Source organism: Eretmochelys imbricata, chromosome 1, assembly GCF_965152235.1.
Source record: "Eretmochelys imbricata isolate rEreImb1 chromosome 1, rEreImb1.hap1, whole genome shotgun sequence".
Lineage (NCBI taxonomy): Eukaryota > Metazoa > Chordata > Testudines > Cheloniidae > Eretmochelys > Eretmochelys imbricata.
Window position 1 is genome coordinate 188,311,932 of NC_135572.1, and position 1,153,433 is coordinate 189,465,364.

General features: G+C 40.7%; 5 protein-coding genes across 17 annotated transcripts; 2 read left to right on the forward strand and 3 right to left on the reverse strand.

The window, feature by feature from the left end:
• The first annotated feature begins 11,274 nt into the window (after positions 1-11,274).
• GABRR3 (gamma-aminobutyric acid type A receptor subunit rho3) lies at positions 11,275-57,360 on the forward strand. Its single transcript, XM_077816395.1, has 9 exons — positions 11,275-11,414; positions 15,508-15,620; positions 27,827-27,894; positions 40,240-40,463; positions 43,440-43,522; positions 46,463-46,603; positions 51,057-51,209; positions 55,819-56,015; positions 57,058-57,360. The coding sequence occupies exons 1-9, from the start codon at positions 11,275-11,277 to the stop codon at positions 57,358-57,360; spliced, it is 1,422 nt and encodes a 473-aa protein (XP_077672521.1).
• A 6,492-nt stretch (positions 57,361-63,852) lies between these two features.
• RIOX2 (ribosomal oxygenase 2) lies at positions 63,853-91,918 on the forward strand. Of its 6 annotated transcripts, none has more exons than XM_077820494.1 (10): positions 63,853-63,986; positions 71,113-71,548; positions 74,893-75,012; positions 76,297-76,425; positions 80,458-80,561; positions 85,795-85,897; positions 86,636-86,801; positions 87,750-87,838; positions 89,217-89,327; positions 91,260-91,918. In XM_077820494.1, exons 2-10 carry the CDS (start codon positions 71,117-71,119, stop codon positions 91,416-91,418), a joined length of 1,413 nt encoding a protein of 470 aa, XP_077676620.1. In that variant the 5' UTR covers positions 63,853-63,986; positions 71,113-71,116; the 3' UTR covers positions 91,419-91,918. The 6 variants fall into 6 exon arrangements, 5 of the variants coding, with proteins under 5 accessions (XP_077676620.1, XP_077676613.1, XP_077676628.1 ...); XM_077820487.1 differs by lacking the exon at positions 63,853-63,986 and adding an exon at positions 64,234-64,379; XM_077820502.1 differs by lacking the exon at positions 63,853-63,986 and adding an exon at positions 64,421-64,444.
• A 242-nt stretch (positions 91,919-92,160) lies between these two features.
• On the reverse strand, positions 92,161-217,055 carry CRYBG3 (crystallin beta-gamma domain containing 3). 2 transcript variants are annotated; one of them, XM_077820452.1, is made up of 22 exons: positions 216,797-217,055; positions 186,985-187,063; positions 173,163-173,599; positions 158,185-162,940; positions 156,758-156,805; positions 156,302-156,417; positions 155,089-155,236; positions 142,740-142,876; positions 141,191-141,305; positions 139,450-139,485; positions 137,677-137,810; positions 134,369-134,495; positions 131,416-131,552; positions 129,018-129,144; positions 127,958-127,990; positions 122,339-122,448; positions 121,700-121,826; positions 110,209-110,348; positions 104,584-104,707; positions 101,554-101,712; positions 97,814-97,973; positions 92,161-94,469 (listed from the first exon to the last, which is right to left on the reverse strand). In XM_077820452.1, exons 1-22 carry the CDS (start codon positions 216,937-216,939, stop codon positions 94,381-94,383), a joined length of 7,482 nt encoding a protein of 2,493 aa, XP_077676578.1. In that variant the 5' UTR covers positions 216,940-217,055; the 3' UTR covers positions 92,161-94,380. The 2 variants fall into 2 exon arrangements, 1 of the variants encoding a protein (XP_077676578.1); XR_013346505.1 differs by lacking the exons at positions 92,161-94,469; positions 97,814-97,973; positions 101,554-101,712; positions 104,584-104,707; positions 122,339-122,448 and having other exon boundaries at positions 110,232-110,348.
• A 22,160-nt stretch (positions 217,056-239,215) lies between these two features.
• On the reverse strand, positions 239,216-276,488 carry ARL6 (ARF like GTPase 6). Of its 7 annotated transcripts, XR_013346515.1 has the most exons (11): positions 275,547-276,016; positions 273,996-274,077; positions 272,932-273,081; positions 270,248-270,309; positions 262,136-262,204; positions 258,164-258,258; positions 252,057-252,186; positions 250,329-250,781; positions 249,335-249,524; positions 243,778-243,833; positions 239,216-239,923 (listed from the first exon to the last, which is right to left on the reverse strand). XR_013346515.1 is itself a non-coding variant. In XM_077820526.1 (10 exons), the coding sequence occupies exons 4-10, from the start codon at positions 273,052-273,054 to the stop codon at positions 239,898-239,900; spliced, it is 561 nt and encodes a 186-aa protein (XP_077676652.1). In that variant the 5' UTR covers positions 273,055-273,081; positions 273,996-274,077; positions 275,547-275,662; positions 276,411-276,488; the 3' UTR covers positions 239,216-239,897. The 7 variants fall into 7 exon arrangements, 6 of the variants coding, with proteins under 6 accessions (XP_077676652.1, XP_077676660.1, XP_077676644.1 ...); XM_077820526.1 differs by lacking the exons at positions 249,335-249,524; positions 250,329-250,781 and adding an exon at positions 276,411-276,488 and having other exon boundaries at positions 275,547-275,662; XM_077820534.1 differs by lacking the exons at positions 249,335-249,524; positions 250,329-250,781 and adding an exon at positions 276,417-276,479 and having other exon boundaries at positions 275,547-275,662.
• Positions 276,489-289,465: 12,977 nt separating this feature from the next.
• EPHA6 (EPH receptor A6) lies at positions 289,466-910,828 on the reverse strand. The gene is made up of 16 exons (XM_077816508.1): positions 910,126-910,828; positions 680,847-681,002; positions 663,909-664,244; positions 546,253-546,377; positions 508,784-508,946; positions 488,653-488,761; positions 483,797-483,867; positions 481,780-481,905; positions 456,556-456,741; positions 410,232-410,354; positions 385,743-385,804; positions 362,317-362,526; positions 306,852-307,001; positions 299,784-299,977; positions 291,116-291,265; positions 289,466-289,580 (listed from the first exon to the last, which is right to left on the reverse strand). Exons 1-16 carry the CDS (start codon positions 910,826-910,828, stop codon positions 289,466-289,468), a joined length of 2,979 nt encoding a protein of 992 aa, XP_077672634.1.
• Between the last annotated feature and the right edge of the window lie 242,605 nt (positions 910,829-1,153,433).

Genomic DNA, 1,153,433 nt, shown 5'->3' on the forward strand with positions numbered 1-1,153,433 from the left:
GCCCAAGGGACTCACTGCAGGGATTGAACCCAAGGGCAGTGGTTACTATCTAGCGGGCTCCCTGGCTTCTCTTCCAGGAGAATGAACACTTGCTCTGAAAAGAAACTATAGATTAAAGAAAGAAAAAAAGGAAATGATGAGGAAATAAAGAGGGGAAAAAAAAGAAAAAGGCACCTCCTAGCTCTTAGCGTTCCGCTGTGATAATTCTAGCCTTTTCGTCATGCATCTTAGAAATTTCCACCCTTGCAGGATGACTCCTGGGATAATCAGGGACTGTTTCCACATGGCATGTAGCTGCAGCTCATTTTCCATGGTTTCGGAGGGCACGGAGGAGAGAACAGCTGCACTCTGAAAGAAGTGAGAGAGGCAGACAATAAGAAAAGCCTCGGATAGTGTCTCACATCAGACTGTTATGACATCACAAGGGCAGTTACCATGTCACACTAGGCAGGGGGAGAGAAATCCAAGTTCTTCAGTGGAGATACTTTCTTTACTGACTAATGTGTGCTGGTTGATTTATTCTTCTTTTGTCCAGAAACCAGTCACATTATCTTATTTAATAAATCAGGAGAAATGTTACCTATATTGAATCGATTTGCAGCAATTGGATAGTTCGCTGGACTCTAGGGCAGTAAAACTGTTGGTCTGCAAAGTTAACTGGCATGTCTTCACCATACTCTAGGAATGGAGAGCCCAGAGCTGGTGTTTTGGTCCTCGTCTTGCTTGCATCATTGTTAAGACCTTATGCTGTGATTCAGTCCAAAGTGGCTTTTTGTGGCCAAAATATAGATCCATAAAAATGGGCTCTTGACACATAAATGCAGCATTGCAGAGAGGGCAGATTAAAAATCAATTTTTTTTTAATTTAAAAAAAATGTTTTAAAAAATTTAACTTGGATTTTTATTTAAATTAAATACAGGTTTAAATAAACCTATTTAACATTAAATTTGAAATTGATAACCTATGTTAAGGCCTAAACTTATTATAATCTATTAAAATCATTAAATTAAATACAAAATAATATTAAGCAGTACATGTTTACTGACAAGTTTTAAAGAAATTAAAACCACTGAACTGGTGGAAATCATGGGTTAAGCACATGGAACCAGAGTTTTTCAAGTGCTTAATCAGCTTTTGCAAGCAGTAGCCTTTTCTGTGGATGCAATATTTTCTTCATTTCAGTTTATTCAGCTAGTTCAGTTCAATGACTGGTTTGTTCAAAGTTAGTAAACCAATTGGGAGTTGAAAAAGCAGTAAAACTTGTTTTCCTCTTCCAATCTATGAATAAAAATCAGGTGTGAGAGGATGAGATCTACTAGCCCTAAAATCCTGAAAGGCATAGGGCTTGTCTTCACTACAGGGGTAAATCAACCTAAATTACGCTATTCCAATTGTCTGAATAATGTAGCTGGAGTCGACATAGCTTAGGTTGACTTACCCCGGTGTCTTCACCGCACTGTGTCGATGGGAGATGCGCTAGGGTCGATTTACTTCACTCTTCTCGGGGAGGTGACCGGAGCGTGCTCTGCCGTCGATTTAGTCGGTCTTCACTAGATCTGCTAAATTGATCCCTGCTGCATTGATTGCAGCAGTGTTGATCTCCCTGTAGTGAAGACCAGCCCATTGTGAACAGAAGTAATCAGTTCATTTCACAAACTACAGATGATGCTTCCTTTGTTTAATAAATTACATAGTTTTACATGTAAAACATGTGTTGATAAAACTTACTGATAGAATGTTTTTCTTATGTTTCAAGCCATTTAAGGTAGTTTTATTTAATAAAAAAATTAATATGCTGTTTTTGTGCACCTTTAATTCAATTTGAATTTCCATACAAGTAGAGCTTGCTACAAATCACTAGTAAAAAAGTAATCATCTAGCAAATAAGAAATGCATCATTTGCCATTTTCTAAGATAATAAAAATACATAAAAATCGAGAATCTGAATAAATGTATGTTAAGTTATATAATTGCTTTAAAATGTGTATACATATATTGTATCTTCCTGATTAGCAAAAGGAAGCACCAAACTTAGTGTAAAGGCTATAGATAGTTGCAAATCAACATGTTTTAATGGTTACCAACCAATGACTCAACCTTTCTTTAGGAAAATAACTAAAAAGTACAAATGAAAAACAAGATTAAAACAGATTGTATGAAATCAAAGGTTCCTGCTTGCTGATTTAAATCAATGATTACATTGCTTTGATTTTAATCAATCCACCCTGGCTGAAGACAGTGCCCTTATAATGATAATTTCAGTTCAGCTCTTTATTAGGGGTCAAATTTATGCTGTTACTCTACTGGAATCAATGTAGTTACATCATTCGGTGGTTTGCATAGATGCATAGCTTCCTGCAGCTCCCATTGGCCGGGAACAGCGAATCGCAGTCACTGGGAGCTGCGGGGGGCCATGTCTGTGAATGGTCAGTGTAAACAAAATGTCTCGCGGCCTGCCAGTGGATTACCCTGAGGGGCTGCGTGCCAAAGGTTGCCAACCCCTGTACTAAGGTAATCTGCTTTGATCTGCTTGCTATCACTTATAGGAACTTAAAATCTATCTTTTGTAGTTAATAAACTTGTTTTTGTTGTCTCTAAAACCAGTTTGTGGAATTCATAACTGGTGGGGGAAAAGCTGTTCATATCTTCCTCCACATTATGGGAGGGGATGGATTTCATGAGCTTATGCTGTATAGTTCTCTGTGCGGTGCAAGATGATACAATTTGGGGTTTACACTCCAGAGGGGGCGTGCACTTGAGTGCTGGGCAATTCTCTAGCTGAAGCCTTCCCATGTAGTGCTGATTTCAGTGTCTGTGTCTTTCTGCAGCTGGGTGTATCCCTTCCTGTGTGTGTGCTGGAGGAGGCTTGAGGGCCTGGCTCAGCAAGACAGTGTAAGGGAGCCCAGGCTGGTGGAACAGGTGGGCTCAGTGGTACCCCAGTACATCAGGTGGCACCCCGGAGGACGGGGGGCAACCCGTCACCAGCACATAGGTGTACATGAGGATCAGTAAATCCTTTTGTACATTGGTCTTATCAGACTGCCTGTGATCTAAAAAACCTTTTCACTTTATCACGTCATTGTAGTTAAGGTTTTTTATGTTATTTTCAGAATATAAAATGTCAGTAAAGAAGCAGAGGACTTAGCACAGATCACTGGGTATGATCGGGTAAGAACTAGATACTTCAGAGGCAGGTGTGAAACCTCCATAGGGGACAATGAAACAACCTCCACAGTCCCCACAGAGGAAGTTTCTTCTTAACCCTAGACAGTGGTTTACTTGTCCTAAAACATGAAAGATTTTTATGCCATATAAATTGATGACCTATTGAGTGAAATAGTGCATGTTATTATCTGTATACATGATTAAGCCACTTTTTAAAACCTTCTAAGCTTTTGACCTCAATAATATGTTGTGGCAGTGAGTTCCAAGGGTTAAATATATGTAGGATAACCACATTTTTCATTAACTGACCAGAAATGTGATTGCCCACAACATTTTTGGATCTAGAGCTCCTTCCTTCTGCCAGACACTGGTAAAATGGAAGTTGTTGAGCTTTATAAACCTAGCAAGTTAAAGGAGGGGAGCAATGTTTTCAAAAATGGGTACCTAAAACTAGGTACTGAAATCAGCACATCCAAATATCCATTTGAGATACCTTTTTCAGCATAGGAGTTGGGCAGCTAGGTCAGGCTGCCAAGATTGAAACTTGGTCCCAGCTTTATTATGCTTGTTTAATGTTCTCTGGAAGTAATCAGTGGGAAGGGAAAGACTGGCAAATGGCCACAGTGAGTTGTGTATGGTGACCGGTAACAGTGTCTTATGACCACTAGAGATCGGACTTTAATCAATAAACTTCTCTCTCAGTTTTGACTGGAATAGGACAAAAAGGCTGCAGTTCCAAAACTGAAAGATATGTATTTTAGTACATTAAACATCCTTGTTCTACTTGTGTTTGTACGTGGCAGAACAGAGTTTGGTAAAGATACACTGCACATTTATGAATGAATTCCCAGCTGTTAAAACTGCGGGTTCCAGGCATATACTTTATGTACTATTGGCAGGAAATGCTTAATGAACTTGGTAGGCAGAATAGAGGAACAGCAACAAAGGGGTGAATACGATTGCGTAGTTATTTCACTGAAATCAGTGGAAGAGAATAAGCTGAGAGAACTGCTGATATATACCTGTTGTCAGACTAGAAAGTAGCGAAGAGAAGTTTTTGGTTTTGTTTCCCCCCCAGACTGGTAGATAATGTATTTAAAAAAGACAAATTTTGGTGCAATGTGCATTGCTTCTGATAGTGAAGGATTATGGCCAAGTCCTGCAGTTCCCAAACTGACTAATATATTGCTATATATTTTGTTAATATTGAACCCCTTTTTTGTGTAAATTACTCAGGGTTATGTGTTGTCTCCTTGATCTCTCTGTAAAGAGGGTTTTCTGTAGTGTGTTATCTGTAGGCAGTCATGTGAGGCTCATTCCCCCCATAATTTACATTCCTGACAAAATCAAATGGCCACAAAGTGCAGGGAGTTAAAAGACAAATATATTCTTATTTCTTGCACTCTAACATTACAGGCTAAGGATGAACAACAATGGATGATAAAACTAGAGTGGAGCTATACACACATACTGCGAAGGGGGAAAAGACACCTGCTTATACACACGATAAACCATTCAAAACCACACTTAGCATGACATCGTAGCCCCAGTTAAGTCAATAGTAGCTTTGCTATTGACTTCAGTGGGGCCAGGATTTTTCTTACTCTTGTAAGTCAACAAGTCATTTTCTACACCTTTCACTGTGAAGTATTCACAACAGACTCTCAGTGCCTCTCACATCACCTGGATGCCTATTGTGGTCAAAGGGGAACAGTAATCTTCCCTCCTTTGGAAAACAGCAGGGAGGATTTACCAGGGAGGATTTATTTCCATTTCAGACAACCACCTCTTCCTAATGCTTTCCATGCCAGCCCAGCTCTACACTACTGCAGCAAATTAAGTGCCCACTTTATATTTGTTTTGTACATCCAGTTCTAAAACCGGTGGGGACTTACTTCTGTGCAGCCCAGGGGCTGAGTTTCTTGCACCAGCATCAGTCAGGAGTAACAATGTTAAAATCCATGGGGTTACACCTGTATAAACAGGTCTAAATCAGGGGCAAATCATGGTCTCAAGTGTCCAGTTCTCAACTCAGACAACACATCCCTGTGTCCAAAGCTCAAATGACTTTGGGTCAGCTGGCCCCCTAAGAAGAAGAAATACACTGAGAATGCATATTTCTATATCCTTGGTGATGATTCAAGGTTGTTTTATCAGCTTCCACTGCACTTGACTATATCACTCTCCAGTCACCGCTCATGTCAACCCATTTGGGTTTACTTAATAGAAAGAAAATGTGCCATAAGGGGGGCTGCTGTTGAGTAGAATATTTATTTTATATTTTTCAGTTTCATTGGTTTGTGGAACACCTATTGCCATTGCAGATAGGCACTTAACAACATTTTCACTATTTTCTGCTGCTGGTGCATATGTATTCTCTCTGCTCTAGATGCACAGAGATGGTGGAGTGCTGTGCTGGAGGAAGGAGGGCACAAGAGACATAACAGGCAGACAGCAGAAATGGTGAGAGGGAATAACCGAAAGCTGCAGGGAGAGAGAGGAGGAGGAGCCTCTTATGTACCTCTTTAGCACCTCCAGGACCCTGGACTGATTAACACCAGCTTCTGAGGGAGCTTCCTGTTTCCTGCTGCTTCCCTGAACCCACTTGAGGAGAACAGGCAGTCAAATGAAGTAGTAGGAGCCAGTTAGGCCCTTAAGACACTGATATCTTCCCTCACTCGGGCCCTGCTACCAGCCTGCTTATTTGTCCCCTTCAATTGAGTGTTGAGAGCCACTATAGCTGGCACAGAACAGCAGTCATGAGTGAAAGAAAAAAACGCCCCTCTGGGGCAGCATTCGGAAAAAGCAAGCAAGCAAAGGAAGCTTTTCTATCTACGCAGGAAGGAGCTCTCCTAAGATACATAGACACAAATGTTCACAGTGAGCCTTCCAGCCCCAGTGAGGATGTGAGTGGTGAGGAGATGCCTGATCTTCCACTTAGAGTGCAGGTGACCTGGCAGCTACTGCAGCATCCATATCTCCATCTCAAATGGATGTAACCATGCACATTCCTGAAGAAAAGTGTAGATCACAGAAGAGTGTGGTGGACGCGCAAGAAACAGCTGCTGTTGAGTTTAATTCCTTAAGTCTAGAGGATCCAGGACTGTGGACCTACTTGAGAAGTAGCCTGAGGGACTTCCTTGTACTGCATGGGCCACAGCAAGTGAAAAACTTCATGTTCCCCAAAGACAATGAAAATAGACGTTTCCATCCAAAACATTACTGGCGTGAAATCCCCAGTGGTGACAAAGTGGAGAGGCCATGGCTTATGTACTCAAAAACCCAGAATGCTGCATACTGTTTTTGTTGCAAACTCTTCCAGTCTAATGTTCCAGCCACATTGGGTTCTACAGGAACAAAGGGCTGGAAAAATCTGGCTAGAAATCTGGCATGTCATGAGAAGGCAGCAAATCACCAGAGAGCATTCTATAGGTAGAAAGAGCTTGAGATGTGAGTAAGGTTAAAGGCCACCCTAGATGATCCGCATCAAGAGAAGATTGCATCAGAGTTGCTTTACTGGCAAAATGTTCTGAAAAGGCTCATTGCCATTGTAAGAATGTTTGCTACCCAAAACCTAGTACTGCGTGGCACTTCAGATCAGCTGTATGTGCCAAACAATGGAAACTTCCTTAAAATTGTGGAGCTGATGGCTGAGTTTGATGCTGTACTCCAGGAGCATCTAAGAAGAGTCACCACCCAAGAAATGTACACACACCACTACCTTGGAAAAAGAATTCAAAATGAGATCAGTTACTGGCAACAAAAGTCAAACAGAAGATTGTGGCAGATCTGAAGTCAGCAAGATATTACTCTATTATTCTGGACTGCACACCTGACTTCAGCCATACGGAACAAATGACTTTAATGGTGCCTTTTGTAACGACAACAGAACATTGTGAAAATGTCCCTGCAATGGTGACTGTCAGAGAGCATTTTCTAGAATTTATTGACGTTGATGATACTACAGGAGCTGGTATGACAAATATGCTTCTTAAAAAGCTGGACGGTATGAGAATTGTGATAGCTGACATGAGATGTCAGGGCTACGATAATGGTGCCAACATGAGAGGAAAGAACAGAGGAGGGCAGACATGGATCCGAGAGTTAAACCGTCGAGCTTTTTTTGTCCCAGGCAGTTCTCATTCATTGAACTTGGTAGTCAGTGATGCAGCATCAGCTTCTAGTGAGGCTGCTGAATTTTTAAATGTAATTCAAAGCATTTATGTATTTTTCTCTGCATCAACTCATCAATGGCAAATTCTGAAACAACATCTGGGAACATCCTCTCTGACACTGAAACCACTGAGTGCCACATGATGGGAAAGTCGAGTGGAGGCGATAAAGCCTCTCAAACACCAAATTGGGAAGATAGATGATGCCATAGTTGCCATTATGGAGGATAATCCTATAACAGGAACTGTTCGTGGGAGAACAGTGGCAGAGGGCAATGGAATCACCAGAAACATACATCACTTCAAATTTCTGTGTGGCTTAGTGTTGTGGCATGACATATTGTTTGAAATAAATGTTGTAAGCAAGAGACTCCAAGGTGTTGACCTTGATATATCCGGAGCAATGGAACAACTGGACAAAGCAAAGTCGTACCTGCAGTCTGACCGGTCAGATGAGGGTTTTCAAAGCATTCTGAAGAGTGCACAGAAGTTGGCAGCGGAACTTCACACTGAAGCTATTTTCCCACCCATTCAAGAATACAGGAGTCACCAAAGAAGAAGGCATTTTGATTACGAGGCACGGGATAATCCCATAAGAGACCCCAAACAACAATTCAAAGTTGAATTCTTTAACCAGGTGCTAGATTGTGCAATACCGTCAGTTGAACGTTTCATGCAGCTCAGTGAGCACAGAAGTATATTTGGGATGTTGTATGATATTCCAAAACTCTTCACTGTACCTGAAGAAGACCGACACCAGCAATGCAGGGCACTAGAGACCGTGTTGACACATGACATGTGCGATATTGATGCGAGTGATTTAGGGGATGAACTGAAAGCTCTTTCAAGATACATTTCAGCAGGATCAACTCCAAAGGCTGTTCTGGAATATATGTGCACAAATAAGATGACCACCCTCTTTCCAAATGCTTTTGTTGCTCTGCACATACTTCTAACACTTCCGGTAACAGCTGCCAGTGGAGAACGCAGTTTCTCCAAGCTGAAGTTAATAAAAACACATCTATGCTCCACCATGACACTGGAGAGGCTGGTCAGCCTTGCAATCATCTCAACAGAGCATGAGCTGGCCTAGACTGTGGATCTTCAGCAGGAAGCAGTTCAAACCTTTGCAACCAAGAAGGCACGGAAAGCACCACTTTGATTATTCAAACAGATAAAAATGCTAGTGTTACTATGCAGACAAGAAAAGTTACATTTGGTGTTCAGGCATTTGTAAGTTAAGTGTTACTTAAAATTTTTGAACAAGGCATTTTAAGTTGTTAGTTCTCCTTTATTGTGGTAGGTAGCAGAGCAGTACCATAAGAGGAGTAGAACAGGAAGAAGGCAGAATTGAGACCTTTCAAAGTTTTGGCCCAAGCGAGGGGACATGGGGGCATCATTTGAGCTCCTTGCCTCAGGTGCCAAAATGTTTTGGGCCGGCCCTGGTGTGGGCTGTTTTGGGCATGTCTACACAACAGGGGCTGAAACAACAGCTGGGGCTGGAAATCAGGCTGTGACGCTCCCCTTCCCGTCTTGAGCCTGAGCCCAAATGTCTACACAGCTATTTCTCGTGCCGTAATGCGAGCCCGGCAAGCCTGAGTCTGTAGACCCGGGCTCTGAGACTCGCTGCCATTTGCTGTGTAGACGTCCCTAAATGGCACCATCAATGTGAGGAGCCAAGATTAGAAACTGTGCCTTGTCTCCTGAGCATTTAATTTGTGTTAAATTTAATTTGTCAGGTGTTATGAAATAAATCTGCAAATAGGGGATTGTTGGAAGAAGGTTTAAAAGTACAATGTGTTACAAGGGACAGTAGAAAGCCTATCCAGATGGTGCAATGTTAGCACAGAATTATGGTTGCCTTTGTGCGCCCTTGACCACCTGAAGCATCTCTCTCCTCTTTAGAATTTATTCCCACAATGCATCTTGTTTCTAAAGCTCTCCCGTTAAAGTCATTTACTGGGGCCTTAATATTTTGGAAATAAAGAGAGGGGTATAAACTGTCAATCGAGACACCGCCGTAGAAAGAGCTTGCAATTTCCTTCCATCCCACTCACCCTTTTATCTGTTACTCAGTCCGCTCATTTTATCCCCAAAATCACGGTCAGGGAAATGCACAGGGCCAAATGGCTGAGAGGGTTTTTCTCCATAGATCCAACGTCAGAACTAAGCCAAACTTGCCCATCTGCTTTCACAGTTTGTTTTGTTGGTGTTTTCTCCTCATTAATTGTGCCCTCTCCAAAAATCATTGAGAGACTCTTGAAGAAATGAGCCCTGGAGACAAAAAACAACTCTGGAAACTCCCAAAGAGAAGCTGGACAAGTGTGGTGGAGGGTGCAGCAGTGTTATCAGCAAGGGGTAATCAAAGTAATGGGTCAGATTCTGCCTTGATTTACACAACTGAAGTCAATGGGGTTGTTAGAAGTGTAAGTCAAGGAAGAATTTGGCCCAGTATTTCTCCAGAGATCATCCAAAATGGATTGTTCCTTAACTGTGGGCAGTAAAACTGATATGTTTTACTTCTAGAATTACTGGTCTCCAAACTAAATGAGCAGATTTAGGGATAACATTAATTCAGTGATTGATCTTGCAAAGGTGGAATGATGAAGTGGGGAGTCCCTGGTTTAGAAGCTGTGAACGTAGTGCTGCAAAACGCAAGGGATGAAAGATTTTTTTTTTATGATCTTAATATCAGGTTATATGAAAATGTGCAGCTGCTATAGCTCTGGAATAAGCAGAGGTCCAGATAAGCTTCAGAGGAAAGCAGAAGAGAGGCCTTATGCCGCAAAGGCTCAGCTGAATCACCAACTGGATATAAATGGGCCTCCTTGTGTGGGAAAATGGGAGTGATGAGAGTACAGCTGGATATTGGACTATGAAAATTTGAGGCAGCCCTCCTTGTATGTTCATAGCATATACTAAAAAGTGCAGTGGGCAAATAAAATAAGAAATCAGACAGACTGTAGTTTCAATCGTAATGTATTTTACGAGAGCTAGAAACTGAATGTTCACCAATGTGAAGAAAAAGAAGAGCCCAGAATTTGACATTTAATTTTCTAGGGTATTGGTCAGTGCTGTGAATTGTAGCTAATTTGGCTGAAGGATTCAAAGACATTCTAGGCCTGATTTTCAGACGTGCTGAACTCCCACAGGTCCCACTGAAGTCAGTTGGAGGAACAGGTGCTTGTATTTTAGAAAATCATTCACTGTGTAAGGGCTATGTCCTGATTTTGCAGTGCTGAGTGGAGCCACCAGGGTCCCTTTTCGACCAGGTGTTCCAGTTGAAAACTGGACACCTGGTCACTCTGTGCTTGCTACCCCAAATCACAAAAGCAAATAATGTCAGTAATATGTGGGACAAACGCTGCTTACTCAATTAATGACATATTTTGATCTGTGTAGAATATTATTTTGATGATATACACAGTAACTAAGATTAGTTTAGTGACCTTGTCTCATTAAGTACATATTTTTATAGGACAATGAAAGATTTTTATATGGTGTTGTGTGGGATTAAGGGGGATTAAATGTTTGACATCACCCTTTTGTCTGCACAGGGCTACATTTGCTTTATCACCCACTCAGTAAGCTCTCATTCGACTAAGAACCTACCCTGAAAAAGTGGAAGCAGTGGCGCAAACGGAGAATCAACAAAATAAGTGGTTATATTTATTACATTTCTAAAGGCAAATTGCAGCTGCTTGACAGCAGGTACCCTCGTGTGTGGATTTTAAGGAATTTTTGCAATTTGCTAGAATAAAAGGAGAGCTCAGAGAGGAAATCAAAACTGGGATGCCTTTGTCTTCTGTTTTTAGTGATGCCTCATTATACCTGGATTCTCTTTATGGTATGCTGTCTCTAAATAACAGGACCACTAAAAGTGAAAGGTCACTGAAGTGGATTGGTTGAATCCATTGCATTTCTGTTTTGGTAGACATGGTCCTGGTAATAAAGCTGCTACTCCTCACCTGCCTCTGGCCAACAGCTGTGCTAACCAGTGTCAGTTCTCAAAGTGATCATCATCATTTTCATCATCATCATCAACAGAAATGCTCATCCATGAAGAAGTATAACAGGTAAGCTATATACCCTGGCTCGCTGCTGCCCTTCTGCTAATAAATGTTGTGTCTGTCACCAAACCTAAGAAGGTATTCTCTTTGTTCAGAGTCCTACTTGACTGATCTTTGTGTTTGCACAGCCCTTAGCACAGTGGGGTCCCAGTTTTGACTTGGGCCTTTGGGTGCCCCCATGAGACAAATAGCAATAATACTTTACAGTAACGTTTCCATCACTGATCATTCTGTATCATAATTCTAAATACTTATATAATGTGGGTGGGTGTGTATATGTGATCAGTTAGATAATGTTTGTACAGCTCTTTGAAAATGTAAAGCACCACATAAGAGTTAAGTATTGCGATTATTGTATCGCTGTCAACATATAGTCGTTCAAGAGTTTCAGGTTTTTTCTACCATCAGAAACAAATTCATATCTAAAGTTGGGTTTATGCAATCATTATTACATTATCTTTATTGCACTAAATATCAGTGTAATAACTATTGTATGCAGATGCTTTTTTCAACAACAGAATAAGGCTAGTTTAAGTAGGTTTTCATTTTAATCATAGAATCATAGAATATCAGGGTTGGAAGGGACCTCAGGAGGTCATCTAGTCCAACCCCCTGCTCAAAGCAGGACCAATCCCCAATTTTTGCCCTGATCCCTAAATGGCCCCCTCAAGGATTGAACTCACAACCCTGGGTTTAATGCTCAAACCACTGAGCTATCCCTCCCTCCCCCCAATATTACAGTATGTTACTCTTCTGGAATATAGTTATCCACAACGCTTTATTTATGGAATTATTCCACGTCTAACTGCAAATCCCAAAGCTTAAGCGGTTTAATATATTTTATTTAGTTTTTAGTTGGGATTATTGCATCTAACTATTACAGCAAAAGGCAGGCTTAAAAAATATGAGGTGGCTGCTTTAAAAGGAAAAAAAAAAGTGACATAAAGCCTTTTGCATTTAAGTTTCTGGGTGAAATGGCTTTCCCCCCCCAGCAACAGTTTGTATAGATCAATTTCATATCATACATGTGAGGCCTTTGAACGTGTTCCCACGTTTACATTATAATACGTCAATAAAAATCCCAGGTCTCAATCTACTGCCAATAATAACCCAATCCATCAAAATACTGCCTTATCATGAAAGTAGGAAAAATTTTGATAAATAGTTAAATTTATGGGAGGACAAAAGGGAAGGCGATTGTTTCCCCATATTCTGTATGCATAGCATTGTGTAATAATGGACAGCATGTGACTCGTAGCCTATTCATGTCATGCCATATGTTGATAAAATACAGCATAGTTGGACTCCTCTGGCAGCTGCACCACTTCTGAATCACGGAATATCCTGCTGAATTTGTGTATAAGAGATACATGGTAGTGGAAGCAGTCGTAACTTAATAACTGAGGTGCATGGAAAAGCTGCACGGCTCAGGGAACTAGTAATGACTCATCTTTAAGTCACAGGTTCAAATCCAGTCCAAGCCAAGCAGAGCTGAAAGTTATGACTGTTCAGCAGTCCGTCTGGAAATGAACTGAATATCTAGGAGTCATCACCACTGGACTCATTGTCCATTAAAAAAAAAATCCCGCTATCAAAATGGGAAATAACTGGCACTTTGTTAGTTGTGCAAATGGGTGAGGAACTGCATGGGAATGGAGACTGACCTACTGTCTAACACCTCAAGGTGGTCCCTGCTCATCTGAGTTGAGGAATGTTGGTAGGGAGGTGAGAGAGATGTGTATGCTACGATTCCCTCTACTTGTCCTGTTCTGTGAATAGCAGACTTGAATTTCTGGCTGTTGATCCAGTATCCTCCACTGGCATAACAATTCACAAAATGGGAGAGGGGTCTGACAGTGGGAATGTGCATCCACAGTAGAATCCTGCTTGACATACTGTACAGACCTATTGCCGTATGATTGCAATAATATTTGGTGCTAATGCAACTTTTTTTGGTTTCAAAGAGCTTAACTAATTAATCCACATGACACTCCTGTGAGGTAGGCAAGATAAAAGGGAGAAGCATGTCACAACATTGACCTCCATACAAAGAGAAGGGAGTTGGAGAGGAATTTCAGGACCAGGTGCAAATTGGCATAGCTCCCTCGAAATCCATGGAGTTAGCAGATATACGCCAGCTGAGGATCTGGCCTCAAATGCTTATATTCTATAGACCACTTGCAACGTTAAGTTTGGAATTGGGACTAGCCTGCAGGTTCCAAGCCACAGAGGATCCCAGAGTTTAGCAGCTGCAGAAAGGAGCCAAATACATTTAATTTTTCTTTGTTTGATTCTCTTTGGCATCATTTCTAAAGGGGGCATGATCTCCAGTCCATTTCAACAGGGTATAACTTTCCAGTAACCTCTTTTTCCTCCTGGGGAAATCCCTTTCAGCCAGCACTAGGATTATTAGGGACACTGCCGAGAGATGGCCTTGGTTAAATGAGTGGCCTTTTATAAAGAATCCCATGTGAAAATGTTACTTAACCTACAACTTTCACTGGTTTAATAGCGTAACCCAAATTCCCCCTCCAAAGCTATTTATCTGCGTTCTCTCGCAAAGAAGATTTTAAAGCATTAACCAAAAGTACATGAGAAAGAGATGATTCTCCTAGTCCTTTCCCTACAATAAAGAACAAAACATTTTGACTGGCGAAATGTTAGGCTTTTTACATTAGTGAATGCAGATTTTACTAAACACATTGGAAAATCCACTTTGAGTGGCAGAAAGGTACATTTGAAGCACGTGATTCACAGTAACTGCATGTGGCTTCTTATTGTTCTGTCTTTGGGGCCTGCCACAAGGGAGTCCTGGTCTATGATGAGGGCTCCTCATGGGTATGGTGATAAATATAATAAATAATAACTGAACAAGCTTTTTAACATTCTTTTAACATTGATATTTTTATCCTGTAATTTCCTGGGTTTTCTTTAAAAAGGGAAAAGAGGAAAACCAATTCTATTATGTGCCACTAACATTGTTTTCCTGCCTCCCCATCAAAAAAAAGGGGGTTGAACCCTGAACTTTCAGCAGAGACCTCTACCACACCAACTAAAAGAGTAATTACAATAGCTGGGAACAGTCTCGGTAAGCCAGCCACTGGTGGAGGACACGCAACGCACTGAAACAGTGGAAACATATGCAGGGGTAGTCACGCTTCACACACCGCACAGCCAAGCTAAAATTCAATACATTCTTTCCGAGAGACAGTGTGGGTAAGACATGAGTCTGCCACATTAAAGACCGAGGTTCTGTTCCCAGCTTGTGTAATTTTTTTGTGTGGTCTGAGCCTTTGCTTAATAAAAAGTGTTGTGAAGGGAACATAATTTTAACACCAGTCTCTAGATATGAGTCTAGCATGTATGGTGTCCTGGTTCCAGCAACAGCAGGAAAAGGATCATCTGTGTTGTCTGTGTTCCTTTGGAGGTTCAGTGGTATAGGGCATGCTGAGATGGTGCCAGGCACAGTGCTAATGGAGTGTTGGCTGGTTTTGGCAGTAAATCTAGCAATGAGCTGTAGTAATCAAAATACAAATTAGAACTGGTGATTCCTTTTCAGCTTCTAACTTGGCCAAATCTGAATGATTTGTTTAAGGGGGACACCAAAAGGCACCTCCCTGACCCCAGGATTATCTCACTGTCAAATTTTAGAGTCCTGCTGCAAACCATTGAGACATCAGAGCTCCTTAAAAACAACAGAAATGCTCTCATGAAGAGTGTTGAGCAACCGCTACATGAGGTCATCGCCACTCCCCCAGTAATACATACGACTTAGTGTGGCTCGCATGAAATCTACAAACATATTATGTTATTTCCAAACAGGATTAGAAGGTAGCTAGGTGAAAACTAATGTATCAGTTTCTTCATCAAGTGTTTATCTCTCTGTTACATGCTCTCCCACACCCAGAGATGCAGCCTCTGAGGGGATAAAAGGGGACATGTGTGTCCCACCCCCAACTTTTCATATCTGGTTGACGTTCTCCTTCAATACAATTGTCCCTGTGCATTTCCACTCTGGGTCTCCCCCCTCAATCTAATTTAATCATTACTGTGAATGTCAGCAATGAAGCTCCTGACTTGATTGTTTTTTAAAACACAGCAAACGAGATATTAAAACGAGGAAATTAGACAGCACCAAAGTACGCCCACTAAAGGCCGAGCAGCTTCTCCGCATAGACAACCATGACTTTGCAATGAGACCTGGATTTGGAGGTAAGCAGCCAGCTGCATTAACATTTCTATACTATTTAATAGTTTCTTCTTGCACTATAAGCTGCTAAACCCGTGCCCAGCAAGGTCATGTGAAAATGGAATGTCAGGTTTAACTGAGATTTTTCCCCTCCTTGGTTTAAACCAAGAAATAGTTTAGAACAAAAGACAGTTTTTGTTCTTTGCACAACTCTAATAAGAGTTGCCAAATTATCTACTCACAGCTAAGTAATTTTTTATCTTTACTGTTACAGATAGAATTCTCTTATCAAAATGTTGCATTAACATATCCCCCTAAAACTGTGCAGTCTAGTAGCAATTAGCAAATTCCTGAAACTCATCACATTTGTTTTGAAGTTTTTAAGCAAGTTACCAATTCCTGAGTATATTGAGTTGGCATGAAGCACTGAATTAAAAAAACCACAACCGTATATTTTTGGTTTATTGGCCCTTGGACTCCTGTGTTATTGGTTTGCATGATTGTTATTTCCCTGTTTAATTACATTGTAAGTGAATAAAAAAGGTATCATATGGGATGCTCATAATTTGGATATCCCATTAGAGGGCCAGTTTCTGCCACTGGATACACATTGACATGTCCCTTTGAGGTTGAGGCATGACATACCTATGAATTACAGATTTTGGCCCTAAGTTATTACACTAAAATCGAGAAAGGTGCCTTGCTAAAAGGCGCTTCTGAACCAGGGTCAGCAGTTCTGTGTTCATGATTCATGGAAACGGGCTGGCCTGCTCCAAATTGTGAATACAAAATAAAATATACAAGGACAGATTCTCAGCAGCTGTAAATAGTCATAGACTTCAGAGAAGTCAATGGCTGTAGGCCTATTTACTCCCTATTTATAGTGGGAGTAGTTTTTTAGAAAAAGTGCTGCACAGAATGCAGTGTTGTTTAAGTTGGCCTTTGTAAAAGTGCATGCTGGCTAAAGGCAGTCCCCAGGCCCAACATTCCTGTTACTGTCTTGGCCCAGGATTAAAGCACTCTGAGGGGTTGTAATTCCTGGATGGATTAATAGGAACTGCAGGCTACAGCAAGAAATGCTGGGAAATGGAAAGGGCTATAAATATGCTCCCCTTCATTCCACAAAAAAGAGACCCAGACAAAGAGAGTAGCAGCACCGCCCACCACCGTTACTCTTCAGCAACTGGGTCTGGGTGGGCAAGACCTAGAGTGGGGCTACCAACAGAGAAGGAGTGTGGGATGGGCTGTAATGAAGAAGCCTGGAAAAGAGCAAGAGAGAAGGCCTAAGAGGCAGACAGACAAGCAAGCAATAACTCAGGGGCTATGGGATGGGAAGGAAGAGTGAAGTGGGAATGTCTAAGGCTGGAGCAGATAGCTACTTTATTGTTTAGGGCCTCAGAACCATGGGTGTCATTTCAGAAAAATTCTAGGGGGGGCCAAAGTTGTGTCAGCATATACAATATTCTTTGTGATGTATTATATCTTGCAAAGGCCGGGGGAGAAATAGTGGAGCATATAGACCTATGAAAAGTCTGTTGGAGGCCAAACAAAAATCTGGGCAGGGGCAACTGAGTCTGCCCTGCCTCATAGCAAATGATGCCCCTGCTCAGGACTGAAGGCTTTGGCAGAAGGAGAACATGGGCCCATTTATGCCTCAGCTCTGCCTTCAAGAAGCAATGTGCTGATATCTCTGTAACCAGTTGGTTGTCTCAGAAGGGGAAAAGTTCCCATGGTCCCTGGAAGGAGGGTTGTGGCTCAGAAAGCAAACCGAGTGAAGCCTTTTTGTCTGGACATTTTCCATTGGACTCTTGCTTACCTTGGGAACGGAGGGCTAAAACTATCCCTGACATGGAGAAGGGAGACAGCCAGCCAACAGGGAACCTGAGGCACAGCCATATCCTGAAAGGGAAGGCTAAGCAAGTCTTGCTTTAATAAGTCACCAAATAAGTCTGGGGCAAAAATTGGGGATTGGTCCTGCTTTGAGCAGGGGGTTGGACTAGATGACCTCCTGAGGTCCCTTCCAACCCTGATATTCTATGATAAGGCCAAGTCAATTAGAATTTTGTTTGAAGCTCTGCAGGATTTGGCCCATGACAGGCAAACTGGACGTGGGACAATGAAAATCTCCTGGTCGTGGTGGACTGGATAGCTCAGAGGATTGTTAAAGATTGCCGACTTAAATCCAGACGTTAGTAACTGAATATCATTACTGTCTGGTGGCCGGCTAGTGGTCTTGGTCTGTTTTCCAACAGGCAAGTCTCCTTATCACAATGAAACCCCACCACGATGTTCGCTGAAAGCTATTTCTGAAAGACAGGTGAAGCTAGTAATCTGAAATATATCAGTCAATGGCTTTGCAAGTTACCTCGGTGTCCCTCCCTCCTGCTTTTCCACTCAAGGAATTGTAATTTATGGAAATGCCATCTGTGGAAGGAAAAAGCATTTCCATGACAGCAAACAGCTCTCTGTGAAGTACCCCATGAGTAACACACTGGTGAATCAAGGCTTCTGTTGGTAGTTAATACACAGTTGTGACATCATCAAAAGGGCCAAGCCTCAACTAACCAATCAGAACATGACTTTGGATAGGGTACCTTAATTAATCCCGGGACAGAAAAGATACAGGATATGCATTTCCTTCAAAGACATTGACTTTCATCTAATGCTGAAGTGTTTCGCAAAGGGAAGCTTAAATACAGGATGAGATGCAATTGGTGATGGGGAATGTGTACTGTTAAAGACACCAAAGGAAAAGAGTCAATATGAACAATACAGCCTAGTTTAAATATAGGTTAGGTATTACTTGGAGGATGTGAACCATGTGCAGTACTATAATTATTCCTGGAAGCTGGAAATTGGACTAGTATTATTGAATAAATCTGGAGACAGATAATAGATTTTGTTCTCTTTAATCTGGATGTCGTTACCATTGGTCTCTGCAGCTCTGGACTCACACAAAAACTAGCCAACCAAAAAACCCTCCTTTAAACATCACAGTGGTATGATAGCATTAAAATTACCCTTTGAAACTGTCCTATGGATTATTCGCTTACTAGCTGAATGGTTTGGCCTGTTTTATTTTAAAGACTTTTTTTCTTTTGAGGGAGCTTGTTGTCTGGCTATGGTTTCTCACTCTGACCGTACAGGTAACTGAGGGGAATTGGTGGTGTGGTGTGGAGGTGGGGGAAGCCATGAAATACTAATTAGTGGGGAAACAATCTGTTTGGGATGCAGTTCTTTCCACACCATAGAGGTTTAATTGAGTCTCTTTAGAGCCTGAGAGATGCTGGTGAAAAAGAGGAGGCGCTACACTGAAGTAGCATTGGAGGCGGTCTGGGCTCCATTCACTATTGCCCTTGTGCATCACTTACCCCAGGGCAAAATGGGTGCAAATGCCCCCTCCCCCCCCCCGCTGGGGTACGTATTTTAGCAGCTATGCAATGACTACATGAGGTGCAGGGCCAAGGTGAATTGGGCCCAGTGCCTCCAAAAACACCCCAGGAGCATGTTGGTTAGTGGCATGTGCGACCACCTGAAAAAGTTATAGCTCTTACTTCATAGAAGCACAATCTCTTTATCATAGAATATCAGGGTTGGAAGGGTCATCTAGTCCAACCCCCTTGCTCAAAGCAGGACCAATCCCCAATTTTTTCCCCAGATCCCTAAATGGCCCCATCAAGGATTGAACTCTCAACCCTAGGTTTAGCAGGCCAATGCTCAGACCACTGAGCTATCCTCCAGAGAAGCTCTCCTGGCGTGCATGAAGAGTGTGGGGCCCTGGCCATTGTAAGCACCGCTCTCTGGGGCCGACTGGCTCTATCAGTACAGCCTGCCTAACTACAGCTGCAACCTGCAGAGATACCCTGGAGTGGGGAAGAGGGCCTGCTGTGCTTTCTCCCCCCTACTGCATCTGCCCAGCATCAGCCATAATCTGGCTTTATGATGGGGGTGGGCTGGGCAGGGAGATTTACAGCACTCTGGTTTTGTGCATTCAGGAAGCTGATGCTTTTTCCAAGCTTAATAGACAGAGCTTCTCATCGTTGTGATTCCTGGTGGACTTGTATCTGCCACATGCACTTGTGCCCCATAGCATGATTTATTCAGCTCAGTTAGCTGCATTAGCTAACAATACTGAAGGGGAGGAAAATCAGGTCAGAACAGTTGGATAAAGAGCGTGTATTTTAAAAGCAAAAGAATTTTTTTAAATAGGTCAAATTCTGTCCTCAGTTACACCCCATTGGGTTTCCCAGGTGTTACATCATGGAGCTGGGCCCAAAGATTTTGGTAACGTAGCCCAACTGAGTCTCCTCCCACAACAAATAATCTTCCCCTTACTCCAGGGGTAAGAGCATCTGGCTACCCACCGTCCATCAGCCTAAAGCTCACAGAAATTCCCTCTGTGAATTTCTCTGCCGGGGGAATTCTTCAGTCCAAATCTGTCCAGTTTAAGTTTTCTTTGTACTGCCTATATTTGTGGCCCTGTGGAGGTGAGAACACCTATTTTAGGATGATTGAGCCAAATCCTGCTTCACTTACGTAGGTGTAAATGTGGTATAACTCCATTGTAGTCAGTAATGTTATACCAGATGTATGCTGGTGTAAGTGCAAGCATAATTTGTCCTTCTGACTCTTAACAAATGATGTTTTTAAAATTCAGTTCTGACATTACTAATTTATTAATAGATTAATTTGCATATGTAAACCCCACAAATAGGATATGTCAAGATGAATCAAAACCAGCAGGCTATTAATGTGCTGTTTCTACTTCTTGCCAAAGAAATGCTGCTTTGCCTGCAGCTCATTATAAAATGAGGTTAAGTGAACCAAACCTATAATTCAGAACATAGCTCTGGCTCTACTCAAACATTTAAAAAAAAGAAAAAGAAAAAGACTCAGTGTTATAATAATTTATTCCCAAAGCTTGGCTGTCACATTGTTTCCTTGGCTGGATTTTCTCTTTGCTTCTTTTTCATTTCACAGCTCTATAGTTTGAGTGTCACAGGTAGGCAGCTACAAACACCATCTTTAACACACAGACCCTGTTTGCTCCAAAAAAAATGTAAAAATTAAAGGAAACCATTGCTTGGGGCACCTTGAGTTTACAATGCTTGTACAACATCTTGAGTCAAAACAAAAGCTGCCGGAGACATTTTACAAGCTTTAATTGTAATGGCTAGTTGCAGCAGCAAGGAACAATCTTTATCTTAGGTGTGGCTGGGCTAGAGCAGTTTAGAATAAGTTTTCCCCAGTGTGAGCTCAAGAAGCCACAAGCATTGCAGCTGCACTTCAGCCAGTCTTCCCAACTCCATCCCACAGTGCATTGTCTTGTTTCAAATTTGGGAATTACTCCAAATCTCTGCAGCAATGCTGAACCTGCTGGATTGTCCTTCAGAAGTCCCAGAATGGTACAGCATAAGAGTGAGGTATACCCATGAACATTAGTCTGCACTAACTCAATACACAAGGAATTTATTACATTTTGTAAGTGTAGTATAGACTGCAGAGTTACTCTCTTAAGGGTTTGTGTCGTGTGTATGCAGGCCATTTCAAAAGTTAGTGCAAAGTAAACCCTTGTGTTTAGACAAGCCCTAAAACTGTTTGCTTCCCAAGTAAAGGCTAGCGTCAACAGAAACCGTCCAATTTGTGTCATCATAGTCATAGAGCGCACGCGTCTGTCCATACAAATATACCCCTGTGATGTTGTTGATATAATCTGGGACCGTATAGATCATTTTGGCAACCAAGGTCCTGTAGTGGCACCAAATCTTGTATAAAGGGGGTCAAATAAGGTGTCTAAGACAAGGTTATGGTTTGCTGGTTATGATTATGCTGTCTATATGTGTGTATCATTTTTGTAGTTAAAGTTATGAATATTGGTTCTATACTGTCTGTATTTCAAAATCATGCTATGCTTCTGGGTGACACCCCAGACAAGTTGGTGTCAGCTCTGCCTAGCCCGCTTGATGGCCCATTAAGGACCATCAGCTATACGATTGACCCATTGAGAGAAGGCAGATACGCCTTGTGACTCAGCAAAGTATGCAGGGACTTGCCCATGTGACTCCAAACTCCATTTTGCTGTAATTTTCCACAGTAAGAACAAAAAGGTGTTCTTACACCTGGAAAAGACTATAAAGGGCTGATGCCTCATCTCCATCTTGTCTTCATTCCCACTTCTTACCTCTGGAGGGACTTTGCTACACTGAAGCTTTGAACCAAGGACTGAAAGACCCATCCCAGCTGTGGATGTACTCCAGAGACTTGATTTGAACCTGCAGTTTATTCTAAGAACTTTGCCATTACTTTATATAATTGATTCCATTTAACCAATTCTAGCTCTCATCTATATCTTTTTCCTTTTTATGAATAAACCTTTAGATTTTAGATTCTAAAGGATTGGCAACAGCATGATTTGTGGGTAAGATCTGATTCGTATATTGACCTGGGTTTGGGGCTTGGTCCTTTGGGATTGGGAGAACCTTTTTTCTTTTACTGGGGTATTGGTTTTCATAACCATTTGTCTCCATAATGAGTGGCACTGGTGGTGATACTGGGAAACTGGAGTATCTAAGGGAATTGCTTCTGTGACTTGTGATTAGCCAGTGGGGTAAAACCAAAGTCCTCTCTGTCTGGCTGGTTTGGTTTGCCTTAGAGGTGGAAAAACCCCACCCTTGGGCTATAACTGCCCTGCTTTAAGCAATTTGTCCTGAATTGGCACTCTCAGTTGGGTCCCGCCAGAACCAGCATTGTTACACCCCCACTGCTTGAATGCTGCCCACTTCCCTGATGCCATGATCTACACAACTTCCCCTAGCCATTAATCTGCTTAAATTGCTCCTAATGTGCTAAAACAATTTAATCTGTAGTATGGAGGCAGCCTAAATTATGATTCCACATACCATTAGCTCCTGTTAGCATTACCTGTACCCGCATTGCTTCTGTTCCAATTTTACTACAGTACTAATCAGTCCTGATGAAAGGTTGAACGGTGGGGAGACTCTGTTCCTTCTTTTATTGTCCTTTTGAAAGCCAGACCAACGTGAGTGAGCATGATGTGTTCCTCTGCCAATGGGGGAGCAGGGAGGGATTATGTATTTAGCAACTGTACAGTAGAGCAAACCTCATCCTCAGAAATTGTAATTGCCTAAAAGTACAGTGTCATGTTACCAAAGGAAAGGAAAGTCAGTGGATCCACATGCAAATCTTTTAATATCTTATAATGCCCTTTTAAAAATATCATGGCCTTAAGTCTCCTAGCTGTCTGTTAGGTATTGTGGAACTCTTAGAAAATAATCCAACTTGGACTACAGGAGGAGGGAGAAAATAAATTGCATTGCTAACACCACGCAGAACTTCCACGCTCTTACTTTAAACTCTGGGCAAATGATCACTTCCAGATATCAAAATGATGTTTCCTGTCCAGCTATGATCTATTGTGTCACCAGTCAGACTGGATTGACAGGCAGAACTCTCCCATTTGAGAGAGGTGGTTAGAGAGAGCTGCTCTTTGAATTCCTATTAAAAAATCTTCCTGTTTAGTGTTTCTTAACTACATTATTTGAAAGTCTTTTTTAAAAGTCACTGTCTTGCTCTACCATCACCTGCTGAGGACTTGCTAGAGTCTACCACACATCCCTCCTTTCACTCATCTGGCATCCTCTTCTTCTCTTTGTGCAAGAGCAATCTCCTCTGAATCTTCTGCTACTTGGATGAGCCCTCCTAGGTCTTCTGTCCTCATTGACTCTCCAGCTCGTTTCAATTCTAGCCTCAACTTTTTAATTTCTCTCACCTTTTAATTTGTTTACATTTGCAATGACTATATATTGGGTAATTATTTGATTTTTCTGTGCCTCTGTTTCCCTACATGTACAGTAAAATTCTACTTGTCCACCTTAGTGAAGTGTTTTGAGATCTACAGATGAAAAGAACTATCTAAGCGTAGACTTAAGCACGTGTGTAGTCTCTGTTCACATTTACACTGGAGTGAAATCGTATGTTCCCTATTGCACACTGCACAAATTTTCCCCTAGTGATGCAGGGAGTGAAGGGGGCTTCCTCCCACCCTCTTTTGGAAGATACAGTCTTTACAGGAAAATAGCACTCAATAAACGTTTCAAGCCCCATCTGCTCTTCTTGCCCAAGGCCTCTTCCTTCACTCTGATAGTCCTCTAATTTCCATCCTAGGCCTTGGCTACTTCTGGCACCATCCCATCTCAAATACTTCAAACAGATGAACAAAGATAAAATACCCTTTATTACTCCGCCCCCTGAGCTCTGTCCCCCAAGGGAACTGTAACAAATTCCACAGTAATTTCTTCTCCCTGTGGTTCCCTGACCCTTCTGTCCACCTGACCTCCCTCCGAGGCCCTTTTCAGGAGGGAGCATCATTAGGTCTTACTTATTCCTTGTTCCCTGCCTTGCCAGAGGGAACAGGAGCTTTTTTATATGCCTCCCCCTTTCCCAATATGCATTGTTGCAGAGCCTACAACTCCCATTAGGTCTCAGAACTCGAGAGGTGAGGGGGCTATGCTGGGTCTGTAGCCTCCTTAAAAAGCCAACACACCCTGTTACAACTGCATGCAACTGGAAGAGGTCTGATACTCCATCTAGTAGTGGGAGCTTGGAAAAATAGCAAACCATTCACTAGTAATTGACCCTCTTTCTTAATGTTGGAAGATTGTAATTTTTCCAAACTGGAACAAAAAAGAAAGGGTTAAGTTATTTCATGGGTAATGAATGATCTGATTATCATGGCACTGTGGAAGGATCAAAGCTTCTGGAATTCACTAGCTGACTCCCCTAAATTCTACGTGTATCCTATGGAAATGCAGGTGCAGTGCAGCAACTACATGGTAAAAGGTATAACTGCACAAAAATGCCTTAGAATTCTCTAAAGTCTGTCATAGGATTTTGTCATTCCTACCATACAAATTGACCCTAACATGCTGCAGAATTTGTGAGGACCTTCAGTTTTAGAAAAAGTTATGTAACGTGCATATGCATCTATTATCTTTCACTCAGGCTGCCGATTAAAATAAACTCCGCACTCATGAGAGAAACATTTGCTTGGTTTAAACCTTCTAAAATAAATAAAATGAAGAAAAACTGATTCCACAAGGCAGGACTTAAGTTTGCATGAATATAAATCCATCTGAAAATAATTTGGTTTTGCTGCTGAGGAGAAATTACCTTGAAAGTCTGCGGAACTTCCATTGTGAAAATCACTAATCCCTCTAAAATAATGATTTGTGGAAATACGCTAACTGGAGCTGCTCAGTTTAATGACAAACTCCTCTTGCCCATCCCCCCGTTTTGTCAAACTGGGAAAATAAAAACCCAGATTTTCTCTTGATACTATTTTCATTGTCAGCCTCAGACACTGAAGTTCCCAATTTATTAACAGCAGCATTGTGGCATAGACACCATCAGCGCAAGCTTTTTCTACTCTGTCCCGTCTCTGTACCTCAACTCTGATCAACTCCACCTCTGGGAGAGAGTGAGTTGTTAATTCTTCTTTCTCTTTTAGGACTCAGCCCGGTGCTCTTTATATCAATAGACGCCTCTCCATTCCTTCATTGATTAATAAAGCCGGAAGGGATTATGATGTTCATTTAGTCTGACCTTCTGTATAACACAGGGCATAGAATTTCATCCAGTGACTCAACAACTTGTGGTTGAACTAAAGCCCTTTCTTTTAGAAAAACATCCAATCTCAATGGAGAGTCCAAGTGATGGAGAATTTATCTCCTCCCTTGGTCATCTGTTCCCATGGTTAATTACCATTGATTTCAGTGGAAACTGGCTCTGACTCACAGGGCCAAATGCTCCAACCCAACTAATAGAACCAAAAAGCCCAGAACAGAGAAGAACCAGTATGCATTTGTTGCATGGTAGGGGAGGGACAGGGTATAGAAAGACCCCAATTCAGCAAGGTACTTAAGCACATGCTGAACCATTAAGCATGTGAGCAGTTCCACTGAAATTAAAGGGACAACACGTATTTAAAGTTAAGCATGTGCTTAAGAACTTTGCCAAATTAGGATCGAAAGGAGTGGAGAAGTCTGTACCTCCTGCACTTGGTGGATTAGAGCTCTGTGAGTGCTTGATCTGCCCTAGCTCAGAGTGAGGGGTGGGGTTAGGCGAGTGCAGAGGGGAGGTAGTGGCCAGTGAATCCATAGCTACATAGATTTACCGACCTAAACGCCCATTTGAGGCTGGAGACACAGCAGCTGCAGAAGCTACTACAGCCTTGAGAGCTGCCAAAAAGAAGCAGGAGAAGCAGAGAGAGATTTAAAGGGGTCAGATACAAAGTACTACTTTTAATTTTATGTAAAGTTTCTTAATGTAAGAAAAATCTCCCTCTCTCTTTTTGTATACATAAATTAGTTCAGAGCAATGAAAATAACGTATACTGTATTGAGGTGCCTTCATTTACATTTTTAAAATAATTTATTAAGCATCAGAGATGTGAAAATAATATCATCTATGGTCAATAATTGTTAAATGCAAATTTATTTCCTCTCTTCTCCTCTCCTCTCATGTTGAGCTCTCTTGGACTTTCTCCCACATCCTCAGCTGTTTCTTTCCCCTATAGTCCAAATGTTCTGACAGCAACCATGTCTCAGCCGTATTGCAGGTGCATGCTCTGTTCCTGTTTCTCTTGTTCCATGTTATTGACTGAGGTAATGATTCTGCAAATGCTTTGGCATGTTTATAACTCTATGCGTGTGAGTAGTTCAATTGGCTTCAAAGCCACAATCCTACAAACGTAATATTATTTTTATTTTAGATGTAGGTTGCACTTACGGTGCTCCCAAATTCTGCTTTGTCAGACTTCTGCAATCCCATTAATGTTACTGTCTCTACTCATGTGCTTGAAGTAAAGCACATGCTTAAGTTTTTTCAGGCTTGGGATCTTCACTGTAAAATATACTGGATAACTCATGTATATGTAAAGCATAACTGTTAGCATTGGTCTGGGAACCTTAACTTCTGCATTTCCTGACCTTGTTTTAATTTTAACTTTAATGTTGCACTTTTTTATATTTTTAAGACCAAAAAAGTTCCTGTATGTGTCAGTGGCAGTCACCTAGCTGTTCTGCCTGTGTTTTGTAGATGGATTTTTAACTTATATTTGCCGTCCAGAGCTCTGAAATTCAGAATAGTGGGCAGAATGGGAGCTTTGACTTGCAAAATACTTGATCAGGATTTTAATTTATTTATAAAATCTTACAGCAGTTAAATTAGTATCTATCTATATTCTCCCATACTCTCCCTGGTCATCACAGCCAGTGTCCTTACTGCCATTCCATAGTCATATAATAATTAATATTTCGGTGAGCAGGTTTTCATGATGTGGTGGTAAAAACATGGGAGCTATGTCTTCCCTAGTGCTTGCATGCTCTGAAGTGTCCCTAGCCTCTGTTTGCCAGAATCTGGAAATGAGTGGCAGGGAATGGATCACCTGATAATTACCTGTTCTGTTTATTCCCTCTGAAGCACCTGGCCCTGGCCACAGTCAGAAGACAAAATACTGGATTGGATGGGCAATTGGTCCGACCTAGTATGGCCGTTCTTATGTTGCATTGTTGTTAGTACCAGTGTAGTTGCACCAGCACTGAGAAACAGATTAGAATATCATTTTACTTAGCAGTCAATGAGCAGGTTTCCCATTTATTGGACCCATATATCCATTTCAAGTTATTATAGGATAAACTTTTATTAGTTACCTGGTAAAGTTACTTTAGAAGTATAATAAATAATTTTCTTTAGAAGGAGGAGAAAATGTTTTCACTATTAAGTAGTCTTTACAAGCATTGGTGTATTTGATACAGGTATTTATGTAAGTTTTCCACAGGGCCATTCTAATGAGTTGTGTAAGCTTCATTAGTTTCAGAATCATAAGAAAATTTTCTTATGCTCACCAAACTTCAGGGCCCTGCTGTAAATCCCAGTCATACCCTGTGCTAGGTTGCAGAGAGATCTCTGAAGGACATGTGCTTATTTGATCAGATTTTTAATATCAGGTGTTCTTTCATTGTCATTGACTTTCTCATTTGGTTATTAAGGTTGGATTCAGTGCACACAACAGTTTTAAAATTAATTCAAGGCAGCATGTGTGTGGGGAGGCGGTGAACAATGCAGGTTGTTTAGGTTTATATTAACATATAGGTTTATATTAAAAACATTTGTCACTTCAGATCACATTTTTTGTTCTGCTATTTTGAAGGATCACCGATACCAGTGGGCATTGATGTGCAGGTGGAAAGTATTGACAGCATTTCAGAAGTTGACATGGTAAGTTTTATCACTTAAATCCTGTTACTAAAACTGATGGAAGACAGAATTGTAACCAAAACTCTGGGATCACATAGGCTTCAGAAATAACCCTCCAAGATTCTGATGTAGAACCAATATAGTTAAATAAGTAGAATCCTACGAGGTTATATTGTCATCTTGATACATTAAAGTTATTTCCATTGAAATTAATAGATGTTACATGTGAATATGTGTTAAATGTCTCCTATGTACCAAGAGACAAAGCGCTTAATGGCCTGATTTTTCAAAAGTATTGAGCACTCCGTAGTTCCTGTTAAGTTCAGGGGGAGTTCCTCGGTGTCACACATCTTTGAAAATCACTCTGCAAGCCCTTAGCTTGTGCAGGTCCTGTGCACAGAGGCAACTTTCATTCATTCTGCATCACAGCTTTATGTCCTTGACTTGCACTAAGAGGTTTTCTCGCTCAAAGACATAATGCCTACACTGAGCCTTGTGTCCCTCCATTGCTATAGCACTGGTGTAGTATCACTGGGGCTAGCAGTGGTCTAAGTGGTAGTGTATACTGGCCACCCGCATTTTTACCACTATGCCATACAGACCTACTGTTAGTTGGTAGGCAGATGCCAGTATCTGGTACACACTAGTGCATCATTGCTAGTTCAGCTGCAATAGTAACACAGCAGTGGTGGAAGAATCTGCCAAAAACCTTACTATGCACACACTATTGGAGAGGGAAAACCTCTTACTGCTAGTCAAGAACATGAAGTTGTGAATGCATCCTGTTCATACCATATTCACAGCTTCACTTACATTATTGCTGCGTTGTTCAATCCTAGAATGACCACACAGGTTAACGCTGAATAAAGAGCACATTTACAATATTAAATTCTCACTTCAAAGGCAGTTTTAGGCCATAGGCCCTGATCTTGGTATGGGGCCCATTACTCTCATGTGGAATCCCACTGAAGTAAGTGCGATGCCACAAGAGCTCAGAGGTCCATACTAGTAGATCACATTACAGGATCAGAGCCTAAATATCTTTTGAATTCCTTTTTCACTGTAATTATTCCAACAAAATAAACTGCGCAATCAGGCTAGGCTTGCACAGTAAAGCACATAGCAGTCAGATTATGGAAAAGCTATAACCATATTTGCAACTTTACCTCTTTCTCTTTCTGCACGTGCATAACAATTCACTGTGCATTCCAATATACTCTGCATTCGTGCACATCCTATGTCTCAAATAATATAACATAGTAAAATATATTTTTACAATCTTTGGTACACATTTTTGTCCTACTAGTTTACTTATATATGAAATTCATGATATTGCATGTATTTTATTTATTTATTTATTTTATAAAATGCACTGATCAAAAACTAAATGCAGATGAGATTTTTACAAAATGTATTAATTAACAAACTTTACAGATTGACTCAGTGTTCATAAAGGATTCTCATTATTCTTTTGTTAATGCCCAAAGGGGAAAGGAATCTCACTTCATCCTGGCAAAAGCCTGTATATATTCCAAACCCCAAAAGATCTTTTGTTCTTCTTTGCCTTTAGAGTCAGAATGGGATTTTCAAGGTAAATACATTTTCCAAGCCAAAGATACTGAGGACAAAAAGTTATAATGGAAGCTGACTGCAAATATAACAACAGGGGCTGCCACCTCTCCATAATAAGTAGGCCTTGTAGCATAGCATGGATATTGGTAAACACTGACCCTGTCTACATTGCTCAGAAAAACTCTGTTATAAGTTCATGACTCCTTCATGTTACCTGAGTACAATAAACACAAATCATTTGTGTCCACACAGCAGTGTCTTTCCACAGACCAACCATGTGTGCATGTTCACACCTATCCCACTGCCTAACTGAGTTTTTATCAATTCAGTCTGGGAAATCTGATCAGCTATATTGTAGTGCCCCAGCAGGAGCTGGAGTGCCCAGAGGACAAAGGGGTATTGTGCTCCAGAATGTCGTAGCGCCCAGAGAGCTAGGAGAGAGGAGAACCAACCAGTCAGGTAAACAAATGTGATTAGTGGGTCTTGTCTACACAACAAAATAAGTGTTATGATCTGCTTACTGGAAGGAAACTATGTTGCTAGTTTAGGCCCCGGGCATAGGGACATATGCTAGTTGTCACAGCTTACTGACTGCATATTAGCCATCTTGTGCATGCACACAAATCCAGTGTAGAATTTAGCATCAACCATGCAATTAATTAGGTACAAACTCAGTTAATAGTATGGACAGGCTCAGTTGGGCCATTTACAAGCAGCCCAGTCAGAAAGTGAGGTGGAATTGCCATTTGCACGTGGCATTACAACAGAATAATTTGAGAATTTCATTCTACTTCACTGTAAATGGAATGTCAATATATCCAAGCTCATTATGAGCCGGTACCTGTGTGTGACTATATATGTATTACCAAAAAAAGAAAGTATGTTAAAAGAACATTAAGGTTGCAAAGTCAAGCACTGAAAAGTTAGGAAATGCCAGAATTAAGTTTGCCTGTGCAATCATGTCTTTGTTAGGGAACAGAGTACTCACAAGAACTAGGTTGTACACCATGTGCAATTCAGTGGGTCTCTTGCCATTTTGGTTGTTAGTTCCCAACACATACTTCACCACTCATCCTACTTGAGCATTAAAGTCACCTATCACAAGGAGTAAGTCATGTTTAGGTATTCTGTCATCTTTATCCTCATCGCTAAGTTCCTTTGGTGGACTATAGCACTATATGATTGACAGCTTTAGGAATCTGGTTTGGATTCTGGCATATAGGATGCGTTGGTTAATAGGTTCCTACATTGATGAGTGATTTTTCCACAGAATCGGTCATAATGAGTGCTACTCCTCTGAGTGTTTGCTTTCACTACAACCTGAGTAAATGAAATATTTCTTCTCTTTCTTGAAGTCCTTCTCATATACACTTATCAATTTGCTCTCAGTGATACCCAGGATTTCAAATCTATAATTGTCCATCTCCCTCATGAGCTGTGAGATCTTTCATGTTTGAAACATTGTTCTTGTAACCCTTCTGCCAGGTGGAGCCGTCAGGGCTGGGTTCAATATCTAGGGGTTTCTTTTCAACAGTACAACACAGAACCTGCTTGAGCCTCCACCCAGTAACCTGGGAAAATTACACCCCACCCCTGGTCACCTCTGAGAGGCAATACTTCCCCTCTTGGAAGCACAAAGTCTGAGTGTTGAAAAGAAACTTTTAATGAAAGGAGAGAAGTCACCTGACGTTAATTAGGGAAAATGCCACAAGGAGGATTCATAATCATAAAACAGTGAGCAGGACACCCACCCCAGAGTGCATGGGGCAGTACCTTCTACCTCACGGTCCTGAGTTCTACAAGCAAAAGTTCCTTTTCTGTGCCCCGCTCTGCTCCCTCACCATACCCCGCTCACAGTGATTGTCCTTAGTCAGTGAGGACCCAGGGTTCAGAGGTGCATCTGTGTGAGTTCACCTCCCACTCAGGGAAGAAGGCACCTGCTTGCTCCACCATCTGAGCACTTGCTCTGACTGGCCACCCTGCCAGCCGCTCATTCCGCTCCCGCAGGCCGATTGCTCGCCACTCTTGCCTCTCTGCTGTGACCTCTGCAGGTCAGTCTCTTAGTGATGGTCAGCTTTTAGTGATTTTCAACTTTTAGCAGGCTGGGCAGAAATGCTGTCCCATCACAAGTGGTTTCAGCTCTCATTTAAGCACTTAAAATAACAGAGGCTCCTAATGGAGACTATTTAGCTCTATCTTTGAAGAGTGGGGAGGAATAGGTTAAACCAGACTGGGGACCCTTAGGGAGAATCTACACCTCCTGGGACACCTGTCCCCTCCCCTCTTACTTTCATAGGGCTCTGGCATTCAAGCCCCTGGCTTAATGAGGTCCTTTCAGCTGCGGGTGACTTGCTCATTTGGGACAGGTTAAGCACAGTTCTGCTCCCCTTTATTCATACAACACTGATAACAGCATTTCACTATCCTTGCATTCAGTACTAGGCAAGGGTCATGGGTTCCAAAACTGTGTGAATGAAGAGAGGCTGGGGACAAGTATTAATACTTGGTGGCATGGGCCCCTTGGTGAGGGCCTTACATGCTAATTGCACTTCCTCCTCTCTCCACTGTGGAATATCAGAGCTAATTTTGATTTCATTAGAAGTCTAGTTATAGGCTGCTGAGCTCAGTTTGGGCTGACAGTGCACCAGCACTGGGGCTCCCCTACTACAAGCTGAATTCACCTAAGAGCTGAAATCACTGAGTGTTGTGTTAAGTAGTGGGGGAGCCTGAAGATATATTGTGGAGCAGTTTGCGGGACGGCTGTGAAGCAGTTCGACGCGGAGCAGTGTGTGGATGGCAGGAGCTGCTTGTTGGGCCGTGGAGCTGAGCGAAGGAGTTCGTGGGGTGGCTGGCGGAGCAGAGCGGAGCGCAGCTGAGCGAAGGAGTTCGTGGGGCGGCTGGCTGACGGAGCGGAGCGGAGGAGTTCGTGGGGCGGCTGGCGGAGTGGAGCGCAGCTGAGCGAAGGAGTTCGTGGGGTGGCTGGCGGAGCGGAGCGCAGCGGAGCGAAGGAGTTCGTGGGGCGGCTGGTGGAGCGGAGCGCAGCGGAGCGAAGGAGTTTGTGGGGCTGCTGGCGGAGCAGAGCGCCACTATGGAGCTATGGGGCTGTCAGCTTCAGATCATGTAAGGTGCCTCTTACCCCCGTCCCATTTCCACCCAGGTTGGGAGGTAAAGCTCCGCAGATAAACTTTCGAACTCTGGGGCTGCCCTGACCAGGGACAGAGACTTTTGGGGCATTGGACTTTTGGGACTTTGGGTGATTTGGGGTTGCTGGACTCAAGAACCAAAGGGAAAAGGGCATGCCCCAATTTGCCTGGGGTGGGTTTTTTTTTGCTCATGGGTTGTGTTATGAATCCTGTTGGTGGTGTTTCCCCAACATAATGCCACATTGTTTCTCTCTGTTATTAAAAGGCTTTTGCTACACTCAGACTATGTGCTTGCGAGAGGGGAAGTATTGCCTCTTGGAGGCGCCCAGCGGGGGTGGTATATATTTGTCCCAGGTCACTGGGTGGGGGCTCGAGCCAGCTTGCATTGTGTTATTGGAATGGAACCCCTAGATATTGAACCCGGCCCTTGCCTAGCGAGTGCTACTTAGTTGATGGTGAATCCCTCCATCATAACAAAAGGCCACGTACAGTTCCAAGCACAGTTCCCATAATCAGGGTAATAACAATTTATTCTTCCTGCCCCAATAACAGAGACACTGGGGATCCCACAGCAGCCAAAGTGACCATTTGGGCAGCTATGGTCTCATTCTAGGCGTGGTGGGTGTGCCTATGCAAATGAGATCGGCCCCTGAAGTTCTTTTCCACAACTTGCCACACCTCACCACCAGATGTCAGGGTGGAGCTCATCCTGACACTGCTTACACTAAAGTGATTTGTAACCCAGCACCAGCCAAAGTTGATCACTTTGAGCAACACTGCTCTATCTGCTGGATATCTAAGCAGAGTTACATGTGTTCATGTAAATACAGTTTGCTTGCTGTTAGGGGAGAGTTCATTCAGACCCTGCTTACATTCTCAAGTTCCAGTAACCAACTCTGAAGTGTTTTCTTGCTGCCAGCATCAAACCAGGATCCTGGTTTCCAGAGATTTGCTTTTACCAGAAGCCCTTCATATAGCATGAGGAGCTGGCAGTGTTCATTTTTACTGGGACAGTAGCCTGATTCCATTTCTAAAACCAGTGAGGTGTTTTTACATGACTAGGTGGTTTGCTTTGCACTCAGCCCTCCCCACTTTATCAGGGCTTGGGACGAGCAGCCACAGCAAGATGAGGTTAAAAACAAAGAAACATGGACTTCACCAAATGGCAGAATAAAAAATCAGATTGACCACATCTGCATTAGCTGGAAATTCAGGTCATCTGTCCAAGACATAAGGGCATATCGAGCAGCAGTTGTCAGCAGCACCCACAATTTTTGCATTGCTAACCTCAAATTAATATTGAGAAAGAGCAACCTTACACAGAAAGCAGTAAAGAAAATCAACAGTATACAACTGAAAACAAAAGAGTACTGCAAGAAATTCCAGCTTCAAATAAGGAACAGATTTGAGGCATTGCCAGAGGCAGAGGAAGGTGAAAGACAGAATGGACCTGGATAGGCAATGCTCAGAGACAGTGTGATTCAAACTGCAGTAGTCACAGTTGGGTGCATTGTCAGGACACCTTGGTGAAGTTTTGATAAGATGTAACAATGTCCTGTACATCAGCGGAATAGAAGAAGAAGATGGAGAAATGAGAGAATAAGTTCGTATATTTCTGGAAAATAAAGATCAGTTTTTCACAAAAAACCCCCCCAAAAAACAAAAATCATAGAGCAAGAATTGGATAAACCAAAAGACATGCTGTCTTATTGAGGAATGAAAAGTATTGAAAGGAAAACTGAATGCTATGATCAATAAAATATTGGAAAAGGCAAAGGAGGAGTATAAGAGAACAGACAAAGAAATGTAAGGAAAGATAAACGGAGATAGGCTGAAGACCTAGCAGTTGAAATCAAAACTGCTGCCATGGTAAGAAACCACAGAGCTGTTTACCAGATGATTAAAGCCCTGTATAGAGATTTCAAAATAGGACATGGATCAGTAAAAAGCAAAAATAGAAAAATGCTTACAACTGAGATAGAACAAAAAACCGATGGGCAGAGCATTTCTTAGAAGTCCTCAGCAGACCCCGTTCCACCTCAGCAACAGACTTTGATGGAACATGGGAATCTGATCAACTTGACATTAATATATGTCCAACAGAGATATCAGAAGTACAGGCTACAATCAAAAACCTGAAAAGAACCGCCAAAGTGGCTGTAACAAATAGCAAAAATGCTAAAAGTACTTGATACCACCATCCTAAGGAAATTGACAGAGCTGTTCAATGAAGTTTGAGGAAAAAAGACCACCTTCTGAGCATGAAATCATTGTCGGAATACCCAGAAAGAGTGATCTTATTGACTGTAACGACTGGAGAGGAGTTATATTACTCTCTGTTGCAGGGAAAGCATTCTGCAGCATGATACCACAAAGGATGAAAGAGGCAGTGGATGCAAAGCTTAGAGAAGAACAGGCTGGATTCAGGTCCACGAGATATCGTGTAGATCAGATATTCGCACTAAAGGGTCATCATAGAAGAATGGATAGACTGGCAAGCTCCCATCTTCATTAATTTAATTGATTTTCAAAGAGTATTTGACAGTGTGCACTGACGTACATTGTGGAATTCTCTTTAGTCTGACAAAAGCCCAGCTAAAGTTGTCAACATCATCAAGGCCTGGTACAGAGATGCAAAGTGCTCTGTAAGAGTGAACAACCAGACAACAGTGTGGTTCAGTGTAGACACTCGTGTGAAACGGCTGCATTTCATGTTCACTGTTGTTTGGCATTGCCATAGACCGGATAATGAAGAAGTCTGTTAGCAACACAAATGGCAGGATAGATGGTAAATGGCTAGAAGATCTTGATTTTGCAGATATTGTGCTACTGAATGATATCCCTGAAGCCACGGGGGGCTCTGTGGGTGCTCAGGGTGGGTCAGGTCAGGGATGCTGCGGGTGGGCAGACTGGGGGGAGCCACGAGCCTGCCAGCCCCGCCCCCAGCACCAGCGTGGGTCCTGGGCTGCTCGCCCCTTGAGCACATGTGGCATCCCCTGGACTGCCCACCCGCAGCATCCCTGGCTTGACACCCCCCCCAAGCACCCGCAGTGCCCCCCACAATCACCCATGGCACCCCTAGGTTATCTCCACCCACCCCCAACATTTAGTCGGGGTATATAGTACAAGTCATGGACAGGTCATAGGCCGTGAATTTTTGTTTACTGCCTATGACATGTCCATGACTTTTACTAAAAATACCCATGACTAAAATGTAGCCTTATTCATAACCAACCAAGAGATCTGAGAAATCAGCAGGTTGTTTTTACCAGCATCAGAAGGAAACACTGGACATATTCAGTGTATGTATTCTGGGTGCCAGTACACAGACTCCCATCTGTAGCTGTCACATGGAAACCAATTGGTATGAGGAAGTGAGGATGCCCAAGAGAAATCTTAAGAACTCTTAGCAAGGAGGGCAAAAGAGTTGATGGCAACTCCATAGAGCAAATGGAAGCAGCAGTAAATGAGAGAGGGGAATGGAAGACACCGGTTTGCACTCCGTACACCAACACTGGTGTGAGAGAGATATTTTTAAAAATGGAACCGTACTTTGGGCCCCTTGTGTATATGCATGATGATAGATACTATCTTTAATTACATGATCACATGCTATTTTTTTCCCCACAGGACCCATGCCTCATTCAGTGCACAAGATGGACCTGCTCTGGAGATGGCTCAGGGTTGTGTAACGAAGGAGACTGTTGTCTGTAGTACCGTTGTCTTATTTGTTGCAGAAGCTGAAAGATGTGTGTTGAATGAGGCAGGGGACTGTAGGAAGAGAAAGGATGTTCTGATGGTTATGGCAGTTTGAATGTTCCCTGGAGAAATGGATTTTATCTCTGCATATGTAATATTGGGCAATTCACTTAAATCAGACTTTTCAAAGATGGTCACTAATTTTGTATTCCTCATTTTCTCAGTGCCTTGCTTGAGACCCTGGGGTCTGTTAAGGCTAATTCCCTACTGTGGCACTTCGAGTACAGAAGGTGAGGGCCCTCAAGGAGTTTAACAATTAATACTGGCCACTCCAGGCTTATATTAAACTCCCAAGGTTACAGCTTTTCTCTGACCTTGGGTTGGTAGATGCTGTCACCACCCAAGTGCAAAACCCCTTTGAGAACCCAGGAGGGTACACTTGGAAATTCCTTCCTGTGGGGTTCCCTCAAGCCCTTTCATCCCCACTCCGGAGAAGAGCTGAGGGGGAAAAAAAAAAAAGGAAATCAGCTGTTGCCACCAGCTAATTAAACAACACGTGCACAAACCTCTTAAGACACAAAAATCCAATTTTGTTCTTAAAAAGGTAAATTTTATTAATAAAAAAAGAAGAAAATACATCTGGGAACTTAGGTTTTTGCTATATTAAAAAAAACCCTACAAGGATTAAGCATCAAGAATAGCTCTCTTGAGGTCCAGCTTAAAGGTTACAAGCAAAACAAAAGCACCTGGGGTTAGCACAGAGGAATCCACAAGTCGGAAAGAAATAAAAGGGATAAATGTCATAGCGTCTTCCTAGACATTTCCTGATCTACTTACATATCTGGGGGTTTAGATTAGTAGTTTCTAGGTATGATACTGATGATTTTTCATACCTGGCCCAAGCTTCTCACAGCGTAACTGCTCCCTGTCTGCCTCTCCCCGAGAACAACAACAGACAGACAAAAGGGGGGTCTTATTTCAATTTTAAAAAGTTCTAGCCTTCCCATTGGCTTTTTTGGCCAGGTGCCCACTCACTTCCTTTTACCTATGGATAGCAGTGAGACTTTTTAACCCTTTATAGGTAGAGCAATTAGAGAATAGCTACTAAGAGGGATTTTATAACTGCTGGCTGGGTGGGTGTCCATAAAAGGGAGCTACCCTCGCCCCCTTCATTTTCACAGGGTCTAATCTGAACAAGTGCTGAGCACTCACATCTGCAGCTGAAGTCAATAGGACCTATAATTTGACCATTTGCAGTCTTAATAATGTTCTTTAAGCATAGTCTGTGTGTGTATAATTTCCTAGGCTTTTAAAAAAAGCAAACTGAAAAAAAACAGAAATTCCATCATGTGGTATCCTATTGACACCCACATGGTTCATCAGCAGGGTTGGAACCTTTAGATCAGGGGTTCTCAAACTGGGGGTTGGGACCCCTCAGGGGGTCGTGAGGTTTTTACACAGGGGGTCACGAGCTGTCAGCCGCCACCCCAAGCCCTGCTTTGCATCCAGCATTAATAATGGTGTTAAATATAGAAAAAAGTGTTTTTAATTTATAAGGGGGGGTCACACTCAGAGGCTTGCTGTGTGAAAGGGGTCACCAGTACAAAAGTTTGAGATCCACTGCTCTAGATCCACTGCACAGACGTTTGCCACTTGAGCTAATAGAATAACTGATAGCAGTAGCGTGTTGCTATCCTCTGTGTGGATCAGCAGTAGAAGAGAATGAGACCCCGGCTTTGCCAGTGGGTTTCACAGATATTTTCTGCAACAGAAAAATGGTGAGACTCGGGTATCTTGGTTTCCATTCTAGGCTGTGGAGGAGGAGTGTGTTCCAGTGGTGGACAGACTCTTCTGCTCATTTCCTCCAAGTGTGGCCACTTCTGCCCCATCCCTTCCAACCTGTCCCAGTCCCATCTCTTCCCCACCCCCGGCTCCTTGTCCTAGTCCCATTCTCCTCACCTAGCCAATCCCAGATTCTGTTCCTCAGGCTTCTCATTCTAGTCTCCTTGCCCAGCAAATCCTAGTCTCACTCCTTGGGACTCCTCATACCAATCTCCTCCTAGCTCCCACTCCCAGTCTTCTTGCCAGCCATTCCCAGTCCCCTGGCTCCTTGTCCACAGGTTCCTTTCCCAGCCAATCTCAGTCCCCCACACACCCTGATCTGTCTCTCTACTCCCTGCTTCCAAATGCCCCTTTCCCCCAAATCTCTCTTCCCAGAGTTATCCTCCAGTCTCAGTGTCCCTGCCTCCCCTGACTCCTTGTCTGAGTCTCTTTTCCTAACTAGTCTCAGTTCTTCTCCCTTGGATCCTGGCTTCTTGTCAGATCTGTCTCCACACACGCTCCACCTCCTTTTCCTCACCCACTGATTCCCAGTTTGTCTCTTTGCCCTGCCAGTCTCAGTTTCCAGAGCTCCTCATACAATTGCAGCCTCTCTACTCCCACTGGCTTCCAGCCCCTCCCCCTGTTCCCTCCCCAGCTCCTAGTCCTAGTTTCCCTCCCCACACTTGCCAGCCTCTGGTCCTAATCTACTCCCCCGACTTCTCCTCCAGCTCTCCAGGTTTGGCTTTTGTCCCCTCTCCATTTGACTCAAGTGGCCGCTTCCTCCATACTGTTTGGGTGTCAGCATGTGGGGTCATTGAGAGCACAGTAGAACAGGCCCCCTGCTCTCAGTTCAGGTGCTCAGCTCCACTCTGGCCTGGAGCTGCCTTTACAGGGTAAGTCCACTTCACCCTGTCTGGATGATGCTCAGTTACTCTGTGGGGATGGTGCACATGTAGTCTCCTCACACTTAAGAACTGTGAAGGGATGGGGGGGGGGGGGGGGCGCTCAGGGCACATGGAATCTTCCGGAAATTTAGCTGCTCAAAATCTAAGATGTCTCTGCTTAGCATGTGCAAACTGACATTTTTCAAAGTCTTATAATTTGGCCAAATTTGGGTAGATTTTTAAAGGAACGGCCAAAGACACATCCCTGACACAAAGGCCACCCCTTGCCATATTTCAAATTCTCCAAAGAAAGGGGGTACTGAAGCTTTTCATAGAAAAAAAATTAACATTGCAAAATAACATATTTTTCCTTAGCCTTGGAAATGATTTTGGCTAAAGTTCTCCAAAAAAAAAAAAAAAAAAAAAAAAAAATTCATTTTGAGGCAGAGACTCAATTTCAGCTGAAGTTTGGCTAAGTTATAGGACACACACAGGTTCTTATAAGGGAAATGTTGGGCCACATTAATAATAGGTGGTGCTGCCAGCCTCACCTGTAATAGTATGTGTACACAAATCCATTCATTCATTGTGAGTTCTAATATGTTATTCAGGGTCCAGGTGCCAATAGGTTACATTTTACATTTTTGAGTCAAATTTTGATTTTAGTTACCGTGGTGCAAATCTGGTGTAACATTCATGTAAATCTACTGGGTTAACTTGAAATCAGAATTTGTTCTTGTATATTTTAGATAATACGAACTCATTTATTGGCTGCAGATGATAAAAATGAGGCGTTAATGTGACATCAAGAGAAAACAGCAAAAAGTTCAGTGGAAGAGCTGTAGAGCAATTTCAGTTGCTTTTATCCTACTTACTAAAATGCTATTTTCTTTTGGGGACTGTTTTATACTTTGGGCCCAATCCAACAGCCCATTGAAATCAGTGGTAGTTTTGTTTGTGTAAGAAAGAAGTATGGGCTTCAAAATCAGGCCCTTTGTTGGCTGAACTGTAAGTACCACCTAACCGGGGCAAACAGCAGACATCTCAAAATATCTTCCATCTGTGTTGTGCTCTCACTGCATGGCTTTGGTTTGGCTCTCTCTGGTTTGAGAAGTCTGCTCCTGAAACCCAGAGCAGAAGTAGTTCAAAGTCATCAAGTTTTGATTAGGTGTACTGGTTATTATTGCTGTATTCAGAACCAGGAAAACACACACACATCTCTTCCTCTTAATTTTCTTTATGCAAAGGACTTCACGATGACCTTATACCTCAGACATTACTGGAAGGATGAGAGGCTTTCATTTCCTAGTACCAAAAACAGAAGCATGACCTTTGATGGAAGACTGATCAAAAAGATCTGGGTACCTGATGTATTTTTTGTCCATTCCAAAAGATCTTTCATCCATGATACAACTATGGAGAATATAATGCTCCGAGTGTACCCTGATGGCAATGTACTCTTCAGCCTAAGGTAAGGACAGTTATCCCCCCTATAACTATCAGCAGCAAAATGCTACAGGATTGCCTCCTGCCTGAGCAGAGCAAGCTCAGAAGTTGTCGAACTGAGAAATTATCTGAGATCCTTGTGGTTAAATATGGAGTTTTCAAAGTGGTTTATTTTTTTATCTGCCCAATATGTTGGGGTTGTCACAGGTTCTGTTGTGTATAAGGTGGCAGCTCAGGGCTGACGAAAAGTCACATTGGTCCTTTCCAAATAAGGAAATAAGGGACCTTAAACACCTCCTCAAGATTCAGAGATGTGGATCGGCATTAATCCCTGTTTTCACTAAGGTGACCCTAGGAACTGGTGACTACCTGTTTGTCAATACCTAAGACAAGCTCTGTGTCAGCTAACGTGATTTTCCAAGTATTTGAAATTCCTAGTTTACCACTATGAAAATAAATCCAGAATTGACATTACAGCTTATAAAATTTCCTTTCATTCCCCTGTTAAACATTTTCTGTAGTTTGTGTGGTGGGATGGTGGGAATGTTTACATCTTGTTCATTTTTTTAAAATTTATACGTAAAGACATCAGATATAAGAGATTGCTACTATTAAAAAACTACTACTGTTAATGAGAGAGACAAGGTGGGTGAGATAATATCTTTTACTGGACCAACTTCTGTTGGTGAAAGAGACCAGCTTTCGAGCTCCACAGAGCTCTTCAGACCTTTGAAAGCTTGTCCTTTTTACCAACAGAAGTTGGTCCAGTAAAAGATATTACTTCACCCACCTCGTGTGTCCCATATCCTGAGAGCAACACTGTATACTACCATGAATGTCAATGGCTATATTAATATTGCAGTACTTCTTGTGCATTTCTGTCCAGTGATTGTAATAAAGTCAGAAATTGCTAACAGAGAACAAAATTCTCCCCTTGGCTCTGCATTAATGATGTCAGCCCTGAAATTTTCTCTCCATGGTACATGCACAGCATTGCCACAATATCAATAGGAGTTCCACACAAACAATCAGAGCAGATTATTGGAGTTGATATCAACTGTGCAGCACTTAGAATTGTTAAAGAAGCCCTAATTTCCCTACAAGAAATTGGTAATGTTTTAGACAATAGCTGCATCATTAAACTTCCCCTTATTATCTGCAATGTATCGTTTATTTTTTATTGAGGAGTCTTATGTACATTGTATGACGTCGCAGAGATGATCTTAATGGATGAAATTTTCCCCAGCGCAGGGGCCTGTGAACTACATAAATCCCATTTAATCTGGACTTAAATAGTGCATAGGCCTTGTATTGGCCCTCTGCATAGAGATGAAATTTCATAGATTCCTACACCAGAAAGGACCATTGCAACTGTCTATCTAACCTCCTGTATAACATAGGCCACAGAGTAAATATAGGCCACAGAATAAATTTAGAGGCACAGCGATTATTACTTCCCCCGCTACCTGACACCAATAGTTCTGAGATCTCCCCAAGCATTTCAGTTATTTGTCTGGAGAGTAGTAGTCAAATATATGTATATGCATGCGTGCACACACAGACACACACACATAATGTTTAAACAGATTGCAAGATTTTTATGTCTGCCAATCACAGAGTCCGTTAGGAGACTGTCTGCTTTCAATTTAGTGCAGTATATTTCCTTGTGTGAAATCGATCAAAGGAAACATTCTTTGGTTTCGAAAAGCTTTATAGTGATTAAGGTCATACAGTGTGTCTATAGTCTTTGCTATATTAATGCCTGTCTTCTTAAAGAATCATATGTTCATAAAAAGCATCTTTTGATATCACATCCTAGGTTAGGATGTAATCCAAATCCTTATTTGTGGAAAATGTGCATAGTCCACAGATTTATCTAAAACGTCCAGAATCTAGGATTTCATGTTTTTTAAAAAAAATTCTTGATAATCTTATCTTCATTCTATCAATCAGTCAATATACAGCTGCTGGTTTATTGAATCTTCTGCAGCTACATAGACTGAAACAACTGCACCCACAGAGGTACAAATTTTATACATTATTTTAAAGTGTCAACTTCAAAGCCTTATTTCAATCACATAAATTCCTACACTTGTAAACATCCATCCACAATGCAGTTACCAGCCATTAGTCATTGAAATTCAATTATAAGCACAGTAAAATTCAATTTGGGTTTGTCTCTGGAAGATCAAAGCAAAATGTCAAGCAGGCTGTGACAGCACAGGGAAATTTAGCAATAACTAGAACTATAAACAGTATTTATATATGAACTGCTGCCTCTAACCTTTTATTTAGGTTTATTGGCTAGAATGTCAGGGACACTGATCCTCCACACATTCATGGAAAAGCAGATGGAATGACAGAATTAACATCTTTGCTTGGATTTTCCTACATTTTTTAGAATGATTTTCAAACATTCATGCATAAAAAGTGTTAAGCACTTTTCTATGTGAAGTCCCCAGTGTGAGTGGGTGGAGCTTGAAAATCAGGGTTTATCTTTTTATGAAATTGTATTTTATAGCCTTTCTAGTTGTGAAATTACCCTTCAGAAGAATATCCTCTGCACTGATGGCTCCTTGGCTCTGGAGTCAGAAAGACTGGAAATAATAGCAGCCAGAATTCTGAACTTCCCCCTGTTGATCCTGTTAAGGTGTAAATTTTGAAGTATAACTATGAAGAATTCAAAAAGTGACAGCAAGCAACATTAACTTTCTATGGTCGAAAATGGGGAGCCAGCCAGTGGAGAGATTAAAAATTGGGGGTGAAACAGTAATAAGAAAATTCTGTCTATTTAAAAAAAAAAAGTCTCCCACTGGTTTGGATTTACTTTTTAATCAAAAAAGATATTTTAGAATACGTAATTCAAAATGGCAAAGATCAGAAAACTTTTGAAACCCCGCAGTGACCCCAGGGTCCACAATAAGTTGTCTACAAAGTCACAAATTCCTCTTAGGAATAGTGAAAATTACCTTCAACAATTGTTTTCTGGTCCTTATTGTAGGATTACAGTTTCTTCCATGTGTTTTATGGATTTCAGCCGATTCCCTCTGGACACTCAGAACTGCTCTTTAGAACTGGAAAGTTGTAAGTTTGACTCAATCATGGTACCATATATATTCATTATATGTGTGTCCTTACCCACACTTCATTTTTGTCATAGTAGTTCCCCCTTGCTAGATGCCTTTCTACTTTGGAAGACATGTGACCTCAGCCTTTCAGTCTACACATACAGAAGACTGGCCTTTCTGGGGACTTTTGGGAGTAACCCCCCCCCACACACACACAGAATACTGAACATTTTTGGAAAACAAGAAAGGTAAAGATGTTCCTTCCTACTTCTTAGGCATGGAGAATAGTACATTGAAAGATGGAGTCATTTTTCCTTCAGCATAATTCATTTTTAAAAGTGATCTGCAAGTATCTGTGAATAACAACAGAATACAAAGGCTTCTAGATCTTGTTCTCCTGGTGATTAGTAAAAACCATACAAACTGCAGTCTCCATGGAACAAGCACCCAATGTTATGCCTGATAATGGTAGCCAGACATTAGAGCTGATTTAGGCCTGAACCGGCTCACGAACATGGGTACCAACCTCAGGGCAGACTATGAAGAAGCAGAGCACAAACCCCAAATTGGCGTTCTGTAATTAGAGTTCACCAACCAAGTATCAAGTGTGAACTCCTTAAGCTCTGTAACAACCTTAACATGGAGTCACAGACAGTCCCCTGGGACATTTTGGTTTTGCCAGCCAGGCAAGCCTGCCTTTGTGATAGATGGTCCCTTACACTAAAAATCACAATAATATTCAGGTTATTCCCAGTTCCAAAGGAGCAGTCACTTACCCCAGGTCAGTTGTACCTTAGATCTCTCACAAAGACAACTCTTGTAACTAATCCTGTAATAAACTAACTAAAGGTGTATTAACTAGGAACAAGAAATCGGAGAGTTATTTACAAGGTTAAAGAAGGCAAACACACACACAAATGAGTTACAGTCTTAGGTTCCGAAAGCTAATAGTAGCTGCTATATATACAAGCTCAGTATGTCCTTTAGGGCTAACCCAAACTAAACCTCTTGGGAATCTTTTGCTTATGCTTAGGAGTATTGCTCTCTCTGAATTCTAAGCAGCATAATGATGATAATTTCTTCTTAACAGGGATTTTTATTCCCTTCCCCCAGCATTCAAGCTGTGATGGGACAAGGGCTTGTGCACGTACCCTCTTCATGGGTGTCAGAGAAGCAATCACCCCTGATATTCCACAATGGTGTGTCTGGTGTCTATAGGCCTTCTTTTGTTGGGGAGGAGATGACACCTCTTGTGGTAAACTAGTATTTCCCACGTGGTAATGCTTCTCTCCTGACTATGGGGGTTTACAGGCTTAGGTCTGGTCTACATTACAAACCTATATCGGTATAACTACGTCGCTTCGGGGTGTGAAGAATCCACACTCCTGAGGAGCAGTTATACCAACCTACCCCCCTATGTAGACAGCACTATATCTTGGGGGAGTGGATTAACTACGCCGATGAGAGCGCATCTCTTCATTAAAGCTCTACAGCGGCACATCATTTTAAGTGTAGACCTGGTCTTTGCAAACATTTTTATAGTTACAGAACAAACACATAAATATTACCCTGTAACATGGGATACAGATATTATAAGTAAGAGTAATACATACAGCCTCCTACCAGCATTTCATAAAGTCTAAACACATTCTTTTAACTCTAATATCTGTTTTAACAATACTAACTGGTTCCCGGCTATGAATTTGTCAGAGTTCAGCAAGGCCCAGGGGTCTTGGAAGGAGCTGGCACCTAGTCTACCAGCATTGCATCTACTCATGCTGAAATCAATGGCAAACCTCCCATTGATTTCAGTGGGTGTAGGAGCAGGCCCTTAGAGTTCAATCCAGCAGCTGCTAAACATGTTGAATTACCTTAACTTCAATGGGAGTTCTGTACATGGAGTGGTTATGGGATCAATCCCTTAAGCAGCAATTAGCAGAGGTTTCCCCCATCCCAAGTGTGGGCTCACTTTGTGCATCTTGTACATTTCCATAGCCAAGATTCAAATCCAAACCAGTGCTGGGAGAATTGCTGCAAAGATTTTACTACAGATAAGCCTCAAAAGTTCAAGTAATTACCAAAACGTATCAGAACTCCTTTGGTTATCACAAGAAAGCCACTCTCGTGAGACTTTTGCTTGCTCCTGGTTCCAGCTAGGTTGGAAATACCCTGGGCCAAATCCTGAAGTCCTTGCTCAGTCAAAAAACTTGTTGACTTTGATGAGAATTTTACCTGAGTAAGGATCAAGTCAAAATTGAGTAATGACTTCAGAATTTGGCCTCTTGTGACATTGTGAAACTTCTGCTTTACGGACTAGTCTGAAGAAAGAGAGAGCAAAGGCACACACAAATGAGAGAATGTAGGAATCAATTGACTGAACTTTTTCAAGCCTCAAAAAATTGTTTGTTTTGCCACTGTCAAATAGTTTATATTTTACAGGGACAATTTTTATCTCACCTAGCCTTGTTTGCCCACCACTAACCAAGGACCCTGTGGTCTGTAGGAAGCTGTAGAGCTGGGGGGAGAAGGGGAATTCCATTTTGCAGAGAATTTCAATATTGAAAAATAGGGTTTCATTCCGATTTGGATTGAAAAGCAAAAATTTCAAAATTCTCTGTGAAAGGGAAGTCCCAGCTCTGGGGCAGTTTGCTGGCCGGGCTGCCCCAGAGCTGCAGATCCTGGAAGCTGTAGGGTCCCAGTGCTGTTGAGGAGCCAGGTAGGTGAGCTGGAAGGAAAGGCAGGATTCCATCATGACTCTGGCTGGGTCCCATCAGAACTTTGTCAAAATTGAATAATCCCTTTGAAACATTTAGGTATCGATGAATCGGCAAATTCCGACACAAGAATGTTTCATTGAAATTTTTCCAACCAGAGTGAGTTAAGGTGCTGTCTCCAATGAATCAAGTGGAAGCCTCAGCCTACTAGAATTGGTAATTTAGCTTTTATTTTTTCTTAGATGCTTATAATGAAGATGATCTAATGCTGTACTGGAAACACGGGAATGAGTCACTGAGCACGGATGAGCACATCTCCCTTTCCCAGTTCTTCATTGAAGAGTTCAGTGCTTCTAGTGGACTAGCTTTCTACAGCAGTACTGGTATATTATGCTTGTTGGCATTAGAAAATAAACACCTAGCTTAACCGTACAGCATATACTTTACATTTTATTTTACTATTAATAGATAATGATGAGCATTATCATTTCCACTAAGAAAACCTAGAATTATAAACAGACTCATCTATTTGCTTACAATGGATCTGTCGGCACTCTGGCTCCCAGTTTTTTGGATTACGTTACCTGTGTAACACACTGTCTATATAACACTGAGGGGCCACATAGTATCTAAAATAGAGCCTGTAGAAAGGGGGCATGTAGAGCAGTAGCCATGTTGCCAGCTCTTGCACTATTTGGTACTTTTCTTAAGGCTCCCGGAGCCAGGTGATCACGGGAGGATCTCAGCTTTCTTTCTTTTTTTTATTTAAAGTAAGTTTCTAGCCTTCTTGGTTGCAGAGAAAAAGCTTGAAAATACGAACCCTGAAGGCTCAAAACCTAGCAGGCACATAAAAAGAACCCCAAATCTATTCTTTTTCCAAAATCTTATGGCTCTATGCGCCTGGGTAATGAATTTTGAATGCTAGCTATGAAATGTTGCGAAAACAATCCAGTAATCATGATGCCTCCACAGCACAGCTGACCTCAAGGAACAGATGTTCAGAGCACTAACAACTATTCTAACTCAGCATTAATTGCTCACTAAATTTTCCATGTTTATACAAAAAGTTTCAGAGGAAAATCGCTCTGTCATAAAAATATTTATGGAGACCCCAGTGCAACCTTGTTTCAATATAAATATCTGCCCCAAAAATATGGGTCTTAATTTCCTCTTGTGGTTCTGGCTCTATTCTTAACCTGAAAAGAGTCCAGGACCCTTTGAGAGTATTATGGTCATGAATTCATGCACGGCTGTTTTTTATCTTCTGTATATTGTGCATGTAATCCTAAATACTGAAACACTTCTGTACCTAAATACAATCACAGTACTTCAAAAAACTGGTTAAAATAATATGCATGGTGTGTATGCTATAGTATCTACTGTGAATCAGTTCATTTCAGTGAGTATGTTGTTCCTCAATTATCAAAGCTTATTAATGGAGTAGAAGTGATTTCATGTAGTATGGTGATGTGCATAAAGCTTAATAAAACACTTTAAGACATGCAGGAAAGCTGCAAATAGATTTATTTACAGGAAAGTTTTTTTTCCACCTTTCGATGACATTCATTTAAAACTGCAATGTTTGCACTTTAATATCTGCTATTAAATTCAGCAATATTTTTAACTAGTATTGAGGTTGTGATGCCATCCAGCTAAACTTGGAAAAATTCAGTTTGCACTGACACTTCATCCTTAGCTCTGGCTCTTATGAAAAAGTGACATAAAACTGTATAAGCTAAAGGTAGAATTCCAGACTTAAAGAGCATCTCTAACCTGAAAAGTGTCCATTTGCATGTCAGTGTGGAGCTCCTTGTTTGTTACGCCTCACTGATATCCTCGTCATTGTGCTCATTTTACTAGGAGAAAGATTGAGTGTTTCTTCCCTAACTGCTGGCACCACACAGTGAGGCTGGGCTCTGAAAGTCAAGCTGGGTCATTTCATCTTATTCCTCTTCATCATTTAATAAAAGTTCTGCAGGACAAATGAGGCCCTCAGTGGCACCTGTGCAACTTTATTGCCTTTAGATCAGGCCATCAGTGATACCTATGCAAACCCCTGGTCTGCAGTGAGTTTGCAAAGGTGTAACTGATTGGAACTTAATATTAACTTAGTATTTATGATGTGCCGGCTCTGCAGGGCAAAATGATTAAAAGCAGGAAAGGTGTATTTTTGTCACTGAAATCAATGAGATATGACTGAATACACACAAGGAGCAAATCTGTTGAGTAAAATGGTGCCGTTTTCATGTAGTCACTTGTCAGAATATAACCTCACGTTTGCTTTGATTTGCCTGGAATTTACTCTAGGATGCTGTATTTTCTTTCTTCCTTTCCTTTCCTTTCTCATGGAAGATGGTTATTAAATGCAGAACAGCTCCTCTTAAGCTAATAACATTACTGAGTAAGTGCAGGGGGACACAAATGGTGGTGTGACTCTGATAGGAGCCCTCCTGGCAGGAGGGGCCAGGGGACTGCAGAACAGAGACAGAAGCTGTTCCTATAGGGTACATATACACTGCAGTGGGGTGCGAGCCTCTCAGCCTGGGTAGACAGATTTGCATTAGCAGGGCTCAAGCTAGAATGCTAAAAATAGCTGTGTGGAAGTTGCGGCTCAGGCTGCCACTCAGGCTCTCAAGCCTAGCAGGTCAGATGGGATTGAGAATTCGAACGGCAGCGTCCACACTATTTTTAGTACACTAGCTTCTGCCCTGCTAGTGTGAGTCTGTCCATCTGGGCTTGGAGGCTGGATCCTGGATCCCATCTCCAGTGTAGACATACCCCTGGACATCTCCTCCCTACACAGGTCTGGGTTGCCCTTTCCTGTAGATAGATACCTGTCATCCACAGGTTTGGAAGTCCTCATCCCTTCCTCACTTCACCATCCTCTAAATTCTCCCCATTTCAGGAACATTTTGCAAGGAACTCCATGAAATAAAGCTCTCAGAATTCTCCTGCCTCTCTTTCCCCTCCCTAGGGATTCCACAAAGGAGGAACCAGTTTGGACCACAGTTCTGAAGAAATTATTTTTTTTTAAATAAAAATTCTATCCCAGGCTGAAACCGTGTAGGCTATGTTTAATTTTAGATTGGATTGTTATTATCAGGTAATAAATTTCTAAAAAAGCTCTTTAAACTGGCACGAGTGTTCTACTACAATCTAATTCATGCCTATATTCTCACTGCAAAGGCAGGTTCTGGCTTTCCAGCCATTTCTGTCTTCTTTTAACCTCACTCTGTACTCTAAATTCACTGTTGTTCCTAGTGTTGTTGTAACTGTGTTGGTCCAAGGATACTAGAGAGACAAAATGGGTGAAATAACATCTTTTATTGAACCAACTTGCGTTGGTCAAAGAGACAAGCTCTCGAGTTTACACAGAGCTCTTCTTCGAGTCTAGGAAAGATACTTCGAGTATCACAGCTAAATACAAGGTGAGACAGACTGTTTAGCATAAGGAGTTAATGTGTTGTAAGAGACCATTCCAGGTGAAGTGGGAAATTAACACCTCTGCAGTCATAGAAAAAAGGAGAACCTGCTTCAATATGGAAAAAAAACCGAACACTACTAGTTGTCACCTATCACCCTGCAATGGAACCCATATGGGTTTAAACAATTACGTATGGGGATCCCATCCTGAAAAAAATCTTTCCTGAACCCCCACTTCTGGCCTTCAAACATCCCCCCAACCTCCCTAAGCTCATCATCAGAACCAAGCTCCCCACAGACCAGGACCCTACAGACCAGGACCAACTCAAAGCAGCACCGGACCCTCCAATAACAAAAGATGCAAAACCTGCAGACGTATCGCCTCTGCTAAGATGACCCGCACCCCCCACGACACACCCTTCAAGATCCATGGTCCTACCCATGCCTATCACAACATTTGGGGTACCTCAACCAGTGCACTAAATGCCCCCATAACAGGAATGCGGGTGAAATGAGATAATTGGTATGCTCTTGAATGAGCTCACACAGAAAAATGATAGAAGACAAAAACGCCATGTCACCCATGGGCAAATACTTTTCACAAAACAATCACTCCTTGTCTGACCTATCAGTTCTCATCCTCAAAGGAAATCTGCACAACACCTGTAAAAGATGAGCCTGGGGGCTAACATTCAGAACTTTGTTAGACATTAAATATCACAGACTTAATAAAGACACTGGATTTGTGGCTTATTACAACAATCCCCATTAACCCTCCTTTGTCTATGACTAAACAGAAGATGGTCCAGTAAAAGATATTACCTCACCCACCATGTCTTTCTAAACTCCGGACCATCCAGTGCTGCAGAATGTCACCCTGGTAATTCAGTTGGTGGCACTCTTCTCTCTGAAATCAGTTCTAAACTAGCATCCATGCCTGGTGCTAGAAAAGGAACCATAGTGTTGTAACATAAAACAACTCTGAGCATTTGCATGACCTCATGACACTTTTCATGGGATCAGGGATGTCAGTCTCACTGTCCTGGCCAAATTCCATTTTGGATACTTATATGCTGCCTCCCCTGTATTCTCCCAGAAGTTTCAGTTTAATTTTTTTTCATTTTCTGTCCTCAACTGTAAAGTAGTATTTTTCTGCATCTTTAAACAGCTGTGCTGTTTCACTCCAGACATAGCTCCATTTCAGTGGTGGGTAGATAACAGTTTGTAAAGCACTTTGAGATAAAAGTCACTATATAAAATGAAGGCATGATTACTATTTATTTAATTATTATTCCTTAGACTACAAATATAATGTAAGGGCAAGCATAGTGGAAAGCAGAGGTTGGTCAGAAGAGTGCTTATATTTATGAAAACATTGATCTCTTTTTTTCTGTGCTCTCTTTCTTTCAACAGGTTGGTACAACCGCCTTTTTATAAACTTCGCCCTAAGAAGGCATATTTTCTTTTTTGTGTTACAATCCTATTTCCCAGCTATGCTGATGGTGATGCTGTCCTGGGTTTCATTTTGGATTGACAGAAGAGCTGTTCCTGCCAGGGTATCACTGGGTAAACCTTTTTGCGATCTAGTCTTGGAGAGGGATAGGCAGGAAAGGGAAGAGGGCTTTTGGTAGTTTAACTGGGTTCTGATTGCAGTGTATATGTGGCCACGTATTAGATGGGTGCCTGAGTGACAGCATCATTGTCATCCTCACATATCCATTCTCGTTATACATCCTCTGCCTTTGGAAAGGGGGCATTTTGCACTCCACAAATCAGTTTTATTGTACTACAGAATGCACAAGGGGACACTAGAGGGAGAGGCATTGTGTGTGGTTCCCCTCATGGAATTTCATTTAAACTTGGCTGTCACAAAGAATAGATTTGTCCCCTGTGGAAGAAGCAGGCAGTCTGGCCCCCCAAGTCCTGTGAATGTGTGTGTGGGGGGGGGGATTCAGGAGTCACAGGGCTGTCCATGGTGGCCTTGTACCTCTGCACTAGCTCAGGGGCCCATTGACCTTTCACCGCACCTTCTGGCTCCCTAGCAGTGTGCCTGAAATGCAGCTGTCCTTCCAGGACTTATCCCTCTGACAGATGCCCATGGAAAGCCATTCGCCTCCTCACCCCGCATGGCGATATTCTGTAATGCAGGAGGAGCAGGGAGTGCTGAGGAAAAGCTAATGTGGACTTGGGCTACATTAACTTTTGAGTGGAATTACCTCCGCTTGCTTGGAGTGGAGGAGAGGAAAATATGCATGCCACCCTTAACCCACCTCCAACACTAGTATGGATCCTCAAACCCCTGCAGAATTCTCAGTGGGTTCCTGGGCAGCTGGCAGTGCCCCAGAGGCTGCTGACATCATACTCCCCCTACAGGAGATGGAGTTCTGTACACAAAGAGGAGTCCCTGTGTGTGGACTCTAGGGAAGGGATGATTTCCCTCCACACACAAAGTGAGCAGTTTCTCAGCCATGTTGTAAGTGCTATAGAATGGTGCTGTGAGGCAGTTTAATATTTTGATGGATACTGTCATTTAGAGTTGGGGTATGTTGCATTTCTAAATGTTATGTTGTATTAAAATGCACGGGGTAAAATTTTAAAAAGTGCCCAAGTTACTTATGAACCTAAGTCTCATTGTCAAAAGTTGACGTAGGCACTTAAGTCTTGATTTTCAAAGGTATTTAGGCATCTAAAGATTCAGATATGTACCTAACCTGTTTTGGTGGTTTTGACAATCCCACTAGGTGCCTAACTCCCTACTAGAAATCAATGGGAGTTAGGGCTGAAAGGTATTTAGGTGCCTAACAATGCAGGTAGTCACATCGGCACCTTGGTGCCTAAGTCACTTTTGAATATAGGACTTAGGCTCTTGTGTCACTTAAGTGCTTTTGAAAATTTTGCGTTTGGTGCCTTAACACTTTGCTCAGTAAAGGCCTGACTTATGCATCCTTCTGGATTCAACACTCACAGGATTGGGTGTATAAGAAACTAACTAGTCATTTTTTTATAACTTGATAATTTTCTCCAGCGATTGATCACTTGGGATCATTTCAGAACTCTGTCTGGCTTGGCCTTGGAATTAATACAGTTTTTTCCAAGATTAACATCTCTTTGAGAATCTGGTGGAGACATATTGCTCTATCAAATGTACTTGTAATGCTTCTGAGTCCCATTGCTATAGGTTTAAGAATTAATGGTGGAGTTCCCATTATTTAGTCTTACCATCAGAGCATCTTTGATCTCAGAAGCTGATTGTTTTGTCATACTTCTCAGACAAGGGAAAACCTTGAGAGCTCTAGTGTAAAATAACATCATCAACTGGAGTTTGAGATCTGCTAAAGAAAATGTTTTTCTGTAGCCATATTGATCTGTGAGGAAAAAGGAGACCTGTAAAGAATGCGATTCCTTTTTATTGGAACAATCAATTTATAATACATTAGAAGATAAGATATAAATTATTTGTTGGTCTAAGAAAAGTTGTTAGGAGATATCCTGTCTACTGGTATAAATGAAACACTCCTGTTTCTCTTTATCTATGGGGAAACTATCATGCATTATTCTGAATAAATTAAAAATTCTTGAATCTCAAAAGATCATCTAAAAATGTTGATAAGACTGTGCTCTACTGAAGTTAGCAAGTTACCAGTTTTATTTCCTTAAATTATATGTGAATTCCTATAGATTCTGAGAAGAATTTGTGTGCACTCCAACAGCATAGCTTAGATAACTTCCAGTCAGGTTTAACAGGTTTGGAAACCTGATTGTTTTAAAAAGCTGTAGTCCTTTATATGCAATGCATATTGGTTTCCCTAACGAGTATATATTTTTAATACGTAGGTTTCCTCTTACATAGTACATTTGGAACTCCAGTGTTCAACTGAGTAATTGTAGATGAGCGAGGGGAAGATAAAGTCATTGTAGATTTCAGTAGAGTAAAACCAGCATAAAACTGGAGTAAGACCATGAATTAGGCCTCCTGCATTGAGTAGAGCTGCTAGGAACATTTCTGTCAAAATGAAATTTAGATGGGAACATTTGGCAAAACTCCCATACAATGTGTTCCACATTCTCATCTGTCATGAATCTGTTTTTAATTAACTTTTGATGAAAAATAGCTAATTTTTGCTAATGTCTTGTTCCACACTCTGAACTTCCATGATATTGGTCAGTGTTTTGATTCATATAAATCAAAGACATATCTTCACTTGAATACTGTATTCAGTATTTGTAATCAGCTGAGCACTCACAAGTATTATTGATTGAATTGGGAGTTGTAGGCACTCAGCACCCACCAGTATTAGGGCCTTACAGTGGATAAAAAGAAATACTTTTTTATACACACATAATCACCATCTGGAGCCCACTGCTACAGAACATTATTGAGGCAAAATAGCTAAGCAAATTCAGCACAACATGAGATAGTTATATGAATAAGGGGCCAGAGCATCGGTTCATCTACCAAGGATGGATAGTAATCCACAGGTACCTTGGCTACATCCCATCCCCAGCCAGACTCTCCCACCTTTGGGGCTGCAATAATTGGCTTCTAATCCCCTAGTTGAGAAGGGATTGCAAGTGGCTTGCACTGGTGAAGGTTGACTTTCTGACACCAATGGCCTTGTGCCCTGAGTTATGCCTGTGTAAACCAGCTGATTTTGTCCCACTGTTATGGCAATAATTAAAAAAATAAGGTTCAGTTGTTTTGTTTTTAAAGCATCTACAGTTCATAGATTCATAGAATTTGAGACCAGAAGGGACCATTTAATGATCATTTAGTCTGATTTCCTGCATAACACAGGCCATAGAATTTCACCCAACAATAGCATCAAACATATAACCTCTGTTTTGAGTTAAAACATATCTTTTACAAATATATCCAGTCTTGATTTACCCAGCTAGGATAAAAAAAAGTCCTTGCCCTTCAGACCATATCCTCATCAGCAACAGAGATCAGGAAGAAATCTCCCCCCTCCCAACCCATTGTGGGATATCACATAGTGGCATCTGTTAGACTTCCCTCTGAAGCACCTGGTATTGAGCAGTATTGGAAAGAAGATATCAATCTGTGAAGGTCAGTTGGTCTTTCTGATATGGCAATTCCTATGTAGTCAGCCCCCATCTCTTTTATGTCATTTCCATTGTGGCCATTGCAGTACCCAAAATAAAGAGAGGTGGAACTCGGTATTTAACATCTAGAGAATCACTTCACCAGATAGAGTTGCAGAGATGTAGCTTAGATCACAAGGTTCTGTTGTGTTATTTTTTCCTTTGAGTCCATGTGTGACAATGATGTGCCATCACAACACTTCATAGTGTATTGCTGCTACATGACATAATGTCATTGTACAACACAATGAATCTCTTGGTTCTCTTCTCAGTTGCTAGAATTGAGTGGGGGGATCCCTTTTCCCACCTGCTTGTCAAAGAGCTGCCATAGTAATCTAAAAAATACCTTCCTAATTTATAAAGCAAATTCTTGGGGAAATTGTTTGGGCTTGATTGTGGTTTTTCAGGCACTGGCTGAAAGAGAACAGGAAAGCATATTGCTCCAGTAGTAGCTCCTAGAGGCATAATTCCTGAGGTAGACACAACAGACCTGATTTTCCCCTCACTTATGCTAGTTTTACACTGATGTAGTTCCGCTGATTTCAGTTGATTTAGTCTGGATGTACGCTGGTGTCAATGAGAAATGAATTAGGCCCAGCACACACAGCAGTGGCATCTTCTGCAACTTTTAACAGGATGCATTGGACACTTTGTCCATGGCACCAGCCTAGGTGTGCTGACCACAGCCCTGTCTTCACTCCAGTTCTTACTCATTTTCTAGTGCGGCTGTTGGTATTTCGTTCTCCTGGACCTCACATCATGGAATCACAAGGAGCATCCTCTGTGTTCACGCTCATGAAGAGCTAGGACTAGGTACATTGTAGCCCTTTATGTGATCATCAGATTTCCCATAGAATGAACACAGAGGTGACCTAATGAGTCTGGTGGTGTATTTGGTAGGTCCTGTAAAATGGCCCTTCATGGTACACTCCATATTTCATAGCCTGTACAAAGAGTTGAAAGAGGGATCTACTGGTTGCACCCACAAAGCTTTGCTGATCAAGCAGTTGGTGGCCAGTTAAATAAAAACAATTGGATCTTGTTTTGTGTTAATCGCGTCTTTCTTTGGCAGGTATAACTACTGTGCTGACCATGTCAACCATAATCACAGGAGTAAGTGCCTCAATGCCTCAGGTGTCTTACATAAAAGCTGTGGATGTATACTTATGGATCAGTTTTCTTTTTGTCTTCCTGTCTGTCATCGAATACGCAGCTGTGAATTATCTCACCACAGCAGAAGAGAGAAAACAACTCAAAAAAAGAGGGAAGGTACAAACTTGTGTATTTTGTTGTCAGACAGCCTCATGGAAGCCACAAAGTAATCTGAATACAGCAACATGCCATTGCATTCTGTGACGGGTGTGCTGTGACTGTGTTTGTCTCTGCTCGGTGACTAATTGATTATCCACTCTTTCCTCCTCTTGGCTGATGGGAGGGAAGGTACCTCCCCTCTCTTGAATCCTGAGTAGGTCTAGTCTCCCCTGTTCTTCTGGTGGGAAAAGATAAGAGGACTCCATACCTTTATTTCTCTCCTGGGGAGGTGGGAGTGAGAGTCTGTTACTCTGTCCATACTTTTTCTGCCTCTTCTGGTCATTGAGAGGGAAGGTCTCCATCAACTCTTTCTCCCCTGGTAAATTCCTGGTAGTTGAGGGCCCCTATCGTTCTTCATTCTGGGATCCTGAGTGGGATGGGATCTCCCCACATCCTTATGACCAACAGGGTCTCCACACTCCTGCTTCCTGAAGAGGAAGGGCCATTTCTCCTTTCTCCCTTCCCCCAATTTCTTTTAGTTATCTTTGATTGGAGAGAGAGGTCACATGGCATGGTTCTGTTTCCTGATGGGATGAGTGACTGTTGTTTTTAGAATCAGATTTCTAATGCAAATAATCCCATTTACAAGTTAAAAAATTTGCTTTCCATTAATCTTTCTAATATTCACTTAAAATTCCTTTTCCCATAAACATTCCCACCTGTAAACTCATTCAGTAGATAATCTGGGGGAGGAGAACACATAAAGGGGGCTCATATAGCTCCAGTGAAGTCACTGTTTTATTCAAGAGAATATTCGTAGAAAATGTAATGTGGTGTTCTTCTAACTCTAGTTAACATGGCCCTGCTGATACTAGGCAATTCCCAATTCCCACAGGTAGGTATTCACTTGCTCATGTTATGAGGTATCCACATTTTTTTCCATCCAGCACATCCATTAGCAGACAGAGCCTCCATGTGGATGATTATTCAGTGGATAGGGCTTCATTATTTAGCACTCTAATGGCTGCTGCTTACTCACACAATAATTCTCTGTTACCAGGTTTCAGGAATGTATAACATTGATGCAGTACAAGCAATGGCCTTTGATGGCTGTTATCATGACAATGAGGCTGACATTGATATGACCACCTTTGCGGTCCACTCTGAAGAGAGCTCAGCCCGGGGACGGACAGCCAGCATCCCCAACCTAGATGCAACCCGCATAAAAAGGAAGAGATCCTTGAAAGGAAATGTGGGCAGGATTATTTTGCAGAACAATCACATCATTGACACATATTCCAGGATTATATTTCCCACTGTGTATATTTTATTCAACTTTTTTTACTGGGGTTTGTATGTATGAAAGGAAAACACTATAATCTATGCACTATTTTGCATGTAAGGATCGCAGAATCTGTGTTTTTTAAAAAACCAACAGCAATAGAAGAAATGTTTAAAAGTTTCTGAAATTGAGTCAGATATCGGTCAAGGGGATGTTGGTTTGCTGACAGAAAAATTATGAATTAAAAACCCAAATATTTCTGGCTTCTTCATGCTTTGTAAGCTTTACTTCTGAATGTTAAGAAGATTTTTAATTGGCCCACTCAGTGCTTCACTGTGGTAGCCTTCCTTGGGCTACTTCCACAGTTGCATAGGAATTTGCATATCAAGGGACCTTGCACCACACTGCTAAATAGTTTACAGCTCCAGTAAAAGGGACTTAAACGTATTATCCAGTCTAGCATGCTGTAACCATTCCTCTCTATTCAGCCTCTCTGCTCATTCCCTATTTGTGACCCAGGCAAGTATGATGCAGTCAGCATGAGAATTCTTCTCCAAATGTCTCCTCTCTGTCTTCGCTTCCTGCATTCCTGTTGTGCTGGCCAGTTTGCTATATACCTCAGTAGCCTTTGTGCTTGGATGGCAGTTTGGTGGAAGGGGATGATGGATGAGCAGTGAACTGGGGACCAGCCACAGGCAGGAAGTGAGCTGGATGGAGTTCTGCGCATTGTACATCATGAAGGCCTCACACAACCTGAGGCTGTCTCTGACTTCCATGCAGCCACTAGTGTTTTGGAGTGACCTTAGATCATCATTCCTTGAAATGCTGACAGTATTTTAATAGCTAGGGGCAGTCTTGGCTGGATGAATGGGCTGGTACAAGGAGCAGACCTGTCAACTATACTTCTTTACAAGATATGTCACTCATTTTGAACCCCATCTAATTCAGCCTCACACAAACTCGCTGTTACCTTCCTGCTTCCATAAATTATTCAGATCGGAACTCTTAAGGCTGGTATTTTAGAAAACTTTATAAAGGGAAAAGGGAAAAAAATCCCCACTTGTTACAAGATTCTGGCTCTTCTATTTTTTATTGTACACATCAGTTTGGGTTTTTATCTCACATCTTGGTCTTGGAGGTTGAAAGTTCTGGTGAGGAGAAGCTTTGAAGGCCGCTTAGTACTATGATTCTGATCTTAGTCAAGGTACTGAAGATCACGGAGAGTGAGAAACTACAACGTAGAGGAAATTAAAGGAAAAAGTTATGCAGAAGCAGAGCCACATTCTCTCAACCTGTCAATCCCCAGAAGGAATCCTGCATCGATTTCCCTTTAGTTCAGGCAATGGGGAGTCAAACGTAGGGAACCAAGGCAAAAAGAAGCTCAGCAACAGCAAAAAAGAATCAAGTAATTATGGAATTACTTGTGTGACTTGTCCAAATTAGTAGCACTCTCCATAGGAATTATTTGTCTCTCATTAATAAAATGAATTCCATGTGGAGATGTGTGTTGGTAGAAAATGTCAAAAGCTAAATGCCTGCCACTGCTGGGTTAAAATAAAGGAAATGGAAATAAAGTTGAAAGCATGAATCATTTTCTGGCATATATGATTTCACTGCTGTGATACTATTTGTTCATAGAATGATGATGTTTGCTACTCTGCAAAAAGCATTTGTCAAGATCCCAAATATGGATTTGGAAAAGTTGGCGAATCGCTGCACACAGGGAGATTGAAATCCATGGAGTGAGTGGGATTTTTGGCAACCACTTTACTGTCAAACAAATTATCAGTGCTAATATTCTTTGATACTGGTCCAGGGAATCCTGTCACAGAAAGCAGAACTGTGCATTTGGAATGACAGTGTTGGGAAAGTAAATCCAAAGGACACAGAGATCCTACAACAAAGCCTTGGTATTAGCACATGAGGCCTCAGGATGAGCAGATTTATGTTGTATAAAAAAAGTTAATACAGCATCCTTATTGTGCCACCATTTCCACCCACAGATTACCGACTCTACCCTACACATATGCTCCAGTTTGTCTGAGAAGGTCCCATCCAATTGTTCCAGTTGTGCTCTCTCAAATTTTTAACCCTATGAATTACTGTAAAAACATCACAATACAAATTGTTGTTTGCTGTATTGGAACAAATATTTTCCCAGTATCTGAAGGATACACAGCTACCAGTTTAAATAATACCACTGGAACTTCTTGGTTGTAATTAGGTAATTCCTATTCTAAAATTCTTACTGAATAGTTGATAGCAAAAGTTCCATAATACTGAATGCGCAACTCCTAAAACAGCCTGGCAAATGGGAGAGAAAGTGGAGATGTTTACAAAGGGAGAGGAAAAAAGTTCTCTGTATTTCCTTTCATAGCACAATTTCTTTAGTCTTCTGATGCACTAGGCTAGTTTAATTTGTTCTGAAAGCTGCCCGTTCCAATTAGAAAGCAATTGTTTTGCTTGGTGGAAGAAACAGGTATTTACATTGATACAGAAAGTAAATACAAAAGTAGCCATTGGTAAAGTGCTTTCAACAGGAAAAGCACAATGTAAATGCTAAGTTAAAATGCCCAAACAAAGATATGCCATTTGCTCAGACAGTCTACACACGTTGCATACATTGGCTGGGAAGCTTATAATTTTTTGACAATGCAATGGGAGATGATGCTGAACATATTGTAGTAAATTTTCAAAGGGCTGCAGAAAGACTTTGTTCACAAACCCATTATATGTATGATTAATAAATAATTACAATCAGCACTTTTATACCATATTTCATCTTCACAGAGCTCTCCAAACATCAAGTTACTAATCTTTACAGAACCCTTTTGAAGTAAGTATCTTCCAGATCGAGAAAGTGACAGACATTTCTTAGTACAGTACAGTTTCTTTAGTGTTGACACACTATTTGAGGGAACTCTTATGGTTATTTGCAAACATTCAGGTAAACGAGGTTTTATCCACAAGTTCATTCAATGAAAGTTAAAATGTCACAAATACTTATGCAAATATGCAGCTGTATGGGGGCTTGTACACCACCATTTATGTCGGTATAACTTATGTCGCTCAGGGGTGTGAATAAGCTACGCCCTTGAGTGATGTAAGTTACACCGACTTAAGTGCTGGTGTGGACAGTGCTATGTCAGCAGGAGAGCCTCTCATGGAGGTGGGAGCTCTCTCATCGGCATAGCGTCTACAGCAGCACAGCGCTTCTTGTGTAGACTAGCTTGAGTTTTCACTCCAGAAGCATTCACATAGTGATTCTGAAAACCCTTTGTGGGTTTGGGAATTAACCAATCAAGGAGCAGAAATAACACCACGTGATGACTTAGGTCACAGTGACCAATCACATTGTAGGATCTGGGCCCCATATTTTTAGCATATGTTGATACATCAATCAGTATGAAGAAATCAGACATCCTTTATCGCAGGAGTGGGTGGGTGAGATTCTGTGGCCTGCATTGTGCAGGAGGTCGGACTAGATGATCATAATGGTCCCTTCTGACCTTAGTATCTGTGAATCTATGAATTGTTGATGTAAGCGTCAATACCACAAACCTCAAAGTCTGGAGAGTGACTCTGATCTTTAAAGACTGATAACAAGAGACAGTGGTACATTTATATATGCATATAATTTGCATGGAGAGGTATGCAGTAGCTCATCTCAAGTGGTCTGTTTTTCAAAGAGCTCAAAATAAACACCATTGCAGGTACCCAGATATCTTTGGAGTGATAACATGGAATTTATACATTTAAATAAATTCTGCTAATTATGCTGAATGCTGGGTGAGGTCATGGGTTATATTAATATGTGAACCCAGGAGCAAGTCAAATTAAGGAATTTGAGGGGTTTTTTTTAAATTCACAGCCAAATGAGAGGGGGAAAGAGGCTTAATGGAGAGATTTAATTTTCGCTCTTTAATCCTTATGAAATAAATATCTTATCCGTTTAGATTTGTCCATTGAAAAGTTTTCCCCTTACCTAACCAGTCTGAATGTGCTCTGCACTAATCAGCAGCCCATGATCATCTGTAGTTTTCAAAACTGGGTTTATTTTTTTTTAAATTGGTCACCTGGTGACAAACTGGCACAACAGGACCAAATGGCACAAAATGCAAATTTGTCCTTTCACCCAATTATTATTATTATTTAATGTATTATGGTTTACTATTTTATTTAGTCAGCATCCAGGAGTTTGCTAATAGAATTTTTTTAAAAGGGCCAAAATTAGTTGTAGTTTATGGAGTTATAAGTTTTTGTAATATGGACACCTATAGATTCGAAAAAATGACTCAGACTACTTGTGGTTGTATTTAAACTGTTAATTTAAAGGTCAAAAGGCTCTATTATTCCGCATTACCAATTCCCCAAACCACCTAGTTAACATCTCTTATTCATCTTTGTTATTTCTTTCTTGTATATATCTGTCTTATGATGAAGTCCCTTAGTTCATTTTTTTTGCTGATTATACTATTTTGTATGTGGTAGGTATTTCATTACTATGAGCTATAAATGGACGGCGACAGAAGTTTAGCAAGATCCAGTTAATATTTTCTGGCATTCCCCTTAATGTAAATAAAACTATATTACTAGCTCTTTTACTAAATGTACATAATTATTTCTAGGATGATTATTATATTTAAAATGATTCTGAATGTTTATCCAAGATGTTGGATTATTATTAGAATGGTTCAAATCTCAGTTTTGGAAATATAGAGGAATGTAGCTAAATTTTAAAATTTATATTGATTCTGTACAGGAAACCCCACAAAATGAATCAAAATTGAGCTTTCGATCTTGTTTAATGTATTAGACCAATTAATAACTAGTTCCAGTGTGGTTTATTATCTGTTGTGAATTATTATAATGTAGTTTCCAGATTGGTTTGGTCAAAGAATGAGGAACCATTTCACTGACAGATTTTTTTTTCTATAATGGTGGCTGTAAGAATCTTCTCAGGGGGTTGGAATAAATCATGGTGAGATGTATTAGGCCATGTATAGATTGGGAAAACAAACCATGGTTGAAATTGTGTTATTTTCCCATGAGGCTAGATCACAACCAGTGAACATGTGCAAAAAGGCGTTAACCTGTGTCTACAGTAGGGGCTAAGATATAGTTATTTTATTACCTAACATCGTTAGGTTTGGTTGATATCATGTTAACTCTTTTAGCAATCTTTTATCAAATCAAGGCTTTAGTGGACAGAGGTGGTCGAAGATGCGTGGTAAAATGTATTTGCCCTATGAATGTCGCCTCCAGTTAGTATTATATGGGGTAAATATATGTGGAGGTGCTATCCAGGTGATAAAATGCAGAACCATGGGATACATTTTAGAATGCCTTGGTTTTACAGCCTGATATCTCCTGAGCCTTCAGGGCTCCGGGATGGGAGTTTTGTTACATTCAGAATGGGAAATTTCCTCCCCTTTCCGGTGCGACCTAGACTCCCTTCTAGCCAGGGAATGGCATGAGAAATTAGTCTATAAAATCCTGACATTTTAGATAGAAAAGCTGTTTTCTGTTTACTTGTAAAAAGAAAAGGAGTCCTTGTGGCACCTTAGAGACTAACCAATTTATTTGAGCATAAGCTTTCGTGAGCTACAGCTCACTTCATCGGATGCATACTGTGGAAAGTGTAGAAGATCTTTTTATACACACAAAGCATGAAAAAATACCTCCCCCCACCCCACTCTCCTGCTGATGGGGTGGGGGGAGGTATTTTTTCATGCTTTGTGTGTATAAAAAGATCTTCTACACTTTCCACAATATGCATCCGATGAAGTGAGCTGTAGCTCACGAAAGCTTATGCTCAAATAAATTGGTTAGTCTCTAAGGTGCCACAAGGACTCCTTTTCTTTTTGCGAATACAGACTAACACGGCTGTTACTCTGAAACCTGTTATTTGTAGACACTCAGAAAATGTTTTATTTCTCTCTCTCACACACACACACCTTGTTCAAATGGACTCATAGTAACTAAGGCCTCAAATCAGCAAATATTTAAGCACATTCTTAATTTTAAGCCTGTGCTTAAATCCATCTATATTTAGCAAAGCACTTGAGTACATGCCTGTACAAAACAGCTTTCAGCATGGGGCCTAAGTCTTAACAGGAGGAGGGATACAAAGCTCGGTTCTGAAACATTTTAAAAACTCTCTAAACCAGTTCTGGAATAGTTTGTCTGTACCATATACAGAATAAATAAAGCTGTGCTGTAAAGTTTTTGGCTCCAATCCTGCAAATATTTATGCACATGCTTTGCTTGAAGCTCAAGAGTTGTCCCCTTAGAGAGAAAGTGTAATGCTTGCATGCCTTGAAGTTAAGCACACAAGTGTTTGCAGGCTTGAGACTACAATTATCCTTGGGCTGATTTGCATAACTCACTGTTGGCTTGGCTGATTTGCATAACTCACTGTTGGCTTCACTGCTTGCTGTGTTGGCAGTGATCCTGATTTTACTGAGATGTTTGTGATGTGTGGTGGTGTTTTTCTCAAAACTCCAGTTCCGGACCTTTAAGGATGTGATCATGTGACAACCTTAGCTTAACAACAGAGAGGCTGTTTATAGCCCTCGTGTCTGCAGAAAAGATTAATCATGTGAACTGTAAAACGCCTCGACGCCAGAGAGGCAAATAAAGAGCTGACACTTGTTTTTAAAAACGGCATGATGGAGGGGACGGGACGTGACATGATTTTTGAACAGGTGGGGCTGCCCTGAGGTGCTCGACAGTAAATTCATACTAACAAAACTTTTATCTCCGCTCAACCCCCTCCTAGCCGCCACACGGATACGCAGGAGAGGGCTGGTAAAGCGACGTGCACGGCTGCCCCGGCCGCGGCCCTCTCCCCTTCGCCGGGGGCGATTAGCAAGGCCCGTGGGTGCATTTTAACTCAAGCCAGGGAGAGCGGGAATAACCACTTGGCTCCTGCCGCCACCTCAGGGGAGATCCGGCGGCGGCGGGAGGAGCCCGCGGCCCCGGCACAGCGGCGCAGGAAGAGCCGCGCGGACCAACCTCCTCCAGGCCGGGCCCTGCCCAACCGTTTCCGCCCGCCGCGCGTGCGCGGCCCCGTCACGCTCCCGCCGCGCGCCGAGCAGGTAAGTGCGGCCGGCGGCTCCCCCCCCACCCCACGCCGGGGACAGCCACGTGGCGAGCAGCCCGGGTAAGAGCTGCAGCCGCCGGCTGGGGGCAGGAGGGGCCCGGGCGGCGGCGGGAGAGAACTTCGGCCTCTGGCTGCCCGCCCTGGCTGCAGCCCTTGGGCAAGCGCTTGTGTCTCTGCTTCTCCCCACGCCCACGCCCCCGCCCGGACCTCCCGCCCCCAACCCCCCCCCAGCACCTTGCGGGCCTTGCCCCCCCCCCCATTCCCTGTCAGGCCGCGCTGGGCGGGGACAGCTCGGCTTCAGCGGGGGTGTCAGAGCCCCTGTTCCTTTGTGTGCCCCCCCCCCCCGCTGCCGCCCCCCTTCCTCCTCGCCCGGTTGCAGTGGGTGCAGGGGCGCCTGGGGCACGAGTGGGCTGGGCAGGCTGCGGCTTTTAATGTTGATGGAGAATACCGATGTTTGGTTTAAAGCCTCTTCCCCTGGTTTTTGTGTTTCACAGTTGCGCAAAATTATGAGCCTTCCGCCTTTTAAAATCCTCTGTATCAAGTTTTAAATTTTCACAGTTGTTGGAAAATGGGGGGGTGGCAGTAATGCTTTAATGACCAAAGACGTTGGGATTCAAGAAGTTAAACCTTTATACGTGCTGAGGCGCAGGCTGTCAACTTCCTGTGTGGAAATAAAGGAAGTAAATATCCTTCAATCAAACTCTGATACCTTTTCAAGCAGCATTTTTCTGTAAATTTCCCTAAAGGATGGAAATTTGTTGCTGGTTTGTGTGTGTGCGTGTGCAGGAAAATCGATTTTAGCTACATTAACTGATAAAAATCTGATCTTTCCAAGCCTAGGCAGTAATTATTAAAATGTTCAGTTTAATGTGCTGGAGCTAGAGAGGAGGGGAGTAAAGGATGAAGAATCCTCCCTATTAAAGTGGTTGGGGTGGAGCAGAGGCTTCATGCCCAGTTAAATGATCAAGCTATATGTAGACTGCATAATATCTTATAATGATAGCACCTTTCATCCCTTAAGGGTCCCGGAATACTAATATACTTCATACATACAGCACTATTAAAATGCAAGACCCGCTCTGGCAGAAGGCAGCAGCTAACTGGCACACAGTACAACAGTGTGGGGACGTTTCAAAACCTTTATTTGTTAAGTTTCATCTGAAACCCCACATTCACATTCGTGCGTGGAATGCTGTTTATCTACCTGGCAAGGCTGAAGGCCTGAGGTGACCTTGCTGGGATTTGATCCAGTATTTTCGGGAAGCCAGGGTGTTTCAAATCCTGAGAGTGGGTTCCACATGACAATTTGATTAAAAAACTAGAATATGAAATTAATATGATATACCTTAGATGGATTAAAAACTGGCTAACTGATAGGTCTTAAAATGCAGTTGTAAATGGGAAATCAATACTGAGCGGGTGTGTTTCTAGTGGGTTCCTGTAACTATCAGTTCTTGGCCCTATGCAGTTTAACCTTTTTTATCAATGACCTGGCAGAAAATATAAAATCATCACTGATAAACTTTGCAAATGACACAAAGTTGGGGGATTGACATATAATGAACAGGACAGGTCACTGGACAGTTGGCCTCTGAGGGGTTGGAGGTGTGAGTCTGGGGTAGAGAGTGTCTGGGGTGGGAGTAGTTGTGGCTGGGCTCTGGTGGGAAGGGCTATGAGTTTCTGGGCTGGAGGGGCTCTGCAGCTGGCCTTGGGTAGAGGGGGTGAAAGTGTCTGGGCTGGGGAGGGACCCCATGACTGGATTCTGGTGGGGAAAGAGGTGTGTGTGTTTGTCCCCCTAGCTGGGCTCTGTGAGGGAGAGGAGAGAAACAGGAACTGGATTGTTGTACAGGTTTCTTTAACTCTCTATACATGGGGCAATTTTTTGTGTATCTGTATTGTTACAGACATACTTGCTGACAGGTATTTTGAATACATTACCAAAATAATTGAAACTGGTACAATTATATAGTGTTATTTTGACAAAATACGCAGAATTTTAAAATATTGTGCGCAGAATTTTTAATTTTTTGACACGAGCCACCAGGAGTAATATTCAGGTCACTTCTATTTAGTTGCTCAAATGTTTGTTTATAAGCCTACGTTTCTGGACTCTGGTTTTAAAATTTTGGCCTTAATCATTGTTTGGCTTCAGTGATTTAATTCTAAGCAGGAACACTTTAAAGAAATTGAATATCACTGTTTGGATTTGTGTTTCTTGCTCACTTTAACAATAAAGTTATATAGTCTGTTGTTCTCCAATCTTCTGTTAAATGAAATCCCTGTCTACAGATTGTTTACCTTAGTGCTGTCAAATGATTAAAAAAATGAATTAACAATAATAGAATACCGTTTATTTAAATATATTTTTGGATGTTTTCTACATTTTCAAATATATTGATTTCAGTTACCACACAGAATACAAAGTGTACAGTGCTCACTTTATATTTATTTTTATTACAAATATTTGCACTGTAAAAAAACAAAAGAAGTAGTATATTTCAATTCACGTAATACAAGTACCGTAGTGCAATCTCTATCATGAAGTTGAACTTAAAAATGTAGAATTATGTACAAAAAATAATTGTATTCAAAAATAAACAATGTAAACCTTTAGAACCTACAAGTCCACTGCGTCCTACTTCAGCCAATCACTCAGACAAACAAGTTTGCTTACAATTTGCAGGAGATAATGCTGCCCACGTCTTATTTACACTGTCACCTGAAAGTGAGAACAGGTGTTCACATGGCACTGTTGTAGCCGGGATCGCAAGGTATTTACATGCCGGATGCGCTAAAGATTCATATGTCCCTTCATACTTCAACCACCATTCCAGAAGATATGCGTCCATGCTGATGACAGGTTCTGCTCAATAATGATCCAAAGCAGAGCGGACCTTGATGGTTCACGTTCTGTAGTTTCCGCATCAGAGTGTTGCTTTTTAAAGACATCTGAAAGCTCCACACCTCATCCCTCGCAGATTTTGGAAGGCACTTCAGATTCTTAAACCTTGGATCAAGTGCTGTAGCTATCTTTAGAACTTTCACATTGGTACCTTCTTTGCGTTTTGTCAAATCTGCTGTGAAAGTGTTCTTAAAATGAACATGTGCTGGGTTATCATTCGAGACTGTTATAACATGAAATATATGTCAGAATGTGCGTAAAACAGAACAGGAGACATACGATTCTACCCCAAGGAATTCAGTCACAAATTTAATTAATGCATTATTTTTTTAACATGCATCATCAGCATGGAAGCATGTCCTCTGGAATGGTGGCCAAAGCATGAAGGGGCATATGAATATTTACCATATCTGGCATGTAAATACTTTGCAACGTTGGCTACAAAAGTGCCATGCGAACGCTTGTTTACACTTTCAGGTGACATTGTAAATAAGAAGCAGTCAGCAGTATCTCCCGTAAATGTAAACAAACTTGTTTGTCTTAGCAATTGGCTGAACAAGAAGTAGGACAGAGTGGACTTGTGGGCTCTAAAGTTTTACATTGTTTTGTTTTTGAGTGCAGTTATGTAACAAAAAAATCTACATTTGTAAGTTGCACTTTCACAATAAAGAGATTGCACTAGATGCACTTTATGGGGTGAATTGAAAAATACTATTTCTTTATCATTTTTACAGTGCAAATATTTGTAATAAAAATAATATAACATGAGCACTGTATACTTTCTATTCAGTGTTGTAATTGAAATTGATATATTTGAAAATGTAGCAAAACATCCAAAAATATTTAATAAATTTCAGCTGGCATTCTATTGTTTAACAGTGCGATTAATCGCGATTACTTTTTTTAATTGCAGTTAATTTTTTTAAGTTAATCGCGTGAGTTAACTACTATAAATCGACAGCCCTAGATTACATTTAAAGTTTCCATTTAAAAACAGGTAAATGTGCCAAGAGGCTGGTGTGATTGGTATAGGTCTTAAAAGTACAGATACTTAAACTTGTTTACATTTGTGTTATTGATGTATCTATAGTAGTAGATTCTAACATTTTCAGCATTTTTACTTCTCCCCAGTACACTATGTGCTACCTTTCTGCCTTTTTAAAGTGTCGCTGCATCGTTGAAGCAATGTGATGAATTGACTTTGTCTTTACATAATGACACACAAGCATTTTGTTTGCCTAGAAGAGCAAAATAAATGACTTTCAACTGTACAATTGCTAGTCTGTAATGAAAGGTTCCCAGTGACAGTATAAACCAGGGTGGATAAAAATCAATGATTTTTAAAAAAAAATCAGATTTTTTTATTTAAATCGGATTTTTTTGATAAAATACTTTTTGAGGAAAAAACCTATCTAAAGATAGTTTTAATTAAGAGGCATTATAGCTCAAAGATATCTCATCATGGAATAGGGATTATAAATTCTAATTCTATAGTATGAGACAATATATTCATGTAATATTTAAGAAAAGTTTTGTAAATGAGTTCCAATAGTTCATGGATTAGGGACTCAATTTTATGGGGTTCCACAGGCTTCTGTATAGATTATTTAGGTTAATCTTTTTATCTACCCAATGGGGCTCAGTGCTGAGTCTAGAAGATACCATCAGAGATGCTTAGTTTTGCGGTTCTCAAACTGTGGATTTGTGTCTCCAGAGGTAACATGCTTCTTAACAGCAAAAATGTTTTTAAGTAAATAAATAATATATAGAGGTGAGAAATTAGAAACCTCAACTCTGTTGTCCCTCTGCAAATTTGTGAACACAGAGTCAATCCCTTATAGGGTGACCAGACAGCAAATGTGAAAAATCGGGATCGGGGGGGGGGGGGGTAATAGGAGCCTATATAAGAAAAAGACCCAAAAATTGGGACTGTCCCTATTAAATCAGGACATCTGGTCACCCTAATCCCTTACCTCTCTCTAAAAGTGCAAAGTTTCAAAAAGTTCAATGAATAGAACATTGTTGGCTGCGGACTAGATCTGGAGAAGGAGAAGAAGTCTGGAGATAAATGTGAGAAGCGAGGGACATATGCTTGTTTTGTTAAAATATTATATGTTTGCTGTTGAAGAAAAAAATCCATAATACTTAGCGTTGTTGTTTTAGTTAAATAAAACAATTTAAATGTCTGTCTGGTGATGTTCTCCTAATACAGCATGGCAAGAAAATCCTCCAAATACTAATGATTAACCTGTAGAATTGGAGATAGTTCACCTCCCAATGACTTCATAAATAATGGCTTCAGTTACCTTTGGTAAATGAAATAACCAATTATTTTCTGATATAGCTGTAAAACTAATCTGAAAAGTTTTCAAAATAAATCACTGTTTAAAAATGTATAAGTGTGTACCTTCTAAAAATGAAACCTATGTCTATCTCTGAGTTGTGAAGAATATGTATTAAGGTTATAACAACCAACAAGAATGCACTTTTATGTAGAAATCCATTATTAAATTGAGTCTTCCTGACTATTGATTTTTAAATCAATTTGATTTAAATTAAATCCACCCTGGTATAAACCACAAAGCTTGACCGTTTTGCACAAGATCAAAGTGCAGCCTTACAATATATCCCGTTAGAGTGTATAATTCTGTAGGGGCATCAGAAAGGCCTCAGTGTTTTGATAGTTTTAATGCTTTGTTAAGGCTGACACCAGTTTGATTCTTTCCAGTGTAATTTTTTTCTCTTTCCTATAAACTGAGTATTGCCAGTGCCTAGCATTCACAAATCATAAGATTTTTAAAATATAATTGTGTGTTGGCTTGCTTTTAAGTCATAATTTTTTACCTTTAGAGGGAAGCTGCTCATCCTAAATTCTTATGTGATGATCTCAGGTTCAAAATTCAACCTTAAACACAAATGCCTTCCAGTTTGCTACTCTGCTTACACTCTATCTCCTGGGGTGCTCCTGTTCTATCCCCCACCCTAACTAAACAGGAGAGCCAGCTACCCCGTTCACATCTTCTTCCATGTTCCCTCACAGTCTTCTACTCCCTACGCTCACTTGTCCCCCTTATTTCCTTCCCTTTTCCTTGACAGTCCCCTATCCATCACATTGTACTGCGCCCTCCTCAGCATGTGACTTATCCTCCCTGCCCTTTCCTGAACCCCCTGATTCTTCATAGTTTCCTGTCATGTTTTCTAACACATTCACCTTCCTTGCTGCTCCTACAGGGTCATTCCAGTACCTCCACGTTCTGGCCTTCCAGTGGTTATTAAGAGGCCACCATCTTCCCTGAGGTCAGGCTGGCTTAATTTCCCCCACCCCCACTGGAAGCCATGGGAGGTGTTGGCCATCTTGCCAGCTAAGCCTGTGACATCAGTTCTGCTGACAAAAATTAGAAGCGGCGACCATTCTTCGTAAGGGTAAAACTGTGAGATTGAAGGCAGTCGTCAGAAATAAATGAGGAGCTAGTATTGCCAACCTGAGACAGCCAACAATCATAAATCAACCCTCCAGTACCCCCAAAAATGTGAAGCCAGTTGCAGGATTGGGGTCTAAGTGAGCAACAGCTACCTGCAGAGGTCTTTGGGAATCACTAAGTGTTTGTGAGAGGAACTGAGGTGCATGGTACATGTGAATGTTCTCCCTTGTCCCTATGGAATAATTTGTAGGAGAAGGGGAGAATCGGAAAGGAGCTCTTCATGCAGTTTCCCTGCCCCAGGTTGTCATGTATTAAACTGAGAGGGGCTGATCTGGGCCTGTAACCCCTTAGCTGATTTACTGTATTGTTTCTAGTGGCCTTACTTTCTTTATTAACTTTAACAGGAACATGTCGAAGAAAGGAGGGAAACAAGCCGAAACAGGAAGGAAAGTACATGTACCATGTAAACGAGCAAAGGTGGAAGCATCTTGCCCGCCTTCACCTATGAACTATGACAGCCCAGACAGTGTCTTTGAAAGTTTGATCTTTCCCATCGAACAAGAGAAGTTCTTCAAGGAGTACTGGGAACAAAAGCCATTGCTTATTCAGAGAGATGACCCTTCAGTGGCTGCTTACTACCAGTCTCTCTTCCAATTAATGGATTTGAAGGAGCTGTCCAGCCAGGGTTTTTACTATGGAAGAGATCTTAATATCTGCAGATGTGTGAATGGAAAAAAGAAGGTTTTAAATAAAGATGGCAAAGTGAACTATATGCAGCTGAAGAGAGACTTTGATCAGAAAAAAGCAACGATACAGTTTCACCAGCCTCAGAGATTTAAGGTTAGATCTACTGTTGCCCACAGATTGTGGCTCCTGTCCTGCTTATTATGTGTTTTTGTAAAATACAAATGCTGCATATTACCTAGCTGCTGTCTTATTTGCCTCAGTCAGGTTGGAGGCACAGTGTATATTAGTGTATCACAATGTATCTTAATGAAATCGGGGAAATTGGTTTAAGCTGCTGGCCAGCAGGCTGTCAACACCTACTACTTTATAAATGAACTGTCTGAATTAAAACACTATTTCATACTTTGCTCTATGCACCATCCTTCCATGCTTTAGCAAGGGGCATGTCTACAGACTGATCCATGGTGTAAGAAGATTAGAACTCCTCCTTAAAAGCTTGTTTTGTTACCATTGTAATTTAGGGAAGGATAAACACAAACTTAATTATTACCCATCTTTATTTTCATCTTAAAGTTCACGCACCCACCCCTTCTTGTTTTTGTTTCTGTGTGCAAATGCAGGTTTTAATACCGGTTCTTTTGAGGCAAGGCAGCAAGGTGTGAAATATTTCCAAAACACTCCACCTTCTTATAAACAAAACACACTAGTATTGAATTACAGCATAATTAGTAGCATGGTCCATTTTAGCAACCGCTCACTCTGCTTTCTCTTTTGCTTGTCTTTTTCTTACTTTTTAGCGTTCACTGTGCACTGATTTAATCAGTAACCCTGGGAAGGAGAGGATGGTTCCACGTATAGTCTACAAAGGGGTGAAATGTCAATACCCTGAGCTGGGTATTAGGCACAATTATGCCAACTTACAGTTTAATTTTGTATTAGTCTCTTGGGAGGTATATCTGTTAAAATTGTGCCCCAAATGTAATATCTTGCTTAGGGTGTTTTTGATTTCACTGTAGTCCTGGGGCTCAATGTCATATTTGGCATTTGAAGATGGAGTGGATAGTGCAGTCTAGAGTGTTTGTTGAATGCACATAAATTGATAGCACTCCTTTGCCTTCTTGTAGAAGGGGTAGCAGGAAGGCATCCTCTGTTTCAGGCTATTCATTGATTTTGGACCCCGATATGGGTGTAATTCCTTAAGCATGTCGTGTCTGTCAGATGTGGGTGACGGCAGCATATTTTAGAACTCGTTTATGCAATTAATAAAAAGGGTTTAAAAGGAACTAGAGGAATAATGGGAGCAACCTTCTTTGAGAACGTACAAGGCAATAATAAAAGCAGTTTGGATAGCTGCAATGCCAAACCATAACTAAGCTCAGCAATGTTGAGACATTCCATGTTTGGACTGTTTATTGGCATGTTGTGCAGCTGGTATTAAGATTTGGCTTTAGGATATGAGTTAGAGAAATTTCATGTGTGCATTGTATGTCTTTTTTCACCCCCAAACGGAAGGGGTGTTTTGGTGGAGGTATAGTGTAGCGTAACTGACTCTGGTGGGGAGCTATCATTAGGGTTTGAAACTTAGACCATCAGTGCTAAAAGCATGAGACTTTACTGGTTGAACTAAAAGGCTTGGGGTAAAATTTTCACAAACACCTAAGGCATTTAGGGGCCCAAGTCCTATTGACTGTAATCATAGGTCAAAAATCCCCTAACTGCAAGAAGAGCTGATTGGGGAAAAATTAATTTTTTTTTAATGAAAAATATTTTTGCTGGTATTTTGAAACATCTTGACCTGCTCTAAAGCTGGTTGAAAAATGGGATTAATTTATTGTTTTGTGAAAGTTTTCACAAAACATTCTTTTTTGTTGTTGAACAATCAAAATGCAGAAAAGTTTGACGGGCTCTAGATGGAAATTGTAAAAGACTCAAACTTGTCCTATGAACCAATCACAGGGCCCCACATTCTCCGAGTGTGGGTTATATTTAGGATAACTGGATAAGCCTGTGTGTATGTGTTCAGGGAGATAAGGCTGGCTTGAGTCTTTCCTGGTTTATAAAGGATTTGGAGGAAAGTGTGTGTGTTTGTGTTGCGCACACAATGGTTTGACATGAAAGAATCTTTAACTGTAAACCAACAGGTTTTGGCAGTGGCAGTGTAATAATTAGTATTCAACATCTTTCATAGAGTAACTCAATTCTTTTACATTTTGGACATATTTAAAAGTATCTTCCAACATGTGTCTCTGCAAGTCTGATTTAAAAGCTAAAATACATTTTTTGGGCCTAAATAAGAGGGTAATTCCATAACACTGAAGTATAGACACTAGAAGTTCTAACACCAAATATCTTTAAATTATATTTGGAGGCATACCACTAAAAATATCCAGATGTTGATGCTAGGAAAGGTTGGAGCGGGCTGAGGGCGGGAAAAAAAACAATGGTCAGAGATTCTAGCTTAGTGTCTTAGAACTGAGTGAATAATGGAAGAACTTACGTTGTTTTCTAAATGTGATTTGATTGTGTTGTATTTGGTATCTTTAGTAACAGGGCTGGGACCTTTTACTCTCTCTTTATGATTCTATGCTGTATAATAGAGACACTATATATATTGATTGCATTAAGATATTATTCACAGATTGATTGACTGACTCTGGTTTCTTTTTCCCTCCCCTTAGCCGCATTGTTTTTAGAATCTGTAGAAATAATAGAGAAATGTAGAAATCTGTAGAAATAATAAAGAAGGGAAGGTAGAGGTACCTTCTACCTATTCTCCAAAGCAGTCAGGGCAGCATATCACCTCCAGATTGGCACCTGGCTTGCTGGTTACCTTCACAGCTAATTTTTTTCTGCTGTTCCACACAGCATTCAGCCATGGACATGTTCTAGTGAGGCAACTGGCATCCCTCTCTAGTAGGACTCCAAACTTCCATTGTTTGGTGTAAGGGACTGCGGAAGACTTTGTTACGGCCTAGCTAAGGAACTTCCGCTTTCTCGGAGCCGACAGGTCACTGTAAAACATAAAAAACCAACTATCACCAGCTTTGGGCTGGTTTTGTCTGCCCTGAATGGCCCTTTGCCAGGTGGTAAAAAACCCCTTTTTAAAAAGTACCTAATTATATATTCATGAGCTGTTCCTGTGTACTGCTTATTATGGCTCGCTGTTTGCCTCTTCATCGGACTCCGTCCCTGCCTCCGTGACAGCAACACTTGGAGTCCCTGTTGCGGGTGTGTCACTTACCTTCATTAAAGCCAATAACTCGCTGCTTTGCTGCGTGTAGGCCTCGACCTTTCGGAGCACTCCTAATAGGCCTGCGGCCTAGCACAAAACATTTGGCAAACTACCTTTACAGTTTCTCCCATCACTTAAGTTCCTCTGTGTGGACCGATACCATAGTTAGAGTAATACATCAAACATTACTTTAAAAAAAACAAATGCCACACTTGCTTTTAGAAGTAACGTTTATTTGTGGTAATTTCACTTGCTTTCTTTAAAGGATGAGTTGTGGAAGATCCAGGAGAAGCTGGAATGCTACTTTGGCTCTTTGGTTGGCTCCAATGTTTACATTACTCCTCCAGGGTCCCAGGGTCTGCCTCCCCACTACGATGATGTTGAGGTGAGAGAACAAGCTTGCTATCTGTAAATTTACAAGCAGCGTTTCCAAGGGTGGAAGTATGTTCACTTTATGGAAGTCATTAAATGGATCCACTTATTGGATAGCTTTGAGTGCGTTTATATGTGGACAGGTTTATGTTCTGTCTAGGTATAGATTTGGTCAAAGTAAGGGTTCTTTCATTTTAAAGAAAAGGTATTGAGTAATTTGATGGTAATGTCCTGTGAAATGTGCTTTCCAGAACTGTTGTGTGGGATTTTAAGTTGATGCCAACAAGCTATAGAAGCTTCCCAGCAGCCTTTGTCTTTCAGTGTAGAAGTGTTACAGCAGTGATGGTGATTTTAAAAAGTCACGATCAGGTCAAAAAATCAATTAAAAACTTCCAGACCTACCTTTGTTACCTAGAATGCATCAAGGGCCTGATCCTGAGAGAGCCTGCTGATTTCATTGGGAGTTGTAGGTGCCTAGCACTTCTTGGGGTCAGACCTTCCAATTATTAAAACTGTAAAAACTTGGAAATCTTCTTTTCTTTGCAATTTCTTCAGCTTGTACAATAGAAATAGACTGGCACACTCTGGTACTTTGTTTAGTAGCACAACACTAGAGTGACTAGTTTGTAAATGCTGCCAGGGAAGCCTTAAATCGAGACATGTCTTCATTTAACTTTTAAAAATAACAAAATCGTTGTTTACATTACAATGTAAAAACATTACATTTTATAAAACTTACTAAAAAAACAAAACCTGAAGTTGGGGACTTACGCTGCCTGACTCTCTTCTTTTAGCTGTCATGTTTTAAAAATAAAACAAATATTTTCTAGTTGGTTTTAGAAATATTACAAATAAAAGGCATAAATGTCTCCTCATGAATCAGAGGTTGTTTTTATTTTATTTTTAATTTCACTTCAGATAAATGCATCTAGAAGTTTTGTTTGTTAAAGGAATTTTAGCTGCACACAAACATACTTTTTAGTTACCTAACACATGCAGAATGTACCTCTCAGCTATCTCCAAAGCCTTCGATAGAATTCAGTGTTCCATTTGGAACTGTTATGCAACTAGCTGTTTCACATGCTCTGTGTTCTTATGTGACTGGCAGAGAACTATTTTTGAACTTTATAGAACTCTGGGTGTCACCAGTAAGGCCATCACTTCGACTTTTTTTGTCTTTGCTACCTATCTCTCTCACTTAGTCCCTTCGGTTTTTTCAGAGTTCAAAATTTGAGCAGCTGGAGGTTTGAGGCACAGCATGGCTTTTTGTTGCATATTGTCTTGTGGCCCTTTGCAGGTGTTTATCCTTCAGCTGGAAGGAGAGAAACACTGGCGTCTCTACAAACCTACTGTACATTTAGCTCGAGAGTACAATGTGGAATCAGAGGATCAGATTGGGAATCCAACACATGAATTCATATTAAAGGTACTAGTATTTGCTGCACATGGCTTTCTTGGCTTTGGCTGTGAAACACAATAGTGTAATAACTTTATTTTCTGATGCATTGTTTAAGAAGAATGCCCTGAATGTGTTTATAAAAATGATATTCAGAGCACTGGAAACAGTCTGGCGAAAAGGGCAGTCGGGTATCCTATAGGCAAATTGTAGAACTGGTCTGAAATCAACAAGATGAAATTCAGTAAAGACAAGTACAAAGTACTACACTTAAGAAGGAAAAATCAAATGTACAACTATAAAATGGGGAAAGACCTGCAAGGTGGTAGTATTGCAGAAAAGGATCTGGGGGTTCCAGTGGATCACAAATTGAATATGAGTCAACAATGTGATGCAGTTGCAAAAAAGGGTGATATAATTCTGGGGTGTATTAACAGGAGTGTCATATGTAAGACATGGGAGATAATTGTTCCACTCTAGTTGGCACTGGTGAGACTGCAGCTGGAGTATTTTGTGGTGCCCCAAACTGGATACTTTAAGAAAGATGTGGACAAACTGAAGTGAGTCCAGAGGAGAGTAACAAAAATAAGAGGTTTAGAAAACATTGCTTATGAGGAAAGGTTGAAAAAACCCGTATGTTTAACCTTGAGAAAAGCAGACCGAAGGAGGATCTGGTAACAGTCTTCAAATACACTAAGGGCTGTTATAAAGAGGACAGTGATCACTTATTCTCTAGAGAGGGACCAGGTGGGTGAGATAATATCTTTTATTGGAAACAACTTGGGTTGGTGAAAGAGAGAGGCTCTCAGCCTGAAGAAGAGCTCTCTACAAGCTCGAAAACTTGTCTTTCGCTAACAGAGGTTGGTCCAATAAAAGAGACAGGCTTTTGAGCTTACATGGAGCTCTTCTTCAGAGAGCTTGTCTCTTTCACCAACAGAAGTTGGTCCAATAAAAGATATTACCTCACTCACCTTGTCTCTCTACTATACTGGGACCAAAACTGCAAACAACTGTTCTCCATCTCTGCTGAAGGCAGAACAAGAAGTCTTAGAATCATAGAATATCAGGGTTGGAAGGGACCTCAGGAGGTCATCTAGTCCAACCCCCTGTTCAAAGCAGGACCAATCCCCAATTTTTGCCCCAGATCCCTAAATGGCCCCCTCAAGGAAGTAATGGGCTTAATCTGCAGCAAGGGAAATTTTAGGTTAGATATTCAGAGAAACTTTCTAACTCTAAGGATACTTAAGCACTGAAATAGGCTTCCAAGACAGGTTGTGGAATCCCCATCACGAGATTTTTAAGAACAGGTTGGACAAACACCTATCAGGGACGGCCTAGGTTTACTTGGTCCTGCCTCAGCCGAGGGGCTGGACTAGGTGGCCTCCCAAGGTCCCTTGCAGTCCTACGTTTCCGTGGTTCTATGATGAGCTTCTCTACCTTTTGTGTCAGTCATAAGGCCAAATCCTGCAAGGTCTCTGCATGAGAAACTCATGTTAATGGACTCTTTCCAAGTGTATGGCATTACAGATTCAAGTCAAAACCTGGCTTTGGACGGAAGTAGGTTGTGAGTATTATAAATGAGAAATTCATTGACTTTAATAGAAGTCTGAGGGATTGTAAGATTTGATCCAGAGTCTAATGAATATAGTTCCTTTTCACTTTCATTTGTTGCATATGGTGGGCCATACTCTAGTACCCTTCATCTCATTAAAGAGTACATTACTCCAGTGGTTCTCAAAGCCGGTCCGCTGCTTGTTCAGGGAAAGCCCCTGGCAGGCCGGGCCGGTTTGTTTACCTGCCATGTCCACAGGTTTGGCCGATCGTGGCTCCCACTGGCCAATGGGGGCTGTGGGAAGCAGTGGCCAGCACATCCCTCGGCCTGCGCCACTTCCTGCAGCCTGTATCTGTGGAACTTGGTTCTCTTCATCAGAGAACTGTAAGGACTGGTTTGCTACCTGTATCCAACACAGAGCTCAGCTCCGTGAGAGTTAACCAATAGCTAATTCAGTTAAATTATCCACCTTTTCATACTGGGGAACACTTCCCCATCTATCTAGCTGGGATCCCGCCTCCCTTTAGCAAGAAGGGAAAGACAGGTGTGACCATAACCCTTTGTCACGTGTTTGCAACCCTCCTGAGGGTTGTGACCCCCTAGGTTGAGAACCCATGGTCCTCCTAATTATTTCGCAGTCCTTAATTTATAGCATCTTAATGTTGATAATGCACTTATGTATGAACCAGTTTTCCCTTAAAGACTTGGGCCCAAATCCTGCTTTGCCTTACTCATATGAGTAGTCTGTTGAAGTCAGTGGGTCTATCAAGTGAATAAGGCAAGCAGGATTTGGCCCTTAAAGTGTTGGTCAGCTCTGACGAGTGACACTGTAAACTGACTTCTTTCTACCCAGTAGATCAGTTCCCTTTTTGTGTATTGTTGAGCACCTAGTAACTTTATTCCCTAATCACCAAAATGATAGTCTAGAGAAAGGTAGGTAGATCAGGTAGGACAAATGATTAGCCATTGTTCTTCATAATGTAAGGTCAGGGATATAACCCCCCGCAATTTGACTGATAAGGTTTCTTACCATGCGTCAGGAAACCCGTAATTTAGAAAAGCAAAATAGTTCAAAGTTGTTATTAACGAATCATTCTGTAAAGAAGTAATAAACCAATGTTAGCATTTGATTACAATCTTTTCTGTTGTAACTCTCCTGTGGGGAGCTCCCAACGGGGCTAACACATACCGGAGAGTTAGGTGCACTCCTTGTAGGAGGTGCTCCTCTCTAGGTGAGCTAGAACGTAAGTTAATTACTCCACAAGTCAACAAGTGGATCCTTTCTAGTTGTGATAGATAATCAAGAGAATTTATTAATGGCAGAGGGAAGCTTGTTAAAAGGTAAGTGAATCACATGTGGTTTACCTATGACAAACCACAGCTCTTTATAAATGGGCAAACATAAGTGATCTTGCTAAAACCTGTGAAATTCTGTAATTGGAGGAGACCTTTAATTCACCTACTTGAAGAAGCCATTTGAAGAGTATTCACTTAAAATCTTTTTTTTTTTAAGACCACTGATCTGCCTAAAGAGTGGTTTGAGCCTGCCAAATAAATGAAATTTAAGACTAAAATTTATTCTGTGTTTTACCATAGTTATTTTATGACTCTCTCTGGGAATACATTGTTCAGGTATTCAGAATTTAATGGGAGAAGCTGTAAATTTAGCCTTATTTGCAGTAGCAGTCACATATCTAATTAAAATCAATTTTAGGAATAAAGTTAACCAAATCCTTGGCAGTGCTTGTGTAACATTTGATCTTGGGAACTGAAGCATGTGGTTGGTGGTGGCATCTTCTTGCAGAGCTGCGCTGGGCCTGAAATATTTTTCTGTGATGCGTTTCTTTTAGTGGTGCAAATTTTTTCTTCAAGGTGGTGTTCCTTTGTCAGTCTGTTCTCTGCTCTCTCGTCTTTATTTTCTGTTATTTCCATTCTGCTAAATTGCCATCACTTTTAAAGAGCCCTTGCTCACAAGGCTTGCTAAGACAGGAGGGTGGTGGGAGGAAGGATGGGTGGTCATTTTTTTAAAGACCTGTTACCAGAACTGCTTAAACTGTGTTTAAAAGTACGTTAGTACCTAGCATAGATGGGTTTTATTAGCTTTCCTAGGCAACTCTAGTTTTTTTCCCTTTCAAGGGTGTTAGGTTGGATCCAGATAGCATTTCACTTGTTTGTCACTCTTCCACTGGCTCACTTTGTCAATGGGCTGATCTCAGTCACTTCTTCATTTTGTGTGTATCTAGTTTAATGTGCATATTGTAAATTTTAATTTGCCTTGACTTCACAAATAATAAGGAAGAATTTAGTTCAGCTCTCAGGCTCTCCATCCTTAAGAGGTCCTCTTTCATCGCTCAGCTATGTCGCATGGAAAGGTGGGTCTATTGTATTGCATGATTTTATATTCAACTGTCAACATTGATATCTAGGGAGTAATTTCTTTATTTTGATAACATTGCAGTAAGGTAGTTACCAAGAGACTCAAATATTTAACTGCTTCTATTTTCTTTTAGCCAGGAGATTTGTTATACTTTCCAAGAGGAACTATCCACCAAGCTGACACTCCTCTAGGGGGATCATATTCTACTCATGTGACCATCAGCACCTACCAAAACAAGTAATTATTCTTTACCACTTTCATAGCGTGGCTTCCTTGGACACTGTTTGGATAAATGCTAAAGGTGACCTAAAATATGTGTGTTTCAGAGAAGTGGTACTGTCTGTTGGCTAGAGCAAAGGCCTTGTAGTTGGGATTCTTGGGTTCTGTTCCTGGTTCAGCCACTGAACTTGCTGTGTGAGCATGGGCAAATACCCTAGCTTTTGTGCCTCAGTTTTCCCATCAGTAATATAGGGATAATACTTTACCTGCCTTCCTGGCAGGGCTTTTGTGAAAGTTGTTGAAAAGGTACTATAAGATCTTCTGATGAATGATATCATAGAAGTGCAACACTGTAATGAAATCTAAGCCAGTATTCATGTAGGAGTAATAAAGATCTGGGAAAGCAAATCATTAGTTAATTGCTGCATAAAAACATAGCAAGTAGGCGGCTTTTAACAGAATCATTTTTAATTACTTACTTATTACTTATCACCTGGGGACTTTAGGTGGAAGATAAGGTGACAGGTACAAATTCAGTGTTGCATTTTATACAGTCTCTCACCAACTGGAGAGTTTATTGCACATTTCTTAACTCAGAGAATATTAAGCACATCAAGGATGAGTTGTTAGTTTTTCTCTCCTATGCCACCTCCACCAGGCACCCAAACTTGTCTTAGCTGTAAACCGTCCCTTTATAAAAATATCCTCATGCTTTTCATCTACCCGTTTCAGCCTTTCCCCAGAGATTAACTTCCACCTTTGTTTTCTACACCCTCTCCCTGCTGATGCCTTTTCCCACTGGGGGATCGCTGCTATCACTTAACCTGTCTCTCCACTGCTGGCCTCTGATTCAATGGTCTGGGTGAGGAATCAGATGTGGGAAGGATTTTTAGCAGTAGGGGCGTCTCATCCTGCCCATACTCCAAAGCAACACAAACCTAATACACCACCTTTTATAGCTGCTGGAAAACTGAACCCTGGAATAGCACTTCCTACTTGATTCACTGGTGACCATGTAAAATGACCAGCTTTCAGATTTTCTCCACCTGGAAATTGGTTCATGTTCTGAAGGTTAAGATGAAATGGCTTTGAGCAGAGAACATGTCTCTCCCATACAGTGGGTGAGTCTTTACTGATTTACAGTGCGATTTAGTTCTGGTAATCAAAAGTTACTTTACAGTGTGTTTGCTGCTCGTATTATCGAGAGGCAGCATTAGAACCATACTTCCTGACCTGCTTTGGCCTAGCAGAACTCATGCTGTCTTGTCATGGTGCAGATTTTGCTGAGGAAGCTCACTGCTTTATGGATCCACTTGCAGTGACCACTTTTTATGATCAGAAGAGGAACTGCTCAAGTCAGTCCTTACAATTATTATAATATCTGTCAAATAATATTGAAAGAGGAGGATTTACACTGGATTGCATCAGATCCCCGTCACATAACTGCTGAAGGCTTGAGAGGCTGGTGTTGAGTGAACATAATCCATCAGCTATGGCGTAACACAATGCCAGTTCACTGAGTTACTTGAGAAGCAGTACCATCAAGGACCACGTTCCCTAGAGTGTTCTGAGAATGAGCAAGAGGCTAGAAGAGTGCTGTTCCTTTAAGAGGAAAAGTATGACCTAATATTTATCCATGCTCGTCAGGCTATTGGTAACAAGATAGAAGCTTCCTTCACATTCTCTCAAGAATCCAGGCAGCATGGGCAGCAATCTTAGGAAAAGCTGCTACTCTGTATTTCTTATGCCTGCGGGAAAAGTGCAGTGATGAGACTGACTATAAATATTAGGAACGTGTGGTACGTGCTGTTTGTTTTGGGGAAAATTTCCAAGAGCTCTTAAAATGCAACAGTCGTCAAAGTCGTATTTTGTGCTCTTCCTTGGCATCATGAGTAGTGTCTCCTGTAAGCGTTGTTTTCCTTGGCTGAGTGACTGAGGGCAATGGAATGAATGTGATGTTTACTTGCAGTCTTAGCTTGTGTTCCACTGGCTTCACAGAGAAACAGCAGGATGGGGGTTTGATTATGTAGGCAGCTTAATATGGCTGGATGTCTGCATTCATCAAGTAACATGTATACCCAAGAAGTGGATATACAGAATTCTAAATACACCGCAAGCTGTGTGGTGTTGCACTCTAAACATGTATGAAACACAAACAACTATTATAAGAACACTTAAGGTTGCAAAGTTAAGCACTCAAAAGGAAATGCCAGAATTGAGATTCCTGTGCAACCTTAACTTGCCCCCTTGTGCCTACGCTTCTCTCTGTGCCCAGCCCGTGCCAGTCTCTGCCCTTCCACCCCTACACACTAAACTCCCAGTCAGCTTTTCTTCCTCCTCTTCTCAGTTCCCAGACCCACCTCTTGTCTCCTCTGCATTTGAATCACACTGCTTCTTCCTTGCCACTGCCTGGAAGTGGGGGCTCACTGAAAGCACAGGAGAGAGAGTATCCTTGCTCTCAGTTCTGGTGCCAAGCTCTATCCCAGAGCAGCAATTACAGGGAGAGTCTGCCTTTTCCCCTTTAGATTTGGGCTGAAGCATGCTCATTTTCTTTGTTGGGATGGTGCATGTGTAGCCAGGTCACACTTGTAGCTGTGAGGGGAGGGAGCGTGCTCTTTGAAGATGGAATCTTAGGAGATTTTAGCTGCTGAAGTCCAAGAAGTATCTACTGAGCATGTGCAAAGTACAGTTTTTCAGAGGCTTATAACGTAGCCAAATTTAGGTGGATTTTTCATGGGGATGGCAAAAGGCACATCCCGACACAAAGACCACTCCCTGCTGAATTTCAAATCCCTGCTCCAAAGCATGTGGTCTCTAGAGCATTTCAGAGAAGCAATTTGCAGAATTTTTTAACATGGGCAAAATATATTTTTCCCTATCCTTCATCTTGGAAACAGCTGAACTGTTTTGGTTAAAATTGTTCAAAACAATTCAGTCTGAGGCGGACACCAACGTGGAAAATTTCAGCCCAAATGTTTGGCTAAAGTTTGATAACTTTAATTAGAGAACAGGGTCATTTAACAGGAAATTTTGGGCAACCTTAGTAACAAGCAGCCATCAGCCCTGCCTATTTGTGTGTGTGTGCATATATAAACACAAATTAAATTAATGTGGTCCTTTTGAAAATGTGTGTGTTTGCATTACATGTTAATGTGTTTATAAAATTACCTGAAAATCACCATTTTAAAGTTAACTATCTACTTTACCAGTGCGCGCTCTTTCTCCAAGTGTTTCAGTGGCTGAAGATGTCACTCCCTGCCATGTGAAGGGAATCTTTGGCTAGTCCTAATATTTTGGTTGTGGGGTTTTCTTCAGCTTGGAACTCCCAGTATTTCACTGTCCTATTTAGGCTGCTGGCGCTTCAATTTCCTGGTGCATCTCTGGTCTCTAACTGGCTCTGCAGTGTAGCCATGCAATAACGATGCAGCTCATGGTAGCGGGAATGGATTGTTTTTAAAAACTACGGTCAGAGCTGCCTCTGTTTAGAATGTAGCAGAGGCAGGAGGGAAGGGGAAGGTCTAAGATGGAAGCCGCCCCAGTGTTTAATTACTAACATCAGCCAAAGATTCCTTCCCCACATACACCCAATGAACAGCAGCAGTTGGGACACATAGGGAGAAAAAGATGGTAAACTTTTCTGAATCAGAGGTGGTGGCATTATTATTCACGTATCACTTGTATGACAGCACTGCCTAGAGCAGTGGTCCCCAAACTGTGGGGTGCGCCCCCCAGGTGGGCACAGAGGAACATCTGGGGGGCAGTGCCGGGGGCCCGGCCAGCCCCTACAAGGGGGTGGGAAGGGAGCGCCACCCAGTCCCAGCTCCGCTCCAGCCTGGATTCAGCCCCCAGCCATGTCCCACCACCGGCCCCTGCTCCTGGCCCCCACTCCCAGCCTTGTCTCTGCTCCTGGCCCAGCCGGGGGGAGGGAGGAGGGTGGGGACCACTGGTCTAGAGCTTCAGCCGAGATGGCGGCCCCATTGCACCAGCGCTGTTCAGTATACATAGCAAGAGACCATCTCTGCCCCGAAGAGCTTAAATCTAACTAGACAAAACAGGACAAGAGAGGAAGTATTATCATCTCCCTTCTACAGATGGGGAACTGAGGCAGAGGGAGTAAGGGCCAGATTTTTCAAAGGCATGTAGTCACCCTAGGATGCAGACAGGTGCTTCATGGGATTTTTGAATAGTGTGGACTCCTCCTTGACTAAAGTCCTCTTCTCCAACTGAAACCTTTCAGGACTTAATTATTCCCAGACATAATCTGTGTCAAGATGGACATGATTAAGAGTACAGATCTGTGATTTAGGGAAAATACATTATAGATGTATAAACCCAGCAACATCAGAGTTCAACATGTTTGTAATTCTTTTAAGTTTAAGTACTGAACTACAACAGTTAAGGTATCCAGACACCCTTAACTCTGCCTTTCAGTGACACCATGCAATAGCCATATTATGAAAGCATTTTAGTGTTTGTAGTCTGAGATTGGTTTAAGCTGAGTTTTTAAAGACATGTTCACTTTTTTCGTCATGGTGTCACTACAGGGAAGAATTAAGGCTGTTTGGGAGTGAAGCCAAGCTGCCCTGAGGGAAGATGGTGGCCCACTATACTTTCAGGAGGCAAAGAAGAGCACCGTGAGGAGCAGGTGAATGGAGGCAGTGGCCATCTTTGCTAAGGGCACCCTGTGCCTGGCTCTCATAGAGTGCAATGGGAGATGACAGCCTTTGTGAACGAATTGTGGAATTTTCGTCAGCCTCTGAAGCAAAAACTTTCAGCTGTGGGAAATAACAGCAAAAAATTACCATTAATCCTAAAAGAAAATTTTCAAATGTAGCCACTGCATAATGGTTCAGTAATTTTTTTGAAAGCTACTCTGTTATTTTGTTATGACCACTGGAGTCAAAGGTCTGACGCTGTGCTAAATTTCTTAAACTTTTCAATTAATTTTAACTCATACAGTAATGGATTTATTCGTAAAGTCTCCGAAAATTCACTCCATACACAAAGAGTAAGTGCGGTAAAGTTGGGAAGGATACCCTGTATTGTTCAGACATAACTAAGAACCTTGCTTTAAGTGCAAATCTAAACTCAACATTAACAAGCTAATATGCTAATAAAGAGACACTTGCTTTATCCAAGTTAGCTATACATAGCTTCCATTCTATGTAGATGAGAAGCAGCTTAGATAGTGTCTTTGAGCCTTATTTCAGTGTCACCATTTCAGTTGTTTTTGTTTCCCTCCACGCTGCAGTTCTTGGGGAGATTTCTTGTTAGATGCGATTCCTGGGCTTGTGTTTGATACAGCGAAGGAAGATGTGGCTCTACGGACAAGTATACCAAGGCAACTACTGATGGTAAAGAGATGAAATTGTGAGGGGAAATGTAGTATGAACTTCTGTATGTTAAAGAAATGTTCAGGAGAGTGCAGCTCATAGTCCTATTGATGTGTTGGCCCCATTGTGTAGTACCAAAATCACCTCCTTTTGAGGTTTGCAGTTCACCTTCGTTTTCAACCCCAAGGAATAGGTCGCCCAGAAGCTGTGTCTAGGTTGTTGAACTGCCCTCTCTACATATCCAACATGTTCCCAAGCTCTGACACTTTCCTCTCAGTCGTAGTGTTGCTTTGGGGTCCCTTTCAGATGCCACCTCCTTCTGGCGGAGTTCTTAGTGATGCTAAGGCTTGTTTTTACTATCGGGGTAAGTTGACCTAAGTCATGCTACTCTAGGTACATGAATAACGTGGTTTACCCCGGTGTCCTAACTGCGCTGAGTCAACAAGATATGCTTTCTGGTCGACTTCCCTTACTCTTCTTGGGGAGTTGGAGTACTGGAGTAGACCGGAGAGCGCTCTGTCATCGATTTAGCAGATCTTCACTAGAAACTTCACTTTTTCATGGAGAAAAAACAGTTCAAAGGGATACTGACAGCCCCAAATGTGAGCACTCTCCTCATACAACTTCAGACTCCACACAGTAGCATGGTTCCCAGCATCTGTAATGCTTTGAGGATTTTGACCTATCCCTTCTTTAGTGAATTAGGATTGTCTCTGATAATTAATGTGGGCTCATGTGTGAGGGTCTCTGTGTATTCAGCAGGTGGATATAGCTGACTCAACAAGGAGATTAAGCAGCTTTCTGAGAAGTCTTGCAGACCAGCTGGAAAACACCAAAGAACTGAGATCCTCTGACATGAAGAAGGATTTCATTATGAACCGATTACCGCCTTTCTTGGGGAACAGCCCTGATCCCTTGGCTCCAGGTTGCATTTAAGTTTAGTATTGTTTCCCTTAGTGGGGGATTATGATTACTATCTGCACTGTGGTAGCATTAGAGGCCTCAGTATGGGAGCAACTCCCCATTCCGGTAGACACTTTGCATGCACACCAAATGCAGTCCTTGGGTGTAAGGCAAGAGACAAGAGTTGGATGCAGCAGACAGATGGGAGCTCAAGGTAGCAATGAGATGGTTATAATTAGTGTATTGAACTGTGATGACCTCATATCAGCTGCCTAGCCATGGCACCTGACTTGGCACGGAGGAAATTTCAGAAGTTTTGCAGCAAGTGCTGTTAAGTGATTAGATCACAAGGAATGCCAGGGTTCCTGCCAATCCTTCCTACCCCTTGCTCTGCCACTGACTGTGTGTGTGAATCCTGGCAGGTCATTTTATCTGTGCTCCAGTTTCAGTTTAACCTTCTGTAAAATGGGGCTAATATCTAAGCTTCCCGAAAGGAGGGATGCTGTGAGGCTTAACTAATGTCTGTTGTTGAACTGCTTTGAGATCCATGGGTTAAAGGTGCTGATTGGGGCAAAGTGATAATAGTAAATTTGTTACATATGATTTGAATTTTGAACTGATTACTATTCTATTTAAAATGAGTGAAGCAAATGTTTAATGATGTGCTTGATCGTTAGAATTACATATTTATTCTGAGTGCATATTGCTTTAACTGGTGGAGGTTGTTGCTAATACACCAACTTGCTGTTGTAGCTATTTGTGTCTGATGAATCTGAGTGTGAGTGTAAACGGCTCAGAATCTGAAAGAATGCTTTTTCCTCCCTGTATTTGAGAATGAGCAGAAGTCAAAAGTAGAGCTATTCATTCCTAGACTTTGTTAAGCTACAGGAAGAAAAAAGCTTAACAAAATTCTCAGCAAAGCATGGTTTAGTTTCCTTCCTTTCTGAAGGACCGTATGTTTTTCTCTTAGGTGGAAAATTACCAAAATTAGACAGCAAAATCAGATTGCGGTTTAAAGATCATGCCATAATTACAGTGGAACCCGATCAAGAAAATTCTGTAAGTCTAATGAAACTGCCTGCATAGACTCCAGATGATTGTTGCTGTGATGTTTGCTGCTTTGTTGTGCTGTCCTGGACTGTTTGTAGGAGTGTTTGTTTAGTTGCCCAGCATCTGATTAGGATTTGTCATGAGATTTCAGTGATGTAATGCAATTCTGTTTTACAATGTAGAGTGTTTTCATTTTGGAGTTCTACAAAGAAGATTTAATCAGGGATTTTGTGTACCATACACAGGGCTTTCACCAGGAATTGGCTAATGGCCTTAGATCCAGAAAAAGCCTGGTACCATATGGTACTCAGATACCTCTTGCTGCTCTTTGGCAAAGAAGATTTGCTTTTGAAACACATTCTTTTCAAGATAGGACATTAAATAAGTCACTTCACCTCTTTGGAGAGAGTGATCCTTACCTCCTTTGTAAAGAGCTTTGAGATCTACTTATGAAAAGCACTACAGAACAGCTAGGTCATATTATTTGTTAAAGACCTTGTGCAAGAGGATGCAGCTCTGTTAACTTCAGTGGGGCAGCCACGCCTACATTATGATTGTAAGTAACCCTCTGTCTCTCCGTTATCCTTGGCCTTGCCATGCTGGCTATGGGTATTGAGTTGTTCCATGGAGGAGATGGTAACATCATGGTCTCTGATGAGTACTCTTGACACAATGTAAACCAAGGCCTGCTGGCAGAGGCTTTTTCGGAGGGGAAGGGGGTTAGTGGAGAAAGGATCTAGATTGATAGTCTTAGAAACTAATGTTCTGTCTACAGCACAGGTACAACAAACTTCCTTGCCTTGGCAAGCCGTGCTCGGATTGGAGGGTAGCTGACTCTGTCACAAAAACTACTACTTGCAATTGGCAGACAGTTGCCCACAGAATCTGACCAAAGGCCTGAAATTTGTGAGATAGTAACGAATTCAGATCACTTTGGGCCTGTGATGTAGACAAGATACATGTCCTAACAAGCCATCTAGTCCTTTATGAAGGCCCTGCAGGATGTGCACCCTGAAGGAAAGTCCATGTTGTAAATAACGTAAGTTCCATTCTGTAGTCTTAACCTATTGATGGCTTTAGTTATGTATCTATCTATGGTCCTTTCAGCCACACGTGGTCAAGGGGAGACGAGATGCCTGCCCCCACGCACATCTAGTCAGCATTGTAGGCTGAAAAACAGAAGTCTCTGAACGTCACTTTTTCAAGACTAGCATTCTGTAGCTTCGTCTCCACTAAAGCAGGTGACAGCTGGACTAGGGTGGGTGGTAAGAGTTCGTGGGTTAGTCTTAAAATGAGCTGCTTAAGTAAGCAGGTAAATAGATGTGATCAAAGTAATTAACTTACACTGTCTTGTGTAATAAATGGTTTTCCTCCTGGTGTCTTTTAGGATGAGCGTCGCAAAGAGATGGCTTATGTCTATCACTCTTTAAAGAACAGGAGAGAGAGGCACATGATGGGAAATGAGGATGATGACACTAATGAAGAAGGGATATCTGAGGTTTGTTGTTTATTTTGTTTAGTAAGATGTTTAGCGTGCTCTATAACCAGCTCTAAATGTGTAACGGGGCTGACTCTACCCCTGCAACGAAGGGAAAGGAATCTCTACAGCTTGTCATGTTTAAATGGCTAATTACCCAAGTTAGGCTTCATGTAGATTTGTTCTGCAAGGCTTAATTCACTTTCTCTTGAGTCAAGATGTGCTGGAGGATTAGCAGAAACTCACTGCTTTTCTCACTCCCCCTTCTATGTGCTCTGCTGCCCTCCCTGTCAGGGGAAGAGGCAGGAGCCAAGTGTTGGGGGCACTGCACCCAATTCTAAAAACCAGCCAGAATTGCTGTTTGTTTTAACACTGGTGACATTTCAAATGTTCACCATTAGGTTCCATAATTAACACCTTACTGAGTTAAATAGCAGTGTTCCACCCATAGGTCTTTGTTTCTCTGTCTGTTTGCAGTCTCTGGCAGTGCTGTTCAAAAGGATTACTCTGGGCAACAGAGCTAGTCAGTTTTGTTTTTTGTTCAAATAATCTCTGTAAAGACCAGACCATGTGTTGGCTCAGTCTGACCCCTGCACTTGGGTTTTGATGTGATTTTTAAAACTCATGCAATAATTAAGTTATGTGCCAACAGAGTGTGTGTGGGGTTGTTTTTTTTTTTTTTAATGTAAACTTCATGAAGACCTCTTCCTTTAGAGAGCCTGTGACTGGTGCTTTTATCGCTACACCTGAAAGGATCCTTCCTTTCAGGACAATGTTGATGACTTTAACAGTATGACTAGCCTTTGCTTCATCTGGAGCATGTATATTTTACTGAGCAGAGTGGCAATGCCTCTGGGATGTGTCAGAATTTCTGATTAACATAAATCTGAACCAACTAAAGCTTTGACCTGAAAGAACTGAGAACGCAGGATTCCTCAAAAACAGCTATGTTGTACAAAATATTTAGAGGCAAAAGATACTTTAGGCTATTTGTCTAGCACTTGTTTTTGCTTTGGTAATTGGAACCAGGCTTTACATACGCCCTCATAACTCTTGTATGTGGGTTGTAGAACTTAAATTTTGCTGTGCCACTTCAAATAGTCTCACTTTGATTGGCATTTTAATGTAATAATACAAGCCCTGTTTATACTAGAGAAATTTGGTGTGCTTGACTGCTATCCCCTGTATTTGTAGCAAATAGTGTGTCTATGCTCACAATTTCTTCCCTGGCACACGGGTATCCTGCACTGGCTTTGGAATTAGACTTCATCGAGGCAAGTCTAACCATTGTGTGGGGTCCAAGGCAAGGCCTGGCCCAAATCCCACAATGCACCTGACATTGCTGCAGTGGGGACTCAGAGTAGAACAGGGTCACAGCATATATCCAGTAGAGCCATGGTATGGCGTCCCCAGCCCATGCCGCTGATACATCCCTTGAGAGCTCCACTGCAGGGGCAACTGCTGGATTAAAGAGGAAAAAACAGCAAGAAACAAATGACAAGAATGAAAGTGCAGCTCTCCCTGTGCACTCGGCCAAAGGGAGGATGTGGTCCATGGAAAAACCCGCAGGCCCATGACACCTATGCGAGCACAGGTTGTGGCCATCACAACCTACGTACATGTGGTTTTTGAAGTAGGCAGTGGTGCAACCTAAAAATATGAATGAGGTAAATGTATGTGACACCCCCCAGGAGCACTATGTTCCTTTCAGCAGGGATGATAATCCAGATGGTGTTTGTTAGCACGTGCTTCATGTTCCCAGAACAGGATACCTACCGTGGATGCTCTGCACTGTTGGTGTTTGCACTTGCATCACATCAGTGCAGGTACAGCAGAGGTGAGCTGCGTGTTAAAACAAACACATACGGTGTTGTGGGAGAGACTTTGTAAAATGTTTCAATTAGGCCTCAATTCTACCCTTCCCTAATTTTTTGGGGGTAATTTCCTTTTTAGGCTCATGGATTACGTTTTCCTTTATCTCACATGGATGCACTGAAGCAAATCTGGAGAAGTGCTACTATCGCTGTTAAGGAACTGAGCCTCAAGTCCGATGCAGAGAAACAGAACCTTGTGTTATCGCTCTGGACTGAATGTCTCATTGAGGTAATCTGAGTCTTTCAAAAATCAGCCATGGTCCTGGAGCCTAACATTTCATCCTTGGAGTACGTATTGACAAAGGACAATCTGATTCCTCCTCTTCCATGGAGCTGGATTTATGCAAGGCTGCCAAGGAAAGGCGTGTGGTTTAATCTCAAAGCAACCTAGGTGGTGGTGCTGTCCCCTACACAATAGCTCAGTGGTTAAAACACTTAAGATGTGGGAGACCTGGCTTCAAATCCCCAGACCAGTCTCTCCCATTGAGGTTGTTCCTCTTAAGGGATTAAAGTGGCTTTGTACATGCACAGTGGTGGAAATTTAGATGTCCACAGCATGGGGGAGCAAGAGTTGTCAGGATCTAAATGCCTAATGTGGCAGTGAGGGCTGGATCCACTAAGGGAGTCATTCAATAAGAAACAGGTCCACTGCACTGAGCATCTAGTAAAATTGTGTTGCTCTTCTCACAGGTTTGCCTCATTTACTAAGTAAAACAAACAATAAAAAGTATGACTCAACTATGGTGGCTTTTCTTGGGTAAATGTCTCACTAGATCATAGAATTTGACTGCAGCACAAAGTCATGCTAAAAATTAAGCCCAGTGAGACTAACAGCATTGGTTCTCAAATACCCATCTTATTTTTGCTGATCCTGCTTGGTTTCTCCCTTATTAGTGTTGAAAGGGGTCATAGGTGTAGAACTGGACCAAAAGCTACTTGTTAGCAAAAAAAAAAAAAAAACCACCACCCAGCAGCTGAGATTTCAGCTAATTTTAATATCCAACATGGAGCAAATGCTGGGGCCTCTGACACATTTACAAAATATGCTTAACCATGAAGAAATAGCTACCTGTCTTTTGTTGCACAGCATAGTGGAAGTAGAAGAATTTAAAGTATGGCCATTAGTTACCAAGAAGCTGAACTACCCACTGGCAAATAGATGTGACTCACTCCCATTTCAAGCCTACAGTTGTCTCTGCTCTCATCTCATGTAACTCACTATTTGAAGCAGAGGCCCTGTTTATCAGGGAAAACCCAAGCAAACTACTAAGGTGGGGCAACAGGCCTAGTCCAAGTAAATGACTTGTGGTAAGGTAGGCTAACCTGTTTGCACATCCTCAACAAGGAAGTGAGCCTGCCTGTAAAGAGGCAGAGGTAAGTACAAAAACATTCATTCTGCTTCGTGTCCCAGACCTGAGCCACAAAGACAACTCTGGCTATAGCTGTGTTGTCAGTCCCTGGGAAAACAAACAGGTTAAAAAAATTGTGCCTTTTCTCCACAGCCTTGGGAGATAGTGATTTTTGTTCCTTATTGTCTTCGTGAAAAACAAAATTATTGCATTTACGCAGTACAAAATACTATAAGCTAAAGAATCTCCCAGCAGTTTTTACAATTAAAATATACATGCTTTACTTTATTATGTAATACTGATACACCAGCTGTGATCTACTCATTGTTTTGAGGGAAAAGGGATTATATTACAACTAGAAAGCACAAATCATATTTAAAACTTGTGGTATGTTGACAAACTTTCATAGAAAAATCTACACAAGTGCTTCAGTGAGAAAATATATACACTCACAAAGCTGTATTTGATTTTAGCTTTTTAGAATTAAAAGTAAATAAGTGCAAGTAGGTACAGGTATTCAAAATATATCACTCCCTCTCATACAAAAATAGTCTTACGCCTCTTTCACTTTTCTGTGGCAAAAATTTGGTTTTAGGATGAGACATTAACATTTCCTATAGCTATTCCAAAATAGCTATAGGAAACAATACAATCTTTCACGTTTTGGTTTAGCTAATCTGTACTCCTCCTTTCATAGTTTAATAATCAAGACAAAAAACACAGGAGCCAGAGAACATAAAGCATTACATATTGAACTGCATTTAGGAAGACACTAATTCTGGGAGAACTTCATAATGGAAATTTTAAACACTTTTCTCCAATGGGTAAAAGAATAAACCGAAAACCATGGAGCCCTCTTAATACAATCTGCCTGACATAAATAGTCAACACTTTATTAACTGAAAGAAAGGTTGCATAGCATTGTGATTTCACTGAAAATTGTGCTTCTGGAAGTCATCAGTGTCTTTAGCGGAGGTACACAATGCTGATGAGCCTCAAGAAAGTTAGCATGCATCAGGTTGCTTCTTTAACCTTACCACAGCACAAGGTATTAGTTAGCACCTTTACAAAACAAATCCGGCTTGTATGCGTGCTATTGAATATACTGTGGTTTTAAGACCAAAATGTATTTAACCTCTATCCTCAACAAGTCCTTTTAGAAAGCTAGCCTGATCCCTATATGTTTGCACATATGACTCTCTATTTGTATATGAAAGTCTACTTTCTACCCTGGCTCATGGGCTGGCAACTGATAGGCCCCTGAATCCAAAAACTACTATGGTTTAATGCAATACTACTTAAGACAAAGGCCTAATTTTACCCAGGTGGATAATGACCTGTCATTGTATCTGATACAACCAAGCACTGGACTTCCAGGCTAGTCCTTTTTTTTTTAGAACAGACTTTGTACCAAGAGAGGATTTTTGTGATTAAAACTGAATCCTAAAGCACCAGCTTCTCCTTTAACTTTTGAGGAGAAAGGGTATAATATGAACTAGTCTTTCCTAATGGATGACACAGGAAAGGCTATTTAGAAATAAACTGCCAAGTTTTTGCTACTGTATCATATCTTTGCCTTCAGTTAAAGATTAACAGGACTAGTAAATGTTACAGAAATGTAGGCTTAAATGGTGCCTTAAGAAGAGGAAGACCTCAATATGGAGTCATGTGACTATTAGAAAAAAAACACATTACACTAACCTCACCTCTCCAATGTGCAAAATTCAGTTGTTTGGGAGTAAGTAGAGTGGACTTGCTGAGTAACATTCCAGTGGCATGTGACTTCAGTAGTTCCTTCTCTGAAACAGTGTTCATAACCCACTTAGGTCCATAGTCCCAGGATCTTTGTATTCACAATATTTCAATGTCCCATTTCTGTGAGAATTCACTCTCCAGGGGCTGATTTACAATTACATAGTTCCTGTCATAATAATTTCCTCCTAAAAATAGAAGTTCATTAAGGCAAGGTTAATTGTTAATGCAGCATACTTATAAACAAAACAAATAGACTGTTGGTTGTTCAATTGAGTGTACATATTGTACATTGAAAACTAAATGTGTATAAAATACAGGAAACTCATTTCAAAGTTACTCAGACTTCTAAACTTTAAAGTGAATCTCATATTAAAAATGGACTTTTTCCTAGAGCAAATCAAAAGCTATATAAGATTTTGGAGGGCAGGGATTTTAGAGGTGGAGAGTGGTTTACTGTCACTGGGAGTACAGCATTGACTCTTCACGTCTTTGTGCGTTAATTTATTCAGCTGTAAAATGGCTACAGTACCTGTCACTCTGTCCGATGGCATAGTGGTGCAGTGTCTTAATGAAATGTTCATAAAGAGCAGGAGCTCTCTACTTTCCTCTCCCTCCTTTGGATGTATCTGCTCTTGAGGGCTCTCAGCTTCTGTCCACTTCAAACACCACTACTTGTTAACTCTGCCCTGTGTCTCCTCTACTCCCTCCCATCATTTCTTCCTCTCTGCTCTCCAAGCCTGTACCATCAATCTTCACTTGACCCCTCTTCCCCACACTTCTTTCCATCTCCCTCCTCCACAGTCAAACTCAAGTGCCTTGAATTTTTCACCTCAGTCCTCTCCACTCAGAGCCTTTGAATGGGGAGGGTAGTGTTCAAAGGTTACACACAACCGCTTCATAACAACGGGTCTCTTCTCCCTACTCATTCTCCTCCATGTCTCTGCTGCCTTTGTACTCCTGACTCCTCCTTGAGATCTTTGTCCTGGGTCTTCTGTGATTGTACCCTTTTTCTCCTCAGCTTGCAATGGTTGTACCTTATGTCCTTTCCTGGAGACACGGGTCACTAAATTACTGATCATAGAAATGAGAGGTGGGACAGACCTATAACAACATCAGCTGGCTTATTCTATACAGCACTGTACTTCACAGTACATTATCTGGTCTAGTTTTAAGAACCAGAAAAACAGTCTCAAGCAAAGGGTTTACAACCGCTTCCCTTTGGAAATCACTAGAGCCTAATATTCCCCACCCCCATATTCACCCTAAATCTCACTCCCTTCATCCCATTGCTCCTAACTCTGTTTCCTTATATTGTCTTCTCTGAACTCTCTCCATTTTGTCAATAGATTTCTTGCATTATAGCACTCAGAAACGAACATTAAGATTTCGGCTGCCAGTTTCATGCATATTGGCCAAATAAGAGTTACATAATTGCCAGAGAGCTAGAAAGCGCGCTCTCAGTTTTATTATTTCCCTTAGAAGGATTTTTAGTTTCAAGTGTACCTCTGTGCTCAGGAAACGCCTTTTTGCCAGGGACTTAAGAGACTGTAGAACTGAAAACTGGCTCTCAGCCATTCCCTTAAATGCATTTCAACTTCTTGTAACTGGCAAATCCAGAGCTACTGCTACAACTATCAGCATATTTTACAGGTGTAGAATGCCACAATCCTGAGCCAGGATTTGTTCTCTCCAGCCAGATGCCTTTTACTTTAAATACCAATTTCTGTTTCCTGCTTGACTCCAGCTAGCATAGACGATTCCTGTGTTAGAGCTATCGTGCATTTTGCATTAACAGGTCACAAACCTCAAATAGCAAAAAGAGTTAAATGCTCCTAGGGACCTGCTATTTATAACAGCATTTTAAATTTCTTTTCAGACACCCAAAGAATATAGTATTCAACAACTATATTATTCCTGTATCAACCTGGTCACTTCAATATTAGATCATGCATTAAATAAAGCAGCCCAGGTTTAAACAATTTCAACGTGTATCTTGTCGAATAGACAACGCTTTTTAAAACGTCTGTTTTCATATTCTAAAATTTGTCCTCTATATTGCTAATAAGGACAGTTTTGTACTTAATGGTTTTGGGTCAAGCTACGCACAACAAAATTAATGATTAATTAAAATTAAAACTTAGGAGCCCGGATTACTCTTAGTTCCCAGCCCACAGGGGTTAAATTCTTTATTGGTGCGGATATATATTTTTCATTGTGTCCGTAAGTTCTAGTTGCAAGAATCAAGAAGGTTTCATCATTAACAGCAGCGTCAGTAAACTTTTAATAAAGTGAACAGCAGCATCAGTAAACTTTTAAATAAAGTGAACTATATTTTAAAAACAAAGGTGATCTTGGACATTTTCTCTCCCATTTATCGTTGTGCAAACCACTTACTGCATTTGTGACTGTATAACACCCCTCAGGTAGCTACAGCAATTGGTTATATGGAAAAGGATTAATAAAGTAATGTATTTTTAGCCCTTTTAAAGCATCTCAACAGCTGGAAATGAAGAGGAGCCAGTACTATCCGATCAGCTTGCTCTCTGCCACCATGGTTAGAGAATCACCGTACCATTACATGCTCCCCAGGCTACCACACTATTGCCAGGACTTGAGAAATTCTGCTTCCTAAACAGCAGTGCTCCCTTTGAGCTGCACTTCCTACAACACAGTTCTGCCCAGCAAGAATTAGATGTAGAGCCCAGGTTGCCTAACTCCTAGTCCTATGTGCCAACCACTATCCTGAAAATTTTAAGAGCAAATAATCTGCCCTCCTGAGCGGCCATGTAGCTGATTTACACTCTACTCCTGCTGTCATTAAAGTAAATGGCAATAAGATCTGGCTCTTTATTACAATGATAGTTGAAAGTGAGGCTCTACCACAGCATACTAGAAAGATTCAGTATGAAGAAGCCACTAGATACTAAACTGGCTTTACACAGGGCAACTTATATAGGTTGGTATTTTACATTTTTTGGCTGTTTTTCATTGTACCAAAATAGGATTATGGTAAAGGGGGGTGGGAGTTTTGTTAGGACATAAAATTGCATTTTCATCTTGTACAAATGCTGCTTCCAGACATTATCTTTCTGCTCTCCCTAAAGTAAAATTGATAAGTGACTGGTCAAACAGCTGAGATCAGCTACAAGGAGCAACGTGAAAAAAAAACAAACTATTTTTCTACAGTATTTTTTTTCTAAATTCATCTGCAATGTAGTTTTCAAAATGTTCCCCTTAGTTAGTAAATGTTAGTTGTGAAGTGAAAACTGGTGAAAGTTACCAAGATTTAGGGCGTTATGGAATAGCATGACTGTGCTTTTCTGTCTCACACACTAAAAGGGATTGGCAAAAATATAGTTGTGGATTGGAACATCTGTCACCTCACCCAACAGAGTAAACGGACTGTTGTGTTGAATATTGTGCAAGCTGGTTGAGGGTACAGACAACTGGAACATCATAGCCAGCCACAACTGCCTACAGCAAAAACATGCATTTATAAATAAAAACAAGCAGATGAGCTTTTTAGTACCTTTGATGTCGAGAACCAGTTGATCACTAAGGTACGAACTGATGGTTCCATCCTTATTGAGCCTCCACTTCTGCCTAGCCTTTCCATGTTCTGTCCACAGTGCTACTTTAGCTCCAGGTAGGTCTCTGCCACTGACAATATCAAGACATGCAGCAATAGCCTACAAGAGTTGGAGAAAATAAATAAATAATAGAATCTGGTCATTGTGACCATGACGCCTCAAAATAAAAATGCTGTGATTAGCAACAGATCCCACCACTAAGCTGGGAGTAGATTACATTCATCACACTTACAACTAATAGCTTGTTCACTGGGTAGATCAGCATACATTATTCCTGACATTTCTAAAAGTAAATAAGCACCATTTTATTTTAATTAAGTAGAACTTTCAGGCAGGCTTTATGCAGGAAAAAGAAAACCACAAGCAATTCTTTACTCCTCCCTTTGCAGGTCCCTTTGAAGGCTTTATTGGGTACACCTACACAGTTAGCAGAAGCAAACCTTCCAACCCAGGTTGAAAGACTTGGGCTAGAGGGGCTAGTGCTAACTGTCTAAAAATAGCTGTGTAGACAGCACTAGGAAGTTGCGGCTGGGGCTAGAGCTCAGGCTCTGAAGCCTAGGAAGGGAGTGGGCTTCACAGCCCGAGCCACAGCTTCAATACACTGTCTACACAGCTATTTTTAGAGTGCTACGTGAGCCCCGCTACCTTGGGTCTGTCAGTCTGGGCTGTGAGGCTCACTGCCATGGCCTGTGTAGACGTACCCATTGTGAGCGGCTCTTACGCAGACTGGAGAGACAGTGCAAGGCCTTCACCATGTGCATGCTGCACAAGTGCCTAACCCAAGAAGTTCCTGTGTTGAAGAGAGGGCAGGCATTCCTCTCAAAAGTGCACATCATCTAAGAGCAGAGACAAGGTGAGGCCATCAACCAACCTATGACGACCAACATAGCGAGCCTAACCCGCGAGGGAGTACTGCATCTCCCAAAGGGGAGCAGCCAGGGTGGATTAATTTTAATCATGATTTAAATTAGCAAGCAGGAAACCTTGATTTAAACAATCTATTTTAATCTAGTTTCAATTTGTATTTTAGTTATTTTCCTAAACAAAGATTCATTCTCATTGGGTTGATAAAACATGGATATGAAGTTAAATATAACCTTTACTCTAAATTTGGTGCTTCTTTTTCCTAATCAGGAGTATGCACTATACCAGTGGTCACCAACCGGTCGATTGCGATCTCTGGTGGTGCAGCAGGGCTGCCGCTGAGGCAGGCTCCCTGCCTGCCCCGGCCCCACGGCACTCCCAGAAGCGGACAGCGCAGCCCCGGGGGCCTTTCCCTTTGTGCGCAGCTCCTGTCTGCAAGCACCGCCCCTGCAGCTCCCATTGGCCAGGAGTGGGGAGTTGTAGCCAATGGGGGCTGCAGGGGCAGTGCTTGCAGAGAGGGCCCTCCTGCACCCCAACATTCTGCCCCAGCCCAGACCCCCCTCCTGCACCCAAACACCTTCCCAGAGCCCGCACCCCCTCCTGCACCCCAACACTCTGCCGCAGCCCAGAGCCCCCTCTCATACTGCAAACCCCTCAGAGCCTGCACCCCCTCCCAAACCCCAAGCTTCTACCCCAGCCTGGTGAAAGTGGGGGGGGGGGAGGGGGATGGAGTGATCGGGGAAGATCCTGGGTTGCCCTTAAGTTCAAAAAGTGCTCTTGGGCATAAAAAGGTTGGAGACCACTGCATTATATCTATACACGTATTTATATAGCTTAACTTGCATTTACTAGTTTCTTAATTTTTATGTTTTTTTCTTTGTGTTAGGAAATGGTGAATGATATATTTGAGGAGGAGTTGTTTTTTTTAAGTGATTTGTGTCAAGCACTATTTGGATGGAAATTCAAATTAAATCAAAAGTGCATAAAAGACAGGATTTGAGTTTTTAGTTTAAAAAAATATCTTAAATGTGCTGGACACATGGAAAAAGGGTTTATCAAAACATGATTTGCATTTAAAACAAAATAATTTATTAAACAGAGGAAGTATTATCTGTAGTGAGTGAACTGAACAGATTGTTTTGGGTCACCATGTTCTTCAAGATTTTAGAACTAGAAGATCTCATCTTCTCACACCTTGTTTTTATTCATAGATTGGAAGAGGAAAACAAACTTTTCCGCTTTTTCAGTTTCCAATTGGTTTAACTTTGAATGAACTAGTCACTGAACTGAACTACCTGAATAAACCAATATGAAAAAATACTCTCTGCACCTGCAGAAGGGGCTACTGCTGTCAAAAGCTGGTTTAGCACTTCGACAAACTCTAGTCCAGGTGCTCAGCCAGTGACTTCCACCAATTCAGTGGTTTGACTTCCTTAAACTTGTCAGCAAATATGTATTGCTTAATATTATTGTGTATTTTATTTAAATTATTTTAATAGATTACAATAAGTTGAGACCTTAACATAGGTTGACCATTTTAAAAAACAGATCTGTATTTAATTTAAACCAAAAAACCTTATTTAAATTTTTAAAAATCATTGATTTTTATCCGCTCCGGGATCAGGAGGAGGAGCACTCCTCTTGCACATGTGTTGCTCCAGGAGGAATTTGGTCTCCCCAAGGCAGAATTCATCCAAAAGCATCACCTGGGGATCTGCGACTCTGCACTGGGCCCCACTTAAGGTTGCGTCTAAACAGTACAACTGTGCACCAAAACTGTAGTTTTTCCTCCTTCAACTCAATTAATATAATTATCATTGTATGGATTAATACAAATTTATACTATTTTTACCGAGACAATACTACCAGCATATTACTAGTACATAAGCAAAGCAAAATGAGGAAGGATGGTGCCCAGTGATTACAGCACTAGCCTGGGACTTTGGAAATCCGGGTTCAAGTTCTATTCCCTGCTCCACCACAGACTTCCTGTGTGACCTTGGGCAAATTACTTTGTCTTGTTATGCTTCCGTTCCCCATCTGTGAAATGGGGATAATAGCACTTCCCTACCTAATGGGGCTGTTGTGAGGAGTAACACATTAAAGATTATGAAGTGCTCAGATATTATGGAAGTGGGGGGCCATTAAAAAGTACCTAACAGATAGAAAGCAAAACACAATGGGGAAAACAGACAGTGCCGTAACATGTCCAGGGGTACATTTTCATCTCACTGCACAGATGTTTACACAAGAAGTGACTATATCACATGTTCAGAGCAAGTGCACCTTTACCTGAAAACATGCTGGAAAGTTAAAGAAGTTTTTTTAAAAAGCTATACAGGGTTAAAAGGCTTTTGGTTATTTTTTTAAACAATGTTTTTCATTTATGTAGCAACCAAAGTGCTTGCATTGTGCTTTATAAAGATGACTTGGTTCCTGCCAGGAGGAACTGTTGTCTAATTTAGACACAGATAATACAAAGAAGTAAGATATAAGACTCAGGCATGGGAGCAGCAGAGATGCTTGATCTAGGGGTGCTGGCTTGAAGTGGTTTAAATATACGGGGTTTACAGTTTGGCTCAATGGCTCTCAGCACCCCCACTATATAAATTGTTCCAGGACCCCAGGTAGGAGACAGTGAAGGGAATCAATGATAGAAGGAAGTGGGGTTTAAGAATAGCTCTGATGGAAGAAAGGCACATGAAGAGAGGAAGGCTATTATAGGGATGCAGGAGGGGACCATGGAAAATGGCTCACAGTCAAGACAAAAGGAGAGTGGGTTTATACATTGCACTTCCAACATTCAGTAACTCACCTTGGATTTGAAGAGTCCATGACAGTAGTGCCAGATCTGGGTATTCTTGCCGTTGTATGGAGAAACACACACTGAAGTAGCTCTTGCATCTGATAGGTTTCCAGTGACTGTCAAGTATTTATCCTGGGCTCGGTTCTTTATTCTGAAGTAAACTGCCGGCTATAGTTAGAAAAGCACCATTATACTATTCATGTTGTAAAGCAGGTGTGAGCAAACCCTCCCACCAGCTCCCCCAGAGCTAGCACTCTTACAGCAGTTTCCCCCAATTTATTTTCCATTCCAAAATGTCTTTTACATATTCAGTTTCAGACAGGTTGTGAAGTGGGTTTGGGGAATGAAAGAACATGCTACAAAAGTGTTGCAAGAGACAAGGTATGGGAGGTGAATGGCCACAAGCAACAATGGTGGGGATGGCTTCTCATTTGTAGCCATTCATGTTACACTTTTTTGCCATTCATGAACACACACACAAAAAAGTGGTATCCACTTACAGGGGAAGCCTGCAAAGCTATTATTGAGAGGTTTTAGCTTAAGAAACAGTTCCTCCGTGACATACCTCAGGGCCTTTGAAACAGCACCAGTATAGTGCATTGTGAGTTATAGGGGTCTTTATTGAAAAAAGGAGGTTCAAAGCTGCTGACAAAATTCCTCCTGGGATTTTCTTTAAATTAAAATCTAAACACCTTGCTCACTAAAATCCTGCCCTAAAAAGCCCAACCCAAAACATCTGCAAATGTGCCCTACCATTAGAGAGAATCTTCATTATAAAGTCATTAAGCAAATAATTTTTGTCCATCCATTAAGTAGTAGTCACTTCTGACATGTTTCACTATCTTTTTGCTAGTTATTAAGTTGAAAACTTGGATTTCAGTCTGTTACACATCATTGAGAAGGCAGAAGAATACAAGCAAACAAGCTGCAGATTGTTTTTGCAATATTGTCCCGCCCTCTTTTGGGACCAGATCATATCCCTACACCAAAGACACTGGCAGCTAGACAAATATGCATGCCCTTTAGCGATCCAAGCAGCTTTACATGCATACATAAAAAACAGCATTTAAAAAAAATAGCAGCATCTTGTAGCATTCCTTGGAGCCTCTGTGATGGCAAGAGAATGGACTTGACAGACGTGCATGCCCAAATGCAAGTGGCATGAAAGGGGAATGCGATGTTTCTGAAGTGAAAGGCTGTAACTTTAACAGACAGTAAAAGTCCAGATCAGCTGTCCAACGGCAGGTCTATGGAGCAAGCAATCCCAGTGCCTAGGGCAAGGGTGGCCAAACTGTGGCTCACGAGCCACATGCGGTTCTTTTATCATTAAAGTGCAGCTCGCGGAGCCCCTACACGCACGCGCGCCCCCCCCCACACATATGCACACTTCCACTACCAGACTGGGGGGCGGGGGGGAGCTTGGGACCTCTGCCTTGCAGCAGGATTGGTGGGTAAAGGCTTCTTCCTAGCAGAGAGAAGGGGTCTCGAGGCTTCAGCAAGAGTGGAGCTGAAGTCCCAAGCCCTGGCAGGTGTGCCCCGGCTCTCGACCTTCTGAAGATTGTCTGTGCTCAGAGGGCCAGTAAGTTTGGCTACCCTGGCCTAGGGGATGGGAGTGCCTCACATTGCTCTCAAGCAACCCTTCTGACCAATGCTCTGATCAGCACTGACAGGCTACACAGGTTGCAGTGTCCAGCTCTCCTTTTCCAGAGATGGGTGTCAGCACTGCAAGGATTATGGGATAGAAAATGGAGGCATTCTCAGAGGACCCATCCTCCTCCCAAGAAGAGGAGACATAATGAGAGCAGAAAAATATTTAAATAATGAATTGATGACACCTCTGCACCAAACACATCCCTAACCCTGGATAGCACCATACCACTCTGCAGTAACATGTGGACAGTTGTTTTCACCTCCAGTTTATTATGATCCAAATACTCGTGGCACCTGGCAGCAAAACTAAAATGCTCGGCTGTCAGGTCTGGTAACTAAATTTAAGTGCAACCTGCATAACAGAAATGTGTGACGTATGATTTAAACTATTATTCAAATGTTAAGAAAACGTTTTAACTGTGCCTGAGCTCAGAAACATACTTTTAAACTGACCAAATACAAGAAATACCCAGAATATAAACTGCGAAAAGCCAGGATACTAGGACAATGTTGACCCTTGTTTTTTGAAAAATTAGCAATAATTGTCTTGACTCAATTAGCAGGCTCGTTTGTAGCCAACATGAAGCTACAATGGATCACTAATTGGGTTACCAGTTCCCAAGTATTCCAGATAACATTCATAATGGTCTCTGGTATTCTTCTATTTCAGAACATAAAATCCTGATCCCCTAAATCACTTCTCTAAATCTTGACAAAAACCTATGAATAAAATCTTCTGTGTTAATCCAGTTCTCAGATTATCATCCTGGCTCACTGGAACAATTTCCAAAGTGAATCTATTGCTAAAAATTACTCCGTATGCCTCATTAAATGTAAAAAATACAATAAAATCCATCAGGGGAAATAGTTCCATCACTTCAATTTAGGTTGTTTATAGGCCGATACAGGTTTGTTTTGTTTATTAATTATTATTATACAGTGAAAAACTGAAAACAGTGCAGAACCTAAAGGAGACATTGAGTTAAAAGCTTTAATAAACTCTCCATTTTTATGAAGTTACTAAAAAATTCTCACAGTAGAAAAGAGCCTGGGTCCCTTGCAGGTTTAAACTAAAGTAATTGGTGGATTCTCTATAATTTGAAGTCTTTAAACAAGTCTATTCCTCTCTATAGGCCCAATCCAATGCTCACTGCAGTCAATGGAAAGGCTCTCCTTGACTTCAGTGACTTTTGATAGGGCCTATTAGCCCACACCAGGACCCAACTTCAGGGATAAAATACTGGTCCCATTGAAATCAATGGCAGAACTCTCATTAGCCTCAACAGGATCAGTATTTGGTCAGATTTCTCAGCTGATACTTATGTATTAAATTATTTGTTTAAAGAAGTGAAAAAGGGCTTATTCCCAAAATACTTTTTCCTATGGTACCTGCTTCATAGGACGAAGGGAGCCAATTACGCTCCAGCCACTGAATTCAGTCCAGTTTGAAATCTTGCTGGGTTCTAGCAGAATTTGTTTTCCTGAGAAATTTCCTCCTTCATATGCAATCCACCTGAATAAAGATAGAAAACAAACCCCTAAGATGCTAGACTCTAAATATGGCAAAACAAAGCTACACAAATAATATTTAATACAATATTTTTAAACCCAAAGACTTTCCATGGAAGTACTACACTTTATTTATATTACTGTGCCAAATATGTAGAGTGCCTAAAGTGGCTTAAGAGCTTTCTTCTATATCAAGATCTATTTTGTATTCCCTAATATTAAGAGGAAACCTGGAAACTACTTTAAACTTTTGACCTGGTCACATGAAGATTAAAAAAAATCCCTCTGTAGACATGGATGGTGTCTACAGGTTTAACGGGCATATGTGTGGGATTGCTGCATTGCAAAAGCAAACTACACAGGTCACCCCATGAAGCACCGAGAAAGGCTTTACAGCACACTACACTGCCACAAAGTTTAGTTATCAGAGGGCAAAACAGGATCTCACACAACTATGTCAATATGTGAAATGAACTACAGAAGAGCCAAACAAGGTTATACCAAACTGCACTACAGGACCAAGAACAGGTATGAGAAATTTAATCCTAATTAACTTTCAGAAAGTTACAAACTGCTACAACAGGATTTTATATAGTAAAAACATCTTTTCAATCACAGTATTACTAACTGTAGAAGCATAACACATCACTGATACCATTTATACCTGTACTAGAATACAACCTTCAAAATATACCAAGAGCAACACACAAATTGCTCCTCCACTGTACACCATCCAGTATACACACATTACAGAGTTGTTTGCAAGCTGTATCTTTGAGCATCAGAGATATTCACATCTTGGATTTGTATCTAAGGGATGTTCTTTTGTGGACTGTGAATCCTCCATGCTCTTCTCATGAGCACATCTGAGCATAAAGCATGCACTATTTTTACTACATTTCCTATTTTATTTGCTTGAAGTGTGATGGGAGTTCTAATGTCCATCGTTTGCCTCTCTCACTGTGCGACTTTGGAGAAAGTTCTTCTGATCATGCATACTTCACTCACAGGCAGTGCACATTTGTGTATAAGCCTCAAAGGGGTCCTGTAAGTCCTGACTAACAGCTATTTAATAAGACTGACAACAGTTATAAATTCCTTCCTTTTTATTTTACCGTATTGCTGGCAATTTTATTGTTTTGAAATGCATTTGGGCAAAATCACTGCACACTTGGGGGTAAGAGCTTCAGTCTTAGCAGTGCCCAATAGTCTCAATATAAATGCAGTGTCTATTACCAAAGCATTGTTCTAGTGCATAAAAGGAGAGAGGGAAAGAAAATGTTTTTGTAATAATAAAAAGACAAGTGTTGAACTGCTCCTGTCTTCAGTAAACAAGAGAATGTGAATTGCAGCCATAAAAACACAGCGCTTACCCTTGGTATTCAATAGAGAACATGAGGCTACAACTCTGTGCTCATGAGGAAATCAGTGCAGTGCGATTAGTCCTGTCACTCAGGTGACACAGACCTCAGCCAAAGGAATGCACAAACAAAGGTACGTATTCAAATAGGATTAAGAGAACACAGACTTAAGCTTTTTCAACCCATTGTCTTGCAATCGACTTACGTATTTGCCACACTCAGCTGCAGAGACATATCTGTGTCTTGTTCTTGGAAATAAACCTAGGAAGAGTCATTTAGACTGACCCCTGATCTTCACTACAGAATTACTTTGGTATAACGATGTCGCTAAGGAGCGTGAATAATCCACACCCCCCAAGCAGCATAATTACACCGACCTAAGTGCTGGGTTAGACAGTGCTTTGTCGGCGAGAGAGCTTCTCCCACTGACATAGCTACCACTTCTTGTGGAGGTGGAGTTATTAAGCTGACAGGAGAGCTTAGACCATCTTCACCAGAAGCACTACCGTGGTGCAGCTGCAGTGGTGCTGATGCAAGTTTGTAGTGTAGACCTACTCTGAGCATTTTGTTAGCACAAATAGCTAGGATGACCTTCTGTGACCTGGCACACCTGAAAGAGTCCTAATAGCTGATCAAAGTTTGATATGAAGATAACGTTAGCGTCAACTGTGGGTGTGTTGCCAATAAAACTCTTATTGCTTTTATGGTTTAAAGGCCTCTGCTGCAGTTTTACCTAACTTTTCATAGATTCATAGATATTTAGGTCAGAAGGGACCATTATGATCATCTAGTCTTTTAAAATCACAGTAAAATTTAACTCAAAAGATAACCAAAACTGGTACCCAGCAGCCCACAGTCCCTTTCAACCAAAGCCTTTAAGGTCAATAGGCATGTCCATGCCCAGCCACTCAGGGATATGGCCCCCTCCAAGCTGCAATCCCTACCTAGCCTTCTTCCCTTAGTGCCTTAGGCCTGTGCATGACAGTAAGATCCCAACCCCATATACACAGACTTGTAGTTGTCTTTAGCCTCTTTATTTGCCCAAAGCGGACCTTGCATTTTGGGACAACAGGACAAGAAAACCCTAAATCTTGCTGCATGGACTCTTAGTTGAGACAAACAAGCCCTTCCTGGACCACCCAGAAAGAATCCCAATGAAAGACCTACAATTGTCCAACACCTATTCCCTCAATCCTGACCCAGAGATATTGCAAGATGCTCAGAAAAAGGTGAAAAACCATCAGCAGCTCAGCCAAAACTGCTATGGAGGTGGGGAAATTTCTTTCCAACCCTGAACTGGCCCTGGGGGAGATTCCCTCAGGACTTTTCCATACCTGCGCTGACTCCCCTCAGATGCAGAGAGCCTTGTTAACATGGCCAGCGATAGTGAGAGGGAAGGTTAGTGCTCCTTACTCCCTCACCCAGTTTCTCCCTTATATGGGCCCTGGCCTCCCATCCCAGCCAATCCTGTTAAGGTGGAGGATTTAATATCTCCCACCCTCATCCCAATGTGAGGCAGAGAAAGCCCACAGACATCCCCTCCAAGCAGATCCTTAAGGGAAAGGACACTCCTCTGTGCTGGTCCATGGCAAACCGTGCTAACTCCAAGGAGGCAGGAATATGTGCATGTTCACATTTAAAATGAAATGTTAGCGGCTAGGTGGCAAATGCACACAACATTAGCCTTTCCTCTCCAAAGGTCTCAGACTAAAACTGGATTACGTCACAAGGAAAATTAATTTGTTATTCTCAACCTCAAATCTTGCTGCTGTTTGTCACTGGCCTCTAAGCTACCACACAACAAGAGCAAACAATCTCTATTTAGTAAGGGCTCAGGATTGAAATGGCAGTGATGTTGAAACCAGAGGGAAAGCACACCGGCAAAGGTGTTTGAGGCAGTTTACACTCACCCACGGGTCTACAGCCACTGGTAATACCCACTTAAATTACCCAGAAAGAAAGTTCAATCATTAACCACCTTTGCAAAAACTGGTTATGTGAAGAATAAGGCTGTGCATTTCAATGAGGCCAACCCAGTGCCACTCCCAATGCTGTCATGGTACTGTAAGTGCTTCAGGCCATACGAAGATAACCCTCAAAGTGAACTCAGAGGATCAAAGACATGGACGTGGCTGGATCACAGGTGGGTCACAGAGGGTGAGGATTTCACTCATCCTTACCTGTACCTTAATTTTTCTGTAAAAAGCACTTTAATGTCATTTGTTTGAAGTGGGGAGCAACTTTATACAAAGGCCACTATACTTAGCACTGATTGCTCACAGCTACTGCTAAGTCTGCTTCACACAACAGAGCCACTAGAAGGGTGGGAACAGCCTTACGACACCAGACAGTTCTATCATTATTTATTCATCGTATAACCATGCTGCCTAGTGAGGGATCAGGTCCCCTTGTACTACGTCTTGTACAAACACAGAATAAAAAGATGAAGGATACTCAGCACTGGTATCACAGGGGTCCCACATATACGGTTACTCTGTATAAGTTACAATTCTCTCTGGTGACTGCATGGAATCAGGACAGGTACAGAAGTGTTATTTTTAAAATACTGCATAAAAGCATATAAATGTACATAACACATGGTAGTGAAGGAAAAATAGAGGTCTAAATTAATTTTTTTTAATTCACTTTAGGGGTCTGTAATGGTGATGTTGAACTGTACAAAGGCAGCTCAGTCATATGAATATGGAGAGTAAACAGGAAGATGAGCTGAAGATTAACTTAAAAAATAAAAAAGGAATCATAGAATATCAGGGTTGGAAGGGACCCCAGAAGGCCATCTAGTCCAACCCCCTGCTCGAAGCAGGACCAATTCCCAGTTAAATCATCCCAGCCAGGGCTTTGTCAAGCCTGACCTTAAAAACCTCTAAGGAAGGAGATTCTACCACCTCCCTAGGTAACGCATTCCAGTGTTTCACCACCCTCATAGTGAAAAAGTTTTTCCTAATATCCAATCTAAACCTCCCCCACTGCAACTTGAGACCATTACTCCTCGTTCTGTCATCTGCTACCATTGAGAACAGTCTAGAGCCATCCTCTTTGGAACCCCCTTTCAGGTAGTTGAAAGCAGCTATCAAATCCCCCTCATTCTTCTCTTCTGCAGACTAAACAATCCCAGCTCCCTCAGCCTCTCCTCATAAGTCATGTGTTCTAGACCCCTAATCATTTTTGTTGCCCTTTGCTGGACTCTCTCCAATTTATCCACATCCTTCTTGTAGTGTGGGGCCCAAAACTGGACACAGTACTCCAGATGAGGCCTCACCAAAGTCGAATAGAGGGGAACGATCACGTCCCTCGATCTGCTCGCTATGCCCCTACTTATACATCCCAAAATGCCATTGGCCTTCTTGGCAACAAGGGCACACTGCTGACTCATATCCAGCTTCTCATCCACTGTCACCCCTAGGTCCTTTTCCGCAGAACTGCTGCCTAGCCATTCGGCCCCTAGTCTGTAGCGGTGCATTGGATTCTTCCGTCCTAAGTGCAGGACCCTGCACTTATCCTTATTGAACCTCATCAGATTTCTTTTGGCCCAATCCTCCAATTTGTCTAGGTCCTTCTGTATCCTATCCCTCCCCTCCAGCGTATCTAGGAAGATATATGCTGCACACTCAATGGCTGCTAAGATTCGCAATCAGCAATCTCCAGCATAACTTGATGGCTACATGGGACTCAGTGCAAAAAGGGGGCTGGTGGAGGCTTTTGAATCCAAAAGCACAGCCAGGATAGAGGGTATCTGGAGTTTTCTGAGGGTGAGGAGAAGCAGGGGCAGTGAAGAAAGGGTCACTTCATGGATGCAAGATGCTTCTCATGGCAGTTTAAAAATGCTTTACTTTTTACTCCTGGGTTTATCCTGCTCAACACCTTATTGTTCACTCTTTGTTCTTTTAAGCAGATAAAAAGGCAGATTCTTGTAGCAGGAAGTTTGATTTACTGACTCGATCACATTTGTATTCGGTTCAGGTCTAGGTACAAATGAGTTCCAATGTTGATTTCCCCCAAATTTTAGGATACTCCGGTTTTACGTGTCACACACAATCCAAAAAATATAGCAAACTCATCATATAGGAAGGCAAGTGGAAGGAGAACACAAATGCTGTCTCTGAAATATTTCTACCATACTTACAAACCGCTTCTCACCCATACGGACTGGGTGTAAAAGTGAAGGTCCTTGTTTAGAACAGAACTGACAGCTTCTTTGAAGTGCAACTCTCTGCCCTCGCAACATTCCAGTGCAAACAGACTGATGGAAGGCTCAGCAAAAACCTAAGAGAGAGGTAGTTATAGTTACTCAAAACAGCCTAGTTGTACCTTGTTGGCATGCTACTTAGGACCCTTCTTTGTCCATTTCAGTTTTTAACCTCTCTGAGGTTCTGGTCTAATTTTAATGTGAACATTTATCAGTAATTTAGTTTTTTGATTTGGATAATAAACTTTCCTAGGAGTTGATATTTGTCGAGGAAGCATGATCTAATGGTTTGCCACCACAGCGTAGTGTCCATTGACATCAGCGGCTGTTGGTTTGACGCTAATGACCAGATTTGCTAAGATATTTAGGCTCCTACAAATGCAGATAGGTGTCTAGTGGGACTTTCAAAAGCACATAAGCAGGTCAGGCATGCAACTTCCACTGATTTCAAATAGGAAGTTAGGTGTGTAGGCAGGTTAGGTGCTGAATATTCCTCTAGGTACCTACCTGAATCTTTAGTCACCTAAATTCTGTTGAAAATCTGGCCCTAAATATTGAACAGAGAAATATACTGCAAAACTGTGGATTTTTTTTTTTTAAATCAAGAATTTGAATGTTCCCTTCAAAAGATCCAGAAAAAAATCAAGTAATTAGGACTCACTTCTATTCAAATCTTTTCACCTCATGTTATTTTTAGCTTATTTTGGTAACACATCTTTTGGCTCTATTGACTCTAGATAAAGATCATAACAGTTATTTGAAAATGAGGTACAAGGATGAAATCTGTACAGCACACATAGTACTACTTCACAAATAAGGAAGCCATATCTTCATTGCAAAAGAGACGCATTTTTGCATCAAGTTAGATAACTCAATGCAAAATCCTAGTGGAGACCAGGGACTTTAGAGTTTTTAGTTTGATGTAGCTAGTCAAGGAAAACTCTAGGTCGGGGTATAGAGTTGACCTCACTAGCTACATCCAGCTAAAAATTACCTGTGCCTTCATCAGAATATACATAGAGATTGTTTTCTTGATGCAAAAACACACCCTCTTTTCCCCTCAGTGAAGACATGGCCTAAGAGTTGGAAGATGCACAAACCAAACACAAAAATCTAACATTAATGTTTACGCCCATGCAGTCATAAAGAGGATATAAACGTAATGAACCAAGAAGGTACAGTTATAAAGAGTTTCTAGTGACATGTTTTTCACAAAGACCTCAATTGTGATACAGGCCTTATGAATGTACTGTCACTGAGGCCACGTCTACACTACCCGCCGGATCGGTGGGTAGTGATCAATCTATCAGGGATCAATTTATCGCGTCTAGTGTAGATGCGATAAATTGATCCCCGATTGCTCTGCCGTTGACTCTGGAACTCCACCAGGGCAAGAGGTGGAAGCGGAGTCAACGGGGGAGCAGTGGCCATCGATACCGCGCAGCGAGGACGCGAAGTAAGTGATTCTAAGTCGATATAAGATACGTTGACTTCAGCTACGCTATTCTTGTAGCTGGAGTTGCGTATCTTAGATCGATCCTGCCCCCTAGTGTAGACCAGGCCTGACTCACTGTTCTTGGTATGCGACTGCTTGTTCAACTTACACCTCGAGGAAACTGCTTCCCTCTGCTAACTAGTACCACGTAGCACTATTAGAGGTATTGCACATGATGAGAAAAAAGTTTGCCAAGCATCTTGAAAATGAGGACAATCTACGTTACCCATCCTTAGATGGCTTCGAAAGGGCTTTCAACTTGAACACTCCAAAACACAAAATGAGATTCAAAGACAATGTCCTTATTATGAACTGTCATTTATCTTCCTTTGCCGCCCTCCACTCCTCTGAAGAGGCAGGACAATTTATGCGGGGGGCGGCGCGTGCGTGCGTGCTTTATTTCAATAGTTAATTTTAGGGCTAATGAAAGTGAGACTCATAGCAATAGACTGAGCACAGGCAGCTGCTGCTGAGGTTTCTCCACCTAGTCACAAAGTCAGCAACAATCCTATTTTCTCAATTCAATTCTTTACCTGAAGAGAGACTAGGAGTACTTGTGGCACCTTAGAGACTAACCAATTTATTTGAGCATGAGCTTTCGTGAGCTACAGCTCACTTCATCGGATGCATACTGTGGAAAGTGTAGAAGATCTTTTTATATACACACAAAGCATGAAAAAATACCTCCTCCCACCCCACTGTCCTGCTGGTAATAGCTTATCTAAAGTGATCACTCTTACAATGTGTATGATAATCAAGTTGGGCCATTTCCAGCACAAATCCAGGTTTTCTCACCCCCCCCACACTTTATCTAAGATCACTTTAGATAAGCTATTACCAGCAGGAGAGTGGGATGGGAGGAGGTATTTTTTCATGCTTTGTGTGTATATAAAAAGATCTTCTACACTTTCCACAGTATGCATCCGATGAAGTGAGCTGTATCTCACGAAAGCTTATGCTCAAATAAATTGGTTAGTCTCTAAGGTGCCACAAGTACTCCTTTTCTTTTTGCGAATACAGACTAACATGGCTGTTACTCTGAAACCTGAAGAGAGACTGACAGCCATGCTAAACTGTCTGTCTGTCTAGATGAGGAACTGAGAAGAAAAAAAGGTGCTTTTAAAAAAGGAGTTAACAGCATCTGAAATACCACTTAGCACCTAATGTAGATACAGTTTAATACTTAAAATCATGTTAGCTGATGGTGGGGTGTAACATGACCAGCTAATACAATTTAAAAAATATTTTTACTGTATTCCTAGCTGTGCCTCCAATTTGAAAAAAAAATATTTTATTGCATCAGAGGCTTATGGAGCGCTTCTAAACCTACACCATTGTGTAATTACAGTTCAGAGTTTCACAGAATGCACAACTAGCCTGTGGAACTCATTGCAACAAGATAACACTGAGGCCAACAGCTTAGCAAGATTTAAAGAGGACTGGATATTTATATGGATAACAAGGATATTCAGAGTTACAATATTTAAAAAAAACCGCTAAATTTATGGAAGGGATATGAAATCAGGGTATTAATCAACCTTTAACTAATGGGGACTGGGAAGAAATTTGTCCTGTGGGCAAGTTATTCCACAACTCCCTATATCAGTGTTTTCCTTGAACTTTCCTCTTAAGTATCTGGTACCAATCAGAGCCAGGATACTGGACTAGATGGACCACTGGTCTGATCTAGCATGGTCATGTCTGTGTTAAGAGTCAAGGAAACTTGCTTGACAGTTGTTAGGAGCCGAAAGGGCTCCAACCCTCAAACAACTTTAGGACAGGCCAGTCTTCGCTTACAGACAGCCTCCCAACCTGAAGCAAATACTCATCAGCAACCACACAACAAAGGGGAACACACAAAGGAAAAAACCCAGTCTCCCCAACTCCCAAGAAAAAAGCCTGGACCTGGCTCCTCTCAAGAGTGTGTGTGTGTGTGTGTGTGTGTGTGTGTGTGTGTGTGTGTGTGTGTGTGTGTGTGTGTGTGTGTGTGTGTGTGTGTGTGTGTGTGTGTGTGTGTGGAGAGGGGAGCACTGGAGAAGAGGAGGTTGACTGTCTTAGGACAGGGTCTCCATGTGTTCTGGCTGCTTAGCTGAACTCCCATTCCCTTCAGAGTTTTGCAAGCCGAGATATCTAAATTAAAGTCACCTACAATTCTCAAAAGACATATCTGGCTTCAAGTCTAAGCTTGATAAGTTTATGGAGGGGATGGTATGATGGGATAGCCTAATCTTGGCAATTAACTGATCTTTGACTATTAGCAGTAAATGTGCCCAATGGCCTGTGATGGGATGTTAGATGGGGTGGGATCTGAGTTACTACAGAGAATTCTTTCCTGGGTATCTAGCTGGTGAGTCTTGCCCACATACTCAGAGTTTAGCTGATTACCATATTTGGGGTCGGGAAGGAATTTTCCTGCAGGACAGATTGGCAGAGGCCCTGGGGTTTTTTTGGCTTCTTCATGGGGCACGGGTCACTTGCTGGAGGATTCTCTGCACCTTCAAGTCTTTAAACTATGATTTGAGGTCTTCAATAGCTCAGACATAGGTTAGGGGTTTGTTACAGGAGTGGGTGGGTGAGATTCTGTGGCCTGTGTTGTGCAGGAATTCGGACTAGACGATCATAATGGTCCCGTCTGACCTTAAAGTCTATGATTCTATGATTCTCCAGGGCATGGAAATAACTGCCCCAGCCCAGCTCACAGCAGCTCTAAAAGTTCTCTCAGGAAAATATTTTGAAACATTGGCAACTATGTCATACTTGTAACCTTTGTAAAAAAATCTTCCCTATTACAAGCATGATGAAGTACTGAAGAATTCTTTGAAAGTGACCTTTGTATGTTAACGAAACCACCTTACTCAAACAAAATTAAACTGGGGACAGCCCCATTTATGATGCAAGGAGTTAAAACATGGGGAGCGTTATATGATCTATAGCATAATCTTGTGAGAAAGGGAGGATACTTCTACACGGTATTTCAGGAAGGAGTGTCCATAAGTAAAGAATACCTTTGTATTTAACTCTTTAGGTTAACAGGTGCAAATACTCTGGTATTAATACATCAGATGGTGTAGATGCACTGCCAAACTCATTTATCTCTCCACAGTAGCATTTCAGTTGCTGGATTAAGCCACATATGCATTACCTTCAACTTCTACAAACGTAACATCTCACACAGTTTCTCTCAACTCATTGAGCCCTATTCACAAACCATCTCACCTTCATTTAACAGATATAAACCACACTATCAAATGTTCCAGAATTCAGAATGAAATTTTATATTTTATGAATGCAGAAAGTACATAAAAAAATCTCATACTAAAAAGAAAGACTAAAATAAGATTAGCTTCCTTCAAACTGCTCTTGTTTCCATTTTCACTTTTAAGTGCCACACCATGAAAACCAAAACCAAAATCAAAACCATCCAACCTCAACACAAAGAGACAGAATGCAGAAGTTAAGTAAAGTTGCTACATAAAATAGCTTCAAGACACCATACACACAAACACATTGCTATAATAAAATAAAAAATATAAGTACATTGTTCCTTTGGAACTACAGATAACCTTTCATGACAAATTTCAAGAAAATGTTATTAATAAACTTGATTTGAGACGTTGTCACCAAAAATGTTTCCTTCTCCCACTTCACTGCAACCTCCAAAATGAAAATTATATAGATTTTCATAAGAAAAAGTCCTATCCCAATGAAGTCAACAGAAGGTTTCTCATCAACTTCAGCAGGTTTTGGACTTGGGCCTAATTGCCTTCCCTGTTACAAAAACTTGTGGTAGGTTTTTCCTCACTTCCTGTTTGTACTGAATTATCAGATGAATAAATGGAATATATCAGGGATCGAGTGGATATTAAATGTTTGTAGTACCGCATGCATGGACTTGGGGGGGAGGGGTTGTGGGTGTCTGGCCCCCCAGCTGGGCTTTGGGGGGTGGGGGAAGGGCAAAAAAACAGAAGCTGGGTTGTCATAGGGGTTTCTTTAACTCTCTACTCCTGGTGGAATTTTTGTGTGTCTGTATTGTTACAGACATACTTGCTGACAGGTATTTTGAAATAAATTACCAAAATAATTGAAACTGGCGTGATTATGTAGTTATTTTGACAAATAAAATTTGCAGAATTTTAAAATATTGTGTGCAGAATTTTTAATTTTTTGTCGCAGAATTCCCCCAGGAGTATCAAGTTGTATGTTCTCTCATTTTTATTAATTCATTGTACTGTACAAAGTGAGCCATTGTTGGGGGCTGTCTATTGGTTAGAGCTGGTGACAGAGTTAGGACTGTTGGGATCTATTCCTGACTCAGGAACTGACTCCTAGAGGAAACATATCCACAAAAACAATGAGTAGTCCAGTGGCACCTTAAAGACTAACGGATTTATTTAGGCATAAGCTTTTGTGGGTAAAAATCCCACTTCTTCAGTTGCATGGCGTGAAAATTACAGATGAAGGCATAAATATATATTGGCACATGAAGAGAAGGGACTTACTTTACAATTGGAGAACCAATGCTGAAGGCCAATTCAGTCAGGGTGGATGTGGTCCACTCCCAATAATTGATGAGGAGGTGTCAATACCAAGAGAGGGAAAATTGCTTTGTAGTGAGCCAGCCATTCCCAATCTCTATTCAAGCCCAAACTGATGGTGTTAAGGTTGCAAATGAATTGTAACTCTGCAGTTTCTCTTTGAAATCTGTTTTTGAAGTTTTTTTCTTGCAGGATGGCTACTTTTAAATCTGTTATTGAATGTCCAGGGAGATTGAAGTGTTCTCCTACTGGCTTTTGTATGTTACCATTTCTGATATCTCATTTGTGTCCATTTATCCTTCTACATAGAGACTGTCCGGTTTGGCCAAGGTACATGGCAGAAGGGCATTGCTGGCACATATCACATTCATAGATGTGCAGGTGAATGAGCCCCTGATGGTGTGGCTGGTATGGTTGGGTCCTATGATGGTGATGCTAGAGTAGACATGGGGACAGAGAAGGCAATGTGGTTTGTTAGAGGGATTGGTTCCTGGGTTACTGTTTCTGTGGTGTGGTGTGTAGTTGCTGGTGAGTATTTGCTTCAGATTGGAGGGCTGCCTGTAAGCGAGGACTGTGAGAATGGGGGATCATTTTCCATGATAGATGGTAGGTCGTTGATAATGTGCTGGAGAGGTTTTAGCTGGGGCCTGTATGTGATGGCAGGTGGTGTTCTGTTATTTTCCTTGTTGGGCCTGTCCTGTAGTAGGTGACTTCTGGGTACCCATCTCGCTCTGTCAATCTGTTTCCTCACTTGCCCAGGTGGCTACTGTAGTTTTAAGAATGTTTCATAGAGATCTTGTAGGTGTTTGTCTCTGTCTGAGGGATTGGAGCAATTGCGGTTGTATCTTAGGGCTTGGCTGTAGACAATGAATCATGTGATGTGTCCTGGATGGAAGCTGGAGGCATGTAGGTAAGTATGGCAGTCAGTAGGTTTCCAGTATAGGGTGGTGTTTATGTGACCATCACTTATTTGCACTGTAGTGTCCAGGAAATGGATCTCTTGTGTGGACTAGTCCAGGCTGACGTTGATGGTGGGGTGGAAATTGTTGAAATCCATGTGGAATTCTTCAAGGGCCTCCTTCCCATGGGTCCATATGACAATGATGATGTCATCAATGTAGCATAAGTAGAGGAGAGGTACTAGGGGACAAGAGCTGAGGAAGCGTTGTTCTAAGTCAGCCACAAAAATGTTGGCATACTGTGGGGCTATGGCAGTGCCGCTGACTTGAAGGTATAAGTTGTCCGCAAATCTGAAATGGTTGTGGGTGAGGACAAAGTCACAAAGCTCACCCACCAGGTGTGCTGTGGCCTCATCAGGGATACTGTTCCTGACAGCTTGTAGTCCATCCTCGTGTGGAATATTCGTGTAGAGAGCTTCTACATCCTTGGTGGCCAGGATGGTGTATTCAGGAAGATCATCAACGCACTGTAGTTTCCTCAGGAAGATGGTAGTGTCTCGAACATAGCTAGGAGTGCTGGTAGCGTAGGGTCTGAGGAGAAAGTCCAAACAGCCAGATAATCCTGCTGTAAGAGTGCCAATGCCTGAGATGATGGGGCATCCAGGACTTCCAGGTTTATGGATCTTGGTCAGCAAATAGAATATCCCTGGTCGAGGCTCTAGGGGTGTGTCTGTGTAGATTTGTTCCCAGGCTGTTGCAGGGAGTTTCATGAGCAGATGGTGTAGTTTCTTTTGGTACTACTCAGTGGGATCAGGGGATAGTGGCCTGTAGAATGTGGTGTTGGAGAGTTGCCTGGCAGCCTCCTGCTCATAATCTGACCTGTTTATGATGACTACAGCATCTCCTCTTTGATTATAATGTCAGAATTGTTTCTGAGGCTGTGGATGGCATTGTGTTCTGTACAGCTGAGGTTGTGGAGCAAGGGATGCTGTTTGTTCACAATTTCAGCCTGTGCACGTCTGCAGAAGCTCTCTATGTAGAAGTCCAGTCTGTCATTTTGACCGTCAGAAGGAGTCCACGCAGAATTCTTCTTCTTGTAGTATTGGTAGGAGGGTTCCTGTAGGTCAGTGCTCTGTTCAGTGGTGTGTTGAAAATATTCTTTGAGTCGGAGACAGTGAAAGTAGGCTTCCAGATTACTGCAGAACTGTATTATGTGCGTGGGGGTGGTGGGGCAGAAAGAGAGTCCCTGAGATAGGAAAGACACACAGTGTGTGTGGCACAATCTCTCACCATAGTCAGTGTAGTATGTCGATTGCAATGGATTTTTTACCTTCCGTCTATTTGGTATGATGTCCATCTGTTTGCACTTGGAGAGGAAGATGATGTCTGTATCTGTGCGAGTAACAAACCCTGTAACAACCAATCCCTATAACAAACCTTGTTGCCTTCTCTGTTCCCATATCTACTCTAGCGACACCATCATAGGACCCAACCATACCAGCCAAACCATCAGGGGCTCATTCACCTGCACATCTATTAATGTGATATATGCTATCATGTGCCAGCAATGCCCCTCTGCCATGTACATTGGCCAAACCGGACAGTCTCTACATAAAAAGATAAATGGACACAAACCAGACATCAGGAAAGGTAACATACAAAAGTCAGCAGGAGAAGACTTCAATCTCCCTGGACATTCAATAACAGATTTGAAAGTAGCCATTCTTCAACAACAAAACTTCAGAAACAGACTTCAAAGAGAAACTGGAGAGCTACAATTCATTTGCAACCTTAACACCATCAATTTGGGCTTGAATAGGGACTAGGAGTGGCTGGATCACTATAAAAGCAATTTTCCCTCTCTTGGTATTGACACCTTCTCATCAATTATTGGGAGTGGACCACATCCACCCTGAATTGGCCTTCAACATTGGTTCTCCACTTGTAAGGTAACTCCCTTCTCTTCATGTGCCAATATATATATTTATGCCTTCATCTGTAATTTTCACTCCATGCATCTGAAGAAGTGGGTCTTTTACCCATGAAAGCTTATGCCCAAATAAATCTGTTAGTCTTTAAGGTGCCAACGGACTCCTTGTTGTTTAAATCAGGAAAACCATCAGGCAGAGAAATTATTTTCAAGCTTCTAATACACACCCAAGTATATCTGGCAGCCCCCCTTGAACAGCCATAAGTTAGAACAAAATTCAATAGATGTAAAGTACTGTAGTATTCCCTAATCAAAGCCTGTTCTTCTCTCCCAGTTCAGTAGCCTATTGATATCAACAAATCATTCCTTTGGTCAGACTCCCACCACATTGCACTCACACAAGTCACAATCTTAGAGATGATGCATTTCCAAGCTGCTCCGAGACTAACTCATATCATGACAGCGTGATCATTACCACACCACACCACAAAACTGAATGCCCACATCACAACATTGTTACACTGAGTCAAAAAAAAAAAAAAAAAAAAAAAGGCCCATGCTATGACGGAACATTGCCATGTCTGATATTTTGGGACCTGCTGCACATTTCAGGCTCACCACTAAAATGGCAGGATGACCCTGGAAATCTTGTGACAAGTAGCAACACTACAAAAACCATACACATTGTTACGAACTGTAGGTGGGGATTGTTAAACCTGAGTATATACTTAGCAAGAAGCTCATTTCCAGCTCTCAGTAGCTATCTCTTCATTTGGACTTATATACTGGGACAAGATGGAAGTGTGTCAGGAACCAAGTGAGAGAAACAGAACTCAATGTCAGACGCTCAGGCTAGCAATTATGCAGCTGTAAATGACCCAACACTGCTCATAAGTCTATCTAGAGGTCTTGAGAGGTCTGCAACCTTCACACCCATAGTTCCCATGGTCATCACAAACTCAAGAGTATATATTTCTAATAATCAAATCTGCCATTGCTATTAACTGTCTCTTTGTAACAATAGCAGTCCCCTCCCCCAGACAGATAGCCTCAGTGCAAGAGGATACCATGACGTCATCTGGAAGGAGGGTCCCAACTATGGGATTATTTTCCTCTGCTCCAGCTCAGTATTCTCCTTCCTCAATACTTTCATCCTCTTCAAAAGCACAGAGGCTGTCCGACCGCGGGATGGGACTGCTCTACTGTGTCCCCGAAAGTCTCATTTATATATCTCTCTGTCTCCCTTAGTTCCTCCCGTTCAGCCACTCGGGTCTCACGGGCTAGTACTCAGTCTCTGAGGGCCAGTACTTGGTCTCTGAGGGCCATGAGTTGTTTGCACCGAATGCATATATGCCACCTGCTCACGAGGCAGATAATTGTACATGCTGCATTCACTGCAAAAAACTGGGTAGCCCCCACTTTGCTACTGGACTTCTGCGGGACAATATATACAATATTATACTATATAATATTTACTATTGCAGGATTTTGTTTGTTCTTTGTTTGCATGTGTTTTTTTTTTTTCTTTGTGAGGCATTATTGGCCTAAGTTTAGAGAATGTTTATTAGGTGTATCTGGCTCTCACACTCCCTCTCAAAACTCCCCCGTTTGCTAGCTCCTGTCCTGTTCGCTAACTGCTGTGGTTGCTTAGGAGTGGGCTTTTTAAACCCCTGTTTTCACTGAGTTAGCCCCGCCCCCTCATCAAGGGATTCTAAAGGAGTTAGGGATGAAGTCCAAGGGCCAGATCCTCAGCTGGTGGAAACTAGTGTAGCTTTACTGAAGTCACTGCAGCCAGGCTCGTTTACACCAGCCAAGGATCTGGTCCAAGGCTTCACTCAGTCAAATATCCTTTCCACCCTTTCTCCCACCCCCAGCCATGATTTTTTTTTTTTAAACTTGTTCATGGCTAGAAAAAGGATCTTGACATTTTTAATAAATATCACCCACTTGAAAACTTTTAAAATGTGGTTTTAAAAGGTTTTATCTATCGATATGTTTTAATATTGTATACTGAATCTGCAGCAGAAATATAAACCTTTATTCTGGATGGCAAAATGCAGTAGTATTAACAAGTGACACATAATTTGATGCCCATTTAGAAAAGGCAAATATTACACTTCCCCTAAAATTATGGTTAGCAAATTTAACATCATGATAGCAGCTATATGCATTTTTATGTAGTTTAAAGGTTCTTTTGTGCAGAGAATTTTTGTTAAAGTCTGAACTTCTGCTGGGGAAGGGACTGTAAAGGGAACCCTATAATGAGACAAAAGTATAAAGTAGAATATTCCATTTGTATAAACCTACTACTTACTATCTTGCTGGGCTGCTCTACAAGGACCATTGAAAACGCAAATATGAATTTAGCTCATACAAAAACAGAGTTACTTTCTGCCCAGAATGGTGGTGGTGGGGCCTGGGTTGATCTAATACTGAAAATCCACAAGCTTAAAAACCAATTTTAATATTTCCCCTGAGCATCACACTCTGTTCTTTAATACAATCACTGCTGTATACAACTAGGTAGGGCAAGAGTTCTATATTAGAATTATTTCTATAAAGCTCTTACATATTCCACAGGCTTGAAGGATTTGAGTGTAACTGTTGGACAGCCACAGGAAGTGAGGTCAGTGTAGAGGCCTTCTTCCAGCACACAATGGTTATCAGCAATTTCCCCTTGGTAAAACAGGAGCCAACTGAAAGAATAAACATAACAAAGAAGTTTAACTGAGGCAGTCAGTTATTAACAAGTTCTCTCAAGATCAAATATTTTCTAGGGGAATGAGAAATAAAACAAGGTTTGTTTTTTAAAGTTGTACTATAAAAAAAAAGTGAAACCAAAGACTGATTCAATTTTCTGCTTCTGCTGCTCTTCCACATGGTATACAAATCTCAACCTGGACTTTAATGGGGGTTAATGGAATGCAGCTAGATTTACTCTATTGAATCCCTGAAATTTTAAACAAGTCATAAAGGCAGATTCAAATCACAGCAATTGTGTGATTTTCCTATAGGAAAGCAAAAAGCATTATGTCCCCTTCCATCAGAAAGAAGAGAGTTATCAAAGCAGGTTGCAAGAGAGTAGGCATAGGACGATATGGAGCGTGATGGTAATGCACTGGATATATTTGACTATTTGAAATTTAATGTAGGTTAAAAAGTGCTCTCTAACCACTTAAAATGGTGGTGGGTAAAAGAACACACTTACCATCCCCGAAGAACCTTAAAAGAACATGGTATGAATGATGTAAAATCAGAAACTTCTGCTGTGAAATCTACACATGCTCCTTGGAAATGTGTGTTACTGAAAGCTTTGAGCTACAAGAACAACAACAATAAAAATATGATGACTAGAAAGAAAATGTACTCATCATCACTATAAGTAGAGTAAGTTGCAGGCACAGGGAAATATCAATGCAATTTAAAGAAGTACTAATGCAAATCTAATGGACTCCCAAGAGAAGAAATGTCTTAAATTTCTATAGCACCTTTCCTCTTGAAAGGTCCCAAAGCGTTTTATAAACTATGGGCAGATTCTGCAGTCCTTAACTGAGGCAGATCTCCTACTGATATCAATGGCAGTGGTAGCAAGTATATATTCATTTTATGGTAACAGGAGTGTTTCCAGAGAAAGCACAAATGATAGGACTGAAAAATCTGGCCTTATACATACAGCACGACTCAGATGCAGCCATATTTTGGGTACAGGTCAGCAACCAATTGGAGCACAACAAGAAGGGGAAAGGAAATACCGGTGAAAAGATACCAAGGCAGAACATTAAAAAAAAAGTGCCCTGGAATCTTCTGTGATCACACTGAACAGAGATGACATCTTATTTAAAAAGCCTGCTTGAGAATTTCTGGTAGGACTTGCTGTGTCAGGAGTGTCTGAAGTCCAACCCAACAAGCTTGCACACACAGATATCCTTAGCAAAGAGCTTTAGAACCATTTAGAACTACATCCTGCCCAGGAAGTGTGTATCAATCTCTCCATCAAAAGGGACTGCTGCATTAAAAGAAGTTAAAAACAAAATCTACAGCAGAAAACAGTCCATGGTCTACAGTTTGGGGAAGAAGCTAAGAATTCTGTGCCCCTCAGGTACTATTTGTTCCTGGATAATGGGTCACTTTAGGTGGCCACTGATGTGCTGAAATCTATTGAGCAAGAGCAATACAACTAAAAATTAAGGAAAAAGGATGAAGATATCTGGTTTGCATTTCTACCATTGTTTTTGACAAGAGGGTTCACATGTCATTTAGTCATGTACTTTATTACCCTTAATCCACTGCAGGATTGCTCCCCATAATGTATTTTCTAATGCTATGCCTAACCTCCTGGTAAACGCAATGGTTTCTGCGATTAGAACCTTGACCCTGTGATACACAGAGCGCCACTTACAAGGTTCTGAGCACTCAAGTACTACTGCAATCAGTGGGAGCTGAAGGCACCTTGTAGGATCAGGCAGTATACATTTCCAGCTACTACTGTAGGCCTCAGTAATATGAGGCTGAAGAGAGAATTTTTTAATTATCCAATCCAATAATCCATTAGAAAAGTACTATTCGGAATGTCTTATTGCTACTGAATGGATTGAATACATACAAACAGGCAAACTGTGGATTATTTGTTGTGCAGTGCCATTGAGAATTGGACATTTACCATATGAATTAGTTGAATTTACCATGGTATTTCCCGTTTTAAGATTAGGGAATCTTTGGTAAACACTGACCACTGGTTTTTAATGGGACCCATCATACACATGTGAAATCTGACTGCTACTCTAAAAACTTCTTTTGTTTCCAGAGTGCTGGTTTCATTTCATAATACACTTAAATCACATACTCCAGAAGGACTCTCAGTCTTCAGATATATCTAAGTTGCTTTAGGAATCCCTTAATTAAGACAGGGTGTAATGGATGGTACATACTATCAGGTGATGTGACCAACTTTTATCAGGTGTTATGAAAATTGCCTGGTACTTCAAAGACTTAGGAAAGTTCCTTATTTCTTATTTTATAACTGACTTCTTGTGCCACAAAACCACTTGTTTAGTTTCCTCTATAAGAGAGAATTTCAGTCCAGTACATGGGCTCTAAGCAGGGGCTTCTATACCACTTCACCCTCCAAGAGATACGTGGAGCAGAGAGCCCTGCATGGCCATTCTGTACTGAGGTGAATTTCACACTAAAATTTGAGACAGCATTCTGTAACATAGAAGAAAAATGTTGTTGCCAGTGCTCCTCCCCAAAGCGGCCCCTCTCCCTGCCAAAGAAAAGAAATCCAATCTACAGAGACTGAGAAAAAGCCAAAACCACATATTAGAAAATGGTTTTATGGAAAAAGAGTCTTTTAAAAAAAAAGAAAAGAAAAAAGAAACTAATATATTTCCTGTTACAAAGAACAAGAAGGGCTTAATCTTGCCCTTATGTGACACACAACTGTGAATTGAAAAAGACAAGCCAGCTACATGGGCTGGATACACTGCTGCTGATTCTCCTGCATTTGGAACTGCATTTCTGAGCAGAACATTGATATTTAGGCTACACTTACATTGTGCTTTTCACCCATAGATCTCAAAACACTTAACAGAGGAAGGTAAGTATCATTTTCTCCATTTTTACCAATGCAGAAAACTGAAGCACAAAGATGAAGCGATTTGCCCATGGTCAAACAGCAGCTCAGTGACAGAGTCAGGAACAGAACTCAGGTCTCCAGGTTCCTAGTTTCGTGCCTGATACTTCCCCCTTACAGCCCATGTCCCAGGCTACGTGACAGCTTTAGAAAGACTGTGACAGGGAAGGTTATACAATGTACATTTTAAATAATAAACTGAGAAAAATGTTCTTTTCTCAAAATGAATAAAAAGAAAAAAGTTGAAAGGACAGATGTGATGGTTCTGACTTCAGAATAATTAGAGAAGAAACCAATCCATTAGTTATACCACTGTGTTTGCACAGTCTGACCACAAATGCAGCTAGTTATAACTTAAAATATATTAAATCTGACATGACAGATTCAAAAGACTCCTTTAGCGCCATGAAGCTCTATTTCCTAAAAACTCAAAAGGCAGTAAGTGGAAAGATACACAGTGCAAAGTTACCATAAATAATTATAGGGGTCTTCTAAAGTATTTGAGCAAGCCAACTGCCACAGGCAGATTAATGAAAGGAGCTTAGTTATTCCTTGGGAGAGTGAAGGAAAAAATATTGTTTTATTTTTAATGAATACAGCTATTGTATTTTAAACTTGGATACTTTAGTCTTACTTGGAACATGCATGTAGTTTATGAAGCAGCCTGGCAAAGTAGAAAGACCAAGACCACTTATTGCAAGAGTTCAGAATATAACACTTAAGGTCAGATGAAAGCAACAGCAAGTGACAAGGTTTCTTTCTTATGGAAAGAGAGTAGTATTTCCTTATTTTAGTGTCTATGCCTATAATACATAGGAAAAAATGTAGAGAGCTACATTCCTACACTGAGAATTCAGACTTGTACAATTCAGCATCCAGCTGTGTTAAGGATTCTCTAACTCTGGTGAGCCATCCTTCGTAACTGTTGCAAACATAGAATTTGTAATATTATCTTTCAACTAGAAGAGGAAAGGACGGATTTATTTTCTCAAACACTGTCTTTTACTTACTCTGACTCAGGAAGTGATCTTAACAAATTTCCCACAACTCCTTAGTCACAATAAAGTATGTTGGTGGCCAAAGGTAACTATGACAATTTGAACACAGCAGTGACATGCTCTCCTATTTCTTAAGCTTCATCACAGAGGTCCTGTAACAACCCAACATTGTGATCACATGAACCCTTCTAGCACCTTTTCTCTGTGGCAAAAGTGACATCACAGCAGCATGACATGGCATGCATATTTGTACATAGCAAGTGATTATTTTTTTTAAAGAATTTTCTGATGTACCGGTGGATGGGATGGGATGGAACGTAGAGGTAAAAGGAAAGGAAAGGAAAGGCATCGAATTGCAAGTTGAATCAATTGCAAATAGTCTCATTGCTGCTGATGGGTGAGACTCTTCCAAGATTTGGAGAAACATGCACATGTTTGTATGCTTATATTAACCATTTGACTCTTTTGGGTCTGCAAAACTGGTCTAAGACATTCACAGGAACAGCATTTGACATATTCTGAAGAAGAATGGAGTTAAGGAAGGAGATAAAAAGTTATTAAAACTATCTGGAATCTCTGAAACAAGTTTGGTTTGGTACCAGTTTCATTTTTCAATCAGTTATTTTATCTGAAATGGTTTACCAAGCCTTCTGTGTGAAAGTGTTTGGGATTCTTTGGCTTTGGCTGCAAACACCCAAATGAATATGTCTGGCGGGAAATCAGTGTTTAAGACTAAAGTAATACACCATTTATGTCGTTAGACAGCAAACATTTCCTGCAAGCCTGAGTAAATCATAAACATTTTAGAACCTGAACATACTTGGAGTAAAGAAAAGGGTGTGGTCAGGCTGTCTTAAGTAATGTAATGTGTACATTTTCCATGTGTTGGTGTGTATAACACAAAAGTATGAGCAATAAGGATACTGAAAATCCTATCTAGATGATAAAATAGTTAAGATATCTTAAACTAGATTTTCGGGCTATTAAAACATGTATCTTTATATGGGATTTTCTAAAGTTTTCTTTATTAAAAGTGACACAGAGAGAGAGAGAGAGAACTCTACCGTTCATATCCCACTGCACTCCTCTTCCCAAAGGTACAACGTTAACAACTAATATTTCTTTGTGGACAAAGAATGCCTAATGAAGGGAGGAGAGAAGTCAAACTAAATATAAGGAAACTGAGATATGCTCTGTTAGAGGAGAACCCTTAGCAGATAAGGATTCTGGATGAGCATGTGCATGTGAAGAGGTTTCTAAATTTAGAAATATTACATACAAGAATGTTATTATGGATTTAACATAATCTTATAAAAATTCTGATAAAAAACAGAAACCCAAACTAAGCCACTCTGAAAACAAAAACATGCTACAGTGAAATCCTCTTATAATGAAGCCGTATTGTCATAGAATTTCACTAAAATTATGTTTAACTTTATATTAGGATTTGCTATAAAGGGCTCTCCTTTATATTATTAAATCACTAGTGTGTGCTCAGTCAGACTTAGTGTGTGTGGGGGGGGGGGAAGGGTAGGGAAGCTGAGAACGAGCTGGGAACTACAGCTACAGCAAAGGTCATGTACTTTTGAAAGTAATTAGCAAAACTGCCCTCATCACGCCATCACACAGGAAGTGTAGATACAAACTGCAGAATTGCCAAAATAGAATATATTTTTTAAAACAGCACTGTAGGAAAACAAATGGCAGGTAGCTAATTGTGTGTGGGTTTGTAAATAGTTTTCTGCAGTTCAAGTTTCACAATTCTGCACTTCAGATATTAAGAAGTTACAGTAACAAAGTGGGACGGATTAATTACAATGCAAAGACAATATCCCAAGTAGAGAAAGGTAAATGAGTGTGACTGTGAATTTCCTTACAGGCAGAGAGAGACTGAAAGAAAAAACATGAAAAGAAATGGTGATACAGAGCCAAAGTGACCCCAAGCCTATTGAGCGGATGGCACTATGGGGACACAACAAAAATGGGTGTGAACAGGAACACCACAATGAATGAGATTGTTGGCTAACTTAGCCTCTATGTGTCTACTGGTTTCCTCAAGTAAGAGGTGGCTTTGTCACTGTACAGTAGATAGTGAAGTTCTTATCTGAGACAGCTGGGGAGAAATTCAACATAAAGCATGTGTGCTTAATAATATGCAATTTACTCCTAGAAATGGCATTATAGGATGTGAACTTACCAAATGTGGAGGCTCATTCTTTCCAAGTGGTTCCTGCATATTAATATAATATGAACATTACAATTATTTTTTAACAGGCAGTCAAATCCCTTAAAGAACCTTTTAAACTTTTTTAGGAATTCTGGGGCTGAAATTCATTAATAGGTATTATACTCCTGGCACATTTCCCTCCCCACGTCTCTATGAAATTAGGAGGATATTGGCTCATGGTTGGCTCTCTGTTAGCTTAGGCCTTGTCCACACATTAAACTTCCACCAATATAATTAACTGCTTAGAAACCCATTTACAGAGTCAGAGCAACCCCTTTGTGTAGGCACTCAAACTGGTTTAAAAGTGTTTGGTTTATACCAATTCCTTATTGAGAGAGAATCTGAGAGACTGGGAGGCAGAACCTTCTCTCTCTCACCATCACTACCCTGCAATGCATCTGTCATTTCCATTCAAGAAAGGTTAAACAAGTTCAATTTCCTTTCTAGCTTTCCGAGTTGTGGATGCAGTGTCATTTATTATATTGGTGGTTGGGTTTGTTTATTTTACAGTAGGGCTTTAGGAGTCCTGGAATTAATCTATCTGGGCAAGTTGCCTTTTTATTTTTCTGGATTGAAATAGAAAAGAAAGGAAGAAAACAATAAGCTATAGCTCAGTTTTAGCAGACAGTAATACAGGAAAGTTAAAGGATTAAAATACATGACAAGTTATCAATAAGGCAATAGGCATGTTTTGTGGTAAATTAGGTATTTAGGGCCAGAATGTTCCATTTGTGGACATAATATGCTAAGGGGACTGGAAACTGATGTTCTCCTTGTAGAGTTTTTCTAGCATTTTCTTGTTGGGGGTTGGGTTGATACAGAGTTTGCACTGCAGAATAAACGGGAGATTCAGTCCCCATAATTAGCAGTTTCCTTGAATTCTGTAATGATCTTTTCTTCTAACCTTTCATCAATTGAATAGACAAGTTAGCTTCATTACCTACCCTGCACAATAAAATCATTGTATCACCAGAGTTCTGAATTCTTGTTGCTTTTTTAATTTTCTTTTTGATGAATTACGGTAACTCACCAACTTAATGGGACGAATTGACATGATGGTTTCACTGGATCCTCCCCAGTCTAAAAAGCATTTATATTTTCCTTTTTCCAGTATATATTGTTCTCCACAGAAATATTTCTGCCGATATGCAACCCACCTGAGGAGTGACACACAAGAAATGAACTGTGATACACAATCCTATTTTTCAATATGGCACTACAAAAAGTTATCAGTAAGTTAACCTTAAATAGAAAACTTTCCAGAAGGTTTTTAAATGCTTTACCTGTCCACCTGATATGAAATTAAACAGATTGTAAAACATGTCTTGTGGTAACAGGCAACGTGAATCACAAACCCGGCACACTCCTGATTTTCTACTTTTTATTTGTCTACACAAATATTCTTGAGAAATCTTTGCAGCATTAGATCTCTCTCTCCCCCTTCTCAGATAATTTCTCAGCATGAAATAAGAGATTGCTTGGAAGCCAAGAGGCTAGATATTCAACTGTCAAATATCTGAGTCACTCTCTGCTCCCTCAACCTTTACCTTCCCACCTAGCTCCCAGACAGGGCTCCCTTCCAACTCTTCAAGTCAGATTATTCTAAGGAAAGAATGGAAGCAAGTGAGGAAGTCTTGGCAGGAAGAGATAAAGGGACTCTTGCAATGATTGGTAATTCATTTGTATTTCTTCCCCTTGCATTTGATTACAAAATCCAAGGCAAGCCAAAAATGTTTATAGCTGTAGCTCATGAAAGCTCATGCTCAAATAAATTTGTTAGTCTCTAAGGTGCCACAAGTACTCCTTTTCTTTTTGCAAATACAGACTAACACAGCTGCTACTCTGAAACAACAAAGAGTGAGAGCATGGACACATTACTGACATGTTCACTTTTACAGAGTCTGTGTAATTCTTTATGCTGTGTGGGTTCCCCCCCGCAAGAAACTTACTTCAGTGCTTTATATTTAAAAAAGCTGAAAGCTACTGGCACAACCCAGCAAATTAGTAACCTAAAAAGGAACCAGATAAAACACTTCAAACTGAACTAAATGAGCTTCAAGCTGCCATGAGATGGCTGGAACTATACAAATGGCTGATGAACCTCGGAGGAAGCATCCTCTCCTGAAGAAAGAGTAATTACAACATAGGACTCAAGGAAGGAGAGGAAATAAAGGGGGAGATGGGAGGAGTCTTCTCCTATGACAGGAGGGGAAGCATAGTGAACAAAAATTAACTTATGAAAAACAGATAAGAATCATTTCCAAAAAATTTGTAAACAAACAGGATACAAACCATGGGCCCAATCTACTCTGTTCTATTCACGTCTTTATATAGGACTCATCACCACAGTATCTAAGTGTCATCCATAGCAGTGCATTAAGCAGCTTAGCTAACATCTGTGACACATGGTTTTGTTCCTCATTCCCTTTCTCCAGAGGAAACTGAGTGGTTGTTTTCGAAATTCAATTTACTATAATATAGGTACATTGTCCTATGAATTTCTCTTACCAAAAGAAAAGTCAAAGGAACGCACATTGCATTTGGAGTGGAAGGTGGTGAGTCTTTTGATGCTTCTTAGCAATCTATCAGACTTGCTTGGTAAGATTTGTGGTGGTTCTTAGCAATTCTCCAACACATACTGATACAAATTAGGCACAATGAAGTAACAGTAGTAAGGGCTGCAGAATCAGGCCCTACATCTGTGAAATGCAGTCATGTGATAGTGTTACTATCACTATCAACTGACAAGGACTGAGAGAACTTTAACAATATTTGGAATCCAACATTATAGTCTATTTAACAGTCCACATAGGTGGCTGTTGAATGGTGGGACACATCCTTTTTTCCTAAATACATTACCTCTGCAGCTAATCCTGCTCTAGATCCTGCTGCAGTTCTACAATGAGATCCATGCACACAGACCCCTGAACCCATGCTGAGCACCACTAAAGTCAATGGGCTCCATGCAGATACAAGGGTGTGCCTATCTGGATCCCACTGCAGGACTGACACTCTAGCTGGCTTGGGAAGAGAGAGAGACCAGCAGCAAAAACTGAACCTAAGTAAACTATCGGGCTTGTCCATATTCTTATTTGAGTATTGATGTAGTAATAGGGAGCGTTCGAAGTGGTGCGGTTCCAAGAGATCCCTGAAGGTCAGGACCCACAAGCCAAAAAAGCAAACAAAAAACAAGTAAAACCCTCTGCAAAGAATGCAGAGCAGAAGAGCAAGATACATAGGAGAGACACTGACATTTTCTATCTGAGAAAACACAAAGATTGTTCCCGCAGCCCCCAAATGTTTATCTTTCTTCTTCAATCATTTGAAATACATCATGACAAATTAGACATCTGAAAACACTGTGCACTAGCAAATCATTTAATCATTGCATTCAAAGAACATCTCATACACGTTTGCAGTAGACTTACACTCCACTTTTCACATGAATTGATCTCATCTCCTGGCCAAACCCAGCCTGCTCCAAATCAGGAATATCTTGATTGACCATGACCTTACCATCTTCTTCATCTGAATCAAAAAGCATGACTGATGACTCGATGAAATCCTAAAAGGCAATGCTGAAAGTTAGGATAAATATCTTAACAATTTAGCAGCAGCTTATTACATACAACCTAGCAAAGGATTCCATGGGACTGTTCACAATGCGAGCATAACTATGTGCAAGCAGAGGCCCCACATTTAGGGGCATTCATGTTCCACTATGTTGTTTTAATGCTAGTATGGATGAGGCAAGGTGAATCTATAACCGCATTAGAGGGAAGAATTGTAGCCTAGGAATAACATTTTCAAAAGCACTTGAGTGAATACAAGGCATTCAGCTAAGGGCTTGTCTACACTACAGTTGCACAGCTATGGCACAGCAACTGTGCCGTGGTAGTGCCATACTGTAGACACTTGCTACATTGATAAGAAGGGGTTTTTCTGTCACTGCAGTAAATCCACCCCCTCAAGAGGCAATAACTAGGACAATGGTAGTGGTGCCTATACTGGGGCCTAAGTCTCTCAGGGGTGTACATTTCTCAAAGCCCTGAGCAATGTAGCTAGGTCAACCTAAGTTTTAGATGTAGACCAGGGCCTTAGGCATGCCAAGTGAGGCCCCCTTTCAAAAGGGATTTAGGTGCTAAGGAACTCAAGGATCTTCCCCATGCTTGCACAGAAAGGAAGAGTCAGATACCTCTCTAGCACCACCCTTCCTTTGAATGGAGGAGTCTTTGGGTTCTACGTTGCATGCATGGAGCAGAGGAGGGACTGGGATGCAACTCTATCCTTCCAGCAGGAACACAAGTGATCAACTCTGATGTAACAGTAATCTGGGGAAAAGATTTGGCTATGGGAACCTTGGTGAAGACTCCTCCCCTTTCATTCCTCCCGCAATTTTTTTTTTAATAGGGCTGGATGATATGGCCCTATATTTTAAAAACTAATATATTCCCTTTGCCATGTTATTAACACAGCTTTAGATTATTCAATCAAACTCAGTTTTAAAAGTCCTATTTATTTTTAACTAGTTAGCCAGTTCACTATTTTGTAATCCACTCTTTGCTTGGACAGTGAAAAATTACCAGCTGGTTTCACTTTTTTGTTTGTTTAAATTCTAACAGACTCAACGAAGTCCCAACTCCCTACTTCAACCTAGTCCCTCAGAAATGGTCCCTTCCTTCCTTCCTGAGAACTCCTTAAATTCAACTCTGCTGAAGTTTCTCCTCCCTGCATTAAGCTATGTAGAGATGCTTACCTTGTCACAAAGGCTAATATATAAGCCTAGGAAAAATCTAATTCTCTTTGGGGCAACTTCAAAGATTACTGTAAATACGGTAGCATCAATCTAAAGATCTGTCCACATGTGTAATACACCTACAGCATTCCACATATATTTTGAATCTTTATATGTGCAACAAGAGAATTGCTAGGTAAATCTCCATTTCACAACAAGAAACAGAACAGTTTACATCAGTAATATTGTATATCAGAATATAGTAACAGTTACACTTTTTCCCTATAAATATCATATCTTTTCAAGTGTCCAAATATGTGCTAAATAGATATCTGAAGTGGGTACAGACTACAATACTTCATGCCTAAATCTAAAACAAAAAATTCCTAGAACTTCAGCGGTGAATATCAAACATTTTTCCTCTGGTGTTTTTCTGAGACCTTTTTTCAGAAAGCTGCGGAAAAATATACTGAAATGCAGGTTCTATCAATCCCAGCAAAGCTAGCAGACCCTTCTTTGCAGGAGATGTCATTGCTCTAAAAAAAGTCCTATTTTCACATTATCTGTACAATAAGCACTACACTTGTTATGTGATAGACCTGCCAAGTTGTGCCACCATTGTAACGAATGTTGCTGGCTCATGGGATAGTGCATTGCAATATGTAATCTTACAGTGGCTGCTCTTCAATTCTCAGAAGGAAACAGTCTTTTACAGCTGCTTACAAAGTTTCTTTTTAAATTAAATAGAAGCATACTTGAAGAAAGGAAGTGAAAGATGTTCTAATCCCATGTCCTTCTAATCCATGAAGTATCCAAGATTTCTTTCAATATCAGACTGTGGCTCAGTTTTCACTGGTACTTCATCATCATCCCTACTAACAACATCTTAGTTACAGGAATTTTCTCACTATGATAATTTTCACGGCCAAAATCTTCTGGCACAAAATCACTGAGGCAGAGTGTAATACCGTGGTAAGGCTTGCAACAGCCACTGTGTTGAGAAGCTATTTTATGTTAATAAAGAACTACTACACATAAGTAAATCACACTTTCGTATTTATTCTAGAGGCTAAACAGCTGAAACAGGAACCTGCACCCTATGTAGTTTTGCACCATTGCCGAGAAAATCAGCAACTACAAACAAAAGCAAGACAGAGCAATGCAGCACATGTTCAGAAGCACCATACTTTCCAAAAAATACGAAGTGGTTGAGGCAGCACACAAAAGACATTCAGATACTACAGTGATGGGGTCAAACAAGGACAAAGATGCATCGTCTCACTCTTAAAAAGTGACATTTCTTGTATGGAGGGGTTTGGAAAATTCTGTAACAGGGCAAGGAATTTTGTAATATTATACATTCTTTTCTTGAAGAAGGACCTCCTAGAACCTATATCATTCTCCACAAAACACTGTAATTTTCATTGTACAGACTGGAGTGCCGAAAAAAAAGAAAAAAGGAGATTTTTCTGCAAGCATGTGGTTGGGTGGGGGGAGGGATGGGAAACAACCAAACATGAGGTGACCTCACAAAAATGAATGAAAAAATAATCTCTCTTTTGATCTATGAATCCATGTTTAACTCCAATTAAATGGAAAAAAGAGTGAAGCAAGAAACAGATTAGCAAATCAGGAGTGGTACTTACAGCCTGTAGGAACCGAAAAGACAACAGGGCACTGCTAATTCCCCCATATGAGTGCACATCTTCATAATCTCCCTCCTCCAGCAGGTACTGACGGCCTTTATATCGTTCCTTTTCATAGGCAACCCATCTAAAGTAACCACAAGGAAAGAAAACAATTAGAGGAAAAAGTACAACAGCATCATACCAAGAATAAAAGGAGAAAAGAACATCATAAATTCCTAAGATAAATATCACAACCTCAGTTGAGGAACAAAGCAATGCTTGTTATTTCAGATTACAACACAGACCAACCAAGCATTCTTTGTGGATCAATACTCCATTTTATTATGTCATCTCCAACAATAGTTTACTTGTGTAATGCACCAACACTCCTGAAAAATGTTTCTATCATAGTCTGATAGTGCATTTCAACACATTTTCGTAAATGTAATGGCTAGAACCTTAAGGGTCATGCAGAGAGTTATCAGTTGAAGCAGGGAATGCTGACACAGTGTGAAATCCTGGCCATGTTGTAGTCAATGGCAAAACTCCCATTGACTTCTATGGAGTCAGTGTCCTCTACTCTAACCAAGAGATACTACTAAATCCAATAAAATAGAACATGCATAAAAATAATGCATATGTAAAATACTTTTGATTTGCAAAGCAGGGAATTGTACCATTTTAAAATATTCTGAATAGATAAGACTGGATTAAAAATAAATTTCTGCATCAATTTTGAGTGTCCTCAATGAATTTTACTTTGAAAAAGTGCACAATAGCACAAGAAGCTTTATAAGGCTTCCAAAAGTTGTGCTATAAAGTGATGTGGAATTAAAAGTTCCCATTCAAATTAGACTAATCAAACTTACAAGATATTTTAAAAATAAGAATGTACACTCAAGTACTGTCAGTTAAGCTTTAATATTCAAGACAGAGTTTACAATATGCACATTATAGCAACACCAGCTCATACGACAATGGCAAAGGCTCTGAGTATTTCTTTCATTAAAACTTTCCTGCCAGGATTTACAACTGCTGTACAAATTTTGTCAGGGCTGCAGTTTGGCAGACAAAAATGGATTTCTTTTTGATAACATTTGGTTTAGATTAGTTCAGCTGTTCAAATTATTGTAAAAATAAATAAATAAATAAATAACCCCATACACTAGACAGAAGGATAACTTTTAAAATATCAAGTTTTCCAGAGAACTGGTCCATAATGTCTTTGAGTAGTGTCTTTAGGTATTGACATTTAAGTTTTCTATGAATGTAGTGATTGTCAAACCCTCCAAACAACATGACATAATAACTGCATAAGTGCATACCATCCCAGTCATTTTACTGGGAGTTAACTAGGAAACCTTGACAATTGTAATGTCATTGCTAGCTATTTCACTGCTGATCTCTCTAGCAGAAACCTTCATTTTATAGGCTTTTCATGCACTGTTAGATAAAGTGGCAGATCTTGGTGGGGTTGAAGGAACAGTGAGTTGGTTAGTTGTTATACAGAGCTGTGGGATATGCACCAAAGGCCTGATTCTCTCAGGGCTGTTCTACACTAAAGAATTAGGTTGGCATAACTACATTACACAGGGCTGTGAAAAATGTCATGCCCTGTGCTATGTAATTAAGCCAACCTGAGCCCCGATACAGACACTGTCAACTTAGCTACCATCTGTTGGAGAAATGAATTTATTACAGTGATGGGAAAACCCCTTCTTCACTGTACTAAGTATCTACACTCCAACACCGCAGCTGTGCCACAGTAGTGTTTCTAGTGTAGACATATCCTCAGTCTCTAGATGTTAGATAACCATTTATATAACCCTGGAAAGTGAGGCTAAAATGCTACCAAATCGGAATGGTAGCTTTTTACACCCACTTTGCACAACTGTAAATGACTACATAATAGGCAGAACAATGCAGAATCAATCCCAGGTACATCTTCACTAGGAAAAGAAAGGTGTGTTGTAAACTCATTTTAGCAAAGGCATGATAACTGACACATGGTAAAATCCTAGTGAAGATGATGCCCTTTCAGCTTTTACATGAGTTAGTAGATCAAATGGATGAGTATGGAATCTAAGGTTTACTTCAACCTGTTAATTCATGTGAAAACTACAAACTGCCTTGTCTGCACTAGGATTTTACTTTGTGTCAGTTACCACGTATTACCTAACACAAGTTAAACACATACCCTTTTTCCTAGTGAAGACAAGACTTAAGATTAAAAAAAAAAAAGGTCAATCCATTCCTTCCCCTGCCCACAAAAGATATTGTCTATACTATATTTAACTCACCTTAACTGATTACCAATTACCTTGTTATTTAACGCATTTTCATATGTTAGTATAGACACTCCACAAATGTTTGTTCCAAGACTGTGATGGGGCAGAGCAGCCTCGCACTGGCACCACAGGAGTTAACCCTTCCTTCCTAGCAGAGGAAGTCCCGCCCCAGAAGCTCTGCTGGGCATTCTCCAACTGGAGAACAGGTATAAAAGCCTGCAGAGCTGCTCAGTCTGAGCGGACTGCCATAAGGGAGGGAGGCACACTGCCAGCTCCTGAGGAGGGACAGCTGGAGCACCAGGATCCGGAGGCCAGCCAAGCCGGGATGCACCCTGATACCCAGACGGAGGACGTCACAGGAGGGGAACAGATCGGAGGATCCCCCGAAGCAGAGAACCTGGCGTTTATGGTAGGAAGTGACCCAGGGAAGCTTTAGAGGCAAACAGCATTAGAGCCACACAGACACTCGGCGTGTTGCGGGCAGATCCCCCCCGAGCTGGTGGCAAGGGGAGCTTGCCACTACCAGGGCCCTGGGTCAGGACCCGGTGGAGAGGGCAGGCCCGGGTCCCCCTACCACTCACCTGCATCATGGGAATCCTATGGACTCTGGCTGCTAGGCCGCACTACCCCACTTGCAAGGGGGATTGTATAGACTCTGGCCATTAGACGACACTGCTCCAAAGCGCGGAGAGATTTATATGAATTCTGGCCACTGGGCCAAACTGCCCCAACATATGCGGTGAGTTACCTGGACTCCAGCCAATAGGCTGCACTACCTCGCCGTCCAAGGGTGATTGCGTGGAAGGAGGCCACTAGGCCGCAACCGGAGACCGCAACAGAGAGATGGGCATGGGAACCGGGAAGGGGCGAGGTTCCAACACCCCATCCCACTCCTGCCACAAAGGGGCATAAATGTTTGTGGTTTATCCTAGGGCTATTTTTGGAAACCTTGATTGTAATTAGATTACTTATAGAGAGAGTAATTTGTCATTTATCTATTTACAGAGAACACTAAATACAAAAATGAAATATACTCACACTCCACCAATGACACGTATTGATCCAATTCCCTGGAAATCCTCATCACTTCTAAAGAGTGCTGGGACAGTATCAATGTTTCCAGAAAGCTCTTTGGCCCATCCTCCAAAATGTTTTCTCTCATATATTAATATCTGGAGAATGTGGTTTGAAACAATGTATTTAGTACTTTAACTTTTAGTAATCTTAAATTTGACACATATAGTGCAGCATTGCCCAGGAATGCAATTTTTTTCTCAGCAGCCACCGTGGTGGAAATTCTGTGCAGTGCCTTCTGAGCCCTCCCGATTGCAGGTTGCTCTAGGGTCTGGAGAAGCCCTGGTATGATTTTGACAGCCTTAGCAGGCTGTCTAATGGCTTGTCTACACAGGAAAATTTACCAGTATAGTTATACCAATGTAATTATATCACTATAACTGCCTGTGTGGACACCTATACCTGAACAAGAGTGGCCACATGCGGAGTTATACCAGTATAACTAAAACAGTACAGTTACTCTGATACAATTTTCCATGTGAGAAGCCCTAAGTAAAGGCAGCTTCCCCAGGCCACTTAGAATCTCTGCAGTGCTGCTAGCCCCAGCACGCCCCTCCCAGGCTGCCTATACTGAGGCTTGCAAGAGTGTTCGAAGAGAGCAATCTTACGACTATGTTCCTCAAATCCTGTGCTGCGGGAATTCTCTCAAAGCTGGATCTGGGGCTCTTAGAGCTCCTTTATGCTGCTCCAGCCCTTTTCATTCAGTGTAAAGAAGCAAGCGGGGGTGAGAATCTCACCCCATATGTTTAAAATCCATGAAATACTCTAGATTCATAGAGTTTCATTAGAGCTGAGTGATAATGAGACACCATAAGCCTGATCCAGCATAAAATATCCAAGGCCTTCCCAGCCAAGCAATCTGTGGCTGATAGACATGAATAGAGGAACAGGACAGCCTCTATTGGATGTACAGTTAAAAAAACAAACCAAACAAACAAAACAACCCTATCAGAATTTGTTGGATTTGAAGAGCTGCCTCAGTGCAGGAAAATTCTATGGGTTCCTTACCTCTTGCATTGCACAGTTCCTCATTCTGGATTCACCTGTTCACCCTTCACCAGCGTCACATGCACTGTGTGCTGGAGTAACTCCCTTTTACGGGTATGGCTCTGGCATGCAAATGGCCAGGCCACAGACCTTTTTTTTAATAAGTTAACTGGGGCCATATATGTTTCTGAGAGGAACTGCAAGGGGTAGAGCAAAAGCAAAGAAAAACGTTTCTGGCCTCCCTTCCCACCCTCCAACTGGACTCCAATCACACACACACACCAATGTGCTCCAGAAGATGGGCCCTCCCTATCATGATTTGACTCTTGCAGTGGGGGTGGGAAGAGGTGGAGAGGAGAGAGTGTATTTCCTTTCTCTTATTTTTCCAATGTGGTGAAGTAGACATTTGATTTACAGAGGTCCTTTATTCACTGATGCCTGTGGATGTGTCAACCAGGAGAAACTCACTTCAGACTATACTTCCTTTAAAATTCTTCTACAGATAACTGACATTCAGTTTTCTTGGAAAAAAAATCCTGCCACAGCTTTTATGTCTCACAAAGCACATGTAACTCCTGGGCTGTGTAGCATCACAGAATTTTTTTAGGAAGCGGGCAGATGCAGAATGCCTAATCTAATATTCCACAGACAATAGAGAAGAGGTATATCCCTCACTAAGAAAAGGTAATAGTCTTAAATCAGGGTCTCTCTGTGACAGAATCTTTTACTGGCAGCATGCTCGGTACTTACCTTAACATTCATAGGCATTTGTACCTTTAGTCCACCCTAAGATATAAAATACATAAATAAATAATTACATAAAATCTGAAATTTATTTCCATATGTGTACATTTTATAACCCTAGAGAAGTATGCAGTTCTTGCAGCTATACTAGATAATTCTAGTCTGTGTTGAATCTAATTGACATTTAAATACATTGATAATTCACAAAACCAAGGAACACGTATAAAAATGATCTACGAAATTAGAATGTTTAAAAATAATAATAAAAATAGTAATAAATAAAAAATAAAACCAAATAAAATAAAATAAAACCAATAAAAATAAATGAATAAAAAAACCAAAATACTTTATACATGTTTGTCTTTACTTGCACTACAGATCCAAGTATTTACTACTTATGTCATTCACTTATACTACTGATCAGATTAAAAAATATTAAAGTAACTTTTAAAACTGTACCACATATTTTACAAGTTTTCTTAAAGCAGTAGGGATCATATACCAAAAAGTTATTTATATCAAAACTTATTTCACCAGAACACAGGCTGAAGGGTAAATTCCCAGGAATGAGAACAATGTAAGCCATCTGTGAAGGGAGACACAACATGGCACAATGTTCCAGCTCTGGAAACAGTAGTCAAGGATTGTTGTAATCCGTCAACATATTTGGAGAACAGGGGAGAGATTTTCAAAGGCACAATTGGAAGGCAGGTGGACAACTCACACTGACTTTCAGTGGGAGCTGGGCATGTAACTGTCCCTTGTAGTTTTGAAAATCTCCCTTTGGAATCTTTATGTACACATTAAAGCTATGTGCCATTGTATCTGTATCCATCCCTTTCCCTGTTTATATCCACAAGCTGTCCACCAAAGGAGTATTAGGCTGCCTGTGTATCAAGATTGCTATGCAATGCATAGTCACAGGAGGACTACCAAGCAGTTTACATCTGTTCTTTCTTCTTCTGACCTGGCACCTGCAGCAGATTCTAGCTGTACCAGTATGCAAAGGTTTTCTGAAGAACCTTTTATAACCAGTTGTTGTTGGTTCCAACAAAAACTGCACAACTCTAAAGGCACAACTTTTGGTCTTATTTAAAGAGGCACTTAATCCTCATCCTCTTGACACAAGTTCTTTTACTAAGGTGTCCTACGGCATTTATCAGGTGTTCCTCTCTGACTTGAGCATTCCCAAAGCTCTGGAAGTTTGCATTGAAAAGAAAATAGGAAGAATATTATACCTCTATAGAAATTTGCTGTCACAATCTGCACTGTCAATGTGTTGCAACATCACAGTTCATCACCACCACATCCAAACTGCAGATGGACCAAAAACACAGAACTGGATCCGAATTTTGTATCTATAATAGACCACACCTACAGTCTACATCCAAAAACTCCTAAACATGGGGAATATGAAATCCCAAATTTAACTTTCCCAAATCTTGGACTGCTCTGATTTGACCCACTTGAAAAAGAGGTATGAGCTGCAAACACGCACCTATCTCTTCTCCCAGTGCCAAGTAATACAGCCTTCCCAGACTTATTTTGGAGCTCTAAATGTGCAGATGTGGGAGCATAGCAACTTTTCAGATGACTGGCAAACGCACTGTAATACATCACTGCATGACATGTACGTTACAAATGCAAAAATCTCTAAAAAACTGTAAAGAGAATATTCAACTCAAAGTTATCTTTAGACTGAATCATTAAATGGGGTGCATCATTCAGAGAATCACAACGTCCTCACCATTTTTAGGGGACGCAGAGATTTCACATCTGCTGCAGAAATTTCAGATAGTGAGTTGCCTTCTTCCAAAACTATCATCTCTCCCTTGTAATTAAGGTCTGAATAGGCAAGCCATCTGAAGCAATAAGAGAAAAAATGACTTATTTAAAACAATTAAATATGTTAAGAGTGTACATTCTTTTCTTGATTGTATCCATCAGGGCTAGACAATATGCACCAGATACATAAAGTATCTTAACTACAAAATATATTTAAACATTAGGATTTTGAATGTGTTGCAACAATCTTAGAAAATTAATTTAAGATTCCTTCAATGTCTAATCCAGAAGAAATAAGACAAGAAAACATCTGTCACTTATCATAAAAGGCCATCTTGTTACACTGTGAATAAGCAAAACCTAAAGATTACTACTGATGACTACAAATATCTGGAGACCAACACCGGCATCAAAATTGATCATGAACTGATGATTCAAAATAAGATCGAAATCTTTGCATTGACTCCACTGGGCTTTGCATCAGACTTATTAGAATATGTTCATTCACTACATTTATTCAAAACTAGGAGCTCCTATTTTGATATTAAGATCCTTGAAGCATGGCTCCCTCCTTCAGACTGTCATGTCAAAAGGAAGCGTGTGTGTAAGGGTGAGATGGGGAAAGACTAGGTGGGTTATAGTGGGTAGGATATGAGACTAGTGGACAGTGATGAAGAATGGAGGTGGTGGCTTATATGCACGTGGAGTATCAAGTGCTTAAAACTTGCTATCTAGAAAACTGTAAGCAATCAAAAATTACTGTAGATAAGACACTTTTCTCCTTTCCTCATAGCTTTAAAACTCATTTTCTAATTTTTTTTCCAAACTTCACAAAAAAATTCTGCTGGGGATCAGAAGTTGCATGTGAAGCTTCAAGGAAGCTGGATTCATAATGGGAAGCTAGCTTCAACCCTAACCATTGAGTGACTCCTATCACTCCATAATGATCCTGGAAAAGAGGAAAACATCTCACTCTAGAACAAAAGGACCTGGAAGTTCTATGCACCGACCTGACAAACTTATTTCCTTTGCTAAACACACAAAGTGCTGGACTGGTGAGGGAGTCTGGATTTGGATCATATTGCATAGCCCTTCTGACTAACCACACAGAAAGTAAGGGTACAGTTGCCACTTCAGGAGTGCTTAAGTGAGGCAGTATTTGTTTTCTGGAATTCACACAGTGTTATGCTTTTAACAGTGTGGTTGGGTAAAAGGACACTACCGGTCTCCAGTGAACAAGAAGTTGACTCTAGCTGAGCTTCCTCCTCTACTTATACAGGTGGTCAAGGAAAGGTCTACAAGGGGAATAGAGGGAGAATGCCATTGAGAGAGAGTCAAGCTGCACACCAAGGAATCGTAGAACTGGGCTGAAATTTAAACTAGGGAGTCTATGTTAACTTATTTTTATAAATACCATGCCTTTAGAAAAATCCTTTTTGACTGCAAGTGTTTTTTCCTGATATGTCATTCCACCAGCTTGCAAACTACTAGTAAAGAACTCCAATACTCACACTCCTGACTTGACAATTATGTAAAAGGTGCTTTCAACATCCAGTTCTTCTAAATTGGCAACTGCACTCTGTATGCAGACAGGAAACCCCTCTGTGCCAGCTTGTGGGCAAAACTCTATTTCTGGAATGCTGCAATCCTGCAGAAACAAATTAGACTGTAAAGGTTATTTACATTTGGAAAGTTTGCCAGTACTGCTAGAAATATAGGTCCTTCCTTTTAAAGCTATGTTTATTTCCATTTTTTTCTTAACACAGTAACTTTGGGTTCTACAGAACAACACAACTTTTTAAAAATTAAGGCTGGAATTTTCAGAGTCCTAAAAGAGTTCCACTGACTTTCCATGGGAGTTTAGCACCTAACTCTCTCGTGGGCTTCTTTGAAAATCTCAGCCTAAATATGCTTTTATTAAATTGTATTTACCAACAGAAGAAGCTATGTATACAGTATTTCTGACTTCTCAGTTTAACAACTTTATGATGAAAACATTGAAGTCAACTGGTTGTGATATTACACTATTTTCTTTTTGCTACATTTGGATTCAGTGGTGCTTTCTAATTTTCTATAATAAGTATTCATTTAAGAATAGCACACAAATACATGGCTCCTTTTCAGTATCATATAAATTAGGTAATTATGACTGTGTGTAGAGTTACATTAAATATGTCTAAAATAAAATACAACATTAACTACACAGTTTACAATTGGGCATGCTTATTGATGAGCAGTATAATGCTTAGTGTATAATAATTTAAATCAAAGGAAAAAAGATTCCAGATTTAATATTACATGCAAACCCAGATCCCAATTCAGGAAAGAATTGAAGCACATGGTTAAGTCCATCTTTATTTCAGGAGGGGCACGTATTCAACTTCAACCATGAGTAACTCTTGGATTTCACTGGAATTGAAGGGTGTACTTACACCTCCTGAATAAGGATGTTTTCCTGGAACGAGGCCCCAATTATAATTGCTTTAGAAATTTATTTAGGATTGCCTGTTATTAAGTTTTGCAATGCATATGGCTTACCCCCTCAAATTGTGTAAATTCAATTTTATGTCACTTTAAATAAAAGGGAAGCATTCCAAAGAAAGGCAAAGAAAGTGAAAGCCAAAACAAATGTTTCCAGTGCCAGGTAGCTACCTAATGCTGCTTCTTTATACAGTACATGTTAAGATGGGGGCACTAGGATTTTATCACTGGTGCTCCTATCCATTACCCTATCAGCTCTGGTTAAGAGCTTGCCAAGTCTCTCAGTTCTTCCCAAGAAATGTGCAGAGACTGTCTTTAACTATGGTAATTTCAACAGATATAAAATGTAGCACCAGTGGTGTTCTTTTTTCTTTCTTTCTTTTTTTTTAAAAAACCCAGCTTTTGACACACTACAGCTCAATGTAAAGTTTCCTTTTAGGCCCTGATTCAGCAAAGCAGTTAAGCACTGAAGTGAAAGGGAGTTAACTACTGTTAGAATACAGATATTCAGGTCTGCCTGTAAAGGCCTATACTTTAAGAACTTAGGTGTATTTTTATCACTTAGCTAGCTACAGAGCTGTAAAAACAAAAAATTAATCACAGTCCACCTGTGTATGGACCTTCTTTCAATAGGACAGTCTGAGGCCTTGTTCTTAGGCTAAGGCCTTTGGCTATGCAGCAGGGGCAGCCATAAGCTGGGAAGCATATGGTCACATCCTCACATTCCAAATCAGTCACATCAAAATAACATGGTATTGGGCTGTTAGGAAGATGATCCTGTTCTGATCATGCCCATCACCACCAGGTAAAGAAACAGATCTTAAGATGGTTAAAGAAAACTTAGTTTGATAGCATCCTGTCTGGCAAGAAATCACTTCTCAATGGTTGTGGTTCTGAAACCCTCATTTCTGTATTGTTTTATTTTTATGGCCCTCACTTTTCTATTGTTAATCTGCCTGGTTCTCTAATTGTTTCTGTCTGTTGTATAATTAATTTTCTAGGTGTAAGTTAATTAGGGTAGTGGGATATAATTGGTTAGAGAATCATGTTACAATATGTTAGGATTGGTTAGTTAAATTTCAGTAAAATGATAGCTGATATTACTACTATATAAACTCAGGTCAAACAGGAAGTGGAGGGGAAATTGGAATTATGCTTGCTGGCACGGAGGGGGGATGGGAACAGGGACACAGGCAAGGCTCTGCGTTGTCAGAGCTGGGAACAGAACACTGGGGAACAGACTCTATTGGCATATAGAAATAAGCCCGACTGGTGTGAAGGGCTTTGGAATATGCTTGCTTGGAAACTAACCCCAATAAACATTGCATTGTTTGCACTTCAGACTTCTGGTCTTTTGCTGTTTGCTGTCTGTGTGACAAGAACCAGGGAAGTGGGAGCGTTGAGGGAAAGCCCTCTAATAATTACATGGTTTAAAAGTTTGGCATGTGTTTAAATGCTTTGCTCAGCCTAGAACATCAAGGGTGAAATCCTCTCCCCTGCTCTGAACCTGTAATCCAAGTGGCATAAAGGGGCCCTAAAAGCCCTGGATCAGAGTGCGGAGAATTCCCCAGGCACAGGCACAACAGCAGAAGTAAAGCTGTTCTCTGAGGACCCTCTCACAAGCATAGGAGGCAAGAGGAGTGGGAACAACACTACAGAGACTTCAGGCATCTTTGTGGCCCACAGGCCAAGGAGGGGCTGATGTAACTTGGACAGCCCCGCAGGGTTATCTAAATTAAGGATGGCCAACCTGTGGTTCCGGAGCAATATGTGGCTCTTCAGAAGTTAATATGTGGCTCCTTGTACAGGCACCGACTCTGGGGCTGGAGCTACAAGCGCCAACTTTCCAGTGTGCTGGGGGGTGCTCACTGCTCAACCCCTAGCTCTGCCCCCACTCCACCCCTTCCCGCTCCCTCCCCTGAGCCTGCAGTGCCCTCACTCCTCCCCCCACCCACCAGAGCCCCCTGCATGCCATGAAACAGCTGATAGGGAGGGAGGGGGAGGCGCTGGGAGCAGGGGGCACTGCTGACTTTTTACTGTGACTCTTTGGCAATGTACATTGGTAAATTCTGGCTCCTTCTCAGGCTCAGGTTGGCCACCCCTAAATTATGTCAGGGACTGTTTCAGCCTCCAGAGAAGCCTAGGATCAGGATGTATCTCAATTGTACAGCACAGAACCTCTCCCCAGGATTGAAAGGCTCTTAATAGGTTCCACTGAGGCAGTAACAAATTATCCAAAAATAAACAGAAGTCTCTCTTGCTGGTGCACAAAGTTATTTTGATAGTTATTGAACTGTCAGCAATAAAGTAGCAATTCTGGTAAAATTACTTCAGAGAAACGTGAAGTCACTTTCCCCAAGAGGCCCACAGTACAGTAACATAATACATTAGCAATGCTCTCTCACACAATCACATTTCCTTTGTATTGTACCTAGCAAACAATGCACAGTATTTGTTTTCAGCCATAAAAGATTGCAACACTATGCTTTTGTATCAGAAGATCAAAACCAGAAAGATATTGTAGCAAATTGCCAGCACAATACTACCTTATAGAAAATTGCTAAGGAAATGCTGCACATGCCTCTGGCTCTAAATATACAGCTGAGCAGGTAAAAAAGTCCAATTTGTAGTTCACATGAGCATGTGCATATGATACAGCCACAATATTGGAAGAGATATTTTCTAAGGCTCATGTTTTCTGCTATAGTCTATATATTTTGTAATCCAGGCTTTCAAACTTTGCTTGTTTGTGATTTTCCTAATGAATTAGGCAGTAACTGCTTAAGGTACAAGAAAATATCCCTCTTTCCTTCCTTCCCTCTCCTCCTTATATATCATATACTGTTTATACATTTATGACTTTAGCCTATACAACATGCACCCATATTCTGGAATCAAACAATTCAGTTTTTGTTAAGAAAATTAGAACTTTCTACCATAAAATTCAAGAGAGAATTATGCCAAAAATAATTTTCAGCAAGCATAATACAGTGATTACATGGTGAGAAAGGTGGAGAAATGAGGTATTTTTAACTGCACAGACACAGTATCTCATATGAGTCAATATTTATTTTGTTTCAGTTTACCTAAGGAGCATCATTCTAAAGTTGATGCTTGGAATGAGTCTATATGCTTCTTATTATTCTTTTGGAAATGCTTCCAGATTTATTTTTAGTTTTAGCGTTCATCAAAAGCGCTCCACTGACAGCACTAAAGACTGGAATAATATAGTTCTTCACAAAGAAGGTGAAGCCCAAGCAGGGGCAGTGCAAGCTCCCTAATTTTGTCTTGGTGTCCGTCCAGCCTGACTTGGAGGCCCATAAACTTGACCTCTCTACTAATTATGATGATATTTTTGCGAACTGCACCAATTCCTTTCACAGTAACTTGTGGTCATGACCAAAAGCAATTAACACATCAATTTTTAAAGGTAATAAAATTTGAGCAAACAATATGTAATTTTAATTTTATACATGCAATTTTATTATGCAAGTCAATGGGATTAGGCTCATAAGGGCTCAAATCACTTAGGAAAATGAGATTTAGGCTCCTAATCAGTTAGACATTGCAAAACTGATCTCAGCAACACATACATATCTTTAAAAATCTAGGCCTAGGTTACAAACTGTGCCCTGATTTACACCCAATGGATGAAATTCTGTGCTGTAATAAGCTGGTCCCCTAGAAGCCAAACAAGTTTCATCTGTTTATTTGGGGGATGAAGTTAGCCCACTGACCTCAGAGCAAGGTAAAATTTACCCTTAGGTGTTATTGTACAAGATACATATTACATCTTTGCAAATATATACCCATACTGTACCATAGTTTATATATTTTAAATATGTGGATATTAGATCAGTAAATATTTGCCCTGGGATAATCAGATCTGCCTGAACAAACTTATTTAGCAGGCAGCATTACTTACTGAAACTTCAGTAAGACTTTTAATTAAACCAGTCTTTACAAAACAAAATCTCCAAAAATGTGATAATTTGGAGGTTAAGAACCAGTACCTCCTATCTGAACCCCTTCAAATTTCAGATACCTGAATGCAAATCCATCACCACACTTGGTTTCAGGTCAGATACAAAACTGAAAAAAAAGTTTGTTTTCCAATTTATGGTCATATGGAACCAAAATCATGCAAGAACCTTTATTTTACTGAGATGTCAGGTCAGAATAGTAGAAACCTTACATGAACAGCTTATCTTGGTGAAATTTTTATCATTTGGAGCTGATATAACCTTGGAATATTCCAACCATATTATACCTAAAATCTAGCTATTATGACAAGTTTGAAGCTGAAGCAGTCTAAACCAAATCTGGGTCTGATCACCACACCTCCTTGAATCCTCTCTAATTTCTTTTTATATAAATCTGATAGATACAAAATAATCTCCAGGGATATTCCACTTTGTTACTGTAAAAATCACGAAAACATTATAGTTTGCTACTTAATAAATTGAGATTTAGTAAAGGGCACGTCCCTGTGCAAACGCAATTATTTCCAAATATAAACGATAGGTGGGCATTTCTGCCTGCTGGGGTCATGTTACTAAGGCACAGGAAAAAAAAAAGAGTTAAACAGAGAGAAAGACATCACTGAATAGTGGTGTTTATTTGCCGTGGTAATGAGTGCTGTCTAAGTGCTTCAGGGAGCACCACTCTCTATTCCTCTCTGCCTTTAACATTAAACATCTTCAAGGTGCCATGACTGTTTCTCTTCTCTTCTCCTCTCCTCCCCATCATCACCATTCTGGGGCTAGATTGCTTCCTCCATGGTTCCATAGGAGCAACAAACTGCTGCTTCCCTCCTCAGGATCTTTAGGGACCACCAGAAAAGGCAACTCCTTTCTTCAGTCTGGAAAGTGGTTCAGGGAATATCCAAACCAACCCTCAGAGAATAGGGACTTCTGAAACAGTCCTATTCCCACTGGCAGCAGGTTTACTACAAAGCAGGCATAACTAGTGTCCCCAAATTCTTAGCGTTAAAGGTCACAGTTCAGGACTAGGTGCACCTTTAATCCCTCTCCAGTCTCATGTAGTGCACTACACAGGTTGCCAGGCCTGCACCTTCACCTCTCTCAGCATAGAATCCCGCCATTCTCCCACTTCTAGTTCAGGCCCTGGGTGCCAACCATGATTACTCAGCAGGTCCAGCTGGGTTCAGATATCTGCAAATCTTCCCTTTGGGGACTTGTGACCAGTAGTCTTTTTATCCATCCCAGGTTCTTTGTGCCCTTTTTCCCCCACTTAGACCCCCCCTTCCCTCCTGTAGTTACAAGTCAGAATGGTGAGCTGAGCATGGTTGGAGGGGAAATTTTAAAAATGAATGACATGTGCATTGTCCATTAGACACTGGTAAGTGCAGCTATCTGAAGCGATTTTTCCGTTTTCCTGCAAGTATCTGCTGCTTGAATGAACTGCTTATTCTCATCCAGTAAACCACACAATGACAATCAGAAAAACAGGTGGAACATATAATCTTCATAAAACATTACAGGCTTTCCTACATCCTTCACATTAAATAGCAGAGTCCCGTATCAGCTTCGCTCTAGGGATTCTGAAGTGTCTCTCCTAGGCCAGGGAGCTCATGATTACGCTATTCCCCTCCAATGTAAAGGCAGCTGAGGTGTTACCTGCTGCTGCTCAGTTACAAGCTTCTTGACAGGAGGACCATTTCCTGGCTACCCAGCATGAGGGTACTGTGACAAGGCACCTCCTTTCTCTCACCAGACTTAGTGCTTCCCCCTCTGGCGATGGCAGGCCTGGGGTAAATCAGCCCTTTGGTCATCTTTTCAGGGTAGGCCTCAGGGTCGATCTAAGGGGGGGATCCTTCACCAAATAAAAAGGAAACAGTGTCATAAATACAAAAACCAAGGGGGAAACCTTTCCCTACCGTCTAGCTGGGGCGTCATCCTGTTGTTTGCCCTGGGGTGTCAGTCCTTCCCCTAGCCAGCACTCAGGTTTGGCTGTTTTCCCCATGAGAAGGAGCACAGCCTCTCACTCTGGAGCAGCTTGCCCTGCTGCGTCTAGCCTGGCAGCAGCTTGATTCCCTCTCTTCCCCCTTTCTCTAAGAAGGGGCTTTAAAAGATCTCAGGCAGCCTTTAATTGGATTCAGGTGTCCCTAACTGACCTGAGGTAATCCCTTCTCAGCTAGTAGGGAAGAGGGCCGTTAACATTCTAGGTCTAACATATCTGCCTTCCAGGCCACACAAACCTATTGAAGACCTGTAAATCTGTCTGAAAGCAGTTTCTGGTGACTGTCAAATTCTCTAGCACCCTCTTGCAGCTGTCGGGCCTGACTTTGTCACAGTACGCATGGGCTCCAGGAACCAAAAACCTCTCCAGGATGGATAAGGTGGTGACCTTTTTCTGCAGACAACTGAGGTTCTGAGGGGCAAGCCCATCACCTAGCATCCCCTTTTGATTTCCAGAGACCTGTGAAAAGAGCTACCTGTGTCCAGGACAAGAATTATATGACTCTGAATCTCTGAGGAGGTCTTACAAAAAACTGGGGTCTGAGGGTTTGAGATGGCTGGCTGAGTGGGCTGAGCTATGGAAACAGCAATCAATCAGCCTGTGTCTGTGGAGATTTCGCTGGCCTGACCTGACGTTCATGTACGTGGGTAGAACCCAACCTCACCCTTCTTTCAAGTGGGTTTGAGTTTCTCTAGTTGCACAATCCATTTCTTTGGGATTTAGTTTTGGTTCTTGCAAATTAAATATACCATACATCCAATTTGCATCCACAATGAGCTGAGCCACAAGCTACCACAAAGTTAACAGAATCTCTGCTTCATGTGGAGACTTTCACCCAAATCAGAACACTGAGCTACTGTCCAGTTGTTTTTCAATACACTAACATCTGCCCTGTAAAAATAAAATATTAAATGCACCACCACAGCTTTCTCCGTAAATGCCTGTCTTCCTCCTGCCAGTGCACTACCCTATCCCCAATTATTTAACTAACTTATAAAGATGCTATTTGAGGGCATCCAACAAACACAAAAAACGCAATAAAAAAAACATTAAAAAATTAAAAGAAAAACCAACCAGCCCAGCCACACAGCCAATATCATCAAACTGATCGGACAGAAAGGTAAACCCAATAGTCATCAGGCAAACCACCCCATCGACAAAAGGGATGATAGTCAAACCTTCCAACACAGCTCCAACAACGTTGCAAACTTTCCCATGTCACACACATATATCAACTCCAAAAGGTCAAGGATTGATCAATTAAAATATATAGTGCATAGTAAACTTCCCCTTAAGAAGGAGTTCCATAAGGCACTGATTTAAGCACGTATGCACACCCTGAAAAGGCATACTTCCGTTAGGCCCTGATTGTAGGAAAAATCTTCAGCTAAGGAATTCCTACACACAACAAAGTTCTGCATGAACCTAGGAACTGATAGCAGAGCAGCCCTAGCCTATCACAATTGCTAGGCAAAAGGTCATTGCTCAAGTATTTGGGGACTTGTCTATAATATGCTAATATTAAAACCTTGTATTGCAGTGTACAACACTCCCAGCTGTGGTCCACAAAAACAAACCATGCCATGGGAGACTGGAAAAAGGATTTCATGGTTGACCAAAACCTACTTAACTCTTCTTTTAAAAATTTCTAGTGATTGTGACACAATTATTATTAGTGTTCTCACCATCCAAAGGTTTCCTCTAACATCCTAGATCAGGGATGGGCAAACTTTTTGGCCCAAGGGCCAAATCTAAGTATGGAAATTGTATGGCGGGCCATAAATGCTCACAAAATTGGGGTTGGGGTGTAGGAGGGGGTGAGGACTCTGGCCAGGGATGCGGGTTTTGGGGTGGAACCAGAAATGAGGAGTTCAGGGTGTGGGAGGGTGCTCCAGGCTGGGGCAGGGGTTTGGGGTGAGGGCTCCGGCTGGAGGTGTGGACTCTGGGGTGGGGTTGGGGATGAGGGGTTTGGGGTGCAGGAGGGTGCTCCAGGCTGAGATTAAGGGGTTTGGAGGGTGGGAAGGGGATCAGGGCTGGGGTAGGGGGTTGGGGCATGGGAGGGGGTGCAGGCTCTGGGTGGGGATTACCTCAAGCATCTGCTGGAAGTAGCAGCCTGTCCCACTCTCTGGCTCCTACGTGGCAGTGCGGCCAGGTAGTTCTGTGAGCTGCCCTGTCCGCAGGCACCGCCCCCGCAACTCCCACTGGCCACAGTCCCCAGCCAATGGGAGCTGCGGGGGCGGCGCTTGGGGTGGAGGTAGCGTGTGAAGCCGCCTGGCTGCTCCTACATGTAGGAGCCGGGGGGGGGGGACATGCCGCTGCTTCCGGGAGCTGCGCGGAGCTGTGGCACATGCATGCAGAGCAGGCCCTGACCCCACTCCCCAGCGAGAGCTCGAGGGCCAGATTAAATTGTCTGGCAGGCCGTCCTAGATACATTCATCCTCCTCTAATCTTAGCCCATAGTTCCTTATTTTATTACTGGTGTTGAATTTCAGTAATTCGTTGCTTCTTTTCCAATATTCATAATTCATATTCTGTCCTGTAATGTTTCCTCTTAGCATCAGCTTTTTGCACTCGACAAATTAAGTTCACTGTTCTCATAAGTCATGTCCTCAGTTGACTTCTTTTGAATTTCTCTCTTTTCTTTTCAATCTTTAAGTGGGAATGAAACTTGTTTACCATCAATGGCTTGATATTATGCCCATTTCTCACTGGTGACACAAATATTATAAATTTTGAAATGATTAGTAGACCAGCAGAGATGCAAAAATACCCATTTTAATAAGACGCTTTCACATTTTAATACAAGTTACAATTCATTCACGATAAAGGGCTCTCACCATGTAAACTTTTAGAATGCTGTGCTCAGCAAAATGAGTGCAGATTCTTTTTAAATCACAAGGTCTGCTAAATATATTGCTCTTTCAATGAACAATAACAGATGCATTATGTTTAGTTTTATGCTCTTGATTTTTATTTTTAAACAAAGTGGCTTTTTAATTTCTGGATGCAAATACAATCATATTTTGTAGGTGTTCCACTAACCCTTATGAATCCCAACTGAGCCTTTTGCTAGTATTGTGATGCTGGGTACATATGTTACATGGATACAGGAAATGCACCTATATTACACGTAAGTACAGAAACTCCTCACTTAAAGTCGTCCCGGTTAACATTGTTTCATTGCTGATCAATTAGGGAACATGCTCATTTAAAGTTGTGCAATGCTCCCTTATAACATGGTTTGGCAGCCACCTGTTTTGTCCACTGCTTGAAGAAAGAGCAGCCTGTTGGAGCTAGTGGTGGGGGCTTGGAACCAAGGTGGACCAGCAGCCCCCCATCAGATCCCCTGAGTTCCCAGTGCTATGTGCTGCTCCTGTCCTCTGCCTTGGAGCTGCTCCCGGGAGCCTCCTGCTTGTGTGTGTGTGGGGGGGGGGGGGAGGGGGGAGGGGAGAAGGCGCAGAAGGAGGAGGAGAGGGGTGTTAATGTCAGGGTGTCCCCCTTCCCCAACTCCTTTACCCCATTAAGCCATCTCCACAGAGCAAGGGGGACACGACAGGACTCAGGACGGAGGGAGCTTGCTGGCAGCAGCTGCTGTCTCAACTTGCTGATCTACAGTACTTAAAAAGGCAGTGTACTTAGAGTATGGTCAGCATACTTGAAGGGGCAATGCACATCTCTCTCTCTCTCTCTCTCCCCTCCCCTCCCCCCACCCAAGGTGTGTCTCTCTGTCTCTCTCTGCCTTGCTTTCTCTCCTCCCTCCATTCATGCTGCCTTGTAGAGTGAGAGGCTACATTAACAAGTGTTAACCCTTGAGGGCTCAGCTGAGTGCCAGTTCATCATTTAGCAGTAAGGCATTCCCCGGCAAATATCCCACCCTCTTCCTTCACCACCTCAACCAAGCTTAACAATCATCATTGCTGTGTACAGTACTAAATTGTTTAAAACTTGTCCCGTGTATAGGGGTGTGTGTGTGTATATATATATCTGTATAGTCTTTTGTCTGGCGAAAAAAATTTCCATGGAACTTAAGCGAATCCAATTTCCCCAGAAGAATTAATGTAAATAGGTGGGGCTTAACATCATTTCGCTTAAAGTAGCATTTTCCAGGAACATAACAACAATGTTAAGTGAGGAGTTACTTCAATACAATTTCAGCCCAAACTATATACTAAGAAAAGCAGTTCTCCTCCCTTTAGCCATGTCTGGATTTGATAGTGAATTCTAAGTACAAACTTGGGATTGTGCATATTAGAAACTGAAATATCATGACAGCAAGTTGGTATACACTTGACAAACCACACAGATGATATACAATGAAGCTTGATAAATATGAGAATACCCAGTGAACATCATGGTGTTTAGACCCATTCCTTCCCCATTTTACTGACAAAGGAGACTGTAACAGGGGCAGTTCCTAAAATGCTACATAAGAATATAATGCTCCTCTGTGGAGCCATCCTAAACTAAAGATTAAGAGTAACAACTACTGACTCACTGGAGGTGGATTTTAACTCTAATTAAGATACAAGACATTTCTCTGTAGCAGAGGGGACTAGAACATAGAGTAGATTCTACAGGAGATCCTGGGAACAGGCAAGCTTGGGGAGAAAGGTTAGGCTGAGGTTCATGTTTTGTTTTTGTTATCTGAGTTATGTGGTGTGTTTTTCCAGTCCCATATTTTATTTCCATAAGTGAAATCTGGCTTATACCTACTCAAAAGGGACTCACTTAACTGAATATCACAGTCGGTCATGTTTCTGAACTGTCTCTTATCTAATCATCTTAAGTCTATTACACCCATCAGTATATTATCTGCAAGAATATTACAGTAACCGAAAAAAACTATATCAGAAAATGGTAAGGCACAATTTTTAAAGAATATTTGGTATAGATACTAATTAGCGACCATTAGTGCGCAAAAGGAGAACCAGACAGACTGTTGTGGACAGTCCAATGTTGAACAGAAAAATGTTTGTAACAAAGAATCAGAATTAATTCATATGATTTAAATTAATTGGGCAATCAAATGTCTGTGATAAAGAAGGGGCACCAGTGAATCAGGCTGAAGACTTTTGTGGGACAAGAGCATATAAACTATCTGCTTATTACATTCAGAGGAAGATGAGTAGACTTAAGCACTTAAGAAGAAAGTGAAGAGTACAGTCTTGGGTTGGGAAGAAGAAAGTTGAAGAATTGGACAGTGAGGTAAGGATCAAAAGGCTTCAAAAAGTTCAAAACTCTGAGACTTGTGTCAACAGTCTTAAGGTCCCCTGGCCACTAGTTTGAAGACGAGACAGGAAACATACAGCAGACACGCAGCGTCCGTTCTTATAAGGACACTGCTACCACTGATGTTAATGTTTGCATTTTGTGTCCTATTATCAACAAAGTCTATACCTTTGTTACATGTTTGATAGAACCAACTGCAAGGTTCCTTGGATGGTGTTTCATGTCCCGAAGATCCCAAAGACGATTCAGGACCATTTCTCCTTCTTCTAGCACATATTTCTCTCCTTGGAATTTTGGTTTTTCATACAAAATCCAGCTGTAATAATGAAATCATTAAGAGAATTGTAACTATTATGCAGACTAAAACCATGGCTATATAACACTCATGCTAGGAAAGTTCAGTAGAGAGCTCTTTCCATGAAGCCAGTTATCAGTGTCCCTTCATGCACTGTCCCTCTCTATCCATATTCCACTTGTCGAATGTAAGTTGTGCTTCATTTCTGTACTTAAAAAATAAAATAGTCATTTCTTCCCTTCTATTATATAGCTCTGTGTCCCAAACATATATATTTAGATGCACCTACTCAAGAGCCCAAGGTTATGACTAACCAGAATGATTAAAAGCCTTATTTGCAGAAATCTAAGCAGTAATTGGAAAAGCGAAGCAAGTTAAACACCCTACTTTTCTAGTTCCAGGCAAATTAACTAAGCCGGGTCCTGAATTCCATATAATTGTAAAACGTGCAATTACCACTATGGCACCCAGTGGTTACTAAACAAGCATAAAACATTTGAAGAAATAACTGGGCCAGTCTCAAACTATATTAATGTTACCATGACACTGTATTATGGTGTGGGGGAGATGAATGGTCTGATGCACTTACTTCAAGAAGCCTATGCTGTATAAAATAACTGTGGGCACGCATGTATGACAGATGCATTCACAGCCTTAGCTTTCCAAAGCATCTATTACCTCATTGTGCACTAAAGCTTTGCAAATGGATTTAGAAAGATTCATATAGTCTATCCTAAATATTCTTCTGTATCCCACTATGTCCCTCCCTTTTTAACGCCATGTTTCAAACAGCAGCTGAGCATGTATGTCTTACAGCTCATTTTACAACATCACGTGGTTAATGAAATTAAACTGTGAAAACTTAGCTTTGGTTATAAAACAAACTTCCTTCTGCTTTAAGCTAGTTCCCAGCAGAGGGAATACTTACCATATTGCTTTACTTGTAAATGTCACTGTAATTATAAACCAAGAAAAGATGCTCCTGCATATCAAACTTGTGTTATAAATAATAGAGGCAGAGGTACAAGAAAAATACACATTTATCTTCTGAAAAGATACCATTTAAATAAGGCATGTATTACTTACCATCCTCTAACAACTCTAAGCAATGTTCCTATTGGAAAGATCCAGGATGTGGCATCTGGTAGATCATGGTATATTTCTCGTTTACTTTTCTCCCCAGGAATGTCATAAATAATCATCTAAAACAATAGACATTATATGTGAACAAGGGGCACTTCAACATATGGATTAGGTTCCTAATTTTTGCTTTTTATTAAACAGGTTCTGATTTTGTATATGCGCTACCAGCATTGTACATATTTTCTTCAATTGTAGACTGCTGAACTAAATAATCAGACAAACTAAGCAGGCTTCCCCTAGGCTAGAATTTTTTTGCATCTAATCTAATGATTAGCATGTGCAGCATTACAAGTACTCAAATTTGACATAACATTTTTTCTTTCAAAATTTTGCTACTCCTTAAGATACCGATGGTGATTTAAATCATATTAACCTACACCGTGACAAGATCACACTTACTTTTCCTGGTCTTGGATTGCATTCGAGGCTCTTCCTGTCAGTAAGATTCTGAAATTAAAATGATGTGGAAAATAACCATTAAAACTGCAACAGTAGCGCACAGAATTGTTTAAGACCAGTGTTCCTTTAAAACATATTACTTTAATTAGTGACAACAGCTGATCCTAGCCTCACTGTTATGCAAATTAGGCTTAGGCAGTTTAATACAGTGGGTCAAAAAAATAATCCTTAAAAAACCCACAAATGTTAGATGAGGAGAGCTTTAATGAAAATCAGAACCATGTAGAACTATTTCCTCCCACACTCCCCCTTCCCCAAACTAGAAGAGAGATATTGTACCACACCAGAGCTTATTTCTTCAGGCTATGACACTCTTACTTGTGACCACTCTCTTCCATTTCCCCAAATCATCACAAAATACTACTTCTCTCCTCTCAACTGACCTCACTTTAAATAAACTGAAACAGGAGTGCTAATCCGTAGAAAGAGCTTGACTATTTGGCTGCAGCTATGGCCTTGTCTACACTTGTGGCAGAGCGTATGGTACATGTAGCACAGGGAAAAGCAGGTTGTGTGTACACTGTGGTGTGTAGCTACGCGCAGCAGTGAAAGGCTCTGGCAGTGGGAAGATGCTGCAGCCTTTTCCAGTTCCCTCCCCAATTGCCAGAGCATTTCCCTGCTGTAGGAGCCTTTTGCTGAGGTGGGGAAAGGCTCCATCAGGGAGGAGGCCACTGGACACTACACTTCCAAAAACAGCAGTGTAGACATGGGAGGCACTGCTTGGGTGTGTAGGGAGCCATGTAGAGCATACACCCTAATATTCTGGTGTGTCTGTACTCTACTCACATAAGCAGTGCTTCCCATCTACACTGCTATTTATACCCATGCTGGGGGTGGGGGTGTGCAATGCCTGTATTCCACATGCCACGGTAAGTGTAGACATAGCTGAGTTGGAGGCTACAGAAGAACTGAAGGATACACCAAACACTGAACCATATTCTCAGGGAGTAAAGGAACAATAAAATCAAAAGTAGAGTAAATGTAAAAGAGCAGTTTTTCAAGACAATTCTGTTCCCCTCCTTGAACTCTCTGTGTGCCTTGCCCCAGTCATCTTCACATTTAAAATGCCATTCAAAGGACAAGCCTGCATGTTGCTATTATTGAGCGTATTTTCTATTTACTTGCTGTTTTACTGTTAGAAGCTGCAGGATCTCCTCTACTGTTTATGATCTGGCCCCAGTAACTGGCTGCATTTTATTTATAAAATGCTTCAATGAGAAAATGTAATTGTCTGCAATCATAGGCTTACCTCGTACCCTACAATTGAATGAATTTAGATAAGACAGTTAAGATGTTTTTTAAAAGATGGTAATTGCAACTGGGTTCATCATCACTTTAGTTATTACTTATATAACATGACAACTTACCGCTGGAAAAGCTCCTGATTCTGGCCAATTGTTGTCTTGAGGCTTATGATCCCTTGGCAATAATCCATCCTGAAGGACACTTCCAAGTCTGACTCCCTTCTCACATGAATAATTGCTGGCTGTCTGAAAATACTGGTAATACACACTCCTAGAGAGAGGTTTCGTGGCAGCATCAGCTTTCTGTTGAAACTGAGTAGAATGTGTCAGATTAGGAAAAAGACAAGTTTCTTCTGGAAATGGCTCTGATTGCTTTTTAGGGCTAAGCAGTTCTTTTGAATATATAAGTGACTGTTTGGAAAGTGGAGCCCTTTCTTGGTCATTTTCTAGAAGCACCAAGTTTGAGCTGCCTGCCCACTGGCTGGTAATAGAGTCTTCTTTCTGAACATCCACCATGTTTTCTTCATAAGAGTCTTCCTCATCCTCCTCACTGAACTGGTTATTAAATTTCAAACGCTCAGAAACTGACTGGAGAAGTGACAAGACGGATGAGGAGTGGTTGGCATTGTCTTTGGATTTTCCAATAGAATGGCCTCCTGGTGAGACATCAGTAGACAGCTGGTCTTCTTGTGGGCTGTCATCTTCATATATAGGAGACAAAGCAAACGGGTAAATTTTAAACCGCTTAGCCTCCACTGTCATAAATGACTCTGAGCTGCAGTTATCTAATGTTTCATTTAATTTGTTGTCCTTTTCATAAGTACTGACAGGCTCATATTTGCTCTTTGCTGTTTCACACATCCAAAGATGTTCAATATTATCCAGAGACAGGTCAGGAGGAGAGACTGAGTGAGCTTGCTTTTGGTCAGTTGAAACGAACTGGTTCTCCTCTTGAGGAGAGCCTTCATACAATACAGTAAATAAAGAATTGTTTTCCCACTGTTCACCTTGTGGAGAAAAGGCTGAGAGATTTGTCAGTTCTTCTGTATCATTATTATTGTTCAGACTCTTTTTTCCAAGTGCATTATCTCTTTGTAAATCTTGATCCATCATCAGTGTTGATTTCAGTGTGTCATCTTTATTGGCAAAATCTGAGCCGAAACAACTTTTCCCTTCAATGTCCTTAATAGTTACAGAAGATTCAGACACAATGAACTGTGTGTTTAATCTGTTTTTATCCTGCGGTAACTCATTTGCTTCTGTTTTTCCACTGCCTTCTTCACTGTTGGCTTGTGAATCTTTCGGGTTTGCTTTTTCCTGTACAAACATAAAAACCTCCTCCTTGCCACAAAGTTCTGGCGGACATTTACCTGCACAACTTTTGTCTAAACCTGAAAGACTACTTTCATCTTTGGATTTGCTAGGTATGCAGGTATATTCGTCATGAAGGAAAGGTGATGAATTAAAAGTCAAGGCTGGCATTGATATATGTTCTGGCATATTTGTATTACTGCACAAATCTTTTAACTGTAATGGTGGCATCCTCTCTTCAATCATAACAGTATCTCTATTTAATACATGTAAAGTCTCCTCAGATTTATTGCTAGCTGTCCAAATGCTAGTTTTATCACTGATTTCTGTCGTAACTGTACTATCATAGACAGTTTTAGAGCATTCACCTTTTGCCATTATTGCAAGGTCAGATTCCAGACTTGCTAAATCATCAGAATGTAGAAGTCCATGTCTTTGATGTGAAAGTCCATTACTGGGAACCATTTCTCCCCCTATGGTCAGATCTGTGCTGCCTTCCACCCTAGTTAGAAGTAAAGGAACGGAACAGCCTGCTATTTCACAGTCCCTAGCAACATTTTGGGTTAATTCCTTTCCTATTTGGTTTAAACCCAAGGGCTCTTTGACTATTTCTTGAGTTTTGGCAACTAATTGAACATCTGTGTTTAGAGTCTTTGAGAATCCAGTCTTATGTTTAAGCACAAAAGTTTCAGAAGGGCTCCTACTCTCGCTGTTTTCAAGCTGATTAAACATCAGTTTTTGTTTGGCTGAGTTAATAACTTCATTAATTATTTCTCTTGCTTTTAGTGCTATTGAACTATGTAGGTCAGTTTTATGAGTGATGTTAAATGGTATCTTTTCAGCCTGAGTATTTGTAGCAACTGTTTCCTTTTCTTTAACTTCAGAGGAGCTTCCTGCATAGCTCTCATTAAAATGTTTTACTTTTGCTTCCAACTGTATTTTTCTAGTTTTCTGTTCTTTTAGGATATCCAGCTTTATTAAACTGTCCTTGCTGCCACAAGGCTGATAGACACCAGCTGCTTGTTTTGATCTTATTTCTTCTATGGCCAACCGTAAAACCGCATCAACGATTTCTTCGGCTTTTTTAAATAGAACAGTGTCTTGGGATTCAATGTGCACTTGCTTTCCTGTTTCCTTATCTTCCCATGTTTTCTGAGAACAGACGTTGCTTGATTTTGTAAACGAAGCAGTGTGATCATTCATTTTAGCTCGGTTTTTTGTCATTGCAGGAATATGGTTGCAAGGGTTTACTTGCTCTGAAGGAGTTTTGTGCACATCCTTACTATAGTCTACACTAGAACTCACTTCCACAAGTTCCAAAGGACAGGTAGTTGATGTTATAGATTTGGTTAACCAGGCATCTTCAAGCTTTTGGGCAGGAGGTATATCTGGAGGTACATAATCAGTCTCATCACCAACTCTGAGGTTGGAGGAAATTTTGCCCTTTTTAACAACTTCATACTTAACAATAGGGAGATTAATACTGTCCAAGACATCTGCTGTTTCAAGGGCAGAAGGAAAAAGCTTGGAGATTTCTTTAGACCTCAGAGTAGGAGAAGCAAGCTTGGGAATGCAAACATCCTCTGAGTTAGGAGGAGGACAGTCACTTTCAGCTAAAATGACATCAGATTTTAGGGTGAAAGATGTACACTTAGCATTGATGTCTTCAGAGCAAGGTGAAATCTGAGTTACACTGACATCTGCATTTTCAAACGCAGCAGAAATAACTGTAGGTGCACCGACATCTCCATTTTCCAAGAAAGAAGCCACTATCTTAGGTGTATCACCTTCAAGAAAAGCACATTTGGATTCACTGACCTTGTCAGATGTAACTGATAATTTGGCAATTCGGACATTGGCTACAAAGACTTCACCAGTTTTAAGGGAAGGAGCAGTAAGGTTGGGCACCCTGGAAGGAACTACATTGTTGGGGAGAGTCATCCCTTCAGATTTAAGAGGCTTGCTATTTTCATAGACATGGTCAGGGGGAGAAATGTTGGGTTTTTTAACATCTTGTAAGTTGGTTGCTTTTTTGGTCATGGTTTCATCTTCAGATCTGTGGATAGGAGGAGAAATATTATCCAAGCTACCATCTTCAGCTTCAAGGACTGGAGGAGAAATCTTGACGATACTGACAGGTGTTATAGCTTTGCTAAGGCAGGCATCTTCAGATTCTAAGATAGGAGGCAGCATGTGGGTCTTCACACTTCCACATTCAAGGGCTGATGGAGATGTGCCAGCAACATTTATTTCTGCAGACGCAGATGAAACCTTAGTGGTTTCAACATCCTCAGATTCAAGGGAAGGTATGGAAGTGTTCTCTGTGTTGATATCCTTAGATTCACCCTCAAGAGTTACTGAGGGATCATTTTGGATATGTGTTGGTTTCCCTGACTCATTGAACTCTTTAATACCTGGACTGTTTACTGTGTCCATGCCAGTATCTTCAACAGTTTTGGCAGATGGCACTGAAGTGGGTAGACTGTCTATTACCATCAACTTATTGACTCCACAAAATTGTATGTCCTTCACAGCCTCCGATAACTTTTCAGTAGATCTTTCTTGATTTAAAGGAAAATGAACACTAGCTAGAAAGGTTTGTGTTTCTTGCTCCCTTTCTTCAGCCGCCACATATTTTTGTGAATTATCCATCCTTGGGCCACTATCTTTATTTGCATTTTCTGTATGCTTATCTGCCTGATGTGGAAATGCACTGCTACTAGAGGGGAACATCTGGGCATCCAACTTTAGCTCCAACTGACCACCAATATGACTATTACAGGCATATTCACCCTCTATCAATGGTAGTTCTTTATCAACTGCCTCTCTCTTTGTTTTGGATGAATACTCGCAATCATTTTGCACTGTCTCCTTAGAGTCTTCATGAGATACTTGAACACAAGAATTTATTCCTTTATCAAAGCTAAAAGTGGCATTATTGTCTGATTGAAACTGAGCTTCTGTTTCTTCTAACGTTCTCGCCCCCTTTTCAGCCAATCTGTTATTTCCAGAATTTGCTTTAACAGAATCCATAAGCTGGTAATTGGAACTACTGTTGTCTCTGGCTGACAATACTGAGCCTAGAAAATGAGTTCTATTAACTTCTGGTGTATCAGAAACTGGTGCATGATTTAAGGAAACAAACAAATCTAGTTCTCCAATGTGATTGCTGTTGGAGTTTGTTTCAGTGGATGAGGCAGAGGTGTTTTCAATTGTTCCACGTTCACTGCTATCTAAGATATCCTTAGCATCATCAGTTTTTTTCAGTTCAGTTTTAACTGCAGAGAGGTTTGCTTTAACATTTTCCTTGCCATCTTTAGCATGATCCTTTTGATTCTCTTTTGACGGGGGTCCTGTAATTTCTACTCTTACATTAGATGGTGAGTTTGGAAGGACAGCAGTTTGGATTTCTCCATTTCCAGTCACAGTGAAAATATGTTTGCCTTCAGTATTTTCTTCTCTTCTTAGTGCCTCCTCTGCTTGTTTCTTTAGTAGCTGCTTAATCCGTACAGAACCCCGATAGGTTGCATAAGTAACTGCTGGTGCATCTGGCTTACATTCGCTGTGCCTGTAACAAAAAACATCATTTTAGTGCAGTAGAATATTGAAATAGTCTTCACTATCATTGATCTATAGTTAGCTTGCTGATTTGGAGAACAAATGATCCAATACTACTTTTTTTAAATTGCAGAATAAACCAACTTCTAATGCTGCTATAAATACACCAAAAGTTCTCTTTATACTAGGATAATAGAAATACTGTGTATGGGTACCCCTACAAACACAAAAGTTTTATTAGAAAGTAACACCATCAAACAGACCTATTAAGGGTACATCTTCAAATTAAGTCACACCCGTCTGAAAATGTTTTACCCTACTAACGTTAACAGTAAAATCTAGGGTCACTAAAACTGAAAATGGCTAGAGAAATTTGTTTGCTTTTGAATTTGGACCTGGTAACTCATCCCTGAACAAGAGGGTACAAGACAGAACAACAGAACTGTAAGAGGCAAGAAATGTTTGTGGGGAAAATAAAGTAATTTGATGCTTTCCGGACCAAAGTTACAGGACAGGGAGGGAGTGGGAGTAGGGACCGAGGGAATGGCAATGAATGGAGAAAAACAACAATGAGGAAAGTCTGTTTGAGTGCTGGAGGAAATATCTAACTAATAGGCGCTGAAACTTGGGAAACATTTTTGGTGGATTCAGACACTAATTAGTCTTATATTTCACTTCAAAGAAAAAAATGTTACTTATCTTTTACTACTCTTTCATGATGTAATAGGGGTGACCTCAAAGCTTTCCCTTATCACTCAAACCTTCCAAACAATTCTATTTTTTACATAAGAAAATAATGAGAATTGCAAATCTTGACTTTCCTGTTTTTACTGGAGGACTCTGGAGAACTAGGATGGGTAAGTAAGATCATATACAGCTGAACCTGACCTGCAACTGTCCAGCCTTCAACTGAGGGGAGAGGGGATGTTGAGTCAGAGTGTTTAAAAAGCTCTTTTGTGTTAACTCTACATAAACAAAAAACAAGCCTCCCCCCTAAAATTTTTAAAACAGTCTGACTTGGTGTCTTCCTTCTTCTTAGCTGAAGGCTCGGAAAGTTGCAGCTCACAGTTGCAAGTGAGTGTGATGTCCCTCTCCCGCTGTAGCTCTCCAGTGCACTGGAGAGCCCTCCAGCAAAAATAGGGAAGTGAAGATTTTGATTTCTAATGTAAGACTAATTAGTCTGTAAAAATACAGACAAAAAAACCCAGGCAGTCTTAGCATAGCATAGAGGTATGACTACACTGCAGCAAAAGCATACCTCACAGCTCTGGTAGACAGACATGTTAGCTCTGCTCAAGCTAATGCACTAAAGATAACAGTGTGGACATTGTGGCAGGTGGTGGCTCGTGTAGCCACCTGAGCTCAGACTCAGGAGGTTGGGTGGAATTGTAGTCAAGGCAGATAGCCTGTGCCAGGACATCCACGCTGCTATTTTTAGCATGTTAGCTCAAGCACAGCTAACATGTGTGTCTACCCAGGCTGGGAGGCATGCTCTTACCTGTAGTATAGACATGCCCTTGGAGTTCACATTTAATCCACCCGCATTGGGAGGGTTTTACTATAGTTAAGGAATTTTTATGCAAATAATCCAAGTGAGAAGCAGGGTATTTTTGTTCATTCACTAATAAAATTGGGCAGAAAAATAAAGGATTTTATTTCTTTAAATGAGGATCAATGAGTGTACACAATCACTCTGAATACATCCCGAACAATACAATTAAAAAGGTACACATTTTTCATTTTAAAAATCAGAGTTCCATTCTGTGTGGACTTGAGCAGCATAAACTCTCATTTCCACATTGTTTATATGGTACAGAGTCCCCAGTTGTACAAACATTTAGGCACGTGAGCAGTCCCACTGAACTCAATAGGGCTACTCATCTGGGTAAAGTGACTCAGATGTATGTGTGTTCATACGGTATGGGCCAAAATATGCAGTGAATTCTTGAATTTTTATCTGTGCTATTATGTGATGAGCATTCTATATAATCATCAGCCTATAAAATGTGAGGTATTTCCAATAAAATCCAGGTTCATTTTGCAACACACAAGTTGTGATGTAATACAAATTATCATCTTCCTATTTATTAACAATGGAATTGTTATCATGAATCCAGCTATGAAATATTAAATTCAAATACATTAAGGAAAAGCAATATATTCAATCCAAATGGGTATTAAGAAAAACTACAAACACCAACATCATCCAGTGTCAATGGGCAAACCAAATAACCAAGATGACAAAGTGTATTTTACCAACTCTTCAGACTTTCATAACTGAAACTATTAGTATTTTCAAAATGTATTTAATCTGCATGAAACTTTACCTTTCATCTAGTTAATGTATTTCAGCAATCCGTGTAATAAGGCTGCTCACTAAATCAAAAAATAAGTTGTGCAGTTTTGCAAGTACTATTGTTGAACATTTGATTATACACTACATCCACTTATTGTTACCGAACATTACAAAAACTTACTAGAAGCTAGGTGTAGGTCAAGCAGACAACAATAAACCTCTAGGTCATTAGTTCTATTCAAAAATAATATTGTTCAATCTAACTATATATATATATACACACACACACACACACACACATACACACACACACTTAATACCTAACAAATCAAAATGCATAACTCCTGAATGTGGAAAAATACTCTGCAAAACAACATCTTTCAGGAAAGGACAAAGACCAAATGAATGGTAGATTTTAGGAGTCTTACCTTCTGAAACACTACAGAGCACAATGATTACTATCAAGAGATGTGTTGAGAATTCAGCTGGGGTAGTAGGAACCACACCCAGGAGTGTTTTGAAAGATCAGGCCTTTAGGCTGAGTCTGCATTATAAATTTACATCAGTAGAACTATGTTGCTCAGAGGTGTGAAAAATCGACCCCCCAAGTGATGCAGTTATAGCGACCTAACCCCTGGTGTAGACAATGCTGTATCACTGGGAGAAGCTTTCCCACCGACGTAGCTGCCGCCTCGAGGAGGCAGATTAGCTACACCGATGAGGAAAGCTCTCCCCTCAGCACAGTAGCACCACCTTCTCTGAAGTACTACAGCGGTGCAGCTGCACTGTTGCAGCTCTGTCAGTGCAGACCGGCCTTAAGCGTGTGAAATTTAAGACTGAACCATAATGTGTCTGTAAAATGTCATATACATTGGAAAGTCAGTGAAATAATTCCATGTGATGGGAGATGAGGGTTTTATGCAGTAATACTGTATGTGTTTACTATTCGGGGCCCTATTTTATGAGTTTTCCCACCCCATTTCCTTTTAGAGTAACTTAGGAGACAAGATTTTGATAAGAACACACACAGAATAGAAGAAAAGCTACTTTTTCAGATTGTTTTGCTCCTATTCTGTTGATCCAGGAATACAGTAGGTTTGCAGGGTAATTGGCTTTTACCAGTTACCCTGGTAATTGAGGAGGAATGCAAAGGCAAAAACCAAACCTGAGTTTCTCACCTTTGTGTCAGTCCCAAACCAGTGGATATTATACCACATAAAACATCCATCTTTTTTATAATACGAGATTTTTGTTAAGCGTAGCAACCATTAATCTACTTTACACCTCTCCTTCTGAAGTTAAATGTAGTTTTATTAGCAGTAGTATTTTACCCATATCATAGAACCATAGAATACCAGGGTTGGAAGGGACCTCAGGAGGTCATCTAGTCCAACCCCCTGCTCAAAGCAGGACCAATCCCCAACTAAATCATCCCAGACAGGGCTTTGTCAAGCCTGACCTTAAAAACTTCCTTAAAAACTTAAAATATCACTATCTTTTCCTCCCTCAACTCTGCATTTGACAGTGCAAAAAGTCTAGTCTGAAGATTGCTCTTAATTGCAATGAAATCATCAACAATTTCAAACACATGGAAAAATCAAATGGAACCTTAACTTGAGACTCTTACCAACTCACCATCTTCATTTACCCTCCATGCTGTAGCTCTTGTTTGATTTTCTCAACTATAAAACCTTGTTTTAATAGAAACTAATAACCTTGCTCCATATCATTATTTTTCCCTCTTGCCTTCCCCTTTCCCATTCACTTCTATCTGGACAAGAGGACCAAAACCCCTGTAGATATAATTGCCTCTGTGAATCAGCCAGCTGGGGTACTGGAGGAATAATGTGGCCTATGTCTGTTGTCCCTCACATATGCACTGACTAAGCTCATGAATTCTACTTTCTTTGGCTCGAGGCCTGGAAACTTGAGTCTTTTCCAAAACTGAAGCCTCCCACTGAGTGCAAAATCAACCTCAGACTATAGGACAGTATGCTTTGATTTTCTAGTATTTTGCAAAACATCACTTCCAGAAAGTAGTGGTTAATAAAACAGGACCTTTAATACATGGGTAGACATACCAATGACCATTCTGGGGGGTACCTAGTTGTGAAAATAAAAACAGCAATAATACTGTTGAGGATTATGCACTCTAGTAATTCTCTTGCTACTGCTTATCATCATATCTTTCCATTTAATGATAGATAACCCAAAAATTAATCTTCAGCAGTAGATTAGAATTAATTGAAATTCATGCTGAGTGTTTCTCATGGGAAAGGAAGCTCAATAATGCATGGCTGGCAATCATTAAACTCTTGACTTATTCTAAGATTTCTTTCATGTCTAGGTTGGAATTTAAATTAATATTATGAGTGGACCTACCTCAAATGCACTCAGACATCTATACTCTAGATCAGGAAAACCAAACAGGCATGTTCCCACCATCCCTTCCCCCAAGTCCCCCTGTTTTCCCAGTCACTTCTCTCTCTTCACTGTCCTTTTCCATTTGTCTTTTCCCCTTTAATGTCGTCTGTTTCTAGCTCCCAAGTGCCTTTTAATTACTCCACTCACTACACTCTACAAAACCATTTTGATAGAACACCTGCAATCAGGAGCACTTTTACAATCTAATGACATTTAGTGAGAGTCAGTTCCATTGGTCAATATTCAGGGAGGAAGCTGGTACTCAGGTGAGTGGGAGAAATTATTTTAAACTTGTATAATAAAGGAAGAGTACTACAATACAGGAGGAAGTAGTACAGCTACTTCCTGAGTAAGGCCTTGGCTACAAGAGAAAGTTGCATTACTTTAACTGCAATCTGTTTTTACAATGATTTAGTTAAATTAGTGCAAACCTCAGCGCCATAATTTATTTGGTTTAGCTTAAACTTACTGCCAATTAACAATCTAAAATGAAAAGTCTGGTTTAAACTGAAATATGAGAGAGTGTCCACACAGGGATTTGCATCACTTTAACTGATCTGATTTAAAAATCACATCTTTAGTTAAAACAGTGCAACTTTCAAACACAGACAATGTAAATCAAAACCAACATGGTGTGTAAGTCATACATCACACACCAGGCAGCAAACTAATTTTCAAAACATGATCTTTTAATAAGTAGAGAAAAAATGTATGCAAAACAGAATTGCGCAGCAGTCCTCTGATGTCTTTACTGTACTCAACAATGTGGTGTGGGGAAGAGCAAAGGTACTGTATTTTAAAGAAGTAGGCTAAAAGTAAAATATAATCAGTGTTTTACTGTTTACCCAAATTTACCACAGCCAAACACAAAAATTAGTCTTCCATTCAAAGCAAAAATTAGTTTCCAGTAAAACCGCATATTATACAGAGATATATAGCTGCTGCCATCTCCAGAATCAAATAGATCATGCAAGAGATTTAAAAAAAAACAAACAAAAAACACCCACACTTTCCTTGCTAACCTGGTCAAAGCCAAGTAAAACAAAATAAAAATCTATTCCGTTATCTAGAATGAAATACATTTTGACTTGGTTTAGTTATATAGCATTTCAGGAGAAGGTTATATAGTAAGATTGACCTTAATACTCCCTGCAAGTTTGATTTCACCATCACCAACTGGGCTTAAGAACCTACTCAACTATAGGGAGTAGGAAGCTTTCATGAGTAAGTGCCATCAATTTCTGCAGTATGTAAGCTTCCATTAAAAGCCCTCATTAGTTGTGAAAAAAATATGAATGAAAATATGAACCTCCAAATATGAATGAAGCATACGTCCACACTAGCGCTAGAACACTAAAAATGGAAGTGAAGCATGAGCAGTGCGGGGAGGGACCAGCTGCCCCGAGTAAGGTCCTGTAAGAGACCACAGGTACACATTCAGGGCATGCAGCCTGCGCCACTGTAGCTACATTTCTGTTTTTAGCATGCTATCTCAGAGCTAGCATGGGTATGTCTTCTCGAGCCGGAACTTTCAGCTTCCAGCTTTAGTCTGCAGACAGATTGCTCCAGCATCTCAGCTACCAGTGCTCAGAGTTTGCACAAACTGCTGCAGTGTCAGAAGTAACCTGTTTTTTCAGTTTTCACCTTTGCTTTTTAAAATCCTGTGGGCATCAGGCAAACAGACAAACATCAAGTAAAATTCACTCTGCTTCTTGGAAAGATTAGGGATGACACCGGTGCAGGAAGACCTACAAAATCAGAAGCTAAACCTACCAAAGACACTCGCCTTGCAGTATCCAGAAAGCTGGAGGTGGGGTAGAAGAGTGGATATGTATCATGTCACCGCAGCACTCAGGACGCTGGGGGATAGGGAAGGTAGCAGAGAGAAAAAAGAAAGGATGGCTTCTCATATGCTGTTCCTGGACAAGGGCCTCCTTCCCACTATCCTGTTTTTGGTATTGTCTGTGGCCTGTATCTTTATTCCACTGGATATTAGATGTCTGGTTACATTTCCAAGATTCACATGTGAGAGGGCAAGGGTGAGTGGGCAGGAGAGATTGAGAGGTAAATTAGAAAAGAGAAGTAGAGGAGAATATGCATAGAGATTTTTGGAGGAAAAAATGAGGATGGTAGGGACAAGGGAGGAGGCAAAGAACACATTGCTGGGAAAGTGAAAGAGGTAATGGTAGGGTGAGGAATGCGGGAGGAATAGAAGGAAAAATAGGAACCACTGAAGAAAATGCAGGAAAAGATACACACAACCTATTATAGAAGAGAAAAAGTGGAATGGAGCCAGGAAGGGAGTAGACCTGTTATTCCCATTATCTTTTCAGACGAGGTCTTTGGGGCAAAGATTGGAATCCATTATATTTGTACAGCGCCTGGCACAATGGGGCCCAACCTGCTTGCGCCCTTAAGGGGCCACCACAATACAAGTGGTAAAATAATTTAAAAATAAAGAATAGCAGCTGCAGCAAAAGTGTGGTGTAGTAAGTAGGCCTGTTAAACAGTATTTGGGGAATATTCAATATTTGATACATTTGTTTGAGGGCTGGTCATATACTAGGAGGTCCATATATTATTAAGCAAATAATATATTCAGCAGATATGCTTTGAGGGCTCACGGAATAGCAGGGAAAGCAAGTTAAATTCTAAAAAAGTTAAAAGGTGTAAAGTTCATTAAATAGATTGTATGCTTTTCAAGGCATGGACTGCATCTTCTGTCTTGAAAGAGCCTTGCATTTTTTGTGCTCTACCACAATAATCCATCTGTGTAAAAGTTGGTTGATTGTGTTACAATTAAATACAGCTCAGGCTAAAGAGTATACAACTGTTTGTTTAAATTGCAGAGGGTGAAGCCTTGTGGGGGTGGCAATACAAGGTCCAGACTGGCAGTTGCCTCAGCCTCTCTCTAGGTTTCAAGAATTTTTTTTTGAGCCCCGATTACCACAATCTCAGTCTCTACAGCATAAGGACATTTGCACAGATGCCACATCCTCAGCATTTGCAGTTAGAAGACTGCCTGTCAAAGCTACAGACAAATGACAAGAGTAATATCCCAGAAGTGCTTCAATATGGAAGCAATTCTTTTAAGCAGGTATCAAAATGTTATTAAGAAAGATACCAATTTCCCAAATGGAATTGAAACATTACACACTAGGTGAATATACTTAATGCAAGAGTCAAAAAAAAAAAAAAAAAAAAAGTATGTTAAGTACCCCTTTCATCCTTAAATCCTAGGTGTTATTTCCCCTTCACTTTGCCAATAAAAATAAAGTTGCAAGAGAACTGATACAGATACCCCAATCAGCATATCCTAACCAAAATTTCAGATAAATGTTCAGAGGGCTACAAGAAAGATGTTTGAAATCCTAGGGTTAAGATAAAAAACAGGGTCCTTGTCTGTGGGTATTTTCACACCTAAATACTAACCAGAAGCTAGTTATTTAAAAGGATACATTGCATTTGCTTCACACTTATACACCTCCCCCCATATATTGCAATGCACGCGCACACACGCGGGCACACCCAGCAGTCAATAACAGATGTTACCCGGATAGTACAATCTGTCCCATTACAAGGGACATAATACGGATTTTGTAATACAGAATGGAGACAATATCCACTACAGTAGAACCTCAAAGTTATGAATACCTCAGGAATGGAGGTTGTTCATAACTCTGAACAAAACGTTATGGTTGTTCTTTCAAAAGTTTACAACTGAACATTGACTTAATACAGCTTTGAAACTTTACTACGCTGAAGAAAAATGCTGCTTTCCCTTTGTTTGTAGTAGTTTACGTTTAACACAGTACTGTACTGTATTTGCTTTTTTGGGGCGGGGAGGGCGGTCCTCTGGTACTGCCTGTTTGTGTACTTCCGGTTCCAAACGAAGTATGCGGTTGACTGGTCAGTTTGCAATTCTGGTGTTTGTAACTCTGACGTTCTACTTTAGTTTATTTTCTAGCTGCTAAATGCAAAGTGGAAATATATTGCACTTAATGTACCGTTGGAAATGTAACAGGATTGTCACGGATGTACCAAATTTAGGCTAAATACCTATTTTTATATATTTTTGTAACCTGTGAGGTTACAAAACAATTCTCAAGAATAAAGGGAAACAAAAAGTACAGAAGTTATTATAGGACATAACCAAGGATTTTAAAATCTAGGATCCTTATTTGCAAAAAAAGAAAGAACATATCTACAGGAAAAATATTAAAATTAATATGTTACATAAAAAGGCCACACAAAATCCTGATAGTTATTGCCTAAATAAGGCTATGGAAGGAAATAAATTCATTCCTCCCTTCTTCTAAACCCATGAAATACTGAATGTGCTTCAGGATTATCTGATCCCTCCAGCCCTTACCCTACTATTCTAATACTTGAGGAAAATGTCCCCTCCCATGTTGGTGGCACATGTTCGAACCCATTGATTAGGCAGAACTGGTTAAACAGGGCTGCCTTAAGCAAAGGAATGTGAATTTACCCAAATGTACATATAAGTTTTAAACAGGGTCCTCAGACAGTGAGGGGGAAGAAGATAGCAGGCAAGGTAAATCTGCATTTCAGCAAACAGAGGTGAGAAGAAACAGCGTGCAGCCTGTTTCTCAACCAGACTCCTTGTCTCTGTCCTCATAGCAGGAATGAACTTTATCTAAGGGGTAACTCTCAGGAAAATACATTTCAAAGGGTGACTGAACTATAAAAGCGAGGGACAAAAACATCCCAAGTTATCTCTCCCTATCCATTGCTCTCTCTCTTTTTTCACCTAAGAAAAACAAAACAAACTTTAGACTTTGGGAGCAGATCCTGACCTGAGAATTTGGTCAGCAATGTTACTGTGAACCTGTGGTAAGAACTTCAACTTGATCAAGTCTAGTTTGTTAAGTTTAGAAAGTGTTTTATCTTTATGTCTCTTGTAACTATTTGACTTTAATGACTTACACTTGTACACACTTAAAATCTCTCTCTCTTTGTAGTTACATAAACTTGTTTTATTCTTTAATTACAACTAATCCAGTGTTGTGAAATGTTTGGGTAATTCCATTTAAGGTAGCAGACTTGTATTTTGATCCCTTTAGAGGAGCATCTTTCCGAATATATCTGGACTATCCAGGAGAGGGCTAGACAGTGCAGAACGCATGTTTTTATGGGAAAATCCGGGACTGGGAGTGTGTTGGGGTCACCCGGCAAGTAGTAACCAAGGCTGCTGGAAGCCAGAGTGTGACTGATGTGTGGCTGGCAGGCTGCAGCTATTCAGACACTCAGGGTGTGACCTGAATGCTGTTTGTGGGCGGCCCAGGTGGGAGCTACAGCAGGAAAGCATTGTGAGGCACCCAAGGTTGCATGGCAGGTGGTGACACAGCCCCTCACTGGGCTGGATTGCACCCCGGACTGTCATAGGTCTGCAGATATGGGGCATCTACCAAACATATGGCAGAGCTAGTCACAGCAGCCATTAGACATTTTTAATATTAAAATTAAGTATTAAAATTTTAGAACTTACATTAGTGCATCAGCAGCTTGTTCCTGTCCCCTCTGTAAATCCTGAGAACCAACCTCCCTGATATTAACCAAGGCAGGCTCTTCTTTAGGCACTGCTACCTCTTCTGTTCCAGCAGTAGAAATGACAAATATTTCAGTTTTCCGATGCTTTGTGATCCCATCTTCCTGAAGGGCAGTTTGGGTCTGCAAATCCTTTCCAGGTCTCTTGTGTCCATCTTGGAGGGTAGACTGTTTAGATTCTCCCAAAGATGATTTTGATCCAATATTAAATAAGCTTCCAAGGAACTGGAAAAAGCCTTCTTTGGGTTGTCTGTCACGATCTGCTGTTTTGCAGCCAGGAGCCAAACTGGGAAGGCTATTAGCTTTTTTTAATTCCTCTGTGATAACAGAGTTGCTTAGATCTTCCATGGAGTGGTTCTTCTCTGCATTTTGAGAAATCTTTAAAAAAAAAACATGAATAATAATGTTGAAACAGAACCAATACATCAATTTTCAGACTCTACTCCAAAAAACCTTAAACTGCTTCTAGGCAGTGCATTACTTCTGGCTGCTCTGCTATTTACGAGACCATTCTTAAGAGCTTTGTCCAATCTCCTTTACTCTGTTCTGCTACTTAAGATACCTCTACTTCTTTCTGTTGCAGAAATTGGCCCCATTATTGAGGACTTACAATTTAAAAAAGTACTTTTGATTTTAACAGATGTCTTGAAAGGCTACTTTTATGAAAAACAGGCTTGGGCTTTGAGGCTCACAGGACAATGGTTGTGAAGGTAAAGCACTGTATGATGGAAACAGAACAAAAATAATTTGAGCTGGCAAAAATAGGAGATGAAGCATGGAGCAGTTTTTCATAGAACGGTATTGCAAGCCAGTAGAAAAGACTTATTAGTTAAGCCTGTGAAGTGGTTTGGGACACAGGACCCAGTTCTTTCATCCTTACTGTATGTGAGTAGACTTCACTCATGTGCAAGTAGTCCCAGTGCAGTCAGTGTGACTAGTCACATGAGGGAGGGTTGCAGGATCATGCCTTAAAGATGGACTTTATTAAAAAACAATGAATTACTTATGTAACAAAGATTACATAAGGGAAACATGCATATTTGCCTTTTAAATGGGCAAATCAATTCACATCCTTTATCTGAGGTTACCAATTCTTCCTATTAATCAATTTTTCTAGAATTAGCTATCATTCATTTCTGTAAAGCAGAATCTCTGACCACTGGTTTGGGCAAGGAGAGGGGATTCCCCAAACAGAGAGATTGAATTAGGCTCTTGTCCTTCATCAGCTCAAAAAGACAGAGGACTATTTCTGCAAAAAAACATACAGTCTCAGAGACCAAGAGTCCACGCCTGCTTGCAAGTGAAATACCTTTTTGCGTTTCCTTCTATGGGGAGGTCCTTGTAGGCTCTGTCTCTCTCAAACTAACATGTTAAGGTATGAAAACGCCCACCCCCTCCTTAGCTGTAATTCGTAAGAACTTATTCTGATCAACAGGACAGGGAAGGAAGAATCTGAATAAATATAAATCTGTGTAGGATCTTTGTATCAGCAATACGTTTGGATAAGAACAAGCAACTCTACTGTGTAACAGCTAACACTCACTTATCCTACCCATGCAGTAGGTCAGTATTTTCATTAACTCCCTTGTGCTGTTTCTATTTGAGGACATATCCCTTTTAGATAATTGAGATGGGCATACTGAGTGCTATGCTAGTTATTTTAAGTAGACAGAATAAGAGTTTTGTAGAAGGACTACCCAATGACTGACAAGCCTGGGTGATGAAAAGCAGTATTTTAATGAAGTGCCTCCTTTTAGACATGGAGACCAGTGATAATTTTGATGAGAGGCAGGCAACTTGTTACTTAAGAGTTTTTCCTTACCGTTAAATACATTGATCTTTGACCTCCAGCCAAATATTTTACTACTTTTTTCCTTCAAAGAGTGGAGTATGTTTACTCTGCTATTTCATAAGCTCAGTTATTAACATGTTTAGTTTTGTGGTATGATTCCCCTTCTTCAGGCTATGGTATTGAAAAAAGCAGAACACTGCAAATGAACATAAAAGTAGAACCTTCCTAATTTACACTTCAGTAATCTCCATACCATGTATACAAAAAAGGCCTTTTCTCCTTACTCTTCAGCAAAGATTAATGACAGTCAGTGCTAAAGGAAGGTATTTTGTTTTTACAAAATGTTTTCTCAAACATTTACCGGTGTGCCAGGTACCAGCATCTTAATTAAAATTACACGTAATTATTTAAACTTTTTTAGTGTACCAAACCACTGATCTAGGCACATGCAGAACAACAATTCTAAATCATGTAAAATGAAACTATATTCCTTGCTCAGTTAACCAACAAGGACAATCTGTAAGCAAGATTTTCTATTGTATTCAGGTTTTTATGCCACACTCATCCCCATGGGCTCATCAGTTACCCATCCATCCACAAATCAATCCCCCCCACCTCCAATATTCATTGGTCACCCCTCTAGGCCTACATACACCCTTTCAAAATCACTAAGATCAACCCTTTCACAAAAGCCTGGTAAAAGAAAGGCCTTGCAATGTGCTCTTACACAGCTCTGCCTCTCTCAGATCAAGAAGGGTGAAATACAAGCAGCACAGCTGAAGGCCCCTTCCTGAATCCCACGTGCTTCCCAGACCTTTTTCTGATCAACTGCTGAAGCATCACAAGGGGATGTGCTGGTGTCTATTTTAGCCAGCATGCCATTTGTTGCTGTACAGGTCAACTCCATTCACTAGAAGTGTTCCTGGAAGTGAATTAGAAAGCAGGGTAGCTCTCTGAATGCAGCAGTGAAGTTATCTCTGCACGTGGCACTTCCAAGCAAGCAGGCTGCCATATTCTGCACTAGTCGAAGTTTACAAGTAGCATGGAGATGAAGCGCAAAGGAGAGCACATTACTAAATTCCCATCTAGCAGGAACTAAGTACTTTAGGTAAGAATTTTTTTGCTTCGTTTACTTACTAATTGACAACATTTATTAATTCACAACAGATTTCCTCTACTTTCAATTTTTGTAAAAACATTTATTTTAAAGAGGAAGATATGTTTTCAGGAGCCAGACACCACAGTGGGTTAGTTAGTGAATTAACCTTGCACTTCTGGGGACCAGGAGTCCAGTCCTGTATACTCTCCACACACAAAGCTCCTACTGTGGCAGCTCTGTGCACAGAAAGCCTGTAAGATTGTGCCCCTTAGTTTTAATCGTGATTCATGGCCCCGTGAAAAGCTGTTTGGTAGTCCCTGCTTGCACAAACACTGAATCACTTACACAATTCAGGGTAACTGGGGGGTTCCATATGAAAGTAGGCTTCTAAGTCTTTAACAATAAGGAGCGTTGCAGACAGGCATGCCTATGCTGATACAGCAAAACTCCTGAGAAACATTTAAATTGCAGCAAGTCAACGCGTATTATTTTAATGCACATATTAAGTCTGATAACAGAAGCTATGCAAAGCTATCATTTCCCAACACACGAATGTATCAATCCTCTCCTTCATATATTCTCCCCCTTGCCTCACATTTGTTTGTGCTCTAAGAAGATATTTTTGTTAATTATTTTCTTTATCTTTTGCAATACGGTAGCTCCTAGAGCTTCCAATCTAGATCACGATCCCACTGTGCTAGGCATTGTACAAGCAACACTGCTCCTGTTCTGTCTTTTAAATTTATATATTGTGGCACTGGGATATCCAAATTAATGAGGCGAGACTCCACTGTCTTTACATCCAATAAGCCTTTGTTGTTGCTGGAACCGTCACGCACAACTGCCCATCTCTTTGAGAGCACAATACAGGAAGCACTGCCCCAAAAAGACTTTCTTCACTTTCCATTCCACCTGCCTCTAATCTCATTTCATTTGCAACCCAGCTAGTGGGGAAGGGTAATCCAATAATATAATTTAAGACAAATAACTTGACTCAAACCAAGATTAAGGACATATCATTAATGGCTAAGGGGCTGATCCAACACACACAATTGGACACAGTGTTCACTGCTACCATAAATAGTCCCATTGGTGTGCTGGATCAAGTCCCAAGGATACAGTAGTACCCTAAAGACAGTCAGTTTGGCCACAGGGTTTACTTATTAAATATAAAGAGCAGCTATTTGTGACCATTGATTGCTGATTTCTCTCAGTAACTGAGTGAGCAGCAGTTCAAGTTGCCAGAGGTGCTAATTTAGCAGGGTATCTGCCAAGAGTACAATCTCTTCTATTATCCCAACAAGTGAATGAAATTAAAATATTAAAAACATTAAAACACAGATTTCCATGAACAAAAGACATAGCTTCCAGCCATAATAGTGAGATACTTCAGACTAGACTAACTCCCTCCCTAAATGAACACCGATTATGAAGCATAAATTCTAGACAGCACCATGACAATCCATTGTTAACTATTTGTTTTATTACACAGGACTTTGTGGCGGGAGCACACCTTGCAAGGATATTCATACATTTTAATTTTACTACCATTATGCCTCAGCAAATTATCACTTAAAATTAGGGCTGTCAAGCTATTAAAAAATTTAATCGCACTGTTAAACAATAATAGAATACCATTTATTTAAATAGTTTTGGATGTTTTCTACATTTTCAAATACATTGATTTCAATTACAACATAGAATACAAAGTGCACAGTGCTCACTTTATTTTTATTACAAATATGTGCACTGTAAAAAACAATACAAGTACTGTAGTGCAATCTCTTTATCATGAAAGTTGAACTTACAAATGTAGAATTACGTACAAAAAATAACTGCATTCAAAAATAAAACGATGTAAAACTTTAGAGTCTACAAGCCTACTCAGTCCTACTTTTTGTTCAGCCAATCGCTCAGACAAACAAGTTTGTTTACATTTGCGGGAGATAATGCTGCCCACTTCTTGTTTACAATATCACCTGAAAGCGAGAACAGGCGTTTGCATGGCACTGTTTTAGCCGGCATCGCAAGATATTTACGTGCCAGATGCACTAAAGATTCATATGGCCCTTCATGTTTCAACCACCATTCCAGGGGACATTCGTCCATGCTGATAACGGTTCTGCTCAATAAACCATCCAAAGCAGTGCGGACCGACGCACGTTCATTTTCATCATCTGAGTCGGAGGCCACCAGCAGAAGGTTGATTTTCTTTTTTGGAGGTTTGGGTTCTGTAGTTTCTGCATCGGAGTGTTGCTCTTTTAAGACTTCTGAAAGCTTTACACCTCATGCCTCTCAGATTTTGGAAGGCATGTCAGATTCTTAAACCTTGGGTCGAGTGCTGTAGCTATCTTTAGAAATCTCAAACTGGTATCATCTTTGCAGTTTGTCAAATGTAATGTGAAAGTGTTCTTAAAATGAACAAAATGTGCTGGGTCATCATCCAAGACTGCTATAACATGAAATATATGGCAGAATGTGGGTAAAACAGAGTAGGAGACATACAATTCTCCTCCAAGGAGATCAGCCACATATTTAATTAATGCGTTATTTTTTTAATAAGCATCATCAGCATGGAAGCATGTCCTCTGGAATGGTGGGCAAAGCATGAAAAGACATACGAATGTTTAGCATATCTGGTATGTAAATATCTTGCAATGCCGGCTACACCAGTGCCATGTGAATGCCTGTTCTCACTTTCAGGTGATATTGTAAACAAGAAGCGTGCTGCATTATCTCCCATAAAGGTAAACAAACTTGTTTGTCTTTGCAATTGGCTGAAAAAGAAGTAGGACTGAGTGGACTTGTAGGCTCTAGAGTTTTACTTTTTTTTTTTGTTTGTTTTGAGTGCAGTTATGTAACAAAAAATTTACATTTGTAAGTTGCACTTTCACCATAAAGAGATTTCACTGCAGTACTTGTATGAGGTGAATTGAAAAATACTATTTATTTTGTTTGCCATTTTTACAGTGCAAATATTTGTAATAAAAACAACATGATAAAGTGAGCCCTTTCTACTTTGTATACTGTATTATAATTGAAATTAATATATTTGAAAATGTAAAAAAACAACATCCAAAAATATTTAATAAATTTCAATTGGTATTCTATTGTTTAACAGTGCAATTAAAACTCCAATTAATCGAGATTAATTTTTTTAATTGCGATTAATTTTTTTTGAGTTAATCGCATAAATTAACTGTGATTAATTGACAACCCTGCTTAAAATGTATCATTTTGTGGTTGAGATACAGTCTGATCTAATGGTAAAAGGAGAGGACTGGGAATCAAGACTTCACCAACTCATCTCATGACCTTGGACAAGTCACTTAACCTAGCAGTGTCTCAGTTTACCTATGTGAAATGCACAGCATTCTTACCTACCTCACAGCATTGCTCTACAACTTTATTCATGAGTGTAAGTAAAATGTTTTGAGATCTTTGTATGAAAGGCACCACAAATCTACAAAGTAGCATGATTACAGACTATTGCCTCAACCTGTGTGACCTTGTGAGAAGCCATGCCAAGAGAGAAAGATCAAGGTTAAGGCTTTAACAAATTTCACTTTATTTTACAAGTTTTTCATGAGTATCCAATTTTAGCTTAATTTTATGTGCTGCAGTTGTTCAAACACTGTACATTAAACAAAATTCACCAAGAAATAGTTGGAATAGTTGGCAGACCTATATATTCCCACAGAGAATAGCTATGGGAAAGCTACCGTCAGCATATTTTCTCTCATCAGAGAAGAAAAAGAGTCTTGCCCCTTTTGATACTGTCTTCCATTTGCTTTGCACTGTGTGGGCTACACTGCAACACATGGATCTCACATATGAAGCAGACTTCTGTTTTCCATACCGTGTGAAAGAAAAAAATTAGGTATTCTTGAGAGACTGATGTAATTAACTACTATGTCTCTATATTTCCAGGACAAACCAGGAGGAGGTGGAATTATGAGACGAGGAAAGGCATAAGATTAGAAATATTTTTTTGGGTATTCTGTTTTAATTTTTCCCAAAAATAAAGGCAATTAGACAATAAATAAGTACAGTATTAACTAAGGAAGTGCTGCACTTCACTAATTATATTCAAGACAAAGATGGATTTAGCATTTAGGAGTAGTTTTTTGGTGATGGGGGTTAAAAAGAGGCTAGAGGAGATAATAAAACAAGAAGTCTCTACCAGCCCTAAAACCTATTATTCTGTAATGACTTTAAAATAATTCGCAAAAAGAAAAGGAGTACTTGTGGCACCTTAGAGACTAACAAATTTATTTGAGCATAACCTTTTGTGAACTACAGCTCACTATTAAAAACACAAGATAATCAAAACACACCACAGAAAAAAAATGCATTAAAAGCTAACCAAAGAATGAGAATCCAGTATCTTAAGAGTGAAATTAATCTTGTAAAGATATTTTGTGAAAAAAAATAACTGGCTCATGCACCTTTTAGGTCTTTTTATTCTGCATAAAGAAGACTTAATAAGGCTTGATGTTTAAAAATAGCCAAAAAAACAAAAACTTTTTTCTGCTTTTTATTATATTAACAATTCTCGCCTTATTTGCCCAGGAAGACTCTGATGACTGATTAGAAAACTAATGAAATGATGACATTGCTTTAGTTAAAATGAAAGTTCAGCAATAGGAAGGGATTTTTAATCAGTTTAATTTTTCCATTTGCTTTTAACAAGTACTTAATTTTAAGGCCAGTCAACATTCTGGACACAAGATGATCTGTAATAAAGTTTCACTCCCCTTGCTCTTTCAATTAGGGTGCCACAAGTTCACAATAAGAAGTTGCTAACACATTCAGAAGATATCCTATCAAAATTGAGGAAGACCAGACAATATTATTGAGGTCAGAAAACAAGCAGGGAAAAATGTTTTTTTTTGTTTTCTTAAATAAAAAGACAGCAAAAAAGGCCTCATATAAAACACAACATTCTTTATAAATCACCTTTAAGGGAAAACCTGAAAGCAATAACAGCTTCTAGAAAGACAAACTGAAGTTTTAAAATAAAATTCCATTGATATTTGGATGGTTATTTCAAGTTTCTTGTTCCTGATTTTTGCCTGGCGCTACAGTAAATCTCTCTGATTGAAGATCTAAAGTTAGTACTCATTTCTCTTCTTTAGAGATAGATCTACCGTAGTAACTAGAAAGACATGAATTAACTGCCTCGCTTATTCTCTTTTATCTATAAATCCTGTCAATATAACTGTTCTGTTTCTTTTATCAATGAATGTGTTTTGAGGTGCATTTTTTGGTAGCCCATTACCATATAACTGATGCTTCTTTTGACTTTTTAAAAATAATTATTCAGTAAGTGTGAAATTCATCTTTTCCTTGCGCAAAGACTGAGCAATCAGGCTGCATATAATAAGTGGGGTGGGAAGGTATGATGTTCACCCACACACAAATCCTACCAGCAGACTATATAAAGTGCAGATATTGTGTCTTCTGGTACCAACTTGTTCAAAGTTCTGCCCAATGTCCCTCATGCCACCTCTGGTGAGGGAGCTTGGGCCCAAGCTTCTTCTTTCTGAACGGCCTCATCAGACACGGTCTCTGAATCTGAGTGAATGTCACCATTACAGAATTAAGAGATTTTAGGAAGAATCCTCCTGCATAGCCTATCCTATCCTCCTGAATAGCTGCAATGTTGCCACCTCTCATGATTTTACTGCAAATCTCATAATTTGACATTTATTTTAAAATCCTAGCTTCTGGAATCATGTGATAATGTGAGAATCTCAGCTTAAAAAAAAACAAACAAAAAAAAAACATGTTTCTAGACCTTATGGCTGAAGAGAAAAGATTGAAAATGTGAACCCTAAAAGCTCAAAGCCAGAAGGCAAATAAAAGTCTGCCACATATTTTTTAAAAATCTCACGATTTTTAAGGCAGCTTCATGATATTTGAACATTCACATTTGGCAGTACTGCTCCAGCCCCCTGTTCTCTCAAAAGTAAAGTAGTTCATCTCTCCAACTTCACTAATTAAGTCCCATAAACAGGTATCCAGCAAGAGTCCACACTCCAGGTGAGAAATGTTTGAATGTGTTAACACATTGAATGTGTTAACACATTGAATGTGTTAACACATTCAAAGCCAACATAAATTAGAACTTTACTTTAAAAAAGCATTTAGTAAACTTGCGAAGATATTGGTCCAAATCTTGATGTGACACATTTTACAGGGGTGGAGTTTACACAGGTGAAAATGAGATGAGATTCAGGCCCATTAGGTGCAGATAATCTGTGAAGGCAACAAAAATGTACAGCTGTCTTCATAACATACGTTAATTAAGCCATTAAAAGCTGTACGTCACACTCCAAGGTCACGCTCCTTGACATTGAGTTCTAGCATTATGGCAAGAGCACAAATAAGGCCATATTTATGTTATCTTTAAATGATACAATATTTAATGTTTAAAACATTGCAATTTCTCCATCAAAACTGAACCACCAAGTCATTTTCAGGCCTGGAGCTCATCACAGTACAGGTATTTGTGGAGCAGCTGGTAGTAGAGCTGAAGGTCAGTAGATCTGCATTTCAACTATAAATCACTGTTTTAAGAGATTTATAGAAAAGCTGTCAAAAAAAATCCCACACACATTTTAAGATGAAACAAAAAAAATTTAATATCCGTTCCAGGAAAAAAAAGAAGTGGCCCATTTTAAGTAATAATAAATAATGACAACAAAAGAAATTAATAGGTTTGGGACACTGATTTTGTACTGCAATGCAGACACTAAAAATACTCAAGCACTATATACACCTCTATGGAGCTATATGTTTATTAATAACAATGGCATTGAAAAGCTGCCTTTCTAAATGGAACATTTATTGAGAAAGAACCATGTTTACAGCCCTGGCTCATAGAACGGAAGCGAAACACAATCTGCAAATAAGTAATGTCAATTAGCATTGTACCTTCTGGTAGTGAATTAAAGGGTGAGGTCAATGCATATAACAAATAAAATTTCAAAAACGTTTCCTGGATATTGATCAAATAAAGGCTGACTAACATACTTTCCCAAGTAAATAGCTAAAAGAATGATTTTAGAATTTCAGAAGATGGCCACATTAATGTATTACATAAACTTCCCCCTTTGGGCTTTCATCAAAGTCGGAAAAACATTTAGTATGCGTGAAAGATGCAAAACTGACAGCACTGGGAACTGAAAACCTCCATACAGCCACACAGAAGTACAGCAGCTGTACACATTTTTCACCTCACTTCAGCCAGTTTATCAACTCTGATTTGTAGGGATGACCTCTACTTTGGAGGGAAAGGGACATCTAATCTCCAAGCTATTCTATCCTTGTCCTCTCTGTTGAGACCATTAATAAGTGTTCAAAAACACCATCACATGGACATGTGTCCACCAGGAATGTGACAGATGACCAACTGATTTTATACAGGCTAATAAATAGTCATCAGATGGTAAAAAGAAAAGGAGTACTTGTGGCACCTTAGAGACTAACCAATTTATTTGAGCATAAGCTTTTGTGAGCTACAGCTCACTTCATCGGATGCATACTGATTCAGATGGTAGTGAGTGTTATCCACAACTAACCTCAACTGGATCTGAACAAGTCACAGACTCCATATCCCACTGTTAGTTCGATGGGCCACGCTCCACCCATATGTGCATGGGTGTATGCACATAACCTAGAAATCTCAATTATTTGTGAAAGGGCAACTGTAAAAGGACTATTCCGAAGAATTAAAAAATATATATATCTAGTGATCTAATCCAATAAAACTGGAACGTCCATCTTCCAACACCAACCATTATCTATGATTCAAATTGCTGAACCATTGAGTCTCTCTCAACAATTTCTTTGATCTGGGTAGCAATACTTTATCTATTAAGGATATTTACTAAGGATCTTTATTAAGGATCTTGTTTTACACAAGACAGCTCAACTTGGTTGACATCAAATACGGTACAATGAGGCCCTGTTTCAATTAACTTTAAACCTTAAGCAAAATCAATCTTTTTTCCCCTCCATCTCAACATTATCCAATTATCTGTAATTTTAGTAAATTGCATATTTAGAAAATAGTTTATTTGGCATTGTATACCACACACTTCTAAAATACACTAACAATTATTTTGAGCCACAGTCTAGAAAGAAACATCCAGGGATGCTCTAAGGACCCACCAGGTAAGTCACATAAGAGCACTGAGGAAGAGCAGTTTAACTGTAACTTCACAGACATCCTTGAGATATCCAGCAAATGGCCAGCATTCTGACAATATGAACACTGTTCCTTCTTTACAAAGCCAACTCTCAGGCACAGGCACAATGAATTACCACAAGAAATAATGTAATGCACATTATAAAACCACAAATTGTGAAATTATTAAACAAGGAACTCTACCAACATGATGGAGAGTATTTAAGTTTAGATTCCTTGCAGCCAGAACCCTCTGACAGAATTTTCTTTCACACCAATCTTTAGTATAACATTGCAGAAAAGATGGCTGAGGCAGACTCTGCATAGAGAATTTCATTATTTGCTGTAAATTACAATAGACTTGTAACCAAAATGATAATTGCTGAATTAGTATTATTCTTTGCAAGGTAAAAAACAAATGAGGTTTGGTGGGGTTTTTTGTTCTCTTTTAACCCAGGATAACACAATCATCAGTAAAAACAAGAAACCACTAGGTCGCCGGTTCAAACAACTGATGGTCCCTTTGCTCCACCCACACATCCTGCTCATTCTTTCCCTTAGAAACCATCTCATTTTCATATTCCATCCTATATACCCCTTATACTTCTAACAGTTCTATTCAGACACACCAAACACCCTCTCTTTTCATTCAAATCCCCCCTCAAACCAACTTCTTATGTAAAGCTTTTCACCAATAATCCACTGTAGAAAGATATTGGGTGTGTGTATGTTTTTTAAAAAAGGAAGAAAAGAGCCACTGTTCTGAGACTGTATCTCACCTAGTTCACTAGCATGTTTTGTGTCCGTATTGTAGGTCAGACATAGATTGTAAGTCTTTTGGGAAAGGTCCATTTCTTTCTCTTATATTTTCAACACTCAGCAATAATAAATGCAGTGCAAGTCTGTAGCATCTGAAAGTCATCTTCTGTGCAGTGGCCTACCTGAAATGACAGGTGTCCACACCATAGTTTGCACTAACTTGTACTCTCATGAACTTTCTGAGCAGACACACCAAAAATTGAATGGATGTGACTAGAGAATGAACTGCCTTCTTACCCCTAAAAGTCATCCCACTTGATCAGGGCTGAGGTACGGAGGGGCAGAGGCAATCTTGAGAAAAGTTGCACAGAGAGTAGCAGCACTGTATGTAATTATATATACCGTGAAATAAACATGACTGGCACTCTACAGGCAAAACAGTGTTCCTATCCCAAACCTCTTACAATAGAAGGTCCTGATCACATGAGACTAATGGTCCTTTTGCAGGATTGGGGCATAAATTAAGACACAGTAAGATAAAGGGTCACCTCATATCAAGAAAGATATATTAGAATCAGAAAATGTACAGAGAAGGGCAACAAAAATTATTAGGGGTATGGAACAGCTTCCATATGAGGAGAGATTGAAAAGACTGGGATTGTCTGGGGGGGAGGGATAGCTCAGTGGTTTGATCATTGGCCTGCTAAACCCAGGGTTGTGAGTTCAATCCTTGAGTGGGCCATTTAGGGATCTGGGGAAAAAACTGGGGATTGGTCCTGCTTTGTGCAGAGGGTTGGTCTAGATAACCTCCTGAGGTCCAACCCCCAACCCTGATATTCTATGATTCTATGTTCAGCTTGGAATAGAGAAGACTAAGGGAAGATATGATAGAGATCTATAAAATCATGCATGGCGTGGATAAAGTGAATAAGGAAATGTCATTTATCCCTTCACATAACACAAGACCCGGGGTCACCCAATGAAATTAATAGTCAGCAGGTTTAAGAAAACAAAAGGAAGTACTTCACACAACACACAGTCAACCTTTGGAACTCACTGCCAGGGGATGTTGTGAAGTCCAAAACTATAAATGGGTTCAAAAAAGAATTAGATACGTTTATGGAGGATATGTGCATCAATGTCTATTAGCCAAGATGATCAGGGACACAACCCCATGACCTTAAACCTCTGAGATGCTTCAGGGGATGACTCACTAAATAACTGTCCTGTTCATTCTCTCTGAAGCATGAGATGTTGGCCACTGTCAGAAGACAGGATACGGGGCTAGATGGACCACTGGTCTGACCCAGCATGGCCGTTCTTATGTTTAACATTGGTAACGAGGGAGAAGAGGAGGACAAGGATTACAGCAGAAAGATCATACAGTTGTTTTGGTTGGTAACTTGTGTGATTTGAAGCCCCTCAAGATTGTTTGTTTTAAAATGAAGCCATCACTGCATAGGGAAGACTGGTACTTCTAGTTCACATGGAAGAATCATTAGGGAGGCACTTGGCAAAATTCCTGTTCCTTGGATAAAATTATAACTTTCTTCTCCAGGACTGTGAATCCTGCATGTTTCATTAGCATTAAATTTGCATTGATTTTGATTGTAAGCAAGGGTAGGGACTTCAGAATTATTGAAATGTAGGGATGGAAGGGACCTCAAGAAGTCGTCAAGTCCAGCCCCTTTCACTGAGGCACGACCAAGTAAACTTTCTATCAGGGACTTGAAGCAGACACCGTCCTGTTCTGTGTATCAGTGCCTAGCACGGTGGAGACTCAATTCCTGACTGTGGCCTCTAGGCACACCACCGTTAAAATATTAAATAACAGTACTAATAATACTACTTAAAAAGGGGGAAGGAGGAAGGCAAGCAGTAAACACTGGCTCAGTGAAAATTAACAAATAAAATCATACCTTTAACAGCTCAGGGAGAAGCATTCTTTCCTTTTTATCACTTTTCACACTGATGGATTCATTTTCCTTACTTGCAAAGCTGAAAAATAAAAATACATTTAACTATTTTAAAGACCTGCATTAGGCAGAGTTACTTAACACAAAAGGCACTGCATCATGCAATTTAAAAGCAAAGGTGAAAGGTTTTTTGTTTGGTTGGTTGTGGGTTTTTTTTGTTTCTTTGGTTTTTTGGTTAAAAAAGGAGCACGTTGCACATATTTACTCTTTAAAAAAATATAAAATCCTGCCTGCAACACTGGGACAGAGCACGCTCAGTTGCTTTATGGGGATGGTGCATGCACATTATGGCTGGCACACTGGAGCTATGAGGAAACGGAGCATGCTCAGTGCAGATGGAATCTTCAAAGACTTCAGCTGCCAAACTAACAAATCTCTAAGCATGTCCAAATTGAGATTCTTTTCTAGACAGAAATTTATAACTTGGCCAAATTTGAGTGTCTTTTTCTTATGACATGTATTTATAGCCCATTAGAATGCTAACCCATCATCATTTTTTTCCTCTACCCTTTACCCTCTCCTTCATAAACCATGTTTTCTAAAACTTTTAGCATTTTTGGTTGCTTTTTTACAGACAAAAGCCAACATCTTTAAAGTATAATACTGACAGATACCAGATTAATTTTGTTCTAGCACCAGCCTCGCTTGGACAGGTTACCGTAGAATCCTGCAATACGTGCAGTGAATCAAGAGTTAACTTGTATTTAGTTCTGAGGCAAATATCTTAAAATAAACAAAGGAGAAAACACAGCTTTACTTTCTAGCCACATTAAAAAAACAAAACAAAAACATTCCCCCACCTTCCAAAACTGAACCTGAAAGTTACCTTATTAAATTAGTCTTTTAAAAAAAATCTTCCATGTGTTTCAACATTCTAAACCTTCTGCTTTAGTAAGTAAACAACATTGTTTTTACAGAGCCCTTGGTACATACTAGATGAGTCACACTGCAAATAAATAAATAAAAAACGTAAGTACAAAAGCTCTCTCCGCAGAAAATGTGGCTCTTGGATTGTTTTGTTTTCTCCTAAAAGTGGAGACTACCTTCCAAAGCAGACAACAATAAGTGTGTGTCCGCTGGTGCCAAATATTGTATTTAGGACCAAAGAATAGTCCAGTTATTGCTGAGCAGACTCTTGATGACCTAGATTAGCATTCTTATATTACCAAAAGAGAGAACTTGAATTCAGTGTTTTTATCATCATTGAATGTTATGCAATTGAAGCATCTGCAACTACTGGAACATGCTATCCTATTTTCCAAGCAGAAAAATAGGTATTAAGCATTAGTTGTACTTTCTCTACTGTGTTCAAAACATAGGTGAGCTAATGAAACTGTTCCACTCCCATTCTCCTGTTGCAATAGGACAACCCCTCCACACAGCTGATAAAACAACCCCTCCACACAGCTATAGTAAAAGCTGTGTTATCCAGCACTTTACCAGTCTGAAAGCTCTATAAACCGGCATCTGATCTTTAATAGGGTCTGGTTGGTGCAGGGCTGGCAGGCTCCCTACCTGGCTCTGCGTGGCTCCCTGGAAATGGTGACAGGTCCCTGCTGCTCCTAGGCGGAGGAACAGTGACAGGGGCTCTGTGCACTGCCCCCACCCTGCCCCGCACATTGGCTCTGCAGTTCCCATTGGCCGGGAACCACAGCCAATGGGAGCTGTGGGGGTGGCACCTGCAGGCGGAGGCAGCGCACAAAGCTGCCTGGGTGCGCCTCCACCTAGGAGCAGCAAAGACATATCGCCGCTTGCGGGGAGCCGCCTGAGGTGAGCGCTGCCCAGATCCAGTGCCCCGAAACCCCTCCTGCACCCAGACTCCCTCCCAGAGCCCACATGTCGCACCACAATCCCCAGCCCCTCCTGCACCCAAACTCCCTCTCTCTTAGTTAACCGGAATTTTTGACTTACCGGCACCCCCCATTTCCCAAACACATTACATAACAAAGTTTTTACTGTACATATTTACATACAAGAGCATACATTCAAGGGATATGAAGAATAAAAGTAAGTATGACGTTTATAATGACATAATCCCAGGCAATTTATATGTACGTATATTTTGCCAGAAGCTGGGAATGGGCAACAAGGCATGGATCACTTGATTACATGTTCTGTTCATTCCCTCTGGGGCATCTGGCATTGGCCACAGTCAGAAGACAGCAAACTGGGCTAAATGGACCTTGGACTGACCCAGTATGGCCGTTCTTATGTAATGAAGATGCCCCAAGTCTCGGGAAGTTACCAAATTCAGTTTTTCAAGCAACATTATAATTGCTTTACACTGATAGCATGGACAAATGTAATTCTGACCCAATGTATTCTAGGTTTCATTTTTTATAATACTTAATAGCAGTGAATATTCTGTAAGATATTTTGTAAAAATAATGAACTCTTAGTAATGTGATACAATTCAACACTCAACTACCCTATCCTAGCTACAAAGTGAGAACAGATGACTGATGTGGAGGGGGAGGGAGGGTTCACCAAGGGCATTAGAGAAGAGTAAATTCACAACGTTCTACATTTTTTCCATATATACTTTTGTAGTCACGTGGGTCCCAGGATATTAGAAAGACAAAGTGGATGAGGTAATATCTTTTATTGGGCCAAGTTCTGTTGGTGAGAGAGACAAGCTTTCGAGCTTACAGAGAGCTCTTCTTCTAGTCTCTCTTTCACAGTCTCACTACATCACCCTCATTGAAAGTTTCTCTCAATACAGTTATTGTTGCACCCATACCCATACCTAGGTCTTTTCTTAGATATTTTGTTCATATAAAGATCAAGCCTGCAAGGCTCTGAGTCCTCTGGCCCCAGTCCATCAAATCACTTAAATATGTGCGTATCTTTAAGCACAGGAGTATTCCCATTGAAGTCAAATGGGACTACACATGTTTAAAGTGCTTTGCTGCATCAGCTCACAGTGAACACTCAGAGGTTTCAACACTTCCACTAAACAGACAAGGAGAATTGATCCCATGAAACTTTGTCTTTTTAATCAGACCTGGTTCACAGGCTACTTTATGTTGTTTTTAGAGAATCAATGACAGGACTGTCTATTAAACAGATTCAAACAATCTGCCTGGAGTTAACAGACAAGCTTGCCAAAACACAGTTCTAAAAACTCAAGTGGCTACAGTACCATGTCTCAGTGTATCTACAAGGTATCAGCAGGTTTAAATGGTGCAGAGTGGTGCACCCATACAATGATAGCAGATACCATTTAGTACATTAAAACTAGCTTTGCACCATCCCACAGGTGCAAACTTGCCCTAAAGTTGGTTTGGCTGATCAGAGAAGGATTGCTTCAGTGAAGAGAGATCATCAGGAGGCACAGAATCATCATTATAGTTACTAAGTTACCACCTACCATCCATGCCTGTGACTAGCATAGAAGGTGTCATGGAGTCACTGGGTCTGGTCCAGGCCCCAGCCTGTCACCAGTCTCCTGGGAGTGACCCCTTTAGTGTGCTAGGCCCCAAGGACTCTCACCGTTCCACAGGTGCAGGTCCGTGGCCTCCAAGACTGAGTGGTCAGTACTAACATTCCCTGTCTCTCCATGGCTCCCTGCAGCAAATCCAGCCAAGCCAAACTACTGAGGGAGGCTTGTATTGTATCCCCTCAGGGTGCAGTGCTCTCAGTGAGTATTCACAGGGACACAGGAAGCCTTTGTAAAACAAGGTAACAATTTATTTGTCACCTGGCATACAAAATTTTACAGTCCTTAGGCTAACACAGAAAGGCAGACATTAAGCCATAATCCACCTTAGTCAAACCAGTGCCCTGATGGGCCAGCCAAGCTGGGCTGCACTCCATCTCTGGCTCTCTCCCTGTCCAATATGGGCCAGGCTCCTGAGTCCCTCCCAAAAAAAACCCTCCTTTGTTTTCTCCAGCTCAGTTGACCTGCCAGGGTTTTCTGCTGGTATGTGTTGATTGTTTGGTGCTTGGAGCATTTCTTTGTCTTGCTGGACCTTCTGTTAATATGAGCCAGTTTCAGTCACTTCTTCAATGATCCTAATCATTTCCGTCCTCACCCCACCCCGGAGAGCAAGATCACACCCACCCACCCCCTGCACTGTTCCAGGAGCAGTGTTAACCCTTGTGCACCCACTTGGTTAATAATGCCACATACAGAGGGAAACTGAGGCACACTTATGATTCGTATAAAGATTAAAGACAATTCCCACTTGGTCACAGGGTGCATGTCATGTCCGAGGCATCACTACAGCTAGATGACACACAGTTGCCATAGAGCTCTATAAAGTCATGGGCAACCAGAGCAAATTAGAACAGCTCTAAATATACTCTCACTTGTACTTGGTGAATGTCCCAACACAGTGCAGTCCCAGGATTAAGGGGGCCACCTTTGTAATCCCAAATTCCATCCAAGGCTCCTGAACCAGAGCCAGGGTTCCTGAGTCGTGTATATAAGCAATTACACCACTGCCTTTCTATTATTTTCATAGCCATCACCTTTTTTCTTATTTTTTGGAATATATGGTGCTCCTGAAATAGAGGAACTGAACATCAGCTAAAACGAGGCAAAGAGTTTGCCTTCTCCACACTTTGCCCTGCTGTTCTTTTGTTTTGCTACTGTATACGTATCCTGAGCACCACCACCCTTGCTACATAGATAATCAACAGTAAACTTCCATTACAGCACTCTATTGTGTATATTTTGCTGAAAGTCTTTGTTTATATAATTTTCTCATGCCTTCTATTCCGTTGCTGTTGAAAGATCAGCTTTGACCTATCTGGAATACTGGGACAGGTGGTGTCTGAATCATATGCAGCATTTTTTAATCAATGTACTTGTACAAAGAAGGACAGAGATTATTATTACTGGAGAGACAGAGGAATGTTTATCCTATATAGTGTTACTTGTATAGAGATAAAAACCCTGTACAAACTAGAACCAGATAAAATGCATTTATCTAACCTGGGTTTGAGTAAACACATGCAGGTTCTTCCTTTATCATTATCCCACATAAATGAGCAAACTGGATTGCATAATTTGAGAGGTATTTTCCAACTTTCTCAATTAAAAAAACCAGAATATACCCAATTATAAACAATTAAGTGTTCAAAGACCACTCAAAGCATTTTTGTATAGTGTTACATGTCTGTTTTTCCCATCTTTCCTCTTTATAACAATCTCTTGGCACTTTAAAAACCCATCCCCTCTCTTCCTGCACTAATCCTTCCCACCCATATTATGTACACACACGTGGTGGTTAATGTGTTGTTACTTGTGACTGCTTGGAACTTACTGATTTTTAAGTAACAATATGAGCAATAAAATGAGAATGGAACATGAAGATTTTGCCAACAGATATAATTAAAAATAGAAGAAGAAAGGCATTCTTGATGTCTACCAAACATGAAATCGACCAACAGGATACTTATCTCTGCACATTCTATATGATCAGCCTGTTGTGGACTCTCTCCCAGCTGTGACTAACTCATCTGAATGACAATAGTTGGTTTGCACACAACTCAAATAAAGTTGCAGTAGTACACCTGAGTGTACAAAAAATGTTTTGAAGACAGTGTGTGTGTGTGTGGAGTTTACCCAAGAAATTCAGGGACTAGGCCATTGCTGATGAGAGGTTCAGAACTTACCTATGGGTTGCTCTCGCAACACATACACTCATATTGCCATGTTAGCAGGATGGCTATTACTACCTCAGGGACTTCCACCCCTCTCTTTGTAAGGTAGACCCCCCCATAGCGAGTCAAGCCCCTCACCAATGACGCACTAGGCTATTGGGATGGCTTTCTAACTAGTCTTCCCTGCAATTCTGGACTGTGACTATAAAGGTCAGGATTTCAGTATTGCCTGACCTGGGTGATCTCACTAGTTGCCAGTAAGCCCACAGATTCTATTTTGGGCCTTGCTGATGGTATATAGAGCTGCTATTAAACTAAGGCATTTGTGTTACCATCCTTTCCTGTCAGGGACTGGGATGTAGGCGGTTGTGCCTAATGGTTAGAACAGGAAATAAGAGCCCAGGGTCAAAACCTGAGTCAGAGGCTAGATGCCTGAGCCAAGGGTCACAGCTGGAGTCAGGGTCTGAGCCTAAAGTCAGAACTGGAGTCAGAGGCCAGAGCCAACGGTAAGAGCTGGAGTAAGAAGTCAGGAATTGGAGCCAAGGGTCAGAAATGGGTTTGCTGGAGTGAGGCAAGACAGGTACAGGGCTGGGTCCAAGGCAGGAACAGCAGCTTTGCCAGCCATGGGCAAAAGCTTTGAGTAACTGCTGGTGGTCTGACTCTTCCAACCACTGAGGCTATGTCTATATTACAAATTACTTTGAGACAACTATGTAGGTAAGATCCCATAGGAAGCAAGTCTAAGGGAAAAACAACTGAAGACAGTTGGCAGTTTTCCAAAGAGATGTTATTAAGGGCACAAGAGGAAACTATCCCACTGCATAAGAAAGACAGGAAGTATGGCAAGAGACCACCCTGGCTTAACCAGAAAGTCTTCAATGATCTAAAAATAAAAAAAGAGTCCTAGAAAAAGTGGAAAAAAAGGTCAAATTACAGAGGATGAATATAAACAAACAACACAAGTATGTAGGGACAAAATTAGGCCTTGGCTACACTTGTGAGTTACAGCACAATAAAGCCACCCAGAGCGCTGTACCTCACTCCCCGTCCACACTGGCAAGGCACGTAGAGCGCTCTGACTCTGCAGCTACAGCGCCGCTGGTACTCCACCTCGGCGAGCGGAATAATGTTTGCTGTGCCCCCGCTGGAGCACTACGGCGTCAGTGTGGACGCCCTGGCCCTATATTGCGCTCTGATCGGCCTCCAGGGGTATCCCACAATGCCTGTTCTAGCCACTCTGGTCATCACTTTGAACTCTACTGCCCTGCCCTCGGGTGACCAACCATCAAACCTGCCCTTTAAATTCTCTGAGAATTTTGAAAATCCCCTTCCTGTTTGCTCAGCTAGGCGTGGAGTGCTCTCAGCAAATCCTTCCAGGCGACCATGCTGCCACGCGACAGGCGAGCCCCAGTATGAAGAAATGGCGAGGTGCTGGACCTCATCAGTGTTTGGGGGGAGGAAGCTGTCCAGTCCCAGCTGCGCTGCAGCCGTAGGAATTACGATACCTTTGGGCAGATATCAAGGGACATGATGGAAGAGGCCATGACTGGGACGCTGTGCAGTGCAGGATTAAAGTGAAGGAGCTGCGGAGTGCCTACCAGAAAGCCCGCAAGGCAAACCGGCACTCCGGTGGTGCCCCCGCGATCTGCCGTTTTTACAAAGAGCTGGACACGATACTTGGGGGCGACCTCACCTCCACTCCGAGCACCACCATGGACACCTCAGAGGCCAGTGCAACAAGGCAGGATGAGGAGGAAGAGTAAAGCGGGAGTGAGGGTGCTGAGGTGGAGGAAGACACCCCGGAATCTCTAGATGCATGCAGCCAGGAGCTGTTCTCAAGCCAGGAGGAAGGTAGCCAGTTGTGGCGGCCGGTGCCTAAGGAAGGACAAACACCAGTGGAGGTTCCTGATAAGTGGCTTTTATTTTGGGAAGGAAGTTATTCGCTGCAGGCTCTTGGGGCAAGGAGGGTTAGGTCTGCATGCATGCATGCCTAGGTGCAGAATAGGGCATTGATATGCTCTCTCACATATAGTAATCGGCCTCAGTGATCTCTTCAAAGGTCTCAGCCAGAACTTGGGCAAAGCACTTGCGCAGGTTTCTTGGAAGAAAGAAACCTGTGGTCCTTGTCCCAGTAAGGCTAACTTGTCTGTGCTCCTGTGCCGTGAGGGGTGGGGGGGACCATTGCTGTACACAGGCAAGCTGCATATGGCCCAGGGCGGAAGCTGCATTGCAGTAGAAGACCCTCCCTTGCTTCCCAGGTCACCATCAGCAGAGAAATATCTTCCAGGACGAACTCCTGTGGAAAATGTGGGGACAGTGTTCAGTATAGGGGCCCTCTGCCGCTGTTGGCTCTCCCCAAGGCACAGAAACCCAGAGGACAGTACAGCCGTGAAACCATTAGTCAGCTTGAGCCTGTGCTTACTCACCATTTTGGGGCTCCCATGGGTTATGTATGCTCGCTTTGGGATGGCCAAATTATGCAATTGTGTAGACTGTGCTTGCCCGTAAGTATGGAGGAAATCATTGCTCTGTCTGCTGTGAACAATGCTGCCTCTGTTAAGTGTTGCATTTTGCCTTTACAGATGCAACCTTGAGATCTCAGCCGTCCGTGTTATCACCGGCCGAAAGACTCCCAAAGAATCAGAAAGAGGCCAAGTAAAAGCAAGGAAGACATGTTGCATGAAGTAATGCGTCATTCAAGTAATGAAAATCAGAAAGTGCAGGAGTGGCGGGACAGCGAAAGGACAATCCGCATTCTGCCAGCGGATCACCAGCACCAAAGCATGGAGCGGCTGATAAGAATAATGGAGCGCCAAGCGGACTTTATCCAGGCGCTCGTAGCCATGCAGACGGACTACTACCGAGCCCGCCCCCCCTGCAGCCCTTGTCCCAAAACTCTTCCCTTGTGCCCCCATGTCACCTCCAATCCACTTTCCCCAACATCCAGGTTCTTACCGCCAGCAGCTGCCTCTAACACCTGTAGCTTCACCACCCAGCCCTGAAAACTACAACCCTTACCCACTGCACTCAACCCCCATCACCATGCAGTATAGCCATCCTGAAGTGCAGCACTCATTGCACAGCACTCCAGACAGGACATATGCAAATCTGTGATTTTACCGTTTACCACACCACCCCTTTGCCCTTTCTGTTTCCCAAGCAGTTGTGTTTCTTTTCAATAAATGGATTTTTTGGGTTGGAAAACATTCATTATTATTGCATAAAGTAAAAGATACCTTAGCCCAGGAAAGCAACAGGCACCACAAGTCAGCTTAGCAAACACAGATTCCTACTAACATTGGAACCACAACACTTCACTCCCGTGCAGTGCACCAGACATTATTGGTGGCTTCAGCCTCAAATTGCTGCCTCAAGGCATCCCTAATCCTTGCAGCCCCGCGCTGGGCCCCTCTAATAGTCCTGCTCTCTGGTTGTTCAAATTCAGCCTCCACTTGTTGAACCTCTGAGTTCCATGCCTGAGTGAATCGTTCACCCGTCCCTTCACAAATGTTATGGAGGGTACAGCATGCAGATATAATGGCAGGGATGCTGTCATTGGCCAGGTCCAGCTTCCCATACAGAGAGCGCCAGCGGCCCTTTAAACAACCAAAAGCACACTCCACAGTCATTCTGCACCGGCTCAGCCTGTTGTTGAACTGCTCCTTGCTGCTGTCAAGGCTCCCTGTGTCATGAGCCACGGCACAAGGGTAAGCGGGGTCTCCAAGGATCACAATGGGCATTTCGACTTCCCCTACGGTAATCTTCTGGTCTGGGAAAAAAGTCCCAGCTTGCAGCTTCCTGAACAGGCCTGTGTTCCGAAAGATGCATGCATCATGCACCTTTCCGGGCCAGCCTGCATTAATGTCTGTGAAACACCCACGGTGATCCACAAGCGCCTGGAGAACCATAGAGAAATACCCCTTCCGATTAACGTACTCAGAGGCTAGGTGGGCTAGAATTGGAATATTCGTGCCATCTATCGCCCCTCCGTAGTTAGGGAAACCCATTTGCGCAAAGCCGTCCACAATGTCCTGTACGTTACCCAGAGTCACAGTTCTTCTGAGCAGGATGCGATTAATGGCCCTGCAAACTTGCATCAACATGATTCCAACGGTCGACTTTCCCACTCCAAACTGGTTAGCGACCAATTGGTAGCTGTCTGGAGTTGCCAGCTTCCAGATTGCAATAGCCACCCGCTTCTCCACTGTCAGAGCAGCTCTCAATCTCGTGTCCTTGCACCGCAGGGTGGGGGCGAGCTCCTGACACAGTCCCATGAAAGTGGCTTTTCTCATCCGAAAGTTCTGCAGCCACTGCTCGTCATCCCAGACTTGCATGATGATGTGATCCCACCACTCAGTGCTTGTTTCCCGAACCTAAAAGTGGCGTTCCACGGTGGTGAGCATGTCCGTGAATGCCACAAGAAAACTCGTGTCATAGGCGTTACTCGTGTCGATATCATCATCGGAGTCCTTCCTGTCACTTTGGATCTTAAGGAGTAACTCGACTGCCAAACGTGACGCGCCGGCGAGACTCATCAGCATATTCCTCAGCAGCTTGGGCTCCATTCCTTCAGACTGAAAGGGAAGACAGAGCACGCAGTACAAAAAACATTGAAAGATGGCTCCAAATGCGGACGGAAGCACAGGGAATGCTGGGATGCGAACTGATGCATCATGGGGCGTTGGGACAGGACCCAGAATGCCCTGCACCCCCAACCCCCTTCCCACAAGCCACAACGCCAGAATGGGAAGAGGTGCTCTGTGGGATAGCTGCCCATAATGCACCGCTCCCAATGCTGCTGCAAGTGCCGCAAATGTGGCCAAGCCAATGCATTGTCAGCTGCCAGTGTGGGCAGACTGCAGCGCTTTCCCTACTGTGTTGTCTGAAGACGGGTTTAACTCACAGCGCTCTACAGCTGCAAGTGTAGCCATGCCCTTAGAAAGGCCAAGGCACAAAATAAAATCGAACTAGCTACAGACATAAAGGGTAACAAGAAAACATTCTACAAATACATTAGAAGCAAGAGGAAGACCAAGGACAGGGTAGGCCTATTACTCAATGGGGAGTGGTGGCGGGGGGGCGGAACAATAACAGAAAATGTGGAAATGGCAGAGGTGCTTAATGACTTCTTTGTTTCGGTTTTCATGAAGAAGGTTGGTGGTGACTGGACGTCTAACATAGTGAATGCCAGCGAAAATGACGTAGAATCAGAAGAGGATAAAACAGGGAAAGAACAAGTTAAAAATTACTTGGGCAAATTAGATATCTTTAAGTCACTAGGGCCTGATGAAATGCATCCTAGAATACTCAAGGAGCTGACTGAGGAGATATCTGAGCCATTAGCGATCTTCTTTGAGAAGTCAGGGAAGACGGGAGAGGTTCCAGAAGACTGGAAAAGGGAAATATAGTGCCCATCTATAAAAATAGAAATAAGGACAACCCAGGAAATTACAGACCAGTCAGATTAATTTCTGTGACTGGAAAGATAATGGAGCAAATAATTAAGTAATCAATTTGCAAACCCCTAGAAGATAATAAGGTGATAAATAACAGTCAGCATGGATTTGTCAAGAACAAATCGTGTCAAACCAACCTGATTGCTTTCTTTGACAGGGTAACAAGCCTTGTGGATAGGGGGGAAACTGCAGACATGGTCTATCTTGATTTTAGTAAGGCTTTTGATACTGTCTCACATGACCTTCTCATAAACAAACTAGGGAAATACAACCTAGATGGAGCTACTATAAGGTGAGTACAAAACTGGTTGGAAAACTGGTAGTTATCAGTGGTTCAGAGTCATGCTGGAAGGGCATAACGAGTGGGGTCCTGCAGGGATCAGTCCTGGGTCTGGCTCTTTTCAATATCTTCATCAATTATTTAAATTACGGCATACAGAGTACACTTATAAAGTTTGTGGACGATACCAAGTTGGGAGGAGTTGCAAGTGCTTTGGAAGATAGGATTAAAACTCAAAACAATCTGGACAAACTGGAGAAATGGTCTGAAGTAAACAGGATGAAATTCAATAAGGACAAATGCAAAGTACTCCGTTTAGGAAGGAATACAAAATGGGAAATGACTGCCTAGGAAGGAGTACTGCAGAAAGGGATCTGGGGGTCATAGTAGACCACAAGCTAAATGAGAGTCAACAATGTAATGCTGTTGCAAAAAAAGTGAACATCATTCTGGGATGTATTAGCAGGAGTGTCGTAAGCAAGACACGAGAAGTAATTCTTCCGCTCTACTCTGATCAGGACTCAACTGAAGTATTATGTCCAGTTCTGGGTACCACATTTCAGGAAGGATGTGGACAAATTGGAGAGAGTCTGGAGAAGAGCAACAAAAATGATTAAAGTTCTAGAAAACATGACCTATGAGGGGAGATTGAGAAAACTGGGCGTGTTTAGCCTGGAAAAGAGAAGACAGAGGGGACATGATAACAGTTTTCAAGTATGTAAAAGGTTGTTACAAGAAGGAGGAAGGAAAATTGTTTTTCTTAACCTCTGAGGATAGGACAAGAAGCAATGGGCTTAAATTGCAGCAAGGGCAGTTTAGGTTGGACATTAGGAAAAACTTCCTGTCAGGGTGGTTAAGCACTAGAATATATTGCAGAGGGATGTTGTGGAATCTCCATCATTGGAGATTTTTAAGAGCAAGTTAGACAGACACGTGTCAGAAATGGTCTAGATAAATTAGTCCTGCCACACGTGCAGGGGACTGGACTAGATGACCTCTCGAGTGATGCAAGTTATATCAATTTAAGCACTGGTGTAGACAGTGCTATGTCAGCGGGAGAGCTTCTCCCGCCTCTGCAAGAGGCGCTAGCTATTAAGCCAACAGGAGTACTCTTCACCAGAAGCACTACAGCAGTACAGCTACAATGGTGAAGTTGCGCCACTGTAAATGGTGTAGTGTATTCACAGCCTCGGGTGGTGTAGTCAATCAGGCAACCTACTACAAGCCAGCCACACTTGTTAGGTTGCCCAGAGACTGGCTCTCCTGCAGGCCCTGATTCCTGACACTGCTGATACATCCTATAGTGCCACTGAGATTAGCTGCAATGTTCTTATTCTCCATCCCACGTTTTCATCTCCACTTCGCTAAAGATATACTTGGTTCATAGCTTTCATTTCACAGAACTCCCTGCTCCAGCAGAATCCTCCTTTAGCATATTCAAGGTTTGGTGTAACAGCTTTTACACTAGCTCTTTTGCTTCGTGTTTTGGGGGTGCATTCCCCCCTCGCCCACTACACACATCCTTTACTCTTCTTTGGCAAAGTGATTGCTTCTCTCGAGGACTTTAATTCTCACTTTATTTTAATTATGATTTTTCATTTTTGTACAGTACCAAGACAGCAGCTTTTGGAAGAATATTCCAAATCCTGAGGGATGGAGGTTAACTACCAAAGGCACAATCATCATAGGTAAGGGAGTCTCCCTAGAAGATATGAGTGAGAGGAAGCACTGTAAACCTAACAATTCTACCAAATACAGATACACAAAGCCATGAAGTCTCCTAACTCTACAGCAGGGGTGGCCAGCCTGAGCCCAAGAAGGAGCCAGAATTTACCAGTGTACATTGCCAAAGAGCCACAGTAATACGCCAGCAGCCCCTCTGATCAGCGCCTCACCCTCCCTCCCTGCACTTCCTGATCAATCAAATGTTTTGTCTTAGGTCGACTTACCTGGCCGTGAGGACGGCAGTGAGTCGACCTCTGCTGCTCCCCCGTTGACTCTGCTTCCACCTCTCGCAAGCTGGAGTTCCGGAGTCGACGGGGAGCAAGTTCAGAGATCAATTTATCACGTCTAGATGAGATGCGATAAATCGATCCCCAATAGATCGATCACTATCCACCGACCTGCCCTAAGAGTTAAAAAACCGTGCCTTAGTTCTAAATTTGTCTAGTTGCAGCTTCTATCCACTGGATCTTGTTATGCCTTTGTTGGCTAGATTAAACAGTCCTTTATCAGAAGGCTCTTCCCCATGTAGGTACTGATAGACCGTGATCAAGTTCTCTCTTAACTCTCTCTTGGAGAAACGGAACAACATTGAGCTTCTTAAAGTGTTGCACTGTAAGGCAAGCTTCCCAGACCTCAAATCATTCTTTTAGCTCTTTCTTCTCAGAACCATTTCCAATTTGTCAGCATTCTTTTTGAAGTGTGGACACCAGAACTAGATACAGTATTCCAGTAATATTGTCACTAAAACCTATATATATGTAACACTAACTCTGTACTACTTGATATTCCCCTTTTTATACATCCAAGGATTATGTTTGCTGTCTTAACCACCAATTTGCCCTGAGAACTCATGTTCAGTTGGTTATCCACCAAGATCTCCAAGTCCTTTTCTGAGCCACTGTTTGTACTCCATCCTGCAAGTCACACCTACATTCTTGGTTCCCAGATGTATGATCTTGCATTTAGCTACATTAAGACACATGTTCAAGTAATCCCTGCTTCTCATGCGAACTTAATCACTCTGGAGAAATGATCTGCCCTCATAACTATTTACCATGCCACCAATTTTTACCTAATCTGAAAATTTTACCAGGAACTATTTTATGTTTCCTTCCTTCCCTCCAAATCACTGATAAAGATATTGACCAGAACTGATGCACGAAGAGATCTCTGTGTGACTCTGACATTTTGGAATTCAAACCAGATCAGTTAGGGGTTGTGTCACTGCCTATCCTGAAACCCTGGGTGTCTTAAATGCTATGTATTCCTGGGGGCATTCTGCGCAAAACAATTCTATATAATCATGCTAGTTTCAATTATTTTGGTAATTTATTTCAAAATACCTGTCAGCAAGTATGTCTATAACAATACAGACGCACACAAAATTCCCCCATGAATAGAGAGGACCCCTACAACAACCCAGTTCCTATTTCTCTGCCCCCTCCTGCACAGAGCCCAGTTGGGGGGCCAAACACCTCACACTATCTCTCCCACCAGAGCCCAGCTATGAGGCCCTCCCCGGCCCAGACACTTTCACCCCTCTATCCCAGAGGCCAGCTGCAGAGCCCCTCTGGCCCAGAAACTCTCAGCCTCCCCACCAGAGCCCAGCCATAACTACTCCAAGGCGAGACACACACACACCCGTCCCCCACCAGAGCACAGCCATGGGACCCTCCCTGGCCCAGACACTCTCCTGCCAGTCCCCCCTCCCCAGACACCCAAGGCCCTCTTCACCCCAGACTCGCACCCTCAACCCCTCAGAGGCCAGCTGCAGGGACCCCCCCCCAGCCCAGACACTCCTACCTTCTACTCCCCAGAGCCCAGGCATCCAGAGGGAGAAACAACTTGTTGCTGGGTCCCAGGCTTGCACGGAGTTTCCTGCACACTGCTGCCTCCTTCTTTTAAGGTATGCTGGGAACTGCAGCTGTGGGAAACCCTCCAGTTCCCACCCCACCCCTGTCTTCTATTTGCAAGCTCGGCTCTGCTGGGTCCAGCGGCCCCTAGTGGCAGCCAAAATCTCTGCAGCCCATTTCAGTGGGGGAAATAAAGGAAATTCTGCGTGCACAACATTAATTTCTGCAAAATTCTGCATTGCGCAGTGGCGCAGAATCCCCCCAGGAATAGCTATCGTGCTTTGGCTCACAGCCCTGACACCAACAGCCAGCCTAGAAGCATGCAGGTCACACCCTGGATGTGTAGTCATACCTTCCACCAACCAGTTATTTTTTTTGCAGAGTGATCCCAACACCTGCCCAGTCCCAAAAAACTGTCTGCCCTGTGATACCCAGCCCTTTCCTGGAACATTCACAGAAGTTATTAAGTTTGTTGTTTCTAAAAAGTCAATACACTGAAATTGTCAAACCCCAATTAAAATTAAACACTCTTATTTCAATTATAGCACTATGCTGGTTTATATTAAAAGTAAAAACTTTACTTAATTAAAAAGAGAAGGTTTTAAGTGAGTTCAAGTATAAGGGGCAAAGACAAAAAGGGTTACAAACAAACACAAACAAACAAAAATAAAAATATGCTTTCTAATTGCTAAGACCTAACTTAAGAAGCTAGGATCTTCGTTCAAGGTAGTTTCCTCACCAATATTCCTTTTCCTGCAAAGCCTAACTAGCTCTTAGCCAGGATCCCCACAGAGTTCAAGGCATTGGTTTGCCTTGTCTCTGTGGGTGAAGGATAACTTCAGGGTTCATAAGTCCAGTAAACCTTTGAAATGTATTCTTCTGAAATGTATCCCCCACATAAAGTTCCAGTTGGTGTGGATGCCATGTTGTCTGGTATAGGCCCCATGCTATCTTCCCTGTGGTGATTTTTACAATGCAAATGATCTCGTCCTGGAATCTCTGATACAAATAAATAGCCAACCTGATTTGAGGTGTTGGCCTCTTCCCGTTGTGGAGAAAAGCTGTTTATTTCTTCCCTCTGACATGCCTGGTTTAAACACATTTTAATTATAATTCCATCACATCTGCATAATCCTTTGAGTGTTGACCATATATACATCACACCAGAATATTAATGATCAGTGAGATATTAGTTTTCCAATGACATATTACATGACACCTTTAGATACAGATTATAACAATAGTGTGTTAGGTGTAGTGAGTATGTCAGGCTTGACAAGAATTGCTGACACAGAGCAGTGAACTGCCAATAGGCCTCTGTGTCAGAGACTCCACTTCATACACTTCAACTGGAAGATGACTCCCTGTTTACACTCACTCTGAGATTTATCAGTTAATCAGTTTATAATCCATTTAGTATGTACTGCACCAATATTACATAGTGTTAATATTTAAATCAGAACATCACGTGATACTACGTAAAATGCCTTACAGTAGTCTAAGTATATTAACAGTTACCTTAGTCCACCAAACATGTAATCTCATCCAGAAATGATGTCATTTGTTTGATAATTCCCATCTTCCATAAAACCAAAATTGATTGGCATTAATTATGCTGACATCCTTTAATTCTTTGTTGATGTAATCCTGTATCAACCTTTCCATGTTTTTGCCCAGGATCAATATCAAGCTAACTAGTTACTCAGATCATTCAGTTTACCCTTTTTAAATATTGGCACATTAGCGCTCTCGCTCTCTCTCAATATTTTTGGACAGCACACTCTATAATGGTGGGTGAAACTTGCCAGGAAAATTAAGCAACTCCAAAGAAAAGTAATATTGTAAGATTCAATTTGTCTAAAATGAGTCCCAAAGCCATAGATGAAAAATAAAATGTCAAAATTATGAATGGTGGCTCAGAGATCCAGCTACACAACATTAGAATCCTACATGGCCAGATTAGAAGAGGTTCTACCTTAGTTGTAATCTGTTGCAGAAAACTTCCTCACACTGAAAAGGAAGGAGAGGCAGTTTCGGGGGCGTAAATCAAGCAATCTCAATAGTTGCTGATCGATTTTCCTCTATTTTTTTTTCCAATTCATTTTAAAGCCAATTCTTGACCATCTATTGAGGATTACAAAACCTAGCAATCGCCACAGCAGGATAATTATGTCATGTGGCTCTAAAAATCACCCCACGTATCATGATTACTCAGGACCTGCACAGTACTGAAAGGGTCTAAAACCACTCTTTCTCAGGACACTGGCAAGGTATCCAGCATACCTTTTAAAAAAATAATTAAAAAACCCCAAACCTCTGGCACTGTTTTATAAACCTCTCAACTAGTTTTCTGTCACCTGAAACAGAATTACCTTTTCTTCCTCTATTGTGCAAACACAGGGATTATGACTCAAAGGCTGCCAATTGTTACTTGGTTGTTTAGATCTATTTTCAGGATAATTAGGCTCTAAACTCACAGTACTAAAGTTAGAGCATGTGCGTAAGTGTTTGCAGGATCAGGGCTTTAGATTGCATAGTACTGTAAAGTGTGTCAGAAACCAGTGGCCACAGCTGGTCAAAAAAGGGGAAATAATTAAATAGATTGAAATTTCCAAGTTGTTCCCATTTGGTATGATTCAAAACGGAACAATTTCATTTTTCTAATGTCTTTCATTAAGTATTTCCCCCCCACATTCTTCCCTCCTCCCATACCAGGGATTGCCATTCTCACCCCCATGTCAGAATTCTACAGGCTCAGTGTCCCGTCCCCCACAATTCCACCAGGGGTTCCATGTGCATTCCATTTCTTCCCACCATTATTATTGCCTTATTTCAGTCTGGGAGATAATTCATTCAGCGTGTTCAACACACTAAACTCTATTGGGAGGATAAGCAGAAATGAGATAGGGGTATTGTTATGCTGGAAGGCATTAACGGGTACCATCAACCGGTTCTTTGATCCGTAGTCAATTACAGAGGCACTGGAAGCTGTGGCTCTGCTAAACAGAGGAAAGGGCTCCATGTGTCCTTCATTTTTCCCTTTCCAGTTTTCTGATCCTGCCTCAAAATCAGTAGAGTTCTGACTACTGGTGGCCCGAAATTTTGGAATTGGATCGGATACAGCTTTCAAAAGTGATCAGATTAAATACAGATAGAGAAATGCCATCAAGTTGATTGTGACTACCACTTTTACAAATGAAACAATGCTAACAAAGGTAGCAAAATTTTCCCTCAAGTTTCCATATGATAGGCGAGGCCTAAATGCCTTGCTCTTGGGAAAGAGAGTCAGCATTCATGCTGGGGTTTGAACATTGAAGTTCCTGGCTCTCGATCATGTGATCAGGCCACAATATCTCTGAAGGACTGCTAGAGAGGAACAGCAAGAAATAAAGAAGACATGTGGAGAATATAAACATAAGGTGAGAGTTTGTATTTAGAGAGTCAAAGGAAATCAGACACAGCTATGGTACTTGAAGCGAATGGGAAGCAGGAGGAAGATTAGAAGGTAAGGAGGGAAAGGGATAGAATGCAGAGAAAGAGATAAGGAGAAAATATGAGAGAAAATAAATTCAAAGGAACAAATAGTCATGAACTTTCAGGGAGAAAAGTCTGGCAATCAAGAGACTGGATTAAGGTAAGGAGATTGGGGGAACAACTTAAACTTCTAAATCCTCCTCCACCTTAGGTCTTCTTTTTTTTTGGTCCATGTGTTGTACACCTTAGACGCACTCATATTAACAATTCTATTTGGAACTTGTTTTCCTTACCAGATTATGTTAAGCAATTTAGATTTAAAATTCTTTCAGTTTTAACAAAGTCTAATTTCTTCTTGAACAGTTGATGCTGCTTGTTTACATTTTGCTTTTCATTCTGCCAGGATAAGGAAATCAAATAGGTCAATATCACTTTTTGTGTATGCAGCACTGTTTCTCATGCACTATGCCAGATAAAAAGCGTGTGTGAGAGGTAGAGGTATTTTAAATCCACACAGAGAGAGCAAACCACACTTTCACAGTAGTTTTAAAAAAAACCACATACAGGACAATCATTGCTATATCAAGTTTTATGGAACTTCTTTAAAAACAAAAAAACCCCTCAGAACTGGACTGACAATGACCCTTAAATTTCAATTCTAGCACTAAGTGAAATAAACATGATGGCCCAAGATCATCCTCACTGAATAGCTTAATCTGCATTACATGCAAGAGAACTGAACAGCAGTACAAAGGCTCTGAAACAGAGAGAGAAATTTTTCATTTTGGTGCAGAGACTAGTTCAATATTGTTCGCTGGGATTATAGCAGATTACATCAAGGTTTTTCTTCTGGCATCTGTCAAGCATAGCAATGAACATTAATATAGAATTCTTTCCATCCATTCTCATCCAATAGGTTAGGTGAAGTTTGCCATGTGCTACTCAAATAAGAATGCTATTATCTACTGGTACATACTCGTGATGCAATATCAGTAACAGAGCTGGGGTTATTTAAATTAGATAAGGTTTTAAATAATTGCAACAACAGAATGAAACAGGAAGTCAGAATGTACTATATAAGTATTTTAAAAAGGAGAAAACTAAGTCCCTGATTCTGCAAACATTTACATGTATGCTTAACTTTATGCATATACTTAGTTGTACTGACTTCAGTGGGACTACATACAGTTTGTAAGATTACGGCCCAATAGTGGTATCTGCAAACTGTAAAATATCCACAAAAAGAATTTATACAGGGAACCCGTCAAGACAGATTTTTAACAATATGAAATGACCGTAACCAAATATTATTATAATAATAAATAATAATGATAATAATATATAGAAGAAACATAACACTGGTAAACAGAATGTTATGATATGTCTTTCTAAAAATAATAATGGAACATAAGAAAAATTATTGGTCTGAGCTCTTTTAGCAGTACAATAAACTAGCCAGTAAAAGCAATGAATTAGGTGTTTAGGTGTTCCCCCCAATGGTAAAAGCATATAGGATTGCAAGTTCAATACAAGACAATTTTTAGTGTACAGTGTTTAATTCGTCAACAATCACAAAAGAGCGACACCAAGTAATTGTCCTATAAACACCTTCCTGTCACTGAGTTTTGTTTCTTTCAAGTTGAGAACAGAATTCATTTCTCTCAGTTACAAAATACAATTGTCAGATGTTTTTCCAGCTTTTAACTGATGCTAAAAAAAAAAGTTAATTTTTAATGGAAACTTTTCTGACATTTGTTTTGCATGCGCTCATAAGGAATAATTTGCAACCTATGATTCACTATACATTTCCCCCATCATGAAACTGTCTATACATAAAGTTTAGTCCTAAATACAGTTAGGCCCGCTGGCCAGCAAAGCAACAGGACCCTGAATGACCTTGTTCCTGAGTGATTCTAATTTTAAAGTTTCCATAACACAAGTGAAGTTAGGCTCACAAGTTCGATTGTATAAAAATAATTTTACAAAACCCAAAACACATTTAAATATATTATAAAGGAAATGCCAATGGAAAAAGTTTGAGTTTAAACATTTCCCTTCAGTGTTTGTAATCTAAACACTACAACGTATTGCTATTGTATGAAAACCTGAAAGTGCAACACTGCACACTACTCTTAATGTCCAAGGTGTATGAAGTGCAAAAAAGTATACAGAGTATAAAGGAGGGAGTGTCAGATTTTCAGCCTTCTTCCAGCTTTAACCATCTTAAATATTATTAGAAACACTGGCAAGAACTTCCAAAAAATATAGCTTTTTAAGCTGCCATTGTTTCTTTCAGTGGATAAGACGACTTTGGTGAGTTTTTATCATGCTAAGCCTATTACTTAAAACCTGGAAGCCCTGATTGCATGCAGGTTTTGGAAGCTATTTTATATTGATTCTAGCATTGAATTGGTCATCAGGAAAGGAATAATTATGCTAACTTTCACAACAGAAAAGAGTACATTGTTTTGTTTCATATAAAAAATAGCACCCTTGTGAATAGTGTGCCAATAACATTTTCCCTAGTAAATGTCTTACATTACTCTACTGGCTGTTAAAGCTTGGAAGCAGCGAATCAATGCCTACTTGCTTGATGCACTTTCTAGCATCTTGTTGAATCAGGGCCTCTGTTACTACTGCCAGATACAAATTGTACTTTTCTCCTGTATAATCCGGAAAGAGTCACATGATGGAGAATCTAGAAAACAATTTATACTCCTGGGGGAATTCTGTGCCAAAAAATTAAAAATTCCCCTCATAATATTTAAAAATTCTGCATATTTTATTTGTCAAAATAACACAATATAATCACTCCAGTTTCAATTATTTTGGTAACTTATTTCAAAATAACTGTCAGCAACTAGGTCTGTAACAATGCAGAAAACAAAAAATATTCCCCGAGGAGCAGAGAGTTAAAGAAACCCATATGACGACCTAGTTCCTGTTTCTCTGTTATGCATTTGTTGAGCCCATCAGTCTGGGTGTGTCACATGTGCCAGCTGGGCACATCGTGGGAGAAAACTCTGCCCTTCTAGTCTTTTAGTCAATTCTCATTTTTTCACCCTGCCCCTGTAGGGTTACCATATTTCAAGTTCACAAATAGAAGTCACTGTCAGGGAGAGGTGGGGGAGGAGAAGCTAGAAGGGGGGTACAGTTGGAGGTGTGCTGGGAAACGGTATTTGGGGATGCTAGAGGAGTGTGTGTGTGTGTGTGTGTGTGTGTGTGTGTGTGTGTGTGTGTGTACTGGGAGGGTTATGTGGGGGTTTTAGAGGGGGCTGCGTGGGGCCACCCCAGCCCAGACACCTGCACCCACTCCTCCTCACAGAGCACAGCTGCAGGGCCAGACACCTGCACCCTCTTTCCGCCCAGAGCCCAGCCACAGACTCTGCTCCATGCAGCTTCGTTACTGTCCTGCCAAGCAGTGATGACCCATGCCTGCTGATTGGGGGAGAGTGGGGTGAGGCGCACAGTTTAAAGGTTTGGCCACCCCTGAAACAGCTCCAGTCACACCCTCCCAGCAAGGCCCCCCCCACCCTCATTCTTTCCTCCCAGAAAGCAGCGGCCCCTCCCTGCAGCTCCCAGCTGCTCCTGCCTCTCCCATGGGGCACAGCTCGCTGGCTCCAGCAGCTGCCACACAGGGATACCTGGCCACACCATATAATCGAGAAGGGCTGGCTAACTCAGAAACCACAGCGTGCCCACACCTCCCACACAAGGGCCATGCAAGCTGGGTAGCCAGGTCCAGCAGCCGCTAGCAGCACCCAGCAGCTCAGGAGCACCAAATCTGCAGGAAAAAATGAAATTCTATGCAGAACATTAATTCTCGGCAAATTAGGGGCTACAGAGACCAGCCAGCTGCTTCCAGGAGTGCCTCCTGTTGTAAGTGCCTCCCGGCCGGAGCCTGCACCTCACACCTCCTTCCACACCTCAACCCCCTGCACCAGCCCAGAGCCCCATCCTGCACCAAACTTAAATTGATCTTACATTCAAAAAGTGATCTTGTGCATAAAAAGGTTGGAGACCACTGGTATAAAGCAGTGTTTTTCAAAGTTCAGGTCGTGACCCAGTACTAGGTCACAGCATGCAAGGCACTGGGTCGCCTTGCTCAGCACCCCGGGACCCTAGCGGGTCTGGTTGGCACTGCCGACCGGGAAGTTAAAAGTCCCGTCAGTGGTGCTGCCCAGCTAAGGCATGCTAGTGAGTACCTGTTCCGACACCATGCTGCGCCCCAGAAGCGGCCAGCGGTGGGTGCAGCTTGTAGGCAGGGGGGCGACGGGGCTCCGTGCGCTGCCCCCACCTTGAGCACTGGAGCTGAGGGGTGGGAGCAGTGCCTGCGGGTGAGACTGTGCGGAGCCACTTGGGCGCCTCGGCCTAGCAGCCGGACCTGCTGCTGGCTGCGTCCAGGACACAGTGTGGTCCACGGTGCCAGGACAGGCGGGAAACCTGCCTTAGCACCCCGACTGTGCTGCCGACCAGTAGCCGCCGGAGGTAAGTCCATGCCCCAACCCTGCGCCTCAATTCCCTGCCCCATCCCTGAGCACCCCCAAACCCAGAACCCCTTCCTGCACCCCAAACCCCTCATCCCTGGCCCCACCCCAGAACCTGCACCCCCAGCCCAGAGCCCTGACCCCCCTCGCATACCACAATCCCCCTGCCCCAGCCCAGAGCCCCCTCCCACATCCCAAACCCCTCATCCCCAGCTCCGTTAGGTCGTGGGTATCAACAATTTTCTTCAACGGGGTCCCCAGAAAAAAAGTTTGAAAACCACTGGAAGGATAGCTTTATGGGTGTAACTTTGGGAATCACATCTTATGCGTAAGGTGAACGTAACATCACTGCTCTTCAGAGACTGGTATTGTATAGAATCTTTTCTCTGTACCATATTAATAACCCTGACTGACACTGGTTATTTGGTCTCTTGAGTATATTTCATAACGAAAAAATGAACCGAAGTGTGGTCAAGCAATTACCTATACAATTTATCAACAAGACGTTCTTAGATAGAATAAGTAAAATTCTATCATTTGTAAAAGTTCTTTGTTAGAAGCCAAATGGATGAACAGCACAATAATTTAAGTAAAAGACCCCTGAAACCCAAATTAAAGGTTAGAATTGATTGGGTTTGTTGTTTTTTTTTTTTTTTACTCCAATTGTACAAAGGCCCTCCAAACCAAAACCGCCCCAAATTAGTTCACTTCTTCTGGTAGCTATTCAAATGAACGATGATACAATGAAAAAGAAAATTTCCTGGCTAAAACTTGCTGAATGATACAAAAGATAACTAGTAGCATGCAAGTGTTTTGAAGAAGGTTGGTTATAACTCCCTGTTAAGATGAATGACTGGATAGCACAAGTTTCACACCTCCCTAGAAGCTTCTTTTGAATCATATTTATTTATTCATTTATTTTAAAGTTGGACGATGTCACAGAAGCCAAACATTTCTAACTGAATCAGCTGTGCACTGATTTACATGATCTGGTTGCAGATACAGCTCTGAAGGGCTAGAGAAACGTGTTGAAATTAAAGAAGATTCTATCTGGAATATAGCAAATTGGACAGGATTTTTCCATATTGTGGATTTGGATTGCTCCGGGACAATAACTCTGGGGTAATAAAAATGAATATATAATTTTTGAAAATAAAAAAAATAGCTTAGCAGAGCATAATGACCAAGTTGAATGGAAGTTGAGGCTGAAGCTGAGATGCAAAGAAAACCTTCACTATATGTGAAGCCCGACCAACATGCCAAAGGCAATGGTTCTGAAAAACATGTTTATACAGACACACACTAGATGAAAGGTACTTCCCAGCTCTTTGAATTTTATTTAGAAACACAGTAGCTCCGTTAAAGATGTGGCTCCACTTTTTTCCATCACAGAGCTTTTAACAAATTGCTAGTCTGCATGTAGAAAAGGAGTACTTGTGGCACCTTAGAGACTAACCAATTTATTTGAGCACAAGCTTTCGTGAGCTACACCTCACTTCGTCGGATGCATACTGTGGAAAGTGTAGAAGATCTTTTTATACACACAAAGCATGAAAAAATACCTCCCCCCACCCCACTCTCCTGCTGGTAATAGCTTATCTGAAGTGATCAATGTGTAATATCATACACATTGTAAGGAGAGCGATCACTTCAGATAAGCTATTACCAGCAGGAGAGTGGGGTGGGGGGAGGTATTTTTTCATGCTTTGTGTGTATAAAAAGATCTTCTACACTTTCCACAGTATGCATCCGACGAAGTGAGGTGTAGCTCACGAAAGCTTGTGCTCAAATAAATTGGTTAGTCTCTAAGGTGCCATAAGTACTCCTTTTATTTTTGTGAATACAGACTAACACGGCTGTTACTCTGAAACTAGTCTGCATGTGTTATTTTTTCATAGAACAGCTCAAGCATGTCTCATGATTATCACATCTAAAAACTGCTCTCGAGCATAAATTAACAATAAAAACTATTAATCAAATGAAGCGCTCATGAGATTACAAGATGCTGATTAACATTATCAACAGTGATCAGAAAGTTTCAAAGAAAGCAGCCTTATGGTCTAAAAAAGGCCCCCAAGACAGCAGGGGGCAGGATTTGCATCACCATGCTGAGTGTCAGGGAGGGCATGGTCCAAGAAAAAAAAAAAAAAAGCACAGAAATAAGGTAGCCCCAGAGTTAAGCAGAAAAGCCTACAGGCCACACAGGTGGGTAAAAAACCCACCCAATCTTAAAAAGGTAAGCCCAAAATTTGCTTACTCTAAGCCACTTGGCAACAGATGTAGAATCCTCTGCATCATTTGTTCTGGGGAGGGGAGGGGAAGGAAAATCAGCAGTTCAGTGACTCCATAGAAGTGTGTTGCCTAAGCTTTAGGAACAATCAGATCTTTGGTTTTGGATACACTCAAGTTCTTTTTCTCTATGCTTTCGAAGTTGCAACTGACCAGATTAATTCCTAATGTAACTCCACAGAAGATATAAGCCAGAGGTGGGCAAACTATGTGGCCCGCGGGACTGTCCTGCCCGGCCTCTGAGCTCCCGGCCGGGGAGGCTAGCCCCCGGTCCCTCCCCCACCGTCCCCCCCCTTCCTCAGCCACACTGCTGCGCAGGGAGCGCTCTGGCCTGCCGCTCCTGCCGGGCAGCGCAGCTTGTGCCCACCCACCTCCCAGGCTTTCTAATAAGCCAGTCCTGCCGCCCTGAGCAGCATGGTAAGGGGGTGGGGAGCGGGGGTTGCATATGGGGCCTGGGGAGCAGTCAGGGGACAGGTAGCGGGGGCTTAAATAGGGGGCGGGGTCCAGGGAGGACGGTCGGGGTGGGATGTCCCGGGAGGGGTCAGTCAGGGAACAAGAAGCAGGGGGAGTTGGATGGGTTGGGGGCTCTGAGAGGGGCATTCAGGGGAAAGGAAGTGGGAGGGGGTGGAGCCAGGCTGTTTGGGGAGGCACAACCTTCCCTACCCAGCCCTCCATATTGTTTCACAACCCCGATGTGGCCCTCAGGCCAAAAAGTTTGCCCACCCCTGATATAAGCAGTCAATGGAGATACACAAGGGATGAATTTGGCCCAGCATGTCATATTGCTTTTTATTCCTGTTCTTAGTTGAACCACTTCCCCTTTCTTAAATTCAGGGCTTGTTAAATAACTCAATATCAAGATTTCTTTCTACCTGTTTTAAATTTGGCCTGATTCCAATTTATTTTGAAATGATACTTTCGGTACAAAATTAACTAACCTGGCTTTATAGATTTTCCTAATACTTCATGAAAGAAGCATTCCCCAATTTACTTTATGTAGTCCATGTAATAAAAACATGCATATAAAGCAGTCTTAGTTTTCTCCATATTTTACTGGAATATACATTTTTGTACACTATGAAGCACACTACATCAAAATGGCAGAGAAACCTGTGGCACTCTTCTCAGCTCAATGGTGTTAAATGTACGCAATCACATTAATTGATTAAGAAAGCTACCAGTGGAAACCAAATACAAGAACTTCAGCATTCCAAGCACATTCTCTGCAATCAAGCAGGACAAAAAAAACTTGAGCAAACCAAATGGGACTCTTCATAACTTAACCAACACTTTCACTTTCAACAGAAGTCAGAGCTGGCCCTCAGGTTACTACACAAAGTATTGTACACCAAAGCCAAAAAGCCTCATACAAAATTAAATCAGTGTGGACTATCTAATCAATAAAAAGCTCTTGATTGCATGAACTGAAATCATGGTTCAAATTTTTTCTAGTTCTCAGACTCCCAACCCTTCAGTCAGACAGAGGGAAGTCTACCATTCAATTAAGTCTACAAAGCTCATTTTTAAACTCCCAAATCATTGAACTGAACTCTCCCCACCATCACAGGAATCTTTCTGTTTATGGTGGGACAGCCTGAAGTAATCCAAATTAGGATATTTCCGTTCCCTATTGACCATAACAAGGAGCATGTTCGTAAGGGCTCCTTAAGATCAGTAACTATCACTACTCCAAAGCACTGACAAAAAGAAGCTTGACTAGACATTTTTTGGTTGCCTTTTCACTTTCCAAGTCTGTTCCTCTTCCCTCTACATTAATCTCCCCTGGCAAAGATAACTTGCCCGGCAGCCAGACAGATGCTTTTGAGCCTAATATTGTTCTGTTTTGTTTTTTTTTTGCCAGACCAGGTCACATTAATGAAAGGCCAATGGGGCCATGCCTACTCGGAATATTCAATATAGCGATGCATCAAAACTGAACATTTTGTAGTGACATTTAAGAACCTCTTTAATCACTATGTATCCAGGGGAACTTTAAGATAACCCATTCAAGACAGTAGTGCAAATTGCACTTTTAATTAGAGAGGATCTCATTCACCACACTCCCAGTAAGCTGGAGAAGCAAGAGTTCTGAGGTAACTTTGAAATCCACATCTTTCACAGGAAGAATTACTTAGATATCCACCAGCTCATTGTATTGATCAGCATTTTCTCTATTTCAATGCATACCAATATTATTCCTGAAACGCCAAAATTTAAAACACATATATTAAATAAAAGAAAAAGGTCTGATACAGAAAAAAGCTGATCATCTGACAAGTTTGGTAACCACAAGAGACCCCAGCAGAGCAGTGTCAAACATGCATCTTTCCATAAGAAAACTACAGTTTTCTCCTCTTTCAATCTCCTGAGGACAGTTGCCAGAAATCAGAAACCAAGTAGAGGTCTCAGATCTTACTTCATTTTGTAAGCTCTCTTTACAATCAATGTGACACATTAATAAACTGTTTCCTACTGTTAATACTTCTATTTCTTGTAGCCTTAGTCCCATCTATATGGGGTTAGATCTTCCAGTCCTTCTCCACTCCAGTTGATCTTAAAGCAGTTCCTCAGAAACTCCAAAGCTATTCAAATCCTTTTCTATGACATCCATACATCTAGTATTGGGTCTTCCAACCCTTCTCTTACTCCCCACTTCGAAGTTTAACACCCTGTGTTTTATATATTCTTCCACATGTTCTTTTCACATGCCCAAACCCAGCAGACTCCTTCTGCTTTTCTATAATTGGTACCACCTTCACACTTCCCCTAATTCCCATTTGGAACATGGTCCATCCTTGTAACTGCAAGCATCCGCCTTAACATTATCATTCCCCCTGTATTCAAGATCTCCTCCTGTCTCTTCCTCAGTGCCCTGCATTCAGAGCTATACAAAAGTGCAGGCCTAATTACAGTCTTGTAGATCTTACTTTTCAGTTTGATTGGCACTTTCCTAAGGCAGATAGCTCTGCTCACTTCTCTCCATTTACTCCATGCCTTTCCTGTACTGCTTATAAGTTGGTCACTGAATACCACTGAACCTAGGTACTTGGACTTCTGTAACTTTGGTACTGCTTAGGATTGTAACTGTAGGTCACATATTTCATATTAACATTTGAACACACGATCAGTATTTGTATTGCAGTAGCATCTGATTTATAACACAGAAAGAGAAAGCTATAATAGTAAAAACTTAAAAAACAAACAAACAAAACCCCAAAATCCTATACCCTATATTGCAACCTTTCAGATTCTAAGAAAGGGGTTATAGCTGTTTGGAAGAAAATTACCAAAAAAATCCAACAGAGACACTGATGGTCAGAAACAATTTTCTATTTGCAATATTAAGAAAGCTTGAACAGTATTTTTCTGATCTGAGTAACCCCAACACCAAGCATTTAAATTAATTTTAGCAATTTTGATGCAGTTTATTTACAGTAAGAGGAGAAAAAGCAGGTTGATAGGATACAGCTACATTTATACAGAAACAGAGAGGGCCAAAAGCAAAACTCAGTCACCACCTGAACATCAGGGGGTGCAGGTCTAAAGCTTGCAGCTCAGGCTCATCTCAGAAATGATTAAAATTGCACATAATGTCTCAGGGCTAGTTCACTGCCAAATTTCAAAAAGCATCACTTCTTATCCTGTGGAGAGTCTTCCTGTCAAGTTTGTTTCCCTTCCCCACTTCATTCTTGAAAACAACTCTGGGGAGGGGAGAAACACTTGAGACTGACTAGGCAGGTACATTTGTGTCCTCGCTTTAACGATGGTGTTCTGGCTAACAGAAAATGAATGTGCAACTCTACATTACTTTAGTCCCCAGTGAGATACTTAAAAGTGGCTTCGTTTCTTCATGCACTAATTTGCCCAATGTGATATTGCTACTTACATAGTTTCCATCAGCCCATCCAACTACCATCCTCAATTCTCTTTGTATCAGAGCAGTAAATCCTTACTTCCATGGACTGAAATTTACTCATCTGACATTGATTTCAAGGCGAGTTTTAAAGCATCCTACCGTTTTATGGAGATTTTGGCAAGGAGAGGTTCAGAGTGCCACGCTCAGTGAAACGGTCACAGCTTGAAACTGCCTCAAAATGAAACACTGTGACATTACCTGATCTTTGCGAGGCTGCTGGGTTGACGATCAACAGAGGGAGGGGTCCCAATAATTTCTCTCTCTTGTAACCCAAGCTGGACTTAAACTTCACAATACATACACACACACACCCTCTCCAAGCCGCTCAAAATAATAAACAACAACGGTCTCCCCTCCTTTTTAGTGTTGTAATATCTGGAAGCGCCCCAGCTGCCCTTGGCAATTGGCACGTAGCCACTGACTTCTGCTTCTCAGCCTGTTCTAAGAGTTTGGTTGGCAACTGTTTCCCATTACACTGTTCAGTGCTGGAGGGAGCCAGAAATGAAAGTGGATTCAATGGGGCTCGGAGTCTCCGAAGGTGGGGCGTACTAGAGATCTCTAGCGTATCCCTCCAGATCAGAGAGAGAGGAAGAAAAATGCAATCAAGAAAACCAGGCAAGTTCCCAACAAGTTCCCCCCGCTCCCCGATGCGGCTGCGTGCCTACCTGTGCGTGGCCGGCTCCCGGAGGTGCGCCTTGTCCCCTTCCTCCTGCTCCTCCTTGGCCCGGGGAGGGCTCTTGGTGAAGAACCTGGAGAAGCTGCTATGCCAGGAGGAGCCGGTTCTCCTCTGGCTGCCCCAGCCGGACATCTCCGGCAGAGTGAGAAGGGGAAGCGGCGTCGATGGCTCGGAGCAGGGGCAGGACGGGATCCCTTCGCCTCCTCCCAGCAGCACAGCACCGCCGCGCCTGCCCTCTCCAAGTTCCTGCCTAGTCCATAATCGCAGAGGGGAAGAGACGCGGGGAGCTGCCCAAGGGAAGAGCGCAGGCGGCCGCCCCGAGATGCCCCGTCCCCCCAGCCGCCGAGACACAACCGCGACTGCACGGCTCCCTGCCGCCCGCCCCGCAAGGCGGAGCTGCCACGACCGGCCAGGGGCACGCCCCCCAACCCATCAGCAGCCCAGGCCGCTGCAGCTCCACCCATTTCTCCTCCTCTCTCGGCACGGCTTAAGAGGCTGCTTCCTCTCCAGCCCCTGCCGGCTCGTTAGCCAGGAACTTCAGGTTGCTTGAGTTGAGGCTTGCCTTCCCCAGGCGACCATGTTAATAAATCCCAACCTCCACTAAGCACACGCACAGTGCTTGGTTGTAGCACATGCCAGTAGAGCACCTTGATTCACTGTGCTCCAGAGCAAGGCGAGCATTAGTTTAAACATTTCCTGCTTCAATGTTCTATGCTCTTTACTACTGGCACAGACCCAGGAGGTGGGCCCATGCTTTAGGGCAGACGCTGTTGTCTTTAATTGTTTCTATAGTACATGCTCCAGGCATTGCTAAAGCTTGACACTCCATGACAAGCAAATACTAGACCTTGACCCCCAGGAGCTTAGAGTCTAAATTAGATCTATGGCAAAAGATGAGAAACAAAAGGCTCAGGTGTGAAGCATAGGGAGGATGCAGGCTATTAATACAGACAGGTAAAAACAGACAAGTATTTACAATGTAACAGGATGAGATGATCAGCAAAGGTTGCAAGTTACAGGAAGAAAAGTTTCAAGGGTATTACTTATAGCACAGTAATGCCTAGAGTTGCCTTTGTCTTGGCACCAAGATCAGAGCCCCATTGGACTATGTACTATATAAACACAGTAAGGAACAGTCCCTGCCCGGAAGAGCTTGCAATACAAGCTAAATAGACAAGACAAATGGCCAGAGACAAGTAGTATTGAAAATCAAAATAAGCTGTAATATACACATCTTGTTAGTTCCTACTGGTTGGGCTTTTTGCTTAATTTAATATGTTGTAATTTGCAGGAACAAAGTCAGGGAACAGATCAGAAGTGAGGATTAACAGGAGGAGGCAAATGGCAAACAGGAAGAAGAGAGTCATGATAATTTCAGGAGTCTTCAAAATCCTCAACAGTGAAGGAATGCTTTAAATCTAGCCTCGTTTTTACTATTTTCCTACTTTTGCACTTAACTTGCATTTTGATAATGGAAACTATAGCATTCAATGTAACTCTTTGTCCCTAGTCAGTACTTTCAGGCTCCTACACTAAACTCGGGGTTGCAACATTTAGGTTGAAACAGAGTAAGAGCACATTCATTTCAAAATAAGAAACTGCGTACACTTTTTAATAATTTTGGGCCATTTTAAGGGAAGAATGTATCATGTAGCATCCTAAAGGATTAGAAAACTTGCCTCAGTGATAGACTCAAAGAACACAATCTATTTAGCATAACAAAGAGAAAGTTAAGGGGTGACTCGATCACTGTCCGTACAAATGGGGAACATTTGATAATGGGCTCTTCAGTCTAGCAGAGAAAGGTATTAATAAGATCCAGTGGCTAGAAGTTGAAGCTAGAAAAATTCAGACTGGAATTGGAGTACATTTTTAACAATGAGGATAATTAACCACTGGAACAATTTACCAACGGTTGTGGTGGATTCTCCATCACTGGCAATTTTAAAATCAAGATTTAAAAAAAAAATAGTTCAAAGATATGCTATAATTTTGGGGAAGTTCTATGACCTGCTTATACAGGAGGTCAGACTAGATCAATGGTTCTCAACCTATTTACCATTGTGGGCTGCATATGCAGCTATGTGTGTTATGTGGGCCGCGTCCACTCAATATATATACTATCTAGATGGCCCTGAGGATGTCACATGGAACGGAGCTGTGTGCGACTGGACTGCAAAAGGCCCATGGACCGCAGGTTGAGCACCACTGAACTAGATGATCAACGATCCCTTCTGGCCTTGGAATCTATGAATCTCCCCTGATGGGAGTGGGTGGGTTGTGGGGCTTTGCTCCCCTTTTCTCTCTCTCTTGCTACTATGACCTTCCTCTCACTATAGCATCAGAGCACGTCAACAACATTAGTGAGCTCAACCTGACAACACCCTATGATTAGGGCTTTTGTTTTTCAGAGTTTATTAACTTAATTTGTTAGGGTTTATTTTTAGCAATTTTTGAGTTTTAGATAGATGTCCAAAAACTGGGGACTCTTTGTATATCCTGGAATGTGTAATGTATATTATATATACTACTCATTACAATAATGAGTAATCTCTTTGTATTAGTCCCCAGTGTGTTTTAATGTAGTACTGTTTCAAACAGCACTAGGAAACCTTTAATGCACACCAGGACGGTCTACACAGACCATTTAATGTGCAATACACTAGTGCAATATAGAAATTACACACACACACACCCCGTAGTCCACATTACTGCTCCATCTATACAAGCCCTCAGAAACAAACGACCATTTCTGGTGTTTTTTCCATATTTATTGGATACACTGCCTTTTACATTTATTTATTTATTTAAATCGGGGTGTTTTATTGGTGTTCGTCACTTAAAGCCTAAAATCAGAAGTCCTACCTCTGATGCAAAGAAATATCATCTGCATTTAACAGATATACAACTGAGGCACAAGAGAAATGTAATGACTCACCCTAAGTCACAGTAGACTCTGGAACTGAACTCAAATCTTCTATAGCCCAGTCCAGTGCCTTATGTGGAAAAAAATCCTTCCTTCTTCCTCCCCTTGATGGTTTTTTCTCCTCCTTCCTTTCTTTCTGACTACATACCTCAATTTATTTGTGAGCCTCCTTTTCTGTGTCCCCCCATTTTAGCCCATTTTGTAATGTCCCTTTCTCTCCCTCTGATTATGTCCTCGTTCTGTGCCACACCACCCATCGATTCCCATCACTATCCTCCCCTCTATCCTGTTTACTGCAGCTGATGCTCCTGCTTTGCTGGCCACATATATGGTGGAGATGAAGTTTGTAGTCTAGCCCATCTGCTCAATCAGCAGCCGGGAGACAGTCTGGGACTGAGCAATCTTGATTCCTGCCTCAGCTTCTCTTACTGGTGTTTAAACACACAAAGACGCTGGGCGAGAGAGCTGAAAGGAGAAGTTGAAAGCCACATGCTGAGGTCAGTCTGCTACACACAGCAACATCTTAAGCAGGACCTCAGCTTTGAAAAATCCTTGACCAACTGCCTGTGCCACTGGCCAGGTCTCAGAGTCCCGAGAACAAAGTTTAAAAACCCAGGGCAGTTCCAGCCAAAGGAGGACATCTAGCAAGTATATAAGACTTCACAGAGTGCTGATCATTGTACTTAGCAACTCATGTCAAAGTTGGGATTGTCTCACAGAGTCTCTTCCTTGGCCCACTGTTTATCACAGAAGTCAGCTCTGCCTCTCATGTAAAGTTAGTGTAAAAAGCTGCTGTTAAACAAGTCTCATTCAGGGTGTTAGTATTTATCCTGAACTCATTTTGAACATGCAGACATTTAAGGAACAAATCATTTCCTAGCAGCTGAAAGGCCAGTCAGCCACCTTCCCAAGAGGTGACTGCAGTTATTTTGCAGATGTTTCCAACACGGAGGTGCTGCTGTTAAAAGAAGCCCAAAACCAAGCCCAGAAGTTAAGCCTTCCCCATAAAGCAGTGGTTTTCAAACTTTTTTCTGGTGACCCAGTTGAAGAAAACTGTTGATGCCCACGACCTAATGGGGCTGGGATGAGGGAGTGGGGTGTAGGAGGGGCTCAGGACTGGGGTGTGGGGGTGAGGGCTGCAGGGTGGGGCCAAGAATGAGGAGTTCAGTGTGTGGAGGGGGGGGTCTGGGCTGGGGCGTGGGAGAGGGTCAGGGCTCTGGGTGCAGGCTCTGAGGTGAGACCAGAGATGATGAGTTTGGGATGCAGGAGGGGACTCTTTTTGGGGAGACTGAAGGCTGGGGCAGGGGACTGGGGCGTGGGCTTATGGCGTGGGCTTACCTCGGGCGGCTCCCGGTCAGCAGCACAGCTGGGGTGCTAAGGCAGGCTTCTTGCCTTATCCTGGCACCGGGAAGCAGCCAGCAGCAGGTCCAGCTCCTAGGCAGAGGTATGCAAGTGGCTCTGCGCAGCTCTCGCCCGCAGGCACCACCCCCTCCAGCTCCCATTGGCCGGGAACTTGTGCTCCATGGTCCCCCCACTTAGGAGCCAGACCTGCTGCTGGCCGCTTATGGGGTGCAGCGCAGTGTCAGAACAGGTAGGGACTAGCCTGCCTTAGCCGGGCAGCACTGCCGACGGGATTTTTAATGGCCTGGTCGGCGGTGCTGACCAGAGCCGCCATGACCCAGTGCCTTACATTTCGCGACCCAGTACTGGATCGCGACCCGCAGTTTGAAAACCACTGCCATAAAGGGTCCTACTGCTTTTGAACTGTCAGCCCAATATAGAGGAAGATGAAGTAAGACTTTGGGAATGCCTTCTTACTTGCTAGCTACAGGCAGATTACCAGCAGTGTTACTACAAAATATAAGAGATCCCCATATGGATGGGCCTTGTGGTCTCAAGTCAATTCTTGTCTTAGGGCAAGAGGATCCCTCTTGTGTTTGGAATAAAAGTAATTATGATTCTGAAGACAAATTAGAAAAGCAACAGTTTATAAAGAGCAATTAAATGAAATTGCATGAGTAGGTCACAGTGTTGGCAGACGCCCCAGAAACTCCACCCTCACCTTTATTCTATGGTTACAAACATCACATTTTCAGACAAAGTCTTCATGACTGATTATTCCCAAGTACATTCTAGTTTCTTCGGTACATAGGTACATATCTTGTACACCACAATCTTTCCCCACCCCATCACTGCCATAACCTCAAATCCCTGAGTTGTAAGAACTGAAAAGCACCCAGTAATAATCTGTGTTTATAGAGTACACAATATCCTCAAGCCTGAACGATCATTAATTAATGCTAACAACAACACTGTGAAGTATTTAAGTATGAAACGATAAGTGGTTTGCACACAGAGACAGACAGTTAGAAGATGTAGTTGCATCTAGAACCTGTCAACCTTACCATTAAATTGGCAGGGGAGTCTCTTCAATGCAACACAGTGGACAACCAGGTTTCTAATGGACCAGGTACAAAGAGCCAAACTAATCTGAAACTCTAGTCCCCTTCTGGTAAATTTTTGCACTCAAAATCATTTTAGATCTAGGCACTGTTTTTCCTTTCTTCAAACACAGAAACAATATCAACATATATGCAATGACAGTTCTGGTTTGGGGGCACACAGATAAGTATTCTACTCATACTGTAAACTACATTTATCCAAAGCTGGGCAGTGTTACTTCTGCAGTTGTAATACGTTTATTATCTTGTCAGGTACCCAGCAGTCTTTGGCCATCAGCTGCCTTCTAAATAAATAAATTAGGCACAAAAATAAAACAACAGACACAGGCATGTGTGGCTATAGCAAGCCAGCTTTAACCATCTATATCTTCCATGTAGGGGAAAGTTTACACTTATGCCCTAGGATGCATATTTACTCTGTGGCAAGTGGCATAGCATATTAGCACAGCTGTTAACATTAAAGACATTACTAACACATGCAAGCCAAGCAGATGGAGGGACACAGTCATCTGCCTCAAATTACAATAGCCACGTATGGCCAGCCCAGTATGAGGTAAAATGATATTGTCCAAGCTAGCAAAAACTCATTAAAACAATTTCAGCGTGAACCATGGAAACAGAGAATAACAAACCTCAGACCCAGTCTCCTCCCAGATGTTTACATTTAGTTTCTTAGGTCATCCTGCTAAAATTTTCACTAGGGTCACTACCTCAAATAAGAGAGAAAGTTGTATCCACTCCAGAATCTGTTATTTTCTGCTGCCATTCAGAATATAATGGCTTGCACTCCAGGAAAATTTCCCTCCCTTTTGCTTCTTCAGTGTGAACAGATGGTGACATTTTAACTGATTGTGCTTTCAGAATTTCCCTCCTTTTACAGGCCCTTTAAAATGTTTTAGTAAATTGTTTTGCTTAGTTTGACAGAAAGAAGGAAAGTAAAATTCTTTAATGTACTGATTTATTATTTTTAAAACTGCATTAGATTGTTTGATATCGTATAGTGATAATTAGACAAAATATAGGTCTTAAAGCCATAACTTTAACATTTTTCTTGCAAACATTATAGCAACTAGACGACACCAAAACATACCTCCTCAAGGGTATTTCTTTCTGGTCTAATACATGAAATCTTATAGTTTTAAGTATAGTCTTCCTAAATGTATGTACAGTTTAGTTTTCTTTTTCATTTAAATGTCTGAGGTACTTTATTACCTTAAAAAAAACCAAAAAACCTCTTTGCTTTTTATTTCCTAAATCAGAAAATATACTGATCAATACATTTAGCATGAATGTTGCCAGCCATACTTCTTGATTCTCTTCAGAAAACGCACTCATAGGTAAAAGTATCGCAAATCTGAGATTGATTTATTTTATTATTTTATTAGGTGGTCCATCAGGCACCTCTTATTTGTCCTCCCTGCAGTACAGTGTATAATGACAAGGTTTCCAACATCTAGCATGAGACCACAAGTATGAAAACAGAATCTCATGTAACCACTTCCAACTGTTTTTGGCTAGCTAATATATAATCACTCTTCTGGATGCTGAAATAACTATGTACTGTATATTATGTTACATGATGATTTCAAACCCATGTGCTCATTGCAGAATGAATGTGTATAATAAAACTGATTAGAGTTTGGATCTCAAATGTAGACACTTCATAGATTAAGTTTACTTGCAAAGATTTTTAGGGTATAAACTATTTGGTTATGAAGTTATGTTGGTTGGATCAGTCTCCCACCTATTATAATTTATATTGTTGAGTATGCAGCACCCAGCTTCACAACAATTTTTTGTGTCTTTTAACTATGAACACTCTGTTCCCCAATTTGATTTGTTGAAAGTTGTTTTAAGAAGAGACGCATGGTCAGCTGCTATTGTTAAATGCTTTGGTGCACGGTGGAGGCATCTAGAAATGGCTCATGTTATTAAGATTAACTGCAGCTCTCTCATGCAGCTACTGAAGGCCATAACTAATTTTTAATAGGATTAATACTGTTTCCCCTGTGGCTGGGGATCAACGTATTTCATATTACAAAATGGCATAAAATTATTTTTACAGAAACCTTTCCATTTATTCTCATCACGGCAGTTTGTGTTGTTTACATTTATACAATGGCAAAAACACTTAAAATGGAAAAGTAGTTTTAAAGAATATCAGTCTTTTGGCTCTCTTTATGAGCAGAAACGCAAGTCTAACTGATATCATGAAGTTCATTTAAAACAGATTTTCGGTGGACCCAGGGAAGGGGCAAAAAGGCATACAAATCTGGACTACTTAGAAAGATAACAGAATTAGTACATTTTAGCTAATTAACACAGCTAGTCTAAAATGGCTTTTAGGACATTTTCCACAGCACCAATATCAAGTTACATCAGTGTGATCTGAATGACAAAAACTCACTACTTGTGCTGAGACCGACGCACACATGCCAGTGGTGATGCACTTACGGGCTGATCCTGCCTGTTGCTGAAAGCCTTCTATTGTAATGGAAGGCAAGGATTCTCAGCAGGCCCTTAATGCTAGCACACTCTCTAAGCTGATACCTTCTTGCTAAGCCAACCTTCTATCTACTGCCGCCCTATGTTCTAAAATTCTAATTAGATGGATTAGTTTGGTATCTTAAACATCTTTCAATTTGTAATACATATAATATATATGACAAGAAAGTGCAAATGACTGACTACCCAAAAGAATGTGAGGACTATCAAAACATTCCTCTTACAAGAAAATAAAGATACCAAATATAGATTCTACAAATAATACTTTGTAGTTAATAAAAACACGTTTCACCCCAGGATCTCAGAACACTTTACAAATATCAGACTAGTAATAATTAAACACTACTCACTATATAATATGCACAAACAACTGCATCTAATCTACAGATAAACTATATTTAAGATCAGAGATGGCCCAGCCTTTGAAAACCAAAATTACATTAGTGATAATTCTGAATCTTACAAGTCTGTGATAGATACATGAATATTGTTTCTTTGTCAGGTCAAAAAAACAATTGTGCAAACACATTACCTTTGTTCAATTTCAATCAAGATGGAAATTATAATGCAAAAATCATATTCCAAAGCCCTCATACTCCTTCCCAAAAAATTATTTCCTCTCCTGGAAAACAGTCAAATGTAGTACAGGTAGAATGAACTCCTACTACTTCCTTGGAAGGAAGCACAAACTTTGCTCCAAAGGAAGAGTCTTGATTTTTAATCACAGAGAAAAATAACCCAGGATAATCTTGACTCGTGTGCTTGCACCAGTCTCTTTAATTAACTAGATTCAGTAAGAATTCTGCCTAACAGAGGTTTTCAGCTTCAAATGTTCCAGAGTCCAAAGAGACTGCATGAAACAACTTATTTGCCCCTTCATTTTATTTAGGTTTTCAAGAATAATAAAACTTGCAGATATAAAGAAAGCCCACAAATCACCCAGTCAGCAAATTATTCAGTCTTAGCACAGATACTGGAAAAAGTAATTCAAAACTTGTCTGAAGGTAATATAAGTTTCATTTTACAATACAGTAGAACCTCAGAGTTATGAACTGACCAGTCAACCACACACCTCCATTTGGAACGTAAGTATGCAATCTTGGCAACAGCAGAGACAAAACAAAAGAAAAACAAAAAAACCATGGGGGAAAAAAAGCACAAATACAATACTCTGTTAAACATAAACCACTAAAAAAAATAAAGAGAAAGTAGCATTTTTCTTCTGCATAGTAAAGTTTCAAAGCTGTATTAAGTCAATGTTCAGTTGTAAACATTTGAAAGAACAACCATAACGTTTTGTTCAGAGTTACAAAAAAACCTCCATTCCCAAGGTGTCTGTAATGCTGAGGTTCTACTGTAAAAGCAATAATGCAGATTGCCTCCAAAAAGCATAAAAATAGGCTATATGGCAAATCTTAAGAAATATGCTGTGATAAATGAAGGGGGCTGGGGTAGCTCCCTTTTGTGAACACCAGCCAGCCAGTTAGCTACAGAATCCCTCTTGGTAGCTGTTCTCTACTTGCTTTACCTGTAAAGAGTTAAAAAGTCTGACTGCATGCATAGGTAAAGGGAAGTGAGTGGGCACCTGGCCAAAAGAGCCAATGGGAAGGCTAGAACTTTTTAAAATTGAAACAAAACTCCCCTTTTGTCTGTCTGTTGTTGTTCTCCGGAGAGAGGGGACAGAGCAGAGACAGGGCTGAAGCTATGTGGTAAAAAGCTGTGAACCAGGTATGAAAATCACCAGATCACACCTAGAACTACTCAATTTGAGACCCAAGATATGTAAGTAGATCAGGAAATGTCTAGAAAGATGCACTTAGGTTTCTCTCTTTTATTTCTGTAAGGCTGGTGGACTTCTCTGTGCTAACCCCCAAATGCTTTTGTTTTGATGTAAGCTGGACCTCAAGAAAACCATTCTTGATGCTTAATTATTATATTTGCTCTTTTTAAATCTAGCAATAGCCTAAGTTCCAGATGTATTTTCTTTCTTTTTGTTTTTAATAAAATTTACCTTTTTTAAGAACAGGATTGGGATTTTTGTGTCCTAAGAGGTTTGTGCATATGTTGTTTCATAAGCCGGTAGCAACAGCTGCTTTCCTTTGTTTTCTTTCTCAGCTCTTCCCCAGAGGGGGGGGGTGTGTGAAAGGGCTTGAGGGTACCCCACGTGGAGGAATTCCCAAGTGCGCCTTGCTGAGTTCAAAAGATTTTTTTTGCACTTGGGTGGTGGCAGCATCTACCCATCCAAGGTCAGAGAAAAGCTGTAACCTTGGGAGTTTAATACAAGCCTGGATTGGCCAGTATTAACTGTTAAAGTCCTTGCGGGGCCCCACCTTCTGCAAGAAATTCCCAGTTAGATTTTGTGTACACAATTGGGTGGTTAAGCATTAGCATAATTGAAATCAACTTTTTAAAAAAAACTCAATCATCAAAAATTTAGCAGGGAAAAGCAGAATTGTCTTAATAATCATAATTTGTGTCCATGGGTAAGTAAAGAGTGCCCTTCTACTGGTGTGAAAAGGTTTTACAAGATTGGAAAATGTCTCCGTCTCCTACACAATATTTAAGATTTTCTGTACAACTTTAAGTTATCATCATGATCCAATCATTGATGCAAATACAACAAGGATTATACAAAGTTGAGAAGAATAAGATGAGACAATGATTTAAAGAGTATTCTAACAATAGTGATAGTTCAAACTTCTGGTAATTGTTTCCTAAAATTATTTTAGTGGTACCCAGGGACGCACACTGAGATCAGGACCCATCATGCCAGGTGCCTGACATACACATAGTAAAAGATAATCCCTGCCTCAGGCAGCTTGCTCCTAAGGGGGAAGATTTTCAAAAGCACAAAGAGGAGTTAGGAAAATCAATGGGAATTAGGCACTTAACTCCCCTTTGGGCCTTTGAAAATCCACCATCCCACCCCCCAACTGATACAAAGTAGTGTTCCCATTCAGCAAATAGAGAACTGTTACACAGAAAGATTCAGTGACTTTCCCAAGGTCATAGGGGAAGTCTGTGGCAGACCCATAAATTGAAGCTAGATTCTATTCAGGTTATTAGCATATCCCTCACACATCCTACCACCTTCTGGAAGTATTGATGTATGTGACTAACATCCTTTCATGTGTGGTTCTTTCTTTCCCTCTTCCTCTTCCCAGGGAGAAACTGTGTGTGAATTCTTAAATATTTATTTTATGTATGATGTGCTTGTGAAGGCAACGTTGAAGAAGTGTTTCATACCTCAGAGCTCCTAACTCCCCAATCCTATGCCACAACCACAAACCATCCCTTCCTCTCAACTCCCTCTCCAGAATCAAAGGAAAACTATCACATGAGCCAATAATTTCTAGAAGGCTTAATATTGGCACATTAGAGGATTCAATATAGTTCACTCGAGTTTTATTTTACAGTGGAGTAAAATTATTTTACCCCGGTCTACACTGCGGGGGACTCGATTTAAGATACGCAGCTTCAGCTTCTGTCTGTCTGTGATGGCCATGAATAGTTGGGTTGACAAATGGAACTGTTGAGTCCTGTCTCTGTAGAACACCAAAACTCTTCTAACATTGAAAGTGTGCAGGCCTTGCGCCTCTCTATTGGCAAGTGATCTGGGGTAAAATGTAGGTAAGAAAATCACCAGGTTAATATGAAAATTAGATACCACTTTTGAGAGAAATCTTGGATGAGGGTGAAAATATACTTTATCCTTAAAAAAAGATTGTATAAGGCAGAGGTTCTCAAACTTCATTGCACTGCGACCACTTTCTGACAACAAAAATTACTTCACGACCCCAGGAGGGGGACCAAAGCATGAGCCCATCCGAGCCCCACTGCCCTGGGTGTGTGTGGAGGAGAACAAAGCCCAAGCCTCACTGCTCTGGGCAGGGGGACTAAAGTTGAGGCCCAATGGCTTCAGACCCAGGCAGGGGGCCTGCAACCTGAGCCCCACCATCCAGGGCTGAAGTCCTCAGGCTTTGGCTTCGGCCCTGGGCAATGGGACTTGGGCTTCAGCCCTGGGCCCCAGAAAATCTAAGCCAGCCCTTGCAACCCCATTCAAAAGAGGTCGCAACCCACAGTTTGAGAACCGTTGGCATAAAGTGTTTCAGATATCAGAATATGCAGCTTAACGAGGAAGCAAGGAGCACATTGCTAGAGGCTTCAATGGAGGCCTCATGAGCCTTGACTAACTAGGTTCAAGTCTCAAGGGGGACAGGCTCCCTCATTTGAGGGTACAACCTCTCCAGACCCTTCACAAATCTGATGGTCATAGCATTAGAAAATATAGAATGGATATCCACAAGGCTGGAAAGCGGATATTGCTGCAAAACAGACCTTGATAGAAGCAATTGCTATTTTAAGTGCAACAGATAGTCCTTTCATGAGACCAGATGGAAAAAAGCGTCCACTTTGACATGTAAGTAGACATGGTAGAGAGTGTTCTGCTATTTAACAAGACATTGCAAACTTGCTCTGGGCAAAATTCCTCTTTAGGATCTAGCTATGGAAGCCCCAGGCTGTTAAAATGAAGCACCCACAGATTCAGGGGGAGCAGTCAACCATAATCTTGGGAGATTAAGTCTTGGGCCAGTGGAAGCGAAGCTGGAACCTCCATTGACCCATTCAGTAGAGTGGAGAACCAGTGCTGCCAGCCTACGTTGGGGCTATTAGTATAATCCGGGCATGGTCCAGTTTGATCTTTAGCACACTAAGTAGGAGTGGGACTGGAGGAAAGCATAGCAAAGCTTGTTTGACCAGGGTACCAGGAGAGCATCTATCATGGAACCAGCACTGTGACTTTGTAGGGAGCAAAACTGATAGCATTTCCTCTTGGTTTTGGTTGCAAATAGGTCTATTTGGGGATTCCCCACTGCTGGAAAACATGTGTCTGTCTACATCCAGGCAGACAGAGTGACTCATAAATGATCCTAGACTCCTCTTAGGCAGTCTGCCAGCTCGTTCAGCACTCCTGGAAGGTAAGAGGCTTCCAAACTGAATGAACTGGCAATGTAAAAGTTGCATAGGTGAACTGCCACTTGACAAAGCAGGGAAAAACGAACTCCTCCCTGCTCATTGCCGCAATGCTGTCTGTGAGAACAAACAGGCTTTTCCCCTAGACCTGAGATAGGAAGGCTTGACAGGCTAGGCAGACAGCCCTTAGCTCTCTGACATTGATATGTAGGGACAGATCCTTTGAGGACCTTAAACTCTGAGTTTGGAGGGGATCCAGATGAGGCCCTCACACCAGGGCAGATACATCTGTCACCAACATTAGCAAAGGTTAAAGGCAGACAAAGGGAACGCCTACGCAAACACTGGCTGGGTCTGCCTACCAATCTACAGAAGTAAATACTCAAGAGGAACACACAATACAAAGTTCCAATGGTGATAACTTAGCTAATAAATGGAAGCCAGCCAACAATTAAGATATTGTGATGTAGTCCGTCTTGCTGGAATACGTATGTGGATGAGGCCATATGCCCTAGGACTCTTATACAATTTCAAGCTGTTATAACTCGGTGAGCCTTGAGATCTGCAGCAAGAGATCAAATTGTTCGGAATTTCATGTCTGGATGGAAAGCTGTCCTGAGTAGAGTCCATACTGCTCCTACAAACTCTACCCTCTGAACTGGACAAAGGGTAGACTTATCTGAGTTGAGCAGTAGACCTAGAACTTCAAAAGTTGACTGGATAAGATGTACACTGGACAGAGCCTGGACTGGCCTTTGACTACTGAGGTAAGGGCAGATTGGCACTCCTTGCCCTTTTCAGGAAAGCAGTTACCACTAACATACATTTTCTGAAAACCTGCGGAGCTGCTGACTGGCTGAAAGGCAGCACAGTGAACTGGTAATGAGAATGTATCACTACGAATGTGAGATACTTTTTGTGACTGATAAATTGCCACCTGAAAAGAGGCATCTTTTAAACTGAGGACAGCATATCTGTCTTTAGGATCCAGGGAAGGAATAACAGAAGCCAGGATTGCCATGCAAAACTTTCTGCGTTTTAAGATATCTGTTGGCTGGCACAGGTCTAAAATTGGTCTGAGACCTCTTTTTGCTTCCAGGACTAGGAAATAATGGAAATAAAACCCCTTCCCTCAGATACTGTGGAACCTCCTCTATGGCTCCTACCTGAGGGAGAGCCTGAACCTTCTGGAGGAGCGGCTCCATGTGAGAGTGGTCTCTGAAAAGGGAAAGGTAGAAACAAATTAGAGGTGTGTAAGGTGATGAGTCACCCCTGAACTAGAGCCTGATTAAGCCACATGCCTTGATGAGTCATTCCTGTGCTAGGCTCCATCCAATCCATAAGCCAGGTGCTGAGCTACTGTTTCTCCTTTGAGGCTTATATATCTGCCTTGAGTCACCAGCCCAGCTCCTGACTTGTATATTGGCTGAAACCTAGCACAAGAATGATTAATCAACGCATGTGACTTAACTAGGCTCTAGTTCAGGAATGACTCATCACCTTACATACAGTACTTAATACCCGTTGGTCCGAGCTTATGCAGGACCAAGCACTGAGGAAGTGGGAAAGGCAGTTGCGAATATGAGAGAAGATGAAACCTGGACTGTCATGGCATCTTCAAGCAACTCATCAAAACACCTGTTCAGTACTCCCTGGGTGTCTAAATGGAGCAGGCATTGATTCAGAGGCAGAAGAAGTAGGTGGTCTATGTCTATAACCTCTACACTTCTTTCTCTACAGGTACTAATAAGGAGCAGGGGAAGAGTAATGGCAGGTATGCGGAGGGCAGAAATGTTTTCTGGATGGGGCCAGAGTATACAACCTCAAACACTTTAAAGTCATCCTAGAGTCCTTCAAGCCATGGAACTTAGAGTTGGTTTGCTCCAAAAAGACCCTTCAAAGGGCAGGTCTTGTAATGTCTGTAGGACTTCTTGCAGAAACTCAGAGGACTGTAGCCAAGAGCTCCTGAGCTTGGCCACTGCAGAAACCATGGTCCTAGCTGCCAAGTTTGCTGCAGTCAATGCAGTCTGCAGCAAAGTTCTTACTACAGATATCCCCTCATCAACAAAAGAGAACTCCTGCCTAGCATTTTCCAGCAGCATGTCCTTAAACTTTAATATGGAATCCCAAACATTAAAATCATAATGTCCCAAAAGAGAATGTTGGCTGGCAACCCTGAGTTGCATCTCTCAGTAGAATACATTTTTCTACCAAACAGATCTAGTTTTTTCACATCTTTTGATTTGGGGATTGCTCCCCATTGGCCCTATTGTTCCTGTTCAATGGCTACTGACACCACCTAGGAGAGAACCTAGGAGGGATGAGAGTACAGATATTCAAACCCCTAGGACGGAGTATAATATTTACATTCAGCCCTCTCTGAGGTGGGAGGAAGGGACGAAGGGGTCTGCTAGAGAGACTTAATGGGACCCATAATTGCCTCATTAATAGGTAAGGCCGCTCACTAAGGCTCTGTGGTGGCCAAAATATCAAAAAGGGTGGGGAAGGTCTCCTAACCACCTCCACCTGGATCCTCAAGCTTGAGACCACCCTCTTCAATAATTCTTGCTGAGTCTTACAATCAATGGGAGGGAGAGGGGGAAGATGCTCCCTGAAGAGACTGCTCCTAATAGTGCTGGAGACCGGTACCAGGTCGGAGTAGAACCCAGCACAGCCAACATTCCAGGCTTGCCTTTCAATGGGACTGTGAGGCATGGAATCTGAGGCAATGGCAGTTGTCGCGATACTGAGTGCTGCACCGATGAAACTGGAGCCTCTAGGTCTGCTGGAACCAAGAGCATGGTCTCCTGCACTGTCGGGAATACTTGTACTGAAAGGCGCAATCGATCTCTAACTACCAGAAATGCCTCCAGCATGGTCAGTATGGAGATGGTCCTGGGACTACAAATATAAAAGGTGCTCCATCAAGCCCCAGACTCAAAAGGACCTGCCTTGGTGCCACTTTCTGTGGTACCAGAGAAGAGGAATGCTTGGGTTTCAGCTGCATTCTACTCTTATCCCCATGCCTTGAGGATTTCGGTTCCAGGGACATTGCTCTCTCAGTACTCTGCCTGTAGGTCTTGTGCCTCTTCTTTGGCACTGGGGAGGGCGAGCAGTGCCCGTTTTCAGGCAACATAGGAGGTACGCTCCTAACCTATGCCAAGGCACTCAGTGCCAAGTCCGAACGGATAGGCTCTGACAGAGGTCTCAGGGCTGCCTCCATGAGCAAAAACTTTAGCCTGGTTCCTCTGTCATTCCTTGTCCTAATCTTAAAATCTTTGCAGAGCTGGCAATGATCAAAACTATGAGCTTCCCCTAACCACTTCAAGCACCTTGAGTGTGGGTTGCTCACGGGCATCAGCCTAGCACAAAAGACACAGGGTTTGACGCCTTTGTTACCATGGCATCCTTTGGTACCAAGAAATGGAAACCCCAAACTGGGGCCTGAAAAAAAAAAATCTTGTCTACACTATTAACTAAGTATTAATCAACTAGAAAACTATTTACAATAAATTTACTATGAGGACACAAAGCACTTGCTAACGCAAGCCAAGTAATTCCAATGACTGTCCTGAGCTGTAAGAAGGAACTGAGCAGACTCTGGTGCAGCGGGGCCCTTTATACAGACACGCAGTGACATGCAGCAGTAGTGGGTGCTTACGCCACTCCAACAGATACCACTGGAGGGAAAAAAAGTCCAACTGTGCATGAGGTACACGTACACCAAGAGTGGAATGGACATGTGCAATCACTCGAAGAACTGTCAAAATTCAGCTTAACACTTAGTTGCAACATGGGTCAGCTTTTTTTAGATGGGGGAAATGGTGTTTTTCCTCCCCTTGTAATGGATTAGTTTAGGAACCAATCCAGTTTGTTTAGAAATCATTTCCATAAAAGTTATCAGCCACACTGACTTACTTACATCTAATGCTCAGTGGATAACTTTTAAAGTTGTCAAGTACTGATTCTGTGTTAATTTTTCCCCCAGGTTGACAGTGTCTATTCTTAACTTGTAAGAATTTAAAGGATACCTGAGTGTTTGTAAAGCCGGAGTATTACAATACCATCTTTTTACCTTGGAAGTACCTGAAAAAGGTTTACCTGCCTACATGAGTGCTGGCCATTCAGAATTGTGTAGGCAGGTAAAGTTGTGCCACATGATTACGAACTGATTTGACTAATCAATTCTTGATTTAATCCTAAATGAGCTCTTGAAATACAATAGAACCTCAGAGTTATGACCACCTTGGGAATGGCGGTTGCTCATAACTCTGAACAAAACGTTATGGTTGTTCTTTTAAAAGTTTACAATTGAACATTGATGTAATACAGCTTTGAAACTTTACTATGCTGAAGAAAAATTCTGCTTTTAACCATCTTAATTTAAATTAAAAAGCACAGAAAGTTTCCTTAACTTGTCAAATCTTTATTTAAACTTTCCCTTTATTTTTTTAGTAGTTTACATTTAACACAGTACTGTACTGTATTTGCTTTTTTCGGGGGTGGGGGAAGAATCTCTGCTGCTGCCTGATTGCATACTTCCAGTTCCAATGAAATGTGTGGTTGACTGGTCAGTTTGTAACTCTGTAGTTTGTAACTCTGTAGTTTTACTGTACTGTTATAAAGTGCAAAATAATGGCTCTACTGGTTTATAAGAATGGCTAGGTCAGAACAATGGTCTATCTAGTCCAGTATCCTGTCTTCCAACAGTGGCCAATGCCAGCTGTTTCCAAAGGAATTAATGGAACAGGGCAAACATCAAGTGATCTATCCCCTGTCATCCAGTCTGAGCATCTAGCAGTCAGAGGTTTAGGGACATCAAGCGCATGCATCCCTGACCATCTTGGCTAATAGCCATTGATGAATCTATCCTCCGTGAACTTATCTAAATTTTTTTTTACCCAGTTATAGTTTTGGTCTTCACAATATCCCTTGGCAACGAGTTTCATAGGTTGACTGTGCATTGTGTGAAAAAGTACTTTCTTTTGTTTGTTTTAAACCTGCTGCCTATTAATTGGGTGATCCCTCGTTGTTGTGTTATGTGAAGGGATAAATAACACTTCCTTATTCACTTTCTCCACACCATTCATGATGTTATAGACCTTTATCATATCCCCCTTTAGTTATCTCTTTTCCAAGCTGAAAAGTCCCAATCTTTTTAATCTCTCCTCATATAGTAGCTATTTCAGACCCCTAATCATTTTCATTGCCCTTCTCCGTACCTTTTCCTTTTCTAATATATCATTTTTGAGATGGGGCAATCAGAACTTCATGCAGTATTCAAGGTGTGGGCGTATCATGGATTTATATAGTGGCATTATGATATTTTCCATTTTATTATCTATCCATTTCCTTTTTTAGATACAGTTTTTCCTTTTAAATTTCATCTGTATCCTGCCCAATCATCTAGCTCAATCATTTGCTTTTGTTGCTATTCTGAGCTCATTAGAACTTTACTCTATTCCACCCCAAACACACATCTTATTCTTCCCTCTCCTTCCCCATGTACTCTATCTTGGTGCCTTCCCCACATTCCCCAATGTCCTTCTTTCCCTTTACTAAGGCTAAACTGATGACAGCCTTTGGCAGAGACAGTAGTTTAAGATGGCCAAATAATATTTTGCCCAGTCACCGTCTTGCTGAGCCTATATGGTAGTTACTACTCTTCAAAGCTATTTTCAAATCTAGATGCCTAAAATTAGGCTGTTAAATACATATTTAGGTTCCTAAATAAGCTTGGCCTGATTTTCAGAGGTGCCCATTGCATGTCACAGGGGAAATTACTTAGCCTCTCTATGCATCAGTGTTCCTTTCAGTAAAATTGGGATAATTGTATATCTCATAGGATTGTTTACATTTAATAGATAGTTCATAAAACACTAAGACCTTCAAGTGACAGGTATTATAAATTATTGGTATTATAACTTTCATTTAATTAATAATTTTGTAAAAAAATATTTAGAACAGTGGCATTTATGGGTATCAAATTCGTATAGCATGGGAAACACCTTCATTAGAAAAGTGAAATAAAGCAAACCTAGCTCAATCTTATAGTGGGATGCTAGCAACAACTCATCTAGAATTATCTGTTCCTACAGAACCATTCTACCAAACTAAGGACTTGCTCTCTAGAGAAGTTCATGTGGATATGAATAGTAATCTAATTGGCTGAACATTGGTAAATTAATTATAAAGCACTAGTTTGTATCACTGCAGATGCTTCCACGAAATAAATTATCATGGCATGTACTACACAGCCTCACATATAGAATAGTGTTAAAACCACCACCACAATTGGCATTAGTTATAAGATACCATTAAGAAGAAGTCCTGTATTAAGATTAGGCAGTAGCCATAATAATATCTATGCACAACACCCCCAATCAGGCCTACTATATTACATAGCAGATGAATCTTCTTAGTATATGCGCAACATGCCTCAGATGGCATGTGACTAGGATTCATCAAGGAATTGGGTCCGCTGGTTGGATCATTAGCTTCCCTGGCCTGGGCACTGAATGTTGATCCAGGCCCCCAAGCAGATCAATGCACTCTACAACTAATGGCTAAAAATCAGTCAAAATGCAGGATTTTCAATAAAAATTGGGATATATCAACATTTTAAAACAGGTTTGTTTTTTTTTAATCTCTCTGATACATGCGTGTTACCTCCTGCTAGTCTGACATCTTTCACAAGCATTAAACACACACACACTAAGAGTTTCACGGTACAACACATTATTCTAATTATTTGGCATTATAAAGTAATGTTGTTAGTGTTCTGACAGCAGTAAAAGACTGACAGGCCATCAACCTTTGGAGAAGAGTACAACAGCAGCATTTTGCGTAGACACAGGAAAGAATGGTGTGATTTACAGTCCTTGGGACAAATTTTGCTCTGTTGCAACAGTATAAATCTTAAGCAGCGCCTTCAGTTAATTATTCTGGATTTACACCTGTGAATAGAGCAGAATATGATAACTTACCACTCACTTCATATCTCACTATGTGCTCATTCTCAATGGAGTGCAGAGAGTAGGACACCTTCATCCCCCCTATAAATCTCTAGTCCACTTAGTAATGAAAACATTCCAGGAATTAAAGCCTGCTGGAAATGAATATGTAATTTATTGGTCAGTGCCCTAGTGATTTTTTCTAAGAAGACATATTAGTGCATTTAACAGTTGACTTTTGCTTCAAGATAGCCAGCCTAGAATCTGTCATCAGCATTTCCACGTTGCTTGTTAGTTATAGTAAACAAAGTCATTTACATTTATTCTTAACACACATCTGCTCAAGGTAATGAATTTCTTAAATTCTAGATGATAAAAAAAATAAAAGAAGTCTGAGGCTGCCACTTTGTGCTCACTTGTTCTTTTCCTATGGCAATAACAAATAATCATCATCATTAAAAATTATACATTATTTTACCATTTTTGTAACTAGAGTGTATTTATACAGAACTGACAAACTAATGTAAAAGCCATTAGAAAACAGAAACAGCTTTCATAAAAGGATTAACTCTCTAAAGTCATATACACATGTACTATTGTCTTCAGTAGGATGGCAGCCTACAAGAGGCCAAAATTTTAGAAGATTGGAGAAAGAGGGACAGACCATCCAAATAAAAAACTAATTTAATACGCTCTTAGGAGGTATTTTAATGCAGTCATTCCTAACCCTACCATACTGGCATTAATTCTTTCTGGAGTTGTGCAGCTCACATCCAAACACAAGAATAGAAGTCTTTAGACATTGCCAAATGGGCCTCTCAATGGTTGAAATGTTTGGGGAATAAATCACTAGGAAATGGGAGTCCCCGCTCTTCCTTTCCTGAAAACCTCTCACTACAGATTAAGACCAAGCTGGAAGGAGGAAAAGATATCAAGAAATGTTAAAAGAAAAGAGCCCTTAATGTGCTGCTGCAAAAAACATCTGCATCTGAGCATAAAGGCAGAAGACTGGGGAGCAGTATCAATGCAGTTCACAAGGCAAACTGCACTGGAGCAAGTGAAAGCAGTAACAGTTTGCCTTTCTTTGAGAGTTTCGGGGAGGGGGGGGGGGAATCAGCAATTCCAAGCCTGATGAGCAGCAGATTCCCACAACAGAGAAGATGCAGTTCTAAAGTACAGAAAGTAAACTTTAGCACTTTAAGGAGTAGTCATTATCCAAGAAGGGGAACATCAAGGTCTAAACTCAGACACATTTTAAGCAAGAAAGTCACATACCTAGTTAAACCATATGATACGGGGTCTTAAACTTTCTTTCAGCATTAGGTACAACTTTACCCTTAATGTTATGTTTAGTTACAACTACAAAACTTCAGCCTATCGAGACTATTTTATTTAAAAAATAGTTAATCCAAGAAAAATTACATCCCCGCTGAGTGTTTTTCTTTTTTATTCATATATTACCTAGATCCAAAACAAGTTAGTAATATACAGTGGATAATATTCATAGCTGGGAGGGTCTCAGAGCCCAGGCTCTAGCCTGTGCCAAAACATCTACACTGCCATTTTTAGCCCTGCAGCACAATTCCCACAAGCCCAACTCAGCTGACCCAATCTCTGAGACTTGGTGTCATGAATTTTTATTGCAGTGTAGACATACCCTCAGTAACATCTGATGCCATGGAGACAGGACATGAAGGATAGGTACTGTCTGGAGAAGAGGCAGTATCAGGAGTAAATATTCTTCAGCTTTGACTCGTAGTAAGAACATTTTTATATGAATATTTAGTTGCCTGTAATGAACGGGTTGAGCTAGTACTAGTTTCCACATAACTATTTAATTAACTGAAAATATATGAAGCTATTCCACTATATCACGCAGTTCTCTTTGCTCCAAAAATTTCTCTGTAAAGGGTGACTCCGCATCCCCCAGAGAAGCACTTTCAGTAGGTTTTTCATATGATTTTAAATGAAAACGAGAGGGGGCAGGGAAAATGTCATAAGAATTCAGTGCTGACATTCCCTCATAATTTAGCCATTCACTCCATTAATATATCCAATACATTCCAATAGTACTAAATATTGTGCCCTCCTTCCACAATTCTGGATTTTTTATTCCTGCAGAGAAAAACCTAGCAGAATTATAAAATCTATTTCCCAGGCATGAGCAGATCAACTTAAATTGCTATCTGGGATGTTTTTCCATCCAGCTAGTTTGCTGCAAGGATTTGATGCTAAACAGTTTAGTCTACCACATTAGATACGTAAAAAGATACTTTATATGACAATAGGAAGAGGATAATGTTCTAGTAGAGTGGACAAACTGCATTTTCAAAATTCAAGTTTAAATGGTAGTTTTTTTGAAGTGCCAGGCATAAAGGTGTAACTTATATGAAAGTTTACCAAAGAGAAGTAATTCTAACACAGTTTTATGCAAAGGAAGTTCGATTCTATTACCGCATTCCGTTCTCTTATTCTCAGTGAATTAGACAAAAAATTAAAAGGAAATTTTAGATTAAATGTTAACAATTCAAAACTGAGAACCATCAAGAGGCGATGACTGAAACACAATTCAGCTTAAAAACAACATGTTGCGTATCTTATATTTTATTGATAGAAATGTGTGTACAGCTGTTACATTACAACATAACCATACATTACAATATGAGCAATTCCTTAAAAACATCTGCAATCATTTATAACAAACACATATCACATTTTAACCTGCAATGTTACAAAAATACTCTGAAAAGCTAAAACCAGGAGACAAGATTTTCAGAAGTGACTACTGATTTTGAGTGCCCTTCTTGAGACACCTTATGGGGACCTACTTTTCAAGAACTGCTGCACATCCACATTCTGAAAAAGTCTTCTTTAAAAGGTATCTCAAGTTTGGACATGCAAAAAATTATGCAGGCACACAGAAATCATTAGTAACTTCAAAAAACTGGATATTTAAATGATGTATTATATGCTTAAATTGTATTTCACAATAAAACTTAAATGACTGCAGATGCTTATTTTAATTTTAGTATTTTCTCCAGACTTAGCAAAGATTTAATTTAATTCATGTATGTACATATCTGATGCACTACATTTTCTAAAAAGCTTACTCATCTTGGGCCCTTGTAAAAGATAATGAAAGGAACCAACAGAATGCACTGTATATAGGTTTTGTTTGTTTGTTTGTTTTAGGTCTTCCTTCCTGTTCCAGGGGCTTGTACATCCACTGCCAAAGTTAATGTATGACAGGTCTTTTATCTTATTGGCCTCTCATGTCTTCATTGCTTGGATCTGATCTGGTATCAAAAAGAAAAATACTAACTTTAGTACACCGCACTTAGTGGAACTGTCCCCACCAAAAGAAAACCAATATATTTAGGTTACAAAATTACAATATCATTTGTTGCATCTGTAACCAGGAGAAAATTGCAGTTTGCATCTTCAACTTGCACCCTAGCGGGTCTACTTCTGAGATTCCTCTCTGATTAAGCAATTTCTGCCAGAACTGCCATTTAAACAGAAAGAAACTACCACAAAATTATTTTATTCTTTTCCACACCTTATGTGACTGCCTGGATCAGGGTAACAACATAGACAGGAAGTTACATGAGTATGCATTCCAACTCTGGCTATACTCAAGTTCTGGACCTCTATGTAATTGAATTCCATAAAAGCTTAGTTCCTGAACAGTTTATAAACTATAGGACTCAACTTCAGTCTTACAGAGGTATTAATGCAGTTCACATGAAAATGCAGCTTCCCACTGCTGACCATATTTCTGTTGCCCAATGCCACTTCCCACTGTTGCCCAATGGCATTTCTTAGCAACGTTTCAATGTGTACTTAATTAACTCATGCAGAAATGGAATGTGGGTGCAAAGTATATGTTCCAGTTATAACCTTAATAAAATAAAATAAATATTTTTCTGGGCAGATGGCAATAATCTATTCCTCAATGACAGGTTTCAGAGTAGCAGCCGTGTTAGTCTGTATTCGCAAAAAGAAAAGGAGTACTTGTGGCACCTTAGAGACTAACCAATTTATTTGAGCATAAGCTTTCCTGAGCTACAGCTCACTTCATCGGATGCATTCAGTGGAAAGTACAGTGAGGAGATTTTATATATACACAGAGACCATGAAAAAATATACATTGTAAGGAGAGCGATCACTTAAGATGAGCTATTACCAGCAGGAGAGTGGGGTGGGAGGAGAGAAAACCTTTTGAAGTGATAATCAAGGTGGGCCATTTCCAGCACATTTCCAGGAGTTAACAAGAATTATCAGTATTTCATAATTTTCTGATAATCTGAAAAAAGCGAGGGTCTATAATAGAAATTTTTGCAAAATTAACTGCAGCAGAAGTAACTGCAATAATGATTTATCATCTTTTCAATTAAATGTGTTATTTTTAAATGCATCTTCTAACCCCTGGTCCAAGAGCTGACTGGGTCCATTTTTAATCTTTAATTTTGATCCAGAATGGGTTTTGCCAGGAAAGCATCTCTGGCTGGCATTTCAGATTCATGTAAACAACAGCCTGAAAGTGTGCACCTGGAGCAATACTTCCAAATCTGGGCTGTTGCCACCTGCAGGATTCCTCATGAAGACAAGAGGAATCAAAAGAAGTTGAGACAATAAGGAGCCTTTCAGGTCAGGTCAGGTCAGGAACTCAGCAAAAACAGCTGAGCTGCAAGCTACCCTTTGTGATAGGATGTGGGAGAAGAAGAGCTCCCTCCCAAAAAAACCTGTGTGAAGGGTAAGGTGCATCCTGTCCTTTTGTGGGAGAACAGAACACCCTCCCATAAACGTTATTTTTGGGGACTTGTTCCCCCTTCCTCAGAATGCTACTGCATAATGATAGGTAAGTAATTCCTTCACTCACATTCTCATCATCAACACACAGGAGAAACAAAAGTAATTAAAAAAACCCTATGTCACTCCAGTCACTAGATTAGACTGAATAGAAAGAGTACTCTACTATTCGTGAATAAATGGAGATAATACAAAATATAGTACCTGATTAAAAGTAATTCTTTACTGCCATTTGAAATAAGACAAACATTTACTTTAGCTGTAATGGACTTTGGATCATTACTGACATCTAGTGGCTTGCTCAGAACAGAACACCAAAATGTGAGGGGGGAGCAAATTACACGGCTTCTTATAGAAGGCCTTACACAAATATTGACTTTTGTTCCCAATTAGATTTAAACCAAATTATTTTAAGTTATGTTATAATAATTAATGAACTACTAATTTCAGAATGTGCATTAGAGTGAGGGAAATTAAAGTGATCCTACCAACCTAAATGCAGGATTTGTTGTTATTATTTGTTTAGCAATAGCTCTCAAGGACTCAAACAAAATCAGGGCCTCATTGTACTAAGCACTATACAAACTCACAGTAGTACACAGACTCTGCATGAAAGAGATTAAAATCATTACATAAACATCTCATACTGTTTATATAATTATGAGACTGCTGCATGTGTTATTATCGGTATAATGTAAATGTATCACTTTGTCTTCCGTTCTTTAATCCTGGTCCCAAACAAGTAGTGCACTTCTTTTAATAATTAGTCTCAGAAGGATTTAATATTATTTTAGTTACAGTGCTTAACAGCTTCTAAGGATTGCACAAACTTTAATAAATAAATTAAATAATTAATCCTCACAACACCCCAAACAGATAGGTACTTTAGGAAGTATCACTCTCAGGATATGTTTATACTGCAATAAAAGATGCCCTTGCGAGGGGAGTGGGTCTCAGAGGCAGCTTCCAGCCTGAGCCTGAATGTCTACACTACAATTTTATAGTCAGCTGACCCAGGCTCTGAGACTTGGTGCCACAGGGGTTTTAATCACAGTGCAGACATACCTTAGAATTTCTAAGATATTTGCCAAGGAGCCAGGAAGTCCTTTAATGGGCTGCTCAAGGGCAGATGTGCCATGTGGACTTCCCTTGGCGAGAACCCCCAGGGCTTCTGAACTCCTGGGGGGCTGCCAGAGAGTTGTAGACCCTGGGGAGAGACCTGGCAGCTGCAGAGTAAAATTGACATTGATATTTCGTTAATTTTTTTTCAGGATTCCCAGTTCATGGAAAATGTTGAAAAACTTGGAATCATTCCAATTTGGAATGAACCCAAATATCAAAACCATGAACTTTACTATTAACTGGAAACCCCTGTGTTGGCCACCTGTACTTTTAATTCCTTTTTTGAAAGTGACTAGATTTTAAATTGACAGAGTTCCTTTACAACTCAGAGTGTTCATAAAAAACCTGTTCTACAGCTCCAACAACAAATGCGGAAGCCAGGGCCTAAGATGTCTTCAGCTTCCATATCATTATAAATGTATATGACACCATACAATACATTTTAATAGCCTTCTCTCGCCTCCAGACATCCATAAAAATTGGATATTCCTGAATGGATTGGATATTCCAATCCTTCTGTTTAAATCAATGGCAAGACTGCCATTCTCTTCAGTGGAAACACAATCACCCCTAAATGTCACAGCTTGAGTGGAGGACAGAGTCATATATGATGCAGTTAGGAAATATTTGGTGTTCAAGAGTGTTCAATAGTGCTCTCGTAAGATTAATCTGGACCAGGACTCCCAGTTCTTCTAGAAACCTTCATATATTGCTCGGCCTGTTTACTCAACATTTGAAAGGGATAATAAAATATGGAGAAAAAAAAGAAATATGGATCATTGGAGCATAACAGCTAAGGTAACTAGGAAAATAATTAAGTTACCATGTGCAACATAAGAAAGATTCAAGAGCACATTGTACTCTTACCCTAAGCAAGAGATTCTTAGACTGCAAGTCCCACTTCCAATAGTACACATTAATTTTTAGTAATAGTTTATCTTTTCTCCAAAGAATATTCCGTAATTTTGGGTTTATGTAAATTTTTAAAAAGAAATATCACCGCTGCTGGAACGGCCCTAGCTGCAGAAAATCATAATAAAAAAACAAAACACCACGGCATAAAATATCAGGTTTGGTACTGGTACTCACTGTGTGATTTGATCTGAGAGCAGAAATAGATAGAAACAAGGCAAATGAAATGAAAGAAAACTTACAAAATGAAAACAAAGTCTAATGGAAAGAAAATAAAATTATAATAGAAGTAGATTTGACCTACCTTGGAGCCAATCTACACCTTCTTGTAACCCTTCTCCTTTAAGCGCATCACTAGCACTAAAACAAACAGAGACTACACTATAAAAGCCATGTAAAGACACTGGTTTGAGTAAAAAATGGTTATCACATCTGAATTATGTGGTAAGTACAGCAGAATATCTCCAAATGCAGCATGTGTCAGTGTCAGGCATATTATTCCTTAACAAGAAGTAGGCCACGCCTATATGAGCACATTGAACTATTTCACTAGAGCTATTCTAGTATAGCTTCTCTGGGTGGACACTATGCTGAAATATTTTCTCCGCTCTGCATTATACCAGAACAGTTATTCTGCCACAGACATTCCCCTGTGTAGACAAGGTCATAAAGAAAAACTTTTGCAAAGTTTATGATTAACATGAATTCTTCCACCTGGCTGGGGTACAGGGGCCATGCTGAGGTTGGAGAGGAGGTCATTCTGCAACCTGGCAATCCCCAGCTGGCATTAGGGACCACTGCCAGCTGATGTAGGTTCGTGTATTACCCAGGCTAAACTGGGACTAATACAGATCCGCCATTGGAACCGAGGAACCATAACTAGCTATTTACAAGCCCTTTTTGCTGCAGCAAGATGAATTTAGCACAGCAGAGGATCTGGGCCACTATACTGGTTATTCATAAATCCATTTACAAAAGAATTCGGCCAATGCTAAAATATATGATCTTTGATCATTTTGAGGAAAAAACCACACCAAATCAAAACAAAAAATTGTAGCTATGTTATCATACGCAAACTGTGTAAAAGCAGAGAAAGGCTAGCAATTTATGAACAAGAGGTGTATTTTCAAGTATGTCAGTTTCCGTGCAAAGTATTTTATCTACATAATACAGAGGAGAAAGTCTTAAAAAGCATACTTGAATCACCATGATTATATATTTACTGAAAGTTGCAGCTTTTTATTTTTTAAGTTTGAGAATCAACCATTAAAGGAAGTTCAGAGATGACCATTTCACAGTATAAAATAAAAAGCAATTTCATTTCATTGTGACAGGACCTGCAGACTAGGCCTTCATCCTTTCCAAAAATCTCCAGGTATTTTAAAATCAAGAGAACTAGTTTAAAAAAAAAATCAGTAAATTAATGTACTTACTACTAAAATTAAAGTTACACTATAATTTTAAAACATCTGGAAATAATGCTTTGGTTTTGTTTCTCTTTCCTATTACTTTAGTAGTATGAAGCTGTTGTAAGAGTAAGAAGAAAAAGTGGTGCCCCCTCAGGTTATGTCTACATTGTGATAAAAAACCCATAGCACTGAGTCTCAGACCCGTGTCAGCTGACTTGGGCTCCAGGACTAAAAACAGCAGTGTAGACATTCAGGTCTCAGAGTCTAAGCTCCAGCCCAAGACAAACATCTACACTGCTATTTTATAGCCCTTCAGCTTAAGGGTATATCTACACTGCAATGTAAGCCCAGGATTAGTGGGACTTGAATCCATGGACTCTGGGTTTGAAAGCCCAGGGCTTGAGCATCCACACATTAGTGACCCTAGCTTAAGAATTTTTGAGCCCAGGCTCCACCCTGGGACTCCAATGTCCACAACTTTCTATCGCCCTCCTGAAAAGTGGTTGTTCTAGCCCTTTGTTCATGGTGCAGTAAGGGAAAACTTGACTGCCACCACACCTATCACAGGAAGTTGTTGCAGCCCACCAACACATTCTGCTGAACCATCATTTTGCTCTGCATGCTCCCATTTGAGTCACCATTTGATGAACTTCTCTTGCTTGGGCTTTTGCTCTTGTTTCAGGAAACAAGCAAAGATTCCATGGTGGATGTTTCCTGACTCACCACTGGCACCTGACAGAAAAAATGATGGAGCAGGACAATGACGATACAGACGAGGAAGAATCAAATTGGCTGATGCTACTCATTACTCTTGGTATAGCTGCTTATGACCCCTTTGTAGATGGGTGCTTGTGGAGTAGGGCCACAAGCACAGACTGGTGGGATCACTTCGCCATGTGGACCTGGGATGACCAGCAGTGGGTCCAGAACTTTCACATGAAGAAACCTGCATTTCTGGAGCATTGTAGGCAGCTTGCCCCAACCCTCCAGCCTCACAACACACATGAGGATGCCATATCAGTCCAGAAGCAGATTGTTATAATCATCTGCAAGCTGGCTACCCAAGTGCTATAGGTCTGTTGCGAACCATTATGGTGCTGGAAAGTCAGCTGTGGGTGGCCAAGGTTTCTGAGGCAATCAGGTGCATTATTTACCCAATGGTGGTGGAAATAAACAATATTCCTAAAGTAACTGCTGGTTTTGAGAGAATACGCTTTTCAAACTGCACTGGGGTCACTGATGGGACTCATGTGCCCACAGTTTTCCACCCTCCCCTTTCCAGGAGCAAGTGAGTACATAAACTGTAAAGGGTACTACTCCATTATTACATATTAGGCCCCTGTGGACCACAGAGGCCGACTTATGGATGTCGGCATGGGCTGCACTAGAAAGGTTAACGATGCCAGGGTTTTCTGCTGATTGAGAGTCTACCTTCCTGGACAGGCTGGGAAACTATGACATTGTCATAAATGGTGTTATTGTTCCCACTGTTATTCTGGGGGACCCTGCGTGACCCCTTTTGCCTTAAACATATCCTGATGTAAGAGTGCAAAATAGTTTAAAAAGAAGGTTTAAATTACACTCTCAACAGGTGTAGAATGGTGTTGAATGTGCGTTTGGCAGACTGAAATCCCGCTGGTGCTGTCCACAGATCCCTTTAGATTCCAGTATCATTAAAGATGTCCACATTATTGTGGCTTGCTGTGCTCTTCGCAATCTTTGTGAAGCCTAAGGTAAGCTATATGCCCCTGAATGGACTTATGACGGGAATGGATTGCTGAACCAGTACACTCAACCAGAAAGCGAACACCTGGAGCCGGATGGAGCCAGGCAACAGAAATCAGGGACACTCTGTGATCCCACCTTATGGACCTGCATGGGCCAACAGAAGAAGAGTACATATATTAATATATTTGTACAGTAACGTTTACCATAAATGAGGTACTGTCACATCACGCGATGGAATAGAGGGTGGGGTCACTGTATACAGTGAATGGGGGGGGACGCGCTACTGATTGTCATGATTTTTGTTATGGATAATATGACTGCTAATGTAGTGGTGTGGGAACTGTGCATTTACATTATTGATATACACAGATTTCTTAATTTCTGGTTTCAGAGTAGCAACCGTGTTAGTCTGTATCTGCAAAAAGAACAGGAGTACTTGTGGCACCTTAGAGACTAAGAAATTTATTAGAGCATAAGCTTTCGTGGGCTACAGCCCACTTCATCGGATGCATAGAATGGAACATATAGTAAGAATATATATATATACATACATACACACACACACATATATGCACACACACAGATAAGTTGGAAGTTGCCATACAAACTGTAAGAGGCTAATTAGTTAAGATGAGCTATCATCATCAGCAGAACAAAACTTTTGTAGTGATAATCAAGATGGCCCATTTAGACAGTTGACAAGAAGGTGTAAGGATACTTAACTTGGAGAAATAGATTCAATATGTGTAATGACCCAGCCACTCCCAGTCTCTATTCAAAACCAAGTTAATGGTATCTAGTTTGCATATTAATTCAAGCTCAGAAGTTTCTCCTTGGAGTCTGTTTTTGAGGCTTTTCTGTTGCAAAATTGCCACCCTTAAATTTTTTACTGAGTGGCCAGAGAGGTTGAAGTGTTCTCCTACTGGTTTTTGAATGTTATGATTCCTGATGTCAGATTTGTGTCCATTTATTCTTTTGTGTAGAGACTGTCCAGTTTGGCCAATGTACATGGCAGAGAAGCACTGCTGGCACATGATGGCATATATCACATTGGTAGATGTGCAGGTGAATGAGCCCGATGGCATGGCTAATGTGATTATGTCCTATGATGGTGTCACTTGACTAAATATGTGGACAGAGTTGGCATCGGGCTTTGTTGCAAGGATAGGTTCCTGGGTTAGTGTTTTTGTTGTGTGGTTGCTGGAGAATATTTGCTTCAGGTTGAGGGACTGTCTGTAAGCGAGGACTGGTCTGTCTCCCAAGACCTGTGAGAGTGAGGGATCATTTTTCCAGATAGGTTGTAAATCTTTGATGATGTGCTGGAAGGTTTTAGTTGGGGGCTGAAGGTGACAGCTAATGGTGTTCTGTTATTTTCTTTGTTGGACCTGTCCTGTAGTAGGTGACTTCTGGCTCTATCAATCTGTTTTTTCACTTCAGCAGGTGGGTATTGTAGTTTTAAGAATGCTTGAGAGAGATCTTTTAGGTGTTTGTCTCTGAATAGAGACTGGGAGTGGCTGGGTCATTATACATATTGAATTTATTTCCCTGAAGTTAAGTATCCTCACACCTTCTTGTCAACTGTCTAAATGGGCCATCTTGATTATCACTACAAAAGTTTTTTTTTCTCCTGCTGATAACAGCTCATCTTAACTATTTAGCCTCTCACAGTTTGTATGGCAACTTCCAACTTATCTGTATATATATTTCTTCTTTCTATATGTTCCATTCTATGCATCCGATGAAGCTGACTATAGCCCACAAAAGCTTATGCTCTAATAAACTTGTTAGTCTCTAAGGTGCCACAAGTACTCCTGTTCTTTTTTAATAATTTCTGTTTAGATTCACCTTGCTTGATGTGCCTTACTGTGTGCTTATCTTTATTATTCAAAATACCTATTATAAAGGTATGACATACTGATGGCAATAATTTTTTAAATAAAATAAAAGCCTTTATTTGTATTATAAAAATAACAATATTAAAGTATTGCCAGGCAGACTTGCTACCATTAGAATACTGAAACAACAGTAATAAACCAATACCACAACCAGTAATAAAACAAAGTGCATGCAACACTGAACAATGCAAACAGTGCCGTCAGAAAAATCCTCCAATTGTGTGTGTCACCTGGCAAGTTTTCTTCTTCCTCTCTTGTGCATTTACCACTCACTTGCCATTGCTGCATGGGCATAGAGGCCTGCGGGAGAGTGGCGGACTGCAAGAGGGAGAAGAAGGTCTGCACGGGGTGGAAGTATAAAGGGGTAGATTTGCCCAGTACAGCTGCTATTAAGTCCCAGTTGCATGGGCCAGCCAATCATGAAATTGTTCAAAGAGACCCTGGTATGCAGCACACGGTACCATGAAGAAAGAAAAGGAGTACTTGTGGCACCTTGGAGACTAACAAATTTATTAGAGCATAAGCTTTCGTGAGCTACAGCTCACTTTGGCCACAAGTACTCCTTTTCTTTTTGCGGATACAGACTAACACGGCTGCTACTCTGAAAAAGGTACCATGAAGGAGACTCAGGTCACAGTATAAGCATGGCAGGAGCCTGCACTCTTGCAACTATTAGCAAAAGCAGCCATTAGTCAAACTGGTCGTTCTGCTACACTAAGTCTTCCGCCCCTAACCAACGTTCCTCTTCCAGGAACTGCGATGTAAGTATCTGCTCCCACGCTGTAATTCTGTCCTCATCTCTGCAGCCTGCCTGTGCCTTTCCACTTGCCTCTCCACTTTAAGTGAATTCTTCTCTCTTTGGTATTGCACCTATTTGTTGTCCCTGTCCAGAATGTCGACAATAAATTCATCATGGGAATGCTTCCTCTAGGACTGGTGTATGATGGTATGGAAACCCAGGCGTCCAGTGGAGTGAGCGAAAGCTACCAAGGTACAACAGCCAGTAGAAGTACAAGTTCCTGCAAGCAGATATAAAACAGAACATTATTATCACAGTGATTCACAAATAGTTCTGTGCATGAGCAAAAAAAAAAAAAAAAAAAATCCTTGTGGAATCCCAAGGACAAAAAAAAAAAAAAGATACTTTGTAAAACTGAATTTCAGTATATTGTGAGAGGAATGCTTCAGATCCCAGAAGCTCCATGGACACAACCAGCTTAAATCGCAGTGAAAAGAGTGCACGGAGAATAGTAAATTAAAAATCACAATGGTGTTTTGAAATTGTAGACTGCTTTGCAGCAGGCGGGTGGCCGCAACATATTACATAAGCTTCTTTCTATGATGTTGAAGGACATAATGATTCTTGAGGCTCAGGCTGGTAAAGAGATATTTTATTCCAAGATTCCAGTGGTAAGCCAGCCATATATACCACCGAAGTATTAAAACTTATCATGACTGAACAGCACGTCTATCAGTGGAGTGGGCTGGTGACCTACCAAGATGGCCCTGGAAAATATGGCTATCTGGAACTCCTGCTATGGGAAAAGTTTGTAGCTATCAGCACCCGCGATTGGAACAAAATTCATGGGGGAAATCAATAGGATGCCGCATTAGCATCCACATGGATCACTGGCTCCCTACAGCTTCCAAATACAGCATTTTAAGACTGCTGCAAACGCACACATTAATATGGACATACTGAAGAACTCCATGGTATATCCCCCCCCTTATTAGCTTGTAATAACTTTTGCATTGCTTATAAATGGAAATTCCTCCCATTCCTATGTTAAACAACAACAACAAACATGGAGCCAAAAGCTTACCAGGCTGAGTTCTGTCTCTTCCGGTTTTCCTGCCAGTTCTGCAGCAGACTGCTTCTTGGGGGGCATCAAAAAACTCTGAGGAAGGACTCAGGATATGTTGCAGCTGCTCCAGTGGCAAAGCCTCCTCCGGGACCAGTTCCAGCACCAGTGTCACTTCATCAGCCTGATCCAGCACCTAGTGACTCCCCTCCAGTCCTATACTGGATTCGGGGTCAGAAGGTCACCATCCCAGCTGATCAGGGCATTGTGAAGTACTGCTGGCTCTATGCTCAGCACAATATCCAGCACCTTGACAATCCCCTTGTAAGCAAGGCAGGATGACAGAGGTGATGTTCTCATCCCTGGCTTCCAGGTAGTCGGTCTTGAGCCACTTAATCCAATCCCTGCACTGGTGACCAGGCCAGGGAATCCCCAATGTTGCCAGCTTCATGGTATTCATTCATGGTATTCTTCCTAAAAATCAAACGTTTTGCTTGCCTTACTCCAGAGATTCACCAAAATCTGGCTGTGTTCCTGCAATCAGGAAGCGGCATGCTTGGCAAAGGACTTCTTCTGGTCAATGGCCATTGCAAATGCAGAAGGTTCACTGAGTTTGCAGTTCAGTGGTCAGAATAAAATAGTAGAGACAGATGTGCTAAGCTGTTGTATTTGAACAAGGGGGGGTTGCTTCCATTCCCTAGGAGTTGAATGGCTTATCTTGGGATAGAGAGGACAAAACACCGACCCATGGGATTGTGGGATAGCCTTGGTGGACTCTCAGGACCCTAGTCTGGGAGTCCTGGATCCAAGCTGCATTGACATTGCAAAATGATGCAGTTTGGGCCCAAGTCCCAGCAGGACCTGGACTCAAACCTATCCACCTTGCAGGGTCCTGGGGTCCAGGTCCCAGTGAGACAGAACTGTGTATAGACAAAAGGGGGTTTGGGCTCAAGCTGGAGTCTGAGCCCAGGCTTTCACTGCAGTGTAGACATACCTTAGAAGTCTCATGGTCTAGTGATTGAAAAACAAGGCTGGTGCCTGGAAGTCACAAATCCTATATACACCTTTATAGTTGCCACTAACAAATGCAAAGCTTTTGCCTAGTGAAGAATGGGACATAAGCCATCAATTTCAGAAGAATTTAAACTATTACTTAAAAAAAAGTTTCTAGTTTTTGTGACTGCAAAGATAACTTTCCAAATGTGAACTGATGCAGTGTTGTCTATCTTAATCTGCACACAGATAACTTCACTGCCTGTTGTGCGATTGGTAGCTTTCCAAAGTACTCCCAGTGTGATATTACCAAGATTCTGATCAGTTTCACAACTGATACTCAGAATCCCACAGTGCATGAGAGGGACCGGCTACAGCACTCTGGTAAGAATCTACCACCATTCCACTTCCCAGCAATAGTGAGTAGGGTTGTTCTTCCCACTAGGACATTGCCTGAAACTTCACTGGGGACAACCCCTCTGATTGAGTTTCTGGCTAGGATATTTCTGGTAAATTTTTCAAGCCCAACTCTATATTATTTTACATATTAAATATTTTTTTCAAACCAGATTTCATAGCAAGTATTGTACAAAGCCCTGTACCTACTCAGATACCAGTAAAAAGTTACAGCATTTTATCTGGTTTGCTCTCATTTAAGTAATAGGATAGTGAATGCTATGGAATGGCTAAAAGTTGAACATTTCAATCAACAGCAAAAAAAAAAAAAAGGAAAAAGGTGAGGTAATAGTACTTTACCAGATATGCCATGGTTTATCTTTGATGTTCTCTAAAGACAGTAACTGAGAGACTTTCACAGATGATACTGCATCCCTGAGGTCCATCTTGTTAGCAAAGAACAAGATAGGTATTCTACGGTGTTTGATATCTAAGCATAAACAAAAAGCAAGGAATACCAGAATATTTGGTAATGCTTGTCGTCATTTGCAAGTAATGAAACATGAACAACAAAAGAGGATATACTGCTTACCTGTCATTGTGGTTCTTTGAAGGTTGTATCCTACCAAGACACACACTGTTGGGTCACGTGGCCTCAGCCACATGCTTTAGGAGTGCTCACAAATTTTCTGGTAAGTTTTAGAATCCCTCCCCAACTCAAATACATTTATGGCTGTAGGCTGAGGTTGTTGGCGAAGAAGAGGAATGTGGAGGCTTCAAACCATAGCTTCCAATCACCACATCTTCACTATTTAGTGAAGGACAGGGTGTATAAATAGCCACAAAATTGATTAGATTAAGAGTTCATACCCCTGCAACCATAACTGAATTAGGATACATTGAGCTATCCTCAGGTATCTGCAGGATGCCCATTACTTTCTCTAAAGCCTACAAAAATGGAAAAAACATGTACACCTCTACCCTGATATAACGCTGTCCTGGGAGCCAAAAAATCTTACTGCGTTATAGGTGAAACCACATTATACCAAACTTAGTTTGATCCACTGGAGCGCGCAGCCCCGCCCCTCGGAGCACTGCTTTACTGCGTTCTATCCGAATTTGTGTTATATCGGGTTGCGTTATATCAGGGTAGAGGTGTATTTGGTAATCCCTCACATCCTTCCTGTGCTTGAAGAAAGGCCTCTTTTCCAATAGTTCTTCTCAGCTAGCAGCAGGAACCACAAGACTGGAGCAAGGAGCTCAGCGCATTGGCAATTGACTTAATTCTTGGCATACTTACACACACCCAAGAAGAATATGGAGAAATGTCTTTATGCCGCAGATGCAGACGAAGCAGTGAGAACACACTCAGCATCTAAATGCTTAAGCCTGTCTGGCTAATATAGAATATTAAAGCATCACTGGAAGAAAACAAAGTCCACCAGTGCTCTAGCCTGTAACAAAAAATTGAGTAATAGCAAGTCTAGTCTATTCCTGTGTTGCTATCAAGGAAAAGGGTGGTGCATTGGGGAGAAGATAAAGACGACGGCATTTGAATAGATCATCCAAATCTTGATAGGAAGATGCTACTTTTTCCCCCCTAACCATCAGAATTTGTAGTGAGCACTTCGGGCATAGCTTCTCCCTAAACTCCAAGGAACGGGAAGTAAGCACGACTAAGATATTTGAGTTTTTCAAAGAAATGTATGCTTTAAAGGATTACTAACTCATTTCTCATTACATTAATTGCTTACACTGGAACCCACAGGCCAGTCTCCTTTGCTGACAAGTAAGTTTCATCATTCTGAAGTGGCTTGTGATGTTTTGTTTGTTTTGGTTATTTTATTTTTTAAAAACAACTCTTCAGCCTTTCTTCATAATGACTGGAAACTACATTCCATCCCCCCACAACTCCCACATTCAGAGATCAGGATGGCTCATCAAAAAGTAAACAGTAACTAAAACTGTCTGCCAGCTTTGGAGTTAATTTGCTAGAGGCTGTCTGAGGAAAAAAGTAAAAGCCTCAGAACATGCAACTTATGCGTAATTAAAGTAACTTTTAGGTTTCACAGTTAAACAGCCAAGAAATGAAAAAGCTAAAGTTCCTACAGCAACATAAAGCTAATTTAATCATATTGCCCATGTGTCGCATTCTATGGATACATTAAATATAGGAATAGGGATATCAGATGCATGCAAAGTGGACAAATTAATGTTATTGTAGGAATCCTAACATTTTTATTTCCATCATTTATTTCAACTGTGCAAAGCTAATGTTATATTAACAGTTTACCACTCAATTTCCTGGGTTATTATGGGGTTTGGTATTATTAATTATTATTATTATTATTATTTAGAGAATGGGGCTAAAGCCCATTTAAGATGCCAACATCATACACTGATAAGCGTACACTTCAGTAAGAGTATTCACTTCTATCTAGAAGCATACCTGTGTGTTAACAATATTTTCTACTGCACGTACACAGTAGCCAGTTGTTAGTCTTTCATATCATTCATATCCATCTTTTCTTCCCAAAATTTGGTTATGGATGTTCTTATGGGAATTTTATATACCTCATTTCAAACATCAGCCATTTTTAAATTGTGTGAAGAGGTTGGTTTTTTTTTTAAATGGAAAAAGTATTTTTCTAACCTGCACAGAACAGAAATGTCTGAAAGTATTTTCCTCATACTTTCATCTTTTGCAAGAGAACATGCAAAGAAAACATCTGCCCAAGAAGTGGTTTTTCAGAAAGTTATGAACTTGTGAAACACTGGGGCTGAAACTGTTTTGCAACTTTTGCTTCCATTCTATAGTATCAGCTTTTTTTATATATTGCTACAAAGTTATACAGCTACAACATACCTATAAAAACACAGAAGAAATTCTCCTCTGCCGCCTTCAAATATCTGAACATTGTAGCTACTGGTTAATGCCTGCTTCTCTGTTATAGTCGGAGGCCATGGTATCTTCCCTCTCCCCCCGATGCCTTGGATTTTATATAAGAGGTTTCTGAATTTTCTGAAAAAACTCGAAGATATCTTATCCCTGGTCTACACTAGGGGAGAAGTCAATGCAAGGTCCGCAACTTCAGCTATGAGAATACCGTAGCTAAAGTCAATGTACCTAGATCGACTTACTGCAGCGTCTTCACGGTGGTGAGTTGACTGCTGCCGCTCCCCCGTCAACTCTGCTTGTGCCTCTCACGGCGCTAGACTAGACGTGATAAATCGACCCTCGATATATCGATTGCTACCTGCCGATCCGGCGGGTAGTGTAGACCTACCCTTAGAAGCATGTTCTGGAGGTCAAGTAACCCAAGAGTGGATATCTATGCAAGATAACAAACCTTTAGAGAGCATCAAGTATCTTAACTGCTGTACAATAAAGTCATAATAAAAATATAACTGACAACAGTGATTATTAAAACCCCCACTATTTGTAGTATGTGTTGTCCAATTATAGTAATTTATTTTTCTTTAAAAATGTTTTCATTTTCACAACACAGCCTGCTACTGTAATCTCAGGGCGCACACCAATATGCATCTCTTAAAAATAAAGAGATCACAATGAAATTTACTTTACCATCCTCTCCTCTCCAACCACTCCAGACAAAAGAGAAAGACAGGAACTTATACCTTACCCTAAGATATGTAACCCTCTTCTAGCAAACCTTCAGGGGAATATTGATTTTGAATTCTAGACACCTTTTAGGGGATCACCAGACACCAGTCTCCATTTAAATCTAGGGACATATTCTCAAGTGCACCAATTGATCTCAACTGCTGCAGTGGCACATGGGAAGAAGTGGTTTTGTTCCAAGTAACAGCCACAGTAAATATTACTAGCCTAATCTAGATATTTACTGAATCAATCTTAAACTACTTTAATCAAACATAGTCAAACCTAGAGGATAAGGTGATAAGTAACGGCCAATACTGATGTGTCAAGAGCAAATCATGCCAAACCACCCTAATTTTCTTCTTTGACAGGATAACCAGCATAATGATGAGGAGGGAGCAGTATATATCTGGACCCCAATAAAGCTTTTGACACAGTGCCACAGGACAGTCTCATAAACAAACTAGATGAAGTTATTATAACGTGGATGCACAACTGGATGAAAGAGCATACTCGGTAGTATAAACAGTTTCCTGGCAAATTGAAAGGACACATCAAATGGGATTCCACAAGGATCTGTCTTGGGTCTGGACCTATTCAGTATTTTCATTAACTATTTGGAGGACGGAATGGAGAATACACTTAAAATCTATAGACAGCAAACTGGGAGGGGTTGCAAGGAGTTAGGAGGACAGGATAAAAATTAAATGATCTTAATAAATTGGAAAATTGGTCTAAAAATCAACAAGATTAAATTCAATAAAGTGCAAAGTACTTCACTTAGGAAAGAAAAATCAAATGCCAGTTATTCCCTATTTTGTATTTGAGCAAGGCAGCAGTACTGCAGAAAACATTGTGGATTATAGTGGGTCTGAAGTTGAATATGAGTTAGTGCAATGCTGTTGTGAAAAAAGCAAATGCTATTTTGAGGCCTCAGCTGGAGTACAGTGTCCAGTTTTGGGCACCACACTTTAAGAAAGATGTAAACACACTGGACAGACTCCAGAGGAGAGCTACAGAAATAGTAAGAGATTTAGAAAACATGACCTATGAGGAAAAGTTGAAAGAACTGGTCATGTTTAGTCTAGAGAAGAGAAGGTTGAGGGGGAACATGATAACAGTCTCCAAATATGCAAAAGCTTGTTATAAAGAGGCTGGTGATCAATTGTTTTCCATATCCACGGAGGGTACAGCAAGAAGTAATCACTTAGTTTACAGCAAGAGAGTTTTAAGTTAGATATTAGTAAAAACTTTCTAACTATGAGATTAGTTAAGCACTGGGACAGATTTCCTAGGAAGTTTGTAGAATTCCCATACTCAGAGGTTTTCAACAACATATTAGAGAAACACTACTGTCAAGGATGGTCTAGGTATACTTAATTCAGCCACAGCATGGGGAAAAATGGATTAGATAACCTCTTGAGCTCCTTTTCAGCCCTACATTTCTGTGATTTCTATAATTACTGCTAGAATGATTGCTGCTACTCTTGCATACACCTTTGCATTATCAACCAATTCAGTAGTCCCATGAATATTCACAACAGCAAAAAAACAAATTTCTATTACATTTGTTTTATGATGCTATGAGACAGAAATTCAAGATATCCCTTTCCTGGGCCAATGAGAAAATGGTGCCCTGGAGAAGGTCACGAGCTTGATCACTGGAAACAAGGTTACATTCATTTGTACAGTGAACTTGCTCTTTCTGCAGTCTTCACTATTATGGGTCACACTCTTCTCCTTGACATTCTTCTCTCTTGGCTGTTGTGGTACTGTCCTCCAACTACTCCCTCTAACTGTTCTTTCTGTGTCTCCTTTTTGTAACAGAGTCTGTCCTTGGGTCCTTTTCTCTTCACCAATCAGCTCTCACAGATCCAACTACAATTTTGATGCTAATCAACTCATTAATCTTGTTGACCAAGCTGTACATATTTTGTTTTTATACCAGCTCCCAGAATCATTCTTATCTTCATTAGCTTCCACAATAACTTGGTTTCAGACCAAGAGGTACTGTGTAAGCAACTTTTCCTTCTGTTGTCAGAATCCTACCCTACAACTTTTCAGTGTAATAGATCCAGCAATCAACACCCCACTGAACTGCTAGAATATGCCAGACTGGTAACTAAAATTAGGCTATATAGTGGTTTTACTTTGAATTTCCTGCATAGGGTTTGTTCTCTTGATTAGTCAGAACATCCGCATTACATGAGTAAATTGGTTTAATTCCAATACCCCTGGGAACACATGGAAACCCCCACAAAACCTATTTCAAAATGTAACCTTAGAAATAATCATGAATCTCCCTCCCCATTTAGACAGTTGAAATTGTGGCATCATTAGCTATCACTACTCCTGGCTGCAAAGTCATAAAAGAAGTTTCTAGTGTTTTTACCTCTTCAGAGGCCAATACTGAGGTCTGATACAGCATTAACCAAACAGCAAAAAGTTACATTGAAGTAATTCATGGTCTTAAATGGAAATTTTTTCAGACATTGCATATGAAAACAAACATGTTGTCTATGAACTCCAAGCTTTTAAATGCCATGATTTACAGTCCCTCAAAGCAACTATTAACTTCTGTTCCACCTTGATCAAAAAAGGCCCAATCCGGCTCCTACTGAGGTCAGTAGGAATCTTATCAGGTCCTAAGTTTTGGTGTTCACCTCAACAGAAGTAAATATTGGCTTATTATACAAATTCCATTTTACTTTTATTCTAGCTCCTATCAATGGCTAAAATGGAGGGAAATTTACTTAAAATGCAGAATGTCTATAATAACAAGAGTTTCTATGTTTGAAACAATACAACATAATATGGAGATGGTAGGAAAATACAGTCTTCTCACCTGGATGAGTCAGGAGGGTGTCAAGTTCTTCTTTGGCCACAACCATTCTTAATTTATCACTGCTATCAATGACAAAAATAATGGCCTGGCCTTCTCTGCATAATATAGAAAAGTAAAGAGGCAAATTGTAAGCTCGCTCAGAAACTTTGACCAACAAAAACCTTTCAAAAATATTTTCTTTACTCCTCTCCCATGCAGAGCTGTCTAGCTATTTCTACAATCTCAGGGAAGATTTTTGCTAGAAACCTTTGAGTCGAGGCCAGTTTCTGAAATCTGGCCTTTTGGTTAACAATGTAACTTTTCTGCTATAAAAATTATCAATTTCACAGCCCATAAGGTTTGTTGTACACAGATCTTTCAGGAAAGCTCAATTCCTCTGCTGAAAAACATGAACACCCAACGTAGCAATACTGGATGCTGACACAGCTGGGGCCAGCAAGCCAGAGTGAAAAGGGCTAAACCTTGTCAAAACTGTTTTGAAAAATTACATTCAAGTCATAGTTTTTTAGTTTCTTGTCTAAAGAACCTTGTTAAGAGTCCACTCAGACAAGTGGTTGGCTCATCTACAACCAGTTTAACAACTGTGTACATGCAGAGTCGTTAAGCTGTGTCAAAGGTCTACACAGATGAATCAGTATGGAAGAGATACCAACGTCTAAACCAGTAGTTCTCAACCTTTTCTTCCTGCAGACCACTTGAAAATTGCTGAGGGTCTCAACAGATCACTTGATCTTTCCAGATGTTGTTTGTACCATTAGCTAACTATTGTAATGCTCTTTGGATAAAAGCTCTATATTAAAAAAAAAAAAACTTAATAAACTTTTTTTGTTTTACAAATAAAAGCACACAACTCATTTTAGTATCAGTAGTTTTACCTTTCTAATTCGATGGACATGCCCTCTCCCCCCCGCGCCGTAGCAGCCATCGAGCTGGGGCTGGGGAGAAGGGGGGGGTCTCTCCCCTGCCACAGCTGCCACAGACCTGAGGCTGGGAAGGAGGGGGGGGTCTCTCACTGGCAGCCGCAACCCTGGAGCTGGGAAAGTCGCCTCTCTGGCCGCCACAGCCCTGCACATCCCAAATTCCTCCCACCCCCTCTTCTCACCCCACTGCCCCCTCCACATACCCCCCCCAGGCCACCACCTCACACGTGCATCTTCTCCAGGGTCTAGGCACTTAATTAGTGGAGCCACGCCTGTGCACCTCCACTAATTAGGTGGATGGCCCTTCATTCTCTTGTGTGTGACTGCCCAGGCGCTCACCTTAGAGGGAACTACCGGGGGACCACCTGAACGGAGCTTGTGGACCATTGGTGGTCCACGGACCACAGTTTGAGAACCTCTGGTCTAAACCACTAGTATCTTGAAGAATGCAGAAACACTTTCAGTATGCATAGCCAATTCAACTAGTGACTTTGTAGACTTAATATTGAGAGTTATTTTTCCTTTCTAACAAAGGGAAAACTGAAAATGTTTATAAGAGTATATCAATGGATTTTCTGAACTGTATACAAGAAACCCCATACATAATTTTGCATTTTATTTAAATTTTTGTAATCTTTTTCTCTGCATCCTAATCTTCCTTGAAGGTCAGCTACCAGTATGTTTTTCCCTCTCATCTCCACAATACAACCCAATCCTGCAATTCTTGATCGCCTACCACTGCAATCAAAGAGAGTGGGAAATTTGGCCAAGTTAAGATTGCATGACTAGGCCCACATTTATTGCTGTGTATTGCATAAAAATCTAAATAAACTGTAAGCAAATGCTTAATATTTGTTGTAAATGTTCCAGCATATCTAAAACTACTCAAATAAAGTGTTAACAGCAGGTTTGTACAACAGTACTATAGTGAAGTTACAATTATAGCATATATTTACTTACAAAGAAACAAGATTCTCCTAGGTCTCACAGACACATACAAAAAAAAAACAAACCAACCAGTAACAGGGACAATACTCAAGAGTCAAGATACCACATGCATCATTAAATCAGATTTCGAGTTGTTAATGTACCCTTGAAGAGAGAGGTGTAAGCCAGATATGAAAAAAGTGCAAGTGTCAAGTACTTGGAAGTACCTACTTATGTGCACAGGTTCTAGATCAGACCTATAGATTAATTTAGCTATTTTTCTGTACTTGCAGTCTTGCTTATCTTTATTAGTTTATTATATTGCTTTTCTGTATGCTACTTTTAACTGGAATTAAATCCCATATAGATAAAAACTGCAGTGGATAGGGAGGATACTGATATTAGGGGGCGCTGTAGTGTCAGTGTTACTGCTAAGAAACTATACTCTTAAACTGTGGACATGATACAAATGAAAACTAACCAGTTGTGCGCACACTGATTTTCTGCCACATAGGAGGATCACCTCAATGCCAGTTTTTAATACAGTGATGTCCTATCACACACTTTGACTGGAATTTTCAAAGCAGCTTCTGGGAATTTGGCATCCAAATTCCATCCAAATCCTGCACCTAACACCCTTAGGCTGCTTTGAAAACCCCAGCCCTAATGCAAATTTACAAAATACCTATCTACCTGACAATTTCTCAAACTGCCAATTAATTTTTGTAGGAAAAGCCCTCTATGTTAATCTCCAATTTTAAAAAAAAGGAGGAAGAGGAAAAATAAAGAATCTTACAGCAAAGTTTATCACATAATAAACACATCAAAATTCAAGCATTCAAAATGGAGAATTCAGGTTACTTTTGTCCTGCTCACTACTGGCCTTCATATTCACATGAATGATAACAACTGAGACTAGTTTAGAAGATAGAAATCACTAAAAGAGAGTTTTAAATTTTAGTATCAGCAAGAAATAAAATGGAACAATCTAAAGAATAGGGCATATGCCAAAACAACAGCACAATTTTATTAAGCACATTTATTTGATTTTTGCCACAACATATAGGATAAAAGGCATAACGTTTGTTAGTACCCTGATAATTACATAGATGCCTCGTTCTTTGAAACTTTGCATTACAATTGTCTATAAAAACAGCAGTAAATCAGCATCTTTTATGTTCATCCATGCCCCATAAAGTGGATATGAATGTCAGGAAAACGATAAGATATCCAACCTCTAACCTCTGATTCCCCAACTTTTTCTTTTTTTTTTATATAAAGTGTTCAAATCTCTCCTTTTCTACACTGCCCTCAGTGAACTAACAACCAATCCCCATACATATGCTTGTTACCAACTGTTCATACATCTCCTTATTTTCTATCTCCACATGCTCCCCATCCCATGTTTTATTGTTCTAAGTGAGATGTGTTTTGAATTAATTTATACTAACAATCCAGTATAAACCAGCAGGAAGTATTATGGTTTAACCAGAAACACACAGCTAGACCTAACACAAAGTTGATGTCTCAGTACAAGAATACTTAATGAGACTACCATAACCATTTTAAAGCACTGGATAACTCCAAGCCAATTAGTTTAGAAGTGGGATGTTGCTTAAACCTTTGTTTAAGAACAATATTCTTAGTAACAGTAGTAGCATAAGAACCACACTCTTTCATGACTCATCTAAGCTGCTTATAAAGCCATCATTATAGATTTTAGGACTAATAATAATCAAAGAGGCTGGTAAAACCACACTTTCTAATTTTCGTATATTATAAAACCATATGGGGCTATTGTGATCATCTAGTTCAACCTCCTGTAAAACAAAGGCTATAGGCCTTCTGTGAATTAATTCCTGTTTGAACTAGAGCATACCTTCTAGAGAAATATCAAATCTTGATTTAAATTTTTCTGGTTATGGAGAATCCACCACAACGATTGTTGTGCCAATGGTTAAATACCCTCACTTAAAAATGTGCATCTTATTCCCAGTCCAAATTTGTCTATCATCATCAACTCCCAGCTCTCTAACATGTTATATCTGTCTAGATTTTAAAAAAAAAAAAAAATCTATTTAGCTACTATTAACAGCAACGTTTTAAAATAAAAAAAATTACTCACTTGTAGTAATGTTCCCACAGGTTTCTGTATCTGCCTTGACCTGACATGTCAAACACTGTGAAAGACAAACTGAAAAGGAAGAAAGAGTGAGGTACAGATCCCACAGAACAAAAAAAAATATATATTTTCCTCATTTTAACACTTTTAAATGGACAATCAACTTAAAACATAGTAAGTTAAAAAAAATCAAAATAAAAACTTCTGATATGACACCAAACCCCAAAGCCTTCCTGCCAGTTTTTGTGGTTGTACAATCAATTTCCCATTAAAAAAAGGTTTTCTCTTCCCCCTTCTGCTGTGTGAAAGACCCCCCCCAAAAACAGGGAAACTGACTACACACAGTAATGTCAAATACAAAAAGTAAACAACCTGAAAAAATGGGGAGTGAAGTGTGTTTTCTGTATATCAATCAATTACAGCAATGGTATAATAGTAGGTAAATAAAATTCAGATGGAAATGTGATTTTTAAATTTCATGGCATGCCTTTAATATGCACAGATGGCTTTCATTGGCTTCAGTGGGAAGAACTATCCTTCAAGACAGAATTCTTACAAGGTAATATTTCAATTTGCTCAAAACTTGAGTACTATTGGGTTTCCCCAAGCAGTTAAGTGATCTACTGTAGCTTCAACATTTAACCCAAACACTAAGCACAATCGTAAGTCCACTTATGAAAGAGTTACAAAACAACATTTTGATCAACTTCTGGAATCAAATAAGTATCATCCATATAAATGAAACTAAGTACAATGTGGGCAAAGCTGGCCTACTGACATTATTTGTATTTGTATTAAGTTCAGTATTAGGAATTGTCTACAGAGGGAAACTGACCAGGTTCCTTAGGGCCCTGGAAGGAGCCAGGTCTCTAACTTCTCTGACCCCTCTTTCCTCCCACTCTGCAGCAGGATGCAGTAGCAGGGACCAGCTCCAGCAGGCCCCACACATGGCCAGCACCACAGGAAGCAGCAGGAGAGGGACCTCTAGTCACTTTTCACTTCTTGAAAATAGAAATGAAGGTTTTCTAAAAGGGGAAAGTGCAGCTCTGAATGCTCTCCCAGCCCCTCAGCACAGGAACCACCCCCATGAACAAGGCTCTCCTCTTACAAAGAAGGATCCCTGAGCCCCAGCCCTGCTTCTTCACCTTCACCACTACCTGCTGGTCAGAAGGCCACTATATAACTTACTCAGACATGATACTGTATGATTAAATGGGAAGTACCATCTCCCTCCCAAAGCAAGTAAAAGCAATAGGGGGTGTCACAACACTGACAATGTATTTCGAGAAAATGAATATCTGATCACATTGACGTTTTCTCTTGTGGGGCTCAAGCCTACCTAGTAATGATAGTGGCAATAATATTTGCATTGTTGTTATGCCACCACATTTCCAGCACACCCACCACTACTCCAGGAACACATTGCTCCAGCTCCACCCATTCCAAGGACTCAAGCAGGTTGCTGCACCAAAAAGATATACAACAGATCTGCCTTTCCTCTAGCATCTAGCAAACAAGACAACTGTTCCTTAACTTGGACCATCCCATGACATAATCCACTTCACTTGTCACTGTTCAAATTTGGAGGAACAGCCCAGGAAAACAGAAGAGCAGACATCTAGACATCTAGAGCAGACATCTAGACATCTAGAAGCTAGATTCCAGACATCTATCACCCATACGCTGCACAGGATCATTATCTAGGAACAGGTCAAAAGCAAACAGCACAAGCCACACAAACTAAAACTGACATCAGTCCCTGGAAAAATCATGGAGCAGGTCCTCAAGGAATCAATTCTGAAGCGCTTAGAGGAGAGGAAAGCGATCAGGAACAATTAGCATGGATTCACCAAGGGCAAGTCATGCTGACTAATCTAATTGCCTTCTGTGACAAGATAACTGGCTCTGTGGATGAGGGGAAAGCAGTAGACGTGTTGTTCCTTGACTTTAGCAAAGCTTTTGACACGGTCTCCCACAGTATTCTTGCCAGCAAGTTAAAGAAGTATGGGCTGGATGAATGGACTATAAGGTGGATAGAAAGCTGGCTAGATTGTCGGGCTCAACGGGTAGTGATCAATGGCTCTATGTCTAGTTGGCAGCTGGTATCAAGCGGAGTGCCCCAAGGGTCGGTCCTCGGGCCAGTTTTGTTCAATATCTTCATTAATGATCTGGAGGATAGTGTGGATTCCACCCTCAGCAAGTTTGCAGACAACACTAAACTGGGACGAGAGGTAGATATGCTGGAGAGTAGGGATGGGATATAGAGGGCCCTAGACAAATCAGAGGATTGGGCCAAAAGAAATCTGATGAGGTTCAACAAGGACAAGTGCAGAGTCCTGCACATAAGACAGAAGAATCCCATGCACCACTACAGACTAGGGACCGAAGGGCTGGCAGCAGTTCTGCAGAAAAGGACCTAGGGATTACAGTGGACGAGAAGCTGGATATGAGTCAGTGTGCCGTTGTTGCCAAGAAGGCCAATGGCATTTTGTGATGTATAAGTAGGGGCACTGCCAGCAGATCGAGGGACGTGATCGTTCCCCTCCATTTGACATTGGTGAGGCCTCATCTGGAGTATTGTGTCCAGTTTTGGGCTCCACACTACATGAAGGATGTGGAAAAATTAGAAAACGTCCAGCAGAGGGCAACAAAAATGATTAGGGGACTGGAACACATGAGTTATGAGGAGAGGCTGAGGGAAGTGGGATTGTTTAGTCTGCAGAAGAGAAGAATGAGGGGGGATTTGATAGCTGCTTTCAACTACCTGAAAGGGGGTTCCAAAGAGGATGGATCTAGACTGTTCTCAGTGGTAGCTGATGACAGAATGAGGAGTAATGGTCTCAAGTTGCAGTGGGGGAGGTTTAGGTTGGATATTAGGAAAAACTTTTTCACTAGGAGGGTGGTAAAACACTGGAATGCGTTACCTAGGGAGGTGGTGGAATCTCCTTCCTTAGAAGTTTTTAAGGTCACACTTGACAAAGCCCTGGCTGGGATGATTTAGTTGGGGATTGGTCCTGCTTTGAGCACAGGGTTGGACTAGATGACCTCGTGAGGTCCCTTCCAACCCTGACATTCTATGATTCTGTGATGCCGATTATTGCAAGATCTGCCATAGCAAAGAACAAACAAACAAATAAACAAACCCAAAACACGTGACCATGTCAGCGATGAAGCACCTGAAAAAAGCTGCATCACTGAGACCTATCTGGATGACACCAGGAGCCCTGTGCTCGTCCACCCCATTCCTCCAGGATAATCAGTATGTCACAGAACAAGACAAGAAAGCAGGCAGCACTGTATTAATCTTCTCTGCAAACCTCAAATGCAGAGGTCCCTCAAAAGAAAGACAACTTTATTCAAATTCAGAGACGTGATGCTAGAAACCAGAGCCAAAACTAACAGATTTTATGCTAGTTTACAGGCCACTACAGATTCAAGGATTCATCAAGGAGCTCAGATACCTTGTTGAAACACCCCCAGACTACTCATCATTTGACATCAACAAAATCAACAAGGTTACAAGGCAGAAGCCCCAAAACCTATCACCTCATTTGCCTTCCTAAGAGTTTCATAGGTCATCTCAGGTTTAATCCAAGCAGCTGGTTTACTCTGGACCTGAGCTGGGGCCTGTATGTCAAGACGGAAGTCATCACAACCCAGCCACTGTACTGGACGGGCCATGGCCTCTTTAAAGCAGTGGTCACGGACCTTCCAGCTCGCAGGCAACATGATAGACCAGTAGTCCTGATTTGACCAAAGACTCTCATACTCCAATAAATTCTAAGGCCTGCTAAAGGACAGCAGCACTCCATCCACTCTCCCCATCCCCACCCCCCCGCAGCTTCCCTTTGCTTCCTGGCCATTTTCTGCAGGGAAGCACAGGAATTCTGCGGGGGGGGCAGGGCGCAATTTCTGCAGGCACACAGAATCCCCCCCAGGAGTACTAGATGTAAATCTTATCTGGTAGGTGGTGCCCAGGAATACAGCCCATATGTAAGATGCCAGTATATAGTCAATATTTATAAATTCAGATACAAAAATGATACATGAATATAAACATAATCAGCAAATCATAACTTTTTCATTGACATCTTGCATGATATGCTTTGTACAAAATTTGTTGCAATTGTCTAACAGTGGCAATATTAATGGTGACATTTCAATCATAGAGCATCACACACACCACTGTCACCAAGATAGCCCAGTGATTGGACAGCTAATGGATGAACAGTTGGCTCAAGCTTAATAAACCTGAGAAAAACAGAAGTGATGCTGGTAGGCAGAAGAAAACATTTTGAGGAATTTGCAGCCACAATGCAGTCTTCTTTGCTTGAAGGTGCTTATGGAGAATTCATTAATTTGGTCTGTGGTTTGGAAGAACTCTTGGATTCCTTGCTGATGCTAAGCTCTCACATAACAGCATTTGTGATGAATGTTTTCTATCAACTTCAGTTGATTAGGAGACTTCAGCGTATCCTGGTGAATGATTACTTGGCCTCTGTTATTCATGCCTTCATCACTTCTCAGCCATACTACAACAATGTGATAGTGATACACTAGGGCACGAAGCCTTCAGCACTTAGGAAACTTTGATTAGTAAGTGCATTTCTCAGCAACACAGATCTCCATGAATACATAAAAGCTGTCCTCTGCTCTCTACGCTGGACTGTGGTCAACAACTAAGCTCCTCTGGCACAAGGGAACTTTCTACAATAAGAGTAAATAAAGCTTGTCTGTGTGGCAGACAACTTTCTCAGGGGCCAGTCTGAAACTGGAATGAAATCCTTCATAAACTAAGGACCATCACAAACCTCAGCACCTTTCACTCTAAGTACTAAGTGCATTTCTTTGTGTTTATACATAACAACAAACACCACCACATATATTCAAGCAAAAAACCCAAAACAAAACAATAACCCTAAAGCCCTACCAAAACAAGACACTCTGCTGCACACGCTTCTCCACCTGGGAGAGGATGAGAGAACAAACACTACGGTCACGTTGCTTAATGCACTGCTGGAAGGAACTCAGGTACTAAGGTTCTTAAACCGTGCTCATCACCAATCTATATAATAAGATTCCAGGAATTGTCAGTGTTTTTCATTCTGAAGCCTAACAGGTCTGTTGAATCAGTGTAAAGTGACGGAAACAGCTACAAGCATGGTTGAGAGCTTTTTTTGTTCAGAATATCATGAGGCTGAATCATCACTGGATCTCAGTCTGTTACAGTTCAGTATTTAATTTCTCAGCCATTTTGACTTTTACATATACGGAGTGTCTAGCTACAGTAAGGCATGCATATATTACTCCTGGGGAAATTCTGCACCAAATAATTACGTGCACAATATTTTAAAATTCTGTATATTTATATTGTGTTGTTTTGACAAATAAACCATGCCAATTTCATTTATTTTGGTAATTTATTTCCGTCACTAAGTAGGTAACGATACAGACCAAAGATTTTTTTTTTGGGACAGATTCCTTACTAGGCATATTAATACAGAACTCCCTCCCCTCCCCGGAAAATATATTCTGCCCAAGAAGTGCTGCAGTTCCACCTTGTTCCCACCAGAGGCAGCTATAGTGCCAGAACAGCCAGCTGCATTCATATGGCTGGTTGTTCTGGCACCACAGCGGCCTCTTGTGGGCAAAAGGTGGAACTGCAGTACTTCTTGGGCAGAAATGTATTTTCTGCAGGAAAAAATAAAATGTATGTGGGACACATGAATTTTGCACATCAGCAGATGCGCAAAATTTTCCCAGAAGTAATCTATGTTATACCAAGTGTTCTAGACCACTGTGATAAAATTAACTCAACCAATTGTTGCCGGCACCCAGTGCCGAGAGGCTGAACAACAGCTTGAGTTGGTTCGTTACCCGGTGTGCTGCACCCAATAATCACAACGGGGTGGAGAAGCACAAAAGTTTATTTGCAGCTGCAAAAAGGTACAGGGAGAATAAAATCTCAAATCCTGCACAACAGAGCAGGAAGTTACACAGGCTTTTATACATCCTTTTTCCCAGCATACTTATCCAATAGCAAGCTGCCCCAAGTATCCATATAGCCAACCAATCCAGTTCCCAGCTAGTTCCCTGATTCTCTGTATCATTTGTTAAACTATACATAAAGCTGCTTTATTCAGCATTGTTCTTCCATATCTCCCCTGTTTGGCCTTGCTTAGTTTCAGGCAGTCTGACTCTGCAACATACTGTTGCAGATTCTCAGCATAACTGCTGTGTGTGCCTCCAGGCAGGGGGGCCAAGGACACTTGGGCCTAGTACGCAGAGCTGCTGCGAGTGCCTCCAGGCAGGAGGGGGGGCCAAGGACACCGGGGCCTAGTGCAAGGGGGCTTCATCGACACTCGTGGTCTTCCATCCCCTCGAGTTACCTAGTGGCCATGCCCCAGTGTTCCCAACACAATCACCACTCTTTACAGCTAATTTGCATGCAACAATTTCATTTGTTGTATGAAGGAGCCTGCAGTGATGGTCCAAATGCCACAACCATGCACCCAACTATCACCTATACAAATCAAGACACCTCCCAGCACAACTCCCAGACACAAAAACACGATCAGCATACACAATAACCTCAAATACACATTCCCTCCCCCGCAACACACACTCCTTATTCGCCACCTGCACAAATCCACATAACTGTTCCAGCACAATACACATATTCTCATATTTAGCATAAAACCATGAAACTCGAGTGGCAAAGCTGCAAGTTGCTCACTAGTATAAAACAGAATAAACTATTCTGTAATATCTACTCAAGAATAGCTCCCTATATGGATACTTATTCCAAAATAAGGGTGCTTTTTTCTGATTTGGATTAATCCACTTTGGAAGTGGATTAGGCTAAACTGGAAAAAAAAAAAATAAAAAAGCACTCTTATTCCAGAATACCAGTCGCCACACAGGGAGCAATTCTGGAGTAGCTATTGTGCTTTAAATTCCACACCTTACCTTATTTAAAAATAATGTCCCTGTGTAGACAAACCCTTTGCATACTGGAAAACGGCTCTGACAGTAACCTCAGATAAATCTTTCATGAGCTGAAGAAAGCATTTTAAACATTCTTGTTGTGTATGAAAATGTGATTGCCACTCTGCCTCCCCTGCTAACCAACTCAAAAAGCAGATAAAGGACAGCAATACAGAGGGATATATACTGTCCTCTCCTAGCAGTGGTCAAAGCACTGTGATGCTGTGATTTGTAGGTGATATAAGGTGACCCAAAACAATTAAAAATATTACTCCCATCAATCCCAGTCATCCAAGTTCAAGCAAGAAACGCATGAATTTCTTGCAGGTCTCCCAACCAATAGGCCACATTACTTTCAAGACTGCCTGTACACCTTTTTCAAAATACTGTCAAGTTATATTTAGGGGTTTTTCATTATTCTCCCATATTTTTTCTATTTTTTTTAGACACACAAGTGGGGTGTGTTGAGGCAATTGCCTGTCTACCATCCTTCTTGAAACTGATGATGTCCCCCCTCTTTTCCTGACTTTAAACAATGCAACTTTCATATTTTCAAGGCTACAGCCACCATTGTTCAGTTAATGAAAGAAGACTGAAATCCATTCAAAGTATCTCAGTGATACTTCTTAACCTAGTACAGACTAATATTCAGTGATTTGAGACATGCCTAAAGACTACACACACTGAATTGGTAGAGTGCCAGCCCTACTGATTCTATAAGTGAGGCCAGGAATCAAAGCCAAGTCTCTCATGTGATACCGCAAAACATTATTGGCCTCTTCACACATTAGAGAACTGCACCAGAACATACAACATATTGTGATACAGCAACACGAGTGACTCAAATGACACTTCATTACATCACCACACATCATCACATTTGATTACATCACGCTGAAAGAGAGAGAGACTAATTTGGGGAGGGGGAAAGGGACAGCTCAGTGGTTTGAGCATTGGCCTGCTAAACCCAGGGTTGTGAGTTCAATCCTTGAGGGGGCCATTTAGGGATCTGGGGGAAAAATTGGGGATTGGTCCTGCTTTGAGCAGGGGGTTGGACTAGATGACCTCCTGAGGTCCCTTCCAACTCTGATATTCTATGATTCTATGTGTACACAAAAGTGGTGTTACCTGGATGTCTTGAATTTTTCTATACTGAATCCTATTGTTGGAACTATGTCTTGAGTTTGAGCCTTAAAGAGAGAAAATTCATGTTTTACAACAAACTCATGTTAAGTTAGAAACAGCAACTGAAATGTAACTTCATTTCTAAATTACTTATATTTCCCAAAATTTTGGTGCAATATATAATACTCAAATGTTTCCTGAATAACACAGAATGGATGGACATGGCAGGTATTTAACATACTTTCCCAGGATTTCCTCCATCTCAAGATCCAAGTTTTGGATTTTCTAGCAAAAAAATTGAGACCTTGTATTACTTATGACCAAGGTTCAGGAGTGAGTACGTTTCAGCCTTAATACTGAATTCCTTTGCTTTTGCAACAAACTAAGTTACAGTTTATGTACAGATTATGTACTGACCAGAGCTAAGTAACATACTATCACAGAAAGTGATAGCTTTCTGGGTTGAAGAGTTACCAATGAGGTCAGAGTACAAAGAATCCAAGTATTTCTACCCTCTGGAGGTCATAATTTCAACCCAAAGAGAAGTATATTATACCTCAACACCTTTAAATAGAAAGAGAGAACATATTGCCCCAATATTCTTTATCACAAGCTATTTACGTTGGGAAGCAGTAGCTTGAAATTTTAGGTTCTTATGTTGCACTAGTTCTTAGTCAACTACCAGAGCACTTCAAAGAAATTACCACATTTATCAAAGAAGGGAAGGTTGGGACAAAATAGAGCACCACGGCTCAACAAAAAGCCTGGTTACCAGTGCAACTTTTCTGGAAAGTTGGTGCAATATGACAGAATCTTTCAGAAAAAATAAGGGTTGCAAAGAGTCCAGCTATTTGAGACAATAAGAGGCTCTAAAACTTTATTTATAAAAGATGTTTACAAGCAACTGGCTTTCCCCCACATACACACTAAAACTGGCTTAGTTTATTGATCTTTAAAACTATTTTATATATAAATATAAAAAATTAAAACAATACATATATATATATAAAAATAAAAAAGTTATTTTCACCACCACAAGAAGTAGTTTGGCCAACAGTTTCCATCAAGAGGTCACAACTATGCACTGAACATAGAAGGTACAACTTTCCTTCAAGGGTATCTTACACTAGAAATTACAGATGACTTTTTGAATTTCATAACTAAACAGTGGAGAACAAAATTGTAGCTGGCAGGTAAAAAAGGGAGGTCTTTTAAATGCCTCTCTCAAGCTCTCTCAGCAAGGTGACTGCTCAGCCTGAAATATATTCATTGGCTTTGTACTCTGATTAGCTGACAGTTCAGAGCAATTTGTCAGGTGAACGAATTCATTTATCAGAATTAGTAGTTTTCACGGACACTGATCTAATTAAGTTTGTTACATTTTAACAAATTAATAAAATAGTGTTATCGCATATTTTCACTTTACAATACATTCACAAATAACGACCATAATATGACTGATGAAGTAAACAGGAGGAGACAGTTTCTACTTGCTTTGCTCATATAATTAGCTTATCTATTTTAGGGTTTTCTATTGTGCCCATCATTGCCATATCTTAGCACTAACTTCAAGACTTGACCCATCCTCTGGATACTGCACTGTTTTGAGGCATATTATAAAAACAAATGTTATAATACAATCCCAAGGTCATCACTTTTGAGAACAAAGCCAGAAAAATAATAGTGTGCTGGTTGTGGCAGCTTGCATCTATGCACGGCTAAAAAGTAATTTTATAGATATCTAGTTTACATTTATAGATCCAATTACATTTTATCAGAAGCAAAATTACTGGAGCAAGAAACATTAGACTCTCAGTACCTTTATAAATTGCAACTTGATATGACATGTTTTTGCTAAAAAGTCTCCTCCTTTAAGATATCAGTCTTCATTTAAATACATAATAGGATGTTAACAAATAAACAATTATGTTTCGTGACAGTTAAGGTTACATCAGGCTACACTTAACCCATCGGAATCCTTGAATGCATGGAAATAAAAAGGTAGGGAAGAGTTTCCAGTTTTCAATGGTACAGTCACTCCATAAGTCATTCAGTTCATCACCAAACCATATCAAAGAGCAGTATGTACCCTTCATCACAATCAGTTACACAAGACATTGATGGTGAACTCATACTCTTTTTTTATCAATGGATTAGTACATCTGATGGTCACAGTCCATTAATTTAGAAAGTACCAATGCTGAATTCACCATAAAAAAGTTTTGCATTCTCATTCTTAATTTCCTAGTTATGCAGCACCATCTTTAATCAATAATAGTCTAAGACAAAGATAATGATGTTTACAGACAAGTGCTAGTTGCAGTAAAACTGTACTTGTCCCAAACGATAATATTTATTTCTTCAAAATAAAAACAGTTTCCACAGCCCACTTTTAATCTCATCCATCATAAACCCTTCTTTATCCTGTGATCTGAGAAGACAGTAGGCATATTAGTAGGTAGTGGTGGTTGTTTTTTAACCACTATTTTAAAAAAATATGTATATACACATATACATAAAGCGAGGTTTGCAAACGGACTGAAGCTTTATTTCGGGGGGGGGGGGGGGGAGGGGGCATTTTTATACATTATATTTTCTAAGCTTATAAACTCCACTTTTTTTCCTCTATATCAACTTTGCAGTAACATTTGGTAATAAAGAGTTAGCAGTGAACTAAGGTTACTTACATTTGAAGGTTTAAGTTTATTAATGATAGTTGTTTTGCCACTATTGTCCAACCCAAGGCACAAAACATGAACCTCCTTCTTCTTCAGACCAAGCCATCCTGCTAGCTTATCAAACAATCCCATGATTCTGATTCAATGCACAGAGACCACCTGTGATTCAGAAGAAAGGAAAAGGAAATCTCTATTTAAAATGGTTACGGTACCAGAGGTCTAGCACAGTAGGTAGGCATGTGGGTCAGAAGTCCTCAGGCTTTTAAAAGGACAATATGAATAAGACCCTATACAAGCAGTGTCACGGCAGGTTTGGTTAATACTGAAAGTAAACAGAGTGTAAGCTGATTACTGGGAAGAAGCCTGACACAAAAGTAGATTGTGCTTATATAGACAGTGTTATAAGTAGCCAATGTCCTTGTCAGTATTGCTAGCCAATGAATCATTAGTCAAAGTGTTCTAGTGATACAAATGCCAACAAGACTAACACTTCATTATCTTTTACTAAACTTCACCAATGACATTTATATAATATTTTAAACTATCAGAAGTCCAGCCAGTCATCACAATTTATATCATAAAATCTTCATGGTGTAATTTTGCAAAACAACATTTGCCTTTTCATACACCTACTGTAAGGTTATTGAAACCAAAACTGTAAATAAAGTATGATTAATTGAAACCATAACTGAAATGAGTTATTAATGTTGGTATTAAGAACTGTACATTAGGAAATAGTTAACTGTAAACAGAAACTGATTATGACAGATTAGTCAGAGATGTAGCCAGACAATATAAACACACTGCTACTTGTCAGAGGGAAGCCAAATTGTTACTTAGGCCCAGAAACTGTCTTTGTTCAGCAGTAGGGGGACTAAAAGGCGCTTGTGTTGTGAATTCTCTTACAGCTTCTGCTTGGACATACTGTATATAGAAAACTAAGAACTGGCAGTCCTTGAAAGCTACAATCAGGGAATAATTTCAACATGTGATAATTGACACTGAATGTCTGTGGCACTCTAATAAAACATACATAATGCCAAAAGAATTTTCAGGAGGAAAAAAAATTTCACCTTGTATAGAGAACAGAACTATACACAACTCAAGTTCCAGACACTGTCGGTGAATTCAGATTACCAAGAAACTTTCTGGAGGCTGTGAGAAAGAGGAAAGGAAAGCTGATAAAGACTATTCAGTCCCATTAGCTCAAAAATACCTTACAATATGAAAACCAAGATCGAACATTTAAATATTAAATTATTCTAAACACATTTAAAAGAAAATTACAGTTATTTTACCCACCACATTAGCTTAAAGTACGCATGGCAAGAAGTGGATGTAGTAGAAAGTCTACTTAGAACAGATTTATAATTTCTATGATGTACTGTGTCTGAAACACTCTGCTTCGGGAATTCTACTAATATATTGTGTAGCTATATGTTCAACAGCATGTGCCTTAATTAAGTTGCTACTGAAGTAGTTTAACTTATTTGCTATTGGTAGTATTTCTTTTACAAATAGGAGTTTGTCAATGAACTGCCATAACTGTTTAATTTTCATTTTTCTTCTAGCTCTTTTTGATTCTGTTTGATAAAATAAAAGCTTTTTACATTTCTGGATACAACCATAAAGCTTGTACTTTGTCAAAATGAACCTGACCAGAATCATGTTCTCCAAAACATGCCATTTTGTTGTCTGCACAAGAGATTTGTCTGTATTCTGAAAGAGTAGCCAAAGAGGAAAGATACTTTCTGTTGAAAATTCTATAGTAAAGTACAATGACAAAGCTGACTTGGTCACTTGTGATAGTTTGATGATAAAAGAGAGTCACTCCGATGGTGATAGAATGAACAAAGAACACAAATACTATAAAGGTACACATTGATGTTCTAGAAAACTGAAAACTTAACTTTACTAAAACCTACAATAGTGACTTCAATGTAACACAGAAGTTATACTGTATGTTTATGTATTTTTAAGAGCGTGACACATCAAATTTTCAACACCAACATTAACTCATCCTCATTACACACATCAGGCATATTTAATGGTGAAGTATATAAACATGAATATTAATCAAACAACATATTGAACAAGAAAATACAGGTACAGAATATACTACATACATGCAATGCTGCTGAATTAACATTGCTGTTGGGACCTTCACTTTTTTTTTTAGTGATTTCATCTGGGCTGCTCTATTGTGGCAACAACTATTTTATTATAAATATTATTGTTTAACAGAATAATCATGCTATTGCTTAATATTAGGTATAAACTTCTAAAATGAGATTAGGATTATTTAAATGCCAACAGTGGGGACTGGGTGCCAGCCTTTACAGCAGCAGACAGGTTTCTGCAAGGCTGGGTTAACAAAGGTTTTAATTTCACCAAAGGAGAAAGAAAAAATGTTACTGTTTTAAGAAGGTCAATCAATTGCAAGATATGTAGGACACAGAAAAAATGCTGTTAGTGCCCAAAATCTAGGAAGCTAGTATTTTTTGGGAGGAAAAATAATACGGACAAAACATTAAGCCAGTTTGTTTGAAAGACAGCGTTGTGTGTGTGTGTGTTTCAATAAAGCACTTACAGGCTAATTCATGGAAAGAGTCCTAGCAGTATACCTCAATAGCTGGGGGAACTTGATGGTGCTGGCAGTGAAAGGCGACAGCCCCAGGCACAAAGGAGAGAGACACTATCAATGTCTTAGAAGCAGATCCCATATCCTTGCTTAAGCCCACTGGTCCACGTAGGCAGGAAACATGCAGAGTGATGACACAAAGGAGAGAGGGGCTTCAGAAGACTCAAAAGTCTTAGATGCCAGGTGAGCATGTTCTCAAGCAATCTCTGAACTGCTTAAAACTTTATTAGCTATCCCGCTAAAGCAAACAAGTGGACATGAAGTACACAATCCTCAATGAGATCTTTATACCCACCCAGTTTCAAACCGAGGCCATTTTTTCTAGCAGCATTCCATAAATAACACTTTATAATTTTATCAAAGATCATAAAACACAGAAAAATGTGCTCCCAGACACCGGCCCTTCACCCTCCGACCTGCCCTCCCCTTAGCTAAAGAGAAAAAGGGAAGAGAAATGACAGCAGTTAACTTAATCTTCAGGAAGAAACTAAGCGGGAAAATTTTCAGACAGTCGTGTGAAAACAAGGAATTTTACTGGCAGTCGCTCGGAGAGGGCAACGCACCCGGCCCGCACCCTGCGCAGGGACCGGGGCAGAGGCCAGCGCCGCTCAGCGCACCAGGGCAGGACCCCTCTGTTCGCGCTTTGCCCGCGCGGGGGGGGGGGGGGGGACCGGCCCCCGCAACAAGCGGCGCGGGACCGGCTGCGGCTCGCAGACCCGGCTCCGGCCGGGGCGGGCCAAGGGCTGACCGGGGGGAGGAACGGGGCCACCCCCCGCCCAGGCCGCGCCCAGCAGCCTCCTGCCCCGCCCCGCCCCGCCCCTAGGCCGGGAGCTCGGTTCTGTCTCACCCCTACCGCGCCTCGCCCTGCACCGAGGCCTCGCCACCCGCTCGCGGGAGGGCTGCTGGAGCCCACCGGAGCCCCGCCCAACCAGCAACCGCCGCCTGCGCCGTTGCCTAGGAGACCACGCCGCCAGCGCGCGTGACCCTGACGCGACCCCGCCCTTCCTCTCACAAGCCCCTTTACTCCACCCTTTTCCAATCCCCACACGTGTAGCCCCGCCCCCTCCTCCTGCTCGCCCGGCATAAGCTCCGCCCCCTTCTCCGATCCGCCGTCCGGCAACTCCGCCCCGTCCGGCGTTAGCTCCGCCCCCTCCTCCAATTTCCCCCCCCGGCCGCTGCGGCGAGGCGCTGGAGGCCTGTAGGTCGCGAGCCGCGCCGCGCAAGATGCGTCCCAGCGACCCCGGCCCTGCCGCAGCAGCTCCCAGCCCGGGGGCTACCTGGGCTGCTGCTGGTGTCAGGTTCATCGTCCACCTTAAGCAGGAGAGACAGGCCTGGGGAAAGGAGGGCAGTGGCTCCCCCCTCCCAAAGCTTGGTTTGCCCCTGTGCTCCATTACGTCTTCCACACCGTGCCCGACTGTGGACACGGGCATCGGGAAAGCCAACTTCCACCACGCCATCGCCTGATGTTTTCAGAAATGGTGCCACTGGCGACAGCCCTTCCCTTCCCTTCCCCACCTCCACGCACCAAAAAGCCTGCAACAACTCAGATCAGAACCAATACTTGACTGGGAGGGGTTTCAAAATCTGCCTCCAAATATGCCATTTTAAGGCTATCGTTATTGTGGAAACTGAGGCACAGAGAGATTACGTGATTTACCCAAGATCACACAGAGAGGCTAAACTGAGGATCAACAAAGCAAAAACTCTAGCTGCTCAGATAGCTGATAGAGCTGTAATATCAGCACATTTCAGATGTTTAAAAACAGGGCAGGTGTACCCCGTCTACCCTTCCCTGGCCTGCAGGAAAAATGGATCTGGTGTGAATATTCAGCCATTACTGAGGGAAAGGGAAATCAATGATACAAGTTGTGCATTTATTTCTGAACCTGGCAAGGGCTGTGGTCATTTTTAATCTCTGATGTGAGTGAATTCCAAAGTCTACAGGAGGCACCTGTAAAAGTTCTTTCCCACACTCATTTTCACTTCCCTAGTCAAAATTTCCATGGTTGCAGTGGAACACACAGCTGTTATGGAAGCTTATGGTTGGAGAAGGACCAAGCAGTAGGCTTTGGATGTAAAAGGAAGAACTTTTAGTTGAACTGTTTCATCAGTATCAGAGTAACAGCCGTGTTAGTCTGTATTCGCAAAAAGAAAAGGAGTACTTGTGGCACCTTAGAGACTAATGCTAAAATAAATTGGTTAGTCTCTAAGGTACCACAAGTACTTCTTTTCTTTTTGTTTTATCAGTAGAGAGCCTAGTACAGAGAGCAGAGCACTGGGGGATGTGATGATGGGAACCCAAGTTCCTAAGAAGACAAACTGTAGCACATAATGGTGGATGAAGTCTTAAACCATTTAAGCTCTATCTACTATGGTGAATAGAGTACTAGAAGGAGGTAGATTGATTATGCTAGACATAGCAATGGAAGGATATTATTTAGTATATGTATTTCAGTAGTGCCTAAACATTTCTTTCTTTTTATGAAAGCTGAGATTCTCCCAAAATCACTTGACTCAAGAAGCTGAGGCTTTAAGAAAAACACCAACTGTTATGAATCTCGTAACAAAACTGCAAGAGTTGGCAACAGTATGGAAATTACTCAGCATGTGAAATAAGTCTCAGTGTAAGAGAAATTTTTTTGTTTCCTATTTTTCAGATTAAAGTTAGTCAGTAACCAAGAACTAAACCTAGATTCTTGAACTCACTCAAGTGATATGAATGACCAAAGGTCTCACTACAGTCAGAACCAAATGCAAAACTCACTTTATACTTTATGCCTTGTAAGCCAAATCTTGCAGTCCTTACTGAGGGAGCTTTTCCCAAGTAAGGACTGAAGGTTTTAACTCCAGAAATCCAGCATTCCACTACTATTAACCACATCTCTCTATTTAGTTTTGTACTGCAGTTAAGGCATTATGAAGAAAAAGCCTGCTTATACTTTTAGTTTTTAAACTTTTTGGGTCTGGGATTAGGTATTTTGTTTAGCATTTTTTTCCTGTTGTAAAGTACAATGTATAATTCACATTACGTGAATAATAAAACAACAATAACTAATGTTTGTTAGAAACCTGCCGCCATGTGCGACTGGAAAGTCAAGTTTTTACTGCCTTTTCAGAGAAGGAGTTGCAAGTACAGTAGCATTTTTCAGTGAAGACCAATGCTCAGAGACCCAGTTTATGGGGATTGAACAAAACTACAGAGCTTTAATAACAAATTTAAAATGTGTTCCGATTCAGATAAACAGTGTTTCTTTTGAAGGAGACAGTGTTATTATGTATATGGGATCGGATCCTTGTGACTGCAGGGATCTGCAGTTTGGGGATTATCACAGTATGTATAGTTCTTTAACAACATTATCAATTGCATGTGCATTTTGTGAAGACATTTATCAGAGCACGGAATCTACAGTGACATGTATGTAAGAGTCCACACTGATTAGGAACCCTCCTGCTGTAAAAGACTACCTAAAGCATCCCAAAAATTAGAATACAGTGTGATCCACTTTGATTGGTACACCACTCTGTGATAAGCAATTGATTTTTTTGCCTCGTCACATATGAGAAGTTTTACTGTGTATCATATGCGTAAGTTAAGGTAAAACAAAAAGCATGAACTCAGAAATAACCACCAGTACTATAACTTTTATTTGCTAATAAATATCTTAATAAACAGGCTTACCCCATCTGTAAGACCTGATAATGCCTCTTAGGAAATCATAGAAAAATAAAATACAATAATAATCAGTAACTTGTACTTTGTACAAAAATCTTATTATGTTGCTCAGCAGGTAGCTTTGCCAAACCCCATATTCGTTCTTCAAATAGATGGCATATGTAATGCAATTCACCTTAAAAATGCCCTAATTTTGAGAGCTGAGCAGTCTATTACACTATTAATTTGTAGGCATGCCAGCACATGAAAATTTACATGTAACATCATATCTTCATAATAGTAGATTTAAAAATAAGGAAAATAATACCACCTTCAAGTAAATATGAACTATTTCACCTCTGATGTAAAGTACGTAGGTTCCCACGTTCTTCTTGGGATTGAAGCTCAGTATTTTAAACTTTCTATTTCACAGTTATTTCCACAACACTGCTATAACTTGAGAGAAACCAAAATACATTTGGAACATGTGTGCGAGGCATATTACATGAAGAAAAGTAATTTGAAATGGTGAGGCAGTCCCAAGAGGAAAATAACTGTGCCAGCTGTGAAATGTTCTGTCTCTCAGAAATGTTGGATCTCACTTACTGTTTGCAGTATTACACCCGCACATTTTTCAATGTTCAGAATCACTGAATGGCACAACTTAAAGGTACAACACCCAAGGGCCACTTTTATATGGGAAGAAAGGTGATTTAGATACAGGTAGTTCTCAATAGTCAAATGTATCTCTAAGGAGAAAGGAAGCAGTGCCAAAACACAAGTATTAGCTGGCAACTTTCTAAAGAGGTGGCTTTCAGAGTATTGATAAAGATCTGTGCAGAGGCCATTGTTTACTTGTAAAGTATTTTTCAAGTCTGATTATACTGCAACTTTAGATGTCATCTATCTTTTAAGTTTTGACATGGCTGTTTATATATTGCCTAAAGTGTCTGTTATCAAATATATATTTATATATATATATACACATACGTCAACACATTTTATGGCTATGCTAGAACAGCAAACTATGATGAGCAGTCATATTTAATCATGTATAACCTAATTTCACAGCAAAGACGAGATTAAAAACCCCTTTGGATTCATACATGTTTAAAGCCTAATACACAGAATTAGAGACTATCCTGAGAAAATGTACCAAACACAACTAGAAAGACTGCTACCTTCCATGTCAAAATCAAAACTAACTTTTTGAGGGGAACAACTATGTTTTCTGCATATTTTCTCTAAATGGAAATAGCATATTTTAAAAATAATCTTGAAGACAAAATTAGATGAAGCAGAATTTTCGCCATCTTTGACCAAATTAAAGTTGCTTTACTAGACGATACTCCTTTGCCAATTAGTAAATGTAGTCTCACATCCAGATTTTCAGTATCACTTTTTTTTAAAAAAAACCAACCTTTTAAGACCTTTTTTCCTTGCTGCATTGGAGTATTTGCAAAGTAGTTTTGTGCTTCCGCAAACTACACATGATTTTCAGAGGTGCAGAGTGCCTGCCAGTCCTATTGAAGTCAATAGGAGTTGAAGATGCACAGCACCTGTCAGAATCAGGCCATATTTTTGCTAATTTAATAGGCTTTCAATCTCAGTAGTAATGTCCATGATGTATTCTGTACTACTAAAGTAGTTTGGGGTTTTGACATTGACTTCGACAGGAGCAGGAATGAAGCCTTAGCTAAGAACTCAGGACCACATTCATCCCTGCAGTAGTATAGTAACTTCACTGGAGTTATCCCAGGGATAAATGTTGCTACCACAGTCAGAGTGGTCTTTTGCTTCCACGATAAGCATTGCTGTAAAAGGTGGAAGAAGAAACAGCCCTAAAATAATTGGTAGCTTTAAATGAAAAGGTTCTGGTTCAAACTTAACTCACCCTTCTGAGGGACGGGGAGTAGAAAAGGTATCTGTCACAAGTTCTACAAATGGATGACGGGTGTATGTCTTAGGAGTTTTCAAAACCATGCGATCCCAATGAAATATGGACTTTAATCAGGAGTCCAATAAAGAGATCCCCTAGAAGAAACATTTTTATTTTCACATTATTTGTAACTGTACCCTTCATTAACTGACGTTAAAATCATGCTAAATGATTTTAAACCTCTCACATTACTTTGGGCACCGTGCACTAAGGGTGTTTTTTCTGAATCTTTGGGCGTATCTGTAAGATACATAGAGGAAACTCCTACAAAGAGGAAAATTACCAGTAACGAATAATATTAAGAGGGGTCAGTCATACTTTATCATGGTGTGTGTCACCTTAGGGAGATAATAAAACAAGAAGTACTATACAAACATTTGCATTGGGTTGGTAGGTTGTTTATTTGGGGGTGATTTTCTTCTAAATTGCATAAATTCACTTGTGGATATTATTTCTGAGGAGATATAGTTACAGAATTTCTAGATGTACTACTATATGCAGTACAGTATTTGAAGGTTTCTTTAATAGTACTAATTGTGGGCTAAATTATGGCAGCCCTCTTCAGGTACATTAATGGGGAGGAGAGAATATAGAGAGCATTTCCTCCTCACCAGATTTGAGCTCCGTCATGCAGAAAGTAACCATAAGGTAGCTTCCATCACTCCCTGAGCTACAACTGGTTATGCTCAGTGTCCTCTCTCCACCATCGTTCAGGTAGGGTATTTCTTCCTTTTCCCACAGCAATCCCCTAGCTGGAAAGGCCAGTTTAAGAGCCCATTTCAATCAACTGACATATTTTCACTCTTTGAAATGGCTTTGGAGCAGGCCCTAAGTGACACAGTTTCATATCTTGTAAGTATCAATAAAGAATCATTAACAAGTCCTGTTTACATCACAAGAGAGCATGGTTACTAATACAAGTTTGGCCTTTAGCAACAACTGAACAGTGCTAATAGATGGGGAAAATACTCGTTTATACCGTCTGGACTGATCGTTATATATATAATTTACTTAGAGCCTCATTCTACTGTCACTGAAGTTAATGACAAAACTTCCATTAACTTCAGCAGGAACAAGATTGGACCCTATTGACATTTTCCCACTGTCCCACAAACTTCAAATCATCACACTATTTACATCAGTAACAGTAATCACTCTCATTACAGGATTCTACTATTAAAATACATTATTCTTTCCAGCGGGGTTTTAAATGCACTAGATCAAGTAGACTAAAAGATTCACAAGGCAGGAAATGTCTCCTTAACTGTATAGGAGTTTTACATCACTGAACCTGCAGTTAGTGCTTAATGAATAATAATGTACAAATTTAAAACAATAACTACAGTTTGTCTGCTTCAGCTGATCACTTTTCCAGTCATGTAAAGTGATTATAAATTATATAGCACAAAGCATCCAGTATATTAACAAAATTTATGTTTTTTTTCTTTTTCACCTTTTGACCATAACCAGCAAGAGCTCAATTTGAATTAGAGAGAACTGAAATGTGGGCTTTTAGGGCTCTCATAATTGGTCAGCTATACTCTTTACTGTTATTTGGGCTGCTTACAAAACGTAGTTATAAGAAGTGCAGAACAGTTAGAATTCCCAATTATTATAACATTACATTCACAAAAGAGAATCTTGTTTATTGAACATTCTAAGCTATAATGATAGTGCCTAGTATTGTCACAGGCTGGATTCTGGAGAACCAGCAAATAGATTTTTTTTCTTAATAGCCAGCATACTAGATCATCAAATCATCTTAGTGTGATAATATTGTGAAAATATTACTTCACCTAGGCTGATTTGAAGCACACTGTCTTCATAATTCACAACCAGAAATGAGCCATCATCTCAAAATTTAGATTCCAGTTCGGAATTTCCCAAACGTTAAGGGTGTTCAGATCCAAGTTCTGGTATAGCTCATTATACTATATAGGACCCAGCCACTATACAGTTTACATTTAAATGAAGTTCTGAACTTCTTCAAAGGAGTCTGAGTCCAGGATTTTGGTTTGATCTTCTCTCTACTTCATATATACTAGGCTCACTAAATCACCACTAATGAAGAGGTCTTGTTATACCCATTAATTTTTTTATTAGTAAATGTGGAGAATTAGCTAACTTCCTGCTGTGCATTTAAGAGGAGAATATTTACAGAAACAAATGGAATTCCCCAAATAAAGACAGTCAGGAACTGAACAAAATCTTCCAACATATTAAAGAAAGATATAATCAGAAGATTTTCTAAAAATGCCACATAGATTAGACCTCTACTCAAGTAAACAAAATATGGTATTGAAGTTGAAAGAAAAAACATAAAATTAACATTATCTAATGTTGCTTTATATACATACTTATTAAAGCCTCAATCCTGCAAACACTTTAAATCTATGCTTAACTTCACTCATGTGAGTAGTCCTACTGAAGTCATGTGTGCGTAAGTGTTTGCAGATTTGGGGCCTTGTATAGCAACTTAGTATAGTACATATATTATTTCTGAGATACAGACATAGCGCCTAACCTGACATTGCCTAAATGTGGGACGTAAATCACAAATTAGGGACACAGCAAAAGTAGTAGAGAAAAGAGCTTGAAATGATTTTGGGATTGGTTTCTTTAATATAAAAGTGGCAAAGAGTCCTGTGGCACCTTATAGACTAACAGACGTATTGGAGCATAAGCTTTCGTGGGTGAATACTCACTTGCATCTGACGAAGTGGGTATTCACCCACGAAAGCTTATGCTCCAATACATCTGTTAGTCTATAAGGTGCCACAGGACCCTTTGCCGCTTTTACAGATCCAGAGTAACATGGCTACCCCTCTGATGCTTTAATATAAAGTTTTCCATATCCTTAGCTTCTCATTTAATTATACAGGGATAATAGAAGAGGTCTTTGTAGAACAGAGGAACAGTTGAGAAATTCCTTGCAATAAGGGAAAACTGAAAGATATTGTTACAGAACATCTTAACGAAACACAAAGAGATACTCTTACGTGAACTGGTGTCATTATTTAACATAATAAAATAAGAAAATATGATTAATAATCTCATAGTGCTTACTATTTATTTTAAACCAAATGTATCTCCATAATAAGCTTCTGTCTATTGTTTTTTCTAAACTTGAATACATCTTGTTTAAAAAAATCTGTCAAGTCCCATTGCCTTGAGACTTTCCCTTAAATTATCTGGGGATGGGAGGATGAGATCCTATAAGATGACATTTAAAAGAGAATAATTTATCCTGTATAAGCAGCTTGGGCTACTACAGCAGGAGATCTTAACGTTTATTTCACAATACGGACCACATCTTAATCGAGAGATTGGTTCAAGAACACCTCCCCTACCATTCATGATCACTTCAAATCCCTACAGCAACTACGATAATTATTCACATAGAAAAGTACCACTAGGACAGTGTTCAATGTGTTTAATGTGATTTAGTGACTGGAATTAGGAGGAGGGCCAGTATCATGTGACCAGCAAGCTCTCCATAGACCACAGTTTGAGACCCACTCTTCTGCACTTCTTAATATATTTATTTTGGGATGTACATTTTCAGATAAGAAGCCAGGAACTATACACACATGATACACACTGACTGAAATTTTCAAAGCTGACTGGGGGATTTAGCCACACAATTCCCATTAGTTTTAACAACAGTTGTATAATTAAATTCAGTAGTCCACTTTTGAAAATCTCAATTATAATACACACTCACACACACGCATGCACACACACACACTTTTATAGCCATACTGTGCTCTGTGTAACCTAGTCTGTAATCTGAGGACCTATATTCCACCACACTATTCTTGTCTGAACAGTATGTACTACTATCTTCTAAGGATTATATGTGAAGGAGGAAGAGATTTGTGGATTCCAAATGCATGGAATATGTCTTTTGGGCAAGTGTTTTGTTTCTGTTATAGGGGACTTAAATGGGACTTAAAATTGCCCTAAAAGAGGATCTGGGGATTTCTCTGTCAGCAGACAATCCCCTGATAGCATAAAGCAGGTGTAGCCAGCTCAATTGCTACCTGTTTTCCCCCACTCTGTGCAGAAGGTATTCCAAGGTGAGTTAGAGTCATGAGGGCATTTGGCCAGAATGTGCTATGCTACAGCAACCCCCAAATGCCAGAATGGCCCCTATGGGATCATTCCAAGCCATGGAAGTTACTTGTACCTGCTCTAACTTGTACTGGGGGCCAGTTACACCCTCAGCTAGCCCCAGGGTGGATAAACCTAAAAGTTACATTAGAACCACATTTGGGGCCCTTTCCTGCTGCACTGACAATAAGCTTGGTGCAGCTAACGAACATGTCCATTATATTTAAAGAAACAGAAAACAGATATTCTAAGTTAAACATCATCAAAATACTTCAGTATATTGAAATATTCCTGTGTAAGTGGTGATCAGTCCAACAGATGTCTACCAAAGTTTAGGACAAACTTGAAGAGTGGGTAGGCCAAAGTAACAAATATGATCATAATATATGCATTTTGAATTTATGTTTGAATCTACTATTTTCAATTAAAGGATCATTTAATGTTAAAAATGTACATATTTTGTCATAAAGTCCTGGCTGATGGCCAAGAATAAACATAATACTTGTGACTGAAGCCTATACATGAGCTGCAACTGATCATGTATAAGTTATGTTGAAAGAAAACATAACAGAGGCAACTTGTTCATTAGGGCAAATTTAAACCCATTTCTCCTAAATTTCCTTCCTTTTATCTCATGAGAAATCCTCGTCTTCTCAATGACTCGAATGCTACCAGTTGTGTGCAAATATCTCAGGGACAGAATATATTACAGACCTGGGTTTCTGTAGTTATCTCATTTCAAGTAAACTATCGTCAGTACTATGGACTAGGGATGAAATTCATCCTTTTGCAAAGGGCCAGCACAAGAACTGTTCACTACATAAGTATCACTTGAGCCCTATTTTGAAGGCTCAAATGGTGCAAAGGACCCGTGTAGGCCAATAGCAGATGGATTTATTTCATTCTATATGAACAACAATAAAATCCTAGAGAAGAATGTATATGGAGACTTCACCTGTAAATTACTATATCAGTAAATTTTCCTATGCCCACATTTTAATATACATTTTTGCATTTGTCTCTCTCACACTCCCTTTATTCTGTGCATTTTCAATAGTTTTGGTTACTGAATGGTGTGCATGGAGAGCTAGATTTTTAAGAATAGCCTAGTAAATCAGTTTGAATGCTAACTGTGTACGCTAAGAGCAGCTAATTTTCATCTGGCGGAACAGTCATCCATTTTAGTGGAAGCTGCTGGTAATGTTGTGCATACATTTGTAGGCTGCACAGAAATGTCCACATTTGAAAAGACAACACCAGCATATTAAAAAACCCCAAACCTCATTGCATTTCTTTTGTATGTTGAAACAGTGGAGTGGGCAAGAGTAAAAATGCAGTTTCTAAAGCTGGGGAAATGTAAGTTTGATCAAGATCATTATTAAGAAAGAATTATGCAGCACAACAACAAAAACCATCCATAGAAACCCACAAACTCTAGGAGATGATTTTTAGGTTGTTGTTTTTCTTAAATAAATGTCATCGCCAAAAGAATCCTCTGTCACTCCTTCCCTGGTTACTTAAACTCTTGTTTTTATAAAAATATATTTAATTAATAAATGTTTCAATATTGTTATTATATTTGTTCTATTGAAAATATATTTTAAAAAGTGTGATAAATCTGGAAATTAATTTCCATGAGACATATCCAGGTTAATGTATATATAACATGCAGCTTTGCATCCACACTTCCAAAAATGAACAAACATATGTATGAGCACAAGAATGCACCCATATGGTTTGGATTAATTTTGAGTACCTCTTAGCAAGTACTGGACTCCCATGCCTCATTACATATTTAAAAAGCTGCTTGCAAAGATCTCTTCCCAAATGGCACCTTGATGGAGATGAAAGCAACGACAGGCAAAAGGGAAAGCAAAATAGTAAACGAAAATAAACTTTTAGATTTGAATCTGAAGTTCTTATTTTAAAAAAAAAGTCTTACAACATGGAAAAAATGGTATGCTTTTTGTTCCATAAGAGAACCCTACTTAACGAAAAATAAAATATGGAATTTGGGCAGAAATTTACAAGAGCGTGCCTCACAGAGAAGAACTAAAGCTAGTTTGTTCTATTAAGGGCCCTTGATCCTGAACTTCTCATGTGCACAAATTTACTCTTGTATGTGTTTGTGGGACTGGGGTCTAAGTTTTTGAAACATATTCAGCAAATTAGCATTCAAAGATACTAGTGAATCTATATCTTTAGGAAATCTATTCCTCTATTAGAACTTTAGAAAAACAAAACTAAAAAAATGCACTTGATTCACCACTATTACTCTGTTGAAATCAGTGGAGTCATCGGCATAAAAGTGGAATAACAGCAGTGAATCAGACACAGTGTGTCTTACTCTGTGAAACTGGTTAGAAGGATAAACCTTTCTGAATCTTCTCCTGCTCTTCCTTCTCTGCCTTCCATATAGAACAGCAGCTTTTTCCCAGTATCAAGAAGTATGCTTTTTAAGCTGCAAATTAAGCAATAAATATCGTTATGATTACTTAGTCTGGTTAATTCATTTTGTAATACATATACATTTTACTGATCGCCCCAAATGTGCTTTTTAACTGAAAATTAATAATGCTCAAGTATATTCTTGCTCCACATAACTTTAAAAATGATATACAAATTAACACAAACATCTACATCCAGTTTACATGTGACATGCATGTAAAAATGTGTGTGGCTTTCAGAGCATGCAGACATGCGCTCATTTCATGGTTCACAGTAGCGCATATCTCATGCAAGTTTTGAAAATGTAGCCCATTATATCTATGTACGTCATCTGAATAGAGCATGAAAGCTTTAAGTCTTATAGAGGTACAAATATTGTGCTCGGCCTTTGCATCCATTTTCTTGCATGTAAATATGGCTATTAAACAGTTCTAGTTTTAAAGAGAATTATCTTAGACGTCAGTTAGACATTTGTACTAAATGAAGACCAGCTAGTTAATAACTAGAAATCCATTTCATCATCGTCTGCTTTTTACTTCTAACAGCAAACGTATAAAAGTAGACTCAAGGCAACATATTATTACACTGCTGTCCTAGGCCTCTCTCTCTGCCTACATATAATGTAGTAACTAATGCCGCACTCTTACATTGCGTAACATACAGTAGTGATTAGTTTGTTTGTGTTCCACTGATCTCTCGTTGATGGTATGGCAGATCTGCTCAAGTATGAGGATCTCATCATCCCCCTAATGGCTGGCCCACAGAAGTTAGATAAGTCCTAAAACTACTAAACTAATGGAAATTCTCCATTAGCTGCAGTAGTAGAGGCCTGTGGTTTTGAAGCAGAAAGCTCTGTGAAGTCTACGTGACTGCAGTGTGCAGTATAGCTGACAACTGAATATTCTGTGTGGCTTAAGAATTGTTACAACAGCCTTTCCAAGGGTTACTCACCATGTGGTAGAGGCAGCTACTTAGTATAAAAAAAGGATGAAAAATGGTGAAAAATTCTAATAATGAACCAATTTTGCAACCAACTCTATAAAGGATAAAAATAATGTCAGCTGCTTATACAAATAAATTTAAACCCAGGGCCTCAGGAAGATTTAAAGTTCAGTTCTTTCTAATCCGCACCCCAGTTAGTTACACATAACAAGAATTCACTACATGAAATCACTGGTCATCTCTGCAAAGAATTCTAACATTTTCAGGCACCAGCTTACCAGCATTTAAACTATTACGAAGTTAAGGTAACAATCTGACCCATACATTTGGATTTAGTTAAGAGATAAAATAAATATTTATGTCAAACTTTTTTTTTCTGATTGCACATTTGATATTGGAAGCTACATGATCACAAAACATGAAAAAAGTCAATTACTTTTTGATCTACCATCAAACTCTAAATACATCAATAAGGAAGCCACACCAGGCCAAATAGGCTATCACTTTCAAAGAAGTCCATGAAAGTGTTCCAAATACTGTTATACAAAGTTACACATCCATGCTGAGTTATTCACCAGTGTGTAGCAACAGTCTTGCAGTGCGCCAGGATTGTATTGGCAGGTAACTGACGGAGGAACTATGCCGTGTGATTAAAAATTCCACATTGGAAGCATTAACGTAAAAGTGTGTATTTATAGTCTGAATGGGAGACTGCAGTTCTTGAAGTTGGGAGGAACATAAGGGAGGAATGAGAATATCTTCCATTTTAGAAATGCTGAGGCACAAAACAAAGTTGCTTCTAGTACTTTCATACATGAAATCCTTTCTCCTGTATGTGCATCATGTGTAATCGCAAAGTCTGTAAACTGCTCACTATTCGTCTCTGATGTCCAATGAGTACAACTCCAATTCTCCTAATGTCACTGTAAGATAAAGAAAGGTTAAAATTCACCTTGCATGCATGTACAGCCACACAGAAAGAATTCTGATTGCTTCCACATATTGCTCAGCACCTAATTCTTCATCAGGACTATTCAATGTCTTGATTTGAATATGTAAAAATGCCCTACATTTGCAGGCATTCAAAGGTGCACCCACCTATTCTTTATTTGTATAGGCAGCCATTTAGAAAAAAAATCACATCTCATAGTTAGTCTCTAAGGTGCCACAAGTACTCCTTTTCTTTTTGCGAATACAGACTAACACGGCTGCTACTCTGAAACCAGCTTTTTTGCTGTATCCTTAAAGGTCAAAATCCTTCTCCCAGCCCCTAGACACAAGCCTGAGAAGCAAGCAGAGAAAAGGGACCTCCACAGGGTGGGAGGAGGGAAGAAATCCTTCCCACCCATGCTGCAGAGGCAAGAAGAACCACTTCATGTTCACTATTGCAGGTGCTGCAGCACTTCTACTGCTTGCAGGATGAGTAGGGAGAAGAGCAACAGTTTGTAGATCTGCATAGTAGCAAATCATCAGCTCTGCCCATGCTTATCTCCCAGTCCACCTTTGCCTCACCTACTTCTACAACAGGCTGATGCAAAAGAAACACCATGAAGCATCCAGCTCCTTCGCTGTAGAACCTCCCAACAATTTAAGTGCATTGAGTACTGTCTGTGGATGAGGAGGGCAGTATTTGACCATTTAATGACAAATGGAAAGAGCTAGTGGATGCTAATGATTCAAAACTGCAGTAAAGTTAATTATGATCTGGTGACAAATCTTCACACTATAAAAACCCCACACAATAGACAAGCTCTGAATTGGCATTAAACATTAGGACAAAAGAGTAATTTATGTGGCTCATGCCAATCTTCTGAGGCAAGAACAGTATTTTTTTAAAAAAATGTGAAGTACAATACAACTTTCAGAAAACCAGTACAGTATTATAGAATTTAGTATTATATAGCTCCCTTCACATTCAAAATGTGGCACAATGTGTGGTAAAATGTCAAATTAGATACCAATAGCAACAGTCATTATTATTCACTGCTCCTGCTCTCACTGAAATCACTAACAAAACTTCAATGGAGCAGGATCAAGAACTGAGTTCTAGCAGTGTGCCTGGGACTGCACACAACACAGAAAAGATATGATTAGTGTACATAATCTGGACCTGAACTTGTTTACAGAAAAGTACATTTTACCATTGGTTCAATGGGAGCAGATCAAGGCCCCTATCCAACAACACACTATGCATGCAAATAGTCCCACTGATTTCACATGGTCATGCAAAAAGTATGCGGTGGAGCAAGGAATTTAAAACCAAGTCCACTGAGTCTCTTAATCACCACATCATCTTTCGTTGCCATATTCAATATTTTGATTGAAAGTCTTTTATTAACTGTACTAGCAAAGTGAAAATATACTTTTGTTCCATACATCTTAGCACTTAGGCTCTATCACCGTTACATCTGAGCAATTGCAGTTTACCCACTGTACCGATAATAATTTACATACTTACTCAATGCTCATTCTTGAAACCACATCCAAAGTTGTGAAACCCGCTGCCATGAAGTTATTTTTATACTGACCCATTTTTATTGAATCTAGCCAATCAATGACTGAAACAAACAAAGGATATTCGGGAACTTCACCAGGTGAATCTGGCATTCTACAAAAACAAAATGTAAAAGCTTGTAAAGAAGTAATAAGCATAAAAAATAAAGCCTTGTTTACTTTTGTAGAGATATTTTTGTACTAAAAAGTTGACCAAACTAGGGCTAGGTCTACACTACAGCCTATCTTGGCAAAGCTTATGTCGCTCAGGGGTGTGAATATTCCACCCCCTGAGCGACATAAGTTACACCAACATAAGCATTCGTGTGCACAGCGCTATGTCAGTGGGAGAGCTTCTCCCGCTTACATAGCTTATGCCGCTTGTGGAGGTGTTTTTTTTATGCCGATGGGAGCGCATACAATGATACAGCTGCACTGCTGCAACACTGTACATAAAGGCATAACCTAAGTCTATCAACACTAGAAAGAAATAAGAGATGAGCTCATGCTGCAAAGTTCAGATCCTGAACTGAAGTTCTCCAAAGTTTCAGAAAAAATCAGATCTACTACTTTGATTCTGGCCCATTCTCTAAAATTTGTCAGTTATATTTTAGTATCCAAAATTCCTTTTTAATACTACTATGAAGGAAATCATTGGAACTCTACAGGAGTTTTATATGCACAAGAAGTTCAGAAATGGACCTATCCACATTATTACAATTTTCAATATAGAGTATATCTCTGCAGAAAAAGAGGTTACTTACCTTTACAGCAACTGATGTTCTTTGAGATGTGTGACACATTGCGCAGTGGGTGAGTGCAAACCCAGTGTGCATGCATAGGACAATTTTCTAGTCAGCAGTACTCACTGTGATCGTGCACGTGCCCTTCTTCTCCTTGTTTGCGCCACAAGGGTGTAAAGGGCAAAGCCCCCCTGCCACATCCCTGGAGGCTGGGAACCAGGGGAAGAGTGATTGGCAGGACTATGGAGAGGTTGTGGAAGTCCAATATCTGTCTCAGCCAGGCTGGGGCTATGAGGATTGCCCTGGCCTTCTCCCACCTTCCAAAGTACCCTGGGGAGCAGGGGAAAGGGAAGGAACACATGGAACAGTCCCTCTGTCCATGGGTGGAGAAAGGCCTCTGAAAGACCCTGGACGTCTGTTCCTCCTCCCCCACGCAGAGGTCTCCCTCGTTGCAAAAAGATCTGAGTAAGAGACCCTGCATTGTTGGAAGATGTCCTGGAGGACACACCTTCTAGTGCTCCCACCACTCATGATTGTCACAGAAGTACCTGCTGAGGCTGTCTGGACCGCTGACAGGGAGATGCCATGTCCTATTGCAGAGTCACATACTTGGATGGCTTCTGGCACAGAGCCTGTAATCTAGTGCTGCCTCTGCTGCCTGTTCATGTAGAAGACTGGAGTGGTATTTTCCAACATTACCAGAATCATTTGACCTTGAATGACTGACAGGAAGGCTATGCATACCCTGTATACAGCCCTGAGTTCCTACACATTGATGAGCATGGCCTTGTGTCATAAGATTGCCCATGTGAACCCCTACCCCTGAATGTAGAGGCATCTGTGATCACAGTCCTTGAGGGAGAAGTGGGATTATACAGAACCCCTCTGCAAATTATTGCTTGGGTCCTTTCACCAGCTCGGTGATTAGAGAATTGCCAGAGGGAGGTGCAGCACCTTGTCTATGGGTGTCTTTTGGAGCTGTAGATGGAGGACAGCCAAGCTTGATGGTGCCAGAAGTGAAGCCTCGCATATGGGCTGATGAGCATACAGGTCACCATAAGATCCAGAAGCCTGAGGCAGGATCTTGCTTGTGTCAGCAGATGGGAACAGAGATTGTGCAGCATCTGGAACTGGTTGAGTGATAGATAGGAGGTGGCTGCCCTTGCATCGAACATTGTCTCACTGAATTCCATCCTCTATGTGGGTGCTAATGTGGATTTCTTTTCATTAACCAGGGGCACAAGTGCACAAACAGTTGGAGAACAGTCCCAATGTTGGCCTGGACCGGAGGTTCTGAGTGGCTGATGAACAACCAGTTGTCTAAGTATGGGAACACGTGGCTAGCCATCATTCTGAGGTAGGCAGCGACCACATCTAGACACTTCGTAAACACCTGGGCACTACAGACAGCACAAAGGGCAAAACCCAGTATGGATCGTGATTGTTCTTGAATACAGAATTCAGGAAGTGCCTGTGTGATGAGTGCATCATAATGTGAAAGTATGTATCCTTGAGCTTGAGGGCAAGGATCTAGGGAGGGGATAATTGATGCGAGGGAGACCATCTTTAACTTGAGATTTTTGTTGTTGGTAGTCAGGTCTCAGAGGTCTAATATTGGTCAAAGCCTCACTGGTTTCTTGGGGAATGAAGAAGTATCTTGAATAGAATCCCCTACCCCTCTCTCAAGAAGGAACTCCTCTACAGTGCCCAAAGCAAGGAGGGCCTACACCTCTTGCTGAAGCAGGGTCTTGTGGAGGGGTCCCTGAAGACGGATATGGAGGGAGGATGATTGTGTGGTAGAGAGAGGAAATGATGGCATAGCCACTCTGGACCACCTCCAGTTCCTAGTGGTCTGAAATGATGCTGGACCAGGTGTGAAGTTAGTGAGCCAAATGGTTGCCAAAAGGAGGGGAAGGCAAAGATTGTGGAACACTTGGTATGCTGTCCTTGGGCATTAAGTCAAATTTGTTGCCTGGTTGGTACCAAAGAAGAGTGGTGAGGTTGCAAGGTAGATCCTCCAGCAGGCTTCTTTCTTGAGGATATCTGCCTGCAACCCAAAGGCTCTGGTGGCCTGTAGTAGAAAAACGGTGGTTGCTGCTGCTAAGGCTAGGACCTGACGTGCCTCTGCATGGAGTCCAGGGGATAGATTCCCAAGGACCTGAGGATAACCTTAGAGTCCTTAAATGATTTCACTGCTTTTGTCGGGGGGTCGGCTGTGTGCTACAGGCTGGCAGTACCGCCTAATGACGATACTCCAGGGTACAATGCCTAATAGTGAGAGTCCAAGGCTGCTTTGCCTAGCGGCAATAGCTCAGAGCAGTGTCACTCATTGGCGAGAGTCTAAGGGTTGATTTCCCTGGAAGTTACAGCTTGTGGCAGTGTTGCCCAATGGTGAGAGTCCAAAGGCCGCTTTACCTAGTGGCAATAGTTCAGGGTAGTCCACAGTGTGGGGGGGAGGTAGGGGGACCCAGGGCCCACCCTCCTCCAAAGGGTTCCGACCCAGGGCCCTTTGAAACAGTGGCCCTTCCACAGGGCTCAGCCTGATACCCCTAAGCGTGCTCCCTGGGTTACTTAATACCCTTGTTCCAGTCCCTCCAACGTCATCACAGGTTGACTTGGGGTTCCTCCTGTGTTCCCTTATGATGTGTCTCCAGAGTTTCTTCCGTGAGCCCTAGCGTGTCGTCACCCTCAGTGTCTGTGGTCAACATGCTTCCCGTGGCTGGGCTAGGAGGCGTGGTCCTGGCGGCATGGAGCCCTGGCAGCTTCCCAGCAGCTGCACCCGACTGCTCTTCTCCGCAGTCAGCTCAGACTGAGCTGAGTCACTCCCTTTTAAATGCTCCCTCCACTGGGGAGCATGCCCAGCAGAGGCGAGGGGATGTGGCATCTTGGGCCCAGAGCAGCTCTTTAACCTTCGCCTCACCAGTGTGGGGTTGGTGCACCCCTGTCATAGTTTTGTCAGACTTATCATGGAAGAGTAAGCAGCCCTTGAATGATGGATCTTCAATGGTTTTTTGTAATTCCTTAGGTATACCTGCCAAGGTGAGCCACTAAGAGCAGCACATCGTGATCACTGTTACCATTGACCTGGAGGCCACGTCTGCCACATCCAAGGCCACATGCAGAGTGGTCCAGGCAACCAAATATCCTTCTGCAAGAACAGTTTGAAGTCATCCTGGCAGTCTTGCAGCAGCCTACTGATAAAATGTTGCAAAGCACAGTAATTGACATGGTCATATTTTGCCAGGACGGCCTGGTAGTTTGATATCCTCATCTGGAGATTTGAGGTGGACTAAGATTTCTGACTCAGCAGGCCAGGGTGCTTCGCCTCCTTATCCTTGGGTGTCGACTTCGGTTGGCCTTGGCAGGTTCTCTTGTTGGCCATTGTTATTACGAGGCTGAATTCAATATCTAGGGGTTCCTCTTAACTTTACAAAGCAGAACCAGCTCAAGCCCCAACCCAATCCCAGATTTCCCAGAAATCTGGGAAAACTAACTTCTGCTGGGCGCCTCTAATAGGCAATATTTCCCCATTTGCAATCAATGAGTCTTTGTGTAACAAAATAAAACTTTTATTAAGAGTAGAAGGAACACATCATTAATTTGAGAAAACACCACAACAATGATTCAAAAGTATGCAGACAATTAAGTAAACACTCACCTCACACTATCTTGGGCAGTAGTCTTTCCCTCAGTTTCCCACCTTGTGGTATAAAAGTCCATAGCGCACCACTCTTCCTTTCCCTCCACTGCACCCCATTTGTGGTGTATTGTCCGAAGTCAGTGAAGTCTCAGAGTCCAGGAGTGCGTTCAGATGGGTTCACCTCTTGTCTCTGAATGGGGAGGGTTGAGTGATGCCTCTGCCACTGCTGCTATGTTGCCACTCTCTCTGTTCACGGTTATCATTACTGCTGCTTGCCGCCAACACTACTGCCTCTGCCTTCATCTTTAATGCCGTGTTCTGAGGTTCCACCCCCTAGCCCTAACCCTTAGTGATTTCAGCTCTTAGTGATTTCACTGGGTAGTGGGGAACCTCTCTGCCGCTGCCTCCTCTGCACTATCTTTCACCACAATGCTGTCCTCAAACCAGGTCTTAGGCTCAGCCCCCTAGACCACCTTATCAGTGACTGCAGCTCTAGTGATCCCTGAGCAGAAAGAAAGACTCTCAATTGAGTCTGATCAGCTCTATCTTTAAACATTGGAGGGGGCTGGTCAAATGACATCTGGGATTCTTTCAACAGAGTCCAACCACCAGGGTGGAACACCTGTCCCCATCCCCTCTGACCTTCACTTGAATTTGCCATCACTACCTCACACTTAGTGAGTAACATACGTTTAGGTTGACTTCCTCAGTTAGGTTATATTAAGTAAAGTTCTGCTGCTGTTTAGTCATACAGTAACAACAGCAACATTTCATTACACTTGCATCCAAGACTTACGTGAATTTTGCCCCCAAACAGCCAAAATTGATCACTTTGGCCAAGCAGGTATGTCTGCTTATCTCCTAGGCACAGTAGGTACATCTGTGCAAATACGGTCTGCTCCTGAGGTGTTTTCCTTCAGCACACCAATAGATGGAAGGAGAGAGCTCATTCAGACTACGGGCTTACAGGATGAGACAGTGTAGTCCATTGGGAAACATGTTGCCCACCCTGTGGGTGTTGGGGGACCCCGGCCATATGGCACAAACATCAAGGCTGCTATGTCCAAGGATCTGGAATGCATCAGGGGTGACTGCAGCTTCAATAGCTGTAAGGACGCTGGGACCGGTGATGAGGCCTGAAGTGCTGGAGCCTCTGTGGGTTGGTCAGTACAGCTGTGAGCGCACAGATCCCAGGGGTGAAGGCATCAGGATGTCCTGTACTGGAGGCAACTTGTAGCAGGTTCTGCACTAGCCGGTTACTGTTCTGACCGCCTCAATACCAAGGAAGCTAGCACTGCTTCGACAGCATTGGGGAAAGCCTCTGGACCACTGGGTCTGTTCAACTGGTGCTGGCTTCAATGCTCAGAAAACATTTTCAAAGTTTTGAGGCACCCTTAAAGTCTGACAGCATGGTAATTTTATTTAGCTTTGAAGTTGGGAGCAGGGGAGGGAGATCTCCGTCTCTCCTCCTTCAAAAGCCCGCCCTCCGAGTTCAACCTATCGCCGCACCTTTTAGAGAAGTTGATGCTAGGGCCAATTTCGATGATCTATGTCCCCTGCATGTCTAGATGCCTGGAATCCAGGGTGAGAGTCTGGCCTCATCGCCTGCTTCATGAAGAAAACTCTCTGTCGTGCCTCCCTGGAGTGCTAGGTCTGCTTCAAGAAGAACCTGCAGATTTCACAGCATTCTAGGGCGTGTCCCTAGCCAAGGCAAAACTGACACCTTATTTGTCTGTCATTCAGCAGCATAACCGCCTCTCAGGACAAGCTGTTCTTGAAGCCCAGGTACTTGCCATGGTTGGCCATGGTGGTCAGTACTACCTGCAACCGTGGAGAAGGGTTCCTCGTCCTGCCGTGTTCACCTGCACCTATCTGACTAAAATAACAAGGCTAACTAGATGCCAAATTGGAGGAAAATCTGAAGAGAGTTGCTACAAAATGTACCTGTGGGTGGTAGAGAAGGAACTAGGTGTGGCATGGCAGTATCAGCCTTTGTACCCTCACAGAATGCATGAGGAAATGAAAGGTGCATGTGCCACCCCAGTGGGTATTGCTGACCAGAAAATTCTCCAATGCCTGTGCACTGGCCCTGCACGCCCCAGCTGTGGAATATGCATATGGACTAGCACTTGAAGAAGAATTTAAACTCTTGGGATGAAGATGATGACATAATTTTGAAACTCACCAAAGCAAAGCAGAGGGTATAAAAGCAGATTGAACCTTGGCTATTATGGGAAAATAGCACAATTAGAATGAAAATGTATTAATACCATGCTGGGTAATAACTTTTACCTTTATCTACATAGAAAATAGGTGAAAAAGGGAATGGCTGTTTATTGCTACATTATTAGGCAGTGGTTGCAGCAGCTGGAGTACTAACCTAAAGAGCAAATAAGAACTATATTTTATACTCTGATTTTCATGGGATTTTATGTATGGTAGTAAACAAAAATAAAAGGGTACAGCTAATTCAATCACACTTCTGTCTCAATATTTTTTAACCTACTATAGTTTCAAGTAAAATTTAAGAGATTAGAGAAAACAACATTCTCTGTTGGGTTGGATCCTTATTTCCTTTGGACTTTAATCCACGTGGTAGGGAGTGCTCTCAGCTCCCAGTGACTTTATGCATTTGGCAGCACATTGTGTATAAACGCTTTGTAAATTATTTTGTCTGTTATTTTCACCAACCTGTGTGGTTCTTTGACAGAGCACACGGGGTGGGGCGTAAGGGGGGAACAATTTATAAAATATGAAAAAAATACAGTAAAACCACAAAACCAGGCAGGGAGACTGAGGGACAGGTGCAATATCTGAAACTATTTTAAACCAAACCTTTTAAAATTGATTAGATCACAAGCTGAATAGCAGAAATGTGTTTGTAACACTCTAAAGAATCAGTATTTTGTATTTCTGCCTTTATCTGTAATGCCATGTTCTGAGGTTCCACCACCTACCCTAACCCTTAGTGATTTCAGCTCCCCCCATACATCACTTTGAAAGCATATTCTCTAAAACAAGCATATGATGGTTTATAAGTATTTTGCAGTACTTTTTAAAAGAAAGATATATTCTAATTTCAGTGGGGCAACTTACAGGGGAAAATACCACTCCAAACCTAGCCTTAACAAGACACCACTAACTGTTCCAAACTTTGACTCTAGTGTGGGGAAACAAACCAACTCCAACTATCACACAAATCTGGGGTGGCCAGATAGCCACAGCTCTAAACCTAATCTGCATTTACCTAATAACCTTTCCCCTCAAGCTTACCTGTGGCAAACCACCAGCCCCAACTTTAGCCCGAGCTACCAGCCTCTCTTCACACTCTGGACCAGGGCCCCATGCCTCCCCCGCCAAAGTGGTCTAGACACTCTCCCTGGCTCGGGGCACTGCATCACCCCTGCAAAACCTGCAGTGAGGCTATGAAGTATTAAGAGGTTCAGAGGGCCCTTCACACTGGAGTGAATTTTGACCTTAATGAATAAGAGTGGGGGCCAAATTCATCCCTGATATAAATGTACTGATTTCAGTTTACTCCTAGGATGACTTCAGTTTACTCCTAGAATGATTACAAAGGGCCAGTCATTTCTTCAACAGCTCTACACCTAAAATCTGCTTTATTCATGTGCATAATATTACTTTGGGAATAGGGAGGAAGCTTTGGGTAGCACCTCCAGGAATTAGTTGTGGAATGGGAGTGCCATAGATTTGTTGTATTAATATCCCTCTTCCATTAAGGGGAGCACGACTTCGCAAGTATAGAGTATAACTAGATTCAGAAGGAAAATACTCTAAGGCAGTTTACCAACTTTTCATGCACTCTGTGCTATTTCAAATGAAGAGACAGAGCACGGAAGAGAGAAGAAAATTAAAGCGGGCACTTGGAAAACAAGAGTATAGGACAAACACCAAACAAAAGGTGGAAAAACAGAGAGGAGACTCATGAAGATCAAAGACTGACAGAGCACAAACAAAAGAGAGAGATGAAAATGCTGGACCAAAAAAGAAAAATGGATATGAATGTGCTTGAGAAAAAAAAGTCCTTTTGCATGCGATTTTACCAGCGTCATTTGATAATAAAATATACTTTATAAGAGGCTCAGAATGATTTTAAACACACAACACTTAACAGCTAAGTGCTAGCTGAGCTCAGAGCTGTATCAGGATATCCCGTTCCTACATAATCCTCTATGTTATCAGATGGCAGTCATGATTGTATGAGGAAAGAGCACTGAAGTGAGTCTTACACAAGTACATCCTCCACTAGGGTATGAAGGGAGCTGGGGTTGCGGATCAATTTGTCTAGGAAGCTGACAATGTCAATAAACTTTGGCCGGTGGTTTCTCTCTTTTTGCCAGCAGTGAAGCATAAGTTGGTGGAGAGAAGCTGGGCAGCCCATGGGAGCCGGAAGCCTGTAACCTTCTTCTATAGACAGTATAACCTAAATAAAGATAATACGGGTGATTACAGATCATCATATTAACACACATAAGGACAATATCAAACTAGGAATGCAGACCAATGATAAATCAAGACTAAGACACCCTCATGGTCCAGCATTGTATGCAATTTTGAGATCCTCACATGCAGATGGGGTGAAGGCCAGGATTATGACTAGTGTTCGTTACACTACACTTAGTCTCAGACAGAGCCAGCAAAGCATTAGTGACAAGAGTGTGTCCCATTCTATTATTTTTTACTATTTCTACTATTTATTCTATTATTAACAACCTTTCTATTAACCAACTGTGAAGGAGGAGAAGAGGAGAGAAATAAGAAACATCCTTTTCCTCTTCAGCAACCTGAAGTCAGGAAGCCAACAAAATAATCTCATAGTAATATGCTCTGATATTTGCATTGTGACATTGCATTAATACATGCCAATGTCATGCTGTAATGAGATTGTCACAGTGCAAATACCACAGTGCAATGTCTGGCCCTCTGTAACTTCATTTGATGACAAAGTGGTTCTCCTGTTCTTCAGGACTGAGATGACTGATCCAGACAATGAAAGCCATTTTGCAGTACAACTTAATGCAACTTTGTCTTGTACAGCATCTTTCATAAAAACTGCATCCTAAAATACTTTTAGGTGTGTGTGTGTGTGTGTATTTATATATATATGAAATTACAATGTTAGATAAAAATACCAGGAAAGTTAATCTGCAAGGATTGGCAGGGGCAGAAAGATAGGTTTTCAACTGAGGTTTGAAAAGAAATGGACTGATCAGATAGAGGAAAACTGTTCCATGTAGGGGGAGCTGCAGAGAAGGTGGCTTTGTTTAATAACTCTGGTGAGACAGCTGAAAGTGACAAACGGGCCAGTGCTATATAAGTGGAGAGAGCAGGAAGGAAAGCAGACACAGACAAGTTCTGTGAGAGGTCAGCTGGAGTGAGTTCATGAAAGATTTAAAAACTAAGACTAGAATGTTTACTAGATCCTGAAATGAAAAGGGAGCCCGTGGAGCTGTTGAAAGAAGAAAATGATGTCGTCATGCTTCTTTGCACATAGAGGGAAACAAGGACAACAACAAACAACCCATATACAATATCCACTGAAAAGTAAATCACAATATTTACAATAATACATTGGCCTTTGTGAGAAATATACCTGTTGAAAGCATGCACTCTGCATTAAAGTGACTACATATGTTACTATATATATGTTATATATGTTACTATAATTATACATACACATACATGTGTGCATTGCACATATAATCAAATACAGCAGTCAGAGTGCACACTACATTATTTACAATAAAGCAATGCTTTATAACTGTAGCTTCTGTATTTTCAATCCTATTAGCATGGGAATCTAGCTTGCTCTCTTTCTGAAGTCTGAATGAGCATTGTTGGCTGTTTATGCTGCAGGCGTTATGCTAATAACAGTAATGAAGCTACATTAAGACCTTCATTAAGACCCTTCACATTAAGACCCTTCACCTTGTGGTGCAGAGGGAAGAAAGAGCATGATAACTGCACTCAACTGGGCCTGAATTTTTAGAAAGGAGAGCTGAGCAACAGAGCATTGCCCTCCTGTACACTGGCAGAAACCTACTGTGCGTAAAATCATAGAATCATAGAATATCCGGGTTGGAAGGGACCTCAGGAGGTCATCTAGTCCAACCCCCTGCTCAAAGCAGGACCAATCCCCAACTAAATCATCCCAGCCAGGGCTTGTCAAACCTGACCTTAAAAATTTCTAAGGAAGGAGATTCCACCACCTCCCTAGGTAACGCATTCCAGTGTTTCACCACTCTCCTAGTGAAAAAGTTTTTCCTAATATCCAACCTAAACCTCCCCCACTGCAACTTGAGACCATTACTCCTTGTTCTGTCATCTTCTACCATTGAGAACAGTCTAGATCCATCCTCTTTGGAACCCCCTTTCAGGTAGTTGAAAGCAGCTATCAAATCCCCCCTCATTATTCTCTTCCGCAGACGAAACAATCCCAGTTCCCTCAGCCTCTCCTCATGTGTTTTGAGCTGTATGGGCAACTGGGATTGTGATGGGGTAAGTTTTGAACCACTCAGCAATAGCACTAAGCTTTACTCACAAGTTAGTATAATTTGCCACAGAGATCTTCCAATTTGTAGCTTCTTCCACTTCCTACATGCTTGGGTGTAATGTGCACTGATAGATCAGAGCCTAATGGGGGAGCTGGCTGTGCTGCCCGGGAGAAGTGTGTGCAGAGGGACAAACGTGTTGCAAGGGTCCTGGAAATTGCAGATTTTGGGCCTCAGATTTCTTGCAGGTCCTCAGTTTCCATGTGATTAGGAGTCCCTTCCCCCTCATTCATGCTGCTACCCATCCTCTCAATGGGATAAACACTAGATCATTTCCAGGAGTTAGCCCACATGGAAATCTTCTTGAAATTTCCCCCTTCCATGCTTATTTGCAGGAGAAAAAACTCTGTCCATAGAGGAGAAAATGGCAGCAACTGAAATTACCACAATAGTGGATTATTTATGTCTTCCGCAGCAACACAGTCATCAGAACCCTTTCATTCTGTGCAATAAACTTGTATTTTTCCATGGCAACCATTTCATTATCAAACACAGTTTTACCATTAGGTAATATGGCCAACCCAAACTCAGGCTGATAAAGCCTTTTTACCACACTCCTCATCCTCTGTATCTATATATGTATGTAGGTGTTCAAATCTCTCTGTATATAGAGACAGACAGATAGAATACGTACCACACGTGTGGAATTGATAACTATTGATAACTGTAGGAAGGAAAGGTACCTACTAAGTGGATAGAAGAACAAAGAAAGGAGCTCTGTGAGTAAGTTCTTCATAAAGGAGATCTTGCTGGCATGGGAAGCCCCTTTGCCAGGGCCTTTATAAAGAGGGAGAATCCTGCCAGAGGAAGGATACAGCCATACAAAATATTTCCTAGGAGGCCAGTTGACTTTATGCCAATCTTGAACGTCATCCAACCCAAAAGTTTAACAAGCAATGTTAAGTATCAGCTAATGCAATGAATCAAAAATTATTTCAATTGCATGGCTTCTATTCTAAATAGCAGGAAGGGATAGATGTCTATCAGAAGTAGCTACAGAAAACTTAGTTACTTACTATAATAGTGGGTAGATTTTTATGGATACATGTTACTGAAGCTGCAACCTGTAGCTGCTCAGAAAAACAGATGTCAGCCTAATATATTACTGTACTTGCTGCAAATGGTGCGTTTCTGAATGGTGTTTTTACTTTCTAGGTCAAAAGTAAATGCTCCACACCTTTTATTAGGCATAAAACATTCAACAGTCATGCCAATACAAAGCTGATGAGGTTTTTCTGAAAGACATTATTTTAAAAAGGATTTCACTGGCATTTATACTTTCTTTGACCCATTACATTTTATAATTTCTTTGGTAGGGGAGCCAAAGGGCCCCCTCCCTCTCTGTGGCTGGCTGCTCCAGCGGTGAGCCCACTGCCCTCTCTTCTGGTGCCACATCAGCCCCTGAGGGATGAAAGCTGTAACTGCAGTGCCTCCCCAGCACAACTTCTTATTCTGCAGGGGACATGAACTCTGCACTTATGTTTCTTCTGTTAAAAAGTGGGGGGCATGGTTCCTTGGCTCCCCGGTTCCAGTGCCTTGGACTCTCCATTACAACTGCCAACAAAAAGATTGATTAGCACTAACTGTGCTTCTGGTTTTCAGATGTAAACACTTGACCAGCAGGAACTGGACTGAAAGCATCAATTTATTTCACTCAGTTCACCAAGCAGAAATCAGATAGTCAAAGCCAGACTTTCTCTCTCTAAGTGATATAAATGTTAAAAGAGTTCATCAGTGAGTTTTGTGGATGAGAGTTAGAGTTAGTGAAATGTGTATGGTGAATTTTTACATATCAATATTGTTGTTATGTGAGCAAGAAGTTTTATTCAGTTTGCTATAGCAGTTTTATGCATATTCAATCAATCCATTAAATATTATATTTTTCTGAATATCCAAATTCTGCAATATGTAATAATTTTTACAACGGTCTCTAATAGGTGTCCCAGAAGAGCTCATTCACAGCTGTTCTGTAAACTGAATGCATCAGATATAAATCTTCCTTTCCTCACATGGTATTAGTGAGCTAGACTCTTAGCTCAATCTGTTCATCAGTACAATAGTTTCCTCAGAAAGCTCAATATCTAATCTAATGTTTATTAATTAAGCAATAAGACATGACAGACTGTGCAGCAGCCCTAATTAATGGACACCTCTAGTGCCTGATGCACATCCAAGAAGTGCATTAATCAGCATTACCACAGGTCTGAAATGACATAACAAAATAATACAATGGTTATTTACTGGAACAAGTAACGTTTCTCAAATTGAGTAAGTTTTTAAGAATACATATTATGCTGTTGGTAATGATACAAAATGTATGGTCAACATTTTCAAACCTAGGTGCCTAAAGGTCAGCTCCTAAGTCCATATTTAGGCAATTAAATAGAAGTTACCTGATTTTCAAAGGTGCTAAGCCTCTACAGTTCCCACTGACTTCACTAGTATTTATGGGTGCTTATAATTTCTGAAGATCACTTTTATTCAGATGCCTAAATATCACTTTATCAGACTAACTTTAGACTGTTAGGTTTGAAAATGTTGATCTATGTAAATACTTTTCTATATGCTTGTGTAGGGTGATCTGTGACAGTGAATTAAAAAATTCTAACAATTTTGACCATTGGTGCTGAAGCCCACAGTAGCCAGGCTAGGAAGGGCATTTAATATATTAACAGAGTCTAACTTCTAATTTTTTTCTTGCTGCTCGGTGAAGACCCAACAGGCATGAGGTGAAAGCTATCTGGGACATGGGTTTGGCCAATGTGGAGGCCAACTACTAGAAGTGTCACTTAAAAAAATGTATTGCAAGATTTTACAAAACAGTCATAATAGCTGATATCTTTGCAGATCTGTAAAAAAATATAAGCTATTTCTGAAGTGATGTAAATGGTGGTGTCAGCTAGATGTAGGAAGTGGACATAAGGAGATACATTTACACACTAATGTAGCAGAAATATGGAGAATAGCAGGAAAAGCAACTAACAAAGAGAGTGTGGAATGGTGTCAGAAAAAGGTCCCAACCTTAATTTGTTTTAATATTCCTTTTCTGCTGTATCTTCTTCCATCCTTTGGTATCTAGGGTACACTTGTACTGTCTTTCTGATGAGGGAGTAACACCACCATATATATCACCTCTGAATTCAGTTTAGAATGTCAGCTCATATAGCTAGTGTCCTTTTTGCTACAACAGGACCTGTGATTCTCCATATTTATGTAAGACGTGTCAGCAAAAGTTTGCACGGTGTCTTTTATACATCTGCTCTGTGCACACTTCCCCCACCCCCATTTCCCTTGCCAGAACTACAGTATCACTGATCTTTGAGAAATTCATATAATTTCTGTAAAACAAACTCATGCTTACTTAGAGTTACTTACTGTGCTAAAACATAGGCCACAATATGCTGCAAAGGTAGGTTTACACACTGTATGCCTAACTACTTGGAATTTCCCAATGCAATTTAAAGCCACTGAATGTTTGGAATGTCACATTTACTTGTTGTTAACATCTTGATCAAATTAATGAAACTTCATCAGATTGTATTGCGAAAGAGATATTTTGAGGCAACAGTTGCACTTTGGCACATATTGTACTGCATCCCAGTGATATATGTTTTGGTACAGCATAATGTTGATTATATGGCAGTGTTGCCATGGATGATTTTTTTTCTGCTGCAACATTCTGAAAAAACTGGCTTCCTTAATAAAAGTACCTCTGTCAAACCTCTTTTTGACGAATCAGCCTGAAACTAACAGAAGTTGTCAGTCAGCTTGGAGTGACAACATCCTTGCAATAATGTAAAAAATAATCATCTGGAAAAGTTTTGTGATATAAAGATATATCTACATTATGCAGGGGCATGAGGAGTGATAAGAATGGGATGGCTGTCATTCTGCACCATGACAGGGAGATTGTCTCTTGAGTGAGGCTTAGACATGCTGTTCTAAACTATGGGGGTACCATCCTCAATTGCAGTACTTGTAGAAAACTTAACTTGTGATAAAAATTGCCCCATCTCCTTCAGTGTTATAGTTTACAGAACAAACTTTCAACTTCCTTAGAAGATAATGTTTGTTCTAGTTAAGAATAACATTGATATAGTTGAAACTATTTTGAGCAAATGGCAGAGGAAAATATATCACTTTATACCTTTACACTGTCCTGTACGAAATGTAAAACTACAGGTAGTTTGTAAAGAAAGCATTGTATATTAATTATTAGGAAGCAGAACTAGAAATATTCTTCTCACGGCAGCTTCAAATTGTATCCCATTAGCCCCAGGAGTGTTTTGGGATTGATCACCTAAAGTATGTTCATTGAAGGGCACCATCAGGATGCTGTAGATATATTGGACCAAACTGATCACTGGTATAACACCATTATTCATGGAGGAATTGATATATTGCTTTGTTGAGCAAACTGTATCCTCAGGTTCAGGCACAAGGCTCCCACTGACTTGGATGGAAGCTGCACACATCCAATCCCAGAATCTGGCAAACTGATTAGGACTTTTTGTGGTGTGGCTTTAGCCGTTCCAGGAAGCCAGTCAAAATTTTACTTATAGAGAGGCGGATCCTCAGCTGGTGTAAAACAGCAAAATTGCATTGAAGTCAGTGGAGTTAAGTTGATATATACTAGCTGAGGATCTGAGTGAGAAAGTAAATAAGACAGCAAAAAATGAAAGGGATAACAATCATTTGCAAAGAACATTTAATCAGAGTGGCAGATAGGTCTCATGCAGTACTTACATCCTGATTAGACATCTCCCAATATGGTCTTTCTCCATAGGACATCACTTCCCACATGACAATCCCATAGCTCCATGCATCACTTGCTGAAGAGAACTTCCTGTAGGCTATAGCTTCAGGGGCAGTCCATCTTATGGGGATTTTTCCACCCTGGAAGACATATTAAAAATGTCTCAGTATCACTAGAATACAGAACTGCAAGTACCTTAAAAATAAATAAGTAAACCCCCTTGCTGTTGAGGTTCCATATTCTGCTGTCTGTGAAATAGACTGATAATACAGTTTTGCCTTGGCAATTTACTATAAATGACAATGTTGGTATTGGTGGCCTGTGATATGCAGAATCTCAGACTAGATGATCTGGTGGTCTTTTCTGGCTTTAAACTCTATGACACTACTACTGCAAAAAGGCATTTGCAAAAATTCGATCACCACAGTTCAATTATTTACCCCCTAACAAATTCACACTGTGGCAGTCTTTTGCATAATATTATATTTATACACTATAATCAGTTACATTTTATCTATTACATTTTGTATCTGGAAAATTATTTTGCATTTTTAAGAGTAAAATGATTTTTTTCCTGATACAGTCCTTCAACAAAAATTTGTGTTAATTATCACAAATTAGAGGAGTTCCTTGAAAAAAAGTTATTTATTTCTTGAAAGTAGTGTATTCATAGTGCCACTAGATGGCAGAATGGGGCAGTCAGAAGAATTGAGATAACTAATCGTAGCTGTTTTTCAATTTACTGTACTGAGAATAAAGATTGTTCAGTGTGAACACTATTTCTGGAAGAAAGAAAATAAATTAATTGGAACACAGTTTTGGATACTGAAGAAAAGCCAGTTTTTAAACAAGGAAGCAAATTTACATTGTTAATCTATTTTGTTCATGTGGAAAATTATTGGTCAATAACTTGTCAAGATGATGATGACTCACAATGCTGCATCAAAAAGTACTGCAAGGCAAAACTATATAACCTTGTTTGAATGTTACAATTCCCTTTATTAATTATAACCACTGTGACAAGCCAATGTAGCTAGTTAATGTCTTTATGGTTCATAAATGATTGTAGCTAAGATGCCCTTTGTGGGGTTTATATCTTTTTATTTAAGCACTATGGTTTTGTAAAAGACTTTGGGTATTCAAATTTGGCCTAACTTGATCTACTCTAAATCAATGGTAAACTCACTTTGACTTTAAGGGGAGCATAGTTAGGCCACTATTGCTGAATTGCTTTTTAAAATCTCATGCTCTATTCCATTTATTTAGAGCTATACTGAGCCATTCAGGCACTGTAATTTTAACCCGGGGTGCTAGTACTGATTTTTCCTTGGACCTTGTGAGGATGAACAAAGGAAAGACATCTTCCATCCTGTCCCTACATGCAGCACTTGGGGCCACAGAAAAGACAGAAGGCCCAACACAGAAGTTAACATATCTGGGAACTGAATTGGATACAAGGCACTATGTATCACAGCTACCCAAAGAAAAGCTAGATAATATTAGGCTGTTGATAAGGGTACTCAAAGGTTCTAGGAAAGTTATACTAAAATGGGTACAGGTGATCATGGGGCACTTAAACTTTGCATGGAAAGTGGTGGTGCTGGGTAGGGCCTCATAATTTTATCAGGGTGACCACAGAAATGAGGGAAGATTTGGAGGTATGGGAAACATTTTTGGAACAGTTTAGTGGGCTAACAATCTGGCGATCCAGTTGCGTACTGGAATCAGAGTTTCAGGTACAACTGGATACCTCGGGGGGAATTTGTTGTAGACTGTATTACCAAGGGAGCACAGAGGTAGCCTGAGTAGTAGTAGTCTTACAACAAGAGATGTCCCATTTGAGTTTTCCACTAATATTGGTGTCTTCCAATATGTAGGGCCAGGAATTTAGAAATAAATGGGTTTGGTTTTGGTACGACATTCAGGCAGTAGTGACATTAGTAACTGGCAGTCAGCATTGGAGGGTTTTAATTCCCAGTGAGTCCAGGCAATTGGACACTGGAAATTGGACTGTCACAGGACCTGTGCTCCCTTTGATGGGTGACTGGGGAAGGAAAGATGAGCTTATGTTGTCTGTCTGTGATTGCAGGAGACATCAGAGACAAGGTTGATGTTTGGATTTTCAGGCACTCTATTGTGCATTAGGCCCATACGCAGGCAGCCAGGATGGCAGACGGACTGCCGCTGAGCTTCAGGACTGAGGCTGTCTGCCTTCAGTGGTTTGGCAAAAAGGGCTCATTCTGGAATCAGCTCATGTCTCTTCTGCACTTATTGATGGGTGAACTATACCCACTTAATGTCCTAGTTATTTACCTCGGGGAAAATGATCGAGGGGCCTGCAGGATTCAGAGGGACATGGGAGGATTAGACAGTCACAGCCAAACCTGAGATTGGTTGAGTTAGAAATACTCATGAAACATGTATGGCAGGGAGCCATCAATCTTTTTGGATGCAGGTGGCTCAGTGATTTCACAAAGGGACATCCAGTACAATGTGCTGGAGGTTTTGAAGGAGTGCACTTGTCTGGGGCTGACATTTTGGTTGTGGATTGGATTAGGTAAGAAACAGATCCCACCTGGCACTTAAACCCATCTCTGTGTCTTTCTTTTATTCACCTGTGTGTCTTGATCAGTGAATGTTTCTCACTGTTCAGCTATAAGCCTACCCCCACACAACTGAAACAGGCAAAACTCCCACTCCTTCTGACCATCAAGAGCATAGGATTGGTTCTTAAGAAGAGACTAAATTTAACATTATTTTGTAGTCCTGCCCTTTTTATGTTCACCATTTCTCCTCTTGTCCTTAGTTTAGTAACTCAGGCAAAATTCAGGACCTGATCTGACAATGCATGTTAAAGGCAAAGGAAAGATTCCCATTAACCTTCTGTGGGTGCTGGATGAGGTTCTCCAGCACTATTTGCTTTTAACACAGCCAAGGGCAAATTGTGTTCATGTTGACCCTTACAAGTGGGTGCAATATCTGCCTGGATTATGCATGCCAGTTGGGGGAGGGGGGGGAAGGGGAGGTGAACAGAAGATGTAAGCATATGAGCTAAAAAGTACAAACTTTACCCTTTGAACCCAGGCCCTGTCGAAGAATTCCTCTTGCCATATGTCCATACACAAATGATCTGCAGAGTATGAACTCTGCAGGTTTTGAGGGAAGGTGCAAAAGAGGAATTCTCTGTTTCTCTTCCTTTCAATGGTTTTTTGGGTGAGAATTTATGTGCAGCTTGAAGACTGGCCCTCGAGATTTAAAAGATGCTCTTCAGCCCTATATAATACAGATATATTCCCAATTACTAACTTCAGTTAAAACAAATTTCTTCTCAGAGGCTAGTATCAACTGATATCCAAAGCCTTTTTTTAGATATTAGTGGCCAGAAAATGGACACAATCCAAATACAAGTCTTGAGACATCAGAACAGCAGTGAGGAATATACTATAACCGAGAATAAATGGAATGCTACTAATCTGAATGTTCAGTGTGTTAATTTAAAGCTCTATATCATGCAGTGAATCATATTCATAAATTGTTCTAATGAGCATACATTTTTAATTTTGTAGAAGTTTAATCAATGGAAGACATTTTTATCTATCATTTATCAGCATTTGGATTTTAATGAATAGTTCTGTTGTTAATTACTGAATTTCTATGTTTAGAGAAAACACACACAAATAATGAGTAGTTGACATTTGGATATTCATAAAATATTCTTTTGATATGAAATTATCAACAGAATTATGCATTCAAGTCTGAACGTAGACAATGAATTTATTCATTAAAGTTTGATTGAGGGTGAAGATCTAATCGTCATTCCTTCATGAATCTGATCACATACCCAGAAAATATACTGAGAAGAGGTCACAACAGTCACTTTGAATAGCATTCATAACAAAATTTGATTCTTCATGTAACTGACTTTTTAAAGAATCTGATTAGACGACCAAAACTAGCTTCGTCATACAGCTTTACTGACTGATTCCTCTGGGCCTGGATATTAGAATGTGAAAATAAGAATGGAGAATAAAATCTTAATAAAATTCATGGAAGTTCATTTCCCTTGGCACAGGATGTGCTCAATGTTGTATCATAAAAGGTATTTCCTGGGCTACCTAATGGCAAAGGGAAGCAAACCCTCTTAAATTCACAGTAGACTCTTTTTACACATAAAGCCATTAGATGCAAACATGTATATTTAAGTACTTAGTTATGTTTGCAGAATATCTTTTATGCAAAAAAGCTGTTTTATTTCTTGGGAAGAAATCTAAAAGGTTGAGACCTCAATATGACTAACAGTAAAGACTGATATAACTAAAAAGAATTATCAGCCATTCATGCATAATAAGACACACATAAGCTTCAGGATAGCTAAAATGATACTTCAAGTTCATGATGAGAGTAATAAACAACACTATTGTTATTGGGCATTTCTTTTGAGTTTTCACCTAATTGAAAAAAAATTTGAACACAATATTGTACACGAAGTGAGCCACCTTCAAATTAAAATAATGTATACATTATCTAAATTTAACTACTCTAGTGGATTAATCAAAGCTGTCCCAGTTTCCTAGTCCAGAAGGCCTGTACACAAGCAAGCACTATTTTTGTTAAAAACCATGTTGCGTTTTTGCCCCATCTCTAAAATTTATAATGAGCTCAGTGATCAGGGCCGGATTAACACCTTGGGCTCACCTAAGCCAGTGAGAGCTGTGGAGGCATCGCTTGGGGCGAGAGCGGCCTGCGGAGCTTCCCTGATTGCCCCTGCATCTGGGGGCTGCAGGGACATGCTGGCCACTTCTGGAAGCCGTGCAGAGCCAGGGCAGGCAGGGAGTCGTCCTTAGCTCCACTGCACCACTAACTGGACTTTTAATGGCTCAGTCAGTAGCGCTGACCGGAGCTGCCAGGGTCCCTTTTTGACCAGGCATTCTGGACAAAAAACGGATGGATGCCTGGCAACGCTAGCTGGCTTTGCCCTCTGCTGGGCAAAATTTGAATTTTTAGGTGCCTCTACAATGCTGGCGCCTCTAGGCATGTGCCTACTGTGAAATCCAGCCCTGTCAGTTATATGCTAATTTTGTTTTCCTGTAGTAAAACAGCTCTAATGGTGATATTCCAATGCTTATGATTTAGCCTGTTTTTTACTTGCTGCCTTCTGAATTAGGGTGACCAGATGTCAATTTTATAGGGATAGTGCCGATTTTGGGGGCTTTTTCTTATTTAGGCACCTATTATTCCCCCCCGCCCCTGATTTTTCACACTTGCTATCTGGTCACCCTATTCTGAATAGTGACAATTCCCTGAATTATTCTTGCTTTTAATTCAGTGCCAAAATTCCTCAGTGTGCTGTCAAGACAGTACTTCTAACAAGAATACAAGCAACATATTATTCACTCAGTGCACCATGCAGCTTCAGAACACACACACACACACCCCCGCCCCTACATACACCCTACCTTACAGAGTTGACAAAAGTACAATGTGCCCTATTAACTAAAGATAGTTTTTGTATAATGTATAATTCTGTCTCCTTCTCAGAGTTTAGACACCTAAAAACTAAGTAAAAAATGGACATGTTTTTCCAAAACATCCTCTGTCTCATGACACAAACAAACAAACAAACAAACATTATTATTAATTTACTATTTAAACAGTTTTTGGAGATCCAGAAAGCAATGTAACAATACACTATCCAGAGTTAGCTCACCATTGCAGCTACAGCACATTATGCTGCAATGCTGAAGACCAGACTACATTTGTTAAGCTCAAAATTACAGACTGCCTGATGGGGAGACATCAGGAATGGCAGAGAGGGAAAGAAGCAAGTGTGCTAGCTGCCCTGCCTTTAGTATTCCCTGCTAACCAATCCAAGAAGTGATACTGATGAAAACCTTAGACAAGAAAGCAGAGATTTATGAGCTATTACATATGTTAGAAGACATCATCACATGTAACTATCCAAATCATCCGAACATGATGCCTTAAAATCATGATATTCTCAGTATTAATACTAATATGAGGTTATGCCTATTTCTGCTACAATGGCTCCCTAATCTCCCCGAAAGTAAGCCAGAGTATTCCTAGCTGTGGAACTCCCTTGCCTACAGAATCCCCCATGCATGTCTCAGGCAACAACAACAACTCCCCCCATGGCTATACGGACTCCTGGGTCAATTATATTGCTCTGCAGCAGATTTTGTTGGATGAGGCCTTGTCTACCTATGACCAGGGCAACTCTCATGTTCCTGATTTTCCTGAAAAAACCCCCCCTCCACTTCCTTCCCCCTCAAAGACAAGACAATTTGTATTTCAGTTGTTTTTAGTGAGGTAACAGAGTGTCCACAGCTATGAAGGTCTGCAGTGCAACCCACTAATCCTGCTACCATGGAACTTAGAACTGCCTACTCTTAGAGACAGGGTACGGAACTAGATAGATCACTGCTCTGATCTGGCCTGGCAATTCCTATGTTCCTATGAGTTATCAATCACATTTGCTTGTGATGTTTTGTAATAATTGTTCGTGGCACTCATTCAGTCTCAGCCTTTTACCCCAACCCACCTGACAGAAATAGAACGAAAGGCCCCGAGAATGAAAGGAGAGCAAAGACTCAGTGAGGAAACTGAAATTTAAAATATTGAATGCAATTCATCATTCTATATAAAAATCTCATCCCACTTTACTGGAGTGGTGTTTTTGTTTGAAGATGTGGATCTATCAACATTTTTCACATGAGAAATCAGTTTGGTCAACTTCAGTGAATCCCTAGAATCCCTAGTGGACATTTGTCAGCATCCCCAAACTATAATTTAGAACTATTCAGTATTACTGACATTCTTCTCCAGAGAGTCCAACTATTAGAATATCACGGAAGCTACATGTTAGGACTACAAAACTGTTCTGGAAAGTTTCCCCAGAGTCTGCCACATTATGTCTAGCTTCAGCTAGTACTATCAATCATTCATTTTCATGAGAACTGAAATGAACAAAAAAACCCCCGCAACCTAATTTTAAAAAAGGTTGGATTTTTTTTCTCAAAGGAAGTACCATTTTATTTCAAACATCCTGCTAGTTTAAAAATACTACAGTTGGATACGTGCAACCTGATGATTTTTTTTTAAAGTTGGCCATCCCCATTTTTGTCTTAAAAATAACAGGCAGCTTCTTAACATACAATAATTATTCTAGCAAACATCTTATTAACACTTATATTATACATGTAGGCATGTACGAGAAAAGGAAAACTATTTTTGGGTGGAAAGAATCAGCTATTAGATACCACTGTGATGAGTGCTAAAGAAACACCAAACATAGAGAGATTGGAGGTTCTCACACTGATCACCAAAACACTTCCAGATGAAGCTGGAAGTTTCACAGGGGAAAGAAGCATAGTCTTGTGGTTAAGGCATGGAATTATTACTCATAACACCTGGGTTCTAGTCCTAGCTCTACCTCAGGTTTCCTGTTTGACCTTGGGCAAATAATCTGTGTACTTCAGTTCTGCACCTGTAAAATGGAGATAAAAATACTTCTTTACCTCACAGTGGAGGGACTGGGTCCAAGGGTCTTTGCCTAGAGATAAGTAGATCACTAATCCTTTATCTCACAGAAAATCCAAAGGCATCTGGGACAGTGGGAAAGAAGGGTGCTACTCTGCCTCCTTTTATTCTTTTTGCTTCATTCTGGATCATTCTCTTTTTGTGCTTGGCTAATACTAGTACATGATTTGGACTATGACAGGGCTGGAGACTGCAAGCATACTAGACCTCAGTGATGAAAGCAATATTGAGTGTCTCATAAGAAATCAAGCTCATACATGATGCTGGTTTCGTTGACAGCTGATTTGTACCGTATTATGTTTGCCTTTTAGCAATAAGAACTTGTGGCTGTTTCATCTGCCACCCTGCTTGCTGTGGTTCCAGCTCAGAAATTTGATAGACGGTTGGTTTTATGTCCCTGGTTGCAAAGCTTTGCCTTAGGACTTTTGGATGTATATCACTTAGTCCCATTGATATGGGCCCCGATTCAGGTAGGCACTTAAGTACATGCTTGAAGTGAATGGGACTACTCACAGGCTTAATGTTAGGCATGTACTTAAGTGCATGATCAGGGACTCAAACAGAGCTAAACCATGTCTCTTGAGTGTAAAGAGGCATACTGGTGGAAGGGCACTGTCCCAGTAGCAGTGCCTGGAGGCATTATAACTGTTAAAGCCTTAATTTAACCAGAAGCACTATGTGCCATGCCTTTATAAAGATCCAGCTAGCACTTCCCCCAGCTCTAACAGCACTAACATGTACATAGTGCTAGTGAGCGAACTAGGATAAACAACTCGGGAAACCCAAGCCTTCTATCAACAGAACTGGTACAGCATGGTGAGCAACAAGTGTCTCCAGAATACCCCACCAATTTGCCATTTTACTTTCCTGAAGGCCATCAATGCTTTTGAACTGGTTCTTTCTAAAAACCAATTTTATTCTTTCTATGAATGACCCTTTGATTGTTCTCCAGCCTTAACTCAAAGGAATCAAAAAAATCAAACTTGTCTCTTCTCAATATTAAAAATTTTGTCACTTTTTAATCACACATTTTTTTCTATAAAGTAATAAAAGTCCCCATTAGTATTTCCTCTGTACCAAATCATTTTAACATTCAAGAAAAATCCCTTCCCTTTTTAAAGCATTGATCTTCACTTAGGTTGAAAGATAAGAAGTCTGATAAAAATGCATAACTTTGACCCTCAAAATTCACATAAATGCAAAGATAATGAATATTTCTAAACACCTAAATCTGTCCTGCAATCATTTTTCTTTATAGTACAATTTAACAAGCATTATAAAATGGCAAAGATACAGCAGACTATGCAATATGACAGGCTGATAACATTTCCAACTTGTTTGTACATCTAATGGGAGAGCAAGGGTCAAACCTCACTATTTAGGGTACCCTCTTTGACAAAGTGCCCATTATTTTCCATTCATTTAAAAATATTTCTTTCATTTTAAAATGAACAAAACAGTAGAGATGGGAGAATGAGGAATCCGTAGTTGGAAACCTGATAAAACTTCCAGTATTCTAGAATTAAAAGCGTAGCATACTTTTTTGAGAAAGGGAGACAGACACAGATTTAAAAAAAAAATATTTTTTAAAGTTAAATTGGTCTACACATACCCACAACCATTTTGGAAAAATCTCTATAGCCCAATCCTGCTGCAATAGAAATTAATGGCAACATTCATTGATTTTGACAATGTAGGATTAGGTTCTAATGTTTAGAAAGTGAAGCCTTACATTTTTCTAGGATTAAAATTGCTGTAGTGAATTTCACAAATTCAGATGCTTTAATCTAGGCAATGGAAAAATCCTTTTCTTTTCAGAAATCAAGTGTTTCAGAAGCACTCTTCTCTACCAGATTTAGTTTGGAAACTATAATACTACTTGATAATAGTGGAAAAATGTTATTTTCTGAAACATTAGTATTTCTGCTAAGATATACGTCTCTTCAAGCAGCATTATAGTAGAACCTCAAGAGTCATGGACACCTCAGGAATGGAGGTTTTTGTAATTCTGAAGTGTTTGTAACTGAACAAAACGTTATGGTTGTTTGTTCAAAAGTTTACAGCTGAACATTGACTTAATACAGATTTGAAACTTTACTATGCAGAAGAAAAATGCTGCTTTCCCTTTATTTTTTTAGTAGTTTATGTTTAACACAGTACTGTACTATGTTTGCCTTTTTGGGTCTCTTTTGCTGCCTGATTGTCTACTTCTGGTTCCAAATGAGGTGTGTGGTTGACTGGTCAGTTCGTAACTCTGGTGTTTGTCACTCTCAGGTTCTACTGTAATTTCAAGCTGTCTGCCAACTCAGATTACACCAAGCAATTTCATGAAAGCTGCACATACCGAGTCCTTAAACCTGCATGCCCCAAACCTACCTTACTCAGACAAGTAGTCCTATTGGAGTAAGGTGAAGAGGGTTAGTTCTGAGGGTCTTTATGAATGCTTACGTGCAGGATCCCCTGTGTTCCATGATTCTGTGATCATAGAATTTGCTACAGAGTCCACTCCATACTGTAGAATTGTGCACCAGAATCTGAGTTCCCATTTGAAAAAACAATGATACTGCCCTTATGGTTAAACGCATGCACAAAGGCCCTGATTCTGAAATTACCCTGTACAGATTCTCAGCCACTTTATTGGAGGTCTTGTGTAGATCTGATTAAATTGCATTAAAAAGGGAAGAAGAAAAGCAACAAGGCAGTCTGGAAAATATTTTCAGTGCCTGTATACAAATGATAAGAGTATGGGGAACAAGTAGGATGAACTGGAAGTCATGGTGTAGAGAGGCCAAGTGGCCTCCCTCCAAGCGAGGGAACATTACACTACCCTAGGAGGGCGAAGCCTAGATTGCCCTGCCCCCCTTGCCGGAAGTACCTGGGTGTGGCCGGCAGTATAAAAGGCCAGCCCTGCAGCACAGTTGGAGGGGAGCTGTGGAGGAGAAGGATGCTCTGCTGGTTTGGCTGCGTCCCTGAGAGAAACCGTTGCTGGGCGGTGCCCAATCCACAGATGCTGACGAGGACTGGCCTGAAGTGCCTGCTGCTGTATACCCCAAGGAGCCAGAAGAGGCCTGGAAGCTAGAGGTACAGAACCCTGGGGTGGCAGGAGGTAGCCCAGGGGCAGCCATAGAGCAGCTGGCTGCAGAGCCAGGTGTGGCTCAGTTGGTGTGCTGCGGCTGGATTCCCGCCAATGCAGGGGCAGCCAATCCTGCCCCTGCCAGGGCCCTGAGCTGGGATGCAGTGGAGTAGGGTGGGCCCACATCCCCCTGCCACTCCACCCTGGGGTGGCTGACCCCCTACACTGTGCCAGGAGGCTCTAGTTCTGAAGAGGAGCTTCCCTTACCAGTCACCCTTAGAGACTATTTGTTTGCTGGCTGCCTGAGCTCTGCCCAGGCTAAAACCAGCCCTGAAAGACTGTGAGGATTGCTGGCAACCTGAGCCTACTCAAGCCCAGGCCCCAGCTCACCTGTAGACTGTGTTGTTTGCTGGCTGCCTGAGCTCTACTCAGGCCAAAGCCAGCCTGGATAGACTGTGTTGTTTGCTGGCTGCCTGAGCTCCAATCAGACCACAGCCAGCCCTGATAGATACTGTTTAAGAGCTGACAGCTTGAGCCACCCAAACCCAGGCAAAAGCCTGACAGTGGCTAGTGATCACCCAGACCTATTGTGGGCTCTTGGCATTCCTGTGAACTCTGGTCCTGGCCAGACAGGACCAGCCTGAGTGGCCTCCCTCCAAGCGGGAGAGCGAGGTACCATTACACATGGTATATGAAGAAAATTATGACTTAATTGGTGTTACAGAGACTTGGTGGGACAACTCTCATGACTGGAATGTTAACATTGAGGGATATAGCTTGTTCTCAAAGGATAGGTTTGTGTAAAAAGGAGGAGGCATTGCATTATATGTCAAGAATGCATACACTTGCTCTGAGGTCCAAGAGGAAGTGAGTGATAGATCTACTGAAAGTCTCTGAGTGAGGATAACAAGGGAAAAGAACAGTAGTGATGTTATGGCAGGAGTCTATTATAGATCACCAAATCAGGAAGAAGAAGTGGATGAGTCATTCTACAAGCAGGTAACAAGATTAGTTAACACACATGAGCTAGTATTAATCGGGGATTTTAACTTCCCTGATATCTATTGGAAGACTATTGCAGCAAAACATAATATGTCCCACAAATTCTTAGCATGTGTAGCTTTCTGATTCAGAAAGTTGAGGAAAGAAGTAGGAGGTCATCCATTTTGGATATGGTCTTGACCAACCGGGATGAATTAGTTGCGAACATGAAGATGGTTGGGAAATTGGGAGGAAGTAGCCATGATCTGATAGAATTCAAGATCCTATGGAAAAGAGGAATGAGAACAGCAAAACAAAGACACTGGTCTTCAGAAAGGCAGATTTCAGCCAACTCAGAGTTATAGCAGGCAAGGTCCCATGGAAAGACCAATTAGAAAGAAAAGGGGGCTGGCAGTTCCTAAAAGATGTAATACTAGCGGTCCACCATCAAGCTATTCTGACAAAGAGGAAAGATAAGAACCACCACAGGAGGCAAATGTGGAGCTTTTTAGTTATCTAAAAACCAAAAGGGATACATACAGGAAATGGAAGGAGGGGCATATCATCAAGGAAGTATACATGGGAACAGCATGAGCATGCAGGCACAAAGTCAGGAAAGCCAAGGCAAAGAATGAGTTACAGTAGGAAAGGAATGTTAGAGACAACAGGAAGGGATTCTTCAAATATGTCAAACAAAGGAGAAAGATCAAGGACGGTGTGGGTCTTCTGCTCAAGATTCATAATAAAATGGCAAGAGTTGGCAATACTGCTGCCCTTTAAGACAGTTAAGAGTAGCTTAATGAAGGTAGAAAGCATCTACACTGAGGCTATTCACATAGTCTATCAAGTCCTGGCATATATTTTACTACATGTATGTCTGTGTGGACTTGTTTTTAACCAGGACTTGTGGTTAAGTCTGTCCTGAAAAACTCACATTCAACGATGGTAGTCTCATTGTTCTGTAGCACTATCTATGAAGAGCAATAGGTTCCTGAAAGGCAGGTTCCCAGATGGTTAAACATGTATGTCCACTGATATGTGTCATGGGATAGTATATAAATATGGTTGTAGAGGCAACAGCTGGCAGAGGGCATTCTCCTTTCCCTCCTCATTCAATATCTATATAAAGTGGTCTAGCAGATTGTTAATTTGCATATTGCCCTAATGCTCCAATTCTTTTTCTCTATCACTAGGTCACTGTGTGGAGTCAAAGCACTGAAAACATGGGCATAGTGGTTGCTATAGCCCAGTGACACTGCATGTTTCCCAGGTTTTTCTCCTTTATTTTAGCTTCAGATAACAAGAGATCTTCTTCTTGAAGAATAAAAGAGACTTAAATCATAATGACAGGTTTCAGAGTGGTAGCTATGTTAGTCTATATCAGCAAAAACAAGGAGGAGACCTTGTGGCACCTTAGAGACTAACAAATTTATTTGGGCATAAGCTTTCGTGGGCTAAAACCCACTTCATCAGATGCATGGAGTGAAAAATTCAGTAAGCAGTATAAATATTACAGCACATGAAAAGATGGGAGTTGCCTTACCAAGTGGGGGGGTCAGTGCTAACGAGGACAATTCAATTAAGGTAGAAGTGGCCTATTCTCAACAGTTGAGGGAAAATTACTTTTGTAGAGCTAACGAGGTCAATGCAATCAAGGTGGAAGTTGCCCATTTCAACAGTTGACAAGATGTGAGTATCAGCAGAAGGAAAATTACTTTTTGTAGTGACTGATCCACTCCCAGTCTTTATTCAGGCCTCATTTGATGGTGTCCAGTTTGCAAATTAATTCCAGTTCTGCAGTTTCTCGCTGAAGTCTGTTTTTGAATCATAGAATACTGGGGTTGGAAGGGACCTCAGGAGGTCATCTAGTCCAACGCCCTGCTCAAAGCAGGGCCAATCCCCAATTTTTGCCCCAGATCCCAAATGGCCCCCTCAAGGATTGAACTCACAACCCTGGGTTTAGCAGGCCAATGCTCAAACCACTGAGCTATCCCTCCCCCTAAAGTTTTAGTTGTTGAAGAATTGCCACTTTGCAATCGACAAATAAAAGAATGAGAAAGAGAAGCTGGGTTCTTGACAACTCTGATTGTCAGCCATGTAAATGGACAATGGAAAACAATTGTGTGGCTAACATCTCCATTTGTTTCCATGACTTTACAGGGGAGGTAACTGTACACAAACAATGTTTTGTGGACAAGAACTGTGTTACAATTTTTTAGAGCTGCTCTTTTCAAGACCTTTTAAATCACGTCAATTATTCAAGGCTTTTGGCAATGCAATGTGGTATTTTGGGGCACTTGTTGAAATAGGAGAAAGTCCTGGCTAGAGGTAAGCATGACAATATCCAGTCTATGAACATTCTCGCATAGGAGGGTTAAAGAGCTCAGTTTGGAGCTGCCTTCTTTAGATTCATGGCAAATGTACCATCATAAATCCTGAGTCAGAAAAACAAGCTTGCTTTTGAATTATTCTTCAAATGTCTCTGCCATTATATAAAAGCTTATAAAGGAGAGGTTCTCAAACTGTGGTCTGCTGACTACCAGTGGTCTGTGAGCTCCATTCAGGTGGTCCCCGGATAGTTCCCTCTAATGTGCGTGCCTGGGCGGTCGTACACAAGAGAATGAAGGGCCACCCACTTAATTAGTGGAGCCGTGCAGGTGTGGCTCCACTAATTAGGTGCCTGGACCCTGGAGAAGATGCACATGTGAGGTGGTGGCCTTGGGGAGAATTAAGGGGTAGGTGGGTGCGGGCAGTGGGGTGAGAAGAGGGGGTCGGGGGAATTTGGGATGTGTGGGGCAGCGGTGGCTAGAGAGATGTGACTTTCCCTAGCTCCAGGGCTTGGGCTGCTGGGGAGAGAAGGCCCTCCTTCCCAGCGTCAGCTCTGTAGCTGCTGTGGTGGGGGAGAGACCTCCCTCCTTCCCAGCTCCAGCTTGGGGGCTGCCACAGTGGGGTAGAGAGGGCATATCCATCGCATTAGAAAGGTAAGACTACTGATATTAAAATGTGAGTTGTGTGCTTTTATTTGTAGAACAAAAAAACCTTGTTATTAAGGGTATTTTTTATATAGCGCTTTTAACCAAAGTGCTTTACAATAGTTAGCTAACGGTACAAACAACATTTGGAAAGATCATTAAGTGGTCCATGAGACCTTCAGCAATTTTCAAGTGGTCCGAGGGAAAAAAGTTTGAGAACCACTGTTATAAAGCAATTATCTGAGGTACACTTACATTTCTGATTGTTCCAGAAATGTAAGCAAATCATTATGGTTGGTTTTCACACTTAATATTTCACAAGTATTTCTATTTACCAGGAAAATATTTCCTGAAAATCATTAAACTACATATAGTTCTTTTTTTTTTTTTTTTTGCAATAATACTAGTTGGTACTTTTCCTCTGAAGAGTGCTTTACAAGGCACAAATAATTACCCCTTTATAAGAGCCATTTGAGAAAGGCATTAACTCCATTTAACAAAAATAAAAATAGACACAAAGGTTGAAGATCTGACTTTCAGAGATGTAGAACACCTGCAACTCCCAGTGATTACAACTGTATTTTTGAATGCTCAGTATGTCTAAAAATTAGACCTAAAATTATTTGCCTAAGGTCAAAAAGCAAGAGTTTCAGGGGCAGAATTAGAACTGATACAATTCCTGTTTCCTAGTCTTGTGCTCAGTTCACACTTTTCTCTTACAATTAAGAAAGTTGTCCCATGTATACTGCATTGATAAGAATTAAAAAAAAAAGGCAGAACAAAATAATGGCCCATTCCTACCATTACTTATCCATACAAGATGCCCCTTAGAGGTCTACTCACTTAAACACATGAACAAAAGTCAAAGAATTCACCTGTAAATTAGTAATGGTTGTAGACACAAAGGAAAACTCTCTGTTTTTGTACAGAGACACCATTGTCTAAATAATTATGCTGGTAATAACTGCCTTTAACGGGGGAGGAAAAATGCTGGACTTAAGGAAAGGAATTACAGTACTGCCAAAAATGCCATCTTGAAAACATCTTGATATCAATTTCTCATCTTATGTTCTACATATAATTGAGAAAATGTTCCTTGCAAATATGTTTAACTGTAGTAATGCAAATATGCCCCTCACCTTCAAATTGTGATCCAAAGTCATTATGATGATAATATCAAACCAATAATTTTCTGCAAAGGAAGGCTGAAGTATTCTACCTAAAAGTAAATCTCCTAGCATTGGTTTTTGTGTGCACTCCAAAAACAGCAGAAAAGCATTCATTCTCTGAGAACTTTTGATCTGTGCTAGTTTCAATTTTCAGTTCAGCTAGAAAGATCAGAAAGTGAGCTAAAAAAGACTTTCTGTCTAGCCTGAATAGGAGCTTGCACAATGAAAAATCAGTTTTATACTTTTGGCTGGCATTTGACACGTTCTTTTTTTAATTCAGCAAATCATATAATTAATTTGATTAAACACATCACTACTATTAGGCTGGAAGAACAAAATGTTGGCTTTAATGGGTTGCTCTGGGACTTGTAATTGAGCCAAATTCACAGATGTTCAAATGAACAAACAACATTTGGGCCATTTCTAGTATAAATATCAACATAGACTTATACATAAGACTTCACAAGGTCCCATCATCTGCCCTGTCCATGTCTTCCTTATACTTTTTATAAACAGTCAAGAAAGAAGATTATTTACCAAAATCTTTTTACTCTATCACTATGGCTAGATTTTATATAATATTGTGGCAAGGATCTTATCTTTTTCATTTTGCGAGTCAGGTAGATGACATAATAGGACCCCTAGTGTACTCAGAAGGTACAAAGAACATTTTAAGGACTAGATTCCCTTCATTCATTTGGGTAAAAGAATAGAGTCCAAGATTATTAGAGAAATTTTAACATTCAATAGGACAGGAGAAATAACTCTACAATTCTACTTGATTAATTCTTACTAAATATTGTACTGATAAATAAATCACCAAGGCGCAATAAGATTTGAAAAGCCTCTTTTAAAAGAATCACAGTAAGAAATTGTGCCATTATAGGTCTTGCTGGAGCACTAAGCATGGCTAACTCTATAAACCAAACTAGGCCTTGTTAGAATAGTAATACTAGGCATCAGCTAACCAACTAAACACATTCCTGACCTGAAAGGATGGTACAGGAACACACAAACCTCTTAAGTAACAACATAAAATAATTCCTGAGAGGGTATACAGGAACACACAGACCCCTCATAAAGATAAGGATGGAATGACAGGATAATGGATGAGGGCGTTTTATTCAAACAAGGAGGGTGACAACATCTGGAATGTAATACGTACCTTGATAGTATTAATGTCTAAAAGAAGAAGCCATAGGAAGGGGATCTTTGTATTGGCTTAGGGAACAACATTATGTTATGCTGATTGAGCTGGCACCTTGTCGCAGCATACATGTGTTAGTGTACCTGTAACCATTGATCCAGAGCACGGATACTATCCCTTGTCAACAATCAACCTGTTGAGCCTCCACCATTGAACTGAGCGTGTGTATTTCAGGAGTAGGTGGGTAAGGTTCTGTGGCCTGCAATGTGCAGGAGTTCAGACTAGATGATCACGATGACCCCTTCTGACCTTAAAGTCTATGAGGAGCTCGAATGAGAACACTCAGAGAGCTCACATTAAATATCCCAAGAGCTGTAGCCATGTGCAAATCTACTGAACCAGTTCACATCCCAATGTAGGGTGTAAGCAGAACAGACAGAGAGATTATTCACGAAGTAGCACAGGGAATGCAAATATAAGGAAAAATAAACCAAAATGTGTGCCAAACCAAATGCACAAATACAAAGTAGAATAGATAAACAAAATGCAAAGAAGCCCTGTACATACTGTGAAGAAAAAACATGACAATGGAAAAAGCTTTATATGTGGGGGTTATATTATGTGCAATAAGTGTAACAAGAAAAAGCATTGTGCCAAAGCTTGCAGACAAGAAAACTAAGAAAAAAATGGACATCGGGAAAGCAAGCAGTGACTCAGCAGATGAGGTTTTTCTATGTTTATTACATGAATGCAGTGTGAAACAGCAAAAATAATGGGTTGCAAAGCTTAGACTAGCACTGTGTGCAAAGACAAGGCAGCAGCACACAAACAGAAAACTGAATACTAAATAGACAGGAGAGGCATCAGTGAATGTGCTAGCCTACAAAGACAACTTCTGTATCATACAAGGGAAGAAGGTGAAATTGCAACCATGCAAAGTCAAATTAAAAATTTATGACAGCACAATCATAATACCACAAGGACAAAGTAAATTACAAGCAGAATACCAAAGAAAAGTGTACAGGGTGAAATTTAAGATGCAGACAACAAAAAGTCTCTGTTTCCAGCTAAAACAAGTGAATTCATGAACCAACAGCACTAAACTTGGACAAATGATTCAGACAATAGACATATAAATAAAACAAAAAACATGTCCAGAGCAGACAGTACAATATGACATGCCTGAACCAAAGCTACTGAAAGATTACCATGATGCTTTTGAAGTACACGGATGTTTTCCAGGCTTGTTACACCCAGAAAAAAAACAATTCAGCCAGTACAGCACTTGTCTTGCAGAGCACCCATTGCATTAGAGGGGAAAATAATGGTAGCAGTAAAGCAAATGGAAAAAGAAGGCATCATTGCTAAAGGCACAAAGCACACAAGCTGGATAAGCAGAATGATAGCTAGGGTCCTATCAAATTTATAGCCGTGAAAAACAAGTCACGGACCATGAAATCTGGTCTCCCACCCGTGAAATCTGGTCTTTTGTGTGCCTTTACCCTATACTATACCGGGGAAACCAGCGTTTCTCAAATTGGGGGTCCTGACTCACAAGGGAGTTGCAGGGGGGGGGCGGTGTCGCAATATTGCCACCCTTACTTCTGCGCTGCCTTCAGAGCTGGGTGGTTGGAAAGCAGTGGCTGTTGGCCAGGCACCCAGCTCTGAAGGTGGCTCCCCATAAGCAGCAGCACAGATGTAAGGGTGGCAATACCATACCAGGCCATCCTTACTTCTGTGCTGTGCTGTGCTGGCGGTGGCTCTGCCTTCAGAGCTTGGCTCCCAGCCAGCAGCCGCTGCTCTCCAGCTGCTCTCTAAGAGGAGAGAGTTTGAGTTGGTACACACAGAGAAGGGTGGGGGAACCAGAAGCTGTAGGAAGGAATCCACAGAAGGAGCAACAAGGGCTGAGGGAAAGCAAATCACAGTTGCAGGTATAGGATCCCTGCACAGGAACCTGGAGTAATGGGTGGGCCTGGGTTACTCTACTGGCAACTGGGGAAGTAGTACCATCAGGACAGTGCTGCAGAAGACTGTCTGAGACGGTTTGTGTGGAAGGGTGTTGGGTAACCCCTGGAAGGAGAAAACACATAATGACTCAGCCAGAAGGAGTTCTTGGAGCGAGAGGCCTCAGGGCGAGACAGGATGGGTGAAGACACTGCCAGAAGAGGGTGCAATTTCTGGCAGAGCTAATCCCCAGGAGAGCCAAGAGGCGGCACCCCTGGCAGTGAGTAGACCCTGTCACAGATACATGCGAAGGCCAAAATAGACTAGACCAACAAACTAAAGACCTCCCAGTACTACAAATGGGCGACAGTCAGGATCAAACTACTTCCTTAAGCCAAATCATTGACTTGGAAGAAAGTTACATGTCTTGAACAAATTAATCCTCATAATGTATCAATCCTCATAATGGATGGGCATATATTTCACTGAAACCACACAAACATTTGCCCACTATAAACACATGACAAAAACACTGACCTAGAAGATCATAAAATACACACTCTGAGACTTGTTCAGCAGCACTTAGAAGGCATGCAGGCCAACAAATGTTTGACAGGAATCAGAACAGATTCAAAATACCATAGCACAAAAAGAACCAAGTGAGAGGCCCTCACAAGAGAGACTAGGTCCTAACATCAAACTATCGACAAGTTATATTCAAGACTTTGTACAATACTAAGGCATGAAAGAACAACCATTCCAATGCCAGAAGAAAGACATAATTGTCAAGCAAGTTAAGAGGTAATCAAAAAGAGTTTTTAGATTATGTATATAATAATATAGAATAATTGAATGTTAAGAATTTAAGCAGATTATGGTATTCATGTTTAATTTAGCTATCTCAAATAAATGTGATACAAGGGATGTTACAATAAATAGTGTCCCAATAAGGGGCACTATAGTCTGATTATGTACAGGAATGTAGAGAACTCTACTTTCTCTAAGTGCTCTTTTGAGAGAGAGAACAATATATGTGGAGGAAGGAATAAAGCCTGAATGTTGCACTGTCTTGCTCTCTTTCTTTATGCTTACACACGGAACAAAAAGTAATTATGTCACCTAACACTCTAATATGTTGTGAGGAAAGGAAGGCACCTGCAAAAAGAAAAGGTCATTTTCGTAAAGAAGCTAGACTTGGTATCCACAATTATTGTTAAGGTTCCAATGCTAAAGCCCTACAAGAAGGTGTGAAGGACTCCTCTTTCCCCCAACCTAACTTTACTTAAGGAAAACAACAGAAAGTAGACCCTGGAAAGTTTATCGTTTCCTTACCTTTAGAAACAGACTGTACACATGATGTAGAGCACACATCTCCTCCTGGAAGACTGGGAAATGAGAAGCTTGGTTACTAGCTTCCCTTTTAGCAAGGCATGCTGGGAATGGAAGGAGTCTGGGATTCTATATAATATAGACTTCTCTACTTCTTAGTTAGTGTTGTCGGTAATAGCAGAAGGTGCTGATCTAGGGACCTGGGACGTACAAGTAAGTGCTTGTTCAGAAAGACAAAAAGCATTCTGAACACCAAACACTTGTGTGGCTTATATATAGCTTGTCACTTCTGGTGTAATAGATATTACCATGATTTATAGAGCTGTTCTATTTGACTTTATTTATCATACCAATTATGTGGTAAGCAAGTATTCTGAATCACTACTGCAGCCGAAGACAGGGGGTTGATCATATTCTAAAAGGAAGTAAAGTATTAATGGACTTGATGACCCAGGAGGTTTCTTCCAGTCTTAGGTCCTATACGCCTCCTGAGAAGGAGGGGTGGTATTATTCTCAGGAGATAATGCAATAAAGCTCATGATTCCTTCAAATAGCACATCTTCCATAACTGCTCATAAAATTATGGTAAACTTAATTATACCTTTATCTCTGCATTAGTGCAATCTTAACAAATGGAGATTGTTGAAATAACATTGATAGTCCTGCAAATTAAATTGTGATATAGCTGATAAAGTCACTTTGTTTAGTCTCTTTCCATTTGGATCATTTCATTATTTGCTAATCCTTTCATGACTCTCCACAGTAACTTTGACCAAATAACAGAAGATTATGAATGCCTTTGAAGGGGATAAGATCAGCTATTTTGTAGCTATTGCATTTACGTTATGTTTTTTGTGATATTTCATTTTGTTAATTTTCTCACATACAGACCCTCCCATTCAAAGCAACTGAGATAATAATGAGGTAATGTTTATGGAACAATTTGACTTTAGAAAGCAATTAGCTCATCAGGCAAAGACTTTCAGAAGTAACTAGTGATTTTGGGTGCCTCTCCTGAAACACCTTGAAGGGGCCTGATTTGCAAACATTGAACGCTCCTCCTCTGAAAATCAATTTCCTTTAAAATTTCTCAGGTTGGGCACCCAAAATCACCAGTTATTCTTGAAAATCTTAAGTTTGGGACTGGGGTCCAGTCCTGCTTCAACTGAAATTGATGTCTTCTGCCAGGGGAGCAGGATTGTACCCTACATATTACATGATATTGTGTAGGTTTCTGTTATGTATGTATAAAAATGGGATATTACTATTCTATGGAATGGAAGGTATTCCTGGTGTCAAAGTACATACAAAACAACCACTGTCCTCACTCTGTCAAGATAAAGATGTTAACTCTGCAGTCTTAGCCTTTGACGACAACCAGAATGTACTGCAGGCAATCAGCAGGAAATAACTTGATATTTTTAAAAATAACTTCTTAATGGCTCCCAAATATTTCTTTTAAGAAGAGTACAGCAGGTCTCCTACATACTTTATGAGGAGGATCGTTTTCTGAACCACTACTTTTGGAAGCTCCCATTTAGAAAAGACAAAGGGAAGTCTGCATACACAGTATCCATGACTTTCATTTAATAATTTACAATGAGTTGTGCGGTGAAGTTTTTTCTTTATTCTATGAACGTAGCAATTTTCAGTAGCAATACTGCAGTGTGAAGTATATTCCGCTTGTTAGCCACAGCTGTGACGTGCATCTTTCTATTTGCTCTCATGTCCCCTCACACCATGGGGGTGTAACATCATTTGTCCTCTGAACAGAAGAAACGTGTGTTGCTGATCAGGTTGTTCATACACAGTAAAAATGACATATCAAGAAAACTGTGATCCTAGCTAGTTTCCTCAGTGCTGTTCCCTATAGAAAACCCATGCCAAGGAAAACGTATTGCTTAAAGTAAACCAGATAATACATTTATAGTGCACAAGGTACCTTCAGATTTTAGTTGGAAGCAATCTACTTTTGTAAGACTGAAGTTCACCCCTGTGCCGAGGTCCAATCCATGTGCTCCACTTGAGTCTCACTTAAGCCCTATTTTGAAATCTTAAATGGGATATAAGAGGTGCATGAGTCTTGTGCTGACTTTCTGCACAGGGGTGAAGTTAACACTAAATGAACTGACAAAATAATCACAGTCTATAAAGAAGACCTTGAGCATTGTAAATAAAAGGCAGAAATAATACCACAAAAAAGAGGAAGTAACTATCTCCTACAGCATATGCTGGGAAGCACACAGGGTAACAAAGAAAATTACACAGGGTGGTGGACAAATATCCAACTGTTGAAGAGGCTAAATTCTGCCCTCAGGGGATCTCCACAGACGACAAGGGGAGGGATGTGAATATCTGAGGTCAGTATTTGAAACTGGGGTGAGTTTCAGACTTCAGAATGTTTTTTGTTTTCTTGGTCTCTTGAAATTCCCAGACCTGGGGAATTGTGTTCATCATCCATGTCACCATCTTTATTTTGAATCTCCTTAAAAATTTACCTTAAAGATGACATGGGGTTGATCTAATATTTTCTTACGGAGAGAGCTATTTAAAAACTCCACCTGTCATTGCAGTACTACATGATCTCCTACTCTAACTGTAAGAAGGCACCCAGCCTGGTTTTAACATTAATATAAGAACTTATGCTGGAGATCATCAGCAGTTAGCTTCATTAAAGTCAGGGGAACTTCACCAGTGTAAGTGATATCAAAATCAGGTCCACTGTGTTTACTGCACATACTTGCGGTGAATGGTGAGGGTTTTTTTAACTGTGCCAGTTTTAGGAACAACTGAATACCGAATGGATGTGAATGGAGTATTTTGCCCCCAGCTTAACTTTGCTTATCTCCAATTTTTACACTAAAAAAGTGTGCGCAGGGATGTGTGTTGAAGAAGTATAGCAATATGCAGCATTCGTTCATTCAAAACAGCATAGACTGGGAAGTGACAGAATGCCCAAGAGGTAGAGGTTCACCCAGTACACAAAGCAACAAGGACCAGCACAAAACCTAGGCAACTCTTAAGCCCCACAATAAGACTTGTACTGGTTCTGTGTGAAGAGTGAATTTCAGCTAGAGAGAACTGTAGCAAAAGAGGAGGAAATGGCACCAACCAACAAGTTATATATTTACTTTTTATTTTTGGAAAAAAAATTGGTGTTAATCTCCTTCAGAGAGATTTTGATTGAATGACTATTGCCTACTCCTCAGATGACAACTGGCTTGCTGATGCTGGAAACATTACTAGGTTCATATATTAAGGAACGGTGGACCAATCTGTTAAATCAAAATTCCCCTTCAATGTTAAGCCTGCGTGAGTTTTCTCTTTGTACCAGTTGTTCATCTAATATTATGCTCATTGTAAAGAAAATTTGTACTGTCTGTTTGTGTGTGAATTCCACTATCCCCCTTTGGTAACCTGGAACTACAGGATCAAGTTGCTAATTCATATTTACTTTGTTTTTTTTGGAAAAAAGTGGCCTGCAAGACTCTAGTGCCTTGGTAAAATGGGTCGGATTTACTTACTTGGGTGAGGAGCGAGAGGTAAGATAAGTTAATTATCACCACGAAGAGGCAGCACGTCTTTGGCAAACAAGAACAGGTCTTGGAATCAGAAACTCCTAAGCTCTAAGCCCAGTCCTACTACTGATTCATTGCATTGCAAATCACTTATTTGCCCGTGCCTCCATTTCCCCATCTGGGGAGGAATACCTGCCTATCTTACAGGAATCTGGTGAGGACAATTTAGTTTACATGTCTATACAGCCCTCAACCTGTATAAAGTGCCGTATCAGAGACTGTTCTCTTTTCTCATTCAAAGATATAATGGCACTAGTAGTTTAAGATGTTGTGTCAATCGTTTTTTGGGTACTAAAAATGTAATTGGGAGCTGCATTGTCATTGACACACTTTTCTCACTCTTTCCCCATGAATCTACTATATATAACCTCTGCTTATAACTCATGGTTTTCAAGTGTGCATGTAAATCTAGGAACATCAATTTCAGAGGTGCTGACTAAATCAGGGGAGATTGGACCAGCACTTAAGAAATTCAGGTTATCTTTAATTTAATTTAGGTTACTCTGTATATGGATTTAGATGCCTATCTTAAGCACCTGAAATAGCACATTTTGATCCAGCTGTTAACGATACACATGTAAAGTTTACATCTTGTCCAACAACTTTCACAGTGACTACATACCTTAAAAACTAACAGGAAATTCCCATGACTAAGAACCAGTAAAACTGCATCCACAAGCTGATGTGAATGTACTTTAGACAGAATACTGTATACTCAGTAAACCATTCACACTTTGAACTTTTTCAGGAGGAAAACATTCTATGTTCAGTTAAACAAGAGCCTGTAACCAGGGGCATCATTTCAGAAAAATTCTGGGCTTGGAGGCAGGCAAAGTTGTGCTGGCATCTCCTGCTTCCGCCATCCCACTGAGACCAGGGCTGCTCGAGGGGATTTAGGGGGCCAGTCCCATCCTGAAGGGGATGGGGAGGTGGTTGGCTGGTCCTATCCTGGGGACTGTGGGGAGGTCAGTGGGCCAAGGAGGGAGTCTCACCAATAGTCAGCTTGGGGAAAGGATCAGGGGTCTGTTCTCTCCATGCTCAGCTCCAGCCCAGAGGGCACCACTGCTGCTTCCTGTCCAGACAGCAGGGGCAGGGCAGGGGTGCTGACAACGTGGCAATTAGGAGCCCTGGTCTGCTCCACAGGGTATGTCTACAGCCTGGACACACAGACTTGTGCTAGCTTGCCTCCAACTAGCATGCTAAAAATCGCAATATAGAAGTAGCAACACTGGTGGCAGCTCAGGCTAGTTACCTGAGTTTGGACCCAGTGGGTTGGGCAGGGTTGGACTCGGGCAGCTAGTCTGAGCCACTGCTGGTGCCGCAATGTCCAAGCTGCTATTTTTCGTGCACTGGCTTGAACTGAACTAGCGTGAGTCTGTGAACATGGGCTTAGTAGCTTGCTCCCAGCGACAGTGGAGACATACCCACAATAGCTTCAAAAGGCACCAGTCTTGGCTGGCAAAGAGCTATGAAAAGTCAGGGGGGCAAACCAAGGTGTGTGTGGAGGCAACTGCCCCCAGTGCCCTATAGCAAATGATGCGCCTGTCCTTAACCATGTGTTTACAAAATATTGTTTAATAGAAATACATATAATAAGCAACTTCCATTTTAGACAAGCTTGGCCCAGCTCCTATTGGCCTGTCTAAAAGGAGGCTTCATTTTGACTCCCTTCTAAGTTCCTTCATATGATCCCCACAAGAGGTCTTGGTTTCAGTCTTGGCTGTGAAAATGTGCAAGACTCATGTACAGCAAGACCAGCCACAGGACTCGGATAATTGGTTAAATTCTTTTTAGCATGAACAACTTTGGCTAAAATTTTCCCTCGAAAATTCAGCCTGAGGCAGACATCGAACACACAAACTTTCAGCCCAAACAGTTAAACTTGGCAAAATAAGGGACTTATAATGGGATATGTTGGGCAACCTTAACAGGCTCCCACTTTTTGAAATACACTTGGACACCTTAAAAGGGCTGCCTTTTTCTTTCATTCCCAAACCTTATTGTGAAAAGCCTTCATACATTTCTTCAACAATTTAATAACTCCCTAGTGGAAGCTAACTCTAACCAATACACAAGAATCCCCTTGTTATATAGAAGTAATATAGTAACACCTCGAGGAAATTGTTAATCATGATAGAAAGACAATGATCTTCTGAATGTTTGGGTTGTGCTTCCAATATAACCACCTTCTGTATGTGATTGAACAAGCAGGTATTCTGGCCAAATGGTAGTTTCAGCACAGAAAAGTGCTTACTTGCATAATATGTAACTGAATTATTTGCCTTCCTGCATTCAATTGCTGGTCTACCAAATGGGAAGTTAGTAAAGAACTATCCTCAAAGCAATTTATCTTGACACAACCTAAGGGTAGACTGGCACTTCAAGGAGCAAAGAACAAATTAACCTTCTATAGCAGTTATAGTTATTCAAAGTTGTATTTAATTTATGGTTTTAGCAGTTTGGATTAATATATTCTAATTTTGCTAGGGAAAAGATGAAGAGGAACCCTCAAGGTCAGGTGATTGCTATGAAGCTAAAAATGTTCTAAAGAATTTTCTGATAAGTTAAATGGTCAATTCATAGAAAAACTGGTGTTAAATAAATATCTACCAAAATATAGCATTCAAACTTAATAACAATGGTAGTTTGAGAGACAAGGTGGGTGAGGTAATAGCTGTCATTGGACCAATTTCCGCTGGTGAAACAGACAAGCTTTTGAGCTACACAGAACTCTTCTTCAGGTCCGGGAAAGGTACTCAGAGAGCCACTAAATATAAGGGGAACAGATTGTGTAGCACAAGTAGTTAACATATATTGTAAGAGATAATTGAAGATGAAGTGGCTAGTTAATACCTCTGCAATCATAGTCAAACTCTCCCTAGAATGCTCCTATGTCAGCATAAGCTTCTGGGACACCACAATCAGATTCAACATTGGAATCCAGGAACTGGCATTTACTGATTGTTAACTTCCAGGCAACGTTTGGACTGGCAGAGTCCTGAAGTTTGCTGGCAAGGCACATAAGTTGGTGTGTCAGAGAACTGATATGCAGCTTAGCAGCAGCAAAGCTCACTTCTGCGAAGGTAGATGGGTAACAGAGTGGCTCAGAGTTCTGGGTGTCCTAAGCAAGACCACACTGTAGTATCTTCTAGTCAGGCTATCACAAAATAAGAATAATAATCTAGTCAAGAACATTCATTTGTTTACAGTTGGTGGAAAAAACTATACCTACTTTGCTTAAGGGGATTATTTTTTCCTGTGCTACCAATATGGGCCCTTTCACTTGACTTGACCTGTACTTTTGGCATATGCAAAAAGCTTGACAGCTTCCTGAAGTCTCAGCTTTCATTTGAAGCCAGTATGAAATGTCTCTGGCCTTTACTTCGCTCCATGTATTCTTCTAAACATATTTTTCTGTAACACCTTAGGAATCATCACCCTGGTGCCTTTAAACAAAATCCCCTCTGGTATTGAGAACTTCCTCCTTAACTTGATAATAGGGGCTGAGAATATGCTGTTCTGGACATCCTGTGCTAACAAGCTTAATTATGTTCTGCAGGTCCTCATGCTGAGCAATATGTCTGGCAATCACAGTCCACATTCTGTCTGAGAACAGACAGGGATTTTTAACCAGACTCACATTCAAAAATGTGCACTCTGTCAAATGCTTTAGAGCGTATATTTGTAACCACCAAATCTCTCCCAGATTTGTATTCAATTTGCAAATCATAGATTTTTAGCTGAAAAAAAATCTTTGTATTTTTTGGGGTGGGGTGGGGAGGCAAGGTATTTGTCAGATCCCTTTTGGCAAGGGCAAAAAGTGGTTTCTGGTTAGTTTCAAACAGAATAGTCCTGCCATAAACAAAGAAATAAAACTTTTTACACCATTAGACTAGAATCACAGAACCATAAGGTTAAAAGGGACTGCAAGGGTCATCTAGTCTAACCCCTGACTAGGCCAAAGCCTCCTTCTCTATTCGAGTGTACTGATACTCAGTTTTTGTTAGCACCTGTGACACATATGCCACGGGGCTCCTATTTTGACTACACTGTTGTAAGAGGACTGAGCCAATATGCTCCATGGAGAAGTCTGTGGACAACTTAGTTTTGTGCTTATTTTCATAGTACCTAAGGACTGTGACATCTTCACTTAACTCCTTCAGTTTCCCAAACCTTTATTAAGATGTACATCCCATGTCCATTGGATGTCTTTGTATAGTAATGCTTGCAGGTTATAAGTTCAGGCAGCTAGATGAGGCACAAATTTCCTAGCACAAATTTCCCAACACAGCTCACCTTTCCAAGGAATATTTGTACTCCTTCCTTGTCTGGTGGGGCAGGCATGTTGGTGATGGCCTCAGCCATACTAAGAGCTACATATTCATCTTGCTGTGTTAACTTCTCCCCAGCTATGTTATTTCTGTTACATGGAATTTACATTTGTTTGTTTAGCTTTAGCACAGTAGCTGGGGATCTTTCCAAAGCAGCTCAGAGCCTCTGGTGACGCTTCTCTACTGTTTTTCCACACATCAAAACATCATTTATGTAAAAACCTTAGTACCTTCTGTGCCATCAAAAATCTGTTGTACCAAACACAACCCAAATAGCAGTCTGCAAAAACAGGGTCTTCCAAAGGGGGTGTTGAATGGAATGGAGAAAACAAATGCTCTGTTTTTCTAAGGGATCCGACCAGAACCCTGCTGAAGCATCCGATGAAGTGAGCTGTAGCTCACGAAAGCTCATGCTCAAATAAATTGGTTAGTCTCTAAGGTGCCACAAGTACTCCTTTTCTTTTTGCAAAGACAGACTAATAACGGCTGTTACTCTGAAAGTGTAGAACCGTCAATCATCTTCCTCCCAAATTTCTTGCCGTGTAGATTGTGGAAAATGTTCCCTTTTCACATATTGAATTCTTTTGGGTCTATACACAAGCGAAGGGTTCTGTCTGTTTTTCTACAGTTATCCACTCTGTTGGTTCTTCTACTCGCTGTATGATTCCCAGAGAAGTTGCGCTCTTTCAGCTCTATTCTGTGTGCTATTGTGAGCTTCCCTATCCACTCAAACTCTTCCTTAACTTTTTTGGTCCTTTGCCCCTCCAAAGAATGCACCCTCTTTATGAGACCAAGGCTGTGACATGCTTTTAATCCAATAATGGGGGTGCTTTTCACTGGTATTGTTACAAATTTTAATTTTTCCAATTTTTTATTTACTCATACATTTAATTTACATACGCCTTTAATGGGGATAAGCTTACCACGCTAAGCCCTGAGTTTTACCCACTTATCCTCCAGTACCTGAAACTTTTCTTTTAGTGATAATAACATCATTTCTAGCAACACATTGGCTTGTGCACTAATGTCCAACGTAAAAATAAATATCCCATTTGCTTTCAGGTTGATAGTCCAATCATCTTGTTATGCAATGTTTCTTGTTGCTCCTGTGAAGAATTCATCTGAGTCAGCAGTGCTTTTGTTGTGTTCTTTGTCCTTCCTGTACATACTCGCTGGTGCTTGCAAACTCTTGCAAACTAACGTAATCCATTACATTTTTCCATCTCTTCCCATAGAGCAGGCATTGTTTTGGTTTGTATTGGTTGCCAAAGCACGTGCAGCTTCATCTGCTGTTTTGGCAGGATTTTGGCTTTGAGTTTTGCATGCCTTTCTTCTTCAGGTCTCTTCTCTTGTAATATTTTATTTTCAGTTCTCTATAGCGTCTAGAGCACTGTACACTCTTCATAAGCTTTATTCTGGACTCGGTGACTTCCTTTACTTGGCAAATTCTAATTGCCCTATTGAGGGTTAATTCTGAGGGTCTCAGTAGTCTCTCTCTCTCTCTCTCTCTGTTTTTTGTGCAGATCTCAATCACGGTCTGGTCTCTTACCAGGGACTAAGTTAAACCCCCCAAATTGCAAGATTGATTCTTCAGTTCTAGATCAGTCACAAACCGTGCTATGGTTTCACCTTTTTGTTGTACTGTGTTTAAAAACAACTCTCTCAGATGTTTAATTTTTATGTGAAGTGCAGTACTCCTCAAATTTCTTTAATACAGTTTTGTATTTAGCCTCCTCTGCCTGAGTTTACCAAAAAATACTAAACACCAAAGAAACAGCTACTGTCAGAAATAAGGCTACCTTCCTGTCTTCTTTTTTTGCTGGCACCTGCTGCTTGAAGATCGAAAATGAAGCGCTGTTTAAACCTTCTTAAGTTGTTTTCCACGTTTCCAGAGCTTCAACTCCGCTGGGCCTTTTAACTGCTCCATTCTTCCACACAGATTCTTTTCTTAGTTCCTTTTTATTCCCCTTTAAGTTCCTTGTAATACCATGGGGGTATTCAGTGATCACTCAGTGCTGAAGGAGCTTGCAAGATAACTGTTTTATCCTGTATGCAGTGTTTTTGTAGTCGTGTTGGTCCCAGGAAATTAGAGAGACAAGGTGGGTGAGGTAATATCTTTTATTGGACCAACTTCTGCTGGTGAAAGAGATCAGCTATCGAGCTTACGCAGAGCTCTTCTTCAGCTCTGGGAAATGGACTCAGAGTGCCACAGATATACTAAACCATCTATTTCATCTTGTATTTAAGTGGTTAACACATATTTCAAGGGATCACTGGATTCAGCTGCCAATGTGTAACAAGAAGAGCTTCAAAGCGCCCCATAGGGACACTCTGTCTGAGAGGCTCAGTACTTAAAGGAGCAGTCCAAAATACCACAGCTATCACTTAATATTTGGACTACATTGTTGAATTTCCACCTTCTGTGGGATAGACTGAATGTGACCTGACAACATCTGCTTAAAAGCCTAATAAAAGATAATAGTAGCCCCTCTGTGACCTTGGGAAGGTCCATACACTAAAGAGTCTATAAGCAATTTTTTTAAAATTAGGCCTAACCAAGACACTGCTAAAAAGCAAAATGAAGTGCTTGGGTGTTGTGGAGGAACTCCAGTGTTTTGATATCATATTAAAGTTTCATAGGACCAGTTCTGCCCTTGCATTTGTGGTTCCAGATGACTTTACAGGGAATTGGAGGGCAGAACGAGGTTTATCATTTTTAAACATTGCAGCGTTATACCCGAAAGTCTTCAGTGTAACCAACTGAAGTATTACTCACAACAGATATGGATACTTGCATCTTTTTTCTTAGGCTATTTTTTTAATATTATTTGCTTAGCTCCAACAGTGGATTTGGCATTCTGTGTGATATTGAGGAAGACAGTCCCTGCTCTGAGAGTTTTACAGTCTGTGGGCCAGGTTCTGACATTCCTACTCTGAGTAGACTCTGGAGTAATTGGCAAGAATAAGAGTAGCAGAATTAAACCCTAAAGACATGGACAACAGAAGTACTAGGAGACAAAGAGGAAGATACCATCTTAGATCTTTTTTAATGTAAAGAGTAGGGTGACAGCATTTTTATTGATTTGGGTTTGCTTTAAGGCTTCAGAATTGGGTTTTCAGCAAGGTGGAGGTGGATGCCTGGTACACTGGAACAGAAAAATAGGTCCAGGGATAGGGGCCAGCATGGAAGAAGGCATAAAGAAAAGAGAAGGTTAAAGGAGAGGTAAAGAGATTCACTGGCAGAGTGAAGGTCCACGTGGTTAGTAATGAGAACAGAGATGGAGGCATGGTTAGGGTTGTGTGGTCTTAAAGGTAAGAAGTTTGACCTTGAACTATATTTCAGCATAGTATAGAAAAATGTAAACAAAGCAGTAAGCTGCTCATATTGTTTAGGAAAAAAAACCTGGCGATCACATCCAGTTTCAAACTTTTAAATGCTTTTAAAAGTTTTAAAGTTTGAAATTTTGTTTACCTGAGATTAACTCAATGTGCTCATCTAATGATTTCCTTGCCAAGAAAGGATATTTTGGGCAAGCAGCAGAATCTCTGAATTTATTGATGACTTAACAACTTTGTCTCAGCTTTTACTTTAGATAGTTCTCTTCATAAATTGTCATCCCTCCCCTTCAGTGAGTAGAGTTCTTAAGGAGCCACAGGGAACCCAATCTCAGTAGCTAACAACATTCACGCAAACAGTTCACAGGAGAATGATTTGGTAAGGAGTAAGTTATGTTTTATATTATTAAAGACATAATAGCTGAAAACAAGAGATTGAAACGCTAGCAACAAAAGGACAGGGAGCAATGAAGCTACTGTATTAGTACAGGATATTGTTTTTCCAAGAGGCTATATGGAATTGTTGCACATAACTGTAAAAAGATTTTCAGAGTTACAGGTGATACAATAAGCAAGCAGTAGCTTTTTAATCTTCAACATAAAGAGGTACTCTTATTTTCAAGAGTGACTGAAGACTAAGCCATATCGTTTGCCACATATTAAATGCAATCCATTGCAACCACAGTGGGGCAGTCAAAGACAACACATAATATCTACTTTCAAAATGCATCCACAGTGCACAGTGAAGTAGATCAAATATGTTAGATACCAAGGGCAAAATCATGCAGTGCTTACTCAGCCAAAACTCCTGTTGAAGCCAATGGGAGTTTTGCCTAAGTAAGTACTGAGTAAAGACTGTGATAGCTGACCCACATTGATCAGAATCATACAAATCTTGGTCCGCTGTATTTTTAAAATTGGACAGTCAACCCCTATGCTGTAATATTCCTGCAGCATTCTGTTAAAGGGAAAACTCAGGAAACATATCCTAATCATTACATCGAATTATAATCTGTAAATCACCCCAAAAGGTAATGTCTCAATTGTAATAAACAGGAATCATTCAAAGCTGGTCAAGGAGCAGCTATTGTGTGTGACAGTATGGCATAAAGTAGGACTGAATGAATCAGTTTTACCAGTTGAAATTATTGGAAATCAGATCAGAGACAGAAAAGCTTATATATAAGATTCCCAAGGGCTTTTGATTAAAAAAGAAAGGAAGAAAGAAATCGAAGAAACAATTTGGCTTTCATTCTTGCAAACAAACTACTCACAAAAGTAAACAGAACATCAGGTATGTATAATTGTTTCTTTTTATTACGCCTACACTTCTGATTTACAGCCAAATACAACTCCCATTAAGTCAATGGAAAGACTCCTTATTGAGTTCAATCAAAATTGGGCTGGGCCCATAAGCTGGACAGTTCTGCTCCCTAATAAGTCACAGACTTTCACATTAACATAAATAACAGCAAATCAAGTCTAGCATATGCATATCTCCGATATGCCAACAAAAATTTCTTCTGTAATTATTTAACTTAAAAAAATTGAAACTCTGATATCAAAATATATATATTAAAAAACTGCCCTGAAAAAGGCATAGTGCAGGATGAGTATAAAAGTCCTAGAATTAGCACCTGTCAGAACAGAAAAATTCAGAGGCATATAGAAGTAATACACATGTTGGCCTTCATCTTGCTCCCACTGAAATCAATGACAAACCTAACACGTTCTTCAATGAAAGCATGATTAGGTCTTCTGTCTCAGGAAAAATAACTTATATGCTGTACATTATAATGCCTGCCCCTCATTGTATTTAACTAGGCCTTTTGTTGATTGGTAAGATTCTTTTATGTAAAGAATAGGAGGCAAACATGGAAAATCACTAGGAGCTATTTTTTTTAATTTGAGAGCTTTTCCATGAATAGCGTACCCTAAGCCCTTCTGAACTGCATGATATTATCCGAGGAAGTTTGTGATTTCACTTTCTAGTATTCACCCAAAGAGTGACTTGATATTATCTATAGCAGTTAAATTAAACTTGTGTCTTTCAAAGGGTAAATGCAAAGCCTAAAATTACCACCAAAGGGCAAATGCACAATCTAGTCCTTGTGCTTGTATAAAGTAAATGTAAAATGCACAGCCTGAATTCAGCCAACTTCAGATATGTCCACCAGATATAGAAGACAGTTACCACTGGCCTCCCTCTCCTTTTAGTAAGCATAAACGCCATAAATCCAATGTCTTTATTCAGTCCACCTGGAATGGTACCTTCAAATATGTGTTAACAACTTAATGCTAAACAATCTGTTGCACCTTCTTTTTGGCTGTGACACTCTGAGTATGTTTCTCAGACCTGAAGAAGAGCCCTGTGTAAGCTCTTTTACCAACAGAAGTTGGTCCAAAAAAAGATATTACTTCACCCACCTCATCCATTTAATATCCTGGGACTGACACAGCTACAACAACACAGTTTGTTTTTGGTCATCTTTCACGTTGACTCTCTGATTCTTCTTCAAAAAATAAGAACCAACACCATCCCCCCTCAAAATAAAGAATAGATGCCATTCCTGAAAAGCTTCCTGGTCCCCAGTACATATTATGGCACATTCCCCACTCTAACAAGAGAAGGAAGATCATGATGTGTCTTTCAGTGCCATCAGATTTTTTTCTCTCTTCCTGCACTATATTTCTGATCTAATCTTCAGCTGGTCCTGTAGATAGTGATAAATTCACTGCAAGCTGAACACACACAAGAGCAGCACAGATGGGCCCAGTGCTATCAGAAGAGCATTTCCAGGGGCACAATATGGAATTATTTCCAAGGCTCTTTTTCTAGAAACTTGCAGCAGGAAAATTTGGAATATGTCCCCATCCTGTAAAGGCTTGATGCCCTTGAAGAATTCATTCTTCTCATATGCCAATCACAATTATAATGAACTCTTCTGGAATTCCTTTCCATGTACTTCAGTATGTAATACAATGGGAATTCCATTCTAGTGTGGAATAGGCTAATCTTTAATTATGAAGTGTTTAAAAACATTCAGCAAAGTCAATAACTTTAAATTTTCCAATCTAGAAATGTATATGGAAACATGCAGAAAAGTTACTTTTTCACAAAAGCATTTGCTTTTAAGTTCATAAACTGGGCTGTTGCAACAACAGAATAAAAAATATTCAAGGTCTTGTTTCCTTCAACAAGTTCAGCAATATAATAGTTTGGAATTGAATTCTTTGGATCACTGGATCTGAATGGTACTTGTGTTCTCTCTGAATCACTCACCCAGTCTGACTTCTACAATAGGCAGTAAACAGCTTCAATTTCTTAACCTGTTTTCAAAAGTAACTAGTGATTTTGATTGAAAAAAAATCATATTGGGTAAAAACTACATTCTCATTGACTACTTCTGGAGGATGCCATACATGCTCTGTATATTGAAATGTTACTACCTCAAAGTAACTGTTAGTGTCAGGTTTCAGAGTAGCCGCCGTGTTAGTCTGTATTCGCAAAAAGAAAAGGAGTACTAGTGGCACCTTAGAGACTAACCAATTTATTTGAGCATAAGCTTTCGTGAGCTACAGCTCACTTCATGTCAAGGTTCCTTCCCCACTCTAAACTGTAGGGTACAGATGTGGGGACCTGCATGAAAACCTCCTAAGCTTACTTTTACCAGCTTAGGTTAAAACTTCCCCAAGGTACAAACTATTTTACCCTTTGCCCTTGGACTTCCACTGCCACCACCAAACGTTTATCTGGGTTTATTTATTAGGAAAGCGTTGTTTGGAAACATCTTTCCCCGCAAAATCCTCCCAACCCTTGCACCCCACTTCCTGGGGAAGGTTTGGTAAAAATCCTCACCAATTTGCATAGGTGTTCACAGACCCAAACCCTTGGATCTTAGAACAATGAAAAAAGCATTCAGTTCTTGAAAAGAAACATTTTAATAGAAGAAACAGTAAAAAGAATCACCTCTGTAAAATCAGGATGGTAAATACCTTACAGGGTAATTAGATTCAAAACATAGAGAATCCCTCTAGGCAAAACCTTAAGTTACAAAAAAGACACACAGACAGGAATATTCATTCTATTCAGCACAACTTAATTTCTCAGCCATTTAAAGAAATCATAATCTAACGCATATCTAGCTAGATTACTTACTAAGCTCTAAGACTCCATTTCTGTTCTGTCTCCAGCAAAAGCATCACACAGACAGACACAGACCCTTTTTTTTTCTCCCTCCTCCCAGCTTTTGAAAGTATCTTGTCTCCTCATTGGTCATTTTGGTCAGGTGCCAGCGAGGTTATCCTAGCTTCTTAACCCTTTACAGGTGAAAGGATTTTTCCTCTGGCCAGGAGGGATTTTAAAGGTGTTTACCCTTCCCTTTATATTTATGACACGCCCCCCAAATCACAGCTAGGGTGAAACGCTGGCTGGAATTTCTTCCTGGAGTTCTAGGAAAAAAAAGAGTTAATACGACTCATGCACCTCTAAATATACTACCAAGTACATAAAGACTAACAATATTTTCCACATCTCAAGGATGATTTTAACCAGTTGATTCTGGGAAACTTTCACGGGAGAGTGCATCAGCCACTTTGTTAGAAGCTCCTGAGATGTGTTGGATGTCGAAATCAAAATCTTGGAGAGCTAAACTCCACCGAATAAATTTTTTGTTATTTCCCGTGATGGTATGAAGCCACTGTAGCGCAGCATGGTCAGTTTGCAGGTGGAAACGCCGTCCCCAAACATATGGGCGTAGCTTTTCCAGAGTGTAGACAATGGCGTAACATTCTTTTTCACTGACTGACCAGTTGCTTTCCCTCTCAGACAGTTTTTTGCTGAGAAACACTACAGGGTGGAATTCTTGATCCGGTCCTTCCCGCATTAAAACTGCTCCCACACCATGCTCGGATGCATCTGTGGTTACTCTGAACGGTTTGTCAAAGTCTGGGCCCTTAGTACAGGGTCAGACATGAGTGTCGCTTTAAGCTGCTTAAAGGCCTTTTGACACTCTTTGGTCCACTGAATCGCATTTGGCTGTTTCTTTTTGGTTAGGTCTGTCAGTGGGGCGGCGATTTGGCTGTATTGAGGTACAAATCGCCTGTAATAACCGGCCAAGCCTAAGAAGGACTGAACCTGTTTCTTTGACCTTGGGACAGGCCACTCTTGGATAGCATCCACTTTGGCCTGTAGGGGGTTGATAGTTCCTTGACCCAACTGGTGTCCAAGGTGAGTCACTCTGTTTAGGCCTATTTGACACTTCTTAGCCTTAACAGTTAGTTCTGCCTCCCTTATGCGCTCAAGGACTTTTTGTAGATGTTCCAGGTGTTCTGCCCAGGAATCCGAAAATATGGCCACATCGTCAAGGTAGGCGACTGCATAGTCTCCTAACCCCTATAGGAGACCATCTACAAGTCTTTGGAAGGTGGCAGATGCATTCCGCAGCCCGAAAGGGAGTACATTAAATTCATACAGCCCGACATGTGTGGTGAAGGCTGACCTTTCCTTGGTGGATTCATCTAGCGGTATCTGCAAGTACCCCCTGGTTAAGTTCAAGGTAGAGATGAACTGGGCCCCTCCCAGTTTCTCTAATAGTTCATCTGTGCGTGTCATTGGATAGTTGTCTGGGCGAGTTACAGCATTTAGCTTACAGTAGTCCACGCAAAAACGTATTTCCCCATCTGGTTTTGGAACTAGAACTACTGGAGATGCCCATGCACTTCCAGAGGGGCGGATTACACCCATCTGTAACATATCCTGGATCTCCCATTCTATAGCAGTTTTAGCTTGAGGAGACACCCGGTAAGGTTGGACTTCAATTGGGTGAGCATTGACCACTGTGTCTATGGAGTAGTATGCCTGTTCAGTCAGTCCTGGGGTGGCTGAGAACGTCAGCATGTAGCTAGCGCACAGCTCCTGGATCTGCTGTCGCTGCATACGCCCAAGGATCATGGAGAGGTTCATCTCTTCCATGCCACCAGCACTTTTCCCTTCGTAGTAGACACCTTCAGGCCACTCAGCGTCGTCTCCTCCCTGGGCTGTAAACTGACAAACCTTTAAATCTCTGGAATAAAAGGGCTTTAGAGAGTTAATATGGTATACTTTAGGCTTTCGGTTGGAGGTGGGGAATGCTATGAGATAATTAACAGCTCCCAGGCGCTCCTGGATTATGAATGGCCCTTCCCACGACGCTTCCATCTTATGGGCCTGGAGCGCCTCTAAGGCCATGACCTGGTCCCCTACTTTGAAGGAACGCTCTCTGGCATGTTTATCATACCAGGCTTTTTTCTCTTTTTGAGCATCCTGTAGGTTTTCTTTAGCAAGGGCTAAAGAGGTTCGGAGGGTGTTTTGTAGCTTGGTTACAAAGTCCAGAATGTTAGTTCCTGGAGAAGGTGTAAATCCCTCCCATTGCTACTTCACCAACTGTAATGGCCCCTTAACCTCGCGGCCATATAAAAGTTCAAATGGTGAAAACCCTAAACTGGAATGTGGTACAGCTCTGTAGGCAAAAAGCAGCTGTTGCAACACTAGGTCCCAATCATTGGAGTGCTCATTTACGAATTTACATATCATGGCCCCCAAAGTTCCATTAAACTTCTCCACCATGCCATTTGTTTGATGGTGGAAAGGAGTGGCGACCAAGTGATTTACCCCATGAGCTTCCCAAAGGTTTTCCATAGTTCCTGCCAGGAAATTAGTCCCTGCATCTGTGAGGATGTCCGAGGGCCAACCTACCCTGGCAAAAATGTCTGCCAGTGCCTGGCACACACTTTTAGCCCTGGTGTTGCTTAGAGCTGCTGCTTCCGGCCATCGGGTGGCAAAATCCATGAAAGTCAGTATGTACTGCTTTCCTTTGGGTGTCTTTTTCGGAAAAGGACCCAGAATATCCACAGCTACTCGCTGAAACGGAACTTCAATGATGGGGAGTGGCTGGAGATGGGCTTTGACCTGGTCTTGGGGTTTTCCCACTCTTTGATATACTTCACAAGACCGGACATAGGTAGAAACATTGGAATGACCTCCCCAAACGGTCTTTGGTTCTGTTCACCCCAGCATGGCCACTAGGATGATCGTGGGCTAAGCTCAAGAGCTTGACCCGGTACTTAGTTGGAATTACCAACTGTCTCTGAGGATGCCAGTCTTCCTGGTGTCCCCCAGAAAGAGTTTCCTTGTATAAAAGTCCTCTTTCTACAACAAACCTGGATCGATTAGAAGAGCTGAGAGGTGGTGGGTTGCTCCATGCCACCGTCCATGCTCTCTGGAGGCTTTCATCTGCTTCCTGTTCGGTCTGGAACTGTTCCCTTGATGCTGGAGACATCAGTTCCTCATTGGATTGTGGACCTATGCTTGGTCCCTCTGGAAGTGATGTAGGGGATGGGGCTGTTTCCGTTGACTGTGAACCGCTCTCCGCTGGGGTACTATGTTGGGGTTCAGGCTCCAGCTGAGCCTCTTTGTAGGGTTATGGGCTGCTGTTGGTTCAGGTTCGGTGGGGCCCTCTGGTGTTGGGGTTGCAAGTATTGGATTCAGTGCTGGCAATGGGTCTGGTGCTGGTTGTTCCGCCAGTTCTGGTTCTGGGACTGGTTCCATCTGGGTCTCTGGGACTGGATCCACTACTGCTGTCCGGGTCCATCACCTCTGACCGGGTCCTGGTAGAAGTTTCTGGAACAGCGCTAGGCGTGACGGCTGGTTTCGTCTGGCTGCGGGTGACCATTCCCACCCTCTTGGCTGACTTTACATGATTGGCCAAGTCTTCCCCCAACAGCATGGGGATGGGATAATCATCATAGACTGCAAAAGTCCACGTTCCTGACAAGCCCTGGTACTGGACAGGCAACTTGGCTGTAGGCAAACTGAAAGAGTTGGACTTGAAGGGTTGAATCGTCTCTTGGATCTCTGGGTTGATTAAATTGGGGTCCACTAAGGAAGCATGGATAGCTGACACTTGTGCTCCAGTGTCCCTCCACGCAGTGACCTTCCTCCCACCCACACTCACAGTTTCCCTCCGCTCTAAGGGTATCTGGGAGGTATCTGGGCCTGAGGACCTCTGGTCACGAAAGCTTATGTTCAGATAAATTGGTTAGTCTCGAAGGTGCCACTAGTACTCTTTTTCTTTTTGTTAGTGTCAGTTCACTTGGTATTTAATACAACAATGCTGATCTTATGGAACTGACTTTAAACTCACCTAGAGTATGTATCACTTGTGCAGTCTACTATCAGACGTGTTTCAGGTTAATATGTTTATATGGTAAAAATATATTCTGGTACATTATATCTTAGCTGATTTTTTGAATATTAATATTCTAAATAATAAGAAGGCTTGGAAGGATTAGGTTTTTAATCAGTCAATGCTGGTAAACATCATTTTCCCACTACACACACAAACTGACAAAATATTTCCATCGATAATAATCAAAATTTAAAGAAAGGCAAAGTAAGAGAAATGCTGCTTGAGAACTTATTAGAGTTTGAATTAAGGATTTTAGTTTGTATACTTTGACATATGTTGACCCGCCCCATAATTTCACATAACTGCACATTCAAATAGATAGAAACTGAAAAAAAATGCTTAAAAATAAACAGAGATATTATCCATCAAAATTACAAAAAAAATTGAATTCTGCAAAGCCTAATAATAAGTAAACTACCACACAATGAAACTATACTTAATTTAGACATTGCAACAGCCTTCAAAACTGCCATGTACGATAAAGCCCATTCACATGATTATCAATAAACACAAAAGCTTTGATATGTCTGTAATATTCCTATATTTTTAATCTCAAGCATAGATATTATAGTATTAGATATTTCTAGACATCTATCAATAGCTTCATATTCTGCATGTTTGCCACAGGTCCCTAATTATAATCTTGCAATATGGTGATTCTGATTAATAAATTAAAAGTAAACAATTATGAATGCATGCAATCAAGCTTCATATGCGTGACAAAAACAGACGTGCATGAAATTAGACTGAAAATTCAGATAATTATTGAAGTGTTTTGAGAGGCTCTTGGTAATATTAGGTATTAATGGCAGAATGCCACAACAGTTCATGGAGAGTAGGTAAACTGTCATGTTCTTGTTTTATTGAAGGTCATGAAGGTCAAAACTATCTTGAAATGTTGACTGGTAGCTGTTGGAAAGTAACATTTTCAAAAGCATCTAAATCCAACTTAAAAAAATGGGACTTCGGCGCCTTAATCGCATGGGGTGTTTTAAATTTTTTTACCCAGTGTCATTCCAATATATACAGTCTTAATTTCATTGATATGACTTCAGAAATAATATTCAAGCACATCAGTTTGACATATCTATGACCGTGAAGATATTTAAGGACTACTTAGATCAGGGGTGGGCAAACTTTTTGGCCCGAGGGCCACATCGGGGTGTGAAATGGTATGGAGGGCTGGGTAGGGAAGGGTGTGCCCCCCAAATAGCCTGGCCCCCACTCCCTATCTGCCTGCTCCAACTTCCCGCCCCCTGACTGCCCCCCTCAGAGCCCCCAACCCATCCAACCCCCACTGCTCCTTGTCCCCTGACCGTCCCCTCCCAGGACTGCCCCCCCTGGGATCCCACCCCCTATCCAACCCCCCCTGCTCCCTGTCCCCTGACTGCCCCCTGAACCCTATCCACACACCCCCCTGGGACTCCCACGCCCTATCCAACCCCTCCTGTTCCCCGACTGCCTCAGAACCGCCACCCCATCCAACCGCTCCCTGTCCCCTGACTGCCCCCCAGGATCCCCTACCCAACCCTTTCACCGCCACACACGCACGTGCCGCCGCCACCCCCTTACCATGCCGCTCAGAGCTAAGGAGCTTGCAGCCACGTGCGGCAGCATGGGACGAGGGACAGCGGGGGAGGTGTCGGGGCTCAAGGGCCAGGCAGGATGGTTCCGCGGGCTGGATATGGCCCCCGGGCTGTAGTTTGCCCACCTCTAACTTAGATGCTAACAACGGCTTTTTGTTTTGGCCCAAATTCAGTGAGTGCCATACCTTTCACAAAAGCCAATCTTAATAATAATCAGAAGATCTTAAGGAAAAAATCCTATGAAAAATGAATAGTTTGATGTCATGATCTCACTGGACAAATTTCCAGTTATGGATCACAAGGGAAGTTCACTTCTGAAAATGACTCACTAGAAGTTGTACTAGTTAATTACACAACACTATCCCAGACAATACTTTGACAAATCTAATGAGTAACCATTATGGCTCTAAGCAGTTTATACCACATATGATGCAGCTAAAATATATTTTTAAAGTTCCTTGTATGCAGTGGAAGGTATTACCAAAGTCCTGCAAGGAAAGTGACCCTGTCCATGTATCCCAGAGTCCTTAATTAGGGAATCAAGTCACCAGGAGAAACAGGAAATTGTATTTCTGAATACATAATAAAGACAGTTATTTATTTAAATTATTCCTTCTGAATTGTACGTTGTCTGGGAAGCATAGTTTTTATTTTGTTAGATTTTTCATAAAAGCAACTTAGAGAGGAAAGAGAACTGTATACCCGGCTATTAGATACATGGAGTATAATATACTGTCGTAGGTAGCCACATTTTAAAAGGTGGTAGGTTGAGAAATATGTAGCTTGCCCATGATTTCTCTCTTTTTTCCTCTTGCTAAATACTGATCTCTCTCTATTCCTATGTTCTCCCTTGTAGTTGTACTCCTTTTACCTTCCCCATCATCAATCTTCTCACTCCCTGATGTATCCTTACATAGAAATAAAGTGACTGAGTTACACACAGCACCATTACACAGGAGAAGGAATTATGCCTTTGGAACTTGGTCCACAGCATTTCCTCCTCAGTATAGGTAGTACAGTGTGCCAATTCTCTGTGGCTCTGATGGGTGCACACACCCTCTCATACATAAGAGAAACGGGGACACTTCCAGTCTGTTAAACAAATCAGCACCTCTGTCCGAAAGCTAAGGAGCAGAGGATTTGATGCCAGAATGACTGATAACTTCATATTAGTTGATTTAACTGTAATCTAGAAGGCATATTTTAAAACATAGATACAAAACAAAATACAGTACATGGTTAGGATTAACCATGACCACATGACACACTGTTAAACATAATCTTTGTCTACACTGTATGCTAAATTATGTCTAGCACTCTGTCCCTTTCCAGTGTAGACAAGGCCAAAAAGGAGAATTGAAGTGTTGGGCCTAACAAAACTTTGGTTTTGTGGACTGGTAACTTATTTAGTATGGTTCTGTATCTGAATTTAAAAATAATGCCTTCTAGATTGGACCAATTATTCTGCAAAGGTCTATCGTGCTATATCCACTAAGCAGCGTAGTGGTGGAAAAATCCCCTTTTTTGCCTCTGAAGATAAGTGAAGGATAGATTTCCTTTGAGATGGATCATCATACCAGTATACTGTAATGTCAACGCACAACATTTGAACTAAATCAATTCAACTATATCATTATCCTAACTTCCAAAATATAGCTGAAGACACTATCTAATTTTATCTGTATCTTTAAAAAAAATTCCAGACTCCCTCCTGGCCTGCGGTCTGCCATTTGCTTTTATTACCTCTTGTTTCTTATTATAACCAAGCACAGTGAAAATTCAAACTGCATTTTTTATAGGCTATTCCTCGCCTCAGTTTCATTTCATGACCTCCTGTTATTGGGTTAGTTACTATTTAAAGAGTTTGTTGTTATCAATGCTTGTTTCTTTCTCTTCTGAATCTTTATTCTCAGAAAATTCTCTGCACAGGCTATTTTATCTATAAAAGTTAGCTTGGCTAATTTTTTGTAACTGTTTCAACTACCCAAATCCTAAATTATTTTGGTTGCCCACTTGTGCTCTGCTGCAGTTTTTTATTTCTGCCATGTTTTCTCCATAATATGGAGTTTACAGTTACACGCAATATTCTATATTGAGTCTCACTAGTACAACATAAAACATCAGTACTTTCTGCAGATTTATATGCTTGTCCTTGTCCGTCTGGTTTCACTGCTCCAAACCCATTTCTCAAAATTACTCTTACATTCTTCTTCCTGGCTTGCATTCCATGTTATGCTTCCATTTGAATTGTAATTACTGTGTTCACCATTAGTTACCACCTTCATTAACATGCATTTGGCAAAATTAAATAACACACTTCTTTTGGTAAGTTATGCATTTTAAGGTCAGAAGGGATCATTTTATGATCATCTAGTATGACCTCTTGCATAGCACAGAGCACGGAATGTCATCGTGTAATTTTTGCATCAAGCCCTTTTCGTTGAGTGAGAACATATCTTTGAGAAAGACACAGAATTTTGATTTAAGCACTTCAAGTGACACAGAGACCACTACAGCCCCGGGTAAGTTGTTCCAATAATTAATTACCCTTGCTTTTTAAATCACAGGAATTAACATAGTAGATCGGACCCAAGGGTCCATCTAGTTCAGGATCCTGTCTCATGAGAAAATAATCAACATAATTACCACAAATCAGGGAAGTCACCACTACAGCCACATTAACATCTAGACCAATTTCATCTCACTCTTACCTCCAAAATACCATAATATCTATTATTGACTGCCGAGCTCCATAACAAACTCATTTTCAATTCTGTTATAAAATCCCGCACAATACACATATCTAGTTCCTCACAATTGTACTCACACACAACCTGATATCCAACTTCAGCAAACAATAAGATAGTTAATAGAATTTAACTCTTCACCTAGGTATGTTGATAAAGTATTTGCACATGAGAAATTGGCAGAAGGCAAGGAGAAAGTGAGCTGAAATCCAAGTTGGCAGAGAGACAGCTTGCAGCTCTCCTAAAGGCAGCTGCCCCTTTGCCATCATAGACGCTATGTAGCTTATTGATTGGAAAATTTAGTCCACTCTTCCTGCTGGAGACTGAATTAATTATGATAAATTAAGGGAATAACGGTTTAGAATTCAAGAGTAAAAAGTAAAAAAAGACTGGTGCTAAATTTCCAAAATCATTATGGAAAAACTGTTTCCTTGAAAAAGATACATATTTGATAAGAAAAAAAGGAATTTAATAGCATCTGAAGAATTATTGTATTAAGTTTGGAGACTAAATTCAATCTTTAATAATGCAGGATTAAGTTGCCCCTAAATGCAAATCTCAGTGCAAATTTACTGTGGAGTATTTACTTGTCTCTTCATAGTTTAAGCAACAAACAACTACCATAAGAAGGGGAACACACCAAGGTACAACAAATCACAAGGATATGGGGAAGGAGACTGTAATTCACACTCGCTACTTTTATTCTTGTCCTAAGAAGAATATAATTATAACAGATCTTCCCCAAGTTCTTTTCCTGCTGTGCTTCTGGGTTTAGTTATCTTTTTGCCTTTTTAGCAGGGAATAAAATAAAAAAGCGGGAAAAAACAAACTAAAACAACCAACCAACAAACCCTTAGATGAATCCAGAAGCTCAGCAGGAAAAAAAATCTTAAAAAAGAATCCAAGAACAGGGATCGATTGAAATACAGTAGAACCTCAGAGTACGAACTGACTGACTACCCACACACTTCATTTGGAACTGGAAGTGCAAAATCAGGAAGCAACAGAGACCCGCCCCCAAAAAGCTAATACAGTACAATACCATATTAAATATAAACTACTAAAAAAATAAAGGGAAAGTTTAAAAAAAGATTTCTGTGCTTGTTTCATTTAAATTAAGATGTTAAAAGTGGCATTTTTCAGCTGCATAGTAAAGTTTCAAAGCTGTATTAAGGCAATGTTCAGTTGTAACCTTTTGAAAGAACCACCATAACGTTTTGTTCAGAGTTACAAACATTTCAGAGTTATGAATAGCCTCCATTCCCGAGGTGTTTGTAACTGTGAGCTTCTACTGTATTTACATTTTGATAAATGACACATGGTCTGTTGCAAATCAGCAAACAAAACAAAACAAAAAACAACCATCATCCCAGTGAGTAGATTTTTTTTTCTACTTTGAAAGATGTGATTTAATCAATTTTGGATGAAGTGACACCTTTAAATGTTACAGGTAGAGAGGAACACAACTGTTTCTGCAATCACATCACTTGTTTGGTCCCGAAGGTTATGTGTGCTTGCACAGAGTGAGCATTGGCTCTAGACTCTCATGTAACTTACCTCTGCACTAGGCTGACCAATCAAGAGGACAGTGGCTTGGTGAAGGAGGTGACATGGAGGGGCTCTATAATAATTTTCCAAGAGCAGATTGCAGAGCCAGTTGGGCTGGAAATTTAAGCAAATGAGACTTCACCACTACCCAAACACCACCACAATCCCACCATGTGTTGTAAAAGACCTATCTTAATTTATACATCTTCTATGTCCCCCACACACATTGGGAATGCAACTCCTTTCCTTTCACACATGGTCTCAGAAGTGAAATAGTTAACACTGCTGACATTTTAAAGTACAACTGGCATCAGAGTCAGCACCCATTGAAACAAACAGAGCAGTTCACTCCTCTCTGCTATTGTTTAAGGCTCTTTGCAAATGCAGGACTTCTCTACATGGTGCGGCCATGCACACGGGAGGGGTGGGATTTCTAAAGCCCAACAACATGGCTGCACAGCACTCCATTAATGCCCACCAGGGAACTTTTAGTGTGCACCAGCAGGGTCCATATGGCCCAGTCACTGCACAACACGTCGGTGCGTTTTAGAAATCACCCCCATTTAGTGTGCATTGCTGCCCTGTGTAGACAAGCCCGTAGGCAGACATTGTTGCATTAGTTATAGTATGATCACATTTTGAAGATTTTGTTCACAACCATAAAAGCTCAGGCTTACTTTTAAAAATATGAAAATGGGGACTCTGCAGAAAAACTGAGGCCTGTGTGCTGACCCTCACCCTTTCCATCTAGTCCCTGCACTTTAGGAAATACTGCCCTGGAGCAACTCTCCAAACATCCTGCAACTCATCCCCAGCAATGAGAAAGACAGAGATGGGAACAGGATGTTCAAACTTGCACTTCACCCAAGTAATTTGTAGGGAATGGGGAGAAGGGAGAAGGAGGAGCCCAGGACGCTATTTCTGCTCCTCCTCATTAGCTCTATTGCTACTTGAAGCTGACCATTCTGTCTGGAGCTACGTCAGCAGTGCTGCTCCATGAAATGGAAGGAACCTACCCCTTGTCAAAAATGGTGAGGGGGGACAACCTGAATATGCGCACGTCCTCCAACTAGATGACTCTGAGAATATTCTCTTCCGAGGGAGGGTAAGGAGTTGCACTGCTGTGTAGTGCTCAGTTGGCCAAGAAGAAGATGGGGAAAGGTGGGAGGGTTCATCAGCCCCAAGATACAGGTAGGACCTCTGCAATGCAGAGACTAGCTGGACTACACAAGTTCAGCTAGGCTTTCCCCTGAGATGCCCCATCAGGCAGGAATTCATTTTTTAGCTGATTGGTAGCAAGATCAAATATAAAATCTAGATAAAACAGTATTCAGTGGGATTCTAGAACACTTTCCATATCTTCAGAGGTGAACTGAGTTCCAAATACAAATCCATAATTAGTAATTTTCTGTACATTCCTCTCATACTGGTGATACTAGAATGTTTTATTTTCGTGGTGTCTGCAAAATTAGCTAGATGAGAAACTCTACCCTACCTAACGCAGTTAATGAAAGGGAAAACAAACACTGGTTAATACAAACCCTTGTGGCACCTACTCACTCTCTGACTTTGCCTGAACAGTTACCAGTAATTGTTTCACTCTATTTTCTCCTGGTAAGCTGATTCTTAAAGAAAATTTTCCAGCTATTCTGCTTGTCCCAGCACATAAAAAGTTCATACGATAAGTATCACTTGTCAGCATGAATTAACTAGGTAACTTTTTTTTATACTTTTTAACAACCTATCGTGCATTTTTTCCTCATTAGGCTGAGCGTAATCCATGTACCATAACAAGAAAATACATATTGTGTGATTCATGAAAACAACATAATTCACCTAATTTCAGTGTATAAATTTGGGGCCCCATTCTGATCTCACTTAAGTTTTGCCCTGGGTTACTATTTAACTAGATTGCTGGCATCAATCTGTTTTGTTCCTCAGTTGAATCTAATAACCTTGAAGTGTCTCTGCTCGGGCTACTTTATTCAACTTTAGCATCTCAGGCTGATTTAAGCGGATCAGGCCCATAAAGTCCACCAAATTATACAGTAAGGACAAGGTAATAATCCTATTCCTACATAAAATTGGGGAAAAAACAAAATATATTAAGGACTGAATTCAGCAATATAACAGATAAGCAGGAGTAATCTTGAATTCTTCTTTATATACCATATAATTCAGTTTGAAGCAGCTTTTTATCTCACTAAATCACATTTAAGGCAGACCTATTAAGGCTTCACCATTAACAGAATCACCAACTTAGTCTCAATGCAGTGGCGCTACAAAGTCTATTCTAACTACATATGCACATTTCCCACATGTACGTGTTTCTCTGGGGCTTAGAGTTCCTTCATAATTGCAGATAAACTTTTACTGTATTTTAAAGAAAACTGGTTCATGGGCTACAACATAGGGCTATCTGAAAACAGGGCTACCGAGTCTAAACTCCCTCTGTATTGACTAAAGTTCCTATTTATATGCTAGAAATGTCTTTTTTTTTACGATCTGGTGTTGTCTTGGCAACCTCTAGTAAAAGGTGAATTTTGTCTCCCTGGAAAAAGGCATACCATTTAGGTCTCTCAGAAGTTGCCTTATCAGTTCCTGATCAATTTGAGACACAAATATTGCAGATGGGGTGTTACTAGGTCTTAATTCCCACTTTCTGTTCCAAAATTGAATCTTGCTGTAGGTCTTGCCTTCCATTACATCAAGTAGAGACAAATCTCTTATTCTCCCCACCCGCTAACCCTAATATCAAAAACACATTTACCCTCAGTTCTGTCAGTAGGTTGGAGGAAAAAAGGATGTCACAGAAGTCAGAAAGCCAGCTTCTGAGATTTTTGTCTTCTCCTGTACTGTTCAAACTATTCAAGAGCTCTTACAGTAGTCTCACAGTCTAAAGCCTTTGGGAAATTTACTAATCCTAAACTACAGTGCTTATTGGCATTCTCCAGCTGCTCCACCTTTCCTAGTTGTAAATTGTCTCTTAACTAGTGTTTCAGTTTGAGCTTGGAGTGCAACAACTTTTCTTAGTAATTTCTTCTCCGGCCTTTTCCTCTCACAACTTCATCTGTCATTTTTTCCAGTTCCTAAACTCCACTCCACTCCCAGATGTACCAAAAACAAAATAAAACCCAAACTAGTATTTTGTACCACTCTACTAACAGTCACGCATAGAGACTCAAATAAATAAATAAAGCTTCTTCAGATTAAATTTTAGAACCAGGGAACTCTACAATTCTCCATAACATCTGTCTTTACGTCAGCCATCAGATGCATCAGCTTTCCTTCAGTTACAGCTGCCTGCTTTCACATGTCAGATTTGTCAGAGGGCCCACTGTCCTTAGCTCAACAGCCCAAAAGAGATGGACACTTTTCTTGGCAATAGTCTGTTTGTGGATCAGTAATGATCCAACCAACCAGGCCTGATCCAGTCATTAAATACACCAGAGAAGGCAAAAATGTTGGTTTGCCTATCAATTTCATCTCTCTGCAAATGCTGGCCCGCTTTCCACCTGAGGCCTGGCTCTTTGTCCACACAGATGGGAGGCAATATACTGGCAGATTCTATGGTGTCCCATGGCATACATACTTCTCCATGGAGAATCTCTGGAATAATTTTTCCCAAAGCTACTGAAAATATTAATAGGAATAACTCCTGACACTAGCAAAAAATTAGTGGTGTGTGCCAACAGAAAAAGGATAGCAAAATCTGGCAACTTTTTAAAAAAAATGTGATGAGTGCAGTCCAAGAGGTAACCTCCTTCAGAAAAAGCTGTATTAGGAAGACTGCGACAAGGGTGGGATGGATTGTCGGACATGTTTTATGAGAAATTAAACACAGAAGTAAATAAATCTTTACAAGGGAAAGTAAAGAGATATTTGCTAAACCACACCAGAAGTATGTGATAGTAGTGAGACCTCAGAACATAGACTAGTGTGTGAAAATAAAAATATATATTGGACAACAACAGAAGAGCAACCTAGGATTCCCCAATGGATTGCAATACTCTCTAGCTAAAGGTTGTGTCTGCTGAGGGGCGCAAGTCCTGTTTGTAATACATGGTCAAAGGGTGTATGTTTAATCAAGCTGCTGCTTTTCATATTTCTTTAGTGTATACAGCCTGTTCTAGCCATAGTACATGACAACTTCATATTCTTTCATTTGAATTCTGCTCTCATACAGTATCTTCTCCAACTGCCAAGAGCTTGGCACCATTGTCTCCTGCACCATGGATGAGAATCTACAAAAAAAGGGGTCTTACGGCTTCAGATTGGCTTGATTCTTTCTAGGTAGACTCAGATTGCTAGGAAAATATCTAACTTGTGCCACTTTTTTCTTTTTGGCACAGAAATTAGGGTAAAAAAGGAGGAAGCACTATTTCCTGTGATCACAGAAAGAGTGTGTTGTACTTGGAGATAAATAAAGGAGAGGTGCACAGAACAATATCATTGTGGAATACGCCACAAGGCTCTTCTGTGGAGTACTGCATGCCCTATAGGTAGTTGGCTGTTAGAATCTCTATAAAAAGGAAATAAAGCAACCCATATCGTAGGAGCACAAAGTCTGTATATTAGCACCTGAAGTGCAAGGTTTACTCCGCATGTGGAAAAAGATTATATGGAATTGAATAGATTTTATGCTGCTTTGATAGATCTAGTAACATGCGGATTGGAGTAGAGAAGTTGTCCATGAGTTCTCCCACACGTTTGTTGAGAGCTGAAGGACATAGCTTCAAGGTCAAAACCCTGCGAGTATGAATAAACCAGCCTAAGGAAGTTCCATATTTTTTGCAACTGGAAGAAACTGATCTCTTTGCTTTCTCTTAGCATCATGCCTAAAAGCTACCCCAGGTGTCAGTAGATTCTGTTAGTGGATATTTTCCTGGCTTACAAGAGGATATTTATGACTTTTGGTGAGTAACATAATGAGCTTATAACTTTTTACTCAAGAACCACACTGCTAAGATCAGGTTTGTCAAGTTTTTGCAAGGTATCATCTCCTGAGTGAATGAGGTCCTGGCCATTTGGGAAAAAAATAGGTTCCTCCTGACATCCTAACTAGGTCAGAAAACCAATTATCTCTTGGCCAGTAAGCTGCTATAAGGTGACTTTGTGTCCTGGTTTTATCTTCTTCATTATCCAAGGTAGAAAGGGGGATCAGAGAAAATGTATTCTGTAAGATGTTTGGACACAGATGTGTGAGGGTCCACCTTGGGATCTTCCCTTGAGTTAACTTTAAGGCCTGCTTAAGGACCGACAACTTCAAGAGAGTCCTAATTAACTCATCAGATTTTGTGCATATCACCTTTATTATGTGCAGTGTCCTGATGGATTGGATGTAAATAACTGCCAAGTGGAATAGCTGTATAAGATCTTGCTGTAGAATAGTCGTATTGTGGCCCCTGCTGATTTACATATAACATTATGGTTAAGTTGTCTGGTCAGAGAAAAATGTTTTATTTCCAGAAGACTCTTTGAAAGGCTCTCAGGGCCAGCCTCACTAATCAAAGCTCCAGGATGCTGATACCATTCTCTGCTCCATTTGGAGTCAAAGCCTTTAGGAAATGGATAGCAGCTTGTGTGGCTGAGGAGCACACATTGTGAAGGTAAAATCTGCTATAGTTGTCAAGTGAATGCCGCAATTCAACTGTATTGACAATAGAGAGGGAGCTCAAGGCTTCCTGGGCTATAGTCACATGCTCTAGTGGCATATTGCCACTTTTTTATCATCAATCTATGGCTGAAACCATTATTCCCAGTAACGAATATATGTTCTTCTACCTTGTGTCTCCTGAGAAGAAGGAGAATTGGGATCACAGAGATTAGCTTCTGATTTGACTCTTAGGATATACATATCTTTCCTTACTGTATGCTGATCACGTGTCCCAAACTGAATTATTAACCTTTCTGTTCTTTAAGGATACAGCCATGACTCTAGGTATTAAAACCAAGCAACCAGTGATCCAATTACCAAATAACAAAGAAGGGCAAGAAAATCTCCAAGGGGAGGAAGAGAAGAAGGAAACCCCATGAGTTTAAATTATAGGTAAAATAGTTCATGAATCCAAACTAGTTTTGTGAACCCAACTTTTATGTTTAGAGGTTCACAAAGCCATTTTGCAGGTATCCTCAATTAATGAAGTCTGACATGAAGCGCTCTCTGCTTCTCTGCAGTTCTAGTCTCAAAAAAGAGCTCAAATGCAGGAAGGAGTGATGCAGAAGGCATGTCAAGTCATTTATAATGCTGTTTGTGGAGAGTTTTCAAGCAAAAAGCTTTGTGTATTATGCTGTGCTTTAGCACTATTAAGAACAGGATAGCTGCCTTTGTGGATAAAGGCTATCATTGTTCAACTCTCTACCCAGTGTGAATGATTGACCAAACAGACATAAACATATCTGACATATGTGCTATAGTCTAAAGCAGGTCATGATTTTACAATGAGTTACCTCATTATTGCAAAATCACAATACTACAGCCAAAAAGGCAGGCACATAATAAAATCTAAGCTCTATGAAACATATGGAACAATCGCTCAATAGTTATATCTGTTAAAATCTATTGAATAGATAAAGCCCATGAAAACTTTCTAAGGTTCTATGTTTTTTTACATTGAATAGGGGAAAATTCCTATTTTTGGTTAAACGGTCTACCATTTCCCAGTGGTTTTAACCAATTGTAACTTGCCTTAAGAATCAAAACAGTAAGTAATCCTGCATCTATTCCTCCAGCCATCACTATATTCAGTGGGAGGGTTTAAGAAATAAACAAGGGAAGCACATTTACAATGGAATAAATTACAAAGTTTCATGAGTCTTTTGTGTATAGAATATTAGTGCTGGAAGTGGTGTATTACAAAAAAGTTGAGACTGGATATATCTGACTTTCTTTTAATTTTTTTCAGTGTGCTGAAACGCTTTCAGTAAATGCCAGCAACATTTTGAAAGATTGTCAGTGTGTAGAATTTCAAACCATTTTTTGGTTTAACACCAAACAGACATACAAACCTGTTGTTTTGCAAAACCCTAGGCATATTATGGTAGCTACGGTGAATTCAGCAGGATGAACAGAATAGTCACTCCAATAGAAATACACTAGATCAGTTCCACACTGTGGCTGCAATCCACTTCTTAAACTGAAAGCACGTTAAGGAATAGGTTGCGTAGCCATTTTGTTTCTGATCCTTATGATGGGAACCCATAAGTCTATGGGCATTCTGGAAGGATACTCTATTAATTAGAATATGCTGTGTATCTGTGTAATCGTTTTAGTTTCTATGGTGCAGATTAACATTATTTGAAATGAGCAGATATTTAGTTAAGATTCTTAAAGTTAGTAAAAAGAACAGGAGTACTTGTGGCACCTTAGAGACTAACAAATTTATTTGAGCATAAGCTTTCGTGGGCTACAGCCCACTTCATCGGATGCACAGAATGGAACATATAGTAATATATATATATATACACACACATACACACACACATACAGATAAGCTGGAAGTTATCATACAAACTGTGAGAGGCTAATTAGTTAAGATGAGCTATTATCAGCAGGAGAAAAAGTTATTATCACTACAAAAGTTTTTTTCTCCTGCTGATAATAGCTCATCTTAACTAATTAGCCTCTCACAGTTTGTAGGGTAACTGCCAACTTATCTGTATGTGTGTGTATATCTATATCTATATATATCTTACTATATGTTCCATTCTATGCATCCGATGAAGTGGGCTGTAGCCCACAAAAGCTTATGCTCTAATAAATCTGTTAGTCTCTAGGGTGCCACAAATACTCCTGTTCTTTTTGTGGATACAGACTAACATGGCTGCTACTCTGAAACCTGTCATTAATGTTAGTAATCATTACAAAAAGGGAGTTAAAATTTTATTTTACCAAAAAGACTGTCGTTCAGTATGGAACTTCTGTCGACACACCAACATACTCAATTTCTTATTCCCCTCATATTGCATCCAGTATATCTTATGTGTTGTAAGTCAAGTTTGAACAGTGTTCTCCAGGTTCAAGAATTTAAAAACAAGTATTCTTCATTATAGCCAACACGTTTACTTTTATAGCATAATGCACTTCAGTATTAATATGAGGAGACTTAAACCTTGAAAACAAGGTCAGTACTCTTTCAGATAGTAAACGTAAGCAACATAATTAGATATCTGAAGTATAAATGGGGGGCGGGGTTGATCCTTCAGCTCTTCCACTCATAGTATTCCCACTGAAGGGAGTTCCAGACTCCTGAGTACCTATGAGGTCAAGTCTCTGGTAAGATACTTTTCAGAATATTTTAGATAATGTCAGTGGATCACTGGATGCCAATATCGGTCGAAAAATGTACAAGATCAACTTAATCTTCATCAACACTGCATGCCTTCATCACAGAAATGTGTAAAAATGCCACTAAGAAGATACTGGCAAACTTTCCAATGAACAAAACAAAGTTAACAGCAGAAAAAATATGTTAAAAAAGCTAAACTGTGATACACGTTTGAGTAGATGGATCCATAATGTTAACAGCATAGTAAGTTATCCCACTTCTCTAATTTTAAGAAGACCAAAAGAAATTAACATTCTTTATGCTAAAAAAGGCAGCATTTTTATTAATTTGATACTGAGGGAATAACCTGTGAAGAAAAATGATAAACTAGCAAGCTTGTTCACGGCTTTAAGGGGACTGAATAAATCAACATATTGCTATACTACCAGATAGTTCAAAAACAAGCTAGTCCATATGAAATTGCTAAAGGTTTGAGTGCTTAATAAAGGTGATCACAAACACAGTATAAAGACTTGCATGTGATCCAATTATGTTAGAATGCATTCTACCTGGAAAACAATGACCAAATGTTTCATGTGGTTCATAAGAATCAGCGAGAATTTTTTGTTCACTTTTTAAAAAAGCATGTCTTTGCAAATTTACACCAGGGCTGTGGGTGGGTATGATGGGGATTTATAAACCCCTAACTGAGGCCAAGACAAGAGAAAAGCTGGAACAGGACTGGGCCAGGAAAGCTCCGCTCCTCAGGCACTGCCAAGCATGTTCCTGGGGAAAGGAGCAGTATGAAAAGAGCTCCAGCAACCCAGCTAGTGGGGAAAGAGAGTTCCAGCAGCCCAGCTAGTGGGGAAGGAGAGAAACCATTTTCAGGAGGTGAAGGAGTGATTACCGAGGTGGCCCTGCTGTGAGGTTCCCCCACACCCCCCTGTAGGGACCACTCCAGATATAGGGAGAACTGTGTGCAGGGCACCAGAGGGTTGCCTGCATCAGGCCTGAGACTCTGGGGGTTTGGAACAAGGACTATTATCAAACAGCAGCCATGCCCCAAACTGAGACATTGGGTGGGGTAGGAAGTGGCTGGGGAAGGTGAATGGGAGGTGACCCAAGTGTAGGCCAGGCGGTGCTGTCACACTTTCAGGGCCCTAGTCTGGGACCTGGTGGAATGGGAGGACCTGGGTTACCCTATCACCTCCAGATTCCCCTATGCTTAGTCCTGGGACAGGCAGGACTAGGGTGCTACTGACAAGAAAGCTGACCCAGCTGACCCCTGTTCAGGGAGCCCCTCACACAGTGAACTGAGAGAGAGACTAGAGTAGCAGGCCCTGACCACTAGGCCTGCTGACTGGACAGACCACTCTGCTACTGTGGGGAAAAAGGGAGTGGAAATGTTGCTGGCATTTACTGAGAGGAGTAAAACGCTGGTTGATAAGAAAACTGGGTGGCTTCGGCATTACTTAAAAACCTTCAATGAAGATTACATTTAAAAAAAACAGCCCAGTTATCCAAGCCCCACACACTAATAATGAAACAAAACAGTCAATCCAAACTACTATGTCTGAGGCACAAATTAGGTTGAAATAGGAATAAAACAAATGCAGTTGACACAATTTAATAAACTGTTCAAATTAGATAAGAGACACTCACACTTGTTGTGTAAGCAGCTTCAGGGTCATCCTCTAACACTCGTGACAGACCAAAATCAGAGACTTTACACATGAGGTTACTGTTGACTAAAATATTACGGGCTGCCAGATCACGATGTACATAGCCCATATCTGAGAGATACTTCATGCCAGATGCAATTCCACGAAGCATGCCAACCAGCTGGATGACTGTGAAGTGTCCATCATGTTTCTGCAAGTAAGATAGTGCACAGCATAAGTTCAAGGAACATTTCTAGTTTTGATGTATTTAACACTATTTACATAAACTGCAGTTTGCATTTAAAAACTGATTATAGATTTAGGGTCCAATCCTGCACTTCCAATCCAGGCAAAACTCCCAGTGCAAATCCACTGTTATCACTTGCTAGTATTCCCACTGTTAGTTGGTTCTCCTCCTTCTTGCCCCCTCCTTTCTCTGCAGCCCTTCAGCTCTCCAACCTCTCTCTGTCCATTATGTGGGTCACCTTCCTTTTCCCTTTCTTTCCCTCCCCTCCATCAAATCCCCCTTCTAATCCAACAATTCCCTTGTCTTCCCAACCTTCAGTCCCCAGTGCCCCTTCCCTCCAAATTCCCAAAAACCTAAAATCAATTTTGGACTATAAATGAAACAATATATAACAAAGTCCCTCCTCCTGCCCCCCTCCCCCCACAAACATCTAAGACCCAATGGAAATGACATGCTGTATATCTGCTATTACTCCACTCACTTTAGCTTTGTATGCAGTATCCCTTTGTATTGTCAAAAATAGCTAAATGCACTCTGAAGGCTTGGAGCACATATAGTATTAATCAGTAATTTCAGCAGAGTGGATACTCTTATTTTTCTTTTGCTGGGAACAAGTCATAAAAATGCAACTCTTTCTACTGGCCTCTTAACTACTGTATAACATACCAGTAGCTATTGGTGCAAATCATTCAGTATTTTTAAAAACAGTAGTATATTTCCCCCCCTTAAGTGTTAAATGATTAGGAGCCCTGTATAAGTCAATACAGCTGATCTTATACAAGTTGAGTGTATTCACAATTTGTAACCCTCCCTTAGCACTGTAGTGAAGACACATGCATGTGTTATTTCTGATCTTTATTTTGGAGCTACTGAAAATGCTTTTGAGTCTAACTTTCGACATCCCTCTGTAATCAACCCTCATAAGCACCGAAACTCCAAGATGTGTCCTTTTAGGTCAAAAAAAGACCCATAGAGTGGACACATGATCAGATTTGTAAAGCTTTCAGCTGTAAGTCTCCAATCAAAGCAGAGATTTACAGACCCTCCATTTAAGCCAGTCATTTGTAATAGTTTTGCTCTTTAATGTCTACAACTTTATTATGCGCTTTAGAAGCAAAATGACTGGCCTGTGATAAACATTAACTCTGAGAACCAATAAGTTTCATAATTACTTTTTCCTCCTGGATATCCTGTAACTGTCCCAGCTGCTTCAATACTGTGCAGCCTACATGTCCTCAGCTCTGCTATCACAGAAGTCAATGCTGATCCCCCAAAGAGTCATGCTGCATCTACATAATCCACTGATTCTTCCTCTGCCTGCCCGACTGCCATCTACAGTCAGGCTGGTCCACAGTTAGCAGTCAAAGCATTGGGAAGGATGCAGTGAGGTACCCTGACACTCCATAAGTGGGGAGATGGTTCCTTCTTAAAGGGGCAATATTGCATCGGGGGAATCTCCCAGATGAAAGCTCAATGATTGGGGCTATCGTGCCAAAAATCTCCACTTGGCAATTAGGAACAGAGAGATAAAAAGGGATCTTCTCACTGACTCCAAATCCTCTCCCTCCAAATAATTAAGGAACCTATTCTGTCCTTCCCCTGTTGCAGCCACACAGGCCTAGGTGGTCTGACCTAGCAGCCACAGCTGGGCTACTGTTAGTCACAAGTCAGTAGTCAGGGAGCAGGGATCAGAGTAATGGCTTAAAGCCAGGATCAAAAGGCAAGGTCAAGGTCAGAGTTAGACCAGGGTCAGAGATGGCTACCAGGCTGGAATCATGAGGCAAGAGTCAGGGTCAGCATCAGGCTGGGGTCAGAAATTGGAAATCAGCAAGTGATGCAAAGTCTGGAGTCAAAGAACCCTGCATAGCTGCCCAGACAACTTCCTGGAGCACTCTCCATGGTGAAATAGTGACCATGGGCCAATCAGAAGGCCACAAGGTGCTGTCACTCTGGACCTTTTGGGCGGTACTTCCTGCAGTTCCCAGTCTCCACAGTGCTCTTTGGATGTGGCTCTGCATTGTCTCCCAATGATGATGTGAGAATGTCATCTGCCCCACACCTGGATTCTAGTCTTGTGGATCCTTACAAGAATTCTTATAGTTTTAGGGCTTTTATAACTGCTAAACATCTAAGACTGGAGTCACCTAGGCCTGGCCAAGGATCCGTGTCAAAAACTCATATTCATCAGTTCTCCACCCACAGAACAGATGCAGGTTAGTCTGACCCCACCCCTCTATCCCAACATACTCAAACATCCCCTGTTGGCCAGGTGCAGAGAGTTCATGTGGCGACCTAGCAGTAACTTGCTCCCTATAGCTACATACATTTGCTTCAGTATTTGGTTCAACGTGTCTAGAACTGAACTTTTCTCCCAACATCTTTGGACTCCCACACTTCATTATCATTGCTGACTGTTCTACCTCCACCACCTCCCTGGGAATCCAGGTTCAAAATCTCAGACTCATTTGCAACACCTCCAGGTCTCCCTCTAAAAACCAAAAAATATCATCCTTTCCTCTACTCTCTACTCCTAAATATCTGGACAGTGTCTAGATAATAACTTTTCTTAAAATATAACCTCTTTATACTCGCCACATTCTAATATAACTGAAATGCCTATGATAAAATTCATCTTGCTCTTCTGACATTCCAACTACGTCTCCCCATCCTTGTAATCCCTTTATTAACTTTGTGTTGTACTGCATCAAGTTCAAGCTTCTAATCCCCAACTTCCAGTCTCTTCACAGGTTTCACATCTGTCTACATTTTGTCTCTAATTTCACCCTTCTTTCCCTCTCACTCTATATATTCCTCCCAAATCCTCTCCCGTAACTGCTCCCCTTTTCCCTTCCCACACTTGGCTGTGCATCTCATTTCATGCTGCCCCCACACTTGGAACAGTCTCCCTTTTCCTGGCAGCTAAACATCCTTCTTCTTCCATATCTTTCCTTAATCACTTCTTTTGCATTGATTTCCATGCCAATTTTATTCCCTTGCTATCTCTGAACTGCTGTTTTCCCCACATATCATACTTGTCTGTCTGACTTAAGCTGACCAGGATAGAGACCCTGGGCCAAGTCATCCCTTGAGCAGTTCAACTGAGTCAATGAAGTTACACAAGGTAAGAACTAGACCCCCGCCCCAAAGTCTTATGCATTTGTAAATCTCTATGTGCTCCTGGGAGTCAACACAATCCTCTGGCAACTTTCCCACATGTCTTGCTTCATTTACGTGTCCTAAGGAGACATAAAACACTCTCTATCATACATCTGAATGATACAGTAGTTGTTATCTAGGGCTTAGTTCCAATTCCCAGGGCTTAGATATGCAATGTGCTTTTGATATGATTCCCACCTGGCTGCAGAGGGTGTTCATCAGCACTGGCAACAATTCAGAAAATGGTGAATTTGTGCAGTTCCATCAAATTTTTAAACAGGCTTTAATAACTTTACCAAATAAACTTTTGTCATCAGCTGAGGATATATCTAATGTCTGCCTGGTTCTGCATTTATGCTTCCTATCTAATGCTTTGGGAAACGTTGTTTTATGTTCAACTACAGATTTGTCTTGCAAAATCCTACTTAAATGAAAGGTTTCAGAGTAGCAGCTGTGTAAGTCTGTATTCGCAAAAAGAAAAGGAGTAATTGTGGCATCCGATGAAGTGAGCTGTAGCTCACGAAAGCTTATGCTCAAATAAATTTGTTAGTCTCTAAGGTGCCACAAGTCCTCCTTTTCTTTTTATTTAAATGAATCATTCCAATCAACCTACAGAACCTTCCAATCATTCTATAGCAGTGAATCTTAGTGTGCCTAAAATGTTATAGGCTGGTGGAGAGGATCAGTTAACTCAACAAAAATATCCCTCTCAGAAGGTCTACATTAGAAGCACCACATCTTAACTTAAAAGTTTTCAGAATGTGCTAGATACAGCCAGACAAAATAAGTATTTTACTTTGCCAAAAAAACGTAAAAGCCTAAAATTTGGCTATAGCTCAGCCCTTTGCAATCGAAGCAAAAAAAATCTGCTTCTGCACAAGCTTTCTCCATTTTGAGCACCAAGTAACTGTTTTGGTAGAATTTTCTGTATTGCTTCTGAGATCCTTCAGCTCTATCTTCAGTTCTCACTGGTTACTCTACCCTTTACATCTGAGTGAGCTCTAAACACTGAGTTAATGTTCTACTTTCCAGAAAGCAAATAAGATTTGACACAAGTATATAATGATATCTGACTGCAAGTGACAAAGATTCTATTTCAGTTTTAATTGATTATATGTTTGAAGTCAATAATTAGTTTACCAGGAACTAGTAGGCCTAATTTATATCTTATTGGCTGTTGACAGGTTCTTTGGATCATTTTTCATGAAAGCCAACTTCTCTTTGCTATAGTGTATTTGTTGTTATTATTTTACTAAGCATTGTACTAAGCACAAAGAACTTTACACAAATTCCTCAAGAATCACATTGCAACTAGGTATTACACAGACATATCATTCATTATGTGGCAGGCACTCAGATTTTTATTTTTGTCATTGAATTATGTCAGCTGTCAACTTCTTCTTTAGTGAACAGGACTCCATATAATGGATACCAAGTAATTTCATAAAACATAATAGAAATTATTTTAGTTCATTTTAAACAGTGCTGAATGATACTGTTTCACAATAGTTCCAAGTGCTTCCAGATCCAAGATTCAAGTATTATATACTCGTGTATTATGCCATCAGAACAGACTAGGGATGTGTATCTTTTTCCTTTACAGTAACAGACTATGTTATCTCTAGTAGTGCTCAGATTGGAAACAAAATACCAGCAGTTGCCCAGTAGCCTCAACTGTTCCACCCCCCTTCTCATCTAAAGCAGTAATAAGCAGGGGATATGACATAACCATTTACCCTCCTTCTGCCCCCCCATCCCTAAAGCACTTGTCTCTAGAACACAGCTACTGCAGAATGCTCAGCACACACTTTTATACAATTGTTTCAGCACCACTACGGATTTAAAATCTTTACATTGGCTCCCCTTAAGACTCCATATCACTTTGAATTTTTTGTTGTTGTACATATTAATTACTAAATTATTTTTGTACTCCAGATCATTAGACATATGACCCTTGTCACTAAATGGGCAGAATATTTACAATGGTTGTCATTTTAAACAACCTGTTCTTTGAGCAGAACATAACTATGGTGTCTGTGGGTAATGTTGGCTCTACAATGGCAACTATGGTAGTTTGCCCTCAGCCTAATCTTGAACCCCATGGATGATGGGACGTTATGTAACTATGATACTTGATTGTGGTATTTATTTCCAGCTCAATTTTTAAATGCCCAATCTGTTTTTTGGTTCAGAGAAAAAAAATTGCTGCCTTAACAGTCCCTACAAAAGGTACTGAAATGCTGGCTTTCTCCTACTGGGAAAGGAGTGCGCCTCCAATAAATAAGAGTGGAAGTGCATGTTGTGTGTGAAGGGAAAAGAGAGAGTATTAGTTATGAGCTTTGATGTTGTTGCCTCTCTTGCTGCAGATAAATAAGAAAGGGAACCATTAAATTTAGCAATGGCATGTGGCCTCTTTTCCCCAAAGATGACTTTCTGACTAGTGAGGCCACATTAGATGGATTTACAACATGTACTTTACAACTTCATTTTATAGAACTCTCTCCAAGTCTTCATTTTTCTCTTTCCCTCCCTTTTCCCCAACGTTATTTAATGTAGGCTTCTACTGCAGCATCTAACCTCTAGCTGACAGGAAGGGTGAGGTTGATGGCAAAGCTGCTCTGGGAATTACATAATAATGGCTGTTGCCTCCAAGAGCAATATACTCAGAGACTTCTTCCCTCCAGAAACTTATCTTTCACTTCTTTTAGCCTCTACTAGACTTGCCTTGGGGAATTAAAGTTTGGTAATAAATCCTGGCCTTATAGTTTACAGTATAGTCTGCTACTGTTCATGCATCAAGATAGCTCAACAAATTATTTTATATAGTCTTTAAAAACACTTTTTTTGAGGAAGAGGATTAATTGTTTTACAGTGTTTTGGTACATGATTACTTGTGGCACCTTAGAGACTAACCAATTTATTTGAGCATGAGCTTTCGTGAGCTACAGCTCACTTCATCAGATGCTGTAGCTCACGAAAGCTCATGCTCAAATAAATTGGTTAGTCTCTAAGGTGCCACAAGTACTCCTTTTCTTTTTGCGAATACAGACTAACACGGCTGTTACTCTGAAACTTGGTACATGATGCTTCTCAGTATTGAAATCTAGCTTTTTCTATGACCACTTATTGTTTTACAATGAAAGAGAAAATAATGGCATAGGCTTCTAAGCAGGAGCAGGGGCCTTTCAGAAAGAGGGACTACTCAAAAATGAGGAATTTAGTTAAACAGAAATTAAAAGGTACAGTGCAAAAAGTGAAATTCCTGCAAGTTGCATGGAAACTTTTTAAAGAAACCATAATAGAGGCTCAACTTAAATGTATACCCCAAATTAAAAAACATAGTAAGAGAACCAAAAAAGTGCCATCGTGGCTAAACAACAAAGTAAAAGAAGCAGTGAAAGGCAAAAGCCATCCTTTAAAAAGTGGAAGTTCAATCCTAGTGAGGAAAATAGAAAGGAGCATAAACTCTGGCAAATGACGTGTAAAAATATAATTAGGAAGGCCAAAAAAGAATTTGAAGAACAGCTAGCCAAAGACTCAAAAAGTAATCGCAATTTTTTTTTTAAAGTACATCAGAAGCAGGACGCCTGCTAAACAACCAGTGGGGCCACTGGACAATCGAGATGCTAAAGGAGCACTCAAGGATGATAAGGCCATTGTGGAGAAACTAAATGAATTCTTTGCATTGGTTTTCATGACTGAGGATGTGAGGGAAATTCCCAAACCTGAGCCATTCTTTTTAGGTGACAAATTTGAGGAACTGTCACAGATTGAGGTGTCATTAGAGGAGGTTTTGGAACAAACTGATAAACAGGACCAATGGTATTCACCCAGGAGTTCTGAAGGAACTCAAATGTGAAATTGCAGAACTACGAATTGTAGTTTGTAACCTATTATTTAAATCAACTTCTGTACCAAATGACTGGAGGATAGCTAATGTGATGCCAATTTTTAAAAAGGGCTCCAGAAGTGATCCTGACAATTACAGGCCGGTAAGCCTGACTTCAGTACTGGGCAAACTCGTTGAAACTATAGTAAAGAACAAAATTGTCAGACACATAGATGAACGTGATTTGTTGGGGAAGATTCAACATGGTTTTTGTAAAGGGAAATCAGGCCTCACCAATCTACTAGATTCTTTGAGGGGGTCAGCAAACATGTAGACAAGGGGGATCCAGTGGATATAGTATACTTAGATTTTCAGAAAGCCTTTGACAAAGTCCCTCACCAAAGGCTCTTAAGCAAAGTAAGCTGTCATGGGATAAGAGGGAAGGTCCTCTCACGGATTGGTAGTGGGTTAAAATACAGAAAACAAAGGGTAAGAATAAATGGTCAGTTTTCAGAATGGAGAGAGGTAAATAGTGTTGTCTTCCAGGGGTTTGTACTGGGACTAGTCCTATTCAGCATATCCATAAATGATCTGGAAAAAGGGCCAGAGCAGAGACAAAAGGGAATTGTCTTTTGTGAGCTGGAGTTTTCTCTACCTAAAGGCAGGGTAGTTAACCTCCTGCAGGGAAATTCACAAGTCTTCACAGACCTGAAGTTGTTTTTTACCTAAAAGCAACTAGAGAGGTTTTCTGTCTATTTGCCTGGAGACAAAGGTGTTAGTTTTTGGGGTTTGTTTTTTTTTTTTTTTTTAGGATTTTGATTTTTTGAACAAGAAGCACAGATCTTAAAAAGGAATTTTTTTTTCCTTTGGGCTGCTGAAAAGCAGGTTTTTGGCTGAAAGCAGTTAGAGTTTTTTTTCTCTGCTTTGGGTCCAGAGCAGAGACAAAAGGGAATTATCTTTTGTGAGCTGGAGTTTTCTCTACCTAAAGGCAGGGTAGTTAACCACCTGTAGGGAAATTCACCAGTCTTCACAGACCTTAAGAAGGTTTTTTTCTGTTTTTTTTTTTTTAACCTAAGAGCAACTAGAGGGATTTTCTGCCTATTTGCCTGGAGACAAAGGTGTTAGGGTTTTTTTTTTGTTTTGTTTTGTTTTTTTAGGATTTCTCTGTAAGCTGACAATCAGTATCAGAGAACATAGGTATCCGGACAGCACAACAAAATTTTACAAGCCAAGGTTTTTTTTTGTTTTGTTTTCTTTCTAACTCTCAGGTGTAAAGTTAGTTAAAAACAGAGAGGTTACGATGACAGACTCCATGGTTCAACAAAAGCTGGAATTAGCCAGATTTGAGGCTGAGGAAAAACAAAAGGAACATGAAAGACAGACAGAACTCATGCGGATGAAAATGGAAGAAAAGGAAAAAGAGAGGAAGCATGTGGAGGAGGAGAAGGAAAAAGAGAGGAAGCATGCACTGGAGATGGAGAAGGCAAAGGCTCAGCAGAATATACCAACAAACCCTAGCAATCCTTCTCCAGGTACCACTTCCCATCCCAGAAAGTTCCCCACCTACAAGGCAGGCGATGATACCAATGCCTTCTTAGAAAACTTCGAAAGGGCCTGCCTTGGGTACAGCATCTCTACAGACCAATACATGGTAGAGCTGAGGCTGCAGCTCAGTGGACCCTTAGCTGAGGTGGTGGCTGAAATGCCTAAAGAACACATCAACCAGTATGAACTGTTTAAAACCAAGGCGAGAGTCAGAATGGGGCTAACACCCGAGTATTCCCGTCGGCGGCTCAGAGCCCTAAGGTGGAAACCAGACGTGTCATTTACCTGACATGCCTACCACATTGTGAAACATTGGGATGCCTGGATATCAGGAGCAAGTGTTAAATCTCCAGAAGATTTGCCCTTCCTAATGCAAATGGAACAGTTCTTAGAGGGTGTTCCTTAGGAAATAGAAAGATACATCTTAGACGGGAAGCCCAAAACTGTAATCGAGGCAGAGGAGATTGGAGCCAAATGGGTGGAGGTGGCAGAAAAGAAAAAAACTGGTCGCAGTTGGAGCGGATACCAGAAGGGACAACCTCAGACCACACCTACTATCGGGGGCAGCCCAAGGCCCCAACTACCCCCCAAGGAAACCTCCAGAAACCTTATCGTCCCGCCACACCGTTCTCCAGCAACCCACCTCACCCCAGTGACCCGTCAGCTGGACGATGTTTTAAATGTAACGAGCCGGGGCATGTAAAGGCCAACTGCCCCAAGAATCCCAACAGATTACAGTTCATTGTAGTGGAATCACACCAGAGGTCCTCTGGCCCAGATACCTCCCAGATACCCTTGGAGCGGAGGGAAACTGTGAGTGTGGGCAGGAACAAGGTCACTGCGTGGAGGGACACCGGAGCACAAGTGTCTGCTATCCATGCTTCCTTAGTGGACCCCATCTTAATCGACCCAGAGGTCCAAGTGATGATTCAACCCTTCAAGTCCAACTCTTTCAATTTGCCTATAGCCAAGTTGCCTGTCTAGTACAAGGGCTGGTCAGGAATGTGGACTTTTGCAGTCTATGATGATTATCCCATCCCCATGCTGTTGGGGGAAGACTTGGCCAACAAGTGAAGCGAGCCAAGAGGGTGGGAATGGTCACCCGCAGCTAGGCTAAACAAGCCGTCATTCCTAGCTCTGTTCCGGAAACTTCTACCAGGACCCAGTCAGAGGTGATGGACCCGGACACCGGGACGATGTCTGCAACAGCAGTAGTGGATCCAGTCCCAGACAGAGCCAGAACCAGAACCGGTGGAACAACTAGCACCAGACCCATTGCCAGCACTGAATCCAGTACTTGCAACCCCAACACAAGAGGGCCCCACCGAACCTGAACCGGCAGCAGCCCATAACCCTACACAAGAGGTTCAGCCAGAACCTGAACCCCAACATAGTACACCAGTGGAGAGCGGTTCACTGTCAATGGAAACAGCCCCATCCCCTACATCGCTTCCAAAGGGACCAAGCCGAGGTCCACAATCCAATGAGGAACTGATGTCTCCAGCATCAAGGGAACAGTTCCAGACAGAACAGGAAGCAGATGAAAGCCTCCAGAGAGCTTGGACGGCGGCACGAAGCAAGCCACCAACTCTCAGCTCTTCCAATCGATCCAGGTTTGTTGTAGAAAGAGGACTTTTATACAAGGAAATTCTTTCTGGTGGACACCAGGAAGACTGGCATCCTCAGAGACAGTTGGTAATTCCAACTAAGTACCGGGTCAAGCTCTTGAGCTTAGCCCACGATCATCCTAGTGGCCATGCTCGGGTGAACAGGACCAAAGACCGTTTGGGGAGGTCATTCCACTGGGAGGGACTGGGCAAGGATTTTTCTACCTATGTCCGGTCTTGTGAGGTATGCCAAAAGGTAGGAAAACCCCAAGACTAGGTCAAATCCCCTCTCCAGCCACTCCCTATCATTGAAGTTCCATTTCAGCGAGTAGCTGTGGATATTCTGGGTCCTTTTCCGAAAAAGACACCCGGAGGAAAGCAGTACATACTGACTTTCATGGATTTTGCCACCCGATGGCCGGAAGCAGCAGCTCTAAGCAACACCAGGGCTAAAAGTGTGTGCCAGGCATTAACAGACATTTTGCCAGGGTAGGTTGGCCCTCGGACATCCTCACAGATGCAGGGACTAATTTCCTGGCAGGAACTATGGAAAGCCTTTGGGAAGCTCATGGGGTAAATCACTTGGTTGCCATTCCTTACCCCCATCAAACAAATGGCATGGTGGAGAAGTTTAATGGAACTTTGTGGGCCATGATACGTAAATTCGTAAATGAGCACTCTAATGATTGGGACCTAGTGTTGCAGCAGCTGCTCTTTGCCTACAGAACTGTACCACATCCCAGTTTAGGGTTTTCACCATTTGAACTTGTATATGGCCGTGAGGTTAAGGGGCCATTACAGTTGGTGAAGCAGCAATGGGAGGGATTTACACTTTCTCCAGGAACTAACATTCTGGACTTTGTAACCAAGCTACAAACCACCCTCCGAACCTCTTTAGCCCTTGCTAAAGAAAACCTACAGGATGCTCAAAAAGAAAAAAAAGCCTGGTATGATAAATATGCCAGAGAGTGTTCCTTCAAAGTAGGGGACGAGGACATGGTCTTAAAGGTGCTCCAGGCCCATAAAATGGAAGCATCGTGGGAAGGGCCATTCACGGTCCAGGAGCACCTGGGAGCTGTTAATTATCTCATAGCATTCCCCACCTCCAACCGAAAGCCTAAAGTATACCATATTAATTCTCTAAAGCTCTTTTATTCCAGAGAATTAAAGGTTTGTCAGTTTACAGCCCAGGGAGGAGATGACGCTGAGTGGCCTGAAGGTGTCTACTATGAAGGCAAAAGTGCTGGTGGCGTGGAAGAGTTGAATCTCTCCATGACCCTTGGGCGTATACAGCGACAGCAGATCCAGGACCTGTGCACTAGCTACGCGCCGACATTCTCAGCCACCGCAGGACTCACTGAACGGGCATACCACTCCATTGCTCACCCAACCTTACCGGGTGTCTCCTCAAGCTAAAACTGCTATAGAATGGGAGATCCAGGATATGTTACAGATGGGTGTAATCCGCCCCTCTGGCAGTGCATGGGCATCTCCATTGGTTCTAGTTCCCAAACTAGACGGGGAGATAGGTTTTGCGTGGACTACCGTAAGCTAAATGCTGTAACTTGCCCAGATAACTATCCAATGCCACGCACAGATGAACTATTAGAGAAACTGGGACGGGCCCAGTTCATCTCTACCTTGGACTTAACCAAGGGGTACTTGCAGGTACCGCTAGATGAATCCGCTAAGGAAAAGTCAGCCTTCACCACACATGTTGGGCTGTATGAATTTAATGTACTCCCTTTCGGGCTGCGGAATGCATCTGCCACCTTCCAAAGACTTGTAGATGGTCTCCTATAGGGGTTAGGAGACTATGCAGTCGCCTACCTTGACGATGTGGCCATATTTTCGGATTCCTGGGCAGAACACCTGGAACATCTACAAAAAGTCTTTGAGCACATAAGGGAGGCAGGACTAACTGTTAAGGCTAAGAAGTGTCAAATAGGCCTAAACAGAGTGACTTACCTTGGACACCAGGTGGGTCAAGGAACTATCAACCCCCTACAGGCCAAAGTGGATGCTATCCAAGAGTGGCCTGTCCCAAGGTCAAAGAAACAGGTTCAATCCTTCTTAGGCTTGGCCGGTTATTACAGGCGATTTGTACCTCAATACAGCCAAATCGCCGCCCCACTGACAGACCTAACCAAAAAGAAACAGCCAAATGCGATTCAGTGGACCGAAGAGTGTCAGAAGGCCTTTAACCAGCTTAAAGTGACACTCATGTCTGACCCCGTACTAAGGGCCCCAGACTTTGACAAACCGTTCCTAGTAACCACAGATGCGTCCAAGCGTGGTGCGGGAGCAGTTTTAATGTAGGAAGGACCGGATCAAGAATTCCACCCTGTAGTGTTTCTCAGCAAGAAGCTGTCTGAGAGGGAAAGCAACTGGTCAGTCAGTGAAAAAGAATGTTACGCCATTGTCTACACTCTGGAAAAGCTACGCCAATATGTTTGGGGACGGTGTTTCCACTTGCAAACCAACCATGCTGCGCTACAGTGGCTTCATACCATCACGGGAAATAACAAAAAACTTATTCGGTGGAGTTTAGCTCTCCAAGATTTTGATTTCGACATCCAACACATCTCAGGAGCTTCTAACAAAGTGGCTGATGCACTCTCCCATGCAAGTTTCCCAGAATCAACTGGTTAAAATCGTCCTTGAGATGTGGAAAATATCGTTAGTCTTTATATACTTGGTAGTATATTTAGAGGTGCATGTGTCTTATTAACTCTGTTTTTTCCTAGAGCTCCAGGAAGAAATCCCAGCCAGCGTTTCACTCTATCTGTGATTTGGGGGGCGTGTCATAAATATAAAGGGAAGGCTAACCACTTTTAAATCCCTCCTGGCCAGAGGAAAAAACCCTTTCACCTGTAAAGGGTTAAGAAGCTAGGATAACCTTGCTGCCACCTGACCAAAATGACCAATGAGGAGACAAGATACTTTCAAAAGCTGGGAGGAGGGAGAAACAAAGCCTCTCTCTTTGTCTGTGTGATGCTTTTGCCGGGGACAGAATAGGAATGGAGTCTTAGAACTTAGTAAGTAATCTAGCTAGATATGCGTTCGATTCTGAGTTCTTTAAATGGCTGAGAAAATAAGCTGTGCTGAATGGAATGGATATTCCTGTTTTTGTGTCTTTTTGTAATTTAAGGTTTTGCCTAGAGGGATTCTCTATGTTTTGAATCTAATTACCCTGTAAGGTATTTACCATCCTGATTTTACAGAGGTGATTCTTTTTACTTTTTCTTCTATTAGAATTCTTCTTTTAAGAAACTGAATGTTTTTTCATTGTTCTTACGATCCAAGGGTTTGGGTCTGTGGTCACCTATGCAAATTGGTGAGGATTTTTATCAAACCTTCCCCAGGAAAGGGGGTGTAAGATTTGGGAGGATTTTGGGGGGAAAGACATTTCCAAACGGACTCGTTCCCAGTAACTGGTGTTAGATGTTTGGTAGTGGCAGCGAAAGTCCAAGGGCAAAAGGTAAAATAGTTTGTACCTTGGGGAAATTTTAAACTAAGCTGGTAAAAGTAAGCTTAGGAGGTTTTCATACAGGTCCCCACATCTGTACCCTAGAGTTCACAGTGGGGAAGGAACCTTGACAAGGGGTAAACAGTGAGGTGGCAAAATTTGCAGATGATACAAAACTATTCCATATAGTTAAGTCCCAATCAGACTGCAAAGAGCTGCAAAAGGGTAGCACAAAACTGAGTGACTGGGCAACAAAACGGCAGATGAAATTCAATGTTGATAAATGCAAAGTAGTGCACATTGGAAAACATAATCCCAACTATACATATAAAATGATTGGGTCTACATTAGCTGTTACCACTCAAGAAAGAGATCCTGGAATGATTGTGAATAGTTCTCTGAAGACATCCACTCAATGTGCAGCGGCAGTTTAAAAAAAAAGGCAAACAGAATGTTGGGAATCACTAAGAAAGGGATAGATAATAAGACAGAAATATCACATTGCCTCTATATAAATGCCTGGTACACCCACCTTTTGAATACTGTGCGCAGATATGGTTGCCCCATCTCAAAAAAGGTATATGGAATTGGAAAAGGTTCAGAAAAGGGCAATAAAAATGATTAGGGGTATGGAACGGCTTCCATATGAGGAGCAATTAATAAGACTAGGACTTTTCAGCTTGGAAAAGAGACGACAATGGGGAATATGAGAAAGGTCTGTAAAATCATGACTGGTGTGGAGAAAGTAAATAAGAAGTGTTATTTACTCCTTCTCATAACACAAGAACTAGGGGTCACCAAAATAAATTAATAGGCAGCAGGTTTAAAATAAACAAAAGGAAGTATTTGTTCACACAACACACAGTCAACCTGTGAAACTCCTTGCCAGAGGTTGTTGCGAGGGTCAAGCCTATAACAGGGTTAAAAAAATAACTAGATAAGTACATGGAGGATAGGTCCACAGTGGCTATTAGCCAGGATGGGCAGGGATGGTGTCCCTAACCTCTGTTTGCCAGAAGCTGGGAATGGGTAACAGGTGATGGATCACTTGATGATTACCTGTTCTGTTCATTCCCTCTGGGGCACCTGGCTTTGGCCACTGTCAGAAGACAGGATTCTGGGTTATATGGACCTTGGTCTGACCTAGGATGGCCGTTCTTATGTTCATGCTTTACAAGTACGCATGAAGGCCATAGTTTTACAAGAAAACAAACAAAATAAGGGCCAGATTATTCTTCTCCAAATGAAAAGAACTCTGATCTGACTGAAAAGGAAGGTGGGAGTTCCAGCTTTGAAGCCCACCCAAGGAGGCATTGTGCGGCTTGAGTATCAAAGGCTTTCAGGCTATGTCTACACTGCAATTAAAAACCTGCAGGTGGCCTGAGACAGCTGACTTGGGGTCACAGAAGTCAGGGTAAGGGGCTGTAATAGCAGTGTAGATACACAGATACATAGATATTAGGGTCAGAAGGGACCATTATGATCATCTAGTCTGACCTCCTGCACAATGCAGGCCACAGAATCTCACCCACCCACTCCTGCGATAAACCTCTCTCACCTATGTCTGAGCTTACTGAAGTCCTCAAATCATGGTTTAAAGACTCCAAAGAGCAGAGAATCCTCCAGCAAGTGACCCGTGCTCCATGCTACAGTGGAAGGCGAAAAACCCCCAGGGCCTCTTCTAATCTGCCTCTGGAGGAAAATTCCTTCCCGACCCCAAATATGGCGGTCAGCTGAACCCTGAGCATCTGGGCAAGATTCACCAGCCAGATACCCAGGAAAGAATTCTCTGTAGTAACTCAGATCCCACCCCATCTAACACCCCATCACAGGCCACTGGGCCTATTTACCATGAATATTTAAAGATCAATTAATTGCCAAAGTCATGTTATCCATCATACCATCTCCTCCATAAACTTATCGAGTTTAATCTTAAAGCCAGATAGGTCATTTGCCCCCACTGCTTCCCTTGGAAGGCTATTCCAAAACTTCACTCCTCTGATGGTTAGAAACCTTCGTCTAATTTCAAGTCTAAACTTCCCGATGACCAGTTTATATCCATTTGTTCTTGTGTCCACACTGGTACTAAGCTTAAATAATTCTTCTCCCTCATTTATCCCTCTGATATATTTATAGAGAGCAATCATATCAGATGTCTGGTGGACCCTCCTCCCTCACAGTGGGAACATCTACACCACAATTAAACAGCCCCTTGGCCCGAAACCTGCAAGCCTGAGGCAGCTGACATGGGCCAGCTGTGGGTGTCTAACTGCAGTGTAGACACACCCTCAGTGGCCAGGAGCAGGAGGAGCTGATCTCCATGGCATTCTGCTTTCATAGGCATCAGGAGACTGGATTATCCATTGCCCCCTTCACCCCATGTTGTCACTTAAACTAGTGACCAATGGGTGTTCGACACTACCAAAGCAGAATGACAGTGTTTAGAGCCACTTTGCATCACGAAGATGAACACTCATAACTGAGGATACTTGAAGCACCCTGTACCTATCAGAGAGAGAAAACGGAGTTTTGCACTGGTGCAGGGGTGCCTGGACAAGAACCAGTGGTGCCGGAGGAGCAGGATGGAGAGTCTGACCAGCATGTAACTGGAAGATTCCCTTCCTTGCATATCTCTGGGAGTCACACAACTGGGAAGCTGCAACCCTTGACCCCTCCCTAGAACCCCATACCCCTCTCTCTTTATGGAACAGTTACATAAAAATGCCACAAGGCAAATCTTAAAGAGTTGTTTGGCCCCACCCCCCATAACCTCCCTCCCATGTAAATCCCTACAGCATTGGAATGGAAGAGTGAGACAACACACCACAATTAAATGCAAATGGATTACTAGTATAATCAGGCCTCTTAAAGAACAATTTATGGAACAAAGCAATTTAACTAGAACTGTGATCTGATTTAATGTTGCTGTGTCCCAATTTGCTATCTCAGTGCACTAATTATTGATTAGCGCATTTCAAAAGCCTAATGGAAATAAAATACAGTAGTTAAGATTAGCTACTCTGCAGCTGGAGAAAAACTACACAGGTAGCCAGGGAAGCAAAATAAAAGCTCTCGGAGGGAGAGTTTCTAATTTATTTTACAGGGTTCTAAGGTTCTTAGCCAGTCATAAACATAAAGAAATCCCCAAATGTCAGTCTCTGGCTACATTCCTTTTGTGAAGCTTAAATCCTTAAAATGAACAAACCATCTCTAGCTACAGAACAGTGCAAAGTCAGGAGCTTTTCTATCTCTCATATTTCCCACTCTGACTTCTAAGCAGCAAAAACTCTCATGAACATGTAAGTCCATTCAATCTGTTTCTTACAGTTCCGATGCTAACTAGGCTCTGCTGCACTCAGTTGCTTCAGGCAGGCTGGCCCTGCTAGCAGGGACTTTGAAACAAACTGACGGGTTATAACTCAACAACCCCATGCTACCATCTGACCCTCTAGAACGACTGCTTAGACACCCCACTGGGGAGGGGATGAATCAACGCTGTGAGGCCGCTCCCAGGAGGCACCAAAAGACATACACCCGTTGTCACAACCACCTGATAAGACTGTGCTGAGGAAAATGTTGCTGTGCCACTACATTGCAGGGAGGCAGCGTGGTTCACTGACCAGGGTGCAGGAGTGGGAGCCAGCCTGACGTTCTATTTCTGGCTCCATCACTGACCTGGTATGTTATCTTGGCCAAGGTACTTCATTTCTGTTTCCCCACATGTAAAATGGGGATAACACCTCATCTGTAAAGCCCGTGAGAGCTGTTACTGCTGATTAATTAATGGAGTGCCTGTGTGATATCTCACTGATCCTTCAGAAAGGATGATGACAAAGAAAACAAGCCATGGAGTTAACAAAACAGGTAGGTTTCAGCAGTGATGTGCCAGTCTCTAAAGCTTTTCTTGTTCACATCCTATTTATCTTAATCCTCTCCTTAAACCTCTTCAAAGCTTCTTTGTTCCGTACCAAGAGGCCTGAGCAAGACTCCCTTTCGGCCAGTAGCTCCCACCTTCCATTCATCCATATTGGGTACTTATATGGCCTCTATCAACAAAGCATCTCAGCATCTTTTAATTTGTTTCTCTTCACAACACCCATGGAAGGTAGAGAAGTGCTATTATTCCATTTTACTGATGGGGAGCTGACACACAAAGACAAAGTGAATTGCCCACAGTCTCACACATAGTCTGTGGTGGAGCAGGAAATTATATCTGGTTCCCCCAATCCTGGACTAGCACTGTAATCACTGGACCGTCATTCCTCTCTAGTCACGGATCACTTTCGCCATCAGGAGCAAAATTAATGGGGAAAGCTCTGTAGTCTTTTCTCTCCTAACAGGATACTCTCGGGTAGAAGCTCCAAATTCCACTCCAGAAGAGGCTGGTGACAGAAATGGGGCCACATACCCTCTCTTCACTGGCTAATGCTGGCACTGGTCCAAATCTGAAAGTCTGTACCCATTTTTTGCTCAGCTGATTTAAAGGAGTTTGACCCAAGAAAGAAATGAATATAGGGTTGCCAAGGGTCCGGTTTTCAGCCAGAATGCCTGTTCGAAAAGGGACCCTGGTGGCTCCGGTCAGTACCACTGACTGGGCTACTAAAAGTCCAGTTGGCGGTGCAGCGGGGCTAAGGCTCCACGTGGCTCCTGGAAGTGGCACACAGGGGCGGCTATGGGGGCTCTGTGTGCTGCCCCCGACCTGAAGGACCAGCTCAGCAGCTCCCATTGGCTGGGAACCGTGGCCAGTGGGAGCTGCAGGGGTGCTGTCTGCGAATGCAGGCAGCGCGCAGAGCCCTCTGGCCCCTCCACCTAGGAGCTGGACATGCCGACCGCTTCCGGGACCGCCTGAAGTAAGCGCTGCTGGGAGCCTGCGCCACGAACCCCATGCCCCAGCCCTGAGCCCCCTTCCATACCCAAACTCCCTCTCAGAGTCTGCACCCCCTCCCTGAGCCCCCTCATGTGCCCCAAACCCTTCATCCCCAGCCCCACCCCAGAGCTCGCACCACCAGCCAGAACCCTCACCTTCTCCCACACCCCAATCCCAGCCTGGTGAAAGTGAGTGAGGGTGGGGGAGAGTGAGCGACCAAGGGAGTGGGAATGGAGTGAGTGGGGGCGGAGCTTCAGGAAGGGGCAGGGCAAGGGTGTTCAGTTTTATACGACTAGAAATTTGGCCACCCTAAATGAATATGGACTTCTGGTTTGAGGCCACTGTGCTCTGGGAATTCCCCACTATTGGAACTTGAAAGTTGACTGCTTTCCTTAAAAGCCAAAGCTCTCTCCCGTGTATGAGATTTAAACAGAGGCAACATGCCCCAGTGGTAAGGAAGGCAGATTGATCATCAAGGGAGTGGAATTTTTATTTCTTCTTAAAAGGGTGGGTTTGGTTTATAAGTTAGGTTTGGGCATAGTTCCAAATTTAGGTCAGTCCTTTTGTAAGATCAGGGGAAAGAATTTAATTAATAAATTTAACTCTTGTATTTGGAAGTTTAATTTGCACACGCATGTTAAAAGAGAGGTGATATTATGCTTATCAATACTATCTAATCTAGTACAGTGGGATGGGGGAAGAAAAGGAAAATGATAGCAAGTCAGGATTTAAGAGGAGGGTATTGTCTTAGAATCCATGTATCTCAGGCCATTTAGGGTGCTTGGTGTCTTGCACACATTGCTGAGATGAGGTAAAATGAAAATGTCCTTTAATAAATAAATAACCTTACTGAGTCTGCTGTCATTAGTTGATTCTCATTCATTAAATGCACAGCTGAATCGGCTTTCAAAATTATGAATGTTTGTGTACTGTGCAGTGTGGCAAGGCATCTCTTCCACCTTGCCCAGGTCAGTGCTTCCCCCGTCTGGTAGTGGGAGGCTTGGAATAAATCAAACCCACTCCAGACACTATTTGTTTTCCCACTTGGGGTTTAGTTTTGAATATTTTTGAGGTAGGCCTCACGACAGGCCCAAAGAGTGCTCCTCCATCAAACAAAGGAAACAAATTCACATCACAAACAAAGGGGAATACCTGTTCCTATGTCATCTCTGGGTGTGGGCTGGGGGTAAGGTGTGCAGCCTTGTTATTGACCGAGAGTGACAGTCCTTCCCCTAAACAGGCAGTCACTTAGGTAGTTTCTCCTGTAGGGAAAAGGGCAGGTTTCCGCCCTGAAGAAGCCTTTCTCCCTGCTGCTACTAGCTCTGCAGCAGCATCTCTCTCCTCTTCTCTCACTAGAGGACCGTTTTTTGAAGGTCTCAGGCAGCCCTTAATTGGACTCAGGTGTCCCTGGTTGACATGAGATAACCTCTTCTCATCAGCTTATTGGGAAAAGGACCTTTATCATTCCAGGGCTGATATACTTGCAATCTACCACTCTTTTACAGCTGTGCAGCCAGACTTTGTCACGACATATTTCAGGAACATAAGATCCGTGTGTGTCTCTTTCATATATATGTATTTTTTGAGTCTGCGGTCTATTTCATATAAGCTTCTATGTGGTGCTTAAGGTATTGGTTTTGACCTAGCAAATCCTAAAGAGTTTGGACCATCTCTCTCCCTGTGTGATACCAAAGCAACATGAAGAAGCCTGATCTTGCATTTAAGACCCTGGACTGGGACTCAAGTGATCTGGGTTCAGTTCCCAGTTCTGCCACCCACTTCCTTTCTCTGTGATCTTGGGCAAGGCTCTTATTTTATTCATGGGAAACTGCAGCATGGGGATGAGGATAATATTTACTTTCGCCCACCCTTTGTTTGTCTTGTCTGTTTAGACTACAAGCTCTTTGGGGCAAGAATTGCCTTACTATGTATTTTGTAGTGCCTAGTACTATGGGGCCCCAATGGAGATAGGGGCATTTAGATTCTACTGAAATACAAGTAATAGCACTAAAGCCAACAATTCTCTGGTTTAAGAGCAGGGGCTGATAGTAAGATGTCTTCCATGAAGGTCTTTAAATTCTGGAGTTCACTTTCCACATTGGTCCATCAGAGCTCCCATATGATGACTTTCAGGAACTAAGATATCATTTTTTTTCAGGTTTTGGAGAAGGGCTGGGTTGAGGGATGTGGTGGTAACATGCAGGGTAACATTTTTGGAGGAGCACTTGCTATGGTGGGGGATATTCTTATATTTTGGATTTTTATCCTTTGGCTGCATGTAAGAACACCCAGAGCTGTAGAAAGAAACTCTTTTAAATATGAAGAAATATAGATGTTGTGAAGTTCTTCCAGATCTTGCCACATGAAAGGCTCTTTGTATTGTGCATAATGTGATAATACATTTTTGCATAATACAAAAGTGTATTATGATTTAGAGATAAACTCTCTCTGTACTTCTTTGTATCTTCACAAAAGCATTTCAAAGTTTAGACTTAAGAAATCGGCAGGAAGTAACTATTTTTAATGAAGCAAACTGATTTCTTTTTAAATTTGATACTGGCAGTCATTTGCTTTGGTAATTATTAACAGAAATTCCAATGAAATCTCCACAATGTTTTCGGATGCTGATTATTATTTAAAATCTTGTCAAAAGGCATTTTTAAATAATAAACCAAATCTGCAGTGAGAAAGAAAGCTCAGAAAACAGCTGCAGAAAATAATGACTAGCACATTCCCAAACATTTTGCCTCAAAATATATTTGGTACAGTGTGAACACCATTGCTCCATAATTATATCATAATTTTGATGATCTCAGCTTCTAACATAGTACTGTAAGTGCATATCAAGAATAGCTCATTAGATCCTACAGCTGTGCAGAGAAAGGTAATTGTGTGGAGGATTTCAGTATTTGAAATTGGCTTTCACCCTGATTCAGAACAAGACCCCAAAATTTCAAAGTTCTCCACAAAACAGAATGGAGCGCCAACTCAGAGAGACAATCTGCCTTGGAAGTCCAGGGGTCCCCAACTCAGAGGCAGTCTGACAGGTGACTCGCAATGAGCCAGTGAGGTGAACTGCTGGGAAACCAGGTGAAGGTGTGCCTGGCAGAGGTGTTTTGAAATCTGCCTGCGTTTCCGAAGGAACTTTGCTTGTGAAACAGATCGTCAACTTCTGATGAAAAATTGTTACATTTGAATTTTTCTGACCACTTCTAGTAGATGCATCATAGTGTTATCCAATCTTGATGGAAGAGAGGGAGAGTGAATGTTTGGGACCAGGGGAGAGAAAATGGGAACTCCTGAGTTTCCTAGTGTAGTGAACAGAAATAGAGGGTAGACGAAAAAATAGAGGGGAATTATCAAAATGGAAGGCAAAAAATACATAAAAGCATCTTCAGTAATGCTTTTAAGGTAAAACTCTCTTCCCTCCAGATACCTCATCTTTTCCTGTATTGACTATTACCACTCTCCCCTTCCTTGCCTTCCTCTCAACCCTGCCCTGGTCCATTCAAAATACAGTTGCTAATATCACCACCTTTGCCTGTTATTCTGATTACATCACCCCATCTTTGAATCCCTCCGTTGTCTCCTTCTTCCCCACATCATCACGTTCAAGTTTCTCGCACTTGCTTTTGAAGCCACTGACTGCTCTTCCCCTCCCTGCTTCTCTGCTCCTATATCATACCAAGCCACCCCCAAGTGTTGTCAGGTTTGACCCTCTGCTTATACACTTTCCCACAAATACTTTCACACTTTCTTCCACCTCATCCCTTATACATGGAATGCCCATTCCACACTAGTCCACAAAGCCACTTAGCCTCTCCTCTTCCGAATCTCACTTCAAGGCCTACGTTTATCATGATGGCAACTAATAACGGTGAGATGGACGGTCAGTGTGGCTTGCTGATATTTATACATGTAAGACAAATTTTAAATTATTCACATAGCTGAAATGATTCACATCCTGAAATCGTAGGTTCCCTGCCGGTTTTGAGGGGTCTCTTAATGGAGGCTGGGCTTAAAGTAAGTGTATTTTCACGAACTGTGGAGAGTGCCAGAGCCCTCTACTGATGTTAGCAGAGGGCCCTGTATGACCTTGGGGGCAGCCTTTTCTTCCTTCCACCTCACTGATTAAAATCAAGTTCAAATGAAACAATTTCCCATGCTTTCTACATCCCTTCCTTAATAGTCACAGGGTGACCTTTAGGGGGAAAAGGTTAGTGTAGTGTAGTGTAGTGTAGAGACAGTGCACCAGTGAACTGTTTTCTAATTCAATTTGTTAAATGCAAGTAACCATAAATAATTACAAATCAGTTACCAACCCTGCTGTATACCTCCCCGAGCAAAAAATTATAACAAAGTATTTCTGAAAGTGATTGAGCAAAATGAACAGCTTCCATAAGGCAAGGCATTTGCGTTTCAATTTATCTTTTCCTTCATAATAGCACCATTTGAAATACATTTTGCTAAATATGGGAACTGCTCTTGTAGAAGAAATCAATTATATTCTTAAGTTTAAATCTTCTCTTTTCCAGTTATGCTCTAATGTATCACTGTACCTAAGAAATGTACCCTGGGGAAAATGCTTCTATTCTTCACTAAAAATCCATGAATAACATTATGTAAAAGTTAATTTATGATAAATGATTTAAAATCTTAACCTAGTATGGCTTCTTATTCAAATGTCATCAGAAAATGACACCTCACCCGCAGAAAGGAGTCAAGGGATCCATTCTCCATATATTCAACCACAATCATTACTGGTCTGCCTGCAAAGACAGCAAAGAAACACATTAGGATTATAGCTATATTAAGGGCTTGTTATATTTCCAGCTGTTACAAACAGATTATTTTAATTACTTAAATATGTAGCTCATTTTCAAAATCTTCCTCTACAGCACAAATGCATGTCAATGTTACAGCAACATTTTCAATCAATATTTTCTTTATTTGAGGCACTGAAGTAGCTGACTGCATACAGTTCATTTTGGCAGTGTTTTCTTTTCTTTAAAATAGTCAAACTAGAGTCCTCAATTCCAAACAGTTACCATTATTGTACCTGTCAGTGGGAGCAGTAGCATCTTTAACATGAAATGTGCAGTAATTACAGCTATATTCATAAAGAATACTTCTGAAAACACTCAAGGCAAGGCAAAAAAAAAAAAAAAAGGGAAATTGATAAATCCTCTCCAAAAGAAACCAAACCCAGGACCAAAATCTGCTCTGCCAAAGAAAAAGCATGTAAGCCAAAAACTTCAATGATGCTATATACTATGAAAGCAAAGAAATCTCTCCTTTATGGTGTGTGTGTGTGTGTGTGTATATATATATATATGTGTGTTTTGTTTTACTGATCTGCTTTTGGTGGAGTTTCTAAACCTACATTTCCGTGAAACATGGCCAGTGTATTTTTATCCATAGATATGCTGATGTAGTGTGGTCCTAGGCCACCAAAGCACTGAATTCAGTGCTTAATTTTTTCAAATCAATGGAACTATTCATGTGTTTAAGTAAACCATGTGCTTAAATGCTTTACTGGATTGGGGGCTATTGGGGTCTCTTATGTATTTCGTTGTGATTGACTACTGCAGATTTCCTAGTTGGTTCTGTATTATGTTCAGAAAAGAACCAGCTCAGAAATAGATTAACATATGGTTTTTACCAACATGTCCAACTTGCCCAGTTTTACATCTTATCTGTTGTATGTACCTAAAAGGCATCTTGCTGCTGGTATCCAGGCATGAGCTGTCACTCCAGAACTGCCTAGCAGGAACAGCCCAATTTACCTGCTAATCGGAGCCTACAGTGAGATGTTTCAGAATGGTTAGTACTACACAGGGTCAACTAATAAATACAAGACTAAAGTAATGATATGCAAGATTGTTGTTCTATCCACTTTTTCCTCCTGCCCAATCTCTTTGTGGCAATGCCTGTATCTGGAAGGGTCTATGTAAAACAGAACTTTTAACAACAGGTGCCATCATGACTTATCCCACTTCTCTCTAAACAGTCCCAATAATTTCAATTCCTTTGCAAGACCTTATGTAGAAGTCTTTTCCAGCCTATCTTTTTGTTTGTAGTTGGCTGTCCCTGGACTCATTCCTATTTCTGCTATACATTTTTTTCAGATGTGGTAATGAGACAGTAACACAGTAATCAGGGTAAGTGTGTACCAGTGATTTGCATAATGACATGATAATATTTCCACTCCTATTTTCTATCCCACTCTTTATACATGCTAACTTTTTGCATATTTTTTTGACTGACTGTGGACATTGTGGACAGTTCAATAAAACACATAGGCTCACTGACACTCAGGTCTTTCTCCTGAGTTGTTACAGTTAATTTAGAAATGAGAAAGGTATAGAAGTAGTTTGAGCTATTCTTTCAAATGTGCATTTACCTGCCCTTGTCAACGATGAGTTTCATCTGCCCTTGTGCTGCCCATTGACATAGTTTTGTCAAGTTTTTCTGAAGTTCCTCACAGTATTCTCTAGTCTTGACAAAGAAAAGTTTATCTGCAAATCTTTCTAGTTGTTTGTTCTCCTTCTTAGATCATCAGTAAATATAACAGTTCTGTTACTAATGCAAATCCCACTGTTATTCTTCTGCTGTGTTGAAAATCGATTTTTTATTTCTTTTTGTTTTCTGACAAAAATCCCCTGTCATCACAGCATCTCTCTCTCCATTGTAACCCCATCTCTTGGAAAGGCCTCTTTGGTGTGTGAGGAATTATCAGACCCTCTTTTGTCCACTGAGTGGTGGGTCCCATGCAGGACTGGCCTTACCATGAGGTGAACTGAGGCGACCGCTTCAGGTGCCAGACTGTGTGGGGGGGGCACCACTAGGATTCAGAGTGTAGAAAATTGTGTCTGCTGCTGGTGCATATGTATTCTCTCTGCTCTAGATGCATAGAGATGGTGGAGTGCTGTGCTGGAGGAAGTAGGGCACAAGAGACATAACAGGTAGGCAGGAGAAAAGGTAGGAGGGAATAACAGAAAGCAGCAGGAGCTGCAGGGAGAGAGAGGAGGAGGAGCCTCTTATGTACCTCTCTAGCACCCCCAGGAGCCTGGACTGATTAACACCAGCTTCTCAGGGAGCTTCCTGTTTCCTGCTGCTTCCCTGAACCCACTTGAGGAGAACAGGCAGTCAACTGAAGTGATAGGAGCCAGTTAGGCCCTTAACACTGGTATCTTCCCTCATTCAGGCCCTGCTACCAGCCTGTTTATTTGTCCCCTTCAACTGAGTGTTGAGAGCCAGTATAGTGGCACACAACAGCAGTCATGAGTGAAAGAAGAAAACGCCCCTCTGGGGCAGCATTCAGAAAAAGAAAGCAAGCAAAGGAAGCTTTTCTATCTAAGCAGGAAGGAGCTCTCCTGAGATACACAGACACAAATGTTCACGGTGAGCCTTCCGACCGCAGTGAGGATGTGAGTGGTGAAGAGATGCCTGATCTTCCAGTTAGTCAAAGTGCAGGTAACCATGCACATTCCTGAAGAAAAGTGTAGATCACAGAAGAGTGTGGTGGAGGTGCAAGAAACAGCTGCTGCTGAGTTTAGTTCCTTAAGTCTAGAGGATCCTGGACTGTGGAGCCACTTGAGCAGTAACTTGAGGGACTTCCTTGTACTGCATGGACCACAGCAAGTGAAAAACTTCATGTTCCCCAAAGACAATGAAAATAGGAGTTTCCATCCAACACATTACTAGCGTGAAATCCCCACTGGTGACAAAGAGGAGAGGCCATGACTTATGTACTCAAAAACCCAGAATGCTGCATACTGTTTTTGTTGCAAGCTCTTCCAGTCGAATGTTCCAGCCACATTGGGTTCTACAGGAACAAAGGACTGGAAAAATCTGGCTAGAAATCTGGCATGCCATGAGAAGGCAGCAAATCACCAGAGAGCATGAGATGAGACAAAGGTTAAAGGCCACCATAGATGATCAGCATCAAGAGAAGATTGCATCAGAGACTCTTTACTGGCAAAATGTTTCTAAAAAGGCTCATTGCCATTGTAAGAATGCTTGCTACCCAAAAACTAGCACTGCCTGGCACTTCAGATCAGCTGTATGTGCCAAACAATGGAAACTTCCTTAAAATTGTGGCGCTGATGGCTGAGTTTGATGCTGTACTTTAGGAGCATCTAAGAAGAGTCACCACCCAGGAAATGTACACATACCGCTACCCTGGAAAAACAATTCAAAATGAGATCATACAGTTACTGGCAACAAAAGTCAAACAGAAGATTGTGGCAGATCGGAAATCAGCAAGATATTACTCTGTTCTTCTGGACTGCACACCTGACATCAGCCATATGGAACAAATTACTTTAATTGTATGTTTTGTAACAACAACAGAACCTAGTGAAAATGTCCCTTCAATGGTGACTATCAGAGAGCATTTTCTAGAATTTATTGACATTGATGATACTACAGGAGCTGGTATGACAAATGTGCTTCTTAAAAAGCTGAAAGATACGGGAATTGCGATAGCTGACATGAGAGGTCAGGGCTACGATAATGGTGTCAACATGAGCGGAAAGAACAAAGGAGTGCAGACATGAATCTGAGAGTTAAACCCTCGAGCTTTTTTTGTCCCAGGCAGTTCTCATTCATTGAACTTGGTAGTCAGTGATGCAGCATCAACTTTTAGTGAGGCTGCTGAATTTTTTAATGTAATTCAAAGCATCTATGTATTTTTCTCTGCATCAACTCATCGATGGCAAATTTTGAAGCAACATCTGGGAACGTCCTCTCTGACACTGAAATCAGTGAGTGCTACACGATGGGAAAGCCGAGTGGAGGCGATAAAGCCTCTCAAACACCAAATTGGGAAGATAGATGATGACATAGGTGCCATTATGGAGGATAATGCTATGACAGGAACTGTTCGTGGGAGAACAGTGGCAGAGGGAAATGGAATCACCAGAAACATACATAACTTCAAATTTCTGTGTGGCTTAGTGTTGTGGCATGACATACTGTTTGAAATAAATGTAAGGAAGAGACTCCAAGGTGTTGACCTAGATATATCTGGAGCAATGGAAGAACTGGACAAAGCAAAGTGATACTTACAGTCTTACCGGTCAGATGAGGGATTTCAAAATGTTCTGAAGAGTGCACAGAAGTTGGCAGAGGAACTTCACACTGAAGCTATTTTCCCACCCATCCAAGAATACAAGAGTCATCGAAGAAGAAGACATTTTGATTATGAGGCATGGGATAATCTCATAAGAGACCCCAAACAACAATTCAAAGTTGAATTCTTTAACCAGGTGCTAGATTGTGCAATAAAGTCAGTTGAAGAACGTTTCATGCAGCTCAAGGAACACAGCAGTATATTTGGGATGTTGTATGATATTCCAAAACTCCTCACTGTACCTGAAGAAGACCTACACCAGCACTAGAGACAGTGTTGACACATGAGACATGTGCGATATTGATGCGAGTGATTTAGGGGAACTAAAAGCCTTTTCAAGATACATTTCAGCGGGATCAACTCCAAAGGTCGTTCTGGAATATATGTGCACAAATAAGATGACCACCCTCTTTCCAAATGCTTTTGTTGCTCTGTGCATACTTCTAACACTTGCTGTAACAGTTGCCAGTGGAGAATGCAGTTTCTCCAAGCTGAAGTTAATAAAAACACATCTATGCTCCACAATGACACAGGAGAGGCTGGTCGGCCTTGCAGCCATCTCAATAGAGCATGAGCTGGCACAGACTGTCGACCTTCAGCAGGAAGCAGTTCAAAACTTTGCAACCAAGAAGGCACGGAAAGCACCACTTTGATTATTCAAACAGATAAAAATGCCAGTGTTTACTATGCAGACAAGAAAAGTTAAATTTGCTGTTTAGGCATTTGAAAGTTAAGTGTTACTTAAAATTTTTGAACAAGGCATTTTAAGTTGTTAGTTCTCCTTTATTGGGGTAGGTAGCAGAGCAGTATCATGAGAGGAGCAGAACAGGAAGAAGGCGGAATTGAGACCTTTCAAAGTTTTGGCCCAAGTGTGGGGACATGGGGGCATCATTTGAGCTCCCCGCCTCAGGTGCCAAAATATTGTGGGCCAGCCCAGTCCCATCTATGAGTTTATCCAACTCAATTTGTTTCTGATCTTATACATCCACTGATTATTACTGTGGGTTTTACTCTGACTGGGTGCTGTGACATAAGTTTTATTTTGAAATTAGAAACTAGTGAGGGTTATTAATTTATTATTATTATTTAAATATTTTCTTCACCTCATGCCAGTAATGACAACTAACTGAGCAGCCTACTATTCTTAGTGCCAAACTCCTAAGCAGCCCAAACTCACTTGGTATGAATTTGACTCATATAAAAACTAGTTCTACCTCTCCCTCCCAGGCAGGGAGAAACCAGAAATAACTTCCACAATGTAGACAAAGGCAACTTGCAATAAATTTAAGGGTAGAACAGGCCTACAGATGCTTATTGCTGCATTTGGTTTGACATGAGTTATCTAGCAACTTTTCTTGTTTAGTATAACTACCAAAAAAAGAAGTGTGTGGAAAATTCTCCATTTGAAGGGAATGATGATGTGGCATATCCAGCTATGAAACGGAGACCTCTAGTTTACTATGAGCTCTTCCTTTGTATTATTCAGCAGCCATTTTGTAGAGTTCTATTCTTTCCAGGTTTTATTCCACTCTCATCTCCATAATATCTGAAAGCCTTCCAGAAGTATATGAAGCAATGTGACTAACATCTGCCCCATGTGATTTTTCCCCTTTCCTCTCCTAGGGTAAAATTGTGAGTATTATTTTTTAATTATTTGATGTCTTCTGGTGGTTGCAGTCTGTGACAGCAGCCCGACCTGGTGGTTATAGGATACGGAAACCCAGGCCCTCCCACTCCACCAGGTTCTGATCCGGGATCCTTCTTGAGTAAGGCAGGAGTCCGCTACCTGTGCTCTGGCTAACTCTCTCCACTGGTCCTCTTCTTACCTCTCTGCCCCCCCCCCCGGGGGCCCATTGTGGCTGGCAATTGTCCCTGATCCATGGGTCTCAACAAGGTAGAGTGTCTCAGATTCATGCAGCAGACTTCCCCCTGGGAATACCTTCCTGGTGTAGTCTCTCTGCAGCAGCAAGTGCAGGACTGCCTCTCTCCGCCCACCCCCTGCTGTGCTGAGGAGGCTCTCTTTTAAGTCCTTCTTTCAACTGGAGCATGCCCAGAGGGCCTGTCAGGGTGGGTCTTCCTGGGCCTAGAGTTGTTCCTGCATTCTTAACTCTGCAGTGTGGGGTTTAGCCACCCCATCACAGTACTATGGAAGGCAAGGTCCAAGAAATGCACCAAGTTCTTGAAACAAAAGTGAGCATGTTTTAGATGGTTTTAAGATTCTCTGACAGTTTGTTTCACAGCCATGGACTGGCCCCTTTGAAAGCTCGGTCTCCTGCACAAATGGGCTTTACCCATGGACCGCTCCCTAGTTTCCGAGGAGCAGAGTTGTCTATCATAGTCCTCATCCCAGAGTTTCAGATGATATCTTTGGTGAACAGGCTATTGAGCTCTTTGAAGATAAGGACAGAAACCTTGAATAGGACTTGATACTGTGTGGGAAGCCAAATGAATGAATATGTTGCTGAGGCCAGGTCACTGTCTGCCAGGATTAGATGTCATCTTTTTGCCACTTGGAGATGTAGATAGTGTTTCTTGTGGACACAGCTAGGTGAGAGTTTTATGGCTCTCAGGAATCCCAGGAGCTATCTTAAACTGTGGACTGAAATGACCAGTTGTGGGAGTGTACTTTCAACAAAACCAGACCACACAGTGGCTGCAAACTCCTCATTTTGACAACCCGCATCACTTGCATTGTGCTTGGGTTTAGCTGATAGATGAACAGTTGGTTGATGTTGATCTCCACCAAGCACTGGGCCAAGAGTGATGTCAAATGTGGCAAAGACAAGGTAGAGCTGTGTGTCATCTGCATACTGCAACACTTGCGTCTATGTTGTCTTACCAGTTACCTTAGTGGTTGCACGTTGATGTTGAATAGCATCAGAGAGAGAATAGATCATTGTGGGACTCCAGAAGTGAGAGTTCTAGGTGTGGAGGTGAAGTTTCCCATCACTATTCTATGGCTGAATCCTAAGGAGGACTCAAACCATTTCAGCACATTACCCATCTGAAGAAGGTTACAGAGTTGCTGGGGAAGTAGTATCTCATGATCAATAGTGTCAAATGCTGCAGAGGTCTAGGAGAATTAGAAGGACAAGTGCCTTCTATCAATCAATAGTGGAAAATCACCCAACATAGCCACTAATATGGTTTTCCATCCTGGTTTGAATCCAAATTTTGCTGGGTCTAGGATGTTGGCTTCAGTTACATGAACTTGTACGCAGCCTTTGACTCGCTTCTGTATGAGCTTGCTCAGGAACAGAACGTTGACACTGGATGGTAATTAGCTAGATGTGATGCATAAAATGCAGGTTTCTTCACTGTTGATTGTACTATTGCATGTTTGAAGGAGGAAGGGAAGATTCCTTCCCTAAATGAAGCATTAACTATTTGGGTAGTTTTTGGCCTGTAACATGGCACACCTTCATTGTGCTCTTTGCTGGAGGCATTGTGAGGGATCACAGCCCTGAACCCAGGTTCAGGGATCCCTAGGCAGCATTCAGGCCATGGCTGCCACCCAGCAGCTCACCTGGGTAAGTAGGAAGGGTCTAGGGAAGGGCTCACTCACAGAGGGTCCCATACCCAAAGCACCCACTTGGGGGAAAAATCTCTCCCCGTCATGGAATTGGCTAAGGAGTACTATATAAACCAGGAATAACAACAGAAAGTTGTCTGATTTAGATGATATGCTATGTGAAAATTAAAAAATAACTTTTAAAAACTCATATGTAGTTAGTTCCCTTTGTGCCATACACCTGAGGAGGCTCAAGAACATGTTATTTTACATGTAATTAGCATGGATATGTGTAAAAAACCACCTGTTTCAAATGGTAGTGCAGGAAGGACATGATTTGCTAAAAGCACCCATATATGCACCTGTGGCATCACACCGACAGAAGAGACGCGCATCTGAAGATCTGCACCTTGTGAACTGTGGGAAAATTCTAGTGGAGCACAAGTTAAGCCACTGAGGCTACTGGTAGCTCCTCACAAACTCAAATTTGTACTCCTGCCGCCATGCTTGTAGTAAGAGTCTGCCTACACCAGATGCTTTATTTATGTTTGACTGCCATGGTCCAATAGAAATGGAAAGGAGAGGCCTCCAAATTAGCCACCTATAATCTCCAGCAGAATAAGGCCTCTGTGAAAAGTGTTTAGAGTCTTAACTAGAGGTGTTGTAAAGTTTACAAAAGGGGCCATAACAGGAAACTCCCTATTCCAAACCCATTTGAAATTTCTTCTAGGGTTGGTATCAGAGCCTAATCAGTCCATATACCTTTGATTTCAGGGTCATATCCAAAATCAGAGGGGGGGGGGCTAGTTTATTGATCTTATGCAGCCAAAATCTTGTGAAAACAGCAATTTTCATAGAAATTCAGTCCAAGATTGTGGTGATCTTGTGAGAACAGATGATCATGAGAATGTTGCCATCACTTGAACAGCTTGCAAGATTTTGGAACCATCGAATAAGTCCCCAAACTCTAGCCCTGATTTGGCCTCAAGATCAAACCCTAACCTGGGATCGAACACTGCCACCTCAAATAATCTTTTCACAGAGATCCTTATAAAGGCAGGATATTATTTCCTATTGTACTGCAGTGCCTGACAAAACCATTACAAATGTAAGATACTAGACCCAAGCTTAACAGACCGCTGGTGATGGTCAGTAAGATATTCAAAACTGTACTTTAGACTTGATTTTTGACAAGTGATATTATGAAATGTTTGAACTAGCACAATGTTTGTCTTTTGAGTATAATGTAGATCAGAAATGTCTGGATTACTGTTTGATACTTAAAGCTATGGGAAGAAGGACAACATAAAGATGTAATCAAATATCAGATTCTAATGGCCCCATTATAATCAGAAATAGTCCTTATGGAAGTCAGTAACAGCCTTTCCACAGAGTTTCCAGTTTACACTGAAGTTATTTAAAAAAACCTAACTTCTATTAGTATTGATAGTTGTACTTGTACAGCACTTTTCATACAATGAACTCAAAGCACTTTACAGACGATCTATGAAGTCTCAAGTCTCTCTGTGAGGCAGGGATTATTGCAGTTTTACGGAAATGGAAACTCAAGTATAGAGAGGTTAAATTACTTCTTCCACTCACACAGTGTCAGTAACAGAGCTAGTGACCGAATCCTCAACATCTGACTCCAGTTCTGTGCACTAATTATTAAACCAGGAGTTCTCAGCCTGAAACTCACCACTTCCAGGGGGGCTGTGGTCAGCTATCAGGTGATTAGAACCACCCTGCCCTTTCTAGAATGCTAAACAGAACAGGGTTCCTGGCTAGACAGAGAGAAGTCTTCTGTACAGGAAAAGGCTGAGAACCCATGTCGTAGACATTTCTCTCTCTTTAGGTGTGAGACAGCATACATTACTATTTATATTACAGTAGCACTTTGAGGCCCCATTGTGCTGAATGATGTACACACATAGGAAGACACTGCTCCTCCCTCAAAGACTTTACAGTCCAAACAAAGCAACTATTACTTATTTAGCTCATAAAGGTACACAGTATCTATTCTTTGTCTCTTTAAATTAGAAGGTCTTTAGGTAGGGACTGTACCCTCTTCTAGTTGTACAGCACCTGGCACAATAGGGCTCTGATGCTGAATGGTCTTTGGGTGCTGCCCTCATATATATATAATGTATATATTTAAAATGATAATTGAAATGGCAGATGCTCGACTTTTTTTTATTCTGTTGCCTACAAGGCCCGATACTCCAGGAAGATCACAAGTAACTCCAGACCTGTCATTCGTGGTCGTCCTCTCTTTCCCTGATATTGTATCTCACTTTTTCCTCTTTTCAATGTGTGTGTATCACTTTGAGTCTAATTGCAAGCGTGAATCGATAGTATTAAAGCTGCTTTAGTGATTGGTTCATGTGGGCCTCGTAATGATCCAGTCTGCTCTTCTCATTCAATATGTCACTTAAGTGACAGACCTGGTCACAATATTTAATTGCACAAGGAAGCTGGATTCCTTAGGCTGCTCCTCAAAACTGAATCCTCAACTGGCAATACTACCTGCTGCCTCCATTTGACTGTTACTTTACAGGACTTCCAATGCAGATCAGAGCAGCACAAGTGGCAAAAACATCCTTGATTGATGCCTTGCCACCTCAGGGCATACATTACATTTTTTTGTATTTTGCATTAATTAATTCATTCAGGATTTCATTTTTTGTAAAAGCAAGAAAGAAGAAATATCTGCTATACAAGGTAGTGTAACTTTAAATACCAGATGCATTTACAATTCATATTTATTTTTAATTTCCCTTCTAATTTTCTCCATAACATAGGATTTTGATAGTATGTAATTTAATTGAATGATAGAGTGATGAATAAGGATGAGACTATAAAGTATCAAATCAATGACAAAATATTCAGTTTGTTGTCTCCTGTTGTCATTTTAAATAATGCAGCAAAGCCCACTTTAATGAATTTTTTATGTAAGATTAAATCCTCCAAAAACAAATATATTTAGTATATGTTAATCTCTACAGTCTTTATTTATAAGGAAATCTTTAATATCTGCCATGGGAATAAAACTGTTAAAGTAAACACAGGATATTTATTAGTACAGTATATAAAGAGAGAGAGAGAGAGAGGGTTGTAAGACCTGGTTTCTGTAATTTACGTGAAAATATCTTCAGGTCATCTCTACAAGTCACAGTTCATACTTTTATCTGGTATCCTCCCATTTAAGGGCCATATTCTGGTTTGTATTACAGCCATATGTCTCCCACTGAAGCTAGAAAGTGGCCCTAATTTAGTAAATGCACAGTCCTGCTTCTAATTAGGATTAGCTCTTTTAGAATTTAAAAATGCTCATCGTAAACTCCCCACTTTCCTCATGTAAATGTTCAGGGCTCAAAACCCCAAGTCTAGTTACACTTGTGCTGTTTCTTATACACCAGGGGTCTCAAACTCGTGGCCCGCCGGGTTATTTTCTGCGGCCCACCAACTCCCCGCGGCACCCCTGTCCCCCCAGCATTTAACTAGAGCGACTCCAGCCCAGCACGCACCGGGGGCAGGGCAGGCTCCCTCCCTGCCGTGCCCCCGCACCGCTGTGGGAAGCGGCTGGGACCTGAGTGGGGGTGTCTGTGTGTTGCCCTGGCCGCTCCTCCAGGTACCACCCCCGAAGCTCCCATTGGCCACGGTTCCCCGTTCCCAGGCAGGCCTGCCCTGCCCCCGGTGTGCGTTGGGCTGGAGCCGCCCCCTGAACTGCTTCTGCAGCCGAATCCCCTGCCCTGAGCCCCCTGCTGCACCCCACACCCTGACCCCCTGCCCTAAGCCCTCTGCCGCACCCCTCCTGCACCCCAACCCCCTGCCCTGAGCCTCCTGCTGCACCCCTCCTGCACCCCAACCCCCTGCCCTGAGCCTCCTGCTGCACCCTGCATCCCGACCCCCTGCCCTGAACCCCCTGCTGCACCCCACACCCCTTCTGCACCCCAACCCCCTGCCCTGAGCCGCCTGCCACACCCTGTACCCTGACCCCCTGCTGCACCCTGCACCCCTCCTGCACCCCCTGGGGGCAGGGAGGGGGCAGAGTTGCGGTGGGGATTTCAGGGAAGGGGTTGGAATGGAGGTGGGAAGAGGCGGGGCAGGGGCAGGGCCTCACAGAAGGGGTGGAGTGGGGGCGGGGCTGGGGCAGCGGTGTGAGGGGTGGTCAGTGGTGCGGCCCTCGGGCCAATGTACTATTTCTCATGTGGCCCTCGTGATCATTTGAGTTTGAGACCCCTGTTATATACAATATGCATTGGCAGAGTTTATTGCTCTATCTTTCTAGATGCTTCACAGCTATTACTGGTAACAGAAGTTATAGTAGTGATGTACACTGGTGGGACAGTAGATTCCAGGGAATAAATGTTTTCCCAAGAGACTTTAAAAAAAATACCCATCAAACAAAAACAAACACCCCAAAAACCAATGATGCAGAAAAGCAGCTGTACAACCAGTCAAATTTTACAGTATTAAATCAAAAACTAACAAAACCAACTCATGTACAAATCAAATGATGAATTTACCACAAATAATCGTATTTATACTAATTGTTTTAAATTAGAGATGATCCCAAACTGAAATTTGTATTCCAAATACCCTAAAAAGATGGACGTGCAGAATGTGGAGTCGCTCGCCCAAACTCCCGTTAGTCCCTGGCCACTAGGATCTGTGCTAGGCCAGCATAAATACTACCATTTGAATAATATAGTTAAGGAATGACTCTCAGAGCTGGGTGTATACATCCTTGGCAAATAAACAACAGTAATGTACAATATATTGAAGAACATTATTTGCTGAATACTATTTAATACACACACACAAATGGCCCATAGCTGCCATTCCTAAATGACCAGAGTTTATTGTGTCTACATAGTATTTGAAAAATTGCATATTGTTCTTTGAAGTGTTTTTCTGCAAATTTTCATTCACTACATCTTGTTCTTCTGGTTTAATTTTGTTCTTTTCACGCCTTTTCCAAGCTTTCTCCTTCCCAGCTTATTTATAAAAGCCTTGTGGTCTCTTTCAGTATACTATACTGCCCTGTATATCCCTCCTATATAGCTGCAGTTTTTTCAATGAAATGCCGAGTTCTGTTTCTTCTGAAGACTTCAGTGGGAAGAGGAGCAGACCCAAATACACGTAAAACTTACAAACAGAATAAACATGGCATTGCTATCACAAACTGCTCTGGGACATAGGCAGGTTTTTTTAATTTAAACTACTGGGAACCTTAAATATGCACTCAGAGGGTCTTCCTCGCATTTTCCTGTTGAGGACCAAGGGGGATATAGAAGTTTTAAAATTCCCAGTTCTCCATTGGCTGAGCTCCCAGTCCCAGGGGGATCCATGTCTACACTGCAATTAAACACCCACGTCTAGCCTGTGTCAGCTGACTCAGGCTTGCAGGGCTTGGGCTGTAAAACAGCAGTTTAGACATTCGGGCTTGGGCTGGAACCTGAGCCCTGAGACCCTCCATCTTCCTGGGGTCCCAGAGCTCAGGCTGCAGCCTGAGCCTGAAGTCTACACTGCAGTAGACATGCCATGGAGGCCAGGATCATGTGTGTGTTGGCCCTGTACCTCCAAACTGCTTCCTAGCCTCCCCATGTCCTCTCCTCCCTCTATGTCAGGAAACATCCAAAGGTGCCATAAACCCAGGTGTACCCACTGCCCTAGCCATAGGGGTTTCACATCCTGGATGAGGAACATTCTTTAAAATAAACCTGATTTAGGAGGTGAATCCCTGCAAGGCTGAGAAAAGGACAATGCTTTAAAATGTTCCCTGTCTCCTCCAGCCTGCCACCTCTCCAGTCCCAAATCATCTGGTTTTCCGACAAAAGGGATTCTGCAGGATTGGGGGAATATTTTGGGGAAAGCTGTTTCCATGTTTATAGTTTCTCCCTTTTCCTGATCCAGTCCATCCCCACTCTCCATTCCATTTGTGGAAGCAAAGAGATTGCAATAGTAGAGGCAAAGCACGTGGCAACTTTTTTCTATAGTTAGGCTGTACAAGTTTGATAAATGTACTGGTCAAATTTTCAAATTTTCATTTTAGCTTTCCAGCCAGTTTTCTTTTAACAATTTTACATTCCTTCAAGATCTGCCTTGTTGGGGTCAATGCTGTGTTACTGCCTTTTCTACAGACTTATCACCATTACATATCTGATGCAAGAAAAGCCAAGTTCTGCCTTGGAGCAGTCTTATTCATCATACTCAGCTCATTTCCAACAGGTAAACCTCCAAAATATACATTCAAAATACAAACACTTGGCCATTCAATGGTCTGTGGGTCTGTCTAGCTGACCATGCATGCTTTAACACACTTCAAACATACATGTAGGGGGAACAACTTTCAGTGCTTTATAAAGTGACTACAGAATGGGGGCTTACTAATAATAATTATTCTGTGTACTCCTATGATAGCTCTCATCTGAGGACCTCAAATTGCTTTCCAGACAGTAAGCCTTAATAGCCCTGTGAAACAGGTAAGTAAATCCATGTTATATCTGGGTCAGCAGACAGAGATTAAGTGACTTGCCCAAGATGTCAGTGACCCAGAACCTCAGCTGTGGCAGAAGAACACACAGCGCAGCCAGGAGGAAGTTTGGTCTCAATGTGCTTTTGATCATCTTTGTGCTCCCTTGATCCCATGAAGGCCGTGTGCCAGGCCAGGCCTCTGCAGTAATTGGAGCAGCCTGGAGACTGCTCTAAATTATATCAGCTGACAATAGCTCAATGGACCATTAGAGCTACCAGCGATTACTGATGCGCAGTAAAGCCTTGGCCATCTACCCTACAGCCATTTTGTCCGCTCTTCTGTTCTACAGAAGGATCCTACATTGGTTTTAGGACTACTTTCCACCAGTAGAGTGGTACAAAGCAGCAGACAAGATGGGTTCAGTGGCAGAGACAAGAACAGAACTTGGGAGTTGCAGTTTGCACAGTCTGGCCCTTATGCCAAGGAGCAAAGGAAAACGGTTACCTAAATTAATAATAGGTTCACTTTGGGCTTAATTCAAAGGATGGATAAAGTGTTTAGCCCAGTTAGATTATGGCCAGTAAAGGCAGCCCTAGTATAACTACATTTCAATACAATTTACTTATTTAATCTAATGCTGACATTTCACCCCTAAAAGCTGCTGTCCTAACATTTTTGATGTTCATACCACTATACACTTTCCTGTGTGAAGGGCAAGGGACATTCCAAAGTGAGAAAACGTGATTTCTGTCCCCAAATGAAGTCTCATTCGTTAAGTGGTCTCTTGCTTTATTGACCTCGTAGTATGTCATAAAAATAAAAGGAGTACTTGTGGTACCTTAGAGACTAACCAATTTATTTGAGCATAAGCTTTCGTGAGCTACAGCATCCGATGAAGTGAGCTGTAGCTCACCAAAGCTTATGCTCAAATAAACTGGTTAGTCTCTAAGGTGCCACAAGTCCTCCTTTTCTTTTTGCGAATACAGACTAACACGGCTGCTACTCTGAAACCTGATAGTATGTCATGGAGTTTAAACAAAATGACATCTGCATATCAAAGGCTCCTATGCTCCATCAATATTCAATCTCCATAATACATAAGAGCTACTTAGAAGGATGTAAGAGGAAATAGAAACATTATACAAATTCACATAGTATCTGTGCCCAGGGAAATTAGGTGCATTAAATTTAAAAAACAACAACCTTTTGTCAAAAGTACACGTTTCAGAAGTTTAAGGAAAATCAATAGAAAAAAAATGCATGCCTAGTGCTGCAGGAAAGCATGTTTCTCTGCCCTTATAAATACCCCAAGAAGTGCTCAACCTTGTCAAACTGTTACTTCCGTCATTCCATGAAAGGTCAGCGAAAGCTTAGGTTATCTGTCACATAATTCCTGGTCATGTCCTGTTTATCTCGTATACGCTGTATTTCAAAATATTGTTTATATATTTTTCATTTATCATTTTGACAGCACTTGTGTTGCTTGTTTCCACCCTCACGCACAATGAGCAAAAACTGGATGCAATTATCACTGCCTACAGAGACCAAGGATTACTGTGCTAATGATTACTGCTTCACTAATTATAGGTAAATGTTCAAAAGGTTAAGTAAAGTTTGGTTTCATATCTGAAACTATCCAAAGTTGTTGAGCCAGCATCTTCCTCTCATTGCCTATGAATCTCTTTTTGCTTTCATGTGCATTTTCAATTCAGAAGCAGTTGGGGCTAGGCAGAAAGACTATGGACACTTCTGAAGCCCATAACTGTGTCTTCAGTTGTGAGGTGAGTGATATTCTCTATATTAAAATCATGAGTCAGGCCCCCCAAAATTGTGGGATTGACTTAAAATCATGAAATTTTAAAAATAAATCTGGGTTTCTTTTATTTCTCCTCTGGGTTGGAGCCTTTAGCGGATTAGATTTCCAAGTTCTCTACAACCATGAGGGCTAGAAATTTAATTTAATTTTGTAATTAAAATTGAGAGAGTCTCCTGTAATCCAATAATTCCAGGAGCTGGAGTTTAAGAAAAAACACCAAATATTGTGAGATTCGTGATAAAATTGTGCCACTTGGTAACACTAGCTGGAGAGATTGTCGTTGGAAGCAGAAAGACAGAACATATGGAAGATCTTATGAAAGGAAGGAAGCTAGTGAACAGGAAAGAGCCGTGTGTTGTGTGACAAAATTCCTCTGTTGCCTTGGTGGGTTCTGCACTTTCTGGCGGATTTGCTTCGCTCAGAGGTTCACTGCAGTCCTCAGTTCGGCTCCTTTTTCTAGTGGCACAAACCTGCCATTCACTCAGCTAACCTCATCACTGGCCAGCCTGGGGAAAAGGAGGAGAACAATCCCAACAGTCTCCTTGCACGCACCTCACTAACTGAAGTGAGGTCCTTTTTAAAACCAGGTTCCCTGATTAGCCTGCCTGTCCTAATTGATTCTGGTAGCTTCTTAATTGGCTCCAGGTGTCCTAATTAGCCTGCCTTAATTGGTTCCAGCAACTTCCTGATTGTTCTGGAACAGCCCATTATCTTACTCAGGGGAAAGGGACCTGTTTAATCTGGGGCTAATATATCTACCTTCTATCACTCTCCTATAGCCATCTGGCCTGACCCTGTCACAGTTAGAAAGGAAACAAAGAGCCTTATTGGGAATGGGGAAGGAACTTCAGCTATGCTGAGTCAGTAAAAGAGTTAGAGAGGCCTTCACTAAAAGGGACTGACATCTAAATAAAGATTATGCATGTGTTTAGTTGGGAGATGTGTGAACATTTGAACCAGCTATTCGTGTAAAGCAATTTTCACATCCTTAATCTTTATATTAGATATGAAAGAGATCCATTAAGATTCCCCGCCCATCATGAAAATCATGATTAAACACTGCATAATTCATTTTCCAATGGAGCTGGGTGTGTAAGTGCTCTCCCCTCAAACAAGATCTTTTTATACTTCCCTTTGTGCGGAATAGTAATCTTGCCTCAATTATCCCTGAACCCAGTTAATACAGATTATTTTTGTCAAAAATGTTCTGACATTTGTCTAAAAATGGTGCTGAATGTCCCATAAAATGTTCCTACGCTCTGATAATCCACTTAGACCTTGGTCCCACTGAAGTCAATGGCAGTATTTACATTGACTTCAATGGGTTTTAGATGACGTGCTTACAGCCAGTGTAGAGATGCAAGTCTCCAGCAGAATGATTGTTCCTCTCCCACACACAGTTTAATCCCAATTTTAGACTATGGGGCCCTGGAAAAAATTTATGCAGCAGCATTGGCAATGATTTGCTCTTCTGAAGTTACCTTACAGCAAAGGGATGGATTAGCAAAAATACATCCTTTAGCTAATGGACAGCTCCTTGTATACTCCCACCTTGGACCTCTACCTTCCCCCTCTCCCACCCTGGCAAAAATGGGATGCATAAGGATTGTACAGTATATTGACTGTTTATGCCAGTAAAATTACATTGTGTCTGTTCATAAATTGGACAAACCATTTCACTAGGGCATTCTGAAGAGTGTACATTTATTAGAAAACAGGTTTTGTTGCATTCTGCATCTTCAGTTATCAATTTATTACTAATCAAGAAAGATATTACATTTTTTCAATTAACAAAAATGCACACACTTCAGCTATTGTAACCCAAAGTAGGGAAAATGCATTAAGGTGCGGTAGGGGATGGCGTGAGAAGAATTGAATGGCTATTTTTCTCAATATTGGTGCCACAACTTTATAGTTGAATTTCACTATGAATAATTGCTTCCTGATGGTTTTTGTTGAGTAGTTTTGTTCAATAAAGGGTTGTCAATGCAATTTTACTCTGAATTGTCAGTTTATACAGTATCAAGAATAATGGGCTCATTCATTCAGGTGCATATGGAAATTATCATAAAATATTAATTTTGAGGAACAATGAAACTGATCATCTGATTTAATTCATCTGATTCTTAGATTTGATTTTATTTAAGAGGCTCTGTAATAAATGTGGACACCACAGTAGGTACCAGGCAAACTTTGTTTTAGAAAGTCAGCGTGTCAAACACCCCACAGGCACCATCTCTTCTGTGTAATCTCCTTTGTTTGGGACACTACTGTTGTCATTATTCATTCCAAACTTGTATCTAACTTACTGCCCACTTCGAGCTTTTTTTCAGCCTTAGTGCTGTTTTGGATTATTTTTCATTGGATCTATTTGATTGACTTTAGGGAAATGCAATCTCATTTGTTCTCTGAACATAAATAATTTTTGAGGCCCATGATAGCAAATGCTGTTTATTTTGTCTTAGCCTCAATGCTTCCACTTTCCTGAGCTGTAAAATGGTTGAATACTTGCCTAACACAGGGGTTGGGAGGATTAATTAGCTATTGTTTACAGCACATAGAAAAAAAGATACAAAACATAATTTCTGCCACACCCTCCACACCAGAGGCTGTACAGGTCATGTCATAGGATCTACTGCAGGGGGCTTCAGCCAGATTTTCTGGTCTACCCTCACCTCCTTCCATTTAATTTGTACACCAAGTAGTGGTTCTGACTGCTAAACAAGGATCCTGTCGTAGTCTCTCCTCCTGACTTACATCTCCACTCATTACTATCAGAGAAGAATCCGGAGAGCAGCTATGAGGGAGACACTGACAGTGTTACCTGTCTTTCTCCACATCTGTCTTTCTCCACGCTATAGCAGCAGGATCAGTCATCTGTCTTTTAAGTCTCCAGTGATGAAAGTAGGGAAACTGGGAATATGGGTGTGACTAGCCAATACACACTGACTCCTGCCATGTGACAGGGGTGTAAACATATGTAATCCTGATCCATTTAACTTCACTAGGACCAAGAAATAAACTGAAATCTCTTACAGCACTCATGTATGGAAGAGTGAGAACTTGAGGAGGTGAATACAGCACTTCCAAATTTTCCTGCAAGCAAGTGGCACTGAGGAAAAATCAAAGATGGTGAATGCACAATTCTTTCTAGAGGGAGGATGAGAGGACTACAAATTGTTAGACAAAGGCTTTCAAGAATATTTTGATTTACACACGAATGTCACTTGAAAAAGGTACACTGTCTTTACATGAAACCACATGCCAGGTGAGACCACGGACCATTAACCTTACAGACCTATGTAAGGCTGAGTCACATGAATTTGAACTGTCAGCAGATGGACTAAAAGAAGTCGAAATCGTTTGTGATATAACTGATCACAAGTCAAGGAAGTTATTGTGAGAAAAGGACTTGATTTTGTAAATAACAGTAGGTATTTTCAGGACTAGCGTGAACCAGGCTTCCCAAATAAATGTGCTAGCAAGCAGTGAAAGAATTTTAATGACGCCATCAAATGCAAACACTATTCCATCAGAATAGCAATGTCTAGTCTTTAAAATGCAACGAGAGTTGCAATTTTGGAAGCAAGTCAAGAGTTTTGAGAAGTCTCACTCAGTACGGAGGGTGGGATAATCAACTGCAAAGGGGTTTCTTTGCAGCACCCCTGCACCAGAAGCTAGGCTTGAAGTTGGCCAGATGAGGATTCCTGTGAAAAAGAAAAGGAGTATTTGTGGCACCTTAGAGACTAACAAATTTATTTGAGCATAAGCTTTCGTGAGCTACAGCTCACTTCATCGGATGCATTCAGTGGAAAATATAGCAGGGAGATTTATAGACACAGAGAACATGAAATAATGGGTGTTATCATACACACTGTAAGGAGAGTGATCACTTAAGATGAGCTAATACCAGTGGGGGGGGGGGGGGAAGAGGGGAAGAAAACCTTTTGTAGTGATAATCAAGGTGGGCCATTTCCAGCAGTTGACAAGAACGTCTGAGGAACAGTGTGTGTGTGCGGGAAATAAACATGGGGAAATAGTTTTACTTTGTGTAATGACCCATCCACTCCCAGTCTCTATTCAAGCCTAAGTTAATTGTATCCAATTTGCAAATTAATTCCAATTCAGCAGTCTCTCGTTGGAGTCTGTTTTTGAAGTCTTTTTGTTGTAATATTGTGACTTTTAGGTCTGTAATCGAGTGACCAGAGAGACTGAAGTGTTCTCCAACTGGTTTATGAACTTTATAATTCTTGACATCTGATTTGTGTCCATTTATTCTTTTACGTAGAGACTGTCCAGTTTGACCAATGTACATGGCAGAGGGGCATTGCTGGCACATGATGGCATATATCACATTGGTAGATGTGCAGGTGAACGAGCCTCTGATAGGGTGGCTGATGTGATTAGGCCCTATGATGGTGTCCCCTGAATAGATATGTGGACACAGTTGGCAACAGGGAATTCCCAAGGGATGCAAAGCCAAATACCAAATTCTATAAAACTGAATATAAAGCATCAGTTGTGGTAAACCCAGGAAAAACAGCTACAAAAGGGGGGTAGTAATTAGTCCCAGGGGATTAAAAGGCCCCTCCCTATCCACTGAGGAGAGAGAACCACAGGACACTAAGGTTCAGCTGGAAAAGAGGTTGCCAGGAAACCAATTAGGTTCAGCTGACTCCAACTACTTGGGACCTTTTTAAACCCTCCCCTGGGTGGTAGGAGGGGGAGAGTGAGGGAGTGAGAGGAGCAGGGAAGCTGCCAGTAGGCTGTTTGCAGCAAGACACCAAACCTCCCCAGTAGGGAGGCTGCACTTGCTCCCCAGAAGGGAAGGAAAACAAGCACAAGGGACTGACTGAGGAGAGGAGTAGCAGGACCCTGTGCCACATATAAGGATTCGCCTTGCCCCAAACCTGAGTCTCCAAGGCTAAAAAGGACTGAGCCTGCTGAGGCGAACAAGGTATTTTGCCACGCAGTGCAATGGTAAAAGGCAACATTTTATGTTCAGTGAAAGAGAAAAGTCAGTTATTAGTTTCATTTTATCCTAAACCACTTTTGACACAAGTTCCTTAACAACCTATTTTTTACGTGCTCATTATGGAAGCTCTGGTCATTACTCCAGATTTAAAAGTTGAGTTTCATTTTCCACCTAAAGCAAGGATTCAACCTCTTCATTTTGTATGAAAGATACAGTGTATCCTCCCCAAACTTAAGAGCACTCACTCTTTGATTACAGAATTAGTTTTCTGATAATTTACAAGTAAATGTAACAAGTTTGAGTTAAAGGTCTTGGCTTGTAATTAACTTTAAGAAATTTAGCATCTGTCAGTCATCTTTGTCCCAAATGACCTCAACAGAATAACACAGATGCTTCGAACTTTCCATATAGTTAAAATTTCATGAAAATCTTATGCATGGACTATATTTGAATTAAATAGGTTGTAATTAAACTAAATCATTAGCAATTAGATATGTTTGTTATGCTTATAAAGGCTCAGGTCAACAGCTTAGGTAACTGAAGAGGGGCCACTGTGACATCAGAGGTAACAACCAATCACTAAACTTGCTCTATTGCTAATTTGCATGCAATAATTCTATTGGTTGTTATGATTCAGAGGTATGGGGAAGAATGGACAAGTGTCAAGAATACATTATTCTGGTTGGTACATTATTTTGCTCAACCTCTCACTTCTCTTTAAAGATTCAGTAGGCATCAGCTACTTCTGCCTTAGCTCCACTGCACACTGAGGCAGGAGGACCCCTTCATGCAGAGAATTGGGACTCAGGGGCCCTCCCTTCATAAAGCACCAGTCTCACCAACATAACCCTCCAAAATCAGGAAGAGAATTGCAAGTTAAGGGCTAAATTCACCAGTACACTGTGGCTGCTTCTAGCTACTTTTCTAGCAATTCAAAGCAGCTGTAAAGACAGCTTAATTGGACAGTGCACTCTGGCTGCTTTGGTGTATCTATGAATCTTCTCTTAAAATGAAATTTGATTTCATGACTTAAAGGTAAAAACATTACGGGGATGTTATAATTACCCCAAACCAAGCATTATAAATCAGGCAATTCAGAGTTAAGGTTACGCTTAGAAGAAATCCAAAATGTATTAAGGTAAGAAATGCACAGTTACAGCACCTAAACAACCTTCACTTTGTGCTGTACTCATGGCATGAAGGAAAAAATATGAAACAACTGAATGGCTTCAAAATCAGTTTAATCTAATCAAACTATAAACACTAAAATACCTTAATCACAATCATAATTATTGCATGGCATTGTACGGTGCAGACTTAAGGCTGTTAGTGTGCATTTCTTTACCTTAACATTGAAACTCCTCTCCTCCTCCTCAACCAAAAGTGCACTTAGTTCTTCCCTTCAACAAAATGCATGTAGTCTGCCACTGGATTAATCACGGCAGCCGTCTGCCCTTCTACAGACTGACAATCCTCCAACCTCTATAAGATGAGGCAGTTTGACAATAGGCTGATGGGATGCCTTTCCTTCACTTGCTGCTATTGCTACAGTGGAAAGTGATCTATTAGCTACATTATAATAAATTGTATATAGTAGTAGCACTTGCAGTTTCTTCTCTTTTGAAATATTCTACCAGTCTGAGTCATATTCCCTTTACTCATTATTATTAAGCCCATTATACTATATTAGCACCTACAGGTCAGCTAGGTCAGGATCCCATTGCACTGCTAGGAGCGGTACAAAAATATAGAAAAGGAAAGTCCCTGCCCCCAAATGCTTACAATCAAAAGCAAGCAAGTAAACAAACAAAAAACAACAAAAAAGACAAAATAGGTAGATGAGACAAATAAGTGGGCCAGGGTAACAAATATAATAGGATGTCAGCAATTCTTAGCCAATGAGGGTCAGTAATACTATATATATATATATATACACATACATGTGTGATACTCAAAGTAGGGAATATGGATGGAACCAGTAATAGCTCTTTAAAATTATTCAAGAAGCACTCTGTATAGTATTTTTCATAAGAAGATCTCAAAGTGTTTACAACCATTGTCTGCCAGCACCACTTGTGAGGTTAGTACAGTGGCCAACATTTACCAACAGTTATCAGAGAAAGTATCAAAACTATCTTTTACTTCCTATTTAGAGAATGAAGGAAAACAATGATTAATAGTGACCCCTGGCCTGTAACTATCTCTATGTTATGCATAAGTAAGTTGAGGTACAGAAAGATTAGGTGACTTCTCTCCCCAATTGGCAGAGGGAATCCAGGGCAGAATTCATTATGCTCATCCTCCCTGCTCTAACCACTAGACAACCCTTCCTGCCTTAAAGAGAAAATCCAGAGTATGTTAGAAATTAACTAGATTTTTGTGAAAATAGAAGAAACTTACTTTTTATTTGCTAGTTTTATTGCCAGGTATCTTCCACGATTCCAGATGAAGACGGATAATGTGCATTCCCTGGTCCTGCTTCGAGCAGGGGGTTGGACTAGATGACCTCCAGGGGTCCCTTCCAACCCTGATATTCTATGATTCTATGATTCTATGATTCCCCTTCCGGAGAAAAGGAGCACCTGTGATTTGTCATTTTTCTCTGCCTCAGCCCAGTATCTAGACCAGCCTACTCCTGCAGATTATTTTTCTTCCCACCCTTCAGCCTGACAGTAGCCCACTCACTGTGTTGTGGATCTCATTACTACATTATGCTTCCTTTTTCAGCTCCATTGTACCCGGCAGGGAACAAACCCTAACTACTTTTATCTGTATTTTTTAAAAATGCATGCTGAAGCATATGTAAAACCAGAGTTCAAAGTTTATTGCTTTCCCCATTTTTATTACAGTGCATAATTAATTTCTACTTGTTCTAATTTTTTGTTACTTCCTCTCTGTTAGCTGGAAAATGGAAACTTTCATGGAAAACATTCAGGCATTCAGAGACAGCAAATCTGACATTTCAAGAGCCGTTTCTAAGTTATATTTTCTATTTACATAAGTTAATTTCATGCAATGCTTGATAAGAGAACATTGGCAGTTTTCATTTTATATTTCAGTTAACCACTTAGCTATGGCCGTTTCTCTCCTCCAGCTACAGTCTCTCCTACATATACATGGTCAGGTCCTGTACTAGCAGGCTGGTTAATGGATCGAAAAGATCCTCTTATTTTTGTTATTCATTGAGACTGGTATTAACCTCCCTATCCTACCACTAACAGATTTTGGTGCTGCTCCCCCAGTAAGGGTTGGTAGAAACTTCACCTGAAATACCTACCAGAGGAAATGCCGGGGGGCAAAGATCTGCCCCGTGAGACTGGATGTGGGGCCGGGATGCTACTTAAAAAGCCCGCCCTCAGGAATCTCGAAAGAGACTTCACCCCAATGGTTGGGAAGGATCCTTTTAAAAGATAAAAATGATCATTAATCAAACAAGCTGTTCTTTAGCTGATCAAAAGAAGCTGATTGTTTAAGAGAGTAAATGAAACCCTACCAAATCAACACTGTCTTCATGGCAGCAGAGTCCATAAAATGCTGTTAAACGATAAAAACTGGTAACAATACAAACAAAACACACACAACCAACCAAAACAACAAAAAAAGAGAAAAAACCCCACACCACAAGCCATTAAGCGATAGAGTGCTAGCAAGAGAGGGCTTGTTTCCTCTGAACGTATAGCTGGCACAGTGTTTAAATGGGGAATTTCAGAACTTCAAGGAAGAAGAATATAAAGAGATTCACTTTTAAAGGCAAAATCAACCTCTGAGATCCACGTAGAGCAAAATAAGTTTGAGATGCACTATCTCCATGTGTAAAACTCCCACTGATGTCAGTGGAATTTCACACACATAATGGGAGCAGAATATCAGTCTAGATCTCTGCAATCACCTGAAAGTAGAATTTTGTCTTGGCAGGAAATGATGGGAAAAATATCATTTCAAAAGCAGTTATGACAATACACTAAACTTGTCCTCATTTTATGTCATTTATTGATAGCTATTTTGATATATTGAAGATGAAAAGATGAAGGCCCTTAATCCTACAACAGGATCCACTGGGAAGACCCAACTTCAATGGGGCTCTGCACAGGCCTGTGCTTAGCAGATCTCTACGTTGAATAGGGGCTTGAAATCTCAAAGCTTCTTCGATATCAAAAAATACAATGGGGGGAAAAATCAAAATTCTCCAAGTTTGAAAAAAATTAAAATTAAATCTAAATTATAGTTGGGTAATGAATATTCAACATAACTTTTATGTTAGTAAAAACAACAAACAAGCTCCCATTCAAAAACTTAGGCAATGGTAAGTTTTGATATCTTCTTTCACCATTTTCAGTAGGCACATCGTAGTTGCTCCTCAGAGATGGAAAAGCCTTATTATCGTTATAATTAGAAAATAAATAGGTTTGTTAATCTTGATGCAGTTTCCATTTGTGGGGACTTCTGTAGATGCAGAGAAACCCAGATGAGCAAATTCATTCTGAAGAAACATCAATTTTTTGTTGAGCCTGTGTAGCCTTACAGAGATCTGAAAAAAATGTCGCTTCCTTGGTTTTCATACACAATAGAGCTGTTTTCCCTCAATACTTACTTCATTTCCCCTTTTAAAACCTAAAGATGGTACAAAAATTATTACAGTATGAAAAAAGAAAATTGATATAATTTATGTTTTAAACACAGAACGTTTATAAGGTATCCTTAAAGATCTTTAATAACCAAAGGGTGGGATCAAAACTCTAAGGAATTTTAAAACCAAATCAAAACAATTTCTTCCCCCCGCTATCTCAGGCAAGCCTAGTGTTGAGAGCCTTAATACATTTTTCCAAATTCTCAGTTCTATTCAAGAACTGTCCTTAATGAGCACTCCATTGGGCACTTTTGTACTGAGTTGTTCTGTGTCTACGACCTTGATCCTGCAAAGGGATCTGCATAGGAAGATCCTTCCATCCACGTAGAGGTGAATGAAGTCAGGGGACTCAGCACAGATGTATCTCTTTGCAATACTGGGGCCCAAATCAGTAATTTTCTTTTTCATGACCAAGTTTTCTCTCTAGGAGTGATCTGTGGTCTGCCAATAATACATTTTTAATGGTAAGAAAAATTAATAAAATAAATTTAAGAAGAGTCACCTCTAAAGCGATCTTTGTGACTCTTTTAAAAAATTTGCATTAATTTTTCTTACCATAATACATGAACTACTGGCAGACCTTAGATCATCCATCACATCTACCGATGTGAGGAAGAGCTCTATGTAATTGGAAAGCTTGCCCCTTCTGCGAACAGAAGTTGGTCCAATAAAAGATACCTTACCTACCTTGTCTCTTAAGGTATTTAATACAAAGTATATTGCAGAAGACTAAAAAAATTAATGAGAAAAATACAATATCAAAGAGGGAAAAGCAAAAATTGTAAGCATAACAGGAGGGCAGAGTGAAAAGTCTGAAAATGCAAATCAACATAAGGAAGTGGATGTGTAATAGTAAAAATGAAGTAACTGAGTTTCAGAAATGGTATAGAGAACTGCATGGATATCTCTACAGAAAATAGAAGTTCTCTCTAGCTTAGTGTGTTTTTTTTTCCTTTAGAAAAGGAAGAAGCAGTCTTTATTCTGGTCCCAAGTCCAAATCATAGTTAGCAAAAAAGTCTCTGCAGGCTCCTATGCTTTATGTTTCCAGCTGTAAAAGTATAAGACATGTTTCTTTGCTGGGAGGTTGCTACTCTTAGGTCTATTCTAAATATAAATATTTTAAACAATTGTAAACTTTAAACAATGTTTAAAGGAAAAGTTTTCTTAAAACTGATAAGAGTGGACAGCGTCCTGTTTTCATTTGAGTCAGTATAACATTTCTTTAATCAACTAGCCGTCTTCAAAAATGCAGTTCTCTCAGTGAACTTCATTGAAAGGAGAGGGCTGTACATCTATTTGGTAAAGCATTATTTTGCTCTGCACAAATTTCTTGGAGGGAGAGGGGCAGTGTTACAGCAGGTGGAGAACCTTTAGAGTAGTCAGAGTTATTACAGGTATTAAAAAGGAAAAAGTAGACAAGAAAAATAAGCCATTATTCCTGAGCAAGTTGAACACATTCCACTACATAGCCACCACATTAATGATTTCATCACACAAAAGAAGATCATATATATAATTACCCAGACAATGCCACAATAGCATGGAAAACTATAATTATATAAAAAAAAAGTATCAGCAGAAAAAATAAGGGCAACAAAACAATTAAAGTATATGGGAAGTACTTGGAATATCTGTCAGATATTAGATTTCAGAGTAACAGCCGTGTTAGTCTGTATTCGCAAAAAGAAAAGGAGTACTTGTGGCACCTTAGAGACTAACCAACTTATTTGAGCATAAGCTTTCGTGAGCTACAGCTCACTTCATCGGATGCATACATCTTCTGTATTTTCCACAGTATGCATCTGATGAAGTGAGCTGTAGCTCACGAAAGCTTATGCTCAAATAAATTGGTTAGTCTCTAAGCTGCCACAAGTACTCCTTTTCTTTTTGTCAGATTTTATTAATCTACCATATATAATAGCTAGATTTGGGTTCTATAATAATGGTATATGGTTAGAACTCAGGGCAAACTAACTTTCTTCCAGAGTTTTTACAACAAGGTTTAAAGCCAGAAAGGACAATTAAATCGTCTAGTCTGACCTCCTGTATATATTGTTATATCAGACCTATTATTTTAAACCCGGTTTGCAACCTTTCAGAATTTCAAAGGACAATACCATTGGATTGCAACTACCCAAAAACCCCAGAATGGCTTTTGTTCTGGTAGCTGGATCTCCGCTTGAGCACCTGCAGACACTTTCTGCTAACTATAATGCCGCAACACAGAAAAATGTTTTCTTTTTAAGCTATTCATCTGCATTTTGCTCCTGCCAAAAATATTTCTGAATAAGAAAGAGAATGACTATATGATTATGTGTTTGCTTTTTATGTAGACTATGAAAGGATATGCTTTCTATTCTGTCCTTTCTAATTTTGTTGTTCCATTAATCCTTGCGAGATTTGAAACTGAATGTGGAAGTGGAAGAAAAAAAACGTGTTCAGCCTGGTCTTTCATAGAACTGAAGTGATCAACGAGTGAGAACAAGGCACTTCAACTGAAGTGGTGAGGAAGAGCCTTGACAATAATTTTCTCATGAAAGGACGCTAGCAGATGACATTGCAGGACCAGGACCAAGGTGAGGCAATGAAAGAAATAACTTATTTTATACCACTGTACACCATTGCAATCATATTTTGCAAATATTTCCATGTTTTGGAAAACTGTTAAACTTCAAGCTATAAGTCAATTCTTCATTGGTGACACATAGTGAGACTTCTAGAGCCCATTCTTGCTTTACTGGCACCTTTTCTGATTTACACTGTCTTGTAATGCACACAATTTCACAAGAAAAAAGACTATGCAGAAATTTGTTTATGAGAAGTAGACCCAAAGAAAGTGAATACGTAATGTGGAAAGGAGATAACTAACATGGGATAATTTGAAACAGGAAGTGGTGGCAATAGAATCCCAGGGTCAGAGACCTTGGCGGGGGTGGGGGGAAGGTTTCAGAGCCCAGGCTCTAGCCCATTTCTACACTATTGTTAGCTCTGTAACCATGACTCCCGCAAACCCGAGTCAATTGATCCAGGCTCTGAGACTTGCTGCCGCAGGTTTTTGGATTTTGTTTTGTTTTTGCAGTGTAGAGATACACCTTTTTAACACATCAGGGCAGGTTCTGGTCCCCACTCCGGTAGTGAAAAGTAGCAGGAAAGCCACCTAAATTGGTTATTTGAGGATTTACTTCCTTGCATAAGGTAATCTCCAGGTGGTGCAGGGCTAGGACAATGGATTCTTTACTACACCCTTCTCTTCTGAAGTAGAGGGTTTGGCTGAGGAGCCACCACACCCAGATTGTTCCTGTTACTGGAACAAATTCTTGGGACAAAACGCAGTCAAATGTAAGAAAGAACAGCTTTCAGGCCACCTTTGTCTCCCCTGATCGTGTAGAGTATCCGCAGAATTCATTATTTCCTACTCAAAAATACAGAGGCTGGTTTCATTCTTAAGCATTTTGTCCAGCAATGGTGAAATTCAATTTATACAATTTACTCTCTGTTAAAGGGATAGTCTTACCTAACTAAGTATGTTAAATATGACGCAACAATTTTATTTTTTTCTTCTTCAGCTGAATTGCTATGCTAAATAAAGTTTTCTGGAAATAAAGAGCAGTTTGTAGCCATTTCTCTCCTAGGGCAAATACCTCTCTGAATTCCCTTCTCTCCTTGTTAGTCTCAGAATTCATGTCTGGAAATATAGAGGAAGTTTGCTTCTTCCCAGATGAATTTTCCATCCTTTCCTAGCTTGTGAAAGAATGTTTTTCTAGTCCTCAAATCTCAGTTTTGTATTATGATATGCTCTTACCCTTGAATTTTGGCTGAAGAGATCTACAGAATCTTGTCTCTTCCAATTTGTGAGAGTCATTTCCCCCATCACTTTGTTAATCAGGTTGGTTACAAATTCAATCATGTTTCTGCCTTCAGTTTTCTGTGTCATCTTTATTGTTAGGTTTGAGCATCATGTTCTGTTTCTCAGGTCTTTTAATTTTATTATCAAAATGCTGTAATCACTTGACAATCTCTTCAGGCAGATACTTTAAAAGTCAACTACAGAGAGAATGACTCTTCAGTCACTGCAATTCTTGCAGTAAATATTTCAGTTGAGACGCTGAAGTTTTAATAGATAGCAGGAATTTTTGCTGGCACTGTAGGCTTCCTGTATGAATTTCTTTTAGGAATAGATGAATTACTGAAAAGTTCTCTATACTAGTTTCCTCTTCTCCAGCCACTACTAACTTTTGTGGTTTGGTGAGCAGCAAGTGCCCTTGCTGAAGTCTAGAACTTTCTCTTGGAGACAGTTTCCCTCCTCCTCTCTTTTTTTTGGTAAGTTTCCTAGTCCTCCTGTAGGAACAGGGTAGTATCCGTTTTAATAGTTTGTAAGCCATTTAGTGGTGTTTATTATTTTAGAAACTAGCAGTAAGTACATAGCTATGCCTCGGATATTTGTACTAATTTAGTAAGACTATGTCTACACTACAAGCTAGGGCCATAATCCCCCGTTTTCGTACACGTACTCACTCTAGCTCGGTGAGAGGTTGCACGAATATGAATAGTGTAGTGGTGGTCACACAGGGAGCGGTGGCACAGCGTTGCCATGCTGTGTAGAAACCTGCCTGAAGAGCTGCTACTGCCTGCGCCACTGCGGCTACACTACTTTGTACCCTCGCTCTAGCTCTCATCAAGCGCGCATAAGTACGTATACATGAGCTGTAAATCACACCCTAGCGCACAGTGTAGAGGTAGCCTAAATATGGCTACTTCTGGCCCAACTATGCCTGTGTGGTTCCTTCATGTTGTTGTTGTTGTTGTTGTTGTTGTGCAAAGAACAAAAGACAACACGTCCTGACTTCGAAGGAAAACTATGGGCTGCTGTTTAATATTTAAGTAGAATTAACTATATTGAAACTGCTAGTGTGTCTCTTTGCTCTGACACTCTTCACAGTCCCACACTTACTTTGTTAATATATGCTGGTCACTTGACATCCTGAATGTCTTCCAATAAAAGGCCCCCACCTCTGTGCTGGACGTTCACTTGCTAAGGAGGATACTATTCATATGGATTCTGCCTTGAAACTATAAAAAGTTAAGATGACCAAGAAATTAAGGGTCAGATCTTACAAATTTGAGCAAGTCAGCATTGTTCTATTGACAACAATGGCGCTATGTTGATTTCCACTAGCTGAAGATCTGGGCCTAAGGTTTGAAAAGTGTGCATGAATACGTTCAGTTCCGTAAACAGGCACTACAGAGAGAATGACTAACAGCCAGTGGTGCAAGCAGAGAATACTAACAGCCAGTGATGTAAGTAGAAATCATTTCTTGCCAGTATGCTGCACTCATGGGAGGGACACAAAGAGGAGGGCACGTGACATCCCCACGTGACTCTCCCACATGACTCCTCCCCGCCCTGCCCCCAGCGCGGGGCCCCCCGCACTCTCCCTGTCTCCTCCCCATGATCTACATCCATCCCACATTACCTGGGGTGGGGGGCTCTGTCCTCCTCCCGCTGCGCCGGAGACTTCTGCTGTACAGACCCCAGGCAGGAGGATTCAAAAGACACAGCTGTGTGGAAGGGCTGGGGGCTGGGGTTCGGGCGGTAGAGCTGCTGGCGTGAGGCTGCCCGGCGGCCCCATGTTCTGCTCCTTTCCCCGCTGTGGTTCCCAGGAGAGCTCTGCGGTTCAGGGCTCTCCCAGGAACCACAGCGGAGAAAGGAGCTGAACCCCCAGCTCTGCCCTCTGCCCTTCCACAAAGCTGCGTCTCCTCTGTCTGTACAGCAGCCCCCAGCCACGGGGCTGGGGGTGATACAGCTGCCAGAGGAGTTGCCTGCGTTCTGCTCCTTTCTGGCAGGGCTGCTGTACATACGGAGAAGACGCAGTTCTGTGGAAGGGCTGCGGGAGGGCTCCTCCACTGTCTTTCTGGTATGCCGTACCAGCTGTAAGTATTTTATTGGTACGGCATACCGGACCACACCACTGTATTTGCACCACTGCTAATAGCTTGAGTGCAGAACTATAAATCATGAACTTTTGAGATCTAATCTGGATGCTGACACTGACTTCCTTTTGTGGCCTTGAGCAAGTCACTTCACCACCCTGCATCAATTGACCTATTTGTAAATAGTATCAGAGGGGTAGCCGTGTTAGTCTGGATCTGTAAAAGCGGCAAAGAGTCCTGTGGCATGTTACAGACTAACAGATGTATTGGAGCATAAGCTTTTGTGGGTGAATACCCACTTCGTCAGATGCATGTAGTGGAAATTTCCAGAGGCAGGTATAAATATGCAAGCAAGAATCAGGCTAGGGATAACAAGGTTAGTTCAATCAGGGAGGATGAGGCCCTCTTCCAGCAGTTGAGGTGTGAACACCAAGGGAGGAGAAACTGCTTTTGTAGTTGGCTAGCCATTCACAGTCTTTGTTTAATCCTGAGCTGATGGTGTCAAATTTGCAAATGAACTGAAGCTCAGCAGTTTCTCTTTGAAGTCTGGTCCTGAAGTTTTGTTGCTGCAGGATGGCTACCTTTAAATCTGCTATTGTGTGTCCAGGGAGATTGAAGTGTTCTCCTACAGGTTTTTGTACATTGCCATTCCTAATATCTGATTTGTGTCCATTTATCCTTTTACGTAGGGGCTGTCCAGTTTGGCCAATGTACATAGCAGAGGGGCATTGCTGGCACATGATGGTGTATATTACATTGGTGGACGTGCAGGTGAATGGACCGGTGATGGTGTGGCTGATCTGGTTAGGTCCTGTGATGGTGTCACTGGTATTGATATGTGGGCAGAGTTGGCATTGAGGTTTGTTGCATGGATTGGTTCCTGAGTTAGAGTTACTATGGTGCGGTGTGTAGTTGCTGGTGAGAATATGCTTCAGGTTTGAGGGTTGTCTGTGGGCGAGGACTGGCCTGCCTCCCAAGGCCTGTGAAAGTGAGGGATTGTTGTCCAGGATGGGTTGGAGATCACTGATGATGCATTGGAGAGGTTTTAGCCGAGGACTGTATGTGATGGCCAGTGGAGTTCTGTTGGTTTCTTTCTTGGGCTTGTCTTGCAGCAGGAGGCTTCTGGGTACACATCTGACTCTGTTGATCTGTTTCCTTATTTCCTCGTGTGGGTATTGTAGTTTTGAGAATGCTTGGTGAAGATCTCTAGGTGTTGGTCTCCGTCTGAGGGGTTGGAGAAAAGGCAGTTGTACCCCAGTGCTTGGCTGTAGACAATGGATCATGTGGTGTGTCCGCAATGGAAGCTGGAGGCATCAAGGTAGGCATGGCGGTTGGTGGGTTTTCGGTATAGCGTGATGTTAACGTTGCCATCACTTATTTGCACTGTGGTGTCGAGGAAGTGGACCTCCCGTGTAGATTGGTCCAGGCTGAGGTTGATGGTGGGGTGGAAGCTGTTGAATTCGTGGTGGAATTCTTCCAGGGTTTCCTTCCCATGGGTCCAGATGATGAAGATGTCATCAATGTAGCGTAGGTAGAGAAGGGGTGTGAGTGGACGAGAGCTGAGGAAGCGTTGTTCCAGGTCAGCCATAAAAATGTTGGCATACTGTGGGGCCATGCGGGTGCCCATAGTGGTGCCACTATCTGGAGGTATATATTGTCACCGAATTAGAAATAATTGTGCGTGAGGATAAAGTCACAGAGCTCAGCAACCAGTTGTGCTGTGGCATCATAAGGGATACTGTTCCTCATAGCTTGTATTCCATCTGTGTGTGGGATGTTTGTGTAGAGAGCCTCTACATCCATGGTGGCTAGGATGGTGTTTTCTGGAAGATCACCAATGCATTGGTTTTCTCAGGAAATTAGTAGTGTCACGGAGATAGCTGGGAGTGCTGATGGCGTAGGGTCTCAGTAGAGAGTCCACATATCCAGACAGTCCTTTAGTGAGAGTGCCAATGCCCGAGATGATGGGGTGTCCAGGATTTCTGGGTTTGTGGACCTTGGGTAGTAGATAGAATAACCCCGGCTGGGGCTCTAAGGGTATGTTGATTTGTTCCTGTGTTAGTGTAGGGAGTATCCTCAGTAGATGGTGCAGTTTCTTAGTGTATTCTGCAGTGGGATCTGAGGAAAGTGGTCTGTAGAATTTGGTATTGGAGAATTGTCTGGAAGCCTCCTTTCGGTAGTCAGACCTGTTCATGATGACAACAGCACCTCCTTTATCAGCCTCTTTGATTATAATGTCAGGGTTGTTTCTGAGGCTCTGGATGGCGTTGCATTTTGCACAACTTAGGTTATGAGGCAAGCGACGTTGTTTTTCCACAATTTCTGCCTGTGCACGTTGGCGGAAGCATTCTATGTATAGGTCCAGACTGTCATTTCGACCCTCAGGAGGAGTCCATGTGGAGTTCTGCATTTGCTCCAAACCCTCAAACAGAGATCAACACCTATAAGATCTTCACCAAGCATTCCCAAAACTATGATACCCGCATGAGGAAATATGGAAACAGATCAACAGAGCCAGATGTGTACCCAGAAGCCTCCTGCTGCAAGGCAAGCCCAAGAAAGAAACCAACAGAACTCCATTGGCCATCACATACAGTCCTCAGCTAAAACCTCTCTGAACCAGCGATCTACAACCCATCCTGGACAACAATCCCCCACTTTCACAGGTCTTGGGAGGCAGGCCCAGTCCTCACCCACAGACAGCCCACCAACCTGAAGCATATTCTCACCAGCAACTACACACCGCACCATAGTAACTCTAACTCACGAACCAATCCGTGCAACAAACCTCAATGCCAACTCTGCCCACATATCTACACAAGCGACACTATGACAGGACCTAACCAGAACAGCCACACCATCACCAGTTCATTCACCTGCATGTCCACCAATGTAATATACACCATCATGTGCCAGCAATGCCCCTCTGCTATGTACATTGGCCAAACTGGTCAGCCCCTACGTAAAAGGATAAATGGACACAAATCAGATATTAGGAATGGCAATGTACAAAAACCTGTAGGAGAACACTTCAATCTCCCTGGACACACAATAGCAGATTTAAAGGTAGCCATCCTGCAGCAACAAAACTTCAGGACCAGACTTCAAAGAGAAACTGCTGAGCTTCAGTTCATTTGCAAATTTGACACCATCAGCTCAGGATTAAACAAAGACTGTGAATGGCTAGCCAACTACAAAAGCAGTTTCTCCTCCCTTGGTGTTCACACCTCAACTGCTGGAAGAGGGCCTCATCCTCCCTGATTGAACTAACCTTGTTATCCCTAGCCTGATTCTTGCTTGCATATTTATACCTGCCTCTGGAAATTTCCACTACATGCATCTGACGAAGTGGGTATTCACCCACAAAAGCTTATGCTCCAATACGTCTGTTAGTCTGTAACGTGCCACAGGACTCTTTGCCACTATTTGTAAATAGTGATGTCTTGTGAAATTTAACATCTAAAAAGTACTTCAAAAATAAAAGTGATATGGGTGCTAAGTATTATTAATAACGTGCTGCTTAATATGCACATCATGATGAATATTGCAAGTATCCTTACTCCAAACTGTAAGTTATACTATTGGCAGAATCCTAGCATTACTGTGTTGAACCACACAGAGATGGAGAAGGGTGGGGTGGAAGTGGAGTAGAGCCATATACTGCACAATAAATCACAGTTATCCTACTAGCATAGCTCAGAATGGATCAGGACAGATGGATGGGTGAAGGAAATGCATCGTAGGAACACCTTACTGCTATTTTCATGCACCATCTATTAGAATCGATAGCACTCCTCTGCAAACATATTGAAGGAATGGCCATTCCCTTTGGCAAAACATGGCCCCTGGTGTACCACTGCACCTAGTAATGGGGCTCCTGTTCTAGAGTTAGAGTGGTGGGTTAACCCATACCACTATTCAATTAAATAATATAAATTTTAAATGTTTCCAATACAGTTGAAAAATTGAGGCAATAATCTGCATTTAAAATAAAATGCACATCATACAAATATTGATGACCAAAACAGACCCAAAAGAAAAAAAAAATTAAAAATACTCTGCAAAATAATTTAAAAGCAGGTAAATAAACTTGCATTTTAATATTCCAAGGGCTTAAATAAGTTTATTCCCCCCTCCCCACAAAGAACTTGTATAGCTCATGAAATACATAAGTTACAAAAGTTTCTACTGCTTTTTACTGCTTTCCGTGGCACAGCGAACACAGCTTCTGTAAGAATCAATGAGCTGTATTCTACTTTGCATCAACAGAATTATTTCCAGGTTCCAATCACCAGCACCTGTGTAAAGCCCATGGCAGCATTTGGACTACACGGGTGTCACTGGGAGCATAATTTAAAGGAACTAAATTGCACAGGTGTAGCTGCGACTCTAAATTGGCTTGCAGAATCTTTATTGTTGATTATGTGAGAGAAGGAAAGAACTCAGCTTTACTCTGAGCCCAGGTTGAGTTTTTCAGGCTGGCAGTTTGAAAAACTCTTTGTTTGTTTCTTAAACTTGTAAACAGAGTACAGTAATCATGGAAGTCCAATAGGGCATATTTAGAGTCATTGTTAAAAGAAAAGCATTTCTGGAGTTCATAGATTCTAAGGCCAGAAGGCACCACTCCGATCATCTAGTCTGACCTCCTGTATAGCATGGACCATAGAACTTTTGCAAAATAATTCCTAGAGCATATCTTTTAGAAAAACATCCACTTTTGATTTAAAAATGATCAGTGTTGGAGAAACCACCATAAGGCTTGGTAAATTGTTCCAATGGTTAATTACTCTCACTGTTAAAAATGTATGCCTTATTTCCAGTCAATATTTGTCTAGCTTTAGCTTCCAGCCATTAGATCATGTTCTAGCTTTCTCTAATAGAACTGAAGAGCCTATTATAAATATTTGTTCCCCATGTAGGTACTTATAGAGTATAATCAAGTCACCCCTTAACCTTCTCTTTGTTAAATTAAATAGATGGAGCCCCCTGAGTCTATCACTATAAGGCATGTTTTTTAATCCTTTAATCATTCTTCTGGCTCTTCTCTGACCCTCTTCAATTTATCAGCTTCCTTTTTGAATTGTGGGCACCAGAACTAGACACAGTATTCCAGCAGTGGTCACAGCAGTGCTAAATACAGAGGTAAAATAACCTCTATGCCTCAAGATTCCCTAGTATATGCAGCCCAGGATCACATTTGCTCTTTTGGCAACAGCGTCACACTGGAAGCTCATGTTCAGCTGATTATCCATCATGATCCCAAAATCTTCTTCAGAGTCACTGCTTCCCAGGACAGAGTCCCTCATTCAGTAAGTGTGGTCTACATTATCTGTTCCCAGATGTATACATTTAGCTGTATTAAAACACATATTGTTTGCTTGTGCCCATTTACCAAGCTATCTATATCGCTCTACATCAGTGACTGTCCTCTTCATTGTTTACCACTCCCTCAATTTTTATGTCATCTTCAAACTTTATCAGTGATGATTTTATGTTCTCTTCCAGGTCATTGATAAAGATGTTAAGTAGCACAGGGCTACGCACCAATCCCTGCGGGACCCCACTGGAAATGGACGATTCCCCATTTACAGTTATATTTTGAGACCTATCATTAGCCAGTTTTTAATCCATTTAAAGTGTGTCATGTTAATTTTATATTGTTCTATTTTTTTTAATCAAAATGTCGTGTGGTACCAAGTCAAATGCTTTACAGAAGTTTAAGGATATTACGTCAACACTATTACCTTTATCAACCAAACTTGTCACCTCATCAGAAAAAGATATCAAACTAGTTTGACAGGATCTATTTTCCATAAACCCGTGTTGATTTGCATTAATTACATTACCCTCCTTCAGTTCATTATTAATCGAGTCCTGTAGCTGTTGCTCTATTATTTTGTCTGGACTGATGTCAGGCTGACATGATGATAATTATCCAGGTCATCCCATTTACCCTTTCCAGTGGCCTCAGTTAGACCAACCCTGAGCACTTGTGAAAATCCCACCTTTAACAAGTATGCTTTCTGGGAGCTTACTACAGACCTTTAACTCCTTTGGTGTCCTATGGACTTCCAATGAAGGACCATCAAAGTGACAAAGAATTTTCACAAACCATAGCAGGTGCTGTGTGAATATTCATACTTCCTGAATGCACACAATGTGTGACCCTCAAGGGTTTAAACATATTTCTTTCTATCATTTATTAGACAATTTTGAGTAACCAAATTAAAGCCACACATTTCTTTACATCCCTTCAAGGAGGAAATGACAATAAAATAATACTTGCTGTGTTTGTTTCAGTACTCTGTCATGGAGAATTGTGTTAAGAAAGACTTCCCACTCATCCTGGCATTCAGCTAAACCCTATTTCTAAATACTCATTTATTTTTGATGTTATCTGTTCATTTGATTTGTATCAAGCCTTGCTTCCTATTAAATGGGACTGAAAAGAACAAATCAGACTCTGAGAAACACGCAGCTGAGGACTGCCTAATGTAATATATTGTGACCCCTAGAGAGGGATGTTTCTCTTTGGGGAAATTCATGCCTCCATAGAGGCCAGCACAAAGCCTGTGCATTATGTTCCATTTATGCCCTCAAAATATCATTTAAATGGGACTTAAATGGTGCAGAGGCCTTGGCTGCCCCTCCTCACCAGACTGAATTTCACTTCTCAGAATATGGGGTAGTCTCTGCTGTTGAAGAACTCAGTCAGCTTTGCGGAGTTCTTGTGAATGAGTAGTTATGATGGCTCCTTGCAGTAGGGTCAGATCTTTTCTAACTGGCAGGTACAAGCTCAGTTTACCCAATTTCAACAGCACAGATTCAAAAGTTGAACTCACTCTAACTTCATTCGATTCTGGCATAGCAGTGGTCATAAATGGAGTGACCATAAGCACAACCTTTGTGCGTTAGTGCGAGGGGTTACACTGCTTCTTTTATTCTATTAAAGAAGCACTGTTTGTGGTTCCATACTTAAGGATGAGTTGTGTTTTGCACTTATAACAAAGATGAAACCATTTTGTATGAAGCATATAGTTATCCTCTCCAAAATTAAAGCACTTACTCTTGAGGATTGAATTAATTTTCTGAAGATTTACAAGTAAATTGGTTGATTAGTTTGAATTAAAATTAATTTAAAAATGAGTCCTTAAAAATTACCATATTGAGTCAAATGTTTTTGCTGAAGGATCTTAATAATAGAACAACACAAATGCTACAAACTTCCCTTGCCATTAAAACTCACTGTAAGCTTGTGCATAGGCTACACTTGATGAATTCCCAGTAGAACTTCCCTATATCAAAAGGGCTATTATCTACCATTTTTCTCAGTGGAACTAGAGTCATAACTTGCCCACAACGAGATGGTCATTTTGAGAAAAGCAGCTATCGCCCAAGGTTTTCAATAAGACTGAGCCCAGAAACTGCTCAACAACAATGGCTGCTGGCTTCACTCACTGGAAACAATGGGAGGCAATGGCCATTCTGAAATAGGACATCTTAAGTGAAGGCAGATATGGCAGAGAAAAATTGGAGATGGCAGCTATTTTGAAAGAGGCAGACTCCAAGGAATTCATGAAGATTTTATGCACCAGCCTCTGCTGACAGAAGAAAACTTTCTATTATGAAAATTAAGGGCAAAATGACTAATCCTAAATATTTCTTTTTAAAAGTTACCCACTGTACCGGCTCTATTAAAAAGAGAGAGTAGAAGGAAGGCAGAAACTAGGGGTGTGAGTGGATCCATGTGGAAAGGGAAATGGGGAGTGCAAGAGGAAGGGTGCAATTGGGAAGTGTAGGCAGTGGAATGTGGGCAGATATAGGAGGCAGAGGGAATTTAGGGAGTGCATGTAGGAGAATCTTGGGGACAGGAGGGTGAGGGAAATTGGTGTATACACTGCAGCTGCTTTGTGCTGGTCTGGCCATGCCAATGCAGCTGTAAACTCAGCTTCACTGCCCAGTATGTTTTGTGCTGCTTCAGAGTGACATAAAGCAGTCAGAGTATATAAAAAAAATGTTGCCAAATCCCCTGATTTCATCTGCAGTTTCATGACAGCTGATGTTTTACTTAAGCCTCAGCTCCTAGAGTCATGTTAATATGTCAGAATCTCAGCTTTCATTTAAAAAAAAATTTTTCTAGCCCTCAGGGTTGCAGAGAAAATCTGAAAACATGACAGGAGTGTACCCTAGAAGGTTTAGGCAGAGCCACAAAAATAAATGGAAATTAGGAGCATAAATACCTTCGTAGATATGGGCCTTAGAACCCAGATGGCAAATAAGAATCCTAAATTTATTTTTAAAATATCTGATTATTTTAAAGTCAATCACATGATTTTTAGGAGCATGATTCATAATTTTTTAACGTTTGGGATCAGCAATACTGAAAAAATTACTTAAGGTGGATATATCCTATGTTTAAATAATTAGAGATATCGCTGTAATATTTTGGGTTTCTGTTGACTGTTCGTATATGAAATTTCTAATTACAAAAAGGAAATTCTCAGACCAAAACTAAAATAAGGTGGGTTTAATGTTGAGAGTACATACCAGCAATGAAGAATAAACTACATTACAGAGATGAACAAATGACAGAATCAAGCACGACGAACCCAAGAGAGAACTTTAAATTTCAAAGAAATTCAAACAAATTAAGGTCTGATAATGTTTCAATTTTCTAAATTTAAGTTTAACCTTAAATCTGAATTTCCTGGGTTTATAACACTTGGTTTTGGGATCATTACAACAGTCCTGTAATGTAGTTTGCCCTTAATTACTGATTTGTTCTCTTATTTCTAGATTTTTATACCAGTAGAACCTGGAATAAACCCAGGCTTAACCTGGTTCTATGTATTCAGTATAAATAACTATGACATTAGAGAACTGTACTCGTTCCCAGGATTACCAGGTTTGGAAGAAAAAGCAAGTATAGACTAAGGGTCACAATTCCTGGGAAGGAAATGTTCGGAGCTGCAGAATGTTTGGGTGGAATAATAGAGTTCAGTTTCCCTGGTTGGTTCTAGACAAACAGCAATTTGAAAAAAATCATTGGTGACTTGCTTGAAAATAGTTCTACAAACACTGAGATCATTTACTTTGTAGCTTGTTAAATGTTCTGGTTGCTGGGAAGACTAGTGTGAAAACATAAATATGATTAAGGCTTTTAACAGCAATAGCAACTGTTCTTTTGAATCATCTTCACATTCTTAATGGAACAGTAATTTAAAGTATTGTGTTCCTGTTATGCTGGCTGCCATAAAACAGTCTGTGTATGTTTAGTTGTCTATTAAATAAATATTTTTCAATCAGCACTTAAACTGTGAAAATAGCTTTAGCAAGATACTATACAAGAGCTTTGAAATGTTAATATATTTATAGTTATGGATAATATCCGGAACGCCATTCCAAGCATTGTAAACTGTATATTTGGATTTCACAGTCATACATGTAAAATTAAATTAGGTGGGAATAAAATGTTTTAAATTTTACTATCTGATGGTTCAAGCGATGGATCAAGTGTACCAGGAACATCCCTGTAATTCAGGATATCAGTTTAAATCTTCAGATTATTTATAAGGGTTATGGAGAGAACAGATAGGCTCTGTTAAGGCTGAAAGCAGAATTCCATTATAAGCCTTATTTTGATCATCGAGTCACTACAACTTGCAGTAGGAAAAAGGGAGATTTGGTATGAGATTTTGTGATCAGTTCAGGCAGAGAAGAATTTATATTTGGGAGTTTGAAAGTCTGGGATGCATAGTTTTAGAAATGATAAGTCCTCCAAAGTAACTCTGTAAAACAGGGGGCTGCAAGGTATGGACCTAGATGTATAAAATACACTTTTAAAATTTAAAATACTTTTTAAAATAAAAATGTATATTATATAAAAAGCAATATCACATCACTTTGAGCCTAATGCTCAAAAACTGAGGTGGTTTTCACTTTAGTAGGTGGAACTGCTTTCCACAGCTGTTTGTTATATTAGGTAAACTTAATGATGTGGCCTGTTGTGCAGTCATACTGTTCTGCAGTTACATCTTTGATTATTTACTACTTGTGTAGCTTGCCCGTTCATAATAATGAGAACAAAGAGTGGGGAGACAGGCAGATTCAATTCGGAGAGATCAAATAATGCTGTTGAAAGAGATTCATGGCTTTCAGTTAAGAAAGTGTTTGGAGATAGTGAACACTGTTGATAACAGCCCCAGTAATGTATTCCTCAGAGTCCATTACAAGTATGACTTTTCTGGGCTTAAACTCTTTAGATTGCAGATTCACCTCTGTAAAGTGGTAGTTTGTTCTTTGTCTGCATAAAAACGTGGCGTTTAGGGCTATGCTGTCATTCTACAATTTCCTTAACAATAGTGACAATACTTAGCTCTCACTTGAGCTTCATTAGTTCATAAGAGCTAAGTGCTAGATTCTAATGTCAGTCCTATCAGCATAAATCTGGAATAACTCCTTTGAAATCAGTGATATCAAGATTACACTGAGGTAACTGTGATCAAAATTTGACCTTATAGTGAATTTTGATGCTTAAATATTATTTTACCTTCAAAATATACATGATAGATATTTTTTAAATTTCTATTCCTCCTCCTCAGACTAAAGACTGATGTTCCAGCCCGGATTTTGTAAACCACCAGCAGAGCCATGTGTACCTGTTGCTACTGCCCACTGACTAGACGCAACATAGTGATTGGCAATACTAACTCTTATTGTGGAAACTGCTGCTCATCAATGCATATTATCTGTTGTTAGGGTTTTCTCCCTACTTTGAACTTTAGGGTACAGGCGTGGGGACTCACATGAAAGACCCCCTAAGCTTATTTTTACCAGTTTAGGTTAAAAACTCCCCAGGCACAAATTCTCCCTTGTACCTTGGGTTTAAGTAACGCTGCCACCACCAAGTGATTTAACAAAGAACTAGGGAAAAGAACCACTTGGAGTTCCTCTTCCCCCTGCAATCTCCCCAAGCCCATACATCTCCTTTCCTGGGGAGGTTTGAGAATAATATCCTAACCAATTGGTTACAAAATGATCAAAGACCCAAACCCCTGGGTCTTGGAACAATGGAAAAATCAGTCAGGTTCTTAAAAGAAGGATTTTATTTTAAAAAAAGAAAGGTAAAAATCATTTTTGTAAAATCAGGATGGAAAATACTTTACAAGGTATTCAGATTCAAAATACAGAGGATCCCCCTCTGGGCAAAACCTTGAAGTTACAGAAAACAGGAATAAACCTCCCTCTTAGCACAGGGAAAATTCACACGAAAAACAAAAGAAACTAATCCGCCTTGCCTGGCTTACCTATACTGGTTACAATATTGGAGAGTTGAATTGGGATGGGCTGGAGAAGATGGATTTCTGTCTGGCCCCTCTCAGTCCCAAGAGAGAACCCCCACACAAAACAAAGAGCTCAAACAAATCTTTTCCCCCCTCCCAAGATTTGAAAGTATCTTTTTTCCCCATTGGGCCTGTTGGTCAGGTGCCAACCAGGCTATTTGAGCCTCTTAACCCCTTACAGGTAAGGAGAAATTCTAGGCTACTGTTGTATCAACCAGGCAAGGTACTAACAAGCTTCAACAAGACTTTATTTTCAAATAAGAAGAAATTCTAGGCTACCCTTAACTGTATGTTTATAACATCTGTGTTTGTATTTGGAAAATCTCTTAACAGCTCCATAGTCAATGAATCCTCTTTCTTGAGCTTCAGAGCCTGGAAGGGTGAAGGAAGAATGCACTAAGGTACATTCTACCTCCATGGTCCAGAGTTTGGTAACAATGCTTTTGACATAAACAGTGTAAAGAGAAGATTTAAGTAGCCGATAATGTCACCTCTACCCATACTTATTAAGCTACCTGCTGCAGTAATGAAGATAAGTTGTAAATAAAATATCTAAACAATCTAAAGCACCATAAAAAACAATATGCTAAAAGAAGAATATACACTCACCAAAGGCTGACCTTTTTTTAAAGATAAAACACTCATAATTCAAAATTAGGTAATTTCTCACTAAACCAATATTAATTTAATACATTTCTGTAGTTTCAGAAATCACGTAATACTTTTGTATTCATAATACAGTATTTGTTTCAATTTTCTATTAATATGCATATTCTGTTACATATCTCTAAAGTAAATACAGAAATTAGTCATTATTATCTTATTTATCTATGTTCAAATTTCATTCAGTAGAAATTACCTTGTTAAAATGGTGTAGAAAAATGACACTATTTACCAATTAACTTGGTCATGAATCCATTGTGGAATCTCAAACTGAATATATTTGCATCTTAAAATGTGTGTACACAACTCCCAATAGCATTGTATGCTCACATCGAGAGGGAAACATACTTAAACTGAATATTCTGTAAATTCATATGATCTAATTATGAAATGCCTTTTAACTGTTTTCTATATTGCTTCTCCAGAGACTGGTATACTGATGATTTATTGGCAGTGATATAGTACGTTCCAAAGGAAAATGTAAGCAATAGTACTCTTTGCAAACTGTAATCCCAACCTAAACTTCAAGAGTCTAGAACAGATCCCAGATAGTTTGCATCTAAATTATTCAGTTAGCTGTAACCTGAACTGTACATGTAACAAGAACTGGAAGGACAAATATGGACTGTGAATTGGAAATGACAAGACTCCAAGAAAAGAAGAGCTAAAGAAAGGAGACTGTGGGATCAATACCATCAGAGGATCAAGTAACAGTGAGGAGCTGAGTGAGGAGATACTGCATAAACAAATTACATATGAAAAACTTCGCTAAATAAATGCTATTCTTTTGGTATTTTGATGAGGTGAGGGATTACAGGGGTAGTGGTAGCAGCATCAATTTGTCTATGTCTTATAGAGCTTGGAGCTTCAGTTCTGTGTGACATGTTGAAGTAAGATGCCAGAGAGCATGCGCACTGCAGATGACATGTTCAGCAATGTTAGCAGCAAGTCTCTGTAGAACAGAACACAGGGAGCACATAGCAATTTTCAATGATTTATAACTCAACCAAGTCTGAACAGATTTTTATGGTGACAACAAAAGACAACTCTCTGATGCCAGGATTATTCCCCTTACAAATTTCAAAGGCCCGCTCAAATCATGAAATGGACTGTAAATTATTACTTTCAGTGGCATTTAGTAATGCTCACCAGAAACTGAGTATGTTTGCTTAGGAAACATGTTGCCTGGAGTGTCTCAGTTGGCTACACTCCCTAAAAACTTGTGTGTGTCCAGGGACACACCTCAGCAGTGGCATAAATATGGATGCCTCTGGTTTGGAATAAGGATAAATTCTACATGGAACTGTTCCCCTTCTTCAGCACTCCTCAGCCAAATCTGACTGCTGTTTGCATGTGGCTGTTGTGTTATGCCATACACAAATGGGAGAATATAGTTCTTCATTGGTCTTGTATTTCATATTTCTCATGAAGCTCCTTTTCTTTCTCTTTCTCTCAACTTTTCTCTGTCCCACTGAAAATATTTGTCAGGAATCCAGGCCTGAAGCAGAGCCACTCTCCAGGCACTTAATGAGTGTATCTGGATGAAGTAGGCTGTCTGATTGGCTACACTGCCTGATTGGTTGAAAGAGTCGGCACACCAGCTCTTTAGCCAAGCAGCTGCTCAAAGCTTTTGCCCATGGCTGTGACAGCTACTGCACCTGCTCGTTCCCAGACTTGCCTCACTTCAGGTAAGCTGGTTCCAATTCCAGCTCTGGCTTCTGACATTAATTTGGACCCTGAGTTCTGGCATTGGGCCTCTGACTCTGGCTCCTGACTCCAGCTGTGACCCGTGGCTCTGGCTTCTAGCACTCGACTTCTGCTCTAATCATTATGCTGGACTCTTGCTCCAACCACTAAGCACAACTGTCCATGTCCTGGTCTCTAATACTATTACAGCTATGCTCAGTTACAATCATTTTTGCATTAGCAGGAGGATAGAGCAGATGACTTAAATTGCCTTTCACATATCTTGCTCCTATGGTTCTATGAAATCTAAAATCAGATTGCTTACATAAGAGAATAGGATCCCTTTACAATTTAATTTTAAGTGTCTATCATTTCTTAACCCGAATTAATGTTCTCTGATGGCTATCTTCATTAACACACTTTGTTTTCTGTGATTCATTATAATTCTCCCCCCTAGATTCAGAGGTTTAATGATATACCATAAATTGATAAGACCTAAAGAATTACCAAAAATCTGACTAGAAGAGCAAGTCAGGTGTTTTTTGACATACATTTAGAGCCAAATTCTGCCCTTTAATGGTAGCCATATGCATGAGCAGAGAGCAGAATTAGTCCTATCTGGAGAAAAAAGTGTATAAATTAGTTTAATTTTTGTAGTGAGGGATTGAGTGGTTCAAGTGTCTGATTAATTGGTTGCTCAGAAGAGGTAAAAATCTTGTATAGGTTTGAAAAGCAAAATGAAATCAAGCAGTAACATGTTTTAATAATGACCCGAATTAGTGCTTTCCAAACCTTTAGGAGAGTAATGTTTTCTGGAGTGCTTGAGTCCTATTTTGAAAAGCAATTTAGGCACCTACGACCAGATTTTCAAAGATATTTAGGTACCTAAGGATTCAGATAGGAATCTACTGGGATTTTTAAAAGTGCCTAGACACCTAACTCACAAGCACCTTTAAGAGTGTTTTGTTAATATAACTGTATATGTCACACTTTCAAAGAAAAACAAAAAAACTAATATCAAACTATTTACGTGTAATAATGGATTTTACAGTGCCTTACATCTGAGGATCTCAGAGTATTTTACACACTACTTAATAAAGCGTCACAATATCCCTTTGATATATGGAAAGAGGTAGAAGATATATGAGCCACCAGTGAAATACAAACACCATTGGAGTGGAACACTGCAGCTCTTGAACCTCACACAAATACTACCCAATATTTTAAGATCAAAAATTGAAAAGAACACTGCATCAGCTTGACAAATTACAGGGGAAATTTTAGTAAGTAGAATATATTAACGTGAGTTAGAATTTGGCCAACACAGTGGAGTTAACACCCATTTCTCTTACGAAAAACAGCATTGGATATTTAATAGTAACTGGGACTGAGTCCTCAGCTTTACATCTGATTTGAAAGACAACCTCATGCAGCACAGTATTGCCTACTAGGCAGGGGCACAGATCTAGCATACCACATGGTATGTCTGCTAGTGTGAGCTAGACACATGCAGTAATTTATTAAGATTTAAATATAATTTACAGTAATTGGTCTCTAGAGTTTTCATGCCATGGATGAGCCACCTAGGTGAAAAACCTTTCCATGCACCATCGCACCACCCCAGTCACACCCTGCTTGATCCACAAAATGTTTCTCTCTGGAGACTACTGCTGGTCCAAAGAATATAACTGGATATTATAAGACTAACAGCAACCCAAGGAAGAGAATAGTTGATAAATGAGCAAAGTGTGTGGCAATAAAGGTATTAAACATGACAGCAGTTATATCCTGGTCCAAGAAATCTTCTTTATTAGATAAATTACATGAAAAAAGGATAGCTTGCACATTTGTCCGAACTGCTGACAGGACAAAGAAATGAGAGTAAAAATGAACCTTAAGTTTCCAAAAAATGGCAGATTTGAAGTACTCTGCTACATTTCCAGGCAGATATTGCACAAACAACTAAATTTAGACTTTCGTTAGCTGAGGGTCAATTTCTTAGCAAACCATCCTTGTTTAACCCCAGTAGATACTTACTTGGTAACTGTTAATGTAGATTCAAATATAGAACTATGTACAGAACCTATGGGGGCATAAAAGTAGTTGAATTATCAAACCAGAATTTCTTCTTGGAATAGGACTACAATCAAAATTACCTGTAATTCCTTTTGCTCAAACTCCAGATTAATATTACTTCCTGTTCAAATTTTAGTCCCAGCTGCAACTCTTGGAAACGAACAAACCAGCCAAAAAGAATGCAGAACCCTTTTAGGAGACTGGGTCATGTCACCCAAGGAATTACAAAGAATGCTACAGTTCCCAAATTCCACTTATTTTCTGACTGAAAGAAATGTTACAACTATCTGTGATCATTTCAGCACATAACTTTACTCTTATCAATAGAATTGGGCCCTGTAAGAGATGGGAGACTGAGTGTGGATATATTATCACACAAGAAAAATAGGTAGATAGTGATTTCTTTGCCTTTCAAAAAATAACCGAGTTATAGTAGTCAAATTCTGGCAGACTAAAATGCTTGATGGATGTCTCTGAACAGACACAGTAAAATCGTTTGCAAACAAATACAATACTGTAAGCGCCAAAAAACTAAAAAGTGCATCCTGAGCACAATAAGCTGCTGGGAGAAGAGGCAGGAGAGAGAGATGTCCAACACCAAAATAGCAGAAAATCCTACAAGTGAGTAGCACATAATTATCTCAGTCCCCTTAATTATAAGTGAGAGGCAAGACACACATCTTGGTAACTAAAATCTGAATTTTTTTGTAACATCTCATCCAAGAAGATTCCATATTTAGAAGGGTAGGAAACCATGTGTGACATATATTATGGATTGTATTCTGTCTCCATGGGGGAATTACAGGAGTTTCCTGCAGGAACTAAGAATCAGTGCGGGAGGAGGAATTAATGGAAATCACTAGACAGATAGCAAGTCTGGAGGAGCCAAACGCTCTGGGGAAAATTGCATAGACTGGTTTGACATGTTTCAGAAGACCTGACAAAGATGAAAACTGTATAAAGTGACCAGCCTGCCATAAGAAAAGAGCTTGTTTTCACTGGAGCCAAGGACAGATCCTGTAGAAAGGGTTTGAAGTATTTTGTTCTGAACAGGGTCTCCATGTAGTAGATGGATGGCTGCTTGGTAAGCTAAGACCTGCATGTAAGCTGTTTTACTATTTTTAAGATATATGTTTTCTCTGTAATGATTTTGTTCTGAATAATAACAATTATCTTTATTAATGCTGGCTGGTCAGTGGTTAACTCTGCTATTGGCCCTAGGGGCACATCTATACAGCAATTAAACTCCCATGTCTGGCCCAGGTCAGCTGACTGAGGCTCATGGGGCTCAGGCTACAGGGCTGTAAAACAGCTGTGCAGACATTCAGACTTGGGCTGGGGTCCCAGAGCTCAGGATCCAGACTGGGCCTGAATGTCTATACCGCAATTTCACAGCCTGAATCAGCTGACCTGAGCCAGCTGCAGGTATTTAATTGCTGTGTAGACATACCTTGAGAGAACTGAATTGCACGTACTGAACTAAAGTCAGACTTGCTTGGGGATCAGAGTGAACTGCAGCCTAAATCCCCAGTGTAGACAGAGAGAGTTGAGACTCTGTCCCAAGAAAGAAGACTGGGACCTAAATGTGATACTCCCAAGGAAGTCACGAAGCGGTGAGAGGTTCAGTTATCTTGGAAACTGATGCCATGCAACTATAGTAATAGCCAAAATTGCTTGGCATGCACTGAACATGAGTAGTTTGTGGGAAGAGAGCTGCTGAGATGGCATTCTCTCTCCTCCCCTTGAAAGCTGCAGAAGGACCCCTCTGTGGATTTGTTGCCTTGTGGCCTGAGAAGCGGGGACAAGGTAACACGGTTGGCAGGATGGACCCAGAAACTCCACCTCAGAACCAACAGTTACTGCATAAGTTAGTATTGATACTGCCAGAATTATCTTGAGTGAAAACTCCTTCTGCGCATTAGAAAACCAGTTTGGGAGTTGGGGATTGGATAGGGGCAAAGGGGGCTATAGACTAGTTTCAAAGGCAACATATACTAAGGTAGCCACATTTCAAGTGAAAACAGTCAAAAAGAGGGACGCAGGAAGTACCCACTCTCTTCTGCCTCCCTCCCATAGCTACGGAGATTTGCAGTGGGAGTCATGGAATGAAAGGTAAAATACCGCTGTGGATTAAAAACTGGCTGAAAGACAGGAATCAAAGAAGGGACACATGATTCATTGTCAATGCTCAAAGTTCTTTATTAGGACACTGTGTTGTTCAATATATTTTGTATATTGCATATGTTGTTTTCTTTGAAATTTCCCATTTTTGATGAAATTCCAATTTGAAAAGTTTGTGTGATTTTAAAAAAAAGTCTAGGTTTCCCCTAAAAAATTTCATTAAAAAATTGTTTTTCTACTGTAACTTGAGATTGGAGCACTCTCCAAACTGTGACTGGGTTTTGTCACATGTTGCCATGGGTTACTCCATAACTGGATGAGTGTACTCACAAGTACTGGGTGTTGGGGGGGGGGGGGATATAATTGGCTCAATTGACCTGCATCTCTGGGGTGAAGGACTTGATTTTGGGCTTTGTCTCACTGGTTTGTCTTACAGACTATTGCAATTTCAGCTCCTGGGCCGGGATTTTCAATATGAGGGGTTTGGATATGTCATACACAGTACAGCTTGGCCCATCTGCTAGTGGGGTTCCCTGTAGGGCTGCTGAACCATATACCCCTCCCCAGATCTTTTAAGGCAGAGAATAAGGATTTGAGGCTGGCAATTCTTTCACTGAACATTGCAGCTCCCCTACTCTTCCACGACTCCCCTCTCTGCCTGTGGAGCTACCCTCTCCCCCTCCGAGGAGTTAAAGAGCTCTGTAGTGTACACCATAAAGGAGCCCAGTTGCAGCTATGCTCGAGAGTGGACTTGGGGTTGCTGAGGGGGGCTGCACCTGGGAACGAGAAGGAAGAGGGGGTTGAGGATCGAAGGTGATGCTGCAGTCAGCAAAACAGTGTTACTGGCATCTTGCCGCACAGCTTGATGCTTCCTCCAGAGACGGCTTCCCAGAACTCTGCTCCCTCATTCCTGCCTTGCGTTAAAATGGGAGTCCCTTCCCTACCTCAGGGCAATTGCTGGAAGCCAAGTTTGACTCTAAGATGGTGTAGTACAGCTCTCTCCTTCTGCCTTTGGGCTGCCAAGGAGATGCAGCTGTGCGCTTCCTCCATTACCACCTGCTCCACATCTCCCTCTTCTTCCTCCCTTCCACTATACACTGAGGGTTTATTTTTGTCTGTTTTAGTGTGTGGTTTGGAGATGTTTCTTTTTTTAAGTGTGTCTACTAAAGAACAAACACGTCTCTTCTCTTCCATGACTACTGAGAAATAGATGCAAGATGGCCACTCTAGGACTCATGCTGCTGATGTCAAATTGATTTGATATTTTGTTCAGTTCAATTAGAAACTGTTGGAATATGTCAAATGTTTTGAAATCTTGGAAGTCTGTTCTTTTTTGGAAGAAAATTATTTAAATTTTTGAAAATCTTTGCAAAATTGGTATGCAGTTGTTTGACCGGCTCTAGAGAACAGGCAGCAGCACAATGATAGATTCCACACTGACAGATGGAAGATCATGCATATCGGAAGGAAAGATCAGCACTAATACCTGTGACAGGGTTCTAAATGAACTGCAACACTCAGGACAAAGGGCTGGACTTCCTTGTCGATGGGTCAGTGAAAACATATGCTGAACATGCAATAGGTATAAAAATAATGCATAAGGAATGACAATACTAAACAGATCATAATTCCATTAAGAAGAAGAAACACAATGGGATGGCCTCATCTGGGATTTTTGTTCAGTTCTGGTCACCCTATTGCAAAAAAGATGTAGCAGAAACTGGTAGGGTTCAAAGATAAGTGAAGCAAATGATTAACAGGCATGAAGAGACTTTCATATGTGGAGAGACTGAAAAGATTGGAATTGTTTAGTTTAAAGAGACACATCAAAGGGATATATAACAAAATAGTGAAAGGTACAGCAATGGTCAATGGACATTCCTATTATCCCCTCATAATAAGTGACAACTGGAACAGTCAATGAAATTGAAAGACAGTGGATTTAAAACTGGGAAAAAGGATTTTTTTTAAAAAAAAGTCTACAAAGCCGTTTCCACTGGGTATCTCACTGAGTCTAAGAGCTTGGTACAATTCAAGAAGGATTTTCATGGATAAAAACATCCATAGTTATACTGGAGAACATGCACACAAACATTTTTAGAAGGGATATTAGCCCTCCCGTTTCAGGCATAAACCAACCACTAACTCATGGGGGTTGGAAGAAACTTCCCCAATGAGCAGACTATTCTATAATTGTCTAGCATGGAGTTTCTTGCACTTTCTTTTTAAGTATATAGAACTGACCAACTTGACTAGATAGACCACTGGTCTGGCATGGCAATGTCTGTGTTGCTATGTAACTACAGGAATGCCGTTAGCACACTGTCAAGGTTCCTCCCCCACTCTGAACTCTAGGGTACAGATGTGGGGACCTGCATGAAAAACCTCCTAAGCTTATCTTTACCAGCTTAGGTCAAAACTTCCCCAAGGTACAAAATATTCCACCCGTTGTCCTTGGACTGGCCGCTACCACCACCAAACTAATACTGGTTACTGGGGAAGAGCTGTTAGGACGCGTCCTTCCCCCCAAAATACTTCCCAAAACCTTGCACCCCACTTCCTGGACAAGGTTTGGTAAACAGCCTCACCAATTTGCCTAGGTGACTACAGACCCAGACCCTTGGATCTTAAGAACAATGAATAATCCTCCCAACACTTGCACCCCCCCTTTCCTGGGAAATGTTGGATAAAAAGCCTCACCAATTTGCATAGGTGACCACAGACCCAAACCCTTGGATCTGAGAACAATGAAAAAGCATTCAGTTTTTTACAAGAAGACTTTTAATAAAAAATAGAAGTAAATAGAAATAAAGAAATCCCCCCCTGTAAAATCAGGATGGTAGATATCTTACAGGGTAATTAGATTCAAAAACATAGAGAACCCCTCTAGGCAAAACCTTAAGTTACAAAAAAGATACACAGACAGAAATAGTTATTCTATTCAGCACAATTCTTTTCTCAGCCATTTAAAGAAATCATAATCTAACACATACGTAGCTAGATTACTTACTAAAAGTTCTAAGACTCCATTCCTGGTCTATCCCTGGCCAAGACCCAGCATACAGACAGACACAGACCCTTTGTTTCTCTCCCTCCTCCCAGCTTTTGAAAGTATCTTGTCTCCTCATTGGTCATTTTGGTCAGGTGCCAGCGAGGTTACCTTTAGCTTCTTAACCCTTTACAGGTGAGAGGAGCTTTCCCCTGGCCAGGAGGGATTTCAAAGGGGTTTACCCTTCCCTTTATATTTATGACACACCAAAATAATTTACTATAGAAAACAACAACGTAGTAGCATCTCTTCTAATCCTAAATTCAGTCTCAACACTTTTATACTCTTTTTCTACCTAAGCTGGTAGAAATAAGCTTAGGGGGTCTTTCATGCGGGTCCCCACATCTGTACCCTAGAGTTCAGAGTAGGGAGGGAACCCTGACATGGTGGCAGAGTGGTGGGAATATTTTTGAACCAAAAGCACAGCAGGATTTTAAAAGGACAAATTTTTCTCTCTGCTTGAAAAAACAAGGAGGGTTTTTTAAAGCTGATTACAGCTGCAGGTTCTGTCTCTTTGCCTGGAGACAGAGCAGCTGCATAACAAAAGGATTTTTCTGTTAGCTGGGAACAGCTGGAGGCAAAGACATCAGATTACCACAGCGAATTGGAAATTCACAAGCAGGTTTTTTTTTCTTTCTAGCTCTCGGGTAAGCTAGGTAAGCAGGAGCTAGGATGGCGAAACGTAATATCCAACAGCAACTAGAATTAGCTAAATCTGAAGCTGAAGAGAGAAAAAAAGAGCACAACAGACAAGCAGAAGAGAGACAAAAAGAGCATGACAAACAGATAGCCTTAAAATGCTTGGAGTTGGAAGCAGAGGTGAGGAAAGAGGCGAAACGCTTGGAGGCGGAGGCAGAGAAGCAACGCTTGGAGGCAGAGTTAGAGCTGAAGCGCTTAGATCCGGAAAAGGCTAAGCTGAATCTACGAGCTAACCCTAACAATCTTTCCCCAACACTCCACAAATGGGAGCGACTATGTCCACGGTATGATGAATCCAGTGATATTGCTGAATATTTTCTCACCTTTGAGAGATTGTGCACACTCCATAAAATTCCTGACGATCACAAAATGACCACACTGGTAGCAAAATTGACTGGAAGAGCTCTGGACATATTCAATAAGATGCCCATTGATGATGCTTCTGACTATGGGAGATTTAAGGATTTGGTTTTGAAGCAATTTCAAATTTTTACCTGAAACTTACAGGGTAAAATTTAGAGTCCTTAAGAGAGGGGCTGGACTAAGTAATGTGACTTATGTAAACCAGATGAAGGATCTGTTCGATAAATGGGTCAAAGGAAGGGGTGTAACTAGCTTTGAAGGAATGGGTGATTTGACGACACAGGAGCAGTTCCTGACTATGACCAATGATGATGTAAAACAGTGGTTATGGGATAAGAAAATGGACTCAGCAGAAAGTCTTGCTTCTTATGCCGATCAATACAAGCAGTCCCAGACCGTCAGAGAGGCGGGACAAACTGGAACAAAACGGGTGGAGGGACGAGAGAGGAACAACCCTGGTTTCAGTCTGAGTGGATACCAGAAGGGACACCCTCAGAACACACCCTACTACTGGGGGCAGCCCAAGGCCCCAACTACACCCCAAGGAACCCTCCAGACACCTTATTGTCCCGCCACATTGTTCTCCAGCAACCCACCTCGCCCCAGTGACCCGTCAGCTGGACAATGTTTTAAATGTAACGATCTGGGGCATGTAAAGGCCAGCTGCCCCAAGAACCCCAATAGATTACAGTTCATTGCACCGGAGTCACACTGAGGGTCCTCAGGCCCAGATGCCTCCCAGATACCCTCAGAGAGGAGGGAAACTGTGAGTGTGGGCGGGAAGAAGGTTACAGCGTGGAGGGACACCGGAGCACAAGTGTCGACTATCAACCAATCCTTAGTGGACCCCAACTTAATCGACCCAGAGGTCTAAGTGATGAATCAACCCTTCAAGTCAAACTCTTTTGACTTGCCTACAGCCAAGTTGCCAGTCCAGTACAAGGGCTGGTCAGGAACATGGACTTTTGCAGTCTATGATGATTATCCCATCCCCATGCTGCTGGGGGAAGACTTGGCCAACCATGTAAAGCTGGCCAAGAGGGTGGGAATGGTCACCCTCAGCCAGACAAAGCAAGCTTTCCCACCTATCCCTGTTCCTGAGCCTTCCCCCAGGGCCCAGTCTGTGTTATCAGAGTCTCAGATAGAGGTGGTGGAACCGGATCGCCTGCCAACGACTGAAACAGCCATAGTGGAGCCAGTAGCAGAAACCTAACCAAAGCCAGTCCCAGAACCAGAAGTGGTGAAGCAACCAGTACCAGAACCATTGCCAGCACTGAGTCCAGCACTTGCAAACCCATCTACAGCTCCAACACCACAGGGCACCATCAAGCCTGCACTGGCAACAACAGCAGATAACCCTACACAAGAGGCTCAGCTGGAGCCTGAACCCCAACATAGTGCACCAGTGGAGAGCGGTTCATAGTCAACAGAAACAGCACCATCACCTGCATCGCTTCCCGGGGGACCAAGCCCACGTCCACAATCCAGTGAGGAACTGATGTCTCCAGCATCAAGGGAACAGTTCCAGTCCGAACAGGAAGCAGATCAAAACCTCCAGGGAGCTTGGACAGCGGCATGGAGCAACCCACCTCCTCTCAGCTCTTCTAATCGATCCAGGTTTGTTGTAGAAAGAGGACTTTTATACACAGAAACTCTTTCCGGTGGACACCAGGAAGACTGGCATCCTCAGAGACAGTTGGTAGTTCCAACTAAGTACAGGGTAAAGCTCTTGAGCTTAGCTCACAATCATCCTAGTGGCCATGCCGGGGTGAACAGAACAAAAGACCGTTTGGGGAAGTCCTTCCACTGGGAGGGAATGAGCAAGGATGTTTCTACCTATGTCTGGTATTGTGAGGTATGCCAAAGGGTGGGAAAACCTCAAGACCAGGTCAAAACCCCTCTCCAGTCACTCCCCATAATTGAGAGTCCATTTCAGCGAGTAGCTGTGGATATTCTGGGTCCTTTTCTGAAAAAGACACCCAAAGGAAAGCAGTACATACTGACTTTCATGGATTTTGCCACCTGATGGCTGGAAGCAGTAGCTCTAAGGGCCCAGTCTGTGTTATCAGAGTCTCAGATAGAGGTGGTGGAACCGGATCGCCTGCCAATAAAATGGAAGCGTCATGGGAAGGGCCATTCATGGTCCAAGACTGCCTGGGAGCTGTTAATTGTCTCATAGCATTCCCCAACTCAAACCAAAAGCCTAAAGTGTACAATATTAATTCTCTAAAGCCCTTTTATTCCAGAGAATTAAAGCTTTGTCAATTTACAGCCCAGGGAGGAGATGACGCTGAGTGGCCTGAAGGTGTTCTACTCTGAAGGGAAAAGTGATGGTGGCGTGGAAGAGGTGAACCTCTCCGTGACCCTTGGGCATATGCAGCTACAGCAGCTCAAGGAGCTGTGCACTAGCTACACACCGATGTTCTCAGCCACCCCAGGATGGATCAAATGGGCATACGACTCTATTGAAACAGGTAATGCTCACCCAATTCAGGCCCAACCTTACCGGGTGTCTCCTCAAGCCAGAACTGCTATAGAACGGGAGATCCAGGATATGCTACAGATGGGTGTAATCTGCCCCTCTGGCAGTGCATGGGCATCTCCAGTGGTTCTAGTTCCCAAACCAGATGGGGAGATACATTTTTGCATGGACTACCATAAGCTAAATGCGGTAACTCACCCAGACAACTATCCAATGCCCCGCACAGATGAACTATTAGAGAAGGGGCCCAGTTCATCTCTACCTTGGACTTAACCAAGGGGTACTTGCAGGTACCGCTAGAAGAATCCACCAAGGAAAGATCAGCTTTCATCACCCATGTCGGGCTGTATGAATTTAATGTGCTCCCTTTTGGGCTGCGAAATGCACCCGCCACCTTCCAAAAACTTGTAGATGGTCTCCTAGCAGGATTGGGAGAATATGCAGTCACCTATCTGGATGATGTGGCAGAACACCTGGAGCATCTACAACAAGTTTTCAAGCACATAAGGGAGGCAGGACTAACTGTTAAGGCTAGGAAGTGTCAAATAGGCCTAAACAGAGTGACTTACCTTGGACACCAGGTGGGTCAAGGAACTATCAACCCCCTACAGGCCAAGGTGGATGCTATCCAAAAGTGGCCTGTCCCAAAGTCAAAGAAACAGGTCCAATCCTTTTTAGGCTTGGCCGGATATTACAGGCGATTTGTACCACCCTGCAGCCAAATCGCCGCCCCACTGACAGTTCTAGAACTAGAACCTAACCAAAAATAAAAAGCCAAATGCAGTTCAGTGGACTGAAGAGTGTCAGAAGGCCTTTAACCAGCTTAAAGTGATACTCATGTCTGACCCTGTGCTAAGGGCCCCAGACTTTGACAAACCGTTCCTAGTAACCACAGATGCGCCGAGCGTGATGTGGGAGCAGTCCTAATGCAGGAAGGACAGAATCAAGAATTCCATCCTGTTGTGTTTCTCAGCAAGAAGCTGTCTAAGAGGGAAAGCCACTGGTCAATCAGTGAAAAGGAATGTTACGCCATTGTCTACGCTCTGGAGAAGCTACGCTCATACGTTTGGGGACAGCGTTTCAACCTGCAAACCAACCATGCTGGGCTAAAGTGGCTTCATAACGCCAAGGGAAATAACAAAAAACTTATTCGGTGGAGTTTAGCTCTTCAAGATTTTGATTTCGAAATACAACACATTTCAGGAGCTTCTAACAAAGTGACTGATGCACTCTCCCATGAAAGCTTCCCAGAATCAAATGGTTAAAATCGTCCTTGAGATGTGGGAAATACTGTTAGTTTTTATACTGTCAGTAGTATATCTAAAGGTACATGTGTCTTATTAATTCTGTTTTCTCCTAGAGCTCCAGGAAGAAATCACAGCCAGTGTGTAACAGGCTGTCCAATACTATCTGTGATTTGGGGGACGTCATAAAAATAAAATAAATAAAAATAAAGGGAAGGGTAATCACCTTTCTGTATACAGTGCTATAAAATCCCTCCTGGCCACAGGAAAAATCCTCTTACCTGTAAAGGGTTAAGAAGCTGAAGTAACCTGGCTTGCACCTGACCAAAATGACCAATAAGGGGATGAGATACTTTCAAATCTGAGGTGGGGGGGGGGGAGAGAGAGGGGGAAGGCTTTGTCTATCTGTGTGATGCCTCTGCCAGGGACAGATCAAGAAAGAAAGCAATCCAACTCCTATAGAGTTAGTAAGTAATCTAGCTAGAAAATGCCTTAAATTTTCTTTTGGTTTTAGCTTGTGAAATTCTTGTGCTTGTGCTGGAGGGAATGTGTATTCCTGTTTTTGTGTCTTTTTATAACTTAAGGTTTTGCCTAGAGGGATCTCTATGTTTTGAATCTGACTGCCTTGTGAGATTATCTTCCATTCTAATACTGCAGAGTTGTTCTTTTATCTTTGTTTTGTTCTTCTAATAAAGTTCTGTTTTTTAAGAATCTGATTGGATGTTTAGGGTCCTATGCTCATCTTGTTTATTCTCAAGCCTCCCCAGGAAAGGGGGGTGTAAGGCTTGGGGGGATATTTTGGGTGAAGACATCTTGAAGTGGTCTCTTCCCTAATTCTTTGTTAAATCACTTGGTGATTTACAGCGTACCTCCAAGGTCAAAAAGTTTGTGCCTTGGGGAAGTTCTACCCTAAGATGGTAGAAATAAGCTTAGGGGGTCTTTCATGAGGGTCCCCACATCTGTACCCTAGAGTTCAAAGTGGGGAGGGAACCCTGACACTGATGCTGATGCACAAGAAGAAAATAACTCACTTTAACTTTCACAGACCTTGACTGCATTTGCAGCGTTGATAGGGAAAACCAACACCTTTTACTTGTAATCTGTGGATCATGGAGACAAGAAATCCAGAGCTGCTTTAATTTTTTTTTTCCTAGACTAAGACCTCACTTGTCATTCTCTGTGGCTTGTTTTTAAGATTCTGGCTAGTTTCTTATCTGTCTTCTCCATCTTCGCAGGCATTCAGTAACTAGTTTGTTTAATTTGTATGATTTAATGGTAAATTTTCCTCAGGGCTCAGTCCTAGGCCCTTTACTATTTTCTATGTACCACTTTTCCCCATGGTGAACTGATGAGTTCTTCTAGACATGACCATTATCCCTCTGCTGATTAGGTACAGTATTATCTTCCATTTTCTAGTTTCAGATGATATACTTGCTCTTATCATTAAAAATTTGGCAGATGTGTGCTGGATATACTAGAACTTCTTCACATGAACATCGCTAAAACTGAAATTATTTTATTCTCCTGTGATAGAAAACCACCCAGCCGTGTTTCTATGCTAAGGCCAACTTTAACCAAATTAACCTCAGTTGGCAGCAAGGAACCTGAAAGTCCTTTTTGATTCTAATTTTTTTTTAAACTGTTACTGCCCAGGCCAATTCAGCTGACTTGCCTTCTACACTGCCTCACTGACATTCCTGAAATCAACACATACTAAACTTCTGCCACCAGTACTTTGATTCATTCCTTCATTATTTTACCGTTGGGCTTTTGTATTCGTATTCTTTCTAGATTCCCTGCTTACTCTGTCCACTACAAGCCAGGCCTCAAAGCATCACTTTAAGGTGCTCATTTAATTTTCCAATATCCTCACCCATCACACACCAAATTTTACTTTCTATACCCAATATTATACTCAGTAAATCATATTATGGCTCCATCCTTGATACGCTGATGGCCAGATACAAGTTGCCCCTATGCAACTGGTTGGCAGGGAGTGCGGATAGAAAGTACATTCTTCCCTTGTGCACCTACAGAAGGGTCAGCCAGACTCCCAAAGCTTGCACTGCTTGGGCCTGATTAAAACCAGTAAGAGAGGACACACTGGTGATTCTGTTTACTTCAGTGGAGTTACTCCTCATTTACAGCCGTGTGAGAGGAAAATCAGGCTCTTTCACTGCAAAAATGCATGAAAGTCATAGTTCCACTTGCAGTACTCTGTCTGAGCAGGGTGAAAGTCCGGCTTCCGCAGTCTCACTTTCTCACCCAGTGCATTGACTGAGGTGGTCTAAAGGCAGATAGGGGGAGCTTGTGCCTCACCTCCCAGTATGGGCTGCTGCTAGTGCCCATAGCAGCATTCTACCTGAGTAATGCACAAGTGCCTCTGGACACTGATGCTGAAGTGGTGCACTTGCATATCTACCACCAAAATAGAACAGCCCTGCAAAGATGCAACAGAGCCCTGTATGTATTGTAGAGAGGGAGCTGAAATAAACAGGACATTTGCACACTGTAAGACCAGCTTTGTCTAGCTTGTTATTCCCTCACTATTAATTTGTCTATTTTGATAATAAATAAAGCTATTCATAAGAGCTGCAGGTTTCATTGATAGGTGACAAGAAAGCACTTTCACTTGGTCAAGTTACACCTCCTTGATGCCACCACAACACCACTGTCATAGAGCTATCACAGAATGACTTATTATTGAAAGTTGGACTAAAGTTAAGCATTTATAGTGAAATGAAACAAAGGGACAAAGCTTTTACTGAATGTACAGCGAAAATTACTGTATTTTTTAAACTTAGGTTAAAAGTATACAAAATAATCCCTCAGATATGATCAAACGCTCCTAGACTCTAGCTTAAAAACACAGTAGAATCTCCCTAATCATCATTTTGGGAAACCTCAGACCCAAGAAGTTTTACCATTAAATCCAATGGTTTCCTCTTCTCATCAAAGACTTATCAGCAAGAGAGATGCAACTGGATTTAAGACTATTCATTTTACAAATTAGATTACAGTTAATTTACTAGGGCACTATGAGGCAATGAAGAAAGTTACAACAAATTAATGTATATTTAATAAAATAAATGAATAAAATACAGTTTATGAATCAGTGCCCTGAATTTTTTAAATTGTTTTATTTTTTACTCATTTGCTAATTTGCAAAATAATCACTAATTTTCAATAGGTCTCACCATGACTAGGGCAAAACTATAACGGTTCTATTATACAAACACAAAATCAGCAATGTAAATAAGAAATAAACCTCATCAGTGCAACTGAACCTGTGTCCCTTTTATTCATTAATTCTCTGGACTGCATTCAGAAAAAAACCCACCATATTCCATCTACCCATTACAACTAATTTGTTCAATTTAAAGTTCAATCTTCTCACTCACTCCTAATGGGGATTTTAAAACAGGGAATTACATAATATATTCAGGAGAATGAAACCTATCCTGAAATGCAATTGCTTGCAGCTGGTAATGATGTTAATTATGCAAATTGATAGTCATATCAAGCCTTTTCTTAAAAAAACCCAAAACAAAAAACAACAACAAAAAACCTTGTGGATAACAAAAGGACTGATTTTAAAAAGTATTTAGATGACTAAAGATGTAGATAGGTGCCTAGTGGGATTTTCAACAGAGGCTAGGCATCTATCTGCATTTTTAGACACCTAATACCTTTGGAAAACAGGCCTTATGTGATTAAATACAGCCAGCTTTGAAAAAAGATCCTATAGAGTGTGTGAAATCCAGTTTCCTTCTACTTTCTTTACAGAAGCAGCTTTTGAAAAAAAATGTATAAAGGTTTAGTCATGGTGGACACAGTATCATGGTCAGATTAAGCTACTACTAACAAGATGTTAGCTGTTTGACCACTTGACAATGTGCTTTTTCTTCATTGCTTATCAGCCTATGAAACATACAGCAAAGCTGACAGTTATATTGTATTGCTTGTTAGTTATAGTACAGAGAAGTAAAACACAAAAAGTGGAACTGCAGGAAACCATAAAAGCCTTTTGGTTCGTGCCAAAAAGTTCTGTCAGATGAAAAGAATAATTTTCTAGGGGTTTAAGAGCTAATTCCTTTCAAGTACTTGTCATTTAGGAAAATCAATTTACTGGGGTATTGTAGGTCTTGGCAGAACAAACCTTCCACAAATTATATGCAGGGTAGTGTATATATCTTTTGTAAGCCCTACTTTTTGTCTAATACTAACTCAGCATTATCTACATTAATTAGGTACTCTGGATGAGTCCATTAAGGGTAACCTATTTTACAAAAAGCGTTGTGGATAAAATATCTTACTTTTGTCTTGCTTCTGTCAGACATGGTGCATAGCTCTAATTTCCAAATTTTGGATAATTTCTTCATTTTGGATCCCATTTTAATAAAACACATCCAGTGAAGATATATGGCTGATTTTTCATAATCTTTTTTGCAGTTCACCATGGCTCCATTTAAACTTACAGTAATGTGCAATGGTATTTAACTTTTTAAACAATATTAAATGAAAAATAAAGACAGTGAGCCAAATTCAATCCTTGTATAAGCAGGTATAACTCCATTGGCTGTACAGGAGTGGCATGGGGTTCACTCACTGCTCGCAGCACCTTCTGCTGGTCATCCTGGGAATTAGCTCCACCAGCCTGCACTCTCCCTCCCATGGTGTTTTCCCCCATCTTGCCTCCTTCTGCTACCCCACTCACTCCCAGATTTGCAGTTTCCTCTCGTAGCTTGGCCTTCCAGCCAGGTCACTAAAGTCCTCCCCTTCCAGGGAATTCAAAGGCCTTCCAGACCCTGTGTCAGGGTGGCATCTCCAACATCCTGTGCCATTACCCAATTGCTGGTAGGGGAACCCAAACTCTAACCCAGGCCTGCCCACTACACTGGGTTCCAACCCAGAGACCCTATAACAAGATATAGGCCTTGGCTTATATCTCCTTAGTCCTCATTGCTGTTTCCCCTGGGCTTTTTCCTACTTTACTGGCTTCTCCCTTCTCTAGGTTTGCCAAATCCTTTACTCAGGGAGTGGCTGCAGCCTGCCTTCCAGCAGCCCCCACCTGTAGCCAGCTACTTGGCTATATGCTGGGCCCCTGCCTGTACTGGCACAGCTGAGCCTACTCCTAGTTAGTGGCCAGCTCCCTGGCTCCTCCTCCAGGTGCACTTACGGGAGTTAATTGGCATGCCTGGCCACCTTAACCCCTTCCAAACCAGTGTGAGGTGGGTGCTCCATCAAAAGGAGTCATACCATTGACACCAGGGATGAATTTGTCCCATGAAGTTTTGCATACAGTTCCAATATGCTTCATGAGACACATTCATTATTACAGTACGTGGCATTAAAAACTCAAAATTTACCACAACACACCAGTTACTTTCACCACAATATTTGTTACATAGCATACTAGCTATACTTAGAATGGGAAATACCAATGATGCCACAATAAGTAGCTGAGAATGACAGATATCACGATTGTAAAGCGACCCATAGTAGGTTTTAACCAACTACTATAGCTTTTGTTTCCCTTTTTACTAATCTATTCTAAACTGCTTCTCCATGCAAAATTGCTTCATTGCTAAAGTGACTACATTATTTATTATTGCTTTAAAAGTACTTTTTTGTGGGTGCTCATTTTCATGTCAGAATTCAGCATGGTCTTCCACTTCACAGGTATTTCTTAGCAGCGTTGGTGTCTTGAGTTATGGGGATAAAGTAAAAAGTTTTGTTATGGTTGCAGATACACTTTTATTTTTTTCTTTTGTTAGGTTTCCAAATTATTTATTAATATTGTAGATTTCAAAGACTGATAGACCTTTGACTTAGATACTCTGATCCAAGGAGAAGGAACTGACTGCGCTGATATATAACCAAACATACACGGCTGCAGCTATACAATTAATCAGTTATAAACCCTTATGGAAATACAGTACATTTGAAGTATATGCTGTGTTAGTGTTACTGTAAGATAGTGTTAACATGACATTTATTTAAGTCAGATGTTTTCTGTTGACTTTCAAAATTTTATATTTTAGAAAACAATTACGTACAGTAATACAGTTCACATTGTTTCTTGGTACACAGTGCTAAAGACATTATGTAAACTAATATGTTGCATCCAAGTTCAGAAAGTCACTGTTTAACGTTTAATTTTCAACATTTTTTGTATACAGTGTAATTAGATTGTCTGAAAGTAAAATCTCATGATATGTGGTTGACATTAAAGTGTCACAAACTCAAAGTTACCTCATCCTTTTGCATAATAGACAAGCATATAGCACAGTATATAATAAATATATTGTCCTGTAAAATATGTAACCTTCCAAAGTGAATTCTGAATTCAGTTTAATAGTCTCCACCTGTTAATAGGATGGAGAAAAGAGCAATATTTGATGCATTATCCAGAGGGCTCAAAGACTTAAAACAACATCCTCCCTGAGGGGGTAAGAAAGGTGGGGGGGGGTAAGGAAGATTCATTGATATCTCTTGCTGACATTTGTAATGAGTGAAGAAGAGATCTGCAATGAAAAGTTACACACTGCAAATTGCAATGAATTAGGATCATGCTGCTACAATGAATTAGGATCGTGCCCTCATCATGAACAATGCAAGGTGCTGCTGTCCTCCAGACTCTCTTCTTAGAGACAAGGCAAAATACCAGGAGTGGCCAAACTGTGACTCGCGAGGCACATGCAGCTCTTTTACCATGGAAGTAGGGCTCGCAGAGCCCCCCGCCATGCGTCCCCTCCATTCTCACTTACCAGTTGATGGTGGGTGGGGGTGTCTGGATCTCTACCTTGCAGCAGGATGGTAGGATAGGGGCTTCTTCTGCTCAGCGAGCAGGGGGTTCTTGGGGCTTCTGTCCCACAAGTAGCTGCTGCCACGTTTTGGGGCTTCAGCAGGAGTGGGGCTGAAGCCCCCAATCCCTGTCAGATGCCTCCTATGGAGATGGAGGTGTGCCCTGGCTCTCAAACTTCTGAAGATTGTCGTATGTGACTTGGAGGGTCAGTAAGTTTGCCCACCTCTGCAATATACAGTAGTTTGACAGGGAGCTCTGTGATTAAAGGTTTGAATTTGATTTGCAAGATTGCTGCCTTTTGGATTTCACAATCACATTCAAAATTTGAAAGTCACTTGAGCACAACACTCAGAAAATGATAAACAAGCTTCCAGTGTCATACCAAACTTACACCTATCATTACTGGAACATGGGCTGACACAAAACCAAGAATATGGCTGTCACCTTCTTCCATCCTCCCTTGCTGCATGGATAATTTTGAACCTTTCTGGAAAGTGACTCTACATATCATGTTATATAAAGGGCATCAGGTCTTCAAAAAGATTCAGCTTGTCAGAGTGACATTTGCAAATTCTGAAATATGCAAAAGCTGTGTTTTCAAATAGGAGGCAACAGCTATAAAATGAATTTGAATAGTTAGAGCACCAGGGCGGGAGGTGACTAACCTTCATAGTTTAGGTCACAGAGCTTGCATGGGAGGGGGATTTTCCTGGGTTTATGTAATATATAATATAATACGATTTAGATGTCAAATGGGTCCTGTTCCCATGGAGCTTAAACCCTGGCATGAGAGACTGACAATATCCTGGACAAATGGGTCCACTGTAGTAAAAATACAATTAAGGATGTGTTATTGTGGCACTGTCTGTACATCTAGTAGGACTGGGGTGCTAAGGTACTTCCTCTGTTATCAGCCCTTTGAAACCACTCCCCTGGAGAGATATACATATAGTTGTTCAAACTAGATTCTCCAAGGATCAACAGGCAACAAAAGGATTGTTGGATAAACAGCCTGGTTTTAAACTGGCTCAGGGCCTTCTTCCTGATCCAGCAAGGAGACAGGAAGCCTGTACAAGGAGGCCCCCAATCTTTAGGTTAGGGTTAGAAGGACTGGGCCTGCTGAGGCTCTGTAAGCCTGAGTGCCTGTTCTGAGCTGAAGCTGTGATAAACTTGTGACTGCAAAGAAAGCCCTGTGCATGCGGTGTTGTAGGACTGCTTCTGCCATAGCCCATGGTAGGATTGGGGGATTCTCTGGTAAGCATATTAGTATGCATGTGGGTTCTTTTATTGTTTTAATATGTTTTTTCTGTAGTGCTTTTACCCAAATAATGAAATAGGATTGCATAAAAAGAGCTGTGTGGTATCAGTAGTCATGGTCAGTCACACTGTTCACTGTCTCTGAACAGAAAGCAACTGGGTGTGCTTGGGCAACATATCTACTGGGAATAACACAGTGAAGGTAGGAAATTGCACAGCCTGGGAATCCCTGGTCAGAAGAGAGAAAGACACAAATCTTCACCCAAAAAAGGCAACACGGGGAGGCTTGAGAGTGGGTGCCCCTAGTGGACCACTGAGGGAAATACAGGTACAGTTGCCCTCAACTTCGACAACTGGCTTTGGCAACTATGACAAAGGATTAAGCAACTAGGAGGGTAAATGAGCCAAATTCTACCTTTAAAGACATATTAGGAAAGTATGTAAATTGTAATTAGGATATTCCTTACAAGTAGCTAGCAAAGAAATGTTAGATAGGCTAGAGCTTCGAAATGTAAACTTGTAGTGTTAAAGAATTGGAGAAGATAGTGATTGTAGTAGTCTATGTTTACCTATATCTTGTTAGAGGTTAACAATGTAACCAAATGGTTCCTGTCTAGGGCTGTATTCTGTTAATTCAGGGATCAAAAAGAAATATTAACATTTAGATGAAACTTGGGTGAAGTAATTTCACTGTCTATATGTCTCCTTAAAGTTCGTGATAAATTGCTTAATGGATAATTACCTTATGTTAATCCATGTAGCTAATTACTGATGATGTTTCGGAAACAGAAGGTTACTTCAAAAGCCTGTTGTTCACTTGAGGACTCCCTGCTGTCAAGAGAAGGCCTGAAACTATCCTGATCCTTTTTATCTCAGATCTGCTTGAGGCTTATTCAGGTGAAGTTTGAGTCCTAAGACTGAGCTCTCCAGTCCCATCTGGATCACCCTGGGTATGAAATATTGGACGGAACCTATTTTCAGAACTCTCTGCATCTCCAATGCTCATCATCTCTATTATGAAACTGATCTCAGAACTGTATTCATGTCTGTATGTATAATGATCTTTTAACCAATACTCTCTCTTTTCTTTTTTAATAAATTTTAGTTTAGTTAATAAGAATTGTCTGTAGCATGTATTTGGGTGAAGATGGGAAATATTCATTAATGTGGGAAGTAATGTGTCTGATCCTTTGGAATTAGTAGAACTTTCATATTTGACTTGGCTGTCTGGGAGGAGTCCAAAGGCTGGGTTGCTTTTAAGGGAACTGTGTTTTGGCAGTAAGGTATTATAGAAGTTGTTTTTGGCTAGCTTGGTGGAAATAATTATTGGAAGAACCACCAGTTTGGGGGAATTGTCTCCCCATTCTTTGCAGTTTGCCCTAATTAAGCAACCTCAGTGTGGCCCCCCCCGGGACCTCAGTCACAGCAACATCTGAGTACTATGAAGCAAGCAGCTTCCTCACCTCCAACACCCATTTATGAAAGGCTGTCAGTGTGGCTACAGAAACACAAACTCAGCTGAGTCTGCTCAGAGTGAAAAACAAAAACTGGCTCATGAACAGGGCTCCCAAAGGCAGACTAACACCATCACTATAGCAGATTGACCTGAAAGGAAAACATGGATATTCTCCACTGCTCTAGACAAGCATATCTGAGTGGATCTGCTAGACAACAAATGGCCTCTTTATTGCAACCCACATAAATCAACAGTGTTTCTAAAACAAATCCAGTGTAAGCAAATGCTCTTTTTTGTGTTTGTCCCTTTAATGTAAATGAACTGCTGGACCCAGATTTTGTGCTGTTGCATGTCTGCTTTGGTCTGCAATGCTGACAGAAAGTGTTCCTACAGCCAACAAAATGGGCCATGGGAGGACCATCACACTGTAACTGGATCCTCTGGTGACAAAGAGCTGGTGCAGCAGTTATACCCAGATCTCCCTGCCGTTGGGATGGGGGCATGACTGGCACGTGTAAGAAAGACAACAGTGAGAAAAGGGAATTACAAATCTGCTGAATAAATCCTTCAAAAGCAGAATTATTCATTTGCGAAAGGGCTGTTATAGCATTCTTTTCTTTGACAAACCACACACAGGGCAACTTTGGGGAATACTATTACTTAAATGCTAACTTCTGCTTACTTGATAATGCAAGATAAGATCTATCATTTGTGTAATGCATGGAAGCATTTGTTGTTGCCCGGTCAATAATTACTTGTTTGGTTGCGCTCTTCTGTTTATTGCAATCAATTACTTTCTCTTTTGTAGTTCAATAGCCAATGACTCAGTTAAGGAGAGTACTGCTTTGCAAACTGATGCAATATATACCAGCAATGGCTACAGCTACATAGCTGAGGGCTACTAGAGAGAAAAGTATGTGCTAAGCCAGGGGTTGGCAACCTTTTAGGAGTGGTATGCCGAGTCTTCATTTATTCACTCGAATTGAAGGTTTTGCATGTCAGTAATACATTTTAATGTTTTTAGAAGGTCTCTTTCTATAAGTCCATAATATATTAAATAACTATTGTATGTAAAGTAAATAAGGTTTTTAAAATGTTTAAGAAGCTTCATTTAACATTAAATTAAAATGCAAAGCCCCCCGGACCAGTGGCCAGGACCTGGGCAGCGTGAGTGCCACTGAAACTCAGCTCGTGTGCCGCCTTTGGCACGCATGTCATAGGTTGCCTACCCCTGTGCTAAGCATAGTGGTACAACTCTATTAATCAAACTTATTCTATCAGATGTATTTCTACAGCTTAGTGCAATGGAGATATATATATCAGATAAACAGTTTCTGCTGTTATCAGTCTACCTCCTAAGACAAAGCACCTTGTAATCATTTTATCAACCAACAAGTCATCCAGGAACAAATTCTGCCTGACCTTTCCAGGGGTTCACAGTGGGAGTAAGAAACCTCCCTTCCTTCTTGGCTTGGTTTGGCAGAATTGCAGACTCTGCGCTCTCAAGAAAGCACAGCGACTACATGCACGCTACCCACCTGCGGGCACATGGTGCCCCAAAGGAGGCAGTGAGGGGAGAAGATGGAGCTATGGCTACCCCACCACAGCATGCCGGGAAGCAGAAGGACTGCAGCAGGGTGCATGCTCCCCCTGTTTACCAGGAAACCTGGAACCCCTACTGGCACTTCTTTCAGAGTAAGTCAGCTCTGCATAGCTCCTTACTTCATGCTGTGTGCAAATTGCACAGTCTAGCATTTAAAGTGAAATTTGTTGACACTATAGTCCCAACCCCACCAATAAAACAGTGCTAGAATTAATTCTGTTGCATCCTACATATTTGTTTTTTTAAAGATCCAAATGCTAGATTTTTATTATTATCTGACAGCAATACATTTTTGTGTAACTATATCTATAAGCCACAGGAACACACACTCCCTATATCACCTTTAGGCAAATATTTTAAAAGCAATAGTAAGGTATCTGCAGTCCTTCGTGGAAAGCACAAGGAATTATCTTATTGATTTAAGGTGATTTAAGACCCAGATTTGCCTGTCCATGCTAGGAACGAACACTTGCACTGATTTCATTGGTTTTAACTCATGCCCACTTCTCATTAGAATGGATGACAACACATTATAAATAAGATAATTTAGAAGTGTGGCAAAGATTAAACACTAAGTATATTCTATTCTATTAGGTATGCAACATGTAACTGAATGGAAACAACTACTGTGAATCACAATCCCTAGCTTCTTTCAGAAATAAGACATATCAAATTACATTGTTGAATCAGCTAATGAGTAATGGGATATGGAGTCAAGTCATTTCTATGACACTAGTTCATAAACAGCCCAGGTCGATAAAGATTGAAAGTGATTATTGCTATCGGATGACTGTCCACCAGTGTACATGAAACAAGCAGCTGCTTTCAATTAAGATCCTACAGATTTCCACATCTCATACAACCATGGTTTTCCCCCTCAGTGGTATCTTACCTGGCACGAATTGGCAACCTTGCCAGCAGAGTGATCAATGATTGAACAATCATGAAGATGGAAGTTTACAGCATATGGTCCTCATTACTGTAGTATCTGAGCACCTCATAAACATGAAAGCATTATTATCTACATTGTATAGATCTGGAGCCAAGGCCCAGAGAGGTTGACTTGCCCAAGGTCACACAGGGAGTCTGTGGCAGTTCCAGTTCAGTGTCTTAACCTGCCATCTTACTTCTAGTACATAGTGTCTCCCAAGTCTAGTGTTGGAAGGGGTGATAACAAAAAAGTTTGTGTGGCCTATGTTGAATCTGCTGTGCAGACAAAAGGACTTCATTCCTTTATACTGTTAGTCATTACCTTTCATAAAGTCTAAATCCACTTTAAGAGAGAAATAAACAGAAGGAAGCATTGCAAATCAGCAAACATCATGAGTTGGTTATAGCAAGGATTTCATTGAATATCATGCCTCCTGAGGCTTGGAATTCGTTGTTACAAAAAGTTTGCTATAAATAAATTTCATTCATGTTAATAGGACTTTCATCTCAGACTTAAATAGTCACTATGCATTTTAGTTCTTTAGACAGTTTCTTAACCTAACTAAAAATATGGATTAAGATGATCAGGGTTTTGCTGGAGCAGTAAGGTTTTTTTGTTCTTTATTTTATTTTGTTGTTGTTGTTGTTGTTCTTGTGAGCTAGACTAGAAATAAAGATGAAGAAGTTCCATAGGTTATTCTAGATTAAAAATAGGGAATGAAGTGTATTTGTTTTTCTTCATAACGTTTTCCTGAAGGCTTTGCAAGTGTACGGCAATTTTTTAACAAAGGGTTTAAACTTTTACTTTCTTGTAGATAGGAAATGAGTTCATTCAGATATTAAAGTCAGTGTAACATTATAGAATGATAGAAAGTGGGTGGCTGTGGGAAAAGAAGAATATAGCTACCACTTTCCTATCTCTGCAAGGTAATTTGCCTTCATGTTCACAATACTTGGGATTCTAGATTCCTCTCTTGTATTCAATTTTCCAGTAGATAACACTGCAATCCTATTTCATATTAACCTCTGAAGGTATTATTTGAATGAGGAGGATTTTTACAGAGATGTAGCATCCCTTATTAAAAACACATATCCTACACTATTCTAAAATACTGCCCAAAATACTTATGGAAGTTTATAGTAACTTCCATAAACCTGTGGTTTGGGTCATTATTGTAGAAGGCAATCCCATTTGTTTTTAACATGAAAGGTGCCCTTAATTTTGATACCAACAGGGAAGAAATAAAATAGATTAATAACTTACTTTTTGTAACAACTCCTTCGAGGCGAATAATATTTGGGTGGTCAAATTGTCCCATGATACTAGCCTCTCTCAGGAAATCTCTTCTCTGCCTGTCCACATAGCCACCTTTCAAAGTTTTAATGGCAACAGGAATCTCCCTTTTTCCTGGTGTCTTCAGACGTCCACTGCATACCTCTCCAAATTCACCTTAAACAAACAAGAGCAAATAATTTTGTTAAAAGACAATTCACATTTTGTAGAGGTCATATTTGATGATCATAATAGTTCTGTCTGGCCTTAGAATTTAGGACTCTATGAATGTAGGGACAAAGTCAGAAAGGTTAAGGCACAAAATGAGTTACACCTAGCAGGGGACATAAACAGCAATAAGAATAGATTCTATAAATACATGAAGAACAAGAGAAAGACAAAGGAAACATAGATCTTCTACTTAGTGGGGAAGGAGAGCTAATATCTGATGACATCTAGAAGGCTGAGGTGTTTAATACCTAGTTTGCTTCAGTCTTCACTAAAAAGGTTAATAGTGACCTGACCAGGATACTCAATACAATTAATATTAACAACACAAAGGAAGGAATGCAAGCCAAAATAGGAAAAGAACAGGTTCAAGAATATTTAGATAAGTTAGATGTATTCAAGTTGGCAAGGCCTGATGAAACTAATCCTAGGGCAGTTGTTCTGGAATTGGCCTGGAGCGGCGAACCACGGTCAGTAGGAGCAGTGATTGGCCGAACCTGCAGACGTGGCAGGTAAATAAACCAGCCTGGCCTGCCAGGGGCTTTCCCTGAACAAGCGGCGGCCCTAGTTTGAGAACCACTGTCCTAGGGTACTTAAGGAATTAGCTGAAGCAATCTTGGACCCATTAGCAACTATCTTTGAGAACTCATGGAGGATGGGTGAGGTCCCAGAGGACTGGAGAAGGGCAAACATAGTACCTTTCTTTAAAAAGGGGAACAAAAGAGGAACCAGGGAATTATAGACTGGTCAGCCTAACTTTGATACCTGGAAAGATACTGGAACAAATTATTAAACAATCAATTTGTAAGCAGCTAGAGGATAATAGCCAACAGGGATTTGTCAAGAACAAATCATGCCAAACCAACCAAATTTCCTTCTTTGACAGGGTTATAGGCCAAGTGGGTAGGGGAGAACCAGTAGAAGTGATATATCTTGATTTTAGTAAGGCTTTTGATACTGCCCCACATGACATTCTCAATTCATAAGCACACTAGGGAAATGTGGTCTAGATGAAATTACTATAAGGTAGGTTCACAACTGGTTGAAAGATAATACTCAAAGGGTAGTTATTAACAGTTTGCTGCCAAACTGGGAATGTGTATCTAATGAGGTCAGTCTTGAGTCCAGTATAATCAATATTTTCTTTAATAACTTGGATGATAGAGTGGGGTGTATGGTTATAAAATTTGGATATTTCACTTAGTTGGGAGAGGTTGCAAGCACTTTCAAGGACAGGATTAAAATTCAAAATGACCTTGACAAATTAGAGAATTGGTCTGAAATCAACAAAATGAAATTCAGTAAAGATAAGTGCAAAGTACTACACTTAGGAAAGAAAAATCAAATGGAAACTACAAAATAGGGAATAACTGACAAGGTGGTAGTATTGCTGAAAAGGATCTGGGGGTTCCAGTGGATCACAAATTAAACATGAGTCAACGATGTGATGCAGTTGCAAAAAAGGCTGATGTAGTTCTGGGGTGTATTAACAGGAGTGTCATATGTTAGAGATGAGAGGTAACAGTCTCACTCTACTTGGCACTGCTGAGGCCTCAGCTGGAGTACTGTGTCCAATTCCGGGCACCACACTTTAGGAAAGATGTGGAGAAACTGGAGAAAGTCCAGAGGAGAGCAACAAAAATGATAAAAGGTTTAGAAAACTATGAGAAAAGGTTATAAAAACTGGGCATGTTTAGTTTTGAGAAAAGAAGACAGAGGGCAGACCTGATAACAGTCTTCAGATATGTTAAGAGCTGTTATAAAGAGGATGGGGATCATCTGTTCTCTTTATCCACGGGAGGTAGGACAAGACGTAATGTGCTTAATCTGCAGGGAGATTTAGGTTATATTAGGAAAAAAATTTCTAACTATGAGGGTAATTAAGCTCTGGAATAGACTTCCAAGGGAGGTTGTGGAATTCCCAGCATTGGGTGTTTTTAAGAGCAGGTTTGACAAACACCTGTCAGGGATAGTCTAGATGTACTTGGTCCTGCCTCAGTGTAGGGGGCTGGACTAGATTACCTCTTGGGAGCCCTTCCAGCTCTACGTTTCTATTATTCTATCTCTGTATAGTTTAGAGAGAGATAGAATGCCTGCATAGTTTAGGCACCCTCAAAGCTTTTTGCGTTTAGGGTAAAAATGCTATTTTGAAAAAATATATATGTTTTTGTGTTAAGCTAGTTCATAAGAGTTTACTCTGACCAATTGGAATAAGAGCAGTTATTTCAGAAACACATCTATTCTTTAGAGTTGAACTATCATACAGCTATTGAGAAACAATGGATTGGATGATTGGGGGTGATACTAATGAAATTCATGACTTTCACCAGGAAATATGGTACATCCAGCACTTCTTCAAAGCAAATATAGTCATGTTAAATTTCTATCAATACTGATCTACAAGCGTGTGACTTCCATAATGTGATTGGACTAGATGACCTCCTGAGGTCCCTTCCAATCCTGATATTCTATGATTCTACGATTCTGTGATTGATCTCCACTGGATTATCTGGGCCTCCATACAAGGATGATTGTTATGCTTCGGGGCATAAGATAAGGAACTAACACTATTAAAGGATAGATCTGAATTAAAATGATAAAATATATATTTTGAGGGACATCCTGTGTCAAAGCCTTTGAGTGCTGGACACAATATAATAAATAAAATAAACAGATATTATACATCATTAGACACTATGCTGTGACAATGTCAGGGTTGCATGATTAATCATTCACTAATCAGTAAGGATACGATTCTGTCATGGAGGTCATGGATTCTGTGACTGTCTGGGACCTCCCTGACTTCTGGTAAATTCCAGAACACCAAAGCTAGAGTTGTATCCTGTTTGGATTCCAAACATTCTGCCATCAGACATAACAGAAAACCGTATATAGTAACATTTACAGCAGAAATTATATTTCTATGTATTACAGAAGGGACTAAGCCTAGAGGAAGTTCTGTTGTGTTTTTGAATCTTTTGTTACCCTGTAAAGTTATTTTCCACCCTGATTTTACAGAGGTGATTTTTACTTTTTTTTAAAATAAAATCCTTCTCTTAAGAACCTGACTAATTTCTCTATTGTCCTAAGACCCAGGGGTTTGGGTCTGTGATCACTTTGTAACCAATTGTTTAGGATATTATTCTCAAGCCTCCCCAGGAAAGAAGGTTTAAGGGCTTGGGGGATATTTTGGGGGAATAGGAACTCCAAGTGGTCCTTTCCCTGATTCTTTGTTAAATCACTTGGTGGTGGAAGCCTACCTTCCAAGGGCAAAGAATTTGTGCCTTGGGAAAGTTTTAACCTAAACTGGTAGAAATAAGCTTAGCGGGTCTTTCATGTGGATCACCACATCTGTACCCTAGAGTTCAGAGTTGGGAGGGAACCCTAACTCCACATTCTACAGGCCATTATCCTCTGATCCCACTGAGGATTACCAAAAGAAACTACACCATCTGCTCAAGAAACTCCCTGAAAAAGCACAGGAACAGATCTGTGCAGACACATGCCTAGAACCCCGACCAGGGGTATTCTATTCCCATCCAAAATCCATAAACCTGGAAATCCTGGATACCCCATCATCTCAGACATTGGCACCCTGACAGCAGAATTGTCTGGCTATGTGGACTCTCTCTTCAGGCCCTACGCTACCAGCACTCCCAGCTATCTTCGAGACACCACTGACTTCCTGAGGAAACTACAATCCATCGGTGATCTTCCAAAAAACACCATCCTGGCCACTATGGATGTAGAAGCCCTCTACAGCAACATTCCACACAAAGATGGACTACAAGCTATCAGGAACAGTATCCCCAATAATGTCATGGCAAACTTGGTGGCTGACCTTTGTGACTTTGTCCTCACCCACAACTATTTCACATTTGGGGACAATATATATCTTCAAGTCAGCGGCACTGCTATGGGTACCTGCATGGCCCCACAGTATGCCAACATTTTTATGGCTGACTTAGGGGACAAGAGCTAAGGAAACGTTGTTCTAATGCCCCTACTCTACTTGCGTTACTTTGGTGATATCTTCATGGTCTGGACCCATGGAAAAGAAGCCCTTGAGGAATTCCACCATGATTTCAACAATTTCCATCCCACCATCAACCTCAGCCTAGACCAATCCACACAAGTGGTCCATTTCCTGGACACTACTGTGCTAATAAGAGATGGTCACATAAACACCACGCTATACCAGAAACCTACTGACCGCTATACTTACCTACATGCCTTCAGCTTCCATCCAGGACACACCACATGATCCATTGTCTACAGCCAAGCTCTAGTATACAACCGCATTTGCTCCAATCCCTCAGACAGAGACAAACACCTACAAGATCTCTATCAAGCATTCTTAAAACTACAATATCCACCTGCTGAAGTGAAAAAACAGATTGACAGAGCCAGAAGAGTACCCAGAAGTCATCTACTACAGGACAGGCCCAACAAAGAAAATAACAGAATGCCACTAGCTGTCACCTTCAGCCTCCAACTAAAACCCCTCCAGTGCATCATCAAAGATCTACAACCTATCCTGAAAAATGATCCCTCACTCTCACAGATCTTGGGAGACAGACCAGTCCCCGCTTATAGACAGCCCCGCAACCTGAAGCAAATACTCTCCAGCTACCATACACCACACATCAAAAAACACTAACCCAGGAACCTATCCTTGCAACAAAGCCCGATGCCAACTCTGTCCACATATTTATTCCAGTGACACCATCATAGGGCCTAATCACATTAGCCATGCCATCAGGGGCTCGTTCACTTGCACATCTACCAATGTGATATATGCCACCATGTGCCAGCAATGCCTCTCTGCCATGTACATTGGCCAAACTGGACAGTCTCTACGCAAAAGAATAAATGGACACAAATCTGACATCAGGAAACATAACATTCAACAACCAGTAGGAGAACACTTCAACCTCTCTGGCCACTTCGTAACAGATTTAAAGGTGGCAGTTTTGCAATAGAAAAGCTGTTGACTCCAAGGAGAAACTGTTGAGCTTGAATTAATATGCAAACTAGATATCATTAACTTGAGTTTAAATACAGACTGGGAGTGGCTGGGTTATTACAGATATTGAATCTATTTCCCCATGTTAAGTATCCTCACACCTTCTTGTCAACTGTCTAAATGGGCCATCTTGATTATCACTACAAATTTTTTTTTCTCCTGCTGATAATAGCTCATCTTAATTAGCCTCTTACAGTTGGTATAGCTACCTCCACCTTTTCATGTTCTCTTATATATATATCTTGTATATATATCTTCTTACTCTATGTTCCATTCCATGCATCTTATGAAATGGGCTGTAGCCCACAAAAGCTTATACTCAAATAGATTTGTTAGTCTCTAAGGTGCCACAAGTACTCCTGTCCTTTTTTTAGAAGGGACTCAGTGTCAAACAAAGAAATGGCTGCTTTTCTGTTCCTTGTGATTCCACTAGATAACTCAGTTCAGTAAGCGGTCTCAGGGTTGATGTTATCAATGCATACAGTACACTGGGATCTCCATATCTGTTTTTCTGTTTGTGTTTTATTTGTGTTCCTCGCTTTTTTAAAAAAATATTTTTCAGTTGGAGCTCTCATTTGATGATACATTAGTTTACTAAAGACATAGCAAACTAAATCACTCCATTGTCATAACAATTGCCTGCTGCCCTAAACAATGTCATGCAAATACTAAATCAAAACCAAAATCTTTTCCATTAACAAAAAGAGAAGATAAAGTTTTCACTTGAAAAGCAAAGAGAGAATTGTTTCACTGTGCATTCCACATAGCTTGTGTACTTTAAAGAGTTTAACTGATTGGTCAGACTATATTAAAAATAGTTGCCACTGTGCACCACTGCAATTATTAACTTGAGAGCACCCCAGAAGGGTTGTTTTCCTGCAAAAAATATTGTAGTCGGGTTTTTTGTTGTTTTTGTGTTTTAGACATACTAGATACATTATGTCTTGTAGTGTAAGCATATTAAGCTAAATTCATCCCTCATGTAACTCCGTTGACTTCAAAAGAGTTGAATTACACCAGAGTATTGAGCTTATTGACTGGTTCAAATGGAAACTGTGTTTATTCACCAGAGCATAGTGCCTTAAAAGGAAAACAAACAAACAAAAAAACCACCTTTCCCTGTTCAGCCCCAACCCTCCATATTGATGTAAATTTATCGTTATTTTGACTTTTTTAATTAAATTTTTAATCTTATAAAGTTACTTGGAAAATTAAAATTAAAATCTTTCACTTTCTATAATATTTAGCTAATGGAACTTTGTAAATTATTTGCAGTGAACCTTAAACCCACCTAAATTTATGCAGCACATGGGGCATGGTGGAGATTGTGCCGGGGGGAGAGAGGGCATGGTCAGAGGTTGCAGTGCTCCAGCAGTACCTGGCCAACTTAATGGCCCCTAGGGGTTGTTATAAACGAGGGTAACTTAGAGGGGTCTTGAGTCTGCTCTATTGTGTCAAAGGGCTGAACTGACCTCCAGAAGTCCCACGGATCTGGGGAGTCAAAAGTGTCCACCTTCTCTTCTATCGCTCTGGTCCTGCACTGAGCATTAGAGCAGGGCAGGAAACTCTTTTCCTAGCATGGGAAAATATTCACAATTTGGAAAACTCTTCTCATCCAGAATAAGGATGAAAAGTTGAAATCTTGAAAATTTTCACAAGTCAACAAACCCAAAAAATTTTCAGCTTGGGTCAGTCAAAATATTTCAATAATTTCTAAACACTTAATTTCACTTCCAAGCTTTTTCTAGTTATTTATTTTATTTTTTTCACTATAATTAGTAAACTAATTCCTAAACAAAAAGTCTTGTCAAACTGAGAAACCAAAATTTCTCATTTAGAAAATGTCAAAACGGGATGTTTAAACAATTTTGACACCTTTTCCCCCGCAATATTCTCTTAAGTCAAGAAATTTATCAAAACTACTTTTTTTTCTATGAACAGTTTTTGGTTTTCACAAATCAACTTTTTTTCAAGGGGAAGACATCTCATCAAAAATTCCAGACCAGCTTCACGGAGAGCAATTCAGATGGCCTCAAGAATTAAGGCAGCTGTTCCTCTCAGCTTCTCAGTTTGCCCACCTCTCTACCCATGTCATTTCTCAGAGAACTTGACAATTACAATCTTGAGTCACTTTCAAGTGTTAGGTGTGACATCTGCATTACCACACTGGCCACAAGGTCATCTGTTGCATTCATTTAAGGATATGAATGTTTGCTCAGGAGCAGTAATGTGAATGTTTGCCTCATTTCTGGCAATACCCATTGTAAACCAACAGTTAAAGTGACACCACCCCCAAACACACACACACTCATGCACACACACGAGAAATCTGCACAACTAGGATTTTAAAAAATGATTTCCTCTGAAAATTTTAGAAATTTCCCTTCAGAAGTACAAAACTCAAAGACCCCTATGCAGATATATGCAGGCCCATTTTCTATCTGCTCTGTGAGATTTGCATCAATGTATCTGGAGGCACAAAATGTTTGGGGCTCTGGTACCAATCATGTGTTTGGCCAGTCCCTGATATAAACATGATTTGGTCCAGTGATTCCGTGTCAAGTACATGCAAGCCAATGGTCATGCCTCATGTGATATCTAACAAACAACTGAATTTTGAGTATTGGTGCTTCCAGTCTCCCCATTCTAGTAGGACTTTACTGAAAGCCTACCGTAGGTATTAGCGTGAGCTATAGGGTTGGGAATTTTTCATCAGAAAGTTTTCCAATGAAAAATGCCCCTTTCACAAAACTGAAATTTTCCATGTGAAAGTTTCGGTTTTGCTGAAAAGTTTGCTGGGACAATTAAAATGATGACTCCATGGTAGCCTGCCTGGAAGGCATTGGTCAATTTCAGGCAGAAAGTGAAACAGACTAAAGCTTTCCAGGAGGGCTGCTGAGGCTGAGCATCCTGACTCCTTGCCTCCCTGGCGTTCACCCTCCCTGTCTGCCCCCCACTTCTGGGGATGAAGAGTCAGAGAGCCCAGATGTGCAGCCTCCCCTCAACTCCAACCGCTAGAGAGGAAGAGCACTGGGGCACTCAGGCTCTCTGCCTCTAGGGTGACCAGACAGCAAGTGTGAAAAATCGGGATGGGGGTGGGAGGTAATAGGTGCCGATAGAAGAAAATGCCCCAAATATCAGGACTGTCCCTATAATATAGGGACATCTGGTCACCCTATCTGCCTCCGCGCCAGCTCAGAGGCTGGAGAGGTTGAGCACCCCTGATATCTGTGTTTCCTGCTCCTGGAGCTGCAGGGGAGATGTGAGGCTAAGCATCCCAGTTCTCCAGAAGCCAGGCTGAAAAGCTCTTGTCTATTTCACTTTCTGCTGGAGGAAGCCAAAACATTCCATTTCAGGAGAACCGAAGTAGAATTTTTCCTGAAATCCCTTCCCACAAAAGATATTGCAGTTTTGACTTTCTGTCCTGGTTTGGACAACATTTTTTTTTAAACATGAAATTTTTCATGGGAAGGGATTTCCATTTTCTAGCCGCTCTAACACATGGGAAATGAAGCCAAGTAATCAATTAGAAAAGGTAGAGAATGATGGAAGAACCAGTAGAGGCAACTATGGTTTAGTGAATAAGCAATGTTATAAAAGCCTCAGACGGCCCTAATGGTCACTCTGCTGGATTCAAACGGATCACTCCTGAAGAAAAAAAGACTCTATGGTATCCCATGCTCTGTATTCATTAGTCTTAGATTTCATTAAAAACTTCCATGATAAACATTCCTGCAGTAAGTTCATAACTTTTAGCAAATTATAATAGCAAAGGCAAAGCATCTACTCTTGAAGAAAGAGATTTTAGCTTGAGATTTTGTTTTCCACAGGAATGAATGCAGTGGTTAAAGCAGTACCTGTTATAATCCTGGCTGAGCTCCCCCGGCTGGATGCTCACCAGTCTGCAGTGTTTGGAACCAACCCTTGGATCCCACATCCTCTTGGGCTTGCTGAGTCTGCGCAGAGTCTCAACACTGTCTATGAGAATCCAGGCATGCTCTCGGGGTGGAGATTCTCTGTCTAGACTCGCTGTCCAAGACATGAGGTTCCACAATCCAACTGCTTAATCCTTGAAACACAAGGCCTCCCGCACAATAGCTCTTACGTATGCCCAGAGTTCTACTGTGGGCCCTCTAGATTACTATTTCCCCCTCTGTGGTTTAACAACTGTTAAAGCAACTAACACAGAGACTTTGCAAGAGGACTTTCTAAACCAATCGCATTCTACTCATAGACAAACATAAGAGATATACAGATCTATGGGGAAAAAAAACGTGCACATATCCCTGCCTCAGTTTCTTCACCTCTCCTAAGAGTCCTTTGAGTCTTAATGACCTTCAGGGATTCCAGGATTCTTCCTCTCTGCATTCTCCTCCTGCATAGCTTCATGTTCTGGTTCTACTCTCCCACCCAACCCTTCAGTCCCCTCTTTCAGATGAGTTCCCCAGCTCATTGACCTAGTATGCTTCCATTTTAGTGGAAGACCCTCCAAGTTAACACCTCTTGAGTGTTCTCCAATGTTAATCCTCTGCTAAGACCTCCTGGAATCCCATATGGAGGTTAAAAGGCAAAATTGAAGATACAGTGCAGATTACTGTCAAAACAGTGTTCACAAAACAAAATGGGGTATTTAGTTTGACACAGAGATATGTTTATAACTGTTTGCAGATTATAACAGCGAAGGTAAAGCAGCTGCTATTTAAGACAATGTTCAGCTCAAGAGATTTTGTTTATGACAGGAATGAATGTAGTAATCAGAGAAGTACTGTCTAAACATACTACTGAAAACGAAAATTCCAGTAAAAAAAAAAAAGATAAAATGAGTCACCTTGGGAAATTTCACATTTATTCTCTACAGCATCACCACCAACTAAATGATTGTAAACGGATGGTTACATTCCAGCAATAGGTATGATTTCGAGAGTGAAATTAATTATTCTACTTTGCTACTAGCACAGATTTATTTTTTCCACAGCCTCTGATAAAGTTTTATTTCTGTTTAATTTGATGTTACACACTCTTGGCTTCAAACCTTTTAAAAGCTCTCACTGAATTAAATAGTCGATGGTGTCTCCTACTTGTTGCTTTCAGTCAAGCATCACACTGATCACAGATGTGTCTGTATATTTCTTTACCACCTCTCACCAATTTGATCCATCTTCTCACTGCTATGTAGTCTCTTCAGGTGACTTGATTGTGACTCTTTTTAATGTTGAATTCTCTGCACTGTCCTAGGTGTTATAAAGTCCCTGTCTATCTTCCCTCCTAGTGACACTGCTTGCAATATCATCCATATTCTATCCCCACACAGTTTAAGTCCTGAATTCTCAAGCATCTTCAGGCTCCTTCACAACATGCTGTCAGTGTAAAGTACCTTAAAGTGTGTGTACACTGCCGGAGGAATGTAAAGAGGTCTTAGAGCAATTGAGATTCAGACCTAGAGGCACACGTAGTGGTGGCTCAAGAGACTGCAGGCCAGATAAGACAGGGTGAAAATGCTGGGGAGTGTGCACAGTGCATTCCTCTTTTTCTTACATGCCCAGGCAGGTTCCAGTCAGAAAACAGCCCCTACGCCCCTCTGTGTGAAAGGACTACTTCCTCCCAGCCCCATTAGCAATGCTAGTCACACCATGGAAGATGGAAAGGACGTGCAGCCATGATGCTGCTCCTTCTGCACTCAGCCAGCAGACCCTGGATACAGAGAATGCGGCGCGCTCGGCACCAGCCTAAGGAATGATGGAATGGACACCCTCCCCCTGCATTCAGGAGCGCTCCAGAAGACATTCTGCTTCTCTTAGGTTCAGTGTCTCCCAGTGAACTGATCTTTAGCCTACTGTTTTTGTTGTTAGGAAATGTGCTGAATTTTGAACTTCTCATAGAGAGTGCTATGTTAGGGAAACGCATCTACTCATACCCTGCTCAAGTATTCCTATTATATTCTAATTTGCCATCTGGTCTCCCACATCTCCATTTAAATGCCTTATGATTAGCACCATGTCAATGGGTTTTGCTGCATTTGGTGGTAACATTTCATAGTTCCAGCAGCAGCAGCTGTATTTGTTCCTATGCACTGACCCCATATGGTAATCTTGTACTGGCTGCCAGAGTGGTAAGCATTTAGATAAACCTATTTGACTTTAAACAAAACATAACATCATTTTTTGACAAGCTGAAAGAGAGGACTGCATGGTTTCTACAGAACAAGTTTCTGGATTGCTCAATTAACTTCTTTCTGCCAACTGTACAATAGGGAAAGTCAGTTTTGTGTCACTAAAACAAGGATCATTTGCACATAATTAAAGCTGATCAGTTAGTGAACTCTGCAGTTTTTTCTAGTTAGCAGCAGCTTTCCCCTGAGCAAGAAAAGATGTCAACTTCACTGACTTCTGGCTCTTAGCTTTTATTTATTACACACATACACAAGTTACTGCTGCAGGGTCAACATTTCTCTTGTTTAGCTAAAGTCTTCAAACTTGAGCAATCAGACTTAGATCTAGGAAAAGCATGATTCTATTCCTGTTGGAGAATATTTTTTCCTTTGGTTTTTACAGTAATTTAATATTCTTTCTTACCTAAATAAAAGTTTAAAAAATTGATCTCTATCCAGGACAAGTCTTAACATCATAAAAACAATCACGATTAGAATCCGTATTGGCTCTCTTGTCAAAGAGTCAAGGACTGAATGGCCCTGGAAACTGAAATCTCCTCTCACCTGTAGAGGTGATGCATCCAGAATGATGTAAAAACATTGGTCAGAGGAGAGTAGTGTGTAGTGTTGTTTCCCATGCTTTATAAGTTCTGTGGATAGTGTGTCATCTGACATCTTTCATAAGTACATAATTCTTTTAAAAATACTTAAATATCAAGAGTTGTTTTCCATAAGGCGTGAATGAATTTTAGTATCTTGAATGTTTTAGTTTCCACCTATAGAAGTAACTACAGACAAATGACAGACAAAGCAAATGGAAATTTTGGTCTATTGGCTGTATAGCTTTCTGCAGTATATCTGATCTGGCTGAAATTGTGTTAATCCACATATCTGCCCTAGTTGCACAGTTTTCAATAGAAGGATTCAGATTTATCATCTGAACAGGAGCTGTTGCTGCCTGCTAAGGGATGAGTGGAATGACTTAGTAAGCATTTTAGCAAAGTCAACCATATTTATTGTAACTAAACTGCGTGGGAAAATATCTTGATAATATCAACTTTCATGCAAATAAAATCCTGCCTGGTCTTAATATGGTGCATGGAGTCAGCCTAGCAAGAGCCAATAAGTATTATTTCTCTGGTACCTAAGGTTAGATTGTGGTTGCCCAGTTGAGTGAGCAGGGTGCCATAAGCAAGGAAACGACCCTGCCCATTTCATGATTCCGTGAGAGCAAATCACAGTAATAGTCTCTCTCTATTGAGTCTTCGCTCCCTTTGGGGAACATGTCACCCAGAAAGAAGAGGAGGTGATGCCATCCCCCACCCTTCCTCACTGGCCCAGGAGCAGAGACAATGCACCAGGAAGGGAAGGGAGCATTCTGTGATATCCTAATGAAAAGTGCAGACTCTGTACCTCTATCTACACCAAAAAGCCCAGGGAGATCTTGTTCCTCCTGAGACACAGCCTGAGGAAAACAATAGATAATATACATGTGAGCAGATGCTTCAGAGTCTTCATCCAGTCCTGTATTGGACAGACATGGGCTAGTGTGTCCTCAAAACCTGGGTGGTATCCCTTGGGGAACAAACCTGGGACATCTGCTTCAGAAATTCTGACCGCTGTCCCTACTCTCCTTCATAAATTGCAACATAGCCTAGTGAGGCTCTTCTGAGGCTGCAGCTGAAGGCTGTTGCTGCTGTTCCTGGTGTTCCTTTTCTCCCTCCTTTTGTATCTCTTTTGCAGAGGGATTTAAAAATTACTCATAACTCATGATGCTATATATGAGCAGGTGCCATTATCAATGTGCTCCACAACAAAGTCCACATACTGTGTAAAGTCTAATCCATTCCCTTCCTGGAGTTTGGCTTTATTAGCAATAAGATAATGAAATTCAGCTGAAGCCTTCTCCCCAAGCTTGGCAGCTCCTCAGGTTGGTACATAAGGACTATTCAAACCACACCCTAGATTTTCACTCTCAAAAGAGTCTCTCTTTTCCTCTTTCTGAGTTGCTTGCTTCATTAAGTCAGCAGAACCCACTTACGTCTTTCCTAGTAAATTAACATATGCTAACAGGCAAACACTGCCAGGCTTTTTAAGTACTGTACTGTAGGGAGCAATCCAGTATTGTCAAGACAATGGATAATATAACCTACGTGGTCTAATGCTGTGACCCAAATTGTGCCCAAAGATGACATTGTGCAACTCTGCCAACTTGACATATGAAGGCAGAACCTTCATCCTGAAGTTCTATCATCATTCCCAGCACTAGCTGCTTTCAGAAGGAGGACTTAGAGGATTCACTTTAATTTCAGGCTGTTTCACTTTGAAGTGCCATCAGAAAGTGCTCTGAAGATAAGTCCTATGGCAATTTAGCACTTCTGGATGCTTCACAGCTCCTCCATCCCTCCTTCAAAACAACGAGGCTGGGAAAAAAGATTCTGGAAGTTTAAATCTGCTACTACCTTTCTTATGGCAATAGTCTGGGGAGTTCAACGAGGCTGGGAAAAAAGATTCTGGAAGTTTAAATCTGCTACTACCTTTCTTATGGCAATAGTCTGGGGAGTTGAGCTTTAGGCACAGCCTCATTCAGAAATGAAAACAATCAAAACACATAGCAAACTCACTACGCCTTTTATACAGTATTAGGGAACAGAATTCTTATCCAGTGAGGGCTGTCTTGTACACAGGGTGCAGTCTCATCTTTGGTTTTCAAAAATTATGCAAAAATAAAACAAATTGGCTGTTTTGGTTGTGGCAAAATCTACTGAACTTGATCTTCATTGGCTAGTTGTTAAAATATCTAATAATAAATATTCAAGGATTATGTTCACATTCTGTTAAATGTACTGCTTTGTGTTTGCTGCTGTTGCTGTATGTTGAGGGGAAGACAAGTTGTAAAGTTTTTTTAATTCCTCCCATTCTTCCTGGATTCCACTGGTTTATACTGCCTTTCTTGGGAGTGGGCATGACAGGGACTATTTCCATCCTAACCCCTTAATATCAGTCATAATTTTCCAAAACTTTCTTCTCTCAGGCTCAAATTTTCCATGTTTTGTGTCTACCAGAATATTTTATTTTATTGAAAATATGAGCATGAATAATTCAGGTTATATTGACTGGAGAATGAAAAAAATACTTCTCCTGGTTAAAACGACTTCTGTCTGTGTGTGAAGTTTTTTTTAAAACCGTACCAAAATGGCTGAGGTACCAAAATGGCTGGGGTAGAAATTTAAATTTGACATGGAAGTGTAGCCCTTGCTGAGGAAAAGATGGTTTTGTGAATATTGATTTTGATTTACTTATGACCCCTTGAAACCTGCCCTCCAAGTATCAACACTATATTTGGTATGGGCTTAAAAGCACTTTTTAGTAACCCTCAGAGCAAAGGATGGATGTGACTTACCTACACACTTAGCTACTTTTGAGTATGTCTACACCTCGTGGTTCTCATCCTGCAGGCTGCTTGTGGCCCAATCAGCACATAGCTGCAGCCCATTTGACATCCTCAGGCCCATACAAATAGTAGATATACTATGTGGATGCAGCCCACATAAAATAGAGAGCTATATATGTAGCCCATGATGGTAAATACGTTGAGAACACTGGTCTGCACTGCAAAAAAAGATGTTTTCTTAGCTTGGGCTACACAATTTGTGTTAATATATCAGTGAAGACACAGCAACTCAGCAGCTCAAGTTAAAGCCTTTGAAGAGGCTTGGTTTGAATTTGAGCTGCTAACTTGAGGTAAAAGCCGAGTTGCTGTGTCTTCATTGCCATTTTAATCCAAATTAACTAACTAAAGTTAAGATCCCACCTTTTTTGCAGTTGTAGACATACCCTTAGTTAGTTAGTAAATGTGAACAGAGAATAAGGTATTTTCCACAGGACCCCTTACCTGATTCAGTGAACAGCAGGTAAGGTGGGCAACAAGGTACTTCCCATTGTGCATCTTAGCTCTCATACATCAAAACATTAAGTGTGTGCTTAACTTTATGTACTTAAATCCCATTTAACTCAATAGGTGCTTAGGTGCTTTGCTGAATAGGGGCTGGATGGACAACCATTTTCTTAAGTGCTTGGCTGAACTGGTCTCCTTATGAGGTGCATAGGATACACGGAGAGCAAAGGAAGGCTACACTTTACCTACCCAATTAGCTAACTTGGTTAATTAGTACATGTGCACAGAAGATAAGATCTCTTGCCTGATTCAGGTTGTGTCTAACCAAATATTTCTGTGTTATGAATTTTTTCTATAAAACTGAACAAAAGACCTGTAAATACTGTAGCTAGGGCTGTACTTTAATTCTGCCCCACTGGACATGTGCTTTACAATATATGGTATAATTACACGATCACATACTGATTCTCAAAGACAATATGTTATCATACAATTTATTTCTAGAACCATAGACACATAGCATTTTCTAATATTGTGTAGTTCTCTGTCATGTAATTCTGTGCTAGAGAGAGTTCATGAATGATATCTAACCAAATCCACATCTACAGTAAACAGTATGTAAAACATTGTAGATTAGATATAACAAGGAGAAAGTGATAATTTGCATGTAAGGAACACTGTGCTGGTGACTGAAAATAAATTATACTGTGTATAGTTGTTGACAAAATTATTAAAGAAAATACCATAGAATTAAAAGAAGTTATCAAAGTAAAATGCCTAAATCAATAAATGTATTCAGAACTCCTATGAGAATGAAATTAGCGTAAGACAAAAAGAATGAAAACATATTACAAGCTGCTACATGTTATTTTAGAAACTGTATGTGATCCTGTAATTAAGGACTTTATTGTAATGTATATGTGCAGTGAAGCTGAGTTAAAGATACTTGTGCAGCCTTTCTAGTAAAGTTAAGATTCTGTCACAGGTATTTTTAGTAAAAGTCAGGAACAGGTCTTGGGCAATAAACAAAAATTCACCGAAGCCCGTGATCTGTCCCTGACTTTTACTAAAAATACCCAGGGGGTGGGGGACAAATTGAGTGCTGCCAGGGCCTTGCAGCTGCTCCAGCCCTGCCACTGCTTCTGCGGCAGGGGCTGATCACTGCACCTCCTGTCCCAGGGGGGCTGACCCAATCTCGGCCTCTGCTCCGGCAGGCCCGGGGTCCACTGCTCCAGCAGGTCCGGGGTCCGGTGCTCCGGCGGGTCTGGGGCTGACCTCCAGTCAGCTATTCAGGCAGCCCCAGTGCGGACTGCCAGCTACTACTCCAATGGCCCTGGGGCTGACAGCTACTTCAGGTGAGAAGAAGCCAAACTTATTTTTTTTTACCATCTGACATCTTTCTAGTGGCCTGTAGTAATATTACCAATTGTGTGGTGCTTTACAAACATTAATTAATCTCCACAACATCTTAGTGAAGTAGGGAGGTATTATTATCCATATTTTACAAAATGGGGAAGACAACAAGTTTAAATGATTTGCGCAAGACCATACAAAGAATCAGTGTCAGAACTGGAATTAGAATTCTGGATTTTGTGGCTCCTACTCCTGTGTCTGCCAAAACCACCAGCACTGATACACTAAACTGTCTTAGTAGAAAAGCCAACAATTGGATAAGCAGAGAATGTAAACACTCTCCTTGCACAGTGAACAGTGAAAAAATCACTCACACTTAAACCCTGTGTCGTATAGTCATCAAAATTTGAGTTAAAAAGAAAACAATCTTACAAGATTCTATCCATTAAATGTATTTAGTTTTGATGTATGGTCTCAGTCCATCTGTACTCAGAGGAGGAAAAATACCTTCCCATAATAAAGAACCCACTCAATCTCAACTAATGGAATTGTTCTGGAAAGAAAACTACCTAAACCATCCAGATTTTTTCCATGCTACCACAGACCTGAGCACCTCTCACTATCAGGAGCTCTTACTTTATCCACGTTGTACCCCATTTACAGGGTGACCAGAGAGCAAGTGTGAAACACTGGGACAGGGGTTGGGGGGGGGGGAGGGTAATAGCAGCCTATATAAAAAAAAGACCCAAAAATCGGGACTGTCTCTATAAAATAGGGACACCCTACCCATTTAGGACCTGGTGAAAGGACCCTTCTCTTCACACAGGCTTTTCAATAATAAAAGAAGTGCAGAAAGGTAGCATTTTCCTGGATAATGAAATACAACACTTAAACACGGGGAGGGCAAAGAGGCAAAACATCAATTCATTTCTGTGTGTTCAACAGAAGAGTTTCAGAGTAACAGCCGTGTTAGTCTGTATTCGCAAAAAGAAAAGGAGTACTTGTGGCACCTTAGAGACTAACCAATTTATTTGAGCATGAGCTTTCGTGAGCTACAGCTCACTTCATCGGATGCATACCGTGGAAACTGCAGCAGACTTTATATATACACAGAGAATATGAAACAATACCTCCTCCCACCCCACTGTCCTGCTGGTAATAGCTTATCTAAAGTGATCATCAGGTTGGGCCATTTCCAGCACAAATCCAGGTTTTCTCACCCTCCACCCCCCCACACAAATTCACTCTCCTGCTGGTGATAGCCCATCCAAAGTGACAACTCTTTACACAATGTGCATGATAATCAAGTTGGGCCATTTCCTGCACAAATCCAGGTTCTCTCACCCCCTCACCCCCCTCCCAAAAACCACACACACAAACTCACTATCCTGCTGGTAATAGCTCATCCAAAGTGACCATTCTTCCTACAATGTGCATGATAATCAAGGTGGGCCATTTCCAGCACAAATCCAGGTTTTCTCACATCCCCCCCACCCCCATACACACACAAACTCACTCTCCTGCTGGTAATAGCTCATCCAAACTGACCCCTCTCCAAGTTTAAATCCAAGTTAAACCAGAACATCTGGGGGGGGGGTAGGAAAAAACAAGAGGAAATAGGCTACCTTGCATAATGACTTAGCCACTCCCAGTCTCTATTTAAGCCTAAATTAATAGTATCCAATTTGCAAATGAATTCCAATTCAGCAGTTTCTCGCTGGAGTCTGGATTTGAAGTTTTTTTGTTTTAAGATAGCGACCTTCATGTCTGTGATTGCGTGACTAGAGAGATTGAAGTGTTCTCCGACTGGTTTATGAATGTTATAATTCTTGACATTGGATTTGTGTCCATTTATTCTTTTACGTAGAGACTGTCCAGTTTGACCAATGTACATGATGGCATATATCACATTGGTGGATGTGCAGGTGAACGAGCCTCTGATAGTGTGGCTGATGTTATTAGGCCCTGTGATGGTGTCCCCTGAATAGATATGTGGGCACAATTGGCAACGGGCTTTGTTGCAAGGATAAGTTCCTGGGTTAGTGGTTCTGTTGTGTGGTATGTGGTTGTTGGTGAGTATTTGCTTCAGGTTGCGGGGCTGTCTGTAGGCAAGGACTGGCCTGTCTCCCAAGATTTGTGAGAGTGTTGGGTCATCCTTTAGGATAGGTTGTAGATCCTTAATAATGTGTTGGAGGGGTTTTAGTTGGGGGCTGAAGGTGATGGCTAGTGGCGTTCTGTTATTTTCTTTGTTAGGCCTGTCCTGTAGTAGGTAACTTCTGGGAACTTTTCTGGCTCTATCAATCTGTTTCTTTACTTCTGCAGGTGGGTATTGTAGTTGTAAGAAAGCTTGACAGAGATCTTGTAGGTGTTTGTCTCTGTCTGAGGGGTTGGAGCAAATGCGGTTGTATCGCAGAGCTTGGCTGTAGACGATGGATCGTGTGGTGTGGTCAGGGTGAAAGCTGGAGGCATGCAGGTAGGAATAGCGGTCAGTAGGTTTCCGGTATAGGGTGGTGTTTATGTGACCATTGTTTATTAGCACTGTAGTGTCCAGGAAGTGGATCTCTTGTGTGGACTGGACCAGGCTGAGGTTGGTGGTGGGATGGAAATTGTTGAAATCATGGTGGAATTCCTCAAGGGCTTCTTTTCCATGGGTCCAGATGATGAAGATGTCATCAATATAGCGCAAGTAGAGTAGGGGCTTTAGGGGACAAGAGCTGAGGAAGCGTTGTTCTAAATCAGCCATAAAAATGTTGGCATACTGTGGGCCATGTGGGTACCCATAGCAGTGCCGCTGATGTGAAGGTATACATTGTCCCCAAATGTGAAATAGTTATGGGTAAGGACAAAGTCACAAAGTTCAGCCACCAGGTTAGCCGTGACATTATCGGGGATAGTGTTCCTGATGGCTTGTAGTCCATCTTTGTGTGGAATGTTGGTGTAGAGGGCTTCTACATCCATAGTGGCCAGGATGGTGTTATCAGGAAGATCACCGATGGATTGAAGTTTCCTCAGGAAGTCAGTGGTGTCTCGAAGGTAGCTGGGAGTGCTGGTAGCGTAGGGCCTGAGGAGGGAGTCTACATAGCCAGACAATCCTGCTGTCAGGGTGCCAATGCCTGAGATGATGGGGCGCCCAGGATTTCCAGGTTTATGGATCTTGGGTAGTAGATAGAATATCCCAGGTCGGGGTTCCAGGGGTGTGTCTGTGATCTTGTGCTTTTTCAGGAAGTTTCTTGAGCAAATGCTGTAGTTGCTTTTGGTAACTCTCAGTGGGATCATAGGGTAATGGCTTGTAGAAATGGAAATGGCCCAACCTGATGATCACTTTAGATAAGCTATTACCAGCAGGACAGTGGGGTGGGAGGAGGTATTGTTTCATATTCTCTGTGTATATATAAAGTCTGCTACAGTTTCCACGGTATGCATCCGATGAAGTGAGCTGTAGCTCACAAAAGCTCATGCTCAAATAAATTGGTTAGTCTCTAAGGTGCCACAAGTACTCCTTTTCTTTCAACAGAAGAGTGTCACATCTAAGTGTACTGGAGAGAAAAATGGCCAAATCTATGTAAAATACTGGTACATTTTCATCTTTGGAGTGTAAGGGCAATACTCAAATAGGATATGAATAAATCACTGAATCTTGTTCTACTGTATAAAGAGAAGAGACTCTTAAGGAAAGACAAACCTATTAACATTTCCGAATCATCACTGCATCTACCATTGTAGTATATCAATAAAACAATGAATGGAACTTTGCAGAAATAAATATTATAAACCACAGTTCTTCAAGCCAGACTCATAGTTCCCTTTGGGAAATGCTCATATTTTTATGTCTGACAGTGTTAAGGAAAAGTTAGCACATGTGACTCCATTTTGGTTTGGGGCCTACCACTGTCTAAAAGCAAGCACATCATGCACCAGGAGGAGTGTTCCTTAGATACTGCATTGCTGTGTAACAACAGCGCAGATCTCATCAGGTTAACTGCTAGGAACTAAAGCCAATTTCATCCTCTGTATTTTTTCAGTTGAGCTTCCCTCCACAGAGATTTTCAGAGTTTAATGGTATACAGGAGCATTATGGGCACAGCACCAAAGTCTCAACATTTTCCTATGTAGAAAAGTGTTTCTAGGAGCTCTCAATCACTCTGTCTGGTTGAGTGATTGAGCTCAGATCCGGAAATTTAACAGTATGCATTTCCCCCAAATAAAAGAATTTTCCAATTCCTTTCAAGTGCTTGACCTCTATACTTCTTAGAATCTGAGAGTTTGAACATAATTATGCCCTGCTCTGACTCATCTTTCTCTGGTGGAAACTTTCCAGATTAACAGCCTGTTTTTTTTTTCAGTGTAACATGAATCATCCACAATATTTTAAGATGTTCAGAGAAGATGAAGCTCTGCAAACATACTGTCATTGTCAACTAGCTCAATACTATGACCTTCCCCATTTTATTCATTAAAAATATATTCTGTAAGAAAAATTAATTGAATGTCTCTTGCAAGAAGTGCCATAAGGATTTAGCAGGTACTAAGATGATATTCACAAGACATCGTTCATGCAATTCAGTTGGAACCAAAACATTGCCTACATTGCAAAAAAGACCCACAAGAGTGAGTCTGAGAGCCGAGGGCAACTGATTCAGGCTAGCGGGGGTTGTGCTATGGGGCTAAAAATAGCAGTGTAGATATTCCCGCTCAGGCTGGCATGCCAGTAAAAGCTACAAGTGGTGGCTATCTATAGTCTGGAAGGGCTCTGTAACTGGGAAAACTATATCTCATATATTGAACAGTTCTTTAAATATTTTTCATTGTGTTCATTTTACATACATTGACTCTCGGGTATCATTTCTGCAACCCTAACCAGACACTTTCCCAAATACATAAAAGAATAATACTGTTTTAAAAGACTTTAGTCCACTGCAGTGTCAATCTGTGTTCCTGTGCAGGTGACTTATATTGAAGTGACCTTACACTTCCTACCCTTTTAACTAGCAGAGACTTTACAGACAGATTCTAATCTCAAATAAAAGGTGTACAGCATTGGGTATCTCAGCGTCAGCTATTGTGCCTGAATGCTAATCTGCAGTAGCCTAATTGTTTATGAGTACCTTGGCAGAAGGCAGAGTGAGCCACTGCACAGGACACAGTACTAAGAGCTGGGAGATCTATGTTCCATTCCTAGCTCTCCTGAGTAATTTTAGGGCTGTCGGCCTGACATCGATCCCAGGCCAGATAATGGAGTGGCTATATAGGACTCGATTAATAAAGAACTAAAGAAGGCTAACATAATTAATGCAAATAAACATGGGTTTATGGAAAATAGATCCTGTCAAACTAACTTGATATCTTTTTTTGATGAGATTACAAGTTTGATTGATAAAGGTAATGTTGATGTAATATACTCAGACTTCTGTAAGACGTTTGACTGGGCACAACATTTTGACTAAAAAAGTAGAATAATTTAAAATTAACAGACAAATTAAATGGATTAAAAACTGGTCAAATGATAGGTCTCAAAATGTAACTGTAAACAGAGAATAATCATTGAGTGGGTCTGCTTCCAGTGGGGTCCCACAGTGATTGGTTCTTGGCCCTGTGCTATTTAACATCTTTATCAATGACCCTGGAAGAAAAAACAAAATCACCACTGCTAAAGTTTGCAGATGACTTTAAAAATTGTGGGAGTGGTAAATAATGAAGAGGCCAAGTCACTGAGGCAGAGCAATCTTGATTGCTTGGTAAACTGGGCGCAAGCAAACAATCTGTGTTTTAATATGGTTAAATGTATACATCTGGGAACAAAGAATGTAGGCCATATTTACAGGATGAGGGACTCTATTCTGGGAAGCAGTGACTACGAACATTTTTTGGCGGGGGTCATGGTGGATGATCAGCTAAACATAGCTCCCAGTGTGATGCTGTGAGCGAAAGGGCTAATGCAATGCTGGGATGCATAAACAAGCATCTTAAGTAAGAGTAAAGAGGTTATTTTACCGTTATTTTTGGCACAGGAGCTCCACTGGTGCCCACAATTCAAAAAGGATGTTGATAAGTTGAAGATGGTTCATAGAAGAGCCAAAAGAATGATTAAAGGATTAGAAACAAGCCTTACAATGATAGACTCAAGGAGTTCAATCTATTTATCTTAACAAAGAGAAGGCTAAAGGGTGGCTTGATAACAATCTATAAGTACCTAATAGGGGAACACATTTAATAAGGGGCTCTTCAATCTAGCAGAGAAAGTTATAAGACAATCCAATGGCTGCAATTTGAAGCTAGAGAATTCAGACCGGAAATAAAATATAAATTTTTAATGGTGAGAGTAATTAACTATTGGAACAATTTACCAAGGGTCATGGTGGATTCTGCATAACTGACAATGTTTAGATCAAGTTTGGACATGTTTTTAAAAGTCTGCTGTAGGAATTATTTTAGGGAAGTTCTATGGCCTGTCTATACCTCAATGGTCCAGAATCAATTAAACTTGCTCAGGTAAAACTACATGAGTGGCAGTCCAGTTGTGGGGAAAGGACTGAAAACTCCCAGTGTAGACATACCCTTACTGCCTAGTTTTTCCATCTGTAAAATGAGGATAATAATACTGATCCACCTTAGTAAAATGAATTCATTTCTATGGGAGAAAAAACATTCTGCTAAGTGCTAAGGTGCTCAGGTTAGCCTTATGTGGCTAAGGTTAGCCTTCTGTCTTAGATGTACCTGTGGAGGACTGTTTCTCACCTAGTTCCATTAATATCTGTTGTACATCCCATCCCCCATCAGAAATTTGATGCAGTTTCATGGCAGTACATACCACATAGATGAAAAGAAGCTGTGCAATGCTTTCACAACAAAACCACTACATTGGAAGAATATCATCTACCTGGATTTGGGTCAGATTTTGCAAACTTTTCAGTGAACCTGGACTGAGTTGTGAACAAAGCATGGTGAGATGATGATTTAATTTGGAAACAAAGGGTGGAATTTTCAAAAAGCACGTAAGAAAGTTAGGAGCATGAATCCCATTGAGTTTCAATTGAGTTGTGCTCTTCATATCTTTAGGCATTTTGGAAAATCCCATCCCATATGAACCTCAGCACATGGTGTCAGCCTGAAATCAGACGAAACTGTAATCTTGGCTGAATTTCAGTTTGCATTTTGAAGTGAAACTAAAGGCATGAAAGTCAACGTGAAATGAAATCAGAAAAGAAAATTCAACAAAACTTCATGTGCAATAAAACTAGCACATTCTGCGCATCTTGACAAGTTTTGGGACTATCTTTCCAAGGCCAACTAAGAATTAGACCATTTAGAAGAAAACGTAGAATTTAAAATAAACGAGCATGTTTGTGTGACCAATAAGTGGAAACATTCCAAAACCCTGGGCTCTGTTTTTATAGTCTTCATAGAGATTTTGCTGTATTCTGCACACTCTCAAAGAAAGAAAATAAAGGTTTTATGATTCTGGAAGGGAAGATAGATTTAACTCTGTCAGTCAAAAGCCTTGTGTTCATGAATCTTCTGAAAGACAGACTCAGAGGGAACTCTGAAAGAGGTGTGAGGAAAATTAACCTTTGCAAAAATAACAAAAATAGTGCAAACTGTATTCGCGTACTGGCAGTACTTGGCAAACTGAATATCATTTGGGATATATCTAATCTATGTCAGATGATAGAGCAAAATGTGGCCTCAGTGACACATAGTTTGCCAAACAGCATTGATTTTGTTTTTTTCCTGTTACTTGGTGAATGTAATACTTACTTTTTCCATACCTACTTGTCCTACAGTGTCCCTTTTAATAGGAATAGGTTATCTTCATGCCTCTGTTTGTATTTTCTTGGAGTCTGTCTGTCTGGATGTGGAAATAAAGACAGGCACCACTAGATTTATCTGTCAATCTTCCCCACCAGACCAGGTAGGAACCCTTTTTACTTTGTCTTTTAATTAAACTTTAGAATACAGCAAAATATTTGCAAAGACTATACATCTGTCACAGATCTTTTCTTATAAATGTTCAGCCACCCTTCCCTAAAGTCAGAGTGTACTGCTCTCTGAAGACTCAACAACCCTAGATAACCCTAGCCAATTTATGGAGGGAGGACTGAACTTCTACTTGTAGTGTTTGCTGTCCTCCCTCCACTGTACAGCAAAGAAGAATCCGAGGACTGGCTCCCAACTTTTAGTGGAGAAGCTAAGAGACGCAGATTACCACTGCCATCAATCTGGACTCTTCTTCTGGAGGCAGCGCAATGACCTTTATCATCCACACTTTCCTGGTCTTGAGGGAGCAATTAGTTCCCATTTTATTCTTCTGGACTCTTCAAAAGAATGGGTAGCCCATCCATTTTTCTACATCAGCAGGACAGGAAAGACTTCTATTGCCATTCCTGCTGCACCTTTAGCACTGTGGGTGAGACCTGTCCCAGAGTGTCCTTGCCTGTTGGGAAACTCTGCCCACATTTGATACAGTATTTGATTACCACCATATGACTTCAAGTTGAGTAAGGCAGTTTCCCTATGTCTAGGGGAGACAATTATTAATATTTTTGTAAGTCTGCATGCTTTTACCTGCCCCTATAACTCTCTCAATACGAATTCTTGAAGGATCTATCTCCTTTGCAAACTCATGGACAGCAAGAGATGGGTCTTCATATGTGTCTGGATCAATATACGTTTTTATTCCTGGGAAGCGCACTGGAAAGAAAGGAAGATTTTACTTATGTTTTAGTCAAAAATCCTTCAACAAACATTCCCATGCTATAACCAATATTAACTTTAAAAAATGCAGTGAACAGATGGTTCAGTGCATTAGTGATGGGATATTAAGCCTTTCATATTTAAGATGACAGACACAATCTGGACTAGGTCAATAGTGACTGAAAATTATTAGCAACCGATTGCTAATTACATTGTAGCCTATGTAAAATGAATGGGTGGCCAAACATGTACAACAGTTGGCGTGCTTGTTGGCAGCTTTAGAGCTGACAGAGATTGAACGAATATGGAAGTAACAATACCCTCCCCGCATAGAGGTGGTCTTTCTACGTGGGCTTGAGCAACACTGGAGAAGTAGGGCAGCATGCGTGGAAGTTTATATTTGGATTAATAGATGACTTCAGTCTCCAGTTCTGCTAATCCAATACCTTGCACCATGATGAATATTCATTCATTCAAAGATAAAGACCTCCACCCCCGAACTCCCATCCTGCTTTCCAAAGGGTGGTTTATAATTTGGGGCCTGATTCTGCTACCCTTACGTAAAGTACTACATTACCAGGCAAGCAGTATAGTAAATATTCAGTGGGATTATGAGTAAAATAAGTGGAAGAATCGGGCACTTTAGTAAATAAGATGATAAAATTAAGGAAGGTTATAATTAAATGTGCATATATGAATCCTTCAATTGAATACTCAGCTCCTATTCTTCAGATTTGGAGATAATTTAATTAATTTAAAGATAATTTGCTGCACTGGGAAAAAGTAGCTCTTCAGCAGAAAAATATTGAATCTCCATTTTAGTATTTCATGTAATACTACTATACATCATCAGTATCAATGATTTTGATACTGTTAACACATGTGGAAGGCAGTGTATTACCATTAAGGAAGACAGTACCAATATGGAAACACTGGAAATGGTAAATACACAGATAGAATACTGTTAATGCTTATTTTTGGCACATCCAATTTGTCATGTTTCCCAGTAGAAGTGGGAAACCACCACAAAGAGAATGGTTACTTGCCCTATAGGAACTATGGTTTTTTGAGATCTATTGCCCATAGAGATTCCACCTTTGTTGCACATGTGCCCCAGGTGTGCAAGATCAGATTCTTTTGCGCTAGCAGTATCCATTGGGGCAGTACCTGCACCTCAGTACCCTGTGCCCCTGCACCTCAGAGCATAAACGGTAGAGTAGGCCCAACAGCTCCATAGTTCCTTCATCAATATAGAATCCCATAAGAGAAGGACTGAGCAGTAATTGGGAAGGAGGGCAGGTTGTGAAATCTGTGTTGATAACACACCTCAAACAACCACAGCTACTACAGGGTAGAATAACTGTTCTTTTCTCAGTGATTGTCCACACAGATTTCACTCGGACTGACTAACAAGCAGTAGTCTATTTGCATGGAGGTGGGTATGAGGAGTCTACTTGAACAATGACCGCAGGACTGCACTGCTAATCAAAAGTGTCCGATCTCACGCATGTAAGCTGCATGCGCCACAGGAGCAGAATCTATTGATAATCACTTCATAAAGAATAATATAATACAGAGCAGTTGTGAATTCACAGGCAAGCCTGGAAAACTGACAAAAAGTGTTAACGTTGAAATCCAAAAGACGATGGACCTTTTCCCTTGCAAACTTGCTCAGTAGAATAAATGCAAGTTTTTCAGTCAACTTTTGCAAAGAGGCTACACAGATAACAAGAGAGGCCTTGATCCTACAGTGTGGGTCTCCACAAACTAAGGGGTTTGTCCACATGGATTAAATTACAGGGTCAGGGTAAAAATGTATAGAGAAAATACATAACTTTCATTGAAAATGCGACATAGGCATTAAATAACACGATGTTGTATTACTTACAATGTCCATTTTGCAAATGAGCCCTTCTTTTTTCTTCAGACTTCATTTTGGCCTTTATGTACCACTGGCATCTTTTTAAAGAGCAAACAGTTTTAGTTAAAATGGTTGTCATACACAGAATAAATGCACTTTAAGTTTTCTATAGAGGTTAATGACATTATAAGCTACTTTGATTACAAGGTCTACCTATTCTGAATTTACAGAGATTTATAGATAACAAATTTTTGAAAGATTATATCTTATGAGCAACTAAAAAAAAGCAACATATAAAAATATAATGTGGTTGGGGTGATTAATAGTGAAATGAACTATACTGAAATTCAAATCAGACACAATAAAATCCAAACTTTTCAAGTTTAGCTCAACCCAGATATTGAATTTCCAGGTTTGTATTTATCTTTAGTTTTGTCTACAAACAGCAACAAAAAACCCTTGCAATTTGGTGATAAATTATTGAATTTAGCCTCTCTCATGCTATGCCTTTGTGTTTTTGTATGTTGATTTGTACATTTTAAACCTGATCGTATTATCTTTAATGTCCTGTGGGTTAAAGCAGCTCACTTTTTCTATATAGAGGTAATAGATTCTATGACATTAATGGGCTTCATGAAGGATAAAACTGTTTTTCCATGTCAGAATCACACATTTTCTCTAATTAGCCTCTGCTCCAATCTCTGCATTCATTATTTTGTCACCTCTGTGAAGATGTTAGTGAATAAACAACATACAACCAGCTGTGTGAGTGTAACAATTAACTATATGTCTGAATGTATTTATATCAAACTACGAACTCCATTTTGTTTTGTGAGCACCATTTGGTTGTGTGGCTGTACTCTGCCTGTTGTCTTTTTGCCTCAATCTTGGACTGGAATTCCAAGGGTGTTGACAAGCGAAGTTGACAAGTGAAGACAAGTGAGTGAGAAGACAGAAGAGTGAATAAGGATTGTTAAATATGACTGACTTTGTCCTGTGCAGCATACCCATTATGTTGCAGAGGATGGCCTACCTGCAAGAAAAGAGTTTTCATCTAGTCTGGACCTCAGGTGGATTGTAACCAAGCAAAGGATTCCCTGATGGGGACCTTGATAACCTAAGGGAGGCTTTGAGGCTGGCCTGGAAGATTACCTGTTAGAGGGGACTGGAAAGTACAAAAGGACACGTTCTTCTCTTGGTAGCTCTCTCTCACCAACCAGAAGAAGGGAAGACTGGACAGGACGAGCAGGGACAGTAAATCCCAAAGGCCACCTTGGAGCAGTGAGGACACTGGAGGGAGGGTATTTGTGCAAAGATGTTTATTATTTTTGCATGGATCTGTATGTCTTGTATGCTTTCTCTGTGACAAAAGGTGTGGGTATTTAGAAATCTCTCTGCAGAGTCTCTTCCTTACACTGTCACATAGCTCCAAAGAGGGAAACCGTAAATTAGTGGGTCCACAGTTTAGGTGGAACTTTGAGAGCATGTAACAGCTACTGAGGAAGCTCGAGAGAGCTGGCACTAGTTTCAGGATGTAGGTAATTGGACCACAGTGTTCTCACTGCCAAGAGTGGGAGCAGACATGGCATCTGCACCTGGAGTTTATGCCTAGACACCTGGAGCCTGAGAGACAGTGCCTCAATTCTGTTGAGCCCAAGCAAGTCAAGAGCACATGGGACCAAAGGTTTGCATCCAGTATCAAGGGCACACTAAGCTGAACCACTTTCACTTTAGGGGTTGCAGCATCATTCAAGTTTGGTCTGGTGGTCTCTCCATTGTGACAGAGGATCTGTCGGGCAAATTGCAGTAAGTGGTACTGTGATCTCATGAAGTCAGTAGCAATCCCACTCCATTTGGGGGCTCTCTTTTCCCCTCCCTGGGTAGCCCTTTTTTTCTCTCCCTGGGTGGTGCTGCCCCTGACAATGGTATGCACCATGTGTAACATGCAAATGGTGGTGAGCGCCACTGTCCATTGCAACAGCCTAGTGCATGTCCAGCAGAGAGAGCTCACCTGGGTTGTAACAGCGAGTCTCTCTCTCAGTTTTGACATGTTTTTATTATTGGTAGTTTAGGACAAAACACTGAGGAATAATTTCTTTAATGATCAAAATAAATCATACCAGGCTTTAATGCTGCGTTCCCTGGAATTTAGCCAACCATCCCCCATAATTTTTGTGGCTCTAAGTCATTGCATCTTTCATTTTAATATCTGAAACTGATGGAAATGCTTCCTATTTGCTCTTAGTGGATAATCATTCACTGAAGTACACAAGCAGGTGCTTATCTCACCATGCCTCTTCAATATAAATAGACTCATCAGCAGCCTTGTGATTCGACAGTCCATCAAATTGCTAATTCTAAATAGTGAAGCAGAACACATCTGTAGGGTACCAATCCAATCTTTCACACTGAAATTTGCCTCAAATCCTATAGTAAATTGAGTATTTATTCGAAATTTTCTCACTCTGTCTTCAGAGAATAATTTCTAATGAATACTCTCTTATCACTGTGTTTAAGAGATACTTCAAAATGAATCCATATCTTATGTAATTGAAAAGTTCCATTCAGTAAGGTGTTAGAAAGCTAAAAGAACCTCTGATGTTCTTAACGTTAGCAAAGAGAAAGAATGAAAGTAGGAAGAATTCAAGAATACCCACACCAATACTAATCTTATTCCATTACTGAGTTCCTTTTAAGTGAGGCATTCACATTATTTTTCAGGAATTTCACTTGATGATTCTACGTAAGAATTTCTTTCAAAATTTTCCTGTCTTTGTTGGCCGAATCCATCTTTATTTCCATTGAAACAATATATTTTCCAGTATGTAAAGCAGTAGCTACTAGTAGAGATCTCTGCTTACACTCTTAATATTGAATTTGTCACATTTAGTCTTTGAAGTTAACTTCTCCCATTTATCTTAATGGAACGTTAATACCTACTGGTTCTACTGTTTTTTAGTCTGTCATGTTACACGCTTCACAAGAGAGCAGTGCACTAATTCACATAATGACGGATATATTCACATTCAGGAGGGCTAGAACTTCATCTGTCAACCAAATGAAAGCTTAGATTCTAAAGAAGAGTGCAAATACGGGGTTCAGTTCCACGCAATTCATAGATTCCCCCTTCCTCCCAAACACCAGGTGGGACACAGAGGGAGAAACTCAACAACAATCCCTCTTTGGAGATACTTCCACTTCATTATGTTGTGTGGGGGAATGGAGTCCAGGGTTTGTGCATACACAATCCCTCCCCACGAAATAGGCTGTGGGACCCCTAACTCCCAAAGAAAACAAAAGAACCTCTCTGTGGAGTCTCCTGGATCTACAGTTGGACAACTGAATCTGTACAGAAGCCTCATGCCTCTAGAGAAGCTCTGTCTCCCTGTGACTTTTCCTGTTTCCTAGAGAAGCTCCATGACCAATGACTCCCACTGGCTGTAGGAATCCCAGGCACAAAAGGGAGTGGGAACACACTGTCTTTTCCTTGGAAACTGAATCAGGTACAGGGGGGAGGTGATGTCTGTCCACCTGGCCCTCTCCTTTCTTGTGAAACCTTGGAGTGAGAGAGAGGCCACACCTTGGGGCCCAGGGAAGGTGGAGCTGGGGAAGTGGTCGAGTCCATTCTTCCACATGGGAAGGGGAGACTGCTGCATAGATATTCTTTGTGGAAGATCTGAGACACATGATTCCCTACGCTGGCAGGGAGCGAGGTTCTGATCTCAGTTACATCTGTGCAAAATGGTAGTAACTCCACTGAGGTTATATGGATTTACTCCAGATTTACATTTGTGTAAGGAAGAGCACAATCTGGCCAATAGAATAAAAGCAACTCCTCATCCAATTAACACAGTGTCAGTATTAGACCGTGATCATCATATCAAGTGAAGCAAGCTGAACAGTCAGTATAGTATTACAAGGAAGGAAATGGAAATGGAATAAGAGAGTCATTGGATAAGTCCTAATACGTCATCTAGTGCATCTCCTGCTAATGCATCAATGTTTGCTGAAGTAGATTTAATAGGGCTTTGTTCAGTCTAATTTTAAAAATCCCAAGCAAATAGGACTCTCACCACTTCCTTTAGGGAGACTATTCTACAATCTAATTAGTATTACTCTTAGTATGTTAATTCTAATGGTTTTCGATTAACTTTTCCTTTACTTAAGTTGATCACATTTCTTAGTTGTCCTTCCTCTGCTTCTGGTACCACTTTCCTGATCTGTACTTAGATTAGTAAAACCATGATTCTATCACTAGACTGGACTGTTTTCATAAACAAGATATATAAAAAAAATCAAACATTGATCAGGCAATAGATTTCAATAAGCATATTTTCTCTTTGTGTATTTCAATTGCTACATCTATTGTTGGATATCTATTTTTTTAAAAGTGTAATACAGAAAGCGGTCACTGAAATAGGCTACTAAAATAGGTTAATAGAGTACGCACTATTGCTAACTGCAAGCATACCAAATAATGAGTCAAGTCCCCCCACAATCATGAGATTGGCTTAAAATCATGAGATTTAAAAATAAATACATTTGGGATTCTTTTTATTTGGTTTCTGAACCCTTAGGGTGTACTTGGATCATGTTTTCAAGCTTTTCTCGGCAAGGAAGTCTAGAAAAAATGAAAGTGTGATTCTCACCTAATCACATGACTCTAGGAGTGGGGCTTTAAACAAAACACCAAGTATTAGAAGATTCTCACTAAAATTGGAAGAGCTGGCAACACTCAATAAGGTGACATTTACTCCATGACAGCTGGACTGCACAAGGCCCTATTTGCCACATAAGCTGTGGACTAATGATTTAACTAATATGAGCCACTCACTGGGATGAATTTCACCGTATGTGAACTAGTACAGTGTAATATGAATTACCTCCCAGTGATTAGGAAGAACAGAGTGAGGATAACCAGGAGAGTGAATCCACCAACCGCAGCAGTGGCAATTACAAGAATCTGCCCCTGCTCCGCAGCTATATCAGAAGCTGAAACAGAAACACAGAGAAGAGGGGTTAAAGTTTCAATGAGTGGGATACATGCAGAAAGGATCATAATATTCCACCAGCCTAATGCCTGATTACTCTATGAGAGCTGAAAGTTGCAATGATTTCTCTGGTGGTTAAGGAGGGCAGTGGGTGGCATTTGCCAGTGGAGGGAAGGAGAGGAGGTCAACGGGCAGGTAGTTAGTTCTGTGCACTATTCCTGAAGGTGGGGAGGCGGTTTTGACAGAGAGAGATTAAAGAGGTACATGGGAACTGCGCAAACATTTTCTCCTGTGTTATTTGGTCCTGAAACTTCTGCTCCTGCCTGCCAAAACTTACAAATTACAGTCAAAATAGCTGGGATAGCCAGCCCCTGGAGCTATCAGCTCATAAAAATAGCCAATAATTATGAAATTTAAAATTGAACCTGATTTTCAAACCTACACTGCATTGTCCTGTAATTATCCATATAGCTTGCACGTACACTACCACATGCAGATGTCTAGACAGACTCTCCATCTAGCAATATGTAGATCAGTGTGCATGCAAAGTGCACCGTTGCGCACACAACTATAGTGTGAAAATCAGGCCCATATTTAAAAGAACCCAATGCTCTACTATACTAGATAATTGTAATAATAATAGTAATAAGACAATAGTAAAAAAAATGTGTTGTGTTCTTTCCAAACACAAGAAAATAAAACTCATGAAGTGGAATTGGTTTATAAGGGTTTTGGCAAAGCAATTATATTCAAATATTTTAAAAATATATTTAAAATCCTAAATGGTTTATGGCCTTGCTATATGAATAAACTGCTACTTCTTTTATATTCTGTCGCAGTTGCTAAGATCAGCTGTGGTTTCTTGAGTATAAGCTTTACAGGATGATCAGATGAAGGCCTATGGAATTCTCAGACTCTTGCAATTTGCCAGGGTCCAAGTTTAGCAAAATTCAAGACACATGGACTGCACATTTATATAGTCAGCTTAACACTAAGCCCAATTCTGCATTCATTCTGTGGGCAAATCTCCCAGTATTGTATGGATAATAAGGACTATTTAACTGAGCCCCAAAGAAGCCAGAGACAAGACTCTTATTTAGCATGTGGGTGTTCCTTTGAAGCACAGGCTCTTCAGGCTCCTAAAGTATGTGTACAGCTTTAACTATAAGGTGCTCTGGCGAAAGGCATCTGTAGCGGAACATGATCCTTATCCTGCCTTTTTGCACTCCAGAAGCCAGCTCTGACTCTAATGGCTGTGTATGTACTGTATCATTTGAGTTCCTTCCACCAACATCTTTATACAACAGTACTGTTTACAATATCCCCTTTGCTTCAGTCCTCCCTTCAGGACCACAGGGAAGCAGTCTCCCTTCCCTGAGACCTCTGTGAGATTGGACTCAGCTAGCCCTGTCTCTCTCTCTTCACCTGGCACTTCCTTCCACTGCCTTTGTATCAGTCTTGAGCTGATGGGCTAATTGGCTCATTAGCTCATCCAGACCATCAGTCTGATTCACTAATTACCTATAATAATCCCAATCAGTTTTCTTCAGGGGAACTAATGGGTGTCAGAGTGATCCCAGTGCAGGCTCATCTGTTAACTCCCTCCCCCTATCCAGGCAACAAAAAATGTTGTTCTCAAGATTTGTCTGTTCTTATCACTTTCTCCAACAAACATTGGGTCTAAGCAAATCACCTGAAAATATTGCCTCTGCGAGTCTGAACCTATTATTATTATTAATATTAAACATTTATATTGCAGTAGTGCCTAGAGGCCAGTCCAAGGCCTCAGTCTATTAGATGCTCTATGAATGAGAGAAGGATTTGGCTCTGTTGTCTCTGTCTCTCTTGCTCTGTAATCCTGAGGGTCTTTATCTGCCCCTAACTCTATGTGACAGTTATCACCTTCCAGTACATTTCCATCTGTTATCTATTTGTTAGTTTCTATGAGATATGTAGTATTTTGAGAATTAAGAACAGAGACCCTATTGGGGCCCTCTGACAGTGGTAGAAATATAGTACTGGGTGTTTTAGCTGACTTCAATAAATGCAGGAAAGAGATCAACCTCAGCTTCATCAAGAAAACAAAATCTGGTTTTATGCAATTGTGCACCGCTCAGAAAGCACAACATGCAGCTCTCCCGGGGCCTCCGTTGATTCAAATGTTGGTACATCATCTGGGATGCTCTGAGGAGAAGCCTCAATACAATGTAGTCTCTTATTCAGTACTTTGTGACACCCAGAATACTGTACACAAACTGTCAAAAGTCTCATAAAAATGTTGTATCCAAGAGGGAACATTTGGACTTTAAATAATATTTCTGAGTGATTTAGCAACTAATAAATAGCATGAGCCATCTTTGCAACCATAGTCAAAGCAAATAAAAACAATAGTAATTTATGTCCAATTTGCAATAAAAACAATGTATTAAATCTCTGGCATTAGGTTTCTGTCTCTATAATTTAATGGAAATATGGACAGGCAATAAATTACAATACTGCGTTCAGTATCTATGGTCATAAACTGTTCACAATTTAGATACATACCTCTTCGAATGAAAGATACACTGAAAGCTTTTATCTACTACTCACTAAAGAGTTAAGCTCCCAAACAGTAACTAGTGATAATGTGGGAATTACTTTAGACTTTGCAGCATGTTCTATTCAATAGAGTCATATTTACTTGGAAAAAATCAACTTAATAAAAATGATGTGATACAAGTAACAGTGCAAATAATGACAGGTTTCAGAGTAGCAACCAAGTTAGTCTGTATCCGCAAAAGGAAAAGGAGTACTTGTGGCACCTTAGAGACTAACAAATTTATTTGAGCATAAGCTTTTGTGAGCTATTGCTCACTTCATTGGATGCATTATCATCCCAGGCCTTCAGATCAAATGTTGAATACCATCTCTCAACTTTTGGGGCCCCTTCTAAACTGCTATAGAGGTTGTTAAGGCTAGAGACATTTTAAAGCCATAAAAAGAGAAGGAAATGTTAAATGAGTGCATATTGCCACCATTTGAAGTGGGGACTAGAGGACAAAGTGCAGCCCTTTCAAGATGAGTTTAACAGAAAAAAAGATACACAGGAGCAATGAATTCAGCAGGTGCAGAAGGAGTATGATGGGGGTTCAGATAGACTAACCACCTGTGCCCAGACATCCTTCATACACACTTGCTGCTAAATCTGAAGCTTTCTTTCCTGATACTTTAAGTTCTGTATATTGGCGAAGGACAGAGTTGATGATGATAAAAATTGGTTCTGTAGCCCAAATAAGCATCATGCAGAATACTCAGAAGAGCAGAAGTCAGGCTTCCTGGATCATTTCTGTTTACTAGAACTGTTGTTTCTTGGCTTTTTGCGAGAATGAAGTGTAATATATCAGTTTAATAACATTAGTCCTCTAACCAGAACTATATCTTGCACATGCAGGGGGATGGACTCAATGACTAAATTTATCTTTTCTGTCTTTAACCAGTATGATTCTTAGCTGGGACTATATACTCTTAGAAAGTGATTATTTTGCTCCTCTTGTTCTCTTCTACCATGATGGCAGATATGCCAGAGTCCAATATATTAGGATTTTCTTCAACTAGCCACATCACTACAAAGGGTCTCTTCAAGCCTGACTCTTCCTGATTACCTTAATTTACTTGTCAGATAAAAATGTCAAATGACAGACAAATATAACTGGAAAATGTGGGTTTGGTAAAAACTGACAGAGAAGTAGGCAAGGCCTGGAAAGTGATGGAAATGCTTTTTTTTACTTGAAGAAATCCTTGTGGAAATCAATAAAAGCACAGTGCAATGAGCAACACACACATAAAAAAGCCCACCTGGAAACACTGGCTATGGAATGGGAATACAGTAAAGCAAATGCAATTTACAGTTTTCTTACAAAATTCTTGAAAGCAGAGGTTAGATCAGGCCTTTTGCTGTCCTAGGCAAATTTTAGCATATGCACCTCCTTCTATCTGCTCTATTTCATCGCATTCTTTCACTTTTTCAAACTATTTTTTAAAGTTGACCTTTAAGTTTTAAGTAATAAAATCTTTAAGTTTTATCATGTCTCTGTTGTGTATTTTTCCGCCCTTGCCACCTCTCTGCTTTTTTCTTCCGTCACCCTTTTTCTTTCCATCACCTTTGAATCTTGCTATCTCCTCCCTTCTTCTATTTCCCTTCAGATATATTTTTGATAATGTATTACTAAATTACTATATTCTTGATAGTGTATTATTAAATTAAACATGAATTGTTTTACAGTGCCGTTTTAGAGGGGAAATTTGGTTTCATGGCATACAATTCACTAAAATTAGTCCAAACTCTTCACCCTTGGGAGATGTCATTTCCTTGTAAGGCAGAATTTGGCAAAAGCAGAGATTGTATTAGTTTGGCAAAACCCAAGTCAGCTAGTAATTTTGTAAACCCACAATGAGGGATGCTTCAGATCTGGTTTCCATTTTTTTTAAACCTGAAGTTTGGATGTAGGGAGGTGGATAGATGTCTAATTCTATTTCAAATAGATGTGGGAAAGCTGGGGTTGGTTTTGCTTTGTCACACAATGGCACCTCTGGATGGCCTCCCCACTTAGTAATACTGTAAAGGTTCCCCCAGATCCTTGAATAAGTTCTGACATCTAAAATCTGAAATAAAAACATTTCTTCAGAATATTAGTCAATAGACGAGATCTGTCTATTTTAAGATTGTCACTGAATCATCAAATGTTATATACAGAAAGATTTCCCACCAGACCAGGAGCAGTTTTAAAGCGTCAAAAGTGGCCTGTTGCAGGCTAAAACAAACCTGCCACATCAAGGAAAGAAAAAAATACACCTCTCTTTCAACTGGTAATAAGGCTGACATTATAAAACATTTTTCATTTTAAAAACAGCTTCTGTAGAAGGAGGTTACAACACAAAAATACTGCATGGTGGAACAGCTGTAAATTTTTCAATAGTTTACATGTTTCCTCTGGGCACAAAGGGCCTCTGAGGTGAATAGTAAAGGACATTCCTCCAGAAACAGGCATACTGTAACTCATTACATTTTTTTTTTTTAAAAGTCTCCTGTAAAGCTCTAGTTCAAAAGTAATAAAAAGACGTTAAAATATGCATACATTAGACCAAACAGATTGAATTGTGGGGTTTGAATCAGAAAAGTACATTTTAATATACCACGGACAGGCTTAGTGGTTTGTGTGGGGGAAAGCAACTCAGGTACATGGTGTTCTAGAGCCATACAAGCAGAAAACAAATAAGGGCTAGATTAAGACTCATGCAGCCACAACAGCAGGGTGTGTGTGTGGTACCCAGCCAAGCAGTTGCGGAAAACACTCTGCCTGTAGGCTGTCGATGCAGACAGAATGCCTTGCGGGCATTAGGGGAAACATACTCAAAAGCAGCATCTACTATCCTCTCCATAAAGATACTGCACACAAACCAATCAGTACTAGCCTCTTAGCTATAATGGATGGGACTGGGGCTTGATCATGTTCCACTCCACCCACGCATGCCCTTTTAAGGCATGGGGTTCTCCAGACCTTATTAGCTAACCCGACCCACTTTCACACAGGGAGTACAAGCATCAGCCTTCTGGCTGCTTCATCTGTAGATCTGTGCAGTGGGGGATGGGTACCCTGAGCTCATCTGGCCCATACAATAACAGACAATCTACCAGTAAGTATTTATAACCAGCTAACAGAATGTAAATGTCCTCCCAGAAACAAGTGCACCAGATGTTAATAGTTGTTAGCATTGGTGCTCAATGCAAAGCTTCCACTATTTTTATTGATGTTACTGCAGCATGTATATGTAGCATCGGATAATGGTTCAATGATGATTGTAAGCATCAAGTTAAGATTTTCAAATTCTCCATAATGTATTTACTAATAGTTTCAGTAAATTCTCTTGCAGCAAATAGCCAAGGCCTGATTGGACAAAGCACCAATTACCATTGGTGTAGTTAGGACTGAAACAGTCCTATACTTCATGTATGTCCTTTCCCCTTGTTATTGAGCTCCTTGCTCCAGATAATACACCTCTAACCCGATATAACGTGACCTGATATAACACGAATTCAGATATAACGCGGTAAAGCAGTGCTCTGGGGGGGGGAGGGGCTGCACACGCCGGTGGATCAAAGCATGTTCGATTTAACGTAGTTTCACCTATAACGTGGTAAGATTTTTTGGCTCCCGAGGACAGCGTTATATCGGGGTAGAGGTGTATTAGAAATTTTGGAATGATTATTAATGGTGGTGCATGAAGCAGAAAGAGGACTGTCTGACCCTGTAGGCGTAATAAAAAAATTAATTAATCAAAGAGGCTGTAGAATTCATATTGTGTGATTACTCAGAAATGTGGTAGAGCATAGAACTTCCATTTGGAATGAGCAATAATCAATAGCTGGCTAGGAGTGTTGGCCAGAAAGGGGGCACAACAAAAATATTGCTGGGAAAATCTGTACCTGAAAATCCCAACTGTCAGATTTACTCCCTTTCTTTACTCTCTACATGGAATATGTCAAGTCTAACCTCACTCTCATTTTTCTGCCTCTCCCCCCAATTCCTACAACCCAACTTTCTCTCTTTTGTTCCCATACATTTTATTGTTATCTACTATTCAGGATCCTTATGTCCACTAAATGCGGTGTCAGATTAAGCAAGATTTGCTCTAAAGCTGGTACCAGTACATCTCTGTAATACATGTAGCTTTCCATATCTGCAGGTTAACCCACTGCCTTGTTCTTACTCATACAGTGACTGCTGCCCTGCTAACAGGCTAGCCATCATGACTCCTGGGATCAGATTCATTGCAAGGATTTCTGAAACACTTTAAAAATCAAAGCAGAGGGCTGGTATAAAGCAAAGAACAAATTTAGGTATCCTCAAAATAGAGGACTAGCTAATGAGAGGGAGGAGAGAAATGGCATAGAGAAGTGTGGGCAGATTTTTTAAGAAAAGGGTTGAGCAGGGAGGGGAGGAGAGAAAAAGGGTGTGAAGTAAATAAGGAAGGAAGGGGATGACACTGGGAGTCTCAGCGTAGGCAAACAAGAAAGGAATGAAAGGATACATTATAAACTGTACTGTGTTCAATCAGCAAATCTGACAGTTGGGATTTTCAGGTACAGATTTTCCCAGCAATATTTTTGTTGTGCCCCCTTTCTGGCCAACACTCCTAGCCAGCTATTGATTATTGCTCATTCCAAATGGAAGTTCTATGCTCTACCACATTTCTGAGTAATCACACAATATGAATTCTACAGCCTCTTTGATTAATTAATTTTTTTATTACGCCTACAGGGTCAGACAGTCCTCTTTCTGCTTCATGCACCACCATTAATAATCATTCCAAAATTTCTAGCTGTTCCTTGTAATGATGTATCTAATTTTATCCCAAATAACTGAAGCAGCACAAATTGCATTTCAACCAGTAAACTGGAGCAAGCATGTAGTCTCCCACTGAAGGGAGGCTTAGTGCAATATTAAGGAAATGAAGGTTACTTGTAACTGGAGTTCTTTGAGATGACTCTACATATTCACGCTCAGGCATAATGCACCACCCTAGGCAGCCTAATGGTGGAGACTTCTCCGAAGTGTCCATTAAAGTGCACACATGCCTCCTCCTAGCCCTCTCTTCGGTGTGTCTGAACATTCTCAGGGTGAAACTATATAAAGAAGTGCTGCGCTCTGTACTGCCTCAACTCCTTCCACTGCTTACCCAGAGAAACCAAGATAGGACTCCAAGAAATAGGGGAAGGTGGATGGGAAGTGTGAATATGCAGAATCATCTCAAAGAACTCTAAAATTGGACTGAAATACTCATCTTTTTTTGGCACCAGGACCCATCTTGAAAAAAAGCCCTGCCCCACCCCTTTATGAACTTCCTTTGTGCTCCCATCAAAAGCAATTTCTGAACTTCCAATAGAAGAACAACTTTTGTGAGATGTTCCCTGAAAATGGAAGGATAAGGGGAATTAAAAAGAAGTAGTATTTTGAACCTTACAGCATAGATTTTTTCTATTATTTCTATGACCTGTTTGCGTGATGTAATAAGCCTCTCATAGCTGATAAAGTGGTCTAGCCTGTTTCCAAACAAGGGGTAGGAAGGAACTTTGCCAGTTGGTCCAAAACTTTTGACCCTTGTGCCAGATCTATGGCTATGTATTAAATGAAGAGGAGGATGAAGCAGATCTGCTTTGACTTTGGTCTGGACCTGAATGACTTCTTCTGTTGAGACTGCCAGAAAGAAGTTGTTTGCTGATGTTGTTGCTGAAGTTTCTGAGATAAAAAATATGAAGAAGGTTGAGCATAAAATGCACTCTGGTAATGAAAACAAGGAGTAGGAGGTCTCCTAGCAGTGGAGAACTAACCCAGAGAATGACCAGTAGATCTTGTCTCTTCTGACTTTTCCAAAAGCTCATCCATCCTGTTACTGAAAAAACCACCACCCTCAGAAGGGAGATCCTCCACCTTAAAGCTAGCGTCCACAGTCAGTGATGAAGATCTTAACTATGCATGTCTTCTCAAAGTAATCACAGATGTTAAGGCTCTGGCCGAAGAATGAGAAGCATCAAAAGAAGCCCTGAAAGCATGTTTTGCCACATTTTGTCCCTCTGCCAAGATAGAATTGGCTAATTTCCTCTGATTGTCTGGTAACTCTTGCATAAATATAACCATTTTCTCCCACAGATGGAATTGACAGTCGGACATTACCACCTCGTAATTAGCTATGCTAATATCTAAAGATTAAGGAGGAAAAGCCTTCCTTCCAGGGGCATCCAATTTCTTCTTTTCTATTTGCTGGAGTTGACTGGTCTTGACCAAACTTAAATCTATTACTCGCTGCTGAAATCACTAAAGAATTTGGTGCAGGGTGAGTATAAAAATACAACACCCTCCTGTGGGATTTGATACAGTTTATCTGCTTTTTAAGAAATGGGCTGACAGGAAGCAAGAGTAACCTAAATGGCCTTAGCAGGTTGCAAGAGACCATTCAAAACAGATAAAGCATTCTATTCCTTGAAGGAGCACCAAGAATGTCAGATACTGGATGCAATACCGCTTCCACAGCAACTGAGGGTAAGTTCAAAGTAGATGCCAACTGATTCACCATACTCAACTCTTCTTTTTCTTCCTCAGACAATGTGTCAGGCACTGTTGTCTGGGGTGCAGACACACCTGATGGAATCTGATCAGAAAAATTCTCAGCAGCTGCATCCTTATTAGCTGGAACATCATTACTCCATCCACAAAGTGGATGACCCAAGAACTCATGTGGTGCAGCCCAATAAAACCATGGAGTCCAAGATTACCATCTCTCCCATAGTTAGTGTCCAGGAACATCTGCAAAAGAAGTGGTGGCACAAACTGACCAAAAGACTAAGGAAACCCAGCCTTGGGTGACATAAATCTGGAGAGCTGAAGTCTTTTGACTCTTTCATGATCCTCTTCTACCTGTGGATGCAACCCTGGATCTGCAATGGGTCTCACTGCACATAACTGCATGGAGGATGACTGATACGACAGGTGAGAAAGATCTTCCTGATAACCCTATAGAAGTCTTAAGAGGAGGACGAAGCAGAGGTAGTACTATCCTATGTCTCTTTTCAGAAGTAGGGGATTTGACCTTGGAACTGATGAGGTCTTCCTCTTCCTGTCCCCCAAGAAACTCTCAGCTTGGATCTGAAGAATGATCAAGGGCCAAACAGTCAACATCTTCTACTACTGTAATAGTCCTCTTTGGATCTGATGTCGGTACAGGGCTTTGTAAAGACAATGGAGACAATCTTACAGATTTAGGTATCACCAGATCCAGAGAGAAACTCAACTCAGTAATTCTGGATCATAAAGTAGAATGTGGAACTGACTTGGGTCTCAGACTTGGTACAACAGAAGATGGATCCAAATCGGATGGAACTGATAAATGTGATCCATGGGATCTGGCACTGCTGACTGTGGCTGTCTTCTCCTTTGTGTTCCTCTTTGGAATGGACACAATTGGAACCTAGGCATAGGGTCCTTATCTCCAGACTGAATAGATGGTGCCTCTGACACCCTGGCAGCTTTAACAGGAGGATATGATGAAATGGGAATGTATGCCAGGACCAGCGAAGGCACGGATCCCTGGGACTTCTCAGAAATCTTAACCTTACTCGTTGATGCAATCAGAGACAATATGGGCCTCTTAGTCTTCAGATCCAAAGATCTCCTGGAACCCGAATAGTTAACAGGGAGATCTTCCTTAAATAGGACCACGTGCAGCCTATTACGCCTCTCCTTATGTGCTCTAGGTGTGAAAGTGTGATAGATGGAACACTCAGAAGGGGATGACCCTGCTGAATCACTTAAGGCACCTCAGATGGGCATCCAATACCGGGAAGACAGATAGGCAGAAAGTGCATCCCTTAAAGCCTGGCTTCTCCTTCATCTTCTTCTGATCTGTCACCCCATAGAAACAAATCTGCAAATTAACTTAGCTGACTATAACTACTAACACGATTTATACTAACACTAAAAATTTATGACAATAGACTATTCCAGACTAAAATAGGAGAAAAAAAGCCAGATCCAAAAGACCAGAATGGTTCACTTCCATCTGGCGCAAATGGTTGGAAGAAACTGAGCTGGTGCCCCCTTATATAACCTCAGTGCCCCTTTTTGTAGCCTTGCCCTCAGACTGTTCATGAACACTGAGGGGAGGTATAGAAAGGGGGAGCACATGTGCTCTAACAGGCACTGCTGGGAGAAGGGGCTCCTGTTAGACTATATCAGTTGGTGCCTTACCCATTAGTGGGAATATGCAGAGCCAACTCAAAGAACAATAACTTTACAAGGTAATTTTAAACCTTACTGTATACTCTTACTCTACAGAATAAGTCATCCGGTTTCATTTTAATCATGAGATATTTTCCTTTGATATTTTAGCCTCTCTTTCCCCCAGATAGTGGTTAATTATATTATATTATTACCTTAGCATCAGCAAACACCCCAAAAACCCAAACCAGCATGTTTGACAAAGCTCGTATCCCTTTAACAGCTAATGGAGTAAAAGAGGTTTGCTATATGTATCCACCTTGTTTCTGTTAGTCCAGCATTTAAAAAAATTATTGTTTATTATCTCTCTTTTCTAAAATCCCTGTGAAATTGAAATGTGTAAACCATGGAACATTTGAAACATTTATATAAAAAGCTATAGCTTTCATTCCCATCCTGAGAGCAAAACTCCACATCCAAGTACATACTTCAATTGTGTTTATAACTATTACAAAACCAAAAACAACACAATCTATTCTATATTAAGGAAATATTTTTATGCTTGCTTTATTACTTAAATATATTTCTCCTAAAATGCTTTTATTAAATTTCATCCAATGAGTTTTCAAGCAATTTTCTCTCTTGCAATAAATTACTTTATTAGTATTCTACATGGCTTGTCCTCGTACAATTTTTCTTCACTGCCACTGAGGGAATATGTATGTATTATTTTATTATTATTAGCAGTAAATATTCATATTCTGATAGTACTGAAATGCCTCAGGACCCAAGTGCTTGATCCTGTACAAACACACAAAAGAAACAATCCTTGCCCTGAAGGAATTACCATCTAAAGCAGATGTGGATTCAATAAACAGGCAAATGAGTAAGGTGGAAAATTGGCAGAATTTGTTAGGTACGTGTATTTTAAGCTCTTTTGTTTACTTTTTTTGGTTTGTTTTAAACTGGGGTTAAAGGAAGGGAATTGGAAAAGAAAAAAGGGGCAGAGGAATAGTTACAGATTGTCAACTATCTATGATTAGCATGCTTAGTTTTGTATGCATCACAATAGAGACAAGTCAGGCAACAACTGCTACTAGAAGGAGCTAAATGTACTTGTCTTACAGTTAGGAAATACCATCTGCACTTAATTCTCTCTGACACCCCAAATCCCTCAGACTGCAGGAACAATTGAAGATGTGGGGAACACAACTCAAGCTTCAACTGACTGCAGTGCATCAGCCCTATTAGTGTCGAGATATTGATTTGTCATTTTACTTTTTCTTCCCTGGGTTTTGAACTCACTCTAATGAAAGGGCTAACGTCTGCTGCTATCAGTGTCTTCCTCATTTATCACAATCACATGTGATTACACTTTACACATACTGGGTGAGACTGAGTCCAGCCTTTATCCATCCTTCTTTTTTTACACCCACAATTATTTGCGGACATGACATAGCCCTGGTCTACACTAGGAGTTTAGGTCAAATTTAGCAGCGTTAAATCAATGTAAACCTGCACCCATCCACACGATGAAGCTCTTTTTTTCGACTTAAAGGGCTCTTAAAATCGATTTCCTTACTCTACCCCTGACAAGGGGACTAGCGCTTAAATCGGCCTTGCCAGGTCAAATTTGGGGTACTGTGGATGCAATTAGATGGTATTGGCCTCTGGGAGCTAGCCCAGAGTGCTCTATTGTGACCGCTCTGGACAGCACTCTCAACTCAGATGCACTGGCCAGGTAGACAGGAAAAGGCCTGCAAACTTTTGAATTTCAATTTCCTGTTTGAAATTGAAACACGCTGGTAAGAGCTCATCAGCAGAGGTGACCATGCAGACCTCATCAGTAGAGGTGACCATGATGGAGTCCCAGAATCGCAAAAGAGCTCCAGCATGGACCGAATGGGAGGTACGGGATCTGATCGCTGTATGGGGAGAGGAATCCATGCTATCAGAACTCTGTTCCAGTTTTCAAAATGCCAAAACATTTGTCAAAATCTCCCAGGGCATGAAGAGCAGAGGCCATAACAGGGACCCGAAGCAATGCCATGTGAAACTTAAGGAGCTGAGGCAAGCCTACCAGAAAACCAGAGAGACAAACGGCCGCTCCGGGTCAGAGCACCAAACATGCTGCTTCTATGATGAGCTGCATGCCATTTTAGGGAGTTCAGCCACCACTACCCCAGCCATGTTGTTTGACTCCTTCAATGGAGATGGAGGCAACACAGAAGCAGGTTTTGGGGACGAGAAAGATGATGATGATGAAGCTGCAGATAGCTCACAGCAAGCAAGCGGAGAAACCGGTTTTCCCGACAGCCAGGAACAGTTTCTCACCCTGGACCTGGAGCCAGTACCCCCCAAACCCACCCAAGGCTGCCTCCTGGACCCGCCAGGAGGAGAAGGGACTTCTGGTGAGTGTACCTTTTAAAATACTACACATGGTTTAAAAGCAAGCATGTTTAATGATTAATTTGCCCTGGCATTTGCAGCTCTTCTGGATGTACCCCCAAAGCCTTTGCAAAAGGTTTCTGGGGAGGGCAGCCTTATTCCGTCCACCACAGTAGGACACTTTACCACACCAGGCCAGTAGCACGTACTTGAGAATCATTGTAGAACAAAACATTGCAGTGTATGTTTACTGGCATTCAAACAACATCCGTTCTTTACCTCTCTGTGTTATCCTCAGGAGAGTGATATCATTCATGGTCACCTGGTTGAAATAGGGTGCTTTTCTTCAGGGGACACTCAGAGGTGCCCGTTCCTGCTGGGCTGTTTGCCTGTGGCTGAACAGAAATGTTCCCTGCTGTTAGCCATGGGGAGGGGTGAGGGGCTAGCCACGTAGTGGGGGGAGGCAAAATGTGACCTTGGAACGAAAGCACATGTGCTGTGTATGTAATGTTAACAGCAACGTTTACCGTGAAAGAGTGTAGCCATTGTTCTATAAAATGTGTCTTTTTAAATACCACTGTCTCTTTTTTTTTCTCCACCAGCTGCATGTGTTTCAAGGATCACAGGATCTTCTCCTTCCCAGAGGCTAGTGAAGGTTAGAAGGCGAAAAAAACACACTCGTGATAAAATGTTCTCTGAGCTCATGCTGTCCTCCCACACTGACAGAGCACAGACGAATGTGTGGAGGCAGACAATGTCAGAGTGCAGGAAAGCACAAAATGACCGGGAGGAGAGGTGGCGGGCTGAAGAGAGGGCTGAAGCTGAAAGGTGGCGGCAGCGTGATGAGAGGAGGCAGGATTCAATGCTGAGGCTGCTGGAGGATCAAACCAATATGCTCCAGCGTATGGTTGAGCTGCAGGAAAGGCAGCAGGAGCACAGACCGCCGCTACAGCCCCTGTGTAACCAACCGCCCTCCTCCCCAAGTTCCATAACCTCCTCACCCAGACGCCCAAGAACGCGGTGGGGGGGCCTCCGGCCACCCGGCCACTCCACCAGAGAGGATTGCCCAAGCAACAGAAGGCTGGCATTTAAAAGTTTAAAACTTTAAAACTTATTGAAGTGCTATGTGGCCTTGTCCTTCCCTCCTCCACCACCCCTCCTGGTGCTTCTCTCCTCCACCACCCCTCCTGGGCTACCTTGGTAGTTATCCCCCTATTTGTGTGATGAATGAATAAAGAATGCATGAATGTGAAGCAACAATGACTTTATTGCCTCTGCAAGCGGTGATCAAAGGGAGGAGGGGAGGGTGGTTAGCTTTCAGGGAAGTAGAGTGAACCAAGGGGCAGGGGGTTTCATCAAGGAGAAACAAACAGAACTTTCACACCGTAGCCTGTCCGGTCATGAAACTGGTTTTCAAAGCTTCTCTGATGTGCACCGCACCCTCCTGCGCTCTTCTAACCGCCCTGGTGTCAGGCTGTGTGAAACCAGCAGCCAGGCGATTTCCCACCCCACCATAAACATCTCCCCCTTACTCTCACAGATATTGTGGAGCGCACAGCAAGCAGTAATAACAGTGGGAATATTAGTTTCGCTGAGGTCTAACTGAGTCAGTAAACTGCGCCAGCGCGCTTTTAAACATCCAAGTGCACATTCTACCACCATTCTGCACTTGCTCAGCCTGTAGTTGAACAGCTCCTGACTACTGTCCAGGCTGCCTGTGTATGGCTTCATGAACCTTGGCTTTAAGGGGTAGGCTGGGTCCCCAAGGATAACTATAGGCATTTCAACATCCCCAACAGTTATTTTCTGGTCTGGGAATAAAGTTCCTTCTTGCAGCTTTTGAAACAGACCAGAGTTCCTGAAGATGCGAGCGTCATGTACCTTTCCCGGCCATCTCACGTTGATGTTGGTGAAACGCCCCTTGTGATCCACCAGTGCTTGCAGCACTATTGAAAAGTACCCCTTGCGGTTTATGTACTCACCGGCTTGGTGCTCCGGTGCCAAGATAGGGATATGGGTTCCGTCTATGGCCCCACCACAGTTAGGGAATCTCATTGCAGCAAAGCCATCCACTATGACCTGCACACTTCCCAGGGTCACTACCCTTGATATCAGCAGATCCTTGATTGTGTTGGCTACTTGCATCACAGCAGCCCCCACAGTAGATTTGCTCACTCCAAATTGATTCCCGACTGACTGGTAGCTGTCTGGCGTTGCAAGCTTCCACAGGGTTATTGCCACTCGCTTCTGAAATGTGAAGGCTGCTCTCATCTTGGTAGTCTTGCGCCTCAGGGCAGGGGAAAGCAAGTCACAAAGTTCCATGAAAGTGCCCTTACACATGCGAAAGTTTCGCAACCACTGGGAATCATCCCAGACCTGCAACACTATGCGGTCCCACCAGTCTGTGCTTGTTTTCTGAGCCCAGAATCAGCGTTCCACAGCATGAACCTGCCCCATTAGCACCATGATGCCCACATTGCCAGGGCCCGTGCTTTGAGAGAAGTCTGTGTCCATATCCTCATCACTCACGTCAACGTGCTGACGTTGCCTACTCGCCTGGCATCGCTTTACCAGGTTCTGGTGCTGCATATACTGCTGGATAATGCGCGTGGTGTTTAATGTGCTCCTAATTGCCAAAGTGAGCTGAGCGGGCTCCATGCTTGCCATGGTATGGCGTCTGCACAGAAAAAAGGCACGGAACGATTGTCTGCCGTTGCCCTGACGGAAGGAGGGACGACTGACGACATGGCTTGCAAGGTTGGCTTACAGGGAATTAAAATCAACAAAGGGGGTGGCTTTGCGAGAAACTGAATGGCCCCCTCAAGGATAGAACTCAAAACTGGGTTTAGCAGGCTGTTGATTTCACAGAGGGAGGGAGGGAGAAGAAAATGAATACAAAACAAATCTGGTCTATTTCTTGTTTTGAGCCACTTCATCTATCTTTATACATCTTGCTGGCAGCAGACTGTGCAGTACGACCGCTAGCCATCATCATCTCCTGGGTGCTTAGCAGAAGACGGTGCAGTATGATGACTAGCCATCATCTTCTGCTAGCTGGAGGTTAAAAGACAGTGCACTGAAGGTAGGACTCAACTGCCACGAGACGAAACAAGGGAAATGACCTGGCTGAGTCACTCCCATGTTTGCCCAGGCACCCGATTAAAAGAGCACGCAGGACTACGTCGATGACGGCTACCAGTCATACTGCACTGTCTGCTGCCAAAAGGTAATAAACTGCTGTTGTGTAGCAATGCAGTACCATGTTTGCCAGCACCCAGGAGACATACAGTGATGGTTAGCTGAGTGGTGGTATGGCATCTGCACAGGTAACTCAAGAAAAAAGGCGCAAAACTATTGTCTGCCCTTGCTTTCACGGAGGGAGGGAGGGAACGGGGGCCTGACGATATATACACAGAACCACCCGCAACAATGTTTTAGCCCCATCAGGCACTGGGATTTCTACCCAGAATTCAAATGGGCGGCGGAGACTACGGGAACTGTGGAATACCCACCCACAGTGCAACGCTCCGGAAGTCGATGGTTGCCTCGGTACTGTGAACACACTCCGCCGACTACATGCACTTAGATCATTTGTGTGGGGACACACACTATCAATTGTATAAAAACGCTTCCTACAAAACCGACTTCTATAAATTCGACCTAATTTCATAGTGTAGACATACCCTTAGATCATCATGAGATACTTAATCTGCTAACTAAATTAAAACGTGGTTGCAAATACTTTGGTCATAAAATTGCATCTGTAATGTAATGAATCCTGTGACAAGATGGCCGATGTTAGTCTGGTGGGTCCTGCACTTTTCTTGGTGGGGAGCTAAGATGCAACCCCTTGCCCCTGTTCTTGGGGCATCAATGGCCCCGCTAGTGGCCCAGGAAGGTGGTAAAGGAGGGAAGCGGGCAAGGGGTCTGGGTTTGCTCTTCACTCTGAGCCCCAGCCCCTCTCAATCCCTGTGGGTTCTTACCCTCTTCCCCCTTGGGTAGGGTACCTGCAGTCCTTAGATGCTGGGGAAGGGTCCCACTTACCTCAGTTCTCTGATTTTCAAAGTGTCACAGCACACCTCCAAGCTCCAGTCCTCTCTCCTTCCTCCTCCTCTGTCTGCCTGAAGCAGGGGGGTTTATTAGGTTCCTAACAGGGCCTTAATTGACTGCAGGTGCTCCAATTAACCTGCAGCCACCTTCCCTAGTCTACAGGGAACCACGCCTTAATTAGCCTTGAGCTTATATATTTCCCCTCTAGCACTCTCCCACTGCTCCCTGACCCTCCTGTATCACAATCCCCAAACTATGTTTTCATGTATGAGGCACTAATCATTTCCAGCTAACTTGTGACAGTCTGGCAATATGTTGAACACCTATTTAAGGTTTGTCCATGCCTAGACACATCCAGTATTCAAAAAGCAGTTCTCATGGAGGATCACATCATTAGTATTAGGACTATGGAATACACCACCGGAACTCTGATTCACTGATCTATTCTTGAGGTCTTTCAGGGAGACTTCGGAGAAACATAGTGATTTTAGTTTGCTCTGGATTCAGGAAAACCTTTTCATTTTAGTTCATGTAGATTCACACACCATTACATTTTGCTTCGAGTTAAGCATCTGAACAAATCAAATAATTCCTAATCTAACTCAGCTGAAACAGTCACATGCTAATTACAGGTCAAAACAACTGAGTTCCCAATAATTTCACTTGAAACCATTAATGAGCCCAGATTGACTCAAAACTCAGCCCAGATTTACCAAAATGTTAGCAAGGTGGGCCTGAATTTTTGGTCTACAGTAAAATGTGAGAGAGCTATAAAATATGGATATTAAATAATATTATTAGTCACAATACTTAAAATAATGTATGCATGCCAAAGATGCCTTTGCTGCAGCAAGCAAAACACCCGAAATAACAAAGGTGTTTTCTATACTTCACATAATATACATTTTCAGAATGAGAAAATTACTAATCACAACCTCTTGGTGCATACGTGACAAAGGAACTTCCTTCCTTTTTGTGATCTGCTTTACACTTGGTCCTTTATCTCGAGCAGCCGGGGCTCATGGTTTTAGATACAGAGGTGCAGACTCAACCCCCACACACAGCCTGCCCAGGAGCATCATCACAGGTGGTGGCCCTTATGGCGGTTTGAACTGCTGTAGACCTCAGACATTTGGGATGAGGTTGTCTGGTCAGAGTGATTGTATATACCAAAACCACACTTGTAATGACACCGTCATCTGGATCTGAATGCATGAGCCTATACTGTTTCAGCTAAAGGGCCAAGGATAAACTTTTCAAAAGCATATAAATGACTTAGGAGCCTGAGTCACATTTTTCAAAAATAACTTAGGCACTTTGGTTATTCATATAGCTTTATTCCTATTTTTCAGTGGTCAAACTAAAAAAGTAAAATATATATTTTGGGTCAAACAAAACATGTTTCATTTTCAAAATTTTGATTTTTTTTCCTTTTTGAAAAAATAAAAGTGAAGTAAAATTCAAAAGTTGAAGTGTTTCATTTCAAAAATGTCAAACCAAAACATTTAGAAGTATGCAGATATTTTGAAAATCCCACTTGGCGCCTATCTGCATCTTAAGGTACTTAGATACCTTCAAAATTCTGGCCCTAGCTTATTTTTGAAAATGGTATTTAAGAGTTTAAGGCGTAGGGGCACTTTAGGTATTTTTACCCTAAGTCCATTAGTGTAAAGTCAGGAGCAGTCTCAATGTTTATCTGCGATATTATGTATGAAAGGGATTAGCTATCAACTACTGTCTAGAGAGGCAAATTTAAATTGAATTGACATTTTAGTAACTAATTCTTTACATTCTTAGCTTCTGAATTGCTTTTGGTTGAATGGTCACCAACAGTCCCATAACCTTTGACTGGTAAACAGTTTGTCTGGATGCCAAGGATCCTTAGTTCCATATTGGTACAAAAGTCACTTTCCAAGAATACTATAGAATTAGAATATATTTGCCACTTTGTCATAGCATTTCAACTTCAGCTGATCATTCCTGGATAAATTTGAAACCTCTATGTTAAATACATTCATTTACATTTTGTCAGCAACATTATACGACCCTCTTGATAAGATTTCTGTAATTTCTTATTCATCTATGAAGTCTATTTTGAAAACTTATACATTTATAAGAAGACTTCAGTCTGTACTTCAGCTTCAGCAGCATGAAGTTCAACACATTAATGAGACATGGTATGGGTAAGTGGTTAATTAATGTAATTTCACTAATGAATGTTTTTAATGTGGTATGTATACTAATTTTCTATCCAATATTTACAAACATCCTAACTGGGATTGTAATGGGGGCTTGGGTTTCATTACAGAAGTTGTTCACAGATCTTTTTGTGGTTTTTTATATGCTTGCTTCTTATTTGGGTATTTAGCAGACCTACTGTTTGATTGGATATACACATAAATGTTTCCATTACATTATTCTTAGATAATGGGAGTAGAGAAAGCCAACAGATGAAAGGCTCTCTGTGAAAAAATGTCAGGTTCTACTCTGCTGGCATCCATATCTTGTGGGTCTTATAAGCTCCATTTCAGGAGGATAAAAGATGGAAAGTCTCTAGGGAAAGAAAGGGGTTGGAGGGTGAGGAAATCTTGCAAGGAAAAAAAAATCCTTCAATGTTCTTCTTGGGCTGATTTTTATTTTTGTTGTTCCTGAGTTCAATATACAGGGAACCCCTCAAAAGGGGATGTGTGAGAATTGGTTTACATTAACCCAGTGGGCATTCTGTGTTGTGTATGTGGTGAATACTCAGCTCATTCACATTACCAAAGACTGACTGACTTAGAATTAGATACTACTTCTACTGTAGTCAGTTTTCTCCCTTCTGTAAGACTTACTTTCATCTCCAGTTTCAAATTCAAACTTCTGGCTATAGCCGCTGTATCCTGCTGCAGTCCTGACTCTGATATGAAATATATATTTGGTGGCTGGCTTGAGACCTGTGATGATAACACTTGGAGCCTTGGACCTTGTGGAGGAATAGCTGAGCTGCTCATGCTCCTGAGGGACAAAAGAGGGGAGAAATGATATCAAGTTGAGTTGTGCAAACTTTGTAACAACAATAGTCCAAATAGAAAGCTCTGCTTTTTTCTAATGAATGTAAAATCTGTTCATAAAAGGAGGTGCAGGTATGAATTCTGGTTCTCTGATATTGTGCTATCATCACAATGTATGACATGACTTTGGATCAGAAATATTTTAAGAAATTTTGCTTATTCTTTCATACAGTGCACATTGTACCTTTGTGATTTGGGTTAGAAATATACTGTAGTCAAAATAATATGGTATTAGTACATGACTACATTCACAGAAAATGGCAGCTGAAATGGCAGCTACATATTTTGCACAATGGACAAATTAGAAGTTCCATAAGTACTAGTAAAGTGTAAAGATGTGGGAGTATTCAAATACCCGCTACTCACTTCTACCCGCAGGTAGTGCCAAAATGCCGGCGCTATCCGTGGGTAGGCCTGTAGGTAAAAGAAAATATAGATTAACTTTTTTTTAGTTTGAAAACTTCTAGCATGGATCAACTGCTTTGTTGTTGCTGAACTTAATTTTTCTCTCCAGTTAGCTGTAATGTGATTGTATATAAATTCCCTGGCACACTATAAAGAAAAACATTCTTTGCAGAATTCCCATGTTAAGTATTTTCCAGCCGATTCTGGGAGTTGTTGAGAACCCCCAACTCCTACTGAAGTCACAGGGAGTTACGTGCTCAGCATGTCTCAAGATCAGGCCTTTAGTAGAAAGGTTCACTCTGTCAGACTGCTGCACAAACTCAGTAATATGTAGTTTTGCACACAGAGCATGCTGATGATAGTTCCATATTTTTAGGACACAGGGAGGGTGTCATGACAGAGCTGAAGCAGAACTGTTCATGGTACTCTCAATAATACAATAGCAGTACTCACAGAGCACCACAAATGTATACATGCACGGATATTATGCTATGTGACATATTAAGTTATTCAAAAGTTGTTTCTAGCTTGTTAATGTGGAGAAGATACGGCAGGGAAAAGAGCAGCTTGCAGTTACATTGCAGAAATTTACTACTTTTGAACAATATACATATGCTTTTACATGAAGCAGGGTATGGCAAACATATTAAGCCAGATTCATCCCTGATGGAACCTCACTGAGTTCAATGTAGTTACCCCACAGATGAATTTAGCATCAATGCTTCCACTGGCCGGGATACAGCAAAATCAACTAACTAAACCACATCAGGATTTCATACAGATAAGTGTTGGTATTTGGGGTTGGGGAAACATCAACAGAAATTTAAGATTATTACAACCAATGCCCACTGTCCAAATTCTGGAGATAATTTGAGAAACTGTATTAAGAGAAAATCCTCAAGTTGCTACTTATTTAAAGCTGACTGTTATTAAATTTTGAAATAAGAACCAGTGCTACATAACAGAAAAACAAAATATGTAACATGTAAAATATATATGTACAGATGGAGAGAGAATACAGATTATACAAACAAACAACAGAATTTTAAAAACTGATAGACTGGTATGCTATGGTATCAAAAGGCAAAAGGATTCTGCTAAATCTCACACAAATTTTAACCATTTTGTTTAGGTCAATTTTGTGACCCTTAAACTTCTATTTTCTGTAAAGTTTGACAAAATTGGCTATTTTCTCATCAAGAGAGGCAAAAATGCTAATTTTGATTTTCAAAGCTGCTGAATAGAGTCACTTTTTGTTTGAGAATGGGCTCTCTTTAATTGGAAAAAGAGTAGCTGAGAAAAGAATCTGATTTTGCTTTGGAGAAACGGGACAGCTTTCAGGATTGCAAAAAAATGAAGACCTTTCCCTGCCCCCACCCCTGCACATATTAAACAGTACCCTGTTTCACTGTAGATGTTGCTATAGAGCAACACTGTAGCTTATACATAAAAATAGTAGGCTAGAGATGAGGTAGATACCGGTATCATTAAAAAACTGGACAAGTTTTTGTGACAGTCATAATAGAAAATATTTTGTAGTCATCATCAGATCTAGTATTTAATTGGTTAGTGGCATGAGATTTTTGTTTATAGACCTGATGCTGGTTTTATTGATGTCAATGGGAATTTGATCACTGACTATTGTAAAATAAGAATTTTGATAGTGTTTTTAAAATTGTACCTGTGTCCAGAAAACTTGGTATTTGCTACATTTTATAAATTAAAAGAAACTGTGGTTGCCATTAAGAAGTCAGCATTTGCCAAAAGATACTACAGTATTTCCCTACACTTGCAATAGGAAATAATTGTGATAATTGTGTAAATCTCTTGGCAAGCATTGCTTTTTTATTGCTGATCACGGTGTGTCCTTTGGTCTAAGAAGAGGTTCATTTAAATTTGAACTATTACACCCATCATAATGTGACTACTACCATGAAGGAGTTTATGAAGTCTTTTCTGTAGCAATTTAAACAATTGTTAAGAAGCAAGTAGACATGATTGCTTCTATTCATAAATGACTTGTATTCCATGTAAGGTTAAACTTCACCATTAACATGATGCCCTACCACAGTAAAACCATGGGAGAGGGTTCAGAGAGAAGAAGTCTTCAAGGATCCCCTTGCTGATACTTCCACCATACACATTGTGCCTTTGGGGTGGTAAAATATGGGGCCATGTCATGGCCTGGGCCATCCCTGTAAAGGCCATGTTCCTTTGTACCAGCTTTGGTCTCTGGTTCTTAAGGCCTGTGATGATAACACATGAAGCGTTGGCTACCAGGGACTCTCTCAGCTTTAGTTGTCCCCAAGGACACTGAGGAGCTCAGTGGACAATATAACATAGTAACAGTTTGTATTATCTTTTCCAAGAATTTCTGCAGGGCTTGAGGTACATGTGGGTGTGGGGCAATAGAACAAATTTTGTGCCCTGATCTTCCCTGTCCACAAAGCATATGCTTGCATGGAGGAGCACAGGGTCACAGAGGGGCTTTTGGAAGAGTCCATAATAGGGGGAAAATAGTGCTGCGGAAATGTCAAACCTTTTTGCAGGGAAAGATAAAAGGCATGCAGATGGTCTCCCCTCTGTATATGGATCTGGGTCAATATGAAACAAGTATAGTGTTCCTTAATGTTAATAATAATACTTCACTGTAGTGTTCAGTCAATTTGGATACTTATCAGAAACTTAATTAGGGAGAACACACAGGCTGAAGGTGTGAAGCCTGAGTTAAAGAGGTAAATACAGTGTAAACCAGAAAAGTACCTAATGCTAGCTCACAACCAAAAATATGAAGTTCTGAGTGCCTAAGCGCTCCTCCTCGTAACAAATTTAACTTGGCCAAAATATACAAGGCAAAAATAAACTAACCCCAAACCCCATTAATGGCATTATAATAGTACTACTGCACCAGGATAAATAGTTTAAGACTGTCCAAAAACTTAGGTAGAAAATATGCTATCAACCGTACATGTGGTACCTTTTACTCTCTCTTTATTTCTAAGGAAATATTCTCTCTCCAGGTAAGAGCATATGAACATAAGAGCTACCATACTGAGTCAGACCATGGTCCTTCTTTCCTAGTATCCTGTTTCTGAAAGTGGTCTGTTCCAGAGCTTCAGGGGGAGTGCACAGAAGAAGGCATTTATGGAGTGTTCCACCCTGTCTTCTGCTCCTTGCTTCTGGTAGTCAGAAGTCTGATGTTGTCCCAAGCATGGGGTTGCGTCCCTGACCATCTTGGCTAATAGCCATTAATGAACCTATCCTCCCTGAACTTACCCAGTTTTTTTTTAAAAACCCAATTTTACTCTTGGCCATCACAACATTCCATGGCAATGAGTTCCACAGGTCAGTTGTGCATTGTGGGGAAAAGTGCTTCCTCTTATTTGTCTTAAACCTGCTGCTTATAAATCCCATCAAGTGACCCCTGCTCTTTGTATTATGTAAATAACAATTCTCTATTCATTTTTCCACACCATTCATGATTTTACAGACCTCTATCAGATTCCCCTTTAGTCGTCTTTTTTCTAAGCTGAAGAGCCCTAAATCTTTTTAGTCTCTCCTTACATGGAAGCCATTCCATAACCTTGATCATCTTCATTGCCCTTCTCTGAACCTTCTCCAGTTCCGCTATATCCTTTCTGAGTTGGAGTGACCAGAAGAGGACAGAGTATGCAAGGGGTGGGCACACCTTGACATTATGGTATTTTCTGTCTTATTTTATACCCTTAGTAATTTAGTAGTAGTAGTAATTGTCAATTGAAAGGAAACTGTTCACTCTGGAGCCGATTTTCAGAAAAGCAGAGCATACACAACTTCCATGGAAGTCAATAAGGGCTGTGAGTATAGCACCTTACAGAATCAACCGCTGGGTTACCATCATCATGGTACAAGAACCTGAATTAGTACAGAATATCCAGCTTCTGGACTTTATACAAGGCCAAGGACACTTTTCCAAATTCCATATCCAAAGGAAAATTGCTTTTGTTTTCTGACTTTCTAGATCAACAGTTTTCTTGGGAGGGCCACTGGTATGATTGTACAAAAGTGTGCAGTGGCACTGATGGCCCAATACTAGACACACTGAGGTGGAGTTCTGGCATTAATGTAAGAAGTACAGGATCAGACTGTGAAAATAATGGAAAGCTTGTTGTTTTTACAGTTCATCACAATAGCTACATCTCTCCCATCAACATAAACAGTCTATAATGAAGTAATTCTCTTGTATGGCATTGTCAGAGCAACTGGTTGTTATTCACTATGTGCCTCCATGAACAGGACATTAAGTTCACGATTCACATTATGATTTCCTATCTGGCCAAAAGAAAGGGGATTCTCTCTGCTGACATTTAAAATATGCTCTTGAATACAAAATCTTCCAGACACCAACCACGTCAATATACTGCTTTCTATATTTTTCCCCATCTGACCAGAGAGAGAGAAACAGCACAAAAATGAAAAATTTCTATGTTTCTATAGGTGAACTATTAATAGAGATAAAGTAGGATGTGGTAACATCTTCTCTTTTTAGCTTTAGATAGTGATCACAATGAGTAAAATGCTCATTTTGTGGATGACACAAAAGTATACCAAATTAGGAATATCTCAGGGCTTGGATACACTATGGAATACAACATAATACTGCCAATAATAACTTACATGCAATAACGCTCAGCTAGCTTTTAGATTAACTTTGCCAGTAAAGAACCGATATGCTTCAGCCACTTTCAGACATGTGGGTCTTGGCCAGGGATAGACCAGGAATGGAGTCTTAGAACTTTTAGTAAGTAATCTAGCTACGTATGTGTTAGATTATGATTTCTTTAAATGGCTGAGAAAAGAACTGTGCTGAATAGAATGACTATTCCTGTCTGTGTGTCTTTTTTGTAACTTAAGGTTTTGCCTAGAGGGATTCTCTATGTTTTGAATCTAATTACCCTGTAAGGTATCTACCATCCTGATTTTACAGAGGTGATTTCTTTACTTCTATTAAAAGTCTTCTTGTAAGAAAACTGAATGCTTTTTCATTGTTCTAAGATCCAAGGGTTTGGGTCTGTGGTCACCTATGCAAATTAGTGAGGATTTTTACCAAACCTTCCCCAGGAAGTGGGGTGCAAGGGTTGGGAGGATTTTGGGGGGAAATACGTGTCCAAACTACGTTTCCCAGTAAACCCAGTTAGAGTTTGGTGGTGGCAGTGGAGATCCAGGGACAAAGGATAAAATTAATTTGTACCTTGGGGAAGTTTTAATCTAAGCTGGTGAAAGTAAGCTTAGGAGGTTTTCATGCAGGTCCCCACATCTGTACCCTAGAGTTCAGAGTGGGGGAGGAACCTTGACAGTGCTTAATTTTTGGAATTGCTCTTTTAAAATCTAGCAAAAGCCTAAAATCCAGACGTATTTTTTCTTTTAATAAAATTTACCTTTTATAAGGACACAATTTGGACTGTTGTGTCCTAAAAGGTTTGTGCCTATGCTGTTTGATTAGCTGGTGGCAACAACTAATTTCCTTTGTTTTCTTCTCAGCTCTTCCCTGCAGTGGGGATGAAAGGGCTTGAGGTACCCCACGGGGAGGAATTCCCCAGTGCGCCTTGCTGAGTTCAAAGGGTTTTTTTTGCATTTGGGTTGTGGCAGCGTTTACCAAGCCAAGGTCAGAGAAAAGCTGTAACCTTGGGAGTTTAATACAAGCCTGGAGTGGCAAGTATTAATTTTTAAAATCCTTGTGGGCCCCCACCTTCTCTACTCAAAGTGCCAAGTGGGGATTCAGCCTTGACAATGTGGCACATGGGTTTTGGAAGCCTGCCTCTGCAAACATACTCATTGTGATTCAAAACTTTCAAATTTGCGTGTGCAAAAAGAATTCACTTATACAATAACTGGCCATTTACACATGTAGTCAGCTGTTCTGTTTGCTAATGTAGGTTGGAACTATTGTGTCCACAAATGGAAATATGCCCTTAAATTATATTCCCCCTTCTCAGTACTTTCAAGGCACTATACAATATTGTGTATATATATATATATATATACATGGGGGCCATCATTTTCTCCTGAGTACAGGTCACAATGTCAGAGCTGAATAAATACTATGTTATAGTGAAGAATAATATTACAGGGTTCTGCCACTTATAGTTTATCAATGTTTATTTAAAATCAATGAATGATGAACACAGAGAAGTGTAAAAGAACAATCTAATATTTTCTACTTTCCTGGGTGTATCAACCTGATGGATACATGTAGATGTGGCTGTTGAGAGAAGCAGCAGTATCTAAAGGAATCACCTAAACCTTGGGAGCAAGGAACGCCTATTAATCAAATCTCTGTGGGCATGCGAAAGGGGAACCTCACATCTCTTCTTCAGTTTCCTCATCTGTAAATTGGAGATAATGCTCGAAAGGGTGATGTGAATGTAATTAGTGAACATTTTCATAGCCATAAAATACAGCACATACTTGTGATAGACGTGACATCTTGGGAGCATGAAAATTTCAAAAGGCTGTTAAACGGGGATGTGCCAGATGCCATAGGCACTGGGATTAGTAACAAACTTGTGTATCTATGAATATTATATGAAACTTTGGGCACTAGGGATTGTATACTAGCTTCACAGCAAGTTACCAAGCTTCCACAAGGAACTAAAACAAGTGAGGAGTAATTACCGCAGATCTCAAGAGAGAGGGAAACAACTCCAGAGAAGAACCTCTCCCTGGGATAAATTGCAGATGCTGGTTCAGCCCAGTTCAAGAGGGCCAGGAGACAAACAAAGATCTTGTGATATCAAGGGCCAGCCTGAACTGTTGGAGGGGACCCTCATTTTGATCCAAAAACTGACCTGAGAATGTAACCAAAAGGTCACCGCCCTGCTAGAAGGGTGTGAAGAACTGGACCCTTCCTGGGTCTCCATTTGGAAGATGGCTGACACGTGGTAACCTTAGCATGCAGGGAAACTGTTTACTGGTTTATGACAGGTTTTCTCTGTAATGCATTTGTCCTAAAATAAATGTACGAGGTTTTGTGAAAGCTGCTGGTCACTGGGTACCACGGTCACTGTCCCTAGAGAGAGTGCAAGCTGCAGGTGCTAGACTAATGTCAGACTTGCTGGGATAATCACAGTGAATTGTAGGGGAACTGCAAGACCAAATTTTTGGTCTGGAGGGATAGGGATTTGGGTCCTTGCTCCACAGAGAAGTAATGGCTAGAGGCCAGAAACCTAAAGGGATGCCCTGGAGGAGACCTGGATGAGGAAGAGGTGTAGTTAACATCACCAGAATTGTAACCATGATCACAGGAAGCAAAGGTCTTTGAAAGATGGAAAGTCTTGAGCTAGTTAGAAAGTCTACCCGTAGAAGGCAGGGAGTCAGCAGAAGCTGAAACTGTGTGTGGTGTCTCTTCGGGAGAAGAGACCAGAAGAGTTTGATGTTATAAGCCACCACATGTGTATTTTTTATTTTTGTTTGGTTTTGTTCTAATATCTGTCACTAATCTGATCTATAACTGTTTAGGTGCCTGAAATATTGAAGTGGGCTTTACCACTTTGGCCATTCAGTACTTTTATATTTTGATTGTCTGTCAGTCAGTTCCTCACTCTTTCCATAAGTAAGCAAAGCTGTCAACAGGAAAGGGGTAGAATGGATAACCAATTTAAAGAAAATACAGAGAGGTCAGAACCCAGCCAAACATCACTTTAATTGGATTATATACCAGGAAAGGCTGAGGTGAAGTGAGGTGAGCCATGAACAGGAGAACATAAAATGGAGAAAGAAGGGGACAGGGTGACTCCAAAAGGTGCTTGAAATCTCACCAGCACAATGAATAATGTGGACTAAGTGAGAGAGGGTGTGTTATTAAAGGTTAAATAATGTGGAGGGCCAAGAAGAAATCAGGGTATAAGGACATTAGATAAGATATTATAAATCACATTGACAAGATGATCACATTGGGAGGAATAAAGTTAAATCTATGCCTTAAATCAATTATGGAAAATCTGCAATCAGAATACAGTAAAGAGGGTGGGGCATCTGTTTTGAAAATGCGAGGCTAGTCTGTATATTGACAAACATATACTCTCCAACAGCCGTAAATTATTCTACTCATGCATCTTTTCTAATTTAAAATACCTGTATTTACTAAAGAAAACTTTTGAATCAACATTTTAAAGACTGCTCTTCAGTTTGGCAGGCCAAAAAGTCAGAGACATTAGCAGTATTGCCAATCTCAACACATGAATCTAGCACCCCAAATCATGAGAATGGTTTATAAAAATCTGAGATTAAAAAACAAAATAAAACAAAAATAATTGGAGGTTCTTTTGTTTGCCTTCCAGTTTTTAAAGCCTGGAGGTCATGTTTTCATGCTTTTCTCTGGACCTATCAGGGTTAAAAACATTTTTCTTTAAGTGAAAGCTCAGATTATCACATTCACAAGATTGCAGGAGTTGTGGTTTTAAGCATAACACCAATTATCATGAGATTCATGAAAACAATCATGAGAGTTGGCAACATAGATTCAGCCAAACCAACCATAAGTGACACCACAAAGCCTAAACAACAGACTGCTACAACAGCAGAACCCCAGTATGACTTTAGGTGTCATTCCTGGCTTCAAATTAGCATTGCCTCAGTTACAAGGACCACAAATCAAGCTTTACTCACACTGTGCTTTTTTTACCTACAAATCACCTCGGACATGGGTTCTAAAATTTATCGGTAAAGAATCCGGGACTACAAATTTGTGAGCCCTTAGAGACACGTCACCAGGCTTGTAGTGTAGAAAAGATAAACTACAATTGAGAACTGTACTATTCTTGGTGGAAGAGTCACCTATGTTACATTTTGCATTATTAATTTGAACATTATCCTATGAAAAATTCACATATATAGCCAAACAGTAGAAAGAAGAATTCTGTGCAAAACAACCTATCATCTCGGTTGTTTTACTAGCAGAATATCAAATATGATTATTTAACAGCAGAGGGCTGACCAGAGTTCCTGTTCATTTCAATGAATTCTGAACATAAGGACAGTTAACTTTACGTACTTAATGTCCTGGGGATAATGTCTATATGTCCTACAGCACACTTTGTCAACATTCTTACCTAAAAGGTTTTATCACCTCAGAAATTAAGATGATTCACATCATTGTGTGCAAAAATCAACATTTTATTCAATTTACTCCTTACTGTGAGATCTTGGGGTAAATTTTCCATTTTAATTTGTTAAAGTTCCTCACTTTTGCAAAGTTGCCTGACTTACTTTTCTGGCGTTTTATTCCTTTATGTATTATAGTTGTCTGCATTTCATTGTTCTATTTGTGAAAATTCAATAAGAAAAAATTAATTACCAGATACAGGAGGTGGATGTAGTGATCAGATTAAGAGGGGGATTAATGTACTACACTACACTGACCATTTCCTACATGTAATAAAAAAGCAGATAGATAGGCAATTGTGAGTTCTCTTTCTTTCCTCTTCATTTATTTTATTTAAGAACAGTGATACAGTAAAGCTGAAGCACAGAAGTTGTGAATTATAGATTCATAGATACAGGGAAGAGAGAAAGAACAGAAGAAGTCAGGAGTCCATTATAAATATCAAAATTGGGAACCTTTAATTTAAGATCATAGAAAACTTACAGAGTTTCAATAACATCAATCACATGAAATTAGCCCCCCTTCAAAAAATCCAAACCTATGGCAAAAAAGACACGTAGCGGAAATCCTTCAACTGAAACCTAACAAGCATTAGAGCAAACTCCTAACACATACTGAACTCCTAAGCCACTAATGTGCTAAACATAACTCCTAAAATGTAGTGAGCCACTTCTGCTGGAGACCAGCTTCATAGTCCCTTGACTCTCTCCAATTCGCCTTTTTAAAATGCGCGCTTGCACACACACACACATTTTTCTTCTGGCTACAATTAAGGGACCACCACCATAAAACCCCTTATAGCAACCAAATGAATTAGTTAACAATTTTCCATTTTTCATAGGGGAACTGCAGTGCTGCTTTCCTTGCAACACTGAATTCCTAACATGAGATAGTACTGCATAAATATATAAATACAAATACATTAGAAGCAAAAGACCAAGGACAAGGTAGGCCAGTTACTCAATGGAGGGGGGGAACAATAACAGAAAATAAGGAAATAGCAGAGGTGCTTAATGACTTCTTTGTTTCGGTTTTCACCAAGAAGGTTGGTAGTGATTGGACGTCTAACATAGTGAATGCCAATGAAAATGAGGCAGGATCAGAGGCTCAAACAGGGAAAGAACAAGTTAAAAATTAGTTAGATGTCTTCAAGTCACCAGGGCCTGATGAAATGCATCCTAGAATACACAAGGAGCTGACTGATGAGATATCTGAGCCATTCGGGATTATCTTTGAAAAGTCATGGAAGACAGGAGAGATTCCAGAAGACTGGAAAAGGGAAAATATAGTGCCCATCTATAAAAAGGAAAAAAAGGACAATCCAGGGAATTACAGACCAGTCAGCTTAACTTCTGTGCCCGGAAAGATAATGGAGCAAATAATTAAGCAATCCATTTGCAAACATCTAGAAAATAATAAGGTGATAAGTAACAGTCAGCATGGGTTTGTCAAGAACAAATTGTGCCAAACCAACCTGATCGTTTCTTTGACAGGGTAACAAGCCTTGTGGATGGGGGAAAACTATAGACGTGCTATCTCTTGACTTTAGTAAGGCTTTTGATACTGTCTCGCATGACCTTCTCATAAACAAATTAGGGAAATGCAACCTAGATGAAGTTACAATAAGGTGGGTGCATAACTGGTTGGAAAACCGTTCCCAGAGAGTAGTTATCAGTAGTTCAGAGTTATGCTGGAATGGCATAACGAGTGGGGTCCTACAGGGATCAGTCCTGGCTCCGGTTCTGTTCAATATCTTCATCAATGATTTAGATCAGGGATCGGCAACCTTTGGCATACGGCCTGCCTGGGTAAGCCCCTGGTGGGCCGGGCCAGTTTGTTTACCTGCCCCTGATCGCAGCTCCCACTGGCCGCGGTTCACTGCTGCAGGCCAATGGGGACTGCGGGAAGCGGCGCAGGCTGAGGGATGTGCTGGCGCTGCTTCCCACAGCCCCCACTGGCCTGGAGCAGCGAACCGCAGCCAGTGGGAGCGGCGATCAGCTGGACCTGCAGACGCGGCAGGTAAACAAACCGGCCTGGCCTGCCAGGGGGCTTACCCTGGCAGGCCGTGTGCCAAATGTTGCCGATCCCTGATTTAGATAATGATATAGAGAGTACACTAATAAAGTTTGCGGATGATACCAAACTGGGAGGGGTTGCAAATGCTTTGGAGGATAGGATTAAAATTCAAAATGATCTGGAAAAACTGGAGAAATGGTCTGAAGTAAATAGGATGAAATTCAAGAAGGACAAATGCAAAGTACTCCATTTAGGAAGGAACAATCTGTGGCACACATACAAAATGGGAAATGACTGCCTAGGTAGGAGTACTGCGGAAAGGGATCTGGGGGTCATAGTGGACCACATGCTAAATATGAGTCAACAGTGTAACGCTGTTGCAAAAAAACCAGTCATCATTCTGGCATGTATTAGCAGGAGTGTTGTAAGCAAGACATGAAAGATAATTCTTCTGCTCTACTCTGCGCTGATTAGACCTCAACAGAAGTATTGTGTCCAGTTCTGGGCACCACATTTCAGGAAGGATGTGGACAAATTGGAGAAAGTCTGGAAAACAGCAACAAAAATGATTAAAGGTCTAGAAAACATGACCTATGAGGAAAGATTGAAAAAAATGGGTTTGTACAGTCTGGAAAAGAGAAGACAGAGAGGGGACATGACAGTTTTCAACAGTTTTCAAGTACATACAAGATTGTTACATGGAGGAGGGAGGAAAATTATTCTTCTTAACCTCTGAGAATAGGACAAGAAGCAATGGGCTTAAATTGCAGCAAGGGAAGTTTAGGTTGGACATTAGGAAAAACTTTCTAACTGTCAGGGTCATTGAGCACTGGAATAAATTGCCTAGGGAGGCTGTGGAACCTCCATCTTGGAGATTTTTAAGAGCAGGTTAGACAAACACCTCTCAGAGATGGTCTAGATAATACTTAGTCCTGCCATGAGTGCAGGGGACTGGATTAGATGACCCGTCGAGGTCCCTTCCAGTCCTATGATTCTATGAAATAGAAGCACTGACAAGTCCCTTTCACACGACCCAACATGGAGTCCAATAGGCAGTAGGAAACACTATGATGTCTTTTTGTTCCTAGGAAAACTTTACTACAAAACATTGTTCTAAGATAAGAATGCCTCCATATCTACTCTCTAAAGTAAGGAATGAATAAGTGCAGACTGCAGCATGTACTCTGTAGCTGGGTTCTCCTGTCTCATCTTTATCTTGGAATACAACATATAATTCAATAAATAGATTTTAATGAAAATAATGTGCTTTGTTAAATTAACTGTTGCACAGATCTGTACTCCCCTCACCATGCCAGCCCTTCACTGCTCTTTGGGTGCAATCCTACCAACACTTACTCTGGTGAACAACTCAGTTGAATAAGAGTTTTCAGGTGTGAGCACTACATTTTTATACATATGCACATGCTTGCTTGCAAACATGAGACAGGAGGATAGTTTAATACGAGAGAAGGAAAGCTGACAGAGGAGTTCCTTATAAAGCACTTGTGCACTCTTAAATTTCCGGAAAACCACCAAAAAGAAGATATGTGTGTGGAGATTTTGAACCTAGTATTGAAAGTGAAACTCATAATTTTGGAGTAAATTTTGAGTTCAGAACCATGAGTACTTTAACTAAAGGTTCATCAAAGCACTGGAGGGGAAGAATTAGTTTTTAGCATGACAGACAGTAATACTTAAGATACTTTATTACAGCATCGTGGTTGTTCCATAGCTGCAGTTGAAGCTAACTTCCCATAATGAACCCAGTTTATTTTACCCCAACTTCCTCAAAGAGAAACCAGTCCCCTTGTAATATTTTTATGCCACATTTCATCCCAATGTAGAGGTTTTTGGGAAGTCTGACACAATTCAGAAAAAAAAATCTTAATGTTATGACTCAAATATTTTCCTGTCTACTTTTCCTAACTGTTTTTGGCTTATCTTTTCAGCAACTTTTTCAGCAGCACACCTGAGACAAAACCCACATAATATTGTGCTTTGTAGACAGAGTACTTCTAGGTAAAGATGAAAAGTAGGTCACTGGTTAATAAAGTTTTCAAATTGCAAATGAAAAACCCTAGAATGAAGATAACAAAAAGGGATAGCTCAAGTAACTTTTAAAAATGCTCCAAGCCAAATAGCTGACAGTTCTCTAAGTTGCTGTGACAAATGGATGGGAGCCTTCTAACTTACATTAGCCTACTAGCAATATCAATTCATGTAATTATAATAAGGCTGTGCATATAAACTGATGCATTCCCACATGGCAGGGCCTAACAAGTTTTCAGTTTCTTTATTTCAACCTCAAATCAGGAGACATTTTAAACTTAAGGAAGAATTTAAAGCTAAAACCAAACTTTAAATATAACAATGAAGATTCACTGTTCAGAGGAAGGAATCCAAAATGGAAGTTGTGATATAGCAGGTACTGTAGTTTGACTTACAAAAGCATCATAGTTTCAATGTGAGGGCACAATTCCATGTATACTGTTAATATTCAAATGGGTATCAATGCAAACAAATTACAAAATACTACATAAGTAAGTGAGAGATGCACAAAAGTCAGGATATTCTATTGGTGCCTATGACAAGTGTAACTTGTTTCATTTGTGCATCTGTAGATGCTTGTCTGATTTCTATATCCCCACAATGTTCATGGGTGGTTGGATTGAGGATTTTGAACCCACCTCTACTACTGTACCAGTTTTCAGGATCCCATTACTCTACAGCTGTGATAAAGAATTTTAGCTGCTCTATATACTGTGTGCATTTCTATGCCTGCCTTTTTGAAAACTGTTATACTGCTTCAAAGACATTCTGTAATATAGACCTCATTTAACTCCCTTTTAATATATTCTAGGCTTTCAAGGTGGGAGGACACCTGAGAATGACTGGGCTGCTTTTGAGATCATTAGTTGTCTATCTTTAAACATCCACACCAATATAACCTTTTTACTTTCTCAGCACTGCAGATTTATGAATACCTTCTTGTTTTCCTTTGCCAGAGAGACTATTCCTACCTGCTAAGCTATGGAGAAGCTCCCTAGTGCTTCAATATTATCCAGCAACAAGACATAATTAATGCTAAGTTGGCTACTTTCTGATGGTTGATAAACACACAGAAGAGAACTCTGAATTGAGTAGAGCGTACCAAGTGAACTCTAAATGTCTCTCTTTTAAATTGGCTACTTAAACAGCCAGAACCAAGTACTTTTATTGATATAATAGGTCCAATTCTTTTGAGTTATGCTGATGCAAATCTGGAGTAACTCCACTGATGCAAATGGAATTATTCCAGATTTATATGCTGTAATACAGAAAAATCTGTCCCCATGTTTTTTGTATGATTAACATTTCATTTTTAACTTTGCTTTTTTAGAATATGAAATGATTTAGCTCAGACATCTTCCTTTCCATAGAAAAGTAGTAAATGTTAATCTAGAATCATGTTGAAAAATTGAATATACATTGCAATAGCAATACAACTTGTGAGTATAATTGGGAGTCACTACCTCTGAAATATAAAGCAAAAACTTAATCTACCATGTTGCATAGATTTTGCTAACTACCAATATAAACTGTGGTCCTATATTATATTATCTCCTGTCTTGCTAAGAGTGGTGAAGATAACAGGGAAAAGAATTATATAGGACAGTGAAAAGTAATGAGAAGTACAATTTAGGCTAAATATCAGCAGAAACTTCCTGGTTGGCTCTGGAATTGTCTCGAAAAAGAAAAGATGGAAGCCCAGTCTTTTGTAACATCTAAAACTAGACTGGACAAAACAACTTGTAAGGTAACGCCCTTCTCTTCGTGTGCTAATATATATTTATGCCTGTTTCTGTAATTTTCACTCCATGCATCTGAAGAAGTGGGTTTTTTTATCCATGAAAGCTTATGCCCAAATAAATCTGTTAGTCTTTAAGGTGCCACCAGACTCCTCGTTATTTTTATACATTATAAGGAATTCCTGCATTGACAGGTAGGTTATCTAGTCTAGTAGTCCTTTTCTGTTTAACTGCTATTTTTTCCGTTATCACAGAGATCTTAGCTGTATGGCCCTACATGTAATGTACAGAAAATCTGAAATGTATGGGCAAAGGCAGCTTCTTCTGATGTCATCTTAAAGTGATTTGAGGGCACTAAGAGAGTTTCTTCCAGAGTTCTTGCTGGTGGTTTCAAAGTTTATATGCTTTGTAGGGTATATAGCACAAATTCCTAGAATGACTGAAGTTTGAATTTAATATGCAATCATTCCAATAAATATAGTAAGGGAGTTCAGGGGCATAGATTCTGACCAATATGCAGGGAGGACCCTGAGAGATTCAATTTAATGCATTTCATTATGCAGACACCTCCAGCTACACAAATCTCAATACACTGTTTACAAACCAGTAAATTATCACACACAGTAGATATCTAATGCATGATTTTGTAATTCGGTTAGCTTCACAGGGCCAAATTCATCCCTGGTATAACTCCACTGTAGACGCTGGAGTTACATCACTGATAAATTTGGCTCATTATTGATAAATTACGTTTCTTTAGACATCTCAAAGGAATTTTTTCTCCTTATAGGAGTAAGTCCATTAAGCAAGTGTGAAGCTTGAAAAATAAGCCACTTTAAAGTTAGCTAAGTGTGTGTTTCAAAAAACAATCTCCCCACAACTTCCTCCCTAAAAAGCCAAACCAAACCCTGATTTTTTTTCTTTTAAAGCAGGGGAATCCAAGGTTTTGTGTGTTTATAAAACTCAAAAGTGCCCCATCTGAATCTTACAAAACTCAGAGAAAACAACTTTGAGCTGAGCACAAATTGTGGAAAACTTCAGATGAAAGGATTGTTTTTAGGAAACGTATACATACATGAAACCAGATGTTTAAAATGGAAGTGCCTCCTTAACTATTAATTCAGCAGCATGGCTACTACAATTCTATACCATACTAGTATTTGTGGCGGTGTATAAAGGGAGACATGATCATTTTATTGAGAAATCCTTTTCTCTCTAGGTTTAAAATCAATGTAGCTTGTACAAGGTCACTGCAAATACAGGAGGCATCAATTTCTGCAGCAACATAAATGTTTTTATGAGAAGCAGGTGTATTCCCGCAAAAGACCATAAAGCTAGTAACAACTCAGGGAGGAGTACATAATAATAGGTTGTTAACTCAGTCTCCCTGACAAAAGCATTGAGAAAGGGCACTTTGAAATTATTAATACCAATGCATTTTTAAATAAATAAATAAATAAATAAATAAAAGCTTTACAAAAGAGAGTTTTCTATACACTATCTCTTTAAATCAACAGCATTATCTTTTTTGATTTAAATTGTAACAGAATTACATGAAAGTTCTTTCATTATACTGAGTCAGCAGCTTTCCTACGTGCTTGAGTTGGTTAATCGAACCAAGCCTTTAAAGGTGAAACCCTATTTAATGCATAATCTTGCACTAACAAAAATAATTTAACAAGTCTATTCTTTTATTTAAAAATATACTGTGCTATAAAATGTTTCATTTTGTTACATCGAAAAGGGAATGACTCACTCTGAAAGATCTCATCTTTCTTTTCTGAGTCCTATATCCCCAGCCCGCTGTATAATTGTTTTGGATATGAAAGAGCAGGCTTCCGGCTTAACACATTTGCTTTTGGCATCACTGCTTAATCTAAGATGTGTTCATGTAGTTACCTGGTCTGTTACTGGGGATGAAAAATATTAAAGGGTGAAATGATAACAATTTGTCCTATACGAGGGGGAGTTTCTGGCTGCAAAACTAGATTCAGGAGAACAGGGGTCTCTCGCCACTGTTCTTGCAGTACGTCCAATCTACTGAAGTGAAGAACTGGGGCAAACTGGGAGGAAATACCTTGGATGGCAATGGTTTTAGTTTCTTGACAGTAAGTATTAAAATAACAGGCACACCTCAGACAATTAAGAGTCTTGATTAGGTATGGACAAGTCAGGATGTTTATCAGTTTATCTTCTGAGATCTTGTCTCACCTTGCTCAGCTTCCCAATCTTGTGCCTCCCTCACTCCAAATAAACTGGGTGCTTTTCACGTCCCAAAATTTGATCCCCACTCTTCATTCTTTGAATAAATTAGCCCTCGGGCTGGCTCTAACCAACTGGATCCAATGAGTCTTATTTTCGGGTCTTTGTTCCTACAGTTCTTTCTTTTACATCATAATGTTAGCATATTCAAAAACTCCAAACTTCCTCAGGTCACTGGCACATCAGAACACATTGTGAACACATGATGGTGGGCGAGAATTTGAAATTATGAGATTTTTATGGTAGCAGCTGATTCTATAATACCAAGACACTAAAATGGCCCTACTTGGATATCGGAAAAAGAAGGGGTCTCCTAGGGGAAATCCAGAATTTAGGTCTATGAAACTGGAGAGGTCTGAAGATGAACCAGAAAAAGAAGCACAGTGAAACGGAAAATGGTGTCACTGGGCTTAGGGTACAAGGGAGGACTTAAAAACCAAAACAAATTGAGCTGCCTGTGTGAAGAGAGCTGGATTAGGTCAGTGGAACTGAAAAGAACTGAACACTGATGGAGTTGGGGTGGGGACAGAAGGTTAAGAGGCAATTTGAACGAAGTCTATAGGAAACTACACAGGAAGAAGGTAACATACTAGAATGTGCTTTAGTTTAGACAAAGACATAATATTGAAACTGGAAATAAGTACAAGCTATAGGGCTCCTAGGAATTACTGGGTGAAATGCTACTGTCTGTTATACAGGAGATCAGACTCGGTGATCATAATTGCCCCTTCTGGCCTCTATCTATGAATCCATGATGATCGTTTCAGGGGAAGGAGGATTTGGGGGGCAACAAACCGCTTGCGCTTTATGAAAACAGTGAACCACCTTTGGTCTTCAAAATGGTTTATGTTCAAGGATAAAGATTTTGGCCAAGGTTCAGGATAGTTCTTACTTTATATAAGCTTATTCAGTTCCTAGGTTAATTACTTAGCAGACTTCAACACAGTGGGTGTCTCCAAACACTACATTTATAATTTGTAAGGAAAGAAATTATACTTGTCTATATAATCATTATTTGGTAGCTGTGCCATTACGTAATTAACTCTATACTTCCTGGAACTGACACACTACCATTTTTTGCTATCCAGAATGAGTCTCTTAAATCCATATTCGGGAACCTAAATAAGTGGCCTGATTTTTCAAGATGGTGAGTTCCTGCCACGACTAGCCAATGCACCTGTATGTCAAAAGGAAAACAAATAGAAACTAGTTCTCAATACAACAGTGTCTAAATTGGTATGTTCAATTAGTCTGTTGTTTAAAAGATTATATTAGTCTCCTATAAGCATTTGCTGTGTCAGATCTTTAACAGAGATCCAAAATGTCCTTTTCATCCTATGTTCATCTATATTTTGTTCCTTAGTGTGATCTGAAAGACACTAGGCTGCTGTATATTTTAATTTTTAAGCCTATTTATCTTAACTCTTCACACTAACAGCTGATGAGTGTAGTTAACTATATTATTCTTGCTGTGTTACTAAATTATTTGAAAACTATTTTTTCTTAAGTATGGGCTTCTAACGCTTGGATAGAATGGAAGTTGAGCACAACTTTTCTCAGAAATCCACTTCTATCATCTGCTATTTTTGAGGTACCCAACTAGCTGTGTAATGCTGTATTTATGGATTTGTAACCTGTCTTTGCATATACTTTTCAAGCCTAAATCACAAGTGAAAAACACTTGTGGCTAACAACTGGTTTTTAGATGTACAACATTTGAATATCTAATCTATTGGGTTTATGGGTTTAATGTAAAGTTCCAGAAATGAAATGTAAAACAGCTCATTATCTTTATTTCCTTACGAAAAGTTATGATCAAAGAGTCATAGTCATTTTTAAATCTGCCAATAGAAGGTAAACACACTGGAATAACAATCAAATGTAAATAGCTGATTACTCCTCATTACTTTTTGGATTACCCACTCAAAAGTACTAAATGCACTTTTTTTTACATTTATGTCTCTTACTGTCATGCAATGCTTATGTCATGTTAAAAAAAAGAAAAAAGGTATTGACTACAGAAGGGAACACTAGAAAAGCAAGCACTTAGTATGTTTTCTTTAAATAATGTCCACTAGGATTGCTTAAACAGCATAATATTTCTCGGTGAGATCTTTGGTTTAGCAGGAATGATAACAGTAATAGCTCTCTGGACCACTTTATTATTAAATACAAAGTTTTAGAAGCTAGCTCTAAATAATTGAAGAAACCCATTAGGAGGACAGACAAACCAAGGCAGCTAATGGGGAAGGCCTAGTGCAGAATCTCTCTGATAGAACCCTGGGCTATATGTAATTGATATTTAGAGGCTAGATTTCCTTTTCTCCTAATAGTAATTATATCCGTGTCATTAATAATGGCTGCTGTAAGGTCTTTGGGTTTTTCCCAAAGGCAAAAATGATATCTGGTCAGAGAGGCCTCATAATTATTCACCTCATTTGCAACAGTGCTGAGACCTAGATTTTTCTCATTTGAGAATCTAAGCTCTTATAGTTTTTCCCTTGGGGATCTACATTAATAACAGCAGAATAGGGAAATTGAAAAGCCTACTAAACACCACTCACTATACTAGAATCAGCTAGGCAATTTTGTTTTAATGGTTTATCTCCCAAAGCACATTTGCAGTAATTATTTTTAAAATTCTCAAGGTGTGGTTTATTTGGCAGTGGTTTTGAAGTGCTTCCTTATGCTGAAAAAGCAAGGAACATTCATGAAGCTTGTGGTGAGAATGCTGATCACTTCCTTGAACTATCATCAACTGCAGGAAGTCTAGAGGTTGATTTTACATCAGTGTTCAAAAGTTCACGTACTTATCCAAATTATTCAGAATTCTTGGCTCTGCAAAAACACTCGAACTCTCATGAGAACGGGATTATCTCATGAGACTTACATTTCCGGCTTCTGGCTGCAACAGAAATATTGGTCTCTTACATAGCATGCAGCAATGTGTCTCAGAGAGAGGTGAATTCTAAAGCACACCAACATGTGGCACACTCACTGGTCCACGTAGACATATTACAGTGAACATGCTCTGGAGAACTTTTGGTGCATGCCACCAGGGTCTATATAGATTGCAACACATTAGTGGGCATTAGAATTTACAACCCACTAGTGAGCATTGCTGCACTATGTAGACATGCTCTATGTCGGCACTTCTGGTTGCACTGAGACTCCAGAAGTGCAGAGTTTAGACAATTTAAAAATAATGTGAAAATTGTTTACACTCTAAAACTTTGTGCGGGCCTGACCCTTTTTGCTGAACTGGCTACCCATCCTTAATAAGAATAATATTCACTAGCTTATACCTTTCATACTTATTATACATAAAAACCATTTACTGAACCACTATAATGGCCACATACCTAAATCAAACTACCGCACATCTGTATTACTGTCAGCATGTCCCTGTAGACAGTAAGCTCACTGGGGTAGGGTGCATGTCTTCCTATGTCTATTATGAAGTGCCTAGCACATGTGGCTATGATATAAAATATATTTTTTAAATGGAAGCTTAAAAGTATATTCTTCCTCATTTTAAAATCTAAGATAAAGTCATAACCTGAATTCAGAAAGCAACTGCTGGTAGGTAACAGGGTTGCCTGTCACCTATGCATTGTTTTCCAAGGATAGTCCCTCAAAAGAGGAATATCTGTCAGGGTGCACAGTACACACTACCAGCTGTCCAATTTTATAGGCTCATGGTCATCCCAGATGTCCTGTTTTTTCTACCTCAGAGGTGGCAACCTTAGTGGGTAAGGGAAATATGGCATTAGTTGCAAAATGGTGGCCTCTGCACAAGCCTAACATTTTTGACTCAATCACAAATTATGTAAAAGAATAATTGAAAAACTTTTATTGTTAAACTATTCACTACTATGAGAGACTTGAAAAGAATCAAGTGAGCTACATTATGTGGTGTAGATATCGCAGGAGGCTATGGGACAAAAGGGAATAACATTACTGTAGCTTACTAACATCAACCTCCTTCAACCAGAAATGTAGAGAGCTCCTTTATCTACTGACTACATTTATAAAATGTTTTGAAAAGTATTTAGGGTAAAATTCTGGCTGTGCCTCACGTAGGTGTAGTGTGTGTGTGAGAGCAGGAAGGACTTGGAACATCACACACCTAATGGGTGGGCAGAACTGTACTCTCTGCACTCAAGTGAATTGCAGAGACCTATCCCTTCTTACTTCCCCAAGAGAGCACACAGTGCCACAAAAATGGAAGGGAGGAAAACTGGCAGGCCATATGCAGGAGAGTAAGCTGTACTCCCAAAAGGAATGGAGCAGTTTGAGCACTTCCCCATGTGCTGTGGAGCTCTGGGAGGCATTCTTGCCCTCTGAGGCAGAATGCCTCCATGGTGCAGCTCTACAACATTTCCAGTACAGAGCTGTGCCTAAAACTGTGCCTATTCTTTACTATGGATTTGGAAAAGTGGCAAGTCATAAAATAGCAATTTACAAGCCCATGTATATTCATGTAGCATGCAGCTTTCCTAGACTCAGGATTTAGAATACATAATCTATTGTGCACACACACTATGACTTTTAAAGAATATTGACCACACATTCTGAGAGTTCATATCCTCGGAATTTAATAGAAAATTCCTATATAATAGAAGTATTTATCAACAATAATATGTAAACACACTTTTCAAAGTGGTTTAAGTTCTGCATAACACACATGTATGCAGGCACTTTGGAAGAAACTTCCTGACGCATTAACAATTTTCCATTGTTCGTTTGTAACTAATCCTGATATTTAATATTGATTGCCCACTGATATTTTAAAAAAATACTCATTTTAAGTTTTTAAAACTTCACATTGCTCCTACAAAAATTATTTACCTTGAGCTGATCTTAGGAATGTTACTGTACCCATTCAGGTTTATTCATTTGAAATCACATGATTCAAAGAAATGGAAAAGTTTGTTTAAATATTTCATTTTGAAGTTGAGCATCATTTCTTATGTGAGTAAAGTCAATACAACTTCAGGCTGATGGGAAAATTAGCAAGGTCATATTGCCCTCAAAATTCCTTAAACCTGATGCTCTGCTATATCTCTCCATTTCATCAGCTTAATAAAAAGTAGTTATAAAGTAACAGCTCTTCATCTGTCCTCAAAATCTCACCTGAAAACTAATTTTCCCCGGTCCATACTACTCAAAGACTCTCTCTCTTTTATTTATTAAATTCTATAACCCCACAGTTTTCAATTCAAAAGAATGGTAGAGTGTAGACATCAAGTTACAGAGAATCCACCATTTACTTTAGTTCTCTTTAATTGCCTCATGCTGCTGAGGAACGCAAAACACCCACCGGGTCTCTGCCAGTCTGACCTGGGGGAAAAATTTCTTCCCGACCCCAAATATGGTGATCAGGAAGACCCTGAATATGTGGGCAATACCCAATGTTAAATCATTATGGAATCATATGGGCAGGTATCAGGCATATCATACTAAAAGATTTAATTTGCAAATGTCTAGTCCCTCTGAGGACAGTGAAGCAGGGGATATCAAGAACTTCTTTGCAGAATACCTCTTGGATTTCTAGCATCAAACATTTAATGGATTGTTTGTCTCTGTGCAGACTCACTTATCATCTAAGGTGACATATGTTGCTAAATGGACAGTTTTTGGAATGATTCATCATCTACTAGAAATAAGATATGTGAATTTGCCAGGTTTCAAGATACAATGTTATTTCAGGTGCATGATATTCTGTAGCTGATAATATCACAGAAGTATTCAAGCAAAGGAAAATTTTCTATCACACAGTAATGGAAGCTTGGAATGAGATTTTCAGATTCTTTTCTCCCTGCCAGACTGACCCAAACTTTATAATCCTTTGACCAGGACAAGCAGCCACATGAAGGACAGGCACATGGGATGGGTTGAATTGGCACTTTATCAGTTATACACTGGGGAGGGACACTATAATTCTCACCCCCTCCTCTCACATGCCAGGTTCCAGCAAGGGTTACAGAGCTTTAGAACCAAACAATAACTGCCCTGTCTACCCCAGAGACTCAGCTCAGTTGTGAAAACTTCTCTCCCCAGAACTCCCAACATACAAGGTGGAAGAGGGGGTTGAGTGATAAGAGGCCACAAGCCTGTGTGGAAACCCAGAGTTTGCCAATACATCAGGTCTCTGCCCTGAGCACGAGGTCATAGAATCACAGAAGCTTAGGGTGGGAAGAGACCTCAGGAGGTCAACTAGTCCAACCACCTGCTCAAAGCAGGACCATCTAAATCATCCCAGCCAGGGCTGTGTCAAGCCAGGCCTTAAAAACCCCAAAGGATAGAGATTCTACCACCTCCCTAGGTAACCCATTCCAGTGCTTCACCATCTTCCTAGTGAAATAGTTTTTCCTAATATCCAACCTAGACCTCCCCAACTTGAGCAACTTGGGACAATTGCTCCTTGTTCTGTCATCTGCCACCACTGAGAACAGCCGAGCTCCATCCTCTTTGGAACCCCATTTTAAGTAGTTGAAGGCTGCTATCAAATCCCCCCTCACTCTTCTCCTCTGCAGACTAAATAAGACCAGTTCCCTCAGCTTCTCCTCGTAAATTATGTGCCCCAGCCCCCTAATCATTTTCATTGCCCTCCACTGGACTCTCTCCAATTTGCCCACATCTTTTCTCTAGTGGGCGGCTCAAAACTGGATACAGTACTCCAGATGTGGCCTCACCAGTGTCAAATAAAGGGGAATAATCACTTCCCTTGATCTGCTGGCAATGTTCCTACTAATGCAGCCCAGTATGCCGTTACCTTCTTGGCAACAAGGGCACACTATTGACTCATATCCAGCTTCTCATCCACTGTAATCTCCAGGTCCTTTTCTGTAGAACTGCCACTTAGCCAGTCGGTCCCCAGCCTGTAGCAGTGCATGGGATTCTTCCATTCTAAGTGCAGGACTTGCACTTGTCCTTGTTGAACCTCATCAGACTTCTTTTGGCTCAATCCTCCAATTTGTCTAGGTCACTCTGGACCCTATCCCTAACCTCCAGTGTATCTACCTCTTCCGCCAGCTTAGTGTCATCTGCAAACTTGCTGAGGGCGCAATCCATGCCATCCTCCAGATCATCAATGAAGATGTTGAACAAAACCAGCCCCAAGACCGACCCCTGGGCCACTCCACTTGATACCGGCTGCCAACTAGACATCAAGCCGTTGATCACTACCCATTGAGCCCGATGATCTAGCCAGCTATCTATCCACCTTATAGTCCATTCATCCAATCCATACTTCTTTAACTTGCTGGAAAGAATACTGTGGGAGACTGTATCAAAAACTTTGCTAAAGTCAAGATATATCATGTCCACCGCTTTCCCTTCATCCACAGAGCCAGTTATCTCATCATAGAAGGCAATTAGATTAGTCAGGCATGACTTGCCCTTGGTGAATCCATGTTGACTGTTTCTGATCACCTTCCTCTCCTCCAAATGCTTCAAAATGGATTTCTTGAGGACCTGCTCCATGATTTTTCCAGGGACAGAGGTGTGGCTGACTGGTCTGTAGTTCCCTGGATTCTCCTTCTTCCCTTTTTTAAAGATGGGCACTATATTCGCCTTTTTCCAATTGTCCAGGACTTCCCTCGATCACCACGAGTTTTAAGATAATGGTCAGTGGCTCTGCAATCACATCAGCCAACGCCCTCAGCACCCTTGGATGCATTAGATCTGGACCCATGGACTTGTGCATGTCCAGCTTTTCTAAATAGTCCTTAACCTGTTCTTTCACCACTGAGGGTTGCTCACCTCCTTCCCATACTGTGCTGACCAGTGCAGCAGTCTGGGAGCTGACATTGTCTGTGAAAGCCGCGGCAAAAAAAAGCATTGAGTACTTCAGCTTCTTCCATATCATCGATCACTAGGTTGCCTCCCTCATTCAGTAAGGTTCCCACACTTTCCCTGATCTTTTTCTTGCTGCTAACATACCTGTAGAAATCCTTCTTGTTACCCTTCACATCCCTTGCTAGCTGCAACTCCAATTGTACTTTGGCATTTCTGATTACACCCCTGCATGCTCAAGCAATATTTTTATACTCCTCCCTAGTCATCTGTCCAAGTTTCCACTTCTTGTAAGTTTCCTTTTTGTGTTTAAGCTCACTGGAGATTTCACTGTTAAGCCAAGCTGGTCGCCTGTCATATTTGCTATTCTTTCTGCACATCGGGATGGTTTGTTCCTGCTCCCTCAATAAGGCTGAGTTCTCAAAAAGGTCCAACAGCAGAGTCCCAGATGTCATTTACCTCTAGGAACTGGCTCTTTTAGCCTCTAACAGCACTGGGCAATGGCTGCAAGTTGCGACACGTCAGTGATCTTAATAGCATTATGTGAACTTCTGTATTTTACTATTTTCAACCCAATTGTGCCTCCCAGAGGCTGTGAGGAGGTGAAAACCCCTTGACCACATGTCAGTTTGGCCTCAGCAGGAAAAATTCCATTGTGATCCCAGTACTAAAGCTTCCCATATCTTCTGAGCAATATTAAAAGCACGTGAGGGACAAGAAGTTTTGTTCATGGGATGACTAAGTCCTGGTGGCTATAGTTAAATGAATGCAGAACTACCTATAGACGTCTAGAATGTCTCTCTGGCCCGTTCCCACAAATCACCAAAGAAAGCTCCAGGGAACACAAACTTTTAAAAGGATTAAATATAATCCAATAATTCTGCTGAAATCCTCAGGGTTTCACAGAGTTAAACTATTGTCACACATTGTGTTATTCAGATGAATTGAGATTCTAGATGCTGCTTTCAGATAACGGAGTGTTCGATGGAGGCACTCGGTTCTGCAATGTCTGTGGGGGAAAAACCCAGTTTTCCCTCTAATATAAATGGGAGGCAAATGGGATACCATACTGGAAAAAAACTAAGAATACTCTGCAATATCTGTTCCATTCTTATTGCGGTAGTCTTTATAGCAATATCTGAGGCAAATGAAGATTGGTTGGGAATTATGCATCACTATATGCATTTTTATTGCCTCCTGAAGACTTTTCTTTTCCTTGCATAGTGAGAACTTCACATTTATTGTACAGAACTTCTCAGCTGTCTTGAGTTTAGGTTTGATGGACAGTAAGGCCTTATTTTGAGGCCTTAGAACTGTGTCTTTCCACTTAAGAGAGACCCACAGTAAACTGGACAGTAAGATACCATAACCAAACTCTTTTTGGGACTCCAATTAGGCATAAATCAGAATGCTGGCCACAATTTCCAAAGTTCACAATACAAGGATGTCCGTGCGGTAACATCATTCACATTGCTATGTCAGATCTTCACAGTCTCTACACGTTTATGACAACAGTCCCATTTCAGGCTTGTAGTGGCCACTGAGAACTTGACTGCGGATATTTCCATCACAAAATGTTGCTGAGAAGCTTCTGTAATTCTAGACATCCCTTCTAAAGTAAAAACTTTGTTATCCAGTATGTTGGGAGAGTGTGTGGAGGGTGGGTGCGGGTTAATCAAATATTCCGGTTAACTGAGAGTTATACTTTACCAATGGAATACTAATTTTCGAAGAATTAGAATACAATAAAATGAATAAAGTATAAAATTCAGTCATACAGTATACAGGTATTCACCAATCCAGCAGTAGTACTGCACTGCAGAGGGTTGGTTTCTTGAAACACTTAGGTGTATACAGTTAAAGTTTTCTATACAGTAGGTTATCCTATGACACTACATATCACTATGAGCAGCACATGGCATACACCCAGATCACTACAAAAACACTTAACACTAAAACTATACTGAACATAATTTAATCTTTTTTTGGTGATTCAGAAGGCACCTCAGGATCTTGTAGTACCTCAGGGTCATCGTTGTCAACATCACTTATTATTGTAGATGTAGAAGGTGTAAGAGATTGGGCTGAATCTGTAATGACCCTATGACAAACCCTGGAAGTTGCTTTTTTGAATAAATCCCTGATATCAGCTTGCTTGCTTGTCTTCCTCCTCTTTTGCATAAAAGTAGAGTGCAGAATGTGCAATTGCATAACCTCATGGGCAGTAAACTAGTCCCGGTTACTAGCTTGAAGATTTGTATTAGGAGGTATCAGAAATGCCAGTTAATAGAGTTTCTGGTTGATAAAGTGCTGGATAACACAGCTTTTACTGTAATATCGCTCTTGTGGGGTTTTAGTAACTGTACTCTGTGGAGTTTCAGGGTGAGGACAAATAGATTTTTGTAAAGGCCATACTTGTATTTGCTGGTTTTGGCATAGGAGCTTTCCTCTTCATTTCAGCGTACAATTTTGCTTTGCATTTGGCCATTATACCCATTCGTTATCATGTCTGCAAAGCCTAATGTACTCCAAAGGTGCTGTCATAAATATAAGGGGAAGGGTAAACCCCTTTGAAATTCCTCCTGGCCAGGGAAAAGCTCCTCTCACCTGTAAAGGGTTAAGAAGCTAAAGGTAACCTCGCTGGCACCTGACCAAAATGACCAATGAGGAGACAAGATACTTTCAAAAGCTGGGAGGAGGGAAAAAAACAAAGGGTCTGTGTCTGTCTGTATGCTGTGCTTGGCCAGGGATAGACCAGGAATGGAGTCTTAGAACTTTTAGTAAGTAATCTAGCTAGGTATGTGTTAGATTATGATTTCTTTAAATGGCTGAGAAAAGAATTGTGCTGAATAGAACAACTATTTCTGTCTGTGTATCTTTTTTGTAACTTAAGGTTTTGCCTAGACGGGTTCTCTATGTTTTTTAATCTAATTACCCTGTAAGATATCTACCATCCTGATTTTACAGGGGGGATTTCTTTATTTCTATTTACTTCTATTTTCTATTAAAAGTTTTCTTGTAAAAAACTGAATGCTTTTTCATTGTTCTCAGATCCAAGGGTTTGGGTCTGTGGTCACCTATGCAAATTGGTGAGGCTTTTTATCCAACATTTCCCAGGAAAGGGGGGTGCAAGTGTTGGGAGGATTGTTCATTGTTCTTAAGATCCAAGGGTCTGGGTCTGTAGTCACCTAGGCAAATTGGTGAGGCTTTTTACCAAACCTTGTCCAGGAAGTGGGGTGCAGGGTTTTGGGAAGTATTTTGGGGGGAAAGACGCGTCCAAACAGCTCTTCCCCAGTAACCAGTATTAGTTTGGTGGTGGTAGCGGCCATTCCAAGGACCACGGGTGGAATACTTTGTACCTTGGGGAAGTTTTGACCTAAGCTGGTAAAGATAAGCTTAGGAGGTTTTTCATGCAGGTCCCCACATCTGTACCCTAGAGTTCAGAGTGGGGGAGGAACCTTGACATGGTGGCATAGTGGTGGGATTAACCTGAAATCATTTTGAGATCCAGTTGAGATTTTTTGAACTAGAAATACAGATTTTAAAAAGAAATTATTTCTTCCTTTAGAAAGGAAGTCCAGAAAGCAGTTGAAACTGAAAGCAGATTGTTTTTTCTCTGCTTTGTGGCCAAGCAGAGACAAAAGGGGATTATCTTGTGAATTGCAGGTTTTCTTTGCCTGGAGGCAGGGTACTTAACTCCTGCAGGGAAATTCACAGTCTTCCAACCCAGAGGTTTTTTTTTTTCTTTTCTTCCTAAAAGTAAATAGGGGGTGTGTGTTCTACCCATTTGCTTTTTCTTTGGGCTGGATAAGCAGGTTTCCAAGTAGTTGGAATTTTTTTTGCTTTAATTTGGGCCCAGAGCAGAGACAAGGGAATTGTCTTTTTCTGTAGGCTGACAATCACTATCAGAGAATAGGTATTCTATTCCAGCACAGCAAAATTTTACAGCCAAGTTTTGTTTGTTTATTTCTAAACCTCGGGTGTAAAGTTAGTTAAAAACAGAGAGGTTAGAATGTCCAAATCCGCGGCTCGACTACAGCTCGAATTAGCCAAATTTCAGGCTGAGGAAAGACAAAGGGAACATGAAAGACAGATAGAACTCATGCGGCTGAAGAAGGAACAAGAAAGGGAGGCAGCGAGAGAAGCAGAACAACACCAAGCGGCTGCTCACAGGAGAGCTATGGAAGCGAGGGACAAAGAACTGGAGGAGAAGGAAAAAGAGAGGAAGTATGTGGAGGAGATGGAGAAGATAAAGGCTCAGCAGAATATCCCAACAAACCCTAGTAATCCTTCTCCAAGTACCACTTCCCATCCCAGAAAGTTCCCCACCTACAAGGCAGGCGATGATACTGAGGCCTTCCTAGAAAACTTCGAAAGGGCCTGCCTTGGGTACAACATCTCTACTGACCAATACATGGTAGAGCTGAGGCCGCAGCTCAGTGGACCCTTAGCTGAGGTGGCAGCTGAAATGCCTAAAGAACACATGAACAAGTATGAACTGTTTAAATCCAAGGCGAGAGTCAGAATGGGGATAACACCCGAGCAGTCTCGTCGGAGGTTCAGAGCCCTAAGGTGGAAACCAGACATGTCATTTACCCGACATGCCTACCACATTGTGAAACATTGGGATGCCTGGATATCAGGAGCAAGTGTTGAATCTCCAGTAAATTTGCCCTTCCTAATGCAAATGGAACAATTCTTAGAGGGTGTTCCTGAGGAAATAGAAAGATACATCCTAGATGGGAAACCCAAAACTGTAATCGAGGCAGGAGAGATTGGAGCCAGATGGGTGGAGGTGGCAGAGAAGAAGAAAACTGGTCGCAGTTGGAGCGGAGACCAGAAGGGACCACCCCAGACCACACCCTATTACCGGGGGCCGCCCAAGGCCCCACCTACCTCCCAAAGAACCCTCCAGACCCCTTATCGTCCTGCCACCCCGTTCTCCAGCAACCCTCCTCGCCCCAGTGACCCGTCAGCTGGACGATGTTTTAAATGTAACGAGCTGGGGCATGTAAAGGCCAACTGCCCCAAGAACCCCAACAGATTACAGTTCATTGCACCGGAATCACACCAGAGGTCCACAGGCCCAGATACCTCCCAGATACCCTTGGAGCGGAGGGAAACTGTGAGTGTGGGCGGGAAGAAGGTCACCGCGTGGAGGGACACCGGAGCACAAGTGTCAGCTATCCATGCTTCCTTAGTGGACCCCAATTTAATCAACCCAGAGATCCAAGTGACGATTCAACCCTTCAAGTCCAACTCTTTCAATTTGCCTACAGCCAAGTTGCCTGTCCAGTACAAGGGCTGGTCAGGAATGTGGACTTTTGCAGTCTATGATGATTATCCCATCCCCATGCTGTTGGGGGAAGACTTGGCCAATCATGTGAAGCAGGCCAAGAGGGTGGGAATGGTCACCCGCAGCCAGGCTAAACAAGCCGTGAGGCCTAGCTCTGTTCCGGAAACTTCTATCAGGACCCAGTCAGAGGTGATGGACCCGGACCCCAGGCCAATGTCTGCAACAGCAGTAGTGGATCCAGTCCCAGAGACCCAGACGGAACCAGTCCCAGAACCGGAACCAGCCGAACAACCAACACCAGACCCCGTGCCAGCACTGAATCCAGTACTTGCAACCTCAACACCAGAGGGCCCCACCGAACCTGAACTGGCAGCAGCCGATAACCCTACACAAGAGGCTCAGCCGGAGCCTGAATCCCAACCTAGTGCACCAGCGGAGAGCGGTTCACAGTCAACAGAAACAGCTCCATCCTCTATATCGCTTCCAGAGGGACCAAGCCTAGGTCCACAATCCAATGAGGGACTGATGTCTCCAGCATCAAGGGAACAGTTCCAGACCGAACAGGAAGCAGATGAAAGCCTCCAGAGAGCTTGGACAGCGGCACGGAGCAACCCACCGCCTCTCAGCTCTTCTAATCGATCCAGGTTTGTTGTAGAAAGAGGACTTTTATACAAGGAAACTCTTTCTGGTGGACACCAGGAAGACTGGCATCCTCAGAGACAGTTGGTAGTTCCAACTAAATACCGGGCCAAGCTCTTGAGCTTAGCCCACGATCACCCTAGTGGCCATGCTGGGGTGAACAGGACCAAAGACCGTTTGGGGGGGTCATTCCACTGGGAGGGAATGGGCAAGGATGTTTCTACCTATGTCCAGTCTTGTGAGGTGTGCCAAAGAGTGGGAAAACCCCAAGACCAGGTCAAAGCCCCTCTACAACCACTCCCCATCATTGAAGTTCCATTTCAGCGAGTAGCTGTGGATATTCTGGGTCCTTTTCCGAAAAAGACAGCCAGAGGAAAGCAGTACATACTGACTTTCATGGATTTTGCCACCCGATGGCCGGAAGCAGTAGCTCTAAGCAACACCAGGGCTAAAAGTGTATGCCAGGCACTAGCAGACATTTTTGCCAGGGTAGGTTGGCCCTCCGACATCCTCACAGATGCAGGGACTAATTTCCTGGCAGGAACTATGAAAAACCTTTGGGAAGCTCATGGGGTAAATCACTTGGTTGCCACTCCTTACCACCATCAAACAAATGACATGGTGGAGAAGTTTAATGGAACTTTGGGGGCCATGATACGTAAATTTGTAAATGAGCACTCCAATGATTGGGACCTAGTGTTGCAGCAGTTGCTCTTTGCCTACAGAGCTGTACCACATCCCAGTTTAGGGTTTTCCCCATTTGAACTTGTATATGGCCGTGAGGTTAAGGGGCCATTGCAGTTGGTGAAGCAGCAATGGGAGGGATTTACACCTTCTCCAGGAACTAACATTCTGGACTTTGTAACCAACCTACAAAACACCCTCCGAACCTCTTTAGCCCTTGCTAAAGAAAACTTACAGGATGCTCAAAAAGAGCAAAAAGCCTGGTATGATAAACATGCCAGAGAGCGTTCCTTCAAAGTAGGAGACCAGGTCATGGTCTTAAGGGCGCTCCAGGCCCATAAAATGGAAGCATCGTGGGAAGGGCCATTCATGGTCCAGGAGCGCCTGGGAGCTGTTAATTATCTCATAGCATTCCCCACCTCCAACCGAAAGCCTAAGGTGTACCATATTAATTCTCTAAAGCCCTTTTATTCCAGAGAATTAAAGGTTTGTCAGTTTACAGCCCAGGGAGAAGATGATGCTGAGTGGCCTGAAGGTGTCTACTACGAAGGGAAATGTGCTGGTGGTGTGGAAGAGGTGAACCTCTCCATGACCCTTGGGCGTATGCAGCGACAGCAGATCCAGGAGCTGTGCACTAGCTACGCGCCAACGTTCTCAGCCACCCCAGGACTGACTGAACGGGCATACCACTCCATTGACACAGGTAATGCTCACCCAATTAGGGTCCAACCTTACCGGGTGTCTCCTCAAGCTAAAACTGCTATAGACCGGGAGATCCAGGATATGTTACAGATGGGTGTAATCCGCCCCTCTGAAAGTGCATGGGCATCTCCAGTGGTTCTAGTTCCCAAACCAGATGGGGAAATACGTTTTTGCGTGGACTACCGTAAGCTAAATGCTGTAACTCGCCCAGACAACTATCCAATGCCACGCACAGATGAACTGTTAGAGAAACTGGGACGGGCCCAGTTCATCTCTACCTTGGACTTAACAAAGGGGTACTGGCAGGTACCGCTAGATGAATCTGCCAAGGAAAGGTCAGCCTTCATCACACATCTCGGGCTGTATGAATTTAATGTACTCCCTTTCGGGCTGCGAAATGCACCCGCCACTTTCCAAAGACTTGTAGATGGTCTCCTAGCGGGATTAGGAGAATATGCAGTCGCCTACCTTGACGATGTGGCCATATTTTCGGATTCCTGGGCAGACCACCTGGAACATCTACAAAAAGTCCTTGAGCGCATAAGGGAGGCAGGACTAACTGTTAAGGCTAAGAAGTGTCAAATAGGCCTAAACAGAGTGACTTACCTTGGACACCAGGTGGGTCAAGGAACTATCAGCCCCCTACAGGCCAAAGTGGATGCTATCCAAAAGTGGCCTGTCCCAAAGTCAAAGAAACAGGTTCAATCCTTCTTAGGCTTGGCCGGTTATTACAGACGATTTGTACCGCACTACAGCCAAATCGCTGCCCCACTGACAGACCTAACCAAAAAGAAACAGCCAAATGCTGTTCAGTGGACCGGAAAGTGTCAGAAGGCCTTTAACAAGCTTAAAGCGACACTCATGTCTGACCCTGTACTAAGGGCCCCAGACTTTGACAAACCGTTCCTAGTAACCACAGATGCATCTGAGCGTGGTGTGGGAGCAGTTTTAATGCAGAAAGGACCTGATCAAGAATTCCACCCTGTAGTGTTTCTCAGCAAAAAACTGTCTGAGAGGGAAAGCAACTGGTCAGTCACTGAAGAAGAATGTTATGCCATTGTCTACGCTCTGGAAAAGCTACGCCCATATGTTTGGGGACGGCGTTTCCACCTGCAAACCGACCATGCTGCACTGAAGTGGCTTCACACCGTCAAGGAAACTAACAAAAAACTTCTTCGGTGGAGTTTAGCTCTCCAAGATTTTGATTTCGACATCCAACACATCTCAGGAGCTTCTAACAAAGTGGCTGATGCACTCTCCCGTGAAAGTTTCCCAGAGTCAACTGGTTAAAATCGTCCTTGAGATGTGGAAAATATTGTTAGTCTTTATGTACTTGGTAGTATATTTAGAGATGCATGTGTCTTATTAACTCTGTTTTTCCTAGAGCTCCAGGAAGAAATCCCAGCCAGTGTTTCACCCTAGCTGAGATTTGGGGGGCGTGTCATAAATATAAGGGGAAGGGTAAACCCCTTTGAAATTCCTCCTGGCCAGGGGAAAGCTCCTCTCACCTGTAAAGGGTTAAGAAGCTAAAGGTAACCTCGCTGGCACCTGACCAAAATGACCAATGAGGAGACAAGATACTTTCAAAAGCTGGGAGGAGGGAAAAAAACAAAGGGTCTGTGTCTGTCTGTATGCTGTGCTTGGCCAGGGATAGACCAGGAATGGAGTCTTAGAACTTTTAGTAAGTAATCTAGCTAGGTATGTGTTAGATTATGATTTCTTTAAATGGCTGAGAAAAGAATTGTGCTGAATAGAATAACTATTTCTGTCTGTGTATCTTTTTTGTAACTTAAGGTTTTGCCTAGACGGGTTCTCTATGTTTTTTAATCTAATTACCCTGTAAGATATCTACCATCCTGATTTTACAGGGGGGATTTCTTTATTTCTATTTACTTCTATTTTCTATTAAAAGTTTTCTTGTAAAAAACTGAATGCTTTTTCATTGTTCTCAGATCCAAGGGTTTGGGTCTGTGGTCACCTATGCAAATTGGTGAGGCTTTTTATCCAACATTTCCCAGGAAAGGGGGGTGCAAGTGTTGGGAGGATTGTTCATTGTTCTTAAGATCCAAGGGTCTGGGTCTGTAGTCACCTAGGCAAATTGGTGAGGCTTTTTACCAAACCTTGTCCAGGAAGTGGGGTGCAGGGTTTTGGGAAGTATTTTGGGGGGAAAGACGCGTCCAAACAGCTCTTCCCCAGTAACCAGTATTAGTTTGGTGGTGGTAGCGGCCATTCCAAGGACCACGGGTGGAATACTTTGTACCTTGGGGAAGTTTTGACCTAAGCTGGTAAAGATAAGCTTAGGAGGTTTTTCATGCAGGTCACCACATCTGTACCCTAGAGTTCAGAGTGGGGGAGGAACCTTGACAGGTGCTATATAAATAACATTTCAATGGTGTTAAATAAAAACATTAATATGGCTACATCAAACACATTAAAATGGCATAAAATCAAATTTCCTATTTCAGTATCACAGTATAGCACATGATTCTAGTCTATCTTTCCAGAATCTGGCCTGCAAGAGTGGTACATGCCTGATGTTTCAGAGGAAGTTGTAACATATATCTTTTTTCCCCCTAAACAATCTTCCCACAGTTGTTGCTGCCCATGCTTTTCTCCCAGTTTGCCTTCTAATTAGTACTGCCAAAAGAGTGTTCTCCTATAGGCTATTGACAAAAGGTGCTTTGTTAAAAAATTATTGATTCAGTACAATGAGTGACTATCACAAGGCACTAAGGGCAAAATAACCACTGGGAGAAGCATGTGCTTATGCCAACAATGAATCCTCCTCCCCCCCGCCAGGTGTAAGAGAAAGAATTGCTTACAGTAGAAAAATACCCCTGATGCATTATAAAGGACTAGAAAAGAAAATGGTGCTTCCTATATGGGGTTGGACAGGATTTGTTTGAGGTACATATACCTTGAAATCTTTAAACCATGATTTGAGGACTTCAATAGCTCAGACATAGGTTAGGGGTTCGTTACAGGAGTGGGTGGGTAAGATTCTGTGGCCTGCGTTGTGCAGGAGATCAGACTAAACAATCATAATGGTCCCGTCTGACCTTAAAGTCTATGACGCATGTGACTCTACTGTGCAAAGGTCAACTTCCTTAGGCAGTGTTAGATTTTAGTGCCCTGTTGACACTACTAAAGAGAATTCCTGTGCCAAGTTGCTCAGTAACACTGTATTTGTCTTCAGAGTATAATGTACCAATGAGTTTGTGCAACTAAGTTTGTGCTTAAAACTTAATCTAAAACTTTGATGGGCAGATCTCTGGAATGAGCCAAAATGTTTCCTACAGTTGAATTAATCTCTTAATAGAGTACAGTATTTACAGTCATTTTTTTTATTGTTGATAAATAAAACAAGTGCCAGATCAAGTCATAATAGGGAAGCAACATGGTAAAAGTTATGGAATAGATCCTTGAGGATCCCTGGAATCTGTGGATTTTCCAGGCCTCATTTGTGTGTTTATCAAATAAGATAAACAGTGTAACTTGTTTTTCAATTTGAGTAATTTCAGTTGTTGGACTTTTCTCAATTCTAGCTTTAATAAAACAGCATAACTGTGCACAGAACTGCAGACTTAGAACTTCTCAGGCTGAAAAACAAGCCCAGATATTTACAAAGTAAAAATATAACTCCCTTTTCCTGTCTCTGCTTTATGTCTTCCTCCTCAGGGCTCTTTTCTCCTTTCCATTCATTGTTTTGTGCTTCTTAGAAAGGGAAAAGGAAATACTATTATCTCCTTAGTTTGGCAGGTTGAGATGCAGATACCTGAAAACTCCTGGATATGTCTCAAAGCATGAAGGTACCAATTACCACAAATGTTTATTCTGCAGCAAGGCTTACTCTTCAAACTGGGGTGTGCAAATGTGCACAGAATGGATGAGAGCAAAAGCAGACCCCAGTTTGTGCTTACATGCGTGCACATCTACATCTGGAGTGAGGGACGTGTGTGTGCACCTTTGCCCAAATGGGCTTGAAGATTTTGGGTCCAGACTTGTGATATGAATGTTTGTTTCTTATGTGGTTCTCATTTCTCTTTCTAATCTTAAAAACAATGCCATTTTATTTAGTCTAATATTCTCTGTTCTTTGCTAATCCTGTAGCTAGAAATGTGTACCGTGTAATTTGGCCTCAGGTTGTTGCTAAATCAGACCACAAAAAATGTAATCACAATAACATGTATCAGAATTGTATTATATCAACAATATCATGGCAGACATCAAAACACATCAAAGGGGCCACATATTTAACATTGTTTATAAACCTCACTAATGTGACACCATGAGATGTGCATATCTGTTTTCATCTACTGTACTCAAATCTGACATAAAACAAGACAAATTAAAACATAAATAGATCAGTACAAAACAAAATTAACACTTAAACCTAATGATTGCATGTGGGGTAAAGTGAGAACAAGTTTACAAGTTAAAAAATATACAGATATTTCAATATACAACATGCTGCTCTGTAGAGTGTTATTTAGTTGATGTTCTAAGCAAGACCTACTTTCTCATAGTACTTGATCTCGTAGTCCAGAATGGCTCCACTGGGAAAGTCAGGCTCTTGCCATGAGAGGGCAATGCTGTTTTGGGAAGCCCAGTCCTTCCTTACCATACCTATCAAGGAGGGCGCTGAAAGGGAAAAAGATAACTAAGGGTTAAAGAGAAAGCACACTGTTTATCACTTTTTGACTTTACTTTCTTAGGATACTGACAAGCAGTGACCTCTAGGCAGACGAGCATGACAGATGGAAATTCTCAGCCCAACTCAGTAACCTGGAGTTAATGTTGAAAGTACATATCAGTAATTTCACGGTTAAAGTGTGGGTGTACTTTTGAGAACTGATTGAAAAATGGCAACACCTTATTCAAAAGATCTGCTCCCAGTTATACCTGCTGACTTTATAGACAAAAAATAGATTTTATTTTTTTAATTCTTGTTAGTACTACACAACCAACAAAATTAACAGAAGTGCTAGATTCTGTCCCTTCTTCAGCTACATAAACAGAATTGTTACATTCAAATCAATTGCACCTGTATAAATGTATCGATGCTGTCACAAGCACATAATCTGAAGGCAGTAGGGTTGCACTGGTACACTAAGGGCATCGTTTCAGATGCAGAACAAAAATTTATAGTTTATCTCTTACATAAGAGTAATCTGAATTGAATTCACCAGATTTCTTCATAATAAATAAGTAAATTTTATGTTTAATTTATAAATTGGGTCAAATTTATCTTTGGATCAAAAGAAGTTAACAATTTAAAAATTCAATGAATTCCTATTTTTGTTAGCAAAATTTAGCCCCCCCAAAAACCAACCTAGTACATTTTAGTAGGTAACTGAGATTATGTCATCCGCAGAATGACCAAGGATATTGTAATACATTCATTTTATGCATTTTTTCTCCCTCTGACTAGAACACAAGTGAATCTACATTTCTAGATTTCTAGTCAAATATTGGGGATTATATTTTTGGTTCTAGAATAAACAGTGTGTAGTTTTTTTAAGATTTTACCCATTTACTGACTTGCAGAAAAAAGATACAGTATAAGAAATATTCTGCACAAAATTCAAATGCAGTAAAATTTTCAAGATAAAATGTATTTGTAAATAAATTAAACATTCATTTAGAAAAACGTTATTAGATTAGAGTTGTCTAAAGCACTTTTGAAAGTGAGAAAACTCACAATTAATGTTCCATATGCTATGTGAACTCTATCCTTTAAATACACCAATCCTCTCATATTGTGGATACTAATTATAGCATTAAGGTCTTTAACTCATAGCTGCCCTTCCTCTGGTACAGGGAGAGTTCAGGCCAGTATTGAGAGGAAGTGTATGGTCATTGGAGTTTTGCAGCCCATTATATATGATGAATGCAGCAAAATTTGACTTGCCCTGTATATACAAGGTGGGTTCTCTGACCACTGGGTGAATGCAGTACAGTACAGTGTCAACCCATTATGTGTTTGGTGTGTAGAATATACAAGATTTTTTTTTTTCTGGACTGTATTGGGAAAGCAGGAATCAGGATTGTGATATTTTCTTCATCCCAAAATATAAAACATTCTTTTTTCTAGGGAGAGGGATGAGGGGAAAACAACTGTAAAAAATGAGAGCAGGGGAAACACAACAAATAAGTTATTATATAAAACATAACACATACTCTGTGTTTTATTTCATAAGCATATTACTCCTCAGCCATAATGGCATAAGTATCATCCACATGAAAAGCTTGCAGTTCTGTAAGTAACACACAAACACAATTGAGAACTCACTTTGCTAATTAGTTGGGCCTACTACTCCCCTATAAACCAACAACACTTTTGTCAACTTCTTTCTTTTAGTGCCTAGGTCTCTATTTTCAAATATGACCCAAATTGGGCATCCAACATCACCAAACACCTTAAAAATGCCTGTTTTTCAGAAAGCACCGAGTATCCACTCTCTGAAAATCAGGGCCCTTTAAATTGTCCCAGATTGAACAACCAAAAACTTAGGAACACGAAATCACTAGTCACTATTGAAAATGTAGGCCCTAGATTATTGCGAAGTTTTGACTGAACCAAATCCTTATGTCCTAAAATCAGACTCTACCGATCGTGAGCTGGCTGAACAGAAGGACAGAGTCTTTTGAAATGTTCTACTCTTCAACTTCAATTAATCATCAAGAACCTGATTTTCTGCAGTTTTTGAAATATGACTGAATTATTTATCTTGCTATTTAACAACTCCTATTCAATTTACTCCAGAAAAATCATCTGTTTTCATTATTTCAGTCCAATCAATTTAGGTATGTTAACCAATAATAAACTGTTTGTAGAACTGATCAGCAGCTTTCACATATACTACTGTGAAAATCAGAAACCACATTATGAATTGAACACTCTGAAAACTAAAACTAAGATGAGCAGGCCAGCTCTACAAAACACTGCATTTTCAGATTTTCTACTCCCTTTCCATCGAATGTTAGATTCTACTAAATAAGCCTCTTAATAATTCATAACTTTACCCACCCACCTCTCCAATATCCAATGGCAGTTAATTCCATCCATATTCCCCTCAGTCATTCATGATTCTACCCATCATATCTCCCTCCTAGGCTTCGTGACAGATCTATAAGTTTGTTTTTCCTCCATTAATTGGCCTAGTAGAAATAACATTTTTTTATCACTTTCCCTTTTTAACTTTGGAAAGAAAGTTTCTCATTTTCAGACTGAAATAAGAATCTGTTTCTAGTAACGAACTTCCAAGTATGTTTACTTTTCATGCAAATACTTTAGTGACATTAAAAGAGTAAAAATAATCAACAAACCCCAGAATAAAAACAAACCAAAACCCAGTGGGGTTGTTCCCCACCACCCTGGAGAAAGGAAGCTATCTCTCTCTATATATATATTTATCTATCTATATCTAAATATCTATATCTATATAAATACTGTGAAAAGACCTGTTAGGTCACATCCAGAGTTCATTTCTCTGCCTGTGAGGAATTATTCTCCACAGTTCAAAAATGTAGTCTCCTCTGATATATGAAAAGCATGCAAAATGTCATGCTGCAACTAGACTTTTTAAAATCAAAAGTGGGTTTAGAAAGGAAACTATCTTAAACCTTTATCTATGAAATCTCAGGGCACGTCTACACTTACCTCCAGAACGATCGATCCAGCAGGGGTCGATTTATTGCGTCTAGTGAAGATGTGATAAATCGACCGCCAAGTCTCTCCTGTCGACTCCACCGGAGTGAGAGGTGCAGTATGTCGCCTTCAGCTATGTTTTTCATGTAGCTGAAGCTGCATAACTTAGATTGATCTCCCACCCTAGTGTAGACCAGGCGTCAGCCATGACTCCATGATACTTTTACCTTGCACAGGGCAATGCAAGCAAGAAGCAAGCAAACAAAACCTATCACGCTATTATGCTGATAATAGAAGGCTTATAGGAAAATTCATTAAACAAGTGCTTTAAAAATACACAGTATAAAACATTAACACAATATAAGCCTAATTTTTCCCTAGAGATAGACATATAAATCTCTTAATGAAAATGACAATTGTGTACATGTATTTAAGGGCAGAATTTGACCCCAATACAATTATTTTTAAGGTAAGATCAACTCATCCAGCTGTTATATGCAACAAGGAAGCAGCAGCCTGAGATGAACAGGGACTATCTAGAGGAAAACATGCTAGCAAATACTATTGTGATGATGGCCATCCTCGTCTTTTGCTATTATATTTTTCTCTATGTGCCCCTCAAATTGTGAGCAAAAACTCTTTTAACATACAACATATGGTTGATTATTATTTGGTGTCTACTTTTCAGACTCATGCAGCAATTTGTGTTGCTTTTCAACCTGAGTTCACTGAAGTAACTATTATGCTTCACCCAATGAGTGTCAAATCACAGCCTTGGTTGAAGAGATTATCATCTCAAATGTTCCGTGTGTGAAGTAGTCTGTCCCTTCTCTCTTTGAAACAGCTCAGCAGCAAAATAACAAAACAAAGTGTCTTCAGCTCCCTCCCAAGCCAATGCTTATCCTGACTTGCAATGTTGAAAATTCTATACCTTGGACAAAGGAGCTTGTACATTATTGATCTGGGTCACTGCTAGTATTGTGCCTTGTAAATCAAAATGTATTTAAGATGCATATACTGCTGTGGTATTTTATTCCTGAGTTAGGATGTTGAGCATCAAAATTGTTCATCCCCCAAATCACTACATTTAGCGAAACAAACAAGTAGGCCCATCATTAACTGTTTCTGATAAGTTCAGAGAGAGAGATGATCCTGTCATATAAAGGTTCTTTCCGTATTTCAGGGGACACAATGACTTAGACAAGAAAGAAAACTCACAGTTATAAATTCATTCTACAAAAAAAAAAAAAAAGGAACAAACCAAAACAAGTGATAAAACAATGAGCTCAGTTCAATTATGATTTCTTTAGCTCTCAACAAAAAATAACAGTTTCTACAAGAGAGTAATCTTCTTGTAGGGACTGCTCCTCTCTAGAAAAGTTAAAACAGAAGTTAATTAAACCCCAAAGTAATAGGTAATTCTTCACAACTTGGAAATTTAAGACTAGGTGAATCCTGTATGTCATTTATAACCTGTTTTGTTTATCTCTAATGTCAAAGGTAAATTATTCTGGCTAGTCTTTTGGAATTCAGTACTGTGGAAGAGTTTTTAATTCAGTTACCTGATGAAGCCATGCAAATGAATTTGCTTAACATCTTAACATGTCTTTTAACCCACCGTTTAATGGCTGCATTTTCCCGCCTTTGGTGCTGGACTGAAGGATGCTTTCCAGATCTTGGACTCATTGCCGTTCTTTGCTTTGTATGGAAGCTTCTTTGTGCCATCTGGTCTCAGTATTTCCCTGTTTCTGTAATGAATTACTTGAATTGCAGTGAGTCATCTTCTATGTTCTTAGATTTTTCATTCTTTCTGTATTCATTTCTTCATAACTTCCCTTTTGCACTGTGTTAATGAGTATTTGTTCTTTATTTCAGAGCAAGTTTATTTTGTTGTAAAATGCATTATTTTTAAGGTTTTTTATTCATTTTCTCATGGAGTACATGGAAGATGGAGAATATTCCTTTAAAGGATTTGTTTGTAAGATATTGGGGCTTGCCACTTCTCCACTGACTCATCTCCTTATGGTTTGTTTCAGTTATCTATGACCCTCTCTCGCGTATAGATACCTCAGATCTCTGAAGCTTTATTTTTCCCTTCAGACCATTTTTTTTTATTTTCCAGTTTTCTGTTCCACAATGTTTAAGAGTATGTAAAAAGCTCTTTTGAATCAGTATAAACAAGCACAATATCTAGAAAATTCTCTTTGGCTTTTTTTAAATATAGTACTTTTAAAGTTTGTTATAATAATCTTTGCAAAGTAGTTTCTTCTAGTAACCCTTCAGAACTCTTACATATTACAAAATTCAATGGGGAACTTGCATAAGTACAAACAATTTCTAAGTTCATCTGCATACACTATATCAGGGGTTGGCAACCTTTCAGAATTGGTGTGCTGAGTCTTCATTTATTCACCCTAATTTAAGGTTTTGCGTGCCAGTAATACATTTTAACAGTTTTAGAAGGTCTCTATCTATAAGTCTATATTATGTAACTAAACTATTGTTGTATGTAAGTAAACAAGGTTTTTAAAATGTTTAAGAAGCTTCATTTAAAATTAAATTAAAATGCAGATCTTATCAGTTTAGTGCAGTGGTTCTTAACCTGGGGTGCACGATGCCCTTTCAGGGGTGTGAGACATTTGAGATTTTTTTAGAAGGTAAATCATCGAAAACACAAATTAAGCACAGACACATAAGTACAACTACTTTGTTTCATCAAACCTATGTATTTATTTACATTATACATTTTTTAACAATTACTGTAATATACAAAGTTTTTAAGTTTTCAAGTTTTTAAGCTAATTGTAGTGTAACTTTTGATAAGGGGTGAGAGAACATATTTTGAGAACTCCAGACTGTCAGCGGGCTGAGCGGAGCTGGGTGTAGTGTATTAAATTGATCCCCATAAGAATGTGCTATTTACAGTGGACTACTTACGGCTGCCAGTCCTGATGCTCTGAGCGGCATGGTAAGGGGAAGGGGAATGGGGTAGTTGGATAGGCATGGGAGTCTCAGGGGGCCTGTCAGGGGTTGGGGGTGTAGCAAGGGGTCTGGGCAATCAGGGGATAGGGAGCAGGGGGGCTGGGATGGGGGGGTGGAGTCCCGGGGGTGGTGGTTGAGAGGGGTCCCGGGTGGGGGTGGTCAGGAGACAAGAAGCAGGGGAGTTTGGATGGGTGAAGGGTTCTGAGGGGTGCAGTCAGGGGGAAGGGAGTCCCGGGAGGGGGCAGTCAGGGGACAAGGAGCGGGGTGGGGATTGGATGGGTCAGGAGTTATGAGGGGGACAGTCAGGGGGTGGGAAGTGGGCCGGCTGTTTGGGGAGGCACAGCCTTCCCTACCCTGGTGTAGTCTATTAAATTTCTCCCCGTAGGAATATGCTACTTACGGTGTACTACTTACGGCTGCCAGTCCTGGTGCTCCGCAAGTAGCACATTCCTACAGGGAGAAATGTAATACACTACACCAGTGGACAGAACCCCAGACCAGCGGCGGGCTGCCGGTCTGGGGTTCCATCCACCGGCTCTTGCCAGCTGGGGTCCCAGCCGCCGCCGGGTTCAGTTCACCCAGGCTGGCAGTACGTTGAGTGGGGTTGGTGGCTGGCACCCTGGCTGGCAGCAGCGTCCCACGAAAAATCGGCTCACGTGCCGCCTTTGGCACGCATTCCACAGGTTTGCTGACCCCTGCACTATATCATCTCTCTATTTATATTTGTATATATTTATATATTTTATATATATATATAAAATGTATGATCAAGTAGAAGGGGAGCTGGCAGTCACCCTTATATTTAAGTTGCCTAACACTTTCCATTATAAAAGATTCTTACCACATTTTCAGAAACTAACATTTCTATTGTATTGTATTGCAGCAGGCCTTTCAAATTCACAGGGGAAAAACCCTGAGGCCAGAGATGTGCCTTTTGCCCATTCCATGACACTCTATTCAGGTCTGGCTAAATTATAAGGTTCTGAAAATCACCGTTTCCCATTTTTGGCTTGCACTGCTGAGCATAATTGTAGCATCATTCCAAAATTCCTGAACATTCTCAAGCTGGACTCCTGATGTCCCAGCAGCAGGAGAAGCATACAGTGCTTAGGGAAATCACAGGGAATAGAAAGCCTAGCTGCTGATGGAGCAGCTGTAAGAGCAAGGGGGAGAGTAAACAGAGCTGTGCCATGCCCCTCACTGACCAGGCTGAAGACCCTGCACATGGCTCCAGTGGAGTCCTGATCCTCTGTGGGTGCAACACATGAGGTAGGAAACCCCGCCTCCCCCACTTCTCAGGGGCAAGCCAAGAGATCCAGGAGCAAACACAAATACAAATAAGAAATAAATAAGAATCAAGAAAACCTGAGTTCTTGACTCACTTCTGACAGATGTTGATAATTATATATGCGTCACAACTCTTATTATTAAATATCAACCTACACCTCACTGGGAGATCATGTAAGCTGGGAATAAAGCCCAGTTAGGGGCAGCCCAAATCCCATATATTTAGTCACACTGCCTCTCAGGAAGAACCTGTCGTATCTCTGTCCTTGCCTAAACTCTCAGTACAATGGGGCTATTGAGTGAATTTGGCATGAATAAGTAACACACCCTGTTATGCTGCATCCTCTAGTGGCTGGTTCACAGAGAATTACAGCCTTCTCCTACTGCCTGCTAATATAGTTCTTTATCTCAAGTGCGCTGCAGATTTTGCCCCTCTGTATCTCCCCCCAAGTAAATTAAATTAAAAAGCCATTAAAATGTATTTAGGTTGCAAAGCAAAGCACCTGAAAGTTAGGAAATGCCCGTATTGAGCTTGCCTGTGCAATCTTAATTCTGGCCCTTAATGTAATATGTGTTATGTTATGGTCTTCATTATATGATAACATGCTATTTTTTTCTTCAGGATGCCTGCCTCATTCAGAGCACAAGATGAACTGTGCTCAGTGAATAACACAGCCATTCTATTTTCCTTTTTATTCTTTTAATGATATATAAGCTAAAATGCTTTCCCTACCTAGTGGAGAAAGGACCTTGGTAAGCCCTACTGGTGGAGGCAATCAGTCTGTTTCTGAATTCCTCCCCACCTTCAGCTCAAGGAAGATCTTAAGGATGGCAAACTAAGCAGACTATTATCCACTTTGGAGCCTGGCAGATCTGAATCCTCCTGGTTCCTTATTAGCTCCTGCCTGTCTTTCCTACATGGCATCTCTGGTGGCAGGAGACACTGTGTGTACAAAGCATTACATCGGCATAGTCTGTGCCAAGCCCAGGTGTGAGGTCAGTTTTATATAATGGGAAAGGAGGACATACTTTAACATCAAGCAAAGATAATAGTTTCCTTTTATTGGGGATCAATGCTTTGGAGGGGTGAGGGATGGCTATGGGGACTAATCTGAGTGGCCTTTGGCTTTGAGTCTGTTGTGGCCAGAGAGAAAAAGATTTTATTGCTAAGTATAGAATGGTTTTGGTTATTGATATCATATGATATGTTTATGGAATAAGTTAAAAGTTGCAGACATTCATTTTATCCAGGAAATTGAGTGTAGAGTCCTTATTTTCAACCAAATGTTGTAGAGAATAATCTAAACACATCTATGTGTAAAAAACATCTAGTAGATGTGATAGGAACCTGGACAAAGAAAACATAAAATAAGTACTGCTCCTTTGGGTGATATTTTTTTTCCCTTAATAGCAATACAAGAAAGGGCTATTTGTATTTTCAGATCATCTTCTGTAAAACACTGATAATATTAGACTGAAAAACAACAACTGGTCTAGATGAGAACCTGTGTGGGTAGAGTAAAAAAATAGGAATATCTGGTTCCTTGATAAACAGCTTTTACATCTGGATACCTACAATTACAGATGACTAAATGGTACCATAAATGAATGTGACCTACAACTGCTAAGTATAAATCATGGTATCCTGCAACCCTGATATTTTTCTGGACAAAAATAAAAATTGTGTACCTTTTCAGTTACTGGAAAACACAATTATCCTTGTCCGATACATCTTAATCTAGATTTCTGTAACTGGATTAGAATTTATGAAATTTGACACTAAGTAAAGTGTTATCTCATACATGGCAATAAATGGAGTTGGAGGTTGTATTCATAGCATAGCACTTGGGAAAAAACATTATGGTGCACCGCAGGAAAACTATTGATTTTACTTCTGATTCTGAACAGTCTATAAGGAAAATGTAATGAGCAATAAAAATATGTTTTCTAAAGGGAGACATTTCATCTTAGCAACAGACCTGGAAGTACTGAAACCAAATTTCCTCATCAACAGTGCAGTGTTCAGTATAATTAACACTGGAAATATATGTACTTTAAATCCCATTAGTAGTTCTATGGGACAGTTGCAATTTTAGAAAAAAAAAAATCTTTGCTTTGGCTTTTGAGTCCATTTGTTTTGATCCTTTGTTGTAGAAATAGACCCAGAGGAAGGAAGGAAAGAAGATCATCTCAGAGCTGCGCTTTATATCTAGCTCTGCGTGGAGTTCCTGTATGATCTTGGATAAGTTATTTAATCTTTGTGCCTTGGTTCCCCAAACGTAAAATGGGGATAACACTTTAATATTAGTTGGGTGTGGTGAGGATACATTCATTAATGTTTGTGAAGGGCCTGCATACTATGAGTAATGGGGGTTATGTAAGTAGATAATCTAGTAAAGATTTAGTTTTTATTAAACTGCTCTACATAAACAACAACTCTATATATATTTTAAAGAATACAACATGGCATCACCAGAACTGAAACATCTTTTGCTTTACACTGAATTAAATGAGGATTATTTTTCATATTATAGAAGGCACAGAGAGTCTCTTATCTTGATAAGCACTTCAGTGGTAATTCAGAATTATAGTGCTTGGGGGATATACTAGTACTAACCTTAGAGTTCAAAGTTGAATTTGAAGGTTTACTGACACAGCACTACAGCTATCAAATTCACACATTTGGGATGAAAAACAATGTTTTGCTTTATTTTCTAATACTACTTGCATAAAAGTTAGCATGCTAAAGACAGCATTACATTGTGTTCACAAGCAGTGCTTCATTAATTGAAAAATATACCAATACCAGCATGTGGTAATTATGATTTCCCCCTCCCTCATTTCAAGTTATTGTTCTCTTGCCATTTTCCTTTGTCCAGAAATGGTAAAGGGAAGCCAGATGAACATAATTCTATGGTTCAAAAGTGGATTCTGCTGCATTACTCTGGGAAAGAAGTTCTGATAGATTCAAAACTTCTCTCTCATCCAAGCTAAATTGTGGACTTGACCAGTTTTTTCAAACCTCATCTATAAATAGATCTTTTCTCCCTTTATCTCCTAGGATCAATAACAGATAAGAGAAAAATTGACCAAATGCTGTAATTTATACACCGTAAAATATTGCTGCACATTTGTTTTCTATAACTTATACTGTTGTACACTGTATAGCAAGCAGGAGACTGCCAGTTGCTCATTGCTCATTGTATCTTACTAATGACTTGAGGACATAAGCAGGAGTTATGTGTTTGCAGAGAAGCTCCTCTAAAGTTGCACTGGACTGTGTACTAATTTGCAGACATTAAAACAAAACAAAAAAAGCCAATTTTATGTATTTTATTTCTGAAAATGCCTAAACAACAGTAACTGGAAAAATCATATCAATATTTTCCATAAACATATGTTTTAAATGTTACTGTATATTTTCTGCATGTTTGAGATACTCATAACAAGTTCAATTCAAACAAGCTTAGAGGAGTTGTAACCCTCTGTCATGGCATTGTGGTTGCCCTGTATCGCCCCCTGCTGGCCATGTGTGGCACTGCCAGCACTCCCTGCCTCAGTTTCTCTCCCCAGGGTGGATCTCCTTGGCTTACCAGACACCAGTCTGTTCTGGAGATGGGGTTTAGCCCTCCAGCCAAATCACAATCAAGCCTAACCATTCCTGGGTAGCAAACTGAAAGTCCCAACAAACAAAAAGGTTCCTCTGCCTTTTGGGGGCTTCTCTTCAGTCCACCCTCTAGGTCCCATTCCCAGCCCCTTTCTGCGCTATCTTTATAGAGTGCTTAGCCCCCAGCCTGGTTTGCTAGAGTACCATTCCCAGCCCCTTCTGGGCTTCATTGCTTGCATCCTTCCTTGCTCTGGTATAGAGCACTGGGACTGAAGCTGGTTCTCCTGAACTACCCTTTCCCCTTCAGACCCTAGCTCAGGGCCTTCCACAGAAGCCTACCTGCTCCCTTTCATTCCAACTCCAGACTGATCTCATTCTCAGTCCTTTTATAAGGCCCAGGCATCCATTAATCTATCACCTGATGTTCCTTAATCCCACCCCCTGCAGGCTGGGAAACAACTAATTAATTGTGGCACAGGTATGTCTGGCCCCATTTCCCCTGAAAGGGACCAGTCACTCCACGATACCCTTCAGGAGCAATACATAAAAGACCCATGCCAAACTAAAAACGAGCCACACAAAAATATGTCCTAGTAGTAAATTTCAAAAAGCATTGCTTTCAAAACTGATATCTGAGCACAAACCAATTTACAAATTTAGTGCAAAAGGGTCCCCCAACACAACCCACTGCTTCCATTAGTGGCACAGCTGGCTGATGCCAGCTGAGAGTGCATGGCAGTGGAAACTGCATCACGTGAGGCTCCTTCTTTTGCTCTTAACCCTAAACCCTGTTGTGACAATTGGTCTATAACTTTAGCCTACTTAGGAGTTTACTAGGGAAAGTAGGTCAAGATATTTTCAATAAAGTATGTCATAAATAGGTGCAAGAAGACCAGATAGAGAAACTGAATTAGTGCAAACAAAAATGGCCTATTGATATGACTGAAAGATTATGTTGAGAATGAGCTTCATAAATAAGAAAATGTGAGAAGTTATCTATGCCAAATTAGGGCTTGTGGAAATGGATTTAATTGGTGAATGAAATAATGAGGGGATGAACTATGCCACTCATTTCCCCCCCTTTTGGAGGACTTAAAAGGAGACTTTGAGAAAATATCATGGCTTTCCAGTTCATCTCATATTCTTCTAACCCCCAGACAGAAGGAACGAACCAGACCAAAGGATTTTCTTCCCAAGGCGGCCTGCTGTTGTTTAAGGAACTTTGTTTTCACCTGAGAGTCCTAAAAGTCAGCATATAATGACATCCAGTTATCAGTCCATCAATGGGGATACCTAATGGTCAGCACTGCAGAGGCATGTAAGATCCTGTTCTGTCTCCCTTCCTTTTGGTGTTACTTTCTCTCACACTATTTTTTCCCTCATATCCTATCTCTCACTCTCTCAGCTTTTGAATAGATCCTGAAATCAACTGCACTGCACAGATTACCACAACTAGATGAAATTGCCCATTCAGCCCTGCCTGGTCTGAGGAGAAAGGACCCAAAAAAATGACATCCCTGACCAGAATGTGAGCCTGTGTCCATGCAACAGGTGCCATGGCCAACCTGCCAACCTAAAGCATCCATTCGTCACTGACAAGATACCTCGTGTTCCAAAGACACCAACAAAAGCCACATTTCCCCCAGCAGGAGAGTGAGTCTGTGTGTGTATGGGGGTGGGTTTTTGGAGGGGGGTGAGGGAGTGAGAGAACCTGGATTTGTGCAGGAAATGGCCTAACTTCATTATCATGCACATTGTGTAAAGAGTTGTCACTTTGGATGGGCTATCACCAGCAGGAGAGTGAATTTGTGTGGGGGGGTGGAGGGTGAGAAAACCTGGATTTGTGCTGGAAATGGCCTAACCTGTTGCTCACTTTAGATAAGCTATTACCAGCAGGACAGTGGGGTGGGAGGAGGTATTGTTTCATATTCTCTGTGTATATATAAAGTCTGCTGCAGTTTCCACGGTATGCATCTGATGAAGTGAGCTGTAGCTCACGAAAGCTCATGCTCAAATAAATTGGTTAGTCTCTAAGGTGCCACAAGGACTCCTTTTCTTTTTTCTGTTCTATCATGTCTCTCCACCACTTTGTATCTGTGTTAAAAATAGTAGAAGTGAATGCATATGATGAATGAGAGTAAAATTAACTCTTTCCTTTTCATCAAAGAAAGGTTGTTGGGGAAAACAAGAGACTCTGATATATTATCTCTAGAAGGAGAGAGACTTTAATAGGTTTTAATTGTTTGTTTTTGTATAATTATTCAATTTCAGTTTCAGTGTCAATGACTGTTTTGATTTATTGCTTGATCAATAACTTTTGATTTTGGAATGAATGCTTTTAGGTGTTTGCCAAGAAACTGAGTAAACCAGGATCTGTGTAGAAACCACCCCAAACCACTGTATCGTTGTTTTAATGTTGCACAATGAAAGAGTTTATAACATCTATCACTCTTTTGACCCTTGGGATTAATACAATAACGTTTCCACAAAGGGGTTACTTTTGTATGTTGGGAAAAGGATCCAGTCAGGCTCCGTAGGATTATTTCCCAAACTAGTTTGTACTTTAAGTAGCAGAGCTCACAAACCGGGGCTTGATCCTTCAACCCTTAATTATGAAAGTAGTTCTTACTCATGTGAATTAGTCGCACTGAGTTACAGTAGGACTATTGGTACATAAATTGCAAGACTGAATCATCCTCCTAATGTTACCTTGTAATTTGTATAAGTTTACTGAAAATAGAATTTGAGATTACAAAGGCATAATTTATTATAGCAAGGTGTCATTATGGAAGCAGTTTAATAAGTAAACCTCATTCAGCACAGCCACTTCATGGTCAAACGACAACCAAATTGCTGTGCAGAATTTCCTATTGTTAAATTGGTCTTCGAAGTTTGAAATGAAATAAACAAGAAAATAAGCATTAACAAATCTTTAAACTTTCCCCTTCATTATTTGCTGCTTATACTGGTATATACAAAAACCAAAATATAATGTACATTCATTATACATTAAGCAACCCCCACCCTATTCTTGTATACATCAAAACATGCAAGTCTATTGAATTGTAGGTCATCTTCTGTCAAACAATGCTATATAGGTCCAAAAGAAGCTTTTACTTTAGCAAGGAAATCATGAATATTTTATCTGAATATCTTCTCTTAACCTGCTGTAAAAGCTGTGTTTGTTGACATTTGCTGAGAATGTCAGAGTGAGTTATTGTAATTTAAAATCTTCAGTTAATATGCGTAAGTGCATGTAGGCACATTGGCCATTGATTTAAAATATGTCATCCTAACAATTTCCCCAGAATATTTCTTTTTACATGGTATTTTAAAAATCAACAATATATTATATACATTTGACTTTATGAAGTAATTTAATTACATCAGAAATAAATAAAGCATACTAATGCCAAGACAATTGTAAGACTTCTCTGGTATGGTTTTCATTATTGTAAAACTGATTATCTTGTGTTCTTCTCTATTTGGTGATATTTCCAAATGCAGCCTAATAATGACTGCTTATGGTGTTTTTTAAGTTTAATGTGCATACCTATGCACAAAAAGCATAAGCATTTCTGAAACTATTGCCTACAGGATTGGATAGCTCACAAGACTCACAAAGAACTCGTTCAAATCAATGGGTTACTGTACATGTGGAAGTGTTTCTCACTGTCAGTGAGTAAAATGAGTCAGAGTTGTTACCATCTAATGCTAGTTAGGTGGCCTTTGTGAAATGAAGGAGCTGCCCAAATTCAGTTTCTAGCCAAACAGTATCCATATCAAATTTGGCAATACTCAGTACCCGGTGGACAGTATTAGCACAGAAGCCTAAGACAGAATGGAACAAGGCAGAGGTAAGTTTTAGATGTACCAGCACCCTAGGCAATGTCTTCTTTTGATACCCCGGCTCCCAGTTTCCTCCTGAGTAAACAAAGTTTAACACCAGGTCCTCAATTTAACAAATGGGTGACGGGACTGGCATCGCTGGCAGAGTGGAGGTGGGCATCAATATCTCGATTGTTTATGAGATGATAGAAAAGGCAGAGATAGATTATGACGGGCCATAAAAGCCCAATATATTACTATGTGTAGTACAGCTGAGTGTTTTCTCTGCCAATATGCTGTTATACACAAACTTGTAACTCTCAAAGACTGTTCTAGCCAATTCTAGGGACTGAAGATACATGGGGAAAGATGTCAGGACTAAGCATTTCACACATACCTCATCATAATGGCTTACAATAGCTCTTAGCTATGGACACTGCACTGAAGTGGAGAAAATGAAATCATCAATGCACAGAGACTTCACAAGTGGAATCCTGGCTACATGTGAAAATGCCCATTGTCTTCAATGGGGCTAGAATTTCACTCCACAAGTGCAGTGTAACTGTGACACTACATTGGAATCTTACATAGATTATGTTTTTTAAACATACAAAATTGGTTTGAACATTGTAAACATTTTCTACGTGTCTTCTCTTACTAAAAAATGTTTGCTTACTTCCTACAGATTTTAAATGACTAACACAAATACTTTGAAATTATTATTTTCATGCACAAATTGGCAATTGGATACAGTTTATGGAGCATGAATGAGCTGACACTTGCAAACAGCAGGGTTTTTAGGCAGCATCAGTTTAAAAGGAATAAATCTTTTCACACATACTAGATTACTTTTTAATAGAATTACAAAATTAGTGGATGAGGAGAATGTTGCAGCCGTAATATACCTGGATTTTAGTAAAACATTTGATATCATGTCATGAAATCTTAACTGAAAAATTAATTATAACTGTTTTGGATAAAACTACTATTGTGTGGATTGAAAACAAGCTAAACAACCATAAAGAAGGGTTAATAAAGGGCAATTTATCAGGCTGGAGTGAAGTGTCCTATGGGGCACCAAAGAGATTGGTATTATTTAACATTTAATTAATAATCTTAAAGAAGGGAAAACTTCAAATAGTGAAATTCATGAAAGACACTAATGTGGAGAGAGTTGAGAAGGTTGGTGAGGAAGAACAAGAATACAAGGTGACTGAGAAAGATCAGATCCATATGTTAACAATAACAAATGGACATCAACTTGGAAAAATGCAAGCTAAAATATTTGAAGTAAATAATCCAAAATAAATGGAGGGGAAAAAATCCTGGTAAATAATAATCTGAAATAGATCCAGAGATGATAATGGACATTACTAGAAGGACATTGACCAATTGGAAAAAGGAAAAATAAAGCAAGCAGTATGGGACTCAAAGGATTAACTCATGAGGAAAGGTTAAGAGCAAAATATGTATCACTTCACAGAAAGGAGAAAGACAAGCATGGTAACAGTGTAAAAATTAAAAGAAATCTACAAATACATGAAAGATGTAAACTCTACAGAGGGAGTGGAATTACTCAGGGCTTGTCTACATGGCGCTTTTAGTCCGCACCAGTGCGTTGTGCACGCAATGGCCTGTGTGGATGATGCTGGCGCATGCTAGAAATTCCCTAGTGTACATTAACATAGTCCTGTTTAAAATGGGACTATGTTAACAACGTGCACCAGGGAAGCTGGGAATGGGTGACGGGGGATGGATCACTTGATGAGTACCTGTTCTGTTCATTCCCCCTGGGGCACCTGGCATTGGCCACTGTTAAAAGACAGGATACTGGGCTAGATGGACCTTTGGTCTCACCCAGTATGGCCATTCTGGTGTTCCTAATATTTAGTGTATACCAGCAGGATCCACACAGGCCAGTTAATGCATAACACACTGGTGTGGACTGAAGCACCATGTAGACAAGCCCTAGTGTACCTCTCTGGAGAATACACAAAATGAATGGAATCAGATGAAAGGGAAAATTTAGGCAAAATATCAGAAAAAAAATCCTGACCGTGAGACTGTATTTAACGCCCCCCAGCCCAATCCCCTCCACAGATCATCATCATCAAGGTAGAAATATACAAAAAGTACCCTACTTAATTTAAGGTCTTTTCTTCTGAGCTTCATACCAAACCAGTGGGAAAGTTTGCAGCCTAAAGCTCTCAACTGGAGAAGGCCTTTACCTACTTTCATGCTACCACTAACAGTGCCTAAGCTTTACTGTGAGAGAACCACTGGCTGTGTAAATCAGCCCTTTAGCATTTAAAAGCTTTTCTCCGTTCACTCCAAAAAACTTTTAAGATTTGTTCAGTTGCTGCTCTGATGACAAGGAAATTACTACTCCTGCTGTAGCCATTTGGCTCGATCAACTTCAGGTGAAACTGTAGTTGCTGCTCTACAACAACCCTACGAAAGACGAAGACGACTCCAAAAAAACCAAGTAAACTTTATGCTGCAGCTACCCAGATAACCCATCACCATGTTTCAATATATAATTCTTAAATCCACACACTCTAATTCACCACTACATTCTCTGTTATAAAAAGTTCTACCTCTGGCTGCAGCTCCATTATCGGGAGTGCAAAGAGGTGACTCGGGGTAAGTTATAACAGTCCATTTCTTACAAGCATACTGTTGAATAACATACAATCACCTTTTAACAACCAACAAAATAAGGTTCCTTTGAACAATACATTGCTCACCATCCCTTTATTTCCCCCCTGAAATAAGACTTTTCAATATTCAAAATTCCTCCTAAAGGCATAATACTATGTATTTCAGATGTCCCTCTTTGCCCAGTATGCTGCCCTATCTTGTGATAAGACTTGCAGGTTTCAGAATTCAATCAGATCACACCAAAAAAAGTCAAGTCCATTGCCCATCAAAATTAAAACCAAAACCTTATCTATTCATATTCATGCACCCTACCTACAATGAAAATGACCAGGGCTTCAGTCCCATGCATTTCTACCATTCTGGCCTGGGTGTCATTTTATGCAATAGGCTACATTCTCAGGTATGATCTAGGTTCACCGGGGGAAGGAGACCAAAGCCCTGAGGTAAGTGGGAAAGCGGGATACCGGGAGGAACCACAGGCAGGAATGTCTGTGAGGGGAGGGCTCCTGCCTCATACTGGGAATGAGGGGCGATCAACAGGTTATCTCAAGTGCTTATATACGAATGCACAAAGCCTTGGAAACACGCAGGGAGAACTGGAGGTCCTGGTGATGTCAAGGAACTATGACGTGATTGGAATAACAGAGACTTGGTCGGATAACTCACATGACTGGAGTACTGTCATGGATGGTTATAAACTGTTCAGGAAGGACAGGCAGGGCAGAAAAGGTGGGGGAGTAGCACTGTATGTAAGGGAGCAGTATGACTGCTCAGAGCTCCGGTACGAAACTGTAGAAAAACCTGAGTGTCTCTGGATTAAGTTTAGAAGTGTGTGCAACAAGAGTGATGTAGTGGTGGGAGTCTGCTATAGACCACCGGACCAGGGGGATGAGGTAGATGAGGCTTTCTTCCGGCAGCTCACGGAAGCTACTAGATCGCATGCCCTGATTCTCATGGGTGACTTTAATTTTCCTGATATCTGCTGGGAGAGCAATACAGCAGTGCATAGACAATCCAGGAAGTTTTTGGAAAGCGTAGGGGACAATTTCCTGGCGCAAGTGCTAGAGGAGCCAACTAGGGGGGGCGCTTTTCTTGACCTGCTGCTCAGAAACCGGGTAGAATTAGTGGGGGAAGCAAAAGTGGATGGGAATCTGGGAGGCAGTGACCATGAGTTGGTTGAGTTCAGGATCCTGACGCAGGGAAGAAAGGTAAGCAGCAGGATACGGACCCTGGACTTCAGGAAAGCAGACTTCGACTCCCTCAGGGAACGGATGGCCAGGATCCCCTGGGGGACTAACTTGAAGGGGAAAGGAGTCCAGGAGAGCTGGCTGTATTTCAAGGAATCCCTGTTGAGGTTACAGGGACAAACCATTCCGATGAGTCGAAAGAATAGTAAATATGGCAGGCGACCAGCTTGGCTTAATGGTGAAATCCTAGCGGATCTTAAACATAAAAAAGAAGCTTACAAGAAGTGGAAGGTTGGACATATGACCAGGGAAGAGTATAAAAATATTGCTCGGGCATGTAGGAATAATATCAGGAGGGCCAAATCGCACCTGGAGCTGCAGCTAGCAAGAGATGTCAAGAATAACAAGAAGGGTTTCTTCAGGTATGTTGGCAACAAGAAGAAAGCCAAGGAAAGTGTGGGCCCCTTACTGAATGAGGGAGGCAACCTAGTGACAGAGGATGTGGAAAAAGCTAATGTACTCAATGCTTTTTTTGCCTCTGTCTTCACTAACAAGGTCAGCTCCCAGACTGCTGCGCTGGGCATCACAAAATGGGGAAGAGATGGCCAGCCCTCTGTGGAGATAGAGGTGGTTAGGGACTATTTAGAAAAGCTGGACGTGCACAAGTCCATGGGGCCGGACGAGTTGCATCCGAGAGTGCTGAAGGAATTGGCGGCTGTGATTGCAGAGCCATTGGCCATTATCTTTGAAAACTCGTGGCGAACGGGGGAAGTCCCGGATGACTGGAAAAAGGCTAATGTAGTGCCAATCTTTAAAAAAGGGAAGAAGGAGGATCCTGGGAACTACAGGCCAGTCAGCCTCACCTCAGTCCCTGGAAAAATCATGGAGCAGGTCCTCAAAGAATCCATCCTGAAGCACTTGCATGAGAGGAAAGTGATCAGGAACAGCCAGCATGGATTCACCAAGGGAAGGTCATGCCTGACTAATCTAATCGCCTTTTATGATGAGATTACTGGTTCTGTGGATGAAGGGAAAGCAGTGGATGTACTGTTTCTTGACTTTAGCAAAGCTTTTGACACGGTCTCCCACAGTATTCTTGTCAGCAAGTTAAGGAAGTATGGGCTGGATGAATGCACTATAAGGTGGGTAGAAAGCTGGCTAGATTGTCGGGCTCAACGGGTAGTGATCAATGGCTCCATGTCTAGTTGGCAGCCGGTGTCAAATGGAGTGCCCCAGGGGTCGGTCCTGGGGCCGGTTTTGTTCAATATCTTCATAAATGATCTGGAGGATGGTGTAGATTGCACTCTCAGCAAATTTGCAGATGATACTAAACTGGGAGGAGCGGTAGATACGCTGGAGGGGAGGGATAGGATACAGAAGGACCTAGACAAATTGGAGGATTGGGCCAAAAGAAATCTGATGAGGTTCAACAAGGACAAGTGCAGAGTCCTGCACTTAGGATGGAAGAATCCAATGCACCGCTACAGACTAGGGACCGAATGGCTCGGCAGCAGTTCTGCAGAAAAGGACCTAGGGGTGACAGTGGATGAGAAGCTGGATATGAGTCAGCAGTGTGCCCTTGTTGCCAAGAAGGCCAATGGCATTTTGGGATGTATAAGTAGGGGCATAGCGAGCAGATCGAGGGACGTGATCGTTCCCCTCTATTCGACATTGGTGAGGCCTCATCTGGAGTACTGTGTCCAGTTTTGGGCCCCACACTACAAGAAGGATGTGGATAAATTGGAGAGAGTCCAGCGAAGGGCAACAAAAATGATTAGGGGTCTAGAACACATGACTTATGAGGAGAGGCTGAGGGAACTAGGATTGTTTAGTCTGCAGAAGAGAAGAATGAGGGGGGATTTGATAGCTGCTTTCAACTACCTGAAAGGGGGTTCCAAAGAGGATGGCTCTAGACTGTTCTCAATGGTAGCAGATGACAGAACGAGGAGTAGTGGTCTCAAGTTGCAGTGGAGGAGGTTTAGATTGGATATTAGGAAAAACTTTTTCACTAGGAGGGTGGTGAAACACTGGAATGCGTTACCTAGGGAGGTGGTAGAATCTCCTTCCTTAGAGGTTTTTAAGGTCAGGCTTGACAAAGCCCTGGCTGGGATGATTTAACTGGGAATTGGTCCTGCTTCGAGCAGGGGGTTGGACTAGATGACCTTCTGGGGTCCCTTCCAACCCTGATATTCTATGATTCTATGATCTGTCTCCTTTGTGCTCTAATAGCCTGGCCTGTGTAGACCAGCCCACTGAATCAGTGAGCTGTAACTGTGGAGCGGATCTGGGATACAGAAAAGAATTGACCCCGCATGTATAGCAATTTCTTAAGTTCCAAATATAGACTATTACCCTACCATCGTTAGATAATGGGTCCCATGACATATATATATATAAGAGAGAGAGTTACAATAGCTAAGCCATGTTTTTATATATACTGTACAGAAAATGAGCACTAGAAAAATGTGTTCCAACAGCTAAATTAAAAATGCAAACAAAATAGTCACTTAAAGTAGCCACTGATATTGACTGTATAAAAATATTCATGGTGTTTACATTAAAATAATTCTGTACATTTTACGTTTCCACAAGGTTAATGATAACAAATCAGCCATATTTCCATCACAGTTTTTCACACAAAAAATGTACTTATTATCACTTTGAGGAATCCAGATTCTTGGCATTAATTTGCTGAGCTATCATGCTAGCTCTATAATAAATCAGAATTTTCCATGCTTCATTAATGACCATGATCACAAATTATTTGTGGGGTTGATTTAGTTACTCAAACAGCAGATGGTCAGAAATGATGTGACTGAGGATGTGACACTGCTAAAATAGCTCTGGTTGATCCTTCCTTGCATATGTTTTCCCAGCAATTCCCAGTTTGACTAACGGCATAAAGCAGATTTTTGGCGCAAAGGCTAAAGCCATTTATTGATAATAATTAACACATTTAACTCTGGATTACAGGAGAGAAGAGATGGGGAAACAGCTGCTCTGAGCACGAACTTCCTTGAGAGCAACCACATTTTGTTTCCCAATGTGTACCATATGTCTTCACCTCTAAAGGACTCACCTCCCATTGATTAGACAGACTCCAGTGTATAATAAGGAAATTCAGGGATGTGTGAGTATGTATGTCCAAAGAGCCGTATGTTTCTTCATTTCTTAGTGTTGCTTGCCCATCAGATGACCTTCTACTACTGTATCAGAAAAATGCTGAAAGCACCAACTTTTCAGCCACTAAAACAAGCACCTAGAAGAATGCAAGAAAACTCTAGAGGAAACTCTGAAAGACACCAGGAAATAATCTGAGTTATTTACAAGCGCCCTGACCTCTGTTTGGTCCATGCCCTGCCTCTTCCTCTTGGGATGGTAAACTGGAGCCAGAGGGCAAACAAACAAAAATCTCTGGGTTCCTTTTATAATACGTGCGTGGTAGGATGGGTAAGTACGATGCCGCCAGTCAAGTGGCCATTTTCACAACTGAGCCCCTGCTACTTGCCTATGCTCTCTCCATGATCCTCTGCAGCTCCAGTAATGTAGCTCTTTGGAGATGTCTATACTGCAAAAAAACAGGTGTGCTCTTAACTCGGGTTTGCTAACCTGCATTAATTAGCTAACTGAGGTTACAACAGCAGTGAAAACACAGCAATTCAGCTTTTAACTTGTGTTAGCAGATTGAGTTGAAAGCTAAAGGGCAGCCTTGAGCTGGTAACCTGAGTTAAAAGTCAAGTTGCTGTGTCTTCACTGCTATTGTAACCTGAATTAGCTAATGCAGATTAGCTAACCCAATTTAAGAACTCACTTTTTTTTTTTCAGAGTGGACATAACCCTAGTCTGCAATCACTTTCTGAGCTGTGTTGACCCAATTCTACTCTCAGTTACACCCATTCAATCTCAATGGGTTCAATGGGATTGCACAATTGAAAGAGGGGGGAACATGCTGTTGGGGTGAAGGTATATTTCAGAGATAATATCACACACAAGCTCTGTATCATTTAAATTTATACACAAGATTCTCTCTCACACACAGAGCACTGCATTAACATGGAATTAAAGTTGGTGAACTCCATTGATAAAGAAGTCAAACATTAAAAATATAGGAAATTCTGACTTAAGGGTCTTCCTTAAACTAGAAAAACATTTATTCTTTAACATGCAGATAAAAAATGCATTCATTACTTAAAACACCAATACAACAACCCACTAAAAAGGTAATTTTAACCATGACTCTATTGTATTCCATAGACTCACACAATGTCATAAACATATTAAATAATAATTATGACATCTCAATATACTAATTTTTAAAAGATACATTTACTAGTTCGTAACACACTCAGAAAGGTGAACTCTCGTGAAGAAAGAAAGCAGACTGGGGTGCGCATTCAATTCTATCAAGGATTACCTCCAAGAAAAAATCAACAAGGCAACACACACCAGCCTCTTCAACTCAACAGTACTGCCAGCAATGTTGTAAGGCAACAAAACATTGGCGCTGACGATGACAGAGGAGAAGCCACTGTCTGTCATGGAGAGGGTAATGGAAAGAAGAATTCTAGGAATTTCAATCTGCAACTGAGTCCCCAGTGAAGTGACAGCAGAGTGGAGTGCAGGACGTCATTGTTGAGAGCAGGCATAGTAAAATGTGATGGGCCGGGCATATAGCAAGGCTCACTGACAATAGATGGACTGCAGCTGTCGCCGAGTGGTACCCTTGGGAACTGAAACCGCCACTTGGCTGACCTCCAAAGAGGAAGGCCAGGATATGAGAAGAATGGAAGACATGTTGTGACTGGTGCAATCTATACAAGGGCTGAAGGACGAATCAATCAAGGTGATCAAGGTGATAACACACTCTTCCATATGAGTTATTTTCCACCATGTATGTGGGTATAGCAATATTACAACATTTGCATCTAGATTTCAGAGGTGCTACTGTCTGGTGTAATAATAGTAATGTAACTGGTGGTATATAGAAGGGAACACATATCGTGAACTACAAATTCCAGAATAATAGTGTCAACTACTTCATGTCATTTTTTACAAGCACACATTCCTGAATGCAAAAACTGATCTAGAATGGCTACAAGGAAATATTTGTTGGTGTACAGCAGAAATTGGGGCTAGAGGTTGTCCAAGACTCAGACACAATATATGATATATTTTGATATTTAAACAGCTTGATAAAATAATGTAAGCCACACCATAGCTTTTGTCGATAATTTTAAATTCAGCATAATCATTTGCTGCATAACTACTATTAGAATAATATATCAGATATATTCTTTAATCGTTCTTTGCTTTGTTTAAAATGTAATATATGAAGTTAGAGCCTATATTCCATTATCAGTGTCTGCAACACGTGACTACCTGTCTATTTATCTTCCAGATAATCAATTCTTAAGTGAAGAGTTCTTTTATGCATGTATTGTTATCAAGTTACTTAAACCTGTTCTGTACTTTAAAAGTTCATATGTGAACATGATGTTTTCATAATAACTATACAAAATAAGCAATGTGACATACAAACTTTTCAAACATGGTCAGAGTTAAAATTGCTATTTTTTGTTTTTGACTTTTTAAAATTAATATCGGTGTGTTTTTAAACTACTACATAGAGTAGGAAAGTTGAAGCTATTTTATTGTTTGTTTTTATAGATGGAGTTTGGCAACCTTAACTCCATGTTACTGCAGCTTTGATTTGAATTTTGTCCATTTTTCAAGAGGGTTTTATAAAAGTTAAATGAAACACAAATATGAAGATGCATGCACATTTTGAGATATTATTCAAACTTAATTGTCAGTTTACTGATTGAAATATTATGAATAAAAGAAAAGCAATGTGTACAGTAAAGCATGAGGACTTATTACACAAAACTTTAATGTGAGAAGATGACAGGAAGCCAATAGAGCCTGGACAGGGGCATAAGATACTTTATCTGATACTTTATCTCTAGTAATCCAGTGTGTGTGCATGGTCTCATAATGATAGTTCTAAAATCTGGTGTGTATGTACAGATGAGGCATGATGGTAATAGAAGAACTTATATGGAACCATCTGCATGTGTATAGTTCCAATATTATGTTGATAAGAGCGGCTGTGAAAACAGTTGCACATGCATAACCCAGATATTACAGTAAAGTTAGTTCTGACGTGAAAACAGCTACTATTGTATATTCCCCAGCATTATCTTAATGGGACAGTCTATGTAAATCAATGTGCATGTATTCACAAAATGCTGAGGACTATATAAGCATAGCTGTTTCCACATCAGCTCTAGCCTGACTGTAGCTAGGCTAATCAGTGAACATTTCTAGTCCTAGTATTCTGATAATGGGACAGCTACTGAGAATCCAGCTGCAACCTTTTATATCTCGGACAAAACACCTTTAGATATTGGTAATGGAATGGTGAAACATATTACACAATGTTGTAATTATTCCAAAAAACAACACAGCCATGGAGTGACACCAAGCAATAACCTTACAATTATGATTAATGAATTTTAGTGCTTGTGGTCCCAGATAAATAAAACTGATTTTTAAAAACACATTACATTTTTTTCTTCATGTTGTGACTACAGGGTAGAGTTAAGGCTGTTTGGATGCCATAACTGTGCATTTCCTCACCTTTTACATGTTTGGATTTCTTTAAGTTTAACATTTAGATCTGATTTTCCTCTTGACATAGTTTTTTGTTTGGGAATGTTTGTGTTTTTAAATTATTAATAAATAAGAAATGCAAAGAGAATGCTGCCAGGTGATGGATCTAATTATTTGAAGATAACGTTTAAATTTTTTTTTTTTTAGATCCATATTCACTAGTACATTTTTGCTTCTTTGTGCTGCTCTACAGCATTGCAAAGCAGCTAGTTCATACTGCTCAGTTCAGTTGGGTTTTTGCTGTTTTGCGTAATCCATGCTAATATGATGTGGTTCTTTGTTCCCCTCTAGTGACTAGACCATGTATAAAGGTTTGAGTCTGCTACCACCTCCACACTAAGACCTGGTCCTTTAAGCAATGGAAGCTCCTAATTTAGGATGAACTACCATGGCCAGCAAGAACGTGTAACCTCCACTATAGTTCTTTGCCCTTTCGGGGGGAAAGGCTTAATGGCTATGCCATAGATGGCGTATTAAGGCTACTACTACTATCAGGCTACTAGAGATGGTTCTTTAGCTCAAGCAGTAGGGGTTCATGTTTTTAGCTCTAGAGGTCCCTGGTTCAATCCCCATGGATGATCCAACCAGGAGAGTCATTACATTTGCATCATCAAAGCACCTGAAGTGTAGGTAAAATTGGCTCGTAGTTCCCAGTTGGCTTACTTATTATAAGAATGGTTTAATTTTTTTCTACTTCTTAATTAAAACTTTTAAAATTATAAATGCACACATACCAAGTAAACTTCTAAGATATGAAGCGGTGCCTTGCTGGAGGAAATACACATTCACTTTTCAAAATTGTGGCTCTCTCTGAAAGTGTGGAGATGGATTGGGCCGCAGGGTACATGAATGAGAGGGGTTGTACAAGGAGCATGTAGGGGACTGATTGGTGGTAATGGGGAAGGAAGAGAGGGTTCTGTGAGGAGATCGGGGTGGGTGAATGGGATGGTGGAGATGGGGCTTCAGTGGCACTGTTAAGAGTACGACGGGGGAGGCCAAGGATGCAGGTGGGACTGGGCGTGGTATGGGGGGAAATGGGTTATGTACGGAGAGGGTCCTGTGGTGTGAAGATGAGGATTGGGTAGGAGAATGGAGATACACTCCTTATCTTGACTTACCAGTCCTTATCATGACATACCAATCCTTCCATGCCCAAGCAGCAGTGTTTGAACAGCTCAGCATGGTATTGCTACTTTATCTTAACTGCAGGCTAAGGTAAGAGTGCAGAGAGTGACTTTATAGCTCAAAAATATTTACATCCAGGGATTGGGTTCCACTATAAGTCTCTTTCTGCATAGCACCAGTCTCCCTAACACATCCCCCTTCCTCATACACAGTCCTCTGTGTTCTAGGCCCACTCACATTCCTGCTCTCTTCTGTTGACTCATTTTCACCCCATCTCCTTGCACACACTACATTTCATTGGGACTTTTTATTTACATGACAATCAAAGCATGTGCTAAGATTAATACACTTCTAGGCCTTTTTTCATAAAGTTCACAGAGTAGCTGAGGCCTGCCTTTTTTTAAATAAAATGACCTATACTCCTTATCATGACTTATTTTGTTAATGAACTCAGGGCCATCTGAAGTATCATTGCCACCAAAACAGCAAGCATGTCAATGAATAAAAAATGGACTCGAGTGAATATACTCATATGAAGAGACTTATTACTTAATAAATTTTGCATAGTGCATTTAGGCTGGAAGTAAATCATAAAAGCTTGAACATTCATCAGTTATATCAAGCAGTACATAAAATAAGGCATATCCAGTTACTGTCCAGAGGACAGAAAATAATATTTCCACTATCAATCAAAACTAAAATACATAGAATTTTAAACTCTTTTGGAATGGAGGCACTAATGTGATTTTTTTTAAATTGGCATATAAATTCAAAATGTACAAAAATAATGTTCCTAGATGATTTTATACTATATCACATTTGCATGCTTGGATCTAAGAATTTTTTAAGATGCTTTTACATTGCAAAATATTTTTATAATTTTCAAAAACCAAGACAGATCATTTTCCTTCTATGACTAATTATGTTGCAATGAAAGGAGAACAGAGTATATGCAGATTATTTTGTGAAGTCTAAATTAGTAGTTCTTATCCTCTGGTAAGAATTAGCAGTGTGAATGCTGAGAGGTACCAGATGGGTTCAGTCAGGTTTTACCAATTTATTGAATTGTTGTTAGACACAGACCATGTAAAATCTGAGGCTGGAAGACAAATCTGTACTTGTGAAAGTGTATATGAATTATTTAACACGTGCAAAGCCATAGTTACAAAAGAAATAAGCTAGGGGGGAAACAGTCAGACCTTTGACAACAAATATTTAATATTATACAGCTTTTTTAAGGCCATAATATTTTGAAGTAGTTCTTAAGTTTTTAAAATGTATTTGGACTTTTCTTTGCAACATCTAGAATGGTTATTTGTATCTTTTGCACTCACTTTGATAACCGATTTTTCTGCAGCTGTTTGGTTCTGCATTATAAGCATGTCTATCCATATTGCTAAAACTGGTGGAAAATCAAATTAGTTATCTCTTCAAACATTTTTGGTTACTGAATACATATTTTCATTGCTCCTTCCTCTTCATTTCTAAAAATGGGTACAAATCAAAGTCTAGTACCCACCATCTAACAACTATAACAAATTTTGCTTTCTCACCAAGAGAATACAAATAGCATTCATTACTTATTCTAGCAGTATACACACTGGAACACACAACTAGATTTTTCTCTTCCTATTTGGTTTCCTTTGTCAGTCTTTTTTGGGGGATAAGCTGCATCAAGGTGTAGTGCTCTTAGAGTGATCAGGTCTTGGAGCAGTGCTCTAAACATCCAGAATCTATCCTAGTCACCTACTGTCTCATTTCCTCCTGCAGTGGTGTTGTAGCAACCAGGCAAGGTACTAACAAACTTCAACAGAACTTTATTTTTAAAGTGGAAACCTCTTTATAAAGCTGCTGCTGCACCCTTGGTAGCTCTCATTAAGCCTCCTCAACTTCTCCCCCTTCCTTCCTGTTTCCTGTCCTTTAGACTCCCAACAGCTAGTGCTCCCAGTTCTAATAATTACAAGCAGCATCTAAACACTACATTCCCTCCTCTCTTAAGAAACTCTCCCAATTAAAATAAACATTGCTGTTATAACCCAGGGGTCGGCAACCTTTCAGAGGTGGTGTGCCGAGTCTTCATTTATTCACTTTAATTTAAGGTTTCGCATGCCAGTAATACATTTTAACGTTTTTTTAGAAGGTCTCTCTCTATAAATCTCTATATTATATAACTAAACTATTGTCATATGTAAAGTAAACAAGGTAAGAAGCTTCATTTAATATTAAATTAAAATGCTGATCTTATGCCGCCAGCCTACTCAGCCCGTTGCTAACCTGGAGTTCCGTTCACCTAGGCTGGCAGCAGGCTGAGTGGGGCCTGAGGCCAGGACCCTGGCTGGCAAGGGGCCGGCAGCCAGAATCCCAGATCGGCAGTGGGCTGAGCGGGGCCGGCGGCTGGGATCCCAGACTGGCAGTGGGCTGAGCGGCTCAGCCTGCTGCCACACAATCTGCTGCTGGTCTGGGGTTCTGTCCGCCTGCTCCTGCCAGCCAGGGTCCGGCTGCCGGCCCCACTCAGCCTGCTGCCGGTCTGGGATCCCGGCCCTGCCCACATAGAGTGGGTACCTACCTTCTCCCTGGTTCTAGCCCATTCTCTTCCTCTGTCTGCACTGAGCTGAGGGTGGGAGGGCACTGAGCACAGGGCTGGGGGTGAAGGAGCAGGCTGGGGATTGGGGTATAGGGTCTGGCCAGGATCTAGAATGAGGGAGGGGTTGCAGGGTTGGGGCAGGAGGTTTGGGTGTGGAGTGCTTACCTGGGCAGCTCCCATTTGGTGCGAGGGGTGCAGGTGGGAATGTGGGATGTGTGTACAGGAGCTCCTGTTTGGTGTGCAGGGTGGGGGTGGGAATGAGCGGGGTGCAAGAGTCAGGGCAGGGGGCTGGGGTTGTGTGAGGGGGGTACAGGAGTCAGCCGGCAAGATCAAGCTTCTTCACCCTGCCCCTGCAGGGGTGGGTGGGTGGGGGGTGTGGAGAAGAGCTGGGCCGGCGATGGCTGGGACCCGGCAGGCCACAGCGTGCCATTAAAAATCACCTCACATGCCGTCTTTGGCACGTGTGCCATAGGGTGCTGACTCCTGTTCTAATCACAGGAACAAATATGAAACAAGACACTATACTGTTGACAGAAATATTACACTGAAAACACTGTAGATACTACATAACATAGTCTCTAGTCCAGACAGGTGGTCGCCTGGGTCTGACAGGCCATCTCTCAAGCCCTGGTTCCAGTGCAATGTCTTGTTGTGTTGATACTACAGTGAAGTCATCCATTGCAGACTGGGTGTTGGCATAATCTCCTCTTGGTGCATAGGCAGGTGCAAGATAAGAAGCATTCCATACCCGCCCATCAGAAAGTTGATAGGTGTAAGGTCCCTTCTTCTCTATGATTTTAAGAGTAGCTGTGAATTTATGGTCCCCTTTGCGTAAAATTCCAGGTTTTTGTATTCTAACAAAGGAACCACACTCAAACTTTGGTTCCTTAGTACCCCACCGCTTGTCTGTGAAAGCCTTATACTTTGCTTGGTTCTGTTCATCTGTTTTTCTCACATCATCCTCAGTTGGGGCATCAGGTTGTGCCTTTAACAATCCAGCAATGTTCAGTTTAGTATTCATCTGTTTCCCATGCAGTAACTCTGTGGGTGATCCATGCGTTGTGGCATGTCATGTAGCCCAATATGTTTGCAAGAAATCAGTAGTGAAAGGTATCCACAATCGCCCTTCCAGTTTAGCCGTTTGCAAACTCTCTTTCAAACTTCTGTTAAACCGTTCGATTTCTCCATTGGCTTGAGGGTAATGACCTTCTGTGCAAAATGTTCCTCTCTGCTAGAAAAGTTTCAAACTCCAGGGAAGTAAATTGACTACCATTATCTGAAACCAGTTCTTTGGGGTTACCTTCCCTGCTAGAAACTAAAGAGAGGAACTTAATTACTGTAGCAGAAGAGATTTGCGATGTAAACGCTTCCCCAGGCCATTTACTGAAATAGTCTATTAAAGTGATGGCATAATGGCAGTCACTTGGAGCAGTATCAAAGGGTCCTACAATGTCAATCACCACTTTTTCCCATGCAGATTCAGGAAGAGGAACAGGCTATAATGGAGGGATACATGTCACTGCTGTCTTATCATGCATTTGGCAAGTGACACAGAATTTTATGAGTGCTTCAGTTTGAGAGTCCATCCCTGGCCACCAATACAGATCCCGTAGTCGTTGTTTGGTTCTGACAATTTCTTGATGAGTATCGTGTACCAGGTGTATGAGTTTTGACTGTAAATCTTCTGGCACAAGTAGCTGGTGTGTACCTCGTAGCACACAGCCATCAAGCAAAGAAAGTTCATCTTGAACTCTAAAATAAGGCAGCAAAACTGGGTCAAGGTTTTTAGGATTACTGGGCCATCTCTTTGTCAGAAATTCCCGTACTTTTTCTTGAATTGGACACACTGAACAAGCAGTTTGAAATTGTTCTTTTGTAACTGCAGTAAGAGTGCTTGTAATAAGCGCAACTACTACATCCTCATCCTCCAGTGGACCATCTGGTGAAGGCAAAGGCAGGCGAGAAAGGCAATCAGCTACCACATTTTGGTTTCCAGGCTTATATTCCAGTTCATAATTGAAAGAGAGTAGTCTTGCAAACCATTTAGCAATATGATATTCTGCTCTTCCCAGTCCTTTTGTGGTGAGCAACGTCGTCAAAGGGCTGTGGTCTGTGCGCAACTTGAACATGCGGCCCCACGGGTAAGTTCTCCATTTTTCAGTAGCCCAGACACAAGCAAGTGCTTCTTTTTCGACTGTAGAATATTTTCTCTCAGCATTACTTAGTGTCCTTGAAGCAAATGCAACAGTCCTCTCTGCGTTGCCCTCATGAAGTTGTGTGAGGTCAGTCCCAAGTCCATAATCAGAAGCATCAGTCATTACAATTGTGGGCAATGCAGGACTGAATAGTGCAAGTACTGGACTATGTACAATCAAGTCTTTCACCGTTTCGAAACTAGCTTTTGCATCCGTTGTCCACACAAAGGTTGAACTTCTCCGTAGTAATTCTCATAACGGTTCAATGACAGAAGCATAATTGGGAATGAATTTTGCATACCAGGAGGTAAGACCCAAGAAGGAACGTAAGGTTTGCAAATCTGTTGGAGGAGGAGCATTTGAAATTGCCAGGATGTGATCTGGATCAGGTTTTAGTCCAGGCTGTGAAACTGTATGCCCCAGAAAGGAGAGTTCAGTTTGTCTAAATTTGCATTTGGAACTATTGAGCTTGAAGCCTGCTTTGCTGATGCAGTTTAGTACAGACTGCAAATTATTGTCATGCTCCTCTTAAGTATTTCCAAACACGATAATATCCTCCAGATAGCACTGAACTCCATGTTGATTCTTCAGAATCAATGACATCATTTTTTGGAAGGCACTTGGGGCAGATGCGAGACCATATGGAACATGTTTAAAATGAAATAGTCCCTCATGTGTAATAAATGCTGTGAGGTCTCTGCTATCTTCATGCAACATAACCTGGTAGTATGCACTCTGCAAATCAAGACTAGAAAACACCTTTGCTCCACGGAGTTCTACAAATACTTCTTCTATGTGAGGAAGAGGATGGCTGTCAATCACAATAGCTTTATTTGGCTCCCTTAAGTCCATACAAAGGCGAATGCCTCCACCCTTCTCTGCGTCACTACCATAGGTGAAATCCATTCGGAGGAGCCAATCTCTGCAATAATGTCCTTTTGAACAAGTTTTCTAAGTTCCTCTGAAACAGCTTCCCTTACTGAAAATGGTAAGCGCCATAACTTCTGTCATACAGGCATCACATTATTCTGCATTTTAACTTTATGCAGAAACCCATAAGCACAGCCCAGTTTCTCCTCAACCTGGTGTTGGGTCCCAGCTGAAACTGGTGTGTGTACCGCAAGAGTGCTCTGCTGTGGAAGACCAATTCATCCATTAACTACCCTGAGATTTAAAGCAGGTAATAAATGTCTGCCAAGGATAGGAGTGCCTTTGTGGACAATGTAGAACTCTGCAGTTACACAGCAATCACCAAAAGTAATTATTGCTGGCAGGCAGCCATGTACTGGAATATGGATTTTCAAATAGCCCACCAAGTGAAGTTTGGGTTCAGTAGGAGGCACATCTTTAAAGTAATGCAAATAGATGGAATCAGGTAATATAGATACTGCTGAGCCAGTGTCCAACATTAGCGGCATAGAGTGTGATTTGCCTGAGGGAATGGCGGAAATGTTTACAGTGCACTTTATTTGTTCTGGAATATGTGCAGTAGTGATTTTGTCCATGCTCAGCACAGTAACATCTGGTATTGTAACTGCACGCACCTGTTGATTGAACTGGCTGCTGCGACATACTTTAGCAAAATGCCCAATCTTTTTGCAATGATTGCATTGAGCTACTTTTGCTGGATATCCTGTGTAGCTTGCAAGGTGTTGTGGGGATCCACAGTGAAAGCATGCTTTTACTGTATTTTGAATTTGCTGATTCAGTGGTTTTTCATTAGTTTTCTTTTTATAATCGTTTGTCTGCAGCGATAGTGAACTTTTCTGCAAAGGAGTCACAGCCTGGACTGTGCCTCCTGTATCCATGCTCGTTATTTTGGCTTCAGCATTATTTGGACTCAATCTGAGTAGCAAGGGTTATTGCTTTTTCTAGTGTAAGTTGTGGTTCTAGAAGTAAGCGTTCTCTTACACGAAGCATAGTTGTTTTCTCAATGAGCTGGTCTCTAATAATCTCATCTGCCATATTCCCAAAGTCATAAATTACAATCAGACTTCTCAGGGAAGCAATATACTGCATTATAGTCTTCCCTGTTTTCTGCTCACGCTGGCGAAATCTGTAGCGATTAGTTACTACATTCACTTTTGGCACAGAAAAGTTTTTTAATGCAGTGAGTACAGTCTCATATTTATCATCTGCAAGGGGAAAAGTGCAAAACATAAACTGCCCTTCTGCTCCAAGGCAGTGGATTAGCAGAGCATGCTTTCTTACTTCAGAAATCTCTGTAGCAGTGATTGCAAGCAGATAAGTCTCAAACATATGGATCCAGGCAGTAGAAGCAATTGGAGGCTCACCTGGGCTTTGCAGAAAGGGTGCAGGTGGGTTCAGAGGTAGAAGATCCATCCTTGTCGCCAAAATATTGTAGCAACAGGACTTTATTTTAAAGTGGAAACCTCTTTACCAAGCTGCTGCTGCACCGTGGGTAGCTCTCACTCAGCCTTCTCAACTCCTCCCCCTCCTTCCTGTTTACTGTCTTTTCAGACTCCCAACAGCCAGTGCTCCCAGTTCTAATAATTACAAGCAGCATCTGAACACCACACATGGCCCCACCTCATGACTGGAGCTTGTCTGCAAACATAGCAATGACTAAAAGCTTAGATATCAGAATACCTACAGGCACATATACCAATGTATCGAATGAATGTATGAGATAGAGGCAGACAAACAGAGTTTCTAAAAAGTTAGAAAAACCCACAATCAATATGACCTTTCAACAGAAACTAAAACAGCTCTAAAATGTGTACACTTGTACAGGCTAGCCTGATTGCAACCATTCTGCTGAATTCAGAATAACCCAAAAACCCTGTGCATTACAACAGTTACAAATAAGAAATGAAGATGGCTGAAGGAAGCTTTCAAAACCAGACATCAAAAATTAATCATCTTATTCCTGAGACAGAACAAATCTAGTCTTGCACAGTTTTCAGGGTGGCAAAGGTAAATGACAAAAGGATCAATTGAGATCAACACCAGAGTTCCTAGTTGATGAAGTGGTAAAGACAAGGCTGAGATCAATAGGATACAAGGTACAGTCTCCCTGCTTGAGGACACAAGCAAAGTAATGTTTCCAGACTTAGATTTACCAGCATGTGGAAACAGAGCTACTGAAGCAAAGCGCAGACAAGACAAATACTGGCACTGGGAGCGAATACAAGTACTTCAAGATACTTTATAATCATTAATTATTTATTTAGTACAAAAAAAGTGCATGTACGAAGACAAGGTCCTTGTTCAAAGAGATTTGAATCTAATAGCTGAAGATGTCAAGAGAGGATAGACAGAAGGGGTTGCACCAGATAGCAAATATGCCTGGTATGCTCTTTGGCCCTGATCCAGGAAAGCATCCATATCCAGGAAGGGCACTTAAACATGTGTTAAGTCCTATTGAATGGTGGTCTGAATCTGGTCCTACATTAGCTATATTTCCTTCTCACTCCGCGTAAGCTCTCTTGCCTACCTTTTAATTTTTTTTACCAATTTTACTAAGTTAGCTTGAAGGCAGGTGCCCTAACACGATTTATATCTTAAATAATGGACTAGCAATAGTGGCGATGGTTGGAATTATTTTTGAACTAAAAAAAAAAAAGTCAAAACCATTGCTCTTACCCAAGTCAATAGGATGCTGTAATCAACACACTTAGAGATGAATCTTTCTCTTGATTATAATGGTGTAAATCTAGAATAACTTCATTGCCGTCCAGAAATTAAGAATGAACTTTCACCAATATAATTTAGAGAAGAATCTGGCTCTTACACTTCGTATTAAATATACAGTGCTACCAGTTTCATGTAATACTTTTAAGTTATCTAGTTATGACCTGGTTTTCAGAGGAACCCATAGCTCCCATTAAAGTAAACTGGTAAAGTAAAATTTATGGATTCTCAGAACCTCTGAAAATCAGGCTAAAGCATCTAACTAGAACTAATTGCTGTTATGGTTGTTACTTTTTATTGATTACGACTTTTGGGGTGTGTCATAGGATGTCTTTTCAAGACATTACACCACCTTTGATTGTAATAGTAATTGGAGCTGTGGGAATCATGGATTTTTCTGTTCTCTGGCAATTCAAAAAAATGTTTTGTGTCAGACCAATTTATTTATTTAATTAATGTATTTATTTGTGTCAAATCAAAAAAGCCATTATTCTTTATTTCAGGTTGAACGAAACATTTTGTTCAACCCAAAATGATGTGTTTCGTTTGATTTTGAGCATTTTAAAATGTTTTCAATTGTTTTTCTGAATGGTATTTTTTTAGGGAGCTTCTCAGCCAAAATAATATGGCAAAACAGACACAAATTTGCAAAATGTTTTGGTGTTGCCAAATCTTCATTGACTGATCCATTAAAGTAACTTATCTCTGAAAACATGACTACTATGTTTCAAAGTTATCTAAAGTTTAACCAGGAGTATAGCATTGTTTAGTACATGGGTCCAGATTTCGTGACCAACATTAAGCATGTAGATAGTCCGATTGAAGTGAAAGGGATTTCTTATGTCACAGACCAGATTAAAGTATAGGCACTATTGGCCCATGCCTAGGCTCCAGCTCTTGGAGTCATGTGACTACATCACACTCTCAGCTTTTACTTAAAACAAAACAAAAATCCAGTTATCTATCTTTTGTAACTGCTGTTCTTTGAGATATGTTGCCCATGTCCATTTTAGGCGTGTGAGTTGTCAGAGATTTTGCCTTAGCAGTATCCGTAGGGTCGGCTGCAGCATCCCCCTGAGTGTTGCACCCATGCGTCAGTATGTAAGGTGCCACTTACCCTACACCCTCTCAGTTCCTTCTTGCTGGCAACTCCAACAGAGGGGCAGCAGGGCAGACAATGGAATGGACATGAGAAACACATCTGGAAAAACAACAGATATGACACGATAGGTAACTGTTTTTTCTTCTTCGAGTGCTTGCTCATGTCGATTCCATTCTAGGTGACTCACAAGCAGTGCCCTCAGAGGTGGGCTTGGAGTTTACAGTCTTGCAGCTTGCAATACTGCTCTACTGAAACTTAGGGAGTCCGACCACCGTGGTACCCCTGAGTAGCTCCGGAGCGGGCGTGTGGCCTAACACAGGTCCTTTGCCCGAAGCCCCCTTTTCCCACGAAGCCGGTGGGCCCTTCGACTTCAGCTGCTTCTTAGGTACCGGCGAGGGGGAACAGTGCCAGGCGGATTCCGGTACTGGTGGTTCACTGCGCACCGGTGCCGAAGTGCCGGGCATGGAGTCCTACCGAGAGGGCTCCAAGGCAGGATGAAGAACAGCCTCCTTGAGGAGGGCCCTCAAGCAGATATCCCACTCCTTCTGAGTTTGAGGGCAAAAATTTTTGCAGATTCTGCACTTGTCCCTTCTGTGAGACTCCCCAAACACTTAAAATAGCTATCATGGGGGTTGCTAATGGACATTGGCTGGCTGCACGATGAACATGGCTCAAAGCCTGGAGAACGGGGCATGTCCTGCTCCGAGGCGAAGTCCCAGCCAGGACTCTAACTACTAAACTACTACTCTAACACTCAACTATATGGTCTAACTAAGTACCTATCAACTAAATACAAAGGAGACAGAACAATGGATTGTAAGAACCACTCACACTCTTCCAATGCAAGACAAGGCACTCTGACCAACCATCACGGGCAGTAAGAAGGAACTGAGCGGGCACAGGGCCGGCAGCACTTCACACACCAACTCATGGGTGTGGCGCTCAAGAGGAAGCCGCAGCTGACCCCATGGATACCGCTAAGGCAAAAGTCTCCGATGACCACGCACGTGAGTGCGCACACACCTAGAATGGAACTGACATGAGCACGCACTTGAAGAACAACATATGTTTTTAGCCTACAGATTTGCAAAGAAAATATCAAAAAATGAACTTAGTAACTAATATAGTGACATTTGTCTGAATTTGCAGACAGCCTGAAATATTAACACTTGACAGGTATGAACTGCCTCATTTATATTAGGATACATCTAACCTGCTAAAATAAAACCTCAAACCCATGCAGCTGACTCAGAGCCCAGGTAAACTGAGTCAGGCTCACAGGACTCACACTATAGGGCTCAAAATAGCACTGTAGATGCTCCTGCTCAGGATGGAGTCCAGACTCTGAGACCCTTCCCCTCACTGGGTTTCAGAACCCAGGCCCCAGCAGGAATGTCTACACTGCTATTTTTAGTCCCATAGTATGAGCCCCATGGGTCCAACTTGGTTGACTCAGGCTCTGGGACTCCCTGTTATGGGTTTTTTTCTTGCTATCCTCAGTGTGGTGTTAAGTCCAAGACTCTCAGTTCTGTTGTACCCCACCAACACCACCCCAGCAGAGGACTCTGTGTGTGGTAGAAGGAGAAGAGTACAGATGACCTGACCCACCCATCCAAGCAGATACATCCCTGCAGCTGGAGTAAATACTGGGAGGCCCCCTGATATCACCCTCTGGCTTCCCTGGGAGGGAGAATGGACACTGCTGCCTTTGAATGAGGCCCTGATGCCACTTCTGGGGGAAACATGGCCTTATGCTACTGACCCACCATCTCTGGGAGAGGGGACCCTTCTCTTCTAATGTCACTCCAAGTGGGGAGCAGGGCCATGAGGACTGAAGCTCTGGAGGACCCCATGTTGTAATGTGCCTAGAGCCCTAGATTGCCTTAATCTGGCCCTGCTCATCTCTGAAGAGCTTGCTAAATTGGGGCTACACACCCTCGGTCTCTTAAGTACAATGGTACATTTGAGAGCTGCCTTAATTATTTTATAGTGAATTATTGATTTATTGCACTCTATTTATTGAATTTTTTAACTACCCGAAGAGCAACAATTTCTGACTCAATCAATGACACCACAACGCTATGATTTAAGATAGTTTTCAGGTAACGTCAGGCTGAATAAAATTTTAATTTATATCATATAATGTGATCATAATAATTGCATTTATCCACCATCTATGCTTGAAAATAGTTATATTTATTCATAAATGAAAGATAAAATGCCAACGTCTATTTTCTGTTTTTACAGTAAAACCAAAACATATTTAGTATTTAATAACCAATGCCATGTGGTCACCTTATTGACTTAGCTAAATGAAGAGGAAACCGATATTAATAAGCTAAAGATGTTGATATAATAAGTTAAAATCAGGAAACAAAACAAACCATCAGAAGCCTAATTTAGGTAACTGTCTATCTTGGGATAAGTCTCAATTATTTTTATGAAAATCTACAGCAAGTATTTAAGTCTGCACCTAATTCTGCTGCCATTTACACCAGAGTAATATTGTTGACTTATTAGAGCTATTCCTGATTTATATTAGTGTAAGTGAGAGCAGAACTGGGCCTTGTCTTTGAGTGGAAATGTATCTTGAAAGTTGCACCATTCACACTTATGAATACCACTGCTCTTTTTGCCAAATCACCTGAGCCTTTTTTTTCTTTTAAATTTCTCCCACTTGTGATCCTCCCATTCTCTGCAGCTTGTCTATGTGGGACCTTGTCTCTAGACAAGTAGTATTTCAGCCATAGGGGAGAAAAGTTCTTAAAGAACAACCCTACAAAACTCAAAATGAGTAGAAAATCTTCAGAGGAAATAAACTATGGAGAGAAAAAAAGGAAACTCTATTCCAAAGTCCAAAATAGTTCTATATCTCGATTCTTGCAGAACTATTTTAATCAGCCAAACTCATTTTAATCGTTGTAAGCATTTATCTATTTAATAAAATATAAGGCAGTTGCTCTTTTAATGCTCCAGTTCTTATATAGTTACTTTGGTAGTGACAGTGTACAATTACACCATCTGATAGTTCACAGCTAAATGCAGAAGGGAGGGCACATGGTATTTAAATCAAAAATTAAACTAGAAGGGGAAGCTCACTAAGTTCTACTCAGATTCTTCAAGACTGCTGTTATTAAAAATGGAAAACTTATCCTTCCTGCTGCCCTTCTGAAATTCAATTTGAAATAAGGAGCAGTCTTCAGTATCTGCAACATTTCTAATTTGTGCTCCTCTAGTGTTAGGCAAAAGTCCATAATTATCTTGAGGAAGTCCAACTTTATGTTTAAATAAAAAACAAATAAGAAAATAACACCAACAGCGTGGGTTGGGAGAGGTTCAAACAAACAAGCAAATAAACAAATGGCTATTTTTCTTTAAAGGAAATAGTATGGGATTCACTGTGAATTACAAGGTATATTACTTCTTGGTAATATTCTTTAGGGATTATTCTTTGTTCATGCATGCGGCACTATAGTAGAGTGGCTTTTTGGGGAGGTGGGGGGCTGTTTGGCATGGAGCACAGGAATGGAAACAATAAATGAGACAGTTAAGAATATTTCTATGTTTTTCCCATTTTTTTCCTTTTTCCTTATTCCTTTTCTAATAAGTGATTTCTTTTCACTATTTTGCAGCAAACATTAAAATAAAGTATATAAATAGAAACTGAAACCTGGAATCCCTAGCTATGCCAGCCCTCACTTTGCTGCTCAGAAACACTGCTGCAATTCTGAATGCATCTGGTAATCAGGGATCATATTCTGTCCCCAGTTACCCCTGTGTAACACCACTAGGCAAAAAACTGCTCATTCGCTGTATAAATCCAGAGTAAGGCCATGTCTATATGTACAGCGCTGCAGTGACACAGCAATACAGAGCCAGCTGGGCCACTGCAGCACGTGTGGTGAAGACGCTCTATCCCGAGAGAAGAGAGCTCTCCCATTGGCATAAAAAAACCACCTCCACGAGTGGCAGATGCTATGTTGGCTGGAGCAGCTCTCTTGCTGACATAGTACTGTGCGCTTGAGCGTTTATGCGGGTATAATTTATGTTGTTCGGGGGGATGGTTTATTCACACCCGAGCAACATAAATTATGCCAGCATAGGCTGTAGTGTAGACATAGCCTAAATCTGAGTTCAGAAGAATTACTGCAATTTACACCACTGTAACAAAGAGTTTTGCCCAATACAATCAAAATCTGTTTATATAATATTTAAGCATTATGAAAACAGAATTTGATCAACTGACTCAAATAGGGTTGCATGGGTGTAACTGATAGATGAATTTTACTCTAAACTTGGGAGGAGAAGGGAATAGCAATGTGCTTTTACTAGTTCCACAAAGGTTTTCTTGCCAACTGACTCTTACTAAATTTGTATGCAGTGTAGTTGTGGCTGTGTCGGTCCCAGGATAGTAGAGACACAAGGTGGGTGAGGTAATATCTTTTACTGGACCAACTTCTCTTGGTGAGAGAGACAAGCTTTTGAGCCATACAGACCGGAAGAAGAGCTCTCTGTGTGGCACGAAAGCTTGTCTCTCTCACCACATAACAGTCTAATAAAAGATATTACCTCACCCACCTTGTCTCTCTCACTAAATCTGGCATTTAAAAAAAACTAAGAAAAGTTAGCATCAAGCTAGCATCAATGTTTAAAGTACTGGTTATACTACATGTCATAATAGAGTCCCGAAAGAACAGACTACTGTCTCACTACAAAGTCCTGCAGATCTGTGAACATGATGGGAATGATTTTGCTTCCACTGCAGTCAATGGCATGAAATGCCCATTCTCTTCAGCGGGTGCTGGATCAACCCCCAAAAATGGTTTTCTGCTCAGTTCCCCCAATTCATTTTCATGCTTTTTAAATGAATGCCTCTTTTTAATGTTAGAGTTTATATGATTTGCTGGACATTTGTGCTACTTAACATTGCATCTCTTCTTTGCAGTCATAGCCTGCCTCTTTCCCTGATTCAGCAATGGAATCCACACAGGCAAATCTTTCTGCCCCCCAGATTACCATTTAAAGTTCTATTGACTTGAGTGGGGCCCTGCGTGGGCATTAGGGTACATCCATTCAAATCCCTTTGAAGGATGGGGGTCATTGTTGGTATATTTACATTTTTCTTTAGAGAAGATAAAAGTGCTGTATAACAGGTGTTGAATGATAAAGCACCTAAATATCCATAGATAAAAAACAGGACTCCATCAGAGCTACTGTGAAAACAAAATCAGCCCAAAAAAGAAAAATCTTTGTTTTGATATCAGTATTCTGACAAAATAGCCATCCCTCTTTGTTTTCAACACAGCAGCAGGTTTTTATTCATGATATATTGTTAAGGGATTGTAGATTGCCTAAGATGAAGGGGGTTTTTGTATTTGATATCACAGGCCAGGTGGCCTCTTAGCAGCAAGTTGGCTCAAAGCACACTTTCCAATCTCAAATCGTTCTCTCTGTGCTACTGTGGCACGCGAACAAGCCCTACCATCCTATTCCAACTCTATCAACTAGCATCTTTCAATCAACAAATTGCACTTTGGCATGAACAGAAGGTTTAGGATGGGTTTCTGCCACCCTCCCAGTCACCAGCTAAATAGCTATGAACATATGCAGAGAGTGTGTTGTTCATTTTTAGGGCCTTATGATGGCACATTTAATTATCCTAAAAGTGCAACTGATGGAAAGTGAGTTACTGATTGAACAGGCAATGCAACAGATGTACAAGGTCATTCAACAAGGACTACTCATTACTTCAAATTATTACCCATGAGGAGAAACTCTGGTGTATGCCAGTCTGGAACTCTTTCACTGACACCTCATCTTTCAGTTTCATCCCAAAGGCCATCTTTGTCTTTTTACTGATAGCACTGCCCAATTAGAACCTGTTACCTAAAATTACAAGAACTCCATTGTCATTTTAAATAGAATTTAGATAGGCAAAGTATACTAACACTCCTGGAGATCATCTTAAGCAGAAGGCTGGCTGCCAGAAGAACTATAAAATATATTTGTATGGTCACAGACCAGTATTTCCCACCATTTGATATAAAGCAGTGAAGACTCAATACCCAGTCTAGTTTCAACCCAAAGCCGTGCTGTATGTTCATTTATCAGGACATGTATATTCTTAACTCTTCATTGAATGATAGTCTGACAAAGAGCTGGTCAAATAATGAAAAACTATGTTTGCTAATAAGTTGATCAAAGATTTACAGGGGGCCAAAGCCACCAAACTATTTACCAACTGTTATTCAGCCATTGTGACAAAATGGCATGGTTTAGGCCATGGCAATAAGAGGTAGTCTGCTATTTCACACTTGAAGCCAGACCAGAAGCGGTTCCAATCAAATGTATAAGGGCTTGTGTATGGCTCTGAGGGAGAAGAGGACAGTAAGGCCAAAAACAGAAGGGACTTGCAAAGAGAAATGCAAGGCATAAGTAAAGCTCAGGAGAAAATTTAGGCTGAGGTTGTTTACGTTTCATTATTTAATTTAACAAGAGGCAAACCCCAAGAAGCAGGTAAGCTTTGGACGCTAACCCCCTATTGTTTGTGCTTCAATATGGCATAGAAGTCCTGAGCAGGGATTAGGGCACCACTGTGCTATCTACAGGCCAGCGCTAAGAGTTTCACTGCCCCAAGCAAAAAAAAATTTTGGCCGCCCTCGCTATTTTTTTTTTGTGTGCCCCCCAACCCCTTCCCCAAATCCCGGGCCCCGCCTCCTCCCCTGGGCGTGCCGTGTTTCCCCCCATTGCTTCCCGCGGCTCCCCCCAGAAACCCCCGCACCCTCGCTCACCTCCGCTCCGCCTCTGCCTGCTCCCCGGGGCGCGCCGCCGCCGCTCCGCTTCTCCCCCCTCCCAGGCTTGCCGCGCGCGAAACAGCTGTTTGGCGCGCGGCAAGCCTGGGCGGGAGCGGGGAGAAGCGGAGCACTCAGGGGAGCAGGCAGAGGCGGAGCGGAGGCGAGCTGGGGCGGCGTGGCCAGCGCCGGAATGCCTCCGCTAGACATGTGCTGGCCCAGGCACCTGCTTGTTTTCCTGGTGCCTCCAGCCGGCCCTGGCTATGTATAACAAAAAGATGGTGCCTGAGCCAGATTACTTACTACATTACACACAGTGGGTGCTTACTCAGTTGCACACCAAAGGTGTGCTGTGCAAAAACAATTTAGGATTTCTGCCCACTCACAGCTTACTACAGAGCAGGGTACATAATGAAAAAATATCATTCACCTGAGATGTCACCACATGCAAAACAACCTCAGGGGTGAGCCAGAGAAGGAAAGCTGGAGATTGGGAGCCATATAGTTATTTGTAAATGATTTACATGGAGAAAAACAAACATTTGTAAGCTTACATTCAAAATGAGCTATTTAACCACCTCTATTTTGAAATAGAGTCTAGTAGCTTTCAAAGCATCCTCATTAATTGTACTGAAAAACATGAAAAAACAAACTGGTTTTGTCTTTAAAATACAAAAGAGGAAATGTCAAAAAAACAACAACGTTTACTAGGTATATTAAATAATATGACTGATACCATTTATCCCACATGTAACATCACACCCAGTAATTAATAAAGAGTAAAATAAATTTCTCTTACCATTTTCTTGTCATCTTGTTTCGTAAGATCGTGCGTTAATTATAATTACATAAAAGTGGTCGCATATAAATGTCAAGATAAAAATGTTATCTACACTCTCAAAATGTTGAGATAACATCCTTGTTTAACAAACTATTTTTTATTCATACACTATCTACATCTCTGCACTGGCCTGCTTATGCTACATATAAAGTATCCTGGAGCCTTCAATTACATCAATCAGCAGACACACTGCAAGTTTTATTGCTTTTTAAAAAGGCACAAAAAGTACAAATATCCCATGAATACTGCCGTAAGCGATCTTGCATTAATGTGTTGTAGATGTCTTCTCTTATTTTCATTTTCTTCTTTCTCCCTCATTTTTATCTCTGCTTTTCTCAGTCTTACAATATTTAGCTTGTTTAGTGAACAAAATATACATTTTGATTTGATAATTTTTTCCACACATCGTTACTTTTAAAATGCCAAACTAAATCCATCATATTTAGACCTGACTATACGGCCTAACCAATTCCTGTTAAAATCAGTGGAAAATGTCCTATTGACTTAAATATGAGTTAGATTAGGCTAGTAATAATGCATAGTATTAGGGCTTGCTCCTGTAATTAGCACCCCTTCAGTAAACATACTGTTTGACTGGCGGTCCAATTATGTGCAGCTCATTGCAGGATTAAGGCTTTGTTATTTGAAGATATATCCAGACCAAGAAGAGATTTCTCAGATCAGTGGCTGTCTGAAGGTACTGTAGGAGGAAATCTGTTGAACTAGGTTGGTTTGGAGGCCTATCAACATCGAGGGTTTCTTAACAAATGAACTTTTCAAACATTGAAAACACAGTATTTTTAAGGAATTCATGAACTTTACGTTTGTGCTCTTTACCACATTACAGAAAAATACTAAGTACTAAACTATTTCCTAAATGAAAACAAACCAGTCAAATCATACCTAAAACAATGAAATAGGCTAGTGATTTCATTTCAATTCCTGGTAGGTAGGTTTCCTCATCATGTATCACAAGTATAATTAGCACCCTTGTTGGCAGTCTCAACAGATGCGCTAAGGACTGAGGGGGCACAAAGTGAATTATCCTGTCCCTCCCTTGAAGTAGTCCCTCCACTCAGAGTCAAGACACATTGATCAGGCAAGGTCAGAAAAGCTCAGATTGTTGTTATCTGTGCTGTTTTTGTTCTCTGGATTAATAGTTTCAGAGTAATAGCCGTGTTAGTCTGTACTTGCAAAAAGAAAAGGAGTACTTGTGGCACCTTAGAGACTAACCAAGTTCTTTGAGCATAAGCTTTCGTGAGCTACAGCTCACTTCATCGGATGCATACTGTGGAAAGTGTAGAAGATCTTTTTATACACACAAAGCATGAAAAAATACCTCCCCCAACCCCAATCTCCTGCTGGTAATAGCTTATCTAAAGTGATCACTCTCCTTACAATGTGTATGATAATCAAGTTGGGCCATTTCCAGCACAAATCCAGGTTTTCTCTCACCCCCACCCCCCTCCACACACACAGAAACCCACTCTCCTATTAGTAATAGCATCGGTGATCTTCCTGATAACACCATCCTGGCCACTATGGATGTAGAAGCCCTCTACACCAACATTCCACACAAAGATGGACTACAAGCCATCAGTAACACTATCCCCAATAATGTCACGGCTAACCTGGTGGCTGAACTTTGTGACTTTGTCCTTACCCATAACTATTTTACATTTGGGGACAATGGATACCTTCAAATCAACGGCACTGCTATGGGTACCGGCATGGCCCCACAGTATGCCAACATTTTTATGGCTGACTTAGAACAATGCTTCCTCAGCTCTCGTCCCCTAACGCCCCTACTCTACTTGCGCTATATTGATGACATCTTCATCATCTGGACCCATGGAAAAGAAGCCCTTGAGGAATTCCACCATGATTTCAACAATTTCCATCCCACCATCAACCTCAGCCTGGTCCAGTCCACACAAGAGATCCACTTCCTGGACACTACAGTGCTAATAAACGATGATCACATAAACACCACCCTATACCGGAAACCTACTGACCGCTATTCCTACCTACATGCCTCCAGCTTTCACCCTGACCACACCACACGATCCATTGTCTACAGGCAAGCTCTGCGATACAACCCCATTTGCTCCAACCCCTCAGACAGAGACAAACACCTACAAGATCTATATCAAGCATTCTTACAACTACAATACCCACCTGCGGAAGTGAAGAAACAGATTGATAGAGCCAGAAGAGTTCCCAGAAGTCACCTACTACAGGACAGGCCTAACAAAGAAAATAACAGAACGCCACTAGCCGCCACCTTCAGCCCCCAACTAAAACCCCTCCAACGCATTATTAAGGATCTACAACCTATCCTGAAGGATGACCCAACACTCTCACAAATCTTGGGAGACAGGCCGGTCCTTACCTACAGACAGCCCCCCAACCTGAAGCAAATACTCACCAGCAACCGCATACCACACAACAGAACCACTAACCCAGGAACCTATCCTTGCAATAAAGCCCGTTGCCAACTGTGCGCACATATCTATTCAGGGGACACCATCACAGGGCCTAATAACATCAGCCACACTATCAGAGGCTCGTTCACCTGCACATCCACCAATGTGATATATGCCATCATGTGCCAGCAATGCCCCTCTGCCATGTACATTGGTCAAACTGGACAATCTCTACGTAAAAGAATACATGGACACAAATCAGATGTCAAGAATTATAACATTCATAAGCCAGTTGGAGAACACTTCAATCTCTCTGGTCACACGATTACAGACATGGAAGTTGCAATATTACAACAAAAAACTTCAAATCCAGACTCCAGCGAGAGACTGCTGAATTGGAATTCATTTGCAAATTGGATACAATTAACTTAGGCTTGAATAGAAACTGGGAGTGGCTAAGTCATTATGCAAGGTAACCTATTTCCCCTTGTTTTTTCCTACCCCCCCCCCCCAGACGTTCTTGTTAAACCCTGGATTTGTGCTGGAAATGGCCCAACTTGATTATCATACACATTGTAAGGAGAGTGATCACTTTAGATAAGCTATTACCAGCAGGAGAGTGTGGTGGAGGAGGTATTTTTTCATGCTTTGTGTGTATAAAAAGATCTTCTACACTTTCCACAGTATGCATCCGATGAAGTGAGCTGTAGCTCACGAAAGCTTATGCTCAGATAAATTGGTTAGTCTCTAAGGTGCCACAAGTACTCCTTTTCTTTTTTGATTAATAGTGACTGCAGCCTTAAATACTGGCAACCTGCAACCTTTCAAAGCAATATATTCACGAAAACAAATTTTACAAATATAAACATTCTTACAAAAACAATTTATCAAATGAGGTGGGTAATGGATGCATTATTTCCACCATTATTGATCACCCTTCATATTACCTTTGAATTTCCACTTTGCTCTGCCAATTCTGAGTTATAAAGACATCAATAACTCAAGTAAAATGAATAATGTATTAACAGTCTGTCCATGGATATCTTAAAACATACTGTGGTGGTCAAGGGCTTTCACAGAGTTCACTTTACTATTGCGATGACATTATTAATATCAAATTATTCTTTGATTAATAGACCCATTTCTTCTATTTGAAATTTTATGTGCAAGTTCTTACAATAGTTGAAATTTTGGTTGCTTAAAAAGGTGCTATTCACTCAGAATGGGGTGCTACTGCTAATGGTGCCACAGACACCTAGATAACTCACAACTTTTAAATGGACAATCACCGAATAAGCATTAATATGGCATCCATCACTATAACATCTAGGGAAAACTTGATGTGGCTTAGATTGCCATCAGTATGGCCCAAGTTTAGGAAGTAAAAATATCCAGGATGCTTTATATCAATGCGACTTCACAGGACAGAGATGGATAAACCTTGCCAAAAGGCTGAATATTAGGGGTACTGGAACAAGCAGTTCACAAAAAAACTGTACTTCAAACTTAGGTTAGCTTCTTTTGATAAAATGTTAAATGCCTTTTTGCTTAGGGCCATCTCAATAATGTCATGAAAATGTTAGTGAAAGTTAATAGAAAAGACTTTGTGATACCAAGAGTGAATGAAGTAGTGACAATGCAAATTTATGGAATATTATGATTAGGACAAACTGATTTGGATGAGGCTTTGGACTGCTGAAACCATGCCAGTGTAATTCTAGAGACATGTATGTGAGAGTCTGTACCCTTATGTTCACTCTGTTTAGAAGACTATGGTAAATTTTGTACAAAGTGTGGTATCATTTGAAAATTCGTCGTTTGCTGATTATTACTGTCCTGGTAAAATATGTGAAGCAACAATGTATGTAAAGTTATAACATTCTACCATATGACTTTAGTGAGACATGCTCCAAGTTTAGAAAAGCAGACACAAGCCAGTTCCCCAGAGAAAAAAGACTAGCCAGCACTTCAGCCAGGTGTTAATAGAATAATGGACTATCACCTGGTTAAGCAGCCATTTTTTGGCAGGAAGAAGGGTCTTAGTGAGAAATTTATCTCTTGGCAGTGGAACAGCTGGAAATTCCCCAAAAGTGAGAAGAGAGGACACAAATCATCTCTCCCTTCATCTCTACTCATGGCATCAAGGACACTTGAAAGACAAAGGCAGCATCATTAGACTAGGGAGCGATCTGTGCTGAAAGATTCAGTCAGTAAGACTGCTAGAACATGTGGTGAGAGAGATCCTTTCCTCTGACTTCACTTTAGATTGTTAGGTTAGGTATTAGTTTCCGTTTTACCTTTTATTTTCTTTTAACCAAATTCTGACTTTTATCACTCATTATTTGTAATCCCTTAAAATCTTTCTGTAGTTAATACTCTTGTTTTATTGTTTTATCTAAGCCGGTGTGTTTGGACTGAAGTGTTTGGGTAGCTCCATTTGAGATAACACAGTTTGTGCATATGGTTTTCTGTGAATGAAAGCATTAATATGAGCTTGTATTGTCCAGGAGGGTGTTGGGCAGTACAAGATGTACATTTCTAGGGGAAAGTCTGGAACTGGGAATTTTCTGGTGTCATTCTGCAGTGTAATTCAAGGGTGGCAGGCCGACTGGCTGAAGCACTCTTTCAGATTAGCTGGGGGTACTTTACATGCTGAAGGCTGTGGGTGAGCAGGCCAGAAGTGGTTGCTCTCACAGCAAAGCTGTGTAAAAGGCACCCCAGCTTGGAGAACTGAGGGGACACAGCTGTCCAACTGTCCAGATTGTACCCTGGGTAATGTGACAACATAAAAGGCTGGAACCAGAGCAGCCATGTCAGCGCCAGGTAACTGTCCCTTATTCCACCACCCAATACACCCCTTAAAAAAACTTTAGAGGGTTTGTATATATATGAAGTCTCTGGTGACTTAACAACAAGAGTCTAAAATTACCAGCTCTATTTTGGCCCCATCTAAGTAGGGTTAAAACCCTGTTTACCAAGCTGTTTTAAAAGACGTTTTAAAATATCCCTCTCACTGTATTACCTGGGCATTCTTTACAGATATTTTTCATGCACAGGAATGCCCCCCATGATAACACATCTCCCCATCCGCTCTTCTTTGGAACCCACTTCAGGGACCATGTTCCAACTAGGGTCAGGGTGACTCTGCATATTCTGAAACTGCATACCACAGGGAGTGATGGGGTTTGGAACAAGTTCTGAAGGTGATAGTGCTTGAGCTCAGCCTGATTAAAGCAATCTGTGGCAGGACAAGACAAGTCTGTGGTACATATTACAGAAAACAGTAATGTAAAAAGCATGTAGGGTGAACTAATTCAAGCTTTCAGATACAAAAAGCCAGCAACAGAGGAAGAGAAATTAAGAATACATAAGGCATAAAAGATCTTTTAAGACTAGGTTGTTAAGAGAGAAAGAATCTGAGGCAGAGAGATACATGATAGCAGCTCCAGCTTGTAGCAGATGCAGACTGTTTTGTGTGAAAGGATGTAGAAGGAAAGTCCTATAAAAATGGTGGCAGTATGAAGGAAAGCAGAGATAAGATCACCAAGATAGACTGATTAAAGTCCATAGAGTTTTTCAAAAATAAGGATAGGAATTCTGACATGCATCCTGATATGACTGGGGAGAAGATGGGAGTGGTTTTGTGATGGGAGTGATATCCCTTGTGCATGTTAGAAGATAGGCAGCAGCATTCCATGCATGCTGGAATCTGGGAGAATTGAGGCAAAAGATCTATTCCTCTTTATCCTGTGGGAACTTGAAGAGCCTCTTTCCATCTTGCGAAGTTTCAGTGTTGTGAATATAGTGAATAAATACATGAAATGGCTCACATTGTCATGGCCATTTTAGCTTTGCAGGTGATCCATTGGAAATTGTGCTCTGGAACTTTCCCCATTTTTATAGTCCAGGGTGTACTACACTCTGGAAATCCTCCAACTTTCAGAAGGTTGGTAAATCTGGGGCATAAATACTGATGAAGCTTCACAATGCAGCAGCATCACATCTGGTTCAAAGTCTCTCCTACTTACACTTTCCTCTTCAAACCAGCTGATCAGTTCTTCACAGCCCCTGCTCTGAGATACCAAGCTCCTCTCATATTCCTTCTTCCCATTATTCCTTGTCCCTATTTGCTGAATACAAAGTCTAGCTATTGTGTACCGGGAAAAGATCAAGAATTGTAATTAACTATGCTTCTAATATGTGTTACATGCCTTCTTTCTATATCAGGTGTGATGTGAAGTATAAAGAATTTTTTCAGCTGGTTTGTTGATGGAATATACTAAGATGCTGAAAATGTAATTGGGATGTTACTGATATCTCTAAGACTGATACAATAAACTTCTCAGTAAAAGGGCACATTGCATTACATCCCTAAGGAAGTAAAAAAATCAAGTCAATTCTGAGTTGATTCAACACCGATGCATTTAACACACAGCCTCAAAAAGATAAGCAGTAAACCATTTCAAAAATTACTCTACCAAAACAATAAAATAAACAAATAAATAAATAAACCCCAACCACCTTAAAATTGACATTTCCGAAGTGATGAATCTTGGATTAAATCATGTGAAATGTCAAAATGAAGAGAGAAAAAAATCAATAGCTGTACTGATGCAGCAGTGTGAGGTCAATCATTTTGTGCTGCAGTGACAGACCACCCATGTCTTTTTAATGGCAATATTTTAAAAATGTGAAATACTTGAAAGGCAGTGGAGATTCAACTTGAAGACTGAATCATCTTTTCACAAGAGAATTGTTAATTAATTTTGGAGTGCAAGAACGGCATGGTAAGCCAACATGTTTCAGGCATCCTAATAATTTATTCACCAATCTCATCCTGGTAATTTCACCTTTTGCAAACTCTAAATGATACATTGTGGTGGCTTCTTCTTAAGAATGCAAATTATGGCAGGGGTGGGTTGTGGCGGCGGGCATGAAAATGAACTGAAAATTTAGGCCCTAATCCTGCAAACTTGTTTTGTTCTAGCAGACCTTTATCCTTATGTCAAATTCAATGGCCTCACAATTAGTGGAAATGTGAGAAAAAAGGCTCAGAAGTTGAGCCAACAGACCTTCCCTAGGACAAGGGAGAAGAGTTATTGAATGAATAACTGTACCTACAAGTAGCTCACTACTCTACTGGAGACTATTCACATAAGGGAAAAAGTGGTGTTATGGAGAGGTACATAGTATAATGTTTTTCATGTCAACTAACTTATTACTATTTTTTATTTATTTTAGCAAGAACTCAAGTTAAAACATATTCTGGGCAGGAAGCAGTAGCATTCAGTGATTAATTTTTTTTTTATCAAGTAATATTTTCATTTGAGAGAAAAGCAGAAGTTCACTGGAACTGTAGAACTTCTGTAAAGTTGTTAGTCATCACAACAGATGATAGGGCAGAGAAAAACATTCTCTTTGTATTTGGTAAGTGGAAAAGGTTGTTTCTTTGAAAAAGCGGAGGTTTGAGCCAATATCAGGGCTCATTCACTCTAAATAAAAATGGCATTAACTCACTATCCTATTTCTAAAGCTATCTAGTCCCGCCGTATAATAAAATATATTTCATACTGTCAGTATATAGATTGCTGTTTCGCAGTCTTAAGGGGGTGTCCGAAATGAAGGTGTAGCTATACTGAAAAAAGCAATAGTACTCGTACAAGAAAGCTGCTCTGTGAGGTTTTCCCTTTAAGGTTAGACACTGTATTTATTATTTATATCTTCTATTGTGTGTAGAGAAAATAGAAATAACACACTATGAAGAATATCAATGCATCATATCAGAAGTTGTTTTCATTTTAGGACTTTATTTACAGCTAGAAAAAATCATCCAGCTTTTGAAATGAGATTTTTTTCACTCCATCACCCACTCCCAAACCAGCACCAGTGCAACAGTGGTGGTGAACACCAGCCTGCGTCAATTCATTCCATAATGGTGGAGCAGACTAGAGCACTTCAAAGTTATGACTGATAGACTGTTGCTTTCCCAAATCTGGTGGGAATCTTATTCAACTGAATGTGGTCAATAAATGTAAAATGAGATAACATTTATTATCTTTGAAGAGCTGGTAGATCAATACTTTCTTTCAAAATATCTTGGCTATGACAATTGATTCACAAACATGAATTTAAAAAACACCATTAGCAACTAGCGATGTGGATGTGAATTGACTTCCTCAAAACAATTTTAATTCAGGAATTGGGCTCTGGGGTATAAAGGCAGTGTAAAAGAAAACTGCGTAGGGTATGTAATGTTGCAGGTAAGGCGTGATTCAGCATCTGCATTTACACAAACACAGGAAATCAGAGAATCATGAAATCATTGAAAAAACGCTGCCCTCTGACAGCTCACAGAAATACGTTTTGGGTTCTTTTTATTTACTTTCAGGTTTTTGAAGTTTTAGGGGACATATAGTTCATGTTTTCAAGCTTTTCTCTGGAAGGGGTATAAACATTTATTTCCAAATGGAAACTGAGAATCTCGTGACATCAAGAGCAGGGACTTTAAGAAAAACCCAAATTTCATAAGACTCGCATTAAAATCATGATAGCTGGCAATACTATATCTATCCGATTGTCTCAATTATCTACTTTATAAATGTTAAAAGACTGTTAAGGTTGCAAAGTTAAGCACTCAAAATTTAGGAAATGCCAGAATTATGATTGCCCCATGAGATCTTAATTCAGACCTCTTGTGTGTATAGATTATGATACAGTCTTTAATTACATGGTCCCACACTATTTTCCCCATAGGACCTCTGCCTAGTTCAGTGCACAGGATGGATTATGCTCCCTGTATGAGTAACTGTTCAATATTTCTTCTTATCTTTATAATTCAGGATGTGGCCCAAGGCTTTATTTATTGCACATCATCCAAACCTTGTGCTTGAATTATTAATTCGCTTATGGGCTTTTCTATAGTACTGTCACTGTAGCATCAAATGCTTCACAAGCATTAGTGAATTTATCTTCAGAACAACCCCTGGGAGATGGTATTGCTAGCTCTGCTTTACAGAGAGGGAACAGATACACAGAGATTAAGGCCAAAATTGCCTAAGGTGTCCATTGCTTTTGCATCTCCAATCTGAGACACCTAGGGCCTGATTTTTCAGAGCATTGATCACTTTCAGAGCACGTCACATGCTCTAAGTACAGATTCCATTGACTTCAGTTACATTTGTGAATGTTTAGCAGTTCTACAGATCTGGACCAGTTGTCTCAAGTTAGACTCAGAGTGTAAGGTCAGAGGCGACCATCATGATCACCTAGCTTGACCTCCTCCTGCAAATCACAGGCCATAGAACCTCACCCAACCACTCCTGTAAGAGACCCCTAACCTCTGGCTGAGTTACCAAAGTCCTCAAATGCTGATTTAAAGACTTCAAGTTACAGAGAATACACCATTTACATTAGTTTAAACTTGCAAGTGACCCTTACCCCATGCTGCAGAAGAAGGTAACCTCCCTCTCCCCAGGGTTCCTGCCAATCTGACCTGGGGAAAATTCCTTCCTGTCCTAAATATGGTGATCAGTTAGACCCTGAGCATGTGGCAAGACCCACCAGCCAGAAACCTGGGAAAGACTTCTATGTAGTAACTCAGAGACCTCCCCAGCTAGTGTCCCATCACCAGCCACTGGAGATATTTGCTGCTAGCAGTCACAGATCAGCTACGTGCGATTGTAGGCAGTCCTGTCATACCATCCCCTCCATAAACTTATCAAGCCCAGTCTTGAAGCCAGTTAGGTTTTTTGCCCCCACTGCTCCCCTTGGAAGTTTGTTCTAGGACTTTACTCCTCTGATGGTTTGAAACCTTCCTCTAATTTGAAGCCTAAACTTGTTGATGGCCAGTTTATATCCATTTGTTCTTATGTCCACAATGACTCTTAACTTAAACAACTCCTCCCCCTCCCTGATATTGATCCCTCTGATGTATTTACAGAAACAATCATGTCTCCCCTCAGCCTTCTTTTAGTGTAGGTTAAACAAGACAAGCTCTTTGAGTCTCCTCTCATAAGGTAGGTTTTCCATTCCTCGGGTCATCCTAGTAGGCTTTCACTGCACCTGTTCCAGTTTTAATTCATCTTTCTTAAACATGGGAGACCAGAATTGCACACAGTATTCTAGATGATGTCTCACCAGTGCCTTGCATAATGGTACTAACACTTCCCTATCTCTAATGGAAGCACCTTGCCTGATGCATCCTGGGACTGCATTAGCCTTTTTCACAGCTGCATCACACTGGAAGCTCATAGTCATCCTGTGAGCAACCAATATACCCAAGGCATCTGGAAAGTGAGGAACATTCAATCAGTGACCACATGTGAAAATTTCAGTTTCAATGACTTGCCCAGGATCACATAGGAACTCTGTGGCAGAGGCAGGAATAGAATTCAGTTCTCTAGGGCAGCATTTAAATGCCTTAATCACAAGACCATCCTTTCTCTTCCTCACTCATTATACATTTTCCAACTCTTGCAATAAACGAGGCCTGTTCTACTACATCAGAGCCTGTGATCATGTCATTAAAGACTGTGTTATAATGCACACACACAAATCTGAACTAGCATATGCTAAACTAACTTTTGAGTTCTTGATCTGGCAACTTAATGTTGTAACATAGGGATTTTTATGTAGTTTCTCCTAAATTAAAAACTAAAACAAAGTAAAAAAACAAATTCCATTATGTGGAATTATATTGATCCCCACACAAGTCACGATCAGGGTTAGGACATTTGAATCTACAGCACAGACCTCTACCACCCTCTACCACTTCAATTAACAGAATAATTGGCAGCAATAGTAGGCTGTTATCCTACATATGTGCTACACTAGAGTGGGGATAAGACTCATTTTGCCAGTGGATTCCACAGCTATTTAATGACAACAGAGGAATGGTGAGACTCAGGACTCCTTTACTGTGCAAACTGAGATTTTCAAAGTTTATAACTTGGCCAGATTTGTGGGGATTTTCATGCAAACAGCAAAAGACACATACATCCCTGACACTAGGGTGACCCCCCACCAAGTCTGAATTCCCTGCTCCAAAAGCATGGGATGCTAGAATTTCTCAATATGATGTTTTTAAGGACTGATTTTGTACAAAAAAGAAATCCCTAAACCAATTCCCAGAAATGACTGAACCATTTTAATGGAAACTTAAAAAAAAAAAATCAGCCTCAGGCAAACACCCATCATGGAAACAACAATTTAGGTTTGGTAAAACTATAGATAACCAAAACCAGGGTCTTATTATGGAAAGTGTTGGACAACCTTAACTACAGGTGCAGCCTAAATTGTATGTCTCAAAACCCAATTTTCTTTGTTAAGACAGCATTGAAACTCCAATCTGCCAACAATGATTTCTATTGCAGATTAACCTTAATAGCTAGATTTATTTACTTTCTAAACGAGTGCACATTTAGGAAGCCAGATTTTCAAAAAAGCTCAGCAGCCAGCAATTTCCAATTAGATAGCTAAACGTAGTGGCAGAATTTTCAAAAATGCTCAGTACTCCGCAGCTCCCATTGTCCTCTAAGATTGCCACTGAGTGTTGAGCACTTCTGAAAACTGACCTCTTCATTTAGGAGCGTAAATGGGAGCTTTAAAAATCAGCTGTGTCAGAACCAAGCTGCTGTGCCCATCTAATCTATTGTCCCAGTAAGATCTTTCCTCTCTACCAATTTGAACTGAAAAAATTGTACATGCCTCAGTGATTTCTATCATGAGAAATTCTTCTTCTTTCTCACGAGAGGCGACATTTACTTCAATGAGCAACACTTCCAGGTGGGGAAGAACGGCAAGTATAACTTGCCTTTGACATTGTGAACTCTCCAGTGTAATAAGAAAATATTGTTTCCTTCCATTATATAATGTAGCAAAAACAAGTATGGTATTTTCTTGCATGCTGAGCACTAATCCAATATCACAGATAACACTTCTTCTTGACTTTGCAAAAAATAGCCAACAGTTGTTAAAAAACAGGGACCTAATTCATCCACCATGTAACTCCACTGAAATCAATGGAGTGCAGTGGATGAATCTGGTACCAGGAGTTACAATAGAATATGACACTCTAAGGTACAATATTTACCACGAGAGACTGCAATAAAAAACATGTAAGGCAACAGGGATCCAACATCAGAATGTATATATCTCAATTTTCTTTATTAGCCCATTCATTTAAAAAAATCAAGGATGAGGTGGAGGTTTGTGAGGTCTGAGAGAGGAGGTGGAACATTGGTGACTGAAGTGGAAGAGGCAGGAGCAAAGAAAGATACCAATAGGAAGGCATGCAGGTAGACAAGCAGGAGGTCAGTAACAGAAAAGGATCCAAAAAGGGAAGGGGACCCACAGCAGAAATAGAGCCAGCTGGGGAGAAGGCCCAGCAGCTGTCTGCAGCAGCTGGTTGGAGGGAAGAGCCTGCAGAGCCACTTGAAGAGGACAAGCTCTGCACTGAGAGAGGATTACAGTGTAGGTGTTAATCTTTTGAAGATTTAAGCTATTTTCCAATGCATCATGTTGATGACACGACAGAATTAAGGATGCAGTTCAGCAAAGCATTTAAGCATGTGCTTTTGCTGAACGGGGGGATAAAGTATTAAGCAATCAATAGGGGCTCCCTAATTCAAATTTGAGAACCAGATTCTCAACTGGCACAGCTCCACTAACTTCAGATGACTTGCACCATTTGAGGATATAACCCTTAATACCTATAACCTTTGAGTGGAGTTTAATGTGTATATTTTGACTGCACACACTCTCTAACTGAACATATTACTCCCATAAAATAGCAGCAGTACCTTAGAGATATCCTAACTGGAAAGGTTTTCATCATAGAATTAATATATCAGGTTGGAATTTACATTTATTCTTGTCATTTATAATATTTTTCAGTGGTTAGTAACATTCAGACATCGCCTGCACAATGAAAAGTTAAACCAAAAGTTAGAGAATGCTTATATACTTACTTTAGAGAATAAAGTTTGAGGGGTTCATTGACATGCCAGCTTCCAATATAAAATGTCATGACTGCAGTATTGACTAACATCATATCAAAATAAACATCTGAAAACTGAGATTATGCTTTGAGCTTCCAAGACAATCTTCCTGAACCAACAACACTGGATATTTTGAGTACAAATATATATCCATCTGGTAAAGCAGTGGTTCTCAAACTAGGGCTGCTGCTTGTTCCGGGAAAGCCCCTGGCAGGCTGGCCAGTTTGTTTACTGCCGCATCCGCAGATTCGGCCGATCGTGGCTCCCACTGGCCGCAGTTCGCTGCTCCAAGCCAATGGGGGCTGCACATCCCTTGGCCCACGCCACTTCCCGCAGCCCCCATTGGCCTGGAACGGTGAACCATGGCCAGTGGGAGCCACGATCGGCCGAACCTGCGGAAGCAGCAGATAAACAAATTGGTCCAGCCTGCCAGGGGCTTTCACTGAACAAGCCCTAGTTTGAGAACCACTGTGCTAAAGCATATAAAAATCCTGTTAAAATTTGTATTTGATGGGATGCTAACATTTCTCCTATTTCTTTCATAGGCAACTAAGCTCCTAGTATTTTCCTTATTCTTTTTGTGCTGCTTTTTCACTGAGTATCATTCCTCTGGGAAGTTGGCCAAGAGTACAATGACTTTTACTTAATCACAAGCACTTGAAAAAAATATTTTGGAGATAAGGTTCATAGCAGAAGAGTATACAAGACAATAAGCAGCTTTTGTGGCTGATTAAATATCAGAACAAAGTTGAAATGTTTATCACTGGAAAACTAATTCATTGTGAGTTAAATCCAACTCCAGTTTCATTATTTATATTATATACGACACAGAATAATTAAATCAACCATAATATAAAGAATGTTTCTCTTGCCATATGACTATATAGAAGTTCAAGGCTGTTCCCTTGTCAGATTTCCCACTGACATCACTGGAGGGGTTTGGCATAAATGAATAATTGTCCATCAGTCTCAAAAAGGGAATATTTTGGGCATCGTTTGGTCACAGGTAACATCAATACAAGTTTTCAGATTCATTTCTTGGAGGACAACTTTTTTAATGGACTAATTTACTGAAATCCTTTCATGCAATATGATTCTTCATCCATTTTATCATATTAAAAGGAAATATGTATGATTATGCAACATTCAGGCCACACAGTTCACATTAAAAAAAAAAGCAAAAGTTAAAGATCAACAAGATAAACTTGGTCATGTTCACATACTGTACGCAGCATTTTTTTTCCTGCTTTCTGGTTAAATACGTGACTCCATTTATTTCTTAAGTTCTAAAATGTATTGTAAACTATGCAAGGTGTGTATCATAGATGCGTTAATAACGGAACCTTAATTTTTGCCTTCCGATTCTTTAAAATTTTAAATGGTGCATTGTTAATGCTATCTAACTATAGTTTTTAGTATTTAATTTCATTGGACATATATATAAAGAAAAATGACTTTGCCATGCTTAATGTTACATTTTAAATGTTTCCAATCATCCTTTAAATCCAGACCTCCATTAATAGGGAAGGAGACAGCAGAATTCATGTACAGGTGGGACAACTAATCATAGATTTGAAACAATTTTCCAGAGAGGTACTGTAGTCTAGTGCAGGGATTCTCAAAATTCATTGCATTGCAGCCCCCTTCTGACAACACAAATTACTTCATGACCCCAGGAGGAGGGGCCGAAGCTTGAGCCCTGCTGCTATGGGTGGGATGGTGGGATAATCAAAGCCTGAGCTCCACCACTCCGGGCAGGAGGGCCAAAGCCCAAGCCCAAGGGCTTCAGCCCCAGACAGGGGGCCTGTAACCTAAGCCTGGCCACCCAGAGCTGGAGCCCTCAGGCTTCAGCTTCAGCCCCGGTGGTGGGGCTTAGGCTTTGGCCCCAGTGTTGGGGCTTGGGCTTTGGCCCCGGACCCCAGAAAGTCTAAGCCAGCCCTGGTGACCCCATTAAAACAGGGTTAGCCACTTTGGGGTCCCGACCTACAGTTTGAGACCCACTGATCTAGTGAAAGTAACATCTTGTACCACAGAGACAGGGATTATACTTTTAGATTTGCCACAGACTTATTGTATGATGTTGGGTTGGGAAGGTTGCTTAAATATTGTTGTGCCTCAGTTTCTCTATCTGTAAAATAGTATGAATGATATACTTCCATAAGGAGCAAGAAGCGAAGAGTCAATGCAAGAGATCGAAACAGAAGTCAGCCGTCTGGCTTTTAGCCTTCTGTACATTACCCTTGGGTGTCTGTGAGACGAGGAAGGAGGAGGAGGACCCCTTTTTTCAGGCCTCACTTTTCCTTAAACAATTTTGGAAATTTGTCCTGGCCTTCACTGGAGTAATTCAAGGAGCTAAAGAATTGAGGCCCAGGTTTCCAAAAATGGATGCCTAAATTTAGATTCCTAAAAGCAGATTTAAGGCATCTAAATAAGCGACCCGATTTACCAAAGTGCTGAGCAGCCAACAGTTCCCCTTCCAATTACATTACTTCCTTGAATAGGAAGTGGGAGGGGACTCGCTGGGTGCTCGGTGGTTTTGAAAACCAGGCCACCTTTTTAAATGCCTAAATAAGGTATCTAAATTTAGGTATGCATTTTTGGAAATCCTGGTCTAAGTGTTATAACAGAAACTGTCAAGCAACCTTAAACTACAGGAGTCATTGTTAACCCTGATCCCCCCTCCTGCCAATAAAAACAAAAGTATATTTCCAGGTCAGCAAATCTAGAGGTCCTCAGTAAGACCTTTTCTATCATTGTGTAATAAGACAGCTGTTTGGCTGGCATTGGTAAAAACTACTCTGCTGTGTCTGAGCTACTCACAGCTTTCCTAATGTTTGTGGGTGGACTAATTCAGCAAGGTTGCAGCCAGTCAACTTCCATTTTTTTATGGCAGTTGATCAGTTTCCTTCATTAAATGGATTGCACCATAATCCACAGCACTATATTAAAACAAAATAAACAAATTCACTTAAAATAACTTTAAAAGAATATGCCTAATGTCGTTTGTCAATGTCTCTTTCTAATACAATTATTTGTTTGTGTGTTCAAAGTGCCAAGTTAGTGATCTTTGTTTATCGAATGTCTTTGTGGTTTTATTGTAGTTAGTTATAAGTATATGATCTGAAAGACTAAAACTGAAATATCACCTAAATAATATATACTGCTTTGGTATGTTACTCAGTTTATTTTGGTGGTGGACTGCAGATGTTGTGATCTTTTCAATCTGAATTATGTCCACACTTTTAATTATTATTGGTTTCTTCTTTTGGAAGTTGAGCACATGAAAACAGGTCGAAGTATGGTATAAACCATTTTGTTTTCTGTTGACATCAGTAGTTAAAACCCATTTTAATCTGAACAGAAGCACCAATAGAGTCAGTCAGTTACTACTGGGTAGAAATAGGAAGCAAGAATTTCATCTCTACTGTTGATATTGTTTAAAACGTTTATTACCTTTCATTTCCTAAAAGATGATTTTCCGTCAACTGAGTAACTGACTATGGATGAGCAAGAGCAAGTTTTGTTTTATTTTTTAACTAAATGCTAACCTCCATTCAAGTCAAATTCCTCCATGTTCAGGTTGGTAGGACGCAATACCCATTAGGTATGAAGAAATAAACCTAAGCATCTAAGGTTGAGTTAGAAAGGAAGAGTCTTAAGATGTTCTAAATCCTGTACAGTTGCATGGTTCTCTCCTCTCTCTAAGCAACAGAAGGCCAGGATGTATAGTTGGATGGACCATAACCGATATAGGAGCACGTTATATGAAAATATCTTCCTTTCTGTTAATTTAAGTAAAAGTTTTCAATATTTACACTGTTAATTTTGTTCTCTATAGGTAAAAATAAAATTGCTGCTGTTAATAAATAAAGAAAACCCCTGACATTTTACATTTAGACAGCATATTTTATCTATCCTACCAAACCTTTTATGCTTTCTGACTCATGTGGAGGAAATGCTGCCAAGATCCTAATGACTTCAGTAAGACTTCAGCCAGGCATAAGGGCCCTCTTGTCTGCATTAAATTGCAGGGGTTTTTATGCATAAAACAGTAGTGAAATACAGCACCGTCATATGGAGAGTAGAAACTAACCAACTTGCATGCTGTCCAGCAGTGGAGGGAAGGAGAAATTTTGCACAGGGACAAATCCATATTCTTATGAAAATTGACAAGGGATCTTAGACCTGCAAACTTTATGGGGTTTTCCCTATAGGAAAAGGATTTTCACAGTCTTGTGTAGGGAAAACTTCTTTCTTACTGGAAATTCCCTTTGATAAGCTGCTTTTCTCCATACCTATGTCTCTATTTCAGAGCAGCCAATCAGAGCTTCTCCATGTGCTGATAGACAGCCTAGACTCTCAGCACAGGAAGCAGGGGGAATTTTTGCCCTCTGCCTCTCAGCTCATTGGCTGGGAACAAGCAGGGCTAAGAATGGATGGGGAGTGTTATGAATTGGCCCAGTAATCCATTTGTACAGTCATCAGTCTGCTGTGAGTGCACCCAGTCACTGGGTTCCATGCGCTTCCAAGCCAGTTGGGGTCTGGGAATAGTCTAGTCACTGTTTCTAGCTCTAGGGATACAGGGCACATTTCCAGATTCAGACCTCTGAGGCCCTTCTTTGGAACACTGCCAATCCAGCTCTCCTAGACCTCAAAATCAACGTCTCCGCCCAGTCGCTTACACATGCTCCCTTGAAATTCTACCTAGGCTGTGGGCACTCTGGGCTCCTGGTTTAACCTTTTCAGAGACAATGTGGCAGGAAAGCAAGGAACACAAGCTCAGGAGAGGAACATTTTAACCACACTGCTTTTCCTGTTAAAGCATTTGAGAATTACAGGTCTTTAAAAACAACAAAAATCCTGAGATGCACCCTCCCCATGCCTGATCCTGCCCTTCAGCGAGTCTCAGGTTCTGTCCCAGCAGTTCAAGCTGGGCAGAATCGATCCTGCCCTCTTTCTCCTGCAGGCCCTCCTATTTGTAGTGATGGTCACCCCCTGCACAAAGTGGAATCCTTTTTTTAAATAGACCCTCCGTCTCTGTGACATGTGCTCTAACTCAGGCAATATTTCCACTAGAAATGCTGCAGCTGTGCCACTGTAGTGTTTCTGTCTAGATGCTCATTACAGTGACAGGATGGGGGGGAGGTCTCCTGTTGCTTTATTTAATCCACCTCCCCCAGAAGGAGAACCTAGGTTGATTGAAGAATTCTGCCATTGACCTAGCATTGTCTACACCAGGGTGCCAGACTGCCCCTTGGCAAGTCGGAACTCATGTAGCTACAGGGCTAATGCAGCAACACAAGTACAAAACAGACTGCACAATCTGATAGTCAAATCCCACTCCACACATCGAGCAGCAATTTTTACCAGCATTTTGTGCTGCCTCCCCCATTCCTAATTCTGAGAGGGTGTGAAGGACCTCCGACCTGCTGCGCCCTCTAAAAGGTTTGGGTTGGAGAAAGGAGAGAAGCAACAAAATGCCATGGGAGGAAGAGAGGGGAGAAATAATGATGAAACACTGTGGGGGGAGAAGATGACACTATGTAGGAATCTCTGCTGCCCCCTCTTCCTGCCTTTCTCCGTTAATTTACCCAAATGTATGATCTACTATTTTTTGTTTTCTGGATGATGCCAGGTATAGGATATCTTTTGCTCATGGACAACAAACAATCTTCTGTTTTTCTGGAATCATCCAAATGACCCTAAAATAGTAACCTGTATGGAACTTATTTTCTCTGCCTCAGAAAGTTATAAGATTGAGCCATCACTTTTGGATTTGAATGTGTTTTTCTAGGAAACTATTTCACATCTAACATTTTGACTACTAAGCCATCCTTGCCAGCTAAAACAGAGGCCTAGATTGCCTCTTCCACAGAAAAATAACAGGTTGAGTGGATAAGAAACTCTTTGAGTTCCAGTTATACATTTTCCTGGCTCCATCTTCTCTGCGTGCAAGGAGAGGGAAAGGCTGCACATTTTGAAGGTTATGCCCCATCCCAACCCTGTGAATCCCAGACCTGTGATGAAAACATCCCCTCCTCCCACACCTCCCGTCTCATACACACTTCTGTTCCTTGTGTGGCTGGGTTTCCCTCAGCATCATCAGTAGGAGCAAAAGAGGAGACCTAGAGGATGGTTATATGTAGGTGGATTTCAGCACAGAAAGAAGAAAGAGCAGTGAGAAGCACTGCTTCTGCTTCTTACCTCCCACCCTCACAATTATTTTTGGTTGAGTTCGCTGCACAAAGCAACAGTACAGGGAATCCACTTGGGAAGAGCCAGAAGTCACTCCTGCTTTCCAAGTGGATCTGCATTGGATGATCTGGGTTTGATGCTGGCAGGCCCCCAGGTGCCAGTATATGCCAAGATCCCCATGTCTCAGCTGGACACTAATAGATACATCGCTGGAATTGGTCTGGTTCTGTTGTGGGTTAATATTGATAGAACAGGTATTAGAATGATAAAGGGTGTGATGTTTGGACTCTACTGAATGCTTCTGAAGTGCTGTATGCATTAATCTTACTTGCAATATTTGTGTTCTATATTGTAATGTAATATTTGAGTGGTTGTACTGTCAGCCTCTACCTGAATAAATCATCAGCCAGGAGAGGGTCATTAATTAGTGTGCAGACCTGCTCTTCTACAGAAATGGTTATGCCCCTCCCAAAAGAGGAGACCCATCAATACCAGATGGGCTCTGGTTAGCTCTTACATCTGGAAACTCCCTAAATCTGAACTGAGAAACTGTCAACAAATGGACTAAAGGTTCTGCTCTCCTCCCAGTGAAGATGAATTATGCAAGTGCACTTCTCCCATCAGCTGAGTTTGCAGCTCAGAGCATATGGCAGGAGGGGGATTAAAAGCCCCAAAGAAAAGGAACTAAATATCTCTATGCTACTTGGACTCGGTGGGGGGCGGGGGGTAAGGGGGGAAGGGGATGGAAGAAGGGCAAGGTGTTTCTAGGCATAAGCAAGAGATCCTCAGCTGCTTAGCCTGGGTTAGCCCTGAACATCAAACAGAGCTTGCTGATTACAGAAACCTATATTACCTTTTGAAACCTAAGCCTGTAACTCATTCATGTGTCGAAATTCACTTGCTTTAACCTTGAAGATAACTCTCTAATTTCTTTTTCCTATTTAATAAATCGTATAGTTTACTACAGGATTGGCTACAAACATTGTCTTTGGTGTGAGACCTAAAACACAACTGACCTTGGGTAAGTGAATAGTCCTTTGGGATCAGGAGAAACCTGAATATTGCTGAGATTCTTGGTGTAAGGGGCCATCTATTTGCAGACGATACAAAATTACTAAAGATAATTAAGACCCAGGCAGACTGCGAAGAGCTACAAAAGGATCTCTCAAATCTAGGTGACTGGGCAACAAAATGGCAGGTGAAATGTAATGTTGATAGATGCAAAGTAATGCACATTGGAAAGCATAATCCCAACTATCCATATAAAATGATAGAGTCTAAATTAGCTGTTACCACTCAAGAAAGAGATCTTGGAGTCATTCTGGATAGTTCTCTGAAAACATCCACTCAATGTGGAGCGGCAGTCAAAAAAGCAAACAGAATGCTGGGAATAATTAAGAAGGGGATAGAAAATAGGACAGAAAATAACATGTTCCCTCTATATAAATCCATGATATGCCCACATCTTGAATACTGTGTGCAGATGTGGTCGCTCCATCTCAAAAAAGATTGAAATTGGAAAAGGTTCAGAGAGGGCAACAAAAATGATTAGGGGTATGGAATGGCTTCCATATGAGGAGAGATTAAGAAGACTGGGACTTTTCAGCTTGGAAAAGAGATGGCTAAGGGGAGATATGATTGAGGTCTATAAAATCATGACTGGTATTGTGAAAGTAGACAAGGAAGTGTTGTTCACTCCTTCTCATAACACAAGAACTAGGGGTCACCAAATGAAATTAATAGGCAGCAGGTTTAAAATAAATAAAAGGAAGTATTTCTTCACACAACGCACAGTCAACCCATGGAACTCCTTGCCAGAGGATGTTGTGAAGGCCAAGACATAACTGGGTTCAAAAAAGAACTACATAAATTCATGGAGGATAGGTCCATCAATGGCTATTAGCCAGGATGGGTAGGGATGGTGTCCCTAACCTCTGTTTGTCAGAAGCTGGGAATGTGCGACGGGGGATGGATCACTTGATGACTACCTCTTTTGTTCATTCCCTCTGGGGAACCTGGCACAGGCCACTGACAGAAGACAGGATACTGGGCTAGATGGACCTTTGGTCTGACCCAGTAGGGCCATTCTTATGTTCTGTCACCGAGATATGCTCACCTGGGTGGCAAAACAGAACAGAGAACACAAGAGGATTGTCTGTGACTACATGTTCATGTTGTTAAAGTGCCTGAGGAGTTTGCACATGGTGCAGTTGGTTGGTGAAATCTAAGTATAGAACTCACAACCAATTTGTGGTTTGTGCCCTGTATATTAACAGTCTACCCTGCGGTTGGTACTGATGCTCTTGTGTCACCGATGGGAGTATTACTCAGGGACAGAATTACAGCAGAAAAGTTGTGACTAGGTCCCTGTCACCGAGCCACTGAGTATCTCACAAAGTCAGCTCACCTAGTTTTCAAGTCTGACGGATGTCTAAATCATGTTAGCCTTCCTGGACCTTACACTCACACAAAGCAAATCAAAGTCTTTCAGTGACTTAAACGCAAATTTAGCAATGGGTCCTGATCCAGCTTGGCTTCTTAGGTTAGGTAGGGGGAAGATAGACAGATCGCTCCATCTGTCCATCCATTGGCTTCATCCAGGAGCTGCCATTTGATAGACACAACGAGACCCTTTTAATTTGGCCCACTGGACCATGATTGGCTGACATCTATTCCCAGCCCTTCTTGATGCTGGAGGACCTAGTCTCATTGGTTCCAACAGCAGCTGATCATAGGAGGCCTTTCTAAGAAACTCCAGAGGTCCAAAATTCGCTGCACTATTTCCTGGGAGAGGGAGCAGGAAGTGAATGCCTAGTTCACCCCATCAGTCTCATGAGATGAAACTTATCTACTGGAAAAAAATAAGTAAAATTTTGAGGCAAGTACTATGGCAAATAAAATGAATGGTACATATTGGATTGTTAAGACAGAGGGGCCAACAACCAGGTACTTTAGTCTTGAATAAAAAATTGTTACAATGTGCATCTGTGAAACTAGAAGAAATACAAATAAGATTGTAAAGGGACAATTTATTTGAAATTTCATCAATTGCAAATGGCATAGACTAGCTGGAGTTAATGGGCCAAATTCTGCTCTCAATCTGACTTGGGAAATCTGGAATAACTCCAGTTTTACAATGGTGTAAATGAGAATAGAATTTGGCCCAATATTTTTAACTTGTCGTTGATAACAGAAAAAATAGGGATAGTGTAAGTAAGCATTAGAGAAAAAGCAATTCAGGGCTGACATCAAGCAGAACTTTTTGCATAGAGATGCATACCTGGAACAGCCTTGCAGCCATAGTTTTTGAGGCCAAAAACAATGGGTATAGTAATTTAGGCAATCATTATACTGCATCCTGAGGAGAACAGAGTACTCAACGTGAGTAGGAATGAGCTTTGATGACTCAATTGGCCTCTATTCATTTCCCAAATGTATATTTTATGGCCTTACATTTAACTCACCTAAGAGAAACAGAAATAAATCCAAAGAACAGGACTATGAAACTTTAAAGAATTTTGCTTGCAAGAAATCTGTCCAATTAATGTGGGAATACAGAAGGAAACAGAGAAATGGATTTACTGTTAAATTACTAGCAAATGAGATCTACAGAATAGCTGGAAAGTAAACACAGTGAGCCAAATTCTATTCTCAGCTACATCTGTGCAACCCAATTACTTCAATGGGGTTGCACCTGTCTAACTGAGAGCAAAATTGGCCCAATGTGCATTTTCCCTACAAGATACCTCTCCTCAGTCCCTCTTCATGAGATAGAGCTAAGTGAATTATTCATAACTAATTTATTTAATTTCAGCTGAGTTCATTGAGTAACTATGGACAGTTCATGATTGTCTCAAATTTATTTTTTATTCAAAGTTACCTGCCAGCATTGTTCGAAAATCATGTTCTGTTCCATCACTTGCTATGGCATTAAAAATTCAAGCTGTGACTCATCACAAAATTCACCTAATATTGATTCTAGCAATTGTAACTTAACATGGTGAAAATTTGCTTTCACTTTCAGTACTAAATCAGAGCTTGTCAATATGGAGAAATTGACCAGAATAGTTTCCAGTATGGACACAATATTCCAGAATAAAAGGCATTTTATGTCAGAATAATTACTCCTCTCAGAAGCTTAACAATTATTCCAGAATAGTGTGTCCACCTGGGGAATAATTCTGGAATAGCTAATGCAGAATATTTTATTCTGGAATAGCTATTCCAATCAATTACCCTGTGTAGAAAAGCCCTTATCTGCTTTTCCAGTTATGAAGTTGAAATCATCTCATTCTTCTCTCATTCCACCCTGCCTCTCAGAACAGGAGGTCTTAGTTAAAATCAACTAACTGCTGAACTATGCTACCAAGTAATGGAGTAACTGTGCTGGAGGGACAAAGCATTCATAGATCTTCTGGGAGCAGCTTTTTTAGAGAGTGAACTGTCTACTACTTCCACAGTGGGTCGGGGCAAACCTGAGTGAAGAATGCCTTGGGAATGTAAAGGTGAACTTGGTATGTTTCTACCCAATATGCAGAAGTAGCCTGCTAAATTGGCTACTGATTTCCAACACAAGGTATTGGAACAGTTTAAAAAAATAGTGCAGGGTGCAACTCAAGAAATGGAGAAGATTAGTTTGGATGTTTATCTGACACTGATCTGAACCTTCCAGACATTTGTCTTCCCTCTCCCACTCCTTAATCAGAAGTTCTGGTTGCCCCCTTGCTGTTCTTTTCCTTCCTCAATCACTACCATCTGTCAACTCCCTCTACTTAATTCTCCAAATAAGGATAGAATGGCTGTGACAAGTCTCTCTTTCTCTCCTGAAATTTTAGTTGGCTCTTCTTTACATATCTTGGGCAGGCCAAATTTTTGCCAGGAAGCATGAATTTCCCCTGCCATCCAACACTGAATGTCCAGGGGCAATGCCAACTCATCCTTATGCTGCTAGGATTCCTACCAGAGTATTTCTGACAGAGGACACTGCACAAGCAGACCCGCCAACTGTGGCTCAATCCCACACAATTTGTAAAATCTCACACAGAGAGACACTCCCCCACTCAACATCCTGTATTCTTAGGTGCACTGGGCTACAAACCAAAAGCTCTTCAGTTCTAATTCCAGCACTTTTACTGACTGTTCTTAATATTTATAAGCACTTCACAACCCTTATTAATCAAGGGTTTGTACTCCTACTTTAGGGGAGGCAACTACCATTCACCCACTGGGCAGAGCAGATAATGCAGATTGGACAAGATCAGAGCTGGGAATAGGACCCAGCTCTCTATCATGACAGACTCAAGCCTCATTCCACTTTGCTATGCTGCCTTTCAGAAGAAATTCCCCAAATTATATGCTTGTTGATCTATGTCCTTCTCTAATGGCTCATCCACATACAGAGCTCTGAGTCTGATACTGCCTCCACATTCAGGTATGTAGTCCTTTAGCTACAGTGGCAGATGCCCATGTTTCTAAAGACAGAGATCCCTGTCTCAAGCACTGCATATGATCCAAACAGGGGCATCACTGCATTTGGATATGCTTCCTATCTAAACAATAGACCTTATTCTGCTCCCAAGTTTCTAGTGCAGGGATCGGCAACCTTTGGCACACAGCCCATCAGGGAAATCCGCTGGTGGGCCAGGATGGTTTGTTTACCTGCAGCGTCCACAGGTTCTTCCTGCAGCCCCCATTGGCCTGGAACGGAGAACCGCAGCAAGTGGGAGCTGCGATTGGCTGAACCTGCGGACGCTGCAGGTAAACAAACCGTCCCGGCCCCTCAGTGGCTTTCCCTGACGGGCCGTGTGCCAAAGGTTGCCGATCCCTGATATAATGGATATTTGTTGGCCCCACTATGAGTGAGTTTGGCAGGTCTAATTTCTAGCTCCTGCATCCCAAATTTACCATTACACTTTGCAATCCAGCAGAGAGGCTCAGAGCTTCATGGGCATAGAGCCTCAGCTACCCCTATAGCCGCTGGAGGTCATTCCCCTCAGCTCCAGCATTTTGGTAGGGCAGTGTGTGCAGGAAGTTTGCATGGCTGCCCTGTAGATGAAACAGAGGCTTCCTGCACTATAGCTACATGAGCACTAAATCCACCTTTTTTGAAAAAAATCCATAGTTTAGTTACATGGAAAATAGTTGCAAATATCCACTATTAGCTTATTAAATTCTCTGCATAAAATGCTACACATGGAATTACAAACAGCTTTGCAGCTATGCACAGAGTTTCTATCTTTCTAATCAATGATTGGCTAGTCTGATACATTTGAAGCTGTCAACAAACCCTTAGGCTGTAGGAAAGGAGAAGGAACACGGACGCAAAAGCCTTCCTAGATTATGCAAATGAGGGTGTTTGTCATCCTGACACTAACCAGCCTCCTGACTGGTGCATCAGGGGTTTCTCTGCTGTTTTACCTCTTCCCCAGCACCCGGGATGCTACAGACAGGGTTTGCCTCTGCTACTATATTTTCGTCAGCTTCACTGTAGCCCACAGGTTTGTAAATGGCAGTGAAAACTCTCAAAGGAAAGCTAGGGGCAGTAGAGGCGGTGGAGCTGTCTTTTGGGAAGACAACACTCCATTCGTTTGTAGTCTGTTCACATTTAGAAGGTTATCTTCACTATATATAAGCTAAGAAACTCTTTTTGCTTTAATGAGAGCTTAAATTCTACAGATGCTGATGGCACTTGCCTGAGAACCCTTCCTACTTGTGCTGTGTGATTAGGCAATTGGACTTTTCCAGACTTGAAAATAAACTTTCTCTCACTGAGAATAGCATATCTGTGAGCCCAAAGGTTGATGTTCTCAAATACAAAGGCTCACCCCACTGCTTCAAGGGGTCCTGTGCTAATTTAAGTTTTAGATAGTATATATAACCACATGACACAGACAATCCCTTACATTCAAGAGCTGATCCACAAGACCAATAAATACTAAATAGATATTATGGTGAACATCACTGTTAAATACTAGAGATAGATACATACCTACATGGATGAACAGAACTGTATATTTTATGTTGAATAAGGATAGTAAAGCTCAGTTCTATTCAGAAACTAAAAGAAAAAAAGAGTTCTGATCTGACAGGTATAGTGTTTCAGACATTAGAATTTGTTTAATTGTTTTTCCATTACTGATCTTGGTTACCCTGCAGTGGAAGGAACATTATAGCAAACCACCATTTTAAAATCCCTTTAGTTTCATTTTTGAAATCCAGTGGCTGTGGTGAGATGTTTTCACAAAGAAATCTAGTGGAGATCTTTTAAGGCTTTATTCCTTCATAATCCTTAGTAATACATCTATTTTAAAATCAATAGTCAATTTTCAAGATGGACAGCATCTTGTTAGTGGATTAAAATTAATGAAATGACCAAGTCACAGAGTATGTGGGGAAATTATGGAACAAGTCTTCAATGATTTTTAAAATAATTTGGTCTTTGTGAATACCACAAACAAAAGCAACAGACAATGGGCTAGATTTTGCGTTGCACCTAAAGTCAACTTAATGTCAGTTTGACTTTCTGGCTCTGGCCAGAAGCCTGCGTGGTTCCTTGTATGACTTAGAACAACTGTCACAGTTACTCTAAATTAGAACAATCTTATGTAGTTCCTGTAGGTTTTTCTGCAGCCCAGAGTAGCTGGAATATAGTGTGGCCCATCACATCCACTGTGGGCTGTGTAGGAAGTTGACCTATGACAGCTCTGTCAGTTACCACACTAGGTTGGGAGTCTCTTAATAAAAGGAGAATTCCCAAAGGAGCTGTTCTGTCCCCTTTATGCCCGGGCACATGGGACAGTAGTGTGGGATAGAATCAGGCCCAAAGTTTTTATATTTGACAGATAAATATTACTAGTGTTTGGCTCATTTAAGATTGAAATGTACCAAGTAAGGTGTCAAAGATATTCCACCCCAGGGCATTCACATGAGAGAGAGAGAGTAGTATATATAATCTTCTTGGTTATCCAAGAAGAAAACTCTTAACTAAAATTCATGTTAAACTCCATTGGATATTAACCCCTTCGCCCGAATTAAAAACTATCTATTTACTTTGTACTTGTCACCATAAGACACTGACTTTGAAGGAAAGCAGTATGAGTGATGGTTTGGGACAGTTTAAAAGAACTCAGTTCTGTGCTAGACACTTACAACATTTTTCAAAACAGTGGCATAAAAAAAGTGAAGCTACTGTTTGTAGGAATGTTGGACCTGATTCTTCACTGTTATGACAGTGCACTTCTGCAAAGTGAATATTATTAAACACTGTCAAACCAGAATGGTAGCATTTTCCCACCCACTTTACAGAGGTGTGCATGACTACATGAAACAAAAAGAAATGGAGAATCAGACTCTGCATTTCTGTACGTCCTATCACTACTTTGCCTTCTGGCTAAGATCAAGAGTAGCTTCAGTTTCAGTACCAGATTCATTCTCCATCAAGTGAATATACCCTGCAATAATCCTGGAGACAGACTCGATTATCTAAAATGCCTTTTCTAACGTTATGATCCTATGAAACATTCAGGAATAAATGGTGGGTTGCAGGTGGTTTGGAGCTATATTTTCCTCACTTAAATTATATTTTTAATTTATTTTTAAAAAATCTACATTTTAAAATGGTCTTATCCCATTTGGTCTTTACCACTCAGAAGGTTGTAAGATCGAGAAAACTATTTTGCCAACTCATCCAAAATTAATAAAATCAGTTCTGGTGATTTCAAGTATACTGTATTAATCACAGGTATTTTATTTTTCTTGGTGAGCCTAACAATCTTTTCAAGGAGATGCTGAACGCGAATTCTCACTTCTGCGTCTTTCCTTTTTAATTTTTTCATCTTCATGCCTACAGCAATAGCACCTGGAGCTATGTATAATCTTGTCAGATCTTATATCCTAAACAGTAATAAGCTGGATAAGGATTTGGATGGGAGGCTTTGACGATGAACTCAGACGCTGTTGGAAGTGCTATTGACTAATTAGTAGTTGCTATTCCTTCCTCAGAAATGAGCCAATGTCCATCACTGAGTGGGGCACAAAGTGCTGGATACCTCTTTCAACTAAGATATGAAACCTAAGCTTCTGAACACTCATAGTCATTAAAGATCATATCAGTATTTTTGTTCGCCATGGTGTCCTGGTCAAATTTCTTCTTGGGCACCAACATTCTACCTAATTAAATTCTTCAGTTAAGTAATTGGACAAGGCATTTTCTTCCTCACTTTATTCTACTATATACTGTATTGTTGTTGTTGTTTTTTTAAACAACAACAACAACAACATGATTGTGCTCTTATTCATCTTATTTTCCTCTGCTCCCCAGGCCAATCCTTCTGTTTCACTATCTTTAGCTTCATTTGTAAACTCTTTACACAATCACACCACTGTTGATGTGACAGCATTCTCCTCTGCAGCTTCTATACCTGGAATAGTCCTTCCTGTAGCTCACTGTCTCATTTGCACAAAGACAGTGCACCAGGATGCAGCTACAATTAACACGATACCATTGACTCTTCTCCTGTGTCCAAATCTCATCTAAAAATGTCTTTTCTCTCTGACTATATAGGGAATGTGTCTCAGTTTCTCTGCCCCTTTAGTTTATATTTGTAACTCTACTATTTAACCGTATAAATAATGCTGGAATACATTGTACATGAAGTAGACAATACAAAATTAAGTACTGAATTGAGTACATACGCACACAACATAACACCTTCACCTCCTTGTGAGAGGCATTATATAACAAACAATTACATGAAGATGTTTTTGGGTATTATTGGTTATTCTTTACTAGCTTCCCTTTAATCAAATGAGAGGAAAAATCCATAAAAATCTATTACTTCAGAAAGAGGAGAAAAGTAAGATTAATTTGGGCAGGGGTGGGAAAACTTTTTGGCCCGAGGGCCACATCTGCGTAGGGAAATTGCATGCAGGGCCATGAATGTAGAGCTGGGTAGGTGGTTGGGGTACGGGAGGGAGTGCGGAGTGTGGAAGGGAGTGTGGTGCAGGAGAAGGTGCCGAGTGTGGGAGGGGGCTCAGGGCAGGGGATTGGGGTGCAGGAGGGATGCAGGGTGTACAGGAGGCTCAGGGCAGGGGGTTGGGGTGCAGGAGAGGGCTCACGGAAGGGGGTTGGGGTGCAGGGTGCAGGTGGGGTTCAGGGCGTGGGCTCTGGCCTGGTGCCACTTACCTTGAGCAGCTCCAGGGTAGCAGTGGCGCACAGCGGGGCTAAGGCAGGCTCCCTGCCTGCCCTAGCCCCGCACTGCTCCTGGAATCAGCTGGCACCACGTCCCTGTGGCCCCAGGGGGAGGGGGGGCAGAGGGCTCCACGCACTGCCCTCGCCTGTGGTTCCCTGTTCCTAGCCAATGGGAGCTGCCGGGCATGGTGCCTGCAGGCCAGGGCAGTGGGTGGAGCCCTCTCCCCCTCCTCAAGGGCCGCAGGGACGTGGTGTCAGCCACTTCTGGGAGCGGAGCATGGACAGGGCTGGCAGGGAGCCTGCCTTAGCATCGCGGTGCCACGGGGCTTGCAATCTCGCGGGCTGGATCCAAAGTCCTGACAGACTGGATCTGGCCCATGGGCCATAGTTTGCCCACCCCTGAATTAGGGAGACTGCTTGATAGCAAAATTTGCAATACTTGCAGTATCCTCCAACTCCTTTAAAGATGCAACTATGTGTGTGCGTACACTGTACTCTCTAACTTCAGCTCTCCGATAGTTTTAATTTACATGAAAGACACTATAAACGTCCCCCAGAGAGCTAAAACTGCTTCCCTAACCTGATAGCATCTTAATGTTTTGTTGTAATGGAATTCTGGAACAGGTACCTAATAAATTAAGGTGTGCTATCCATTATTGACTGGCTTAATTCCAACCACATAACTCTCGAATGGCAGCTTGTTTCATGTAAATTTTATTTTACTGAAAGTTTCATTTGTTACGAAGGGACTTCCTTGTAAATGGAGAAAAAATGCAAAATATATTTCCCATTTTAAACAGAACAGTGTTAAACAAAAGTCAAACAAACAAACAGTGTTTTACTCAGGGCACTATAATCTATAGTATAGTAATTAGCAAGATGATCTTTTTGTTATTAAAAAGATTAAAAATTAACATAAAAAGCTAAAAGTTACCCAATACTGTACTTTGTTTTCCAACCAAAACTACTAAATAAAACGACTCGACCAGAAGTGGACACAATTCCCATAACATTTGCATAACTATCTAAAGCATGAAGCTCTCTTACAATTTTGTATGGGAAAAGATAACTAATGTTTCACAGAATATTGCATATGTTCTAAATGCATAACATCGTGGGCCATATTGTTCCTTTCTGACGGAAACCCAACAAGTTGTCCCACATCGGGCTTTCTCTGGATTGTTCTGTCAGAAGTCAGGGTTGGCAGAATTTGCTCTTGTTGATGCTAATCCTCAGCAGATGAAGTCAGCTCTCAATTCCATGCAATCCTCACAAGTGTCTGTCTCTGATTTGCCTCTTGGGTAGGGGGTTCAGTGTGTTGACGGGGATACCGTGTGAGATAATACTTACATCTATGGTCTTTGAGAGAGATGTCATTTACAAAATGCTGCCATCTTGCAGTGTATTCACGGAGCTCTGCAGGATCTTTGGGTAAAGGGCTCCTGCTTTCCCCTTTCATACTCAAGAACTCAAGACTGTGGGATGTGAAGCCACTCTATGGAATTCATAAGACAGGAGCACTGGGCCTTCTGTACCTGGCACTAAGACAATTTGCTTAATTTAGTGAGCAACAAGAAGCTAATTTTTACTTACTAAAAATAGGCTTTTGTGAAGGGAAGATGTAATAACGGCTTGTATTTGAGGCACAGTCGGATATCATGTGACGGGAAGATGTAATAATGGCTTGTATTTGAGGCACAGTCGGATGGTATTGTTGATACGATATCTCGATTTGTTCCATTTCTGGTTTTGGGGGAACTACGAGTCTATATTTTTTAAAATAGTATTTTTAATATGTCAAAAAGGGATCCTACATCCTGTAGTGGTTGTTTGTTTTTGTTAATTATTCCTGAAGTATGTCTCTTATGCACAGTATATGCAATCAATGCAAAACTAACTAAATGAACAGAAGGCTATCATTAGGGCTTTATTGAGTTTTGTTCACATTTTTATTATTTGTAGAGCTAGTATTCAATTATTTTGTTGCCTAATTCTGCTCTTTCATCAACAGAAATTATGGCTGTTTCCATGTATGAGTTGCATTAATTGAATTCTGTACATCTTTGGTTTTAGACTTTTTTTTTTTTTTAAAATTGTGCTACATTTTTCCACTAGACATGTGACATTTTGAATTAAAAATATGTAGGCATTTATGAAATGCCAGGTGCATATAGAGAAAAACCCTATAGTGAAAAATGTTTTGTCCAGTAATAATTCTGAGAAAGAATATGATTAAAGAAAAAAAATAAAACTTATGTTTCAATATAGAAAAATGGTAACTTGTTTATGTTTCAAAATGCATATTTGAAAGTATGAATAGTCTAATTATTCCATTTGTCTTGCTTTGAATACATTTTGTTCAATGAGTTATTGATAACATTTTCAAGCACGATTATATCATTTAATTGCTAAGAGTTTAATGGCTAACATAATACATTGGTGTTCTAAAATTTTGTGTATTGTATTTTAAAGAGACAAATTGTTTACAGGATTTCATATTGGCTGAGTAAGTTCTTGGCATAAGGGGAAAACATCAGGACTAACTAAGAATAAAAGCATTAATTTCTGTGTATTCAGCAGAAATATAGGATGGGTCTCATTTTCAGCGCTTCTGAAAAATCAGGCCCTCTACTTTTTAAGAATAACTCTTCAAAATGGAGGTTCTTTTGCAGTCTGTGTACTTGATATAAAATAGATCTCAGGAACCCTAGTTACTGAAGAGTTTGTTCACCTTAGTGCTTTAGTGGAAGATCATTTTGCTTTTAAAACATGTCTGGTATAGATGGGCTAGTATTTTAAAATATTCAATAAAGTGATATGCTATAGTCACCCTACTAACACATAGCATATAGTAGGGTAACTATTACATAGTAGCTCAAATTACCCAATCACCATTCTTCCTCAAGTGACAGTTGATATGGTTGTCCTTGCTGTCACTATTTGCCCTGAGATTTATTGTACATAAATATAGACACACTTGTAAAATTAATTTCTAATTATTTGTTTTCTTTCTGAAAAGACTATAAGAGAGAGTTGCTCACCTTGTGCAGTAACATAGGTTCTTCAAGTTGTGTGTCTCCAGGGGTGCTCCACTTTAGGTGTTCGTGCGCCCCTGTGGTCATAATGGGAGATTTATGGTAGTAGTGCCCAGTTGGGTTGCACATGCGCGTTCCCCGTCTCGGCCACTTCAGGCAGTTATTTGGCACTGTGTGTCCAACACCCCTTCCACCCATTCCTTCTCTACTGCAGAGCCTTAGCGTTAAACTCTGAAATAGAGGAGAGGATGGAGGGTAGTGGAGCACCCACAGGGACACACATGTCAAAGAATCTAAATTACTGCACAAGGTGAGTTACTCTCTCTTCTTCTTTGAGTGATGTCCCTGTGGGTGTTCCACTTTAGGTGACTTCAGAGCAGTGCCCGCTGGTGGAAGGAGGGGGCTTTGAAGTTGAAGTCATAGCAGATGAGGGTACAGTGAAACTGAACAGGGCATCGGAGGTTGCATGTTGTTCTAATTCATAATGTTGAGTAAATGTATGGGGTGAGACCCAGGTTGCAGCCCTACATATTTCTGTAATGGGAGCATTGTTAAGGAATGCTATGAAGACCGATAAGGCCCTGGCAGAATGTGTGTGAATCCCCACAGGGGGTTGTAGATCACTTTGGAGGTAACACAGTTTTATGCAGTCTGAGATCCATTTGGGTAACCTCTCTTTGGATATGGTGTTCCCTTTGGATCGTTCAGTGATTGAGATGAACACTTTCAAAGACTTATGGAAGGATTTTGTTCTATGTAAAAAGCTATTGCCCTGAATGCATCCAAGGTATGTAGTCTGGACTGCCATATATCCTCGTGGGGTTTGGGGTAGAATGTCAGTAGGTGGAATTTAGGCAGAAACTTGGGGCATTGCCTGAGGCAAACTTTATCTTTGAAGAAAACCATGTATGGTGGGTCAGCCATGAGAGCTCCCAGCTCTCCCACCCATCTGGTGGTTGTAATGGCCACTAGGAGTGCAATCTTCATGGAAAGCTGTAGTAGGAGCATGTCATCATGGGCTCAAATGGAGAGCAGGTGATGACACAAAGTACTAGGTTGAGGTCCCATGGTGGGTTAGGACTTGGAACTTCTGCGTAGATGTGGGCGAGGCCTTTGAGGAAGAGTTCAGTAAGTGGGTGGGGAAAAATTGACAATTCATCTACTTTGTGGTGGAATGCTGTGATTGTGGCGGATACGTGCACTCTTAATCAGCTCGTGCAAAGGCCCGAGTTTTTAGTTCTAACAAGTAGTCTAGTATAAGGGGTAAGAGGGCTGAAATTGATGCAATCTGTTTATCTTGATACCATGTATCAAATCACCTCCATTTGTGCAGGTATGTGAGGCGGGTAGTTGTTCTGCAGCTGTCTAACAAAATGTTTTGTACCTCTGTTGAGCATGTCATTTCAGATCCTGATAGCCATGGAATAACTACACTTTGAGGTGCAGTCTTTGGGGATCCAGGTGAAGGATGTGGCCTGCATCCTGAGACAGAAGATGAGGCAGAAGTGGAAGTGTGCATGGAGGACGCACCACCATCTTGAGAAGGTAAGGTTACCAGGTTTCTTGAGGACATGTGGAGGCTATTAGGATTACTGTGGATCTGTCCTGTCTGATCTTGTGAATCACTTGAGCTAGGATGGGGGTGGGAGGGAAAGCGTATAGGAGGGGAGCATTTCAGTTGATGAGGAAGGAATTGCCTAGAGAGTGTGGATAGAGTCCGTCCTTGGAGCAAAACTGCGGGCATTCAGTGTTTTGCACGGTTGCAAAGAGATTCCCCAATATTGGAATATGTTTTGAAGCACATGGGTATCCAGCTCCCACTCGTGGTCCTGAGAGAAGTTTCTGCTTAGGGTATTTGCCATGGTGTTCTGACATACTGGTAGGTATGATACTGTAATATGGATATTGTATTTGATACACCATTGCCAGAGTCACATGGCTTCCATACATAGGGAGTGTGATCATGCTCCCCCTTGTCTGTTTATGTAAAAACAAGCCACGTTGTCCGTAAGAACCTGTGTGGTCTTGCCTTTGATGATCGGTAAGAAGTGGGAGTAAGCACTGTGAAGAGCTCGTAGTTCCAAAAGATTTATGTGAAGAATGGATTCCACTGGGGACCAGTGGCCCTGGATGGAATGTGAGTTCAGATGCGCCCCCCCCCAACTTAGGAGTGATGCATCTGTGGTGATGGTCAGTGTTGGGGAATTCTGTACAAACCACACCTCCCTGCAGACATTGTCTGGTTGCATCCACAAGAGTAGGGAGTTTTTATTTTTTTGGCATTGTGAGGCGTTTGTTTATATTGTGCCTGTGTGGGACATAGGTTGTTCGGAGTCAAGCTTGTAAACACAGCATGTGTAATCTCGTGTGTCTGACAACGAAGGTGATGGCAGCCATGTGGCGTAGAGGTTGCAGGCAAGTTTTGGCAGATACTTGTGGACTGTTTTGTATTGTGGAGATCAGGTTGGTTAAAGTTAGAAATCATTATCATGGTAGAGAGGCCCTCGCCTCGGGAGAACTGAGGTAGGCTCTAGTGAACTCTGGCTCTTGCATGGGTGTTAGAGTTGATTTTTGTGCATGTATTTGGACACTTAACCTTGTAAAGAGAGCTACCTTGTAAAGAGACTAACCTCGTAAAGAGAGTTCGGTGGACACTGCTTGTTGTGTTGGTGCTTTCAGCAGGCAGTTGTCCAAGTATGGAAATATCATGATTCCTTTTCTGCGGAGGTAGGGAGCTACAATGGCAGGGAACTTTGAAAATACTTAAGGGACAGTGGATAGGCTGAAGGGTAGGACCTTTTCTTGTCCTATTGCAAATCAAAGAAACCTACAATGTGAAGGGATGGATCATTATATGAAAATACAAATTCTGAAGATCGAGGGCTGAGAACCAGTCCCCTCTTTCTAGTGCTGGAATTATGATGGCTAGTTTGACCATCCTGAAGCACTGTATTTTCACAAACTTGTTGAGTCACTGTAGGTTGAGGATGGGTCTCCACCCTCTTTTTTTTTTCCATATGAGAAAGTATGAGTAGAAGCCCTTCCCTCTGTATTTTGTTGGTACTGGTTCTACTGCTCCTAGATGTATGAGGTGGGTTACCTCTTGTCTCTGTAGATGTTTGTGAGAGGGGTCCCTGAAGAGGGATGGGGAGGGAGGGTGAGTAGCAGGGTTGGAAAGAAAGGGGATGGAATACACGGTTTGTATAATTTCTAAAAATCTGTCCATTGTAATAGTTTGCCAGATTGGTTAGAATGGGTTAGGCGATCTCCAAATGGTCAGGAGAGAGTTGGTGCTTCCAGCACAGAAAGATATGGGGGTCTCAGGCCCTCAACCAAAGTTTCAAATTTGCTGTCTGGATATCAATGGTTGGGACGCCGTAGCTGGAGTAGTAGGTTGTCGTCTCCTCACAGGCCTCTGTTTTTGGCCCTGTTTTTCATACTTCCTAGGTTGTTGTGAGTACAGAGTATTGCAATATCATTGTGGGGCATAACAACTCCTCTGTCGCTTCTTCGTTCTAGGTGTATAGATACCTAGGGATCTCTGCGTTGCCCTCAACTCCTTGAGTGTATGCAGGGAATTGTTGGTTTTAGCAGTGAAGAATTTGGGCCCCTCGAACAGTTGATCTTCAACTATCGACTGTACTTCCCTGGGAAAACTGGAGAGATGGAGCCATGATGCTCTTCTCATTACTACTGCAGTTGCTCCAGTTCTTGCTGCTGTGTCTGCAGAATCTAGTGCAGCCTGCAATGCTGTTTTAGATATAAGTTGTCCCTCTGATACAAGTGCTGTGAATTGTTCTTTTTTTGTCATCTGGAATAAAGTCTATGAATTCTGAGAGTTTTGTGTAGTTATTATGATCATACTTAGCCAGCAAGACTTCATAGCTGGCTATCCGCATGTGGAGCATAGCCAAGGAGTACGCCTTGCAGCTGAAGCGGTCAAGCCTCTTCCAATTCTTATAGTGAGGCATGTTTTTGTGGGGTTGTTGTCTGCCCCGTTCATGAACTGCATCAACCACCAGCAAATTGGGTGTGGGGGGTAAGAGAGGAACTCTGTCCCCTTTGCTGGTACATATTTTTTATCTGACCTTTTGCATGTCGGTGGTATAGTTGCTGGGGTCTGCCAAACGGACTTGACCAGTTCTATTATCACATCATTCATGGGAAGAGCAAATGTGGAAGAGGATGACATATATAGAATATTCAGGAGCTTGTGCTGTGCTTCCTGGAGATGTCTCGTGAACTCACCACCCTTTTATACAAGTCTTGGAATTGTTTAAAGTCATGTCCCATATTGGGAGGTGGGGGCACTACGGTATCGTCTGGAGAGGATGACGAAAGGTGGGTTGCTGATGCCCCTTCCTGGTCTGATGATTCCTCTTCGTCCCCTTTTCCGACCAGTTCTGAGGGCCCCAGTACCGAGGGTGCAGGTGATTGATGCGTGCTCACCCTGGATGTAGTAGGATTCCAGTATGCCCACTGCAGTAGAAAAGGCATGGGTGGTACCCAGGATTGTCTGTACCACTGTGAGTGTCTGGCATTGGAGTAGTATGCCCCATGAGGGGGTCCTGTTTTGAGTAGTTCTTGGTGGGAAGGAGATTGTGGAAGATGATATATTTGGCCTTCCTTATCATCTTCTTCCTTGCTGGAGAGAGGTGGGGCAGAACGTGGTGGAGTCATGAGGTGGCTCAGCGCCCAACGCACCGGGGTGGTGTCTGTGCCGAGAATCAGAGACTCTGGTATCAACCTCGCCATAAGATCTTTGTCTCGCAAAAACTGCTGCAGTGACTGTGGTGTCTGCACTGTGGGAAGCATGGTGCCAGTGCTGAGTATTGTGGCATATTTGTCGATGCCAATGTCTGTGCTGGCATGCGCGCCGAGCATGCGATACTGGCCGAGGAGTTGCAGTCTACGGCAGTGCTGAGCCACTCTGTGTTGGTGCAGAATTGGCTCCGCTGGTGCTGAGGTGTGGGGTTTCAGTTTCCCTTTGTTGCCTGTCTCAGAGCTGTCTCTTTTAGAGACCGCGGTACTGCTAGAGAAAAGGTCTTTCAGCCACTGGGAAGGCCGGTGTGGTTGGTACTGATGGTGTTTGCCTGTTTGCAGAATGGCGTTTCTTGAATGATTCCTGCATTGGGAATGTGGTATTTTGCTTCTTGTGCACCTTTTTAGTGGGATGGTCAGAAGCCTGAGCTGTAGCGAAGGAATCCCTGTCATAAGCCTTGGTCGGCGAGCTTTGTCTAGGCTCAGATGCTGGTCTGAGAGACCTCTCCATGAGGAGTTTTAGTTGTAGGTCTTGCCTTTCTGGTGCGGGCTGTTAGCTTATGGCAGCATGAGCACTTCTGAGGTACATGTGTATCGCCTACACAGTGAACACATTGTGAGTGCCAGTCAGAGATCGGTACAGAAAGCCTGCAAGTGAGGCAGCATTTAAAGCCAGGCATTCCCATCCAGGAAGGTCTTTCTCTTTGAAGGGGAGACTAAAACTATTCTAGAGGTTCAACTGAAATTTAGTTCCTAATGAGTAAAATATATATTTTTTCCTTTTTAAGAATAATGGAGGTAACAGGGACAAAAGAAAAAAAAACCCTATCTATCCTAACTAAAACTGTAGGTAAAAACTAAGCCAGGTAAGGTAAATACAGAGGCATTGCTAAACGTATCTGATCTGAGCCAAAGGTGATAGAGAAGGAACTGAGGTGGGGTTGGTCACACGGTGCCAGATAACTGCCTGAAGTGGTGCGAGATGGGGACCACACATGTGTGACCCAACTAGACACTGCTACCATAAACCTCCAATTACAAGTACAGGGGCACATAAACACCCAAAGTGGAGCATTCCCAGGGACATCACTGGAAGAAGAATAGGAGATTTAGTCAAGAATCGAGAAGACGGTATGACTGGAGGGGAAGTATTTTGATAAAATGCTCAGAATATCACCCAAGGCAATTTTTTTCTAGAGTGCTCCTGCTGGAACTGACAATACAGAGATACCTAAATCTGTCAAGTGTTGAAGGAGCATGAATGAAATACAGTCATGCTTAGATAAAAGAGAAAAAGTAATAAAAAATGTCAGTGAAGCTATTTGCCCAAATAATTCCATTAAAGGAAAATACAAGAATTTTGAAGCACACACCATATCTCAGACTATTGTTTATAAGACAGCACATGTATTTTACAAATACTTTATAATTCATAAGCCTTTGATTTCTGTGGGAGTAAAACAATATTTTCCACAGATCAGTCTTTTCTGTTTTGAATTCTTTTATCAACCTCCTACTCCCATAACTCTCCTACTTTTGATCAATTTGCATAAAATGGATAGTACCCATGTTCCCTAGCCAGTTTTATAATTAAAAGCAATAGCTTTAAAATGTGATGTCTTGACATTAAAACTAAAACAGGAAAAATCTAATTGGTTTATACATATGGAAGCTTTAAATAAAACAGGTCAAACATCAGGGAACTTCTGACGGCTCAAAAGAAAACTCTCTATACAAAATATGAACTCACTTGCAGGGTACTAATCTAGGAAGAAGAAGACCTAAATTCTAATCCCTATCCAAAAGTTTAATGTCATGCATCATTATTTCGCTAAACATAAATAGCAAGGGATATACATATGCAGAGAAGCTGTCATTTATTTAGAACAATCACAGAACAGAACCTTCAAAGAAGAATAAAGCTGTCAGCAGCTTTTCCACTAATGCTCTACAGTAAATAAAACTTGCTTTCTACTGTTCAGTCCTTTTCCTTCTGAATCTTATTAGTTACCAGTGGATTTATATTTGCTTATTGCTCTTTATTTACTGGATATCAAACATTCTAGCCCTTTTCTCTCACCTTTTATTTTATCGTTTAACAACTGGTCTTGTTTTCTCTTTAATCTGTGACACATATATTATCATTATCTTATTAATATTTATGTTATGTTAATGCCTGATCTGGCTCAGGGCCCTGTTGTACAAGGAGCTTTACAGATGTAGACGTGGTCCCATCATAATCCTCATTAACAATTTACAGAAGACTGAAGTGATGTGCTTTTACTTCCCCTTCTTCATTTCACATACCTTGCTGTATAGTTTGTATTGCTATTCTCAATCATGGTTTATTTCTATAATAAGTTTAGGTTCATTGCCTTCCCTGTTGTCTTTTTTGGTTTTTATTTATTGGGAGGAAACACCTAATCAGGTAGCAGCAATCATGAGCATAATAATTGCAATAAAAGTCCATATTGCAATTTTAATTGGCTTCTCTCATTGACCTTCAGGGACTGTGTATCACGGGGCCTAGTACAAAGGGGCTTAGTAGTTATTTAGGGTTTCTAGGTACTCTTACAGAAGAAAGATGTGATAATGTAAAATACCCCTGGTAAGAATAGTAGATATTGATTTATCATCATACAAACATTCAAATTCTGTCTTTTACAATATAGCATCAATAGAAAGTGCTTAACGGCAAACATTTTCAGCGTAAATGCACTACAATGAGTAAAATGGTGTGGAATGTGTTTAAGAATGTTATGCTCTCTTAGTTAAAGTAACAATTACGATGATGTAATAAAGTTTCCATTATTTTTCTGCAAGTGAAGAAATTCTCTAATTCCCTGAAACCACTTGAACAAAACCAAATAGTGATGGAATACTCGTCTCATAACTCCACCAAGAGCATTTATAAATCACTTGTAAAATAAAATAGCAGATTGAGATTTTCCACTATTTTTCTTGTCACTGTGCAGAGCTCTCTACCACTGTGGGCCACCTCTACCCCGCTGTGATGAATTGGCACTTCAGAAAGCAGTGTTCCCTTTATTGTGTGAAATCAGCAGTCAGACACATAGAGAAACTGTTTCAAAAAAGCCAATTCAGCAGAGCTGGTAGAAATGGTCCAATGGCAACCACAGCATATAATTAAAATGTGTAAAACAAAACAGGAAGAGAAGAGATAGAAAGTAGAACATGATAGAAAGGGAGATGCTGAAGAGGATGCAAAAGAGAGAGTTAAAATTTGTTAATTAATAAAAGAGAGAAATGAAAAACTCATCTGTTGTTGCCCAGGCCCAAATGTAAAACAAATGGTATGGGTCCCTGAAACTTTATGGACCAATATTATCTCTTTCCCAATGACCTGTCACAGCAGTTGCAATTGGCCAGGAAGCTTATGTTGTCAGTGTGTAGGTTTGAACTCTTAAGGTGCAATAAAATACCAAATCTCAGAGTGTAGGTCAGTTGACTTGGGCTCATGGGGCCTGGGCTGTGGGGCTAAAATTGCAGTGTAGGTGTTCCGGCTTGGGCTGGAGGCCAGGTTTTGAGGCCCACCCCCCTTGCAGTGTTTTAGTGCCCAAGCCCCAGCCCAAGCCCTAGTGTCTACACTGCAATTTTTAGCCCCACAGCCCAAACCCGTGAAGCCTAATCAGCTGACCTGGGCCAGCCATAGCCAGGCTGCAGGTCTTTTATTGCAGTGTGGATGTACCTTTAGCGGGTTGTCTGCAGGACATACTTAGTGAAGTGTTCCCAGGTCTGGAACTCATTGACATTTTCAGTCCCTAAGGGCCTAAGTTTGCACTTTAAAGACACATTTATTTTATTGGGAATTTTTGCAACGGTGAATGGAATTGCCTTGATGGCATGTGGCAACAGTTTGTGATTTTTTTTAAAGTCTATTAAAAGTAAATATTTGTTTATAATTTGGTGTGATAGTCATGTGCCGAGGCAATGGATAGATTTTTATATAATATACAGCACTGTTATCATCTGGAAGACAGAGATAAATTATTAAATGGAAAAATTACATAGGAGTTGATATTGCTCCCTCACAGTATTCTAGCTTCCAAGCTCTCAGCCCCTCACTTGTCTGAAGTTACCTCCTCAAGAATTTAAGAACCCCCAGAACTCATCATCAGGAGGTGAGAACACCATCAGAAATAGTTACTTCTAGCAGTATTACCTCCAGTAATTACTTCTACCAGTATTGCTGTTATTAACGGTAGATCAGTACAATATTGTCACAAGATATCACTGAGACCAAGAGATCAGCAGGTTTCAAACTAGGATCAGGCACTTATCCGGATAACAAGACTATCCAGAATTATAATAGCAAATACACAAGAGAGAAAGGGATATAATCCTTCAAGCATAAACCAACCTCTGACTAGTGAAGGTTCAGAGGAAACTATCCTTTGAGAAGGTTATCTCATAATTACGTAATACAGAGCATCTGGCACTGGTTACTGTCAGAGACAGGATATCAAACTAGAAGGACCACAAGTCTAATCCAGTCTGGAAATTCCTATGTTGACTATGTACTACGAAAATATAGTACCAAATACAATAATCAGTAACAAAAACTGTTAATATAAACATTAAGGACCTGTCTGAAGGCCCCCAAAATCAGGAAAATCTGAATTCTCAAAAGAGTAACAGATATTTAAAACTAAAGTATCTCTATCCTGAATATTTCCAGTTAAGACCTATCTGCTTTTGTAACCTATATAGAGACTCAATTTATTAAGAAAATTTTTCAGAAGGAAAGGGGTCATTTTCTGATATTTTAGATTAAATGCAATAAGATTCTATGCTAGACAAAGTTTCAAAATGAAAATGGTGGCACGACCTTAACTACAGCACTGCTATGATTCTGTATTAAAATTACCTTTTGGGTAAAATCCAGGCTCCATTGAAGTCAATGACAAAAGTCCAAATGACTTCAATGGGAATCAGGATTTCACCCTTTGTCCCTATGTACGTTGTCTTCTCTGTCAGTCTTTAAAAAAAATCACTGATAACCTTCTAGAGTCAGTCTATACTGTTTTCAAAAAAGCAGAAGTGATACTTCAGCATTTCCTTAGTCAATTTCATGCTTTTGTAAAAGATCAATCAAGTGCCATCCTTTGCTCAGTTAATGACTGACATTAAATGACTTCATAATTGCTGAAAATGCCAACTCTTAATTAGGACATGATGTAAGATCTTTGCCAACATACAGTATATCTATAAGCAGGGTGTAAATATTGCTAGTGTCACATAATTTTCTTAATGGCAAGATTGTTGAGCAATTTCATTGACACACAGTGATTTTCAGTATTCTGAGTTTTCTTCATTAGGACTTGTTGACTGAAATCACTTGCTGTGAGATAGCGTTTTTCATAGCCATCATTACAAGACTGTAATTTTGAATGGATCATCAGCCAAGTCTAATACCTAAATATCTCCTCTAAATGGTATTGCCTTTCAGGTGCAACATTTATGTTTCCAAAATGATTGTTACTAGTGGTGGGTAAACTTTCCTTGGTTGTGTTCAGAGAAAAATGAATAAAGTTTGGATGCTTACATACAAGTACCCAAACTTTGTTGTATAAAACAAAACATATTTGTTAGCTCTTAATGGTCAGGAAAGTGGGAACAGATATTATCAGAGCGAACACCTGAAAAGCTAAGCCAAAGAAGTAAGTTTCAAAGAAGAAATCTGGAGGAGGAGAGGGACATTTGCTTGCATTGGTGCATAGTAATGACATTGTTCAAGGCACCAGGGGAAATCTTTAAAAATTGTGCCCATCTTTAAAAAAGGGAAGAAGGAGAATCGAGGGAACTACAGACCAGTCAGTCTCACCTCAGTCCCTGGAAAAATCATGGAGCAGGTCCTCAAGGAATCCATTTTGAAGCACTTGGAGGAGAGGAAGGTGATCAGGAACAGTCAATATGGATTCACCAAGGGCAAGTCATGCCTTAGCAATCTGATTGCCTTCTAGGATGAGATAACTGGCTCTGTGGATATGGGGAAAGTGGTGGATGTGATATATTTTTACAAAGCTTTTGATACGGTCTCCCACAGTATTCTTGCCAGCAAGTTAAAAAAAGTATGGATCGGATGAATGGACTATAAGGTGGATAGAAAGCTGGGTAGATTGTCGGGCTCAGCAAGGAGTGATCAATGGCTCAATGTCTAGTTGGCAGCTGGTATCAAGCGGAGTGCCCCAGGGGTCGGTCCTGGGGCTGGTTTTGTTCAACATCTTCATTAATGATCTGGATGATGGGACTGATTGCACCCTCAGCAAATTTGTGGATGACACTAAACTGGGGGGAGAGGTAGATACGCTGGAAGGTAGGGATAGGGTCCAGAGTGACCAAGACAAATTGGATGACTGGGCTAAAAGTAATCTGATGAGGTTCAACAAGGACAAGTGCAGAGTCCTGCACTTAGGACGGAAGAATCCCATGCACTGCTACAGGTTGGGGACCGACCAGCTAAGCGGCAGTTCTGCAGAAAAGGATCTGGAGATTACAGTGGATGAGAAGCTGTCAACAGTGGGTCCTTGTAGGCAAGAAGGCTAACAGCATATTGGGCTGCATTAGTAGGAGCATTGCCAGCAGATTGAGGGAAGTGATTATTCCCCTCTATTCAGCACTGGTGAGGCCACATCTGGAGTATTGCATCCAGTTTTGGGCCCCCCACTACAGAAAGGATGTGGACAAATTGGAGAGTTCAGTGGAGTGCACCAAAAATTATTAGGGGGCTGAGACACATCACTTATGAGGAGAGGCTGAGGGAACCGGTCTTATTTAGTCTGCAGAAGAAAAGAGTGAGGGGGGATTTGATAGGAGCCTTCAACTACCTGAAGGCGGGTTCCAAAGAGGATGGAGCTAGGCTGTTCTCAGTGGTAGCAGATGAGAGAACAAGGAGTAATGGTCTCAAGTTGCAATGTGGAAGGTTTAGGTTGGATATTAGGAAAACCTTTTTCACTAGGAGGGTGGTAAAGCACTGGAATGGGTTACCTAGAGAGGTGGTGGAATCTTCATTCTTAGAGGTTTTTAAGGCCCGGTTTGACAAAGCCCTGGCTGGGATGATTTACTTGGGGTTGGTCCTGCTTTGAGCAGGAGGTTGGACTAGATGACCTCCTGAGGTCTCTTCCAACCCTAATCTTCTATGATTCTATGATTCTATAATTGGAAAAACAGTACAATAGCAGAAAAATCACAAATGCGAGGAGGACTCAGATGAAGCACTCAGGAGATTGAAATGAAGACTGCACAGGATATGATGATAACCTATGAAAGCACTGGGATTTATACAGACGGAACTGTGATTACCCTGAGATTATGAAATATAACATGAATTTGGGTACTCTCTCCGTATTACAAGAATATTTTACTTGGCTTAAAACATGAAAAGAGTAGATTTCCATAATCATATTATGTATTATTTATGTTCTGTATTACTGTGCTGTTTTCAGGGTTTAATAATTAATTTGCTTCCCTCTTTGCACAGTATGCTTTTTGTCACTTCTGTTTTCCTGAAAAGTCCCAGTCCTATTAATCTTTCATCATATGGAAGCTGTTCCATACTCCTAATCACTTTTGTTGCTCTTATCTGAACCTTTTTCAATTCCAATATATGTTTTTTGAGGTGGGGCAACCACATCTGCACACAGTATTCAAGATCTGGGCATGCCATGGATTTATATAAGGGCAATATGATATTTTCTGTCTTATTATTTATCCTTTCTCTAATGATTCCCAACATTCTGTTCACTTTTTTGGAGTAAATGTTCCACTTTCCAAAAAAAAAAAAAAAAAAAAAAAAAAGATGTAGTAAGTGTCATTGCTGAGGAAGCTCTCCCAATAGCTTCTGAGAGGGTGGGGAGAAGGAGTGGGAGAATGGGAGGGAACTGTACCCACTCCTCACTGCTACCCATGTGCTACAGCAGCTGATCCCTTCCCCCAATGCTCCATTTGCTCTGAGTCATAATTTAAGCTGTAATATATATCCTGCCCTCAAAAAACAAAACAAAAACAAACAAACAAAACAACAACAAAACATCTTCAGTCTAGTGATATCCAGGTAATACAGTTACTATACTAAATATACATTATGGCCATAACTTTAGAACAGAACCACTGAGGTGAAACTGGATTGAAGTGGCCTTTATATGAAACATGCATGGCACCGCATAGTAAAAATAGATCCCAGCTAAAGCAACTGGCTTGGCTAATAAAACCACTGAAAAGCCTGATTCCATAAGACTAGACTCTGAGTCCTTTGGAGCAAGAACCACACCTCCTTTTATGTTGGGAAAGCACTGAGCATATTGTGAAAACAAAATAAATGGTAACCAAAGAGTAAAAAATGCAGTGGTTTTAGCTAAATTTTTCTGCGTCCACTTGTTTTTCCTCCAACCCCCCTTTTCCACTCAGCAGTAAACCTACCTGAGACACAGGCCCTCAGTTTGATAGGTGCGCTCACTTAGGGCAAGATGCTACCATATTTACCCACCTTGAGGAGTACTTTACTCAATGGGTTGTCCATTGAAATCAAATGGGCTACTGATGTAGTGGATATTACTCAGTGTAAGTGTGGAAGGATCTCATCCTGAAGTAATATCCTGACTAATTTTGGCCTCTTTATCCATTTTCCCCAAATCACTCTGGTTTACTGGGGTATCCTGTATCCTTGTATTCTTTCAAATGGCGGTTTGCTTTAGACAAGATGGTAGTCCAATCCTCCAGAGAAGTGTGGTTTTTAGAATTTTCTTTACTTTACTTTCTCACAGTTCTCTGTGCTTTAGGTCCATTGAATTTAATGAGCTCAATATTAATTAGTGATAGCTATTAAGGAACACAGAGCCTGGCTTTCAATTCTCTGTATGCTTTGGTAATTTCAGCCAAGATCCAAGCAAAACTCTAACCCTCCCTTTATTGTTATCCTTTTTTTCTGGTTGTCTCCTAACATTCTACTTTCTCTCTCCCAACTCAGCCAAAAATTTAGATACTGGGTATAAATAATTTAAATATTCAGTTCTTATCGGAACTAAACCAAACCCATCTGATTTTTTGCCCATTACTAAGCATATCTGGATAATGGTCTCTGATGATACCAAGCGGACTCCACTGAGCATGCTATGGATATATAACTACTGACATCTATATGGAAGGAAGAAGCTCCCTTTCATAAACACGTTGAAGATAAGTTCAAATAAGTAATAAAAACATAAATCCTAAGATTAAAAATAAATGTTAATGATCATTAATATTACAGAAAATGGTGTGGATTGTAATAGATTGGGAATCCAACTTCCACAACATATCAAATTTAAGATTTTCAGTATCATAGGATAGGAGCCCTGTGACTTTGTGGGGAGCTCCAAAGCACAGCTACACTGTCATTTTCTTTTACCATCTATAGCGTAGCAGAAAAACAAGCTTCCCATGTACACACTGCCCTGCCAATATGTTTCATCTTTGATCTGTGGGTAACTTCTTTACAGTCTCCAAGGCCCATGCTGTTCTTGGCATCTGTTGAGTTTGCTAATTAGTGAATTTGATGATGAGTTTGCGGTGTGGAAGCAGGAACTGAGACTATCTACAAGAGAAAGTTGCACTGATTTAACTTAAACCAGTTTCTAAAAAAAAAATCATTCAAATGGTGCAAAAGCCTGTGTAGATGCTCTGATTGCAGTTTAAGAGTGGCTTATTTCAGTGTAGCTAAATTGATTCCTAACTGACTTAAGCTAAATCAAAATACGTCTGGTTTAAACCATGCACCATTGGTGGTGGAGTCAGGCATTCATTATGGAGACCAGCATCTAAATGGAGAAATGACACACATTTAGTCAACGTATTATACATCTATTTGTGAAGCAGCCTAGGAATGTTAGGTAGTATGATTCCTGAGGTTTATTTTTGGTTCTAGAAGCATTGTGTGGTCCAGTGGATAGAGACAGGACAACAAGACACATAACTTGGTCCATTGCTCCAAAAAGGCAAAATGGATGAGACTTGGGTAATTGTACTAAAGACACAGGTTCTATTCTCAGCTCTGCCAGAAATAATCTTGTTAGCTTAGATGGGCAATGGGTCAATAACACATGCTTCCCCTAAAATTGGAGCATGATGCCTTGTGATGAATAAAAGTGATGGAGTGTGCAGAAAACCTGGTTTACAGATCAATGCACAATCCCTTTCACTACAGTGTATTCTATGGGGGGAGGGTCTCACTTTCCATTTTCCCTGAGATGTGAGGAGGTGTGACCGACCTGCCAAATGCATGAGTGGCATGTGCGACACTGGCAGGTCCACCAGCCATGCTGATTTAACAGTGATTGAAAAGTAAACTTGATTTGTAAATGCTTGTATGATTCCTATATATTCACTATAAATTAGACAAAGCCTTTGCTTAAGGGGCTGTCCAAGCGGCCCCACTCCAGGAAGAACCCTGGGAAGAAACATGAGACTCTATGTCCTTCCTTGCTTCTGGGGAGGGAGAGTAGAGTAACTGAACTGCAAGTCTTTTTTGGGTACAGGTTATCTCCTGCCTCATGTTGGCTCAGCTCCACTGATCAACGCATGGATGGGTCTGACCCAGCCAAGGCTCAGCACGTGCCCTCCCCACCTACCTCTTTGTAGGAGGAACTTCCAGGGACTGCAGCCCCTGCTCTCATCTCCATGCTCCAGCTGCAAGGGGGAGGGTTAGTTTTTTTGGGGGTTGGGGGGTTTACTCCCCCTTACAGTTATAGAATCATAGCAGTGTAGGACTGGAAGGGACCTCAAGAGTTCTTCTAGTGCACTCAAGGCAGGACTAAGCATTATCTGTACCATCACTGACAGGTGTTTGTCTACTCTAACCAGACCCAGAATAGATCTCTGCAAGACTCTATTAGATATGTCCTTCCAGCTTGACTCTGAACCACTGATAATTACTCTCTGGGAATGGTTTTCCAGTCAGTTATGCGACAACCTTATAGTAGCTCCATCTAGGTTGTATTTCCCTAGGTTGTTTATAAGAAGGTCATGTGAGACAGCATCAAAAGCCATACTAAAGTCAAGTTAAACACCAGGAGAGCTCATTCCCAAATTTGAAAAAAACTATTCTATTTTTTAAAATCTCCTATTCCTGAAACTCCTTTGGAGGTGGTTCTGGAGGGACACGAACAGCACCCTGATATTTGTGCTGAGTGCTCATGTGGGGCACCAAATATGTGTGGAATTGCCTTGTGATACTAGTGCACTGTACTAATATTTTGGCAAGAGGAGACCCATAAACGTGCAGAACAAAGCTGACTGATATCAGCACAGTATTGTAATCACAAGGAAAGCATGACTATTAATCATGTCTATTAAATACAAGAGAAAAGTTTAAATCAGGTAACCTTGACTTTGGATAAATGTTCAGTGTGGGCTTTTAATTATTTTCCTTTTGTATGAATTTGCCATCAGTAACATCATTGGATATAAGGATGAATACATTGTCTTATTATTTCCACAAAAAATGGTAGAACTTATTAAATTAACTGAGTTTAAATTAAATGCATGTACTTACGAGGGGAGGATACAAAGATAATTAAAATTTCAAGAAGATAAATTAAGCTGAGACAATTTTGTTAAGCAGCATCATGCTTTTCATTATTTAGATCAGAGTTCAGTCACCAGTGAATATGATCAAAGCAAAAAAAAATTGAATCAGCAGTTTTTCATTTAACTTTATTCATGGACATGACATCACCCAGAACCTGCCTTGCTTATAGACAAGAATGGTAGTTAAATCTCTTTGTTCAAAAAGTGTGTCTTTAAACAGTCACAGTCAGGACTTCGTTGAAAATTCACATGCAAGTCCCACAATAACTTCACAGCAAAGTAAGAGTAACACAGGATACATTAAATATTTTCTTCCTGAAGACAGCTGCTTGTGTCAAGCTAAATGTGCTAATGTGAAGAATAGCAATATTATGGATGAACAGAATACAGAAACAATGTATCGAAAGCACAAGCATACAGAGTTAAAGACTCTCACCCCCATCTCTAAAACTGTAAGGCATATTGATTATGCACTGTTTGTTCCACATCTTTCAACCCCAGTTTCCAGTGCAAAAAGGAAGTGTTATGTTTCCAAGCTGCTTGCATGTATCAAAATGATATTACATCAGTGGCTACTCTTCTGTGCCCATGTCCTCTCAACCACCATATACTCAGGGAACAGTAGAAAAGACATCCATCTACTTGGTACAAAGGCATATACATTTTCCTTATGCTGAATCCCACAGTCTTTATTTTGGAATTGTCTAGTAAGCTGTAGCAGAGCCCAGATTTTTTTTTCCTCCACACATTTTGGAATGCAGAGGACATGCTGTTTTGCTGAAAAAGTTATCATTTCTGTGTTACAACAATTTTGCCAAACGCAAAATTTATTTTTAAAAGTTCTCATAGTATTTGATTCAACTTCCATTCAAGTCAATGGAAAAAGTCCAATAGACTTAACTGGTACAGGTTCGAGCCCATGGTTATTAAATGCTACCACCATAGAAAAAAGTGGGCTCTGCACTGCCCCTAGCAATTGTTTATCAAGCACAACTTGACTCTAATTAGAATAAAAATGGCAGAATAATCAGAAGGAAGGTTCTTTTAACAGAATTTATAATTTCTATACATGAAAAAAGTAGTCATACAGCATCGACAATTCTTCAAAAGGCAACAAATTACATTTCCAAATGGCAGTTTGAAATGCTGAGAATGGTGGATTAGATAACGGAAATGTTCCCAGCACAAGTGTCTTTCTAATGGACACATTGTCAAATGTATCAAGTCCCTGATGAATCCAATGACAAAGCAACTGGTCTATCTCCATCTTGTTCAATGAAAAGCTGAAATAGATGGCAAGGGAACCAGACAGCCAACATTTTCCCCTTAAGTTTGTATGCTCTTTCCATAAACTCCTGCGCAACTATGTGGACTTGAACGACCTTCTCAAAACCTTTTGACTTCCAGTCTTTCAAGATCAAGATTTCCTGTTCTATTACGATTAGTAAAATTTATATTCAGGTAGTATGCTAGATGGATTCCACATACACATGAATGAATTCCACAATACGGAATGAGCAGAAAGTTATCTATATGAAACAGTCAGTAGAGTTCACAACTTTGATATATATTCACAGACTAAGAAGCTCCAACATATGATTTATTAAAAGGCCAACTTTTAGGCATGCAAAAAGAAAAGCTTTCAAACTGATAATACACTTTTCTTAGTCATAAAACGAGACAAATAAAATCATATTAAAATTTGTGCAAAAAATAATAGCTCCTGTTCTAATACTGTATATAATAATCTGTAGTTTGAACAAATGTTGAACAGTTATGGAAAGATGTAGGTATGAGAATATTGAAAGACTCTTAACTACATAAGCACAAGTGAATACATCTATAACATATTTCAGAGTGGTATCTGTGTTAGTCTGTATCAGCAAAAAGAACGAGGAGTACTTGTGGCACCTTAGAGACTAACAAATTTATTTGAGCAAAAGCTTTCATGGGCTAAAGCCCACTTCATTAGATGCATGCAGTGGAAAATACAGTAGGAAGATATATATATATATATATACACAGAGAACATGAAAAAATGGGGGTTGCCATACCAACTCTAACGAGAGTAATCCATTAGTAATACATCATGATTATAGCTGTGCTGATCTCTCCAGAACAAATAGGGCTTGTAAAGTGACAGATATACAGCAACCACCTGTCTTCACGCTTGGCAATTTGGTAAGTGATTGAAAGATATAGACAATGCTAAAATTGGTGGAGGTGGTGAACAAGGGGGCAGAAGTGTATGTTAGAGTATGAGTGAAAAAAGGAAACAAAGCAGAGCTGTGCTTGGAAAGAAGCATGAGTCAGTCAGAGGAGGTGTGTAAGGATATAAGAGGTCTGGATTGAGCATTGAGAGGGATGGGGTGGCAGTAGGGTAGATGGGAGTTGTGGGGGCAGAGTGGAATTGCTGGCAAGGTGGACAGGCTTGGGGTGTGAAAAAAATAGGGCAAGAGGAAAGCATGAGGTTGGAGGCAGTGAGAAGATGGCATAGGAGTTCCTTGGAATGCTATGGTAAAAAGGAGGGCAAGAAAGAGATGGGGGAAGAAGAAAGTAATGGTCAGAATGGGCCACGAGGAAGGTGGGAGAAGATATGAGGCAGGCAGGGGAGCAAGCAGGATTGCTAAGCAGATGTGTGGAGAGTAAGGCAAGGAAGCCTCAATGGGTAGATGGGATGTGGGGGCAAGATATCCGCACCTACTGGCAGGGTGAGCCTGGGGCAATTCCATGTAAGTTAGAAGGCAAAAGAGAATTTAAAATCATGATTCTTGATTCTTTCAGGAATAACAGTAGCTGATCCTATTGGGCTGAGTGTCTGACTGCTACATGAGTTCTATCATTAACATGCTTTCACATGATAGACTTTAATGAAACAGTAATATACAAACCACAAGGAAAACTTTTATTCTATGCAATGTGTAACACAGCCACAAAGGATGACAGCAAATGGAGCTGTTAAAGCGGTAGCTACAAAAACATGTTAAATATGGAGAAAACTACAAACTCTGAAAGGGGCTATTAATAAAAGATATCAATATATTGCGTCCAAGGAATCTGCAAAGCTTTAGAGATGACTTTTTTTCCTTTTCAAAAATATTTTTGGAACTCCCCTTCCCTTGATCACCAAACATGATGTTTCCATAACACCACACCACGCATTATATTATAGTGCCTTAAAATAAGGCAACATTAAGAACTTGATACTGCACCTTTGATGTCCATAGCAAATCTTCTATTGAATTCAGTGGACGTAGAAGCGGGCCCCAGGGGTCTGACTCAGATCCAGAGAGAAACAAGAAGAATAAAGACTAAATCCAACATTCCGTACTGTCTCATTTACTCCAGCACAGAGGTCTCCAAAGAGTGACTGATCTTAGAATTATTTTGCATGTGCTGCAACATTAAGGCTCACACTGTGGAGATTTAAGGTAAAGATCACAATCGGTAATCCTAATGGTTCTGATTTTGCAGGTTAAAGTAAGAATCTCTAATTTACTTCAACTTCAGTTTTGAGGGTTCTTTTAAAAAATGTTTTGCTTTCCTGTTGCAAACATAAATGTTACCATTTTTATAAATCACAAAAGGAGTGGTCATACTACAAAACCATAACTAAAGTGTTAGTAAAAGGAGCAAAGGGCAGATTAGTTCTGACATAGTGCTACAAGCCCTGATGCATGCATTAAATCAGGGAGCAAGACATCGGAAAGAGGAAACTGTTGTCCAATATATTTCTGAACATAATAGTGCCCATTTGTATCTCTGCACATAGTGGACATAAAGTAAAATAAATGAGAGACTAGTTAAGGAAAATGTGATTTACAACTTCTCTTGGTCTTTAAGGTCACATTCGCTTAAAGAGCAATTGTTCATCGTGGCACTTGCTGCCACAAGAACAGTTAACAGCAACTCTAATATCTAGTCAGATATATATATATACACACCCACACACACCTATCTTCCCTCAAGAATCCGCAACCTAGTTACAAGAACTCTAATGCATCGTTCAATTTGCTTCCTCATTTTAGACTGGCAGATACATTTTCAAAGGAAAGTCACCTTCACATCCACACAGGCACAGCCACACAGACAGAAAATGCCCATTACTTCAATCAGACTAATTTTTTTAGTGCTTTTCTGTTTTCTGATATGTCAGATGGGGTTGCTGCAAAGGTAAAAAGTAGCTTTTTGATGCCTTTTCCAATCAGCATCATAGTATTTATTCCAAGCTAGCAATTAACTTCCTGCCTAATTTGTCACACTTAATTTGAAATCAAGCATGCAGTGATGTTTAGAGCTATAGTTATGGCATTTGTGTTTGGCTGAGGCACTGGCCACTAGCACTCTCAATTTATCACTTTTAATTTAAACTCGCATGCCAATGATTTTCATTCTTAAAAGCTGTGACTGGCACTTATGGATTTCAAATCAAAGTGAAAATAAACTACAGTTAAGAATTCAGCACTTCAGATCAATGAAAAACTGTTTTATAACTGAGTGTCCTGCCATTAAATCTCAGTGGCCTGACAGAAAGTGTTTAGTGTTCCAAACAGTTCTTTCTCCCCTCTTAAACACTCTCAGAATATGTTTTCATTACCCAACAAGCCACCCGGAAGTGTGCATCGGTATGCTGGCATTGGTATATATTCTGGGCATACTAAGAGGCAAGAGACCAAAGGCAGAGTGTGTTCAATCAAAAGAGCAGTGCACTAATACCCTACTAATGCAAGATTATTTTTTACATTCAATTAAAAAAAATCTTTTACGAAAGATATTTAGAAACTGATGCTATGTATTCTTTCACTATGTAAAGAATAACAGTAATTAGTATAAAAAGATTATAAATTCCTTTTAGCTACTGTTCTGAATGTATTCGTTTATTTATTTTCCTACCCTTCTCTCTCTCTTTTTTGGGGGTGTGTGTGTGTGGTGGGGAACAGAGGCAAAGGAAGGGTTCTTTGACAATTTGGGCCCATTACCCCCAGAATCAATAGCCAATTTCAACTCTTTTATAAAAAAATCAGTTTGGAATGGCGAACAGCTTCTAATTTAGCTTGCACACTAGAAAGCAACTTTAAAATGGATGAAGTGACCCCTCCCCCTCACAGCAGCTGGGAACTTTAGTAGGAAGTGGCACCTTTAAAGTGTTATTTGCTCTTTCAGCTCTTTACTCATCTCTCTCTTCCCCAATTGTATCTCTAGCTCCCTGCAATCTTTTACAAATAAATTATAGTTGGGAGAACTGTGATTTTTAAAAAAATTTTGGTGCCATCTAGGCCCTGAAGCCTTTTTGGGTATGTCTATAATGCAGCAGCCAGGAAGCTTCCTAGCCCAGTTAGAATCAGACTAGCAGGGCTCGTGCTCGTGCACAAAAAATAGTTGTGTGGACATTTCTGCACCAGCAGAGGCTCGGGCCAGGCACCTGCGCACAGGCTCAGGAGGTAGGTTGGGCTTGCGTAAAAATGGCTAGCCTGAGCCTCCACTGATGCAACGCCCACACAGCTCTTTTTAGTACACTAGCGCAAGCCGCACTAGCAGAAGTCTGTCTACCTGGGCTGGGAGGCTCACTCGCAGCTGCAGTGCAAACATACTCCGTTGTATGTTTGGCCATGACAATGTCGAAGGTGATCTGAGGGCAGTTCTCTCTCTTTACATACAATGTACTCGTTTGATAAATTAAATATTTCCCTCCTTGTTTCTTTCCAATATTACCTAGTCAGGAACTGGCCAAAAGTAGCTCATACCCTTGGGTAAGCTACTTTCCCAAATGGGAAGTGCCCTTCATGAAAACCGCAAGTACACAGGGAACTCAAAAAGCCTGTCAGTTTTGACTGAAATTGTGTGTTCCTCATAGGAAAAAATAATAAAGCAGCTATTTTTTTAAAGAAAACTGAAGGGTGTTTGAGCTCTCTCTACTTCAGTGAGGTATTTTTGTGTGTGTGTGCAAGCACGTTTGCATGCTTAGTCACCAGGGCAGTACTGGACAGAAAATTAGATATGAGCCATTTATAACAAAAAAGGCAGTGTGATTTTAATACATCCATTATGGAACAGACTCTCTATGCAGCTCTACATGTGGATAACTGCATTCAGTATTGGTAATCACATTAGCAGTAGAAGCAGAGATGAGAGGAAGTGGTGAAACCCAGAAAAACTGGGTTCTATTCTGACTCTGCCATAGAATTATGTGACATTGGGGAAGTCATATCAAAATGTTAAAAAATGCTACCCACCCGCATCAGCGGATGGAGGAACTTGTTGGGGCCAGCCCCAGTAGCAAGGGAGGGAGACACTCGCCAAGGGACAATAGGTAGCTCCTCCCGCTGGGAGTCTCTGGCACCCTTTGGCCATTGGGGGAGAGGGGTGCTAATTGGCCAGCTTTTCCCAGCTCCCAGAATTTAACCTAATGCAGGGGCCACGTGGAGCCTCTTCTGGTTCTGTTCCAGCAGCTCACCCTACCCATCCGAACTAGGAAGGGGAACCTGCCCTGACAGATACTGCAGATCTAGCCAATAATCTGTTTGAAGGGGGGTGGTCAGGAAGGAATTTTTCCTCCCATGAGCCAATTGGCAGAGGACCAGGGAGGTTTTTGCCTTCCTTACAGCACCTTCTAGCTACAGTGGGTTAAGTAGCAACATGGTTTGTACCTAACTGAAGTACTGGGGTAGGGTTGTTTTTGTTGCAACTTGCAGCTGGTTTCCAGGGAAGTTAAGAGAATAAAATGAATGATTCCCAGAGGTATAAGACCTGGGAGTTTGGTGATGAGCCTTGGCTCATGGGATAGTGTGAGACCTTGTGGCCTTCACGGGCCAAGGTCAGATCTTGTGGCCCTCACAGACTGAGGTCCCCACTCTGCCACACCCGCTATCCCCCAGCAGGGAGGAGGGTGCTAGGACTCAGAGAGCTGAGCAGAGCCTACCCTATGTTGTGGGTTAAATGGTAAGGAGCCCTGAAACCCCTGCACTGGAACTAATGAAACGCCTGGTATAGGAGAGTATGGGTGATAGGTGGGTAGCGCGCCTCCTGTGTGTTAAAGCTTCATAAAAGTTGCAGCCTGCTGCTTAATTCCACACATGTGTCTGTCTTCATTTTACTGCTGTGCCCATATCTAGTGGCCACTAAGGGTATGTCTACACAGCAACTAGATGCTGTGGCTGGCCAGTGCCAGTCGACTCAGGCTTGTGGGGCTTGGGCTGTAGGGTTGTTTCATTGCTGTGTAGTCTTCTGCACTCGGGCTGGAGCCCAGGCTCTGGGACCCTCCCACCTGGCAGGGTGCTAGAGCCTGGGCTCCCACCCAAACCTGGAAGTATACACAGCAATGAAACAGCCCTCTGGCCCATGCCCTGTGAGCCCAAGTTGCCTGGTATGGGCCAGCCGTGGATGTCTAGTTGCTGTGTAGACATACCCTAATTGTGTGTTCTGCATTTCTAGGTGCCCAACCTGTGATATTTAATACCTGATTTTTAAAAATACTGAGCACTCAGCTCCCACTGAAGTCAATGGGTGCCCAAAATTAGTGGAAACTTGTGCTAATTTTGGCCTTAAATACCTGTACCTGAGTGTCTCTACCTTTAAAATGGGAATAATTCAACTTTCCTACCTCCATAGGTGTTGAGCAAATGAATTTATTAATATGCACGAGGCACTCAGAAAGTAAACTATGAGTGTATTACAGAATCCAGGAGGTAATAAAATGTGACACACACAGTGCAGGGTTTGTATAACTTGCAGTAAAGAAGGCCTGGGGACACACACTAAAAGTTAAGAATAAGAAGAAACACTGAACTGCAGCCTAATTTCATACAGACCTGTGGAAAAAAGTTTATGATTATGTAACTAAAACTGTATCAAAATGCATATGCACAAGAGGACCAATTAAAAGGTTGCACAGGCAACCTGTAATTCTGGCATATCTTAACTTTTTAATGCTTGACTTTGCAACCTGAATGTTCTTTTAATGAAGATTTTTTGTTTGGAATTTGATTTTACATATTTAATATTAATATATATCCTTCTGAAATAAACATGGCATTTTTAGTATATTTTTAGTACATCTATTATACTGCAAATACACGAAGAACCAGATTTTCAAAGGAAATCAGTATCCATAATAGGAACCAGCTTTAATTTAGATATCTAAATTAAGTGGCCAGATGCTCAGCACCCTGGAGCTTCCTTCCTCTTCTCCCCCCTTCACTTAGGTGCCTAAACAGGAGTTGAGCACTCTTGATAATCTGGACACTTGGGCCCCAAATCCTACGAAGACTCATGCTGAACTTTCTGCATTGTGAGTAGTTACAACTCAACGGGAATACTCAGAATGTGTATTAAAGTGAAATCTGAGAATAAATCACTGTAGGATCAGGGCTTTTATAAAGTGTCTAATATGGGAGCTGTTGGGTGCTAAGATCTTTTTAAAATCTGGCTCTGAAAGTAATTAATACTCCATATTCCACTTTTACATAAGGAAATATGCAATATATCAGGCACTTAAATTGAGACAAGGTGGGTGAGGTGATATCTTTTATGGGACCAACTGTTCTGTGGGTGACAGAGATAAGGTTTTGAACTTACATAGAGCTGAGGAAGAGTTCTGTGTAGCTCATAAGCTTGTCTTACCAACAGAAGTTGGTCCAATAAAAGCTATAACACCTCACCCACGTTGTGTGTCTAATATCCTGGGACTGACATGGTTACAACACACTGATTAAGAACTTAAAATGTTTACTAATCTTAGATGTATAGGAAGATAGTTTAAATCATATTGTAATATATTTATTGTAAAATGTTGGGTATCTGACTTGTGAACTTTTTATTTGTAATTATTAACCATATTAAAAGTGAACAGATTTATGGGTATTTTTAGTGATATTTTGTTTTTTTATTTTTATGAAAAAGTATAGTCTGTGTAACAATAATATAATTGTGATAAAATATTACAAAATTACTACAATATATCAAAGAAGTTAAAATAAAATTATGTCATTATCGGAAAATAACCCTTCTAGTAGAAGATCCTAGTGAATCTGTATTAGCAATTGGTTACTTTAAAATGAGTGGCAAATCATTATTAATTCATTTATTATAAGCCATGATTTTGTATATCAGTTACGTCTGTGTCTATGTGTGTATATATATTTTTTATATCTATTGAAACTTTATACTTAATTATAATAAAACTTTTAACTAGGGACTTTAATAGAACTAAACATTTTTGTTATCAATTGAAGGAATAAATAAAATTGACCTAATTATAATATCTATATATTTAGTAGTGAAAAAAACATAGCAGCTGCACATATTGCATAATCAACCAAGTCTGAACATGCCATAGATTTATTCCTCACTAGCATGAGGAAACCACATATTTAATGCCTTGGAATTTAACTGTGGAATACATGCTTAAAACTACTTAATAATTATTCTTAACCATATCTGAAGACAGAAACTGCCAGTTTTAAAATAACAGGAAAAAGCTGGGCTCTAACAATATTCTGTTCATATTTGCAAGAGCTAAATAAGATCATCAGTATCTAAAATGGAATTGGGTAAGTAAACATACAACATCAAGAGCTGAATGCATGCCATATACTGAAGTGTGATTTTCAGAGATGGGCACCTATTACTGCAAATTACTTCAGTGGAAACTGCAGTTGCTCATCACCTATGAAAATCAGGGCATAAATATCACAGCATTAGAGGACATGAGAAAAGGGGCAACAATTCTTTTTAAAAGGCAAAAATGAAAGAGATAGGACAGCGGAAGATACAAAAGACAGGTAAATGTCCATATTGGTTTTAAAGGATCTACCCATACAAACTGACCCATTCAGGTGGGCCCCCTGCACCCATGTTGAGTCCCATTGACAGACCAGTAGGAAGATGATATTTAAATTAGGGCTGTCAAGAAATTAGAAGAATGAATTGCATGATTAATCACACGGTTAAACAATAATAGAATACCATTTATTTAAATATTTTTGGATGTTTTCTAAATTTTAAAATATATTGATTTCAGTTACCACACAGAATACAAAGTGTACAGTGCTCACTTCCTATTTATTTTTTACTACAAATATTTGCACTGTAAAAAAACAAAAGAAATAGTATTTTCAATGCGCCTAATACAAGTACTGGAGTCCAATCTCTTTATCATGAAACTTGAACTTAAAAATGTCAAATTACGTACAAAAAGCTGCATTAAAAATAGAACAATGTAAAACTTTAGAACCTACAAATCCACTCAGTCCTTCTTCAGCCAGACGCTCAGACAAACAAGTTTGGTTACATTTGCAGGAGATAATGCTGCCCACTTCTTGTTTACAGTGTCACCTGAAAGTGAGAACAGGCGTTCGCATGGCACTGGCGTAACTGGCGTCACAAGATATTTACATGCCAGATGCGCTAAAGATTGATATGTTCTTTCATGCTTCAACCACCATTCCAGAGGATATGATGACAGGTTCTGCTCAATAACGATCCCAACCAGGACTGATGCATGTTCATTTTCATCATCTCAGTCAGATGCCACCAGCAGAAGGTTGATTTTCTTTTTTCGTGGTTCAGGGTCCGTAGTTTCTGCATCAGAGTGTTGCTCTTTTAAGACTTCTGAAAGCATGGTCCACACCTCGTCCTTCTCAGATTTTGGATGGCACTTCAGATTCTTAAACCTTGGGTCAAGTGTGGTAGCTATTTTTAGAAATCTCACATTGGTACCTTCTTTGCATTTTGTCTAATCTGCAGTGACAGTGTTCATAAATCAAACAACAGGTGCTGGAGCATCATCTGAGACTGATATAACATAAAATATATGGCAGAATGTGGGTAAAACAGAGCAGGACAAATTCAATTCTCCCCCAAGGAGTTCAGTCACAAATTTAATGAATGCACTATTTTTTTGACAAACATCATCAGCATGTAAGCATGTCCTCTGGAATGGTGGCGGAACATGAAGGGGTATACGAATGTTTACCATATCTGGCATGTAAATACCTTGCAATGCCGGCTACAAAAGTGCCATGCGAATGCCTGTTCTCACTTTCAGGGGACATTGTAAATAAGAAGCAGGCAGCAGTATCTCCCATAAATGTAAACAAACTTGTTTGTCTTAGCAATTAGCTGAACAAGAAGTAGGACTGAGTGGACTTGTAGGCTCTAAAGTTTTACTGTGTTTTGTTTTTGAGTGTAGTTACGTAACAAAAAAATCTACATTTGTAAGTTATTCTTTCACAATAGAGATTGCACTATCGTACTTGTATGAGGTGAACTGAAAAATACTATTTCTGTTGTTTATCATTTTTACAGTGCAAATATTTGTAATAAAAATAATATAAAGTGAGCAGTGTACACTTCATATTCTGTGTTGTAATTGAAATCAATATATTTGAAAATGTAGAAAAACATCCAAAAATATTTAATACATTTCAATTGGTATTCTGTTGTTTAACAGTGTGATTAATTGCGATTAATTTTTTTAATCACAGTTAATTTTTTTGAGTTAATCACGTGAATTAACTGCGATTAATTGATAGTCCTAAATTAAATTATGGTATATTATTATTTTAAGGCTCTGACCATGCGCTGACATCAGTAGGGCTCCACACGGATGGAGACAGTCAATCATGCCAATATAATTGAAAGTTCCCATTGACTTAATGGGAGTTGGATTGGAACATTAGTCACCACAACAAATTTGGCCATGAAGATCTGTCAGATATTCCATCATCTATGTCAGATGAGTCTGTGGCCATAGTCTAATAGCATATTGTCATATCATAAAAGCCAACACTGGAACTGGTACCTGTATTGGCAATTTCAGCAAGAGACCAAGGATTAAATGGGTATGGAAACAAAAAAATCTTCTTATCCCTAGAGGTGGTCTCTCAGGGTCAATATTAAAATATATTGGTGGTCTAGCATATTAAAGCTCCTTTGTCACACCTGTTCTAGGAATAGGTGCAAGATTTAATCTTCATGCTGTTGTTCTTCTTCTTTCACCATCAGTAAATTCTCTTAAAAACAAAACCAACATATACCCTAATTTTTTTAAAGGCAAATTTCATTAATCATCTTGTAAAAAGAATATTGTGATTCTTCTTTAACTACCTCTTTTCTTCAGAAGGTTTTACTTACTTGCCAGGATTAATTTATTTGTAAATAAGATCAATATTTTAGGTAAATTGATATAGGGGATCTCAAATATCATTCATATGTTATTTTATATTACTCTTCCTTTTACTAGAATATCTAGTCATACCTACAAATGTGGCAATGGTAGATCATAATATATCAATCACACTGATATCAGTTAAGACTTGCATCACCACAAGAAAACCACAAACTCAGTAAAAACAGAAAAACGCAGAAGGAAAGTTCACATCAATTCTACATAGTGAATGACATAGCTATTCTGATACAAAATATAAAGAGCAAAAATAAAAAAAATATTTTGATATTCTCTGTTAAGGAAAGATAATGTGGCCCATCACCTTTGAATCTTAGATCAAATTTCCTGAACTCCACTAACTTAAATCCAGAACAATATTTTCCAGTCCTTATTGATCTTCAATTACAGAATAAAAATTGGTGAGAGATAATTTAACTAGAACAACCTAATTTTGAAAAATGAAGGCCCAGTATTTAATTTTAAGTATATATAAACCAGTCATCTGAATCAGTCAATTTGTTTTCAAGACAGATTTAAGTTAATAAAATAAAATGAGTACTTGTGGTACCTTAGAGACTAAAAAATTTATTTGAGCATAAGCTTGTGTGAGCTACAGCTCACTTCACTGGATAAATTTGTTAGTCTCTAAGGTGCCACAAGTACTCCTTTTCTTTTTGCGAATACAGACTAACACGGCTGCTACTCTGAAACCTAAAATAAAATGGTCATTTATTTCCAAAATGTAACATATGGAATTGGAAACTGATTGAACTACTTGTCAGCTACTTGGAGGATCATACATCAACTGCTTGCATTGCATAACAAGTTCTAATTTATTAATCATTTAGATAATGTGCATTAATCTCTAACTCTTTTATATAATTATAAATCAAGCTAATGATTTAGAAGCTGTTGCAGGTACTATTTAAGACTAATACACAAAAAGCCAGTGTAGCCTTTATTTTAAATTGAATGAATTGAAAGTTCTGTGGGAAATTACAGTCCATCCATTTTCTGTTGCTGCAGTTTAAAGATAAATAGAGTGGAGATTGGGAGTGTCTAGGAACAGACAAAGAATGTAACCACAAACATAGTTACACATAAAAAATCTTGTTTGAATTATAAGGTACACTCACATAGCCATTTACACAACCTGGGAGAATCCATGCACTGACCACTACTATATCCATACTCATGTATCCAAAGATTCACTGAGTTGGGTGGTTCTCTTAACAGGTAGTCATCAAGAGAGAAGTGGCTCCTGCTGGGGTCTTGCCAATGAGGTTATCCCTGGGTCTTCCTCCCTTGCAATTTTCCCACCTTGGGAACCTCTTTTACATTGTTCTGACTGCACCCTGGAGACAGCACACGTGCAACCTTGCATACTTTACCATGAATGAGGCTGCTGCCATGTGGCCAACCAGCTGGCGACACATCCTGGCTGATATCTGGGGACAGACATCAGATATTTTCCACTCCCTGGAAAAATCATGGAGCAGGTCCTCAAGGAATCATTTCTGAAGCACTTAGAGGAGAGGAAAGTGATCAGGAACAGTCAGCATGGATTCACCAAGTGCAAGTCATGCCTGACTAATCTAATTGCCTTCTATGACGAGATAACTGGCTCTGTGGATGAAGGGAAAGCAGTGGACGTGTTGTTCCTTGACTTTAGCAAAGCTTTTGACACGGTCTCCCACAGTATTCTTGCCAGCAAGTTAAAGAAGTATGGGCTGGATGAATGGACTATAAGGTGGATAGAAAGCTGCCTAGATTGTCGGGCTCAAAAGGTAGTGATCCATGGCTCCATATCTAGTTGGCAGCCGGTATCAAGTGGAGTGCCCCAAGGGTCGGTCCTGGGGCCGGTTTTGTTCAATATCTTCATAAATGATCTAGAGGATGGTGTGGATTGCACCCTCAGCAAGTTTGCAGATGACACTAAACTGGGAGGAGAGGTAAATACGCTGGAAGGTAGGGATAGGATACAGAGGGACCTAGACAAATTGGAGGATTGGGCCAAAAGAAATCTGATGAGGTTCAACAAGGACAAGTGCAGAGTCCTGCACTTAGGATGGAAGAATCCAATGCACCGCTACAGACTAGGGACCGAATGGCTCGGCAGCAGTTCTGCAGAAAAGGACCTAGGGGTGACAGTGGACAAGAAGCTGGATATGAGTCAACAGTGTGCTCTTGTTGCCAAGAAGGCCAATGGCATTTTGGGATGTATAAGTAGGGGCATTACCAGCAGATCGAGGGACGTGATCGTTCCCCTCTATTCGACACTGGTGAGGCCGCATCTGGAGTACTGTGTCCAGTTTTGGGCCCCACCCTACAAGAAGGATGTGGAAAAATTGGAAAGAGTCCAGCGGAGGGCAACAAAAATGATTAGGGGACTGGAACACATGAGTTATGAGGAGAGCTGAGGGAACTGGGATTGTTTAGTCTGCAGAAGAGAAGAATGAGGGGGGATTTGATAGCTGCTTTCAACTACCTGAAAGGGGGTTCCAAAGAGGATGGCTCTAGACTGTTCTCAGTGGTAGCAGATGACAGAACAAGGAGTAATGGTCTCAAGTTGCAGTGGGGGAGATTTAGGTTGGATATTAGGAAAAACTTTTTCACTATGAGGGTGGTGAAACACTGGAATGCGTTACCTAGGGAAGTGGTGGAATCTCCTTCCTTAGAAATTTTTAAGGTCAGGCTTGACAAAGCCATGGCTGGGATGATTTAATAGAGGATCGGTCCTGCTTTGAGCAGGGGGTTGGACTAGATGACCTCCTGAGGTCCCTTCCAACCCTGATATTCTATGACTCTATGATTCTATGACAGGTTCTCACTGGGGTTACTATATAGACTATTGCTGAAAATCTGTGAGCAGGGAGGAAGACTCTGGCTTATATGGCATCCAAGTGTACCCCAATAAACTCCAGGTGTTGTATTGGTGACAGTGTTGATTTTTGTAGGTTTGTACGAAGTCCGAGGCTTGAAAAGAGGTCCATTGTCAGCAGTATGGCATGAAGGGTGTTGGGTTTGGACGGGGCCTTGAGGAGACAGTTGCCTCAGTATGCAAATAGGACAATGCGTTGTTTGTATAAGTCTTTGGCCACTCCTGTGAGGACTTTGGAGAATACTCAGGAGGCTGTAGAGTCTCCAAAGGGTAATACACTGTATTGGTAGTGATTGGTCCCCATGATGAATCTGAGGAACTGTCTGTGAGCAGGGTATATGGTGATGTGTGAAAATATGTATTTTGGAGGTTGAGGGCCAAGAACCCGTCCCTTTGTTCCAGTACTGGGATAATGGTTGACAGGGTAACCAACTTGAAGCATTGCAGTTTGATGAACATGTTGAGGTTTCATAGGTCTAGGATCAGCCTCCACTCGCCAGATCTCTTTTGGATCATAAAATAATGGGAATAAACATCCTTCTCTCTGTGTTGGGATGGGATTGGTTTTATGACTCTTGATTGCAGGCGGTGGTTTATTCTTCTTGTAGAATGTCTTTGTGAGAAGGGTCTCTGAAGAGAGATGGATGGAGAAGGAGGGTGGGTGGGGGGGACAGGTAGGAACAGGATAGAATATTCTTCACTGATGATCTCTAAAACCCAATTGTCTGAAGTGACAGATGAATGGATAGATCGATAGAAAGGGGCTAAATGGTCGCCAAACTGGTGAGATGTTGAAGATGGTTGTAGTGACCGGAACATGGGGAAGGAGTCTTGGGGCCTCAACCAAACCTTCAAAATTGTCATCTGGCTGAAGATGTGTGAGAAGTAGGTCCTTGAGGAGTCAAATATCTGCGCTTGATAGGGGGTTTCTGTCACCAGCATTTGTGTCGTACTGTTGATAAGAGGTGAAAGGTGGAGGTCAGGATCTCGGGGCAGGTTGGTATTTCCCCAGTTGTCTCTTCGGCATTGGTGTATAAATGCTGAGAAAATGGAGAGAGTCACTCGAGAGTCCTTTAGGGAGTGTAGGGACTCATCCATGTGTTCTGAAAATAATTTGGGGCACCCAAAGGCTAGGTCCTCAACAATGGTTTGTACTTCCTTAGGGAGTCTGAAGAGGTGTAGCCATGATGCTCGTCTCATCACTATGGCTGTTGCAATGGAATGGGCAGCTATATCAGTGAAGTCCAAGGAGTCTTGAAAAGCCATACTGTCCAAGAGGTGCCCTTCAGATATGAGCACCTGGTTGCTCCCTCTTCTCATCAGGAAGGTCTTGCCAAAATTCCTATATCTTAGAGTAGTTGATATAGTTGTATTTGGCCTTGAGAGCCTCATAATTGGAGGTATGGAACTGGAGCATGGAGATGAATAAGCCTTGTAGACGAATAGGTCAAGTTGCTTCCAGAACCTGTCATAAGGGGGTGATATTGTCGCCCCTTCTCATGCATGGCATTGACAACCAGGGAGTTCGGAGTGGGGTAAGAAAAAAGAAATTCCATGTCTTTAGTGGGGACATAATATTTCTTGTCCGCCCATTTACAGGTTGGTGAGATGGACATTGGGCTTTGTCAGAGTACCTTAGACGGGTAGAGAAGGGCCTAATTGATAGGGAGGGCTATCTTTGCCAGTGCAGAGGCATACAGGATATCGAGCAGCTTGTGCTGTTGCTCTTTCACTTCCTGCAGAGGCATCTGGAGGAAGCCTGCAATCCTGCAAAACAGCTCCTAGAAGTGTTTAAAGTTGTCTGCTGACGTAGGGGGTGGAGGCATGATCGCCGTATCAGGGGACGAGGAGGAGATATGAAGTGGTGGTGTAATCTCCTCCTCTGATTTTACTTCCTGGTCCTCTAATAGGAGCGGATTGGCCTCTGGAGGTTGAGAGATGGATGAGGATGATGAGTGTGGATATCCCTGGCTTTGTTCTATGGGAGGCTTTGGAAACTGCTCTGTACACGGCCTAAGGGTCCCTGTACTACCAATGTGGAGGGAGTTTCACGTGGGGTTGCATGCATGGCAGTCTGTACCAGGGTCTTGGTTCAGTTGCAGGTTGTGGATATTGAGGATGTGTAGATGTCGCCTTTTGTGCCTGTTCCAAATCTGAGTGTGAGACAGAGTATTCCTCCTCCTCTTCCTTGTTCGGGAGGGGTGGTGGCATCCTCAGAGAGGAAAGGGAGCAATGCTGTGATTTTGGAGAAGAGGACAGAAGTGGAGGGAGCTTGTGTCTGAGTAGTGGTGACTCAGGCATGTCAGATATCATCAGATCCTCGGGGTATCTCAACTCCTAGGGAGAAGGGAGGAGCATCATCTGCAGTTGCACTGGTGCGGGGGGAGAGGCGCATTCTCTGAAACAGCCAGCAGATGGAGTCGAGGGCTTCCACGGTGCCAACAGTCTCGTCAGTGCCATAGGGCGTATCAGTGCCAATAGACATGCCAATGCTGATAAGAGATGCAGGTGTCAGCAGTTTCGTCAGTGCTGTGCTGCCCAAAGATGATTTGGTCAGGGCGCTCAGCACCATTCTTGAAGGTCTCATGCCACATTCGAGAGAGTGCGGTCACCTGTAGGTCTGCCTGTTTAGGGTCTTTAGACCTCTCTTTAGCTCCAGTACTGGAGGTACTCGGACAGTCATGGGAGCTGTGTCTCACCCAGGAAGATGCTGAGGCCACTGACCTCATTAGGGATGGTGTTCTGTTGGGCAGTTCTGCAGAGGCTGATGTGGTAGCCCATTTCTTCCCATCAGCATGGGAAAGAGAGGATTTCCTCTTGGAAGGAGGCAGCAAATGAGGGTCAGTGGGCGACCAGCAGAGTGGGAGAGCCATGTGGGGGAAGCGTCTGCACCAGGGTGCGAGGCTGGTTGGAAGGATCGCTCCAAGATGAGAAGTCTCAGCAAGTGTCTTGGTCCTTTCGGGCCCTTGCAGTCAGATTGTGACAATGAATGCACTTCTGTGCGACGTGTCCTTTTCCAAGGTACAATACACATATACATTTCATATGCATTAAAACACTTCCCTTTGAAGCCACAGATTATGTGTATAATAGAGGAAACATGTGTGATTACAATGAGATTTAATGGTATTAAGACAGCCTTTTACTGAAGTGGTGGTGTTGCCCCTCCCCCTCCCCCCAGTAAAGCTTTCAAACCCTTGACACTGGCCGTCATCCCCCAGTCCTGAGTCAGAAATAGAGTTCATACAGGAAAAAAAAATCAAGCATCACTTATGCCAGGAGTTAAGGGAAGAGCACGTGTTTCAAAATGAAATATTCATTGTGCATTTCCTAGACAATGTTAATCTTTTCACAGAAGCAATCTTTTGTTATTGTTTCTATGGGAGGCCTGTCTGAATTTTACTTTGGGGTGAAAGCATGTTCAGGTCTGTAATCAGGAGACGGAATTAGCAAGAGAGATGCCCCTCATTATAGAACCTGGTCAGGAGTAGGTGAGTATTTATTATTAGAAATAGTATTTGGAAAGTAGCTCAGCTGTAAAACAAACAGTTTTCTGAAACTTCAGAAACTTTAGGTAGTTTTGAATTTGATTTTGACCTTCTTCCAATGTACATAACTTAGTACTCTCAGAGTATATAAATGAACACTGTCTCCAGAACTGTGAGCCTAAGGCAGATCCATATGGAAGAGAGACAGAAGTGGAAGGAGAAGGGTTGTTGAATGTAATGAAGAAACTACTTTTTAAGAAGCAAATGAATCGGAGCAACCTGCTACTGACATAATTGCTTTAAAGACCCCATAGCAAACATCAGCAGAATTAGTTTGTAATTTACCATGTCCTTCACTTTGAACATGCTCCCTAAAGGTTTATGTGAAAGTCATGACATTTACAAACACAATTTGTTTCAGATTGACTAGCCATGATTAATGTCTTCCTTTACTGCCTTTGACCAAAATAATTTCTCTTGCCAAGAAAGCAACCGAAGTCTTCATTTTGCTTGTGAAGTGGTGGGAACACGAGAGTTTTTTTTTTTTTAATGAAATACCTTTCAGAAATGTTTAGGTAAACTGTGAAAACAGAAGGCTGATAATACAACTGAAGAATTTCAGCAGTCAGTCAATTAAGGGTTGTGGCAAAGGTTTCTAATTACTGAAGGCACAGGCTTATATCTGGAATCCCTTGCACCCAACCCTGACTAGAATATTCAATAATGATTCTTCTAACTACATATCACTCACTGTGAAAGGTTCCAACTCAATGAAATGTGCTTGATTACTTTAATACAGTTCTTAGCTGAGAAGGGTGCACATAGTACACATGGGCTTATTGAGCATTCTTTGTTTTAAATCATGCAAGATGATGAACAAACATCTTAACCTCTTAGGGTTTGATCCTGTTAATGCTCTTAACTTCAACTGATTGCAATGGGGACAATTTTAAAAAAAGACAAACTTCTTCCTCCAATGCTATAAAATCTATCAATTTTTATACAATGTTCATTTTACTCGGTTCTTCACAAACATCCCTATTGCAAATTAAACTAGAGCAATTGTGATGTTATTGTCAAATGTATCATCAGGTAAATAGTTTGCACCCAGAATTTTAGTTCCTGGACCTTAACATGGTAATTTGGTGGGAAATGTACATCCGATCCTAAATATCAGTTATTACAAATACATTATTCATTCAAAGACATTGTTTGAAAAGCCAGAGAGACCATATCAGTGGGTACATTAGAGATAGATACCCAAATATATCACATTTTGTTCCCCTCTGCTCCCCATGATGCATCAATTAAAGACATATTTCGCAAAGCTGAGTAGATTCTTGTTGACCTAATTGATAATGTTGGATCACAAGACATTAAAGTTAATAGAATCAATTGGCTTGTGCTGCACTAAAGAGGGAGAGAAAGAGAAAAAAAGAGAAACACATCTATATCTGCAAGGTAAAAAAATACACACTTGTTCAGGGAAAATAAATAAGATATTCAAAATTTTAAGGATATAAACGGAGATTTTTTTTAGGTTGACATTTGTCAGCAATTATCATGCAGAGCAACCACAGTACACTGTCTCCATTAGAGGATTTGCTGCATTCCTATTAAGTAAATGACCACACCACACCTTAAAGTGTGTGTGTGTGTTTTTTTCGGGGGGAGGGAAATGTTGTCTGGCTGGCAGAGGGAAAGGGAACAGTGCTCTATGGGTTGGGTGGGGAGAGAGGTCAGAAGCTGCTGCAAAGGGGGGCTGAGGAATGGGTCACCGTAGTGGCACTGACTCATCCCCTCGGACCAGAAGGGTGGAATAGTTGAAAAAGGGCAAGCACAGGAAGGAGAAGCCCTTTTCCACAGAGCAGGCAAGGCAGCACCCACCCTCCCTCCTCTTTAGACGGCAAAATATCAGATTTGGTCTGGACCTGCTGTGGGCATTGTGCTAGCTGGCCCTTTTTAGGGGGGGGCTGGGAAGGAATTTTTCCCTCACCACCAGATTGGCCTAGGTGGAGTGGGGCTTTTTTCGCTTTCCCCACAACAGGTTCAAGGAGGGCTCTGTTGATATGAGGCATTAAGGGAGTTAGTCTACATGTCACAACTCATTATGTAAGTGTGGGGCAGATGTCCAGTGCAGGTACTCCATGAGGAAAGTATACAGTGACCAGATAAATGGCTTGTTAAAGGACTTAAAATGGTGATATTCGTTAAAGGAATGGAAGGGGGAGGTTTGGGACTGCTATCTATGGTACGGCAGGGAGCCAATCCCCTTTTCTTATAGCCCACCTAAACCCTCCTAAGAGGTGGGGATGGTAAGGTCCCAGCATTGGGTTGGCTGGGGGACCTGGATGGAAAAAGAGGGGGGCTGTTTGAAGCCCTCCTCTGGGCACTTATTGAATGAACATGGGGTAACCTGCACTATACATTTTATCTGTTGGGTAGTTCTAGACATCTAATAATAAAGTTGCGGCCTGATTAAAACCATACCAAGTATCTCCTGTCTTTCTTTCAGTATAGCCAGGCAATCCTACTTTTCCCCCCCATTCTTACAAAATATGAAGACAATAATTGGTTAGTTCATTTTAAGTAATTGAAGCACAGTTTTGGTATTTACATATTTCCTGAGATCCTTAAAACAAATATTTATAGTCCTGAACACAATATCAAAAACAGATTTGTTGTGAAATTTTGTAAATGTATCTCTTAATCCACAAAGAATTAGTACAAATTTTGGCTCTCTGCATTCATTTTCAGAACAAAGGATCAATTTAAGGTTACAAAAACAAAGTTAATTTTCATCTATAACTCGGTTGGCTGTGAGCCTCCAACAGATGCTTGAACTGAATATTTATGTCACAAGCACAAATAATCCAAGCATATAGAGGTGATGAGCAGACTATGATGTGTGGGCAGTGCCCACCTAGCCCAAGAGCCCGACCGTGAAATGTTGCTCTACCATCCAGCATGTAGAGGATCTGCAGAGGAACTATTGACTGTGAGTTGCATAGCTCTATTTGGAGCTCTGTGCGAGCCCTATTGGAAAGTCTCCACAAGAAAGGAACAATAGAAGAGGCTGTAATTTAAGTAAGCCATTGTTTTCTTGTCTTCATTTTATTATTATTTTTTCACATTCTCTTTTTGTTTTCCTTCCTGTATTAGATCCTTAATAAAAACTGTGAGTAATTTTGAGGGTCTTTTTAGTTATGGTGTACCCTACGGCACCTTATATGACTAAAATAGTAAGGGGTGTCTCATTTCTGAATTAGTAGTAAGAGAAGCAATTGTTTCTCTACACCATACTTTTAGTAATTTGGGGAATAAAATTATTCAGTGCTCAACACACTTACTCATGTGTAAAATAACCCTCTCTCACCCACACAGAGTTATAACATTCAAACACACTTTGAAAAAAATCTCATTTTAAGAATAAATTTCCTCTAATCTGGGCCAAGAGACAGTAAAATACAAAACGTATCTCAGTCATAACTATAGAGTTGTCACCAAGACCTACAATACAAATATACCTAGGGCTACGAAGTAATACCCTATGCATATTTTAAAAGTTCTAAATACTTCATGCATATATTTTCCCAGGAGACTGAAATGTACCTTTTGGGTTTCCATAGCTGGGGAAGAATTTTGTGCAACACACCCTATTAGTAGGCTTATTTTGAAAAAGGAGTAGTTGGTCCCTAAAACATTTCACAGATACTGGAAACTATCTAAGCTTCCCCCCGCCCTCCATGTATATTAACTTTGTTCATGAATGATTATAGCCTTACCCATTAACACTTATTTATATTATTTTTTCTGTATTCACTAAGTAGTACAATAATAAACAATGATTTGCATTCATATAAAACCTTATATCCAAGAATTTCAAAGTGCTTTACAAACATTAATTATGTCTCCGCAATATTCAGAAACATTCGTTCTAATTTATTCAGATTAATTAGACAACTGCTCCTCTCACTGTTCTCTTTTTCTCAGCTCAAATTTCTAGAACAATTTCCCTTCTGTTCTTTCATAGTTACCACTTTTTATTCAGGCCTAACCAGAAGATTGCAAAAAAAATTTTAAAAAATTTAAAAAATTGTTTTCTCTACATAGTTTCCATCAAGCAAATCTCTATTAATTTTCTTCCAGGGCATATTTCCTACTGACATTATTTTCTCTATATTTTTTTTATATAGAACCTACTGTTATCACTATTTTATACAACTACAAAATTTCTAAGACTACAAAAGTGCTTTTATCTTTATAAAAATGTTTTATAGAGGCTTGTCATTTCATTTGTTACACTGCCTCTTCCTGTATATCTAAATAAACTGACTGAGATTCTGAAAATCTATCCTTAAATTCTCTGAAGCTTTAACAGTAACATCTTTAAAAATGTAAGAATTATTGTGAGGAAAGCAAGCAGAGTACCAGCTAGAATTTATTGTCAGGCTGTCATGGATTACCAAATCATAGGTCTTTTCCCTGTTCGGCTAAACTGAAGTGAAAATCTATACTATTATACTGGGAACAGACAATAGCAAAAGATACATTATTTTTAAAAAATCTTTGGCTTAGCTACAGTTCACAAGCTGTGTTCAGATAGCTGTTTTGCCAGCTTAAAAACAAAATCTCTGGTGACCTCTGCCTGTGAACACTTAGTAACATGCATTTAGCATCATATAACAGTACCTCTAAAAATAAGTACCGGTACATACAGTAGCTGCTTCTGACACAGCTTTTTGCTTTAATGAGAATGGGTAAGAGTTTTCAAAAGGGATGCAGATCAAGAAAGAGATACAAAGCTTGTGAGGGCTCCAGACAGTTCTCAAAGCAAAAAATATACCATTAGCATGTTATATCATTAGCTTTTTTTTATTACCATAATCATGTTAACGGGGGCAAGTAGATTTTGTGTTTTTTGTGGTCAATTTTCATGACCATTTTCTAACACAGTGATTTGTCTGTTTTTGTCTGCCCAAGTAGAAACAAAAACAAGCCATTACTCACTCATCAACAAAGCTACTTCCCCAGAATTGAAAGGCTGACCTATGCAGGAATTAAGTGTCTGAATACAACTAGAAGCCATGATTAGGTCCTCACAAACATTAGGGCTTTTACTAAGAAAAGGTTGACAAACGGATTATTAACTACTCCACTACCTGAAGCTTTACATTCAGAACTTCAGCTACAGTTGCAATGTCACAGCACAGCAGGTGAAAATACATTTCTGGAACAAATGTCAGCATGGAATAATTTTGAAGCAACCTTTTGATCTACAACACCTCAAGCCAGGAGAGAGCACCAATATAGATTATATTGTTGATAACACATGGTGCTGTTTGCTGTCATAGTAGGCATTTGTATAGGCTCCAGTAGAGAGAGAAAACACAAATAGAAATAAAAGATACAGGAATTCTTCTAGTTTATCATGTTCCCATAAAAATCCATCCACAACAGAAATTTTGTTACCAAAACAGAACCCACATCCAAAACAAAAAAATCCCCAGACCTAGCAGTTGAAAGCTCTCTCTCTCTCTTTCACACACATGCACATTCAGATGTCTCACATAATGAGAGAGGGTAGCTGAAAAGGCTATGTAGAAATCTTCTAAACTATAGCATACCGAATCAAGTATTGGGAAACTTGGCCAGATCATTAAACTAAATATTAGTTTACTTTCTTTTCACCCTTCTGAAATGTGAAATATATGAAATCAGTGTATAAGTAGTGTTAAGTTCTAATATTTTAAAATGCGTATTTCATTTGATTATATCCATACCCCTGGGACTACAGCATGCCAATAAAATAACTGATTAATCCGTATACTTCAATAGTTTAAAGACTCCGACAATTCCCTTTTCCTAGGCTCTCCATAAAATGGATTCATATAGGTTTTCCACATCCTCATGCTACTTCTGGTAATCAAAGAAAAGTTAGCCTTTCAACATAATTCTTTATCCCTTTTCCTAAATAAAGCCATTTCTCAGTTAGCCAATCCCACTGTTTTCAAACATACTTAATTTTAAGCATATACTTAAATTTACAGCACTGAAGCATGTGCTTTTATATATTGGTGCCATAAGAACTAGCCATGACAGGTGCTGAGTGCTATCAGTGAATGGGAACTGTGAGTGCTCAAAAACCCCACAAAAAGCACTTAGCAACTTCTAATAATTTGCAAAACTTACTCCTCATCTAATCAGATATCATTAAAACAGGTGCTACAACTAATATACACAAACTGTACAGGCAGTAATTGATGCATAACAACAAAACTTACCATCTTGATCTGTGGTAACTGTGATAGCTGTGAATGGCTTGGGGGAGAAACTCAGCTCAGAGACTCCATTCATGGCTTCTATTTCAAAGGTGTAGTTCACATGAGACACAAAATCAAGTACAGTCACAGATGAGTTAATCAGGCCTGTATGTCTTGGGATGAAACGGATACCTCCACCGCATATCTCACATTGGCTGGTGTCTGATCCACATTTCTTACAGATGACACTGTAGGTTAGATCTTTTCTCCCCCCCGTGTCACTAGGTGGGCTCCATTCCAACATAAGAGCTGTTTCATTAATATTAAAAATCACATTCCGTGGAGCAGAAGGTGGCCCTAGAGAAAAAAAAAAACAGTTAAACTATCCTTATTGTGTAGTTTGGAAAAACAGAGAGCTTGAGCTATTGATTTATAATGACAAACTAAAAGAGTTCAATGTATACATATATATATACACACACACATATGCAAACTATACAATTTGGGTTAGTGACAAGTAGAACGGAACAGTCTAAACTACCTAAACATTTAAAATATTTGAAAGTTAAATATTAAGGAGGGAAAATAGTTATCTGAGATTGTATAAAATGATATAAAAATGAATGGGGTGAAATTAAGAGATAATTTAAGATAAACATTAAAAATATCCCACTATTTGGGACATTCAAAAACTAGGCCTGACAAAACAAGAATTGCATGCTAAATACCCACAGGGCAAGTGGGAAGTAGGCATAGATTTTTTGCCCCCAAAATATATTTTGTTTATTTTATTTCTATTATGGTAGGCTTTTTAGGATGTCTTTTTAATCTGTTTTGCTATTCAGATTTTAAATGAATACATTTTAAAAATAGTAAATGTATAATAGGGAATAATTCTGCTCAGACAGAGAAGAGAGGGAGAGAGAGGGAGATAAACTAAACTGAGTTTTTTCCAATCCCTGACCTGCTATTATTCTACAACTCATCCAAAAGATGGCAGCTCCACTGAGGCTCAAAGGGCTCACGAGTATCACTCTGGGATACTATTCAGTAATGATTCAGAGGAAATTATGTCATTTGCTGACCCATCAACACCACTATTATTATGATGATGATCTCCATCCAAATTATGAACCTGTCCAGAACCCATTTAATTTGTGAGGCCTGACAGGATTCTGTTATAAATTGGTGTTACTGCAAGTGAAGGTCCATTACTATTGTTATAAAAGTTCATTATTATTCAGTTTCCTGATCACCATTCTGCTGTCCAGTAAGACACAGAGCAACCATCAGAGATGTCTGGTGATTACTATAGAAATGGAAGCCAAGAGAATCTTGGACTGTAATTTTAAAGGTAGATCAACATTTGCAAATGAGGGTGTCTAAAGTTAGGTGCTAACACCATAAAAGGTACATAAATAAAAATGGTCTGATTTTCAGAGGTGCTGAGCACTTGGAGCTCCCTTTCACCTCAGTGGGAGTTCCAAGTGTTCAGCAGCAACTCTTAAGGCCAGGTCACTTATTTAGGTTTCTAATTTTGTCATGACAATATTGGCCTGTAGTGACGAGAGGTCAAAAATCATGGTAGGGTTGTGTTCCTTTGCAAACCATTAAGTTCAGCAGATTCAAGAAAGCTCTAGGAATTTGGCCCCAAGGTATTTTCATGGCTCCCTTGCGTCCCACAGAACCACACCTCCTCCCATGCCAAACAGATGGCTCTCTCCCCTGACTGGCCCAGGAAAGCACCTAAACTTGCCTTAGATGTCTTAGGATGGCATAGGCAGGAGCAGGAGGAAACTATAATGCCTAAGTCTAGGTGGAATTCTCCTGGCCTCTTCTCAGGATCTTCAGGGGTTTCTAAAAAGCCTCTCCTGCAACCATGGTCTTTAGGAATGCCACCAGCACCTAGAAAAGGCGGATGCCTTGCTGGTTTCATTTCTGATCTCCTCTGATCCTTGATACAGCCAAGAAAGGCATCCATTTATCTACTGAACTGGCTGCAGAGAAGCACTTAAATCCTTAGTGTGGTAACTCAGGAAGACCTGGGTTTTCCAAGCAAACACGATAGCTATGATGCCACAAACTCTAGGGCATGGTTGCTCGGAAACCCCAAGGGAGGTTTTTAACTACCCTGCTAAACATTACAGGATTTCTCTGCAGCTGATTCAGTAACAGTTAGTTGGGAATGAGAGTGTTAGTGGCAGGAGACTGTGACGGGGCACACTTGCCCCCCACTGGTACTGTGGGGGTTACCTCTACTCTCTGGGCTGACGAGGCCATGCCCCCGCAGCCTTGGTGGGTATGCTCCAGCTAGAGACTAGATATAAAAGGGAGCAGCTCAGCTCATTCAGGGCTGACCGCGAAGGAGGGAGGACGCATGACGCAAGCTCCATCCTGGGAACCGTGAAAGCCCCAGATGGTGGAAGGCAGGGACACTGATACTCTGGAGGACACCCAAGGAGAGGAGCCCAGAGACCCTGGAGCCACTGCATCAGGAACAGGGTAGAAAGTAGTTCAGGGGGACTAGTTATTGTGCCACGTAGGGTCAGCATGTTTCCGGTGGGCATACTTGCCCCTGACATGGCCCTGAGCTGGGACCTTGTGAAGCAGGGAAGGCCCGGGTCCCCTTACACGGCCACCACCCCCACTCAGGTGGTGGCCCATGCCCCTGACCGGCGGCCAGGCCAAACAGCCTTACTGAAGAGGGCCATTATACTGACTCTGGTCATTGGGCCACGCAGCCCTGCTGAACACAGCATGACCCTGACCCTGGCCACTAGGCTGTACAACCCTTCTTATTGACTCTGGTCGCTAGGCCACACAGCTCTGCCAAACCGGGCAGCCCTATGGACTCTGGCTGCTAGGCCACACAGCTATGCCGAACAGAGCAGCCCTATTGACACGGATTGCTAGGCCAGACATCCCCGAGAGAGGGACACCATATTGACTTTTACCCTAGGCCAGGGGTCTCCAAACTACGGGCCGGATCCAGCCCAGGGCTTCCATTTGTCTGGCCCTCCAACCAACAGGGGAGAAGCGAACAGCGGAGTAGGCAGGCCGAGCAGGCAGTGGGAGGGGCTGCTGGCAGCAGCTCAAGCGGGGAGGTAGCACAGCAGAGCTGTGCAGAGGGGTGAGTGCCTCCGGGAGCCAGTGGCCCCCCAAAGGGGAGCCAAATTAGGGGAGAGTCATTGCGGCAGCTGAGCAGGTACAGGGAGAAGCAAACAGGCAGGCTGCAGCTGAGTAGGCACGCCAAGCAGGCAGGGGGAGGGGCTGCCGGCAGCAGCTCGCGTGGGGGAGGCGGGTAGCTCAGTTGAGCTGTGCAGAGGAGTGAGTGCCCCTGGGAGCCAACTTAGGGGACAGTTGCTGCTGCAGCCGAGCCTTAGAGTAAAAATACAAGCCAGATGCTTAATTACATCTCCAATAAATGGAGTAAAGAAGATGGAAATTAACAATTTCATAATGGTTACATTTTAACTACAGCACTAATAGAACCAAACAGTCCCAACCAACAATGGGAACCTGGAGCTTCTCTTACCAAAGTACAGCCCAACTTTCAATCCTTTGTCATTTTCTTCAGCAGAGCAGGCACGCCTAGCAGGCACAGGGAGAAGGGAGCAGGCATGGGGCAGAGCAGACCCAAACAGGGGAGCCTGATTTAGAATTTAATGCAATAATGACACCGTAGAGTAGTGTTGTTTTTTAAATGATTTTGCATATATTTAATTTCTTTCACAGTTGCTTCGGCCCGCGAAGCCCCTTCAAAAATCTAATATGGCCCTCGCCTCATAAAGTGTGCAGACCCCCAACCAAGCTATCCCAAGACAAGTGATGGTTGTGTAGACTCAGCTGCGGGGCCATCATTACCCCCACCCCCTCCCAGGAAGAGATGCGGTGCACTTGCCTCGCAACATGGACACTTTTTTCTTCCCACTTAACACCTCATAAGACCTTGAACTGAATGGGGAAGAACAAAAAGGCGGCGGTACAGAAGCAGAAAAAAAATGCTTCTTAACCACTTTGGGGAAGATCATAGAGCGAGTTGCACAAGATAGACCAGGAGTCATGTCATCAGCACCTACTTCCCCATAATGACAAACAAAGTGAGATTTGGTGGACAAATGGAAAAGGAAGGAAAGATACACCCTAGTTGGAGAAAAGGTGAAAGTTTTTTAATGGAGATTCTGAGTTGTGTAGAACCCAAAACTCCATGTGACCTTCTAGGTTGAACTTGCAAAATGATCCAGTGCAAATGGACAATGCATTATTCTCCACATGACTAACATGAACTGAACCCTGCTACTGTGATCTTAGGCAAATCACTCAAACGCCTTAGGTACCAACCCTGAGACCATGTCTACACCAGCGGTTCTCAAACTGTGGGTCAGGACCCCAGGGTGGGTTGCAACCCTCTTTGAATGGGGTTTCCAGGGCTGGCTTAGACTTGCTGGGGCCTGGAGCTGAAGCCTGAGCCCCACTGCCCAGGGTCAAAGCCAAAGCCCTAGAGCTTCATCCCTGGGCGGCAGGACTCATGTTGCAGGCCCCCTGGCTGGGGCTCAAGCCCTTGAGCTTCAGCTTTTGCCCCCCTGCCCTGAGCTGTGGGGCTCGGGCTTGGGCTTTGGCCCCCTGACCTGGGGCAGTGGGGTTCAGGCAGGCTCAGGCTTCAGTCCCCCCTCCTGGGGTTGTGAAGTAATTTTTGTTGTCAGAAGGGGGTTGTGGTGCAATGAAATTTGAGAACCCCTGGTCTACACTATGTAGTAGGGTTGTGATTTCTTGGATTGTGTGCATATACTCGCGCTAGCTGTCGTTGAGCTATCCCAAGTATAAATAGCAGTACCACCCCAGTAGCATGGGGAGTGGCAACAGAGGCCCAGTTGAGCAGCACTGGCTCAGCCGTGCCTCTGCTGCCACTACCCATGTGACCATGGCTACACTGCTATTTATACTCACACTAGCTTGATGAGCACTAGTGTGAATATGTCTACACGAACAGGGGACTGACCCCCCCAGCTCACAGTGTAGACATAGCCTTAGAGACTGATATAAAACCATGGCAGAAGCCCATCGCCTAAATATTTGGAGCCAAGGACAGCATAGGGGATGGAAGAAAGGCAGAAATTATACCATTACGAGAATCTTAAGAATTAAAACCCCAATCTCTTTAATCTTATAGTATTTCAATGAATCACTGAGCAGCATGAGCTATCCAAAGCTAATTTTTCACACAACACAAAATATGCTCACAAAAGAATTCAGAATAAGAAATGGAGACCTGTCAAAATGCAAAGCCTCAAGGCCTAGTTCCTAAAATACACCAGAGGAATGTATAATCTCCAACTGACAATCTTTTTTTCCCCCCAGGAGTTGACTAAGCATCATATTTACAGTTCTCAAAATAAAATTAGTGTGCACTTGGTTGAGTAGTGAATGGTTCGCAAGGCTTTGAGAAGTTTAAAGATGACTTATGATTTATCATTCCACATTCCCCAAAATTACATTTCTATAGCTTTTCATGATTTATACAACCTGCCAGTGAATCGTGACTACAAAGTTTTGATGAGATATCGTTTAAACTTTGAGTAGAGACAAAGCATTTTATGGCTTTAGAAATCATGAAGCAGATGTAAAGATCCTACTGTACATTTACAAACCATTCCGTATAAATCTAAAATAAAATATATTGCATGCAACACGTTGAATGTCACATAGAGTCCATGGAAAGAGGCCCAAGAATTAAAATATTATATTCTCCTTTAGAACAATTTTTAGTCAATTAAAAAAATCGAAGAACCAGGCATGTAAAAAAAAATCTCAAGTTTTTTTTTAAAACCCTGACTCCTGTACTTTACAACATGGGGGGCAGGCTCCTGTGCCCAAGGAAAGCACCTACTGGGGATTTTTGACCTAAGAAACAAGAATATGGTATATAAAGCACTATTATTTCAGAGCTTCAAAATCTTCATTTATAAATCAGGCTCTTTAGGGATGAAATAAAATGTTGTACATAAATACTATTTACTGATGATTCAACACCATAGATGTACATGTTTTTGTAAGATATGTACATCTGTTGTAGGCCTGATGCTCCAATTTAATTTTTAGAACTGAAACTGTTTGATAGAATGCAAAAGTAATGGTTTATAAAATCAACTCCTCCAGCATTTCTGACAAGATGTTCATCTGAAGACTGAGATAAATCTGGTTTATTAAAATTCTGCTGTTTTTAAAGATGCCTCTGAATATTTACATAAAACACACCATCAGAAAACTGATATTTTACTTATAAAAATGCACAAAATGATCTATGAACCCACATATACAGACTCAGACAGAGCAATGATAATTAATGTTCATTTTAATAGAGAAACATGACTACAGTATCACAGCTTAAAATATATATATATATATATAATCAGAATTTATCAACAGCTACCACAGTATTGAATGTAAGATAAAGCAGTATTTCTCTATATTAACAGTAGGAAATAATGACAGTATCTCTCGGATACTGAGAGGTATGGTAACTTTTTGGAGACGTTCACTTTCTCATGGAGATTGCTATACCTTATATTTAATGGAACAGCTGGTGTTATTAGCTAGTGTTTTAAAGGATAAAAGCTCACCTTGCTAGCTGTGGTGTCTCTTCTGCCTTCTCTTTGGATGTAGAGGGGCAGGGGGAGATCCCAAGTGGGGGATCCCAAGTGGGGGCAGCTAGGAGATTGCTAAAACACACTTCCCCTGGTTTTCCCTCCCTCTTCTTGCCGCTTTTACATATGAGGAAGAGAAGGATGCTGCTACTTTTTCACTCCCTCTGCCCCTTCCCTCCCCCCGTCCCACTCCCGCAAGTGATGGGAAAGGCTATTTCACATGGCGTCTAGGTAATGATGACCGTTCTGCTGCCATTGGACAGTGGACCCATGAGTGGCCAGCTGATTAGCTTTCATCAGCCAAGGTCAGAGGATGGAGGTGGCTACTGCCTGATCTTGCTACTGGACTCTGCAGCCATTTTGGACTCTGTTGCAGCCCAACCCTAACCAAACCTTATCTACTGAGTTGGATCTCTTATGACGACAGGGGTTTGGCTGATTGGCAAACTTTGTTTGGGATCTGGAAGCGATTTTTCCTGCATGGCAATATTGTCAAGCTGCCATGTGGATTTTTCCACCTTCCATCCATCATCTTGGAGGTCCAGTTTTGGGACTTTAAAAGAATCCAATGTGAAGTCTCTGTTACCCAATGGACTGCTTGGCAAAGGCCCAGAGACCTGAACTGAACAGTAATGGGGTATGTCCCCACCTCCTATGCAGTTTTGGGCTCCCCTCCTCTCATCTCTCCAATATCTTGTGTGGAAGACAAGAATGGTTTCACCTTTGGCTTCTAGCCAGGGATCTTGGGCAGGCCTGAGGATGTAGAGGGGGCATTGCCCTCATATCCACCTTCATGTTTACAGAACCTGGGCCCCTCAGTTCCCACTTGAAATCTGCACTGGAACAGTCTTGCTGGTTTGTGAATCCCCATTTGTTAAAGGTTGTAGCCTCTGCATTTACCCATACTATGGCATACATGTTTCACTGTCTCCACATTCACATCAATAAGTTATCTCACACGTTACAGTTGTTTTCTTCTAACTAGGTCAAAACACACAAATCTGTTTTCCTCTGACTTTTAGTCCTTTATTTGAGTATACCTAGTAGAATAAAGAGATTACCCACACTGCCTGAGCAACATAACAATAACTGCTATTCCACTCCAAAGCCAAAAAGTGCACAAAATGATTATATATCAAGTACTAAAGCATTTACACTGTAGCAAGCAGTAATGTTACAGGTATGGTACTTATCAGCATCATAATACTAAAAAAGAAAAGGAGTACTTGTGGCACCTTAGAGACTAACCAATTTATTTGAGCATGAGCTTTCGTGAAGTGAGCTGTAGCTCACGAAAGCTCATGCTCAAATAAATTGGTTAGTCTCTAAGGTGCCACAAGTACTCCTTTTCTTTTTGCGAATACAGACTAACACGGCTGTTACTCTGAAACCCATCATAATACTGTTATAGGCTGGTTTGTCAAAAGGATAGGAATTTAGTTTGCTAGTAATAAAACAGTTTTCCATTGATTCAAACTGAAGTATGGCACTATTTCAGTATATCAAAGCAACTAGCTACACATACACAAAGTAACAGCAAATAATGTCCTTAACATGAATATACACATATACATCCATATATACACATACATAAAATTAAGAAAATAGGAGAAAATATTAATAGTTTGATTTTAAAAGGTCGCATATTAACTAAGGTACTTTTCTTACCTTTAGCCTCCCCATATCCTGATACTTAAACCTTTTATTTTTTTCAGGCATTCCAATACTAATCTTAGCTTTAACAATGTTATTTGTAACTAATGTTCTACCAATAATTAATCTTTCTACTTTTCTTTTGATAACCAGAGTCCTAAAACAGTCAGAATTACACCGTATATGGAACCAATGTTTCCTTTTCTCATTCCTGCTCCCCAGACCCACTTTGCCTTGTCTTCTTTTCTTATGTTTCCTTCTAATTCTGATTCTGCAAACATCTGTTAAAAAATTACTTCATGTATGCAAATAGTTCCACTGATTCCAGTGGGACTACTCACATGTGCAATGATATTCACATGTGTATTTGTTTGCAGGATAAGGGGCTTTATGCTCTGATCCTGCAATGAGCTCTGAGTAGTTGGGCCCCACATCCACACAGGACCCAAATAACTCCAATAGGGATACACAGACGTCGGGATCCACCCACACAAAGCTCATTGCACTCTTGTGGCCATAGACTGAAAGTGCTTTGAAACAGATTCGGTGTCTTCTTAACTTGTCTGTAAGGTACTAAATTATTCACCCCAGTAGTACCATATTAATAAATTAAATTCTAACAACAATTTGTTTGTGTCTAAGTGTTTGCTTTAACTATGGTATCTAACGTGCATAATGACTGCTTGGGTTGGGGATATGGTGGGGTATGCCTATCACTGACAGCATGTTATAGGGTATATTTGGTTAATGTTTTGCTCCCCTGACCAGTATATTTTCTTCTGTTTTTTGGCACGTCCAGGAGTAATCTTGAAATGTACATGTCTCAATCTGAGGTTAAAGGACTGTTTAAAAGATCCTGACCCGAATATCAAAAGAACATTTATGTTCAGCAGGGATAGCTGGTTTCTCTAGGGGAGAATAAATAAAAGAGGCTGATTATATAGTTACTGGAATAATATTTAATCAGAGAGGGTTGATATACAATGTATTGATTTATGCATTCTTTACAAGTATTTTCTCTTGTTGTAGGATAGTTTGTAAGTGGCTTTATGTGTTTGTCAACAATCTGGGCAGTTAAAGTTGGAAAAATATAGCTTTTCCTGCATGTACTTGCAATTTGGAGCTCTCTCTAAGAGAGGCACAGCTAAAAATGTTTTTAGATTTGGTGATGTGGGAGATTATGTGAATTCTGACCATAAATCTTGTGGCTTTCTCGGAAATGTAGTTAAGTAACTGAGTGGCTATTACAGGTGTTTATTTGTAATGGTTAAATGGTGGTTTTAGTGGTTTTACTAAGATGAGTTTTGTATTCATGGTGGTGATAAATTAGTTGCTATATTTGGAACACATGCAAATTAAACTGGGTTGTTTTTTAGTGGACAAGAATATTTTTGAATGGGTGATCATGGGTACTCTCTGCCTATATAGAATGTTGAGTTCAGCAGCCAGACACCTTTTATCAGCAGGAATCAGTTACTATTACAGGTACCAGGGGACAATTTAGAACCCTGGTTCTACCATTAGGCTGTCAGAAATATTATGGCTCATTCATGGTGAAAATGAACAGATAAAATACTTCTGCTCAGTTTCAGCAGTTATTTTTGTATTTTGCCTTCTTTATTCTTTTTAAATTAAACTTTAAATAACTGTTTTCTGGTTCATAAATGTGACACTGAAATATGTCTAATACTGCAAAACTGAAATTTAATTAAAAATATTTATAAATACAATTTACCACCACATGCAATCATATTAACCAACAGTTTGCCATTGTTTTCATCCTTCAGACTACTTAGTGATAAACGAACTCCATCTGTAACCTTGGGAATGTTAACTTCAACAAAACTTTCTAAAAGTGGCCACAAATTTTGTGTGCCTCAGTTTTAGGACCCTCAGCTTGAGACAGATGTGCTGATCCCACAATTTCAAACGTAATGACTGGGGACCTGTGTGTGTTCAAAAGTCTTTCAAAATCAGGGTCTAGGTGTTTAAATTTGGGGCACTTAAAAATGGAGGCACCCAAAATTAACAAACACTTCTAAAGATTTTTGAAGTCCTTAAATTCGCTGTATGTATTTGGCCATCTGAAAAACTAGAATAATTTATGTCTATTTATCCAGGAGACATGTTGTGAGGATTAAATAATTAATGGACCTAACAAAGTCCCATTGTTTAGGTCAATGGAGAGTTTTAGGTATGCAAGGAACACAGGATCAGTCTTAGTAGCCCTGATCATGCTTGCACATGTGTTTAACTTTACACCCATTAAAGTTAATAGGAATACTCATGCATTTATAGCTAAGCAAGTGTGTAATTGTTTGAAGGACTGAAGCCAACGTTTGTAAAGTGGGTTGAATGTAGTGCTATTTAAGAGATAAATATTATGATGATTATCATTGTACTTCAGTTTCAATGCAATACTTGACTGGATTTGGCAGTTCAAGACAAAGTAATTAAAGTAGATCCAAGTATCAAGAGCACGGCTCTCATATTTCTTTGGCTTTATCTCTGTTAAATTTCTGCCAGATTTCTGTCACTCTCTATAGATGATATCAGTACAGGAATGAATATTGTAGATAAAACTATTTGACACTTGTTGTTTTGTTGTAATTTTGTACTAGGAAGTGATATATTCAGGGTTTGGGGCTTTTCCTTAGTTATAATAGAAAACATGAATTATTGAGTATTCATATTTCCTTGAATAGGAAGAATGTTATCATTTATGTTGGGGATGTCTGAAAGTATATAACTGTCCGCCTGCAGATACTGCAGAAAAAACAGACACCCTTCATACTCAAGGGCCCTCATGCCAATTTGCATGCCGATTAAATAGCTTTTTAATTGCCGTTAAATTATGCCAGCTAAACTGTGATTTCATGCAATTATTAAGCTGTAATGACATGCAGTGAATCATTTACTAAGATTTAGAAATTGGAACAAAAAGAGACAATTAATTCTAATCCTCAGATTCAGCTAAATTATGTGTCACTGGGCTTTTATGAATGTGGTCTGATTGCTTTGTTATCATTTATAAATTATACAAAGATTTTTTGACACCTTGAAAAAACTTGGCAGCAATAACCCTTATGCAGACATCTGTATGCAAAGCTCTTAGGGATTTCCTAATACCATGGGGGTGGTTTAAGGGAAGCAAATGAATTGGTGAAAATGAAGGGTTTATTTCACCCTCTCCTTTCAGCAAACATCATGACTGTTCTGATTATGTACAATAAAGTTAATTATTGTTAATACTTAATATCAGATACTTTCTAGATAAGAAAATACTGTCTACTACTCCGAGCTGGGGCAGGGAGTTAGGGTGTAGGAGGGGGTGAGGGCTATGACTCCGGTTCTGGGCTCAGGGGTGGGGTTGGGGATGAGGGATTTGGGGAGCGGGAGGGGACTCCGGGTCGGGGTGCATAAGGGGGTGTGGGGTCGCGGCGCCGCGTACTGCAGCTCTAAGGAAGTGTCTGCCAGGTCCCAGCGGCCTCTAGGCAAATGGGCGGCCAGGCGGTTCTGCACGGTACATGCTGCCTTCCCAGCTCCTATTGGTCCCAGTTCCTGGTCAATGGGAGCTGTGGAAATGGCATTGGGGGCAGTGGCAGTGCACGGAGCCTCCCAGTCCTTGGCTGCCCCAGCCCCTAGGGCAGTAGTGGGCAACCTGAGGCCCCCGGACCGCACGCGGCCCGTCAGTGTAATCCACTGGGGGGCTGCGAGACAGTGTTTACATTGACTGTCCGCAGGCACGGCTGCCCGCAGCTGCCAGTGGCCACGGTTCGCCGTTTCCAGCCAATGGGAGCTGCGGGAAGCATCGCGGGCCGCAGGGACACACTGGCCATCGCTTCCCGCAGCTCCCATTGGCTGGGAATGGCGAACCGCGGCCACTGGGAGTTGCGGGCAGCCGTGCCTGTGGACGGTCAATGTAAACAAACTGTCTCACGGCCTGCCAGCAGATTATGCTGATGGGCCGCATGCCCACCACTGGCCTAGAGGCTGCAGGGACCTGGCAGATGCTTCCAGGAGCTACGCAGAGCTAGGGCAGGCAGGGAGCCTGCCTTAGCCCCAGGCCCCCGCTGTGCTGCCGACTGGACTTTTAACGGCCTGGTCAGTGATGCCAACTGGAACAGCCAGGGTCCCCTTTTGACCGGGCATTCTGGTTCAAAATCGGACACCTGGCAACCCTAGGCAGAGGACAGGAGCAATGCAGCTACAGAACAGCAGGGGTAGGGGCACCTGAATACACGCCACTGTGCACGGCCCTTGATTCACTCCTGGGCAGCTGCATGAGTGCACAGCTTAGGGAGAGCATAGCTGGGAAGAAGGGGAAGGGGAAGAGGAAAGGGTCCAGCTGGGTGTAAAACAGTTTGCTGGAAGAGACATGGCAAATAGGCCCATAGGACCAAATAGTATTCAAAAGTTAGTGTTTCCCCTCCCCAGTATCAACCAATTCAGAAGATCAGCCTGTTTGTCCACAATTAAAGACGATTCTTGGCCCTAAACTGAACACCATATCCAATCTGAATACATTCAGGGTGAAGTCCTGGCCGCACTGAAGTCACCAGCAAAACTCTCATTGGTGGACAGGATTTTATCCTGAGATTTTTGGAATGCTCAGAATTGGGATCTGAATTTTGTGCCTTGAGCCCATCACTATACTAACTAATACCTACATAGTGCAACTTGATACTGAGTGGCAAATTAAATTTACAAACCAGAAAGGAAGTTTTTCCTAATGATTAGAGCAAGGTCTGTGTAATAAGAATTCTGGGTTCTATTCCTCTCTCTGCCACTTATTCTTCCTCTAACCTCTATGTCTCTGTTTATCTATCTGTAAAATGGGATGATACCCATATGATAGGGATATTGTGCGTCTTCATTAATTCAAGTTCTTGAAGTTCTTTGGCGGTCCATGAATGAAAAGCACTACTGTCTGTACAGAGAGGAAAGATAAATAGTAAAGAAATACATATATAATTAAGAGTATAGGCACCATAAATAAAAAACAAAACCCAAGGATTTTTGTTTTGTTTTTATTTTGCAGCTTCAAGACAATGGTGGTTTCCTACATAACTATTTACAAGTTTTAATATAAAGAATATTGTTTGGGTTGTTTTTTGTGAGTGGTGATGTAATTTGAAATTATGTAAGCATAGCATAATAAGAAGTTTGTTCAGACTCATATACTTAAGTATAAATGCCTTTGATCTTGAAAAAGATAGATTTTTTTTCTAATCACACTCTAGTGATGTTAGACGTTATGTACATAGTGACCACTTAATATAGTCAAACATGATATTTTTCTTGATCATCTGGCACAGCATGCTGAAATATCAAGCATATTGCTTTATTACGTTCTCCATTATCTAACTAATCATACTCTTCTTCTGACTGGTAATAGACATTCCTCAACCATTAGACATCTTCTGTTCTCAGTTCTGTCCTCATAGAATATCAGGGTTGGAAGGGACCTCAGGAGGTCATCTAGTCCAACCCCCTGCTCAAAAGCAGGACCAATCCCCAACTAAATCATCCCAGCCACAGCTTTGTCAAGCCTGACCTTAAAAACCTCTAAGGAAGGAGATTCCACCACCTCCCTGGGTAACGCATTCCAGTGCTTCACCACCTTCCTAGTGAAAAAGGTTTTCCTAATATCCAACCTAAACCTCCCCCACTGCAACTTGAGACCATTACTCCTTGTTCTGTCATCTGCTACCACTGAGAACAGTCTAGAACCATCCTCTTTGGAACCCCCTTTCAGGTAGTTGAAAGCAGCTATCAAATCCCCCCTCATTCTTCTCTACTGCAGACTAAAAAATCCCAGTTCCCTCAGCCTCTCCTCATAAGTCATGTGTTCTAATCCCCTAATCATTTTTGTTGCCCTCCGCTGGACGTTTTCCAATTTTTCCACATCCTTCTTGTAGGGTGGGCCCCAAAACTGGACACAGTACTCCAGATGAGGCCACACCAATGTCGAATAGAGGGGGACGATCATGTCCCTCGAACTGCTGGCAGTACTTCTATGTAGACAGCCTAAAATTAGCCTTCTTGGCAACAAGGGCACACTGTTGACTCATATCCAACTTCTCTTCCACTGTAATCCCTAGGTCCTTTTCTGCAGAACTGCTGCTTATACACTCGGTCCCTACTCTGTAGTGGCGCATGGGATTCTTCCATCCTAAGTGCAGGACTCTGCACTTGTCCTTGATGAACCTCAGATTTCTTTTGGCCCAATCCTCCAATTTGTCTAGGTCCCTCTGTATCCTATCCCTGCCCTCCAGCATATCTACCTCTCCTCCCAGTTTAGTGTCATCTGCAAACTTGCTGAGGATGCAATCCATGCCATCCTCCAGATCATTAATGAAGATATTGAACAAAACCGATCCCAGGACCAACCCTTGGGGCATTCCGCTTGATACCAGCTGCCAACTAGACATGGAGCCATTGATCACTACCCGTTGAGCCCGATGATCTAACCAGCTTTCTATTCACCTTATAGTCCATTCATCCAGCTCATGCGTCTTTAACTTGCTGGAAAGAATACTCTGGGAGACCGTATCAAAAGCTTTGCTAAAGTCAAGGAATAACACGACCACTGCTTTCCCCTCATCCGCAGAGCTAGTTATCTCATCATAGAAAGCAATTAGCTTAGTCAGGCATGACTTGCCCTTGGTGAATTCATGTCAACTGTTCCTGATCACTTTCCTCTCCTCTAAGTGATGGCATGGATTGCACCCTCAGCAAGTTTGCAGAATTGATTCCTTGAGGACCTGCTCCATGATTTTTCCAGGGACTGAGGTGAGGCTGACTGGTCTGTAGTTCCCCAGATCCTCCTCCTTCCCTTTTTTAAAGATGGGCACTACATTAGCCTTTTTCCAGTCATCCGGGAACTCCCCTGATCGCCATGAGTTTTCAAAGATAATGGCCAATGGCTCTAAAATCACATCCGCCAACTCCTTTAGCACCCTCCGATGCAGTGCATCTGTCCCCATGGACTTGTGCTTGTCCAGCTCTTCTATATAGTCCTGAACCACTTCTTTCTCCACAGAAGGCTGGTCACCTCCTCCCCATGCTGTGCTGCCCAGTTCAGTAGTCTAGGAGCTGACCTTGTTCGTGAAGACAGAGGCAAAAAAAGCATTGAGTACATTAGCTTTTTCCACATCCTCTGTCACTAGATTGCCTCCCTCATTCAGTAAGGGGCCCACACTTTCTTTGACTTTCTTCTTGTTGCTAACATACCTGAAGAAACCCTTCTTGTTACTCTTAACATCCCTTGTACTCTAACTTTGACCCTCTCTTATATGCAGATAATATCAAAATGTTTCTCTTCTTCATTAATTTCTGGCTCTGACATAACTGATTTCAACTCAATATATCCAAAAATGTTTTAAATTGATAAGAATGCCACAACATTCAAAACTCAGCCATTTCTCTCTCTCTCCTCAATACATTAAAGTTTATATATATTTAAATGATTCTATTTCACAAGAATTGAATGTTAACTTGTTTGAAGTTTGCAAAAGAGCTCTAGCTTTGTGGGTTTTTAAAAAAATAATAATAATGTAGGCTTCTTGTACATCTAATGTTGAATGTGCTGAAAATTCACAGAATTATCTTAATAAGACGATTGTAGCACAAACACAATTTGAAAGAACCAGATCATTACTGGGTATTAAACAGAGACAAGGCATTTCTTCACAGAAAACTTGAGGTCTTAGAAAATTTTGCGAAGTCAAGCCAGACTTGTCTTCATTAAATGAAGTAACAATATTTTATACCTAAATAGTATGCTCCTGTCGCTGGTTCTATGCTCTCAGATGGAACAGATATTGTTACTTTGGGACCAACAAATTAATATCAGTGAATAATGAACCAACGATGAAAATCCAGGGGAACTATTTTATTAACTGACAAGAAAATTTATATTTTTACATTGTCCCCAGACATGAGCAAATGGATCCAATGAGAAGAAAAATGTCTTTCTGTAGTCAGAATTTCTGCCTCTAGGTTTTCATACATTAGTTTTGTTTCCTGTCAAACATTACAGGATTTCATTTACATTTTGAAAAGACTAAATAATTTTCATTATCACAGCTATATAAAAAGATCTAATTGTCTTTTGAAAGAAGTGGAAATGTTACAGGGTTTAATTGTACCTGTGTATGACTGAATGCATCTTCCCTGCCCCTCTTCACTTTAGGATTTTTTGGATAGTTTTGCTTTTTTATTTAAGCCAGAGGAAAGGAATAAGTACTACCAGTTTTGTCTTCAACTTTATATGTGTCCTCAGTGTTTTGAGGGTTTTTGTACAAAGCTATTTTTTTAATAGATGAAATATATATTGCTTCTCAAACGTCAGCCCTGTTATCTGTGGGAAGAAATTACATACTCTGTCATTTTTCTTTAAAAAAAAACCCCACAACAAACCAACCAACCAGCAAACAAAAAATGTTCCTTAAGCTGGGAAACTTTCAGTAATTTTTAGGAGCTTTAAGACTGAAGAGAAACCTGCTGTTTGATTTGTAATTAAGGAAAACATTTTCCTTTGTTTTCTTTTAGAGGGATAGGTCACAATATTGGCATGCAGAGGTGCCTTCTCTATTATGTAAAAATAAATAAGATGAAAATGAGGGGAATTTCAAACACTGTTACAGATCAGACTTACTGGTACATGCCATAGTTGGTGGATCTTTCTCAGCTCTGAAGTAACCTTTTTCACACTGACAGACAAAAGTTGCTTCTACATAGGTTAAACTGTGTGGAGGGCACTTGGAACACTTTATATTCCCAGCAAATGCTTTATAGAATCCTGGCCTGCAAGCTGTAAAAACAAGAAAACAATTATTCATTATTATCAGTAGGCTTCTTTCATACATACAGTATGTTCAATGCATTTCCAATGTACCTTCCTTTTCTCTGTAATCTAGATACAGAATACATTATAATCAGAGTATTAATCCTGTACTTGGCTTAATCTTCAGATATACGGACTGAGTGAAAAACATCACTAATCTCAGAACTCCAGGCAGGACAACAATGAAAAGAGGCAAACAGCTCTCAGCAATTTACAGCTGGATTTTAGTCAGCACTGCTGTTAGGTAACTGTTGTACAGAAGTCTCCGGGAATATCACACAGCGTAGAAGCAAGTTGTATGATGTATGCTAGTCCCGTCTATCAGTAAAGAGAAAAAGTGGGGTAGGTCATTATCAATTAAGGTATTTCTATGGTCCCCATTACTGAAATAACTGAACACCCTGAAGTCATCAACATATTTATTCTCATAACAACCTTATGAGGTAGGGATGTGTTATCTCCATTGTATACCAGCCTCTGCAGCTGGTAGCTCCGGCAGTGATTTATGTTGTGTAAAAGTGGACCATGATCTTGCACTCTAGGGCTTCACCCTGTACTGCTTGTGGCTATTGACGGGTCTTGAGAGTGGCTTTTCTGGGGCACTGATGATAGTATTGTTCAAGATAGGTGTTAGGCTTGTAAGGATGTGTTTAGCATTTAGACTCTATGAAATGCTTGTAAATTGCTGCATGCATTAATCTCACTTGAAATGTTTGTATTCCATGCTACAACATAAAATGTGTTTGTTTTATAATGGTAAAAATGCCTGCTCTAAACTTGTGAACTCAGATGGCAAGAGTGGCTGCTCCTCCCTATCTAGGAGGGCTATCAGAATAAAGTGGGCTGTTGTAGGACAAAAGCTTTGTTGATTAGCCCATCCACCCATTGAGAATTACATGCAGAAAGCCTGGTCCCATTGGTCTGAATGCTAGAAGAGGGAAATAAAAATAGCTGACAAAGATTTTTCATCTCTGCTGTTTGGACTCTTACAAAGGTTGGAGCTAAGAAACAAATAGGCAGAGATCCCCAGGGTCAACCTGAGTTAGTCTTAAAAAGACATTCAGTGCTGACAAATTACGACATCTCCGTCACCTTTTGGAACCAGAGAATGAATTAATTTGTGTATATGTGTTGCCTGCTTTAACCTGTAAATAACTCTCATTTCTTTTTCCTCGTTAACAAATCATTAGTTTACTTTGGGATTAGCTACCTGCATTGCTTTTTGGTGTGAAATCTAAGATAAAACTGATCTGGGGTAAGTAGCTGGCCTCTTGGGATTGGGAGCAACCTGAATATTTTTGGTGTATGTGACCATTTATCATTAAGTGCAGCTTGCCTGGGTGGTAAGATAGAAAGGCAAGCCCACGAGGCTTGCTTGTGACTCCATGGTAAGTTTGCTACAGTGATCCAAGAGTTCACATTTGTTACTGGGTTGGTTCAGGAGGCGATTTAAAAGGGCTCAGGGCTCCGGCTGCTGCTACCGCCGCGGGCCCTTTAAATCTCCACCGCCTCCGGCAGTGGGGCTCTAGCGGCAATTTAAAGGGCCTAGGTCGGTAGCAGCAGCTGGCACCCTGGGCCCTTTAAATCGCCTCCTGAGCCCCGCTGCCGGAGCCCTGGGGTAGCAGCAGTAGGGCTCTGGCAGCAATTTAAAGGGCCTGGGGCTCCAGCCGCCGCTACTGCCCCGGGCCCTTTAAATCTCTGCCGGCTCCAGCAGACCCTTTAAATTGCCGCCAGATCCCCACTGCCGGAGATTTAAAAAGCTGGGGGAGGTAGTGGTGGCCGGAGCCCTGGATCCTTTAAACGGCCCCCAAGCCCTGGGGCTCCCAGCCGCCTCTGCAGCTGGTAGCTCCAGCAGTGATTTATGTTCTGTAAAAGTGGAGCACGATCTTGCACTCTAGGGCTTCACCCTGTACTGCTTGTGGCTATCGACGGGTCTTGAGAGTGGCTTTTCTGGGGCACTGATGATAGGCAGACTGGGGTGGAGATCATCTACCACCATTCCTTTTGATCGCCAAAAATTACCTTGTAGGTGCTTATACATTATTACTATTCAGTCCAACTAGCTTCTCCTTATGAAAAGTATCAGTACCCATGCTTGTGAATGTACCAGTACAATAGCACAGTAATAGCTATTTAAGACGTCTCCTCCCCAAGGACCAGTCTCCCAAAAATTAATGTAACACATTTAGCACCTAAATTTTAGGATCTTTGGTTGCCCACTTCATTGTCTATTGTGTAGACGATTTAATCCCATATTGACTGCTTCATTTCAAGTGACTGCCTCCCTCATATGTTGCCCTTTTTGCTTAGCAATTTGTCCCAATGTGTATTTAGCTCCGATATTCTGCTTCCTCACCCAAACGTGAAGAAGAGCTCTGTGAAACTTAAAAGCTTGTAACTTCCACCAACGGAAGTTGGTCCAATAAAAGATAGTGGCACCTCTCTTATCTCTCTCATATCCTGGGACCAAACACTGCAAAAAACGATGATCCACTCAGTCATTCAACAGAAACACAGTACAAGTATTACACAAGATTCAAATTTAAGTCAATGAGAGAGATCCTCAGTCTCTGATCCAGCCCCAGTCTGGAAGCTGGAAAACTGCCTTATTATGACTGATGAGGCTCTTATCATCATCAGGGAATGCTCAGGTTGTGTAGAGTGGTGGGAGTTAGCTACTCTACTCCAGGTTCCAGCCCAGGGCCCTGTGGAATGCAGCTGTCTAGAGTGCCTCCTGGAACAGCTGTGCGACAGCTACAACTCCCTGGGCTACTTCCCCATGGCCTCCTCCCAATACTTTCTTCATCCTCACCATAGGACCTGCCTCCTGCTGTCTGATAATGCTTGTACTCCTCAGTCCTCCTTCTAGGAGCAGTACGCCTTCTCACTCTCAGCTCCCAGTGCCTCTTGCTCCCAGCTCCTCACATGCGCACCATAAACTGAAGTGAGCTCCTTTTTAAACCCAGGTGCCTTGATTAGCCTGCCTTAATTGATTCTAGCAGCTTCTTGATTGGCTGCAGGTGTTCTAATCCGCCTGTCTGCCTCAATTGTTTCCAGAAAGTTCCTGATTGTTCTGGAACCTTCCCTGTTACCTTACCCAGGGAAAAGGGACCTACTTAACCTGGGGCTAATATATCTGCCTTCTATCACTCTCCTGTAGCCATCTGGGCCGGCCCTGTCACATCTGCAATATTATTTTGAAACGAATTTCAGACTCACACCACCTATTCTGTGATAGCAGATTTTCTTCCTTCTCCTGCCAACTGCCAAATTTGCACATATGAATCTGCACACCTGTCCGACTGGTTTATTGCTTTCACTGCATTACAAACTCCTATTCAGATAACAAAACAGAACAAAGATTAACTAAAACATGTACGTGCTGTACACAGTCTCACACTCCTTCCAACTTCTCCACCATGAAAGTCTTTGTTATAAATATAATTTTAAAGATTAATTTGGCTTTTTCTGATTTTTACACGTTCAGGCGTACCTGCTTCACCCTGCCACAAAAGCTAAAAAGCATTTCTGTTCTCCAGTCATAAGAAACAATGATTTTACCAAAGTAACAATTTAAGAGTGAGATCCTCTACAAATATGTAAAGACTGCTAGTGACTATGCTCTTTAGAGCTGCATGGTCAGTTCATATTGAGTTTTTTAAATGATCATGAAGTGATATGTAACATATCCTACAGGCCCCGGTACTGAGTCAAATAGGTTTGACACAAAGACAAGCTCTTCAGTGGCTGGGGCTGAAGGGGAGGGAGGAAACAGAAAGATGGGGGCCTGGAAAAGGCAACAATTAATTATGTATGAGAAAAAAAATTTAAAATGCGATTTTAAGAGTTTAGCTTGGACCCAACAGCTTTAAGCATTTTCGCAGGCGCTTCTCCTACTCCCTGTTGGAGCATTAAGGAAGAATGACCTCAAAGCACATTAAGCTGCGAGGACCTTTGTCGGGAATGGCGGAGAAGGTGTGTTGCCCACTTTGAGGGTGTCTAGAGAGCCAGTGAGTTACCTGCAACATGGAGGCAGCTTCATCCCAGGTCCCGTACAGGTGACCAGAAGATAAGGGGATTATTTATGTGCAAAGTCTGGGGCATGAAAGCCCTGTGTCCAGTGCAGGTACTTCACAGAGAATGAATACGGTGATCATATCAAATGGATTGGGAAAGGATTTAAGAGACGCATTCTTTAAAAAAGAGTGTAAATCGGGGGCAGGAGGGTTCAAGGTGCCTATGACTGGTATGGCAGGGTGGCAACCCTCCTTTATAGCCCCCCTTAACCAAGTGAGAGTGGCAAGGTGCCAGCAGTGGGTTGGCTGGGGACCAGGATGGGTAAGGGGGAAGGATGCCAATAGCCCACCAAGAATATGTAAATGATTGTGGAATAACCTGCACTATGTACAGTTTTATCTGTGGGTACTCCCAGACATTTAGGAAAGTAGTGGCCTATTAAACCAGATCCATTGTCTCCTCTCCTCCTTTCTCCATAGCCGGACAATCCCTCCTGCAGTCACTGAAAAAACAGTAAGTACTTCTGGTGAAGGAGACAAGGGGAGTGAACTTGGCAGTCTTGGCATTAGAAAGAAAGTATCAGACCCTACACCTGCTATGGTCATTACTGGGATGCATTGACCTCTACAACTCTAAGATTTGCAGGGTGGGAAGTGCACGCTCTTATCTTTTCATACCCCAAATCTTCCAATGGTTTACATACAGAAGAATGCAAATCAACTATGTATATGCACCTGTAATATGCACACATGATTAGTCACAAGAATAATGTGACTAGAAAGTATTTTAATGATTAGAAGGGCTGAATGAGAAGCTCTGCACTTGCAGAGATCATATGAGGAACAGGCACGATGTTTGTCTGAGGAAATATATTCCAGTAGTTAGGGTGCCTTTGTAGGACTCAGGGCTCAAATACTTCCTCTGCCACAGATTTCCTGTGTGACCTTGGGCTTTTCTTAGTCTCTTAGTTGACCATCTGTACAATGCACGATGACAGCACTTCCCTACCTCACAGGGGTGCTAAGAGAATACATTAAAGATTGTAAGGTGCTCAGTTGCTAATGGAAATGGGGTCATACAGTTTACCTTACATCATCAGAGAGGGGCTTATCACTGGTAAATTTATCATAAAAAGAGACAATATTCTCTCCATTACGCTGGATTGTTAAAAGTGATGTCAGATCATTTATAGCCTCTTTTCCTTTTAGTCAGTGTACATGACAGAAGTGGACTATAGATGGTGTCTTTATTAAATTAATACTATTACTTAGATTGCTGTAGTGCCTAGGAGCCTTGTCCACTGTGCTGGGTGCTGTACAAATACAGTCCCTGCCTCCTGGAGTTTACAACTAAGTATAAGACAAGAAACAACACATGGCCATGGATAGAGCGATGAGGGAGTATAAGGAGTCAGCATGATAAAGGCAGGGGTTTCAGCACACCAGCAATCTAACATTTGTCAAGTTTTTGTAGGCATCATGGCAAAGGAGAGTTTTAAGGAGGAATCTGAAAGTGGATAATGAGGTGTATTTGTAGCTCTTCATAAGGAGCTCCTCCTAAACTTCAGGGGCAGCATGGGAGGCAGCATGGAGGTGCTTTTTGGAAAATATATCAAGAGGGTGATGGAAGCAAGGGTCAAGAGCTCATTAGCAAATGAGAGATGATCAGTGAGGGGACTGACTGTGAAGGGCCTTAAAAATAACGACGATTAGCTTATATTAGATGTGATAGAGAAGGGGGAGCCAGCAGAAAGATCTGAAGAAAAGAGTGACATGGTCAAAGCAAGGGGCTAGGAAAAGGATATTTGCAGTAGCAATTTGAATGGATTTGACTGGGGCAAGATTGCATTGTCAAGGTTAGAGAGAAGGATTTGCAGTAACCGAGACACGACTACTGATATTACTATTTAAACAAGTTTGTGATGATGATGTTTATTTGTATAGCACTGAAGAGCTCACATTCTAACGCCCTGATCCAGCAACTGACTGCCTGTGTCTGCACAGAGCACCTTGACCTCCAAAAGGGTCTGTGTGGGTGCAGGGGTGTGGTTGCACAGAATCAGTGGCTGGCTTGGGACCTAGAGTGAGATGAAAGATGACAAAAACAAAGGGAAAAAGTATGGGAAAAGAGTACAAAGACTGCAGTTACAAGCACAATGGGTCGCTTGGGTCTTCATTTGCACTTGCTTTGCTTTGTGTATTTTTTATTTATTAAACACAATTATGGTTTTGTTTTGATATGATATATACAGACAAAAGAAAGAACATATTTACCACTCACACAAAGGTAGGAAAGGTAATGGCAGATTGATATAGTCAAGTGAAAAAGAGAATAATTTCAGTTCATACTGACAAACCAAGCAAATGTATCTGAAAATCCAGGTACATACCACATACCCTACGGCAGAAGAAGACAGCAGAGACAGATTTTTTGGTTAATTTTACAAAACTATTGACAAACCTCAAGGCCAAATATAAAATAAGACAGTCATAGTTATTGGATACTTTAAAATAAAAAAATCAGTGCTTTATATATATATAAAACAACAACATATGCTGAAAACCTCCAAGTGATCACAAACTCAGAGTAACTGAACTCTGGAGAATGCTGATTGCCAAATTCAAGATGAAAGAAATAAGATGGTTCTTTATATAAATCAATGCATATGCAATCCAAATCTGAAATAAAGCATTTCAGCTGCTACACCTGTTCAGGCTTAGATTTCGCTTGCAAATATCAGATTTTAGTGGCAGAATTTCACCTTCAGATTAAATATTTGCTACAAACTTAACTATTTCCACAAAGGATTTACAAAGATTAGAATTACAACCAAGGATTTTAAAAAGTCATTTAACAAACTCATCAGCAGGGTAAAAAACACGAAACGATTTCAGTGATATATACAGTTTTCTTTACTATGTTGCAATCTTTGATTTTATAATGGTGTTCATTAGCACAATACAGCAAACAAAGCAGAACATTTTGGTCAAGTTTATTTCAGACAGAGATAGTGACTAATAAAAGGATCAATGTGCTTGTAAAGGTTTACTAGGAAATTGATCAATAGATAAGAATGCAAAGTTAGTATGGAGCGGGGGGAGAACCCACATGCATTTGTTAGGTGACAAAAAACAGAAGGAAGGACATCCTAACATTCCAGAGTCATACCTTAGATTTTATTGGTGATGACAAACTGAAAATGTTATTTTTTTCAGAGCTATGATTTGATCTAGTTTCTAATTAGCTAGGCTTTGGTGCAATACATACTCTGTTGTCTAAGGACTAAAATATGCTTCATTGTCTGAGAGACAATATCTGTGTAAGCCTCCAGAGGCACTAGGGGTGGGAAGAGTGGAAAAAAGGGCATGAGCATCCTTGCCAGCAAATCCTTCTACACCTTTGGAAAAAAAAAAAAAGGTATCTAGATTTTCCCTCAGCGCTCCCTTTCTAGTGCCCCATAGTGTGCAAGTGACTGCTGCTAAATTGGCACAGAAGCCATCCATTTTCTTCCCATTGTCTGTAGCCAAACTATGTCTACCCTTGGTGATGCTGCACTTGACACGGCATAGTTGCCTAAAATATCTTCATAGATTCTAAGGCTGCAGGGGACCAGTGTCAACTACCATTGTAAAAATTACAAACAAAATATACAAACCAAGGAAAACTGTATCAAGGACCCAATTTTTAATAAGGTGCTCAACTGCACCTTCAAAATACACAATTTTTTGAGAGTTTTGGGGCATGTAAAAACTCTAACTTGAGTGCGCAAACTATGCGCATGCATAAACAAATTAGATAATACTAGTTGGAGTTCAGGTTGTCATCACAAACGAGAGTTTGTGCAGCCCAAAAAAATCAAGATGCACAAAAATGTTAGGACCTGATTCAGCCAGGGACTGAATCAAATTGGCTACTCACATGGATTAAAGTTAGCTATGTACTTAAATTCTTTGCTGCATCAAGGCCCTAAATAGTGCTCAACTTCACCATAGTATACTCTCTAGTGGTAGTTCTAGTTATACAGAAGTATTACTTCGTACACAAAATGACTGCGGGACTAAACTTCCCAGAATCTTTTAACAGGAAACTGGTTGCATGTGTTTAGAAAGTAAAGTTAAGCACACAATTTTTTCCTATACAGAATCCAATATGCAAAATACATTACATAAATTTTAAAAGTTGGCCTCAAATGTGGAAAATATGTTTTAAAGTCTGAGTCAAAGCAGGACTGACAAGCAAGGTTTGACCAAAGGATGCACATTCACCAGTCTGCCTTGGTTCACATGTAAAATAAATACTGTAAACCATTGGAACTGTTTGGAAAACCGTTTGCATACAAGATCAACAAGAAGATGTGAAGGCAAACATTGGGCAGCACACTAGGGAATCAATCATTGGGGTCATCTGGACTCTGGGGGCAAAACAATGAACTTTGGGCACATAGAAAGAAGGCATAAGGACACCTTTTTATCCTTCACCGAAGCAAAAAAGACAGCACTTTTTGCAGTCATGAGAAGGGGATCCCAGCCATGTTGGCTGAACAAGCTGGGAGATTGTTTTATGAGGACAGATTAATAAGAAGACTGGTACTTTATGATGAAGGGGGGATATGATAGAGGTCTATAAAATCATGACTGGTGTGAAGAAAGTAAACAAGGAAGTGTTATTTACTCCTTCTCGTAACAAAAACTAAGGGTAACCAAATGAAATTAATAGGCAGCAGGTTTAAAAACAAACAAAAGGAAGTATTTCTTCATATAATGCACAGTCCATCTGTCAAACTCCTTGCCAGAGGATGTTGTGAAGGCCAAGACTATAACAGGGTTCAAAAAAGAACTAGATACATTCATGGAGGATAGGTCCATCAGTGGCTATCAGCCAAGATAGGCAGTGATGGTGTTCCTAGCCTCTGTTTGCCAGAAGCTGGGAATAGGTGACAGGGGATGCATCACTTGATGATTTCCTGTTCCGTTCATTCCCTCTGAAGCACCTGGCATTGGCCACTGCTGGAAGACAGGATACTGGGATAGATGGACCTTTGGTCTGACCCAGTATGGTTGCTCTTATATATAGATGAGATAAACTACTTTAAACAAGGATTTAGCCTGTTAAAGTTTAGACTTTAGGAAGTGTTTTATAAGTAATCATTTCTGTTTCCATAACTATCCTTATTCAATGTCTCTTAAATTTTCACATTTGATAATAAACTTGTGATTGTTTTCACTATAAATATATCTCAGTGCTGTGATGTTATATTGGTGCTGTTCCTCAGTTGGACCAAACAAGCTAGTGTGTGCACTGTTGCTCTGGGGACAGTTTACCTGCTAATTTCTGTGAGTGTCCCAAGGCTAAAAGCTGGATGCTGCAGGGGAATGCTCCAAGGGGCTCAGGGATTGGGTGAACCCATTGTTCACCTGCAAGGCAAAGTAAGGATTGGCAGAGCCTTGAGGAGATTGTTCAGGGACTGACACATAGTTAAGCGCAAGGAGATCTTCCTGTCACTGGAGGCAGTGGGGTAACAAGGTGACTCACAGTCCTGGACATCCTGAGAATGTGTCACAATTACTATTATAGAATCATAGAAATGTAAGGCTGGAAGGGATCCTGGTTATTCAATAAGTCCCCTGCGATAGGTTTGCATACCTTTAATATGTTCTTCAACTAATACCCATGGAGTCTGTCATTGTTAGAAGTTACTTTTTGTGTGTGTTTGTGCTATTTAGTCATCTCAAACTATGAAAAACTATAGAATGAAAAAGCATTCCAATTTCAGAATTATTCCAAAAATAATCTCTGCTAACACACAGGATATTTTCTAACCACCAAATTGCCAGTAGAGGTTTTGTTTCCCCTAACTTTATCTAACTGAAATAACTCTGTATGCTAGTAATTATACTAGCTACATGAGATCTGACTTTTGTAAAACCCAGGGGGATGATAATATGTTGACTTAATGGTTAAATAATTAGCAGCATATTTGACTGTACAGTTCAAAGCCTCCAAAGTAGGTTTCTCTTTCCAATGAAGTACCAGGGAAGCACTACTATTTTTAATTCTGTTGGTTGCTAAATAATTACCCTTCTGCATATGTACTTTATTGCAGTTTTGTCAGGGCTTGACTAAAATATATTTAAATTGCAGAAATTATACAATATTACTTTCCTTCTTTAAGGCATGAAATTTATCTTGCATTACACACTGAACCACAACATGAAGGAAAATTAACTCTTTCACAAAGCTCTAATGAATTTTCTGAAGACAGTTATCCATTTACTGATCACCACTTTCGCATCCCAATACACAATTTCTCTCTCTCTCATACAGCACAATCGAGGGTTAACCTCTTATCTAGCAGTTAAAGTACTTAGAAGGGTGTCAGGTAGCCTCAAAGTGGATATTGTTTGCTCTTTTGTGGTCATTACAAGTTTGTTTTCGCATGAATCACTTGCATGGCAAAAATACTATTATGTGATAATCTCATCTTTCAAAAAACCTTTACACTTTGTTTTTGGAGACATTTTAGTTTCCAAATTTTACAGCACTGCCTAAGCAGTAATCCTAGTAAAACAGTCATGTTCTTGAGTTCTGTTTAATTGCTGAATTATTTTTTTTTGTAGCATAAGATTTGCCACAGCCACTAAAACACATAGCCCCTTTGTCCATTTTGGTGCTTAATTCTTATCACATTCCATTCACTATTCATTAGCATGAGGCTGACAGGTAAGTACAATTTTCATATTTGTTTTGTTGCATATTATATCTCTCTCTCTTCCTCTCTCTCCAGGTTTTTATACTACACTCATCACTGCAATATCCGAGTATCTTACAAAAGGTACACCTTATTTGTATTCCGGTAATGCCCACAATGTGCTAATCACAGTCCAGCTATACAAGAAGATAACCCCAACCACAAACAGTTTACAATCTAGTTAAAAGCTACATACAAAAGAATTGGGGAGACGAATACAATCCATATATGTTGTGGCACAGCTCTGACCTTGTCCCCGTGGGTCCTGCGCTTCCAGGCGGTTTATGCTAGCCTCAGAGGCTCACTGCAACCCTCCACGTAGCCCTTCTCTCTCTAGGGCCAGGGATACAGTCTACTGAGCCCTTTTCATCATAAGCCAGCAAGGAGATTGGTGAGAGAGTTCCCACCGTCTCTGTTGCTCCTATGGCTCATGCCAAAACAGTTTAGCCTCCTGTCCTGACAGAGGCCTGTTTTCCCCTCCCAGGAGGTGTTTCTGTAGTGGTGGGTTGGGGGGAAGTCTGGGTTCCGGCCCAGGGACCTTAATGGTAGCAGCCGTTGGCAGCCAACTTTTTACTGCCAGAGTTGCTACATTTCCCTGGATCACTTCCCCACAGCTCTCCTGCTTCTCCTTTCTTCACCCTTACCTTAGGGCTCCCTTACCAATAACTTGAGGGTGTCTTCATTAACCAGCTCTTCAGCCACACTTCCTCTCCCCTGGCTCCTCTCTGCCTGACTGGAGTGAGCCCTTTTATATTATCAGAGGGACCTTAATTAGAGTCAGTGGGTCACATTAGCTTAATGGCCTAACCTGACTCTTTGCAGGTTAATTGGAGTCAGGTGTTCTCATTAGCCTGGAGCAGCCCTGCTCTGGTCAGTCAGGGAAGACAAAACTGTTAATCCAGTGGCCAGTGTATCTCCCTTCTGCTACTCTGCTGTACCCAACTGGCCTGGGTCTATCACAACATATATTTTATATGTCATATGAAACAATATGTTAGAAGTGGCAAAGAGTCCTGTGGCACCTTCTAGACTAACAGACATATTGGAGCATAAGCTTTTGTGGGTTAATACCCACTTCATCGGATGCATGCAGTGGGTATTCACCCACGAAAGCTTATGCTCCAATATGTCTGTTAGTCTATAAGTTGCCACAGGACTCTTTGTCGCTTTTACAGATCCAGACTAACACGGCTACCCCTCTGATACTTGACAATATGTTTAAAGAATGTTAATGTTGCAAAATCAAGCTATTCAAAGTTAGGAAATGCCAGGATTAGGGGAGACTGTGCTACATTAATTCTACCCTCTTGTGTTGTATGCATTATCACGCAAACTAATTACATCATCATATACTGTTTTCTCCACATGATCCCTGCCTCATTCAGGGCAGTGAGAGATGCAATGGGAGTTGTTAAAGAAATGGGCTGTGATGGGGGGATTGGGTCAAGTCAGGAGCTGAAAAACAGATGCTAGTTGAAGCCATGTAAATGGATGACATCACACACAGAAATGGCAGAAAGAGAGAAAATATTAGAGCCCCATGGGGGCCCTATGAAGAACAGGAAAAGGGACAATGAGGAGCCAATAAAAGAGGCACTAAAAGAATGACCAAAGAGGTAGGCCGTTGCTCTATTTTTCCTCCTTACTTCCCATGAGGGAGCTGGGACTATGCTTTATTCAGTAGGCATACAGCTATTTCCCCCCATTTTCTTATCTTGCACACATTCACTGGCTTTTGTTTCCATTTCCAAATTTCACCATAGAATCATAGAATATCAGGGTTGGAAGGGACCTTAGGAGGTCATCTAGTCCAACCCCCTGCTCAAAGCAGGACCAATCCCCGACTAAATCATCCCAGTCAGGGCTTTGTCAAGCCTGACCTTAAAAACTTCTAAGGAAGGAGATTCTGCCACCTCCCTAGGTAACGCATTCCAGTGTTTCACCACCCTCCTAGTGAAAAAGTTTTTCCTAATATCCAACCTAAATCTCCCCCACTGCAACTTGAGGCCATTACTCCTTGTTCTGTCATCTGCTACCACTGAGAACAGTCTAGGGCCATCCTCTTTGGAACCCCCTTTCAGGTAGTTGAAAGCAGCTATCAAATCCCCCCTCATTCTTTTCTTCTGCAGACTAAACATCCCCAGTTCCCTCAGCCTCTCCTCATAACTCATGTGTTCCAGTCCCCTAATCATTTTTGTTGCCCTCCGCTGGACTCTTTCCAATTTTTCCACATCCTTCTTGTAGTGTGGGGCCCAAAACTGGACACAGTACTCCAGATGAGGCCTCACCAATGTCTAATAGAGGGGGACGATCACGTCCCTCAATCTGCTGGCAATGCCCCTACTTATACATTCCAAAATGCCTTCTTGGCAACAAGGGCACACTGTTGACTCATATCCAACTTCTCTTCCACTGTAATCCCTAGGTCCTTTTCTGCAGAACTGCTGCCAAGCCATTCGGTCCCTAGTCTGTAGCGGTGCATTGGATTCTTCTGACCTAAGTGCAGGACTCTGCACTTGTCCTTGTTGAATCTCATCAGATTTCTTTTGGCCCAATCCTCCAATTTGTCTAGGTCCCTCTGTATCCTATCCCTACCCTCCAGCGTATCTACCACTCCTCCCAGTTTAGTGTCATCTGCAAACTTGCTGAGGGTGCAATCCACACCATCCTCCAGATCATTTATGAAGATATTGAACAAAACCAGTCCCAGGACCGACCCCTGGGGCACTCCACTTGATACCGGCTGCCAACTGGACATGGAGCCATGGATCACTACCCGTTGAGCCCGACAATCTAGCCAGCTTTCTATCCACCTTATAGTCCATTCATCCAGCCCATACTTCTTTAACTTGCTGGCAAGAATACTGTGGGAGACCGTGTCAAAAGCTTTGCTAAAGTCAAGGAACAATACGTCCACTGCTTTCCCTTCATCCACAGAGCCAGTTATCTCATCATAGAAGGCAATTAGATTAGTCAGGCATGACTTGCCCTTGGTGAATCCATGCTGACTGTTCCTGATCACTTTCCTATCCTCTCAGTGCTTCAGAATTGATTCCTTGAGGACTTGCTCCATGATTTTTCCAGGGACTGAGGTGACCAACTTTCCAGGGACCATCTTTTGTTGGTCTGTGTCCAGCATTTAGCTACCCTGGATAGGGTTAGTCATTCCTTGTATTTTGTTTGGGTAGCCCGAACATGTAAGAATGTCATATACATAAGGAAATGAAATTAGTTGTTCTTCCGTCTTTTCATTACTCTTCTTCAGTTGCTGGTTTCCAGACATTCAAACATTTCAATTTCCTACTGATGCCATTTATTAAAAAATTATAATGAGAAACAACAAAATAGTTCATGGGTAGATACCAATATCGTTTTCAGTTCAACTCAGTGCTGTTTTTTCCCCATATAATAACTTGAGCAGTGAATGTAGTCACATTTTTTTAAAATTTTGGTGGTTTATCTAAACCCAAACAGACTATTGAACATAGATGAGGAGAGCAGTCAATTATATTAATATTATCAGTACCTGTCATGCTAGACAGAATTCAATAGTTCATTAAACACTGAATATCTGCACTATATAGCATGGATGAATATTATTCTGCACTTCTTAAGGGCTTTGTCAGGTTCTCCTCAAACATTTTTAAGATTGCAACTAAGAAATCTTGCTAGCAACAAAGAGCAACAATTGGCTTGTTCCTGAAGTGACTCAAAACAACCTCTTTCTGTGTGTTAGCACACACTCCAACTACATTTCTAGGCTTTGCTTTTGACATACAGTACAACAATCATGCAAAAAGAAAAGGAGCACTTGTGGCACCTTAGAGACTAACCAATTTATTTGAGCATAAGCTTTCGTGAGCTACAGCTCACTTCATCGGATGCATACTGTGGAAAGCATAGATCTTTTATACACACAAAGCATGAAAAAATGGGTGTTTACCACTACAAAAGGTTTTCTCTCCCCCCACCCCACTCTCCTGCTGGTAATAGCTTATCTAAAGTGATCACTCTCCTTACAATATGTATGATAATCAAGGTGGGCCATTTCCAGCACAAAAGAAACTACAGCATTTGCTCAAGAAACTCCCTGAAAAAGCACAAGATCAAATCCGCACAGACACACCCCTGGAGCCCCGACCTAGGATATTCTATCTACTACCCAAGATCCATAAACCTGGAAATCCTGGGCGCCCCATCATCTCAGGCATTGGCACCCTGACAGCAGGATTGTCTGGCTATGTAGACTCCCTCCTCAGGCCCTACGCTACCAGCACTCCCAGCTACCTTCGAGACACCACTGACTTCCTGAGGAAACTACAATCCATCGGTGATCTTCCTGATAACACCATCCTGGCCACTATGGATGTAGAAGCCCTCTACACCAACATTCCACAGAAAGATGGACTACAAGCCGTCAAGAACACTATCCCCAATAATGTTATGGCTAACCTGGTGGCTGAACTTTGTGACTTTGTCCTTACCCATAACTATTTTACATTTGGGGACAATGGATACCTTCAAATCAGCGGCACTGCTATGGGTACCCGTGTGGCCCCACAGTATGCCAACATTTTTATGGCTGACTTAGAACAATGCTTCCTCAGCTCTCGTCCCCTAATGCCCCTACTCTACTTGCGCTATATTGATGACATCTTCATCATCTGGACCCATGGAAAAGAAGCCCTTGAGGAATTCCACCATGATTTCAACAATTTCCATCCCACCATCAACCTCAGCCTGGTCCAGTCCACACAAGAGATCCACTTCCTGGACACTACAGTGCTAATAAACAATGGTCACATAAACACCCCCCTATACCGGAAACCTACTGACCGCTATTCCTACCTACATGCCTCCAGCTTTCACCCTGACCATACCACACGATCCACTGTCTACAGCCAAGCTCTGCGATACAACCACATTTGCTCCAACCCCTCACACAAAGACAAACACCTACAAGATCTCTATCAAGCATTCTTACAACTACAATACCCATCTGCGGAAGTGAAGAAACAGACTGATAGAGCCAGAAGAGTTCCCAGAAGTCACCTACTACAGGACAGGCCTAACAAAGAAAATAACAGAACGCCACTAGCCGTCACCTTCAGCCCCCAATTAAAAACCCTCCAACGCATTATTAAGGATCTACAACCTATCCTGAAGGATGACCCAACACTCTCACAAATCTTGGGAGACAGGCCAGTCCTTGCCTACAGACAGCCCCCCAACCTGAAGCAAATACTCACCAGCAACCACATACCACACAACAGAACCATTAACCCAGGATCCTATCCTTGCAACAAAGCCCGTTGCCAACTGTGCCCACATATCTATTCAGGGGACACCATCACAGGGCCTAATAACATCAGCCACACTATCAGAGGCTTGTTCACCTGCACATCCACCAATGTGATATATGCCATCATGTGCCAGCAATGCCCCTCTGTCATGTACATTGGTCAAACTGGACAGTCTCTACGTAAAAGAGTAAATGGACACAAATCAGATGTCAAAAATTATAACATTCATAAATCAGCCAGAGAACACTTCAATCTCTCTGGTCACGCGATTACAGACATGAAAGTTGTGATATTACAACAAAAAAACTTCAAAACCAGACTCCAGCGAGAGACTGTTGAATTGAAATTCATTTGCAAATTGGATACAATTAACTTAGGCTTGAATAGAGACTGAGAGTGACTAAGTCATTATGCAAGGTAACCTATTTCCCCTTGTTTTTTCCTCCCTCCCTCCCCCCTCAGACGTTCTTGTTAAACCCTGGATTTGTGCTGGAAATGGCTCACCTTGATTATCATAGACATTGTAAGGAGAGTGATCACTTTAGATAAGCTATTACCAGCAGGAGAGTGGGGTGGGGGAAGAGAAAACCTTTTGTGGTGGTAAACACCCATTTTTTCATGCTTTGTGTGTATAAAAGATCTTCTATACTTTCCACAGTATGCATCCGATGGAGTGAGCTGTAGCTCACGAAAGCTTATGCTCAAATAAATTGGTTAGTCTCTAAGGTGCCACAAGTACTCCTTTTCTTTTTGCAAATACAGACTAACATGGCTGTTACTCTGAAACCTAACAATCATGCAGTGACCAGAGCTGATTTCAGCATTTCTCTTAGGGTCCAATCAACACCTAATGTTTGTCATTTCCCAGTTATAGATAGCTTCTGAAAAGTCTGAAAGGACGACTGGCACTCCGCATTCTAGCCACTGCTAAGCCTCCCTTCAGTTGGGAACTTGGATTCACATCTGGTTAAACAATTTTGAAATAATTCGCCCATTGGTGCTTTTTAATCTTTATAGATTTTCCAAAAGCAGAGAAAGTGTCTGCTGTATTATCCTTTGGATAATTTGGTTTCATATGAAATGTTTTAGACCCTTTTGCTAGTTGCTTTCTCCACTACCTTTATCATTTTAACTTTGTGTGTTTTCCCACTGAGTTAATTCAGGACATTCAATTTGCTTTTGGCTAATCCATCTCACATTACCTTTCATAGAGTTAAGTAGATTATTTGGAAAAATGTTCCTCCAAGTTTTCTTAAATATATCTTTCACTTTCTTGTGTTTAATATTTTTGTGCTAATGCCTTTATTAATTTAATTGGTCGTTATCAATGTCAGGTCAAATCCTGTAGCACTTGGAAAAATCTGTTTTTTCAGCTTTGTTCTATTATATGTAGGTTCTTATATACCCATCATTGTAGGATCTAAGTGCCTTCCAAGCACCAACTTGACTTAATAGCTGTCATATGTTTGTTCTCTCATGCTTTCTGCAGGGGGTGAAGTGTGTGCAGTGGAGTGTTTTGTTGTGTATTTTATTTTAAAAAAATCCAAACACATACACTGCTATATGTCAGAGAGACAAGGTCAAAGAAATTTGCCTTGCTTTCCAAGTGGGGTGAGGTTTGTCACTATCCTTAGTTCCTGTGAGAGTTTATTCCACAGTCTTGGAGCAGCCCAGGAGAAAGCTCTCCCCCCATTTTACTATTCTTGGCCTTGGACGATCATCAATTAAATGTCCAGACAACCTTGTTATAAATAATATCTGAAATATAATTGGTTTGTTTTTGAAATAGAGCATATTTGTTTCCACAGGACACCAATGAGGTACATGTTTACTTGATTAAACTTACACTTATGAATACAATTAACATTAATACCTTCACAGTATAATACAAATATTTTGTCCATCTTTTCAAAAATATCTATACATAACTGTCTTTGCAGCTAGCAGAATATGAAATGAAGCTAATGTGACTGTGACAGCTATGTGTGGGGGAAAAGTGATTTTGAGATTCTGCAAATGGAGGAATATGCACTTAAGTTTTCATGCATTTTACTGTGTAATTTTTTAAGTTTACTTAATTATTTTCACAAACTAAAAGAATTTTAGCATACCAAGACAACATGGGAGAGTGTACAGTGCAGCTGTAAAATTCAACAAATATACATACACTTATGGGGGAAGAAAGAGAAGAACCAGACAAATGAAAAAAAGTCTACATATGTGTCAGGTATTTCATAAGTAATTAAATTTACCCAGACTTTGAGAGATTATTTTATTGAAGTACAAAGAAGAGAAGCAAAACTGGATAGAAATCACTAGGGTCAAAATTTTCAAAAGAGAAACTAGTGATTTTGGGTGCCCCACTGGAGATACCTTAAAGGGGCTTGATTTTCAGAACGGGTATGCTCATCGCTTTCAGCAAGTCAGGCCCATTCAAAGTGTCTCTAGTGATTTTTTGGGTGCTCAGCTTGTTTCTTTCAAAAATCCTGACCTCAGTGATTGCTATATAATTTGGCTTCTCTTCTCCGTAGTTAAATAAAATCAGTTCCAAAGAAAGCAATTGTATCTTTGCAATCTTTCTGTTTCCAGTACACAGCTGTGGAGCATGTCACTGTCGCCAAGAAATGAGAAATAAGCGAAGAGCTTTTTCAACTGATAGTTTTGTTACAGGGAGGCCTACAAGAATTACTAGAAGGTCCAAGGGAAGTTAGGTTTCTTAAAGCAGTGATTCCTGAATCCAGGGCAAATGCCCAGGATATTGTCACTATTGGACATTCCACTTCATGTTGAAAAACGTAGTTCTCTCAGGCAACATTTTAGAAGTATTTTGATTCAAGAAGGGATGGGTACCATTGGAACATCACCTTTTAATTAGTCTCTTCAGTAGAAATGCATATAGACGAAGTACCAGTCCTATTCCCAGTTACAGACCACTGCCCAGAAATTTTTTTTAAAGTAAGCTTTCCCCATGAGGAGGAAAAACTAAAAATGTATCTTTTTTCAGAGGCCACAAACACTAAAACATCAACAATCATGTGGTTCTTGCATGGTGTCACTAAAGGGCAGAGTTAAGGTTGTCTGGATGCTTTAACTGTACATTTTCATACCTTAACATGTTTGGATTTTTTAAAGTTTAAACTTAACTCTGTATTTCCTGGGTTTATAATGCTTACTTTGTTACAATATCCCTATAATATACTACCAATCTGTACTCGCAACTGTAACTCACTCTTAACAGTTTTTGTCTGGGAATATTTTCAAAGGTTCTCACCATACCCACAAAAGTCCATCTCCCATGATTGGTTTCCTAGGATTTGGAGACATAAGGGGAGAGCACTAGCTGAAACAAAGGTTACTGTTCAGGACACCATCCCACTCACAGACACCAGGATGTCCTTGTGGAAGAGAACAAAGTCAAGATTTATTTTTCACACTGCGCCACTCTGCACCCTGGGTATATTATTACTGTTAACCTTCTCTCTCCATTTCACTTTTCCCCCTTTTTGCTCCACTTTGTCACATCACGTCTGAATGTTGATTGTAAGCTCTTTAATACAGGGACCACATCTTTATATGTCACTGTCAGGCACCTACTACATTTTAAAGTGCTGTAAATCTAAATTATATGCAACAGCTATGATAAAAGGACATTAAAGTTGTGAAATCAAGCACCCCAAATTTAGGAAATGGCACAACTAAAATTGCACAAGGCTGTGCAGACAATACCCCCTCTCCCCCCCCACCCCTGCACCTCTGGCATAGGCATGTGACACAGCAGAAGGAGACACTGTCACAAAAAGGAGGGTGAATGTCCAGAGCACTTTGTGCTTTGGCAGTTCTAAACTGCAGAGAAACCGACAGGCAAAAAGGTAAGGCTGCTTTAAGTCAGGCCCGCCATCAGAGCTGCTCTGACCTATACTAGGGGCTGGGAGACACAAAGAAAGATTAAGTCATCTTTGTCTCCCTCTCCTCCCCCATCTTGTACCTTCTATGGGCATGTCTACACTTACCTCCAGAGTGATCGATCCAGCGGGGGTCGATTTATCACGTCGAGGTAAGACACGATAAATCGACCGCCGAGCACTCTCCCGTCAACTCTGGTACTCCATCGGAGTGAGAAATGTCGGCGGAGTCAACGGGAGAGCGGCAGCAGTCAACCTACCGCAGTGAAGACACCGCGGTAAGTAGCTCTAAGTATGTCGACTTCAGCTACACTATTTTTGTAGCTGAAGTTGCATAATTAGACCGACTTAGCTCGCGCGCCCCCTCCCCCGCCAGTGTAAACCAGGCCTGTGTCTGTACTGTGCCTTTTGAAGGGCACAGCACAGTACTCTACCTCCTGAGTTCTAGCCCCAGCTTTACCAGAAGGGGCCTCGGTACAATCTTTCAATTACTACATCTGTTAAATGGGGGAAATTATATTTGCCTGCCTCCTGATGTAGGGACATGAAATCTTCCTTAATAATAAGAGTGGCAAAGCACACAGAATTATTCACAGCAGTCAGTCGATGAGCTGAGACTACAATTCATGGTCTCATCACCCAGCACACTTTCCATGGACCAAAGGAGCCACTGCTACCGCTGTTGCATTGTCTCCCTGTCTGCACATGAACATGTTCAGAGTGATTGCCATATTAGAGATCCACGTAGAGCTGAAGTGCTCAGAGATTTTAGCAAAATGACTACTTTGGAGGCAATAGGGCTCTTCAAAGAAATGGTTGGAAAATGCTTTTAATGTTGGCAGAACTCTATTTTCTCTTGACTTCATTTTCAGAAATGGCTGAACTGTTTTTGCTGAAACAACAACAACAAAAATTAACCTGAGGCAGAAAGAAAGTATGAAAAATCTCAGTCTGAATGAGTGAAGTTTGGCAAAGTTACAAGCAACTGAAAACAGGGTCTTCTAATAGCACGTTAATAATCATAAATGAAATTGTCTTAATAATATATACTAAGCTTCCTTACAGAGAAGTCTGCACGTACCGTGTATTGTTCATCAAGCATAGGGTTGCCAACATTCTAGTCGCACAAAACTGAACACCCGAGCCCCACCCCTTCCACCGAGGCCTCGCCCCTGCCCACTACATTCCTCCTCCCTCGGTAGCTCACTCTCTCCCACCCGCACTCACTTTCACTAGGCTGGACTAGAGAGTTGGCGTGCGGGAGGGGGTGAGGGTTCTGGCTGGGGGTGCAGGCTCTGGAGTGGGGCTGGGGATGCAGGAGGGACTCCAGGCTGGGGGGTGGGGCTGAAGGATTTGGGGTGTGGGAAGGGGCTGTGGGTTGAGGCAGGGGGTTGGGGTGTGGGAGGGGGTGAGGGCTCTGGGCTGGGACCAGGGATGAGGGATTCAAGGTGTGGTAGGGGGCTCTGGGCTGGGGCAGCGAGTCGAGGTTCTGCGGGGGGTGAGGACTCCATCTGGGGGTTCAGGCTCCAGGAATTTCAAGCACTCTGTAAACAGCTTACACAAAGTAAATAAAAATAATGTAAGAAAAGTAAATAAGGCCTGAAATTTATTTTGTGTGGATGCATGTGTATATCTTTAATATGTATTCATAAAAGAGTCCAACGAGTTGTCTGAACAATTTCATTTTGCTTTGGATCCTGTCAGTCAAGCCTGCATAAGCTGCAGCTCGCAAAAATAAATTCAGTTACTCACGTTAAAAAAAGAAAAAAAAATCCATTGTCCTTCTCAGCTATGCTTAGAAGAACACTAGCAATTATCCTCTACCCAGTGAAGCTGTGTCAGTGATTTGAGAGAAGCATATCTGTTCTGGGCATCGAAGTCAACAAAGAAGCTACATGAATAAATGAGGAGATTGGCATAGGAAGATTGCAGTTTTGATCTGTATATGGACTGTGGTGATCTGTAAAGCATTACTATATAGAATCGTTTCCTGATTCTCCAGTGATGTGTCAAAGAATGTATGACCTTTGTAAACTTTTGCTTAAAGTTTTCAGACACAAGCACTTGCGGTCTGATTTTCAGCGGAACTGTACTCAAATTCCTCTAACTGAAGAAAATGAGAGCTCTGAGTATTCAGCACCTATGGAACCAGCTCACTGACTAATCTCCTAAATATGAATTTAGGTTCTGATTTTAGGTACCCAAGCTGACACTAATTATCTCTAAATCCCACCAATCTTTGCAGAGTCATAAATCCTATGCAGAGTATCAGTTGTAATGTTTTACATTAGTTATGTCTGAAGATATAACAGCTCTCAATGCTTTTTATTTTTGGCAGGTTATTTTGATCAATAAGTATATGCTCATGTAACCCATGTGCCTAATAGGGAGATATCCCTTTAAGAGACCCACTGCGGGGAGGTAGGAATGGGTTGTGTGTGGGTCATTGTTGCTAGGCAGATTAAGCACTCCACATCCAGAAGCTTCTGGAATTGGGTGTGGTAGTTTTGGGTATGCAGCCATGTGCCCTGTGTGAGTTGGGAGAAGCTGAGCCCAGGAGCAGGAAGCAGGCTGTTGTCCCTAACTCTGAAGCATTATGCAGCAAGTTAGTGATATTGTTATCACAGGGAAGCATAGTGTCAAGGTTCCTTCCCCACTCTGAACTCTAGAGTACAGATGTGGGGGACCTGCATGAAAGACCCCCTAAGCTTATTCTTACCAGCTTAGGTTAAAAACTTCCCCAAAGTACAAACTTTGCCTTGTCCTTGAACCCTATGCTGCCACCACCAAGCGTGTTAAACAAAGAACAGGGAAAGAGCCCACTTGGAAACGTCTTCCCCCCCAAAATATCCCCCCAAGCCCTACACCCCTTTTCCTGGGGAAGGCTGGATAAAAATCCTCACCAATTTGCATAGGTGAACACAGACCCAAACCCTTGATCTTAAGAACAATGAAAAAGCAATCAGGTTCTTTAAGAATTTTAATTAAAGACAAGGTAAAATAATCACCTCTGTAAAATCAGGATGGTAAATACCTTACAGGGTAATCAGATTCAAAACATAGAGAATCCCTCTAGGCAAAACCTTAAGTTACAAAAAGACACAAAAACAAGAATATACATTCCATTCAGCACAGCTATTTTACCAGCCATTAAACAAAAGAAAATCTAACGCATTTCTAGCTAGACTGCTTACTGACTTTTTACAGGAGTTCTGAAGAGCATTCTGGATCTGTTCCCGGCAAAAGCATCACACACAAAGACAGACAGAGCCTTCCCCCCACCTCCAGCTTTGAAAGTAACTTGTCTCCTCATTGGTCATTTTGGTCAGGTGCCAGCAAGGTTATTTTAGCTTCTTAACCCTTTACAGGTGAAAGGGTTTTGCCTCTGGCCAGGAGGGATTTTATAGTTCTGTATACAGAAAGGTGGTTACTCTTCCCTTTATATTTATGACACATGGGTAATGCTAATTATAGCAAGGGGAAAGTGGGTGGGAAAATAATTTCTTTTATTTTAATTGTATGCTTTGAATGTTCTTTGATTTTAGCCAAACTGTTCTAGTTAAATTGTCCCAAGTTCAACTAATCTGATTCACAAAAAGAAAAGGAGTCCTTGTGGCACCTTAGAGACTAACCAATTTATTTGAGCATGAGCTTTCGTGAGCTACAGCTCACTTCATCAGATGCATACCGTGGAAACTGCAGCAGACTTTATATATACACAGAGAATATGAAACAATACCTCCTCCCACCCCACTGTCCTGCTGGTAATAGCTTATCTAAAGTGAGCAACAGGTTAGGCCATTTCCAGCACAAATCCAGGTTTTCTCACCCTCCACCCCCCACACAAATTCACTCTCCTGCTGGTGATAGCCCATCCAAAGTGACAACTCTTTACACAATGTGCATGATAATGAAGTTAGGCCATTTCCTGCACAAATCCAGGTTCTCTCACTCCCTCACCCCCCTCCAAAAACCCACCCCCATACACACACAGACTCACTCTCCTGCTGGTAATCTGATTCACCAACTTTTCTTTAAATGTAGTAATGGGGAAAGAGTCATTTCTTTTTATATTTTCTTGTAACAGGGTTTTCTTTAAATCTATAAACTTGTGACTTTACTGAGTGGTTGGTTAATCAGTCAGCTGACTGGCTAGCAGTGATTTCAGCAGAGGAAGAGTGTGCACAGATTCCAACTGAAGATTTCTACAAGCAAGTGGCGGGAAGATGTTGTTTTAGACTCAGCAGACTGTATAGATTTGGTGATCAAAGACAAACTGAGACTTAGGTGAACAAAACCTAAGCTTTTGAGAACTCTCAGTTTCTTCTCACTGTGTTTCTGTGGGGGCTGAACTGTTCAGATTTTAATTTGTTTTCTTTATTTATGTTTATGTATAACTGTGAAGGTAATGTCTGTGAATTATAAAATAGCCATGTCATGCTGTAAAAATAGATTATTATTTCTTTCTTTATCGTAAGATTTTATAAAGTTATTCTATTAAATTCATTTCTTTAGTTCCTTTTGGGACTTGAATGTGGGGAGTTTGACCCTGTGCAATCCTCGCTGAAAATCCTTAGAGACTGAACTCTGGGTCTCCAGGTTTTTTAAGGCACCAGAGAACAGCAATGAAGTGAACTCTAGCCCACCCAAAAGTTATACTCACAGTCTATAATAACGATATTTTGGAAGTTCCAGTGAATCTGGCTACCCAATGTTGGAGAAAGCATACAGAGGACTATGTCCTATTTTACAATGCACAGTGTGCCTTCCATAGGCCACACTCAGAGAAGTTGCTAAAAGTCTATAGATCACACTGGCACATTCCCTACACATTCTGAAATGCACTATCTCAAATTCTGTTTTATTTCCCTTTCATTTTAGGTCCATTTTCCCACTGGAGAAAAAAAATACAAAGACACAGAATTTAAACAACAGAAACTCACGTGCACATGATACTCCGAATGAAGCCAGCAGATGCTACTTTTGTCCAGCTAAGGGCAGAAGCCAGTCCTCAATATCTTATATGGCTATTGCCTGCTCAATATTAGAGTCTGGCTAGGAATGCTGATGGTGGAAAGTCTCATTCCCAACGACTGGTTTAATGATATCACAGGCATACACCAAATCTCAGTGGTGGGACCTCATCATTCAAAAAATAAAAGCATTACCTATTATGGTCAGAGAGCTGGGAATAGAGCTGTGTAAATAATTTTCTAGTTCATTGACAAATCTGGAAAAAAAGTGTTAAAAACACTATTTTGGGTCAACTCGAAAATGAATTTTTTTGAAATTTTCAACAAACTAAAAAAAAAAAAAACCTTTGGGTTGAACAAAATGTTTCAATTTTGAGCCTTAAAATTTATTTTTAAAATAAGATTAAAGGAAATTTCAAAACAAAAAGTTGTTTTGAATCAAAACATTTGATTTAGAATGTGTCAAAATGAAATTATTTTGAATTTCTAAATGTTTTTGTTTTTTGACATGAACAATTTGGCAAAACCAACACAAATTTGTGAAACATTCCAGTGTCATCAAATCTGCATTTTAGAACCAAAAAAAAAAAGAGTTTTGGAAACGAGATTCAGAAGGTGACAATTATGCTCCAGTCTTGAGAAAGCATATCCCTTTTGTAATTTCTGCTTTTCCCCAATAACACATCTTTAAATCCTGATTTTGAGAACAGCATCCCCTCAAGAACAGAGTAATCCATGTACCTCCTCAAGATCACTGTGCTTGCAATAAGCCATTTGGTGTACTAGATTTGTGATCCTAGTCACCAATCACAGTGGCTGATCAAACAGTCAAACCATCTGATACCTCCCTTATCCACACTTTTCCTCCTGCAGCCACTATGCCTGGAAAAAGGTAGAGCCCATGTAAACACATTGACTCTTTATTGGCATTGCTGGTCCTGGCTTTCCTAGTTCAGGGACATGTCCTTATGTCTTCTTGGATGATTTTCCCCACTACTGTAGCTATGTGGATGCAGTGGTCAGTGTGGTGCTAGTAGCCAAGTAGATTTAATTTCATGGCCAGGAATTCAAAAGAATGGATCTTGGCAAGCCTGGTATCCATAGTTTCAAAATCAAGCCTCTTTGTTATAGCCTTATGATAAGGCTGCAGTTTTTAATGTTTTAAGTTGCAGTGTTCACTTTTTGGCCTCAAGTTTCATGTGGCCACCTGGCATTACAATAGACTGGTGATAATTAGTCATACCTTGTTTTTCCTCTTCCATGTGTAATGGTCTCTAATAGAACTGGAGATTGCTCATGTAACCTAATCCACTGCAAGGAAAAAATTATGTGGTCCACTTTTTAAAGGGAGAAGATTAAAAAGACAAATACATTTATGTGCGTACATTAGCAATCAGAGTTTTCACACCAGTGCTTTCAAACTGGGCATTTGCTCCTGCAGAAGGCTTAAGCACCTATCTATATTTGCAAGGAGAATTCAGGTATTTGCACATAAACACGAGCAAGATACTATAGTTATGGATGCCTAAGAATAAATAAAATGTAAATGTGCAAATTCTTGTGTGAAAATGCTTGCACAAATGGTCTCTACTTTTTTAAAAAAAAAAAATCTGGCTTTTACTTTCTAAAACATTGTCATTCTTTTCCTTTTTTATGTCTGAATAGAATATCTATGGACCTGATCTTCAGAGATGCTGAAGACGCCAGCAATTCCCATTGATTTCAACTGCAGTTTTGGATACTGAACACCTCTGAAAAACGGGCCCCTAGGTTTGTATTTATATGTACCAAAATAACTTCTCTTCTATCTTGCCATGGTTCAGAGTTTACAGGCAAGCAATCTCCTTTGGTTATTAAGAAAATATTGCAAACAAATTCCTGTAGCTGCTGTGTTAATGTACTATGCAGTAAACCATTTTATTATCCTATCACTTTGTAAGACATTATGTAACACTATGGGATACCTCTGAATAAGGTCACATCATACGTCAGCAATTTACAAAATTTAATCAAATACTGATTACCAATCTGGCTATTAATATATCATCTAAAATGGTTTACTGATGTTTACCAACTTACTGTCCATGCATTATATTAAAAATGTCTCCATACACACAAACCTCCAGTTTATGTTCACCTTGTAGAAGGACATGCTACTTTGGACTAAAAAGTGTAGGCACATTTAGGGCCTGATCCTTCTCTCCTTATCTTCATTGGCAAAATTACCATTGACTTCAATGCAGATAGGCATGGGATCTTAATTTTCAGGTTACTAAATGCATTTATCATTCTTTTGGAAAGCTTTTCGCTCATTACATTTAATGCTTATGCTAAAGGTAACTACACTCGCCCTTTGCTCAACTAAAAAAGAATTACTCAATTTAGTAACCTAGATCTAGTAAATTTTGCCATGCTGAAAAAAAGTAAAGGCTAAATCCTGGGGGGAATAAAAGGGATGCATGCAGATACTCCCCAGTGTCTATGCAGAGCCCTAATGGATCAATACCTGCATGCAGAGGTGCATCTGGGTAGATCAGTTTGCAGGATTTAGCCCTAAGTTATTACACTGAAAGTTATAAAAGGGCAACCGAGTATACATACTAAGTATACCCTATGTTGATTTTCTCTACAACATGAAAAAAAGTACTAGAAAACAATGTACATATTTTAAAAAAGGTCACTGTTAAAAAAAAAAAGTGATCCTTTCGCTTTATAAGAGACAATTTTGTATCCTAATACAATATATCCTATATATATATATTTATATATATAAAAATATAAACAAGCCAGCAAGCAAAGGTTATCAAAAGATCATTTTGGAGGGGAGTTAAAATCATCTTTACGTTGTGGTGATTTGATAAAGAACATAACCCTTGTTACTGTTAAATGTTTGGTATTTAATATGGGAACACTATATTTTTCCTTAATATTAGCATCAATGGATACAATTATCAAAAATGTCCAAGTGACTGAGGTACCTAAGTCCTATGTTTCAGAGAATCATAGAAATGTAGGACTGGAAGGGACCTCAAGAGGTCATCTGGTTCTGCCCCCTGCACTCAAGGCAGGACTAAGTATTATCTAGAGCAGTGGTCACCAACTGGTCGATTGTGATCGACTGCTCGATCCTAGAGGATCTCCCAGTCAATCATGAATCTCCAGCTGCAGCTAAGGCAGTGTGGCTGCAGCTAAGGCAGACTCTCTGACTATCCCGGCCCCACACCGCTCCCGGAAGTGGCCAGCGCAGCCCTGCAGGTGGGGGCATAGGGGTCTCCCTCCGCATGCTGCTCCTGCCTGCAAGCACTGCCCCCGCAGCTCCCATTGGCCAGGAGAGCTGCAGGGATGGTGCTTGCACAGAGGGGCAGCACGCGGAGCCACGTTCCCCCCCCCAGGGGCACAGATGTGCGATGGCAGTGTGGGGCGGGATAGGTAGGGAGCCTGCCTTAGCCTTGCTGCGCCTGCCGCCAACCGGGAGCCACCAGAGGTAAGTGCGGTATGGCGGGAGGCTGCCCTCATCCTTGAGCCCCCTTCCAGAGCCAGCATCCCAAACCCCACCCCAAGCCCTCTCCTGCACCCCAACCCCCAGCCACCTCCTGGAGCTAGCACCCAAACCCCCTTCTGCACTCCAGACCCAAGCCCCAGCCCTGAGCCCCCTCCCAGAGCCAGCACCCTGTACCCGCTCCTGTACCCCAACACTCTGCCCCAGCCCAGAGCCCCCTCCTGCACCCAAACTCCCTCCTAGAGCTTGCACCCCTTACCCCTGCCCCAGGTTCAGCCCAGATCTCCCCCCACACTGCAAACCGCTCAGCCCCAGCACAGAGCCCACAGCCCCTCCCGAACGCTAACCCCCACCCCAGCCCGGTGAAAATGAGTGAGAGTGGGAGACAGCAAGCAACAGAGAGATGGGGGGATGGAGTGAGCTGGACAGGGCTTTGGAGAGGGGACGGGGTAGATCCTGGGTTGCCCTTAGATTCAAAAAGTGATCTTGGGTGTAATAAGATTAGAGACCACTGATCTAGACCATCCCTGACAGGTGTTTTGTTTAACTGGCTCTTAAAAATCTCCAAAGAGGGAGATTCCACAATTTATTCGTGTTTAACCACCCTGACAGGAAGTTTTTCCTAATGTCCAACCTAAACCACGCTTGGTTAAATTTAAGCCCATTGCTTCTTATCCTAGCCTTAGAAGTTAAGAACAACAATTTTGCTCCCTCCTCCTTGTAACGATTTTTAGGTGCTTGAAAACTGTTATCATGGCCATTCTCAGTTTTCTCTTCTCCAGACTAAAGAAACCCAATTTTTTTTTTATCTTCCCTCATAGGTCGTGTTTTCTAGACATTTAATAATATTTCAGAGGGGTAGCCGTGTTAGTTTGGATCTATAAAAGTGACAAAGAGTCCTGTGGCACCTTATAGACTAACAGACATATTGGAGCATTAGTCCATAACAGGAGCCGTCAACCTTTCAGAGGTGGTGTGCCGAGTCTTCATTTATTCACTTTAATTTAAGGTTTCGCGTGCCAGTAATACATTTTAACGTTTTTTAGAAGGTCTCTCTCTATAAGTCTATATATTATATAACTAAACTATTGTCGTATGTAAAGTAAACAAGGTTTTCAAAATGTTTAAGAAGCTTCATTTAAAATTAAATTAAAATACTGATCTTTCACCACCGGTCCACTCAGCCCATTGCTGGCCTGGACTTCCATTCACCTAGGCCGGAGGCAGACTGAGCTGGGCCTGCAGCTGGGACCTCGGCTGGCAAGGGGCCAGCAGCCAGAACCCCAGACCGCAGTGGGCTGAGAGGGGCCGACGGCCAGGACCCAAAACCAGCACTGGGCTGAGAGACTCAGCCTGCTGCCACTCAACCCGCAGCCAGTCTGGGGTTTCGTCTGCTGGCTCCTGCCAGTCAGGGTCCCGGCTGCCGGCCCCGCTCAGCCCACTGCTGAGCCCTGCCCACATAGAGTGGGTACCTACCTTCTCCCTGGTTCTGGCCCATTCTCTTCCTCTCTGTCTGCACTGCGCTCAGGGTGGGAGTGCACTGAACACAGGGCTGGGGGTGAAGGAGCAGGCTGGGGGTTGGGGTGTAGGGTCTGGCCAGGAGCTATAATGAGGGAGGGGGCTCAGGGTTGGGGCAGGAGGTTTGGGTGTGGAGGGCTTACCTGGGCAGCTCCCATTTGGTGTGAGGGGTGCAGGTAGGAATGTGGGGGGCGGGGTGCAGGAGTTCCCATTTGATGCTCACAGTGGAAGTGAGAATGTGGGGGGTGCAATAGTCAGGGCATAGGGTGTGGGGGGTGCAGGAGTCAGGGCAGGGGGCTGGGGGTGTGTGAGGAGGGTGCAGGAGTCAGGGCGTGGGGGTGCTGGAGTCAAGGCTGGGATCGTGGGAGTGCAGGAGTCAGGGCAGAGGGCTGGGAGTGTGCGAGGAGGGTGCAGGAGTCAGGGCATGGGGTGTGGGGGGCTGGGTATGTGGGGGGTGCTGCAGTCAGGGCTGGGGTCGTGGGGGATGCAGGGGTCAGGGCAGGAGGCTGGGGTGTGTGGGGGTGCAGGGGTCAGGGCAGAGGTCTGAGTGTGTCTGGGGGGTGCAGGGGTCAGGTCTGGGTGTGTGTGGGGGGGTGCAGGGGTCAGGGCAGGAGGCTGGAGTGTGTGAGGGGTGCAGAGATCAGGGCGTGTGTGAGGGGGGGTGCAGGGGTCATGGGAGTGCTCCCAGCCCCCTGCTCAGAGTGGCTCATGGCAGGGGGCTGGAGGGGATATGCCCTGATTCCACTGCCCTTCCCCAAGGCCCCGTCCCCACCTCTTCTCCACCTCCTCCCCGGAGCAGTGAGAGCGCTTCAGTTCTGCTTCTCCCCCTCCCTCACAAAAGCCATCAGCTGATCAGCGGCAGGGAGGGAGAGAAGGAGGAGCAGGCACGCAGCACAGCGGTGGGCGGGGGGAGCTTGCCTGCCCTGCAGCAGCAGCTGGCAAGCTGTGGGGGAGGGGGGGAAGAGCGGGTCGGGGCAGGCAGGATTTTTAATGGCACGCTGCTGCCTGCCGGGGTCCTGGCCTGGGTTCAGCAGTGGGTGCTGAGCGGGGCCGGCAGCTGGGACCCGGCAGGCAGCAGTGTGCCATTTAAAATCGGCTGGCGTGTCACCTTTGGCATGTGTGCCATAGGTTGCCGACCCCTGGTCTGTAAGGTACCACAGGACTCTTTGCCGCTTAATCATTTTTGTTGCTCTTCTCTGGACTTTCTCCAATAGGTCCACATCTTTCCTGAAATGTGGCACCCAGAACTGGATATAGTACTCCAATTGAGGCCTAATTAGCACGGAGTAGAGCAGAAGAATTACTTCTCATGTCTTGCTTACAAAACACCTGCTAATATATCCCAGAATGATGTTCGCTTTTTTTGCAACTGTGTTACACTGTTGACTTATATTTAGCTTCTGGTCCACTGTGACCCCCAAATCCCTTTCTGCAGTACTCCTTCCTAAGCAGTCACTTCCCATTTTGTATGTGTGCAACTGATTGCTCCTTCCTAAAAGGAGTACTTTGCATTTGTCCTTCTTGAATTTCATCCTGTTTACTTCAGACCATTTCTCCAGTTTGTCCAGATCATTTTGAATTTTAATCCTATGCTGCAAAGCAATAGCAACATCTCCCAGCTAGGTATCGTACGTGAACTTTATAAGTGTAATCTCTATACCATTATCTAAATCACTGATGGAGATATTGAACAGAACTGGACCCAGAACTGATCCCTATGGGACCTCACTCACTATGCCCTTCCAGCTTGAGTGTAAACCACTGATAACTTCTCTCTGGGAATGGTTTTCCAATCAGTTTTGCACCAACCTTATAGTAGCTCCATCTAGGTTGTATTTCCCTAATTTGTTTCTGAGAAGGTCACGTGAGAGAGTATCAAAAGCCTTACTAAAGTCAAGACATACCATATCTACCACTTCAGCCCTATCTACAAGATCTGTTACCCTGGCAAAGAAAGCTATTAGGTTGGTTTGACATGATTTGTTGTTGACAAATCCATGCTGTTACTTATCACTTTATTATCTTCTATAATTATATTCTAGGTGTTTGCAAACTGATGCTTAATTATTTGCTGGTTTATATTTCCAGGTACTGAACTTAAGCTAACTGGTCTAATTTCCTGGGTTGTCCTTATTCCTCTTTTTTATAGATGGGCACTATATTTGCCTTTTTCCAGTTCTCTGAAATCTCTCCCATCTTCCACAACTTTTCAAAGATAATTACTAATGGCTCAGACATCTCCACAGTCAGCTCCTTAAGTATTCTAGGATGTATTTCATCACGTCCTGGTGACTTGAAGACCTCTAACTTGTCTAAGTAATTTTTAACTTGTTCTTCCCCCATTTTAACCTATGATCCTACCTCATTTTCACTGGCACTCACTATCTTAGACATCCAATCACTATTAATAGTTTCTGAAGTGCTTGGGTCATTTTGAGTTTCAATTTTACTTCAGTTCCTAAATCATTTAGGCACTTTTGACAATTTTACTTAACATCTCTAAACTAATGACATTAACCAAATTATTGGAAAATATTTCTGTAATAGCTTATGTACATAGACTGCTTAAATAAATAATTAATAGTAATATAGTATAATAATGAAAGTATTAATTTGCACTTCTATAATCCTTTCATCAAAAGATTTGAAAAAAAACTTTACAAACAGTGAATATAGGTTTTTTTTATTTCTGGTTTGCAGTTGTGGAAAGTGAGGGACACAGAGGTCAGGTGACTTGTCTAAGGTATTGCTTGCTTAACTGTCCAAAGTCCTAACATCAAACATCCTGTAATTTTTCTTTAAAATAAAAAATTACAAATCCTACCCAACCACTCTAATTTGAATCTATCTTCAATAGCTATGCCTCAGGTTAGCAAGAAAAAAGTATTTCTAGGTGCTGAACCAAAGTTTCTCCTTCAGTTTATAAGTTGGCATCAGCTAAATACATTCATGCTGAAGCCCAAACTCACTACAAAAAAACCCAAACCATTATATATTCTATATAAGACTTACTATATATCACATTAATGGGTATTATGTGCACAGTATTAACATACTTTGTGCGTGTGTGTTGGGAAGTTATGTTAATGTATTATGCTCTTCCCATGTTCACTCATGGTAAGTATCCCAAAACACACTGCAGAGCTGAAGTCAGCTTTGTCACTAGCTAACAGAACTTGTCAAAGGCAAAATATTTTTGTTCTTTGTCCCAGTGCAAGTACCTTCGTGGGCAGCTGGTTTAGAATGCAGTATCCAAAAGAGAGAGAAGAAAAGTACAGAACAAAACCACAAGATAAAGAATTGCTATGAACTGGGGGTTGGATTTTAGTGATGTATGTATGATTAATAGCAGTTAACTCACATGATTAGCTCAAAAAATTAATTGGTTTCAGAGTAACAGCCGTGTTAGTCTGTATTCGCAAAAAGAAAAGGAGTACTTGTGGCACCTTAGAGACTAACCAATTTATTTGAGCATGAGCTTTCGTGAGCTACAGCTCACTTCATCGGTGAAGTACTTGTATTATGTGAACTGAAAAATACTATTTCTTTTTTCCACTGGAAATATTTGTAATAAAAATAAATATAAAGTGAGCACTGTACACTATGTATTCTGTGTTGTAACTGAAATCAATATATTTGAAAACGTAGAAAATATCAGAAAATATTTAAATACCTGGTATTTATTATTAACAGCACGATTAATTTTTTTAATTGCTTGATAGCCCTAAATGATTTATCAACTTATATACACATTCCCAAAAAGAAACTACCAGATGTGCATTCCATTCTAGATCATATCACACGCTTTATGATTGGTTCATAAATTTCTGAGAACCAGTCTCAAATGCCACACAGGTGCCATTCATTAGACATCATATACTTCTCTCCTATCCCTTACATATTATTCACTGCCCTACTTTTCTCTTATCTACTATATATTTACAAGGTTGCTGTGAATTCATGCTTCATTAATTCTTTTGCGTCTTTACTCACAATTGGCCTACAAGTACCCCTATTCACTTAGAATTGGGAAACAGGGAAAGAGCTGTGAGCATATGTCAAGGTTCCTTCCCCACTCTGAACTCTAGGGTACAGATGTGGGGACCTGCATGAAAACCTCCTAAGCTTACTTTTACCAGCTTAGGTTAAAACTTCCCCAAGGTACAAAATTATTTTACTCTTGGATTTCCACTGCCACCACCAAACTTTATATGGGTTTACTGGGAAAACGTAGTTTGGACACGTCTTTCCCCCCAAAATCCTCCCAATCCTTGCACCCCACTTCCTGGGGAAGGTTTGGTAAAAATCCTCACCAATTTGCATAGGTGACCACAGACCCAAACCCTTGGATCTTAGAACAATGAAAAAGCATTCAGTTTTCTTACAAGAAGACTTTTAATAGAAGTAAAGGTATCACCTCTGTAAAATCAGGATGGTAGATACCTTACAGGGTAATTGGATTCAAAACATAGAGAATCCCTCTAGGCAAAACCTTAAGTTACAAAAAAAGACACACAGACAGGGATAGTCATTCTATTCAGCACAGTTCTTTTCTCAGCCATTTAAAGAAATCATAATCTAACACACACCTAGCTAGATTACTTACTAAAAGTTCTAAGACTCCATTCCTGCTTGTCCCCGGCAAAAGCAGCATACGGACAGACACAGACCCTTTGTTTTTCTCCCTCCTCCCAGTTTTTGAAAGTATCTTGTCTCCTCATTGGTCATTTTGGTCAGGTGCCAGCAAGGTTACCTTTAGCTTCTTAACCCTTTACAGTTAAGAGGATTTTTCCTCTGGCCAGGAGGGATTTTAAAGGGGTTTACCCTTCCCTTTATATTTATGACAGCATACGAACAAATTTAACTATCATAAAAAAAATTTGGTTCTGTCAAGACTACATGGTGAACTGCACCTTAGACTCCTTTTAGTTGCTCTTGAGTTGAGTGAACCTCTTAGATCTGGCATCATGCACCTCACTCTCAGTGGAACCACATGGTCCAACCTGTTGACTACACCTCTGGGCTGAAGCCCCCTGGCTCCCAACTGTGGTTTTGGCACCTGTGTTTCCCTTTAGGAGTGTCAGGCTCTGGGTTCTAGGCAATCATGCCTAGTGGTGGAAGCCAGATGTAGGGTTGGGATCAGGCTGAGGGCAATGCTCAAACCAGGGTCCAGGGTCAGCAGTGGGGCCAAAGTCATGGGCAAGCCAAATTAGAACATAGAGAGCAGGCTGAAGGTCAAAGCCAAGTTGGTGTCCGTCCAAGGATCTGAGAGTCAGGAGGCAGGTGCAAGGCTGGAGCAAGGTCAGGGCAGGGCACAGACAAGGCTGAAGCAGGCTGGGAAAAAGATTGGGTAGGAACAGGAACCAGATCCAGAACAAGGGCAGCCTGGAGGGCTAGGGAGTCCATGACACTGAGGCAGCAGGAGGGCCCCTGGCCAACTAGTGCTGTTGTGCAGACTAACTTGCAGCTCTGGTGGGTGGGGTCAGTGAAATACTTGTGCGTGGGGGGCCACCTGACAGAGGCACTACTCAGGGAGAAGCTGCTAACACATGCGTGAGCGATGAGTCACTGCAGGCTCTGTTGGAGGGTTGAGTCATGGCAGCTGAGTAAGCAGCCCAGGCCTGGCTGTGGGTTTGCCTCACAGGGAGCCTGTGACAGCACACCTTTGCAGTGACAGAGAAAGAGTCTTCAGAACAAAGCATTATGTATTCATTTCTCAACGGTGCAAATCATTTAGGAAAATGGGTTAACATAATAAAAAGCCTAGACACACAGCTCCTTACATAAGTTTAACTACTCTATCCATAGCTCAAGGGAGGTCCAGCTTATTCCTATCTCTGAGGTGGGAGAACCAAACTGCCCCACTTGCAGCACGCTCCCTCCATTTTGGTCAATCTGGGTGTCAGACTCCATCTGCTGACAATCCGCTCCCCTCTTCTGCTTCCCAAGGAAACCAACATTTTTTTAGATATAGGGTTCCCTTTGATCTTAAAATTGGTCTTGGGAAGAGTAAGCCATTCTACCCTGCATGGAGACAGATACAGGGTATTCCCCAATAAACAGCTTTTCTATTGTTCTTCCAAATCTCTTATCAATCTCATTGTTTCATTTCCTTTGGGCTTCTCCCTTAATAGCCTTCTTTGATTTAACTCCTGCGGTCAGGCAGGTTAATATCAAACAGATATCATATGCCTCTCAAGTTATTTGTAAAAAAATATTACACAACTCCCTTGTTCCCCACAGCAGCCTTCATAAAATCTGTTCGCCGTTCCCAGGTTTGCTAGAGATGCTTACTGGCTGTTCTTTTAGCTCTAACCACCCACAATGAAGTACAAACAACTCAGTATAAACTTGATTTTAAGAAAAACTGATTTCCTTTAGAGTTTATCTTTAAATTACTTGCTGCAATACATGCATTGTATCCCTTCGAACAATAATGTCTCATTTGTGGGAGTGAGTCTTCTTAATGAAACAAAACTTGTGGGCATTATATTTAAAAATAACTGCTTCTCATTGAAGTTTTTTATATTTTAGAAAACATATCAGCTTGTATGTTTATTTTTTAAAAAGAAACATTGTCACACACAGTCAGACAGATTAGAATGATCATTAAAACAAAAAAAATGAAACCTTACAGCTACATAAATATACAATGGTAGCAACCATTTAGGATGCATCCCCATTCCCAGGCAAATCACAAATGTGGTGTCTATTAATGGAGTATGACGGTTAAGTTAATTTTTCAATATTTTTTGGAAACTTTTTATTAAGGCAAAGTTACAAGAAAACTACATCGTATATTACTTATACAGGATCAGATTAATATTCAAGTAACCTGGCTAAGGATTCTGGCTTGCTGGCTGGGGAGCCCTCTTCTTCTGAGAATACCAATAAGGGTGACCAAATTCTAAATACCTATTGTCTTTTTGGTACTTCTCTTGTGTATGTACTTTGTGTGAAAGCTTTTCCATTACTAGGACCATCCATATTTTGCTGCACCACAATTCCAAAGGAAAATGCACATTTTCCTAATAATGTGCAATACTAAGGCTAACTACTAGCAATAAAAAAATAAAATATTTGTTATTCTGTTTAAAATGTAGATCCTCTACTGTAACATTAAGTAAGCAGGTCAGGGGATATCTAGGAAGTTGGTCTTTCATCATAAAATTCATCTCTTAATTTCCTCCAGTAACCATCTAATTTCTGGACATAACCCCCATGTGCAAGTATATTCCCCTTTCCCCCAGCCCCTCTATCAGAGTGTCTCCCTGGTAGCAAAAATATGATGGATCTTAAGTGGAGTCAAATGCCATTTATACAGTAACTTATAAACATTTCTTTTATGGGCGATACAAATTGAAGATGTATATCCTTTCCCATATAGGGACCCACTCATCCAGATCAATTTCTTTGTCCAAATCCCTCCCCCATCTTTTCATCTGGGTTGTATCTTATCAACATCATTTTCAATCTTCGACATTCCTAAAACGTATCTTCTGTTCAATGGACAAAAGATCTATTGCAGCTAACTAACACTTGGCTCCACCTTTCTCACACTTTGTTTTGTATTCTTTTTTTAGATAAAGTACTGATTTTAAACAATTCTTTAGTAATTGAGAAAGTGTCAATAGTTTACACTTTTTTCCCCAGTTTCTGAGCAAAAAGAGTATATAGCAATTGTAAGCATTTATTATTATTTACACAGTAAGAAGATGAACAAAGACTCCACTACATTGAGGCTTTCCAACTTGGGAGTTCACAAAATCACATTTGGCTGCCAAGACTCTTATACTAGATTTTAGCCTTTGCATTTGATCATTTGTAAAAACCACAGTAGTTTTGGAAAAGGTCAGCATATTTTACCTTGTTGTTTTTAAGCCCCTTGACAGCAAGTGGATTCTAGCAATGAAATTTGACAGATAAACATATTGTTCAAGTTCAGAATTTCCAAGATCAGAGAAGGCTCAGATTCAGTATAAAATTTAACACCAGTTCAGTAGTTGAATATTAAACATAATTAATCTAAATAGTAGACAGCCTGCAGTTCAGTGATCTAGAAATTCATACATGTCTATTATGTCTATTAGGCTGTTAAAGTTTTATTAAAGGTAGAAAGCAAGTATCACCCTGTATGCATAGGAAATTCTCTCTTCTTTCCCACCACGCACTCTCTCTCTTCTTCCTCATATCAACTTCTTTCACTAATCTTTCTCTTACCATAATTTCACCAAAACTCTTGTTTTGTATCATGTGTTTTTGGCTACAAGCTCTTTGGACAGGGAAAATATGTAAGGGCTTAATCCTAAACACACTTTCAGATGTGGGTAACCTTTACTCAAGTGAGAAGTCAGTGTGTCTGCTCATGAGTAAAGTTACTTAGGTTCTTAAAGAGACACAGTGGGTGAGGTAATATCGTTTATTGAACCCACTTCTGTTGATGAAAGAGACAAACTTCTGAGCTACACAGATAGCTCAAAGGTCTGTCTCTTTCACTAACAGAAGTTGGTCCAATAAAAGATATTACATCACCCACTGTGTAATATCCTGGGACAAACAGGTCTACAACAACATTGCAAACATCAGATTCTTAAGTGCATCCAGGATCAGGGTCTAAATTTGTGAAGTGCTACATAAATTTAAGGTAATTATCTCTATTATACCTATATCTAATTACCTTAAATTATATTATACATATATGAAGTCTGAAATTATGTTGTAACAGATGCTAAAATCAGAGAAATCCAAACAGTTTAAAATAAGTTACTTATGAACACAACTACCGCAAAACACCGGAAAGTGAAAAGAAATGAACACAAAATCCCTTCACTATAATAAACAAACAAGTGAAGTGTTCATACACTGCAGGCAGCATGTATTTGGAAAATGGAAATTCATTTTAGCAATTAAAAACACTGGAATGCAGGTGTTACAAAAATGCTACATTTACTTGTTTTGAGGATTACAGAGACCAAATATGGCCTTTTTGAGTGCGCTCTGAAGTGTGTAAATGTAATGTTCTAGCAAACAATGGCACATTACGCACACTCAGGATTTGCATCTGTTTAGAACTGGGTGGCTTCTGATCATTATACCATAAATCCAGAAATCCGTATTCTGTATTATGTGATATCTTGTTTTTTTACTCTTCTGGTCCAGCGGTTCTCTTAATTACAGAATGGAAATTTAACATCAAACCATAGTAGGAACCTCTCCTATTCTGATTCTTGCTCGTCTTCATTTTGTCTGTTTATCCTTTGTAATTTTCAAGAATTTTAACAAATTCCTGTTTTCTAGGAATTCACCAAATTTCCAAGTTTCCAATTTTCCTTTCACAACCTACATTCATTGTACAATTTCACATTTTCTAACACTGACATTGTCACTGCATAAGTGCGTTTCTAATTTTTTTAAAAAATGACTGAAAACCAATGTCTCAGTCAAAGACTCCAAGAAAGCCACACTCTTCTGCTCTCTCAGTAACAAAGATGATTAAACCACTTCAATGTATTGTCTTAAATACCTTTACCCAAATTGACAGGATGTCTGTCTGAAGGATAATTTAGTGGAGGAAATATTCTTATCTAGGAGAAACTACATTGTCTTTTTTGTATTGATTACATTTTACATCAACCTGTACTGCTACCATAGATTATAACAACTACATTCTCAAAAATTGATGCTACTTAACTCAGAAGGTTTCTCAGAGTACTTCCTGAACTTTCACTCACAGAGCTGAACTTGCTACATGAAATCTACATTTACATTTCTGTTATGCTGTAAACTAAATGAGTGGATCAGGAAAGTCAGCTTCAGGGATTCTGGAATATCAGGGAGGTAAATGAGATGCTACTGTTATGGGTTACAATTGGCTCTTCAGTATTTTGAGCTGTAAAGCAATGATCTAGGTTCATCAAATTGATAAGGAACAGGTACAATTAATTGTACACATTTAAATAGATGGTATTGATTATTTGTGAGATGAAAGGGTTCTACCCCGGTGCTGTAAACTGGCATAGATGACCTCAAAGACTCTGAGAAAATAGATGCTTGTACAAAATAGTGGAGTAATTTCTGGCTCAGTAATTGAGGAGATAAAAAGAGCAGGCTCCACAGACAAGCTCAGCTCTGCTTCTCCATTAAGAGGCTGCCAGCATCACTGTTACATTTCTATAACACAGTCACATTTTATATGCAAAGTGATGAATGTGTATGTCAGGTTACATACTGTATTTTCTTAGGAAGAAACAGATGGATATATAAGCAAACAATTGTCTGTATTTTAGCATAACATTTAAAATCATTAAAAATTAAATATGAACTTACAGATTCTTACACTGGAGCACCCAAAGGGACCATTATTAGGATCTCTAGTCTGACTTACTGCCTAACAGTTGATAAAGGTTTACTCCATAATTCATGCCTACAACTTGGAGTTGAACTACATATATATTTTACAAAGACATCAACCTTATGATGACTCCCTTGTTTTGTTCTCTTTCCATTTGTAGCTTGCTTTACTGTTATCTACTCCCTCCCATTGCAACTTGCACCCCACCCCAACTCCAGAACTGTTTCTCCTTCCTTCTGCAGTCTGCCTTCTGCCCTTCCTTACAGCCCCCAGCACTGCCCTCCCACTCACTTCCAGACCCCCAATCGTATTCAGTATCCACTGGACACTAATTTTAGATAATCAGTATCCACTTGAAACTACAAAAAAGCGTATTTATTGCATCTGTACAGAGGTGGTGCTAGACCATTGGGGGCCCTAAGCAAGAATACCGCCCCCCAAATAATATTAATAATTAATAGGGCTCCCCCTTGAGCTGCTCGGAGCCCTAAACAATTGCTTAGTCTGCTGCTTATGGCTAGTGCCGGCTCTGCGTCTGTATTAAGTACTTTTTAAATGTTCATTTTTAAAATCTCTCCTTTGATTTGAAGACCCTTTGTTTTTCCCATTCTACTTCCTTCTTCAATTTCATCCAGTCCTGCCTTTTCATAAATTTTCTTCCTCTAGCCTTCTGTTCTGTTCTTTCCTTCCTCATCCTCTCCCACTTTCATTTAAACACCCTCCATTCCTAGAGTGACAGATCTGACAAACACAGGCTACTGTATCAACTTTACAAATGTTATCTATACCTCTGTGAGCCAGGGCCTGTATGCTGCCTGGAAGGGAAGGGTTAAGGAGTTCCCTTCAGGAATTAAAGTCAGTGGAGGGGAGGGGGTAATTACTGCAGGCACTGGGACAGGTAAAAGGAGTACCACCAGTGAAGTACTATCCCTTCAAGTGAATAGCGTATACTGGTTCAGACCAGGTTCATAGACTCAGGAGACAAAAGAAAGAGCCTAGGGTATAAAGGGTCAGCCTGAACTGAGAGGGCCATCATTTTGGTCTTACAAAGTGACAGGAAACTTTAACCAAGAGGGCAAACCCTGCTGAAGAGTCTAAAGGACTGGAACCTGACAGGGTCTCCATGTGGAAGATGGGGGATACCTGGTAAGCTTAAGCAAGTGTATAGATTGTTTATTGCTTTATGATAAAGCTTCTGTGTAAGGCTTTTGTCCTTAGATAGACTTTGCTTTGTGAAAGCAAAGTGATCTCTGATAAACCATTGTCTTAACACAGGGAGAGAAGGAAAACTCCAGAATCTGAGCTAAAGTCAGACATGCTTGGATAAATCACAATGAATTGTAGGGGAAATGCAACCCGAATCCCTGGTCTGAAAGGAGAGTGTTGTGGACTCTGCCTATAGAGAGGTCATGGCCAGAGGCCTGAGACTTAAAGGGGCATCCCTTGGACAGACCATGGAGGGGTCAGAGGTGCAATTACTCTGGAAAAAGGTTCCCCAATCTCCTTAAATTTCTTCATTCACCCCCTTTCACCACCGTCTAGCAGAGGGCCAGTACTATATCCCTTGCTCAATGCCTTCCTTCAGCCCCAGGGTTTCCAGAAGGAAGGAAGGGGATGGAGCAACTTCAGGGATTCCCCCTCCACCCCCCCCCCCCCACACTCATGCACGGCAGTTGGGAGCAGGGGCAAGAAGAGAAGTAATGATGTTCTATTTTACGCTATTGCATTACACAGGCAAAACATTCTGAACAATTCTTTACTGAAAAAGTCCCCAAATAAGCTTAGTATGTTTGGGGTGAGTCCTTTCAGCCCCAGACACTAGAGGACCGCATGTGCACTAGTGAATTTTAGAGTTCTTTTTAAAAATAGAAACATCGTAATGATCAGGCATCAATGCTCATATAAGCTATTTTAAAAGGGGAACTACTAAGAAACCCATGCTGCTTCCAATATTTTATTATAAAATAAAATATATTCTTACTTTTTACATTAGAATTGTTAGGTCTTGAATTCCCTGTTTTTGCTTAACAATCTTTTGTAGGACTACAAAGCCAAACAGAGATGTAGGACCAATTTTTGCTTCCCTTAATCATGTAAAATTCTCTTTGAAGTCAATATGCGAGTAAGGAGACCTGGATTTGGCTCACAGTAGTGATATTTTTCCTAGTACTTATATTGAACTAACTCAGCTGCCGGCTAAAACTGATAAAAATTTTAAACAAATTAAAAAAAACTGAAAGAAAAAAACCACCACTTTCACTGCACTAGTAAAGAGAATATCAGAGATTCTTAATTATAAATGAGAATTTGGATGCATGTCACATTTTCAGGTACTCTGCCTCATGATATGGATTGCTACATTTTTATGGTCAGCGTGTGATACATAGGAACATTTGGAACACATACTGAGATATCTTCCTTAATACGGTAACATTTATCTGATCACAAAATATTCTCCCTCCTCCCCCAAATACTTATCCTGCAATCCTCACTCAGACAAAAATCTTGCTTATTTTAATTATTTTGAGTTAACACACACTGTTGTTATTCAGTAATTCCAAAGGGAGGGCTAGGTATTTAAAAAAATATATAAAGACACAAAGTAAAAAAATTCAGAAGTGCTTAAGTGACTTATAGGCTTTTGAAATTTGTATCCACAGTCCTCTCCTGAAAGAGCTTACTAAATAAGTTATAGACATGATATTACAAGTGACGGTAAAACAGAAGAGACATGAAGAGGTGATAAGGACGATACAATAATGTGATTACTTAACTTGGTTTACATATTGTGGGAATAAAAAAAAAAGGTATTCTGTTATGAGAGAACACAAAGAGGTCCGCAGGAACTCTGTTGGTGAAGGCTGCTGAGGGGATACACTGAATCAGCATGCTCCTTGGCTGGTGGTAGTGGTGTTTTTTAAGATACTCTATGGGCCTCTGGCAGAAAAGAACTAGAGACTGCCGCATCAACATCTGATTTTCTGCCTCAATAACCCTGGTGCTGGGTTTTCACCAGTGGCAAAAAAAAAAAAAAAAAAAAAAAAATTGAGGCTCAGTTTATCCCATTAACTACAGTAGGATTATAATCAGTATCAAAGAGACCAGAATTTGATCGCACCATTTGTAGCACAAAGGAAAACTACAAAATATTACTTGTAATCACAGTAGGGTTTGGATCAGCTTCCCATTGTGCTAGGCACTGTAAAACCAAAGTGAGGTTCTGCCCCGAGGAACTTACAGTGTCGTTAATGAAAATTTATATAGCCCCAAAGGCTATTTGGAAACCCATATCACTAGTGAAATGTCAAAATAAATTTGATTACACATAGTACATTTGGAATGACATACTATGAGACAAACATCGGTTGTTCATGGAATTCAAACATTGTTTAAAATGTTACTTCTCTCCATCTGGATTTATAATTCTCAAAAGGAGAAATGCTTTATGGGTCAAAGAAAACAACAGCTTAGGGCAAAAGCGGAAATGAATAGGGCAGTCTCATCCTAGTTCTGGGCACATATGCCTACATCCCATATGCCTATCACACAGTTGGCAGATTGGCATAACTGGCAGCCTGATCAAGAACACACAAAACCAGAACAACAGGGGTATTCTAATTTAACAGTGGCAGTTGTGCTGTGTATGCTTTCCCAGACATCTTTTATTCTGGTTGATACCAACTAGTGCTATAAATCTGTAATTTTCAGAAGTATCTCCAGTAATACTCCACAAACCTCCCGCCACACACATACTTGATAAACAGCTCACATCATACAGCTCGTGTAATGGATCCTAATCAGTCCCTCTCACATGGCACAATTAAGCAGTACAAACATTACACACAGAAGCACAGGCAATTAAATTCTCAGTCACTTTTGTTAGTGACATTTGGGAGAGAACAATAGACTCAACCCCACTGTGAAGGGAGACAGAAAAGAGGCTTCTTAGCACAATGATCAAGGAGCATCAAAACAGAACAAAAACAATAGAAATGTCCATCATTCATACAGTGTCTAAGACCCCTTAAAAATTAAACTTGAAACAACCTCAGGCCAGCAATACCTAATCAGTGAGGATTCATAATCAACCTACAATCAGTTGAGTTTCTTCATAGCACCTACAAAATGGTTACAAGTTCAGTACCAATAACACAGCTGCTTCCACATATACCTGTTTCTAATACAAAACCACAGTACACAACCATCTTAAAAATATATGCAGAATAATGTGCTTTGCATCAATACCTTACGCTTAATTGTGAGTGAAAAATCTACTCTAATCTATTCAATACCAGACAAATAGTTCCCTCCAGCTCTCAGAGCCTCCATTTATGCGAGGGGACTGGACAATAGATAAATGAACTAGTGGGAAACACAAGCATAAGCATCAACAATGCAGCATGTTCACACCTGCTGTGCTGTTTCAGGTGCAGTTTTACCCCACTCCCATCCTTGTACTGTATGGAACCACTGCAGTTGCATTGTCCTCAAGCCATCTACTCTACAGTTCTTAGATAACTCTCTGAAGCAGGGTTCCTGGGGCATTTTTAAATGCCTTCTGGGTGTCCAGGCAGATTGTGAGAGAAATCAAATTAATAATTCCCTGAGAAACTCTCATAAATGGACAGAAACCAGAATAATTTCCAATTCCTTTTCTCAAAATGGAGGCCAAGATGAGCTCTGAGCTCTTGCTCCCTACTTGGCAAGAAAAGACTTCTGCTGAAGCTTTTGAAAACTATGGGGTACATTGGGTTGGTGTGGCGAGGCAGTGGAGATTGTTCCAGAAGTGCCTGTGGAGAGCCAAGACCACGCCTAGCAGTTCACTGAATTACTTCTGCAACTACCTTGCCATTCCCACCCCTGGAACAGCTGGATCTGGAAAGTACTTGAGCATGATGCTCACCAGCCGGAGGACTGCTTTTGGATTCATACCACACAGACTGGTAGAACCCCAATTTTTCTTGATAATGACTGTTTAACTTCAGAATGAGAAAGGAGACTTTTCTATACCTGTTAAGAGCTCACCCTGACATTGCCCTGCCACAACACAAGGATGAGAGCTTCATTCAGCATGGAAAACAGTGGTGATTGCCCTGTGACAGCTGGATACCCTGGACTGTAGTGGCAATGCAGGCCTTCATGGATACTCCTGCAGGTTCTGGACTTTTATATCAGGAGGTCAGGTAAAATGTATGATGTCAGAATTTGCAAAATTTCATGTCTTTATCCAGAGCAGGTGGAGTAGGAACGCTTCCTACTAAAAAGCATTGACATGAATAGTATCCCGATCCTGACTATGGTCCTTGGTGACCCTACATACTCGTTTTTCCCATGGCTTATGAAATCATCCCCAGATTACACAGATCTGGAGCTATTCCAATTTTCCTGTGTACTCTGCAGGCAGTGGGAAGGTGCTGGAGTGTGCTTTTGACAGATAAAAAGTTGGAAATATTGGTACAGTAGTCACTGAAATGTCATTCGCAAAAAGAAAAGGAGTACTTGTGGCATCTTAGAGACTAACAAATTTAAAAAGTCCTCCTTTTCTTTTTACGAATACAGACTAACACGGCTGCTACTCTGAAACCTGAAATGTCATTGTGGGTGAACAGATGATAATATCTGCCTCTTGCATTTTACATAAACGTAAGAGCAAAGGTGAGGTGTATCATAGACAGTGGAGTGAGGAGGCAGCTGGACTTTCTGCAATATATGCTCAGACAGATAGACAAGCTATCACAACTGCTGCTGTTACTCACATCAGCACAACCTGCAGTTGGCATGCTGCTAAATTAGAAATGCTCCATACACACACTTCCAGACTGATGGTGGGGAATGGGGATCAGTCACACATATCAGTGAACTGTTATTTTTTAGTTATTATTGGCAGTCAATTTTTATAAGTTAGGGTTGGGTTTCTCCTTATATATTAAATACAACCTTAATTAATCCCACTCACTTCATTTTGATGGGGAACAATTTTACAGAGTATAGAACTCTCAATGTATTAAATGTGCTTATCACAGGGTACACTCACCACTAGGATGCCTTTTTGTGGCTGGGTCTGGTGAATCAGCTCTCATCTGGTCTAGTGCCCTCTTCCACTGTGCACTGGCCCCACAGTTCCTCTCCCTCTCCTGGACTCAGGCTGCTCTCTCCATTACTCAGCCCTAAAGACAGATCACTGTATAATTTCTGCTTCCAGGGTAGCCAAGTCCCACTGGCCAATCTACCCATGTGCTGTCTCAGGCAGCCTTCATTAATTCCTGGTCTGTGCCACTTCCCCAGTGGCTGGTAGGGGAACGCAGGCCTGCCCACTATTCTGCATTCCAGCCCATGAACTCTATCAGCAGCCAAGGTCTACAGAGTCTCAACTCTTGCTGCTCTTTCCCTATGCTTCTTCCTACTTCACCTCCACAGGCTCTTCCCTGCAACTCCTCTGGGTAAACCTCTTCCTTCAGGAACAGGATCCCAGGGCTTTTGCTCTTTCCCTGGGTTTCCTCCTATCTTCCTCTCTATGCCCAGAGAATAACTGCAAATTCCCTCCCTGCAGCACCCTTCTGCCCAGCTGGGCTTCATTCATCTTCAATTAGTGCTTATTCTCCCGCAGTGCAACCTTTAAGGTTAAATGGCCCCTTCTGAGCCACCTTAAGCCCTTCAGGGCAGGTGCAGGGTGGACACCCCATTACAATACCAGTAACTGCTTTTTATGTGTTAAGTTGAAAGGCAGATTGAAATGTGAGTGCTGGTAGATAAGAGCACGTGCTAGCTAAGTGCCACACTCTAGCACAGGGGTTCTCAAACTTCATTGCACTGCGACCCCCTGCTGACAACAAACATTACTACTTGTAGAGCCCCCATGTAGGGACTGAAGCTTGAGCTCACTGGAGCCAGGCCACCCTGGGAGGAGGTGAGGGGGCAAGCCAAAGCCCAAGGGCTTCAGCCTCGGACACTGAGCCTGTAGCCTGGGCCCCACCACCCAGGGCTGAAGCCAAAGCCCAAGCCCGGCCACACCAGGCATGGGGGGCAAGCCAAAGCCCAAGGGCTTCAGCCTCGGACAGGGGGCCTGTAGCCTAGGCCCTGCTGCCCAGGGCCGAAGCCAAAACCCAAGCCCCACCACCCTGGGCAGGGGAGCCAAAGCCCAAGGGCTTCAGCCTTGGACAGGGGGCCTGTAGCCTGAGCCCCGCCGACCGGGGCTGAAGCTTTGGCTTCGGCCCCGTGCCCCAGAAAGTCTCTCAGCCCTGGTGACCCCATTAAAAACAGGGTTGCAACCCACTTTGGGGTCCCAACCCACAGTTTGAGAACCACTGCTCTAGCATGTGGAACAACAGATACAATGCTTTCCCCATAATGCTCAGTATTTAATATCTTGCAACAAAATAAACCTGTTTTTAGAGGTGATATATTGTGGTTTCTGTTATTTTTTTTTTCTCTCCACTTGTCTGCCATTTGAGTCTAAACCACATGACATGGCCAAACCAAATGCTGTGCACACTGAGCCAGGGTGTTTCACTTTAACTGACAATAATGCCCCATACAGAAGTGAGGGGTGTTGAACATGGGGAAGTTCAGGAAAACACAATTGGGGGACCCAAAAAGGGTCTTGGTAGCTACCATTTGTGCTTCAGAAGCAGGGAGGAGGGGAGAATAAGAGAGGTAGAAGGGGAAGAGGGATTGGCAATACAGGGAATGAATTTCCATCTTTATGTTAAGCTGTATCCCTCCGTCCCCTTAACAAGCGCTAACAGTGGTATTATTAACAACCCTGAAAACTTTGCTCCTGCTACAAAATCAGCCCATCTGAATTTACTACAATACAAATTTCAATACCTAGCATAGGCAGCCACTTGTTCCCCCATTTCCTCCTCTTCCTGCTGAACCAGGTTGGCTACAGTTTTCACTGCAATACATGGATGTTGGATTTTCTAAACAGAACTTTGATCTTTTTGAGGCACTACAGGTTATTCCAGGGAAGCCTGTCTCAGCTTGGTGATCACACAGCCAGCAGTAGACTAAAGTGTTCATTTTGACTGAGTTCAGCAGACCCCGCATTCCCCATCTCACCAGAGGATCACCAGTAGATGCTCACTGCCTCCGGCCCACTGCCAGCATGTACTGAGAAGGGCTCTTCTCAGGTATCCTAGCAATTAAAGCAGAATGAAGTCAACTGATTCTCAAAAAGCTGGTTACTGGGAAAATAGCATGCAAATTAGTTCCATGGTGCATACAGCACTATGTCTACAGTTAATATGGCTTCTGGCAAGTTGTACATTTAATATGGTTTGTCCCTTGTGCAGTGGCAGGAGTGTTCACAAAGGGGGACAAGCAGGCACACCCCCTAATAACCATCAGGGGCACAGAACTTCTCTGGCCCAAGGGCCACAGAGGCAGGGAAGAGAGAGCTCCTGCTGGGGTGGGGAGAAGACCCAGCTCCTCCTGGAGCCATTTCAATCTGCAGGCGGGAGGCAGTAAAGTGAACTCCTGCTAGGGTGTGGGAAAGAGCGAGCTCATGCTGAGGCCGGGGCAGTGGCAGGCACCAAGTTTCTCCCAAGGCTGGGGGGTGGGGAAGCGAACACCTACATAGGAGAGGCATAGAATATGCCCCTACAAAAGGGGTCAAATTTAAATTCCTGCACATGCTCCTGTGCAGTGGAGTGTAGAGAACAAATCAGACACACAAACTAAACAGTGAGAAGGGCACTGTGACAAAGTAGCAAGAATACTATTTGCACCACTGGGGCTATCATGTCATTGGCACTTGGCTAGAGGAGACTGTCAAGCTGGAGGACCATATGGTGGTTTGCTTTTTGTACAAAGGAAGTCTAATTCAAACAGTGATGTGATTTCCTGTGGACCACTGGGAGTACTTATGGGCATATGGGCACATGGTTTGTCACAGGCAGTGCTTGAGACACAAAATCGTGGTTATTGCCCTATACTTTGGTCAAAGAGACGAGAAAGTGGATGCAAATATTAGAGAATGACCTCGTGTTCCCTTACGATCCAGCAATGGTTCACACTGACTCATTCACAGGCTATTCTCCCATATGGGACCAGAATCTGCAAGGACCTGAACCGATTTTGTGATGGATGGCTCTTTGTCCCTTTGGTAATGTGGTTTATGTTTTAGATTTTATTTGAGGCAAACTTTGTATTTTGTTCTGCTTCAACGCAGCATTACAGCTGACGGCTGTTTCACTTTGCTGCTGCCAAGTCTGGAGACATCAGGCCCTGGAGAGAGAACGCAAGGAGCTGCAGCCAGCTGACTGACAGGCCTAAAAACACCTGGGAGTGAACTAGTGCACAAGGAAAAGCAGCTCAGTACAAAAAGAAATTAGGAGCCCATTTATTTTCCAGGAGACATTTTATCACCTGCCACTCTCCATCCCATTGAAATAGTGTGGTAAATTGAGGTGAGTGAAGGGAACTCAGGTATGTCAGTAATGGCTGTTCGAGCAAGGGGCTGAAGGGAACAGTTCCTACCCCTATACAAAGCACTATTAGATGTTGGGGAGGCGGATAAAGAACATGGATTTATTGCCCCCTGCTTTAAGATTTCACAGTGAAATAAACTATTTTACAGTTCTATGTTGGACAGCAGTTAATATATGAATATATTTTAATTTCATGTGTCTAGGGTAACTGGCAGAAAAGGCAATGTTCTGGCTGAAAGTAGCCATTTGTACTTATAAAATCTGTATTTATTAAGTATTTCATCAAAGAAAAAGCACCAGTATTTGTATTTTAATGGCTGAGTTGTGGTTCTTAGCCACTGAACTGTAATAAGGATGATACACAGCACCACTGCCCCATGAAGAGCTGCTCTCTGAGGGATTTTAACTTCCTGAGGCAGTGCCCATCCTGGATGTCCCCTGGAAACAACAGGGGCATGGCTACTGCACTGCCCTTCAGGAGTGCCCTTCTGTGCACTCGGTCAGCTCTGGGGCACTAGGAAGGACTGTAATTATGCCCCCTGTGCATGAGATGCAAGGCTGGAAACACTTTGTGCCTGCTATAACTGGGTGCACCTGTGCAGGGGCCAGGCCCAATTTTCATCTGAGTATTTTATCACCACAATCTGTATAAAAATAAGGATGACTTAAGCTTTTATGGGATTCCTATCAGCTTTATAGTAATTTTCTCAGCCCTTCATTAAAAATACACCTCCGTGGAGAATTCTTTACTAGTCCTGTCAAGGTTCCTTCCCCACTCTGAACTCTAGGGTACAGATGTGGGGACCTGCATGTAAACCTCCTAAGCTTACTTTTACCAGCTTAGGTTAAAACTTCCCCAAGGTACAAACTATTTTACCCTTTGCCCTTGGACTTCCACTGCCACCACCAAACGTTTATCTGGGTTTATTTATTAGGAAAGCATTGTTTGGAAACGTCTTTCCCCCACAAAATCCTCCCAACCCTTGCATGCCACTTCCTGGGGAAGGGTTGGTAAAAATCCTGACCAATTTGCATAAGTGACCACAGACCCAAACCCTTGGATCTTAAGAACAATGAAAAAGCATTCAGTTTCTGAAAAGAAGGATTTTAATAGAAGTAAAAAGTAAAAAAGAATCACCTCCGTAAAATCAGGATGGTAAATACCTTACAGGGTAATTAGATTCAAAACATAGAGAATCCCTCTAGGCAAAACCTTAAGTTACAAAGAGACACAAAAACAGGAATATCCATTCCATTCAGCACAGCTTATTTTCTCAGCCATTTAAAGAAATCAGAATCTAACGCATATCTAGCTAGATTACTTACTAAGTTCTAAGACTCCATTCCTGTTCTGTCCCCGGCAAAAGCATCACACAGACAGACCCAGACCCTTTGTTTTTCTCCCTCCTCCAGCTTTTGAAAGTATTTTGTCTCCTTATTGGTCATTTTGGTCAGGTGCCAGCGAGGTTATCCTAGCTTCTTAACCCTTTACGAAGGATTTTAAAGGTGTTTTAAAGGTGAAAGGATTTTTCCTCTGGCCAGGAGGGATTTTAAAGGTGTTTACCCTTCCCTTTATATTTATGACAAGTCCCTTGGCAAGTCACTTTATGCATTTCATTGTATTTTTCACTTAAAGAAATACTAATTTGCTAAATCCAAATCGGTTCTTGAAAAGTGAATGGTTTTGTGTATGAATCAGAATGAAGGAAGTACTCATGATGCTCCCTAGTCTAACCCTTTTATGCAGTTCTTTTACTTTAATTTCAGGTAGACTTTTCAATTAGCTAACATGTCTCTTCTGAAGAAATCTGTCATCTTTTGTAATAAGGCACCTAATGGACTGGCCATTGTCAATTTTTGAGTACATATTTTTTATTTATATGTGAAATATATATTTTTAAAAGTATAAAATTACATCCCCCCTGCCTGATCATCCTGTTGTTCTAAAGTATGTTCACATGCTGTTTGGGTGATACCATAAACCACTTATCTCCTTTTTTCCTGGTATAAACCAAACAGTTCATGAGAGCACTTTACAATACTTAATACCAGGAGACTTTTCAAATATAAAGAAACTTCAGCTACAGACAATTAGCTAGAAAAGGGTAATTAATTCAGAAAAATGCAACCTAATGCATCCAGGAAGAATAATTTGAAATAAATATTCAAAAGAAGGGGACAAGGCAGTAATGCTGAATCAAAGGGTGACAGAGCATAGCAAAATAGACATGAGTTTGCAATTCAAGACTGTGACAAAAAGGCCAATGTAAATTTGTGTTCAGATACATAGAATTGCAACACGGAGCAAGTAAGCACTGATATATGATTCTGGTGCAATCATGTCTAGAATAATGTATTAATTTCTGGGAACCTCATTGCAGAAAGATTTGAACCATCTGGAGGGAGTTCAGAGAAAAGCAACAAAGATGATTTATTGGGCTAGAGAGATTGATTTACAAGGAAAGATGAAAATAGCTGAATATGTATAGTTTGGCTAAGCAACAATTACTGGAGGGACAAGCAAATATTATTGAAATATTTTAAAAAGTGTAAACACCAAGAAGAGAAAATCATTAAGGGTAGGTTGTGGGATGAGGGTCTGCAACTAGGGTAATGGTCTGAAGTTAAAGGGAAAATTTAGGCTGGATAACAGGAAAACTATATCCCTGACAGACAGATCTATTCCGTTGTGAAATATTTTCCCAGAGGACAGGGAAGCTCCATAGCTTCTGACATTTAAAACTAGATTAGACAATCCACTAATACAATATAAATTATGCAGAGAACAATCCTGCATTGACAGAGGGATCGACTAGGTGACCTAATACAAATACACTTTTCCACCTCTAATCTCTAAATTCAGCAAACAGCAGATTAAACTGTCCCTCTCTTCAGAGGTTGGTCTCATCAGATAGTGGAATCTCTAATGGTACATGCCTCCAGAAATCATAATTTCACCTGTGATATTCATACATGGACTGTAAAATATCAATGCCTGTATTTCCTTAAGTAATCCCTAGAAAGGACATTTCATTTATCTGAATGCTGAGGAACTTGAACTGTATTATCTGAATTACAGGTGTGCCCTGAGGGGATAGAACAAATTACCATGATGACTATTTATAGCACATTAGTACCTAATTGTATGTGATAAGAAACGCAAAATGCCTACTGTGTTCTTAGTTATCTTTTGCTTGCAATTCAACAGCAAAAAGTAAGTGATCTATATCATACATATCATATACTGAAAAGCTGAGAAAACAGAAAGGCTTATTGAATGCCCAGAATTTTACAGGAGGTATGCAGCAGCACATAACAGAAAAGTTAAGTACATTTTCTTTTCCTATAAACAATAATGCCAGCTTTGAAAAAGATATTCAGTGTTGTTATACCCTCGTCAGTCCCATGATATTAGAGAGACAAGGTGGGTGAGGTAATACTTTTTATTGTATCAACTTCTGTTGGAGTGAAAGATAGGCTTTTGAACTTACAGAGAGCTCTTTAATTTTTTCTTTGCAAAAATAAGAATTGAGCAAGGCAAGTGAAATGGCATATTTGGCAAGCAATTTCCAGTTCTTGGGGTTTATATAAAAAGGATGCAAAGGGACAGCAATTTCAGGTACAATTTTTAAACAAAAATGTTTCTCTTTCACCACGCATGACTCCTCTTGAACTTGTCTGTGTAAGTGGGGGAATGGCCCCACTATTGTGGGAAACTTTTCTGGCTTATAAATTACCCCAGTGAAATGGGCTAACGAAAAGATCTGAGCATAGGGCTGATGCAGTGTGTGCTCTGGGGCTGCCTCCAGCTCAGCTCCCTAGACCCTAGGGTGACCAGATGTCCTGATTTTATAGGAACAGTCCCGATATTTGAAGCTTTTTCTTATATAGAAGCCTATTACCCCCCACCCCCGTCCCGATATTTCACACTTGCTGTCTGGTCACCCTACTTGGCCCTCTGGCTCTGGTTGCTGCAGTTCTCCTCCCAGCACAGGTCTGCTCTCTGGGCTGCTTCTGTGGCTCTGCTCCCAGCACTGACCTACTTCCTGGGATGCTTCTCTGATTCTCTCTGGCTGGTGTGGCCCTATTCCCCAGCTCAGCTCGGGCCCCTGCTCTCTCCTTAGCTCAGCCCACTCTGTTCCAGGGAATTCCAGCTCACATGGAAGACAGGACCCGCCTTGGCCTCCTGACTCCCTCATTAGCCTGCCTGCCCCCTCAATCAGGATGACCTGGAGCACTGGCCTCTCCCCATTGCTTCTGGGGACAGTCAGTCTCAGGATTCTGATTTCCCATCAACCCTTCCCCTTTCCTTTGGTACTGGGAGCTAGCCAACCAACAAAACCCCACTGAGTTCTAGTTGGGAGCCAACAATCCCCTTACATCTGGCTGAATCAATTTAAACATTGGCACGATATTTGGCCACTATTCATTGCTGTAGACACTCAGTCAGCCGCAACTGAATACATCAATCCTGTTAGCCATCAACTGGCTAATTCAATGAAAAATTAAGATTTAGAATCTGAGCAAATTCACAATGCTGATGAGTAATGATCCTCACCATTTCACTGTATCAGGTGGTTGGCTGCGTGGTTACAATCAGAAAAGGGGCACAAAATAAGAGGCACAACCTAGTACAATAGATCTGCTCACAGCATGTCCCATGAAGAGACATATCTGCTGACTATTAATAACAAAAATAATTTTAAGTACTTTATACTTCTGTTAGTGATGAAGAGCCATTTCAACCATGGGAGAGCGAGCTGGATTCTATTCTGCTCAGAGACAATTAGCCGAAGTTTTCACTAAAGGCTAAGTCAGGGCTGTCCCTAGCTATTCTGGGGGGGTGGCTGGCTTGGGAAATGGGGGAGAACCACCCCCCAGCACTCACCGGAGGTACGGCTGGGGCCAGGCCGCTGCACTTCCCGCTGCCGGTGAGTGCTGGCCCGGCCCTTCTTCAGTCCTCGGGGGTGGGAAGAGGCGGGGGTGGGGCAGGATGGGGGCCATGGGGAAGGGGCAGGACAGGGGCTGGAGCAGCATGCAGCTGCGCAGTGCACCAGGAAATTTGGTGCCCCAAATTTCCTGGTGCCCTATGCAGCTGCGTATTTTGCATATGGGTAAGGACGGCCCTGGGCTGAGTATTCCCCTACAAATCTCCATGCCATGGCAGCCCTCAACATGCAGCTCTCTCTGCTATGCTCTGTGCACACAGCTTGAACATAATGATACTGCAAGGTATGACCCTCAGCATGACCATGGGATGCTGTTCCAGGAAGGACTGCTAAGCAGAGATGGGGTCCACCTATCAAGGAAGGGGAAGAGCATATTTGGATACAGATTGGCTAATCTAGTGAGGAGGGCTTTAAACTAGGTTTGAAGGGGCAGGTGACCAAAGCCCACAGATAAGTCAAGAACATGGAGACTTGGAAGAAGGTTTGGAATTTGTGCGGGGGGGCATGGGCTGTGATAGCAGGGATAAAGGTCAGACAAGAAGAATTCGAAATGCTCGTAAATAAACACAACTTTGACATAATTGGCATCACAGAGATCTGATGGGATAATACACATGACTGGAATATTGGTATAGAAGAGTACAGCTTGCTTAGGACAGACAGGCAGGGAAAAAGGGGAGAAGGTGTTGCCCTATATATCAAAAATGTATACACTTGGACTGAGGTTGAGATGGAAATAGGAGACAGATTTGTTGAACGTCTCTGGGTAAAGATAGAAGGGGTAAAAACAAGGGTGATGTCATAGTAGGGGTCTCCTACAGACCACCGAACCAGGAAGAAGAGGTTGATGAAGCTTTTTTTAAACAACTAACAAAATCATCCAAACTCAGGGAGTTGGTAGGTAAGATCCAATGGGAAGCAAGTCTAAGGGGAAAAACAATTGAAGACAGTTGGCAGTTTTTCGAAGAGACATTGTTTGTCAACAACAAATCACGTCAAACCAACCTAACAGCTTTCTTTGATGGGTAACAAACCTTGTGGATAGGGGTGAAGCGGCAGATGTGGTATATCTTGACTTCAGTAAGGCTTTTGATACTGTCTCACATGACCTTCTCATAAACTAACTAAGGAAATACAACCTAGATGGAGCTACTATAAGGTTGGTGCATAACCGATTAGAAAACCATTCCCAGAGAGTAGTTATCAGTGGTTCACACTCAAGCTGGAAGGGCATAGCAAGTGGGGTTCTGCAGGGATCAGTTCTGGATCCGGTTCTGTACAATATCTCCATCAGTGATTTAGATAATGGTATAGAGAGTACACTTATAAAGTTTGCAGACGATACCTAGTTGGGAGGTGTTGCTATTGCTTTGCAGGATAGGCTTAAAATTCAAAATGATCTGGACAAACTGGAGAAACGGTCTGAAGTAAATAGGATGAAATTCAAGAAGGACAAATGCAAAGTACTCCATTAAGGAAGGAACAATCAGGTGCACACATACAAAATGAGAAATGACTGCCTAGGAAGGAGTACTGCGGAAACGGATCTGGGGGTATTAGTGGACCAGAAGCTAAATATGAGTTAACAGTGTAACGCTGTTGCAAAAAAAGCAAACATCATTCTGGGATTTATTAGCAAGAGTGTTGTAAGCAAGACACTAGAAGTAATTCTTCCATTCTACCCCGTGCAGATTAGGCCTCAACTGGAGTATTGTGTCCAGTTCTCGGAGTCACATTTCAGGAAGGATGTGGACAAACTGGAGAGAGTCCAGAGAAGAGCAACAAAAATGATTAAAGCTCTAGAAAAATGAGCAATAAGGGAAGATTGAAAACATTGGGTTTGTTTAGTCTGGAAACGAGAAGACTGACAGGGGAATTGATAACTGTTTTCAAGTATATAAAAGGCTGTTTCAACGAGGAGGGAGAAAAATTGTTCTTCTCAACCTCTAAGGATAGGACAAGAAGCGATGGGCTTAAATTGCAGCAAGGGAGTTTTAGGTTGGACATGAGAAAAACCTTTCTAACTGTCAGGGTGATTAAGCACTGGAATAAATTGCCTAGGGAGGTTGTGGAATCTCCATCACTGGAGATTTTTAAGAGCAGGTTAGACAAACACCTGTCAGGGATGGTCTAGATAATACTTAGTCCTGCCAGGAGTGCAGGGGACTGGGCTAGGTGACCTCTCAAGATCCCTTCCAGGTCTATGATTCTGTGATTAATTAAGCCTCACAACACTCCTGTGAGATACCATTATGTAAGTACTACCCTCCTTTTTCATATGGAGTAACTGAGGTGCTGAGGGTTAAGTGTCTTAGAGAAGATTACAGGGGAACCCACCTCTGCTGTGCTGCGTACAAACCACTCAACAATGGCTAGGCAGTTGGTATGCAGTGGTCACAGCACATTATGCTTATCTCAGTTACAGTTGTGCTTCCCTCATCTATTTGTTGTGCACACCTGTTGTCTCATCTTATAATTAGACTTATAGTAAGTATTTTAGTGCAGGGACCACATTTTTGTGGTGTGTGTACAGTGCCTAGCATGATGGATCTGGGGCCTGTAGGTACTTCTACAATATCAAAAATATAATCTGTGGCAGAGTTAGGATTAGAACTCAAATCTGCTGACTCCTCCTGTGTTTACCCAAGAGGTGGTAAGAGTATTAAAGATAAGAGTGAGGCATATTTGTGGGGAGTGTAAGGAAATTAGCACTGCTGTTTCTCATGTTGTCCAATCTGTGGCTAAAAAAAGGACTCTGGTCTCCTGGAATGGCCTTCTGGCACCTATCACAAACACATCCCATTTTTAGCGAACTTTTGTGAGCATGGGAGAAGGTCTGATCCTCAAACCCAATGTTTTTTCCAGTCTGATGTGAATAATTTGCAGAGTGCTCTATTAAAGGCATACAGAATAAGAGAGATATATGCAGAAAGAGTTTAGGGAGGTATCCTTCCAAGGATATACATGCCCTTCCTCCCTATATCAGTCTGGAAAGTGTGAGAGCTGAAATGTAGAAGAACGATTGGAACCTAGACTGTCTCTGGCTGAATAAAGTTGCTTGTTTTATTCATGTCCTGCTGCACTCCTACTTTGGGATTTGGCTAAGGCCCAGAAACTTCACTCTTATTATTACTTACAATTCCATGCCCGGTTGGTTGTGCCAGAAATCAGACAGAAGTCTCTTGAGTAAGCAAGTGAACAATTAAAAAAGATACATTCATGCATTATGCCAGCGCCTGAGAACAGTATTTAATGAAAAAACACTTGACACAGCAGCAAAAGATTAATACATCACTTCTGAGATGAGAGTCTTGATAGGTTTTAAGACAAGTGTAGAATTTGGACTTTTCACATTTCCTGTTCTATATAAGTTATTCCATTACTGAAAACGTTAGCCGAGGAAAAGAGCACAGTAGGCAAGTCAAATTCCAGGCCTCCTTAATACCGTTTGTGGAGGTACATGACATGTGAACTAATGGAAAATGACAAAACCTTGGAAATCTGGATAAAGTGTAAATGCAGGTCCTCTAGTAATCCATATGTTTATGAGAAAAATTTTCACTGGCCATGAAGCTCCAGACAGAGCACAAGTAACCCAAGGTCAAAGCTATGAATAGTATGCTGCTTGCTCAATAAAAATGTAAATAACTTCCATTCTCTGAAACTATAAAAGTGTTTAGTTGCACTGTATAACTGGTCATCTGAACAGCAGGGAAGAAAGATTGATGGGACTATTATTCATAGAAAGCCAGTTAAGGATATTGATAAATGGTACAACAGTAAGTACATCTCTTGATATTACAGCACTTATTTGATTGTAGGAGATGAGGCCACTGTTAGGATAATGTAAGTGTACATAAATACACTAATCCATGTTGATCAAATATAATATACAAAACTAAAAGCAGGTATTTTATTCCAAGGCATCAGCAGTGATTATAGAGGCGACAAAATACCTGAAATGATTTTGAAACGTTTAAAAAATGCTTGAAGACAATTTAATATTTTGTTAACCTCATTTATATAACAGTTACCTGTAAATTACCTTGGATTGGGTATATGACATAATAAACAGGCTTTTTAAAAACAAACAAACAAACAAACAAACAAACAAACATGTTTTAAATCACTCTCTCTCATTAGTCCTGATTCAATCTAACAAAATGTCCTTTTGAGCTTTGTGGAAATCCACTCACAGGTGTTGATTCTCAAAAACAACAATGATATAAACATGACAATCATGTCAAATATAGAACAGTTACATAATTTTGCATTTGTTTATATTTCAAGCTCTTCAGGGCATGGACTACCTTTTGGTTATGCACCTAGAAGAACGGGAATCTGATCCATGATTGGGACCCTGAAATGTTACTATAATACAAACTACTACTACTAACAATTTGCTGCCCATGCAATGAACAACAGTGAACTATAAAATAAATCTCTCCAATGTATGGTATGAAACAGAACTGGTTTTTAATAGAGTGGTTTTCATATTGAAGGCATCCCAAATCCTTCACAAATGATAAATCAAACAGTTGTATTGTGGTTGAGCAATTAAACAGCCATTATGCAGTTAACACTACCTCTTACACATTTTTAGACATGATGTTGGCATGGCAGGACACTGGTATTGTACTACAATCTTTCTAAAAAGTCACAGAATCTTTAAGTGGTTGACCACTATCAATGTGAAAAAGGGACTTAACATAATCTTACCGTCTAAAGTTTAAACGTGTTGTATCTGACAGTACTGCACTGCACTGTGGACACTGAATCTGAACCCATGTCTTGGCTAGAAACATATACTTTTTATCCAGAACTATAAAGCATGTATTAAAAGCGTATGGAAAAAGAAAGTCTACAGAGTAATCCTGAAACATAATGAAAAATGAGAATTAAAACTTCAGCTCCTTAAAATTAATAATACACAATTTGCAATAAAAGTAGCAAAAAAACTTTCCTTCTCTCCAGAAATTAACATATTTTTCATTCTGCTGGCTCTATTACATTAGTTGATAATATTAAAATAATATATTCTGAATGGATTATATTTCAAGTGTGAATCTGTTGTATTAAGTTATTCCTTATTTATCATTAACATACCTCATGAACAGTCTTCATTTTTGATCCACAGTTTTACATTAATTTCTACACACTTTAGGAAGATTTAAGTTTTGAAACAGAAGAGGCTGATACTTCATATTTACCACTTCTGTGATGAGTAGTAATTTTTGATCTAGAACACTTAGAAACAGTGGGCCAGATCCCCACCTGGTGTAAATGAGAATAGAGCCAATGAAATCCATGGAGCCTCACCAATTTACAACAGCTGAAGATCTAGACCAGTAGTTCTCAAACTTTTGTACTGGAGACCCATAGCAAGCCTCTGAGTGCGACATGCTTAATAAATTAAAAACACTTTTTTCTATATTTAACACCATTATAAAAACTGGAGGCAAAGCGGGGTCTGGGGTGGAGGCTGACAGCTCACAACTCCCCATGTAATAACCTTGCGACCCTCTGAGGGGTCCCGACCCCCAGTTTGAGAACCCCTGATCTAGACCACTATGTATACCTCAATACTATTCAATAAATGTTTTGGATTTTGATTTTAGAAGGGTGTTTGTTTGTTTATATGAGGAAATGTTATTTTTGAAGTGCAAGGAATTTGGAAAAGGGTAAATATACAGGGGAAGAAATGCATGAAGCAAAATTAAATGGGCTGGGTGATACCGATTTCCAGGGAAAGAAGGAATCCTTTCCTCCCCTGCCAGGGCACGGAAAGCAGTGGAGCTGCTCCCTGACGACCACCCTGGAGCATCCACTATATCGCTCACATTTTCCTCTATGCAGCGATTAGAAGAGGAGAATCTACAAAGCAGCACATTCCCTTGCTTCATTCCTGCTCCAGTGCTGCCCCATGCACCGTTCTACAGTGAATCCCTATGAGAAGTGCACTCCATGGTGCTCAGAAAATACTCAACCCTGTGCAGCCCCCTGAAATCTGTCCCCATCTTACACAGAGGAACTGCACTTGTTTCATTGATGGAAGAGGGTGCAGGATTTGCCTTTAAGTCCATAAAAAGGTTATTGTGTTATCAGAATTAAAAATACTACAAACATTATTCACATATATAGCTACAGTAAAATGTTACTCATATATACAATGTATTTTATGTACTGCAGTTTTGAAGATTCGTTCCTTCAGTTAGATTACGTATAGTAGTTATATCTGTTCAGGAGAAATATTGAGTTGAGTTATGAATGTTGCATTAAGAAACGAGAGAAGAAAGCTCTTTGGTAAATTGTTTTTAGATAACAGTCTATAGTGCTTTATAAACTTCTTTTAAATCCCTTTATAATATTGAACAAATCTTGGAAGGCATATGTCATAAATACAAAGGGAAGGGTAACTACCTTTCTGTATACAGTGCTATAAAATCCCTCCTGGCCAGAGGCAAAGTCCTTTTACCTGTAAAGGATTAAGAAGCTCAGGTAACCTGGCTGGCACCTGACCCAAAATTACCAATGAGGGGGCAAGATACTTTCAAATCTGGAGGGGGGGGAGGCTTTTGTATGTCTGTGTGATATCTTTGCTGGGAACAGATCAAGGATGCAAGCCCTCGAACTCCTGTAAAGTTAGTAAGTAATCTAGCTGGAAAATGCGTTAGGTTTTGTTTGTTTTGGCTTGTGAAATTCGCTGTGCTGGAGGAAATGTGTATTTCTGTTTTTGTGTCTTTTTGTAACTTACGGTTTTGTCTAGAGGGATTCTCTATGTTTTGAATCTGACTGCCTGTAAGATTATCTTCCATTCTGATCTTACAGAGTTGTTCTCTTATTTTTTTGTTCTTCTAATAAAGTTCTGTTTTTAAAGAATCTGACTGGGTTTTTTGAGTCTTAAAAATCCAAGGCTGGTTTGTGCTCATCTTGTTTATTCTCAAAGGGGGTGTAAGGGCTTGGGGAGATATTTTGGGGAAATAGGAACTCCAAGTGGTCCTTTCCCTGGTCTTTGTCTAAATCACTTGGTGGTGGCAGCATACTGTTCAAGGACAAGGCAAAATTTGTGCCTGGGGAAAGTTTTTAACCTAAGCTGGTAAAAATAAGCTTGGGGGTCTTTCATGTGGATCTCCACATCTGTACCCTGAAGTTCAGAGTGGGGAGGGAACCCTGACAGCATAGAAGCTGCACTGATTACTAAAAAAGAAAAAGCAGCTAAAACAGTACTCATGAAGGAAAAGTCCTACAGAATGTAATTGGACAAAACCAATAAGGTTGTTCAAAAATTAAATAGGGCACCACAGATATTGCTTTAAAGAATTCAGATCATTAGATCTCCTTTCTATAGGTTTTCTGACATTGTAAGCAATTCTACAGTGGAAATATAATTCTCTATTAAATTCCAAAAATGGTTTTAAAAAACTAGTAGGAAAGTTAGTATTTTCTATTAAATTAGATGGGACTTTTCCATAAGGGATGAGAGTTTGTACCTTTTTGTATTTGATGGAAATCTCCAAACTGAAGAATTCACATTTTACATTTAAATCTCCTTTATGATTACAGATGTTTTTCTACATTTGCATTTTTTCTAATACAAATATATTTTTTCATAAATTGTATTTCATTGTTAAAACGTAACTATGTATCAGGTGATATAAGAATTCAGTAACAAGAAATGCAGTGTTTACACAGTATAATGACTGATGGCACAGTCAAATGACTGTCCTCCTTAAAGCTCAAACCTTCTGTGGAATATTAATTATTTTTCTCCTATAAAAAGGAGCATTGCAAATAAGTACCACAGAGGCAAAATGAATCAGTGCAAGCCAACCAATCCAGATGCGACAACATTCTGAGAGAGGGCTACTGCTAGTCAGGCACATAAACTGGAGACCTTAGCAAATAAGGAGAGTGGGGACATTTAGAAAGGCAAGAGGTAAACTGTGCAGTTTCACAAGTGAAAAGAATCATTATATGCAAACAAAGTGGGCTATTCTAAGACCTAAAACCAAGAGAGAGGTGGAATAAAGTTTTGTTATGCAAAAATCGTGTCTCTTCCCAAAATAAACATATTATTAATTATTATTATTATTATTATTTGTATAAGAGTCGCATCTAGGTGTCCTAGTCATGGTACTATACAAAAACAGAATAAAACTCCCTTCCTCTTCTATTTTCCCCTTTCTAAGGAATTAGCATACTTTTCAAATCTGTTAACTGGTTTCAACATAATTCACCTTTAAAGCACAAGTCAGAACAAAAAGAGAAAAATCTTCAGCATGATGCTGGGAATGGATGACAGTGATGTAAATGATGGCTAGGGAGCAGTGGAGTTTTAGAAACAAAAATATGAACACACTAAGGGCCTTTTTTCATTGACTTCAAGGGGCATTAGATTGGGCCCTTAATAGCATGCCCCTTTTTACCATTTACAATAAACTCTACCTCAGCTACATGAAGGGGAAAAGGGAAGGAGCAGAAGAAATGGATATCAGTAAAAATACAGATGCTGACATTTCCTATCACTCCTATATCTGGAGTGGTGAAAATAAATGTTTACCTTGATCAGGAGATGAAGAAGAGAAGTAATCTTATATTGGTACTGAAGTTACATACATTATGTAAACATTCAATTTAGTTTTCAGTAAGTTTTTTTCATAACGATCTCTCTCATGAGGAAAAAAGAAAGGCTGGCACTCATGATCAAATGATCTGCGAGGAAGAAATGGATGCTGGATTTATAAGAAGATGGAAGTTCAGGAAATGTACTTATTTATATATTTTCTAGTCACTGAACACAGCTGATTGGTTCACATGTTTTGAGACAGGGAACCATGTGATGTTCCACCCACATGGCTATTCCCTAAAATAGCTCCACTATGCACACCAACCTCCAGTTATTTCATTAGGAGATTCTTCTGAAAGAAAGATTGATCCAATTTACCTATGCCTGCTATTAAAAATTTTCTTCAAAGAAATGGAAATTGATAGATCCTGGAGCATTTTGTTCATTAGTGAGTTTGGCAACTGCAGGTCATGCAGTGGAAAATGGCCTACGTGAGAAACTGCCCATATCATTTTGAAAAGATTTGGCATGACTTGCAGCATCTGTTTAGAAAGGATTGCTGGAATTCTAACAGGACTCAGGTGCACTGGCACAGCTGTCTGAGGAAGCTCCTGAGACACATACCCATATTATGTCTCACTGTCTGCAATGACATTTGTCTCTGACTTTGGCCAGCACTAAAAGTTCACCCATCATGAAACAGATCATTATTTTCCAGATTAACAGACATCTGTTGACTCTGGGCTGTCACTACCCTCTTTCTTTGCTTTAGTGATTCAACCTTTCCATAAGCAGTGTCTCCTGGGGCAGTGGGTGACAGGAGGTGCTACTTCTCATGATGCTATTCCTATGTGCCTAAGGAAGGTCTGATCACCAGTGACGGCAGAAGTAGTAGTAGGAAAAAAAAAAAAACTACAATACAGAACTAAAGCCTCAGAACTATGTGGCTTCTAAACAGGAAACAGTAGTTTACATGGCAGTTAGTAAAGTTCAAAAGTATGCGCACACAGCTGTATGTACTTTTTTGTATTGCTGTTCTGTGGAGCCACCCAGTTGTTTTTCTTAAGCTTTCTTTAACCCTGTTTCTTTTAAGGATTTTTTCAAAGCATGGAAGAGATTAGATAGAGATTCAGCCTACTGTTAACAGGCTACTTCATCCTCAAAAGGCACACCGAACCTGAGTTTGTGTCCAGACTCAGACCCCTTTCTCAAGTTTGGATTTATTAGTAACTCAAAGTACGACAAAATAACCTCTGTCTAAGCTTCCTCCCTGCGATTGGCTGTCCCTAGAGTTTCCCATGAGGCCCTTCTCTTTGCTAGTTCCCTTTCGCCTCCAAAACACTCTCACCTCTCAGATCCCACCTGGAAATTAAATTAACAAACGGTATCTACCAGAATGAATCATAGTACTTCAGCAGTTTTTAGACAGATTTAACACAGCTGCTACCCACACTTGTCACCCCTATTAAAGGTCCCTTTCAACCTAACTGGATCCCTTATACTGTGAAATATTGTGGGTAAGTATTTCACACTTCAAAAAGTCTTCGCCCAACCACACCTTTCTGTGCGAAAGAACTGCACGGAAGGGCAAAAACAAAACTGAAAACTCTGCAAATGTTAACCCATAGAATTTCCTAACACATGCTCCAATCAGGAGTAGTGGGGAGTAGAAGACATGCAAAGATGCATTCCCTTGCATTTGACCAGAATCCTCGAGACATATCACTATCAACCCTATGGAATTTAGGACGAGTAGAAACCATGTGCTGGAAGTTAATGACACTCTCAGCATTCTGAGGCCTTTTCTGAAGGATTAACCTGTTTCAAAGGAGAACATGTTACTTAGTTTAGAATGCCTCCCCCCTACCTCTCCATTGCTGCTTCAGTATCATAGTGTTCAGAGAGATGGACTATTTTTGGGAAGTGGAAGGGAGGAAGGGCTGCTGTACAGGTTCTGCTCCCCTCATTTCTCTACTCTTAACATTAATTTGTTCTTCTCTCTAATACAGAATGAAAGAATGCATTTGTCCCTGTATATTTATTATACTGTAGTCTAAGCAAATTAATCAGAATGTATATTTTCTTGGGACACTGTTAGTTTTTTTGGTAACAATTTTACTCCCAAATTTGAATGAAATAACATATTCTAAAATCTAGGCCATTAACGTTATAAAACTTGAAAAGTTCCAATTCTCTAGAGCAGTGGTTCTCAAAGTCGGTCCGCCGCTTGTTCAGGGAAAGCCCCTGGTGCGCTGGACCAGTTTATTTACCTGCCACATCCGCAGGTTCGGCCGATTGCAGCTCCCGCAGGCCACAGTTCGCCGCTCTAGGCCAATGGGAGCTGCAGGAAGGGCGGCCAGCATGTCCCTTGGCCCACGCCGCTTCCCGCAGCCCCGACTGGCCTGGAGCGGCGAACTGCAGCCAGTGGGAGCCGCGATCGGCCAAACCTGCGGACGCGGCAGGTAAACAAACCACTTTCCCTGAACAAGTGGTGGACCTGCTTTGAGAACCACTTCTCTAGAGCAGCATAAAATTCGTACATTGCATTACTAATAATGGTCAAAAGGGTAAAACAATAATTTATTTGTAGCCCGGGTACCTGTTAGGTTCTGTAATAATACAATATTCATTAGTTCATATTACTTTTATCAAGATGAATGATACTTTTATAGAGTGATGTCAGAAACAAGACAGTGTCCCAGCATCTGATTCTCTTCTGATTTACACTGGTGTAAATCAGGATTAAATCAGTTAAATTAGTGTAATTACACTGGGATAAATTAGGTGAGAGAGGAGAGTCAGACTCCATTCCAAAAAATGCACAGGGAGTAAATTCAAGAGGATCACAAAGTAGAATTTTAGATACACTACTTAATTTTCTGTTGTATTTCTGGCATATTCTATTCAATTTTCTGTTTACATGTTTTGAGTGTGCATATTCAAATAAGAGACACTAAACAAATAGGAAACGTGTACTATTTTTTCTTAAGTTCAAATAAACTAATTAAAAGAATCTCAAATAATCAGCATGAAAAACCTACTAAGATGTATCCATTTTAAATCAAGAGACAAGTTAAGCCTTCCTATAGCTTCAGATGCAACATATACATTTTCTTTTTATCCATGTGCAAAATACAGTACTTGGCAATGTATAGGAGATTTGCAGAGTATAAAATATACAAGAACTCTATTTTTTTGGTGGCCTCAGAGTGCGGCCACCAACTCTTGCTGGTGGCCGCTCTGACAATTTTTCCTAAAATACTTGATTAACTTTAGGAGAAACAAACAAATATGCACATCTACATGTCTCAATTATGTACATATATACATCATTGTCATTTATTTATTGCTAGCTAGTAAGTCTGCTGCTGTGAAAAATGATATCTGTATGTTTGTTAATATTGTTCACAGACTCCCAGGCCAGCTAGCTACTAAGTCTGCTGTGAAAAGTGATACTAACAAACATAGAAGTATCACTTTTCACAGACTTACTCAGCCCTGGCAAGTCCGGGGACAAATTAAGCCCTGGATGGGGAGGTGGATAGACAGGCAGCAGGGACCAGGGGTTGGGGAGGTTGGGAAGGCAGCAGGGAGCCAGAGCCTGAAGCCCGGGGGATGGGGCCCCAGAAAGGAGCCTGAAGCCCCGTGGCCACAGCCTGCCAGCCTGCCATCCTGGGGCAGAAGCCCGAGCCCCACCACCCCCAGGAAGGTACGGAACTTAGAGGCTCCCTGCTGCTCCAGTGTTGTGCCCCAGGTGTCTCCAGAGGGGGGCAGCACCCAACGCCTGCTGGCAGCCCCAGCGACATCAAGGTTGCACATCCAGGAGCAACAGGGAGAGGGAGGAGTGGCTGCTTTGCCTCCCAATCACTGCCCAGGAGGCTGTAGCCACAAGAAAAACCTCTGGTGGCTGCATGCAGCCACAGTGGCCACATTTGAGAAACGCTGCTCTAACCCGTCATTGTAAGTGAACTACCAAATTCTGAAACCATTAAGCATTTTGATAAGCTAGTGAGAACATGAAATGCAAATACTAAAAACACAATGTCTACAAGATACAAAATCTAGAAAAAGTGTAAAGGCTTTTATCTACAAGTATATTATTTCCAGGTGTTTGTTTTTGAATACTAAGCAAATATGATCATTATTGTTATTACGAACAAATGTAAACCTTTTGAGGACTGTGTTACATATAGGGCCCTATCAAATTCACAGCCATGGAAAACGCATCATAGACCGTGAAATCTGGTCTTTTGGGTTCTTTTACCCTATACTATATAGCTTTCATGGCCAGTGTTTCTAAAACCAAAAGGAGGTTGTGGGGGGATCACAAGGTTATTGTAGAGGGGTCACAGTATTTCTACCTTTACTTCTGTGGTGCCTTTAGAGCTGGTGGCTGGAGAGGGGCAGATGCTTGCTGGCCACCCAGCTCTGAAGGCAGCATTACCCTTCCGTGACACCCTTATTTCTGCTGCTGGCAGTAGTGCTGCCTTCAAAGCTGGGCTCCCAGCCAGCAGTCGCAGAGCTTCCAGCAGCCGGAGTAGGTTCCTGGAGGTGAGTCTGACCCAGCCCCGGGAGTGGCCCCTGCAGGGGAAGGGGAAGTCCCTTCCCTCACCAGCCCCGCCAGGACCAGCAGCTGGAGCCTGGCGTACGATAGGAGCCCTTGGCAGGGTGCCCTGAGCCCTGCACCTCCCTGACTCTGGGCCCAGCATCCCAGCGCTCAGGGGTTAAAGGGACCTCGGGCTGGCTGTGTGGGTGGGAGGGGTGACCACAGAATCCCCTGCCCCATCCCCAGCCATAGCATCCTGGGCGGTCACCACCTGTAAGGCTGGCCCTGTTCCCAGCAAAGTGAGGCCACTCCCATACCATGAAACCCTCATTTCTACCCTGCTGTGGGCAGCAGTGCTGCCTTCAGAGCTGAGTGCCTGGCCAGCAGCTGCAGCTCTCTGGCTGCCCAGCTCTGAAAGCAGCGCCACCACCAGTAACAGCAAAGAAGGAAGGATGGCAATATCGCGACCCCCACCATGACACCCTTTTGGGTCAGGACCCCCACAGTTACACCACCATGAAATTTCAGATTTAAGTATTTGAAATCATGACATTTACAATTTTTTAAATCCTAAGACCGTGAAATTGACCAAAATTGACTGTGAATTTTGAACAAGACACTGTGTGTGTATTAGGTATTAAGAAAGGCCAATGAAGTACATTCCTTTCCACAGCACTTTGCAGGCCTCCTAATAAGACTAAAAAGTTAAAACAAAATTCAACTCCTTGCTACATGCCAGAAACAAAAGTAGTTATAACTCCTAATTCAGTCTCTGAAAATGAAAAAGGAGCTTTGAGCATTATATCCCACCTGATCTTTCATATTTTCAACCCCAGGGGGGTATAGTTTTCCACCATAGGCATCAACTTGTGTAATAAGTATATACATATAACACTCAAAAAAGGATTATTAAGGATGCAAAATCAAACACTCAAAATGGAAATGCCAGAATTAAGTTGCCTGTACAAACTTAATTCACCCCCCTTCCGCGTATGCATTATGATGCAGTCTGTAATTACATAATCATATACTATTTTCCAGCAAGACCAGTTGAGTTCTAATCTCCTCCTTCCAGCTCAGAGCCCAAGTCCCGTCTAACCCCTCCCAGTCTCTTCTCCTTTCCACACCCAGTCCCAGTTTCCCCCTCCCAGCTCCTCATCCTCCCAGTTCCAGTCTCCCACCTCAGGCTCCTCATCCAAACTCAAGTCTTCCCCCAAAAGCCTCCCTGGGTTCTTATCCCAGTTTCTTTGCCCATCAAATACCAGTTTTCCCACTGCATTACATCTCCTTGTCAGGTTTTTCTCTTTCTCCTCTCTCTCTTGCACCTATTTCCCCACAATGGTTCCTAGTCCCAGTCTCCTTGTCCAACCAGTCCCATCTTTGCCTCTGCCTCCCCAGCTCCTCATCAGATCTCAGTGTTCCCCTCACCAAATAGGTACCAGTCTCAGCCTTTCTTCCCACACTGACTCCTTGTCCCCTTGTCCAGTCAGTCCCAGTCCCTGTTCTGTCCCTTCTGCATTCAAATCAGATAACTTTCTATTCCATGCTGCCTGGGTGCTAACAGGGAGTGATCAAAATCACAAGTTTACATTTCATCATACAGGTGAGTTATTTTTCACTAAATGACTGCAGTGTGTTATTTTTGAGACTCTCTGTTCATGAGAACAAAGGAACACATTTGAAGGACCCAATAACAGTAAATTTAAAAACTACACAACTATAATTGAATAATGACTTTCAATAACAGCTGCTGTAAACCTGAGCTATGTTTGAACTAGAGCTGAAGATGAAAGGTACTAATATCCCATTAAGCCGAGGTCATCTAAGAAGCCCTAGAGGAACTGTTTAATGTTTATACACATTTCTCTTACATATAACTATATTTTAAAAGAGCATAATTGTTCAACATTTCAGTAGGTTACCATAACTGAAATGTTTGTAATCATGAGAAAGGGAAAAATAACCAGGTGAAAAAGTAATTTACTGTTACTGTCTGCCACAAATGATCACTAAAAGTGGTCTTTGAATGAAAGCCCAGAACTCACAGAACTCATAGCAAGTTACTTCCTCTTAAAGGTATTTTGAAAATCCAAACACTATGCAGGGGGATAGGATTCATGCATGATGTAAGTTATAGCTAGAGGGCGAACTGTGCTTTAGTTCCTCTCAAGTGCACCCCTTAGGCCCTGCACCTTACCCTGGGTGGAACCACATGGTCCAATCACTCATAGATTGGATCTGTGGGTTGCAGCCCTGATTCCCAATCATATTAATGACAGGGTCAACTTGGTTTTGGTACCTGTAATAGTTTCCTTTTGGGAGTCTATGACTGTATACGTTTGCAGCAACACAGAAACAGTGTCTTCAGAACAAAGCATAGTTTATTCTTTCTTCAAAGGTATAAACCAGATACAGCAAAGAATAAAACTAATAAAAGGCCTACACACATGGATCTTACCTACATGTTAAACGTTCCTTGCTAGAATTTGTAAGCTCCCCCCAGCCCAGCTAACTCCATCTCTGGCAGGGAGAGGCAGCCTGTCCTGCTGAGCATGCTCAATCTGTCTGTCAGCTTTCACTGATGTACCTTGGGTAGCCTCTGGCCAATCACTCAACCCCTCTTTTCTTCCCTAGCATCTCTGAAGTTTAGGATCCTTTTAGTCCTAGGCTCAGCTTTGGGAAATGTAAACCACTCTAGCTTGGATGGAGCCAGATAGTGGGTATTTCCCAACTGGTAACTCCACTTCCCCACACATTGTTTCCTCCAGCAGCCTTATCTTTCCTTGTACAGCCTCTTTTGATTTAGCTCCTGGAATTCAAAGAGATACCTTGAGGGGCACATGATATTTATAACTAACTCCCTCATTCTCCACAATATTTTACACTTACTGTGACAGCATGGGATATATCTATCGAAATGAAGGTCCCTTGTAACTGGAATCCATCAAGATTACTCTACATATTTACACTTATGGGTATTGTGCTGCCTGGTGGCACTTCATAGTAGAAAGCCTGCCTGCTAAAGTGCACGTGCGCCCTTTCTCCTCCCCTCAGCATTCTCTGAATAGCCCCAGGTTGAGGCTATACAAGGGACAGTGTGCCCTCTACCATCTTGGTTCCTTCCACCGCCAACCAGAAGACCGTGATAGGACTCTGAGAAAGGGGAAGGAGGGTGGGAAGTGTGAATATGTGAGTCATCTCAGAGAACTCCAGTTACAAATAAGCAACCTTCATTTCTTCTTTGAGTAGCTCTGCATATTCCCACTTATGGATAATTTGACAAGCAGTGATGAAAAAACCCCCCCCAGAGATGGGCAAGAGTCCTGATAAAATCATGATTGTAACACTGCTCTGCCAAATGGGGCATTTGATCTAGAAAGCAATATCCAACACATAATGTTTACTGAATGTGTGTACTCACTTGCAAGTAGCAGCGTTACAAATTTCCCTAATAGGAAATTATACCTTCTTGTTAACTGTCTAAATGGGCCACCTTGATTATCACTACAAAAGTTTTTTTCTTCCTGCTGATAATAGCTCATCTTAATTAATTAGCCTCTTACGGTTGGTATGGCTACTTCCACCTTTTCATGTTCTCTGTATGTGTGTGTGTGTGTATATATATATCTTCTTACTATATGTTCCATTCTATGCACCCGATGAAATGGGCTGTAGCTCACCAAAGCTTATGCTCAAATAAATGTGTTAGTCTCTAAGGTGCCACAAGTATTCCTGTTCTTTTTGTGGATACAGACTAACACGGCTGCTACTCTGAAACTTAATAGGAACACGTTAAAGTGAAGCCAAAGATGCTGCAGCAGCTCTAGTAAAATGAGACCATACAACAAGTAGCTCAGGAATTTCAGCTAACTATAACACTGCACGATGCATTGTTTAGCCCCATCTGGAAATAGTATGAGTGAATACACTATCACTTATATGCATAAGAAACAAAAAGTCTAAATGACTCCCTAAAACGTAGTTCTATCTATGTTGTAAGCAAGAGCTCGCCTTGCAGCTTAAGTGCACCCTTGTGCATCTAAAGTATGTAATGTACACTCTACTTTATTAGCATGAGGCTTGGGAAAAAAATCTAGTATATTAATTGTATGACTGAAATGAAACTCAGACACCATTTTGGGTTAAAAAAAACCCTTTGGATCATGTCTGAAAAACACTTTATCTTTGTGAAAATTAGTAAATATTGGGTCAGCTATCATAGCATGAAATTCACTGACCCTTCTTGCTGATCTAATAGCAGTAATGAAGATCACCTTGATAGATTATTCAAATAACAAATACTCCCCCCCACATGGTTCAAAGGGTGACCTCATACACATAGATAATACCAAATTAAGATCCCAAAATTGGAAGGAATAACTCCTTTACACATCTTTTTCAAGTCATGAACAAATAATGATCTAATCTCAACCAAAGCATGGTAAACTGAAATTGCAGCCACGTGAACTCATAAAGAAGAATTAGAAAATACTTCAGACTTTTAAGTACACTAACTATTCCAAAATACAGGTGTGATGGGGTGTGCATACATACCCTGCACTGGACAAGAGGTCCACTTTATGGACAGTAGAACTCCTGCTCCTTAGACCATGCAGGACATGCTCCCACTGCTGCCTCAGTATAAAAGGGAGCAGTCCAGCTTATTCTAGGCTGACCACTGAGGAGAGAAGGCACTTGTTGGAGGCTCCAGACCAGGAGCTGCTACAGCCACAGACTGCAGGAACCAGAGAACCCGGGGACCAGACTGGTGAACTGCTATTTCCAGCAGATCACCGGCAGTCAGACTCCCAAGGAGTTACCCCTGCCAGCGAACGTGGAGACCCTGACGCTGTATGGACTGCTACCTCAGGAGAGCTGGTAGTATGTGGCCCAGGGAGGCGGAGGGAGTGTGACGTTGCACCCCATAAGGCTTTATGGAAATATGTATATATGACATAACTGGAATATGTTTTATGCTACATATGACATGTAACATATCTCTGTAAAGGTTATGATCTACTGAATACATTCCTCCTATTTGTATGCATGTATCATTTTTGTACTTGAAGTTATGAATATTGACTGTATACTTGCTTGATTTCTAAGTAGCCTCAGAAGAGCATCTGGTCAGCTTCTTGAGAAAAGGATGTGCAAATTAAGTGCCCAATCAAGAAACACTTAAAGGACAATGAACCTTGTAAGGCTCCAATCCACATAAGAAGGCTACCTGAGGACGTTCAAGGTAGCATGTAAGCAATGGCTGCTGCCTGTAAAAACTGAGTCATGCATGGACATGTGACTTGCCCATGTGACTCCAAAACTCCATCTTGGAACTGGACTTTGCATAGAAGAGAGGAGGGGGTCTCCATCCACAAGAGAAAGTCTATTTAAGCCTGTGAGAGAACCCTCCATTTAGTCTTCAGTTGGCTAAAGAAGACTTTCCACCCCCAAGAATACCTGAAAGAAACTGGAACAAAGGACAATAACTACAGGGGGTGTGAGTGATTGCTGGACCCAGACTAGAAGGAGACTAGTCTGTAAAAGGAAGCTTATTGGGGAATTCCTCTGAGGGTGTCGGTTTTATCTGTATTCAGTTTTCTTACCGTATTAGACATAGATTTGCGTGTTCTATATTATTTTGCTGAGTAATTCACTTTGTTCTGTCTGTTACTACTTGGGAACCACTTAAATCCTACTTTCTGTATTTAATAAAATCTCTTTTTACTTACTAATTAACCCAGAGTATGTATTAATACCTGGGGGGACGGGGGAGGCAAACACCTGTGCATCTCTCTCTATCAGTGTTATAGAGGGTGAACAATTTATGAGTTTACCCTGTATAAGATTTATACAGGGTAAAACTGATTTATTTGGGGTTTGGATCCCATTGGGAGTTGAGCATCTGAGTGTTAAAGACAGGAACACTTCTTAAGCTGCTTTCAGTTTAAGCCTACAGCTGTTAGGGGACTGGTTGAGACCTGGGTCTGGGTTTGCAGCAGGCTAGCAGGTCTGGCTCAAACCAGGCAGGGCGCTGAAGTCCCAAGCTGGGAGGGCAGGGAAAGCAGGGGCAGAAGTAGTCTTGGCACATCAGTTGGAAGCTCCAAGGGAGTTTCTGTGATCCAACCTGTCACAGTATCGACCACCTGAGCAAGGTCAGCATGTTGTGGTAGTATTTCCCGCTGACTGGGTGATGGCCACTCCTGTTGCTGACAGGGCCCTGATCTGGGACCCGGTGGAGAGGGAGGGTCCCCCTATGTGGCAGCCACCCAGCCCTAGGTGGCAGCCTGCTTCCCTGACTCTGGCACTAGGCCACACAGTGGGCAGCTGCACAGACCCTGGCCACTAGGCTGCACAGCCCTGATGCCAAGGGCAGCTGCAGCGACTCTGGCCACTAGGCTGCACAGCCCTGTACTCAAGTGCCGCCTTATTGACTCCCGCTGCCATATTGACTCTCACCCTAAGGACTGTCCAATAGATTGTAACTGTGGTGGTGTCACTACTCCGACCCACCCTAAGGAGGACATATCCTTGACAACAGGGTATAGAAACTGCAAGTGGAGAATCAGATTTGCCTTTGATCTAGGAAACAAATCTAGTCCATTTTCATTGGTAACACTTTCTCACAGATCATTTTATAGAGCTGACCAGTACATTCTGTACCAAGGAAGAACATGACTGTTTGAGACTAGTCAAAGCCCAATAGCTCACACTGTCAGATGAAGAGACTGTTGATCCAGATGGAGAATCCTGCCTTGTTGCTGTGACAAAATATCCGGAGACAGAGGAGGACACATGTACCGTCCATCTGACAGCCGAAGCAGGTCTGTTCCACTGCTGTCTTGGCCATACTGGAGCAATCAATATTATTTTGCTCTGGCCTGCTGAATCTTCTTCATCATATTCTGAATCAATGGAAAGCAGGGAAAAGCATATAGCAGGCCCTTTCTCTAGTGTAGAAAGAAGGCATCACCCCCTGCTCTTGAACAGAAGATGGGATATTTTTTGTTGATTTCTGTCTCATGACGGAAACAAAAAGGTCTACCTTGAGTTGACCCCAGTGAGAAAAAAGATGTCTTGAACTACTCAATCCTTCAGGAATCACTTGTGAATTTGAGAACTGTGTCTGCTGAGATGGTCCACTAGCACACTGCTATCCCCTGCTAAATGCAGGGCCCCTGGACAGATATAGCAAAGAATGCCCCCATCACATAGTGTGACTACTTTTGGCACATAACTGGAATGAGTGAGCTCCTGCTTGTTTGTTCACATAATAAATAGCAGCCGTATTGTCCGTTGCCACCTGGACCATGCTCCCTTGTATATCAGGGAGGAACGATCTGAGAGCTAAATGAATGGCTCTTAATTCCAATGCATTGATTTGTAAACTCTTTTCTTGGAAAGCCCAATGACTCCCGAATTTGATCCAAATGGGCACCCCATCCAGTGTTGGAAGTGTCCAACATTATCACTGATGGGGGGCGGGGGTGAGGGATTGAACAGAACACCTCGAACAACATTTGATCTGTTTGTCCACCCATCTAGTGAATCCAAAATGACCTGTTGCACAGTGGCAAACAAATGAAGACTGTCTTGATTGGGTGTATAAACTCACAACATCCAATGCTGCACTGTCCACATAATAAGATGAGCAAAAGGGGATATGTAAGCGGTAGCTGCCATCAACCCCATGAGACACCAGAAGAGAATCACTTTCTGGCACCAACAGGCCTGAATTTGCAAAAACACTTGTTGTATGTTTAGAAACCTGCCTTCCACAACAAAAGTTCTTCCTGCTACGGAGTCCATTGAACTTATAAAGGGAAACCTTTGAGTTGAGCAGAGATTTGACTTGATTGAGAAGCAACCCCAGATCTGAGAAGAGATTGTAACTCTGATGTGATGCAACAGAACATCGCATGCAGCGGCTTTCAGCAGCCATTCGTCCAAATGTGGGTTAACAAAAATGCCTTGCTTTCTCAGCTGTGCTGCTACCACAGAAAGGCACTTTGAAAAAACTCTTGGAGCTGTGTTACAAAACAAATGGGAACAGCTTGTATTGTAAATGGTGCCCTGCTACCATGAACTGCAGGTATTTTTGATGATTTCCAGATAACGAAATGAAAATATGCATTCTTTAAATCAATAGTAGTGAACCAATCCATGACTGTGAGTGAGGAAATTATGGAGGCCAGAGTTAACGTTTGAAATCTGAATTTTTGGATGTAGTTGTTTAAATCCCTTACGTCTAAAATGTAACCTCCCACCTTTTTTCTGTTTCAGAACTTAACTTTACTAGAATCCCTGCCACCCAAAGATGTTCAGATACCTCATCAACAGCTACCATCTGGAGCAGCTTGTGAACTTTCTTAAGTAAAATCACCTTGTGAGAAAGGTTCCTGAAATGGGAAGAGTAGGGGAAGTTGAAAGGGGGCAGGTTTTGAATTGAATGGTATAACCCCTTTTGATAATTTTCAGTATTCATGTGCCTGATATAATTTGGCTCCATTGGTTGATATAATAGATGTGCCTGTCTCTGAATAACATAGGAGACTGCATGTCACTGATTGGTCCACTCTCCATCATCACATCAAATCTATTGTCTGGTGTTTGCTGAAGATGAAGAAGAGGGAGCCGGTTGCTTAATCCTAGGCCTACACCTGAAAGACTTCTTCTGCTGAGATGGAAATGAAGTCTGCAGTTGCTGCTGCTATTGCAGATGCCTCTGGCTACAGGAAAAATAAGGCGGCGACTTACGACAACTGCCATTAATACGCTCTCTGGTATCTAAAGGAAGGAATAGAAGGCCTCTTCCTGGTCAACAGATACAGATCTAGAGAGTGAGCAGTAGATCTAGTCTCCATTAATTTTTTCAAGAACTCATCTGTCTTGGAACTGAAAAGATCATCCCCTTCAAAGGGGAGGTCCTGGGCAGCGGACACAAAAGTTAAGGTGGAGAAAGATGACCAGAGCCACCCATGTCTCCTAAAGAAGGCTGCAGATGCTGAAGCTCTGGCAGAAAAGTCTGAGGCAATGAATGATGAACTGAGGGCATACTTTGCCACATTGTGTCCTTCAGTGAGAAGATCATTAGTTAATCTTCATTTGTCCTCTGGAAAGTGTTGCACGAATGCAGCCATCTTTTCCCTCAGGTGGAATGATAACAGGTCATTATTGCATGATAATTAACCACCCTAATACCTAGAGAAGAGGATGAAAATACCTTTCTCCCCAGAACATCAGTCTTCCTCCCCTTTCTATCTGCTGGGGCAGAGTGAGCCTGGACAGATATAAACTTGTTATAAGCAGTAGCTACCACCAGCAAATTTGGTACAGGATGGGTGTAAAAAATATGAAAAACCTTTTTGGGAGACGAGATAAAGTTTGTCTGCCTTCTTCAATACAGGCTGACAGGAAGCAGTAGTTGACAAAATAGCCTTAGCGGGCTTCAAAAGTCTATTGAAAGTAGGAAGTATTTTACAACCCAGTTTCTCAGGAGGGAAAAACTTTGCTTTCATTTTTGCTTCCAACTACAAAGGGCGAGAAGTTTTCCCTTGATGCAGTAAGAGCAGGGCGTTGCATAAAAATCTATTTTTCTCCTAGAGATGATGGGGTTGCAAAAGTCTGTCAAATTCAAAATCACATTAGTTGTCTATAGTGTTCCTGCAAGTCTTCTCCTTTTATTCTTTGCTTCCTGCTGCTGCCCTACCATACAGCAGCAATAGCACAAAACAAAAACGAAAGGAAGAGCCACAAACACACACTTGGGCTGTGTTTCCCCCCATGGACAGCAGGGGTCAAAATGATAGGACACTGTGTTGTCACTTGCTCTTAAGCAAAATGTTAATAAATGAAGGAAACAGCCTTACGTTTCCCTCTCCCAGTGGGAAAAGAGTCTCTAATCTTGGGAAATTGAGATTCAACATCCCTGAGAAAAATTCTTCAGTAGCTTATAAACCTATATTTATATTTATTGTTGTGGGGTTGTCAAAATAGCAATGTGATAACTAAAGTCTCCATTTTGCCCATGACAATAAGCGTACATGGTTTCAAAAGGTGGCACCAATCGTGTTTTTGAGGTGATCCAAACCAGGTAATTCTGCAAAGAACCCAATTGTGGAATTTCACATTTTGCTCTTTTTACCAGTTTGCATTTGAATGTATTTTCTTGGAAAAGCCATGTCGCTGACCGCAGGCCTCAGGTCCTAGTAAACAACATTCCTCATTTCACAACAGGAAATCTTTGCTAAACATAGCACCTGTCTTGTAGAGTCCTAAGACAAAGCTGGAATGGAGACTGAATCATCTCTTCCTAAAAAGGAGTTCCTCTGCCATGAGAGAATTGGAATGAATGGCAGTGTGGAAACAGAAAGGCATAATCACTGCTATCCGTCCTGAATCTGTTGATATGAGGAATTTTAAGCATCTATTCCTACACCACTCGCTGAAGCTTCACAAGTGCTCCTAATTACAGATATAAAAGACGCATTTTTGGAAATTTTACCTTAGGTTCAATGCAGTTAATATGATTTTTGAATTTTCTCTGCGTGGCTCTGGGCCTAAGAAACTTCACTACTCACGTCTTCTTTACAGTGCTATTCCAACCCTCAATACAGCATACATAATTCCCATCAGTACCAACTGGAGTTATGAATGCTTATGGATGAGAGAATAGACCCTTTAATATTTAGCCTCAGCAAGAAAAATACATGGCATCAGGTCAAGCATGACATGTTAAAAGTTCATCAAATATTTGGTTTATGATAAACTGGTATACTTTTTACTCTTCTGCTTTTTATTTTGTAACCCTTTGATAAACAGACACTTGTACCTGTAGTAACCACAAAAAACAATTTTTGTTTTGCAAGAGACGACTGGTATAGAGCAAATGCTTTTGATGTTTTGATATCTAACAGCAGCTTTGGAGATTGGAGCAATACTTTAAAAACAATGCGATACTAAACTATATACTACATATAAAGGGCAGATTAGACTGCAGAGTTGGGTGGAGCAGCATTATAACTAAATGAATCAACAGGCTAACTACATGACATTTCTGAATGGAGAGGAATGTACAGAAGAATATGTAAGGATACAAATCCCAAGCCATAAGAATACAAGTATACTTGCAGAGTTATACTATTAGATTGTGGTAGTGAAAATGTATATTGGCTCAGATTTTAAAACTTTACTAGGAGACTTAGTCACACAACTCCCACTGAAATTAATGAGAGTTGTGTGGCTAAATCCCTTACTCATGTTTAAAGTTCAGTCATTGAGTTCACAGTGTTGAGGGTGATCAAAGAGACAAAATAACCCTGTTACCCATTATTATTGTTTTATTAAGCCACCCACTTATAAACTGGTTAACTGTCAAAAGTTTAGAGAAGCAACTTCAGCATCTCAATTTATGTCTTCTTGGAACACCCACTTCTACAGTACAAAAGAGGAGAAGCTGTTCTCAAATTAGTCCTAAGTAACATTCAGGAACTGGTGTAAGAAGTAACTATAGAGTAGCCACTAAGTAATAGTGACCCTAATAAAATATGCTCAATGTTCTTGGGGGAGGAAAGATACCAAAAACTAGTACTGACAGAAAACTTTCAAAAGAGGCATTTAAAAACATAAGGAAGCTTGTCAAAACAATCATAAAAAAAAGACTAAACTAAAATCCTTAGCCTCAGCATGGAAGCTACTTAAGCATAAAACAACAGTCATAGACACATACATACTAGAGCTGGTTAAAATGTTATGTTATGAGTATCTCTTTTCCAGTAGAGATAAGGAGGTGTTAGTAGCATTATACAAGGCACTGGTGAGACCTCACCTGGAGTACTGTGTGCAGTTCTGGTCTCCCATGTTTAAGAAAGATGAATTCAAACTGGAACAGTACAAAGAAGGGCTACTAGGATGATCTGAGGAATGGAAAACCTGTCTTATGAAAGGAGACTCAAGGAGCTTGGCTTGTTTAGCCTAACTAAAAGAAGGCTGAGAGGAGATATGATTGCTCTCAATAAATATATCAGAGAGATAAATACCATGGAGGGAGAAGAATTATTTAAGCTCAGTACCAATGTGGACACAAGAACAAATGGATACAAACTGGCCATCAGGAAGTTTAGACTTGAAATTAGATGAAGGTTTCTAACCATCTGAAGAATGAAGTTTATGGAAGGGATGGTATGATGGGATAGCCTAATTTTGGCAACTAATTGATCTTCAACTATTAGCCCAATGGCCTGTGATGGGATGTTAGATGGGGTGGAATCTGAGTTACTACAGAGAATTCTTTCCTGGGTGTCTGGCTGCTGAGTCTTGCCCCATGCTCAGGATTTAGCTGATCACCATATTGGGGTCAGGAAGGAATTTTCCTCCAGTGCAGATTGGCAGAGGCCTTGGGGGCTTTTCGCCTTCCTCTGCAGCCTGGGGCACGGCGGGTCACTTGCTGGAGGATTCTCTGCACCTTGAAGTCTTTAAACCACGATTTGAGGACTTCAATAGCTCAGACATAGGTTAGGGGTTTGTTACAGGAGTGGGTGGGTGAGATTCTGTGATCTGCGTTGTGCAGGAGGTTGGACTAGACGATCATAATGGTCCCTTCTGACCTTAAAGTCTATGTTTCTATGATTTTAAACAGTGGAAAAAAATCTATTGCGGTATTTTTGTTTTCTTCATATTCAGATTTCAATCTCTGACATTGTACCTCTCCCATTTCTTTAGGGATCATTATGGCTCTTCTCTCCTTTTCATGTATGCATTTTGTTGTACCTCTCTGCCCCCTCCCCCCCCTTTTTTAACACCTTCATCACACCTCTTTTTCTTTTTATGTTTGGTCATTTAACATGCCTGTGTTTTTGTCTGGTCATCTTGTCACTGAAGCGCTTTTCTTCTTCTCTGTTCAGTTAGTGGTTCTGATAACATTGTGTGTGTGTGTGTGTGTGTGTTTTGTCATCATTTTCAGGTTTTAGGCAGTTTTATTTGGGATTTTGTGGGTTGGAGTATGAAAGAGTGGCACTGGCTTCTCGCCACTTCTAATCTTGGATACTCATCTTAGTTCATGGTAGGGTTTATATCAAAATCAAAACTTTTCTGAAACAGGAAATATTTGTTTTAGAAAATTACTTTTGAAATTGAAAAAAAAACAGATTTTCCATAAAGTTTTGAAAGGACAAAGTTTTGAAAGAAGAAAGTTTTGAAATAATAATCAGTTCATTTAGAAAATGTACATTAAAAATAATACCCCCCCATTTTTCAACAACCTGTAATGAATATATTGCTTTCTTTGCTTTTCTGGGTCTTTGCTTAAGGCAACTGGTATGGATAATGGCAGAGTCAAGAGGTCATTCAACAAAATGGGTATCTTTCAGAAAATGGAAATCCAAATCTGCTGAAGTCTACAGAAAAGAGCACACATTATGGCAAGTAACCTGGAAAATAGAAAGACTAAGAGGAAATCTGAAGACCAAATAATGGAAAAACAAAAAAGAAATAATCTGAGTAAATTAGAACAGATATACACAATACATAATTAACCTGTGGAACTCACTGCCTTCAGATATAACTGAGGCCCAAAGTTCAATAAATAATTAAAATAAAAAAAAGAAACTAGACACTTGTATGGATAATGGAAACATCTACCGGGCATTTTCATGATGAGATCTGCTCTTAGAGCCTTAACAGCTAACAAAGCCCTACAGATACACAGGCATCATCAAAGCTTCTCTCATAGGTTAAATATTAACAGGTTTTGAAAATTTGAACAATGCTCTGCAAGCCTGAATCAACACTTCAACTGTCTGTTCCTCTGAGGAGAAAACTATCAGAGGCCTTTTCCCCTTTACTCATTATTTCAGCAAATAGTATGTGGAATTAATCTGAGACTGCTGTTTCACAGGAGGCCTATTTCCACCTGTAGACTGTATGGTTTAAAAACAACTGCAACAGAATACTTAAAATGGCTGGCTGGGTGGTCAGCTTTCAGTTGTTTAAAAAGTATGTTTCTCTCAGACCCTGTATTGGTGTGTATTAAAGGTGTGTTTTATCATTGTGTTAGCTTAATGCAATTGTAAGGACCTACCAAGACACAAGCTAGCACATCTGAAACCCTGTTAGCTGGTCACATTTTAGCCTAGGTTTTTAACACCAGAAAGAAAGGCTGGTTCAGTAGTAAGACACTAGTGTGCCATTTAGGAAACCTAGGTTCAATTCTCTGCTCTACCACAAACCTCCTGTGACACCTTGGACAAGTCACTTAGTCTCTCTGTTTCTCAGTTTCTCTATCTATAAGAATAGAGATAATAGCACTTCCCTATTTCACAGGGGTGTTGTGAGGATAAATACATTAAAGATTGTGAGGTGCTCAAATATTATAGTACCTAAGATAGCCAGAGACAACTGAAAAAACACACTTTTTTTGCTTGTCAAGATAGGGCCGATGAAGTACCTCTAACAGATTTGGAGCAGGGACTTGAATTTGGGTCTTCCACATTGAAGTTGAGTGCCCCCACCACTGGGCTATGCACTGGAGTGGGAATCTCTCCTGTTTAAGCTGTTCCACTTCGTATAACAAATTAAATATGCATTTGGTGAGACAGAGAGAGAATTAATCTATAGCAGAGGTCTTCAATCTTTGGGGCACAGCCTCATAAGGACGCATGGAGTAACATTCGGGGGGTGGGGGGGTGAAGCTGGAGGCGAGGGGAAGGGAGTTGAATTCACAAATAGTTTTGGTTGACCCCAAACTTCATTTTTCAGCAGCTAAACTATCTGAAAAAAGTCCCCCAGCTCTAGTTAGAGCTTTTCTATTTCTCACCTTGTTAGCACATGTCAGAATCGTGCAGAAAGTTTCCGAGTAAATATTCTGCTTTCTCGCTGTAGCAGATGTGGGTTGTTCACCTTACCAGGATATAACAAAGGTGGACGTGATAGACCTTGGCAGGGAAAATCCAGGAAGAGCAAAGCTTGAGGGGGGCAGTGTAAGCTGAGCTTTATGTTCTGTTAGTGTTGTTTCAGCTACCAATAAAGCCAAACCCTAAGGAGGGGTTAAGTTTGGATTATATATGGCTTGTAAATGCTGTTCAGATGAGCAAGGAAATTTCATATCCTCATATCATCATTAATAAAAAATTACATAATTTGTGCAAAACATCCCAATAGGACAGAGGTGGGCAAACTATGGCCCGTGGGCCACATCCGGCCCACAGGACCATCCTGCCCAGGCCTTGAGCTCCCAGCCGGGGAGGCTAGCCCCCGGCCCCTCTCCCGCAGCCTCAGCTCGCCGTGCCGCCAGCGCTCTGGGCAGTGCGGCTGCGAGAGCCACACAGGTATAGTGTATTAAATTACTCCCTATAGGAATGTGCTACTTACGGTGTACTACTTATGGCAGCCGGTCCTGGTGCTCTGAGCAGCGTGATAAGGGGGAGAGAGGGAGGGGATTGGATAAGGGGTAGGGGATAACGGGGGGGGGGCAGTTAGGGGACAGAGAGCGGGGGCGGTTGGATGGGGCAGTGGTTCTGTGCGGCGGTCAGGGGATGGGGAATGGGGGGGTTGGATAGTGGGTGAGGTCCTGGGGGGGGCAGTCAGGGGACAAGGAGCAGAGGGATTTGGATGGGTTGGCAGTTCTGAGGGGGGCAGTCAGGGGGCGGCAAGTGGGAGGGGGCAGATAGGGGACGGGGGAGCACAGCCTTCCCTACCCGGCCCTCCATACAGTTTTGGAACTCCGATGTGGCCCTCAGGCCAAAAAGTTTGCCAACCCCTGCAATAGGAACACTTTACAATTCAATAAAAGCTTTCATCATTATTATGGTACTGTCTTCAAAAACCTGATACAGATGTTATCTTTGATAATATGCCGTTTGTCCCTGCTAACCTTTTGCATGTTGTTTTTATGAGCAACTGATGCTTAAATTTCAACTTTTTTTTTTTAAACAAAGAGTTGACATAATGCTAGGTGCTTTCATTTTCACAAGAAATTCTGGCTTTACAGCCATTGCAGTCAGTTTTAGCAAGGTTACTTTATATCACTGAAAAACTCTCATTTGATGCTTCACTTTTTCTCACTCCTATCCCAAGAGACACAAAGTGAAAGCCATGTAGGGAACTGGCAGACATTGGCTGATTATGAGAGGTTGACTGAACAATCGGTGGATCCAACAGATATGTGACTATTAAAAATTCACGTGTACAGTGGTCAGGATCTAAATTTTGAACAGTTCACATGAGGCTGATTTGTGTACAGACTACATTTGATTAGGATGCCGTTTGCATTCTTGTTTTAAAATTAATGTTTACTGAATGGCAGGCGTATGAGACCAAGGCCTCACACCAGCACAGAGATGTGCTGGTCTTTGAGATAGAGCTAAAGTTCACATCACTGAAATCACGTATCCCAACAAGAAGCAGAGTAACTGCAAATCCACATTCAGAAAGAGATGCTCTTATCTCTAGGATAAAGGGGAAAGTCCTAAGCTTAGAGGAGGTATGTCCAACTACTAGACCCTACACTTCATATTACACATTATGATGGTGGTTTAAGGAGTGGAGGCTCTGAACCAGAAAAGTTATTTCAGGCATCAACCTGTAGTAAAAGGGACTGGGTAGATTATTGTTGTGTCCCATAGTCCCCAGTTGTAGCCTGTATACCACAATGGTGGGGGGAAAAAAGAGTTTGATTTGTATACTTGCATTCAGCTGCCACTATAGCTTATTTTACACTATTCACTTCTGTTGTACTCCAGTGAATTGTATGCAAGTGGTATTTCATCAGCTGTTATTTGTCACCCTGTGAAACACATGCAGTAGGAATTAATAACTTGCACTAGCAGGAGTCCTCTCCCACAGACCGCTCAAATCCCTACTCCTTCTCCTTGTTGCTCAGCTGCTTAGCTTATCTGTCCTTTGATACTGAATACAGAGTATGAATTCCCCCAGCTATATTGCACAGCTGGAAAACTGGGCTGAAGACTCAGTTGTCGCTCTCAGCAGATGTAACAAACTTAGCCACAAATTTTGATTATGAAATTTTATAATCAATTTTGCACAGAGAAAGGGAGACAGAAGTGCTGGTTTGAGGTATTTTATTTATCCTTTTACTCCAGCCAAGAATAGGAGCCAATAATAAAAGACTATTTTAGAACACTAGCAATCATATTTTGAATTTTTAATCTCCATAGTTCATAATGGAGGTGTATAAAATGATAAGAATGAGCTGCTGTAAGTATGAATTTCATTCCTATTTATCCATCTCTTTTCAGTGTCATAGCACCAACTTCAGGGTACGATTACCCAAATCAAATCTTTCCCTTAAGATACTTAAGCATTTTATTGCTCACAGTAATTATGTAAAAGATCATTGTTTTTAGAGTGCAAACTGCATGTCCAATATAATAAAGGTAAGAAATGGAGTAAAAGGAGTTAGAATCATAAATACAAGACTTTCTGATGCTAAATTACTTGATTATTAAAAAAAAACAAGGTGTATAGGAGGGAGATGAGATAGAAAGCATCAAATATGCCTCATGAAGGTGAGGATTTGGACAAAGTAGCACAGCTTCCTTTGAAGGGCAACGGTTGCTTGGTAAGTTGAAGAAGACAAGTGCCATTGCAAAATGAGTAGCAGAAATGGGTTGAGCTGAATGCAGCCTGACAGGGGAAGCAGTTCTTGGATTCTTTTCCTGCGTGATTGTAGATGCATGACTAGGAAAACCCAAGGAACATTTGGCTTCCTGGCAGCAAGTTCCTGAACATGTAGTTCATATAATTATAGGTGGGACTGGTAGTGCTGCCTGTTATTAAGGTTGCCTGATACGTCCTATTATAAGATCTTGTTTTCAGAGGCTTATAATATTGCCAAACTTTAACACTTTAGGCTGACTTTTTACATAGTGGCTGTCTGTCTTAGGCTGAATTTTTGGGGGGGAATTTTCAGCCAAATTAGTTCAGCTATTCCCAAGAACAAGGCTAGAAAAATTCTGGTGACCTCTTTCAAAAAGCTCCAGTAACCCTATATTTTGGAGAAGGGTCTTAAAATTTGGCAAGAGGTGATCTTTGTGTCAGGGTCATGTTTCTTACCAGCCCTTTGAAAATCTGCCCAAATTTGGCCAAGTTTTAAGCCTTTGACAAAATCATAGTTTGCACATGCTCAGTAGAGACCTATTTAATTTTAGCAGCTAAAAATCTCCAAAGCTTCTGTCCTCTGAGCATACTCAACCCTGTAACAGTTCCTAATGCTGAGCAGACTGCACATGCACCATCCCTACAGAGCAAATGAGTATCCTTCTGCCCAGGACCATGGGAGTGAAACCAAACTTCCCATACAACAGCTTCTCCGAGCTGGGGTGGGGCTGGGCACCTGAACTGACAGCTGGGACCCTGTCTCTCCTGTGCTCTCAATCACCCTCTGCTGGCACCCAGACAGTGTAGAGGAGAAAATTATCTGATTCAAATGCAGAAGGAACAAAAAGTGGATGGGGGAGGAAAAAGAATAGATTGGGACAAAGAGAACTGGCAGGCTCCCAGCTCCACAGCAAGGACCCCGGCAGCATTGGTGTTTCCCACCTCAGGACAGTCCACGTAGCAGGAGCCACATATCCAAGAAGCCCGAGCTCCCCAGCAGTCCGCCAGGTAAGTGGCAGGAAACCAGGCAGGATTCCAACAGAACTCTGTGTATGTTTCAGCAAAAGTTTGTTGTAACTGAACCATTTCCACAAAACTTTTCAGTTTTAACAAAAAAACAGTCTTTTTCAACAGTTTTGTCTGAAAATTTCTGACCAGATCTAATATGATGCAGAGCAGAAGGAGGCTGAACTAAGGCTGCACAAGCAACCTTAATTCTGGAATTTTCCATCTTTTGAGTGCTTGACTTTGCTCCTTTCACACCATTCTTTTCATATAGTGTTTGTGTAAGTGTAATAAGAATTATAATTATTACACCAAAAGCTTTGGGGTTGACTGGATGAAGAGTGTCTAAAGAAAACAGTGACTTACTTACCGCACTCACAACCCCTAAACACATAAGTATCATCTCTAGCATTACACATTAGGGCATTAAAGAGAATACTGTAATACTGAATGATGGAAAAGCGCTTGTGGCATTCTAATCTAGGAGCACATGGCCAGCTCCGTGGGGAATATGCCTGAAATGGTAATAGAGTGCTGGGACCTGGTGCACCCAAGTGGAATAAGCAGGGAATTATCTGAAAGAGAGGAGCATGTATTTCATTTATATCGCTAATAGTGCAGTGAATACTGACTGTATTAATAGTGGGATAGAAACAGTAGTGGAACAGATTGATAGAGCCAGAAGAGTTCCCAGAAGTTACCTACTACAGGACAGGCCGAACAAAGAAAATAACAGAACGCCACTAGCCGTCACCTTCAGCCCCCAACTAAAACCCCTCCAACGCATTATTAAGGATCTACAACCTATCCTAAAGGATGACCCAACACTCTCACAAATCTTGGGAGACAGGCCAGTCCTTGCCTACAGACAGCCCCGCAACCTGAAGCAAATACTCACCAACAACCACACACCACACAACAGAACCACTAACCCAGGAACTTATCCTTGCAACAAAGCCCGTTGCCAACTGTGCCCACATATCTATTCAGGGGACACCATCACAGGGCCTAATAACATCAGCCACACTATCAGAGGCTCGTTCACCTGCACATCCACCAATGTGATATATGCCATCATGTGCCAGCAATGTCCCTCTGCCATTTACATTGGTCAAACTGGACAGTCTCTACGTAAAAGAATAAATGGACACAAATCAGATGTCAAGAATTATAACATTCATAAACCAGTCGGAGAACACTTCAATCTCTCTGGTCACGCAATCACAGACATGAAGGTCGCTATCTTAAAACAAAAAAACTTCAAATCCAGACTCCAGCGAGAAACTGCTGAATTGGAATTCATTTGCAAATTGGATACTATTAATTTAGGCTTAAATAGAGACTGGGAGTGGCTAAGTCATTATGCAAGGTAGCCTATTTCCCCTTGTTTTTTCCTCCCCCCTTCCCCCCCAGACGTTCTGGTTAAACTTGGATTTAAACTTGGAGAGGGGTCAGTTTGGATGAGCTATTGCCAGCAGGAGAGTGAGTTTGTGTGTGTATGGGGGTGGGGGGGGGGTGAGAAAACCTGGATTTGTGCCGGAAATGGCCCACCTTGATTATCATGCACATTGTAGGGAGAGTGGTCACTTTGGATGAGCTATTACCAGCAGGATAGTGAGTTTGTGTGTGTGGTTTTTGGAGGGGGCTGAGGGGGTGAGAGAACCTGAATTTGTGCAGGAAATGGCCCACCTTGATTATCATGCACATTGTGTAGAGAGTTGTCACTTTGGATGGGCTATTACCAGCAGGAGAGTGAGTTTGTGTGTGGGGGGGTGGAGGGTGAGAAAACCTGGATTTGTGCTGGAAATGGCCCAACTTGATGATCACTTTAGATAAGCTATTACCAGCAGGACAGTGGGGTGGGAGGAGGTATTGTTTCATGATCTCTGTGTGTATATAAAGTCTGCTGCAGTTTCCATGGTATACATCCGATGAAGTGAGCTGTAGCTCACGAAAGCTCATGCTCAAATAAATTGGTTAGTCTCTAAGGTGCCACAAGTACTCCTTTTCTTTTTGCGAATACAGACTAACACGGCTGTTACTCTGAAAGTAGTGGAACTGGAATACTTACAGTGGGCACACTTAAAAACGTAACTGCAGGTTAGATAATCTATGCCCTGTGTTTTCCACTCTGATAAAATACAATTTTCAGTTTACTAGATGCCATTACTGGTTAAATGTTAAAAACTTATTTCCACATCTTGGCACCTATTCCACTGGAGAATTAAAATAAATAAAATCTACTGAAAAGGATAAAAGAAAAAAGTGTAAATAATTCAAGATCAGAAAATCATTAGGCAAAAAAATAAAAACATCTCTGTGTTGTGAAGGGGCAAATCTCAATGGGAAATATGTTCAGATTGCTTCCACTTGCCAATGAAGAAGAATTCAAATACAACAGCCAGTTTCAAAAAAAGTAAATTCTAACAAGACTCATTCATCAGGAAGGGGCAAAAATATAAATGAAGGAATTCTGGTTTATTTTACAAACTCACCCACTTTGTCTCTCTAAAGAATCTGAAACCTCATTCAATAAACCATGACTGCCAGAGTAATAAACCTAAATGTCCAGAACACTTTATGCACATAACATTTTCAGTTGCACAAACCCAATAACACACTGAAAATTTATTATTCTCCACAATGTATATTAAGGGGAAAATAGACTGTGCATTTTACACTAAAAAGTCTAAAATATTTACCATAGATGAAGCTGTAACTATAAAGTAATACACAAAACACAAAATAAAAACATATACATCCATCCTGAAAGTTTGGGTCAGATCTGTGGCCTTTTTCTGGCTGTCCTGCACCACTGCAACCGCCCAGCCAGCCAGAAAATCAACAGATCCAGCTCCTACAGAGGATTCTTCCATTGTTGTCACAGAGGCACTAATTTTACACCATCCTTCCTGCAGCTCCCATTGGCCAGGAATGGTGAACCACGGCCAGTGGGAGCTGCAGGGGGACGTGCCTGTGGACAGCCAATGTAACCAAAATGTTGCGCGGCCCGCCAGCAGATTACCTTGATGGGCCGCATGCCGGAGGCTGCCAACCCCTGCACTCACTTTTGTTTCCTAATCTTCATCGTGACACGGTAGTTATTAAAAGCCATATCATATCATTATCTCTAAATGAAGAGCGAATACTGCTGTATAAGACTGAGTAGAAATTTTAATTGATTGTATTTTTAATTCCCAATTTTTAGAAATATTTAAGCCAAAAATTTCAAATTTGGATGCCTAAAATTAATAGACTTATAGACTTTAAGTTCAGAAAGGACCATCATGATCATCTAGTCTGACCTTCACATTCCAGGCCCCACTTCACCCACCCACTGCTATAGTAGGCCCCTAACCCCTGGTTGTCTTACTGAAGTCCGCAAATTATGGTTTAAAGACTTTGAGTTAAAGAGAATCCACCATTTACACTAGTTTAAAACTGCAAGTGACCCGTGTCCCATGCTGCAGAGGAAAGCGAAAAAAATCCAGGGTCTCTGCCAGTCTGACCCAGGGGAAAATTCCTTCCAGACCCCAATATGGTGATCAGTTAGACCCTGAGCATGTGGACAAGACCCACGAGGCAGATTCCTGGGAAAGAATTCTCTGTAGTAACTCAGAGCCCCTCCACCCCCATGTAGTGTCCCATCTCCAGCCGTTGGAGATTTTTTTGCTACTGGCAGTCACTGATGGGCCACATGCCATGGTTTGCAGTCCCATCATACCAACCCCCCATAAACTTATCAAGCTCAGTCGTGAAGCCAGTTAGGTTTTTTGTCCCCATTGCTCCCTTGGGAAGGCTGTTCCAGAAGTTCAGTCCTCTGATGGTGTCAAGGTTCCTCCCCCACTCTGAACTCTAGGGTACTGATGTGGGGACTGCATGAAAAACCTCCTAAGCTTATCTTTACCAGCTTAGGTCAAAACTTCCCCAAGGTACAAAATATTCCACCCTTTGTCCTTGGATTGGCCGCTACCACCACCAAACTAATACTGGTTACTGGGGAAGAGCTGTTTGGACACGTCTTTCCCCCCAAAATACTTCCCAAAACCTTCCCAAAACCCCACTTCCTGGACAAGGTTTGGTAAAAAGCCTCACCAATTTGCCTAGGTGACTACAGACCCAGACCCTTGGATCTTAAGAACTATGAACAATCTCCCAACACTTGCACCCTCCTTTCCTGGGAAATGTTGGATAAAAAGCCTCACCAATTTGCATAGGTGACCACAGACCCAAACCCTTGGATCTGAGAACAATGAAAAAGCATTCAGTTTTCTTACAAGAAGACTTTTAATAAAAATAGAAGTAAATAGAAATAAAGAAATCCCCCCTGTAAAATCAGGATGGTAGATACCTTATAGGGTAATTAGATTCAAAACACAGAGAACCCCTCTAGGCAAAACCTTAAGTTACAAAAAAGATACACAGACAGAAATAGTTATTCTATTCAGCACAGTTCTTTTCTCAGCCATTTAAAGAAATCATAATCTAACACGTACCTAGCTAGATTACTTACTAAAAGTTCTAAGACTCCACTCCTGGTCTATCCCCGGCAAAGACAGAATATAGACAGACAAACAGACCCTTTGTTTCTCTCCCTCCTCACAGCTTTTGAAAGTATCTTGTCTCCTCATTGGTCATTTTGGTCAGGTGCCAGCGAGGTTACCTTTAGCTTCTTAACCCTTTACAGGTGAGAGGAGCTTTCCCCTGGCCAGGAGGGATTTCAAAGGGGTTTACCCTTCCCTTTATATTTATGACAGATGGTAAGAAACCTTCGTCTAATTTCAAGCGTAAACTTGTCGATGGCTAATTTATGTCCATGTATTCTCTTATCCACACTGGTGCTTAACTTAAATAGCTCCTGGTATTTATCCTTCTGATGTATTTATAGAAAGCCATCATGTCTCCCCTAGCCTTCTTTTGGTTAGGTTAAACAAGCCAAACTCTTTGAATCGCCTCTCGTAAGGTAGGTTTTCTATTCCTCGTATCATGCTAGTAGCCCTTTTCTGCACATGTTCCAGTTTGAATTCATTTGTCTTAAACATGGGAGACCAGAACTGCACACACAGTATTCCAGATGAGGTCTCACCAGTGCCTTGTATAATGGTACAAACACTTCCCTGTCTCTGTTGGAAATACCTCACCTGATGCATCCTAGACTGCATTAGCCTTTTTCATGTTGGCATAACATTAGCAGCTCAGTGTCATCCTGTGATCAACCAGTACACCCAGGTCTTTCACTTCCTCTGCCACTTCGAACTGATAAGTCCTCAGCTTATAGCAAAAATTCTTGTTCTTAGCCCCTAAACATATGACCGTGCACTTTGCACTATTAAATTTTATCCCATTTCTATTACTCCAGTATAAGGGCACCCAGTTCTTCTTGTATGATATTCTGGTCCTCCTCAGTATTGGCAATACCTCCCAACTTTGTGTCATCTACAAATTTTATTAGTACACTCCCACTTTTTGTGCTAAGGTGAGTAATAAACATGTTAGATATGATTGATCCCAAGACTGATCCCTGAGGAACTCCACTAGTCAGCTCCCTGCAGCCTGATAATTCTCCTTTCAATATGACCCATTGCAGTCTCCCCTTTAACCAGTTCCTTATCCACCTTTCAAGTCTCATATTAATCCACGTCTTCTCCAATTTAACTAATAATTTCCCATGTGGAACCTTATCAAATGTCTTACTGAAATCCTGGTAGATGAGATCTACTGCATTTCCTTTGTTAAAAAAATCAGTTATCTTCTCAAATAAGAAACTCAGGTTGGTCTGGCATGATCTACGTTTTGTAAAACCGTGTTGTATTTTATCCCAATTACCATTCACCTCTATGTCCTTAACTGTTTTCTCTTTCAAAATTTGTTCCAAGACCTTGCATATAATTGGAGGTCAAACTAACAGGCTTATTGGTTCCTGAATCGCATTTTTTCCCTTTCTTAAAAAAAGGAACGATATTAGCAATTCTCCAGTCATAGGTTGTGACCCCCGAGTTTACAGAAATCCTTGCTATTGGCTTGCAATTTCATGTGCCAGTTCCTTTAATCTTCTTGGATGGAGATTATCCAGCCCGACCCTCCCCCTGATTTAGTCCCATTAAGCTTTTTGAGTTCACATCCATCTTGGATATGCTAATTTTTACCTCCATATCCTTGTTGCTATTAGCTATTCAGCCACTACCCCTAAGCTCTTCATTAGCCTCATTAAAAACTGAGGCAAAATATTTATCTAGGTTTTGGGCCAGGCCTAGATAATCTTTAACCTCCATCCCTTCCTCAGTGCTTTGCGGTCCCACTTCTTTCCTTGTTTTCTTCTTATTTATATGGCTATAGAACCTTTTACTATTGGTTTTAATTCCCTTTGCAAGGTTCAACTCTGCTTGACTTTTGGCAGTTCTTAGTTTATCCATTCACTTTCTGACCTCCAAGAGATAGCTTTCCTTGCTGATCCTTCCCATCTTCCATTCCTTAAAGGCTTTCTGCTTTCCCTTAATCATCTGTTGAGATGCTTGCTCATTCACCTTGGTCTGCATCCCTTCCCTATGAATTTTTCCCCCTTGCTTGGGATGCAGGCTTCAGGTAACTTCTGCAACTTTGATTTAAAGTAACTCCAAGCCTCCTCCATATTCAGATCCTGGAGTTCTTCAGTCCAGTCCACTTCCCTAACTAATTCCCTTAATTGTTTAAAGTTAGCTCTTTTAAAATCAAGGACCCATGTTGCAGATCTATTTTTGTTTATCCTTACATTTAGTTTAAACTGAATTAGCTCATGATCACTCAAATCAAGGTTGTCCTGTACAACCAGTTCTTCTATGAGGTCCTCACTACTCGTGAATACGAAACCTAAAATGGCATCACTTCTTGTTGGTTCAGCAACTATTTGGTGAAGAAATCAGTCTATCCATGACATCCAGGGAAATCTGGGCCCTACTATTATTAGTAGCACTTGTCCTCCAGTATATATCTGGGAAGTTAAAGTCTCCCATAATCATACAATTCCCAGTAGTATATATTTCATTAAAAACATGAAAGAGGTCTCTATCCATATCCAAATTGGATCCTGGTGGTCTGTAGCAAACCCTAAGCTCTATATCAGGGGAACGTTTAGTAGCTTTCTTCTTCAAAGAGATTTTGGCCCTAACAGACTCCATCTTATTCATTCGATTTCTTCTAATTTCTTTACAGTGTTTCTCATAGTTAATATACAATGCTACTCCACCATCTTTGCCTTTATTTCTGTCTTTCCTGAAGAGCACATACCCTTCAATATCTGTACTCCAGTCATGACTACTATTCCACCACGTTTCTGTTATCCACATAATATCTGGTTTCACTTCCTGCGCCAGTAGTTCTAGTTCCTCCATTTTATTACTTAGGCTCCCTGCATTGGTGTACAAACATCTTAATTGTTCCTGCTTGGATTCACCCACATTTCTTGCTCAGTACAGTCATTCTACTGCCAGTATTGCCTATATGACTGGTATCAGCACTATCCTTCCTCTTAGTATCCATTCTCCTACCCACTGCTTTTCCTTTCTCCATTGCTGTATCCATTCTTACTTGATCTTCCTCCCTCTCATTAAAATCAGTCATGGAAATTACATGAGCATCTCCTGTTTCCCCCAAGTTTCTAGTTTAAAGCTCTTTTAATGAGTTGTGCCAACCTCCATCTCAGAAGTCTATTTTCCTCCCACTCAGATGGAGTCCATCCCATGACAACTGTCCTCTGTCCATGAATACCTCCCAGAGGTCAAACATTCCACATTGCTCCTTATAGCACCACTGTTGATCATCATAAACTTTTTGTTGAGGGCTTAAGCTACACAAAATAGGTATATGCTCACCCTCACCCCACCCCCCCCGCTGTAACTACTGGGATTTATGGCTATTGGGCAAAAGTGGACCACCACCATTTTGTGAATCTAGCCTGAAAACTGCCATGTTTTGGAAATATTGAAATGACCATTCTGACATTTCCCAAACAAATTATTCCTCCCCCACACCTGACTGAAACAATTTGCAAAAATCAGCCGGAATTTATAAAATGTTTTGGCCAACCCAAATCTGGATTTTGGGCCAAAGAAAAGTTGGAGCCAGAAAAATTTGCCCTGCTCTATTGGTCACCCCACTGCAAAAAAAGGTTATTGTAGAAGTAGAGTGAGTTCAGAGAAAAAAGTGACAAGAATGATCAAGGGCATAGAAATGATATGAAAAGAGATTGAAAAGATGGGATTGTTTAGTTTAGAAAGGAGATGAAAAAGAGGGGACATGATAAAAGTATATAAAATAATGAATGGCCTAGAGAAGGGAGATCCAAAACTTCAATTCTTCCTGTCTGATAACGTAAGAACATACAATGAATGTGGGGCATTTAATTAAATTTTAAAAGTGGGAAATTCAAAACTAGTAACAGGAAATACTTTTTTCACAACAACGTAATAAAACTGTGGAGTTTTTTGCCACAGGAAGTCATGCAGGCCAAGAATTTAGCAAAATTCAAAAAGGGTTGGACATTTATATGGATAACAAGAATAATCAGTTATAATTAATTATTAAAATTTTTGGAAGGGATATGAAACCTCATGCTTCACAGTCTAAACCAATCTTCAACTATTAGAGATAAGGAGGAGACTAGTTCTGGCTGGGAGTAGGGCGGGAGGGGCAGATCAACCCACATCGGTCTCCTGCAAGGTTCTTACACCTTCCTCTACACTATAGCATCTCCTGCTGGCCACTATTAGAAACAGGATACTGGACTAGGTGGACCTCAAGTTTGACCCTTTATGGAAATTCCCATGCTCTGATTTGAATGAGTCAGTTTGAACCCACCATTAAGAGTCATTGTCCTCTTAAAACTTGTGTGCAACATACAAGAAAAGTTGGGGTTTTCATATTTTAGAGTTTTGTAACCCCAAATAAAAATAAGCAAGCTACTAATAAGCTAATGGAAGAAAACAATATAAACAGCATCTATACTTTAAACGAAGATCAGTTTCTTAAAAGATGCTCAGAAATATCATCACTATTTTAGCAGGGCAACCTAAATCAGCAATCAGATTTTTTTAAAAATGTAAATTACAGTGATATAAATCTGAGGAGGCTGAATTCTAAATGAATTTTCTGCCAAGAACAAATTAACCCTGCTCTTTTGAGAAGATACTTTGGCCTCTTTTCCCAACGGTTAGTGACATCTGTTGCAGTGTCGCACCAATCATGTATGGACTGAAGAAGAAATTAATTCAAACACTCTTCATGACATTTATTTTCACAGTAACTGAATTAAGTTGAATTCTGTTTTATGGATTTCTAAAAGACCTCTTCTTAGTTTCCTGGAGAGGTGGGGAAAATACTCTCATTTTATACTGATATCTCTTCTGCTTTATAAAAAATTCTATCGTGTTTTACTAAGCACAATGCGTGTACACACACACATACTTATTTATTCTCCCCCTCTCTAAAAATAACCAATTTAATGTATTATTCTATAAATGATTAATAAGAATAACTATTTTCCTATGACAGGTTTCAGAGTAGCAGCCGTGTTAGTCTGTATCTGCAAAAAGAAAAGGAGGACTTGTGGCATCTTAGAGACTAACCAATTTATTTGAGCATAAGCTTTCATGTGCTACAGCTCTTTGTTAGTCTCTAAGGTGCCACAAGTACTCCTTTTCTATTTTCCTATGGTATGATTAGAGGTTTTTGGGCCTGGGGCAAGTGGACACATATGTTGTGTACTATGAGTGCAGCTGTGGATATATATTTATAAGGTAAGGTGAGCTGAGAAAGTATACTGCAATGGTGCTCATGAAGAGTGACTTAGTCATTTTCTAAAGTCATAGGGGGAGACTAAGTATAGTGTGCTACTCAGATTTTACAGTTTCAAATGAGGTCATCATTTGTTAAGGTTATTCTCCATGCTCATTTGACTATTTTCTTTTTACAAATATATAGCTTTTTTAAAAGTTTTCCCAGTCTATAGGCAAGCACTGGCTTTATACAAAATACAATAAATTAACAATCTTCATTTTTTCATTATAAATATGAAGATTAATTTAAGATTATGGTTAGAAAATGCTACAGTTTATCAATCCTAAAAGTTAAGCATCCCTAAAGCTGTTCTAAAACGTGGAGAAGACCTGCCTGTTGGACTCCTTGTGTAACACTGCTTGAAAGTTTTCTTAGCATTCTAACAATTTAAGGAGTCAGCTAAATGGATCTTTCACACATGTTGAAATGTTCCACTGACTTCTTTGCTCATGAATGTTAATCTCATTGCCAAATGTAGCAATCATCTATGGAGTATAAATTGTAATTACTTCTTAGACCACACAAACAGAGACTGCTAAATCAAGTTTTCAAGAAAAAGATTACTAATAATCAAAATCAATTTTTTAAACTGAACTCTCCCTACCCTCAGGCCCCAAACATAGGAAATATTGCTTTCTTTATATCTTATAGGCTGTGGAATACAGCTCCCAAAATTACTGGGGCTCCAGGTTTCTACCTGATTTTTCTATAGTAACAATTCCACAGCAGAAAATCTCACACTTCAAAAGGTGGATGGATCTTTTTAGTGTAGGACTTCTAGTTTGATTCCACACTTTACCATCTGAAAACAAAACAAAATATTTAATGGGTCTCATCCTTTACTTCAACGGGAGTGTCTTAGGATTTGGGCCATTTACTATTAGAATTTAAAAAGTAAATTTTAACTTCTGTTCCATGTCTAGAAATGATTTGATAAATATGATGGGCATAATTTTGCAACCATTAACTTCAGTGAGAGCAGCAAAAAACCCAACCCAGTACAAATATGCTGTTGCTGGTGTGCAATATTCCAGACACATACATTTGAAAAACAGTAACACTCTTTCCAAATGCATATTTGACTCTCAAATCTTCTCCCCTCCATCATTACATATGATGCGTGGCTATAAGGTACAGATTTCTTATCTGACTACCAAGCTGAAAAGAGCAAGCCAACCTTTTAACAATGGACTGAAACGCTGTTACCTAGCAAGAGCCACCAAACAAGAGCTGGTCAAGGAAGGTAATTCTGTTTAGGGAGGGATTTTGAGATTTCAAAATCTGATTTTGTTCTAAATTGGAACAAATTCCCAACATTTGAAAATTCTTCCCGGAAAGGAAACTGAGCCCTGCCAGGCAGTCTGCCGCAGAACCACAGACCCTGGAAGCCCTGGTCTCCAAGGTCAGAGGCAGCCTAGGTTCTGTCACATCATCATCAATATCAAACTATCTCTGTAAAATGTTTTGATTTTGGTGACTCTATAAATTCCAGTGAAAAAATGTTTTTCCAGAATTTTTCCAGCCACAGAAGCTCTACACCAGACTTTTGGTTTCAAACAAGACAAACATTTGGTGTTTATATATATATTTTTTGACAGACATACTGCAGTTGTCTTTCAAGATGAGAAGACATTCAGATGACACACTACAGTTTAGGCTGCACTACATACTGAGAAATCTGAAAGAAGATCAGAGGGGGGAAATGTGCTTATTTATTCACATGTATAAAAGTGTAAACATTATGCTATATTAGAATGCAGATATTACAATCCAAACTAATTTAATTAATGTGAACAATTACAGCAACAGAAGGGTGGAAGTCTATATAGGAAGAAACAGGAGTAAATTTGCTTCCTAAGAGCTTTAGTTTTAAATGTTTAGTAAAATATTTTAAATGTCATTTGCAATATTTTTGTGCCTATTAACCATAAATAATTGTTTACTAAGAAATTGTGTGATACTCTTTCTGAAGCTGACTGGAAGTTGTTACTAAACAACTACATTCAAGGTTTTGAATACAATTGTCCTGGCATTTGATTCTGTGTAATGCTTTCCAAATAGTTCTGAAAAGACAAAGTTAAAATGAAAGAGAGGAAAGGAAAGTGTAGTAGTAGTTGTATATAACTGATCCCATCACACTTGGTACATTTGCTTCACCCACTCACATAGAAGAGGCCTAGTTGTTTGTTTTTTTAAGTGAAATACAGATTTTTAAAAGAATTGAGTTTGTCTGCCATTTTTATTTCTTAAATTTCAGATTCTCTCTCTAGCTCTTCTTTTTGCCCTGATATAGTTGTAAAAGCAGTCATTCTTCTTAACCATTTTCGTAGCACCAACTCATTTTGCTTTTTTCTGCCCATAACTCTTCCCTGCAAACTTTAAGGGACCACTTAAATTTATTTTTGTTTGTCACCCTGTGACAGCTGGTGCAGACCCAAAAGGAGACATCCACAACACAGCTTCCATACTGCAGAGAAGCTAGTACATGAATGTACCAGGACAAGGCCCCTCTCTTGGGTTTTAAGGAGCCTGTACCACCACTCACCTTTTTATAGTTACAGTACAAGCTTTGTTTAATTTCAGATACTTCTTGTACCTTGTATCCTTGTTCTTAAAAGAACCATGGCATTTATTCAGGTGAGCTTAAACTGGAATTGCACCAGCAAGCAAGAAGATTATTACAGTTCTATTAGGTACTACAAACATTGCACCCCAACCAGAATATGAAGTTAGGAACATTATGACAAAAGAACAACTTTACATGGCTGATCATACTCTAAAAATATGCTGTTTCCTGCAGTTAAGCACTTTCATGGATGTCACATACACCTTGAATATTCATCTGCAAGGTCCACTGGGAGAATTCCACTGGGCTAATGAACACATTTTAATTAAGGTAACATGAGATGGTGACCCTGATTGAGTAGCAAAGTCACTACAGAGAAGTAGAAAGGAATATATATATGAAGGCATGGAGTCTGAGGAACAGAGAGAGAAACGTAAGCCCTATCTTTTATGCAGCAACAACATTGTACACTGTAATTTTGGAAAATCAGTTTCCACACCAACAGCAAGGCCATCAAGAAACCTCTTACCATTGTTTTTGTAATTAATAAATGGGAACTGATAAGTGAGGAAATGAAAAGAGTTAAAATTCTAGTTAAAACTATTTTATTTTAAATATGAAAAATATGAATAATTTAAATAATGTTTTATTGCTGATACATTATAGTTAAATAGATTTAAAAAAATAACTATTCATACAATCATAGAATCATAGAATATCTGGTTTGGAAGGGACCTCAGGAGGTCATCTAGTCCAACCCCCTGCTCAAAGCAGGACCAATCCCCAACTAAAACATCCCAGCCAGGGCTTTGTCAAGCCTGACCTTAAAAACCTCTAAGGAAGGAGATTCCACCACCTCCCTAGGTAACGCATTCCAGTGCTTCACCACCCTCCTAGTGAAAAAGATTTTCCTAATATCCAGCCTAACTCTCCCCCACTGCAACTTGAGACCATTACTCCTTGTTCTGTCATCTGCGACTACTGAGACCAGTGTAGATCCATTCTTTTTGGAACTCCCTTTCAAGTAGTTGAAAGCAGCTATCAAATCCCCCCTCATTCTTCTCTTCTGCAGACTAAATAATCCCAGTTCCCTCAGCCTCTCCTCATAAGTCATGTGTTCCAGCCCCCTATTCATTGTTTTGCCCTCCGCTGGACTCTTTCTAATGTTTCCACACCCATCTTGTAGTGTGGGCCCCAAAACTGGACATAGTACTCCAAATGAGGCCTCACCAATGCCGAATAGAGGGGAATGATCACGTCTCTCAATCTGCTGGCAGTCCTCCTACTTATACAGCCCAAAATGCTGTTAGCTTTCTTGGCAACAAGGGCACACTGTTCTGACATTCCAAGAGCCAATGACTGCATATGCTCCCCATATAATGTCAAGAGCATCATATTTCCATGAGTATGGTGCTGAGACAGTTTTTAGTAACTTCAGATTTAGCAGCAGCCCCTAAAGATCAATAATCTCATATTTAAAGTGTCTAATGTTTGTTATGATCCTTCAAAATTCTTTTTTATTGTTGTAAAATCCCAATTTATCCCAACTAATGATGCAGTCTAATACTTCATGGGCAATATTTGTGAAGACAAAAGCCTGAGGTTTGCATGCAAGAAGGTGCGTGCACATTTGCATGTCTAGATTTGCTTGTGTACATAAAGCTTTTATACATGCACACCAGGCATTTGAAAATAGGCATGTAGCAGTTTGAAACTGCACTCACTAGAAATGAAAATGTTGCTCCCAAATGTGTACACATTTCAGCACGCCAGCTTTGATCTTCTGCCTTTAGATCAGCCCCATGAGCTTTATGTGGGGTGTATACATTGTCTTCATGATGACTAAGAGTATCTATCATATATCCTGCTTACCCCTGTAAAATGCAACTTCCCTTTTCATCATTTCCAATCAATGAGCAGCAGTTCAATACAAATATTTCAAGACGTATAGCATACAGACAAATTTGTCCTATAATGGAAAAGTTAGATGAAAAATATCAATTTAGCAGTTCCTTTTGACCTTATTTAAAACAACTCTACAAAACTACATTGAGTATTTCCATTCTAAGAAGACAGACTGCCACAAGTCTATGCAGCAGCTGAAATTAGGTTTTAGTTTTTCCCTCCAGAACTACAAGTACATTTAGAAGATATGTTTGCAACAGCCTCTAAAAACAAAGCGTGTGTGCACATGCACACACAGGAACTATACAACTTTCCCCCCTCATGCTATCATAGTTTAGGATTTGCTTCATTGGATTTTTTAAAATTTATTTTTGTAGTTGTAAGAGCAGTAATTTCTTGACTTTATTAAACATTCCATCGTTGAAACTGTAAATACACAGGCAAAAAACCCCAAACAACCAGTAACAAGTATATGTGTATGTGTTTTGAAGCTGTTTCCTCAGACTAATGGAAGATAATTTACCATGTTTTTTGGTGGTGTACATTTAGCCATTATCCAGATGTAATGGCCCAGGAGAGACATATTTACCAATGAGCGCTGCTACAAATTATTTCCTGTTGTGTCTCATTACGATAGCATTTGCAGGATTTTTTCCCCCTGACAGCGAATAGTCATTTTTCTTAGCAGATTGCAGGAATACATGAGACCTTCCTTACTTTTTTATTTTATTTTTGCTGGTGGTTGAACCACTGCAATAGGATATAAAAACTAACAAAACTCAAGTGGTTTGTTCAGGAGCAGCTGATTTGTCCTCATTCCCAACAATGCCAAGTGCTGCCCCTACTCTCTCAATAAAGTCAAACCATGAAGATGCCCAAAGTCTTGTGGAGCACACACTAAGTCTTCAGATGAGCTAAGCTTTAGTTCAACATCCAGTTGCCCTGGGGTCTCCCATGCAGTGTAAGCTGGCACAAGCTGCTGTTCTGCTTTTCCCTTTTGTTCAGTCGGGGCAAACTGGCTAACAGACAGCAAACTATGGGAGACTGTGAATCTTCAGAAAACTAGGAATTTAAAGTACGCTCATTTTCCATGGAGAAGGCAACAGTACGACAGGGATGTGAATGATGATGCACTCAAAGCCCTTCCCCTTTTTGAGACTTTTTCCATCAACTGGATCAACATGACAGATTGGGAGAGTGAAAAATAATACAGATTTTTTTAAAAGATGCATCTATGCAAGGGTGAAATGCCTATGTTTTTTTCAGAGCCTAGCAACAGCCTTACAACTTAGTCTTACACAGCATGGTAACAGGCTTGCAAAGCCAGTGGAAGCTGGTTGTGTTTCTGTGTCAGATAAAGTACGGTGATTGTGACTTCTATGGAAAAGGAAGGGGATAAAATAGAAGTGGCAGGCCAGAAAAATAAGGTAGTTAGGTACTAGTTTGAGATTTGTGGAAGGTACTGGTTTGGGGTAACTAGAAAAAAATTGCTCTGAAGAAGAAAAGCTCATGCTCCAGTGATGGGCACCTTTGTTTATAGTTGGTATAGATTCCATTTGTTTGATTCATTAATTTCATTTAGGATTCAAAAGCCAATAAAATTATTGGAAAAAATCCCCCTAATTTTATTCTACTAAATCTTCAATTGTTACCCTGTAGTGCATATTTCATGTCATAGGGGCATATATAAGTAGCAAACTAAAACGTTCAGTGCCCATTTGCAAACTGGCATTGTTTCATTGATTTCAGTGGAACTAGTCTGATTTTCATGAGCAGACAATCTGGGCCTATTTGAATCAACATTATGACCTAATACCAGTGTGTCTTTTCTATCTCTAACTACCATCATCCTAAAGGAAGATACTTTGTATAATATGTACTGCATATTAAAAAAATTGTACAGGTTTTGCTTATGCAAAGTTCCTAACAATGATTATATAGAAAGGAAGACTTTAAAAAACAAGCCAATGAAAATATCTTTAAAGGTATTGATCCTGCATTCATTGTGCTGCCAAAACTCTCACTTAACTTCAGTGAAAGTTTGGCTGTGCAAAGGAGAGCAGGATCAGGTTCCACAGTTAGTATCATCCAAGCTAACCATTGCTGGGCTAGTTCACTGCTGGAGTGACACCTATGGGAAAAACACAGATGTGATACTGGTGTTTCAATAAGTGACACTCTGCCCTGGGCTGGTACTGAACTAATGCTCCATTATGGGGTCGGGAGCTCTTCTAGAGGTGCAATCTTTTAGTTACTAACCTTTAAATAACAACAAACAGAGTTGATGACAGTAGAAGTTATTTTCTTAATTAAATATTAGGAGAGAAAGTATGACAAATCTACAGAAAAGGGATGCAGCAGAATTGAGGCAACAGAGGTTATGAGATGCAATAAGTATATATTACAAAAGTTATATCAATGATTTCTTTACCCTATCAATTCATCATTCTTGATTCACCGTTATGGAAATAATTCAGTTGTTAATCCAGAACAGGCAGAATATCCTGGGTGAAACAAGGAATGCCAGTGGATTTCATGGAAGGGATATTTTTAAAAGGTCAGTAAAATCTTATTGCTATGTCCTGGTTAACAGAAGCATTGAAACAAAGATATCTTGAATTAATTCATTTTCCATTTCAGTTTTGCTGTTCACCTTTAAGAGATGACAAAACTACACAATTAGGCTCCAATCCTGCAAGCACTAGTGTGTATGCTAAATTTTACAGCTTTACTCCTGCACTCACAACTCACTGAAGTCCATGTAGCTCCACATGGGCACATGGTTCACCCTGTATAGATCCCGCTACAGGTTCAGATCCTTATAAGCACAATTATTCAAACAGCTTTCTAAAACTTGGAACATGAACAGTACAAGTAAAATCAAGAGACTAGTAAAAAGTTGCTCCTTGAGTGATTTTACAGTCTTATTATATTCAGCAACAATTTTAAAAATTGTCATTTACACATTTTACAATTACATTAAATATGTTATAAAATAAAATAAACTGCAATATTCTTTCAATAGAAATAGTAAATATTTTGGCATATATCTGAAAGTGCTTTTAATACATGAATTAGGGCTGTCGATTAATCACAGTTAACTTACGCGATTAACTCCAAAAAATTTTCGCAAATAAAAAAAAATCACAATTAATCGCAAGTTTAATTGCACTGTTAAAAAATAGAATACCAATTGAAATTTATTAAATATTTTGGATGTTTTTCTACATTTTCATGCATATTGTATTCTGTGTTGTAATTGAAATCAAGGTGTATATTATTTTTTATTATTACAAATATTTGCACTGTAAAAGTGATAAACAAAAGAAATAGTACTTTTAAGTTCACCTCATACAAGTACTGCAGTGCAATTTCTTTGTCGTGAAAGTGCAATTTACAAATTTGTTTGTTTTTGAGCACAGTTATATTACAAAAGAAATCTAATGTAAAACTTCAGAGCCTACAAGTCCACTCAGTCCAATTTCTTGTTCAGCCAATCACTAAGACAAACAAGTTTGTTTACATTTACAGGAGAAAATTCTGCCCTCTTCTTATTTACAATGTCACCAGAAAGTGAGAAAAGGCATTTGCATGGCACTTTTGTAGCCGGCGTTGCAAGGTATTTACATGCCAGGTATGCTAAACATTTGTATGTCCCTTCATGCTTCGGCCATCATTGCAGAGGCATGCTTCCAGGCTGATGACGCTCATTAAAAAAATAATGTGTTAATTAAATTTGTGATTGACCTCTTTGGGAGAGAACTGTATATCCCCTGCTCTGTTATACCTGCATTCTGCCATATATTTCATGTTATAGCAGTCTTGGACGATGACCCAGCACATGTAGTTCATTTTAAGAACACTTTCAGGGCAGATTTCACAAAATGCAAAGAAGGTACCAATGAGAGATTTCTAAAGATAGCAATAGCACTCGATCCAAGGTTTAAGAATCTGAAGTACCTTCCAAAATCTGAGAGGGACGAGGTGTGAAGCATGCTTTCAGAAGTCTTAAAAGAGCAACACTCCAGTGTGGAAACTACAGAACCCGAACCACCAAAAAAGAAATCCAGTCTTGTGCTGGTGGCAGCTGACTCAGATAATGAAAATGAACATGTGTCGGTCCACACTGCTTTGGATTCCTATCGAGCAGAACCCATCACCAGCATAGATGCATATCCCCTGGAATTGTAGTTGAAGCATGAAGGGACATATGAATCTTTAGCGCATCTGGCATGTACATATCTTGTGATTCCAGCTACAACAGTGCCATGAGAATGCCTGTTTTCACTCTGAGGTGACATTGTAAACAAGAATCAGATAGTAGTATCTCTTGCAAATGTAAACAAACCTGTTGTCTGAGCGATCGGCTTAACAAGAAGTAGGACTAAGTGGACTTGCAGGCTCTAAAATTTTACATTATTTTATTTTTGAATGCAGTTTTTTTTACATAATTATACATTTGTAAGTTCAACTTTCATGATAAAGAGATTGCACTACAGTACTTGTATTAGGTGAATTGAAAAATACTATTTCTTTTGTTTTTTTACATTGCAAATGCTTGGAATCAAAATTAAATATATAGTGAGCATTGTACACTTTGTATTCTGTGTTGTAATTGAAATCAATATATTTGAAAATGTCAAAAACATCCAAATATATTTAAATAAATTGTATTCTATTATTGTTTAACAGTGCAATTAATCACACGATTAATTGTGGTAATTTTTTTTAATTGCATGATTAATCACGATTAATTTTTTAATTGCTTGACAGCCCTAATATGAATTCATACAGCAAAGTATCTTTGTTCAGCAGTGTAGTAAATGAACTGTTCTTGTTACTATGATTTAAGTCATTTAGTTAAAAATATTTTTTGTATATTCTGCATCTTTTCGAAGTAATGTCTCAAGTTGTGAGACATTGTTTATGGGCTGTGAAAAGGAACACATTGCCATTTTGACAATTTAATGAAGCAAGGATGACAAACTGAATCCTTGGAATGTTTTGTTTGTATTTTGAATACTGAAAAAATGTAAGACTTTTTGTTGCTTTAAGGTTTCACTTGTGGAAGTTTTTTCTTCCTAAAAGGAATACAAAAAAGGCTTGGAATGGATAATAACTTAGAATACTCATTCAAATAGGGATGGAATAACTATGAAAGCAAATGGAGAATGTATAAAAAACCTCTACACTTTTATGTTAAGAAATGGAAAGATACTAGGTATCTGCATGCAACAGACTGCTTCTTACTTTGGCAGATTGCACAGCATTATGAAAAAGTAATTCCATCACTATTTAAAAAGAAGAGGGTCCTTTTTTTTTGCACTTAGAATTGTGTTTGTTTACTCATCATATAATGGCAATCATGAAATATGAAGCAAAAACATGAGCACATACAGAGGGAATTAAATGTTGGAAAGAAAGAGAGGCATGGGAAAATGTGTGTTCAGTGTTACATAGTGAAGGAAAAACAGATAACTGAGTATGACAATAAACCGAGATGAAGAACATCTTGAAAAGTGATGTAATGAAGCAGCAAAGGGCTGACTGTGTCACAAGAAGAAAAGATAAAAGCTGGACTTCCTACAAAAAGCATGACACACCAATTTATGGAGGCAAGTGTAGCAAGGACACCGGTGACAAAGACAGAGAAGATGAACTGGCAAGATCTATGCAGCCAAGTCTGGCAACACATGAGTGAATGAGAACTGTCAATCAGCTGACTCTATGAAAGACTAAGGAATACAGAGAAGCAGAAAAGTGCACAGAGAAGAGTAGATGACTCCTGTTTGTGAAGAAGATTAATTCAGAACTGTAATGTGTAAAAGAAAACAATAGAACAAGGATTTGATAGGCACCTGTCATAAATATAAAGGGAAGGGTAAACCCCTTTGAAATCCCTCCTGGCCAGAAAAAAAAAAAATCCTCTCACCTGTAAAGGGTTAAGAAGCTAAAGGTATCCTCACTGGCACCTGACCAAAATGACCAATGAGGAGACAAGATACTTTCAAAAGCTGGGAGGAGGGAGAGAAACAAAGGGTCTGTGTGTCTGTCTATATGCTGTTTCTGCCGGGGATAGACCAGGAATGGAGTCTTAGAACTTTTAGTAAGTAATCTAGCTAGGTATGTGTTAGATTATGATTTCTTTAAATGGCTGAGAAAAGAATTGTGCTGAATAGAATAACTATTTCTGTCTGTATATCTTTTTTGTAACTTAAGGTTTTGCCTAGAGGGATTCTCTATGTTTTGAATCTAATTACCCTGTAAGGTATCTACCATCCTGATTTTACAGAGGTGATTTCTATTTACTTCTATTTCTATTAAAAGTCTTCTTGTAAGAAAACTGAATGCTTTTTCATTGTTCTCAGATCCAAGGGTTTGGGTCTGTGGTCACCTATGCAAATTGGTGAGGCTTTTTATCCAACATTTCCCAGGAAAGGGGGGGTGCAAGTGTTGGGAGGATTGTTCATTGTTCTTAAGATCCAAGGGTCTGGGTCTGTAGTCACCTAGGCAAACTGGTGAGGCTTTTTACCAAACCTTGTCCAGGAAGTGGGGTGCAAGGTTTTGGGAAGTATTTTGGGAGGAAAGACGTTTCCAAACAGCTCTTCCCCAGTAACCAGTATTTGTTTGGTGGTAGCGGCCAATTCAAGGACAAAAGGTGGAATATTTTGTATCTTGGGGAAGTTTTGACCTAAGCTGGTAAAGATAAGCTTAGGAGGTTTTTCATGCAGGTCCCCACATCTGTACCCTAGCGTTCAGAGTGGGGAAGGAATCTTGACAGCACCTATAAAAGGGATCAGAACTATAGTGAGGGATGGTTGTGAGAGTAGAATTCGACAAGTGCTAATGAGAGAACTCACATCCTAACCATTCAAAGCATATAGAAGTCTGTCTCTAAAATAATATAACATTTAATATAAAGCCTTCATTTATATTCATGTTAATTCCATGACAACACCTCCCCTTTTTGCTCCCTCTCTACAGTGGTCAGTGGTAGGACCAGCTATATAGCTCCCATTATGGATAAACCACATCATCCTGATTACCCCCTCACACTCTTGCAAACCTCGGGCCAAGGCTTCCACCCAAGGCCTCTTTTTAATGTGCTGGAGACCATGCCTCCCAACCCCACAACTGCCTTTTCTATTGGCAGGAGACACCTTTCCCAACCTCTATCTTCGTCTCAAATTAAGGCCTTATAAAAAGTTTGTCTCAAAAATTATTAATAAGTAAGGTAGTTGGCTGGCCCAGCAAATACTTGGTGACTATTTATCATTATAGGGTGTCAAAATGGGGTCACGCAATGCTATAGATAACTACATTCTGTTTTACAGTTCTATGTATAATCATTGAATTAATAAACCCACACGTTCTATGTAGCTATGTATTCACATGCACAGATAGGATGTATTTTTTCTATGCACACATAATTACAGTAATTCTTAATAGGATGGCTATGAAAGCTGGATCAGAAGGTGATGTCAGTCTCAAAGATTAGGCTCTGCATAGCCAAAGCACATATTAAATAAATAAATAAATAAGAGGTTCTATAAATTCATTAGGAGCAAGACAAAGATAAAGGAAAGTGTAGGTCCTAATAAAGGACAACACCAAGAAGACTGAGGTGTTTAATACCTACTTTGCTTCAGTTTTCACTGAAAAGGTTAACTTAACACAGCTAATGTTAACAACAAGGGTGAAGGAACACAAGCCAACATAGGGAAAGAACAGGTTAAAGAACATTTAGATCGGTTAGATTCTGTCGAGTAGTCATGTTGGATCATATTAAAGAAGTTCTGTATTAAAATCGCAAATGAGTTTGATTCCCCATAGTTTAAATTCCAGGGTATTACTAATTAAGAGGTCTCTTGGTTTTTGGTACTGTTTCTCTCCCTCTATGTGTTAAACTTGCAAGCTGCTAATTGCGTTAGTACATTCTAAGACAGAGTCTGTTCTCAAAGCAATTCTTTGTAATAACAACTACTCACACAGAGAGAGACTCAAAACAATACTCTCTAACAACAGAAACAGCACCCAGAGACTCCCTGCCCTTTTGTTGTATTCATCTTGCTTTGTTAACAATTGTGATTAAAAATAGATATAGAGGATGTATGTGGATGGATGCTTGGTGTGGATAATAACTGAATGATCAGGGAGGTGCCAGCCTAAGAATCTAGTGTCCATTGGCTGAAGAAGGCATCAAGTGGAAATAACCAGAGGACCCCCGGAGGGCAGACTGGAATCCACCCAACAGCCTCAAGGATGGGAGAACCAAAGAACAAGATAACATCTAGCAGCATGGAGCCATCAGGAATATGCTGTCTGCTGATTGATTCAGCAACTGCATGATGAAGCAATTCCCATAGACTGGCAAAGGAAGAAATTCCTATAAAAATGGACTCTAGAAAGTGAGAACTTTGGGGTCTGATTCTGCAAACCAACTTCCAGGAGCATCAGATGAGCATCTGACAAGGCCCTGCTCCCTCCTCATGTCCAGGCCACCTGGCCAGTGGCTTGGCATGAGCAACTCTAAGGCTGGTAACTATGATAACAACCTTGCAGAACCTCTGTGTGTGTGTGTGTATGAATGAATGTGTGAATAAATATGAGATTGAATGGAATGTTATAGCTATAACTAACAACTGCTTACTATGATTCTTTCTGTATTCACAATAAATGTGGTATTTTGCCTTTTTCCCTTTAATAAGATCCTGCTGGTTTTTGTTTTTATTGGTATAACATTCAGGGCCTGATGAAAGTTGCCCTACAATACTTAAGGAACTAGCTGAAGCATTCTCATAACCATTAGTAATTATATTTGAGAACCATGGAAGGCAGGTGAGGTACCAGAGAACAGGAAAAGTTCAAACATAGTACCCATCTTTAAAAGGGGGAACAAAGGGAGCCCAGGGAGTTATAGACCAGTCAGCCTAATTTTGGTATCTGAAAAGATACTGAAAAAAGTTATTAAACAATCAATCTGTAAGCACTTAATGGAGAAGAGAGTGACGAGTAATAGCCAGCACTTGTTTTCTGAGGACGGCATGATAATCTGCTATGATGCACACTCCTGGAGTAGATATTCTGCTAATTGATACATTTTTCTTTGAGTAAAAATTAATTCAAATATTGGAATGGGGGTAATGGTAAAATACTGTGGTTAATAATCAAAGCTTTCAAAAATAAATCAAACACATGGTCCTATTTATTCATATTCATACATATTCAGAGCTCATATTTTACTCTAAGCAGATTTTAATTTACAAGAATTCAAATTATTGTGCTTGACTTTTTCCTGATTTTTTTTTAAAGAATAGCTTGTCAGGATAATCTACAAACTTCCATATATCAGCATATTTCCTAACCGTCCTGATTGAATCAGAACTGTCAGCTAAGACAGGAGGTGTCCCAGTTTTGAAAGGACCCCCCTACAATTGCTTCTTCACCTGCAGACAATTGTAATCTTTTTGTACTATCAAAAAGCATCTAAAAAGAATTTGTTCTGACATCCGAAACATGGTTAAGCATTCTGAGCATATAACGATATACAGATAGATAGATAGATAGATAGATAACTATATATATATATATATCATTATATATATATATCATTATATATATATATCATTATATATATATATATATATTCATATTCCAAGGCACAACATGTTACAAAATATATTTATTGTTAAAACAAAAGGAGGACTTGTGGCACCGGCACCTTAGAGACTAACCAATTTATTTGCGCATAAGCTTTCCTGAGCTACAGCTCACTTCATCGGATGCATTCAGTGGAAAATACAGTGGGGAGATTTATATACACAGAGAACATGAAACAGTGGATGTTACCATACACACTGTAACGAGAATGATCACTTAAGGTGAGCTATTACCAGCAGGACAGCGGGGGACAAAAACCTTCTGTAGTGATAATCAAGGTGGGCCATTTCCAGCAGTTGACAAGAAGGTCTGAGGAACAGTGGGGGCGGGGGGAAATAAACATGGGGAAATAGTTTCACTTTATGTAATGACCCATCCACTCCCAGTCTTTATTCAAGCCTAAGTTAATCGTATCCAGTTTGCAAATTAATTCCAATTCAGCAGTCTCTTGTTGGAGTCTGTTTTTGAAGTTTTTTTGTTGAAGAATTGCCACTTTTAGGTCTGTAATCGAGTGACCAAAGACATTGAAGTGTTCTCCGACTGGTTTTTGAATGTTATAATTCTTGACGTCTGATTTGTGTCCATTTATTCTTTTACATAGAGACTGTCCAGTTTGGCCAATGTGCATGGCAGGGGGACACTGCGGGCACATTATGGCATACATCACATTGGTAAATGTGCAGGTGAACGAGCCTCTAATAGTGTGACTGATGTGATTAGGCCCTATGATGGTGTCCCCTGAATAGATATGTGGACACAGTTGGCAACGGGCTTTGTTGCAAGGATAGGTTCCTGGGTTAGTGGTTCTTTGCCACAAAAACCTCTATGCCTCTTGTTGAGGTGGTGTTATTTTGTCGGCAAAGCAGGACAGTGTTGTCAGCAAGAGGAGCATAGCAGTGTGTACACCTTCACTGTTTTGTCGACAAAAGCTACCTTTTGCTGACTAAACTTTTTAGTGTAGACAAGGCCTTAGAGGCAGAACACAGTTTTACCCATCATGTCCAGTGAGACTACTCATAAGTGTAAAGCAAGCTGGACTTGGCTCTAAGAAACAAGTCTGCACTTATGTATATATTTTTCTCTTTTTCTCCCCCTCTGCCTTTATTTTGTTATGTTTTATTATTATTTTTAATTATTAAGCATGTTTGCATGAAAAACAGGATTTTTTTTTAAAGTAAGAGTTCACATGATCGTGCTTCTTGTTCCTTAACTAAACTCAATCTTCTGGTTTTGGACATTATTATAATTATACTCAAAGCAAAACCTTTTGATCTAAAAACTAGATTATGAGTTAAGAACTAAAATAAGTGTCAGGAGCAGCTATACTACGAAATGAAGACCTTATTTGTTTGCAGAGATTCTTAAAAATAAAAGAGAGAATAGTAATACAGAAAATACATGATATAGCAGAACTGTTCCTAAATATATTTTCCACTAGGCCCTAACAGCTCTCTCCACAGCAAGGAAGCCTGTGAAATCTGCAGGAACCATGGAAATTGGCTTTAAGTTAAGCTTCCAGCTTCAGCAAGACACCCAGCAGGCTTGAAGAAAACGTATTTTCAGTTTCTTTTTTTTTCATTGCCAAGCTATGGAAAAAAGGCAGGACAGAGTAGGAGGTGAAATCTCAATCATAAGCCCTTCTGTCCTGATAGTTCCCAATGTTTGATGCACCGAAAACTTTTTAAAATTTCACATCCACTGTTTGCTGAATTCTGCAGAGAAAAGGAATTTCATTTGCACTCTTATGGTGGAATTTACCTCTTTACTGGAAGGGATAAGGCACTTTACCTTCCTTTTATGAGATATTTTGACATAGTGCTATATCTATCTATTGATGTTAGAACTTCCAACTAGTACCTATCACTGTCATAGGTGAGTGAAAGGTATATCTGGATGAACTAATCTTAGTGAACAATTTTTTGGTTGAATTTAGTTCATTCTTTTCTATTTATCAGTTTTCTGTCAACATTTTTTCATTGTTCAACATCTTTCAATACATTTCATCCAATTCATTTAAGTTTCCATATGCTTGGTTTGAAATGTGAGCTGTTTTAATTGTGCACAAAGGTCACATAGCATTTTTCTATTTCCCGCGGGAATGAATGAGAAAACTGACAATTATAAATATAATTTTTTCCTTCCATAACTACAGTCTGCAATAGTCACGTAAAATTCTCTGTTTCACCAAACATTCCTGCTAATAGACTTCTTCACTAGAATATTCACAGAAAGCAAACAAAAGGGGCAAGTTGAAGAAATTACACAAATATTTACAAATGATCTCTGCACTTTTCATACAGTTTGGCAATGGATAAACATACAGTACCCCCTTGCTGATTGACATGACTTCTTGCTGAAGTTAGTAAAGTAAGAAAACTGTTTTGGAATTACATCTGAGACTGATTTGAAGTAGGTACAAATTGAAGGGCTGTGGGTTGCTAATACTATAGACATGACAGGTTTCAGAGTAACAGCCGTGTTAGTCTGTATTCGCAAAAAGAAAAGGAGTACTTGTGGCACCTTAGAGACTAACCAGTTTATTTGAGCATGAGCTTTCGTGAGCTACAGCTCACTTCATCACATGGTGTTTACCTTATTTATGCATTTAGTCCCACTGTAGTTGATTTGATTAATCAGATGAACAGGATTTAACCCAATGTTTTTGTTTTCCCTCTTCTCCTATATGTAAGTATCTGAACTTGGAATGCCATAGCATTTACTGGACATGTTGAGGATTGGAGTGGTTTGAGGGACATTACGCTCACCTGCTACTGAGTTCCCATAACCATACTAGAATATGTATTTTGAATTTGGTTTGCACTGCATCTGTATTAGATCTTTTAAAAATATTGTCTATAAAAGTAAACTGCACAGATTATATACTAAATAATGATTTTCTCTAAAAAATGGATACCTAAAACTAGGTTTCTAGATGTTTATTTAGGTGGCTAAACAGGTAATCTGGCTTTCACGGGTACTCTGCACCCAGTAGCTCCAGCTGACTTCAGTGGGAGTTGATGGGTGTTCAGTAACTTATGAAAACTTATGAACCACTGAATTAGTATACCTGGATTTAGGTGTTTAACTTTAGGCACTCACACCGAAGCATACATTTTGGCTAGTTTCAGCTAAAATCCGATTCTGAACTGCAGAATTTGTTGTACTTCATGCAACTCATGGATTATAAAGCATTTAAATATGTTTAATAGTAAGCTTGTGGGACAGGAAAGGGTTTTCATACTTGTATATAAATACAGAAAGGTTAATGGAAGAATGATCTATGTTTTTTTCCAATCCAGCTCTGCCTTTTAATTGGACTTTAATCAAGAAGCTTCATGGTCTCTATGTGCAACGGAACACTGATGTTTTAAGTACTATATGGTGAAGCCAACGTATGTTTTAATAATTATTATAATAAATAGTGATCTTGAAACACCAGTCTGTAGATTATGGAAACCACAGTGCTTGCAAGTTATAGATATGATGAATATAGCCAAGAGAAAATTTACCCCCAAGAATTAGCTGGCAAGTGCCCTGATAGATTTTCCAGCCTGTTCTCTTTGTGAACAGTATAATGCCTTATTAATCCATGATCAACCAATTCCAACAGGAGTTACATTTCAAATTACTAACCTCATACTTATAATAGTAATGCATCATGGATTTATAACTTGGATATTAAAATTCACTCTGGGCTGAAACTCAGCATTTGAAATACCAACATTTTAGATTTTTTCCTTTGCGGTTTTGCAGTTTTGAAAATTGTATTTAACGATGTGCATATATTTAAAATAATAACTCGTTTAAACACAGACACCACTCACACACAAGCAAGATTTAAAAGATGCAATGTTGCAAATCATCGGCTCATAATATAATTCAGTTCCACTTGAGATTTTCAGTTATGATCCCTTTTTCAGTTTCCCTGTCTGCCCCCCAACATTCTCCTGATCCCCCTGCTATACCCACAAACACTTCTCTTGTCCTCTCACTGTTTCCTACCTGGACCTCACATTGTGAATGCAGCACCCTCTTGGCTGAGAGACCCTGGCTTTAACTGCATTGGAAACAATGGTAAATGACAGTTATTTTTATTTATTTGAATTTTTTTTTTCTGTGCTACGGTAAGAGAGAGACCACCTATTGCTCTGGGAGCCTTGACAGACTTCTCAAAAGTCACTCATAAAGAAAACCATCATTTCCCCCTATCAAATGAATCAGCTAACTCCACAGTATAAATATACGAAAATTTAACTAATCTCCTCACACGATTCCTACATCACTGCTACCTAACCTGCCTACCTACCCATTACCCATCTTCTCGCAAGCAAAGAAGAAAAGAATAAATGAGCAGCATGACATCAAATTTACAAACCTGGGCTGTCACAGACCAGTGGGAAACAAGCTCCAATAGTTCCCTTTGCTAACATCTGCTTGGACACATACTAAATGCACTAAAATCCCCCAAACCACAGGAACCATAAAAATAAACAATGGGAACAGAGAAGATAGACTGGAAAAATGTACTTTAAATATAGCTAAATGAAAAAGAACATTTACTAATTTGCTCTCCCAACATAGAAACATCTCTCTGTTCACTTATCCTACACACATTCAACAACATGGTCAGAAATATTTTTAAAAACAAAGCATTTTTAGGACATATTTGTTGGAAACTTTTGCATTACTTTCATTAATTTCTTTCTTACTCTTGCACCTATTCGTTGCCAATAGGTTTTGTTTACCTAGACAGTTTTACACAATGACTGATTTACTTAGGGTACAGTTATAAGATGTAAACATTAAGGTCTCATTTTGTAATAAGTTTTATATTAGAAGCCTAATAGGAAAAGCAATTATGATGACTCTAACAAGTAATTTAAATGACAGTGACCCTGTACATCCAAGAGCTGTTTTTCCTTCTTTCCTCCTTGCAATTAATCAGTAGATTAAAATATGCCTTGTGCATTGCCTCCCAGCTATCACTCTCTGCTTGGCATGAAAATTGAAACTATGATAGCACATATTACTTATTATGCTAAATGCTGAAAATAAGATTTCAAACAGAAATACAGCAACGTCTCTCTCTCTAGATTAAAAAACAACTAATAATGAATATTGGAATGGTGCTCTTTAAAAATAAATATACAAATTTTTTTTGCTATTTTGCATCAATAAATGAAAATATATTATAATTTGCATATGCATATGTCTGCTCCTCTCTCTCACACAAGCATACATTCATGAATTAACATATGCAACATAAAATCCCACTTCAGTCATTTGCCTACAACTGTCTCTCATGTACACATGACATAACATTTTCACATTTAAGAAATACAACTTTAGAGAGCTGGGTTTCTTGTTTCTGTTTTAGACAACCCGACCTTTTGAGAAATGACAGATTTACAATGATGGGGATATGATGTCTACCACAGACATAACAATGCAATTCAGAGCCACCTCACTCTCAGGAGCCCTGAAACAGTACTTCTTACCCTGGGGGTATATCTATTCCCCAGGCTGCAATGGGAATGAGAGAACTACACAGATGCTTCAGCATCAGTTGCTCGGGCTGACTGAGCCATTTTTGCACTGTTTTAAAATTGCCAGCAATTGCCCACTCTTGTTTTAATTATTGATACTAGCTAGCACATTGTTTTCATGTATTCCCAATCTCACTGTTCACTCTCCTATAGATTGTTGCTGACTTTTGCACCTCTTTCAGCTTTGTGGTGTTTAACTGTGGGAAATACAACTTAGTATACAATCCAGTTATTGTGCATGCAAGACAGACACTGTATTAAAAGGTAAGGAAAGCTACAAGGTAATGTAATATAGTAAAAAGTTACCTTGATACTGGAATGGCATGCTATCAATGCCAAATTGAGGGAGGGTATTTTCAGAGACCAAAAAGATATCCAGACGGGCTAAAGATAAGTCATCTTAATCTAAAATTCTTAGTACACTAGAAAAATAAACATTGACATTAGCAACCACAGGTCCCCCTGGAACATCCCTCCAATAGGTCCTGAAAATAGTTTGGCTGCTAGCCAAAACAAGGTCAAACTTTTTTTCAACAGCGATTCGGTTACAGAAAGCATGCTAGATCTTTTATTCCACCAAGGGTCTACCCTATTTTTGCATCAACTGTTAAAAATGGTTGGTCCTGTAGTGACTCAGTATTTTTCAACTCCAATTCAGAAAGGCAACCATGGGGAACAGATTTTTGATAATGGTTGTCAATCACTGTTTTTTTCTGTGGTGCAGACAGGGACGTAAAATAGCTCAAGATATTCTCTAGTAAGATATAGGTATTTTGTATGTTATAGTCCCCACTGGGTTTTTTTAATCCTAGACACAAATGCAGTTCTCAAAGTATACAATTAAAACAATTTTATTAAATAACAAGGTTTCTCATCTCAACTCACAGGCAGTGTAAGTGTCCAGAAAATTGGAATTAATAAATAAGAGGTGGAGTTATGTCCTAAATAGGAGACATTAGATATGTGCAAAATTCTGATCACAAAATGGATTCTAAACAAAATATGCCAATATTTGAGTTTATGAAATTTCTGTTGAATTGCAAGAATTTTGCTAAAAATGTTCTGCATGCATTGTTACAATGGTAATACTTTGTGTTATAGTTTTAAATCTGTCAGTATGAGTCACACTCTCCTCTGAACTTTAGACATTTGATACCTTTAATAATGCATGTCTGCATTTGAGTTCTGCAAAGGATTTCTTCTGTGACTTGTCAAGAAAACTTTAAGGTCAGAAGGGACCATCATGATCATCTAGTCTGACCTCCTGCACATTGCAGGCCACAGAACCTTACCCACCCATTCCAGAAATAGACCCGTAACCTCTGGCTGAGTTACTGAAGTCCTCAAATCATGGTTTAAAGACTTCTAGTAACAGAGATTTCACCATTTACACTAGCTTAAACCTGTAAGTGACCCATGCCGCATCGTACCATCCAATTTATCAAGCTCAGTCTTGAAGCCAGTTAGGTTTTTTGCCCCCACTGCTCCCTTTGGAAGGTTGTTCCAGAATTTTACTCCTCTGATGGCAAGAAACCTTCGTCTAATTTCAAGCCTAAACTTGTTAATGGCCAGTTTATGTCCATTTGTTCTTTTATTCATATTGGTGCTTACCTTAAATAGCTCCTCTCCTTCCCTGGTGTTTATCCCTCTGATGTATTTATAGAAAGCTGTCATATCTCCCCTCAGCCTTCTTTGGGTTAGGCTAAAGAAGCTAAGTTCTTTGAGTTGCCTCTCATAAAGTAGGTTTACCATTCCTTGTATCATCCTAGTAGCCCTTCTCTGCACCTGTTCCAGTTTGAATTCATCTTTCTTTAACATGGTAGATCAGAGTTGCACACAGTATTCCAGATGAGGTCTCACCAGTGCCTTATATAACGGTACTAACACCTCCTTATCTCTACTGGAAATACCTCACCTGATGCATCCTAGGACAGCATTAGCTTTTTTTTCATGATGGCATAACATTGATGGCTCACCATCATCCTGTGATCAACCAATACACCCAGGTCTTTCTCTTCTTCTGTTGCTTCCAACTTTGCACTATTAAATTGCATCCTATTTCTATTACTCCAGTTTACAAAGTCATCCAGATCTTCTTGTATGATATTCTGATCCACCTCAGTATTGTCTATATATACCAACTTTGTGTCATCTGCAAATTTCATTAGCGCACTCTTACTTTTTGTGCAAAGGTCAGTAATCAAAATGTTAAATAAGATTGGTCTCGACAAATTCCTGAGGAACTCCACTAGTCACTTCCCTCCAGCCTGACAGTTCACCTTTCAGTATGATCCATTGTAGTCTCCCTTTTAAAATGAAGGACCCTTGTTGCAGATCTATTTTTGTTTATCCTTCCATTTAGTTTAAATAGAAGTAACTCATGATCACTCGAACCAAGGTTGTCCCGTACAACCAGTTCCTCTATGAGGTCCTCACTACTCATGAATACCAAATCTAAAATGGCATCACCTCTTGTTGGTTCAGCAACTATTTGGTGAAGAAATCTGCCTGCTATCACATCCAGGAAAATCTGGGCCCTACTATTATTAGTAGCACTTGTCCTCCAATCTATATCTGGGAAGTTAAAGTATCCCATAATCACACAATCCCTAGTAGTATATATTTCATTAAAAACATGAAAGAGGTCTCTATCCATATCCAAATCAGATCCTGGTGGATCACACCCTAAGAATTAGTAGCTTTCTTCTTTAAAGTGATTTTGGCCCTAACAGACTCTGTCCTCTCCATTCCATTACTTCTAATTTCTTCACAGTCTATTTCATCATTAATATACACTGCTTCTCCACCATTTTGCCTTTATTTCTGTCTTTCATTGAAGAGCACATACCCTTCAATATCTGTACTCCAGTCATGACTACTATTCCAACATGTTTCTGTTATCCATATAATATTTTGTTTTACTTGCTGTGCCGATAGTTCTAATTCCTCCATTTTGTTACCCAGGCTCCTTGCATTGGTGTACATGTACAAAAATACTCATTGTTGCTGCTTGGCTTTGCCCACATTCCTCGCCTGATTGGGTACAGTCATTCTACTGCCGGTATTGCCTATATGACTGGTACCAGCACTATCCTTCCTCTTAATGTCTATTCTCCTACCCGCTGCTGTTCCTTTTTCCATTGCTGTATGCTTTCCTACTTGATTTCCTTGTTCACAATGTTAAAATCAGGTGTGGTCTCCCCTGAGTTTCTAGTTTAAAACTCTTTTAATGAGTTGTGCAAACCTCCATCCCAGAAGTCTGCTTCCCTTCCTACTCAGGTGGAGTCCATCCCATAAGAACTGTCCTCTCTCCATGAATACCTTCCAGTGGTCAAACATCCCACATCCCTCCTTATAGCACCAGTGGCTGAGCCATCTGTTGATCATCATAATCTTGTCTCGCCTTCATTCTCCCCCCTCAGGGACAGGCAGAATCCCACTGAAGATCACCTGAGCTTCCATTTCTTTAAGTGTGTCCCCCAGCCTGGCATAGTCTCCCTTTATATAATCCAGTGAAAATCTGTGTGTGTCATTTGTTCCCATGTGAAGGCAATCAATGGATTCTTTCCTGCTCCCATTAGGATCCTCTTCAGCCTCATGTCCACATCCCACATCTTAGCTCCCAGTGGAGAGCACACCCATCTGTTCTCCAGATCAATTCTGGTGACAGTCCTGTTTATTCTTCTTAATAGGGAGTCCCCAATCACGTAGACCTGACTTTTCCTGGTAATGGTGTGATTCTCCGGCCTTCCTCCTGTTATTTCTGGCTGCGAGTCCTCTTGTATTTTATTCTCCTTTACAATCTTCTGGAAGTTGTCCTGTATCCTCCTGGGGCTCTGAACTCTGGGTATGTCCATTGGCTCTTCCCCTCTTCTTACAGGACAAGCCGCTTTTCTCTTCTTCTTTGCCCCCTTTCAGTTACAGCCTGCTGTGCCCCTTCTTCATTTTCCAACTCAGAAAACTTTTTCCTGATCTCTATTTCTCCTTCACTAGCCCGACTTTTCCCCTGCCTGGTTCTTGTAGTCACATGCTTCCACTGGCCACTTTCCTCATCCAGCCATCTACCCTTTGAGTTTTTCAGTCCAGTTTGCATCCATGAGTCTTTTCTCTTTAGCCTCCTCTTGCCTTTGCTCCATCATCTGCTCAAAGCCCCTTCAAAACCTTCAACCATAGTTTCCACCTGCATCTCCAAGCCTCGGATATTCTCTTCCATCAGCGCTATCAAGCAGCATTTCACACAAATGAAGCTCCTTTCAGGTACCCACTCTAGAGTCATGTACATCCCGCAGCTTCCACATCTTCATTGTCTCCTCCATGGCTTGGATCACTACCACAGCTGACTCTGCACCTGTCATAGCCTTCCCACCTAAATTCCTGTCAAGGGAGGACAAAAAAACCCCAAACCCAACGACCCAAACACCAAAACAAATCCAGAACGATCCCCTCTACCCTCAAACTCCCCTGTTTTCTCCTCCTATGCTGCTGCACCTGGCCACTGGCTGACCTTTGGCTGCCTTTATAGGCCCCTGAATCAGGGAAGCCCTGCTCTCTAATCAGGGTTCTGCTTCTCTCAAAACTCACTTACTGCCTCTAAGGAGCAGGGACTTGCTCCTCCCTTCTCCTCCAACAGAACTCCCACTCCAATTCCCCTGTTTATAGCTCTGTTTGCTGGCTCCTGTGCCACTGGATCTGATTTTTTTTTAAACATAAAGGTGTTGTCTTTCTGAAGTCACAGATCTGTAACATAGAAATGTGACCTCTCTTGCAATAGTATATATCCCATTATACATCTGTCTGCTTGGCCCTTCTTAGTAAAGTAATGCAGATAGTGATGGACCTGTCAATTACATTTGGAATTTTTCTCTTTTAACTACCCGGCAATTTTATATCCTACTTAAATTACTCTCATGATAATCTCCAAGTGAAAAATCTTTCTGCTACTCTCATCCATTGACAGAGAAAATGTTGTTTGATATGCAATGTGTTCCTCACCTTTCTGCATTTCAGATTTAAGCTTGTCTCAGCAATCAGCTCATTTTTTCTCTTAACAAATAAATACCTCACCCCAGCATATACAGAACAAAAGCAGTATGAGAAAGTTTAGAAAATTACTCCTACCTCCAACAAAAAATTCTGTAGAACACTATACAATAGTGTTCCCTGTAGGGAAAGTCACTACAGGGAATGAACTCCCCTCCCCCCATAGATTTGTGGTTTTATATAGCTCTTTTTATAGCCAAGGTGTTTGAAAGTACTCCACACAGCAAGATATAGCAGTTGCAGTGACTATAGGTTCACATATAGGCTTTTTCATTAGAAACAATTTTTAGTGAGAAAATGAATGTTATTCAAGACAATGGCACTATTTTGTGTTAATAGGCAATGGAACACTTCATTTTCATGCTGGAGAGTGGGTGCTGTCCCAAAATTAGCCCTGGAAAAGAGGAGGTTCAGGAGAAAAACTTAGATTTGGGGAGGTATAGATCCCCAAATTAAACTAGTCCTCAGATTTTGCCATTTGTGCTTTTTCTAAAAGATCTTTAATCTCCATTTGGATGGCCATCCAAAACAGGCACAAGGTGTGACACTAAACCTTTGAGGTGTATTCTGATTTACAAAAACAATGCAAATATGGTATGTGATGCTGTCTCTCTGCTCTGAAAGCCTGTTTCGAAGTAACAGATACTTTTCAGTACAGAGACTTTCGAATCTGCCCTCCAACCAAGCAGTGTGGAATGCAGAATGATTGCCAGTTTTAATAACCTGCTGCTCACAGGAATGGAAAGACAGCTTAAGAAAAAGGACAGCATGTTGTGCCCTCACAACCATCAGAACATAAGCAGGACCTAGACATGGTGCTTTCCAAACACCTACCGAGGAGCGACTAGAAATTCAACAACGTTATACTACTTTAATTAGATCAAACTGATAGATTTGGAGGGTGAAAGGACTAAATTCTTCTCATTGATCAGCAAGGTGGAATGCGAGCTCTCCATGCCAACATGCTAACCTCCTTAGATGTGTGGAACCCAGCCTCCGATCTGAGCATCTGAGAGAAAATTTTGCCCAAAGCACTGCATTGTATATATAGTATTTTAAGGTATCTTGAATTGCTGATTCATAAACACTGACAGATGCAGCAGTTTGGAAAACAGAATTTTTGGCCCACATAGTTTACATTCTGAAGTGGAAGAGGAAGTGGCTAAATTGAAAAATGTGGCCCAGCAAAAAAGTCTAGAATGTTTCTAATCAGAAAAATCTAAACAAAAATGTCAGTTTTTATTGAAACATAATAATAGTTGTTTCCTTTTCAAATTGACATTTCAACATAAAATGTCATTTTAATTTTGTTTTGTTTTGAACTGAAAAACTGAAAATAACTTTTTATCATTTATCACCATTTTCATTTCAACATTTCTTGCCAGAAAATTGCAATTTTTAATCAGAATTTGGTTTCAACAATATTATCTTTTTTGGCAGGAAAACTTTCTGCACATAAAAAATTTCCAGTCACTCTATTAACAGTGTTTTCCTTTAGACACATAACAGAAACTTTCAGAATTCTGAGTGGAATTGCTAAAGTAAATCTTGACAAAGTCTTTACTGTGATGAACTGCAGCATAATCATATTTAGAAATGTGTTTAGTATTGTTCACATTGCAAAAGGGTTTAATTGGACAACACCCGTTAACTTTAATAGATTGTCAAAGGATGCTATATTGTTATCACACTTTATACTACTTAGTTAAGCAATTATTCTACACTGCCAATATTATAAACTCTTTCTCAGAGACTTACATTTGTTGTCATGTTATCTTTATGTTAGCAGGGATGACTTGAATTGTCACCATCAGACTATCTGGACCAAAGCAAGGAGCCATACCCAAATGCTGGGAGTTTAGATAAACAGGACCCAGACTGAAAACACCAATTGTGCCCAACTCCGATTTCTAGTTTATATTATTTTGGGTCTCTTTATAATGGAAGCCACATGGTAGCACTGCAAAACATAGAGTAGGTACTCATTTTACTGTAACTCACCTGTGTAGTGTTCAGTAAGCTGGAACCTTGCAAGCGAACCTCAAGTCTGTTGTTGGAGAAAGGTTTTTCTGTGGGATGTCTGCTTTAAAAAACTATAAAATAAATCTCTTTGGCCATTTTAGAGTTATTAGTGCAAAATGATATCTTGGAGGCATATCTGAATTCTTATTTAAGACTACTGTTTGGAGACATCTGAGATATGAAATCTTGTTTATAATGAACTTGTCTATAATGTGTAGTAAGGAGTATTTAGGTTTGTTCCCCCCAAAATTATAATTCCAAAAAACTATGCATATATAGTTGTTAGGTTTGGATATTGGTTATACAAAAGCAACAGTTGTCAGTGAGAACCATATCCATGCCAAGTTGAAAACTTCAGCTGAGTTTGCCATAGCCCTCTTCAAAAGAGTATGCTTTTATTTTTTAAGACTGGAAAAACAATGTATTTTTCTCCACTGCAGTATACCATAAAAATTACTGAAGAAGTTTTGCTCTAACTCACCAAAACATTGCATCTTCAGGCAGAGACCAAGCAGAGCTAATATCTGGTCATGAGACCCTTCCCCCATGGTCATCAAAATAGGGGGTCATAACTGATTTACAACTTTAATACACACTCTCTCTCACACACACACACACACACACACACGAGAGAGGGACACACACAGAGGTATATACACAGTAAACCATTTAATATTCTCACACTGGCATTAAATAGGAAGGTAGGTAACACATCTGCTGCTGAGAGGGTGACAGTCCACAAAAGCCTCACTAGCACATCAGGGGATGCTTTCTGAACAAACACTAGTTATACAAAAAACACCATTAAAAAAAAAGTTTTGAGCTATAAGAATGTGTATAAAGGGACACAAAAATCCAAATGTGAAACCAGAGACTGGTTATACTGTTACTCCTTCTGCAAAAGTTCTGCCTGATAGTTTATTTTCTGCTACTGAATTTTAATATTTTGTACACTTACAGTAATTCTAAAATATTATGAATTATCTTGATTTTTATCTTAACTCATATCACCTCAGTGATCCTAACTTAATCTAATTTAACATGATATTACCAAATGAAGTAAGCACACAAAGTACACATTAGCAGAGAAAAAAGGGCTCCTGGAAGTCAGTAAGACACATTTCAGATGTTTAACATTGTGAAAGCTTAATGTTCACAAATTACAGTAGTTATAGTGACTTTTTTTCATTTAAGTGCACTTAGAAGCTACTAAACAAAATAAAACCCAGCTGCCAGAATTATAGTAAATTAATCAGATAAAGGACATTCATCTACTAATAATTTTGAGAGAGTTTTCATTGGGAAGAAATTTTAATTTCATTTATAGGAAAAATGTGCAAATGGAGTGTGATGCAAGATGTTACATTAAATATATCTTAGTTATTCACTAGTGGGAGCCAAGAGAATTACAGAAGCCCTGGCCTCTGCCCTCATCAGCATTCCTATGTTGTGCAGAGGAATCTGATAGAACAGCTGGGAGCAGGTGGCATGAGAACAGGCTTAAAATGACTTGCAGGATTCATTAGGCAAGAGGCTCAGTAATTGAGAGTCACGGTAGTGACTTTGTCCATGTTAGAAAAAGAGCACCACAATTACTATCTCTAAATCACTAAACTTGATGGAAAAATCCAGGTTACCACAATAACGATATCAAACAGTAGAACTTTATCTTTTTCAGAAATCTGTACAGCCTTACAGTATTTATCCTGAGAAGATATTCAAATAATTCTTTTGAAGTTACCCTACACTGAGGAAATAAAGACCGTTTCCCCAAATGGGGAAAATCATTCAAGTTTAACAAGCATAACAATTAATGAAGCTCTGCATTAGAGTATGTATGATTTTCGTGATGTGCATGCATGCTGAACTTGATGCAAATTTAATATTCTGTTAGGATTTAAATTTTCCACAGACTAAATAGAAACAGTTATGATGAAACAACTTTATACCTTTTTGCTTTTTATACATGAAATTTGATTATATCTACATCTACCTAACGCTTCAAGAGCTAACAAAGTTACTTATGAATTAAAGGGATCCAAAATAACTTTAGACGAGTCCTGAAATTTCAGAGGGATCATTCTTTGAACTCCTACACTGCTGAACAGGGTTATTTGTAAACATTACAAACAATTCAATATGTACCAAAAGAGTATGCGGTATGATTTTTGTGATAATACATACCTGTTTAAATGAATAACAAACACATTTATATCACACTTTAATTGAAAAACTAAGCACAACCTTAATTATAGAGCCATTAATAATATCTCATTAACAATAAGACTAGCTAAAGACAGATAGTAAATAAAAAAGCAAACACGGATGTTGAAAAATGAAATATATATTGCTCTAAAATGGCAAAGTCATTCTATACAAAATATGTATGAGAGTAATTCATAATTTGTTAAAAGATTTAAATATTTTGTACACTTATAGTAATTCTAAAATATTATGAATTATTTTGATTTTTATCTTAACTCAAAAAATTATAGAGTACACTGATATTATAACTGCAAGACACAATATTGTGTGCAATATGGCATTTGAGTGAAAACACACCATACATAATAATGTTTATCTGCAAAATGGAAAGCGTCAAAAATTATTACAGACATTTCCTGCATGGGACTCCTAAAGTTAATATTGGATGTGCTCAAATTTTATGGTTGGCAAAGCACAATGGGAAGGTGGTGAAGCTATTTGCTGGAAATAGATATCCCAACTGTGATTAACAATGAGGAAGCGTATATTGAATTAATGAATATACATGTTGACTTTCAGCTTCAGTTCACTGAAATAATTACTTCACATTAACATATCAACAAGCCAGCAATCAACAATCTAACCTCTCCAGTCACTGACTACTTTCACAAAGGTGTATTTTGGGGTTTATTTCCTCCATAATTAGACAGACTTAATGCAAGATTTCTAATCTTCCCGTCACATGCCTAACTGCACAATATTTCAATATGAAAGGAATGAAATATATTTATATGCATTAAATATTAAATTAAATGTAATAGAGATAGGCTAGGTAGAGGATCTCAAAAGCAACGCTGACATGAAACATACTATAAACCTGGCAAACACCAATAATAAATCAGAGTAATCAGTGTGAGCAGAAGACATTACATAACGTTGTACAGTTTCAGATGGATTTGATTTGTCACATTCCATCCATTTTAGGGTGTCTTTTTATTGTGGTCTCCTTTCTTTCTCTCCTTGTCTATTTTGAACTAGCTATTTGATAGAGATCTGGTGCAGAAAGTGGATATGGGACTGGATAGTTCAGGGAATGGCAGTAAATGGCTTTCAGCTATAGGCCAACTGTTCAAATCTGACTCATATAGAATTAAGCATGAGTTTTCAGCATCTGATTGGTTTTTGGTAGCCCACATAGCTGATCTCAGTCCCTGTCTCCGTGGTCAAATGTTCACTGCATATAAATCATTATGGCACAAGTTAAGCCTTGCTGTCAGGCTCAAAAGGCCAACCAGTGAATGGATATAGAGCAAACTATCTTCTTCCCCTAGAAGTGTTCATATAGATATTGAAAACTTGCTTTACAGTAAGAGACAATACTGATTGCCCATAACCTGTACTATTCTTGAAAACTGACATGGAAACTCTGGGCTAGGCAATACTGTATGGCACTCATTCAGGACTCAAACCCATGCAATGGCCTTTCATCCCTGAGGCTGGAGTGCTACTGAGTGTTACTATGAACTGACTTGATCTATTGTGAAACCATTTTAATTAGTAATATATTTTAAAACAGGCGATAATACAAGTGCCAACTTTTCCATTCCACTTTGAGCATACTATTCATATGTTGTTGTTACTATGTAGATATACAGACTCAGTCTGCCATGTTTTCCTCGCTGCTTCTTTCAGTTCCATTTCTTCCATGAGGCTATGGAAGAACAAAAATAAATCCCCTGATACTAACATAACATATGCTAAATATCTCCACTTGATGATGTGCCTTTTGTTGGATTCCAGCACTTATCGTTTGCATATCTGTTATTTATTCAGATCGTCAGCCCCTAAGGGCAGAGACTAGAGTTGCTAATGTTGGTTGGATGTATTCCTGGAGGCTTCATCACATGATGGAATCTTTAATTAAAGATTAATCTTTAATTCCTGGAAACTCCAGGACAATCCTGGAGAGTTGGTAACCCTAGCAGAGACATAGGGCCTACTCCTTCTGATAACAGTGCCAAAACTTACATTGCCTCCAGTGGAAGAAGGGCCAGGCCCATTGTCTTTATACTTATTTGTGAAGTGCTGAGCACAATTTGGTGCTATAATAATAAATTATAGTAATTAAGCATTCTGACTGGTGTATGCTGTGATGTGTACCATAAGCAATATTAATTAAACAACACTTTTTGATTTACATTGAAATAAAACTAACAAATATGAATGATTTACCATTATTATGCTGTATTCCCTGGTTAATTTAATTAGTTCCATTAGCTAATGACAGCTCTTTTTTTTTCTCTTTTGGCAAAGACTTTCTTTGCCAGTCTAGTGTCCAATATATTTTTTTTCTCTCTCTCTCAGACACACACTGCAGTGACTCATTTTATTTTATCTATAAATTTGTGGCTTCCTGAATTAAGTTTGCAGAACATGCCACTGATCTTTTACAAAGTTATAATTCATGTTCATGGTTAACATGGTTGGGGCACATTGTAAGGTAAACTCATGTTAACAATTACATACGTATACAATTTTCTATTTTCTTGCATAATGGTATTACAGCTTCTGTTAACTCTAATAATATTTATTACAAAAGGTTGTCTTTAATTTTCATGTTAATGTTTCATGTCATCTTTGCCTCCTGGAGAGGAGAGAAGTGTTTTCCTTAGTGGCCAAGCCCACGTTGGAATAATTGCTCTGACATTTAAACAGTTATTTCACTTTCACATTGCCGATGCCCTTTAAACAAAACATCTGATTATGAATTTCAATGTTTTCCATCAGTCAAGCTCTGTGATATATAGCCTTAAGTTGCAAATCTGTAACACTGAAACAGATCCCACTATGCTTAATGTACCGTAGCAGATTTTTTTCTCTGGCAAAGCAAGTTCTTATTGCTTTAAGATTATCTTTAACTAAATCTTCTACTAATGGCTTTCAGGAAGCACAATGTCAGCAAGCCCCTCATGAATATTAGTTGGCAGAGACTGCAAAGGGCTTACAACTCAACTTGACAGCATTTCTCAGTGTTCTATCTATAACATGATTACTTTTGAATGCTGCATCTGATCAATTCCAAAATTTCAGGGAATGTTCTAGGCATCAGTGGCCAGTGGTTCTATTGATTTTGGGGGAAATCAGAAAACTGAAAGATGAAAAACAGGGTAAACATGGAGCCCCTGCCAGCTCTTTAGCATAGACACAGTTTAAAGCATCTCTGTTGCTGTTCACAGGTGAAACAAATAGTTGAAAACCTTCTAGGTTAACAATACCTCAAGCTCATTTTCCAAACAGAGTGTAACATGTTGCACTGTGACAGATTTAGCTCCCAGAGAGAATAATAATGATGGGGAAGAGAAAATTGGGGACATGGTGGGAAGAGAGGAATGGGCATGAACACACAGCCTCTGGCATGGTGGGGGGAATTGGTGACCCTGGTATGGAGTAGGAGGCATACATGGACTGGGGTAAGGTAGGAATGGAAGAACAGATGGAGTCCCTGGCATGGACAGAAAGGGAGTGCACACAGAGTCAGGGGATAACGGGGGACCTTGGTATGGGCAGGGAATAGGGAACACATAGAACGCTTGGTGAGGAGATATTGGGGGAGCACGATGGGTGGGAAGGGAGCACCCACAACCCCTAGCTTTGGTGAAGAGGGGGCATATAGAGCCCCTGCCCTGGGCGGGGGGAAGTGGAAGGGGAGAATGGTGGTCTGGGGGGAAGTGGGAATAGGGGTGCACAAAGCAAGACAGTGCCACAAAACCCAGGACAGTTGGAAGTTCTGCAAGTCTGTCTGATAAGTTCTTTGCTCATCTCTCAATAGCCACAGTGTTGGATTGGGTTGTACAGGGCTGTTATGAAATCATTCACTGACTCACCTTTCTCTTGCTTACATAAGTGACACCATGCCTGCTCAAAAAACCACACTACGGCATGTCATGAAGTGTTTATCCAACTCTTCTTTAACAGTATTGAACTGTTCCATTTGAGCAGCTGTGAGGTGGCTGGAAAGGATAATGTCCTCAATTGCAGGTCCCAGTATAGACAGCAGGGTATTAACTTGTTAATTAACTCTGATTGTTGGTCTAAACCAGAAACCTGGTGGAACCTCTAGAATTTGCTTACCCAGTGAGGCCATCACTCAGGTGCAGGAATTCATATTCTCCTGGGGATGGTATTTGGAAAAAAGGATTGGTCAGACAAAGCCATCTCTTACCAGACTATTGATTTCCCTCACTTTTTCTTTCTTGCCTCTGAGAGAAGTAAGGTGATGTGGCCCTTTAAGGAAACAAACTGGTATTCCTGTGGTCTTAGCCTTAGCTTACATGTCCCATCCTCACTGCTGGCTGTAGCCTGGACTCACCATAGCAGTTCGCTCTTGGTTATCTGTGTTTTCAGACCTCTTCTCTGCAAGCTTTGCTGCTAGCTCTGTGAAGCTTTTTGACTGTTCTAGAAAGTTTGCTTGCCTGTTCCTCTTTTCCCTTTTTGCAGAGGATCTGTTGGGTCTTTAGTCAAGCCCACTCTGACACCACGTAGAGATTACAGAGACCAGGGTTGGGGTGAATGCAAGACAGACCTGATTTCTTTGCTGTATGTCCCCTAGTGCAGTGATTCTCAAAGTAGGGCCACCACTTGTTCAGGGAAAGCCCCTGGAGGGCCGGACTCGTTTGTTTACCTGCTGCATCCATAGGTTCGGCCAATCGTGGCTCCCACTGGCCGCAGTTTGCCGCTCCAGGACAATGGGGGCTGCGGGAAGGGCGGCCAGCACATCCCTCGACCCATGCCGCTTCCTGCAGCCCCCACTGGCCTGGAGCGGCGAACTGCGGCCAGTGGGAGCCGTGATCGGCCGAACCCGGGTAAACAAACCGGCCCAGCCTGCCAGGGGCTTTCCCTGAACAAGCGGTGGACTGGCTTTGAGAACCACTGCCCTAATGACCACTTTAAACATTCACAACATCACACAGGCCTGCTCCCTCACACTTCCCCCACTGCATATTCATGGAGGGACTTCCATAAAGTTAGTGAAAAGTGATTATATAGCTGAGTCAGCCTTTCCTTCTTCTGACGCTCCCCAGAACAGTGTCTATCATGTCGCAGTGTCTCATCGAAAATGAGAAGAGCTCAGGACATATTATTTTCAGTGTGTACTATTTCTGCTTTGTTCCTTTGATACCATAATAATTTCATAATTCTCTTCCCAGATATTTTAGAAAGTATTTTAAACCTGTATTAAAATATACAGTATGTATGTTACAGAGGCATATATATGGTTTTCTTAAATGAAAAAAAGTATTTCTGAAGTTAACTTTTTATCATGAAAATGATTGCAGAAGTACAGAATCCAACTGTACCAAATGTTTACAAAGATCTCCAAGATTATATATATTCTAATTTATTTTAACTATAAGCTTCAAGACTCTATAGGAATTTAGAACCTGCAATACCTATCATGAAAGCAGGTGCTTTAACCTGATCTGCACCAGCTTGGCAGTTGACTTATTTGAAGTCAGCACAGCTGTCATCTCACTGGAGCCAAATTTTTAATTCTTAAGGGGAGAATAAATAAATAAATAAATACCCCATCATTATTTTTTAATATTGGCAATTCAGAAGAGAGCCATGTGCTTATCAAGCCATTCTGACTTTAGATTTTGCATGCACTGTAGGGGCTAACAAGGGTGATGCACAAGATGCTGAAATAGGGGTTTTCCATCTGTAATATATATTATTTCAAAGCAGTCTCTGTTGAGGTGAGGGTACAACTTTCCTAAGAGTTACTACTTGTTCCTACAGCTAATATAATTCAGCTAAATAAAAGCGAAAATAAAATAAACAGGAAAAAATATTCCGTTTTCTGCTCTAACAGAAGCAGTTTTACATCAGAAAAGAATGTGCAGTCCCTTAAATCATTTTTATACAGTAAGACCAGGCCCAGCGTGGACTAACAGCAGTTTTGAACCATTTGGAGAACATGTGTCTGGCTTCTTTCTAGAGAAGTACAAAGCTACCAATAATTCCAACCACAAGGGGCTTGTTATCATTATGCTTTGAAACATGAGGAAGTGCTTTCAATTAAATAAACAAACAAAGTATTTACTGGCTTTTGCTGTTGAAAGAACAGCAGCCTACACCTACAGAATGGGGGTGGGGGGGTCGGCTGTGTCCTGGAAAAGAGCACCCACAGAATGGGGGAGAGGGGCTGTGTCATGGCAAAGACTCTAAAAAGAATTTAAAGGTCCTAGTGGACAAGCATCTGAAAATGAGCTCCCAGTGCCATGCAATAGCAAAAACGGTTAATGAGTTACTTGATGTATAAACAACAGAGTAATAAGGAGGTTTGGGAGGCAGGTTTATCTTTTTATATTGCATTGGTGAGACAAATACTGCACACAGTTCTAGGGCTGCCAACCCTCCCAGAACCTGCACCCCGAACCCCCTCCCGCACCCTAATCCTCTGCCCCAGCCCAGAGCCCGCAACCAAACTCCCTCCCAGAGCCTGCACCCCACACTCCCTCCTGCACCCCAACACCCTGCCCCAGCCTGGTGAAAGTGAGTGAGGGTGGGGGAGGGCGAGCGATGGGGGGGATGGAGTGAGCAGGGAGCAGTGCCTCATAAAACGGGAGGGAGGGGTGTGGCCTCGGGGAAGGGGAGGGGCAGGGGATGGAGCAAGGGTCTTTGGGTTTGCACGATTAGACAGTTGGCAACCCTACACAGTTTTGATGTCCACATTTTAAGAAGGATTTTAATAACTGGAGACAATGCAGAAAAGAGCCACAAAAATGATCCAGGGGCTGGGAAAATAAGCCTTACAGTGAAAGACTTAAAGAGATCAATACATTCAGCTTATCAAAAAGAAGATTGCGAAGTGACTTGATTAATGTTTATAACCTTCATAAGGAGAAAACACTGTGTACTAATGTGGTCTTTAATCTAGGGAAGGAAAGCATAACAAGAAGTTGAAGCCACACAAATTTAAATTAGACATTAGTCACTCATTTTTAATAGAGAGGACATCAAGACTGGATGCCCTTCTGGAAGATATATTTTAATCACACACAAGTTATTGGGCTCACTTGTTGAAATCTGATGATTTTTCAGACTGGATGATCCAATGGTCCCTTCCGGCCTTAAACTGTATGTAATCTATGAAACTTTGGCAGTGGGCCATTGTTACAAGTTTAAAGGTGCTTCCTCAGCCAATCCAAATCAGGAACCATATTAAATAGGAAAATGTAACAATTTACAAAGTGCTTGGAACAGCCATTAACAAGTAAATTTTCACAACATAAAATTCTGTAATTTACAAAAATTCTGTCACTAAGATCTAAAAAAGAAATTATAAAACCCAAATTTATAACTATGTAGATATCCCTTAGAAAATGTCTATTAGACTAATAAAACTAATTCAATAAAAAAGCAGAACAATTGAGAAATATTTGTCAGGCCTCATTTACATTGAATACATTTTCAGTGGTGTAACTATAGTAGGTATATAAACAAACTGCACTGGTGTAAAGTGATGCTTACACCCATGCAGCTTAATCCAGTAATGCCAACTCTGTCCACATATTTATTCAAGTGACATGATCATAGGACCTAATCACATTAGCCATCAGGGGCTCGTTCACCTGCACGTCTACCAATGTGATATATGCCATCATGTGCCAGCAATGCCCCTCTGCCATGTACATTGGCCAAACCGGACTGTCTCTACACAAAAGAATAAATGGACATAAATCTGACATCAGGAATCATAACATTCAAAAACCGGTAGGAGAACACTTCAACCTCTGTGGCCACTCGGTAACAGATTTAAAGGTGGCAATTTTGCAACAGAAAAGCTTCAAAAACAGACTCCAGTGAGAAACTGCTGAGCTTGAATTAATATGCAAACTAGATACCATTAACTTGGGTTTGAATAGAGACTGGGAGTGGCTGGGTCATTACACATATTGAATCTATTTTCCCATGTTAAGTATCCTCACATCTCCTTGTCAACTGTCTAAATGGGCCATCTTGATTATCACTACTGAAGTTTTTTTCTCCTTCTGATAATAGCTCATCTTAATTAATTAGCCTCTTACTCCACCTTTTCATGTTCTCTGTATGTGTGTACATATACACATATATATATATATATATATATATATCTTCTTACTATACGTTCCATTCTATGCATCCGATGAAGTGGGCTGTAGCCCACGGAAGTTTATGCTCAAATAAATTTGTTAGTCTCTAAGGTGCTGTGATGGTGCTGCCTGTGTGAGCCAGCTGAGGTCACTCAATCAGGGTGAACTGCAAACAAAACGGGGCAGACAAACCCCAAACACTGGTGAATATTCCAATACTTAGATTTACCAAGCCAGCATAAAACAGCTTCTATAGTACCTCACTGGTTACTCAGAAGTCCAAATAATGCAGTTCCCTTAAAGTATCCAGCCTCAGACCTCCACCATCCAGACACACATGTCAAACATATGATGATAAAATCTGAAAATCTTATCATATAAAAGAAAAGGTTCTCCTGACCCCAAAGGACCAAGCCCCAGACCCAGGTCAAATGGTAACTCAGATCTTACCCAGAATACACGCTTATAGTCAATTCTTATTAATTAAACTAAAATTTATTAAAAAAGAAAAAAGAGAGAGTGTTGGTTACATATAGACTTGAATTCAGTTCTCGAGGTTCAGATAAATAGCAGAGATGAGCTTGTAGTTGCCAAAAGTCCTTTTAGAAATAGTCCATAGGTTATAGTCCAATGTCCATATTCAGGGTGACTCCAGTCAGTGACTGGGGATCTCAATTCTTATGGCTTAAGGTTCCCCCTCTTGAAACCCAAAGCAGATCTGAGATGAAGACTGATCGTGTCCCAAGGTTTTCATACATTTCCTGCAGCCTTTTGGCCTGAGAAAACAATAGGCTTAACTTTCCTTCTTCCAAACATCATGGCAATTAGCACAGGATAATTTATCCATTAAACAGTTCAGATACAGGTTATCACAACCTTCAAAGAGACATAGACAATAATACGATTTCACTCAAGTATATGTTAATATTCGTTTTTTGATCTTTGAATCAAAGCTATAGCCATAGACAAGACTTCTTTGCTCACATCACAAGACCTGAGCAAATATCTACTCTTCTGTCTCTAATAATACAGGCTTGCAATTCAAAGCTCTATTCATTTACATACCTTCCTAACCAGTCCCTAAAGTTTGGCCATGGGTCAGGTCAGTCTGTGAGTTAATTAACTCTTTCTGGCCCTGTCACCTTTCAATGAGATATTATATTACACTCATAACATCACTGGTGCCACAAGTACAAAGGTAAACTGCACCAACGAGATAAACTCCACCTTGCACTGTTGAAGCACATCTAGATTAGGGATTTATATCTGTACAGACTTCCTTGATATAGAGAGGGCCTAAAGTTGACACACAATGTTTGACTGAATGCATCTGATGAAGTGAGCTGTAGCTCACGAAAGCTTATGCTCAAATAAATTTGTTAGTCTCTGAGGTGCCACAAGTACTCCTTTTCTTTTTACACGTTTGGGAGTTGTCAGGGTTAATAAATACACTTCATAACAAGGTGAATTCACCAGACAAACACTCCTCTTAATTAACAGATTTATAAATATTCATATATTCAATTTGGTCTCTAATTAATCCTGGAGACTTAGAAAAGCCTTAACCTTTTACTAAGTATTTAACCTTTTTTTATTTTTTAATCCAGTAGCTTTTTGACCAAACACTAAGTCTGGCACTTGAAGAATCCTGTGGTGTTAAAGCATGAAATGCTCATTAGGATTTGAAGAGTTCCTTTCAAGGACAAGTTGATTTAATTAGTTTTAAACAAAATGCATGGAAAGCACAATAAATAGCACAACATAAGTTAAACAGGAAAGTTATATGAATAATGGAATTTTTGGTTGTCTGGAAAGCTCAAAATTAGAAAAAAAACAAAACAAAAAAAATCCTTTAGGGTTTAACCAATTTTTTTTCCAAAATTTTTGGCAAATCAAAAAGTAAAAAAAATGTTTTAGTTTAAGCAAACCATTTCATTTTAATATTAAGCATTTAAAACACTTGTTAATTTTTAAAGCATAAAATTAAAAGAAATTTCAAAACAAAAAGTCTTCTCAACATGAAAATTTTAAACATTTCATTTTTGGAAATATCAAAATGAAACATTTTGATTTTTTTTCAGATTTTTCTTTTTTACTTTTTTTTTTTCAACTTAAGCAATTCAGCAAAATTGGCATGAATTTGTGAAAGGCTTCCGTGTTGCCAAATCTGCATTTTTCACTTAAAAAAAGTTTCAGTTGAAAAATTATTGCTGAGCCTAAAGAAACAGCAGGAGAAGCAGCATTGAAGGATTATAATTCCAGGGAGCATGTACAAAAAATTTTATACTCAGCTTCTGTGTGGCAGAAGACCTGCATTCCATGTGCTAGTCTCCAGGGACTGGGGCAACTTCAGCCCCACTCAGAGTCCCTTGATGGCAGCAGGTGGTACTGAAACCCTGGACTACATCAACAATACTAACCAGTGTACTGTGCAGGTGACAGTTATGGGATTATTAGTGATGGGGCTTAGGCCCTAATGACCAGCCACTCCTGCACACCAGTAAGAGACAAAAGGAGAAAAAAACTGGGCAAGCAATAGGAGGAGACAATGGCAGAACTGTGCAGGACACTCAAAAGAATGAGTCTGAAATTAATGTGAAAACAGACAAGGACTAATTAGTCAAAGGATTTAAGAAGGGAGGACAACATAGTCAGAACCAGTAGGATATAGGAAGATTACATTAGATTTAGCATGTTGAATAGACCTAGGGTGACCAGATGTCCTGATTTTATAGGGACAGTCCCAATTTTGGGGGCTTTTTCTTATATAGGCACCTATAACCCCCCCACCCTGTCCCGATTCTTTACACTTGCTGTCTGGTCACCCTAAATAGACCATATAGAGGAGGAAGAAGTGACAATCAGGGTATGTCTACACTACGACATTAGGTCGAATTTATAGAAGTCTGTTTTTTAGAAATCGGTTTTATATATTCGAGTGTGTGTGTCCCCACAGAAAATGCTCTAAGTGCATTAACTCGGCGGAGTGCTTCCACAGTACCGAGGCAAGCATCGACTTCCGGAGTGTTGCACTGTGAGTAGCTATCCCACAATTACCGCAGTCTCCGCTGCCCATTGGAATTCTGGGTTGAAATCCCAATGCCTGATGGGGCTAAAACATTGTCTCGGGTGGTTCTGGGTACATATTGTCAGGCCCCCGTTCCCTCCCTCCCTTTGTGAAAGCAACAGCAGACAATCGTTTCGCGCCTTTTTTCTTGAGTTACTTGTGCAGATGCCATACCAAGGCAAGCATGGAGCCCGCTCAGGTAACCGTCACTGTATGTCTCCTGGGTGCTGGCAGACGTGGTACTGCATTGCTACACAGCAGCAGCAACCCATTGCCTTGTGGCAGCAGACGGTACAATAGGACTGGTAGCTGTCATCGTCATGTCCGAGGTGCTCCTGGCTACATCGGCCAGGAGCGCCTGGCGGACATGGGTGCAGGGACTACATTAGAAGTGACTTGACCAGGTCATTCTCTTTAGTCCTGCAGTCAGTCCTATTGAACCATCTTATGGTGAGCAGGCAGGTGATACGGATTGCTGCAGTCCTATTGTACCATCTTCTGCCAGGCAGGCAAGAGATGAGAATGGCTAGCAGTCCTATTGTACCATCTTCTGCCGGGCAGGCAAGAGATGAGAATGGCTAGCAGTCCTATTGTACCATCTTCTGCCGAGCAGCCATGAGATGTGGATGGCTTGCAGTCCTTCTGCACCATCTGCTGCCAGCCAAAGATGTAAAAGATAGATGGAGTGGTTCAAAACAAGAAATAGACCAGCTTTGTTTTGTACTCATTTGCTCCCCCCCCCCCGTCTAGAGGACTCCTTCCTCTAGGTCACACTGCAGTCACTCACAGAGAAGGTGCAGTGAGGTAAATCTAGCCATGTATCAATCAGAGGCCAGACCAACCTGCTTGTTCCAATAAGAACAATTACTTAGGTGCACCATTTCTTATTGGAACCCTCCGTGAAGTCTTACCTGAAATATTCCTTGGTGTAAAGCCACCCCCTTTGTTGATTTTAATTCCCTGTAAGCCAACCCTGTAAGCCATGTCATCAGTCACCCCTCCCTCCGTCAGAGCAACGGCAGACAATCATTCCGCGCCTTTTTTCTGTGCGGACGCCATACCAAGGCAAGCATAGAGGCCGCTCCGCTCACTTTGGCAATTAGGAGCACATTAAACACCACACGCATTATCCAGCAGTATATGCAGCACCAGAACTTGGCAGAGTGATACCGGCTGAGGAGGCAACGTCAGCACGGTCATGTGAGTGATCAGCACATGGACACAGATTTCTCTGAAAGCATGGGCCCTGCCAATGCATGCATCATGGTGCTAATGGGGCAGGTTCATGTTGTGGAACGCCGATTCTGGGCTCAGGAAACAAGCACAGACTGGTGGAACCGTATAGTGTTGCAGGTCTGGGATGATTCCCAGTGGCTGTGAAACTTTCGCATGCGTAAGGGCACTTTCATGGAACTTTGTGACTTGCTTTCCCCTGCCCTGAAGCGCATGAATACCAAGATGAGAGCAGCCCTCACAGTTGAGAAGCGAGTGGCGATGGCCCTGTGGAAGCTTGCAATGCCAGACAGCTACCGGTCAGTTGGGAATCAATTTGGAGTGGGCAAATCTACTGTGGGGGCTGCTGTGATGCAAGTAGCCCACGCAATCAAAGATCTGCTGATATCAAGGGTAGTGACCCTGGGAGATGTGCAGGTCATAGTGGATGGCTTTGCTGCAGTGGGATTCCCTAACTGTGGTGGGGCCATAGACGGAACCCATATCCCTATCTTGGCACCGGAGCACCAAGCCAGCGAGTACAGAAACCACAAGGGTTACTTTTCAATAGTGCTGCAAGCCCTGGTGGATCACAAGGGACGTTTCACCAACATCAACGTGGGATGGCCGGGAAAGGTACATGACGCTCGCATCTTCAGGAACTCTGGTCTGTTTCAAAAGCTGCAGGAAGGGACTTTATTCCCAGACCAGAAAATAACTGTTGGGGACGTTGAAATGCCTATATGTATCCTTGGGGACCCAGCCTACCCCTTAATGCCATGGCTCATGAAGCCGTACACAGGCAGCCTGGACAGTAGTCAGGAGCTGTTCAACTACAGGCTGAGCAAGTGCAGAATGGTGGTAGAATGTGCATTTGGACATTTAAAGGCGCGCTGCTGCAGTTTACTGACTTGCTTAGACCTCAGCGAAACCAATATTTCCACTTTTATTACTGCTTGCTGTGCGCTCCACAATATCTGTGAGAGTAAGGGGGAGACGTTTATGGCGGGGTGGGAGGTTGGTTACGCGCAGCCAGACATCAGGGCAGTTAGAAGAGCACAGGAGGGTGTGGTACGCATCAGAGAAGCTTTGAAAACCAGTTTCATGACTGGCCAGGCTACGGTGTGAAAGTTCTGTTTGTTTCTCCTTGATGAAACCCCCCGCCCCTTGGTTCACTCTACTTCCTTGTAAGCTAACTCCCTCCCCACCTCCCTTCGATCACCACTTGCAGAGGCAATAAAGTCATTGTTGTTTCACATTCACGAATTCTTTATTCATTCATCACACAAACAGGGGGATGACTACCAAGGTAAGCCAGGAGGGGTGGTGGAGGAGGGAAGGAAAATGCCACACAGCACTTTAAAAGTTTACAACTTTAAAATTTATTGAATGCCAGCCTTCTGGTTTTTGGGCAATCCTCTGTGGTGGAGTAGCTGGTTGGTCGGAGGTCCCCCCCACCGCGTTCTTGGGCGTCTGGGTGTGGAGGCTATGGAACTTGGGGAGGAGGGCGGTTGGTTACACAGGGGCTGTAGTGGCAGTCTGTGCTCCAGCTGCCTTTGCTGCAGCTCAACCATACACTGGAGCATACTGGTTTGATCCTCCAGTAGCCTCAGCATTGAATCCTGCCTCCTCTCATCACGCTGCTGCCACATTTGAGCTTCAGCCCTATCTTCAGCCCGCCACTTACTCTCTTCAGCCCGCCACCTCTCCTCCCGGTCATTTTGTGCTTTCCTGCACTCTGACATTATTTGCCTCCATGCATTCGTCTGTGCTCTGTCAGTGTGGGAGGACAGCATGAGCTCAGAGAACATTTCATCATGAGTGCATTTTTTTTCTTTCTAAGCTTCACTAGCCTCTGGGAAGGAGAAGATCCTGTGATCATTGAAACACATGCAACTGGTGGAGAAAAAAAAAGGGACAGCGGTATTTAAAAAGACACATTTTATAAAACAGTGGTTACACTCTTTCAGGGTAAACCTTGCTGTTAACATTACATACATAGCACATGTGCTTTCGTTACAAGGTCGCATTTTGCCTCCCCCCACCGCGTGGCTACCCCCTCAACCCTCCCCCCCTCCCCGTGGCTAACAGCAGGGAACATTTCTGTTCAGCCACAGGCAAACAGCCCAGCAGGAATGGGCACCTCTGAGTGTCCCCTGAAGAAAAGCACCCTATTTCAACCAGGTGACCATGAATGATATCTCACTCTGCTGACGATAACACAGAGAGATAAAGAACGAATGTTGTTTGAACGCCAGCAAAGATACACTGCAATGCTTTGTTGTATAATGATTCCCGAGTACGTGTTACTGGCCTGGAGTGGTAAAGTGTCCTACTATGGAGGACGCAATAAGGCTGCCCTCCCCAGAAACCTTTTGCAAAGGCTTTGGGAGTAAATCCAGGAGAGCCGCGAATGCTGGGCAAATTAATCTTTTCACATGCTTGCTTTTAAACCATGTATAGTATTTTACCGGGTCCAGGAGGCAGCCTTGGGTGGGTTTGGGGGGTACTGGCTCCAGGTCCAGGGTGAGAAACAGTTCCTGGCTGTCGGGAAAACCGGTTTCTCCGCTTGCTTGCTGTGAGCTATCTACAACCTCATCATCATCGTCATCTTCTTCATCCCCAAAACCTGCTTCCGTGTTGCCTCCATCTCCATTGAAGGGTCAAACAACACGGCTGGGGTAGTGGTGGCTGAACCCCCTAAAATGGCATGCAGCTCATCATAGAAGCGGCATGTTTGGGGCTCTGACCCGGAGCGGCCGTTCACCTCTCTGGTTTTCTGGTAGGCTTGCCTCAGCTCCTTCAGTTTCACGCGGCACTGCTTTGGGTCCCTGTTATGGACTCTGTCCTTCATGCCCTGGGAGATTTTGACAAAGGTTTTGGCATTTCGAAAACTGGAACGGAGTTCTGATAGCACGGATTCCTCTCCCCATACAGCGATCAGATCCCGTACCTCCCGTTCAGTTCATGCTGGAGCTCTTTTGTGATTCTGGGACTCCATCATGGTCACCTCTGCTAATGAGCTCTGCATGGTCACCTGCAGCTTGCCATGCTGGCCAAACAGGAAATGAGATTCAAAAGTTCTCTGTTCTTTTCCTGTCTACCTGGCCAGTGCATCTGAGTTGAGAATGCTGTCCAGAGTGGTCACAATGGAGCACTCTGATATAGCTCCCGGAGGCCAATACCGTCGAATTGTGTCCACAGTACCCCAAATTCAACCAGGCAAGGCCGATTTAAGCACTAATCCACTTGTCAGGGATGGAGTAAGGAAATCGATTTTAAGAGCCCTTTAAGTCGAAATAAAGGGCTTCATCGTGTGGACAGGTGCAGTTTTACATCAATTTAACGCTGCTAAATTCGACCTAAAGTCCTAGTGTAGACCAGGGCTCAGAGAGGCCTGAAAAAAGGGCGTTACAGTCAATCAAGTGAAGGAAAATCATGGCATGAACCAGAGCCTTAGCAATGGAAACCTGAGGAAGGGCAAATTTCAGAAGTGTTGTATATTTTGTACTGCCTTTTAATTAAATGCTTCTCTAAACTCTACGGTTATAGCACAAGGGCTCTCAGGCAGAATCGGAATTTGGCTGGAGCTGGATTGGGAGGAGAGGAGGACACACAGGATGGTATGACAATCAGAAACAGGTAGATCTCTTTATCTTCCATTTTTCAATTAGCAGAACAGCAAAAGAAAACTGGGGATATTAGGAGTCAGCTATCCATATTACATGCAGTCAAAGAGATTACACCTCATTTGCATGTCTTTAATTCTTATAATATTCTTGCCATTCACTCCCCTTCTCTTGTTTGTCTCTTTCCTTTTATTTTAAATCAGCATTTCTTACCATCATTCTTTTTCTCTCTTATTCACACACATTTTTCTGCCCTCCCTCACACCCATTATATGATGTTATGGTGTCTCTTGTAATTTGCTTACTTTCTTCTGTTCTCTCTATACCCTGTCCTTCCTGTTTTACATCACTAACCTCTTCCCCCCTGTTTTTTAATATGTTCTGGGTGTTCTCCAACAGGGTATCTTTCAGGATCAATTTGTTTCCCTTAGCTTGAAGGTTTAGTTTTAGGAAACAATAATTTTTACTAAACATACATCAATTAATAGGGAGATATCTCCTCTAAGCATACTTGGTTTTCAGATAAAACATAACCGTAAATTGATTAAGTTAAATATTCTCTAACTTCAAACTTCATAATATTCCAGGAATCCACATTTCAGAAAATGAGTTTCAGTCAGACAAACAAAATTCCAATTTCAGAGGAAGTGTTTGAATTTTGAATAATCAAAATTTTAGAAAAATTAAAATTCACCTGTATGCTTTTTTATGCATTCCATATGTGGAGATGTCAAACTGCAGAAACTTATGTTAAATAAATGTATCATGAATTTTTGACCACTTCACTTGCTGCTAATTCATCTCTGCCAATACTTATTTTAACATTCCAGCCCCTTGATTTCTCCCTCCCAGATTCACAAACAAAGTTTGGACCTAGGTTCAGTTTGAGCAGTTCCAAAGTTCACTACAAACATTTGTATAACTCTATATATTGTTTTAATTGAACAAACAGAGTTTAAGTATATGACGCAATTTATGGTGCAAGAGGCCTGCTTAGCAGCTATACATGAGATGTTTTCACTTCAGTAGAAGAAATGTCCAAAGAAGAAATAGTGAATATATTCTGCGACAAAAGGTTAGATACTGCAATATCATACATCAAGAAAGCTCTGTACAATAGCAATGACTGATAAAGGTACTACACAATTGTGGCATACAAGCAAAAAGCGAAGAAAAGATAGAAATGATATGATCATGAGCAATACAGGCCAAGAAAATATGGTAACATTGAAAGTATATCAATAAGGTTAAGTACAGCAACAGAATAAATTATTAGATAGGGAAAGGAACAGTGACAGGATCAATGCTATAATCTGAATCATTACCACATTCTCGATGAAAGCTGCTGAAACTTCTTAGTCAAATATTAAACAAATAAAGTTTACAAGAAACCAAAATTTATACATTAGCTATTGTAGAAAGAAATTAATTAAGTAGTACATTTTGCACATTTTCAGATAGGTGTAAAAATATTTTATCTGAAGTCTGAAATAAAGCGCTGCAAGACAAAATGCATATATGAGTTATAAAACCTAGTTATATTTAAAGTGAAATTAATCAGGATGGTCTCAATTAGCTCAAATTAAAGCATGATTTGACAGATGACAATGTTTATTTTACATTTTCAAAGAATTAAAAAAAAAACAAAAACAAAGAAAAACAAAAAAACATCTTGTATGGAGGACTGTACCTTGAAGGTTTCTTCCTCTCTTGTTGAGCATGTTGAGAGGTGGTACATCTTGACTTCAGTAAGGCCTTTGATACTGTCTCACATGACCTTCTCATGAACAAACTAAGGAAATACAACCTAGATGGAGCTACTATAAGGTGGGTGCATAACTGGTTGGAAAACCATTCCCATGGAGTAGTTATCAGTGGTTCACAGTCAAACTGGAAGGGCATATCGAGTGGGGTCCCACAGGAATCAGTTCTGGGTCCTGTTCTGTTCAATATTTTCATCAATGATTTAGATAATGGCGTAGAGAGTACACTTATAAAGTTTGCGGATGATACCTAGCTCAGAGGGGTTACAAGTGCTTTGGACGATAGGATTAAAATTCAAAATGATCTGGATAAACTGGAGAAATGGTCTGAAGTAAATAGGATGAAATTCAATAAGGACAAATGCAAAGTACTCCACATAGGAAGAAACAATCAGTTGCACACATACAAAATGGGAAGTAACTGCCTCGGAAGGAGTCCTGGAGGAAGGGTTCTGGGGGTCATAGTGGATCACAAGCTAAATCTGACTTAATAGTGTAACACAGTTGCAAAAAAAATGAACATCATTCTGGGATGTATTAGCAGCAGTCTTGTAAGCAAGACACAAGAAGAAATTCTTCTGCTATACTCCACGCTGATTAGGCCTCAGCTGGAGTATTGTGTCGAGTTCTGGGTGCCACATTTCAGGAAAGACATGGACCAACTGGAGAAAGTCAAGAGGAAAGCAACAGAAATGATTAACGATTTAGAAAACATGACCTGTGAGGGAAGTTTAGTCTGGAGAAGAGAAGACTGAGAGGGGACATGATAACAGTTTTCAAGTACATAAAAGAGTGATAGAAGGAGGAGGGAGAAAAATTGTTCTCCTTAACTTCTGAGGATAGGACAAGAAGCGATGGGTTTAAATTGCAGCAGGGCACTTTAGGTTGGACATTAGGAAAAACTTCCTGACAGGGAGGTTAAGCACTGGAATAAATTGCCTTGGGAGGTTCTGGAATCTTCATCATTGGAGATTTTTAGGAGCAGGTTAGACAAATATCTGTTAGGGATGGTCTAGTTTAGGGTTGTCAAGCCATTAAAAAATAATCGTGATTAATTGCGTGATTAAAAAAATTAATTGTGATTAATCGTGTGATTAATCACACTGTTAAACAATAATAGAATACCATTTATTGAAATATTTTGGATGTTTTCTACATTTTAAAATATATTCATTTCACTTACAACATAGAATACAAAGTGTACAGTGCTCACTTTACATTTATTTTTGATTACAAATATTTGCACTATAAAAATGATAAAAGAAATAGTATTTTTCAATTATCCCATTACAAATACTGTAGTGCAACCTCTTTATCATGAAAGTTGACCTTACAAATGTAGAATTATGCACAAAAATAACTGCATTCAAAACCAAAACAATGTAAAACTGTAGCGCCTACAAGTCCACTCAGTCCTACTTCTTCTTCAGTCAATTGCTCAGACAAACAAGTGTGTTCCCATTTGCAGAAGATAATGCTTCCCGCTTCTTATTTAAAATGTCACCTGAAAGTCAGAACAGGCATTCACATGGCACTGTTGTAGCTGGCATTGCAAAATATTTACGTGCCAGATGTGCTAAGATTCATATGTCCCTTCATGCTTCGACCACCATTCCAGAGGACATGTGTCCATGCTGATGATGGGTTCTCCTCGATAATGATCCAAATCAGTATGGACCGTCATTTTCATCATCTGAGTCGGATGCCACCAGCAGATGGTGGATTTTCTTTTTTGGTGCTTCAGGTTTTGTAGTTTCCACATCAGAGTGTTGCTCTTTTAAGGCTTCTGAAAACGTGTTCCACACCTCATCCCTCTCAGATTTTGGAAGGCACTTCAGATTCTTAAACCTTGGGTCAAGTACTGTAGCTATTGTATTTTCTTCTTTGTTCTGGTTCCTTCATGGGGACATTAAGGTTTTTTCTGGTGGGTGGAGAATGTAGGCACCCTTTACTAGAGGGGCCTCTGAACTTTATTGGGAGTGTTCCAGGGGAAAAGCCTGTGTGCTGCAATCTAGCTGTAGAGACTACAACTCCTTAGGGAAAGAAGGAGAGACTTCCTTGTGCAGGGAGAGCAGGTGGTGGACTCCATTTTGGAAAAGGCGTGAGATTGCTGCTGTGGAGCTTGATCCATACCAGGAGCTGCTACTAGGAAGCCAGAAGCTGCTGCTGAGAGCCTACAGGAGCTTTGATCGAGCAGGGAGCCTCAGAGGCTGTTAGTGGTTTCACTGGATTCAAGAGCAGAGACTATTTCTATGCATAGAGCTGACTGAGGTGGGCTGCAGTGAAGAAACTGTGAGTAGCCCCCACTCCTGTTTGGAAAATACTTGCAAGGGAAGGGCACCGCTGAGAGACTGAGACCGAGTCTGAGGAGAGGCAGAGTGATCTTCCCATCGAACCAGGACCCAGAGCTGCTGACATTTGGTGGGGCCAACTCCAGTTTCAGAGGGGTTCTGCAGCTTGTTGCCTTGGCTGGGCTGATGCACAGAACCAAGAGAGTGCTGTCTCCAGCTGCAGATCTTCAAGCGCGCCCACGCAAGCAAGTGTCTAGGACTCTGAGATCCAGAGGAGTGTACACTCCCAGGTTGGATAAATGGTGACAGTGTAAATGCCAGTTAGATAAGTTTCATTTATTACTGTATAGTATATATGTTAATTGATTTTATTCAACTGCCCCTGTGGATTTAAATTAGTAGTGACATTTAATCTTAGTCTGTTATACACTGTTTCTTTAAGTTGTTAAGTAAATGAGTGTTAGCCCTAATTTAAGTACATTGGATGAATATTATTTATAATTGGTATTTGAGTTAGACCCATGCCACAGGTTATTATTATTACTACTATTTGAAGGTGTTTATTCCTGGAGGTTCCCAAGGCACACCATTGAGTGTGTGCAGGGGCCAGCCAGGTGAAGGCACCACCAATTTTAACTTCCTTTAGGAGTAAAGGGACTCCAGCAGAGGGGTGGATAGAGGATTCCCACTTATCCAACATCACCACTGGGATACCCAAGATCTCCTTTAATGTCAACAACATCAGGCATCCAGGCACACAGGTGAGCTTTGCCTGCTCCCGAGTTCCTGCTTTGAGGGAAGAAAGCGGGGTGACACTATCTTCAGAAATCTCACATTGGTATCTTCTTTGCGTTTTGTCAAAACTGCAGTGAAAGTGTTCTTAAAATGAACATCATGTGCTGGGTTATCATTTGAGACTGCTATAACATGAAATATATGGCAGAATGCGGGTAAAACCGAGCAGGAGACATACAATTCTCCTCCTAAGGAGTTCAGTCACAAATTTAATTAATGCATTTTTTTTAACGAGCGTCATCAGCATGGAAGCATGTCCTCTGGAATGGGGGGCCGAAGCATGAAGGGGCATGTGAATGTTTAGAATATCTGGCACATAAATACTTTGTGATGCCAGCTACAAAAGTGCTATGCGAACATCTGTTCTCACTTTCAGGTGACATTGTAAATAAAAAGCAGCCAGCATTATCTCCCATAAATGTAAACAAACTTGTTTCTCTTAGCAATTGGCTGAACAAGAAGTAGGACTGAGTGGATTAGTAGGCTCTAAAGTTTTACATTGTTTTGTTTTTGAGTGAAATTATGTAACAAAAAAAATCTACATTTGTAAGTTGCACTTTCAGGATAAAGAGATTGCACTACAATACTTGTGTTAGGTGAATTGAAAAATACTATTTCTTTTCTCCTTTTTCCAGTGCAAATATTTGTAATAAAATAATAATATAAAGAGAGCATTGTACAATTTGTATTTTATGTTGTACATGAAATCAATATATTTGAAAATACAGAAAAACATCCAAAAATATTAAATAAATTTCATGTGGTATTCTGTTATTTAACAGTGTGATTAAAGCTGCGATTAATCACAATAAATTTTTTAAATCGCGATTAATTTTTTTAGTTAATTGCATTAGTTAACTGCGATTAATCGACAGCTCTAGTCTAGATAATATTTAGTCCTGCCATGAGTGCAGGGGACTGGACTAGATGATCTCTTGAGGTCCCTTCTAGTCCTATGATTCTATGATTTTCAGAATATTCTTTTTCTGAATATATGCAGAGTTGCAACTGTATCTGCCTAGAAAGAAAACCTCAAGCTTTATGCTGAGCACTCTATTCCCAAACAGGTTTGTCCCTGTTTGACTGAGAAAGCAGCCTAGTGGCAGCCCTGAGAGATTCTCTTGTTTCTTATTTACATGTTTCTCATTTGTTATTTTAAACCCACACACTGACTGTGTATTAAAATGAACTCTTTTTTCTAGAAACTGTACTGACATGCAGTCTGTTCTCCATTAAGCTTAAGTTTATAGACAAGTGAATGTTACAAAAGGTGCCCAAACATCTTCACTGATCTAGAGACTAAAAACCTGCAGAGTGAATAAATAAGTGGAATCCTAAGGAAAGCATCATTTTTTATCCCACAGCTCAACAATTATTTTTCTACACTAAAATAAAATTAGGTGTTAACATGTATTGCTTTATTTATTATTTTCTAGTTTAGTATGTGTGGTTTGAGTGTTTTCCCTTTTAATTATGAACATGACTCAATTTCACTGATTATTTTGAGGTACCCCCTTGCCCTAAATTAAAAATAGAGACAGAAAGAAAATGAGTGAGGACATAGTCTGCAGACCCCATGACCATGATAAAGAGGCAAGGAGCAGGGTGGGCCTGTGGTGTGAGGCCACAGGAACTCAGGCAATGAGGGGGAGGAAGTGGGGGAGCCCATGATTGAGAGGGAGCCTGGGGAGGCAGCAGGGGCCAGGAGGGATGAATGGGAAGCTAGGGGCCAGCAACGATGGGGGGATGGGTGGGGAAGCCCAGGGAGGAAGCGGGGGACCGGGGGATGTATGGGGAGGCAGAGATGCAAAAATACAAGTTTGCATAGGGCTCCATTTTCCTTAAGGCCAGCCCTGGCGGATGGCCCAGGGGGTCCGTGGATCTCAGGTTGAAAACCACTGTACTAGATCACCTCAATCCCATCCCTCAAGAACATATGTCAACTTCAGAAAGCTATTGCACAATCCAGTATGCTTGGATTAATTCTTAAGAGAGGCCCAGCACTGAAAGAGGAAGGTTGTTTCAGGACATGACTGAGGTGAATCAAGAGAGCTATACAGGAAAACATCTCTATGGCTAAACAGCAGTCACACAATTTTAAATACAGCTTACTGTGTGACAGTAGAAGACTAGACTCTTCTGCTGTAGTTGCTTTCAAAGCAATGAGGAAGGGTCAGATCACAAATGTTTTGTCTTTATCTTTTAAAGTTATGGACATGCGCATATGTATGGCGGCAAAATCTGAAAGTACTGATCAACAGAAAGACAAATATGTGCAGATTTATGCTACTATTATATATCCATGTGGAGATTTTCAGACAATGTTTTATAATATCAAATATTTTGAGAAAGTGTCCTGACAAATATATACATGAATACACTGGGTCAAATTCAGTGAACTTCCTCCAGCAGTGAATTTGACCTACTGAGTTTTCGCTCTTGCTCTTTCACTTAATACCAAATATATTTTTCAATTTTAGCAAGCTAAACATAGTGATAAATAATTGCTTCATCACAACTACTTTTGGCCCCCCCAGAAAAGAAATTCTGGATCCTCAACCATAATTCAGATTATCAGAATGTCACAAAACATTTGTCCATATCTTGTCAAGCAAATATTCTAAATATGATTGCTAAGGAGCAGTCAAGGAAGGAGATTGCAAATAAGCATAGACTAATATATCCAATTCTCTAACAGAAGTTACTCATATTCCTGGATAAAAAATATTCACTCTAAACTATAATGAATGAAAACAGATCAGCAAATATACAGAAAACATTTTGTAGACTTTATCCGTCATGGTACAGCCGAATGAACAGAAAACAGCTAGTCATGCAGTGTTTTCTTAGATTTCAAAGGAGTCAGAAACCTAGTCAAGCACAAATAGCAATTCTCTCAAGAGCAAACAAAGGAGCTGTGTTATGTTTTCTGTTGCTGTAGTGTAGTATATTTTCTCCTCTTATTCAATTATGTGGATATCATTCTTTGAAAACCTTTTGAAGATTTACAGACAAAATTTCAAAAGTGGCAACTGGTTTAAATTCACATTTAGTGCAGTAGTTCTCAACTTTTTCCATACCAGAACTCTGATCCCATCTGAATCGCCATGTTTTATTTAGCAATAGGGGTTAGAACAGGGTGCTTGCAAACCTTATATTGAGAACCCATGATCTAGGACCTGATTTTCAGAGGTTCTGAGCAGCCAAAGAATCCACTGGTATTAACTGGAATTGTGGGTGCTCAGGATTTTGAAAAATCAGTTAGATACCCAATGACCCCTTCTGTATATTTCTCCTTAGTAATAATTAAAAACATCTTTTCTTCCTTTGTTTATTGCTTTCAACTTGATATAAAGGAAATAAAGGATACCACCATCATAGACATATTCTACATCACAATAGGTAAAATATAGGCAAAATGTTACACAACTGCCTTAACTAAAAAGCTTTTATACTCAAACTTTTGACTGCATACATTGTGCCTTTGATTTTCAAGCAGAACTGATATTTTCCATTGGGAGTATTGCTTACAAATGAATGACCACATTGTACCACCCTTCAGTTTTGATCACTGCAAATATAAGTTGGAGGAAGGAGAATGTTCTGGGTAAAACATAAGACTAGAAATGGGAAGATCTTGAGTCTACTATCAACTTCATCAAAGATTTCTTTGTGTAATCTTGGGCACGTTTTATCCATCAGCTTCTCCATTTATAAGTGCCTGCACCAGCACACTGGACTTTACATGTATGTTCATGATTTTAAAATTGCGTGCACACTTTTGAAGAGTTGACTCTAGGTTATGTCTACACTACGAGGTAGGTGTGGAATCCCATCTCCGGTGTACATAATTGCATTAGTTCACTAAGCATAGTAGTGTAGGTGCAGTAGCATAGGCACTGGAGAGCAGTGGCGTGGGTTAGCTATGCCCAGGATGAATCCATAGGGTTCAGGTAGGTGTGTACTTGTTACAGCTAGTCTGTGACGCTATTTCCCATTGCCTGTGCTACTGCACCCGCACTACCATTTTTAGTGCACTAGCTCAACGAGCTCTAACATGAATATATCTACTTGAGCTGGGAATTACACCCCGACCTCATGGAGTAGATGTAGCCAATGTGTCTTGCTGTGATGGATGCTCAATGCAAATTACAGCCTAAAACAAATGCAGCTACTAGTACAGTACATTTCAAATAAAATGTGATAAATCCCCTATTCACTTTCTTTTCCTATGATGGGAATAGAACAGTTTTATGAATATGGCCCTTGATGTCTCTCTTTTAGAATAAGAAATACGAGTAGCAATTATGATAATTAAATGTAATTATATTAAAATAATTAGCACTTTAGCTATCAATTGCTGTGCATTACACAGCAATTAAAACACAGGCCAAATTTCAATAAATTTTTTATTACTCTGTTCTTCATTCAAAACATTAAATGGAACAGAATATTTTCTTTTCATGCATGGCATGTTCTCAACTAAATTATCACCATAGTTCTCAGAAGAGCAAGCATTACCATGGATAACATAACTGTCAAAACATTATAATTTGGACACTTTTTCTAAAAGACAAGGCTTAAGTAACTAAATTTAATATCTATACTTGTGAACAAAAGATGCTTGTCCGTCTAACTTCACGGTTTAATAGATTTTTTTATTAAAGATATTTAAATGCAAAGATTATTGATAATTGGGTCAAATATAACTGGCCAACATACATTGACCCTGATGCTGCAAACTCAAGTGTTTATCTTTACTTATACAAACAGTCCTATGAAATCAATGGAACTGCTTGCATGTATAGAGTGACACAGATGTATGTGTGTCTTTAGAATTGGACCAAATTCTAGTTTAAAAAATAAAACTTGTAAGCTCTGAATAGATTAATTACATGATTCATTTAAACATGGTATGGTATAGAATATATTTGAGCGTTTCATAATAGATATTCCTCGAGGACATGAACTTTGCTTAAAGATCCTCCAAGATGGTATTAACTAAGGGGCTCAATTCTTCCAATCATATTCTGGATATTATTTTACTTTAAACAGTCCCAATTACAGTGATTGTTCCCTGAGATCTGTGTATGGAGGGAGCTCCCTACATGTGCGGGTCTCCCGCAGATCATGCAAAAAGCATAGGGGACCCCACTGGATCCCACAAAGGGCACAACAGAGGTATGGTTCCATGTAGGAGAAGTGGGCAGACAGGGATTCAGGACTATAAATGAACACACATTGTCTAACCGCTACTTAACACTTGCCTTGTGGAAAATATCTGGAAAAAAATATAATGCCGCCTATAATGTTGATCTCCAGTGTTGGGGGTGCAGGCTCAGAGGTATATTCTGCCGCAGGAGAAAACTCCACTCTCCCAACTGACTGCATGTCAATAAGATGAATTATGAGTGACAAGTCCTCTCAGAGAAACCTCTCCACAGTATGTTTCTTTAGTAAGGGGAAAATCTGGGCCACTGAAATCAATGGGAGTACTTATGGTGTAAAGTACCACTCGACAAATAGAAATAAATAGGCCCACTACTGCAAACACATAATCCCATACATATGCTTAACTCTGTGCATAGCAAACATATGGATTGGAGCAATAGTCTGCAAAATTGCATATATTATACCACAAAAAAACCTATCTTAATTCTTCAAAATGTTAAAATGTGATTCTACTCTGAAATCTGACTATAAAAATAGCATTTTGGTTTTCCATATTCATTGCCTCTGACTGATTTCCAGGTCAAAAGCGCTCAGTTTACAAAATTTTTTTTCCCAAAAAATATAACTCTGCAAAGTCAAGCTGGATTCTCATATTCAACCTTCTCAATTCTTTCTTCTCTCTGATCTACAGCAGAAATAAAGATTCTTCAGGTCAAACCATGCCCTCACAATTACACCTGTGTGACTGATTGATGTTTACTAAATAACCCATTTAATGATGCAAAAAAGGGAATATAATCCAGCTCATATATTCTTGGGTGTTTAGACACTGTGGTCCTAACTGGAGAGAACTGCACCCATGCCTGCCCTCAGCCCCTCCCTCTGGAATTTCTCTGGGCTGGACCCCATACACTTGTGAAGTAAGATCCTTCTCACTTGAAGTGACAGTTTTATCTCTTAAAACCGAAGCAGGAAGAATAATATCTTTCAATGGGGTGCTTTGGATTGGTAGGATCCCTTTGGACACCCCACTTTGTTTCCAACTGGTCAGCTGGATGGACTCCCCCATCCAGGAGATCTGACCCCCCGTTTTCCCTTAAAACCTGATCCACAGGAGAGGGGGTCTGGCATTTTAAATGCAGACTTTTCACCCTTTTCCTGGGAAAGATCCTCCCTACAAAAGGTGACCGGACTCTTCGGTCCCCCATCACCTTCCTTCTGGGCTTCCCTCTGGGTCAGACACTCCTGTGTCCCCCAAAAGGGAAGGTGACCCTGGTCCAACTGTGGGCTCGCAGCTACCAGCTATGATAGACCCTTCAATGGCCAGCAAAATTCCCCCCCGCCCTTCACTCAGGTTGGGCTTGCTTCCAGCTACAGAGCTCTTGGGGGTCTGTTCTCACTGTAGCGGTCATCAGGACCCCAAATTCCACCTTCCGGACACATGTTTCTGTGCACCGCAGGGCGGGTCCTGACCCCTGCTGACCTGCAACTTCCTGGCAGTCAGCAGCTGGAGTGGCCCCCCTGCTACAAGGTGGTACATTCCCCTCCCCTGGAGAGATGATTACGGAACAGGAGCTGGCTTCATCCAGCCCCTCCCTCTGGATCTTGCCTTGAACCCCCAGGCTACAGGAACTGGCGACAACCATCCCTGCCCCCAGAGCTGCATTCTTTACTGCTACAGAGGAATCTAAGAGACACCATCCTATTCCCCTAGCAGTCCATGTGACTTCGCCCCCCTTTCTGGGGCTTTTAGAACAAGATTCCTTCTCACTGCTAACCAATACTGGGACAGATTCTGCCACATTAAAGAAATCACTCCCTAGTAGAAACAGTGCAAAATTGTGTGCCACCGTTGCAACAGTCAGTTCAGCCTGCAAATCCCTAGTTTGCATGTGTACTTTAGCTAAAGGTGCAAGGACTTTGTAACTTCCCACCAGTTCTTATTCTGCCATTTGACCTGGCAACAAATCCTTCTCCTGGATCAGGTCCCTCCTGACCACAGAAATTTCAGCCCCCGTATCTCTCAATCCAACAAGTAATTTACCATTCAGTTTAACAGCATGCATATGCTCACTGCTTGGTTGTGTAAAAGCAAGCTTTACAAATCCTGTGTGGAAAGAGGTGGCCCCCAGGCTCTGAGAAGGCAGCAGCTTCATGTGTTACTTTGTGCCTGTTTCCACTCAGTAAAGGACACTTATTCCTCAGGTGCTCAGTGGACTTACAATGATAGCCCCTCTTGGGTGCCTCTGCTTGTACAGGAGACTGGGGACAAGAAACAGGGGAATGGGGAGGTGAATGCCCGGCCTCCTTTTCCCCACGGGTAAAACAGTGATTCTGCTTTCCCCCAACCCTGTACCCCTCTGCCAATGGTTTGTGTTTAGTTGCAGCTTGTGCTTGTTCATAAGAGTCTGCATACCCAGCTAATCCTCCTACTGCATCCACCTTTTTGTCCCACAAGTACTGTTTTACATCATTACTGCATATATTCAGGAATAGTTCCTGAGTAACCAAATCACACATTCCTTCAAAGCTTGTAATGCCTTTCCCCCTCACCCAGTCATCTACCAAATCTCTCATTTCATTTACATAAAACACATTACTTAATCCAGATCCCCGCTTAAGACTCCTGAATTTAACCCTGTAGGTTTCAGGTGTAACCTGAAACTGTTTCAAAACCAGTTCCTTAAATTTACCATAGTTTGAAGCATCATCAACAGGCATCTTATTGAATATGTCCAGAGCTCTGCCAGTCAATTTTGCTAACAATGTGGTCATCTTTTGATCTTCAGGGATTGCATGGAGGATGCAGTCTCTCAAAGGTGATGAAATATTCGGCAATATCGCTGGATTCATCATATTGTGGACATAGTCACTCCCATTCGTGGATTTTTGGGGAAGTGGAGCCAGCAGCTGGAGCGTTTTGTCTCTTCAACTTCATAACAGTCAGTTCATGCTTCTGAGCCTCAAACTGGGCCTCCATTGCTCTCTTGTGGGCAGCTTCCTCCCTGGCTGTTTCTGCTTCCATAGCTCTCTTGTGGGCAGTTTTCTCTGCATTAATTTCTAATTGTCTTAATTCCATCAGTCTTTTATGTTCATTTTCTTTCTCTTTTGCTTCCAGTCTAGCCAGCTCTAGTTTAGTAGCTGCTTCACTGGTAGTCATTTTCCTGCTTTCTTGTGCTGGGCCACACCCCTCTGCAGTTCACTGAAACTGGGCTCAGGGGCTTCTTAGTTAACAGAGACTTTCGCAGTGCCCAGTGTTCAACCTTTCTGGGCAATTTGCAACCTGTGCAGTTCTAGCTTGTTCTGATCTTCACCCTTACTTATTTTGCTTCCTTTTCTGTCCCTACTTCCCTTACCCGAAATAAGCAAACAGAAAATAACAAACCAGTAATCACTTTGTCTGTTCTCCAGCCACCACACTTAAAACTCACTTAAAATCACTACCAGTATCTCAAAGCAATCAGCTGTGCACAGATCCTGCTCGACTACACCACTGTGATGGGTTGGATCACAGAAATCCCCTTGGGGCTGCCAACTGAAGTGCCAAGACTACTTCTGCCCCTGCTTTCCCTGCCAGCTTGGGACTCCAGCACCCTGTCTTGCTGAGCCAAACTCGTCAGTCTGCTCCAACACAGACCCAGCGTCTGAACCATGTGCCCCAAAGCTGCAGACTTAACTGAAAGCAACTTAAGAAGTGTTCCTGTCTTTAACACTCAGATGCCCAACTCCCAATGGGGTCCAAACCCCAAATAAATCTGTTTTACTCTGTATAAAGTGTATACAGGGTAAACTCATAAATTGTTCGCCCTCTATAACACTGATAGAGAGATATGCACAGCTGTTTGCCCCTCCCCCCTGGGTATTAATACATACTCTGGGTTAATTAATAAGTAAAAAGTGATTTTATTAAATACAGAAAATAGGATTTAAGTGGTTCCAAGTAGTAACAGACAGAACAAAGTGAATTACCAAGCAAAATAAAATAGAACACACGGGTCTATGTCTAAGAAAACTGAACACAGATAAAACCTCAGCCTCAGAGAAATTCCAGTAAACTTCCTTTTACAGACTAGTCTCCTTCTAGTCTGGGTCCAGCAATCACTCACACCCCCTGTAGTTACTGTCCTTTGTTCCAGTTTCTTTCAGGTATCCTTGGGGGTGGAGAGGCTATCTCTTTAGCCAGCTGAAGACAAAATGGAGGGGTCTCCCCAGGGTTTAGATAGACTTTTTCTTGTGGGTGGACACCCCTCCGTCCCCCTGTGTAGAATCCCAGCTACAATATGGAGTTTTGGAGTCACGTGGGCCAGTCACATGTCCATGCATGACTCAGAACTTACAGGTAGCAGCCATTGTTCACATGCTACTTTGAACATCCTCAGGTAGACTTCTTATGTGGATTGGAGCATTCCAAGATCCATTGTTTGTTAAGTGCTTCTTGATTGGGCACTTAATTTGCACATTCCTTTCTCAAGAAACTGACCAAATGCTTTACTAAGGCTACTTAAAAATCAAGCAAATACGCAGCCAAAATTCATAACTTTGAATACAAAAATGATACATGCATACAAATAGGATTAATAGATTCAGTAGATCATAACCTTTACAGAGATATGTTACATGTCATATATAGCATAAAATATATTCTAGTTATGTCATATATACATTCATAAGCATATTTCCATAAAGCCCTATGGGGTGCACTGACACAGTTACCAGATATGCTCAGTAGGTATTCTAAGGCTGTATAGGAAGTTTTCATTGTGGGCAGCTCACCTGCCAGGTCATACTCTACTCACCTTCTGAGAGCTGAGCCAATCGGAGAGCAAGTGGGTGGGGAGAGGAAAGTTATAAATACCAGCAGTTAAAAACAGCCTTGTGGACTCAGTGGCCGAGAATTGGGTCTGCTACGAGGTCTGGGTCCCAATCTCTGCATCACTTGGGATCTTGGCTACAGATTTCCATTTCACCAACAACTGAGAAGCCTGTCAGCTATTGACAGAAGGACTGGAATGCCACATCTCCAAAGTTTGAAAGAACTGAGATGCTGCTATTTTCCTCAAGCCCTGAATAGTCCAGGTGCTATACATTAAATAGTATGGTCACACTATAAAGACTGAGAAATTATCTCTGAGAGAAGATCAGCGGGAGTGTGTTCAATGTGTGTGTTAAAGTACAGAAAGTGTTATGTTGAAACCTTATATTTAAATATATGTAACAGAAACAAAAAGGGGAAAGTATGCATAAGGAACAACAGTAGATTTCCTGTCTAATAATTTTTGTTGAAAAGTTATTCATCGTATTCCAAATAATATTTACAATGTGTTTTTGTATTCATTAAATATTTGTTCTATTAAGAATGTGTAATGTGCTCTCTTTAAAATTAACTGGGAATAGTTAACATATGTCAAACCCTGATACATGGATAACGGCCCTGAGGTTTAACTCTGTGTAACGTTTTCTAAAAAGTCCTGAAAAGGCAGAACTTTGGCCTGTACTTCAGCACAGAGTTAACCTGAGGTACTGGAAGAAGAGGAGTGTAACAGATGTATACAGAATATTACCTGAACATACCTGTATTAAAGAAAACCTATTATTAAGAGACTATCTAAATACCTATATTATTTTTGTGTCATACAAAGAACTCTTCTTAGAGTTGCAGCTCACATGAATATCCACTTGAGGAAGGTCTTTTGAATCTACAACATTAGTTGCTCACATTCTGTGTCTTCTTTAAAATAAAGATTAAAACAACATTAAGCATATGATGGAATCAACCTGATTTACAGCATATATTCCATTTCCACTGGAGTGCTTACAGAGTTGTGCTGTAAAGAGCCAAAGTACTTTAAGGAAATTTGAAGGAATAGTCAACCTGTATCTACAAAAAGAAGAGGAGTACTTGTGGCACCTTAGAGACTAACCAATTTATTTGAGCATAAGCTTTCGTGAGCTACAGCTCACTTCATCGGATCCACGAAAGCTTATGCTCAAATAAATTGGTTAGTCTCTGTGGTGCCACAAGTACTCCTTTTCTTTTTGCGAATACAGACTAACACGGCTGTTACTCTGAAACCTGCCTGTATCTACAGTACTCCTATGTATCCACATTCATCTTGTGCCCACTGCTGCCATAGCCCCCATGGCACATGTGGCACCAGGGCATAACCAGGGACCAGGACCACCCTGGTCTTTCTTAATCCTGACTCCAGTCTGCCCCATCCCTCCTCTGGACTGTACCTGATCTGTTCAACACTCTGTGTGTCAGGAGATTCTGCCTGGTGGAGTGGTCCCTGCACTGGTGCTATTTATGGGTTAGGGGTCTGACACCTGCCTGATAGACTCTTTATATTCAGAACAGTGGAGGCTCTGAAAACAGATTGGGAAACTTCACACCCCTAGTCCGCGGGAAAGTTCCCCAAGGAAATATAGGCATTTTTTAAAGGAAATATTGAACATGGTTCATTTTAAATCTCATTATAGTATCCTTACCATTTAATGAATGTTTCTCAGTCTCACTATGGAAGAACTAGGAGTTAGATATCCATACCCTTAAAGATGACTCCAGATTAATATTGTGGAGCAACTAACCTACTTTGTCTGCTACTAGAGGGTAATGGTTAAGCTAGTTGCCCCTTTAATAGTTCTGAGGGTAAAGAAAACCAGTTACCTTCCACCGGAAGATGCCAGAAGACCATTGGACTGCCTCTCAGAAGGATATTAGAAGTGATGGGGTCATGAGTATAGGTCTCTTGGGGAATTAGGGCCCAGTGGGAAATATGGGATTGGTTTAAATTCACTGCTCTCCTTACAAAAGCAAAAAACAAAACAAAACAAAACCCCAACAGTGATGTTGCATTCGAATTACTTGAGCTTTGCTACAAGTTTTAGATTGAGTGGGATCCTAAAACTGAAGTGAACCTACACAGCATCATGTGCCAATTTGGAGGAAACCTCACTGAGAAGATCCACGAATCCCATGCAGACCGAATTAGGTTTGTTCAAGATTACACACACAAGTCACAAATATTCAAGAATAAATTACACCATGCTTTGGATTCCATTTTTCTCCCTGAACAATAGTTTTAAGAAAAAAAATTCTCCATGACCTGAATCCTTCACAAAGCTGCCCCATTATAGGCTAAACAATTCTTGGAATTCCTTCTACAACCTCATTTGTCCAAAATTTTAAAACTCAAATGTTTAGAAATCCTTTAAATTTCAGTTTCTCATAATGAAAAATCATACCTACCGGAATTATGTCATGAGAAGATCCTTCCTTCCTTGTGTAAGGTGCAATACACATTTGTAGTTTGGGGTTTTTTCCATCATCCTCTGAAATGTCTGGCATAGGCCAAGGCTGCAGAGGATATGGACTACAAAGAATGCAATGTGAATGATCTCTGACATATTAAAATATCCTGTTTAACCCACGTAATGCCCCAGTTATAGCTCTGCCCAAATGGCAGAGGAAGGGTAAACTGTGAACTTAAATAACAGCAAAAAACTATAATATACTTATAGACAATATATGGTTAAAAAATGGCAATAGAAGTGTTTAAATCATCGGTGTTTAGATTCAAGTAACACAGACTTTAGATGATGGAATGATATGGTAAACTATATTTGACACTATCATTGTGGAATAATTTCCCCATATGTTGTGTGGGCTGTCCTCCAAATGCAGGGAAATATAAATGAATATTATTTAGAGCTCTCTAGCCATCACAGCCTCATTGGTGTCCCTGACAGTTACAGAATGCAGTAAATCTGGAAATCACCAGACGCCGCTGCTGCTGAAGGAGCATATGATTGTCACACATAGCTGCATACATTTGCCAAGTCTTCTCTATGGACAACCAGTAATAATAGCTTCTGGAACAGAAATGAGTAGTTCTATATTTTTATACATTTGTTATGGGAAGTGACCATGATGCTTATTTTGACATGGGAAACCCCAATAGCTGCTCCTCCTAAATATAAACTATGCTTATCCATTCCTGGAACAGAAAACTTCGAACTTGTCTGACCAATAAGAGCTAACCAACACAGTAAAATTTCACATACTCACAGCAATTGTCTGAGCAATCCAAAAAGGCTTTTCCCCCTTTCAATTTTAAAAAAGTAATGAATAAATAATTATAATAAATAAAGTAATGGAAATCACAACCTACTTGTGACATTTCATGAATGTGAAAAGAGGATAAATTCATCAAGTGAATTATTCATGATGAATTATTCACTCAGCTCTAGACATGGTCACTAGTCTAAAATGACTTAAAAATGAGCTGATGAATTAAAAAATACCAGTCATCTTAACATCATTTCTACATGTGTTTCTGTGGTCATCTAATCAGAGGACTGAAACACAAATTGCAAAACCTACATAACAATTAGCTTCTCAAGCACCACATTTATTTCTTGGGTGAATAAAGCAGGATGTATCTGAAGGGAGGAGTTCGACTGAGGACCCCATTTTCATATATGATATGCTTAATAGGCAGTCCAAATCCTACACTTGAACATTCAAATGGACATTTGATAATGCACACAAAGTGCATTTTTGTGCTGTAGTGGTTATTAGAGTAGCCAAATTTCAAAATTGGATAGCCTATTAAAGGCATATATATTGAAAAGTTTGGCTCAAAGGACTAGAATCCTACAGGACTAAGGCACCTAAATCCCAGAATCAGGCCCCACTGGGATTGACAGATCCCTGTAGGCTCCTAACTCACTCATCACCTACTTTTTTGCCATAAAAGTTCCTTAAACATCTATTTTTCTGCCTCTGTGCATGCACACTGCAGCCCCATGCCAGGTGTCCCAACACTTAACAGGAGTGTGTGTGTGTGAGAGAGAACACAGAGATTGAGAATTGGGTCCTTAAAAAGTAATGTCCTAGGGTTTAAAAAAAAATAAATTTGAAGAAAAAAGTTGAGAAGCCTTTCTCTTATCCAGAACAAGACAATAATAAAAATAACTACAATTGTAATACAAAATTGTTATCTGTGCAGTTTAAGTAAACTGGATAGCAAATGACTATACTTACTTTTTATAAAGAACTTCTGAGTTTCGTATGAGGTGCTATGGTTAAAAGTTCATCCTGAGAGAGATTAAAAATGAGGCAACCACAATGCCCTTTAGAAATGTTAATAGACCACCATTCTGCTAGGACTGTAAAACTAATTGCAAGGTTGAGAGGGATACCAAATCCCTTTAACATGATAGCTGTATAATCTTTTGATATGTTTGATATGTTAGGACCAAGAGGAAAGGGTTAAGATAACTGGGTTTGTTCAGCCTAGAGTAGGGGTTTTCAATCTTTCTCTCATTTGTGGACCCCTAAAAAATTTTGAATGGAGGTGCAGACCCCTTTGGAAATCTTAGACATAGTTTGCAGACCCTCAGGGGTCTGCAAATGACAGGTTGAAGCCACTGTTCTATGGTAATGACAATGTTTTGCGGACCCCTTAGGCCTAGTCTGCAAACCCCTATGGACCACAGGTTGAAAACCATTGGCCTAGAGAAAAGATAGAGGAATAACAAGATAAATATCTACACACATATATATATATAAGGACATCTATAAAGAGGAGGGAGACCAATTATTCTCATTTGTTCCTGAGGACAAAAGTAGAAGCAATGGACTGCAGCTGCATCATAGGACATATAGGTCAGTTATTGGGAAAAACTGTATTACTAGAAAAACCATTAAGGAGTGGAGGGGGGAGTTGCCAAGGGAAGTTAAAGATTCACCTAGAGATCTTTAAAGAACATAAGAATGTCCATACTGGGTCAGATGAATAATCCATCTAGCCCAGTATCCTGTCTTCAGATGCTTCAGAGGGAATGAACAGAACAGGGTAATTTCAAGTGACCCATCCCTTGTCACTCAGTCCCAGCTTCTGGCAGTTGGAGGTTTAGGGACATCTGAGCATAGTCAAATTAAAAGGGAGGCAACCCTAACAGCATTGATGGACCTATCCTCCATGAATTTACCTAATTCTTTTTTGAACCAGTTATACTTTGGCTTTCACAACATCCCATGGCAATGAGTTCCACAGGTTGACTGTTTGTTGTGTGAAGAAGTACTTCCTTTTGTTTGTTTTAAACCTACTACCTATTAATTTAATCAGATGACCCCTGGTTCTTGTGTTATGTGAAGGGGTATATAACACGTCCTTATTTATTTTTTGGACATCATTCATGATTTTATCAATCTCAGTCATAACCCCTATTAGTCATCTCTTTTCTAAACTGAATAGTCTCATTCTTTTTAATCCTCCTCATAAAGAAGCTGTTCCATACTTGTAATCATTCTTGTTGCCCTTATCTGTACCTTTTTCGATTCTAATATATCTTTCTGGAGATGGGGTAACCAGAACTGCACACAGTATTCAAGGTGATGGCTTGGATTTATATACCATGGATTTATATAGTGGTATTATGATATTTTCTGTTTTATTATCTATCCCTTTCCTAATGGTTCCTAACATTCTGTTAGCTTTTTTTTACTGCTGTTCCATGTGGGGTGCATGTTTTCAGAGAACTATCTCCAATGACTCCAACATCTCTTTCTTGAGGGTAACAGTTAATTTAAAACCCATAATTTTATATGTATAGTTGGGGTTATTTTTCCCAGTGTGCATTACTTTGCACTTATTATTATTAACATTGATTGACTAGATTTGAGTGAACTGGTTTGGATAAAATAGGAAAAAACTCAAATCTAAGCCTGTCTCTCAGATTAAACATGAATTGATCTTTAATTTTGAGGTTTGAAAAATTAAATTAAAAGGATTTCACATGCTTTTAGACTATTTACTTTGCATAAAAACTGTAAAAAAGGCGTGGAGTTTCCAGTCCATAGAAATCCAAATTAAGCCTCCAAGCATATGGATACTTGTCCAAATTGTTCAAACCTTCTTGAGTCTAGTTGAATGTAATAGGAGAAAAAAATTAAAGTTAAATATTATTTGGGGCTAACATTTCTCATTATTTGTCTAATTCAGAAGCTGAGTTATATTTGGAAAATTTAAAGGCAAAGTTCTTGAAGACTCAGTTTTGTTGATTCTTCCTCAGAAAAATAAACAAATTGATTTTTCAGGCACATGTTTTGCACTTGGATAACTTGAAAACTGGATTACTTTTAAAAATTTAATTTTAGTGTGGATTGACTCTTTGAGGAGGACTCATGATTTTTACATATAGGGAAATGTTGGCTGTCAAATTTAAAGACAAGTATAACTTCTAAAAACTATTATATTTCAGTAAATATGTGATTATACATTAATTAATTGAGAAGCTGGGGCAATGCTTGTCCAATATTATGTTCCAATTTAAAATCTATTACTGAGGCACAATGCCAATTATGTAGTAGAGCATTAAGGTAATTTGGCCACTGCATTGCTGTAAAACCTATGCTGGAATTCTCATGGGACCTCGCCAATAAATATATAGGTGGCTAGAGAGTATTTAGCTGTGTAAAGGATTGTTCTGTGGTAAAATAAAAGGAAAACCACTGGAAAAAAATAGCACAACACTTCATTTCTTAAAGTTATTCTACCATATTTGGCTTTAAAATGATGTAGTCCTTCAAAATATGAATGTGGGGTAATTAATTCATCTGAAACTCCTCTAAGTTAATAGTATACATGTTTTTAAGTAAGGGTCAGATTCTGGAATCTCTTTGCAAGTGAAACTCCCAATGACTTCAGTGGGACTTCTCATGTGAGTAAAGGAAGCAGGATTTGGCATGGGATTTTGGAGACTAGTTAATAATTTTATTAAGTAACTGATATTTTCTGAATAACGAATCCATAGACCTGTTTCCTTCCACAGAAAAGACAATTAGACTGACATACTTCAGTATACGATTATTTAACTAATCAAAAATCATACAGACACATACACCAGTATACATTATATTTGAAGGGAATTAATTTAAATTGCCACAAATTCAAATGCAATTATAATAAGACAGGTTTCAGAGTAACAGCCGTGTTAGTCTGTATTCGCAAAAAGAAAAGGAGTACTTGTGGCACCTTAGAGACTAACCAATTTATTTGAGCATAAGCTTTCGTGAGCTACAGCTCACTTCATCGGATGCATACTGTGAAAAGTGTAGAAGATCCCACAGTATGCATCCGATGAAGTGAGCTGTAGCTCACGAAAGCTTATGCTCAAATAAATTGGTTAGTCTCTGTGGTGCCACAAGTACTCCTTTTCTTTTTGCAAATACAGACTAACACGCTGTTACTCTGAAACCTGTCATTATGCAAGGCACTGCATTTAGCCGTATGGAGTAGAAAGTGAGATCTTCTACACTTTCCACAGTATGTATCCGATGAAGTGAGCTGTAGCTCACAAAAGCTTATGTTCAAATAAATTGGTTAATTATAATAAGATAATTTTCCAATCAGAACATAACAATTCACCCTGTTCAGCTTATGCTTGTGCAGAGATGTGTAGATGGGAGGCACAAGAATTACGGCTTTTCCTCATAAAAAAAGGTTTTGGTTCTACACAAACTTGCAAGTTCTGTACATATATAAATGCGACATAAAATCAACTGCATGCCAGACAAAATGAAAATAATTCTTAATCTTTTAAATTCAAAAAGTTAAACATTGTTTTATCAGTTCCTCAGGTGCTTAATGTCTCAGAGGAACTGGAAGGAACTGTAGCTACTTAGATCATCAGATAAAATGGCAAATGAAAATTTAGCAAAGCAGCAAAATGAACTTTTAAACTGGCACAGATACATACATTTTGAGTCTTACATCATCCTTCCCTTAGGTGTCCTACTTGGATTAGTTTGTCAATGAACTGCTATTTTTTCACATCCCAAGACAGTTTCCTTCCTTTCCTTTCGTCTCTACCTCAATTTTTTTTTAAAAAATTGATGTTGTCTTAGGTATTTGAAAGTGAAAATAAACCTTTGACTTTTTGTAAGTTAAGCTGCTGACAAGTTAATGTCATGTTCATCTAATGCAAGCCATTCATCATAAGAACCACTGAATATTTTTCAGCACTCACCAAGCAGCTTGCCTAAAGCAAGGTCATATTAAGCCATTATATCACAGAATCACTGTGCATGAACATGTTAGCTATGTGGTGTGTCACTTTATGTTTATAGCGGCATTACTCCAAGTTTGATGTAAATTTTATGACCCAGAAGGTTATATCATTTAGACAATTTGACAAATCTCATCAACCACATTAATCAAACTATAGTTTCTGATGGAAGAAAGCAATATATACATATAGTAGGAAGACTTTCTGACCCCCATCCCTCAAAAGGATAAGCATCCAAGCTGGTTAAGCTATAGAATCAGTAAAACAATGGATATGGAATCCTACATGTCATTTTGACAAAGCCCTGGCTGGGATGATTTAGTTGGGGATTGGTCCTGCTTTGAGCAGGGGGTTAGACTGGATGACCTCCTGAGGTCCCTTCCAACCCTGATATTCTATTATTCTATTTTTATTACGTCATTTTTCAGGGTTAAGCCATATTTGAAGGGTACCTTAAAGTAGCCATACTCCAAAATAATGTTACATGACAATTCTGAACCATTACTGCCCTGTCAATACACAACCCTATTGGCAGTGACAGATGAATAATTTCTGTCACCCTGTGACAAGATTAAAATGCTGCTTTCCCTGAATACTTCTTCTGGGGCAGGAAGTTATGACAACAACAAAACTTGCCCAGAACCTTTGTAGTCTGTACCTAGGGCACTAGTGCCAAATTTGTCAAATGGGCAAATGTCAGATATATGCAATACTGAATTGGAGACACCGTTAAAATGAAAGGTTTCAGAGTAGCAGCCGTGTTAGTCTGTATTCACAAAAAGAAGAGGAGTACTTGTGGCACCTTAGAGACTAACAAATTTATTTGAGCATAAGCTTTCGTGAGCTACAGCTCACTTCATCGGATGCATTCTCTCTCTGTCTGTGTGATGCTTTTGCTGGGGACAGAACAGGAATGGAGTCTTAGAACTTAGTAAGTAATCTAGCTAGATATGCGTTAGATTATGATTTCTTTAAATGGCTGAGAAAATAAGCTGTGCTGAATGGAATGGATATTCCTGTTTTTGTGTCTCTTTGTAACTTAAGGTTTTGCCTAGAGGGATTCTCTATGTTTTGAATCTAATTACCCTGTAAGGTATTTACCATCCAGATTTTACAGAGGTGATTCTTTTTACTTTTTCTTCTATTAAAATTCTTCTTTTAAGAAACTGAATGCTTTTTCATTGTTCTTAAGATCCAAGGATTTGGGTCTGTGGTCACCTGTGCAAATTGGTGAGGATTTTTATCAAGCCTTCCCCAGGAAAGGGGGGTGTAAAGGTAAGGGAGGATTTTGGGGGGAAAGACGTTTCCAAACATTCCCTTTCCTAATAATAATAATATCGGTTAGACCTTTGGTGGTGGCAGCGAAAGTCCAAGGGCAAAGGGTAAAATAGTTTGTACCTTGGGGAAGTTTTAACCTAAGCTGGTAAAAGTAAGTTTAGGAGGTTTTCATGCAGGTCCCCACATTGTACCATAGCGTTCAGAGTGGGGAAGGAACCTTGACATGGTGAGCTGTAGCTCACGAAAGCTTATGCTCAGATAAATTTGTTAGTCTCTAAGGTGCCACAAGTAGTACTCTTCTTTTTGTTAAAATGAAGAGAAAGCCATCCCATGGGCCATGGTAAAAAAACGGGATCAAATCAAGAAGAAAATGGGAAAATATTATGAAAGAGATCATCTGTATACATATCCTTTCCCCCTTTCTCTTTCTCTTGACCACTAGATGTTACCCAGATGCACATTTGGTGCACAAGTTTGTGTATCTTTGACAGCTGGGAGGGTGATTTAGGCCCAGGTCCTGCAAACCCTTACATACACACTTCACTTTAAGCATGAAAGTAGTTCTACCAATATAACGTACATGTATTAGTATTTAGAAGATGTGGCCTTAACACATAAGATATCAATGAAATATAAAAGGTTACTATTTTAGTGTAAATTTTCTGCTAAACCATGAAATTATCTAAAAATTTGTAAGATAAAGAAAGGCTTGAAGGATGACAAGTATACACACAAACAGTAGTTACCCAGCCATTCTTTCACAGTGAACTTTTGATATATTTTTCAGGAGTGCACGGCCAACTGCCTTGAAGAGCTGAGTACTTGATGCTAAATAAAATTAATAGTATATGGTAGAATTTTAAACATGACATAAAAGAAACAAATGCTGCACTTATGGTAGTAAAGAATGGAGAAGAAGATGATCTTTCAAGGGAAAGGATTTTATTTAAAAGTTCTGCATGCATGACCACCTGTCCTTAGAGTTGACTAGCTGATCCTAAATAAAATTAATAGTAAGCAGTGAAGGGAATTTTGAAGCAAAGCAAAAAAGCAATAAATACAGTATTGATGTTACAATAAATTTTGGAAAAGTAAGATAGATTTTCTTTGTGAAGGAAGTTTTGCAGACACTGTGTTTATGACCAGTCACCCTAAACAGCTTCTGAGAATAAATAAAAGAAAACTGAAAAAAGCAGAACCAATCAACTGACTAACTGGCAAAGATCCTTGCACGCGCGCACCCACACAACTACACACCCCTAAAAGATCACTGACACATAACGTAAAATATATTTTAATCTATGTTAATCTATTTGGGGTAGAGGCTATCTTTTTCTTCTGTGTTTGTACAGCACCTAGCACAACAGTCTTGGTCAAAGACTGGGGCTGCTATGCAATATAATAAAGAAGAAGAATAGACATCCAAAAGTAGCAAGGGTGATATAGTGGAAGGAGCTGAGAACTGGGAACAAGGAATGCCTCAGTTATAATGCTGACTCTGAAATTAACTCAACCTATAGCTTTAAGAAATTTACTTAACCTCTCAGCAACAAACAACATTTTGGAGGTACTGAAAATATGTATTTTAAAAAAAGTTTGAAAAAATATTTTTTGATATTTTTGCCCCTCAGCTGAGTGGACATTAATTTTGGGGCCTTACAACATGTTAGTTTCTGTTATTGGAGAGAAATTGATGTCATATCATCATGTCTGGTGTCATTTGTTTATTTACACCATGTGCATATTCTTATCTGCACTACGTGCCAGTTACTCTTATACCAAGAGACCCCAGCTGTGTACAGTCAAATCAGCAGCCTCCCTGTTCCTGTGCTGCCACCAGGGCTAGCTACCCTGATAAGTCTTCTCTATTTCCACTGAAACTTCCCTTCCTGGTGAGCTATCACCCTCCAGTCAGGACCTGGAAAAGTAACAGCAGATTCACACTGTCACATGCTTAATGCTGCTCAGCAGCTTCATTTATAATATATATTAATATTTAGTACATTTGGATTTTACTATTTATGGTAGCACAATTAACCACTGCCATTTGCCTTTCTGCATGCAAAGCTGAATGGGTTAACAATCAACAGATGTAATTAATTCCGAAGTTTTAATACTAGCTATTTTTCTAGTGATCTGTTTTGTATTTTGGTGTGTATTATGCAAGATAATGTGGAATTTAATGCCGCAAGATATTACATCCAGGGGATTAGTACCATGACTTTGCCTCTCTCTGCATTGTCAGAGCTTATTATACACTGATGTTATGTGTGACTAGAAAAGACGCGGAGGAGGTAGAGCAGAGAAGGGATTCTATAGGTGCTGATAGCCATGGAAAAAATGTTTGTGCTGGGATGCTTCATTTTGCACAGGGAATTTTAAACAGACACCCTATGAAGTTGTGGCTTCTCAGATGTCCTAGCATAACCTACATATAATATGGTTTGAACAGATATCACTAAGCCTTGATCCACTGTCAGCATTTTGCTTTTTTAATGCCAAATTCATGTGCCTTTTTTTTTTCTTCTCATTTCCACCAGCCTATTTCTTCTCTTTTGAGGACAATAGAGGGTTTGATTACTGATATACCCAGTGTTATTAGAATGAGGTACATCATTAAATTAGCTTTCTGTGTTCTTCACCTTTTTTTCTTTTTAAATTTTGTTTAAGATAGCATGCCCGGGCATACTGTGACTTTTTTTTATTTTTATAACTACATTGTTATAAGTTATTTATCCTATGAAGATAAGAATGTGACTGGAGTACATGACCGTACTTTTAGTTCTTTGCTCGCTTGCTGATACTTAGATAGTGTTTCTAATTATTCTCAGTTTGGGTGTTGGAGGAAGGCTAGGCTAAGATGCAGAAAATGTGTGCACACATACATCCATGCATGTATTGGTAAATCCCTTTTGCCACACACACAACACTGTCCACAACAGAACACTCTCCTACATATATAACTTGTTGGCTGGATATAGAATTTGATCTTTGATATTTATACACATAGCAACTCTTTGGAATTTGTTCATCAAATGATCATATGTTTCTGCTCATAGACTCATAGACTTTAAGGCCATAAGGGACCATCGTGATCATCTAGTCTGACCTCCCGCAAATCGCAGGCCACAGAACCTCGCCCACCCACTACTGTCATAGGCCTATAACCTCTGGCTGAGTTACTGAGGTGCTCAAATCTTGATTTGAAGACTTCAAGTTAAAGAGAATCCACCATTTAATCTGTTTGCTACTGCTGTAAAAATTGTCAGTAGCTAGATATTGCTTTGTATTCAACAATTAAAATAATCCATATTGATATAAAAAATACAAGTCTGTGCTCTGGATCTGATCTACTACCACTGGGACAAATGGATTCTTGGTGTAAATCCATTAACTTTGACAACAGAGGAATTTGGCACATGGTCAGCAAAGATATTTACCCTCATTGACAAGTGCTGGCTTCAGACAATTCAAGTTTTATACAAAACCTGGTATGCCTTCATTTGGCAAGAATTGACGATAAGTGATAATACTGTGGGACATGTTATAAACCCAATGGATAGAAAACTCTCTGTACAACAAAACATTCCTCATGGGATTAATTCATGGATTCTAGTAGTAGATGGAACTTTTGTCTGCAATGAAAACATCTCTTCCTTGCTGTTTTACAGGTTAGGGGAGCCCTTAAATTACAAAAAGAAAAGGAGTACTTGTGGCACCTTAGAGACTAACAAATTTATTTGAGCATAAGCTTTCGTGAGCTACAGCACTTCAAGTTTTTCCACTAAATGCATCCGATGAAGTGAGCTGTAGCTCACTTCACTAATCATCGGATGCATTTAAATGGGATCATGAGCTCTGATTTGGGTTTAAGAGTAACACTAGCATTATTTTGTTCTCTCTGTGCGAACTCATAATCTCATAGTAAAAAAGAACTGTAAATGTTTAAATGGACAGAAATGTTTCAGAAGAAAAGTCTGTGGCACCTGGTTCAAAATGGTACAAGTATTGCTAGAGAGGGGCCCAAACTGGAACCCCAGATCCAAAAGTTCTCAATTTTGGGGAAAGTTCAGATCCAGTTCCAAGTTCATGGCCTGAGCTTATCTCTATAATAAGCCTGATCTGGAACCCATTGTTAGAATATAGATATGCAGGCCTGCCTGTAAAGGCCTTTAAGAACATAGGTGCATTTTTATCACTTAGCTAGTTATAGAGGTATAAAACAAAGAATCAAAATCATAAGTCTGCCTGTGAATGGGCCTTCTCTCACTAGGATGGTCTGAGGCCTTGTTCTTAGGCTAAGGCCTTTGGCTAAGCAGCAGAGGGCAGCCATAAACTGGGAAGCGAACGGTCACATCCTCACATTCCAAACCAGTCACATTGAAATAAGGTGGTATTGGAATGTTAGGAAGATGATCCTGTCCTGATAATGCCCATCACCACCAGATAAAGAAACAGATCTTAAGATGGTTAAAGAAAACTTAGTTTGATAGCATCCTATCTGGCATGAAATCACTTATCAATGGTTGTGAAACCCTCATTTCTGTATTGTTTTATCTTTATGGCCCGCACTTTTCTATTGTTAATCTGTCTGGTTTCCTAATTGTTTCTGTCTGCTATATAATTAATTTTGCTAGACGTAAGTTAATTAGTAGTAGGTAGTGGGATATAATTGGTTAGAGAATTATGTTACAATATGTTAGGATTGGTTAAACAGATTTCAGTAAAATGATTGGTTAAGGTACAGCTGATAATATTACTATATAAACTGGGGTCAAAGTAGGTGGGAAACTGGAATCATGCTTGCTGGAAATTAACCCCAATAAACATTGCATTGTCTGCACTTTGGACTTCTGGTCTTTTGCTGCTTGCTGTCTGCGTGACAAGAACCAGGGAAGTGGGAAGGTGGAGGGAAAGCCCTCTAACACCCATGATTGGAGCTCTCCCAAATTATGAGAAAGTTTGGATCCAAATCTGAACTTTGCAGATCAGGCTCTATTTCATTACATGACTTGACTCAATTTATTTTACATTATTTGTAATAAAATGTTTATTCACTTATTCATTTTGTTTTTCATTAATGGCCAAAACTGCTTCCCTCCTTTACGAAGGTGGGAGATAATGCAGTTTAACAAGCAAAACTCCTTCCCTAATTACAGGAATTACCATAGAAAGGTTTCATTTGCAGTTTTTAACATTTTCATGCTTCTATTGTTTTGTTCTCACTTACCTTGGGCCTTATCTTGTTCCCACTGAAGGCAGTGGAAGTTTTGCCATTGGTGTCAATAGAAACAAGAAACTGACTTTTATTTCAGAGTAGCAGCCCTGTTAGTCTGTATCTGCAAAAAGAACAGGAGTACTTCTGGCACCTTAGAGACTAACAAATTTATTTGAGCATAAGCATTTGATGCATAGAATGGAACATATAGTAAGAAGATATATTATACACACATACAGAGAAGGTGGAAGTTGCCATACAAACTGTAAGAGGCTAATTAATTAAGATGAGCTATTATCAGAAGGAGAAAAAAACTTCAGTAGTGATAATCAAGACGGCCCATTTAGACAGTTGACAAGAAGGTGTGAGGATACTTAACATAGGGAAATAGATTCAATATCTGTAACGACCCAGCCACTCCCAGTCTCTATTCAAACCCAAGTTAATGGTATCTAGTTTGCATATTAATTCAAGCTCAGAAGTTTCTCGCTGGAGTCTGTTTTTGAAGCTTTTCTGTTGCAAAATTGCCACCCTTAAGTCTTTTACTGAGTGGCCAGATAGATTGAAGTGTTCTCCTACCTGTTTTTGAATGTTATGTTTCCTGATGTCAGATTTGTGTCCATTTATTCTTTTGCATAGAGACTGTCCAGTTTGGCCAATGTACATGGCAGAGGGGCACTGCTGGCACATGATGGCATATATCACATTGGTAGATGTGCAGGTGAACGAGTCCCTGATGGCGTGGCTAATATGATTAGGTCCTACGATGGTGTCACTTGAATAAATATGTGGACAGAGTTGGCATCGGGCTTTGTTGCAAGGATAGGTTCCTGGGTTAGTGTTTTTGTTGTGTGGTGTGTGGTTGCTGGAGAGTATTTGCTTCAGGTTGGGGGGCTGACTGTAAGCGAGGACTGGTCTGTCTCCCAAGATCAGTGAGACTGAGGGATCATTTTTCAGGATAGGTTGTAAATCTGTGATTTACTGGAGAGGTTTTAGCTGGGGGCTGAAGGTGACAGCTAGTGGTGTTCTGATATTTCCTTTGTTGGGCCTGTCCTATAGTAAGTGACTTCTGGGTACTCTTCTGGCTCTGTCAATCTGTTCTTTCACTTCAGCAGGTGGGTATTGTAGTTTTAAGAATGCTTGATAGAGATCTTGTAGGTATTTGTCTCTGTCTGAGGAACTGGAGCAAATGCTCTCTCAGGACCTTCCCTCACAAGCAAGCATTACAAAGAATGTTGATAAAGCCAATATATTTTCTTTGGAAATAAACCATGTGAATACAGGAAATTATACTGATAACTTTAATGCTGTGCAGGCCTGGATCAGGAACTTTGGCAAAACATGTTCTTTCAGAGGAGCTGACCTCTGTCTGGAGTTGTCTCCACAAAGTGCCACATCTTCAGGCTGACCTTCATTTATTTCCTTGTAAATGAGGTGGTTTAATTGGGTTTCATTCAACTGTGAATATTCATAAGTACCTCTACTAACCACAGTGCTGAATTGCTGGCAATTTTTTTCATTTACTAGTCAAAACAGAAACAAATATGTATCAGATTCTGCAGCCTACTGAAGTTCTGCTTGCAAAACTGCTCTAAGAATTAGGCCAAGAAAATCATGCTTGAAATGCATGTTTTTGTTGAATAGTAAATTTCTTCATACCATAGATCACAGCTTCAAGTTCAAATGATTCTTGAGAGACTGTATGCACTAACTGCATTGTAAAAATATTGGGAGTTTTCTTTTATGGATTTTTGTGATTTACAACAACGGTAGAACTATCAATAGAATGTAAAGTTTTGAGAACATCTACAACCAAAATTACATGCAAATTAAAGCCTGATGGATATCAAATACCTTATATAATTTTCTTTATATATATTACCATCTTCAAAGTATACTTCATATGCCTACAAACAATCAACTTTGATTCATAAAATAAATGCAGTTGGTATATAAAATCATACTATAAAATTGAAACTGTTTTTGAGATTATCAGTGTTTATTTTACAGACATCATGGTGATATGTGCTATACACATTAGAATTTATAACAATCTATTGCCAGCAACTGTCAACCAAACTAACCCATCCCTCTCTTACAAGCCAGATCCACTGACATAATTCCCAGCACAGACTGGACAAAGAAAGATACAGATAAACCACATCCTAAATTTGGGCTTTACCAGATAGCAAAATTCCAGAACCAAGGGCACTCTACAGGGAATGAATCATATAAATCTCATTGGGTCGTCTAACATTATTTTCTTATTAGCCCAAGATTGTTCCCTACTGGTCAATTAATTAGTGTTTTGTTCAGTCCAGTATTAAACTTGCTAATTGATTAGGCTTCCACCACTTCTCTTGGGAGACTATTACACTGGCTAATAGATCTCACTGTCAGGAAAATTTCCTCGATATTTAATTAAAATTTCCTCTTTCTTAATTTCATCCTGTTACTCCTACTTATACCTTCCATCCAATACATAGTTTATCTCCATTCTGATTGTTTACAGCCTTCAAGTATTTGTGAATGGTTATGTCCCACCCATTTACCCTATTTCCTTTTCTCCTCCCTATCCCTGATTTTCTGCTATATCACCCACAAGTTGACTGCCCTTGTTCACCCTCCAAAATACCTTTGGAAACCCTCTTGTTGAGGAGGCCTGGCCTTTATCACCCTTTCCTTCAAATCATTTTCAAGGAAGTGTAAGTGTAAGGGGGCCATCAGGCCCATGGTCTACTGCTCTCCAGCCCTCCAAATCCCTACAGCATACTAGGATCTATCAGGAAAGTATAGCTAGTCAGAAAACAGAATTTCCATCCCATGGGAAATTCTGTTATGACGACATTTGTTTTAATCCCTGAAGCGGACAAATTCAAAAGACTGCAAACAAAAATATTCTGAAAATTTTGATTTTGAAACAAAATTCTTCAACATTTTTGGTCAAAACAAGCCACTTTGTTTCAAAATGTCAAGTTGAAATGAAACATTTTAAGCAGAAACCTCAATTCAAAATGATTTTTTGTTTGTTTCTTTAGGTTTTCTGTTAGGAAATCACTTTTTTTTTTAGCCAAAATGGGCATTTTTTTTCCCATGGAAAAATTTGATGGAAACCTATCCTAGGAAAGAGCTACTGCCCTTCTTTCACCTCCCAGGATAAGGACCAACATGCATACTAAAGCTGGCCTTTTATAATCAGAGCTACGGGGACTCAGGTTGCAGTGGGTGAGGTTTTCCTATGTTCAGGGAAATATTACTAGTGCTTCCCCTCAACAAAGGGAAATTTCTCCTAATGGAAGCTGTACTTCCAAAGGCCCTGCCTATAAAAGGCAGAGCCTATCATTAAGCTCCCGATTGCCTCCAATTCCCTCCAACAACTGTTATGATGCAGTTGGGCACTGTCAATATAAAAATCTGTGGCATACTGAAAATTGAAGGTGTGGAAACACTACAAATAAACTGAATTTAAATTCCAAAATAAATAGCACAGGGGCTGTTGAACTATTTTATTATTAATTTTCACACTTAATTCAATACAAACCTACAGTCTAATTCATCTGAATCTGTAGCAGAATTCTACCAGGATGTGTCAGAATCCAGGGAAACTGCCACTGAGTTTAGGACCATCACCTCAGAGCGCTGGGGTGCTGGTGACAGGGCTGCTTGGTAAATAAGTGTTCCCTGGCTGGTTCCACCCGAGCAAAATGCCAAATATTGGCATTTATATTTAAAAGAATAGCAATTAAAAATGTGTTGGCAAACTAGAGGATTATTTTTAAAAGGCATATCTAGAATCCAAATTACAGTAGTTTAAATAGTCACATTTTATGTTTAAACTACTTTAATGAGAAAAACTTACCACATTAGACTAGTATTATTAATTCTTCAAAGAACAGAAAGCAAAGGAAATTGTTTTAGGTTTAGTTAATGTAATCTGAAGGATATTATCATCTGTTTCACAATTTTTTTAAATTGTTACCTAAAAAGTTGAATTGTCAAGCCTAAAAATGCAATTTAAAACAGCAAATTCCCAGAGGAGAATTTTCCATTGATGAAATCCTCAGTCACAAAAAGAAAAACTCAATAATAATAATAGTCTATCTCTAGTTTTAGGCAACACAGCTAGAATAATGGGCAGAGGCTAGAGTTGCTTCCTACCAATCTGTTTGGCCATTTCCCCCTCATGCCTTACCCTTTTCCTCACATCTTCTAAAAGCTGTGAGATAAATACCTTTTTTATTCCTCAGAGCCAAAGATACAATCTGATTGGGCACTGCCTTCCATACCTGTCTAGTTCATGTTTCCCTTACTCTGAACTTTCCCCTTCTTCCCTTTGTCGTTCCTTCTTTACTTATTTTGACCTCTCACTATCATTTCCATTAATTGTTTTCCTTTCCTCTTCATTGCATTTTTATTTACCAATTAAATTAATTATTGGGAGAACATGTGTTTATAGCAGAACTTTACTACTTCATGATGATGACTTTGAGACTTGTGGATTATTGAAAGTTGTGCATTAAAAAGAAAGTGAGCAAACACAATTAAAAGTAAATACAATACGTCATAACACATACTTTGTTCATTTGAAAAGTGCCAGTTTATTTTATTTATTTTTGTCTCAATTTACTTTTCATAAAAGGAAATACAATATCTAACAGGGCACTAAAATTTGTACAAATTTCTAATCTTGCATATTTTATAAAAATAATGAACTTTTACTCAGATATTTCATTATAACGTGCAACTGTTCTATCTTAGCCATAAAGGCTGGGTTGAGACCTTTTGTGAGAGGTACAGCATTAAATCTGTGGTTTAGTGAAGCAAAAGTGAGAATTAATGAAGAACTACTTTGAATATATCGCCAAAGGGTTAAACTATTTCAACAGTTAACTTCATGTCAAAACTTTGGGTGGGCTCTTGTCTCAGCTCAACAGTATAAACCAGGAGTGATTCCCACTGAAGTCAGTAGGACTATCTAAGTGAAAACTCATGACAGATCAGAATCAGGACTGTTATTTTTAATGCAAGTTCTTATCACAGTTTGGAGCACTCATTTTCTTAATGTAACATTTCCGCTATACATTGTAAAAGCCTCAAGGACAATTCCTTCATTGCTATGGCACTTCATCCAACAACCGCATCCTCATATCTTTATTTCATAGTGCCATACTTAAGTATTCCACTGTTCATTTAAGTGTCAGTGAGCAGCCCCTGTGCTTTACCAGTGTTATCAAATTCCTGGAAGATTACAAACGTTTCTAAAAACTAATGACACAGACAAAGGTTTTTCTATAAACAAGACACTTCAGCTTATGAATTTTAATTAGTATAGACTATCAAGCTAAGATTTCCTAGATTTATTAGCTGATATAAAAAGATTCACAGGAATCCCAAGAGCTTTTTCTAAGTGCATTAGCTGTTTTTCTATATGCAGAAATAATATCTGAAAATATGTCTATAAAGGTTTGCCTCATCAGCTGTAGCAGAAAATCACAATAACTGTCTGCTTCTAGTAAAAAAGAATGGAAAAGCATTGCACAGCAATTTGGAGTTTGTACAAATAGATGAAAAGAATATGTTTTTCTTATTTGAAAGTCTAATAAAATAAGTAAATAAATAAGAATAAGAATAATGTGGCCTGGGCTCAAGTTCAAAAAATGTGGGCCTGATTCTCCTCTCACTAACATTGGTGTAAATCAGAAATAACTCCATTGAAATCAGTAGCGATATACTAATTTACCCCAGTGTCAGAGATGAATAAAGCCCTTTAGCTAGCTCTAAATTACTTCAGTGGTCTCATAATGGTGTTTGTGACATTATACAGACCTGGAGCCTCTAAGTTTCACTTGTCCTGTAGGGAATTAGTATTGTTTCACTTGTTTTATTCCAAAGACTCAGTGGAAACCATTCTACAGTGAAGGACTATATTTGTTCCTCACACTCCAGGTATAAACCCTAATTTTCAGATATTTCTATGCAGAATTGAAATGGACCAGCTGCTTTAGTTTCCTGTAGTTTCAGCAAACAAAATGGGAAACCTGATTTTGCCCTTGTGGTTTATTTGGAACTTAATATGAATCCCCAAAGTCCAAGAGAACCCAAACAAAATTCAGATTTCCTATTAAATCCATCTCATTTCTTTATTTTGCATGCCCTTCATAGGACAAATCACCCTCCCTTCCCTTCCCTTAATCTGATGTCTGTTGAGAAATTGCCCTTAACAGCCCTCTCTTCACCACCACCTTTTATTTCTTCCAAAAAACTTTGGGAACAGTTGTTTTGGCTCACTCTCATTTCTGGGCTCTTTGGATGGTGCCAGTTGACTTGCTTCCCTATCCTATCGTTAGTCTCTAAGGTGCCACAAGTACTCCTTTTCTTTCTGCGAATACAGACTAACACGGCTGTTACTCTGAAACCTATCCTAAAGTTGGCAGTGGGTAGGCTGAGATGTATAGCCTTGAAGGGCACTGTACACATACTTACCGGTATGTTGAAAATGTGGCTGCAAATGACTACAAGACTTCACCACTGTACATTTTGGTAAGCGAGACAGAGAGCAACGAGGGAGCAGGAAGTAGAGAATACACAGGCCTCTACCACAGAACACTATCTTTGTCGTCAATTCTACCTCCCAAGCTTATTTCTTTTTATTTAGCTTCTTGAAATTACTATGTGATTAGGAACTTAAGTCATCATCAGTGAGTCAACCCAAGTGACTTTTTATGTTTATCTTCAAAATTAGTTACCATAGAAATCCACATTTCAATCCTGTATTTTGGAGGAATGAGGTAAAACCAGCAAATCAGACTGGAAATGGGTATTGCCACAAAATGTATTGACAGCTCTCAAGTTTAAAAATAATTAGCAGCATTCTTTTCAGACAATTGGAATAACTTTTAGTTTTATTATTTTAAAATCTAACCTTTCCCTCCATACTCAACTGCAGACTTCTTCCCCAACAATCTAATTATATCTCCTCAGCCTACCTCAAATTTGTTTTTTTATTTTAGAAACTCGCTTATTTCCATTTCTTGCTCCACTCATTGGCTTCCTGTTTTGAAGGGGCTTTTTTAATGATGCATAGCCAGTACCTGCCTCCAGTGTTCACCCATGCCCCAAGATTTTCCAAGTCCAGGATCTTTGGCTCATTTAAGTGCTATGACTATTATCCTGGGGTGCTTCTGATCCCTCTCTACTCCTGCTAGCACATCTTGGAAACAGACAACTCACTTCTAAGGATGAACTAGATCTTCCTTAAAAATAACTTTTGTCTTCCCATAATGACCTCTAGCTGCAGGTGTTGTTTTGGCTTAGAACTCTGTATCAGCTTAGAGCCATTTGCCTTAGCCATGCTGTCATAAATATAAAGGGAAGGGTAAACCCCTTTGAAATCCCTCCTGGCCAGGGGAAAGCTCCTCTCACCTGTAAAGGGTTAAGAAGCTAAAGGTAACCTCGCTGGCACCTGACCAAAATGACCAATGAGGAGACAAGATACTTTCAAAAGCTGGGAGGAAGGAGAGAAACAAGGGGTCTGTGTCTGTCTGTATGCTGGCCAGGGATAGACCAGGAATGGAGTCTTAGAACTTTTAGTAAGTAATCTAGCTAGGTATGTGTTAGATTATGATTTCTTTAAATGGCTGAGAAAAGAATTGTGCTGAATAGAATAACTATTTCTGTCTGTGTATCTTTTTTGTAACTTAAGGTTTTGCCTAGAGGGGTTCTCTATGTTTTTTGAATCTATTTACCCTGTAAGATATCTACCATCCTGATTTTACAGGGGGGATTTCTTTATTTCTATTTACTTCTATTTTCTATTAAAAGTCTTCTTGTAAAAAACTGAATGCTTTTTCATTGTTCTCAGATCCAAGGGTTTGGGTCTGTGGTCACCTATGCAAATTGGTGAGGCTTTTTATCCAACATTTCCCAGGAAAGGGGGAGTGCAAGTGTTGGGAGGATTGTTCATTGTTCTTAAGATCCAAGGGTCTGGGTCTGTAGTCACCTAGGCAAATTGGTGAGGCTTTTTTACCAAACCTTGTCCAGGAAGTGGGGTGCAAGGTTTTGGGAAGTATTCTGGGGGGAAAGACGCGTCCAAACAGCTCTTCCCCAGTAACCAGTATTAGTTTGGTGGTGGTAGCGGCCATTCCAAGGACCACGGGTGGAATACTTTGTACCTTGGGGAAGTTTTGACCTAAGCTGGTAAAGATAAGCTTAGGAGGTTTTTCATGCAGGTCCCCACATCTGTACCCTAGAGTTCAGAGTGGGGGAGGAACCTGGACATGGTGGCATAGCGGTGGGATTAACCTGAAATCATTTTGAGATCCAGTTGAGATTTTTTGAACTAGAAATACAGATTTTAAAAAGAAATTATTTTTTCCTTTGGAAAGGAAGTCCAGAAAGCAGTTGAAACTGAAAGCAGATTGTTTTTCTCTGCTTTGTGGCCAAGCAGAGACAAAAGGGGATTATCTTGTGAATTGCAGGTTTTCTTTGCCTGGAGGCAGGGTACTTAACTCCTGCAGGGAAATTCACAGTCTTCCAACCCAGAGGTTTTTTTTTCTTTTCTTCCTAAAAGTAAATAGGGGGTGTGTGTTCTACCCATTTGCTTTTTCTTTGGGCTGGATAAGCAGGTTTCCAAGTAGTTGGAATTTTTTTGCTTTAATTTGGGCCCAGAGCAGAGACAAGGGAATTGTCTTTTTCTGTAGGCTGACAATCACTATCAGAGAATAGGTATTCTATTCCAGCACAGCAAAATTTTACAGCCAAGTTTTTTTTGTTTATTTCTAAACCTCGGGTGTAAAGTTAGTTAAAAACAGAGAGGTTAGAATGACCAAATCCTCAGCTCGACTACAGCTGGAATTAGCCAAATTTCAGGCTGAGGAAAAACAAAGGGAACATGAAAGACAGATAGAACTCATGCGGCTGGAGAAGGAGGTACAGGAGGCTGCCCACAAGAGGGAAATGGAGGCAAGGAAGCATGTGGAGGAGGAGAAGGAAAAAGAGAGGAAGCATGTGGAGGAGGAGAAGGAAAAAGAGAGGAAGCATGTGAAGGAGGAGAAGGAAAAAGAGAGGAAGCATGTGAAGGAGGTGGAGAGGATAAAGGCCCAGCAGAATATACCAACAAACCCTAGCTATCCGTCTCCAGGTACCACTTCCCATCCCAGAAAGTTCCCCACCTACAAGGCAGGCGATGATACTGAGGCCTTCTTAGAAAACTTCGAAAGGGCCTGCCTTGGGTACAACATCTCTACTGACCAATACATGGTAGAGCTGAGGCCGCAGCTCAGTGGACCCTTAGCTGAGGTGGCAGCTGAAATGCCTAAAGAACACATGAACAAGTATGAACTGTTTAAATCCAAGGCGAGAGTCAGAATGGGGATAACACCCGAGCAGTCTCGTCGGAGGTTCAGAGCCCTAAGGTGGAAACCAGACATGTCATTTACCCGACATGCCTACCACATTGTGAAACATTGGGATGCCTGGATATCAGGAGCAAGTGTTGACTCTCCAGTAAATTTGCCCTTCCTAATGCAAATGGAACAATTCTTAGAGGGTGTTCCTGAGGAAATAGAAAGATACATCCTAGATGGGAAACCCAAAACTGTAATCGAGGCAGGAGAGATTGGAGCCAGATGGGTGGAGGTGGCAGAGAAGAAGAAAACTGGTCGCAGTTGGAGCGGAGACCAGAAGGGACCACCCCAGACCACACCCTATTACCGGGGGCCGCCCAAGGCCCCACCTACCTCCCAAAGAACCCTCCAGACCCCTTATCGTCCTGCCACCCCGTTCTCCAGCAAACCTCCTCGCCCCAGTGACCCGTCAGCTGGACGATGTTTTAAATGTAACGAGCTGGGGCATGTAAAGGCCAACTGCCCCAAGAACCCCAACAGATTACAGTTCATTGCACCGGAATCACACCAGAGGTCCACAGGCCCAGATACCTCCCAGATACCCTTGGAGCGGAGGGAAACTGTGAGTGTGGGCAGGAAGAAGGTCACCGCGTGGAGGGACACCGGAGCACAAGTGTCAGCTATCCATGCTTCCTTGGTGGACCCCAATTTAATCAACCCAGAGATCCAAGTGACGATTCAACCCTTCAAGTCCAACTCTTTCAATTTGCCTACAGCCAAGTTGCCTGTCCAGTACAAGGGCTGGTCAGGAACATGGACTTTTGCAGTCTATGATGATTATCCCATTCCCATGCTGTTGGGGGAAGACTTGGCGAAGCATGTGAAGCAGGCCAAGAGGGTGGGAACGGTCACCCGCAGCCAGGCTAAACAAGCTGTGAGGCCTAGCTCTGTTCCGGAAACTGCTATCAGGACCCAGTCAGAGGTGATGGACCTGGACCTCAGGCCAATGTCTGCAACAGCAGTAGTGGATCCAGTCCCAGAGACCCAGACGGAACCAGTCCCAGAACCGGAACCAGCCGAACAACCAACACCAGACCCCGTGTCAGCACTGAATCCAGTACTTGCAACCTCAACACCAGAGGGCTCCACTGAACCTGAACTGGCAGCAGCCGATAACCCTACACAAGAGGCTCAGCCGGAGCCTGAATCCCAACATAGTGCACCAGCGGAGAGCGGTTCACAGTCAACAGAAACAGCTCCATCCCCTATATCGCTTCCAGAGGGACCAAGCCTAGGTCCACAATCCCATGAGGAACTGATGTCTCCAGCATCAAGGGAACAGTTCCAGACTGAACAGGAAGCAGATGAAAGCCTCCAGAGAGCTTGGACGGCGGCACGGAGCAACCCACCGCCTCTCAGCTCTTCTAATCGATCCAGAGAATTAAAGGTTTGTCAGTTTACAGCCCAGGGAGGAGACGACGCTGAGTGGCCTGAAGGTGTCTACTACGAAGGGAAATGTGCTGGTGGTGTGGAAGAGGTGAACCTCTCCATGACCCTTGGGCGTATGCAGCGACAGCAGATCCAGGAGCTGTGCACTAGCTACGCGCCAACGTTCTCAGCCACCCCAGGACTGACTGAACGGGCATACCACTCCATTGACACAGGTAATGCTCACCCAATTAGGGTCCACCCTTACCGGGTGTCTCCTCAAGCTAAAACTGCTATAGAACGGGAGATCAAGGATATGTTACAGATGGGTGTAATCCGCCCCTCTGAAAGTGCATGGGCATCTCCAGTGGTTCTAGTTCCCAAACCAGATGGGGAAATACGTTTTTGCGTGGACTACCGTAAGCTAAATGCTGTAACTCGCCCAGACAACTATCCAATGCCACGCACAGATGAACTATTAGAGAAACTGGGACGGGCCCAGTTCATCTCTACCTTGGACTTAACCAAGGGGTACTGGCAGGTACCGCTAGATGAATCTGCCAAGGAAAGGTCAGCCTTCATCACACATCTCGGGCTGTATGAATTTAATGTACTCCCTTTCGGGCTGCGAAATGCACCCGCCACTTTCCAAAGACTTGTAGATGGTCTCCTAGCGGGATTAGGAGAATATGCAGTCGCCTACCTTGATGACGTGGCCATATTTTCGGATTCCTGGGCAGACCACCTGGAACATCTACAAAAAGTCCTTGAGCGCATAAGGGAGGCAGGACTAACTGTTAAGGCTAAGAAGTGTCAAATAGGCCTAAACAGAGTGACTTACCTTGGACACCAAGTGGGTCAAGGAACTATCAGCCCCCTACAGGCCAAAGTGGATGCTATCCAAAAGTGGCCTGTCCCAAAGTCAAAGAAACAGGTTCAATCCTTCTTAGGCTTGGCTGGTTATTACAGACGATTTGTACCGCACTACAGCCAAATCGCTGCCCCACTGACAGACCTAACCAAAAAGAAACAGCCAAATGCTGTTCAGTGGACCGGAAAGTGTCAGAAGGCCTTTAACAAGCTTAAAGCGACACTCATGTCTGACCCTGTACTAAGGGCCCCAGACTTTGACAAACCGTTCCTAGTAACCACAGATGCATCTGAGCGTGGTGTGGGAGCAGTTTTAATGCAGAAAGGACCTGATCAAGAATTCCACCCTGTAGTGTTTCTCAGCAAAAAACTGTCTGAGAGGGAAAGCAACTGGTCAGTCACTGAAAAAGAATGTTATGCCATTGTCTACGCTCTGGAAAAGCTACGCCCATATGTTTAGGGACGGCGTTTCCACCTGCAAACCGACCATGCTGCACTGAAGTGGCTTCACACAGTCAAAGAAACTAACAAAAAACTTCTTCGGTGGAGTTTAGCTCTCCAAGATTTTGATTTCGACATCCAACACATCTCAGGAGCTTCTAACAAAGTGGCTGATGCACTCTCCCGTGAAAGTTTCCCAGAATCAACTGGTTAAAATCGTCCTTGAGATGTGGAAAATATTGTTAGTCTTTATGTACTTGGTAGTATATTTAGAGATGCATGTGTCTTATTAACTCTGTTTTTCCTAGAGCTCCAGGAAGAAATCCCAGCCAGTGTTTCACCCTAGCTGAGATTTGGGGGGCGTGTCATAAATATAAAGGGAAGGGTAAACCCCTTTGAAATCCCTCCTGGCCAGGGGAAAGCTCCTCTCACCTGTAAAGGGTTAAGAAGCTAAAGGTAACCTCGCTGGCACCTGACCAAAATGACCAATGAGGAGACAAGATACTTTCAAAAGCTGGGAGGAAGGAGAGAAACAAGGGGTCTGTGTCTGTCTGTATGCTGGTGCTGGCCAGGGATAGACCAGGAATGGAGTCTTAGAACTTTTAGTAAGTAATCTAGCTAGGTATGTGTTAGATTATGATTTCTTTAAATGGCTGAGAAAAGAATTGTGCTGAATAGAATAACTATTTCTGTCTGTGTATCTTTTTTGTAACTTAAGGTTTTGCCTAGAGGGGTTCTCTGTGTTTTTTGAATCTATTTACCCTGTAAGATATCTACCATCCTGATTTTACAGGGGATTTTATTTCTATTTACTTCTATTTTCTATTAAAAGTCTTCTTGTAAAAAACTGAATGCTTTTTCATTGTTCTCAGATCCAAGGGTTTGGGTCTGTGGTCACCTATGCAAATTGGTGAGGCTTTTTATCCAACATTTCCCAGGAAAGGGGGGGTGCAAGTGTTGGGAGGATTGTTCATTGTTCTTAAGATCCAAGGGTCTGGGTCTGTAGTCACCTAGGCAAATTGGTGAGGCTTTTTTACCAAACCTTGTCCAGGAAGTGGGGTGCAAGGTTTTGGGAAGTATTCTGGGGGGAAAGACGCGTCCAAACAGCTCTTCCCCAGTAACCAGTATTAGTTTGGTGGTGGTAGCGGCCATTCCAAGGACCACGGGTGGAATACTTTGTACCTTGGGGAAGTTTTGACCTAAGCTGGTAAAGATAAGCTTAGGAGGTTTTTCATGCAGGTCCCCACATCTGTACCCTAGAGTTCAGAGTGGGGGAGGAACCTTGACACATGCAAAGAATCCTAGGTTGTACTTAAGCCAGACAGGTAGCAGGCACCTCATTAGGGAATATTAAACTGGCTTGGATAATAAGGCAGGTAAACATAGGAACCTAAGAAAGACATCATTAAGATTGTGCTTTAAAATGTGGAAGGAGATAAATGTGGTTAAGATAGCTAAGTAAAGAAAAAAAGAGAAGAGAGAAGCAAGTAGCAAAGAAAGGCTATTGTGAAGAAAACACCTCTCCCTCCACTCCATTTTGTTTGAATCAATAAAACTTATAACCTAAAAATCTATATATTAAACTCCCAAAAGAACATTATTAAGGTTGCAAGGTCAAACACTCAAAGTATTAATTTCCTCATGGGCTTTTATATGGTGCTCATCACTACAGTTATCTGAGTGCCTCACAAACTCTGGGGAATTTATTTTCACATCATACCTGTAAGCAGGTGGTTCCCAGTCACCAGCCAGCATGGACATAAAACATTCACCAGTAGCATTATTTCAGTCCCCTTTCTTCAGCATGTGTTTTTTGTTCCCCAAATTAAAATAATTTAACTTACAACCAACAGGTAAACCAGGTCCTTTTCCTTAGGTCATGTGCAGGAGCTGGTCTACTTCCTAAAGGTTTTGCTGATCTCTAAAGCTCACAGTCCCCCATCACTTGGGCTTTAGGTCCCTTTAGCCCTGACACTTCTCTGGGATGCAATGCTCCCCTTCTTAGCAACCAAAGTTCAAGCAATACAAAGATCTGGATAGCCAAATAAAATCAGCATAATTTAATCAGAAAATATTAGCAGAAAACTGAAGATGTGAGAACAAGTTGTTTTCTTTTTAAAAGAAAGAAAACTTTTCTTGACTGCTTAGCAAGCAACAGCTATATTTTGTTCACTTGTGTTATATTTATATTGCAGCCAACACACTAGAAGTCAGTTTGAAATATGGGTTTTAGAAGTGTAGGAAAATGGGATACAATTGGAGTTTGTTTGTGTTATAGGCATTTTATCATAATATGGTGGATCGGTACCAATTTAAGCCCTGTGGGACAACGCCTTTTTTGCTAATTATACAAAAAGTGCTGGCAAAAACTCATATTGTGATGTATTTGTTTTACAATAAATGTAAAACCTATCAACGGGCAAAGCACACAGCAATTAAATAAGATGAAGGCTAGCATTATCAAAAGAAGAGGTCATGTAATTTAAAAATCCCTTTAGTGGTTTCAGTTATATTGAAGACCTCAGTTTTAGAGTCTAAGAGAATCCAGGAGTTCAGAATTAATCGAGCGGCTTTATACTGTATTTATTTACAAATAAATCAATGAAAAGTATTTAATGTCAACTTCATAAAAATTAAATATGAAAAAGACTTTCAGAATATGCTATTCTCCTGCCAATGCAGTATTATTGCTTACAGTACAACAAAGATATCTCAGTCCTCGTACAAAGTCAGTCAGATTTCATTTATAAGTATTTTGATCTCTATTCAAAGGCTGGTCTACACTAGAAAATTAGATTGACCCAGCTACGTCACTCAGGGGTGTGAAAAATCCACAGCCCTGTGCGATGTAGTTAAGCCAATCTAAGTCTTTGTATAGAGAGCGCTAGGTCGACAGAAGAATTCTTCCTTCAAATTTGCCACTGTCTCTTGGGGCGGTTGATAACCTACACCACCGATGGGAGTAGATAGGGCCTCCTCTTGGGGTAGATAGAGCTAACACTGAAGCATTATAGCAGCACAGCAGCCACACTGCCGCTGTGCCATTGTAGCCTTTCACATGTAGACAAGGCCTAAGTCTACCTTCCCATACAGGACATGCACCTGTATGTAGGCAATACAGAGTATATATAAAAATAGGTACTGATGTGTTGTGGTATACATGTTATTTTTACACACATTATATATGAGTAATGAAGCCATCCCAAACATGTACAAAGGGAATATATATGTTAAAGTATGTATGTAATGGGGGGTTTCTGGGTCACCATACCCCTAAAGCAGCTAATCATGAACAGGATCCCTTACCTTGTGACTCTCTGCTTTGGCTGCAGTGGGTTTCAGTGGCTTGACTTCTTAGCCACTAATGGGTGGTGCTTCCACCCGACTCTTTATGGTAGCCAGGAACCCTACCTTTCTTACCTATGTGGTTTTGATTATCCCTGATGGGTACTCATCCCTATGACTAGCCTGGTACCTCATATCTATAGTCTTCTGACACTTCCATAAAGGATGAACCATCAATCAAGCTTATTTATAAAATATAGAGAACACATTAAAAGGAAGAAGAAGATGGATTTGGAGTGGGAACAGCAGTAAAACCCTACAACCCACAAATAACACAATCCTCGGGGTGGATTTCTCTGGATTCAGAAGTCCATTTTATTCCATACTAGTGGGTTCCCATAATGTGGAGGAACCCACATATCTTGATGAGGCATTGAAGGCCAGAAGGTGCTTGAGTGCAGCAAGGTGATGAGAGTATCGATTAAGGTTGCCAATTTTAGTTGGACGTATTCCTGGAGGTTTCATCACATGACATAATCTTTAATTAAAAATTAAATCTTTAATTCCTGGAGACTCCAGGACAACCCTGCCAGGCTGGCAAGCCTGGTGTCGATTCTCCCAGGGGGCTAACCTCTCTGCAGCAGCAAAAGGCGTTACTCACAGTGGAAAAAGTCTCCACAACATAAAGATGGTGAGGAGGCCCTCGAAATCCTGTTGCTCTCCCACCAAGTAGTTTGGCAAACCCCTTTCAGGGCAAAATAGGCAATGCCTCAGGCAGGGAGAGACATTCAGATCTCCCGTGCTCTCTCAGACAGAGTGGTCTTCCTCTCATCCCACATCCAATTGTCTTAGTCGGCCTTCCATACTCTAGAGTTTATCCAATCAGAAAGCTCAACTTTGGTGAAGTGAGCATACTTCAGTCTTCCCCATCTCTCATCTACCCAGCAGTAAGCTTGGCTCCCTTTTTCATCAGACACATTAACCTGAGTTACATGTATGTAGCAAAATACCTATCCTAGCAATGTTTGAGCAAGTTTTTAAAATTTATGGTTAATTTTGTGGCCTTCCTCTTGTAAAGCCCAAGTTGCGCATGAATCCAACTGCACAGGCCTCATATAAGAGGAAAATTATAATTAATCCATTTTAAAATCTTCTAAAAATGACTAAGTAGATTTTCTGTTAATCACAAATAGCATATTAATGTCCAATATCTCAGGCCTTTGCGGGATTAGAAGCTAGTGCTTGCATACTGTAATGGTGTTGGGGACACTGGGGCATGGCCACTAGGTAACTCGAGGGAATGGAAGACCATGAGTGTCGAAGAAGCCCCCTCGCACTAGGCCCAGGTGTCCTTGCCCTCCCCCCGGCCTGGAGGCACTCGCAGCAGCTATGTGTACTAGGCCCAAGTGTCCTTGGCCCCCCCGCCTGGAGGCACTCGCAACAGTTATGCTGAGGATCTGCAACAATATGTTGCAGAGTCAGACTGCCTAAAACTAAACAAGGCCAAACAGGGCAGATATGGAAGAACAATGCTGAATAAAGCAGCTTTATGTATAGTTTAACAAATGATACAAAAAACAAGGGAACTAGCTGGTAACTGGATTGGCTGGCTATATGGATACTTAGGGCAGCTTGCTATTGGATAAGTATGCTGAAGAAAGGATGTATAAAAGCCTGTGTAACTTCCTGCTCTGTGTGCAGGATTTGAGATTCTATTCTCCCTGTACCTTGTTTGCAGCTGCAAATAAACTTTTCTGCTTCTCCACCCCGTTGTGATTATTGAGTGAAGCACACCGGGTAACGAACCCCTGCTGTTGTTTTGCCTCTCGGCACTGGGTGCCGGCAACAGCGGGAAACTGAGATTACCAGTCCAATGATAGGACGCTCCTATTCCTAGCCCCAAATACTCTGAGTTATTGAATCTTAAATCTGGTTCAAGACTGATTGTTGTCCATCCAGAGTCATTAGCCTTGTAATGTTTTTTTGCAGGGAGATATGTTTCCTGCAGGAGTTATGTTTGAAGATTTCTATACACTTTGGGCAAAGAAAGAAATTTTATCTGTCAGGATTTTTTTTTTAAACTGCAGCCATTTTGAATGTTAGTAGTAGTCATCTCAGAGGAGATGGATTAGCTGACAGAGTGCAGGATAAACTGTGAAAAATGGACAATAAATACATTTTATCACATAGCTCTGAAATTTATCACAAGGTTATCACCATTTTATATGTAAGAATATATAGATATGAGATTGTACATGTACATTTACACAGAAATATAGGTAAAGATGCATACATTACATATTACCTTGCAAAACCTATGGCGGTTCACAGTGTATATTAGCAATTTAAAGATGAAAAACATAACAGGTATGTTGTAATTATTTCCGAAACCATACTTGCTTTGGGAATTCATGCAATAATCACACACATTATATTAATGTTTGAAATCTTGTTTTAGCTGTGTTGGCCCTAGGATATTGGAGAGAGACAAGGTGGGTGAGGTAATACCTTTTATGGACCAACTTCTGATGGTGAAAGAAACATGCTTTGAAGCTACAGAGATCTGAAGAAGAGCTCTGTGTAGTTTGAATCGTGTCACTTTCACCAACAGAAGTTGGTCCAATAAAAGATTTTACTACACCCTGCTTGTCACATTATATTAAGGCATTTAAATTATTTTGGTCCAAGAGTGGAAGAAACTGATTTTTAAATGTTAGATTTCCCCTCCCCTTTTTTACCCCTCCACAAGGGATCACTACAGGGCAGAGTTAAGGTTGTTCAGGTGTCTTAACTCTGTATTTCTAAATTTAAGAAGTTTGAATTTTTTTTAAGTGTAACCTCATCTCTAAATTGTCTGGGTGTATAATGATTGGATTTTGAATAATTACAACATTTCCGTAAAACTTTTCACCATTAAGGTACTGATTCCCAGACAAAAAAATGGAATTAAGGTTGAGAGTACATATCAGTATGTACTCTCAACCTTAATTCCATTTTTTTGTCTGGGAATTTTCTTAGTTTTTTAAAAATTAAAGATTTCATAGATGAACACACAAGAATGTAACCACACAATATTTCTAATTAATTAAAGATACAAAGTGTTAGCCTTAAATAATTTTTTTAAAATTAACTTTTAAGCACAGACTCACTGATATGCTAAAGCAGCACAAACCAGTCAGAGTATACTCGTCAGTTAAACTGGGTTTACAGCTAATTTGCATTGTCAGAGTAATGCGAAGCAGCTGAAGCATACTGGTTCATCTGGCCTTAATTTACACTTGATTTATTGGTTCAGAAAGCTGTGTTTCTGAGACTGGTGCTTTGTAAAGAGCGTGCAAGCAAAGATAGCCTAGTCCCCGAGTCCCAGTGTCTCTGTGTTTTATGGGTGCCCCTTTTGCTCCTACCTTCGTTTTTCCCCCTCCCAGGAGTGCTGCTTCAATGTGAAATGGAGCATGGGGAGCCCAACAGAAACTGATGTCCAAGCTAAGATCCAGACAAAATCTTTAAAGAGCAAGGGAAGTTGAGCCACACAATCTATTTTGAAAACTCTCAATACATGTCTAATCTCCCTCATACCATTGACTCATTACATCCAAAATAAATGTATGGAAATTAACTGTAGAAGAAGAGTGGTGATTGGTTGAGTTACCTCTGACATACAGGCCCAACTTAAGAGTTAGTTGAGCCTGTCTGTAGCCAAAACAATCATAGTAATTACATACATTTTTAAATAATATAGTTCATTTACAAGATTTTTTTTTAAATATCACCTATATGATTTCAGTTAATTTTAACGATAAAGGATGTTTTAAGTGTCTGCATTATTCCATTGTTAAGATAATTCAGGACAAAAAGAGTGACACAGATCCTAAATTTTTAAAATGACGCAGTTTTTAATTAATTTTAACTCAAACTATTTAGAAGATTTACTTGTTGTGATGGTTCTTAGGTACCCAGGAATGAGAGTCACTTTGTTACCCCTGCCTCCAATGAGGGGGAGTCTTTCTTGTGGTAGCAAGGCATCAGCTCCCTGGCCCACCAGCCTTTTAGCTCTATTCTCTGGGCTATGCCAGCCCTAACTTCAGCTTGCAGGTTAACAACTGGTGCACCCCAATCTCTTTGAATCATTCCCCTGTGATATCCAGCCTCTGACATTGCCTACTCACAGAAATTCCAGACCCTCTGCTCCATGAGGTGCAATGTACCCCAATTTACCTGTTTTACCTTAAACCACCACCCCTCTGAACTTGTGAGCCCTTACAATACATTTTAAAAAATGGTTTATTTAAGAAAGAATACAGATTTAACTAGAAACAAGAGAAAGTTATGGAAACACAAAACCAAACCATAAAAACTCAAACCTGGGTCTATACTTATCAGTTGGTACCTTTCCTATCTAATAAAGTAGATTCCCTCCCCAAAGTTCAGTCTTTTGGAGAGCTGGCTGGTTTCACACAAAGCAAGTGTTCATGAATGCCCTCCTTAAGGGGTTTCTCAGGGAAGGGATGCAGAGTGTCCTTCCCCTCACGCTGTTATACTCAAAACAGTCTTTAGTTTCTATTCATAGGTAGGGCTAACCCCTGTTTTGTAAAGTTTCTTTTTTTTTTTAACCTTGAAGTGGTTTTGACTGTGTCCTTGCCTCTAATGGTTTCCCATTTAAAGCCCGAGTACTGCACAAAGCTAAACAATTGTGCCTTGCATTGTATCACTGGTCAGACAGGCTGCGGTGACAATTCTACCTTGCCTGAGTGGGCCATTATTGAGACATCCTCGTGACTACTCTTTACTTTTTTACTTTAAGTCCCTAAAGCATATGTAATCCACATTCCTCCTGGGCGTGGTGTTCTGTTTCATCTAGTGGCACCAAAACCACTTAGAGAAAAAGATAAAATGAGTCTGCTCTACAGCCTTAGCTAATAGCCAGTTGGCTTTTAGCTCATGCGTTGAGGCTTATGCATTAAGCTCCTGAAGTCCCAGGTTCAATCCCGACAACCGTGGTCTGTCAGTGTTACACATACATGCAACATAAATACATTATTCCTTAAATATTACCCATGCTTACATCTCACAATGATTATGAATCTTGACAAGTTACAAGCTTTCTGTGGTTACCTTACACATTACTCTTTATGGATAAATATCCTCCAAGACACATATTTGGTGTAATGAGTTTGCCAGGCCTGAGATGAGAGTTGTTTGTAAACTACAGGGGACCCTTTGCCAAAGGGGTCTCTGTCACACTTGGAAATTTTCAGAAAATTCTTACAGTGCTAAAAGAATAAAAGTTGCAGTTTTGGGGAGAATGTGCTGCATTTTTCATAGAAAATGAAGCAATTAAATATCACAAAGCAGAATTCCACCTTAACTATAGAGTTGTACCCAGCACATCCATAACAAATATTTTATATGGTGCTTTTCCAAAAATTTTTTTTTAAAAATGACGACATTCATCCTTTTTAGATAACTGAAAAATGGGTAAAAATAGGTAAAAACAAATAATGGGTAAACATCAAAACATTCTGTGTTTGGTTAGGGTAAGCATCCAGAAGTTTTACTATTTAGTCAAATGTTTCTGATCCACTTTTGTCTGGAAACCAGACTGAGAATCAAGCGTTCAGTGACAGTTCTGCCAGCTTAAGACTGCAAACTTAATGCTGTGTCAGTGTTGTGCAATTTTATAAAATAATTATAACTGATGTGAAGAAGGCCAGGCATTCTGTTCTCCAAGAGTCCTATTGTCCTATCCAAGGATATTTTACAATGGGAGGGGGAAAGGACATAATTGCTGCAAAAGTGGACTGTGATATCTGTATTATCCCTTCAAATAATTTGTGAGGCCTCTAGTGGTGCTCTCTGTGTTCAGAAACCTGCAGTATTGTGTACAAGTTACTAGGACTTGCTTTGTTATGTACTGTTAGTAAACATGGGTATTTGAACTCCACTGTGCCCTTGTCATGTCTTCACATTATATTTGTTGTGTAAAGTGCAAAACTCACAACAAAAGGTGAGGAAGTGGAACAGGCAACATCAGCTCCTTGCAGGAAAAATTTGTCAGTAAGATGAAATTGTATAGTTCAAGGTTTTTTTGTTTATTTTGTTTTGTTTTTCAGGAGAGAGTGGGGAGATCAGGTCATCCCAACTAAAGAATATATATATTTTTTTCAGTTCTTCATAACTAAATCAAACCAATAAATTGAATTGTATAAGACTGACAAATTGTAAATCTGAGTGCATCTGTCTGGTTAGCAGGAGTTTTATTTGTTGTTTTCCTGTTTTAACCCTAATCACCTCTCATTTAATATAATGGAATGCAGAAAGCAATAACTGAGAGTGTAACACTAGAGAAAGAAAAAACATTTGCAAGATGTTCAACAGCAGTTAATTCAATTACTCTATTGTTCTCCATGGTAAACAATTACATCATTCTTGTAGCATTAAGTGAAAACAAACTATGATATTGTCACGGCAGGATTTGACATACCTAACTGGAATTACATTATTTTCATTCAGGTGACAGCTCAAGGGAGAAAACTGTACACTTGGATCACCACAGACAGGTTAAAATCAATTAGAATTGATCAGATAGAGGTTCTTTTCAAAATTACCAAAAGAAAGACTGCAGATTTTACAGGGTTCCAGCACTTTAAATATTTTCTCCAGCTACACTGGCCTATAAAAGAAGCAAAATTAGGGACAAACTCTGAGGTATTAGTTCACTCTTTCATTTCAGTGTATCCGTTTACATATTTCAAATCATGTAGTACTCAAAATGCTACATATCATGCCTGATATTGTTAAAAATATTGCTCAAATTAAGTTTTAAATTTTGTATGGATTTTATCCTTAGTTTGAGACATTACCTGAATTCCATTGGTGCTCTGCAGATGGTTGTACCCATCAAAGTCTGAGTGTTTTGGAGAAAGAACCCCAAAGAGAACCTCCCATTACCACAGGGGAGCTTTGGGAAACACATTTTCCAGAGTTCAGAGAGAATATATATAGTACTTTGTCCCTTGAGATGATGAAGCCTACCACTCCTTATCTCCCCAACATGCCTAGTCATGTTACAGTCCCTTTGGGGTGAGTTGTGTCCCTGGGAACACTAGAAAGGAGCAGCCCTTGTGCACCTCCAAACACAACGATCACTATTTTGTCTGTGATGTGTCTTCTTGCCTCCCCTGTTATGCACAAATGCTAGGGTTAAATACAAACTGCCCTTTTAGCTTTGCTTTACCTAACCTCAGAGTCCCTGTATCTATGAACATTAAAAGTGCAAGAAGGGCTGGATTGAGCTTTCTACAAAATCCATCGACTAACTCTCCCAATAGTTAAAGGAGTGGATAATAGAGAGCAAAGTCGAGAGCTCTCTCCTATCAAGAACTGAGTGTACAGTTTCCATAGTGCTCCTATTCTTCTTGGGTTGAACCATCTTTGAATATTTTATTTCACAGTGTTACATTGAAGATTTTACTAGTTCCATTTTTCTTGGCTTGACTAAATTCATAGGAGATTGTTTACAACAGGACTATATGCAAAACAGCTAAAACAGCAAGATGCACTGCAATAAAGCAAAAGAAATGGAACTACAAAAAGTTCAAAAACTTTTCAACACATGTGTAGTATGAAAATGTTTACGTGTGCCAAATTATTTATAAAATTAAGGGAAGACAATTCAATTATTTCATCACAGTCAGTGACATGTATTTTTAGGTGATCAGATTCTAATTGCATTGTAAAACGCCAGTACAGTTATTACGTGTAAATAGGTCCATCACTAGAAAAAAAAGGTATCAATATTATGTGGGACAGTAAGTAGGCAGACACAAAGGCTGAAGTATTTGAATTTGTACAACTATAAATCCAAGATTTCTGTGTGCATCTACAACTGAAATTGTGTGCAGACATAGGGCATTGTCTGTGTGGTGGTTGGGTACATATTTAAGAGCATGCACATGCTGGAAAAAATATTAGTCTGATTTATATAAGATATACAGTCATGACCTCAATTAAAAAGCTCCATTATTTAAAAGTCTGCACCTTTTATTCACTTTTTATTTATAATTTATTAACTCACTTCTCTCTCAATGCTGTGTCAACTTACAAGTCCTTTGATACACCTTTCAATGTTAAACCAGATGACTGAAAAGATGGTGGCATATACAGTAGTGGGTGAAGACTGCAATGTAAGTGAAGTCACTCATCATCCATCGATGGTGAAGCTAGACTTTGCCTGGTTAAAACAAAACTAGGTGACAGGTCATGCTGTCATATGCGTGTAAATTGTAAAGTCTGACAAAGCCAAAAATGGCTGAGAACTTAAAAACTGGATGGTAACTGACTGTGAATCCCCGTGATGATTGATCCCAGCAATATTCTAAAGAAAAAGATCAAGCTTGTAGCTTTTTCCATTGCTTCACACTGACTCAACAGATATCCGAGGCTTCAGAATTACACACGGACGAGTGACAATCCTGTAATCTTATTATATAGGTATTCTAGACTGGCACAGAAGAACTAGCCCAAACTCTGATTATGAAGTGATAAAGCTAGGAGTGGGGAAAGAAACCAATAATTAGTCTATGATTTAGTTTGGTATTTGCATTAAAAAGTTTATTTTGTAATTCCCTACTGTAGAAGTAACATAACTTAATGGGTGAAAAAAAACTATTAATTACAGTAAATATTTCCTAGTCTTAGCTAAAACTTAGCACAGTAAAGTTACTCAAGAATATGCTTCTTGCAGATGAAATAATGCTTGCACCTATTCACAGTCAGTATAAAAATAAATTGTGTGTGTCCATCAGTCCATTTGGTCCATGAACATTATGGGTATGCGTAACGATTGAGGGATAAATCCAATTCTCACTTTTCTGGAGTACCCAATAGGTGCCGTTGAGGCCGGTACTCTCCTGTCTGTATATAAAGCTTGGATTTTAGGGTCAAGGGCATGCTGCAGGTGCACCCCACCACCGCAGCATTTAGCTCCCAAGGGTTTCCCCCCGATAGCAGAATTAGAATATCCGCTGCTGCACAGATCCTCTGGCTCCTTACTCTACCCACCTGTAAACATACACAGGTTTGGTACTGCATTCCTGGATTTGATTCTGGGTGAACAGTGCCAAAATAAAAGCCTAATCTGACAATTTATAATATTGGGGAAATCTAAAAAAGGTACAAGTCAAATTTCATATATTCCTTGCCTATTTTAAGGCTGGTTGAGAATAGAAGTTGCAACCGATGAAGTGAGCTGTAGCTCACGAAAGCTTATGCTCAAATAAATTTTTGGTTAGTCTCTAAGGTGCCACAAGTACTCCTTTTCTTTTTTGCAGACATAGACTAACACGGCTGCTACTCTGAAACCTGAGAATAGAAGGAGTGCTAAGGTTTTCCAAAGTATTTCCTCAAGATTGCTTCCACAATTGAGAGATTATAGACCTGTAAGAGGAAAAGATTTTAAGGAACTGTGTCCATTAACAGAAATACTATTTCCTTTACTTAACCAAAGGCTTGCGACAGTTACCTGACAGCTTGAATAGTGATCTAGCATTTTCTCCCCTATAATTGAACCAAATCTGTTTTAAATTGAATCCACTGAACTTGGGTGCCTGATTCGCCTCACAGCCATGCTGGTGAAATGAAGGAGGCCATAAGGGTTGCCAACCCTCCAGGATTATCCAGGATTATCCAGGAATTAAAGGTTAATCTTTAATGAAAGATTTTGTCATGTTATGACACCGCCAGGAATATGTCATACAAAAATTGGCAACCTTGGAGGCCAGTGAAAGGACACAGATCAATGATGACAAAATAAGATACGGCAAAAGTGAACTGCCACAAAAGGTATAAAACATTGCCAGATACTGCCACACGATCTGTATATTTTGAGCCAGATTGTGGCTTTCACTCATGGCTCACCTTGTGAGGATGGGGAAGCGAAGAGGAGCTGTGCTGCATGTTAGGATATAGATATTCAGGCCTGTCTGCAAAGGCCTGTACTTTAAGAATTTAGGGGTATTCTTATCACTTGGCTAGTTCTAGAGGTATAAAAGAAAGAATCAAAATCACTGTCTGCTGGTGTAAGGGCCTTCTCTTACTGTGACAGTTTGAGGCCCTGTTCTTAGGCTAAGGCCTTTGGGTAAGCAGCAGAGGCAGCCATAAGCTGGGAAGCGAACGGTCACCTCCTCACATTCCAAACTAGTCACATTGAAATAAGGTGCTATTGGGCTGTCAGGCACTATCAGGACAGGATTGTATTCCTATCACCTCCAGAGAAAGGGAAGTGCCTAGAAAGTGTAAAAGGAAACTTAGTTTGATAGCATCCTGTCTGGCAAGAACTCACTTATCAATAGCTGGGATGTGAAATCCTCACTTCTGTATTGTTTTGTCATTATAGTTCCCACTTTGCTATTGTTTATTGGCATGGTCTCTGTCTGGTTCTGTGATTGTTTCTGTCTGCTGTATAATTAATTTTGCTGGGTGTAAACTAATTAAGGTGGTGGGATATAATTGGTTAGCTAATCATGTTACAATATGTTAGGATTGGTTAGTTAAATTTCAGTAGAATGACTGGTTAAGGTATAGCTAAGAATATTACTATATAAATTAGGGGCAAACAGGAAGTAAGTTGGGATTCAAAAAGAAGGAAAAAGGAACTTGTATTTAAGCTTGCGGGAAGTTCACCCCAATAAACATCGAATTGTTTGCACCTTCAGACTTCGGGCATTGTTGCTCTCTGTTCATACGAGAAGGAGCAGGGAAGTGGGAGAGTGAAGGAATAAGCTCTCTAACACTGCAGTGGAAGCCAGAGCCAAAATTTTGGCTGACTCAGCCAGAGCTCTCCTGGGTGTTCTAAAGAAATGTAAAGTGTAGTGGCAGCTCTGCCATCCCTAGGGAGGCTGCAACATGCACGTCCTGCTTCATAATATTGGCTTAGTTTGATAGCCAGTACAAAACAGAGGGACACATGGCCCCATGCTTATTCTCCACCATCCATGTCTCTTTTCTGTTAGTACCACTAAGCACACTAGCTTGGAGTAGTTGTCATGCTGAGGGGGCACAAAGACTGAATTGTGCCCCGACCTTGGTGCAAAGCCAGGAAGGAAAGGTTGTTTGTGCCCTTTTCTCCCTTGAATACTTATGCTGGCCCCATCTGATTGCCTACTGCTACTCATTTTAAGTGGAAGGTGCTCAGATATTATGTTGATGGGCAGCAGTATTAAACTCTATGGCAGTCAGACAGACAGACAGTTCTTATTTACCAATCCAGTGGTTATGTACAGCACCACACCATAGAAGAACACCTATGGTCTTCGTAACTAACTGGGATTTTTCTTTTACATATTTGTCACCTTTTACATTTTTAATTTTTGGTAAATGTTGATGCTTGTGAAAATGTATATTCTATACAGGCACGACATGAGCAGGAACTATGCCAGCTTCCTTACATAGCTCAGCCAATGCCCTTCCAAGTGGCCAGTCCATAAAAGGATAGCATTCTTAGAGAAAGCCATAAGAAAAACTAATGAGAGCTTATACAAATTCTCGGGTAAAAACAACTTAACTTTATGCTATGTTAGGAGGTAAATCCATCTCCCACTGATGCTAGTGGAAGGACTCCCTTTGACTTCAATAGGAATGAGGTTGGACCGCTCGAAATGGCATATTATAGTTACCCAATCTGAGAATATATCAAGTGGCTTCCATTTCAGTGCAGATCACTGCAGTACAGAGGCAACATGAAAAATTAATGCCTTGGCTCAGGAAAGAAAACTTTATCACAGAAGCTAGCAATCCAGGAGATACTCTCTTAAAAACACACTAAGATTTAAACAATGACAAAAACAAGAAGACATTCCTGGAAAATGTGGCTAGAAATACATCACAAATCAGAATCATATCTAAGAGAGTCTGAAGCCTATATCTGGGGAAATTTATTATTCAAAACAAACTGTTAACTGTTATTGTGACAGGTTACCCCCCTCCCCTTTCCGGGATGCCACCAGATGTACTAGGGTACCACTGAGCCCGGCTGTTCCACCAGCCTGGGCTCCCTTACACTGTCCTGCTGTGCCAAGCCCTCAAGCCTCCCCCAGCACGTGCACAGGTAGGGACACACCCAGATACAGAAAGACACGAACACAGAAATCAGCTCTGCATAGGAAGACTCAGCTAGGGAATTGCCCAGCACTCAAGTGCAGACCCCCTCTAGAGTATAAACCCAAAATTGAATCATCTAGTGCTGGCACAGATAACTGTGCAGCATAAGCTCATGGAATTCACTCCCCTCCCTCAATGTGGAGGAAGATATGCACAGCTTTTTGCCCCCAGTTATGAATTCCACAAACTGGTTTTAGAGAAAACAAAAACAAGTTTATTAGCTACAAAAGACAGATTTTAAGTGATTACATGAAATAGAAAACAGATCAAAGCAGATTACCTAGCAAATGAAACAAACACACAAGCTAAACTTAATATACTAAAGAAACTGGTTATAACTAGTAATTTCTCACCCTAAATGTTGTTTTAGGCAGATCGCAGAGGTTCTTGAAGGCAAGCTGCTCTTACTTGCAGTTTAAAACTCCAGGTATTTCTTTCACAGGCCAGACACCCTCTCACCTGGCTTTCAGTCTTTTCTCCCCCTTTGTCTTTGTTTCTTAGATGTTTTCAGCAGTCATCCTGGGTGGGGATTCAGTGAAGAATGAACCCTGATTAAGTCACTCCCCTGCCTTAAACAGGTTTTACATATGGCAAGAACCCTTTGTTTTCCAGTGGTCCCCCCCCCAGCCCCCCAACCCAGTGGAAAAATACTGGTACTCTATCATGGAGTTCAGTACTAAGTGACATGATCACATGACCCTGCAATGTCAAAGCAGCCATGAGCCAAAGGACATTTGTAGCATCCCAGGAAGGTGGGAGATTAGCATTTTCAAAGACCTATTGTTCTTCCTAATGGTCCATTGAATGTCCACAGCTAGCCAGCCAGACTGGTTGCATTCTGTCTGGTGGGCGTTCCCCAGGCGCAAACACTTTTGTAGTACAGATGTATAGTCAATATTCCTAATTTTAGATTCAGAAATGATACAGACATAAAAATAGGATAATCATGTTCAGCAAATCATAACCTTTCCAATGATATCGCACATGACTTATCTTGCACAAGATGTATCATAGTTATCCTATAATCATATTATAATAATATTTCTGTGAAGAATATGGGGCATCATGTCACAGTTATATTATAAGAATTGGATGGGAAATGGTTTGCAGTGTTGTTGTAGCCACGTTGGCCACAGGATATTAGAGACACAAAGTGGGTGACATAATATTTTTTATTGGACCAATTTCTATTGGTGAAAGAGACAAACTTTTGAGCTTATAAAGAGCTCTTCTTCAGGTTGTGGGTGTACAGGTCCTGAAGAAGAATTCTGTGTACGCTCAAAAGCTCCTCTCTTTCACCAACAGAGATTGGTCCACCAGAAAATAGTACTCTTTAGCCCTTAGGACTTTATTACAAGGAGATGTTCATGGGCATTACACTTCAAACAAATCTGATTTGCACAGGAACAGACACAGGCAATATTTAACACTAAGGAACTACCTAGAAAAGATCTTTGGAAAGGAAAATTTTAAGGCAAACATTTGTAGAAGTTTAATCAAAATAGACAAGTAAACACCACACTACAAAAGCAGGCACCTGAAATACCCTGAATTTCTGTTAGATCATGTGACAAGAGCCTCCATTATTTAAACTTTTATATCAGGGAAATTTGAACTTTTATTTATAGAAAGTGACCAGTTACACTGAAGTAAGAGTTACAAAAGATGCTGCTGCTAGTTTCATGGAGTTTAAAATATTCTATGAACTTTGTTGGACCCCTGACAAAACAAACAGACTGGGCTTAAGAGACAACAACAAATGTTGGAGGTATTTGGAACGCATTGGGGATTACAGGCATATGTTCTGAGAGTGCTAAACAATAAAACCATTTGGGCAAAAGTTTCACAAATGTGTAAAAATATAATTATACAAAAAATAAACCATACTTACAACACAATGAGTTTTACTAGATCCGTCTAAAATACATGGAATCTCATGAGAAATGGAACTTGATCTTTTAGTCTGATTACTATAATAATTATTCTCAGGTACAGGAAGAACAAGAATGGCCCATCTGTGAAATAATTTATTGCTGTATCATATGAAAGTCACTTTGGAAAAGAGGATAGACTGGATACTTTTGGGAAAAAGGTGGTGAGCATTTTTTAAATTAGCAGACAAAACAAATACTTCCAAATAAGAGGGAAAAATAAACAATAACACTAAGAGAAGGATGTTGCCTGTTGTGGTAAGTGTAAATTCAGGAATAAAATAGTACCACAACAGTAAAAGAGGAAGATGGAATAGTAATAGACAACAGAGAGGAGGCATGGAAGTTCATCCTATTGAGTAGCCATTTTCAGACATATTAAAATGTACTCATTGACTTACTATGTTTTGGGGATTATACCTTTTGTTATTAAAGAGGGTTGCTAACTGTAACATAATGTAACTGAAGCTTTCTTTTTACTGTTTTACTTTATAAAAGAACTGTGCAGAAAAAACTCTTATTTTAGAAGATGCTGGTTGAGAACACATTGGTAACTAGGCCTGGCAATCCTTTGAGCACTTTTCTTTCCCAATGTCCAAAATGACCTTGGCCAGCTTGCTTGACGTAGTTTTTGAGAAGGAGTTTTTTGCACTTCCTTTTGCTGTAGATCAAATACCCAAGGCCATTACCTGATCCCTGCTTTTTCACTACATTGATCTAAGAACTTAGTTGTCTTTTACAGAGCCCCTTCTTATCTATCCACACAGTAAATACTTTCATCAGGTCTCTCATCATCTCATGTCTTGATAACTGCAACAGTCTTTTCCCTGGCCTTGACAAATGCAATCTTGCTCTGCTCATTTCCATTCAGAATGCTGCTGCAATCATTTTCCTAGCTCATCATTTTGACCATGTCAGTCCTCTCTTTGCATCCCACTTCTCTACTGCTTCAAACACGAGCTTACTTGTCTTCACTTTCATGGCCTATCCCCACCCTACCTATCATCTCTCATTCCTCCTTTAAAACTCCCCTCTTCCATGATGTCTACAAAGAACTTGACAATGATTAGGTCGCTGCTATGCTAAAATCTTTACTTATCTTGCTGACCAATAGTGTCTCATGTGTCTGTATCCATCTATTGTCTCTTGTCTTACACTTGACTATAAGCTCTTTGGGGGAAGGAACCATCTATCAGCTCTGTGCTTGTACCGCACCTGGTACAACAGGGTCCTAGTCCATGACTAGGGCTTCTAGGTGCTGCAGCAATGCAAATAATAAATAAATCAGTTGCCAGAATGCCAGTTACAGCATATGGACATGGGTCTTATTTCCCTTCTAATCAGCTAATGAACTGTATTTCTTTATCCAGTTTTCCTTACAGTTTCTTGATCTTGACAGATCCATAAAATATCCACATCAGTCCATATGCTGAGCTACTGAAACACAGTGTATATCAGGTGTGTATCCCTTTTGTTCTGATGACTTTCCGATGCCACAGAAACTATGATTTGTTTAGTAACAATCAGTTTATTATTTGTCTTTCTTCTCAGACAAACCTCCTGTTAAATTTCAAATTCTCAATCCTTTTTTTTCTTCAGCTGCTGGCTAAATAAATACTGTCATAGATGAACTCTCAGTAGAATGCCTTCCCTCTTTTGACACTACAGTCAGCCAAACAAATTCAAACAGCTCAAGTCTCCCTCTTGTTAAGCCCGATTTCATAACACTGTTGACAATCTGAAGCCCCAGATTCCTGGAGCTATTGTATGTTCTTCCTGAATTAACCTCAGGGCGAACAATTTATGTTGAGATAAACTCAGCCATGACTGGTAGAGCATATTGGAACTATTTCATTGTTTGACTATATAAGAGACAGCCTTTTTTGCACTTATCCTCTTTCTCTTCCACTCTCTTTGCAGGGCTAAGCATACTTTGCATGGATTTTTTTTTTTTTAAAGTTTAAAGCAGTTACAATACTAGTTTCTTAATTAAGACTCCAATCTTGCAAAGGACTCAGTGTGATTTCTTGCAGGCAGAAGGGTGTGCTATGCAAAGCTCTTTGCAAGACAATACTAGAAACACTACATTTAAAGATAATTTGAAAAAGATTGAAAAAAAAAGTGTTATTGCCTCTTTATGATGTATAAAAGTAACTTGATTTTTCAAAAGCGTTTCTTTTTATGTTTACTGCTCACTTTCTACTTTAGAAATATCAGATATATGAAGTCTGTTCTTCTCTGGTTTTATTGGATTTATGAGATCTTAGGAATGCTTTTCATTTAAGAATGTCTAATTTTATAAGACTAAAATTAATTAACAAATGTAGCAAAGAAGCATCTGTTCTAAAACTGTTCAAAGCAGTTCTAAAATGGACTGCCAATCACATAATCACAATATTAATTTGTCATAATGTTATTTTATCTAGTCAGATGGCAAATTCAATGACTTTTCAAACATTCTTTTAATATGCTAGAACTTGTTTTGCAAAATGTTCAAATGAGTATTTATGGTAAAGATTGACAATTAAAAGGCCTACAATAGTTGCTATTATTTAAGACTGTACTTCTCCAGCAGCAGAGACAAATGAATGATGTTGACATCTGGAAAATCTGTCTTTTTGCATAATGTTTCTTGGCTTTGCTGCCACCTACAGTTTACACAGGATAAAAGACTGGTGCAGAGTAACTTTGTTCTGTTCCACTTTGCTGTTCTAGTTCTGGCCACCATATTCAACCATTCATCCTTTACTACCAAAGGCTTTCTGAAGCTACTTATTTTAAAGATGTGTGAGTGAAGAACAGAGGTGGAAGGTTTCTAAACTACTTCGGACTTTTCCAACCATTCAATGTTTTGCAAAAAAAAGTTCTAGCACATCAAAGACTGTTTATTTCATAGTTTTTGACTGAATAGATAAGGTTACTTTAAATCATGTGGAATTAAAAAGTATACTGCTCTCTTTGTTAGCAGAATCTATCAAAGCCTCTTCTCCTTTTCAAAGCCTAGTGGTAAAAGGAAGCCTGTTCTTTCCAAGGAAACAAATGTTTTGACTCTTGTGCTTTTACTATCAGAAAGCATCGTTATTTTGTGATAACGTATGGTAAGCTGTCATTACTATCTTTAATAAATATTTGATTAAGAAAAATGCAAACTAAACTGCAATAAAAATTTAAATATTAATCAAAATATATTTTTGTTGAAACTATAAGCAAATTAAATTTTAAAAAGGTTTGGAAGCAAATAAAGTAGTAGTATACCAATGACACCAGTAGAATGCAAATACTGTTTTAAAGGCCTATATGTATAAAAACTATTGTAAAATCATAAAACTTCAGTATATTTTTTTCACATAATAGTTTCTGCTATAACTTGGAATGCACATACACACTGTTTTCTAATTTATATTCACTTGAAATTGAAGGGTTAGAAAGCTATCTTGAACTTAAATTTACTTTAAACTTAGGAGAGATGTTAAAAAAAGAGCATTGAGAAGGGAAAAAAAATCTACGGAAAAAACAACCTGCCTTTCATACTTAGGGCAGTTACTGCTTGCTAGTCCAGTTTTGGGAACAATTTTTCTATCCTTGACACATAGCACTGTCTTTCCTTATAGCTAATTTTAATTAAATCGTCCCAGAAAATAAATATTTAAATTTGAGGGAAAAAAATGTTATTTTGAACTAATTTTGCAATCCTCAGAAACAGTTTGTGAAGTTCTCCCAACCTCTAAATCACATGAAATTTGCACATCTCTAATTGTATCACCTACTTTCAGACATTACTGATTTCTTGAGGAGGAAAAACAATGGAATGAGCTGTAACTTTCTATGTTTAGTTTTATTCCAAAGCTGAACCAAAGACGATTTTTCCTCAGAGGTAGACCTGTGGAGTATTTGAGGAAATTTTGTTGAGTCATTGTTGAGTTTGGCAAGGATGAAAAACAATTACTTCTCATTGGAAAAAAAAAATCAAGTTATGCTTTTTAGAAACTGCTACAACTATAGCAACTGAAACTTTGAATATATAGCCCTTACTCAGGAGAAGTTGCTCCCTCAGCACTGGAAGAAATTTTTTAAAAATCACTCCTGACACTGACCACGGGACATCTACTTTTTTTTTTTTTTTCCCTAAAGAAGTGCCTAATCAAGCTCCTTCTTCTTTGTGGAATGCCCTTTGCCCAGCCAGACAGGTACAGGGGTCCATGCTGGGATAATTTGCTGACAAACACATAACAAACACATTGGGGGTTTGTGACAAACCAAACACTGACTTAGGTTCATGTAATCCACTGAATTCTCTGAAAGAAAACTGGCATAATCAAAACAAAAAAACCCCAAACCAAAACAAAACAAAAAACCCTAATCTCTTTGAAAGACTGTTGAAATTCACCAGAGAAGATGATGAGTTGTAGATTAGGGCCCTAGGTGCATTGATTAAGGCCCTATATCTTCTTAATATTAAGAACTGGGTGATCGCTTGCCATTTCAGTGGCAGTTAGTCTCCATCCCCTTTTATGCATTTCATCAGTAATGTTTTTAATTACTAATGATAAGCTCCCTCCCTTGCTCTTCTATATCTCATCCTTTTTCTCACAGGTAATGTAATCCTTTACTTTGCCTTTGCTCCTTTTTAGTAGAGAATCCCGATTCAGTACTGAAAGGAAAAGAAAGCTTATTGATCTTGTGGCTGGTATCACACAACAAAAAGTGTGTAGCCAACAGCTGACCTAATTATTACAGAACTGTAGAAATAATGGGGACCCAGGGAGGAAGAGGAAAAGAGGGCAGAGTGAGGCATGGATTGTTTCTCTGGGATCTGCAAGTGGCTCTCTCTCTCTGATACAGCTAAATGGAGAAGTGATGCCTCCACGGCACCATCCTTCAGGTGGGAAGTGATAGAGCAGAAGACTGGGTGCATTCCACAGTACTATTCCATACGAACCCTGAAGGTACCCCAGAGAACATCTGAGTAGAAGTTAATACTTGAAGCAGCATTAAATCCCTTAGGGTCCAATCTGTAGCTGCCACTCAGCAGCCAAGGAAATGTAGCCAACAACAGTAGGTCTGCTGTTGGAAGTGAGCTGCTAGAAGGTATCTCAGGAACCATGAAAAAAGTTTCCTGAAGTTTGGAGATCCATTAGAAAGAATGCTTGTCCCAAAACTCTATGAGAACCCTCTGACCCTCCACTGTTGGTTTCTCTACAGGAGGATGTGGTCTGGCTTTAATTTTAAATTTAATTATATATTTAAATTTAATTGTATGTGAGTGTGTGTGTGAGAGAGAATAGATACGAATAAATAATGCATAGTAAATACATTATTCCATTAATTTAAGCTCTTTCTGTTCATGAATCATCTGCATGCACTTCATAATTTTCTTTAGTTTACTTAAAGTTATTCACAAGACTATCTCCTTTGAAAAATCCTAGGCCTCTAGATCATTCATGGACATTTCATCCATGTAAATTAAATATTTGGAACTTGAGTGGACACATAGGCCACATGGTATTGTTTCTGAGTAAATATTTATAGAAAATGTTCTTTTAAGTATTTGTTCCGCTCTAAAAAATAGGGTTTGGTAATACTGAACTTGTGAGAAGGTAAACAGGTTAGAGATAAACTCTATGAATGAAGTAAAACTAGAGTTGGGAAATTCTGAAGTAACTTTAAAAAAATTGTATAATGTGGAGCTAGGGCATGAAGAGGAAAGGTTTTTTTGTTTGTTTGTTTGTTTTTCCCAAATGCCATTTTTCTACTCGGTGACAGAATTCATTTTATGCTAATTTTTAGCAAAATAACGTACTATAAAGATATATATATATATATAGCTACAGAAAATGTATCTAACTTCTCTTTACAATTCAAAGAAAATGGTATATATAGACATAAAGGACAGAAATTTCTTCCCTGCTTCACTGTTCTTACTTTAGTTCTCACTGGGGAGGAAATGACAGCTGGAACTATAAAGTATGTTTACTCATATCAGGCTTTTGATATGCAAATGATTGTTTTGAAAGAATTAGAAATACACTGACCAGTAGACATTCTCTTAGAAGAGAATCATTACCACCTAAGGGAGAAGAGAGATAAACATTCCTCAGCAAACATATGGTGAATACTGACTATGACAAGTCCTGTCACAATACTTCCCTATGGAAGGTGCAGTACTTTGAAATGTAACATCTTGCCTATATTTAAATGCAAAGAATATAGGTTATGGAAGAGTGAAATTTCCAAGAGACTCTCTGCTAAGCACCAAAATAACTTCTCTCTCAAGCTATTATTTTAAAATTATTTCAGCATACCGGCAATTAAGTTTTATAACTCAGATATGGTAATACATGGCAGGAGTTCTTAATTTAGATATAAAAAAACATATAATTAGGACAACAAAGAACAGAAAACGGCCAGTGTCTCACCTGGTGTAATTTGGTGCATCTCCATTGATTTCAATGAAGCTATGCCAATTTACAGCAGCTGAAGATCTCACCTCAACTGTTTTAAAAATCAGACCATTAAAAAAAAGTACTATCAAATTTACGAAAATGTTTATTAATAACAAGAAATCACTACTATGGAAACACTAGTTGCAGCTCCAAATTTAAGGCTAACTTTTAATTACTAATTAAAGCAGGGATTCAGTCTTTTTTTATATATATGAAAAATACAGCATATCTTCCTCAGAATTACACCACTTACTCTTTCAGTATAAAATAAACACTCTGAGAATTTACAAGTAAATTAGGTTAGAAGGTAAACTTTATTTAAAATGGATCTTAAGTTTACCACTGTGGTGTCACACTTCTTTTGCTTAAGAAAGGATGTTGCGGCAGAGCCCATGCACGTCCTGCGAGCGCCCTCTATCGAATGTGTGTGCACGCCTGCTCTTTTTCAACTTTACGTTGCTCACAGAGCCTCCCACTGGCTACTGTCCCCGTCAGTTGGCTCTTTGGTGACTCAGCCCTTCGGCTGAGTCACAGAAAGCTTGCACGTGAACAAAACAAATCCTTTCTGGGGTACAAGTCCAGCAGGACCTATCACAGTACCCTCAGTTAGTCTCTTCCTGCAGCCCTCCCTGGGCTCAGTCCTTAATCAGTACAGCAGGGCCTTTCATAGTACTCTGGTTCTAGCCCCTCCTGGGCATGGTTCCCAAACTGCTTCTCAGCCCCTCCCCTCAAACTGTCCCTGCTCTGGTATGGAGCAGTGCTCCTAGGGCTTCCTCCCTGGAGACTCTTCACTAGTTGCCCCAGCTCTGTCACTCTCCTGCGTCTTCAGCCCCCTCCCTGGCCTACTCTTTTGCTCAGGGCTTGAGCCACTTCTCCAATGGCTGATGTCGGAGGGACCCAGGCTCACTCACTATGCTGGGTCCCAACCCATGGACCCTATAAAGTAGAACCACCTGCTGCTTCCCTTTAACTATTTATTCTGTTGTTGTTGCTACGATTGTTCCCTGGGCCACTTCCCTGTGGCCTCAGTACTTTCACTTTTATCCCAGGGCTGAAGTCTTTCTTGAGTCCCTGCAGCCAGCCATGAGCACCTTCCCTGCTCCCCTAGTCTCTGCCAGCAACTGCTCTGTCCAGCCTTGCAGCCAGCCAGGAGCACCATCCTTGCTCCTCTATTTCTAGCTAACAACTGAATCTACTCTGTCCAGTAGCTCCCTTTTATATGAGCCCACTGGACTTTGACTGGATGCTCACAGCAGCTTCTTCTCCGATTGGCTGCTTCCCTACAGCCGCTCTATGCAACGTAGAGGACTCACCTCTCCTGCTCTTTCCTGGGATGGGGTGTGTTAGAATCACAAAGCTTACATATGGGGGCCTCTGAGCCTAGAACACCCCATCACAGATGTTAACTGAATAACGCAGATTCTTCAAACTTATATTTAAGTTCACTGAAATCCTGTCCATAAGCTATATTTGAATTCTCTTTTAAAAGGTTCCATGGCATTTTTTAAAATTCAATCATAACTGAAAGTTTCTCCTTGAGCAGAAGCTAAGGAATAATATTAAAAGAATTCTACAAGTAACCACTTTCAAAATGGTTGCTATCTACAATTGTTCTCAATGGAACTGAGGCCACAAGCTACTCTGAGTTACATTGCAATTTTGAGAAGGGAATCTATTTCCCATTGTTTTCAATGGGACTGAGGCCATAAGCTATCCTTAGCAAAGATGACTGCTGCATCCATTTAACTATTCCTTAAAGTGCTCACCTCTACGTCCTTGCTCTAAAGTCTCCTCTGGACATGGAGAAGGAGAAGTCATATAAGGCTGAGTCGAGCTCAGGAAAGAAATGAGGTGGAAACCTTGATAATTTGGTTGAGGCACACTGCTCAGTTTACATTTCTAAGTATTTTACTTTTTTAAAAATTTGCATTCCTATCTGTCTACTCTGCAATGATTGTGCATGTCATTATTTGTTGATCCTTGCCCAAAGCAATGAGTGGCAGGAGATGTATGGTACATCTTGTTGACCTGCATTTTCAAGGTGAAAGCAGAATGGGGCCTCTCGGCTAGATGAATTGGGTACCTGCTGTGCACTGTAGGAAGCCTAAATAATGTTCTAGATGTAGTGGGGATTTATTGGGCACCAATTTCTGAAATAATGTTCAAAAGATAAAAAAAATAAAAGCTGTATGAAACAAAATATTTCAGAAACATTTAACATACAGCAAGAAAAGAGAAATGTACATTGGGACCCATTAAAAAATATATGAGATGATACACTTGTGCTTCCATAGTCCTATAAACTATTCTGGCACGTTATTTTGTCTGTTAATTCAGGGGTACAATGTGTATGCAGTACAGCTTAATTGTCACCTGACAAAATTCATCTAATTTCTTTCCATTTTTACTTGGAAGAGATTATGCAAGCAGTATGGCAGTTTCCTGCTCAGAAAAAAGTACCATAATAAGCAGCACAACTGTACTAGTAAGCTCTTATCTGCACCACATGGATTTCTGGGAATGGGGGGAACCCATCTTAAAGAGTAATGTATATAGTGTTATGCTAGCAAATGAAATGTGGGGGGCTGAAGTTCTTGGAAGAGAGGTTTGAATACAGCAGTGGGAATATCAGGTACTTGGTGACATCTTTAGTAAGCAGCTGGTGGCAAAATAGCTCATGGCCAGTGACTTCTAAGGGAGGTGTCCCCCTCCCTTCAGCACTCGAGGAGCCTCAAGTGTGCAGATTGAGGTCTGAGTGATTGACTCACCATGAGTGGGAGGCCCAGGAGGAGTTCTCTGTACATCATTATACAGAGATATTTTGCATGGACAAACAAAAATTAAGAGAGAGGTGATGGATTGGCTGTCTCCGTGTTGTGGGTGTGGATTCCTCAAGTTTACTTGTAGGCACACTCTGAGCAAGCTTAGTATAATTCAAAGCAGTATTGCGTCCCGGCTACAATACCAGAGAATAATTTCTCCTTCTCTCCTACAATTATGCTATTCTCCCCAGCACTGCAGCGTGGCCTACGTATTATCAGCTTCTTATCTGTGCAACATAGAATCTAGCCTTAACTCAAACATTAAGAAAGGGCAATCTCAATGCAGCCTTTAAAAAAGTAAACTATTTACTTAGATTAAGATCATTAGACTGAAGGATAATTTTTCCGAGGGCGTATTATTTTATCTATGGACTATTTGTGAGGAGCACCCATTTTTACATGTACCGCAGAAGAGATTATTTCTTTTGATTGATTGTGATGATCAATATGCAATACATTTTGAAGGTAACGAAATATGCTTATGTAGAAATGTGTGTATTCCTGAAGTCATTCACCAATCTAATGACTTTTATATTCTGATTGTATGTAGTACTCTAGTGAAAAATATGAAAATTGAATTTTGTTTTAAAGTTTCTTCTGATTTTATCCATGCTGTACATTTCTTAAATGGAAGGAATTAGCATATATAAAGATTCTCCCTTTATTGTAGTTTGAGCTGTGGACTTTTTTGAATTTTGACACTTTACAAGGTAAATAGTTATTTATGTTAGTGTAATTCATTTACATGGAAATGTCAGATTGCTCCTACAAAATTGTTACCTTAAACTGATCTATGAATCAAAATTGTAGCAAAATTTTATTTAATCAGCCATTTAAACTTAAATACATTTGTATGTATGAAGAGCTACTATTTATGTATAAAATCAAATGCTCCTCAGACTGATAGAAAATTATCAAGGTCATATTGCCTGCTGCTCCTTGTAAATGTCATAGTCCTCCTAAGCCAAACGCATAGAAGCTTTTAAACAGTTCTAAAGTTTATGACTACAGGCTTTTCTGACGAAATTTGCACACATATATTAGCAATTATTTTGGTCTTGTCCACATGAATAATTAAATCGCAGCAAACTGGGGTGAGAATCTAGCCTGCTGTGGTCTAACTGTCCACATACATCTGCTGACATGTGTTAATTTGTTAAAGCGCGTTGATCCACTCCTCTTTGAAATGGGGCTAGTTCGAAGTGCACTAATTAATTAACAAGCATCAGCACGGTACACACAGATATTTGGAATGCAGCAGGCTAGTGTGGTATAGATTCAAATCCCAGCTTGCCACAGTCTAATTGTTCGTGTAGACAAGCCCTCAGTCAACCATCTATTCCCCTTAGATTTCCATGAGCACAATGAAAATTACCCACTATTTTCCTTTGAAAGCTGCAAATAATTTTCTAACGATTTCACTCGCTTACACTTATTTTTATACTGCATCATACAATTACATGAAACTGTACTGATCATTAAATAAATGATGGGTTCTTGTCCTGAGGACCTGACAATCCAATGACCCGATACTATAAATACTTAGGTAAATGAGAAACTTTACTCAAATAACTAGTCACTGTTGACTTTAATAGGACTACTCGAGCTAGTACCTAAAAGTAGTATTGTATCTTTGGAAGCTCCAGCCACCCCAAATACAATCCTGCTTGACCCCCTTGGTACATACTCATAGCGGAAAGCCCAAGCTGCTGCCCATGCCACTCTGGACCCACTGCTATTTTGAGGTGCTACCTCAGATAGAGCTAGCACAGGTATGGTTATGAGTGTTGGGAATCACACTTCCAAGCTCAAATATAGATGGATACCTGCACATTTTGGGTACCTGCATATTTGTGTGTTCTTTTTGCATTTTTGAAACACTCCATTGCTCTAAATTTTGAAAATGTAGTACTTGATATGAATTTAGTATATATATGGCATTTGATTTTCTTGATTTAGTTGGGGATTGGTCCTGCTTTGAGCAGGGGGTTGGACTAGATGACCTCCTGAGGTCCCTTCCAACCCTGATATTCTATGATTCTATGAACTCTTAATTAAATATACACAAAGCACCATCAACATAATAATGACTGTTAAAACGTAGTTCTAGTGAAAAATATTTTTAAAAAATCCTTGCTAATGTTTAGAGTCAATTTGTCAATGAAACTACTACAAAACCCATACACAATACAGACTAAATAATGTTACAACTTCACTTTTAAGTTTCAATCATGTTTTAGTTAAAGCATCAATCTGTTTCATTTCAACCTGAAATGCTTTACCCACACTGATAATGTAAACGAAGATCAACTTCTACTTTGCCTTTTTAACACTAGAGTTGTCATTTCTTGTAGAAGCCATTAAAAGGACAATATTTGCCAACCACTACCACATACAGTAGGGCAGAGGTCTCAAATATTTTCACAGTATGGACTGTGTGTTTTAACAGATTGTTTCTTGAACCACTTTACCTTCCATTCACGATCATATAACCAGCCAGCTCTCTGCAGAATACCCCCAAGGTTTTAGTGGCCAGATACTCAACACAATTAATATTAACAACGAGGGGAAAACACTACAAGCCAAAAATAGGAAAAGAACAGGTTAAAGAGTATTTAGAAAAGTTAGATGTATTCGAGTTAGTAGGGGCCTGATGAAATTCATCCTAGGATACTTAAGGAAGTAGCTGAAGTAGTCTCAGAACTATTAGCGATTATCTTTGAAAACTCACGGAGGAAAGGTGAGGTCCTAGAGGACTGAAGAAGAGCAAACATAGTGCCTATCTGTAAAAACAGGTTTCAGAGTAACAGCCGTGTTAGTCTGTATTCGCAAAAAGAAAAGGAGTACTTGTGGCACCTTAGAGACTAACCAGTTTATTTGAGCATGAGCTTTCGTGAGCTACAGCTCACTTCATCAGATACATACCGTATGTATCTGATGAAGTGAGCTGTAGCTCACGAAAGCTCATGCTCAAATAAACTGGTTAGTCTCTAAGGTGCCACAAGTACTCCTTTTCTATCTGTAAAAAGAAGAACAACGAGGATTTGGGGAATTATAGACCAGTAAGCCTACTCTGGTATCTGGAAAAATGCAGGAGCAAATTATTAAATCATCAATTTATAAGAACCTAGAGGGTAGTAGGGTTATAAGAAATAGCCAGCAAGGATTTTTCAAGAATAAATCATGCCAAACTAACCTAATTTCCATCTTTGACAAGGTTACTGGCCTAGTAGATAGTGGGGAAGTAGACATGACCTATCTAGACTGTAGTAAGGCTTTTTACACAGTCCCACATGATATTCTCACAAGCAAACTAGAGAAATGCAGCCCAGGTAAAATTACTATAAGACGGGTGCACAACTCAGAGTAGTTACCAATGGTTTGCTGTAAAACTGGGATGGTGTATGGAGTGGGATCTGGCAGGGGTCAGTCCTGGATCTGGTATTATTCAATATTTTCATTAATGACTTGGATAATGGTTTGGGGTATGCTTATAAAATTTGTGGGTGACACCAAGCTGGGAGGGGTTGCAAGCACTTTGGAGGAAAGGATTAGACAAACTGAAGAATTGGTCTGAATTCAACAAGATGAAATTCAGTAAAGATAAATAATGTACTTTGCACTTCAGCAGGAAAAATCAAATGCACAATTACAAAATGAGGAATAACTGGCTAGATAGTAGTACTGCTGAAAAGGGTCTGGGGATTACAGGGGATCACAGACTGAATCTGCATCAACAATGCTGGGAGGTAGGCAGAGGAGCGGGGACGCGGCATGCTCAGGGGAGAAAGCGGAGGCAGAGGTGATGTGGAGCGGGGGGCGAGGAGGGGAGCTTGGCAAACAGCACCCAGTAATTTTTCCCTGTGAGTGCTCCAGCCCCAGAGCACCCACGGAGTCGGTACCTATGAATTGTCCTGTTTTATTTGGCATGGGTGGGCCTCAGCTGGAGTACTGTATCTAATTCTGAGAACCACACTTTAGGAAAGATGTTGACAAATTGGACAGAGTTCACAGGAGAACAACAAAAATGATAAAAGGTTTAGAAAACCTGACCTATGAGCAAAAGTTAAAAAAAACTGGGCATGTTTAGTCTTGGGAAAAGAAGACAGAGGGCAGGACCTGACAACAGTCTTCAAATATGGTAAGGGTTGTTATGAAGAGGAGGTTGAACAATTGTTCTCCATGACCACTGAACATAGAACAAGAAGTAGTGGGCTTAATCTGTAGCAAGGGAGATTTGAATTAGATATTATGAAAAACTAAGATAGTAGTTAAATTCTGGAATAGGCTTCCAAGGGAAGTTGTGGAATTCCCATCATTGTAAGTTTTCAAGAAGATTGAAGAAACAGCTGTTAGGGATGGTCTAGGTTTATCTGGCCCTACCTCAGTGCAGGGCATTGGATTACATGACTTCTCGAAGTCCCTTTAGGTTATACATTTCTATGTTTCTAAGTAGCCCCTAGACCACCAGCCAATTAGAAAATCTCCGCAGTAGGTCTTGGTTAACACTGCAGGCATTCTCCCAAGAATATCCATTCCAAATTTTCAACGAATGTGCTTTGCTTATGTTATATCTCATTTGTATACATTTTCCCATGATAGTACATTAGTTTAGTTCAGGAATCTTCACTACAACACTTAACTTAAGTACACATTGCGGAATAGTCTTAGAAATTGAACCATGAACTCATGAATATTCATACTAGAAACCTGAATCAAAAGAGTTTCACCATCCAATTAGTGTACAAGGACATTGTATGTGTCTTGTCCCCAGTGAACACAGTTCAAATTTAGAGCATTAAATACTCAGAAAAAAACTGCTTGTGATAAACAACAGACTAAAGTTGGTTGGATAAACTTTGACAGAACCGTTTTCTGTCTGAAAACGCAGTTCAGTTGAAATCAAAATGCTTTGCAAAATGGTACCAATTTTGCCACAAATTCATTTAGGAGAAAAACTGAAAATAAAATTTCCAACAATTGAAAAACATCTTGTTTTGGCATTTCCAGAAGAAAATGTTTTGACTTTCCATTTTGAAATGACTTTTTTTTTTCAATATTTTAAAAATTTGTATTATATTATATATTATAATATTAAAAGGCAAACTCAAAATGAAACATTTTCACTGATTCCAAAAGATTTTTTTTAGAACTTTCTTTTAGAGAATTTTATAATTTGGGTGGTTTGTTCTGATTTGAAATAAAGCCAATTTTAAAATTCTAGACATCCTTCGTGAAATGCAATTTTTGTCCTCTGTACAGCTCTACCAGAGACCAATAATTAGACATATTTGAAATAATCAATGCATTTGAAATAACCACAATTCATTGGATAATTCACAAACAGAAAAACAAGCAAAAGTAATTGAATGAATTATTCCTCACTATGGATAGGGGAGTTCCTACCCTGGCTCTGAAGAGAGTGTGCACAAACTGTGTACTGAACAACCTTGTTTGTGTCTGGGGTTTGTCTTGACTATCATTCTAAAAACAACAAACCAAAAATCTTTCCTCAACAAGGCTGGCTGATCTGAGGGTGTCACAAACTTTCTAAATCAGTAAGACTATCCATCTCCTTTTATGCTCTTATATTTGAATTCAGGACACATATGATCTAACCTGTAAGTGAAAAAGCAAATCATACCTGAGCATCGTTATGTAGGTTCAGGACCCTAGTATCTTCCTGATATCCTGACACAGGTTTCTAGAATATATACATTACTTTCTAAGGTTTACTATTCATTTATTATAGATATCTATTATTCCTCGTATAGGAGGAAAGTATGGTATCTCAAATAGCATTATGTAGCAATTGCTGAGAGAAGCTGACTCAGTGCTTCTGTATTCTAGCTATCATATTCTGTGTTGTTACATAAAATGATATAAATACTTTAAAACAGAAAAAAACAGAAGAATGTGTAGATTACTTTTTGTTTTGCCTTCCAAGGTACAACCTTTTAAAAATACTGCATGTACTCATTTTAAGACCAAAAAAAAAAAAAAGAAACAAATCATATTTAATCTTCCCAACTATAAAAATGGAAAGTAATAGTTTATACTAAAATGAAATCTAATTTTTGACCCACATGGGAGGATATAATGTTATTTAATTTACTTTTCTATGGGGACTTTATTAAGGCTGCTACTGAGCCATGCATCATTTTAATTAGAATTAACACTTTCATCTTGTTTATGAATATATATAAGATGAACTTTGAAATTTTTAACATCTGGGATTCAGTCAAGCTGTCACAGCAAAATTAAGACATTCACATACATAACTACTAATATATAATAACCAGATACCAAATAACTAAACATTCATTGTTAGCATTTGGAGTAAAAATCCCTCTATGCATATACTTCCATGTCCTTTGGGAATTTATGCATGCTTTGATCATTATCCCTTTGAAGTAACACTCCTTTAAAGAGACATTTCAAGTACAGTCCTTGACTATGTTAGATGTTTTACTGGTAGGTACGAGACTTATTTTACATAATTCATTCTGCAGTTAGCAGACATATTCCGACAACAGTGAAAGCACACTGCAATGGATAAGTTCTCAAAGATCACCTTGCTTTGCTAAGAATATTTACTTTTCAGGTTACATAGATTCATGGAAATTAGAGTGTGAAAGACCATCATCATAAGGTCATCCTCCTCCTGTCAATGAAGGATTGCTTCCTACAGTATAATCTCCAGTGATTTGACGGGTCCTGTTTAAAAGACGAAAAATTGGCTTCCACCACATTTTCTAAAACACGATTGTACTCGGAGATCTCACTATGAGGAGATTATATGCAGGGTTGTTTTTCATGGAAAATATTGTGCCACAGCAAAGGTGAACAGCACAGCAACTTTGTCCTACTCAGGCACAGTGTAGGCCTTTCTTGCTACCTGGTGCTGAGGTATAGCTGGAAGAATGGCTCTGTACCCTCTCACATGGGCAGTTATTTGCTTGTCAGACAATAAAGATTGCCATTGTAACTAGCTCCTGAACTAGCATGCAAGTAGGTTCTTCATTCTCTTACGTTGTTTGCACATCCACAAAGAGGAAAGTCACAGTCTTGCCATTAGTGGCATCGTACGTGCCACCAAATTAAGGTCTTTATCCAGCAAAGTGCTTAAGCTGTTTAAGAGTCCCTTAAGTACTTTGCTGGATTGGTGCCTCAAACATCACAGAAATCTGTGATTATTTATACATGATTTCTGAGGCTGTTGTTTTCTAATACCAGATGCCTTGGAATACTCAATTAGTCCATCTGACATATTATCCATCTTAATTCTGCATCAGACCTACACAATACAAAATAGGCCCTTTTGATACTATTCAATTTCAATCTGAGTCTTAACAAGAACAGGATACATTAGCCGGCTATAGTAAATCTCATCTCTCTGAGGGGACTTAATGTGAGTTATAAAAGTCAAAGAAATTTCAACTTTTTACCACTCACACATTTCCTTTAGTGTCTCATATGAACTTTTATGTCAGAAAAGTCCTTGCATACTTACTTAAAACCATCTTGTGATTCCCAAGCCACACCATGCAACAGGAAATCCTTTACTGATTGCTTTTGACATTATATTTCTCAGCATAAGTGCATTAATAATTGACTGAATAAAATGATGGCCAAACTCTAAGGGAAATAGCTCCATTATAGGTATTATTTTATAGTTTTGTTGTGAGTATGTTAATCACTAATAAGCTGCTTCACATGAAGTACAGGTGACTAGATTTTTGGCACTTGATTGTATAGGTTTTTATAAGGATACTATTATCTGTCACACTAGTGATACTGTAAAATGTCTTCTTTTTTTAACTGTATATCTGTGAACTTACACTTCAATAGTAGATGTGTTCTTTGTAAAAACAGAAGGAGTTTTATTTATCAATAGAAATTCCTAGATTTAGTGCATTGTCTAGTCATCACTCTCTCTGCCCTGCCCCCGTCCCCCCACCATGTTTCAGTTTCATTATGTTATTTAAGTCATCCTTTCCCTCTAGGTAGTCTCTGTTGTTGGTATAAAAGATCCATGGCACAGAAGTTTGCAGATTCCTGCTGAGCACTTCACTGAGTACACTATCATAGCCTTTCCTCCTTCTCTCCCCTCTCCCCCCGCCCCACGAATTTAATTAACCTAGTCCAGGGAATTATGGTAAATAAGAAAATCAACTGAAATATGTAGGAAGACAATTTAAAAATTAATTGGACTACCTGTTTCTTTCATTCATTTACACACACACACACACACACACACACACACTATATGCATTTTACCAAAGTTAGGAAAGGTCAGTACTTGGTTACATGTAGTGTTAAAAGTGGAGCATCTGAACACCCCCAATAATATATTTCTGTGGGAGTATGACACAGGGTAGACTGTCCCTTTAAGGGCCGGGGCCTAGAGCTGGCCAGTCCCATCTATTAACCATGTCTGCCACACTTGGGATGGGGCCTGGAGTTAATTAGTAGAACCAGATGGGTACGGAGATGTTGCAGGGAAGGGGGATTGCTCAGGAATTTATAGAGAGAGTGCAGTGGATGATAGAAGGTCCTGCAGGAAAGACCCTGAAACCAGGGGAGTTGTTCCAGCTAGGAAGGCCTGGGAGTAGCCTGCTATGGCAGGAAGAACCTTTAGATACCAGGGGAGTTTGGGGATGTGTCCAGCTTAAGGCCGATGGGAAGACATTTTTAATTTGGAACTTTAAGTTAATAAAGGAGGGCTACTGTCCTTAGGAGACCCTAAGGAGGGCTACTGTCATTGAACCCATGAAAGCCTATATGAATAAATAAAGTTTATTTTAAAAAACCCTACATGGGGGGCAAGGCTGGAACTGAGGCAGGCAATGGACAGAGGGAACACTCAGGAGGTGACTGGTCTAGTGACAGTGCCAAGGACAAATAATTGTAATTTAATAGAGATTGCTAGTAACTGGTGCTGATATCAAATTGTGCAGCTCGCTTACTGAGCCTGAAGCAAGAAAAATCAATCAGAAGAGAATCCTTTTAGCAACTTTTGTCTAGTGTTTATCAAAGATAGCTGGACTGATCAATATCCAACACTATAAAAGTGGTACAAAATCTAAACCTAGAAATATCTGAATACCAGCATGTCTATGCTTCTCAAAACTTCATACAGTAACTGTGTGAGTGCAGGTTACAGTGATAATCTTCGCTTGAAAATTAATTAGTAAAACAGTTTTGCTGTACCTAGTTTTACTTGATTATTTCATTGCAGACATGCATTTCATACTGCATATTGTACTTATTTATATTAATTTTAGCACAAGGATAAAATAATGGAGACAATTCTTCTCTTTTCTCTTGGGTGCCTGAGTGATTTCATTTACAAGTAACATATTCTTCCACATAATTTTATTCAGAAGCCTTTATAAGATCAGGGCATCAAATTTTGTATATGAAATGTAGCAGAAACCAGTTAATTATGTCTACTGCAAGGCTTTTTGGTCACTGTAAGAGATGCATGCAAATTCAGTATGCCATCATGAGACCATTCAGACAACTTTTACTTATTTAGCACCAATGCACTTTCACTTATGTGCAAAGTTTAAAAAAAAACAATTAACATTCTTCATTTTTTGAAATTGCTAAATCCTGAAGTGGCTTCCCTTTCCAGCTGCTTTGTCAAGTTGATTGCAGTGCAGTTTACACAGCTGAACAGGTCTGCAGGTGGCTAGAAATGTGTCAGGCAGGTGGGCTGCCAGGTATGGTGTTTTAATATGGAGGTAGCTAGGAAAACTTGATGGGGCTGAGATTTCGCAGGCTGTTAACATAGGTAGTTGTGGAAAACAGGTGTCCATAAGTAATTATTTCACTGCTGTCATTTTACCGTAGTAAGGAGCAAATCATTTCAGTAATAGACTTTTAAATAGATTTCTTCAACGTTAAGATATTGAATATGAAAAGAAGATGTCAGTTTGGTATAAAACTAGAAAAGTTGAATAGATAAAAGAGAAATGTTTTGCAGCTTCCCAGTATGCATTTATATACACAGAAAAACCACTGAAGTGATCTAAAGGATTTTTTTTAAAAGGCACTGCTCTACCTGAACACATCATACATCTGCAGATCAGCCCAAAGCGATACATTGTTACACAAAACATGTGGTTCAATTGATTTTTTCAATATTTTAAATAATATTTCTTTAATATTTAACAGATGCCCAAAGATGAACAAATTGGACTGATTCTGCTCTATCCTCTGTTTGTAGTCTTCCTTTTCTTTGCTCTAACTGACCCACGCAAATTTCTTTTGTCAAAGCAAGCAAAATATTTTCTGTAACAAAGGAAGAGTCAAAATTGGTTTGTAACGTGGTAAGGAGATGAGTTATACATTGTATGCTACTGGGGAATATAAACTATGTGTGCATATAAAATAGATACAGCATGGAATAATTTTGACATATTGGCATTTGGAAAATGAAAAAATAAAAACAATGTAAACATAAAAAGCCTCACTACTGATGCATGCTATACCACAAGAGCTAATAATATGAATTATGCTTTACTGTATATCTGCTTTTATTTAGAGAAAATAATTTATACTGTACTTGAGTTAAATAAGGTCAAATACAATTTTGTGCAGCTTGCCAAGAGTTATCTGTAGTTAACCATATTCAAAAGCTTTGTCAAAGTCAATAATAATTGCTTTTTTACACTGACTATTATCCACAGAACACATAGTTCCTGTGTTATTTCTCCATTATGTTGCTAGAATGTATTAAAATGTAGTCTTTTGGAAGAGGTGCCAATCAAAAGATGGAATTAATTGGAAGCACTGAATTGCAGTGACATTTCCTCAATATTTAGGTTCGGATTTAAATCTCTCTGTGCTTCATAGATACTATGCTACTCTACATGACAGACGGTTTATGACTAATGTATATTTTACACTGAAAAACAGAGTTTTTCTTGAAAATATGTGTTCTGAAAAACAGTGAAAGCTTTTAATGTCAGCCAAATAAATAAATTACAGTAAAAAACAAAAAGAAAAGGAGTACTTGTGGCACCTTAGAGACTAACCAGTTTATTTGAGCATGAGCTTTCGTGAGCTGAAACCAGTAAAAAACATGTTTAATTTCTTTGGAACAGCAAAAGAACGTGTCTACTTTGCAAGTGATTCACACTAATTTAGTAATTCACAGTCATTTCTAGTAACTATTAAAGAATTGTATGGGATCGTTTTTAAAAATAATTTAATTACTGGGTAATTTATAGAAATTAAACACAGTCACAGTTACTAAATAAAAACAATATTAAACCCAGGCTGTCCCAAGGTCAGATCCCTGTGCAGAGGGAGCCCTCCATGCCTGTGTATCTTCTCTGAGAGACTAGTATTGCAGACACTACTCTTTTTCTGGCAAAAAGAAAAGGAGTACTTGTGGCACCTTAGAGACTAACCAGTTTATTTGAGCATGAGCTTTCATGCTCAAATAAACTGGTTAGTCTCTAAGGTGCCACAAGTACTCCTTTTCTTTTTGCGAATACAGACTAACACGGCTGTTACTCTGAAATTTTTCTGGCAAGTGACTGTTAACAACTCAGGGTTACATAGGTGCTTAAGATAAGGACCCTAAAAGTAGCTGTTCCAGGAAGAGGAGGGTAAGGAAGCACCAGGTTCTGAGAATGGAATGGAGTAGGAAAGAGAAGCTTGGGCTCTGAATTCATGGCTGCAGGATATAAATCCAAAATTAGTAATTAAAAACAATAAAAACCAACACTATTATGTTTTATAGACGTGCTTTACTCAACTGAACACCTTTGTTCCCTGAAAAAAGGGACATACATGACTCCTGAGCTTACATGATGCTATCACAGAAGGGCATGTGGGTGCCTGGGGTCCTAGAACTGGCATAGGAGGTTGAAGCAGTCATGGGATAAGAGAGAAGGTTCTCTCAAGGATCAGTAACTGGTTAAAAGACAGGAAGCAAAGGGTAGGAGTAAATGGTCAGTTTTCAGAATTGAGACAGGGACATAGCAGGGTCCAACAGGGATCTGTACTAGAACCTGTGCTGTTGAACATATTCATAAATGATCTGGGAAAAGGGGTAAACAGTGAGGTGGCAAAGTTTACGGATGATACAAAATAAATCAAGATAGTTAAGTCCAAAACTGACAGTGAAGAGTTACAAAGGGATCTCAGTAAACTGGGTGACTGGGCAACTGGGCAACAACATGGCAGATGAAGTTCAACGCCTAACCTCGGAAAAGATATATCAGAAATGGAAAAAATTCAGAAAAGGGCAACCAAAATTTTTAGGGGTCTGGAACAGCTTCCATATGAGGAGAGATTAAAAAGACTGGAACTGTTCAGTTTAGAAAAGAGAAGACAAAGGGGGCGATATAAAATATAATGCATAAAATAATAAAATAATGCATATAGACTAGAGAAAGTGAACTTAACACAAGAACCAGGGGTCATCCAATTAAATTAATAGGCAGCAGGTTTAAAGACAACAAAAGGAAAAACTTCTTCAGACAATGCACAGTCAACCTGTAGAATTCATTGCCAAGAGATGTTGTGAAGGGCACAAGTATAATTGGGTTAAAAAAAAGAATTAAATAATTTCATGGAGAATAGGTCCATCAATGGCTATTAGCAAAGATGATCAGGGATGCAACACTATTCTCTGGATGTCCCTAAGCCTCTGACTGCCAGACACTGGGACTGGATGACAGGGGATGGATCATGCGATAATTTTCCCATTCTTTTCATTCCCTCTGAAGCATCTGCCAAAGGCCTCTGTCAGAAGACAGGATACTGGGCTAGATGGACCTAAGGAAGCATTATGCTTTTGCATCCAAAAACAAACCGTCTGTTCTGTTGTCAACATATTTATCTTTTCTTGTGTCAGCAGACATGTAACTAAAGCATGGTTACCTCATGGTTTTTTTTGTTTTTGTTTTAATAACTTGGCACCGAGCAAGTTGGAAGTTGCCATATCATAACTCACACGTTTTGTGAGATTACTCCCAGAAGCAAAGCGATGGGCTCTCTGGGTTTTTTTTTTTTTTTTTGGTTTTTAAATTAATTTCTTCAGAGTTAAAAGAATTTCTAAATAAATTACAAGAAGTAATGCTGATGACAGGGTATTAAGGTGTAAATCCTATAGCTGTAATGTTAGTTCAAACTAGAGCTAATTGAACAACAGAAAAATTTACCTGTTTTATTTATTATTAGCAAATTTCAATGGTGCTCATGCACTGCTCTCTGTGTCAAATAGAGTTTAAACAACCCTAGTTTAAAAATTTCAGCTTCAATCTACTAGTTAATATCATTGGAATGTCCTAACTGAGTTAGCCTGATAATCTATCAGTACTCATCCCACATGTCAACAAATTCATCCAGAAAGCCATACAACATTGTTTACTTTATTTTTCTGAGAATATTCTTCAAGAATATGCACTGTATAGATAAAATAAATTGCTGCATGCATTTTGATTGGATGAGACATTGAAATGGCACACATGCTGATGTATATATAATAACTAATATTTTGTACCACCTAATTTAAATGTACTCCATAAATAATTAATAAATTCAGCTAATTTTCACTGAACCATTAAGGAACCAGCCTTTAGCTAATAATAAGCCAATTAGTGGTATGTTAGTCTTATGGAAGACTTATCTAGCATAGTCATTAAAAATTATTCTGTGCGACTTTAATACGGAATAATGATACAGATTATGGATCATCTCATCCAGTATTCGGTTTCTGACCATGGTGTCTATAAAATGCTTCAGAGGAGGGGGAACAAGTACCCATTATACACTGCAGTACCAAAAGTCCCGGGAATGCCTTCCTAACACAAACCAGCAACTAACAGCTTTTTTGTTGCTATCCTAACTAAAATGCACATTCTGTTCCTCTTTAAATGTCTACTCTTTACTCTTATTAAACTATCTGCCCAATAATATTCTGCAGGAGTGAGTTCTATAAATTGTACACTGTGTCAAACAATTCCATTTTGCCCATTCTTAATTTGTTACCTCTTATGTTTGAAGGCCAACTTCTTGTTTTATTTTGAGCAAAAGTGAATAGGAATATCCAAATTGGCCTTTTCCGCAATATTTGTTATTTTATAGATGTCTATCATATCCCTTCTTCTCTTCCCTTTTATAGTCAATGAAAATGAATATACCTTTCACCTCCAGCAATCCAAATTCACATCTTCTCAAGGATCACAAGTAAAAATTAACCATTTATTCCTAGTAGTGGTTTACACACTACAAACCACAATATGGCACATGTTAATTTCAGCATGATTTACATTCTCTGCTCAACAGAAAAAGAATGGCATGGAAATTGGAACTCACCAGAAACGTGTACTGATAAAGCCGTGTAGAGAATGCTGCATAATACCTGCCCACAGTATGGTGTGACTGGCTCTGATTTCTGCTATTAGCTTCTCCAGTTCATCAGTACTATATAGTTATGCAAAATGTTTAATGAAACGTAACACACTGGAACATATAAGCAGAAGATACCCTATAACTATTTTTACTGACTTCTTGAAAATATAGTTTGAAATTAAACTCAGTTTCATAAATCAAAAAGGGACAGATGATGTATACAATTAATTCAGAGAAGACTGCGTTTTTAAAGTGTCTGTCACTAAAATATTTTTAAAAAGTACAGTGAGGGAGCAATTCTGTACTCATTTGGACTTTTTGCCATTGACTTCAATAAGAGTAGAATAAGTCCCTAAATCAGTACAAATGGCAACCTATTCTAGCACTATTTCTCCTAAATATTCCAGCATTAGCACCCACCATTTTCAGTAGTGAATTTAATAAATATGGATATAATCAGGCTGTCAAATTCCTCACTCAGACACATTCACTCTGAAATGGTGCTGCTGAAAAAAAAATGTTGGATGGCGAATATTGACACTGAATCAGAAGAAATAATTTGTTTACTTGGTAAGTAAACTTAGTGCCATAGCAGAGAGATCTGGAGAATTGGATAAAAGAACCTAATGTGTACAGGCAGCAGTGAAAAAGGAGACAGGAGCACTGTGCCACTGGCAATTAAGTAAGCAACTAAAAGGACAAGCATATGCCGCATGTGTTTGTTCCGGCTGCTTTATGTTTTGGAAATGGTGGGTATTACGGAGACAGAAGAAAAGAAGATACAGTTATAGAAAATAATATACTGAGGAGAATGGTAGGCAACGTAGACAGAGAGTACACGGAAGAAATTAGGGGGGAGATTAACTTGGGACTCTCAGTGATAGATAGGTTGGAAAGCAGAGGCGAGCTGGAAATGCAATAAGAATGGAAAAAGAATGACCAGCAAAGAAAAGATGGGAGGAAGAGGACAGCAAAAAAGGACGTGGAAGACCAAGGATACAATGGAAGGATTCTAGCAAGAGTAGTTTGAAGAGAAAAGGTCTGGAACTCCAAGACCTATGAACCTGTGCCATGGACTGGAAGGAATGGTGAAAAATCGTGGGCGACTCCAACCCTGTGTAAACAGGAAAAAGAGTCAAGAAGAAGTGAAGTATGAATATTGACATGGGTACAAAGAGAAGAATAAATCAGTGGAAGTCTCCAGATATAATTACATAACATTAATTTCAATATACTAGGTATTTCTGGTTAAGCTGCTGCTAATAACTTTCCCAACAGCACCATGAAATTGACATGATTTTTGACAGTTTTCCTGCAGCCCACTGAATTTTTAAGAACAGCAGTAAAATTGACCAAAGATTTATTCATTCACTTTGTAACTGCTTACTGAAACTATGAGCAGCAGAAAGCAGTGTTTCCACAGATTCAGAAAGACAGTTCTGCATCAGTGGATATTTTGTCGTCATCTTCACATCTCTAAGAGTAAGAATTTTTTTTAGTTCAGTGGAAACTGATCCATCCTCACCATGAAAGGCTTATTATTCCTCACTGGCAGGTGAGTGGGCGGATTACTCAACTCTTGGTGACCCGTAATTCAGCAAACAGGAAAAATATATATGGGGAACGTAAAATGCATTAATATAGTTTTCATAGTTAGCCTTTTCCCTCTAGTAACCCTTCAGCACGTGCACAATATATCAGAACAAATGTCAGCACGGGATAATATTAAGAAGTTTGACAATTAACGTGGGGTAGAGAATGACACAAAATAGCACTGATCACCAATTAACTAGCCTTTTCTCTTCCTTCACATATAGACTTGGAGTATCATGAGAGAGTATATCCACTGAGGGGTACTGATGGAAGGGCATCAAATAGTTTGAATGTTCAGATATCTCTGAGATACAATTGCATGAAACTTCAATGAGAGAATACTAAAGAAGTTTCTTGGGGACACAAATGGAAGGAATTATGTTGGTAATGTTTGGAATAAGCAATGATCATGGTGATCTTAAACAAAAAAAAGAACAACTGGTTTGGTGTGTGGTTTATTTTATTTTATTTTACACTCTTCTTTCCTGTTTTTAATAAATAAATTAGAAATGTCAAATGGTGCATTAATTTCTGTACCAAACAGATACTTTTCAAATCACTTTAAGTTTAATTTGTGCATAGACTGGATGGCTTAGAAGGTTGCTGATGGGCACCAAGTCTTTTTAACTTTCTGGTTCAGACCTCACCCTGGCTAGGAGTGCTCCCAGATAGTTATCATAGAATATCAGGGTTGGAAGGGACCTCAGGAGGTCATCTAGTCCAACCCCCTGCTCAAAGCAGGACCAATCCCCAATTTTTGCCCCAGACCCCTAAATGGCCCCCTCAAGGATTGAACTCACAACCCTAGATTTAGCAGGCCAATGCTCAAACCACTGAGCTATCCCTCCCCCCCCAACCATGATTTGATGGTTGTTTGAGGGGACTATATTAAATGAGATGGTTATCTCAATTCAGTTTATTTTGACCAAGTGTCCACATTCCAAAACAAAATACAATAAAAACACCCTGCAATCAGACTTGGCAGAGATGTATGTCTGTATTGAAAGTCTAAGGAAGTGAGGAAACAAATACCCTAGCAGTGATTCTTCTAGATCACCATTTAGGCACAACTAGTTGGTGAAAACAAAACACAAATGTACAGTAAGGAATTAAAAATTAGAAAGACCAGTGCCAACCTTAAAATACATGGCATAAGACTCAAGATGTACAGATGGATGGAAATGTCATCCACCTTTGAAATTAATTTATATCTCCACAGCAAGCCAAAAAGAGAAAAAAACCCTAAAGCAGTTATCTTAGAGCACAATCTGTTTAAACATTAACCTGTCACTCTCTGGGCAATTAAATAAAAATAAATACTCTATTAAATAAGCTTTTAGACACTCCTATAGTTCATTATGCTTCCATCTAGTATATGGTTGTTTAACAGTATTCTTGATCCTCTTACTGAATTAACAAATGGATGTACAGCGAGAAGCTTCAGAGTCACTCGCTCTTGGTTTAGGGTGCAGGTAGCATTGCTTACACATAGTCCTATAGTATGAATCACACAATGCAATGGAATTCACAAAGTGTAATAGCTTTTGTTGTGGAAAATTCTTACCCTATTAGTCAGTCAGAGATAAAACGAAATCCTATGCAAAAAAAAATCATAAATATCTTAACTGGATATACATTTCTATTTATGATGTTGCCAAAATTGGTATCTTTTCTGATGGATAAATTTCAGGAGACAGTGATAATTTTTTGTCATCACAACAACACTGGAGAAAGTGAGGTCCACTTTCTTATGGCAGTATATAAAGTGTTTTTAATGCTCCCGTGCTAATGTTCTCCATACTATTTATCTATCTAAAGTTTCTACACTGTTGTCCATTACCAATAGCAAAGTCCCTTGTGTAATTTATGGAGACTTTTGGCTTTTCTCCTTCCTCCTTACAAGCCAGACAGACTAAAGCAGGCAGAGACCTTTGTGCAAAGGAAAGTGGTTTTATATAGTGGCATGCCCTCTATAACCCACTATTCAGGAACAGAGTCATCACATTCACAAACCTATATGCAGTTGTTACAGAAAGGAGAATAAAAGAACATTAAAAGCAGATATGCTCTTTAGTAGAGCCTGATTGTTTCTGAAACTGACCAGCATATTAACGTCCAGGACATTCTGCAAGATGAACAGAAGCAACTGCCTATATCACTAGTGGAAATAAATGGCACCCTTCCACACTGGTGGAAAGTCAGTATTGTCAGGTGTATTGTCTGCTGACATTAGGGTCAAATTCATCCCTGGTATCTGCGTAGTTGCACTAAGGATACATTTTTACTACAATACCTGTCAACTATAGATCTCAAAGACTTTTCAGGATGCCTTGTGATAGATGGACATGCAACAATCATTACCATGAGGAAACCTGCTGATAAACCTGACAGCTTCATATTTTGGGTGCTATAAGATGCATTGCTGTACCAAAGAACAAACATCTTTGACAGGTATTGAGAGAAGTCTGTCAACACATGCACATGGCTGAAAAGAACTAGAACTACATGACCAAATTTTCAAATTTTAGGAGGGATGTGCCCCAACCTCACAAAAATTCCTAATCTTACCCAAGAGTGTGACTTTATCAGAGTTTTATCTGAATGCCTATTTGCCATGTACCAAATAATCAGGAGGTTGAGGTCAGAGGTGGACTTTTCAACTGAGCAAAAAGTTCAATCATCACCAACTTCCAATGATGCATCCTCTTTCTGAAGAGTCTGACACAAATAGTGCTATATTCCATAAACAACACTTGACAGCTGCAGAAGACTTTTTTTGTTCATACTTCCTGTTCTTCTGTGCTCTAATCCATGCATGGCAGGTGTAGCCAAGAAATGAAAATATTTTCCCTTTGAAGCCATCTTCAAGAAATTGTTACTTGTTCTGAGAAATCATTCATGCCCTTCCATGCCCTAACAAAATGCAATACTATATCTGTCCGACATATTATATCTATCCTAAATAATATTCTCACACAAAATGATCCCCATAGAAAGTTTCAAATCACAAAACTATTGAATAGCATTGGGGTAGACATATTTTCCAAGGAGACAACAAGAAGCAGCAGCAAACACTGGAGAAGTTTGTAGTACTTGTTTGTACTACTTGTACCGTACTACTTGTTTAAATGCAGGAGACAGCTATCCTGCATTTTTCAAAGCAAGAAATGGTAACAGATATTTGTTACTGAAACACCAATACTGGCTATGCAGTATAATTCAATACCATAATGAAAGAGAATTTTAGTAGCCTTATTTCTAAACTTTCACATTCACATTGAACTTATGCGCACACTGCAGTAAATCGTCTTTTCTCTCTGACTGAACTCAACATCCATATATATTTGTACCTAATTACTTTACTTGATATTCATGCAGCACTTAAAACTGTTCATTCTGAATGAATGATTATAAAGCTGTCACTTAGAAACTAAAAGTTTTCTTACAAACCAACAATACCATGACTTTGAAAGTACATTTTGCTTATAGAGGCATTCCTTATAAATATGTGGTGCAATAGTTTCAACATACAAATGCTTTATTTGCTATGCAGATAATTGCATAAGGTAACTTTTATAAAGTGCTATTTTCTTACCATGGCAGGAACCATCCACTTCCTCATATCCTACACTGCAGATGCATCGCCCAAGAGGCACAAGCCAATCCCCATCTGCTCCACAATACAGTTTTGGAGTATCCCGCTCCTCAGCGCTCTTCACACAGGAACCCCGTACTTCCACCAAAGAGGAAGAATCAACCCTTGGAATAGTATCAGGAAACATAGCCAAGTTACGAACTGTGAAAGGGCACTTTTTGTAGTAAACGCGGGCAGAGACCAGAGCAATGCAGGCTCCAATGTCCTGGAAAGCAAGATAGAATCCTTTCCTGTTTACTGGCCCAACCTCACGAACTTCTGTGTTGAGTTTAAGGATGCGGTCACCCAAGTCCATCTGGGTAAAACTCTCATCAGCTGCAACAGTATCAATTTTAGTGTATTGGCTTGGCTTGAATTTAACTCCATGGGACTCATCTGACTCCATGTAGTAAAGGTTAAAAGTTTCTTTGCAAGTTCCCAGTACCCATGGAATGCTGTTGCAGTCCCTCAGGGTAAACTTCATTTCCACATAAATTTTCTGGGCTGCATCACGGGAGATCCAATTTGTACGAAGCCAGTTGTTTTGGTTTGGTTCCATTACATTACATACCTGGTAGGTGTGAATGGGACGATTGTGTTCATCCATTTCAGTTATGGCATCCCACTGAAAAGAAAACAAGTTGTTTGAAAAACCAAGAATCATAACCTATATATATATATATAAACCTTAATAGAGTTAGAACATTTCCTTTACTTAAAAATTAGAGCTTAGATATTAATTAAAAGAAGGTTTACTATGGAAAAGATAGTTTGCATCTTAGAAGTTCCATGTTGAAAAGAACAGAAATAGAGAAACTGTATCAGGAAAACAAAATTTCTAATGATCGTGGCTTCAATGGGGGATGAAGATACTTGGCATGTCTCAACATCAGATCCTATATGTTCTGTATTACCTTTATTGTCTCTTCATCAGGAGTGGGTGGGTGAGATTCTGTGGCCTGCATTGTGCAGGAGGTTGGACTAGATGATCATAATGGTCCCTTCTGACCTTAGTATCTATGAATCAAGTAGTCCCTGATAGCCCTCTGGTAATTTTTGTTGCCCCTCCTTCAACAACATGAAACTTCCAAATTTGCGCACAGCATTCCAGATGTGGTATTATTGTACTTATTGCTGAAAGATGACCACTTTGTATACATCTGCTTCTTATGTGGAACAGATACTGAATTACAAATCAGCAAGGGTAAAAACTGCTTTTGAATAATGTGGCTATTAGCAAATTCATGAAAGGGCTTCTTGCCAAACTGTAGCATTTACAGAATTTAATAGGAAATCATGCCTTTACTATGTAGTCAAACTAACATCTCAAAGAGCACACAAAATTAGAGATGAGCCCATCTTGTGAAGGTTAGATCTGAATCTGAATTTCAATGTTCTCTGAATTTGGAAGATCAGGGAGGGATCTGTTTTTCCACTTCTGGACTCTCTGTATGATGAATAATGTTTTTGTATGACCTTTCCAACTGAAAAATCCAATGTGAATGTCACTAGTAGAATTCATCTTAGAAAAGTGTTTATTCTAATGCCACACATGAGCGACTTGTAAGATGCTTACTTTATTATGAAATCTACTAATTTAAAGGGATCACTGGTTGTCAAATATATACTCAGTAAAGTTGAGCTAATAATCATTTTACCTCCAAAGACTCATTAGCAACAATAGAAACTCAGGACATGTTCTTCCTTAGAAGAACTATACTAGTAGCATAGATCTCAGCACTATATAGATCTAAAGCACTAAGTTCTGAGTGGCCTTTCAGACATGCCATCCTCATATGGCATTCTAGATGTAAACTGAGATACCAGTGAGCTGAACAGCTGGTCCTAAATATCACTGAAAATGCCAGACTTCTTTCTTTTAGTGCTATAAACCATAACCATTTACATTAACTTTTGTAGCTTATGTTTGCAATGCTTTTATTTTGAACATATATTGAACATATATTGAATAAAAGTTATTTGCATGCAAATTAGTTAATAAGACACTCTTTGAAACCATCAAAATAACATGGGTAAAACAATTAGAAGTAGAGAAGTCCATGCAGTATTTTGTCTCTTGACACTGAATTTCATTTTACCATGTTAGATACATAACAAATGTTATGTAAAAATGTGCATTAGAATTATAGTCAATATGCAGTTTCAGGTGCAATAAGGGGATAATTACCTTCAAGTCATTAAAACAACATTATTCAAGCATTAAGTCACGTATTGTTAGCACATGATACTAAAAATATATTGCCCACTCCACAACAGACGAGACCAACATATTCTAATTTAGGTATCTAAGTTAAACACCTAAATAAATGCTTTGGTTTTTAGAGATGCAGAACATCTACCATTCCTATTTGTGTCAATGCCCTGAGGAATGTGTACTTTGCCTAGGGGACTCGAGACTGAGAAAATCTAGATTATCTGTGCTGAATATAATCTGAGTCCTATACCACATTCACCATTTATGAGCAAAGGAACTGTTCTAACCTGATTTTGAGGCATCTGTCCTCAGTAATGAGGACAAGAGATTGCCTCTTTACCTCCTTTCATTGTGGATATGAGGTGAAGAAATTAGTTAAGTATTAAGCTCTGTTTTATAGAATTCTAACCGTTTGATGTCATCTTAAAGAACAATGTGAATACTCAAATAGAGAGAAAACATATTGTTTTATTCCATAACTTTTAAGAGTGCATTGCTAGTCCCATGGGGGGAAAAGCAACGTGGATCCCCAAGGGGCTTCATCTCACCTCCATCCTCTCTGGACGTCTCTAAGAAAAGCATCAGTCCCCCTTGGAGGTAACAGATCAGTCACAGTGGCAACATCAGCATCATTTCACAGCCTCATGAACCTGCTAACTTTTACCAACCAACGCAGTTAACTTTCAACAGCCTACTGTCATCAACAGAAAGAGCTTAGTGTCTATGAAGATTCCTGCCCACCCCCACCCGCACCCCCTAGAGGTAAGGGATTCGGGAAGGGGAGGAGATTGTCAACAGAGAAGGCTAGGGAGGGAGAGAGGAACACATCAAAGTAGTCACACAATATGAAAAGAATGTTGAGGGCTCAGAGCATAAGGGAAAGCTAAGCAGGAGCTGATTAGGCTAGAGTTAAAATAATAAAGAATTGAGAAGGGTTAAAAAAGCTAGAGTTAAAGAATAAAACAAACAATAAACAACACAACATGGGAAATAGGGAAGAATTAAAAAAATATATCACTAGAAACCCTCTGGACCCTTTGTCTATATATTGTCTATATTGTAAAGTCTTTGAAGCAAGGACATGTAATCTTGTTTGTCTGTAAAGTACCTAGCACAGTTTTAGTAGATAACTAAATATATAATCTCCTGTAATGTAAACCAAAACAACAAAAAAGTCCAAAGGCTCTCTAGTGGCATGTGTACACCAAGGCACGTGTGTGAGGAAGATGCTACAAGAAATAGCTCCAGAGGTCTCTTACAAACATAGGGTCAAAAAACACAGAAGGATTAGCCAGAACGTAGTTTTTGAACAGGCAGTCAGTCATATACTGTCCTGTTGCAGTGACTTAGCTTTAAAGCAAAAAGCTCCAGCATGCTACTCTCTCCTCCAAAATATCTTGTAAAAATATCATTCTTCTAATATGATATTTTCCTCAGAACTATTTAAATATTTACTTTGAATCAATACCCTCCTCTGAACTTTAAAAAAATAGAGTCTTTAATGCTGCTGCTGGGCATGTAGTTAAGAACATAAATCTTTTTTTTCTGTGGTTAAGGAAAGGGTTCTCCATTTAAATAATAACTAATTTCAAAGAACAAAACAAGAAGATCCATATATAGAGACAGTTTTTCTAGTCCACTCAGAGCAGATACAAAACTTTATTAGAAATACAAATGTATTAAACAAGAAAGTAATAGCTGGATGATGAATAAATAATACATGTTTAAAATGAACATCTAATTTGCTCCTGTCATTGTATTTGGAAATAGAGTGAATTAGAAAATGCATATGTTTATATATTTGTGTGTTTCTTATCTCTACTCTTGGATTCCAAGCTCAAGAATGAAAATAGGTCCCCAAAGCATCTATCCAAATTAGTCTGAAATCTGACAGGCTTCTGAATTTGTGATAATCTGTGTCAAGAACATGTTGATCCTAAGATAAATGCTTGTTTCTGGTCTGTTTTTATTCTCTACAAAGTTAATATAGTGAATGTAACAGGTAATAATGGTCCTGCAATATTGAACAATTGCTAAAATAGTTACTTAAAGCAAAAAACAATCAGAGCCAGACTTCTGAAAAGTACCTGGTTCATACATAGGGTGGATGCTCAACACTTTTGAAAACTAGGCCCTTTGAAGTTGAGTCAAGTTGGGCACCCAAAAATTTAGTCACTCAAAACATCTGGACACTTCTGAAAATTTAGGTCAAGTTGATTTTATGCTTCCATTTATTTTAAAAATATTTGATAGTAGCATAAAACTCATTCGATCAACAAAACTGAAATAGTGGAGAGAAGAATCTGGAGTTTGGAAGAGAATAAATGTACAAATTGTCAGTTACAAAGAGAAAATATTAGATTGGGCTACAAAACAGCAATGAAATTTTATTGAGATAAAGTCTCAGATGTTTTCATATCTTTACAAGCTACTTTACAACCTTCCATTTTCATTTTAGGATTTCACTAATGTTTAATCACTATATGGAATACACTGTTGGGCTAATGACTTAATTTATTATCTCCTGGTGGCACTGTTACAATACTGGAAATTGTTTTCACAGTCTGTTCCACTCTCTCTCTCTGTGTTTTAAAAAGTGAACACTATTCTCAGGTTAAAAAATAACCATAAAAGAACCATTAATTGCAATTCAATAGTGTTCAATAGTGCAATTCAATAATAAATGCAATACTGATTAAGGTTTTATTTACACCACCATACAGAAAAGATTACATTTCATATGCCCAATTATTTTTCAAATACTTGTTTCTTTTTCTATAATAATATCCTCAGATGGAAAGTAAGATACTGGGCCATTTTCAGTCCACTGTAAGCAGGTATATCTCCTCTGAAGTCATTGGAGCAGCACTGGTTTAAACCATATATATCCAAACCTGGATCCCTGTGCATTGTCCAGGTAAAAGAGGGCTTTTCCTGCACCACCATGGACCTATATAGTCCCCCTTCCCTTCTGGTCATGTTGGGCAGACGGTGGAGGGATATGATGGTCAGCGACCCCACACTGACCTGATCTGCAACTAGAGCAGAAAGTCACTTCCTGGCTCTCTATCCCTTAAAGGGGCACAGTCCTTTTCCAACAAGTCAGAAAATGGCCCCTGCCATTTAATGAGCAGTGAGGACATGAGTTTGACAAGTAATGAATTATCAAGAAGGAAAAGAGTAAATAATGAGGAATTCACAAAAATAAAACATGTTAGGGGGAAAAGCAAGTATTCTTTACTCCGATCACTGTGTTTGTTTCATTACTTCCTAAGAAAACAAATCTGTAAAGAGAGAGAAAGACCAAATTTCTTTTAAAAATGTATAAAAGCTTTGTCATAAATATAAAGGGAAGGGTAAACCCCTTTGAAATCCCTCCTGGCCAGGGGAAAGCTCCTCTCACCTGTAAAGGGTTAAGAAGCTAAAGGTAACCTCGCTGGCACCTGACCAAAATGAGGAGACAAGATACTTTCAAAAGCTGGGAGGAGGGAGAGAAACAAAGGGTCTGTGTGTCTGTCTATATGCTGGTTTCTGCCGGGGATAGACCAGGAATGGAGTCTTAGAACTTTTAGTAAGTAATCTAGCTAGGTATGTGTTAGATTATGATTTCTTTAAATGGCTGAGAAAAGAATTGTGCTGAATAGAATAACTATTTCTGTCTGTGTATCTTTTTTGTAACTTAAGGTTTTGCCTAGAGGGGTTCTCTATGTTTCGAATCTAATTACCCTGTAAGGTATCTACCATCCTGATTTTACAGGGGGGATTTCTTTATTTCTATTTACTTCTATTTCTATTAAAAGTCTTCTTGTAAGAAAACTGAATGCTTTTTCATTGTTCTCAAATACAAGGGTTTGGGTCTGTGGTCACCTATTCAAATTGGTGAGGCTTTTTATCCAACATTTCCCTGGAAAGGGGGGGTGCAAGTGTTGGGAGGATTGTTCATTGTTCTTAAGATCCAAGGGTCTGGGTCTGTAGTCACCTAGGCAAATTGGTGAGGCTTTTTACCAAACCTTGTCCAGAAAGTGGGGTGCAAGGTTTTGGGAAGTATTTTGGGGGGGAAAGACGTGTCCAAACAGCTCTTCCCCAGTAACCAGTATTTGTTTGGTGGTGGTAGCGGCCAATCCAAGGACAAAGGGTGGAATATTTTGTACCTTGGGGAAGTTTTGACCTAAGCTGGTAAAGATAAGCTTAGGAGGTTTTTCATGCAGGTCCCCACATCTGTACCCTAGCGTTCAGAGTGGGGAAGGAACCTTGACAAGCTTATAGCCCTGTCTAGGTAACACGCAATGATTTTTCTTCCAAATTAAAGGACAAAACATTTAATCATTCTTTCTATCAAAACCGATGCCAAATCTATTCTAACCTTGCTTTTTAAAAAAAGAGCATTTCACAGTGATTTAGGACACAATTCTCAGTGACACACCACATAAAAATGTAGACCAGCATTTTTAAACCAGGCACCTAATGTTAGGCATCTAACATAAAGTGCTCTGATTTTCAGAGGTGCAATCTTTGCTTTCACTGATGTCAGTGGATGCAGGATCAGATTCTTAAAAGAAGAAGTATTAGTTATGTTGGTATTATAAAACAGCCATGATGCAAAGAGGCTTTTCATTATATTATGAAAGTTGTGAGACTGTGGTGACGTCCAGAATGTGCAGAAATGATTAATTACATTTCACGTAATCCTTACATCCAATGGGAGACCGTAGATATTTTTCTTAGTATTTTAATTTTTTTTAAAATTCATTACTGTCAATAATCTAATTTCTTACTTTATTTGGGTACCAGCACTTGCAGATCTCAGCTAAGAGTCATCACCTGAAGTCTACAAGTGAATTCTCACTTTCAACAGAAAGCTACTGACAACTTTTTTGATCCCACTTCCATGGAAACCGAGGTTGAACTGGTGAAAATAAAGTAAGGGGTTTTAAAAAGTTTTGAAAATTCCGTTTTTCTGTTTCCATTGAGCTGATCTCCATGGAAATGGGATCGGAAAGGTCAAAGCTAGACAGCAGCATAGAAGAACTCTCACTTAGCATATTTAGGTTGCAGGCATCTGCAAAATGTGCTGCCATCTGCAAATGCAGATTTCAAAATCCACTTACTATAGCAGCATTCAGAGCAAAGACAGTTAAAAATTACAGTATTGTGAAGTTTGGAAAAACTTTCCAATTAATACTTTTAGAAAGGGCCATTTAAAAAGCATGGTTGGCCTTTAAAACACAAATCTTTGAAAATGGCAAGGTCATGAAGTATTAATCATAAGTATAAACTTTTTTTTAAAAAAAAGCCTAAAATTTTAATGTATTAAATGTGTAGTTTATATATACTTGCCTGGTGTTCAACTCTCTCTCCTTCAGTTCTGTACTTGCAGCTGTGACGCCGCAGAAATCAGAAGTTCCTGCCTCTAAGAACAGCATTAGAAAAGAAATGCAATAATATGTTGTGTTGCTGTAGGGAGCACGGAGAAGGGAACTTGACATTTTAGATCTCTTTTCTGTAACAGTGCATCATGTTAAAGCCAGTATATTATAATCTGAAAGCCTAACACTTCTGTTATGCAATTTGGGTGAGGAGGTAAATGACATGTGTCTATCTAATAGAACAGGTGGCAGAGAAGAAGTTCCCCTTGTAAAAGGCCATAGTGATCCAACAGATCATATCTCTCTGCAAGAGAATGTGGTATGTGAAATATTTGCCTCAAGGCAAGTAGAGAAAGGAACCAGATGAGACTTTAAAGGTGCCCATTGATTCAAGTGATACTAACTTCAGTTCCAAATTACAAATTTGTTGACTTGGGAGTATGAAATTACAATGTAAATACAGGTTTCAGAGTAACAGCCGTGTTAGTCTGTATTCGCAAAAAGAAAAGGAGTACTTGTGGCACCTTAGAGACTAACCAATTTATTTGAGCATGAGCTTTCGTGAGCTACAGCTCACTTCATCGGATGCATACCGTGGAAACTGCAGCAGACTTTATATATACACAGAGAATATGAAACAATACCTCCTCCCACCCCACTGTCCTGCTGGTAATAGCTTATCTAAAGTAATCATCAGGTTAGGCCATTTCCAGCACAAATCCAGGTTTTGCTGGAAATGGCCTAACCTGATGATTACTTTAGATAAGCTATTACCAGCAGGACAGTGGGGTGGGAGGAGGTATTGTTTCATATTCTCTGTGTATATATAAAGTCTGCTGCAGTTTCCACGGTATGCATCCGATGAAGTGAGCTGTAGCTCACGAAAGCTCATGCTCAAATAAATTGGTTAGTCTCTAAGGTGCCACAAGTACTCCTTTTCTTTTTAATGTAAATACAGTACAACACTGTTCTAGCTTTGCAGAACAACCATTATGGACATTATTTTTACAAGCTAAGCAAGTGCCTGAGTCATAGCCCTAAGCATGGAAAACACTGTACAACTGTGTATATATGCTCAAGGCACCCAACAGGCCAAATGTCATGAAATACGTTTGGATTTCAAGACCCTTGCAGAAGATGCAATGTGTCAGACTTTGGCCCCCAGCCAGACTCTACTCCTCCCCTCCAAAAAGAGATTCCATTTGCCCAGCACATGGAAAGGAAATATCATAAATGTGTCTAGAAAAAAACACTTCATGGGGTAATGCCTATACCGGATAGATTTCAAATATAAGTCAGGAAAAGTAAAAGCAATTTGCTATGCACAAAGCAGATGTACAGCCAAGATGCCCCATTGATCAGTCAATGGTTGTAGGAAAAGATGACCTACAATCTGCATAATTGGAATTGTCCTTAAAACCCGTCAGAACTGAAGAATCCTAGAGCTGTCAAGGTTTACCAGCAACATTATCTGGAATATGCATGTCAGAGAGTCAACCCCAAAACCACAACCTCACCTCCCACCCACACATATCTCACCCTCAGAAACACCTTCTATACAAGCACAGTTTTGACACTGGAATGGGAGAAGTCACAGAGCCTCCACAAAGGCTGCTAGGAACCTTGCGGTTGCGATTGATTTCTATGTGGATGGTGCTCAAATACTATGGTGATGGGTGGTAGTACAAAACACTAAGACAGAAAGAGAAGATAGAGAGATGAAGGCACAAATAGAAATACTATAAAAATGAAACTAGAAGCCAAAATGAAGACACCTCAACAAATCAGTGTCATATCTTCAAGCAGCTACATGTTGAAAAGGAGACGCTTGAAAAAAATTCCCAAGGTGTGTCAAAAGAGAAGAGTAAAAAGGTGTCGAAACACGCAGTGGCTCAAAGAACAAGGCAAATTCCAAAAATAGCACAGACAAAGGAAATATAAAATTGTTAAAAGGAACCAGGAAGAAAAATTCATCTTGCCTTCCATTCCATATCACTGGTAGGCAAAAGCAAGTTATGTGAGGAGAAAAGGGCAAGACCGTTCATTGATATCAAATCATAGCAGTCCATTAGTAACTTTTCAAATGCTGATCTCTATAACGCTGTGAATGTGACCACAATGAAGAGACCATGGCTGAAGAATGACTGCAGAACTGTAAGAGACAGTGTTTTGTTTTGCAAAACAAAACTATAAAGGTTTATGTTTCTTATCCATCGGTGGGCTTGTAAATCATTGGACGAGGGATACTATGGTATGCTCCTTTAAGGCCAGTACACTGTAATCTGGGAACATATGCACTGCTGGAGGTTAGTTTGCTGCATCAGCTGTTAGAGCTTGTAGCAGCTTAATGGAACTCTGCAAATAAAGAGCAAAAATCATCCTATACCTGTGCATACACCTAGAGTTACTCCAACAAGGCCCTACCAAACACACCTCAGCTACAGTAATCCGTTCCCTAGTGAACACTTTAGGATTGTAAAGATTCCCTCTTCATGCCTCTTTTAATATTGCAATCCATTTATTGCCTCTCATCTACTGCTGCCTTTAGATCCAAGAATTGCTGCAGACTGTCAACACCACTGCTATGAAGGCAGAGCTGCAAGTAAAGTGGACACAGTCTAAGTAGGGGACAACTCTCTTTACCTTTGATTGCTGCTGTTTATATTAGCTGAGGGCCAATATTGGTCACTTTAAGCGAATACTCTCCCTGTCTTAAGTAGTGTCACTAATAGTGGCAATTCAAAGCATTCAAAAATCATGATCCAAGTCTCCTAACTTCCTGAGATAGGCTTAAAAATATGAGGTTTAAAATAATAAATACTTAGTGGATTCTTTTTATTTGCCTCATATGTTTCGAGCCTTTAGAGTTCACCTTTTTAAGCTTATTTTTAAGGTTCTCTCTGCAACCATTTATACCTTTTTACACTTTTTTAAAGATGAAAATGCAAATTTTTACATAATTACATGACTTCCTGAAACTCTCCATAAAATTGCAATAGTTGACAATACTGGGGTTATTCACCATTTAAGGCAAGCAGATTAAGACCATGAGTTTGCTATTTTCAAAACTGCTAGTCAGATAGGTGGAAAGATGGTCCTGAGATTAAGGCACAGGACTAGAAACTAGGAAATCTTGGTCTTAGTCCCAGCTCTGCCACAGACTACCTGTGTGTCCTCACAAATATCAAAGGATCTCTCTGTGCCTCAGGCTTCCCATTTTAAAAATGGGGATGAGATTATCTACTTTCATGTGAGTGTGGAGAGATTTAAATGGCTGAAATATGCAAATGGTCAGTGGAATTAATCTGGATTCTTTATTCCATCAAAACAAACAGGAAATCCAAGTGTTCCCATCTTTCCATCTCTTCCTTCCCTAGTATTTTTAAACAGGTACTGCAGTTGTTGCTGCTCTATCCAATGATTAGATGCAATAAACTTCTTTGTTTAGACTACAAGATCAAAACCATATTACATGGACTTGAATAAAAATAATAAACATACAAAGCAATTATATAGTGTTTTTCATCTTCCAAGTGCTTTATAAACATTAACACATTAATCCGGACTCAGGCATAAAACTAAAAAAAAGAAAAACTAGAGATAATGAGAGGAAGGTTAGAGTAACAGATCACTGATTTTACCAGAGTGCACTGAGAGAAACAGTAATGAGGACCTCACTATATCATTGTGCATGCCCTTTATTTGACATTATAAAAGCACCATGTAATTTGGAAAATTCAGCAGTACCAGCACTGATTCAAATCTTCAGTCGGGCACTGTTACCCTCCTTAGTTATACATTAACGGAGGACATTTCTGACAGTGCCCTTTATTTCTCTTCTGTAGCTGCTATTCAGTGAAATACAGATATCATTCATGACATTCTTATGCAGCTACTTCAGGGCCCCTTACTGAAATGTCTACTAAACACTTTATGGCATTCAAGTAGTTGTACCTTTCAAGGATCATTCATCCAGAGAGATAGAAGCAATGTGTTGTTTTACAAACAAATATGATGTAGAATTAAGATTAACAATTTTGTTTTACTTTTAATTTATTTTCTCATTCTTCTGAGTGGATCAGTGTCCTAAAGGCAGGACCCACCACCACAATTCAATGTGCTCAGAAGACTCTGTTCAAGAGAAGCACCAGAATTAGTATGATGGCGTTATTACAGTCAAGATCTAAGTTTATTGGTCTGCATGGGGATGCCTCTATGCATTCTAGATTCAGCTGAAGCCAATGTTAATACAGTAACTCCCCACTTAACGTCCTCTCGCTTAACATTGTTTTGATCTTACATCCCTGCTCCATTACAGAACATGCTCGTTTAAAGTTGTGCAATGCTCCCCTATAATGTCGTTTGGCCACCTGCTTTGTCCACGACTGGCAGTCCCCCTATGCACCCCCAGCACCTCCCACCCCCTGGCGGACCCTGCGGATCAGCGCCTTCCCCCTGTTCCCCCTGCCTCCTGTCCGTGGCAATCAGCTGTTGTCATAAATGTAAAGGGAAGGGTAAACCCCTTTGAAATCCCTCCTGGCCAGGGGAAAGCTCCTCTCACCTGTAAAGGGTTAAGAAGCTAAAGGTAACCTCGCTGGCACCTGACCAAAATGACCAATGAGGAGACAAGATACTTTCAAAAGCTGGGAGGAGGGGGAGAAACAAAGGGTCTGTGGGTCTGTCTGTATGCTGGTCTTTGCCAGGGATAGACCAGGAATGGAGTCTTAGAACTTTTAGTAAGTAATCTAGCTAGGTATGTGTTAGATTATGATTTCTTTAAATGGCTGAGAAAAGAATTGTGCTGAATAGAATAACTATTTCTGTCTGTGTATCTTTCTTGTAACTTAAGGTTTTGCCTAGAGGGGTTCTCTATGTTTTTGAATCTAATTACCCTGTAAGATATCTACCATCCTGATTTTACAGGGGGGATTTCTTTATTTCTATTTACTTCTATTTTTATTAAAAGTCTTCTTGTAAGAAACTGAATGCTTTTTCATTGTTCTCGGAACCAAGGGTTTGGGTCTGTGGTCACCTATGCAAATTGGTGAGGCTTTTTATCCAACATTTCCCAGGAAAGGGGGGGTGCAAGTGTTGGGAGGATTGTCCATTGTTCTTAAGATCCAAGGGTCTGGGTCTGTAGTCACCTAGGCAAATTGGTGAGGCTGTTTACCAAACCTTGTCCAGGAAGTGGGGTGCAAGGTTTTGGGAAGTATTTTGGGGGGAAGGACGCGTCCAAACAGCTCTTCCCCAGTAACCAGTATTAGTTTGGTGGTGGTAGCGGCCAGTCCAAGGACAACGAGGGAAATATTTTGTACCTTGGGGAAGTTTTGACCTAAGCTGGTAAAGATAAGCTTAGGAGGTTTTTCATGCAGGTCCCCACATCTGTACCCTAGAGTTCAGAGTGGGGGAGGAACCTTGACATGTTCAATTTGGTTTGGGTCAATGAAGAACCAGCCCAAATCTTTGTCTAGTCCTTGAATTTATGAACACCTGCATCTCTCCACGTCCCATGATTTTTCTGATTTAGGTTTAGAATGGAAGTGTGAAAATACTGCAAAAAGGCTGTTAAAGGCAGTTCTAATGAAAATGGAAACAAAGTACCCAAAATATTTTTCTATTTCATAAATATTCATTTATATATTATACATTAAAATTATGCAAAATATTCATTGAACTATCATGATATTTACCTACATTTTAATTCCATCTGTATCAATATATAGGCCACTTTACCTATCCCTCCCAGAAAATCCAAAGTGGGAATAGGAAAAAGATTAATTGGAGGGTGGGGGGAGAGAAAACGCACAGAACTCCACCATACTTGCTTCCTCACATTTCCTATTTAATTATTTATTTAGAGCCTGAAGGTAGTTCTATCTTGTGAGGAGACACATTCTCACAAGGCGTATTCATCCACTCTTGTGGAAAAACTCACTGGAGGGGAAAACGCCTTCCTTTCATCTCATTGCCAATAGCACAAATGGAGGGAAGCACCACAATTATTATTTTAAGGTATAACGCTACCAATATCTGCAAATACTCTGTATCATAAAAGGTGGCAAAATACAGTATCTACTTAATGATCTGCTGTACCCCGCATTCTGTACATCACCCTTTCATAGATACCTTAATAGGTTCAAGTGATCATGAGCTAATTCAGTTCAAACTGAACGGAAGGACTAACAAAAATAAATCTGCATCTAGGGTTTTTGATTTCAAAAAGGCTGACTTTCAAAAATTAAGGAAATTAGTTAGGGAAGTGGATTGGACTGAAGAACTTATGGATCTAAAGGCAGAGGAGGCCAGGGATTATTTTAAATCAAAGCTGCAGAAGCTATCGGAAGCCTGCATTCCAAGAAAGGGGAAAAAATTCATAGGCAGGAATTGTATACCAAGCTGGATGAGCAAGCATCTCAGAGAGGTGATTAAGAAAAAGCAGAAAGCATACAGGGAGTGGAAGATGGGAGGGATCAGCAAGGAAAGCTACTTTATTGAGGTCAGAACATGTAGGGATAAAGTGAGACAGGCTAAAAGTCAAGTAGAGTTGGACCTTGCAAAGGGAATTAAAACCAATAGTAAAAGGTTCTATAGCCATATAAATAAGAAGAAAACAAAGAAACAAGAAGTGGGACCGCTAAACACTGAGGATGGAGTGGAGGTCAAGGATAATCTAGGCATGGCCCAATACCTAAACAAATACTTTGCCTCAGTCTTTAATACGGCTAAAGTGGATCTTAGGGATAATGGTAGCATGACAAATGGGAATGAGGATATGTAGGCAGATATTACTATATCTGAGGTAGAAGCGAAACTCAAACAGCTTAATGGGACTAAATCGGGGGGCCCAGATAATCTTCATCCAAGAATATTAAAGGAATTGGCACCCGAAATTACAAGCCCATTAGCAAGAATTTTTAATGAATCTGTAAACTCAGGGGTTGTACCGTATGATTGGAGAACTGCTAACTTAGTTCCTATTTTTAAGAAAGAAAAAAAAAGTGATCCGGGTAACTACAGGCCTGTTAGTTTGACATCTGTAGTATGCAAGGTCTTGGAAAAAATTTTGAAGGAGAAAGTAGTTAAGGACATGAAGTCAATGGTAAATGGGACAAAATACAACATGGTGTTACAAAAGGTAGATCGTGCCAAACCAACCTGATCTCCTTCTTTGAGAAAGTAACAGATTTTTTAGACAAAGGAAACGCAGTGGATCTAATTTACCTAGATTTCAGTAAGGCGTTTGACACCGTGCCACATGGGGAATTATTAGTTAAATTGGAAAAGATGGGGATCAGTACGAAAATTGAAAGATGGATAAGGAATTGGTTAAAGGGGAGACTACAGCGGGTCCTACTGAAAGGTGAACTGTCAGGCTGGAGGGAGGTTACCAGTGGAGTTCCTCAAGGATCAGTTTTGGGACCAATCTTTTTATTACTGACCTCGGCATAAAAAGTGGGAGTGTGCTAATAAAGTTTGCGGATGATACAAAGCTGGGAGGTTTTGCCAATTTAGAGAAGGACCGGATATCATACAGGAGGATCTGGATGACCTTGTAAACTGGAGTAATAGTAATAGGATGAAATTTAATAGTGTCAAGTGTAAGGTCATGCATTTAGGGATTAATAACAAGAATTTTAGTTATAAGCTGGGGACGCATCAATTAGAAGTAACGGAGGAGGAGAAGGACCTTGGAGTATTGGTTGATCAAAGGATGACTATGGCTGCCAATGTGATATTGCCATGAAAAAAGCTAATGCGGTCTTGGGATGCATCAGAAGAGGTATTTCCAGTAGAGATAAGGAGGTTTTAGTACCATTATACAAGCCACTGGTGAGACCTCACCTGGAATACTGTGTGCAGTTCTGGTCTCCCATGTTTAAGAAGGATGAATTCAAACTGGAACAGGTACAGAGAAGGGCTACTAGGATGATCCGAGGAATGGAAAACTTGTCTTATGAAAGGAGACTCAAGGAGCTTGGCTTGTTTAGCCTAACTAAAAGAAGGTTGAGGGGAGATATGATTGCTCTCTATAAATATATCAGAGGGATAAATACCGGAGAGGGAGAGGAATTATTTAAGCTTAGTACCAATGTGGACACAAGAACAAATGGATATAAACTGGTCATTGGGAAGTTTAGACTTGAAATTAGACGAAGGTTTCTAACCATCAGAGGAGTGAAGTTTTGGAATAGCCTTTCAAGGGAAGCAGTGGGGGCAAAAGACCTATCTGGCTTTAAGATTAAACTCGATAAGTTTATGGAGGAGATAGTATGATGGGATAACATGATTTTGGTAATTAATTGATCTTTAAATATTCATAGTAAATAGGCCTAATGGCTTGTGATAGGATGTTAGATGGGGTGGGATCTGAGTTATCCAGGAAAGAATTTTCTGTAGTATCTGGCTGGTGAATCTTGCCCATATGCTCAGGGTTTAGCTGATCGCCATATTTCGGGTTGGGAAGGAACTTTCCTCCAGGGCAGATTGGAAGAGGCCCTGGAGGTTTTTCGCCTTCCTCTGTGGCATGGGGCACGGGTCACTTGCTGGAGGATTCTCTGCTCTTTGAAGTCTTTAAACCACGATTTGAGGACTTCAATAGCTCAGACATAGGTGAAAGTTTTTTCGCAGGAGTGGGTGGGTGAGCTTCTCTGACCTGCGTTGTGCAGGAGGTCAGACTAGATGATCATAATGGTCCCTTCTGACCTTTCTATCTATGAATCCAGGGCAAAGATATCATCATGGATATTGAAGGTACCATGTTGCTATTCTAGTGCCTCATTTTCAGGTTAGAATAACTCAGACACTTTCCTAACCGATTTTTGTTAAAGTCGATGGTATGCTGTAGAGATGAAATATCATTTTAATACACCCAAGTATGCTTAGGTTGGCAGGGTAATGCTTGGAATATTCTCTAAATAAAAACATGTGTAAAGTGTTTCTAACCTATTCTTTATGTTGCAAACATACATTTTATCACTCAGGCTCATATTTAGCATTGATAGCTTGCTCATCTCTGCAGAAGAAGGCATAGTTCCTGTCTCAAGGAGTTTACAATTAACAGCTTAGATTCTGGCATGGGATCCCAACTGTGGACCCTTACTCCCTACAGGGACTCCCACTGAAGTCAATGGCACTTAGCAAGAAAGAAAGGGACTCTGTTTGTGGATCCCTTTGCAAGATCTGTGCCTAAATTAGACAGTATATAGAACACACTCATGGGCAGAAAGAATGCCCTAGACTGGAAATGGTGCTGATCTTCCGTTTGTTTGCTTAGGATTGCTCTTTTTGTCATGAAATTTGTTCCTTCTGTGGCTAATTGATGTAAAACCTCAACACAGAAGTGAATTTTAAGGAGGAAGTTGAATGTATACTTTTAAATGTGTCCATCTCTGCTGAATAACTACTTCTCCAAAGAGACCAAATACTTTACTTGAGAATATGTTAATACAACTTTTGCCTCGCAAAGGGATCTTGTCTACGATACAGACTTTGCAGAATTTAGGATTTTTAAAACGTATACATTGTTGAAGCCTGCTGTGGTTTGAATTGAATTTTTCCAAGCAATGTTTTGAATGTACAATTTAGAGGTACATATAGAATTGTGTGCAACAGTCCTTGCCATATTTACAGATTAGGATTGTTTTGCACAAAATCCCTTTTCTCAGTTGTTCTCTAAATGATACATTTACTGAGGATCTATATCATTGTAATAACATCACTTATTGACAGGCTCCCCGGGCTACCTAAGTGGGCTGCAGCACTGCCCACAATCTCCACTTCACTATGTGCTGCAATTCTGTTCACAACATGGTCCCTATTTTGGGGTTTGTGATGGCATCCCTGGAAGGGAATCCAGTGCTGTCTTCCATGGTTTCTGTGCTGGTGTAATCCTCCCTGAACCGAATAAGGATTCTGATTCTCTTTTACCCAATGTAAAGGGGCCAGAGCTGTGGTGAGGACTTAGACTTCTATCTTCTAGTGTAGGATACAACTTTTAATTTTTAGTCTTCATTTATGTCCTGCCTAAATGAAATCCAATATTATCTTGCCTATTCTATTAACCAAATGGAACTGGAGTCATTTTCATTCGCCCTTCCCCACAGGTTATTTGTAATATCATCAAAAACCTATATGTTCTTCATTAATTATTGGTCCCAAGCTACCTTGGCACTTATAAAAAATATTCTCATTTTGACCCCAAAGTAAACCACATTATCTGGGAACATTTGAATGTCCACTGTGTAAAGGATGCTGGATGACACATACTAAATAATACCAAAACTATTTTTCAATTTACATAGCACTCGAAAACTGTTCTAAACTCTGCTTCTCTGTTCAGGGTAGCTGGAATAGATTTGTGCAGCTCTTTAATAAGCAACAGAATGTCATCCATATAGATGAGCTTCATTTTATGTTCAGTCTGAATATATTTCATGTCATTCATGGATATGATTAATGTGACATATGTTTACAATATTAAGGCAAATAGAACTGAGAACAAAAGTCAATCCTGTCTAGTTCCTCTTTCAATCAAATGCAGCAGATCTCAGGATCCTAAGTCTCTAGTTTGTTTATTGAAATTTACATCCGATCTCTATTTATTTATTTAAAAAATACACATTATGGGTATTCCCACTCTACTCTATCAAATGCTTACCCTTCATCTAATGAAACTATTCAGCTACAGTCGCCTATTCTTCCAAGGCATAGATTCTGAAATTTGTAGAATTACCATTTTGTTGACACCTCTTTTATTTGCAATCAATTCGGCTCCCACTAATGATTGAATAACCCTCTGTGACAATTACAGCAATTGTTTCATAGTAAAGAAAAGAAGAACACTTTTTAATGCATATTTACCTTGTGTTAATGTGAGGTAAAAGCTAGAAACAAGGAGGAAAGTCGGCATCATGTGATCATAGAGCTCTCTGCAAACTATCACCAAGTGCTCTACAGACCACTAGTAGACAAAAGACCATCATAGCTTGGGAAATTCTGTGGTGTGACATGTCTGTCTGGCACAGATCTTGCCCCATGTGACTATATTGTTATAGCATTTTTATTTCTTTATTAACAACTTGTAATCCATTGTTTAAGAAGAAAGATTGATCTAGAGCTGTCACAAAATTTAGGGTCTCTAGTAGACTAGGGTTGAACAGCAGCCTTCAGGATTTCATTTAGCACTCAAAGAAGCTTAGGAGCTAGTAGTTCACTTTTAAATGTTTAGAATGTGCCCAGAAATCATCACTCCATGGTACATTCCACTCTCCTTATGCTGCATCATTTTTATATTTTCCTTGTGTGTTTAAAGATACATTTGCTTAGTCAAAGAGATTAATTTGAGAACGTGTTCAAACCATTGCTCTTTATTACTGGAAGTTCATAAGGTTAGAGGTTCCTGTAAAACGTAGCACATTGATCATTTATTATCTGGCATTGCCTCCCACATTACTAATACAACCTCTACACTTTCACCATTCTTAGTTGCTAGTCTAGCAATTTTCCTTATCTCCTGAAGTATAATTGGTTATATTTCATCCTAAATAAGGCATATTCTACCTTGTTAGCGTACATAAGGTTGAGGTCATATTTTTGTTTACTTGTAAGAGTTTCCTCAGAGGTTTTTTCCCCTTTTTATATTTCGTCATGCTTGAGGGTAATATTTTAAAAAAAGATAATCCTTCAGTTTGTAACCATTGAAGCCAACTTTTTCCAAGAGATGTTGCCCAAAGTTAGACATTTAAATCTACATTTAGACTCCTAAATAGATAGCTTGATTCTGAGAGATGCAGAACAGCCACAAGCTAATTGAAAATAATTGCAATTGTGATTTTAGGCACCATTTCTGAACATTTTGGCCAGGTGTTTTTAATTTTATTTATGGTAAGAAATATATCTATTACCTGCACAGCTCTATCAGTTCGCCGACAATTGTGAATTTTTTTTTAAAAAAGTGTTTAAGGTTGAACAATACATTTTGTTCAACCTTAAACAAGACACTTAATTTTGATAGTGCTGTTTAAAACATTTTGGTGTAACTAAATCTGTATTTTTTCTGAAAAAAGTTTTGGCCAAAATATTTCATCCATCTCTAAAAAGAAAGATTATATTTTGTTATAAAATGTCTTTTAAATGTCCTATCCTTAAGCTTTAATGTATTTCTCCATCCAGAAGAAATTTACTTTATTATTTAAAAGTTGAATGCAAGAGACAGAAAGTGGGACATGGTCCCTAATTATGTGAACTATCTCATAATACAATGTCTCTCGTATGAAGCCTTGTACAAGCAAAATGAAACAATTTTAGATTCATAGACTTTAAGGCCACAAGGGACCATCATGCTATTTTGAGTATGCATTTTCCTGAGTCACAGATTAGGAGGAATACATCCTCCTTTTGTTTACCCAGAATACTTTATATATACTTTTCACATATTTTGATGAAAGAGTGTACCAGGAATGACTTGGATTTTTGGTATAAACTATGTGCCCAGATCCACAATTACACATAAATGAAAACCTCATATTATTATACGTTGCCTAGTTAAGGTGTCAGGAGAAGCTTTAATAAAATCTTTTAATTAATTTTATTTAAATCATATACATTAAAAGGCAGACAATCCTTTAACTTTGTATACCACAGGCTATTATACAGATCATTCTATCATCATTCATGTTCTTTCCTTCAGTGGACTGACCTACATTTTTATTACAAAACACCAAGGCTTCTTTTTGTTTATAATCAATATTATGCTCTGTGAGACCAGTTCCTGAAGGCTCTTAGTAGCCTATTTAGGTAGGTGTTTCCTAAAGAAATGCAGGCCATCTGTCTTTTGTTTCTCCCAAATATAAAAGTAATTTTTCCATTGTAGGTAACTCTGAAGGCCATTTTATTATTTCATGTTACTATTTTCAAAATATTTGCCATAATGTTTAGTATAGGAAACCTCTTGTCAATAAGTAGTTTAAACATTTTGACAACTGTATTTTTTTGTTTCTAAGACAATACTGTCCGTCCTTTCCCAAATGCAAAAATATATTATGTACTTATGTGAAAGATGATGATGATAACATATCCTACAATAATGACGTATTTGCAGAAGGGCAAATCTCATCCCCTGAGTGCAAATGATATTATGAGGGAGTACTACCCATACTGATCAACACTTTCAAATTAATTTCGAGGAGATTTGTGGTGGTACTTAATTTTCTAATAAAGCCTATCTGAACAGACACACAATATAAGTTCCCTTATGTCTTTGCCAGCTAATACTGTAAACATGTATTTACCATAATGATCTGACTGAAGTTTAGGGAACATAGCACTCTTTGCCCCTTCACTCAGCCCCTCCAAATCTGAGTGAGTGGCACTGAGACTTGGCACGCAGGGTTGTGGTGCCACTCAGGTTTGGCCCAGATAAAAGGGGGTTGAGCTATGGCCTTCTCCTGGCTTCCTGGCTCCGCAGCCTACGTGGATGCATACATGTGGCTGACACACATGATTCTGGGTAATGTCACTGAATTTTTGACATTTGTGAAGTTGGCATAAATGGAAATTTTTCCATTATCTTTATGTGGGAGATAACATTATTAAATCAGGTGTTGGGTGTTTTTTGGTTGTAAACAGTAATCTCCCTGTTTACAGGGAGACTTAGTCAATACCGTACTGCCCCTTCTCAGGTGTTGCGAGAAACAGTCTGCAATTGCCTCCTGGTTCTCTGAGGATAAAGATAACCTTAAAAGAAATCATGCACTCCAAACAGCACAGATGGAGCTGTTAGAAAGGCAATAGACCTCCTCCCCTTTAGCAATCAGAATAGGGGTAAGTGCCTGTGATGAATTGGATCAGACTGTTTCTACTAATTTACAATTATAAATAAAAATAAAGCTAACAAACAGATTTAAATTAACATTCTTATTGAGTAATAGTGATCGTAATTAACTTTGAAATTAGCCTTTCATATTGCATAGTATTTTCTGTGATTTTTTCCCTCGTCTTCTCAGGGTTTCTGGCCTAATTTGCCAGACCCAAAAGGTTTGCATATAGTCTGGGTAGACACTGTAACTTGTGTGTACTTACCCAAACACTGAGGTACACCAATCACAAATCTTAATCCACTATGTCATCACATTACTTTGTGCCTAGATCAGGGAGCCCTATCCATAGGAATCCTAACCCTAATTCCAAATACGCATAGGAATCCTAACTCTAGGGTGCGGAGTTCTACCCATAGAAACCTTAACCCTTACTCTGTGCTGAGGTTATACAACTGTGATAAAGGAAATGTGCCCTTGCTTACAGTAATGTACAGCATTTTAAAGTCATTTTCCCACCCAACAGATACCACAATGATTTTCTGGTCAAAGACTATGATATCTCAGATACCAGCATTAGGTAACTGTGTGGAAATGTTGATTTTTTAAATGGTAATTGTGTTCCTTATGACAATGCTCTTCAATATTTTCTACCTCCTAATATTATAGTTGGCATGCTGGTATGGTACTGTTATCACATTTGCTGAAAGAGTGTGCGTGTGCATATGCATGTGTGAGTGAATGAGAGAGGGAGAGATCAAAAGGAAGAAATTTTAATATGGGGATTTGGAGAAGATGCATATCTGTAACTGTTCACTAGAGTTTGCAGAGTGCTTTCTTTACAGAGAAACAGTTAAATGGGTAAGTATACTTGTATCTGAATCTATGTTTTGTAATGGGATCTGACATAATAATTAGCGTGCAGTAGGCCAGGGATAGTTTAATATATTTCCCCCTTTTTTCAATCCAACTTTATAAAAATTTCATTAATCTTTACCACCCCCAACAAAAGGCAATGAAATATGTATAACTGTGGAAGTAACAGCACTTAATAACAGTTTACTTTATCACCTATGGAAACAGACCATATTTAAAAATTTAGTATTAGATATTGGTTTCTAAAAATAATTGCACTAGTTTTCATAGAAGCCAATTATCCAGCTGTTCAGCACACACAGATAAAAGGCCAACCTGAGAACTCTTACTTCCTGAATTGCTAGAGATGAGGGGTGTAGCAGATATAATTTTCTTGTTATGGCGTATGAATATGACATGAGAAGGGAAAAGAAATGAGATGCTCTTGAAGTACCCATTACCCCACATTCTGATTACCCATTGTACTGTTGACAGCCCTAAATCCACAGCTAGAAAACTTGTTCTGAGAGCAAGAACCACAAAGAAGGAAAGAAAATCAAGAGGCAACATAGGAGAAAAAGGTAGATCAAATTAATGAGTTGGAAACAAACATGTTAACCTCTGTGAAAGCCAACACATTAAAAAGAAATGTTCTGTTACTCTTCTCTAGATATGGTAAGTTTCTTTTCACCAAGGGAATAACTAAGCATGAAACTGCCTGTATGTGAAAAACTCCATGATATTCCCCTTTCAAGGCTTCCTTTTAAATCTTCCAAGGGGGAGAAAGGGGTTTTTCCTTCACTAAATTCATCCCCCATAACTCTCAGATCCTGTGGGAATCCAACAGATGCCATCCAAGTACGAGGCCCTGTGGCTCCACACTACTTCTCACCCACATGTCACAGTTCCCTAGCTCCCAGTCAGCCTTTTTCTAGTGGAGCTGAGTTGACAAGGCTTTTTCATATATAGGCACTTATTACCTCCCCCCGCCCCCCCCCCCAGCCCTGATTTTTCACACTTGCTATCTGGTCACCCTATACCCTGCTATCTACTGAGCTTGGACTCCCTCTTTAAAGGGAGTTTCAGGACACTGAGGGGGTTTCTCTCAGATGTTATTACAACCTTAGCACATTGATACCGGGCACCTGCAGTTTAAGAGCAATGCTGTCATTTTTGAGGAATTTAGGCAAGTAAATTCATGTTGGCTTGATTGCAGGAACAATCATTAACTCTTGCATGGTGGGAGAATAACAAACTGACAAGTAAAATATGGGTAACTAATAGCAAAATATAAAAATTATGATGTGTTGTACATAAAACAAAATTACTTAGGTCAGGTTTGGATCTTCTTGGGGAGCTGAAAAGTTTGCGGAGCTAGAAAAATGAGCAAAGAAAGACTCAATAGGGAGTGGCATACGCTCAGCAGATTGGAAAGTCAGTCTCAAGTTCTTGCTTGCTCTTAGTTGCTCCATGTTGCTTGTGTTTTAATGCCTCCTATGCATTAGCACTGGCAAGGCCTTTCAGTCTTTATATATGTAAAGTTATGCTACAAGTTACTTCCGTGTGCAAAAACTTCTCACTTCTGTGTTTTTAATTCCTGAACAGGTCTGTAACAAGTGCACAGATGCTTAGAGCTGAATAGGGCACCAGGGTACAGCCACAAGTGAATATTTATACCAACATAAAAAGAAAAAGAATTACAGGAAATAAACTAAGATTAAGTCAGAATACAGAAATTGACCCCTCCTCCTCCCCTGCCCACATTACTTGCTAAACTAACATTTTTCCTTAAAGAAATGCTGTACCAGTACAGTATCAGTACAGCAGCTATTATGCTTTAATGTGTCATGGATCAATAGTACTGGCATGCAATTCTTACTATAATCTAAGACCCATAAACCTCTCTTCTTGGTTTTTTCAAAATGAAATTCTGAGCTTACTCTCAACTCTATAATTCTAATGACTGCATGCAGTTTTGGTTATGATTTTTTTTTAAAAGAAAAGGTACTGGAATTCTTAGACACTAATTTTAGGCACAGAGAAAGGCTATAAAAAAATAACACATTGAACACTGAAAAAGAAGAATACTAAGCATAACAATCCACACATATAGCCTGTTGTATGCTTGGTTTTTATCATAGACTTAATAATGTGATCTAGGTATTTTCATATTAATAGCACTTTATACAAGATCAGTTAATGAAGCAAAGATTAATGGCCACATGAATGCATAGGCAAAAAAGGAAAAGAAATTAGCATTCTGTGTTTTTGAAAGTAACGCTAGACAACAAACTGCCCTTTTTTAATAGCAATTTCAGACCTAGGAAAAAGTCAATGGACAAAGGAAACAGTTAATTAAACTCTAGTGTGCATTGTAACGATTTACACCATTACTTCGAAGCTTGAGAAATTCCAGAAAGAGTTGGCTGGCTGGGCAGTCAAACATTGTCTCAAAAGCATGTCTCATAGACATCTTAAAATAAGCAGAGGATTTGACACTAAACTAGTGCTTAAATTGTGCCGGGGCTTGCTAGTCTAGGTTTAGCAGTTCATAGTTCCAGAAGCTCTGGACTCTCGGCCATCGGCTGCTGCTTTATAACTGGCAAGCTCTGGAGGCAGCACTGCTGTCAGCAGCAACTCGAAAGTAAGGGTGACAATACCATGCAGAGGTGGTCCTAGCCCACTGGGGGCCCTAAGCAGGAATATTTTTTCACCTCTCACACACAACACATACTGAAAAAACAAATCGGGGGAGGGGCCCTTTGAGCTCCTTGGGGCCCTAAGCAACTGCTTAGTTGGCTTATGCCTCGCACCGGCTCTGATACCATGCTACCCTTAGTTCTGTACTGCTTCTGGTGGGGTGCTGCCTTCAGACCTAGGTCCCTGGCCAGCAGCCACCACTCTCTGGCTGTCAAGCTTGAGCCTTGGTACCTTTTTCATTACAAAATTAAGCAATGCACTAAACTAGACAACTTCAGCATGCTAGCAGCTATTTATAACGCTCACCTCTAATATTTCATTGTAAATGCTCAAGTGTGGAAGTTTTGCTCTAATTTTCATCTTGCCAATTCATCTTTTGTTTCATCTAAACTGAATTGGTATTTGACCGTTAGAGCTGATTATGGTTACATGATGGTGCTCTCAATGGAAATGAGACTTTGAGCTCAAGGAAGTTGTCAAGGTTCCTCCCCCACTCTGAACTCTAGGGTACAGATGTTGGGACCTGCATGAAAAACCTCCTAAGCTTATCTTTACCAGCTTAGGTCAAAAACTTCCCCAAGGTACAAAATATTCCACCCGTTGTCCTTGGACTGGCCGCTACCACCACCAAACTAATACTGGTTACTGGGGAAGAGCTGTTTGGACGCGTCTTTCCCCCCAGAATACTTCCCAAAACCTTGCACCCCACTTCCTGGACAAGGTTTGGTAAACAGCCTCACCAATTTGCCTAGGTGACTACAGACCCAGACCCTTGGATCTTAAGAACAATGGACAATCCTCCCAACACTTGCACCCCCTCTTTCCTGGGAAATGTTGGATAAAAAGCCTCACCAATTTGCATAGGTGACCACAGACCCAAACCCTTGGATCTGAGAACAATGAAAAAGCATTCAGTTTCTTACAAGAAGACTTTTAATAAAAATAGAAGTAAATAGAAATAAAGAAATCCCCCCCTGTAAAATCAGGATGGTAGATATCTTACAGGGTAATTAGATTAAAAAACACAGAGAACCCCTCTAGGCAAAACCTTAAGTTACAAAAAAGATACACAGACAGAAATAGTTATTCTATTCAGCACAATCCTTTTCTCAGCCATTTAAAGAAATCATAATCTAACACATACCTAGCTAGATTACTTACTAAAAGTTCTAAGACTCCATTCCTGGTCTATCCCCGTCAGAAACCAGCATATAGACAGACACACAGACCCTTTGTTTCTCTCCCTCCTCCCAGCTTTTGAAAGTATCTTGTCTCCTCATTGGTCATTTTGGTCAGGTGCCAGCGAGGTTACCTTTAGCTTCTTAACCCTTTACAGGTGAGAGGAGCTTTCCCCTGGCCAGGAGGGATTTCAAAGGGGTTTACCCTTCCCTTTATATTTATGACAGAAGTCAAAGAAAGGTTAAAGCATAAACCTCTGTATCGGTCAATGCTATGGAGATGACTGAGTTTTCTACAGAACAGTGCTACAGCTGAATTTGTGAGTTCCCACGGCAGGCCAACTGACCTAAGCATACAGTGTTCCATCACTAATATACAGTGTTCAAATACCCAAGAATAAGTCACAAGAATCTAGGGAAAACTGTTCCCAGAACGTGTAATGCCTAACCCGGGGCACAATCTCAAACTCAATTCATACTGGTCTGTAAAAGTAATTTTTCTCCAATTCACTATATGGAGAAACAGCCTACCCATATGGAAGCTGATGGTGCTAGCGAATATAATAAATCTCAAATGAAAATCATTTACAAACTAATAATCCCTCTGGATGAAGCTACTAAAAATAGGTATTACTCATAAAGAACAAATGACGGATTAGAAATAGACCTAAAATTCTTTTCCCAAAATTTCAATATTTCTAGTAAATGTAAGAAATGACAAGTCCATATGTCTCAAATACAATAGAAAGGGGGGAAAAACATGTATAGGCCACAGCATTACACTGGCTGCATGCAGAAAGGTTTTTGCAGACACCCAGAGTCCCATTAGTGTCAGTGGGTTCTGTGCAGTACATGTGTGGTGCAGAACTCATTGCAGGACTGGTGCCATAGATGCTTTCCAGAGATTTTCAGCCTTCACTTTTACGTTCCAATATTGGGAAAGAGAAGTAAGTCTATCAAAGTTTCAAAACCATTATTAAAAAATATTCATATTAATTTAATTTTAAGCCCTTCAAGACGGTTTAAACAGTCCCACACAATCCTGGTAGAGCTCCTCTTGGCTGTATGCTCAAGTAGGTTGTTATATTCGGCCCCAATCCACTGAACCCCATGTGCTTTAAGCCTTCTGAGTTTGAACACAGTCCAGGCACTGCCTCTGGCTGTAGTCTCTGGACATATTCTCGGGGTGCAGATCCTGTTTAGCACCCCCTTCTGAGAGCTGAGAATCCAGGATCCAACCGCTTAACCCTGTGATTAATGTTGACTTCTCCCAGTCTAAGCATACCTCTTCCCAGATCTCCAACCATGTGAACACTTTGGGTTCACAGCTTAACTCTTCAGGGGTACATGATAGGTAACCGAGTAGACTTTGCATAGCACTCTAAACAGGATTATTCTTTCCTTAGATAGCACAAGCAATACACAAATCTAGACAAAATAATAAACACAATACACATTTCCTTGCCTTGGTTTCCTTACCTCTCTGGAGAGCTTTCTGGGTTTAGGACAGAGTTATTTGAGGAGCATAGGTTTCCCTCCTCTGCACATGGCTTCTCTTCAGAATCATAGGGTCTCTCTCTCCCTCTCTTCCTGCTTCAAGTTAGCTTGATTCCTTTCACCCTGGCTGGTCCTACCATTAAACAAGACTCCCTTCCACAAATATGGAAACAAGCAGCTCTTTCCTGCCCAAATTTCCTGTCTCTTCCTTTGATTCTACTGAGTTTATGTCCCACCACCACCATCTGATTCCTTTGTTCTACTGCTGGGGATTTTGTACTCTCCCTCCCTGCAGGAAAGTTCGAGGAACTTGTTTTTCCACTCTGGCAACCTCCCTAGCATACCCATTCTTTGGTCAGAGCACAGTTGTTAAAGTTAATGACCTTCATCTTTCCTGGTCTAGTAGGTGCCGGTCATCAAATGGTGGATTCCACATACACTGGCATTCAAAAATACAACAATGTAATAACATCAACTCAGAATAATAAGTTGTACATAGACAGATAGTCCAAGTCACCACAGCAGTACTGTATCGAGCTTTGTGTAGTAGTTGGGGGAAGAGAATGGCTTCATTAGTTTGGGGGTTACCTTTTAGGTCCTTACTAAAACTACACTAAAATGAAAGGATACATTATAAAAATTAATTTAATCTGCTGATGCACAAAAAGAAATAAAGTTTACTTAGGCCCTGATTCTGCTGTCAGACTCCAACAGCTTCAGTGTGCATCTGCCATGGGTTTGGGTTTAAAACCTAGGAGAACTCCTAATGCAGAAAAGGGGATTTATGGAAAACCAACACATGTATATTTATCTGCTGTTACTCTGTTTATACACAGAAATTAAAAAGCCAATATCCTTTTAATTAAAGAAATTTACTTAGTAATCTATGAATTAAAGAATAAGGAACATGCAAGCAATCTTTTAACTAGTCAGTCTGTCAAAATGTTTATATTGCAGGATGTGACACATTATTGATAATCATTTTCATTGGCTGGTTTGTATGTATTAAAATTAAAGTAATTGTAATATTTTGCAGTCATTGGACATCATCAAGAAAAAACACTATTGTGTTCAATTCTGGAACTCTCAACCATTTTAATAAACAGAATGCATTAAAGTCCTTTTGGAAGAGCTATTTATATTGCATTATTCAGAAATAATTATGGTGTGATTTGATAACTCAGGAAGAGTCATTGTAACAAATTTTAAAATATGGCCAGTTGCTAAATCTATAAAAGCATTAAATGTTTATGAAAGCTTTCTTGAGAATATGATCAATTTAGAAAACTAAACCTCTCCCTCCTAAAAGAACAGGAATTATACCATGAAATGGCAATGAAACAGAATACAAGATGTTTGTATGTGTGAGGATATTTACCCACTTCTCCAAAATTTGCCACATCAGCATATGATGGAATTCACAAAATGTTATTATTTGTTGTAACTGAATTACAGCATCTCTCTCTGTCAACATCAGATTTTAAATTCCCAAGCTTTAACTTGCCTAGATTTCAAAGGAAAAGACTGATTCTAGCCAGCCTCACTGCAGCAATGGTGCAGGCTACGATAACTTGTTGCCACATGAATTGAGACATAAACTGAGAGGCCGATTCTCACATACACCCAATATAAGGTCCCTTTATACTTTTTGAGTGGTGGCCCTTTAGTGTAAATAAGACTCAGCCCTGAAAATTCATAAAGATAACTGCTCATCCATTCCTAATCCCAATAACTTTACAGTAAATAAAAATCAGATAATTCCTTCACCAAATATCAAAGACCATTATTTAAGATTCAAAATACTTGGGTTAACATTTCCCCCTCCCCTAAATTGTGTGCCTCTTCTCTTTCTGGTTTCAGTTTAAATACATGCATGCTGGGTGCAGTAAAAATATTGTTTTTAATCCAATTTAAATACAAACATAAACTGGTACAAATTTAAAAAGTCATGCCAACTTTAATAAATATAGATAGATATGTTCAGAGATGCGTACGTTTGTAGCTTTCTCCTCCATTTCACATCTGACAGCCTTATTCTGGGGTTTCCCTTCTCCATGCAGCAAGGTGCAGAACCACAAAGTTTCTCTTCCCTTCCTACTCACCACACTCACACACACTCTGTGCTTTTCAGAAGTAGAGTGTGACAAAACATTAATTCAACTTCAAAGATATAATCTTTGGTCTCAAAATGTCTAATTTGGAGATGTAATTTTCTTCTGAGTCAGTTCAGAAGCCAACCCTCATCATTCAGGTAATGGCTAGTGAGTTGGCTGATAGGCACAAAACCACAGACTATTCACAGTATGCTCAAGATTTTTTCAGCTGTGAAGAGAGGAAGAAGCTTAAGAATCAAATGTAAGAAGGAAGTCATTTTGTTAATACCTAGGTCTCCTTTTTATATAAGTATTAACCGTGAGTACAATATTTGTTTTAAATACATCTTCTCTCTAAACTCCCTAAATATGAGAACATTAGAGAGGGTGGGAGTTTAGCACAGAGTATTTCATTTATTTTATTTAGAAGAATTTGGGTCTCAGAAAAAATTGGAATAGGTTAGACTTTGTTTTGTGTTAGAGCATATCTGAGAAACTACCCTTCAAAGTGGAAAGCTCAGTCTTCATAGTCATAACTGTTTCTTGTCTTACAAAGAATGATGCTTCTGCTAAAACAACAGCAAATAATAGTGTGAAAATTCATATTCTTAATGTGGTATACAATCATCTAGGCATTGGATGTCTAGCCAAATGTCATCCAAGTCTCTTGTGTTCTGTCTACACTAGCTTTTTTCTCTTAAACTCCCATCACTAATACCACTGGTGGTAGCTCCTTAGGAGTGTACACAGGTAAGGACAGCCACCAATATGATGAATTGTTTGTTCAACTGAGCTCAGAGTCAATCTCTGTGATGCAGTACTTTAAAAATGTTGGTGGCCACTGACACCTTGTCTCAGTGCTCCCACTGTTTTTACTGCTGATGGACAGAAGACGTTTGGAATAGAAATCTCATGAGTATCTGCTCTCTAATGAGATTCCCAGAACTCCCTGGAGTGGGCCAGGTGAGAAACACTATTAGAATAATATTTTAGTATTTCTCCTTCTTGTCCTAACTCCAAGGAGTTTATAATTTAATTTTATATGTGGTGCAACGAGAAGGGGTAGCACTCAGGAGGGCAAGGGTTATATTAAGTAACTGTGCTCAGTTTAGACACCTCCATCCTTACAGTTAATTAAAAGTTGATAAGTACTGCTGCAGACACATTTCTAGATATCAAGGAGAAAGTGTGCTTTAATGAATTATGTGAAAGATGAGAGGGTATTAACTGGGCAGACCTACACTGAGAGGTGGTATAGATATCGTGGGAGAAAAGGACAATCTATACTGTACCATTCCTGGTTTCTAGGAACAGCAACTACATTGTAACTGAAATACAGACAAGAACATTTATGTAATATTGCTTTATGATTGAGATTTTTCATTCACTGAAATCAGGAATTTGAAAGTAGGCCTCCTTTCCACATACATAGGATGTTATATTAAATTACCTTAATTTTAATGCTTTATACACATATGGCAGCTACATCATATGGCAGTTACAGCTGACATGGGAATCATAACTTGCAATTTCATGACTTTTATGCTCACACACACAATATCAACAACAATACAGCTGCATTAATAGTTTTTTTTAATTGTATTCAATTTCCTTGATGAAAAGGTTATGTTGCATAAATTTGCACATACAATCACAGATGGTGCAAACACATTTAAATGTGAAATTTCAAATTGCACTCACTCTAACACCGGGCTTCTTTAAACAATGCTGTAATTTTAATTCCATTCAGGATCATATCATTGACAACATTGAAATGCTAATCTCATCAATGATGTTTCTAAGAACTTGCTTTTGGTGGTGACAGCTACGGAAGGCCATGTCTCCTTTTAAGGGCAGGAGTTATTTAGGGAAGAACCTGTTCTTCCCCAGATACAGGAATTTTTAATTGAAACAAGTAAAGAGAATGCAATTTATTACATAAAAGCTGCACTTTTAAAAACCTTCTGAAATACTGGTGTTTATCATCAACATATTAAAATACTTTCTCCCTTAGATTATTGGTTTATAGTGATATTTCAACTTGGGAAGGGGGAGTGGGGAAAGAGAGACACCTGCCTTGAAGAAGAGCCTGCTTCCATGTGCCAATGCAGTGGTCCTACCTCTGGATCCACTTTGTATGTGTAGTACTAGACCCTAAACATTAGCACTTCAGTGTGTTCAGCTATCGAGTTAGCCAGTATTTTTTAATTAAAATTCAGTGAGCTGCAAATCATTAGCATGGTGTGAGAAAGAAAAATCACCTTTAGTCTATTGGGCATGGGTAATAAAGTTTTGTTTTTTAACTCACTGAGCTCCATCTGTGAAGGTGAAGATGAAGGTTAACGCTGTGGAAAGAGCATGGCTCTAGATTCTGGACCTCTGTCTGCTCATGATACTATCCTTATATCCTTAGACAGGAACATGAATTTTCATTCTGAGATTACATACGTATTTTTTCTTACAATCCTCCCTCCTTTTTTATTTTGTGCATAAGGTGCTTGAACCTCTCCACAACGGAAGTCTGCCTATAAAAATGTAAATTTAAGGCAGGCACTGGTATAAATGGAGCATGCTTAACTTCAGAATAACAGATATGAGCAAGCTTTCAAGCCTCTAGTAATTTAAATTCTGAGAATGTAACAAAACTATAGTTGGTATTCTGAATGACATGACTAAGGAGAGGAAGCAGTACTTAGCTAAACTCAAACAAAAGAAGTAAAAACACATTTTGCAATATAAAACATTTTTAGGTTTGTTAAAATTTTCATTTTACTCAAATTATAGCCTACTTTATCAAATTGTGAAATGGACCACAATATTTTATCTGACATCAGCAAAAATATCTAATTATTAAAGAACAAGGTTTGCCACTTGCATTTTTAGGGATGTTATTTCCTCTCAATGCATACAAGGAACTCCTATTAATGTAGTGAAGAATATATCTCACAAAACATAGCTTACAGAAGCTGTATTTTGTATTAATAATCTGCAGTATTTTAACTAGATAGATGTGTTGTACACTAAGCCAAATACTTTTATTTAATTTTAGCATTAAAAGCTATGTATAATGTTCATTTTGGTATTCTTTGTGAGAGTTCTCTGTGCAGACTTGTCCTCGCACTTATAATATAAAAAATAATAAATACTTGTATTGCACTTTTCATATCTAAACTGCCTACAAACTTCAACTAATTAATCCTCACAGCATCCCACCAAGGTAGAAACTGCAAGTAGGGCCTCCATTTTACAACTGTAGCATTACAAAAAGCATTTGAAGTTCAATGAACAGTTTACAGTATTCACTGAAAAGTTATAAAAATAAAGGAAGTTTTCCAAATTTTCAGAATCAGAACTCTAATTAATGGACTGCATTATAGGGCATCAAGCTAGTTGATAGCAGTTCTGATTCTCATGTGACTAAGCTAGTAGGTGGTACACATCCAATATAAAACAATTCATTTCTGGGCAAAATTCACCCCAGTCACAAAATCTATGTCCTAGGTAAATCCCATTTAGGACCTATTTTGAGAACATAAAGAGGATTTAAATAATGCCCAATATTAAACTGATCTTCTGCACAGGGATGAATTTCACCCTTCTCTGATTAACCAGGGTTTTGCACTACTTCCCGCAAGTTGTCTTAATTCTTACAAAGTGTTTTACGTTAACACACACAAATTATTCCATTCACCACAGAAATGTAGACATACAGTAAACAATGCTAACTCTTCCATCAAGCACCACATGATCTTTCATGGCCAAGTTCCTTAGGAATACAGATGCTTGTCACCAAAATGGCAACTCCAGTAGAGCATACCCCTCTAAAATCATAAAAGGGACGTTAGTTCTGTACTTATTTGGAAGGGAGAATGCCTCTTATTGAGTTGCTAAAATGACAGCTTTCATTGACCTGTTTTTTCCTTAGGTAAGTACTAAGATGGGAAAATCCTAAATTTGCTGTGAGAAGGAGCAAACAATGATTTACAGTTTTGATTATAGTTAATTAAGTCTCCCATAAAATATATATGACAGGGTAGATTCTCTGTAGAAACCTCTTGCAAACCCCAAGAAAGGGATTTTTTGGCAAAGAGGAGCCATTTACAGGCATACAGTCAGCTCCTAATGTTGCCTGATAGCATAGGGAGTGTGTCAGGAGGAGCAAAGGGGCAGTGAGAGTGAGAGTCTGGAACATGTGTTCTGGTAATCCCCAGATGGTTTAATGTTCGTTAGGAGATCAAGGCCAGCTGGAATAAGTTATAGCTGCCTCTAGACTCCTCTAATTTTTGCTATGGCTGAGACAGAGAATCAGGAGTTGCAAATGGCTCCCTGACAGCCTTCCAGGTGAAATCCACCCCTAGAGTTTTTCAAACGGAAACCAAAGATGCAAGAAATTTCTACATGATTGAATAAGCTGGAAATGGGAATGATGCATCCAGAATACAACTGACTGCAAATCTGTCTGAATACCACGGATAAAACACATTCAGAAGCAACATTAGTGTTAAGCACCCTCAATATCTGTGGTTTCTGGAGACCATGATTAATTACACACTTAGTCTTGAGCCTGTGATCTGGGACCTGGGCAGTTGCTTAGAGGTAGAGAGCTGATTTCTATGAGATATTATCTCTCTTCCCACTGGTTAACTCTAAATCTACCATCTAGAGTTGTTTTAACCCTTTGTTTTGGCCGTTCCCATAGAAAGATCTTTCCTCTGCACAGCTGGGGGTCATGGCATTCCATTTTTAGTGTGGGCTTGGAAGTCTAGGGGTATTTTCTATTGGTTACGGCCCCTATAGTGTTTTCCTTTTTTGTAGTTTTGTATCACACACTTACATGTCTTATATATATATATACATAAAAGAGAGCAAGCATTTGAACTCCAGAAGTAAAAAAAAAAAAAAAAAAATGTATTGGTTTAATTAAGCAATTTTTCCCATTAAGGGCTGATCCAAAGGCTGTTGAAGTCAATGAGAGTCTAAGAGGAACCTTAAAGTATGCTTTTGTAAAAAAAGCAGTGGATTGAGACTTAGAAGGTTCCACTGCTGCCAGTGTACAAACTTCCTGTATAATCTTAGTCAACTCACTTAACCTTTCTGTGCTCTACTTCCCTATCAGTAAAAACAAGATGCTTCTCCACCACCAGTCCATACAGTGGTGATGCAAAGATAAATGAATTAGTGTTTGTAAGGTGCTTAAATATTACAGTGATGACAGTGAGATGGACAAGCTTTCAAGCTTACAAAGAGCTTTTCTTCAGGTTTGGGAAATGCACACGGTGTTACAGTTAAGTACAAGATGGAACAGATTGTTTAGCATAAGTAGCTAACACATTTCAAGGGACCTTTCAAGGTGAAGTGGCCTGTGAAATCCCCACCAGTCATAGGGAGAAATGAAAGGGGGGAGGGAGGAGGAAAAGAAGGGGGTGGAAAGCAGTTGGGGGGTGGGGGGGTTATAGATTATTGTAACAATGTCTACAGTCTATTCAGGCCATGAACTTTAGTGTCTAGCAAAGTTATGATTTTAAGCTCTCAGGCTCGTCTGTTTAAAGTGTTGTGCAGGTTTCCTTTGAGGATGAGAACTGATAGGTCAGATATAGAGCGATCGCTTTGTTAGGCAACTTTGAAAATGCCACCCTTTACCTAGCTACTTGGGGTTCTTTTCCTTTAAATGCAGGTATTCTAAAAATAAGTGAACAATAATTGTTAATCTATAATGTGGAAATGTGAGTCAGGCAGGAATTGTTTTGCAGCCAGTACTTAAGAATTTGTGTTTGCTTCATAAGTATTCCTTCCTCTGCAGTTATCTGGCCTTCAGCCACTCCTCTTACCCAGATTCCCTGTTGCATACACATTAAATGACTACCAACTCCCCTGCAACAAGCAACCCCAAACCCAAGAAGTTTATAAAGAAGTTGTTTATAAAAGTCAGTTCTGTCAACCCATGGTGGATGTTGAGAAGTCACAGGGAACATTACTCAATCATTGGTGTTCCCCTCTTTCCCCAAAGAAACCATTTGTATGTTTAAAAGTTTAATAAAGAATTACTGGAATGTATTTCTGATTCTGATTTATGTGATATCCCTACTGCAAAGATATGACAGATCTTTCACGCATCAGTCCCATGGTTTTTCTCTTCATTGAAGAACGTTCTTCATTTTTCACTTTGAGGAAGGAAACAATTGCTTTATGGAGCAATTTACTATTTCATAATCTAACAATTCAATGAACTGGAAAAATTTTTTATGGATTGAGATTTGATTTTTTAAACAGAATTTGGTGTTTCATCAGTATTCATAATCTGACACAAAGGATTTTTTTAATTCACCAAGATAGTCAACACTCAGATGCTAAAATATTAATGTTAAGATACTGTACATTTAATTTTGTTATTAAAATTTGATCATATTATCAAAGTGAGGTTGGATAGATAGGCAGATTTATAATTGAATACATTTTGTCAGCTGTAATACCAATTATGGTAGTTTTTTAGCCAAGTTAGAAGAGTACGACTCATATATCCCAGACCAAACTTGATAGGAAATTTGGGGACGACAATAGCTAACACTGAAATATACACTTTTCTAAACACGTACTTAAAGCAAATTCTATTTCGGAGAACACAATACAGAATATAATAATAGAATACACACATAAGAGGAAGAGGAATGGCTCAGAGAGACATAAAAGACATAAAATTTAACTCAAAGTTTCAGAGGAATGCTCCCTGTGGGAAGGGATTTGAATCCACATGAAAGAAGCAGAGAGTCACAGCCTTGGAAACAGAATAGATTCTCTTGTTCCTTCAAGAACACAGGATCCAACCCTTCATGTCACACAAATACTGAAAAGCTGCTTTTTCTCTAAAATTGACAGAGGAAAAATATTTATATTGGCTTATGAATTTTAATGTATGCATTTTATGATAAGAACATAAGAACGGCCATACTGGGTCAGACCAAAGGTCCATCAAGCCCAGTATCTTGTCCTCTGACAGTGGCCAATGGCAGGTGCCCCAAAGGGAATGAACAGACAGGTTATCATCAAGTGATCCATGCCCTGTCACCCAATCCCAGCTTCTGGCAAACAGAGGCTAGGGACCCATTCCTCCCCATCCTGGCTAATAGCCATGGATGGACCTATCTTCCATTAATCTATCTAGCTCCCTTTAGACCTCCATTATAGTATTGGCCTTCACAACACCCTCTGGCAAGGAGTTCCAGAGGTTGACAATGCATTGAGTGAAAAAATACTTTCTTGGGTTTGTTTTAAACCTGCTACCTATTAATTTCATTTGGTGGCCCCTTGTTCTTGTATTATGAGGAGGAGTAAATAACACTTCCTTATTTATTTCTCTATACCACTCATGATTTTATAGACCTCTATCATATCCCCTCTTAGTCGCCTCTTTTCCAAGCTGAAAAGTCCCAGTCTTATTAATCTCTCCTCATACGGAAGCCGTTCTATACCCCTAATAATTTTTTTGCCCTTTTCTGAACCTTTTCCAATTCCAGTATATCTTTTTTGAGATGGGACAACCACATCTGCATGCAGTATTCAAGGTGTGGGCATACCATGGATTTATATAGAGGCAATATGATATTTTCTGTTTTATTATCTATCCCTTTCTTGATGATTCCCAACATTCCGTTCGCTTTTTTGACTGCCGCTGCACATTGAGTGGATGATTTCAGAAAACTATCCACAATGACGCCAAGATCTCTTTCTTGAGTGGTAACAGCTAATTTAGACCCCATTGTTGTATATGTATAGTTAGGATTATGTTTTCCAATGTGCATTACTTTGCATTTATACATATTAAATTTCATCAGCCATTTTGTTGCCCAGTCACCCAGTTTTGAGAGACCCTTTTGTAGCTCTTTGCAGTCTGCCTGGCACTTAACTATCTTGAGTAGTTTTGTATCAATGTTGCAACCTCGCTGTTTTAATTATTGTGCAAATACTTAGAGCAACTGGACAGGTAATTTCTGCAATAACTCAAAATCAATAAGAACAGTACAGTAGCCACTATTTATGAAGGACCTATGTTTTGTGCTCTGTTGCTGCATTTTACAGAGGAGAAAACAGAGAGAAGCTGATGTTTCTGAAATTAATAAAAAAATTCTGAGCAGGAGTGATCCCTGGAATAGACAAGGCTACCATTTTACTACCATTTTAGTTAAACCAGCTGAGAAGAAGTCTAATCAAAACAGTGGTTAAAAAGGGGCCTAGCTGTGGAAACCTAGTCTATACTATGGTTCCCATTGGCTCTAACACCGGTTAAGCAGTGCTTTGTAAAGTGAAACCCTATCAGTATTTTATAAATTTCCCCATTGTAGACCAGGCCTAAATGACTTGTCTTTGAGGCATCATGGTATAAGGGGTAAATTATAGATCTAGCAGTCAGCAAGATGTGGGTTCATTTAATCTTGGTTCTGACACTGATTTGCAGTGTGAACTTAGACAAATCATGTGGGAAAAGTTTTTCTGAAGTGGTCTCTGATTTTGGGTGTGTTAATTTTTATGTGCTCAGCATGATGCTCTTTGGGCCTGATTTTCAGAAATGTTGAGTACCTACACTCTTGTCTTAAGTTAGTGGGAGTCCTGGATACTCGTTACTTTCTAAAAACTAGGATCTAGATATCAAGTTGGGCATCCAAAATCAGGGACAAACCCAGCATCAGAGGATACATTTGAAAATGTTGGCCTTAACCTCTGAGAATCAGTGTTTCTCCCTCTGTAAAATGGGGATAATGGCACTCACTGTACCTTACAGCAGTGGTTCTCAAACTTCATTGCATCGTGACTCCCGTCTGACAAAAAAAATTGCTACATGACCCCTGGAGCGGGGACCAAAGATCGAGCCCACTCGAGCCTTGTCGCCCTGGGCAGGGTCAGAGGGGCAGCAAAGCTGAAGCCCCAGGGTTCTTCCCTGGGTGGGCGGCATGTAACCTTAGCCCTGGGTGGTGGGGCTTAGGCTTCAGTCTTGCTGGGGCCCAAGGCCAACAACAGCCTTAGCAACCCCATTAAAATGGAGTTGCGACCCACTTTGGGGTCCCAACCCACAGTTTGCTACATACATATTGGTATGTAGCGTTTGTCAAGTGCTACACAAACAGTAAAGTTTATTAAACCAGTCAGTAGCGGAAGTGACAAGAAAACTCAGGAGGTCCTGGCTCCCAGCCTATGCTCAATCCACTAGACCATGCTGACTATAGGATATAGTCTCTCAGTACTTTATCAACTCAACAAGCACATTTTGCCAATTACACTTTTTCAACAAACATTTATTCCAGTTCTAATTTTACAATATCCACAAAGAAAGCCATGCCAGCTTGGGCCTGGTCCCTTCTCACTGCCATCAGAGCTTCCTCCCCTATAGCTACTTCCTAAATCCTTTTATGAAGAGGGTAGAAAAGACAGACGAAAGTTAATGTTTCATGGACCAGAATAAACTCCTGCTCAGAAATCTGCTGGGTGGCCAAAGGAACATGTTATGTATAGTCACTGCTCCTCTGTTGTCTTCTCTACCTTAATATGCTGCCACATAATTCATCTCATGGTTAGATCCACAGCCACATGGAATCTAGAAGTCTAGGTGGAAGCAATGGAGAAACTCTTCTGCAGAAGAGTCAAAGAAATATTCATTATCCCATTTCAGTTCCTTACCTACCACAATTTTGCAGGCTCCTCTCCTTTACCTCTTTTCCACAACACAGGGTCCTTTATTTCTAAACAACTCCACCTCTACTATGGCACCCAGGAATGATTTACTAGTCAGAAACTGAAACATATCAAAGAAGGTTTCCATTGATTGCCACTGTTGCTGGTTTTCTACAACATCAGCTACTGACCGTGATCAATATACCTGTAACTGAATAATCCTCACATCTAATTTTCCCTCAGGTAAGGAACAATTGCCCTTGTCTTATGTGTAACACGAACTGGTATTTGAATGCTGTACAATGTATCAGGATTTTTTTTATTAACTGTTACCTGTGTTAAAGATATGCTTCACAATCTACTCATGAACGCAAACGTGTTTTAAGAGTTTATGAAGACTTTTCTTTATTGGAGCTGGCTCCACAGCTCTCACTGGCTGGGAACCATGGCTAATGGGAGCTACGGGGGCAGCCTTTGCGGGCGGGGCAGCAAGCAAAGCCCCCTGGCCGTTCCTCCACACAGGGAGCTGCTTGAGGTAAGTGCTGCCCGGAACCTGCACCCCAAGAATTCCCACACCCCAACCCCCTGCCCCAGCCTTGATCCTCCTTCCGCTCTCTGAACCCCTAGGTCCCAGCCCGGAGAACCCTCCTATACCCCAAACCCCTCATCCCCAGCTGCACCCCAGAGCCCACACCCCCTCATAGAATCATAGAATATCAGGGTTGGAAAGGACCTCAGGAGGTCATCTAATCCAAACCCCTGCTCAAAGCAGGACCAATCCCCAACTAAATCATCCCAGCCACGGCTTTGTCAAGCCTGACTTTAAAAATCTCAAAGGAAGGAGATTCCACCACCTCCCTAGGTAACCCATTCCAGTGCTTCACCACCCTCCCAGTGAAAAAGTTTTTCCTAATATCCAACCTAAACCTCCCCTACTGAACTTGAGACCATTACTCCTTGTTCTGTCACCTCCTACCACTGAGAACAGTCTAGATCCATCCTCTTTGGAACCCCCTTTCAGGTAGTTGAAAGCAGCTATCAAATCCTCCCTCATTCTTCTCTTCCACAGACTAAACAATCCCAGTTCCCTCAGCCTCTCCTCATAAGTCATGTGTTCCAGTCCCCTAATCATTTTTGTTGCCCTCCGCTGGATGCTTTCCAATTTTTTCACATCCTTCCTGTAGTGTGGGGCCCAAAACTGGACACAATACTCCAGATGAGTACTCACCAATGTTGAATAGAGGGGAACGATCATGTCCCTCGATCTGCTGGCAATGCCCCTACTTATACAGTCCAAAATGCCGTTAGCCTTCTTGGCAACAAGGGCACACTGTTGACTCGTATCCAGCTTCTCGTCCACTGTAACCCCTAGGTCCTTTTCTGCAGAACTGCTGCCTAGCCATTCGGTCCCTAGTCTCTAGCAATACATGGGATTCTTCTGTCCTAAGTGCAGGACTCTGCACTTGTCCTTGTTGAACCTCATCAGATTTCTTTTGGCCCAATTCTCTAATTTGTCTAGGTCCCTCTGTATCCTACCCCTACCCTCCAGCGTATCTACCACTCCTCCCAGTTTAGTGTCATCTGCAAACTTGCTGAGGGTGTAGTCCATGCCATCCTCCAGATCATTAATGAAGATATTGAACAAAACCGGCCCCAGGACCGACCCTTGGGGCACTCTGCTTGATACCAGCTGCCAACTAGACATAGAGCCATTGATCACTATCTGTTAGGCCCGACAATCTAGCCAGCTTTCTATCCACCTTATAGTCCATTCATCCAGCCCATACTTCTTTAACTTGCTGGCAAGAATACTGTGGGAGACCATATCAAAAGCTTTGCTGAAGTCAAGGAATAACACGTCCACTGCTTTCCCTCCTCCACAGAGCCAGTTATCTTGTCTTAGAAGACAATTAGATTAGTCAGGCATGACTTGCCCTTGGTGAATCCATGCTGACTGTTCCTGATCATTTTCCTCTCCTCTAAGTGCTTCAGAATCGATTCCTTGAGGACCTGCTCCATGATTTTTCCAGGGTTTGAGGTGAGGCTGACAGCCTGTAGTTCCCAGGATCCTCCTTCTTCCCTTTTTTAAAGATGGGCACTACATTAGCCTTTTTCCAGTCGTCCGGGACCTCCCCTGATCGCCATGAGTTTTCAAAGATAATGGCCAATGGCTCTGCAATCACAGCCGCCAACTCCTTTAGCACTCTCGGATGCAGCCCATCCGGCCCCATAGACTTGTGCTCATCCAGCTTTTCTAAATAGTCCCAAACCACTTTTTTCCCCACAGAGGGCTGGTCACCTCCTCCCCATGCTGTGGTGCCCAGTGCAGTAGTCTGGGAGCTGACCTTGTTCGTGAAGACAGAGGCAAAAAAAGCATTGAGTGCATTAGCTTTTTCCACATCCTCTGTCACTAGGTTGCCTCTCTCATTCAGTAAGGGGCCCACACTTTCCTTGACTTTCTTCTTGTTGCTAACATACCTGAAGAAACCCTTCTTGTTACTCTTAACATCTCTTGCTAGCTGCAACTCCAGGTGTGATTTGGCCTTCCTGATTTCACTCCTGCATGCCCGAACAATATTCTTATACTCCTCCGTGGTCATTTGTCCAATCTTCCACTTCTTGTAAGCTTCTTTTTTGTGTTTAAGCTCAGCAAAGATTTCTCTGTAAAGCCAAGCTGGTCACCTGCCATATTTGCTATTCTTTCTGCACATCTGGATGGTTTGTTCCTGCATCCTCAATAAGGCTTCTTTAAAATACAGCCAGCTCTCCTGGACTCTTTTCCCCATCATATTAGCCTCCCAGGGTACCTGCCCATCAGTTCCCTGAGGGAGTCAAAGTCTGCTTTTCCGAAGTCCAGGGTCCATATTCTGATGTTCTCCTTTCTTCCTTGTGTAGGGATCCTGAACTCGAGCATCTTATGGTCCCTGCCTCCCAGGTTCCCATCCACTTTTGCTTCCCCTACTAATTCTTCCCGGTTTGTGAGCAGCAGGTCAAGAAGAGTTCTGCCCCTAGTTGGTTCCTCCAGCACTTGCACCAGGAAATTGTCCCCTACACTTTCCAAAAACTTCTTGGATTGTCTGTGCACCACTATATTGCTCTCCCAGCAGATATCAGGGTGATTGAAGATACTGCGATCTAGTAACTTCCTTTACTTGCCGGAAGAAAGCCTCATCCATCTCATCCCCCTGGCCTGGTGGTCTATAGCAGACTCCCACCATGACATCACCCTTGTTGCTCACACTTCTAAACTTAATCCAGAGACACTCAGGTTTTTCTGCAGTTTCATACCCAAGCTCTGAGCAGTCATACTGCTCTCTTACATACAATGCAACTCCCCCACCTTTTCTGCCCTGCCTGTCCTTCCTGAACGGTTTATATCCATCCATGACTGTCATGTGAGTTATCCCACCAAGTCTCTGTTATTCCAATCACTTCATAATTCCTTGACTGTGCCAGGACTTCCAGTTCTCCCTGCTTGTTTCCCAGGCTTCTTGCATTTGTGTATGGGCACTTAAGATAACTCGCTGATCGTCCAGCTTTCTCGGTATGAGGCAGGAGCCCTCCCCTCTTGCGCTCTCCTGCTCGTGCTTCCTCCCGGTATCCCACTTCCCCACTTACCTCAGGGCTTTGGTCTCCTTCCCCCGGTGAACCTAGTTTAAAGCCCTCCTCACTAGGTTAGCCAGCCTGCTTGTGAAGATCCTCTTCTCTCACTTTGTTTGGTGGTGCCCGTCTCTGCCTAGCACTCCTCCTTCTTGGAACACCATCCCATGGTCAAAGAATCCAAAGCCTTCTCTCTAACACCGCATGCATTAGCCATTCATTGACTTCCATGATTCGACGGTCTCTACCCAGGCCTTTTCCTTCCACAGGGAGGACGGACGAGAACACCACTTGCGCCTCAAACTCCTTTATCCTTCTTCCCAGAGCCCTCATCCCCCCGCACCCCAACCCCCTGCCTCATCCCCCACCCCACCCCAGAGTCTGCATCCCCAGCCAAAGCCCTCACACCCCAATCTCTGCCCCAGCCTTGATCCCCATCCCGCACTCCAAACTCCTCACCCCCAGACCAGAGCCCCCTCCTGCACCCCAAATCCCTCATCTCTAGCCCCACACCAGAGCCCGTACCCCCAGCTGAAGCCCTCACACCCCACCCCACCCCCTGCCCCAGCCTTGATCTCCCTCCCACACCCTAACCCCATGAGCCAGCCCAGTGAAAATAAGCAAGTGAGTAAGTTTTGGGAGAGCGAGCAACAGAGAGAGGGGAGATGGAGTGAGTGGGGCCTGGGAAGGGGTGTGGCAGGGGCATGGCCTCAGAGGAGGAGTGGTGCAGGGGTGGGGGAAAGGGTGTTCAGTTTTGTGAGAGTAGAAAGTTGGTAACCTTACTCTGAAGTCTGAACTGAACCCAGGATTTTCCCTGCCTTAAGGTGCACTCTCGGCATGCAGGACCTTTGTCTGGCAGCTCCTCCTGAGAACTGTGATCACACAGCCCAACTACCTAGTTCCTGGAACCAGTGCTCACCCCTCAAACAAACCCTTCTCCTACAACTCCACTGAAAGGTCTGAGCCTTCTGGGTTATTGTTTAACTCTCTCAGGGGGAATATGGGAGTTGTAGCATATGAATACATACAGACACTTTGCACAGAGTTCTACAATGCTCTTGCTTTTACTTAATCAGACCAGAAATGCAAAGATCCATACAAAAATAATAAACACTACATCCATTTCCACTCACTCTAATTCATTCTTCCCTTGGGATGCCATTCTGGGGAGTAAGCATAGGGTGACTTTGTGCTTAAAAAATATGGTGTATGGTGGATCTGCCATGAGTGCTGCAATTTCTCCCAAAAATGTCTCACAGAGGTAATTGCTACTAGAAATGCAGTTTTCATAGAGAGATGTAGGAGGAAATATGTGGCTAATGGTTCAAACGGTTTTTGGGTTAGGCATGTTAAGACTAGGAGAAGGCTCCAAGGTGGATTAGGCGGTTTGATGTCTGGGTATAGGGTTTGGGGTCCCTTAAGGAATCACTAAGTAATGGGGTGAGCAAAGATAGGCCTGTCGTCGGTGGCATCATGCGACATTGTAATTGTGGCCAAGTGGACTTTGATGGAACTCAGGGAGAGTCCAGAGAGTTTAATCTCTAACAGATAGTCGAGGATTAGTGGGAGAGGCACAGAAAAAAGGCGCGGTTTCTGTGGCAGCCCACCAGTGTGTAAATCTTGTCCAGTTATGAAGGTACGTGGTGCATGTAGAATTTCTTGTGCTATGAAGGTGTACATTTCAAACCTGCTCTGAGCAAGTTCGCCCAGCATGAGAGAACCATGAAGGAGCCAAACCTTGAGGTGTAACGTGGTTAAATTGGGGTGGAGTAGTAGACTGCATTTTTGGGACAAGAGATTTGGGCGGAGGGGTAATGGGATGGGTGCGGAAAGCACCATCTTGGCAAGGAAAGTGTACCATGCCTGTCTGGGCCATGTGGTGGTGATCCTTATGACCCTGGCTTGGTCTGTTAGTATTTTTATCAGTACTTTGTGTATGAGTGGTATTGGGGAAATGCATCCATTTCCCACGATGTATCCATGGGAACATGAACATCCCCCAAGAAGTGTTTGCCTAGTTCCGCTCTGGAACAAAATCTCGGGCATTTCTTGTTTGCTGCAGTTGTGAAAAAATTTGTGGTTGGGTATCCCCATGTGTGAAATATGTCTAGTACTATATCCTTGTTTAGTTCCCATTTGTGGTCTATGGGAAATCTTCTGCTGAGGTCGTCTGCGGTGGTATTGAGAGATCCAGGTAAGCATGCAGCTAATATTCAGACATTGTGTCTGAGACACCAGTTCCACAGTATGATCGCTTCTGTAGAAAGGGAGTGGGATCGCCCCCCCGCAACTTGCCTGTTTACACAGAATGTGCAGGAAATGTTGTCAGTTATTATCCTGACATGCTGGTTTTGTATGAAGGGGAGACATTGGAGGCAGGCATGGCGTATCATTCAGAGTTCTAGACGTCAATGTGAAGGGACTTCTCGGCAGGAGACGAAAGCCCCTGGGGAGTGTATTGGGGCATGTGTGCTCCCTATCCCATAAGGGATGCATCCATAGTTATGATAACCGGTGGGACGTCCTGTAGAAAGGGGACCCCGCAGCAAAGGTTGTGAGGCAATGTCTACCAGTGGAGGGAATACTTGACTGGGAGGTATGTATAAAAGGTTGTTCAGACCATGGACATTCCATCTGTAGGCAGTGGTCATCCAACTCTAAAAAAGTGCAAGAGGCCATGTGGCCTAGGAGTTGTAGGCCTCCTATCCAACCCCCCCCGCCCCACCGCTTCTCGCCCTCTGACAGCTCCCCCGGGACTCCTGCCCCATCCAACCACTCCCCTGACAGCCCCCCCCCAGGACTCCTACCATCCACCACCCCTTGCTTCCTGTCCCCTGACCATCCCTGGAGCCTCCACTCCTGACTGCCCCCTGCCGCCCCATCCACCCCCCCGCCTTCCTGACTGCCCCCCTCGGGACCCTTGCCCCATCCAACCCCCTGTTCCCCACCCTTTGACCCCCCAACCCCTATCCACACCCCCACCCCCTGACCACATCCCCCAACTCCCCTGCCCTCTATCCAACCCCCCCGCCCCCTTATCACACTGCCTGGAGCACCAGTGGCTGGTGGTGCTACAGCCTCGCCGCCCTGAGCACCGGATCAGGACGCGGCATTGCGCTGGTGCTGCAGCGTGCTGAGGCTGCAGGGGAGTGGGGGCAATGGGGGAGGGCCTGGGGGTGAGCCTCCCAGGCCAGGGGCTTAGAGGCCAGGCACGAGGGTCCTGTGGGCTGGATGTGGCCCGTGGGCCGTAGTTTGCCCACCTCTGCTTTAAACTCGTGTTTGTTTGTTTTTTTCTCTCTCTCTCTCTGGAATGTCATCAATAAAGTGCATGAGTTTCTCATAGTTTTTGTGGTCATATTTTGCCAGAATGGCAGAATAATTAGATATCCGGAATTGTAATGTGGACAAAGCATACACCTTACGATCAAGCAGGTCCAGCCTTTTACTGTCTTTAACAGTTGGGGTAGACCTGGGAAACTGGTGTTTGTTCTTTTGGTTAGCTGCTCTACTGCCAATGAGTTTGGCACTGGGTGAGTAAAAAGGAACTCAGACCCTTTCGAAGGAATAAAATATTTCCTGTCAGCTTGCTTACAGGTAGGTGTGCCAGTAGCCGGTGTCTGCCATATGGTTTTGGCGAGATCCATGATGGCTGAATTTATAGGTAAGGCAATCTTGGATGTGGAGGTAGGTTGCAGGATGTCAGTCAATCCATGCTGGTTTTCAGAAACTTCCTCCAGATTAATCCTGAACTTGTTGGCAACTCTTTTGAAGAGGTCTTGAAATTTTAAGAAATCATCTGACAGTGTTGGTGGGACAGCCAGTATTGCCTCATCCTGTGTGGATACGGGCTCCAGAAGAGTTGGGGAAGCATGTGTAGCATGTCCATCGAAGTGTGGAGTAACAGCTTGTTGTTGTGTCTCATTTGTAGCCGTATGCACTGGTGGTGGCGAGGTGGCATTGCTCCTATTTCTGGCATCTTGGCTATCACAGTGGAATCACTTATATGGTGCCCATCGACCTTAGTATTGCCACTGACTGGGGAAGATCATATGTGGTGCCATCCATGGGTTCATATACCAGGGAGGGAGGTCTTTAATGAATGAAGACCTAGAATTTGTGTGACCAGTGCTGATTTGGGTCTATGACTGGGAGAACTGGTATAGTGAAAAGTCTCCCTGCACTATGGCTTCCTCATCACTAGAAAAGGGAGATACAGCAGGAGACAGCTGTCTGGACCGCATGTGAATGTCTGGAAAAAAAAATAGGTGTCAAGTAGAGGTGACTGTAGGTTAGGTGACACTTATAGGTCTGGTGAATGAATGAACTGCTGTGCCGGAGAGCCTGTGTGAGACTCTCTGTTAGGAGTGTCTGCAGCGCTGGAGGGTCATTCGGCACCGACGTTCTCTGCACCGTAGCGCTCAATGCATGTGCTGAGGTCGATGGTGCCAGGGAGGTAAGCGCAGCCCACGTCTGCTCCGGCAAGGTCCTCTGTGCTGGCACCGTGTCCACTGCTGTGCTGAATGGTGCCATGAGAGAGGCAGGCAACTGGAAGCCTGAAGCCTCGGCACCGGGAGCTTGTGCTGTCGCCGCAGCCAGAGGCGGGATTAGCGCAATGCTGGAAGAACCCGGAGCATCAAAGGTACTGAGCTGACAGAAGATCTGCATAGAAGAAAAAGACCTGCTCAGCGACCTTTTTGCTTGCAATGTTTCCCTTCTGGGTGAGGAAGGTAGGTGTTTTCTCTTTTGTTCTTTTTTGGAGGCAGGAGGCCTGCGGTTTACTGAAGAGCCCGTACCTGGGTCAGAGGCAGGTCCTAGTGACTTCTGCCCAAAAATCATTTTCAGGCGGAGTTCTCTGTCTTTATGTGCCCTGGATTTTAATTTGGAACAGTGGGCAAATTTTTGAAGAATGAGGGACTCCCCCAGGCATTTTATACACTGGGAGTGACCATCCAAGATAGGGATGGCGTCCCTGCACGTATTGCACTGTTTAAATCCTGGGGAGCCAGGCATATTAGCATCGGCTGGAGGCTGAGAGGAACAAGCGGGAACAATTTTTTTTTAAAAGGGATGAACTTATCTAGTAACTAGAGTACTAAACTAAGGGAAAAAAGGATGTAGAATGGGTAAGAGAAAAAGTTTTAACAAGTCTGCTGTAGGTCCGACTCAAGCCGGGGATGGTAGAGAAGGAACTGAGGAGTTCGGCCGCGCATGCGCACTATTAAGACAAGATTGGTATGTGAGGCAGGCTCCACGCATGCACGGCCGATATTACTGCTGTAAAAATCTCCGAACAACGGCCCAGGGGCGGACCGACACCTACAGTGGAGCACCCATAAGGACACCTCTCGAAGAAGAATTAAAGATATTTTTATTTTTTCTACATATGTGAAAACTGAAGCACAGAGAGAAAGTCACTTGCTCACGCTCATACATCAGACCAGTGGTGGAACTGGGAACAAACCCCATGTCTTTGGATTCTCAGTCCAGAGCTGTATCCACCACGTCATACTGCCTCTCAACAATCATATCTCCTTTAAAAACAACTTCTTTCATTATGTACTTTTAATATTTTTCCTCAAATGCATTAGTTTTTGTTATTCTTGCACTTGTTTTCTTGGACTTTTTAATGCTCATTTTTCTAATTTCAGTAAGTCTCTCCTTTATATACCTCAGTTTTTCAATGTTTTTGTAGTCCAGCCCAATTTAATGTTTTCAGCATTCATTTAATGAACGATTTATATCTTTTCCAAAAATATTTATGAAAATATTAAATATAGGATCTTAACACTGCACCTTTTGGAAGCTCCTGAGACGTCTCCTGAATTCATTGTCATGTTGCTTATAGTTGCTCTGTTCTTTATTCATATGAGTCTAACAGGGTCATTCTAATTTCTCTGTTTTCATACTAAAAACAAACCAGATATAATATAATCATAGAAATATAGGACTGGAAGGAACCTCAAGAGGTCTTCTAGTACAGTCCCCTGCGCTGAGCAGAACCAAGTATATTTAGACCATTCCAACAGGAGTTTCTAAAAACCTTTTAAAAACCTCCAGTGAAGTGTATTCCACAAGTTCTCCTGATAACACATTCCAGTGCTTAACTATCCTTACAGTTACAATATTTTCCCTAGTCTCTAACCTAAATTTCCTTTGCTACAGATTAAGTCAATTACTTCTTGCCCTATCTTCACTGGAGAAGGAGAACAATTGATCACGGTTTTTATAACAGCCCTTAACATATTGAAGACTATAATCAGGTGTCCCGCCCCTACATCCCTCCCACCCCCGGAGTCTGCTTTTCTCAAGAATAAACTTAAACCCTTTTTTAACCTTTCCTCATAGGTCAGGTTTTCTAAACATTCTCTGGATTCTCTCAAATTTGTCCACATCTTAAAGCATGACATCCAAAACCGTACACAATACTCCAGAAGTCACCTACTACAAGGCAGGCCCAACAAAGAAAATAACAGAACGCCACTAGCCATCACCTTCAGCCCCCAACTAAAACCTCTCCAACGCATCATCAAGGATCTACAACCTATACTGAAGGATGACCCATCACTCTCACAGATCTTGGGAGACAGGCCAGTCCTTGCCTACAGACAGCCCCCCAACCTGAAGCAAATACTCACCAGCAACCACATACCATACAACAGAACCACTAACCCAGCAACCTATCCTTGCAACAAAGCCCCTTGCCAACTGTGCCCACATATCTATTCAGGGGACACCATCACAGGGCCTAATAACATCAGCCACACTATCAGAGGCTCGTTCACCTGCACATCCACCAATGTGATATATGTCATCATGTGCCAGCAATGCCCCTCTGCCATGTACATTGGTCAAACTGGACAGTCTCTACGTAAAAGAGTAAATGGACACAAATCAGATGTCAAGAATTATAACATTCATAAACCAGTCGGAGAACACTTCAATCTCTCTGGTCACGTGATTACAGACATGAAAGTCGCAATATTACAACAAAAAGACTTCAAAAACAGACTCCAACGAGAGACTGCTGAATTGGAATTAATTTGCAAACTGGATACAATTAACTTAGGCTTGAATAGAGACTGGGAGTAGATGTGTCATGACACAAAGTAAAACTATTTCCCCATGTTTATTCCCCCCCCCACACACACACACTGTTCCTCAGACGTTCCTGTAACTGCTGGAAATGGCCCACCTTGATTATCACTACAAAAGGTTTTCTCCCACCCCCACCCTCCTGCTGGTAATAGCTCATCTTAAGTGTTCACTCTCCTTACAGTGTGTATGATAACACCCATTTTTTCATGTTCTGTGTGTATATAAATCTCCTCACTGTATTTTCCACTGAATGCATCCAATGAAGTGAGCTGTAGCTCACAAAAGCTTATGCTCAAATAAATTGGTTAGTCTCTAAGATGCCACTAGTACTCCTTTGCTTTTTGTGAATACTCCAGCTGAGGCCTCCCCAGTGCTGAGTAGAGCAGGGCAGTTACCTTCCATGACTTACATATGATACTTTTGGTAATACAACCCAGAATTATATTAACTTTTTTTGCAATGGCATTACATTGTTGACTCATGTTCAATTTGTGATCCACTTAACTCCCTGATCTTTTTTCAGTGATACTGCTGCCTAGCCAGATATTTCCCATTTTGTACTTGTACATTTAATTTTTCCTTAAGTACGTAGTACTTTGTACTTGTTCTTGATTAACTTCATCTTGTTGGTTGCAGACCAATTCTCTAATCTGTCAAGGTCAATTTGAACTTTAATCCTACTCCTAATGCTTGCAAGCCTTCCCCCTCCCACTCCTGTGTTGGTGTAATCTGAAAATTTTATAAACTTACTCTCCATTCCGTTATCCAAGTCATAAATGAAAATATTGAATAGTGTTTGCTTATGAGAATGTCATGCAGGACTTTTTCAAAAGGGTTACTAAAAATCAAGATACATCATGTCTACTTCTCCCCTTCAATCTACCACACTAGTAAACCTGTCAAATCCCGCATAGCCAACATTGCCCAATTATCCTCCAGATTGGCCTGGAAGTGCCTCTTCTGCAGTCAGTGCCAAAGCCGTGTTGGAATTTCCGCAAGGCGGACTGGCCTGGCTACACTCCAGAAACAGAACATTGGATCCCACGGCTCGAACTGATACCTAGAAACTTTGGCCATTTTACAAACATCTTAAAATCAACTGCTAAGAATACATCCCATGTGGTCACCGCAAGGCTTTCACCCCCTTCTGGACAAAAGAATCCGAGTCCCTCCTGAGGGAATATGAAAAGAGCGGCAACCCAGATAAACCCACTGCACTGCTTGAGTCCTTGAATTCAGCATGCCTGGGAAGCTGGAAACAGGGTGCTGAAAGCCTTGATTTCACCCATTCGAGGCATAAGGCATGGGCAACTTGGAGGATCCCAGCCAGTAACGCGATGCCCAGCAAAGGTGACTGTAAGAGCTGTCACCTCTCATCTTCTTTCTAATAGAAAGAGGCCAACGGACAAGAATACATGCCAGGACGTCCAGCAAGAACTCTGCAGAAACCGCCAACTATGTCTGGAGGAATCACCACTCTACCCTCCATATTCTGTTGAGGAGATCAATCTTGAATTGTCTGAAACCAAAAGCCAGAAAGCTGCAGGGGTTGATGGAATTTCTCCAGAATGCCTGGGGAGACAGGGTTGGGAATGGCTGGTGGTGCTTTTTACTGCCGTGCATAGAACCAGAGAAGTGCCAACAAGCTGACGACAAGCAACAGTGGCTGACTACTAATGCCTAGGAAACCTCCAGAGGATGCAGCCAGCTACCGCCCCAGCTCTCTCCTCTCAACTATCAGCAAGCTCATGGAACGAGTGTTGCTCCACCGTCTGTCTGATATTATTAAAGATATCCTCCCAGCGCAGCAGGCAGGATTTCACAGGAAGCGGAACAGCTGTGACGAAGTAGCTTCACTTACTAGCCACACTGAGGCAGGATTCCAACTAAGCTGAAGACAGGGTCACCCTTGTTGATCTGCCCTCAGCATACAAAACTGTCTGGAGACAGGGCCTCCTCCTCAAGATCTCCCACGCCATTCACTGCCAGTGAATGATCCGCCTCTTGGCGGCAATGACTGGGTACCGCCGCTTTAAGGTACACCTTAATGGCCAGATTAGTAAACCAAGACCTCTTAACTCAGGCATCACTCAGAGTTTGGTCCTGGCCCCAATACTTTTTAATCTATATGTTGTGGCTATACCAGCAACCGAGTCGAGGAAATTCATCTATGTGAATGACATTCCATAGCTGTTCAGCATACAAGCCTTCATACATTAGCTGCATCCTAACCTGAGATCTTAGCACAATGGATGATTATATTCAATGCTGGAAACTTAAGCCTACCCCCAAAACAACATGGTAACCGCTTTCCATCTGAACAATAAAACGGCTAATACCAAACTTGATGTGCAGTCCTGCATTGAGAGCATCAGCCATGAGGCTAATCCAAAAGTATCTTGGCGTTACACTGGACTGGAGTTTGACCTTTTGACAACACCTCGAGAACACCTGTGATAAGGTCAGGTCTTGTGTCACGCTTAACAGAAAATTGGCCAGAACATCATGGGGCTCCAGTCCACGCACCTTACAAACCGCAACAATTGCCTTGGTATATTCTGCAGCTGGATATTGTGTGCCAGTGTGGTCTCACAGCAGTCACATTAAACTCCTTGACACTCAATTCAATAACACTATGTGCATAGTGTCAGGAACCCTCAAATCGACTCCAGTCAACTGGCTCCCAGTCCTAATGCACATCCAGCCTCCACAGATTAGAAGAGCTGCTCAAACATCTCGCTTTCTTAACCATGTCAATGCAAATGTGAGGATCCTGCTGCACAATGATCTGCAGAAGCCGCCAAAAACGAGATTAAAATCCTGCAACCCTTTATGGATCCGCATGAAGACCCTTACACCCAACTTCAATGCTGAATCTCAGCAGAGAGTCTCATGGAGCATTTAGACGGCTCAAAACAAATAACTGATCACTGAGACCCTGTCGAGGAACAACCAGGTTTTGATGCAGTGGTGCAGACTGAATCGTATCAGGACATCTCATGGGAGATATGGACAAACCCTCTTTAAATGGAAAATGAGGCCAAAACCTGTATGCGACTATGGTCACCAGGCATAAACGATGGAGCACATCATATCTGAGTGTCCCCTTTTTTCTTTTGCCGGGTCCTTAAGGATATTCACCAGCTCACTGTTGTAGCAATGTGCTGGCTATCAAGCTTAGATATAAATATGTAGTCATTGCTACCTACCCAAGCCATACAAAAGAAGAAGGAGACAACCCTGTCAAAGAAGGAAATTAGGCTGGTTTGGCATAATTTGTTCGTAACAAAGCCACATAGGCTACTACTTATCATCCTGCTTTCCTCCAGGTGCTTACAAATTGATTGTTTTAATGATTTGTTCCAGTATCTTTCCTGATATTGAAGTTAGACTGACTGCTGCAGAATTTCCTTGGTCCTCTGTATTCCCCTTTTTAAAGACAGATGCTGTGTTTGCCCTTCTCCAGTCTTCTGGGACCTTACTTGTCTTTTATGAGTTCTCAAAACATAATCACTAATGGTTCAGAGATTGCTTCAACTAGTTCCTTAACTACCCTGGGGTGAATTTCATCAGACCCTGACAACTTGAATACGTCTAACTTATCCAGATATTATCTAACATGGTCTTTCCCTGTTCTGTCTTGTATTCCTTCCCACTTGCTGTTAATATTAGTTGTGTTGACCATCTAGTCCCAATTACCCTTTTTAGATAAGACTGAAGCAAAACAGAAATGAAACTCAACATGTAGGCCACAGCAGAGTGGTACAGGTCCTTGAAGATGAGTAGTTTAAACTTGATACAATGGGAAACGGGAAGCCACTTGCATAATATGTCCTGATTGTTAATTAATATGATCATTTCGGCTGCTGTATTCTGGTCAATTTAAAGGGAGCAATGTGTGTGCATCAGGCGGACCAGTGAGAGGGAGGCTGGGGCAGAAGAGGGCAAGCACTTTACAGGACTTGAAGATGTTATTCAATCACCTCTGCTTTTGTGCCTTGTCTTGCACTACAGGTATTAACAGTGAAATGTATTTAAGTATGTGAATCTAGCCTGTATAGCAAAGCATTTTTTCATTTAAAAACTTGTAATACTTCTGAAAATAATTATTCTTATTCTTTTGATCTCAATACAGAAATAAATCCTTTAACTGTGTGTCAGGAAAGAAGCTGTCTTGCTTGTTCCATACTTCTAACCAACACGTGTACCCACGTACCTTAGAATACTCTTATTGGCCTTGCTACCTGATAAACTAAGAATGCAGACAGCTCATCCCTGTTCCTGCTAATATCTTATTCAGTAAAAATACCAAAAAGGCTATAAGCATTAAAGAAATGTATCAATTAAAAAAAATCACTTTTCAAACCACACTGTAGTTTCTCATATAAATGACTCACACTTTAAAAAATAAAACTATTGACTTTTGCCACTAGGAATACTGCAGATTGGAGCCCCTTCACTCCACCCCCCATATAAAACTGTTTTAAGTACAATATCACCACATGGTCTTTGTAAGCAGATTTCTTCCTTTGGTCTAGTGTGTTGTGCTTGTTGCTAATTTTCACAGTGATATATTTTGAGGTGTCAACTCGTATTTATTTTTAGTTAATTTAAGTTGCATTTTCCATTGGCAAAATCAAAATGGCACTTTCAGCATTTGTTTATCACCTGATTTATATTACAATGCAAAGCATGAAGCACAACATTGAAAAGCTAACAAAAAACTGGCACCACTTACTCCTTACCCATCTCCATATTCTACACGAGGACCCAGAAGCAAAATGAGACAAAGCTAGTATTTGATAATGGCTGTTCAGATTTCTCATATGCTATTTAACATATCTGCTCTACCAGTGATGATCTCCAAGAGGGATATGTGGAGTGGTCATAGAGTTTCTGGTCCTCCACAGTTACCAAAGAGGACCATCAGCAGGGAGCTTAATAAACGTAGGAACATCTTGGTTAGGGAGTTCCCAGTTGCTGTTTGAGGCTCTTTGTGTTTACATCTTCGTACTACATGGTGTCAGAAGTGACAGAATGCCTGTCTCCAAGGAAGGATTAATGGGAAAAAAACCAAACCAAACAAAAAACAAACAAACAAAAACAAAATACCATTACCAGAACCATTACTCTCTACAAAGTTACCCGACAGACCTTGGCAGCGGATAGCCATAGATTTGTTTTTCTGGAAAGGACACATATACGTTATTGTAATTGATTACTTCTCCAGATATTGACTTGGCTATATTTACACAGACTTCACTGGCACAGGTAATTGAAAAACTAAAGTCAATACACATGGAGTTCTTGTAATCCTCACGTTTGCACAGAACTTTGATTTTGAACATTGTACTAGTAGTCCACATTAGCCCCAGAGCAATGGGGAGGTGGAGAGAGCAGAGCAGACTTTAAAAAGACTTCTGCAAAAAAAAGAAAAAGAAAAAGAAAAAAAAAATCAGTGGACTCATATAAAGCACTTCTGGCACATTATCAAAACCACTTGGATCTGGGCTATCTCCAGCAGAAATTCTGATGGGAAGATGACTAAACACACCTTTACATATGGCACCTTTACATACAGCTTAAACCTAAGAGGACCAACCTGAAGAAATTTCAAAAATGGAATGTTTCAGAGTAACAGCCGTGTTAGTCTGTATTCGCAAAAAGAAAAGGAGTACTTGTGGCACCTTAGAGACTAACCAATTTATTTGAGCATGAGCTTTCGTGAGTTACAGCTCACTTCATCGGATGCATACTGTGGAAACTGCAGAAGACATTATATACACAGAGACAGTGAAACAATACCTCCTCTCACCCCGCTCTCCTGCTGGTAATAGCTTATCTAAAGTGATCATCAAGTTAAGGATTTGTGCTGGAAATGGCCCACCTTGATTATCATACACATTTTAAAGAGAGTGGTCACTTTGGATGGGCTATTACCAGCAGGAGAGTGTGTTTGGGGGGGGGGAGGGGCGGAGGGTGAGAAAACCTGGATTTGTGCTGGAAATGGCCCAACTTGATGATCACTTTAGATAAGCTATTACCAGCAGGAGAGTGGGGTGGGAGGAGGTATTGTTTCATGGTCATCATCAAGTTGGGCCATTTCCAGCACAAATCCAGGTTTTCTCACCCTCCGCCCCCACCCCCCCACAAACTCACTCTCCTGCTGGTAATAGCCCATCCAAAGTGACCACTCTCTTTAAAATGTGTATGATAATCAAGGTGGGCCATTTCCAGCACAAATCCTTAACTTGATGATCACTTTAGATAAGCTATTACCAGCAGGAGAGCGGGGTGAGAGGAGGTATTGTTTCACGGTCTCTGTGTATATAATGTCTTCTGCAGTTTCCACAGTATGCATCTGATGAAGTGAGCTGTAGCTCACGAAAGCTCATGCTCAAATAAATTGGTTAGTCTCTAAGGTGCCACAAGTACTCCTTTTCTTTTTGCAAAAATGGAATGCTGAAATAAAAATTTGGCAACAAACCTTTTGTGTTTGGCACAGAACAAAAGCACTACCTGAGCTGAGACCAGGGAACAAAATTTGGCTGAAAAGCTCCCAGAGGTTTGGAACTGTTCAGAACTTGGTAGAAACTCCCAGATCCTACCTAGTGGTAGGACTTCTCCAGGGGAACTGGGTTCGTCTTCAATATTTCCCAACACAATGAAGAGAGAAAGTGGGACCTGCAGGTAAGTACTCTGTCTGGAAGTGAGCCCCCTCCACAGGGTCAATTTTTTCAGGCAGTCTTTTCGCAAAAAAGGGAAAAGAAAAATCCACAAACTCAGCAGAAGTGAGGACACAGCCTGAAAGACAGATCAGACCCACTCAACAACTTTATCTTTAGAATGCTGCTCAGGACTATTCAAATGCAATTGACAAGGGGACATGGTGGTGTAAATAGTTTTAAGGAATCTGAAGTTTAATTTGAAATGTTGTGTGTATATACATTGGTTTATAATTTAAGTTTTAATCTTTAATTATAAAGAAAGAGAAATGTGGAGTGGTTATAGAGTTCCTGGTCTTCCACAGTTACAAGAGAGGACCAGCATGTGTTGCAGTAGGGAGCTTACCAAATGTATTAACTTCCTGGATAGGGATTTCCCTAGACATTGCTTAAATCATGGCGCTTTGTGTTTATGTTTTCAAAGTACACCATTGCTGATTACTAGTTATTGTTTCTGAGGCAGTATACTTTGATTAAATGAATGGGAATCATACAGTTGGTAAACCACAAATGAGTTTAGGATTAGCAAATAAAATTCTACAGCTGCAAATGTAAACAAACTATTTGAATTTCTCATTTCCTTGAGTGGACAAAGTTAAATCCCAGAATAATTCTACTATAAATCACGAACAGATTTTTCCCTTAAATTTATGTAATAAATCCAGACTTAACACCCATTTATCCTTCCTAGAGAATCACTTGTTCTACCATGACTACAAGAAACTAGCTAAATGGATCTGCTTATCTGCATGCCAGGGAAGGAATAAAGTGGGGAGAAAAGACCATAAGAATACTGGAACTGAAGCTGGAAGAGGACTTAGGACAAAGACAAAGAGGATCTGCTATTTAGGCAGATATAGGCGAGGGGAATTTAATGTATGTAACTTTTATTTAAAAAAATCAAAAACAACTGATTAGTAAGTCACATGCTTACCATTAATTCTGTTCATATGTGATATCCTGTTCCCAAAGACATCTCTCTCTCTCTTTTTAGACTGGATGCCTTTTGGAAGAAGAAGTGTCTTCCTCTGAGTTTGGAAAATATTTAGCTCATTTTGGGTCCAGTTTGAATCAAAACAATTAATTTTATTCTAACATCTTTAAAAAAGCACAACTCAAAAACCAACAATGCATTTCTATGGTCAAAAAGCAAACTTGCTTAAAATGGTGCTATCAGAAAGAGTAATAATCATAGACATATTTTTGGCGAGAAATGCATGGGGAAACAAATCTGAATTTAGAGAGATTATTGTGGAAACAGAAGGGGATCTATTTACTATACTCTAGTATTCCATACACTTTTTAATTTGCCTCTAACTGTAACTAATAAGTTAAATATCAATAGAAATATTTTTTCCAAAGGTGCATATGGAGTGGCTCAGCAGGAAAAAAGATAGGGACAATCAGCTTTTATTTCCTCCTAAAGGAATGTTTTCACAAGAAATAAATGTAAGTTAACTAAGCAGAAGGAAACAGAAAACTTCGTAGCATGAGGTTCAACCCAGTCCTTCAACCCGTAGGATCCTTTAGCCATGGGTGTGGAACCCATCCTTACCATAGGCCTCCTATCTCCTGTCTGTCTTCAAAGCAGATACTCTTTTAGCCTGTCTCTGGGCACTTTTACACAAAGGGAAGCTGCAATCAGGTTAATCCCTCATTTACTAAGGACTAGGAAGTTCTACTGTACCTTGTTGCACAGAGATATTATTTGAAGACCATAATCATTAAGGTGGAATTCGTTCCAATGTAGAGGGCTTGCACAATGCCCCGTGTACTATTTAAACCTACATTAAGGGTTCAGGGCCCAATCGTGCACACAGATTCATGTGGCAGTCTTTAATCCAGCATGGAGTACCATAAACCTATCCATAACCAACAAGGTACCAAGTGTGTTGATACTATATATGCTCAAGTAGTTTTACTAAATGCAAATAGACAATGACTTCAAGCAGCCCACATATCACAATATGGGCTCTATTTATGAGTTACTAATAGAGTTCCCAACTTTCTAATCGCACAAAACCGAACGCCCTTGCCCCGCCTCCCACCCCTTCTCCAAGGCCCTAACCCCTGCTCAACCTGCCCCTCCCCTGTCCCTCACTTTCCCCCACCTCCACCTCACTCACTTTCACTGGGCTGGACCGGGGGTTGGTGTGTGGGAGGGGGTGAGGTTCCGGCTGGGGGTGCAGGCTCTGTGGTGGGGCTGGGAATGAGGGCTTTGGGATGCAGGAGGGGGCTCTGGGCTGGCACCAAGGGGTTCAGAGCATGGGGGAACAGGGGCAGGAGGTTGGGGTATGGAAGGGGGTGCGGGTTCCGGCTGGGGATGCGGGCTCTGGGGTGGAGCCAGGGATGAGGGGTTTGGAGTGCAGGAGGGGACTCCTGGCTGGGGCTGAGAGGTTCAGAATACGGGAGGGAGTGCAAGCTCTGAGAGGGAGTTTGAGTGAGGGAGGGAGCTCAGGGCTGGGGCAGGACATTTGGGTTCAGGGGGGCGTTCACGGTGCAGGCTCTGGCTGGGCAGCACTTCCCTTAGACGCTTCCCAGAAGCAGCAGCATGTCCCACCTCCAGATCCTAGGTGGAGGGGCCAGAGAGGCTCTGCGCGCTGCCTGCGCCCACAGGTGCTGCCCTGCAGCTCCCACTGGCTGCATTCCTGGCCAATGAGAGCTGTGGAGCCGTCACTCGGGGCAGGGGCAGCGTGGAGAACCCCCATAGCCATCCCTGCGCCTAAGATCTGGACATCCCAGCTGCTTCTGGGAGCCATGCGGAGCCAGGGAGCCTGCCTTAGTCCCGCTGTGCTGCCAACTGGACTTTTAACGGCCCAGTCAGCAGAGCTGACTGGAGCCACCAGGGTCCCTTTTTGACTAGGCATTCTGGTCAAAAACCGGTCGCCTGTCAACCTAGTTACTAATCCATTTACAAAACTCCAGCTGTGTATTAAAACTCATATTTTGTTTTTCCATTTCTTGTGAAGAGACCGCCTGAAACAGTTGACACTCTTTACAGCACCATAAAAAGTATTGACAAGGGGATAACATGTATTTCATAGACTTTTCAGTAAAGCAATTTCTCATTTTATGGACAGGAACCAGTTTTTTCACCTTCTCCAGAAAGGCTGAAAAAGGCTCTTCATTCCTTTGATGGTTATTGTGATTCCATCAACTTCAAGGAAGGATTTAATGTGTGACTGCACCTGGCTTTTGGTGGTGGTTGTTTAAAAACACACTGATTGCTAAAATTTTGTGGTGAATACAAAACTCCTCCTCTTTTAGTGTCAGCACTTGTGTACGTGTTGGCACCTGCATTCTGTGTATATCAACCAATATCTATTCTAGGCTAAATTAAAGCAAAGAAAAGTAGAAAATGGGTAATATTTTTGTCTCTCTTCTCACTGGGGATAGACAATTGTTGATTCTCAGTACACAGAGTAGTTATAACATCCTGTTACGTACATTCCTTACTTTTATTGCACACACTCTATAACTGTTTGGTTACAATCTATGATGGGGAATGTCATTGCTTCTCTTCTCTAATGGGCATTCAATAGATTTAAATATAAACAATACAATAAACCTATTTAAAACGTAATTACTTATACAAGAGAGAATATTGCTTTTAATACCATTTACCATGTTATATATGTTGTACATCTGCTTTACTCTTTAAAAAGAAGTGGATTATGACAAACATTGTAAATGCAGTGCTATTAAAAAGATGAAGTTTAATTAAAAGTGCAGTACAGAGAACTGCTGGATGGTATTTTCACCACCTAATAGTAACATCTAACTCCCATTAATAATAAAGGGATTTACAAGCAACATGGGAAAAATAAAATACCATAGGCTGAAACTGAATTTTGCAGAAGGATTTTTTTTGGTGAACATGTTTTTTTCAGTTAAATATAAAATGACAGAAGCTGTGGTAATTTTCCCTCCAAAAGTATTAAAATTAAAAGTCATTCTTAAGACCTCTAAATTTAACAGCAAAAAAACTAACCTCAATACTTTCTATGAGAATCATGATTTTTCAGTTTTCACAGGAAATACACTGCTGAACTCTGATTAATCAATATTGTTTAGTCAAATATACCATTGCCTATTCCTCGTTAAAATCCTTCAGATCTGTGTTATCCATTCTAAAACAAAAGGTCATAGTGAGACATGGTGCTTTGCATTCCATATTATACATACAGTAGGGGTTTCTATGTAATAAAATGCCTCAGGACTTCAATTACATGTCTAAAGGTAATTAACAGTAAATATTGTCTTAAAACACTATTTCCTTTTTCAGTGTTTTTTTATAGTAAAAACATTTAAAAACAAAGTCTAATTTAAATCACATAAGATACTTAGGAGAGATAGTTCTTGTAATTTAAAAATGTTCTCTGAAGAAAAACTCGTCCTAACAGAACATTTAAATTCTACTTTTATTATAAGACAATCTAATATTTTCTGAGCACCACATAATTTAAACAATCTTGAAGTGAACATTCATTGAGATAATGACTAATATACTTTCCTTCAAGTGAAAGATGCCAAAAAATAGAGAAGCATGTGTTAGCTCATTTTAGAAGAATAAAATTATAACAAAGCTTAACAATCCAGTGAGATGGCATTATGTTTTCCAATTCTTCCTTTAATAAACCAAATTGACTGACACTCATACAGTAACAAAACAATGAACAAAAGAGGGAATTCTTGTAATAGAAAAAAAAACACCCGGAAGACAACAATAAGGTAGATATTTAGGGAAATAGAGCTTGTTGATTTGCGTCAGCCTAGGATCTGGTCTTTAGAAACCAAACTTTATGAGCCTAATTTAAATAAGTTTGTGTTAGTGTAATATTTCAATCATCTCATATGATGAGATATCAATTTGTATTTCTCCATCTAGCAATTACTGAAAGGCTCAACCTCTTCTCAACCTGGTACCACTACCAAAATGGTGACTGCTAAACATCAAAAAACCACTTGTAAGCACATAACTAGAGGAGGAGGACCAGAAATATGACTTTAGATAAATCCTTTCCAATTCCCTATCAAGCACCAGGATGGTCCCTAGTGGAAGTTAGAGCAACACAAAAACTGCTGTGATATGGGCTGGTTGTTAACTGCCACAAGGACTTCTGGGAGGAACTGATTCACAGGATTTACAGATATTCCACCTAAGCCTCATTTTCCCTGGCTACCTCATCATCACCACACACACACACACACACACAGTCCAAAAATATATGGACCTTCAAATACCATTTAAAACCACTGTGGATATTTTATCTCTAATTTTAAAGTATTAAAAAAAGTCACACTGTATCAAAATGTTTTGTTATCAGATCAACAATCAAAGATTATGCTAACATGTGGCAATCCCTAAAATCTTATGAAAATCTGTCCTCTTAATAGTATAGGATCATGGATAGTCTGTATATTGATTATTTGCAAAGAAGTGGACAAGCAAAAGAAGTATATTGGGTGAGGTAAGAGACTACACAGTATCTCTGAAATTTTTGCATCAGTGAATCTCCCAGTTATGCTCAAAATCCTAACTGATTTTGGGTAGTTCGGTATATCTTCTCTGCCTGTCTTTATGTCATATGGTAAAATGTAAAGCAAATGGCAATTTATTTTGCTATGGGTGCTTTATTACCTAAGTTAAATAAACTCTAAATGGCTCATCTATAAATGACAGTTAAAATTCTCCATATTCAAATTACAGTTTTAATATAATAAAAAAGTGTTAGTAAGGTGTCATTAGAGGAAGTTGAGGTGTCATTAGAGAAGGTTTTGGAACAAATTCATCAACTAAACAGTAAAAAGTCACCAGGACCAGATGGTATTCACCCAAGAGTTCTGAAGGAACTCAAATGTGAAATTGCAGACCTACTAATTGTAGTTTGTAACATATTATTTAAATTTCCTTCTGTACCAAATGACTGGAGAATAACTAATGTGATGCCAACTTTTATAATGGACTCCAGAGGAGATCCCAGCATTTACAGGCTGGTAAGCCTGACTTCAGTACCAAGCAAACCAGTGGAAACTATAGTAAAGAACAAAATTGTCAGACACATAGATGAACACAATTTTTTGGGGAAGAGTCAACATGGTTTGTGTAAAGGGAAATCAGGCCTCACCAAACCTACTAGAATTCTTTGAGGGGGACAACAAGCATGTGGACAAGCGGGATCCAGTGGATATGGTGTACTTAGATTTTCAGAAAGCCTTTGACAAGGTTCCTCACCGAAGGCTCTTAAGCAAAGTAAGCTATCATGGGATAAGAGGGAAGGTCCTCTCATGGATTGGTATCTGGTTAAAAGGTAGGAAACAAAGGGTAGGAATAAACAGTCAGCTTTCAGAATGAAGAGAGGTAAATAGTTGTGTCCCCCAGGGGTCTGTACTGGACCCAGTCCTATTCAACATATTCATAAATGATCTGGAAAAAGTAAACAGTGAGGTGGCAACATTTTTAGATGATACAAAACTACTCAAGATAGTTAAGTGCCAGGCAGACTGCAAAGAGCTACAAAAGGATCTCTCCAAACTGCTGACTGGGCAACAAAATGGCAGATGAAATTCAATGTTCATAAATACAAAGTAATGCACATTGAAAAACACAATCCAAACGATACATATAAAATGATGGGGTCTAAATTAGTGGTTAAAAGTCAAGAAAGACATCTTGGAGTCATTGTAGATAGTTCTTGGAAAACATCCACTCAGTGTGCAGCGGCAGTCAAAAAGGTGAACAGAATGTTGGGAATCATTAAGAAAATGATAGATAATAAGACAGAAAATATCATACTGCCTCTATATAAATCCATGGTACGTTCACATCTTGAATACTATGTGCAGATGTGGTCGCCCCACCTCAGAAAAGATATATTGGACTTGGAACAGGTTCAGAAAAGGGCAACAAAAATGATTAGGCGTATGGAACAGCTGCCATATGAGAAGACATTAATAGGACTGGAACTTTTCAGCTTGGAAAAGAGACAACTCAGGGGGGACGTGACAGAGGTCTATAAAATCATGAGTGGCGTGGAGAAAGTAAATAAGGAAGTGCTATTTACTCCTCATAAACACAAGAACTAGGGGTCACCAAATAAAATTAATAGGCAGCTGGTTTAAAATAAACAAAAGGAAGTATTTGTTCACACAACACACAGTCAACCTGTGAAACTCCTTGCCAGAGGTTGTTGTGCAGGCCAAGACTATAACAGGGTTCAAAAAAAAAAACTATATAAGTTCATGGAGGATAGGTCCATCGATGGCTATCCAGGATGGGCAGGGATGGTGTCCCTAGCTTCTGTTTTTCAGAAGCTGGGAATGGTTGACAGGGGATGGATCACCTGTTTATGTTTACCTGTTCTGTTAATTCCCTCTGAGGCACTTGGCATTGGCCACTGTCAGAAGACAGGATACTGGGCTAGATGGACCTTTGGTCTGACCCAGTATGACCGTTCTTATGTTCTTAAGATTGACATGATGGTCTAGTGGCAGCACAAAGTACTGCAATATGTGAGATTAAAGATAAATCTTCTCCTTGCCAAAAGAGATGGTAGGGGGCTGCAGATGCAGCAAGCTCAAACCACAGGAGACAGAATATTATCATTGATCTCTTTAAGCCAAAGAAATGCTCGCTCCAGAGGGAACACCACCTAGACTTTCTTAGCAGAGCAAAAGTTGCTGAGCCCTGGGGCTGTTTGGGGTTAAATACAGGACAGGTAAGGAGTCACATGTGCTGTTACTCTGATATCTAAAATTGTCCATATGATGTATCCTGGGACACTGCACTGAGATAGATCAGTTTTAACGAAGTGGCTTATACAATAAGCAACATCTCCCAAAAAGCTATTGCACATATATCACAAACTTATAAAAGAAACATCTCATTTCTGTAGCCCAAGCAGAGGAATTTTAGTGTCCATGCTGGAGAGGTTAAGGATGGTCTCACATAAAAAAACCTATAGGGTTAGGCACTCTCCTGAGGTACAGCTCTACTCTAAAAAGTGACAGAGTAAAAATGGCACCTCTTTTTACTCAACTGACCTACCCCCCCATGTATAGGTGGTTTACCTTTTTTTTTTTTTTTTTGCTGTTATAACGGCTGGACCAATACCACTATGGGAGGGTGCGCTGGAGCTTTCTCTGCTTTGCGTATCAATAGAGGCTGAATTTTCAAAGAAGTGCAAGTGATTTAGGCACCCAATTCTCACTTAAATTAAATGGGAGTTGGGCCAGTTAATGGTTTAGTTAATGGTTAACTAAAGTTCAACGTCTCATCAGTTACACCTGTACAGCGTATTAGGGTTTGTAGACCTGTAGAACAGGTGTAACTGATATAACAATTAAACTTGCAGAATATTTACTACTGGCGATAATGAACAAGCCAAAAGAGGGGACAGCTGGGCCTGACACATCCCAGGCTGAATTTACTTAGTTGGTAGCTAAAGGCGGGGAGGGAAGGTCTCCTTGTAAAGTGAACAGATTTGACTATGGAAGTCACTAGGACACAAACATGGAACCCTGAAATGCACTAATGCTGAATGCATTTTCAAGCCCAATCTTGAATTCCTTTCACATCCAAAATTGCTGACTATGATGGGAGATTTGAGCATGAAAAAAAAATGTGGGACTGGGCCCAAAACGGGATCAATGATTATATTTGGAAAGAGGATGTATGTAAGTTAATTGTAAGAGAGCATACAACACTACTGAGAAGCTTCCTACAAAGTATTCGTGTGAAAAATAAAACAATGTCTATTTCCTAGAAATGTATCCATCTGGCTCCATTGGAGTAGCAGCATGAACATCCATAGTGGAAGCAGGATTTGATGTGGAAGCTCTCTTCTCAGTGCCCTCTTGCTTCCCCCCGCCCCTTTTTTGCAGTGTTGAAAGTGGGTATGGAAAAGCACAGGAAAGCTATATCAAATATTCCTTAGGGGGGTTATTATATGGCCTTAACAACTTTTCAGTAGATGATAAAAATGGTATTATGTATTCGTTTTCACTGATGGGCTATTCTATGCCAAAGCAACTATGCCCTCCAGTTTATTTGTATCAATTACCCTCAGACTGATATATATATATATATATAAAAAGGAGTTTTTGTGAGTGGAGTTGGCTAAATACCAAATAGATTCTTGAACACTTTCCACAAAAAGGGGACATATTCACCACTGATGTAACGAAGTGTAACTTCATTGAAGTCAATGAAGTTGAACCCACCTATGCCACCAGTGAATTTGACCCATAGTCTATAAAGCCTCTTTTTCTTCCCAGTGTAGAAATCTGAATGCTGGGCCAATTTTAACAATCTGAAGCAGACAAGAAGTGATTTGACTTTATTATGTAACTGCAGTTAAATAAACTTGTTAACATTTAATTTAGTTACAGAAGAAAATTACAACCAGGACTTAGTATGACCTGGCTCTTTAATATCTACTGAAAGCTCAAATTCTGGTCCAACTGAAATCAACGCAAAATTGCCATCTGCTTCAGTGGGACCAAGATTTGTTCCAAAATGCAATATTCAAGCTAGACTTGTCATTTTTTTCAGAAATAGAAGCACAGCCAAAATCAGCCCAGTGTTAAGTTCTAGACTCTGAGAAAGGCTATCAGGCTTTATATTTTGTGTTTCAGAAACTACTCAAGTTGTCTGTGCGGTATTATCTATGCTTCCAGAACAAACACTCCTGTCTGATTCTAGATGGCTTGGAAAGTGTACCTACAGTTAAGGATGAATTCCAACTTTCATTCTAGTCCCTTTTTAAGAAGCTCACAGCTTTATAAAACAAATGCCATTGACGCTGAAATTTTCCATGCTTGCTCTAAACCCAGTGGATTTTTTTTTTTTTTTAATTTGTGCAAAAGTGGTTGATTACGCTTTGGGTTGGGGAGGGCAGGAGAGGAGAAAGAGAAAAACAGACACACACTTCCTTATACAGTTCAATCAAAATAATTATACCCGGATAAATTTTAAAAAGTGTCTTTAGGTAGAATGTTTATATATGGGTTGTTTTCTAGATCTCATTTGAAATCTCAGAAATAAGCTAAGTTTAAGTATCCAATTTTCTTTAATTTTACCGTTAAAAATGTTTGATTACTCAGACTTTGAAACAACCCATACAATGCTAGATGCTTCAGAATAATCAATAAAAAGTCCACTTGATTGTTATACATGTTATGATATTTTAAATATTCATAAATTTAAAGCTGCCAAAGTTTTTCAAAACGTGCTTAAAAAAAATTAAGGAAAATTGAGTGAGCCTTTTTTGTTACACATTTTTTTCAAGCATGCGGTTACCCACATTTCAAACAACAATTTTGTGCATGGATAAGTCAACTGATGAAATGTCAAACTTGGCACCTAAAGAATAAGCCAAGATGATATAAAACTGGTTAAATAGCACACAGCATTCATCCAAATTTTAAGTGTTGCTGTAACTTGCTGCAAAGGAGTTCCAGTTTGAATTCTACTGTGTATTATATTATAAAATTTAAATAGTGATATAAATTGAGAGCCATATATTATGGTGTAGCCTTAAAGGGCAGAATTAAGTTTCAGCTGAACTCTGCATTTCCTGACTTTTATATGCTTGATTTATTAAACGTAAATAATGCATTAATATTTGCTCTCCTCTTCCGCTTCTGCCTAATGTCACATATTAAATTCAGACAGAAATATAAGATACAGGGTCATGCACAAATAGGGGCGACCCCCGCCCATGCAATATGCATCTGCAAAAATATGTACTGCTGCTCCAATCCTGGTGGCTGACCTCAGTTTGCTGCCCCAGCCCTCAGCTGCTGCTCTAATGTGCCCCTCCTAAAACGGCCAGTTTTAAATTCCTGCATACACCCCTGATAAGATGGACAAACTGAAATGTATTTCAGTATTGTTTGATTTGATCTGTAATGACCGTAATCAACAGGGTGACTATTTCTTGTAATATATTAAAAGAGTTGCCAGTATAAAACTTGTTTAAGGAATTAGTGAAAATGAACTTGGTAATAAACACCACAATAAGAAAGGCTGCTAACACAGAAAGGCATTTAATACTGTATTAATACAGAAATACCATTCCAGTCCATCCTGGCTCACTTTTAAATGTGTATATAGTGGCATATACAGGCAATATTGAATGTATGATGTAGTTAAGTTGTGATCATACATAACTAGCAACAGGATTTTTCTCCTATTTTTTATAGTTTAGTTATATAAGGTACATGGGACAAATCCTGCAATGCTGCCCTCAGTTTATTCAAATGTACAAACAGCACCTAACCTAACAGTTCTAGGGGCCTGTAGTATTTTTATATAAAAGAAAGTATACAAACTAAGGCTCCGGTCCTGCAAAGGGTTATACATGTGAACAACCTCACAGACATATGTGATCTAATTGACTAGTACTACCAAAATTAGTAAAGTTATTGATGTACATTTTTGCAGGGCCAGACCCTTAGGGGAAAGTCCCCCATACATTAGGCACTGATTCATAAGTCAATCCTAAGTAAAATGAAATAAGCAACCAAAATAAGATACAAACTGCTGTCTCAGATCATCCCTATTTCTAAACCCTACAGCTCCACAAAAGTCCAAGAAAATAGATGCACCTTCCACAGCACTCCTAAAATTTTCAGATATTTTTCCCTTGCTTTTCTAACCTGAAACTTTTCAGAACAGTTTATTCTGTGAAATTTTTCACTATTTCAACTTGTGACCTGATTCAGGAAGAAAAGAAAATTTTGAATTATTGGAACTTCTCACAAGACAGAAATTCCATTTTCTAAACAGCTGTATGCCAATAATAAAACCTTACTGACAAGTTCAAGTCGAATTATATTCTGTGGAACTGAGTGGATAAAGTCTCAGAGGCTACGGAGTGAATAAAGTCTCAGAAGCCACCCCAACACTTAGTCTTTCTGGACACAGCACTGATCCTTCTGACTCCTCAGTACTTGAACACACCCATCTCCCAGAACTCCACCGAACAGGTACTCCTATATTTGATTATGAAAAGCCAGGCGAATACAGATTATACAAAACAATAAAACATCTTAAATGCAAACTCCCTCACTAGCTCACTGTTTCCTTGGGAGACCATCTGTGTTTCACTGGTCAGGCAGGATCTTCTACCTCAATGCCTAACCTGCTCCTGCAGCAGCATGCCTCATCTTAAGCTGGTGTAAAATGGCTTTCTCCCACTTCTTCACTGTGAGTCACTTTATAGACTCCTACAGAGGCCAACTTGCTTCTTTACTCTGCCTTTCCATTTTTCCACTGCTCTCAAAGCCACCTCCCTTCAGACAAGAGGAGGAAGTGTCTTCTCCCAGCTACAACAAAGCCTTTGTTGCAAGGTGTTTTTCTCTGAACAGATGATTGTTGAGTGCTGATCACTCCCCACTGTTCTTTGGCCTGGCAGAGAGGTGACACAGCCCTGTTAACTAACGGTGGATCCATGACACAGTAATTTCCATGACACAGTAATTTCATGATACAATTTCATAAAATTATCCACAATTCAGAAGTGATACAGAAAGAACCCCCAGATTGTCACAGCTCCACATGTACATCATAATTTGAAAACTAACCAAAAAGTTACCTCATTTACCTCTCCCAATAGGTGGGCATTTTAATGATTATATAATATATACATTTAAAGTAACAAACAGCTACAATAAGTAATTCTCACTTTTTTTTGAAAAATCTCATCATGCAAGACTCTCACTGTCCACAACTGAAAAATTCCAGTGCTGTTGCTTGGGGAGGGGAAGGGGGGAAGAAGGTAGAATGTAATCACACTAGAGATGCTGCAAAAGGCAGGAAGAATTAAAGCAAGGTAATATGCCTCGAATGTTAATAACAAAACTTCCAGAATTTGAATGAACAGGAAAATTACAACAAATCGGTGAATGTGCCAACTTTGAAAGAAGATTCTGTAACAATGATGGACCAAATCTTTACTCCTATTCTGAGGAAGAGCTAAGGAATATTGCTTAGCAGAAGTGTATAGAGAACTCTAAAGGAATTACCTTGCTAATAGCAGACTTGCATCATACAGAATGGGATTTGAAATGACCTTCAAATTCTAGGCCTGGCAAGATACAGCAATGAGAAATTTAATCAGACAGCCATTTGGATATGGTTCTCTTGTAGACAGTGGAACCTACTGAATTTGTGTCAAAAGAAAAAGCAGTGTTGACTTTTCTAAGGGCTTTACTCCACTCCAGACAAAGCCTTTTGACATACACGTATGAAAAATGGTCTTGCTGAGAAGGTCATAAAAACTGGGACAAAATGTGCAAAGGACAACTAATTAAGGTGAAACTCTGAAATCACTTCATGAGAGAATTTAGGAAGCACCTGTAGCTCCATCTTACCTTTGGAAAGGTGGATCAGACACTATAGCCTGAAGCTCAATAATCCTGCCAATTTAGGTCATAGTCATGAGGACGATGACCTTCCTTATAAGAAACGGCAGCTAACAGGTATCGAATTGCTCAGAAGGGGTTTTCATCAGCACAAGCAGGATACTGGTAATATGCCTCCATTAAATTGTAAGCACTTTCAGACACAGACTGTGTCTCACTGTGTGTTTGTACAGTGCGTAGCAGAACAGGGATCCAATCTCAGTTCTGGTTCAAGGCACTACTGTAACAGAAATAATAACAGAGCAACAACAATAGGGGCTTTTAAAAAGATGCCGGTTATTTCCTCGTCTTACAAAATTGAAGTTGTTTTTTGGATGCCTGCAACTGCCAGGGCCGGCTCCAGGCACCAGCTAAGGAAGCTGGTGCCTGGGGCGGCAAATCAGACGGGGCGGCGCTTCGGCCGTTCTTGGGGTGGCACTCCTCCCTTGGCGGCAGCTTTTTCATTTTTTCTTCTTCGGTGGCCATTTTTTTTTTTTTTTGCGCACTTCGCTGCTTGGGGCGGCAAAAAAGGTAGCGCTGGCCCTGGCAACTGCAGAGCTGAAAGTGAGAGTGTCCATCATTATAGAAGGCTGTCACAGGGAAGCTGGTCCCTGTAGATAGACTGGATCAGAGCAGATGAGCCCAATCCAGCTAATTAAAGATGAGAGGGCTACACCTGGGCCTATAAAGGGCTGCTAGTGGGCACCTAGGGCAGGTAGGACTGAGACAAGCTGAGCCCTGGAAAGGGAAAGCCACACGGGAGTGAAGCTAGCTCCTGTAACGGGTCCCTGGAACAAGGGGTCAAGGGCTTAAGGCTCAGGGAAGCAGTCTGCTCCAGGAAGGGAGCAGAGCTGACAGACTAGCAGGCTGCCAAGAGTTGGAGTACCAAAGACCAGAGACAGGTGGTCCTGGAGCTTGGGGCCAAGGATGGAGTTAGAAGATTGTTTTCTGTTTGTTTGTTAACCTCTGTTAAAGAAATAAACTTCCACACCAAGGACACATGCTTTGGAGATGGGGGAGAAGCCTGTCGCAATGAAATGGGCAAAAAGACGAAGAACAAATACGTAGCATCCATCTTTGATGGAGGCATTTGTGCACAGACAAAGTGTTGGAAGCCCTGAAAGGGGAGCAGCTCATAAGATCTGCAGTAACAATTTATATCTAAAACTAAATAGCAGCACTAAATTAAAGAAAAGTATTAAAAGAACAATGCCACAGCACATCTGTGGTAACATAACAGAGTTAAAGAGGAAAAAACACTGAGGGGAAAAGTAGCAAATCATTTACCATTGACTCCATACCAGACATTAATATCCAATGGCAGAAAGTAACAAGAACTTTTTTTAAAAAATATCTGTTGACTACATTGAATACTGAAAATCTGAAATGGAAAGCTGTGTGTGTCCTGCTCCACTGTCATGCTCCATGAGACAAGTAGATCCTCCTTCTGAACACTTAGTAATTTTTAGGGGATGTCATACACATCCGTGGGACCAATACTGATGTAAGTGCTGCTAACGGTCAGGATGCCGAGCTGGAACTCTTGACCCTGGATCCCTCAATATCAAAGTCTTCAAGGTCTTTTGGGCCCACCTTGTGTCGGCTTGACTTGAGAGACTGAAGAAGACCAGGCGAACTTTTAAGTGCTATGAAGAACACATAGCTCACAGAGACTTCTGTAAGAAAACGTACCTGTGAGCCACTCAGAACCTACTCTGTGGCACAGGCTAGAGCGTTCATGTCTGCACATCACGTGAAAGACATTCTTGAAGCTGCCAGGTTGCTTCTCCTCCATCCCTGACAAATAAAAGGGGCTACAGGAAGAAGGGGAAAAAAGGCACAAATATGGAATTCAGCAGCAAAAGTGTCCTGCTTTGAGCAGGGGGTTGGACTAGATGACCTCCTGAGGTCCCTTCCAACCCTGATATTCTATTCTATGAAAGTAAGAAAGTCTAAGCCCTTTGATGCAATAGAAGCTGCTACAAATCTTGAAGCCTCAATTTTTTGACAACCGAGACAGTGCTAATGGAGCTCATTCAGGAAACGTAAAAAAAAAATAGAAACCCAACTGGCAGTTGAAACACTTAGCAGCACTGTGGAAAACATCAGTTGGAAGCAAAATGAGGTCCTGAAGATAAAATGGCTTGCAGTGCAGTTGAGAAACCATTTGCAGCTACCAAGGTGAGCTTCTTCTCTGATAAAATAGAACTGGTAGCTAAACACTCTGGGGGCACATAGATTACTATGCAGTGTTTGGCTTGAGATGGTCCACGTTGGAACCAACAGCTTAGTTCTTTGAGCGTGCCGTTTATAGAAGCACTGATTGGCCCAAGCTATCTGCAGCTTTATTATTTTACTTATGTCCAAAAGGGTGCGAGCCACCTCCAAATACAGATAAAAAGACAAGATCCCATTCCCAAGGAGCTTACGAATTTTGAACAGTAGGCAATAAGGGCAATAACAAGACAGTAGAGTAGGGTAGTAGCAAGGTTAGTATCCAGCCTGATGCATCTATTTTTATTTTATTTTTATAACAATACAAATAGGTGAGGAATGAATAAGTAGAAAATTAAACTGACAAGTTTCTTTAAGGCATTACAGAATATTTGAGTCTTACATTTCTATCCCCTTCCCCACTATTTGTCTATTTAAAAAAAATCATGAGAAAGGAAGAAAAAGCAAAAACAACAAGTACTAGTGTGCCAACGGGAGAATGTCTATGTACAACGTATGAGCTATGGTTGATTTTATGAAGTTGCTGCATCACTGAATACCTCAGTGTATGCAGAATCAACCATCTGCTACAGGTGCTGGTGCTGAGTCTCTCCCAGGCCAAGGACAATGGAAATTAATTTACCCTAAACAGTTTCCCATTCAGGGGGGAGCACCTAAGAACAATGGGATGGCTGCAACTTAAGGGAAGCCAGTTCTCCCCAGCAGTTCCCTAGAAGGCAGTTGGAATAGTCGAAAATTACCAGCAGAACACAGGAACAAAGAAACCAAGTGTTGGGACTGGCTTTTAAAAGCTTAGATGCTAGCAAGTTTAGGGAACCCAAAAGGACATGCTTATTGAACTAGAGGGAATCTTTAGGCTGCCTGACAACCTCATGCTGAAGGGAGCTTGCTCTGGGACTCAGAGAAGAGAGCCCAGAAAAAAGAAGAAAAGACCGAGCTGAAGAAATGAAGTCCATGGAAGACCTGGGATTCCCAGACACTGACCAAATCTCATGGGATGCTCAACTCAAGAGTGGTGAAACCTCTGATAGGAGAGTATGGTATACAGGTGTTTTATTGTTTTCCTTAAATCTGTGTCTCTCTTGTGACGTGTATAAGTAAGGCATGCTTGGTTTTAGAAATCCCTCTGCAAAGTCTCTGTGCTACTTTTTTCAGCTATCACATGTCCCCTGAAGAGCTACATTATAAGCTGGTGTATCCACTAGTGTGGAGCGCCAGGAAAAGTTGTGGTTGACTGATTGGGGAGACATTCATGTTAGGCACTGGTTTTGGGGCCTTGGGTAGTTGAATCACAGTGTCCCACTTCCAGGAAGGGGTACCGCACAGGGAGTCTACACCAAAGGAGTAAGCCTAGAAGCCAGAGTGGGAGACAGTGGCTGGAGCCTGTCCATTCCCAGGGGAGATGAGAAGCACATGGAACCAATGTGTGGGTTTAAACACAGCTGTATGGTGAGCATCCACAAAGGGGAGCTCAGCCAGGATTATGACAACTAATAACACAAGAACACTTTTAAGAGATAAGCTGTCACCTGGATTTGTTCCTCACTCAGGAGCTTTGGAGGTACGAACAGAATGAGCACCTTGGAAATTCATACGAATTAGAACAGTCTACTCATTATTCTATACATTCAGTGATCCAGATTTAATATCGGAACCCTTAACATTGTATAAACCATCTCAGATTATGTCCTTTGCCAAAGAGTTAGAAACAGGATTAGCACATGGAACATAGCAGTTTGTGGGGGCAAGTGTTCAAAAGATAGATATAGGTTCTGAATAGCTCACTAAAAGTTTCCAAATGAATATAATTTTCATATTTCAGTGAAATCAGTATTTCCAGCAAGAGAATAAAAAGTGAAAGAGTTAAAAGACTAAAAGAGTGAGGTATTTCAGATCATCCTAGGAATGCTGAAAATTCATCAGGCTCTCTCTGTTACAGCATCTCATAATATGACAACACTGGGTCATTTGATTAAATTAAGGGCAGGTATATGAAGGAAATATTAATTCCACAATTTCACCAATAAAATACATTATTGCTTCACAGAGGGCTCATACAAGTCCTGTGGAATTCATTGCTATAGCTGGTTAAATATTAGAAACAAAAGCTGTACATGGAATTTTAAAATCTGGATAATTTAATAACTAATAAAATTTGTACTTATCTACAGTAAACCAGGATAAGGCTTTCCATATTTCAGGGCACAAGCTTATTTCCTTTTCTGAAAGGAATTCATTCGGTATATTGTCTCTGCCTGTATGAACAATACTAATTGCTACCTTTACAGCCAGTGCCACTGTATTTAGTCCTCCCCTCATGCAATCAAATTGTAAAATTAATACAGGTCTTGTGAAAGACAAGACCATTCTGCTGCTTTTTTGGTTCTAAGTGGTTGATAGCCATGGCATCAATTTCAGACATACATGTTCTTTAAATTTCAGAACTGGCATAGGAAGCATACAGAATGAGTCACTATATTATGGGAGAACATTTACTTTTCAAACATCAGTTCAGGAAGAACCTCCAGTTCTCTAAGGATATGTCTACACGGCAATTAAAAACTTGTGGCTCGGCCATGACAGCTGACTCAGGCTTGCCGGGCTTGGACTGAGGGTCTGTTTAATTGTGGTGTAGATGTTCGGGCTGGGGGTGGAGCCCTGGCTCTAGGTCTCTGTGAGATTGGAGGGTCCCAGAGTTCAGGCTGCAGCAGCCTGAACCCGAATGTCTACCATGCAATTAAATAGCTCCTTAGTCTGAGTCAGTTGGCATGGGCCATGTCTTCACCGCTAAGAACAGGAGTGTTTTCATCTCAAGGTAACTAACAAGTTACCTATCCCTAGGTAAAGAAACAGTGGAGACAAGGCACTTTAGTTTTCTTTTGAGGTAAACAATGTGAGGCGAGTACTATACTCCCCCTCCTGTGGCTGACCTTGCCTAATTTACCTGACAATAAAACTAAAGTGCCTTGTCTCCACTGTGTTTTTACCGAGAGATAGGTAATGTTAGTTATCCAGATGTAAAAATGCACCTTTTTTAGCAGTGAAGACAAGGTAGTTGTCCTGAGGATGCCACAGCAATGGTATAGAATAAATTAAATACATCTGTAGCCCTGCTCTGGATGTAGATACCCAGGCAGTGAATTGCCCTGCTTGCCCAAATGGAAAATAGATTCATCATGTCCCCAAAAATACTTATTCACAAATTTCTGGTGTTTCATAATTTGGTTTCGAATGAGAGAGAACACTGAACTAACTGTAGCTGAGGCCTGGCCTGACATGAGTAACTAACACATGCAAGGATGCCTCATTTCTTGGAGGATAGAATTAGGGAGGTAAACAGATAGGTCAGTAGGCTAAATAGACAGAATATCTGAGCCAGCTAAGATAAGATGGAGAACACCCAAAGAACCATTTACTAACAATGGATAAATTAGGAATGCAAAGAGGAGGTCAAGCATGGATGATACAGGGAAAGAACATGCTGCAAACGTATTGGTTCCAGCAAAGTGACTATGCCAATCCAAAAATGTGTGAAGTAATGTACAGTAAATGCAATGAGATGTGTAAATGTATACAAAGGGAGAGAGTTTCTCTGTAACTTTGGATGTGTGGTTCGCCCTACACTCACCCCCTATGCTCAACTTTGATCAACTCAGCATAGCTTTGTTGTATACCAAGTAAAGGATACCTAAGTGACAAAATCAGGAGTCAAACTGAGTTGTTTGGATCCCAGAGAACTGAATGAAGTGTTCTCCCAGAACTGGAAAAGGTGTTCTGAATAAGCCAAGTGAAAAAGGTCTCAGTGGGAATCCCAACATTAACAGAATTTTTCTGTAAGTGGGTGTTGCCTGACCAGGTGGGCAGAAGCAGCATCATTGCTTCTCTATGAAGCACTAGTTTGCTGTTTGTTCACCTCTCAAATTTCAAGTTCTGCCTTCACTGAGCTTCTGTGCTAGTGATTCAATTAACAAATCAAACAGAATATATGTGAGCAGAGAAAACAGAAGAGAGCCTTGCTAAATCCCCTAGTCCAGACTGAATCCATTACATGTTGGTGCTTATCTGTTACTTTACACTGTCACTGAACCTGCCCAAACAACTCATTTGATGTCATTTTCACAACCAAGCAATTCCTTTTTCCACCTATATAAAACTCTTTCTCAGAGTCTAAACATAACAAAGGTGCAGTTAATTGAGAATACTGGCAACATCAAGAACTTTCCTGATATTTGATAACAATTTGCTGTTCTTTACAAACCCAGTTTGGTCTCTGTTTTTTCAGATGGACAGATCATCCTTTACCTGTCTGGATAAAATCTTTGGCAGAATTTTGGCAATTATTTTAAACCCCCTTAAATCCAAGGACAATCCAAAGAAAATGGAATAGGAGAACAAAGCACTTAACGAACATTGAAGAATCCATCATACTGACAGAGCTCTCTCCTTCTAGAGAAGGGAATATCACCAGCATAACATAATGGAGACAAGTTTACTTTCAAATCTCTACATCAGTTAGAACCAGTGGAATAAGAGACAGAACTCACATTTAATTAGGTTTCAGAGTAACAGCCGTGTTAGTCTGTATTTGCAAAAAGAAAAGGAGGACTTGTGGCACCTTAGAGACTAACCAATTTATTTGAGCATAAGCTTTCGTGAGCTACAGCTCACTTCATCGTGTATTCATTTAATTCATTTGCTTCTTTGCTGTATTTGAATAACTGGATGTTGTGTGTTGCAGCTTGCTTTGAAAAGGGGCCTTGCCAAAATATGTACAGGTCTCTTGTTTTAAGCACGTCTTAAATGTGAATCCACTTGCTCTAACCTTTGTTTCCTTTGAAGCAGTTTTAAAAGCTTTGTGCTTTTCTCAGTCAGTTATACATTGTCCTTTGGAAGGTGTGCTCAATTCGTTTGATCAATTTTTAAGTGCCATTTATTTCTCTTACAAGCAACCCATGACAGATATTACCCGTGACAGATCTGTTTTCCATAAGGATGGCATGATAAAAAAAGATAGTTACGTTAATTGGAACTATGTTCTAAAGCAACTGCAGCTCCTTGGTTACAAATACAGAGGGTCTATAGGAGTTCCTGACTCTGAGCCAATGGAGCACCAATCTTAGCTGCTTCTTTCTTTGTGAACTCTCTCTTTGCACATGTCTGGCCTTTTCGTTTTGCATTTTTAACCCTGCTACTCCCAGTCAGACCACAGAAGAACCACCCCCAATCACTACATTTATTGTTCAGGTTTATGACATCAAGTTTAAGACTCTCAGCTGTTACCTGCAGTATTGCACAGAGTGCTCTAAAAAAAAAAAAAGAATCCTTTCAAAAATGTGGGGGGAAAGGAAGGAATTTGATCAAGGGCATGTTATCTTTGACAGGAGAAAAAGCTTTGGTGAAAAAAAGCATTAATTAGAAAAAAAATGCCTGCTGGTAGCTGATAAATCATGACTGTGAGAGCAGTTAAATCTAATGCAGTTTAAATAACTATCAACTTCACCATCCTCTGTAGCAGTTTCAGTAGACACAGACTGTACCTGGAATGCACACATGTAAATTGTCAACCCATTGTGCATGGGTACACAGAAAAAAATATTATAGTGCTTGGAAAAATTTAGTAAAGTTGGTACAGGAATTATAAAACACACTTCCTTGTAAGAGTAAAACCCCTTTCATCTCAGGAGAAATTCAAGTCTTTTGAGCTCCACGGATTTTTTTCATTAGTGGTGGAAGGATGTAAATCTTGTTGTGGCCTCAAAGGACCTCCACCATGGAGGAATCTTCCAGAGAGCTACTGAATCAGTACAGTGTTTGACTGCTCTGGCCATGCCCTTTTGACAGTGTACAGATCCCTGAGGGTCCCCACCACAATTACTTCTTTGTGTGATGGCATGGAACTAAAAGAGATCACACTCCTTGGACACATTCTAATGCTTTCTTAGTTAATTCTTTAGCCACCCAGAAGCACAAAATTATTCAATTTACATTTTTAAATGAAAAAAAAAATTACCAAGTGGAAAAGATACTATAGAAAGAACAAAAAAAAAAAAAAAAAAAAGGAAAAAAGCAATGTCAATGAAAACCTGAAGTGTAGTTGTATAGCTATAGGATTGCTGCAGTAACTCACAGTTATTTAACATAGTTGAAAATAGGAACTTCTTCACCAGAGATTAAAAACAAACTAACAGTTACTGGTTCCTTGGCTACTGACCTTTACCAACTCTCATGATTTTTAACATGACTGGCAGAATTTTGGCAGAGCTGAAGCCACTCTTATGATGACACTAGAAACTTCACCCGTCTCGCAATTTGAGCCTTGCAATGGGGGAAAGGGAGAATATCCTCTGATTGGCTGCCTGCTGCAACACTAGCCTGCCTCTCCGGGAAGTGCAATTAATCAGACCTCTCCCACCTTCCTCTAGCAACCCAAAGCCATTCTTAAAGGAGGAGAGACCAGGAAGAGCTCAGCAGCTCTGAGTGGGTCTACTCCCTCCTTCACCTCCCCTCATGTAAGCAATGGGGAGAGGACAGTATCTCTGTTCCCCTTCCCTCCCTCCCTACCTGCAAAGCCCAGCTTTGGAAGGGGGTCAAGAGCTTCTGGAGCCTCGTCCCCAAATCTGAAAGGTGGAGAAGGTGATCCCACTGCACTCCCCCAGGCCTAGGAGAGGGGGATGGAGATCCCCAGGAGGATTAGAAGTGAGCTACGGAGTCAGAACTGAAGGGGCTGGGAGAGCAGAATCGATGTGGGGCCAAAACCAATGTGGGGACTGGGGGAGAAGATTGATGAGCAGATTAGGATGTGAGAACCCCTGCTGTGGAGTCAAAATTACTTTAGCCAATAAATTTGGGAGAGAGGGCATCACCAATTGTTTTACACACACACACGGAATGGGCAGGCGGAGTTCAAACATAGAAAGACAGAACAAAACAGACAATATAATCTTTAAAAAAAATCCCATGATTTTTTAATCTCATGAAGCTGACAATACTGCCAGTGTACATGGCACTCTGACCACAGGCCCCAAGATGGGATTTCACTTTCATGGAATAATTTACTTACCTATCTCAAAGAGATGTAGTGATAATTAGTTAATGTTAAAGTTCTCTGAAGTATTAATAATGCTATAAAAGGTATTAAGTGATAATATTCTTGTCCAGTATTTACAAGCTTCAAATCTTCATGATTTACATTGCTGAAGTACTATAATAACCCTGCTTCCCAACTCAGGGCCAACCACAAGACCAAGTCAAGCACCACTGGAGGTCAGAATAATTGTTGTGACAGAAAGATTTAATGCATTAAGCACATGTGTAATCTAATGTAATTAATTAAAATATTTTATTAACAACTGCCTGCTCCGAAAAATTATAGTTGTGTGAGATGAGCAAATTCTAAATTTATCTAAAATTATAAGTAGGGATGAAAGGACTTCAAAAAATTCAGAGATACAGCTCTTCATTGCAGGCAATCATAGAGCCAGTCAAAAATGGTGCTCCGGAGCCAGTTACATTTTCTGTTAAATAACTGTTAGCTGCAGAGCTATGGTGCTCAAACAATCTGCAGGGGTATTTTTTGCTGAGCCTTTTCTTTCATATTAAATAAATGCCGCTCTCATTTAATAGTGACAATACAATATAGACCATTAATACTGCTAACGACTCAAGATAAATTCCAAGGTTACTGAATCAAAAGTGAAGATTACTGTGGATAAATTGAAGCAAATAAATATTAAATCACTTTCTAAAAAAGAAGGATCAAGAAAATCACAGGTATTCCAGTTTAAAATCCATCACATAAAGACAGATTGCCATCTAGTACTGGGAGTTTCTATCCTTCAGACTCCTCTAAGGGGTTACAGTTAAAACAGGTATGGGCTTGTACAGAACACAGTTTATCTTGACTTTTAGAAAACTCTTGATAAAGTTCTGCCTGGCAGATTATAACTTAAGCTAAAAGCATCAAAAAACCAAGTCAGAACACAAAAATTGAAAAGAACTAGTTAGAGAAGACAAAATGGAACAGCCAAAGGAAGATCTATATCCAATAAAGGGAAAATATTGAGAGCCCTATTGTACATGTTAGTACTTGAGCAAGAACAGTATTTTCAAAGATAAGAAAAAGTGAGCCAGGCACATCCAAGGATTAAAAGGAAAAGAAATGTGGACAGGTTAAAAAAAATCTTCACCTACATAGCTTAAAAGAAAGTTGCAAGGGAATGGAATGGAAGCATACAAAATTGCAAAATATGTAGACTGTATCAGTCTGGCTTACATTTTTTATCTTAAAACATAAAATCAGACAAAATGGCTCAAAGGGAGATTAAAGACAAATTCAGGACTTCAAAAAGGACATTTTCTCAGTGAAAAATGCTTGAATGGCCTACATATATGATAAAGATTCTATTTTTAAAAAGTCACTATGTGATAAGCTACAATAAGAAAAAAATATTAACAGGAAAACTGCACCTATTTAACCTATTCCAACAATATGAAAGTTCACATGGTGAGTAGTACATGACCCCATGAATCACCTATGTGATAATGTAATGCTTTTCTTCCCTCTCTGAGAAAGTAGGTGCTGGGGTGAGTGTGTGCGTGGAGGGGGGATGGGCCCGAGAAAGGATAATGGATGAATATTTTGCTGTTATGATCCCTATTGTCTGCTCTAGGGGAATAAAAGAACTTCTGTAATTAAGGCTTTGACTGTGTAAATGAATTTAAAGAAATGTGGGCAAACCAAGGTACGCCAGATGTGTCAGCATACTTTTAAACAGAGTTTTAAATTATAACTGGCATTTTTTGGCTTCTGGGTGGGGTTAGCCATCTTGCTTAAAAATCACGTCATATTAAGCACTGGCAGTATAAAAACCCTATTAAGTAAATGTAAAAGAGTTTACAGGGTGCTTTAAAAATTGTTTAACCATCAGAAGAAGTGCTTGTTTAATATTAAGCATTGTTCTTTTATGACTCTTTAATGATTTTTCTAATATCAGAGTTCTTTATGAATTTTTATCACAGTTTCTTATTTCTTCTCATAAATATACATACAAAAATAGGGAACAAGCCAAACTAATAAAGGAAATGCAGCAGGAAATGCCAGTTTCAAAATACTTCCCATAAGGTTCACTGAAAGAAAGGCAGTACAATCAAAAACTCATTTGAACATGGGAAATAGCTGTGAATTTCTCTGACTTTGTTCCAAAGTCAGAGCTCTGATTAAGAATATAATACAATTCTTTCAGCTGAATTGGAAATGTTTTTTAAAAAAGAGCAAAACAACATTCTCAGACTGCAACATTTGATGCAAACCCCACATAACAGTATGACTACCAAATAAGTACATTTTAAGATGAGGACAAAGAAAACTAAAGAGATTATGAAGTTGTACACTGCATAAAAAATCTTCAGTGACTGAATTCTTAACGCCAAACGCGCCTCATTTAATTCTGAAAAATCAAATTTGGGGTTCCTGTCTTTCTTGCCATCTTTTTAATCCAACTTTATAGCTTAAAGTACGAGGTGTTTATCCTCTCAAATAAAACTAACAAACAATGGACAGGCTAAATAAAGTGCTATGTAGAAATTAGAGGAGTCTACCTTTCAGGACCATCTCCAAGAAATATTGAGCATTTCCAACTGTGATGTTATCGGATTAAAATATCACCATACAGATCAGTGGTGGGCAACCTGTGGCCCGTAGGTTGCCCACCACATATCTAGATCATTGTTGCAACTACTGCTATATATTTGCAGCAAATCTTGTACAAAGGCTGTCAAGTGAGGTGTCTATGAAGAGGCTATTATTTGCTGGTTATGATTATGCTATCTGTATGCATGTATAATTTTTGTATTTGAAGTTATAAGTATTGGCTCTATACCTGGATTTCAAATGTTTGTTCCTGGAGTACCACCCACAAGGTAGCTAGCCAGCACATCTTGGAGGGACTATTCAAGTTAAGTGGCTCATCAAGAAACACTTGGTTGACAATGGACCATGGGAGATGCCCATCTACTTTGAGTGGACTGTCATGTAAACATATTGTCTGAAGTGTAGGTAATGGCTTCTTGCAATGACTGAGCAAAATTGGGCATGAACACATGACTTGCCCATGTGACTCCAAACACCACTTTCTTGCAGTAATTTTCCACAGTAAGAACAATGGGATGCCCTCAACATGGCAAAAGCTATAAGGCCCTGGAAACACCCCCATTTTGTCTTCAGTCCTGCTTCTTACCTCTGAAGGAACTTTGCTACAAACTGAAGCTCTGAACAAAGGACTGAATGATCCATCCAAGCTGTGGATGTATTCCAGAGACTTGACTTAAGCAAGCAGTTTATTCCATCACTGCTACAAGCCTGAATCAAGAACTTTGCAATTACTGTATGTAATTGATTCCTTTAACCAATTTTAACTCTCATCTTTCCTTCTTTTTATGAATAAACCTTTAGATTTTAGATACTAAAGGATTGGCATCAACATGATTTTTGGGTAAGATCTAAGTTATATATTGGCCTGGGTGTGTGCCTGGGCTTTTGGGATCAGAAGAAACTACTGTTTGATGAGACGGGTTGTATAGAACCACTCATCTCTGAATCCAGTGGTTTTGGTGGTGATATAAGAACTGGAATGCCTGAGGAAACTGCCTTTATGTTTTTTTCTTAGCCAGTGTGGTGAAACAGGAGTTTACTTTCGTTGCTGGATTGGTACATCCTATAGGGGATTAGCCACCAGTCTTGGGGTGTATCTGCCCTATTTCTCAGCAGTTCGTCCTGAATTTGGCATCCTCAGTTGTGATCCTCTGAGGTACAGTTACACCACCTATTACAATCAATGGGAATTGCAGGTGCTGGGGCATGAGGTTCTCACTATTTTCTATAATATTCAATTTCTGAATAGTGTCTTGCCATTTGGCATGTTCCGTTAAACCAACAGAATGGAATTTTCTATTGTTTTCAGATATCTGTCCTGAGATGTAAGAGTACATTATCTTCTAAAGCCTCTCCCATCGGTACATTGACACCGACAGTTTCAGCTTATAAAACTAAACATTTCTCTTCATATGGTTTACAATTTGTATCCAATTCATCATGTTTAGTTCCTAATTTGAGACTTAATGTTAAAGAGTGAATCTTTGCTTCAGTGCCTCACAATTTTGCAAGCGGATGTCGTCACTGTGGTTTTAGGTTCTCTTGCTATCCAAATCAGAAATATTCTTATTCACCACTAAGTTTCGATAATTTGTCAATTGACTGTATTTGGGTGTGTCAAATATAAAGGGAAGGGTAAACACCTTTCTGTATACAGTGCTATAAAATCCCTCCTGGCCGGAGGCAAAATCCTTTCACCTGACCCAAAATGGCCAATGAGGGGACAAGATTCTTTCAAATCTGGAGGCGGGGGGGAGGACAAAGGGTTTGGTCTGTCTGTGTGATGCTTTTCCTGGGAACAGATCAGGAATGCAGCCTTACAACTCCTTTAAAGTTAGTAAGTAATCTAGCTAGAAAATACGTTAGATTTTCTTTTGTTTAATGGCTTTGTAAAATAAGCTGTGCTGGAGGGAAGGTATATTCCTGTTTTTGTGTCTTTTTGTAACTTAAGGTTTTGCCTAGAAGGATTCTCTATGTTTTGAATCTGATTACCCTGTAAAGTATTTACCATTCTGATTTTATAGAGATGATTCTTTTAACTTTTCTTTAAATAAAATTCTTCTTTTAAGAACCTGATTGATTTTTCATTGTTCTTAAGATCCAAGGGTTTGGGTCTGTGTTCACCTGTACCAACTGGTGAGGATTATTATCAAGCCTTCCCCAGGAAAGGGGTGTAGGGCTTGGGGGGGATATTTTGGGGGAAGATGTCTTCAGGTGGTCTCTTTCCCTGTTCTTTGTTTAAAATGCTTGGTGGTGGCAGCATACTGTTCAAGGAGAAGGCAAAGTTTGTACTTTGTGGAAGTTTTTAACCTAAGCTGGTAAGAATAAGCTCAGGGGGTCTTTCATGCAGGTCCCCACATCTGTACCCTAGAGTTCAGAGTGGGGAAGGAATCTTGACAGGGTGGTGGGGCTGCTGAGATGGAGGAGCAAGTACCTACATCTACTAAACCTTCATTCAGGCAGCAATTATGGTTTTACTACGAAGTGAACCATCAGACCCACATGTGCTTTATCCCTTTGCTACCTTTCAGGTTACAGAATTGGTGCAATGAGATGTTACAAGGCAGAGCATCTCCTCAGCTTGCTAGGACTCACTGCCATGCTTAGTCTCTTTTAGACAGTTTTATTGTTCAAACATAAAAACAAATAGAGTGAAACAGTTCCTCAGCTCACCCTTCACATTTCAGACTCTCACTGCCTCTCCTCCAAGGGGACTCAGGTAGTCCTGTATCCTGCAGCTTCCTAGCTCTATCTCTCTTGCTCTCTTTCAGCCAGTTATTCCTCCTGGGGTCTCCCTGACCCTTTTAGCTCCTAGGGCATATCCCCCCACACCATAATTGTCCCAACTGGCACAAGGGAGCTGTAGCTGCTTCAGTGCAGTGGCCAGCCATTTTCTGACATATTTTTCCCCACTCCCTTTTTAAAACAAAACTGTCTCTTTTCCAGTTATTTTTTCTGGCCTGCAAGGCTTCTTCTAAGACTATTCTTACTCACAAATGAAAACACAGAATACTCTATATAAACTCACACGTCAGTACTCCCCACAGTACTTTCAGCCAGCCTTACAATCCATATGCCCACCAGGATGCCATTCACATAACTTCATCTTCTTCACCAGGGCTTTGGGGGTCTCTGCACTCTAATACTCTAATTTTGATTGAGAGAATCATGCGACCTCTCTCATCCTGCATGCAGGACTGGCCTTACCATGAGGTGAACTGAGGCAGCCGCCTCAGGTGCCAGACTGTGGGGGGGGGTGCCACTAGGATCCAGAATGTAGAAAATTGTGCCTGCTGCTGGTGCATATGTAGTCTCTCTGCTCTAGATGCACAGAGATGGTGGAGTGCTGTGCTGGAGGAAGAAGGGCACAAGAGACATAACAGACAGGCAGGAGAAAAGGTGAGAGGGAATAACAGAAAGCAGCAGGAGCTGCAGAGAGAGAGAGAGAGGAGGAGGAGCCTCTTATGTACCTCTCTAGCACCCCCAGGAGCCTGGACTGATTAACACCAGCATCTCAGGGAGCTTCCTGTTTCCTGCTGCTTCCCTGAACCCACTTGAGGAGAACAGGCAGTCAACTGAAGTAGTAGGAGCCAGTTAGGCCCTTAAGATGCTGATATCTTCCATTATTTGTACCCTTCAACTGAGTGTTGAGAGCCAGTATAGCAGTCATGAGTGAAAGAAAACGCCCCTCTGGGGCAGCATTCAGAAAAAGAAAGCAAGCAAAGGAAGCTTTTCTATCTGAGCAGCAAGGATCTCTTCTGAGATACATAGACACAAATGATCACAGCGAGCCTTCCGGCCCCAATGAGGATGTGAGTGGTGAGGAGATGCCTGGTCTTCCAGTTAGTCAGAGTGCAGGTGACCTGGCAGCTACTGCAGCATCCATATCTCCATCTTAAATGGATGTAACCATGCACATTCCTGAAGAAAAGTGTAGATCAGAGAAGAGTGTGGTGGAGGCATAAGAAACGGCTGCTGTTGAGTTTAGTTTCTTAAGTCTAGAGGATCCAGTACTGTGGACCCACTTGAGCAGTAGTCCCAGGGACTTCCTTGTACTGCATGGGCCACAGCAAGTGAAAAACTTCACGTTCCCCAAAGACAATGAAAATAAAAGTTTCCATCCAACACATTACTGGTGTGAAATCCTCAATAGTGACAAAGTGGAGAGGCCATGACTTATGTACTCAAAAACCCAGAATGCTGCATACTGTTTTTGTTGAAAAAACTCTTCCAGTCTAATGTTCCAGCCACATTGGGTTCCACAGGAACAAAGGACTGGAAAAATCTGGCTAGAAATCTGGCATGCCATGAGAAGGCAGCAAATCACCAGAGAGCATTCCATAGGTGGAAAGAGCTTGAGATGAGACTAAAGTTAAAAGGCACCCTAGATGATCAGCATCAAGAGAAGATTGCATCAGAGTCTCTTTACTGGCAAAATGTTCTGAAAAGGCTCATTGCCATTGTGAGAATGCTTGCTACCCAAAACCTAGCACTGCGTGGCACTTCAGATCAGCTGTATGTGCCAAACAATGGAAACTTCCTTAAAATTGTGGAGCTGATGGCTGAGTTTGATGCTGTACTCCAGGAGCATCTAAGAAGAGTCACCACTCAAGAAATGTACACACACCACTACCTTGGAAAAACAATTCAAAATAAGATCATACAGTTACTGGCAACAAAAGTCAAACAGAAGATTGTGGCAGATCTGAAGTCAGCAAGATATTACTCTGTTATTCTGGACTGCACACCTGACATCAGCCATACGGAACAAATGACTTTAATAGTGCCTTTTGTAATAACAGAACCTAGTGAAAATTTCCCTTCAATGGTGACTGTCAGAGAGCATTTTCTAGAACTTACTGACATAGATGATACTGACAATTGTGCTTCTTAAAAAGCTGGATGATAAGGGAATTGCGATAGCTGACGATAAGGGAATTGCGATATCGTATCCCTGAGAGGTCAGGGCTACGATAATGGTGTCAACATTAGAGGAAAGAACAGAGGAGTGCAGACACGGATCCGAGAGTTAAACCCTCGAGCTTTTTTTGTCCCAAGCAATTCGCATTCATTGAACTTGGTGGTCAGTGATTCAGCATCAGCTTCTAGTGAGGCTGCTGAATTTTTAAATGTAATTCAAAGCATCTATGTATTTTTCTCTGCATCAACTAATTGATGGCAAATTTTGAAGCAACATCTGGGAACATCGTCTCTGACACTGAAACCACTGAGCGCTACACAATGGGAAAGTTGAGTGGAGGCGATAAAGCCTATCAAACACCAAATTGGGAAGACAGAGGATGCCATAGTTGCCATTATGGAGGATAATGCTATGACAGGAAGAACAGTTTGTGGGAGAACAGTGGCAGAGGGAAATGGAATCATCAGAAACATACATAACTTTAAATTTCTGTGTGGCTTAGTGTTGTGGCATGACATACTGTTTGAAATAAATGTTGTAAGCAAGAGACTCCAAGGTGTTGATATACCTGGAGCAATGGAACAACAGGACAAAGCAAAGTCATACTAAAAAGATAAGGAGTACTTGTGGCACCTTAGAGACTAACCAATTTATTTGAGCATAAGCTTTCGTGAGCTACAGCTCACTTCATCGGATGCATACTGTGGAAAGTGTAGAAGATCTTTTTACACACACAAAGCATGAAAAAAATACCTCCCTGCACCCCACTCTCCTGCTGGTAATAGCTTATCTAAAGTGATCACTCTCCTTACAATGAGTATGATAATCAAGTTGGGCCATTTCCAGCACAAATCCAGGTCCTCTCTCCCCCCCCCCCCACCCCCCCCCACAAACCCACTCTCCTGTTCGTAATAGCTTATCTAAAGTGACCACTCTCCTTACAATGTGTATGATAATCAAGGTGGGCCATTTCCAGCACAAATCCAGGGTTTAACAAGAATGTCTGAGGAGGGAGGGAGGGTAGGAAAAAACAAGGGGAAATAGGCTTGAATAGAGACTGGGAGTGGCTAAGTCATTATGCAAGGTAACCTAAGTTAATTGTATCCAATTTGCAAATGAATTCCAATTCAGCAGTCTCTCGCTGAAGTCTGGATTTGAAGTTTTTTTGTCGTAATATCGCAACTTTCATGTCTGTAATCACGTGACCAGAGAGATTGAAGTGTTCTCCGACTGGTTTATGAATGTTATAATTCTTGACATCTGATTTGTGTCCATTCATTCTTTTACGTAGAGACTGTCCAGTTTGACCAATGTACATGGCAGAGGGGCATTGCTGGCACATGATGGCATGTATCACATTGGTGGATGTGCAGGTGAACGAGCCTCTGATAGTGTGGCTGATGTTATTAGGCCCTGTGATGATGTCCCCTGAATAGATATGTGGGCACAGTTGGCAACGGGCTTTGTTGCAAGGATAGGTTCCAGGGTTAGTGGTTCTCTTGTGTGGTATGTGGTTGCTGGTGAGTATTTGCTTCAGGTTGGGGGGCTGTCTGTAGGCAAGGACTGGCCTGTCTCCCAAGATCTGTGAGAGTGATGGGTCGTCTTTCAGGATAGGTTGTAGATCCTTAATAATGCGTTGGGGAGATTTTAGTTGGGGGCTGAAGGTGACGGCTAGTGGCGTTCTGTTATTTTCTTTGTTAGGCCTGTCCTGTAGTAGGTGACTTCTGGGAACTCTTCTGGCTCTATCAATCTGTTTCTTCACTTCCGCAGGTGGGTATTGTAGTTGTAAGAATGCTTGATAGAGATCTTGTAGGTGTTTGTCTCTGTGTGAGGGGTTGGAGCAAATGCGGTTGTATCGCAGAGCTTGGCTGTAGACAATGGATCGTGTGGTGTGGTCAGGGTGAAAGCTGGAGGCATGTAGGTAGGAATAGCGGTCAGTAGGTTTCTGGTATAGGGTGGTGTTTATGTGACCATCGTTTATTAGCACTGTAGTGTCCAGGAAGTGGATCTCTTGTGTGGACTGGACGAGGCTGAGGTTGATGGTGGGATGGAAATTGTTGAAATCATGGTGGAATTCCTCAAGGGCTTCTTTTCCATGGGTCCAGATGATGAAGATGTCATCAATATAGCTCAAGTAGAGTAGGGGTATTAGGGGACGAGAGCTGAGGAAGCGTTGTTTTAAGTCAGCCATAAAAATGTTGGCATACTGTGGGGCCACGCGGGTACCCATAGCAGTGCTGCTGATTTGAAGGTATCCATTGTCCCCAAATGTAAAATAGTTATGGGTAAGGACAAAGTCACAAAGTTCAGCCACCAGGTTAGCCGTGACATTATCGGGGATAGTGTTCTTGACGGCTTGTAGTCCATCTTTGGGTGGAATGTTGGTGTAGAGGGCCTCTACATCCATTGTGGCCAGGATGGTGTTATCAGGAAAATCACTGATGGATTGTAGTTTCCTCAGGAAGTCAGTGGTGTCTCAAAGGTAGCTGGGAGTGCTGGTAACGTAGGGCCATTGATAGATTGATAGATAGATTGATAGAGCCAGAAGAGTTCCCAGAAGACACCTACTACAGGACAGGCCTAACAAAGAAAATAACAGAATGCCACTAGCCGTCACCTTCAGCCCCCAACTAAAATCCCTCCAACGCATTATTAAGGATCTACAACCTATCCTGAAGGACGACCCATCACTCTCACAGATCTTGGGAGACAGGCCAGTCCTTGCCTACAGACAGCCCCACAACCTGAAGCAAATACTCACCAGCAACCACATACCACACAAGAGAACCACTAACCCTGGAACCTATCCTTGCAACAAAGCCCATTGCCAACTGTGCCCACATATCTATTCAGGGGACATCATCACAGGGCCTAATAACATCAGCCACACTATCAGAGGCTCGTTCACCTGCACATCCACCAATGTGATACATGCCATCATGTGCCAGCAATGCCCCTCTGCCATGTACATTGGTCAAACTGGACAGTCTCTACATAAAAGGATAAATGGACACAAATCAGATGTCAAGAATTATAACATTCATAAACCAGTCGGAGAACACTTCAATCTCTCTGGTCACGTGATTACAGACATGAAAGTTGCGATATTACGGCAAAAAAATTTCAAATCCAGACTCCAGCGAGAGACTGCTGAATTGGAATTCATTTGCAAATTGGATACAATTAGGCTTGAATAGAGACTGGGAGTGGCTAAGTCATTATGCAAGGTAACCTATTTCCCCTTGTTTTTTCCTACCCTCCCTCCCTCCTCAGACATTCTTGTTAAACCCTGGATTTGTGCTGGAAATGGCCCACCTTGATTATCATACACATTGTAAGGAGAGTGGTCACTTTAGATAAGCTATTACGAACAGGAGAGTGGGTTTGTGGGGGGGGGGGAGAGAAAACCTGGATTTGTGCTGGAAATGGCCCAACTTGATTATCGTACACATTGTAAGGAGAGTGATCAGTTTAGATAAGCTATTACCAGCAGGAAAGTGGGGTGGGGGGAGGTATTTTTTCATGCTTTGTGTGTATAAAAAGATCTTGTACACTTTCCACAGTATGCATCCGATGAAGTGAGCTGTAGCTCACGAAAGCTTATGCTCAAATAAATTGGTTAGTCTCTAAGGTGCCACAAGTACTCCTTTTCTTTTTGTGAATACAGACTAACACAGCTGTTACTCTGAAACAAAGTCATACTTACACTCTTACATCCCTTACAGATGAGAGATTTCAAAATGTTCTGAAGAGTGCACAGAAGTTGGCAGAGGAACTTCACACTGCAGCTATTTTCCCACCCATTCAAGAATACAAGAGTCACCGAAGAAGAAGATATTTTGATTACAAGGCACGGGATAATCCCATAAGAGACCACAAACAACAATTCAAAGTTGAATTCTTTAACCAGGTGCTAGATTGTGATAAAAGGCAGTTGAAGAATGTTTCATGCAGCTCAAGGAACACAGCAGTATATTTGGTTTCAGTGTAGCAGCTGTATTAGTCTGTAGCTGCAAAAAGAACAGGAGTACTTGTGGCACCTTAGAGACTAACAAATTTATTTGAGCATAAGCTTTCGTGGGCTACAGCCCACTTCATTGGATGCATAGAATGGAACAGATAGATAGATAGATAGACAGATAAAAACACATACAGATAAGTTGGAAGTTACCATACAAACTGTGAGAGGCTAATTAATTAGTTAAGATGAGCTATTATCAGCAGGAGAAAAAAACTTTTGTAGTGATAATCAAGATGGCCCATTTAGACAGTTGACAAGAAGGTGTGGGGATACTTAAGGAAATAGATTCAATATGTGTAATGACCCAGCCACTCCCAGTCTCTATTCAAACCCAAGTTAATGGTATCTAGTTTGCATATTAATTCGAGCTCAGAAGTTTCTCCTTAGAGTCTGTTTTTGAAGTTTTTCTGTTGCAAAATTGCCACCCTTAAATCTTTTACTAAGTGGACAGAGAGGTTGAAGTGTTCTACTGGCTTTTGAATGTTATGATTCCTGATGTCAGATTTGTGTCCATTTAGTCTTTTGCATAGACAGTGTCCAGTTTGGCCAATGTACGTGGCAGAGGGGCACTGCTGGCATATATCACATTGGTAGATGTGCAGGTGAACGAGTCCCTGATGGCATGGCTAATATGATTAGGTCCTATGATGGTGTCACTGGAATAAATATGTGGACAGAGTTGGCATTGGGCTTTGTTGCTGGGTTAGTGTTTTTATTGTGTGGTGGGTGGTTGCTGGTGAGTATTTGCTTCAGATTGGGGGGCTGTCTGTAAGCGAGGACTGGTCTGTCTCCCAAGATCTGTGAGAGTGAGGGATCATTTTTCAGGATAGGTTGTAAATCTGTGATTTACTGGAGAGGTTTTAGTTCGGGGCTGAAGGTGACAGCTAGTGGCGTTCTGTTATTTTCTTTGTTGGGCCTGTCCTGTAGTAGGTGACTTCTGGGTACTCTTCTGGCTCTGTCAATCTGTTTTTTCACTTCAGCAGGTGGGTATTGTAGTTTTAAGAATGCTTCATAGAGATCTTGTAGGTGTTTGTCTCTGTCTGAGGTACTGGAGAAAATGCGGTTGTATCTTAGAGCTTGGCTGTAGACAATGGATCATGTGGTGTGTCCTGGATGTTGTATAATATTCCAAAACTCCTAACTATACCTGAAGAAGACCTACACCAGCAATGCAGGGCACTTGAGAAAGTGTTGACATATGATGACATGCGTGATATTGATTTAGGTGATGAACTGAAAGCCCTTTCAAGATACATTTCAGCAGGATCAACTCTAAAAGCTGCTCTGGAATATATGTGTACAAATAAGATGACCACCCTCTTTCCAAATGCTTTTGTTGCTCTGTGCATACTTCTAACACTTCCTGTAACAGTTGCCAGTGAAGAATGCAGCTTCTCCAAGCTGAAGTTAATAAAAACACATCTACACTCCACAATGACACAGGAAAGGCTGGTCGGCTTTGCAGCCATCTCAGTAGAGCATGAGCTGGCCCAGACTGTGGACCTTCAACAGGAAGCAGTTCAAATCTTTGCAACCAAGAAGGCAGGGAAAGCACCACTTTGATTATTCAAACAGATAAAAATGCCAGTGTTTACTATGCAGACAAGAAAAGTTACTTTTGCTGTTCAGGCCTTTGAAAGTTAAGTGTTACTTAAAATTTTTGAACAAGGCATTTTAAGTTGTTAGTCTCCTTTATTGGAGTTGGTAGCAGAGCAGTACCATGAGAGGAGTAGAACAGGAAGAAGGCAGAATTGAGACCTTTCAAAGTTTTGGCCCAAGCGAGGGGATATGGGGGAGTCATTTGAGCTCCCTGCCTCGGTGCCAAAATGTTGTGGGCCGGCCCTGCCTGCGTGGCCCAAAGTTCCACAGCCAGCTGGTTCTTTTTCTGGCTGAATTTTCTATCACTTGTGTTCTGTGGCCACCAGTTGCTATGGTAGTTCCTTAGCTTCATAACAGAACCCATAAAATAGGTGTTCTCTGCCATTCCTCCTGTGAAGCAGCATTACTTTCACCCTTAGCCTCTTATCTGAGGTCTGGCCTGCTGATGTGGTACTATCTAGGTATTCACTATACCCTGCTGATCTTGAAGCTCTGTCTGGATCCCCACAGTACCTAATTCACCTCTGCTATCACATTCTTTTCCAGGGCCCCCTTCTCTATCCAGAGTGTGGCCAACTACTATTCCAGCATTAAACACTGCTGTCTCCCACTCTCTGTCTCCACCCTAACCTGTGCAAATTCTTGTTCCAGTCCCCTCAACTGATGGATAATCTTCTTCTGGAAGATGCTTACATTCTCTAGTTCTTGTCTATACCTTTTTAGCTGATCTCATATATCTGATGATGATTGAGTGCTTCCTCTTGGCCTCACTCAACCATCTCTACTTGAGCTTTCAGCTCCCTACACCCCTTTCCATTGTCCATGAAAAGATAATGGAAAAATAATGGGAAGATAAAGAAGCAAATCATTAAGCAATTTCCAAACACATAGAAGATAATAACATGATAAGTAACAGTCAGCATGCATTTGTCAGGAACAAATCATGTAAAACCAACTTGCATCTTTGACAGGGTAACAAGCCTTGTGGATGGAATGGAAACAGTAGATGTGATATATCTTCACTTTAGTAAAGCTTTTGATACAGTCTCACATGACCTTCTCATAAACAATAGAGCTATGATCAGGTGAGTACATAACTGGTTGGAAAACCATTTCCAGAGAGTAGTTATCAGTGATTCACACTCAAGCTGGAAGAGCATAGCGAGTGGGGTCCCGAAGAGATCAGTTCTGGGTCTGGTTCTATTAAATATCTTCATCAATTATTTAGATAATGGCATAGATAGTACACTTATAAAGTTTGAGGACGATACCAAGCTGCAAGGGGTTGCAAGTGCTTTGGAGGATGGGATTAAAATTCAAAATGATCTGGACTAACTGGAGAAATGGTCTGAAGTAAATAGGATGAAATTCAAGAAGGACAAATGCAAAGTACTCCATTTAGGAAGGAACAGTCAGTTGCACACATACATAATGGGAAATGACTCTGTAGGAAGGAGTACTGTGAAAAGGGATCTGGGAGTCATAGTGGTTCACAAGCTAAATATGAGTCAAGTGTAACACTGTTGCCAAAAAAAGCAAACACCATTCTGGGATGTATTAGCAGGACTGTTGTAAACAAGACAGGAGAAATAATTCTTTCACTCCACTTTGCACTGATTAGGCCTCAACTGGAGTATTGTGGCCAGTTCTCGGTGTCACATTTCAGAAAAAGATGTGGACAAATTGGAGAAGAACAACAAAAATAATTAAAGGTCTAGAAAGCATGACCTATAAGGGAAGATTGAAAAAAATGGGTTTGTGTACTATGGAGAAGAGAAGACTGAGGGGGGACATAACAGTTTTCAAGTACATAAAAAGTTGTTACAAGGAGGAGGGAGAAAAATTGTTCTTATTAACTTCTGAGGATAGGACAAGAAGAGATGGGCTTACATTGCAGCAAAGGCAGGTTAGGTTGGACATTAGGAAAAATTTCCTGTCAGGGTACTTAAGCACTGGAATAAATTGCTTAGGGAGGTTGTTGAATCACCGTCATTGGAGATTTTTAAGGGCAGGTTGGACAAACACCCGCCAGGGATGGTCTAGATCACTGGTTCTCAAAGCCGGTCTGCCACTTGTTCAGGAAAAGCCCCTGGCGCCGGACCGGTTTCTTTACCTGCCGTGTTCCCAGCTTAAGCCGATCGCAGCTCCCACTGGCTGCGGTTTGCCGCTCCAGGCCAATGGGGGCTGTGGGAAGGGCGGCCAGTACGTCCCTTGGCCCATGCCGCTTCCCGCGGCTCCCATTGGCCTGGAGCGGCGAACCGCGGCCAGTGGGAGCCACGATCGGCCGAACCTGCAGACGCGGCAGGTAAACAAACCGGTCCGACGCACCAGGGGCTTTCCCTGAACAAGCGGAAGAGCGGCTTTGAGAACCACTGGTCTAGATAATACTTAGTCCTGCCTTGAGGTCCCTTCGAATCCTACGATTCTATGAGACTTTTCTTCCTTAGGCTGTTAGTCTACTCTCTCCTGCATCAGGACTGGGAAACTCAGCCAATTTTTCCCCAAGATCTCTGGCCAGGGCAAATTTTTGACTACCCCATTGCGTAGCTGAGCTCTCCGGCCTTGGACCCCCACAGTCCAACCATTGCCATGGTGTAATGTATCTTGCCATGTGTACACAAGACATGTACAAGGAAAAGCTGGTCCATCTTCTTTAAAGTTGCTCTCATCTTCCCAGACATGGGTGTACCCACAAACAGGGTGACAAGCTTTCCACTACCACTCCTCCTAGTCTGACTGGTACCACATATGGCTGAGACCCTGTGTCATTCAGAGCAAACCCCAGGCCATAGGTTCAGTGTAAAAACAGCCCCTAGGTAATCACATTCCATTACTGGGCATTCTTACCTAATCTGCCCAGGTTTCCCACATCTAAAGAGCACCATAAGTCTTCCTCAGCTACCACCATTAGTATTCCCCCAAAGTGCTTCCCCTAAACTGTCGGATTGTCCATGGCCCATATGGCTTCTATGCAACCCCCTGTACTGGGCTATTTGGGATCTTTTTTCCATTGAGAGCTTCCCTGAAACTCCCCCTGTTGTGCTGCTCTCACTCTGCCATGCTGTTCAAGTCACTTGTCTGCTTTGGCCCCAGAGATGGCTTCTGCCTGTTCTACTGCCTACCCAGTGAGGCAGGCTGAAATCACCTTACTCATCTCTGGGCCTCCATGGGTAGGACCTTTAAGAACTGTTCCAGGATGATCTGATCCATGATTTTCTCTACTGAACTGCTCTCAGGCTGTAGCCACCAAGCCATGAAGTCACATAGTCTTTGAGCTACTACCCATGGTTGTACACCCCCCCCCACCTATGGAAATGGTTTAACCTGAAACCAGTGCCTGTATACCTCTGGAGACAGTCCCAACCTTCACCACATCATAGGAGCTCACCTACTTGTCAGTTACCACTACCCATCACTAGGCTGCCTGTGCCTCACCCATCAGGGATGGTGCTATGCGGGCCACCTAAATAGACTCCTCCCAACCTGCTGCACTTGCAACTTTCTTGAAATTAGGCAGGAAGGCCTTCAGTTTGTCCTCTGGCTCCAGCTTTACCAGGCCAGGGACCAGCTAGCCAGAGCTTCCCCAATCCGTCCGCAACCACATTCCCGAGTCCCTTGGCCCAACCGCTTCGGCATCCTCACTTGTTGCGGCAAGTCATCCTCTTGCTACCACTGCTGAGCTGTCCTATCAGGGACTCCTTCAGGTTGTGGTTGCCACTGCCATCCTACAGGTAAAGGCATGCAAGTGGGAGGGATCTGGATTCTCTTTCTATAACTGTCACACATTCTGTTTGGGACCTTCAGGAAGTCATTTAACCACGCTGCTTCATTTTTCCCAACTGTAAAATGGGGATAATCACAAAGTCAAAGGAGTGCGGGGATTCTTAATTCATTCTTACTGGTACAGGCCCCAGTCAGAAGGCTCTGTAAAAGTGCAATGTATTATTTATAATAATGTAGTGGATTATGGCACACTGATAGCATTAGAGAAGATTGTTTCTCTTATTGTAATGGATGACGAGATATTAAAACTTTCCCTAAGGCTAAGTTAAGAAGTGCTCACATGATTCACTTACTGAGCAAGAGATATCATGTCTTTGTAGACATTAATAATGTACCCATGACTTCTGTATAAATCCATTACCTAGCCACAAGACCTAACTGATTTCTTCTTGTACTTATTTATCAACAGGTAATCTAAGTACAGATATAAAAAAAATCCTTTGTTTATACATGGCAGAGAGAAAGATTGGTTTGTTTTCCTACAATGCTAAGACTGAGCATTAACCTGCTTTGAGTATCATTGGGTATTTGCCAAGGCTAGAGCTATGGTAATTAGATGACAGGGCTAGAACCAATACATATGTGTAACATCAGATCCCTAAACAAAGGGCCTCCAAGCGATAAGAGGAGATATTTACATAATGGTTGTTTTATTGTATTATTTTATATTACGTGCCATTATCTCCAAGCACAATATTTGCAAAGAGATTACCTAAATTGTCTTACCTTCTTTGAAGAAGGTGTTCGGGGAGAATTAATTTGTTATTACACAAACTAGTCACTCTAACTTGTAAAAAGACTACAAGAAGGCTGAGTCTTTTAAAGGTAATACCACTAACTAGTGGAGACTCTGCCATAAAATGAACTAATATAGGCTTCTCTTGTTGTGTGAAGCTCACTGCTGTCAACAACTTGGGGACAGACATTTCAGAAACTCTAGAGACCTATTATAATCTAGATGGGGGATATGCGTCCATACTGATGTGTCTTTGTATCACATAACAGAAAAAAAAAGATTAAGCATGAACCTCCTGGGATTGCTAAACAGACTCTCTGGACGGCATATTCCTGTGACTCTGAGAATAAGCAGAGTGGGTTTAGCTACGGAGGAAAAGACGTAAGAGGTTTACCTATTTTTATTATATCGTTTTGCTGAGAGGTAATGGTGACTGCTTGGATGACAAACTTCTTCGAGGCTGGGTGTGAACACACCCTTCAATTATCATAACGATCAAGATAAGTTGATCAAAAGCCCCCCTGTAGCGGTATAAGCACACCCCATCCCCTGTTACAGGGGGGCAATGGGGTAGTGACACTACGGTTACCATCTACCAGACTTTTTCAGGCCTCACCACGATAAGACACAGTGGTCAGATTCAACACAGCTACCCTTGGGGTCAGGGCTGTGTGGCCTAGTGGCCAGAGTCAATAGCACTGCCCTTGAGGTCAGGGCTGAGTGGCCTAATAGCCAGAGTCAAAGAAGTGGACTGCCACCCAGGGGTGGGTGGCAGTAGGAGTGGTAGGGGGACCCAGCCCCTCCCTCTCCACTGGGTCCCGGCACAGGGCCCTGTCAGCTGTGAGTGTGGTCACCACCCAGCCAGCGGGGATCCTACCGCAACACATTGACTGTGTTCAGGTGCGAGGTTCCACTCACTATGTGCCCCTGGGCCACTTCCTACCGTGAGTCCCAAAGCCAGGGTCCATTCATTGTTGGGATCTCTGAGGTCCTTGGAACGGGTAGCTGGTTGGGACTCCGACACCTGTCGACTGGCTGGGGGCAACTGGTTTCCGGTCTGGGCCTGAGGCTCTCTGGTTCCTACAATTGGGGGCTAAAGCGGCTCCCAGGCTGGAGCCTCTACTGAATGTCCTTCCTCCCCAGCGGTCAGCCCAGAATGAGGTGGGCTTTTTTCCTTTATACTAGTGCAGCATTTGGAGCATGCCCAGTCTGGTCTAAGGGGCAGGACTTCCACCACCCATAGTGTGGGATTAACCCTTTCCTGCCTAATGTGGGTTATGCACGTCCTGTCACATCCCCACTTAAGATAAAATGGGTTTATGCACATCCCCAAGAGGTTTTGGACTGAGTGGGCAGAGAGAGCGTGTGTATGTGTATATGGAGACAGAACGAGAGCACACAGAGGCAGACAAACAGCTGGCAAGGGCAGATGAAAGCATGGTGTATGACCCTCGAAGAAACCCGGGGAGAGGTTTTTTTTGGTCAGGCTGTTCTTGGTGTTGTGAGCAAAGAGGCTGTTTCCTGTGCTATTTGGAGACACAACAAACTTGCATCAAAGAAATACCTGATTACCACAAATTTCTACTCCCAACAGGAACATCCCTAGGGCTCCCAACTGTGACTAGCCACTTGGGGGCAACAATATATATCAGCAGTTGTACAGATTTACTCTCTGTTATTTTACTCACCTTAATGCCTGTTTACAATTTGCAGACAATATGTGAAAATAACTCCATATAATTTCACTCTGTCATCTGGAGAACAAGATTATGTGTACTTGATAGCCTCCACTCCTCATCACACAGGCACTTGCAGATTTTATTTGTTTCAAATACTTTTTTAAAGCTCTTAATTCCTTTCTCTCCCTAAAAACATAGGTCTTCATCAAAATGCAACAGTTCTATACAATTATACAAAAAGCTACATTCTTTGCCACTAGCCCTAATGCTACCTCTTTCAACAGAATTTCACAGGCTTTTGAAACATTACTTTGATTTAGATTTTCTAATAATATTTTAACTGTAGTGTCTCAGCCCCCTGTGATTCATTATTGAAAGTAACAATGGAACACTGGAGACTTCAAAGTAAGCTGCAAAAAGATTTACAGCTAATCAAACTTTTTTATTTTAAAAATGAGAAAAATATTCTAAATGTATTTTAAAGATGTGTTTACTGTCTTTCCTATAGTTTTCTTCACTTTTCCTTCTTAATCTATTATTCAGTACATTGAGTAACAAGATTTTTAAAAATCTATTGTAAGACTAAGGTATTGTATTGTGCTGTAACACATAAAAGACAGGTCTTAAGTGGCCATTAAGGTTCAACATACCTCCAGCAGCTGAAGACACTTAGTAAAAGAGCTGAGGCTTGACTTCATAGTTCTGTAAAACATTTTTGCTGCATTTTCTTGTTAAAATTAAAAAGTTAAATAAAAAAGTTTCAATTCTCCATTTGCTGTAAAGCAAGACATTTATTCCTTTGGTACATACTTGTGGATTCTAATAAATATGCATTCTGTGCAAGAGTATACTATAGGGATAGGCTGTTTGCTGTATATGAGCAATAATCTTTCCACGTACAAACCTTTGCACAATAACAGGTTACAAATGAAAAATTGCTGTAAAAAAATTAAAATGTCTTTCTACATACTGGGGGGGAGGAGGAACTAGACCTGAAGAAGAGCTCTGTGTAGCTCAAAAGCTTGTCTCTTCCACCAACAGAAGTTGGTCCAATAAAAGTTATTACCTCACCCACCTTCTCTCTGATACATTTAAGTTTATAGTATGTAGAAAGACATTTTACATTTTTATACAGCAATGATTTTATAGACCTTTTTTACACCAATACTGGCATTACTCAGGGACAACTGCCTGTGACTATGATCCACATCTTTCCTGGGTGGTGAGAAAGAGTAGGAAACACTTAGGACATCTTCTAACAGAGTGCATCAACAGCACCTTTGAAGAGGGAATTCCCCTCCCACCCCAACATGGAATAATCTGTCCAATACCAAAGAAATATTTGCTTGTTACCAGCAACTTTGCAAATTACTTCTCAGTTTCCAGCCTCCCATTTCTAAGCAAGCTAAAAAATATCTTCAGCATCACATATCTGTTGCCACCATCCAGCATCCCCACCAGTCAGGCTTCAAGGTATGGGACTGAGTTGCTCTGATGATCTCTATTTATATGGCCCCCCCCACCAGAATATCATCTTGGTGCATCACAACCATTCATCTGTTTATTCACAGAACATCTCTGTGAGGTAGGGAAGGAATTCCATTTTACAGATAGTAAACAGAGACTAAGTATCTCGCCTAAAATCATACCGGGTTTCTGTAGCCAAGTCTTTGGAGTCCCAGACCAGTGCCTTAACCATAAGAACACTGACCACAGACAGGGAAAATAATGTTCATATTCATGGACCTCTTTGCAGCATTTGATACTATGGACCACCAAGCTCTCCTGTTCAACTTCCAAGGGTTAGACAAAAATATCCTGAAATGGCTCAGATCTTTCCTTCTGAAATGAAAGGGTTATTATGGGTAACTGTTCCCTCAGTCTCCAAGACGCTCACATGTGGGGTCTCCCCCATCCATTTCAATATCTATCTGAAGCCACTGGGAGAGCTGGGAAGATGCCAGCATCATGCACGCAACATGTAAGCTTTCATCCCCTTTATGACAAACAAGACCACCACCATTTGCTGTTTCTCTGAATGTCTACCTGAGATCAGCACCTGGATGAGGGACAGCTGTCTGAAACCAAACCATCATATTTACATTTTGAAAAAACATACAGAACTCAAATGACTTAGGCAAAATCACAAATCAAGTAAGTGCTAGAACCAGGATTTGGACTCCGGTCTGACTGCAATATTATTTCCCTAGAGCTACCAAAAGGAAATGTTTCAAAATAAGCCAAAGTAATATGACTGGTGGGGGCGGGGGGAGGAACAGGGAGGCAGGGTAAGAAAAAAATGTTCAGCCCCGAGCTGGGTTTGTGCTCAAACAAAACCTTATGGGGCTTTAGTACCAGACTAATCACTGGGCGATCACAGTTTTGCAATACACAAAAAAATCAGTTTTTCTTTCCTTGCAACATTTACTTCTGTGTTATCCACTATTATGCACTGAAAGTCTCTAAGCCAGTAAGATCATAGGCTTAATGTACAGTAAGCAAAGCAAATTATCAGTGCGCTTTTTCCTATTTTTTTTTTCCGCTCCATGCCTTACAATTGTTTGTAAGTAGATCAGTTTATTTACAGAATTTACATAGTTCCTTGCACACTCTGAACCAGAGGTAAAAGTAAGCCGGTACGCCCCGGTACGGCGTAACAGCAAGAGCTCGTGCACCATACTGGGGCAGCCCAGCTTCCCCAGGGGGCAATTTAAAGGGCCTGGGGCTCCCAGCAGTGGCTGGAACCCCAGGCCCTTTAAATTGCCTCCAAAGCCCCACTTCTGGAGCCCTGGGGTAGCGGCTGCGGGGCTCCGACGGCTATTTAAAGGACCCGGGGCTCCCCTGCTTCTACCACCCCAGCCCTTTAAATAGCCACCAGAGCCCCGCCGCCACTACTCCAGGGCTCCAGGGGCTATTTAAAGGACCGAGGCAGTAGAAGCAGGGGAGCCCCGGGCCCTTTAAATAGCCGCCGGAGCCCCTCGCTGCTACTGCTACCCCGGAGGGAGGGGAGGGGGCACTTACCTTACAGGGTGGGCTGGGACTGGCTCTGACCCCCTCAGCCCTGCCCCTTCTGCCCTAGGCCCCACCCCTTCCGGGGGCCAGAGCTGGCCCCAGTGTACAGGTAAGTCACTTGACTTACTTTCACCCCTGCTCTGGACCCAATCTTACTCCTGTTTTTGCCATTGACTTTAGTGAGTGGAGGACAAAACCTCTGGAATGGAAGCTATTTTGGATATGTAGTGCTGATTTGGCAGATTAGCAGTAAACCCCTGGGACACAAGGAAGTTTCCATCTACATTAAATGAGGCAGGCTACTGGATTGAATCCTGCAATATTATAAATGTTGTCATGTGCCTTTTTTTAAAAAAACTCAGACAGAATAACTGAATAAGAGGCTCCATTTCAGTAGCCAAAGGAGTGGTCTGAAGGACTGTAGAGAAGTAAAAGGATATTCTTTGTTACTTGGAAAAGGAGGATGCATGATTTATCCCATTTAAAATGCTGCATTGCCTGTATTTTGCTGGGAATGTAAATAAGTCTAGAGAGTGCAATCAGAAGACATGTCTACAGTAACACTGATGACCAGCACTTGGTATGTTGCACTGACAACACAGATAACCAGTGGATAAAGTGGACCTAGTTCTGCTCTTATGAATACCAGTGTTAAATGGATTTACTCCTGATTTAACATTTGTAGTTTATAAAACTGGTGTAACTGAGATCAAAAAGATGCTCAGTACATAGAGTTCCACAGGTGAAGCCTGTGATTAACACAGGGATCGGGAACCTTTGGCACGTGGCCCGCTAGGGTAAGCCCCCTGGCGGGCCAGGGCGGTTTGTTTACCTGCTGCTTCCACAGGTTCGGCTGACTGCAGCTCCCACTGGCCATGGTTCACTGCGGAAAGCGGCCAATGGGGGCTGTGGGAAGCAGCACGGGCTGAGGGATGTGCTGGCCACCGCTTCCCGCAGCCCCCTTTGGCCTGGAGCAGCGAACTGCGGCCAGTAGGAGCTGCGATCGGCCGAACCTGCGGACGCGACAGGTAAACAAACTGGCCCGACCCGCCTGGCAGGCCACGTGCCAAAGGTTGCTGATCCCTGGATTAGAGCATTAGTAATGTTGTGCTCATGAATTTGAAATTCACCTTGGGTAGCAACTGATGAAAGGATGATGTGGTTTTATATTAAATTGTTTCTAAACAGTACAGGAAAACATTTTGCACCAAGTTGTTTATTTACTCTATGAGACAGCTTGCAGTTGGAGCTTTTCCATGGGTTGCATGTCATGAGTCTTTGGGAATATTCATGACTAGATGGTAGTTTTACTCTTTGCAGGTGTATTGATTCATCTGTGTATTTTAGGCACGTATTTCCTTCAGCAGTAACAAGGGGCTGGCCACTGAGGTCACTCAGAGAGAGTACCCAAAAGGCCAAGGGCTTTGTTTGCTTTATTTTTCCTTTTAAATTTCCTTGCAAATCATGATCAGATTGCCCGTAATCCTTGCATGTATTGTCAAAGACATTTAAGTTTAGAAAACTGAGCCAAAGGGGCTATATTTATAACTAAACAATTCTAAACTACTGCATAAACAGATCAAGGAAAATGTGAATACTGGAGCTCTGAATAAAAGTTCCTGACACTCAAAACAACACTACCAGGAAGTACAAATCTATATAATTACTAAACTAATGAAGATTGTTTAATTTTTCTATAGTTGGTAGGAACAGAAGCATTTAAGTGTATGCTCAACATACTTAGAAGATGATTTATTAACATGCACCTCTGACCACTAAAACATGGTCGGGGAAGTGGTCAATGAGATAGTCCCTGTATTAAAATGTAGCCCAAGCTATAATAAAATAAAATAAAATTGAGCAATGCTGCTATATTGGATATACTGTATGTGCAGCAGCTGAAATAATATTCATTGTTGTAGTATGCATTGTAAATTTGTCAAAAATATTTTGTTTGAACCTTCAACTCAGGCAAAACACCCACTTGACATATATTAAAGCTGTGATTGTCCAGGGACTGAAATCCAAAGTGTGTAATGTATGTTCATACTAAACTACATCAAAGGATAAACCAGAATTATTTTTAAATGTCATATCATACCAAAGTGTCTTAATGATTAGTACAGAATTGTTATGAAGTTGAAATTAATACCTTTTTAAAATGCTGTTTCTATATGGCTTTCATGAGTTAGTTATTTTTCACAAATTCAGCACCTCCTGCTTTGCACAAATATAATTGATATCAAACCCAGGGCGAGTCTCTTAAATCAGTTTCAACTAAAAGAAAACAATATTTGAAGAAATATGGTCAGTGCAGTGGGAGGGGGACCAATATGAGGTCTTTGTAACCCAGTGGGCTGCTTGTAACCTATGGGCCCCAACATGACATTTCAGTTTCCTGCAGCATGGAGCTCCCCTCAACTCATTTTTTGTACCTTCGGTGTGGATGAGGGGAATGGATTGGGACTGAAACTTCCTGCCAGGGTCCCTAAGCAGGCACAGAGATGTTGAGGGGCATTACCTTCATGCCTATCCTCAAGTCTGTAGAACCTGAGGCCACTGATGCCCAATTAAATTCCACACTGGATCAGCCCTGTCAGGTAATCTGGGGAATGGCTCCTTGTTGCTTAATAGATTAATAAATTTGTAGCCTCTGCATTTAATCATAACTTTATTCATGTGAGAAAAGGTGGAGGAGATGCACTGTATGTAAAGGAGCAGTATGAAACTGGAGAAAAGCCTGTTGAGAGTCTTTGAGTTACGTTTAGAGGCCAGAGCAACAAGGGTGATGTTGTGGTGGGTGTCTGCTGTAGACCACCAGACGAGAAGGATGAGTAATATGAGGCTTTCTTCAGACAACTAACAGAAGTTTCCAGACACAGGCACTAGTTCTCATGGGGGACTTCAAGCACCCTGACACCTGCTGGGAGAGCAATATAGCAGACAATCCAGGCAGTTTTTGGAGGGTGTTGGGGACAACTTCCTGGTGCAAGTGCGAGAGGAACCAACGAGGGGCTGTGTTACTCTTGACCTGCTGCTCACAAACAGGGAAGAATTGGTAGGGGTAGTAGAAGTGGGTGGCAATCTGGGCAGCAGTGACTATGAGATGGTCAAGTTCAGGATCCTGACAAAAGGAAGAAAGGAGAGCAGCAGAATATGGACCCTGGATTTCAGAAAAGCAGACTTTGACTCCTTCAGAGAACTGATGGGCAGGATCCCCTAGGAGGCTAATATGATGGGGAAGGGAGTCCAGGAGAGCTGGCTGTATTTTAAAAAAGCCTTATTGAGGGTGCAGGAACAAACCATCCCGATGTGCAGAAAGAATAGCAAATATGGCAGGTGACCAGCTTGGCTTAATGAGAAATCTTCGGCGAGCTTAAACACAAAAAGGAATCTCACAAGAAGTGGAAACTTGGACAGATGACTAGGGAGGAATATAAAAATATTGCTCAAGCATGCAGGGGTATAATCAGGAAGGCCAAAACACAACTGAAGTTGCAGCTATCAAGGGATGTGAAGGGTAACAAGAAGGGTTTCTACAGCTATGTTAGCAACAAGAAGTTGGTCAGGGAAAGTGTGGGACCCTTACTGAATGAGGGAGGCAACCTAGGGACAGATGATGTGGAAAAAAGCTGAAGTACTCAATTTTTTTTGCCTAGGTCTTCACAGATAAGGTCAGCTCCCAGACTGCTGCACTGGGCAGCACAATATGGAAGGAGGTAAACAGCCCTCAGTGTTGAAAGAACAGATTAAGGACTATTTAGAAAAGCTGGACATGTACAAGTCCATGGGTCCGGATTTAATATATCCGAGGGTGCTGAGGGAGTTGGCAGATGTGATTGCAGAGCCATTGGCTATTATCTTTGAAAACTCGTGGCGATTAGGGGAGGTCCCAAATGGTTGGAAAAAGGCAAGGAAGAAATAGAATCCAGGGAACTACAGACCGGTCAGCCTCACCTCAGCCCCTGGAAAAATATGGAGCAGGTCCTCAAGGTATCCATTTTAAAGCACTTGGAGGAGAGGAAGGTGATCAGGAAGAGTCAACATGGATTCACCAAGGGCAAGTCATGCCTAACCAACCTGATAACTGGCTCTGTGGATATGGGAAAGCTGTGGACGTGATATATCTTGACTTTAGCAAAGCTTCTGATACAGTCTCCCACAGTATTCTTGCCAGCAAGTTAAAGAACTATGGCTTGGATGAATGAACTATAAGGTGGACAGAAAGCTGGCTAGATTGTCGGGCTCAACGAGTAGTGATCAACGGATCAATGTCTAGTTGGCAGCCGGTATCAAGCGGAGTGGCCCAGAGGTCTGTCCTGGGGCTAATTTTGTTCAACATCTTCATTAATAAGCTGGATGATGGGATGGATTTCACCCTCAGGAAGTTTGTGCATGACACTAAGATGCGGGGAGAGGTAGATATGGTGGAGGGTAAGGACAGGGTCCAGAGTGACCTAGACAAATTGGAGGATTGGACCAAAAGAGATCTGATGAGGTTCAACAAGGACAAGTGCAGAGTCCTGCACTTAGAATGGAAGAATCCCATGCACTGCTACAGGTTGGGGACCGACCAGCTAAGCGGCAGTTCTGCAGAAAAGGACCTGGGAGTTACAGTGGACGAGAAGCTGGATAGGAATCAACAGTGTGCCCTTGTTGCCAAGATCGCTAACGGCATATTGGGCTGCATTAGTAGGAGCATTGCCAGGAGAACGAGGGAAGTGATTATTCCCCTCTATTCAGCACAGGGAGGCCACATCTGTAGTATTGTATCCAGTTTGGGCCCCCCACTACAGAAAGGATGTGGACAAGTTGGAGAGAGTCCAGCGGAGCGCAACGAAAATGATTAGGGGGCACATGACTTACGAGGAGAGGCTGAGGGAACTGGGCTTATTCATCTGCAGAAGATAAGAGTGAGGGGGGATTTGATAGCAGCCTTCAACTACTTGAAGGGGAGTTCCAAAGAGGATGGAGCTAAGCTGTTCTCAGTGGTGGCAGATGACAGAACAAGGAGAAATTATCTCAAGTTGCAGTGGGGAGATCTAGGTTGGAGATTAGGAAAAGCTATTTCCTTAGGAGGGTGGTAAAGCACTGAATTGGGTTACCTAGGGAGGTGGTGGAATCTCCATCTGTAGAGTTTTTTAAGGCCCAGCTTGACAAAGCCTGGCTAGGATGATCAAGTCGGAGGCTGGTCTTGCTTTGAGTAGGGGGTTGGACTAGCTGACCTCCTGAGGTCTCTTCCAACCTTAATCTTCTATGATTCTATGAGTAGTCTGACTTAAGTCAATGGGTCTACTGACACAAGTAACTTTCTCCATATGTTGAGAAGTTTGCAGACTTGAGACCTTACTCTGCTACAGAATAGTGACTAATTCCTTGTTCTAGGTAATACTACATATGTTTTAGTGTATATATATGTACTGCTACTACACTTTGCAAATTAAAAAAATTGGTAATTTTTCCAATAAGTATATTAGAATCAATATTCATAATTCCATCTCAGTGTTTCCCAGTTCATTAATTCCACTAGCCAAACAGTATTTTACTTAATATAATTTAAAGAGACAAAGCTTTAAATCTCTTTCCTGTACCTCTCAAAATTAAAATATCAAAAAAACTTTTAAAATACATTTTATATAAGTTTGATTTTAGATAGAGTTTATTTCCATCCTTAAATAATAACGTATAGCACTTTTCATTAGTAGATCCCAAAGGAGGCAGGCATTCCCATTTTACAGATGGAGAAACTGAGGCACAGAGGGGTGAAGTGACTTGCTTAAGGTCACCCTGCAGAGCCAGGAATAGGTCTCCTGAGTCCTAGTCCTGTGCTCTATTCACTAAGCCAAGCTGCCTCATCTTGCCACATATCATAGGCGCCAACTTTTCAAAATGCCAGGGATGGGGGGCTCGACCCCCGACTCTGCTCCAGGCCCTGCTCACACTCCACCCCTTCCCCCGAGACCTCATCCCACCCCTTCCCGTTCAGTTCCACCCTCTCCCCCGAGTGCGCCGCGTCCTCGCTCCTCTCCCTTCTCCCCCAAACACCATGAACCAGCTGATCACGGTAGATGGGAGGTGCGGGGAGGGGCGCTGATCGCCGGGGTCAGGTGGGAGGCGCTTGGGGGAGGGGGAGGTTCTGAGAGGGGGGCTGCTGGTGGGTACACCCACAGAGTCGGCGCCTATGCCACATATAGTGAATACTGATAGTTGGCATATTTCTTGACTCCATACTAGTCACAATCAGTAAAATTCCTCTCACAGATAATGCTGATTGATATACAGGTACATTAGCTTTTCTTTTTTTAAAATATATGATGTCCTGGGTAGTAAAGCATCTGTATGCAGTGTTGTAGCCATGTCAGTCCCAGGACATTAGGGAGAGAAGATGGGTGAGGTAATATCTTTTACTGGACCAACTCCTGTTGGTGAGAGAAAACAAACAAACATTCAAGCTTATAAAGAGCTTTTCTTCAGGTCTGTGTAAGCTCAAAATCTTGTCTGTCTCACAAACAGAAGTTGGTTTAATAAAAGATATCACCCACCTTGTCTCCCTAGTAAGAAGTCTGAAATATATATTGAACACTTCAAATGGCTTCCTCTATGCAGCTCTTTATGTCAGCTAAATACTATACTGCTATTTCTGCTTTTAATACCAGTCTGATTTCTATATTCAGTATTATTTAAACACAGTATTTTAAGTGGCTCTTAGGATAAATGATGATTTCAACCTTTTAATTTATCTATTAAGGTGATCATGTAGTACAACTGTGATTGTTTAATGGCATAAATTCTATTTCATTCCATGTGCCTTAACACACGCATTGTGACATCCTCCAGCCCTCATTTGAAATGGCTCCAAATCCAACCTGCACATTTTATGCAATCTATACAAAATATAGCTCAAGTGCACTTAAGTTTTCTGTGAGACCCATCAATGGGTTACATTCTGTTGGGATGGTGCTGAATTGGTGTGGCCATATTGAATGAATGGTGAGAACATGGCATGACATGACTGAACTACGAAAGAGAATTCTGGGAGCAAAATTCTTCTCTTAGAATCAGGCAGATGGCAGAGGTGAAAGTGACTGGCTCCATGCTATGTGTATGATCAATACTGATCTTTGAATCAGCAAATATGTCCACTTGAAAGCAAACAACATGTGTAGAACATCCTGAGTGGAGCATGGGCTGGCCGGGACATCTCAACCCTGTTGAAGGACATCACAGGGGTCTGAAAGGGTCTAAAGTGAATGATTGATAAGGGAGTGAATGTGGGGTAATGTTCAGTTGGCACCACTCTGCAGTCTTCTCCTAAAGTATTAATTAGGTAAAAATTTGTAGCCACACGCCCACTGGGCATGCTTTTAAGACATGTGATGCCTCTGAAGAAAAAGTGTATAAGGGTCAAGCAAATTAAATTACTGTTGGAAAATTCCTTAATTGATGCTTGAAAACGCTACTAGACAAAGTAGCCAAAACTCTGCTCCATGGGCTTGAGTAGGACTGTGAGCCAGAGGGGTTTCCAGGCAGCCAAGTCTTGGCATCAAGGGAATCAGAGACAGACCATAGGGCTGAGGAAACCAGGCCTGGAGAGAAGAAATCATCCACAGAATTTGGACCACCTTCTCTGTTTGCCAAGCAGGAACTGTGTGAGGCTGGCACAGGGCCTCTTTGTGTATGTTTGCGAAAGAGAGGCTTGCTAAGAGGAATGTATAGCTCTTACTATATAATTCTTTAATGTCTAACATAGGAGTTATGTGCTTAATGTAACCCTTTACTACTTGTGTAATTCCTTCTCAGATAAACTGCAGTGTATGCAAGTTACTTACTGTGGACCTTTTTCACTGGTATGACAGTAATCTGCTCCACTCAGAGCCATTAAAGATCCATTCAGGGGTAGTAGCCCCCTGGTGCCAACACATACTACCTGCATATTTTATATCTATCTATCTATCTATAAATTAAGATCCTCACTGTTTTTATGGGAGCTACACTCAATCATATGGAAGCAGAGAAGGGTTAAAAATTTAAACCAAAATGTTATCTCCCACCAAGAAACCACATAGGAAAGTGGTAGGTCTATGAACTGCAACTGCCAAGACTATAGAAGAATTTGAATTCAGTGGCTTCAGCTACTGCAGTAGATGCTTTGAACTCCTTGGTCCTCTACTATAGTAGAGGAAGGAACCTGTCCATGTGGACAATGTCACTGTGAGCACAAGGTCTTAAGAGAGTGCGCTATTTTTTCTGTGTTCACACTGAACAAACATTGGTGACTATTTGGTGCTCATGTGAATACCAAAGGAGTAAAGTTGTCCCATCCTTAAAGATAGCCACAGAGCTATCACGTAAGTGTGATAAATCTGTGACTCCCACTTGAACTTTTATATGAGTGACATGAAACTCAATCACACAATGCTTTCCTTTTATCAAGTCAATCAGCTGCAACAAAAAAAAGATTTCACTTTTGAGATAACTATTTGATACTAGGCTGCCCAGTCCCTCTTTTGCATTTTAGGCTGGGTTTCCTTTTTTTTTTTTTTTTTTTTTCTAAGACTGGTCACTTTCCTCACATTATATTGTAGTTTTAAGATTGATCGGGTAGTCAGGGATAGCAGAAGAAATTCTGCCTTGCTTTCACAAGGGTGTGGATTTACGTCCTGCTCTGATGCCGTGTGGGGAAAGGTTACTTATATCACCCTTGTGAATACTAGGTAGCATTTCAGGGCAAATGTGTCCTTGCCTGGTGGCCTCTGCAAGAAATGGGTGGAAGGGTAGAAGACCAGTCGTCCTCTGTAAGAAGAAGAAAAAAATATGGTTTAATGGGAATTGCTTGGGGACAAAGGACTTTGTGACCCGGTGGATTGGTCCATAGATTCAGAGAGGTTGTTTTTCCACCATTTGATACATATAGCTTTACAGTTATGGTGAAGGTTGTTTATACTGTAGTGTTACATGTACTTTGGTCATAGCAGAGCCGATTTACTATTTGCTTTTGTATGTATTTGACTTAAGTTTGAGATTTGCATGCCTTGTGTGCTATTCCCTTGCTTCTCAGTGATACTTCATACTAAGCCCGTCAAAATAATTTTTGGACCCTGGTACATCATGTTCACTGGGACCCCATTCTTTCCTATATCACTTCCAGACTTTTGGGGGCCTAACTGTGTTCAGGGCCCTGGTACAATTGTCTCCATCCCTGTTTTGTACACACTGAAGGGTAATAGGCTCATGTACCTGCAGCCACACCTTTGGTCCAATGACAACAACTATTATGCTTTCAGCCTCACAACTGCTTCCCTTACTTAGTTTCATAGACTTTAAAGGCCAGAAGGGATCATCATGATTGTCTAGTCTGACCTCCTGCATATCACAGGCAACAGAACCTCACCCACCCACTCCTGTAACAGACCCATAAACTCTGGCTGAGTTACTGAAGTCCTCAAATCATGATTTAAAGAAGTCGAGTTACAGAGAATCTACCATTTACTCTAGTTCAAACTAGCAAGTGACTCATGCCCCACATTGGAGGAAGGCAAAAAAACAACACCAGCACAGGGTCTCTGCCAGTCCATCTTGGGGGAAAATTCCTTCCCAAATCCAAATATGGTGATCAGTTAGACTCTCAGCATGTGGGCAAAACCCACCAGCCAGACACCTCGGAAAGAATTCTCTTTAGTAACTCAGAGACCTCCCCACCTAGTGTCCCATCTCCAGCCACTGGAGATATATGCTGCTAGCAGTTAGCAATCTTCCATACCATTAGCCACCCTGGCACTGTTCCCAAGCTCCTCACTACTCTTATTATAAACTGAGGCAAAATATTTATTTAGGTATTGGGCATACCTAGATTATCTTTAATCTGCACACCATCAGCAATATTTAGCAGTCCCACTTCTTTCCTTGTTTTCTTTTTATTTATATGGTTAAATAACCTTTTACTGTTTGTTTGAATATCCTTTGCAAGGTCTAATGCTGCTTGCTTTTGGCAGTTCTCACTTTTTTCTCTACACTTTCTAAGCTTCAACATGTAGATTGCCTTGCCGATTAATTTCTTCTTCCATTTCTTGTAGTCTTTTGTTTTCTCTTAATACTTGTTTGAGATGCTTGTTTACCCAGTTTGGTCTGCAACCCCACCCTATGACCTTTTCCCCTTGCTTCAGATACAGACTCTAGATAGCCTCTGCAATTTTTGCTTCCCCTGCTCTACCTGCCTTACAATTTCCATTTAAAGACACATGCCTCCTTAATTAGAAAAGGAGTACTTGTGGCACCTTAGAGACTAACCAATTTATTTGAGCATAAGCTTTCGTGAGCTACAGCTCACTTCATTGGATGCATACATGAAGTGAGCTGTAGCTCACGAAAGCTTATGCTCAAATAAATTGGTTAGTCTCTAAGGTGCCACAAGTCCTCCTTTTCTTTTTGCGAATACAGACTAACAGGGCTGTTACTCTGAAACCTGTCATTATGCCTCCTTAATTAGTCATTAATTAGTGACTGTAGGATCCATCCCAGAGCTCTCTGCCATTTTTGGAAGTGAAACCTGGCCACACTAAACCCTGACTGACTCAGTATGTGTAACCCACACACCTTCTGGGTGTGGTGTTCTGTCCTATCTAGTGGCACTGAGACCACTTAAAGAGAGAGAGATTGAGTGTGATCTACAGCCTTAGCTAACAAGGAGCTGGCTTTTAGCTCATGCACTAAGCTCCAGAGGTCCCCAGTTCAATGCTAGCGACTGGGATCTGTTGGTGTTACATATGCATTTACAGTACAGTCAGAGTAATCCAGCAAAGCTTACAGTTAAGGATGCAGAAGCATTCCCATTTCAAAGGACCTTTCCCCTCCCCACAAATTGCTTGCAACATTGTCCAATATTAACCACCGAATGAAATTCAGCACATTTGTTCTCAGCCCAACTGAAGATATGATGGTCACAAAGTGTTGTTTAGAAGCAACATAAGCAGTGATAATTCACTCCAGCTTTTTAAACTGACATGGAGTATGTAATATACACATTAATATCTATAGAGAGCAGGGAGACAGGGCACAGGATAATTAAATATGGCTCTGTAACAGACTTAGTGCTGTAACAGTGGCTGCAGAACAAGTTCTCTACTGCTCTTCAGTCTGCAAGGGAACATTCCTTATCCTCCAGCCTCTGCAATGTTCTCATCACAGAGCCAAAAATATACAGGATGTGCACAGAGACCAAGATTTAGCCCACAGCACACAATATTGAAAAGTAAATATTGTGCATAGTAAGTAGCTTGTTTTCAACATACTATTCTTTTCAGAGGTCTTACAAATCATTCTCAACAAAGCCTTTTTAGGTAATCTCTTTTTGTTATCTGAAAATTAAATAAGGGAATAAAAACAATAGATTAAGAAACTACAAGATAAGATGTGCTCCTAAAAGTCCGCTTCACCCCCAAAATATAAATTGGCCAAAAAATAATTACTGAACTACACTGTTCCTCCATTTATCACCATTTTTAACATGTTTACTAGAAAACCTCAGAAGTTGAAAACTATATTTCTGTCCATGGGCCAAACAATTTTCACATTTTCTTTCTGTCAGAAACATTTAAGTGAAACATTTGTTTTTAAAAAAGGCCCACTGAAAAACAACTGCATCTTATTCATGTTCTTATATTAAATGTGTGAACTCACAAGTACATCTTAAATCAGATGAAGGGCAATCTTTAGCTAAATTAATTCAAATCTAATTCAGTGCCTTTCAGTTGTAATATCTAAATCTTTGTCAATAGATACATGTGGCTGCTGTTCACTGCAGCTGAGGAGAAACTGATAGCAGATGTTGTAATTTAAAGCTCTGGTGATTTGCACTTTTCACTCCTGATATCCATCATATTCCTGAAAGTCCTCATCAGAATGCTACAACTTTGAGAGGCAACCAGCATGCTCTTTACAACCTGTGTTAAATTGCCCTGTGGTCACTCTTGGCACGTAGTTGCAGATCTTTATTCTGTTTCCCTTGGCATCTCAAAGCTTTGATGAAACAAACTGGTTACTGATATGCTCTCAGACACCTATGTCAAGCTCAACACTTGAAAGTATGTTTCAATTTAAAGTAGAGGGGAAAAGTCACATTCAAGACCCTGCTAAATAAAGAACTATTCACATCCCATTGATTAAGAGGATTACATCAATTGCACGGAAGGAGGGCTCTGCTGTAGTATACCAATACTGTACCTTACCTAAATATTCTAAGATCTTGTGGTAAATCAATAAGTTTCCTATAAAATTACAGTTATTCTCCTATTGTTTTCTAGAGGAAAAGAAATGCTGCTCGTGCAAATCCTGCCTCCATATAGTACAATTTTAAATGCCAAATTTAAAGACAAAATATGACTGTGTGATGCACAAGGCCAATCAGGGAAAGGCACAGTCTGATGGTGTGAGAACAGGACAGATAGCCAAGAGCGCCAAGAGTCAAATTCTGGCTCTGTCACCAACTTCCTCTGTAACCTGAGGCAAATCACTTAACTCCTGACTCAATTTACCATCCATGAGATAACATACCTCACCCGGGTTGCAGATAAATTCATTAATGTCTTCAAAGACCTTTTAAGATGAAGTGTTACAAGTGTTAATTATTATTTACATTATAGACATGCCTATATCCCAAATAAATTGAAGTTCATTTGGACAGACACTGTGCAAATAGAGAGAAGTAATTCCCAGCACCAATAAGTTTACTAGCTAAGTAGTATTATTACAACATATAAAACCTTTGTTATCAAATGTTTTATGCCACATGGGTAAAGTTCACAACATTATGCACCATGTAAAACCTCAATATGCGGATTGGATATAGTTGGATTTAATCAACATATAGGGCTTGAACTGGCCCTCAGCAATGGAATAAGTTTCACTTTATGTGAACTGCATTCTGCATGAGAGATCCAGTTTATAAAGTTATTTAGGGTGAAATTTTCAAAAGCACTTAAGTGACTTAGGATGACAAGTTTCACTGGAAGTCAATGGGACTTTTACTGCTAGTAGTAAATACAGTGTGTTTGCTATGCTTTACGAATAACCTTCAGCATCAACATTCCTTATCTTTTGGTGCTCAAATATTGTACTTCTCCCAAATTCACTTATAAGGGAAATCACTAATGAAAACGAGGGGCTTTTTTTTGTGTGTGGACTTGACTTAAGATCATAAGTAACTGAAAATATTGTGATGTTACCCTTCTGCCAGGTCGTGTTGGCAGCAACAAGGTTCAATACAAAACTTAACTAGCTCAAGCCCCCACCCAGAAATCTGGGGGAAATAAACTCCGCTGGGCAATACTTCCCCACTCACAAGTATTGAGTTTGTGCACAACGAAAGAAAACTTTTAATAAAAGGAGAGGGAACAGCATTTATGACTTTAAGAGTCCCTATATACCAACTGGCAAAGGACACCCCGACTACAGTGTTGTCAGAATATTTAGCCAAACAGCACATTGTAAGGTATCATATAAAAACTGGTGACATACTGGTCATGTCTGCATGGATCCAGGTAACAGGCAGATAAGAAAAATATTACAGCTTAATTACAAGCAAAGAACAACAGAAGTACACTTGAATCTAATGTAAACAAACAGATCAAAGCCAATTAAGAAAGCGAATTGACCTGTGGATGACAAAGGGGCGTGGTGCCTGCACTCCAAATAACAAGCAGCAGAAGAGAGGAACTTTATCAGGGTTTGCTTTTCAAACACATTTCAAAGATTATCTGGACTATAAAAGGGAAGAAAGAGGCCTCCTTTGTTATCCATCACTTTAGGGGACAAAGGGAACAGCACCCTCTGATCCCATGAACAGTGGATCCTCCAGCCTGAGGGGAGGGAATGCTGATAGTTTGATGTAAGTGAGAAAGCTGCGTAGGCAAAGATTGTGGCTTGCTAAAGTTAAGTTTTAGTTGCTAGAAATCATGTTATTTTTGTTTTGTTTGCCTCTCCCTGCCAGGAGCTTTCCTGGCCATGTGTAGCTACACACCAAAATGACAAGTGTGGCTGCAGACTTCTTTCACTGCAGTGTGTAGCTACATGGGAAGTACCTGTACACTATATGCTGCCATAACTGTAGGCAAGAAATAGGAGTTGTTGGGCCATTGGGTCAAAATATGTTGCACTGATTACAAAACTATTCCATTCAGGTTCCAGAGAAAAAGTTAGGTTTTCTAGACATCATGGCATTTCATTTGTTCAATCAAGTTGACACTGGTAATAACTAAACAGTCAGACACATAGCTGGCTTAAAGTTAATTCTGGAGCGAAAAATAAAGAGGAGAAATGTCAACATATCCCTCAGATGTAAAAAATGGAATTTTGCCCTCTTAGGAAGAATGTTCCCTCTCATGTACTGATTGTTTTTGGTTCTGCTCTTTGATACTATTTACACCATTTCTGTTACTTTACAGTATTAGATGACAGAATAAGATTTTTAGGAAAGGTAAAAATCTGACGTAGAGCATAGCGGTGGCATATTTTCATGGCTACTGCAACATGGCATGTATTATTTAATATCATATAACATCAGCTCATGTTAGCCAGAAGCCATGATATCATCCTACCACAACATGACTGGCTATCTCCTATAACACATCACAGCTATACACTACATCTGAGTGTTAGGTGGTAATAATATTAATTGGTCAGTAGGTGGGAGTGTTTATTTCTTTGCCAACAATAACCAATTTTCTTGTGCTTTCACAATGAAGTAGGTCAGCAGTAAGTGTTTGCTTTACAACAGTCTGTGGGCATTCCAAGCATACCAAGAACAATAGTTTTTATCATTTATATACTGCTGTAAGTGTGCAAATACTTTACACATATTTATGAAGCCAGATTTCCTGGACTAAGTAGCTTACAGTTTAAGAACCCATTCTGGTAAGTTGCTACAGTTCCTTAACCCCCATTAACTGCTACTGGAGTTAAGGGTGCTTAAAATCTTGAAGGATTGGTCCATAAATTAGAGAGGAATAAAACACACATGAATAAAGCACCCTAACATGGCTGAGGGGATAATAAAGGGGTGGCATGGAATGGAGAAATGTTCTTTCAAGAGCTCCTCCCCGCCCTTTTTTCATATATTCTGTAAAGAAACAATTATTTTATCATGATCAGATATAAGAATGGCTGACAGTGGGGAGTATCTGACTGAAGATTAATGGCAGAAATCTAGCTGGAAAAAAAGAATTTTGAGGCCAAATATAAAGGGAAATTGATGCACATTTTCTTAAAAATCTTTATTTTGGATCTTCATGCTCCATCATATTTTAGCTATGACAGCTGATTTCTCTGTCCCTTGCATCATCTCCACTTTTGGCCTTATTTAAGATCTATTATTTTCAAGTTGTCATTGGCTGAATTCCTTTCACCTTTATGGTATCTTTTCCTCTTATATACAGCAAGGAGAGGTGGGTCATGCTACTTTATTGGCTTTGACTGGAATGCCAGCGGGCACTACTGATACCTGTGATGGGGCTATACAGAAACTTTCCTTTTGGAAGAGCCCAGTAGCACAGACTAGGAATAAACCAATAGGGCTCTACAGAAATTGTTCTAAAAACACACAATTTAATAGAGAATGACCATATCTATATAAGTTTGCAGTACTGAATTCAAGAGAATTTTCTCTCTGCCATACAATATTATAGGTAAATATAAATATTCCATAGAAAGTCTCATTTCTCTATAGAGTTCTTTAAAAGGTGTCAGCACGCTCCCCAAAAAGTGAGTACCCTTCTCCTACATACAGGGACTGATCGTGAGCTGTGAAAATTGTCAAAGTTCCATTGAAAAAATGGACAGATAAACAAATCAAAATAAAAGTGCAAGTGAAATCGCCCCAGAGATGTATAGGAGAACTAACGAGTATTCAAAGTTACGACCATCACAAAGCAGCTTTGTAATAGCTGCTGATCTACTGTTCTCAGGATTGTCCAAGCATTGGCACAATGCTTCAGGAACTTTAAATCAAATGGACCACTTTGCTTTCCAGTGTTACTTGTCATTTTGGTGGTTTCATGGGTGGCTCGGCTATCCTCTTTCACATTTCTCTTCAAAAACATGAACTGGGCTACCATTGTGAACGGTTCTTGGACAACATTTTAATGCTCCTGTCATAAATATAAAGGGAAGGGTAAACCCCTTTGAAATCCCTCCTGGCCAGGGGAAAGCTCCTCTCACCTGTAAAGGGTTAAGAAGCTAAAGGTAACCTTGCTGGCACCTGACCAAAATGACCAATGAGGAGACAAGATACTTTCAAAAGCTGGGAGGAGGGAGAGAAACAAAGGGTCTGTGTCTGTCTATATGCTGTTTCTGCCGGGGATAGACCAGGAATGGAGTCTTAGAACTTTTAGTAAGTAATCTAGCTAGGTATGTGTTAGATTATGATTTCTTTAAATGGCTGAGAAAAGAATTGTGCTGAATAGAATAACTATTTCTGTCTGTGTATCTTTTTTGTAACTTAAGGTTTTGCCTAGAGGGGTTCTCTATGTTTTTGAATCTAATTACCCTGTAAGATATCTACCATCCTGATTTTACAGGGAGGATTTCTTTATTTCTATTTACTTCTATTTTTTATTAAAAGTCTTCTTGGAAAAAACTGAATGCTTTTTCATTGTTCTCAGATCCAAGGGTTTGGGTTTGTGGTCACCTATGCAAATTGGTGAGGCTTTTTATCCAACATTTCCCAGGAAAGGGGGGGTGCAAGTGTTGGGAGGATTGTGCATTGTTCTTAAGATCCAAGGGTCTGGGTCTGTCGTCACCTAGGCAAATTGGTGAGGCTTTTTACCAAACCTTGTCCAGGAAGTGGGGTGCAGGGTTTTGGGAAGTATTTTGGGGGGAAAGACGCGTCCAAACAGCTCTTCCCCAGTAACCAGTATTAGTTTGGTGGTGGTAGCGGCCAGTCCTAGGACAACGGGTGGAATACTTTGTACCTTGGGGAAGTTTTGACCTAAGCTGGTAAAGATAAGCTTAGGAGGTTTTTCATGCAGGTCCCCACATCTGTACCCTAGAGTTCAGAGTGGGGGAGGAACCTTGACATGGTGGCATAGTGGTGGGATTAACCTGAAATCATTTTGAGATCCAGTTGAGATTTTTTGAACTAGAAATACAGATTTTAAAAAGGATTTTTTTTTTTTCCTGTGGAAAGGAAGTCCAGAAAGCAGCTTTGAAACTGAAAGCAGCTTGGTTTTTCTCTGCTTTGTGGCCAAGCAGAGACAAAAGGGGATTATCTTTGTGAATTGCAGGTTTTCTTTGCCTGGAGGCAGGGTACTTAACTCCTGCAGGGAAATTCACAGTCTTCCAACCCAGAGTTTTTTTTTTTTTTTCTTTTCTTCCTAAAAGTAAATAGGGGGGGTGTGCTCTACCCATTTGCCTGGAGACAAAAGTGGCAGGGTTTTTTTTTTTAGGATTTTGATTTTTTTGTTTTACAAGGAGCACAGGTTTGAAAAGGAATTTTTTTTTCTTTGGGCTGGGTAAGCAGGTTTCCAAGTAGTTGGAGGTTTTTTGCTTTAATTTGGGCCCAGAGCAGAGACAAGGGAATTGTCTTTTTCTGTAGGCTGACAATCACTATCAGAGAATAGGTATTCTATTCCAGCACAGCAAAATTTTACAGCCAAGTTTTGTTTGTTTATTTCTAAACCTCGGGTGTAAAGTTAGTTAAAAACAGAGAGGTTAGAATGGCAAAATCCGCAGCTCGACTACAGCTCGAATTAGCCAAATTTCAGGCTGAGGAAAGACAAAGGGAACATGAAAGACAGATAGAACTCATGCGGCTGAAGAAGGAACAAGAAAGGGAGGCAGAACACCACCAAGCGGCTGCTCACAGGAGAGCTATGGAAGCGAGGGACAAAGAACTGGAGGAGAAGGAAAAAGAGAGGAAGTATGTGGAGGAGATGGAGAAGATAAAGGCTCAGCAGAATATCCCAACAAACCCTAGTAATCCTTCTCCAAGTACCACTTCCCATCCCAGAAAGTTCCCCACCTACAAGGCAGGCGATGATACTGAGGCCTTCCTAGAAAACTTCGAAAGGGCCTGCCTTGGGTACAACATCTCTACTGACCAATACATGGTAGAGCTGAGGCCGCAGCTCAGTGGACCCTTAGCTGAGGTGGCAGCTGAAATGCCTAAAGAACACATGAACAAGTATGAACTGTTTAAATCCAAGGCGAGAGTCAGAATGGGGATAACACCCGAGCAGTCTCGTCGGAGGTTCAGAGCCCTAAGGTGGAAACCAGACATGTCATTTACCCGACATGCATACCACATTGTGAAACATTGGGATGCCTGGATATCAGGAGCAAGTGTTGAATCTCCAGTAAATTTGCCCTTCCTAATGCAAATGGAACAATTCTTAGAGGGTGTTCCTGAGGAAATAGAAATATACATCCTAGATGGGAAACCCAAAACTGTAATTGAGGCAGGAGAGATTGGAGCCAGATGGGTGGAGGTGGCAGAGAAGAAGAAAACTGGTCGCAGTTGGAGCGGAGACCAGAAGGGACCACCCCAGACCACACCCTATTACCGGGGGCCGCCCAACGCCCCACCTACCTCCCAAAGAACCCTCCAGACCCCTTATCGTCCCACCACCCTGTTCTCCAGCAACCCTCCTCGCCCCAGTGACCCGTCAGCTGGACGATGTTTTAAGTGTAATGAGCTGGGGCATGTAAAGGCCAACTGCCCCAAGAACCCCAACAGATTACAGTTGTTACGAATTACACCTGGTAGGACACGCACACAAGTGCTACGAATTACACCTGGTAGGACACGCACACAAGTGCTACGAATTACACCTGGTAGGACACGCACACAAGTGCTACGAATTACACCTGATAGGACACGCACACAAATGCTGCGAATTATACCTGATAGGACACGCACACCAGTGCTGCGAATTATACCTGATAGGTCACGCACAGTTCGAATCTAGGCTGAGGCACAGAAACAAAGTCCACAACTGCAGAGTTCCCAAAAGACACTAAGTTTATTACGCTCGAGCGTGGTGCCCCCCTGCTAGCCAGGAGGGGACCCTGAATGCAGATTATACAAAGGTTATATACCTTTTAGCAAAGCATGTTGCCCTCGTGCATCGGAAACCTTAGCCAATAAACAAACCCTTGTCTTATCTACCACCTATCCCTGCTTGGTGCATTCCTCGTGCTATACCAGTATGTTAATTACACAGCATGGTCCTAAAGCCATGCATCAGTAACTTTTATTATCAGGATGGGAGGCCTCACATCAAGGCCAAGAGACAGGGAGTTAGAGACTGACAAAAACCAGATACTGGGAGACAAGGCAGGCTGGAGACAAGGAGGAGGATTTTCACAGGGATTCAATATCTAAGGATTACTCCTCCTGATGTATGATGTGCTGGCATTTAAACAATGGTGGGCCCCAAACCAAAATGGAGTCACATGTGCTAACTTTTCCTTAACAGTCCTCCCTTTTTTTTTTTGTACGTCAGTAAGCTATATTGGGGCTGAGTAACCGCGCTGCAGGGTTAGCAATTGCCGACAGCACATACTGCAGCATTGTAGGCATACAAAAAATAACGCAAGAACAATAACAGTTAAAAAAAGTAAATACAAAATACGCCGTCCCCAAGTCCCCACATCCGGTAGCCATGAGGTGAGCCAGTCCCAGACCTCCTGGAATCCGGCGCTGGTAGTATCGAGGCTGATGTGGTGGAATAGGGCTGCCTGTTGCTTGAGGATGTGGATGTCAGTTTCCACCCTATGATGCTGATTTACAAATACGCAACAGCTTGAGTTGACCAGAGCACAAACCCCGCCCTGATTTGCAAGGAGATAATCCAGGGCTAGGCGGTTTTGCAATGTAGTTTGGGATAGCTGGGTGACTTCAATTTGAAGGGCAGATAGAGCATCTGCAGTAGCATTTGCCATTAGTTCCAAAGCAGCTGAAATGTTAACTATAGCTTTTTCCAGCTCGCTTACTCCCAACCATGGCAGAAACCAACGCACAAAGGAGTGAAAGCCTTTGGGCCGATAAGAAAGGGGGTTTAAAGGAATACTTCGTCGGTCCTTCCATACTAGATTGCGGATCTCTCCCCGGGTCAGGTTCTGATGTACTGTCACGGCGGGTACTATAGCCCCTAAGGTACATGTACCACACCATCCTGCTGGGAGAACCTTATAGGCTGTGTGATTGCATAACCAATACCAGCCAGACCCCTCGGGGACTGGCCACGGGGTTCTGGAGTAGGTAGAGGGGCCTCCCGCACCAGAGCTGATTTGGGTGGTGTCCTTGCACCCTACAAAATTCCCTACAAAAACTGTATTTTCTATGCCCTTACGTCGTGACACACATAAAGCATAATTACCCTGGGCCACCATATCAATAGACCATATTTGAATTGTAACATTCCAGTTAAATGTAGTGTTTGCCCATAGCTTGGTTTGGAGCGTTCGATTAAGGGGGATAGGTACCCCTACCAACGGGACGCCCTGACCTAAATATGTGGGGGTATGAATACAAATCCAACACTGCGTTCGATTTACACCCTGTTTGATAGCACGGGTTAAATTTAAAAAGCTATTGCCCTCCCATCCTTGTACTGGACTTGGGAATAGGGAGAGGATCCCCCAGGCAAACCATACCAATGTTGACATCCTCCCCTGTACCATACAAAAAACACTACCCCCAATGTAAGTCCAATAAACAGGAACACAAAAAGTCCTGGTGGGCTATGAAGGTCCCAGTAGCTGGAAAGCTCAGTCCATGGGTTGGCTGTAGTGTTCATTCGTGAAGTGGCTCGTCTGCTGGCTTGCCAGGGTCAGGTGGGGGTTCTGTTGCCAACTTGACGTAGCTATGGTGAATCCAGGAACCTTTACCTGCAACTTTTAAAGCAGAATAAGTACATAACAGAACCTGGTACGGCCCCTCCCACCGAGGTTCCAGGGGGTCGGTGCGGGGGATCTTTTTTACCATTACCCAATCCCCTGGTTTAAAGGAATGAACTTGTAACCCTAAGGGTGCGGTTTGAAACAACTGAGCTTCAGACTGGTTTTCAGTCAGCTCCTTTTGCAGTCTAGCAACATATCTGGCCAAAGTTTCATCTCCATCCAAGAGGCTAGCATGTACAGGAACATAAGTTCCCGGGACCAAAGCTGGTCTCCCAAACAGTACCTCAAATGGGGACAGGCCTAGGGGCATGCGTGGCGTTCGTCTTATATGCCATAAAACTATAGGCAAGGCCTCTGGCCACTTAAGTCCAGTTTCCTTACAAAACTTTGCTACCATTGTCTTTATTGTTCGGTTCATGCGCTCCACCTGACCTGCAGACTGGGGGTGGTACGGGGTGTGTAATTGTCGAATAATCCCCAAGCACCGGTACAGTTCCTCCAAAATCTTTGCAGTAAAGTGTGAGCCCCGATCTGAATCAATGACTTCAGGGACACCAAACCTGGGTACAATGTCTTTCATTAAGAACTTGACCACAGATCTTGCATCTGCCTTTCTGGTTGGTATTGCTTCAGGCCATCCGGAAAGTTGGTCCACTATAACAAGGAGGTGGTGAAACCCTGAGCATTTAGGCATTTCTGCGTAGTCCATCTGCAAGCGCTGAAACGGGAAGTTTGCCCAGGGTCTCCCCCCTTTTGAGTTGGCATCGAGCCGAGTCTTAGCAGAGAAGGCCAGGCAAGTAGGGCAGGAGCCAAGAACTCGCTTTACCGCGGGATAAACATGCGGTGCTGCCCAGAACTTTAGTATGGCAGCCACCGTGCCCTGAATACCAGCGTGACCCAGGGAATGAAAATAATGAGCAGCTGCGAGTAGATAACGACGGGGGAGAATAGGTTTGTTCCCGATCCGCCAAACCTTATCGGAGCCCTTAGATCCCTCCCAGCGTTTCCAGTCATGCAGCTCCTCCAAGGATACGTCAGCATACAGCAGTGTCCAGTCAGCAGGTGGGAAGGACACATCCAGGGGGAGGGAAGCCGAAACCAGAAGGGGCTGTAGAGCTGCAGCCTTTGCGGCTGAATCAGCTAATGCATTGCCCTGAGACACAACACTGTTAGACTGCCTGTGCGCATAACAATGAACCACCGCCACCTGACGAGGGGCCTGAATAGCTTCCAAAAGGGCAGAGATTAGAGGGCCATTAGCGATTTTTGTGCCTGAGGAGGTTAAAAATCCTCGTTGCTTCCAGAGCTGGCCTGTAGCATGACAAACCCCAAAAGCATACTTAGAGTCTGTATAAATGGTAACAGTTTTTTCTGAAGACAATAAGCAAGCCCTGGTAAGCGCGTGTAACTCTGCACCCTGGGCGCTGAAGGAAGGTGGTAGGGGGGCAGCCTCGATAACGTCTGCCTGAGAGGTAACCGAATAGCCCGAGACCCGGTGGCCATTTAAATAGTACGAGGACCCATCTGTGAAAAGAAGTAAATCGGGCTCTACTAAAGGGGAGTCCGCTAAATCCGGGCGGGGCTTACCATTCTGCGCGACGACATCCATGCATACATGGTGAGGGGTACCGTCCTCTGGGAGGGGTAGCATTGTGGCTGGATTGAGGATGTTACAGCGGCGTAAAGTAACGTTGTCAGCGGCCAACAGGATTAGTTCATATTTATGAGCCCGCTGTGGAGACAATGCCTGTGTAGAATGCTGTTTTAAAAGAATTTCAACCTCATGAGGGACCCAGACAGTCAAAGGGTGCCCCAAAACAATAGGTCGTGACCGTTCAACCATGACAGCAGCAGCAGCAACAGACCGTACACAGGAGACAGAGCCCTGAATCACAGGGTCCAGTTGTACTGAATAATAGGCTACGGGGCGTGGGCGACCCCCCAGATATTGCAAAAGGACGCCGCTAGCCACTCCCTGTCGTTCATGAGTGAAAAGAGAAAATGGTTTACCGTAATCCGGGAATCCCAAGGCGGGCGCAGAGATCAGAGCCTTTTTGACGGATTTAAAAGCATTTTCCATTTCCGGGGTCCAGGAGACAGGATCGAGGGTCAGTGTTGTAGTAGCTTGAACTAACGGTTTTACCAATTCTCCGAAAGCCACAACCCAGGGTCGACAGAACCCCGCAGCCCCCAGGAAAGCCCGTAACTGCTTTTTTGTAGTCGGACGTGGGTAATCCTGGATTGCCCGCACCCTATCAGGGGAGAGTAAACGCTCCCCAGGCCTAATTACAAAGCCCAAATAAATTACCTGATCTAGGCACAGCTGCAACTTGGATGGGGAAGCACGATGACCCTTATTAGCTAATGCAGTAAGCAAAACAACAGAGTCAATTAAACATGCGTTATAATCTGAGGCAGCGATTAGCAAATCATCCACATACTGAACCAGGACAGACGAACTAGGCAAAACAATGTCTTTTAAATCCTCGGTGAGAATCCGGGAAAAAATAGTAGGGGATCCTGAGAACCCCTGGGGAAGACGCGTCCATGTTAGCTGCTGACCCTTCCAGGTAAATGCGAATAAATATTGAGAATCAGGGTGCAAAGGAATACTGAAAAATGCTGCACACAAATCTATGACAGTAAAGCAAGTGGCTGACTGAGGAATTAGCGTTAGAATAGTGCTCGGATCAGGGACAACTGGATGGGGGGCTATAACATAACCATTTATAGCCCGAAGATCCTGAACAAATCGATAGACTGGACGCCCGTCTGGTCCCGGTTTAGGCTTCCTTACTGGAAGAATGGGAGTATTACAGGGCGAACTGCAAGGGACTAAAACCCCCTGAGTCAAATAACTGTCAATAAGGAGTGAGATGCCTTCTTCCGCCTCCCTCGGCAAGGGGTATTGTTTTACGGACGGAGGCGGTCCGCCCCCTGTTTTCAGACTCACTGGAACTGCTGATTTAAGAAGACCCACATCAGTAGAATTTGTGCTCCACAAAGCGTGGGGAACACTGGACAATTCAGAGGGCACACCAGGAATAGGGGTAACCGATGTCATAAGAGAAGCAACCGCCGAGTCCGGGACGGACATGCGGAGCCCCTCGGGGGCGCAATATATATGTGCCCCCAATTTGCCCAGCACATCCCGCCCGAGGAGGTTTGCGGGGCCCTCCGGCATTACAACAAATCTATGTGATAGCTTTAAAGAACCAAGCTCGATAGGGACAGGGTAGGATAAAGGGGCCGGGCAGGGATTACCTTCTATACCCTGCACCCAAACCTTGGTATCGGACAGAGAGCCCGGAACAAAAGTTAAAGTGGAGAGAGTGGCCCCAGTATCTACTAGAAAAGGCACAAGGTGTTCCCCAACCTTTAAATAAATTTGTGACTGTAATCCCAAGTCCCATTCCAACTCTCCCAAAGTCCCCAAAACCTCCGCCTCTAGTCACTGGGGGTTAACAAGGTTCTGGGGGGCGTTAGGGGGAAAAGAAGGATTAGCCTCTACCTGGTTCTTCCAAGGAGCCCCTCGGGGAAGCAGGGGACACTCCCTCCTCCAGTGCCCTGGTTGTTTACAATAATTACAATTCCCGTCCCTCATTCTATCCCAACCTCCCCCTCCTCCTGTCCCCTGTCCATGCCCCCTTCCCCTCATCTCTCCGCGCCCTCGCCATTGCTGGTTTCCCGAAGGAGCCTGCAAGGCAGCAGCTAACATACTTACCTCCTCCTTCTTCTGTTTACGTTTTTCCCGTGCTTTTTCCTCGTCCCTGCCGTTAAACACAAAGGTGGCCAGGCGGACAACCTCCTGGAGGGGTTTTCCTGGCCAATCGGGCACATGCTTAGAAAAATATTTTTTTATATCTGATGCTGCCTGATCAACATAAAAGGAGACCATCATAGGACGGTTTTCCTCTGCCTCAGGGTTTATACCGCCCCCATATACACGAACTTGCTTGGACAACCGGGCCAAAAAGGCGGAGGGGTGCTCAGTAAGCTCTTGCTGACATTCACGAATTTTAGACCAGTTAGCCGTTTTACTACCAGCTTTACGTACAGCTTCTAAAAGGCCGTTTCTACCTGCCTTTAAAAGGCCCATTTGAGTAGGCACATTAGGATTCCAATTGGGATCAGTCAGGGGCCAAGAAGCCCGGGTACTATCCTCCCCTGCCCAGCGCCTATTAGCATCCAGAATGGAATATTTTTCGTCAGGGGTAAAAAGTGTGTCCAGGATTACCTGGACATCTCCCCATGTAGGATTAAATGCGGTAAATACAGACCGAATGGTTTGCAGAACCTTCTCTGGATCGTCACGCAGGCGAGGCATCTGCTGTTGCCATGTTACTAAATCGCCTGGGCCAAAAGGGCGGTGAACATAGGGAAAAGCAAACCGTTCACTTCCGTCCGTATTATGAGTAACAAGGGGTTGCTGAATGAGGGGAGCTTGCAGAGTAACCGGTGGGTCAATGGTGGGCCCGCACGGGCAGGGGGGTGGTGAGCAAGGAGATGATAGGCATAAGTCAGAAAGCCGAGGGTAAGCCGGGGGAGGGGCAGAAACAGGCCGGGGAGGAGAAGAAACAGGCATAGCACAGAGTGGGGCTGAAGACCCCTGAGATAGATAGGAAAAGGAGGAGGAAAGAGGACGTCCTTTCGCACGCGCATAAGCCCAGTTGTCCCATACATACCAATAATCCATTTGGGCTGGAGCTTTGTCCTCCAGCCTTCTTCTAAGCGTTGTTAATGTATCCCCAGCAAAGGACCCATCCGGTGGCCATTCAACAGATGTTTGAGTTGTTAGTGCTGGCCACTTAACCTTACATAAAATAACAGCTTTCTTTCTGCCTAACCCATGGGTGCCAGAGATATTGCCCCAATTTTCGAGAATTTCAGCTAAAGGGGTCCCCTTACTTACACTCTGCCCAGAACCCATAATGGGCTACCAAAAGAACACAAAATGTGCCACCTTATCGCCTAAGCGACGGCTCACACCCCCCCCTCCTCGGAGTTCTCAAAGGTGAACTCACCTTGTGCCGGCTGGAGCTGTCCGAGAGGAGGAGTGTAGTCTCGCTTGTTGGGGCGAGCCTAGAGTCCCTTCGTGGTCGCCAAAACTGTTACGAATTACACCTGGTAGGACACGCACACAAGTGCTACGAATTACACCTGGTAGGACACGCACACAAGTGCTACGAATTACACCTGATAGGACACGCACACAAATGCTGCGAATTATACCTGATAGGACACGCACACCAGTGCTGCGAATTATACCTGATAGGTCACGCACAGTTCGAATCTAGGCTGAGGCACAGAAACAAAGTCCACAACTGCAGAGTTCCCAAAAGACACTAAGTTTATTACGCTCGAGCGTGGTGCCCCCCTGCTAGCCAGGAGGGGACCCTGAATGCAGATTATACAAAGGTTATATACCTTTTAGCAAAGCATGTTGCCCTCGTGCATCGGAAACCTTAGCCAATAAACAAACCCTTGTCTTATCTACCACCTATCCCTGCTTGGTGCATTCCTCGTGCTATACCAGTATGTTAATTACACAGCATGGTCCTAAAGCCATGCATCAGTAACTTTTATTATCAGGATGGGAGGCCTCACATCAAGGCCAAGAGACAGGGAGTTAGAGACTGACAAAAACCAGATACTGGGAGACAAGGCAGGCTGGAGACAAGGAGGAGGATTTTCACAGGGATTCAATATCTAAGGATTACTCCTCCTGATGTATGATGTGCTGGCATTTAAACAATGGTGGGCCCCAAACCAAAATGGAGTCACATGTGCTAACTTTTCCTTAACACAGTTCATTGCACCGGAATCACACCAGGGGTCCACAGGCCCAGATACCTCCCAGATACCCTTGGAGCGGAGGGAAACTGTGAGTGTGGGCGGAAAGAAGGTCACCGCGTGGAGGGACACCGGAGCACAAGTGTCCGCTATCCATGCTTCCTTAGTGGACCCCAATTTAATCAACCCAGAGATCCAAGTGACGATTCAACCCTTCAAGTCCAACTCTTTCAATTTGCCTACAGCCAAGTTGCCTGTCCAGTACAAGGGCTGGTCAGGAATGTGGACTTTTACAGTCTATGATGATTATCCCATCCCCATGCTGTTGGGGGAAGACTTGGCCAATCATGTGAAGCAGGCCAAGAGGGTGGGAATGGTCACCCGCAGCCAGGCGAAATAAGCCGTGAGGCCTAGCTCTGTTCCGGAAACTTCTATCAGGACCCAGTCAGAGGTGATGGACCTGGACCCCAGGCCAATGTCTGCAACAGCAGTAGTGGATCCAGTCCCAGAGACCCAGACAGAACCAGTCCCAGAACCGGAACCAGCCAAACAACCAACACCAGACCCCGTGCCAGCACTGAATCCAGTACTTGCAACCTCAACACCAGAGGGCCCCACTGAACCTGAACTGGCAGCAGCCGATAACCCTACACAAGAGGCTCAGCCGGAGCCTGAATCCCAACATAGTGCACCAGCGGAGAGCGGTTCACAGTCAACAGAAACAGCTCCATCCCCTATATCGCTTCCAGAGGGACCAAGCCTAGGTTCACAATCCAATGAGGAACTGATGTCCCCAGCATCAAGGGAACAGTTCCAGACCGAACAGGAAGCAGATGAAAGCCTCCAGAGAGCTTGGACGGCGGCACGGAGCAACGCACCGCCTCTCAGCTCTTCTAATCGATCCAGGTTTGTTGTAGAAAGAGGACTTTTATACAAGGAAACTCTTTCTGGTGGACACCAGGAAGACTGGCATCCTCAGAGACAGTTGGTAGTTCCAACTAAATACCGGGCCAAGCTCCTGAGCTTAGCCCATGATCACCCTAGTGGCCATGCTGGGGTGAACAGGACCAAAGACCGTTTGGGGGGATCATTCCACTGGGAGGGAATGGGCAAGGATGTTTCTACCTATGTCCAGTCTTGTGAGGTGTGCCAAAGAGTGGGAAAACCCCAAGACCAGGTCAAAGCCCCTCTCCAGCCACTCCCCATCATTGAAGTTACATTTCAGCGAGTAGCTGTGGATATTCTGGGTCCTTTTCCGAAAAAGACACCCAGAGGAAAGTAGTACATACTGACTTTCATGGATTTTGCCACCCGATGGCCGGAAGCAGTAGCTCTAAGCAACACCAGGGCTAAAAGTGTGTGCCAGGCACTAGCAGACATTTTTGCCAGGGTAGGTTGGCCCTCCGACATCCTCACAGATGCAGGGACTAATTTCCTGGCAGGAACTATGAAAAACCTTTGGGAAGCTCATGGGGTAAATCACTTGGTTGCCACTCCTTACCACCATCAAACAAATGGCATGGTGGAGAAGTTTAATGGAACTTTGGGGGCCATGATACGTAAATTTGTAAATGAGCACTCCAATGATTGGGACCTAGTATTGCAGCAGTTGCTCTTTGCCTACAGAGCTGTACCACATCCCAGTTTAGGGTTTTCCCCATTTGAACTTGTATATGGCCGTGAGGTTAAGGGGCCATTGCAGTTGGTGAAGCAGCAGTGGGAGGGATTTACACCTTCTCCAGGAACTAACATTCTGGACTTTGTAACGAACCTACAAAACACCCTCCGAACCTCTTTAGCCCTTGCTAGAGAAAACTTACAGGATGCTCAAAAAGAGCAAAAAGCCTGGTATGATAAACATGCCAGAGAGCGTTCCTTCAAAGTAGGAGACCAGGTCATGGTCTTAAAGGCGCTCCAGGCCCATAAAATGGAAGCATCATGGGAAGGGCCATTCATGGTCCAGGAGCGCCTGGGAGCTGTTAATTATCTCATAGCATTCCCCACCTCCAACCGAAAGCCTAAGGTGTACCATATTAATTCTCTAAAGCCCTTTTATTCCAGAGAATTAAAGGTTTGGTCAGTTTACAGCCCAGGGAGGAGACGACGCTGAGTGGCCTGAAGGTGTTTACTACGAAGGGAAATGTGCTGGTGGTGTGGAAGAGGTGAACCTCTCCATGACCCTTAGGCGTATGCAGCGACAGCAGATCCAGGAGCTGTGCACTAGCTACACGCCAACGTTCTCAGCCACCCCAGGACTGACTGAACGGGCATACCACTCCATTGACACAGGTAATGCTCACCCAGTTAGGGTCCAACCTTACCGGGTGTCTCCTCAAGCTAAAACTGCTATAGAACGGGAGATCCAGGATATGTTACAGATGGGTGTAATCCGCCCCTCTGAAAGTGCATGGGCATCTCCTGTGGTTCTAGTTCCCAAACCAGATGGGGAAATACGTTTTTGCGTGGACTACCGTAAGCTAAATGCTGTAACTCGCCCAGACAACTATCCAATGCCACGCACAGATGAACTATTAGAGAAACTGGGACGGGCCCAGTTCATCTCTACCTTGGACTTAACCAAGGGGTACTGGCAGGTACCGCTAGATGAATCTGCCAAGGAAAGGTCAGCCTTCATCACACATCTCGGGCTGTATGAATTTAATGTATTCCCTTTCGGGCTGCGAAATGCACCCGCCACTTTCCAAAGACTTGTAGATGGTCTCCTAGCGGGATTAGGAGAATATGCAGTCGCCTACCTTGACGATGTGGCCATATTTTCGGATTCCTGGGCAGACCACCTGGAACATCTACACAAAGTCCTTGAGCGCATAAGGGAGGCAGGACTAACTGTTAAGGCTAAGAAGTGTCAAATAGGCCTAAACGGAGTGACTTACCTTGGATACCAGGTGGGTCAAGGAACTATCAGCCCCCTACAGGCCAAAGTGGATGCTATCCAAAAGTGGCCTGTCCCAAAGTCAAAGAAACAGGTTCAATCCTTCTTAGGCTTGGCCGGTTATTACAGACGATTTGTACCGCACTACAGCCAAATCGCTGCCCCACTGACAGACCTAACCAAAAAGAAACAGCCAAATGCTGTTCAGTGGACCGGAAAGTGTCAGAAGGCCTTTAACAAGCTTAAAACGACACTCATGTCTGACCCTGTACTAGGGGCCCCAGACTTTGACAAACTGTTCCTAGTAACCACAGATGCATCTGAGCGTGGTGTGGGAGCAGTTTTAATGCAGAAAGGACCTGATCAAGAATTCCACCCTGTAGTGTTTCTCAGCAAAAAACTGTCTGAGAGGGAAAGCAACTGGTCAGTCACTGAAAAAGAATGTTATGCCATTGTCTACGCTCTGGAAAAGCTACGCCCATATGTTTGGGGACAGCGTTTCCAGCTGCAAACCGACCATGCTGCACTGAAGTGGCTTCACACCATCAAGGAAACTAACAAAAAACTTCTTCGGTGGAGTTTAGCTCTCCAAGATTTTGATTTCGACATCCAACACATCTCAGGAGCTTCTAACAAAGTGGCTGATGCACTCTCCCATGCAAGTTTCCCAGAATCAACTGGTTAAAATCGTCCTTGAGATGTGGAAAATATTGTTAGTCTTTATGTACTTGGTAGTATATTTAGAGATGCATGTGTCTTATTAACTCTGTTTTTCCTAGAGCTCCAGGAAGAAATCCCAGCCAGTGTTTCACCCTAGCTGAGATTTGGGGGGCGTGTCATAAATTTAAAGGGAAGGGTAAACCCCTTTGAAATCCCTCCTGGCCAGGGGAAAGCTCTCACCTGTAAAGGGTTAAGAAGCTAAAGGTAACCTCGCTGGCACCTGATCAAAATGACCAATGAGGAGACAAGATACTTTCAAAAGCTGGGAGGAGGGAGAGAAACAAAGGGTCTGTGTCTGTCTGTAGTCGTCTTGGCCGGGGATAGACCAGGAATGGAGTCTTAGAACTTTTAGTAAGTAATCTAGCTAGGTATGTGTTAGATTATGATTTCTTTAAATGGCTGAGAAAAGAATTGTGCTGAATAGAATAACTATTTCTGTCTGTGTATCTTTTTTGTAACTTAAGGTTTTGCCTAGAGGGGTTCTCTATGTTTTTGAATCTAATTACCCTGTAAGATATCTACCATCCTGATTTTACAGGGGGGATTTCTTTATTTCTATTTACTTCTATTTTTTATTAAAAGTCTTCTTGGAAAAAACTGAATGCTTTTTCATTGTTCTCAGATCCAAGGGTTTGGGTTTGTGGTCACCTATGCAAATTGGTGAGGCTTTTTATCCAACATTTCCCAGGAAAGGGGGGGTGCAAGTGTTGGGAGGATTGTGCATTGTTCTTAAGATCCAAGGGTCTGGATCTGTAGTCACCTAGGCAAATTGGTGAGGCTTTTTACCAAACCTTGTCCAGGAAGTGGGGTGCAGGGTTTTGGGAAGTATTTTGGGGGGAAAGACGCATCCAAACAGCTCTTCCCCAGTAACCAGTATTAGTTTGGTGGTGGTAGCGGCCAGTCCAAGGACAACGGGGGGAATATTTTGTACCTTGGGGAAGTTTTGACCTAAGCTGGTAAAGATAAGCTTAGGAGGTTTTTCATGCAGGTCCCCACATCTGTACCCTAGAGTTCAGAGTGGGGGAGGAACCTTGACAGCTCCCATTAATGAATGCAAAAGTATCAATTTTGAATTTGAAAGCCTAGCAAATACTTTTCTTTCTGGTTAAGAATAACCATTGCAATTGCGGATTCTGTAATTAATATTAAGATATCTTGGTACATCAAGAGAAAGCAATTCATTGTTTCTTTGTTGCCATTTTGAGGGGAGAGGGGTATCATCAAATGCTCGGTCTCTACTTATTCCACTTTTCATTTCTGTTTTGCAGGTCAACAGGGATGGAAATTCATTAATCCTATTAGTCTTGGAATTAGTTTCTATCCATCTGACAGTTTGGATCTAACAACACATTTTATCCAGTAACACCCAGTGGATGCTTTAGTCAATCCCATTGAACAGATTTAGTCAATGTGGCACTGAACAAACATTATAGGAAATTAAATTTCTGCACACAGTTACATTTCCTTTCGGTAGCATCATTCAGCACATAGTTTCCTCCTAAATAATCTAATCTGCCTGTTTACCATAAGAAATCAGTCTATTTGCTGCACTGCGTTGGCTGCACAGCCCCATTTCTATATCAATAAACTCTTCCAGCTAGGTACTAACAAGTCTAATGAAGACAAAAAATGTTGAGAAGAAAGATGTTACAACAACATGTCTGTCTTTTATTTTTGGTTTATGTAAATCACAACTTACTGCTTCTTTCCTCATCCACTGAAATCCCCTCATCCAAAAAGAAATCAGAAGCCTCAGTTCTATCATTAGTGTATACACTAATATCTTCAATGGTGGAATTACCTATTCCGAGCATTTAGCAGTAGCATGAGCCAGAAACATATGTCAGAATATGAGGTTGTCCAAAAAGCCCGTAAGATCCATTTCTTTGGATGATCCTCAAAATGCACCATAGTTTAATCAGAAATGGGGAGTTTTAACTCTCCATAGTGAATAAATGTACATTAAATGTCTAAAATTAGCATTTTGTTTGCAGTGTTTTAGTAGTCATGTTGCTCCCAGGATATTAGAGAGACAAGGGGGATGAGGTAATAACTTTTATTGGACCAACTTCTGTTAGCGAAAGAGACACGCTTCCAAGCTTACACAAAACTCTTCTTTAGGTCTGGGGGAATCTTTCTGGGGGAACAAAGAGCTCTGTGACAGCTCAAAAGCATCTCTCTTTCACCAACAGTAGTCGATCCAATAAAATATATTACCTCACCTACCTTGTCTCTGAAATTAGCATATTAGGGATATATTTTTCAAGTGTACATATAAACGACACAACAAAAGGCAAGTTTCTTATTAAAAATGACAGTGTTGAAAATATCAGGAAAGTGAGAGACATGTCACAGTGGCTTTTCAGTTGTGTCACACTAGTCAAAACCCTAATGTGATATACTTTTCATAGTATTGAGAGGCATGTTACATGCCACAACATACTTTAAAGATTTTTAATTAAACATGATGTATATACACGTCAAGCTGAAGATATTGCTGATTTAGGCATATTTTCTGCTTGCAGCAGTCAAGAAGAAAGTATGAAAAGAATCCAGATTATTTAATATCCCAAGCATGCATATGTTGGCTAAGCAACTTGAATACTGCAATTTTAGCCAAATACTGTTTATTCATTCAGTTGGATAGCCAAAATGAGGCATACATTAAATGCAAAGCTTTGTAAATAAACATACATGAGCATACTATGGGTCAAATAAATAACGAAGGTATTACATTACTGAAAATCAAGGTGCTGGTAAAATGAGGGACAGGGGTGTAACCTGAAATGGTTCCTGCCCACATTAATGAGAGATTACTCATCCTTTGACCAAGCTGTTTACTTGTTCCTTGAGTCCCAAGTAACATGAGAGGCCAAGAGTACCTCTTTTTACACATGCTTGGCTAGGCATTCGTGACCTTTACGCTTTCAAAGTAGTTGATCTACAAATTTTTGGAATTTGGTATTCAAAATTATGATGACTGGAGCAGGTTTCTTTCAGAAATGTTGTTTCACGTTATGGTTATATTTTACAATAGAAGCTAAGACTCTGAAATACAACTTGCTGTAGCAGGGGATGGACTGCATGGCAAAATCTGCAGCCACAGAAACCACACTGACTATATACAAAAGTGTTAACACCTATTCAGAAGTAATGACAGGTTTCAGAGTAACAGCCGTGTTAGTCTGTATTCGCAAAAAGAAAAGGAGTCCTTGTGGCACCTTAGAGACTAACCAATTTATTTGAGCATGAGCTTTCGTGAGCTACAGCTCACTTCATCAGATGCATACCGTGGAAACTGCAGCAGACTTTATATATACACAGAGAATATGAAACAATACCTCCTCCCACCCCACTGTCCTGCTGGTAATAGCTTATCTAAAGTGAGCAACAGGTTAGGCCATTTCCAGCACAAATCCAGGTTTTCTCACCCTCCACCCCCCCACACAAATTCACTCTCCTGCTGGTGATAGCCCATCCAAAGTGACAACTCTTTACACAATGTGCATGATAATGAAGTTAGGCCATTTCCTGCACAAATCCAGGTTCTCTCACTCCCTCACCCCCCTCCAAAAACCCACCCCCATACACACACACAGACTCACTCTCCTGCTGGTAATAGCTCATCCAAACTGACCACTCTCCAAGTTTAAAACCAAGTTAAACCAGAACATCTGGGGGGGGGGGGTAGGAAAAAACAAGAGGAAATAGGCTACCTTGCATAATGACTTAGCCACTCCCAGTCTCTATTTAAGCCTAAATTAATAGTATCCTATTTGCAAATGAATTCCAATTCAGCAGTTTCTCGCTGGAGTCTGGATTTGAAGTTTCTTTGTTTTAAGATAGCGACCTTCATGTCTGTGATTGCGTGACCAGAGAGACTGAAGTGTTCTCCGACTGGTTTATGAATGTTATAATTCTTGACATCTGATTTGTGTCCATTTATTCTTTTACGTAGAGACTGTCCAGTTTGACCAATGTACATGGCAGAGGGGCATTGCTGGCACATGATGGCATAAATCACATTGGTGGATGTGCAGGTGAATGAGCCTCTGATAGTGTGGCTGATGTTATTAGGCCCTGTGATGGTGTCCCCTGAATAGATATGTGGGCACAATTGGCAACGGGCTTTGTTGCAAGGATAAGTTCCTGGGTTAGTGGTTCTGTTGTGTGGTATGTGGTTGTTGGTGAGTATTTGCTTCAGGTTGTGGGGCTGTCTGTAGGCAAGGACTGGCCTGTCTCCCAAGATTTCTGAGAGTGTTGGGTCATCCTTTAGGATAGGTTGTAGATCCTTAATAATGCGTTGGAGGGGTTTTAGTTGGGGGCTGAAGGTGACGGCTAGTGGAGTTCTGTTATTTTCTTTGTTAGGCCTGTCCTGTAGTAGGTAACTTCTGGGAACTCTTCTGGCTCTATCAATCTGTTTCTTTACTTCCGCAGGTGGGTATTGTAGTTGTAAGAAAGCTTGACAGAGATCTTGTAGGTGTTTGTCTCTGTCTGAGGGGTTGGAGCAAATGCGGTTGTATCGCAGAGCTTGGCTGTAGACGATGGATCGTATGGTGTGGTCAGGGTGAAAGCTGGAGGCATGCAGGTAGGAATAGCGGTCAGTAGGTTTCCGGTATAGGGTGGTGTTTATGTGACCATTGTTTATTAGCACTGTAGTGTCCAGGAAGTGGATCTCTTGTGTGGACTGGACCAGGCTGAGGTTGGTGGTGGGATGGAAATTGTTGAAATCATGGTGGAATTCTTCAAGGGCTTCTTTTCCATGGGTCCAGATGATGAAGATGTCATCAATGTAGCGCAAGTAGAGTAGGGGCTTTAGGGGACGAGAGCTGAGGAAGCGTTGTTCTAAATCAGCCATAAAAATGTTGGCATACTGTGGGGCCATGCGGGTACCCATAGCAGTGCCGCTGATGTGAAGGTATACATTGTCCCCAAATGTGAAATAGTTATGGGTAAGGACAAAGTCACAAAGTTCAGCCACCAGGTTAGCCGTGACATTATCGGGGATAGTGTTCCTGACGGCTTGTAGTCCATCTTTGTGTGGAATGTTGGTGTAGAGGGCTTCTACATCTATAGTGGCCAGGATGGTGTTATCAGGAAGATCACCGATGGACTGAAGTTTCCTCAGGAAGTCAGTGGTGTCTCGAAGGTAGCTGGGAGTGCTGGTAGCATAGGCCTGAGGAGGGAGTCTACATAGCCAGACAATCCTGCTGTCAGGGTGCCAATGTCTGAGATGATGGGGGCACCCAGGATTTCCAGGTTTATGGATCTTGGGTAGTAGATAGAATATCCCAGGTCGGGGTTCCAGGGGTGTGTCTGTGCGGATTTGATCTTGTGCTTTTTCAGGAAGTTTCTTGAGCAAATGCTGTAGCTGCTTTTGGTAACTCTCAGTGGGATCATAGGGTAATGGCTTGTAGAAACTCGTGTTGGAGAGCTGCCGAGCAGCCTCTTGTTCATATTCCGACCTATTCATGATGACAACAGCACCTCCTTTGTCAGCCTTTTTGATTATGATGTCAGAGTTGTTTCTGAGGCTGTGGATGGCATTGCGTTCCGCATGGCTGAGGTTATGGGGCAAGTGATGCTGCTTTTCCACAATTTCAGCCCGTGCCCGTCAGCGGAAGCACTCTATGTAGAAGTCCAGTCTGCTGTTTTGACCTTCAGGAGGAGTCCACCTAGAGTCCTTCTTTCTGTAGTGTTGGTAGGGAGACCTCACAACCACATACCACACAACAGAACCACTAACCCAGGAACTTATCCTTGCAACAAAGCCCGTTGCCAATTGTGCCCACATATCTATTCAGGGGACACCATCACAGGGCCTAATAACATCAGCCACACTATCAGAGGCTCGTTCACCTGCACATCCACCAATGTGATTTATGCCATCATGTGCCAGCAATGCCCCTCTGCCATGTACATTGGTCAAACTGGACAGTCTCTACGTAAAAGAATAAATGGACACAAATCAGATGTCAAGAATTATAACATTCATAAACCAGTCGGAGAACACTTCAATCTCTCTGGTCACACAATCACAGACATGAAGGTCGCTATCTTAAAACAAAGAAACTTCAAATCCAGACTCCAGCGAGAAACTGCTGAATTGGAATTCATTTGCAAATTGGATACTATTAATTTAGGCTTAAATAGAGACTGGGAGTGGCTAAGTCATTATGCAAGGTAGCCTATTTCCTCTTGTTTTTTCCTACCCCCCCCCCCCCAGATGTTCTGGTTTAACTTGGTTTTAAACTTGGAGAGTGGTCAGTTTGGATGAGCTATTACCAGCAGGAGAGTGAGTCTGTGTGTGTATGGGGATGGGTTTTTGGAGGGGGGTGAGGGAGTGAGAGAACCTGGATTTGTGCAGGAAATGGCCTAACTTCATTATCATGCACATTGTGTAAAGAGTTGTCACTTTGGATGGGCTATCACCAGCAGGAGAGTGAATTTGTGTGGGGGGGTGGAGGGTGAGAAAACCTGGATTTGTGCTGGAAATGGCCTAACCTGTTGCTCACTTTAGATAAGCTATTACCAGCAGGACAGTGGGGTGGGAGGAGGTATTGTTTCATATTCTCTGTGTATATATAAAGTCTGCTGCAGTTTCCACGGTATGCATCTGATGAAGTGAGCTGTAGCTCACGAAAGCTCATGCTCAAATAAATTGGTTAGTCTCTAAGGTGCCACAAGGACTCCTATTCAGAAGTAAGTAATCCCTGAAATGCACTGCAGACCACTCGACTAGATAAACTGGAGTCCCTGGTTTTAGTCCCATCACTTTACCTCTGTAAATAAATTTGTTATAGTATCATCAGACAAACAACAGATATCAAGTTTCAGAGTGGTAGCCGTGTTAGTCTGTATCAGCAAAAACAACGAGGAGTACTTGTGGCACGTTACAGACTAACAAATTTATTTGGGCATAAGTTTTCATGGGTTAAAACCCACTTCATCAGATGCATGGAGTGGAAAATACAGTAGAAGATATATATGAAGTGGGTTTTAGCCCATGAAAGCTTATGCACAAAATAAATTTGTTAGTCTATAAGGTGACATAAGTACTCCTCGTTGTTTTAATAGATATCAAGTCATACACTGTTTTTTAGAGCAAAGAACTGGAATACCTAGGTAGTAATCACCTTTCTCTCAATTTGTCCCATTTCTAAGGGCTTTTCTACATAGGGAATTCACAGAGAATTTAGTGTGAAATAGGTAAGTTGTGAATTCAAAGCACAGTAGCTGTTCAGCATTAACTCCTCACGCAGACACATTTATTCTGCCAGTCTTAGTTGGAGTAAGAGAGTCCATGCAGGAGCTAGGAAGAAAAAAAGTTATTCTGTACTAGCTATTCTGGGCTTTTCCACTCTTCCCTCCTTCCCTTCCTTCCCCCCCCTCCCGTCCCCGACACAGACAAACTGAGAAATTTGATTTCACGTAATTTCTATGGAGGTAACTGGGGAGGTAAGCTAACTTCTGCTCATTGTATCTAAAGTTGTTTGCTTTAAAGTGAAAAATTAAAGAAGAAAGTTGTTTGTTTGGAAGGTGAAGCATTAGAGATAAAGAGAGTAAAGTGGGAAGGATTTAACTATAAATGGACACAAGTCTATTAATTAACAAATATTCAGTCGGTCGATATATTTTCCAGTATTTTTTTTAAATCCTGTAATAAATATTCCACATAAATAATTCCATCATAAACAAATCTTTCTGATAAATGCACTCTTTACTGTAAGAATTTAAGACAGGCAAATCTTTTTTTCCCTTTAAAGAAAGTTTTCAACATAGTTGGAAAAATGACAAATCAGGAATTGTCACAGAGACTAACTTGCAGACTCCACTATTTTAAACATGGCTGGTCATGTTTTTGTATTAGCCAACTACCATAAACAGAGGGTAATCTACTGCAAACTTTATATGCTAGAAAGCTAATATGCTGCATATTATTTCATCTTACTAAAACATTTTATTACCAAATTTAATTCAACATAATAGATTTGAGTCAGTTTTAAATGGTACTTAGATGATACTAAGTTGGCATGGTTGGGGACTGAATTGTGAATTATCTTTATTTATAAAGCAGGTGAAGCTGAGGAAGCAGCAGTATAAGATTTCCCACACTGCATTGTTGAGATGCCTCAAAATTATCTGGAAAGATCACTTTTAAGGTGAGATGAAAGAATATGAATCCCTATGCATTTGGTAGACTCTGTTGAGACTGCCTATGAAAGTATTATTATCAAATGCCATTGTAGGATTTTGGTGCTGAAAACTTCCGCTAGACCCAGATCTGCAGTAGCTAAATTATTTAACATATTACCCAGACATCTGTTAGTAATGAATTTTGATCCATAGACACTGTCCTCATCCAGAATACAACTGCTGACCTATGGGAGAAAGACCTCTTATCCAGTTACCAATCTTGTGAGCCATCCAGTCCCACAACTAAAGATATTTTAAAGAATAATTTCATTTTTTATTTTGTTTCAGCCAATGAGGGCATGTCAGAGACAAATACAATGGGATTTAACCTGAATGCACAGGCTACAAACAATGTAATTGTCTGCAGTTATGAGTTACCACACAGATCCTTCTAAGCAAGCACATTTATTCTTAAGGTGAAAGCATTACAGAGAAAACATTAACACAATAAAAAACTACATGCATGCTAAAAAAGCTTACCAGAGATCAGCCCAAATCCAGCCCTGAGCTCTGACAGGTGTCAGTCCTTCAAAACATACAATTAGGTTTTTTTGTCCCCAATGGTTACAAGTTCATAACAATCTTAAATTCAGAACCAGAAAATCTTGAATAGTTCAGTCTTTCCTTTATACAGTTTGCACCTTTGATCTCGGCCCTATGTAACATGGGATCAGTAGATAATGATCCATTCCTAAGGGTGTAGCTTCAAAAGGCTGGGTTTTTGCATAATTAGAGGAGAGGAATTTGGATTCACTTCCCTCTAGATATTCACCCAGGAAAACCACTTAACACTTTTTGTTCCAAAGGTCCATTCTTGTTTGTTTCAATACTGTCCTTTGAACACCAGGATCTCATTTCTCTTCCCTTGAAAGGTTACATACAATCCTGGCCCACAATAATACATAAACCATTCATTTAGTACAATGGACCCCACAGATACTTAAAATGTAATTCAAGATCTCCCAAGGATATGGTAGGAAATTGCCTTATCTGTCACAGATCCTTTGTTCCCAACCACATCGGCCTTGTCCTCATGTTTGTTCTCTTCTATAAACAATTTTACACTCTCTTTCACACTGTCCCTTAAGCATGGAACACTGTCTCTCAACCAGCTTGTAAAGCCATTATTGTAATCTTTTTTTCAAACCACTTCTGAAGATTCACTTTTACCATGCTGCCTATACGAAATTAGGTGACTTATAATGGCTAGGTAGAGGGGAAGTTGGGGTTAGTTGATATTTGTTAAATAAAATAAGTTATTTTGTTGTTTCTTGGTTGCTTATCACTGTTATGGACAGTAATTGCATCTGACCGCTAGCATAGAAAGCGCTTAACATAACATGGGTGCCACTATAATACAAATACTATTCATAAGAAGATAAGAGTGGCCATACCCAGTATCCTGTCTTCTGACAGTGGCCACTGGCCGATACTTCAGCGGAAATGGACAGAACAGGGCAATTAGTTCGAGCCCCAGGTTCTGGCAGTCAGAGATTTAGTGATATCAAGAGCATGGGGTTGCGTCCCTGAACATCTTGGGTAATAACCATTGATGGACCTGTCCTCCGTGAACTTATCTAATTCTTTTTGGAACCGAGTTATACTTTTGGCCTTAACAACATCCCCTGGCAATGAATTCCACAGGTTAACTGTGCATTATGTGAAGAAGTGCTTTCTGTTTGTTTTAAACCTGCTACCTATTAATTTAGTCAGGTGACCCTTGGTTCCTGTGTTATGTGAAGGGGTAAATAACACTTCCCTATTCATTTTCTCCACACATTCATGATTTTATAGACCTCCATCAAGTCCCCCCCTTAGTCATCTCTTTTGTAAGCTGAACAGTCCAAGTCTTTTTAAATCTCTCCTCATACGGAAGCTGTTCCATAACCATAATCATTATTGTTGTCTTTTTCTATATCTACTCCAATTCCAATACATCTTTTTTGAGATGGGACGAACAGAAATGTATGCAATACTCAAGATGTGGGCATACCATGGATTTATGTAGTAGCATTATGATATTTTCCATCTTATTATCTATCCCTTTCCTTATGATTCCTAGGATTATATTAGCTTGTTGGACTGCCACTGAAAATCAGGCAGATGTTTTCAGAGAACTATCCAATGACTCCTTCTTGAGTGGAAACAGCTAATTTAGACCCCATCACTTAGTATGTATAGTTAGGATTATGTTTTCCTACTACTAACAACAGAAACAGGGTAATTTATTCATTGCTAGAGGACATTTGAAAGACTGACCGTAGCTGGCCTTGTGGGAGCTCTAATTCTTTCTGACGGAGTAGTCTATCAGCTGATCAAGATGTCCAATCCTGGTAGACCTACGGCCATATCATCCTGGGGCCATGTTGATCTTGGGTTTACTCAGTTTCTAGTTCTAAATTCTTGCCTTTGGCCAATTCAATGACCACAGCTAGACCTGGCTGCACAGCCTATTTGCAAGTGATCCCTGACTTATTTAACGAAGGTGTGGCCTTTATACAGGTTCTTTATACAATTATTTTTATCCTCCTTTAGGCATACTAATTCCTTGTATTTTCTCATATGATATTAAAAATCACTGTATAACTTTTTTGTTTATAAGTGAGCATATCCAGCACGTTCAATTATAGCTTTTCCTGACACACGTGCACTATTTACAGTAAAACCTTATTAAAACTTTGATGAATTTGATCTGCTGCAAGCATTATGTGGCAGTAGTGAAGCATCTAGACTAAATTCTACCAAAGGTGAAAGCAGAGCTAACGTGAACATGAACCATCAGTTTGTAGCTTTTAAGTGAAAACAGAGTACACATGAAGAAAACTCTAAGGAATTTAAAACATAAAAAAAGCATTGTTTTTCATACTAAAGAAGCTCAATTGTATCTGTTTCTCTTTTGTCTTGCTACTCAACATAGAAACAAACAATTCCTTAAAGGTAGGATGTATTAGACTCATATTTTAATACAATACAGTGCAGAAACCTCAAAATGTCACCAGTTCTTCAGGAAGGCAGGGACAGAAATCCTGGCTCCACTGAAGTCAATGGAACTTGGTTATTTTTGGAATTCTCGAGTTCTAGAACAGGCAGAGGTATTAGATTCCATAACCTCATGTGCAGTGATGGCTTAATTTATATTAATAATGATAGGTGCTTGATTTCTAAATCATATATCTTCAGGAGTATATAATTTTTGTTAAGTGGAGCATAATAGTATGGCTATCTGCATATATTAATTGTTTATAGAACATGTTTTTCCCAAAGAACTATCAGTCAGTGGAAGTCATTACATGAAAATCAACGATCATTCTCAATCAATGACAAAGTATTGATTATTTCATTACTTCAGCTTGCCTATAATTAAACATGGATGTATTTATTGTTTGAACTTTTTATGGTTTATTTTATTGCACCTGCTATAAATGTTGAAATAGGAGTTGTTTAGTAAAATTAAAAAGGGGGTTGGGAGGCACTACATTAGGCAATAGAAAGACACTGTACATAAATAAACCAATGCCATGCCAACCAGCCTTTTGTTATGCAGAGTATCAAAGTGTGCTTACTATTTCTTCCCAGTCCATTGCATAAAAAAATTACAGTATCCAAAGATATTTTACTACATTGCTCCAAATGGAGATGTTAGCCCTGCTGCAAAGTTTGGATCTGAACCTTGATTTGATCTTTCCTACAATTTGGTGTGTTTGGATCTAGGGTGTGGATTCAGGTTACTATTTAGTAAACATAAATAGAAAGGTAATAGCTTCCCCTTTAAATTTATCTCAGCCTCAGGGGCAGCAGGTTTGCCCAGAACACCCAGAACCCCCCTACCCCACCCCGCAAACTCCCCACACACACACCTACTTAAGGCTCTGGGAGGGAGTTTGGCTGGGGGAGGAGGTCTGGGGTTCAGGTGATTTGGTGCATATGGGGGTGGGGATGCAGGCTCTGAAGGGAGTTTGGGTGCACAAAGGGTGAGAGGTCAGGCTCTGGGAGGGAGTTTGGGTGCAGGGGGTCTGAGGGGTTGGGCTCTGGGAAGGAGTTTGGTGGGGGATGGAGTCTGGGGTGCAGGCTTTGGGATGGAGTTTGGGGGCGAGAGGGGATGCGGGGGTGGGGGTGCAGGAGGAAATCTGGGAGCCGAAGGGTGTGTTTGCGGACGGGGGGTTCGATGCTGACCTGGGGCACCCCCTCTGGCAGCGGCTCCTAGGTGGGGCAGGCAGGGGGGGTCTCCTCGTGATGCTGTCTCCAGGCACCGCCCCTGCAGCTTCCCATTGACAGCAGGGGCGTTTGGGGCAGAGGCAGCGTGCAGCGGCACAACCCCCTCACATGGGCTGCAAGGACCTGCCGGCAGCCACGTGGAGCGCAGGAAGCCGCTCAGCCCTGTTGTGCGGCTGGGTGGCGGCAGGAGCCCCTGGGCTGTTCTAAATTGCCTGGGGGTGGCAGGTAGGGCCGGGGGAAGCACAGGGGAAGTGGGGGGGAGGTGGGAAACTTTGCTGGAGCCGGGCCCCTGGGATAGGAATATTCCTGGTGCCGGGCACCACGGGCCCATAGAACTCGCTGCCCAGGTTCAGCCTTCATTGAGAGGAAGGGGCAGAGTTAGTGAAAGTCACAGTTTAAAAATGCTGATAGGCCCCGTATTCATTATTTAGAAAAAGGGTTGCAACAGTGTTGGAGTGCAGCAATCCTTAGCTGCACAAAAACAAAACTAGCTCAATAACAGTTCAGTCCTTGATTGAGTCTTCGTCCGCCTGCTTCATTCTCCACCCCTTTCTTCACTGCCACAGTTCCTCCTGCCTCCACATTTTTGCTGTTATATTGTGTGGTACAGTAGTTCAGTAATGTGGACAAAATGTCCAGCAAGCACCGGGATAAGACTATCAAATATATTTCACTTATGATCTAAGAAAGGATTTAACCATACTATTCAGAGATGAAAGACTTGAAAGCTAATTTTCAATGAGAGTAAATATAGAGGAAATGGAGATTATAAGAAAGACTTTTGGCAACCTCGAGGCTCTGATGGGGACATAAGGAATTCACTGGAGAAAGACAGTTTGCATTTACTTACAGCACATTATTTTATCAAAGTGAATTTACAATTATGTTTTGTAAAACACCTATGGCACACATTTTAAACACACAGAAATGTGATATAATCATAACAAAATCATTTAGCAATAATAGAAAAATGTACCAATACTCTGCCAGGTTTTTTTTCCCCCAACTTAAACTTTCATTTATTATTTTCTCATTACTTCAAAAAACATTCTAGGGGAACGACTTACTGAATCATCTGTAGGTAATATATGAAATCATATGCTGGAGGAAGAGAAAGTGTTCATTCAGTGCATTGAACATTTGAGTAACAATGGATAAATGCTATCTTGCCCGGGGCAAAACACTTCAATACAGATTGAAAGGAGTACAAATGGTACTTCCCTGTGAGATCTTTTGATTCCTTACACTTGATTTTTAACCTAAAGCTATTTCAGCATGTAAAGAAGAAAGACTGTAGAAAAAAAATGGATTCAATATGTTCTAATGATTTGGTTTAGAAGATTCGTCCAAATAATTCCTTTCTCCAGATAAACCACACTGATTGTTCAAAACACAAAAGCAGAATTTATTTCTTAAAATTAGTTAACCTTGGCCCTGTTGACTAAAACTGATATGTTTCTTTCAAACTCCATTTTTGAATTGTGCAAGTGTGAGGAAAAAATCTTTTTTCAATTTTCAGACATATGTTTGGTAGTCTAAAAACTATAAATAGTTCAAAATTCAGTATGCATGTGGGGTTGTCCATCGTATCTGATGATGACATCACAGCATATTGTGTGCTCTTTGTGGCTGTATAGTTGAGTCTGCGAGGAGCAAGGTCACAAAGAGGTGTCATGTGTAGGCTCCCACTGAAGGCTTGGCATGATGTTTCGTCCTTTTTATCAATCAGTTTTTTTCTTAACTGTCTTTCTCAATGTGTTTATTGCTTGTTGTTCTCCATTCAGGTGTGTCCTTGCCTGTGTCTTGGAAGTTATCAATATTTAAGCCACATTAACTGAGATTCTGTTTAAGGGTGTCTTTGAAGTGTTTCCATTGTGCACCCTTCCTGCACTTTCCAAGTTTCAGCTCACTATAGAGGGCTTTTTCGGAAGTCTGTAGTGTCACCCATTCTGCTAACATCTAAAATGAACTTTGATAATCATTGCCTTGTTGCTTCCCCCACCCCCGCTTTCAAGGATGTTAAGGCCATCGGACCTTCAGAATGGAGCTCAGACAACACGTGAATTTTCAAATTGCTTAATGCGTCTGCAGTAAACTGTCCATGTTTCATATCCATATAAAAGGGATGCTATCACTTCTGTATTGTATATAACCAGTTTTGTTGGCAGTTTGATATGTTGGTTGAGTATCCTCTGATGAAGTCTTCTCAAAGCTGTATTTTGTATTCTGTTTGACATTTCCTGATCCAGAGAACTATTACTTGAGATGGAACTGCCAAGTTATGTAAAAAATTGATTTTCTTTAGTTTTGTCTATCAGTGGTGATGTTTGGCTCAGTGGTAGTGGTTGATGGTGCTGGAAGGAAGAGGTCTTCACTATTTTCCAGACTGCTTGTAAGTTAAAACTGTTTACGTGCCTCTGAGAGCCTGACAAGGATAAGATGTAGGTCACTTTCATGACTAAAGTAGAGGACAACCAACCACCAAAAGGGTTCAAATGAGTGTCTCAAGGACTTCTGTCTTTGTAGTAAGTGGTTTCAGAGACTAAGAGTTTTTACTCAGTTCTGTACCTTATGTAGATGCCCTTTTCAAAAGTTGTCAGTTCTATAATTCAGAATGGCTGTGAAGAAGAGACCAAAGAGGACTGCTATCAGCATTCAGCCTTGGTCCACCCCTTTAGATATGGGGAATGGTTTAGAGAGGCCACCATCTCAGAGTACTCGACCAGTCATGACTTTATGAAATTGACGTATGCTATTAATAAGCTGGGCGGGACAGCCAAACTTTTGTAGAGTTCTCCCGAGGTTATTTCTGCTCACAGTATCAAATGATTTTTAAGATCAATGAAGACAGCATATGGTTCCATGTTTTGTTCAATGCATTTTTCCTGAATGTTGCTCACCAGGTCTGTAGTGTTCCACAGCCACAATGGGTTCTCTGGTAGAAACTTTTCTGATACTGTTTTGATAAGGCAACTGAGCAAAATATGAACAAGGATTTTACCGGCTATAGGTAGAAAGAAGATACCCTGGTAGTTGTCACAGTCTGATTGTCTCTTTATTTTTGTGTAGTGTAACTATGATTGCATCTTTGAAATCCTGAGGATTTCTCAGATATCATTAATTTTGTATAGACAGTTCAAAGTTTGGGACCTGCAAGGTTAAAAATTTCAGCTGGTATGCTACTTTGGTGACCCTTCTCACTTCATCTGATAGCTTTTTGCGTTTCCTCAATGATAGGGAACTGGATGATTTCTTCATGTCTGAGGTGATGGGTTAGTTCCTCTGGAACCTGTGGGTTGACAGCGAAGAGATAGTTGAATAGCTCAGTAAAATGCACACATCTTTCAGAGATGCCTCTCTTGTCCTTGATTATGGTAGCTCCAGAACTCTTCACTGGAACTGGTCCTGATTTTGATGGGCCATAAATGACGTTCCGGGAGTCATAAAACAACTTTGTGTGTTAGTATTGCCATAAACTTTATTTATTCTGCTTTCTTTTCCCACCCATTATCTTGTAGAATAGTGGTTTTCAAAATTTTAGGCTGCATACTCTTTTCCAAATGATGTAATCTACCACGTAACCCATCTGAGATAGAAAAGGAGTTCTTGTGGCACCTTAGAGACTAACCAATTTATTTGAGCATAAGCTTTCATGAGCTACAGCTCACTTCATCGGATGTGTAGCTCACGAAAGCTTATGCTCAAATAAATTGGTTAGTCTCTAAGGTGCAACAAGTACTCCTTTTCTTTTTGCGAATACAGACTAACACGGCTGTTACTCTGAAACCTGTCATCTGAGATAGGTATATTATGACCCTATGATTAGATTGTCAAATCTTACTAAATAAAATGGGTTGTCTGCCATTCAGGATTTTTCTTGCGTACCCCCTGATGAGAGCTTGTATACCCATCCAGGTATGCATACACCAGTTTGAAAACCACTGCTGTAGAACATAAAGCCATCTTTGAGCTTTGGCTTCCAGGTCACTTGAGCATGTCCTTATTTGATATTGGTTCTCTGTCATTTTCCCAAGACAGAGATGCATCATTCTTTTCCTTGATGATCTTTTTTATTTCATCATCATCATTTTCATCAAACCAGTCCTGGTTCCATCTTTGCTTTTTCCCCTCAAGTTTCTTTTGAGGCTTAAAGGATAGCTGATTTGAATACATTTCACGTTTCAAGTGAATATGATGTAATGTAATGCTATTTATTTTCTCATCTAATTTTTCCCTCCTTTTTTCTTGAGGAAATCGGTGTTTCAACTTTGTTATGTTCAATTTTGGTTTAATTCATTCAGCACTGTTTTGTTGAGGGGCAAAAACATGTAAATTGAAAATGGCCCTCATCATTGTGTGGTCAAACCATCAGTTTGCTCCTCGCATTGCTCTGCTGATCTTGATGTCTCTGAAGTCTCCTTGCCACGTAACAATATAATCAATCAGGTGACAGTGCTCTGATCTCGATGCAGACCTGAAGCTTTAGATTTGTTGACTTGCCGGTTCATTTTCCCAACTGCACTGCTCTTTATTACACCCTCCAAGCCTCACTGCCTTTTCCAACTCTGACATTAATGTCTCCCAGAAATATGGGTCTTCATTGGATATGGATTTCATTATGTAACAGAAATCATAACAGAACTGTTCTTTAATTTCTTCTATACTGTTCATGGTTGCAGCATAAGCACTGATAAGAGTTGCTAAGTGTAAATTTCTAGTGGGAAGTTGTAGGCTATTTAGACATTTGTTTAAGTCTTTCAGTGACTTCAGGAGACTGTTTTTAACAGTAAAAATCAATTCCATAAATACTGTCTCTCTCTGCTGGCTTCCCTTTCCAAAAGAATGTGTAGCCACTTCCTGGTTCCTTTATGGAGCCTTCATCTGCATGTCTGAGGGCAACTATGTTGATGCTTTACCTAGCAAATTCTCTTGCAGTTAATGCTGTAGGTCTTTCATGTCTTGATGTGCTATCTCTGTCCATTAGGGTCTGTAGTTCCTGGTTGCCACAATGAGAGCTTTTGTTTTTCTTACAGAATGACCACTGTGTGGATGATCTACCAGTCATGGTGAACTGGCTAAATTGAAATTGGTACATATGTAGTCCTCAGTGAAGAATATATGCTTGGAGAAATTGGAATATAATTTCTTGAGTAATAATGGTATTATAAATGAATGAAAATAATACAGTGAATGTATAGTATGAGATCACTAATCAATTTAAGTATGTATGGAATGTGGCTTTTTAGATGTGTGAGCATTTTATATATATATATATGATATCCATTTACTAAAATATATGCACCTCTATTTCACTAACTCCTCATCATAATAAATAGGAGTATATTTGAAAATGTGCTTCCATACAGAGGTTTATTTCCCCGTCTTTCAACATTGTTTATATAAAAATGGAAGCAAATTAAATAAGTTCATGTAATGTTATGGTTGAGATTTTACATGCACACAAGCCAGGAAGTTCAAAATTGTAGTTCCTATAGCAATCATAAACCACCATAGTGAATTTATGATGTAAAGGAGGAAAAGTTATCACCATAGACAAAAGAATATCCTATATGTATAAAAGAGGACCAAACCGTGGTGGACACATAGCTTTGCATTCCTAACATTTGCATAAATATAACTTTTTCAAATTTCATATTGTCTGTAAAATTCTTTTATGCATTAACTTTTAATATTGTACCTCTCTGTGCAATGTTGTTCCTGTACCAGCAGTCCTGTTTCTCTTTTCAAACTATGCATTGCATTGAACTGAAAGGTTTCTTCTGAAAATTATCATTCTGATTCCCTTGTCAAGTGACATTATATAAGCTAGTATGTTCTACAGAAAATAGTGCTGTATAGAGCCCTCACCATCCCACTTCATTGATTCTTCTGACATAAATGTTCTTATGAAAATTTTATTGTACTGACAAGCCCGTCAAATCCATATTGTAATAGCTATTGAGTTTTACTAAAATATCACATTGTACTAAAACTTCATACTGTACTTTCCTGACTATTAAGTTCCATTGTAGTTTATTGTACTATGTTATTTTCAAATACTGATACATCTCTGGACTAGGTCTGTATCAAATCAACTGCATCTATTCTTTTATCATACATTACTTCTGTAAACTGATTTGACCTTTCCATGTTCCTTGCATTGATTATCTTACTTTTCCCCTTTTTTACTTCAATTCTTCTGATACATTTAAAGCATATTACACTAGGTAAACATTTTGCATAGCATGCTCATTTAATTTTCAGCTTGGACAGTAATTGGAGATGTAAGCCAAACTAGGGCTCCAAGTGATAAATTTTTCACAGGATTGATTGGCAAATAACTACTATAAAATGAGTTGTCTTTTGAAATGTTCAGTATTAGAACAATGTTCAGAGCCAGCTTTTTCATGGTTACAAATATTTAAAATATACAACTTTATATTATTTTTTCAGTTTTTAGGCAATGTATCACTACCTTTATCTACAAAAAATACTCTAAACTTACAATTGTTAACACAGGTAAGCACCATTACTGTGCTATAGCTCTCATGTATTTCACAAAATGGATGTTATCTACCATTTGCACATTGTTTGCCATACTAGTTTAAAATCACTGGTCCAAAATGCCAAGACACAACATACTAACCAATATTTGGTGGCACAGTGGAATGTGATCCCCTCAATGAAAGTATCTGTTGTGCAATGATATATCTGATGCAGAACAAATTCTTATCGGATCCTACCGAAATTAACAAACATCTTAGAGCATGAGATTTGATTACTTTAGAAAACCTATGTTAAACTATGCTTCTAATTAGCATGTGGAAATAGCGATTTTCAGAGGCTTATAACTTAGCTAAATTTGGGCAGATTTTCACAGGACAGCAAAAAATACATCCCTGATACTAGGGCAAGCTTGTAAGTCTCTGCTCCAAAGCATGGAGGCACTAGAGTTTTTTCAATTAAGCAGTTGCAAGAATTTTATAACATGAGGGAGTGGAGGGCAGGGGTGGGGAGTGGGAGGAACCAAACAATGTTTCCTTTAAGTTTATTCTCAAAAGTGGCTGAACTGTTTTTCCTAAAACATAAATAAATAAAATTCAGCCTGACTCAGACACTTGACATGGGACATTTTTAGTCTGAATGGTTTTAGTGTGACAAAGTTATAAGCAACTAAACACAGGGGTTTATAATGGAAAGACTAGTGCTGCCTATAATTATCTAAACAATTATTTTAAAAATAAAAAGTAAATATTGCTTTCTTCTATTTAAGTTCCATTAAACTCAACCAACACTCTGAATAGTGCCCTTGAATGTGCATACATTGTATACAAAGTCTAGCAAGGAGTTGGGTTTTGGGTAGGGCAAAATAGTGGTGCTCTGGCAATCTACCCGAGTCATGGATCAGTTAAGTTTAGTTATATTTATGTTCTCCCTGTGTATTTGAATTGACTTGGAAGAACTGATGGGTAGGACTATTTTAATGTATTTTAAAAAAATGTCAAGAGAGGCCAGATTCTTAGATGGACACTCTTGTTATAGTTTATATAAATTGAAATAAATAAATAAAATTGTGGGCTGTATGGTAGAGTAGGGGTTCTTTTTTGACACTCCACTTCCAAACACCCAGTCCAATCTCAATGAACACAAATACGTCTATTTTTTCATTAGGGAACTCTGATGATACAATTCCTGAATTTAAGTTGCAACTCACTTTCCCTTATAAGTTTGATTTTGATACTCTCACTTCCTAATTGACCAAAAAATGTCATTCCCCTGCTTGAACTCTCACTTGTGTAGCTGTACCCAGAGAAAGAGATTACCTTTATTTATTAATTTTTACGTGAACGGGTCAGAGTATTTGAGATGCAGGTGTATTTCATTTTTTAATATTTTTTTTTGAACAGCCAACTATAAAAAATGGCTTAGTCTAGAAACTTCAATTTTGTTTTATTCCAGACTCACTAATAAGGAATAGTGCAGTGGTTTTCCAACTCCACTGATGCATTTACAGAAAGCTACCAGTCATACTATGCTAGCTGCTACTCCTTGTCTGCAGCAGCCTGGATATTTGTTGAACCATCAAGAAACAGAGAGAAGGGGACAGTCTAGCAGCCTCTACTAGAGAAGACTGTATATAAGAGGAAGAAAAGGAAGAGAGGAAACAGTAGCTACTTGCAGGGACTGAGGATATAAGCAATGAATGGAAGCTGTCAAGAGCTGCCTATGGGACTGGAGCCATCTGGGGCAGAAGAATTTCTCTTCTGCTGTGCTGCTTGTTAAGGAAGACTCTGTGTGTGTGTGGAAGGAAACAGAAGGACAAGGCTATCAGGTGATATATTATAGGTAGGACAGCATGGAGGAATCAGACCTGAAAGAAATGGGAGAAAGAAGAGGCCCGGAGGAGACAAAATGAAGGGCAGGAGATAGAGAAGGTGTTTTTGTAGTTGTGCTTTTTAAAACAAAAAAAACCCAAATGTCAAAACAAACAAAATACCACTTAAGTAAAGGGCACATAAAAACACCAATAGTTTTCTAATATTTGTTTTCCATGTAAGTAACTGCTGTAGTTGCTATGGAGATGCAAGGCAGATTTTCAAATGGTAAGGAATGTCCAACATGATATAAAACCTGTGAGCCCCCACTGTGCTGCATAGGAATATTTCTGGTAAGATTGATTGCTTATTTTAGGAGTTATATACTATGGAGTTTTGACCATTTGAATAATCTGCCATGTCCTGGTGGGCTTTACAAAGTTTGCCAAAGGTTTTGCACATTTCAGAAGCTCTGCTGGCGAACCAATAGCATCTAGGATTCCAAGATAACCCTAAAAAACCTGCACTAGTTCAAGGAGGTCACAAACTCTGATAGAACAACAAGTGGAGTTTCCAAAAGACTAACAAATGAAACACTCAGATTAAAAAAAGATTACCAATTCCACTGGCAAAATTTGGCAGAATTGGTAAATGCTTCCAAACTCCTGTGTATTTGATTTTAATATCTTGTTATTCTGTGTTTCAGTTAATGGAACAGTTGTCACCTCTATACCACATTTATAATCATTGTAAAATGTAGTCTTTATCAGAAAGTACTACCAATTTAATTTCCCCCCATATATCAATGGCTTTACATTCTTCTAAAAAATCTTACATACAAGGTACAAAAAACTTTCAAGTTACAGTGATAGCTGTATGCTAAATGGATATTAAATATTCAGCACAATTAGAATATTGTAGTTAATGAAGTAATGTTTGAAATTAGAATATTCATAAATTCCATAAAAAGACATAACCGATGGTGAATCAGCACCTCAATCTATCCACAGTAATTCCCTGCATGCTAATCAACAATCTACTATATTTCATCTAGATTTTCTATGAACCCCATCTATCATACTGTAAATCCAGGAAAGATAGAAATAACTAGAGTTACTGGAATTACCTCAGTATTGGAGGTGCAATTCTAGTTCATATATGCACAATGAACATTTCATCTACGGTATTGGAATTACAGGATTACAACCCTTAATCACAAAAGCGCTAACCCAAATACAGATTCTCCAGCACATCAACCAGCCACTAGCAGAAAGATAAATATCACTCCTTATCTCTAAATTTGCAGTCCATGAACTACCTTGTTTCATATCCACCATAAGTTGAAAAACAAAACCTACTTCATGCATGCTCCAAAATATACGCTAATTGGCATATACAACATTTTTGTAATGAACAGGTAGGTAGACTGCAGGCAGGCACAAGGATCAATGTTAAGTTCTCATTTTAAAAAAAACCCTTACTTTTTTAAAAGTCTGAAAATTAAATAGTTATCTACAATGTTTACATTAATCTGATAGGTATCTGCCACATTAACTTTAAGGTTTTATGCTTGAAAAAATACACTCTGTAGAGGGCCAAGAGGAACTCAGTTCTTCACTGCTCATATTACATTGGATTAAGACCCATTTGCTGATGATAGGGAGATGCCTAGCTAACATCTACAAACACAAGTCTATGGCCAATTGATTCAGCTATACAATATACAAGGTAATTAAGAAAATCAACATTAACCTACATTGCATGAGATGGGCATGGGAGATAGGCTTCATTACAAGTGTCCATTGCTGAATTTTAGGAATAGATGAATCAAGTTAGCAAGAGAAAAATATCCAGCCTTCTAAACAATATGGACACAGCAGAATGAAATAATACAGCAGGAATTTAATATCCTTTAAATGTAGGCCACTATTTTTACAAATGGTTTGAAATGTACATCCATCGCTGTAAAGGTCATGGGATAACCGCCCTTCCGGAAAGTGTGTCACCCCACAGTCATCAAGGACCCCTGTCATTCCCAAAGCCCCAATCTGGTGGGTGCAGCAGGTATTCTCCTTCAAGGTGTTAAAGCACCAGTAAAAAGCTCTCTCAGTTATGCATAATTTAACCCTGTTGGGATAAGTGTGGGAAATACTGACAGTCTGAACAACAGGGAAAAGGACATCACAAGAGCACCAAGAACATACCCTCAGACAGGTTTCAGAGTAACAGCCGTGTTAGTCTGTATTCGCAAAAAGAAAAGGAGTACTTGTGGCACCTTAGAGACTAACCAATTTATTTGAGCATGAGCTTTCGTGAGCTACAGCTCACTTCATCGGATGCATACCGTGGAAACTGCAGCAGACTTTATATATACACAGAGAATATGAAACAATACCTCCTCCCACCCCACTGTCCTGCTGGTAATAGCTTATCTAAAGTGATCATCAGGTTAGGCCATTTCCAGCACAAATCCAGGTTTTCTCACCCTCCGAAAACCTGGATTTGTGCTGGAAATGGCCTAACCTGATGATCACTTTAGATAAGCTATTACCAGCAGGACAGTGGGGTGGGAGGAGGTATTGTTTCATATTCTCTGTGTATATATAAAGTCTGCTGCAGTTTCCACGGTATGCATCCGATGAAGTGAGCTGTAGCTCACGAAAGCTCATGCTCAAATAAATTGGTTAGTCTCTAAGGTGCCACAAGTACTCCTTTTCTTTATACCCTCAGACAATGTGTTCTGACTGGAAACTTGATATTGAGGGCCTACCAAAGGATAGGGAATTTTTTCATCAGGTGGTGAAAGTCTAAAGGAGGAGGCAAAGCATTAAAATTGCCAGATAATAAAATTTCTCTACCAAAAAAATGATAGACTCTAGTCATGTTTAATGTCAGTTCCTCTGCCATCAGGGCTATGATAAATATTGAAGATGTCTACATAGGATCACAGTTTTACTTTGTCTTCATCTGTGTTAAAAATAATATTTTAATGAGTTCTTATGACAATTCACAAATTTGTCCAATGGTTAAATTTTGTTATCTCCAGCCATGACACAAGTTTAACAGGGGAAATGGCAAAATGAATGAGGAACAGATTGATTGCCAGAGGGAACTAAATGATGCAGCCAGGAGAGAGAAAATGTCGCAGGCCTGCTGACAGATATGGAAGGAAGGGAAAAAAGTAGCCAAATGAGCTAAGAAATGCTGCCAGAAGAGTTGGGAGACAACAGAATACCAGAAAGTTGCAGATAGAGTACTTGAGATATGTCTGTAAATTACTGAGATATTGCAAAGGACATATGAACATATGAGTGACCATGAAAATTACAGATATTTATACTTTATAATATTACTAATAACAATAATGCAGTATGTCATAGTTAAACTGAATTCATATTTTCTAAATATGAGCATGATGTTTTAAGTATTGAGACAGATAAGAAGTAGTAAAACTGACAAAGAAATAGACAGGGTAATCTAAAAATAATTTCTTAAAGCAAATTTCCCAGTGGAAAATTCTCTTGATCTTGTGGTCCTATAGGGCATCAGGGGAAAAGCTCTAAATGAAGAATCAGTAGGTAAAATGTGTCAGTCCCTAGCTTCATTATGGGTAATTCTGAATTTTGTATAATAAAACATCTGAATTATTTGTGCACAATTTTTCTTTCTTGGGAAGCTGAAGTCTGCTAAACTGTTTGGATCCTTTTTAAAAAGGCAAACTCCTAGACACAGCAACTGCATTGCCACATAGCTCAAAGTATATTTCTACTACATTTGATATGCAAGAGCATAAACAGATTTTTTTGATATACAAGTTGACGCCCTTCATACATCAGAGATAAGAATCAGGTCCTAAAGGTAGAAAATCCACTTATTTGTGTGATTTGGCCATGGAGCCCTTTCAAGTAAAGCTTATTTCCTTTCAAAGAGGCATGTCACTCTGTCAGCTCTCTTGAGAAGAAACTACGCCTTAGTATTTAATTTGATTAGTGTTCCTTTAATAGCATCAAAACCTACTAATGGCTGAAACACTGTTTCTAAAATTCTTTTACTGTTCCTAACTTATGTTAACCTTCTCAGCGGTGTGACAACTGACACTTGCCTCAATTGTCATACATTATTGGCAATTTCTATTTCTGACAGCATATCTTTAGGATGTATAGTTCATATCCTAAGGCAATTGAAAGTGTCTTTTCCATAGATTAATGTTATGCACTTCAGGGTACTGAAAGAGGTTAATTTTTCTTTTGATTTTATTTGTAGCCATCATATGGACTCAACTCCTGTTTTGCAGAAATGCATGTACTTTTGGCAGACTGAAGAACACATGTTTTGTGCATGCATGCTATTTCTACACACCACATGCCACACATGCTGTATTTTTCTATTTCTGGAAGGTATCCAAATGTATTTACCGAAGAAGGAAAACTGATAAATGTGCCTCATTCAGGCAATTGCTATGCAGTGAGTAAAGAGGAAGACATGATCGGAAAGGATAGCTGCAACTCTTTTTTCTGAAGTCACTACAAAATGTTCATTTGCTACAGAGGATGGTAGATAATTGATATAACTATCCATTTTCAGCAATGCTTTCGGTAGGGTTAGATAGCCTACCTGGATACTGCTGTTTGATTTTTTTTTAATTGCAAGACACATCCTTGCAAGACATAGGTTTTTTCGGTCATTCTGCCTTGGATGAGTCAGAGGGAGAACCGTTCAGATGGTTCTGGGCCTGAAAAGGCAGCAGTGTTCCATACATCTGGGGGGAAATGATGTATGCTACTCACATCAGTAGTCTTTGTACAACAGCAGGTACATTGGCGGGGCAAATGGTGTGACCACTCCGCCAAGATGCAAGGTCTTTTGGGACTGAGGAGGTATCAAAGATTGCTAAATTGATATTTCACCTGGATTATGAGGGTATGCAAAGGAGGCTCCCTTCCCCTTGTGGATTCACACGAGATGTGGTAGAATTTAGTCACAAGCCAACAGTAACTGTTCTTTAATAATAAAAAAAAGAGGGAGAATCAAATAAAGATAGGAAGTTTACATTTGTTTTCATTTCAAAGGCTTTGTAAAAATACTTTTAACTTTAAGGGGATTTAAAAAAATCCTTGGATTAACAAAATTCCTGCTTCAAATGTCATGTCAGTTAGCATTAGCAATGTCATTACTTTAGGCAAACTAAGACTTAGAATAGAAAATATTATTCTTCTAATGTCATACTCCCTGGGGTAAAGAGTGTAATTACAAACAGTGACACACAAAGATGTGAACATTACTGTGTTTGGTTTCATGTGCCTCCATTCATTTTATTATTTGACAAAACCACAAAATATTTATGAATCCCTGAATTTTATTTCCAAGAGTCTTATGTAAGATGATGTCACTGACTTTGACCTTATTTTTAAGGACACAATTAAACATTTTTTTTAGCTGTCCTGCCTGAAGGAAGTGCAAGGCTTATATTATCATGCTCAGCAGCAGAAACGGAATGCCCAAAGAAACCTGACACATTCAGGAGCAACTGCTCCAAAATAATAAATCAATATATAACTTTTGTGAGAAAATGAAGTTTGAAGCACTGGGAGCATAGGAGAACAAAAATCTAAATCTTAGGAACAGTAACTAGGGTTTAAGCAAAATAACTGAAAGAAGCGATAAAAGCACCGAAGATTGAAAAGAAGAAAACTTTAATTATTATCTTTAGGAAGACTTTAGAGTCAAAGAATGATTATCATCCCTCATACCACAACTACCCTCTCTTGTTTGTCTGAGAATCCTAAAAATAATAGTTAGACTAGAATATTACTTTGGCATTAGGTAGTTTGTAACACAATGCACTTATTCTTTGTCATCATTCCATCTCTCTCTTACATATTTAAAGCTACAATGCTAGAGTAGGTAATTTGAGAAATGCCTTTAAAGCATAATCACTAGGACTGTCAATTAATCACAGTTAACTCGCATGAGTAACTCAAAAAAAATTAATCGCGATTAAAAAATTAATCACCATTAATTGCAGTTTTAATCACACTGTTAAACAATAACAGAATACTAATTGAAATTTATTAAATATTTTTGGATGTTTTTCTAAATTTTCATGTATATTGCTTTCAATTACAACAGAAAATACAAAGTGTACACTCCTCACTTTATATGATTATTTTTATTACAAATATTTACACTGTAAAATGATAAACAAAAGAAATAGTATTTTTTAGTTCATCTCATACAAGAACTGTAGTGCAACCTCTTTGTAGTGAAAGTGCAACTTACGAATATAGATTCTTTTTTGTTACATAACTGCACTCAAAAACAAAACAATGAAAAACTTTAGCGCCTAAAAGTCCACTCAGTCCTACTTTTTATTCAGCCAATCGCTAAGACAAACAAATCTGTTTACATTTACGGGAGATAATGCTGCCCACTTCTTATTTACAATGTCACCTGAAAGTGGGAACAGGCATTTACATGGCACTTTTGTAGCTGGTGTGGCAAGGTATTTACGTGCCAGACATGCTAAACATTTTTATGCGCCTTTGTGCTTTGGCCGCTATTCTAGAGGACATGCTTCCATGATGATGATGCTCGTTAAAAGAATAATGTGTTAATTAAATTTGGGACTGAACGTCTTGACGGAGAATTGTAATTCTTCTCCTCTGTGTTTTACCTACATTCTGCCATATAATTTCATGTTATAGCAGTCTCTCATGATGATCCAGCATATATTGTTCGATTTAAGAACACCTTCACTGCTGATTTGACAAAACACAAAGAAGGTACCAATGTGAGATTTCTAAAGATAGCTACAGCACTTGACCCAAAGTTTAAGAATCTGAAGTGTCTTCCAAAATTTGAGAGGGATGAGGTGTGGAGCATGCTCTCAGAAGTCTTAAAAGAGCAACACTCTGATGCAGAAAAAACAGAACCTGAACCATCAAAAAAGAAAATCAACCTTCTGCTGGTGGCATCTGACTCAGATGATGAAAATGAATATGTGTCGTTCCGTACTGTTTTGGAGCATTATCAAGCAGAACCCGTAATCAGCAATGACATGTCCTCTGGAATGGTAGTCGAAGTATGAAGGGACATATGAATCTTTAGCACATCTGGCACGTAAATATCTTGCTACCCTGGGTACAGCAGTGCCATGCGAATACCTGTTCTCACTTTCAGGTGACATTATAAACAAGAAGCAGGCAGCATTATCTCCCACAAATGTAAACAAACTTGTTTGAGCGATTGGCTTTACAAGAGGTAGGACTGAGTGGATTTGTAGACACTAAAGTTTTACCTTGTTTTCTTTTTGAGTGCAGTCATTTTTGTACATAATTTGACATTTTTAAGTTCCACTTTCATGACAAAGAGATTGCATGATAGTACTTGTATCAGGTGAATTGAAATACTATTTGTTTGTTTTTTACAGTGCAAATACTTATCAAAAATATAAAGTAAGCACTGTACACTTTGTATTCTGTGTTGTAACTGAAATCAATTTGAAAATGTAGAAAACATCCAAAATATTTAAATAAATAGTATTCTATTATTGTTTAACAGCACGATTTATCGTGATTAATATTTTTATCCATGCAATTAATCGCTTGTCAGCCCTAATAATCACCTCTTTTGGAAAGGTTCATTTTAACCGAACATGTTACTACATGCCTTTTAATCCTTGTAAATGAAAACGCTTGTCACAACCTTCCTAATGGCTGCATAATACAACTGTTGAAACAATCTAGTCAAAACACATACATTCACACACAAAAATCACTGTCTTCTTTAGGCAGCATATATAGTTACTATTACTTGTTACTTGTATAAATTATACTTTGCCACTGGCCCAGAGAGGCACGAGTTAAAAGTTGTGAAGTTACTCAGGCTTCTTCCCAGTGCTGAAAAAGCAGTTCAATACTAAGATGTGCTTTTAATCTTAAATGTGCTTTTATTTGGCTGACATTAAACTTTACTTCTATCCATCCTCAGAGGCAACCGAGGAGGAGTTTAGCTATCTGTTGACACCTTTCAGCAAAAATAGGTGATAATCCCAACTTGTAGCCAAAACTTCTTCCCTCAAAACCAGATCAAATGGCCAAAGTGAAATATGTTGAGTGCATAATGATTGTCACACTTTCTTACACAGTTACTGCATTCAGTGTATCTAATGTATTATTTTTTAAAGAGCTTTGGGACATCTTGGAAATAAAAAGGGCTATTAAAAGGAACACTATTTTCTATGTTACAAGTAAAAAGACTACTTATCTTAATGTGAAATTCTCATCCAAAAAACTTTGTTTCTTCAAATGTAGTCTGACAGAGCTGAAGACATAATGTTGGTATATTATAATTATTGCTGCCATCCTATTTTTGTCACTTAGCTTAAAAAAAACCCACCATCACCAGTTAGTGAATAATGTTCTTACTTCCAAATTTGTTTTAATTTAAATTCCATATATTTTTCTAAATATTCCTAGTTGCAGGGCATAAAAAAGTATGCACAGAATTTTAAAAAGATACATATATTACCCAATATTACTTCAAAAGGCTTGCATATGATAGGAATATAAAAGGCCCTCTCAATATCCAATACAGAATCAAGCTTTATCCTTAGAACGGAACATGAATTATCTCAGTTCTTACTCTGGAATTGCTACCACTGATTTTATATTCACACACACACACACACACGAAATTGCATTATTGTATAATTAAAGCTGCACAGTTAAAAAATCCAAGAGATGCAAGAAATGCAAAATTTCAGGAGCCAGCTCCTAGAGTCAGCTCCACATTCTTTGCATTGCAAAACGTCCAGGATCCAACTCCCTGATATTTCTCACCAGAGAGTGAAATCTTGGGATGGCTGAGAGCCATTACAGTGGCTCCTATGCTATACCCCTGGTTCCTGGTGTAGGAATCACAGAAAGGGCAGCCCTACTCCCTGGCATTCCTCATTACTGAAATGGCCCGTTGGAACCATGGACAGCCAAGTTTAAGTCAGAGTAGCTCTAGAGAGCAGAATGACTCCCAGGCAACGCCAAAAGTAGAAAAAACGTAAAAAGGTTGCTTAAAGCCAGCTTTGCCCAAACCACACTCTAATATCGTGTGATGTACAAATCCATTGGCTTTGGGGATTAGGGCCAAAATTCCTGTAGCAGTGTTAGCTCAATTATATTGCTCATATACAATATGTTGCTTTCTTGCTTTTATCAACATGCATATCTTAATATATGATGTTTCATGAAAAATGTATGCCATAAAATGTTCAGGATATGCAATATCTGGTAGATAGTGTTACTGTAAAAAAACCTCTCTATTGTATTTCCTATTGTTTTAAACTTTTTAAGTCTCATGTTAACACTATCAGTTTTTTTAAATTTAATCCTTGTTTCAATTTTTTTTTAAAGATAAAGGCAAAAATATCCATGTGTAAAAAAGTTAGTATATATAAAGTCCCAATTAGTCTTGAAATCTTGAGGTTTGATAGCATGTGAAAGCAAACTTTCAGCAAACTTTTGCTGAAATGTATAAAGTAAAGTATGGAAAAAGGGAGATCCAGATTGCGGTACTGTGATTTTTTGACTGGAGGCAAGGGAGAAACAATCCACAGATAAGCTCCCAAAAAGTTTACAAGATTCCCCCTCTCCTCCCGCCCCCCGATAACATATTCAGACAAGACCTTATTTTCAACACTGTGCATGCATATTTACACATCTCATGTGTTCATATAATTGACCGCCATTGCATACAAAATTGCTTTGACTGCATGCATAGTGTAAATGGCTAATTAATGATTAAAATGGTTGTTCACACATATGGCTAGTGAAAGACCCTGTGCCAGTGTATTATGAGGCAGCTAAAATAGATGTGCGAATGCACACATTTTTTTGTGTCTATAGGCCAGAAAGTGTGAGCTGTAACTGTCTGCGTGAAAGTATCCATCTTGCACATGCAATCAATCCACACACTTGCCTGCAAATGCATGTTTTTGCTAGCAAAACATGTTGCCATTAAGGGCCCATTAAAAAAATCTGGACCTGAAAGTCTAAATATGTGCAACAATCAGGCAAAATAGGCACAATTATGGGGTGGCCCACTCCACATCCCTCCTCCCTATGCTGTAACTTAGACTCTCGCATCTTTCTCTGAAGCATCTGGTACTGCTGACTGACAAAGACTGGATAAAGCACAAAACAGGTCTAATCTGTTATGGCAATTCCTAAATGTATATTAGCCCATAGGAATGGTAACATTTTGGTTTAAAATACACAAGATAAGCACTAGGATTTGGCCGCTTCTCACTAGCATCACTTCCTAACAGACAAAGTTCAATTTGGGCTACATATGTGTGTCCTTATCATATGGCAGAAAGCTTGAAAACAACCAAATAAAATTCTCTCAATGAGAACAGAGAAAAAGAAAATGAATCAAGAGCCAAAAAAGGCAAGAGCCCTCAATACATCCATGTGGGCAGCTAAGGCAAATGCCCTTAGTTATTGTGTCAAAATGAAAGCTAATCCATTTAACTATCCCACATGAAAATGGGATCTAAAGCTAATCCTTTTATAGTAGCTATACCACATGAAATGGGGTATTTAAGCAAATCCCCTTAATCATCATGTCAAGAATCAGGGAGCTAAAGTCAATCCATTTAGATATCCCACATGAAACAGGGAGCCATGGCAATCTCTTTAGTTATGGTGGTGTTAAAAAGCAAGTCTGTCAACATTTTAAGCTCTTCTGACATTAAATGACTAGCACTACACTTCTGAGTATACCAAAGCCCAAACTGGGTACATAGTATTGCCACCAATGAAACAAACCTAAAATTACTTGATTTTTTTTCCATAATAAATTACATGTTCTATACCCTCCATTTCATGATTCAGTATTTTTGGCAGCATAGTCTGCAATACGAATATAAATTTTGTTTCACACACAAGGTAATTTTTAATAAATTTGGATAACTCATAATTAGAAAAACTGACAGGTATGGTTACCGGGTGTAGTGAGAAGTAATTAAACAAGGCTATGTTAATATATAGTTATATTATACATGATTTTAGACATGATGTCCACCAGCCTCAATTTAGTTACATTTTTGGGTTTTCAGTGAGCATTGTACTCACAACTATTAATATAATACCACGTATTTTGGGGCATTTGTTCAAATAGATCTGATTTGTTAAGATTACCCTTATATTACCAAAGGAAACCAGAGAATTATTTCTAAGAGGTAGTGGAGAAATTATAATATAATGAATAGCAACCTAATTCTCTGTGGGAATATATATTTGGCATTACATGCTTAAACGTATGTTAAAAGAAGAAACTACATTATTATGATGGCACAGTCAAGCAGTAGGAAATGCAGAGTTAAGGCACCTATGTACTACAGGTGGAATTAGTAGTGATACCCATATTAAAGTTGTCTAATACTTTCAATTATTAGCTCCTGATTTCAGTTATTTATAACTTCTCCTAACTTTTACCGTATGGGCTGAAATTTTCCTTGCTTGCTCTCTGCTTCAGGCTGAATATTTTTTTGACAATTTCAGCCATTTTGGAGAAAGCAGCTAGGGGAGAATAGGCAGTTTTGACAATTTAAAAAATCCATTATTTTCTTGAAAAGCCCTAGGACCTTCAGATTTTGGAGAAGAAACTTAAAATTTGCAGGAAGAATATAATAGAGGTACTTTTTGCTGTCCCCCATGAAAATCTACCCAGATTTGGCTTAGTTCTAATGCCTCTGAAAATCACCATTTTCAAATGCTCAACAGAGCTTGTTAGAGGATTGCTGCTAAAAGTCTCTGAATAATCCATCTGCACTGAGCATGCTCCAGCTCCACCAACTACCCTACAAGCCAACTTCCCTGAGCATTCTCCCAGGCACAAAGTCATAGAACTAGAGCTGTGGAGGAGAGAGGATGATTCTTCTGCACCTGATCCCCACCTGTCTTTTGTCTAGAGGAAGTTGAGGTAGGCAACAGTAAATTGCCATAAGCTCTTTCAGTGACTGGTGTTAATAATTCAGTGCACTTTACCATCCTTATTATGGAGCAAGGACTCATACTCTTACATCAGGAAGCAGAAAAATATTCTGCCCCATTTAACAGATAGGGTAATAGATTTTCCTTTGTTCTTGGTCTTTTGGTCTCCTCACTTTACACCTTATCCATCAGCTCATATGGTTTCTGCTTTCATCTGTAAGGTAATAACTTGCAAATTTTTCCTCTCTGCCATTAAATGAATGCACTGATTCCCTCTCCCCCAACTCTGGCTTGGATAACACTTCCAATTAGGCTTCCAACATATCCACTCAACCGAAACTGTTCTCACTGGCCTCTTCCTGGCTAGATCTCAGGCCTGTTCTTTAGCCTCATCCTCCTCTTGATACTGTTGAGCATCATCATGTTGTTATTTTTTCTCACATACTGGTGACAGTTGAAGCTATGTGAGTTTGTAAGATCACTTAGAAAGGATGTAAAGTGAGAATGTCAATGAGTCATATGGATCTTCTAAAAAGAGTGAGAGACAGGAGGAAGATCTACACCATTCCCCCCCTTTACTCAGACCTGTAGCCTCATTGTTATTCTTGATTCCTCCCTCTCCCTGGCACAATACATCCAGTTTGTTTCCAAATCCTGCCACTTTTAACATGATTAAAGGTCTAGACCAGTGGTTCTCAAAGCTGTTCCACCACTCGTTTGGGCCGGGCCTGTTTGTTTACCTGCCACGTCTGCAGGTTTGGCCGATCGCGGCTCCCACTGGCCGTGGTTCGCTGATCCAAGCCAATAGGGGCTGTGGGAATCCCTCGGCCCACACTGCTTCCAGCAGCCCCCATTGGCCTGGAGCAGCAAGCCATGGGCTTTGTCCCGTCAGGGGCTTTCCCTGAACAAGCGGCGGACCTGCTTTGAGAACCACTGGTCTAGATAATACTTAGACCTGCTACCTCTTGTCCATTCTGGTATCTTGAAAAACACTATGTTCTTCAAATGTTGGTCAGCCTTTAAAGAAGAAATTACAAACTAGTAACATAGCCCCTGGAAAGAACTACCATCCCCCAACAGCCTTGACACACTATGCCCATTTTATATTTTTAAAAACATTAGTGGTCTCTGCTCTTTCCTCATAGCTGCCAAAAAGTTGACAAGGATAGTCTAATAGTCGCATCCCTGGACTAGTGAAGAGATTAAAAATTGTGGCCTTCCACTGCAAAATTATGTGGGGTAGAGGGGAATTATCGGCTTTTTCCAAAAAGAGAAAAAATATACTTGTACCCTTGGCTTTGAACTGACAGGACCTTCAGCTTCTGAGAGGGAATCCATTCCCTTATGAAGAGAGGAGCAGCACCCCAGTGACAGCAGAGAAGGTCCCTGAGTAAGTTTTTCATTAGCATGTACAAGAGGAGCCAGGAGCCATTTAAGTTCCTCAGGAGGATCACACTTTTAAGCAGAAAGACACTGATGAACTAGTTCATGAAACAGGAGTATTCCCTAATGAAGAGGGTGATAGAACTGGTGGCTGAACAAATTTGGGGTCACACTGAGCCTGTCTGTGAACTGCCACCATCTCCTCCAGCTTCTGGTGAGGCAGAGAATCCCTCCAAATGACCAGGAGAAGCCTGCAGGACTCATGGAACCATACCCTTCAAAACTCAGGCGGGACTCCCTGAGAGTCAAAGCACAAACCCAACCCTAAGGTATTAACCCAGTGGAGATGCCCCGCTATAATTGTCTGTAATGAATGAATAGGCATAGGAATGTATGGCTAATGACCAAAGCTCCAGCGGAATAAAAGTCAAAAAACTATGTAGCCCCACTAGCATGTGCCAGTATTCCATCCTGTGCTTTTCCAGCCACTGTACATGGTGTAAAGTTATCCCTTGGCACAGGCAGATGTTGTTCCAAGATGTGTGCACATATGACATTCTGCATTTCGCTTGAATCACTGACAACCAGGATCAGTGTGCACATGGATGTGATCTGGCTGCATGTACAGAGTTTGCAAACCAGAATATCTTAGCTGACTTGGGATGGAAGCACTTCTCTTTACATTCACAAAGATTATGGAGTGCACAGTAGGTGATTATAAGAACAACACTTGCTACATTGGCATCCAAACAGGTACGTAGGCAGCAACAATCTTTCAGCCTATCAAACATGTACTCGATGACTATTCTGCAGCTACTGAGATTGTAACTGAATTCCCTTTTTCCAGGGTCATGAGTCAATTTAGGAGCGGGGGTGTTCCTCCAAAATAACAGTTGGCACAGACACACCAGAGAACCACATCATTTCTGAGGAATAACATCCTTTCTTCCCCCTTCAAGTACAGTCCTGATCTCCTCAGCACCCTGGTGTCATGAAGCTTTCTAGTATTTCCCATGTTGGTATTTGTTAATCTGCTTCTCCAGTCCACTACACCCTATGGAATGAGTGAATAACCACCTTTTTGGTTCACACACTCACTTGCCCTTTTTGATGGGCAAAGTATTATGATGGGGTGCCACTGATGAACCCTGCACAGTTTGGAAACCCCACCCTCTGATATTAAGCTATGATTTCTGGGAACATTTCCAATGGAAACCACCCTTGTGTAGGTCGGTATTAATTGCCTGGCAAAACTTCACAACCATGACAGTGGCCTTTCCAACCCCAAAGTAGCTTGTAATGGATGTATAGGTGTCGGGTGTTTAGAGCTTCCACAGGGCAAAAGCCACCTGTTTCAGCACCAGTATGGCTTCCCTGAATCAAGTGTTCTGGCACTGGAGGTTTCATGTAAGTTCCTCACACAGGGCCATGAAGAAGAGCTCTGTGTAAACTCAAAAGTTGTCTCTCTCACCAACAGATGTTGGTCCAATAAAAGATATTACCTCACCCAGCTTGTCTCTGTTTCCTCATTTGGAAGTTCTGAAGCCACTGCTAGTCATCCCAGGCTTCCCAAATGGTGTGATTGCTCCACACTGTGCTGGTTCTTCCTGCACCAGAAGAAATGGTCTACCCATAGGCATATCATGGCAATTCTGGTATTCAGTATACCTGTACCATGTGAGCTGAATGAGTTGGGTCTTTGATCCTCAAGGTTAGACATCTTTGAGGTGTCAAAGTTGTGCCCAAATTCCATCCACCATCTCACTGATCACTGACTCCACTGCATAAACATTTATCCTGTGATAAGAAGCAGGAGCAGAACCATACCATCATCCCATTACTCCCTGTCTTCCACGCAGTTTGGCAGGAGAGAGACATGAGCAGGAAGTGCAATTTGCAAGTGTGTGACCACACAGCAAAATGGTTCCTAGAGTGTCTTCTTGTGACACACAGAACCCTGGGATACTTCCCCTGAAATGGTAGCACTAATGTCGCATAATAGTGGCAGTGTGGACACATGTACATGGTGTTATATCTATGTCCAACACAGCATACGTGGACACCTGATATAAATACAGGGAACACATAGTCCTGTAACTGAGTATGCACACTAGTATACACATTGCATGCCTTAAGTGACAGGCAATAACATGCAAAAAAACCAACAACATTTTATGTATTGTCAATATAGCAGTAAAGGTTCCTTCCACCCATATGCACACGTGTGCACACACACAGACACAAAATCAAAAACTGCCTTAGCTTAATTCATTTCTTTAGAAAAAACCTGCAAAAATAGATAGTCTGTTTGCTCTTTGGGGCATGTTGCCAGGCATATCTAATTCATTCGTCGGACTGATTCAACTTGGTGCAAGACTCAATGAGGTGGCATCCCACCATCACATTTCTGTATTTGCCAGAACTGCTAGTGACCAGTTTAGTGCCTGTTATAGTACAGAACATCCTCAAGGTTTAACTACTTTATAGTCACTTGCAATAGGGATTACTCAAAAGTGTTTGGTAGGACTGGGACCGTGGAGAGTGTCTCAAGTTTGTAGATCACCGTGATGTAGTGATGGCTTTAAAAAAAAAAGAAATCTTGCACATGTATTTGCATCCTTTGAGCCATATGCAAATCCTACTTCTTGGACAAGAGTTAATAAATTGTTACGAAGACAGAGCCAAAAGAACTGAGAAAGTATCAGATACATCTAAAAAAAATGTGTCTGAATGAAGGAGATTAGGGGAAGATCAGGATGTTGCAAAACTTTAAGAGAGATAATGTATCCTATGTTGATTGCAGGCAAACGATCCACTTCTTGGGAAAGAAATTATTCCTGCCACTCTAGAACTATGAAGAGGCATCACTGTCTCCCTTTTGATTTTAGCTACAAGTTTCTGTCAATTATTGAAAGTAGAAAGTAAGTGAAAAGCAGCAACTGGATAAGCCAGGAGATTGAATATTTCTTGCTGCTGATATTTGCTTCAGAAAAATAAACTAATGGATCTGTGGTCCTTGAACAATTCAAAGCGATTGCTTTTCAGAAAACCCAGATACTTAACTCCTTAAATATTTCTGAACCATTTTCAAGGTTGGCCCATGCAACTACTTCAGTTGATAGCTCCCATGAGTTGAATAAATTGCAGTCAATAGTACTTCTTAGCCTCTAAAAATACATTGGTTCACATCTAGAAATGCTCAGTATGTGGCTTGCATTTCCATGACTCTGGTTTTCCTTATGCTCTCTATGTAAGATACAATCATGGAAAAGGGAAATTATGCAACCAAACAGACTTAGCATCCTTTCAATTTGGTGTCATCTTTTTGTGCAATGTGTGTGTATGTAAAATAATTTATTTTTTATTTAATATTAGTTTTAACTAGGAACAAATTAACCTTGATTTGTTTTTGTCAACCTCATAATATTTTGGAGTTTACAGAAATTGCAAAACTATTTCCCCTGAAATTTAAAAATATGTGTTTTTTTTTTTCAAACAAGATTTAACTTTAACCCCGCCCCCTCCAACCTAGAACCCTGTCTGCTGACCAGAACATTTAGGCAGGAAGAAGTGGGTATGCCCTTTATATGATCATTTCACTACTTACACTTAATTTTTCTCTTTCTGCCTCTTGGTGATGAACAGTAACTGTAATGTGCATTACATTTAGATAAACTTTTGAACCCATGATATTCAAGTGTCTCCAAATAAGGAAAAAATCACCTCCCACATGCACTGAGTACATATATTTAAAGGGTTTATATAGGACTTTTAATAGTTAATTTTTTGTTGTTTTTTCTTTTTTTTTTTTCTTAAAAAGGTTCCCAAAGACTTTATTTATTATCTGGAGGATATTTAGAAACTACATTTTACAGAAAAGACAAATATAAAGCCAAATGTACTATTGTCCAGCTATGCCAGATGAAGGACAATAGACACTACATATGGTTTAATTAGGCTGCAACTTTATTGCTAAATGTCTGGGAGTACCTGGCGGATAAAGTTGTACAGGGCAAGTAATTCCATAGTCCTTTGCAAACACTCAGGGGGCTGCTGGAAGCCCTTTGCTTTATCCATCCTAGTTCCCAGTCAACCCATTAATGGGACCTCACTTACCCTCACCTTGAATGAGGTTTAAAGAAGGGAGATTGACTGCCTGCTATACCAGTCATAGAAGACCAGAATGCCCCACTTCCACTCCTTTAAATCCTTTCACAGTCCATTTTATCTGATCACTTCATTAATTCCCTATGGAGTATCTACACTGGACATCTGTCACAAGCAGGAACCAGCAATTAATTTAGCTGCCTCCCCCCACCACCAAATTCCTGGCTCGATTCCCAGACATCTACTACTGCCTTCTTTAGTACTGGCCAAAAATGTATCAGCTCTCAAGTCTGGCAGATGGACTCCATCCTCCCAGAATAACTCTAACATCCCATGTGCTAGCCTGGATGAGAAACTATCAACTCCCCCTATGAATTTGCCCACCTCCCTGTTCACATATCTCCAGCCTTGTCGAACTGAGGGGGCTTCACAGCTCCCCACCACACAGTGTGTTGCAACATACCCAACCAAATCATTTTTAATCCTGGGAAAAGTTCAGATTTGTCCAAAATCCCTTTTAGCTCTGAACATTATATGAACACCCCATTATATGTTCCCAAGTAATTTTCCCCACCTCTGAGGTGAATCACAATCATATCTGGTGCTGCTCATGGGCCACAACTGTATACAGAAGGGGCATTAGCTGGTCCCATAACATGCCCCTCCTCCAATGCCAGCTCTGGACTGCTTCATCACCAATGTCCAGCTGTGAACCTCCAAACAACCTGGAAGCCCACCTCTGTACCCAGTGAACAATACTGTTCTCACAGATCTAAACTTTCAAGAATCCAGAATGCAAGCACAAGGGAAAATTAACACTGATTCCCACTTGGGCTCTCACACACTTTCTGTATATTTCAGAATGCCAATGCCCAATTGCCTCAACCCCGACACCAGCTGGGCTGGTGCTGCCCCAATCCTGAATTAGTGAGAACCAAATTCATGTTCTGAAAGCCCCAATCTCATCAGTTCTCATTTAAAACTGTAACGAACTAGAATTTTGTGAGGGGACTCCTCTTATTGTGAATAAAGAGGGACCCATCCCTCCCTGGTCTTCTTGTACTATCTGTTCTCATAGCCTTTACAGGGCAGATCCTGGGCTCACCACCCTCCTGTAAAAGTGGATTCAGCCGAACCTGCTTGATCCATCTTTGACCTCCTCAAGATTAATATCATTGATCACCCCCACAATGTACATCCCTCAATTCCATAGTCCTTCCAGAAGAATCCCTACAGGACCCAAGTACTAGTTTGCTGATCCTAAAAGCTCCAAAAAATGCTACCAGGAATGCTGCCCTGAACAAGCCCACCTCTTGTCCACAACTACATGTGGGCTATAGGATCTACACCAGATCCCTAAGAGTTGATGCACACTAAGTTCCACTAGCATATCAAAATTAGGTTAAAGGATAATTTAACATTTGATTTTTAGCACTGGATTTCAATGAACTGAACATATGAACTAGTTTTAACTGAAGTGATTTTGTTAAGACTATTTTAAAGAAAAAATCTCAGGTATTTTGACTAGTAGCACTTCTATATCTTCTTTAAGGATTAAGAGTTTGGATATATGTATTTCCTCTCAACTCAAATAATATATTTTTAAATGCAGAGCTTTTAATGGTCTTGAAAACATCTACAGAGGTAAGGAGGCAAACACAATACAACTGAAGAAAAACTAATATTCTTAGACAAGAAAGAGAAACAACCTCATTAAGATCCATATGTAGTGCTATTAAATTGCTATAGCTGAATCAACTGTGTTGATACAACATGGTTTTACCTCCCTTGGAGTGGTTTATGTTAAACATTTGAACAGCCATAGAGGACGAAATGGAGATGACAGCCTCCCAGCTTGATGTCCTCCTGCTGGAAAATCAGCAAGAAAAATTGTTCTGCTTAGCAGATCTGATATAGCATCAACAGGTCTAGTTTTGTATGTGAATCTTTTATCTTTATTAGAAAGATATTTGTATAGAATACTACCCAAATGCAACAGGGATGAAAGAGATACTATAAAAAGCGTATGTCATATATTTGTATAACAATATTTTGCCATATTGCATTACAGCTTTATAAATAGTGATGATAGTTTTGCTGCATTATCTATAAACTACTTTATTACTACTGCTGATGATTAGCTTCTAATTGTGCATAAAGTTAGTCTATGCTGAACTATCCTATTACGTTTGTAATCTTATACTTCTTCCTCACTACACACCTTCCTACAAGCTGCTTATTAATTTTCAGTCTATGTCATGTCTTATTTTTTTAGACTGTAAGCTCTTTGGGGCAAGAACAGCAATTGTTTATACAGTACAGAGCACAATTAATCCTCATTCTGTCTGAGGCCTCTAAGTGCTAATATAAATGCATCCATAACATGATTCATTATTATTCATTTTTAAGGGGTCTATCAGTGTGGTATGCAGGTGTTATTTATATAAAAGGTTAATGTACAAAGGATGCCCCTGATAGAAACAGCTCTTAAAGGGCAGGATTAAAGAAGTGTTTAATTATCCTCCCCTCAATCATCTTATAATAGCAGACAACAAAATTCTTCCAAGGAATTTAATGGCTCTTGGCTACGCCCCATTGTCAAATCCTGGCAGAGATTCATTAATTACCAGAAAATGCCTTGCAACTCACTTTTTTGGGGAGTGCAGGGGGTTAGTGGTGTTTTACCCTCAAACGTGACTAAAAATTTGTGTACGAAGCTCCATATTTATTATATCTGATTCTCAAATCAAAATGGCTATTTTTAATAGTAATTCTTTTTTTCTTAATGCTACCCCTGCAAATTCCTCATGAGGTCTGAAAGCCAGGCTTTCCCTGTTTTGCATCACCACCACCAACAAAAATTCTTCAGGACAAATCCTATCCTCATAGTTACATCTGTTAAACCCCATGGTCTTCAAATTATTCCTTGTGACACTCTGGAACCTCAAATTTGAGGGTTGTGCATGAGTGTAACTAACTTCATTATGGTTGCGCTGATATAACAGAAGGCAGAATTTGGCCTAGCAGTTGGCCTGGATGTCTTTGTAGGAGCAGGGGTCTGTTCCAATGTTCTTAGCTGAGATTTTCCTTCTCCCTACATTTACAGCTGTTGGTTGCCTGGTTATAGTGTTCACCATCCCAGAGATGACCCTTTTTTTGAGTAATAACCAAACATCCATGTAATAGACTGCTTTCAGGTTACGACAGCTTGATATTTTGGCTTGCTGCTTTACCAATGCACTTAATTTACATATACTTTTAAAGAATTAGGGACTGTCTTTGAACTATGATGTAATGTACTTACAGCAGCAGTCCTCAACACCTGAGTCTCTTTCCTGACTGATTACACTTCAAAACTCTAGTTTAAATGTATTGGTGTAACTTTTATTTGACCAGGATTATGATTATTTTCTGCGCAATCCACCAACTTTCAGTGAAGAAAGTTATCTTCAATCCAGCCAGCCTTCAAATCTCCAACCTCCAGCTAGTTCACAGTGGTCACTAGCAAAACTATTATGCACCCAGATGTGTTACTTACTAAAGTTGCAGCCTAGTTAAACTACATTTCTGGGGTGTTGTCTTATGAAAGTGTATTTGTCCTGTACACCACAGGAAACAGTCATTTGATTTGTTACTGCACCACATACTTATTAAAAAAATAGCAATACACAATATAAATAAAGTACACATTAAATGAATTAAGAACTCACTAACTGAAAGAAAAAGTAGTTGTCAATGGGGAATAATCATTGAATGAGGGTATTTCAAGTGGAGCTCTGCAGGGATCAGTACTAGACCCAATGGTAGTTAACATTTTTATCATTCTGAAAGTAAATATAAAATTATTGCTGATAAAATTTGTGGATGATGAAAAGTTGGTAGAGTAGTAAATAATGAGGAAGAAAACAAGAGTCATACAAAGCGATGTGAATCATTTGGTAAACTGGGCCCATTTCAAACAAAATGCATTTTAATATAGTCATATGCCAAGTTATACGTTTAAGAAAAAGGAATACAAGCCATATCTACAGAATGGGTGGCTCTCCTGGAATGCAGAGATTCTGAAGAAGAGGATCTAGGGCCATACAGAACAAGCAACTGAACAAGAGCTCCCAGTGCAATGCTCTGATAAAACAGCAACGTGATCCATGGATGTATAAACAGGGGAGTAGCAAGCAGGAGTAGGGAGGTGATTTTACATCTTCATACAGCATTACTGAGAAGGATACTGGAATATTGCGTGTAGTTCTGGTGTCTCCATTTTGAAAAAGATGTTAAAAACTGGAGGTGGTGTAGAAAAGAGCCATCAAAATTATTTCAGGGCTGGAGAAAAAGACCACTCTATAGCTTATCAGAAAGCTTGAGAGGTGTGTTGATTACTGTGTAAAAGTACATTCAGGGGGAGAAAATACCCAGTATGAAGGGCTTTTTAGACTAGTGGAGAAAGGCATAAGAACTGCCAGTGATGGGAAACTGAAGCCAGATACATTCAAGTTAGAAATAAAGCATAATTTTTAATAGCAAGGGTGACTAATATAGGGACAAATGACCAATGGAAGTGATATTTTCCATCTTAAAATAAGACTGGATGCTTTTGTGGAAGGTATACCTTAGTGAAGCACAAGTTAACTGAGCTCAATACAGGGGTAAAATGGATGAAATTTAAGGCCCCCAACATACAAGATATCAGATCAACAGTCTTTTCTGGCCCTACAAATCTGAAGTTCCTTCCCCTTTCTGGATAACTCATCTGTAAATTCTATTTCATATTGTCCTACTTTAGTGCATTTACATCATAGGCACATTGCAAATCACTCTGGCTACAGTACTCTCTATCATACCATATTACTACTTGAATAACTTCATGTAGTTACCCAGCTCTATGCCTCTGTTTAGGATTGATTTCACCGTCTCTACACTAATTCTTGGATACCCCACAGAAGGAAATCCACCCCTTTCCCATTATCTACTATATTATCTGGTACCTTCTTGTGTCATTTTTATCTTCCTATCAGCCTATGTTATAGAATCATAAATATATAGGGCTGGAAGGGACCACAAGAGATCATCTAGTCCATTCCCTGGCATTGAGACAAGACCTAGACCACCACTGCAGGTGTTTGTTTAACTTCTTAAAAGCCCTTAATAGCCTTTTCCACTGAGTAACTATCTTTATAGGTAGGAAGTTTTTCCAATACCAAACTTCAGTCTCACTGGCTGCAAACTAAATCAGTTACTTCTTGTCCTATCGTCAGTGGACATTGAGAACAAATCCATCAGCATCTTCTTTATATCAATCCTTATCATATTTGAACACTCCTGATACGTCTGCTTTTCTCAGGACTAAACATGTCCAGTTCTCTCCAGTTTGTCGATATCTTTCCAGAAGTGTGGCTCCCAAAAACTGGACATAGCACTGGAGTGGACCTAGCTGGAGTGTTGAGTAGAGTGATACAATTACCTTCCATGTCTTACATAAGACACGCCCATTAATACACCACAGAACAATATTAGCTTTTTTCCAACTGGATCACCTGACTCATTCAAATTGTGATTTTACTATAACCCGCAGCTCCTTTTCTACAGTACTGTTACATAGCTAGATATTCCCCATTTTGTATCTGTGCATTTGATTTTTCCTTCCTAAGTAAAATATTCACACTGGTCTTTATTAAATTTTATCTTGTTGAGTTCAGACCAAATTCTCCAATGTATCAAGGTCATTTTAAATTCTAATCCTATCCTCCAAAGTGCTTGCACACACACTCCCCACCACTCCCCCAAACATAGTGTCATCTGCAAATGTTAAAATACTCTCTACTACAAGTCATTAATGAAAATATTGATTAGTACTGGAACCAGCAGAGCCCCCCATTAGCTACAACCTCTTTTATAATTATTTCATGATTTTACAACATATCAAAGTTATAGACCAGTCAGCCTAATTTCCTGGCTCCTCTTTGCTCTTCTTTTTAAACTACAGACTATGTTTGCTCTTTTCCAGTCACCAGGGAACTCACCTGTCCTCCATGACTTTCTGAAGACAAATCACTAGATAAGCAACTAGCCCTGGTCTACACTAGGAGTTGAGGTTGAATTTAGCAGCTTTAAATCGATTTAACCCTGCACCCGTCCACATGACGGAGCCCTTTTTTTTCAACTTAAAGGGCTCTTAAAATCGATTTCCCCTGACAAGGGGATTAGCACTCAAATCGGCCTTTCTGGGTCGAATTTGGGGTACTGTGGATGCAATTAGATGGTATTGGCCTCCGGGAGCTAGCCCAGAGTGCTCCATTGTGACTGCTCTGGACAGCACTCAACTCAGATGCGCTGGCCAGGTAGACAGGAAAAGGCCCATGAACTTTTGAATTTCAATTTCCTGTTTGGCCAGCGTGGCAAGCTGCAGGTGACCATGCAGAGCTCATGAGCAGAGGTGACCATGATGGAGTCCCAGAATCACAAAAGAGCTCCAGCATGGACTGAAAGGGAGGTACAGGATCTGATCGCTTTATGGGGAGAGGAATCCGTGCTATCAGAACTACATTCCAGTTTTTGAAATGCCAAAACATTTGTCAAAATCTCCCAGGGCATGAAGGACAGAGGCCATAACAGGGACCCGAAGCAGTGCCGCGTGAAACTTAAGGAGCTGAGGCAAGCCTACCAGAAAACCAGAGAGGCAAACGGCTGCTCCGGGTCAGAGCCCCAAATGTGCCGCTTCTATGATGAGCTGCATGCCATTTTAGGGGGTTCAGCCACCACTACCCCAGCCGTGTTGTTTGACTCCTTCAATGGAGATGGAGTCAAAATGCAAAATGCGACCTTGGAACAAAAGCACACGTGCTATGCATGTTATGTTAACAGCAAGGTTTACCATGAAAGAGTGCACCCATTGTTCTATAAAATGTGTCTTTTTAAATACCACTGTCCCTTTTTTTTCCTCCACCAGCTGCATGTGTTTCAAGGATCACAGGATCTTCTGCTGCCCAGAGGCTAGCGAAGATTAGAAAGCGAAAAAAACGCACTCGCGATGAAATGTTCTCTGAGCTCATGCTGTCCTCCCACACTGACAGAGCACAGACGGATGCGTGGAGGCAGACAATGTCAGAGTGCAGGAAAGCACAAAATGACCAGAGGAGAGGTGGCAGGCTGAAGAGAGTAAGTGGCGGGCTGAAGAGAGGGCTGAAGCTGAAAAGTGGTGGCAGCGTGATGAGAGGAGGCAGGATTCAATGCTGAGGCTGCTGGAGGATCAAACTAATATGCTCCAATGTATGGCTGAGCTGCAGGAAAGGCAGCAGGAGCACAGACCGCTGCTACAGCCCCTGTGTAACCAACCACCCTCCTCCCCAAGTTCCATAGCCTCCTCACCCAGAGACCCAAGAACGCGATGGGGGGGGGGCCTCCGGCCACCCAGCCACTCCACCCCAGAGGATTGCTCAAGCAACAGAAGGCTAGCATTCAATAAAATTTTAAACTTTTAAAGTGCTGTGTGGCTTTGTCCTTCCCTCCTCCACCACCCCTCCTGGGCTACCTTGGTAGTTATCCCCCTATTTGTGTGATGAATTAATAAAGAATGCATGAATGTGAAGCAAAAATGACTATTGCCTCTGCAAGCAGTGATCGAAGGGAGGAGGGGAGGGTCTGGAGGATGGTGTGGATTGCACTCTCAGCAAATTTGCGGATGATACTAAACTAGGAGGAGTGGTAGATACGGTGGCAGGTAGGGATAGGATACAGAGGGACCTAGACAAATTGGAGGATTGGGCCAAAAGAAATCTGATGAGGTTAAACAAGGATAAATGCAGGGTCCTGCACTTAGGATGGAAGAATCCAATGCACCGCTACAGACTAGGGACCAAAAGGCTAGGCAGCAGTTCTGCGGAAAAGGACCTAGGGGTGACAGTGGACGAGAAGCTGGATATGAGTCAACAGCGTGCCCTTGTTGCCAAGAAGGCCAATGGCATTTTGGGATGTATAAGTAGGGGCATAGCCAGCAGATCGAGGGACGTGATTGTTCCCCTCTATTCAACATTGGTGAGGCCTCATCTGGAGTACTGTGTCCAGTTTTGGGCCCCACACTACAAAAATTGGAGAGAGTCCAGCGAAGGGCAACAAAAATAATTAGGGGTCTGGAACACATGACTTATGAGGAGAGGCTGAGGGAACTGGGATTGTTTAGTCTGCAGAAGAGAAGAATGAGGGGGGGGATTTGACAGCTGCTTTCAACAGTGGTAGAAGATGACAGGACAAGGAGTAATGGTCTCAAGTTGCAGTGCGGGAGGTTTAGGTTGGATATTAGGAAAAACTTTTTCACTAGGAGGGTGGTGAAACACTGGAATGCGTTACCTAGGGAGGTCGTAGAATCTCCTTCCTTAGAAGTTTTTAAGGTCAGGCTTGACAAAGCCCTGGCTGGGACGATTTAATTGGGGATTGGTCCTGCTTTGAGCAGGGGGTTGGACTAGATGACCTCCTGAGGTCCCTTCCAATCCTGATGTTCTATGATTCTAGGGTGGTTAGCTTATAGGGAAGTAGAGTGAACCAAGGGGCGGGGGGTTTCATCAAGGAGAAACAAACAGAACTTTCACACCGTAGCCTGGCCAGTCAGGAAACTGGTTTTCAAAGCTTCTTTGATGCGCACCGTGCCCTCCTGTGCTCTTCTAACCGCCCTGGTGTCTGGCTGTGCGTAACCAGCAGCCAGGTGATTTGCCTCAACCTCCCACCCTGCCATAAACATCTCCCACTTACTCTCACAGATATTGTGGAGCGCACAGCAAGCAGTAATAACAGTGGGAATACTGGTTTCGCTGAGGTCTAACCTAGTCAGTAAACTGCGCCAGAGCGCTTTTAAATGTCCAAATGCACATTCTACCACCATTCTGCACTTGCTCAGCCTGTAGTTGAACAGCTCCTGACTACTGTCCAGGCTGCCTGTGTATGGCTTCATGAGCCATGGCATTAAGGGGTAGGCTGCATCCCCAAGGATAACTATAGGCATTTCAACATCCCCAACTGTTGTGGTCCAAATACAAGACAGAACAAGACTTTAAGCAAGCAAGCAGGCTGGTCTGCCTTGTCAGCTTTCCACCCTCTCTTTTATTCTCTCTCTCCTCCTGCGCATTACATACTCCAACAGATAAAAGGAATACACTAGCTTTGTTTAATATTCTTATTTACCAGTTTCTATCTACTGCATTCCTTGCTCTCGGGCCTTGAGCCCAGTCCTGGGAGGCTTCCCATGGTTCATGTCATCTGGGTGAGTTTCCAAGGTTCATGCCATTAAGAGGAGCAGTGTGTGCACTGCTCCTACACAACACTCAGGATGTGCCCTGAATGTTGCCAAGTACACGAACCCTGCATGAATCCTTCACCCAATGGTTATTTTCTGGTGTGGGAATAAAGTCCCTTCCTGCAGCTTTTGAAACAGACCAGAGTTCCTGATGATGCGAGCATCATGTACCTTTCCCGGCCATCCCACGTTGATGTTGGTGAAACGTCCCTTGTGATCTACCAGGGCTTGCAGCACTATTGAAAAGTACCCCTTGCGGTTTATGTACTCACCGGCTTGGTGCTCCGGTGCCAAGACAGGGATATGGGTTCCGTCTATGGCCCCACCACAGTTAGGGAATCCCATTGCAGCAAAGCCATCCACTATCACCTGCACATTTCCCAGGGTCACTACCCTTGATATCAGCAGATGTTTGATTGCGTTGGCTACTTGCATCATAGCAGCCCCCACAGTATGTTTGCCCACTCCAAATTGATTCCCGACTGACCGGTAGCTGTCTGGCGTTGCAAGCTTCCACAGGGCTATTGACACTCGCTTCTCAACTACAAGGGCTGCTCTCATCTTGGTATTCTTGTGCCTCAGGGCAGGGGAAAGCAAGTCAAAGTTCCATGAAAGTGCCCTTACGCATGCGAAAGTTTTGCAGCCACTGGGAATCGTCCCAGACCTGCAACACTATGCGGTCCCACCAGTCTGTGCTTGTTTCCCAGAATCGGCGTTCCACTGTATGAGCCTGCCCTATTAGCACCATGATGCCCACATTGGCAGGGCCCCTGCTTTGAGAGAAGTCTGTGTTCATGTCCTCATCACTCTCGTCACCGCGCTGACGTTGCCCCCTCGCCTGGTTTCGTTTTGCCAGGTTCTGGTGCTGCATATACTGCTGGATAATGCGTGTGGTGTTTAATGCGCTCCTAATTGCCAAAGTGAGCTGAGCGGGCTCCATGCTTGCCGTGGCATGGTGTCTGCACAGAAAAAAGGTGCGGAACGATTGTCTGCCGTTGCCCTGACAGAGGGAGGGGCGAATGACGACATGGCTTACAGGGTTGGCTTACAGGGAATTAAAATCAACAAAGGGGGTGGCTTTGTGAGAAACTGAATGGCCCCCTCAAGGATAGAACTCAAAACTGTGTTGAGCAGGCCGTTGATTTCACAGAGGGAGGGAGGAGAAAATGAATACAAAACAGATCTGGTCTATTTCTTGTTTTGAGGCTCTTCATCTATCTTTATACATCTTGCTGGCAGCAGACTGTGCAGTACAACCGCTAGCCATAGTCGTCTCCTGGGTGCTCGGCAGAAGACGGTGCAGTATGACTACTGGCTATCGTCTTCTGCTAGCTGCAGATTAAAAGACAGTGCACTGCCGGTAGGACTGAATTGCCATGAGATGAAACAAGGGAAATGACCCGGCTGAGTCACTCCCATGTTTGCCCAGGCACCTGGTTAAAAGAGCACCCAGGAGTACGTCGACAACGGCTACATACTGCACTGTCTGCTGCCAAAAGGCAATGAACTGCTGCTGTGTAGCAATACAGTACCACGTCTGCCAGCACCCAGGAGACATAAGGTGATGGTTAGCTAGCGGGCTCCATGCTTACAGTGGTATGGCATCTGCACAGATAACTCAAGAAAAAAGGCGCAAAACGATTGTCTGCCCTTGCTTTCATGGAGGGAGGGAGGGAACGGGGGCCTGACGATATGTACCCAGAACCACCCGCGACAATGTTTTAGCCCCATCAGGCACTGGGATTTCTACCCAGAATTCAAATGGGCGGCAGAGACTGCGGGAACTGTGGGCTAGCTACCCAGAGTGCAAAGCTCAGGAAGTCGACGGTTGCCTCGATACTGTGGACACACTCCACTGACTACATGCACTTAGAGCATTTGTGTGGGGACACACACAATCAACTGTATAAAAACGCTTTCTACAAAACCGACTTCTTTAAATTTGACCGAATTTCGTAGTGTAGACATACCCTTAGGTATTTATAGAGCCTCTTCCTGTTGGGATTTTATGTCCCTTGCTAGGTATAATTAATTTTGTGCCTTAGTTTTTCTGATTTTGTCCCTACACACTTGAGCTATTCTTTCGGACTCCTCCTTCACAATTTGTTCATGTTTCCATTTTTCCTAAGACTGGCTCTCTTAGGCTGTACGTGTCTTTGCTTTTGTACTGTTATGTGTGCCCTATGCATAACGTTGTATCCAATACTTTTGCAATATTACTTCACAGTAAAGTTTGTACTGTTTGTTTCTTTGGAAAACGCCTCGCTTTGCTTACTTGCGCTCTTTGTGTCTCCATTGACTTAATTCAGTTGAGTAATTTTATTCTGATGGGAGGGTTTATTCATTATTTGCATCAGGGAATGGACTGTGGACTATTGTCTCCATATTACTTTAAAGCAAATGCAGACAACTAACATGGAGTGACCTGAGTCAGAACTGGAGAATTTTTTATTTATATAAAGCCAAAGAGTTTCATGTTGCAATACTACTTAGCTGGCCAAAAATTTTAAAACATAACATTGATAGCTTCTAACATGATTAAAAATATAACAGATTCAAATGTATATAAATAGATATAGAAGAGGACAGTCTGCAGGTGAGCAGTGATATGCCAGAAAATCTAACAATATTTTCTAATTGGTTTAGAGGGAGCCAATATTCCAGTGTTCACTGAAACATATTGGAAATCAACTTATTGGAAAAGGGTTAAATTATTCACATCTGGAGTGCGTGTGTGATGGGTGAGAGGAGAACAAAGGAAAAACACAACACACACAATAGTACCGCAAGTTCCCTGTCAGTGATATGACAAATTTGGAACCAAGGAAGCTGCCTGAAAACTTTCTGAAGAGTTTTAATCAGACAACCAGAAAAACAAGGTCAAAAGCTTAGAAGATCCCCCAAAGGAAAATGAGACATTTAAAAAAAACAACAAGAGTAATTACATCTGTGGTTAATTTTGTAGGAAGATTACTAATTGACAAGGAAGCATTTACAATAGCAGCAATCACTGGGATTAAATGTTCTCAGTCAAATAAACTAGGGTTCTCACTTTAAACTGTTCATTGCAGATGTGGTATAGTGTAATTAGATACTTTGGACACAGGTGTCAAATAAGAAAGTAAGCCCAGCTAAGCTGATAAGCTGGAAGGGCATGTGCAAATTCTTATCCAAGGGCCCTTTCTGCTAAAAAGGAATCTCTGCATTCGTTACAAATATCATCTCTATGCCTTTTTCCTTGGGAGGATTCCCTGGAAAAATGTAAGCCAATATAAACCGATGCTAATGGAATCCTATGGTTGAAAGAAGCAAGCAGCTGGGCTTCACTGCCTGAGCAAGAAGTGGTGGTTTGGGGTGGCTTAAGATCTAGTTTCACTCCAGACATACATTAAAGTTTAAAAAAAACATCATTTTTATATAAAACAAACACAATGAAATAAGACAAAATCATCATTTTTTGCAAAACAAAACACACATACAAACCCATCCACAAATCCACAGAGTCATGCAGGGTATCAAAGTGTCTAAATGGATAAATAAGTAAGAACATGATCTATGAGTATAAGGGACTAATATATACACACTAAACTGCAAAAGTATGCAATAATTTCATGTGTAATAAGACATCATTCATTTTTTCCAAATGTTTCTATTAGACAGTCTTTTTTTCCATTAATGCAGCAATAGAGTGCTCACTAAGCCAGTCTATGTACAAGGGAGGAACTGCAGATTTCCATTTTTTCCAAAATAAACTCTTTTGGCCACTAAAATAGTTACTGCAATCCATTTCACAATGTTAACTGGTAATACCGACTCATTCCACATCCTTAAAACATTCAAGCTTGGAGAAGGAAAGATAGTGGCACTTAGTTTGAGAGAGCACTGAACACAGCATTCCAGAACACATGCATTTTTGACAGGTATAGAGGATGGGCAAAAGGCTGACATGTGACTGTTTGGTAACACAGTGAGTGTTGGAGATTTAATCTACCCTTAAATGTTCTGGAGTCCAGTAGCCCCTGCTTAATATCTTGTTCTGGAAGAATCACAAGGATAAAGAACTTGAAGTATCTTTCACATTAAGCCAGATATCCTCCCAGGTTTCTATTGAAATAGTAAAGGCAGAATTCTCCCTTTTTTTTCCCCTTTGAGACTGAGATTAAGAGTATTACAAAGCATTAAGACACCTTAATTCCTACAATGTGATTTGTTTCCATATATTTCTTAACATGTTCTTCTAGAAGTGAGAGAGTTGAAAGAATTCAGTTCTCCCCTATCCTTTCATGAATTTCATGAGCATTGGCACTGAAGAAGGAACTGTGAAACAGCAGTAGCTGATATTTGTTATGCATGTAATTGAATGAAGACCAGTCTATCATCTCATATTATATTTTTTTTTTTTTGGAAAATCCTTTGGCTATCCAAATTGTCTTTAAGTGTGGAGTTTGCCTTGATCCTGGTACACAGGTTATCCCATAGTGGTATGAGAAGAGAATTAGTAAAATCAGATGCTTTAAATTGTATCAACAGATTGCAGGATATCGCATGTAGTTTGGAAGCCTCTTAAGGTATATACAAGAAGAGAGGAAACTGAACAGCAAGCTAAGCTTTTTTTCCCCTATCTCAAACCAGGCTGGTGTGTAAACAGAGCCACTGGAGGAGAACCACTTTACAATAGGACACATTTGAAATGTTAGCTAGGTACAAATCTACCAACCCTGTATCTCCAGTTTCTCGGGATTTTTTTTAAGGTTCTTGTGTGACAAGCAAAGCTATTTCGTATCCCATCTAAAATGCACAATAAGCCTATTAGTTGAGCAAAGCGTGAAGGAGGCTAACCATATAAGTTAATCTTGGGCAGATATTCATTTTGGGTATATCTATTCTCCCCAGCAAGAAAAGAGGGAGGAGACGCCACCTCTCTACATCCTTGGAAACCTCTTAATATGTAGTCCGTATTTACGGAAACAAGATTTGTCCTAATGTTCCAAAAATTAACACTTAAATAAGTTATTTCCTTGCATATTGGAAATGGAAAATGCTGAAACTGAAAGAATATGATCTTTTGGATATATTCATTGCTTGCAGATTTATTTCAGTTAATACCAAAACCAGGGATCTCTCAAAAAAGTCAACTACATTCAACAACAATGGGATTGATCAGGCTGAAGTCTTCAAAAATGTCATCAGCATGTACACTGATTTTGTATGCTTTCCTGTTTATAGTCATACCTTCAGTGGCTGACTGCTGACATATGTACATTGCCAGTGCTTCAGGAGAGATTAGGGAGAGGCAAGAGGGGGCAGACCTGCCAGTGTCCCTCTTTCTAGTTGAAATGTGGGAGAAATAATTCCATTAGTTGATAGTGAAGCGAGGGGAGAGTTACAATATACTTGAGTTCGGTCAATGTATTGGTTGAAATCTGAATATTTTTCAGACAGCCATTAGATAAGGTCATTCAACCCTATCAAAGGCCTTCCCTGCATCTAGAGATAAAGCAATAGAGGGAATATCCGAGCTTGCTGGATCTAGTGATTTTTCTTGCATCAGCCAATCTAATCTACATGTATAATTGAAATCAATTAAATTTAAAGTGTACCCCAAGTAATCATTCTACTAGCCCTCCCTGAAATCCTGACTGTGGTCCCATGCATAGCAGTATGATAAGGGTAGATAGGATGGGGCAAGAACTCAAACTCAATCTGAAATTCTAAATCTGGCTCTACTCATTCACATTTTTAGTGCTTTCTGAGGATCACATTGAACTAACTGCTGTTCACTCAAGCAACTACCAGGAATGTCAGGAACAGCTGTGACAAGAGAAACTTCCCTCTTGTGCAAAGTTGTGCTGCTCCCCCTGCTCCCCACCCGCATGGCTAAAAGTGCACAGGTAAGGAATTACGTATTACCTCTCCATATGCATTTGACTATTCCAACAGTGCACAGGACAGATAATCTAGGATAATCTAGAAAGTAAGGCTACTCTTGTGCTAAAGGCACTGGATTGTGACTTAGAGCTGGGGTTGAACCCTGACCTCCCAAGAGACTTCCTCTGTGACCTTGCATATGTCACTTAATATCCTGTACCTAAGTTTTCCTGGTCTCTAAAATAAGGATAGTACTTCGTCTCTCCCACCCTTTGTCTTGTCTATAAAGTAAGATCTTTAAGGCAGGGGCTGCCTTACTAATGTTTATATACAGCTCACGTGGGCCTTGATTTCTGGTGGGGGCATCTTGGCACTAAATTTAATATCATTAATAACAAAGCTTCTGCACAGTGCAAGCCTGGCAATACATCACAACCTTACTACCACAGGAGAAACTTGTTCCTCCTTATTTAGGAGAGACTCACCTCCCACATTGCCAGCAGTTAGGGTAGATCTACTAACTTCTCAACAATACAAGTACCCATACACCACCAGAAGGATCTGCTCTTGTTACTGTGAGGAACAGCTACCAGGTGACACCTAAAATAACCTCCATGTAGTGCTCGGGAGTTGGAAGTATTGTGGGTTGCAAGGGGTTGAAGTAAAGGATAGATAGATCCTGGGTACAGAATTGAAGAATACAGAATTGATTATTTTCGGAAAGGAAGTATTGCAATGAAGGATTTGTTTGCAGGAAGCAGGGAAGGGCGAAGACTGTTTGAATGACTGATTTATTTTGAAATGAAGAGTATTTTATGCTGGAAGTGTCACACGTATCTCTGACTGAGGTAGAAAACTTAGGTAGCCTATCATGAATGCTACTCTCTAATTTAATAGAAACATCCTTTTTCAATCAGATATGATCAAAATATCAGTAAATAAAACTCAAAAAAGTCCCCTACAATTAGGTTTACATTGATAAGACCTGGGCTCAACAACAAAAGTGAGCATTCTCCAATCATTGAATCTTAAAATCCTATTTCTGCCTGAACACAGTTTTAACCTTTTATTATTCCAGGCAACACCTAAGATCAGTGTAACTATTAAACATGCAGTTCTGTCAAATGCACAAACTAAGAGAAAAATAGTTAGTTTCACTCCTGCTTCCCAGTCAGTGAATCATTTCCTCTATTTTAGTATCACTTACTTAAAAAAATATTTTCTCTGAAGAAAATGTTAAAGTAAATCCACACAACTTGACAGGGGGATCTCGGGACAGGTGAATGTGACTGAATGTACCCCTGTATTCACATCCAAATACACTACTGTAATAATCTTATACAAAATATGCTTTGCAAGGCATCATTTGAAAAACAAACAACTCACCGGTTAATAATATCATAGTGAAATGTATGTAGAAACATTTGTAAAGTTATGAACATAAACTGAAATTACGACTGAATTGTGCTTGCCAGAAAAGCCTGGGGAGAGACAGGAACAGATTGATTTGCATTTTAACCACCATCCATGAGACTCCATGTTCCATCCCCACAACTGGAAGAAACTTCATCTAGAGGTAACCTCACAAAAATGCATGCAGAGGGTGACAGGACTATAAAAAAGGGAGGGGCAAAAACCATCCAGGTACGCTCTCTCTCTTTTTCACCTTTTGGACTTAATCAGATATTCTGATTTGAAAATTTCATTCAGCAATGTTGCTGGGAACCTGTGGTATGGATTTTACGTTGAACCAAGATAAATTTGTTTAAGTCTTAGCTACTAGGACTCATTTTATCTTTATTTCTCTTGTAACCATTTCTGACTTTAATACCTTGTACTTGTACTCACTTAATCCCTCTGTAGTTAAATAAACTTGTTTTATTTTTTAAGAAAAACTAATCCAGTGTTGTGTTTAATCTGAATTGTTGGGTAACTTCAGTTTAAAATACCAAATTGTTGTATATTGACACCTTACAGGGAAAAACAGACCTCTAATGTCTGAACTGTCCAGATTTTCTCCATGTTTCTGGAGAAAATCAGGGACTGGGAGTATGTTAGAGTCATCTTGCAGGTAATAGCGAAGGCTGGCAGAAGCCAGAGTGCTGTTGGCAGGCTGCAGCTATTCATAGACACTCCATGTGATCTGCACGCTCTTTGGCTGTTTGTGAGGAGCCCAGGTTAGGAGCTACAACAGAAAAGCATTGTGAGCCACTCAAGGCTGCAGGGCAGGTGGAGGCATATCCCCTCACTGGTCTGGATTGTACCACAGAATGTGACAGCGTACGGAAAAAAATACTGATTTTTCATTTCAGTTTATTAGATGTCATTGTAGTGTCATTTTAAATTGTCTGTTAATAGAGTTACCCAAGTTTCTATAATCCTAAGAGGAGTATTAATGTACTAACAAGAGATGGATCTCATTTCTAGAAAGCTCCAGACAACCTACAAAAAAACCCTGCAGACTGGATTTGAGCTTTTTGTTGCCAGTGTGATAATTTCACTTTTACACGATTACACATCTTAGTATATAAAGAGTTAAATCATAGTGTCAAAAACAAAAACAGAAGTATTGAGAAAACATAAAACATGCCCTTAGCATAGCAAAAAGCAGACCTAATTAGGCTAGCTTCTCTCCCACCAATTAACTTTGAGTAGTCTCTTAAAGAGCTAAATAGCAAGACATATAAAATGGATGTTACATTCAGACTGATGGAAAGTCACATACAGCTAAACTGAATATACTTGATTCAAAAACAGATGCAATAAAAAAAAGGGTTTGCCACATGTAGACAAAAAAGTGTCAGTTCATGAGGCCAGACAATTCCCTATATTTCTTCTAGGGCTATTTCAACACTGGGACAAGAAAATGTTGGAAGTTTTTATTTGCAATTTTGTTGCCTTTGTTTTGTGTGAGTGAGTGAGTGAGTGAGGGAGGGTGGTGAGTTTTCTTCTCCATCAAATTGACACAGAATTCTGCCTTGAAAACCCAGAGATTTTTGGGGATCTGCTACTGATTCTGTCTGCATATTATTTTCTGCCTATCTATTGCTCTTTAATAAAGCCAAGAGAAATAGATTTTTAGCAGTTGAAGGAAGACCATGAGTGAATTCTTGAGTATTTTAAAAAAAAAGTTTGGCAGAAGGGATGGATCTTTCTCCTTGTTTAACCTGTCAAAATTAAGGCTTTTAGCAGCACAGGGCATAAAATTTGGGTATCACTGCTATAAGATATAGTGTCCAAGAGGTTTGCAGGATTTAAAATACAAACCAGACATTCATATGTATAACATCGATGGTCACAGTATACAGGATGAAAAAAATGTAATACAAACCATCCTACTTCAGGATAAGCCAACCAGCGAAAGGTTTTTGGAAAAAAATTCCTCTCTGAGCCATTTATTCTGTAATTGTCCATTGTGGGGATTCCTGCACCTTCCAACAACCAATGTCAAAGACTGAATTTCAGACCAGATGGACCAATATGGCAATGCTAGTGTTCCAAATTAGGAAATTAGATTGGAAGTGGATAAGCCTGGGGGAAGTGGGACAGATCAGGAAATTTGGAGACATTCATCATGGAGAATTAATCATCCCCTCAGGTGGGAGAGCTTTGGGATACATGGAGGTAACCAGGGTACATAGTCTCACAACTCTAGAGAGCCCTGCAATGAGGGAGGCAGAAGTGCCTGGATGGATGGGTGGCCCCTACATTCTGATCCTCCAAGAGGCACGCTGCCAATGGCTGGATCCACCCATGCAGCCACTGAAAGAGCTTCAATGTGAGTTAATGCTGCTCCACCTTCACCTTCCCTGGTCCCAAAGCCCTATCACATTCTGACTTGGAGCTTTGAAAAAAGAGCATCTGTGGGGTTTCCCAAACGAAGCGGTAATGCTGGGGAACTCACCAAGGACAGGAACATTTACATTCTCAGGGAAAATAAAATGATATCTAGATTGCACAGGTAGGCCTCAGAGTACAGGGTAACTATGTTAGGCTAGATCTGTAACTCTGGATAGGAATATTATGGACATGCAACATCTGTGATCGTTTTGTAAAGGATTTAGGAGAACAGCTATTTTATTGAACTTAAATTTTAAAATCAATAAATGCAAGGGAGTAATTTCTGGCATAACACAACAAGAGTCACAAACATGATTCTGAAGGCAGAATTTGGCCTTCAGTTCAAAAAAAGTGTGGATATAACTAACCTATATATTGATGGAAATTCAGAACTGCAAACAAATACAACTGACAGATTATATGATGGACATGAAGGAGAGTGTGTAGGGCGCGTTCTGCAAAATTTCTGAGTGCTTATAAATGAGAAGGGGCTAGCAGTGATGGAAATTGTAATCCTTTTACCTGTATACCAGGTGCCGTATTCAAAAGTTATTTAAAACATAAGGAGTAAAGCAATACACTTTAGTTTTTAGCTTTAAAGATTAATTTCACAACCACTTTAAAAATAATTTGGTACCTCTGTATACAGTTTTTGCTATATTAACTTCTGAACTCAAAAAACTCTATTAAACTATGTATTAATTTAAGTAATTCTAAGCATGGCAGCAGTTATAAAAGAATTAGCAGCCACTCATTTTAAGCAGCAAGTTTGCATATATTTAAATTACTCTGCTGTGAATATTACAATTCATAAAAACATATCCGTTATTCTACAAGGACTTAGGATATTATATTTGTTTTTCAATTATTCATGAAGGAGGTTTTCTATTTGCTCAGTTCCAGTGTTTACTTAGGCCTTGTCCACACTATCACAGTAAATTGACCCAAATTATGCTACTCCAGCTTCGTGAATACACCATGCTGTGTCGATCGGAGACACTTTCTCATCGTAGCAGAGTAGACCGGAGAGTGCTCTGCCGTCAAGTTAGCGGGTCTTCATCAGACCCACTAAAATTGACCCCTGCTACCTCGATCACAGCAGTGTTGATCTCCGGTAAGTGTAGACATGGGCTTAGTATCAGTGAATATCTACTACTAGCACGTTAACAACTGCTCAAACTAACACTACACAGCAATTCAGGTTTTCACCTAACCAATGTTTTCCATTTCTTCAAGCTACAGCCACATAAATACATAGGGAAAAGAGAAGTTATCACAATTTTCTCAGTGACCTTTTTTTGTCAGATTCCCAAGAAAGATCATAGCATATCTTAAAAATAAACTGAACCCCAAATATTTACAATTAATTCATATGTAAGCTCTTTGTATCAGAGAAATAAGACCAATTCCTAAGACTGACAAAGTAGAAGCAATTCCTCTGGCAAAACATCAACGTATCTGTGATTTAAGTGAGCTACAAAATTGAGAGGGGGAAGGGGACTTACATGAGCAGCCAAAACAGGCATGTTCTGATGGTTATTGTGTAAGTCATCTTTGTTGTTTCTTCCTGCTTGCATTTTAGATCTGTTGTTGGTGGAACAGTTATAGCTTTCAAGAAAGCATATGAAAAACCCATTGCTACTTAATGGAAATGGTATCAGATCTTGCTTGTCTTATGCACACAAGTAGTCCTGTTGATTTTAATGGAACTCATCATTTGACTAAGCTAAAAGGTATTTGGCTCATATTGTAGCTTTCAGGATCTGAGCCTGTTTATTTTGTCCATAATTTCCAAAGAAAACCTTCAGAATTTAGGATTCAGACTATATGAAACTGCTTGCAAAAGTGTAAAATACTGAGATATGTATTAACAGACTAAAATCTTGTCTAAGAATACAAAGGACTGGAAAAGCCTGAAAAACGTTATCTATTATTTTGAAAATAGGCTGAGATTAAGAAATGTCACGTTACTTGGAGTCCCTGGGGGCAGACACTAGCAGCACTTTTAAAGAACAGATTATTAAGGTGCTGAGGATGGACAACTTTTATTTCCTTCTAGAATGCGTTGCAAGAAAGAAAAACCCACAGAGAATGAAACAAAAGGCTTATCCCTGCATACAAAATACCCTCGGTGCTCTATAGCTCAGTCTGTTTCAGAAGTCAACACAGCACATGCATCATATACAGCAATTAAAAGATAATACCACCCAATATGAAAAGAAATGACACACAAGGCAAGAGATAGCTAAATTTAGGTCATCCTTAGAATAAGGACCCAACATATAAAAAGGACTTAATTGCTTCAATAGACTATCTTCATTAAAAGTGATACTAAAAATGACAAATGTGCTGTTAAGAGCACTGGACAGGTGGAAACAGCAATATGCCATTTGAAGATCAGCCACCAATATTTCTCAAGAGGTTACACTTAAACAAAAACAAAACACCTTCTTCCCCCTCCCAGTCTGGCCACGTAATCTCCAAGCATGCCAGCCATCTGCAAAGCTCTGAGGCCTTGTGCCCTGCAAAGCACCCTGTGCCTCTGGTCATGTCAATCTATATTAACAATACTGTGCAATTGTGTAAAAACATTATCTAGGATACTGAACTTTTGATTAAAATGTCATATAAGAAAAAGCCACTTTACATAAATATATCAATTTTCTAAACCTTGATAGCTTTGTTTTCACTCTTTTACAATATTTTAATAGGCCTTCAGAATTAACATTTGTAATCACGCATCAGACAGTGGAATCAAAAATGCCACTTTGATCATATAAATTGTTTCAAACTACTGTAATAAATGGATAAATTATTTTTTATAAAATTTAAAGAAAGCTTGTTCCTGATTTAAAAACTTAATTTAAGTTTTAGGACAGAAAAGATATCCATAACTGAATTACACACCTCCAAATACAGACATGAGAAACCCTGACAAACCATTACCTATAGAAGTAGCAGCTGATGGCACTGTAATATGTGCACATATTACCTTGCTATTCTGGGGGCTCTTAGTGTTAACCACAATTCAGATACTTCAATTCACTATCCCAAAATCTTTTCCATTAGTACATACTGCAGGAAAGTAAAATAGTGCTGAATAAAAAGGACAACAAAAGCAAAACGAGAGCTTGACTTACCCCATTTAAAGGATAGGTTTTCCATCCTAGCTCTCCAAGTGCAGCTGTAGTATCAAGCAACACCACTAGAAATAAAAAATATATGTATATATATACACACATCAGATACTTAATTTGTTCTAGACATAGAAATAGAGTGCTATAATTTAAATACCAAGCCTGCATTAATTTGGCTAGTTCTACCTCTACAGCACTAGTTTAGTCCCACTAAAGTCAATGGGGTTGCTTGGCTGTACCTACTAATAGAATTTTAGCTTTGTGATTATCTTTCATAGTTAAATCCCAGAAGATATGACTTATATGAAAATTCAATCTTTTCTACAGTGCAATTTAAAAGTGTATTACACCATTGTGGTGTCCAGTGGTTATAACTATATATGCCTGAATGAGGAAACCCAGTTTCAGACGCCACCCCCACCTGGAAGTATGGGAAAGTTTTCATTCAGATGTATTTCTGGATTCAAGTTTTGTGAACTTTAAAAATGAAGAAAAGCAGAGTTTAGTCATTTCCACATTTTAAAGTTAAATGTAATTGGGGTAAAATGCAAAGAAATAATGCAATCAATCAATATAATACCACCATTTAGCTCTACCACAGCACTTTTCATTAGTACATCTCAAAAGCACTTTATAAAGGTCATTATCTCCATTTTACATGTCATCATTTGTAACTGAATCTTTAAGCCTAGAACAAAAAACAACTAGAAAGTCTGACGATGATTAGTTTTGCTAGTCTATTTGGATTAAGTGCTAAAAGATGCTATCATTTCTAAAATTTTGTACACTGTGAATCTTTTGCAATTTTCATGTATAATTTTTATTACATGACAAGGGGTTTGGATATCATTACACTGACAAAAGTAATAAAAACATTCTTTTCTAAAAGATTTTTGGGTTTATATGTGTTCAAATAAAAAAGCATGGCAAACTGGCTCTCTTCCCTGTCTTAATTATGCAAAAAACATACCACACACAATTCAGAACTCTTGAAACTGTCAGTAAATTCAGTATCTTGTGATGTGCCAGACTGTACCTGTACTAATGGAACAGTTATGTTTGACATTATGGTCTCAAATCAGAATCATAAACTAAGATTGAGATATAATGTTCATTGTTGACTAGCACTGTTAATTCTATTTCTCCAGTTATGGTGTTTTAAGAAAGTATCAACCAGGCCTCTGAGAAGAATATTTTTTTAAGTTGCATCCTATAGTTCTCTCTCCACACACACACACACACACACACACACAGAGAAAGAGAGACATGGTGAACAACCAGCCTAGCTCTTTCACAAGTACCATTTTACTTTTCAACAGCAAGATCAAAGTTTAGGTACTTATAAGATATAGCCCTGGTAATATTGGGTTGTCATTACTTCCATCACACAAAAAGGTAAGAGTTACGCTTGTTGCTACCCCATGGCTCACAGCAGATGAAGTTCACACCCCTGAACAGCTAGCCAGGAAATGAACTATGCACCATGCATGTCTTATTTGTTTGTGGTAACAAACCCATGGTTCTCATGATTTTCCAGCTGTTCCAAAGGGACAGTCCCTGCCTCAAGCTGTTCAGACTAAGCAGGTACAAAGAGTCAGCAAGAGGGAGCAACCTTTACTTCAGTTGGACAATACCCTTGAGTTTGAACTGCTTTCTTGAGTAATGGTTTCTGGGATCAAAAAAGCTATACATGTAATGACTATCAACTTTTTAAAACTAGGGTATATTCATCACTGAAATTATGATAAAAATTTAGATTAGCATTTTTTTAAAGACAGATACAGCTGTTTTTACAATAATTGCCATTGCATAATGGAGTTCTGATTTAAAAAAAACACACTTTCTGTCATTGGCACAAAATAAATAAGGTGTGAGCTCCCCTAGCAGAAACTGAAGTACTAATTAAATAGTAATCCCTGAGAGGCTGTAGAAAGGTCCCAAACCATAACCCACTGAATTCAATAAGAATCAGATGAGGCTCAAAGCTACTAGAGAGGGTTTCATACACATAAAATCTGTGTTAATTGAAATTTCATTAGTGAAAAAGGATCAACAATTAACCAACCAAAAAATAAAGCCAGGAAAAAAACAAAAATTGTCAAACAGAAAAAGAAAAAATATAAACATGTAGTAGTTGACAGTACTAGACTATCACTACAATAGTAAAATAAAGATAAAAACCAAAACTAGGATATAAATGAATACAGTAACATTGAACAAAAGTTTTTTTTGAAAAAATTACCAATTACAAATACAAAAAGCTGTAGAGGTATTGGTAAGTCAAACAATGTTTCAGTAATTTTCCCTATATGATGATGTCAGAGAAATGCAGGAATTTAACCCTTAGCAGTCCATTAGCTTATGCCCAAGATCGCTAAGCAAAATGGACCATCCACATGTTACCTGCTTCCCATGCGGAAAGTTTTGTTGCACTGTCTCCTGCCTAGGAAGGCCCTCTGAAGGATTAGAATCCATGCAAAGAAGGAATGGGAAGAGAAGGCACATTCACCTATTTGTCTAAAATTTTTATTTAACTCAATTTCCCTCAGTTTTCATTAACTTTGACAAATTAGACTTCTCTGTTTGCCTGTATCAAATGCCGTCAGATCATGATCACTGATCCAAGGCAACCACCAACTTCCATTACACTGATGAATTAATTTTTATCAGTCATGAGGTCCAAAATAGAGTTTCCTTGTATTGGGTGCAATACTTTGTGTTAGAAAGTCTATAATTTTTACAAACTCGTGTTATTTTATTACCAGCTGCATTAGATCTCCAGCATGTGTCTTTGCAATGGAAGTCCCCCATAATATATTTTTCTTTCCACACATTCCAAACAGGTACTTAAGGAGTAACTCAACCTGTTGTTTGGTTTGATTCGATTGTTTGTTTGTTACAAACACTCATCAGTACCCCTTCCTGGACTGTGTTAGTTCTAGTTAGCACATTGATCCATATGCATTCAAAATCCTGTGGTTCTGAGTTACTGATAACATATAAAGAAAAGGAGTCCTTGTGGCACCTTAGAGACTAACCAATTTATTTGAGCATGAGCTTTCGTGAGCTACAGCTCATTTCATCAGATGCATACCGTGGAAACTGCAGCAGACTTTATATATACACAGAGAATATGAAACAATACCTCCTCCCACCCCACTGTCCTGCTGGTAATAGCTTATCTAAAGTGAGCAACAGGTTAGGCCATTTCCAGCACAAATCCAGGTTTTCTCACCCTCCACCCCCCCACACAAATTCACTCTCCTGCTGGAGATAGCCCATCCAAAGTGACAACTCTTTACACAATGTGCATGATAATGAAGTTAGGCCATTTCCTGCACAAATCCAGGTTCTCTCACTCCCTCACCCCCCTCCAAAAACCCACCCCCATAAACACACAGACTCACTCTCCTGCTGGTAATAGCTCATCCAAACTGACCACTCTCCAAGTTTAAAGCCAAGTTAAACCAGAACACCGGGGGGGGGGGGGGGGTAGGAAAAAACAAGAGGAAATAGCCACTCCCAGTCTCTATTTAAGCCTAAATTAATAGTATCCAATTTGCAAATTAATTCCAATTCAGCAGTTTCTCGCTGGAGTCTGGATTTGAAGTTTCTTTGTTTTAAGATAGCGACCTTCATGTCTGTGATTCTTCATTATCATGCACATTGTGTAAAGAGTTGTCACTTTGGATGGGCTATCACCAGCAGGAGAGTGAATTTGTGTGGGGGGGTGGAGGGTGAGAAAACCTGGATTTGTGCTGGAAATGGCCTAACCTGTTGCTCACTTTAGATAAGCTATTACCAGCAGGACAGTGGGGTGGGAGGAGGTATTGTTTCATATTCTCTGTGTATATATAAAGTCTGCTGCAGTTTCCACGGTATGCATCTGATGAAGTGAGCTGTAGCTCACGAAAGCTCATGCTCAAATAAATTGGTTAGTCTCTAAGGTGCCACAAGGACTCCTTTTCTTTTTGCGAATACAGACTAACACGGCTGTTACTCTGAAACCTGATAACATATAATGCTGTATTTAATGTAGAGTGTCTCTTAATGTAGCGGTTCAGTTCCCAAACATCTTTTACCCACTCTGAACAGGTTATATAACCAATGATTTTAATTCCAATAATGCAAGTCATCCCACCAGGTTTCAGTAATGCCAGTTACATCTTTAATGAGATTTTTCCAATTCCTCTTGCTTGTTACTCAGACTCCTCGTACTGGTATATAGGTAACTGAAAATTTTCTTATCTTTCCTTTCCACACAAGTAGGGTCTGTTAATGATATACCAATTTTGAGTTTGTACTTCATTTACCTCATAGCACATACCCATTTTGAGGTTTGTTTAATACCCCCATGGCTACACTGGTTAACCTTCAAATTAGAATAGTCGTCCCTGACCTGAGATACATGTGCTATTATCTATCCTACTGGAATGTGGCTTTGTTTTCCCCAAAACCAAAACCTTCAGTTTCATACTAGTCACACAACCGACGGTTCACCTCCAGTATTTACTGCCTTTTCTTTTCTCTTACTAGTGGGACCTGAAGAATCACCAAGAAATCATTTGGACTTTCCTCTTCTTCAGCTCCCTTTCAAGATTCCTGAAGTCTTCTATAATCTGTAGTAGTTCCAGGTCACATGTTCCAATGGTATCAGCAGTGGAATCTACTGGAAAACTTCATAATTCCATCCAATCTTCCAGTTACATGTTGTATTTTTGCTCCAGGAGGACAGAACACTGTCTTGTTGTCCATCGCTGAATTGTCTGCCCACTTAACTTAAAGTGGAGTTACCAATGACAATTATTTACTTTCTTAGGGTGGCTGAAGAATTTCTCCATAGCTGCTTGCTTCATATCACAAGGACACCCACTGAATACGTTGCCTGTAGCTTTCTGTTCTCTTTGTCCAGAAAGAAGTTCCTTGGTAGTAGACTTGCTAAGTATCAGATAACAATTCCATACTTCTAGTTGGGTTGAGTGCCTCCTGGTTCTCTTTCCCATTTTGGAAATAAGTCATCAGTCTGCTTCTTCAATTTCTGTGCTTTGCAGTTCCCTTATCACTGCCCCTCTCCCCCACCATGTGGTATCTGTGGCAATGATTTCAGAGTCTGGTTGTTCAGAAAGTCTTTGTTTTCTTGGATGTTGTGTGGTGTTGAAACTTGTACTTCCAGATCATGTATCTTTCTAGTTCCCCCTGCTAATGGCTGCTTTGATCATCTGGGGGGTTGCATCTTCTCTTGACTCATCCCTCTGGCCAAGTCACTTTAAATTTTCTCCTCTGCCAGGGTACCCAGGCAATTGCAGGATCAGGGCCCATTTGAAGTACTACAAGAGTTTAAGACTTTCATGTTTTTAAATATCCTGCAAAATTGAAGCTCCAAGTGTAGAAGGTCTAGAATTGGGATGGGTTTATGATTTCAGGAAGGGGCAGCCCTTGCATAAATCAAAGTCTATTCTTATGTTCTGTTCACTACTTTGTAGTTTATTTTTAAATAATGTATTTAAAAGAGCACTTTTTTATAAAAATAGCAAACACAAAGGATTTTTTTTAGAGTCAAAAATATAGCCAGCTTTAAAGATGAAGCATGGACACCTCAATTGCTTTTTGTTTTGTTTTTTTAGCGAAGAGAAGTCTGCTGCTGTCTGAACTCTGAGAAGCATACTGGACAGAATTCATCCTTGAGGTAGCCTCAGTGATCTAGTAGAATGCACCTGAGCCTGATTTAGGCTAATTTAGGCTAACCTCTAAATATAAAAGTGAGTGTTGGACCAGTTTCCCTTTCCCCCTCCCCATCCTGTCACCCTCTTCCCCAAGAGGGCTGGGCTTCCCAAACAGCCTCTCCAACTCCTAGGAAGCTACTCGGCACAGGGGACTAGCACAGAAGCCACAGTACCTCCAAGACACTTACACGAGTGTTAGGCTCATTGGGTTTATGCAATGGTGGATATTAATATTACTGCCCTGTCTGATGCATCTGTCTATAACTTTAATGTCTTCCTTCCAGCATCAGGAGCCTGTCCATACGGCCATGCTACCGGTGGCTGCGTTTACGAAGAGGCTCAAGTGGGAGCAGCTGTCCCTAGGTGACACCCACTGTACCGGTATAACTTTTACCCAGCACACGTCTTTTTCCAACAACACAAGTTTAAGCCATATAACACTCGAATTCATGCAAATATTCCAGGAGCTGGTGGGTGAAGTTCTGTGGCCTGTAATGTGCAGGAGGCCAGAGTAGATCACCACAATGGTGCCTTCTGACCAAAAAAAAAAAAAAAAAAAAAAAAAACTATGAGATTGGGACATGTTGCTGTGTCACCATAACCCAGATTTAACATTCTTCTAGTTGATTTTAACCTTGTGTACTCTCCATTCATGTTTGCATTTGCATTATAATATTTTATTTCAAACATTAAAGCCATTTCAGCAAAAATTAACATGACATGACTAATTTTTAAAACCATTTGAGTTCCAACTGAAATATAATTGAGAAACTAAACAATATTAAACTTTAATATAAACAGGTGAAATGTGTTAAATGTTTTTCAGAGTGTGTGTTCATGTGCTCTTCCTTTAATTAAAAGCCAAGCAAAATAATCTGAACTACTTACATTTATTGACTGACACTTCCAGAGCTGTTGCCTCATCTCCCCTTGGTTTCTAGGGGATCCTCCCTACTCAAGAGAGTGTTTCAGATAACTTCCCACCAAATTCCTTATAGAGCTTACAGAAGGAGGCAATGAATAACCCAATGGCTTGCTCTTTCCTCATTGCAGATGTGACCCCAAAGAGGGCTCTCCTTGGGGTTCCAGGAGGGTGTGAACTAGTGCCGCACAGGAGGCTGTTGCCATCACCATATGCATGACTGCAGAGGTCTGTCTAGAGTGTCCCAATTCAAGAGTGAGCAAATGGTCGTGAGCACTTCATGCACCGTGAGCTGGGTTACAATCAAGAGATCTCCATGCTGATTAGTAGATAACCTGTACTCTCAAAGTTACAGTAACTGATCAGTAGCTGTAGGCAGCTCTTCAGTTCTCTTTCTACTTATCCCTCTGAACAGTTTGCATCATGGTAGCTCATGTCAATATTTACCCTCTGACACTGGTCTCTTTGGTACCCACACAGATTGCTTTTATTGTATCAAATAGATTAAGTCCATTTCAATTGACCTCTTACAGCCTCCATTTATTGCCAGTGTATATGAAGGCTAATACATACTTTTTTTGACACAATTATATAAGAAAAACAGATTCCTGTTACACCTAGTAGGATTTCAATTTTCTTCTCAAAATATTCTGCCTGCCCCTTATCAGAAGAAAAGTGTAAGAAACATCTGTCCTCATTTGCATGACCCACATAACTTCCACATGGGAATGCAGGGACTTCTCTTACTACTCACAGCCCCGACACCACACAATAACCTCGAGAGGGAAGGAAGTTGGCAAAGATATGACCCTGAACCCCATTAGGTGCTGACCTGGAGATCTGGATTATTGTCAATATGCTGCAAACCATGAAGGATCAATAGCAACAGGCCTGCTCTTTGCACTACACGAAGCTTTAAGTGGCCAGAATGCCGACCAGTAGTCCTTTTAGGATAGCACAAGGCAGAACTGTGCATCATGTCACAGTGGAGCTCACGCAGAGTGCAATGAGGGACTGATCTTTTCAATTTTATGTAGTCAAAGATTTAATGAACAAAAAATTACTCTTATTTTTCAGTCTATAAACCAGTTTAATTAGCAAAAATCATCTAATGCCATGATGAGTAAATAGAAAAATGTGTTATGCCTGAAAATTGTAGGCTTTTGATGCTAAACATACAATATCATTGTCCCTGCTTTACAGGCAGGGACTCTGAGGTACAGATGTGAAGTGACTTGCCCAAAGTTGCACAGCCCATCAGTGGCAGAGCTGTGAATAGAACCCAGGTTTCCTGATGCCCATTTTAGTGCTTTATCAACTGGCTCACACTGCCTCCAGCAGTTAAAAATAAAGTCTTCAAATGTTTGGACGAACTGGTGCACAAGGGGCAAAGACAGTGAACCCACAGTGACATTGTGCAGAATTGGAGCTACCTCTCAGAGGTCACCCAGGAGATGTATGAATGAAGCAGAAAATACACCTCTTGGAGAGTGAAAGGGTATTAGTATTAATAATGACAACCATACCCAGAGTCAGGGTCCTGCTGTGCTAAGTTTTGTACCATCTTATGCAAGGACATGTCTTAGCACTTCAGGGAGAAACCAGGCAACATATGAAGGATGGGAGAAGAGGAATACAATCAAAATATGTATTTTTCCTGCTTGAGGGGTTAAAGCTGGCTAGCAAGCATTCATACTGCTGTCAGCAACATGTACAAGTCAGCAGGCAAAAAACATCTACTGGGAGAAGAAAGTGTGGTTTTCAAAGTTACCAGTGTAGTGAGGAAAATAAGTTATTTTACCTCACATGGCTTCTCACTGATTTAAAGCAGATATCTACTTTAAAGAGAGAAGAATGTTTTGTCTCATTTCCATATTTTAAAAACAAATTACGTAAAGGGAAGAGAATAAATGAGTTACAGGGAATGAAGATAAAGGAAAATATATGAAGCAAATGTGATATGTAACAGACCTCAGACCATTTGAGGCAAACGTTAACATGAAAATCAGCTATGTAAAATGTTTAGTTTAATATCATTTTTATTGTAGCGCATCAGGAGCCCACCAAAACCAAATACAATTGAAATAGCTATGAGAGTTGCTCACTCATGACAACTAGATCCAGAAAGAGACCAGTCTTATTCTCATGACAATTAAATATTTCCTAACTCCTTTTAGGAAATATCCACCTAGCCAGTCAATTTAATGTTTCTCAGCTTTGTAATCCTCATTCGCTGAGCCAGACTGCCACTTTTTGCTAACTCTTCATTTATAATTTACAGTATCAAGCACCAAGCCTTCACAGGGCGCACATTTTATAGGTGCTGGGTCAGGCTGTCAAACTGAAGTACATGCTAATAATTGGTAGCGTTGAAAGTCTCAGTTTCTTTATGTACCATGTAATATCAGCATGAGGGCTAAAACTGTTTATATAAACAATCAGGTTTGCAATGATTCTAATATTAACAAATAAAATGACAGTTATGTCATTTGTAGAAGATACTGTTTTGATGGTCTTACCAAAAACTAAAATTGCCTTGCAAAATTGGACAGCATGAAGTACACAATACTAACACATGCAGAGTTTGAGCTTTAGCTTTGAATGATATAATGTAAAGGCACATACAGAGAGTTAACTTTGAAATCCTAAGAGTTCATTGTTAACTGAAGAATATTAGAGACCTGAGAACTTCAGGTTCATATAGTCTGCCCACTATTATACCTAGTCTGTTAAGTAATCTGTCCAGTATTTACTGATGTATAATTATTTTTTCCTATTACTGTAACTAAATATTTCAATAGGAGCAAAAAGCTCTTTCTACTGATGTGGAACATGATACAAAGCATTTAATAGACCCAATTTTTCCATATCACTTTAGTATACTTATTTATTTGGGGGGAAATGTGAGGGTGCTGATACAAAGAGGCATTTTCAACACCTCATATCCTACTCCATTGCCCCTTAAAGTCCAGTAGAAAAAACAACAACCCAGAATTAGTTATATACTCAAGTGAGTACTTGTTTTAATAAGGATAATTTTTATACAAATCTTATAACTAAGTAGTGTAAAAGAGTTCTAAGGCCTGATCTACACTGGATGGGGGGGATCAACCTAACATATGCAACTTCAGCTACAAGAATAGCATAGCCGAAGTTGACATATCTTAGGTCGACTTACCTCATGTCCTCACGGCGCGGGGTCAACTGCCACCGCTCCCCCGTCGACTCCGCTTCCGCCTCTCACCGCGGTGGAGTTCAGGAGTCAATGGCAGACCGATCAAGGATCGATTTCTCACGTCTACACTAGATGCAATAAATCGATCCCTGGTAGATCAGTCACTACCCAACGATCCGGGCAGATTCAGATAACTGAAAATAGACTTTTGTAGCAAGGAGTCTCTTGTAACACAAAGGTTGGGAAGGCACTTCTCAGACTTCCATTTACCTGTAATTAATATGTCTGGGGCATGGTGATTATGTAGGAAAAATGCAGCAAAAGTGTTGCATCACTACGTTTGGAAATGCAATAGCAATGCTTTGACTTACTTAGTTCCAAACAGGGTTTCTAAGAACCACTTCAACCTTGAGTGCCTCTTACATAACCCAGTGATGCAAGGGGAATGTCACTGAGGATTGCTGGAAAGGTGCTGAGGAAAGTTAAAAGGCAATGCCAAAAACAGACTGTATAATACTGCATCAACACTATTATCTGAGGACTTTGGAACATCTAGATTTGTATCACTGTGTTAACAATTAGAATTAAGAATTTTGTATTACTCTGTTCACAGGGGCAATTTTTTGCTGTTCCGCCTAGCAAATACCTGAGAAATGGGGGAGGGGATAAATAGCCTTTCAACTGTACCAATTAAGTACTTTCTTAGATGAGAGAACTAATGTTATAGCAATTATGTTTGCCTCCAATCGAAGAGTGACGGGTAAGTATTGCATTTCAACAACAAAAAAATCTAAGATCTAGTGTGAAAGAGTAGCCAATTTCTCTATGACACAATAAAGTAAGAATAAATTACCACTACCTCAGCTTTGACTTCCAATGTATTCCCTTTATATTTCAATATTTTGGGAGTCAAAAGGATAAAAAAAAGTGCTTTTAATATGACAAATAAGAAACACCGTACACTTCTCCCTCAAGAAAACTATTGCTTCTATAAACTATAAATACATCTTAAGTTTTCCTTATTTTGATTGACTTCACTCATTTTAGTCCCAAAGTTATTTATCTCCATACAAATAAGGTTTCTTTTCACTATTATTGAAAGCTATAGCAGAAATAAAGCATGAGTTATTTACACTAAATATATGAATCTCACCACCTTTTAAGTTTCCCAAATGAATAGATTTTATTGTCTCACATAGGGTCTGTGTCACACATTGTCTCCCACATTTGGGCCTGGGCAGGTTGAGAGGTATGAAACCACATGTAGGAACATCCCTTGTAAAAAGGTAACTATATAATCAATTTGAATCAAATGGATGTGTGAAGCTTATGGACATAAGAATAGCCATACTTGGTCTGACCAAAGGTCCATCTAGCCCTGTATCCTGTCTTCTGACAGTGGCCAATGCCGGTGCCCCAGGGGGAACGAACAGGAAATCATCAAGTGATCCATTCCCTGTTGCTCATTCCCATCTTCTGGAAAAGAGAGGCTAGGGACACCATCCCTGCCCATCCTGGCTAATAGCCATTGATGGACCTATCCTCCATGAATGTATCTAGTTCTTTTTTGAACCCTGTTATAGTCTTCAGCTTCACAACATCCTCTGGCAAACAGTTCCACAGGGTTGACTGTGTCTTGTATGAAGAAATACTTCCCTTTGTTTGTTTTAAACCTACTGCCTAATCATTTTGTTTGGTGACCCCTAGTTCTTGTGTTATGTGAAGGAATAAATAACACTTCCTTATTTACTTTCTCCACATCAGTCATGATTTTATAGACCTCTATCACATCCCCACTTAGTCGTCTCTTTTCCAAGCTGAAAAGTCCCAGTCTTATTAATCTTTCCTCTTACGGAAGCAATTCCATACCCCTAATCATTTTTGTTGCCCTCTTCTGAACCTTTTCCAATTTCAAATATGTTTTTGAGATGGGGTGACCACATCTGCATGCAGTATTCAAGGTGTGGGCATACCATAGGTTTATATAGAGGCAATATGATATTTTCTGTCCTATTATCTATCCCTTTCTTAATGATTTCCAACTTTTCGTTAACTTTTTTGACTGCTGCTGCACATTTAGTGGATGTTTTCAGAGAACTATCCACAATGACTCCAATATCTCTTTCTTGAATGGTGACAGCTAATTTAGACCCCATCATTTTATATGTATAGTTGGGATTATGTTTTCCAATGTGCACTACTTTGCATTTATCAACATTGAATTTCATCTGCAATTTTGTTGTCCAGTCACCCAGTTTTGAGAGATCCTTTTGTAGCCCTTTGCAGTCTGCCTGGGACTTAACTATCTTGACAATGCGGTGAAGGAAAACATGCTAGTAAGTTGTTTAAGTGCTAAGATAAAAATTGTTGAATAAGGAGCTGTGATAAGCATAATAGTTATGGAAGAAAGCTTTTTCCATTCTCGATAAAGCCTTAGTATTAAAAGGAAGTTCTTCCTTAGGGTGTCCATAATGTCTCCGACAGAGCTGATAAGCAGAACAGAAGGAATGAGATGCCACAGAGCCCATCTTCCCACTACCACATCGAGGACCACAGAGACAGATACTATAGGGCATCACGCTTCCTCTACACTTTCTTTTCTCCTGTCCCTGCAGTGTCTGTGTGAGCATACAACACTGATCAGGTGCTCTGCCCTCCTACAGCAGCTCCCTCCTCACATACAAGTAGGGCTTCTGATTTTCAATTCTAACTGCTAAACAGACAAAACACCCGAATAAAAAAAAGATAGGTGTTTGTCCGACAAACACTGGAAATGGTTACTTGTATCAAAGGGCTTTTCTATACAGAATAATAATGCAGACTGTAAGGATGATTTCTAAAGTGCAATAACTTGTTGCACATTACTTGGCCCATGTAGACCCTGTTGGTGTGCACTCAAGGTTCCCCAGTACTAACTCAGTTTGAAACAGTACTACATTAAAGTGCACTAAGGAACATTACAGAGAGATTACTCATTACAGTCGTGTGATATACATTATTCATTTCAGTATATACACAAGAGAAAGATGTGAAAATGATTTTTAGACATCTACATAAAACTCAAAGTGCTAAAAATAAACCCGAGTAAATGAGATGAATAAACTCTGAAAAACAGAAGCCCTACATATAACAAGAAAGGAAGGGATTCAGGAATAGAATGAGCTGCTCTGGCTTCTCTTGTGACACTCACTACCTGGCTATGAAAGCCCTGGGAGCAGAACAGATATCGCACTGATTCTGTCCTTTCCTAGGGGAGTGCCCTCACAAGCATACCGTGACACTGTGCAGTCAGAGGAGGAACGGGACTACTGGGAACTAGAGCTGGGCAAAAAAAGTTGCCTAAAATTCACCCCCCACCCCAAAAATGAAGATTCGGGTCAATTAAAAACATTGTGAATTTGTGTAGATTTTGCTAAGTTGATTCAGTTGAAATAAGCCTAAAAGAGAAAATTCAAAGCACATTTTGTTTTGACATTTTCAAAACACATTTGGTTTTTCAATTCAAAATTATTTCAGTTGAAATTTTAGTTCATTTAAAAAAAATAAAAGAACCGTTCAAATTTTGTTTTAATCATTTAAGTGTTTACTTTTGGTTTGGACAAAATCTTTCATTTGACCAAACATGAATTTTTCCAACTTTTTGTTTCACTGGAAATTTTGAAGAATTTTTCCAAATAAATCCCACCCTACCCCAGTTTTTCAGAATGCCCAGCAAACCAAAGAGGGGAAAAAATGGGGATCAGTTGGAGACAGTTCTACGATGAAGCTTGAATGGAGCCTGGAGTTATATGAGGGTCTGGTACAGGCAGGGAAATCAACTGGCTGGGAGAAAGAGAAGGTAGATTGGCTGAGAGGTGTGTCAGGGAGAGACAGAAGATCAGTTGTCGGGGGAAGGCAGAGGGTCACCTGGCTGCAGTGCAGTGCTGTGGGGAGGCAGAGATTTCTAGAGGGATGAGGTGAATTGGCTATGGCAGTGAGGACGAGTTAATGTCTAAGAATAAAAGTAGCCTTCAGTAGCCTGTTAAGTGAAGAATCAATTAATGGCGGGGCCTGTGGAAACAGCTGGTTGATTGAGTTTTCTAAAGGATCAGTTGATTGGTGGTGCCTATAGAGCAGAGGATGGATTAATTGGGTGGTCTGTAGCAACCACAGAGAATGTATTTTGTGAGGGCATAATGTGAATTGATAGGCCTACGAAGAAATACAGGCTTAAGGTGGTAGCAGAAGAGGATGAGTAGATGCCACCCCCAAAATAATTGATTGAGGAGGCTGAGTGGAAGAGGGTTGGACTGAGGAGAGATTTGTCTGGAAATCATTCGGCTGAAGGGAAGGAATAAAAAATTAATTACCATGAAGGACAGAAAATTGATTCATTGTACTGGGGTTAGGGAAAAGGTAAATAGGGGACTGCTGGGGGTCTCAGAAGATGGACAGATGGCAATGATCATGGATTGAAGAGGTGTGTGGGCAGAGGATGAATTGGGGATACTCAGCAGAAGTCAGAGGATGGACTGTGGGTCTAGAGGTAGTTTTAATGAATGCATGGGGGTAGGTGTAGAAGGAGAAGCAGAGATTTTAACTGGGAAGCTGGGGGAAGATGTGGGATTCAGAGACAGGAGACTGACTGGTGAGCTATGATGATGTGGCGAAAGGATGGATGATGGACAGAATAGATCAAGGAGCTTGGGCATGAGTGAGAGCATGGATCAGCGGCACATTGGTTGATGCTGGAATTCAGAATTTAAAAAGTGATGCAGAAGAGATATTATCAGAAACCATAAAACTGAACCATAAAAGTGGGCTTTCCTTTACCCTCTCCTCCCACCCCCACTTTGCAAGTAAAAGCATCAAATTTAAAACTACTCAAAAGTTGCTAAAGAATTGTTTTACTGAAAGTAATTACCTTTATAAGTAGTCTAAAGCCTTCAATGTTAAGAAAAACCACTGATGGTTGGAAAATGTTTTGCATACAAAAAGAGTGTTGGTTACTTCTACCTCAGGTCTGTTTCCTCTCAGTGGTACAAACCTGGGCTATTATTTAAGCGCTTGAGATGACTTTGAGGTGTATAGTTGGAAATGTTTTACATTTAAATGCATATAGAAAATGTTAGTATCTAAAGTAACCATTGATTATTATTTTCCTTCATTTAATTATAAAAAAGAGTCAGAGTAAGTTTACATTTAGTGGCAAGTAGAGTACAGGCACTGCATACCCAGCTCGTAGGGATATAAACAGCAGCACAGAGGAGGAGCCATGGGTTAGGAAGGTAGAGCAGAGGACCCTATATGCCTGAACCCTTAGAGTATATAAACTTGCATGGTTTTCTGCATGTCCAAACAGTGCCACCTACTCTAAACTCTACAGTGCTATTGTTAGCAGTGCAGCATCCCACTGCAGGGAAAGGCTGCGACAGCAAGGAGCTGCCAAAGCCTTTTCCTACTGCCTCCCCACTACCAAAGCCTTTTGCTGCCATTTGTAGCTCCATGGCAGTGTGTGTGGATGCGGCCTGCCTCTCACTGTGGCCTGCAGCTACAAGAAAAGGCCATAGTTAATAATTGTCATTATTTTGCTTGGTTTTAACCCTGGTGCCCCCTTACACTTGAGAGAAAAACCTACTGCAAAGATAGTGGGAGTCACATCCCTGAATTGGCATTGAGAAACAACCAAGATCTGACATTTCTTTTTTCCTCTAGAGTCTAGATTATAAATTTTTAGTAATTTTGGGGATAAAATTATTTGTCACTCAACACCTGAAATACTCCTTGCTAGACCACATTCTTCATTCAGATAGCAACCACTTTGGACTGTATGCTTTTCGGACAACTGAGCACATTACATTTTCAGTTATAATCAAGTAAATCTGGAATAACACCATTATCCTCAGAGTTAACACGTAGGCAACTCAAGATTTACAATGGTAAGCCTAAGAACAGTTTATGGTCAAAGGTTTTTCTGTTTTCATATATTACTTATTAAAAAGGAAGAAAGTGTGTGAATGAATGAGCTGGAAGGAATAAAGGTAAAAACAGCATATTTATAGAATGGAAAATGTTAAGTCATTCTTAGTTAAATGCAGAGGTGAAGGGAAAGAATATAATAAAAACACCACATAACAAAAACCCCTATCCTGAGTTAAAAAATATTTTCAATAAGCATCTATCTTTCCTTTTATAGTTAATCAAATATATTTCTGATTGATAGAATGGTAAACATACTAGATTCTTGTTGAATTTTAAAGCAAGTATGACTATGATGATAATAAAAGGTAGGAGAAATTCAAATTAACAGAATAACTACTCAGATTTGAGACCCCTAAATACTTATAACAGGAGCTGCCTCAGTACGAGCACTTCCTAAGAGATAACCAGAATCAAAGCAGGTCATTGGTCTAATTTTCCTGACCGTTCAAAACCCTTCTCAGAATATTTAATAAATATTAAGACTTGATTTTAGAGGTGTTTCTCTGATCCTACATCAGTAAAAACAACAATTGTTAACACTGTCAGTTAACTGTTTTTTTCCCTACTAGCAGCGATAGATTCTTTCATCAGCATTTAATTTTGCTTTCTTGATGCCTGTAATTCATGCATTTCTCATACACTCACAAATCAAAAAAAATGATTTAGAACTTATAATTTAAAACAGGTGAAGGGGGAATATAAGATGTTATTCATGTAAATTACAAATGTATAGCAGTGTAGATTACCTCTTTTCTACTGTTCAATTGCTTAATTTATTTGATCTAAGAGCAAAAAAATAGACAGTATTGAGCAATTTTTCTAACGACCAAGAGATATCGAATCATGGGGAAAATGGACAGTGAATTATACTACTGTCAAGGTTCCTCCCCCACTCTGAACTCTAGGGTACAGATGTGGGGACCTGCATGAAAACCTCCTAAGCTTACTTTTACCAGCTTAGGTTAAAACTTCTCCAAGGTACAAATTAATTTTATCCTTTGTCCTTGGAATATCCACTGCCACCACCAAACTCTAACTGGGTTTACTGGGAAATGCAGTTTGGACACATCTTTCTCCCCAAAATCCTCCCAACCCTTGCACCCCACTTCCTGGGAAAGGTTTGGTAAAAATCCTCACCAATTTGCATAGGTGACCACAGACCCAAACCCTTGGATCTGAGAACAATGAAAAAGCATTCAGTTTTCTTACAAGAAGACTTTTAACAGAAATAGAAGTAAAGGAATCACCCCTGTAAAATCAGGATGGTAGATACCTTACAGGGTAATTACATTCAAAACATAGAGAATCCCTCTAGGCAAAACCTTAAGTTACAAAAAAGACACACAGACAGAAATAGTCATTCTATTCAGCACAATTCTTTTCTCAGCCATTTAAAGAAATCATAATCTAACACATACCTAGCTAGATTACTTACTAAAGTTCTAAGACTCCATTCCTGGTCTATCCCCAGCAAAAGCAGCATATAGACAGACACACAGACCCTTTGTTTCTCTCCCTCCTCCCAGCTTTTGAAAGTATCTTGTCTCCTCATTGGTCATTTTGGTCAGGTGCCAGCGAGGTTACCTTTAGCTTCTTAACCCTTTACAGGTGAGAGGATTTTTCCTTTGGCCAGGAGGGATTTTAAAGGGGTTTACCCTTCCCTTTATATTTATGACAACTGCATTAAGATAAAACATCAGCTGCAGTCTCACTTTGCTGGGTGTAATTTCTCATCTTTTTTTCTGTAGAAAATTACATGGAGTGAAAAAATATTTAGGAGAATTATTAATTTGCATTAAATGTTTCTGTATAGTTACAGGACATTATACTAGTACTTGTGTGGCAAGGGTAGATTAGAGAGAGTGACAGTTCTACTGTGTCGTGTCCTTTAAAAAAAATGTAAAGGATCAGATTGTGCCCCAAAACCCCACGTAAGAGAGGTCTTACCCCTAACCACATACACCTTTTATTGCACAGGAGGTACCATCTGATGTCTCTGTGGTATTATTCCTCCCCCTCTCTAAACCCAGCAGAGGACTCTGTACACAGATCCAGACAGGGAAGACATATCCTCCTTCTAGACCCCAGAGAAGCTGCATCCAAGAGTTATTACAGCCCCAGTTTAAAAATACAAAAAAAAAAAAAAACCACCACTTTATCACATACCTACCTGCCACCCCCGAGGCAGCTATAATCTGGGTGGAGTGCTTGGGAGAGAGACTCCAAAATCATGAAATTTATAAACTTATTCACAATTTTTAAATAAATCCTGTTGCCTAGTGTTGCCAACTTACATAATTTAACTGTGAATTGTGTGATTTTAAGTCCTTGCTAAAACAACTTGCAGCCCTGCCCAGGAGAAAAACTTCGGATTGGTTGCGTTCTAAACTTCACTGCCTCCTGGGGAAGGGCAGCCAAATCAACGCTGCTCTAGGAAAAAGACAGAGTGCTTTCCCTTCCTCTCAGAATTTTTGAGTAGCAGGAGAGAGAGCAGCAGATCCTATTTTCACAAGAGGGGAAGAGTGAGCAGAAAGAGCCCAGCAATTCTTTCCTCTCTGTTCCTTCTGTGGTTCTGTACCTTCTTCTCCTCTTGTGCAAATGGGTCAGTCTGTTGTCTTCACCCCTTCTCCTTTCTGATGCAGCAATGCCAGGCCTAGTAAGGGGTGGAGGCTGTGGGTGAAGAACTTCTGGAGTTGCAGGAGAGATGTGCTGAGGGCCAAGGGACAAACCTGGACGGGGGGGCTGCATTGTTTGTTGCTAGACTGGAGGATGCGCAGATGTGGGGCTAAGAAAGACAAAGTAGTTAGAATTTTGGAGTCTGAGAAGAAGCTGCGTGTCAATAGCACATTATATAGAAATCTCTGCAATTTGATCTCAGTGGGGTCTTCCAGTGAACTCCTGCAACAGGGGCCAAAACCACCTTGCTCTATGATTTGGGAGATTGGACAACACTATAATTGTCACACATACTGGAGTGAGGAGGGGGAATTTAAAAATAATAAACCACCTAATTTTCTGGGGTATGACTCATGATTTTTTGAGGTTGGCAATATTGCTTCTAGTTTTTGAGCCTTTAGGGTTCATATTTTCAAGCTTTTCTCCTTAACCATAGGCTAGACACTTTTTTTGTAATGAAAGCTGAGATTTTCATGTAATTGCCTTACTCCAGAAGTTGGGGTTTTCAGAAAAAAAGTGAGAAGCACGATAAAAACTTGAGTTGGCATATACTGAGTTGGCATATTGGAAGGGGCTCTTACACATACAAGGCATACCCTCCCCTGCTCGTATAATGTCCCCTCCACAGTTTAAGGTGGGATGGGAAAATCTGGGTCAAAATATGTTAAATTTAGAATCAAAATGGATTGCCAGCTAAGAAAGGACACACATTGTATCCTTCCCTCATCCACTCCCATAATCTGATTGAAAATCCATCTTAAAAGGGTAATCCACTGATGTCTGCATTAGCTTCTTCACATCTTTGCTCTAGACTGTCGACACCTTTCACCTTCTTTAGGAACTAAAGAAGATATAGAACTCTTAAAGGTTAAGTTTTGCATATTTTGCAACCTCAACAGATTTTCAAAGTTTTTATAATATCAGATTCACAATTTCTTTTGCTGGTTATGTATAAGTGTCATTTGACATAACATTAGCCATGGGCTGTTATCTCCAGATGAAGCCAACCTATGGGGTAAGTGAAGAAAACTATTTCAACTTTGTGATTCAGTTAATCAGGTCACACAACTAAGCAACTTCAGTTAACCTGGAAACTTTTCTTCAAACATACTGTTGCTCAGAAGCATTTAGCATACAGTATATAAGGAGGTTGGAAGAAAGCAGTAATTCTTTAAAGGACCTTCTCTCTGTGGCTCAAAGAAGTAATCTTCAGATGCAGTTACAACAGTGGCTGCCAAAAGAGGGACAGAGCCTATCTGCAGTCTGTGACTAGAACTGGTGAAGACTATTGGGTAAAACAAACATTTAGGTAAATTAGAAGCCAAATGTTTATTTGCATTCTGCATAGTTCCTGGAGAAATTGGCCTTTAGCATGTTTCTTTGCCAAGTGGAGTCAGTTGCTTCCTTGTTTATGGTTAGGATAAGTGTGATTGTTTAAACAACTAGATATACCAGTCCATTCCTGTCCTCTGTGCAAGCATGTGCACCACTGGGTACAGCATGTGATTAAAAACACAGGTGAGGAAATTTTTGTAATAATACTTTGTTAATATAAGAGTAAATGGGAAATGACAAACACGAAAGATGAAAGAAGCTACAAGATATTTGAAGATAAAAATGTTCTAAGGATATAGTTCAACTTTTTCTGTTAAACAACTGTAAATATTTAAATACTAAAATGTTACAATACATACAAATAACGCCTTCCCATCTCCACTGAGGTTCAGCCATTTCCTTGATATTGATAAACCATCCCTTTCAGTGTTAACTTCTGCTCCTGAATCCTAAGGACGGCAAGAGACTAACTTATTTTTCCCCCTTTAGAGTATACCAGTCACAATTTAAAACCATCCCAAAGAAGCATAGCACCCCACCTCACAAACACACAGATTAAATATTTCTGAATTACTGCCCAGGTCTTTAACATAACCCTCCAAAGGGCACAGCACACATTATGGACTAATGTCCTGCAAAACTGAATTTTGTGACCCAGAGCAGTTTTGCATAATAAAAGTGCAACAACTATTTGAAACTGTTTTCCCCTATAAATGAGGCACTGCCTCCAGAGCACACTTTGTGGCCTAGGATGGCTCTGCAACACCCTGCCTCAGTTTCCCTCATTCTCAGGGCTCCTCAAAGACTCCACCTAGTCAATATTATCTTAAAACATTCTGGAGGAGGTTCAATTTATTTAGGCCACACATTAGTACTCCACAGTTCAAATAGTTCTCTCTCCTTTAATCAGAATGCAGCCCTTCTTACCAGACTTAGGTTCAGTTCAGCATCTCTCTCCCTCTGAATGAGGACCCCCATCACCTCAGTCCTCTTTCCTGGAGCTGGATTGTAACCCAAACAGTGTCACCCTCTGGTTACCTAGGGTACTCAGCCCTCACTTCTGGAGTTGGGTTAAAATCCAAAACACTCCTTTGACTCCCTACAGAAGCCAGTCTTGCCCCTTGCAGCACTCACCTACAGCTGTTTCCTCAGGCCAGCTGCAGCTTCCCATGCTCTGTCCTGCCTAGCAATCCCAGCCCTACCAATCTACAGTGTTGCATACTTCACCCAAGCTCTTCATATTCGCTCTCTGGGATCCCTAAGCCTGATCTGAATTAGTCAGGTGACCTCCTTCATTACTCATCTTCTCTGTCACAGTCTGCCTAACGGCCAGCAACTGTGCATTGCTTTGTCTCTGAGGGCTATGAACACTGTATTGCCAGCCGTTACAAGTTACCACACAGCTCTTTCTAAGCAAGCACATTTATTTTTAAAATAAAAGCACTACAGATAAACCGTATAAAACCAATAAAAGTTCCCATATGCTCAAAGCTTACCAGGATCATCCCTCAGTCTTACAGGGCCCTAGTAGACCTTTCTATGACAAAAGCCCTTTCTTTGTCTGTTGATCTTTGGAAAATCCACTTTGAATCAGTGTACGCAGACCTACCCAGGTACCTCTCTGGAGGTGTTTACAACTTGAGTGATTCACATTAACCACTCTCCACTAGTCTTAGTTCCTGGAGGAGCTGTTACAAGCCTTCCCCACCTTGGAGTTGCACACAATCCCTGGCCCATAGCATTATATAACACTTTCATAAACTTAATACAATATGCTGCCCCAAAGATACTGCATGTGGTTGTCATATTTGTCACATTCCTCACTCAGGGAAATGAGCTAAGTTTGTCACAGATACATAAGTTTGTCCATCTCTACTTTATGAGCCCAGCCACCATATGACACTTCCACTCGCTCAAATTAAAAACAATTAAACTTTTTAAAACAACAATTCTTTTATATGCATTTTTGTCAGGCTCAGAACCTTGCAAAGCTGTACAAATCCACACAGCTATACCACGATGAAACATACAGGTGTTCACACATATGGTGAGGTTTTTTGCCATTTTTTAAATAAAAATAAAAGATTGTAAGTCAGAATGCTCTTTTAAGAGAAACTCTAAGAGGAAGTTGATGGGCTTAACCCTTTCCTCTTCTATCTATCTGCTTATCTATTGCCACTGTGTCTTACTGTCCAAAAAAGAAAAGTCTCTTTCTTTATATTTTGTCAGCTTTATTCATGAAACTTGGTGTCATTTTACTGCAATAAAAATAAGAAAGTGTCTTTGTGTTTCTTAAAGTACACAGAGATTTGGTTTTACATTTGCTTTCAAAATAGCATCTTGATGAAGTCCAGCACCATAGTGGGATGCTTATAAATGTATTCTTGCATCTTGAGTTGCCGAACATGTAAACTGGATTATGCTTATTCCCCTGCTTTGTTCTTCTTTTTATTTGTCTCTGTCTACTGTAGAGTGCTAGTTTGATAACTCGTCATAAACCTTTGCACATTAAAATCTGATTCTCGTTTTTCCAGAAAGAGTGTTTTCTTTTTACTTGCATTTAAAATTAGAACACAAAAATCTTTATAACATATGGCGCATTTAGACTAAAATTTTCAAACTTGAGTGTCTAAAATTAAACACATTTAAGTTCCTAAGTGAATAGCCTTATTTAATGAGGTGCTGAGCAACTGTCAAATCAGAGTTGTCCATGCTCAGCAGCTCTGAGAATCAGGCCACTTATTTACATGTCTAAAGAAGGATTGTGTTGACTAATTTGTCATCTAGGTTTGCAAATGATCATACAGTATTAGTTCTATACTTCTGCTATCTATGATGAAATTTAAACATAGGGCCATGTTCTTAATTTCCTTCCATTAATTTGCCTGAATTTGTATACTTGGGAGTTTTGTATTTTGCAGGTGACTTGCCTTACATTAATGAAAATCTGTCTCTGCCATCTCTGACGTGTGGGTCCCAGCGAGCACGTCTACTTGGACAAGGACTAGTATCGAGAAAGTCCACAGAACCAAGCCCCAACATAAACATATGTCCTACTGAGAAAATACCAGCTCAGCTCAAAGAAATCTTACACAATTCTCCCATGCTCACCAGACTCTGGTAATAAAAAAGTCCCTGCTCAGAAAAGCATTTTCATTCTTTCCATAGGAGATACAGAGAGAGGCATCTCTGACCATTTGGGTCTCAGTAGGCTAATCAACCTGATAGCAAATAGGTATTGGGTGAAGAACACGCTATGGTGGAGCTATATGCTCACAATAACTTGCCATTCACAAGAGATGAGCAGATGGATTCTGTACTAGCTGAATCTTTCCAAGCCCTTTTCAAAGGTAGCCCCCAAGCAGAGTGCATTGCAGTAACCTAACCTAGAGCTTACAGTTGAATGAATCAATGTGGTGAGGTACACATGGAAAAGCACCAGTCAGCTTCCATGCTAATTACGGTGAAAAAAAGCACTACAGTAGAAACCACAGATGTTACTTGAGAGTACATGTGCACAAATAGATCCAAAATGACACCGAGACAGAAAACCTTATTAGCAAATGTCATAGAAGGAACTCCACGAAAAGGTACACTCAGGCCTATTCAAGGTTTCAAACATCATGTTAGTCCTCCCCGAGCCCCCCAAAGGCTGGCTTAAAAGTAATAAGGTTTTTTAAAAATTTTATTTTGGGTTCTTTTTATTTGCCTTCTGTCATTAGAATGTCTAGAGTTTATGTTTTCAAGTTTTTCCCTGCAACGTGAAGGCTAGAAAAGTACTTGTTTTTAATGAAAACTGAGAGTCTCAGGTAATAACCTAATTCCAGAAGCTAAAGCTCGAAGAAAAGCACAAAATATTGTGTGGCTCAATAAAATTGTGAGAGTCGGAAACAGGAACACCCACAGTTCCTAGCCATTTCCTTTGTATTCTTCCCGTTATTACCAGCTCTGCTTCCTCGCTATCTGGATTACGCACAAATTGGTTTATTTTACTTATTTACTCATCTCCTTCAGAGACCATCAGATGTAATGAAAAGTCAAATTGTGTGTCATATTGGAGACACCGTCTAAAACATCGTTATCTGCTGTACATGCACATTAAACAGGAAGAGTGATAAGGAGGATGCTGATGCAAACTATACGTGAAGGCGCTCAGTGAGAACTACAGTCTGGCTGGGGACACCGATTACCCAAAGCTGCAGTTTGATTGGCTGGTTGGGACCTTTTGATGATATCATGATGGTGCACCAATTCAAAATGGTGCACAGTTAGGACGACTTCACTCAAGCAAAAACTATACCCCTAAACCCATTATATATAATGAGCAAAAGCAAAATAAATCCATTGCTGTTTAACTATTTTGAAAAAATATCCATAGAAATTTTAGTGTCAAAGGCAGTTACACTTGTAACTCTCTCTCTCCCAGTTTTTAACAACCTGTCCCTCTCTGCCTTTCCTCACAGACATTTTCTCCCCTAGCCCACTGCTTTTAGAAACTGAAGTGCCATGGAATCCCTAACAATTCAGTACAAATGCTGTTGGGGCTTGGGAGAGGTGGAATTACAACATTTACAGTTAAAACTAAGGGTGTTCAATGGCATTTTTGGTTCCTGGGGACTAAACAGGAGGTGGTCTTTACAAACACCAAAAGTGAATTTAATAAAACAAGAAGATATTTTCACAGTGAAAGTATGGAAAAAGCTTGAGGACAGGAACAATCAAAAATATTCTTGATATTCTAAACTACCATTTGTCACTTGTAAATGAGAAAATGTCACCTGTGAGGATGGAGATAACAGGAGGAAGTGCCAAGCTGCAATTCATGGCTTCTTCAACCATTTTTTAACTAGCTAGTGGAAAAGCTAACCTGAGAGATTTTGACACAATCTTTCACAAGAGGCTAGAAAGCAAACTAAGCAGTAATGGAGTGAGCGGTGAAGTATTGTCATGGATCAAAAATTGGTTAAGAGACAAGAAGAGTAGGAATAAATTATTATTCTTCATTATGGCAATGCTTACCGGTAAGGTGCCATAAGGCTCCATACTAGGACCAGTGTTTGATATGTTTATTAAAACGATGAGCACTGGTTTAATGCTGTTTCACTATAGAGCTGATTCTCCTCTAGTTTAAATCAGTGTAATTGAGGAGTAATTTCACTCAATTCAATAGAATAACAGAACAAATAAAACTGGGTGTGAAAGGAAAAATGAGGCTATAAGGGTCTTTGGATTCACCTAAATATTCTAGCAATATAAAATTTAATATAACAAAAATATTAAATTAGATTTCACATATGACAAACTAGATTATAAAACATTCAGCCCTTTAGGCTAACGCCTGAACAATCAGATGAGCTTTTTGCTAATTTTATTATCATTTGTTCATTAACCTTTACAATATATGCACAATGATATATATGAACTGAGAATAGAGGTACTCTTGCAAATTAGGAGGAAGATTGTGTTGTCAGTAAATTTTAACATTCTGGATCTGCAGTGCTAAATGTCAACATCTAATCAAGCCTAATCTATTATTGATTTTCTTTTTTATTTTCAAAATATCCATCTGTGGCACCAGTTTCAATCATCATATATTTCTTGAGGCACATCTCCCAAGTATAAAATACATGATCTATCAGACTGTAGTTATTAAAAATAATTCCCCAATTTACTCTGATATGATGGAAAACCAATAACACTAAAGCTTCAGGACATTATTTAAAAAGAAAAATACTTACTACAAAATTAGGAAGGAAAATGATAAATAATGAAGTGTACAGATTAAATATTACAGGAACTTGTGATGTGCAATGGCAACAAAATGGATGCTATATTATTTAAGGACTAGAACTGAGGAAGGAAAAGGGAAGTGAATGACATGCATTGTTATCCTAATTAATACATGGAAGTCTTGGTATATACTGGTTAAAAAAGGACTCCTGAATTGTATTCTCAACTCTGCCACTGAATCACTATGTGATCTTAGTCAAATCACAATCACTCTGTGCCTTGGTTTATTCATCTGTAAAATTGATATATTTTCCTATATTAATGTTTGTATAGAGATTGTGTTCAGATGAAAGATACTCTATAAATGCTAAACTAGTATATGTACATACAATCTAGTTACTAAAGTTATTATAATTATATTATAGGTAGGGCTGATAGCGCAGCCTATAGTTAAAATTGCCAGATACTTTCCATTACAACACTCTGTTTACAGTCGCTTATAACTTTGAAAAACAAGAGAGGAGCAGTTCTGGGCCCACATGTCTTCACTCCACTGCACCTACAGGCCTGTTCCAGCTGGAGGAGGAGCTTAAAAGAGACCCAGACAATTCAGAATGAGGACAATTGTTCTGAACTATGGAAATAGTACAATTAGGTAATGATGTGGATTCCAGTGCATGTCGGGATATGTGGGAATTAAAATGGCATATAAAGAGGCAAAAATGCTTTAAAAAACGAGGAGGTTGATATAAAGATTCCTCTGAGCACATAGGACTTCAAAAATTTGGTTAAGCGAGAACTTAAGATAGAATGGCAAGAAGTATGCAACCTGGCAGCTACTGAAGACTCTAGAGAAACAACTATCCTTCCTCTGGGTCTAAGGAACCCTTTGTTCTAACTTCCTGTGGATCATCTGTGGGACTTTTGACCATGCCCTGGGCTGGGAAAAGTAAGTTACAGGAAGTTGCCCAGGGAAGCAGCCCCAAAGCATTCTATGAATGTTTGCTACTGCTGTCTCTAGTAGGGCCCTGGGTCAGAGCCAGCTGGAGAGGGAGGGCCTGGGCTCTCTTGCCAAACACCCTCTTGTGAAGGGAGAACAAACCCCTTCTTCCACCCTGGAGATAAGGGGAATAGAGACATTGTAAGTCCTGAGACAAAGGTGCACAACCCTCTGGAGTAGGGCTGAAGACCCTTTCTTTTGTGGGGACATTAGACTATATACATACATTTTGTTAGATTGTTACCCTGGCTGGAGGGCCGAGTTGCTACCTACCGAAAGGGGGATTGCCACAGCTTCAGAGTAACTGAGGGCGGGGGATGCCAGAGACGGGGGAAGAGCTGGCATTCAGTGACCTAGCAGCTGGGAAGCACCACTGGCAAGCCCAGCCTCGTCGCATCATCTAAATATCTCCACCTTGTGCATTGCTGTGGTACCTGAGTGTTTTACAACTTCTTATCTCCTTGTTAATCCAGTAAGGCCAGAAAATGTGTTGTTTTTTGAGATTTTACATTTCTGTTTGGGTCCAGACACACTTGGAACATGACTGACAACACAGCTCCACATGAACACTGCTGGTCCCAAAGGGTAGTTAGTGTGGAAGAGCCAACCCTCTGCAACTGTCCCTAGCTCTACAAATTTGCCATAGATTCTCTGACACCACTGGGTTGGACTCTATGGAGAGACAAATACTGCCCCTCTTGACCACATGATAGGTTGGAAACACTTTTTTCCTAAAAAGAAAAGGAGTACTTGTGTCACCTTAGAGACTAACCAATTTATTTGAGCATAAGCTTTCGTGAGCTACAGCTCACTTCATCGGATGCATACTGTGGAATATGTACAGTATGCATCCGATGAAGTGAGCTGTAGCTCACGAAAGCTTATGCTCAAATAAATTGGTTAGTCTCTAAGGTGACACAAGTACTCCTTTTCTTTTTGCGAATACAGACTAACACGGCTGTTACTCTGAAACTTTTTTCCTAGTATCCTTAGCCCTTCAGGCTCTTTTGTAGGAAGGCACAATCTAAACTTCAATTCTTAGTTAAATAAGTTACATAATTTTTAGTTAAATAAACGACACACTTCTGGATTTATAAGCACACATATTGTTTTGTGACAATCTATCCAATCTCTGTTAGGATTTATTGTATGTTCTTTTAGAAAATGGAAAACAATAGCAAGTTGAGAATTTTGTAGTTAGCTATTAGCATTTTGATGTGATTTTTTTAACATTAATATATTATAATATTTTACAGTTGTGTGTTTTCTCTTTCATTCTATTGTTTCCATTTTTGTACATAGAAGTAGCCAGAAGCCTACGACTATGAATTATAAAAGCAGCTTCACTGTAACCAGAGGGTCCCAGCTAAAGCAAATAACTCATGACATGCACCAGTGATGGTATATGCTATAGGTGACTTTCCCCCTTTTGTTCTAGGTGTAGAAACCATTAAATAGATGGCAATTGTAAGGGTTCCTGGTAAATACATCTTTTAATATGTCCTCATTTCATGTGTGTGCTTTGATGTAGTGTTTTGTTACTGATTGTTCTGATTGCCCTTTATGTTCCTCAAGAGGTGATTTCATGCCACACTACAAAATGCCATAACGTCCACAACCTCCAAAAATAAGGAAGCAACACAAATTACTAAATGTCTAGTTCTATTATCTATCTATCTATCTATTCCCAGGGAGATATTTCAGCCTAAATTACTGTGTTCTACACTGGGTTGAAAGTCTTTCTTAAGGGCTATATTATTGGGTCATTTAGACTCAGCCTCATAGTAAGAAATATGGAGCTTCACTGCCCTGTGGAGAGCTGCCACATGCACAAAGGCTGTTAATCTGCTCCAAATACCTTGTGTGAGGAGTTGGTCAGTTAGCAGGAGAAGATAGAATTACGTCTGTTCTGTAACACCTCCATTGCTCTCTTAAAACCTGTGCACCCTGAGAGGACTAGAAAGGAAGTAATCCCTACACTCACACGAGCACTGGGACTGCAGTTTTGCTTGGCCCTTATGGAGGGCCTGAGGTTGGGTGGGGAAAGTCCTTATGCCCTTTCAATGTATACCTGTACAGTGGGCCCTGTACAAACAGATTCTTAGTTAGGAAATACCCTTGGGGATGTGAAAAAGTGAATACATGTCTTACCTGTACCAGGTTTTTTCTCTTGTATACAGAAAATAATTTGAAGACATTGGAAATAAACATTACATTAATCAGTTTTATCAAATTTATTGAAAAGATGGAATAGAGGCGTGTTCATTTGAAGAATGGGCATGTTAAATCTGGGCATAAAGCAAAGAAGTAGCTTGGTCGACAACTTAAGACAAGTAGATGATAATTAAGCCTTCACAAAAACTCAAGTTTTTTTTATTGGCCTTAACAAAATTAATATTTTTTTAAAAGAAAACCTACACAAATCAGAGTACCCAGACAAGGAAATGCAGGATTTTGTCTTGTTAGAAATTATTTTGAAAACTATGCGGTGTAATTTAAGTGATTCTTTTAGCTAATAGTTGGGGCAAGGATGTTAACTGAGAAGGAGGGATTTCATAATTATATAGCTTTTTGTGAAAAAATGTAAATATTCCTTGGCAAACACCTAAAAAATGTAATGAAATGCTCCGGATAATTTTATCTACTATTTTTCTGTCACTTTATCAAAAGTTGGTTTCCAGAGAAAGCGTACAAAAACAGTATATGTCAGCTGAATTTTCCTGCACAAGGGCCTGATCCTACACCCATGTGTAGGGGAGGAATTTTACTCACACAAATTGTATTGGACTACTCACTATCAAGTGATGGTAAAGCTAATGTAAACAGGCACCTTTCTCAAACTGCTTTACAAAAATCACGGCCCATACATGATCTAGAGTCAAAGCTCACTATTTCTAGGGTTTGGCTTTAACAACAAAGGAATCAATATGGTAACATTCAGGTCCAAACTTCTCCTTCGGCTTCGCTGCCCCAGAGCTGCCTTCTTCGGGATTGCTGATTCCGCACCCTAGGTTCTCTCCCATTCCCACCTAGTTATATCCAGTGGCATCAATGAGTCCACAGAACTCATGTAACCCTTTCCCAACAAGATCAACAGCCGCTAAGAGAGAAAATCTTGCCACTTGTCACTTTATTCTAATAACATTCCTTGTTCTGTGTGGGAAGAAAGGACAGAGTATTCTCTCTCAAGCTACCAATGCCTGTTTCATTCCAGAGTTTTAATCTGGATCCTTTCCCAGCCCCTAATGCTGCGAGTGAAGTTGCTCACAGACATAAGTGCCTCCAAGATTGAATCCTTTGAGAGGCCAGAGATATCCAATCTTCACCACAATAGTTTTCCTTAGTTTTGGAGCCATTAGGATTATAAAAGCAAACAAAGAGCAGGAATAAAACTGGGAAAAGAGTCATACAGTAATGTCACTTGCAGATCATATTCTAATACTAAATTTAACAATCAGTGTATCATTATACAAAAATATGTACTGGATTTGACCAACTCTCTAGAAATAAAGTGGGATGATACGAAATCAGGGATGTTAAAAAATAAAATCGCAAAACTGAAGCTAGCAGAGAGGTAAAAAATGAAGCTGACGATTAAGCTTAACAGAGAATTAAAATAAATGATGAAGGAGAATTGGAGGAAATTATAGCAAAAAGAATTGCAGAGATTGGAACTTCTTAAACTTAATATATGTTCTACAAGTATCATAACCATAATGACAACATTACAGTTTGATTACATATTATGAACACTGCTGCTGTTCAAGGCATTCAAACATTGCCAGCCTCTAGTCTTGGTCTTCACCTCCAAGCTCTACTTTCTCAGTCCTACCTTGCAATCCACCAGACCTGGTTTTTGTCCCCTCTGCATTTGAATCAGATGGCTTCCTACTCCACACTGCCTAGGTGCTGGCAGGCAGTGCCAGGTTTACAATGGGTCCAGTGGCTCCATGGAGCCAGGCCCATGCTCAGAAGGGGCCACAGCCTACTCCGCCTGCACTGCGCCCCAAGACCCCCACCAACCACTTGCTCTTCTCAGCCTGCCCGCCAGCTGGCCGAGGGCTCCTCTCCACCCCCTGGTCCCACCCCGTGCTCCTCTCAGCCCCCTGATCAAACCCCAGTGCAGTCTCTGCTACCCACCATCTGTGAGGCCCCACCTGTCTCCCCAGAGCTGAGCTGCCTGGGACTGGCACAGTGCAGAGGACTTGGCTGGGCCCCTCCACGCAAGTGTGTCTTAAGGGACCCCAGCCGGGGCAGGTCCTGGCCTGGCTGATTGTGCCACTCCCGAGGGGCTGGAGCAATTCCCGGCCCTAGGACCAGCCCTGGCTGTGCTACTGGCTCAGCCCGGCAGACACAGTCGCCTCCCAGCCAGGCCGGTGAGAACAGCCGAGAGGCAGGGCTTGGGGGTGTGGGTCTGGGGGGAGTCTGGGAGGGGTGCTGGGCTGTGAAGGCACAGGGAAGATCCGTGTGTGTTGGGGCAGTAGGGAGTGGGGGATCTGTGTGGGGGTTCTGTGGGGCGTGTTGGGCAGTTGTGGTGGGGCTGCGGGCAGAGGTGGTGTTGTGCAGGGCACTGTGGATTTGTGGGTGGGTCTGGGGGGGCGCTGGGAATAGTGGGTCTGAGGGGCCTCTGGCCATAGGGAGTAGGAGGTGTTGGGAAGTGGGGCTGTGTGGCGTGGCATGGGCCTAACCCCAAAGGCCACTGTGGGTCTGGCAACTGCTGGTTTGTAATGCCCTCACATTGGGTGGGGCGGTGCTTCCCCTGCCACGCCATGCCCCATTGCCTCTGGCTGGCCCCTCTGTCTGTGGACTGACCTCCCCACGCCATGATCAGTTGCCTCCATGGGGGCCCACAAATATATTTGGCGCCGGGCCCCCAAAAGGTTAATCTGGCCCTGCTGGCAGGCGGTCACTGAGAAAACAGGAGAGATTGACTCTCTGCTCAGTTCTGGTACCGAGCCTGGAACAGCCATTTTTACAGGGAAAGTCTGACTTTGTCCTATAGTCCTCAGCAGGAGGGAACATGCTCAGCTGGTCTGTGGAGATGATATATATGCAGTCCTGTCACGTGTACAAGCTGTGAGGGGGTATAGCATGTTCAGTTGCTCTGTGGGGCTGGCACATGCATAGTCTGGTCAGCACTAGGAGGTACGAGATGAAGGAACATGCTCAGTATGTGTGGGGATGACACATGCGCAATTAAATCAACACTAGGAGCCACCAGAGGCTTGAGCATGCTCAATTAGGGTGGAATCTTTCGGGTTTTAGCTGCTAAGCGCTGGCAAGTCTACAATGAACATGTGTGAAATGCAATTTTTCAACGTGTTCCAAAGCATGGGGATGCTACAGCTTTCCAAAGAAAGGGTGGTTTTTAATGTTACAAAAATATTGCCAACGTATTTTTTCATAGCCTCATTTTTGGAGACATATGAACCAATTTGACTGAAATTTTCCAAATAAATTCAGTCTGAGACATTCACCCACATGGTAAATATTAGCTCAAACATTTAAAGTTTGGAAAAGTTTTATAAAAAACTCAAAACTGGATCTTAAATTGGGAAGTGTTGGGCAACCTTAATAGGCAGTGCCTATATTATATTTAATATTCTATATTATATTATTTTTCCATATTATGGAAACAAAATGTTTCTATGGCTTCAAATAAAAAATATTCAGAATTTGTGTTTTGTGGGAAATTTTAGCTTTTTTGTTCTGATTCAGAACCCAAATAAATTTTGAAGTGTCAGAATTTCTCACAGAAAGGAAATTCCATTTTTGACCCGTTCTAATTTGTATACCAAAGAAATTTGTGAATTTTCCAGCTGTTGTGCAAATCAGCTGCACTTTAAGATACATATGGATGATATTTAGTACTCAGGTGCTGCTCAGAGTTTGAAGGGGCTTAAAATGTAGTAGAGCCAGTTGAATAGTGGAAAAATATTTACAGAAAACTACCAAGTGGTAGAAAAATTATGAATTACTGAGCTAATGCTATTTGACTGCTTATAGAGCTGACTGAATAGTGAACAAAATTAGTCATTAATAACTGTTCTGTGAAAACAATGCCAACAGTTATAATGAATATTTTCAAATTATTCAACCAGCTCTATATTCTGTAGACTGTTGGAATGTAGTCCAAATGCATAGACTTGAGACAACAAATGCTAGAGATGCTTAGACATCATACATCACAGACATATGTTGAGAGTGTTGAACAATGACATAAGCAAAACACTCAAAAGTTGCTAGAACTACAAACAAAAAAGACTTCAGGTCAGACTGCACTCTCAGATATATAAACAGGCCTCAGGCAGAAGACACTTGTGAAATGGGCACTTGAGTTGAAGCAGAATTTGCCAGTGAATTGTACTCAGCTATATATACACACCTTAGAAGTAATGTCTGAATTAAATGGAATCTCACAGGAATAACGGAACAGAATCTCTAATGCCTACCAATGATGAACAGAGTTATTCTTAGACAAGAATGGTGCATCCACAAATGAATTTGTTGAAAATTTGGTAACAAAATCATAATTGGAATGAAGGACATCGATGGAAAAGAGAAGAAGGTTGGATTACCTTGCTACCAGGCACTAAAAGTTTCATAGTACGCTTAGGTTTGTTTCACAACGCCTATTTTCCATAAAACCATGTTGACTGACATTATATCCCTATCCTTTAATTCTTTATTAATTAAGTCCAGTATGAACATTTCCATTATTTTCCCTAGGATTGATGTCAGGCTGACGGGTTGACAGTAACCTGGGTGATCCTGCTTGCCCTTTTTGAATATTGACATAACATTAACACTCTTTCTGTCTTCTGGAATTTCCCTGGTATTGCAAGATTTATTAAAAATTGACATAAGCAGGCCAGAGATTCTCTAGGACAACTCTTTTAGGATTCTTGGATGCAAGTTATCAAAGCTTCTTGATTTAAAAATGTCTGTCCCTGGGAGATGATGTTTAACATCCTCCTTGGTTATTAATGAACTAGAAAGTGCTTTATCATCCTCATGTGATACAATTACATCATCCTACTTTTTCATTCCACTCCATTGATTAAATTTATCTTTTTACAGCATAATCAAGTCTGAAAGAGTTACTTCATGATGATCTGAAGGTGTCAGAAATTAAAGTACACTAGGTTCACTTTCACTACTGCCAAATAGAGATGAAGTGCTCACTCAGCATTTAGAACCAATATTTTATGAAGGGTTCTCTTCAAATCTGTTTATTGTAGATATTCTTGACTACTAGATATACAAAGTTGCATGTATATCTGCTACTGAGAAGGTTCCAATGCTGTCATTAGCACTCAAGATTATTATATGGCTCTAGGACACTCTGGAACAGTTTAAGCTCTATAAAAATTATTAATAGCTTGAGGCAGAAATAATATTGTTCTCATTATTCATTCTATGGTCTTTTAAAGGGAAGCTGTACACTTCTCCCAGACTGGTACACTTACTTTTTTTCATTTTCCCTCATATTTTCCATAGTGACTTTAATGTTAACAAAAGGTAGAGAGGGACAATCCAGAATGACAAACCCCACTGCCCACAAGACAAGCACAACATTGACAACAGGCAGCACAACTTTCCTCATACTGTCTCAAGTCCTGACCTGGAGGTAACCCTTGTAATAGCAAGCAAGTATTTCAATTTCTATACCCATTGACTCCATACGCTCATTATTCCTGTTTGTGGTTCCAGCATGTGCAATTATGACAGGGTTGTATATGAGATACGTATTTATCCATTAGGAAATGGATTTTTTTTTAAAAAAATCACCCAGCTTCCTTCAGCTGATAATGATTTTGGGTGACTGCTAATCTGTCTCAGATTTCAAGTACTGACCTATAGCTGAAAAGCTCCATTATCTGTACTTTGAGCCATGCTATTCAATTTTACTGGGGGGCGGGCGGGAGAAAGGGAAATCAATCTTATTAAAATTTGACATCATTTTGATACTGCATACTTGTGCTATGTGGACAAAGAATACAGTTTCTTTTTAAAAATAGCATGAAACAGACCAAGCTTGTACATTTCACAAGCTGGAGAAATGGACTGATACATGATATCAAAAAAGGTAACTTGCTCTTAAAGTTCACAGACATGCATGAAACATGCTATAAAATTCTGCAATCCCTGTCATTTTCTTTTGGAAATCTAAACTTTTAGTGACAGAAAGTAGTAAATATAACTTAATAGAGGGTGCAGCCCAGGAATTGTTGGATAGTGTCTTCTTCCAACATAAGATGTTTTTAAAATATCTGGGATTGTTGAATGATCTGTTATGACCCACATCTTATAGACATAAATATATTTCTGATAAAGTGACTTGTAGTTAGGATGCTATTTTCTGTATCTTCAAGCATAATTAAGAAGTCTGCTCTGAGTTTGACAGCCAAACAACTAAGCAGCAACACACGATAAAATCTAGCCCCATTTATGCAGCTAGCTAATGGTTAGAAATCGGTGGCTGATGAATGTGAGTCTGGACAAACATCCCACCCAAGATCCACCCAGTGAGGTCTATGTTGCAAGAATGCCTGTTTCAGGTTGATTTCTGATTCATTGCTTGTGCACAGAAATGTGTGGACAATTATCTCATCTGTCCACAGATCTTTTTAACAGTAGAAACTAGCTCTTAGGATGGTTGCAATTTATTTTTGAACTCACCATTCCATTAAGATAAATGAGTGAGTTCACTCCTCTGTCAATACTATTGTTTCAGTCTGTCTTGCCCAGATAGAACAAGACACTGTGCATTGATTTACTGAGTGAAGGGTAAGAACCTAAGAGTCTAGGAACTATATTAAAAAATTTAAAGTTTTATTTTTTTAAAGGAAAAGAACCCTTACCTATTCTGAATCTATGGATTTACTTAGTCCTTTAATAGTATACTCCAGTTTTTGACATGACACTGAAAAACATCATTTCAGAGGATTAACTGCAAACACTGCATTAAAGGCTCTTTTTGTTGCCATGGTGGGATACAAAAATGAAATAAATTACTCTATTTTTCTCTTTAAAGAATATTCCTTTGTGATTCTTCCAGACTTTTGATATTGTTGACCTATGTCTTCACCATTTGCAAATATGTATTGAAAGATAAGAGGTCAAAGACATCAAATCTTAAAACCAAACTCAAGACTCAATGGAACTTAATGAGCCTATTTTTAACTATGATTTACCCAACTCCATTTTCAAAATTAATATTCTGAAATGTTGCCATATGAAAACTTGAGTATAGAAATGTCTTATTTTTTCTTTAGTGCACTACAGCAGATTTCAAAAATTTCTTATAGGTTCTTAACATCTTAACACATTAATAGATATTAATCTTAACATCTTAACACATTAATAAATATTAATCTAATTTGAACTATTTCCTACAAAAACCTTTATCCTTAGTCCAAGTAATCAGGCTTTAAATTTTTCAAAGTGACTACATACTTTGCTTTATTAACTATATATATTTGTATGCCTGGATAGGCCTTATAATGTAGTAGACTTTAGTATGCACTAGCAAGAAGGTGAAGTAAAAGACAAACAATATTGTGCTGCCATGGAAGATTTGTGTTTTCCATGCAAAAGAGGATATGTACTCAATGGTTTTTGTAAGGTTATAAATTGTAAAAATCATAATCCCTGAGCTTTTAAAAAATGTATTATAGAAAAGTTAAAGGGTCATTATCAACTTAATTGCTAATAATTTTAAAAACATGTATTAAGTAATTTCAGATACTATACCTGCCCCTCATTCCTCATGCAAATTTTTGCATTTTTATTATAATACTTTCCCATGTCTAAAAATGTTATTCTCTTCTATTCTTGTGATAAAAATCCATTAAAAATGTATTGTACTGAGGAAAAATTAAATTGATTATATACAAAGTGCTGTCAAATCCATGATTTTTTTAAAAAAAAATCCTTTCCTCTAATCTTTTCCTACTTCTTAGGTATTCCTTATAATGATAATGGTTAAAAATATTTCAGATAAATAACATTTAAGATGTGTCCCTTTAAACTGCCCTTCAACTATTTGATTTTACGCCTACACTAAAATTATATCACATGAAGTTGAGTCATGCCAAAATATCCCAAACAGTTAAGGATTAAATATATCACACATGTCCTCCAATATTTTGGCAGAAAAAACGTACATTAACAATGCAGTTAAGGAAATGCTCTGTTCTACTCAGATGTTGGATGGCATGCAATATAGTACGTTTCACCTTCAGCTATGTTTGTTTCCTTTTAATTTCTTTGAAAAAAATCTTAATGTTCCTTGAATACACAGTATATTTTCTACGGATCTTTTTAAATAGAGTGATTACTGTGTAGAGTCACTTTTGGTACAGAGACTACATTTTAGCATGGACTACGCTGTAGCCAAGGGGGTAAAATATATTGTGTCAAGTAATACATAACTGGCATGTACCTGCAATAACAAATTAAAAGAGCATTTTGGGCAGCCAAGAATTGCCACACGTGCAAAATAAAAACGTCATCTTGAGATCTTTATATGATTTCTCAATAAAAGGAGCAGTCATCTCATTTTAGATGCTGTGAGCTTCCAAAATTATTTTTGAGTGTGCTTTTTGAGTTAAATAAGAGGAAATCTTATCTTTCAAATTTTCATCTTATAATTCAAATTTTAAATAAAAATATGCTACCATTCTGTGCTAACTTTCAGCCTAGACCAAGTTCTACTGTACAGTTATGTACCTATGAAAACAGACATTGATATAGAAAGCCCATTACGATCTTAATTACATCAGGACTAAGATCCCTTTCTACAGTACATGCTCTAATATTGCTATCATAGGGCAAAAAAGTCCCTTTAATATCACACCAATTTCATTCAGGATGGTACACTTTTCTACTCATTGTATGTTCAGGTTCAGTCTTACCCCTTTTGAAATCCAGGAAAGGTGGGGGTTTTTGTGGACTTCGGTAGGTATATGATTGGTCCCTTACTGCAAAAGAAAATAGTTCTAATATTCAACCTCCTCCACACACACCCCCACCTCTCTCACACGCACACTATAGGCTTCCTTCCCAGAAATACTAAGTTTTAGAGTCATCTACTTGCCTTTGAGGGAGTTACCTGCCAAATCATTCATAGAGAACAAATGAAAAAGACAGGTATTTGTGTTTCCTATTATCTGTACCAGAAACAATCAACCCACCCAAGAGAAATCCCTACAGAGAAGACACTGGTTGTATTTTACAGAAATGGACAAAATATTTAATCTATTTGCTGCCTGTACCTATGGATCTCACTTGAACTTAAAGGAAGAGCTGAAGTCTTCAAGAGTTTCATTGAGGTTTTTAATCAGTGCCACATTTCCTGCTCACTGAGAGTATTTCCCTTGAGAGCACTGGACCTGCCACTGTCGGTGGGGCTGCAGAATCCCCCTGAACTTGTTCCTCTTCTTGGTGCTTTAGCATTGAAACATTGCCCATCAGGCCCCTAAGTGGGGCAGCCAATTCGCCCTCTCAGAAGAGGGCGAGCAAAGTACCCCCAGCCCTGCAGGATAAGCATATTGCTACCGTCATTGCCATGGCTACTGCCAGCTCCCCAGCACCCGACTGCCAGAGCCAGGTGCCTAGAGGTAAGAAAAGTTGATCTGAGCAAAGCCACACAGAGTGATGCCTTCCCATCCCGCCACGCCGCTCTTTACCTTGGTTGCTGGAGACTTGGCTGCAGCCCGCCGGGCACGCCGTCAGCAAAGGGAAGAACAGGCCAAATTTCCAGAGCAAACTTCTCGCTTCACCACCCCCCATGGCTGGTGCCGGCGCCCCCTGGTCCTTGCCCCGGGAAGGCGGGGCGGGCTTCAGGTCCTCTTCCTCCTCCAGGCCAGCGGGAAACGCTGCTGCCCCCAACGCCGGAGGGCAGGGTCCAGTCGGCCAGGTGCCTCCGATAGAGCTGCCGCCAGGTGCTGCAGAGGCTGGAGTGATGGCATCCACTGGTGGGGTCCCGGGGCGGGAGGTCAGGAGGCGGTGGCCGCGGGAGGGGTAGCCACAGCGGCCAGAGGGCTGGAGCTGCCGTCCTGGCTGCGCCGGGGGGCGGGGGGGCGTCACTGGAGCGCAGCCGCTGGCGGGAGCCGGGCCAGCTCCGGGAACTTTGCCTCGGGGCGTGGGAGCTCGCTGCCCTCCCGCCCGGGCTGCCGCCGCCCGCCCCGTCAGCCCCGCAGCCGCTTCGGCACCGGCCCCCACAGCGGCGGCAGCCTCCTGCTGGGGAGCATCCCCATCCCGCCTCCGCACCGCCTGGCCCCCCCACCAGAGCCGACGCGGTTCAGCCTCCTCCTCCCCCCCCAGCCAGGAGGGAGCTCGCTGCCGGCCGAGCCCCCCCGCCCCGGGCCGAGGCGGGAGGCCGCTGAAGACAGCTGGACAGCTCCCCGAGCCGCCTCGCAGCGCGGCAAAACTTGCAGCGCGGCGGAGCCCCGGCGCCTGCCCCCCGGGCGGTCTCTTGCTCGCTCGCTCGCTCTGTGGCGGGGCGCGGGCAGCAATCCGGCGGCGCTCGGTGCGGTGGCGGCGGCGGCGGCGGCTCTCTCCCGGGCTGCCTTGCCTTCAGGTCGGCTGCAGCCTCGGGTCCCCTCTGCCGCCTCTGGGGCGATCACCCCTCATTAGCGCCTGCGGGATGGCTCCGAGCTGGCGCCGGACGTGCAGAGCCGGGGGGTCTCCCCGGGCAGGCGGACATTGCAAGCAGCGGGCACTGCCCGCTGCAGAAATCCCCCCTCCTCCCCCCCGAAAAAGAAGCGGATCGCAATAACGCGGCGGGTCCCTAAATGTGGGCACAATGTGGCAGGTGGAGTGGGGAGGGGGGGAGGTGCAAAGCAAGAAAGAGCTCGGACTCTCGCTGGCCCCTCCTCAGCGGCTCTCCTGAGAAGAGGTGATCCTGAGTGCCTGCGTGTGCGTGTGTGTGCAGCAAGCGGCGAAGAGCTTTCCGAGCCTGGAAGCTGCTCGCAGCCCGCAGGTCATATGCAGCCTGTTCAGCACTAGAGGGGGTTAGTTGACAAGACAAAAATCCCTCCACTTTGCTGGGGGACGGGGGACTGAGCATTAACATATTTTAAGAGGAGAGATGCGCTTATACTAAACTTAAGTCATTTTTAAAGGCGTACTAGTCAACCTTGCAGCGTATTGTGCAATGTGGTTGTTCTTTTTAACTGTCTCGCTCTTTTCTTAAAGAATTTGTTTTCCTTAGAACAAGTTGTTCCCATTTTCGTCAGAATAATATAAGGGCCAAAGAACGAATGGGAAGACAGAGAGTGTGCGCATATATATCTGGGAGAGCAGGAATAATTTTACATGAGGGCATTTTTACTAATGAATATGGAACAAAAGAAAAGGAATCTGTTGCCCAGCTGGACAACAATTTATCAACTATGATGTTATCAAGCATTTTAGGAAACCTATGCTTACTATTTACTAGATATAATGCCTTTTAAAGGAAAAAGTCACTCAGTTCACACAATACATCCCAGCTACAAATATTTTGGGCATATAGGTCTGAAGAAAAACGAACTGTAGATTCTTTCTAATTCAGCTAGCTACACTCTCTCTCTTTCTCTCTCTCTCTCTCTCTCTCTCTCTCTCTGTATCCTCCCCACAGCAACAAAAAAGGATGCTACTTTGTATTTGTGGAAGTATGAAGCATAAGTAATTTTGGGGAATGTGTATATATTGATCAGATCTACATGGTCCACCTCAGAGGTTAATACAATATAACCCTGTGCATGACAAGAGGTATTACCTGAACTTTTGTTTTGAGGTGGATTCAATATTTTAACTACTGCACTTAAAAATAACCCTTTTATATACTGGGTCACTCACCCTTGTTATTTGTTTTGCCATTAATCCACGTTTGGCACTGTTTAAGGGAAATATTTGAGTTCCTGAATTTGTAGAGCTTGAGAAAAAATATAAAAATACAAACAAATGTGGGAGCCTAACATTAGGTGACCAAACCCATATTCATACACTAAATAAAATTAATCTAATTTTCACAGGTGCTGAGCAACTATCAATCCCATTTAAGTCAATGGGAAGGTCAGGTAGAGGTGCACAGCACGGCAGAAAATCCAGCAATTTTTACTTAGATACCTAAGTATGATTCAGAATATAAAGCATTTCATGGAAATGACTGTTCTGTGATACAGGAATTTAAAATACTTACAAGAATTAAATTTAGAATCAGTTATCTTACTAAGGTTTTCTTTAAAATAGCTATTTAAAGTAATTTATCTTTTCTTATACTGTGAATGAACTAAAATACATTTCCAAGTCTTTTAGGCAACACTTTTGTGATACATATTGACCCTAAACTAAGTTAATCTTTCACACGTCATTAGCTTAGATAACAACCTATTATGAAGTAAAACAGTTGGGTAAATATTAGTGTCTTGCTCTAGTTTCATTTTGGAGGCATGAGGAGAAAGTTAGATTCTGTTTTTAGAATTTCATCAGCTATATGGAAGCCACAATTAAAATACCTTTATAATTACATCATTACTGTTTTTTTAAGGACATTGTAATGAAACAAAGAAATAGTAGGTTTCAGAGTAGCAGCTGTGTTAGTCTGTATTCGCAAAAAGAAAAGGAGTACTTGTGGTACCTTAGAGACTAACAAATTTATTTGAGCATAAGCTGTAGCTCACGAAAGCTTATGCTCAAATAAATTTGTTAGTCTCTAAGGTACCACAAGTACTCTTTTTTTAAAGCAATAGTAGTATTTTAATAAAATTTTAGTTCTATTATTTCAGGAGAATTCAGATCTCTCAGATATTGCAAATGTATATTTGCTTTTGTTCTTGTTTCAACAAGATGCCTTACAACCAGATTGTCACAGGAAGCACTTAATTCACAAAAAATAAAAAGGTGCCTCCTTTTACGTGTCATTTAGCCTCATTCCTATCCATGAGAGTTGTCTGTTCATTAATTAAAACACATTTTAAAAATATTGTAATATAGTGGCCAATTAAAATATATTGTAAAATTATAACGCAGTAATACAAATATTGTGATTAAGGTGGGCTTCCATCCCTCATTTATGGTTACTATATGCAGATTTTGGCTGTTTAAATTAGTTTTTTCTCCAACAGCATTACCTACACACCACATATGTATATATATGAAAATAAAATACACACTGTTGTATGCCTTCCTCAGAGGTGGCTGTATGACTTAAAAGGAAGTTGCTTACTGTACATCAACTATCCTTACTTGTGAAGAATAAATCCAAATTAAATTAAAAACGCTAAAAAATTCTGGTTTACAACCTTTTTATTTTTACATGTAGTTAAATAATGTAAAAAGGAGTCAGTAAAGGATATGATAATATCACTGCAAAATCTTTGTATGTATGTTTTCTTAAACATGTAAAGTGCAGTCTGACCTCTAGGTAACCTTGAATTCTACAAGCTACAGGGAACAGTTATGTAAGAGAACAGTTAAAAGGGTAACACTTTATCTTAAGTGTCCATTAACTAATGCCTAGCTAGATGGTGAATTTCTGCAAAACTACTATGAAGGCAAACCTAACATTCATATAAATGCTAGACGAAATGTCCTATTGCCATGAATTTCAAGTGCAGTCTTAATCAGACACTTTGTTTTATTTAAACACAAACACACTAAGCATAAAAGAATACGGAAATACAAACACTCTAGGCATAAATATACTGGGTCTCTATAATTTGCCTACTCAGAGATTTCTGAAAAGTAACTCAGAAACTATCTTAAATAGTGGAACAGGTGGGACATTAAACTTTAAAAAACAGCAATAAAGCACAAGAAGGGGGATAGAACTTTGTAGTCACCTCACAACAGAAACAAAGATTCCTAATTAGCATATTCTTAATGAATCAAGGAAGTTGCACCCCTTTAAGCCAGAGCTGAATTTGGCCCATCACTTCAACAGAAAAAATGCTGTTTGATTTTTTCCTGTATTTTTTGAATGTGATATACTCTGCAAAACTGATTTTTTTCCCCTTTTTGGTTGGTGCACTGCAAAAAAACCAAACATTTAACTAAGATAATATCAAATTAAACTCAATATAATAGAAGGTAAACAGACTTAGCCTTGTCTTTAGTAAAAATATATAGAATGTATCTTAAATTTTGTTCATGACAATAAACTGTAGTGTGAACTAACAACAGATATAGTTACAATATTTTACTATTTTCTCCACATATTTTTACATACAGAACTTGTTAAAGATAAAATAAAATCTTGACTAAAAAGTTGGGGTGTCTTGAGGATAGATCTACTGTAGTCATTAAATACAATTGTCTTTGGGGAGTTGATTGGATTTAGCATTTTTTAAAATATTGTCATAGTTGAGCCAAAAGTTTGAATAATTATCCAGGATTAAAAAACAGACCATTTTAGTAAATAAATAATTAATCTGGAGTATATAAACTGAACAAAGTAATTGAAATATGGCTTTAAATCTAATATATTGATTCCATAAAACTGTCTGTCCTATTAACATTCTTAATTAATTAAGTATACTGTTGAGTTGTTCGCTCTACCACCAACAATTTTACAGAATAGGTCACATGTTCAAGATTCTAAAATTACACTTTTCCATACAAATGAATTTTACATGAGTTCTATTGTTGTATAGAATTGTTGCTGCAGTGAGTAGTGCTGTTAGTTTAACACAGCCCTTACCTTCTAGCAAATTTAATAGTAAACTGTTACTAATACAGGACAAATAGTTTTCCCCCTATTACCACCATACTCTTTTTGACAGTGTAAAATATTGCCGCGGTATGTGTAAAAATGTAATCAGCAAGGCAAGTGTTTCTTTTGTTCAGTACTTGCAGGTTTTAGTCGTTTTCTAAGTTCACAAAAATCTAAAAGGCAGAAAAAGGCAGAAAAAAATATTTTAAAGGTGAAAAAAAAACAACCCCCACCAGCACATTTTCCAAAAAAGACAACTTGATAAATCAAGCTAAGATTTTTTTTAAGTGATTACTACACAAGTAGATAAAAATACTAAGCTTGGACAGAATAATGTTCAAATTCTGACGTTGCAAAATGTTATTAGCTGTAAAGAATTTTTAACCTTTCACAAATTCAAAATAGCAGAAAAATAAAGACTACAATTCATAGTTTACTATGTTATAGAAGAAAGCGTAGTGGGAAACAATTACCGTGTATACAGTTACAAGGAAAGTTGCTTAAAGTTATGTTTGCTAATTTTTTAAGATATGTAGCTAGACTACTTATTTCATTACAGCTGACTTGTATATATCATGGACTTATTTTGATCACACTAATTCTAATGCTATGCACTATGTAAGAATATGTAATTTCATTAAGTGACAATGAGCCAATTATATTGAACAATTTTGGGGGCAATTATTGGTAAAATGTGAGGTATGGTAGCTAAACACCATCTTGTTACAGGGACACTGTGTAGCCTTGAGTTGCCCCAAATTATTTTTACAGTAACTACTGAGTCACCAGGGTTAAGTGGAATATTATATTCTCTTCCCACTTTACATATAGCATAGGGGCTTGTTGGGGGTGGTGGATAGGGGTCAGTCGTGGGGGGGGAGGGGGTTGGATAGGGGATGGAGTCCTGGGGGGGCGGTTAGGGATGGGGAGTCCCAGGAGGGGGTGGTCAGGGAACAAGGATTGGGGGGTTGGATGAGTCAGGGGTTTGAGGGGGGCAGTCAGGTGGCAGGGGGCCAGGCTGTTTATGGAGGGCAGAGTAGGGAAGGCTGTGCCTCCCCAGAGTTTCGCAACCCTGATGTGTCCCTCGAGCCAAAAAGCTTGCCCACCCCTGTACTAGAGAGACAAGGAGGGTGAGGTAATATCTTTTATTAGACCAACTTCTGTGTAACCTTGAAAGCTTGTCTCTTTCACCAACAGAAGTTGGTCCAGTAACAGGTATTACCTCACCTACCTTGTCTCTCTACTATACTGGGAACAGCATAGGTAGAACAACTCTGCATCAACAAGGGTACATGCTGCAGGAGCGCATGAATGAATAATAACATTGCCTGCCTGTAATGGGACGTGACTCACCACCACAGCGCTGCCTGCTGGCTGTCCTGGGAATTGGCTCAGGGATTGCCAGTATGCACTTCGCAGGTGGTGTCTCGCCCATCATCTTGTATGTCTCCACCTCCAGGACGTGCATTGCTCCCTGGACTGTATCATCCTCTTCTGGACACAGCCCTCCAGTGTCCCAGTTGGTCCTTTCCCCCATTCCAGGGGACTGACAGTCCTTAGTCCAACCACTTGCCTCCGTGGCAAACTGCAGTCCCGATTTTAGCTGCTCATCTCAGTGGCAAATTGCAGTCCATTCACCAGTCACTCCCCTCAGTGGCAAGTGGGGGGGACCTGGGCCCGCCCGCTACTCCGGGTCCCAACTCAGGGGCCTTATTGCTGGCAGACATGTATTACCCCTCCTCCAACTCTGCCATCTCCTTCCCTGGACCACTTCCCTGCAGCCCCAGCACCTTCTCTGCACTTGTATCAGGGCCCCAATCTAGTAGCCATCAGCCTGGAGCTTTCTCCTAGTCTGCTGATCCTACCCAGCACTGCTCCATCCAGTGTTGATTAAAATGCTCATTGCATAATAATTCCAAATGGTATATTTACACTAATAAATTCAGCATTGTTTGACATTCGCATTTGAAAGGTGTGGGCTTTTTTCTCCCCTATAGAATAAGGTAAGAACGTTGGGGAAAACCCAATCTCCCACCAAAACAACAATACTTACAAGAAAAGTATAAAATATTGAAAACAAAAAATTAAATGAGACAAATTATCAGTGTAATCTTGTAAACAGCAACAATTCCTGAGTTTTGCTCTCAGAATGCTGTTAGCTTGGGACAAATGGAAGCTGTCTGTTTCTAAATATTCTACTTGAGTTCTACAATACCTTAGGAAAAAATGGGGAAACTTCCTGTGCTTTGTTAATATATATTGCTTCTGAAATCAAATCCTGTGGCTACTTACTGTTTGTCTTGAACTAATACTATATCTGTTTAAAGATTTGAATCTTTCTGATTGGTTTTTCCTTTCAGTACTGCTGCCTTGTAGAAGAAAATGAGAAAACACTGAGGTTGTAAACCGTGGCACAGTACAGATAACAAGAAATGCAAACAACCAGACTTATTATAAAGACATATCTTTTTGCCCTTATCCAACTAAAGCTTAATGCTGAAATTGCTTCAGGCACAGGATCAGACATGTTTATCATTACCACAGATGAACATTCTGTTTGAACAATAACTCTACTTCTGTTCATGTCTATACTATCTTACTAGCTGGTGTGATGTGATGTTTATGATTCTAAAACACCATGTTGAGCTGGTCCATGGTAGGAGAAAGTAATTGTTCCCAATTGTGGCAAGGTTGCTGATACAAACTCTTCTGTTACTGCTTTAAATAAAAGGCCACATTCTGGCATTTTGTAGTTATATGCAAGAAACCTTGTGATAGGGTGTACCAGGCCTTTGTGGACCATTGCTGGAGACCCCGTTGCTCTGCTACACCCCACCCCAGGAAGTGGCAATGTGGGAGGAAAAGAGTTGCAAAGGTGGGTCTGCCAATCCTATCTATAGAGGCTTCACTGGAGCAGCCATCTTGAAAGCTAGCTAGATCTCATCCTCCATGGGGTAGAAAGGCTAGTGAAAGCGAATCAGAGCCCAGCAAGTTCAGATAAAAGGAACTACAGGACCTTAGCAGGTCAAAAGAGTGAAGAAAGGTATGCCTCTCTGGCTTGGAGATACTGACTCTGAGAGAGGGCTGGAGATAAAAGGAGCCAGGTTGGAGGAGTCCTAGGGAAATAGTGGTGATGAACTGGAGTAAGCAGTATGTGGCTGCTGTGTACAGGGTTCCTGGGTTAGAACTTGGAGTAGTGGGTGGGCCCCAATTCCCCCACTGGCCATAAGTAAAGTGGTGTAAACTCCAAAAGGTGACAAGCTTTATTTTGGAGCCTGAACAAAGGACTGAATTTAAAAGGCCCAGAGTTGGGACTGAAAACCCTAGCAAGAGCAAATAGATGGCTTAGTTATTGGACTCTAAACACCCCGGAATGGGTTCATTTGGACCTTGTGACTTGGCCAGAAGGCCAAGCCACTGAAGACCTGCCAAGGGATGGTCAACAACCTACTCGGGGCACCAGGGGTGAGAAAAGGACTTTGGTCTGCACCCAGCTGCTTGGAGCTGCTCAGGACGTCTCCCTTTACAGTCCTTCACTGCTGCACAAACAAAAGTCAGTCTCAATCACTCACTCAGTCCTATACCCCACACAAAATACTTAGCTAAATTAAGGTTGAAAAGGTGTTAACCTTCAATCCAATCTTTTTAAGACTCCATGTTAGAACATAAAACCCCATTAAGTATGGGAAAATGTACAGCTATGGTATCCAATCAATTCTCCAACACAATGTAATAAGTGACCATTCACTAATCACCCAATTCATACCACTCATTCAATCTTAACTTTGCCCCTTAAATCTATAAAAACTATTAACACAGGAGTACTGACAAAACATACAGTGAATTGAACTTATTATGCAAAATAGCAACGATACACTAGAATTATTCACTATATACCAGAATTATTCACTGTATCACAGTTATCTTCTAGAGTACTTGCAAAAAGAATATTTTACAAATATAGCACAATGAACAAATGTATTAACTCAAAACCCCCAAACATTCCAATTCTACATCTATACAAACAAACTTGCCTTGCACCAGAATGTCACTATATAATAAAACTGAAATATTACACATAATTTATGGGAAATGTGAAGGATTGTTATTTGTCCCATTGCAATCAATGGAAGCTTTGCCACAAACTTAAAAAAGACAAAGGATCAGGCCCTGAGGCTGACAGCTTTTTAAATATTCTAAATATACTCCTGAAAAATGCATGTGCATAACTATGAAACTAACACCACAGTTCAACTGAAACACACCAAACAAAGCTAATGTTGAGTGGTTGATAGAAATTACTAGGGATAACAGTCAATAGTTATCTATTTTATGGAAGTACTGAATAGGTTAGATATCCTAACTGTACATTTTGAAGACTAACATTTAGGAGTTATTTTGTTTAGAAATATATGATAGGTCAGATTAAAAATATTTGGCTGGGTGTTAGCCAAGACTTAAAGAGTACTAATATTTACAGTTATAATTTAATTTTTACTTTATACTTTTTGAATTATTACTTTAAGTTATGTACTAAAAGAATTAATGGTCAGTTTGTGTCATTGTGATTGGCACAGATATTTTTTTTGTACCCACATGGAAAGCAGGGGCAGCTGCATTCCTAAAGGCATCTCTCTTTCACACATGGATCTCATGGAGGATTCTCCATGGGTACGCGTATCTGACTGGGGGTCAGATGGCCCAAATGGAGGTGTCGTTACCAGTGATGAGCTGCCAAAATCTTAACAACCGGTTCCCTATAAAAAGTTCTGATTTAAGGGATGTGTCCAGTATGTATTTTTTATACCAACAGGGTTACCATACGTCCGTATTTTCCCGGGAGGAATTTTTAAAATTTTTAAAATTTAAAAATTCCTCCCGCACGGCGATTTAAGAACCAAAAAGCCTGACCTGTCCGGGAAAATACGGATGTATGTTAACCCTGCCTAAAGTTCTTTTTTAAAAAGATGGGCCTGAACTAGAAATGAGCTCCGTTTCACATGTGTGGGTCCCCGCTACTCCCTGGAGGTGTGCTAGGGTGACCAGATGTCCCGATGTTATAGGGACAGTCCCGATTTTGGGGTCTTTTTCTTATATAGGCTCCTATTACCCGCCATCCCCGTCCTGATTTTTCACACTTGCTGTCTGGTCACCCTAGGGTGTGCACATGTGTGGGTCCCAGCTGCTCCCTGCCCCCCTCATTGAAGCAGGTATGCAAGGTTACTGCCCTGGGAACTGCAGGGCACCAGTGGACGTGGGGCCAGCTGCAGACAGGGGCGTGGGGCAGGGCTAGCTGGAGGCAGGGGGTGCAGGGCTGGCTGCAGGCAGGGCATGGGGTGCGGAGCAGGCTGGATACAGGAGGGTGCGGGGTTGGCTGGAGGCAAGGGGTGCGGGGCTGGCTGGAGACAGGACAGGGGCTGACTAGAGGTAGGGGCTGGCCGCAGGCAGGGCAGGGGGGTGCAGGGCTGGCTGGAGACGGGCTGGCTGCGGGTAGGGCAGGGAGTGCGGCAGAGGCTGGATGCAGGCAGAAGGTGCAGGGGTGGCTGGAGGCAGTGGCTGGCTGTGGGCAGGGTGGCGGGTACTCATGGGGAGAGCAGCAGGATGTTAGGGGGTGCGTGTTACACTAATAAAAATGATACCAACAGGAGCTTGTAAGAGGGACAAGGCAAATTGCCATGTTTATTGTAAATACAACAAAATATTCCTATATGCAATTTCTATATAGATCCATTCACACACACAGACATTCACACACAGGTTCTACATAAAGGTTGTTATATTTATCAGCCTAGATGTTGCTCGTGCCAAGTCACTGGCCAGGTGGCCAGGACACGAGAGTGGAGCCGTGTCGTTATCAGATGAGCATCTGATGCTCCTGGAGGGTGGTCGTAGAACCAGACTCAAAGAACGCAGTCCCTGGACCCAATTTTTATAGGTCTCTGGTTCAATACAAGTCTATGGAAGTTGCTTCATCATGCTGAATTTAGATGACCATCAGTCAGCTCAATCAGCAGGTGGTACAGCAGGTGGTACGGCTCCATGATGGCTAGGTGTTATCTTCTTGTTCTTCCTTGATGCGTTTTGGGTGGATTCCGCTTCGTCCTCCGGAGGTCATCCGGTTATCTCCACTTGGCATATTCTTCAGCCCATCGATATCAAGGTTGAAATTCTTAGCATTAGGCTGGCACCATTTACTAACCAATTATTTCCCTGCTTCAGGCTCTCAATTCCATGCACTCATCATTCATTCTTTTACTTAACAACACAATCTATGACTCTTGATTCATTTAACAAGTTTTATCCCACTATCTATTTTTCCCTCTTTGGATACCAAGATTTACATAGGCATGACAAGGGGCCCCCGCGGGGGAAGAGCATCTGGGTGTTGTTTTAAAGAACAGCATTGTTTCCTCAAAGTTCTTATCACTTTCCAGCACAGACTCTTTGTCCTGTACCGGCCTGAAACAATTAGCACTTTGGCCTTGCATTTGTTACAGAGTGAAATTCAACAGCATGGAACTGATGATGTTCATACCTTTTTACAATACCTATATACTCTTTTGTCTATCTTTATTTCTACTACTACATAATTATAATTCTATCATACTTATATAACTTTGAGGGCGACCCAACATGCGGGGGTGGCTGAAGACAGGGGCTGGCTGCAGGCAGGGCTGGGGGTGGCTGGAGATGGGGGCTGGCTGCAGGCAGGGAGTACAGGGGTGGCTGGAGACAGGGCAGGGGGTGGCTAGAGACAGGGGCTGGCTGCGGGTAGGGCAGGGAGTGCGGCAGCGGCTGGCTGCAGGCAGAAGGTGCAGGGGTGGCTGGAGGCAGTGGCTGGCTGTGGGCAGGGTGGCGGGTACTCATGGGGAGAGCAGCAGGATGCAGCCCAGGCCCAGCAGAGCAGCTGGGGACCCACCAGGCAGCACCAGGAGCCCCAGGACCAGGGGAGCAGCAGCTGCAACAGGGCTCATGCCCAGGGCCCGGCGGCAGCCCACATGGCTCCTGCAGCGCAGCGCCCCCAGCAGTCAGAGGAGGAATTACATCACTTCCCGGCCAGAGCCCATGGAAGCCTCAGCGACCCCTGCAGGGAAGAGGATTAACAACCGGTTCTAAAACTGCTTCAAAATTTTAACAACCGGTTCACGCAAACCGGTGCGAACCGGCTCCAGCTCACCACTGGTCGTTACTAGGGCCACATTAATCTGGGTTGACAGCCTTGGTATCTTGACAGATCTATGGTGTTTGGGCACTAGACCATTTCTTTTTTTCATGGACCACAGTGGCCATTCCTCTATGATAAACACATTCTCCTGCTGCTAGCTAGCATAGTTAGTACTAAGGGTGAGGGTTCAAACCTTACGAATGATACATGATGAGAGTGTATGTTACAACTGTATATAATAGGCTGTAGTAAAACTTGTTTAAAAAACCTAGGAAATAAAAAAAAAATTGTTTAAAAAATTAAAGAATGTTAGATTGCAAAGTCGAGTTATAGTTATACATATCATTGATCACATTTCTATTTAAAATAGACAGCATGTTCCAAACTACTTTCCATATTTTGTGGTCA

What these genes read in the sequence shown, in the direction of transcription:
- RIOX2 (XM_077820468.1), top strand. An exon ending in CCCTGATCCCTTGGCTCCAG is followed by an intron (nt 86,802 to 87,749) that starts GTTGCATTTAAG and finishes TTTTTCTCTTAG; the next exon opens with GTGGAAAATTACCAAAATTA. An exon ending in ATGAAGAAGGGATATCTGAG is followed by an intron (nt 89,328 to 91,259) that starts GTTTGTTGTTTA and finishes TTTCCTTTTTAG; the next exon opens with GCTCATGGATTACGTTTTCC.
- ARL6 (XM_077820526.1), bottom strand. Translation starts at nt 273,054, where the DNA reads ATGGGATTGTTTGATAAGCTAGCAGGATGGCTTGGTCTGAAGAAGAAG. An exon ending in ATAAACTTAAACCTTCAAAT is followed by an intron (nt 270,310 to 272,931) that starts GTAAGTAACCTT and finishes TCTCTCTTTAAG; the next exon opens with GCTCAAACTCAAGACATAGT. An exon ending in AGGTGTAGATTGGCTCCAAG is followed by an intron (nt 239,924 to 243,777) that starts GTAGGTCAAATC and finishes TTTTGATACCAG; the next exon opens with ATCAGATCCAAGCAATGAAG.
- EPHA6 (XM_077816508.1), bottom strand. Translation starts at nt 910,828, where the DNA reads ATGATTCTTGGTTTTTCAAACAACTTGTTTTCTTTTCAGTGGGATGCC. An exon ending in TGAGAGAGTTATAGGGGCAG is followed by an intron (nt 456,742 to 481,779) that starts GTAAAAGCATGC and finishes TGTTTGTTTAAG; the next exon opens with GTGAATTTGGAGAGGTATGC. An exon ending in CGAAGGAGTTGTTACAAAAA is followed by an intron (nt 410,355 to 456,555) that starts GTAAGTTATTAA and finishes ATCTTTTAAAAG; the next exon opens with GATCCTTCCCAACCATTGGG.
- CRYBG3 (XM_077820452.1), bottom strand. Translation starts at nt 216,939, where the DNA reads ATGTCCGGCTGGGGCAGCCAGAGGAGAACCGGCTCCTCCTGGCATAGC. An exon ending in CTTTTCGGTTCCTACAGGCT is followed by an intron (nt 131,553 to 134,368) that starts GTAAGTACCACT and finishes ATTGCCTTTTAG; the next exon opens with GATTTCATCGAGTCATCAGT. An exon ending in CAATTCGTCCCATTAAGTTG is followed by an intron (nt 127,991 to 129,017) that starts GTGAGTTACCGT and finishes ATTAATATGCAG; the next exon opens with GAACCACTTGGAAAGAATGA.
- GABRR3 (XM_077816395.1), top strand. Translation starts at nt 11,275, where the DNA reads ATGGTCCTGGTAATAAAGCTGCTACTCCTCACCTGCCTCTGGCCAACA. An exon ending in AATGAGACCTGGATTTGGAG is followed by an intron (nt 15,621 to 27,826) that starts GTAAGCAGCCAG and finishes GCTATTTTGAAG; the next exon opens with GATCACCGATACCAGTGGGC. An exon ending in GCATTTCAGAAGTTGACATG is followed by an intron (nt 27,895 to 40,239) that starts GTAAGTTTTATC and finishes CTTTATGCAAAG; the next exon opens with GACTTCACGATGACCTTATA.